General features: G+C 33.5%; 5 protein-coding genes, 1 long non-coding RNA gene and 2 other non-coding genes across 15 annotated transcripts; 3 read left to right on the top strand and 5 right to left on the bottom strand.

The window, feature by feature from the left end:
- Positions 1-58,732: 58,732 nt before the first annotated feature.
- LOC146998241 (uncharacterized) lies at positions 58,733-93,011 on the bottom strand. The gene is made up of 2 exons (XR_015040389.1): positions 91,436-93,011; positions 58,733-59,016 (listed from the first exon to the last, which is right to left on the bottom strand). It is a non-coding gene; the product is annotated as an uncharacterized LOC146998241 (long non-coding RNA).
- Positions 81,211-91,428, bottom strand: LOC146998242 (uncharacterized). The gene has a single exon (XM_085813749.1). It carries the CDS (start codon positions 90,872-90,874, stop codon positions 89,669-89,671), a length of 1,206 nt encoding a protein of 401 aa, XP_085669875.1. The 5' UTR covers positions 90,875-91,428; the 3' UTR covers positions 81,211-89,668.
- A 51,798-nt stretch (positions 93,012-144,809) lies between the features above and the next one.
- Positions 144,810-258,679, top strand: LOC118195622 (tRNA (uracil-5-)-methyltransferase homolog B-like). The gene is made up of 13 exons (XM_085813748.1): positions 144,810-144,968; positions 160,541-160,771; positions 162,819-162,873; positions 187,449-187,571; positions 187,700-187,799; positions 193,624-193,697; positions 206,818-206,964; positions 207,195-207,286; positions 212,634-212,848; positions 218,746-218,847; positions 232,262-232,378; positions 248,332-248,428; positions 258,528-258,679. The coding sequence occupies exons 1-13, from the start codon at positions 144,841-144,843 to the stop codon at positions 258,652-258,654; spliced, it is 1,608 nt and encodes a 535-aa protein (XP_085669874.1). The 5' UTR covers positions 144,810-144,840; the 3' UTR covers positions 258,655-258,679.
- A 13,892-nt stretch (positions 258,680-272,571) lies between these two features.
- Positions 272,572-1,021,797, bottom strand: LOC118195621 (protein still life, isoform SIF type 1-like). 7 transcript variants are annotated; one of them, XM_085813741.1, is made up of 28 exons: positions 1,021,491-1,021,797; positions 694,015-694,149; positions 614,248-614,429; positions 572,817-572,935; positions 565,957-566,022; positions 552,730-553,087; positions 545,771-546,670; positions 536,005-536,112; positions 508,171-508,325; positions 378,216-378,394; positions 374,251-374,518; positions 367,990-368,133; positions 363,758-363,940; positions 355,168-355,352; positions 346,939-347,026; positions 343,644-343,802; positions 340,974-341,154; positions 332,774-333,037; positions 331,553-331,674; positions 329,762-329,959; positions 321,730-321,774; positions 317,969-318,163; positions 310,732-310,852; positions 306,172-306,387; positions 303,230-303,348; positions 298,382-298,558; positions 288,860-289,047; positions 272,572-282,156 (listed from the first exon to the last, which is right to left on the bottom strand). In XM_085813741.1, exons 2-28 carry the CDS (start codon positions 694,119-694,121, stop codon positions 281,508-281,510), a joined length of 5,676 nt encoding a protein of 1,891 aa, XP_085669867.1. In that variant the 5' UTR covers positions 694,122-694,149; positions 1,021,491-1,021,797; the 3' UTR covers positions 272,572-281,507. The 7 variants fall into 7 exon arrangements, with proteins under 7 accessions (XP_085669867.1, XP_085669872.1, XP_085669869.1 ...); XM_085813746.1 differs by having other exon boundaries at positions 272,572-274,653; XM_085813743.1 differs by lacking the exon at positions 321,730-321,774 and adding an exon at positions 320,531-320,572.
- TRNAS-CGA (transfer RNA serine (anticodon CGA)) lies at positions 608,540-608,612 on the bottom strand. Its single transcript has one exon. It is a non-coding gene; the product is annotated as a tRNA-Ser (tRNA).
- LOC146998240 (general transcription factor II-I repeat domain-containing protein 2-like) lies at positions 737,700-738,377 on the top strand. Its single transcript, XM_085812476.1, has one exon. The coding sequence runs from the start codon at positions 737,700-737,702 to the stop codon at positions 738,375-738,377; it is 678 nt and encodes a 225-aa protein (XP_085668602.1).
- TRNAL-CAA (transfer RNA leucine (anticodon CAA)) lies at positions 754,992-755,064 on the top strand. The gene has a single exon. It is a non-coding gene; the product is annotated as a tRNA-Leu (tRNA).
- A 63,953-nt stretch (positions 1,021,798-1,085,750) lies between the features above and the next one.
- LOC118192064 (uncharacterized) lies at positions 1,085,751-1,139,758 on the bottom strand. Of its 2 annotated transcripts, none has more exons than XM_035362956.2 (7): positions 1,139,649-1,139,758; positions 1,138,781-1,139,088; positions 1,137,441-1,137,594; positions 1,132,050-1,132,164; positions 1,116,274-1,117,396; positions 1,113,614-1,113,797; positions 1,085,751-1,100,207 (listed from the first exon to the last, which is right to left on the bottom strand). In XM_035362956.2, exons 2-6 carry the CDS (start codon positions 1,139,070-1,139,072, stop codon positions 1,113,619-1,113,621), a joined length of 1,863 nt encoding a protein of 620 aa, XP_035218847.1. In that variant the 5' UTR covers positions 1,139,073-1,139,088; positions 1,139,649-1,139,758; the 3' UTR covers positions 1,085,751-1,100,207; positions 1,113,614-1,113,618. The 2 variants fall into 2 exon arrangements, with proteins under 2 accessions (XP_035218847.1, XP_085669866.1); XM_085813740.1 differs by lacking the exon at positions 1,139,649-1,139,758 and adding an exon at positions 1,139,431-1,139,611.
- Between the last annotated feature and the right edge of the window lie 13,675 nt (positions 1,139,759-1,153,433).

Here is a 1,153,433-nt window from a genome sequence, read left to right as displayed (position 1 = left end):
CCTGGCTCAGATAATCCAGCCGATAAAATCACACGTGGTGTTAAAGTGAGTGATCTTGTAGTAGATCAAGTGTGGTGGCATGGACCTCCATGGTTTCATCAAGATGAAATAAATTGGCCTAAAGTGAACAAGCATTGTAACATAGTAGATAGTGTTGAAGAAAGAGTTGTGATTCAAGTTACTAGCAGTGTTCAACCTTTACAACCTGTGTTAAAAATAGAAAACTTTAGTGACTTAGGTAAATTTTTAAGAGTCACGTCATATATATTAATAATTTTAATTTTATTTTTAATAATTCATTAATAATTTAAAGTCACAGAATATAGTGATTGGTCCTGTGACCAAAAATGAAATATGTAATGCTATGTGTTATTGGATTATCTTATCACAAGGTGAGTATTTTTTTGAAGAGTTGAATGATGTTAAATGTAAAAAACCATTGTCTCATAATTCCAAATTGTTTGGGTTAAATCCAGTAATGGATGAAAAGGGTTGTTTAAGAGTTGGAAGTAGATTAGTGAAATCATCATTAGATGTCGATGAAATTCAGCCTATAATATTACCAAATAATTATTTTTCTCGTTTAATTATTTTGAATTGTCATGAAAAGGTATTTCATAGTGGTGTAAATGAAACTTTAGTGCAAGTAAGAGGGAAATTTTGGATTTTAAAAGCTAGACGTTTTGTAAAATCTGTGTTACATGATTGTAGATTTTGTAAAAAATATAATGCTAAAGCTGGACACGAGATATCGGCTCCTCTTCCAACTGACCGAGTGGAGAAAGCTCAACCATTTGAGGTAAGTGGCATAGATTTCGCTGGCCCTTTGTATTTAAAGGATGGTACAAAAGTGTATATTTCATTGTTTACCTGTGCAGTGACTCCAGGAGTCCATTTAGAATTGTTATCAAATTTAAGTGCAGAGTGTTTCATTCAAGACTTACGTAGATTTTTTGCACGTAGGGGTATTTGTAGAGTTATATATTCTGATAATGCTAAAACCTTTAAAACTGCTGATCGTGAATTAAAATATTTGTATAAATTATGTAAAGATGAAAAGGTTCTAAATTTCCTTGGTAAAAATGGGTTTGAATGGAAATTTATTGTAGAAGGTGCTCCTTGGTGGGGCGGATTCTGGGAACGTTTGGTAAGATCTGTAAAAACTTGTTTAAAATGTATCTTAGGTAAAGCTTCTTTATATTATGAAGAACTGTATACTGTTTTAGTTGAAGTTGAAGCTGTTATTAATTCTAGACCTATAACGTATGTATACAATGAACTAAATGAACCTGATCCTCTTTCACCATCTCATTTTATAACTGGATCTAGATTGACTGTTTTACCTTCACCTGAATCTAAACTAGAATCTACAAGATCTCAGTTGATTAAAAGATGGAAGCATAGGCAATTAATATTAGAGCATTTTTGGAAAAGATTTTATAAAGAATATTTGTTAGAATTAAGATAAGTCATGTTTTCAAAACCTCCAAAGAATTCTCCCGTGTTTAAAATTAATGATGTACTTGTACGAGAAGATAATGTGAAACGCTGTAACTGGAAGATAGGTAGGATTAAGAAATTATTTCACGGAAGAGATGATAGAATTAGATCTTGTGAGATTCAGTTGGATAAGGGTGCTGTTAGAAGACCAATTGAAAGACTTTATAATCTTGAAGTTCAATAAAATTGATGCATCCGTTACGGATGCATGGGGGGAGTGTTAAGTTTAGGATTGTGTATCCATAGATCGCCAATAGATGGCGGTAGTGTTTGTTTGTAAAAAGAAACTGTGATGTCAATTATGTATATGTATTAGTTCGTCTTTGGTGTTCGTGAATAAACGTTGTGTGGAAGAACGCTCCTCTGTTTATTACTTTAACTGCGATCCAGTCTGATTTATTAGAGATTTACACTGGATTCAAGTCCGGTGAGAATGCTGGCCAGTCCATACGGGTGATATCTACTCCGATTGAAAGCATTCGCTTACGATGTTTGCACGATGAGGACGGACGTTGTCATCCATAAACACAAATTGTGCGCCCATGGCGCCCCGAAACAAATGTACATGTTGTTCCAGAATGACGTCCCGATAGATTTGGCTTGTCATGGTTTCAATTTGAACATGCAGGTCAGTTCTGGAACCCAGAAAAATTCCACCCAAACCAGCGCTCCTGCACCACCGTAACGGTGTCTTTCAATGATGTTTTCTTGGTAGTAACGGGTACCTGGAGATCTCCATATGAAAGTCCGGCGAGAATCAGACTTCAAGCTAAACCTTTACTCGCCGGAAAACGTCACACAAGCCCACTGTTGCGGTGTCCACAATGCATGCTCTCTACTCCAGGCTAACCGCTGGCGACAGTGAGTTGCAGTAAGTGGAACGCATCTGACAGGTCTACGAGCGTATAGACCAATCTGCTCTAAGCATCTGTACACGGTCTGCCTTGAAATTGTCGTACCAGTGGCTGAAGAGAGCTGACGAGACAGATCTGAGGCTGTGCTCCGCCTGTTTCTTTTGGCAATAACTGTCAAATACCGGTCCTCATTCGGCGTTGTAACTCTGGGGCGGCCTGTGCTGTAACGTCTACTCACATTACCATCATCTTGGAATCGTTGCCAAAGCCTGGAGATGACACTCTGGGCAATTCCAAGTTCGTCTGATACTTCCATTTGGGTACACCATTCTAGACGGCCGATAATTCTACCACGTAAAAAATCATCCAAATGCGTCCTTTGTGTCATAACTATTCGGTTATTGCACTGAAATGCTTATAAAGCGCCTGCGAACAATTTTACTTCTTTGCCTGTATTCCTTATATATCACTCTCTTACACTCTCGTCATTGTGACGTACCACTAGTGTCATCTGGTTACTTCCTGAAATTTGCATATGATTCTTGAGGATGTGTGTAGTGATTTTACAGGTGATATATTTATTTTAGAGTTCGATTTCCGCGTGACTCCGAATTATCCTTAATTTATGGACATGAGTGTATTTGCGCCTGTGGTCAGAAAAAAGTTGTCTGTATACAAACTCGTTAGTATCTTTCTTGCCTAAATGCTGGAAAAGGTCTAAGAGTGAAATCCGAGCATCCTCCCAAGGTGAGATTTCGAAATGCATTACTGCCTGGGTAGAGAGATCTGTCATGTGGTATTTCTCAATTAGAGAGTTAACCCGAGTTAACCCTAAGTGAGAAATAAGGCATATGGGATGGTCTAGCCTCAAACAAGAGTTTGTAACTGTCATCGAAGGAAGAAATATGGTATGGATGGTCAGGAAGTGACATAACATTGAAATAGTAGCAGAGAGACAACTGCTCACGACCTTTTGTATAAGGGTCCGAACTTGGTAAAAATAATTTCAGACATACTTGATAGAGTGAGTGAGTGATTATGGCGCAAAAACCAGAGATGATTATGACGCGCCAAACAAAAGATGAGATGATTATAATTGATGACATTAAAATTCAATAAATAAAAACAAGTAGATAAATGTACCAAATCCAGAGGATGAAGTCATATAAAAACAAGTTAAAAGCACATATTAACATTCAAGACACAGTCTTCAAAACAAATTACATTTGGTAATAAAAGCCAATCTCTTTTAAATAATAAAATAAATTAGAATTGACCTCTCTTCCAATTAAACGGTCGAGAGGTAAGTCACAGCTATTAAAATATTTCTGGCGAAGACTATTAAAACATTGACACTCAATTAAAATATGACGAACAGATAAACAAACATTACAATTAAAACAAACAGGCTCATTTTCAGCTTTAAGAAGATAGCTATGTGTGACTCTGGTATGACCAATTCTGAGTCGAGTCAAAAGAACGTCCTCTTTACGATTTCCAGCAAAATCCCAATGCTCAATTCTAGGTTTGATGTTTCTCAACTTGTTGTGATGCTGAACATCCCAAATTTGCTGCCATTTTTTTCGTATCTTTCCCTTGATGACACAGCAGATGTCTCTAAAAGGGATAAGGCGACTGGACAGTTCGACAGCAGATTTTGCCGCGATGTCTGCAAGCTCGTTTCCCTTTATTCCCGTATGCCCGGGAACCCAGCAGTACAGGATTTCATATCCTCGTATCATTAAATTTCTATGAATTTTGAGAACATCCACTACCACAGGATTCTGAGCGTTGGGAAAAGCTTCCAAGGATTTAAGAGCACTATACGAGTCTGTGTAAACTATGAACTTTTTGTGGCAGAGCTTTGCGATGTACAAAAGAGCATAATATATTGCAGTTAGTTCAGATGTTAGGACAGAGAAAGCATGGTGCAGGCATCTGCCCTCTATGTAATTTTCAAATACAAAAGCCATCCCGACATGATCATTTGACTTTGATCCATCTGTGTATATCGGATAATAACTGCTATATTTGTGCCTGTGCTCAGCGAAAAGTTGTCTGTAAACGATCTCGTTAGTGCTCGCCTTTACGTGATGTTTAAAAACATCAAGAAGCTGGATCCGTGAATTTTCCCAAGGTGGAATTTCAAAATTCTGTACTGCTTGGGGGTGCATATCAGAGAGGGAGTGTTCCTCAATGACAGGGCGAACTCTTAAAGGGAAAGTAGGAACACAGGATGGACGTGTTTCAAATAATGTGTTACACTCATTATCAAGTAAGCACAGCTTATTAGGATGTTCAGGTTGAGATAGAGTATTAAAATATTGCAAAAGGGACAATTGCTCACGCCTCAGATGAAGTGATGGTTCGTTACAGTCAACATATAGGCTCTGCACAGGAGAAGTCCTGAAAGCTCCTGAACAAATCCGCAGACCTTGATGGTGAACAGGATCCAGTTTTAACAAAACAGATGAGCGAGCGGATCCATAAACAACTGAGCCATAGTCCAGTTTAGAGCGGATAAGCGCTCTGTAAATGCGAAGCATGGAGCAACGCTCTGCACCCCAGGAGGTGTTCGCCAACACTTTTAAAATATTTAGTGTTTTTAGACACTTCTTTCTCAGGTTTAAAACATGAGAAAGGAAAGTCAATTTTCGGTCGAACGTCACTCCTAAAAATTTTACTTCAGGCGCAACTGGAATAATTGTACCATTCAAGTATAACTCAGGTTCAGGATGGAGACCTCGCTTCCTACAAAAGTGCACGCAGACAGTTTTCTGTTTCGAAAATGTAAATCCCTGTTTGTCTGACCATTCTTGGATCTTAATCAGAGCCATCTGCAGTTGCCTCTCTACATATCTCATGTCTGCTCCTCGACAGCTAATCTGCAGATCATCAACATATAGAGATCCCAAGATGTTGGGAGGAAGTTCTTTTAGTACAGAATTTATTTTTAAACTAAACAGGGTTACACTGAGCACACAGCCTTGAGGCACACCCTCTTCCTGTTCAAAAACATCCGAAAAAACAGAGCCAATTCTTACTTGAAAAGTTCTAGTGTTCAAGAAATTTTGAATGAAAATTGGTAGGTTGCCGCGCAAGCCACTCTCGTGAAGATCCCGGAGTATACCGTATCTCCATGCCTTATCATAAGCTTTTTCAATGTCGAAGAATATCGAGACAAGGTGGCTTCTTCTTACAAATGCTTTTCGAATAGATGTCTCTAAGAGGAGCATGTTATCTACAGTTGTTCTTCCCTTTCGAAAACCACTCTGATAAGGCGATATAATATCATTCTTTTCCAAGAAGTAGACTAGGCGGCTGTTTACCATCTTTTCAAACAGTTTGCAAACACAGCTGGTAAGGGAAATTGGCCGATAGTTCGAGGGATTCCTCGGGTCTTTCCCTGGCTTCGCAATAGGAATGACAATAGCTCTCCTCCATGCACTGGGAAATGTACGCTCCTTCCACACTCTATTGTAAAGTGTGAGAAGGGCACTCAGTGACTTACAGGACAGATGCTTTAGCATTTCATAATACACGCCATCCAGACCCGGACAAGACCTATGTGTCTGCAACAAAGCTCTCTTTAGTTCAACCATAGTAAAGTCTCTATTGTACGGCTCAAAGTTGGAAGAGTTGAAAGCGATGGGATTTTTCTCAGAGCGTTGCTTGATAAAAAGAAATGCAGGTGAGTAATTTCGGCTGGAAGAAACGGCAGCAAATGTCTCACCAATTGTATTTGCAATTTCTTCTATGGAGCTAATCACTCGGCCATCTTTTTCCAGAAAGGAAAGTGAGTGGTCATTGTACATTCCGCATGCTTTTCGAACTCTTTCCCAAACCCGCTTACTAGGCGTAGAGGATGTTATTGAGGACACATATGAAATCCAGGAATCCCTCTGGCTCTGCCTTCTTACTTTTCGTGCATTTGCTTTGGCTCTTTTAAAGGCTATGAGGTTTCGCAGAGTAGGATATCTACGAAAAATACCCCATGCTTTTTTCTGTTTTTTCAGTGCTTCATGACAGTCGCGATTCCACCATGGTTTTGAATATTTTAGTAGTTTTCCTGATGTTCTAGGAATCGAAAGCATAGCTGCCTGAATAATAGTATTAGTAACAGCTTCAACAGCGTCATCGATATGCGCATCTTCTACCATTTCATCTGTGAGCTCTGCAATGGAAGAGAAGAGTTCCCAGTCTGCCCTGTCCAGTATGAATCGAGGGGATCTCGACATGGGGTTTGCTCCTCTTCGTGCAAGAGACACAAGAATGGGATAATGATCACTGTTGTAAAGATCTTTACCCACATTAAAAGTGCAAAAAGGCAACAGAGATGGTGAACAGATGGCAAGGTCGAGAGCATGGAATGTTTTTGAAGGCTCATGGAAGTAAGTATCTTGCCCATTATTGATGAGACAAAGGCTATGATCTTCGATCATCTGCTCAATTTGTCTTCCTCGGCAATTAGTATCCTTACTACCCCAGAGCGGACTATGGCCGTTAAAATCTCCTATTATGATGAAAGGCTCAGGCAGCTGCTCTAAAAGACTATTTAAATCTTGCTGATCAATATGCTCATTTGGAGGCAAATACAGAGAAACGACTGTAACAACAAAATCAAAATTTGTTTGAGTAGCGACAACTTGGAGGGATGTCGTCAAAGAAAGCACATTTGAGGGATAATCCAGTGAGGTGAGGAGACCTACACCTCCACTGGCACGCTCACCTGCAAGGTTATCTTTCCTGACGAAGGAAAACCTCCGAAGTTTTGCCTGTTGTTCTGGTTTTAGATTTGTTTCCTGTACTGCGAAGCATACAGGATGATAAGCATTAATTATGGCTTTGATGTCGAGCAAATTTCGGTGGAAACCGCGACAGTTCCATGAGACGAGGGTGGCCATTATGTCTGGTTTTTGTTCTTTCTGTGCTCTTGTTTGGTTTTTCGTGGAAGTAGATGCCTGGGAAATTCTAGACCCTCCTCTACTTCCATAGTGTCTGAATCCGCAGATTCAGAAATCATTTCGTCAAAAGAGCTATTGCTGGGACTTATATTTTTATTAATTATTTTGTGACTTTCAATTTTAGGTTTACTTTGAATGACTGTTTCTTTTTTTTGTATTAAATGAGTTGCATTTTCCGTTTTCTTGGTGGATGTGGTTGGTTGGGTTTTATTTGGTTTAGTCTGCGTGCCTATTGATGTTTGGGTGGCAATGCTACGTGTTGTTTTAACTGCACTGGCATAAGATTTGTTTGATTGGAGCTGTGTGCTTTGAACTAGTTTTCTGGCTTCAGCATACGAGATGTTCCTGGTAACTTTAAGAGTCTGTACTTCTTTTTCGGATTTCCATTTTGGGCAGAGGCGTGAAAATGCTGGGTGCTGACCCTTGCAATTTATACACGAAGGCGCAGCGGTACAATTTTCCGAATCGTGGCCAATCTGTGAGCATCGGGCGCATGTGAGGCTGCCACGACAAGACGTCTTAGAATGGCCGAAACGCTGGCATTGGAAGCATCGCATAGGGTTGGGAATATAAGGTCTTACAGGACAATTTAAATATCCGGCCTTAATATTCTTAGGCAGATCAGGCGTGTTGAAGGTAAGGATCACGTGTTTCGTATCGATCAACTTACCTTCCTTACGCATCTTGATCCGCCTAGCACCGCAGACATTTTGGTCGGATAGCTCGGAAGCGATCTCTTCTTCAGGAACGTACAGAAGGTCGAATTCCGATATTACGCCACGACAATAATTCAGTGTCTTATGTGCTGTTACAGTGACATTCGCTTGCCCAAGTTTAGTAATCTGAAGTAAAGAAGCAGACTGGGTGGCTGAGTTTGTATCAATAAGCAAGTCTCCGGAGCGGAGACGCTTTATGTTTCTCGGCTCACCAATACAAGACTGGATGTATTTATTTATTACGAAAGGAGACATCTTATGCATTTCGCCAGAAGGACTAGAGATGACTAGGAAACGGGGACTATTGTGATGATTTTTTTTATTTGCATCTGTCCGTAATTTTTTTGCAGAATTTTCAGAACTAGGTTGAGTGACTGGTTTAGTAGTAGACTTTTCAGAACTAGGTTGAATGATTGGTTTATTAGTAGGTGGTTCAGAGCTAGGTTGAGTGACTGGTTTAGTAGTAGACGTTTCAGAACTAGGTTGAGAGACTGGAGTGACTTCGAAGTCTTTGATCAGAAAAATTTGGGAATTAGCCATATTGAAATAAGAAAAGATTCGGGTCCGACGGCCCCGCCCACCACGGAGCCCAACAAGGGAACACAGATTCCTGTGTTAGGGCTAGCCGGACCTATACGCAAACTGAAGCCCCACAGTCGGCTTTCCCGAAAGCAGGTACTCCCGAGAGCTTGACCCCAAGCCACTGACACAAGGACTAGTGACCAGCCGATTGACACCCGTGAGGACGACTAAGGTGCCTCCCGTTTAGCTGAAGCAGAGGCCAAAGTAGTGTGTTGGGGACAGTACCTCGCCCCTCAACTACCAGGACCCTCCTTTCCAGCGACACGGGTCTCCACGCACGGCAAACACGTGGGCAGTTTTCTCGCCACTCGAAGACTAGAGACAAGGGCTGTTCCAGTCTCTCGTGACGAGCCCCAAACTCCGTAGAGAGAAACCACGAGGGAGAAGAGAAGGGAAAAAGTTCCAGCAAAGAGGAGAGGAGACGGAAAAGAGGATAGATCACTGGGGCTCCAGGATCGTGACACCCGTCTCATCAAGAAGATGATCCCCTGAAGGGCTAGGGTACCTCGGGATTGCCACACCCGTACTCACAGAAGTGAGCCCCCTGAGGGGCATACTTGATAGATTTCGAATTCATCCAATAGGATTATCTTCACATATTGAGAAAGCATTTCTGATGCTAAGTATAGCCGCTCAATACAGAGATTTCTTGCGGTTTTTTTACCCGTCCGAGAGTGAACAGATTATTTACCGACATCGCAGAGTAGTATTTGGGTTAAAGTCGAGTCCATTTTCATCAGCAGCCTCAATTACACATTTATTAGATAATGTACCATCTGAATTTGATGCAATAGCACAAAACCTGAATTATTCTTTTTACGTAGACAATTGTGTTTCTGGCGTTGCAAATATTGAGGAGGAGGAAAATTTTATTGTAAATGCAAAAGATATTTTGTCACGGCGTTGCTTTAACTTAAGAAACTGGGAGAGTAATGTAAAATGTAAGTATGTTTCTAATAGTACTGGTGTCACGAAAGTATTGGGAATTTTGTGGGATCTTGATAAGGACACTCTTCAGTGTAATTTAAACTTTGACCTTGTAAGTGAAGATCAGAATTTTACTAAGAGAATCATTTTAGCTACAGTTCAGAAAATATTTGATCCAATAGGTCTGTTGAGTCCTGCAGTCTTACCACCTAAGCTTTTATTGCAGGGAACGTGGAATTTAAATCTAAAGTGGGATTAAATCTAATGCAGGAAACGTGGAATTTAAATTTAAATCCTCCATTACCAGATAATATTCAAATGTCTTTTAAAAGATGGTTTAGAGAAATAGACGCATTAAGAGATATCGAAATCTCACGTTACGTTGAAATAAAAAAATGATTCCACTGAGATGCATGTTTTCGTAGATGCGTGCAAAGAGGCATATGCCACCTGTATCTTTTTTAGAACGAGAACCTCTCAAGGGGTAAAAATTTACTTTGTTAGAGTAAAAGCCAGAGTTGCACCTTTGAAGAAAGTGACGATCCCTAGGTTAGAGTTAATGGCTTGTTGCATTGGTGCCAGGTTGGCATATTCAGTGAAGCAGGCTTTAAACGACCATGAGATTAAAACAATATTTTGGAGCGACTCTAGGGTAGCTTTATACTGGTTAAAAGAACATGGTGATTGGACAGTTTTTGTCTCGAACAGAGTAAAAGAAATAAATAATCTGTTTCCTAATAATGAATGGCGACATGTGTCAGGGAAAATGAATCCCGCTTATCTAATCTCGCGAGGGTGTTCCCCTAAGAAATTGTTAGAATCCTGCTGGTGGAAAGGTCCGGCATGGTTGTTGCAAACAACAGACGACTGGCCTGATACCGAAATATTGATGACAGATACACCCGAAATCACATTTGAAAGGAGAAAGGTTAGGTTATGTAATATTAATTTGTCGGAAAAGAAAGTCCCGTGGTATGCCATTAAATTCTCAGATTTCCATTCAATAGTTAGAATGGTTGCATGGATATTGAGATTTAACAGTAATGTAAGATCGCGCCATGATACTAGACGGGGGAAGAACTTCTAATGCAAGGAGATTGAAAATGCTGAAATTCTGCTTATTCGTAATGTGCAAGCTCAATTTTTTTCCTAGTGAAACCTCTATTCGGAACTTGTGTGTTTGCAAAGATGTGAACGGAATTATCAGAGTTAAACTCGAATTACTGAACCCATAGATAAGCCTTTTTCATTTCACCTTTTCTTCTTCCTGATAAATGTACCTTTACTCAAAGACTGATTGAATATTTTCACCGAGAAAACTGTCATGCTGGAACCCAGATATTACTAAGTATATTGCGTGAAAAGTACTGGATTACAGGAGGAAGAAGAGTGAATGACGTTGTGTTGACAGGAGATGATATTAAGAAGAGATTGAATTGGTCTTTAGCCAGGGTTACGGAACTGATTCCAGGAATAGACGGTAAAGTGAGAACAGTTAGATTAAGAACGCAAACTAACAGTTTAGTACGTCCGATATAAATAGTGTTTCCTCTAGAAATCCAAGATGATGATTCGTCAGGTTCATGTCATCCAAGTGATCCTCAAAAACATCAATCTGCTGTAAAGTCTTCAGTTTCTCATCAAGGAGACGACTTGAGTACCTCTCATCATTCAGAAATTTCTGGGTCCCCCCGATCTCCGTACCCCACTGATGTTTCCGATGTATGTGACAGTTTTAAGACAACAAAGACAAGGTCTGGTAGAGCTGTTAAGATGCCACTTAGACTGAGCTTGATAGACTTGAATGTTTTGAGTAGCTATCCAGCAACTCAAAGGGGGGAGGATGTTGGGAATGGCATCACTACGCCAGCGAATCAAAAGCCAGATAGAGACTGACGTCATGGGACGCCAGAGAAAAACGAACAGTTGCGGTTTAGATAGCTAAGGACGATGTTTGCATAATGTAGTTAGATAGATATTGTAGCTACATAAATATTTTTTATTCTTTTAACTTGTACTTATATGTAAATAAACCTTTTTGCTTAAGCTTAAATGAAGTGCTCCATTTATGATAAGATAGCTGTTAATTCATCGGGTAGATGACTTATGAATCCCTTCTGAGCTAGCCATTGTTCGAACGTAACGCCTTACGTAGCATAACAATTAATGTGATTAGACCATGTGAGCCTTTGGTTCAAAATAATTCCTAAGTATTTGGCCTTTGTGACCAGACGAACAGCTTCCTGAAAAAGGTACAGATCTTTAAAAGCAATGTTTTTCTTAGTTTTGCTAAGAATTAAAAGTTGTGACTTGCTAGCATTGATTTTTACGCGCCAATTTGTGCACCAGTCTTCTACGGCATAGAGGTAATTTTGCATTTTGCCTATTGCATGATTAGCTTGGATGGATTTAATTGCAATCGCCGTATCGTCAGCATAACATGCTAACAGAGAGTAATTGTCCAAACCAGGGTGAGGAAAATCTGATATGTAGAAAAGATATAGCACTGGACAGAGAGTACTTCCTTGTGGGACGCTGGATCTTATAGGTCTTGAATTGGATTTTTCATTTCCTTGAGTGACAAAGAAAGTGCGGTTCTGCAAAAAGGAGATCAGAAGAATGAGTTCTCTAGGAAGTCCCAAGTTGATAAGCTTGAAGACGAGCCCCTCATGCGAGACGCAGTCAAAGGTTTTTGCCGCGTCCAGCATAAGGTTATGAATTATTTGCTTGTTATGGAATGCAGATCCCACAAATTCTACAATTCTTACTAGTTGTCGAGTCGTACTGAGGTTTTTTCTGAATCCGTACTGATCATTAGATAGCAGACGAAGAAAAGGTTCCAATCTTGTGAGAATAAGCCTTTCATAAATTTTACCAAAGCTTGATAACAAATTGATTGGACGATAGCCATCAGGCTTGGTCACATTTTTACCCGGTTTGGGAAGAAGAAAGATCTTGGCTTGCTTCCAAGGATCAGGGAAATAGTTGAGAGTAAGACAAGCGTTAAGCATACTAGCGAATTTACTGATAAGTTTTCTAGGTAAGGGGGGTTGCGAAGCATTATATTAGTAATTTGATCACTTCCAGGAGCTTTTTTGATGTTGAGATATCCAATAACATTAGTAATTTCCATAGGAGAAGTAAGCCTTGTGATGTTATGAGCCGAAGAAGAATGAAGCCAGGAATACACATAGTTTTCCAGAACATCTTTAAAGGTCTGATTCATGGGCTTCATATTAGGAGTAAACTGCTTTTCCAGGTATTCAGCGAAAATATCAAATTTATCTTTAAGTGAGTAGGCAATTTTAGTATCCGCATGAATAGGTCTATTGTTAATACTACTTCTTTTAAGATTTTGAAGATACTTCCACAAAGAACCATCATTAATATTAAGTTAAGATACAAAATCTTCTCTTGTTTCCTTTTTAAAATCAGTGATAAGATTCTTGATTCTTCTATTAAAAACATTGATTTCTCTTTTAAGGGCAGGGTCCCAGTTACGGTGCCAAAGCTTCAGCAATCGGTTTCTTTCTTTGATAATGTCTCTGATACTGCTAGGGAATCGAATATTATTGTTACTTAATTGAATGGTAACTGTAGCATCTCTGAAAGCTCTCAGTACACTGTCAGTGAAGATTTGAATGGCAAGATCGATATCCTGTTTGGTAGAAAATGAAGTGAAAATAGGAGGATGTTTGATTAAGATATTGTGAAAAGTAATCCAGTCAGTATTATTTCTGGTAATAGAGGGTCTTCCTTAGAAACACCAAGAGAAGCGATGACCGGTACATGATCAGATGTAAGTTCTGCCTTGACTTCCTAGGAAATAGGGATAGAAGTATGTACGTTCCGTTGTTAAAAATAGTGGACTGTAAATTGACTTGATATTACTTCAGTATAGAACCCAAAAAACCTCAGAATCATAACGTTGACCGAAACTTCTTTATTGACTTTCAAAGTAAGTTAGTTGAGGAACGGCGAAGACCACACTGACAACTCCGAACTCAGTAGCGGCTTACCAACACAAACTCAGAACCTCTGCTTAGTTGAAACTCCAGTAATTCACAGCAACCTCAAAGCTCTAAACGCGAGCTTTAAAAACCTCCCTGCTAAAAATGCCCCATAGAAACCAGTAAAACGTTTTTTAAAGATTTTATGGGTTTTTATTGACTTTTACTGGTTTCTGTTGGTCTCTGTGGGTTTTTCTTACTGGTTTCAAAATGACCCATAGAAACCAGTAAAACTTTCTACCGGTACCTATAGAATTTTTGATGGTCTCTACTGACTTTTACTGGTTTCTATTGATCTCTGTGGGTTTTTCTTACTGGTATTACTTGACACCCATACAACCAACATCAATGGCAGAACTTTGTACTGGTTTGTATAGGTTTATATTGACTTTTACGGGTTTTCTTACTGGTCAATCAATATAATAATAAATCTTCTGTTGGTTTATATGGGTTTATGCTACATTTTTATCTGACGTTAATAGACTTCTTGTAAACAATAAAATTAACAGAATGAAAATATGATCTCTTTAAGACCATCAGAGTAACCTGGAAACGCAGGTGGTCGTTTTAGGGAGGGTTTATACTAAATATGCTTATTTATTTGATTTAAAAATTGTTTTTCGGAAACAATAACAGTAATCATATACACCACACACAACGAGGTCTCTCTAAGGCGACTAGCCGCAAATAAAAATTCATCTTTGAAAGTGGTCGCCTTAGAGAGGCAATGCTCAATACCAATATATATTCACGTTCTCAGAGATAAGGTTATCTTTTAGAGGTGGTCGTCTTAGGGAGATTGCATCTACGGAATGAATCTCTCTAAGGCGACCAGCCACACTAGCAGATTTTTCTTTGTGAATGGTTGCCTTACAGAGGGAATATTCAATGCCAAAGTATACTTATGTTTTCAGAAATACTGGTTTCTTTCAGAGGCGGTCGTCTTAGGGAGGTGGTTTTTGCTACGAGTTGGTTCTCTGAATACACACACATAAGCACTTACATTTCTGATATTACAAATAAACACCGGTATCAACCAACATCTCTTTAACGCGAACAAGTTCATTCACAATCGCAAAACTTTTCTCTCTGTTAACGCTGACGTGAAGAAAAATAATTCCCCCTCCCTCCCCCCACCCTCAAAAGTTTCCCAAACAAGCAATATGGCGCCGCCCTAGTTATTGTGCGATGGTGGTGCTATTTTCTTCGTGGTTGTAGTAATGCAATATATTATTTACTATGCTTTACTGTATTACAAATTTTACTGTTTATAAATTAATAATAAATAATAAAATACCAGCACTGACTATGAATATACCATTAAAGCCATGCACGTGTAATCGTGTCTAATGTTTGAGAGAACGTTGCTGATAACTGACTAGTTGTGAAATGGAGTTTCTGAGCGTGTAATTGATTTTCCATCTTTACTTTTATCCTGAAAAACAATGTGCTTAAAGACTGAAAAGTGATAATTTCAGACTTGATAATTTGGTTCAGTGATCAGATGCAGAAATATAGTTTTTGCATTCTACTGAAATTGTATTTTGGAAAATTTATTTTTTTGATTACAGTTTAGAAATACTTTTTTAAAGCTTGTTCATGTAAATCCTTTATCATTTGAATATTATGTACTAATAAATTTGAGCATACCTTACTTAAAAATGATCTTGCATGATTCAATTTTCAATTTCATGACTAATGTGATGTGGCCGAGCAAAAAGAATACTTTTTTACGTTTTAAAAAATGTACTAATTATATTTCGCGAGCAAAAAAAGGTAAGTTTTATTAATGAAATAAACATTGAAATATTTAATGTGTTTATTACTTATTGAATGGGGTAGACAAGACATACAAGCTTAAGGAATCTTTTTTCCACTACTAAGTGAGTGAGTGAGTGAGTGAGTGATTATGGCGCAAAAACCAGAGATGATTATGACGCGCCAAACAAAAGATGAGATGATTACAATTGATGACATTAAAATTCAATAAATAAAAACAAGTAGATAAATGTACCAAATCCAGAGGATGAAGTCATATAAAAACAAGTTAAAAGCACATATTAACATTCAAGACACAGTCTTCAAAACAAATTACATTTGGTAATAAAACCCAATCTCTTTTAAATAATAAAATAAATTAGAATTGACCTCTCTTCCGATTAAACGGTCGAGAGGTAAGTCACAGCTATTAAAATATTTCTGGCGAAGACTATTAAAACATGGACACTCAATTAAAATATGACGAACAGATAAACAAACATTACAATTAAAACAAACAGGCTCATTTTCAGCTTTAAGAAGATAGCTATGTGTAACTCTGGTATGACCAATTCTGAGTCGAGTCAAAAGAGCGTCCTCTTTACGATTTCCAGCAAAATCCCAATGCTCAATTCTAGGTTTGATGTTTCTCAACTTGTTGTGATGCTGAACATCCCAAATTTGCTGCCATTTTTTTCGTATCTTTCCCTTGATGACACAGCAGATGTCTCTAAAAGGGATAAGGCGACTGGACAGTTCGACAGCAGATTTTGCCGCGATGTCTGCAAGCTCGTTTCCCTTTATTCCCGTATGCCCGGGAACCCAGCAGTACAGGATTTCATATCCTCGTATCATTAAATTTCTATGAATTTTGAGAACATCCACTACCACAGGATTCTGAGCGTTGGGAAAAGCTTCCAAGGATTTAAGAGCACTATACGAGTCTGTGTAAACTATGAACTTTTTGTGGCAGAGCTTTGAGATGTACAAAAGAGCATAATATATTGCAGTTAGTTCAGATGTTAGGACAGAGAAAGCATGGTGCAGGCATCTGCCCTCTATGTAATTTTCAAATACAAAAGCCATCCCCACATGATCATTTGACTTTGATCCATCTGTGTATATCGGATAATAACTGCTATATTTGTGCCTGTGCTCAGCGAAAATTTGTCTGTAAACGATCTCGTTAGTGCTCGCCTTTACGTGATGTTTAAAAACATCAAGAAGCTGGATCCGTGAATTTTCCCAAGGTGGAATTTCAAAATTCTGTACTGCTTGGGGGTGCATATCAGAGAGGGAGAGTTCCTCAATGACAGGGCGAACTCTTAAAGGGAAAGTAGGAACACAGGATGGACGTGTTTCAAATAATGTGTTACACTCATTATCAAGTAAGCACAGCTTATTGGGATGTTCAGGTTGAGATAGAGTATTAAAATATTGCAAAAGGGACAATTGCTCACGCCTCAAATAAAGTGATGGTTCGTTACAGTCAACATATAGGCTCTGCACAGGAGAAGTCCTGAAAGCTCCTGAACAAATCCGCAGACCTTGATGGTGAACAGGATCCAGTTTTAACAAAACAGATGAGCGAGCGGATCCATAAACAACTGAGCCATAGTCCAGTTTAGAGCGGATAAGCGCTCTGTAAATGCGAAGCATGGAGCAACGCTCTGCACCCCAGGAGGTGTTCGCCAACACTTTTAAAATATTTAGTGTTTTTAGACACTTCTTTCTCAGGTTTAAAACATGAGAAAGGAAAGTCAATTTTCGGTCGAACGTCACTCCTAAAAATTTTACTTCAGGCGCAACTGGAATAATTGTACCATTCAAGTATAACTCAGGTTCAGGATGGAGACCTCGCTTCCTACAAAAGTGCACGCAGACAGTTTTCTGTTTCGAAAATGTAAATCCCTGTTTGTCTGACCATTCTTGGATCTTAATCAGAGCCATCTGCAGTTGCCTCTCTACATATCTCATGTCTGCTCCTCGACAGCTAATCTGCAGATCATCAACATATAGAGATCCCAAGATGGTGGGAGGAAGTTCTTTTAGTACAGAATTTATTTTTAAACTAAACAGGGTTACACTGAGCACACAGCCTTGAGGCACACCCTCTTCCTGTTCAAAAACATCCGAAAAAACAGAGCCAATTCTTACTTGAAAAGTTCTAGTGTTCAAGAAATTTTGAATGAAAATTGGTAGGTTGCCGCGCAAGCCACTCTCGTGAAGATCCCGGAGTATACCGTATCTCCATGCCTTATCATAAGCTTTTTCAATGTCGAAGAAGATCGAGACAAGGTGGCTTCTTCTTACAAATGCTTTTCGAATAGATGTCTCTAAGAGGAGCATGTTATCTACAGTTGTTCTTCCCTTTCGAAAACCACTCTGATAAGGCGATATAATATCATTCTTTTCCAAGAAGTAGACTAGGCGGCTGTTTACCATCTTTTCAAACAGTTTGCAGAGGCAACTCGTAAGGGCAATTGGCCGATAGTTGGAGGGAATCCTTGGATCTTTCCCTGGCTTAGGAATAGGAATGACAACAGCTCTCTTCCATGCACTGGGAAATGTACGCTCCTTCCACACTCTATTGTAAAGTGTGAGAAGGGCATTCAGTGACTTACAGGACAGATGCTTTAGCATTTCATAATTCACTCCATCAAGACCCGGAGAAGACCTATGTGTCTGCAATAAAGCACTCCTTAATTCAAGCATAGTAAAGTCTCTATTGTAAGGCTCAGATTTGGAAGAGTTGAATGCGATGGGATTTATTTCAGAGTGCTGCTTCATAGAAAGAAATGCAGGTGTATAGTTTCTGCTGGAAGAAACGGAAGCAAATGTCTCACCAATAGTATTCGCAATTTCTTCTATGGAGCTAATCACTCGGCCATCTTTTTCCAAAAAGGAAAGTGAGTGGTCTTTATATATGCCGCATGCTTTTTGAACTCTTTCCCAAACCCGCTTGCTAGGCATGGAGGATGTTATTGACGACACATATGAAATCCAGGAATCCCTCTGGCTCTGCCTTCTTACTTTTCGTGCATTTGCTTTGGCTCTTTTAAAGGCTATGAGGTTTCGCAGAGTAGGATATCTACGAAAAATACCCCATGCTTTTTTCTGTTTTTTCAGTGCTTCATGACAGTCGCGATTCCACCATGGTTTTGAATATTTTAGTAGTTTTCCTGATGTTCTAGGAATCGAAAGCATAGCTGCCTGAATAATAGTATTAGTAACAGCTTCAACAGCGTCATCGATATGCGCATCTTCTACCATTTCATCTGTGAGCTCTGCAATGGAAGAGAAGAGTTCCCAGTCTGCCCTGTCCAGTATGAATCGAGGGGATCTCGACATGGGGTTTGCTCCTCTTCGTGCAAGAGACACAAGAATGGGATAATGATCACTGTTGTAAAGATCTTTACCCACATTAAAAGTGCAAAAAGGCAACAGAGATGGTGAACAGATGGCAAGGTCGAGAGCATGGAATGTTTTTGAAGGCTCATGGAAGTAAGTATCTTGCCCATTATTGAGGAGACAAAGGCTATGATCTTCGATCATCTGCTCAATTTGTCTTCCTCGGCAATTAGTATCCTTACTACCCCAGAGCGGACTATGGCCGTTAAAATCTCCTATTATGATGAAAGGCTCAGGCAGCTGCTCTAAAAGACCATTTAAATCTTGCTGATCAATATGCTCATTTGGAGGCAAATACAGAGAAACGACTGTAACAACAAAATCAAAATTTGTTTGAGTAGCGACAACTTGGAGGGATGTCGTCAAAGAAAGCACATTTGAGGGATAATCCAGTGAGGTGAGGAGACCTACACCTCCACTGGCACGCTCACCTGCAAGGTTATCTTTCCTGACGAAGGAAAACCTCCGAAGTTTTGCCTGTTGTTCTGGTTTTAGATTTGTTTCCTGTACTGCGAAGCATACAGGATGATAAGCATTAATTATGGCTTTGATGTCGAGCAAATTTCGGTGGAAACCGCGACAGTTCCATGAGACGAGGGTGGCCATTATGTCTGGTTTTTGTTCTTTCTGTGCTCTTGTTTGGTTTTTCGTGGAAGTAGATGCCTGGGAAATTCTAGACCCTCCTCTACTTCCATAGTGTCTGAATCCGCAGATTCAGAAATCATTTCGTCAAAAGAGCTATTGCTGGGACTTCTATTTTTATTAATTATTTTGTGACTTTCAATTTTAGGTTTACTTTGAATGACTGTTTCTTTTTTTTGTATTAAATGAGTTGCATTTTCCGTTTTCTTGGTGGATGTGGTTGGTTGGGTTTTATTTGGTTTAGTCTGCGTGCCTATTGATGTTTGGGTGGCAATGCTACGTGTTGTTTTAACTGCACTGGCATAAGATTTGTTTGATTGGAGCTGTGTGCTTTGAACTAGTTTTCTGGCTTCAGCATACGAGATGTTCCTGGTAACTTTAAGAGTCTGTACTTCTTTTTCGGATTTCCATTTTGGGCAGAGGCGTGAAAATGCTGGGTGCTGACCCTTGCAATTTATACACGAAGGCGCAGCGGTACAATTTTCCGAATCGTGGCCAATCTGTGAGCATCGGGCGCATGTGAGGCTGCCACGACAAGACGTCTTAGAATGGCCGAAACGCTGGCATTGGAAGCATCGCATGGGGTTGGGAATATAAGGTCTTACAGGACAATTTAAATATCCGGCCTTAATATTCTTAGGCAGATCAGGCGTGTTGAAGGTAAGGATCACGTGTTTCGTATCGATCAACTTACCTTCCTTACGCATCTTGATCCGCCTAGCACCGCAGACATTTTGGTCGGATAGCTCGGAAGCGATCTCTTCTTCAGGAACGTACAGAAGGTCGAATTCCGATATTACGCCACGACAAAAATTCAGTGTCTTATGTGCTGTTACAGTGACATTCGCTTGCCCAAGTTTAGTAATCTGAAGTAAAGAAGCAGACTGGGTGGCTGAGTTTGTATCAATAAGCAAGTCTCCGGAGCGGAGACGCTTTATGTTTCTCGGCTCACCAATACAAGACTGGATGTATTTATTTATTACGAAAGGAGACATCTTATGCATTTCGCCAGAAGGACTAGAGATGACTAGGAAACGGGGACTATTGTGATGATTTTTTTTATTTGCATCTGTCCGTAATTTTTTTGCAGAATTTTCAGAACTAGGTTGAGTGACAGGTTGAGTGACTGGTTTAGTAGTAGACGTTTCAGAGCTAGGTTGAATGATTGGTTTATTAGTAGATGGTTCAGAGCTAGGTTGAGTGACTGGTTTAGCAGTATACGTTTCAGAACTAGGTTGAGTGACTGGTTTAGCTGTAGACGTTTCAGAACTAGTTTGAATGACTGGAGTTACCTCGAAATCTTTAATTAAGTAGATACGAGAAGAAGCCATATTTAAGAAGAAAAGATTCGGGTCCGACGGCCCCGCCCACCACGGAGCCCAACAAGGGAACACAGATTCCTGTGTTAGGGCTAGCCGGACCTATACGCAAACTGAAGCCCCACAGTCGGCTTTCCCGAAAGCAGGTACTCCCGAGAGCTTGACCCCAAGCCACTGACACAAGGACTAGTGACCAGCCGATTGACACCCGTGAGGACGACTAAGGTGCCTCCCGTTTAGCTGAAGCAGAGGCCAAAGTAGTGTGTTGGGGACAGTACCTCGCCCCTCAACTACCAGGACCCTCCTTTCCAGCGACACGGGTCTCCACGCACGGCAAACACGTAGGCAGTTTTCTCGCCACTCGAAGACTAGAGACAAGGGCTGTTCCAGTCTCTCGTGACGAGCCCCAAACTCCGTAGAGAGAAACCACGAGGGAGAAGAGAAGGGAAAAGTTCCAGCAAAGAGGAGAGGAGACGGAAAAGAGGATAGATCACTGGGGCTCCAGGATCGTGACACCCGTCTCATCAAGAAGATGATCCCCTGAAGGGCTAGGGTACCTCGGGATTGCCACACCCGTACTCACAGAAGTGAGCCCCCTGAGGGGTTTTCCACTACTAAAATTATGTGAAAATTTAGATGATCATAGTAGCTTACATTGTTTTTTCTTTAATGTTAATGTTAATGTCTATTTTTCTTTACAAGTATGAGACTAGAACCACATTTTTACATTAAATATTTTGTGCTATTTTGTTAAAACACATATAATCATTTTTATGCATACTTTAATTTTCATTATTATTAGTTTGATGAAGAAAATTTCAAATGTGTTTTTCATAAATTGCTTTTGAAATAGAAATAGATTTGTGAAAAAGATTTATGTAATATTAAATGTACTAGTGTTGGGAGTATAAAAAGTGAATTATTTATTTGAAAAAAATTACATTTAGTTGAAACCTCATATAGTGGTTATTTTCTTAAATGACCACCTCTGATAATGGCACATTTGTCAGGACAATAATTAAATAACAGGACTTAAAAATCATTCATAGTTTTGTCAGGCTACAGGAAACTCACATTATCTCGAATTGTGGAGTTGATTGTTTTAGGAACGTTTTGCTGTATAATCAATTGACTTCGGTGTAGTAATTTTTACGTGGGTATGAATTTTGCAGAAGTAATTGAAAGTTTTTACGAGACATTTAAAACCAAAGCTTTTCGGATCATGAGTCTTATAAGGGCACTGTTATAGCATTGCTTTCAAGTATAGTTAGAGTAATATTTAAACATTATTTTCGGAAGCACTTCCACAGAGAATCCGGTAGCTCTCTGCGGATGAAAACCCATATAAATAAATCTTCTGTACAGCCTTATACAAATGCAGTTAAAATTACTGTCATTACAATTAAGCGAATATAGCTACATTTTTATAGTTCAAAATAATATTTCTATACATTTTCTAAAGTATTCTTTCTACAATAGAAATCTAAATAACTTACACCTAAAACACTGACTAAATTTATTCCAATAATGCATCGCTTTAATTAAATTTATGTTCCTTTGAGATGATATATGAAAAACCTTGTGTAATAATAATAAATTATTAATATATATAGGTAAATGGTATTTTTATATATTTTTTCGGGTAAAGTGCATAATCGCCTACTTATTTATTTGGTACTTTTTACTAAAGTAAAAAGAATTGGATTTTTGTCAATTTTCTTTTAACTTTTTAAGTGAAAATAGGTCGATGTGTACCTGGATAAAGTCAAAGGAGTGCACAGTGACATTTTTGTGCAATTCTGGGATTTTTTTTAAGTGAAAATACATCGATGTGTATATGGATACCGAGTATGTGCAATTCTTAAAAATACGCCAAGCAGTGGGCAATTCTACACTTTCCCCATTTTTCTATAGGAATTTAGTTTCATTAAATTAGTTATTTAGTATAATTATGTGTATATGAATATATTCATACTTATTCACATAGATGGAATTTTTACAGTACGAAAGTTGATCTTTTTTACATCAAGAACTACATATAGTATAAATACTCGTTATATTATAGATTTTATTTGTATAAAATCTGTGAAAGATTGTATAGCACTAAAAGTGAGATACGGAATAAAACATTATACGCTATGAGATATCTCCTTAATTCCCGAACTGTGCGTTGAGAATTGGTATTTGTTGAGACTTGTAAATTTTTTTAAATTCGTTTTGTTACAATATAATTTATTGTATTTTGGGTATTATTAAGTTTATTATATGTTATCTTCATGTTTCATTTATCTTTTGAGAGATTCAGGTAACATTCAAAGTATTGTAATAAGGGGTCGACACAGTGTTTGTATATTATTATGGTTAATCTTTGGATTATGGTAACTTGGCAAAAATTTGGCGACCAACCCTGCAACAGCAACCTGCTAGTTTTGTTTTGGACGCCATTTTGTTTTCACGAAGTAAAGGCATTTCTTTTTTTTTTTTTTTAACTCAAAATTTTTTTCCAACAATCTGCTAGCCAAATTACTCTTATACCATAACTTTTATGGAACAAAAATGCTTAATCATGACGAAGATTAGGTGCGAAATTCGGAGACAGCGCAGAATCGCAAACTGCTTGCCGCGATTTTAAGAATTGCACATACACGGTATCATCCATGTACACGTCGACCTATTTTTACTTAAAAAAACATCCCAGAATTGCACAAAAATGGCATTGCGCACACTCTTGACTTTATCCATGTACACTGCTAAAGTGCTAGCTAGTAACCTTTATCGCCTTACCAAAATGTCGCCAAACTACCTGTTACCATATTCCAAAGATTAACCATTATTATTTCTTCACGACATTATATTCTAGGATTCATCCTTTCTTCCACGCAAAACATCTATGTGTATGCGTGTCATAATAAACTGTAGGGTGTTACTATCAGTGGTAAGCGAGCCTTAAGGGGATAGCAAGTATGCTAAATTTGAACTCTATGTTAAGTTTCTAATTTGAAAGTCCCGTATTCTTTTTGCTTGCTTGTTAATAATGTTTCTTTTCCTGAAAATTTCGGTTTCTTCTAATTTTGTTTTTTAATTTGGTTTAGTGCATTGTAGGTAACTTAAAATTTAAGCAGATGCTAGAAAGTACCATCCTTTGGCAATACATTTCTTATTAGGTATCAAATTGTTAAACAAGCTGATGTGATTAAATACAATTGTTTAATTTCTCAATTAAAGAACTGAAATACAAATATATGCACTGAGATACTATATGTATATATTTATAATGAAATCAATAATATATATACAGTCAAAGTAATGATTCGCAACCATCAAATGAAATGATATGTATATATATATATGTAATAGATTCTGTAGTCGAATACAAGCAGCTGAATCCGTAATGAACAGCAAGAATTTTGACGGCTAAGAGATGTTGAAACTCCAATCCACAATGAGTAAGAAATTTGGCAGTCGAGGTAGATTTAATTCAACTTTTCTTTCAGCAAATATGTTGCAACCACAAACAAGTTGGCACATTATTTATGCCTATTCCAAAAATTAACATTTTTGATAAATGTGTAGTAAGAAACAAGGAGCAGACAGACTGCAATCCAGCTAGGCCAAAGCGTAAAAAGCAAATACGTTATGTTAAGGGTGAAATCTTAATTCAGACCGAGTTAATTTTGGTTCTCGATGCGTTTTTACTCGTATTTGATAGTTAATACTGCTATAAAATTACTATTGGCTGTTTGAGTTTTAGTTCCTTTTACAACATCAAATTATGTAAGAGTCATATGACATGAATTAATCTCAAAGTGATGCAGTGCAGAAAGATTACTGTTTTTAGAATAGAGAAGGAAAATTAATTTTATGCTGCTAATTTAATCTTTTGCTTATTCCTTATTTTTCTTACATATATGTACATATATCATTTGATGGTTGTGAATCATGACTTTGGTTATTATCTTTCTCTTCATTTTATTTTCAAAATTATATAAAGGTAGTTTAAAATTTTGTAAAGAGAATTTATACAAATATTTTGTAATATGTTTATAGATATTGACGTGCATTAAGGACAGGGGCTCGTAGGCTTCTAGATATTTAAAAATTTTTATTTGCATTGAATTTTATTTAAAATTACTTTACATGCTTTCTCAGCCATTTAGTTCTGTACATTTCAGTGCTAATTATGTACTTCTGCTGGTTTATGTTTTTATGGAAATTTGATTTACAGTTCTATTTTTGTGTATTGTTTTTTATAGGGATTCTGTATATGAATACCTGTGGAAATTTGGCCAATGGATATGCATATAAAGTTCTGATTTTTGGGTATGGGTTTTTACTGGGATTTTGTTTATAGTGCCTACAGTTCTACAGGTTTCTACAGAGATTTGGCCTACTCGTATCCGTACAATTGTACAGGTTTCTGTACAATTGTACAGGTATTTGGCCTACAGGTACCCGTACAACCATGCAGGTTTCTTTCTATGGGTTTTTACGGGTATTTGGCCTACGGGTACCCGTACAACCGTACGGGTTTCTTTCTATGGGTTTTTACGGGGATTTGGCCTACGGGTACCCGTACAGTTGTATGGGTTTCTATCTATGGGTTTTTACGGGGATTTGGCCACCCGTAGGCCAATTCCCCGTAAAAAAATTTTATGGGTTTCTACGGGGCATTTTTAGCAGGGCTAACAAATTTGCGTCTGCGCCGCTCCTCGGTACAAAGAAAGAAATACAATTTGCATAACATCGAACATACCCCCAGCCTTGAAGTCCCAAGGGGGTTCAAACAATAAATTTAAACTGTTGAACTGCATAAACCTGAAAAAAAAAATTAAAGTCTCTAAATCAGGAATTAAATGGCAAAGCGCATAGCTTTGCTATAGGTCGTTTTATTTCACCATTAGACGTGCGTAAACTCACCACTCGAACTTTCTCATCCAGACCAGGATACACTTTAATAATTCTACCTAATTTCCAACGTAGCGGAGGTAGATTTTCGTTCTTAATAAGAACCATATCACCAATCTTTAGATCTTGATGTAACTTGCACCACTTGGGTCTCTGCTGCAATCTAGATAAATACTCACTGCTCCATCGATTCCAGATATGCTGAAATAATCTTTGCACGTTCCTCCAACGGTCACTGCAGCTCATGGTTTCTTGAATTTGGTTAGATTCTGGAATAGCGCTTAAAGCCGCTCTGGTTAAAAAGTGTCCTGGTGTTATCGCCTCCAAGTCGCTACAATCACTTGAAGTTGGTACCAAAGGCCTAGAATTAAGACAGGATTCAATTTGGGTTATTAATGTCAAAAATTCCTCGTATGTTAAAATAAGTGTTCCTAAACATCTTTTTAAGTGATGTTTCATAGACTTGATACCCGCTTCCCAAAGCCCTCCAAAATGAGGGTCAGAGGGAGGATTAAATAACCATTTAATATTTTCTGAAGAAATATAACCCTGTAGCTGTTCATCACGTTGAACAATAGAAAAGGCTTTCCTTAATTCTTTATTAGCTCCTATAAAATTCGTTGCACAATCACTGAATTTCACACGGTTTGCCTCTACGAGCTATAAACCGCTTAAGTGTCGCGAGGAATGATTTTGTTGAAAGATCTCCAACTAATTCTAAGTGTATTGCTCTTGTAGTAAAACAAATAAATAGACATACGTAACACTTAAAGATTTTGACTCCTCTACCCGGACGATATTTTACGTTAAATGGTCCTGCTAAATCAAACCCTACACGAGAAAAAGCTCTACTTTGAGTAACTCTTGAAGCGGGTAAATCTGCCATTAGCTGAGTTGCAGTTTGCGCTCTAACTCTACGGCAGATAACACATTGGTTTATACACTTTCTTATAATATCTCTAGCATTCACAATCCAAAATCTATGTCGTATGACAGAAGTGAGTAGCTGCGTACCTGCGTGAAGATACGCGTCATGATAATGCTTAATAATTAAACGCGTAATATTGTGATTCTTAGGTAAAATCATAGGATGTTTCTGATTATTTGAAACTGTAGAGTTTCTGAGCCTTCCGCCTACACGCATTACTCCTGCGGAATCCAAGAAAGGACTTAAAGACAGTAATTTACTTGATGTCTTCAAGGGTTTACCAGATTCTAAACAGAATAATTCTTCTGGAAATTCGGCTCTTTGCACAATCCTAACAATCATAGAAGTAACTTCACAGAATTCTTCAGTAGATAAATAACCCTTTATACGCTCTGTGGGTAACTTACTACAATTATTTCTAAATCTTAAACACCACGCTAACACTCCACATAACTTTAACCATGATGAATATCTTGAAAACACACTAGGCTCTTCAAATTTGGAAACATTTGAACTGAAACTCTTTTTCAATTTCTTCAACATAACCTCACCCTCTAATTCTACACTTGAATTTTGCTGTACATGAATTAGAGATTCGTTTAACCACTGCGGTCCCTTCATCCATAACTCACATTGTAAGAATTCTGATGGAATAAAACCTCTGGTCCCACAGTCTGCAGGATTTCCTTTCCCAGCAACATAATTCCATTGAATACCTGGAACAGCTTCCTGGATTTTTGCAACTCGATTTGCCACAAAAGGTAGCCAACGGCGAGGTTCGGACGAGACCCATGCCAATGTAACCCGCGAGTCGGTCCATGCGTACATTATTGTTGGCGCTAACCATCCCATTGGATCAAAGATTTTGGCTACCTCTGATAAAATAGTCCTCTTAGTAAACTCTTTATCACTTATGCATACCGAAAAATGAAACGTATCACTAGGGTTGTTCCAATTAATTCCCAATGCTTTTACTTTCTTGTCACTGTTTATTTCAAGAGAAATACTGGATTCTCGTAAGCACTCGGGAATATTCTCTAAAATAGCTGAATTGTTTGAAATCCACTTCCTTAAGCGAAATCCACCCCTTTTCATCATTTCATTCAACTGCTGAACTAGAACATTCGCTTCCTCTTCACTTTGTGCCCCTGAAAACAAATCATCAACATAAAAATCACGAAAGGCAATTTTTGATGCTAAAGGAAATCTCACTTGTTCATCTAATGCAAGTTGTTTCATTACTCTAGTAGACAAATATGGCGCACAGGCAGTTACATATGTAACTGTCACTAATCTAAATGTACTCAAGGGCTCACTAGGACTATCCCTCCAAAGCATTCGTTGCCAATTTGTATCTTCTGGGTGGATACGAATTTGTCTGAACATCTTCTCTACATCGGCACATACTGCAATTTTGTGAGTTCTAAACCGTAGAAGAATTGGAAACAGCTCTTGCTGAACTCTTGGCCCAACCATCAAAATATCATTCAATGAAAGACCCGATGTCGTTTTAGCTGAAGCATCGAAAACAACTCTCAGTTTAGTCGTAGTACTTGATTCCTTTAATACGGCATGATGAGGCATGTAATACGTAGAGTCAATAAGAATCTCTCCCTCAGGCACTCCCTCCATATGTCTCAGCTCAAGGTATTCCCTCATGAAATCCTTATACTGTTCATATATCTGAGGCCTTTTTAGAAGTGAATTTTCTAAAGATTGGAATCTACGCATAGCTAATTGTCTGGAATCTCCAAGCTGAGAGGCGGAGAGTGAAACGGTAATTTCACAGTATATACTCCACTTTCCTCTCTCGTATATGTAGATTTGAAATAATCTTCACATGCTCTCTCCGATTTAGTAAGCATGTCAAACGTAGGTACAGCATCCAATTTCCAAAAGTCTGACAGTATCTGATCAGTTTCCACTTGTATATTATTAACATAGATAGTAGGATTAATTTCTGTTGAATTATTCACACTACCTGAAATAATCCATCCTAGTTCAGAACGAGAAGCTACCGGTTTACCTTCTTCGCATTTAATTATTTCTCCCTTTAAAAGAGGTAAGGTAATATCTACGCCTAAAAGTATATCAACCGGCCCACTTTTGTAAAATGTTGGATCTGCTAACATTAAATCATTGTATTCCTCAACGTACTTCTTATCCAATGTAAAATGCGGCAAAGTTCCAATAATTCTATTGATGATAAATACTGGTGTTTTAAATGACACTTTCGCCGGAAAATGCGGAACAAAGTTTATTTCCGTAATTCCATTAGTTTTCGTATCCAAAGACCCTAAACATGAAATAAAAACTTTGGCATTTCTTCTTGCTAACCCTAGCCTTTGTACACAATCTTCTGAAATCAGGCTTGCTTGACTGCCAGGGTCAAGGAGCTCTACACAATTGGTATTCACCCGATGAATCTAACACTTTAATAACAGCCGTACATAATAAAACTTCACTCTGAAAATTAAAGTCTGAAACACAAGATTTAATTACTGGACTAGAACTTGCGATATTCTTCCCTGACCCAGCCGATTGAGCGCGAGGTTCTGGCCCAGGGAAAAATGGTTTAGCCGTCACTGATAATTCATTCGAACTGTTCGTAACTCCTTTACGTGCCTTTGGTTCATTTTGAACTCTTTCGAAATGCAGTAGTGTGTGATGATTTTTAAAGCACTTTTTACATTTATGTGTACTTCTACACTCGAAAGCTTTATGATTTGAAACCAAACAATTAAAACAAACATTATTTCTCTTGACAAAATTAACGCGTTCCTGAACATTCAGATTTAAAAACTTATTACATTTAAAAACTGAATGACCGGCTTTACAATACGTACACTGCGCGCGAATCACTGAAGCCAATGAAGTTAATTTGTCTTGTTTTTTAACACCTTGCGTTTTACCTGCTTGCAAGGTTCTGGCATGAGATTTCAAGAACTCTAGCAGATTATTAAGCGTTAGTATTTCCTCACTCTTTAATGTTCTTTCCCACCATCCTCTCGTCGAAGAATCCAATTTAAACTGTACTATTAACATTAAAATAGTATCCGCGAATTGCTCCACTTTGAATCCTAGATTTTCAAACGAACATACACACTCTCTTACAGTGTCTACTAACGCTAATATCTGACTAGAAATTTCAGCTTGTAAATTTGATAAATACAAGATTTTCTTTAATAACGATGAAAGTAATTCTCTCTTATGTGAAAATCTTTGACACAATAAATGCCACGCTATTTCAAAATTCCTGTCACAAATAGTTAAAGCTTGAACAATCCGCAAAGCATCTCCTTTTAAAGAACCCTTTAAATATTGTAGCTTTTGTGCACCTGATAAACGGTCATTATCCACTATTGCCGTTTTAAATAAATCAAAAAACGATAACCATTCTTCAGTACTGCCACTAAATACAGGAAGAGTTAGCTTAGGTAAGCGTATACTCGCTATTTCACAAGATTTAGTTTCCACACTAATGTCTTAATTCTTAACTCTGGTTAGTATTAAAATTAACTCATCAACAGTATCTTGTATGACCTGTTGTTCTTCTATAAATACATCAATATCTTTTTCTTCACACACTACAAATATGTTACTAAAAATATCCGAAAGTTCGATCATTAAATTATTTAATCTAGATTTAAAAAGTTCTAACTGATCAACATCAGCAGAATCGTAAGTCACTGTAATTTTCTCTTTCAGTTTACTTAACTTAGCTTTAGCTACACGCTTTTTAGTCTTAAGCGTTGTAAATTCCATTATCTAATAAGAAAGATAAAAAAACACACTGACTCACCAAATTTACTGCGACTCCGTAGCTGACGGACCAAAACCATGTACGTTCCGTTGTTAAAAATAGTGGACTGTAAATTGACTTGATATTACTTCAGTATAGAACCCAAAAAACCTCAGAATCATAACGTTGACCGAAACTTCTTTATTGACTTTCAAAGTAAGTTAGTTGAGGAACGGCGAAGACCACACTGACAACTCCGAACTCAGTAGCGGCTTACTAACACAAACTCAGAAGAACCTCTGCTTAGTTGAAACTCCAGTAATTCACAGCAACCTCAAAGCTCTAAACGCGAGCTTTAAAAACCTCCCTGCTAAAAATGCCCCATAGAAACCAGTAAAACGTTTTTTAAAGATTTTATGGGTTTTTATTGACTTTTACTGGTTTCTGTTGGTCTCTGTGGGTTTTTCTTACTGGTTTCAAAATGACCCATAGAAACCAGTAAAACTTTCTACCGGTACCTATAGAATTTTTGATGGTCTCTACTGACTTTTACTGGTTTCTATTGATCTCTGTGGGTTTTTCTTACTGGTATTACTTGACACCCATACAACCAACATCAATGGCAGAACTTTGTACTGGTTTGTATAGGTTTATATTGACTTTTACGGGTTTTCTTACTGGTCAATCAATATAATAATAAATCTTCTGTTGGTTTATATGGGTTTATGCTACATTTTTATCTGACGTTAATAGACTTCTTGTAAACAATAAAATTAACAGAATGAAAATATGATCTCTTTAAGACCATCAGAGTAACCTGGAAACGCAGGTGGTCGTTTTAGGGAGGGTTTATACTAAATATGCTTATTTATTTGATTTAAAAATTGTTTTTCGGAAACAATAACAGTAATCATATACACCACACACAACGAGGTCTCTCTAAGGCGACTAGCCGCAAATAAAAATTCATCTTTGAAAGTGGTCGAACTCAGAACTCAGAACCTCTGCTTAGTTGAAACTCCAGTAATTCACAGCAACCTCAAAGCTCTAAACGCGAGCTTTAAAAACCTAACAAATTTGCGTCTGCGCCGCTCCTCGGTACAAAGAAAGAAATACAATTTGCATAACATCGAACAAAGTATTTGTAAGGATAATATCCAAGATGTCCGCGAGATTTGGAGAGGCAGGATGATAAGTGGCTTCAGAAGGTACATGTAATGCGACAGGATGATTGCAGATAAAGAAATAAGTTAAAGGCGACTAAATTAGCTATTAAATGAATAATTAATCATATAATACTGGTTATTAACAATTTTGTACGGCTGTTTATTTTTTTATAGTAGTAGTAGATTTATGGCGCAAAGCTCTATAGGCCATATGCGCCAAACACAGGATTCGTATTTCAGCATATAGAGTATAAAAGAAAAAAAGTCTAAAGCAATAGCACACTTTTAAAATCGAGGCAAGTAAAAAGATATTGAAATGATGGGATGAAAATGTTGATTATGATTCAGATAATGAAATATGGAATATAGATATAAAATCTTAAAATATCCGATTCATTAAAAATTCTAACATAAAATCTCAAGACAAAAATCAAATTAAATAATAGAAACCTGTTTCTTTCAGGTACTCAAACAAATTGGTATTGACCTCTCTTCCGATTAAACGGGCGAGAGGCAGGTCGCAGCTATTAAAATACTTCTCACGAAGACAATTAAAATATGGACATTCAATTAAAATGTGATGGACTGAGAGCAAACATCTCAGTTTGCACAAACAGGCTCGTTTTCAGCTTTCAAAAGGTAGTTATGCGTTACTCTAGTGTGACCAATTCTAAGGCGTGTTAAAAGAACTTGTTCCTTACGATTTCAAGTAGTATGCCAATGCTCTATTTTAGCCTTCACCCTTCTCAACTTGTTATGTATCTGAATGTCCCAAAGTTGTTGTCATTTATATCTGATCTTCTCTTTGATGACACAACAGATATCTCTAAAAGGGATGAGGCGGCCAGACGTTTCAACAGCAGATTTTGCTGTGATGTCTGCTAGCTCGTTGCCTTTTATTCCTGTATGTCCAGGGACCCAGCAGTACAGAGTTTCATATCCACCACTTCTTAATTTAATATTTAGCTTCAGTACATCCACTATCACAGGATTCTCGGTGCTTGAAAAGGATTCTAAAGCTTTTAGTGCACTGTAGGAGTCTGTATATATAACGAAATTTCTATAACATAGCGTTGAGATGTACAAAAGTGCGTAATAGACAGCAGTCAGTTCAGTGGTTAAGACCGAGGAGGCGTCGTGTAAACGTCTACCCTCCAAGTGGTCACCAATTATACAGGACATCCCAGCGTGACAAGTTGACTTAGATCCATCCGTATATACGGGAAGATAACTGCTGTAATTATGCCTGTGCTCAGCAAAAATTTGTCTGTATATGATGTCATTGTTGGTTGTTTTTCCGTAACTGTGGAAAATGTTAGAAGCTGGATGTGCGCATTTTCCCAAGGTGGGATCTCAAAATGCTGTACTGCTTGTGGGGACATATCAGATAAGAAGAATTCTTCAATGAGCGGACGAACCCTGATAGGAAAATAAGGCACACAGGATGGGGTGAGTGAGTGAGTGAGTGAGTGATTATGGCGCAAAAACCAGAGATGGTTATGACGCGCCAAACACAAGATGGGATGATTACAATTGATGACATTAAAATTCAATCAATAAAAACAAGTAGATAAATGTACCAAATCCAGAGGATGAAGTCATATAAACACAAGTTAAAAAGCACATATTAAAATTCAAGACACAGTCTTCAAAACAAATTACATTTGGTAATAAAAGCCAATCTCTTTTAAATAATAAAATAAATTACAATTCACCTCTCTTCCGATTAAACGGTCGAGAGGTAAGTCACAGCTATTAAAATATTTCTGGCGAAGACTATTAAAACATGGACAATATATATATGACGTCATATTAAAATATGACGAACAGATAAACAAACATTACAATTAAAACAAACAGGCTCATTTTCAGCTTTGAGAAGATAGTTATGTGTGACTCGAGTGTGACCAATTCTGAGGCGAGTCAAAAGAACGTCCTCCTTACGATTTCCAACAATATCCCAATGCTCAATTCTAGGCTTGACGTTTCTCAACTTGTTGTGATGCTGAACATCCCAAAATTGCTGCCATTTTTTTCGGACCTTTCCCTTGATGACATTGCAGATATCTCTAAAAGGGATAAGGCGACTGGACAGTTCAACAGCAGATTTGGCTGCGATATCTGCAAACTCATTTCCTTTTATTCCAACATGTCCAGGAACCCAGCAGTACAGGACTTCATAACCTCGAATCGTTAAATTTATATGAATTTTGAGAACATCAACTACCACAGGATTCTGCGTGTTGGGAAAAGCTTCCAAGGATTTAAGAGCACTATACGAGTCTGTGTAAACTATGAACTTTTTGTGGCAGAGCTTTGAGATATACAAAAGACCATAATATATAGCAGTCAGTTCAGATGTTAGGACTGAGAAAGCATGGTGCAGGCATCTGCCCTCTATGTAATTTTCAAATACAAAAGCCATCCCAACATGATCATTTGTCTTTGATCCATCTGTGTATATCGGATAATAACTGCTATATTTGTGCCTGTGCTCAGCAAAGAGTTGTCTATAAACGATCTCGTTAGTGCTTGCCTTCACGTGATGTTTGAAAACATCAAGAAGCTGAATCCGTGAATTTTCCCAAGGTGGGATTTCAAAGTTCTGTACTGCTTGGGGGCGCATATCAGAGAGGGAAAGTTCCTCAATGATAGGGCGAAGTCTTAAAGGAAAGGTAGGAACGCAGGATGGACGTGTTTCAAATAAAGTGTTACACTCATTATCAAGTAAGCACAGCTTATTGGGATGTTCAGGTTGGGATAAGATATTAAAATATTGTAAAAGGGACAATTGCTCACGCCTCAGATAAAGTGATGGTTCGTTACAGTCAACATATAGGCTCTGCACAGGAGAAGTCCTGAATGCTCCTGAACAAATCCGCAGACCTTGATGGTGAACAGGATCCAGTTTTAACAAAACAGATGACCGAGCGGATCCATACACAACTGAGCCATAGTCCAGTTTAGAGCGGACGAGCGCTCTGTAAATGCGAAGCATGGAGCAACGCTCTGCACCCCAGGAGGTGTTCGCCAACACTTTTAAAATATTTAGTGTTTTTAGACACTTCTTTCTCAGGTTTAAAACATGAGAAAGGAAAGTCAATTTTCGGTCGAAAGTCACTCCTAAAAATTTGACTTCAGGCGCAACTGGAATAATTGTACCATTCAAATATAACTCAGGTTCAGGATGGAGACCTCGCTTCCTACAAAAGTGCACGCAGACAGTTTTCTGTTTCGAAAATGTAAATCCCTGTTTGTCTGACCATTCTTGGATCTTATTCAGAGCCATCTGCAGTTGCCTCTCTACATATCTCATGTCTGCTCCTCGACAGCTAATCTGCAGATCATCAACATATAGAGATCCCAAGATGGTGGGAGGAAGTTCTTTTAGTACAGAATTTATTTTTAAACTAAACAGGGTTACACTGAGCACACAGCCTTGAGGCACACCCTCTTCCTGTTTAAAAACATCCGAAAAAACAGAGCCAATTCTTACTTGAAAAGTTCTAGTGTTCAAGAAATTTTGAATGAAAATTGGTAGGTTGCCGCGCAAGCCACTCTCGTGAAGATCCCGGAGTATACCGTATCTCCATGCCTTATCATAAGCTTTTTCAATGTCGAAGAATATCGAGACAAGGTGGCTTCTTCTTACAAATGCTTTTCGAATAGATGTCTCTAAGAGGAGCATGTTATCTACAGTTGTTCTTCCCTTTCGAAAACCACTCTGATAAGGCGATATAACATCATTCTTTTCCAAGAAGTAGACTAGGCGGCTGTTTACCATCTTTTCAAACAGTTTGCAGAGGCAACTCGTAAGGGCAATTGGCCGATAGTTGGAGGGATTCCTTGGATCTTTCCCTGGCTTAGGAATAGGAATGACAATAGCTCTCCTCCATGCACTGGGAAAGGCATGCTCCTTCCACACCCTATTGTAAAGAGTGAGAAGGGCATTCAGTAACTTACAGGACAGATGCTTTAGCATTTCATAATTCACTCCATCAAGACCCGGAGAAGACCTATGTGTCTGCAATAAAGCACTCCTTAATTCAAGCATAGTAAAGGCTCTATTGTAAGGCTCAGATTTGGAAGAGTTGAATGCGATGGGATTTATTTCAGAGTGCTGCTTCATAGAAAGAAATGCAGGTGTATAGTTTCTGCTGGAAGAAACGGAAGCAAATGTCTCACCGATAGTATTCGCAATTTCTTCTATGGAGCTAATCACTCGGCCATCTTTTTCCAAAAAGGAAAGTGAGTGGTCTTTATATATGCCGCATGCTTTTCGAACTCTTTCCCAAACCCGCTTGCTAGGCGTGGAGGATGTTATTGACGACACATATGAAATCCAGGAATCCCTCTGGCTCTGCCTTCTTACTTTTCGTGCATTTGCTTTGGCTCTTTTAAAGGCTATGAGGTTTCGCAGAGTAGGATATCTACGAAAAATACCCCATGCTTTTTTCTGTTTTTTCAGTGCTTCATGACAGTCGCTATTCCACCATGGTTTTGAATATTTTAGTAGTTTTCCTGATGTTCTAGGAATGGAGAGCATAGCTGCCTGAATAATAGTATTAGTAACAGCTTCAACAGCGTCATCGATATGCGCATCTTCTACCATTTCATCTGTGAGCTCTGCAATGGAAGAGAAGAGTTCCCAGTCTGCCCTGTCCAGTATGAATCGAGGGGATCTCGACATGGGGTTTGCTCCTCTTCGTGCAAGAGACACAAGAATGGGATAATGATCACTGTTGTAAAGATCTTTACCCACATTAAAAGTGCAAAAAGGCAACAGAGATGGTGAACAGATGGCAAGGTCGAGAGCATGGAATGTTTTTGAAGGCTCATGGAAGTAAGTATCTTGCCCATTATTGAGGAGACAAAGGCTATGATCTTCGATCATCTGCTCAATTTGTTTTCCTCGGCAATTAGTATCCTTACTACCCCAGAGCGGACTATGGCCGTTAAAATCTCCTATTATGATGAAAGGCTCAGGCACCTGCTCTAAAAGACCATTTAAATCTTGCTGATCAATATGCTCATTTGGAGGCAAATACAGAGAAACGACTGTAACAACAAAATCAAAATTTGTTTGAGTAGCGACAACTTGGAGGGATGTCGTCAAAGAAAGCACATTTGAGGGATAATCCAGTGAGGTGAGGAGACCTACACCTCCACTGGCACGCTCACCTGCAAGGTTATCTTTCCTGACGAAGGAAAACCTCCGAAGTTTTTGCCTGTTGTTCTGGTTTTAGATTTGTTTCCTGTACTGCGAAGCATACAGGATGATAAGCATTAATTATGGCTTTGATGTCGAGCAAATTTCGGTGGAAACCGCGACAGTTCCATGAGACAAGGGTGGCCATTATGTCTGGTTTTTGTTCTTTCTGTGCTCTTGTTTGGTTTTTCGTGGAAGTAGATGCCTGGGAAATTCTACACCCTCCTCTACTTCCATAGTGTCTGAATCCGCAGATTCAGAAATCATTTCGTCAAAAGAGCTATTGCTGGGACTTCTATTTTTATTAATTATTTTGTGACTTTCAATTTTAGGTTTACTTTGAATGACTGTTTCTTTTTTTTGTATTAAATGAGTTGCATTTTCCGTTTTCTTGGTGGATGTGGTTGGTTGGGTTTTATTTGGTTTAGTCTGCGTGCCTATTGATGTTTGGGTGGCAATGCTACGTGTTGTTTTAACTGCACTGGCATAAGATTTGTTTGATTGGAGCTGTGTGCTTTGAACTAGTTTTCTGGCTTCAGCATACGAGATGTTCCTGGTAACTTTAAGAGTCTGTACTTCTTTTTCGGATTTCCATTTTGGGCAGAGGCGTGAAAATGCTGGGTGCTGACCCTTGCAATTTATACACGAAGGCGCAGCGGTACAATTTTCCGAATCGTGGCCAATCTGTGAGCATCGGGCGCATGTGAGGCTGCCACGACAAGACGTCTTAGAATGGCCGAAACGCTGGCATTGGAAGCATCGCATAGGGTTGGGAATATAAGGTCTTACAGGACAATTTAAATATCCGGCCTTAATATTCTTTGGCAGATCAGGCGTGTTGAATGTAAGGATCACGTGTTTCGTATCGATCAACTTACCTTCCTTACGCATCTTGATCCGCCTAGCACCGCAGACATTTTGGTCGGATAGCTCGGAAGCGATCTCTTCTTCAGGAACGTACAGAAGGTCGAATTCCGATATTACGCCACGACAATAATTCAGTGTCTTATGTGCTGTTACAGTGACATTCGCTTGGGCAAGTTTAGTAATCTGAAGTAAAGAAGCAGACTGGGTGGCTGAGTTTGTATCAATAAGCAAGTCTCCGGAGCGGAGACGCTTTATGTTTCTCGGCTCACCAATACAAGACTGGATGTATTTATTTATTACGAAAGGAGACATCTTATGCATTTCGCCAGAAGGACTAGAGATGACTAGGAAACGGGGACTATTGTGATGATTTTTTTTATTTGCATCTGTCCGTAATTTTTTTGCAGAATTTTCAGAACTAGGTTGAGTGACAGGTTGAGTGACTGGTTTAGTAGTAAACGTTTCAGAGCTAGGTTGAATGATTGGTTTATTAGTAGATGGTTCAGAGCTAGGTTGAGTGACTGGTTTAGCAGTATACGTTTCAGAACTAGGTTGAGTGACTGGTTTAGCTGTAGACGTTTCAGAACTAGTTTGAATGACTGGAGTTACCTCGAAATCTTTAATTAAGTAGATATGAGAAGAAGCCATAGTGAAAGAATAAAGATTCGGGTCCGACGGCCCCGCCCACCACGGAGCCCAACAAGGGAACACAGATTCCTGTGTTAGGGCTAGCCGGACCTATACGCAAACTGAAGCCCCACAGTCGGCTTTCCCGAAAGCAGGTACTCCCGAGAGCTTGACCCCAAGCCACTGACACAAGGACTAGTGACCAGCCGATTGACACCCGTGAGGACGACTAAGGTGCCTCCCGTTTAGCTGAAGCAGAGGCCAAAGTAGTGTGTTGGGGACAGTACCTCGCCCCTCAACTACCAGGACCCTCCTTTCCAGCGACACGGGTCTCCACGCACGGCAAACACGTGGGCAGTTTTCTCGCCACTCGAAGACTAGAGACAAGGGCTGTTCCAGTCTCTCGTGACGAGCCCCAAACTCCGTAGAGAGAAACCACGAGGAAGAAGAGAAGGGAAAAAGTTCCAGCAAAGAGGAGAGGAGACGGAAAAGAGGATAGATCACTGGGGCTCCAGGATCGTGACACCCGTCTCATCAAGAAGATGATCCCCTGAAGGGCTAGGGTACCTCGGGATTGCCACACCCGTACTCACAGAAGTGAGCCCCCTGAGGGGGCACACAGGATGGACGTGTTTCAAATAAAAGGTCACAGCTATCATCAAATAAACACAGTTTGTAAGGATGGTCAGGTTGAGATAGAATATTAAAATACTGTAAAAGAGAGAACTCCTCACGCCTCAAACGGAGTGATGGCTCGTGACAGTCAGCATAACGGCTCTGCACAGGAGATGTCCTGAAGGCTCCAGAACAAATCCGCAGAGCCTGATGATGAACAGGATCGAGTTTTAACAACACTGAAGACCGAGGGGATCAGTAAACAGCTGAGCCGTAGTCCAGTCTAGAGCGAACAAGAGCTCTGTAAATGCGAAGCATGGAGCAACGCTCTGAACCCCAGGAGGTGTTCGCCAGGACTTTTAAAATATTTAAAACTTTTCTACACTTTTTTCTCAAGTTTAAGACATGAGGAAGGAAAGTCAATTTTCGGTCGAACATCACCCCTAAAAATTTCACTTCAGGTGCAACTGGAATTACAGACGCATTGAGGTATAATTCAGGCTCAGGATGGAGACCTCGCTTTTTACAAAAATGCACGCACACACTCTTCTGTTTTGAAAACGTAAATCCTTGTCTTTTTGCCCATTCCTGGATCCTGTTCAAAGCGATCTGGAGCTGCCTCTCTACATGTCTCATATCCGCACCTCGACAGCTAATTTGTAGATCATCAACATATAAAGATCCTGAAATGGTGGGAGGGAGTTGTTTTAATACAGAATTTATTTTTAGGCTGAACAGAGTTACACTAAGCATACAGCCTTGAGGCATACCCTCTTCCTGTTCAAAAATATCTGAAAAAACAGAGCTAATCCTTACTTGAAAAGTCCTAGTATTCAAGAAATTCTGAATGAAAATTGGTAGGTTGCCGCGCAAGCCACTCTCGTGAAGATCCCGAAGTATACCGTATCTCCATGCCTTATCATAAACTTTCTCAATATCAAAGAATAACGAGACAAGGTGACTTCTTCTTACAAAAGCTTTTCGAATGGATGTCTCTAAGAGGAGAATATTATCTACGGTAGTCATCCCCTTTCGAAAACCACTTTGATAAGGCGATATAATATTATTCTTTTCCAAGAAGTAGACTAGGCGGCTGTTTACCATTTTTTCAAACAGCTTGCATAGGCAACTCGTAAGGGCAATTGGCCGATAGTTGGAGGGATTCCTTGGATCTTTCCCTGGCTTAGCAATAGGAATTAAACAGCTCTCCTCCATGCACACGGAAAAGTACGCTCCTTCCATACTCTATTGTAAAGATTGAGAAGGACAGTCAGTAACTTACAGAACAGATGCCTTAGTATTTCATAATACACGCCATCCAGACCTGGACAAGACCTATGTGTCTGCAACAAAGCTTTCCTTAATTCAAGAATAGTAAAGTCTCTATTATAAGGCTCAGACTTGGAAGAGTTGAATGCGATAGGATTTATTTCAGAGTGCTGCTTGATAGAGAGAAATGCAGGTGAATAGTTTCTGCTGGAAGAAACAGCAGCAAATGTCTCACCAATAGTATTCGCAATTTCTTCTATGGAGCTAATCACTCGGCCATCTTTTTCCAAAAAGGAAAGTGAGTGGTCTTTATATATTCCGCATGCTTTTCGAACTCTTTCCCAAACCCGTTTACTAGGTGTAGAGGATGTAATTGACATAGGAAATCCAAGAATTCTTTTGGCTCTGCCTCCTTACTTTTCGTGCACCATGGTTTCGTATATTTGAGCATTTTTCCTGATGTTCTAGGAATGGACAGCATAGCTGCCTAAATAATAGTATTAGTAACAGCTTCAACAGCGTCATCGATATGCTCACCTTCTACCATTTCCTCTGTCAGCTCTGCAACGGAAGAGAAGAGTTCCCAGTCTGCCCTGTCCAGGATAAACCGAGGGACTCTCGACACGGGGTTTGCTCCTCTTCGTGCAAGAGACACAAAAATGGGATAATGATCGCTATTGTACAGGTCATTTCCGACACTAAAAGTGCAAAATGGCAACAGAGATAGTGAACAGATGGCAAGGTCGAGAGCGTGGAATGTCCTTGAAGGCTCATGGAAGTACGTATCCTGCCTATTATTCAGGAGACAAAGGCTATGATCTTCGATCATCTGCTCAATTTGTCTTCCTCGGAAATTTGTATCTTTACTATCCCAGAGTGGACTATGGCCGTTAAAATCTTCTATTATGATAAAAGGCTCTATAAGATCATTTAAATCTTGCTGATAAATGTGATCATTTGGAGGCAAATACAAAGAAACAAATGAAACAACAATATCAAAATTTATTTGAGTAGCGACAACTTGGAGGGATGTCGTCAAAGAAAGTATATTTGAGGGATAATCCAGTGAGGTGAGGAGATCTACACCTGCACTGGCACGCTCCCCTGCAAGGTTATCCTTCCTGACGAAAGAAAACCTACGAAGTTTTGCATGCTGTTCTGGTTTCAGATTTGTTTCCAGTATTTCTAAGCACACAGGATGATACACATTTATTATAGATTTGATGTCAAGCAAATTTCGGTGGAAACCGCGACAGTTCCATGACACGAGGGTGGCCATTATGAATGGTTTTTGTTTGTTCTGTGCTGTTCTTTTGTTTTTCGTGGAAGTAGATGCCTAGGAACTTCTAGACCCTCTTCTACTTCCATACTGTCTGAATCCGCAGATTCAGAAATCATCTCATCAAGAGAGCTATTGCTGTGACTTCTATTTTTATTTGATATTTTTTGTGTGGCTGTTTTGGGCTTACTTTGAATAACTGTTTCTTTTTTGTACTATATGGGTTTCATTTTCTTTTTTCTTGTTGGATGTAGACGGTTGGGTTTTATTTGGTAGGGTCTGTGTGCCTATTGATGTTTGGGTGACAACTGTACGAGATGATTTAACAGCACTGGCGTATGATGTATTTGGTCGAAGCTGTGTGCTCTGGACTAATCTTCTGGCTTCGGCGTGAGAGATGTTCCTAGTAACTTTTGTAGTCTGGATTTCTTTTTCCGATTTCCATTTTGGGCATAAGCGAGAAAATGCTGGTCACCCTTGCAATTTATACACAAAGGCGCAGCGGTACAATTATCAGAATCGTGGCCAATCTCTGAGCATCGGGCGCATGTGAGGCTGCCACGACAAGACGTCTTAGAATGGCCGAAACGCTGGCATTGGAAACATCGCATAGGGTTTGGAATATAAGGTCTTACAGGAATATTTAGACATCCGGCCTTAATATTCTTAGGCAGATCAGGCGTGTTGAAGGTAAGGATCACGCGTTTCGTGTCTATCGACTTACCTTCTTTACGCATCTTGATCCGCCTTACACCGCAGACATTTTGGTCGGATAGCTCAGAAGCGATCTCTTCTTCAGAAACATACAGAAGGTCGATTTCTGAGATTACACCACGACAATAGTTCATTGACTTATGTGCTGTTACAGTGACATTCGCTTGCCCAAGTTTAGTTATCTGAAGTAAAGAAGCAGACTGGGTGGCTGAGGTTGTATCAATAAGCAAGTCTCCGGAGCGGAGACGCTTTATATTTCTCGGCTCACCAATACAAGACTGGATGTATTTGTTTAATACGAAAGGAGACATCTTATGCATTTCGCCAGAAGGACTAGAGATGACAAGGAAACGGGACTATTGTTATGATTTTTTTCATTTGCATCTGTACGTAATTTTTTTTGCAGTAGACTCTTCAGAACTAGGTTGAGTGACTTGTTTAGCAGTAGACGTTTCAGAACTAGGTTGAGTGACTGGAGTCACTTCAAAATCTTTGATTAAAAATATTAGAATTTGCCATATTGAAGTAAGAAAAGATTCGGGTCCGACGGCCCCGCCCACCACGGAGCCCAACAAGGGAACACAGATTCCTGTGTTAGGGCTAGCCGGACCTATACGCAAACTGAAGCCCCACAGTCGGATTTCCCGAAAGCAGGTACTCCCGAGAGCTTGACCCCAAGCCACTGACACAAGGACTAGTGACCAGCCGATTGACACCCGTGAGGACGACTAAGGTGCCTCCCGTTTAGCTGAAGCAGAGGCCAAAGCAGTATGTTGGGGACAGTACCTCGCCCCTCAACTACCAGGACCCTCCTTTCCAGCGACACGGGTCTCCACGCACGGCAAACACGTGGGCAGTTTTCTCCCCATTTGAAAACTAGAGGCAAGGGTTGTTCCAGTTTCTCGTGACGAGCCCTAAACTCCGAAGAGAGAAACCACAAGGGAGATGGGAAGGGAAAAAGTTCCAGCCAAGAGGAGAGGAGACGGAAAAGAGGATAGATCACTGGGGCTCCAGGATCGTGAAACCCGTCTCACCAAGAAGATAATCCCCTGAAGGACTAGGGTACCTCGGGATTGCCACACCCGTACTCACAAGAGCGAGCCCCTGAGGGTTTTTTATAGAAATACTTGGCAATTTCAGGACACAAAAAGTATTTCAAAGAACTTTGAAATATTAGTACAAACACATTAATAAATTAAATTCAAATAAATAATGGGATGTAATTTAAAAGACAGAAATAATTTAATGTAAGAGATTTAGATTTAAAAATTTGCACACATAAATGATTTATCAGAATTTATAAGGTTTTATTTCATAAATAACTTTGATTTTGAAATATGGCGAACCTATAAACATGTGTGGATACTGAAAAAGTGATGAGTAATATAAGAATATTATAATTTTCAGTAAGTTTTCTTATTGAATAATAAATTCTGACAGTCCTTTGCTATAAGACTAGGGTCTAAGTTTGCATAAAAGTTCCTCTGTTAAATAAAAGAATTTAAGTAATTTCTGAAATTTTCTTTTTGTCAATGCATTAAAGACTTTTTAACTAATTACACGTCCTCGCTTGCAATTAGAACCATCATTAAATCCCTATTTTATCTAATCATTTCCTGAACATTATATAGATTGACCTCGTCTTTGTAACTGATAATTATTACTTGCAAATTATTCTCTTGCCGGTGAACTATTAACAACCCTTTCTATTGCTGAGTTAGGGTTAACAACCTTCGCTCTCGCTACCGCCTGTCTTACAGAAATCGGCGTAAAATGCTGGTACCTGAGCTGATTGTGCGCATGCTCGAATGTAGGTGGTGTGAACAGCCTCGTGGCTATTCGCAGCGTCGGTGCGATTAGCCACTGCGGCGAAAGAAAGAGGGCAATTTCGTATTTCAGAGGATGATCATGATGAAGATCGAGTGTCAAGATGGTAGAAACATCTTTTTACTCGACTCCTGATAAACAATCAGGGGAAAAAGAAAGAACAGTGTAGCAGTGAGTGAGTGAGAAAAATTTGGTCCGCGGTTAAGTGGGCAGGCAGGATGTCACATGGGTAACAAGTGTCTGAGAGTGCTAATAAGGCTGTTACTGTGGGATTGTACTCAGTGAAAGAAGTTGACTGCTAATCTTTTAATATAGTCTTGTCTGTGTTCAATTTGAAGGTCGCTGTGAATGTGTTTGAAATATACCAAGAAGCATTGATAATTTCTCGTAAGATTTTATTTTGCAGAACTTGTAATTGTTTAATATTGGTTTTACTTGCATGTCCCTAGATCGGAGCTGCATAGAGGAGAGCTGGACAAAGTATGGAGCAGTTTAGTTTAGTTTAGTTTACGAGTATGCTGCTACCCTCCCAGTCGATAATAATCGGCCTCATGGTTAACGCAGCACACCCGACGAAGAGAAACAAAAATACAGTTAAAAGATTAAAAAAAAAGATTAAAATAATGATTAACACAGATTGTGTATCTTTAAAAATACACTCACACAATACAAAATAAGGAAAATCATAAGCATAATTGGTTAGAAAACAAAAAATAGTAAGACGACACATAACTCACTCACCCAACACATAAACTCGTAAACAAAAGAAAAACTAAAAGTATGGAGCAGTATAAAATTAATTTGTTAGTTGCAGATAAGTTGCTTCTATCAAGAAGAGGTCTCATAGTTGCTGAGGTCATTTAAAATTTTTGTGCATCTGAGCGGAAGTGGGTTTTGAGGGTAAATTTTTTATCTAGGGTGACTCCAAGATATTTGCTTTCATTAATCCAGTCTATTTCTTCGTCAAATATTTCTGAGGGTGGAGGGTAATATTTCACGTTTTCCTTACGGAAAATTATTGCTTTGGTTTTATCAGTGTTAATTTTAGTCCTCCAAAGGGTGAGCCATTTTTCCAGTTTTATGAGACAGTTTTGGAGTTGGTTTCTTACGGCGATTACTGTGCAGGCTTTAATAAGGATGGCGGTGTCATCGGCAAGAGTGCAAGATCAACAGAAGGATCTTAAGGGATGTCTCGCGTATAAATATTAAAAAGATACGGCGACATTGCCGACTCCTGTGGGACACCTGCTTTCGATTACTCTGGTGGTAGAGTTGTAAAGACATTAGGAATTTTTGAAGCAGGAGAGATGAAAAATGTGCAACGCCTTCGCCGGGAATAGAACCACGGACCTCTGGAATACGCTCCCAGCGTGCAGACCACTACACTATGAAGGCACGCTAAGAAGGTGAGAGAAATACCTTATATACACTCCGTTTAAAAGGCGACTGGTGTCTTTCTGTTCGGGCGACACTTGTAGAGACATTAGGTAATTAGGAAGGAGGCAAGATGAAAAATGAGCAATCGCCTTCGCAGGGAATCGAACCACGGACTTCTGGAATACCGGATCAGCGTGTAGAACCACTACACCACGAAGGCACGCTAGGAAAGCGGGAGAAATACCTTATATACTCTCCTTTTTAAGGGCGACTGGGGTTTTTAGGAAACCCAATCGCCAAATCCTGGGTGTGGAGAATCCTCATTCAACACACTTTTAGTTCGGGCGCCAATGTAGAGACATTAGAAATTTTTGAAGCAGGGAAGATCAGTTGAATTACCGGCTCCATAGCCAAAAAAGGCCGTACTATCGGGTCTGAACCCCTTGATGCCTCCGTATTAGGCGGGAGGTGGTCGTCAGACAAAAGTGCCACTTGGGAGCCAAAAATATCTCAGCTACACTGCCGCCTTGTCCCACACTTACGGGCGACGGATCAAAAAATGTACTCTCGCTCCTCATGGCTGAACAAGTCGACGGGGGTCGCCACTCCCCGCGAACTGAGACCACCATGAAGTGTGGTTCTATAGGCCTGGAAGTTAGTCCGGTCGTTGGAGCGCCCCCGCCAGCATTACACGTGCAGTCCACCAAGCAGAAGGTTTTACATGGAATGGCTGAGTTACAAAGGTCTGGCTGTTGCATTGTCTGCTACCAATACCGTAGATTTACAGGGAATTCGGGTCAAGAGGCAGTCTTGCCCGCTACCGATACCACCTGCCCGGTGGCCTATAGCCTTTCCCCTCTCGGTCCGAACGTACAGACGGTCTTCCCTCGGGGTTCTGAAAACGCCAAGCTCTAAATGCTTTTCCCCAGAGTACTCTGTCAAGATATAAAATCCAGCCAGTTACACCCCAGGGGGTAAAGCAGATGAAAAATGAGCAACGCCTTCGCCGGGAATCAAACCACGGACCTCTGTAATACGCACCCAGCGTGCAGACCACTACACTACGAAGGCATGCTAAGAAGGTGGAGGAACTACCTTATATACTCCGTTTAAAAGGGGACTAGGGTCCCTGTTCGGGAGCCCCTTGTAAGACCTATCTACGTTTATTCAGAGCGTGTTTCGCTAGCCAAGCGCACGTTTCGTTGTTATATCGCAGTCACGCTAGTAAATCTTTTTTAGCCTTATCAGTCTAGTATCACGCCGGTTAGATCTCTGTGAGTCCACCTCTTTCGAGACATACGTCAATAGACGACTATTCATTATTGCTTCAGAGTCGCACAAAATTGTTATCAATTCTTCATGATTCAGAGATGTCGTCCTAAAACTTTGCGAAGGATTCTTTTCAGGACTCTATTAACCGCTCTCACACCATCCTCCCCACCAGGGAGCTGATGGCGGAAGAAATTCCCATGTGATCCCATTGATACTAGCATGCTCTAAGATTTTATCCTAATTTAAGCTTCTGAATAATCTACCCCTTCCTTTCAAATTCGTTCCATTGTTGGAATAGTTGGTATGGGGGTCTTCCACGTCTAGCAATCTCAGGGCTTGCAAAAAGCTTTCAGTCGATAGGGAGAAAACCAATTCCAAATGTACTGCGCACAAAACAGCACAGGTAAAAATTAGTATCCATGATTTTTGATTTCCCTTCAGTATCAATGGTCCAGTCAAGTCAACACATACAATCTCTAAGACTGCTGCATCTCTTACTCGGTCTTCAGGGAGTGGAGCAATTAGTGTCGTGAACATTGTGAGTTTAAGAGAAAATAATGCGGTTTGTAAAAATTTAGATCAGATGAAAGATTTTTTAATATACAGCAATTTAATACTATTTAGCACAGTGTAATAGGTTCATTTTACAATACGCAACATCCACAAAATAATCGTTACAACGGAATGCGTTCATCCATCTTTTTGAACAACAATCTCTCTCTCGTTGCCATTCCGTAACAGAGTAACTTACCTCTCATGGAGGTTGATCGTAGCGCGACATTCTCCCCACCTTGAGTTTGGGGATACAAACTCAAAACAGTAACATCATGATAATACATACATACAGTTTCAAATAACAATAACGTACAAATAGAAATATTTCAAAATATTAGAATGCAAATTGCAATCAATATTTTAGAGTTCAAACACAGAATGTTCAAAAGTTTGTTTAGAAGTTTATAAATCCAGTCTTTTATTTTTCGTCCTGACCGAGACACGCGAACAGTTTCATTAGAGTCAGTATTAAGCTCAGGATTTTCAGCTACCACTTTTGGAACCTTCTGAGGTTCCGATACGACTTGCTCGTAATTTGGTGTCAATTCCAAAGGATACAGTCGTTGGATTGGTCTTAATATGTTTCCCTTTTCAGTTCGTAGTTTCACAAGTCTGATGATTCCATCTTTTCCTGGAAAGAGTTTCAGTACTCTCCCTAGCAGCCAATGCAGCCTTTTTTTATCATCTGTGCCAACTAACACTATGTCACCTACATTTATTTTATCTTCTCTTTTGTTAACTAAAGAACGAAGGAAACCCAGATACTCCCTTTTAAACCTTCGTTTTAGATTTTCACGAACCTTTTGAATATGTCTCCATCTCAAAACAATATTAGTCTTTTCAATTTGATCCAAATCAGGAACATCAATTCTTTCTCCCATTGCAAATCAAAACCCATTTCTTCTGCGGTAACATTTGAGCTTCCCGTATCAATCATTAATCTAACTTTACGCCTTTTATTCTTACCCTCTATGTTTACAACCAGAGTCTGAAGGAAAACTTCATTCGTAGGACGCGAATGCAAAGAATCGATTGTTTTCTCTTTTTCTCGTCATTTTCCTGGTTATGCATTTTACTAGACTTATTACATTCAAGACTAGGACAAAAAAATTTCAAATGTCTTTTTGAACAGATCTGACACTTAACATTTGATCGACACTGGTTACTGAGGTGACCTTTAACCAAGCGTATTCTACATAAAACTTTCTTTTTTACCGCAGACATTTTTTCATCTAACGGAATATAAAACGCCTTTTTACAGTTACGCGTTTCATGATCTTTTAAACAAAACGAACAAGAAGGTATTGCTTCATAATTCATCAAATCCGACGGGGAAGGACTATTTTGGCTAGTTGCCAAGTGCTTATGATCAGACACAGAAAAAATATCCACTCTACTTAATTTTACTTTTTCCTCTGACTGAACTTCGCTTTTCAGAAATTCATTTATTGCATCAAGACTCGAAATGCTTCGTTCAGATTCAGTAATTTTTTGTTGTCTTTCAAGTGATCGCAATACATGAATAGGAATAGCACTTTCTACAAGAGGGTGTAAAATTGTTCCACACTGATCAGTTGTCACACCAAGACTGCTCAGGGCTCTAAGTTGTGTTGAAAGTTTGTTATACAAACTACTCAAAGAATTCTGCTTCTTTTTCGCTGTGTTATCCAAAACAAGTTTTATTAACTCTCGAACATAAAAATTAAAAGTTCTTTACGGCGATATCTCTCAGTAAGGCTTTCGATAGCCGAAGGATAATTTTCGTTCGTCACAAGAAAAGATTCTATAATATCTCTATTTTCTGATTTAATTTTTGTTGACTGTATCAAATAATGGAATTTGTCTGCATTCGTTATTATTTTCATGTATGTTTTTAAACTGATTCCAGAACGTAAGCCAATTTTTTAAATCACCTGCGAACTAATAAAGTTCTACTTTTCGTAGGCGTTGACACAATGTTTTACGTGTTTTCATCAGTAACTAATTTCTGACTACTCTCTGACGCTGTATTTTAGATTTCGTTTAATTTTCTCTTAATATTATCGAGAAATCGTTCCGATTTTAACTGTATCCTAACCGCCTTTTCTCAATAGTCTTCTGTTATTTCAAATTCTGATTCGAACTCTTTATCATCAGTTAGACTATCTAAATAAGCACTATACGTCAATTCTAATGTTTCTGCCTTTTTCTTGAACAAATAAAAACACATTTCTGCTTCTTTATAAGCAACATTAACATCATTTAAAAGTTCATCTAGCCTCTTATATGCTTTAGTAAAAGCTGAACTTTGCGCAGTTTTGTTTCTTTTCTTCACTTCCATTTTGTCTTAAGTTTAAAATATTCAGATAAAAATTAGGCAAGAATAGTGTTTTAAACTTCAGTAAAACAATAATCAATAACTTCAAAACGGAAGTATAAGGTAATCAACTTACCCTATCTATTCTTTCATCCGACATGTTTCCAACAAACACGCCCACCCGGGGGCGCCAGAAATGTCGTGAACATTGTCAGTTTAAGAGGAAATAATGAGCGGTTTGTTACAATTTAGATCAGATGAAAGATCTTTTAATATATAGCATTTTAATACTATTTAGCACAGTGTAATAGGTTTATTTTACAATACGCAACATCCACAAAATGATCGTTACAACGGAATGCGTTGATCCTCTTTTTGAACAACAATCTCTCTCTGGTTGCCATTCCGTAACAGAGTAACTTCCTCTCTTGGAGTTTGATCGTAGCGCGACAATTGGTGTTTTCGAAGAACTAGCATCGAACCTCTGACACACAACACAGCTTCTTATGACTTTCTTAACAGTCTTTCGTGTTTTCAAAATCAAATATTGTTCTCGTAAAGCGGATAACAAAAATTGTACTCCTACATGATTGTTCATTTCATGTTTAGCTCTAATTAATTTTACTACAATAGGATGATCAGGCGGGTGGCGATTGGCCTCCCGATGACTCCGGAACCGGCTGAAAACCACTGTAGGCGGCGTGAACCATGCGCGGGAGATCGTCGTAGGCAATGGCGGATGGCAGGAGACCCGGCGTTTGACCGATGGGCAGGAGTTGTGGGAATGGCTTCAGGTGCGCCTGCTTGCGTCTCCCACAGCTCAGAGTCAGCCTCCTCGTGGCCCCGCTGGAAACTATACGAGTGCCGTGGTCACCTCCTAGGCGCGTATAGGATAATGACTCTGAGCAACCCATCCCGAGGGATCGACTGGTGTGAATTTCCGGAACCGATCATTTATGGGAGGAGACCCGGGGTTTTCCCAGACCACTAACTGGACCTGTGTCCTGTCAGCTTCGATTCGTCGTGGTAAATAATCCTTCTTCACAGGACTAGAACCACAGGTCCATCCTATGGTAGGCGCGGGCTTGGCAGGGACCGTACTGGTACTGTTGTATCCGTTGCCTTCGCTGTGGGAGAGTTATTCATGTAGATATTAAGCGCTGTGTCGGGGGGACAGCTCCCCGCGCAGCCCTCAGTGTGATGGATTGTGGCGATGAACATGTGAAGTCCCTGCGGATTGTTCGGTGGGTTGGCGCCCCGTCGACACAGTCGTCTGAGGGAGGCCGTATGAACATGTAAGGCAGCTCAGAGAAGCAGTCAGGGAATGTGGCCCGACTCGGTGTTAATAGGATGATCAATGAAGGTTTTTAGTCATTAATTAAGACCCCAAATTGTCGGCATTAAGAACACGTTTTTAATCGTTCGAACATTTCTGTTAACGATAATACTATCGTTTCAACGCAAGCACCTGAAATCAACAGAATCTCAGTTAAAGTACTGCCATTTTGGAAAGATTTTCAAAATATTTGGTTTTGCCAGATTGAAAGCCAATTCTTTAACAGTGGGATAACTACCGATATCACAAAATACCATATAGTGGTAGGCCACATTCAGACTGACATCTTAAGTCAGGTAAGTGATATAATTGATCCTTTTTCAGTTATTGACGCTTATGACATTCTTAAAAAGAGGTTAACTGAAGTTTTTTCTGACTCTGAAGAACAAAAATTTTTGAGAGACATTGATTTAGGCAACAAACGCCCATATGTTTTACTCCGACAAATGCAAGAACTTGCGGGATCTCTTCTCGGACCTGAATTACTAAAATCATTGTGGCTTCAATGCCTTCCAGCCCAGATGCAAGCCATATTGGCGCCTTCTGATATCGAGCTTAAAAAGTTAGCAGCTAAGGCTGACAAAATCTCCGACATCAGAAGTCCTGCTCAGCTTCACGCAATGGAAGTGAAATCGAAAGTAACTAATTCTACTGATACAAGTGATGCTTTAGATAATTTACAGAAAAAAATATCTGACTTAAATAAAAAAAAGTAGATAAACTTTTTACATTTTATTCTCGTGTTCGTTCTAATTCTAAATCCTTGCCCACGAATAAACAAACCAAAAACACATCCATGCGTTGGTACCACACCAAGTTTGACGAAAAGCCGTTAAATGCAACAAACCTTGCCCTTTTAAATCAGAAAACTAGACGGCTAAGAGTGTGTGCCAAAGGATGCCATAGGCCAAAATAATTGTCGCCTCCTTGTATATGAAAAATCTTTAAGAGCACAATTTTTGGTTGACACAGGAGCTGAATTATCTGTTTTGCCTCCTACTCCACAAGAACGATGTAAACCAACAACTATTGCTCAATTTAATTGCAGCAAATAGTATCAAAATTGATGTATATAGAAAACGTTTACTAAATTTAGACGTAGGTGTACGCCGAATTTTTCCATGGATTTTTACAATTGCTAATGTTTCGCGACCAATTTTGGGCGCAGACTTTTTAAGTAATTATGGCATTATTGTTAATTTGAAATCCAAAAAATTAATTGACATTATAACTAGCGTTGAGTCAGATGGCAAGATATCACAGGATACTGTACCCAAAATAACAATTTTACAACCGTTACAATTTATGGATACCAGATGTGTTTAATGATTTACTTAAAACATGTGATTCTCTGTTTCAGGATATTTTAAAACAGCCTTTGGATAACAATACACTTGGAATTATGCATGTAAACAAAACTAAAGGTTCTCCAGTAGCAGCTAAGGCTAGGCACCTAGGGCCTGACAGATTGGCTGCCGCAAAAGCAGAATTCACTTATTTAATGCAAAAAGGCATCTGTAGCCATTCTAAAAGCTGCTGGAGTAGTCCTCTCCACAATGGAAAAAAACGGATGGGTTTCGCGGCCTAGCGGGGAGTACCGTAAATTAAATCACTGTTCCAGATAATTATCCAATTAGACATCTACATGCTTTTACATCTAATTTGAGCAATAAAACTGTTTTTTCAACATTAGACCTCTAGAAGGCACATCACCAGGTACCAATGAATAATGAGGACGTACCAAAAATGGCAATTGTTACTCCTTTCGGATTATTTGAGTTCAAGTACATGATATTTGGTTTATGTAATGCTGCGTAAACCATGCAGATATTACTCGATCTAATTCTGTCAGATTTAAATTTCTGTTTCGTCTATATAGATGATATTTTGATTGCTTCATCATCCCTCGATGAATATATACTTCATATCGAAGAAGTTTTTAAGAGATTAAAAAGTCAAGTCAGAATTTGACTGTCAACCTTCCGAAATGCACATTTGCTGCAGAATGCATAAAATGTTTAGGTTACATTGTCGACAAAAATGGAATCATGCCTTTACCTGAAAAAACTTAAAGTTATCCAAGATTTTCCCAAACCCAAAACTGTTAATGAACTCAGACTTTTTTGGGAATTCTTAATTTGTATGATATTTTTAAATCATGAAGTTCATCTCCCTTTAAATGGTATGCTTGGACATTGTAAGATAAATGACAAAACACCTTTAAATTGGTCAATAGACACTGAAACAGCTTTTGGAAAAGTTTTACATGATTATGGGATAAGCCACCCTGTGGTCATAAGCTCCTAGCGAGTATACGTACAGACAGGATCGACTTGAGAGGTCAGACATTCTTGATATTGCTCTTTCAACTACTACCATTCCAGTTGCATTAGACGTGATCCATGAATTAAATTCTGACCACCTACCTGTCATAGCAACTCTTTAAATTCCCAAAGCCTCTACTAGCATGACCAGAACTTACACTGACTGGCAGCTATTTGAGAACTTAATGAAAGATTGGACTTTCACCCAAAGTAACTTAAAGACAGTGACTGATATAGACAAAGAAATTTCGATTTTAACTAACAAAATTAAAAATGCTACTAATGAGGCTAGTGAAGTAATCACCGAAAGAGAAAAACTCTATAAACTGACAACTCCCATTTGCTCGCTTAAAAAATGAGGTAACGGAATAGGCTTCGGAAAAGATACCACCTGACTTGGTCTCCTGCAATCAAACGTGAGATTAACCAACTCAGCAAAGAAATACAGAAATTAATCAAGCAACTTAAAGAGGATTTGTGGACAGAGAAAACACTTAATTTACATACAAAGGAGGGGATATTTTGGAACATTATCAAAAACTTAAAAACTACGTACTCTAGTATTCGTCCCCTGCACTTTAAGGACAATATTGCTACTTCCAATCGCAAAAAAGCTGCTGTATTCGCTTCACATTTGGAGGAACAATTCTCGTCAAATGATTGGCCAGTGGATACTGAATTTGAAAAGAAAACACTGTTTAAAGTGAGGGATTGTTTAAACTCCCCCTTTGCCAACAATTTAATGAAATTAACTACTCCTTCGGAAATTATGAATATTATCAAACAATTGAGAACTAAAAAAGGCCCCAGGACTTGATGGTATTACGAACACTGCAATCAAGAATCCCAATTAATATTATATGCAGAATTACGTCCATCCTTAATGCATGTATAATGAATTTGTACTTTCCTGAACAGTGGAAGGTTGCGAAAATTATCATGATCTCCAAGCCCGGAAAGGATCATACGCAACCAGACGGATTTTGACCCATTAGAATATTACCTGGCTTTGCTAAAATATATGAAATAATTTTACCAGCGAGGATGAAATCTCACCTTAGACAACTTCCGCCGGAAAAATTTGGCTTCCGTGAGCAGCTATCTACAACAAAACAATTAGTGAGAATCACTGAATTTGTGGGCCAAGCACTCCACTTGAATTTAAATACAGCTATCCTCATGCTAGATGTGGCGAAAGCTTTCGACCGCGTCTGGCATGAGGGACTAATTTCCAAGCTGATCGATCAAAATTTCAAAAGGGAAATGACTCTTGTGCTTCTTTCATTTATTTCAAGCAGAACTTTTAGAGTCTCTGTAGGAGACATGCACTCCACCGTGAGATATCTGCAAAGCGGTATTCCACAGGGTTCTGTACTTGGGCCGATTCTTTATTTATATTATGTTGCTGACTTCCCGAAAATCCACTACAATAATAGTGCAATTCTAGCATGCTATGCTGATGACACTGCTCTTGCAGTTAGGTCAGCAAATATTAATCATGCAATCAAAAAACTGCAAGACATTGAAGATTGGTGTAGGCGCTGGAAAGTGCGAATTAACGTACAAAAATCGCAGCTCCTCATTGTGAAAAGAAAATGGGAAATGCCCCCTAAAGAAGGATTTGTACGTTTTTAATGAACCTGTACCGATTGTCAGAAAAGCTAAATACCTTGGTATCACAATTAACAGCCGGCTAACTTGGAATACTCATATCCAAAACTAAGCATTGAGAGTTATGAAATGCCTCTATTTAATCATTGGGAAGTACTCCAAACTGAGCCTCCAGAAAAAGAGACTGATTTATCTTTCAACAGTAAGACAGATAATGACACACGCTGCACCTGCCTGGGCCGCTGCAACAACAAAGGACATACAAAAGTTTTAGACAGTGAAAAATAAATTCCTCAGAATCATGACAAATGCACACTATTTTGTTCGGAATCAAGTGTTGCATAATGATTTGAATATTGATCCTCTGGAAAATTTCATCCAAAAATCAATACTAACTTCTTTAACAGAGCAGTTAACTGCGATCATCTCAAAGACTTTAAACTGTTCAATTATGAGATTTTAGATGAGAACAGATTTCTATGTCCATATTTATTAAAGAAAAATCATGACTTTCCCACTTAGATTACTTTACTGCTGTAACATTCCTGCGAAGTTACTAAACTCAAGCATCAAACGTCTGAGCCTTCACTTGGGTGGGTGACCACCCAGTCCAAGTGACCTACGGACTCTATTATTATGTCTTGTTAACTTTCCTGTTGAACTTTGGTATTTGTATAGTTGTAAATAGCACACAAGATTGCCAATTGCACTTATTTGAATTATTATTTCTTTGTTACTTGCTTTGAATTTTGTAAATATGTTATATTTTAGCAGAATTTCCATGAGAATCCCGCAACCAATGCCATGTCTGCTTACAGCTCATGTGACAAGCTGTCACGCCCCTTTCCCCATCAGCTCCTGTCCTCTTGGACCTACGGTTCAAACACAGTCTACCTTCTGCGCCCTTTGTGCAATCACTTGATGATAGCCGGAACAAATCATGCATTTTGCTTGGTAATCACGGCAAAAGAGAAACTTACAAACAGCCTTTGAGTCATGTAAACAGCTTCTGACACAAGCCACAAATTTAGTCCACCCAGACTCAAAAAAGAAAATTGCTCTCATGCGTGACGCATCAGACAAAGCCATAGGCGCTTGCGTCGAACAACTCAATGCACAAACATATGAACCATTACGATTTTTCACCATTTATCATGCAAGTGGCACAGAAAATGGACCAGCCGATGTTCTTTCTCGCATCGAAATGGTTACTAATGTCATTCCCATTAACTATGAATCTCTGTCGCAAGCACAACAGAGTGACACTGTACTCCAAGCCTTTTTAGGCAAAGAAAACCCAGTTCTGCAATTAAAGAAGTTAAAAATGCCTCAAAGATCTGCAGAACTGTATTGTGACATTTCACATGGAAAAACCCATTCTTTTGTTCCAGACAGTCATAGAAAACTTTTCTTTTCAGCTCTGCATAATCTTTCCCATCTTGGACCTAAGCAACGCTGAAGTTAATTAGCGACCGATTTGTCTGGCCCGGAATGAAAAGGATGTCACGAACTTCGCTAAAACTTGCATACGATGTCAAAAGGCTAAAGTGTCTCGTCATATACACTCTCCTTTAACTACTGAACATTTTTCTCATATCAATATAGATTTGATTGGACCTCTTCCTTCATCTCAAGGAATGTCTTACTGTCTGACTTGCATCGACAGGTATACTCGCTGGCCCGAAGCGTATCCATTGAAAGATACACAGGCAGAGACACTGCTCTTTATGCTGGCTCGATCTCAAGATTCGGTGTATCTGGCCAGATCACTACTGATCGTGGTAGCCAATTTTGCAGTGAACTCTTTCGAGAACTAGCCAGGAACTTTGGTATTTGCCTTTCTCACACCACCACGTATCACCCACAAGACAACAGCATCACTGAAAGGTGGCACAGATCCCTCAAATAATCCATAATGTGTCACATATCCGTACACTGGACTATCGCACTGCCTTCGGTTCTTTTGGGACTTCAGGCTGCTTTCAAAGGGGGAACTTGACTGCTTTTCAGCCTAACTGGAATATGGCCAAACCTTGCGTCTTTCGGGACAATTTTTTATGCCTCCTGACAGCAACATACCGAGGAGTGTCTTCCTAAAAAAATTGAATGACAATCTACAGAGGCTGTTCGCACATTTTTTAGACGATGTATATTGTATTCACAAAACTAAATTACATAAAATTCTTGTGTTTTAAATGTTCTATTTGACATCCCTTATTCTGAACTATCTTTCGACACCGCAATTTACAGGATAATAATGCCTTTTGAAGTGGCAGAAGAGGTATTCTATCCCATTCCTCCCGAACAGCTTTCCAGAGTCCTGTTAGGGTTTTGGGACAACGTTTGGATACTGCAGTTTTTAAAAGTCCGAAAGCACAAAAATCCATAGGTGACACATCCGGAGATTTAGTAGGGATATCAGTGAAGGGTATGGCTTTGATACCAGTTTTTTGTTCCATTTCGTTTAGGAAATTTACAGTGGATTTTGATGTGTGACTGCTAGCTTTGTCCTGATGGAGTCTCACAGATCGATGGCACTGTGGGTAAAGCGATGGTATGTCATTCAGAAAAATTGGCGACAAAATATGTTCCTGATAGTATTTGGAGTTAATCTTGACATTTTTTTTTTTTTGCACTCTATTTTTAACTTGTCATTATAAGAAAAACCAGCAACAATCATGATTCCCTTAGAAAAACTTTCTTTCGATTCTTTGAACACTTTACTTAATTTTTTCCCTCCCCTTTTATGATAATAAATCGCTCTTTTTTTGTTACAATCATTTAAGTACACCCATGCTTCATCTATTGTGACAAATGTTTTCCATTTTTCTTTGGATAAGTGTTTCTCATATAGAATTCTGCAGCGTGTCCTGCGTTGAGCGATATGCTTTGGAAGATGATGCACATTGCATTTTTTCGCTTTCTTTAGATTTAAATCAACATTTATCATTTTGTTTACAGTGAACACCGAGCATTTTAATGATTTTGCAACTGTTCTTTGACTAGGATTTGATTTTCGTTTAACATTAAACAATGTACCTTTGCAATAATCGAAGATGTCCGTTTTTTCCTTGGATACTTGTTTGGAATTTTTGTCCCACTTGAGGCTCCAATTTGACGTTGTTTCCTTTCTTGTTGATGATATTACCTATCGACGCTTTAGATATCACAAAACCATGACTCTCACATCGTTTTTGGATAACGGAGTACGCATATTTCTCTTCGGAAAGAGCGTAAATGTAGCCTTCGAACCACTGCTTTGTTAAATTCGCCATTTTGAATAAAAACAAAAAATTTCAAGCCACAGACGATAATTTTGACTTTTAAAAACATAGTACAATTCCAATTACTTCTTTTGCAGCAAACGATTTTTTATTACCGCTTCCCAAAATCGTCTAAAAAATGTGCGAACAACCTCTGTAGAACATCTTCGCCCGACCGCTACTACCAATCACTCTAAAAAACAGATCTTTGTGTATAAACATTCAGATAAATGTTCTCATGTTTTTTTGCGTGTAGAGACAGTAAAACCCTCGTTGCATACATCTTACACTGGTCCGTACAAAGTACTTCGACATGATGAATGATATCACTGTCTATCGGCAGAGTAAAACCTGCTTATTTAGTCCCAGATGATGCATCTGAACCTCTTAGTTTAACTGATGTGGATAAGGCCTCATTCCAGCAATCAACCTATCCAGTAAACGAACAGCAACCCCAAAAAAGTGCTCCTGCAAAAGCAAATTACCAAAGTCGTTCAGGACGTTGTGTCCACTTTCCCAAACGATGCACGACTGCAAAAGAAAACTTTCGACTTCTGTTTTTACAAGTGCACGTATGCATTTTACTCATCGCTGAGATTTTTGTTATTTTATCACTATGTACGTATTTTGATTCATTAAAAGAATTTACTTTTCTAAATGGGTGTCTAGCCAGTAATTAAGACCCCAAAACAGCTTTCATATCAGGTTCTTATATTCCTAAATCATGTCATATTCTCTGTAGGAAGGCATACTAGAATACTACACACTAATAAATAAAAAATATAATTTCTCACAATGAAAGAAAATATTGTTACATTCGTAAGGGGTTCGTATGGATTTGAAGTGAATAAGGACAATACTACTTGATAAAGTATCGAAACACACTTTATTTAGCCAATACTGATCAGGACAGCTCCAAAGTCACGTTTTACAGTCATCGAAGATCTACTATAAACACTCTGACACGATCAGCAACACAGCCTTCAGGTTATCAGGCTATCACGGTGGAGACAGCTTCACTGCAAAGCACCAGAGTACAGCTTGGTCGTTCTCGGAACTCCACATACTCTCGAGACTCTCCACGCGATTCAAGTGGGACAAAACTCGAGATGCACTAGACCAGTGTTTCCCAACCTTTTTTCCTTCGCGAACTAAAAGAAAGGTCCGAAAAAATTTGACGAACCTCCTATGTAGTCGTTAATGACAGGAAAAAAAAGCAATAAAATTTGATAGAATATATATTTTTCATATTGCATAATAATTGATTATATTAATCATGAAACATTTAAATAAAACATTAATAAGACTAAAATAATGGCTATCAAAGTTGAAAACAAGATAAATTTAACAAACTGGTTCATATGTTTTACATTTGAAAAAACCCTTAATGGGATATTTGTAGCTGTTTGATAGAAGAAAGCAATTCAAAGTTAGGCTCAATATCTGACAATTTCAGTCTTAGATCAGGTTCTGCATTTAACCTGTTTCTGCATTTATCTTTCAGATAAGTATATGTTGAAAATCCTTTCTCGCATAGATATGTTGTGCAAAATGGTAATAGAACTTCAATGGCTTTTTTTGACAGAACAGGATATTCATTTTGTATACTGAGCCAGAAGTCAATTAAAGATTGATCTTTAAAAATTGCTTCCAGAGAACTGTCACAAGATAACTCTACGAGTTTTTCTTTTTCCAGTATATTTAGAGGGGTTTCTGAACTTACATTTCCTTGAAATGAATTACGTATCCAGTTGTTTGAGATGGATATATTGCATCTGTTTGAAAAATATTCATCGAAAGTTAATCGAAGATAGTTCAGATGTTCACATATACTCCTTTTAATGTTTTCATCAAGTTTAACTGAACTGAATTTAATTGAATCCAAAAATTGATCTTTTTCAACATAGCCTCAATTCTATCATGTACACTGAAAATGGTGACATTCTCGCCTTGTAATGACATATTTAATTTGTTCAGTTTACAAAAAATGTCAGCTAAATACGCAAGCTTTTGCAGCCAAAGAACATCGGATATACAAGAAGACAAATGAAATGGATGATCAATAAAAAATGCTTGAACTTCAGACTTCAATTTAAAAAAACACGTCAAAACTTTACCACGGGAAAACCATCTAACTTCTGTGTGAAGTACTAAAGGAACATGGAAACTTCAAAAATCTTCACAAAGCGTACGGAATAGACGGCAATTTGTAGCACACGATTTTATAAGGTTCACAATTTTCACAGCATCACTTAAAGTAGTAGATAACTCTGCAGGAATACACTTACACACTAAAGCTTGTCTATGAATACGACAATGAGTCCATTGAATTTTCTCGTCGATCTTCTTCACCCGTGCCACAAAACCAGAAAATTTTCCTGTCATTGATTTTGCACCATCTGTAGACACACCCACACAATAAGACCAGCTTATTCCATTCTTTTCAAAATACCCATTGATCATATCGAAAATCGCTTCTCCAGCTGTGTATGTTTTCAAAGGTTTTGCAAATAGTACATCTTCTCGAACAATATTCGTAAAAAGATATCTAACGTAGACAAGAAAGACTGCGGCATTTGTTACATATGTTGATTCGTAAAGTTGAATTGCAAAATAATTCAATTTTATTCTTTTTCGAAGTTTGTTCTTCAGATAATTAGCCAAGTCATTAATTCTATGCGACACCGTGCTGTTTGATAAGGGAACTAGCTCAATTTTCTTTGCTGCCTTTTCCCCAAGCATACATTTGGCGATATTTTTCGCACATGGTCAAATTAAATTTTCTGCTATTGTATGTGCTTATCCAGATCTTGCAATTCTATAACTTACTCGAAATGATGCTTCAAGGGTCATTTTACTATCTTCATTTGAAGTCAAGAAAGAAGAAAGGCTACACTTTTTGATATCTGCCAATTTTCTTTTGAAATATTCAAGAGGTTTTATCTTTTGTGTGTCGGATGTTTTGTTTCAATATGTCTACGAAGAAGTGATGGTTTTAAACTGCTGTTGGCAAGAACTTCGTTACATATAACACAAAGCGGTTTAGGTTGCGACTCATCCCTAGTAAAATGAAAAACCAATTGTAGATAGTCGCTGTCATATTTTCGCTTTTTCCCTTTTCTATCATCATTTCCTTTGTTTTTTGTCTGGTGAAACGTTACCTCACTACAGCTTTCAGTACTATCATCTCGATTATCATGTCTCATTTCTAAACGACCCGTTTTTAATAATTAAATTAATAATTATTAAATCATTTACACAAGAACTTGACAGTCACAGTATCACTATCACTCAAGCTTTACAAGTGCTAAGCCTATGTATGAACATCCACAGACAGACAAAATAGACAATTAATAGAACACTACTCTCCCAGTTCCTGGTTGTGAACAAGAGTGAGTGAGTGAGTGAGAAATTATGGCGCAAAACCAAAGATGATTATAGTGCGCCAAACACGTGATGGGGTGAGTACAACTGATGAAATTAAAATACAATAAATAAAAACAAGTAGACAAATGTATCAAATCCAGAGGATGAAGTCATATAAGAACAAGTTAAAACCACACATTTAAAATTCAAGATACAATCTTTAAAACAAATTACATTAGGTGATAAAAGCCAGTTTCTTTCAAATAATAAAATAAATTACAATTGACCTCTCTTGCGATTAAACGGTCGAGAGGTAAGTCACAGCTATTAAAATATTTCTGGCGAAGACTATTAAAACATGGACACTCAATTAAAATATGACGAACAGATAAACAAACATTACAATTAAAACACACAGGCTCATTTTCAGCTTTGAGAAGATAGTTATGTGTCACTCTAGTGTGACCAATTCTGAGGCGAGTCAAAAGAACTTCCTCCTTACGATTTTTGGTTGATTCCCAATGCTCAATTCTAGGTTTTACATGTCTTAACTTGTTGTGAAGCTGAACATCCCAAATTTGCTGCCATCTTTTCCGGACTTTTCCCTTGATGACACAGCAGATATCTCTAAAAGGGATAAGGCGACTAGTCAGTTCATCAGCAGATTTGGCTGCAATATCTGCAAGCTCATTTCCCTTTATTCCAGCATGTCCAGGAACCCAGCAGTACAGGACTTCATATCCGCGAATCGTTAAATTTATATGAATTTTCAGGACATCCACTACCACAGGATTCTGAGTGTTGGGAAAAGCTTCTAAAGATTTAAGAGCACTATACGAGTCTGTATAAACTATGAACTTCTTGTGGCAGAGCTTCGAGATGTACAAAAGAGCATAATATATTGCAGTTAGTTCAGATGTTAGGACTGAGCAAGCATGGTGTAGGCATCTGCCCTCAATGTAATCTTCAAATACAAAAGCCATAACGACATGATTTGACTTTGATCCGTCTGTGTATATCGGGGTGAGTGAGTGAGTGAGTGAGTGATTATGGCGCAAAACCAGAGATGATTATGACGCGCCAAACAAAAGATGAGATGATTACAATTGATGACATTAAAATTCAATAAATAAAAACAAGTAGATAAATGTACCAAATCCAGAGGATGAAGTCATATAAACACAAGTTAAAAGCACATATTAAAATTCAAGAGACAGTCTTCAAAACAAATTACATTTGGTAATAAAAGCCAATATCTTTTAAATAATAAAATAAATTAGAATTGACCTCTCTTCCGATTAAACGGTCGAGAGGTAAGTCACAGCTATTAAAATATTTCTGGCGAAGACTATTAAAACATGGACACTCAGTTAAAATATGACGAACAGATAAACAAACATTACAGTTAAAACAAACAGGTTCATTTTCAGCTTTTAACAGGTAGCTATGTGTCACTCTAGTGTGACCAATTCTGAGTCGAGTCAAAAGAACGTCCTCTTTACGATTTCCAGCAAAATCCCAATGCTCAATTCTAGGTTTCATGTTTCTCAACTTGTTGTGATGCTGAACATCCCAAATTTGCTGCCATTTTTTTCGTATCTTTCCCTTGATGACACAGCAGATGTCTCTAAAAGGGATAAGGCGACTGGACAGTTCGACAGCAGATTTTGCCGCGATGTCTGCAAGCTCGTTTCCCTTTATTCCCGTATGCCCGGGAACCCAGCAGTACAGGATTTCATATCCTCGTATCATTAAATTTCTATGAATTTTGAGAACATCCACTACCACAGGATTCTGAGCGTTGGGAAAAGCTTCCAAGGATTTAAGAGCACTATACGAGTCTGTGTAAACTATGAACTTTTTGTGGCAGAGCTTTGGGATGTACAAAAGAGCATAATATATTGCAGTTAGTTCAGATGTTAGGACAGAGAAAGCATGGTGCAGGCATCTGCCCTCTATGTAATTTTCAAATACAAAAGCCATCCCCACATGATCATTTGACTTTGATCCATCTGTGTATATCGGATAATAACTGCTATATTTGTGCCTGTGCTCAGCGAAAAGTTGTCTGTAAACGATCTCGTTAGTGCTCGCCTTTACGTGATGTTTAAAAACATCAAGAAGCTGGATCCGTGAATTTTCCCAAGGTGGAATTTCAAAATTCTGTACTGCTTGGGGGTGCATATCAGAGAGGGAGAGTTCCTCAATGACAGGGCGAACTCTTAAAGGGAAAGTAGGAACACAGGATGGACGTGTTTCAAATAATGTGTTACACTCATTATCAAGTAAGCACAGCTTATTGGGATGTTCAGGTTGAGATAGAGTATTAAAATATTGCAAAAGGGACAATTGCTCACGCCTCAGATGAAGTGATGGTTCGTTACAGTCAACATATAGGCTCTGCACAGGAGAAGTCCTGAAAGCTCCTGAACAAATCCGCAGACCTTGATGGTGAACAGGATCCAGTTTTAACAAAACAGATGAGCGAGCGGATCCATAAACAACTGAGCCATAGTCCAGTTTAGAGCGGATAAGCGCTCTGTAAATGCGAAGCATGGAGCAACGCTCTGCACCCCAGGAGGTGTTCGCCAACACTTTTAAAATATTTAGTGTTTTTAGACACTTCTTTCTCAGGTTTAAAACATGAGAAAGGAAAGTCAATTTTCGGTCGAACGTCACTCCTAAAAATTTTACTTCAGGCGCAACTGGAATAATTGTACCATTCAAGTATAACTCAGGTTCAGGATGGAGACCTCGCTTCCTACAAAAGTGCACGCAGACAGTTTTCTGTTTCGAAAATGTAAATCCCTGTTTGTCTGACCATTCTTGGATCTTAATCAGAGCCATCTGCAGTTGCCTCTCTACATATCTCATGTCTGCTCCTCGACAGCTAATCTGCAGATCATCAACATATAGAGATCCCAAGATGGTGGGAGGAAGTTCTTTTAGTACAGAATTTATTTTTAAACTAAACAGGGTTACACTGAGCACACAGCCTTGAGGCACACCCTCTTCCTGTTCAAAAACATCCGAAAAAACAGAGCCAATTCTTACTTGAAAAGTTCTAGTGTTCAAGAAATTTTGAATGAAAATTGGTAGGTTGCCGCGCAAGCCACTCTCGTGAAGATCCCGGAGTATACCGTATCTCCATGCCTTATCATAAGCTTTTTCAATGTCGAAGAATATCGAGACAAGGTGGCTTCTTCTTACAAATGCTTTTCGAATAGATGTCTCTAAGAGGAGCATGTTATCTACAGTTGTTCTTCCCTTTCGAAAACCACTCTGATAAGGCGATATAATATCATTCTTTTCCAAGAAGTAGACTAGGCGGCTGTTTACCATCTTTTCAAACAGTTTGCAAACACAGCTGGTAAGGGCAATTGGCCGATAGTTCGAGGGATTCCTCGGGTCTTTCCCTGGCTTCGCAATAGGAATGACAATAGCTCTCCTCCATGCACTGGGAAATGTACGCTCCTTCCACACTCTATTGTAAAGTGTGAGAAGGGCACTCAGTGACTTACAGGACAGATGCTTTAGCATTTCATAATACACGCCATCCAGACCCGGACAAGACCTATGTGTCTGCAACAAAGCTCTCTTTAGTTCAACCATAGTAAAGTCTCTATTGTACGGCTCAAAGTTGGAAGAGTTGAAAGCGATGGGATTTTTCTCAGAGCGTTGCTTGATAGAAAGAAATGCAGGTGAGTAATTTCGGCTGGAAGAAACGGCAGCAAATGTCTCCCCAATTGTATTTGCAATTTCTTCTATGGAGCTAATCACTCGGCCATCTTTTTCCAGAAAGGAAAGTGAGTGGTCATTGTACATTCCGCATGCTTTTCGAACTCTTTCCCAAACCCGCTTACTAGGCGTAGAGGATGTTATTGAGGACACATATGAAATCCAGGAATCCCTCTGGCTCTGCCTTCTTACTTTCCGTGCATTTGCTTTGGCTCTTTTAAAAGCTATGAGGTTTCGCAGAGTAGGATATCTACGAAAAATACCCCATGCTTTTTTCTGTTTTTTCAGTGCTTCATGACAGTCGCGATTCCACCATGGTTTCGAATATTTTAGTGTTTTTCCTGATGTTCTAGGAATCGAAAGCATAGCTGCCTGAATAATAGTATTAGTAACAGCTTCAACAGCGTCATCGATATGCACACCTTCTACCATTTCCTCTGTCAGCTCTGCAACGGAAGAGAAGAGTTCCCAGTCTGCCCTGTCCAGGATAAAACGAGGGACTCTCGACACGGGGTTTGCTCCTCTTCGTGCAAGAGACACAAAAATAGGATAATGATCGCTGTTGTACAGGTCATTTCCGACACTAAAAGTGCAAAATGGCAACAGAGATGGTGAACAGATGGCAAGATCGAGAGCGTGGAATGTCCTTGAAGGCTCATGGAAGTACGTATCTTGCCCATTATTTAGGAGACAAAGGCTATGATCTTCGATCATCTGCTCTATTTGTCTTCCTCGGCAATTTGTATCTTTACTTCCCCAGAGTGGACTATGGCCGTTAAAATCACCTATTATGATAAAAGGCTCAGGCAGCTGCTCTATTAGATTATTTAAATCTTGCTGATAAATGTGCTCATTTGGAGGCAAATACAAAGAAACAAATGAAACAATAATATCAAAATTTATTTGAGTAGCGACAACTTGGAGGGATGTCGTCAAAGGAAGTACATTTGAGGGATAATCCAGTGAGGAGAGGAGACCTACACCTCCACTGGCACGCTCACCTGCAATGTTATCCTTCCTGACGAAAGAAAACCTCCGAAGTTTTGCATGGTGTTCAGGTTTCAAATTTGTTTCCTGTATTGCTAAGCACACAGGATGATACACATTTATTATAGATTTGATGTCAAGCAAATTTCGGTGGAAACCGCGACAGTTCCATGACATGAGGGTGGCCATTATGAATGGTTTTTGTTTTTTCTGTGCTGTTCTTTTGTTTTTCGTGGAAGTAGATGCCTGGGAACTTCTAGACCCTCTTCTACTTCCATAAAGTCTGAATCCGCAGATTCAGAAATCATCTCATCAAAAGAGCTATTGCTGTGACTTCTATTTTTATTGGATATTTTATGTGTAGAAGTTTTGGGCTTACTTTGAATAACTGTTTCTTTCTTTTGTACTATATGGGTTGCATTTTCTTTTTGCTTGTTGGATGTAGACGGATGGGTTTTATTTGCTAGGGTCTGTGTGCCTATTGATGTTTGGGTGGCGACTGTACGAGATGATTTTACAGCACTGGCGTATGATGTATTTGGTCGAAGCTGTGTGCTCTGGACTAATCTTCTGGCTTCGGCATATGAGATGTTCCTCGTAAACTTTGCAGTCTGCACTTCTTTTTCCAATTTCCATTTTGGGCAGAGGCGTCAAAATGCTGGGTGCTCACCCTTGCAATTTATACAAAGATGCGCAGCCGTACAATTTTCAGAATCGTGGCCAATCTGTGAGCATCGGGCGCATGTAAGGCTGCCACGACAAGACGTCTTAGAATGGCCGAAACGCTGGCATTGGAAACATCGCATAGGGTTTGGAATATAAGGTCTTACAGGAATATTTAGATATCCGGCCTTAATATTCTTAGGCAGATCAGGCGTGTTGAAGGTAAGGATCACGTGTTTCGTGTCTATCAACTTACCTTCTTTACGCATCTTGATCCGCCTTACACCGCAGACATTTTGTTCGGAGAGCTCAGAAGCGATCTCTTCTTCAGAAACATACAGAAGGTCGAATTCTGAGATTACACCCCGACAATAGTTGAGTGACTTATGTGGTGTTACAGTCACATTCGCTTGCCCAAGTTTAGTTATCTGAAGTAAAGAAGCAGACTGGGTGGCTGAGGTTGTATCAATAAGCAGGTCTCCGGAGCGGAGACGCTTTATATTTCTCGGCTCACCAATACAGGACTGGATGTATTTGTTTATTACGAAAGGAGACATCTTATGCATTTCGCCAGAAGGACTAGTGATGACTAGGAAACGGGGAATATTGTTATGATTTTTTTCATTTGTATCTGTACGTAATTTTTTTGCAGTAGACTTTTCAGAAGTAGGTTGAGTGAGAGGTTGAGTGAGTGGTTGAGTGAGTGGTTTAGCAGTAGACGTTTCAGAAATAGGTTGAATGACTGGTTTAACAGTAGATGTTTCAGAACTAGGTTGAGTGACTGGTTTAGGAGTAGAAGTTTCAGAACTAGGTTGAGTGACAGGAGTGATTTGAGTGACAGGATTGATTTGAGTGACTGGAGTTACCTCGAAATCTTTTATTAAGTAAATATGAGAAGCCATAGTGAAAGAATAAAGATTCGGGTCCGACGGCCCCGCCCACCACGGAGCCCAACAAGGGAACACAGATTCCTGTGTTAGGGCTAGCCGGACCTATACGCAAACTGAAGCCCCACAGTCGGCTTTCCCGAAAGCAGGTACTCCCGAGAGCTTGACCCCAAGCCACTGACTCAAGGACTAGTGACCAGCCGATTGACACCCGTGAGGACGACTAAGGTGCCTCCCGTTTAGCTGAAGCAGAGGCCAAAGCAGTGTGTTGGGGACAGTACCTCGCCCCTCAACTACCAGGACCCTCCTTTCCAGCGACACGGGTCTCCACGCACGGCAAACACGTGGGCAGTTTTCTCCCCACTTGAAAACTAGAAACAAGGTCTGTTCCAGCCTCTCGTGACGAGCCCCAAACTCCGTAGAGAGAAACCACAAGGGAGAAGGGAAGGGAAAAAGATCCAGCCAAGAGGAGAGGAGACGGAAAAGAGGATAGATCACTGGGGCTCCAGGATCGTGACACCCGTCTCACCAAGAAGATGATCCCCTGAAGGGCTAGGGTACCTCGGGATTGCCACACCCGTACTCACAAAAGTGAGCCCCCTGAGGGATCTGTGTATATCGGATAATAACTGCTATATCTGTGCCTGTGCTCAGCGAAGAGTTCTCTGTAAACGATCTCGTTAGTGCTCGCCTTCACGTGATGTTTGAAAACATCAAGGAGCTGAATCCGTGAAGTTTCCCAAGGTGGAATTTCAAAATCCTGTACTGCTTGGGGGTGCATATCAGAGAGGGAAAGTTTCTCAATGACAGGGCGAACTCTTAAAGGAAAAGTAGGAACAGAGGATGGACGTGTTTCAAATAGTGAGTTACACTCATTATCAAGTAAGCACAGCTTATTGGGATGTTCAGGTTGGGATAAAATATTAAAATATTGTAAAAGGGACAATTGTTCACGCCTCAGATAAAGTGATGGTTCGTTAGAGTCAACATATAGGCTCTGTACAGGAGAAGTCCTGAAAGCTCCTGAAGAAATCCGCAAACCTTGATGATGAACAGGATCCAGTTTTAACAAAACAGATGAGCGAGCGGATCCATAAACAACTGAGCCATAGTCCAGTCTAGAGCGGATAAGCGCTCTGTAAATCCGAAGCATGGAGCAACGCTCTGCACCCCAGGAGGTGTTCGCCAACACTTAAAATATTTAGTGTTTTTAGACACTTCTTTCTCAGGTTTAAAACATGAGAAAGGAAAGTCAATTTCTGGTCGAACGTCACTCCTAAAAATTTTACTTCGGGCGCAACTGGAATAATTGTACCATTTAGATATAACTCAGGTTCAGGATGGAGACCTCGCTTCCTACAAAAGTGCACACACACAGTTTTCTGTTTCGAAAAAATAAATCCCTGTTTGTTTGACCATTCTTGGATCTTATTCAGAGCCATCTGCAATTGCCTCTCTTTGTATCTCATGTCTGCTCCTCGACAGCTAATCTGTAAATCATCTACATATAGTGATCCCAAGATGGTAGGAGGAAGTTCTTTTAATACAGAATTTATTTTTAAACTGAACAGCGTTACACTAAGCAGACAGCCTTGAGGCACACCCTCTTCCTGTTGAAAACATCTGAAAAAACAGAGCCAATCCTTACTTGAAAAGTTCTACTCTTCAAGAAATTCTGAATGAAACTTGGTAGGTTGCCGCGCAAGCCACTCTCGTGAAGATCCCGAAGTATACCGTATCTCCATGCCTTATCATAAGCTTTCTCAATGTCGAAGAATACCGAGATAAGGTGGCTTCTTCTTACAAATGCTTTCCGAATGGAAGTCTCTAGGAGGAGCATGTTATCCACGGTTGTTCTCCCCTTTCGAAAACCACTTTGATAAGGCGATATAATATTATTCTTTTCCAAGAAGTAGACTAGGCGGCTGTTTACCATCTTTTCAAACAGTTTGCAAACACAGCTGGTAAGGGCAATTGGCCGATAGTTCGAGGGATTCCTCGGGTCTTTCCCTGGCTTCGCAATAGGAATGACAACAGCTCTCCTCCATGCACTGGGAAATGTACGCTCCTTCCACACTCTATTGTAAAGTGTGAGAAGGGCACAGTGACTTACAGGACAGATGCTTTAGCATTTCATAATACACGCTATCCAGACCCGGACAGACCTATGTGTCTGCAACAAAGCTCTCTTTAATTCAACCATAGTAAAGTCTCTATTGTACGGCTTAAAGTTGGAAGAGTTGAAAGCGATGGGATTTTTCTCAGAGCGTTGCTTGATAGAAAGAAATGCAGGTGAGTAATTTCGGCTGGAAGAAACGGCAGCAAATGTCTCACCAATTGTATTTGCAATTTCTTTTATGGAGCTAATCACTCGGCCATCTTTTTCCAGAAAGGAAAGTGAGTGGTCTTTATACATTCCGCATGCTTTTCGAACTCTTTCCCAAACCCGCTTACTAGGCGTAGAGGATGTTATTGAGGACACATATGAAATCCAGGAATCCCTCTGGCTCTGCCTTCTTACTTTCCGTGCATTTGCTTTGGCTCTTTTAAAAGCTATGAGGTTTCGCAGAGTAGGATATCTACGAAAAATACCCCATGCTTTTTTCTGTTTTTTCAGTGCTTCATGACAGTCACGATTCCGAATATTTTAGTGTTTTTCCTGATGATCTAGGAACCGAAAGCATAGCTGCCTGAATAATAGTATTAGTAACAGCTTCAACAGCGTCATCGATATGCTCACCTTCTACCATTTCCTCTGTCAGCTCTGCAACGGAAGAGAAGAGTTCCCAGTCTGCCCTGTCCAGGATAAAACGAGGGACTCTCGACACGGGGTTTGCTCCTCTTCGTGCAAGAGACACAAAAATAGGATAATGATCGCTGTTGTACAGGTCATTTCCGACACTAAAAGTGCAAAATGGCAACAGAGATGGTGAACAGATGGCAAGATCGAGAGCGTGGAATGTCCTTGAAGGCTCATGGAAGTACGTATCTTGCCCATTATTTAGGAGACAAAGGCTATGATCTTCGATCATCTGCTCAATTTGTCTTCCTCGGAAATTTGTATCTTTACTTCCCCAGAGTGGACTATGGCCGTTAAAATCTCCTATTATGATAAAAGGCTCAGGCAGCTGCTCTATTAGATTATTTAAATCTTGCTGATCAATGTGCTCATTTGGAGGCAAATACAGAGAAACAAATGAAACAACAATATCAAAATTTGTTTGAGTAGCGACAACTTGGAGGGATGTCGTCAAAGGAAGTACATTTGAGGGATAGTCCAGTGAGGTGAGGAGACCTACACCTCCGCTGGCACGCTCACCTGTAAGGTTATCCTTCCTGACGAGAGAAAACCTCCGAAGTTTTGCATGTTGATCTGGTTTCAGATTTGTCTCTTGTATTGCGAAGCACACAGGATGATAAGCATTTACTACAGCTTTGATGTCAAGCAAATTTCGGTGGAAACCGCGACAGTTCCATGAGACGAGGGTGGCCATTATGATTGGTGTTTGTTTTTCCTGTGTTCCTTTTTACTTTTGCGCGGAAGTAGATGCTCGGGAACTTCCATTCCCTCCTCCACTTCCATACCGTCTGAATCTAGAGATTCAGAATTCATGTCATCTACAGATCGGCTTCTATTTTTGGATACTATTTTTGGAGGCACAGTTTTTGGTTTGCTCAAGATTGTTATTTCTTTATTTTGTATTGTATGTGTTGGATTTTCTTTTTTCTTGCTTTCAGGCTGCTGGGTTTTATTTGGTGGAGTCTGTGTAGTTATGGAACTTTGGATGGCTATAGTGCGGGTTGATTTCACGGCATTTGCATATGATTTGTTTGATTGAGGCTGTGTGCTTTGAACTTGTCTCCTGGCTTCGGCATATGAAATATTCCTAGAAACTTTTATGGTCTGAACTTCCTTTTCAGATTTCCATTTTGGTCAAGAGCGAGAAAATGCTGGGTGATCACCCTTGCAGTTAACACACAATGGCGCAGCGGTGCACTTATCACTATCGTGGCCAACGATATCTGGCGCACGTAAGGGTGCCACGACAGGATGTCTTAGAGTGACCAAATCGCTGGCATTGGAAGCATCGCATTGGGTTGGGAATATATGGTCTTACGGGACAGTTAAGATACCCAGCCTTTATATTCTTCGGCAGATCAGGCGATTTGAAGGTCAGGATCACGTGTTTCGTGTCAATCAACTGACCTTCCTTTCGCATCTTGATCCGCCTAGCACCACAGACATTTTGGTCAGCTAACTCGGAGACGAACTCTTCTTCTGAAACACACAGAAGGTCGACCTCCGAGATCACGCCTCTACAGGTATTAAGTGTTTTGTGTGCTGACACTGTTATAGCTACTTGTCCAAGTTTGGTTTGACGTAAAAGTGAAGCAGACTGGGTGGCCGAAAGGGTATCAATGAGCAAGTCTCCAGAACGGAGACGCTTTATGTTCCTTGGCTCACCTACACAGGAATGAATGTATTTGCTGACCAGGAAAAGGAGACATCTTTTGCAATTCTCCAGAGGCACTGGAAACAACAACAAAGCGCGGGCAATCAGCAGATTCTTTGGCATTTGCAACAGTACGGATCTTCTTTGTAATGGATTTGTCAATAACTTCAATATCTTTGGTATTTTCATCGGTCCGGATCTTTTTGTTAATGGATTTCTCAACGATTTCTATATTTTGGTTGGTATCATTTGAGTCAGGTTTTCTAAGAATGAAAAGTGAAGCCATGTTTGTAAGAGAAAAGATTCGGGTCCGACGGCCCCACCCACCACGGAGCCTAACAAGGGAACACAGATTCCTGTGTTAGGGCTAGCCGGACCTATACGCAAACTGAAGCCCCACAGTCGGCTTTCCCGAAAGCAGGTACTCCCGAGAGCTTGACCCCAAGCCACTGACACAAGGACTAGTGACCAGCCGATTGACACCCGTGAGGACGACTAAGGTGCCTTCCATTTAGCTGAAGCAGAGGCCAAAGTAGTGTGTTGGGGACAGTACCTCGCCCCTCAACTACCAGGACCCTCCTTTCCAGCGACACGGGTCTCCACGCACGGCAAACACGTGGGCAGTTTTCTCCCCACTTGAAAACTAGAAACAAGGTCTGTTCCAGCCTCTCGTGACGAGCCCCAAACTCCGTAGAGAGAAACCACAAGGGAGAAGGGAAGGGAAAAAGATCCAGCCAAGAGGAGAGGAGACGGAAAAGAGGATAGATCACTGGGGCTCCAGGATCGTGACACCCGTCTCACCAAGAAGATGATCCCCTGAAGGGCTAGGGTACCTCGGGATTGCCACACCCGTACTCACAAAAGTGAGCCCCCTGAGGGATCTGTGTATATCGGATAATAACTGCTATATCTGTGCCTGTGCTCAGCGAAGAGTTCTCTGTAAACGATCTCGTTAGTGCTCGCCTTCACGTGATGTTTGAAAACATCAAGGAGCTGAATCCGTGAAGTTTCCCAAGGTGGAATTTCAAAATCCTGTACTGCTTGGGGGTGCATATCAGAGAGGGAAAGTTTCTCAATGACAGGGCGAACTCTTAAAGGAAAAGTAGGAACAGAGGATGGACGTGTTTCAAATAGTGAGTTACACTCATTATCAAGTAAGCACAGCTTATTGGGATGTTCAGGTTGGGATAAAATATTAAAATATTGTAAAAGGGACAATTGTTCACGCCTCAAATAAAGTGATGGTTCGTTAGAGTCAACATATAGGCTCTGTACAGGAGAAGTCCTGAAAGCTCCTGAACAAATCCGCAAACCTTGATGATGAACAGGATCCAGTTTTAACAAAACAGATGAGCGAGCGGATCCATAAACAACTGAGCCATAGTGCAGTCTAGAGCGGATAAGCGCTCTGTAAATGCGAAGCATGGAGCAACGCTCTGCACCCCAGGAGGTGTTCGCCAACACTTTTAAAATATTTAGTGTTTTTAGACACTTCTTTCTCAGGTTTAAAACATGAGAAAGGAAAGTCAATTTCTGGTCGAACGTCACTCCTAAAAATTTTACTTCGGGCGCAACTGGAATAATTGTACCATTTAGATATAACTCAGGTTCAGGATGGAGACCTCGCTTCCTACAAAAGTGCACACACACAGTTTTCTGTTTCGAAAAAATAAATCCCTGTTTGTTTGACCATTCTTGGATCTTATTCAGAGCCATCTGCAATTGCCTCTCTTTGTATCTCATGTCTGCTCCTCGACAGCTAATCTGTAAATCATCTACATATAGTGATCCCAAGATGGTAGGAGGAAGTTCTTTTAATACAGAATTTATTTTTAAACTGAACAGCGTTACACTAAGCAGACAGCCTTGAGGCACACCCTCTTCCTGTTGAAAACATCTGAAAAAACAGAGCCAATCCTTACTTGAAAAGTTCTACTCTTCAAGAAATTCTGAATGAAAATTGGTAGGTTGCCGCGCAAGCCACTCTCGTGAAGATCCCGAAGTATACCGTATCTCCATGCCTTATCATAAGCTTTCTCAATGTCGAAGAATACCGAGACAAGGTGGCTTCTTCTTACAAATGCTTTCCGAATGGAAGTCTCTAGGAGGAGCATGTTATCCACGGTTGTTCTCCCCTTTCGAAAACCACTTTGATAAGGCGATATAATATTATTCTTTTCCAAGAAGTAGACTAGGCGGCTGTTTACCATCTTTTCAAACAGTTTGCAAACACAGCTGGTAAGGGCAATTGGCCGATAGTTCGAGGGATTCCTCGGGTCTTTCCCTGGCTTCGCAATAGGAATGACAACAGCTCTCCTCCATGCACTGGGAAATGTACGCTCCTTCCACACTCTATTGTAAAGTGTGAGAAGGGCACTCAGTGACTTACAGGACAGATGCTTTAGCATTTCATAATACACGCTATCCAGACCCGGACAGACCTATGTGTCTGCAACAAAGCTCTCTTTAATTCAACCATAGTAAAGTCTCTATTGTACGGCTTAAAGTTGGAAGAGTTGAAAGCGATGGGATTTTTCTCAGAGCGTTGCTTGATAGAAAGAAATGCAGGTGAGTAATTTCGGCTGGAAGAAACGGCAGCAAATGTCTCCCCAATTGTATTTGCAATTTCTTTTATGGAGCTAATCACTCGGCCATCTTTTTCCAGAAAGGAAAGTGAGTGGTCTTTATACATTCCGCATGCTTTTCGAACTCTTTCCCAAACCCGCTTACTAGGCGTAGAGGATGTTATTGAGGACACATATGAAATCCAGGAATCCCTCTGGCTCTGCCTTCTTACTTTCCGTGCATTTGCTTTGGCTCTTTTAAAAGCTATGAGGTTTCGCAGAGTAGGATATCTACGAAAAATACCCCATGCTTTTTTCTGTTTTTTCAGTGCTTCATGACAGTCACGATTCCGAATATTTTAGTGTTTTTCCTGATGATCTAGGAACCGAAAGCATAGCTGCCTGAATAATAGTATTAGTAACAGCTTCAACAGCGTCATCGATATGCTCACCTTCTACCATTTCCTCTGTCAGCTCTGCAACGGAAGAGAAGAGTTCCCAGTCTGCCCTGTCCAGGATAAAACGAGGGACTCTCGACACGGGGTTTGCTCCTCTTCGTGCAAGAGACACAAAAATAGGATAATGATCGCTGTTGTACAGGTCATTTCCGACACTAAAAGTGCAAAATGGCAACAGAGATGGTGAACAGATGGCAAGATCGAGAGCGTGGAATGTCCTTGAAGGCTCATGGAAGTACGTATCTTGCCCATTATTTAGGAGACAAAGGCTATGATCTTCGATCATCTGCTCAATTTGTCTTCCTCGGAAATTTGTATCTTTACTTCCCCAGAGTGGACTATGGCCGTTAAAATCTCCTATTATGATAAAAGGCTCAGGCAGCTGCTCTATTAGATTATTTAAATCTTGCTGATCAATGTGCTCATTTGGAGGCAAATACAGAGAAACAAATGAAACAACAATATCAAAATTTGTTTGAGTAGCAACAACTTGGAGGGATGTCGTCAGGGGTGAGTGAGTGAGTGAGTGAGTGAGTGATTATGGCGCAAAAACCAGAGATGATTATGACGCGCCAAACAAAAGATGAGATGATTACAATTGATGACATTAAAATTCAATAAATAAAAACAAGTAGATAAATGTACCAAATCCAGAGGATGAAGTCATATAAAAACAAGTTAAAAGCACATATTAACATTCAAGACACAGTCTTCAAAACAAATTACATTTGGTAATAAAACCCAATCTCTTTTAAATAATAAAATAAATTAGAATTGACCTCTCTTCCGATTAAACGGTCGAGAGGTAAGTCACAGCTATTAAAATATTTCTGGCGAAGACTATTAAAACATGGACACTCAATTAAAATATGACGAACAGATAAACAAACATTACAATTAAAACAAACAGGCTCATTTTCAGCTTTAAGAAGATAGCTATGTGTAACTCTTGTATGACCAATTCTGAGTCGAGTCAAAAGAACGTCCTCTTTACGATTTCCAGCAAAATCCCAATGCTCAATTCTAGGTTTGATGTTTCTCAACTTGTTGTGATGCTGAACATCCCAAATTTGCTGCCATTTTTTTCGTATCTTTCCCTTGATGACACAGCAGATGTCTCTAAAAGGGATAAGGCGACTGGACAGTTCGACAGCAGATTTTGCCGCGATGTCTGCAAGCTCGTTTCCCTTTATTCCCGTATGCCCGGGAACCCAGCAGTACAGGATTTCATATCCTCGTATCATTAAATTTCTATGAATTTTGAGAACATCCACTACCACAGGATTCTGAGCGTTGGGAAAAGCTTCCAAGGATTTAAGAGCACTATACGAGTCTGTGTAAACTATGAACTTTTTGTGGCAGAGCTTTGAGATGTACAAAAGAGCATAATATATTGCAGTTAGTTCAGATGTTAGGACTGAGAAAGCATGGTGCAGGCATCTGCCCTCTATGTAATTTTCAAATACAAAAGCCATCCCCACATGATCATTTGACTTTGATCCATCTGTGTATATCGGATAATAACTGCTATATTTGTGCCTGTGCTCAGCGAAAATTTGTCTGTAAACGATCTCGTTAGTGCTCGCCTTTACGTGATGTTTAAAAACATCAAGAAGCTGGATCCGTGAATTTTCCCAAGGTGGAATTTCAAAATTCTGTACTGCTTGGGGGTGCATATCAGAGAGGGAGAGTTCCTCAATGACAGGGCGAACTCTTAAAGGGAAAGTAGGAACACAGGATGGACGTGTTTCAAATAATGTGTTACACTCATTATCAAGTAAGCACAGCTTATTGGGATGTTCAGGTTGAGATAGAGTATTAAAATATTGCAAAAGGGACAATTGCTCACGCCTCAGATAAAGTGATGGTTCGTTACAGTCAACATATAGGCTCTGCACAGGAGAAGTCCTGAAAGCTCCTGAACAAATCCGCAGACCTTGATGGTGAACAGGATCCAGTTTTAACAAAACAGATGACCGAGCGGATCCATAAACAACTGAGCCATAGTCCAGTTTAGAGCGGATAAGCGCTCTGTAAATGCGAAGCATGGAGCAACGCTCTGCACCCCAGGAGGTGTTCGCCAACACTTTTAAAATATTTAGTGTTTTTAGACACTTCTTTCTCAGGTTTAAAACATGAGAAAGGAAAGTCAATTTTCGGTCGAACGTCACTCCTAAAAATTTTACTTCAGGCGCAACTGGAATAATTGTACCATTCAAGTATAACTCAGGTTCAGGATGGAGACCTCGCTTCCTACAAAAGTGCACGCAGACAGTTTTCTGTTTCGAAAATGTAAATCCCTGTTTGTCTGACCATTCTTGGATCTTAATCAGAGCCATCTGCAGTTGCCTCTCTACATATCTCATGTCTGCTCCTCGACAGCTAATCTGCAGATCATCAACATATAGAGATCCCAAGATGGTGGGAGGAAGTTCTTTTAGTACAGAATTTATTTTTAAACTAAACAGGGTTACACTGAGCACACAGCCTTGAGGCACACCCTCTTCCTGTTCAAAAACATCCGAAAAAACAGAGCCAATTCTTACTTGAAAAGTTCTAGTGTTCAAGAAATTTTGAATGAAAATTGGTAGGTTGCCGCGCAAGCCACTCTCGTGAAGATCCCGGAGTATACCGTATCTCCATGCCTTATCATAAGCTTTTTCAATGTCGAAGAATATCGAGACAAGGTGGCTTCTTCTTACAAATGCTTTTCGAATAGATGTCTCTAAGAGGAGCATGTTATCTACAGTTGTTCTTCCCTTTCGAAAACCACTCTGATAAGGCGATATAATATCATTCTTTTCCAAGATGTAGACTAGGCGGCTGTTTACCATCTTTTCAAACAGTTTGCAGAGGCAACTCGTAAGGGCAATTGGCCGATAGTTGGAGGGATTCCTTGGATCTTTCCCTGGCTTAGGAATAGGAATGACAATAGCTCTCCTCCATGCACTGGGAAAGGCATGCTCCTTCCACACCCTATTGTAAAGAGTGAGAAGGGCATTCAGTGACTTACAGGACAGATGCTTTAGCATTTCATAATTCACTCCATCAAGACCCGGAGAAGACCTATGTGTCTGCAATAAAGCACTCCTTAATTCAAGCATAGTAAAGTCTCTATTGTAAGGCTCAGATTTGGAAGAGTTGAATGCGATGGGATTTATTTCAGAGTGCTGCTTCATAGAAAGAAATGCAGGTGTATAGTTTCTGCTGGAAGAAACGGAAGCAAATGTCTCACCAATAGTATTCGCAATTTCTTCTATGGAGCTAATCACTCGGCCATCTTTTTCCAAAAAGGAAAGTGAGTGGTCTTTATATATGCCGCATGCTTTTTGAACTCTTTCCCAAACCCGCTTGCTAGGCGTGGAGGATGTTATTGACGACACATATGAAATCCAGGAATCCCTCTGGCTCTGCCTTCTTACTTTTCGTGCATTTGCTTTGGCTCTTTTAAAGGCTATGAGGTTTCGCAGAGTAGGATATCTACGAAAAATACCCCATGCTTTTTTCTGTTTTTTCAGTGCTTCATGACAGTCGCGATTCCACCATGGTTTTGAATATTTTAGTAGTTTTCCTGATGTTCTAGGAATCGAAAGCATAGCTGCCTGAATAATAGTATTAGTAACAGCTTCAACAGCGTCATCGATATGCGCATCTTCTACCATTTCATCTGTGAGCTCTGCAATGGAAGAGAAGAGTTCCCAGTCTGCCCTGTCCAGTATGAATCGAGGGGATCTCGACATGGGGTTTGCTCCTCTTCGTGCAAGAGACACAAGAATGGGATAATGATCACTGTTGTAAAGATCTTTACCCACATTAAAAGTGCAAAAAGGCAACAGAGATGGTGAACAGATGGCAAGGTCGAGAGCATGGAATGTTTTTGAAGGCTCATGGAAGTAAGTATCTTGCCCATTATTGAGGAGACAAAGGCTATGATCTTCGATCATCTGCTCAATTTGTCTTCCTCGGCAATTAGTATCCTTACTACCCCAGAGCGGACTATGGCCGTTAAAATCTCCTATTATGATGAAAGGCTCAGGCAGCTGCTCTAAAAGACCATTTAAATCTTGCTGATCAATATGCTCATTTGGAGGCAAATACAGAGAAACGACTGTAACAACAAAATCAAAATTTGTTTGAGTAGCGACAACTTGGAGGGATGTCGTCAAAGAAAGCACATTTGAGGGATAATCCAGTGAGGTGAGGAGACCTACACCTCCACTGGCACGCTCACCTGCAAGGTTATCTTTCCTGACGAAGGAAAACCTCCGAAGTTTTGCCTGTTGTTCTGGTTTTAGATTTGTTTCCTGTACTGCGAAGCATACAGGATGATAAGCATTAATTATGGCTTTGATGTCGAGCAAATTTCGGTGGAAACCGCGACAGTTCCATGAGACGAGGGTGGCCATTATGTCTGGTTTTTGTTCTTTCTGTGCTCTTGTTTGGTTTTTCGTGGAAGTAGATGCCTGGGAAATTCTAGACCCTCCTCTACTTCCATAGTGTCTGAATCCGCAGATTCAGAAATCATTTCGTCAAAAGAGCTATTGCTGGGACTTCTATTTTTATTAATTATTTTGTGACTTTCAATTTTAGGTTTACTTTGAATGACTGTTTCTTTTTTTTGTATTAAATGAGTTGCATTTTCCATTTTCTTGGTGGATGTGGTTGGTTGGATTTTATTTGGTTTAGTCTGCGTGCCTATTGATGTTTGGGTGGCAATGCTACGTGTTGTTTTAACTGCACTGGCAAAAGATTTGTTTGATTGGAGCTGTGTGCTTTGAACTAGTTTTCTGGCTTCAGCATACGAGATGTTCCTGGTAACTTTAAGAGTCTGTACTTCTTTTTCGGATTTCCATTTTGGGCAGAGGCGTGAAAATGCTGGGTGCTGACCCTTGCAATTTATACACGAAGGCGCAGCGGTACAATTTTCCGAATCGTGGCCAATCTGTGAGCATCGGGCGCATGTGAGGCTGCCACGACAAGACGTCTTAGAATGGCCGAAACGCTGGCATTGGAAGCATCGCATAGGGTTGGGAATATAAGGTCTTACAGGACAATTTAAATATCCGGCCTTAATATTCTTAGGCAGATCAGGCGTGTTGAAGGTAAGGATCACGTGTTTCGTATCGATCAACTTACCTTCCTTACGCATCTTGATCCGCCTAGCACCGCAGACATTTTGGTCGGATAGCTCGGAAGCGATCTCTTCTTCAGGAACGTACAGAAGGTCGAATTCCGATATTACGCCACGACAATAATTCAGTGTCTTATGTGCTGTTACAGTGACATTCGCTTGCCCAAGTTTAGTAATCTGAAGTAAAGAAGCAGACTGGGTGGCTGAGTTTGTATCAATAAGCAAGTCTCCGGAGCGGAGACGCTTTATCTTTCTCGGCTCACCAATACAAGACTGGATGTATTTATTTATTACGAAAGGAGACATCTTATGCATTTCGCCAGAAGGACTAGAGATGACTAGGAAACGGGGACTATTGTGATGATTTTTTTTATTTGCATCTGTCCGTAATTTTTTTGCAGAATTTTCAGAACTAGGTTGAGTGACTGGTTTAGTAGTAGACTTTTCAGAACTAGGTTGAGAGACTGGAGTGACTTCGAAGTCTTTGATCAGAAAAATTTGGGAATTAGCCATATTGAAATAAGAAAAGATTCGGGTCCGACGGCCCCGCCCACCACGGAGCCCAACAAGGGAACACAGATTCCTGTGTTAGGGCTAGCCGGACCTATACGCAAACTGAAGCCCCACAGTCGGCTTTCCCGAAAGCAGGAACTCCCGAGAGCTTGACCCCAAGCCACTGACACAAGGACTAGTGACCAGCCGATTGACACCCGTGAGGACAACTAAGGTGCCTCCCGTTTAGCTGAAGCAGAGGCCAAAGTAGTGTGTTGGGGACAGTACCTCGCCCCTCAACTACCAGGACCCTCCTTTCCAGCGACACGGGTCTCCACGCACGGCAAACACGTGGGCAGTTTTCTCGCCACTCGAGAACTAGAGACAAGGTCTGTTCGTCTCTCGTGACGAGCCCCAAACTCCGTAGAGAGAAACCACAAGGGAGAAGGGAAGGGGAAAAGTTCCAGCCAAGAGGAGAGGAGACGGAAAAGAGGAAAGATCACTGGGGCTCCAGGATCGTGACACCCGTCTCAGGTTGTGAACAAGTATTTAATTCTAAAATCTGTAGTAAACTGCCTTAATTTGATATTTATTTCCAATTGTATTGTAAAACAAAATATTACACAGAAGGGAAAACTGCTGCAATGATTTTAAATATAAAGCAGAACATGATACTAATCACACTGATAAAATGTTTTAAATATAAATAAATATTTGTAATAAAAAGAGAATAGCATTTGATTACTTGAATAAGAGGAATAAATTTTAATGTATAAAATTGTTGATATAATTTGATATTGATGAAGTAATTTTGAAAAACAAATAAGGAAAAAAGAAATGAAAATACTGAAATTTATTATAGATTTCTTAACAAACAGGCCTAACAATCTGCTTTACAGTGGGTGTGTTCTTTAATTTCCCCCCCCTTTTTTTTCTTTTGATTTCAATGGCGTTTTAAAAAATCTGCCATTACAATATTAATTTCGCGAACCCTTCTGCAAATACTGCGAACCCCTGGGGATTCGCAAACCACTGGTTGGGAATCACTGCACTAGACGACACACAGAGCAAACCGCGATACACTGCGAGACTCTTTCGGTGCACTCGACGACCCACTCAGAACTCGCTGCCCGGCTGTTAACGCGATCGATTCTGCAGCCGAGGCCCTTACACACTAACTGACTGCGGACCAGCAGGGTTTATATAGCTTTCGGCTTGTGTTCGAGAACATTCTGGTCTAAACCAGTAACAATTTGTGCCAGAAGGTTCTCCATCCCTCTATGGCATATTGCCAATTTTGTCGTCAAATGGGCGATCTCTTGCCAAATGTGGCAACCTTGCCTTGCCATTTATGGCAACCCTAAAACTGCTTTGCGAGGAAGCCATCTTACCGCACCTGGACATTTCGTAACGATATTATAAAAAAATAAACACTACAAATTTGGAACACTAAGCGGCTAAAATTCGTGGGTAAGTTAGCGTCAAACTATTTTGGCCTTCAAAATTTGGCAAATTTTTTAGGCGGCAATGAAAGCTCTAAAATGTGATTTTTAAACGTCAACAGTTTTTTGTTTTGCAGTAGTGAAACGCCGTTATTTTATGTAAAGAGAATAGTAAAATGAGATGATAAAATACTAGATGAGTAACACAAAGTCCTATATGTATGTAATTCATCATAAAATAGTAGAATGAACAATTCTTGTAAATAATTATTAAGTAAATAAATGTATACACTTATCTGATCAGAGCACTGTGAAGTCAGTTTTAAACGTAAACAGAATAGCAAATTATGCGCATTCAGCATCATAAACTAACTAAAATATTCAAGTTACTATCGTCGTGGAATTCGACACACTAAACAACTTTCATTTAAAACTTTAAATATTTTCCATCTTTGGATTGCCACATGCAAGAAACAAAACTGAAAAAAAAAATAAATAAATAAATAAATAAAATAAAATAAAAAAATAAAAATAAATGAAAACTTTCATAAATTATAAACTTCATGTCATATGAAATTCACCATTCTCCCACCAACAACAGCTTAACCTTCTGCAAATATTTATATAAATATAATATTAAACATATATATAACAATATTAAACAGTAAAACTTTTAAAAACAAACACAGTATTTCAAAATTAAATTTTAAAAAAATCTGGCTACACTAAATTCGTGCTCTTACAGTTACCGAAATAAAGCTCTAGGTTTGCCACAAGAAAACATACAGCAGGAAACCACAACCAAATTAGAATCACGGTAAATAAAAAACTCTCGCCAAGCTTGGCACTCACCCCGATTATGGAATTTTAACCCACTAAGCAATGCTTCACAAACACACACACATATGATCAAGTGTAATGACTATAGAAAACATTACATATTAAAATAATAAGGTAAAAGTTACTTACAGGGTCAAAGTTTACAGTTTTGCTACTGTTGAAGAGATTGTCGGACTATCAATGTATATCGTAAGTCGGAAAGCATTATCAACATATCAAAACCAAACAATTAATAATACAATTTAAACGAAAAATGATGTCTTAAATATAATTTACAATTAAAACAACAATACAAATTTAAAACACACAAACAATATGTCAAACATTGCACATAAAATAAGTTACATTACTGCTCGGCATCACACACTATCTCGTTTTCCCTAGTACACATTGATCTGCATTTGCTCGAAAAACATCATCGAAATGCACAAACTCAGTGTCCATGAATACATCGATCTACTTTCACCTTTAAAAAAATACGAGAATTGCACAAATTCAGCAGTGCGCACAACCTTGGCATTGTGCACTACATCTGCTCTACCCATTGTACACACCGATCTATTTTCACTTAAAAAAATCAGAGAATTGCACAAACGCGGCACCGCGCCATTGCACAAACTCGGCTTTGCCCATGTACACATAGATCTATTTTCACTTAAAAAAAAAAAAAAAAAAAAAGAGAGAATTGCACAATCCCGGCATCGCGCACAACCTCAGCATTACTCACTACATTTGCTCTGCCCATGCATACAGCGATTTATTTTCACTTAAAAAATTGGAGAATTGCACTCTACCTTGGCTTTGCCCATGTACATAACAATTTCTTTTAACTTAAAAAATCAGACATTGAATAAACTCTGCATTCCTCATATACTCAGAAATTCTGCACAAATAACCCTTTAAATAAGAAGTTATAGCATACGTATAACTTGTGTTAGAGATGACTTTAGGGTAGCCCTTTTAATATCGCGAAGTTGTTTCATTTATGACAACCTGAGCAGTTGAATGCTATGGAAACCCTATTACGACGTAATTGGATGCGGTGAATTTGAATCATGGGAAAAAATTTTGAAAGTGTGTGTTGGATTTTGGGTAAAGCCTTGAGTGTGTTGGATAAGTACGTTGTTATTTTGTGGTTTACATGGTATATTGGCTGAATGTGGCAAGATTAATATGAAGTTTCCGTAGGATTTGGAACGAAAGAGAAAAAAGCATTAATTGACTGGTGTGTAAATGAAGGTTTACTTCGTAGCGATTATAAAGTGTTCTTTTTGGAGGAAGGGAATGTGTATGGTTGAACATTGGATATTTTTTAATCTTATTTCTGTGACTTTATATAGCAACACCAGTATACAGATTTTAGTTTAGAAAATTTTAGGAAGCCTTTGGATGCTGTTAAGAAATTTTGTTTGACTGAAGACGCGTAAATATGTAAATAACGTAAGTGGATATTTCCTTCGTGTAGTGTTAAGATGAATTTCCTTTTTTTATGTTATTTCATTGTTTGATTTAAAACGCAGTTTATTCAGATTAGATATTTTTTGTTGGCTGCTCCTTTGACTTTTCAAGTGAATACAGTTCAATGTGTACATGGGCAAAGTCATGGGAGTGCGCAAAGCCATTTTTATGTAATTCTGGAATTTTTTTAAGTGAAAATAGGTTCATGTTTACATGGATAAAGTCAAGGAAGTGCGTAATGCCATTTCTGATTTGTTTTAAGTGAAAATAGGTCGATATGTACATGGATACCGAGTTTGCGCAATTCTTGGTCTTGTTATTTTGGCTTTGTGCAGATGCGATTTTTACACAAGCCAAAATAACAAGTGAAAGAATCGCACAAACTCAATATCCATGTACTGCCAAAAATCACCAAGGGGTACCCTAAAATATACTTTTACCATAACTTGTTTTTAAGAAAAGGCGTAACAATATTACATCATAAAAAGGCATGCCCAAGCCTAAGACAAGTAAACAACGTATCGACTGGTGCAGCTTATTCTAGGATTGAGCCAATAATTTTGACTATAAATAGCAGGCTATAAAAAGAAAATAAAACAGAAGTTTACGAGATCCCCCCCGAAACACAAAAAATTAAAATTGTGAAACCATAAGCCTGTGCAATCATATTTAATGCACAGTTTCCAGAGTGAGGGACGAGGACCCTTTTTCATGCGTCACTCTACTCTATGCAATACAAGTGTCTACATAAAAAACTATTATAATGGTTGATTATGTATACACTTATATTACAAATTTATGGACATTTTTTACTACCTTAGCTACATTTTAGCATTTTTCCATTCTTTTTATGCACTTTTACTTGCCATTTTTTCAACAATTGTAATTTTTGTTTGGTTTTAATGTTTTTTTTACTAAGCAATGAAAACACTCTAAAGATTACAGGTAAAATTTTCCCAACCTACATCTCTTATAATCTTTTGCAAAAATCAATTTTCTTTTCATAGCAACTTTTTTCGAACATATACATAGCCAAGTGGAAAGACGCATCATTTTGCTTATTATATGCTGGAAAACGTATTTTTATATGTCTCCAAGTGCTTTCGATTGTATTGGTGTGAGCGCCGTACTTGGATCAACAAAATTAAGTGAATGATTAACAGTTAAATGATCAAATCCTTTTTTAGTCATCACATCATGATTATAACCTTTCCAACAATCCGAAATAATAGTAGTATCTGGCTCTATCCATTGTTTAATTATTGCAATTAAAGTTTCTTAACTCCGCTCATGAACAGCCACTCAAAACACCTTTTCCGGGGTAGAGTAGACCCTTTCTATTATGGCGAAGTTGTTGTTTCATTTATGGTAGCCTGAGTAGTTGAATGTTATGGAAACCCTATTGTGACGTAATCGGGTGCATGATTCTGGGATATTTTGAATCATGGGATGTTTTGCAAGCGTTGTTTTTGTGGTGTGTGTTGGTTTGATTCTTTAGACGGTAAAATGGCCGAATATAGTAAGATTAATTGGAAGTTTCTGTACGATGAGCGAAAGGAGAAAAGAACTTTAATTGATTGGTATGTAAATGAAGGTTTACTTAGTAGCCATTATAAGTGTCCTGTATGTTGGAAGGATATGCGTCTAGTCAAACGTAAAAACCGTTTAGATGGATTTGAATGAGTTTGTAGGACGAAAGGTTCAGATGGTCACTATGTGAAGCGTTCGATCAGAAAGAGTACCTGGTTTGAAAAAAGTCATTTGAGTATGACTGATATTTTGATTTTTACGTGGTTCTGGGTGTACGAAGCGAACTCGAAAATCATGGTAAGTGAATATTTGCTTTTGGTAATGCTTAAATGAGTAACATGTTTTTCCTTTTTTATGTTATTTTATTGTTTGGTTTAAAATGCATTTTATTGAGATTATATATTTTTTGTTTGCCTATATTGTAGAATTTGGTGCTCCTTTGACTTTTTAAGTGAAAATATATTGAAGTACATGGACAAAGTAAAGGCAAAGTGCGCAATGCAAGTTTGTGCAATTCTGGGATTTTTTTTTTAAGTGACAACAGGTCGACGTGTACATGGGCGAAGTTAAAAAAGTGCACAATGCCATTTTTTTGCAATTCGGGGATTTTTTTTAAGTGAAAATAGGTCGATGTGTACATGGATAAAGTCAAAGGAGTGCGCAATGCCATTTTTGTGCTATTCGGGTTTTTTTAAGTGAAAATAAGTCGATGTTTACATGGATACTTAGTTTGTGCAATTGTTTGTCATGTTATTTTGGCTTTGTGTAGCAGTGATTTTTGGTGCAAAAATCGCCGTTTCGCAAGCCAAAATAACGAATCAAAGAATTGCACAAAATCGGTATCCATGTACTTCCAAAAATCGCCAAGGGGTACCCTAAACTATACTTTTACCCTTTCCTGAATCACACTCTATACGCCCAAAAAACCCCACTGACTTTCAACATAATGCCCTATGTTGTACTTCCTTTTACCAAATTTTGATTCGTCTACTTCTACAACTTTGTCTACCTCACCAATTTTATTTGACATCAATTCAACATAATCTAATACTTGATCATTAACGAACTGACGCCAGTCTGCTAAAGTAGAACAAGAAAAGGCAAAATCCTCTTCAATATTACAAGATGCAGTACCCTTAATTAATTCCCATGTTAAGAAAAAAGTTTCCTGTAAATTGAGCTTACTACAGGCAGATCAAGATCCTAGCCTAATTGATTTCTCAGCTCTACATTTCTTGAGTCTCCAAATACTATCATTCAATGACTTTTTCTCACTAAATAACCTGCATGGTATCTTACATTTTTCACAACAAACGTAGTCCTTCAATAATCCACAATCCATCAAAAATCCTCTAAAAAGTTCATACATAAAATATCTGTTTGGAATGCCTGGCTTCCCCAAACTTTTACAATTGTTTGAAAACTCCCACCTTAAATTTTCCTTTAAAAACTCCTGATACTTAACATCACTAACAGCAAATTTAGAGCAAGCCATAACTAAATTAAAAAATCTCACCTGAAAAGTAGCCAAAAAAATATATCCAAAATAGTATTCTCCACCAAGATGTAGAAACATCTTTTTTAGTCCGATAACAGTTTTAAGAATTGTGACGATGAAGATTGTATTTTGTTCTTGAGGGTATTTAGATATTAATTTTAGTAAAATTATGATTAAAAATGTTGTATTTCCCCATGCAATGCAGCGTGAGACAAATTTTAAAAGAAATCTATGCAGGAAAAGTAAGAATACAGGGCAAGTGCATTTAACTTTGAGTAAATGGATATCTCGGTAAATTTGTATTGAAATCAAATAAATGTAATTGACCACTATATTAGCTGTAATTGTAATTCCATCTTCTTTAGTAATCAGAAATTTGGCGAATAGTATGGGTTACTACATCATACTCTTTATCGCCATTCTTGGCGATATTTTTTCGTTAAAATTCTGGATGGGCTATACTAAAGCTGTGGCAAAAGTTTTATATACCTTGCAAAAAATATCCAACATTGCATCCCTAACCAAAACAAACTTCTGTATGCAGTGCTACACCACATATTAATCTCTTTATACAATCGCCTTTATACAACACTTTATACAATCGGAATGCATGTGATCATATTAAGCAGTATTCACTGTACACGACATTTCTCACCTGTGTGCTCTTTCACATTATTCCTTTTTTTTAATCACTTTTTTCACACATATAGATAAGAGTTCTTTCTTCTACGAATAAGTAGATGCAAATTTAAATTACTCCTTTGGATTAAATGACAGGCTATATACTTCAGAAACATTAAGTTTTTCTCTTTGGTGAATAAGAAACACTCATTTAAATTTGTCTTGTCCATAAATGGCAATTCATACACACCACACACAAATAAAATTATTCCCTTGTGTGTAAAGCATATATTTAAGTTACCTTTGTTTCCAAATCATTATGTAGTGATCATGTGATGGTAAGCTTGCTTGAGTCGCCATCTATTAGTACCAGAGCTTAAATTGCGCTGGAGCCCGGCTCCGGTACTTCTTCGTTTTTGACATATATTCAAATTCTAGCCGGAGTGCACAGGAGCTTTAAGTAAGAAGTCTCCGGCACTTTTTTTATGTAACGGAAACCCTAGTTCAGCAGAAATTTGATCTAAAAAATTTTATTTCTACCAATAAAATCTCTTATTAAATTTTATTTTATCTCTTTACATTTGATTTAATTTTTTAATTGTTTAATTACTTTAATTATATATTAATACATGATAGTTATGAATTAATTAAATAATTATTAATTTGTTTGATATTCATTAACTATTTAATTTTTAATTATTAATGACTTAATAGTCATTTTATTTATTTATTTACTCTTATTCCTCTTTCCTGACAGTCTTCCACAGGGCTCCGGCACTTCTACTTTTAGAAATTAAGCCTTGATTAGCACCAATGAGAAGTGCAGCAGCACATGAGTTTTGCATGTTCTTGAAGATGGTAATGACCTTAGGATTTGATCCTGGGTCTCTCTCATGCAAGTCGAATTCTCTGCAACTAATGCTTAAGAGATCTCATGAGCTAGGTTCAAGAATTTCAACTATTTTAAATTTGAAAGCATCGAGTGCTTTCGCGATCACTAAATACTTCCTTCCCAAGCATTTCTGATGTGATATGATCATAGTTAAAAGCTCAGTGCGTTGATTGATCATTTCGATGAGAGCTGTCACTACGGCTCCAGCGTGTGGACATGCTCAGTTGGATGCCATGATGCATGATTAAGTGTGTCCAGACTGTTGGCATTTGTATTAATGTTAGGTTGAAGTGGAATGTGTGCGACACTATTCTTCATTGTTCCCCACTGGACGACAGTGTTTGTAGTTCTCTGGATCACCAATGTAGTGATCAAGTGATAAATGATATGCTCTGCTCGTGTCACTATATATTAGCACCAAACAGAAGTCCAGGAATTCCTTTTATACGAGGTTTTCTTCTCCTGAGTTAATAGCCATATGCGAATTAAATTGCTCTTTCGACTAAATGACATATTACATCTTCACACAGATGAGTTTTTTTTTTTTTTCCCCAGTATAAATAAGCACAAGCAAATTTAAACTAGAATTTTGTTAAAAGACATGTTACATACCTCACAAACATGAAACTTCCTCCTCTGTGAATAAGCGAATTCACATTTAAACTGCACCTTCAAATGACTTATTCCATATCATACACATGAGATATTTCTCCTGTGTGAATAAACATATGTGCATTTAAAGAACTCATATCACTAAATGATGTCCTACATACTCCACACATTTAAGATTTTCCCCTTGTATGAATACGGATATGCCTTCTTAAGTGACTCTTTTGACTAACTGACTTGTTACATATTTCACATACATGAGGTTTCTCTCTTGTGTGAACAAGCATATGCATATTTAAGCGACCCTTTTGAATAAATGACTTCTTACATAACTCACACGTATGAGGTTTTCCTCCAGTGTGAATAAGCATATGCATATTCAGTTCCCACTTTTGAATAAATGACTTACTACATATGTCGCACACATGAGGTTTTTCTCCTGTGTGACTAAGCAAATGTTTATTTAAAGTACTCTCATGACTAAAAGATTTCTTACATACTTCACACATATAAGGTTTTTCTCTTGTGTGAATAAGCATATGCGAATTTAATTGTACCTTTTGACTAAATGACTTGCTGCATACCTCACATATATGAGGTTTCTCATTTGTATGAATAAGCATATGCACATTTAAATGAGTCTTTTGAATAAATGCCTTGTTACATACTTCACACACATGAGATTTTTTTCCTTTGTGAATAAGCATATGTGCATTTAAAGTACTCTTATGACTAAATGTTGTCTTACATACTTCACACATATAAGGTTTCTCTCTTGTATGAATAAGCATATGTGTATTTAAAGTACACTTTTGACTAAATGATGCCTTACATACTTCACACATATAAGGTTTCTCTCTTGTATGAATAAGCATATGCATATTTAAGTTTCCCTTTAGACTAAATGACTTGCTGCATACCTCACACATATGAAGTTTCTCTTTTGTGTGAATAAGCATATGCGTACGTAAGTGACTTTTTTGAATAAATGCCTTGTTACATACCTCGCACACATGCAGTTTTTCACCTGTGTGAATACGCATGTGCTCATTTAAGTCACTCTTTTGAATAAATGTCTTGTTACATACCTTGCATATATGAGGCTTTTCTCCTGTGTGTATAAGCATATGCCTATTTAAGTGACCCTTTTGACTAAATGACTTGTTGCATACCTCACATAGATGAGGTTTTTCTTTCATGTGAATAGGCATATGCATATTCAAGTGTCCCTTCTGACTAAATGGTTTGCTGCATACCTCACATATATGAGATTTCTCTCTTGTGTGAATAAGCATATGCACATCTAAATGACCCTTTCGAATAAATGACTTGTTACATACCTCACAGACATGAGGTTTTTTTCCTTTGTGAATAAGCATATTTGCATTTAAAGTACTATTATGACTAAATGTGTCTTAGATATTTCACACATATAAGGTTTCTTACTTTTGTGAAAAATTATGTGCTGGTTTAAAATACTACTCTAAATAATTTGTTACATGCCTCACATACATAAGATTTCACTCGAGTTAATAAACATATGCATATTTACAGTTCTATTTCAGAAAAATGATTTGTGAGGTACATTACACAGATGAGCAAGCAGTGGGTGATGCTTCACTTTCCCTGAGTTTCCTTTTCTGTATGAAATGCAACATTCAATTTTAAATATTCTTTTACTTTAAATGTTAGAGAATATATTATCATGATTACCATACTTGAAGTAAATAAAATTCAGGACATTTTACCAAACATTAATTTTAGCAATACAAGTAGTTGTTAATGCTTAGTAGAAAAAAGTTGCCCACTTTTCTTTCTAGCTTTAAATATTTACAAGTATAAGGCACACTTCCGAATAAAGTAACCTTTAATTAAAAATTCTTATCATAGTTTTAAATCAGTAATTATCATAAAAAAATATAACTGCCGTAATTACTCACAAAATAAAATCAGTTTTAATGAAAACATCATTGAAACATTATCATTACAACAGTAAAAACTTGAATATCTATCATTGTTGCCATACACAAATTACTAAACTATTTGAGGCATGCTCATGTTCCAGGAAATATAAAACAAAAGTATAAACATTAACAGGACATGTATTTGTACTAGAATTATCAATAATTATGTTCTATTTTTAATTAACACTATCTGTTATACCCATAGATATGGTAGTACTAGTATACCATATACTATATCTATGATTCTACGAAAAATTCCTTAGCGGCAAGTGCATCATCGGATTAGAACCATATTTTGATCTGCCATAATAAATTGTTTCTCTTTTGTTTGACGTCAAGGTTGTTCTCCAAAGAATATCCGGCGTCACTGCACAGAAAACAGATGTAAAAATAATATGTTCTCAGATTTTCTCAATAGTTAGTTTAGAAGATCAGTTATCAAACTCCGCTAATTCAGAAACGAGAATTCTGAGTAAAGAACTGGAAGTAGGCGAGTGATTAAAAAGCCAAACACCTGGCTGGGCATGGACTGATTTTGGACTTTTTGAAAAGAACTCTTGAACTTATAAATAATAATCTTAATAAAAGGAAGATGTTAGGCTATCTAACCTTGATGGTTGTTCAGGAACGTGCACAAACTCAGTTAATAAACAATAATTTAATATGTTCATTATAATGTAAACGTTTTGTGGCAACAATGATGTTGTTTACATATTACTTTGAGCGTGATAACGCATGGGATGTTATTCTTTTTGATATGTTTAGAATGCTAAATAAAATAGTTCGTTGTTAATTAAAAAGGTTTTCTCTGCTAAATATATTACCATTCGTCCGAAGTTATTAAATAAGTAAAGAAATTGATCTAATTTCAAACAATTGGCGTCCTTTGACAGGACGGAATTCGTTGTTGAGAGGTTATCTTCACGAGAAAAAATGGGAGGAGTTACGAGATTCTCTGGGTTGCATGAAGATCTACTAATAACTTTCTCGCCAAGTAATTTGGCGTCATCGGCTCATTCTTATTTCTGAAACTGTCGTTGAAGAGTGGTCTGATTTTGATCCGTAAGTATGCTAAAATTCTACCATAAATTTTTAATACCTTGTTTTCCAAATTTACACATTTTGCTTGATTAATTTGAAGTTGTTTGTTTTTAGATGTGCGCAATGGCAAATTTCAGGTTATTCGTCAAATAACCAAGGTTTCTATTTCTCTGGTAAGTGTTTGCTTTATATCTTATATTTATTATTAAATATTAAAAGTAATTTTTGCATGCGTATATTTTTTCATGCTCATTTTCTGTTTTATGTGCTGGTAGATTTCTGGCCGATTACCGTGTTTTTAGATAAATGCGCCATTTTCATTTAGGTCGTGTAGAGATTACTTTTTCCATTTTTTTTAAGTAACCACGAAAATTCTAACACATGTAAAAGCTTTACTAGTAAACTTTTGATTGAGGTTATTTCAAGTAAATGTGCCATTTTTACTGAATTTGTGAAGAAGTTGCTCTTCGTTATGCCTTTTTTGAGTCAATATGTTAATTAGCTGTATTCTTTTAATCTGTTGTTTTGCAGATTAATGCAGTTTATTTGATAGATGTGCAATGCTGTTTGTTGAAAAATGCATTAGAACCAATGATGGTAAGATCTTGGCCTAGCAAATTGGTAAAATGTTACCTGCTCTTAATTACTGAATCATATTGTAGGATAAAATCTGCTGTTTATCTATGAAAATTTGTACTTTATCTCTGATTATGTGGTATATGCCCAGAATTTCATTATTAATGATCGATTCATTAAAATTACTATTTTTAATTGTCTACTTTGTTTTGTGTTGCTGCTGCTCATTCTGCATTTTTTATTTTTTTTTTTTTTATTTTTTTTTTTGAGTAGATATAAAAATTAATTCTTGTTTTCTATTTTTTCCCCCTCCATGTCTCTTTTTATTGTGCTGGTAAATTTTTGAGAAAATTTCAAGTAAATGTGCCATTTTTACTTAGTTTGCATAAAAATTGTTCTTCTTTATGCCTCTTTTGAATAAATATGTCAATTCTTGTTTGTATTATTTAATATCTTGTTTTGCATATTAACACAGTTTATTTGACAGATTGAGATGCGATTTGTTGAGAATATTCATTAAAACTAATGCGGGTAAGTTCTTGGCCTAACAGATTGGTAAAAGATTTTCTGATCTTAATTACTGAATTTTTTATTATATTCTAGGATAAAATTCTGCCTTTTACATGTGAAAATTTTTATTTTATCTGATTATGTGCCAAATTTAATGATTCAAGAAAAATGCCATTTCTCTGTGTAGCTAGTTCGTTGTTGCTGTTCGTCATGCAGGTCTTTTGAATATGTATCAGTTTGTAAATTTATTCTTACATGTGTATTTTTTCTCATCCAGTTTTGCTGTACACTTTTCCTGTGAATATTATTTTTATTTAGTTTATATAGAATTTGCTCTTTCTATCTGATAATTAGTTCTTGTTTGTGTTATTTTAATTCCCAACAATTCACTTTCGAATGTTTGTTAATTATAGAAGCTAATTTTACTTTTTGCTTGCAGTTTTTAACTCTGTACCTTTTTATCCAGACATAAATAACATCTGCCTTTTCATTTCTAAACTTAAAATATCGCAGTCGGGAAAAGGTTTCAATTTGAAAGGTAGTGGCTTTTCTAATTGCAAGAATTTCTCTTCAGAATTATAATTAACATAAGCTGTGCATTCTCTGCTAAGTATTTCATTTCTCGAAAAGCCTAGTAGACCTTTTAAATTGCAATTTTAATCTTTAATTTTTTGGATATAATTAAAAACGAATCCATTTGGAAGCAATTTAAAAAATAAAGGCATTAAAATATTTCTGTATAAATCAGTATGGTACTTTTCTGTTTCGCCGGCGCAAATCTCGCCAAGCGCACTTTATTGGCGACAACACATAAAAATTGTCAAAAAATGTTAGTTCTAAGATTTTTTTTTTATTTTAAAGGCATAAACATTTTAATATCGTTTAAAGTTTTGTAAAAAGACAATAAATTTTTTTAAAAACATTAATTTAAGAATTTACTATGCTTTCATGGTACAACATCCTGATTCGCAGGTTCGTATCACGTGAACCCAAGTGATCTCATTTCACGTAATTCTTTGCTCAAACTACGCTACAAAAATCTAATTCTCTCAATGATTCAGTAATTATCTACAATAATTTATATTTTAATATGGAATACAAGTTTAAATGCAACTATTATTTCAGATCGTACGAATAGCTTACTTAAAAATTATGTAAAACCCAGTACTTTACTTCGCTAGTGCATTCTCATTAGAATTGATGAATTTAACCCTTGATTTTATCTTTTCTATATTTTCGCCTTCGCTGACCTGTGTGATTGCATCCTAATTGACTTAAATACCGCGAATGGCATTAGGGCATGAAATTGAACTTTCTGGTAAAAATTCTATGTAATTGTATGCCAGTATTGAAAGAAACAGTGGCGTAACCAGGGTGGGGCAAGAGGGGACATCTGTACCCGGGTGCAGCATCCGGGGGCGCCAAATTAATGCTACGAAATTTTTTAATGAATGTTTTGCATTCTTGACACATAGAAAGGGGCGTAAATTCTTCAGTTGTCGCCGGGCGCTGGAATCCTAGCTACGCCACTGGAAAGAAACAATCAATGTGATTTAAAAAAATGGCTGCGATATGTTTTGAAGATGAGTGTAAAAGGTTACCAGCAGAGATATTCCGTTTGGCATCTGTTGTACCGGCAAAATGGAAAAGTACCATCACTATATTTTTAATGTTGCCACGCAGCGTAAAAGCATCTCTACTTTCTCCCAAAAGTCTTGCTATTTTTCAGATTTCAGGTTTGACTTCTGTGCCTTGTTTTGCAGGTTAACATGCTTTATTTGATTGCATAGAAGTTAACTTTTCATAAAAAGGCCTTAATTATAGTATCATTATTGGTAAATTCAAGAATAAGGTAAATTCAAATTCTTAAACAGATTGGTGAAATGTTTGACCTTAACTACTGAATTCTGCTAATTATATGGGATATGTCCATAATTTAAATTTTCTCCTAGTAAATCGATCAATTGGAACAAAATGTGAAATGAATTTATTAAAGAGTATGTCATTTGCTGTATTCATAAATTTCCAGCCATTTGTATCATTTAATAATTATTTGTTTTTAGTATAAAAAAAAGTAGTAGCAGATGGTCCTACCAATTTGAATAAATATGGAATTTAGTTTTTAATAGTTTTATTTATTTCATGTAATTTATGATATTAAAGTATAAAGGCTATGCTCGTGGATTTTCTAGTAAAGGCAAGTTTCCAATAAATAGCAGTTTTTATTTGAGTATGGTGGTTGAACTATTTATCCAGCATTTTTTTAGTATGAAGACTAATCATACTAAAAAAATTTGAGCATTTCTTTCAAGTAAAAATCAGTGTGTTATAGCTGTGCCAGTATCATTCTGCATAATGACAAAAGTTCGTTAAATATGTTAGTGACATTTAAGTGTTGGTTTTGATTATCATGCAATACTGAAACTAAATTCAGAATTTCATTATTGACAAAAAAATTTTTTTTTAAATTCTGGGTATGAATGTCTGAGCATGTGTGTAAATTTTTAGTCATTCTGGATTTTCTTTCATTTGATTAATTCGTTAAACTTGCTGTTATCTGTAAAAGATTTTCCTATTGAACTTTACCTTTCATTTTAGTGGCACAGGTGATAATAGATTTTTAACCCCCCAAAAATGAAAATTTCCAAGTGTGGCTAAAGAGAGTATGCTCAAGTTCATAAAATAACTTTTTATGTTAGTTAGAAAGTTTTTCTTTATCATCACCTTTCTGTTTGAGAAGCTTTTCTGCAGCATACAGTGACCACCCCTTTTCTATTATAAGAATACAGTCAAAAGTCTTTAATCTAGACGTCCATAATCCGAAGGCTCAGGTGCTGGGCACTTCATCAGGCTCCTAGGCTGGGACAGCCATATCCTGTGCATAATTCATTTTGGATAAGCATATCTTTCCTGGCATAACATGTTGGAGAGGATAATAGAGGAAGAATATTTTTCCCCAAGAGAGTTCAGTGATTGTTGAGTCATGGCATAAGTAAAGATAAGCAATTGACGATATTTAAATCTTGAGCCTTGCGTATACACAAATCGTAAAGTCAGAACGTCCGTCAGGAGAGATATGCGTAACAGTCACAGCTTCGACGTCCGGCGCTCAAATGAGTGAGAAATGGGTAGCAGGGCAGGTCCATGGTTGAGTGGGAGGAGCTACTGGTCATGTGATCCAATGGGAGTCCTGGAAAGAGAGTGCATTTCCTTGCTCGACAGGCATTGGTGGGGAAAAATTTTAAAGTTTAAACTTCGTTTAAATCCTGGGTACATTAATTTGATGAAATAAAAAAGAAAAAAAGAGAGTTGTCTAGATACAATACAATAACAATAAGTAAAGGGATTCTGGACTGAAATAAGTTGGCCTAATTTTAATGAGTTCTGAACTAAGTATAAAAATAGGATAAATTGGACATATCAAGTGATGGTGTGATGAATTATTGGTTCCTATTCTGTATGATAGATGGTGACACATGCGCGTGTGCTTTTGAGAATTGCATATGTATGGTGAGGGAATGCAAACATAAAATAGCTATTGAAATGCAAAAATCAGTAATTAAAACAGTAGATAGATTAAATTAAGTGCCGGAGAACTGCTCCGGGTCTTTTTTTTGTTAGCTTCGCTGTTGTAATCATAATTTAGTCTTGGGATGGAACTGTTGTTAATCTTTTCTATGTTGTTGAAGAATTTCCGTGCTATTTTTGCTATGTGTATGCTAATACTTTCAATATTTAATTCATTCTGGATAGCCTCGTTTCTGAAGAACCAGGGACTGTTGGATATAATCCTCAGCAAGACATTTTGACTTTGCTGAATTTTAAGCATGTGGGTTTTGCACACATAACCCCAGACTGGGCAGGCATAGGTGATAATGGGTCGCAACATGGATCTATATACATGAAGTTTATTTTGTATAGATAAAACGGAGTTTCGGGCAATTAGGGGGTTGAGTAAGGCTTTAGTACCCCGAAACTTGTTCAAAACAAATGTTATGTGTGGGGCCCAAGTGAGTTTTTGGTCTAAAATGACTCCGAGATATTTGGCTTGCTTGGCCCAGGGAATACTGATGTCATACATTTTGAGGGTGATACTTAAGTCGAAGATCCTTTTCTTCGTGAAATAGACAGCTTCCGACTTTTCAACATTGATCTTGATTTTCCACTTAATCATCCAGGACTCTAGTGCATGGATGTGTTCTTGTAGTGCCTGTACGACTGCGGCCATAGACGCAGCTTGATAGAGGATCGCGGTGTCGTCTGCATAGAGTGCTAGTGTTGTGAGAGGGTTGTGAAGGATGTCGTTCGTATAAATAGAAAATAGTGTGGGCGAAAGCAAACTTCCTTGCGGTAAGCCCGCAAGGGTTACTTTCCGTGTAGAGTGAGTGTTGTTATAACGAACGACAAAGTATCTATCATATAGATAGGAATTAATGATGTTTATGATGTAATCTGGGAAACCCAGAGTGATTAGTTTGTATGTGAGTCCCCGTAACCATACACAATCAAAGGCTTTCGAGATATCGAGAAAGAGTGCTCCAGTGATGTGTCTTTTTTGGAATCCTTCAGCAATCATTTCTGTGACTCTGTACAATTGATGAGTTGTAGAGTGTTTGCTCCGGAATCCGTACTGCTGTGGGATGAGAATTTGATTTTCTTCAAGGAATTCTTGGATTCTATTTAAAATGACCGCTTCAGCGATTTTGCTTAAGGTCGACAGTAAACTGATCGGCCTGTAGGAGGAAGCCAGCGTAGGGTCTTTTCCGGGTTTCAGGATCGGTGCTATGATTGCAGTTTTCCAATTGGTTGGAAAGTGATGTAGGCGGAGCATAGCGTTCAATAATTTGGAGAATTTACATAACATTTTTGCTCCCATTTCCTTGATCATCTTGTTACTGATTTTGTCAATACCAGGGCTTTTTCGATTCTTTCTCTTCTCGATATATCTAATAACCTCTGAAGGCATGACTAAGGGTGTGTTGTTTGTGTGTGTTTTTGTTTGGAATTGTGTGATGAGTGTCGAAACAAGTGTTCTGTTTGAGGGTTAGAAATGTTGTGAGTGCGAAATTGAGATGCATAGTGATCTGAAATAGACTCAGCTTTCTCAAAATCGGTGTATGCGATCCCGTGGGGGCCATTAATGGGCGGAATATTAGTGTTGCGTCTCTTAAATTTAGATACAGCACTCCACAGTGAGTTATCATCTGTGGATAATGCTTCTAAGTGTCTGGCCCACTCAAGTTGTGCATGTTTTTTTTAGTAGAGTCCTGACTTGTTGGTTTAATTGATTAAGTAGAATTTTATCCGTAGGACATCTGAAACGCTGCCATTGCTTCCGTGTGCGGTTTCTGTTTCGGATCAGCTCCCGGATTGCACTGTTCTTCTATCTTCTGTCAGCTCTCATTGCTTTGCTGTTTTTGAGTAAGGCATCTTGAAGCTCATCAGTGAATTCTTCAGTATAAGCGTCTAACGCATCCCTGGAGTGTATCGTGGTGGTAGGGTACTGAGTGTTGTTTAGAGCTTTGGCATAACCTGCCCAGTTTGTAAAAAGGGCTCTTTTGTGTGGTGTACTGTAGGAGTCGGTAGATATTTCCATCATCACCGGATTATGGTCTGAAGACAATTCTGTCAGACTTTCGACATAACTCGGGGGGTTGATGTTTTTTAAAATAAAAAAATCCATAATTGATGGTCTACCTATCCCACAGTGTGTTGGTTTATCTGGTACTGCTAGGTGAATATTGGCCACTAGGGCAATGTCGTGTATGACTCGTCCGTGTTGATTGATATCCCAGCAGTTCCACTCGCGGTGGTGTGCGCTGAAATCTCCACCTATGATGACTCGATTGTTAGTATTTAAAAGTGTTTGCAAATCTGTCCGAACAGAATTTGTAGGTGAGTGTATAGGAAAATAGGTGGAGATAATAGTGAGTGGTCGTGATGTGTTTGGCGTGAGTGTAATAGCTAGGGCTTCAACCGCTAAAAGCTGTGGAAGTGGAGTGACATGATGAGGGATGGAGCGCTTAACTAAAATTAGCAGACCTCCTCGTGCATTTCCTCTAGGTGCAAATCTACCTTCGGTAGGCCTGTTCCATCGATGCGTAATATAATTGGAAGCTCTGAAATAATTTTGGGTACCAAGCATGTGTTCTTGTAGGAGTAAAATATCGGGGGAAACTTCATGTAAAAACTCCTTAAGCTCATAGGCTTTTTGGAGCAATCCATTTGTGTTCCACGTGACAAGAGTGAGAGGCATATTAGGGTTGTTCTGATACATGATTATTGATTTCACTAACAATTTCGTAGAACATAAATAGCTTATCTATAGGGTCAGACAAGGTTTTCAATTTAGGTAAATAATTTTTAAAAACGTTATTCATCAATCTAATATTATTGATTCCTAAAATGTTGTTAAATTCGGCGATATTTTTCATAAAATTAATGAATTCAGAGCCTTGTGGCTTCTCCTGGCTATCCATAACATTTTCTTTTCTTTTACTATTAGGGTTATCACTATTGGTCATATTTAGATTTTTTAAAGCATTGCTTAAATCACTGAGCTTAATATTATCATTTTTCATTGAGTGCAAATTTTGTGCAGCAGAAGCCGATTCTGAGGGATAAAATTTAGTATTTCCATTAAGCATATTGTTATGTCGTTTTGCCATATCTGCATAGGAGATGCCTTTTCTGAGAGCGTTGTCCTGTTTTTGCTGGGCAGGTCTATTTCGTGGGAATTTCTCACACCCACGGTATGAAGCTACATGGTTTTTGAGGCAATTGGCGCACTTGGGCTCTTCCATCTTTCCTTTGGTGGGGCAGTCCATGGTTTTGTGTTCCAGCGAGCACTTAACGCATCGAGGAGCAAAGTGACATTTTTCGGAGGAGTGGTGCCACTTTCGGCAGTTATAGCACTGTGGCACCTGATTCTTCGAAATATATTTTTCTACTGAAACAGCAAAGAGAAGGAGGTCGGTGATTTGATATATCTCGTCCGTTTTTTCGTTCTTGATAATTTGTACAAGGAATAAAGGCATGGGAGCTTTGGTTCTTCGTCTTGTAAGTTGCGTGACTTTACTGATTCCGAATCCCTTTTCCGATAAGGCAGTGGCTATATCCTCCGGTTTTGTGGTTATAGACAGTCCTCTGAGAACCACTTTGATTGGACGGGCGTAATTTGCGTTAATGACGTAGTGCTCAACTTTTTTTTTCCAAGAATAGAGACGTCAGGATTCTGTGGTCGTCTGCAGTGCGTGGTAGGACTTTCAAAAGTTCACCATTGACTTTTCCCAAAAATTTGGCTTCAGTTTGCAGAGCTAATTCCTTGAGAAAAACCTCGTGCGTCAGTTTTCCGGGATTAACCATTATGAGGGGAATAGCCTGTGATTGGCTGGTGGTCGGCTGCTGCTGCACGGCCTGTCCGTCTGGGTTATTACCAGCATTTACATTTTCATCATTACTAGAATTTTCATTTAATACAGAATAACGATTAACAGTTTCTAAATTTAATGGAACTTTATCTAATTTTTGTTGCTTAGCAGTTTTTACAGGTAACTTAAATCCATCATTATCTATAATCAAATTGCCATGACTAATTTTCCTCTTAGCTTTAATTTCCTCATTTTTTCTTTTCATGCTAGAAGTAACAGGGGGAACAATGCCTGAAGAGCAAGATAAATTGCACTTACCTCTTATTTCTGCAGCTTGGGCCTGGAGCATGCGTAAATTCTTCGTCATGATATCCGTAGTGGTATCCGGGTCAGAAACTGCGCGTAGCCGTTGACATGCTTTAATAGCGGTCTTCACAGCATCAATTTCCTTTTCTAAGTCCATAAGCTTTTCCGTATAATATTCCAGGTTGTCGTTAATATCCGATTGGGGTTGTTGGGGAAGTCCAACACAACTCTCAGTGGCGGCAGGTGTCTCAGGCGGGACGCTAACATCCATCCGTATAGTAGCCTCGGCAGTAGAGCCTATCTCCGTCGGAGCGCTCATGATGCGCACCTTCACGTTCAAGGATCAAGGACCGAATGGTCGTCCATAATCCGAAATGATCTATAATCTAGACCTCAAAGCTACAAACTTTCTGCGCATGCGCATATGCGTTTACGCATGCGCGTTTAATGTATAACGGACGGTATAAGCTAAGCTCAAATTATCTATTTCAGTTAATGTTGCAGATTGTGTTGTTCCTTAATCTTCTAATTGGATCCGGCTTATTATTTTTTGTGAACTGTTAGAGCAATTTTATAAAAGTAAGCTTGAACTTTAGATTATGTCAAAAAGAATTTCTGATTCTGGAACTGTCAAAGAATCTACAAAGCAAAAGCATGTTTTGATGTCCATCAAACAAAAAGTGAAATTGCTGCAATTCCTTACTAAATGTAGTATTTCATCTCAATGTACTCCGTTTTTGATATGATTTAAATCAAATTTCTCGTCATTATATTATGGATACACATCAAATAGTTTTCTGATTGCAATTTTCTAATTTCGACTATGCGTAATGTATTCTTTACGCATGCGCGCGTTGAAAGAAATGTTTAATAAAGTAAACAAATAAATAATTTTTTATTGTATATTTTAATACCCTTTAGAAATTTACCTGTGGACTTTCATTTAATAGATAACTAAAGCCAGTATGGAAATTAGGACATTTTGATATTGAAGAATAATTCATTGCTGCCTACTCTCCTTTTTTTATTTTTTAGTCTTAACAAAGGAAAATATTTCTCAGAATAAATGGAATGTATTTAATTAATTAAACTTAAATTAGGCAAATTCCATTCCCTCAATCTCTAATGATTTTCAGAATTTTTAAATTCTATTTCATTTGAATTGTACTTGTTACATTTTATTGATGTTATTAAATTTCATTTGGTCAGAGTTGTCTTTATATGTAGTCATTTCTAAATTTTTATATGAAGATTTAAAAAATGGAATTAGCCAAAGAATATAAGAATTAAATGTTAATATATTTTACAACAGAATTGAATTTCTTTTAATTTGATTTTTCTATTAATTCATTACATTTATTTAGGCGCCTAGAATGTGAACATGGTAAATAAAATGGCAAGTACCCATTCCTCAGTATATTTTGGTGGAGAAAAAACTTCTGAAATTTATGTTCAGTTTGTAGTAATATTATTCAGTTAACTTCATATTTGTTTAGGAATTTCACAGGGTGGGTGATCTTCTGTGCAAGATACTGAGAAAATTTTGATATTCTTTATGCTAAGAATAATTTCAAGAATTAATAAATTTCAGTTTTTTTATATGATAGACTGATTATTCAAAGTAATATACACCAAGGTCACCTTGGATGATCAACAGCTTGTATCATACATGCATATTAACTGTTATAGGATAGCTATGGACTTTGGTCCTTCAAATTGTTTTATTAATATATATACAGTATTCAAAGAACTACAAAAGGGTGGAATGTGGTAAATAAAACATTTTTGCTTCTGATAGAAGTGTACAACTGACTGAAAAATGTAACAGCCATCATTAAAATTCAACATCATTTGAGAGATCTTTCTTAAGTATAGTACATACTTTTAAAAAATGAAACTGTATATATGAATTTTTGAAATAATGTAACATATTAAAAGAAGATAAATTATGTATTGAAGTGAATTATGCATTCAGTATTCCAATAAATTTTCCATTTTATACATTCTTAAATCAATATAAGAATTATCAGTATTTTTAAAATCATTAGTGTATGTGTTTTAGGAAAACTTTGGTTTAAATTCAGGCTTAGATACTAAGAGTTCTGTTTTATGAAGCATAAGTATCTAATATTTGTTTTGCGATTAAGTTGAACTCAAATCATTAAATGTGAATGACATAATAGAAAAAAAAATCAGTTATTTTAATGACTGTAATGATGATATGTTATCTCTTATCACAGGAAAATACTTGGTATTTTATTTCAAGAAAAAAAAAAAAAAAACCAGCTGGGATGTTCTGTGGAGCAAGGTTTTTAAATTTTTAAATCCTGTTCCTAGAGCAGACTTGCTAGTTCTTGGTTGTAGGTAAAGTTCAAATGGTATTTTAAGAACCTGAGGTTTAAAAAAAGGGGGGAATAAATAAAGGTTTATTTTTTATAGAAAAATTCATTTATATTTCAGTAGTAGTTATTATATTTTGTGGCTATTCATTGAAAGAAATGTAAGCTTTTAAATATTAAGCTTTTTTTTCGTAAATTTTGATACGGATTAGATCATAATTGCTCTTTATTCCATAAATTGCAGTTTCATATTTTTAATTGTATATTTTCTGCATGCCATCATACCAGATTTAAACTGATGATCTATAATCCGGAATTGCCAAAGTCCCGACGAGTCCGGATTACGGACTTTGTACTGTATAACAGACTTATAAAGGGCCCCATATCTCAAATAGCTTAGGACCTTATTAAGTCTAAATATGGTTCTGCATACTGTTAAGCACGAAGTTGGAAGCAAAATGGTTTGTATATTTCTCGCTGCTCCTGGAATGGGAAATTTACCTTTGTAGGTTTTTTTTTTTTTTTTTTTTCTTTTGTTTCCCACCTACAACTCCCTACCAAAATGAATTTTCAAAATCCCGTTTTATATAAACGAGGTGGAACCAGTATTTAATAAGAAGTCTCAGGGAAAAATAATGACCATGTCAATTTTTTTTCTTCACGTTCAGCCGTATTGTTACGTGGCTGTTAGTATTCGCCAGTGAGGTTTAATTAAGGGCCAACTCTGTTAGTTATTTCTGTATAGCTTTTTCTAGTTTTTAGTTAGTTAGCATTAGTTTCTTATTTTCTATCTTAAGTTAAAGCCCAAGTGAAGACTTCATGTAAGCCCAGGATTGGCCAACTATAAATGGTCTCAAGTTAAATAAAAGGATATTTAAACCCTACTTTTGACTTGTCGCTCTAGACTTTTAGAAGTCAATGAATAGTCGCTACACAGTTCTCAAGTATTCTAGATACCAAAGGCAGCCAATTTTACTAGAATCTTGTATCATTTATAGTGGAAAATTATATAGATCAATATATAACTATTATGGAAATTTGAAAGCATCTGCAAGAAAATTGGAATGCAAAATACATTCATGTTTTATCAGGATAATGATTCTAAACATGCAGCCCTAAATGTTCACATGTGGTTTTCATACAACTGTCCGGAAGTTATCACAACTTCTTCCTTCATTTAGTCTTCAGACTTAAATCAAATTGAACATGTATGAATGGAACAACAGTTACTCAAAAAATATAGATAAATGCATGTGAAAAGTGTAACTTTAGCTAAAAGATATCTAACCATTATGAGTATTGAATGTCCCATTATTTTATTAATTAATTTATTTATTTATTTTTTTTTTTTTTTTTATTGACTCTTTCTTCAAAGTATTCGAATACTTATATGAGTTCATTTTGAAAACATTTTGAATATCTTTTTTAACCAAAAATGCTTAGACTATTTTTTTTTTTTTTTCAAAATAATGAACAATAGTACATGTGAAAGAAAAGTCATTCTACTGATTATTATTAACTGATATTTGGAAATAAAATCACAGAATGCAAGTGTTACAAAATTAATTTCATAGGTTTTATAATTTCATGAGTTAAAACTGATATTTTAAACTTAAAAATACAAAAACATGAATATTTGTCTTATTCAAAACATGTTTGTAAGTGTAAGTATATATAGTTAAATGGCTGGTAGTTACATAAGGCATAAGAACTTTTAAAGACATACGATATGTTAGACTTCATATCTTAAAATAATTTACATTAATGTCATAGTAGAAAGACAATTTAACTGCACTATATGTGATTTCTTTATGGTAATTAAAGAAAATTACACCACATGTGCTCTTTCCCACCTTTCCACCTTATTTTGCAAGTAAATTGAGCAGAATATAATTTTTTTGGCCATATGATACCTTCGGCTCTATCTAGTAATGCTGAAGTGGCACTTGTAGTAGTTCATTCAGGAGAAGGAAAATCTCGCAGAAGATTGAAGGGGGAAAATTGATCGCAATCAGGCATACTGGTGGTCCTGGTACGTACGATGAGACAACAGTTCAGTGATTCTTAACACAAGTTGATTTTTATGTTATAATGTAACCTGCTTGTAAACAAGATTTTTCTGGAGCACAAAATAAATATAACTGCACAGAAGGGCTATTAAATCCCAGAAGTATGTTTTTCATTCAATCTTAGCCATTTGGTTAGGTGAATGGATCAACAGATTATCATGGAGAGAGAGGAGGCTTTCAGAAGGACCGAGGAATGGTGTTTAAATCATACTATAGAATTACGTCCATCTAATCTTATGCTTATTATGCAAAAACTAGAGGAAGAATATTACTCACTTAGAGATGTTCCCAATCAGTCCGAGGAATAATTAGCTTATCTTAATGATCTCGAAAATCAAATCTCAGCACTAAGCCAGTACGTTATTGAACTCACTGAGGATGAACCCACTAATTACTCCCAGCTACCATGGAAACTAATGAATCTACCGAATCTACTAACGCTAAAATTAAACGTAAGAAAAACATAACGGATAAAGAAAGTTTTACTACACCTTGCATAACACATAAACGCACTCTTTCAAACGCAGAGGTTAATGAGCCAGCACAGAAAAACAAATTCCAGGTATTAAATCTCGAAGACAATATGTATTCTAACGAGCAAGGTGATTTTATCCCCTTCCACTGTCCTAGCCGACTTTGCAGGCGACTGGGACAAATTAAAAGATGCTATTGAAGAAAAGTTACAAATCAAAAAATTCCGTGGAAATATATCCGGTGGAACTCTTACCATCAGAGTTTACGACTCTGAACATTACAGAATGCTCACTGATTTTTTAGATAAACTTGAACTTCCCTACCATACTTTTAAAATGAACATTGAGAAACTGCCAAAGACTGCTGATATTGAATGTATCAAATCTGAAATAAAAGAAATGAAAATACCCATCCAAAAAAAACCGTTAAATCACTCATGTTATTGAGGGGAAAATTATCCATTTACCTGTATACTTAGCTGAATGCACCCGCAATAAAGAAGGTAAAGCTATATATGACATAAAGAAATTAAGAGGAATCGACGTGTTCGTGGAAACCTTACAAATCTCGCCCTGGCCTCATGCAATGCTATAAGTGCCAGCGGTACGGGCATACACGGGATCGCCGCAAATACAAAGCATGCTGTTTAAAATGTGCAAAAACTCACGAGACCTAAACTTGCTCCCAAACAAAAAATGATAAAGATAAACCTCCAGTCTGTGCCCTCTGCGGAGCAGATCACATTTCTTCTTTTAAAGGTTGCCCTGAGCACCCATTTAATATACAGAAACAGATTGAAGAAATTAAAGCCAAAATAGAAGCGACGAAGAATCAACTCCATTACGATAAAAACGAATTCCAGGCGCTCAATCCGAAGAAGATCCCTAAACGTAGTCCTGCCTGGCAACAATCATCCAGAGATGAAAATCAACCGAAAGGATCAAAAACTAGCCAATTAGGATTTTATGAGAGGTTAAAGTTACAAATTAAAGATTTCTTCTAAAAATTTAAAAATGCTAAAGGAATATTTAAAAAATTAGAGGTCGGCATGGCCGTTTTTGATTATCTGTCAAATATTGATTATGAATTTTAAGCCGATTCATAATATTCTTAATCTTATTTTAGCTACCAAAAGCTTTATAAAAATTCATTTCTTCAATGCTAACGGTATCCGTAAGCAACAACATCAGCTCATCTCTTACCTCCAAAAATAACTTTTACAGGTCCTTAGTAGATGGATAAACATGTAGTGGGTAAAGGCCTTTGGGTTGAACACCACTTAACGAATGATGATCTCCGATCTCCGACCTCCAAAATCATGACATTGATGTCATGTTAGTCAATGAAACACATCTTCGAGCTTGTGACAGATTCAGAATTCATGGCTATCAGAGAGGATAGACCCCACAACAGAGGAGGCGAAAATGCTACCATAATTAAAAGCCATAATAAAGCCTCTAAATTATCAAAAAAACGTAAAGTCAAGGCTTTGATAATATTTCAAATGAGGGGCTACAAGCACTGCCTATCACCAATATTTTCAACGCATGCATTCGTCACTGCTATTTTCCCTCTCAGTGGAAGCATTCAATAATTATTAACATCTTGAAACCTGGAAAAGACCTTAAATATACCAAAAATTATAGACCCATCAGCCTGGTACCAGCTCTCTGCAAAGTTTTTGAACGTATCATCAGTACAAGACTTACCAAATTGGCATTGATAGGAACCAATTTGGTTTCCGAAAGGGACACTGTACTACTCATCAGATACTCCACCTGGTAGAATTTATCGCCCAAGAATTTAGAAAAAAGAATGGTGTAGCAGCATGCTTTCTCGATTTTGAGAAGGCTTACTCCACAAATTGTCAAATTTCCTTCTGCCTAATAGCTTATAGGCAGATAGATTATAGATTAAACTTACCTAATAGCTAATAGCTTTATAGAGCTTTATATAAAGCTAATAGCTTTATAGATTAAACTTACCTACTCTTATCTCTACTGTCGCACGTTTCAAGTAAAGATGTGGAGAAATTCTCTCATCAAGAAAGAGATTTTCCGAGGCGTCCCTCAAGGGTCTGTTTTAGGACCGAAATATTTTAATATTTTTATAAATGACATGCCTGTCCCACTACACTCAAGTATTTATAAATATGCGGACAATACAGTTATCTTAACCAGCTCTAGAAATCCACAAAATGGTCTTGACAAACTCCAAATGCAAGCTAATCTAATCAACAAATACTGTGAAATTTGGAAAATTAAATGTTGGGTTGTTTTATATGGCAGATACAGAAAAAATCTTCCAGTTAATTCCAATATTAAAATAGATAATTCACCTGTTCCAGTAGCAAGCTCATATAAATACCTAGGACTGTACGTCGACAAAGCTTTAAATTTCAAGGACCATATCCAGTATATCATCAATAAAGCTAATCCAGCATTTATGTCTCTTTACTCCCTGCTTGGAAGGAAATCTAAATTAAATCTGAATACTAAGAGAAATCTTTGTATCACCCTTATCAGACCAGTTCTACTCTATGCAGTTCCTGCATGGGCAAATGCCGGATAAACTGAACGCTAGAAAAGAAACGTCTTACCTAATAAGATTCTCCGTAGCATAGCAAATGCCCCTTGGTTTGTGCGGAACGCGCAAATCCATAAGAATTTAAATATTCTCCCGATTCATGATCAAATACTAACTACAGCACACAACTTCTTTGAAAAACTGAAAAACTCACAATACCTAGCCATTAAAGAACACACAGATAAAAGACCGCGAACTATACATCATAATGCATTATGGTGGTAGTGTACAGTGTATATCTTTTATTTCTACTTATTTTACGTATCTTATTACTCTTTATTACTCAAGATCAGTTTACGTTATGCACAAAGCTTATGGACTTTGATTGCAACTTATATTTCTTACTTATTATTTTCATTTAACCAAGAATTTATTTAGTACTGTGTAGTGTTTTAAAGCAAAGACTTTGCTTTCAGTGAAAATTTTAGTTCGCGGTCTTATGACTCCTTCACTCGCTATTGGCCACCTCGCATCACGTGGTGTTTACTGTGCAACTTTAAAGAAATTAATTTTCTAACATGATTATTTAATTTTACTGTGTTTATTGTGTTTCTGAAGAATAAGGACTAAGGACATTATTAAATCTTCAAATTCACCTTTCTTTTTTTTCTTTTTTTTTCTTTTTCTTTTTTTTTTTTTTTTTTTTTTTTTGGAACTCTACAGACTTATTTGGGCTACAATGAACCTCTGGTTGAGGCGATACCCCCATTTTAATGGATAAAATGATATATTTCATTGGGGACTCGCATGCCATGGCTGAAGCCATGGCAGCGGTATTATAAATATAACAAACTTGCTAATACTTCACGGACATAAGTGATGTTTTCTAAAATCAAGGTTTTTTGAAAAGAATCTTTATTTAACACGTGGGTGTGTAATCTTTATTTACCACAGTGCCACAGCAAAATCTGGTAAAATAGTCTGTCGGATCATTTTTTTTTTAATTCTAGTGGTTTCGTGTCTCCTTTATCCTAAAAATCAGTTCAGTACCTAATCTGAATATATTTTTATGAATATTTAATAAATAGGTAAACAAATAACAAGTTTAAAACAATAAATTTACTACATTTCAGTTCGTAGTAAATTAACACAAAAGTTCTATGTCTCAATAGGAAAAATTGGTAAAATTAGACAAATACTGTATTACAATACAAATAATAAAACATACAATACTGTATTACAATAAATATCAACTCCATTACGATAATAACATAACCAAAACCATTACGATAATAACCTTTACATAACCAAAAATAAATAACTTAGTGAATGTGTAAACATCTTAAAAAATATCGCTAGTCTTGTATTCTTTCAATAAACAACACAATCCCATTTAATTATAACTTCGTTGTTTTACTTCATAAATAATGATTACTTATTGCAGCAAAATCTATATTAAAATCAGATAATAATCTATGAAAAAAAGCTTCCAGAAGCCGAAACCAAGAATACGAACAACTTTCTGAATGTAGAAATAATTTTAACCATATAAATTGATCCATTTGTGAAGCACCGATGACTCACGCAGCTTTAAACAATACAAAATTTGAGTCACACTCGATGAGCATGGTTCCGAAAAGTAAGGCCGCTATGAATCATCGATGATGTACATGGCAGTCAATGTGTTAAAGTGCATGTAAAAACTCAATTACTAAAATAAAATAATTTTTTAGCTAATCGTGCATAGTTTAATATATGTACAGCTTAAAAAGAACAGTGTAAACTGTTTCATTTGACTTATGAATAATTTAGTGGACAGTTTTTTTATTACGCACATCGGTGCTACATAAACTGCCATAAAAAATCAGCTAGAATAAGCTAATGTTTGGTCTTCATGACAGCTGGACGTGCTAGTCATGAGAACAGGCAAAGGCCAAATGCGATAATTCTTTATATCATGACCTGCATTCTCAAATATAATTTTTTAAAACTGTTTTCGATAATTCGAATGATGTTATATACCAAGTTCGCAATGCCAAAAATGAAAAAAGTGGCAAGCATATTAAAAAAATGTGTTTAAATTATAGCGATTTAAAAATCTGGTTAACTGATAAATGTACGAATTATTTAAAATTTATAAAAAGTATTGTCAGTCTGTTATTGAACAGTTACATTATTTATTATATTTGTGAGACGAAAATGCATAGTTTCTAGAGATTCTGTTAAAAGTTAGCTTTAAAAAAAATATGGATATTGTCTTTAAATATGATTAAAAAAATGGCATAACATTTGCATCATATTCAAATATCACACGAAATAATTTTAAAAAAGTTTCCCTTTATTTAATTAACAGGGCATAACATGAAATTATTCACGAATATTCAAACGTGATGAAATCGTTCATCACCTTATTTGTGACGGAATAAAACAAAATGCAGTAAACTCTCTAGTTGCGTCCATCTCTGAAAAGAACAAAATATGCCTAAGACTAATATCGGTACTGAAAATCACTTTCGCACAAGATCGAAATCATATGGAACCTTGAGAAGTAGAGAGGATCACCTCAAAAACAGGTAAGATATACTGTTAATTTTGATACTGAATACTGTTAATTTTTAAAAAAGTTGAAATAACTTAATTTTTTAGAACTATCCTGAAACTGAAAGCGAAACTAACGATATATTATTTCAGTTAGGTATTGCGTTGTTTAGAATAAAGACATAAATATAGGAGAACTTCATTAATGTTTCTTAAACTTTCTATTTACACAGGAGTTCATCTGTCAAATTTATTGTAAATCACTTAAATTTGCTGAATATGAATTATTTTAAAATTACGCTATGAATATACATTTATAACAGAGAAAGGAATGTGACATTCCAAGTCATTTTATGTCTCATGATTATCAATAAAGCTCTAAATAAACATCGGTAAAATAAATTAACATCTCTCTAAGATCTAATATGAGGTATGGTCTTTTCTACAGCCAGACAGGTCGTGTATCGTGACGGCATACTAGACAGGACGCAGATGAAGAGCCCCTATGGCAGTCGGTCTCATTCCTGCAACAAGACAGTTTTCAACTCCAGGATGGTTCTTGGAGGGGGGGGAATTGCCCTCTTAAGAGCGTCCCAGACATGCTTTATAGGGATATATTATTTCAGTTAGGTGTTGCGTTGTTTAGCCAGGTGGTAAATATCCTCACTTTCCAGGTTACTGTTGACCAGCTGAGCCCTATGTGGACGAGCTTTGTCATCCATTAACAGGAACACCGGACCAACTGCGCTCCTGAAACATACGATCTAAGATTGCCTCTCTATACCTCAGAGAAATCAGAAAGCCTTTGTCAAACACATGAAAGGGGTGTGGGGCCGTTCAGCATAATACCTACCCAACTATTACACCTCCACAACCATAATGCTCCTTTCCCATGATGAGGGGAGGGATGGTATCGTGTTCCAGGCTCTTTCCAGATGCAGACACAATAAGAATCAATGGCTAGGCATATCTCGGCTCGTGTAAAAAGCATGCACTGAAGTCTGTGTATTGAAGTGAGCGGAACGCGAATAGCAGGTCTTTTGGCATACAGCCCTATCTCATGAAGCCTTCAGACAACTGTAAACCGTGAAACTCGGATTTCAGCGGCAGCATATAGCTCAGGTGAGAGTTGTGAATCTGTAGCAGTTCTGCGTCGCAGCGCAGAAAGAGGCAAATAGTGAGCTTCAATCGTCGTTGTGGATTTTGGTTGGCTTTGGACCTTGGTTGTGGATCTTGGTCGAACTTTTCAAAGTCCTGAAACTGTTTCCATAAATTGCTGACGACACTGGGTGTCACATTGAGCTCTTTAACTACCTCCGCTTCTGATTGACCTGGCGACAATCTACCGTTAATCGCCGAGCGTGGCTTTGAAACAGGCATGTAACTAACTGGTTTTTACCCGAATCTGGGGGAACTCTTCTAGGCCATTGGCTTTATACATACACACCGTAATCGGCAGAACTCTATAGCAAATTACTGTGGCTACCATTGCATTTAACTCTTTGATTCCATCGTAGAAGTGGACGCTAGTACGAACTGGTGATAAAACATTTTCCAACATGTAGATAGGTGATTTACTGTAAAGTGGTGCCAACTAGTGGTTATAGAACACATGAAATGGAGGGTTGAAAAAATCCTCGAAGTCTCTGATATACACAGCAAAGGGGCAATGAAATAGGAATACAAATGAAGTGTAATATAATTTAGATATTAAAAAAGGAGATATCAAATATACACAAATATATACAGGTGCAATCACAATGCAGATTAATATCCAGTATTGTAATGAATTGTTGAAAACCCCTCGTGCGCTGACATTCTTTTCATGATCATAGCTCCGCAGATACGCATATGTACGATTACGTATTCGACTCTGAATATTTGCATAATTCTTTGGCGGCATAATTAGTACCTTAGATTCAAAACTTTTCTTAAAAATAAACATAATTTGCAAATTCTCTTAATTTTGCCCACGAGTGACTTAATGAAAAGTTCATTGAATTAAATTCAGTAATTTTTTTTAATTCCCTGTGCTATAGTCATTAAGTTTGTCAATTAAGGATGCAAAAATATCATTTCAAACAATTAATAGTAATCAAAGTGTTACATAATTCATGAAATTTTTCATTAAATCAGAATATTGTCAAGTCGAGGTTATTTTTACTTAATCATATTTTAGGAAAACGCTAAAACTTTAGTGTATGTTTTCAAATTGCCCGGGTCGTTTATGCATGCAAATAAAAATATTGTTTTCTTTTTTTATTTTAATATAAGATAAATTTTCATACACATCAGATCAAATTAATAAAATAAATTGTTAATTCAAAGTTGAAAACAGCCTTCAAACTCTGGAGCTTAATGAAATGACAATTCTCCTTCAGTATTGTCAGTGTATGGTGTCTAAAACACAGGACTAGTCACCTGGTGAAGTACAGGTGACATAATTTTTAGAATTCAGGAAGTTACTTGATGGCAAAATCTTGAAGATATATAGATTACATTGGGAAGCCAGTCAGAACGTTCTCTTCCTTTTTTAAACCTGTTGCTACTGGACAAGGACCAAAATTCTTATGCATATATGACATGTTCTTGTATTGCCTTCTTTATAGATCTTAATAAATTTTAAAACAAATTGCAGTTATATTCCTTTGAAGACTTCTATCTCTTAATTATTATAAAAATCAAAATGAAATAAAGATATAAAAAAGGATGCTCATTATTTTTGAAGTTTTAATGTGAAAGATAAATTAAATATTACACTACACTGAATTATAACTTCTAAAAACTGGCAATTACAGTCAAAAGTCGTTAATTCGGACACCCATAATCCGGAATGATCTATGATCCGGACCTCAAAGCTAAAAACTTTCTTCGAATGCGTCGCGTTCACGCATGCGCATAAGCGTTTACGCGTGCGCGTAAGACCTTTACGACTGCAAATATACATGTGCGCATGCGCATAATACGTTTACGCATGCGCGTTTAATGTATAACGGACGGTATAAGCTAAAATTATCTAATTATCTATTTCAGTTAATGTTGCAGATTGCGTTGTTCTTTAATCTTTGAATTGGATCCGGCTTATTATTTTTTGCAGACTGTTAGAGCAATTTTATAAAAGTAAGCTTGAACTTCCAATTATGTCAAATAAAATTTCCGATATATATTTACTAATATGTAAAGGATCTACAAAGCGAAAGTATGTTTCGAAGTCCATTAAACAGAAAGTGGAATTGCTGCAAAAAATGGATAAAGACGTATCCTTTGATTATCTAATCATTCCGAAATATGTTTATCAATTTCACGCTGCTCTGCGGGGGAAGGAAACGACAAGGCGCGCAATGAATTGGAAGTTAATCTGTTAGCACTATCCTTATCTTCAGGGCATCTGTTTTTATTTTATTTGGCTTATAATTCTTTACTAAATGTAGTATTTCATCTCGATGTACTCGGTCTTTGATATGATTTAAATCAAGTTCCTCGTCATTATAATTCGCTTCCGATATTGAAGAAAGTGACTCGAAGGTTATTGAAAACGAAAAAATTTCGATTGACAAATTAGTCGGTATTCTCGACACAATTATAGGACTTGAACAGCGGAACTTTGCAATTAAAAAAAAATTATGTCTGTTTAATAGAATAAAGAGAAAGTATTATCACATGAAACGAGGCAAATTAAACAACTTACGTTGAAAGAAATGTTTAATAAAGTAAACAAATAAATATTTAGCTTTTTTTATATATACCCTTTAGATCATAATTGCTCAATTTCTGCATGCCATCTTACCAGATTTAAACTGATGATCTATAATCCGGAATCGCCGAAGTCCCGACGAGTCCGGATTAACGACTTTTGACTGTATTATGCAGCAAGGATGATAAATACTTAACATAACAAAATGTAGCCCAATGAAGATTCAAGAAAAAGATTAAGAAATGCTCATGTTTTTTATTACATTGTTCCTGAAGCTAAAAAAAAATTTAGAACTACCGCGAGTGATTTGTTTTCTCATAAGCTCAAGATTTGATTATCTCTGAAAACAATCATCTTGCAGAGGTAAAATGGCAGTATCGAATTAAAAATTCTAGTGAATCCAAAGTAAAATGAAATACGTTTTGTACACACACTGCAGTTAAAAAAAAAGTTGTGGTTGGATAAAAATGCACTTGAGTTACATATGCGGCATTAAACTGACATTTCAAGTTTAATAATTAAATGCAAAAACAAATTTAGATGGAAAAATCAAAATTTTATGCATGCATACACACACACAGGGGGGAGCGTAAAGATGAAACTTATTTGTTTATTTTTATTAACAACAATTTATCCTTGCACTGTAATACATAAGAATTATAACTACCTCTGCCATATATTTACTAAATGGAAAAAAATGAATAAAAGTCTAGATTAGGATATTTGAATACAGCAAAGAACACGAGGGCTATCTGCCTCCCCTAAGGAAAAATGGCTCACATTTACATTACACACAGGAAAAACCATACAGCCAGTACTTTCACCTATGATCAAACTTCCAGCATTCAGCAGTCTTAACTACTCAGCTACGTGTGGGACTAAATCAATAATCAGAATTAATATTTATATATTCTATGACTTGAACCTAAGTATAATACATAGTGTTCATTAAAATGTTTTAAATAAATCTAATATATATATATAAAAAAAAAACTTTAATGTGTCATTTACTGATATTTTATGTATGAAATATATGTCTTTTAGAAAAATTTTAATTGCTTAGATAAGGAGAAGTCTTTTGAGTAAAAAAAATCAGTATGTTGGGGTTCTCCATCCACACATTAATACAGTCAAAAGTCGTTAATTCGGACACCCATAATCCGGACCTCGAAGCTAAAAACTTTCTGCGCATGCGCCGCGTTGACACATGTGCATAGGCGTTTACGCGTGCGCGTAAGACCTCTTACGACTGCGCATTTGCGTGTGCGCAAGCGCAGAATACGTTTTCGCGTGCGCGTTTTATGTATAACGGACGGTATAAGCTAAAATTATCTATTTTAGTTAATGTTGATGATTGCGTTGTTCCTTAATTTTCGAATTGGATCCGGCTTATTATTTTTTGCAGACTGTAAGAGCAATACTATAAAAGTAAACTTGAACTTTCGATTATGTCAAATAGAATTTCCGAATCCGGAGCTCCCAAAACAGTTACTCCCAAAAAGTATGTTTCGATGTTCATCAAACAAGAACTGGAATTGCTGCAAAAAATGGATAAAGACATGAAGAATGTGACAGAGAGGTTAGTGAAAACGAAAAAATTTCGATTGACAAGTTAGTCGGTATTCTCGGCACAGCAATTAACGGGACTTGAACAGCGGAATTTTGTAACTGAACAAAAAATTATATCTGTTTATAGAATTAAAGAGAAAGTATTATCACATAAAACGAAGCAACTTAAACAACTTACATTGAAAGAAATGTTTAATAAAGTAAACAAATAAATATTAAGCTTTTTTTTTTTTTTTTGTAAATTTTGATACCCTTTAGATCATAATTGTTCTTTATTTCATAAATGACGGCTTCATATTCTTAATTTTAGAATTTCTGCATGCCATCTTACGCGATTTAAGCTGATGATCTATAATCCGGAAAATTCGATAATCCGGAATCGCCGAAGTCCCGACGAGTCCGGATTAACGACTTTTGACTGTAGTTCAAAGCACATTGAAATCATTAGAAATGGGCTAGCCGTAAAGGTGGCTTTGTGGTTTTTCTGGATCCTAAATAGAATACCAGCCATAAAGGTAATTTTTTATCTTTAGATAGTAAAGTCACTTTGTGCTTTTTATAATCATTAAATGTTATTTTACAGAAATTTAGTTCAGTTATCTAATTTGTGATTATATTGCTCAAATAGATAAAGCTTAGTTAAAATTTTGATGTAAGCACAATATCAAGATACCACACTATCTTGAACTTTTAATTATATCAGTCTTTGGAAGTTTTAAGGTATTTATTTTTTAAATGTGTGAGTAGTAAACTAATACATATCCATGTCATAATACATTTTAAGCTAATAATGAAATGCAAGATCATCACAAAGAAATTGGATTATTTTTATAATTTAACTCAGAAACATGAAATCATTATTTAGCATTTTAATGTACATTTTTGAATAAGAAACTTGATTGTATACAGATCTGATGCTTTTTTAGAATGAATTATAAATAATTAAGGACATCAGCATCTCCTCAGCTGGAAATGGAACCAAAATTAACGAAATCACAGCACTAACAATTCTGTTATTAAATCAGCTATTAAATAGCAAATATAATTACTAATTTTTCAATAATTTAAAGTGATTATAAAAATATTTCCCATTATAATATAAATGTTACTCCCTACAAAATGGCAAAAGCATTAAAATTATTGACTAGCTTTTGAACAATTAAGTACTATGTGACGTCCTTAGATTATTTTGAAGCAGGAGGTGTGAAAAATGTGCAATGTTCTCACAGGAACCCTGGAACTCTCGAATATGCATCGAGTCTGTTTTCAATTACACCATGAAGACATGTGGAAGGACAGAAGAAAATATTTTATTTTATAACGATCTTACAAGTAAATGATCAACAAACATTTTGAAAGGAACAGAATACATCTACAAAGAATATATCAGGACAAACTGGTAATATTTGAGTTGATCTTCATTACTAAAATAACCTTAAAATACAAGTTCTAGTAACCCAGTAGAAACATAAAATCATTATTTACCATCTTAATGTACATTTTTTTAAAAAGAAAATTAACTATACAAAGATCTGATGCTTCCTTAGAATGGATTATAAATAGCTAAGGATGTCAGCATTTTCTCCCCTAGCACAGGAACCCATAAATTCAAGAAATCAGTGTTACCTACTCTGCTATTAAATCAGTCGCACGTTAAAGTTTTAATCTTTAATTTGCACAGATTTAATCAATATATATACTAATTTTTCAATAACTGGAATAAAATCTTTAAATCTGTTTATTTTTATGGAGTCAATCAACAGTTTATTTTTGTATTTCTTATATCAAGTGCCCAGAAAATATCCAGTATGATCATTATGTATTAGTTTCTATACTATATTAACTTATTAGTTGTATTTTGCTGTTTAACTTGAAGAGAAAAATTTAAAAATTAAAATAAATGATAATTAGCTTTTAGTTGCCTTTCATTTTTTAATTAATCTCAAATCAAACATAGTTCAGTTTGCTTTATAAATGAAGCTAGCTATTCAACAGAAAATTCTTCAGCAAAGCATGTGAGTGCTATTTGTCAAAAGGGAGGAGTGCTTTTGTGGAGGACTTTCTAGAGGAAACTGGTTGGTATTCAAGTTACACATTGGAAATTTGCAAAAATGCTTATGTAGCCAACCCTTTCGATTGGAATCCAACTCAGGTCAAACTATTAGTATTCAGTAACTTTACTGCTTGGCCACTGATGGGATCCAAATCAAACATATGTTTAATTATTAAAATGAGCTATTGAACAGAAAATTCTAAAAGAAACGATAATTACTTATCCAAAACAAAAGTAACATAAATTTATCCAAACCATTTTTTAATTTGCTAATTAAAGGAGATTTAAACAGTTTATTTATAATTTGAAACCATGCAATATGATTTCTTAATTTTTTACAAAGTTTAACCATATACAACATGATACACCATTTACTTATTATTAACTAGTTGTATGAGGTGCATAGAAATTTGATGAAAATCTCAATTACAAAGTATAATTTATATATCACAATGACAAGTTTACATTGTAAGGATCTTAAGTTTTACTAACGTTTATTTTATTTTAAATCTTTACTATCACTTCTTATTTTCTACTTCCGGCCAGAATTATAAGCGTGAAGGAGTTTATGCAAAGTTGTCTGGCGAACGCCAAGTATTTAAGTGTGGCCTTTTTGCCAAGCAGAAGAGAGGAAGCCGTGAGTTCGAAGCAGGCCGCTTACCTTAGAAGTTACGCAGTTGCTACTTTGCCTTCCAGGCCAGAGGTTTTAATCCTCTTGATAAATTAAACGTATTGTAGTGTTCACAGTCTCTGTGCTACATACGCTTCCTGTTATTATAAGGCCAATCTTATTCTAAAGTTAAATTAGAGTTTAGTTTTATTTTGATATCTTTTAAGTTAGACCCCGAGTGGAGGGTCATTGTATTCCGAAGTACGGAAGTCATTGTATATAAAGAAAAAAATAAAGGGTTTTGTATACCCTTCGTCTGTATCCTGTCTACTTACTACAATTAGTGAACATAGCTTTAGTAAGCTCTCTGTTCTAGTCAGGTCATTGTATGTTTCCGAAGAAGGTAAGAAGAAACATTGAACCTGATAGTGGCGCCCGACGAAGAATAACCATGGCCGAGTTTCAAGAAGAACCTGTGCTGCCTGCAGAAACAGCTCAGAATCCAGAAATGCCAGCTGCCGCCCTGGAAGGATTTGGGTATATTGTCCAGACCATGCGCGCTTCGATGAAACCAGAAGCAACGTTTAATGGAAACTCACAGGTAACCAGTTTTTTGGAAAAATTGGATGACCACTTCATGCTCTACCCCGTGCACGAGTTTCAAAAAGTTACCTTAGCTACCAGCGCTTTGAGGGGCCAAGCGCTTAACTGGTTCAAATGTATCGGCAGAAGTCTCTTGGGTCAAGCAGGAAGTCCCACCTATACCTACGAAAATTTCAAGACTGCCCTATTAAAAGCCTTCCCTGTTGTAAGGGATCGTGCGAAATTAGAAACAGAACTTTTCAGTATATATCAACAAAGAATGGAAAACCTCTCCAGGTTTATTTTAAGAAAAATTCACGTTTTCAAGCTCTTGTATGGAAACCGTCCGGATCCTGAAATAATTCAAGTGATTTTGCCGAGGTTACTACCCCAAGTGCAAGACTTTATTGAATTGAGAAATCCGACTACACTGGAAAAATTATTTGAGCTAGCAATCCAGTTTGAAAGTAGAAGAACGGCGGACGTCGAAAGAAGACGCCAATATCAACAGCGAAACCAATTTGGTACGCCAAGACTACAGCAAACTCAAGCACATGGCTACGGAGAAAAAGCGAATCAGTGGGCAAGGAAACCCGAGCATTCAAAAACAGCCGGCGAACGTCGACAGTTCAATAGCAACCCAGGAAAAAAGTCTCAAGGCCAGTGGAGAAAGAAGGAAAGCACCGAAAGAAAAAATAATTTAAACTAAAACGGATTTCTGCTGACGAGAGGGTGCGGAAATCCGAAGGCCACGAAAACCCCTCTTCCTACAAGTTAAATACAGTAATGGTGAAAAATTTAACTCTTCCGAAGATTGAAGTCTTGGTAAATAATATCCCGGCCACCGCACTCCTGGATACCGGCGCGCAGTGTTCCTGTGTGGCAGAAGTCTTTTTTAGAAAGTATTTTCGCAAATACCGCATATATAATGCGGATAATACAACAGTATTAGCGGCGCAAGGAGAACAATGTAAGTGCGTAGGTAAAGTACCTTTGTACATCCGTATCAAGGACGAACAAGTAAAGGTGATGTTTTTTATAGTAAAGAATTTGCAAGCACACTTAATACTAGGAATAGACTTTCTTTCAGACGCACAAGCTACACTGGATTTTAATGAAGCGTCTCTTAAGCTGACGATGCAACCAGTGTGTGTAGAAAAGGTTGAACCGCCAAGGGTAAATCTCGACCACCTGCCTAATGACGAGCAAGATAGAATCCGACAAGTGGTAAGTGAATTTGCTTCCTTATTTAGTGATATTCCAGGATTTACCCAGGTTACTAACCATAGTATTGACACCGGAGATGCATTGCCGGTTCGTCAAAAACCATACCGGTATGATAAGAATAAGGAAAAAATTATAGAATGGCATATTACCGATATGCTACGTAAAAAGATCGTAACGCCTATCTCAAGTAGTTATGCTAGTCCGGTGGTTTTATGTAAGAAAAATAATGATTATCCTTTGGAGCATCCAAAAAGGTGGAGATTCGCTATTGATTACCGTAAATTAAATTCCATAACGAAATATCCGGTATATCCGTTACCGATTATAGAAGAAATTTTAAGGAACATAAAATCAACCAAATTTATGACAACTTTAGACTTAACGAATGGTTATTTTTAAATAGGGATCAGGCCTGAGGACGTGCCTAAGACTGCTTTTATAACCAAGTCTGGCACTTATGCATTTTTGCGAATGCCGTTTGGCCTTTCAGGCGCCCCAGCAACATTTCAGCGATGCATGGACATTGTGTTAAGACCTGTTCTCGGAAAGTCCACATTTATCTATTTAGACGATATCATTATTACTAGTGATAATCTAGACCAACATGTACAGGATTTAAGACAGGTGTTTTCTTTATTAAATGAGGCCGGTCTAAAAGTTAATGTCGAAAAATGCAAATTTGCAGCCCCTGAATTAAAATATTTAGGTTACAAAATATCGCAAAAAGGGATCGAGACAGATGAATCAAAAATAATCGCTGTACAAAAGTATCCGACTCCAAACACGGCAAAGAAGCTCTCTTCTTTTCTAGGACTTTGTTCATATTATAGGTCCTTTATAAAAGATTTTGCGGCTATCGCTGAGCCATTGTTAAAATTAAAAAGGAAAAAGGCAAGATTCTCGTGGACGGCCGAAGCCAATAGTGCTTTCGAAAAATTAAAACAAGCATTAACGCAAGCCCCTGTGTTGAAATTTCCTGAAAAGGATGAAAATTTAGAAATTTCAGCGGATGCTTCGGATTATGCGGTAGGAGCGGTACTTTCGCAAAATCAGCAGCCAGTAGCATTTTTTAGCCGAACTTTAAATCAAACACAAAGAAACTATTCCGCGACCGAGAGAGAGGCACTTGCAGTTCTGTTAGCAGTGCAAAAGTTCCGAGTCTATTTTGGAAAGGCGCCGATAACAGTATATTCTGATCATGCGGCGGTAACTAGATTGTACTCTGGAAAAAATTTATCCCCAAGGTTAATAAGATGGGCACTCAAGCTGCAAGAATATAATCTGGTAATCAAGCATACCCCCGGAAAGGAAAATATCGTAGCAGATGCCCTGTCACGAATTAAATTAGACGAACAGGGTAATACCGTAAAAGTTGCAATGCTGACAGCGTGTACAATAAATTCCCGAGAAACTGTAATAACCGAACTGGGTAAGGATCCTGAGTTTGGAAGTATTTATGAGTATTTGAAGGATCCTGAAAATTTTAGCCACCAAGATATTGTGGCGATAAGAAATAGGGCGGCCCATTACGAACTAATAGATGGTCTATTATTTTATACAAAAACTACGAATTCCAACAACGAATTTCGACCTGTTATCCCAGCTAGTCTTAGATTAAATATCCTGCAAGAGCTCCATGACAGCCCTTTAGCTTCTCATGCTGGTATTCGAAAAACTACTCAACGCGTACGCGAGGCAGTCTACTTTCCTGAACTGCAAAAGTTAACAAGGGCGTATGTCCAGTCCTGCCCAACATGTCAAGCCGTTAATTATATTAATTTCCGCCCGGCCGGGTTTCTAAATAGTATTAAATCCGAATTTCCAAATGAAATAATCGGCATCGATTTATTGGGCCCTTTCCCAAAAAGTCAGTTAAACAAAAGTCGCTATCTCCTTGTTATAGTTGATCATTTTAGTAAATGGACCGAAATTGTTCCCTTAAAACGAGCCTCCGCGAAATTAGTTACCGATTCTATTTTAAATAAATATATTTTAAAATACGGGGCGCCCCTAAAAGTTATATCGGATAATGGTCCTCAATTTGTAAGTAATATATTTGAAGACATGTGCCAAAAACTGGGCATACGTCATTTAAAAATGGTCCCGTATCGGCCGCAATCAAATATAGCGGAACGGGTCAACAGAAATATAGTGAAAATTATCCGTAGTTATGTTAAAAATTTTCATAAAAGCTGGGATAACTATGTCAATGAATTTGCTTTCGCCCTTAGGACCGCAAAACATGATACAACGGGAAAAACTCCTGCTGAGTTATTTCTAGGCAGAAAGATTATAACACCGTTAGATAAACTATTTTATGTGCAACAAAGAGCCCCAGAATTTAAAATGGGTGATATAGAAAAACTAATAAAAGAAGCAAAAAAGAATACAGAAGTAGCACAGAGAAAACAGAAACTCTATTATGACTTGAAACGACGGGGAGTAACTTATAAAGTAGGGGATGAAGTTTTAAAAATTAAGCATTCACTTTCTTCAGCACCAGAAGATAAAACTGCCAAATTTTTCCCACGCTTTGAAGGACCATATGTTATAGAAAAAATAACTCACGCTGTTGTAGTATTAAAGGCAAGAAATGGTGAAACCTGTTCCGCAAACATTGACCAGATAAAACCATTCTATGACCGTAATAAAATGCAAATCTTTTCAGATCTTTTGCAGGATCCGGTACGGCAGACACCGCAGGTACAAGTTCCAGAGGTGGGAAAACGACAAGTACAAGGGCAAGCCAATGAGAGACAGAAGCAAGTAAAAAGAAAATTGCCCCGCGGAAAAATTGAAGGTACAAAGAAAAAGAAGCCGTTCCACCGTCCAAAAAACAGAGTTCACGAACACCCCCAGAATGAAGAAGGGAGAAGGCCGACGTATGTGGAAAAGACCGGGAGAAAGGACGGCAACTATAACCCGGCTGTGAAACGGAAGATTGACTCATCCGACAGAACTCTCCGCAGCAAAAGTCGCCGAACTGCGGAAGGGCCATCAGCGGCGGAGGAAAAAGTACAAGAAAAATTTGAACGGCCAACAACGAGGTCCAAGCAGGATCACGACAGAAGTTTCCCGGTTCCACCAAGACCAGCTGCCTTCAAACGGCCAAGACCACAAGCAGAGGACAGAAGGAAGATGTTCAAGGGTGGCCGTAGTGGTGAAAAACGGAAGCTTCCAGAGGAAAGCACTGAAGGGCGAGCCCGTACAAGAAGGAGGATCAACCAAGCTACGGTTTGCAGCACCTTTAAAGACTGGGCCCAGAAAAGGATGTCTGAATATTACAAAGATAAGTAAAATTTTGTGTTACTTTACAAACTTAAGTTAATCTTTCATTCTTACTGCAAGTGGCAGATTTGAAGAAGTTTTACCTCATGCGAGGTCTACCTTTATCGCCAAAAGGGCGAGAAATGAGTTGTGACCGATTTTCTTATTATGTTTTTCAATTACTCGCGCGTAAAACTAAAGTTGATGTATAATAGCGTTGTCTAAAGACTTAAATATTGTAAAAAGTTATTGTATAAATTTTATTTAAAACATTCTAACAAGAAAGAAGTTTTAGTCTGAAAGACTTTTTGAAATGTAGTATTATTTCAATGTAGAAAGAATTGGCACTTGCTTTGAAAAGAATAGAAGTTAACAATGTACTACTAATGTATGTTTTCAAATGTGTAAAATTAACGGCATCTTGATATGTTCTTGTATACATGTGAACTGTTATTTTGAATGTTTAGAAATACCGTGATATGGTAAAAGTGAAAGTAATGTTAAAAAATTTGTTATTCGTGTGACTGTAAAGATTAAATCATGGTGAATATGTGTTAAAGGTTGAATGATGTAGTTAGGCTCTCTGACGCTACACTTTAGAGTTAGCCACTTTCAGAATAGTACCTCAGGGTCTAGAGTTGAAATTAGGGTGTGTTAAGAGGTCTCGTATGTTGAATTTTAACACGTTAGTGTTTTGATTGTAGGAGGAAGTGTTGAACACATAGACAGAAACACATTCGTGTTTGGTGTTTTTACAACACATGTCAGAGAGCACGGGGAGAGATAATTAAAATAGTCATGAATGAAATAAGAATGTTAAGAAAAGTATATTCTATATGTTATTTGCAATGTCATTCTGTAACATTTCATTAAACTAGTTTTCCTTCCAGATCTCTGGAAGGAACCAGAATTGAATAAAGCTCCTGTTTTGATGCAGTACAGATGAAAAAGAAAAAAGATTGTTGTATATTCCGGGAGCTGCTATTGTAACAAATTTCTTTCTTTTAAATTTTTCTAGTTTCTAGCGAAGCATTTTTTGTTAAAGGTTGGCCTCGCGTTAGTTTCTAGAGCTAAAAGTTTTCAACAAGGTCGTTTTAGACCTCAGTTTCAAACTAATTAACTCTGGCGGGAAGTATGTAAGGATCTTAAGTTTTACTAACGTTTATTTTATTTTAAATCTTTACTATCACTTCTTATTTTCTACTTCCGGCCAGAATTATAAGCGTGAAGGAGTTTATGCAAAGTTGTCTGGCGAACGCCAAGTATTTAAGTGTGGCCTTTTTGCCAAGCAGAAGAGAGGAAGCCGTGAGTTCGAAGCAGGCCGCTTACCTTAGAAGTTACGCAGTTGCTACTTTGCCTTCCAGGCCAGAGGTTTTAATCCTCTTGATAAATTAAACGTATTGTAGTGTTCACAGTCTCTGTGCTACATACGCTTCCTGTTATTATAAGGCCAATCTTATTCTAAAGTTAAATTAGAGTTTAGTTTTATTTTGATATCTTTTAAGTTAGACCCCGAGTGGAGGGTCATTGTATTCCGAAGTACGGAAGTCATTGTATATAAAGAAAAAAATAAAGGGTTTTGTATACCCTTCGTCTGTATCCTGTCTACTTACTACAATTAGTGAACATAGCTTTAGTAAGCTCTCTGTTCTAGTCAGGTCATTGTATGTTTCCGAAGAAGGTAAGAAGAAACATTGAACCTGATAACATAAGTAACTTGAATCAAGGATATTTTGTTGTTGCATATCTGTTACAATATAAAAACAGATCAAAATAAATTAAGATAAATTAAAATTATTAAACATTTATTATTATATTTGTTTTGTTTTATAAAAACCTCCTGAAATCGGTGTAGAGTAATAGCTATTCTGATCATTCACAATTTACGAATTTTATTTGAGAAAAGATAACGTAAGTTCAAAATTATAAAAGATCTAACTATGAGATGTTAGAAAATAAAATTAGGACTAATATTTTGAAACTACATTTGTTCAAAGATTAATAAACATGCTTAATATCGAAAGACTTTTGATGATCCTGATAAAAACTTAATTCAGGAAATACTGAAAAATTATTTCAGTGACACGAATTATTGTTATAGTATTAAGTGATTAAAAAATATTTCAGAGTATACTGTAAATGCTTCTCCTTATAAAATAGCGTTTAATACATTAAAAACGTTAAAGCATTAAAATTAGTGATTAGCTTATGGAAAATTTCTGTCTGCATACGTACAACAACGAACAAAAAATTTCAGTAAAGAACAAAGAAAATGCGCGAAAATCCCAAAATCACGACAAATTGGCGATATTTGAGTTGCTTTTCATTACTATGACAAACATAAAGTACTGCTTCTAGTAACCCGGAGCCAAAACTCTTCATCTGAACGTCATGCGTGATTGACATTCATTATAACCAATGAGAGGGTTCCATTTAGTGGGAGGAGCGAGAAGAGGTCCGGTTAATAACGTGTCCCTGACAGGACGGAGTGGCTATTTGAAGAAAACGAAACAACGGTTGAAAACGAAACATCGATTTCGTATTGGAATTTATCCAGTGAGTTGATAATTTATTTGATTATATCCTTTATTATTTGAATATATTGGACATATTGAATTTAAAATCATGGAAATTTTATTAAAAAAGCGTAAGCCACTAAGGCAATCGTTTACGATTACTGCCAATGCTTTAGATGCTGAAATTCTAAAGCCTGACGTGGAAGTTAATCAACTCCAAGTATTGAGCTTACAGTTGGAAGGAAAATTCAACAGATTAGATGAAGTTCAGTCACAAATTTCCGAACTTTTATTGGAAGGTCAAAACGAAAGTGAATATTTAGCTGATTTTGACACGAATGAAACATATCGTAATAAATATATCAATTTAAAAACAAAAGTAGAAAACAAAATGGTGAATTCCACTCCTGTAATTACACCTGTAATTTTACAAAATTCCAGGAAAAGGAAATTTAAATTACCAAAGTTGGAGCTTCAAAAATTCAATGGGGAGACCCGAAATTGGTTAGGATTTTGGGGACAGTTTAAGAAGATCGACGGAGATGTAAATATAGATGACGATAACAAATTTCAATACCTATTGCAGGCAACAGTCGTTGATCTCCAGCGAGAGAGCTCATAGATAGTTATCCCCCCTCTGACGATAGAAGCTATCAAAAAGCTAAAATCTCGATTTGCACGAGACAAATTACTGGTAGAAATCTATGTCGCGAATTATTAAAGTTGGTTTTGGCTCAAGCTAGCAAAAAAGGAAATATGACTCTATCCAACTTATATGATAAGTTAGAGACGCAACTCAGAGCTTTGGAGACGTTGGGGGTAAAAAGTGAGATTTATGCAGCTATGCTGTATCCCCTTGTAGAGTCTTCACTACCTGAAGAAATTCTGAGGGCATGGCAGCGATCTCGCCAGCGTAGGGAAAGTGTGGCACACACTGAAAATTTGAAAAATTTATTGCATTTTCTCCGAATTGAAGTTGAAAGTGAAGAGCGTCTTCAGTTGGCCCGTACAAGTTTTTCTACTCCAGACAAATTGGACTCGGTTCCAGCCACAGCAGCTTGTATTTATGCAGGAGATTCAAAGAAGAAACAGCTTAATTTTTGTGTTTGGTGTGACAAGGAAACACATAATTCTTATGAGTGCTTTAAGCTGCACAGCCTTTCATTGGAAGATAAGAAGAAACAGCTTAATTTTTGTGTTTGGTGTGACAAGGAAACACATAATTCTTATGAGTGCTTTAAACTGCACAGTCTTTCATTGGAAGATAAGAAAAATTTACTAAGAAAGAAGAAAAGCTTCTTTTAACTGCCTAAAAAATTGGGCATGCTGCCGAAAAGTGTAAAAGTTCTGTGAAATGCCTAGTTTGCAACAAACGTCATGTAACGGTGATGTGCAGAGAACTAAAAGGTTCTAGAAGTTCAAGAAAGGAAGCACCTAAAGCAGCTAACGAAACAAGTGAGACTTTATTGTCTAACCAAAAACTGCAAACAACTCTTCTCCAAACTATTATGGTGAAGATTGTCCATAATGGAAAAAAGGAGCTTGTGAGAACTCTTTTTGACAGTGGGTCATAAAGATCTTACTTACGGAAAGACATAATAAAGAGACTAGATTTAGTCTCATTAGATCAAGAGACTTTGAGCCACAATTTGTTTCGTGGAGATGAAACTGAATCTCAGGTTCATGGTATTTTTGATATCGAAATACAAGGAACGGAAAATAAATTCAAATACGAATTATCGGTTTTAGATAAAGACACAATTTGTGGATACATTCCTAGAGTGAAACTCAAACACATATGCTCCTCACTTCGAGAACATAAAATCAAAATCAATCATTCTGGAAGAGATATACCAGATATCGGATTGTTAATAGGGGCCGACTATTCCGGACAGTTGATGACGAATAATATCATTCCAATTGACAAAAACCTTATTGCCATTGAAACAAAATTGGGTTGGACCCTACAAGGCGCAGTGCAAAGTCATAATACCTTGCTTGGTACCGTCGGACTTTGTTATTTGGACCTCACAGAACTATGCAATTTAAAGCAATTGGCATAAAAGATCCGGCCGAAGTGAAGACTAAGGAGAATTTAGACAATGAAACGATCAAATTTTTCCTAGAGAACATTAAAGTAATCGAGGGCAATAGGTATGAAGTCTGTTTGCCTTGGAAGGATAGTCATCAGATTCTTGAAGATAATAAAGATAAAGCGGAAAAAAGACTTTTCGCCAATACACGAAGACTGCAGAAGATGGGATTTTTCGAAGAATATGATGGTATTATTAAAAACTCGTATGAGGAAGGTATAATTAAAATAGCTCCAAATAATAGTGATACTGGTCACTATTTATCTCATCAAGCAGTAATCAAGAATTCCAGTCTGACTACAAAAGTGCGACCTGTATTTGATGCATAATTGAAGGATGAAAATGGGAATTCCTTGAATGCTTGCCTCGAAAAGGGGCCAAATTTTATAGAAATTCTTCCAAAACTTTTCATAAAATTGGTATTATGTAAATCAAGAGTCGCGCCTGCCAAAGAAGTAACTATTCCCAGATTAGATATGCTTGGAGCACTTATAGCTACTCGGCTGTACCGTCAAGTCATTGACGCTCTTAAATTGACAAAGTGCCAAGTGTACTTTTGGAACGACTCGTCTGTAGTTCTGACATGGATAAAAAAAAGACTCCCACTGGAGTGTTTTTGTGGTCAATCGTGTAGCTGAAATAAGGAGATGCCCAAAACCGGACGGCTGGCATTATGTACCAAGATTGTGCAATCCAGCTGATCTTCCCTCTAGAGGGTGCGATGCCAAAATGTTGCTACAGAGCAGATGGTGGGAGGGGCCGGATTGGCTTAAACAGGAGCCAGATAAATGACCTCTCTCTGAAGAGTCAGAACTCGAAACTGATGATAGTACAGTTAATTCAGAAAAAAGGAAAAATGGGGTTTCTAGCGTTTCCTGTAGAACCCAAAACTTCACAGAAACATTCACTCGATTTTCTGGATATTATAGAAATGTGAGAGTATTAGCTTGAATCTTTAGATTTCTTAACAACTCTCGTCATAGAAGAAACGAAAAATTTAATAAGGAATTAAGTTCAGAAGTGAGTTTTGCAGAGGAAAGGTTGTTATATTTAATCCAAGCCGAAAACTTTCGGAAAAGTGATGGAAAGAATTTGAAAGGGATGATTACATTTAAGGATGACTTTGGACTTCTTCGAGCAAGAACCAAACTAATTTTAAGTGTTGAAGACGAAAACTTTAAGTGTCCTATTCTATTGCCAGGGAACCATGCACTAGTCCATCGCCTAATAGAACAGAAACATTGGCGACTGCAACATGCAGGTACAGGGACCTTGATCTGCAACTTGCGAGAAGATTATTGGATTGTCGGTGTGAGACGTCTTGTGAAGAGAATTTGTTCAAAGTGTGTTATTTGTAAAAGATTCAAAGGCAAATCTGTTTAACCACCAGTTGCACCCTTACCAAAGGACCGCATTAAATATGCTGGAGCTTTTGAGGTCACTGGCATCGATTTGGCTGGCCCATTGTATGTATTGTCTGGCGAAAAAGCATGGATTGTGATTTTTACTTGTGCGTGCTGTGCACTTTGAATTGACGAAATCTTTATCAGCAGATTCATTTATAATGGCACTCCGAAGATTCATTGCAAGAAGGGGTAGAATAAGCATCTTATATACTGACAATGGTACCAACTTTGTAGATACGAATAATGCACTAAACGAACTTGATTGGGGGAAAATAATGGAGCTGAGAAGATTAAATGGAAATTTAATCCTCCAACCGCTGCCTGGTGGGGAGGATTTATGGAGAGGTTGGTACGGATGGTAAAAGATCTTTTAAGACGAGTTTTGGGCTCTAAAACGGTCAGTTACATTGAGCTGGAAACTATACTATGCGACTGTGAAGCAACAATGAATTCACGACCCTTAACTTACTTAGAAGACGGGACTGCGGAGTTAAAGCCATTGACACCTGCATATTTTATACAAGGAATCCCTCACCATGATGTAAAGGATCTGGATACTACACATAGCAAAAGTTTAAATCGTCGCTTGCAGTATTTACAAAATCTTGGGATTGATTTACGCTCGAGATTCAGAAATGAGTACCTAGCCATGCTAGTCCATAGAAGAGAACGAAAAGGAGACACTTTAGAGGTGGGTGATGTGGTGCTGATTGGAACTCCGGAAAAGCGCATCAATTGGCCACTGGGACTTATTGTCCAAGTATTTCCAGGTGCAGATGGTCATGTAAGAGTGGGAAAAGTAAAAACGGCTGACGAAGAAAAAATAAGACCCGTCCAAAACCTGTATCCTTTAGAAGTGACTCGTCCCTCAGAGCTACCTCAGCCTCAAGTCTCGTTAAATCCAGATCAAGATGCGGATCGTAAAAGTTCCCGCCAACTACCAACAGCCCTGGATGGTCAGATTGATACCTCAAGGATAGTTGAGCCTCTGACTGAGTCCCCTACAATAGGCAGACCCATAACCACTAGGGTCGGAAGACAAGTAAAAGTTCCTCATCGACTGAATCTCTGAACTGAGTAGGGAATATGTTGCAATTTCCTAAAATAGCACGGTGGAAGGATGTTCAGGAACGTGCACGAACTCAGTTAATAAACAATAATTTAATATGTTCATTATAATGTAAACTTTTTGTGGCAACAATGATGTTGTTTACATATTACTTTGAGCGTGATAACGCATGGGATGTTATTCTTTTTGATATGTTTAGAATGCTAAATAAAATAGTTCGTTGTTAATTAAAAAGGTTTTCTCTGCTAAATATATTACCATTAGTCCGAAGTTATTAAATAAGTAAAGAAAAGGATCTAATTTCAAACAATCTTCGGAGTGCCATTATAAATGAATCTGCTGATAAAGATTTCGTCAATTCAAAGTGCACAGAACGATAGATCGCACAAGTAACAACCACAATCCATGCTTTTTCGCCAGACAATACATACAATGGGCCAGCCAAATCGATGCCAATGACCTCAAAAGCTCCAGCATATTTAATGCGGTCCTTTGGTAAGGGTGCAACTGGTGGTTGAACATATTTGCCTTTGAATCTTTTACAAATAACACACTTTGAACAAATTCTCTTCACAAGTCGCCTCACACCGACAATCCAATAATCTCGCAAGTTGCAGATCAAGGTCCCTGCACCTGCATGTTGCAGTCGCCGATGTTTCTGTTCTATTAGGCGATGAACTAGTGCATGGTTCCCTGGCAATAGAATAGGACACTTAAAGTTTTCGTCTTCGTTACTTAAAATTAGTTTGGTTCCTGCTCGAAGAAGTCCAAAGTCATCCCTAAATGTAATCATCCCTTTCGAATTCTTTCCATCAATATTCCGAACGTTTTCGGCTTGGATTAAATATAACTCTGCAAAACTCACTTCTTCTGAGGTTAATTCCTTATTAAATTTTTCGTTTCTCCTATGACGACTGTTGTTAAGAAATCTACAGATCCAAGCTAATACTCTCACATTTCTATAATATCCAGAAAATCGAGTGAATGTTTCTGTGAAGTTTTGGGTTCTACAGGAAACGCTAGAAACCCCATTTTTCCTTTTTTCTGAATTAACTGTACTATCATCAGTTTCGAGTTCTGACACTTCAGAGAGAGGTCATTTATCTGGCTGCTGTTTAAGCCAATCCGGCCCCTCCCACCATCTGCTCTGTAGCAACATTTTGGCATCGCACCCTCTAGAGGGAAGATCAGCTGGATTGCTCAAGCTTGGTACATAATGCCAGTCGTCCGGATTTGTGCATCTCCTTATTTCAGCTACACGATTGACCACAAAAACATTCCAGTGGGAGTCTTTTTTTTATCCATGTCAGAACTACAGACGAGTCGTTCCAAAAGTACACTTGGCACTTTGTCAATTTAAGAGCGTCAATGACTTGACGGTACAGCCGAGTAGCTATAAGTGCTCCAAGCATATCTAATCTGGGAATAGTTACTTCTTTGGCAGGCGCGACTCTTGATTTACATAATACCAATTGTATGAAAAGTTTTGGAAGAATTTCTATAAAATTTGGCCCCTTTTCGAGGCAAGCATTCAAGGAATTCCCATTTTCATCCTTCAATTATGCATCAAATACAGGTCGCACTTTCGTAGTCAGACTGGAATTCTTGATTACTGCTTGATGAGATTAATAGTGACCAGTATCACTATTATTTGGAGCTATTTTAATTATACCTTCATCATACGAGTTTTTAATAATACCATCATATTCTTCGAAAAATCCCATCTTCTGCAGTCTTCGTGTATTGGCGAAAAGTCTTTTTTCCGCTTTATCTTTATTATCTTCAAGAATCTGATGACTATCCTTCCAAGGCAAACAGACTTCATACCTATTGCCCTCGATTACTTTAATGTTCTTTAGGAAAAATTTGATCGTTTCATTGTCTAAATTCTCCTTAGTCTTCACTTCCGTCTTCTAGAACTTTTTAGTTCTCTGCACATCACCGTTACATGACGTTTGTTGCAAACTAGGCATTTCACAGAACTTTTACAGTTTTCGGCAGCATGCCCAATTTTTAGGCAGTTAAAAGAGGTTTTTTTCTTTCTTAGTAAATTTTTCTTATCTTCCAATGAAAGGCTGTGCAGCTTAAAGCACTCATAAGAATTATGTGTTTCCTTGTCACACCAAACACAAAAATTAAGCTGTTTCTTCTTTGAATCTCCTGCATAAATACAAGCTGCTGTGGCTGGAACCGAGTCCAATTTGTCTGGAGCAGAAAAACTTGTACGGGCCAACTGAAGACGCTCTTCACTTTCAACTTCAATTCGGAGAAAATGCAATAAATTTTTCAAATTTTCAGTGTGTGCCACATTTTCCCTACGCTGGCGAGATCGCTGCCATGCCCTCAGAATTTCTTCAGGTAGTGAAGACTCTACAAGGGGATACAGCATAGCTGCATAAATCTCACTTTTTACCCCCAACGTCTCCAAAGCTCTGAGTTGCGTCTCTAACTTATCATATAAGTTGGATAGAGTCATATTTCTTTTTTGCTAGCTTGAGCCAAAACCAACTTTAATAATTCGCGAACATAGATTTCTACCAGTAATTTATCTCGTGCAAATCGAGATTTTAGCGGCTTGATAGCTTCTATATAATTCGCGTCAGAGGGAGGATAACTATCTATGAGCTCTCTCGCTGGAGATCCAACGACTGTTGCCTGCAATAGGTATTGAAATTTGTTATCGTCATCTATATTTACATCTTCGTCGATCTTCTTAAACTGTCCCCAAAATCCTAACCAATTTCGGGTCTCCCCATTGAATTTTTGAAGCTCCAACTTTGGTAGTTCAAAGCAAAGCTGTTTCAAAAGAAGCGTCGTCACTCCCCTATTACTAGCTGCCGCCAGATAGGTTGACTGCAGCGTTAATTCAGTGCAGCGGTTGCGCTGTGAGTTGAAAGCCTACCCACGTCTTTTCCTCCTCCCCGTCACTCGTAAACAGAACTGCAATTGCAACTTCATCGTTTCAGCACCGCTATTATAAGGAAACTTCTGGTTTTGTTTAAAAATCTAGTTTTTTTTTAAAGTAAAACATTTAAATTGCAAATTACGTCGTTTTGGTTGAAAAGAATCGAGTAATATAAGAAATTTATAAAAATAATATAATTTAAAAAGGAGGTAAAATAAGAAAATAATATAATTTCAAAAGAAGGTAAAATAAGAATAAAATAAATTTCTAAATATTCAAATATTCTTACTTTGCATCAGATGATTTTTTATAATAATGATGCAACAACTACATATGTATATAACTTATTTTACAGCAAAAAATTTATAGAACCAATGTTTTTATATATGAGTAATTTTATTAAATAATTTCAAGAAACAGGCAATGAGTAGAAAATACTAAAAATTTTATTATTACTAGTAATAATACAAATAAAACTAACAAAATGTACTTAAAATTCTTTCACACCAAACTGCAGTCTTTTTTTTAAATGAAATATTAATGTATACATACAGTCAGAAAAACTGTTGATTTTAATACAAATAAATATTATTTTTGGTTTTATTACTAGATAATAATAACCTGGCTTGAAAACCAACTTACTTAACTCTTTATATCACCACGCAAAATTGTAGCCATAAGACCTTTAATTTTTTAAAAAACAAATGAGGAATTAGTATAAAATAATTATGAAGCATTACTACACTTTTCAGCAACTTCTTGATTAGATGTTCCAGACAGTGGCGTAACTAGAACTCTTGGGCTCCTATGCAAAAACATTTCCGGGGCCCCCTCTCCCAATAAATTTAATGTGCTTAAAAATAAAATAATATCAAGGATTCCAGAAGCCAATGTTTTCATGATGATTTTTATCACACCTGGATTAATTGTTAAAAAATAAAAGCACCTTCTTAGGGAACCAGTTAAAAGGTACATGAAGAAAGAATAAAAAGGAAAATATTTTCCCTTGACCAGCTGTTGAAATGCAAATTTGCTTTGGTCTCAGTATTTGATGCCAGATGATTTTAATTATTTAAGACTTTAATTTAGCAAACTTATAAATAATTAGTTATATTATAAACTAACAAACAAAATAATTGATAAATGTACAGAAAAGATATTACATTAATATATAGTACTCTGTGATTCACTCAGCTTACGAACATGATTTATGAAATAATATACAAGTAATAAATAAGAATTTTCATAATGTAAATGATACATTTGTTAAATATAAAACATATTTATCATAAACTTCATAAATAAAACTATTTGAATATATAATTTTTGTAGAAAATATGTATGGTAAAGTTTTTTTCTGTCCTTTTAAAAAAACTTTCGGTACACTCAACTACTTGAATACATTATTTTTATAAAAAAATATGAATGCTAAAGTTTTTTTCCGTTTCCTTTTAATTTTCTTCATCCTGTACTGCTCTTCATCTCTAATTCCTCCCCGCCTCAATAAGTGTAATTATAACACTGGTGGCCAAAATTCATCATAAAGACAAAAATCATTCTTTATTAAAATTTGTGTCTAACCTTCATTTCTGCAAAATTATTTATCAATACCTGAACATCCATTTCAGCTTCAACGCTCAGTAGTGATAGATTTATTAACACTCAATCTTGTGTCATAGTGTTTCTTAAATATATTTTTATTATTGAAAATGACCATAGTGAATCTTTACTTCATGGTAACTCGGCGATTTTTTGGCGACCAACCCTGCGAGTTTGTTTTTGACGCCATTTTGTTTTAACGAAGTAAAGGCATTTTTAAAAAAAATTTTAACTTGGTATCCATGTACACAATGACCCATTTTCACTTAAAAAATATCAGAGAATTGCACAAACTTGGCATTGCACATTCCCTTCACTTTAACCATGTACACATCAACCTGTTTTCACTTAACAAATTAGTTAAAATAAAGTTGTATGAAACAAGTTTTGGTACTCCGTAGAGAAATGCATAAAACTTCATGGTTGATCTTTACAATATGGTAACTGGTAGTTTGGCGACATTTTGGAGGCGATAAAGGTTAGTACCTGGGACTTTGGTAATAATGTGAGCAGTACTCAGTTCCGATTATGCATTATTTAATGTGAGGGAAATGAGAGATCATGGGATATGTCATGTGATATTAATGGACAAATTACAGTTCTTTAATCGGAAAAGGGGGGAAATCGGGAAAAAATCTGGAAATTTTGTATTTGGTTTATTCTGTGTTGTGTGAAACAGTGTTCGTGAATTTTTGGATCCCATGGCCGTAACTAAAGAAAAGTTTATCGGACACGTAATCAAGATTCCGAAGAAGATGAGGTAAGTTAGTATTTTTAATTATTTGAGGATATTATTTTTATGCATTGTTCTAAATGTAAGGTGGAAGTAAAGGAATTTGGTATTATTGGGAAAATTATTAGCAATGATTTAGTTTAAAGTAATTAGGATTGTAAGGTAATTTTTATTAATTTAATGTATGTGCTCATTTATATTTTAAGTAGTGTTTTTGAATTTAATTATATTTTAATTAAATGATAGTTATTTTGTGAATTTTATGTTTGTAGGAATTTGGTATACGTTTAAGTTGAAGTAAACGTGCATGGAAATAATTTAAATATTTGATACTAAGTATTTGTAATGCTTGCAGTATGAATTCGTTGGTGACGTGTATAATGTGATAGATGATTTAGAGGTAAAAGTTTTTGGATATTTTATTTATTTTATATGTGGAAATGTTCATATTTGGAAAGGGTAAATACTTTTTCGCGATCAGGTAATTTCATATATGTTCTTTTTACCGGGTTTAAAGATTGAGAAAATTGTCATGTATTTTCGTGAAATTTTTCTAATTTATGAGAAAAAAGCAGTGTACATGGATATAGTGAAGAGTGTGCGCAATGCCATTTTTGTGCAATTCTGGAATGTTTTTTTAAGTAAAAATAAGTCGACGTGTACATGGTTTAGTGATATTTTAATTAAATGATAGTTATTTTGTGAATTTTATGTTTGTAGGAATTTGGTATACGTTTAAGTTGAAGTAAACGTGCATGGAAATAATTTAAATTTTTGATACTAAGTATTTGTAATGCTTGCGGTATGAATTCGTTGGTGACGTGTATAATGTAATACAGTCAAAAGTCGTTAATTCGGACACCCATAATTCAGAATGATCTATAATCCGGACATCAAAACTAAAAACTTTCTGCGCATGCGGCGCGTTGACACATGCGCAGAGGCGTTCACGAGTGCGCGTAAGACCTTTTACGACTGCGCATATGGGTGTGCGCAAGTGCAGAATACGTTTTCGCATGCGCATTTTATGTATAATGGACGTATAAGCTAAAACTATCTAATTATCTATTTCAGTTAATGTTGATGATTGCGTTGTTCCTTAATTTTCGAATTGCATCCGGCTTATTATTTTTTGCAGACTGTAAGAGCAATTTTATAAAAGTAAGCTTAAACTTTCGATTATATCAAATAGAATTTCCGATATATATTTGTTAATATGTAAAGGATCTAAAGCGAAAGTATGTTTTGAAATCCGAAATCTGTTTATCAATTTCACGCTGCTTGGCGGTGGGCGCGTAATGAATTGGAAGTTGATTTGTCAGCACTATCCTTATCTTCAGGGCAGATGTTTTTATTTTATTTGGCTTATAATTCCTTACCAAATGTAGTATTTCATCTCGATATGCTCCGTCTTTGATATGATTTAAAACAAGTTCCTCGTCATTATAATTCGCTTCCGATAGCGAAGAAAAGTGACAGAGGTTATTGAAAACAAAAAAATTTCGATTGACAAATTAATCGGTGTTCTTGACACAGCAATTATAGGACTTGAACGGCGGAACTTTGTAACTGAACAAGAAATTATGTCTGTTTAATAGAATTAAAGAGAAAGTATTATCACATGAAACGAAGCAAAACTTAAACAACTTACATTGAAAGAAATGTTTAATAAAGTAAACAAATAAATATTAAGCTTTTTCTTTTTCCAAATTTTGATACCCTTTAGATCACAATTGTTCTTTATTTCATAAATTACGGTTTCATATTTTTAATTTTAGAATTTCTGCATGCCATCTTACGAGATTTAAACTGATGATCTATAATCCGGAATCGCTGAAGTCCCGACGAGTCCGGATTAACGACTTTTGACTGTAGATGATTTAGAGGTAAAAGTTTTTGGACATTTTATTTATTTTATATGTGGAAATGTTCATATTTGGAAAGGGTAAATACTTTTTCGCGATCAGGTAATTTCATATATGTTCTTTTTACCGGGTTTAAAGATTGAGAAAATTGTCATGTATTTTCGTGAAATTTTTCTAATTTATGAGAAAAAAGCAGTGTACATGGATATAGTGAAGAGTGTGCGCAATGCCATTTTTGTGCAATTCTGGGATGTTTTTTTAAGTAAAAATAAGTCGGCGTGTACATGGTTTATGTGTATGTGATATTTTGAAAAACGCGTAAGGAGTATGGTATTGTGCACTTTTTCCCAATTTTGCAGTGAATATTTGTCATGATTAAGCAGTTTTGTTAGATAAAATTTCTAGCATAAGTGTAATTCGGCTAGTAGATTGTTGGAAGAAGTGTTCAGTAGATAAAAAGAAAAGAAACATGTCTTTACTTCGTGAAGACAAAATGGCGGCGGGAAAAAAAAATAGAGGGTTGCTTTAGGAGAGTTGGTCGCCAAAAAAACGCCAAGTTACCATAATGTGAAGATCAACCAACTTCATTTAATGAAAATAGGTTTGTTGTATCCGCGGTAGATCAAAAAGCAAAAATCAGTTAGGAAAAGCGGATATATTTTAGGGGCATTAATATTTATGATCATTGCTGTTTTATTTGCATCTTGGAAAGCTATTTATGTCTCAGAAATTAATGATCTCAGATTTCCTGTCTTTACATTGCTTATAAATTAAGAAGTATCAATTTTTTATCTTAATCAATAATTATTATTATTCCCTTATATAAACAAAGTTGAGAAGTGGAAACATAAGCTGCTTCACTTTTATATCTCTGTTAAAAATTCAAAGTTTTATAAATGTATATGTAACAAATATTTTCAATAATGCATTAAAACACTTAAAAAATAAATAACAAAATAATTGCCACCATAAAATACTGAAACAAGAATGAATACCAAAGTGATAATTAGATGTCATGCCATAATCGGTTCAAATGATTTGTATTGACACACATTTCACTTTGGAAATACGAAAGTCCATTTTTGAAAAGATGTTTGGAAACTAAGAAATTATCTTCTGCAAATTTGCCTTAAAATGGACATAATTCAATGCTGTACACATTAGTGCAATTTAGAATATCCAAAGTGAAAATGGAAAAAGCAATATTTTCATTTCCATTTACGGAATAACCAATGCTGTTGACAAGTTAATAATTAATTTATTTTTTTATTTTTATCAATACATTAAATTACGTTGTTTGCAATATAGAGCATAAAAAATGACAGCTTTACAATAGTAATATGCAATATGAATAATAAAATAGTATAATGGTTTAAGCAGTAGGTTAAATGAAAAGAAATATCCATGAGGAATATGCACACAATGTTTACAACAGAAAGAATATATATTTCACACATTATTGTAGCATACTAACCATGAATATAAAATAATATGAAAAAAAAAAAAAAACCCTCAGCAATTCACACAAAGTAGCACATACACCCTTTGCTTTTAATTTAGTTAATTACATTTCTATTAATGTTTCCCCTTTTGTAGTTTTTTCAGATCTGTGTTATATTTACTAATTTTTCTATTTTTTTTCCCGAAGATGAATTTAAAAAAAAAAAAAAAAAGCAGAGGCAAAAGATACAATCTTCTTTTTAACATCATGTGAATGAAGTTCACAGCACAAAAACTGAAACACTGGTAACTGTGATAACACATTTTTCAGATTTTGCAAAATGTTACATATTGACAAGTGGTGGGAGAAAAAATTATTTGCTTTCTGAAGAAGTTCGGCAATGCATTTTGTCATGCTTTCTGATGGATGTGTCAATCCTCCTTCTGTTATATCCTGATTTTTATATTCTTTAAGGTATAAAAATAGAGTATGCTGCAGCATTGGCTTTGTTCTATCTGTCAGTGAAATACTGCATATATCACACTCATTAAGATTCAAGGAATATAATACCTTTCTGGATAAATATCCACTCAGATGAGCAACAACATTTTGTGACAAATTATCAAGTCTTTCAAAACATGCATCCTGGCAAGGGGAATCAAAATCAATGACAAGAGAGTTATCAAAATCATCATTACTTGTAATTTGTCCTTCTTTCACCTCCTCCTTCTGTACTTCATTTTTTTCAATTGTAGTTGATGGTACTGCAGACAAAATGAAAAACATAAATTTATCCCCATCTGGCTCACAATTTGAAAACTGTGTTACGGAAAGAATTTACACATGCAATCTTGAAAAGTGAAGAAAATTCATATGCAGATGGATTTGTGCGATTGCCCGCACTCCCTCGGATACGACTGAAAAAATTTTCAAGACAATCCTGATTGCACCTCTTTGTCATAAAATATTCCCGTTCATGTAACATTTCTTCAGAAAGTTTTAGTATTGCTCTGAGAGTTTGCAACCAGCCTATTCTGCTACGTGGTCCTGAAGCATGCTTTCTTGGACCATCTTGGTTTTGTGCAAGCGGTTGCAAAAAAAAACCCATGATTCAACATATGCTATCATCTCTTTCCAAAAATTAATATGTGCAGAACCTTCTTTCACTGCACAATGGAGCTGTTTTCCTCTTAAAGGATTCTTTCGAGTTCCATTCATGGAGTCAAACAAATTGTCAATCTTTAGAATGAACTCTACTGTTGGAGCAGCACTTGCTTCTATCAGTCCAGACAAAATACACAGGTTCATTCCTGCTGCTACTGTGTGGCTGAACACTTGTGCAGCAAGAGCAACTTTCATGGAGTTTAATCCCATTGTATTTAAGTGTGCATCAGTCATTTTCGGTGCACAGTGGATAAGCAGTGTTTTATCTACTTCATGGAAGTCTCGAATGTATTTGAAAGATACGAATCCTTTACTTGTCTGCAGGTCGTACTTCATAAGATTCCTCCTCAAATTTTTCAAAACATGTGATGGATCAAACAAACAATAAATAGTCTGTCCATTAAAATCAAAGAATGGTTTAAGAGAATCCACTCCTAAAATTCTAAACAACCTACTATTATTTCCCTCCTGGTCACAAACCAGAGCTTTAACTACGGCATTAGCATCCGATAATTTTGTTAAAGCTTCTGTGAGTATTTCTCTCAGTCTTTCTGCATTTATTGCATGGTTGGAGAAGTAAAATCCAAGTGGAAGTTTCTTCTTGCTGGTTAAACTTCTCAGCATTAATACTAGTACATGATTTGCAATTGAATCACTGGGAAAACCACCTAAGTCCTCAAATCCAACTATGCGATCATTTTGTTTATCATGCACTAGACAGGGTTTCAATGACATCTCATCAAAGATCAATGCAAACATTCTTTCGTGATTTTCCTTATTTTGTAAAACTTGTTTTAGTGCTGATATGATATCTGCACTGATTCCTGTACATGACAATTTTGATGAGACAAAATGTTGAAGAGTTCGTTCAGCTGGAAGTTCAAGGAACTCTTTCAAAACACGATAAGCTGCCCGGCTTTTGCTGTAGATGCGGTAGGCATCGATTTTATCTGAATGCGTAAAACGTCTTCTTTTTGTTTTCTGGGTATTCAATGTTACCTGGCGTTGAATAAAAGAAGATAATTTTTTACTAACTCCTTAACTGGAAAGGGTTTTTTCAAGAGAATGAGCTGTAGAAAATTTCTTCTTAGATGACACAAATTTTAATTTCTGCCGTCTTGCCATGTCACGATATTTTTTAACTTTTTTTGCCAATTGTGATTTTCTGGGTGTGTATTTTTTCCCAGAATAATGTGACTTCGGTGTGCTACAGGTCACTGGTGTTAAAAATGACTGCTGTGGAGTGAGAGACATTAAAGATGCGTTACAAGTTGAAAGTTCAGTGGAGCAGACATTTTGATAAAGATTATTGGGTCCTTGAACATTGGATATTAATTCCTGTTGAAAATCTGACTGATGATGTTCAGAACTTGGCACTGTGATATGATTTATCTCGGGCATTTTATCTCGAACTGAACCATTTGTCACAGAATTTGGCACTGTCATGTGACTTAACTCAGGCACTTTATCTGGAACCAAACCCTTTGTCACCTGGAGTTTTGTAGAACATGGTACTGCATTGTGTACTAAACGATGTTTTGTGTAGGTCAGAGGCAGGAACACCCACAAGCTTTTCATTCTGCGAAGTCTTGACCCAAGCTTGGCATCTAAAACAAAAAAAGATGGAAAATAAATAACTATACATATAAACTGCATTAGTTTAATGTATAATATAAATTGCATTAATTTAGTGTTCTGGAGATAACCCTAATACTGCCCCCTCTCCATGAAGCAATTTTACTTTTTTAAGCATCTATGAAACACCAGCATACTTTTAAATAACAGATAATGAAATATTGATTAATGTGAATTATCCCTCTCCCCTACATTTAAATTGAAGATTGTATTTCCTGAAAAGATGAAAGCAAAACTAGTGTCTTCATTGAACAATTTATTATAGGTTTGCCCCCAACCCTCTCCATGAAAATGTCATACGGACTAATACGATTTTTTTTCTCATATCAAATAACAAAAATGAATAGAAAAAATAAATTTGACAATATTTTTTTCAATCTAAGGGGACCAAAACAGCAAATTTCATGGCCCACGGAAATCATCACGTTCACACAGTAAGAGTCATTTACTCTTTATCACTTCACTTGGATAAAACAACTTCATTATTCTATTGATACCCATTCTCCAATTACGTAATCGTTTACCTGTAATTTGGACATCCATATTTTGTTTACTATTGAAAACAGTCCATTTTGCCTACACCTTTAATTGGTAAACTATTCCTAAAAATAGATTTACAAACTAAAAGCATGTTCTTTTATCAATCATTTCACCTTAACAATCAAAGATCATTGTTTATTTTATTTTTTTTTATCATAATTCACCCCAGTAGCTTAGTCTAGCATGCAGTTAATATAAAAGTACTGTAATTTGTTTTGTTTCAAACATTTCTCTCTTAACACTTTTTGATTATCCACATCACACACAAAAGCAATACATTAACAACTTTTAAGTTGCTTCAAAAATAACACCATTACTTTTAACAGGGTTAGGTGGCTATAATGTGCCAAACCTAAAGGAACTCTAATATAAATAACTCTGGATGTGCAATATTGCGGGAAGAAAAGGTCTAAGCTTCACTTTTTTTTGTTTCTGAAGCGGCAAATAAACGCCAAACAAATAAATGGGCGATTCTGCACTTTAACCGAATTTTTAAATATCAATTTTTGTTTCCGAGTTTGAGGTACTTTATAAATTTTTTAGCAAAAGTTCAGGATGAGATACAAATAAATTACATTTAACGAAATAATTTTTTATGACAAAAGTGGAAAGAAATCATAAAATAATTTAGTACTAACCTTTGTTCTTCCTTGGGAAATCTGTAGAAATGTATTCCATCACTTTTTGATTCAATCTTTCTATTACAGCCTTTAAATCTGCAGTAGCGATAAGTCATTATGTCAGAAAAAATGAAAATAATAATGAAATTGGGTCTGAAAAGATCCGTTTGATGGAAACTGCAAAGAAAAATGTACGTGAGTCAAATCAATGCAGGAGCTCTTGAAACCAGCATGGGTTCAAAAACATCTGTAATGAACAGCATGCGCAATTCAATTAATTGTGTTTCCACAGCGCAACCACCAGGAGCGCTGCGATCGCGACAAAGCGCAGGTTCGTCCATTGAACTGACGACGCTTTATTATATATACAGCTTTGGTTTAAAGTTCCTTTTCGTGGAATTTTGTAAAATTCTAGGTGTAATTACAGGATTGGAATTCACCAATTTGTTTTCTACCTTTGTTTTTAAACTGTTATATTTATCACGATATGTTTCATTCGTGTCAAAATCAGCTAAATATTCACTTTCGTTTTGACCTTCCAATAAAAGTTCGGAAATTTGTGACTGAACTTCATCTATTCTGTTGAATTTTCCTTCCAACTGTAAGCTCAATACTTGGAGTTGAATAACTTCCACGTCAGGCTTTAGAATTTCAGCATCTAAAGCATCGGCAATAATCGTAAACGATTGCCTTAGTGGCTTACGCTTTTTAATAAAATTTCCATGATTTTAAATTCAATATGTCCAATATATTCAAATAATAAAGGATATAATCAAATAAATCATAAACTTACTTGATAAATTCCAATACGAAATCGATGTTTCGTTTTCTTCAAATAGCCATTACGGACGCCAGTTTTTAATAAAAAATCCAAACACCTGGCTGGGCATGGACTGATTTTGGACTTTTTGAAAAGAACTCTTGAACTTATAAATAATAATCCAAATAAAAGGAAGATGTTAGGCTATCTAACCTTGATAGTCTTTCCTTCAAATTTACCTGCTATGTGGAAGGAAGCTTTTTCTCAACCCAAGTACATTAAAGATGGCAGCATCCAGCACCGGTGTTTGTTTACAGCGGTTTGGAATAAATTTAAATATTATTACGAATCAAGTGCGCGTTTCTGTTCCTCATAAAATATGTTACCGATATCTAAGGGGAACGCGATACAGGTAGAAACTTCTTTATTGTAATAACTTTTTTGAAAGACCCAGTTCTTCCAAGTTTCTTTTCCCGTAGCTTTTGTATTTAGAACAACTTGCAGAATTTACAGGGTGATTCTACATTGAGTAAAATCCTAGTATACGGCGCGATTTTGAAAATTATGGCCAACACCAAAATGACCCCTTTAACTACTCATCGTATATGTCCCGTTTACTGCTCATCATAAAGTCACCAAAAGTAGCCAAATCCCTTGTGCACCGGATACTAGGATTAAACCCTAAACCGTTTTTGGTTGATCTTTGGATTATGGTAACTTGCCGATTTTTTGGCGAAAATTTGGCGACTAACTCTGCTACAGCAACCCTCTATTTTTTTTTCCGCCGCCATTTTGTCTTCACGAAGTAAAGAGATGTTTCTTTTCTTTTTATTTACTCAATACTTTTTCCAACAATCTACTAGCTGAATTACACTTATGCTAGAAATTTAATGTAACAAAACTGCTTAATCAAGACAAATATTAACTGCAAAATTGGGAAAAAGTGCACAATCGCAAACTCCTAGCACGTTTTTCAGAATAGCACACATAAATAAACCATTTACACGTCGACTTATTTTTACTTAAAAAAACATCCCAGAATTGCACAAAAATGGCATTGCACACACTCTTAACTTTATCCATCTACACTGCTATTTTCTCATAAATTATAAAAATTTGCACGAAAACGCAGGAAAATTTTGTGAATCTTTAAATTCGGTAAAAAGAACATATATGAAATTACCTGATCGCGAAAAAGTATATACCCTTTCCAAGAATGAACATTTCCACGTATAAAATAAATAAAATATCCAAAAGCTTTTACATCTAAATTATCTATTATATTATAGACGTCACCAACGAATTTATAATGCAAACATTAAAAATAGTTACAAATACCTAGTGCCAAATATTTAAATTATTTCCATACACGTTTACTTCAACTGAAACGTATACCAAATTCCTACAAACATAAAATTCACAAAATAACTATCATTTAATTAAAATATCACTAAACCATGTACACGTCGACTTATTTTTACTTAAAAAAACATCCCAGAATTGCACAAAAATGGCATTGCGCACACTCGTCACTATATCCTTGTACACTGCTTTTTGGTCATAAATTAGAAAAATTTCACGAAAATGCATGAAAATTTTGTGAATCTTTAAATTCGGTAAAAAGGACATATATGAAATTACCTGATCGCGAAAAAGTATATATCCTTTCCAAGGATGGACATTTGCACGTATAAAATAAATAAAATATCCAAAAACTTTTACCTCTAAATTATCTATTATAAACGTCACCAACGAATTTATAACAAAACATTAAAAATGATTACAAATACTTAAATTCTTTCCATGCACATTTACTTCTACTCAAATGTATTCCAAAATACTACAAACATATAACTCTCAAAATCACGATCATTAAATTAAAATATAATTAAATTAAAAAACACTACTTAAAATATAAATTAGCACATACATTAAATTAATAAAAATTTGCTTACAATTCTAATTACTTTAAACTAAATCAGTGCTAATAACAATTTTCCAATAATACCATATTAATTTATTTACTCCTTACATTTAGAACAATGCATAAAAATAATATCCTCAAATAATTAAAAATACTAACTTACCTAATCTTCTACAGAATCTTGAGTGCATGGCGGATCACAAAATGTCCATTTTCACCAGGTTTCTTGCACCGCCATTCAAACTATCTGTAATATCCTTCCTTTCACACAATCTCATTTCATTCCCACATATTGGACATTCATACTTATCCGCAATTAAGCAATTTTTTTCAATTACACATAAAGGTAATAAAAATTTCAGATTTACTTTATATACGGCCATGGGATCCAAATATTAAACAGCACTGTTTCGCAGAACATAGAATGAAACTACTCCTATAAAGTACAGCAGATATTTTTACAATATACCCCCCTTTTCTGATTAAAAAACAGTGATTTGTCCATTAATGCCACATGACATATCTCATGATCTCTCATTTTCCTCACACAAAATAATGCGTAATCGGAACTGAAAACTTCTCACATTATTCCCAAAGTCCTAGGTACCTTTATCGCCTCCAAAATGTCGCCAAACTACCTGTTACCATATTCCAAAGATCAGCCTTGTTTTTACAAATTAAGAGGGGTGATAGTACCCATCCAGACGAGCAATAATTACCATAGAACATAAGGTTGTGTTCCATTCTGAGAGGCAGGGAAGAGGAATATTAGAATTCCAACCTGAACGTACAACAGTGTTGGGAAAGCGAACGAACGAGACCAAAAGTTGCGCAATCAGAATTATTGTTTAGTGAAAAATTCATGGAAAGTGCTCAAAATGCCGACAACTCGCTCTTTCATTTTTGGCCTTCGTACATTTTGCGAACGTCCTGCATTGCTTTTTGAGATTGCAATAAAACTAGTTTCTTGCATTCTTCGATCAACACTGGAAAAGGTTGGATGATTTGGAATCGGACTAGTTTAAACCATTGTTCTTACAGTTTTGTGCTTTGTGTCCATTTCCTTTTGCTTCACCATATGTGAAGTGAATATCTGCCAGTTCCTTGTATGTGTACTCCGCCTTAGTATTCATGAAAAGTTTCGGATGATTACTAAGGTAATACTTGAAGTGATGATGTGCCGTTTTCAAGGACACCATTTGTTCTAATTGGCATTCTCCGGTACCAATCAAGAACAAAATGCTGCAGCTTCACAGTGAAAATTTGCATACGCTTAATTCTTGAAAATCCTTGGGAGATAGTCTGCTTATTCTACCTCGATGTCTTTCTACTTTTCTCATTTCTGCCTCTCAGAGTGGAATCCCACCTTATGTTCTTTGGTAATTATTGCTCGTCTGGACGGGTACTATCACTCCTCTTAATTTGTAAAAACAGTTTAGAATCAGTAAAAAAAAAAAAAAAAAAAGCAGTAAAAGCAGTTTAGTGTAAAAAGTGTATTTGAGTTTAGAAACCACCCTGTATAATGAGAATAAAATTTTGTTTGTAAGGGAGACTTACTGGTTACATTTTAAACAAAAATTTATGAAAATCAGCTAATTCAAATTAAACTTTTGAGAAATATAAACTCATATTAAGTATTGTAATAGTTTATAGCTCTCTAAACAATATAAATTTTCATTCTAGATAAACTTAACTTCAAAGTGCCCTTAAAGCACAATTGTTTAATAAAAATATCATATTCTGTCCCAGAATCTAAAAGATTCTGATTCAGTAATGAAAAGCAGAAGGAAAAATATCATTAAGAATTTTTAGTTACAATTTATTATGCATAAATTATATCCATAACACCTAAAAAGTCTGTATAGAGGGATATAGTCAAAAGTTGTTAATCCGGACTCGTCGGGACTTCAGCAATTCCGGATTATCGATTTTTCTGGATTATAGATCATCAGTTTAAATGTGGTAAGATGGCATGCAGAAATTATAAAATTAAAAATATGCAACCGTAATTTATGAAATAAAGAACAATTATGATCTAAAGGGTGTCAAAATTTACAAAAAAAAAAAAAAAAAAAAAAACTTAATATTTATTTGTTTACTTTATTAAACATTTCTTTCAATGTAAGTTGTTTAAGTTGCTTCGTTTTATGTGCTAATACTTTCTCTTTAATTCTATAAACAAACATAATTTCTTGTTCAGTTACAAACTTCTGTTGCTCAAGTCTTATAATTGCTGTGTCGAGAATACCGACTAATTTGTCAATCGAAATTTTTTCATTTCCAATAACCTCTGTTTCACTTTCTTCACTATCGGAAGCGAGTTATAATGACGAGGAATTTGATTTAAATCATATCAAAGGCGGAGTAAATCGAGATTAAATACTACATTTAGTAAGGAATTATAAGCCGAATAAAATAAAAACATCTGTCCTGAAGATATGGATAGTGCTGACAGATCAACTTCAAATCCATTGCGCGCCGCGGCGGCGGGAAATTGATAAACAGATTTCAGAATGGTTAGAAAAACAAAGGATATGACTTTATCCATTTTTTGCAGCAATTCGACTTTTTGTTTAATAGACTTCGAAACATACTTTCGCTTTGTAGATCTTTTACACATTAGTAAATATATATCGGAAATTCTTTTTGACATAATCGAAAGTTCAAGAGGTCTTATGCGCATGTATAAATGCCTATGCGCATGCGTCAACACAACGCATGCACAGAAAGTTTGTTGCTTTGAGGTCCGGATTATGGGTGTCCGAATTAACGACTTTTGACTGTATTTATTATCTTTATGTAGTATGTATGCATGATAAACTAATTTATAATCCCATATTAAAAATTCAGATATAAAAATTGTATTTTATTAATTTAGATAAAAATTTTCATATTTAATTATCATTTATAAAACTTAGTTTTGAGAATAAATTTTGCTTTGGACAAAAATAAGTCTATTAAATTAATCTATTATTCTAAACTTCAATCTAATAACAGGAAAGTTGAATATTTTAATATTAACGTTTAATTTAATGTCTTCAGGTTTTATTAGTTACATTTGCTTTACCTTTTTTTTGTGGGGATGCACTTTGAAAAATATAGTCATTTCCTTTATTATTTTGATCCTAACTTCTTAAACTATAAAAATTCGATTAAAAAAATGGCTTGGTTTAGTAAAATGGTAATATAACTGTTAGCAAATAAGAACACATGTTAAGTAGAATATTTGATTCCAATAGTAACACAAACTTATTGTCAGAAATGCAAGACAAGGAAAGAAAATAATAGGCTGATTTTCTATTTTTAAATAATACTTTTTAAAACTATTTTTAAATGTTCTTTTTCTGCATTATATATAGCTTAAATAGTAAAGTACAGCAAAACCTGTCATAGTAGTTTACATTTAAATTGACCTGTGTTTCTGACAATAAAATTAAATGATAGTATTAATGATGATTATCAGATGGTCATCTTAGAGATGTTTCGTTGCAGTTTATAACTGATTTTGCTTATGAAAATTAGCATGAGAATGACATTTACGCAACTGTCTACTTATTTTTTAATTAACTCTAATTATTTTTAACCATTCTTGTAAAAGAATCCTCAAAAGTTAGAATTCCTACCTGTTGTTAAATTCACCTCTACTAGCATCAGCACTATTGCAAACTGGAATCTAGTAGTTACATAGTCTTTAGAATGGCTGAAGACCATAAACAAAGCAAAAGGTCATCCCTTCAATCATCTAGGCCATGTAAATGTTTACAAGAAAACATTTTCTTAATACTTTTAAATAAGGACATATAGGTACATCTTGAAATATGTCTAAATAATTAAGGGTGTATATTAAAACAAAAAGATTCCAGGTATAAAGTACCAGGGGTTATTTTGGAATTATTATCCAAAAAAGTACTTTTTGTTCATGGCGTCTTTTAGAAATTTGGGATCATGTATACAAAATCTCAGCTGATTGGGCACAGTTCGTAGCGGTCCTTACAAGTACTTATAAGTTCTTATATTTGAAAATAAAATATAAAGGCCCTTATAGATGCTTACTTTTTCTCTAAAGCACTTATTTTTTTGTTTTTAGTGCTTGATTTTTTTTTTCTTTTAATGCTTTTATTTAATGAACGCACATTTTTCCCCCGTACCAAAGCCAAAACTAAATAAACAACTTTTCTTCGTTATATGGAACGTGAGATGGTGAATCATACTCCCAGAAATAGCATTTTGCCCCTTTCTCTGCATTAACGTATCCTTGGGTGCATCCGAGTACAGACAGGTACATGTTGTTCTATTGGTCTAAGAATTGCGAAAACGGTAGAAAATTCCGTTACGTTCCGTATTCTTTTCCTCCAACGTAAGACTATACACGTTTGAATTTCTACCAAGATTTTAATAATTTGCATTCTCATTCTGCGTGGTCAGTTCGTATTCGCATTTATTATGATCATTATGCTTATATTATGAACATATATATATATCAATATTTATAATAATATATTTGCAGTAATTGCTGAAGTTATAATAAACTTCAAAAATGGGTAAGTGTGTTTTAACACAGATTAACTTTCTAAGGAATAATAAAGTGAAAGTAATTGGATAATCAAAATAATTTCGGTACTTTTCCATTCCAAGACAAGAAAGATTTTCTTGTCTTGTCATTGTATCTTATCTCGTTCATTTGCACTTCTGCAGCTAAGTCTGATGGTTCGGTAAAACCATCGAAACTAGTCCTGTGAAAATTTGAAAATATAACGCTGATTTTTGTTGTTTGACTTCTAAATTAATACATGTAGGATATCGGTCCTTTTCCTGTATGTTTGCCGGCTATATGCATAACTCTCACTCCAGATCAAATGGTGTCTAGAATCCGATGACAGACTGAACTTACTCTCATCTGATAATAGTATACAAGCCCAGTAGTCTTCAGCTCACTTGTGATGCTGATGACACCATTACAAACGGGCGAAATGGTGGTGTCTATACAATGGGATGCTTACAACAGGGCAGCAGGCATGCAGTTCTCCTTGATGTAAATGCCTGGCTAAGCTTGTTTTTTGGGAGATTAGCTTCCTAGGACTAAGTAACTGATTTGCTATCTCACTAGCTGTGTTAAATTGGTTCCTTTTTGTCAATATCACTATGTTCCTATCCTCTGCAGGTGTCATACTGTGAACACAACCTTCCCCATGACATTCGCTACACATTTCATGTATCTGAAATGATTTCTAAAGCCTTGAAACAGCACTGTGGTTGACATCAGACTCCCTTGCAGCATATGTTATTTTTCACTGTTCTTCAATCTTGTCAATAATACGGCCATGCTTAAAATCATTTAAGTGATGTCAGAAAGATCTACCGAAAATTATAAGTTCATTAATTGAAGCACTATCAGCACTATCATGTAACGAACAGCTTTGGCAATCAAAAATTTGCATACGCTCAACACGTCTTACAGTATCCCTGCTACTGTCATCCGTCCTTAGCAATTGTCCAGCAGTATACGATAGAAAATCTCCAAATGTATGAAAATTAGATATAACAAACTTGATCAATGTATTTAGTTTTTCCTAGAGATTTTGCAAATTATAACTTATTGGATGCAAATTATAACTGTTGGATAAGACAGCTAGGTGATGAAGTAATCTTTCTTTCCAATTTTTCCTAATGGATAAAGCTTCTGACATCAAAACTTGTGATTATATAAAAAATATCTGTATGCTGAGCAATCCAGAAAAATGTAGAATAGATGTAACTAGGCTAATCTGCTAAGAATACACCTTTATAAAATTTATAGTGGGTAATGGGTAAAAATCAAGGTTTGATAATTTCTGCTCATGAGAAAAGAATTTGATGCTAGGAAGTAATTGAAGTCTGACCAAAAGAATACTGAAGTTTTATAATATACTGAAGTATATTATGAACATATATATATATATCAATATTTATAATAATATATACTGAAGTATATTATGAACATATATATATATCAATATTTATAATAATATCTGAAATGGTCACCATTAAGATGAGCTGCAATTTTCCAGTATTTAGACAAATGCTTCAAGCAAAGGCTGATGAATATCCCAGGCTGTTTGGAGAAACTGCCTTTTTGTGTTCATCAGTTAATTAAAAGGCATATTTAAGATGTGGAATTTTTTTTAGGAAAAATTATTATTAAGTCAACATCTTACGTTGAGCTGAGGGAAAAAATATGCTTGGAATGTTAGCTAGTTATTATCAATACAGTGCAAAAGACACTTCCAACACTGATGAATACCAGCTGTTTTGCAAGATAAGGCCAAATCAAATGTTAAATTTAAAGTAGAATGCTGTCAAGAGTGCAAATCATATTTTTGCATATGTCAATGTAGATTCATCCGAACATTACAGTCCAGTGACTGGGAAACATCCAAAGCTATGATCCATCAGAAACATAAAAATGTTTCTGTTCACTCTCTGTCTGTTCTGTTTCAAGTCCATCCATAAGACATAAATGAAATTGGGATATTTCAAAGATCTGTTGTTGTTGTCTTGTCCGAGAAGTCAGTGCAGAGGAGTCAAATAGGATCAAAAGTATCCAGAACAACCGCAGCAACATCAATAATCTTTAAAGAATAGAGAAGTTGGTGTGAGGGATCTATATCTATCTATACTGAGGAGCTTGACCAAAATAGCAGGACAGTCGAAGAGAAGGTCTGGGGAAAGTTGGATATCAGTACAGTAAGGACAGCTAATTATAATTTCACTGGCAGTCAGAGGATATCTTCATTCCTTTGAAGTAAGTGTTTTGTCCTCAATCTGGCTATGTTAGTGGAAATGACACGGTTACAATTTAGGGCAGGAATGGAATTCTTTATTGATTGGGAGGTTAAGTCTTTGGCTGGCTATTACATCATCATTGGTAAGGTTTAAGCTGTTGGAAAGTTGAGAACTATTTTGGGCATCTTTGGCAAGGCCATCAGCCTGCTCATTTCTGTAAATATCAACATGCACTTGTATGCACTGCAGTGTGCAGGTTCTTTGGGCTGCAGTAGTTTTGTTCATGAGCATGATAATATCTTGGGTAAGTTCAGAGTTGCCCCTTAGGTTGGCTTGGAGTGCAGATTTAGAATCAGAGAATAATAAGAGGCCACTGGAGTTCTGGATTATTGCCTTGGAAAGGTAGATATCTAAAGCCTTTTTGATGGTCACGAGCTCGCTGGTATAATTTGAGATAATTTTACCAACAGATATCTTATGGTATTCAGATTCACCATTAGCATGTATGAAATAGATGTTAGCGCCACCTCTGTCGAGGTCTGAATCGGAGGAACCATCTGTATGTGCAATAGCTAGATTTTGGGTTTAATTTGAAAGTTCATTGATGGTTTGTTCATTGATGGTTGACTTTTCTCCTTGATCACTGCAACTGGTGTTTTTTTGTTACAAGGTTGCAAGATGCTTAAATTTGCAATTGCTTTTGGGGAGGGTCTGATAGAGAGAAGAGGTTCGTTAACAATATCAGTATCTTCATGATGCAAGTAGATTTCTTTCCTGATTTCATTGTCGAATTGTAGGGTGAAGGACGTTTTAATCTATTTTTTCCCTTCCATGCCTTGAAGGTTTTGCTGGAGATATGAAGATCTGCAAGGCGGTACTTATGTATTAACGCAACCAGGCCAAAATTCTCATAAATTGCGAAATTTGGCGACCCTACTTACGGCAACCCTACGTGTTATATGTAGTTTTGTAAAAAGAGCATGGGGAGATTCACAAAATTTTCCTGCATTTTCGTGCAAATTTTTGTAATTTATGAGAAAATAGCAGTGTACATGGATAAAGTCAAGAGTGTGTGCTATGCCATATTTTGTGCAATTCTGGGATGTTTTTTTAAGTAAAAATAAGTCGACATGTACATGGTTAGGGCGAATACGGTTTTCAATCAGTGCTAAAAGCAATAGCCAAAAGATTTCCACCGAAAAAATAATTCTGCAACTTATTCAAATTCGAAACTGGAAGGGTTTAATTGCTATTTTATATTTTAAAACAAAATAATATAAAAAACTGTATTAACAATTATCTGTAATTAATAAATGTACATTTTCTTTCTATTCATACTTTTTTACTCAAACTTACAAATAGCGCCAACCTGGTTGCGATAATATGTAAGTACCTGCAAGGCTTCTAATTTTGTTTGTGAACTTGATGATGGCCAATTTTCTGTTTTAAGGGGAGTTAGGCCACATTCAGTTTCTGGTTTATTGATATTTATAGATGAGATGGCACCAATAATTATCTTGGATGCTGTGTATTGGACAGTGTTGATCTTACTCTTTGCAGATGAGGCTGATGCCCAAATGAGGGCAGCGTATTTTAGAATGGGCCTAACAAGTGAAGTATAAGTATTAAGAAGAATTATTGGTCATGATCCTCAAGATGCACTACATAATCTGTTAAGGAAATTAAGGACTTTGTTAGGCTTTGTTAGAGATTTGTTTAAGATGGGAAAATCTCAGCTCATCTCCAAGAGTTATGCCAAGGTACTTGGGATGTGTAGTTCGTTTGATTGCAGAGCCACATAGATTTTTAGTAGGTTGAAAGGAATTTCTGTTTTTCCTGTCAGTTGAGAAAGTACAATAATTAGTTTTGTCAAGATTTAAAATGAGCTTGAGCTCTTTTGACCAGTCTTCAATGCCTTGCAATATAAGTATTGAGAATCCTTTGTGACTCAATGTCAGAGTGAGTATGCCATATTGCAATGCCATCTGCATGACACGCAACTCTTTCCTCTTTGCTGATGTAGGAATAATGGTATTAAGGTAGAGGAGGAAAAGAAGATGACTTAACACAGAACCCTGTGGGACTCCTGCCCAAGTGTGATGTGATTTTGAAAACGCGCCATTTACTTTGAAGTTTCTTCCTCTCAAAAAGTCATTTATCTGGATGAGAGCGTACCCAGACTACCTGCTTTATGGATAATATCAATTAATTTCTGCTTCCAGACTTTGTCAATCGCTGCAGAAAGATCTAAGAAAACTGCGGTGGTTTTTCTGTGAGGTTTATCCTGGAAGCCATCTGTAATTGATTGGCAGAGGTAGAAGAGCTAATCAACTGTGCTATGCTTGGCCCTGTAGGCAGTTTGGTAAAAATGCTGGGCCTTATTCTCAGTGAGCCACTTCATCAATCTGGTACGAATGATTGTTTCCATTGCCTTGCAAAAGATGCTGGTCAGCGAAATAGGCCTAAAACTTTTGAAGTTGGTAGCATCTTTTTCTGGCTTAAGAATAGGTATAATAGTTGAGTTCTTCCATATTTTGGATAGCTTATATATATTGATAGCTTATAGACCAAGAAGTATTAAAAACATAAAGCAATGATCTTTTCGCATTTTCGCCAAGGTGTTTTAGCATTTGACCGTAAACAAGGTTGGGCCCAATGGATTTTCTAGGATCAAGTCACTGGATGGTGGATTCTAGTTCATCAAGTGTGAGATGGGATGTGAAGATGCAATCATCTGAAAACTGCTTATTTAGTTTGATACAGATCTGTATGTCTTGTAGTATTTTCTGTCATCTAAAGTATACAATGGTCTACTTGCATTTTTATCGTGTTTGGCAAGAATATTTGTTGTATCTCTATTTGTTCTGTCTATGACATCACCAAAGAACAAGATATTCGACCGAGTTATCTCTTAGGGAAAATTTTTGGAGTTATTTAGAGCCTTTATCAGGTTCCAGTATTAGGAAGCTTCATTCCTTGGATCAAGTTTGCTACAAAGTTCTGTCCATTTCCTTCATTTGCAGGTGGAGATTTCTTCTTCAACTTTGTTACTGACTTCAATAAGCTTATTCCTTAACTGCTCGCTGTTGTTTCTCATGAGCTCCTGGCTGGTAGAATCTCTTTCATGTATGAGCTCCTCAATGTCCTCGATGTTGTGGTCTGTTTAAAACGATATCCAATTGTCTCTTTGCTTTCCTCTAGGAATGCTGTGCCTGGCTACAGTTTGAATATGACTTGTGAAGGCGGTGAGGAGTTTCTCAGGATTTCCGTTTTCAGATGATCCCGATCAGAGGCATTCTAGCTCCTGCGTGAAACCTTCCCCAGTTAGCTTTGCAGAAGTTCCATGAACACTTATACTGTGGAGAGTATTCTTGATTTATTTGGATAGTGGATTGTAGATTTTATTACCTCCCAGTGAGAATTATCTGCAGTTTGGTAGCTTATAGCGGTGATATCGAGAGTAGACGCAGCACCCTAGGTTCTAGAGACATAAGTGCTTTCTCCTGTGTTAAGAATAGTCAAATTCTGGTCAGCAGCCAGGTCTTCAGTTTGGTCTCCCTTGGAATTCACTAGTTAACAACTCCATGAAGGGCTTGCTTTTAGCATTGAAGTCTCCAAGAATAATTTTGGTCTCAGCTGTGGTATCTGCAAGACTTTGGAGGAGATCAGTATCAATGGGTGAATTATCAGGACTGTAAGCATTTACCACAGTAATAGAATGCTTAGGAAGAAAAATATTTATTGCTTGAGCTTCGGTATTACTGTTGTCAGAAGATGAGGTCTTGGGGATTTCTGTAAACTTCAACTCTGAAGTTTTTACCAAGAAAGCAATGTCTCCACCAATACCAGTGATCCTATCTTTCCTTATCACTGTGAATCCCTTAATATTTAGTTTCGTTTCCTGCAAGCAGGCAATGTGAACATTATTTGAATGCAGAACAAAAGACAATTTGTACGTTTTCTGTTGCATGCCATTAATATTAAGTTGGAGGAAATTCACTGCCAGTATAGAAAATTTCTTGACGTGGTCCCGGACTGTAATACACAACATGTCGGCTGCCCTGTACACAGTAGCATTAAGACCAGACTCCAATATTGCACCATCCATGGAAAGGGAAGTTTGCCAGAGGCTCCGAAGATGTTGGACTTCTGCTTGTTGGTCGGCGGAGGGTATTTTATTTTCTGTTAACTACCCATTGGAAATCCAATAGAGGCATTCCCTGATCCGCCACCTTGGGATGCGCCCTGTAGGGGTTACAGGCTCCCCTGAGGGGAAAAAAGTTAAAAAAAAAAAATCTGTGAAAGTGAGATTTCAGCTAAAAGCAAGGGATTCTGTTCTTGGTTGATGATTGAATTTCAGTGAGAGATTTATATTATTACTGGATTAATCTTTTCCTTTTTTGTTTCAATGTTAATGTTTAAGAAATTATAATGACTTGTTGCAAAATCCACCATTTGAAAATTTTTAGGAATGATGCACTAGCACAGAGTGTTAAAGGGAGAAATGATGATAAATTTTATTATTGACGATTAACCTGTTACAAAGTAGATAGATGCCTCAAAACAGAAGAGAAATGCATCAAAGTGAAACATAAAATTAACAGAGCAACAACCTTGTGTTTCGCATAAATTTAGTTAAAAACTCAATCCATTTCAAAGGCAAATGGGTGCAGGTCCCTCTTCTTCAGGAACAAAGAAATCTGCAAGACCAGAAAGCAGTGGGTGCAAGAGTCATATTTATACCCTTATGCCTTTAAGCAGTGGTTGCAATAGTCATATTTATACCTTATGGCAGTATGGTATACTCTATAACATGTTTATACTGTATGGCACAGACATATTCATATACTAGTCCAAGTGGCAGTCCAAGTGACCAACTAAAGAAGAATCTTCAACTGGTGAATTGGATTTTCTTGAAGCTTTTTACATTTACAAAGATTTATTTTATTTAGTTAATGGTTTTAAGTTCAATCCATTTCTTCCCAATGCTTTTAAAATTTTATTAACTTAATTTTTCAATTTTGTTATTATTTTTGCCGACAGATGGCTCTACCTTCTCATCTGCTTTAGTGCCATAGGGTATAAATACAATCGTTGCACTTGCTGCTTTCCAGTATGGCTCCTGATGAAGAGGGGACCTGTACCTGTTTGCCCTCAAAGTCGATTAAATTCTTGACTAAATCTATGCCAAACACAAGGTTGTTGCTTAGCTAATTTTAGAGACAGATATCTGTTTAAAGAAAGTAGAAGATTCTGTATTTTCAGAATGTGCCTTGTTTTTTCAAATATATAATGGTGATGTTGTTGCAGGCAAAAATCTGAGGGATGAAGATGATGTGAAATCAAACTGAAAATTGATAACAACCAAAGTATTTTGTCCAGTATTGATGGTGAAGTACAAGCACATGAAAAATAAATTCCCCATCACTATGGCTGCTAAAGCAGCAATATTTATTATCAATATCATGTTTTTCACCCTCGTTTCTACCATTTGTTCTTCTCCATATAGACAGTATTACCAAACTTAATGGAAATATTTCAGTTTTTGTACAAAAATATAAATAAAATTTTTTCTACAACCTGCATCATATCACCAGGGGATTACAGAATATTTTTTATTCAGATATTAAGAGAAAATGCAAGGTAAATTCACAGTTTTTTTTGTTATTAATTTTTATTCAGTTTACAATTTATGCACAGAAAGATCATTCATAATTATAAGCATGTGTTTTAAAGAGAAGTGTATATTTCAGGGAAAGGCTCAAAATGGTGACATTTCTATTAATTAAGGTACTTTCTGGTTATTTGAATCCCTTGCCAAAAAGCAGCCAACTCATTGGTGACTAATTTTTCGCCAAGCTAATGCGGGAAAGGCAACAGCCATTTTTTAAAATGGTGGTGCACGAAGAATTCGAATAAAGAACAATCAGTCAATAAATCTTAAAAAGCAGAAAATATTTGTACAGTACAAAGTCCGTAATCCGGACTTATCAGGACTTTGACAATTCCGGATTAGAAGTTTTTCCAGATTATAGATCATCAATTTAAATCTAGTAAGATGGCATGTAGAAATTATACAATTAAAAATATGAAACCGTAATTTATGAAATAAAGAGCAATTATGATCTAAAGGGTATCAAAATTTACAAGATAAAAAGCTTAATATTTATTTGTTTTCTTTATTGAACATTTCTTTCAATGTAACTTGTTTAAGTTGCTTCGTTTTTTGTGCTAATACTTTCTCTTTAATTCTTTCTTCTATAAACAGATATAGTTTCTTGTTCAGTTGCATAGTTTCACTGTTCAAATCCTGTAATTGCTGTGTCGAGAATACCGACTAATTTGTCAATCGAAATTTTTTCGTTTTCAATAATCTCTCTGTCACTTTCTTTACTATCGGAAGCGCACATGTGTAAATGCTTTATGCGTATGCATAGCGGACGCGCAAGGGTGTAGCTAGAGGGGGGCATCTGTCCCCGGGCGCAGAATCCAAGGGGCGCCAAACTGATGTTACGACATTTTAGAATTAAATGTTTTCCATCCTTGGCAAGCAGTAGGGGGCACGAAATCTTCAGCTGTCCCTGGGTGCTGAAAACCCTAGCTACGACTCTGTAGACACGTCCATCAAATGCGCATGCATAAGTTTGTGGCTTTGAGGTCCGGATTATAGATCATTCCGGAAAATGGATGTCCGGATTACGGACTTTGTACTGTAGTAAGACACTTTTTTAAGAAATAATAATTATTATTATTTTTTCCTTTATTTGCATTGTTTTTTTTTTCCCGTGTATACAACAATCTGTTTCTGCTATTAAAAAGAAAAGAGAAATGCATACATATGGCATTGTGTACCTCTATTATTACAGTTACTCAGGAACAGCTGACATGCTCGTCTCAAGTTGTATGGTTACCAGAATGATATAAAATCAGAAATAATTAAAAGGTAGCCACATGCTTTTCTAAACAAGCTACGACTGTCTTCACACTAATTTCTGACTCACATTCTAACATTTTGTGTGCAATTTTTTCATTGCATCTTTATAAAATTTTACTGTTTAATAAGTACAACTTAATGGAATGCAAATGTTTGCATTATCATTTTTTGAAATTTTGCATTATTATATATTCCTGAATTGCTGCATAAATACATTTGGGCAAATACGTAGTTGTTTTAGTAATTTTGGTTGCTACATAACTATTTCAATGCATTGCTTTGTGAATGTTTCTCATGGGGAGTGAGGTTAATTAGATAGAATCCTGACATTTAACATAATAATTTTTATTGGTTTAATTTACAGGAAGGAGCCCACTAAGCAAGAACTTAGGTTTCAGCAGTTATTAAAAGATCTCAAACTTCTTCCAAAATCATCCAACCTGCCTCAAGAAAAGGAAACACATGATCAGGCTGTTATATCAGAAGGAAATATAGTTTTTAATGCATTGCAAAACAGTGAAAACGAGGAGAAATACAGTGATGTTAGAAAAGGAGAGTCAGTTACATATCTTAATTTTGCAAATCAATTTCAAATGTAAGCAATATATACATTTTAAACTAAATTAAAAATTATGGTATATGTTATATCTATAGGTATCGGCAAGTTTATGCACAATAATAAGAAAACTTTAATTCTTAGTTTGGTAAAAATATATTTAAGGGTGCCCCTTGGGGAAAATTGGAGATTGGCCAGCAAGACACAGTTTCAAGATGGCTGCTACACAAAACCAAAATAACAAGTCAAAGACTTGCACAAACTTGGTGTCCATGTATACTTTGATCTATTTTCACTTAGAAAAACATCAGGGAATCGTACACACTTTGCATTGCGCACTCCCTTGACTTTGTCCATGTACACATGGATCTATTTTCACTTAAAAAAAAAAAGTCAGGAGAGAGATAATGGCATATAATTTAAAACAAAGTTACTCATCTCTGAAATTGAACAAAATTTATAGCTAATCAAAGCTCAATAAACTGAATTTTAAATCACACAACATAGAAAAGGAATTACATATTATCGCATATATGCACTACAAAAAGGAAATATCGACTTACCATGTGTAGAAATTTCTGTCTCTTCAGTCTGTGGCACACAAAATTCCTTAACAGTATCCCAAAATTTTAAAATTATCTGAACTAGAATATGCATACTGCCTGGTGCCGGACTGTCGGTGGCATTTCTTGCATAAACCTTTCTTGCGACAAACCCATTCAAAGCCATCTGAATGATTTTTTCCTTCGTACAAACAGGACGCTTATAATGTCTGCTAAGCAAGCCTTCATTTACACACCAGTCAATTAATCCTTTTTTTCTTTTCTTTCCAAATCATACAGAAACTTCACATTAATTTCAATACATACAGCCATTTTATGGCATATAGCACAAAATAAGCAATGTACTTCCTAACTGACATCCAACACAGAAATAAGCCCTTACAAATATTTTCCCATCAGTCAAATTCACTGCAATCACATCATAATAGGGTTTCCATAACATTCAACTTCTCAGGTTACCATAAATGAAACAACAACTTGGCAATAATCCAAGGGGCACCCTAAAATATAGATTACTAACCCTTACTTTTTAGACAGTTAAGCCATATTATATAATTTAGAATACTTACATATTATTCTATTGACTGTTAAATTTGGCTACCATCAAACTATGAAAATTGGTCGAGATCCCGCCAAAGTTCTGCTAATCTTTCTTACAGGATTTTGAATGAATTCACACATCTCTATGTAATATTTAACCTGCTTCATTTGTGCACTTCGTAAAAAGGCCTTTGTTGATTTCTGCTATTTTTTTAGGCCTTCCAGTTTTACTCAAAGGTCTGTTTAGAATGCTATGAATACACACTTCCTGTAGGTAATTGTTGCAGTCAGTGATTGTTTCATTGACCATATTCAGCTTACCATATTGTGTCCATTCCATTCACACTTTTTTTTATGGTCAGAACCCATAATTTTGGAAAAAATCTGTTTGCTTTTCTGTAGTAGGCAGGTCCCAAATTTGAACCATTTTTTTTTCAAAATGTAGGGAAAATTTAGCAATAATAGTTAATTTATATTCTTTATTATAAAAACAAAAGATGGCTTATCGAGAATCAATCTAGGTTACATCAAATAAAAGTGCAGATGTTATGAGTGTGTTTTTATGTCACACTTATCCATAACTGGCATTACTTTCACTCATAATTGGTGCACAGCACAGTTTGGCAACAGTTTCATGGTCAATGGGATAATATGCAAGTACCTAATTTAGTTTAAAAGTTTCATTATTTTAATTTTTTAAAAGAGCTTTTTGAAAAAATACTTTGGAATTGATATTTTTCTCTGTTTAGATTTTAATCTCTTCGTGTATTTTCTGTGTTCAGGTTTTTTAAAATTATACGTTTCTTTTCAGCAGAAATTTATCATATTGAAATAAATATAACTTTTATTTAGAACTTGTTTAATATTTTTCAGTATAGATTGCTGTAAAATGTCTGTTTTAAAATGTAATGGAAATGTAAGTGTAACTTGAAAGGCTAATAATTTTCTCTTTAATCTGTAATTCTTTATTTTTATTTTTGAAGACTCGAGGAAAAAATTACTCCATTGAAGAATTTACCATATGTTAGACAATTAGAGGTAAGGCCTAGTTTTTTAATGAGTGCATCTGTATACTGAAAAGCTTTTTGTATATGCTGGTATTTTTAATGTAATGAAAAAATTTTCACTCTAAATTAAATATAAGTAATAGAAAATGATATTCTTTGTATTTGATTAATAATGATGGATTATTATATGCACTATTTTAAAGCATGCCAATATTAAAATGCTCTGTTGTGCTTTACATAACCTAATATTAAGTGACAATCTTATTGATTCATGCATTTAGCATAATACATTTTTATACTGAATGCTTTAATTGTGTAAATTTTAATTATACTTCAGTTCAATCTAGATTGTAATTATATTAAATGCAGTCTTCAGGCTAGCTGAAAAGAATTTTGAGTTATTGTTTTATGAATTTTCCTCTAATGAATTTCTTGCTTATTTAAAATGGCAGACCAAAATCCATCTGATAATTTGTGCCCCACATTATTAAACATTAAAATTTTTATGAAGACTTTTCAGAATTTCTGGTATTTTATGTGCAGGCATTTTTTGGTATGAGATTTAATATGTTAACATTATTCTGGGAATTTAATAATAAATAGAATTTGCACAGCTGTAAGGGTTATTAAACTTGATAACATTGAAGGAAAACAGTAAGGAGTTTAAAAGGCATAACATTTTACTTCAGGGCCAAAATATCATGGATAGTTCAGCCCAGAAATAAATAAATAATGAATAAATGAAATCTTGTTTTGTTTATGTGAGTATTTACTGAATTCTGTTTCATGTCTGACTTAGGCTACTGATAGAAGATGATTAACCTAACAATATAAGCAGAAAGTTAGGATATATTGCAGCTAACATGGATGTGGCAATGTTTTTTTGAATCCAACAAACCTTTTTTTGAAACTGAGATAATTATAGCCTTTAAATTTGCTTTGAAAGAAACATGCCTGGTTGATGTGCCTGTTTGGCCCTCAGGGGGCTCACTTTTGTGAGTACGGGTGTGGCAATCCCGAGGTACACTAGCCCCTCAGGGAATCATCTTCTTGGTGAGACAGCTGTCACGATTCTGGAGCCCCATTGATCTATCCTCTTTTCCGTCTCCTCTCCTCTTGGCTGGAACTTTTTTCCTTCACTTCTCCCTTGTGGTTTCTCTCTACGGAGTTTGGGGCTCGTCACGAGAAACTGGAACAGCTCTTGTCTCTAGTTCTCGAGTGGCGAGAAAACTGCCCACGTGTTTGCTGTGCGTGGAGACCCGTGTCGCTGGAAAGGAGGGTTCTGGTAGTTGAGGGGCGAGGTACTGTCCCCAACACACTGCTTTGGCCTCTGCTTCAGCTAAACAGGAGGCACCTTAGTCGTCCTCACGGGTGTCAATTGGCTGGTCACTAGTCCTTGTGTCAGTGGCTTGGGGTCAAGCTCTCGGGAGTACCTGCTTTCGGGAAAGCCGACTGTGGGGCTCCAGTTTGCATATAGGTCTGGCTAGCTGTAACACAGGAATCTGTGTTCCCTTGTTGGGCTCCGTGGTTGGCGGGGCCATCGGACCCGAATTTTTTCTCTTTCAATTATGGCTTCTCTTTTTATTCTAAAAAAACCTGACTGAAATGACACCAACCAAGATATTGAAATTGTTGAGAAATCAATTAACAAGAAGATCTGTACCGATGAAAATGACAAAGATACTGAAATTATTGACAAATCCAGTACCAAGAAGATCCGAACCGATGCAAATGCCAAAGAATCCACTGATTGTCTGCGCTTCCTTGTTGTCTCTAGTCCTTCTGGTGAACTGCAAAAGATGTGTCCTTTTCTCGTAAGCAAATATATACATTCATGTATAGGTGAGCCAAGGAACATAAAACGTCTCAGATCAGGAGACCTGCTTATTGATACCATGTTGGCCACCCAGTCTGCTTCACTTTTACGTCAAACCAAACATGGACAAGTAGCTATAACTGTGTCAGCACACAAAACACTTAATACCTGTAGAGGTGTAATCTCGGAGATTGACCTTCTGTGTGTCTCAGAAGAAGAGTTCGTCTCCGAGTTAGCTGACCAAAATGTCTGTGGTGCTAGGCGGATCAAGATGTGAAAGGAAGGTAAGTTGATTGACATGAAACACGTGATCCTTACCTTCAACACGCCTGTTCTGCCTAAGAATATTAAGGCCGGATACTTAAATTGTCCTGTAAGACCTTATATTCCAAACCCTATGCGATGCTTCCAATGCCAGCGTTTCGGCCATTCTAAGATGTATTTGTCGTGGCAGCCTCACATGCGCCCGATGTTCACAGATTGGCCACGATTCTGAAAATTGTACTGCTGCGCCTTTGTGTATAAATTGCAAGGGTCAGCACCCAGCATTTTCACGCCTGTGCCCAAAATGGAAATCCAAAAAAGAAGTGCAGACTGCAAAAGTTACCAGTAACATCTCGTATACTGAAGCCAGAAAACTAGTTCAAAGCACACAGCTACAATCAAACAAATCTTATGCCAGTGCCGTTAAAACAACACGTACTATTGCCACCCAAACATCAATAGGCACGCAGACTGTACCAAATAAAACCCAACCGACTACATCCAACAAGAAAACGGAAATCTCAACTCATTTAATACAAAAAAAAAAAAAAAAAAAAAAAAAAAAAAAAAAAGAAACAGTCATTCAAATAAACCCAAAACTGCCACTAAAAAAATATCAGAATCTGCGGATTCAGACAGTATGGAAGTAGAAGAGGGTCTAGAAGTTCCAAAGCATCTACTTCCATGAAAAACAAAAGAACAGCGCAGAACGAATAAAAACCATTCATAATGGCCACCTTCGTCTCATGGAACTTCGCGGTTTCCACCGAAATTTGCCTGACATCAAATCTATAATAGATGCCTATCATCCTGTGTGCTTAGCAATACAGGAAACAAACCTGAAACCGGAACAACATGCAAAACTTTGGAGGTTTTCTTTCGTCAGGAAGGATAACCTTGCAGGTGAGCGTGCCAGTGGAGGTGTTGGTCTCCTCACCTCACTGGATTATCCCTGAAATGTACTTTCTCTGATGACATTCCTCCAAGTTGTCGCTACTCAAACAAATTTTGATATTGTTGTTTCATTTGTTTCTCTGTATTTGCCTCCAAATGAGCACATTGATCAGCAAGATTTAAATGATCAGATACAAATTCCCGATGAAGACAAATAGAGCAGATGATCGAAGATCATAGCCTTTGTCTCCTGAATAATGGGCAGGATACTTACTTCCATGAGCCTTCAAGGACATTCCACGCTCTCGACCTTGCCATCTGTTCACCATTTCTGTTGCCATTTTGTACTTTTAGTGTCGGAAATGATCTGTACAACAGCGATCATTATCCCATTTTTCGAAGATCATAGCCTTTGTCTCCTGAATAATGGGCAGGATACTTACTTGAGCCTTCAATCACATTCCACGCTCTCGACCTTGCCATCTGTTCACCATTTCTGTTGCCATTTTGTACTTTTAGTGTCGGAAATGATCTGTATAACAGCGATCATTATCCCATTTTTCGAAGATCATAGCCTTTGTCTCCTGAATAATGGGCAGGATACTTACTTCCTTGAGCCTTCAATCACATTCCACGCTCTCGACCTTGCCATCTGCTCACCACCTCTGTTGCCATTTTGTAATTTTAGTGTCGGAAATGATTTGTACAACAGCGATCATTATCCCATTTTTGTGTCTCTTGCACGAAGAGGAGCAAACCCCATGTCGAGACACCCTCGGTTTATACTGGACAGGGCAGACTGGGAACTTTTCTCTTCCGTTGCAGAGCTGACAGATGAAATGGTAGAAGATGCGCATATCGATGATGCTGTTGAAGCTGTCACTAATACTATTATTGCGGCAGCTGTACTTTCTATTCCTAGAAAGTCAGGAAAAATACTAAGATATACGAAACCATGGTGGAATCGCGACTGTCATGAAGCACTGAAGAAACAAAAAAAAAAAGCATGGGGAATTTTTTGTAGATACCTACTCTGCGAAACCTCATAGCATTTAAAAGAGCCAAAGCAAATGCACGAAAGGTAAGAAGGCAGAGCCAGAGGGATTCCTGGATTACATATGTGTCCTCAATAACATCCTCTACGCCTAGTAAGCGGGTTTGGGAAAGAGTTCGAAAAGCATGCGGAATATATAAAGACCACTCACTTTCCTTTCTGGAAAAAGATGGCCGAGTGATTAGCTCCATAGAAGAAATTGCGAATACTATTGGTGAGACATTTGCTGCTGTTTCTTCCAGCAGAAACTATTCACCTGCATTTCTCTCTATCAAGCAGCATTCTGAAATAAATCCCATCGCATTCAACTCTTCCAAATCTGAGCTGTACAATAGAGACTTTACTATGCTTGAATTAAGGAGAGCTTTGTTGCAGACACATAGGTCTTGTCCGGGTCCGGATGGCGTGTATTATGAAATGCTAAAGCATCTGTTCTATAAGTCACTGACTGCCCTTCTCACACTTTACAATAGAGTGTGGAAGGAGCGTACTTTTCCCAGTGCGCGGAGGAGAGCTGTTGTAATTCCTATTGTTGAGCCAGGGAAAGACCCGAGGAATCCCTCCAACTATCGGCCAATTGCCCTTACCAGTAGTGTTTGCAAACTGTTCGAAAAGATGGTAAACAGCCGCCTAGTCTACTTCTTGGAAAAGAATAATACAGGGTTGCCACGCTACCTGGAAAACCGGGAAAAGTCAGGGAATTCGAAAATTGACCAAAATATTCAGGAAAAAGTCAGGGAATTTAAGTATTTTCGTCAAAATCTGGAAAAGTCAGGGAAGTTCATACAATGATCCCGCCAAAAAAAGCGATTTTTGCGCCGACGTCGGAAGAGATAACTTTTTTGGCGAATTATGTATCATGTGAGTGTTATTCGGGTAGCTGGCATAGAGCCAATTTTCGCAGCTCCAATTTGATTGTCTTTTAGAAAGGCAAAGCAACTTTCCTGCAACTTCCAGTATTCTCGAGAATCGCATGTGCAGTGCATGAACTAAAGAAAGTACCTGTTCTCGTATAAAACAAAATGGGTTTAATCCTAGTATACGGTATCATGGAGGTTAGAATCAAAGAATATGTATTGTAAAGAAGGAAAACCTCTCTGCAACAGACGTGGCTCCGTTCCATCATAGAGGGAAACAGCTGTGCATGTCTGATATCTGTCGCCAAAGCTCGAAACCGGTGTCGAAGTTCGAAGGTCACGTTATCAAGAGTTCATAAAATGAATATCGTTTAAAATTTCTTTAACGACTTGCGCTAAAAAGACGTGCCACGCACGTCGAGATGCTTTTGTCTCAATCCGTGAGCGACGTGAACACCACGTCGATAAGCATTTATCGCAAAAATGAAAATAACGTGGTGCACACGTCGCCTAACAACGAGATTGTTTATTTCTCGAGTTACAGCTCTGGATTGCACTCGCAGATGCGGAGTGGCGTAAATGAGACACTTTACCGCTTGTTATATTGTAGCGCACGGCACCGCAACCATGAAGTTTAGTCTTAGCGCAAGTGGTTAAACTCTAAAGGAAAAGAAAATATTTTTTGGCGCAAGTAAATTAATTCATGGTTTAGTTATTTTCAGGGGGAAAAAAAACTACGAAAATCCGTTTTTAAAATTATTGCGTGGATTTTCCGCAATAATTTTAAAAACGGATTTTCGTAGTTTTCTTTTTGTCAAAGAGCGTTTCTTCTTAACACGTGTTTCTCAATTTCCTGTACACATCGCGGAGAGGGAAATTCTGGCCGCCAGGTTCCGTCGCCAAATCACTTGGCAAATTTTCCCTCCGCATTCTAACGGCGTAATAGCATTTTACTTGTATGGAACGTTTTCTTCTTTACATAGACGTTCTTTGGTTAGAATAATAATGGGATTTGGCGACATCATGATGCTCAGTAAACGGGTCATTTTGGTCTTGGCGACAATTTTCAAAATCGTGCCAAAGCCTTACCGTATACTAGAATTTTACCGCAAAATCTTTTTAAACTTTTTTTTTTTTTTTCTTTTTAATAAATACCTTGCCATTTTGCAGTAAAATAAAAAAATAGTAATCAGTTATCTAGGCTAGCCATGTAATATAACTATATTCGCTAAAATATCGTTGATTATTCTAATTCAATTTTTAAGTAATTATTTGTATGTTATTCATATAATTTAATGTTGCTTCTTCCCTCTAAATTTATTTATTATTAGTAAATAATGTTTCCAAATTTCAGGAAATTTTCTCTGGCATAATCCTGAAATTAATTATAGCAGTATGATGACATACCATCACGAAATTTAATGCACATATTTTTTCCTTATGTATGCTGCGAAATAAATATAAAATACCTCAATTTATTAAAATAGATTTCTTTCTTTCGTTTAGCTGCAGAATGTCTGCAAAAAAAAAAAAAAAAAAAAAAAAAAAAAGCCTCATTTTATTCCAGATTGGGAAGATTCTAATCTCAATATTCAGTGGAGAAAACAACAACTATTATAATTATATTTGTGTTTTCAAGTGTTAAGGTGCCTTTTAAGAACATACCTCAAGCAAATTAAATTTACCTAAAATCTAACCTAACTATTTAGCATTGCGTTGTGATTTATAAGGACCGGATTAGCCTCGTGTTGAACTGGTGATGATCATGAGCAATAATTAAATAAAACGTACATTTGTTATCCAATGTATATATCTTAAATTTTATTAAGTTTCTTAAGTGGAAAACTAAACAAAATTATCAAACAAAGTGTACCAAGAATAATTAAGAATAAATGTCCTCTGGGATTTATTGAATAATTAAGTGAATTTGCTACACAGTACAAGTAATACCATAATTAATTTACCTCTTAGCACAGCCAACGTACATTACGCGGATAGACTGGAATTTTCTTGAAACACACCTGGAAAACCTGGAAAAGTCAGGAAATTTCATTCTCCTGTTTGAGTGGCAACCCTGATAATATTATATCGCCTTATCAGAGCGGTTTTCGAAAGGGGCGAACGACCGTAGATAATATGCTTCTTTTAGAGACATCTATTCGAAAAGCCTTTGTCAGAAGAAGTCACCTTGTCTCAATATTCTTCAACATTGAGAAAGCTTATGATAAGGCATGGAGGTACGGTATACTTCGGGATCTTCACGAGAGTGGCTTGCGCGGCAACCTACCAATTTTCATTCAGAATTTCTTGAACACTAGAACTTTTCAAGTAAGGATTGGCTCTGTTTTTTTGAATGTTTTTGAACAGGAAAAGGGTGTGCCTCAAGGCTGTGTGCTTAGTGTAGCGCAGTTCAGTTTAAAAATAAATTCTGTATTAAAAGAACATCCTCCCACCATCTTGGGATCACTATATGTAGATGATTTACAAATTAGCTGTTGAGGGGCAGACATGAGATATGTAGAGAGGCAATTGCAGATGGCTCTGAATAAGATCCAAGAATGGTCAAACAAACAGGGATTTACTTTTTCCAAACAAAAAACTGCTTGCGTGCACTTTTGTAGGAAGTGAGGTCTCCATCCTGAACCTGAGTTATATCTGAATGGTACAATTATTCCAGTTGCGCCCGAAGTAAAATTTTTAGGAGTGACGTTCGACCAGAAATTGACTTTCCTTTCTCATGTTTTAAACCTGAGAAAGAAGTGTTTAAAAACACTAGATATTTTAAAAGTGTTGGCGAACACCTCCTGGGGTGCAGAGCGTTGCTCTATGCTTCGCATCTACAGAGCCCTTGTTCGCTCTAGACTGGACTATGGCTCAGTTGTTTATGGATCCGCTCGGTCATCTGTTTTGTTAAAACCGGATCCCGTTCACCATCAAGCTCTGCGGATTTGTTCAGGAGCTTTCAGGACTTCTCCTGTTCAGAGCCTATATGTTGACTCTAACGAACCATCACTTTATCTGAGGCATGAGCAATTGTCTCTTTTGCAATATTTTAATATTCTATCTCAACCTGAACATCCCAATAAGCTGTGCTTACTTGATAATGTATGTAACACTTTATTTGAAACACATCCATCCTGTATTCCTACCTTTCCTTTAAGAGTTCGCCCTATCATTGAGGAACATTCCCTCTCTGATATGTGGCTCCAAGCAGTACAGAACTTTGAAATCCCACCTTGGGAAAATTCACGGATTCAGCTTCTTGATGTTTTCAAACATCTCGTGAAGGCAAGCACTAACAAGATCGTGTACAGACGGCTCTTAGATGAGCACAGGCACAAACATAGCAGTTATCTTCCAGTCTATACAGATGGATCCAAGTCAAAAGATGTTGGGATGGCATTTGTAATTGAAGATCACATGTAGGGCAGACGCTTGCACCGTGCTTTCTCTGTCTTAACATCCAAACTAACTGCAATATATTATAGTCTCTTGTACATCTCAAGGCTCTGCCACAAAAAGTTTATTGTTGATACAGACTCGTATAGTGCGCTTAAATCATTAGAAGCTTTTTCTAGCACTCAAAATCCAGTAATAGTGGATATTCTTAAGTTACATATAAACTTAACACGTCATGGATATGAAATCCTGTACTGCTGGGTTCCCGGACATGTGGGAATAAAAGGGAATGGGCTGGCAGATATCACAGCGAAATGCGCTGTTGAACTGTCCAGTCATCTCATCCCTTTTGCAGACATCTGTTGTGTTGTGAAACAGAAGATCTGAAAAAAATGTCACCAACTTTGGGATGTTCAGCTTCAAAATAAATTAAGACATGTAAAGCCTAGAATTGAGCATTGGGAATTAACCAAAAATCATAAGGAGGAAGTTCTTTTGACTCGCCTCAGAGTTGGCCACACTAGAGTGACACACTAGAGCAGTGGTTCTTAACCGAGGGGGGGGGGGTGCGGGAATGTATTTTTGGGAGTGCCGGAAAAGCCCCTACCTAACTATAAAAATTATTAAATATCATTTATTAAATTTCTTATAATAAAATATTTGAAATCTGCAATAGTGTCCCCAATATTGAAGCTCATAAAAATTGGTAGCACCTAGCTCACTTATTGGCAAAAGACACAGGAAAGAGCCGGTGCCAATGGGCGTATACACTACGCTACAAAAAGGCATAAAACGCTACAAACGAACGCGAACAGGGAGCTAGAAAAGAAAAAAACTTTGTGGGAATACAAGCGGAGAACGTTATCCCAGCTTACGCATGCGCTGAGTTCAATATGTGCTACTCCAATGGAATCTACGGATTCACAGATTTGTATCTGCATCTACTGCGCCTGTGTTAGGTTGAGTCAAGATGAGTCAACTATTGTGTCTGCGACATGTGTATTGTGTATTCTTGAGACTAATACATTCTTAATTGCCCGTTCAAGCTGAATAGGAATCAGTGATATTACAAACATAAGAACATTATATATATTGTATTACATTATTTCTAAATAATTAAATCAATTATAGTGAACCCCACTATGTCAAAAAAACGACAATGGAACGATGAGTTATGGATTTACCTGCACAACCGAAAAAGATGGCACGCAACGACCACAATGCATCTTGTGTTCCAAGATATTTTCAAACAGCAATCTCAAACCATCAAAGTTATTACAGCATTTCAACAATCTGCGTGGTGGCGAAAAAGCATGTAGCATGAACAGCTGTTTTGAAGTCAAAGAAGGCTCGGTTTGATACCAGTGGAACTATTCTAAAATTGTGTGGATGAGCAATTCAAAAACCTTTATTAGAAGCGTCATATCAAGTGGCATATTTATGTGGGGGGGGGAAAAGAAAGAAACCTCACACGATCGCTGAAGAGTTGATTAAACCTTCTGCTTTAATTATATCTAAAACAGTTTTAGATTCGGAAGCACATAAAAAAATCCTACAGATTCCATTATCGAATGATATTATACGATCACAAATACAAGATCTCAGTAAAGGTATTTTAATGCAAGTAATTGAAGACATAAAAATCAGTCCACTAAAAATGAGCATGCAACTGGATGAGTCAACTGATGTTGATAATTGTAGCCAACTTTTGGTATTTGTCAGGTATGTGAAGGAAAAAGAGGTGATAGAAGAATTTCTATTTTGTGAGCCTGTGATTGCTTGCTAAGTTCTTTTTATAATAATTTAAATAGCAAAAATCAAAAAGCAAGAATCAATATTTTCCATATATAACATCTTTATTATTCTTTGTAGCCCTCGCTAACTCCTTACTGATTTTATGGCATGACAACTTTCTGAAACTAAACTGAAACTAAAGGTGAAGTGAAAGTAGTAGTCATTATCTAGTAGAAGTAGTTGTAGTTATTATGACCAATAATAATTGTTGCCTACATCACTCCCCTACCAGTAACAAAGTTACGTTACTCTGAAAACATGGTGGGAGAGAAGATACAAATATCTATACAATTAACACTGATACAAATATATAAATTGAAATTGTGTACACAAAAAAACATAATTAAGTTTTAAATTAATGTTAAAGAGTTATAAGTTCAAGAAGAGTGAATAACATCATTGAAACGAACTGGAAGTTTTACTTGTCTTCCACATTGTGTTAATTTTTTAGGTTGTTCTAGTTGCTGACTTGGCACTGATGTTTGCTTACTTGGCACAGATGTATGATCACTTTTTGAAGTTGGAGACAAAAGTTCATTAGGTTGTAACACATAAGCTGGTTTTAACCTATCCACAGAGATACTAACTTGTTTATTTTTAATTGATAGAAGAAAATATTTCGGGGTTCTTTGCAGTACCAAAAAGGGTCCTTCATATGGGGGCTCCAAAGGTTTTTTTACTCTGTCAACCCGCAGAAACACGTGCGAGCATGTGTATGTTTTGGGATGAAAATCTTTTGTTTACATTTGGATTTGGATTGATAGGGCTTTAAAAGGGCCATCTAATTTCGAAGATTACTTACAAAATTATCATTAGATATTGGCATGTTTGATTCTTCAAAGAATTCGCCAGGTAATTTAATAGTTTTGCCATAAACCATTTCAGCTATTGTATACTTACAGTCCTCATGTAGAGCAGCTCGCAAACCCATAAGAACTGTTGGTAATGTTTCTGTCCAATGAAGAGAATTATGACATCTAATAGCTGCTTTTAAAGTACGGTGTAGACGTCCAATTTTCCCATTACTCTGAGGATGGTAAGAAGTTGTATGGTTTAATTTTACTCCACATAGCGAAGCCAAATTTCGAAACAGTTCCGAAATGAATGGAGTTCCTCTGTCAGTAATAACACAAGAAGGTACACCAAATCGTGTTATCCAATGTTCATAAAAGGCTCTTGCTATATTTTCTGCTGTGATATTTGATAACGGTACCACTTCCATCCAAGAGGTAAACCAATCAATACACGTCAAACAATAAGTGTATCCATTAGAAGATGAATAAGGCCCAATTAAATCAATGTGCACAACACTAAATCTTTTGTCTGGTGCTTGATATTGAGAATATTCTGATTTTGTATGTTTAGTTACTTTATTTTTCTGACAATCGATACAAGTTTGAGCCCACTGTTTAACATCTTTTTTTATATCCGGCCAAATGAATCTTTTAGTAATCTCTTTTACAGTACTTCGGATTCCAGGGTGAGCTAAACCATGAATTGCATTAAATATTTTCATCCGAAAAGTTTGAGTTATGAATGGTCTGATATCAGAAGTAGAGGTATCGCAATATAAGAGATTTCCTGATGGTAATTGGTGTTGTTTAATATGCAATGATTTGGAATGTAATTTCAACTGTTGCAGTTCATCATCATTAATTTGTGCATCTGCTATCAGGTCAAAATCAACAACAGGTAAATCGATGTCCTCAATTCTTAATTTGTGCATATGATATCAGGTCAAAATCAACAACAGGTAAATCGATGTCCTCAATTCTAGATAGGCTGTCTGCAACCACATTGTTTTGACCACTTATATGGCGTAGGTTAGTAGAGAATTGTGAGATATATTGTAACTGTCTTAGTTGTCTGGGAGATGCTTTGTTATGATTCTGCTTAAAAGCAAACGTTAAGGGCTTATGATCCATATAAATAGTAAAATCGCGGCCTTCAAGTAAATGTTTAAAGTGTTTAACGGATAAATATATACCCAAAAACTCGCGATCGTAAGCGCTATAATTTTTCTGTGCATCATTAAGCTTTTTTGAAAAAAATGCAATAGGTTTCCATCCATTGGGTTCTTTTTGTTGAATAACTGACCCAATAGCCAAATCGGATGCATCTGTGAGAAGTGCCAGAGGGTAATCCGAATTGGGGTAGGCCATCAACGCTACTTGAGCGATATCTTGTTTACATTTTTCAAAACTTTTTCTGGTTTCATTGGTCCATAGTATTTTACGTCGATCTTTTTTTGTAGATCCTTTCAAAAGTTCATGAAGAGGAGCTTGAGTTTCTGCGGCATTTTTAATGTAATTACGATAGAAATTGATCAGTCCTAAGAAAGAACGAAGTTGGTGTATAGTTTCTGGAAACGGATATTCTGTGATAGCTTTAATTTTTTCAGGTAGAGGTTTTGAACCTTCAGCAGATATTTGATAGCCCAAAAAGTCTATTACAGGTACTCCCAAAACTGATTTGCTAATATTAATTCGTAGACCATATTTATCTAAACGCTGGAAAATTGTTTTAAGATGTAAACGATGTTCTTCCTCGCAAGAAGAGGCAATCAATGCATCATCCAAATATGGAAACACAAAGTCTAGGCCATAAAAAACTTCATTGATGAACCTCTGAAAGGTCGCGGGGGCATTTTTGAGACCAAAACTCATGACATTGAATTGGTAAAGACCAAAAGGTGTGATAATAGCAGTTTTTTCTTTATCTTCATCTGCTACTGGAATGTGAAAATACGCTTTAAAGAGATCAATTTTAGAAAATATAGTTTTATGAGTTAAAATATGTTGAAAATCTTGAATTCGAGGAATGGGATAACGATCAGGTACAGTTAAATCATTCAGTCTTCTCTAATCCCCACATGGGCGGAAAGAACCGTCTTTTTTTGTCGCTATGTGTAGGGGACTTGCCCATTCTGAACTGGATGGACTAATGATGTCATTGTCCAGCATATATTTGAATTCTCTTTTAGCTATTTCCAACCGTTTAGAGTCTAATGGTCTTGCTTTACAACTTACAGGTTGTCCTTTAGTTATAATATGATGTTTCACATTATGCTTTACAGTAGAAATAAGAAAATTTGGTTTTGTTATACTAGGATACATAGCAAATAAATCAGAATATTTACATAAGCTGCCCGTTGTATTTACAGTTTCATTAATAGAGATGGGTGCGATGTCACCATAAACTGCAAGGTTCGTCACACCAACAATTAGCCTTTTATGCTTTATATCAATCAATAAATTGAACTTATTTAAAAAATCTGCACCTAATATGGGTTTACTAATTTTTGCTACAATAAATAGGAATTGAAATTCTCGGCATAAACCAAGATCAAGAATTAAAACTTCTGTACCAAAAGTATCAATTTCTGTATTATTTGCAGCATATAATTTATAGTCACTAATAAGTTTGTGTTTAGAAGTACGAGGAATAAGGCTTACCTCTGCTCCACTGTCAACCAGAAAATGTAAACCTGTTTTTTTGTCCGTGATAAATAAGCGGAATTTACAGCAATATTCTTTATTTACAGCAGCAGAGTCTGCCGCTAATTCTACTGCTGATTTTTGTTTTCTGGGGAGTTGTTTTTCCATGCACAGGGGGGTTTGCATCTATCAGGAAAACACTTTTCTCGAAAACGAAAGTGGAAATAACAGTACTTGGCATTAGGGTTATAACGGCTCCGAGACTTACTTCGATTATTAGATGATCGACTGCTATTTCTTGAGCGAGAACGAGAATTTCTTGTGACAGTTAGTTTTTCGAATTTATTATCCAAAGCTGCAATTTGTTGTCGTAATTCAGCAATAGCATCTGTTCCTGGAGAAACAATACTGCTGGCACAGTATAGTTCTTGTTTTGGTTACATTTCGATGATACGATCCGCCATCAGAGCTAGTTTTTCGATATCTTCATCACTAACGATTAAAATATTGCGCACAGTATCTGGCAGTTTCTGCAGAAATAGTGTTTTAAGAACTTTATCCGAAATGCCATCGGTAGCAAGATTTCGCATTTTTTGTAAAAGTTGACTAGGTTTACTGTCTCCCAAGTCTATGCCTGTTAGCAGTCTCTGTAAACGTTTATTTTCACTTTCTTTAAAAGTGTTCAAGAGACGTTCTTTAGCAGCAGTATATTTGGTTTTGCTATTGTCACTTATAATATCCCATAAACTTTCAACAAATTTTGCTTCCAATTGCGATACTAAGTAGTTGAATTTAATTTCCTCGGCAGTTATTCCACAAATAGAAAACTGTGCTTCTACTTGATAAAACCATATCTCTGGCTTTTCAGTCCAAAAGGGAGGTATTTTAACACTTACCCGTGCTATTTCTTCTTTAATCGCTGATTCTTCACTTTCTGACATCTTTATCAATAATTCCGAGGTCACCAAGTATGTGATTGCTTGCTAAGTTCTTTTTATAATAATTTAAATAGCAAAAATCAAAAAGCAAGAATCAATATTTTCCATATATAATATCTTTATTATTCTTTGTAGCCCTCGCTAACTCCTTACTGATTTTAATGCATGACAACCTTCTGAAACTAAACTGAAACTAAAGGTGAAGTGAAAGTAGTAGTCATTATCTAGTAGAAGTAGTTGTAGTTATTACGACTAATAATAATTGTTGCCTACAAGCCACTGGAGGTGAATACGAGAGGAATTGATGTTTTCAATCGCATCAAAGATTTTTTTACTAAATATCAATTACCAATGAATGTGATTGGCTCAATATGCACTGATGGAGCCCCAGCAATGCTAGGGAAAAATTCAGGATTTTTTTTCACACATGAAAAGAGAATTACCAGAAGTTATAATAATGCATTGCATGTTGTATCGTCATGCACTTGAGTCGAAAGCATTGCCAGAAAGTTTAAAACATCTAACTACAGCAGTAAATGTAATAAAATACATCCGAGGGCGAGCGCTTAACCATCACATTTTTCGTGCATTTTGCGAAGAAATCGGTGCTGATCACAGCGTGCTCCTACATCACATCGAAATATGATAGTTATCTAAGGGTCACATTTTTAACAGAGTTTTTGAATTGCGTGAGAAAATTATTCAATTACTGACTAGTCAAAACTGTTATTTAGTAAAAGATTTTCATCGCTTTTGCATATAAAAACTAAAGCGAGAAATCGCTTAAATGCAAGTGATGACTTACGCGTGTCTTTCAAAAAAGGAATCTCACTTCGCCAGTATAATAATGAACAAGCAACAACAGATTAGTCATTAATAAAAATAATATTGTTCTGTATTTAGATAAAATGTACAATGTTTTTCAATAAACAATAAGTTTCGCATAAAATGTATTTTTCTAGACTAAAAAAATTAAAACACATTTTTCAATGGGGGTGCGGAGATATATTTTCAGATTCAATGGGGTGCGACTCGGTAGAAAGGTTAAGAAACACTGCACTAGAGTGACCTTTTAAAAGCTGAGAATGAGCCTGTTTGTTCAAATTGTAATGTTTGTCTATCTGTCCGTCATATTTTAATTGAGTGTCCATGTTTTAATAGTCTTCGTCAAAAATATTTTTATAACTGTGACTTACCTCTCAACCGTTTAATCGGAAGAGCGGTCAATTGTAATTTATTTTATTATTTAAAAGAGACTGGCTTTTATTATCTAATGTAATTTGTTTTGAAGACTGTGTCTTGAATTTTAATGTGTGCTTTTAACTTGTTTTTATATGACTTCATCCTCTGGATTTGGTACATTTGTATACTTGTTTTTAATTATTGTATTTTAATTTCATCATTTGTAATCATCTTTGGTTTTGTGCCATAATCTCTCACTCACTCACTCACTCACTGATGTGCTTGTTTGCTAGAAAACATGTCTGTGTAAGTCTTTTCAGTTGATATTCATATTAATTCCAAAAGAATGCAGGCTGTAAAGTAAGGCCAATCTGTTTCTTTATATATTCTAAGATTATGTAGGAATGGAATCTTTTTTATGGCAGCATTTATAATTATATTAAAGAAAGGTATTGCTCATATGAGGGACAAGGGAAAACTGTTAAAATGTAGGTCGCATAAATTTGCATAGACTGTCTTGATACCATATGGTAATCATGTTTACTTTCAACATGTAATCATTGATCACTTAATATTGTTCTTAAATAACCATTTAATAAATATGAATAAAACCATTTAATACTGTTCTGTTTAATTAAGTTACAATAACATGCCAAACAAATATTAATTTAGATTGCACATGTGCAGGATAGTCATGATGTGAAGATTTCTTCCTATGAATGGAAGCAGGCACATATGTCAAAATTTTTTGTATAAACTCTGACATAGACACTACTAAGCTTGGGTTACAAAGGGCAGCTTTTGTATGATGATAAATGTCTCAGTTTACATCTTACACAGGTTGGCTTTTTATCCTTAGATAGTATTACAAGTATAGGTAAGACACCTAGACCATATTTATAAGCACCTGGGATCTAAGAAAATCATAAATGTATATCGTTTATGCTACTTGTAGCATTCTACTGTAATATGTATTGCATGTCTCGCAATAAAGGCTAGTTCTTAAAGACAACACAATAAAGAACGTCTACCCGACATTACTTTGATAACTCCTAAAATGAAGAGATAGTATAGCACAAAGCTAAACACAATTTAATTACACAGAAAACCTACATTATAAACATTCAGACATTCTTCTGAATACATCTTCTGAAATTGACAAATTATAAACCACATCTCTTCCTCCCAAACAAGGTATGCATCACTTTGACTTCGCTGCGGCTTTAAGCTTAATGTATCTATCATGAATTTGCTAATATAAGAATGTTGAGACCTGGTATCAAGGATGCACCTTAAAACTGTTCCTCTACTACCTGATTTAGCTTTAACATTTAAAGTCATTAAATATACAGTTTCATTCCTACAATTATTAGTTAATGCATTAGCCTGAGCTGATTCATATTTTTTGTTACTTTCAAGCCCTTCTGGCTTATTTTTTCCTAATTGTTTTACAGTTAGCACACATAAGATTGTTATGAATTTTTGAGTTACAATAAGTACAATCTCGCCACATGACCAATATAAAAACATATAAAGCAAGCTCTTTTTCTTATCAAAATTTTTCTTTTAACATCTAAATTCATATTTCTAGCAATAAAACAATCTTTAATAGGATGTATTTTTTCACAAAAATTGACAGCTGAAATTTTACTTACCTGAACTGTCGTAAGAGGTGCTTTCCAAAGCTGCTGCAGTAGGAGATTGAACAGACAGTTTATCACCATACACTCTTTTCCTGCTATCTAAATTAGCACTAAAACTTAAAAACGCAGGTTGAATCATTTCTTCATTTTTAACTTCTTGTCTTAGGAAATTCATCAATTTTTCTAAATAATATTCTTCTAATTCACTTGTTTCGCTTAAATATCTTCTTTCTCAAGCAATCAAAATTTCTTTGGGCAAGCATGATTCCACTAGATTTAAAAAATCACCATATTTTTCCTTCTAATTTATCATACAACTCTGACAGATCTTCTTTCAAATGTCCGGCAACAACATTTTTTATAACCATACTCAACAAATCTCACATGCAAATTTGAACAAGCAAATCCTCTCATCCGAAACATTCCCATAGTTGACTGATAGATTTTGGATAATGCACGACCATAGCTAGGAAATTTTGGACCACTCTGTCTGCTTTTGAATTCGGGATTACCACTTGAAGCAAATACTGAAATTTATCCTCTTCGGGAATGCTCACATCTTCACAAATCATGGAAAATTGATTCCAGAAAGTCAAATATTCTTTTGCATCATCACTAAATTTCTTCAGTTCAATCTTCGGTAATTTCAATTTTTTTTTTTTTTTTTTTGAGAAATAATTTCTCCAGATGATTTAACATTTGATTCCTTTTTCTTGCTTGATAATTGTTCAATTCTGGAACATAATTCCAAAAATTTATCACGCTAAGTTTCAGCAGATTCAAAATCTTCTTCCAATTCTTTTTCATTATCCTTACCATTTAAAATAGCCATAGACAGCTCTAAATGTGCAAATTTACTCTTTAACTCAAATTTCAAAACTAAAATTATATTCACATCGAGAATTTCTTTTAGTAATCATCTTCTATTTTGTTCACACACAATGTAAACGTTGCTCTCAATGGTTTTCATTGGGCTTTCAAATGTATCACATCCATTCTCTTACAATTACTATCGCTAGTTACTGAGATCGTCCCATGTTGGGTGCCAAAATATTTTATGTTAAGGATAGCTCTGAAAGGTAACACAATAAAGAAGTCTATCTGACGTTACTTTGGTAACTTCTAAAATGAAGAGATAGTATGGCACATAACAAAACACAATTTAGTTATGCTTAAAACCTGCATTAAACATTCAGACATTCTTTTGAATACTTCTAGTTACAAGGCAGTTACAATTACAACTTGTTGCTATGTTCTAAAGCTATTATACCCAACAGTTCATCACTTGTTGTCAGTCTTTTATGTGACATTTGGCGAGAGAAATGATGCCATTTGCAACAGTATGGGTTTGAAATTATTCTCATCTGTGGGAAATCACATTTCTTCTGTCTTGATATTTTCAACTAAGATACTACTTAAGCACTTGCCAGCTGATGGTTGCATGTAATTGCTTAAAAATATAATAAATATAGTAATCCTCTAGCTTTCTCCATTGTTTTTAGTATAAGTGAAATCTACACCAGGGAGAGTCTCCTCTAGCAGGAATGTTCAGTCTGATTCTATCTGTTTCTTCTGTGCCATTAAAAAATTATGTAAATCTAAATAAATTTGCATGTATTTTTTGAGTTTGGGAAAGAGAAGGTGGGGGGATGATCTTCTAGCAATGGTGAAAGGAGTGTGTGGAGCAAAAACGGTTAACAACCACTGATCTATACAGTTAACCCCTTTACTGCTGCAGGCATATATATATGCCTTGCTCAACCAATGCATTAACTGCCCTAGGCATACGTATACGCCCTTCCGAAATACTATCATTTGTTTTGCGCTGTTACCAGTAAAATTATTCGCAAAGCTTTGGAATGCAACACCACAGTGACCTTGACAGAGTATGTAAAGGAGGATACTATTTCAGAGAAGGGGGGGGGAGAATTGGAGAGGGGAATGTTTCTGAAATGGTCAAAGTAATGACTGCATGGTTATTGCTGGTGTTTCTGTTTGAGTAAAACGTATTTTTTTATTCTGTGTCTGCTGTTTGCATTTGCTGTTTGTAGTAGGTGCCAGGAATAAAGAAAGATATAACGGATGTTTCAAACCCACTTATCTTTTTTGAATTATTCTTTTCATAAACTGCTCGTGCTTCATATTATTACTGAAATTGACCGTTTTGCAGACCAACATCCTGCAAAAGAAAAATAAAGAACAAAACCATGGCATCCAACCAATTCAGAAGAAATATATGTTTTTTTAGGTATACTGATTTTACAAGGTATAACACTGAAACCTGATAGTATTACACTTTACTGGTCTAAAAATAAATTGTTTGAAACTCTATTTTTTGGGATCCTTTTTATTATACAAACATCATTTTTATTATACTTATGTTTTTTATTATACTTTTACTCTAAACATTAAACTTGTCTTTTCATTTTTTCTTTTATTCTTTATTTTGTGAAAATAAACAATTCTTAGACAGCAAAACTTGCACTTATCTCCCCCCCCCCCAATACATCACATAACTACAATCACCTGTGTAAAAAATGGTGCCACTGGGGAGTGAATCTTGTACATTTTCCATGCCAGTTAAGGGGTTAAGATAATTCTGAAATGTACATAGTATAGTATGGATTTTCAAGCCTTAATTTCAATACAAGTGTGAAATATTTGTTTTGAAATCCATCAGTTCTTTATATTAAGCATATTAACTTGATACATAATGTTATATTACATTAATTTTAATGTATCAGTAATTAAATAGAATAATTTACAATCATGTATGCATTTTATGATCTTTTTTATTTTAAAAGCAATTTGAAATATTTAAAAATTACTGAGTAACAGAGATTATTTAGTATCAATCAATGAACATTATACAAAAGTCTGTAGCAGGAAATGTCACATGGAAGAAGTATTATATTAGTTAACTATGAGTGAAAAATAGCTATAACATATTTGACATCATTTCATAATCTGTTCAGCTATGTGAAAATTTACTGTGACAAATGATATATCAATACAGTATTAATCAGTAACTATATCTATTTGTATTATTAAAGAACAAGTTTTGTAGTTTCACAGATGACTTTTCGAAGAAAGGGTGTCGTAATTGGTCAACTTCATAACTTTTCCCACTGTAATTGTTCAAAGCTATAATAATTTTAAAACATCAGTGGAAACAACATTTTCATAAAATAAGCAAACCAATATGTTAAAAACATACTGTTATAGACATAGAAAATACATTTAATGTCGTAATTGGTTAACTTCTTAACTTTTTACAGTAACTGTTCGAATCTATAATAATTTTAAATCATCAATGTAAACAAAATTTTCATAAAATAAGCAAACCAATATGTTAAAAAATTCATGTTTATTGTTATAGAAATAGACAATACATTTAATGTGCAAAATGCATGCATGCAATAGATTTGTCGACACTTGTGTGTGAACTGGCATCTGCTAATTGACTGTTAGCAAGTTATTTCAGGAAGTAATCCCATAGAGGGGCCTAATGCTGAAAGTTCATGAAGTTGAATCTAAATTTAGGAAAGGAAGAGGTGTCTCTTGGTAGAAAACATAGTCTATAGTATAGAAGCTGATCTTGCATGGCTGGGAGAGAGTGAAATCTTTTGGCATCTTTCAGGAAGTAGAAGGCAATCAATGATTGGCTGAGAGTAAGTAAAATCTAACTGTATATTCAGGAAACTATACAGTTGCACAGAAATATTTAGAAAGCTCGATGGCTTTTCTTAGCAAACCATTATGTTTAACTTTGGATAAGTTTATCCAAAGTTTGAAGTCATTAATTCTTTTCAATTCACCCCTTTGGATAAACTAATGGATGATTTTGACATTTTTCATTCTTTGATTACATTTATGATTCTGCTGAGAAGTTGAATTAAGTTGGGATAAGTAAACAGTGATTTGATTCATTCAGCATACATTTCTCTTTGCACATGTATCGAATAGCTGTGATGGGAAAATTTCTTCCCATAAATGGAAGCAGGCGCATATTTCAAATTTTCAATAGCAAAATCAGAGTTCTTTATGCGATAGAAACTGCTAAGTTTGGGTTACAAATGGCAACCTTTGTATAATGATTAATGTTCCAATTTGTGCCTTGGTTTTTAAGGTAGTTTACAAGTGTAACTAAGATACCTAGCCTATACTTATAGCACCTGGGGCTTTTACTGCAACCAGTTTGGCAGTTGCCAAAATGCTGTCATGGGAAATACATTAATGGAGATTTTCTTGGCTAAAATTTCCTGATAAAATGACCAGGGATGGTTCAAAAGTAGTAAATTTACTTTCACACATCGATAGGCTGGATCTCAGCTAAAATGATGGGGAAAGATTTCTGTTGAGTTGGTACTTTTTCATGAACTGAGACACTTTGGTGACAGGAAAATTCCAGTCATGTAGCTGCTCATGAATTTTAGCAATGTCTGCATAAAAAGGTTATGTATGGAAAATAACCTCGAGAAGTAAAATCAGCTTTCGTTCAGAAGGGCAGAATTGTACATCTGTTTTCATGAGGCTAATGAGCACTTTTTATGCATGGTATTTGAGGTGCAATTTAACCTGATCTCCTCTTTCATGAGTATAGTGTAGAAATCAGTTCCTCTTGTGAAATGGTGTTTAAGACACTCGGTGAACCCTACCCCAAATGAAAAAATGCAAAGCTTTGAAATAGTGTCCCAACTAATTTAAGACTGATTATAATAAAATTATATATAGAGATTTATACTATATTTTTTTTTCTTTCTAATAATATAAAATGTATTAAAATTTATACTAGAAAAAGGATAAATGGGGAGAAGCTATCAGAAAGCCACTGAGCTGGTACAATGAGCTATGGAGAACAAGTGTGAAATGTCATATCAGCAGTGGAAAGGTAGAATAAAAATTACAAATAAAAATACAAAAACATAAGACATAAATAGGAAAAACAAAAACAAAGCAATAATACATTAATCTTCCATAATATTTCTAGGTCTGAAAATAGCCATAAGACGTCTTATGTTTTGCACATCATTATAATTGTAAATTCATAGTTCAGTGTTGTTACTATTTCTCATATGATAATGGAAACTTTTAGCAAAATGGTGGTAAAAGGTTTTGAGCTTGACAATGTCAAGCTTGTCCTGAAATGTGTTATTATGAATGTACCATGGTGCATCTATAATATGCTTTAGAACACTGTTCTGCACAATTTCAGCTTCCTGTAAGATTTACAGGAGTATGCCCAGATCGGACAAACATAATGGAGCATGAACCTCAAGATGGACTTGTTGTATAAAGAAGTAATTTATTATCAATAGATAAAATGCTGTTTCGGGAAGTTAGGGGGTAGAGTTTAGCATTACACACCCAAAACTTCCAGATAATAGAATGTATATGTGGATACTACGTGAGAGAATTTGTGAGGATCAGTGTGATGATTGAAAAGAATTAATGAGTGAAAAGAATTAGTCTCCTGTCGGTTAACATCAGACTGAGAGCAGATCATAGGAGGTAAGTTTTTGGGGAGTGGTTTCTGGGATGCAATTTCCACTGAAGTGTTGGAAGCAGGAATAGTAATTTCATCATTTAGAGTCAAGTTTGATTCACAGGAGTTCAAAACAAAAACAGTAATTTTATCATCTGGAGTAAAGTTCAAATCACAGGAGTCTGAATCATTGATGGTAGGATTGTTTCAGAAGTGGAGTTACCTTCAAGAGAGTCAGCGAAGGAATTAGTATCAGGAGACATGATGCACGAAAAGGAAAAATGCTCAGTTTGTAATTTCCAGATAAACATGAACTCTCATAGGTATAGTGCCGCAGAAATGTTTGCTCTAGATCTGGAGATTCTTAGTGTTATTAAGTAATCCAACCCATATCATCAGGCTTAAGTTCAAGTGAGCAATGGTTGAATAAGATCATCATCGATTGCAAAATGAGCAACAAATATCATTTCCTTCATTATCAGTTTCTGGAGCATCAGTGAATTGCAGCTGTTACACAGTAACGTTCCCCTTGAACTAAAACACACAGAATGTGGGCAGTTTTATTAGCCTTTTCGAGATGGCTCGCCTTTGTTTAAGACATTCCCTCAGGACGGAGGGGAGTCAAAAGAAAAGCTCGCACGGGATGGGGTTTTTGCATTGCTAAGTCTAACATTAAAAGAAAAGAAAAAAAGGGGAAAAAAAAAAAAAAAACCACAAAGAAAAGTCCTAAGGTTGTAATTTTTGGTACCATTTTTAGATTATTACCTAAGCTATCATATACTTAAAAATTAGCATTTAATAATTTTTTTTCTTTACTTTACATGAAAATATGTTAAAAAAACTGCATACTTTAAAAATAATTTTTAAATAACCTATTTGAATTATTCCAAAGTTTTAAGTCATAAAACATATTAACAAACTTCAAAATTAATATAAAAAAGTACAAGAAAGATTATTTACAAGAAGTAAAAAAATCTTTCACGGAAAGTGGTAGGCAGGCACTCAAAGAACTCAATTTCTTATAATATGACTGTATCAGAATCGCTAGAAATATCACTTTAGAAAATGAAACATCACTCTCATCCATGATACTAATTGGCTCATTTACAATGAAAGTATATCCTTCCTCTGATAAGTAACACTTTCTCGCCATAATAACTTGGTGTTCAAGGCTTTCCAAAATGAAAATGGAAGAAGTGAAATATATCTAAAAGCAGTGCAAAGGGTAACAAAACTTCACATAGTAAGCCTGAAAGATCCTACAAAGTAGTGGAAAAAAAAAAAAAAAAGGATTTGGAGGGATATTAGAGGTACAAATGTTTTTATCATGGGGTGAGTTAAAGAGATGAGCCTTGTTTGTTTACATTATGCTTTCCCTTCTCTCCTGAGTGAGCCATGTTTCTCTCATTTTAAGTAGAAGATAAAATCTACATGTGAAATCCTATGGACATGCTATGCCATCTTATAGCAAAAGTTATAGTTTTTAAAACATTCCAGGAGACTGGCACGAAGGTGTAACAGCTGAGGTGAATGAGAAAGCGCTCTGGCATGCAAGCATGCTGGCCGAGAAATGAGAGCATTTCTTGCTGGCACATATGCATGATATTCGGTGCAAAAGGTTTAGTCATGAAGAACAAATTGGTGACTAACAATATAGTCTCTCTCCTAATAGGTATGAAAAAGTCTGTATCAGTCATTACAAAATATTAGCCAAAACATTTTAATGATACAGTTAACAAACTTATAGATAAAGTAAAAACACTATTTTTATTTCATTTTTAAATTTCAGATAATAGTAATGAGTTTTGTATTCATATCAGTATGTGATGATTTTATTTTGCAGAGGAAGCACAAGAAATGTTTGACCTGTTTAAGATTATTGGGAGAAAAACTGCATTCTAATAAAGTGCCAATAACATTAGGACCAGACAAATTGCCGTGTCCTGTGGAATTAGTTTTACCTTCTGTGAGTTAAATAATAAAGTATATATATATTAGTTAAAGTGTAAATCATAAATTCAGTATAGTGATTTTAAATTTGCATATAATAAATAATATTTCTAATTTATTGCTAATTTATATTTTATATTTTAGCCTGTGATTGATTCCTATAGAAACAAAGATGAGTTTAGCATTGGGCCAGGCGTAGATGGCAGTGAAAAAACTGTGGGTTTTTATGTAAATAGTGGTGTAGGTAAGATTTCATTTTTTATTCTCTCTGCATTAAAGATATTTAATTGTAAATTTATCATGGTTTTTGCAATAGATCATATGTCAACAAAAATAGTATATCATGTGATACCCCCCTCCCTGAAAAAACTTATTACGGTTTTAAACACAAAAGATAGTCGGGCATATTATGATAAAATTCTGCCACATATCACATTATGCACCGCACAGAGTGCGGGATCTGGACTCGTGAGGACTTCAGCGATTCCTGTTTTGGGATTTTTCCGGCTATTAGATCATCAGTTTATAAATCTAATAAGATGGCATGAAAAAATTATAAAATTAAAGATATGAAATCATGATTTATGAAATAATGAAGCATTCATGATCTAAAAAAAACAAAAAAACACACACACACAAAAAAAGGCTGAATATTTATTTGTTTACATTATTAAAAAATTTTTTTAAATGTAAATTGTTTAAGTTGCTTCCTTTTCTGTGCTAATACTTTCTCTTCAGTTCTATAGATAGACTAACTTGTCGATAGAAATTTTTTCGTTTTTGATAACCTCTCTGTCGATTTCTTCGCTATGGATCTACAACCATACTACAGGTTTTGCCATCCGTTAATTGATTTATGATTGGAGCATTCTCATCCTAATGCAAAATATATATCATCTTCATTTATTACCTGTTAAATCATCTTCATTTATTACTGCTTCTTCGCATTTCTCTACAAAATCCATTAATTGGAAAGTTTCACTTGTAGTTTGCGATATCCAAAAGCCTTCAAATTCATGGCTATCATCTTCATCATCCTCACCATGAAATATGGTAGTTGGCCATAAATTATGCCAAGCATTTTTAAAAATATCTGTAGGTACACTGTGCAAAAAAAAAAAAAAAAAAAAAAAAAAAAAAGAAAGGGGGGTGACAGTTCTATATCTCCTGTTCTACTGAGCCGATTGACAAAATTCAAATTGCTATTTTCATGTCTCGAAAGCACAATTCAGGATATATATTAGATTTATATATAGCTTTGTTCTAATATAGTTATTTTGACACAAAATCGGACCTTTTCTGAAATGACAAGCCAATTTTTTTCCATATTTTGATTCTACAACTCAAATTATGCTTAAATGTTAAATTTTGTAAAATTTGGTGCGAAATTTATGGAGAAATTTGAAACTTTATCTTGGCATATTTTTTTTTTTTCAGTTTGTGCCAAGAATAATTCACTTGGTAAACTTCTTAATATATAGCAACCTATTTTCCTTTCCCTTTTCACATTGCGCACAAGGGAAAAAAGTCATATTGTTCCTATTTTCAAATAATTTTAATAAAGTGCCTAAACCACATTTGATGTTTTATCGCTTTCAACAAATATGCCAAATTTCAAAATGCCCCAATATATAAATTTACATATATCTTCGAAAATTTTGAATAAAAAAACTATAATTTTTTGCACGTATGCTTAGAAATACATCTACTTTAAGATGACAGTAAAACTTTTATAGACTATAATTCAAAAATTTTTTGAAAAATTTATAAAAATTATTTTAAAATACAAATTTAAAAATAAATCGTAAAAAATGAGTGAATTTTATTTAGAATGAACCCAAATTTCGAAATGTGAAAGGAAGAATCAAATAAGTTTAATAAAAATAGAGAGATTAATAAATATGTGCCAGGTTCAATGAACATTGAGGAGCTGAAATTTGGAGAGGTAATTTTTTAAAAACTACTCGTTTGATTTTTACAAAACTTGGCAGTTTGGCATAATTTAAGTCATAGAATTGAAATATGGAAAAATTGGCATGTCATTTCAGAAAACGTCCGATTTTGTGTCAAAATCCCTATATTAGAACAATACTATATATAAATCTAATACATATCCTAAGTTGCACTTTCGAGATATCAAAAACGCAAATTAAATTTTGTCAATCGGCTCAGTACAACAGGAAATTGGTAAACCTGCTCCATAAAAAAAAAAAAAAAAAAAAAAAAAAAAAAAAAAAAAAAAAAAAATTGTCCGGTGTTGTGCATCTCTCCATGATCTTGTGATGTACCACACATAAAATTTTTTGCTAAAATATTTAACAAATTTGTGAATTGTCTTGCCATTATTCAAGAAAATTAACATGAATTTTATAAATGCTACTTTATATTTGCACTCCACGGTGTGCGCTATTCAGATACCCATAGGCTGAATGATGGATGTACAGTTTCGAGGAAAGAAAAAGACAGTTACATTATCGTTCATTAAAATGTTTAAGTGAAATATAAGCTGAACAGTTATCTACAATCAGGACAATTTTTGCGTCATCAGGTAAACCAAATGAATTCAAATTTTGCCGAGCCTTGGGCATGAAATGATTTTCAAACCATCCGATTACGTAAAGTTTACCCTTGTACAGATTTATTGTTATATTACCAGAAAAGAAAAGTTTCATCAGCATTAAAATTTTGTCCTGGAGATAATGTTTTATTATTAATGAGTTCAGTGAATTTATCTGCAAATAGTTCAGCAGTTTCAGTATCAGCTGAAGCTTTTTCAACTGAAATTAATTGCATTATACCATGGAGATTTTTAAATTAGATTAACCAATCGATAGAATATGTGCACTCAATTTTTAAATTCATTTTTTCATGAAATATTTTGGCTTGAGCCATTAGCATTGAACCTGTCAATGACATATTTTTGCTGCATCTATGTCTGACCATTCTATCGTTACTTTTTCATGATCATCACTTTTAGCATAGTGAATAATTTTTCTGTTACTCATTGCAAGTGAGGTGTCAGAATCCATAAAAAATGCATAAAGCTCCTTTTTCTGTTATGCCATATATAATTGACTTTCCAATGCCATAATCCTTTCATAAATTTGAGACAGATATACCTATATCCATGTTTTGCAGCAGTTCCACATCTTGTTTAATGGACATCTAAAAATGCTTTTGCTTTGTAGATCCTGTTGCAGTTCCAGAATTAGAATTTCTTTTCGACATAATCGAAAGTTCAAACTTCGATTATGTCGATATCCAAAAGCCTTCAAATTCATGGCTATCGTCTTGATATTCCTCACCATGAAATATAGCCATAAATTATGCCAAGCATTTTTTAAAGTATCTGAAGATACACTGCACAAAAAAAAAAAAAAAAAGAATGGGACAGTTCTGTATCTCCTGTTCTACTGGGCCGATTGATGAAATTCAAATTGCATTTTCCATGTCTCGAAAGCGCAACTTAGGATATGTATTATATTTATATATAGCTTATGTATAAATAGTAATTGTACCTGATTGTAGATTGTTCTAGTACAGCTTGGTGTCAGGGATATGAAGTATTAGTTATTATAAAATCAACAATGTTTCTATTTAGAATGTTTTGGTTTGAGATACGCAAGCAGATACGCAGCTACAAAGCCAAATTATTGATCACACATGTATGTTAAAATGATTGTTTCTTCAATAAAGAGGTATTTTATTTAAAGTACCTCTTTATTGCAGAATAGTTTTCATAAATTTACTGTAATAATAACAGTCTGCAAAAAATAATAAGCTGAATCAAATCAGAAAGTTTACAGTAGTGCTTGGCTTGATCTGGTTGGAATGATGCTGATTGGGGATGTATAGTTTTTAGCAATGAATCCCACTTCTAACTGTGTCATGACGATCATCGAAGACGTGTCTGGAGATTTCCCAGAGGAGCATGCCAATTCTACTTTCACTATTGCATATCACACAGGCCCTCAACCAGGAGTTATAGTCTGGGGTGCCATTTCCCTTGATAGCCAGACCCCTTTGGTCGTCATTAGAGGCATTAGAGCACAGCAGCATGTCGACGACATTCTGAGACCTGCTTTGCTACCATTCTTTTGCAGTACCCTGGCCTTATTTTTAAGCAAAATAATGCCAGACCACATACAGTATGTGTTGCTATGATCTGTCTAATAGCTTGTCAAACACTTCCATGGCCAGCCAGATAGCTTGATCGCTCTCTCCCATTGAGCATATCTGGGATATGGTGGGAAGGCAACTGCATCTACCAGGTAGCCTGACAGTTGGAGCAAATTTGGCAAAAAATACCACAGGAGACCATCCAGAAGCTTTATCAATCTATGCCATGCCATGTGGCAGCTTGCATCCAGGCTAGAGTTCTGTCAACACCTTATTGAGTTGTTATTTTTTAACTATGTAACTCTGAAATAAATCATTCACTTGTTCTGAAATTTTAATCATTTTTTATTTGTGTATATAATCCTCCTATCCACCAATTTTTGTCTGCATCAGACAACTCCTTCTTGGTGCATCGATTCGATTTTTTTTGTTATAAAGTGTATTTTTCCATATATCTAATCTGTTACTTAATGAAATAACTCTCGTTCCATTTCATGAGTATGGGCTGGCCCATATTTGTTGATATTTTATGGCTGTTTCTTACTTGCTCACTGATTACTTGCTGTTATTTGAACATTTTTTGAAATCATTTATATTCTTTTCCTATTCAACCATTTTCAAAGCCACAAGTGACTGCAAAGCTGTACTGGAGCTACACTAGAGCACTGAGAATTCATGGAAAATGCTATGTTCAAGTCCTGCATAGGCATAGAGCAGAAAATTTTAATAACTGAAAAAAAAACAAAAACTTATTGTTTGCACTGTGTGAAGAAACACAAATATCACATCTGGCTTCAAAAGAAAGTTGCAAATTGATGCTGTATACGGTGCATAAAATGCAATGTCTAAGTAATAGAAAGTTTATCATATGCATTCATGTGTCTTAATAACAATTAAAAGGAAACTTTTTTTAACCTGACTGATTATCAACTGTTATTTAAAAGTATTAATTTCTAATCATGTGCTATTGCCAGTTCTCCCTTTTTTTGCAGGCATATCATATTAAGTATTTATTATTATTAAAAAATCAGTCGAGATTCTTTGATTACATACATTTTTAGGGTTCTGCTTTGTCTAGAAGCTTATTTCAGTGTTCTTTAGACCCTACTAAACTGCAAAGCAAGTAATCACTTTAGTCCGAAGCAAATGACCAAGTCGTAAGCAGGTTAAGTAATCTTTTTAGTTAACTCTTAAATGAACAGAATGCTCTATTTGTACTACAGATGAACCTCCACTACTTGCAGGTATTTAATATAACTTAAGATGACATTAATGTCAATGTAAGTAATGCAGTCTGGGAACACACACAAATTAGACTAGTTAAAATGGCTCAAGATAATTAATGATACATATTTTAAACACTGACAATATGCTAAAGCTGGAATAACTTTGGCAGAGCTGGCAATAGTACATATCTGCAAGGCAAGGCTGTCAGAAGATCTAACATTCAAGCTTTTGCTTTAGTACACAAAAACTAATTTGCATTCTGGTGAGGAGTAGGGAAAGAGGAAATTAAAGTTCAAATAATAATAGCTGGTTAATTTACATATAATCCTACACTTCACCCTAAAGAGATGTATGTTTATATAAATTTTCAAGTGCTAAGGTAGAACATAAAAAATCAAATTGCAAATTTTTATCCTTTCATTTATTATTCCATTCAAATCAAAGGATTAAAAAAGCGTTAAAAACTGATATATTGCCTATTTTTTTTAAAATCTTTCATGGTGTAAAAACTGGATATTTTATTACTTTAAAGTTTAAACATTCAATGCCTGTATATTGAATAATTCTTAATAACTGCCTTTCATGATTGTAATGAGCTGTTATTTTTTAATGAGTTATAGAGAAATATTTAATGTATTACTGCCGAAGGTTAATGTAATGAATTTCATTTTACACTTTCAAAATACAGTTATGTGTATATATATATATTTTTTTTTACTTAGATCATCCAAGTAAATATTGCATAAATCCTGATGAAATAAGCATTATTAAAGACAGCCATAAAGCATTAATTAAAGTGAGTTACAGTATTTTAGGTTTTTTATAAATTTTTATTTCTCCTTACTGCTAGAATGCTCATTAGTGCTTACCTTTTAAATTTGTTGAAGATGTACATTGTAATGATTAATATACGCTATAAAATTATTATTCATTAATTTATTGAAAATTTTATTTGATTCCAAAGAAAATTAAATAAAAGAAGGGGTCAGTTGTTTTGAGATTGACTGTAACAATACAAAAAGAACAAAAGAGTTTATGCTGTGTATTCATTCTTTCTCTATCTTCATTAGCATGACAAACCAGAGTGGGCCACTGCCTTTCGTAAAACCCTCAAACCCTCTTCTGTTGTGCTGTCTATTTCCCCATAGTTTTTCATTCAGCCATTTTAATAATATTAAAATCGCTGTTTAGGCCTATATATTTTCAAAACTAAATAGCAACCACAGGCAGATGCAAATTAACTTGCTCAAGCAAGTCTTTTCCCAAGAGTAGAAAAGGGTCGTCTGTTGCTTTGGTGATCATCCATTGCCTCGGTGATTTTCTTTTAGTTTTTGACGTTCTTTCATTATTCAATCATTATGTTTTCATGAATACAGTCCGCATGAAATTTTACTTTATTACATAGGTTCTACACTATTTAATCACTATTTATACAATTTACCCATCAAAGCTGAGCCTTTCTTTAATCAATTTTTGATTGTTTTATGATTTAAAAATTTTTAATCTTAGAGAAAGAACTTTTATTTGGCAAATTTCATGCAGTTAATTCTGATATATTTAATTTTATCATTTTGTTTGTATAATTTCGTGTTATATATATATATTTCCACAAGTCTTTCAATGTTTGCAGTATGAAGATTTTTTCTCAGACCCTTTCTTTCTTTTAACATACATTTAATATTCTACAAAACAGCCTCCTCCTGCATTAATATGCCGTTGCTAGTGACTCTGCCACCCATTTATGCCCAACTGAAGTTCTTAACTGGAATGCTGTTCAGAATGCACATTACGTTTTACTGCAAGTTCTCCAGATTGTCGAAACAATAAACTTTCAAGCTATATTTTAACTGAGGGAATAGAAAAAAAGGCTGTAGGGTAATTGGGGCAGCATTGTGACGTATTTTGTCAAGAAACTGAGTCACTTTGAAGGATGTGTGCGCCAGTGCAGAATCTAATTGTTTGTGAGCTCTGTCAGACACACAGATTGGATTCCTCTGTGTGTTTGGGCACATACATAAAACTTTCTATCAGGAAGACAGCTTTTCTGTCAGGTTACAGCTTGTTTATTATGGAATAATTTTAGTACTATAACATCTATTAATATTAAAGCAAAATTATAACATCTATCTGTATTAAAATATTTATACTGCTACAAAGTTTTGTCATGGTTATGCAGTTTCATTTTGATACAAATATTAGTCAAAAGCTGAGAGGGTTAAAAGAAAATTCTGTCAGCAAAGTGTATTATGTATGGCTATATAAACAAATGCTGCAGTATGCAGTATTTTATAAAAAATGGAAATTTGTTTTATAAATAATGGATGTTAACATTGAAAGGGAGGAACTTCTTCATTTTTTAAATCTTGGAGTCAGTTCAGGAAGTCTATTGAAAACTGTGTATATATTGAAAACTTCTTTAGTAAATTATTATTATTTTCTACTGTTAACAGTAACTTTTATTTTTTAATGTAAACTGAAGATCAAATATAAATATCAAACATAAAACGACCCAGTCTTTTCTGTTTTCATTTTATACATTTTTTGCTTTATTTCATTTCTGCATAGTTTTATTTAGCTTAACGTCTCTCTTTGTGTATTTTTTGGGAAAAGCCTTAATTAATTTTGATCTCCTTTTACATACCAAATTTTATTGCCAATTTTGACAATACAATATTTTATAGGAAATAATGAATTCTGTTGCACAGCTGCCTATGGCCATTCAGTGCTTCATGTTGCACCAAGTGACTTTTCATGTTAACTCCTTCAGTGATGGCTTGTTATGGAATTCTTCTTGAATATCCCAGAAGATTTCTATGATACATGGCATTTTGGTTTGCAGAGCAAAGCCCAGAACTTTTCAGGGCATACCACTTAATCTGCAGTATAATGCAAAATTCTAGGCATCAGCCATAATGTTCTTGCTTTAATTCCTGCATGCAGTGTGGTATAGTTTGAACTGTAGCCACACTAACAAAATTTTCTGCATTATTTGCTGCATAATTTTAAGTCCACAGTTTGCAGTAATGCAAATTTTTTTTTTTTTGAATGGCACTTGAAATTCTGCTTCAGCTACATAGTAAAAGCCATGCTTTTCTGTTTACATGGACAATAATGTCCTTAAACTGATGAACTGATGATACTGTTGCTCAGTGATATGGTTACTTGTCAGTTCTTTCAATGACCTCTTTTGAATGCATATTGCCATATAATAATGAATAAACACCTTGCATATTCTTGTATTCAAAAATCCTTTTCCTGCATTTTCACTATTTTGTAATGGTATTGCATTAGTGTTGCTACCTGATATGTATCACATGTAAACTTGTTGAGTGTCTGGTTCCTTTAATTTATTTATGAATTTTTATTGTATATGTTATATTTTTGAAAATACATCTAGTAAATCTTGTATAATAGTCTTGAATTATCGCTATGCTTTATAAAAGATCTTGAACTGAATAAGAAGATTTAGTTTATCTGGAAAATTATAGTCAAATTAATGCTATTAAAAAAATAAATGCACAAAATCAAATTAACCAAATAAAAGTGTAATAAAAGAAAGGGAAAAAAGAGTAAATTTAATTTAATGTACAATTGTTTGTACGTTAGATGTTAAAAAAATAATAAATAAGACTGGGTCAAATTTAGGGTAATAAACAGCGTTATTCGCAAACACCAAAGACGAGCTACTACACACACACACACATATATATATATGTATATAAGTAGTAACCTATGTATACAATGAACTTCTTTCACCATGTCATTTTATAATGGATCTAAATTGACTGTTTTACCTTCACCTGAATCTAAATTAGAATCCGGAAGATCTCAGTTGATTAAAAGGTGGAACCACTGGCAATTATTATTAGAGCATTTTTGGAAAAGATTTTATAAAGAATATTTGTCAGAATTAAGATCAGTTCTGTTTTCAAAAACTCCAAAAAATTCTCCCACTATAAAATTAATGATGTACCAGAAGATAATTTGAAATGTTGTAATTGGAAGTTAGGTAGGATTCCAGGAAGGGATGGTAGTATATAATCTTGAAATTCAGTAGAATTGATGCATCTGTGTACGGTTATTGGTGGGAAGTGCTAAATATAAATTTATGAATTAAAATAATGTACAATTCCTTATAAGATAAAGTAGCTTTACCTAAGATACGTTTTAAACAAGTTTTTTTATGTCTTACCAAATGCTTCCAGAATCTGCCTGACAAAGGAGCACCTTATACAATAAATTTCAATTAAAACCATTTTTCTCAAGAAAATTTAGATCATATATTTGCACAATTTATATCAATACTTTAATTCATAATCAGCAGCATTGTCAGAATAAGTAACTCTACAAGTACCTCTACGTGTGTGTGTGGGGGGAATTATTCAGTTCTTGAATAAAACTCTGTACTTAAATTTGATAATTCTAAATGGACTCCACGAGCCACCGTGTAAGTAAGCAATGAAACCGTGCAAGTAAGCATTTTTATACCATCTTTTAAATACAAATGTCTGGTAAAATTTCCTCACTTATCTCAAACAGTTGAGCTTTCTCCACTCGGTTAGCAGGAAGAGTAGTTGATATCTCATGTCCAGCTCTAGCATTGTATTTTTTACAAAATCTACAGTCATATAACACAGTTTACATGTTATATTACAAAACGTCTAGCTTTTAAAATCCAAAATTTCCTTCTTACTTCCACTAAAGTTTTATTTACACCACTATGAAGTACCTTTTTGTGATAGTTAAAAATAATTAAACAAGAAAATAATTATTTGACAATATTATAGGCTGTATTTCATCAACATCTAACAATCATTTTACTAATCTACTTCCAATTCTTAAACAACCCTTTTCATCAATTGCTGAATTTAAGCCAAACAGTTTGGAATTTGGATACAATGGTTTTTTACATTTAACATTATTCACTTCTGCAAAAAAAAAAAAAAAAAAAAAAAAAATTGTGATAACTAAATTCAATACTGCATAGCATTGCATATTTCATGTTTGGTCACAGGGCCAATCACTCTATTTTGTGACTTTAAATTGTTTATGAATCTAAATATATATGATGTTACTTTTAAAAGCTTATCCAAGTCACTAAAGTTCTCTAACACAGGTCGTAAAAGTTAAACATTGTTGGTAAATTGAGTCACAACTCTCTCTTCAACATTGTCTACTTTGTTACAATGCCTGTTCATCAATTTATTCCATCTTGGTGTAGCCATCAAGATCCATGCCACCACAAATTGATCTACTCGTAGGTCAATCACTTAAACACTTTGTGTTATTTTGTTGGCAGAATTTTCTTATCCAGGACAATGATACCACATACTTAATGATGTTTTAATGTGATTTTGTATGAATGATATTCATCGCCGTGGTGAGTTCTTTATCCATTGAAGCAGAATTAAGAAATCAGTCCACAAGTAAATCTTTGCTTGAAGAAAATGCACATGGACTGTGATTATAAGTCTTACACCTAACATAGTGCCATGGTAAAGATAATTTTTTTAGAGGGACCACTCTGTTCTTGGCTATCACTGAACTTGCCATAGACCATTTAAAGCTACAGAATTTCATGTACAATGCTGCTCCATAAACACTTTGAGATGACTCATAAAAACAATGTAGTTCCATCACTTCAGGCACTCCATCAACATCACGAAAATACCAATGAGGTATATGGATATTTGGTAAGTGATATAGTTGCTTATACCATCCAAATAAATGCCTTTAAGCTATAGATATTGAAATAGAAGTTCAGTTTACACTTAAGTTTTCATGGCATAAATGTGAGTTTTCATGGCTTGCATGGCCATGAAAATGCCTCAGCTGCTGCCAAATTATTAAATTATTAGTGTAGCCTTCAGGAGTATCTTGAGTATTTGGTGTGCATGTTTTCTGCTGATTCTTTATGATTTTGTTTCACAATCATCTGTAGCATTGTCCAGACTGAATCTGATAGATGGCATTATTAATCAGGTTGTATTGATCAGATCACTTCATTATGATATTAATATATTGTGACCTTGTAGACATTTTGTGTTTTTTTTTGGGGGGGGCAGTGATAACACTTAGTAATTTCGTCATATTCAAATTCATTTATTGATTTTAAGACAGATTTCTGTGTGCATAGGTAGCTCATGTTTCCCTTGCTTTTTTTAAAACTATGATTGTTATGAATTTTTTCAGCATCTTTTGTGCCTGTCTAAATTTGTACTGTAATATAATGTCCAGATAATTCTGATCATTTGGTATATTAATATTTTAATTGTTTCATATTTTGAATAATGCATGCGTGCATTTTGATAATGAATGTATAATGGCAATGAGTAATAAAAAATCATGCATTGCTTTAACATTATTAGAGTCTCCAGACATTAAATAACACCCTTTAGTTACCATTACACTCATATTACCCACTATTTTAGATAAAATAAGAGAATATGGCATATTAGTTGTTACAAATATCATATTATTATTGTATATTTAATTACACTGATGCAATTCTTACACACAATCATTAACCTGTGAAAATAGTGCGACCTTGTTCGATGATAAAGCAGTGAAAATGAAGAGATGTAGTGCACAGCAAAGTTACTGTTTCTTTTAAGGCACTACCTCAGATTTTGAAAAAAACCACGATAGAAAGAAGGTGCGAAAGTTGAAGTGTGACATGGTGAGAGATGACTGTAATATGAAATAAGTAAAAAATCAGTTTCTTGTGATTCTGATTTTCTCCACTTCGGAAAAAACTTGTGAGATCTGCTGAAAATACACCATTTTCAAAATTTTATTTTATCTTGATGCCATCTGAAATAAATTAACTCTTGCATGGTAGAAGGAATGTACCATTTATGAAATTTTATATGAACTATGTAATGTAGTTGAGATTAAAGTTCAGCAGGATCAAAATGAATTTTACCACTTTTGAATTTATCTATTCAAAATATGAAATAGCTTATTGCATGCAATTACAAAAAAAAGTTCTATTATGTTACACTTGTTTTATGACAAAAAAGATTCAGTTACATAGTTTTCTTTTCTTTTCTTTTTTTGGTTCAGTTTTCTTTTTTATTCTTTCTAGATACATATTATTTTGCCATTTTCATTGTGAATATGAAATTCAGTTTCAGAATCTGTCTAAATTTAATAATGTAAAAGCAGACCCCCCAAAAAGCTACTGTTATACAGGCTAGTTAAATTCTATAAAAAAGAAAATGTTTAAATTGGTAATATAACAAAGCTATAAATGAATAAAATGTAGATATAATAATATAAATAAGTTTTAAAAAATCTTTTTTAAAAATTTCTTCTGGCTTTTTTCCCCTCCTCTGCTGTGGAGAAACTTTCCAACCCTACTTAAGAAAATTCTTCACCATAAAGTCATAGTTAATCACTTGTAAGTCTATATTCACTCACTTGTAAGGTTCTGTTCAGTCAATTTAATCATTTGTAAGATTATGTGTATTCATTAAGTCATTCTAAGTTTATGTAAGTCATTAATGTATTTGTTGTCTTTATTCATTTGAATTATCTCCATCAAACTTAAATTGTGCAATTGTTAGCCATGATAATTGTTATTAGCCTGTGTTCACATATGACTTAATACCTTGATGCATGTGTACACGAGCATGCATTTTAATATACTTAGAATCATATATATATATATTGCTGCTAAAATCAAAATAAATGAATTCCATTAGTGTGCTTGCATATGTTTTACCACAAAAATTACCACTTAACCTGTATTTTTCTTATGTGTGTCAAAGGGCTAAATATCAGTAATTTTAAGTTCATAATGGCACATTCATAATTGCAGGGATTTATGATTTAAACTAGCCTTTCATGGAAGGGTTATCTCACAGGTACTGATTTTTCCAATTTTTCAGCAAATTCTCAGTGAACATACTTCATGGGTAAATTCCAAATTTCTTTCTTTCTTTCTTTTTTTTTTAAATGGCTGTTTGTTGTAAAAAAAAAAAGGGTACTATTATCACATAAAATAGTTAGTTCCATATTTTTAACATTATATGAATAAAAAATCTTCAAGTGTATCTTTTAAATGCTGTATTTTTTCTAATATAACTGCTGAACAATAGTACTTCAATGAAATTGAAAATAGCTTATAATATTTTCTTGTATCTGTAAAATGCTAATGTTATTTTCTCCAACTAGTCAATCTTTTTGTCCCTTATATCAGTCTTGGCCTAAAACTGAAGGCTGAGAACTTTTGATTTAAATACTTTATACCATGTTTGATGGTCTAGTGAGGTCTGATTGTCTAGTAGTGAAGTTCTTTTGGTAATGAAGTAGTATGCGATCTACCACTTTTGTGATAGTATGCGATTCGAGTATGATCCATCAAACTGTAAACCACCAGAACTCCATCAGTCCTGCAGATGGTAGTAATACTCAAACAGTTGAAGTGTGCTGAAGGATTTTGAAGCTAACGATTCTACGCAACGTGCAGAGTACCACCACAAATGCTTTTCATGTTTTCTTGCATAAGCATGCTGGAGATTCATCAATGATAATGATGACTGTTTTTTGGACATGCTGTGTGATATCACAGTGCATATGGTTAAGTGACTCCTAAAATAATCCATTTTAAAGGCTAGTGCTGTTTTTGTTATGCAACAATGGAAGGAATTAAAATTTTGAAGTTTAATTAAATAAATTAATGGAGTCATTTCATTTATGTATTCTTAATTATTTGCATTTATTTTCATATGTAAAAACATCATTTTAATCGCATAATCTAAGAAATAAATGATTAAAAACAGCAAATCACATACTACATCATTATCGTTCTGCTTATGCCATATGTTGAGGGATACATCTTCCCTTTGACAGGTCTTGTACGGTCCTTGAAGCTGTGTTCAGACAGGGGCGTAAAGGGTATAAGTGGTTAAAAGCTGAGCTCTGTTTCCAAGGCAACCGGTCTGTGCTATGTCACAAAATCGTTTACGGTTCATAGCATAGGGTTCAAAGTTTTCAACTTTATGCTGAGTTTGGGATAAACGTCGACCAATCAGAGCGAAGCTAAAATGAAGCGCCGTTCTACAAAAGATTTCACTGTCACAAAACAAGCAGAGCGAACGCAGGAAATCAATCGAGCAGGAGAACAGCGTGAGAAAGTTGTAGACACATTGATGCATGCACAAATTTAGCTTTTGTCATTGCTCATGGCTTACAGTTCTTAGCAAAAGCAGCTATGTAATTAATTAAAAATGTCCTTTTTAATTTTTTCATGGTAAGAGTTTTTTTCCATGTAATTGTCTCAGAATATGCATCAGTTTTCTCTATAAATTGAATTTTACACTTTTTCTCTCTCTGATTTTTTTTTCCCAAAATTTTGTGTCTTTTTGCTATTACATAATTGGCAGGGGTAATTTTTCTTTAAGATTTTAGACATTGCAAATTGGAAAGTTTAGAAAGATTTGAAGGCAAGATTTATAGACCTACAATTCTAGAAGATTCTAGAAAATGTGACAAAATGAAAAATGTCTTCATGGTATTAACACATAACGAATATATTCTACAGAAAGTTTGTGGTGAATTTCTTACTGTTTGGAGAACGTCTGAAAAAATGGTCCTTAAAAGTACTTAATTTCTGTGTGCAGAAATGTGTACGAACCCTGCTTTGGGGTAACTTTTTTCTCGGAAAAGATCACAATATGAAATAGGTTTTTGTCAAACTGTAGCATATTGCATAGACCATTGTGATCATCCACATGATACAAGAACTGGAACATCAATTAAAAAAATTTTTTTTTTAAATTTCTAGCAGTGAACTTGAACAAAATTCTTGCTTAAATTGATTACAACTGAAATATGCATTCTGAATAAATGCTCATCTTCATCACAGACAGGCAAAGATGGCCACCAATAGCCGGTGATGCTGTCCAAAATCTCCTTGGCTCTTTTGATCTCTCAGGCCCTCCTTTCTCCTCCTTCCATCTGAAGAAAAACTCTCTGGACCATCCACTGTCATTGCAGGATCTTTTCAGAGAGACCGGAAATTGCTAGTGAGTCATTAATCTGGCTAGGCTTGTTACCTGCACTTGACTTCTCTGGCTAGGCTTTCTTCCTTCACTCGACATTACACCATAGTATGAATGCTTAGTGAGGCACAGTAATATTATTTATAAATCGTTGACACTAGAATTACCGCAACGATCATTTTCACTGTATCTGCATTTTTATTGGATATAACGTTTTTAATTCCTTATTTATAACTTTGATACTTTTTGACTTTTTCTAAAAACTTACAAATATTGCATGATATTTTTTTTTCCATTTTAAATAATTATTTTCGCCAATATTATTGTATTTTTATTGGATATAACGTTTTTAATTCCTTATTTATAACTTTGATACTTTTTGACTTTTTCTAAAAACTTACAAATATTGCATGATATTTTTTTTTCCATTTTAAATAATTATTTTCGCCAATATTATTGTTTATACCTAGAATTACGACTATTGGTCATTTTGACTGTATCCAGAAATTACATATTTCTCATTATTTTTATGACTTTTTTAGCTATTTCTGATTTGCTGATAGATAAACGTGTGTATTACATATTTCACAGAAGTGAATGGGGAGGGAAGGGGAATAAAAACACCTGCTTGGAGTCTTGAGCTCCACGTGTCTGCGTATTCGCCTTCTGTTACAAAGGTTATTTTTTAGTAGACACAAATGTACTTTACTTAATTTGGATAGTTTTGTTGTTCAGACCTGTTAATCATGTCATATAGATACATTGATAGAAAATATCTAACGAAGGAAGAGATGCTGAAAGTTTTTAAAAATCTTTCTGATGATAATACTGCTTCAGAATCCAAACCTGATGAGGAATTTCATACCAAAACTACATTCAGTTTATCCGATGAGGACTGGATTGTTCCTACTGAAACAGGTGATTCCGATTCGTCCAATGGAGAATCTGTTTATGAAACAGGAAAGGAAAGTAAAAATTTAGGTCAAGAAAATTTTACTACTAGTATAGTTTTTCGGAAGTGAAATCAATGGTAGTAGTCAAGCTTGAGAAAGTACTGAAAGGTAACAAAACAGAACTCGAGGAATATATATCCAAAGCAAGGAAATTCAGAATGATGAAGAAACAGCGAATGATGGTTCTGTTTGGAAAACAGAAAATATTTTGACAAGTGTTGCAGGGTGACGTGCTCGGCGGAATGTCATATGAGAAGTAGCTGGGCCAACTTTGTATGCAAAGAGAAATAGAATTGAAGGTAACTCAAGTAGTGTATGGAGATCGTTTATCAACAAAAAAATATTCCATCACATTCAGCAGTGTACTGAAGAAGAGGATGTAAGAAATCCCCAAATCCAAATATTAGTTTGCCACTCGATGAATTAAATGCTTTCATTTCACTGTTGTATGTTCATGGAGCTTTGGTTGCAAAAAGTCTGTGTGTTTTGAATTGGTCAAAATCTTGGGGCCTGCCATTTTTCACTGAGGCAATGGTTAGGGACAAATTTCAGGAAATTATGAAATCTTTGCAATTCAAAAGAAATCAGCTAGGTGGCAAAGACTGCAATCTGATCCATTTGCCCTTGTTTCAGATATTTGGAATGCTTGTATAGAAAACTGCTTAAATTGTTACAAACTTGTCGAAAATGTAATATCAGATGAACAATTGTTTTCCAATGATGACCCAATGCTGATTTTTTCCTTATATGCCTAAAATGTGAGACAAATTCAGCATTAACTTTTGTCTTGCCACTGATATGCAATCAAAATATTTACTGAATAGATTTCCCTATTTGGGAATACTACTCAGTGAACTACTCTTAATCCAGACGTTAGCCAACTGTAGCTATTTTTTTTTTTTTTTTTAATTTTTAAAAAATGTTCTTGATTTGGCTGGGATAAATGCTTGGATAATTTATAATTAAGCAACTGAATATACGAACATCAGTCATCATAATTTTATATTGAATATGGGTGAGGAGCTTCAAAAGATGTACATTTCATCCAAAATTGACAAACTTTCTGTATCTAACAAAAAGAAAATTGATACTTGTGCCAACCCTACCCGTAAGTGTAAACAATGTTAAGTAAATGCAGGCAGAGGCAACAAAACTTTGAATACTCGTGAGCATTGCAAAACCGAGTAATGTAAGTAATTTTTAATATTTAACCCCTTAACTGCCGCGGGCGTATATATACGCCTTGCTCAGCCGATGCGTTAACTGCCCCAGATGCGCCCAGATGCGCAGCCGATGCGTTAACTTTGCGAATAATTTTAGGTGTATCAGCGCAAAGCAAATGATAGCAGTTTGGAAGGACGTATATATACGCCTGGGGCAGTTAACGCATCGGCTGAGCAAGGCGTATATATACGCCCGCGGCAGTTAAGGGGTTAATATATTTATTTCACACTGAAAATTTTTATGAGGTAATTTATTAAATAATAAAAAGTTTAAAAATATCTAGAGTGATTTTCCCCCTCTTTTAGGCCTTTGCTATATTAAATTATCCTATGCTATATTAAATCATCAATGAAATATTTGTGTAACTTTGATTTTTATCAGAAAGGTATTGTGTAGGCAAACTTAGTTTAGAATTTCGGACTGATAAGCTCTTGCAAGAACCATATGCTAAAAAAGAAATCATGGATAAAGATTACCTTTCTCTTAGCATGACTCACAAACTTTTATTTTTACAACTATTTGAAAAGCTGATGAAGATATATTCAATTAATTATTCACTAATTCGAAATGCTATTTTTATCGCTCCAAAGTACACAAAAGGGTATGGAGAAATGAAAAGTACGTTGATGCATTTTCTCCAGAAAGGTGTCATTGCAGAAGATAAATGTGCTAATATTCTTTTGGAATATTCTGATTTCATCGAAAATTTTATCCAACCATATCTTACAGAATTTAAAAATCTAAATCTATGATGTGAAAAAAAGGAGATTAGATACTTTTTTTTGCACACATTCATTAATGAAAAATGCTTCAAGTTATGGGGACATTTAAAATGATTTTTATTCTTTCCCATGGGCAAGCCTTTGCTGAATGAGAATTTAGTACCAATAAAAATATACAAACAGAAAATCTGGGGAAAAATTCATACATTGCCCAGTGCATAGTTTTTGATTATGTGAAACATGCTGCTGGGACCCGCAATGAATCGGTTGCGAAAGAGATGAAAGTGGTAGCTTCATCAGCTCATTCACAATATCAGTTATATTTGGACTAGCAGGGAGGGGGGGGAAATGTTCAAGAGAAAAAAGGAAAAGCAGAATCAACAGATGAAGTGATTTCTCTTAAAAAAAAGAAAACTGTCTTAGAAAAAGAAATCAAAATGCTTGAAAATAAAGCAAATGAACTTGCTGAAAAGGCTGAATGTGCAAAAGACTAATTTTTTAAATAAATCTATGGTTTATTATCGTTTATTATAGTGGTTTATTATTCTATACATTTTTAATTGAAATTTCATCATTACATTTTGTAATATAGTTTAGTTTTGTATAGTTTTCCCCCCTTATTGTAAACTAGTTCTGTGAATTGAACTGTTATTTAAAATTTAAAAATAATGGTAATTTTTTCTGTGGTTCAGTAGTGTTAATTATCTCATAATAAATATGAATTTCTCATATTTTAAATTACAAGTCTCATTTTCCTTTAAAGATTATGTAGTTGTGTATGTATGTTATTAAACAGATGCTTTTTTTTCCATTAAAATGTGCTTGAAAAGTGTTTATAGGTGCTTATTTTTTTAAACTAAAATGTGGCTATTAACCCTCTAATGGTGTCTGGTTACTTTTGGCTACATGGTGTTACTACTTATTCTTTAAAATAAGTTGGTAAATTATATGTAATTCTTATTATTTCAAAAATGAATTTTTTTTAAGCTTTTGCTCTTTTTATTGTTTAGGATTTTCAAAATTATATCAGGCAGTCTTCATTACCTGCAAGTATAATGCATGATGATGGAGGATACTGGAGAAATATTTCTGTTCGCTCTAATGAAAAAAATGATTTGATGGCTGTTGTTGTGATGAACCCACAAGCATTAACAAAAGTAGTTAAATTTTCTTCAACAAAAATTTTTGTAGACACAATTGTTTTTTAATACTAATTATGATTATATTAATTTCATGGAAGTAAAAGTGCAATTAGTTTCATAAAGTTGTAATTATAAAAAAGAAAAGTAATTTTTTATCTTATTTTCTAATTTAAGCATTGTACTAAATTTAAATTTAGGCATTGTGCTAATTTTGAATGTAATAATGTCATTCATTTTTCTAATAGGAAGAACTGCAGACTGAGAAAGAAAAACTCAAAAACTACTTTTCAACTATACCAAAGTCCTATAATCTTAGATCATTATATTTTCAAGCATGGTATGTTTTTTTTTTTTTTAAATAAATTTACGTGTGTCAATAGTAGATATATTAGAAAGTATCATTATAAATTGTTACATATATTCTTTGGGAAGAAAAACTCTTTTTAAGCCACAAATGGCATTTTAATAGAGTTTCAAATAACTGTTATGACAAGTAAAATTATGAACTTTAACTAGGTATTTTACTGAGGCTTAATATTACAAATTTTTGTATTTATGTATTTTCTGATTGACCACGAAAGTTGGATACCATCAAATCAAGAAAGTTGGTGGATATTGTCCCAAAATTGGATCAATCTGAATTCTGACTCTCATTTTTGTTTGCAACTCATACAATAAAACATTTATGCATAATTGGCCAAATAGTTTGCGCTTCACTTTTGCACTTTGTAAAAAATCTGATGTGTACACCACATGTCTTCCTTGTACGGAATATTAAATTATATGCATTTTTTCTTGCATTTCATTTAAACTTAATGGATTGAATTAAATAGCGCATAAACCACAAGAGAATAAATGCATTCTTTAAAATTCACTCTATTTGTTTACCATAGCGACACTCTGGCACTAGATTCACTTAACAGTATTATATTTTGTTCATATTATAACTTTATGACTTATGACTTACTCTTTTCTGGTCATTAACTACTAAAGAGTTTTTGCCAGTAGATCACATTAAAGTGCACTAGGCAAACATATTTCCAAATGAATGGTACTAAGAGAAGTACCAACACCCGTGGGCGAAGAAACTTCAGCTGCATGAGCAGGCACATCTTAATACTTACGAAAATACGAGTTCATATATTATAACTCAGAATGCACAAAATTTATATCATTTAAAGAATTATCTAATCATTGCCACATGTTCTATTCAAATACTATAATAAAACTAGAACGATGTATAAAAGAAATTAAGCAAACAAAACAAAAAAGAAACAGTTTTTCACATACGATTGAGTATTTCTCATTCAATTAATCCAGTTCTTACTTCGCAACAAGGCAAAAATACATAAAAACTCAAAATATCTGTATTAAAAATTACGAAGTAAATCTTAAACACTTATTTCCTCGAAAAAATTCCAGATGGAATTAAGCATGATTTAATTCGCAATAATAAATGAAGGTGTTATCTTTGCTGTTGCGAAGCTAAGTTTCTCTAGATTGGCAACAAATCCACTATCCTGCTGTTTCAAATGTAAACAAGTAATGGCCACCATCCAAAAAATTATTAGGCTTAGCGGCACTTAAACAACTATAAAATTGTTGATAATTCTAAAAATATTGCATACAGATTTACTAAAGGCATAAAAACCTTAACTGGAAGATAAGAACAACATAATTCAATCATTTTAAAGCAAAACATGTACAATTTATAAACATATAAGAGTAAAGAAACCGAGATCACTGAGCCGGTAACAGACTGGATATATATATAAATATATTTATATACGTTTGGTGCGGCCGATTGCAACCAAAATACGAGGTGCACATCTACGTGTTGTAGCAGTCCTACAAAATTTCAGCGTTCTGAGGCTACTCGTTTTTGAGTTATGCGAGATATGTACGTACGTACAGACGCCACAAAAAATTCTCTTCAGAATTCATTTTAAAGCAGTTTTATAATTTTTTTGATGGAAAAGAGTCTTTTATTCTGACCTTACGTTACAGATAACACGCAAAAACATCGTTAAATTGCATTCGAGATTTTCATTTAAATATGCTGCCTGAAACTTTGCAATACTTCCTTTTTACTTCAAACAAAGAAGTAAAAAGCTTTCACCAATTTCTGCTGTTTTGTTAGGTACTCCAATTTTCCTAAAAGTTCTGTTTAGAACACTATGAAAGCAAACTTCCTGCAGGTGATTATTCCAATCTCCAATCTATTGCTGTTTTCTCAGCTATATCAAGCTGTTTTTTTTTCTTTTTCCCCCCCATTTAATGCAGAAGTTATAAATGAATCAGAATGTATTCACAGATATTATTCTACACCCCATAACCCACCTTTTTTTAAAATGCATCGACAAAATAGAGCAATAAAAATTGATATATATATATATTCTTGTTCATAAAAGTCAAAGATGGCTTATTGAGAATCATTTGGAGTTACATCAAATGAAAGGGCAAATGTTATGAGTGTGTTGTGACTTGACACTTATGTATAACTGGTACTAAATTGTGCTGCTTGGCGACAGTTTCATGGTCGATGGAATAATTTGTAAGTATCCCAGCTTTTTCTTGTATTTGCTGTTAGACTTTTATGTTGTTCTGTATCATATCTAAAATATTGCTTATCATGAATTAAATTATATTTATATTTCTTGATTGTGAAATTCATTAAATGTTAAATAATGTAATATTTGAAATGAAAATGTGTATATGACCCATTAGCTGTGATAATTGGCAGGATAAAATATTGAGATATATTGGTAGAACATGTGCTACCTAATGTACCATTTTTTATGTCAGGGGAATGGACGTTTCAACAAGATAATGCAAATATCCATGTGTACTATTCATAAACATATGGTTAGTTAAAAGATTCATGATTGTCCTTCTTGTCATTCAAACATGAATCGAAAAAAATTGGAAACATTTATTGCAACTTTTAATATGTGTTATGCATTATTTTATCTATGTACTACATGTATTTCTTTTGTTAAAAAAGTAGACTTAAGGAAGGTATTTCCAGGCATTATTTTAATGTTGCAATAGCCATCCTTCCCCAGATGTTCTTAGTTTTATTTACTCAAAGGTCCAAAAATATTCTTGAAAAAATATTCAAGAAAGCTTTCAAAGTGTACGGTATGTGTAACAGTTTAAAACTTATCTGTTTGTAGTTGAATTTAATTAGTTCTACTTTTTACCATTTATTAAATTTTTAAACTATTTTACTAATTAAGATTAAGTAAGATTAACTATTTTACTAATTAAAATTGTCTTAATTAGTAAAATAGTTGCATAGCAGAAACCGGACTATTATCTGGAGTAAGTAGAAATCAGGAGAGCCATAGTTGGGCTATGTGCTGGGCACGGTTAAACCTGATTTCATGAACTTTATATAATGTCTATTTAACCATGTGAAGTTTTTAATTCTGTTTTAGATAAATGCTCTTTTTTAATTAACTAAGGTAGTACATATCTACTAAAGTTTGTCAGGCACTGTATTAAATTGCGAAGAATACAATTAAAGTGATATAAGTTACATTTCAGTTAATTATTTCAGCAATTTATAATTGCAACTACATAACAAAGACTTTTCCCCAAGGCATTTGCTGTGAAAAATTGGTAAATCTGGTTCACTCCTTCCAACCAGTACTGAAAAGTTTCTATGCTACATAGGTAAGACAGCAGGAAAAAGTTTAAAGTGATGAAAATAAAATCAACTGTAGAGACATTAGATTTTTTTTTTTTTTTTTTTTTGAAGCAAGAGAGATGAAAAATGAGCTACGCCCTCGTGGGAATCGAACTATGAACCTCTAGAATACGTGCCCAGTGTGCTGACCACTACGCTATGAAGGCGGGAGAAATACCTTATATACTCTCCCTTTTGAAGGGCGACTGGTGTTTTAGGGACCAATCGCCAAGCCCTGGGTATGGAGAATCCTCATCCACCACCCTTTTACTTCGGGCACCACTGTAGAGATATTAGGTATTTTTTGAAAGCAGAAGAGATGAAAAATGAGCAACTCCTATGCTGGGAATCGAACCCCGGAGCTCTGGAATACGTTCCCAGCCTGGCATGCTACGAAGGCATGCTAAGAAAATGGGAGAAATACTTTATACAGTTTAAAATATTAGCACAGACATGAGAAGAGACATCAAGTCTCTTTATGTGACACAAAATTAATACGAATATACAATTTAAGAAGCTGTATATATATCTATCTATAAAAACCCAAATGATATATTATAACCAAGCTTATCCTAAAATTACATATCAGAATCAAATAGTTTTAAATAAAAATTTAAGCTTAATTTTTAAAATGAAGATTTTGATAGTTTCCCATAAATCTTGATAAATAAATTCATGTATAATTTATATAGCGAATTTACTTCATGAATGGTCAGCGAAAAAATACAGTGTAGGATTTTCTACTGGATTTAGGCAAGACTATGTGAAGCCGATTTAGGAATTTCCACCTGATTGGCTTATAAGTTATAAATAGTGAAAATTAATCATGAAAAATGCAAAGAATGTTTTTGGTTGAGATTTGCATTTTCAGTAAACACATGATTTTATGATAGCACTTTGATTACCCATAAGTTTCAGGACCATATTGTAACATATAAGAAAATAGATAGTAGAAATCCTTCTCACCATGGTTAAGTAGGAATAGTGATAATGAAGGCTCACTTTTAACTTAATATATTGTCTAATGCAGATACAAATTAAGATTAGAATTGAAAAATTGGTCGCATCGTAGCTTCTTAGCTTGTTTATTATTATATATGATAACAAAATAATATTTAAAATAAATCAAAAACCATTTCTAGCCGTAGCCTGATAAACTTCAAATACCTTTACATGATTCATTTATAGCATTTCAGCTCAGTTTTCTTTCATATTGTGTCGCATAAGTAGAATCTTCTGTTGAAGTTTCGTTGTTTTCTGTTGGTACATGAAGTTTCAGAAACTACCTAATTAATGACTCATAAAACATGAAGTTTTACTAACTATTTAATAATATTCATAAAGAATATGATATCCCATTGTTACTACATTTGCGGCGATATCTTAATGAATTTTTTTTTCTCATGGAAATTATTGACTCCTTTGAGCATAGTGGTCTCAAATTGCATGCAGATCAAATGCATGATCTGAAAGCAGTTGGTGGGTCAGAATTTGTGTTAACAAAATGAAAGTGTATGTGTATGTATGTATATATATTCACTGTTATTTTGCATTTATATATATATATTACTAAATTACGGGTGACCACAGTTACTACATATATACAGTACAAAGTCCAGTCAGTTCTTACTTTACAGCAAGGCAAAAATGGATAAAAACTCAAAATGCCTTCATTAAACATTGTAAAATACTGAAAAATCTAAAACATCAAATGCAGTCAAAAGCAGTTAAAAAAGCAATTTTAATGATTAAATTTAGAGTTTCTGTGCCAAAACGAGCAATTCAGCCAGCGGGCAGGAAGACAAAAATTTCAGTATACAAAATTGAAAGTTGGGCAAAAAGATACTGAAGTTGGTGCACCTGCTGACATAATTCACTATTCTGAATGTGCATTTTTATAAATTTTAATTAAAAATCTGTAATTTTAAGAAGATAAATTTTCAGGTTTTAATATTTATTAAAGTCTTCTTTTCTCTAATTTTCGTTTAAATAGCTCTCTATCATCTCCTGGTCATGAACAGGCTCCATTTGAACTGCTGCTTGGGGAACCATGTGTTATTGAAGAGCTGAATGGTCTGAAGCTTCGTATTTCACCAGGATCATATTTCTTAACAAACACTAAAATTGTTGAAAGTGTGAATGACACATTATTGAAACTATGCAAAGTTAAAAACTCCACAACTGTTATTGATGTTTGCTGTGGCATAGGTATAATATTTCTTATTATATCGAGTGATTAGTTAGTGACATTTTTTGTGTATGTGAAAATTCATTGTATGTATTGCAATTTGTTGGATAATAGCCTGGCACAATTGGTCTTTAAATTTTATCATTAAAGTAATTTTGTTATGTTCATAAAATTTACATTATTATTTTACAACTAAAAATGTTTACAGAAATCTGAGTTCAACGAAGCCATTATATCTGAAACATAATCTTGTCTGGAAATGGATCTCATTTTTTGTAAGTGGATTGATTTCCAAATAAAGCCATAAGAAACAACCATAATCTCGTCTAAATTAAACTGTATGGTCACACTGAAGCCTCATAATTTTAAATTGGAAACTTTAAAGTAATTTGAATTTTAAGTTTAATTATATCACATCAGTAACTCTTGTAGGATTAACATTCTGTACCATTGAATGTAGCAGTTTATTATTCCATCTTTTTTTAAAAAAATTCAAATTATTTATTCAGATTAATATTCAGTGCAAATCCTATAGTTTGAAAATTTTAAGCATCTTAATTATGGGGGTGGGGGAGGATAAAATAATTAGATTTGATACAAGCAAAAAAAGAAATAATTTTTCATAAATCTGTTGTGTTGAAAGTGATTAGAAATTTATAATTTTTATGCTTGGCTTTCTAACTTAATGTTTGAATCTTATTTATTTATTATTATTATTTTTTAAATGGGAGATTTGGAAACAGATTTGTTGAAACATACTTTTACTTTTTAATATCATTAATATTTTATCAATGATGATTTTTAAGAGCTCTGATTACATAGATATTTAGTTTATTAAAGTATTGTAGTCTTAATTAAGACACAATAACACGCTGAATAAATACTAATTCAGAAGTCAAGCAACAAAAATCAGCGTTATATTTTCAAAATTTTCGCAGGACTAGTTTTGATGGTTTTTACCAAACCACCATCCTCAACTGCAAAACTGCAAATTTTGTTGTTTTTGTTGTTTGTCTGATTTTCGTTGTTTGACTTCTGAATTAGTATTGTAGTCTTATAAAGATTATAAAATGCATTTGAAAACAATTAGGTGCAACAACTGTAAAACAAAAGTATTAAATAAGAAAAAATATTTTAATTTGAAAAGTATCATTAAGAAAATCTGTTTTTAGCATATGCAAAGAAATTTTTGTTAAATTTTTCCTTGTCAACATTTCTTAGCGCATTTAATTTAAATCTGTAATCATCATTAAGCGTAAGGTTACATACTTTTGCTATTCAATTACTAATATAAAATGATTATTTAGGCACCGCTGCATGAGTCATTACTCAAGTTATCATGCATTGATAAACATGTGGTGATGAAAGCAAAATATTAATGTTTCACCAGTTTGTCGTCATATGTAAAATATTAGTAGTGCAAAATTGGTCATAATATTTCTGTTTGAGATGTATGCCAAGCAGATATGCAACTATGGAGCCAAATCATTGATCACAGAATTTATGCTAAAATGATTGTTTCTTGAATAACGAGGTATTTTATTTAGTGCTGAAGTGAAATTAAGAATCGGAACTCTCCATATGTTTTATTATGGGGAAAAAATCAAATGTGCATCTGTAAAGCATACAATAATAATAATAATAATGAATTTGAATGTTTTTAGATTTTATGTCCCAAAGGGACATCTTTTTTAACATTTATGTGTTACCTTTATTTATTAAATATCATGTTCTTTGCACATAAACGATAAAAATGAGTTCAACAGTAATACCACAAAATATTTAAACAGCATGTCTTTAGAATTTCTGGCACACAGTCTCGCACTCTGGAGATAAAAATGTTTTTTTCATACAGTGTTGTCATTGCTGGCTTTGAAATTATTGATTTTCTTAATCAGAAACTCATAAATGCTTTACAAAATATGAAATAGATAATAAAATAAATTTTAAATTTCAAATTTGGTCTTTCAGATGGCCATATTTGGGTGGAGACATACGTTATTCAAAATTTGATGGCACCAAGTACCATTGTTTTATCACAATGCGAGAAACATGCATACATTTATGCAGATTTAATTTTTTTAAATGTAATACAGGGCTCTAATGTTAACTAAATTTATGTAAGTCGCCCTTTATAGTGAATCAACACAAAATGCCAGAATGAAATCAATAGCCTTTCTGGGCTAACGCCGTTTGTGCTTTAAAAAAAAAAAAAAAAAAAAAAAAAAAGTTGTTGCCGACTTTGAGGTCCGAATGATTTTAGATAATACCGGATATTGGACATCTGGATCTCGGTCTTTGCATTGTGTAAAACATTTAGTTTGTACATTTTGCTAAGCACAGGAGGTTTTTATTGTTATTGTAAAAACTGAAAGTAGATGTATGTAATGTGTGCTTTTAATATTTTTGTTATTAACTTATATATTTCACACAATTAGATGGATTGTTTTATGATAGTGGTTGTATTTAAAAAATATTTTACTGTATCATTATTTATAAATTCTGAATTTTAAGAAAAATGAATCATTTCCTTGATTCAAGATTTCCTTTAAAAAATTATTGAAAATGTCAAAAAAATTAAATTAAAATAAAAGAAGACTTATGTTAATAAAAAGGTGAAAAAGGCAAGGCAAAATGAAAGCAGGAATTATTTAACTGCTCAATTTCTTTTTCTATTTTTTACTCATACTGGAAAAAATGTTAATATTTGTATTTACAGTTACTGACAGATTAATAAGTTAAATGGCCTTTTTTATCCCTTACAAACAGTGTTGAGTTATTGATTAAATGGGTCATGTGTTTGGACATTTGAATGTGGAAATTTCAGAAATGATCAAGTTCCTCCCATTTTGTATCTCTGTTGTGGAGTCTATGTCTTTTTGGGAGCATAAACTGTAGACTCTTCTAAGATGAAGTAATGAGTTCTTGCTATGTCTTTGAAGAACAGATATTACAGAATTAGGTTTAACTAACATTTTTATTTGAACTAATGTAACAGTGATGCACTCACTTGGTGCTCACAATTTACTGTCACTTTGTGGCTAAATAAATTGAACAGAAAATAAAAATGTAAAATCACAATAAATTAGTATGGCTGAATGACTGGCTCCTTATTTATTTAAATGGCTAAATCGGCTGCACACAGCAAAGCTGAGCCTAGAATATCAATATAATCTGAAGGGGTGGCTAACACCAACTAGAGAGCTATTTCAAAAACGTAGCATGAACTCGGAACTAACTATTCTACTACTCCTCGTGAACTCTTGAAACCACAGCTTACATATTGCTTTTGAACATACTTAGATTTGCCTATTGCATCATTAAAATTTACATTCTGGCAGGAAACTGAAATCAATAGGGAAAGGAAAGTCAAACTAAAAATAATTGGTTAGAATAAAATAAGGTCTTTACAGTATTTACCGCCAGAATTTAAATATTTGAAAATGAGGGCTTTAAATAACCTGTTCAAAAATATTAAATTCTAACTTAAACTTGAAACTAACTTCATAAGAGAGATAACTTCATATGCAAGAAGTCATACCTCTTGTCCTAACTTTTAAATCAACGGATACATCAAAATTGTAAAATGTAAACAAAAAAATGTAAACCTTACAATATGATGCTACTAAATACTTTAAGTTTGAAATTTAACTATACACATTCAAGGAACACAAGCTGCCATCTTTAGTAACATCTTTTGCATTGAATCTCGTGAATCTAGAAGAAAACCAATATTAGTACCAGTTTTAGATAATACATGCATTTGTAGACAATTTGTGAAACTTCATTTTCACTTTCACAGTTTTAATTTTCCACCCCGTAGCTCTGCAGCATATGTGTGTAGCGAAATCTTTAAACTCAAGTAAAACTGTGGTGTTTGCATAATAACTTCTCCCTCTGAGTGACAACCTATATGTTAATGAGCTCAGACACACTATACTTCGTCATACTCTCTATGTCCAAACTCATTCTAGTGTATTTATTCAACATGCATTAACTTTGTGTTCAGACGGTGAGCCTAACTATCATTTCACTTACATAAGCTAGCTTTTAACTTTTTCTCCTGCTAGCATTTACACTTTACTAGTTTTTAACTTTTAATTTCTGAATATAGTTACAACTAGTTTTATAAAATTACACATTTTTTTACATTCAGAAACATGCATTTATATTAAATACAGTTGAAAAGTTTTCAGTTTCTTATATCCAAATTAAACAAAGGTGCTAGGAGTAAATCATTTTATCTCACCAAATCGAATAAAACAGTCTCTTGACTGAATGGTATGATTCTTGATGTGAACAAAATGTTTCATAGATAATAATTTTTTCTACTTCTTGCTTCAACAACTAATAAAACCTCACTTGAGGCAAAACAATTTAGATAACTCTTGACAAGCACTTTGTATATTTTTAGACATAATAGTATTGAATACTTGGAATCAAAAGTTACTTATCTTTTCGAATTAACGTAGTCACTCATTCGTTTATTCACAAATTGCTGCCAAGTGGGATATGTGGTTGTGGCTGCTATCCGCTGATGTCTGGGCTTTCATTGCTCCTCAGGCAGAGGTTCCATTTTTCTTTTCATGGCATGCTCCTCTATTCTTCTTGACTTCCTAGGGAAGGCATCCTCGGCCAAAATGTAAAGTTTGGGAATAGAAATAGGATCTCATGATAAAAATCCTCCCATAATCCATTCTATGAGAAGAACAATTCTATGCTATTTCTTCTTTTTGTGACTGAGTTCTTTAAGTTTTACATTTTACAATTTTGATGTATCCGTTGATTTAAAGGTTAGGACAAGAGGTATGACTTCTTGCATATGAAGTTATCTCTCTTATGAAATTTTTAGAAAAAACAAAACTGATTGTATCAAAAGTATAGTTACTATGCTATAAGACATTTAAAGCCAAGAAAAATATCATAATTAACTACGTTCAAAAACTTTTGGAGCCGAGGAAATGTTGGGGGAGGGGAAGTGCAGTGGTGTAATGTCTTAAGCTGTTTTCTATGACCACATAGCAATTCTCAGAAAAGTTGAATATGGCCTATGTTCATGTATCATTCTCACGTCTGTTTCTTTTCATGGTGGCCCAAGGGAGCCATTGTTTCATTCATGAGAAAAACTGGGAATCTCTTGCTCAAAGTTTCCACTTATCTATTTGTATATGAATTATGCATTGATTGCCTATCGCTGGCTAGCCCTATTATATGTAGCCCCCCGTCCCCCTCCCGGTATTGTGTTCCAAGTTGAAGCATGGAAATTCCTAGGCCTACAGTATTATACTGCAAATAATCTGAGTACACTTGCCATTTGAGAGAGAGACTGAAAATTTTGGGCAAGTAAGAATCTAAGACACACCCAAAAAATTAGGAGCAGAAATGATGAGTGCAGCTCCAGTTAATGTCAGTGAAAAAGAGAGTTTTCTTCTCTGGTGATTTGCTAGCTCTGCCAAGAACATTTTATACTTGCTTTGTCAGGATCGTCTTCCTGTATCTCTCCCAAAAGAATTGGTTGCCAGCTATGCACTGCCAACCTGATATCACTTTGCTCGTAATGGCCAACTGCGATCGGAGGGAATTTTAAAGACTGCTTTTCTCATTCAAGAATTGATTTTCACTTCCTTTGGAAAGAAAACTTTTTATGAACTTTATCCCCAAATTAACAACCTGTGAACAATGTCAAATATATGGAATATTCTTTCTAGTACTTTTTTTATTCATACTTAGTCTAAAATTTTAAATAAAGTGGAAACACTACCCCTGACTGTTTATGCATCGCTACAGCGGTATGGCTTTAATGGAAAAATAAATTGTTTATATTAAAATTGCTTTTGTTACATGAATCTGTTTTATCAAGTATCAGAAAAAAATTAATACCTTCTCATTTGTAATAAAAAATTATTTTTATTTTTAGGTCCTCTTAGCTTGTCATTTTCACGTAAGGTTAAGAGGTGCATTGGAATAGATGCTTCTGCTGAAGCAATTAACGATGCAAATGTGAATGCTGCGGCAAACAGTAAGAGGAGAAAGCTTCTGTCATATTTCTTATTTATGATATCGGAATTTAAAATTATGTATTATCTTTTGCTTTGCTTGTTTATCTGCTATATTGTTGTAGTTACATAATATGGTAGTCTAGTTTGATAATACAATGATATCCCAACTTAGGTATAGCCCAGATGACAGCTTCTGTTTTGTAATGGTTTTACATCACTGATAAACAAATTTGAGTATTATTGCCCGGCTAAATAAATTCCATTTAAAGTAATACTTCTTTTTGATGATACACCCAGTTACTCTTCTGCTACTTTAATCAAGTCAAGTATAAAAGTTTTAAAGTTTTTTTTTTTGGGGGGGGGGTCCAAGCACAACCAGTTTCCTTCAACAGAAGATCAAGAAGTCATCAAAACATTTAAAGTCTGTTATATGAGATGATTAATTGTGCATCTGAACAACTGTATGAGGATAAACAGTCAGCTATCCATTAAAGACTTGGACACAAATCTGTGTTGTAGATAAATGTTAGAGAATTTTGGATTGACATTTCCATGGAGGAAGAAAGAAATGGAGAGGCCCAAATTAATTTTTCCCATACACTCCCATGAAGCAGTGACATGTTTGTCAAAAAACATGCAATGACTTGCCACTGAGATTTATAGGTTTTGACATGTTCGGAGGTAAATATTTTGTAATTACATCATAAATATAACTATAAATGTACATATTTTCTTTTTCTGCAATATTTCAGAGCTCTAACTATGTGAAAGAATTTTTAAATGCTATTTCACTTTGAATGCAATTAAATGCTATACCCATACTTACTATATCCATACCATATTTTCCCATACTCTGTTTTAACTTGAATGGAAATGTTTTAACAAGTTTTTGCTGATGATATTAGTAAGAAATTTTAAAGTAATTCCGTTTTATTCAGTTAACAATTACAAAAATAAATAAATAAATAAAATAAAATAAAATAAAAGTTTATTGTATTATTAATATTAAAATCATACATTTTTTTTCTTTTCTGTTATTTCAAAAGGATTTCAAATACTTTCTCAGATGTCAGATGATTTTCAGCTTCTGAGGCATCTTTTCAAAAATCATTATCACTCTATAATTGATGCTCTCTTTGGTTTATTTCAAATTAGGGCACCTTTTTGTAATTGTTAACTGAATAAAATTGAATTACCTTAAAATTTCTTTCTAATATCATTAGTAAAAACTTGTTAAGACATTTCATTCAAGTTAGAACTGAGTATGGGAAAAGTATAGAATTTAATTGTGTTCAAAGTGAAACAATGTTTAAAAATCTATACTCTCACATAGTTAGAATTGTGAAATGTTGTAGAAAAAGAAAATTAATACATTTATACTTATATTTATGATGTAATTACAAAATATTTACCTCTGAACATGTCAAAACATGTAAATCTCAATGGCAAGTCATTGAATGTTTTGATAAACAAGGAGAGGATGTCGGTGCTTCACGGCAGTGTATAGGAAAAATTAGTTTGGGCCTCTCCATTTCTTTCTTCCTCCATGGAAATGTCAATCCAAGATTCGTTAACATTCATCTACAACACTGATTTGTGTCCAAGTCTTTAATGGATAGTTGACTGTTTAGCCTATGCACAATTCAGATACACAATTAACCATCTCATATAATAGACTTTAAATGTTTTGATGACTTCAAAGAATCAAAATCTGAATTGAATGAACAGAAGCGATATAGGCTATTCCCTTGTTATTTCATAATTTGTACGTCTGCTTTTAATCTGCTCTGAGACAGGGAAATATTTACCTTCCAAATCAAAAGTACTGCTGCTGATTTCCATGTGCTTAACTTTCTATGAGAATTTTTGGGAAGGAATGAAAAAAGGGGGTTATTAATATTTTTTAAAACTTGCAACTGGATTATTATAAAATGAAAGAAAATAATTTATTCTTTTGACTCATGAATTTAAAATCCTACTTTATTACTTTGATATGTGCACATCTCCTATACAGCTTTACAGTACATTTTAATAAATTGTTTTCTAGTATGAACAATTCCTGCTTAAATAGTTATATAAATATATTTGTGAACAGCATTTAAATTTATGTTTGCAATTAAATGTTAAGTTCATTATTTAGATAATATTTATAATCACTATAAATTTAGATAAAATTCATTAACTAGACAGTAATATTCACATGAAGTTATGAATGAATAAATCTTTCATTTGCAAATACATTTATAGATAATTTAATAAATATTTATGTATTTAATTAAAGGCAAATGCATATTTTTAAAAGCATAAATACTCATCTATATTCAATATTTTTCATTTTTGGCATGGGAAAATCTTTATTTTCTCTGCATTTTAGAGTAAAATAACTTTCAATGATTTAGCATATATCAGATTTTTTATGTAAAAAATATGTATAAATATAAATTGAGTGAAAATTATATGCATTATTTTTAATACACACTAAAATTATTCATATTTTCTTTAAAAGTCTTCCATGAAGGCATCTCTTCTCTTAACCTACCATATTATCTCTTAATCTACCTAATCTTTACCCTATTTTAAAAACTGGTAACAATTCTAAGCTGTGGGCAACTGGTTCAGCCTATGTCAGAAGACAAGCAGAAGAAAACATCTTGAAAGACAGGTTCAGCAGCACCCCTGTCTGCATTGTTTAGACGTGCATTCTGCTATATTTCTGATATCAGGGTCTTCCATGCCTTGAGGTTTTCTGCAGTTTCTTTGTGTGTGGCCTTCAACACTGCAGTTCAAGAACTTTGGGGTCGGTTTCTTGTCCCTCATATTCCATCTTAAGGCATTGACTTGTCTGGTTAAATTGTCTATACAAGCGGTCATTTGATCCACTGGGTCCTTTACATCAAGAAATCTGAATGGGTGTCAGTCTCTATGAGGTACTTGATACGCTGCCTTGAATTTTATGGTGTATGTTGAAGTGCTTGACATCCGCTATTCACAGAGGTTTCTGTATTTCAGAATCCTGGATGCCATCGATGAAGTACAGCAGTGACAGGATTTCTCTTGTTTCTCTCAAGCACTCCAAAAGGGTGAGATAGCCTTTCAGTATCTGTGACATGCTCCTGGAGTGTTTCTCTGCATTTCTGTTAACAGGGTTTAAAATTGAAGCCTGCTATATTCTTTTAAGCACTTCTCCTTAATGTGCAGCGCTAGTGCATCAGACAGAGCTTCAATGACTAGCCTCTAGTTTTCGGGATGAGTTTGAAGGATATCCTCTGCATGTGCTCTAAGAGAAGTGGCAAAAAGACAGGCCTTATCTTGGTAATCCCATCCATTCGTGTATGCCACTATAGAAAATTGTGTCTTATGCACCTGCCAGGAGGTCTTATCATCATATGTGGATAGCTTTAGAAAGGAACAAGAGGGCCTGGGTAAAAATTAAAACCCATTGGAATTGCTTCCTGCTGTTACTTTCTTCTGGGTATTCAACTTCTTTAGTGATAGCAGAAACTCTGTCTTTGATTTGTTCTTTGACGGATGAAACTCTTTCTTAATTTCTCTAACCCTGTTTTCAATCATGTCTGTTCTGCCTTCCGTAGCCTCGAATTTGTTTTCTATTATGCAGCTAATTTCTCTTTTCATTTCCTCTTGACAAGCTTCCATCACTTCTTGAAGAACTTCATATCTTCTTTAAGAGAATCTTGGCCAGTTTTCATTCCTTCTTTGATGGAGTTGGTGGGCCCTTCCATTGTTTCTTGGAATGCAACAAAGGCAGTCAGTAGCTGTCTTAGTTGCTCCTTTATCACTCTTGTCATGATTATTCAATCCCATTTCTGACAACAAATATTTGCATGCATACAGGTTCGTAATAGATTTAATGCAGTCAGCTTCGATGATAATTTGATAAAGTTTATTTAATCAAAAGAAACACTTCAGATTTCTGGAACTTTCCACAAAAATAGTCGTAGATCTCTTCACAGTAGCAAAGTACACTCTGTTAAACACAGTGCAATGCAGAGCACATCTAAAGAGTGAAGCTAACCTGGAGATATCTAAGACTCGTACTGAACTAACAACTGAGAGCAAATGGTCTGTCCGGCCTTCACCTGGCTGCTGAGATATTTCTAGTACTTTTACGAGGGCTGAATTATGGTTAAACTACATAGAGTATCAATTACAGTTACGATATCCATTACAGTTATACAGCGACTGGACAAAAATGTCGCCAAATGGTCACCAGATCTGGTGACTTCTTACCAAATTTAGTGACAAAAATTAGTCACCAAGCTGGCAACAGTTTTGCGATATCTTGCCAATTTAGTGCAAAAGCCAGTGATAAATAAATAGACTTGCCCTTAGATTCTTACTTTTCCAGCAAGTTTCGCTTCTCTAGATTTTCATGTTACATTCATCATACAGAAAAATACAATTTCACATATATTTGCAATAAAATCATCTATCTATGTACAAAATTCGTAACACTATCCTTATGGCCATCTGCTATATTTTTATGGTGTTAATTTTTAGGGATTTTAGATCTTTGAGAGAATATCAAAAATTATCTGTATTCTTATTTTCACAATTTATTTATTCAAAAGTATTTGTTGAACAAATGCATCTTTTTTTTTTTTTTTGTAACAAATCAAAAATATTACAAAGTCCTTCTTGAGTGATCCAAAGAGATGATAGTCAGAAGAGACAAGATTTAGGCTGTTGGCAAGATTTTTCAGTATAGTAGAATCTAAAATGTTAATAGTTTCAGCAATCTGGAATGTAGCTCTTTATTATTATATAACAATACTATCTTTGACAAGTACTAGTAGCAGTGGGCAGGATACAGGAATTTCATCATTGGTCATACAGGTATAGTCCCACTGCACTGCTAAGCATGTAGAGGGTAAACCATGGGTCTCCCTCTCTGTTTCCCTACCCCCAACCTCTCGTGTGATCTTTCAGTTTTTCAGAGTATTTAGAATGCCCCTTTGCCGCACAGACACTATGCACTTAGAAGCGTGTATGTCTTCTTCGAGACTGTGCCCACTGGTATTGCAATCAGCATTACTGACCACTATATCAACTGTGTAGCACACAATAGAGACAACTGTAATTCACAATAGAGCTCAGTATTTGATTTAACTTTTTGACTTGAGATTGTTAACCAGCAAATTATTTTATCTTGCAGCATTAATTATGCATTTCTTCCCAGTATAGGCTTTCAAATGGTTAGCAAGACCTTTACTACAAAAGAATTAGAGACATTATTCTTTTTTATTGGCAGTCTTGAGTGTTTCAGCTTCATACTTTAATTTTGCATTCTGATTCTTAGTTATGCACTTATATTTCACTCCTTTATGACTATTCTGCTTAATTTTTTTTTTTGTTTTAGCAGTTATAGCAATTAAGTAAAAGTTACCAGATCTCATTGTGCTAACTTTTACTTAATTGCTATAACTTATTGTTATATTGCTCCACTGCACTTATCTTCTGCAGTGGACTCTTTTGGCATCCATCTGGCATAACCAGGCCCATTTGCTGGGATTTGGAACTGGACAAATTGTTAGTACTCAGTAGTGTTACAGCTTGGTCAAACCTCTGTGTGTGCGAATTTTTTAAACCTATGTTTGAGGGGGGGGGAAATTTTCTTTTCAGGAAGTTTCTGTTACTGGAGATATTATTGCTTCTCTCTTTTTTTTTTTTTTTTTTTTTTTTTTTTTTTGTGACTATGTAACTAGCACTTTTCTCCACCTTTAGAAATTTCACTTTCTGGAAGCATTTTTGGGATTGCAACTCCACCACCAGTGTCACGGACTGTACCATTTCAGTGTTTGACTCGATACTTGTATTCAGCAATTTTTTTTAATCCTTTTCTTTGTTAGTGATTTTAGCTTTGGTCAAAATTAAACATCAAATTCTTTTATTTTAATTAATTAATTTATTATTAGGTGTTATGAATCTTGTGTTAACCAAACATTGGCATGATTAGCAATAGCTGATTGAGTTATAACATAAAAGGCCATTACAAAAAAGGTTAACAACCTCCCCCCCCAAAAAAAAAATAAGAAGACGACTTATAAAAATGCATGTAAGAAATTTGACGGAATTTTACAGTTTGTGTAAATTTTGATAATGTATATTTATTTAAATTTTTTACAAATATGTTTACCACAAATAAAGTCTCGTATAGATTTTTTGTTAATTGAAGAAAACAAATTTTATGTAATAATCAAGCAGTGTGTAAAAATATAAATATTTAAATAAACAAGGTAATTATTAGTAATAAATTGCCTAATACTTATATTAGGCAATATATAGTATACTTAGGCAATATACTTAGCAGCTTTAGAAAAAGCTGCTAAGTATTAAAATAATAATTTATTTACTAGTAGATTATTGAATATATTATCTCCTTGGAAAATAAAGTAGTTAAGTTAGAATTCTAATGTAATAAATTTATTCATTAACATATTTAAAATTTAATAAATAAAAAAGAATAATTTAAAGCAAAAGTGCAACCAACAGGTGTACTTGTGCATTTATTCTTAAAATTTTAAATAAACAATTTCAGAAAGCTTTGTTGAAAGAAAATTTAGCATGATTTAATATTTATTCTGTATTAGCTGAATTTTCAATTATCTGAGGGGACTACACTCATAAGTATTTTAGATCAGGGGTGGCCAACTTTTTTGTATATAAGATCTACGTTTTATCTTAAAAGTGTGTCGCGATCGCCTTGTTGTCATAGGTGTAGTCTAAGGGGAGGGGGAAGGGTGTAAAATACATACAATGTTTATACACTGTTTCAGTATAAGGTGCATTTCAGCGAGGTATGGGTAGGTAAGTAAAATATATGTTAAAAATTTTTTTAAAATCACTTATTAAGTTTTCGAGATATAGGCTCATGAAGAAAATTAATTTCCAGACCCAAATTTTAATAGCAACATTCCGTACATGCGGTACCTAAAAAATTCAATTTTCCTACGCTTTTTCAAGATAGATTTTTACTAACTTAAAACGCAATTTAATCTTTTTATCTATTGCCATGTATAAATTGTACTATTTGTTCATTAATATGAAATGTTGTTATAAAAATGCACAGTATGGCTGAGAATTTGATTTCAATATTTCACTTTCATTTTTTGGGCCAGGAGAATTTATCATGAAAGAATAACAGCTTACTTATTGATAATCTATCAATATCTTGCTGAGTATACCTTGTACTGAAATATTGATATAAGGTTTATTTACCTACGTAAAAAACAACAACAATAATTTTTAAAGATCTCAAAAACTCATATCAAAGGAAAAAAAAGAAAATGGATAATTGTTAACAATATTTATTGATTCAAAATAGCTACAGATAAAGACAGATTTAGAATTTTCTTTGTTGCCTTAATGGGAAGACTGAGTTTGCATGTCCCTAACTAAGGAATTATAATTATGTGTATATCCTGACAAAGATAATAATAATGAATCTTTAATATGGGAATCAGTCAGGACAGAATATTGTTTAGTCTTCATTAGTTTCAAGTATGAGAATGCTGAATTGCATAAGTATGTAGATCTGAAACAAGAATAGATATTTGGTGATTTGGGATTCTGGGATATTTTTCTCGGTTGACATATTTCCAAAGATCTTCATCGAATTTTCGGGCTTGTAAAATTAAGTCAGTTTATAAAATTGTAATTTCACTTTCTAATGTCTTTTGATCCATATGAAATATGTCTGAAATTTTTTTGTCTAATGCCTTCCACACTTAAATCTGTTTTACAAGGAAAAGATATGAATTCTACAACTTCTTTAATTTTTTCTAAATCCTAGAATCTTATCTCAAAATCTTCAATTACTTTTTGGATTTCCGTGACAAATTATAGTTATAATATAATAATACTAGTTAATATTTTTATGTTTTTGTAGGTTATTTGTTTGGAAAATTATTCAGATTATATTATTGCAGATTTTCTATTAGCAAGATAAATTCTGTTTTATATGCATCTATGCAGCTGATCATATCAATTACTATTTTATTTTTATATTGTAATTCTAAATTTATATGACTTGATATTGAAGTAAAATCAGTAAGAAATGCTAAGTCATTAAGCCAAGTTTCATCATTTAAATTTTCACAGTTTCCATCTTGTTCATGAAGAAAATCTATACTTTCAGGTAGTAAATCACGAAATCATTGTAAAAATTTACCTCTGCTTAGTCATCTGTCATCAGTATGTAGTAATAATTCAGGTTGGCCTTCATCGAGCTGCAGTTGGAAGAGACGCCGTTTGAGGGACCTTCCTCGAATTGAATTAACAATTTTAAATTCTATGTCCATTACCTCTTTTGTGTTTAGCCTCTTGCTAGCTAACACTTGCTGGTGAATTACGGAGTGATAGTTTAAAAAGGCAGGGAATTCATCTTCCTTTTGACATAGAGCTATAAATCCATTTATGCTACCTATCATTGCAGCTGCGCCATCTGTTGTTATTGAGACTAATTTAAAAAGTGGTAATTTCAAACATTGAGCAAGTTTTTAAAGGCTTTTGAATATGTCTACACCTCTAGTCCTTTCCTTCAAAGAAATCATATCCAACAATTCTTCTTTAGATGTAAAATCCTTAAAAACCATACGAACGAAAATAAGTAATTGTGCCATATCACTTATATCTGTCGATTCATCACACTGAAGGGAAAAATAAGAACATCTATTAATATCATTATATAACTGTTCCTTTGCATTTCCACTTATCCTTTCAATTTGTCGCATCACTGTGTTTTGAGGCAATGGTAGATCTTGAATTTCAGCAACAATTTCACTCTTGTTCTTAAAATCCTTAAAAAGTGAATCTGACATTTCAAAAAATATTTCCTTTACAAATTCACTTTCGGGAAATGGCTTAAGTTTTTTTGCTAAGAGATAGCTTATTTTGAATGGTGCAGTAGTTATTGCTTGTGACTTCACCTTTGATTTTTTAAAAACGCTTTGTTTGTTTGTTAATTGAGTTTTAAGATCCCTAACTTTATGTTTTCTCAGTTCAAATTTTGGTGGATAATCTGATACTTGTTATGTAAAGCTAAAAAATGTCTCTCCATATTAAGTATATTAAACAACAACATTTATCATTCAACATTGTAAAAAAGTAATCAAGTTCCCATTTTTCATTGAAGTGAAAAGTTTTTGATTTCTTCAGTTTACTACTCATGTTCATGGGTATACTAGAATGCAAATAAATATGACAATTTAAAGAATAAATATTGAATTAAATATTTTTCTAGAAAATTCAAAACTCATGAACTGCAGCTATCATCTCTATTACATTGGAAAAGATAATAACAATACTGCATACTACGATCGGACACAGCAATAAAAGTATATTAAAATCTAATAACGATATATTCAAATTTGCAAGAAGCATGTTAAAGTTACAATATATTTATTACAGTTTAAATACTGAAATCTTAATTTAAATATAATTATTGCTATTCCTAATATATTTGTAATACTGTCTTTTATTTTTCTCTTAGTGTAATAACCGTAGTTTAGAGGTCTGTTGCCAAGAATGCTCACTTGTCAAATAAATAGATATGTAAAGCAATTTGATTTAAAACAAAGTAGAGGTACTTACATGTTAAACAGAAGAAAAATTGAAACTGAAAGTGGTCACTGAGGCTAAATAATATTCATTTATAATTATACTGTTTATACAAAAGAAAAGAAGCTACTGTATGACACTACCAAATATTCAGGCTAACTGACTTTTCTTCGATGAGTCGAGCCCTGCCAGTTGCGTTCACGTATTGCGTCCAGTGACAAGAAAACATAAGTTAAAATGTATTGTACTGGATGGACGGATATCACCGTGTCGGGTTGTCAGAATTTTAGGAATTTATGACCTCGACAAATTTCCAGAATGCATCAAACTATTGCTAAAAGGTTTCATCTTCTGCAATTTCTTCAAAGTCCATTGTATACTGAATTCCACTCCAGTCATTGCGAGCGATTGACCAAAATTAGCCTTGTGATCGACCGGCCGACCGCGATCGACTTGTTGGCCACTCCTGCTTTAGATAATCTAGGTTGTACTGTATTTGCTATTTTTTTACTCAGCTATGATTTTACATGTTTCTGTCAAGCAAAATGCACAAAAAAATTTTTAACTTTTAATAGTATGTCTTCTGTTTCTAATTAATGTGTTATCAAATGCAAATTCAATGTTTTCCTCTTATAACTACATTTCGATAAACATGATTATATAGAATTGATGCTGACAATTATTGCAGAATTGTCATTTATTTATTTCATACTTATTTTTCTTTTAAAAGGAAAGTTATTTTGTAAACTTTAATTATAGATCTTGGAATAGTTCTCATTATTCTTAATTGGATTGTTCTGTGGCACTTATGTCCAAGACTCGTTTGAAAGTTTCATCATTGGATATTTCTTCTGTGCATGAATGTATACTCAAACATTTGTTTATATACACAAAGTCTAAAAAAGGCAAGTTTTCAGTAACTTGATGGTTTCTCTGACTAGTTCTTTCATTGAAGCTTTATTTGTATGCATCAGAGTCATCGCTGCTTATTTCTTGTACTGCAATAATTTTGCCTTTAATGAATTTTCTTTGTCAAAATTAGTTGGCAGTTATTTCTTGGGAGATGCGGTGCCATGCATTAATTGATAGATGCAGTGCATGAGATATATCATTAGTGTATCATATTTTTGAAATTCAAGAAAAATATGATTTTAGATTTTTTACTTCCTTGTACGAAGTAAAAAGGAAGTATTGTAATTGCGAAAAGTTTTAGGCAGCATATTTCAACGAAAATATCCCATTTTGACCTCTTTCAAATGCAATTTAACAATGTATTTCCGTGATATCTGTATGTAAGGACAGAATAAAACACTCTTTTCCTCAAAAAAAAAAAAAAAAAAAAAAAAAAAAAAAAAATTATAAAACTGCTTTAAAACGAATTCTGAAGAGAATTTTTCGTGGCGTCTGTATGAACGTATGTACGTATGTATCTTGCATAACTCAAAAACGAGTAGCCTCAGAGCATTGAAATTTTGTGTATAGGACTGCTATAACATGTAGATGTGCACCTCGTATTTTGGTTGCAATCGGTCGCACCAAATGTATATAAATATATTTATATATATAGCCACTCTGTTACCGGCTCAGTGATCTCAGTTTCTTTACTCTTATATGTTTGTAAATTGTACATTTTTTGCTTTAAAAATGATTGAATTATGTTGTTCTTATCTTCCAGTTAAGGTTTTTATGCCTTTAGTAAATCTGTATGCAATATTTTTAGAATTATCAACAATTTAAAAGTTGCCTATGTGCCGCTAAGCCTTTTTTTTATGGCAGCCATTGATGTTTACATTTGGATTTGAGGAGGCCATTGATGTTTACATTTGGATTTGTTGCCAATCTAGAGAAACTTAGCTTCACAACAACAAAGATAACGCATTCATTTATTATTGCCAATTATATCATGCTTAATTCTTTCTGGAATTTTTTCGAGGAAATAAGTGTTTAAGATTTACTTCGTAATTTTTAATATACGTATTTTGAGTTTTTATGTATTTTTGCCTTCTCGCAAAGTGAGAACTGAATTAATTAAATGAGAAATACTCAATCGTCTGTGAAAAACTGTTTCTTTTTTGTTTTGTTTGCTTAATTTCTTTTATACATCGCTCTAGCATTGTTATAGTATTTGAATAAACATGTGGCAACGATTAGATAATTCTTTAAATGATATAAATTTTGTGCATTCTGAGTTATAATATGAATGAAATATAATACTGTTAAGTGAACCTAGTGCCAGAGTGTCGCTATGTTAAACAAATAGAGTTAATTATAAAGAATGCCTTTATTCTATTGTGGTTTATGTGCTGTTGGCGAAGTAGGTTTAATTCAATCTAATAAGTTTAAATGAAATGCAAGAAAAAATTGCGTATAATTTAATATTCCGTACAAGGAAGTCATGTAATTTACACATCAGATTTTTTTCTTTTTACTGAATAAATAATCTTCTTTTGCTCTTTTTCTGGAATTTTCTAAGATTTAGGCTATGCTACAGTTTGAGTGTTTAACACCAGCTATTTCATTACTTGAAATTTTTCAAACATGTGTTTGAGTAAAAGAATTCTTTTCTTTTCCGGAAGTTTCTGTTGCTAGAGATATTATTGCTTCTCATTTTTTTGTAGCTAAGTAACTAGCACTTTCTCCACCTATGGAAATTTCACTTTGTAGAAACACTTTTGGGATCGCAAATCCACCACCAATGTCATTGACTGTTCCATTTCAGTGTTAGACTCTGATACTTGTATTCAGCAAATTTTTTTTAATGCTTTTCTTTTTTTTGGTGATTGCAGCTTTGGTCAAAATGCAAGCATCTAATTCTTTTAATTTAATTAATTTATTTTTTCATTCACCAACAAACACATTTTTCCCCCTTTTACTCGACGTAGTTAAGAAATCAAAATTTATGGAAAAGTAAAAAGATAATAACACACAAACATTCAAATTCTTTTCATGTTAATGGAAATAGTTAGCGTCAAGATTATTTTTCTATACAGATGTCAGTATGTTCGGTGCTTACACAGATTGGATGTAAACATTGAGAAGACAAATTCATAAGCTACAGTTGCTTCTGTTACATCTGACTTGATACCTGCAAAGTATGTTATCAGTTTTGCTTGTGAGAGAAAATTGTTCTAGCCTTTTTTTAATAATGGAGGATGACCACTCTTTTAAGTTTAAGAATTTCATCATCGAACTACCACTAGGAAATTTTATCCCCTTGTTTGAATTTGAAATGTTGAAGGAAAACAGTGGAAAGAAAGGGTGAATTTGCCCCCCCCCTCGAAAAAAAAGAATGCATGATTTTACTTTGGAGTGGAAATTAATATTAGTTCTGTGGATTATCTTTTGGAAACTAATATGCTAATTCATAAAATGAATAATTCTCAAAAATCTAATGTATCTTTATCAGCTGATACAAATGTTTGCAAAGGCTGTGATTATGTTGAAGGGTATAGATTGAAACTGTACATGAACTACAGATGCTTGTGATTACAATAATTTTCACCAAAAATCATTTCAAGAGCTAAGTTATAGAAGAAGAGGGATACCAAATTCTTATCTTTTTATTCCTTGCCAAAATTGAGACATAGCTGCAAAAATTTATGTTATTATGTTTGATGTTCAAAGTGTATGATAAACAATGAGTAAAAGAACATCCAAACACCATGACTGTTAAGACTTGCTTATGTGGCTTGTGTTGGGAATCTGTATAAGCAGCAGCAGCAAGCATTTTTTATTTATTTAATTTATGTATTTGTTTCACCAACTTAAAAATATTTTTATGTATTTATTTAGTGTCTGCAATATTTTGCTTCAAAGTTAATATACTTTGTTTAGAATGATAAATTTTCTTCCCTTTAGATAAAGGTAATGTTGACTTTATTCAAGGTTGTGTTGAACATCTTTTAAAAATTATCTTAAATGATGCATTTCATGAAGATTTATTAGTTGTCATCAATCCATCAAAGATTAATTTACGTAAGTATTAGTTTTCTGGCTTTTATTATTTTTTTATATGTATGCATAATTGTGACATATTTATGCATATTCAAGCTTTTCTGCTTGCTGCATTATTTTGACTCTTTCATTATTTTTAATATATGACAAAACTAATCATATTTCTAGTTATAATTTAGTTTTCAAGTGTTTAATTTATTATAAAACAAAACATGAAGGGGTTCTTTGTTTCCATTCAAATTTTTGCTTGAGATGCCAGACAAAACACTATTCAAAGCTGATACTGAAAAATGAAGATAGCAAAATCAGCTTACCTTTTGTGCACTCAATAGCAGCAGTTGAGTCTCCGAAACTTTATTAATGATGATGTGATCCATAAATAATACGATGCAGATTTAAACACTAATAACATATTTATTCTACTGCAACTAAAATAATATAAGCGATAGATACATTACTATTAATACAAGCACATACAGAAGCTTAATAATATCTATAGTGTTGCAAATAACTTTTATTTGTGATTATATTTCCCATTTGTATTTTACAACATGTGTGGCAACACACTTTTTATATTTTTCTCTTGGCAACGTTTTTTTAGTTGTTGTCACTGTTTTACTTTACCATGTAGAATTTACTGTACTTGTGCCATTTTGTGTTTCAATATATGTTAATTTAGATGAATCTGTGCTTATTTATTTGTCTCCATTCCTAACGTTAGTCTTCATCAGGTTATGGGTACCAGCATGATATAACTGTGCTGGGAAATTTATGAGCAAAGTGGAGATAAACATTACCGGCAGTTCGTAAGCCTAACACGGCAGTTCTTAAGCCTTACATGAGTCAGCAAATTAGTTCGCAAAAATGGAAGCTGCAAAGATATTGGTTCAGCCGTTATGCAGAAAAAGTGATTGGCCTATTTGGAAATATAAGAATTAAGTTCGTATTAAATTATCACAAAAACGCTTTAGAAGTCGTGGAAGGAAAACTGAAGAAGCCAGAGGAGCCTGATCATGCGACCGCCGAAGAGATTCGAAAGAGATTTAGAGATGATATGAAGGTTTTTAATAAAGCAAATAATTGCGCTATGATGGTTCTTACGAACTCCATGACTGAAGACACTTTACAAAAGGTAATGAGATTTGACAGTGCAAAAGACATTTGGCTGGAACTTCACAAAGTATTCGAAGATTCGTCCGATAACCAACTTTATAACATATGTTTACAGTTCTTCAAATTCAGTTGGTCAAATGATGATATGGCAGCTCATTTGTCAAAATTGAAAAATCTATGGAATGAACTGAACAGTGGGCTTGAAAAAAAGGAAGAAAACAGACTGCCAGAAATGCTGTTGATTTGTAAAATATTGGATACTCTTTCTCCCAGTTATCATACTTTCAAATCGAGTTGGTTACTTCTTAGTGATGAAAAGAGAACTTTAGATGAATTAACCACACAATTGTGCACCCATGAAAGAGAATAAAGGAAATATCCAAATTTTTTAGAAACTTCAGATCAGGAAGCATTGATAGCAAATCCGGAATTTAAGCGGAAATCATCTATTAACAAGAAAAACAATGGCAAGTGTAATTATTGCCACCAGAGAGGACATTGGGTCAGAACATGCAAGAAATGGATAGCTGATGGAAAACCGCTGAAACCCAGTCCACATATAGGGCCAAACAAGGGAAGTAAAAACAGTGTTGCTGCAAATATGACACTTCTAGCTGTAGATGATACAATATTTTCTGCAGAAACGAATTCTGATGATTGGTTTATTGATAATGGGGCCTCGAAGCATGTCGTCAATAACAGGCACTACTTTATAGACTTCAAAAGATTTAAGCTTCCTCATAGCATCACTGTGGCAAATGGAAAGTCATTACCAGCAATTGGAAAAGTCACCGTCAAGATAATGACCATTGTAAATGGGATGAATCAAATCAAAAATCTTGAAAATGTCTGGTATGTTCAAGAAATAAGTAAAAATCTATTTTCTGTGTTAGCATCTCAAGATAGAAATCAAAACAGTGTATTTGAATCAACATTTAAAGACTGCTATTTAAAAATAGATGGTGAAATAGTTCTGCATGGAACAAGAAATGCTGGTGGGGATCTCTTCAAAGCCGTGATGAAGACTCCTGAAACTCACATTGACATCAACATGACTGAGAATAATGAATCAACTCTCCAACTTTATCATGAACGATGGGGTCACCAAGATAAAAAGCATGTAAAGGCCATTGTAGAGAAAGAGTTGAATATTAAGATTAAGTCTGATATGAAATTATGTGAAGCGTGTGTATACGGAAAATCCCACTGTTTAAAGTTTGGAACCAGGAAAGCGGTTACAAAAGCTGGAGAATTGTTCTCGACAGATATTTGTGGGCCATTTGATCAGTCATTTAGGAAATACCGTTACTTTGCAATCTTCAAAGATGCCTACATCAAATTTTGATACTGTTTTTTCTTCAATTCTACAATAGCTCACACTAAGAACTTAGGGCATACAGTTAAAGAAATGCTCAGTGACAATGGTGGAGAATTTGACAACCAAGCCGTTCGCAAGATCTTGAACAAGCATGGAATCTCCCAGAGGCTCACAGCTCCATATACACCAGAACAAAACGGCAGTGCTGAACGAGAGAACAGAACAGTCCTAGAAATGGCCAAAACTCTCAAATACTCGAATGAGGAAGTGGACTTTCCAGCTTTCCTATGGGCAGAGTTCATCAGTACTTTAATTTATATATTGAATAGGACAGGCAAGTCTTCAGTTCCTAATTCAAGCCCTTATGAATTATGGATGGGAAAGAAACCCAGAATAAAACACATGTGCATCATTGGATCGACTTGCTATACTCATATCCCAGTTCAGAAGAGGAGAAAGATGGACAAAAGGGCAACTAAAGGCTATCTCCTTGGGTATGATGGAGATGAAAGGTACCGCATTTACATCAAAGAAACCAGTACAGTAATCTGTTCCCGAGATGTCATATTTGAAGAGAAACCTTCCATGACTGGAAACATTATAACATTGCATCCACAACAAGTTTCTGGAAGAAATTCATCTCAAGATGATGAAGTTGATAATAAAGTAATAGACGAAGGCCCTCAACAGGAAAAGAAGGAGGTGGAGGATATACCAGAAAAGGAGACTCGACCCAGAAGACAAATTTCAACGCCTAAATGGACAAAGGATTATATCATGGAAAATTCAGAGATTTATGAAGAAAATCCTCCAGAAATAAATGGAATTACAAGTGGAATGCAGTGCAGCTGACAATCCAAGAAACAGAAATGTGAAGGCTCAACACCCAAGAAAGCTTTCCAGAATGATCCTGAAACTTTAGAAGAGGCATTAACTAGTTCAGATGCAGAAAAATGGAAATTAGCCATGGAAGAAGAGTTGGAAAATTTAAAACGAAATGAAACTTGGGACATAGTGCCTAGGCCAGAGGGAAGGAAAGTTGTGAAATGTAAGTGGGTCTTCAAGAGAAAAACTTAACAAAGATGGACAAGTGGAAAGATATAAAGCTCGTTTAGCTGCTCATGGCTACACCCAAGTCGAAGGAATTGACTACAAAGAGACGTTTTCTTCTGTAATAAAAACAAAATCAATTAGAACTTTATTAGCATTCTCAGTTGAGCAAGACTGGCAGGTTCATCAACTTGATATTACTGCAGCCTATTTAAATGGAAGACTGAGTGAGACAATTTTCGTGGAACAGCCACCCGTGAGTCTGCATGAGAAAACACACAGAGAAGTTTGCTTGCTAAAGAGAAGCCTTTATGGACTTCATCAGTCTGGGAGAGAATGGAATATGTGCCTCGATAAATTTCTGAAATCAACGAGCCTAACAAGATCCAGAGCAGATCCTTGTGTTTACTTCAATAAAGAAAAGGAGTTAATTGTAGGTGTGTATGTGGATGATCTTCTTGTAATGTCCAGCAAAGAATTCATCATTCAGGAATTTAAGGATAATATTGCAGCTACATTTAAAATCAAGGACTTGGGAGAAATACATCACCTTCTTTCAATTAGGATAAGCAGAAGGGAAGATAGCTGTGTGACTCTTGACCAAAGTGTCTATGCTAGTGAATTCTTGGAAACAACCAATATGCAAGATGCTAAAGGAGCATCAACACCATTAGATCCAGGTATGAAATATACAACAGCCACTAAGGATAACATGTTAAATGCTGAAGGAGCATTAAAATATAAGCAGGCTGTTGGAGGGCTCTTGTACCTAGGAGGAGGAACAAGGCCAGATTTAGCTTTTGCGACTACTTACATGAGCCAATTCAATAATTGCCCAAGCAAGGAACATTGGGCTGGTGTACAACATATCCTTCGTTACCTAAAACAGACCAAGGAATTAAAGCTGACTTTCCAAAAGACAGGAAAGAATTTGGAAGTGTTTTGTGATTTTGATTGTGTGTGATAAGATTGACAGACGATCATTTAGTGGCTATGTGGTGCTACTAGCAGGTGGAGCTGTCTCATGGAGCAGTAAGAAACAACAGACGACTGCATTGTCAACAGTTGAAGCTGAGTACCTCTCAATGTGCCACTCAGCCAAGGAAGTACTGTGGTTCCAAAATTTTTTTTAAGAAATTGTGGGAGAACATTTTTTAAACTTTCCACAAAGCATATTTGTTGATAATCAGGGTGCCATTTCTTTAGCCAAAAACAATGTCACTTCAGAGCGTAACAAACATATTGAACTCAGGCATTTTTTCTTGAGAGAAAAGGTTGAAGAGAAATTGTTAAACTTTACGTATGTGCTTTCCAGTTCAAATGCAGCAGACATGTTCACAAAGAGTGTGCAAAAGAAAGCCTTGCTCAATCAAAGGTTCTGTGTAGGACTGAGGGAAATTTAATCAAGGGGAGTGTTGCAAATAACTTTTATTTGTGATTATATTTCCCATTTGTATTTTTCAACATGTGTGGCAACACACTTTTTATATTTTTCTCTTGGCAACGTTTTTTTAGTTGTTGTCACTGTTTTACTTTACCATGTAGAATTTACTGTACTTGTGCCATTTTGTGTTTCAATATATGTTAATTTAGATGAATCTGTGCTTATTTATTTGTCTCCATTCCTAACGTTAGTCTTCATCATATAGAACAAGAGGATCATGGGATAAATTAATATCACGTGATTAACATAGTTGACATGTTTGTGCCCGTATGTCCTGCATTTTTTAGGGTTGCCAGAAGTGAGTTAGAAAAATTTTATTTATTTATTCCTTTTCAAATGCTTGGTTAATTTACAATCCCCTCTTTAATCATGCATTTGGGAAATGTTGGAAATTATATTTAGCTCACTTCTTAATTTGAGAAATTTTGGTTTGGGCAATGGCTTAGTAAAAATATCTGCAATCATAGAATTTGTATTGCAGTAATTTATCTTGATTATTTTATTTTCTTTCATTTCTCTTAAAAAGAAATATTTAACATTAATATGCTTTAGCCTGGTATTCATTTCCCCCTGTTTTATAAGAGCTATTGTGGATTTATTGTTCTCAAATATCTTAGTGGGTAGTTTTTGACGTAGTCCAAAATCTTTAAGAAGGTCTACTATCCATTTGAGCTCTTGAGCAGCAGTGGCTGCAGAAATAAGCTCGGATTCGGTAGATGATAGGGAAACACAATTTTGTCTCTTTGTGGACCAAAATATTGGACTGTTTTCTGAGAAAAATTAATTTCCACCTGTTGATCGTCTGGTGGTTAAATCAGATACATAGTCAGCATCCATATAACAAGAAAGTGTTGGTGTGCTATCAGAGTCACTTTTCAGGCAAATGTGCTTTGTAGAGTTAAGGTATTCAATCACCCGTAGAACTGCTTTCCAGTCCTTCTCATTTGGAGATTCATTTTCCCTGCTTAATAGATTCATTGCTAGGGTAATGTCTGGTCTGGTTACAGTGGCCATGTATTATAATAAGGCTCCAAGGGCTTGCCTGTACTTGGTATTGTCCACTGGTGAAGAGATGCCTCTTCCTTTGGATAAGAAGTATCCATTGGTGTGTAAGATGGTTTGTGTATATCTGGACAAAATATCTTCTTCAATTTTTCTATTTTTGATTTTTGACTCAATAGAAATTTGTTTTCATCTCTTATGATGTTGATTCCTAGTAGTTTCTGATTTCTCCTAAATTTTTTGCTTTGAAGAATTCATTGAGAGATTTGATTAGCCTTTTGATTTTTTTCTTTGCATTTGCATGCTATAAGGATATCGTCAACGTAGACAATAATCATTATTGTGTCATTTCCATCTTTCTTTAGAAATAAGTATGGGTCAGCCGTACTTTGCAAAAAGTTACTATTCTGTAATACTTCTTCAACTTTTTTATGCTATGCTCTAGCAGCTTGCTTTAATCTATAAATAGCTTTTTCCAGTTTGTAAACCTTCTCTTCTTCTCCGGGTTGAACTGTGCCTTCAGGCTGCTCCATGTATATTTCTTCTTCTAAATTTCTGTGTAGAAATGCTGTAGTAACGCCTACATGCCTCACATGCATTTTACCATATGCTGCAACAAAAAAAAAAGTTCTGATAGTTATATGTCGAACTACTGGCGCAAAGGTATGATCGTAATCAGTTCCAAATTTTTGACTATAACCTTTAGCAACTAGTCACGCTTTGTTACGAATGACTATTCCATCTTCGTTTTCTTTCAGATTGAAAATCCATCGACAGCCAATAGATTTCTTTCCTACAGGAAGCTCAACCAGTTCCCAAGTTTTATTTCGGGATAAGGAATTTATTTCTTCGTCAACTGCGAGTAAACACTTTTCCTTTTCTTCGGAATTCAATTTATGTAAGTCTTTAAAACTCTCAGGTATGGTTTTAATTGTGTTTGTTATAAATCCTAGATGTTCTGATGGTATTCCCTTCGTTTTCCTTTCTGATCGTCTTGGCTCTTCTTTGGATACAATTTTGTCCTTTTCTTCAGTTTCTTCATCATTTTCAACATCTTCAACTTTTGAATAGAGAGACATTTCAATATTTTCATTCGCTGATAATTCTTCGATGAAAATGTAACCGACAAAAATTCCTTCAGTTGCTTTCTGGTCTAATTTTTTACGGTTTTCCTTATGTACATATGCATAAGCTGTGCAACTAAATTGTTCCAAATGAGCTAAATTAGGTTTTCTTCTGCTCCATAATTCATAGGGAGTCTTATCACAAGATCTGGTTGGAAGGTGATTCTGAATGTCATTTGCTGTGTTGACAGCTTCACCCCAGAATTAGTCTGAAAGTCGGCCTTGGGACAGCAGGCATCTGGTCATCTCAGTAAAACTTCTGATTTTTCTTTCACTCTGATTGTTCTGAGGAGGCGAAAAGGGAACAGTTAGTTGATGTTTGATGCCGTTATCTGATAGAAATTTCTCCATTTCCTTCTGGTATATTCACCACCGTTATTGATTTGAAGAGTCTGTATGGTTCTTCCAAATTTATTTCTTGTTATACCAACAGAGTCCTTTAATTTGCTAAGAACTTCGTTCTTTTTCGCGAGTAAATAAATGACAGTGTATCTAGTAAAGTCATCAATAAAGGTTATGAAATAAATTTTTCCACCAATACTTGGAGTAGGCATAGGCCTGCAAATATCACTATATAAGTTCCAGTGGTTTCCTTGCCCAAACGCTAGCAGCTTTTGGATAAGGAATTTGCTGCATTTTATTCTTTATGCATTTTGAACAGCTTTCATTATGAGTGCAATTATCTAATTTTATTCCTTCTGCAAGATTTTCTCTTACTAATTGTCTGATTGCATCATAACTTCGATGACCTAACCTAGAATGCCATATTTGTATAGAGTTTTTATTTTTACATTCAACTGCAAAATTAGCGCTTTCTGAATTTTTTATTAAAACAATTTTATAAAAACTATTATCATCAAAATTAATGCGCATAATTATTTGGCTATCCTTTTTTACGTTACACTTTTCTTTTTCACTAACAATTTGCTTAATGGAAATTAAGTTGCTTTTTAAATCAGGAACGTAATAAACATCAGTCAATCAAATTTTCTGTAATCCACATTCATCTTCTAAATCAAGGTCAACAAATCCTCTGCCCTGCAAATATAAAAATTTGCCATCAGCTAAAATGATTTTTGCTTGAGAATCCTCATATATCAGCTCTATAAACAAAATTTTATCTCCAATTAGATGACTGCTCAACCTGGAATCCACCTATAAAATCTTTTTATTTATATTTTGTTCTGAGCAATATCATGGAGTAAGTATTAACCCCTTTTCATAAACATTATTTTTGACAGACGGCAATTGACATCTGGATTCATAGCGAACTGAGCTGAAGTGTCTGCTCTCATACAATGCTGGTTTGATTTTCCAACATGTGTGGTCACGTGATTTTCTGATTTTAAGTTGTCAGGACAAAAATTGTTATTTTTGTTTTTTAATTTATAACAACACTCACCAGTATAACCACTGCGTTTACAAAAAGTACAAAATTTCTTTTGTCTATTATTATCATAATTTCTTGCATTTATTGCAGATTTAAACGTGGTTGAAGAATTAGAACTTCATTCTGCTTGTTGTTCTAATTGTTGTACTTGTCAGTGAGTTTGGTTTTTACAAAACCTGTAGTTATAAGAATTTCTTCTCTAGCTTCAATGGCGGTTATAAGATTATTGTATGATTCGGGAATTGAAACTAACAAAAGTGCGGCTACATGCTGATCTGGAATGTTCTCACCGATAGCTTTCAGTCTTTTGACATACAGAAGTCCATCATATGAGTGATGTGTGCGATCATATCACCGTGTTCTGCCATTTTTATTGAATATAATTCTCTCAGAAGATATAGTTTGCTGCTCAAATTGGAGCGCTCATGAACTGACTTTAATTTCTGCTATATACCGGCGATAGTCATTTCATTTCTAACATGAATAATCTGAGAGTCGTCAATGCATAGATTTATTATAGCTTGTGCTTGTTTATCCCTGTTTAAAAATTCATCATCAGGTTTAGATGGTGGGGAAAATAAAGAAGATCATCTAACCCATCACGCATTAAAAGCATTTGAATCTTGAATTTCCAAGTAGCGTAATTTTGGGAATTCAGTTTCAATGTTTGCATACAATCTTTAACACTTGACTGTGCCATTATTAATTCTTACTTAGCAGTTTCAGAAAGTTTATATATTATATGCAGAGTTTAAATTTTAGTTTTGGGATTTACAATGATATCAGTCTCATAATCAATGAAGAATGAAGATAGCAAAATCAGCTTACCTTTTGTGCACTCAGTAGCAGCAGTTGAGTCTCCGGAACTTTATTGATGATGATGTGAGGGATTTATCCATAAATAATACGATGCAGATTTAAATACTAATAACATATTTATTCTACTGCAACTAAAATAATACAAGTGATAGATACATTACTGTTAATACAAGCACATACAGAAGCTTAATAATATCTATAGAACAATAGGATCATGGGATAAATTAATATCATGTGATTAACATAGTTGACGTGTTTGATCCCCGTGTGTCCTGGCATTTTTTAAGGTTGCCAGAAGTGTTCGAAAAATCATTTTATTTATTTATTCCTTTTCAAACGCTTGGTTAATTTACAACAGATACAGATGTAAGTCTTGAAATTTTTGCTAATCAGAGAAAGAGGAAGAAGTAAATACTAGGGTTGAAACTTTAATAGTGGCAACTATTTATTTACAAGGAATACAAAAGTGATTCATGTCACCATGTTTTACAGTCCTTCAATATAGTCGCCAGCATTGTGTACAACCCGTTTCCAACGATGTGGAAGTCACAGAATACCTGTAGCAGCGCCTGTTTTGTTGATAGTTTGAATGGACCGGTCTACTGCCGCAAGAATCTCAGGAACAGTTTGGAAGCGAGTGCGACGAAGTGGTTCCTTCATCTTAGGAATTAAGTAATAGTCACAAGGGCTTAGATCTGGGGAGTATGGTGGATGGTAAAGCACTTCCCAGCCCCATCGCTTGAACAAATCAGTCACAGCTTGCGCTGCATGCAGCCAAGCATTGTCATGCAAAATGAGAGGAGCGTTCTGTAGAAAGTGTTGCCGTTTTTTTCTCAAAACTGGTCAGAGATTGTGCTCCAAAAACGAGCAGTAATACTGCGCAGTGACAGTCTGCTGTGGGGGAACGGTATGCGTTAGGATGACACCATCACAGTCGTACATGAGAATCATCATAACTTTCACATTGCTGGGGTTCTGACGAAATTTCGAACGTCATGGTAACCCGTGATGACGCCATTTGTTTGATTGGCGTTTCAGTTCTGGCTGGTACGATCGGGCCCAAGTCTAATCCAGCGTAATGATATGGCGTAAAAAAGCATCTCCTTTGCGCTCATAGTGTTCCAGGTGTGTTCGGGCAGCATCGTATCGTAGCCATTTCTGCATTTCCGTCAATTGATGTGGAACCCACCGTGAAGTAATTTTTCTCATGGACAGGCGTTACTTCAGAATGTGCAGCACAGTCATATGTGCTAATCCTATTTGTCCAGCCAGCTGATGAATCATTTGGCGGTGATCACTGTCCATTAGTGCAGCAACAGCTGGCACGTCTGCATCGCTGACACTCGGACGACCTGGCCGCAGCATGTCTGCCACGTTTTGGCGTCCTGCATTGAATGCTTTCACCTATCTTGCTACGGTTCTGTAAGGCAATGCAGATTCCCCCCAAGCCTCTTGAAGCCCTTGATGACACTGTCGTGCTGTACGACCTCTGGCACATTCAATTTTTATCCAACATCATTGTTCTTGTTTTGAAAACATCCTGACAACACTTACTTTAGACTGCGAGCTAATACAAGGAACCGTTCTGCGCGTGACATAGGCAGGACGAGTCTTTTTGCTGAGAGGTAAGGTAGGTATGTGGTTCACGTGTGGTATACGCGATATTCTTTGGTTTTGTAACGTAGCGTTTTTTCAGCTATGTTGCCACTATTAAAGTTTCAACCCTCGTATTATGAATATGTGGTGTTACACTTGATTCTTTTTTTAGAGAAGAAACATTTTTATCTTTATCATTTTTTCACTCTTCAAGTTCTTTCCAAGTATAAATGCTTTTTTAAGTTCTATCTTGCAAAGAAGGGTTTTGCATTCTGAAGTTTATTTTGCATGCCATAAGATAGTTTTTATAAAGTTACTGAATCTTTGTGTTACAATAATACATGTCTTGGAAGAAATGATTGTTTCTGACTGGACATTTGATAAGGCACTTAGGTGATGTTATTATATTCCTTTTTCATCTTTTCCAGAAAAGCAGCACTGTCACATAATCTTTGACTAAAACTCTCTGCACACAGTAATTGTTATTAAGATTTAATTTTCAGTTCATTTTATCAAATTTGATTCTGATTTCTTTTCCCAGTTTATTTTTGGAAAACGGTCAGATCTTTTTTTTTTCCCCAATAAGATCACCAGAAAGTTTTGTTTTAATCCCTTTCCTTCCGTACTGTTTTTTCATATCTGAAGTAGAACAGAAAATCCAAAATCCGTAAAATATCAGAAATGGTCCAAAATCCAAATCTCCAAATCACCAGCAACCTTTTTTTTAATATGCTTTATGTATGCACATTTGGTATTATTTCATAATAAACTTGTGGAGTGATTCTTAAGTTCACTTCAGCTCTAAATAAAATACCTCCATATTGAAGAAACAATCATTTATATGCCTAATGTATGATCAATAATTTAACTCAGTAGCTGCCTTTTTGCTTGGGTACATCTCAAACCAAAATGTTCTACATTGAAACATTGTTCATTTTACTTCAAAGTCAACTAGTGAATTTTTGTTTCATATTTTTTGCTTTCATCACCCCATGATCATCAGTGACAGTAAACAGATGGCAGCTTGAGAAATTACTAATGCAGCTAAGTCTAAACAATTGATCCTCAATGGGGGCAGTGCGAAGATGCTGAGGGATGGTGAACTTGCTTTGGGTGGTAGGGCACAGTGGGTATGTTTTTGGGCAGTAAGGGGTCGATGAGCATGTTTTGGCACTCAAACTCAATTTTAAAACTCCCCCCAAAAATTTATTATATCAATTATCTGGCTTACATCATGTGTGCCAGCAATAAAATAAACTTGTGTGATGGCTCCCTTCATGCAATTCTAAAGAATAGGGAGACAAATTTGTATTCTGGGTAGGATGACCTTGAAGAATTTGACCCTTCGATTTTTCTCTAGTCCCAACCAGCACTGCTCATGTATCAGCTGTTTCCACGTGCCATTAATTGCACCGCATGCATCAGCTGTTTCCATGTGCCATTAATCGCACCGCATGCATCAAATGGCTTTTCAGTATGAATGTTTGATGTGACCTTGTGTTGCTTTTCGTTCCCTTCATTTCTGTTTTTGTTTCTCCCTCAGTTTCAATTTACTTTCATTGTCTATTTGGTCAGTCATCTGGGTAATTGCACTTACTAGTACTTACTAGTTCTTTATCATGATCATGAATTATTAATTTTGTGGAATATCATCACAAATTATCATCATCATATTTTACGTTTGTCATTTTTCATGAGCATCGGGAACGAGTTTCTGAAGGCATCAGCTGTCTCAGGCTTACTAGCTTACATCCTTTGTCAGAAAAGTTCCAGGGAGATGGTTGTAAAAAACTAGAAAATTGCATTTACCAAGTAATAATCTTAGCTACTATTAAAGTAGTCCCCTTGGCTATCTATGCACAACTGCCAATGTTTCTGGAAGTCTTGGAAGCAAGCAGGGAAATCTTCAACTGCGATGCTTGCAAGCTCATTGCCCATTGGATGTCTGCAGTAATCTTGATGAAGCTTTCTTTTCAGTCACCTTTTCAGTCATGGAAATGAGAAAAATTCACAATAATTTTTGACACAAGCATGGGATCACATCTGGCTCTATGAAATAGTTCAGCAGAAATTCTTCATTTATCCTCTTTCTGTTCATCTGTTAGTGAGTGAGGGACGATTCTTGCATTAAGTTTCTGTTTGCCTAAATCTTCACATAAAAATCTTCTGACACTCCTCACGATTCAAATTCAGTTCTTCTGATATTATATGCAACACTTACACTAAGGTCTTTCTGCAATAACTGCCTTATACACTCCACGTTTGCATCGGTGTCAACTTTCGATTCGTCTTGCACTGCATCTCTGCCTTCACGAAACCTTTTTTATCACTCGAAAACACAATTTTTTGAAAGTGCCTCACCTGCATATTCTTGCTTAATCAAGTTCCATGTTTCGCTAGGGGTTTTTCTGAGCTTAACGCAGAACTTTATGTTCGCTCTTTGCTCACAATCAGCATCCATTGTGTCACCTTAATGAATGCGACAACAATCTGAACGGTGTGTTGCTAAACACAGCCCTGCCCCCTAGTAAGTTTGTGCAGAAACATGGCTATAGTCATGTAAGTAAGAATACATAACAGGTAACATAAGAACATTTGTTCCTTTTTAGTACTGCAAACACAGAAATAAAAAAAATTGTCCTGGAACTTTTTTGACAAAGAATGTACTAGCAACCTCATCAAAAAAGTGCAATAATGGTTTGGTAGCCTCTAATAATATATCAAAATCAATTACTAAATCGGGGAGAGCTCATACCATCAGTCAAGAAAATTTTAGAAAGGGTTTTACACCATCCAGCTGTATCCAGTGTTATAAAAAATGTCCCATTAAGCAATGATACAGTGCGGCAACAAATTGATGAGATGGCTGAAGATGTTGAAGATTCCTCATGCAAACTTTTGATGCCCAACAAATTTTCTCTTCAGGTTGATAAATCAACCTTGCCAAATGTTTCTGCAAGCATAACTTTTGCTTAAATTAAATTTGTGATTGTAAAAACAGTACGGAAGGAAAGGGATTAAAACAAAACTTTCTGGTGATCTTATAAAAATTTGCTTAAATTAAATTTGTGGTCCAATCATTTCAATTTTATTTGCACATGAGAATGTGCACCAAAAAGTTGTGAGAATTAATTTAAGAAATACTTTATCATTATATTTTACATGCCTTTTGAAGTATAAAAAAAATTATACACTAAAAAGTACACAAACTATTTGACTCATTGCTAGCGAAATTTTTAGAGAAATGAATAAAGCTTCCAAAAGAGTAGGATATATATCCTCATATGGCCAAAAATAAAATGTAGAGTATTCAGATACATTGGGACATCCTCATGTGATATGACCTGACACAATAAATAGCCAGTTCTGTTTATTTACATTATTCAACCCATGATTTCCACTTTAATTCTGAAACACAATATCAGAAATAAAAAATACTGCAGCAGAATGCAACAAGAAAGCCCTATGACAATTAAGGTGAAATTTATTGAGACTGCAACATTTTGCAGTCTCAATAAATTTCACCTTAATTGTCATAGGGCTATATCTAGTGGCAAAAAAAGATACTAATTAAAAGTTCTGTTTACAATTCATATGTGATGCACCCAAACTAGCAATCAGTTTAAATAGTGATTCATATATGACACGCCTGTCTATGAGATACAGTTGGCAGCTGATGCATATCTGATACACACATTCAGAAAGGTTTGAGGATATTGCATTAGTATAGTTAATTAAGTTTAGTAATTAAGTAGTTAATTAAGTTTGAAGAATATTTTTATGATAATTTTTTTGAATGAGTATTACCCATAATAAGAACTTAAGAAAGTACCAATATTTTTAAAGAGTATCATGAAGTAATAAATATTTTAACACAGTATATGTCATGTATCTGTCTGCTCTTAACATGTCAGCTTCCTTCTCACTATGAGCAGAGGAGAAGGGACATGAAGAGCAAGCTTAACAACTGGGTGACATTGGGTTTAGCTAAACCCAAACTTTAATAATTAGTATGATTAGGGTATTAAGAGAATGCCTGAATAAAATATTTTAAAACTTATAGCTATGCTTACTTAAAAGCTGTAAATAGTACTGTTGATAGAAGCTATGAATGTTGAAAAACGTATGAAAAAGATTTATGAAGTGTAGTTTAACTCAGTCTCTTGCCAAAACATTACAGTATTATTTATTGCTTTTTCTATAAATTTACATTATTTATTTATTGTTAAGTTTTTTAAAATTATATATTAGAACACTGTTTTGGTAATCTTAAAAGAAATTGTATTGATATAAGTATTTGTTTTTAATAAAGCATCAAGAATACTTTTTATGGGATATTATTTGAAATGAGTATTATCAGATTGAGAAATTATCATACTAAAGAATGACATGATGTAATATGTACTTTAGTACAACATTATTTGTTGCCATACTTGTCAGTTTGATCAAGTTTAGGGGTGTTTTCCTCTCCCCCCCAAAAAGCTTTTAAATAACTGATTTTTAACAGATATGTTAAAAAAATTATTTTTATTTCCAAAATTACAAATTCCCATTAAAAACATTGTATTCATCTGAACGTTTTCACAAATCAGATGAAGAGTAAAATATCCTTTTTTTGGAGGAATTCCATTGGGGGTAGGTATTATTTTGCACTTGTCATCTCAGGTTAGGTTATTCAAATATGGCAAAGCATACAAAGACATAAGGGAAGGGATGTCTTCATGAAGGACTCTCTAAGAGAAACTGGTTTATATTTAGGTTACAGATAGGAAAAACCATGTAAACCAACCATGCAGCCAACCTGTTTCTTTGGGGTCGAAGCCAGTTGAACGTGCAGTTTTTGGCAGTCTTAATCATTTGGCCACTGATGAAGCATTTTATCTCAAGACTTATGATACTTAATTAATATGAAATTTATTGTTATGTATTAAAGCATTATTGTCTTAAAAATAATTAATTCTATTAGTGAAAGAATAACATGAAATAATAGCTATTTTCATATTTGTTCAGGTATAAGTTATAATATAGAGAGTAACTTTAGAGTATTTTATTCTATGTTGCTTCTTTGTATTTTATTCAGTGATATGAAAAATTTATGCTGCTGTGTTTTCTTATTAGGTAAGACAATTGTTAATTCTTTACGTGAATGCAAGCATTTGAAGAAAATAATTTATATATCCACAAAACCTCAAAATTCATTGGAAGACTTTGTTCAGTATGTTTATTTACTTTTTACTTGTTGCCATAGTATCATACATTTATAATGTTCTTAATGTATTTTTGTAACCAGTTCATAGTTTTTCCTAATGTTCAATGCCATAACTTTTAAACTTAAAATTATTGATTTTAAACTAGTTGTTAAATTATTACTGTGCTTTTCTGTTTCTAAGATGCACTTTTCAGTGCAGGAAAACTTAACAAAAATTGGTGTTAAATTTATGGTCTGATGATTATTAATATATGCAAAGTTCAGGTTTCAAAAAAAAAAAAAAAAAAAAAAAATAATTGGGTCTTGAATTTTCAAAAAAAAGTCTTGAATTTGCATTGAAAGCAACTATAATGCCGTTTGACAACAAAAGTGGTTACTTTCTACTAAACTTTTGTGAAAATGTTTATATCCATTCAATAAGAATCTTAAATACAAAGCTGTTTGTCAGTTGAGGATTCAAGAATATTCTTTTACAAGTTGATTTAAATGGACTGTACCATTCCATCCTATTTGCTAAATGTGTAAATTAGGATGACTAATATATGTTTGTGCTTTTAATCATAACAGACATTATTTTAATAATTTTTTAATTTTAATAGGTGTAATCTGTATAAAACTTGTAAAAAAAATCGGAAACAAAAGGTGTTTTCATATGATGTTAGCTATGGATTGTGTATAATAAATAATAAAAATAACATGAGGGTAACTGCAGCAAAAGAGCACTTTAGTCCACTCTCAATGTTTGTTGGGAGGGAGTGAATGGAGAAAATAAGAACATTTAAAACTGCAAAGTTAACATAAGAAAACGTTTTATTTACATCTCACAAAATGGCTAGAATGAGGGGGCTAAGTAAAAAGCCTAGTAGCATATAATCAAACTATTAAAATATCTGTTTTTGTAGAAATGATGATTTTTGAGTGAAATAGTGCATCACTGCTAAAGGAATTAGTTTTTACTGGATTACCTTCTTGGTACTTCTAGATTGACGGAAAGAACACAGCCTGTGTATTTGTATGAAAATTTATCTAGCCTTCCAAATCCTGTTGGATTAAAATGTTTAGAATTTCATGGATTTGTTGCATCAGAATAAAACAATTTCAAACTTGATGAGATTATAAATGTTTGTGAAATACTTCTACAGAGTTGCCAACTCTCTCGATTTTTTACCATACTCCTGCCAACATGATGTCCTAGATATTTCTCCCAGCTTTCTACTGTTCTTAAAATTTCTCATGATTTTTATATAGCCTGGTTTAATACTTCTTTATCTGCATCGAAAAATATGATCTGGTACTTTGGTATTATTCATACTTCCAAATACATATATTTGGTATTTTGTAGATTTTTTGAAGAAGAAAAAGGATGGTAATTTCAAATTGGAGAGTTATTTATTTCATATCATACATGTTAGTAGGTACACACACACACACACACACAAAAAAAAAAAAAAAAAAAAAAAAAAGAGAGAGAGAGAGAGAGTGAGAGACAGTTGTATATTTTCCGTTCTACTGGGCCGATTGACAAAATTCAAATTGCACTTCGACTTAGGATATATATTAGATTTATATATAGCTTTGTTCTAACATACATATTTTTACACAAAATCAGACTTTTTGTCAAATGACATACCAATTTATTTTGATTCTATGACTCAAATTATGCCTAAATATTAAATTTTATAATTTTTGGTGAGAAATTTATGGAGAAATTAGAAAAATTTATCTTGGCAATTTTTTTCACTTTGCAGCAAGCACTTGGCGAACTTCTTAATTTATAGCAACCTATTTTCCTTTGCTTTTTCTTCATTGTCCACGAGCAGGAAAAAAGTCATCGTTCATACTGTCAAAATAATTTTAAACATTATTTTAACATTACTTTTAATTTAATTATATTTAACAAAGGGCATAAACCACATTTTTGTTATCACTCATAATAAATATGCCAAATTTCAAAACACGCCAAAATGTAAATTCACGTATATCTCCTTAAATTTTGAATAAAAAACTCTTAATTTTTTATGCTTAGAAATACATCTACTTTAAGATGATGGCAAAAGTTTTATAGGTTATAATTCAAAATTGTCTTCGAAAAATTTATAAAAATATATTTAAAAATAAATCATAAAAAATGGGCGAATTTTATTTGGAATGAACCTAAATTTCGAAGTATGAACCTAAATTTCGAAGTATGAAACAAAGAATCAAGTAAGTTTAATAAAAAAGAGATATTAATATATATAAAATTCAATTAACATTGAGGAGCTAAAATTTTGAAAGCTAATTTTTTAAAAACTACTCGTGCACTTCTTACAAAACTTGATATATATAAATTTAATACATATCCTAAGTCGTGCTTTCAAGACACAAAAAAACACAAGTTGAATTTCGTCAATTGGCCTATAGAATGGGAGATAATAGAACTGTCTCCCCTTTTTTTTGCACCATGTACATATCTTATTTTTAGGTCAATATTTATTTTGGGAAACAATTTATAAAACTACTTACAAATGGTATCTTTGACATGTAATTATTCCTGTCTACCACAGTCTTACTGTCCATTTCTAGCTCATCCAGTCAAAAGTTAACACTCATTAATTCTTTGCTCCAGCAGTATATAAATAGGACTGCTGTAGTAAATGGCAGACAACTATTTTCAAAATAATTACTGCTTCAAATGCTAACATATTTGTTTCACTTTTTCAAATTGCATTTTGAAAACGGTTGCTTTGCAAAATGCAACATCATTAAATGTGAATATAAAGATTTCTGCCTTTGTGGCAAACTATTATATTTCTGGAAACATTTCTCAGAATTTTCTCTGTTTGAATGCAAATCCTGTAATTGCATATGTCAAAACTCAGCTGGAGATCAAAAGTATTGCAGTTTGCCTTTAGAGCTTCTAATAGAACTAAAATAGCATATTAAGAAAATAGTGACATTGCTTATGCAAACTTACCATTATCCTACAAGGTATTTTCTCTCTTCTTTCTGTATGAATATGTGGTGTAACAGTAGCACACATGGTGCATATTTCAGAGGCCAGGGCATTGCTAATTTTTCGTGTTTCCCACTTAAAGAAATCCTTGACTGTACAATAGCATCTGAACTAAAAGGTGGTGGATGATGATTCCTCACCACCAAGATTTGGTGATTGGATCCCCTAATCCACAGTCGCCCTTTAAAAGGGGGTGTATATAAAGTATTTTCTCCCACCTTTCTTTCTACATGCCTTTGTGGTGTGGCACACGTGGTGCATATTCAAGAGGTCCAGGTTTGAGTCCCAGTGAGGGCATTGCTCATTTTTCATGTTTCCTACTTCAGAAATCCTAATGACTGTACAATCCATATGGTTACATGAAGAATTGTAATGGATGTGGTTGCTACACTTTGGTGACATCAGAAAATTTGGCAACTTCTACCAAGGTGGTTACAATAATACTCAAGTACCAGTGATTTTGAGAATCTAAAAGCACTTGGGTTTTCTCTAGATTACATATATAAGAAAACCAAAGTCATTTCATCTGTGAGATATGGTGCATACCTGTTTTGTGTATGAGCATAGACTCCAACGACTATGGATTCTCCGTAGTTTCTGCAGAAATTCATGAAAAACTATGAGCTAGGAAAAGTCTGGGAAAGACTATAGATTTTACAGGAACAGTGTAGGAGAACCAGTATGCAAAATCTAACCAACTAATTCATCCGATGATTGGCTGAATACTCGTGTCATCATATATTATGTGTTGAGTGCGTTGCTGGTTTTGAAAAATAGCCAATCGTAGATAAGTAACTCCAACCATTAATCACTTTATCAATAGTTCCTCTGCGCTTCCAGGTTCATTGCTGCTGTATAGGGCTTATTTAGCCTGCCTTGGCTCCATTGTTTAAATTATAGCGAGAGCTGTGAATTGTGATTCAGCTTGAAGATTTTTGTTAATTATGCTGCCTCAAATGAAGATGCCAAGTTTATCAAAGCAGAAATTTAGTGATTCATATTCTTCAGAATTTCCATGCATTGAAAAGTATCCTGAATTTCTGTGAATCGCACACATTGCAGTGTACGCAACAATGACTTCTCAGTTGCACATAGTGGAAAGGATGACTGTAAGCCGCATGTTTTTTGTCAAAAGCATAAAGAACTTGCTACTGTAAAATCTGAAGAAATAAAGAAGTTCTTAATAAAAGATGACAAAACAGATACTGTAAAAGCCGAATGCTATTTAGTTCAATTTTTAATTGAACATAATCAACCAATTTCAGTTTCAGATCATTCCAAACAGCTTTTCAAAGCAATGTTTTCGGATTCTGCCATAGCAAAAAAATTTAGCTGCAGCCGTACCAAAACTACTGCTATTGTGAAAACGCTTGCAGAAAGTATTTATCTGATATTATAAAATCAGTGTGCAATACATCATTTTCTCTAAGTACTGATGAAAGTAATTATAACAGACTGTACTTTTTGATCATAATATATTATAGTAAAGCAAAGGGAGTGATAATTACTTCATTGATTTCTGTTTTAGAATGCATGGATAATACTAGAGAAGGTAGTTTTAATCATATAAATAGCAAAGTTTTAGAGTGGAAAAATTGATTGTCATTTTCTTCAGATAATGCTAGTAATATGATGGGATGCATCATCCAAATATAATCGTCTGAGGTTGTACATGCAACCTCTTGTATATAGCTTAAAAAAAAAAAAAAAAAAAAAAAAAAAAAAAAAAAAAAAAAAAAAAAAACACTACTGAAAAATTTATTGGTTCAGAAATCGAAATGTTGTTAACATATATATATTTTTATTTGGAGAAAAGTTCGAAACGGTAGCACAGCTTCAAAGTTGCTCAACAAATTTTGGGACAGAATGCAAAATCTCATAAATTTTGAAATACTACAGTATGAGATGATTGTCTCTTTTAGACTGTATAACAAGGATTTTGGAACAGTGGAATGCTCTGATAAATCTTTTTGATGATCAACCAGATAACAGTGAGAATAAAGGAAAGATATTGCAAAATATTAAAAAAATGTTGCAGTTACCTACCCCAAATTGTACTTATTATTTTTGAAAAATACTTTGTTTATAACAGTAAATATAAATTTGCAACAACAAGCTCCTTATATACATAAATTGAGAAGAGAACTTGTTGAACTTTTAATGAATTTATTTGTTAGATTCGTGAAACCATCAGCAATTTCTAAAGAAAATAAAGATGTTACTCTAACATCTATTACATTTCAAAAGTGTAGTAAACAAAAAGAAAATGAACATTTAGTGATTGGTGCAGAAACAAGATTATATTTTAAAAAATGCCAGGTTAAATGAAAGTGAAGTGAAATTGTTTTTCAATTCTCTGCGAACCTTTTTTGTAACTGCATGTTCACATATAACAGATAAATTTTCACTAAGTGATCCGTTTCTAAAACAGGCTGAAGTTGCTGATATCAACTTGAGAACTGAAGTTTCATTTTCATCTGTTCTTTTCTTGATGAATAATTTCCCATCCATTATTAATAAAAATATCTTAATCAGGTGGAAACTGAGTTTTTTATGTATCAAGTAGATGATTTGAAAGAAATTGTAGATTTGCATATTGATATAGCATGGGGAGAAATTGCCAGATTAAGAAATATGAATGAGCGTATTAAATACAAAGTATTATCTATTGTTATGCTTGCTGTCTTAATAGTAATACCTCATTCAAATGCATCTTGCGAAAGAATTTTTTTCTATTATTAAAAAAAAAAAAAAAGAGATTGAATTCCATTTTGATTGAAAAAATAAATGTGCAGACAAATGAAAAACTGTGTTATAAAACAATATTCTCAAAATCAGAACTTAAGCTTGCTAAGCATGCTACATATAAATCTTTGTATTCATAATTTTATAAATAAATTATAATTATTTTTTTTAATTATATGTATTATTCTTGGTTATCTAATTTTTTTAAAAATTTAATTCCCTGTGGAAATCAAATCCAGAGTAAAGATATATGATTTGTGAATTCTATGATTAGTAGTGATTTAAAATACTTGATTCCATCATATATTACTAGATTTAGTAATACATATACTTGAGAAGTTAAATGAAAATTTCTAATTAAATGTGCATATAATTTACAAGACATATTTTTAATTATTCAGTTATAAATGTATATGGATTTTAAATGTAATATAATTGATTGCAATTAATGATTAATTAAAAAATTAATGAATGGCTAATTAAAACATGTGTTACGTGCACATTTTCAAAGGTGTAAAAATGTTGTTCGCGTACTGACTACTAACAGGTTTTGCTGCAGGTTGGAGTCTATGTGTGAGAGTCCAAAACACCAAACACAACATGTCCAAAAACTTCATGTTCTAGTTTGCCAAATGAGCATCAAGCACCACTGCAAGCTATCTGGCGTATATTAGGCAATGAGCACAAAGCAAGATTGAGGTTGTTATTTTGTTTGTCTGGCCAGTTAGTGCTGTGAGTACTTCCAAGTACTTCAGAGAATCAATTTAAGGAATTACAATCTTTTATCTTAGTTATGTCTGTGACAAAGGCAAAATGTTATGTACTTTTCAAAAATCATATAGTGACTTTCCTTCTATTATTTTGTAAAGGAAATGTAATACATGTACGATGTCTACCCTTTATCACTGCGATTTTTTGATTTCACATGGTGGAAGGTCCGATGTTCTTAAACATGTGTGTACACAAGAACAACATGAGGTGCACAGGAAAAAATTAAAATTTTTTTTTGGAAACAAAGGACCAAAATGTTAGTAATGCTGAATGTCTGTTCTCTACCTATCTGTTGGAAGCACAACCTGCCATTGAATGCATCAGATCATGCTGCAGCTTTATCTAGAAAAAAGTTTCATGACACTAAAAAATCACTAAGAAATACCCAAGTGCAAGGATAAAAATGACTGCACTTGTAAAAGAAATGGATATGAAAAATAAATCTTAAATTATTGATTGCATTCTGCCCCTCTATGGATGGAAGCTATAATAAGGATACAAAACTATATTCAGTTTCTTTTTTTTTTTTTTTTTCTTTCTTTTTCTTTATTTATTTTTTAAATCCAGATTTTCACAAATTGGAGTGTAGTTTACTTTCTGTCCCTACTTTACATGGAGAAGCGACTGGCTTTAATATAGCACAGCTAATTTTTAAAACTTTAAAAGGAAATGCGATAGTTCCGGATAATTCCTCAGCACCTAGTGCTGACATGCACCAGAAATGGCAGGCTTGAAGACTGAAGCTGCAGGCATCTTAAAAAAAGAAAATTCAGATTTGCAAATTATGAGGTATACCTGTCACCTTTTAAATTTAACTGTTGAAAAAGGAGCAGCTTCTGTACCAATAAGTGCGGATGAATGCTTTGTTGATATTTATTATCTTGAAAAGAGTTCTGAAAGGAAGAGAAAATTGGAACAATTCCAACAGCTGCATAATGTTGAAATAAGAAAAATTTTGAAAAATGTATCTGCACACTGATTGATTACCTTTAAAGAAATGTTTATCTAGAACCCTTGACAAATGGAACCCACTTCTTACATATTTAAGGAAGAAGTAAATACTTTTAAAATTAAGCTAAAAGGTTGTATTGTAAGTTATAAAATATCTAAAGTAAATGGAAATGTAGGTACTATTTCCACTGTTAAAAATAGGTGTGAAAAAAAATTTCTACATCTGTGAACAATTCAGTTGGCAAGTCTGAAAATAATACTACAAAATATAAAGGTAAAGCTCTCCCAAAACAAGGTTCTCCCAGAATTAAAAAAAAAAAAAAAAAAAAAAAATCTGAAATGTTTCAGATTTTAAATTACGTCCAAAGGGGCGTTTTTTAACATTTTGTGTGTTACCTTTCTTTATTAAATATCATGTTCCTCGCACTTAAACCATAAGATCCAGTGCAACAGCAATATCGCAAAATAGTTTTAAAACGAGCATATCTTTAGAATTTCCGATACAGAGACTCACGCGCTGGAGATAAAAATGTTTTTTCTGCCCAACGTTGCCATTGCTCGCTTTGAAATCCTTGAGTTTGTTAATCAAAAATTCGTCAAAGTTTTAAAAAATAGGAAATCGATCATAAAACAAATTTCAAATTTCAAATTTGGTCTTCCACATGCTCATATTCGTTGGAGGATTACGTTATTCAAAATTCGATGACTCTATGTACCGTTGCTTTATCACAATACGAGAAATATACGTACATTTATGCAGATTTTTCATTATTTAATTTCTTCAAATATAATGCAGGACTCTAACATTTTGTGGCAACAGTTTGAAAAGTGAACCGACGTTTATGAGTCCGACACAAAATGCCAAAACGAAACTAATAGTCCTTCGTGATTCAAATCCTTTTGGACAAACTACTGTTTGTCAAGGGCACATTTTCCAATTACTGTAAGCTTATCTTGTGAAGAACAAATTTTATGTTTTCATCTTTGAACCGTAATAAAGCTTTTTGCCTCTTTGCTCGCTGCATTTTTCCATCATTCAGTGTTCTCAACACAATTTTCTACACTGCAGAATTCCATTAATTCATATTTTGCAATCAATGATTAATAATCTGTTGAAAGTATTATTTAATGATTAGTGAAATTGATTAAATTATTTCTCTATTAAAAGGTACAAAAAATAAAAATATGTTTTTACATGTAAGTATTTTTGCATTATTTGCATTTAAGAATTAATTAATAACTGAACTTTCAGATATTAATTAGTCTCTATTTAAAGTTAATTCATTGTTGAAAAATGTATTTTCTTTCTATGCATTTTTATTCTTTAAAAATCTTTTTATTGAAAAAATTCTCCTGATTTTTGAGTACAGTAGATTGGCAAATGTGTTTCTAATATTTGATGAATTTCAGATTGTACCATAAATTCAATGAGCATCATACAGTTATTAATAAAAACAATAGATCATAGGGAGAAGTGTGAGTGGAAAGGTCGAGGCTTATTTGTTAAATATGTGGCATTAGTATGGGATCAGCTCAAGAAATCAAGAAAATTATAGAAGAAATGAGCGTGTATATAGATGTCATTCTTGGAGACATTATAAGTCACTTATAGCTCTTATTTGTATTGAACAGTAAATCATTCATAGCTGTTATTTGTATTGAATAGTAAATCATTCATAACTCTTATTTGTATTGAATAGTAAATCATTCATAGCTTTTATTTGTATTGAATAGTAAATCATTTGTCTGCTTTTATGCTGGGGAGATGGTGTGCAAATGTTAAATCATGGTTTTGTAGCAGCAGGACATTATATTGTTCAAAGATTTGTATGATAATTATCAATAATGCAGAATTATTGACAGCACTGAATGGTAGAGCCAAGAGAAAAAAAAAAAAAAAAAGTGAACTAGGTATTGCTGGGGAAAGTTATAATAGTATATGAATGCATATATGAATATGTATCTAAAAATATCAGGCCCACCAGCGGCCTAGCGGTAAAGTCGCTGAACACTGGTAGTTCGGTCCGAGGTTCGAATCCTGCGAACGGGCTGGCTGCATGGGCGTTTTCATGGTTTTCCCCATGTGTAACGTGTATACAAGCCAGTTTCCCTTAGAAAGTCCTCCACGAAAGGCATCCCTCCCCTTAGGCAGATAGCCCTCGTGTGCTTTGCCATGATTAAATACACCATTAAATACACCTAAAAATATCAGTTGTTTAATAGATGAGCACTGATGAGCAGTTTTGTAGATAAATATTTGTTAAAATTTTATGCTAAAAAGAAATTTAAAAAGGGGGGACTTTCTAAAAGGGTATTGAAAAATCTCGGTTTTTTCTTTATTAGATTTGTAGCTTTATGTGTATTTTAATATGCCATTTTTCATTCACTTTAATCGTAAACTTTGTAATTAATATCTGTGTTTTTCGAAGTAATTACTATTTTTCATGCTACAACTCTAAGATGAATAGTTTTTTACATACATTCTTATAAAGGTATTATAGAATGTATATATTTTTTCCAGAATAAATTATCATGCATTTATTTCTATAAAGTTATCTATTGTTCTACTTGTTCATTTTTTGTTCATAATATTGAATTTAAAAATATAGCATAGAGACTAAAGAATAAAACTCTAATTTTTAGATTATGCAAGCCTTGTGGACTACGTGACCACTTCGGAAAACCTTTTTATCCAATTTTAGCTGTACCAGTTGACTTCTTTCCTCAAACAGACCATTTCGGACTGATTCTTATGCTTCAAAGACTGTAATTGAATAAATTTAAATTGTGTAGCATTTGCCCCATTCCTTCCATGTACTTCTTTCATACATTTTTTTTTGACCAAAAAAATGAAAAATTTCAGTTTTGTAATGTATTTATTGTTACAACAGAAATAGGACTTGGATTTAGAAAAGAATAAAATAAAATGCTGAATTTTGATTTTATTCTTTTCTAAATTAATTTTGAGGTATACTGAAAGACATTTCATTGCATTTTCTCTGAAACCTAAGCATTGAAAAGGAATAAGAAAGAAATTTTAAAAGTATTTGATATTATACTTGTTATAAAATTTTTAATATAGTAGTTGGTATATATATATATATGTGTGTGTGTTACACTCAATTTATGAAAAACAGGCATTTTGTAGAATGTCTTAGTAATATGTAGAATGCCTGGCACATTTAGGGAATTATGAAATACCCAGATATTTTCCCTAGGCATTTTAAATACTACTGCATTCTAAATACTACTACTAGGTTTTTATCTTGAATGGCAAAAGCTATTTAGGCAAAGTATTAAAAAAGAGTCATAAAAAGATTTTTATTTAAAAGAAGCCTGCAGATAGCACTAATGTCTTTATTAATAGGATAAATTGTTTTACTTTTGTTTTCCACTAACGTCACATCATAGCAGTTCAGCAGCAAATAGTTCTGTGATTTCCTCTTAGTAATCCTTTTCTCTTTTCCCTCACTAACTTTTATGCAGCATTGTCTTGCACTTGGAAAGTTAATTGTATTTGCATACCAGCATACCATGATTGCTTTTCGGACAGTAAACCTTATGCTTACATTTTCATACAGCACAGTTATGGGCTAGTTTTTACTGAATAAACCAAAGTAGTTTATTTCGTCACTTCCAAACACAGACTGAAATGTAAATGGAAAATTCTCCATTTGAGATCAATGCCAAAAGTAAAGTGCCTTGCCACATCTCTGTTATTAAATAATGAAGAATTTTTATGTATGTATGTAAGTTTGTAAGGTTCTCACATTGTGAAAAAAAATGGCAGCACTTAGAGCCACCAAATTTTGAATACACATAATAGCTCCAACCAATGCTCCATCCAAACATGTAAATAAATTTTGTTTTTGATTTATTTCCTATTTTTTATGAGTTTAATGGGTCTTTGATTAACAGACTTAGTGATTTAAAAGCAAACAGTGGCAACACTGCTCAAAATAAAACATTTTTATCTCCTAGGAACTAAACTGTTGCCATTCAGCAAAATGGCATATCACTTTTAATGGTTACCTTTCACTTTTAATCAACAAACTTTGCTATTGAAAAGCGATGTTTTGTCATTGCCCAAAATAAAATATTTTTATCTTCCTTGCACCAGTGCATTGTCATTCAGTAAGTGTAATTCAGGTTTAATCTGTTTAAAAATTACTCGTGCGATTTTTACAAAACTTGGTAGTTTGGCGTAATTTGAGTCGTAGAATTCAAATATGGAAAACTATTTGGTATGTTGTTTCAGAAAAAGTCCGATTTTGTGTCAAAATACGTATACAGTGGATCATCGGTTAACGAACAGTTCAGACAGCGAACAAATCAGACAACAAATACTTTCAGGAAAGATTTTTGTGTTCGGACAACGAACAATATTCGGATAACGAACAAAAACTAATTCTAAGGAAAACCTCTCGGCTCTCGGAACACCTGATACTAGTCCTCAATTCGTCCTGAAAATGGATATGCGTGTGCGCTGACACGTCATCATTCATACTATGTAGCAGTGAGGCAGCACTGTACGATGCGCACGGCAGCGTGCGACGACATACATAATTGTGTACCATGGTTGGTTTCTGTCCTTGTGATTTTCGTATGTGCTTCTCTAAACACCTTGTAAAAAAAACCTGAAATTCTGACAATATTATGAGACCTAAAAAGAGTGGAGTATCAAGAACTGTGCTCACCATTAAAACCAAGCAAGAGATTATAACTAAAGTAGAGAGTGGACAAAAAATGACTGATGTTGCTAGGCAGTACGGCTTGAACAGCTCTACAGTAGGTACAATCCTAACTAAGAAAGATATCATCAAGAAGACTCAGGCCGCTAAAGGAGTAACGAAAATTACATCTGAGAAGCAAAGAAGTGCCATCTATGAAAAAATGGAGAGTTTGCTTTTAGTTTGGATAAATGAACGGGAGATGAAAAGAGTTGTAACTAGTATGGCCATCATTCAAGAGAAGGCTAGAGAAATTGAATGAACAAACTCCAGGTTTGTCATCCGAAAATCTAGAATTCAAGAACTACCACTGGCTGGTTTGCAAAGTTTAAAAGGAGATCTGGCATTAAAACTGTGGTCATGCACGGTGAGTCTGCTAGTGCAGAAGAAGCTGATAGGTTCCCTATCAAATTTCAAGAATTCATTGAAAACGAAGGGTATTGTCCACAACAAATATTTAATTGTGATGAAACTGGTTTGTTTTGGAAGCACATGCCGAACCGTACCTACATCACGAAAGATGAGAAAGGTTTCCTGGGCATAAACCCATGAAAGACCAATTGACATTACTTTTGGGAGCTAACGCTAGTGATATGAAGCTTAAACCACTTCTCGTTTATCACTCTGAGAATCCTAGAGCATTTAAAAAAAATTCCATAATCAAGAGAAAACTGCCAGTGATGTGGAGATTGAATCAGAGGGCATGGGTCACGCAGGTTCTTTTCAAAGAATGGCTATTTGAAGTTTGTGCCCCGAGCATCAAGGACTACTTTGATACCAATGACTTGCCATTGAAATCATTGCTGCTATTAGACATTGCACCAGGCACCCAAAGGACCTTGAAGATAATTTGCTGATAGACTTTCCCTGGCTGACAGTGCAGTTTTTACCTCCGAATACGACTTCACTGATTCAGCCAATGGATCAAGAGATTATCGCAGGTTTCAAGAAATTGTACACTCGTGTGCTGTTTCGACGATGTTTTGAAGCATGCCAAATCTCCTCAAAAATGACTTTAAGAACGTTTTGGATAGAAAAATTTGACATTCTCGAAGCTATCCGTCTTATTGAAAAGGCGTGGTCAGAAATCACTCAACAACAGTTGGTTTCTGCTTGGCGAAAGCTGTGTCCATCCCTCATTCAAGGAGACGGAGGGGATCAGGGTGATACCCCTGGAATTATGGATTAAATTGTAACAACTGTGAGAGATCTGGAATTGGAGGTGAACGAGGATGACATTGAAGAGCTCATAATGGAACATGATGGTGACTTAAAGGCAGAAGAACTCCAAGAAATCTTGAATGAAGAACACCAAGAAACGCGGCGAAATGTGTTTCCTTCTGAAAAAGAGGAAGACGAAAGAGGAGCAATTAAAGATCTTTTGAAGAAGTGGGAGTATGTCAGAGCAATGGTCTTAAAATGGCACCCAAACCAAGCTGATGTCAATAGGGTTGCTGATCTCTACAAAGACATTGCTATTAAATGAAAAAGAACTATATTAAACATAAAATGGAAAAGGAGCTGAAAAGTAGCAAAAGAAATTTTGGAGCCCATGGGGCAAAAGCTGCCTTTTATCTAATGAAGATGTTGCTGTCTGTTTGTTGGAATAGCTAGGAAATAATTTCATATAAGTTAGTCCCTTGTGGCCAAACATACAAACCACAGTGAACAAATATTGTGAGTGACTCCGAAAATTCAGCGGGGAAAATTGATAAAAAACTGTGTGGTTTTAACCACTCAAAAAGGCATTATTGTCAGTCATATCAATACAGGTTGACTGTTGCTGTCAGAGTTGAAGGACTGGAAATAAAAAGTCCTCCAGCAAACGTGATACTTTCCAGGTCCTCTTTACTTAGGTTTTTCATCTGTTCCAGTCTTTACAGAATGATGAATGGTAAGAAGATTTAATCCATCGAAAACTATAAAAACCTCATTCTCAAATTTCTTTGCAGAAAAATCGTGCAGTTTCTGAAAAGAAGGAATATGTAAGCTTGTAAAACACTGGAAGACATTTGTATAAAATGGTGACGAGTATATATCATGTGTAAAGCAACCTGTTTCTTCAAATTTGGCGGCTTGTAATTTTTTAAAAAAAATTTTCTTTAAACAGAGCATGCAATTTTGCATCAGTCTAGCAGTTTAAAATAAAGAAAATACTATTAAAAACTATTAATTTATTATTATAATAACTATTATTATTATAATAACTATTATTTAATACTATTAAAAATTTTTAATTTAATGTCCTTCTAAGCATAAAATTTAATGTCAGGTCCTTGTTCATTATTATATCATAATAATTTGTAACAGCTTTCATAACAGTATTAATCTTCGGTATGTAAGCAAAACAGCTGTGGCTATGTTATGTGAATATCTTACTCTGGCTTTGTTGCAAAGCATTAGGAAATATCAGAAATGAAGATCTCTATTGACAGTCTCAAAAGTCCTTTTAGGCTTCTAAGGGAATTGATTATAATGAATAAATCTCGCTCTTTTTTGGTACTGAATTTTGTTTAGCATCTTCAAACTGGGACCACTACTAATATTTTTATAAAAGTTTGAATGTACCAATAAAAAGGCATTTTAAACTATCCAGAGTTTCTAAAAACACTTTTTGATTTTTATAAAATATTTTCTTAAAACACAAATACATGTTTCAATAGTATATAAAATCTGTTTCCTGACTTCATTTTTTGCAATAGCTCAAAAGAATGTGATTGGTGTGGGTCTATTTGAAATTATTAACAAATTCCTTGGTTCAGTTCCAACTGGAACAGAAAATTATTTTTATTAGAATGACAAACTTTTTAGTGAAGTTCTTTAAAATTTCAGATTTTCTGAAATATTGATTATGATATTAAATTTGAGGAAGAGAAGAAAAATTGCAGTACTTTAAAGTGTAATTTGTAAAAGTTTATGCAGATCGATGAAAAAAATAGGTGATCAATAGTATGGGGGCTCATATCATCAAAATATGGGGGAAAATCTGGCTGCTGATTTCAAATTATGAATTTAGAATATACACAAGAACATGTTGCAGTTCAAAATTTATGAATATGAATTTTTTTCTGCACTGACATATTATTTCAGTGATTCATCCTTTGATAATTGTGTGGGCGGAAGTGGCAATATATGGAGCATATTGTCTTGAATTATGAAGATGACAATTCAAGTATCAGTTTCCTAGAGAAATGTTTTTGAAATGAATTTCTATATCCGAAAATACAGGTTCGACGCCCAACCGCGATAGTGGTTAGTTACTAAGGCTACCGTACTGAAGGGCCAGGTTTCGAATCCTGGAGAATGCATGGATGTTTGTAATTGCATAGTGTCAATGCGGCATGGAGGCACTCTAAATATAAAGCTAGCCGAAAGTCATCTCGAGAGGTTGATGATAGGGGAAGAAGGGTGGGAGACCCTCGTACCCATCCCCACGGGATGCTCTCCAGGAAAATAAACTTAGTGAATATCTCCGGATCAGCCAATAAAAGCTCGTAAGAGGTACAATTATTTTCTTTGCGGTGCCGCCTGACTATTCTGCGGAAGATATAAAATCAGCCTTCGAAGCACATCTGCCTTCTGAGAAAGAGCGAGTGGTTCACCCCCGCACTCAATCACTCAGATTCTCACACTAATTGGGTTATAAGGAAGATCATCAAAAGCTCTGCACGTAGAAGACTACCTCTACTTAGGTTTCAACTCTTGCCCCTTCCGAAACTACGTAAGAATTTTATGCTGTTACAATTGCCAGGCCCTCGGACAATTGAGCTGGAATTGTCAAAAGACTCCTTCCTGCGTACAATGTGGCAAGGTGCACGACACTCTCAAAAAAAAATTGTAAAGAACAACCACAGTGTGCTAATTGGATAATCTCAAATTCAACCAAGGGAACTAATCACGACTGCAGCCACTCGTCAAACTCAAAACTATGTCCAACTTACAAACTGGAATTACAACGTCTCCTCGGAACACTGGATCAAAGATAAGACTCTCATCTCGACGGAGTTATAAAGAACTAAAATTCTTACAATATAATCTCCAGCGATGTTCTATGGCCGCAAGTCAGATTATCCACAAGCAGTATGAATTAGGCTCTGATATAGGACATTTCCAAGAACCAACTTGCAAAAAATCTTTAATAGGTTCAATCACGTACAATAAATCTACCTATCAAAAAACCTCCTTAGCTGCTATGGTTTACAGCAGTCCTTTGACACCTATGCTTTGGAAAAGCACCGAGTATGCAGTATCACTTGTTTTTGATACCATTGAAGGCACCTTGCTGATAACTTCTGCATATTTCCCGCAGTCAAGATATAGATATTCTGCTGTTTGAACTTGGTTTCTTGACTTCTAACACCAGTAATATTACCTGTTGGGTGGTGATTTCAATGCGTCCAGCGCCCTTTGGGCCTCCCCTAAGGAGTATTCTCGATCAGCTGCTCTAATAGATTTTATTGATTCACACCATCTGGTGATTTTAAATTCCGCAGACTTACCACCCTTTTGATATTATCCGGGCAAAAGTCTGACCCGATCTATCTCTCTCATTCAGGAACTTGGCATCGGAAATACGGGACTTAGCTGTTCAAAATTTCATCACGCTAAGTGACCATGATGCCATCACCTCCAGCTTCGAAATTCCACACAGCGGGTATATCAAAAGATGCTACAAGACAGCTTATGGCGGACTTGCCCGTTTAAAATTAGCATTACTCCTTTAATTGGTATCTGACTAAAAGGCCAAGACTGTATTACTACTTTGAATCTGGGCAGCGCATACGACGAGTTGACAGGAAGCTGCGCCATAGCCTGTAATCAAAAGTTTCGAATAAAAACCTATAGACCACGTGCAAGTGCTTCGTGGTGGATGGATACTTTGACAAAGGAAAAAAGCAAACTCGGCAGCTTACGCAGAAGAGAGCAAGCCGAGGAGGATCCGAACATCCGTCCTGGCCTGTGTGTTATCTACAAGCACGCACAAGCAACGTATAAAAAGACTATAACAATAGCTAAGGAAAACTCATGACGAAACTACTCCTCCACTACCCTAAACAGCTTTGGCAAGATCTTCCATATTCCCACAGATAAGGCCCTCAGGCTAAAGATCATACCATCAGGCATTCTTCCTTCTGCTAAGTCATCAACGGACACCATTCCACCCTGTTTAAGCAGGATCCTCAAAGCGAGCTTGAGCTGTACAACAAGCTAGACTGCGACAAAGATCTGCCTACTAGGAACCTTCCTGCATTTTCTCTGAATCACTTCCTAGCGAACATGAAATAGCACGAATAGTTAAGAAACTAAAGCCCAAAAAGTCTCCTGGGCCGGACAGTGTGGACAACAGAATAATTTCAATGCCCTTTTCGATAGCCCCAACTCTAGTCGTTACTCTTATAGGAACCTGTTGGAGACTCCGCCACTTTCTGAAATCTACGAAAAGAGTGGATTTTTATTGTTCTATAAAGAAGATAAAAATCCGATGCTACCTGCATCTTACCGCTGCAATACTTTTTAAATCATTAAAAAGTCTTCAGCTCTTCTAAGTTAGGCTTCTTTAAAGGTAAATACACAGATCATGCCATTTCAGAGCTGCTAACGATAGTGCGAACAAACAAAGGTAACGGCAATCATTCACTCATCCTAAGTTTGGATATACAAGGAGCCTTCGATTCCCTCTGGTGATCGGAAATCATTGATGCTCTGGTCACATTGGCGCATCCGGGCGACTTAATAAGGAGTTACGTGCGGGATCTTTCTCTAACAAGCCACCACGGACTCCAAAATAATAGTACATGAGCTGAAACGGGAATGTTCACGAGGATTCATGTTACGGACGGTGATTGCGGATTCTGTCCTCAAACAGTTCCGAAACATCCCAAATTGCAACATGATTGCCTACGCTGATAATTATCTTAAGACTCTCACATTGTCATCTGTCGTAAATCCAAATTGCGACATATACTAGATCCTCACAACATATACTAGATCTCTTTAGTAACTGGGCAAGCACGCATGAAATTAAAATATCAGTGGCAAAGACTCAAGCAATTACGATAGGCGAAACACGCACTTTCAAAAGAAAATCTTCCATTAAATTACAGGGAATTCTAATCAAAATCGTCGAGCACCACACCTTAGATACGGAAAAAGTAGGACCAGTATGCTTAACCTTTTAACTGTCATGCTGGAGATAATCTCGGGCACAGCACTGGTGTTCGAAAATGTCACGCCCGAGTATTACTCGGGGTAATATTTTTTTTGAGTGCATCGTATTGTTATACCCGAATATATATTGGGAGACGTTTATTTCGGCTTCATTTCTTTGTCAAACCCGACTGTATCTCGGGAAAAGTTAATGTGCGCTCAATTCAATAGATGACAGCACTTTATTGAAGATTTCAAAGGTTAGAGGTTATAAGTTCTTTGGTTCAAAGTGCACGGGATCTTTTTGTTGTAAAATGGCGTCCAGTTCTTTGAAACGTTATATGGATGATTTAGATTCTTCAACCGAAGATGAAGGATGTGTGTCTGATGAGCAGTATTCATGATACTTCCATGGTCAGCCTCAAAAATAATAAAAAAAAAATGAAGATATACTCAAGGCCGAAGATTGTTTCTAACTATAGTTCTATGGGTGGTGTAGATCGCTGTGATTAGGAAATATCCTTTCATCCAACAATCCGAAAACGTCAGAAAAAATATTATAAAAAGATATTTTTACATTTACTAGACAAGGTACTTTGGAACTCATATTTACTCTATAAAAATATAGTTGGGAAACGTATTACATTTTTTACAATTTCAAATCCAAGTTGTAGAGGAGCTTTACATAAATATGATGATGCAGCTTCTAGACAAAAGAATATTGGCAGACCACCTACAATAGATAACCCTGCCCGTCTTACTGAACGACATTTTATTTCCTATATTCCTCCTACTCCTGTGAAACGTGAGCCTACAAGACAGTGCAAAGTGTGTTGTTCGAAAAAGGATAAAAATGGGAAAAAGATAAGGAAGGAAACACGATTCTGGTGTAGTGATTGTGGAGTTGGTTTGTGCTTGGAAAAGTGTTTCCAATTGTACCACACAAGACTGAATTGCTGAACTACTAAGAGGTATTCACTTTTATTTATTTTTTTCATTTATTTATTTTTTAGAAAATAATTAATTTTTTTTTTTTTAATTTTTAGAAAATAATGCTCCACTAAAAGCGAACTTTACAACTGCCATGTTGAGTGGCAGCCGCCTCAAGCAAATACGCAGTGGCTACAAAACTTTAAAAAATTTACCCATGTACTTCAAAATATCAATTTTTAACTACTTAAGTATATTTTATTTTGTACTAAACATTTGATTTTTCCAATAAAAAAATTTGACAATTTGTGTACCCAAATCATCAAAATAACTCGACAGTTAGTTGGTTAATAAACATATGTAACGAACCACAGCAAACAATGGTACCGGAGAGTCACGGAGCGCATTATTTTATATGGATCTGGTATCTGGGCAACGAGCTTAACAGCACACGAAAACGCATACTTTTGAACTGACTTCAACGGCAACACTTCATACAATTAAGTAGAGTGTACTGTACGACATCAGCAAGAACCCTGCAGGTACTTAAAGGAATACTACCACTTGACCTGACAGCGGATTGAGAGGTGACCCTTTCCAGTATCTTAAATTAAGGAAGGACTCCAAACTGTGAAAGACTATGAAGCGCAATCCTCGTAAGTTCCTATCCACCCCTCACTCCACGGCTTACAAAGATTTGTTAACGCCGGTCACTCACAATAGCTGAGAGGAGTAGTCACAATCTTCACAGATGGCTCGCGTACCGAGGCAGGAACTGGCTGTAGCCTATGAGTAATTACATAGGTAAAACGTACCCACTCATGGTGAATAATAAAACTGAATAAAAACAACTCAGTGGTTCAAGTGGAATTCACAACTACCCGTTAAAATTGCAACACCAGGAAGGAATGATCTAACAAAAGTCAAAATCACATGAAAGGAAGAAGAGGTTGGGATATGCCAATGATTAGTATTTCAGCGCATTTAGACGACGCAGGAGGGAGAAAACACATCTGAAGCACTGCATAAAAGAAAAGTTGTGTAGTGGATTTCTCATTCGGAAAGAGCTTTGTAAGGTCGGAGTTTGCTCAGAATATCGTGTTATGCCTCGAATAAGAGGAAATGCTTACCAGCAAGTCTCGGAATTCGATAGAGGCAGGATCGTTGCTTATCGAGCGTGTGGATTATTGTTCCGTGATATCGCCCGTCGCACTGGTTGACGTCCAACCACTGTCATGCGGATATGGAATCAATGGGTTCATACTGAACAGCATGCAGGATCTCACCGCCCTCCCATGACTAACGCCCGATACAACGGACATATTGTGAAGTCAGCCCTGCAAAACCTTACAACCACATCACGGACCAGTAGTCAGGAAATGGGCATGTTTGCAGCACGCCCAGTATCAGCTCGTAAGAGGCGTCGACGTTTGCTGTAGCGTGGACTATCAGCACGGCGATGCGTCATAGAGAGAGACGACGTCTCTGGCGCTCCGAACGACACAGTTGGATACAGGAGTGGCATAATGTCGTCTTTTACATGAGTCCCGATTCTGCGTGAAGTATTCTGATGGCCGTATACGTATTTGGAGGCTCCGAGGGGACCGCATGTCGCCTGCTTGCATTCCATATCGGCATTAAGGGCCCTACACCTGATGTCGTGTACCCAATGGTTTGAACAGCCATTGGGTACACGACACTCACATCTTTATTTCGGACCGACGGTAATTTGAACATAAATCGGTACATTTCTGACATCTTACGTCCAGTGGTTGTGTCTTATCTTCGAGGCCTGCTAAACGCCATCTTCCAACAAGATAATACAAGATGACATATTGCACGTCGTCTTCTGACCTTTTTCGATACATAGGGTATTCGATTGCTGCCCTGGTCTGCACGGTCTCCAGATCTGTCACTCATTGAAAATATTTGGTCATGGGTTGCTGAGAACATTTGGAATATTTGGTCATGGGTTGCGTTAACCGTATTAGCTGGAGAAGCCAGCCGACTTCTCCAGCTAATACGGTTAATGAAGTGTGGTTTAGACTTGAAGCAGCATGGAATGAGTTGCCCGTTTTTGTCATCCAAGCCCATTTCGACTCCAGGCCTAACCGGGTAAGGGCCATTTTAGCTGTCATTGTTGGCAGTTGTCTCTACTAATTTCGCAACCCTCTAAACCCCCAAACGGCTTACAAATTCAATCATTTTGTCTTTATGTCTTACTGTTTAGCGTAAAATAATTTTTTTTTTCATTTGCATTCTTTTATGGTGTTGCAGTTTTAATGACCAGCAGTGTATTAAAAAGGCGCAACAATGTCTGGTATTTAATGGCCACCAGTGTATATTGCAGGTATATGGGAACTGCGTGTATACACTATATTGTATGTGTTCTGTGTTATAATTATATATTGCTAACTAAAAGTGCTCAATGAACGGAAATTGCATTTATACGTACATATATAGTGTATAGTAAGAGTTTTAATTTCTACTAGATACTGTGTATTGTATAGGTCTTATGTATCAATAGGTATTTAACTATATATGTTATATGTACATTGCATGCGTATACTACGAATTGCAAGTATTTAGGATATTGTATGTATTCTGTATTTTAATTGCATATTGTTAATCAGAAGCTAGTTCTGAACTATATTGCAAATGTAAATGCAAATATGGCATATAGTAGATGTACTGTATGCTATTGAAGTGTATTGCATTTATTGTCTATTGTTTGCATGTCATGCAGCGTTTATCTATCAAAATTACATGGGATTCAATAACTAGAAATTCCAAGGCAAAAATTTATTGGTATCATGGTTAAAAACCTGAAAGCTCAATTAAACTAATTTAATAAATAATCGAATGCAAAAACGATTTAATAATGACTAGGGGAAGCATGGTGGATTGTTGAGGGCAACTAAATAAATAATGTAGTGAAGTGCAAACGTAGTAAAACGACTGACGTAGTGACTATTGTAAGAATCGTAGTGACTTATAAACTCTGGATTGAAATTTACTGGCATCATAATGAACTAGTATTGGCTTTACTATATCCGATTCAATTCTGATTATAAATTGTCATGGATGATAACCTCACCACCCTTTTACTCCGATTGAGCTCTTTTAAATTAAATGAATTAGTCGATGCATTATATGCAAGATGTGTTAGTCTCTCTCACCCTCTGATTGCACAACAAATGACCGCTGATTAAGTACATTCATCTGTCGAATCTGCACCTTCTTGCTGGTGAAGGTTGTTGGTTAGTAGATTTTACCATCGAGCAGGCATTATTCCGGTCTGCTTTAGGTCGGAAGCCTCCTCGGTTGCGAGATGGGGTGCTCTCCATCAAAATTTGGGGGGGGGCAGAACTGAGCAAAGTCGTACTGTCATCCGTATGGTGCTCAAGGTTCTTGCCAACGATAGGTGCAATATTGCAATCCTCGCCAGGATGAATTTCATGGGCTTTTTCTGATATTACTGTCAGGCAAGTTAGATAAGTCACAACAATAACAACAGCAAAGTACAAGTTTTATGGCTTTCGTTTGTGAATTCTTTCCAAAAATTATGAAAATTTATTCAGAATAGAAGGATCAGACTTTCGCAATTGCTCACATATTGCAGTTAGTCAGACGATTTAAAATCTATCGAGCACCAAAGTGGTAGCGGTTTAAGTTGCTTGATTATGACAAAGCAGGTGAAAGCAATCTGCCTAAGGCAAAGCTGGATGTTTTTAAGGTGGACTATTTTAATGGGGAGAGCCAAAGAGGTAGTTTTGGGGTGAGAGAAATTATTTTGATATATGAGAAAGGTAAAGTTTAACAGGATGCTGTTTGTGATAGCAATAGGGAAGAGTTTAAATAAATTGACTCTACGCATGCTAGCCTACTCAGCAAATGAACCCTGTAAGTATATTTGTAAATTATTTGTCCTTCTGTAGTTGCGAGCACTCCTACAGTTCTGAATCCAAACTTATTAATGAAAAGCTTTTTTAAAATATCTTATTTAAACTGATTCCAAAATGAAAGTTCATTGATGGATATAATAATTTTCATAAATAACTTAATTGGTGAATCAAGACATCATGTCATACAAATTCCTAAACCAACAGCATTCTACCACAAAAACTTGTATTTCTTCGAAATCTCCCCCCTTTTTTTTATACTTCCAATTAATTGTATGGGTGGTGAGAGATATTTTAGTAACTGCAGTTACGGACAGAAGACAAAGATTCCAAGAAGAGAATATTGCAATTACGATGATATTAGCTTTCATTTTTATATTATTGCAGAAGTTTTATTTCATTAAAAAATTGAAAAGTATGATATTTATTTCTTCCTATATTTTCGAGTAAATGCAAAGTTTTCATCTTTGACTTTTAATTTTTTCCGAAATTTCTATTTTGTAATGCGAAAATTATGTATAATTTCTTATGAAAAATAAATGTAACATTTTTTTTTTTGCAATTAATAAGACAATTTTTTTATGAATAAGGCTTTACATACTATGCTCTAAATATGCTGAGTTTGTAGCCTTGAATTTCTGTAGTAGCTGTACTCCAGGAATCAGGCAAACTGAGTTTGCTAACATTGCTTACAAAATTTAACTACAATGAGATAATCATCAAAATCAAAATTTCTCTTTTATGCTTTTCTAAACGAAAGAACCTATGTCTTTTAAGTATTCCCTTGTATGTCATATTTGTCAGCATTTTGTTGTACTTAGTTGGAGTTTGGTTTAATTTTATATCTACTGCATATGTAATCTTCCATGTTTTATACGGAATGTCGCCCTGTTTTTACGTTAATAGTGCATGCGGATTTCTGTCACTGTAAAAATGCAATGATGTGATGTTTATAGAAGACAAAGAGTCAAACAAAAATTAAAGGTACTTGTATTTTCCTCTTTAATATGTTTAAAACAAGAAATGTACATTTCATTCTTTCTTTTATACACTATACACTCAGTAGGCTTATAATTAACAACGTCGTTTATTCTAAAGCACCTATATTAAAAAGTAATAGTTTATTTCATTATTCCTGCATGTATTAGTTGGGTAACAGTTTCAGAACTTCAATGAAAATTTAACTGGGCTCTCTCTGGATGAAAGTTTAAAGACTGCAGGTAGAATAGAGACAGAGGACTATTCACTATAACATTACCATAAAATATATTACACCTTTTCAATCTATAATAAACCATAGAATTTACATATTTCATTTCAAATATGTAAAAGATACATTTCAAAAATTTTTCCAAATGTGGAACATATTTATCATTTTCATTAATGGCTATAATATCGTAATTTCTTTTCATTCCATTGACTAGAAAATAATAATAGTAATTAAAAAAAGAAAAGGAAAATGTGGGAGGAGGAACATAAAGTTTCTAGTCCTCAATATAAAAGTATTTGGAAAGAAATTAAGATACTTGCCCTGTTCGAAATATTCTGACTAATAAATCAACATCGCTTAAACTTTAGAATTTGTTGACTAGGATTATATATGAGAATGAACTCTATTATAAACTCTAAGACACTGTACTCCTGTATATGTGAAAGACATTATGGCAGTTAAAGGATCATAGAGAGAGTGATTTCTATAATATCTTCACCTTGAACACAGTACAGTGAAAAATGATTTTAAATGCCATCACCAACTCTTAAAACAGTAAAACTTAAGCATTCTTTTTTCGGATATTATATGTTTACTTTTATGTTAAAAGAAATCTAATAATTATTTTGATATTTTTTTTAAGCTGGCTATGCAAATACTTTTGAGGTTCCCAAGAACATCCTTATATGGCAGGCTTGTAGAGCCACATTTTCTGTGAAAATTATGTGGCCTTATAGAGTCAAGTTGGATTCTGGCGGTTATTAAACTAGGTTAGCTGCCTTTAGAAAGATAATGTGATGTAAAGTTTGAAGCAACACAGTTATCTACTTCAGTATAACATTTTTCTGTGCTGGTCAAAAAATTCTATATTATTCGAAATGCATTTTCCAACTAAATTTACTTACTTATTAAATTATATATCGTTGGAATAAATATTATATTTCAAATCAAAATTTTAATTTCATTGCCAGTTATAAACATTAAAATGATTTAAAATATTCCTGGAGCATTTCAGAATGTTTAAGGATTTTTAATTTGTAACCTTTCCATAGATAAAAAATATTGAATAGAAGCCAAATAGTTGCTTATAGTACATCATTGGGAAAAGAAAGGTTTTAGAACAGGCAGAAATAAATAAATGAGGTAAATATTCGTATTTCTTTTACAAAATTTGCTTTTAAAATAAGTAACAATATTGAGCAATAGTATATCTACCAATTACTTTCGGAAGTTGACATGACGATAAATATCAATAGATAAGTATGTGATCATCTCGCATTTATTAAAACATAGTTTAAAAATTTACATAGGTCTACAAAATAAGTTAATAATTTAGTACACTATAGAGGCATTCTATGGACGTGAGAGTTTCTTTGAAAAAAGGCCTTTTTAAATTTTAAAACTATAATTACCGCTTAGAAATATTCAACTTAATATCGAACACATTGTTTAAATAATTTTTTAACTATTAAGTCAAAATGTCTTAGCTTCTAAAGATAGAAAGAGAATGTATTTACATTAACGATATATTCATAACTATGAGCACAATCTAATACTTCATTTAAATGTCTACTCGGGCACAACAAAGGATTTTACTTAAACAACCTATAGCATAAATTGTTGCACAGACACAATCTAATACTTATAAAATAAAATATGAAAGCATTTTACAATTAATAAGACAAGTCAGTAGAATGCAATTGCTTATTTTTCACAAGGTTGCGACATGGTAAATTCTTACTCCGAGCACTTGGTTAAGCTCTATAGGCAGATGTACGATTCTTCACCCATGTCAGTAATTTCATCATTTTTAGAGAGTATCTTTGTATCACAGTCAGCTGAGCAAAAGTCTTCAAAATGAAATTCTTAGCGTTAATTCATTGTAACATTTGCATGCTAAAATGTTAGATCAGAAAAAAAAAAAAAAAAAAAAACACTAAAATTATAACTCCAGGTGGAATAAGGTTATTGCAGGTGAGCTATTAAAGCAATAAAATGTTTTTAAAAACTACTGAATCTAAACATATTTATTGGAGTCGGATTGCTTTATCATCAAACAGCACTTCTCAGTTCCAGCACTTATTTTATGCTTTTTCGGACAAATAATTTTCCTGGTCGGTAATTTTATTTTGTATTTTTTAATTCTTTATGTTATACTTTGTTTCGGATTTCATTCTAATATTTAATTAGTACATGTTTTGGATCTTATCGACACGAGGAATTGAAAAGTACTATTTCATATTACACACAGAAACACATATTCACATTTATATACAATCATTTGAGTATATGGCAAACATTCATATAACAACCACACTCACATACATGTTTTTGCTTCAGATGGGAAATCGTTCGTCATTAAAAAAGAGGCTTTATGAAGACGTTTAATTTATCAAGGCTGGTTAGCTGCCAACTTCTGAATAAAAAATAATTATCCGTGCTATGCAAATGCTACAGAATGAAAGCATATGTTGAAATCTGTGTATTAGATTTACAGTTCTAGTAACATATTTTTCGAAAAGGTTGCTCACTGACTTGGGATAAGAACTGTAAACCGTACCTTCTAATTTACATATTGTTTTCATCAGCAAAATTCTTATTAAATCATGGCATCGTTTTGGAAGTTAATATATATATATTTTTTGTACTGCCCATAATTAGTTATTCTTTTCTACTTCTGCAACTATATATAGAATTGAGGGACTGTGGCTGGTATTGGCGCCATTAAGGGGATTTATAAATCACACTTGCCACTAGACCCTTGGAAGAATATCAGAAATTATATAAGAAGCGAAATAAAAAGCAAAAGTATAATAAGAAGTGCAAGAAATTGATCCATTTTGTAGTAAAAAAGCAATCATGATAGAAGCATTAGCACTTTTCTCTGATTTCACAGAAAATAATTCAATAAAAATGTGTCATTTTAAAACCTGCTTTTATGCAGTTTGTGAATCTAATATCTTGAAACAGTGGACGATGCTTGTCTATTAATTCATCGTTACTTTTATAGAAAGTGTAATTTAAATATTGCAGTTTTCTACATAAAATATGCATTCTTTGGAGATAAAGATTATTTTTACGTAATTAATAATTAATTTGTATATTCACGTAACCTGTTAATTTTATTGCACTTTTACTAACGCTTTGGACAATTTAAAATAATTAAAAAAATATTTTTCCCAGTTTTTAGAAATGTGAAAATAAATTTACCTAAGGTGAAGTTTTTAACATATTGATTGCTTTGAAAAGAGGAACAAGTTATTATTAGGTACTTGAAAAATACTGATACTATATTTTTTAAACAGGTTATACGGTAGTTTTAAATATATGACGGCTTTTACCAAATATTACCTTATAGGTCACCTTAGATTTAATTAAACGCAGCATTTTTAATATATAGCAAAATAAGGAATAACTAGCGACATTACAACAAAACTAATTTATGGGATATATTATGAGCCAAGCATATTTCAAAGGCTGTTAAAAAATCTTAGTTGATCTTTTGATGGAAAATTAGTGTTATTTGTGTTACAATATAAAGTATAATGGAAGTGATAATTTCATTTTTATTAACAACGTTAAACACAGAAACTGAAAAATGGTTCACGTAATGAACTATTAATTTGCATTAACGTCAAAAGAACAAAATGGTATGAGAAATGTGATAATGTTATAGATTTTTAATAAATGCATATAACGCTAGGAAAAACGCATAGTGTATAATGCTGCATGAAATATTATAATAATGTATTTTTTCTGCTATTTCTGTTTCGGATACCTTACTTTCAATTCTGATGTTTAAGTATTTTCAGTTTCTGTGGATCAGAACAGTTATAAAAGGTCACAATTTGATTAGCTCATTTTAATATTTGTTGGACATTATGAAAAAGCAAACAATGTTTTATAAATAGTATTTATTGCCGAAAAAAAGTTACATTTTGGTGATTAAAATATAGATTCTTTGAATAATGTTATGTACAGCACGTGAAGTGCTGTACCTAATGTTGCTGTTGCATTAATTTACCATTGTTTAATAAGGAAGTTTAGTAAGGTTTTTCTTAGTGCATAAGGTATAAATATGTTTTGAATTTATATAATTTATTTATAATTTACTTAAAAATTTCTAAGAAGCCACACTTATAAAACTTTGCGATTTTCTTTACATTGCTAAACTTTGCTTGAGTTAGATAAAAAGAGTTGACAACTGATGACGACTGAACTATATTTAGATTGCTTCACAATTTCGGGGGGGGGGATAAAAAAATTGATTTGGGAAAAAAAAATAAATAAAACGATGTAGATCAGTGGTGAGCTATTAAAATTTTAAAAAACTATATTTTATAAAAATAGAATATCAAATTGTAAATTAAATATTTAACATTTTACAATAGCAGAAAATACAAATAATTAGCAAAAAAAGTTTAAATTTATGAAATAATAAAGAAGCCTAGAAAATATTTCAAAAATCGTATAAAGTGACGAGTAAATTAAACATGCCGCACAATTCATGCCAGAAGTTATCACACGTTATTTCCTTCTTTCATATCACCGAATTTTCAGCAGGGAAAAAAAAAAAAAAAAAAGCTTTTACATAACTATTAGGTTTAAATTCCCTTAAAGGCTTCCCGTCTAAGGAGCTTGTCATTAAATCTTAAGTACGTAATAAAGTTGCATTAGATCTTCTTCATGTAGAAATATTATTTGTTCATCAAAACTTGTTCAGCTTCAGCAATTGTTTCCATAATGATTTTAGGTTTTTTTAGATTAGGAATTCCGATATGCAATTTTCCTGTTAAGCCATTTGAGCGAAATTCGGAAAATAATTAATTTTTATTTCAGGTTTCAATATAAAATCACATTGTTTATATACTTTCCTCTCCTCCTGACCATAGCATATTACTTCGTTCTTAGCCTATGTTTCTGGATGACAAATATTAAAATTCGTTTTTAATTCACCATTTTTATCTTTTATTTTATAATTACTTTGCTGCAATGATTTTTTTTTATAAAGACATCGTGATAAGTTAAGTAGTAATCTAGCGGTAATTTGTAAATTTTATTCTCGCTTTCAGTCGTTTAAACATTCGACTTTTTATTTTAATATAGAATCAATCAATTTGTTTTAAGCAAACAAAAAGAACAAGGGGCTCACAAATTACAGACAAGTTTAACTAAGGGCTCGGACGAGAGCTCCCCTATAGCTCACCACTGTGTAAGCAGGACTTTATTGGGACCTTATGGAGACTTAAATACATTACATTCAAACGAAATGATCTCGATTCAAACGAAGTGAAGTCAGATCTGCATTTATCTCTTGAAGTTTAGATGGTGCTTATTTATTACAAAATTTTTAGAAACTTATCTATTTCATCCTATGTCATATCTAAAATTTCAAATGAATAACTCAAGAAAACTCTAAATGTGTAGTTCAGTAGTAAGTACTTCAAATCCTATCTATGCTGAGAACGGGAAATATTACCTGTTTTATATATTCGTCAATTCGTTTAAAATGCATTATTATGAATATCTTAAAATAATGGCGCTTTTGCGATTAATTTAAATTATGGAATAATGTGTTAAAATGTTTCATTTTAATTGTTTTCTACTTTTTTCCCCTACTCATTTAAAAACAATACATAAAGGAAAAATATAAATTCACACCAGCATCAGTAAAATAAATTATAACGCTCAACACTTTTATGTGTAAACAATACATAAGTGTAAACATTATGTATACTTTTAGAATTTTAAATAGATTTTGATTGTTAAATATATGCTTCATAATACTTTAATTTATAAAAGGCTTTACAAATTATAAGCTACAATCTATAAAGATAGAATTTGATAGTTAAAAGTTTATATATAACAGAAACTGTTTAATGAAACGCAGAACTTGTAGAAAATAAATTTCACTATTACATAAAATGCAATGCAAAGTGCCGAGGATAATGTAAGGGTGAGCATTATAATTTTTGTTTACGCAGAACTTAAATTTATTATATTTAATATCTAAAGAATGTACACAATCTTTAAATATATATATAAACTTGTTTTTTAAACATGGATACAATTTCTTATCTTTTCCCGGAGAGATAGGAATAAAACTAAGGAATGTGTTATAAATTCAAATTTTGCTTTGCTTCAAATATCTGTTTCCATTTGAATACTATTTTGAAAGTTTGCACTGCGTTTTATGTTTAAATTGCCAGTAAACGAGTTTATACCCTGTTCGCAATAAGGTCGAGGCTATACTTAGAACACACAAGATTGAAATTGTAACTAATCCTTAAAATAAATCATAGTTTGAAGTTCTTGGTTATTAAAAACGGCACATGAAACACGATATGCATATTCTTGTTGTTACTAAGCGCCATAACGTAACAGTGTGAATGAACTTTATAAACAAAAAATACATTGCTTTACTGCGCGTTTTTAAACCGTGGACAGATATGAAATTCCTTACTATTAGTTCTGAATTATTAACCCGAATAAATTAAAAAGGCCTACATTTTGTCCTTTTTTTACAAAATATGTTGTGTTGCTGTACTGCAATAGCTGTATGCAATAGTTAATACCTAAATCAACATTCAGCAAAATATTTGAGTTTATTTAGTGCGAACAAGGTATATATATATATATATATATAAGAAAGAACAGCTGCATAGCTATCGATACATTTCCTATCTCGTAACAATGGTAGTATTTGAAATATTGTGGCAGAGTGCAGATATTAAACCTCTAATGAAATGGCAAAACAGATCTGCACGCTATGAAAAATGCTATGCTAAATTTTAAATAATTTTTTTCCTTCTCTACCGTTTATACCATAGTGGTTTTTGTTTTCATAAATACATCAGAAACAACAACTGATCGTATATTTTGCTGCTCTGAGATAGTTGCAGTAGCAGGAAAGGGGGCACTTATATACTGCAAATTGAGCTCAGTGACTTCTAGTTTTTCGGAACACATCTGTTCTGGTGCATTTTTTTTTTTTGATTTTTTTTTGTTTCTTTGTAACAGTATACAAATCACAGGCTTTATACTAAACAACAATTCTTCAATAAATCCGTATGTGAGAGCCTTTTTTTATTTTCTCTATATTACCTTACGTGTTACTTGTATACCATTGCTTAGCTATCTTAAATCTGATAGTCTTTTGCAAAGTTTTAACAATTGAATCGACTTCCACACACACAAGCATACAGTAACAACAAACTCTGCTCATTCTCAAACACACCACCTTTCTCAATGATTGGCGGACAGGGTGTTTCTTCCAAATCAGACAGATGCATTGGAGGATGATAACTGCATATAGGAGGAAGATGGTACCAAGGCCTACGACTAAGCGTACACGGTCCATCTTACCATTTTATCCCTCTTACCATTTATATTTTATACCATCTTACCATTTTTTAAGAGAACATTAATGATAACGTAGTGCAGAAGAAAGATTAGTAATTTGTTCGTCAGGGATTAAATCCAGAAGTAAACTGCAATGAAACATCTTTTAGAGAACAGAAACAGATAAATAACGCGAAGCGATAGATTATCAGCTCTTCTGTGTTGTAGTAGAAAGTTCTAGAACATGTTTCATTGAAAATAATGTGTGCGCACAGCTTTTAATTAACAGGGGATATAAATCACATGTAATGTTTTAGTGATTATGCATATTATGTCTAACTTCAAAATGAATGAAACGGATTAATACTAAAACAAATATCATACATTAAAATGTTACTCTTAGAAGAGTTAAACATTTCTTTATACTTTTTAAAAGTTATTTTAAAAATTCGACATTAATAGGTACGTAACATCTTTAAAGAGACAGCAACGCTAGAGTAATCCTCTTGAATTAAAATACAAATAAAAAATACAGACGAATAAAAAATTGTTTAGAAAGTGTGATTCAAATTAAAATAAATTTTTGAGAAAACTTAATTGAAAAAAAATTGTTATGTAAAATCATAATGGTTAAAACATGTTTCTAGAAAAAAAAATTATTTATATTTTTCACTGGAATTCTATATTACTGAAGTGCATATATGCATATTTTTGAACTTTAATTTTATTAACTTACAGTTCGATTTTATTGAAATACCCTAAAAAATTCACTTCTTTTACACAAGTTAAACACTGCATAGGAATACTTCACTATTAATCTGTTAATTTAAAAAAATATTAAAAAGTGATTAAAAGGTACGTCAACTTCCGAAAATACTGCCTGAAGCCACATATTAGACTACTCTGCTGATAATTTTTAATTTTTGATTGCTCGTAATTTAGGTATTGGTAATTTATTTTAATTACTTATTACGAAACTTTAAATTCATTATTCAAAAAGAATCAAATGAAATGTTTTGTTATTTCAATCGCAACTAATAACTATCTTATTCAGCAGGGTTTTAGAAATAAAATACTAACTAAAAATAATTTAGCAAATTTCATTGAAAGAATAGTTTTGAATCCTGTCCATAATGTTTCAGTGAATTAAAAAAAAAAATACCAGTACGAAAAGCATTGCCGAGTAAAATTAATGGCGAAAAGAAATTCTAGAATCATTTTCGAAAGAACTTTACGAGAAAATTCTCTTTGTTGTCCATAACACTTTAGATGGATTGAAAGAATAGTTCGGAAACGACCACCCTGTCCGCCGTTAGTTATCATAATTAAAGTTCCTAAATGTACAAAGGCAGTGTGACAGACGTTAACATTCCAAAGGTGGCTTGGCAAGCCCTGAGGAGGTGCAGTGGTCCTTCTTATATAAGGGGGCGCCACTATCATAGTATTGCTGCTGTTGATGCTGATGATGATCTTTCCCTTTGGGAAGGTGGGGGAGAGTGGCAGATTTGTCACCTTCGCCCCTTAACTTCCACACAGGCGAACCCGCTTTATCGTGAGCTGCCTGCACATACACCAAACCCCCTTTCCCTAACGAATTCGAGGTTTTACTGGACAACCGGTGGTGGTGGTCAGACTTGTCAGACCGGTCGGATTTATCCGACCGTTCCGAAGCGTCCATGTCGTCCATACCGTCGGCCACCGTCTTGCTGCGGGGAGTGTGAAAGTTCTGTTCGAGGTTGTCGTAGGTTTCGACTGTCACTTCTTGTTCCATGTTGCCCGCTGAGTGTCGCTGAACAGTCTTAGGCCGTTTTTTGACGCTAAGCGTCCGGGCCATACTGGTGGTACCTGATTCCGGACCACCGGATCGTCTGCCGGTGGAACTTCCACCACCTCCTCCTCCACCACTCTTGTCCTTTGGAACAGGCTTATTAACAGGCACTGTCATATTTCGCACACTCTCGCGAATTATTTGTCGGATCGTCCGTAGAAAAGCATTCCGAAATTCGCTGGTACTGTAACACGAAAGAAATGGATTAAATTTTGAAATGCAATGAAAATATAGTAAATATAAAAATTCACAAGAAAGATTACTGCATTTTTATTCTATATTATTCCAGCATTCAATATAAGTTTTCTAAGAACTTAAAATATAATGGAATTAACTATTATTATAAATTCGAATATTATTTTCATATGTTATTATTCTGCTTCAAGAGCAAAGCCAGAAGTAATGTAAACTTCTTATCTTTCACATAAACTCTAAGAAGAGCTGATTTGATTGTGATGAAGATATATCGCCTACAAAGGCGAAATTTACATTATTTTGCGAGGATACGCAGGAGTTTGCATAACTGGATTCTCAAAACGCTATAGAAAAGCTCAAAAGCTATAGAAAGTCTCCCATTCAATAAAAATAGTTTAGCCGCTCTGGATGTATAGTGATAAACATAGGTTGGTTGGTCATCGAAAAGTGTTTCGACTCCATCAAAGGTTTGGTTGTATATGTGTGCCTTCCAAACTATCACATGGCTATAATATCGGTTTAACTTTGTGCACGGTGCATTTTGGTTAATGTTCTCGGTGATGAGAGAGTTAAATGACCAACTTTTATATCACCATACCATTTTTTCAAGAAAACATTAATGAAAACGCAGTGCAGCAGAAAGATTAGTCATTCGTTCACCAGTGAACAAATGTAAATGTAAACTGCAATCAAACTTCTGTTAGTGAACAGAAACATATGAATGATGGGAAGCGATTCTGTTTTAGTAGAAAGGTCTAAACATTTTTTATTGAAAATAATGAGTGCACACAGCTTTTAATTACCAGAGGATATAAATCGCACATAAAGTTTTAATGATTATGCATATTATATTTAATTTCAAAATTAATAAAACGGATTAAGGCTAAAACAGATATTTTATATTAAAAGAGTTAAACATTCCTTTATACTTTTTAATGAATTTATATTAATAGTGACGTAGCAACACTAGAGCAATTCTCTTGAATTTAAACTGCAGACAAATTTAAAAAAAAAAAAGTGCTTAGAATGTGTTATTCAAATTTAAACTGAAAATTATTTATGTTATGTAAAATCAGTTAAACGACATATTCCCAACGGATGCTTTCGTACATTGGTGGGAAGTGGAAATGGTTTAAAGCAATAATAGTTCCTATCAAAGTTATTTCCTTTGAAATGGTGAAAATTTGAAAATTTTAGAACTTATTATTAAGAAACACAAAAAAAGTCTCGGTTTTGTCTAATCCAACGTGCATCCTCGTAATATCATTTTAGACTCTCACTGAAGGTAGCTATTGTACAATATTTATCATTACTTAAATTATAAGGATGAAATGAAATGTTTATATGAATTGTCAACTGAAGCTGCAGTTGATGATAAATCGGTAAATGAAGATGGTAAAGAAGAAATTTTTAATAATTATGAATGATAGATAACTTCAATTGATCAATCAATAGAATAACAATTACATTCGTGCGGCAAATGAAGTATTATGCAGTCCGATAACCTTTATGTTGGAAAAGATAGTTCCATTTAGTGGGACAAAGGAAAAAAAATCAATAAAACATGAGAATGTTTATACAGTACCTGCAGCTTATTAAACGCACTGGTTATTAAACGCAATGGTTAATAAAATCAGATACTAAATACTTTCAAATATCTGGGAATCGAAACGAATACATACTAATCAATAATAGAAAAACCGCCGCTTATTATACTCATTGAAAAAAAAAAAAAAAAAAAAAAAAAAAAAAAAAAACCTGATTCTTCATTGCTTGAATAGCTCATCTGTATCTTTCAAAGCTTTTCGTAGTTTATGAATGAATTCATTTAGTGGAATGAATATATTCATTTAACGGACTGGGGATTGTGGATTTATCTCTTGAGATATATAGTATTTCAACAAAACGTGTTTGACAGAAAATTTCCTACTCTCTAGTCCCTGTACCCGTGAGACACTCTTTTCAGAGTTCTTTGTCCGTTCTGAACTTCAGAGGGGCAGGATTACTTTACCTTAAGACACTCTTATACGGTTATTGCCTTAAGACACTCTTATACGGTTATAAGTACGGGTTGCCAAACTTTTTCATGTGTCAGGCCAGTTCTAAATGATCTTCCTTCAGTTCCTTATCATCCGACATATTATCGAAATTGAATGAGTATGGGTTTATAATCACTGTTTCTGAAGTTTTTAGTTCTCCTTTAGAATACTCATCAAACTACTTTGATAATATTTCCAAATGACCCACAATACTTCATATACACTTATTATTATCAACCATTTTTTTGAGGGATGGAAAATTAGAAAGACTTCTAACTTGTAGACACCAAAATCGTAAATTTTTATTTAAACCATTTGTCTCCTCGCAGCATATCAATACGTTTATATTTCTCCTTTGGCTAGATAATTTCAGATCATTGCACACACACAAGCTAGAATTTGATTGAATTCTTGTGATTCTATTTCTCCAACCAGACCATAATCTTGTTCCTTTAGAAAAGCTTTGACTTCTTCTCACAGTTTAAAAAAGCCAGTTAAAGCATTCTAACGCAACAGGCAGTGAACTTCCATACGGAAAACCAAAACCGAATGTTCACATCCTAATTCTTCACAAAATAACTTAAAGAAGAGCGATAGTTTAAAATGCGATCCCTAATCCAGTTGATGGTCTTGACTTAAGTACCAAGAACTTTTTTCATCTTTGCAGGCAATGTTTTTGATGCCAAAAAATGTTAAGAAAACAATGGATACATTGTTAAGTGCGGAATCTCATGTTTTATCAGTGCAAAAATTCTTGGTTTATTTCCTAACATAGCAAGGGCACCATCAGTATAAACAGAACTAATAATTTGGATACCAAAGTTATACTTTGCAAAGAAGCCCTCAATATACCAGAAGACGTCTCTTTCTTTAATGGTTGTTTTCATGTCTTCATAGAACAGGAGTTCTTCCGTTATGGGTACATTTCTTAATTGTACTTATCAAAGCTTTACATAGTTCATTCATTTAATGTATTTTAGACCGTGCCTTTATCATGCAGGTTTGCCGTACTTGAACGGGTTTGACAGAAAAATTTCTACCCTTCAGTCCCTGTACTTGTGAAACACTGTTTTCTGAGTTCTTTGTCCACACTGGACTTCACAGGGGCAGAATTTCCTTATCTGAAGGTTAACAAAAAAGATAATAGAGACTCTAAATGAGTGAGGGATCCTTCCGAATACCAGCTCTTAGGAGGTGGAAATGTAACTTCTGTATTCTGTCTTTTAAGGTGTCCACCTTCAAAATATCCCATTTGGGATAAATACATTATGTTCACACAGAGTTATAAAAAAACTAATGGAAAGCTTACATTAAGAGTTTTTAAATGGAATGCAAGTGGCAACTGTAGATTGAAAAAGAAAGCAAAGAAAGCATTTGGCATGCTTGTTATCATAAAGAGGCAGATTGGTTAAACTGACAAGGATTAATTTTTCTGCTGGCTAGAAACCGAAATTTTAAAAAGTCGAATAAATCATTTGAAGAAGTATTTTTAAAATTTGTCTTATATTTAACTTGCAATATGTCGAAATGCCAAGCAAAAGGATTTAAGCCTCAGCGAAAAGGATAAACTGTTAAAAGATTTTTAATATTCTCTGTAATTGCAAGGGGAGAAATCTACAATCAAACTGCGTGTTTCCTAAACAGCAACAAGGAATTATAATTAACGAAGAACTAATGAAAAATGAAAATGCCTGAATGAAGTTCAAAAAAGAGAAAATCGAGAGACATTGAAATTGATTTTCTAGAATCATTTAAAGTTAGAAAGCTAAAAAATATTTTTATTTCTATAGACATTTTCACTAATTTGCTAGGAAAGAATTTTATATCAACTAACATATGGCTCAGAAATCCTAGAAAGTAAAATCTAACATTGTCCACTAGAAATTGATGGTAAGAAGGAAAAAGTGGAGCATCATGCAACTGATAACTGGATATAAGACGTTTTATTTGGGCTGCTAAATGAATACAAGGCACATGAAATTTATAATACACATGAAATTGGTCTGCATTTACAGAACAGTATCAGGAATCATATTAATATTTAAAATAGCAGTTGGCTTAAGAAACTCAGGTATAATTTGCTGTGTTACTAACGCGCAATATAGATTCAACAATTAAGAATACAACACTTGTAATTGACAAAAGCAGAAAACCTAGATACTTGAAAGGAATCAAGAATTTATTTATCATAGCAAGACTTTATGGATGACAAATAGTATTTTTACTGATTTTCTTTTTAAATAGGGCAGCGAACTGGAAAACAAAAACAGTTTTACCGATTGGATAACTGTACAGAATACCCACATGTGCTTTCATTCTGAAACACATTAGTGTTTCTTAATGAAAATACAACGTCTAACATTTAGACTTTAATTTTAGGCTGTTATAAAAGCTTTCACGTGTTATTTCAAAAAGATATGCAGTAAATGATGAACATAATTGAATTCTGTGAAAATACAAACACTTCAAAGGGGATAAATAAGTCGATATCTCTGCTAGAGGCCACGCACATCATAGTCAGTGCAAGGGGGCAAAATCAGTTAAACCTGTTTTTAGAAATATGGCTTTTATGCAGAAGAAGCGTCAGAGGAACTGCAAACTATAGCTATATTGTTTAAAGCATCAGTCAGGGAAGTTATAAACAGTGGCGTAGGTAAGGTGGGACATCTGTCCCCAGGCACAGCATCCATGGGTTGCCAAATTGATGTGACAAAATTTTAGAATGAAATGTTTTTCATTCTTGGCATACAGAAAGGGGTGCAAAATCTTCAGTTGTTTCCGGGAGCTGGAAACCCTAGCTACGGCTCATATAAGATTATAAATTATAAATATTCATTTTTAGAATATGTAGCGTCAATTCACGATAACATTAACACAGCATATACTGACGATGAAAGTAAGTTCTTTTAGCACTTTTAGAAAGTAGTAGAGCAAAATTGATGACATGCCATCATCAATGAAATCTAGAAAAGCACTGCCAATTTTAAGAAAATTCTTGAACTAAAACAAGCTGACAACGAAAAAAGCTGTCAGCATTCTTACTAAATTGAGAATGCTATTGAAAAACTGCTTTTCAACAATAGTACAGAAATACAGATAGAATAATTGTTTGTTAAGAAATAAAAGTTCATGCAGAACACAATTAAGAAATTTTTTTATACAAAATTTAAAAATCGCACAAATAGTTTAATTTTATTATTAATTTTTAATTTTTAGTTTTGGTTTAATTAATAAATACTTTGTTAATCAATAATTTGTTATAATAAATGATAAATAATTTGTTATCAGGGTGGTCATAAAGAAACTTTGACAACGTCTGCACTTCTAGCGTCCGTTCCGGTTAACCGATCGGAACGAGAATGCAAATATAGTTGGGGCGCTCACGGTTACGGTTATGGTTACAGAAACTCGAAAATATATGAAGGCAACACCAACTTTTTCCGGTCGCAAAATATTTAGCGCATGTGAAAATCCTAAAAAGCGTTGGAACGGTATCGATATGTACAAAAACGGACATGTTATGCATACACAAAAATAGTTCTGAAAACCGGCCAACGAAACACGATCTGGGCGTACGCAGAAAATTTGCATATGCCAGAGGCAAGACACCGATCATTGAATGATAGAGACAAGATACCGATCATTGAATGATAGAGACAAGATACCGACCACCGTCGTTGGAAATTATTTTGGCGATACACACGCAAGGCTTCCACAACGTTCATCCTATTTTAATGATGCAGTTTTATCAAGTCACCACGAACTTTACCAAGAAGAACCATTTCGTCGCCATATCATTTCGTTCCCGAATGACGACTTCGCATACTCGCCTGGCATTCTATCGGTTTCCTATGCTGAATAACTGGGCATCGGTGTTCTGTGATTGGTATCTTGCCTTTGCCATATGCAAATTTTCTGCGTGCGCTCAGACCGTGTTTCGTTGGCCGGTTTTCAGAACTCTTTTTGCATGCATAACATATCCGTTTTTGTACATATCGGTACCGTTCCAATGCTTGTTAGGGTTTTCGCATGCGCTGAATATTTTGCGATCGGAAAAAAGTTGGTGTTGCCATCGGACATTTTAGAGTTCCTGTAACTATAACCGTAACCTTGAGCGCCCCTGTGCTGCCATTCCCAGAAGCTCGAGCTCATGCCTCCGAATAACTATATCTGCAACCTCATCTCGATCGGTTAACCTGAACGGACGCTAGAAGTGCAGATGTTGGCAAAGTTTCTGTATGACCACCCTGTATATTATTTTATTTGAAAAATGTAAGACTGTTATCATGATTTGTAACATTAAAATTACCGCCTATTAAACTCAGCAACTTAATGAACTCAAATACTTTTAGAACAGAAGTGATTTTAATAAGCGGCAGATATTGTATATATTATAATTATGAAACGACCAGTAAATGCTAGGGAGACCAGAAATGCATGCTCTCCTACAGATTTGTCGCAACTTCTTACTGATTGAACATACTAATATTTACACTAAGACAATATTTCAGCAAGAGTGAGAAGTGCGCACATCGAAGGCATCGAAATAAAAGCATTCATTGTTTTTCTCTATTTTACTGGTTACGATTACGCAACTTAAAAATTTTTTAAACGTACAAGAGATACTGTTCTTAAAAACAGTGCACTACACACCTGTTCGATAGCTGGTAGATTTTCTCGGACCTCCGCTGCAACTGTGATCTTAAATGGATAAGTTCCCATAAGAAGTGAGAATCTCCCTCTTTCACGCAGCCCGCCCTTACTTGTACTTCAGTTACGGGTATGAGCACCTGGTATCGGATGATCTCCACTTCAGCGGCACCCGTCTTACTCGAGCCACCCTATAGGTAGGAAGAAAGAAAAATTGAATTAAATAATTTGGCAAATTTATTTTTGAAAAACTTAAGATCGAGTTTGGATTGTCGAGTTTGAAAAGTGTTATGGCATTGGCACTTGCAATATTCTGGTTGCAGTAAAAATAAATTACAGTTGAATGCGAACTTAACGAATCACCTGGGACCAGCGATGTAATTCGTTAAATGGAGAATGTAACGGATTAAATTTCGGATAATATAATTTAACGGACTAGTTAATAAATAAATATAAATTAACGGACCAACGATATAATCTGTTAAATTTCCATTTAACGAATTACATCGGATGATATTAAAATAAACACACAAATATGCATTGAAAGACAGAAATTATGTATTCATACTAACCAGAAGATCTAAAGAACTAAGATGAATAAGTAAAATCTACATTATAACACAGAAAGTGTAATTACAGAACTCTAAAAATCAATTTTATGCAATAAAATAATCTTCAGGGATAAAATAATGTTAAAGTCTGTTCTTTTCAGATTCCTTCACAAGTTTTTGGAAATTGTTAAATATTTGACCTCTTATTTCCTATTTCATTAAGCTTTTTCTTTTATTTGAAACTCAGGATCTCAATTAGATGATTTGTTTTCATCTCTTCCCTATATCTAATAAATATAGAGACGACACAATTTACTGCATACTTCAATATCAGTGCACAAGGGTTCATAAGTAAACGCAGATATCTGACATGAAAACTGGTAGATTTGTCAAACTTCTGGACAATGCTTTCTTCCCTATTTTTTACAAAAGCCATCTTCAAACTTTTTTTTTATCGCGTATCACAAGACGAAAATAGTTTCAAGTTGTACTCCATACAACGTCGTTGCTATTTGTTTTACTAGTAGAATGTAATATAGTATAGTCCGTATATAGCCAATGCCGGTTTTAAAGCCAGTGAATTTATGATGTTGAGCTTCCCAGACGCTAGTGAAATCAAACGCAGCGACCGATGAGAGAACATTGCACTCACGTGATACACGATCATACACTCGCAAATGATCGTGAGCTTACTTCTTCGGCGTACCCCCAAGTATCACTTTGTGAATTAAATAGTTTTGGAGACCAGTTTGGAGACCACTGATCTAGAGCAGTGATCTCCAGACTTTTTCGATCGCGCATTCCTAAGACGAAAATAATCTTAAGTTGTACTCCATATGACATAGTATAAAATTACATAATATAATATAGTATAATACAATACACTACAACACAATATAATATAAAGTAACATAATGTAATATAATATAATATAATATAAAGTAACATAATATAATGTAATGTAATATAATATAGTGTAATATTCATGCGCATTAAAGCCGATGCAGTTATGATGTTAAGTTCTCCAGACACACTTGAAAACAAACACAGCGACCGATGAGAGAACATCGATGTCACGTGATACACAATCATACACTCGCAAGTGATCGTCAGACTACTTCTTTGATGTACCCCAAGTATCATTTCGCATACTATACTTTGGAGACCACTGCCCTACAACACTATGCAGACCAAATTCGATTGTAACAAAAGCCTAACATTTTATAATCAGGTACTGACGGTATTTGATGTCATTTCTTATCTGTAGTGTGAATCTATTTCTTATCTGTAGTGTGTATCTGTAGTATCTGTGTGTCCGATGAAACTTATTCCTTCAAAACTTTTCAATTAAAATCTTTGAATTTTAGTTCGAGATTTCATTTTCAGATCTTTTATTCACCAGATTTGTGGGATTAATAAATTCTTACATTTCATTTTAAATAATCGATTAATTTCATATCTGAATGCTGATATTTACTTGTAGAATGAGGAAAAAAAGCAAAATTTTTATCCCTGAGCTCAGTGAAGATAATTCCTACTTATATATGAACAGGGCTCACAATTAATTTGAAGCTGATTATTAAACCAACTTAGTCTTTCAGGAATATTATTTAAAAATTAAATATTCAGTATGTTTGGACTGCTTTGACTATTCATTAATTCAGGATAAAACATTCGTTAAAATGAGAAGTTCTCGTTAACCTTTTATTTCCAATGTAGGAAAAATCATTAAATTAAGATAAAATTGTATCTGACACCGGAGTTAATTTGATATTCAACGTAATTCTAAAAACTGAAGAATACATCAAAATAATAAGGATGCAATTTTAATTCGCTGCAGTGAAATCACGATGATATGAAGGTCACTGAAATTTTTTAGATACAGAGAAATGGTACAAGTTAAACTTACCAAATCTTAGGAGTGTTCAAAGTACATCATCAATGTATTTTTGGAGAAGATTTTTCTAAAGATTAAATGTTTCAAGAGATCCATTTCTTGGATTCGATGGAAAATGGTTTTAAAGCCCTTATCAATCTTATCTTCGAAATGAAAATGTTTGAGATTAGAAAATAGACATAGGCCACACATAGCAAGATTAGAAAAATAAGGATCGATGTTTCATAACTTTATTTAGTTTAATAATTCTGTTTACCTTTTACCTCTTGTATATCTAATAAAGGTTGCTTATAATATACAGTGAAACCTCGTTACAACAATATTTTAGGGACCAAATAAATATATTGTTGTAGAGAGGCATATTGTTATATCGAGGGCCCACATATTTTGAGCATTTAATAAGAGTTTTTTTTTATTATTATTAGTTTAAGGTGCATAACATACTACTTTTAAGTCTATATTTAGAAGAAATTAATTTGTAAAATACTAATAATAGTGGTTTAAATACTAAAAAAATAAATAAATAAGATAAATTCAGAAAATAAGCACAGAAATATTCACATACCTGAAAACACTTTTTATTGAAAATAATCCAATATTTTTGTTTGTTTATTGATTTTTTTAACTGTTAAGTTCACCAATACTGTATGCATTGAGTCTAGTGCACGAAAATGTTCTTCATTTGTCGACGGAAGGCTTGAAAAAATGTCCGTAGAGAATTCACAGATTGAAGAGCTTCCTGAGATGACAATAAGGACTGCGATGGACCTGTATTATCATCATCATCAATATCATCATCATCTTCATCATTGTTTCCTATCTCATCAGTAATTTCAGAGAGAATACCTTCATCAGTAACTCCTGCGAAAACCATAAGATCATCATCTGCTGTTAAATAGTCTTCTATACTAATTCCAAACTTTTTACCGCTTGTTTCCTCAAGTTGGGATACGGATTTTTTGATGTGCAAAACACATTCTTGATCATCTGAGAGATCATTGTCTATGGAATTTTCATCATTATCAGATTTCTTATCTTTCATAACACAAAGACCGGCCTTTTTCCAGCAATTCCGAATGGTTTTTTTTGTTACTTCCTACCAACTTCCAGCAATATTGTCACACGCTTCCTTGACATTTACAGCTTTGAAAGGGTCTTCTACTTTATTTTCAAAGTTTACAAGTATGGAGTCCACCAACCGTTTTCTGTAATATCCTTTGAAGTACTTAATTATGCCCATATCAAGAGGCTGTAAAATTGGAGTGCAATTGGCAGGGAAAAAAGCGATTTCGATATTTTGTAGCTTTGGAAATGACGTGTGAGCACCGCAGTTATCTATCAACAAAACGATTTTTTTCTTTCTCTTCTTCATTTCATTGTCTAACTTCTGTAACCATTCGGAAAAAAATTTAGACGTCATCCAAGCCTTCTTATTTGCTTTATACTCCACGGGAAGACTTTTCGCGTTCTTAAAGCACCTTGGCTTCAATGATTTACCAATGACGAGAGGTTGTATTCTATGCGTTCCTGTGCTATTTGTACACAGAAGAACAGTCGGTCTCTGCTTTGATTTCTTCCCTCCATAACACTGAATGCCAATGTTCGGTCGGGTAGGAGTTGGAAAAACAGCCCAGCTTCATATGCATTATAAATGTCTTCTGGAGCATACTTTTCTAAGATTTCTTTCATCTTGTTTTGCCGCCATTCATTTGCGTCGTTTATCGGGGCTGACGTTTTCTCTCCGTGAACTTCTTGGAAAGTTATTCCATGACGATCTCGAAAACTCATTAACCAACCATTGCTAGCTTTGAAAGTTTCGTTCCCTAGCATTGCTGCAAATTTCCGTGCTTTTGCACATAATAAAGGTCCATTTATTGGGACATTTGTTGCTCTCATCTCTTGAAACCATTTTAAAACAGCAGCATCAATGTTTTCATTTGTCGCAACTTTCAGTCGTTTTCGCTCTGGGTTAATTTCATTTGAAGTTACAGCATCTTCGATTTGCTTTCTCTTCTTTAGGAACGTTGCAACTGTAGATTGAGATAATCCATGTTTCTTAGCCGCATCAATCTGCTTCATTCCCTCATCAATATCATTGATAACGTTCACTTTATCTCGAAAAGATAGTTGCTTTCGCCCTGCCATCTTAGGGAACAATATCGCGTAAAAGAAAGAAAAGTTTAAACCAAATGTTTCGCGTAGAACTCAAAATCGTTAAAGACTATAAAACAACCTTTGAACTCACTTTTCAGTACGTCACTTAACAACACCCCGCCTCCATCTCCCCCAGTTCCTCTAACAAAGGGCACTTATTCTGTGACAAGGTGACCAGACAGGTCTAGATGTCCTTAAACCTTATCAGAATTCCAAAGCTTACTGGGAAATGAGACTAGGCATACATTTACACTTCACCCCCTCACCCACTCCAATTCCCAAAAGGGTCTTCTTCATCTGTTCTGAAATCTGAACAATAGCTATTTATTCAGGGATAAGTTGAATATCCACAATGAGTCTTAATAGACGGGAAAAATAACAAAAGAAAACGAAAAAAAAAAAAAGCATTTGAAAATCAAAATATTATTATAAAGGGAGAAAATAATACTGAAATTTAGATTGAAAAAATCGTTTTACAGAGGTTTATTGTTCTAGAGAATATAGCAATATTGAGGGGAGATTAACATTAGTTTATGTGCAAAATCACCGGGACCACAAAACATTATTGTAGTAGAGGGAGTTATTGTTGTATCGGGTATCGTTGTAGCGAGAGTTTACTGTATATAGTTATTTATAAGTATGAAACATGAAGAAATTACACATAGTTAGTTGGAAAATTATGTCAGTATCAAACAGAGCTGGGGCTAAACACCTGATATAACAGAAGTTATATTATCAATTTTAAAATTATGCAGGTACAATATTTGCATGATTCGTCAAAATTTCTTGAAATTTTAATCGGTTAGTTTAGAAAAATCACTCATACAGGCAGGAAATTCACATTTCAAGCTTTATTCTACGATAGATAAATTGCAATTTTTTTCGCGAATTATCGTTTGAGGGTATAAAAGAGTTCAGATTTACACATCTAGAATGGCCTTGATTATTTACATTAGTTATATATAGGTCACGTGATCTCTGATGTTATCTACATTCTTTATTTATATTAGCTATACATACGGCGCGTGATCTATGAGGTCATTTGAATGCATCTCATTTTTTTTAGCGCATACTGTTTGCGAATATCTCAAAAATTTCAAAGTTACCTACGTATAACATTTGTGTTTTTGCCATCATTCTGGAGAAACATTTAACTTCTGAAAGTGTACCAGCCAATTTGTTCTGGAATATTGCAACTGCGTGCTCAGTTGAATGGCTCGTAATTTCAGGAGCGTATGATAATACTAAATTTTAATTGGAGCCAAACACCTTTGGACACAATAGTTTTTCGGAATCCCTTGACTTTTACTTCATCCTCTGACACTGCTGTTTTTATGAAGCAAAAACAAATATATTGCACTTTAATTGATACTAATCTTATATTAAAACTTCCTATATCGGGGGAGTTTTAAAATACGGGCATTAATGCTATGTTCCGTGACACTCGGTTGACTACCATTTTCCTGGAAAACTAGAAAAGATCAAAACTTCTTTCGATATAATAGTAAAAAAAATATGATGCTCGGAATTATCAAAATATTAAGAAATGATTATTTAACTATACTGAGAGCTAAGTATGACTATGGCCGTGGTTTTGCGTTGTTGTGCAATAAACAAAAAGAAGAGAGCATTAAGATTTTACCTGGAGTGTCTAATAACCCTAAATTAGATAAAAGGCAAACTTTAACTTACCCATGTAATAAAGCCAAAAAACGTAACCTATTTCCCATGTGAAACTGACATTTATACAGAATCTTAATATTACTTTAGAAATTTAGTTACATATTTAGTCACATAGAAACCAAGGCAAACACCAATTTCATGACAACATTTACGAGTTTGTCGTTGAAGAACAGGACAGAGAAGAAACTAAGGATTTTAAAACATCACGAAAATCATTAACTATTTTTCGATGTAATGTTTGATGAATTTGATAGGACTTGGTAGGAATGAAAAATGTAAAGCTAATTTTTTAACCGAAATATACTGCTTGGTCGACCTCATGTCTCGAAGTAAAAAATGGTGCAAAAAAGTTTCCTCAGCGACCTTCGAAATTTATGAGATTTTCTTCAGCTTAGCAAGGTTTTCGACAAGGACATGATGGACAAATGTTATAGATGTTTACAAGCAAAGGAATAATTACACTCATGTCCATAAATTAAGGATAATGCAAAATCAGGCAAAGGAAGAGTTAGAAGCAAAACAAATTTGACTTATTTGTAACGCTTATTTATTAAACAAAAGGTAAAGAGCAAAAAAAGATGCTATATGTTTGATATTATTAAAAAAATTAGCGAATTTCTCTCCCTGGAGCAAATTACAAAAAAAAAACCTATTTTACAAAAAACCAGTATTACATGGTTGGTGAGACTGTTAATACATTGTACGTCTCCCAGACGATGCAATACAGTCCGTACAACGCCTAGGCATGGTGAGTATCAAATTATCGATCTGATCTTCGGGGATATTACACCACTCAAAAAGCAATGCTCTCCGAAGTTCCGGTAGACATGTAAGAGACGGGTTGCAACTCGTCGGCCAAGCATGTCCCACATGTGCTCTACTGGATTCAAGTCCGGGGAGAATGCTGGCCAGTCCATACGGGTGATATCCTCCGATTGAAGGCATTCGCTTACGATGTTTGCACGGTGAGGACGGGCGTTGTCATCCATAAACACAAATTGTGCGCCCATGGCGCCCCGAAACAAACGTACATGTTGTTCCAAAATGACGTCCCGATAGATTTGGCTTGTCATGGTTCCAATTTGAACGTGCAGGTCAGTTCTGGAACCCAGAATAATTCCACCCCAAACGAGCACTTCTGCACCACCGTAACGGTGTCGTTCAATGATGTTTTCTTGGTAGTAACGGGTACCTGGAGCTCTCCATATGAAAGTTCGGCGAGAATCAGACTACAAGCTAAACCTGGACTCGTCGGAAAACATCACACAAGATCACTGTTGCGGTGTTTTAATGCATGCTCTCTACTTCAGGCTAACCGCAGGCGACAGTGAGTTGCAGTAAGTGGAACGCATCTGACAGGTCTACGAGCATATAGACCAATCTGCCCTAAGCGTCTGTACACGGTCTGCCTTGAAATTGTCGTGCCTGTGGCTGAAGAGAGCTGACGAGACAGGTCTGAGGCTGTGCTCCGCCTGTTTCTTTTGGCAGTAACTGCCAAATACCGGTCCTCATTCGGCGTTATAACTCGGGGGCGAGCTGTGCTGTAACGTCTACTCACATTACCATCATCTTGCAATCGTTGCCAAAGCCTGGAGATGACACTCTGGGCAATTCCCAGTTCGTCTGACACTTCCAGTTGGGTACGCCCACATTCCAGGCAGCCGATAATTCTACCACGTAAAAAATCATCCAAATGCGTCCTTTGTGTCATAACTATTCGGTTATTGCACTGAAATGCTTATAAAGCGCCTGCGAAAAAATTTGCTTCTTTGCCTGTATTCCTTATATATCACTCTCTTACACTCTCGTCATTGTGGCGTGCCATCGGTGTCATCTGGTTACTTCCTGAAATTTGCATATGATTCTTGAAGATGTGTGTAGTAATTTTACAGGTGATATATTTATTTTAGAGTTCCATTTCCGCATAACTCCGAATTATCCTTAATTTATGGACATGAGTGTACATGAAGAAGCACGAAAACTTGCTATTAAAAAGTGTCACGCAATATCAGCGAAGAAAAAGTCGTTAAAGACCTCTTGCCCCCTAAACTAAATTGATTACATCCAAGAGATAAAGGAAGGTAAGAGTGCGTAGAGTAAGAGAAAGAGCAACTCCCAAGCCTGAATTATTTACAGCCTGTTCAGCCGGCTTCCGTTGCCATACAAGTATATTAATGATGATTTCTCCTACGCTTTAGGCCATTCAGGATTAAGAATAGTTTTATAGAAAAGCTTAATTTTTGTAAAGCAGCGCAAACCTGTAAATAGGCAAGAACTGTATAGGCAAGAATAAAGGGAGAAAATAGAATTTTGTAATGGAATTTGTGTGCAGAAATGGGGCACTGTGCTGTTGAGCGGCAGTTAAAAGTGTTCTCGTCGCGTAGATATCATTCTCGTAAGAGTGTCGAGCGGTATGTATACATGGAAGCGGAATTCGCCGACATGCAATTTTATCAATGGGGCTGCTGCTAAAACGGAGCGGCTACTCAAAGCACAGAGAACTTTTCCTTTGCAAGTCTTTTGAGCACTTGCTCCATTTTCGTTCGCCTAATCCACATATTAAAATAAATGGCTGCGAGCACCGCGTTCTCGTAAAGGTAGATAACATTTGAAACTCCACGGTGAATGATAATTTACGCAGCAGACCTCTTTCATCTACCGCTCAATAGCACTCTGTACAATTTCAATGCCCCATTTCGGCATAAGCATTCTATTGCAAAACTTGCTTATTTCGATCTTCTTTATCTGCCTTCGCTTTTTTCCCAGTTATTTTTTAATCCCCCACCCCGTATACTGTACAAAAGTGTTCAATTGGAACATTAAAAGAGTTTTTCAAATTTAAAATTTAGACATTTACAACTTAATAAATGCTTTAAAATGTACTTTAAAATGAATGACTGATTAATTTTTATGGCTTAAAACACGTTATTAGAAACTGGTTGTAAATTACGGAATGTGAAATAGTGCTTTTAGGGTTATTTTAAAATAAAATTAACTTCAAGGACATGTTTCTGTCGAAAATGTAGAGAATACTTTTTGTGTTTAAAGTAAGTATCCTCTCATCAAGGTTATTGAAGTATTAGTTATATGACATATTCCCTGAAATTTCAATATATAGAAATTTAGCAAAATTTAGTAGAATTTTCTTAGATTTTTCAGTTTATTATTTTATTATCAAGTCAGTTTATTAGGCTAAGGAAAAACCTAGATCTGTCATTTAGAAAATCTTAAAATTCTTACCATTAGTTTTTTCTTTTGCCTTATTCGTTCTTTACAAAGAAAAACAACAGCTGCTTTGAAGACGAAACACATTGCATGCAATTCTAAGCCTTTTTTGATTTTACCTAGGAATTCAGAAATATTCAGCCATTCGACTCCTCCATAGTACAACAGTTCTCCGGGACTCAAATCTACGTGCTGCAATGATGAAATTTAGAGTTACTAAGATAATAACTAATGCTAATTTCATACACAATATTGAAAAACTATGATAGCCATGTCATGGAAATATATTATTATGCACTCCTCTGCACTAAGCATTCCAATGCTACTCCATAAGAACAAAAAATATAAAATTCGCTAATTTAGTGCTAAATAACAAGAAAATTTCCATTGAAGAATTATACGTTTATAATCTAAACGGACAGTTCATAAAAATATATAAGAAAATTCGTGAACCTTTTATTCAAAAAACCATACTGATGATGAAATTGCAGCGCTGAGATTTTTTCTAGCTTTCTCACCGACACGGAGTTTCGCTAAGAAAGTTAAAATTTCTCGAAACTGCCATGGAAGAGAAATATATTGTTTTTTTATTTTAACGCCAAAATGCCCCTGTTGATTTAGACCTGGATTTATGTACTTTTAATATAATTATAATGTCTTGATTTCTTACGATATATTCAACATGCGCATACACTGACAAGGCAAAACATGATGACCATTCCAACATTTTTCAATGAACTCGTCTGGAGGACGTGGAGGGCACGTGACTATTAACTGCTGCTATAGGGGATAAGGAATCATTCTTGCACTTACTTTTGCGAGTGATGGAAAGCTGATCATCTAAACGAATTTGATAGGGGGGTAGATTGTAATGGCTCGAAGACTCGAAACGAGATCTCCGAAACTGCACGACTGGTAGGTTGGTCACGATCTGTGGTTATTAGTATTTATGAAAAGTGGATAAATGAGGGTGAAACCAGCAGTAGACCCCAAGGTGTTGGACGCCCACGCGACATCGAAGGAAAATGACATCGAAGACTTTCCCCGTTGGTACAGTAAAATAGGAACCAGACAGTGGCTCAGTTGACAGCACAGTACAGTGCAAGTCCAAGCGTATGTGTTTCGGATCACACAATTCAGCGGACACTGTTGGGTATGGGACTGAGCAGATGACGTCTCACTCGTGTGCTTCTGTTGACAAAGCGTCATTGTTACCTACGCCTAGAGTAAGCCCGAGAATATCCAGACTAGACCATGGATATGTGGAAGACAGTTGCTTGCTCCGATGAATCACGAATTCTAATTCATCACGCTGATGGTCGTATGAGGGTGTAGAGTCATCGGGTTATTTTGTAGCAAGAGACATGAGAAATGAACAACGCCCTGGCCGGAACTCGAGCATAGACCTCTCGAATACGTGTCGAGTGTGATACTGTTATACTACGAAGACATGTTGGAAGGGGGAGGAGAAAATATTTTATATACTCCTTTCTTCTTAAAGGGCGACTGGAGATTAGGGAACACAGTCGCCAAATCCTGGTGGTGACGAATTATTGTCCACCATCTTTTAGTTCGGACGCCACTGTAGAGTCATTAGGTTATTTTGAAGCAGAAGTCATGAAAAATGAGCAATGCCCTCGCCGGGATTCGGAACTAGACTTCTCAAATACGCGCCGATTGTGGTACTGTTATACCACGAATGCATTAAAGCTGCGGATTATATGAACATAACTGCGGGTCAGTTGCACCCTTACATGGCGTCTGTCTTCCCAACTGGAAGTGAAATCTTCGAGCAGGACTACGCCCCATGTCACAAGGCTCAAATTGTGTTTAGAGTGGTTCGAGGAACATAAGGATGAATTCTAATTAATGTCCTGGCTACCTAACTCGCCGGATCAACCCGATAGATCACATTTGGGATGTCATGGAGCGGCAGCTCAGAGCTCAGATACTACCATGTCGGGATACCTCGACTTTGCGTGATCGCTGTTTAGACATTTGGGTACAACCTATCTCCAGTCATATACCAAGAACTTGTGGCATTCATGCCAAGGCGAGTTGCAGCTGTTTTGAAGGCCAAAGGTCGTGCAACATTAATAGGTGGTCATAATGTTTTGGCTCTTCAGCCTATATATATATATATATATATATATTCTTAACATGGGAAAATTTTATTCTAAGCCGTATGTACAAAGTGCGCCCATAAAGTAACCGGAAAGTTTCTTATAAATAAGAAAATATTACTAACTTTCAAATAAATTTATCTTCTTTAAAATAATCACCACAATAGTCTATAAAATTTTTACTATGTTTCTTCAGGTCATCGAAAATCATTTATAATCATTGAAACTAACCGTTCGCAAAAACACACGTTACATTTGATTTAGTATTCCAGACGTTTTCAACATCTGTCAACTTTTACCAAAGAACGAATTTTCTCCACATTTTTCTCATTTTTTAAGGTTGAAGGGCGTCCTATCTCTGGTTCATCTTCAACACTTTCGCGCCCACATTTAAAGCGGCTGTACTACTCACTTACTTGTCCTCTGGATAACGATGCAACATTATATACTATTCGAATCACCTCTAACGTTTCGGTAGCAGATTTACCTAATTTTTAACAAATTTTAAAGTTATAACGTCGTAGGGTTTCCCTTAGTTCAATTAACCCATCAATTTTCTGTTATCTTTCCTGAACTCCACAATTTCCCCTCACATTTCCTCGGCAGGATGCTAATTTAAAGTTTAGTGAGTATTCAAACGGGTGAATCTTGGAGTTTATTCAAAGCGTGTTTTCGTTAGCCAGCGCACTTTACGTTTCTGACCTGTACCGTAAATTGTCGGTGTTATTGTAAAGTACGAAGTATGCGCCTTTCTGTTGATAGTTGAGAATAATAAAAAGGGTAATTTCCACGCATCTTCTGTGCTGGTATCATTTAACGCCTGTGCAAGAAGTCACCAGGTTCATTAGTAGGATCTAGTAGAGTTTATGTCGCCAAACAGAATAAGATCTTATAACGTTGTTCCATCTCAAAACACATTTTTTTTTGTACGACACCTTCTTAGTTAGTGATAATGACTCCGCTGTTTTGATATGCAAACCACAAACTAATCACTTTAAACTGGCTTTAACAAGAGTTGATATGCCACTCTTTCTACACATAGATTTATTTTTCCATTTTTTTTATTTTATAGTTTGGTCTTTCAATTTGTCCGGTTACTTTGTGGGCGCATCTTCTGTACGACCTTGTCGGTCAAATGGCTAGATGATACACGGAGTTTCCATACTCTTATAGAATATGGAATTGCATTGTTTCATACACCTTGGTAATTAAGAATTTATCATTCATCGATTTTGTGTCTATAATGAAACTAGTAAAAATTGTATGTAATGGCAGTTATTAAAGTAATGTATCGCATTTTCACCCCCTGTTTATTACATGTAATTTACAATATGACAACTAGAAGAAAAATAGCGCTTTTTGTGTGTTTGAACTTTAAAGTGAACTGGTTTCTATATGGATGCTGAAAGATTGAACGTTGCTTTTCAAACAATAATTTCCATTTATTATTGATGTGGGGGTGTTTTAAAATAAATTTGTAAAACAGGTCCTCACTTATTTCTTTATTTATTAAATAACACAGGACTTCCGAAAAATAAAAAAAAAGAAAATAATAGAGATGCAACTAATCTTAAATTTTCTCGAATACGAATCTTAAAAGTTTCCCCCCAAAATAGAAAAGAAGAAGCTTTTAATTATCATTAAAATTTTTTAATTAAAGAAAAGTTTTAATTCTTTATTTTATGAAAAACAAAGTTTATGATACAGTTTTTTTTTAAAAAAGTCCACTTTAATAGCAAAAAAAGAAACAATCAAATCTAGTGAACGAAGTGCATATCTCTTGTATCTTGAAGTTCATTTTATTAATACAACTTGAATAAATATTTGAATAATACAACTTGAATAACATTTCACAATTTTTACATTTCCGATGATCCTTTTAAATCAAAGCAAATGTAGGAGGGTAAGGATTGCTTCAACAGTTGGCGCTGATAAACGCTAAATATAGAGTCTTCAATTCTTGCCGTAAAATTGAGAGTGCAACAGGCAGGACTGCCTCGAAATAATATTGATGATCCGAGTCCAATAAATTCGCAAGAATAGCATTCTTATTTTTTTAAAATAATGTTTCTATTAAAAGGCAATAAAAGCCATCTTTCAAAAGTTTGAGTTAAAACGTTTACCTTTTTTTTAGACTGGGATTGAAATAATTCGAAAGGTGGAAAAAGCGCGAAGATCTGAGTTTTGGAAGTTTTTCAATATTTGTGGAACTTGAGGATCTGAATGTCTTTGCCTACCATAATTAGTAGTCCGTTCATCCAGAAGGCTAGTAACTTAAAATGAGCCTTCTTTTAAAAATAAATGTGCTGTTTAAGTTCAGTTAGAGCTCTATTTACTATATAATTTCATTTCAGATTCAATTGTGCAAGACATAACAATAATCAATACTCTGAGTTCCATTCAAAAGTTAAAAAACTTCTGCTCTAAAAAAATTTCTAAAAAAGAATAAAGACGGTACAGTATGCAAATTTTTATTTTTAAATCTACTTCTTAAAGCACTTTTCAACCGTTGAAGATTGTCTATCATTTATTCAAAATTTCCTTCAACGATCAATATGCATATTAATACGAATCTTCTCCAGCTCAAAACGCATTTCTTGAAAATATGTCGTCAGACTTGCTAGCTTGAAAGCACTCGAATTTTCAGCCGTTTAGAGATTATTATGGGCCATTACGCTTTTGAAGTTACAGAGACAGCGGAGTGAAAGAAGGAAAATAAAAAGCATGTAAGTTCCCTCACCTGCCTGGAGCTCTTGTAGTGCTGCCTGGATAAGTGATCGAAAATGGCGCCATATTCTTCGTGGATTCTCTGCATCTCGTTGATATGCTCCGCCACCCTTTCCATTCCCTTCAGAGCCTCTGAAACAAGTCATTACACCGGTGATCGAAATATTTCTTTACATAAAAATTCGCTCTCAAAATTCATCGACCTATAGCATATATTCCAACTGAGATTTTATCTTTTTACAAGTTTTCCATCTAAACTTTTAAAATTCAAGTGTAAATTATTGCTGAATGATTTCGTGTTAACTTAAGTTATTGTGTATACAGAAAGGTTTATATATAATAAAATTAAATATTGTAAATTATATTCGTGTGGTGTGAATGTTGTGAATTATATTATGTGGGGTGCAATTTCAGCATTTTTGTATCACATCACTTTTGCAAGAGTTAAACTCTTTTTACCATTTCCTTAAATTAGTCGTAAAGTTAAAAATAAAAAAATAAAATAATTTTCAGTTTAAAAGGAAAATATTTTGTTTTATATTTCAAGAACTGCCATTCTATAAAAACATATTAGAGGCCCGTTAATGATAAGCCGTTATTAATAAGTTAATTAAGTTATTAATAACTTGTAGATTACGTTCCCGCATATCAGTTTAAATTAAATTGTAGAAGGAAGAAAATCAATAGAAATATATATGAGATTACGGGCCATTATCCCCCGGTAACTAGGGTATCAGTAGCCGAATAGCATCTGGGCCATTGAGCGTCATTGCTGCCATCGGTATTCTGTGTATTCTGAAGGGAGGGCAGCCCGCGTAGTGCCATGGCCAACTACTCCTTGGCCATGGTAGTGCTGGAAGTTAGCAAATTAACGGAAAAACGGTCATTGCTCTAAGTCTCAAAACCCACCCCACCGTGGTTTCTATTCACTGTTGGCTGATTAGTTCAGGGGTGGGTCTCAAAAGAGATCCTTACAAATTTGTTGATGTCTCCGGTTATATGGGACCCTGGGACTCAGCAGGAGTGAATACGACCATCTTAGGGTGGCTTTGGCTTTTTTTTCCAAGTCCCTGTTATGTCATTTAGTTGACGAGGCAGGTAGGAAACCCGTTCCCGCAGATTCAGCTTGCGAATGCCCGGCTATTTAAAAAATAAGGAAGAAACATATTTACATCGCGCAGTATTTCAGTACCCAAAAAATATTTAAAGTAATGAGTGATCGTTTTTGAGATTTCCTCGCAGAACGTAAGAGGAATTATACGAGCGACGGTTTGCATGAAGATTATGTCTTGGAAAGGTTTTCGAAATTAAATAATTTTTACTTCACACATAAAAGTAGCTTGGTTTCTTTATGAAATTCATTTATATCTCTACTGTATCTCCATAGTTGGCGTTGACTTGTATGTAGACTCACTGACTGAATGCTGTTTTCTTCCACTAGTTCAGTTAAAAGGTGATTTCGGTTAAATGCATTGCATTTATTATCACTTATTTGCTACTCCCCGACATTCAAGAATAAAGTATAAATACTCGAACAATCAACCTTACAAATAACTGAATTGAATACAAGCTCTAAGAAAGTATATTTAGCATTATTCATGCATAAATAAAAAATAATTAAAGAGATCTGAATGCAAGTTTCACATTTAATGATTCATATCATAAAAGTGATTGATTATATGATATTACCTAACAAAATCTGCAATAAACATATAAATGATTAAAAAATATATAGCGAAAAATTCATCATCTCAAATTAAATCAGCCTTCGGGAGAAACATAAGTTAACAGTAAATATTATAATGACATGTTTTATTATACAGGGTGATTCTAAATTGTTTTACAAATTAAGAAGAATGATAGTACTCATCCAGATGAGCAATAATTGCGATAGAATATAGGGTCGCATTCCACTCTGAGAGGCAGAAAAAAGGAATATAAGAATTCCAACCTGAACTTAAAACAGTGTTGAGAGAGCGAATGAACGAGACCAAAAGTTGAGGAATCAATTTAGTGAAAAACTCACAGAGAGTCCACAAAACGGATAAAACCGAAAACTTGGAGTTCGACTGTTAATTCGAGCTCAGACTTGGCAAGCAGATGGCAAGCACTCAAATACACATCTTTGGTTCGGAAGGTTTCAACCTCGCAACCGAGTGCAATAAGTTAATTACGTAATCAAGGGCTGAATATTATCAACTAACTCCAATTCAAGGTAGGTTTGATACTATCAAGGTAAAAGTTTTTCCCCCCATTCACCATTTTCTATCCTGTTCTCTTGGACTTACTGTGCTCATCCTAATTGAAGCTCCCTTCAATGGGACGCGAAGTTCTAACAGCCGGAACACAGCATGAACTTTTCATTCTAATCTCGGTATACAGCGGAAGTTGGAGTTAGTTGATAATATTCAGCCCTCAATTAGATAATTAACTTGTTGCAATCGTTCGCAAGGTTGAGACCTTGCGAACCAAAGATGTGCATTCGAGTGTTTGCCATCAAAGTCTAGGCTCGAATTAACACTCGAACGCCAAGTTTTCGGTTTTATCTGTGAGTGTTTCACTAAACTGATTGCGCAACTTTTGGCCTCGTTCATTCGCTCTCCCAACATTGTAAGTTCAGGTTGGAATTCTAATATTCCTCTTTTCTCTGCATTTCAGAGTGGAATGCGACCCTATCTTCTATGGTAATTATTACTCATCGGGATGAGTAGTATCACCCCTCTTAATTTGTAAAAGCAATTTAGAATCCCGATGTATATCAGTTAAAATACAGTGCATATCTATTATTCGAAATTTTCTCTAAAACAATTAATCGCGAAGAAAAAGATTTTCTGCTTACACAGTTGCTTTTGAGGTTATATCTTTTACAATTAAGAAAGTTAGTATTTATTAATGTTAAAACTTCGTTAGGTTTGAACTGCACATTTCATGTACATGAAGAGGAATAATTGGTACCTGAGAGGTGAAGATGCTCCTGAGAATTAGGGTCCGTGAGATGCTTGAGCTGCTGTAGGAGCAGCGGGTATTTCAGGATCCTTTGGATGGGCTTGATGAGGTAGGACTCCAGGGAGAAGGAGTGCTGGCCCTTAGGGTTGCGGGACTGCAAAAACTCCAGCAGCGCTGAGTTGCCCTCTCCTGCAGCTGGACACACATGTTCCTTGTTTCGTAAACCTGAAAGAAGAACATATAGAACGTCCACTTCAGATAAAGAATATTCTATTACAGAACGTTCTCACTGTCGTAACAGAAATAAGCAGGACAGAATACACTGAAATCAGAATGAGAAACGGCAATTAAATAAAATGGTCTTTATAACTTCATTTTGGAATCTGTATAGTAGTTAGGAAGAATACGTTATTTAGAACTATAAAAATAGCATAATGGAAAAATAAGTATACTTTAAAATACACTTGTACTAATTGCATCCAAAAAGATGGATGCATAAAGCTATTAAAAAGATAAAAACTAAACTGACTTGTTTATGAATAGAAGAAGATGTATATGAAATGAGAATATGAATCATCTGCCCCTCTCAAAGAATTTCAAAAAGGTATTACAGAAAAAATATAGTTGCTTATTTTCTTATTATCACAACTACAGTAATCATAATAAACTAATTTAAATCTGTAAATGGACGAAAAATATGACAGATATTCCAAATGAGGAGTAAAATTCACAATCACGTGTAAAACTAAAAATCTGATGCGAACGTCACATGACTACTTGTACGGCCTATTAAATTATACAGATTTTTTGCTGCATTTCATTTAAACTTATTTCCCTGAATTTCATTACAGATATATATTTCTCATTCAATCAATTCAGTTCTCATTTCGCGGCAAGGCAAAAATACATAAAAATTCAAAACATTTTCATTAAAAATTGTAAAATACAGAAAAACATAAAACACCAAATATAATTAAAAAACAATTTTTACTATAAAAATTAGTTTCTACGCAAAAACAAGCAATTTGGCCAGGCGGCATGAAGAAAAAATTTTCGGTGCAGAAAATTGAATGTTAAATTTTGTTTACACTGGACAATAAGACACTGAAGTTGGTGCACCAACAGACTCAATTCACTATTCTGCTCAGTTTCAAATGTAAACAAATGACGGCCTCGTTAGGCTTAGCGGTATATAAAAATTTAAATTTTTGATAATTCTACAACTATTGCATGCAGATTAACTAAAAGCATAAAAACCTTAACCGGAACATAAGAACAACATAATTCACTTACTTTTAAAGCACAAAATGCACAGTTTATCACCACATAAGACTAAAAAAAGTTTGGCTTGGCCGATTGCAGCCAAAAAGCACCTGCACAACTGCATGTTATAGCAGTCCCATATACAGAATTTCGTCGTTCTGAGGCTACTTGTTTTTGAATTATGCGAGATACGTACACTGCGAAAAAAAGGGACAGTTCTATAATCTCTCGTTCTACTGGGCCGATTGACGAAATTCAAATTTCGTTTTTCATGTTTCGAAAGCGCGACTTAGGATATATTTTTTTGTAATTTTTAGTGAGAAATTTAAAAGTTTATCTTGGCGCAAACTGAAACAAAAATGCTCCAAGATAAATTTTTTCGTGAATTCGGACATTCTTTTATTGATGGTATTGCCACACAGTCTAATGACCAATTTCAGACCGTTAGTGCTTCCGAGACAGAGGCGAGACTGGGCACTGAATTCGATAATCCTACATTCTAGTCTGCACTGTCACCCGAGTCTTCCAGAAAAGCGGCTTGGAATCAAAGTAACACTTGTCGTTAGTCACCTGGCTCATAGCCCAGTATCATGCAAACATCATCTAAGGTTTGTATAAACTCCGCTGATTTTCTGAGCTTAATATGCGACATCCAATTCACTCGAAGGAGAACGATACTATTCGCCATTTTTTCTACTATCACGATCCATTCAAGAAATTCGCCACTTGCTGTCGCTTATCACCATCATTTTGGCCTGGATGTATAGAGATCTATTGGTGTGATAAATCAACATCTCTGTTCAAGGATTTTATTTCTTTCTCCTTAAGATAGATGTTAAGTTCGACAAACTTTTCGATCAACGAACTAAAGACATAGCACTATCAAATTACAAGACTCAGTCCGAAGTCTCAAAATCAGAACGAAACTCATGATGGTCACACTTTGAAAACATTTATAGCTCTCTTATATAAGAGATAAGAGAGCTATAAATGGTTAATTAAAATTTTGATCAGTTGCACATCTTTGTTACACTTGTAAGGTATTTTCTCCATCCTTTCTGCATGCCTCCGTGGTGTAGATAGCACACTCGGCGCATATTTGAGAGGTCCGTGGTTCCATTCCCGGTGAGAGCATTGCTCATTTTTCATCTTTCCTTCTTCAGAATAACCTAATGACTCTAGAGTGACGCCCGAACTAAAAGGTTCCTCACTACCAGAATTTGGCGATTGAGTCCCCTAAAACACCAGTCGTCCTTTAAAAGGGGGAGTATATAAGGTATTTCTCCTGCCTTCTGAGCATGCCTTCGTGGTGTAGTGGTCAGCACGCTCGACGCGAATCCGAGAGATCCGAGGTTCGAGTCCCGGCGACAACATTGCTCATTTTTCACATATCCTGCTTCAAATTAACCTAATGACTCTACAAGGCATTTAATACTTTTTTGAGCAAAATTTTAATTTATTGTGAGAAAAAAAGCATGAAAGATTTTTAATTTACAAATTTATATGCTTTTAACTTCGAATTTCCCTGTCTATAAGAAACAGAGGACTAATAAGTGCATTGTTAATTCATAAAGTATTATATGATGTCTGTTAAATACACGTCCGTTGTTTACTGCACTGGTAGCATGCCTTCTCCGACACTGGCTCACTAGCATCCGAGTGGTAAAAGTCGCTGAACACTGGTGATTCCGACCTGGGTTGGATTCCAGGCGAACGGGCTGGCTGCATGGGTGTTTTCGTGGTTTTCTCCATGTGAAATGTGTATACTTCATGTAGTAAGTCCTCCACATAGGCATCTCTTCCCTTTGCGAGCTTTCCCGTAATGAAATAAACTAAACCAAAACAACCTTTTCGAAAACTTGTTCTATAGGTCTTCTCCCAAGCAATCCGATCTGCTAGAACGAGTTAAGTATATTCGTATTTGAATGTGTAAGGATGGTTACTAGACACTGCTATTATTTATCAACTTTAGTGATAAAAAATTGTGATGTTGAATTACAACATGTTAATTCAGTAACTTAGATATTCATGCTCATTCCGTTTTGTATTCTTCTATTGGAAACCGGACAAAATTACAAGTAGAGGTTGTTAGAGGTACAATATACAATAAAATAGGATGAAAAGGATGGGGAAAGCGTGGAAAAGAGCTAAAAGAGCGTGGAAAAGAGCTAAAAAATTATTTTTAGGTACTTTAATAGTTTCACGAGAAAAATAACTTTAGAACGTGTAATATTTTAAAATATTTATCAAGAATTAAAGAAACTTACATACACTAAGATTAAATATAAAGGAAATTTATTTCGTCAGCATCAATAGAACAGTAATTTTTAATTTAAGTCAGCGATAACTTACGTTTTATTTAGCAACGAAAAAATAATTAAAAAAATTTGTATGAAAATTGTAGCTTCTAAGTATTTTATCTTTTGTATACGGTATTACAAATTACAAGTTGTAATACCGTATACTATTATGTATTAGACACTTCTAATACAGCATATACATTTTTATATGTCTCATGTATTGATGAAAAAATTAATTTGGAAAATAAGAATACTATAATTAATATTAATAAAATGAGAAAAAAATAATTGAAAAGGTCTGTAAGACAAATATGTTGTAGTAGAATAAAACTAAATTGGAATCAACTGGATGAAAATAAGTCTTAAACTTTGTAGAGACATTAGTTTTTTTTCGAAGAAAGACATGTGAAATATAAGCAATGCCCTCGCTTGGACTCGAACCTCGGACTCTTGGATACGCGCCGGGTGTAGTGGCCATTACAAGGCCAAGGTATGCTAAGAAGGCGGGAGAAATACCTTTTACACCCCCCCTTTTAAAAGGCGACTGGGGTTTTTAGGGGACTCATTCGCCAAATTCTGGTGGTGGAAAATCATCATCCACCACCTTTTTTAGTTCGGGAACCACTCTAAAGACATTAGGTTATTTAGAAGCAGAAGACATGAAAAATGAGCAATACCCTTCCCAGGACTCGAACCACGGACCTCTCGAATACGTGCCGAGCGTGCTGACACCACGAAGGCATGCTAAGAAGGCGGGAGAAATACCTTATAACTTCAACTAAAAATAAAGTTTAAAAGAATAATGTAACCATATTCAAATTACAAACTTAGTTGTGTTTTATCAAAGTTTACAAGAATAATGTAATTACTTTCAAATTACAAACTTTGATATTTTGATGAAACACAATTATTAACCTTCATAATTTGAGATGCCTAATTTTTTCAAAGAATTACAGTTTATTTACAGTTTATACAATTAGTATAAATTAAGATAAATATCCCTTACCTTTACATTTACTAGGATGTAGCACTTTCTGGGCTTTTGAATGACTAGCACAAAAGGAACTATACAGTTTGAACTGATCGGCATAGTACAGAAAAGAATTTCCTAGCGCGAATAAAACATTCTGCAAAGATAAAAATGAGTTATTAGTATTTATTCAACTCACATCGCCCTCAATATGTAATAAAATATATTTCAGAGTCTTCATTAGTTTTCAACACAAAAGATCAATGTAAATTAAGCGTTTGGCTGGATTCTTGTATCCATTTATACAATTATCCGTGTTTTATCGCGACTGAAACTAATTTTTACAAACTGCTGCAACAAACCGTTTATATATTAAAAATATGCGGCAAGTGACCATATTAACACAACAGTTTAAATCTGTCTTTGCACAGAATTTTAATGAATGAAAATAAGCAAGCAGAGATTAAGACTGTTGTTTTGCAACGCTTTCTTAGAAAAGCCTGACTTTCATTTTACTATCATTTATTGAAATTCTGCTTAATACTGTACAGTGTAGATAAACTATTTTTCTACACTTGTACCATCTCTTGAAGACTTGACTAAAAGGTCAGTAGGAATATGTATGTATGTATGTATGTATGTATGTAAAGCGACCTGTAAATGAACTAATGCGATGCATTTTAATGTTAAGTTCTTTAATATTAGTAATATTTTCTTAATTATTAATAAACAATTTGCGACACTTACATTATACAAATATTGCATTATACATAGCATTACATACATACAATATTATCTGTAGTTTAATGCAAATAAAATAAATTTTTACGGCTAAAGGTGAGCTACTATATAATTCGATTTCTTGCAATTTTATGCACATAAAATTTGTAGCATGCCCAATACATAAACATAGCGAGACACAGTTTTAGTTGTGTAGAATTAATATTTTGATTAAGAATATCCTTTTTTTTAACAAACTTTAAAGTTAATTTTGCCCGATCCATTAAACTCCAGTTCCAACCAGTTTAGTGTAAAATGTAATTTACCTTTCTTCTAGATGTTTAGAAATTAAAATGAACCTGTTTTACAACTAAATTTTTTATAAACTGTACATTAAAATCAACATCACTAACATACGCCAGTCATCATCACTAACATACGCTAATTATCATCAGTAACATACGCCAATCATCATCACTAACATACACCATTAATATCATCAAAATTTATGACTCTAAATTAAAATTCGAATTAGAAGACAAAAAAAGTGATTTTTCAATTAAGTTATAAAATGCATTATCTTTCTGAATAAGAGAAAACATGTACTATATTGCAAAAGAAGACAATGTTATAAAGGTAAACAGGAAATTCAAATTTCGAAATATTTTAAGATTTTGAAAAAAAAAAAAAAGATAAGGATTATTGAAGATAAATCTGATATTCCTACTTTTCTTTTCATAAATAGCAGTCAATATTATAATTTTTTCAGTCAATTTTTAATTCTGAATAATTTAAGGGCCATAAATTATGCTCCTTAAATGATTCAGAAGCTTTCGTTAGGTGAAATGTCACAATTAAGAATATAGGATTTTCAAAGAGCGACTTCAAAGCTTTGAAACCCTCATCTTCTGCCGCATAAAAATAAAAGCGACAGATTAAAAATTTTTGAATTACCAAGACTGGCAGTAATATTAATTAACACAAGCAATCAAATTTCTGTTTCATACTTGCAGATCCAAGTTCTTATAATCTCAACAATGTCAGTGTTTTTCGCATATTTTCTTCACATAAATTATTCTCACATAAAGACAGCATCTTGGGATGGACTCGGCTTCCTATCCAAACAATTCGCAACCATCTTAAGTACTTACCTCCCCATCTGAACTTCATTGATAATAAAAATAGGACGATATTTTTAAATAATCTGGAACTGCAAAAGAGGGAAGTCAAGAGTTTGTAAGGAAAACACACTTTTCATGAAGTAAGAGCACTTAATTGAATGGTATTTCTCAAATATTTGCTCAGTCATGCTGAGGACCTCGTTCAACAAATATATTTAGGTTGCAGCTAGAATTTTCTACTTTGGTATTTCAATAAAAGAATTGTTTTTAAAGTATTTTTCGTTGTCCATAAAAATTCCAACAACCAAACAGAGTCACTCTCATTACCACTTCTTGTAAAGGATTGAATGTAACCAACATTATTGCGCAGGTTTTCTTAACTGTTTTTCTATTTGAGAAAGGTGGCTATAGGTTTTGTTAGATATTGATGTTTGATCCGCACTTCTTAATATTGCGTGTTCTTAAAATGAGATACAGAATTTTATGAAAATAGATTGATGGTGGAAAGGTTTTGTAATAATAAAATTTATTTTAAACTATCCTAAAAAATTATTTTAACTAATTATTACATATAATTATTAAAACAAATTATATATATATACTAATACTAACTACTTTTTATATATATATAGATATATACATCTATCTATCTATCTATCTATATATATATATACTAATATATATTATATATATTGTTACGGTTTTTGTATTAAATTAGCTATCGGTTGTGATGTCATTGGCCTGGCTTTTAAATTTCAAGAACCCTGGGAGTCAAATAGCCAAGTGGATACAGAGACTCCAGGAATATGACATCACTATCCGTCATCGGAAGAGATCATCTCACGGAGACGCCGACGGTCTTGTCCAGAAAGCTGCCGATATTGTTCCAGCGTCGAAGCGAAATACAAGCTGCTGAGTCCGGTGGCAAGACAAATTACAACGTCAACATAGGCTGATCGAGACCTGTGGAGTGACGATGAAGTCAGGAATGACCAGCTGGAAGAGCGTGACATTAAACCCATAATTAATTTAATGGAGTCATCAAACAGCAAACTTACCTGGCAGGACATTTCTTTCTATAGTCCTACAACAAAACAATATTGGGCACTCTGGGATTCACTCCATATTCGAAACGGTGTCTTGTACCGGAAATTCGAATCGGATGATGGAAAGACATTCCGATGGCAGCTGCTTCTCCCAAGATCCCGGATTCCGGATGTCCTTAAAGAACTACATAGCAGCCCTACAGAAGGTCACTTTGTAATAATGAAGACCTTGAAGAGAGTTCGTGAGCGCTTTTACTGAAATAATGCAAAGGGTGACATGCAAAAGTAGTGCCGATCTTGCGATGCCTGTGCAGTTCGGAAAGGACCGAGGATACGCAGACGTGGCAAGCTGCAACATTACAACGTAGGTGAGCCTTTTGAACGTATCGCCTTTGACATCTTGGGACCTCTGCCACGAAGTGCTGATGGCAACAAATACATCCCTGTTGTCAGTGATTACTTCACCCAAATAGCCTGAAACGTATTCTATTCCTGATCAAGAGACTGTCACAGTAGCAGAGTTGATGATACAACACTGGATTTCCAGGTTCGGAGTGCCTCTTCAGTTACATTCCGATCAGGGAAGGAATTTTACCTCGGATGTAATCAAAGAACTCTGCAAGTTACTCGGCATTGACAAAACCCAAACGATGCCTTTACAACCCCAGTCGGCCGGCATGGTAGAGAGGTTTAATCGAATCATGCTTAATAACCTCTCATTGGTGGTTTCCAGAAACCAACAGGACTGGGACAAGAAGTTACCACTGTATTTACTGGCTTACCGCAGTTCTGTCTACGAGACTAGCGGCTTTTCCCCATCTCAGATGCTTTTTAATCGCTATCTTCGTTTGCCTTGTGATCTTTTGTTTGGTCGCCCTCCGGATGTGTCTTCATCGCCTGAGGTATACATTTAAGATCTCCAGGCCCGGTTTGAAGTGATGCACAACTTTGCACGAAAGCGAGTCAACTTGGCGACGGAGAGAATGAACACTCGATACGACACCAGAGCTATTGGACATCCATTCAACGAAGGAGACAAGGTGTGGTTGTGGAATCCGACTCGAAGGAAAGGACTTTGTCCGAAACTACAGTCAGTCCTAAACAGGCTGAACAACGTCGTGGTTGGGATCCGTAAGTCATCGAACTCTAAACCTAAATCCGTCCATTACAACAGGTTAGCTCATTACTATGGCCATAGTACGTAGTGTATATAATTGTAAAAATAGTATAAGACAATGGTCCTTTTTGTTTCTAAATTTATATTTAGTATTTGATTAGTTTTAAGTTAGTTATTGCATGTTGTTTGTTATTGTAATATAATGTTTATTATTGCACTGATAACTTGGTTGTTAGTTTGGCTTCCTATCCAGGGATTGTACCGCCCGAGACGTGCAGTCCTTGGGAAGGGGGCAGTGTTACGGTTTTTATATTGAATTAGCTATTTTTAAATATAATTAATTAAAATTGTCTTATATTACCGTACAATGCAGCATGAGACTTATTTGAAGAAAAAGCTGCCCGAAAAAATTTAAAATACAGGACCATGCGCATTTAATAAATAGATATCTCGTAATTGTACGCTTTTGATTTTCGGGAAAAAATCGAGAATGTATCAGACTATGCTCGTGCTGATAAAAAGGTTTATAAAAGCCAGAGAATGAACATTTAAAAAGCGTATAAAAAGCGAGATCAAAACATCTCAATTCAGTTTTGTTTAGAAAACTGTTGTTGTTTACTGTAGCGAATTCGCGGTGAAATCGGATTAGCGTTATTAGCACTGTTGTATATATAATAATTTGTTTTCATGCCTTTCAGGCATATAATTCCATAACGTTTGAAAATAATCCTGGGAAGCAGCTTTAAAAAAAATTAAATAATCTTTTTCTGTTAATGGTCGCCTGTAAAATTTATAAATGACTCTTAACGAGTTTATTAAGCATAACTCTTCTGAGAATTTCACGCATACAGATTCCGAACATTTTGTTTCAACCGGTTACAGGAATAAAAAAATTATAGGTGGTATAATGTAAATAAGGCGAGTTCTTGTCGCCTGATTTATCCTCGTGTAAGAACGAAAGCACAATATTGCCTTACTCTAAATTCTAAGCATTTATGATGGAGGACACTTTTGAATTAATTAGATTTTATTTCTTCAGAAACCTCAGACTTGAAAAATTTTAATAAGTTCTCTACTTTATTTTATTTTAACAGAATAACTGGAAGTGTATACCTAGAAACAATATTAAAGGAAATAAAACACTTACTTCAGAACACCCTGTAGTTAAAAAAATTCAATGCACTAATTATAACTTTTAATTTTTTATTTATATTTATAGATAAATTTCTTATGGTCAGATCTCTCTCAGAAAGTTGACAAAATCTAAACGACAGACTATAAATATAAATAATGCTTATAAGATAACGGGTGTCGTTTGGTAAAAAGCTTAAAATAACAGCCTTTAAGTAGATGAATAAAATCATCCCTCAAGCTCGTGAAGGGCGCAGGACAACTTTTAAAAGAGAAGGAATACAACACTGACTGAAGATTACATAAAGGCGCATATGAATGAAGAAATCGAGGCCCAAATGTGATATGCATTAAGTTAAAAATTGCAAACTTTGCTATCTTAGAATTCAATAAAGCAAAATAGGTTCATAAGGAAAAAAAAAAAAAAAAGAATTTCATTCAAAGGAAATGTCTCAAACGATTCTGAAGAGAATATATACAAAGTATTTATTAGAATTCCTTTTATGATAAAAAGTTTTTATCTAAATGCATTAATTGTTTTTCTTCTATCAAGTTAGACTAAACTCTGAACCCGTTTTACGAATTTTGAAGCATTTCAGTCTCTGCCTGGCCACGATAAATTTGAAAACTACTATTTCTTTCCAATCTGAGGTCTGGTAATTTCTATGGCTGTTAAAAAATGTAGCTCAGAATTTTCACATTTAATTTTCGCTTGTCTTACTTTTGACGACTCTAGATTGTGCCTTCAGAACCATTATCAAAATAAATAGGATTTGGCCAATGGACATATCTATTTTTGGGAAGTTTAGACTGGTATTTTCTGTTTTCGTTTGTTTAGTTAATGCATTTAATGTTTACTTAACTTTTCCTATTATTTATTCGTTGTTTTATTTTCAAATTTTGAAAGCTTCGTATAGTGAATTTGTGGGGCAAGGAGAGTTAGTTTGGGTTGAAGTTAAAAAAAAAGGAACACAGGAAAGTATTTTTATTATAGAAGCTTCTAAAGTGAATATAATTCTTAGGCTACTATGGTTTTTGATTTTGAGGTTATAAGGTATTTCTCCCGATTTCCAAGCTTGCCTTCGTGGTGTAGTGGTGAGCACACTGAGCCGATATTGCAGAAGTCCGTGGTTCGATTCCCGTCGAATGGGGTTGTTAATTTTTCATCTTGCCTGCTTCCAAAAATCCTAATGTCTCTACAAGGTAACATTGAAACTTTTCCAGCGAATTCCATGTTTGTATATGCGATAATATGCTCTTTTTTACCTATAAGAATGACAATGCGCTCACCATCGAGAAAACGCAAGATCACGTGACCACTTCTCGGAGAAACTCGAAAGATGAGTAACGATGGGGGGAGGGGGAAGGAAACACTGAATGATTATTATGATGATATTCCATTTCTTATGACGCCATTAGCCAACTTTCTCTTCTTATACCGTTTTACTTTTATGTACCATCTTTATGTTAATTACGTTTGCTACGTTCGTGTGTTTTCGTAATTAAATTACTAAATATTATTAGTGTCGCATTCAATAAGACTGTTACTCTAGTTCTAAAGTACAACCAAATTCCACATATATTTTGAAGTATGCTGTGATAATCTACGTACATATTAACATTAGATTTTATAATTTGTTTCTTAAGAAATCATTAACGCAAACGATCATAACGAAAACAAAAATCACAACGCAGTCAAAACGAAACAAAATGACAAATGACAAAAATAGACATATATCCATCAAAAATTAAGATAATAATTTATTTTGTGAACTGTTTCTATGTTTAAATTATAATAATTGCACATTTTGTCAATCAGTCATATATTTTTTAAAAACATAATTTATTTTTATGTTTTAATAGATTGCAACAATGAAAAATTTGCTACAAGATTTAAATATAGCCTTTCTGTTGGCACTACAGAACCGAAATGGAAGAAAAAGGAAAACAACAATGCTAATATCCTGAAGGATATAACAATTATAATGGAAAAGATAGTTAAAAAGAAGCGAAGGTGAGTATCAGATTCGAAAATCTGTTTTTGTTGGCACAGTTGCAACGAAAGAATAATGCTTCACGATAAACCAGAATTGAGGATTGGATGACATTTTGAGGACACTATAATCATAGATTCTTACCTTGAATTGGGCGGGGTGATCAAACCTATGGAAGTCGGCTTCGGAGGCTATTGCTTCTTCCAGACTCTGTAGGAACACTCGCTGAAACTGGACGATCTCTTGGATGTTACCAAACAGCGCATTTACTTCCGAATTCGAAAGGAACGTTTCTTTTTTCATAGGTTCCAGATAGTGTTCCAACAAGCTGTTCAGATGCTGTAGGATCCGAAATAATTTCGCATTATTTCATATAAATGCTAAGATTTAGTACTTAGATCAAGACATAGTGCATGAAATACTGACTTTTAAAATAGAATAATTAAGTGCTAAATTTAAATTAAAAATATTACTCTTGGGTTATTAAGAATTTTGAAAACATTAAATGTTTCTTCGTTTGACAGTTTTTTTACGTTAAAAAATGTAAAGGTGTTGGTGTTGGTGTATTTAATTATGGCAAAGCACACGAGGGCTATCTGCCTAAGGGGAGGTATGCCTTTCGTGGAGGACTTTTGAAGGGAAACTGGCTCGTATACACGTTACACATGGGGGAAAAAAATGTAAAGGAGAAATAAATGAGATTATATAAAAATACGTGAGAATTTTTCTGAATGCAAAGTGGTCTAGAGAAATAGTACTTTAAAATTAAAATAATAAAAATGTTTCTGCATTAATTTTTAAAATTGAGAAGTACGATGTTAAGAAAGTGTGTACAGAGTATAGCAAAATTTGTAACTTGAAATGTTTTTATTCCAACTTCTCTCTTTGTTTAAAAAAAATGATAGCAGTTAATAAAACTTACATCTAGCTGATACCTTAGATTACGTATTATATTTTTGTGCTTTTTATTCACAAAGAGAGCTTAACGATCAAGGCTTATATTATTCGCGAACATATTTTCATCTCAAACTTTTATTATGCCCTTCGTTATTATAGTTAAATTTTTGTAGCATTTACTACAATTTAATTCATCTTTCTTCACTACTAACAAGATTTGACTATATATTTAATTTATGTTTTGAAACTGAACTTTTTAATTATGTTTTTGACCATCAAGACTGCTATGGTATAAAAGAAAAAGTTCGAAATAGTAGAATAGTAGTAATGCAGTTACACAGATTTGGAAACCATGACAGATAATCTTTTGAATTAGTCAAATCATAAAAGACAATTTGTTTGAAATTACCCCCCATGCGCTACAAAGAACTTTTCATATTCTAACACCAACAGTGAAATGTGACTAACTTAAAGGTCAGCATTTAAGTTTAGCATAATTTAAGTATAAGTTTAGCATAACTTAAATATTTTATTATGAAATAAAAGATTGACGTAAATGTAGATTTCTATATAGGAATATGTTTTTGAATAGCCGTAATTATTGATATGAAATTTATTCATAGTTATAACTATTATCTTGCAATATATTTGGGAAATTTCTGTTCAGAAAGCTTATCTCATAAGTTTTAAGCCATTTATCTAATAAGTTTTAAGTATTTTTGAAAATGTTACAAAATTTGACGGTAGCTAATTCGAAATAGCTATGCTAACTTCGAATATCAGTTTTTGAAAAATCCACAAAAATTAATAAATCAAAACTTAGAAAGATATTGGCAAGCTATCACAGAAATCAGTCTAATATTTACAGTTTTCAGAATAGTTCTGATGACAGAAAAGAGAAAGGTATTTTATAAATAGGTTTAAAAAAACTCAGGATAAAAATGTTTTAAAACTCTTTTTGTTCTTTTTTAGCACCTTTTTAAATGAAAACACATTTCTGAATTTCAAATAAAAAAGTTTATAAAACATAAATTAAGAATAGCCTTTAATTTCAGATTCGCAAACAAATCGCGTCAATTAAAGTTTAATAAAATATTTCTATATGTTAAATTAAGAGAGTGTTTATAAAGTTTCCTATCTCACTGTTGTTGTCAGTGGGAGCCAAAAAAAGAGGTTACATATGAATTATGTTTAGTTATGAATGATTTTGAAGTTAAAATTAATTTAAACAAGTAAATTTCGTTTTTAATCAGCATCGCTATATAAAGTTGATTATATCAACTTTAAAATTCAATTGAAAAGTCATATCATTTAACTAAAATTGATTGAACAATTTTATTTTTGAAAATTTGATTATTTATAGGACATTGCAGTATGTAAATGTTTTTTAAAACTCGTGTCTCAAACACTAAATAATGAGTTAAAAAAGAAGGCATCATACATAGCTGCATTAATGAAACAAATTATAAAATTATAACAAGTTAATAAATTTTACTTCAATTTAAAGAAATAAAATTCAGAGAGAAATTGCGAATGGAATCGTAATTCATAAAATATATTATTTTTTTATTTTAATTATGCATGCTGTGCATAAAAGTTACTGAATTTAATTGTGATAAAAATATTATAGGTTTAAAATTGTAAAATACAAAAGCTATATAAAATTGTTGTTTACTAATTTAACTTTATACATTATACTAAGAATGCAATTTCGTGTATATTATTTTGCGTCTTAAAAATGGAGAAATGATAGTGCATGAAAGTTAAGTGAATTTAGATTGACGTGCTTATTTATATCTGTTTACTAACCTCAGCGTGGTGCGCACGTCCATCACAATGAATGCTCAATGTCTGAAAACAGTAAAATGATCTGTATGAACTTATGCCTCTATTTTTAATTGAGAGAGAAACAGATTTCATGCAACTTTCCACATCAAGAAAGTTATATATATCAAGGGAAAAAATCATGCCATTCGACATTCTTCACAAAACATGCAAAAAGTACACGCGCAAAAACTACGAAAAACATATTTTTTTTTAAATGTACTTTGTGAGAAACCGGGCAAAAAATCTTGAGAAAGTTGTTATAAAATTCTTAAATGTTCAAAAATATACTCCATTAAGATTCATCAAATTTCTGCTCTATTCTTTCAGTATTCTTTCTTATGCTGCGAATTATGTCCAAAACCTTTCAAGCCAAATCTAATTTTAAGATTCTTTTTTCTTAATTATTAAATCCTTTGCTCGCTGATTAAACTTGAATATTAAAATTTTATTTCTGACATCTTTCCAAAAGAATTTCATTCAATTTGTACTGATATAAGAATTAAAAAATAATTATTATCTGCTATATATATATATGAGTATAATAATCCGGGTAACGCATATACAAATAACGGCTTTTTTAAAGCTTACATTATTAATCGTCGTATCATATTATCTTGATGCAGAAACAGCAGGTAATATATTTCTCCCTTTCCAAATTAAAAAAGAAGGTACTGAGGCTAAAAATAGTTTTAAAATACTTTTATGAAAAATTAGTTTTTGATCTGAATTTTGTGCTATATGTCTACATATGTCTACATCAAAATTGACGTTAAGTTTGATTATTTGCCCCGAAACTTCTCTTTTATCTTTTATACAAACGATACAGTTACAAAATAACGAATAGCAAACAGGATTAAACTGACGATTAATCACAATATCTGAAACTAGAGTGTCCATGCACAGATAATAGTACTTATATAACAAGAGTGAGAAAACAATATTTATCCTAAAAGCATGTTCTACGACAATGCCTTAAACGTAAAGAAGTAAAATGAAAGAGCCACAAATATGCAAATAAAATAAGAAGATAGTGGAGAATATTCACAAATACTAAATAGATAAAAAAGTAGGAAAATAAAGAAAAATATGTGAAGAATCTTTCCAACTACAATATATATAGATAGATAGATATTAGTGCTACGTTCCATAGTAAGAGTTCTGAGTGTATCTTGCAGAGTTACCTTTTGCATAGCGTCCTCATACCACTCAACGACTTCACTCATGTGCTGCATTAAATGGGACAAGGAACCAGGTGTCAAAAAATACGCACATTACACAACACAGTCAGACAGCCATCAAAGAGGGACACCTACGTTGCTAGATTCCGCAACTCTTGCTAGCAATAAGAGCTTTGAATATCCTTCAGGGCAAAAATAATATCAAAATTTTTATTTGTTTTCCTTCCACGTATCAGTGTTAATAAATTTAATTACTTAACTCTTCCCTATATATATGAATGCTTAAAATGCACCTTGCAATGTTTCTTTGGGAAAAATTTATGGGTAACTATAACGGTTTGGAATCCAATTCGCAACGATGGTGTTCCCCTTAAAGCTTGTTACCACAGAACACAAAAAGCCAAGGCAGTAATAAAGCACAGAGAGTAAGTACACTGAGCATAAGTGATAACAGTTGCAAATGCAATGCAATAAAATGAGCTTAGAATGCTTGGTAGAGAAGCTTTTATGCTCTTTTAAAGTGAAAACACAAGTGCGAAAATATACTCTTTACATTGCATTTTAGAGCAGGAATGAAACATGAAATGTGTTCTGCATAATGAATAAAGCACTCATATAAAAAATAATTTCGTTTTGAGTCATAAAGTTCAGTCAAAAATCTGCCCTGACCTTAAAAATATTTCGCATATAATTGTCCATCCTTGCTTTTAGAAATATAAATTATTTTCAATGTACAGATATTGGTTGCCATGAAAGTGGGTTTAAATATTCATATTATTTAAAAAGTTTTCCTTTTTATATTATTATTCAGTTATGGAAAATATTCCGAATAAAATAATGAATGAAAGCCATCTAATTTCATTACGTTTTACAAAGAAGAATTGTTAAGGGTAATAACTAAAGAAATTTCTATTTGTCAATAGTCACCTTCGGAATCAAAAACTCGGAGTTTCATTGACTAATTTCAGCAGTTTGAATCTGTAATTGATTTGACAAAATATTGCGAAGATACTCAGCCTTTCATGGAATATGTCAGAAAACGTCATAGACAGAATGTTATTCATACATAAATAGAGGTTGTAATATAAACTAAACTTTAGTTAATGTTTTAAGACAAGTATGGGCTACTAAAGTATCTTGTATTAAATTTTAATGAAATGTTTGATCTTAAATTAGGTTTTAGCATTAAAATTCGCAAACTATAAGTTCAAATTAAAAACTTTACGAAAAATGCGATAAAAAAATCGAAACTAATGCATTGGTTGCATAATAATATCAAGCATGAAAACAAAATACATAGTATGTAGAATATTAAACAATTAAATTACATTAATTTAGCATTTAGAAATTTTGCTTACACTAGACACCGATATAAAATACCTGACTATTAAGCTGTATATTATTCAAGCATTTTAAAAGCGAAACATATTTTCAAGGTCAAGGCTTTCTGAAATAAAGTTCTATGATGCCTTAAATATGATATATATAAACATTTGGCAAAAACTCTTTGCTATAATATAAAATTCAACCCTGAATAAGCAGCAATTAAAAAAAGACTAAGACCAGGAATAAATTCAAGACAGTACAGTTATAAGGTATTTTTCCCGCCTTCTTAGCATGCATTTGTAGTGTAGCGGTCAGCACGCTCGGCGCATATTCAAGAGGTCCATTGCGTATTTATATTCTCAGAAATAACAGCCACTTTCAAAGGTGGTAGTCTACTAGAGGCAGTCATCATGAAAGGTGTCATTGTACATTACAGAGGTTGATTCAAGTTTATGATAATAATTTGCATATGGTATCCTTTTGTAAACTGTTTAAGTTCTTAATATAATTCTTAATGGATTTTTAATGGATAAACTGTCGAAGAAGTAAACTGGCATAAACTAAATGCTACGAATAAATCAGGTGTTAAAGGAGTTCATTGTATTCCGAGGAAGAATGCTGCTATTGTAATCGATGATATGTAATAAATCGATGCAAAGAAAAGAGGATTATTTGTATAAAACAAAGGAATAAGTGCTTAGATTCACAAACAAAGTCGAAATGCAAAGGCAACTTGAATTACAGCCATTATGCTGAATGCTGTAGATATAGTACGCAAAATCCTTAATTTCAGGAGAAATGTTTGAGCAGTTTGATTAGAAACTTCCGAAATCAGCAGAATGAAAAGTTAAACAAAACTTTAAACTCAACCGAAAAACATTCTCAAAATTCAACATAAATTTTCAGTTGACGACTCAAGATTAGACTTTACAGCATAAACAAAATAAAGCAATGTAAATTTTCGAATTTCTATGTAATTTGCAGAGTATAAACAATGTTTCGTAATGTATATTGTCGAATTTTGAGAGAATACAATAATTTTGTCTATAATATGCCATTCACTTGGTAATAAGCACCTAAATATTTAACATAAAAGTTTATTTAGGATTTCTTTACTGATTTTTGCCTTAGCTTTCCTATTTTAACATGCCTGTAATAATGCGATTAAGTTCACTTGAACATAATTTCGGGAATTAGCATTTCGTTAATCAAACAGATATACTAAAAATAATTCAAAAGAAAAAGCATTTGCATATTAACATGATTTACTTTACGAAACAATTATTATTAGCAATGGTTTACTAGATTAAAAAGATGGGCAATATATAGCTTTTTAATACCAATTTTTTGGGATTTCATGCGCAATAAACATTTGAATTAGTTTGAATTTTAAACTCAATAACACAAGTTCTGAGATTTGAATATTTTCATTCAACTACCTAATAAATAACGAATAAGGCATATTTCATCTGTTGCACAAAAATGTTTAAAGTAAACCGAAACATTTAATAGACAAAATGGCTTCAGTAATCACTGGTTAATAATTATCACTGGTTATTATTAAAATTTGCTTTTATTTAAATTTAATAAAAATTTATTTACATAACAGTAAAATTAATAGTAGAATACGGCTGAATGAAATATCATGTTAAACAGTGCGTAAACATTATGTGGACTTCTTTCAATTTAGGCCATCTATACCCGATCAAAGAAACAGACTAAATTGAAAAAAAATGTAACATTTAGAAATTCAATCCTAAACACATACATTGTTGAGAATAATTTAGTTTTTAAAACTGTCAGTTTCAAAAATTTCACTATCAAATCTTCAGTGCAATTAAATTTAATAAAAGTGTCACAGAAGATACAGCAAAATCATGCAAGTTGAATGGCATTGTCTCGTTTGTTTAGAAAACTCAATTTCAACGAACGCCCACTGGCGGAGAAACTAGACTCGATTCGAACGCTCTGAGGAGCGTCGAACAAATAACTTCTGCTTTAAAAAACCAATTAATTTAATATAAGAGATAACTGTCTTAAAATATTTGATACCTGTTGTATATTAATGTACGAGTATCTTTCAATAAATTTTGAAAGACAAGAAGAATTCTTAATTAGAAAGAAACTCTTCCTGGGTTTATTAGATGCTGACAAGAAGTATTTATTAGATGCTGGCTTCACAAACCCTGAAGATGTGACAAGTAAGAAGATGTGATAAGTAACAGAGATTTTACATCACTATTTTGTAATAGATGAACCTGAAGCAAAAAAATTTTTACAGGCATTCTGAGTGAGTGAGTGAGTGAGTGCACCGCTATGATGGCTTCCGACCACGGACGTGAACCAAACGGAATTATATACCATCACGGCGGGGAAGACTCCAGAGTAACAAGGTTGAATATTATATACTAATAACAGTTTTTACATATTGATAACTGCAAGGCACTAAGCGTTATTCTGGTTATCTGCTTTAAGTTCTGAACATTTGAAACATTATAATATTATCCACGGTTGTTTCTGCTTAGACAGTGTCTTGAGATTTTCTCTATTTTATCAAGGGCTATTCTGTTTTTGAGTGTGTTATTTGTCCACATTGTCCAGGCACAGTCCTCTGGTTTCTTCAAGTGCAGAGGCATTCTGAGTTATCCGAATGAATGCATTAGTGGAATTTTCTTTGTGGCATGGTCTGATTTCGTCCTCCTGAAGAGCCTAATGGATGTGAATGGTCATGGCTGCTATATTTGCCGGATCTTAATATTGATGATTATTACTCTGATACATGAAGTAAAAGATATACAGCAATAAGCCAGGTATATATGAAATGTTGAGACTGACTGAAGCTACCGAGAATAACTCTCAAGAAACAATGATGATGAATGATGGATGCAGAAGGATATATATTGAAAATGCTCAAATTTTATCTATCTCGATATTTGATTTAAATTACGACTTTGTTTTGACAAGAGTATCATTAAAGCAGAAATATTTTATAATAAAAGATACTTGTTATAATGATTCTATAAAAATTATTATAAATTTTAAGGTATAAATATTAGCATCGGAAAAAGATCGGCAGATTTTAACACTTGAGACAAATCTCAGAATCGTACCTTCATCTCTTTCTCATTGCTACTTCAACATTTTATACTTGAATTTGGCGTTTCCTTCTCGCATCTTACCTATAGCAAATTCTTCATCTACCTATACCTCAATAGTATTATATACCTCAATATTAATCAATATCAACAGAGTTATAAAAATAATCCTATGATGTATATATAACATACTTAAATTTTATATTACAATAATAACTAAAATTTTCAAATAAAGTATCCATAAAATGAAAACAAAAACGGATACGGTATCATGCTGCTAATGTAAGGCATCATAGAACCTGATAACTGGACATTTCACGAACAATCGGAAAGCATCACAAACCAGTACAGACAAAACAGTATCCTTATGTTCTTATAGCTGTCAGAAAGTTTTGTATTTGAAAAATCTAAAAATAACTATCTTAAATATGACTTGTAAGCCTAAAACAATTTTAATATTATTTACTAAATCGAGGTCGGCATTTTATTGAATGGGTAATTAAAAGAAAAATAATTAAATGACCTAAAACTAACAGAAAAAAATCTGATGTGTGCACCACATGACTTCCTTGTACGGAATATGAAATTATACCCAATTTTTTTTTGCATTTCATTTAAACTTATTGGATTGAATTAAATCTACTTCGTCGATAGCGCATAAACCACAATAGAATAAATGCACTCTCTAAAATTCACTATATTTGTTTACCATAGCGACACTCTGGCCCTAGAATCACTTAACAGTGTTACATTTGTTCATTTTTTAACTCAGAACGCGCAAAATTTATATCATCTTAAGAATTATTTAATCGTTGCCACATGTTCTATTCAAATAGTATAATAAATCTAAAACGATGTATATAAGAAATTAAGCAAAGAACAAAAAAAAAAAAAAAAAAAAAAAAAAAAGTTTTTCACAGACGATTCATTCAATTAATGCAGTTCTTACTTCGCGGCAAGGAAAAAATACACTAAAACTCAAGATTTCTGTATTGAAAATTATGAAGTAAATCTTATTTCCTCGAATAAATTCCGGAATGGATTAAGCATGATTTAATTCGCAATAATAAAAGAAGGCGTTATCTTTGTTATTGCGAAGCTTACTTTCTATAGGTTGGCAACAAATCTACTATTCTGCCGTTTCAAATGTAAACAAGAAATGGCCGCCATGGAAAAAATTATTAGGCTTAGCGGCACTTAAACAACTTTTAAATTGTTGATAATTCTAAAACTATTGCAAACAGATTTACTAAAGACATAAAACCAGAAGATAAGAACAACATAATTCAATCATTTTTAAAGCAAAAAAAAATGCACAATTTGCGAACATATAAGAATAATAAAACTGAGATCACTGAGCCGGGTAACAGAGTGGATATATATATACACATATATTTATATACTTTTGGTGCGGCAGATTGCAACTAAAATACGAGGCGCACATGTACATGTTATAGCACTGCTATATACAAAATTTCAACATTCTGAGGCTACTCCTTTTTGAGTTACGCGAGATACGTACGTACAGATGCAACGCAAATTCCCTTTCGAATTCATTTTAAATCAGTTTTATAATTTTTTTTGGGGGGAAGAGTCTTTTATTCTGTTTTTACGTACAGATGTCAGGCAAAAACATCGTTAAATTGCATTCTATAGCGGTGAAAATAGATATTTGCGTTGAAATATGATGCTTGAAACTTTTCGCGATTATAATACTTCTTTTTTTACTTCGTACAAGGAAGGAAAAAACGGAACGTTTAACGTCATTGATGAAGTACATCTGATTAAGCGGTTAAATAATGTATGCATTCATAAATGTTTCGCTTGATATTTTTGCAAATAAAATACGTCTTCTTTTATTATAAATTTAAAAAAGCCACTTTGGGATACTTTCCAATTGTTTAGCAAACATAGAAGCAAAATTACAATTAAATTGCTGGTCGTGCGATTCGAACATTTTTTTATCAGCATAAAATTTCTGAAGGAACATAAAAGAAAGAAACAAAATGCAAATGCAAACTTATATTTACCTGTAAGCGGGAAGACAAAATGAAAATTAATAAAAACATATGAGTATACATATTATTATGTATCGTGAAGAGTATGCCACACAGAATTTTAATATTAAATATTAGTAATGAACCATAATCTATGATAATCAAGAATGCATCTTACAGAAATAAATGTATAAGCATTCTTAAAAAGCTTTATTATGAAGCACCAAATTAGTGATATTATTCTTTGTATTATCATGCAAGTTTCGAGATGAAAATTTCTAAATACATATTACTGGTTTAAAATGAAAAATGTTTACGGTATTGACATGTTTGCATTAGAAAGTTCAGAAAGTTATCCAGATGATTTAGGATAAGGATAAAATATTGATATTCCTATTAAAATCATTGCCTAAAACTCTCCTTCTCTGATCTAGGCGACTATAATATCTGAAATTGTAAATCCTCAATAAATTGATAAAATGTTTTATTGATAAACTTTTTATTAAATTGAAGAATTATATTTTCGTTAGTGCTAAGAGATGAAATTTTTTTAAAAGAAATACTTTAATTTAAGGCGTATTTATAGGAGGGGATTCTTCTTAATTAGAATATCGAAGCACTGAAATAAAATTAAATTTAAATTTCCAGTAGAACTAAAATAAATGATGTAATGTTAAAAAGAGATTTCCTTTAAAATACATTTTTATAATGTTAAAGGAATCCTAAATATTTTTTTTTTCCTTTGAGAACATACAGACTCCCCGTGCACCACATATGTACAGCACGGGGCTTACAGAAGTAAGTTAACTAGAACATTAAAGGTTACATGTATAAATAAATCCTACATATTACAGTCAGAAACTGTTATACGAGATTATGACTGTAATGTTTAAGATTTTTAATGAATTTATATGAATTATCGTTAAAAGTGTCACATACCTCTACCTACTGTTTAAAATTTCGTTTCTTAAAAAGGAAATTTCCAGAAAATTTTAATTTAAGATAGAGAATTTTATTGCACTGTCAAGTAAAGCCAAAATTATTTTTCGTTAAATCCTTACAAATGAAAATATCAGCTGAGTATAGAATGACTAGTACCAGGTGACTCAAGAGGTAATTTTTAGTTTTAGAAATTATTTAAGAAATAATTTTTCTCATTTTCGCATGCTTAAATTTACCCTCTACTTTTGTGTTTAATAATATCCCAGATTCTGTATTTGAAAGAAGAACATTCTTCAAACGCAATGAAAATTTATTCGGTGCTTTGATAACTCTATAATATCTATGATTATTGCTACGATCATTTTGTCACAATACATATTCGTTTTTAAATTATTAATTCAAACCTAGGCTTTGAGATTTCCAAGAAGTTATTAATACGAACTACAAATATCTCAAATTTAAATCACAATAAAATATAATTTCAAACTTATTTGACTATTTTCAGTATATTTTTAAGGCTGTTTGAAAAAAAGTAATACTTTTCTTTAATTTCAAGAAATCATAGAATTAAAAAAAGATATTCAGTAAGATATTATTATGAAGTTATTAAAAAAGAAATGTTTTCAGAAATGTATGTCGAGAAATTCATTAAGAACATCGGAATGATCTACCCACCTTTACGTATGTTTTTTCCGTTTCTACCAGCTCCATGATGACCTTCCTGAGCTTCTCGGCCTCGGTCAGTTGACGAGAAGGGGTCGCCGAAGTGACTGTGAAAGAACCAGATCCGCTGCTCGCCGTACTGCCAGCCAAACTGGACAGCCGCCTTTGTTCTAAAGGCGTGCGACAGTACTCTGTGACCTGTTCCGCAGTCTAAAAAAAAAAAAAAAAAAAAAAAAAAAAATTTGAAAATTTTAACTAATTACAATCCTTCAATTAAAGACAGTTCTAGTATTTCATATATTTCGAAATTTTAATATTGGAGCTAAAGTAAAATATAAATAAGAATCTCGTTTGCCATTATTTTGTGGGCAAAGTATTTTCATAACCAAATTACACCATAACATCGTCTAAAACTGCTCAAATGGAAAGGAGCGTTTTTTTAACATCTTTTGTGTTACCTTTATTAAATATCACGTTTTTCGCACTTAAACCACATTACACTCAATTCAACAGCAATATCACAAAACATTTAAAAACAGCATATCTTTAGAATTTTCAAGAGACAATCTCGTGCACCGGAGATAAAAATGTTTTTTTCCATACAGTGTGGACATTGCTCGCTTTGAAATCGTTGAGTTTGTTAATCAAGAATTCGTTAAAGTTTTACAAAATATGAAATAGGTAATAAAACAAATTCGAAATTAAACATTTGGGCTTCCAGGTGCCCATATTCGGCTGGAGGATTACGTTATTTAAAATTTGGTGATTCGTTTTATCATCAAATTACCATGGTTTTTTTAACAATGCGAGAAACATACATACATTCATGCAGATTTTTCATTATTTAATTTCTTTAAATATAATACAGGGTAATAATTTGGTGCCAACAATTAAAAAAAAGTAATACGTCGTTTACAGTGAACTGACGCAAAATGCCGTTTTGAGAATAATAGCCCTTCTGGGCTAACCCTCCTTCGAACTAATGATTGATTACTTACGAATTGAAGAATGGAAAGCAGTTGCAATGGAGCAGTCTGCTTAACTCAAGCTTCATGGTGACGTTAGCAAAAAACTGATTAAACTCGCCAGTTTCGCAAAACCATTGCCACATGGTAACACGGACACGTGTAACACGTTACCATGGCCCACACATGTAAACGCGGACTGAAGAAATCGGACATTCGAATGTAGCTGCTGAGGATGGATAACTTGAAAGTTGCAAGGCAGAGATTAGTAGCTTGGTGGGAATCATATTGAGAGAAAAAGCGGCAAGTTAGTGTGCTGTGGAACTCAATCGGTGCACATAGTGCTTTTTCGCTTCTTTCTTACTTCATTCTTCGAAATCTGAGTGTATATTTTATATTTCATTGGCTGACCCTCATATGCAGCAGGGCCATCATAACTTGGTATCCACCGTCTGTGGCTTAAAGTAAAAAATATGAAAGTGCAAAAAATGCTATTTTGAATTCTAATTTTTAAAACATTTCTCCAAAGAAAAGCTGTTTCTCTCCCCCTCCCGTCATTGTATCCTGGGAAACAATAAGGGCATCGCAAAAGATTGTCACACAAGCACAATCGGAATTTCGAATGGTCCTGCCCGCATGATGTACTAGACCTTTTTGGTCCGTGGTTAAAATTATTTGCGCACCTGTGGGTTACATTCATTACAGTGTTCTAAACTTTCGACGATTCTCAGTTGTTACAGAAGCATACGAAAATAATCACCAGAAATAACAACTCAGTAAACTTCTGCACATATTTGCTGAGGTAACATAAACATATACAAGTTGCAATTTAACTCACTTTGAGCAGCGTCTCTATTTGTTCAGCAGAAAGTTGGCTGGTCAGATCTTGAGAGGGCAAGGGGGTAGGAGAAGGCGTAGGTCGTCCAGACGTTTCTGGCGATTTTTCCTTATCCATGTCCCCTGGGGGAAAAAATCAAAACATGTAAAAAGCGTTAAGATGCAAAGAACATGTAGGATGAATGAATTGCTTTCAGTGAAATATAAAATAACATTTAAGTATTACTACAAAATACCACACTGAAAATGGACATCCATTTCATGCAATTTATCAAAAAGGAATAGTAGCACATATTTTAAAGCATTTACACGTTTGCAAAATAGCGAATTTAATGCATTATAATTTAAAACCAAAAGAATTTAAGATGAAATTATTCGACATACGTACTATTTTACATATTTCGCCTCACGTGAAATTTTTAAATATTAACTGATTTTAAACAAAGTTATCAAAATTAAATAAAAAATGACCATCCTAAATAATTCATTAAACTAAATAGAAAACAAATAACTGACTATATTCCCAAGTAAGGCAGGCTTTTAAAAATAATAATTTTGGTTTCATGCTATATTTTAAGTGCGCAGATGCCGCCGAGACACTATACAGATACGCCACGCCCTTGTTCGTGTTTCGAGCCCGCTGAACAGTGATATGGCAAAGAGTATTGTTAACCACTGTACTGACCAGGCAGACATTTACCTAACGTTAGTTGCATTAATATCAGTTTTTTTCTTCTAAACCGTTTAAACAATTTCTTACAAACATTAGTGAATGCAACGTTTTCTTAATAATTATTACAAATGATTATCTTTGCTTCCGAAACAATTTCTTTCTGCCCTTTTTTTTTTTGGTTAAAGCCAGAATGCAAACAGCGGCGTAGATGAGCTTTATCAGGTTCCATTTTTATGTGTAAGAAATATAACGTTATGTAGTTAAGATACCGTTAGGAAAATTTAAGATCATGACTGAGCAACTTCGTAAATTTATTAAGTAACAAAGCGTCCAGTAATGTATTTACAACCCAACAGATATCTTATAAGAAAGTGAAACAAATCATAGAATGAAATTAAATTTCATGTAACGAAACATTTCTTTTACATAAAAACGTCAAAAATTGTATTAAGAGAAGGAAACTGTATGGAGTTACTAATTCTACTGACTGCGAACTAATTCTACTGATTGCAAATATAATCGCAGGAGAAAATCAAATTTTAATCATACCGTATAATGGAGAAGGAACGATGAGTTTGTCTATCATCTCCTCACTAATGACCGAATCTGAGGGGGGAGGTGGGCAAACTAGAGATTCAATATAGTCATCTGTGGTGCGCATTACCCCCGCCATATCGGGGGGTTCCGTGCGAGCTGACCGCATCATCATGCAAAGCGACAGTTCCTCTTGGAGGACACTCTCGATATACATCATGTCCAAATCACTCACAATGGCACCGTTGATCACCATGATCTCGTCACCTTTGATTAGACCTAGAAAAAACATTATGGCAGTTCAGACGAAAATGAATGATAGAAATACGTTAATCCATAAACAATTCGCTGAAAAATATTTCCTAGAAGAGCAAAATATACAGTTCTGATGAATACTGGCACATGAATATAATATTATTCGGTTTCAAATCGAATTTAGCTAACCGAATTCTAGTTAAAGGAACTAAATTACAAGGACTGATTTTTTACCTTCTAAGCTAATTAAAATTAAAATTAATTTTAATTTATTTATGAGGTTTTGATTTTTTTATTGATTTATATAATATGAAAAGATAATATAGCACATACCATATTTTTTAAAAAGCTAATAAGTTATTTTAAATAATGTGTAAGTGAAACTTCCTTGTTTCTAAACGTTTCGTACTGAGACGAAATTTCATCTTCCCGCGCTTTATTTTAATGAAGTGAAAATTCGGTTCTTTTCAATAAAAAACCATTTTATTAATAAATTTTATTTAGACTTTTGAAACACAATCATATAATTCCTCCAGCTTATTAAAAACGACTAGTACAAATTTTATATCAGACTAGCGGGCAAGCCCGCTTATCATTGTTCGTTTTTAAAAGAATTCCTAATGTAATTTCGCGGGTATTGGAAATTTGAAACGAACTACCAGTGTCCAGCGGTTTCGCGCTGTCTGCCCCCGCTTTATTAAATTTTGCATCCAGAATATACTGCATACGCGATACACTTGCGTAAAATCACGAAAACACCCATGCAGCCAGCCCGCAAATTTTCGGGATTCGAAAGTTGGAACGAACTAACAGTGTCCAGCGGTTACCACTGATGCAGCCAGCCTGCTCGCCGGAACTCGTAAGTTGGACCGAACTACCAGTGTTCAGCTTTCTTGCGCGGGCTGCGCCCGCTTTATTCACTTATGCATACAGAAGACACTGCATACATGATACACATGCGTAAAATCACAAAAACAGCCGTGTAACCCGCCTGCTCGCCGGAACTCGTAAGTTGGACCGAACTACCAGTGTTCAGCTTTCTTGCGCGGGCTGCGCCCGCTTTATTCACTTATGCATACAGAAGACACTGCATACATGATACACATGCGTAAAATCACAAAAACAGCCGTGTAACCCGCCTGCTCGCCGGGATTCGAAAGTTGGACCGAACTACCAGTCCAGCGGTTACCACTCATGCAGCCAGCCTGCTCGCCGGAACTCGTAAGTTGGACCGAACTACCAGTGTTCAGTGACTTTGACGCCCGCTTTATTCACTTATGCATACAGAAGACATTGCATACATATTACACATGCGTAGCCTGCCTGCTCGCTGGGATTCAAAAGTTCGACCGAACTACCAGTGTTCATCGGTTTTGCGCGGGCTGGGCCCACTTAATGCACATATGTATTAAGAAGACACTGCTTCCACGATACACATATGGAAAATCATGAAAACACCCACGCAACAGACTGCTCGCCGGGACTCGTAAGCTGGAGCGAACTACCAGTGTTCAGCTTTCTTGCGCGGGCTGCGCCCGTTTTATTCATTTATGTATCTAGAAGACACTGCATACATGATACTGATGTGTAAAATCACAAAAACACACGTGTAACCTGCCTGCTCGCTGAGATTCAAAAGTTGGACCGAACTACCAGTGTTCAGCGGTTTTTAGCGGGCTGCGCCCTCTTTATTCATGTATGCATCCAGAAGATACTGAATATACTATATACATGCGGAAAATCACGAAAGCACCCATGCAGCAGCCCGTTCGCCGGGATTCGAAAGTTGGACCGAACTACCAGTGTTCAGTGACTTTGACGCCCGCTTTATTCCCTTATGCATACAGAAGACGTTGCATACACATTACACATGCGTAGCCTGCCTGCTCGCTGGAATTCAAAAGTTGGACCGAACTACCAGTGTTCATCGGTTTTGCGCGGCTGGGCCCGCTTTATGCACATATGTATTAAGAAGACACTGCTTCCACGATACACATATGGAAAATCATGAAAACACCCACGCAACCAGCCTGCTCGCCGGGATTCATAAGTTGGAGCGAACTACCAGTGTTCTGCTTTCTTGCGCGAGCTGCGCCCCCCTTTATACCTTTATGTATCTAGAAGACATTGCATACACGATAGAGATGTGTAAAATCACAAAAACACCCGTGTAACCTGCCTGCTCGCCGGGATTCGAAAGTTGGAGCGAACTACCAGTGTTCAGCGGTTTTTAGCAGACTGCGCCCTCTTTATTCATGTATGCATCCAGAAGATACTGAACATACTATATACATGTGGAAAATCACGAAAGCACACATGCAGCCAGCCCGTTCGCCGGGATTCGAAAAAGGGACCGAACTACCAATGTTCATTGACTTTACGGTGCCGCTAATGGGCCGTTGTAGAAAGAGAAATCGCGAAAATTTTCGGGTTTGTTATTCAAACAATAGATTCGTTATTAAAATTCCTTTATTTTTTATAAACTTCAACATAATCACACACAAAATTGTATCAATATATATATATATATTAATACGATTAATAATTCATAATTATTTATAATAAAAAAAGTTCTCATATACCGTCTCCAAGGATCACATGTTCAATTTAAAACCCAAAACGAAAAAAAAATGTTTAAATTTACAGAATCCGCACAAAGTTTCAACAAAGTTGTTTCACAAGAATATAGTTAAGTTAAATTAAATTTAAATAATTCTTTTGCGTCGTTGCTGCAAGGAAAAGCTCATATTCAATTAAAATTTAATTAAGAAATTTGAATCGTAAAAAAAATTTAATAATTATTATTGTTGCGAACTAATTTACGATATCATTTAAATTCAAAAAGCATATGTAAATTAAGTAGACGTATCGAAAACCATGAAAAAATATATTATTCAAAAAGATTAAATTTATTATTCCAAAAAAAATTACATATTTTAAAAAAATAGCGCTTTCAGATTTTTTAATTAATATCTCAGCTGATTAAAATTGTACAACTTCAAGAACGCCATCATTTAAATTTAATGTAATATAACAACTTTTACTCAATAGTAATAAAAGAATTTGGCAATAACATATCGTGGCAATTATAAAAACCTGAAATTAAAAGAATGTTAGTTTAAAATGCTGATATTAACGAAATATTTTCAATGCACCGTGAGGTAACATGAAATCGCGTGTTTTATTAAAACTTCAGAATATAACCTTGATTTTTATCTCTAGCGGTTCAAGAAACTGTAGCCACTCGGAAAGATGAGGGGGAAAATTAGCATTTTCACAGTTTTTAATTAATATCTCAGCTGATTAAAGTCGTACGAAGATGAGAATGGTGTCAATGGATTCCGAGAATTTTTTGCAATCCGGCGATACCTCTCTCGAATTCCAACTCGACCCGGTTCCATAGATATTTGAAAAAAAAAAAAGAAATTGACACGTGACCTTTCGCCAGCACAAATCTGAAACGGAAGCAATTGCCCCCCCCCCGGCGCTTTCGAAAAAGCAATTTTATCTCAGCTAATTCCGAGACAGTTGCCACTCCGAAAAATGAAATAACGTTTTCGCAGTTTTTAATTAATAACTCCGCCGATTATTGTCGCACGAAGATGGGACCGGTATCGATGGATTCGTTGATTTTTTTGGCATCCGGTGATATGCGTTTCGAATTCCAACTCGGCGCCGTTCCGTAGTTATTCGAGAAAAATGAATTTGGCACTTGGCCAAATCCCTAAAATAGGGAAAACCCGACCAAAAAGTGCAAAACGTAGGGAAATGTAGGGAGAAAATGAGTTTTTAATTAATATCTCGGCTAATTAAAGTCGCACGAAGATGCCGATGGTCAATATGGCGAGCCACGGACATTCTGAATCCAACGGTACCTTCCGCTAAGCTCTGCACCCAGCCATTCCGGAGGAGATGATGTTACAAACACACAAACACACAGACAGACGCGCACAGATTTTAATAGTATAGACTAGCGGGCAAGCCCGCCAGCTGAGCGGGCTGAAGCCCGCTTATCATTGTTCGTTTTTAAAAGATATCCTATGTTAAATTTGGCCGGTATTGAAAAGTTGAACCGAACTACCATTTTTTAGCGGCATTCCGCGGGCTTCCCCCGCTTTTTTCACCTATGCATCCAGAAGTTACCGCATACACTATACATATGCGGAAAATCACGAAAACACCCATGCTTCCAGCCCTTTCGCGGGTATTCGAAATTTGGACCGAAATACCAGTGTTCAGCGCTTTTGGGCGGGAGCCCGCCCAAAACAGTGTTCACGTGTGCATGCAAAAGATACTGCGTACACCGTACACATGCGTAAAATCACGAAAACACCCCTCCAGCCAGCCCGCTGCCGATTCGAAAGTTGGACCGAAATACAATTTTTCAGCGATTTTGCGCGTGCTGTGCCCGCTTTATTCACGTATGCATGCTGAAGATGGTGCATAAACGATACACATGCGTAAAATCACGAAAACAAACATGGAGCCTGCCTGTTCGCCGGTATTCGAAAGTTGGACCGAATTACCAGTGTTATGTGGCTTTGCGCGGGCTCTGCCCGCTTTATTCACATATACACCCAGAAGATACTCCATACACTATACACATGCGTAAAATCACGAAAACACCCATGGAGCCAGCCAGTTCGTCGGGATTCGAAATTACCGCATTACCAGAACCGCATTACCAGTATTCTGTGCCCGCTTTATTCACGTATGCATCCATGAGATACTTTATAAACGATACACATGCGAACAATCACGAAAACACCCATGCAGCCAGCCCGCTCGCCGAGATTCGAAAGTTTGAGCGAACTACCAGTGTTCAGCGGTTTTACCCGGTATCCGCGCGCTGTATTCACGTATGCATCCAAATTTTATATACAGTACCCCGGAATTCGAAAGTAGGACCGAAATACCAGTGTTCAGCGATTTTGTGGAGCGGGCTGCGCCCGCTTTATACACATAAGCATGGAGAGGATACTGCATAAACGATACACATGAGTTAAAGCAAGAAAACACCCGGGGAGCCAGCTCGTTCGCCGACACCGAAAGTTGGATCGAACTACCAGCGTTAAGAGGCTTTGAGCAGGCTGCGCCCACTTTTATCACATATGCATCCAGAAATCACTTTATACACTATACACATGCGGAAAATCAGGAAAACGCCCATGCAGCCAGCCCGCTCGCAGAGATTCGAATGTTTGACCGAACTACCAGTGTTCAGCGGTTTTACCCGGTATCCGCGCGCTGTATTCACGTATGCGACCAAATTTTATGTACAGTACCCCGGAATTCGAAAGTTGGACCGAACTACCAGTGTTCTGTAGTTTTGCGCGGGCTGCTCCCGCTTTATTCAAGTATGCATGCAGAAGATACCGCATACACGTTACACATGCGAAAAATCCCGAAAACACACATTGAGCCAACACGGTCGCTTGGATTCGAAAGTTGGACCGAACTACCAGTAATCAGAGGTTTTGAGCGAATTTCGGCCGCTTTATTCACTTATGCATCCAGAAGATGCTGCGTACACGAGGCACATGCGTAAAATCACGCAAACACCCATGGACCCAGCCCGTTCGCCGGGATTCGAAATTAGGACCGAACTACCAGAGTTCAGCTTTATTCATTTATGCATCCAGAAGACACTGCATACACAACAGATATGCGTAAAATCACAAAAAACATGAGTGTAGCCTGCCTGCTCACCGGGATTCGAAAGTTACCGTATACCATCTCAAAGGAGCAAAGAAAAATCTTTAATCTAAAAAAAAGTGTGAATTTAATTTTTATTGGTGCGAACTTATTTAAAATATCATTTGCATTAAAAGATAATATCTAAATTAAATGCACGTATCTAATAACATAAAAAAATATATTATTCCAAAAAATCAAATTTATTATTAAAAAAATAACAACATATTTTTAAAAAATAGCTTTTTCAGATTTTTTAATTAATATCCCAGCTGATTAAAGTTGTACAACTTCAAGAACGTCATCATTTAAATTTAATGTAATATAATAACTTTTATTCAATATCAATAAAAGAATTAACGTGACAATCATCCTAACCTGAAATTAAAAAAAAATTGTGAAAAGCAGCTGTTTATTTAAAATGCCTACATTAACGAAATATTTTTAAAATACAGTTAGGTAACATGCAATCGCGTGCTTTATTCAACTTTAGAATATAACCTTGATTTGTATCTGCGGCGATTCAAGAAACTGTTGCAATCGGAAAAATGAGCCCGAAAATTAGCCTTTTCACAGTTTTTAATTAATATCTCAGCTGATTAACGTCCTACGAAGATGAGAATGGTATCATTGGATTCGTAGAATTTTTTGGAATCCGCAGACACCTGCCTCGAATTCCAACTCAGCGCCGTTCCATAGATATTTAAGAAAAAAGAAATTGACACGTGACCTTTCGCCAGCACAAATCTCGAGCGGAAGCAATTGTCATCCCCCCGGCGCTTTCGAAAAAGCAATTTTATCTCAGCTAATTCCGAGACGGTTGCCACTCCGAAAAATGAAATAACGTTTTCGCAGTTTTTAATTAATAACTTCGCCGATTATTGTCGTACGAAGATGGGACCGGTATCGATGGATTCGTTGATTTTTTTCGAATGCGGGGATATGCGTTTCGAATCGCAACTCGGAGCCGTTCCACAGATATTCGAGAAAAACGAATTTGGCACTCGGCCAAATCCCTAAAATAGGGGAAACCCGTGAAAGAAAGTGCAAAACGTAGGGAAATGTAGGGAGAAAATCAGTTTTTAATTAATATCTCGGCTAATTAAAGTCGCACGAAGATGCCGATGGTCAATCCGGCGAGCCACGGGCATTCTGAATCCAACGGTACCTTCCGCTAAGCTCTACACCCAGCCGTTCCCGAGGAGATGATGTTACAAACACACAAACAGACAGAGGCACACAGATTTTAATAGTATAGATCTTTAGAATATCTTCTGATGTTGCCATTCCGTCAAAGCACAACTCTGTTTTTATTTATAATTCACGATCTTGTTTTATATCAGATCTTTAGAATATCTTCTGATGTTGCCATTCCGTCAAAGCACAACTCTGTTTTTATTTATAATTCACGATCTTGACAGTGTTATAACATGTAGAATAGCCTAAATTGTTTAAAAAGAACTACTGTCTTGTATTAATGTCAAGGTAATTACTTACTGTTTACATCTTTACTATTACTTGTTCAATCTTAGGAAACGCGTAAACAAAAGTTGATTTTCTTCAACTGAAATAAAAGCTAAATTGTGAGTTGAAATAAAACAAAATAATTTTAAAGTCTATTTCGCACGGAAATAAGAATTATTTTCTTTCTCTAAACAATATAATCTTTGTCGAAATGAAATACGATAAAATATGAAATTTTGTCTCTGTTAATAAAAATAATAGTATATTTAATCTACGAAGAGAAAGCTTTCTGGTTATTCAGATAGGTCGTTTTTCCAGTCAGTTAAGTGGAATTCTGTTGCTATTATAAAAGCAGCTGTCTATGAAAATATAGAATATATATATCTTTCTTATTTCCTGCATGTTTCAACAAAACCTTTCTAAGATGGGAGGAATTAACAGCTGTAGGTATTTGAAATAATACTGTTTTCCTTTATTGCAGTACTTCAAAAATCTCACAATCAACAATCTGAGTGATTTTAAAAGCAAGGGACATTAAAACTGCGAAGGAGGCTACATTCCAAAATGAAATTTATTTCTTACAGAAAAGTTTTTAAAAAGTCTAAATAGGAAATTAATTTGTTAAATATCCTTTGAACTGCAGCCATACAATCTAGAAGAGGAATATGCTTTCTTCCACAAGAGGAATGTGCTTTGCTTAAGTAGTTCAAAAAACGAAGACGGGACATTAGATACTACCTTTCTATCTGGCTTTTGCATCAGAACGTTAGAAATTGTAATAGAAGATATAAAATGTCAGTACCTTGTTCATAAGCTTGACTGTTCTCTTCGACACGGCTGACGTAGACGCACAGCTCATCCTGATGGTCAGCGTTCTCGATCAGCTCCGCCTCTACGCTGAACCCGAAGAGGACTTCGAGATTGCAACGAAGCAATTCCACTTGGTACAACACTTTGGCACAGATCTCCACCTCCTCGTACGTCTACCAGTAGAAAATGTAATATAAAAGGTCAGAAGTTTTACCTTTTCATTGTACATTCTACTGCACTTGTACTTTCTAAAAGATACACTAAAATACCAGATACCGTAATACCAGCAGAATATTCAGCTAAAGAATTTAAGTCTTCTCTTGAACTAAAATGCTCTGTCTATCATCAGTAGCTTTTGGGGCTGCTAGCAACATTTGAAAATCACTGGTGACAAATTGTTTTCTTTCAATATTAAAGCAAGCTACTATGTTTCATTGATTGTAGCCTTAATGATTGTCGCCAAATAACTATAAGCTATTATAAATCATCCACCGGCTTTCAAAACACTGCATTTTATATTATTGTATATATAATAAAATCACATACGTATTATATAATATATATATTATAAACATATAAGATATGATATGTATCATGTAATATATGTATCGCGTATCAGTTAATATTACTCATATAATAATAACTGATATATGAAAGGAACCGGAAACCTACCAAGTTTTCCTACCGTCATATACTGTAATATTTTTTCTTTCTTTCTTTTCCATTTTTGTGTGTGTGTATTCGTGTGGCTGGTCAAATGATATACATCCAGGCGGTAGTCAGGTAAGATGCATATCTTTTGTAGCTACGCATTTAAATCTTTTCTGAGCCGAAACTGGTTGTTGGGATACATATGATAATACATTCAATACTTAATTTACGCCCCAAAGCAGAAGTTACATGGTTTAAAATCAGGAAACCCCGCAGAGCGCGCACCATGCTACGAAAGATGTAGGCCGAACTTGAATATCATCTGCATGTATGTCACGTGACTAAAGGGATAAACATAGAACGTTTGTAGATGGGTGCGGGAAACCTTACGAATTTCCTATTCTTTTCAAAATTATCTTTTTATGTTTAATATTAAAGAAGTTATATGTTTTGAAATCCACTGAATCATTCATAGTAGCTATGCACGTCACTTAAAGTTTCCAAGACCGTTCCATGAGTTGAAGATTAATCAAAATTTTATTTAATACGAAAGAAAATTAATTTAATATGTTGATACAAATACTATTTTCAAAAACCCCATAAATTAAAAACTATTAAATGTGCACAGAAGTTTAATGTATGAATTTTCTACTCAGAACTAATGCTGTCAGCATACTCTCTGCGAAAATGTGCACCAAACGAAACATAAACAAACAAACAAAAAAATGAACAGTAAGTTACCTATTACAAGCACAGAATCGCTGTTAATAAACTAATATGGAGTTACATATTACAGCATGTTTAAAAGCGTCACAATTGGAGTTTGGAACAATATAGCATTAAAATGATAATAAATTGATATAAATTATAGTTCATTGTCCTTTAACTCTCCGAAAGCAGGATACGTGAATAAAGGTTTCGCCTTTTATCCTGAATATATGCGGGGAACGTTCTTATCGCGTCGGCAGAAATTGGGATTTCAGCTGTGATCAAGTTTCGAAGGAAGAAAGGGTTTGACTTTTTTTAAGGCTTTTATGAATTTTATACCACGGTTCTCGTCATCAGAACCTCTCTAAAAGTGTACAAACACAGTTCTCGGATGAAACAAAAATTGCTAAGCAACTCGAATATGTTATCAGTTAGAAAACATAATATTCATTTATGAATAGCAAAAAGTAATAAATGTATTCGGATGTAATGTATACAACTATAACAAGTTATTTACTAATAGTCTAGAGTGTATGCATTTGTTATTCTTACAAAATGAAATGAAATAATGACTGTAAATTTATCAAAAAATATGATGATTAATGTCTATTCTTATTTTTCGGATGATTTTCATAACTCATCTAAAAGTAAAATTTTTTATAATATTCTATGATATATCCAACAACTTTGAAAACAGCCAATGTTTAAAGAGCATTAAAATGAATTGGTCTGTGAAAGGGAAGTGAAATTTATAATCGAAGGGATATATCCCTTCGATTTTTTAAACCAGATGATAAACATTTACAAAAATAAAAAATATATATAATCGACGTCGGCAAGAATCACAAATCTGAAAAACCTTTATACCAAAAACAGGTACTTAAAAAAATTTAACATGAGCTTTGGTTTTGGAAAAAATATGAGATATACTTTTCATATAATAACTTTTTATATGGACTTGAGAAAATTTTCAGTAATCTCTTTTAGTATCGAGTTAAAGTCTGCAAAATGCATTCAAATAGAAAGAGAAAAACATGCAGATTCGTATTTTTGGCATAGTACCCAATGACACATATATATTTAATTTTATAGCAAAATGTTTTAAGCAACTACAGTTTTTCATGTGGATTTTTGTGAAATGGATTTTCGTTAAATGAACAGAAATTAGTAGTAATCTGATGCTTTTAAAAACATTTAAATGAATTAGTGTTCTAAAACTCGGTATGTTACTCAAATCAGTAGTAAACGTTATTAATTATTATCATTAATTATTCCCAACAAAATGTCAAAGAGGAATACTTACTAGATTATCGAAGAGTTCAGTCCTTGGCGGTGTGTAATATTCGTCATTCTCCTGTTTGATATGCAGGAAGTGGTCCGATGGGGCCAGTTGCTTTTTTAAGCATGCACTCCATAAGACATCTTCCACAGTCATATTCTCCCGAACACACACCGTCACGGACTAAATCATAGAAGACACTATATGTGAATTATAAATTGAAAAATTATTCGAATGCAGCATTGACGTTAAAATCTTTGCTTTGTAGCAAATGACGAGAGTAATACAGTACAAAGTCCGAGATCCTGAACCGTCAGGACTTCAGCGATTCCAGATTTCAGAAAGTTCTTTATTTTAAATCATCAGTTTAAATCTAATCTGATGACATACAAAGATTATGAAATTAAAAACCTGAAATGATTTACGACGATAAAAATTTACAAAAAATTCTCAGTATTTATTTGTACGCTTTATTAAAATTTTTTTTGGTACTTGCGTATTATCCCATCAACCATAAAACAGTCTCCAATAAGCGTAATTTAAAAAATAAACTGGAACCATTACCAGCGAGGAGTTTGGAGCGTTCTAAAGAGAGCGGGCAGTAAAACCGAAGCGTTTAACAAAAGAAATCGACAAAAATCTTTTTACGAAGAACATAATGAAGGAGTCCAATAGTGATTGTTTAATACGTAAAGAGGATCAGTTCCTTCAGCATTCAACAGGAATGATTGTGGCAAATTTCATGGTCGACGGAATAATATATAAGTACATTTCTTTTAATATAAGTTCTTTAAACTGTTTCGTTTGTGCTAATGCTACTTTTCCTTTAATTTCATAGATGACATAATGTTTTGTTAAAAGTTCATTGTTCAAGTTATGTTCTTGCCGTGTTAAAAATTCCCAATTAACTGCAATAGAAGTCTTTCCATTTTCAAAAAACTTCTAGTCATTTTTTGTAGTAATATTTTCTGGATTTAAAACCACATTACAGACTTCGCCATTCGTAGGCTGATTGCTAATTCAGGCATTGTCATCTCAATGGAAAATTTCTGCTTTCATTACTTCTTCACAGTTCTTCAGAAATTCCATTAATTGCAAATTTTCGCTTTCTATAGCGTTCAAAATCTACGCCAAAATAAGGTTGCTGTTTTGTTTCACTTCAAAATAGCATTTTCGTAAGCCAAAATTTCACAAACGCCGTTTTCTTCAAACGTTCAAAACCGCTACAGAAGGTAACCGCAAAACATGCTTTCGTTTTGTAGATCCTGCTAATTTTCAGAGCTAGAAAGTGTTTTCGGCATAATCGAAAATTCAAACTTTAATTTTTACAAGGTAGTTGCAAAGTAAAAGCCTGTAAAAATAATAAAGCTGTATCAAATTAGTTTAGAAAGACAGCAATTTGCTATGCCAAAGTCACTTAATTTCTTTCGAATCTTTGTACCTTCCTGCTGCTATGCCAAAAAGGGAAAACCAGTTTTAGCAACATCCTACTCTAAACAAATACACCTTGGGCTTCACTTATTGTTTAAGTTAAACAAAAAATATCCTCCTTCAGACTCAACCCCTCAAATGCCGAATGTGTGCTCGTGGCTAACGTCAATCAATGTATCGTCATTGGCCGTGATGTGACTCTCTATGCAGTAGATGTTAGAAAGGACAGGAATCTCAGTTAGTCTAAAGAAAATTCTCTTTTACAATACACCGCTTTTTTGGAGCGTTATATTCTCCATTCATAAATTTTGTATTAAAGAAAAAAGAGAAGAAGAAAACATTTTTGGTGATCCAGATTATTCCGGATTTCAGATTTTGTACTGTGTAACATATTCATAGATTAAATATTCTCAATTTATAATTATCATTTTAGGATTACCAATGCACTAGGTAAAACAATAAGGTAAACAATCAGCAGCAACTAATTTATGACTTTCATGATTTATATTCAATGTTTAATAACATCAGTCAGGAAATTGTAGTTACAACAAACATAATATCCAAAATAAAATGACGAATTTCAAATAGCACCTTTTTATTATAACACTATTTTCCCTCTCTAAATGTGATAGAAAAACAAAATAGCAACATGTATAAATTTGCCAAAAAGGATGATTTCAGCAAATTTCGCTAAAATGCATTCAAATCTATTCTTGATTACATAGCCAATCATTACTATTTAAGTTCGCCTCTTTTTAAGTACTCCTACCAGTATTTTAAAGTAAAATTATTATAATATGGCAATCAACTTAAATGTGAGTGTTTTATGTTATAAGAATTGTGAACACATTTGATAATATAAATTTGCTAGGCCATCTTTGGCCATGGTAGCTAGGCAAACTCAAAGTGGTTAAAATTTTGGATAACTCATAGTATCCCTTGGATTCGTAGAATGACATTAACTCCAAAGAATGTCCCAGAGAAATGCTACGTCAATTTTGGACTACACTATTAGCCAGTGAAAAACTTCGGGAGAATTCAAATAAGCAACATTCTTATCTGTGAGAGCGCAATTTCTTTGCCCTCTTACAAGACTATTTACCGATTCCTGTTTAAAAATATAGACGAAATAATCATTATGAAATAAAAAGCTGTTTCGGATATTCCTAGACCGTAGTGACTACCATGAAAACATATGCTGATTGGTTATTTACATCCGAAAGTTCTGAGGATTTCAAATGCGATAGATACTAAGTTGTTTTGCTTAAGGGGGATTATAGTTTGAGAATTTTAGAAACATTATTTATGCTTGGCAATTAAAATTTAAAAATGTATATACTCCAAAAATCAACTAAATGATACAGAGATGGGATAGCATTCATCTTTGAATGTTCTGTTAACATTCATTCCTGGCGGAAGACGACTTTGATTCAAACTCTTTTTCAGTCATTTTGCATCATAAGCTGGAATTGAAATATAACATAAAACATAATCTATAATTTATTCCACTTTTTAATACTGTTATATGTTCAAGAACATATGTTAAAGTTTATTACAGAACCATCACATTTTAATTGTTTAATGTAATTATAAGTGCTTGTTTTTTACCAAGGGATAATTTAACTAACACATTTTATTGGCTCATTTAGTACACCACACATGATGTACGAAATATATTTTGATGAAATGACACATTATAAATATAAATTATTCACATAAAATGATGCACTTTACAGGATTCATTAAAATTTCACTATGCTTAACGGAAATTTTCTATATCTTATATGATGTAGCTGCTGTATCTATTCAAATATATTCCGTGCTTTACGTATGATACACAATACAGGCAAAGAATGAAGTATATACGCAGATCAGAAGTTCAGCTCACCTGACTCTCCGGAAGGAGGATTTTTACCGTTCGTCCGACAACAGCGGGAAGCTCTGTGCTTTGGCTCGAAGCGAGGTTTAAGGATTTTCTGAAATAAAGATTGAGTTCAAAACTTCAAATTTGAAATCGAAAGTTTGGGAAATGAAAATGCAGAATTAATATTTGAATTAGTTCTTAAACAATCGATACTTCAAATTATAATAAATAAACAGATATTTTGAATTATCTTATTTTATTAATTAATTCTGTAATAGGTAAATGTTATACTTAATTCGTCATAGCTGTCTTTTACTTCACAAGTCATTTAATGAAATTAATTTATTTTGAATTCAATGTTACCAATTTTTTTTTAAATACATAATTTCGTGTCGCTAAAACAAAACTATATACTAATCTACCAAAAAATTAACATAGCACGTTTCAAGCAGAGAATAATACTTCACCCTTTGGCGACAATGTTGCATATGCGGTGCTTTTTTAACTGAAAAAATAATAATGTGGACATCACATGACTTTCTTGCACGGCCTATCAGTTTATATGTATACTTTGCTGTACTTCATTTTAACTTAATTCCTAGAATTATTCTAGCTTAATTAACCAATTCCTCGTGGCAAGTTGAAAATGATATCAAAAATTGGAAATTCTGAAATTAAATATCCCGACCAACTTTTATCGTACGGGAGTCAAAATTCTTATAATTTTATTTTTTCGTAACGGGTATAAAACTTACGCAAACATAAGTATAGAACCGAGAGGCTGCATTAAAAATAAGATTTTGTTTTTTACCGAAATTTTTTTTAAATTTGATATTATTAAAACATGAATATTTTTATCATTTTAAATATTTCTGTAACTGGAAGTATATAACTACGACCAACAATTGCGGAAAAAAAAAAAAAAAAAAAAAAAAAGACCGGGTAAGGATTTTTAAGCAAGTTAAGATGTTGGGTAAATATATATATTTGGTATTCTCGATTGCAATAAAAACAGAATGTGCACAATTAGATATTATATCCCATATACAAATTTCAAAATTCTACGGCTAATTGTTTTTGAGTTATGCGAGAACACATACATACGTACGTACAGACGCCATGAAAACAAAATCTCTTTTGAGCCCATTTTAAATTCATTTTATAATTTTGTTTTGGAAAATTGGCCTTTTATTTTGTATGCACCTGCAGACGTTACGCAAAACAATTGTCCAAATGGATTCGGAAACGGTCATAATTATCACTTCGTATAAGGAAATAAAAGTGTAAAATCTCTTCGTTTACAACAAGCGTGCAACATGAGGCTCACAGAGGTAAGTAAAAACAAATAAATGAAAATTACGAAAAAAGTTTAAAATAGAAGGTTAAAGATAGAAAGTTGTTTAAGTGCCGCTAAGCCTAATAATGTTTTTGATGGCGGACATTGATTGTTTACATTTGAAACAGCAGACTAGTGGATTTGTTGCCAATCTAGAGAAACTTAGCGTCTCAACAACAAAGATAACGCCTTCATTTGTTATTGCCAATTAAATCATGCTTAATCCTTCCCGGAATTTTTCCGAGGAAATAAGTGTTTAAGATTTACTTCGTAATTTTTAATATAGATATTTTGAGATTTTATGTATTTTTGCCTTCTCGCGAAGTGAGAACTAAATTAATTGAATGAGAAATAGTCAATCGTCTGTGAAAAACTGTTTCTTTTTTTTTGTTTTGTTTGCTTAATTTCTTGTATACATCATTCTAGCTTTATTATAGTATTTGAATAGAACATGTGGCAACGATTAGATAATTCTATTCTTTAAATGATAAAAATTTTGTGCATTATGAGTTATAATATGAATATAATACTGTTATGAATGAAATATAATGAAATATAATACTGTTAAGTGAATCTAGCGCCAGAGTGTCGTTATGGTAAACAAATACTACAGTGAATTTTAAAGAATGCATTTATTCTATTGCGGTTTATGCGCTGTCGGCGAAGTAGATTTAATTCAATCCAATAAGTTTAAATGAAATGCAAGAAAAAATGCGTATAATTTAATATTCCGTACAAGGAAGTCATGTGGTGTACACATCACATTTTTTTACATTTTAAGTAAGTAAAAGTTGTAAATTCAAATAATTATTATCTTTTCTCCAAGTCATATATAAAACCCATTTAGAGAGTGCTCAGTCAACGAAATTAATGTGTACTGAGTAAGTGTGTACTCAGCACAACTACATATATTCGAAGTAATAGCAAGTTTACATCCTTCTTTATAATATAAACATAAACCAGCTTAAACATTCCCTCCGTAAAAATGGCAAAATAACAAAAGCAGATAACACAACTTTGCCTAGCAATAATTATTTGTAAATGGGCATTAGCACAAACTGTGATCAAATCTGTGTTCATAGCGACATTCAAGTTCAGATAATTAAACAGAAAAATGATACATTTTTAATATCTTTGGTAACATGCTCGTCCTTGAACAGTTACTTCTAGGTTCGAATCAGAATCGAAGGCTTGATTTCACGATGGCACCCTTCAAAAGCAAAGCCATCAGCAGCTTATTGAAATAAGTTTATAAATTTATTATGCTTTTATATGTTACTGTTGCTTCTGACACTTTATGTTTTGGATCATCCTAATTAGGTAACCCTTACTTCATTACCGATACACAGGTGCAATGATATTTCACGCAACAATATATGGGCAAAGGATAAAAAAGATAAAGAAATAACCCCTTTGATGATGAAGCTAAATATGTTTTTGACAGACCAAATAGCATTACAGAATAAAATTCTTCAAATGTTTCCCATCGTAACGAACATAAATATAATATAAAAAATAATTATAAATAAACCCAAATAACGTAATAACGTATACCAATAACATTAGGTTTTCAGTAATCATTCATAATACACGAAAACAGTAACTGTAAGAAATTTTATGTGGAAATATATTTTAATCGCCAAAGAGGGCGTAAATCTTTCATGATGTATATATACTTCTTGTTCTTGGATCTGGCATCCGCCAGTTGAATGTGTGTTAGACTTGAATAAACTTGGTAGTTTAGAAACCTGATTTGTAGTGTTCATGTATCTTGATGTTATGTGTGATTCGAATTAGTGTTTTTTGAACTAAGATATCTTGCAATTCTTGACAGTTAATATAATATTTTATACTTTTGGCGCCGAACAGTTGCGCACAAACAAATTTTTTTTTTTTTTTGATTTAGAATGTGGTGTTTTTCGTGTTACTGAAAAATTATTCCCTTGCACTGAACGTGGCAAGAGTAACGTTCGGAATACGTATGAATGTGTTTCACCAGGAAAGTGAGTTACCAAATTTGGATTATACCATTTGAAGCCTGCACCAGGTAAGAGAATAAAAATTACTTTTGTTGTTATTATGGCAGACGATATTATTAAATTGAAATCTGCTAGAAAAATCCTGAGGCAAGCTATTTCTAGAATAATAAATGTTGTAGAACCTGAAATTAAAAAAGACATTTGGGATAAGAATATGGTAGAAGAAAATGTGTTTTCACTTGCTTCTAAACAGTCTGCGTTAAAAGAAATTAATGAAAAAATATTGGATTGTTTTAAAGGGGATGAGTCTGAAATTGAGAAAGAATGTAATACTGTGTTAGAGTATGATGAAAAAATAAGTTTATGTATTTTTAGGGCTAAAACGAAACTTAATTTAAATTCTCAGATAGTGAGCATTGAAAGTGAATCGCCTGGTAACCATACTGCTGCCGTAAAGGTCGAAAACAAAACTAACATTCGATTACCTAAAATTTCAATTCCTAAATATTATGGTGATCCTAGTTTATTTTTGGAATTTTATAATTCCTCTGAAAATGCTATTGGTAATAATAATGAGTTAACAAAGGTCGAGAAGTTTACCTATCTTAAATCCTTACTCGCAGGACCTGCTTTAAGTGAAGTATCCGGGTTTGCACTATCTAATGAAAATTATGACGCTTCTATAAGTTTAATTAAAGAAAGATTTGAACGAACAGATTTGGTAATATCTTCGCACACGAATAAACTCTTGAATCTTGAACCGGTTAAAAGTTCGTCCAATGTGAAAGCACTAAGAACACTATACGATTCTTGTGAAATCAATATAAGAAGCTTAAATTCATTGGGTATTGTGTCGGAAGCTTACGGAACCCTTTTAGGACCCGTTATTTTAAAACTTTTACCAGACGATATGAATTTGGAGTTTAATAGAAAAAGAAACTCTAAACAGCAATATAGCCTAACAGAACTTCTCGAATTCATTAGATTGGAAGTTGAGAGTCGGGAAGCTTCTAATTTAATAATAAACTCAAAGAAAAGAGACACAAATTACGGTGTTAAGCAGAATAAAAATAATTACTTAAAAGAGGCAAGCGTTCCTACTGCTTCGGCGTTAGCTACAGTGACTAAGCCGTATTGTTTCTGTTGTAATCAAAATACACATGATGTAGGAAAATGTGAGAAAACTAATGAGCAAAAAAGAGCGATATTAAAATACCATGGACGTAGTTACAGTTGTTTTAAGAGAGGTCATGTAGCTTCCAGATGTAAAATGAAACTTCAGCCTTGTGAGTTGTGTAATGGTTTAAATCATAATAAGCTATTTTGTAAAAATATTCTTCCTGAAATGGAAGCAGTTTCAGATGTTAAACAGAAAGTAGTTACAGTATCAGATTCTAAGCAGAATGTAGTTGCATCCCTGTCTTTTAACTCTGAGACTGTTTCTGAAACTGTTGATAAAGGTGTATATTTACAAACTTGCACTGTTTACACTTCAGCTACAGATAATACTAGAAGCCAAATAGTAAAAATCTTAATTGATGGTGGATCACAGAGGTCATTTATTAGATCTGATTTGGCTAAAGAACTAAAATTAAGGACTTTAAGGAAAGAAAGGTTATATATTTATTCATTTGGGTATAGCCAAGGTAGACTAATAGAATATAATGTTGTTCAAATTACCCTCAAAATTATGCATTTCCCTAATGGCTCAATCACTGTTGAAGCTCTTGTTACAGAAAGAATTTCTGGAGCGATCATAAAAATTCCCTCCAAAAACATTTTAGAAATATTAAAATCAGAAAATCTAAAATTAGCCGATAGTGGTGAAGCAGCTGAAATAAAAATATTGTTAGGATCTGATTCATGTTGGGAAGTGCAAACAGGCGAAAAGAAAAGAGTAACTAATAAATTATTTGCGGTGTCTTCTATATTTGGTTGGTCCTTAGTTAGATCTTTAGAAGGTGATCAGTCTAGTGCCTGTATTTTTACAACTGGTGCTTCTCATTGCTTGAAGGAAGATAATAATTCAGTTAATGACTGTTTGCGAAGGTTTTGGAGTCTAGACCATTTGGGTTTAGAGGAGAACGAGAATCCTGACGATAAATCAGTCATTGAGAATTTTGAAAAAGAATTGCATTTTACTAATGGTAGATATGTAGCTCGTTTGTTATGGAAATCACATCATGCAAACTTGGGTAATAATTTAGAAAATTCCAAGCGACGACTAGTATCTTTGATTAATAATTTAAAAAGTGATGAATGGCTTAGGGCGAATTATGATAAACGAACATAATAAACGAACAGTTAAAAAATGAAATAATTGAAGAGTGCGAAATTGAAAGTTGTGATAGTAGTAAAGTGTATTACATGCCACATGCTCCAGTTGTAAGAAGAAATGTATCAAAAAATAAAGTCCGTATCGTGTTTGACGCATCTTCGAAGTGTAATGGTGTATCTCTGAACAATTGTTTGATGCCTGGCCCAAATTTGAATCCTTCTGTTTTGGACTTGATATTGCGGTTCAGACAATACAAACATGCGTTCTCAGCAGACATTGAAAAGGCCTTTCTCCAGATTGGAATCTCTGAAATTGATAGAGATGTATTACGGTTTTTATACTTTGATAATAATTACAATTTGAAACATTATAGAATGACTCGCGTTCCTTTCGGTGTATCATGTAGCCCTTTCATTCTGGCGTGCACTATAAAAAAGCATATAAAGAAAATAGAGTTAGAAAATCCAGATATTTTTGAGATGTTGAACTGTTCGATCTACGTAGATGTTTTCTATGTTTGTAAAATTTTGTTTATGTTTTCAATGTTTGTAAAAAATCGAGTATCTGAAATACAATCATTAATTTGCCCAAATAACTGGAGACATTGTAATGGGAAGTCCAATCCAGCGAATATTTTATCTTGAGGATGTTCAGCCGAATATTTGTTGTCTTCAAGATTATGGCAGTCTGGGCCAGACTGGTTAGTTGAATCAGTGAGTGCTTGGCCTAGTAAATGTATCGTGACAACGGAGTTTTCTGATGCTGAATTAGAGCGGAAAAGGTGTATAAATAATACGACAATATTGCCGTCTTTTGCAGAAAAATCTAATTCTCTGTTGAATCTTGAAAATTATAGTAAATTAATTAGAGCTATTAGAGTAACTGCATGGATATTTAGATTTATTCACAATCTGAAAAATAAAACTGACAAGAAAACCGGACCCTTGATAGCAGAAGAACCTTTTGCCGCAGAATTATATTTGATAAAAGAAGTTCAATATGAACATTTTTCTGATGAAATTAATAGTTTAAAGTCGGCACAGTTGATTTCAAAACACTCAAACATTTATGAACTAAATCCTTTTCTAAGTGAGGAAAGAGGTTTGTTAGTAGGAGGAAGACTACAAAAATCAACTTTAAGTTTTCATGAAAAGCATCCTATAATTATTCCTTCAAAAACTCATTTTACAGATCTTCTGGTACGTGATGCACATGAACGAGCTCTTCATACAGGTGTAGCTAGTACTCTCATGTTCCTCCGTGAAAAGTACTGGATAATTAGATCCAGACAAAATGGGAAACGAGTTATAAGAAACTGTGTACTGTGTCAGCGTTATAACGGCCGACCAATGCGACAAGTCATAGCACCATTACCTCCACCTAGAATTGAAAAAGCAAACCCTTTTGATGTTATAGGACTAGATTATGCAGGTCCACTTTTCGTGAAAAATGAAGATACGAAGATACGAAGATGAGAGTGAAAAATTAAGATATCCTATTATTTACCTGCGCAGTAACTAGAGGCATTCATCTTGAACTAACAAAAGATCTCACAACTAAATCTTTCCTACTTGCTTTTCGTCGATTCATATCAAGAAGAGGGTTGTGCTCTCTAATATACTCAGATAACGCGCGTACATTCAAGGCAGCTGATGCAGAGCTCAAAAAGATGTGGCAGGTATTAAGCCATTCCGATGTAAAGAATTATTATGCAGCAAAGGGCATTCAATGGAGGTATATCATTGAAAGAGGAGCCTGGTGGGGCAGATTTTACGAGAGACTTGTTCGATCCGTCAAAACAATATTAAGAAAAATTCTTGGTAGAACATCACTGCTACCTGAAGAATTGGAAACTGTACTGACTGAAATTGAAGCGGTGATAAATCGTCGACCCTTGACTTAAGTCCAAGATAATGAGCCCCAAGTTCTGTCACCTGCTCATTTTCTGCTAGGGCAGAAACTTGCTAATTTTCCTCCTGTCAAATACACTCATGAAGTGTGCAGTACTAAAGAAATTCTTTTAAAAGCGCATCTATATCGTGAAAAATTGTTAAATAACTTTTGGAAAATCTTTTATAAAGATTATTTGTTGAATATGAAATCTGCAAATTGTGTGAACAATCACCGTGCAAAACACGACTTAAGTGTGAACGATGTCGTGATTTTACAGGATGAACATTTACCACGTAACAAGTGGAGATTAGGAAAGGTTCTCAAAATATTTACCGGTAGAGATGGACTAATTCGCAGTTGTGAAATAAAGACTGAAAAAGGCATTATAAAGAGACCTTTACAATTATTAGTTCAGCCGGGCCCAGTGTGTAAGAAATTTTATGTGGAAATATATTTTAATCGCCAAAGAGGGCGTAAATCTTTCATGATGTATATACACTTCTTGTTCTTGGATCTGGCATCCGCCAGTTGAATGTGTGTTAGACTTGAATAAACTTGGCAGTTTAGAAACCTGATTTGTAGTGTTCATGTATCTTGATGTTATGTGTGATTCGAATTAGTGTTTTTTGAATTAAGATATCTTGCAATTCTTGACAGTTAATATAATATTTTATAGTAACAACCCTGAATACTTTCAGTCGTAAAAGCCTAATATTGCAAGAAATCATTGTAAGATAGATCTTCAGATGAATTAGGAAGTAACTCACTTGCTGCTGTTGGATCTGGAGAGGGGTAGCCGCGGTCTCCGCTTGGTGGCACCTCTACCAGATAAGAGGTTCGTTAGGAGGGAAGGACTTCGAGCGCAAATGAAGGCGTGGAAGGAAGACACGGTGAAAACTCCCAGTTTGTTCAGAGTGCTCTTCGTACCCTTCGATACATGAGTCAGGAGGCTCTGCGAAACAAACCAGAAAAATCACTTTTACAGTATACATTACAAAACTAAAAAATAACTTCTCAAAAACTAACATATTGAAACTTACGTATGTTGATATATCAAAGAACACAATTGTACATAAAAAGCAAAAGCAACGAAACGCTTGGATAAAAACGATAGAGTTTTATTTGCTTTGGAGGTATAAACTAGATTCAAACTCCCAACAGACACAAAGTGAATTATCGCTATGTCTGAAATGAACATGGAAAGGTTTTATAATAATCTTTTTTATTTAAACACTATCAGGTTCAATGTTCCGTCTTACCTTCTTCGAGAACATGCAAAGACCTGACTCGGAAGAGAGAGCTTACTAAAGCTATGTTCAAAACTGTGGGAAGTAAACAGGATACACAAGAAGGGTATACAAAACCCTTTATTTTTCTCTATTTACAATAACTTCCGTACTTCGGAATACACAGACCCGCTACTTGGGGTCTAACGTAAAAATATAAAAATAGAACTAAACTCTAAGTTAACTTTAAAATAATAAACGTGGAAGATTGGCCTTATATTAACAGGAAGCCGTATGTAGTACAGAGAACTGTGAACACTACAATACGTTTAAAATTTATCAAGAGGATTAAAACCTCTGGCCTGGAAGGCAACAAGCAACTGCGTAAAACTTCTAAGGTAAGCGGCCTGCTTCGACTCACTGCTTCCTCTCTCTCGCTTGGCAAAAAGCCACAACTTAAATACTTGGCGTTCGCCAGACAAACTTTGCATAAATACATTAATGCTTATAATTCTGGCCAGAAGTAGAAAATAAGAAGTGATAGTAAAGATTTAAAATAAAATAAACGTTAGTAAAACTTAAGATCCTTACATACTTCCCGCCAGAGTTAATTAGTTTGAAACTGAGGTCTAAAACGACCTTGTTGAAAACTTTTAGCTCTAGAATCTAACGCGAGGCCAATCTTTTACAAACATCTTTCGCTAGAAACTAGAAATTTAAAAGAAAGAAATTTGTTTTTACAATAGCAGCTCCCAGGACACAATTTTTTCATCTGTACTGCATCTAAAGAGGAGCTTTTATTCAAATCTGGTTCCTTCCAGAGATCTGGAAGGAAAACTAGTTTAATGAAATGTTACACAATGAAATGGCAAGTAACATGTATAATTATATTTCTCTTAACATTCTTATTTCATTCATAACTATTTTAGTTATCTCTCCCCGTGCTCTCTGACATGTGTTGTAAAAGAACACCAAACACGAATGTGTTTATGTCTATGTGTTCAACACTTCCTCCTACAATCAAAACACTAACGTGTTAAAATTCAACATACCAAGACCTCGTAACACACCCTAATTTCAACTCTAAACCCTGAGGTACTATTCTGAAAGTGGCTAACTAAGTGTAGCGTCAGAGAGCCTAACTACATCATTCAACCTTTAACACATATTCACCACGATTTAGTCTTTTTACAGTCACACGAATAAAAAAAAAATTTAACATTACTTTCACTTTTACCATATCACGGTATTTCTTAACATTTAAAATAACAGTTCACATTGTATATAAGAACATATTAACATGCCGTTAATTTTATACATTTGAAAACATACATTAGTAGTACATTGTTAACTTCTATTCTTTTCAAAGCAAGTGCCAATTCTTTCTACATTGAAATAATACATTTCAAAAAGTCTTTCAGACTAAAACTTCTTTCTTGCCAGAATGTTTAAAATAATATTTATACAATAACTTTTTACAATATTTAAGTCTTTACACAACGCTATTATACATCTAGTTTTACGCGCGAGTAATTGAAAAACATAATACCAAAATCGGTAACAACTCATTTCTCGCCCTTTTGGCGATAAAGGTAGACCTCGCATGAGGTAAAACTTCTTGAAATCTGCCACTTGCAGTAAGAATGAAAGATTAACTTAAGTTTGTAAAGTAACATAAAATTTTACTTATCTTTATCATTCCTTTCTGGGCCCAGTCCTTAAAGGTAGTGCAGATAGTTGTTTGATTTATCCTCCTTCTTGTACGGGCTCGCCCTTCAGTTCCTTCCTCTAGATGCTTTCTTTTTTCTCCAGTTCTGTCACCCTTGAATACCTGTGGTCTTGGTCGTTTGATGGCAGCTGGTCTTGACGGAACCGGGAAACTTCTTTCGTGTTCCTGCTTGGACCTCGTTGCTGGCCGTTCAAATTTTCCTTGTAACTTTTCCTCCGTCGCTGGTGGCCCTTCCGCAGTTCGGCGAAATTTGCTGCGGAGAGTCCTGTCGGATGAGTAGATCTTCCGTTTTAGAGCCGGGTTATAGTTGCCGTCATTTCTCCTGGTTCTCTTTGCATACGTCGTCCTTCTCCCTTCTTCATTCTGCGGGTGTTCGTGAACTCTCTTTTCTGGACGGTGGAACGGCTTCTTTTTCTTGCTACCTTCAATTTTTCCGCGGGGAAACTTTCTTTTCACTTGCTCCTGCCTCTTAATGGCTTGCCCTTGTACTTGTCGTTTTTCCACCTCTGGAGCTTGTGCCTGCGGTGTCTGCCGTGCCGGATCCTGCAAAAGATCTTTAAAAATTTTCATTTTATTACGATCATAGTAGGGTTTGATTTGATCAATGTTTGCGGAGCAGGTTTCATCATTTCTAGCCTTTAACACTACTACAGCGTGAGTTATTTTCTCTATAACATATGGTCCTTCAAATCGTGGAAAAAATTTGGCAGTTTTATCTTCTGGTGCTGAAGAAAGTGAATGCTTAATTTTTAAAACTTCATCCCCTACTTTATAAGTTACTCCCCGTCGTTTCAAGTCGTAATATAGTTTTTGTTTTCTCTGTGCTACTTCAGTATTCTTCTTTGCTTCCTTAATTAGTTTTTCTATATCACCCATTTTAAATTCTGGGGCTCTTAGTTGCACATAAAATAATTTATCTAACAGCGTTATAATCTTTCTGCCTAAAAATAACTCAGCAGGAGTTTTGCCCGTTGTATCATGTTTTGCGGTCCTAAGGGCGAAAGCAAATTCATTGACATAGTTATCCCAGCTTTTATGAAAATTTTTAACATAACTACGGATAATTTTCACTATATTTCTATTGACTATTCCGCTATATTTGATTACGGCCGATACGGGACCATTTTTAAATGAGGTATGCCCAGTTTTTGGCACATGTCTTCAAATATATTACTTACAAATTGAGGACCATTATCCGATATAACTTTTAGGGGCGCCCCGTATTTTAAAATATATTTATTTAAAATAGAATCAGTAACTAATTTCGCGGAGGCTCGTTTTAAGGGAACAATTTCGGTCCATTTACTAAAATGATCAACCATAACAAGGAGATAGCGACTTTTATTTAACTGACTTTTTGGGAAAGGGCCCAATAAATCGTTGCCAATTATTTCATTTGGAAATTCGGATTTAATACTATTTAGAAACCCGGCCGGGCGGAAATTAATATAATTAACTGCCTGACATGTTGGGCAGGACTGGACATACGCCCTTGTTAACTTTTGCAGTTCAGGAAAATAGACTGCCTCGCGTACGCGTTGGATAGTTTTCCGAATACCAGCATGAGAAGCTAAAGGGCTGTCATGGAGCTCCTGCAGGATATTTAATCTAAGACTAGCTGGGATAACAGGTCGAAATTCGTTGTTGGAATTCGTAGTTTTTGTATAAAATAATAGACCATCTATTAGTTCGTAATGGGCCGCCCTATTTCTTATCGCCACAATATCTTGGTGGCTAAAATTTTCAGGATCCTTTAAATGCTCATAAATGCTTCCAAACTCAGGATCTTTACCCAGTTCGGTTATTACAGTTTCTCGGGAATTTATTGTACATGCTGTGAGCATTGCCACCTTTACAGTATTACCTTGTTCATCTATTTTAATTCTTGATAGGGCATCTGCTACGATATTTTCCTTTCCGGGGGTATGCTTGATTACCAGATTATATTCTTGTAGCTTGAGTGCCCATCTTATTAACCTTGGGGATAAGTTTTCCCCTGAGTACAATCTAGTTACCGCCGCATGATCAGAGTACACTGTTATTGGCGCCTTTCCAAAATAGACTCGGAACTTTTGCACTGCTAACAGAACTGCAGGTGCCTCTCTCTCGCTCGCGGAATAGTTTCTTTGTGTTTGATTTAAAGTTCGGCTAAAAAAATGCCACGGGATGCTGATTTTGCGAAAGTACCGCTCCTACCGCATAATCCGAAGCATCCGCTGAAATCTCTAAATTCTCATCCTTTTCAGGAAATTTCAACACAGGGGCTTGCGTTAATGCTTGTTTTAATTTTTCGAAAGCACTATTGGCTTCGGCCGTCCACGAGAATCTTGCCTTTTTCCTTTTTAATTTTAACAATGGCTCAGCGATAGCTGCAAAATCTTTTATAAAGGACCTATAATATGAACAAAGTCCTAGAAAAGAAGAGAGCTTCTTCGCCGTGTTTGGAGTCGGATACTTTTGTACAGCAATTATTTTTGATTCGTCTGTCTCTATTCCTTTCTGAGATATTTTGTAACCTAAATATTTTAATTCAGGGGCTGCAAATTTGCACTTTTCGACATTAACTTTTAGACCGGCCTCATTTAATAAAGAAAACACCTGTCTTAAATCCTGTACATGTTGGTCGAGATTATCACTAGTAATAATGATATCTTCTAAATAGATAAATGTGGACTTTCCAAGAACAGGTCTTAACACAATGTCCATACATCGCTGAAATGTTGCCGGTGCCCCTGAAAGGCCAAACGGCATACGCAAAAATGCATAAGTGCCAGACTTGGTTATAAAAGCAGTCTTAGGCACGTCCTCAGGCCTAACCCCTATTTGAAAATAACCAGTCGTTAAGTCTAAAGTCGTCATATATTTGGTGGATGTTATGTTCCTTAGAATTTCTTCAATTATAGGTAACGGATATACCGGATATTTAGTTATGGAGTTTAATTTACGGTAATCGATTGCGAATCTCCACCTTTTTGGATGTGTCAAATGATAGTCATTATTTTTCTTACATAAAACCACCGGGCTAGCATAACTACTTGAGATGGGCGTTATGATCTTTTTACGTAGCATATCGGTGATATGCCATTCTATAATTTTTTCCTTATTCTTATCATACCGGTATGCTTTGTGGCGAACTGGCATTGAATCTCCGGTGTCAATACTATGGTTAGTAACCTGAGTAAATCATAGAATATCACTAAATAACGAAGCAAATTCACTTACCACTTGTCGGATTCTTCCTTGCTCGTCATTAGGCAGGTGGTCAAGATTTAACATTGGCGGTTCAGCCTTCTCTGCACGAACTGGTTTCATTGTCAGCTTAAGGGACGCTTCATTAAAATCCAGTGTTGCTTGTGCCTCTGAAAGAAAATCTATTCCTAAGATTATATGTGCTTGCAGATTCTTTGCTATAAAAAAGATCACCTTTACTTGTTCGTCCTTGATACGGACATACAGCGGCACTTTACCTATACACTTACATTTTTCTCCTTGCGCCGCTAACACTGTCGTATTATCCGAATTATATATGCGGTATTTCCGAAAATACTTCCTAAAAAATTCTTCTGCCACACAGGAACACTGCGCGCCTGTATCCAGGAGTGCGGTGGCTGGGATATTATTCACCAACACTTCAATCTTCGGAAGAGTCAAATTTTTCACCATTACTGTATTTAACTTGAAGGAAGAGGGGTTTTCTTGGCCTTCGGATTTCCGCACCCTCCCGTCAGCAGAAATCCGTTTTAGTTTAAATTATTTTTCATTTCCGTGCTTTCCTTCTTTTTCCCTTGGCCTTGAGACTTTTTTCCTGGATTGCTATTGAACTGTCGACGTTCGCCGGCTGTTTTTGAATGCTCGGGTTTCCTTGCCCACTGATTCGCTTTGCTTCCGTAGCCGTGTGCTTGAGTTTGCTGTAGTCTTGGCGCACCAAATTGGTTCCGCTGTTGATATTGGCGTCTTCTTTCAACGTCCGCCGTTCTTCTACTTTCAAACTGGATTGCTAGCTCAAATAACTTTTCCAGTGTAGTCGGATTTCTTAATTAAATAAAGTCTTGCACTTGGGGCAGTAACCTCGGCAAAATCACTTGAATTATTTCAGGATTCGGACGGTTTCCATACAAGAGTTTGAAGACGTGAATTTTTCTTAAAATAAAGCTTGAGAGATTTTCGATTTTTTGCTGATATATACTAAAAAGTTCCGTTTCTAATTTCGCACGATCCCTTACAACAGGGAAGGCTTTTAGTAGGGCAGTCTTGAAATTTTCGTAAGTATAGGTGGGACTTCCTGCTTGACCCAAGAGACTTCTGCCGATACATTTGAACCAGTTAAGCGCTTGGCCCCTCAAAGCGCTGGTAGCTAAGGTAACTTTTTGAAACTCGTGCACGGGGTAGAGCATGAAGTGGTCATCCAATTTTTCCAAAAAACTGGTTACCGGTGAGTTTCCATTAAATGTTGCTTCTGGTTTCATCGAAGCGCGCATGGTCTGGACGATGTAACCAAATCCTTCCAGGGCGGCTGCTGGCATTTCTGGATTCTGAGCCGTTTCTGCAGGCAGCACAGGTTCTTCTTGAAACTCGGCCATGGTTATTCTTCTTCGTTGGGCGCAACTATCAGGTTCAATGTTCCGTCTTACCTTCTTCGAGAACATGCAAAGACCTGACTCGGAAGAGAGAGCTTACTAAAGCTATGTTCAAAACTGTGGGAAGTAAACAGGATACACAAGAAGGGTATACAAAACCCTTTATTTTTCTCTATTTACAATAACTTCCGTACTTCGGAATACACAGACCCGCTACTTGGGGTCTAAAGTAAAAATATAAAAATAGAACTAAACTCTAAGTTAACTTTAAAATAATAAACGTGGAAGATTGGCCTTATATTAACAGGAAGCCGTATGTAGTACAGAGAACTGTGAACACTACAATACGTTTAAAATTTATCAAGAGGATTAAAACCTCTGGCCTGGAAGGCAACAAGCAACTGCGTAAAACTTCTAAGGTAAGCGGCCTGCTTCGACTCACTGCTTCCTCTCTCTCGCTTGGCAAAAAGCCACAACTTAAATACTTGGCGTTCGCCAGACAAACTTTGCATAAATACTTTAATGCTTATAATTCTGGCCGGAAGTAGAAAATAAGAAGTGATAGTAAAGATTTAAAATAAAATAAACGTTAGTAAAACTTAAGATCTTTCAACACAACCTTTGAAAATAACAATGCTTTTCTTGTACTTACAGCATCAACCACAACTTGTAAGAATAAAACTAATATCACAGTCAAATTGAAATTTAGAACGTGGACTAGTAGTCATAGAATACATTATTATTCTTAAATCTAAGTTGGCTCATAAAACTCTAACCAGAGTATCGATTTAAATATCAGTAGTAAATAATGCAGAGCCGAATAATTACAAACGCATCAGAAATGGCAGAACTAAAAGTAGCACGGTCTCGAGAGGCATAAATACATTCTTTTTACAGTTCAGAAACCTAAGCTTAAAATACTTTCTAACTCATTAACATTTCTGGTGAAGAAATGGAAAGAAGAAGTTATAATAAAGGCTGAAATTATAAATAACTGGTTAATTTAAATAAAAAATGCTACAAAATATAGAACAAATATTCTCCACTTTTTTGCCTTCTTAAAATAATTTACATATTTCCGCATTTTAAGTTCAGCCTTCGGGGTTTAATTTACGCTTTATGACAGGTATTGAAGTAACTGTATTTTTCACCAGGAACCAAATTATCTAAAACTCTTTTATTTAACTGAAGTAAGGCGGATAGCTTTATGGTTTCACCACTGTACAGTGATAAAATAAGTAGCGAAAAGAAATCTTCTTATTTCAATTAGGATTTGCTAGTGCAATTGTATTTTTATTCTCTTCTTTTAAAAACTATTCAATTTGTGCTAAAAAAAGCTGCGATAATGATAATTTGTTACTTTGGGATTGGAATGAAATTTTTATTTTATTTAATACGCTAATGCAATTTAATACGTTTTGAAAATAAAATTTTATTGCAAAGTTTAGTAATCTCCAGAATAAGTTTTGACCGACGACCTTTTAGAAAATACTTCTACCAACAGTAAATATTAACAGTAGACAACAGACAATGCCACCAAATAAATTAGCTATATATGCGAACGTTATTTGTCATCACCAGAATATCCATACAATTCGAGAGCTTTATAAATGTATAATTACTAACATAATTATACATTATATTAGTAATTGCATATGCATATTGATATACGGCTCGCCGAAAAGATTGAAAAAACTGACTAACGTCATGTTCTTACATTACAAAAAAAAAAAAAAAAAACCCTATAACTTTTACCAAAAGTAAACTCTAGGTGTTTAATTATGGAATAATATTAGATAAAGAATAATATAAAACATGAACAAACTTTGGGGTTGGGCAGTTCTGAGTTCTGCAGCGAGGACATATAGCACCTGAGTCTAAACTGTTCGCAGTGTAGCCTCTCCAAGTTCTCTTCCCACTGCGATATTTGGCCTGTCAAAGAGCTCCTGCTATCCGCGTCGGCTACCACGGTCAGCTGTAGCTCGGCCATGTGTTTCATACGAGAATCCTGTCAAAAAATAACAATACAGAATGAATTTGAATGCATTCGCGCAACTACGGCAAGTTTGAAAATATTGACGTAATTTGATTTATATTTTATTTTTTTAAAAGGTTGAGGAATAATTAGTATTCATGTCTCCATAAATCATTTTTGGTTAATCTTTGTATTATGGTAACTTGGCGATTTTTTGGCGAATATTTGGCGACCAACCCTGCTACAGCAACCTGCTAGGTTTTGTTTGGACGCCATTTTGTTTTCACGAAGTAAAGGCTTTTTTTTTATACTCAACATTTTTTTCTAACAATCTGCTAGCCGAATTACGCTTATGCTAAAACTTTTATGGAACAAAAGTGCTTAATCATGACGAAGATTAGGTGCGAAATTGGAACAAAGTGCAGAATCGCCCACTGCTTGCCGCGTTTTTAAGAATTGCACATACACGGTATCATCCATTTACACCTATTTTCACTTAAAAAAAGATCCCAGAATTGCACAAAAATGGCATTGCGCACACTCTTGACTCACTAATAATCCATGTACATTGCTAAAGTCCTAGCTAGTAACCTTTATCGCCTTACCAAAATGTCGCCAAACTACCTGTTACCATATTCCAAAGATTAGCCTCATTTTTCTTAGTTATTCTTAAGCAGTATCTCGAGATGCTTTACAAATTTATACACTATTTAGACAGGTGAACGCTTATATTATTATTTTTTATACTTTTTTATATTAGTTGTACGCAGTTTCAAATGAATCATCCTGCATGATGAAACACTTAAACTTCTAGTCTGTAAAATGCATAACTAATACTTTTCTGTTGGAGTGGGTTTATCTGTTAGTTGCAGGCATATCTAAGCAGAATTGTATATATCTATTATCTAATGACTAAGTTTCTACATCATATAGGAACGGTCTAAAAGAATCTGAATGATGCACATTAAATGCAAGCCTGAAAGTCATATTCTGAGTAAAAAATTAACTTTAGACTCACTACAGGATATTTATTCTAACATGTATTTTCATCTATTAAGTTCATTCAAATACAGTAGATAACAGTTTGGATGAAAGTTATTTCTGAAAGATAAAAATTTCATTTATACGATATTCATAGAACAAAATTTACAGTTAGTGAAATACTCACTGTGTGTTACTTAAATTATGATTATGATACAATGTTTAACTTCACTTACGTTTTACGCAAGAATAAACATAATAACTTTTATGCAAGAATAGCAGAAAATGCATAAAATGTTTTCATCTTGAAAAATATAGATAAAATGTAAAATTTAGCTACAGAATAATAGCTTAATTTTAGAACGGAAAATTAATTCAACCTCTTCGTAAAAACCTCCAAGTAGTCAGTGTAAAAAAGGGCTAGATTATTACATATAATATGTATTTTACTATACATATTATACAACGGGCACGCAAAAATAATATCATTTAATCTTGGACATTTTTAGGACCTATATGTTACTTCTCCTTGCAGATTAATTATTGTACAAAGAAGGGAAAGCACAGATAAGCGAAACAGAAGATAAATCTGCCCTCGGACATTTCACACGATAGCTGAAGATTTATACTAATGAAACATTAGTTTGGTATTTGCTCTCAAAATAGACGTAAGAACGTAAAAAATTATAGACTGTGGCGTTAAAATATAATCTCATGCAAAGAAAAGAAATATATAATTTTATCAAAAAATTAAATAATAAAGTGGATTTACTTCTCGAGTTTGGTGAAATTTCTTCATTTGTATAAATAGCTTCATAATTTAATAATTTGCCTTACTTGAAATTTTACATTTTCTGGTATATTATAATTGCTAATCATAGTATAAATCTTCTAGTTAACTTTCATTCGTTAAATAATATTGTTAAGTAAAGTTTCAGTTATCGATCCAAGCTTAAATGAATAAGACACATTTTCAATTAGGCAAAAAAGCAAACTTGGACTGGTGGAGATTTTGAATATGGTTATATTGATTAACAGGGTGATCTGATTTAGGTATCTACGTTTCAGGAATAAAGAACGTTTGCTCTTGAAGAAGAGGGAACTATGTCTAATCGAGATATATTTGTCTAGACATATAAGGCTGTCTAACTCTGCTTTTTGTTAAATGACTGTTTTATAAATCAAATTAATAATCAAATTAATTAATTTATTTTACAGCTTGAAAATAATATTTTCATGCATTACGTTTATCTAATCCCTGCTCTTTTCGTACGAATTCATGAAAATAACTTTTATTTTTGCAAATCTGTTTACTTAGAAAATCAATCTGAGTAAATATGGTTTCGATAAATGATAAAAGTTCTGGTCTTAAGAACTCAGAAACTAGATCATCCAATTAGTTAATTTTTACTTGTCTTAAAATAATTGAGATAAGAAACAATGAAAGCAGCAGGAGTATTCTTACAATATTTAATACCTGGCACTGTGGAATGAACAGATATATAGAAGTCTTAAACACATTAATTCAGATTACGTATTGCAAACTACAAACACAATAAGAATAGCTAAAATATTGTTTAATAAAGGTGTGTCATTGCAAAAGTTTTTTTTAAAATGTAATTTTTAAGTTTCTAATGGTAAATCATATGTTACATACATTCAAAACATCACTCGTCTTGACTGAGGTATCACTAATAAGATATTTTACATCTAACATCTGTTCCTGGTTAAAAAGTTTTTTAAATGTTTTCGTAACTGCGTGAATTTTGTAACTTTATGTATTATCAACATTGTATGTAATGAATTGCTATTAAATTTTAGGTAACAATGTTATGCAAATATCCTGGGGCTACTGTCTCATTTCTGTGAATGTAACACTGCTGTCATTGAATATATATAGCTGGAAGCAAAGCTCTCGCTTTAAGCAATTGTTAAAAGGGATATGAAAGTGATAACTCGCGATTTAGACGCCTTCGATTGACAGCAAATGATAGGTGCCTGATGCATTAGCAATTAAATTTCAGAAATAGATTGAGAATTGAGTTTTTTCCCACAATATAAAGAGAACGACAAGACTAAATGATTACACAGTAATCGAGTACGGTGCAAGGCACGACCAGTCGGGCAGTAAATATAAACTAAGCATACTCGCTTCCGAGTTTCAGAAGCCAAAGACCCTCGAAAGTCCACTTCTCCTTATACGCCACTGGACTCAACGTATTGTATGCGTTACATAGCACCGTGACTGGAGCTTTGACGACTGGAAGGGGTAATTCCGACTGAATACGGCTGATGGTAAGTGAGAATATGGAATAAGCCATGTGTCTAGCGTGCCAGTTTGAAACTCTTTAAAGGTCATGGTAGTTCAGCGATGGTCTGCGATACCTACATTAGCAATGTTTGGAACTTTTGGCACTTGTACCAAGCTCCCTCTCTTATATCTAAAATATATATCATAGACAATATCTTACATCAATTAATGTTTCCTGCATCTAAGTGGTGAGAGTGTAACAGCAAACTGATGCTCCTCCTGTCATAGATCTCAGTTGATTATTAAATACTTTGATGAACATCATACTAAAGTCTCGAATCTGAAATAGTAATCGATGTCTTTTGAATATTATTCTGGGAAAAAGTGTGCACGCACGTCATCTACCACTAGCATGTTTAATTGCTTCATTAGGAAATTTTGTAAGACATTTAGCAAGCCATATCTTTATGGAATCCATGCTTTGCCACGTAGCAGCTGTTACCAAGTTTAAAGGAATAGCAACTCACTACTAATCAGGTATTTAGCAACCAAAAGGTATTTAAAAAAATCAGGTATTTAACAACGAAAATTTACAACAATGAAGTTATATAAATTGACTGTTCATTTTCTCAAGAGGATAATTTTATCTTACAAATATGCAATTTAGATAATGTCTCAAATTGTAAGCACAAAAGAAAACAAATACAGATGCATTAAAACAATATTTATGTTATCATACTTCTTGGTACGTCTAAACTAGTTTTTTCAATAATTTGGGAAAATGAAAACAGCGGTTATCAAGAAAAAATATTTACTAATGCAGTAAAACAGATTGCAATTGCACGCTTACCGACTCGATTTCTTTCTCGAGCCTGAAAATCTCTTCTTGTAGCAGGTGGAGAGTGCCCGTTTTACCTCTGTGTCTTGCAAAGGCAGCCGCGCAAGCAGAATGAATACTGTTGATCCAATTCTCCAACTCCACCTGGCACGGAGCCTGTAATAGAAATTTGATCAACAAACCTGGAAATATATATTGTTCATTCATACCTGACAGACGTAAAATATAATACTAATCATTTAACTATAGTATTTAGTAAATAATTACTTCAAGCTTTCTTAAAAACAGATGGCAGATGAGTAGGAATAGTTTCTAGTAAAATACTCAAAAACATTGCTATTACAACGAAGTATTTCTATTATAAATCAAGTTTTGTGAGATAAACTTGTTTTGTAGTCAAGATAAACGTTTGCTTCGACTTGCCAAAAAAATTATGGGCTTAAAAATATTATTATTTCCATCTTATTAAAATTATAGGTTTTCCCACAAATTCTTAATCTGTTTTTATCTCGTTTTCGTAGCCAAATTCTTCCAGTTTTACCAAAAAAGATTTCTTATCTTTGCCCATTTAGTGCAGCCATTTAAAACAGGAGAACTTTGAAAAATTAGGAGACAAACAAAAAATTTAATAAAATAATTTGTTTGTATAATAATTACGTTGAGTTCAAATATTTGCTCCACGGTTTTGGATGAAAAGGAGGCTATTAAGTCCTCATAATTTACATTTATATGTAACTGATAACTTCAGAAGGGAAAAATTTACATTAAGCTGAAAAACATTTAACTCTGCAATTATTCTAATTAATTATAAAAAATAAATTAATAACACAACTAATTTATTGAATAGTAATTTAAATTAACAAAGCAAAAATGATGAATATGACATTTTTAATATTAACAGAGAAAAACATTTTCATCATCAAACAATAATCCAAATATAGATGACGTCTAAGACCAGAATCTGAATTTAACCCCTGAAAAAGTTCAAAGAAAAGAAACCGGAATAATAATTTATTTTATTATAATTATAAATTCAAAATTGCTTCAGCATTTACAGTTTGCGTTTTGAAAGAGATCTGAGATATTATACTGAAGTTTCGAAATAAAATAATTTCGAAATAAGAAAATTTAAAATAAAAAATATTATTTCAAAATGCTTCACAGAAAGACGGAAATTTACAAAAAGTAAATTTTGAGATTAAAGAAAAGTAAGGTCGCAAGATTTATACACACACACACACACATATATATATATAAATATTGCATGTGTATATATATACACACACGTCTGCGTGTATATATATACACATACATGTTTACGGGAATATCGATTATATTCAGCAAAGCTTAAACAAAAACCTGTAGATAATGATCTTTGAATTTTTTTTCCTAGATGCTAGAAAGTATGCTATTTTAAATATGACGGTGAACTAAATACATCTCACAAAAGGAAGCTACATATGTAAAATTCGTTTTTACTTAGGGTGATAATAGTATTTGCGAGCATAAAATAATAAATATTTAATTTTGATAAATGATCGAAAGAAATATAAAAAAAGCTTAAAATTTAGTTTTAGAGAAAATGCTTTAAGAACCTAAATTTTATATAGGAAGCACATAATATTTCTGTAATTGGCACTTAAAGGAAAACATCACAAACTTTGACATAAATTTTGTTGATATATTTTATTATCTAAAAAAAAAAAAAAAAAAAAAAAAAAAAAAAAAAAAAGAATTTTTTATCTTACTTTATAGGATTTTACGATAAAGAATAAGAAAACACAAACTCGCCAGAGGAAGTTGACCTAATTTTTTTCTTTTGAAGATGAAAGCCCTATTTTATAACTCAATCGATGCCTGTAAAAGTATTTCCTACTAACAAAGAGCATATTAAAGTTCTATAGAGATCGTAAACTTTACCTTTTAAAAATAGCTGATGTGTAATCTTTAAGAAAGTTTTTTAAACTTATCTCGAAGAGAAACTGTTGCATGAACCTGCTGTGAGATCCTTTTTTGTTCGATTCTTTTATATTTTCTTTGAAACTGCTTCATTAAAATTAACACAGAAGCAGAAAAACAAAACAGTTGCAAATGAATTAAAAAAATATAGCTATTAGTATTAACTTTATGATTTACAGACGAATAATTCCCAAGATTTCAATTTTTTAGTAATATTTTTGGTTTTATTTCCAATGGAGGATCTACGCTCTAAATTCCACATGCAATAATCATTGCATCACAAATACAATGAACATAAAAATTTAATAAATACAGAAATACTTTATTTCGGCATTATATTTATAACTTTTACTACTGACAGTCATACCTCTCTACTTAACGTATCTCTGCTGAAGCCACCGCTCATCGTATAACACACAAATGGCGAACACTGTTTCCATTTTATTTCTCATCACCGCGCGACTACCAGCTCATCGCAGCTTAAAACTGCCTCATGCGTTGATGCTACAACCACTTTTATCAACTTTGCTAAATAAACACAAAACACCCAATTTTTTAACTTTTTTTTCTGTCATTATCTCTATCTATTTAGTTCCAGTTATTTTCCTTTAGAAATGTCATAGTATTGGCTTTAGTCATAGTATTGGCTTGTCATAGTATTGGCGATCAATTATCAAAATTAAATATTTATTATTTTATGCTCGCAAATACTATTATCACCCTAAGTAAAAACGAATTTTACATATGTAGCTTCCTTTTGTGAGATGTATTTAGTTCACCGTCATATTTAAAATAGCATACTTTCTAGCATCTAGAAAAAAAAAATTCAAAGATCATTATCTACAGGTTTAATGAAAATGCTGTTATTATTGCTGTTATTATCTAATGTAATAAAACTTTTCCAAAGTAAAATCTCCCTCATATAAATACACCCTGAAAAAAAATGTTGAAAATTCCTTCACCATCACACAAAGAAAAAATATAATAATAAAAAATTCTGAAAGGTTTCAGATTTCAAAGGCCATCCACAAGAGCTTTGATAAGGTTTTTTATGCTCTCGTTAAGCTCGCAGTTTACCAGTCTACCTTTGTTTTGTGTCTTTTTAGCTTTATTATTAAGCATCGTTTTCTTTGCAGTTAAGCTATATACAGTTCAAAAGTAAAATCACAAAAATTTTTATATTTGTTGCAGCATATGTCATAAGTTGCATAGCAGCATATGTTTAGAGTTTCCGATTCGGTATTAAGTTCTGGCATACATTTTTTTCTATTTTCAGTCTTTTTTCAGTTCGTTATATCAATGTTCTCAAAGTTTTCTTAGTAAGGTGGCTTACAAAACATTTTCTTTGTCTTTATGCTATTAATATCTTGTGCGTTAACTTTATTTATTAAATATCTCGTTCTTCGGAGTTATGCCATATAAAAGTCAGTTCAAAAGCAAAATCACAGAATATAAGGAAAAAAGCATATCTTTAGACTTTCCGATAGACAATATCGCAGGTTAGAGATAAAAAAAGTTAAATTCCGTACATTGTTGCCACTGCTATACCTTTCAAATCATTGAGTTTATTCATGAAACAAATAATTAAGTTTTATAAAATTTGAAATAAATAAATAATAACAAATATTTAACGTCATTTTATGGAAATACTGAATATTTTTAATTAGACAGATCATGAATTAAATGCATTCTTATTAGTCCAAAGGGATTTGAATCCCGAAGGACTATTAGTTTCGTTTTGGCATTTTGCGTCGGACTCATAAATGTCGGTTCACTTTTCAAACTGTTGCCACGAAATGTTAGAGTCCTGCATTATATTTGAAGAAATTAAATAATGAAAAATCTGCTTAAATGTATGTATATTTCTCGTATTGTGATAAAACAACGGTACATAGAGTCATCGAATTTTGAATAACGTAATCCTCCAACGAATATGAGCATGTGGAAGACCAAATTTGAAATTTGAAATTTGTTTTATGATCGATTTCCTATTTTTTAAAACTTTGACGAATTTTTGATTAACAAACTCAAGGATTTCAAAGCGAGCAATGGCAACGTTGTGCAGAAAAAACATTTTTATCTCCAGCGCGTGAGTCTCTGTATCGGAAATTCTAAAGATATGCTCGTTTTAAAACTATTTTGCGATATTGCTGTTGCACTGGATCTTATGGTTTAAGTGCGAGGAACATGATATTTAATAAAGAAAGGTAACACACAAAATGTTAAAAAACGCCCCTTTGGACGTAATTTAAAATCTGAAACATTTCAGATTTTGTTTATTATTTAAATCAATTCAATTCAAAAGAAAGAAACAAATATTATTATTGCTTTGTTAGTTAGCTTCGTTTTGTTAATCCACAACAGGCAGATCCAGTTTGAAAGTATTTGTCGAATGGTAACACAATCGACTGAAAAGTAAAACGACGCAGCTATAGTGATTTGATGCAAATTCCCATTTCCAAACTACTAGCCCTTTTGCGCTAAAATGCTAATGGTGCAAAGAAATAAATGAACTAAAAATTGCTCTGCTTAAAATTTAATTCGGAATTTTTTTTCTCATTTTTACATATGTGGATATTTAATGAAAGTGTTAATGCAATAATCATTTATACTAAATAAGAATTATGAAATTTGATTCAAAATTATTTATTTAACTGAAAACTTACTATAAATATTTTATTTTGATAAGAAATTATATTAAGACACAATAACACGCCGAATAAATACAAATTCAGAAGTCAAACAACAAAAATCAGCGTTATATTTACCAAATTTTCACAGGACTAGTTTCGATGGTTTTACCGAACCATCATCTTTTGCCATCAGCATTTGGGGTTTTGCAGCTGAAGATGATGGTTCGGTAAAACCATCGAAACTAGTCCTGTGAAAATTTGGTAAATATAACGATGATTTTTGTTGTTTGACTTCTGAATTAGTAAGAAATTATATATTAATTAAATTTAAAAAAATCTTATGCGTAGCACTTTTTTAAGGTATGAAAGAAAATGAATAGTTTTCATGTTCGCTTAGAAATATTTAACCGATAATTCAGTTGTAAAGTACTGATATAACAGCATTTTCATTTTTTTTAATTTTCATTTTATTTCCACGCAGGACATCTTCGAAAATATACATACCGTATATGCTCACGTAATGTCCGCACATTTTTTACTAAAATTAGATCATTAAAATGCAGGTGTGGACATTACACGGGTCGTTCAAATGTCGTGCTTTTTCTCGTGAGTAGTTTTGGGTGTAAATTTCATTTAAAACAGCCAAGTTAAGTTCTAAGTGGGAGAAAATGGCATAACTAATAAAAGTATCAAATTTAAAGTTGTCTAATAGCTACCTAAAATTTACAAACTCACTTTCTCCCATCCACATATATAATATAAATTACCCCGTTTACATTATCAACACTCGGCGTGTAGTTCGCACAGGAGCACAATATAGAGGCACAAATTAACCAACATTTGCAATTTTAATATTTACTTTTACATGAATTAAATAAACATTGGTTCTTTTAATATCTTGCTTATTTTTTTAAAAAAATCTGTTCTAACGCACTATATGAAAATTTTGGTTGTTATGTCTGCGTATGCGAAAGTAAAAACTTTCTGCTGGAAACTGTAGCATAAAAATACACAAGAAGGCAAAACAAATGCATATGCTTTCTTTAAAGATGTTTATTGACTAGTGTTAATGACTGAAGCGAAAAAGGCGATGTTAAAAAATGTATTTTAAAGTAAGAAATTCTTTAGTTTCTGGGGTTTCGACATATTTTTCTTGCGTAAATTTTATATGACGGTATATTTGGGAATTGAAGAATACATATTTATCTACTCAAAAGCATATGTGTACTTCGGAAGCCATGCAGTTTGAGTGACATTCTATCATTTCCAAGATTTTAGTTCACTACTGCAACTTGAAGAACTTCACTTGAAATAAATCGTTATTTATGCTTATATAATTTTGCTAAAATATTACCTACTAAGAGAGACTTTGCAATTTACAAAGACTGAGTTGAAGATATTATGGAGTCATAAAATAGCTATAAGCATTTAAGTCAAAGTCATTAATTGAAGTTTGGGTATTACTATAATTTGGAAACAAATTTATTAAATTCATATGTAGAAAACATAATAGGTTTTAATAAGATGATTTTAAAAAGTATAGCAAAAACTATATTGTTTATATAAAGTTCTCTTTACCATCTCAGTGCAAGGTTACACGCAGTTCAAAAGTTATAATTTACATCATTCATAGTTAGTGCAAGGAATAAGAAATGGACAAGGAAACAATCAGATTTCTCACTTGAAAAAGGTAGGCATCTCCAAAGGCAGTGCTGAGACAGAAAATGAAGTCCCGTTTGGGGTGCTCGGGGATGGGTTGCATGATGGCCCCATCCACGATGATCAGGTGCTTAGGGGTTGTGTCGATGGCTCGCCCATCGCGGTTATCGCATGGGTAGAAGAGTAGGGTCGTCCCCTTCAGACAAACCCAGTAGCCCTTCCAGCCTCTTTTGCGAGCCAACTCCACTTGCTGCCGCTTCCTCAAGAGCCACTTCTTCACGCTAAGAAATCTAAAAACACATCATGATTCATGAAAAGTATAAAATCACAAAAATGGATATACGACTTGCTGTATTGTTAAGTGATTATAAATTTATTTAATTCAAGGAAGAAAGTAATTTCATATAATGGAATTTTTTCCCATGATTTGACTTCAAATGGACATCTCATTAAAGTTTACATCGAGATTAAATGCAAATCTTCAGTGAAACGTTTTAAATACTTGCTAAGTATTTTATAAAATATTTGCTTCAAAACGAATTTAGACTTTTAGTGTCTATCAAATGAAATCATCTTTTTGCTTTCTTAATGGATCATCGGTATTTACACACGTCTCAAAATGAAGAAGAATGTGCCTCAGCTTATAAGCACGTGTAATGCAAAATCACATTCAACGGATTCTACTTATTGTGCAGTTTTATAATAAACTCGACTAAATGCCTAACCTTGCATCTTTATTTTTGCCTTAATCCTGCAGATTAATACTTTACGAAATTAACTCATGAAACCTCTCTTTCGACTGACAAGAAAGTCTTCCAATAGGGAATGTTAACTTAATTTGGAAATTGTAGGTTCCTTTCTAAATTTATTGTTACAGATTTAAAAAGAACAACATGTATTAATATTGAATATGTATATAGAATCCAAATAAACTAATAAAGTTTTTTTAAGATTTCTAACACCAAATTTTATGACAAAATTTGCAGCAGTTTTGAATATTTCTTTACTTTCTATGATTTAACGACAATATTTTCATCAAATTTTCTCTATACTTTAAAATTAAGTAATCAATCAAATGATTTACAGTTTTCTTATGTTAGTGACTTCCTTGTTAGGGACAATAAGTTTACTGTACACAATAATAAGTTGAGACAATAAGTTAAGACAATAAGTACACAATAAATTGCTGTCACAGGTAAATTCCAGTTTGTGACACAGTTTTAAGTTATTTAAGATTATTTAAACTTCTATTTTTATTCAGTTCGAAAATGCCATTGGTATACACAGTATATAATAATTTTTAACTGTGTTTGTATATCATCTTTTAACTGTGTTATATATTTAACTATTAATCAGCATACGGGCTGTTATATCAGAAAACTTTGTATTGTTTGTACATGATTTCATTATCAGACATATTTCAAAGATTTTCAGAGTTCCCAACATTTTGGCTGTATCTTCAAACATGCTTCCATCACCTTGCTAAAAATAATACTTTGCAACCTCTGAAGGTAGAGCAGTGTGATCGGCTGCAAAATTTCATCCACTTATCAACATGTCGTCATTGTACCTTTTATACTAATTAAAAGTGAATGGCTATTGTTGGTGATAGCATCCCAAAACTAATGTGAGTTTGACTAAATATGCTATTGATCAATCGTAGGGTACTGGATCTGTTTCCAAGTTATCTCTTACTACTACTTGGTGATTACTACTACTGGTAGTAAGACAGGAACAAGATACATAACTAAAAGCTACCTTCTGATGTCATTTTTGTTCAGTGTTTGAAAAGTTGTTCTTGATGATATTGAACATACAAATATCCCTGAATACTCTGCAGAACAGTGGCAATAGTGATTATAGCACCGCCACTGCATGCCTTTGAATGCGCCGATCTAAGCTTCTGACTTTCGTCTAGAGATGCAATTATATAATGATCCTCATTATTTTCTTTAAAATATCGTCTTACAATTCTGCGCGTAACAGACAGATGTTAGTATATTTCAGTTGTGATACGGCAGTTTGACTAACCAGCAACAAGTAGGTCTAAAATGAAGCCTACCTGCTAAATCTCAGATGAACATTTCTCCGTCGGCATCTCCTAGATATTTATTCAATTCAGTGCTTATTATAGAATAGTAAACAGCTCTCCCCCCAAAAAACAGCTAACGGGAGGGAAGAAATGACAAATGCATTCACGTCTGACCTTTTAACATGCTCATTAATTAGCTAAGGAACTTGAATCTTAGATTATTTGCATAGGCCTTTGCAATCTGAATATTGCTATGGCAGAATCTTCTTGGTATTACATTTTCTCTGAAAGTTATTAAATGTTGACATCCGTAAATAATAAATATAATGAAAGGAGCCAGAATAATAACGGAAACATGCAATTTAAAATGATTTTACGCGTACTTGTTGATTGATTGTTTCATATATTGAACTCTAAATTGATCATCTAAGGGTTTAGGAAACAGCAATATTTGTATTTTTGGAAGCTGCAAAATAGCACTTGATTCACTGAATATCGTTATTTTTTATGTTACTTTTTAACTAAAAACCTACAGAGATCCAGCAAACAAACTTCCAGATACTTTCTAGGATATTCTAAAAACTTCTAAGAATAAATTTAAAATAAAAAACTGATATTTGATTTACAATTATAAGATGCTTAAATATTTAAAAATTTTAAAAGTTCACCGATTGCTAAACGATACATGAAATGCCCGATACGAGCGCATGGTAACCAGTATATGTTGTTTCACTGCAATAGTTGATGAATTGCAGAAATGCTATCTTAAGGTTGCAAAGTAATTTTATTAACAAAAGTCAAGATTTATTATGTCTCAAGCATAATGGATAAGAAATTTGAAATTGTATTATGCAACAAACAAATACAAATTTAGCAAAATTATGTAACAAAGATTTACAGTAAACTCAGGGAAGAATTCTTGGAATAAAACACACTGTTCTGATAAACATTGTGTAAGTTCACGACAGCGAATATAAAAACATGGTGAAAATTATAGAAAACAAGCATGCAAATTACATAAATTTAAAGTGAACTATACAGTAGCAAAAATAGTAATCAGGTTATTTAGGTTCTCGAAATGCCATTAATTAATTGTTCTGAATTATTATAACTGCACTACTCTAACTATAATTTATAGAAATATAATGCGTAGTTTCAACAAATAATAAATAAAATAATTAATAAATATGCAAACATGGGATTAATTATATGATAAATTTATATAGAGGTAAACATGATGCAGAAAAATAGCGAAATGTTGTATTCACTAGTTATTCAATGATAAATGAATTCTAAATTTTTCATATTTATAATAAAATTTATTATAGAAAGTCATGGATATTTTTAAATGGGCTGTTACAAAGATCGTAACAGCTGTGAAGGTGCATGCTCAAATGTAAACAAGATATAAATAGTTAATGCTCTTTTTTCCTTAATTATGAATTTATTTTAACAATTGTGACCTTTTAACTGCATGACATAAATATCGGTAATATATATATATTAATTAATGAGTTTAGCTGAAAGTTATTTGATTTCACATTACAGTCTTTAGCTTTTTATGCAAATTAGATAAAATATTTTCATAATCTTCCAAATAGAATCTTGAATAAGAGTTTGGTTTTAGATACGTTAGAATTTGTTTTGAAGTAAAGTATTTTGCAAGTAAGATTATCATTGTGTTCATTTTTTGGCAATTTCTGAGTGTCTCGAAAAGGTTGTGGTGCAAATATTTCTACTTAAAGTGTTCAAAACTGTTTTTGGCATACCTTTTAAGAATTTAGGCATGGTCGAACTGAGAGTCTTAATGGCAAGTGGAACTGAGAGTTCCTTTCTCAATGAACACTACGCAACCGTAAAAACGTTCCCCATTGCCTACCCCTTGAATCTTTTTGTTTACTCCGCAGTCCCCATGCGGAGGCTGCGCAGTGACGATTCAACTCAACTTCACTCACCCGGCTTTCCTCACGGCTCCCGTGCAGTTGAAGGAAGCTGCCGCTGCCCCGGATCTTGATCTGGAGCCGTAACTGCCACCGTAGCTGCTTGGTGTGGCGGCGGTTGTCCTGGGGTCCCCGGCGGGGTCTTCCTCGTCGCTCACGGCAGTCGTGAGCGACAGCCGATCGTCGTCGGACATCTTTGAAAGAAAAAAAAGAGGTCGGTATAACGTCATCAACATTGCGTTCACGGGTCGTCCTCCATATTTCCGCGGCTGGAGGGGAAGGGAAAGGGAAGAGGCACGGACGATCGAAAAGGGAGGAATCTTTGCACGTGGCCACGACCGCAGCGCCTCCTCTCTCTCTCTCCGAGATTGAGAGCAGTGAGTATGCTAGTGGAAAGGGAGGGAGAATTTTTGGCTTCCTGCCAATTTTGACTGATAATCGTGCCCAAAAGATTTGCTTATGAATAACGAAAATACGCAATTGGTGATGCACAAACATTCTTTACAACACCTAGTTTACATTTTGGTTAGATATTCTTTTCTTCAACATATTGCAACACATAAAATAGAAATTTCTTTGTTAAAAGAACTTATTCGTTTTCATTAAAAATGCATCTCGGATAAAACATGATAAAATAAATATTTTATTCCCACATTTCAGGATGTACTAAACATTTTGATAGAAATATTTAATATATTATATTTATTGTAAAATCTATTAGCTGAAAATTAATATTTCCTAATATTATTTGCATTTGATGATTATATTTTTTCTTTACTTACGACAACACATAATACGGCATTTTATGTTGCTGACCAGTTAACTCTTTACATCTCTATGTTATCAACATATTTTCCTGTTTACCTACGTGGACTCCAGAAAAATGTACAATGCGGAGATCAAAAAAGAGGGACACTTCTATATCTCGCGTTCTACTGGGCCGATTGACGAAATTCAATTTGCGTTTTTCATGTCTCGAAAGCGCGACTTAGGATATGTATTAGATTTATATATAGCATTGTTCTAATATAGGTATTTTGACACAAATGTCGGACATTTTCTGAAAAAACGTACCAATGTTTTCCATATTTCCATTCTACGACACAAATTACACCAAACTACCACGTTTTACGTTTTGTAAAAATCGCACGAGTAGTTTTTAAAAAATTAGCTCTCAAAATGTTAGCTCCTCAATGTTAATTGAGTTTGGTATATATTTATTGATCTCTTTTTTATTAACCTTATCTGATTCTTCCTTTCACATTTCGAAATCCAAGTTCTTTCCAAATAAAATTTACTCATTTTTTATGACATATTTTTTAAATCTGTATTTTAAAATAATTTTTATAAAATTTTCAAAAAACATTTTGAATTATAATTTATACAAGTTTTACCATCATCTTAAAATAAACGTATTTCTAAGCATACCTGCAAAAAATTACAATTTTTTATTCAAAATTTCCGAAGATATACGTGAATATATATACTGGAACGTTTTGAAATTTGGCATATTTGTTGAAAGCGATAAAGCATCAGATATGGTTTAAACACTTTGCTAAACTTATTTGGAAGTAGAAACGATGCGACTTTTTTTCCGCTCATACACAATGTAACGCTAGGAAGGCGGGAAAAATACCTTAGATACTCCCTCTTTTAAAGGGCGAGTGGGGTTTTTAGCGGACCCAATCGCCAAATCCTGGGTGTGGAGAATCCTCATTCAACACCCTTTTAGTTCGAGCGCCACTGTAGAGACATAAGGTACTTTTTAGAAGCAGGCAAGATAAAAATTAGAAAACGCCTTCGCCGGGAATCGAACCACGGACCTCTGGAATATCGGCCCAGAGTGCAGAACTACTACACCACGAAGGCACGCTAGGAAGGTGGGAGAAATCGGTGGCCATGTAACTGGTCACCGGCACTGTACAAGTAATGCATATCGGCCAATTCTGAGTTCGAAAACGATTCATTCTTCTCATGCAACGTCCTCGCCTGAAATGATACTGCTTCCCATTGTCCATAAGCATGCGAACATTGTCCTCTAGCTGTCGCCGTTATTATTTTTGGACAAAAGTTCCTATGTAAATCTTGTTTATGTATGACAGACCAGTATGTTAAGTTTGGCAACGACCTTTTCAGACACCCTGTTTATTTCTTGAAAAGTCAGCAATTCTGATAAAAGTAATTTATTATTGAGTACAGTATTTCCCATTTGCGTCTTTCAGCATCAGATCGTAAATGGTAAGCATTTATTTCCCTAAATCGCTTGTGCATTAAGCTCTCAACAAGTATTTCCCTCAAGTGGCAATGCTTCCTATTTTACCAGGAACTGCAAACAATAAATGTTTTGAAGAGTTTTCCTTCGAGGATTTTAAAATGATTTTTTTTTCACTTTCATTTCGAACAGTTTATTTCAACAAATACAGTAATACATTTGATTTTAAAAGAGGATCGCATTCGCAGCTGAAAACAATTTATTATATAAAATGGCTTATGATTTAAAATATAAAGGCATTTCTTATTGCTGGAAAATACTATTATTTAGTTAACCATCATCATTTTCTAAATTTCCAACTTGAATAAAATTTGTCATTAAGTAACAAAGCAAGAGTCTTGGTAAAAGGTATTTTGATGAATGCATTTTATTGCCTAAACTTAATTTCGAATACGTATTTTAGAGAAAACAAGTTTTTATACCCACGAAGAGAAACTTATGATCACTTGCAATACAAAGAAAAGAAACAATAGTAGGAAACCCATATTTTTCCCTGTAGTACGTTTTGTATGGTTTCCGTCTCCAATTTATCATTGTGAATTCTTAAGGTGAATCTAGTTAAAAATAAAGACAAGAGCTTTGGGAGCAGTAAACAGTACTGTCTTCTCGAAAAGAAGCCCAAGAAATAGACACGTGTCTTGGTTCTAAAAATAGTTCTTCTGACTCAGCCTTCTAGACGCTAAATCTCAAAATACTCAGATTGATTGCAGTAACAGATAATAACAATTTGATGCAATTAAAAAGCTATTTAATATATTTAAACAGTGTAACTTAACAAAAAATGGCAACAGTAAGAAACATTTTTAAAAGAAAACGATTTAAAAAACTAACAACTCAACCATTAGTTCGCGATTCGGGGATTGTTGTATGGACATAACTTACATTCTTGCCCCAAAGTAAATTTTATTTATGCTGCTTTTTATTAATTTTGGAATGTAATTCCTTTATATAGTACTTGTGATTTAATGAAATTTACTTTGTTAATGCACAAAGTTTAGTTTCAAATTTAAATTTTGTTAGTTACTTACAATTTTCAGCTATCCGGTAAAATAACACTAAAGAAGATAGCAGCTCACCGGTGTGCCCGAAAATTTAAAATTATTACCGAAACTTAAGCTCAGTTTTTTCTTCTAGACTTTCCTGAGTTAAAGGACGAAAATCACTACTCTGGTTGTATGAAGAATTTTGATTTTTGCTAACTCGGTAATAAATAGCCACCCAGGCTTATGAAGGATTAATCCAATGTCCTTCGTTTTATTGTAAAGCAACTATGCTATAAGTAGGAGATTTATTTTGTGTAAAATTTAATTGATTTATGTTATAATGATTTATGTTATTTTGTGTAACGTTTAATTGATTTATGTCTAGTTTAATATAGAGTGAAGATCTATTTAATTTTGTAAATATTTAAGTGTTACCGACAGCAATAATAAGCTAGATTAGAGACTTTTGAACTATTTAAAAAAACTTTAATTAAATTTATTTCGAGATGGCGTGTTTAGGCAAAGATCACAAAGAGGACCTTAAAATACCAGCTTTAAAGCTTGCATTACAAGTTACAGATAACTTAAATTCGAGCGATTGCAAGATTTAACATGAAGTTCTAAAACATGCGAAGAAACATTTACAAAGAATATGTTAAAAAACATTTTGGATGAACGCGTAGCAGCCGAAAAAGAAGTGGAAAGACTGAAATTGGTTGAACAAAAAGCAGCTGAAGATAGGGCTGTAAAAGAAACTGAATAAGAAAGAATAGCAAATGAACGCACAATTTGAATTAGAAAAATTAAAACTTCAACTTGAAGTTAATAAGAATATGTCAAAGGAATCTGTTTTCAAGAAGATCAGCCTAAATTTGAATTGAGTTGCATTCTTCCAAAATTTAACCCAAAGGAAGATGAGATTGGACTTTATCTGACATTGTTTGAGCGTCAACCGAAGTTCGTAAATATACCTGAAATTAATTGGATCTTATATTTAACTTAATAATTACCATCTCAGATAAATAAATTAATTGTTAGAGAAAACGAAAAAGATTATGAAAATTATGAGAAAGTAAAAGATATGATTTTAAATTGATACAGATTTGTAGCTGAGAGGTTTCGACAAATGTTTTCTGAACACAGAAAATCTACAGAAATTACATAGAAGGACCTTGCTTTTGAATTGAAATCGTATTTTGAAGAATGAGTTGAAGAAGCGAATAGCTCCAGTTTCGAGCAACTACAAGACTTGATCATTGCAGATCAGCTAACGAAAAGTACATCTCCTGACGGGAAAAAACATTTTATAGACATTTTATCAAAAATGAGTAATCCGTTGGAGCTCGCCGAAAAGCTCAAGTATTATGAAAATGTGAGACTTAGCATAATGAAAACAGCACCTCCCATTGCCAAAAACACACACACACACAAACATATTTTAAAGTAACATTAAATTTATTTAAAAAAGAAAAGTTAAACGTTAACCATATTAAAATAGAAACGTTGAAAATTCTAAATTTACTAGTTCCAGACCAGAAAGAAACACGTTTATTCATTGCTATGGTTATGGATATTCTGGTTACATACTATCGAAATGCCTTAAGTGTAATAAGGTAAACGAAGATACTACAACTGTCGTGAATTTTGTAAAACATGTATGCAGCTGAATCATCTGACCTACTGACCAACTCCATATTGTAAATGTCTGTGGAGAAAGAGCAGCTTTTTGCGCCGATACAGCAACATATAATTCCATCGCGGGAGAAGGATTCCATAAATTGTTAAAAGATCGAGGGTTTAGATTTAAAACGAAAAATATTACATGGTATTAGCAGATGGCAAGGAAAGAAATGTCCAAGCTTTGACTACGATTGTAAATCTTGATGTTGAAGGAAAGATAGTCAGTATGAAATTTATTGCTTTGTCAGAAGCAAACGCTATTAGGACGTTACTTGGAAATGATTTTATGCAAGCTATGGGAATAGCGCTGAACATTTCACAGTGGAATTTACGCCACATAATAACGCAAATTATATTAACACCCACATATTAACATTATTATACATTATTACTATTAAATCCACATAGAGTTAACTAGCCAAGTTTAATAAATTATTTTACCACTCCTTAAAGCTAGTTTTTAAGAAGCATTTTTTCTTCGTCTTTCGTTGATTGGAAATAGCAAATTTCTTACCTGTATCGGATTATTTTTCGATAATTCATAATAGAAATCATTGTTAATAATGTTCGGCCAGAAATATGAATATGTAAATATTATTATACTATGATGAATATTATTATAGTGTATTAAATTGTTACAGATGAACGGAACTTAAGTACCTCAGCTGAAATAAGATAAATTGATGAGTAAGAGAAGTGCAGCCGATTACAAAGGACTGGTAATTTGTACAAGATATATGGTTATAAACTGCATTATTTTTAGATGCAACTGCCAAGATGTCAGCCAGGAACTTAATTTCTTAAAAGATAAATTTAAATAAAGGAATTGTTGTAAAAGAACCACATTAAGGTTAAAATTTAGGCTGAAAAACGTTTCATAAAATTTGTTTAAGGACTATTTATTTCAAGGATGTTTCATGCAGAGGGCGAGTGTAACAATTTGTATATTGTTCAATCACTTCGAACGCAGTTACGAGCTTATTCCTTACAGAGGGTTATGCAGAGTTTGAGAAGAGCGTTGGAATTTATGCAGTTAGTTGGAACCGTAGTAGATCGGTTAATCGGTCACTAGTAGTTGTCTTATTTCGGAGGGCTGTTGCGGCCTGAGTTGGAGCCTACCTTAAGAACGGCAGCCGAATCATAAACGCGGCAGTTAATATACATGGAACTACTATAAAAAGCTATATAAAGCAGTCACCATTGGTTAGTCATGAGGAAGTAACGACGAAAAAAAGTCCTGTACAAATCAGTAAGCTAAAGATTTTATGGCTATCTTGATAAAAAGTAGGGAATTGTGGTTCCCATAGATTATCTTTGGAATGCAAATTTTAGTTTCGTCAGGTAGACTGTAATATTTATAGTTTTGTTTGTAATGCTCAAGAAGACTCTTTATCATTAAAGTTTTAATGTTAAATGCTACTATGTCTTGCTCAGCATGCACGTATCCGTTCCATATCGATAACGTGGGAGGAAAGGAAATAGTTGCACTTCGTAATTAGATTTAATAGAGCTAGCTGCATTGATCACATTAAGCCAAACATCTTAAAGCAGAACATAGAGCGAAAACTTCCATAAACTTTCTATGAAATATTTCTCAGTGATTTCGTCATGTGACATTAACAGGTTTAATAAGATAAAAACACACAAAACCTGGCCTAAACAATCAAACACATTTTAATCTCTAACGCAAGTAAAAAATGGCAGGTGACAAGACAATTATTTATTCTTCATCGCATTTGTTTCAGTTTCATTAAGCTTAAATTACTGAAGAAAATATGCATCAATCTGTTCTCTTCTTGAGAAGATTTTTGGATTAGTAAGTAGATGGCAGTTGTTTTTAAACTGGAGAATTTTAATTTCAGCAATCGAAAATGTAACGTAGACCCGCAAAAAGTTGCACACGATGAACTGCTGGCCTTATGAATTTTCATGCCAAATACCAAACCAAATTTACTGAACAACTAGGAGTAATTCACACAAACTATTTCCAATTTTTTATAAGCAACGGAAAGATACAAATTCTAAGAAAATGGACCCCACACGAATCAAGCTAGAAGAACAAGCAGAAATGTTTTTAAAATCTGGAATTGTTTTGAAAATTTGTATAATAAGCAACACAGAAGATCGTTCCTTTGAAAAATCATGCCGGGTTATGAAATGTGGATATGTTATGACAATTCCAAATGTAAAAAAGGCTGGGTGAAGTATTAACATCATAGAAATGCAATATTCACTATAAGAAAGTTCTACTATGCTTCTAGTGGGATATAAAGTGTCTGGTTTATTATGACGACTATGAACTAGATCAAAATACTAATGCTTATCGTTACAAGGAACAACTGCTGCGACTAAATCAGAATGTAAGTCGGAAATGTCCACAGAGTTGCTAGATCGTACGATTTTTCGCAAATTTGCGACTTTTGAAGAACTTGTGCTATTAAAATTTTAAAATTTGCGATTTTGTGAAATTTTTGCGACTTCCATCATTTCCGGATGCTACTTTTTGCGACTCAGAGCTGCAGCAGCTCTGAGCTGAAAAACCATATTTCGAGATCTTTCATCTCCCACTCTCGCGCCCCGTGCGATTTGTTTTTAAGTCAGTTTACCCTTCCAGTTCTACGGTGACAACGAATCGAACAAAAAAACTTACAGCTTGGCTACCCAAACAGAGAAAGAAATAAAACATATATTAGGTACCCAAATAGAGAAAGAAATGAAATTTACTCTCCTGATTATAATATTACTAAGAACTAGGCAATGGAAATGACTTAAAAATCAAAGCAACGGTATTTTTCTAAATAATAAATTTAACAGAGAAGTAACAAGGCTTTCTTAAATAATCAGAATCTGAAATAAGCCACTAGGCAGAACAAAAAACGTACTGCAAAACATTCCTCAATTAAAATATTCACAATTAAGGGAAAAAAAAGAATTAAACAAAATTAACTGCCAACTTAATTAGCACAAAAGCACTAACAATCTAAGCGTGAGGAATCTCTTAAGAACGGATATGCACAAATTAATTTTAAAATAGAATCTTAATTAAATGAGAATTAATTGAAAAAGAAATGAATATTTAAACAATTGAAAATGAGCAATATAATTTAAAAATTTTTGTTCGTTAAAGCTAAGATACGTAATTAAAACGACTAAGAATCGAATATGGTCTATAACTTACGGAACCAATAAACAGTAAATTTGTGATGACGTCAGAGGTCATGTGAGCGCGCATAAATATAACGTCACAAAAATCATGTAATCTCTGACGTCATTTGCGATTTTTTTGAACTTCTGAAGTCTTCTTTTGCTACCTTAGTTGAAATTTTTTTGGCAACACTGAATGTCCATTTATTAACAAAAGGTTGCATTTCATAAAATACTCCATGTTGATAATAGGCGGAAGGGTAAGAAAGCGAATCTAAAATTTAATTTTATTTCGAATTTAGAAACTCTTAACTGGAAACCGAGCGTATAGTACTGTCATAGATCTTAAGATTACTGCCTAGTCCGTTTGGTACAAAATGCGTTGCATACGTTCGGACATTTTATGAAAACTTCAGTTCATTGTAAAATGAACTGAAGATTTCATATCATTTCGCACAAGAAATGTTCTGCAGAATCCGTCAGTTGCCCGACTCATGTCGGAAGACCATAGTAAAGGACGGCACATATTTAATGATAAACTATATATTGTTTTTTTCTCTTAAATGCATGTTTCATTGGCTAAGAAATTCTTTAAAATGAATTTTCATACTCCATAAAAATAATCCATTAGTGCCAAAGTACTCAAGACCCTTTGTTTTCTTCCTCAGGAGTCAGTGAGAAGACTGCATAAGGATTTCGTAATTTTATTTTGTATAACTGTAATATGATTATTTTCACAGAACCTCATCCAGGAAGGGAAGGAAAACCTACGGAAATGGCTTTGAAGTGCTTTGCCTAAATAATTAAGCTAATATTCAGAACTGGAAGTTATACCATTCGTTAGAGAAGGAAATAGAAAACACTTTTATCTATTTATTATTCCAATACTAATTTTCTTAAAAAATAAACAAGCACAGCTGTGATTCATTTCTTATTGCTCAGCGTGAAAAATAGTATGTTCCGCATTATATCCCAAACTAGAGGAAGCAAATAACAGAAGTACCAGCAAAGAAGTTCGAAGAAAAAAAGCAAACAAAAGTCAATTCCACACGCGTGAGAAGAGAGATAAATCATCAACCCTTACCAAATGAAGAATTCATCCACGGTTGATTTATATGTACGATATTCACACCTTCCACCTCACCCTTTTATGCCCCCTTTTCCGCAAAGGAAATCTGGACCCTTCCAAAGCAAACTGGAATTCTATTCTGATGCGGAGGAAAACAGGAGAGACAGGGGAAGGAAAAGAAAGTGTTGAGATAACAGCCCGAGGTCGTCATCCTGTACGTGATCGTTATAGAAAGTGCACGGAAATAAAGAAATGTCCGACGATGATCAATAGGGCTTGACATTCGCTTTTAAATGAAGAGGACTCCAGGTTCCTGAAACGTTTTAAATGTTTACCACTCTTGTTATGTTTTCATTCACACTGAAGGAATGCCGTTATTCAAGTCCCGCTATTTATTGCTCGTAATTTTCTTGCTTTATCTAAAATATATTTCATATTCAAATGAAGACTTAATTTTAATACTTAGTATTAATGGTTGAAAGCGTTTACGTACTCTATGCATGCGAGTTTACATGATATGTAAATGATTGCCAGACTGCTCCAGCAGACAAAATTGTGCCCGATACGTATACACAGAAGCTGTGAGAATATTAGTAATGCAATGTTGCTAATCGATTTCTAGTTTCAGGAACAGCACTTAAGGAATAGAAAGAAACATCCATTCTAGTATTTATTACTATAAGCTGCTAAACAAAAGTTCCATTTAACTGTTCATAAAGAAAATTTATAAAATGTTTTCATTTGAAGTAAACTTATTATTAAAGTCACACGTATTTGAAAGTAAATTCATTTTAAAGCAGTTTAATTTTATTCCGAATTAAAATTATTCAAACATTTTTTGTATAGTTTAATTGTAACATTTTTATTTTGCTGATGTTCAAAGTAGAAAACCTTGGGAAGCGGAAAAAAGTAGGATACATACTTTCTCAGATTTTACATTCAGATTTCAAAACTTTTCATTTTTTTCAGATTTAGATTCATGTTAATAAGATACACACAATTGAAGCGATGTAAATTATGACTACTGTATTCTAAAGACCAAAATAAAAATATTTGTGAACAAAGAAACAAATTTGAGGGAACAGTAATGAATATGAAGGCCTGAATTTAATATGATTAATGAGATTTCCTATTTAGGCATTAAGTTTTAAAAGCAATCCTAAAATTTACGAAGAAAGGAAACGTTCCTTTAAATATTTTCTTATCTTTTTATATATTTTTGAATTAAAATATACAAAATTTCAAACAATACCAAAGAAAAATATGCTCTCCATAGCTGTGTTTCTTTAAAAAATAGAATGAAATAGTTTTAATAGAATGAAAACGGACAGGTAATTTTGAAACTGTAATTGAAAATTTCATTCCTGTATCAATTCACGACTGGCGTTATTCTATTTCCCTATTCTGTTTCTTTTTCGTGTGAAGACTTTCTTATTATTTTCCTGTAATGCAGTTTCTCTTGCCTTAGGAGACATGTTTTATCCCACTTTTATATTTTTCTGCTTCTTCTCTAATTGATATCGGCTCTCAGAATTCAGTAATAGTGAAGATATAGCAAGCAAATAATGGATAAGTTTTTTATATTAAGAGAGAAAATAAGAGAAAATAATAAGAAAAAATAAAAAAAGTATTTAGCTGCTCATTGAGTTTAAATTTCTTTGAAGCAGAAAGGTACTGTGGAGATTTGTCGAAGCAAATTAGTATATATTGAAGTCAAAAGCAACTGAATGCTTTTTTGACGTCATATAAATTTTATATTAAAATTAAAATTTAGATTTTATTTTGATTTCCTTTCTGCCTTTAGCTTACTTTTTCCCATTCAATATTTTCCCCACAATTATGAAATTAATTTTAGCGTAACGTTTTACAGTTTTTGCAGCTAATCTTTAATAAACAAAATATATATATATATAAAGAAATCTGAATGGTTTCAGATTTAAATTACGTCCAAAGGGGAGTCTTTTTAACGTTTTGTGTGTTACCTTTATTTATTAAATATCATGTTCTACGTACTCAAACTATAAAATTAAGTTCAACAGCAATATCGGAAATTAATTTTAAAATAAGCATATCTTTAGAATTTCTGATACAGAGTCTCGCGCGCTTGAGATAAAAATATTTTTTTTTCGTACAGTGTTATCATTGCTCGCTTTGAAATTGTTTAGTTTTTTTAATCAAAAATTTGTTGAAGTGTTACAAAATATGAAATCAATAAAAAACCAATTTCAAATTCAAATTAGGAAGATGACGTTATTCAAAATTGAATGGCTCTACGTACCGGTGTTTTATCACAATGCGAGAAACATACATACATTTATGCAGATTCTCAATTATTTAATTTCTTTAAATATAAGACAGGGCGATAATATATGGTGGCAACGATTTGAAAAGTGATACAGCCTTTTAAAGTTTGCGACTCAGAATACCAAAACGAAATTAATAGACATTTAGGGCAAATTGACTCTTAGGACTAAAAATGAATGTTTATGTGATGTTTGTTATTTCAACGTGCAAACATCAGGTAGTAGTTTCAGTTAGCCTATAAAGCACCAAGCATCTTGAATTCGAATCCTCTTTTCAAGGGATTATTCTAAATATACTGAAGGTGGTTTCTTTATAAAAGCACTATGCAATTCTCTCGAAATCTCTTAATTAACAATGAACATTCGATTAGCTGTGAATATTTTCTTAAATTTCTTATTGGTTTTGAAGCGAGTTTGGAATTTTGTGAAAACTGACTAAATGTAAGATTTGTATAAATGTATTTTTGCGGACACATTAAACGTTACGGAATGTTCATTCCGAAAAAATCTAAAATAGAAAATTAATTGAATAAAACAAGAGAAATATATAGACTGTAATAGATATTAAATAGACAATGGATCATATATGACCCATGGGTAACCGGTTAGTACTTAAAGGTGCAGAAGGTTTCCAGATAGTGAGAACTGAGTAAGGAGTTTCCTGAATTTTTTTCAAAATACTGAAGGAATTAATATTAGTAACATTTCAGAGCTTAATAGGAATGTTTTAAATGTTAATCTGAAATAAACTTTACTTTTTTCTTTCATAGCCAATCATTTATCAAACGTTGCAGTACTCTTTGCTATCTCTCCCTGCATTATATTTATATACATAGTTTTTTTTCAAAATGCTTAATATTTTCTACTGGTTGAACACTTATAAGTAACACAAAGAGAGACGTGATAGAATTTAATTTTATACTCAAATGATTTTGTTCACATTAGGATAAATTATGCTACCTCCGAAAATGTTGCAACTTGTAATTAATGTGAATTATATTACAACTCATTATTTTGAATAGATTTTTAATATTAAATAACACGTTACATTTTACTATTACTTTGAAACGCAAAATGTTTGAAACAGTGTTCGCCAGTTTTAATGAAAGTCTCTCATTAGTTACTACTTATTCTAAATGCAGTTCACATAGTAAAGAAATACGAGGTATGAAAGCGATTTATGAGCTAGAAAGTAAACTACATTTTTATTAAAGAAATACTAAATTATATGAATTTCCAATATCATACGAAGAAATATATTAATTATTAGGATTAACTGGGATATTCGTGATTTAGTACGCGGTTTATCCCAATAGAGTAAGGTTATGCTGATAATTTTTGTTTTCCATTTTCTCCTCCAGATGGCAGGATAAGCTAATACTAGCAAAGTAAAATTCTTCCCTTGATAAATAAAACCTCAGCATCACTTCGACGCTAGGGAATCTGACTGTAATGAGATAAAAATTTAAATAAATGCCAGTTATGTAGTTTGAGGTTAAAGCGTTAACTGATATTAGTTTCAGGAAATTACCTGTTTTTTCGGTTCTTGAAATTATTTAGCTTAATACTGTATTTTAATTTGAATATGCCTTACGTTTCTACTTAATTTCTAAAAATTTAACAGCTTTCTTGAAAGAATCTGTTTTTGCTTATGATCCCCTGCAAGTTGCTGTTTATTGGATTTAACTACCTTTTGAGGAAATGCGCATCAACTGATTATTATTTCTAAACTACAGATACTACTTCTGCATTTAAGATTTCGCAGAAGAAAATTACATTTAACACTCTATATCAAAAACGCTGTATTTGAAAAAATATCAAAAAGTTTACCTATCATACACTAATTTATATTAAGAACTGTAAGAAATATAATAAATCGAAATGTTTTCATGAAAGCTGACTACTGAAATGTTTTATTTCGTTATTAATTTAGTGAAATAATATAGTTGACACGTCAGCTTATCTAGCGGATACTGAAACAGAAGTTATTTAATTACATTTTTATGTTTTCACATCACATATATGTCATTCCTATGTACAAAAATACAAATATATATACAAATATATACAAATGTAATGTATATGTAATACTACAAATATATAGAATAATACTTTGAAGCCTTAAAGGGCGCGAGGGGTTATTTGAGTACTTCCACACTTCAAAAAAGTATATAATATAAGAAGAATTTCAGTGATCAATAATGAAAACGATGTTTAGTTTTTAATTGCGCATTAGTGATGGCACAACAGGACACAATCAGCGTTCATGGTGGTTTAATTTAAACTACAGACTTCGAGCTCTCTGAAACGGTTAGTTCCTAGATTATGGACCAGATCATACGTTAAATGCAGCAACAGAAAACACTTTTTCTCTATACGATATTCAAAGTACTTTTAGGGATGATCAATAGCAATGCAAAAATGCAACTAAGTTCAAGCTACTGAGCTGGTGGTTCAAGTAACAGGAAGCGATTTATTTTGAAGTATATAGTAATCTAGCAAAAGAAATGTCAAAGTGAGAAGATAAAAATAAGATGAAAAGTTTGCAGGCTTAAATAATTAAGGTAGTAGCTGGATAACCATTTTTTCCTAAAGAAAGGGGCCGTGTTTTAGAATGGAAATTATAGGAGTTTGATGATATTTTACAGAGAAGTAGAACTTAAGGGCATTATATCTAATATAATTATTGATGTATTGAATTTTGAGGTCTTTGTAAATCATGGAATTTCTAATGTACCAAGGAGAATTTACAATCATGCGAAGGGTTTCGGAGTATTTTCGGCTGATGGAGATGGTGGTTTTCCCTCTTGATCCCAGATTAAGGATGCGTACTTTTTTAAGTGACTTTTGAACATTAGTTTGCTGTCAAAAAATACCAAGATAAGTGATATCGCTGGTACAGTCTATTGATTGATCAAAGAGTAGGAAAGCGTCAAGAGTCTTTCTGAAGTTCTCTTTAAGGAAGACGATGGCAGCAAAATTTTGTGTGTTGACAGCAATGCGCTATTTAGTGTACCACTTTTCAAGGATGACAAAATAATTTTGAAGAGGGTTCTTGATGCATCTGAAGTTTGCTTCTTTGATCAATTTGGTCGTGTCATCTGCAAACAATGCGAGCTAGATTCTGGGGTAAGGAGAGATATCGTAGATATAGGTATTGAAGAAAATGGGGCCTAGCACTCTTAATTGAGGAACCTCAGTTTGGATACGGTGAGTAGTTAAGAAAGTACTCCGCACGCGCACATTGAACTTCCTGTTACTAAGGAAAGAAGCAATGATATGGATGATGAAATTTATAAAGTTTAGCTGAATAAGTTTGAAGATATGGTCCTGATGCCACACCCGGTCAAAAGCCTTTGGGACGTCAAGAAAAACTGTAGAGGTGAAAATCTCGACAATCATGTTTTCAGTATTTGTATCAATAACTTTCAGAAGCTGATGGGCAGTGCTGTGTTTGGTCCGAAAATCAAACCGTTCCAGAGGTATTGCAGTTGTTTATCAGTAAGTAGAGAATAATAAGTTCAGTAATTTTTTGAAAATGCACATAAGAGGGTAATTGTCTGTAATTTAGAGGAAAGATAAGACCCTTGTTTAAGCAGAGTGATGATGGTGGCGGTCTTAAGCTTATCAGGAGAACGGTAAACCTGTATAATAACGAGGAGTTACTAATTTTCGAAAGCTTGGTGAGAATATTAGAAGACAAATTCTTGCGTACAATATTGCAGATGCCTTCAAAACCAGGAAAATGTTTTGTCTTAAGTTTATTAAGGGTATTGTGAACATGGGAAGGAGAAGTGACGAGTGGAAGATTCTTGGAGCCCATTGCTTGAGAAAGACGTTAAGAGTATGGTTGATGAGGTTGATAATGTTGTTATCATAAAGATGATGATTATTTTGAAAAAAAGAAATATCCAAGTTGCCAGCTAAGCAATTTGAATTTTTGCCATTGTAATAAAGGATGACATTAGGGACATGAAGTGAAGGAATGCGGATGCAAGTTTTAGCGAGCTTTCTATTGAGATTGTAAAGAGAGTGATGCTCAACGATAAGAGAAATGAGAAGAACATTTTCCCACTCTTCTTGTTTCTAGATCTTCTGTCTTCCTTTGACACGATTTTGCAGCACGTTATAGGTTCCTCTGCCGTAGATTACGGTAGCGCTAGCTTTTAGCATTTTATAACTCCACCAAAATGGTCGCCCAGAAACAAAAGCGTATCGCCATTGGTGAAGAAAAATATTTTTTTTTGTTTTATTTCTTCTTAAAACATAAGAATGCAATTTAAAAGAAATATTGCTAGAATACCTTTTAAATTTTACGGCAACTAGAGAATATTAATTTTTTTTGATTTTTTAAAATTATTTTCTGAATTATAATAAATCTGTAAGAATAAAATGTACTAGAGATTGTACTGCAATATGACATTGAAATCTGTTTTGCCGAATTTATAAATTACGTTAAAGTTTAGTTAGATCGCCTCCACGTATAAGTGGGACAATATTACCATCTCAAAAAGTTTTACATTAAAATATTTGTGTTTTATTCTTGATCAGAAACTGACATGGATCCCACATTTAGTACATTTAAAGGAGAAAACGCGAAATTTAATTAATAAACTAAATCGGATAATTTTTCAAAATTGGAGCAAGAAAGGAAAATTACTTAAAATACTTTATCTAAGAGCTATCGAGCGACTAATATTTTATAGGTGTCCCGTGTGGTTCACGGGCGTACATCAAAAGCAAAAACTTTCACAAACACTAAGGACAGTTCTTCTATTGTATTACCAAGTGTTATTCAACATCTCCCACATTAGCACTGCAAGTTCTCTCGGGCCTTATGCCCGTAGACATAAAAGCTGAGATGGAAAGAAAATTCTTTAGACTAATTCATTATAAGAAAACCTTGGAAATTGGCAATTTTGTTATATGCTACAATACATCAGCAGAAAGAGTGAGTGAGTGAGCGCCACCAAGGAAGACCACTGACCTGGCCTTAGCCTCACAGTGTGATATCTTCCTGGCAGAAACCATCTACTCTCTGCTCCACCCTGCTCCGGGAACGCAGCCGAATAGACTGCTAACAGCCTCATAAAGTCTACATGTAAGCTTGGATATTGTTGTACGGGGAAAGAGTATTCTGTTATGGACTACATAAAATTAAGCAAAGAAGCAATTAAAAGACTGCTAAGAATCGCTGTTAGAATAGACATAAACTTGTGTTAGATAAAGTAAAGATAGGAAGACTCTGCCTGAAAAATTAACTGCCGTGGATTTTCTGGACTTGCTAAATGTCTACATGCGGGTGCTAATCCTGACACAACCTGTCATATATTTATGGAGCTTTTGTAAAATCGTTGTTACTGCATGGAGGAAAGATGTAACCTATTAAATTATTGCACATAGTAAACTTAAAAAAAAAGAAAAAAGAGAGAGAGAGAGATTAAAAAATGATTTAAAAGAATCCTAGCGACCAAACATAATTTAACGCAGATTACTTTCCACGTGCCTGACTTTTATGTAATAACATTTAAAAGATTGTGTACCTGTTATCACTAAGATAACAAATTCCTGCATAATTTAGTTCTTTGCGCATACTTAAACTGTAGTTGTTTTACAAATTAAACCATTCACCTACATTTTCTTTCAGAGTACTTGCAGACAGGATAATACATACATAAGTACAAAACTGAATATTAAAGCTAAAAACTAACATGATACTGAATACAGAAATACAGAAAGCTGATCCCTAATGCCTGCATACATAACACTTAAAAATGCATACGTTATACTTGAAAACTAAAACTGAAACTGATAAACATAATACATAAAACTGATCATTAAGTAATGCTATGTTGTCTAAATCATAGCCAAGTACGAACTGACCTTCATAGTACATGCAGAGAAATAATAAATACAGACTTGAGTACAGAAAAGTACAGCATCATACTCAGTAAAACTGATATCTGATTCCAAACATTTGAATACATAATGCTGATACATAATTACAAAGAGAACCTTACCTACAATAATTCCATAGTTACTTTTATCACCTTAGAACATGCACATAATTTATAAAAAAAAATAATTAAGCACGTAATGCTGATCACTAGGGAAGAGATTCAAACATGCAATTGATCCCATAAATACAGATATCTCTTCACTAAAATTTACATAAAAAGTTGAATATTTATTAAAATTAAGAAGACAAAAATGTCATACCAATACTAATATCATTCACAAACTTGAGGTGATAACATAAGTTGACCTTGCTTTTCTTGAGCCTATTTATCACAAAATTGAAATTTAAATACACGATTAGTAAGTGTAGGAAAAACTCATTGCTGTTGAAGATTTTACTGGCTCAATCTGGTCTTGCGAGTCCTAGACTTGCACATTAATTGCAAAAGTAAACATTTTAAATAATATAGGTAGGTTATTGCCATAGTCCTAATTATCTAAGCAGAAAGAGTGCCGCACTTCCACGCACACCATGAACTCATCTCGATAGGCTTCACAACAACTGACAACATTCCTATTCGTATTTTTACAGATAGCCGTAGTTCTCTTCAAAGTTTAAATAATGATAACATTACGAAAAGAAGCATTCTTAGCCTAAAAGAAATCATAATAACACTTTTAGATTCCCACTCTCTAGAGCTTAATTGGATTAAAGCTCACATTGGTACGCAGGGAACGGAAGCAAAACGGGCAACACAACAAGATCAGAGAGATGAAGTGCCACTTTCAGAGATTTCGGCCAAACATTAAGTCCTGCAAGAATAGTTTAAAACGTGACTCAATGAGGACTCTACAGGACGTTCCACTTACGCCTTTTTCCCACAAGTTTCTCTCTATCGTATACAATCAGATCATATTTTAAATTAAGTCCTGACAAATCATGGTAAAGGTCCACAATATATTCAAAGATTTCATAAAAAGAACACAAGATGTGGCTGTGAGAAAAGTGAAGAGCTTGCAGTAGCTCTCCGTTACATCATGTCTTGTCCAATAACAGTAAAAGAAAGAACATCTCTTTTTCCATGACCGTTTTGTTCACTGGGAACATTGGAAAAATGTAATTCTACTCTTAATGCCATGAAGTCAAATCGCAACTTATACATGTAAACGACTCAAACATTATTGTTTATCGTTAATCCTACAATATTTATCTCATTCTGATTGTTATTTTCCCTTCCATTTACTCAATGTAATGTTCAGCTATGTAGTTCCTATAGTGTTTACTTACATCTGTAACAAATTGTATATCTGTTTATTTGAATTTTACTCTGCTTTAATTAACTGTTCATTTATGTATATATTTCGTTGTATATAATTTCGCTGTATATATTTCATATGTATATAATTGTTCATTTATGTTTATATTTTCATTTATGTATGTACGTTCATTTATGTAAAAAAAAGGGGAAAAAGGATTTTTTTGGATTCCACTAGCATTGCAAATTTACTGGCCGTCCCTTCACTTCCTGTTTTAGCTCCCCTTTTTGCATTTAAGTTTGTAAAGCTTTCTCTTTCCCTTTCGCCGTTTGGCCTTCCCTCTCAGCCCCCTTTTGTCGATAGGCTTTGCTTCATTTCGCCTATAAATTTTTAAAGTTTTTTTTTGCCGAGCCAGTCTTTCAGTCAGAGCCCGTTCAGGTTGTTTCTCTCTTTTGCTTCCACTGATTTTCTTTTTTTATAAGCCGTCAAGGCATCTCTTCTTAGACCAGTTTTTAGCTTTTTGCTTCTTCCCTTTTTATCCGACAGACATCCCCTCCTCTTTCAGCCCCCCGTTTGGCTCTTCTTTGAGGCCCCCCTTCTTAGTTGACGTGTTCAGCCTCGTTATAGCCTATTGGCTTTTGCCCACCTTGGCAGTTAGCATCTATCTCCTCCTGCCTCATACACAGTATCCAGAAGCGTGGATTCAAGCCCACTCACTGGCAGCAATCATTAGAAAACGTCGCAGTAGCTTTCAGTGGCAGGAGTGGTTATTAAGTTTATTGTTGTTATCTAAGACCCTTTATATTTAAGACCAGCATTTTATACTACGGGCCAGTTACTTTTTTTTTTTGCACTTAAAAATTACGGAAATGAAATAGCAATACAACGGGTGTACCGAATTCGCTATAAAATATATATTACCTATTATTTTATTTTTTTATTATTTAGCACTAACAACAAAATCAAAACCCATGAATTTCTTCAGTTAATTAAAGATGAATAACATTAAATTAAATTAAAAGTAAAAAAGTAATTTTAGAACATAATTAGAACCGTTAAAACATGACTTTTTTCTACGGAAATTTTGAAAACTTCACATACACATCCATGTTTATTTACTATTGGCCCTTAGGCTTTCATATGTTTTGTACCATGACTATTAACCCATTAGGACTCCTATGTCGAGTGTGACTCGACATCGAATTTCTTACACCAACTCCTTTGTCAAGCTAGACTCGATATTAAACATTGTAATTTCTAAAAGAATTTTAAATGTTTAAATCTATTTTTTCTTTCAAATATTTTGAAATATGTAAAAAAAGACTACATTTATTATGTTTGACCAAGTTAGATAATTTTAAATTCTTTTTAGTATAATTTTAACATATGTCGAGTGTGGCTAGACATCATATTCCTTACACCAACTCCTTTGTCGAGCTAGACTCGACATTAGACATGATATTCCTAAAATAATTAAAAATGTTTTAAACTATTGTTTTTCTTTCATATGTGTTGTACTATGCTAATAAGGACTAAATTTATTACATTTGACTAATTTATATTAGTTTAAATGCTTTTTAATATTATTTTTACACTAGGATCAAAAGAGTCTTTTGTAGTGTGGTGTAGTGGTCGAACACGCCACCCAATGCCTCTGTTGTATTTCAGGGTTAAAATGACTCCAAACTCAAGTTATAAAACAATAGTGAAAATAAAAAACAATAGAATAAAATAATAGCGAGATTTTAATAAAAAATATAAATGTAAGAAGTTAAGATTACATCAATCTGGTACATGGATAACACTTAAACCAATAGTACTTCTAAAATGTTCTGCGCTAAAACAACAGCACATTCGTAAAGATTAGTCCGTGCTAAATCTCCTAGCACAACAAAATACTCCAAGCAGAACAATGCTACCTCCAGTATTCCCGGTGGACATATGGTCTTCTAGCTTGGAAAAGTCGGCTCGTTGAACGTGCAGAGGATAATTTCGAACTCCTGTACACACTCACTTAGGTATTTGTCTACGTTTTCTTGAAACAACCTCGCTTCACGATGTCCAAAACTCGACTCTCCCGTCGCTTGTCATACGCTGAATCTTAGCGAGAATACCCAGTACAGTTGCAATCTCCAAACCGCATTCCAAGCCCCGTGCAAGAGTATCATTGTCTGAGAAATACTTCCTTGGAGGGCGAGATAAGGAACATCTGCGTGAGTAGTGCTGTCTTTAGGAAAGCAAGTTCCCTGCAGTCTGTCTATCATAAGAAAAGCTCTCAGCAGGTAATCTGCAGATGTCTGTTGCCGTACAAACAAGTCTTGACCCATTTTTCGTAGGGGTGTCTTGAAGACGAATAATAAAATCTTTTCCTCTCAGCCAACAGTCGCCCAAAACAAAATAAAAATAAAACAATCCTTGGTTCGCCCCTGTTTGAAATATACTAGACCTGTTGCTATAGCGACCGCCACCCGCCAGACATTGTGGCGCGAGCTGTTCTTCTCGCAGACAAACCGTACGGTTTAGAGAAAAATTGTATTTTTTGTTGTCTTTGATAGTTTGTTTACATAAAAACATATGTTTTAATTAAAATAATAATACTTGAACTGTTTTATTTATTTATTTTATGTGCTAATAAGTATAAAAGTATATAGATGCCTCGAATCACGAGAAAAGAATCATTCACCAATGAATATGAAATCAGTGATGATGAATGTATGAGTCAACTAGATAATGAACTTGAATTATTGGAAGATGATAAAAATTTTACAAAAGCGTCTGAGCTATTGTTCTCGGTTCCTTTTCAAACTGAGACCAATTCTGACGAAGAAATTATTGTAAGAAGAAGAAATTTAGAAGACAGGACACTCAAAAGACGGGGACAAGGATAGAAAAAGTAAGCAACTTCCTGGATTACCTAAACCAAATGGAAAATTATACACCTCGTGAAAATTTGACAATTGACGAATCTACAATCTCGTTCAAGGGTAAAATATACTTTCTCATGTATAACCCTAAAAAACCAACAAAGTGGGGACTTCGAGTTTATGTTTTAGCAAATTCTAAGTTATTTATATACATTTGTTCCGTATTATGGTAAAATAACAACAGATGGCCTAATTAGACCAGATCTTAATTTCACTAGCAAAATTGTGATGCAACTCTATCGAAATTTACGAAATTCGATTCCTGAAGGTACAGAGTATCATATTTTTACTGACAGATTTTACACGAACCCCAGTTTAGTTGCAGAACTTCTAAAACCCAACTGCGTTCTTACTGGAACAATTATGACTAATCGAAAAAGATTTCCAGAACAAATAAAAAAACCAAAATTAGCTGTTGGACACAAAATAATTGGACATTATAGAAAAGCAAAGACGAAACATGGCGTGACAAAAGCGTGATCACAATGTTTAGTACAAAATAATCTTCTATTTCACATCCTGCCAGAAAAAGATCAAAGACGACTGAAAATGCTAGTGAAAAAAATAAACAAACAGACTGTCATATTAGATTATTATAAAACTATGGGTGTAGAAGACTTCACCAACCAGTACGCTACATACTATCGTTTTATGAGGAAGACTTTGAAATTGTGGCGAAAGTTATTTTCTGGAGATTGGAAACTTTCATTGTGAACTTATACATTTTATTCAATGAATATGCTACGAAGGAAAATATCAAAAAGATGTCACAAAATATTTAGAGAAAATTTATTGATGAGTCTAATCAAAGACTCGTGTCCTACGCAAAAAAAAAAAAAAAAAAAAAAAAAAAACCGGCCGATTGTCCACAGATGATACTATCCAATGTTTAGATGGGAAGATTCATTTTATTTTTTCTCATAAAAAACACAATGACTGTATGATATGTTCCAACCGGAAGGTCAAAGGAAGTAGAAAAAGAGCAACATTCCATTGTGATACTTGGTGATAGGAAACCCGGTCTTTATCCAGGAGAATGTTTTAAAAAATATCATACTTTGAAAAATTATAAATAATTAACGTAAAGAAATTGGTTAAATACATAAATTTATATTTATTTACTATCCTACTACTTAATATAATCGAAAAAATATTTGTTAAGCACTCTGTGCTGATGCAATACAACCTTTTATTGAGATCCTCTTTTGTTTTTTAAATCTATTTGGTAAATGAATTAAAGAGTTGTTGGTTTGTAAAGAAAACAACATTAAGGAATGGAAAGGGTTAAGGCTGAGATATAATTCTTTTAATCCCTTGAGTAAAGGAAGTAATTTTCTCTTTTTTCACTAAACTACAAAACGGAAACAATAAAAATCCATCCAAAGTACTTATTTTTATCATTTATTATCGAGCTGACAGCATTTCAACAGTAACGAATGTTGGTTCAAATTATCAATAAGTTACTTTTTTATTTAGTTTTATTGAATTGATGTTTCAATAGTCATAATAATTCTTCGATAGCAATGCTTTATTTCTATAGTAAAATGCCCATTTTCTCATTATCTCAATAAAACCCGGCAGACGTTTTCTAAGAACATTGAAAAAAGGCTAACGAAAAAGTTTAGTTTTCACATCGCAACGTAATAAACTTACAGCATTAGACCACACGAAATGAGAATGAATTTGAAGGCGAATTATTTGCATGTATTCAGATAGCTTCGAAATGTTTTATATTTTAATTTCTGAATATGTTTTTATTTAATCGTCTTACAGTAAGAGATACGAATTTAATTGTGCTTTTAAAATTATTCCGCTGTCTAATAATTTAATAATCACAATTCTACAAGATCTCGTGTGATTTAGTTTGCTATAAAGTTTTAACTTCTAAATAAAATTAATTTCTTCGAACTAATCTACTACAGTGCATTCAGTTTAAGATATATCTACGTACATCTCATTCAAATGCATGTACGGCCCAGAGTAAGGCATATTCATATAAGCAAAATATCTAAAGCTAAATGATAATTATCGAGTATTTTTAAATAACCAATAGGTAGAATGCTTTGGATTTTCAGGACCACATTTTCGAAACGAATTCGAAATACAAACCTTCCAATATTTGCTTCACGTGTTGGCCATTTACACCCCGAGAGCACGGAAGAAAGAATGAAATAATTTCTTACAAGAACACGATGTACAACATTTAATGTAAATCATGAAATGTCTTTCTAAATAATTCTAAATAGGCACTATCTCTGGATTAGGCTGTTCAATAATAACTTTTTAAGAGACACCATGATAAAGATACTCTTAATTTCTGAACTATTATTGCTAAATAGATATGTTGAAGACATAGTTAATTTGAATAAAATTTTTCTCTCTTTTAGAAGGCACTAAAAGATGAACCATTAATTATATTCTGAAAAAAAAATACTTATTATTGAGATTTATTTAAAAAACATTCATACAGCGGATAGGAGTTAATCAACACAAGAACTTACCTAATCTGATTTTATTGATAACTATTTAGTTAAAACCATTAGCATGCTTAATCGCCAAGCTCGGCAACTTAATCGTCTGTTTTGTAAAGTTCATCTGTAAAGTATTTTAAACGCCTCTATATGCTTATTTGGTAGCCGCTTTAATAAAGAAATGCATTGTATTTTATTATCATTTATTACAAACAGAAAAATGTTTTCCATGTTTTCATAAAAGCAATCCGTACGTATCTCTTGATAATTAATTTTAATTTCTGTAATTTAAGTTCCTTAAAGCATTAAAATAAAATAAAATGCATTTTTCAAACTACCTTTTTTTATCAGAAAAATTGCAAGAAACATTTTTCAGTTCTTTAGGTTTATACATTTGAAAAAAGAATTACATATTATTTTTAGCACTATAGTTTTACCTTATTTTTTATTAGCAAAGATTTTTTACAATTGATACAATTAAAAGAAATGAATGCATTAAACTGAGACCGAATTTGAGCAATATATAAACTGGTACGCTCAGAAATGAATACATCAGAGGTAGGTTAAAGTAAAAATGAATTAAGGTATGTTTTGTAGTTCAAAATGAGTCTTTTAGCTTTCCGTTTATACTGTATTTAAAAAAACGTTTTGTCGAATTCTTTGTTTCAGATGAATCTATTGTTGCGTTAAAAATGTATACAAACGCAACGTGAATAGAGAAAGTAACATTCTGTTATTAAACAGAGAACTTGTATGAGCTGTATGAAGCTTCACTTAAAGATTTTTAAGCAAAATATGTAGCTTGTGAATTTCTGAAGAGGTGTAATCTAACAAGCTTTTATTAAAATTCTTATCATCGCTAAGCTCTTTTCTTATTCTTATCCGTTTTGAATAAAACGAAGATTACTTTGCATAAAAACATTAAATTACAATTTTAGTCTGAAAGTAAGAAAATTTTGTTGTGAAACTGAAGTGGATGAAAATTCTTGCTCTTGTTTAATAACGTATCTTTTCAAAATATATAACACAGCGAAACTAAAGTATTAAGAGTAAATTTACGATTATATTTTTTCTCATCGAGAAAGGAAAAAAAATTAATATTTTCAGAATAGAGAGGATAAAATAAGGAGATAATATTTTTTATGAGAAACTTAAGCAAATAAAATTACAAAGATTGTCAATGAAAAATAATTGGAAGTAAACATGATTAGGAATAAACGTGAGACGTACAGCGAAATCGAAGAAAAAATTATATATTTAATGTATTTATCAAGCATGCTTGCTTGAATGTAGCAAAGCAAGCGAAACTACATACCTAATGGGATAGAATGTATTCATGGGGGAATTTCTAATCGAAATTGGTTCGTGCTTTTATTACACATGAAGAAAATTATGAAAACTCTCATGCAGTCAACCCAGTCAGCAAGATCCGAAACCTGTCAAACAACTCAAGCATTGCGTTCCTTTGTTTGACATTGATTTCGAAACATAAAACTATACTTGCGTCTATAACCACGTTTAATACTTTTGAATTTCCCCTATTTGCATGCTAAGTTTCCATTTTAATTTTATTATCTCCTGCATATAAAATAGTTTAAAAGAATGAAAGAAAGCCTAAATTTTAGTTTATTTAATTTTATGCACATTTGAAAACTATAGTTTATAGTTTTATATGCAGTGTGTAGCTACTGTGGGTTACTTCATAATTTTGGATTTCTAGAATTGTTGCCATTAATTTTATACCATTCCATACTAAAATTACACTCACCACCATAAAAATATAAAAATGAATGAGTGTAAATATGTGTAATAATTTTGTGTGATAATTTGTGGATCAAGTGTAACTAATATCAAAAACTAGCACATAGCCCGCTAAAAAATAAACTATTTTAAAAACACTATATATAGCATTTACCACAATGCGTGGACTTCTGAAAATAGGTAAAATTTATAGTGATCATCAAAATCTGAAACATACAAAGCATGGGAAAACACTAGCATGTAAACAAATCCCTGCAATCTTTTGAAGCATGCGGTGGAGGCGCATTAAAGCATGAAGTTGCATACAATCTGCAGAAAAACCGCTTACGTATTAGCATAGAACCTTAAGTTATAGCCCATAGTCCGAAAACAGATCAACCTCATTTCGGACGTTCTGTGCACAATAGAAGATAGCACCAGCAAGTTGCAGTTGCAGGTGTAAAAAAAGGTAGAAGTCTGAAGGAGCGATGTCGGACTATAAGGTGGGTATGGCAAAAGATCCATTCGAGTGATCCCATTCCAGACGGTGAATGTAGACACATGTGGTCGTGCATTATTTTGAAGGAACATTTCTGTTTTATGCTGAAACTTATGTCGACGTTTTTCCCTGATAGCAGGGGCAACATGGACTAGCATCTCGCTGTACACCTTACAATCGAGTGTTTCACATTTTCCCAGATACTCTTTGTGGATAATACCACGGCTATCACACCAGCTACAAAGCATAATTTTTTATTGGTCAAATTGCGCTTTGCGACGCTGCTGACGGGCTCACTGCGCGCAGACCCTTTTCTGTCTGTGTTGTTGAAGTAAATCCACTTTTCATCACAAGTGGCCATCCGGTCAAGAGGTTTGCCCTTGCGTTGATATTCGAGCAGATTAATACAGGTCTGAACACGTCTGTCCTTATCTGTTTGAGTTAGCTCATGCGACACCCAGCGATTGAACTTGTACGTCAAGCTTATGAAATGCAAAGCGCGATTAATGGACATGGCACTAATGTCTAACACTTTAGAAAGCTCTCGAGTGGTTGCATACAATCATCTTCCATAAGTTCTCGCAGGCGGGTCTTATGAACATCAGTAGGCTGGCCAGAGTGCTTTGCTTCTTGAATATCATAGTCCTTGTTCTTGAACTTTGGTACCAAACCTTTACAGTGTAATATGGTACGACATTAGTACATAAAGCTATACAAATGATTTGGTGACATTCTCTAGCTGACGTTTTGCAATAAAACTGGAAGTAAAGGATGGTTCTAAACTGGTAGCGTGATAGTTCCATTTCAGACACCTTGTACAATACAGATGTCGCAATACAGTATTCTTTAAGCAAGTCTCTTTCTTTCAAATGCCAAAACGTTTTTGCCCAAATATGGATAAACACGCCAACGTGAACTGTTTGCTCAAACAATATTTACGATGGCGGGAAGCTTTCGTTAAAACCCTTCATTAAAACTAGATTTTTGAGATAGAAGAGGCTAGGAAAAATGACACATTCAGGTGTTTGATGATATACATTTCATTTTATAAAGTTTTCAAGTAAAAGCATGGAACATTTTTTAATTGTCTTATCAATGCATAATGAACAGTCTACTGACTAGGCAATTTATTCTACAAGGATCACATAAAAAGTGAAATTTATATTTATAACTTCTCCTCCTACTCTTAGCGCTCAAATTGTTTTTATAAAATTCTCCAACTATTTTGAGAAACTCTGTAATTATACATACATGTCTAAGATTGATGTTGAAGGAAAATGAAACTCGTAGTAGCCTTTTCGGAACGCCTCATGTCTAATAGTCATGCAGAAAAATACCAAGCGAATGAAAGGCTGCAGAAATCGCAGAATAATAGACATACTGAAAAAAATTTCAACGAAAAAACAAAGAAAGGAGGTAAACATTTTCATCCGAGAAAACAAAATATTTCTAAGGAAAATTTCACATTCTCTATCTCGAAGCAAATATCATCTACTTCGCATTAGAGTCTAGCCCGAAAAAGGAACGTCGAGAATGGCCAACACCATCTTTTATCCGCAGTCATTCCAAATACTTTATGTCAATAGCCTTTTCCATCTCTCACTATATTTTTCACTTGAGCCTTTCTTCTTTGGGAAGGAAAAATTGTGTTTTTATTCTAGCAAAAATTCTTTTCAACCATTTAGCGTTTGTTTCTAAGAGAACAACGAGACTCATCCCCGTTATTCCGGTATCTGCTTTTGTGCGGAGCATCCGTATAAGTCCCTGCTACATCCCCTCTAGTCTCTGTGCAAGGCGAGAAGATAGACTCGAGGTAAAAAAGAATTTTTATTTTGTCGCGCAAAAACAAGCCTCAGCCTTTGAGAATTTGGTGCTATACATTTCTTTATTTCGCTAGTATCAAAATGATGCCACGCAATGGAAAGAAATAAAGGAATAGATAGGAAATAAATAATGGTTTTTCTTATACCCATGGATCTTCTAGTCGAATAAATACATTACTTCGTATTTGGGTTCCAGGCTAGAAACGCCAGATTTATTTTTGAGATGTTTAACAATATTTCTCTGTTGACTACCGAAGCGGGTAATTATCTTCCATTTTAGATTTGAGCTGATAGTCTATGAATTCTCTCTAAACGAATATTTTACAAAATGCTACATCTCGAATGATGCAGGTTTCTATCTTCTCGATGGTAAATGAAATGATATTTGGAAGAAGAAAGCAAAAAAGAACAGGCATAGCGCTTTTTATTGCTTTTCGTAAGCATTTAAATGGTTTGTAAATTGCATCTGTACGCAAGGCAAATTTACAGCTACAGATTTTATTGAGGGAAATCCAAAATCGAAACATTTATCCAACCTCATTTATCTAGATACTATGTTAAACGTGGATAATTCTTAGAATATTTCAAACTTCTTTATTATTATTACAATGAAATTAGTTGAAAGAATAGTGAAACATTCACTAACATTGCATTAATCATTTAAATTTCCAAAAACCAATAATTTAACATTGGCAGTTGTTAAAACTACACCTCTCATTCATTCATTTTATTCAAATCTACCTATATATAAATGAATGAATGTTTGTCGTTTGAAGAAATCTACAGTTTAATTCCGATCTTTATGAAACTTGCCACACTCGACTTTCGAAACAAAAAGAAGGTGACTATCTACATAAGATTTCTAAAAAACCAGCCCATGGGGTCCACATTCTTTATATACATACATTTTACGCTAACTTAACGAACTTTTGATTAAAAACTCAGCGAGTTAAAAGATTTGTGTTGCCACTCTGCAAAGTGTAAGATATATATGTTTCAAATTTAATCACAAAACTCAGTGATGTAAAAATATTGTGTTGACACTTTGGAAAAATTATTATAAACGATTAATTGTAGCAGTGTTTCAAACCTTTTCATTAATATCATAACCTTTTTATCATTTCTTAAAGTTTTCAAAATGTTTCTCTTATTTGAAACAAAAGATAAAAAGTGATTAATCTTAGCTGTGTAGGTATATTTGTAGAGTTATTAGTTTTTTTCTTTAAGCAGGAGACATGAAAAAAGTGCAATGCTTCGCCAGGAGTCGAACCTTGGACCTCTCGAATAGGTGTATGCTTCCAATTACATTACAAAGGCATGCAGAAAGGAAGGAGAAAATACCTTATATACTACCCCCTTTTTAAAGAGCGACTAGAGATGAGGGGATCCAGCCGCCAAATTCTGGTGGTAACGAATTATCGTCCAGCACTTTTAGTTCGGGCGACACCTTGTAGAATCAATTGTAGGTTTTTTCCTGGGGGGGGAAGCAAGATACGTGAAACATGTGCATTGCTCTCACTGGGACTCGAACCTTGGACTTCTCGAATACGCGTCGAGTATGCATTCAATTACACAGCGAATGCATGCGCTGAAAGAAGGGAGAAAATACCTTAAATACTGAATGCTGAAATGGATCGAACATTAGGATTCTTGCTTCGATAATTTATATTTACATACGCTTTATATTTCTTACATATAAAAGATATTATGGTTCACTTCATTGTGGATAACTTGACATAAGAGCTTGATTAGAAGGCAATTCACGTTTTAATCATGGCCCAGAAAACTGCTGCGTAGATGATGACTGCAGGGAAAATCACAACTGGCTTGATAGTTGAAACATCATTTTTATTTTGAACAAAAACAATTCTTAAGAAGCATTTTTTTTTCTTGATTGATACAACACTATGGGTGCTAATAAGCAACTTAGTTTTATATACGTAGGTACATTTTAGAGCAATGGAAGAATGTGATTAAGCGAAGAGGCGTCACTTAGCAAGCGAGTTTAGACGGCCCAAGAGGATGCGCACAAGATCGCTGAAATATTTATAGCTCGGAAAATGCTTTGTTTGAGTTCTAGATAGCGATTGGGCAAGAGGTTTCGCAATGCGGAACACGGTAGTTCCGAGAGAGGTTATATTTATATTTCAAATCGGAAATTTATAGGTCTCTAGTCAAAATTTTGTTAGTGATTGTCTTTCATTGTTTAAATTTTACAGATATCCCACAACTTTTTGTGATATAAGAAAAATAAAAAAAAATGTGTAAATATAAATTATAATTTAAATTAGCAATAGCCCCTTAATGCTTAATTTTAATTTGTGTATTTTCCCTCTCTAAAAATAGTAATATCTTTTCTGCACTGCGTCATTTCGCGGCTAATCGATGGGCATAACGCTGGTGACATAAAATGAACTAAAACTCAAAAACAACCAATGATGATTTTTCAGCATTATTAATTATCCAAATTCCAATAAAACTGAAACTAACTCCTTGTGAATTAAGATTTTAACCTGAATGCAAGACATTTGCTTTCTGCACTTCGGTCTAGGGAGACTCCTACTTGCTACTTCTCTTTTTACCGCAAAGCTATCCATAATGTAAATATTATTGAAAAGGCATGAGTAGTATGCCAATTTGTTTGTGGCCGCAAAATGTCTAACCGAAATAAAAAATGAATATTTAATATGCCTCGGCTGCCAAGTTGCTGTTTGTTACTAATCAACACACATATATATATACACACAGTCTCATTATTTAGCTTCATGGATGTGTTGTACAGGATGAAGAGCGAGTATTTAATAGTTTTCATAAGAACGTTATGACGGTAAACACAAATTAATACTCACATTTTCAAACTTACAGCAGAAAGAAGGTTTCAATTAGAGTTAATAGAATTTCGTAGTCACAACTGAAGAAGGATGCCGACCTTTTATTCAGCACGGCAATACTATACGATACACCGTAAACATAACCAGGAATGCAGTTTAAAAGCTATTCTTGCCCGTTTGATTCTGCGATTAAACTGTTAGATTATTGCGCATTCAGAATCTATCATTCAGAATCAGCGTGCAGTTAGATGAATTAGTGCTTTGAGGGTGTATAAAAACCATGTCCATTTGAAGACAATGGACTAATTAAATGCGGGGAGTTTTATTACTGTTTATAACTGATTTAGTCTACTACAGATGTTTACAGTCTTCTAGAGTCTCTGATGCAATCTCCTACAGAGGGTGTAAACAAATTTTTAGAACAATTTCGGTCATGCTTAATTAATGTTCAGAATTTATAGAGCATGTCTTTAAATAGTCGATCTGGTAGTCTTTGTTTCTGGATTATAAATGAGGATAATGATTTCCATGATAGAAATTACCAGGGGTGTTGATTTCCAATTAACTTCCCCTACTTTTCAGAGTCCACCAATCGTAGTAGGTTTGCACTTAGAGAGAACTCATTTGAAGCGACCAAAGGCAAAATATTCCATAAGTAAAACTTCAGGGTATTTTATAGGAATGACCATTTTTTCAGGGAAAGAAGTGATGCTTTTCAGAAGTATGACCTGCTGCTCTTCTTGATGAAGCTATACAAATTCACCAAGAAGACATTCATCAAGAAGACTACTCAGAAGATGCTAGAAGCTATACAATGCTTCTGAAATTTATAATATATTAATCTAAATTTCTATTTATTCTTTCAAAACCTTATTTATTACCTAATCAGTGACTAATCAGTGACCTAATGAGTCACTGAGATAAAGAAATGGAATTTCTCCAATAAATATCAGACGTAACATGTTCTCTTGACAGATCGTTGAGTTGATTTTAACATATTTTCCCTCTATTCTTATTTTTAATTTTTCATTTTAACAGAATCCTGAGCGAATCATAAACCTCTTACTGAAACTTTCTCTGCTTTGGTGGATTCATGTTTGTACACTTTTTTCTCTCCGTTTTCGATAATATCGCAGTAATTTAGGTATATCCATGCTTCATCCAGGGTCACAATGTATTTCCATTTATCTTTTGAGAAATAGTTTTCATATAGGGTTCTACAAAATGTTCTGCTTTGCCAAAACCATAATCTTCACTGCGGCAAAAGCTAGTGAAGATTATGGTTTTGGCTTTTTTAAGTTGTAAATCTTTGCTTTTTATTTTATTTATTTTTGCTACAGATATATTTAAAGAACTTGAAATTGAGCGGAGGTCATTTGAAAAGTCTTTAAATAATCATTGGTAATTATCCTTTTACCATTCCAATGTTTCGTCCAATGTTCCAATGTTTTTTCCATTATAGAATAGGAATATTTATCTTCGGAAAGCGCGAAGGCGTATCCTTCAATCCACAGCTTGTTTACATGCGACATTTTGATAGAAGAATAAATTTGAAAGTAGCAAACAATTTTTCATGTCATATAATATGCTGTTTTAGAAATGTTAATCACAAAACATTTGCTTTTTAAAATTTTTTATCGAAGTCGTTCTAAAATTATGTAAACACCCTCCGTATCTCTAAATCTTCAGGTCCCAACTTCTTTATGTTAGGCTTCATTAAGTAGGCATATGAACTAGCTTTCCTCAGAATGCTTTCACAAATATATTCTTTCGTTTAGATCTGGCGTTATTTTCGAAAAGGTTTTGCATTTTTCAGTATTTAATTAACAAATTAACAACAACTTTAAGTCCAAAACATATCCTATACGGATCCGCTATATCCAAGAGTTTAAATGAAGTTCAAAGGTAATGTGTGATCCATCTCACCAGCAAGAAGACATGAATTCTACCAATTAATGTAATACATGAAAAACAGCCAAATAAAAATCTAATATAAAGACATTGATCTGAATGTTTAAATGAAATTAAGAAAGCAAATTTGTAAAGATTAATCTCCTTTGTTTGGAGTTTCATAACAGAACTTGTCAAGGGAAAAGTGTTTTGAAACTCCATACCTGGTCGATTAATTAGATAGCCAAGACAAATTTCGTTCCATTTAATTCCTAGTATGAGTCATTCCGAGTTTAAATGACATATTGTGCATAAAATACTCTAAGTCGATATTATACTGCAGTGCATTTATATGAGTCTACGCGGGAAACGCTTTTATATGACATTCATACAAATCTACGATATTAATTATAACGTAAAACGACTTTTAAATGATGTTTTAGAAATTGAATTCTACGCGAATGTGTATTATTAAATTATAACAATTCCTATTCCTGTTTCTACCAATATTCACACAAATTTCTATTCCATGTCAAGTCTTCAAGTTCCTGTTCCTCACTCTACGTTTAGACAAATTTCTGCAGTTGCAAATTTAAATGAATTTACTTCAGGAAGTTACACTAGTAAATTTATTTCAAAGTAAATTATCATCTTTACAACTAAATAAAAAGATATATAGACTCTCAAAAAAAACCTTATCTCGGATTAAAGCACATTAGGCCTTTTGTCCGTTTAAATTTATTTTTAGTTTTTAAATTTAGTTATTTAGTTTAGTATTAGTTACGAAATTTTCATGTTTTGTAATTAATACTTCTACAAGGAATATATTTCACATTACAAGTGATCTCTTTTTCAATATACGGTTTAAGATTAGCGTGAGTTTAGAAATCAATAATTATACAAATAGAATCTTAACTTCACGCAGTATAAAAGAATCCACTTCGATTCCTTTCCCAAACGATCTCATTATCTTGAAGACCAAAAGAGAAAGAAAACAGACAAGAAAACGCACAGAACCATTGTGATCCACTTGTTGCCAGACCACGCATGCGTCGCGGGTGAAAAAATAATGCCTAGCCGGTCTAATTAATTGTTTCCGATAATGCTGATGCAGGGATTTTAGAGCCACCTATCGACGGATTGCCGATGCAGCGAAAACCGTAGATACCTCAGTTTATTCTGAAGAATAGACAAATAAAGAAACATTTTTACAAAAGATTCTACTTTTCATTTTCTTTGTCATAAAATATCAACCCCCCCATGAAAGAATAATGTGGGAAAAAACTTGCAGTTAAAGATTGCTCTTGATCTTGAAGAACATAGAGAAAATTATACTGTCATATCAATGAGACAAGAAGAAATTTTGACTTCTAGACGGACATTAAGCATACAGATTCATTAGTATCTGTTGATATACACTTGAAACTCAAGGGTATATTTTAGTATAGACGAATAATATATCCTGACTAAAAAGAGAATCTTAATCAGATTATTATTTACGGCTGTGTTCTACTAACGATTTTACTTGAATGAGTCATTAATGAAATACTCGTTTTTAAAAACAAATAATTTTTAAATATTTAAAATTTTATGTACTTTAAAAAAACCTAAATTCCATTTGTATATTTGAAATGAAGGCCCATTTACTTTGCAACTGCTATGCAGATTAAACTATACAATAATTTGGATTTTAAAAGAAAAATTATCCTCTTGTTGTAAATCGATAAATCTAAAAATATAGTTGAAAGATGGTGATCTTCAACCAACAGATATATATGGATGTACTTCAGAGAAATTGAAAATATGTAATTTTGGAAAAATATTATGTTCATGTAAGTATGTTCTTAGTTGATTTAAAACGTGCATGTGGACAAACACTGAAATTGGAATTTTTTAAAGATTTTTGAGAATTCGACAAGCATTTTCTTGTTTGAAATTGAGAGTAAAATTAATTATTTCTTGTAAAAATAAAAATATTATTCACTTTACCCAAGCTTTTATCATTCAGTGTGATAAATGATGAAAGGACTAAGAAAAGATCACGCCCTAATATCATGATCTGAATATTGATGTTTGTTATGTTTATTAATAAATTAAATACGCAGATTCGATGTAATTGTGATTGAAAACGAAAGCAAGATTTTTAATAAATTCTCTGTCGTACATGAGTCTAAAATATTCCATCTATTTTTTATCCTTCTTAATTTTATAGTAGTCCTAAAAATTGATTTTAAAGTTGGAGGTCCACAATTTATTTGGTGTTTCTTGTCACCAAATAAATTGTGGACCTCCAACTTTAAAATTAATTTTAACTTTAACAACTTTAAAGAATATGGTTACGATGTTGGCTAATGTTTCCAGATAAAAGATAGTTTTTAACATAGATAAAGCAAACTGTTAAAAAATTTCAGTTATAATACTGGATATATTAATTTTTATAATGTTTATTATATTCCACTATTTGTTCAATAGAATTTATTTATTACGCTTGTAATCTAATTTCAAAAAATGAAGTCTTTAAGTAAAAGGAATTTGAAAATTATATATTATACTCCAGTTTTAATAGTTAAAAGAACAATTACTTCTAAAATTATAAAAAATAATTATATTCATCAATTATTTTTGCTAGGCTCTAAAAATTTCATTAAAACTTTTATTAGTAGCTAATATGCCAAGATTATAAAGATATGCTGCATAAAAACCAAAGATGAATATTCAGCATAATAGTTTCCAATCCTAGCTAGCTTTCAGAATGTGGGTATTGTATATACCATGTTTCTTTTGTTTACGGTTTACGTTTGATGAATTACTTGCTGCTTGGTTGACTTGAGCAAAAACGCTTTTCTTAGCTTTCTTTAAAAGGAAAAACATCTCCTTGTATAAGACCATTAGGAAATGTAAACGCTCTTAAAATAACCTTATAAATCAATGTTTTTAACTGCAGTGGGAAACAGGAAAAAATACTGATGCAAATATAATTTATAGGAAGAATAACAAAATACTTTAAATACACTAATGAAACTTGTCCATTTGTTCAATAAAGCAATTAAATAATTTCATTAAGTAAAGAAAATTAAGTTGGAGTAGTGATATTATTTCATTTCTCATTAATACGTTTGCATGAAATTTTCTAAAGTTTGGAATAAAGATTGAGTATCACAGATTCGTTGAAAACAGAGATATTACTCACTTTGTTCATTTAGCTAGAGAGGTTGATGGAGGACAGATAAAGACTGAACGTTAATCGTAGTACTAACAGAAAGATACAGCATTAGCTCTAAAGCTACAATACTGCTATAATTTATGTTAGTTTTTTTTTTCAATAACTGCAGGTGAAAGACGTTTGCCAAACTTTAAATTAGTGTTTTATTTTATTGTGTAAACTGACTTAACTTTTAGCACTGATTAAACGCCTAAGGGCAATGTTAAAAGCATTTGTACTGTCTCGCTGACATCATATTTAAAAAATATATTTCATGTTTTCGTCGTACTGGGATAGTGATAGAAGAGCAACCTAAAACAGTCTCCGGGCCGGATTCGAATCCTGAAGATAGATAGATGTTATAAATGTATAATGTTTTGGGGGCAAAAGAGCACTTACATACTTCTAAGCAAAAAGTGCTCTCGAGAGGTCTAATAGGTAAGGGAGATGGGTTAGACAAGGATGAGCAAACACTTTGAAACACGGAACAAAAAAAAAAAATTCTTTCTTTGCGCATCATGCAGGCAAGGCTGTTCGCAAGGTGCGAGAATACTTGTATGACAATCTTTTGCAGTGTACCTATATTTTGCTGAGGGGGAAGACTCATTCCCGGTAGAAATTTTTAAATTCTATCTTCCCACTGGTCGGCTTTTACCCACCTGTAGATTAGAGATACATGACTCCATGCCCTTATGGTATTCTCTTTAATTCATCCTGGGCAACATTCTCGATGATGAAACAGCTAATTAACCGGAATCAGGAAAGGACGGTGGGTTCATTCTTTTTTGACGAATGCTTAAGAAACTGTCTTAACTAAGTTGATAAAAAAGTATTTCAGATTTTACATTACTTGCATACTTCTTCTTAATAAGGCCATTCCCGATGAATGCTGAAGTAACAAACTGTGTTAATTACCAAAGCTGATTAAAAAAGTAGAAATAACTTGTAATATGAGTAAAAAAGTAGAAATAATATAGAAAGATGCATATTACGTATCTGGAAAGTATATAATAACTTGCTTTATCACGCAATGTAAGTTTTATTTTATTTTGAAATCGCTTTATCACATTTAATTTTTACAAAAGTTAGCTTTTCACTTTTGGCTTCTACTAAATATTAGTTTTTTTTACAATGGGTAAGTAAATATTGATGCAAACACAGCGGATGCATTTTTTTTACAACGGATAAATGCTTTTTAAAAAACATGCACAGTTAAATAGGCGTATTTAATAAAATTTTAAATATTGGCTAATTTAACACAGTTTAGGTCTGCTACATAGTATACCATTAGTAAAACGTTTTCTGTGATGAGAAAGCGATGTGCATTTAACAGTATCTTATTTCAAGTCCCGAACTTCGGGATTCTCCCTGTTAGCAAAATATGGTATAATAGGTTGTGGACATTCCATACGGACAAGATACAGGGACGATATTGCACAAACATTGGTCAGTTAAAATTTCGCATTTTACTGAAAACTAATATTTTCTACTAACCCTAAATAAATAATAAGATTATAGGCATCTTTTACCAGCTACTTTTATCTATTACAGTAGATTAATGGTTTTATTACAGAAACATCCCCAATATAGAGCAATGAACTTTCGTTCAGGGTTCAATATTAGGCCTAAGGTGTGGCAAATCATGTATCTTTAAAGGACAGAACTTGCATACGCATTCTGATTTTCATTTTTAACACACAACATTCTTAAATAAATTGAGATGTCAACACTTTCATAAAAAGGTTTTACATGTTAAGTCTTCAGAGTATTCTAAAATCATTTAATGTAAATTTATCCAATTCTAATAACAATAACACATCAAAGAATAAATTTATCCAATTCTAATAACAATCACACATCAAAGAATAAATTTATCCAATTCTAATAACAATGACACATCAAAGAATAAATTTATCCATCTTCAATAACACACCAAAGAATAAATTTATCCAATTGTAATAACAATAACACACCAAAGAATAAATTTGTTTATTTAAATAATATCTTAGATCAGATTTGTTAATAACGTCTAAATATAACGTCTTTAACATTGATCTTCAAGCTCGGTTACATATGAAATAATTCTACAATATCAGTATCAGCGAAGATGATTAAGTTTATTAGTTTACTTTTTCCTGTTTTCCACGATTAATAGACCAATTCTGCTACACAAACAGATTTTCACTTTGAATTAATGAGCAAAGTCGGAATCTCACGATTGCACATAATGTGATAAAAAGTTTGTTTTTGATTTTAAACTTACACTTTTATGAAATAAATGTTTTTCTACTTTGAAACAAAAATTAAATGGATTAAATGATTAATGCATTTTGGAAATGAATTTAATTTTAGGCACTCAGCCATAGGATCAAGCGTTGACAAATCTGGGAACGCACTAAGTACAGATAGGCACGTTAAATAGACAATATAATCACAATGTAAAAATTATACTACTATATAATTATGAGAAAATATCAATCGTTTTGTCACAAAAACACGCGTATTCATAAAAATTCATTCATTCGTTTCCGTTTTGCGAAATTTTCACTCTATGATAATTGTTATCAAAACGAAACCCATTTGTCATCACACATCTAAACTATTTATGAATATTTTGTCATTAAAATCAATATTGGACTCGTTACGTTTTTTAGTCACAAAACTTACTAAACTTACTCTTTACTTACTAAACTTACTAAACTCACAAAACTTACTCTTTACTAGAAGAACCTACTTTTGTATCTGTTGCTAACTACAGATACAAAAGTAGCGAAAATACTGTTCTCATGCAATATTACACGAGAATAAGGAATACTTAAAATTATATCAAATAGTTAGCATACAGGAAAAGATAATGCATATCTATTATAAAGCGCATTTTCCTTTTAGTGCGCTTTTTATAAAATTATAAGCAAAGCAGATTGACTGATTTTGAAATAGGTTTCCAAAGAACGTTTAGAAGTTTTACGTGCGATATTTAAAAATTTTGCAATGACCAAAGTATATATTATTTTCTCTTCGTGAAAAATACTAGAAAAAGACCCTGAATTGGTTATTCTTTTACATATTCTGAAGCTTCCAGACACAATAAATCATTTGTGAATGTTTACATTTCGTAATGCTATTTATTTATAGAGAAGTCTACCTCATTTTGTGTTAAATGAGGTAGATTTAACATTATTTTATTCTTAACTATTCATTTTGCATTATTTTATTTTTAAACTGTGAATAAATAATGATATGAACTTCTTCATTAAATTTATAACATTATGATTCTCATTTTATCTAACTTCATATCAATGTTCATCCTATTATCCACATTCTAATATATACTGAAATTATAAGTAAATAATGATACAAGCTTTATCATTTCATTTTTATCTTTATAATTCTTATTTTTCTTTTATATTATCATTTATCTCGAAGGTTCTCAATCTGTTCTCCAACACCCAGAGCCCTAAGAACTCCGGGTGTTAAAGAAGAAATAAAAAAAAGACAAATTGAACTTTCTATTCAGTTTATATCTGATTTAGCAACTTTACATTGTGGTTTAGTGAAAATATTGAGAGGACTTTTCATGTTGTTAAAGATTCATATGAAATTGAAGGTATGCAAAAAATAACCCACTTTCTTTATTTTACGACAGACCTCTATGCTTTGACGTCTTCAATAGAAAAAAAGTTTCTAGTACGAAACAAGAAATTCTTTCATACGCAAGAGAAAATGCGATTAGTTTTTCAAATTGCAAAGATCAGACATTTTGATTCCCTCTCTGTGAGCTGTTTTCAATAACTTAGCACATTATCTGTGAAGCTGGAAGTGAGATGATCTTTCTGCGAACAAAGAGACAAACAAAAGAGGAAAAGAAGGGACAAAATAAAGGACATGTAGTAATCGATGACCTAAATGTTGTTGGTGTCTTAATACGATCGTAAAAAGGAACAGCAGGCGGGAGGGAAGCACAACTCAACAGAAATGAGCTGTGAGAGAAAACATAAAAAATATCATATAAACATACTGAAGATGTTTCTTTAGCTCTTCACTTCAAATGCACCAATTTGTTTCTTTACTAGAAGAAAATTAAGATCCATTTTCGCAGAGAAGTACCTTTTCCTGGTGATTGCGTTTACTGAAGAGTTGGTTTATTTACATGCTGATGGCGCTAAAATGCAATTTATCTTTCGATACTAAATGAGAGGCTAACATAGCTCAATAATATCTTATTATAATGTTTTTAAGATTTTCCTATTTATCTTATCTATTTATACGCACACACACACACACACATATATATATATATATAATAAAAATGTATGATCTGGCCACCTCATGACTTTCTTGTACAGCCTATTAAATTAGATACATTTTTTGTAGCATTTCATTTAAACTTACTCCCTCGAATTTTGTTAGAGATATTTTTCTCATTCGATTAATTCAGTTACCACTTCGCGGCAAGGCAAAAATACTTACAAACTCAAAACATCTTTTAAAAATTTTAAAATACAGAAAAACATAAAGCAGCAAATGCAGTTAAGATTTTGTACAATTAAAATTAGAATTTCTACACAAAAACAAGCAAAAGCTAACGGGCAGGAAGACAGATTTTCCAGTGCATAGAACTGAAAACTTCATTGCCTTTTTGCCGATGGATCAGAAAGGGCACTGAAGTTACTGCAGAAACTGATATAATTCACTATTCTACTAAGAGTTTCAAATGTAAACAAATGGCAGCTTCATTACGCTTATTATCACCTAAACAAATTTTTAATTTTAGACAATCCTACATAATTCAATCACTTGTAAAGCCCCCCCCCCGAAAAAAGTGCACAATTACCAACATATAAGAATTAAAAAAAACTGAGATCACCGAGTTGGGTAACAGAGTGGATATATATATACACACACACAAACACATTCGATGCGGCCGATTGCAACGAAAAAGGGAGGTGCATAGCTACATGTTATAGCACTCCCATATACAAAATTTCAAAATTCTACAGTCACTCGTTTTTGAGTTATGCGAGATGTATACGTAGCTACATACAGGTGCCAAGAAAAATATCTTCTGAATGCTCTTTAAATCCATTTTACAACCAGTTTTGGAAAAACAGTCCTTTATTCTATCTGTTCGTTAAGATGTCACGTAAAAACATCGCTCAAGAGTTGTCAAAATGAAAATGTTCTTGAAATACGACACCCGAAATTTTTCGCGATTAGAATACTTCCTTTACTTCGCACAAGGAAGTAATTATTAGCTGCAGTGATGCAGCCATTCAATTCAAACCAGGTTGAATTATCGGCTCTCAGCAGAAAGTTCTATTCATCTGCTGTCGGGCTAACGAACAATAATTAATAACACGAATTTTATTGTTATTTCGTATAAAACTTCACATCATTACTTACCCCAATTTTGCAATTATTTTATTCTTAAACTATGAATATATAATGATATGAATTTCTTCATTAAATTTACAACATTATGATTCTCATTTTATCTAACTTCATATCAATATTCACTCTATTATCCTCATTCTAATATATACTTAAATTATAAGTAAATAATGATGCAAACTTTATCATTTGATTTTTATCTTTATAATTCTTATTTTTTCTTTTATATTATCATTTATCTCGAAGGTTTCCAATCTGTCCATGGGTCCAATCAACATCCGGAGCCCTAAGATATCCGGGTGCACTTCCTAGGGGCTCCTTGGCCATTCCAGGAATATAAAAATCATAAACAGAAGCTTATTAGTCATTCTAAATCCATCAAGAAATTTTGGAATCCACTCGAAATTTAGCTCCATATAAATAGGTAGGTGGCTTATCGATCTGGAGTTGATTCACTGTGACTGTTCACGGAGATAATATTATGATTTCTATAACGATTCTTTCACGAGTTTTCAGTGCGTTTGATAACTTACTAATTTTATTAAATAGCTGATAAGTACGCATTAATAAAAGAGATGCTAAAACTAATAAACCACATAAAATCCTGACCCGTTGAGAGCAGATTCTATGTATTAATGTGGAAGAATATGGCAAGACACCATGAGTCGCACTTGCAGCACAGTAAAGTAAAATGGTCTCAAGGCGTTGAGATATGCACAAAACTGTGCCCGAAAAAGTAACAACTGGTCTTATTAATCATTTTTCTAATGTTTTCTCTTAATTTAAACCTACAGTGTACTATAGTTGCATAATAAAAAAATAAAATTGTAAATGTCTTACACAAAAAGTATTACACAGACATACAAAATAAAAATTTCAAATAACAAGTAATGAGCTAATATGTGTTTGAATTTAATTACAAACAATAAATAACTCACAGAAAAGGAATGTTTGGTAACAATTTTAATGATGCTCTCAGGAATAATGTAAGGTATCTGTCGTAACACAAATTGTTATGTTTCATTAAACATTGTATATGGAACCTCTGTATATGGATAACTTTACAATATCATTTCAGAATATATTGAAATATTAAGATAAAGTTAAAAATTGAAAATATGATTTTGTTTCATTTACATTACATGGTTGTTTCGATATCTCCTTACTTAACATTCTCTTACTGTCTACGCCTTTTCCCTGCCCCTGTAATGAGCATATAGCCCTCCTGTTCTTTGCCATATTCAAATATTCTAACTTAATCTACCTATGCAATACAGTTCTTAAATATTATACCTATGGGGTTCCACTAAGAGGAGTTGATCAAAGTTGTCTTAAAATTATGCATTTTAATTTATTTCTTATTAATACATATCTAGGTTAGTATCGCAAAAATATTTTCAATAATGTTGATTTATCCCCAAAACCGCCAAATTTTTATTTCCATTATTTAAGAATAGGTATTTTTTTTACGGTACTCATACAAATATTGTTAGATACTACAGGTTAGAAATGTGAGCCGTTAGCTCACCACTATAAATAATGCGCAATCTTAACCAGAATTTTCAAATATTCTAATTAGATGATTAATGTTTTTTTTCCCACACGTAAAACATGACAGACTCTAGATCTCAAATTTTAAAAATGTTTCGGTTAAAACTATTTTGGTTGAAGAAACCGAATTTTCATACGAGTCTGCATACTGACATTCATATGGAAAAATCGCAAACCTGTGAACTGCAAATTGCTGTTCATTTTCAGGTCACATAGCAGTTGATGGTCATCACCTTACACTACTATCGAATAGATCATTAGTATTATAACAGTGGAATAAATTTTGATAGATTTTTAAAATCAAAATGAAAACGGATGTACATAAATGATCGGAAAGCTACTGATTAAACTTAGCTAAGTGTTGACGTTCAACTGGAAGTCAGCTCATAGTTACCGGTGAAGGGTAACACAGATTTGAATAAATTATGAAAATCAAATTAAATAGAATACCGATGCCTATCAAAACGGTCGGTCACTGGTAACCTACACGCTTATGAGAATTATATTTATCACGGTTAACCACAATGTCACTGATATAGAACATTGTAGTACATTCAGATATATTGTAAAGACTGAACAAAAGCCAAAGGACACCATTAACCACAACGCCAGAAAACCGCTGATCATCAAACTATGATCACCATTGACAAGACCATTAGGCACTACTGACCCATGAGTTTTCAGTTACCGGTGTAGGGCAGTGTAGTAAATTTAGCTAAAATCTTAAATTTAAATGAACCGAAGAACATCACTGGCATTAACGAAATGACGCCAATGACTTCAATGGAAATATATCACTGATAGTCAGGCTCATGATTACCAGTAACATAAAGTTTTAAGTCACCAGGTGTAGACAAAGCAATATCGTTGCAGTGTCCAGCACTTAAGCTGATAAATATTTGGCTAAATAAAGTGTAATGTAACAAATTATGACGCTCCTAACATTTATAAAGAAAATTTGCCAAACGCATTTTTAACGTTAAAATAAAACATCTTTTCGACTGAGTGAAACATGTTTTGGTTATGGAATTCTTAATTTTTGTAAAAGGAACCAGCCTGAATTAAAAAAAAATTTGTTCAAACGAACGTAGGTTAATATTAGGGATAACGGAAAAAAATCCCTCTTATAAATTTTTACAGGATTTTTGTTTGAAATATCTGGAAGAAGAATTCGTATTTCTAACTATCCGTAATTTCTATTGTTCTTATTCTTATTTTATCTACACATGCTTCAAAATATCAGCATCTATGAAAAGAAAGTTCTAATCTAGAATATGCTCACATAGGTTCTGAACTTAATGCAAACATTATTGGAATCCTAGAAACTCAACAGGGCTACGATGGGTGTTTTAAATAATTTATATCAATTTATATATCAATTTATATAATTCTTTACCCCAAAGTTAACATTATGTTTGAAATAAATTTTCAATAGCTGTAATGTCTAGAATTACTGACATGAAAGGCATCGATGTTATTTATAAGATATGCAATTGCTAGCTATTATAAATTGTGAATATTTTCGGAGTTACAACATTGCATTTAAATATTTTTATGTTTTCTAATGTTTTATTTGAAAGCATTCGGCTTTCAGCTGAAACACTAGCCAGTAAATTAAAAATGTAAAGTTAAGTAAAACAACAACGAATAAATTATAAAAGAAAAAATTCTTTTTATACCCTTAATATTCAAAACAAATAAAAATGCATATATAAAACATGCAAGACACAAATTATTTAAAGCTTTTAGCATATTTGAAGCATTTAGCAATGAAAATAACTGTGTAATATTATTTTAACTATCCCAGATGAAAAGATGAACGTTAGGTGATCTTTAAGAGTTTTTTTTTCTTAAACTGTATTCGTTAGGTAATTCTGAATATATTTTAAGAAATTACAACTATCCCAGTAGTGAAGCACAAATTTGTGACAGAAAATGCGCAGCAAAGCGACAGTTCCTTCTCCAGACCACATCTAAAAATACATAGCTATCTACGTTTGCAGATGAATAATGATGCTGATCAAAGTTAGAAGGTGGCTTAAAAATAATGCTGAACAGTTTTTGCTTCTTTGGTTTTCATAAACTTAGTATCGACTGTATCATTAAAGCACGTTTCTTCGATTAGCGCCATTATCTAACTAGAATTTCTATATCAGTGCCTTCTGGACTTGGTAATGATCGATGTAGATAAAAAAAAAACAATAGAAGAAAGTGCTTGACAGTTGTTTTTTTTAGCAAGAACGCCTCAAGGGCTATGCGTTAGATGAAGAATGTCCTCCCAAACTACTACAGAAGTTTTGTTCCCTAGAATAAAATTTTTTGGCTTGGAAATTTATGGTCACGGAACGATCTGTGACAAAAAATGGATGAGGCCAGCCCTCAAACTTGGAGAGTGAGAACAAAACCAGATGTCTAAGATCACTTCTAGAAAGTTGCTAGGAAAACATTCTTATTTTGTTCTTCATTGCAGCTCAAAATTTCCGGTCAAATGAGACGTTTAAACTGTATTTCTTTCTTCGAATCACATCCACTTCTTCGCAGATATTTTTCAACTATGTATTATTTTGACATCAATTATGAAAAATCTTAATATCCCCGAACATTCTGTGATATGCATTTGATCAATATGCTCATAAGTTAATTCTCACTCTGATTTCTGGTTTTTGGAAGCAAGAAATATAAAAGCTGAAAAATTAATACGGATGATGGAGTAAAATTTTCATATACTTAATTTCATATTTATGTATCTTAATATCACAGCTTGAAGTTTGCCTTTTCTTGTAAATAATATGATGATTTTGAACTTTAAGATCCGCACGAGGTTTAAAGAACATTGACTAAATAAAAATGTATCTATAAGTAGCCCGATGTTTTAATCTTTTTGCAATTGCTTAAAAACCTTATGATCCGCCCAGAAACGTCAATCCAGAAAAATAATCTCATATCGAATACACATACAACAATAGAGGGAGAGTAATTTAAAATAAGAAATGAAAATATTATCAAAATTAAATCTATACAATCTAAAATATAAAGAAGAAAAATTTATGTTTCAAGCAAAATGAAAAATTACGTCTTTCAAATTTAAATACTCAGAGAATTTTCATAGTCTATATTTACATATAATTGTGAAATTGTTTCTGTAAAATTTAATAATTTCGAAAACATGCATTGTAATGCCCAATCAAAATAAAAGTAATGTTGAATATGAAATTAACGGAATGCTCCTCCATTTAAGTCTTAGAGTGAAAAAAGGCAGGTATTTCTTTATTTGTGTACTAGTAAATGAACAAAATTATTCTGCTTATAGTGTCTTATATGTAATTCATTTTCATCTTGGATTTCTCTATGACAGCCAACAGATAAAATAACGCAATGCACAATGCTTATATATCGTAAGGATAAATTTCCTAATCAAAATCTAACTGACTATGTTATGTTTAATTGTATAGTACACTGTGAAAATGATGGAATGTATGCAAGTTAAATATAGCTGTCAAAGAAGTAAAACCTTTTTTTTTTAAAAAGAAGCAATCTTTTAATAAAAACATAAATGCTGTATGAAATAGAAATGACGAATTGCAATACTTTTCTTTTATGTAACCGTTTTTAAAACTTCTGGCATTCTAAATCTGTACAGAAACTTCAGGAGTCACCTAGGAAACGAGAAGTTGACCATTTTTATGTTCTCACCAACCTTTTATGTTCTCACCTTCTTTATCTCACCAACTTGACCATTTTTATGTTCTGTGCACTTTCTTACCAGGACATGATCGTAAATCTCCAGTTACAACATCCCGGCAATTACAAAATTTGTAGAAGATGTATGCGGTGCAGTAAGAAGGCATTTATATTCGACAGGACAAGGTCAACAAATTTATGATACAACTCTGAAAAAAATATTTTTTCAAAAATCCATATTTTCGTGTTATTTTTCCACACAAATCGACCTAATTTAAGATGTTTTTTATATTTGAGGTTTTTCAGAAAATTTTGATTTAAATCCAGAAAATGGCCAATAAAATCCAGAAAATGAAAAAGGTTTTTATTTTCATATGTGCTGTCATACAATATAAGAAGAATGTAAGGTAAATAATAGCTCATTCGTTGCAAATTTATGAGAACGTTAAAATACACTAATTATTCTATGAAAGAGCAGTAAAATTCTAAACGCACTTTTTATTAAAGCATATAATATGAGATTAATTTATAAGTTTATTACGGCTATGAACGCAGGGCAAACTATCATTAAATATTATATAATGTTAGATTTCGGTATCTTAAAACAAAAATTAATTTTGATATATTAATGTAATAATGTCGGATACTTGACGAATAATTTTCACAAAGTTATACATTTCGATAAGCAAGTATTTTTCTTAGTAGGTGAAGTAATACTCCCTTAGTCTAAAGTTCATATTTTGCTATGAAATATCGAGTAGTCTACATGGAAAAAGAGATTATTCGCTATTTCATAGGAAGAAAAATATATAAAATAAGAAATGTATTCCCTCTAAGCGTAAGAGAAGGAATTTTGGCCGCTGAGATATTCCTAAAACGTATTTTTAATCTACCTGTCAAGGCAAGTATTAAATTAAAGAGCATACTCAAAATTTATGTCAGTCAAACTACTATTTCTTAGAGGCTTAAGTATGCACCATAGTAATATTTCGAAGGATGCCAGGTAAAAATGCCAGTGCACTAAATTAAACATTACAAATCAGTTAGACTGTTATTAAACTCAAACTAGGCAGAATTTTCAGAAGGTAGCTATTTGGCTGATTTAAAAGTGACGTTGCGCTCTTTCCCTGCAAGAAATATACACTACTCAAACCAATTAGGGGTATTGTGAGCTCTGCATGAAATAACTATATAATTGACAAAGTTTTTGTAAAAATGAAACAGAAAACGTTAAAAAGATAATTAGAACGTTTAGAAAGTTGGGAATATGCAGATTTTGTCTGTGACGTCGAAAGCTACGCCTTTTACGTAAGGAGTGAAAAGCGACCTGCAGCATTCCTTCCGTAGGAGGAAATTAAAAGCAACTGCCATGCGTTGAATGTTTTGTAACAGTGAATACAATGTTTCAGCAAGATGACTTAGCTGGATGGTTAGCCTGGAGGGCCATAGGTCGTTTAGAGAAGGGTCAAACGCAATCCGTTGTAGCGGAAACGTTAGGAGTTTCTCAAAATGTCATTTCAAGACTACATAATCGGTGTTTGGAAACTGGAAATGATGGCTGAAGATCGGGACAAGGTCGTATGCCTGCAACAACATAGCATAACGATCGGTATTTAATATTAATGGCTAGAAGAAACCTCACTATGAACACCACTTTCTTGCAACAGTACCTTCAGAGTTCTACTTCAGAGTTGTGACACAAACTGTTTGCAACCGACTCAATCATGTAGGTTTGTATGCCTATGGTTCCGTTTCGTTGACACAGGACCACCGTACTGTCCGCAGAAGGTGGGCACAGAAGCATCTGAGATGGGGACGAGATGAATGGAGCAACATGCTCTTCACGGACGAGTCCCGCTTTAGTATACAACCTGATAATAGGCAGATTCTCATCTCGAGAGAATCTGGTACGCGCAGAATACATCTGCATTTGTATACGAAAGTGTCCTATTTGGTGGAGACGGATTCATGGTTTTTCTATCAATGGCCTCACCAACCTGCACATTATCAGGAATGGAGCACTAAAGGCTCAGAGATACAGAAATGCCATTCTCAGACCTACTCTCTTTACGCTGCAACAATCGGGGATGAATTCATTCTCATTGATGACAACGCCAGGCCACATCGTGCTCAACTAGTGGAAAATTTCCTCTTCGACGAAGTACTCCTTCGAATGCATTGGCCAGCATGTTCCCAAGATATGAATCCAATAGAACATGTTTGGGACATTCTAGGAAGAAAGTTGCTAGTCAGTTATCACCTTCAGAAACAATTCTGCAGATGAGAAGCTCTCTTCTACTTAATGGAAAAGAATATAATAGTCCTTCATTGATAACCTCATTGGTTCCATGCTTGATAGGTGTGCGACATTGCTTTAGGTAAGGATAAACCATACCCCTTATTGAAATCCATTTGTATCCGAGAAATCACATTTTTTGTTTATTTGCGTAATATACACAAATTGTGCATTTTTTGTTTACCGATAAATATCGTCAATAAAATTTAGTTATTCCTTGTTCATTGCTTCTTTCTCTTTTCTCATATCTTACAACATCTATACATCATATATCAGTCACCAAAATCCTTATCGTCAGTTTATATTCAAAATCATAATAACCCTTAATTGTTTTGAGTAGTGTATAAGCTGCACTTTTCCACCAGTTAAAACATTATTTATAAGGTCTTTGGGGCTGGCATTTGCTACAAGCAAGAGTAACATTAATAGATATAATTAAAGCATTCGACTGTGTATGGATTAAGGGCTTTTAATTAACTGTCCAAGAACATACAAAATTTAAAGAGAATTAATAAGCTCATCTAGTCAATAATATATAATTAATAACACTAATAAAAACTGAAGGGTCATCAGAACGAAACCTGCACCTTGGGAAACAGAAGAATATCGAAGCACCTCATGATGGATTTTTTGAACCGATATTATACTTATTTTTTATTGACTCATAGAAATACATTAAAATGTCTGATTACTTATTACGCAAATGATGAAACCATCATTATTCAGTCACTCGGTTTAAACAGCAAATTAATAAAATAACAGATAATAAAAATACAAGTAAATAATAATAACAATAAAATATAACAAAAATAAAAAAAATTTCCATTGTGGATTGTTGCAGAAAATGAAGGGAAAGTGTAAGTACGAATAAATCTGAAAAGACTATTAGACATTTCCAGCCACCCAAAATATGAAATATCAAATGTGCACTCAGCAATATTCGAGCAACGGATGTTTTAGTTTTCTAGATGGGCTGGGTCATTTACACCACAGGCGTGCGCAAGAGAGAATATGATAATTGTTTACATTCTTCAGTGACTAAAAAGAGGCACGAAATCCAGTCGACCAAATGTAGTTAATGACGAATTATCTTTCAGCCCATTTTAATTCTACACCTCTATAGGACTCATCAGATATTTCGGGGTGAAAATTGACTACTGTTAATTACATTAATACAGGATTACATTAATAGATCTTTCAATCTGTTAGCTGCACATGCTAACTACTTATAACTTGAAGGCATGCATGGGGAAATGCGATAATTTCTTATAAAAAGATGGTATAAAGATACAAAAAACTGCCGCCTACCGCTTTAGGTATTTAGACTGGACTGCCTCTACATAAATTAAAGCAGACTTCATTAAGCAAATCACATGAAACAGGTTTCAAATGAAACCTACGGCACAATAAACCGACTCTCATTGGAAAATGCCTTGTCTCAAAGAATATGTTCTATCACGTGGATTCCGAATATTCTGTGATTATTACTGTTATTGCAAACAGATAAAACTATTAGATAAAATATAAACCAGTCAGACGAAAGTCGGAAGTGTTTTTCTTCGCCAGAAATTCTAGTAAGCAATAACTTGTTTTATTCATAACCACACCATGCACATTCGACACATAATTCGCACTTTCAATTTACTTTCTGGAGTTTAGCAGGTCCAAAAACTCACCAGTGTTCATTTTATTTTTATACAAGAACATAATAATTTTTATACAAGGATTTTTAATGTTTCGATGTTCGATCTTCTGGCAGAGTCGCGTGCAGGTGGTATTATATCACCCAGAATTTCTAGTGAATATCATGGTTATTCCATATCCTACGTTAAAACGTGCCATTAAAACTATTGAGCCAATTTACTAGACCACTTTGTGCAATCTCCAACTGCGTTGCCTTTAATTTTAAATTTCAACTTATACTATTTTAAATAACAGCAGATGGGGGTGTTTTGATAGCAAGCACAAGTTGTGCCTTCAGTTTAAGTTCAAGATTAAATAAAAAGGTTATAACGTTTTGTTTCCCTTCTGGTTTGTATTTACACCTAAGCGTATAATGATGCCTGTGCCGACATTCTGCATGATTTAATAGATATACACAAATCCATAAATTGTTGCCAGAGTTTGTTTATTTAAAACCACAAAACTTTAGAAGTAACAGAAATTGCAGAAAATTTTACAAAACCGATACCGCCCAGATCGGTACGTAGTTATCAACAGTTCAGCTCGGGTGCAAATCGGAGAGAAAACGCAGATATATGCAAAAGTATAGTGTCCTTTGGTAATACGAGAAGTTACTGGCGAACTGCTAAAGAGGTTTGTGGCAGGAGAAGAAGGAAGAGACCCTGCATTTATCAATTGCAGCTTCCTCCACCATAAATGGGATAGAATTGGGTCAATTACTTCTGTCATCTAAAATATGCCAGAGGCCTTTGCTGGCTAACAACAGATGAAGCTGTCCTCCTCTTGACCACGACGAATTTGTCGAGAATTTTGTGCAGACCAGGAGGATTAATCACAAAAATAACAACACGATATCCATTAGTACTGAAGTGCTGTTACCTTCCATCAGGAAGATTCTATTTTTTGTAGTTACTCTAGATAATGAAATCAACATTTACAGCAGATAAGGAAAATAATGAAATAGCGTTACCATAGACTATGAAAATTAAGTAAATTTGGTGACACGACACATGCGCTATTCAAACTTGATACTTTTTTATTGCTATTTTATTTTATTTTCTGCAATTCAAAAGTCAAATATTTGCACCTAAAAGAAATCATGGGAAAAGTTTAGGAAACTTACAGATAGCCTCAATTTCTTTAAGATCTAAGTCAACACTGTCAATCATCTTCACGAGTCTTTTGGAGCAGGCTAAAATTGTCATGGCATCAGCAATTCGTTCAGTCCAAAACTGGGCTCGTGTACCATTATTTTCAAATTCACAGAGCAAATCTTTCGTCACAAATAAAAATCAAGAAATTCAAAATTAAGGCTCATTATTTAGAAATATGTTCATATATGATTTATAGGCACTAAAAGTCAATACATCATCATCTTCGCTTGATGGCGCTAATTTCTTGGCGAGACGACTGTACGCGGACGCAATCTCTGACTTTTCTAAACTCTTCGCTTTAAAGAGATTACAGTTGATTAAAGAAGGAAATAGCAAATAAAAAAAATCGCTTCTCCCCGCTCTTTGGCAAATAGATTACACCGGAGATTAAATGCGAAAAAAATGTATTTATCAAAATTAATAAAGGGTAGCCTGAGAAATGTTTTCGCGTAAATAAATGGCGACAGCTTTTGATCGATGAAATTCAGTTTATATCATAATTTATGTGATAGATTTCCAATTTTTACTTCCTTCTAAATTCCTCCTGCATTCGGGTTTATTAATTATCTAGCATCGTCTCAAAAATTCGATATGCGAAGGTAGCATTTTACTTTTGCTACAAGAAAATGAATTCTAGACATAAATAATGACACAGAATTTTCAAATTGAGTAAGAAATAAACCTTGGATGCACAAAAGAATCCATTTTTATTTATTTCTCTTGGTGTGTCTAGTAAAATAATGTTTATAAATGGACTTTTTATTTTAAGTTGACCTAAGTATTTAATAGACATTTTCAAACGCAACTGCGTTTCAAATGCTTGAAAAAATAAATTTATTGTACCATAAATAATAAAATATTTTGTTTCATTAAGTAACAGCGTTATAATTATATCCAACACAGTAATGAAATACTACATCTTCGTGAATTATTAAATTTTTTGAAATTATGAGATGTTAACTAATCAGTATCGTTTCGCATCATTAAATGATTTTTCCTTGTTAAAATGCCAACCTTATCCAGAATCAGAAGGAAACTTGTCAGAACTGGCAATCATAATCGGTGGATTTTTAACGTACAATGGTATTCATTTTCAGACTTTTGATTAAGACATTGTCTACGTGGTATCATCAGTTCAATATTTCCCTTTTCTAAACTGTTCAATATTTTAAGTTTGTAGAATCATTAGAAGGTTTTGAAGCAGGAGTTCATGAAAAATGAGCAATGCCTTTGCCGGGACTCGAACATGGACTTCTCGAATACGCGTTTTGTATGTTACCGTTATACCACAAACGCATGCAGAAAGGAGGGAGAAAATACGAGCGCGTGGTATCGTTTCTTCTTTATTTTTTGTCCCTTTAAATATCGACTATATTTAATCTGTGGGAAATAAGCAGGTAAGTGGCCTCTGACAAGTGGAAAATAAGCAATAGTTTCTCCACGATTTCGTTTATTCTTACGTATTTTTCTTTATTTTTCCTATAAAATGTTAAACGTAATTTAACTTATCATCAACTAAAAAGTAAACAGTAATTTTCTCTTTAAGAGCACGGAAATTTGCGTACTGAGCGAAAATGCAAAAATGGGAGTAGATCTATTGGAAAATAATGTATTTGGAGATGCAAAGGAAAATCTGCAGGGCAAAAGATTCTTCTTGCCCAAACCTTATTTCGTGGTTCCAGAATTCCGTTTCTTACTGCATAATTTATCTCTACAAAGAAAGAGTCTGTGTGTCTTTCGTTTGCGCTGCGCGTAAGCTAATAGACCCAAGGCTACGAAATGTGGTATATAGATGCATCTAGATAAGAGCCAGTACACCTCGGAGCGATTTTTTCAAAATTCGAATCAAATTTTTTAAAATTTTATCTTTTCGATTTTATCGCATCATTTTGAATAGTTTCATTCTTTTAGAAATATAGTTTTGGCAACAGTTTTTCATTCAATTGTATACTGGACTGCTGACTGTTGAAAATAAGCACTGTTGCCACTTGGAAAAATTAGGGCGATAATTCCGTGCAGGTTTTAAATTTAAAGTTTCTTTTGGATACTGGACGTTTGTTGAGAGAAGGCAACGGGAAGTTGATTAATTTATTTATTAAGATAATTAATATTTGTATTAAGGGATATTGCTTATTTCATTGGTATTTTGTTATATGTAATACATTTAATTTTTTTTTGATAAAGTTCCCTTTAGGCATTTTTCCGGTACAATTAAAAGCCAGACAAAGGCTGGCAGCGTAGCTGCTAGTATATATATAAAAGGAAGTCTGTGTGTGTGTTCGCTATTAACTCAGTCACTACTATAGCTATCGTCACTAAACTCTCCACAATTCCTTTCTAGGTCCTGGAAAAGGTCGACATTCACGTAAAGAAAGAAAAAAAAAAACCTAAAATCAGAGATATTAATTAAAAACTCCGAAAAACGATAATTTTCGCCCTCATTTTTTCGAAATTTCGTCCTCATTTGGGAACAGTTTCGCAAGCTGGAGATGAAAATCTGCTTCATTTTAGAAAGTTGTTGCCATTGCTCACTTTCAAACCCTAGAGTTTGTTAATAAAATTTTTCTAACTTTCACGATGAAATAAAAATAGTATTGCCAAACATTAAATACATTATTCCCGATTCCAAAAATTCGTCGGAAGCCATTTCGACTATTCCCATCTTTGCAGGACTTTAAACAGCCGAAATATTAATTAAAAACTCTGAAAGTGCTAATTTCTCTAGTCTGCGCGTTGGAGATAAAATGCTTTATTTCGAAAAGTGTTGCTACTGCTCGCTTTCAAATTGTACTTTGTTATTAAAAAATTTGTAAGTTTTACAAAATGTATATATACAAAGAGGAATGTCTGTTTGTTTGTTCGCGTTATTGATTTCTGATCAATTATAATAAGTTTTTGCCACATTTAATCAACTAAAATTGAATATAGGTGAAATATTGGATGGAAGTTCAGCTTTTACGATTATTTGATTAGAAAGACAAAAATCATTAAAAACTGAGTGCCATAGTTGCTGATATAATGAGAGACAATTAGCTTATTTTTCTATCGAATTTTTTTATGTTCTTTCCATACCGCATCAGATTGAAAAATGTATGACTATGAATTTGCATCGTTATTTGAGAAGGATTACATTGGTATAGTTCTCGCTATTGTTAGATGCATTACTCTCAATCTAATGTAACTGGCATCAAATACTTCCGCTAGTATTTAATATAATGAGCCCAGCAGCGGCCGAGCGGTTAAGTCGCTGAACACCGGTAGTTCGGTCTGAGGTTCTAATCCTGCGAACGGGCTGGCTGCATGGGCGTTTTCGTGGTTTTCCCCATGTGCAACATATATACGAGCCATTTTCTATTAGAAAGTCTTCCACAAAGGCATCCCTGTTCTAAGGCAGATAGCCCTTTGAGGCTTTGCCATAATCACATAAACCAAAGCCAAGCTTCATATAATGTTGGGATGATGAAACTATAGAGACATTAGGTTTTCTTTGAAAGCCTGCTTCCAAATGAGATGAAATATGATCAACGCCTTCGCCGATAATCGAACCACGGAACTCTGGAAGGAGGAACTGGAAGGGACCACACCACGAAGGAGCACTAAGAAGGCGGGAGAAATGCCTTATATACTTCCCCTTTTAAAGGGCGACTGGAGGTTTAGAGGACCCAATCGCCAAATCCCTGGTGTGGAGAATCATCCACCACCAGGGCGCCATTGTGCAGACATTAGTTTTTTTGGAAGCAGGAGAGATGAAAAATGAGCAACGCCTTTGTACCAATATTTGATTCTGCAGTAGCAGCAGCTGCAGTAGCTTGTACAAATATTTGCAGTAGCTTGTACCAATAGTTGCTTTGATTCTGCAGTAGCTTGTACCAATATTTGATTTTGCAGTAGCAGCAGCTGTGGAAAAAAATGACATTTATTTAGCTTTGTGGAGGCAGCAGCTGCTAAATAAATGTCATTTTCTCACGTACGTTACGGGTTTTGATTTTTTAAGGTTACCATAGTGTTTCTCTGATTTTCACCAAATTAAATTTAAATATCGCCAAATTTCTCCAAAGCGCTTCTGGTGAATTTTTTAAGACGGAAGTATCTATTAAACATTACCATGCTAAGAAATGTGAAGGAAATACATGACAGAAAATCGTTTTTTCAATTTCTTCAAATGACAAGAATTACAAACGCTGACAAATACTTTCTGAGCTTTTCAAGAGGAGAAGTTTTGAGTGCAAGAAACTGGAAAGAAGAACAGCTAGTAAACAGAGCGGTCAAAACACAGCCAAGGATCAAGACATTATCTTGAGAATTTTTAGACAATTCTATTCTTTTCCGGGTAGGTGAAGTCCGCATGATGCTACTCGAGAAAACACCACACTTGACTGATTCAAGATCAGTACACAATCAAAATTCCCTACCCAACGTAATGTAGCGTAATTACAGAAGTGCGAGAAATGAAGACACAAAGAGAAGAAGTTACATTTGACCAGAAATATGTATCAGTAACGTCTTACGAGAGCAAACCTTGCGGTATAGAAATTTTGAACTATGCCTCCAACTGACTGAAGACTAAGTGTACATAAAGTTAATTAAATCAGCCTATACATGAAGCTTGTTTTCCGCCACACAGGAAAGGCTCATTTAATGGGTGCTCTTTGTTTTTATTGGGGAGGGGGACACTTATTTCGTTTTCGGTTAGAAATGGAGAAAGAGTCAATTACGAAATTAACAACTTATTTAAAATTAGTACTGCAGAGGAAAAAAACTGCAAAATATTTATTTATAAATCTATTTAAGCCGAAATTTCATAATTATGCCACCTTTTAATTCTTCAATAATAAGAATTAAACTTGTCGTGAAACTGAAAGTCATTTTACGCCACTTTTCCAGATTTCTTTTCGTTCGCTTAAGTTTCAAATGCTCCGAGTTTTACAAATTCGTAATTAATTTCTTTTATCGCTTATATCTTCCAATATGAAACGACATAGCCTCCTTAGTATCCTAGAATTAGGTAAGCACCACAACATAACCTTAAAGTAAAATATTTAGCGGTGAATATTTAAGATATACTTGAATTGTAAAACATTATTACCTAATCATCTAAGACACATACTTTGGAGCATATCTATTTATATATGCCAGCGTTCATGGCATTCCTGGAAGTATTTGAAAAATGCCTGGTTGTCGCGTCATTTTGGAGAGATTGAATTGTTTGAAAATGTTGATCTCGTAGAACACTCTTAATTAGACAGAACATTTGGGGGCATAAAGTGAAAAATTTGAAAAATTAAGTGACAAGAATCTTTTTCTCTCTTCCCTTTTACTTCCTTGTACGAAGTAAAAAGGAAGTATTGTAATCGCGAAAAATTTCGGGTACCATATTTTAACGAAAATATCCATTTTGACGATGTTTTTGCGTGACATCTGTACGTAAGGACATAATTAAAAGACTCTTTCCCCCCAAAAAAAAATATAAAACTGATTTAAAATGAATTCTGAATAGATTTTTTTTTCGTGACGTCTGTACGTACGTATCTCGCATAATACAAGAACGAGTAGCCTCTGAACGTTGAAATTTTGTACGTGGGACTGCTATAACAAGTAGATGTGCAACTCCCGTTTTGGTGGCAATTGGCCGTCCCAAAAGTATATATATCCACTCTGTTACCTGGCTCAGTTTGTTTATTCTTATATGTTTGTAAATTGTGTATTTTTTGCTTTAGAAATGATAAATTATGTTGTTATGGTTAAGAGTTTTATACCTTTAGTTAACCTGCATGCAATAATTGTGGTGGTGGTGTAGTGTATTTAATTATGGCAAAGCACACGAAGGCTATCTGCCTAAGGGGAGGGATGCCTTCGTGGAGGACTTTCTAAGGTAAACTGGCTCGTATACACGTTACACATGGGGAAAACCACGAAATTGCCCATGCAGCCAGCCCGTTCACGGGATTCGAACCTCGGACCGAACTACCAGTGTTCAGCGACTTTACCGCTCGGCCGCTGGTGGGCCAATAATTGTGAAATTTTCAACAATTTAAAAGTTTTTTAAGTGCAGCTAAGCCTAATTTCTAATTACCACGGCAGCCATGTTTGTTTACGTTTGAAACTTAGTAGAATAGTGGATTGAGAAACTCAGCTTTGCAACAACAAAGTAATGTCTCGTTTTATTATTGCGAATTAAATTATGCTTAATACATTCCGGAATTAACATTTAAGTTATTAGCTTGTTTTGGCGTAGAAACTGTAATTTTAATTGTAAATATTGTTCTAGCCGTACTTGGTGTCTTATGTTTTTCGACAGCTTTCAAATTCTAATGAAAATATTTGGAATTTTTATGTATTTTTGCCCTGCCGCGAAGTGAGAACTGAATTAATTAGTAGCGCAAGCACATTAGGTAAGCGGCAATGAATCGTCTGCGAAAAACTTTCTTCTTTAGTGCAAAGGGGCTTTGTCCCTGAAAGACTATTGTTTTCGTCTTGCCATTTTGCGTCGGAACACTATAAACGGCGTATCACTTTCCAAATCGTTGCCACCAAATATTATTGCCCTGTATTATATTCAGAGAAATTAAAAAATGAAGAATCTGCATAAATGTGTATATGTTTCTCACGTTGTGATAAAACAACGGTACCTATAGCCATCCAAATTTGAATGACGTAATCCTACTGCGAATATGGGCATCTGAAAGCCTAAATTTTAAATTTGGAATTTGGTTTGTTACCGATTTCCTGTTTTGTAAAATGAATTTTTGATTAACAAACTCAATTATTTAAAAGCGAGCAATGGTAACACTCTACGTGTGTGTGTGTGTGGGGGGGGAACTGCGTATCAGAAATTCTAAAGATATGCTCATTTTAAAATTATTTTGCGACATTGTTGTTTAACTTAATTTTATGATTTAAGTGCAAAGAACATTATACAACTATCATTTCATAAATCTATCATTTCATTTCACTAAAAAAATTTTCATAAATAAAGGTAACACAGAAAACCTTAAAAAAAAGCCCCTTTGGATGTAATTTAAAATCTGAAATTTTTCAGAATTTTTTAAATTTGTTTAACTTTTTTATACATCGTTTTAGATTTAATATAATATTTGAATAGAACCTGTGGTAATTCTTCAAATGATATAATTTTCGTGCACTTATAGAATGAATGTTAATGCTGTTAAGTGAACGTAGCGCCAAAGTGTCGCTATGATAAATAAATACAATGAATTAATGCATTTATTCATTGTGGTTCATGCGCTATCGACGAAGTATTAGATTCAATTCAAAACTCGTTAACTGTTAATTCAATATGCTTAAATGAAATGCAGGAAAATTGAGTATAATTTAATATTACGTACTAGGAAATCATGTGGTGTACATATCAGAATTTTTAAATTATTGTTTAAGCTTCTTTTGCCGAAAATGCGATATCACGAAAATTATCGAAAAAGATGCTTGAATTCCGTTCGGATTAAAACATAAAATGCATTGTCTCGAATAATATTTCCACTTATTTCTTCTACAGAAAGTACGCTTACGCGATATTGCAGTTGAATTGAATTATTGCTAGTTTTACACCGGTGGCACAAGTTTTGCGTGAATACATTTGTGTATCATTAGAAAGGCTTGCAATGTAGTATCACCTGAAAAAGAATAAATATAAAAGCAGTAACTCTAATTTTATTGTCTTATGGCATAAGAATCGCGTATACACTTGTGGGGCGGAGGAATGATAATAACCGTACATATTATTTTTTATCTATATGTGTGTGTGAGTGTGTGTTTTGTGTGTGTGATATTGTTTTCAGTATACTTTCCGAAGGCATGCAAACTAAAAATTTTCCCAATTTTCCATTGTTACCTTGAGTTCTGAATACTGTATGCCTAATGACTTATATTATTGTTTTGCAAAATTGCATTAAAAACATTAGTTTTGGTTTCAAAAACTCAAAACATCTTCATTAAAAAATTGTAAAATAGAGAAAAAATTGAAGCACCAAATACAGTTAAAACCAGTTAAATTTTCTTTTTCAATTACAGTTAGAGTTTCTAGGGGAAAACAAGCAATTCGGCCAACGGGCACAAAACAAATTTCGTTTCACAAAAGCAAAAAATGTGCAATTTACCAACACATAAGAATTAAAAAAAAAACAGAGTTCACCGAGCCGGATAAAGTATGAGTATATATATATTGTTGAGTGTGTATAAGTACTTAATAGATTGAATGCGCACAGATCCGATGATACGTTGATAAGATTTATTTCATCAAATGAAACACTTCAGAGATCTAGAACTTTCCACAAAGATAGTCGTACAACTCTTCACAATATCACAATCAGCAATTACATTTTAAGCTGCTGTGAACGTTAAGCACAATGCAATGCAAAGCGTAGCTAAAGACAAAGCTACTCGGTGATATGTCAGTACTCTGAATTCACGCAGAGCTAACAACTGAACAACAACTGAGAGCAGATGCTGTCTCCGGCCTTATATTTTTCAACCGGCCGCCAAAAAATTTCTAGTACTTTCTGCTTCTCGAATTTACTAGAAAGCAATATCAGAGTCGAATTGAGGTTACAGATAATATAGTGATCAATTACATTTATTCAGTCACAATACCTATTACAGTGATAAATGGACGGGACGAAAATGTTGCCAAAAGTCGCCAAGCTTGCCAAATGATTGCCTGGCGACTTTTGGGATTTATCACGAAATTTGGCGACAAAAATCGCCAAAACAGTTGCATTACCAAATTACCGAGATCGCCAAATTACCGAGATACCCATTTATTCAAGGTTAAATGGACTTGCCCCTGTATTTTTACTTTACTGGGATACCTCACCTCTTCAGATTTTTCTCGTTACATTACGTAGCAAAATAAAATTTCACAAATGATTGCACTAAAATCATCTACCTATGTACAAAATTCGTAATAATATTATTAAGTTACAATAAATATCTATTTCTTAATTTGATCTATAAGCTTTTGCAATGAAAATAAATAGTTGCCTTTTTTAGTTTTATTTCTAATGATCGAGCAACAACAGGTTTTGAGTTCATTAAATCTGATTCCAATTATAATCACACTAAGATTTCAAACAAGGATAGCATGTATAATCACAATAGGGTTTGAAGCAAATCAAAAAGTAGTTCCATTGCTATACAATGTATTAAACGCTGAGTTCGGAATTCTAAGGAGAAAAGATGAACAAGAAACCAAAATTATAACACCAGCCCTCTCCTTCAATAACAGTTTTACACAGCAGTCCAGCAGAACGTACAGCACACATGCTATGAACTGGCAGCAGAGTACTTTATTCAGATGAAATCTAAGGTATTGAGTCATGTGAACCATTCATTGCCTTTTGTAAATTGACTACTTCTGGGATATTTCGCATAGAAGAGATGATGACTACTTGCAGTAGTAGCTTGAGAAAGACTGATACCTTACAACTAATACCGAAATTGCTCTTGATTTTCGATGGCACGATTTACGCCTTTAATTTACTTTTATAATTAGTTTTACTCCATAAAAGGGAAAAAGAAATTGAATTCTCTCCCCACTTCGCGATACCTCGCTTTTATGCTTTCTTTCCGTCAGTGTAGCTTGTTCGAATGCGAAAATTGGCAGCAACAGAAATTTTATTTTACTAGATGTTAGGTTGAACAGGATTACATAAGATAGATGATAGGATTTTATAAAGAATATAAACTTTAAAGGAGATTGTAGCATAATATAGTGCTATTAAACTTAAAATAATTCTCCACAGTTCAAAAGAAAAACTTGTATGTTTATGACAGAAAGGATCTTCATTATTATACTACTTACATTTTTTCAGGAGAATTTATTTTATGCCATAAATTTTAATTTTTTACTTTTCTTTTACGACTACATACGGATTCAGTTTGGTGAATTTTGTGGACAATTAATACGTGTTTTATCTCTTTGGAATTTTCAAATCATGTCTAGAAAATATTGTAAAACAAAACTTTATTTGGCATGTATATGCTGCTACCAACAGAATATAGAAATTAAAAAAATAACAGTAAGGATCAAATGCAGTAAATGAGATGCGCAGTTGTAGTCAACACATATGTTCCTTTCCATATCGATATTATCAGATAATTTTCGCAGCGATTCTTTTCGGATTGGTCAAAATCTAAATATAATTTAACTTATTTATAAAAAGGCGAAAACAATTAAAACGAAAGTTTTTTCCATTGATTAAAACGAAAGTTTAAATCAATGGAAGATGACAACAAAATGGGGCTGTTATATTCAAAACACGATGCATGATCAACCGAAAAGACCTGCCATTTATTCAAAAGTCCTGACCAGATATACAGAAGCAAAGATTTTTAAAATTTCACAAAGATTTATTGCATCAGTTTATATTTCTAATGTTAAAAAATAACTTTACATTTCCTTTTATAATAGGTATATTTCTGAAAAATGAAAAAAAAAAAAAAAAAAAAAAAAAATACTAATCCTATTTTTAAGAAGTACATTTGTGAAAACCTACGATCAAATTGTAACTCCATGTGAAATTCTATATTTGCTACGTTTTGTTCATTTTATTTATTTGTCTGTTAGTTTGTTTAAAAAAGAAATACATGATCTACGCTAAAACTGCAAAATATAGTACAGTCTTTCCAGTGATGTTTATACACAGTATACAAAAAAGAGCTTACAAGCTTCAATTTCTTTTAAATGATCCTAGACAATTATGTCCAAACAAAAAAAGCTACAAGAAAACTTCTAAAATTAAGCTCTTTAAAATAATTTAGAGAATTTTACATAAAAATTTACCAATGTTGTGAATAGCCGTGATCTCTAAATACAAAATCTAATTTTTGCATGGTTTCCATAAAATTTTCCAAACTGTAAAACAAAAATTTCAATTCCTGGAATATTCATCATATTTTAATGAGTTAAAAACAAGACTTCGATACTTTTTTTCATGTAAAGATTGATGAAATGTTTAACGAATTTGGTAACTTAGTTCATTTCTTCGTGCCTTACGAAATTCAACATTTTGAGTAAATTTAGATGGAAGTTTTAAAATAACAGTTGCTTTTGGAATTACTAATTCTACTTCGAGTAAAACTTCATAATTATTAAATTTATATCTGGACCTATGCAGATACAGAGTCTAGTTCTGAAAATAATCAGAAAAACCGACTTTTAGAGGGTGAGCTCGCTTAGTATTCGTAGGGAAACCAGCTAAAATCTAATTGCTGGCAACTTCCCAGAATCTCAGATTTGAGAGGTCACGTACTTTCGTGGCATGGTATCTGTAAAGTATTTTGAAAAAAAAAATTTTTTTTTCTAGTCAACGTTCGAAAATTTTCTACTTTTTTTCTGGTTTAGCATTCTTTGTGAATGGCTGAACCATCGATCGTTTAGCCGGCTCATCAAAGAGAATATTGTTCACAAGGAGGAAACCAATATTAATCCCGAAAAGGGGAAGGCCATTATAGTATGTAATCAGCGTTACATGAATAAAAATTATATTTTTGATTTCGTGCTATACTGTCGTGCAAGTATTTTCCAGGTTATAGAGACTGTCTTATCATTTACGAGACGTTGAAGAGACACGGCCCACGGACCTCTCGAATACGCGCCAAGCGTGCTGACTACTAGACGACGAATGCAGGCTTGAAGGCGGAAGAAATACTTTATAACGTGTGTCATCATCAGCATGCAGAAAAAATCAGGGAATTTTAGCAAACTAGACGACTCGATTTATCCGTAGCAATCGTTACCATGGTTAAGAGGCATGGTTTGAAAGAAAAAAGTGTCTTAATGTGCCTATTCTAAAGTAATAGAATATAGCTTTTGCTAAATAATATAATTTACTGAGGGGATGAAAGAAACTAAGTAACATGTATTAATTTTTATTATTGACAGAACTTGACTTTAATTAACTAGAAGTCTTTTCAAACAGAAAATTTCATTTCAAGGTTTACTCAGATTAGTTGGAGTAATAAGTAGATTATATGCATGATTATAATTAACTAATATTATGATTAATTAATTATTATGTGATTATAATTATTTATGATTGTAGTTATTATTTTAATTACATGATTATAACTACTATCATATGATTATGATTATTATTATATAATTATGATTATAATTAATTATTATTATATACAAATAGCATACTGCATGATTATATTAAACTATAATCATGCAATATGCATGATTATAGTCTCAAAGTCGTTAATCTCTAATCATGCATATAAAAACATGGAATGTTTTATATTTGAAGTTTAAATGTTTAACAAATTAGAAATTTTGCTCTTTGAGGTAAAGTGTTCAGTTTTACATTAAAAAAACTTTTACAAATATAATACTACAACCGTTCTAAAAAAACTGTCAAATGTATTTTAATAAAATCATGCATTGGAAGTACAAACTTAAAATCTTAAAATTCAGGAAAATAAAGAGTATAGACACCATTTTTGTAAAATTTCTACATCTCGAAAGTTCATAGCCCTCAAAATTGACTTGTGTGTACTTTTGTGAAAAGTACTTATTTAGTGTATCTTAAATGTAGCAATTATTCAGGTCGTCATTATTTTGATATATTTTAAACTGCACAGTTTACTATGTAGATTACAAATCGCAGTCTGAATCTTGAACGCAATTTGAGTTTAGATCATAATCAGGTATTCACAGAAAATCTTTCGAGGACATATGCATTCCTATACATTACTGTTATGCATTACTGTTGATGCATAACATAATGCATTACTGTTAATAAAATTCTCTTATTTTACATTTATATTTTAATTTCAAATTAAAATAATAGATACAGGTATAATTAGAACAGTATTTTATCAGATATCTTTTGTTAAAAATTTCATTTGATCATTTTTGTAGTAATCACAATATCTATTCAATTGCTTCAGCTATTTAGACTTAGTTTATTAAGATATTTTTATGATATAAAATAATTTGCTGTGCGATACGTTTTCAAGTACCTTATATAAATATGTTTTTGTCGCATAATAATTGTGGCAAGTAAATATTTAAACGGGAATTATTGGCAAATACAGCTGTAAGTTATGATGTAGCACAAAACTGCAAGTCTTCAATCAAAATCAATGTTTCACGATACCTGTCATTTGTTTTGACATATCTTTCAATCTTTAGGTTAAACGATTAATTATAATCCGTAACAAGTTTTCAAATTTCATCTTCTGATTGAAATAAATTCATATGTTCCAACTGAATAACAAACCATTGTAAACGTAAGATGAAAAAAGGACAGTTTTTAAGTAAAAAGACCGAATTGCGATTGTCTAGTTCTTGATGCATCAAAAGAAAAATGAAAACCTGCAGAAAGGTACAAATACGTTAGCTGCAAAATAGTTTAAGTACAATATAAAGACCATTTCAAGAATTTGCAGTGACATTATTTGCTTTCAAAAATAATGTCAAGGCGAATCTTATGTTAATGTTGATTCTTTGAAAAAACACAACTACAGACGTAAATGCTAACATTACGGAAAAAAACTTGAAAAACTTCAGATATATTTCTCTTAGCAGAAAAGGCACTACAGAAGCAATAAAAATAGCCTTTTGTAATATTTCTTCCAAAATATTGCATAATATGTTTCGGTCACTTCAACAAGTTATGCTAGAAACAAGGAAGAACGAGGGCTCTAATAATTTTAAGCTCACGCATATATGAAAAGCAAAGCTTGGTAGCCAACGGATCTTACCTACAAGTTTAAAATGCAGTAACGAAATTAATAAAATATCCAGAAAATAACGGAATACTCGAAATAAAAATTATGAGTAATATTTTTAATTTCTTGTTTAATTTAATTAGTTTTTAATAATAAATGCTGCGCTCCATATTTATTTTATCTTTCTACTATTAGTATAGGACCGATTAAATTCATAAACATCTACTATTATTATTTAACAAAGGTAAGTGTTTATAAGTATATATTTCAAAAAGGTTTGAGATTTACATTATATAAAATTATATTAGTACGTTTTCATTAAAGCTAAATAGTTTAATAATTTTTAGTCCAAAGGGGCTTTGTCCTTGAAGGACTATTGTTTTCGTTTTGCGATGGTTTACTATAAATGTCCGTTTCACTTTTCAAACTGTTGCCACCAAATGTTAGAGTCGTGCGTTATATTTGAAGAAATTAAGCAATGAAAAATCTGCATAAATGTATGTATAATTCTCGCATTGTGATAAAACAACGGTACATAGAGCCATCGAATTTTGAATGTCATAATCCTACTGCGAATATAGGCATGTGGAAGACCAAATTTGAAATTTGGAATTTGTTTTATTATCGATTTCATAATTTGTAAAACTTTAACGAATTTTTAATTAACAATCTCAAGGATTTCAAAGCGAGGAATGGCAACGTTGTACAGAAAAAACATTTTTATCTCCAGCGCGCGAGACTCTGTATCGGAAATCCTAAAGGATATGCTCAATTTAAAACTATTTTGGGATATTGCTCTCGAACTGAATTTTATGGTTTAAGTGCAAAGAGCGTGATATTTAACAAATAAAGGTAACAGACAAAATGCTACAAAAAGCCCCGTTGGACGTAATTTAAAATCTGAAACCTTTCTGATTTTCATTATAAATATTATAAGTTTAATTATTTTCTTTTTGTACATGAAGTCCTTAGGAACAAGAAATGAATCTCTTGCTACATCATTACGGACATACTTTCCTACAGACAGAAAATACGAATTTTTAGTGAACGTTTTGGTGTGTTAAGTTTATGGCTAGGAAACGTTACAAAACGAAAACTTACGTAGCATCTAACACACAAACGTATAAAACATGATCTAACGCACAACTACATAGAACAAAAATAGTTCACGCGATCAGATGCAGCATCTACAATTCATAAAGGATTGTCAAAGAGTAATTTTTCACTTCTTTATTGGCTTCAGACTATGCATCTGCACTGTTCCAACTGACATAAGAATTTAATGAATGATTTGAAATTTTCATTTCCCATTCAAAAACGTAATAAAACGAAAGTTTAGGTAGCTTATGCTGAAGTAACTAGCATCACTTATGTAACTAACAAACATAAAAATACTCCAGATATCAGATGCAGCTTCTATGATAAAAAAAATGAGGTGCTGCAGCAAGTGTTGTTTCCTGAAATGTTCGACATCTATTTTACAAGGATCAAACGAGTAAATATGTATTCAATGCCCCGTATTTTTTAATATATAAACATTTAATTGCCCAGTGAACAACAGCACCGCAGAAGTCGATGCTGAAAGGTTTCTCTCTGGATCCATACAAGACAGATGACATCAACATCAGCATCATTGGTGGCGAAAAGGTGAGTATTGTACGGAAGTGCGGAGATCAGAAAGGTACTATATATAAGCCGGGAGATTCAGCTACTGCATCATCGAAATGCATCTACAGAAAATCTTATCCTTACGCAGCGTGACTGTAATGACATTATTTGATGGTAGTTAAAGAACAGAATTAGAATGATGTTAAACTCTGTCTCTCTAACTATTAGCAATATCGTCATATCGATTTTCTGAAATCAGTATGCTATACAGATTTCAGAAAATCGCAATATTAAAATAATGATACATCAACTAGTAGATTCTGTGTCGATTCAACGTAATGCAAAATAGTGCTCTGCATTTATCACCCAACAGAAGCTGTTTAATTTGCATTAGGAAGCCATTATTACTTCCTTTTTATTTGGACACATCCACTCTCAGACTTGTTTCTTTCGGTTATCAATTATTTCATTCTCAAGACAATCTTTTGAAAGAAAAGACGCATGACTACATGAAAGTTATCAGTCAGTCTACATGAAAGTTGGAGATTTTATCACTAACAATAATTATTTATAATTTCCGAGAGATACAAAAACACAGACCTTCACTTAAATCACATTATCTGCACACATTTGATGCAGAGATGACAATGTTTCATTACGAATTGATATTTTATTAAGGATGAATAAACTTGCTTGATGAAGGAAAAATTGAATTAAATTGCTGCCTTATAGAAAAAAAGAGAACGAAATAGGTGAGCAATTAAATGGGATCCTTAATCATAAAAATTTCAAGAAAACAAAAATATCTATATTTAGGCATTAAGAAAATTAAGCGTCTTTATTACTTATAAAATGCTTTTGTATATGCTTTAAATAACGTGTTATAAGGTATTTTCTCTCTAATTTCTGCATGCCTTCGTTGTGTAATAGTTAGCACACTCGGAACGTATTCTAGAGGTCCGAGTTCGGGTGCCAGCGGGGCATTGCTCATTTATCACGTCTTCTGTTTCGAAACAAATCTAATGTCTCTACAGTGGTGCCCGAACTAAAAGGTGGTGGATGATGATTCTTCGCCACAAGAAATTGGCGATTGGGTCTCCCAATCCTTAGACGGCCAACCCTCTAAGCGGCAAGGCCGTATATATACGGCCTAGAATAATTGTTGTGATATCTTTAAGAATGTATATATACGTGCATATTAAAATATGTCAAAGAAATTAAGGCAATATATCAAAAGAAAAAATCCAGGTATGAAATACCAGTAGAGGTTTTACATTCAAATCAAAAAATAATTTGTTCTTCTAGTAAATTTGGGAAATTTGGACTTTCTTATCGAAACCGTGGTCGCTCAGAAAAGGGAGAGTATTTTCTTCCTCTTTCAAGCATGCCTTCGTAGTGTAACGGTTAGCACATTCTGCGCGTATTCGAGAGGTCCACGTTCGAGTCCCGGCGAGGACATTGGACATTTGTCTCTGCTCCTGCTTCAAAATAATCTAATGTCTGTACAGTGTTTCTTATTACTGAAATGTTATATTATCTCTCTATGATACTTCTCTTATCTGCTTATTATTGAAACCTACAGTATCGAAACAGGAAAAAAAATATCTTGTGTAAAATGCTTTATGTCTTTTGCATTTACACCCTAAAATACCAAACTGTCTCCTTTATTCCTAATAAATAATCAATAGTTTCGTTTGAAATAAACAATCAAATTTCAGAAAATAGTGTGCATAGAAACTATATCAAGATTATTTTTATTTATTAGTAGGAGCTCGCATGACTTTCATATCTTATTCTGTCAATTACAACTTCTAAATCTTAGTTTCATTAACAAGAGAAATTGCTAAATTATTTTATTAATTGGGAGAACTGCCTAGATTTCATTTTGCGTAAAAGTTTAAAAAAATCAATTTTTAACTCAAGAAGAAAATGAGCCATTAAAAACTTAAAGCTAATTTTAATTTTGATCATATAGCAATCGAAACTATTTATTATAATTTAAACCACTTACGTTTCCGATGCATACTCCATTTTAACTTTACGATGCATACTCGTTCTGATGCTCGGGCTTAGAATTTAGCAGAGTAACGACTGCAGATTTAAGAATGTAAAATAAGACTGATACCTTAAACTTTTCATATGATTTAATTAAATGAGTCATGCAACTATTTTCTTACCATGTAGATAAAATCAGAAAACGCCACGTGAGTAAGAATGGGCTTTTTAATATCTCTTTACCTTGAAGGAGCACTTTGTGACCTTCGCTTGTAATTTAATAGTTTCTTCTCGAAGAGGTTAATAAATGAACCAAAGCTGTGAAGGACAGAGGTACAGCAAATAATTCAGAGATTGACACTCACGAGTAATTACATAAAAGTCTAAGCGAAGGAGGTGACTTTCAAATGTCGGAAAAAAAACTGCTATGAAGTGCTTCATTAATTACTCACACGATATTCTATATTAGGCTCCTAAAAAACTCTAAGTATTCTTTGTTACGTGCGACTGTTTTGATAAGATGAAAAAAAAAAGGTTCTACCAAAACCGTATTTTCGAATATTCGAATGTTTAAAAAATATAAAGAGAAAGTTCTAATTTATTTATGCTTACAGAAATTTAGAAGATTACCCTGGCGAAAATAAAAAAAAAGAAAGAAAGAAATTCCTTGCTAATGAGCAGAAAGTAAAAACAAAGCTCATTAAATTAAAAGAGTTTTTAAGATTCCTAATTTTTTACGGGATACTTAGGAAATATGAAAAATATACCTGGATTATTTACTATTATATTTTAATTAATGTGCCTACAATTATTTAAATCTTGAAAAAATCCAGATTTCAACTTTTTACATTAAAGTACACTATAAATTATTACATAATATATATTGTTATTAATTTGACTAATAAATTAAATTATTTTAATTGTATGCTTATTTGAATGTAAACTTCCGGCCATCCAAAATGCAACACCATGAAGAAAACATCCAAAACAGCATGAAACGTGCACCGTGTGTATACAGGGATGGATTATGCAAGTAAATAACTATTTCAGCGCACGCTCATATCATGGGAGACTGTAGCAGTCCTTAATATCTATCTATAAAGAGGGAAAAGCTTGTCGCTTTGAATAATGTTAAATGTTCTCTCGTGAGATTCTTTGTGTGCACAGCTTTAGATATGCCTCGGATAAAAACGTGTGTAAATTTTATGTGGAAATATATTTTAATCGCCAAAGAGGGCGTAAATCTTTCATGATGTTATACTTCTTGTTCTTGGATTTGACAGAGCCAGTTGAATGTGTGTTAGACGTGAATAAACTTCGCAGTTTTAGAAATCTGATTCGTAGTGTTCATTTACCTTGATGTTATGTGTGGTTTGAATTAGTGTTTTTTGAACCAGGATATCTTGAAATGCTTGACAGTTAATATAATATTTTATATTTTTGGCGCCCAACGTGGGGCACGAACAATTTTTTTGATTTCGAATGCGGTGTTTTTCGTGTTAATGAAAATTTATTCCTTTGTACTGAACGCGGCAGGATTAACGTTCAGAATACTTTTGAATGTGCTTCACAAGGAAAGTGAGTTACTAAATTAAGAATTTGAAGCCTGCACCAGGTAAGAGAATAAAATTACTTTTGTTGTTATTATGGCAGACGTTATTATTAAATTGAAAGCTACTAGAAAAATCACGAGACAAGCTATTTCTAAAATAATAAATGCTGTAGAACCTGAAATTAAAAAAGACATTTGGGATAAGAATATGGTAGAAGAAAATGTGTTTTTACTTACTTCTAAACAGTCTGCGTTGAAAGAAATTAATGAAAAAATATTGGATTGTTTTAAAGGGGGATGAGTCTGAAATTGAGAAAGAATGTAATACTGTGTTAGAGTATGAGGAAAAAATGAGTTTATGTATTTTTAGGGCTAAAAAGAAACTTAATTTAAATTCTCAGATAGTGAGCATTGAAAGTGAATCGCCTGGTAACCATAATGCTGCCGTAAAGGTCGAAAACAAAACTAACATTCGGTTACCTAAAATTTCAATTCCTAAATATTATGGTGATCCTAGTTTATTTTTGGAATTTTATAATTCCTTTGAAAATGCTATTGGTAATAATAATGAGTTAACAAAGGTCGAGAAGTTTACCTATCTTAAATCCTTACTCGCAGGTCCTGCTTTAAGTGCAGTATCCGGGTTTGCACTATCTGATGAAAATTATGACGCTTCTATAAGTTTAATTAAAGAAAGATTTGGACGAACAGATTTGGTAATATCTTCGCACATGAATAAACTCTTGATTCTTGAACCACTTAGAAGTTCGTCCAATGTGAAAGCAATAAGAACACTATACGATTCCTGTGAAATCAATATAATTCATTAGGTATTGTGTCGGAAGCTTACGGAACCCTTAGTACCTGTTATTTTAAAGCTTTTGCCAGACGATATGAATCTGCAGTTTAATAGAAAAAGAAACTCTAAACAGCAATATAGCCTAACAGAACTTCTCGAATTCATTAGATTGGAAGTTGAGAGTCGGGAAGCTTCTAATTTAATAATAAACTCAAAGAAAAGGGACACAAATTACGGTGTTAAGCAGAATAAAAATAATTACTTAAAAGGGGCAAGCGTTCCTACTGCTTCGGCGTTAGCTACAGTGACTAAGCCGTATTGTTTCTATTGTAATCAAAATACACATGATGTAGGAAAATGTGAGAAAACTAATGAGCAAAAAAGAGCGATATTAAAATACCATGGACGTTGTTACAAATGTTTTAAGACAGGCCATGTATCTTCCAGATGTAAAATGAAACTTCAGCCTTGTGAGTTGTGTAATGGTTTAAATCATAATAAGCTATTTTGTAAAAATATTCTTCCTGAAGTGGAAGCAGTTTCAGATGTTAAACAGAAAGTAGTTACAGTATCATATTCTAAGTAGAATGTAGTTGCATCCCTGTCGTTTAACTCTGAGACTGTTTCTGAAACTGCTGATAAAGGTATATATTTACAAACTTGCACTGTTTACGCTTCAGATACAGATAATACTAGAAGCCAAATAGTAAAAATCTTAATAGATGGTGGATCACAGAGGTCATTTATTAGATCTTGATTTAGCTAAAGAACTAAAAGTAAGGACTTTAAGGAAAGAAAGGTTATATATTTATTCATTTTGGTAGATCCAGGGTAGACTAATGGAATATAATGTTGTTCAAATTACCCTGAAAAGTATGCATTGCCCTAATGACACAACCACTGTTGAAGCTCTTGTTACAGATATAATTTCTGAAGCGATCATAAAAATTCCTTCCAAAAACATTTTAGAAATATTAAAATCAGAAAATCTAAAATTAGCCGATAATGGTGAAGCAGCTGAAATAAAAATAATTCATGTTGGGAAGTGCAAACAGGCGAAAAGAAAAGAGTAACTAATAAATTATTTGCTGTGTCTTCTATATTTGGTTGGTCCTTAGTTGGATCTTTAGAAGGTGATCAGTCTAGTGCCTGTATTTTTACAACTAGTACTTCTCATTGTTTGAAGGAAGATAATAATTCAGTTAATGACTGTTTGCAAAGGTTTTGGACTCTGGACCATTTGGGTTTAGATGAGAACGAGGATCCTGACGATAAATCAGTCATTGAGAAATTTGAAAAAGAATTGCATTTTACTAATAGTGGATATGTAGCTCGTTTGTTATGGAAATCACATCATGCAAACTTGAGTAATAATTTAGAAAATGCCAAGCGACGTCTAGTATCTTTGGTTAATAAACTGAAAAGTGATGAATGGCTTAGGGAGAATTATGATAGAATAATAAATGAACAGTTAAAAAATGAAATAATTGAAGAGTGCGAAATTGAAAGTTGTGATAGTAGTAAAATGTATTACATGCCACATTCTCCAGTTGTAAGAAAAAATGTATCAAAAACTAAAGTCCGTATCGTGTTTGACGGATCTTCGAAGTGTAATGGGTATCTCTAAACAATTGTTTGATACCTGGCCCAAATTTGAATCCTTCTGTTTCGGACTTGATATTGCGGTTCAGACAATACAAACATGCGTTCTCAGCAGACATTGAAAAGGCCTTTCTCCAGATTGGAATCTCTGAAATTGATAGAGATGTATTATGGTTTTTATACTCGTACTTTGATAATAATTACAATTTGAAACATTATAGAATGACACGCATTCCTTTCGGTGTGTCATGTAGCCCTTTCATGCTGGCGTGCACTATAAAAAAGCATATAAAGAAAATAGAGTTAGAAAATCCAGATATTTTTGAGATGTTGAACCTTTCGATCTACGTAGATGATGTTTTCTATGGTGAAGATTCTGTGGAACAGGCTTTTAAGTTAACTACTAGAGCCTATTGCGTGCTTAAAGATGCCGGAATGAATTTGCGTTACAAATTCCGAGAAACTAAAGAAACTTTGGGATGATTGTGGAATAATTAAATCAGAAAATGAACTAAATAGTTCTTTAAAAGTATTAGGGCTTAACTGGTTTACGAGTAAAGATGTAATTTCCTTGAACGTAGACAACTTGTGCGAAACATTAAATAGTTGTAGAAAAACCACAAAAATAAAATATATTAAAGGTGACTGCTACTATTTTCGATCCAGTAGTTTTCCTGGCGCCATTTGTATTACGTGCAAAATTGATAATGCAAAACCTTTGCCAGTTGGGTTTAGAATTTGACGACGAAGTTCCAACTGAATGTAAGCAGTTGTGGTCCGAGTGGAGCGGTGAAATTGAAAAGATAAAGAAATTTGAAATTTCTCGAGAATATTTCCCCGGCAAATTGAATAAAAATAAGGATATTGAACTATATTTATTTTGTGATGCATCTATTAAAGCGTATGGTTCAGTAGCATATTTTAGATCAGTTGAAGAAGGACAGGTAGCATTCTTTATGGCAAAATCTAGAATTGCACCAATAAAACAAAAACTCACACTTCCAAGGTTAGAGTTGCTAGGACCATTAACATCGGCAAGACTTGCTAAAAATTTAAAAGAGCTGTTTTCAATTCATGAAGAAATTATTTATCTGTGGACTGACAGTATGATAGTGGTTCACTGGATTCATAGTGCTCCTGAACGATGGAAAATATTTGTCAAAATCCAGTATCTGAAATACAATCGTTAACTTGCCCAAATAACTGGAGACATTGTAATGGGAAGTCCAATCCAGCGAATATTTTATCTTGAGGATGTTCAGCCGAATATTTGTTGTCTTCAAGAGTATGGCAATCTGGGCCAGACTGGTTAGTTGAATCAGTGAGTGCTTGGCCTAGTAAATTTATCGTGACAACGGAGTTTTCTGATGCTGAATTAGAGCGGAAAAGATGTATAAATAATACCACAATGCTGCCGTCTATTGCAGAAAAATCTAATTCTCTGTTGAATCATGAAAAGTATAGTAAATTAATTAGAGCTATTAGAGTGACTGCATGGATATTTAGATTTATTCACAATTTGAAAAATAAAACTGACAAGAAAACCGGACCCTTGATAGCAGAAGAACGTTTTGCCCGCAGAATTATATTTGATAAAAGAAGTTCAATATGAACATTTTTCTCATGAAATAATTAGTTTAAAGACTGGACAGTTGATTTCAAAAAACTCAAACATTTATGAACTAAATACTTTTCTAAGTAAGGAAAGAGTTTTGTTAGTAGGGGGAAGACTACAAAAACCAACTTTAAGTTTTCATGAAAAGCATCCTATAATTATTCTTTCAAAAACTCGTTTTACAGATCTTCTGGTACGTGATGCACATGAACGAGTTCTTCATACAGGTGTAGCTAGTACTCTTGTGTTCCTCCGTGATAAATACTGGATAATTAGATCCAGACAAAATGTGAAACGTGTAATAAGAAACTGTGTACTGTGTCAGCGTTATAACTCCCGACCGATGCGACAAGTCATAACACTATTACCTCCATCTAGAGTGCTAAGAGTATTAATATTGTGTGATTTTATATTTCTTACTGAAAATGTAATCTTAATGCCATTTAAAGTATTGTCTATTTGCTATTTAAAGAAATATATATATTAAAAAAAATTTAAATGTGTAGAAATGTATTTAAAATTTTAATTTAATTCTGATAAAAAGACAGGTTTCTTGTAATAATTCTAGGATTTTAGTTGAATTATGATAATCTTGATTTTGAAATCATTTGTTTAATATTATCTTGAGTTATATAAATTCTTGATTTAAATCCTGATGCTTGAATAGGAATGTTATGAAAATAATCCTTGATGAATGAAAATTTACTTGATATTCTTGAAACATAGGGTAAGTTTACATGTTCTTGATATTTATATTACATTTCTTGATTACAGAAACTTGAATTTGTATTGAAATGTATAATGATTCTTGAAATTGTTCTTGGATCTGGCAGAGCCAGTTGAATGTGTGTTAGACGTGAATAAACTTGGCAGTTTTAGAAATCTGATTCGTAGTGTTCATTTACCTTGATGTTATGTGTGATTTGAATTAGTGTTTTTTGAACCAGGATATCTTGAAATTCTTGACAGTTAATATAATATTTTTAACGTGAGCATCATTCCAGCACGTTTCTGAGTTCGAGCGAGGCAGAACCGTTACATAAAGAGATTGCGGATTATCATTTCCGAAAGTCGGTCATCGTATCGAACGTAGCCGGGAATATGGAATCAGTATATGCAAAGAGAGAACGATTTACGGAAAGAAACATTTGCAACTGCTTCATTGCACCACTCCACGGGTAGACAGGCGTACTGTGAACACGGCATTGATGGAGCGCACTGCCATATCTGCAACCATTTTATAAGACTGCAGTCTGTAACACAACCATCGCTGTCTGCACGAATAATTCGACGTCATTTACTTTTAATTTACAGTACAATGGACTATCCGCATTGCTTCGCTTACCTTTAAACCACAGGCGTTTGCGTTTTCAATAATGCACTGAACAGTGGAGATGAACATCCGAACGACATGACATTGTACTTTCGGATGAATCACACTTCTGCCTGCAGTACCACGATGGTCAGGTTATACTCTAGGTGGCTTGGCAAATGCGGTCAAGAGCAGAAGACTGACGTTAATTAGGGAAGGGGAAAACAAACGGCTGTGTCAAGGATCATAAGGGGAGATATATTTTTAAAAAAAGCGTTTTTAGGTCTCATTCAGTATCAGTATATCAGAAATAAATGATGCACATGGTATCAGAATGGAGACAAATTACATAAGATACGAAAAGTTATATTTATTTGTTTATTAACATTTCATTATTACATTGTTTTCGTTCAGGAATTTCCTTCCACCCCCTCTGAGCAATACATACAGGTACATGTAAGTCGGCTGGAAAGCACTGCTATAAACAAATAATTCAACCCAATTCCAGTTGAACAGCGCTTATTAGTACTAATTGTTTACAGAAAGCATCCTAGTTTTTGAAAAGCTTCGTATCATCTAACATAAAATTAATTAATTAATCATCTTAAGAATGATTTTGTGTTGAATATGGCAAAACATATGAGGGTTGGCTAGGCATGATTTCATGGAGAATTTATAAGGAAAATGGGCTCATATTTACATACCTTAAGGAAATCCACGAAAATGCTTCCACAAAGTAGTACGTTGCAGTAGGGTTCCTTTAATACATCTGTTAAATTTGCATCTAATTGTCAAGTGCTCCCATCTGTTAAATTTGCATCTAATTGTCAAGTGCTCAATTTTTTTGGCTAGTTTATACATTCAAAGGAAAATACAAGTTACTCACTGAACTTCGCACGTTAGTCTGAATAACCTTTAAACCCGATGAACAGTATATTTCTGTGACAAGGCGAGCTTTCTGACTGTACAATCTGTTTTACATTTAGCGAGCTTGTGCCCAATAAGTTTATTCGCTATTTTCTGTAATTTCTGCAATATTTTGTAATTCTTTCATTTTTTCATTTAAATTTTATTTTTTTAAAGATAATTTCTTTTTATTCGCAAATATTTATATTTTCTATTTTTCTAATAAGTGAACATTTAATTAGATTCTGATATTTTGTTTTCATAAGATAAAGTACGAAACCTTTGTTAAAATTTTCATTGCTCACTGTAGTTCAGTGACCGTATTTTAATGTGCTATTTTATTCGCAAGTCCATTCATCCGATTTGAAACTTGGAAATGAATTAACAAATCGATCTTTCCATTCAATTGGTCCTATCGACTTGAATACAGTGAGCCTGAGTAAACGGGAAGTATCTTTCGTAAATATAAAAACCATTATAAGCGCATTTCTAAATAATAATTTTAAAATATAATTTTGACAGCTGTTTGACGCTGCTTTCAAAAGATTTCTTAGTTATAAATATAAATATATATATTGAAAATTACGAAGAGAATAACACATACGTATCTGTTATTACGAGAATAAGTATTTCTAATGTATGCAATAGGGCAATTTATTTACTGTATCGATTTATTACTTATTGTAATGGATTGGAATATTTGAATATGAATTAGCTGAATATTTAAGAAAAATATTATGACTGCGAGAATAGGAAAAAAAAAACATTTTTTGAATATTTACTTTCTTATAGAATGCAGATGAATTCATTTTTACTCAACGAAAATCAAAATTTAGTAGCTAATTAATCTGCCTTGTATTGAGCACTTTAGTTCAGTGATCTGTATTAATGTGCGCTTTTTTTAAAAAAATTTAAATGCTTCAAGAATAATTAGAAAAGGGCATAATTCTCTTCTTACTCTTAAATTCTTCAATAAAAAAACTGCATTTTCAGCTATAATCAAGTGAAATTATTTTCTAAATATAATTCAAAGCATGAAAAATAAGGTAAATAAACAGCTTGGAAATGGAACTAGCATTGAGATTCTCTTTAAGAAATATGGTGAAGCTTAACAAAACGTCTACGAAGTGAAGTAATTCCGTAGAATATTTTCTAACTCTTTATGATTAAATTGCACTCAATTATATTTTATAAACGACATGCAAATACTATTTAATGTATATGTGTGGATGTGTGTGTGTGTGTGGCTCACTAGCGGCTGAGCTGTAAAGTCGTTGAACTGTGGCAGGTCGATCCGGGGTTCGAATCCGGATCGACGGGGATGGCTGTATTGGCGTTTTCGAGGTTTTCCCCACGTGTAACGTGCATAAGAGTCAGTTTTGCTTAGAAAGTTCTCCACGAGGCACCCTTACCCTTAGGCATATAACCGTCGAATGCTTTGCTATAATCAAACAAACCAGGCCAAACAATAGATATATAAAAAAGTAGCTTAAAAAACTGCTATATTTTATGTATATTTATCAAGTAGTATTTCAATATATATAATGATTAAAAGAAAGGAAAAGTCGAATCCTAAATGATTATATATAATGTAATCCCTATGAAGGCCTTAACAATAATTCTTTCTCATTTAAAGTCGTAATCCAAAAAGAGAACAAATTAAACTTCAGATACGTATACAATACTGAATCTAATACAAAATATAAAAATAAATTATATATGTACGAAACCTAACTAACTATTTATATTGATATTACGTAAATATACGTATGGTAATGAACATTATATAATAAAGATATTTTATACCTTGTTCTATATTTGGTTCCATTTATATATACCTATACATAGATATATATAATTTAAGGATTCCATTTAAGGATTATAGTAGTAGTTAATACTACTATATATAAAATACAAAAGTGCATCAATAATGTATTTTTCAGTATTATTTAACTTCATTCTTAAGAATTTTTTGCAGTCTAGTTTTCGTTATTTTATTCATAAGTCTCAAATAAAAACAATTATTGTTTATATGCCATTAGAAAATTAACCAAAAAGCAGCGACCACAATGTAATTGAGAAACAGTCCTTAACCGTGAAAAGGTTGAAAGCCATTCGGTTATGACTATTATCTCACATACTCAGCTATTTCGCATACATGGAACATACATGGAGCATTCGAAATGAAAAACTCAATATTTACTACAAATTCATTCGTTTAACAATTATCCGTCTTTCTAACCTATGGCTTTAAAAAAAGATGTTATTTATCTTACAGTTTATCGTTAAGTAATACATTTTCACTGTACAAAATTGCATTCATTCGAAGAATTCAATTTGTATTTTCCTCTGTATAAAACTGAATGTAGAGAAGTTAGATGTTTAAACGACCCCCACATTTTTCAAGAGCAGGAGCAAGATTATCCCCTGCTTTTCAGCCCCTCCCGTGAAAAAAGGGTTTCTAAATTTACGACCTGACCGCATATGAGGGTATTTCATACTCTAGAGACCCATGGAGATAACTGCCCCACTATTGTGCTATGCATCGTTATACTGGTCCTGCACCTTTTATAATGGTGTGAGGTGGTACTGGGTTCCCCTCCGGCACCTTCCTAGAACGCATTATCGTACACTTCCCAACTAATGCTATTTATCTGAGGTTTCGCAGCCTGTTCTCCTTCCTCACCCTGCGTGCGGCCATATTTCAACAACGGATAACTACGTGTTGCACGCAATGTTCAAGTTTTCTTATTAGCTCACAACACTGAATTTTTACCCTAGCTGCATATTGTCCAGATCTATCACCCATTCAACATGCCTAGTCAATGACTGGAGTACCGCCTATGCCGGTTGCTGCACCCGCGGGTACATCAGACGAACTTTGGCTACGCGTGCAGGCAGCATAAGTTGCCATTTCCCAGCGACATATCCAAAAGCCTCTTTCACTCAGTGCCGCGGGAGGTAATAGTGGTTACTAACAAACGTAGAGGCAACACTCAATACTGATTTTCTCGTCTTTCTCACCTCAAAGAAGGTTGTATTTCAAATCAGTTAACACTAACACTATGTATAATCTCTAAAATAAATTTGGCTTTGATATCTCTTATCCTTCTTCGTGCTGCATTTTGGATAGATGACCACCAGTGTAGAATTCAGAAATGAATACAATATAGTACAAAAGTTTAATATTTATGACAAAAAGTTTGTAAGTTGAACATCTCACAAGAAGATATACAACAGATATACATATTAGATATAAAAATCTAATATTAACGATGGCAAGACATTTGACGCGAGAAATGTCTACAGATTTGTCTTGCCAATTTTTGGTGCGCGGCACGTTCACGCTGACAAGCACCTGTTTTCAATACACCAAACATTAGATCTCAATTTGTTCCTTTCACATTCTAGAAAATTGCCAGATATCGCCGGCTGACGTAGAAAGGAGTATCTTTATTTTACTTTCAAAATTAAAACTATGCATTTCTTAAACATTAGATGTATTTAAAAACAATATATGTACCACTAAGCATTTTAGATTTTAAATTCATATTTTAATATCTCTAATCCATGTAACTGATAATAAAGCAAATTTATATTTATATTTGTTATACACCTAACTTTCTACGATAAATAATAAAATATAAAATTTTTAACTGTGGTCGTAAGGAGTTTTCTGTTTTTTGATTTAATTAATAAAAACACAATTATCCGAAACATATTTTAGCTACATATTGATTTAATGATTTCTTTTCCATTTTTACTTCCTTGTACGAAGTAAAAGAAGTACTAATAGCGAAAATTTTCGGCTGTCATATTTCAACGAAATTATCCATTTTGACCGCTATCGAATGCAATTTAACGATGTTTTTGGTGATATCTGTATGTGAGGGCAGGATAAAGGACTCTTTTCTCAAAACGAGTTGCAAAAAGGATTTAAAATAACTTCAGAAGAGATTTTTTTTCGTGACGTCTGTACCTACGTACGTACGTATGTATATGTATCTCGCATAAATAAAAAACAAGTAGGCTCAGAACGTTGAATATAGGACTACTGTTGCATGTAGTTGTGCACCTCCTTTTTGGGTTGCAATCGGCTGCACCAAAAGTATATAATTATACAAATTACAATTTAATATAATAAAGTATATAATTATACAATTTACACCAAAAGTATATAATTACTCGGCTCCGTGAGCTCATTTTTTTTAAAATTCTTATACATTGGTAAATTGTGCAATTTTTGCTTTAAAAATGATTGAATTATGTTGCTCTTATATCCCGGTTAAGGGTTTTATACCTTTAGTTAATCTGAATGCAATAGTTATAGAATTAATAACAATTTAAAAGTTGTTCAAGTGCAATTAAGCCTAATTTTTTTACCATAGTCGCCATAGCTATGCTTATGAAACTTAGCAGAATAGTAAACTCAGTTTTTGCACCTTCAGTGTCTTTTTACCCAGTGGGACCCAAAAAAAGTTTCAGTTTTGTGCACCGAAAAATCTGCGTTCTTGCACGCTGTCTAAATTGATTGTTTTTGGGCAGAAATTATAGTTTTAATTGCAAAATGTTTTTTAATTGTTTTAACCGTTTTTGTTAATTTATATTTTTCAAAATTTTAATAAAGATATTTTGAGGTTTTATGTATTTTTGCCTTGCCGCGAAGTGAGAACTGAATTAGTTGAATGAGAAATATATCTCTAATGAAATTCGAGGAAATAAATTTAAATGATATGCAGGAAAAATGCGTATAATTTAATATTTCGTACAAAGAAGTGATCTGATGTGTACATCAGATTTTTTCTTTTTACAAAAATACAGACAAGTAGGTAATTCTTCGGAAATAAGTGCAGTTTACATACTTATTTCCTATAAAACATCCAATACAAATCATGACCTTTCTAAGTTTTTTTCAGTATCTGGCTGAAGAAATGAAATTTACATAAAAATCTTAAATTAAAAATAACGTAATCAATTTTAAAGGAACTTAACGTTGAATCCTAATAATTCTCAGTATGGGCAGAAAGAATTTATATTAATATTTAACTAAAAATTGCTTCTCAGGAAACTGGCATGCTTTCCCGCCTCTAACAATTTTCACTGCTAATTTATGTCCTCGAGAGGGATATGTTCAATATTCTTCATATTGATAAAGTTATGACAGAAAATATTTGATAAAGGAACAAACGCAATATATAGCTGGAATAAGAGCCTGGTATATTATTTCAAATAATTTCAAATAATAAAAACTTCTACAACTGACTCCGAATATATTTTTTAAATTGTCGTGTTCCTGTAGATTATGACATGTTTTGATATTTCAGATTTTTACAAATAAATATATGTGATGGATAAGTTCAAAAATTGAATGCGCATCATTTTTGAACATCGTAATAGTCTTCGAACTTTCTAATTTAATCAGTTTTTTTAATGGGGATGAAAATAAAATCCACATATATACTTTGATAAAGAAGACGCTCATATAGTTCCTCAGCACAGTTTGAAAAGCTTCAAAACATATATAACTATGTAAAAATCATAATGTGTGAAACTCTAAATTCTGTTATTGAAAAAGTATAATTTAAGAGAAAATACATATTATATGTAATTAATGTTACCAGAAAATTTTTTAAAACTAGACTTTCTTAAAAAAGTTAGTTTTTGAGATTTGATTCCTGCAACTGAGTACATAAACTTTCACCGTCCCAATAACAAACTTCTGAATTTTCTTCACTTTAATGTTTTACACAAAATACTTTATAAGCCGCTTCTGACAGCTGTTTGTTTTAAAATTTGTTCAGATTTAAATGATTCTTTTAAATGGAGCTTCAATACATTTTGAATAGAGTATCCCAGAATTCTTTATCTGATTACAAATATTCATAAGGCACAAAATATGCATATAGAAATATATATTTTACATTGAATTGCATTCAAATTTTGGTGTACATACTTACTGTTACCTTACTAATACTAATTCGTGTTATTGTGTCTTAATTACTGTTACCTTGTTTATTGGATTACAGTGCTTGTTATGACTTTGTTGTTGCCACGCTGTCTGAGATTGAAAAAGATGTTGACTATCTGAAACGTGCTCTTTTCTCAGATAAGGCCACATTTCATTTGAATGGTGATGCCAAACGACACAATGCTAGATTCTGGAGTGTGAGAATCTCTACACTGTGTTTGAGACCGTCAGAGACAGCACTAAGCTGAACGTGTGGTGCAGTATTATGCACAATAAAGTCATAGGACCTATTTTCGTCAGTGAAAAGACGATGACAGTGAGTACCTGTTTTGATATGTTGCAGTTATTCGTTGTGCCACAGATTCAGAACAATCCGGACTTAATTGTAAAGCACGACGGTGCGTCACCTCATTGGGGTTACATGTCCATGCCTATTTGGATACAAAATCTTCCCGTCGGATACAACGGGAACATGAATTGGACGTGATGGTGCCACAAACTAGCATCTACGATAACCAAACATAACGCCACTTATGTTCTTCTTTTGGGGTGTTGTCAACGACCAGGTTTACTGGACATCGGCGAACGACATCGAAGAATTAATGAAGTCATAACATCCATCCTTCATGTAATGTGGATCAACACATGGATGGAACTGGAATATGGCCTGGATATCCTTCGAGCAACGAAAGAATCACATGTAGAAATTTATTAATTGTGTAAACAAGCACTTGAATATGTTACATGCAATTCAAAATAACAAATATGTGTCTATGTGTCATATTTGTAATCAGGGAAAGAATTCTGGGACGCCCTGTATTTTCCAGAAAAACTGCAGTCATCAAATTTTATCCACCATGAATTAAATGTTATATTAATTTCATTTTCTTACAAAAAATAAAAATAATGTAAAATTTCGTAATTTTGTTTAAAAGATTAATCTTGTCTTGATGTATATTTTTTTAAAACTTTACGGTACTATTATTATATATTTAAAGTTTAAAGATGTATATGGATGCACTGATATTTTAAAAGATAATATCCAGCAAAACACATGGGAATATTTATTTTTAAAAGAAATAAATTTTGAAAATATTCGCAATACAATAAAATCAAAAATGACTTAAAATTTTACATCGACGTTGCACGCACAAGGTAGCTAAAATATTCTCCATAAAATTAATAAGTATTTATTATCAGACACTAATAATTTACTAGTAAACAAGAGTTGCAAATTTACTGGTATTTTTTGTTTTGCATCATAAAAAGAATGATGCTAAATAAATTGCTTTGGAGTGAAATGAAGTCGTAGATATTGTGTAGTGAATTGGAAATTATAGTAATTAACGAACTTGATCAACTGATTTTATTTCCAAGGGATTTTATAAGTTTTACTCCTTTCCCTAAGTAGGTCTTAATTTTAATTATTTGAAGAAATTATTTTTGCTAGAAGATTTTTCTTCACAAAAGGGATTTGAAGCACTACTGCATCGAAGTGTAATCATGAGGAGATAGCTTCTAGGAGATAGTTTTCCTTGAAAAAATTAAAAGAGAAGGAATGTTAGACATTAAAGGAGAATACGTTTTCTTTCATTAAACTCTTCTTTAACATTCGACTGCCTTTGCCTTTGGGGGTTTACGTGCGTACCCTCGACGAATTCTGGTGGCAATCATCTAAATTAACGCGGTAAATTATTGCGTTAAATTTAAGAAAGGAATGAAAAGAAAATTATTTTGAAGCCAGCAGTATGATTGATGTTCTCTATTTTAAGTAAAGTATAAAATTTAAATTCTCTAACTAGCTGTTCAGTTAATAAGGAAATGATAGCATGAGTAAATAACAATTAGTAAGTAGATACAGCTATTAAATGCTTTAATCGAATTTTTCACTCAGGATTTAAAAAAAAAAACATAAAATACGATACTTAGCTCTAGGTTTAAGAATGAGTAATTTGAAATATTTGATGTTTAATGATATTAGTTTCACTAATACCAATTGTTTAAATTAAAACTGTTTTCATTAAACTCTAAATAGAAATTTGCGCTACAAAATAAAAAGTAAATTCAAAAGTAGTTATAAAAGTATTATTTCTCTTAGAATTAGAAAAGATATCTTCAAATAGAAAAAAAATGCCAGCAGTATTAAAAAAAAAAAAAAAAAAAAAAAAAAGCTACGCCGAAGTAAAAATATTTAAATAACCCAAATTCTGAAATTATTCTTATAGCTAGTAAATTGCATATAAGTTTATACACTAATAGAAATATATAGATTACTGAATATTTTGTATCGTTATCCAGATTTTACCCATCAAAACGTCTTTTCTGGCAGCAAAATTCGGCCCCTGCATTAACGTTTTCCCGAAAATTGGAAGACAAGCAAAGTAAACAATTTTACAGGCAAAGTAAAATAATTGAATAAATATAAAAACAAAGAAATTCAAAAGTTAGTTATGATTTTTATTAATTTCTAAAATACATTTTTAAACAAACATTATTTTTCATCACAAATGGCACCGCAGTTATTTTTTTCTGGGAAAACATATAAGTGGGAATCAAGAAAATATATTTTCAAAGACATGTTACAACCTACACTCATGTCCATAAATTAAGGATAATGCAAAATCAGGCAAAGGAAGAGTTAGGAGCAAAACAAATTTGACTTATTTGTAAAGCTTATTTATCAAACAAAAGGTAAAGAGCAAAAAAGGATGCTATATGTTTGATATTATTAAAAAAATTAGCGATTTTTTTCTACCTGGAGCAAATTACAAAAAACACCTATTTACAAAAAACCAATATTACATGGTTGGTATGATTGTTAACCCTCTGAGCGTTATGACCGGGTTTAGGCGGTCAAGACGGCCTGCCTCGAAAGCGTTACCGACGCTTCTAGGCGGTCACTGGAAAAGTGTTCGAAAGCGTTACTGACGGTTCTAGGCGGTCAGTGGTGAAGACCTCGAAAGCGTTATGGCCGCCTTAAAGCGGCCGTGCAGATGTCTCCCGCCCCCCTTATTTCTGGAACCCAGGAGATCTCTAAATGACAACCCTCAGTAGGAGTTTAAGAGGGTTGCTCTTCTTCGTTTTAGACCTCTACGTTTTATCGCCAAGAAAGTGTTCAAACATACGACAAACTGACGCGAACATTCTTCACTAAATAATAAGCAGCATGTAAAAATTTCCCAATACTATGTTTAAACAAATAACATTTTCATAAAATATCCTTTAGATTTCAAACTCAGAAATATGCAAAATGCTTGCGAATTCAATTAAAAAATAGCATTTCAAAATATTTGCATTATTTAAATAAATTTACTTATGATTATGTAGATACATAAAACCGGCAAGTTAAAAACTTTCAATTAATTCGCGCGAACCGAATAGTACTGCATTCAGTTAACCTGAATTACATGCAATTGCATATAAAGAATAGCATTACTTAATCAATAAGTCAGATAAAAATTAGAAAATCAATAGTCTATTTTAATAAGTTATAATAAGCGTATTCTTGATAGGCTTTATAAAACGAAAACTAATTTAATAGTAAATATAATAATAGCGACTTAATTATTCTTTTTGGAACAATACTAGTCGCTTATATTGGTTTGCTGAAGTTTTGTTCTAATGCATTTTAAATCGTCCAATGCTTTTAATGTACATTGATATGAATGTGATTTTTATAAGAAAAAATTTTAATAAATATGATTTTCTTGTGTGCTCATGCTTTACGTAATATATATTACTTTGTTCAACGCAATGAAACTACAAGCAGCAACGGAGAGCTGAGTTAAAATTTTCATATTTTGTTACATAAATTATTAAAATACTATACAGCGTAACATCTGAGTTTCCGAAATGTAACCCGCAACTTTTCTAGGAACAAATTTGAATTAAAAAATAGCAGTAATTAAATAATAAAAACTAAATACTAATAAGAAAAAAAGCACGAAAGTTTTTTCAATGTTTATTTAGTTTATTTTATTGTTTTTGGATATATATTGTTGGCGAATGGTGAAGTTGTCGTTGGCAAATGACACATAATAAAGATAATAAAGAAGAATGATCTGTATTATTTGTTATTTAAAATGCATATAAATTTCCTCTAAAATAGTATCAGTCTTAGACTGAATGTTGTCTAGACAGTTTCAATGATATTTTAACTTGATTAACATATCAAATACAGTTTCCTTTTCGATAGCTTCGTCAGCGATCTGAAGAACCTCTTCGACTCATTAGATGATTTTGAATAAAACTTGGATTAGTCCAATTAAAAAAATATTTAGAATTACCGAAATAATAAAAGCTAATCTTATTTTAATTTCTTTATCAAAGTACTACATTATTTAGTCAGCGAGAACTGATCATAAAATCTGAGCATTACATAGCTCAGATCTGAGCATTACAAGCATTACATGATTTGTATTCTGAGCCTTATGCCCAAGAGTCATAGGTCTAAGCAGTAAAAGAAGCTTGTCCTTCTAGAGAAAATCGTCACATATTATGGAAAAGATTGTACATTAAGTTTTTCGCGGTTTTGAAGACCTGCAGCAGTTCAGATTCATCGCCTAAGAGTAATTACACCCCTGGGGGTCTGCTTTACTTACGGAAAGGAAAAACAAGTTTTTAAACATACGCATACAAAAGACGTACCTTTTCTCACAACATAAATGGCAGATGTGATAATTTGAACACATGCTTTCAATCAGTTGCTTCATCCTACCAAAGGTTCCTAGCAAAGTCTTGTACTGTTTTAAATATTCTGTGTTCGAGCATTGTGAATGCTTCCATTCATTATTTTTAATTTGAAACAATATTAAGTTGTAATTACTCGTAAAAATGGCTTAAAATAAATTGATACATTATACGAAAGTTTGTAAAAATGAAAACTGGAGTCACTTCCTTTCACATAATTTCTGACTAGCTCTTCCAAAATATTTTAAAGCTTACTTTACAACATACTAAAAAAGTCTACATTTTTGGAAATTAATTTGCTGTTTTTAGTTAGTAGTTTTAATTGGGTTTGTTATGTAAGAAGGCATTTAATCGTTGTTGCTGTGTTACAGTACTTATTTTATTGTATACGTACTTGTAAGGCAGCAATAACGCAAATATTGCTTTATTTGATAATATTATAATGCATAGAGGAACATAAAAAAAGAACAAAAATAATTTTTCCTTTATAATATTGTAAGGATCTTAAGTTTTACTAACGTTTATTTCTATTTTAAATAAATATATTTTAAAATACGGGGCGCCCCTAAAAGTTATATCGGATAATGATCCTCGATTTGTAAGTAATGTATTTGAAGACATGTGCCAAAAACTGGGCATACGTCATTTAAAAATGGTCCCGTATCGGCCGCAATCAAATATAGCGGAACGGGTCAATAGAAATATAATGAAAATTATCCGTAGTTATGTTAAAAATTTTCATAAAAGCTGGGATAACTATGTCAATGAATTTGCTTTCGCCCTTAGGACCGCAAAACATGATACAACGGGCAAAACTCCTGCTGAGTAATTTTTAGGCAGAAAGATTATAACGCCGTTAGATAAATTATTTTATGTGCAACAAAGAGCCCCAGAATTTAAAATGGGTGATATATAAAAATTAATTAAAGAAGCAAAAAAGAATACTGAAGTAGCACAGAGAAAACAAAAATTTTATTATCATTTGAAACGACGGGGAGTAACTTATAAAGTAGGGGATGAAGTGTTAAAAATTAAGCATTCACTTTCTTCAGCACCAGAAGATAAAACTGCCAAATTTTTCCCACGATTTGAAGGACCATATGTCATAGAAAAAATAACTCACGCTGTAGTGGTGTTAAAAGCCAGGAATGGTGAAACATGCTCCGCAAACATTGATCAAATAAAACCCTACTATGATCGTAATAAAATGCAAATTTTCAAAGATCTTTTGCAGGATCCGGCACGGCAGGCACGGCAGGCACAAGCTCCAGAGGTGGAACAACGACAAGTACAAGGGCAAGCCATTAGGAGGCAGGAGCAATTGAAAAGAAAGTTTCCCCGCAGGAAAATTGAAGGTAACAAGAAAAAGAAGCCGTTCCACCGTCCAGAAAAAGAGAGCTTACGAACACACCCAGAATGAAGAAGGGAGAAGTACGACGAATGCAAAGAAAGCCAAGAGAAATAACGGCAACTATAACCCGGCTCTAAAACGGAAGATCTACTCATCCGACAGGACTCTCCGCAGCAAATGTCGCCGAACTGCGGAAGGGCCACCAGCGACGGAGGAAAAGTTACAAGGAAAATTTGAACGGCCAGCAACGAGGTCCAACAGGAACGCGAAAGAAGTGTCCCGGTTCCGCCAAGACCAGCTGCCATCAAACGGCCAAGACCACAGGCAGAGGCGAAAAAGAAGGTATTCAAGGGTGACCGAACTGGAGGAAAAAGAAAGCTTCTAGAGGAAGGCACTGAAGGGCGAGCCCGCACAAGAAGGAGGATAAATCAAACTAGAATCTGCGCTACCTTCCAGGACTGGGCTCAGAAAAAATGTCCGAATATCACAAAGATAAGTAAAATTTTATGTTACCTTGCAAACTTAAGTTAATCTTTCATTCTTACTGCAAGTGGCAGATTTCAAGAAGTTTTACCTCATGTGAGGTCTACCTTTATCGCAAAAAGGCCAGAAATGAGTTGTTACCGATTTTGGTATTATGTGTTTTCAATTACTCGCGCGTAAAACTAAAGTTGATGTATAATAGGAATGTGTAAATACTTAAATATTGTAAAAGTTATTGTATAAATTTTATTTAAAACATTCTAGCAAGAAAGAAGTTTTAGTCTGAAAGACTTTTTGAAATGTAGTATTTCAATGTAGAAGAATTGGCACTTGCTTGGAAAAGAATAGAAGTTAACAATGTACTACTAATGTATGTTTTAAAATGCGTAAAATTAACGGCATGTTAATATGTTCTTATATACAATGTGAACTGTTATTTTAAATGTTAAGAAATACTATGATATGGTAAAAGTGAAAGTAATGCAAAAAAAAAATTTAAAACTTATTCGTGTGACTGAAAAAAGACCAAATTATGGTGAATATGTGTTAAAGGTTGAATGAATGTAGTTAGGCTCTCTGACGCTACACTTCAGAGTTAGCCACTTTCAGAATAGTACCTCAGGGTTTAGAGTTGAAGATAGGGTGTGTTACGATGTCTTGTTATGTTGAATTTTAACACGTTAGTGTTTTGATTGTAGGAGGCAGTGTTGAACACGTATACATAAACACATTCGTGTTTGGTGTTCTTTTACAACACATGTCAGAGAGCACGGGGAGAGATAATTAAAATAAAGTCATGAATGAAATAAGAATGTTAAGAGAAATGTAAATATTTATGTTACTTGCCATTTCATTGCGTAACATTTCATTAAACTAGTTTTCCTTCCAGATCTCTGGAAGGAACCAGACTTGAATAAAAGCTCCTGTTTAGATGCCGTACAGATGAAAAATTGGTTGTCCATGGAGCTGATATTTTAAAAACAATTTTTTTTTAAATTTCTAGTTTCTAGTGAGAAATGTTTGTAAAAGATTGGCCTCGCGTTAGATTCTAGAGCTAAAAGTTTTCAACAAGGTCGTTTTAGACCTCAGTTTCAAACTAATTAACTCTGGCGGGAAGTATGTAAGGATCTTAAGTTTTACTAACGTTTATTTTTATTTTAAATCTTTACTATCACTTCTTATTTTCTACTTCCGGCCAGAATTAAAAGCTTTAACTTACTTATGCAAATTTGTCTGGCGAACGCCAAGTACTTAAGTTGTGGCTTTTTGCCAAGCGAGAGAGAGGAAGGAGTTAGTCGAAGCAGGCCGCTTGCCTTAGAAGTTTTACTCGGTTGCTGGTTGCCTTCCAGGCCAGAGGTTTCATCCTCTTGATAAATTTAAACGTATTGTAGTGTTAACAGTTCTCTGTACTACATACGGCTTCCTGTTAATATACGGCCAATCTTCCACGTTTATTATTCCAAAGTTAAGTTAGAGTTTAGTTAAATATTTTTATATTCTTACGTTCAGACCACAAGTAGTTGGTCTCTGTATTCCGAAGTACGGAAATTATTGTAAAGAGTGAAAAATAAAGGGTTTCGTATACCCTTCCTGTGTATCTTGTCTACTTCCCACATTTATTGAACATAGCTTTAGTAAGCTCCCTGTTCCGAGTCAGGTCTGTGCATAGAAAGTAAGACGGAACATTGAACCTGATAATATGTCCTTAAAGGGTTTCCAGTGAAAGCATAGATAACTAAGTAGTAACATTAATAACATTATATCAATTAATTTACTAACCGAATATGATAAAAATTTCAAATTCGAAATCCGTCTTTTTACTGAGTACTTTTCTCAGAAAGAAAAATATCTTCAAAAAGTCTATGCTGTTAATACATTTTTGGATAACTTCCTGAGAGGAATTCATTGATAATAATAATATATAGAATCCATTAGGTGCTTAAAGCCATGAAACAGGTAAACTTAACAACGCACTCGGCAGGCTCACAGTTATGGCCTGTTCGGTTTTTTTAAATACAGGAAAGCTATGAAGACTATCTACCTAAGAGGAGGGATGCATTCGTGGAGGATATTCTGAAGAAATCTAGTATATTACACATGAGGAAAACCACGAAAACCAACCATGCAGTCAGCCCGTTCGCCTGAGATCGAACTCAAACCAGGCCGAACTACCAGTATTCAGATTCAGAGGTCTTAACTGTTCGGCATCTTGATGAGGCCTTGAACACAATCATGAATCTTCAAACTTATTCAGCTAGATGTGCTGTTAATTCCATATATTCTCCTCTCTTAAACACTGAAATTCGAATCATAGATCTTTCAGTTTACTAATTGGACCTGCTACTACTTGCACCACCAAGGGATGCATGGCAAAAAAGGTAAGTCTTTATAAATGTACCAGCACGACAGCATTACATGATTTGTTGGACATCTTAACTTCGAAAATTATATGGAATGTATTTCCAAATGGATATTATGTTTGATTATTTTTTAACTTGTTGATTCTAAACCGATCGTCACCTTTTCAATCCAAAAAAATTTCGTATTATATCTAGATGCTATATAAATCATTTTATCTACATATACTAATTTACGAAATTTAACTTTTACATTAGTCCTACAGCAAGAAATTTCAAAATAGAAAATGTTCTTCAACTGCAAAGCAGTTGTATGAATATAATAAGTTTCAGAAACTGTATTTACTATGATTCAAGGCTTTAAAATTTTAATATTTATAACAAAGATTTCATGAGGCGTCTTGGCTTTGAAATAATGGAATACTAATCCTGAATTCTTAAAAAGTCCTCCAACGAAGGCATCCCTACTTTTAGGAAATAGCCCTAGAATGCTTTACATTAGTCAAATAAGTCAAAGCATACTGTTGCTGTAAAAAAAAAAATATTGTATTTTTATTACATAATTTCGACTGCAAACGTTATATTTGTTACTACGGAAAGATTTTATTTTTGTGTTAAATTCTGAATGCTTGAATTTTTATAATACACAGAAACAGAGATAACAAAAAACTAAAAAAAATATTCATAATTTACTAGGATACATAAACAAAATAATCATTGTTAAATAGATTTTTAATACAAATATTTTGGAAAAAATAAATGATTAATGTATACTTTACGTCGTACTTCTTAAAAAGCTTGTTTGTTTTAATTGAAAACGATGAAACATTCTTGAATCATCTGACTAAGAAGTGGAATGCTTTCGTGGAAGATTCTGAAAGGAAACTTGGTTCATAATTGTAATTCACACAGAGAAATCCTAAAAAGTACCTATGTAGCTAGGCTGTACGCCATGATTCGAATCCGTATCGAAGGACCAGATTTTGTGGTCTTAGCCAGTCGGCCATCAGGAAACCCTGTTTCGTAGAAAACTACAAGAATCGAGTCATTAAATAATTTGCTATTGCACTGCATCGGCTAAATAATTTGAATGTCACATAGATTTAAAAATTTAACATAGCACGCAAAGTCACATTTTCCTAAATAGATATGGGCTAGCCAATGATCGAGCGGTAATATCGTTGAACACTGGTAGTTCGGCCCGGACTCAAGTTCTGGGAAACAGGTTGACTGCATGGACGCTTCGATGATTTTCCTTCTGTGGTTCAATACCATCCAATTTTCCTTGGGAAGTTCTCCAAGAAGGCATACTTTCATTATTAAGATAACGCTTTCTTACTTTGCCGTAATCAAATAAACTAAACTAAACCTAAAACTGTCATATGTTTTGCCGCTTTTTTAAAGGAAGTTTCACATTCAACATCCCTCACAGTAATGAGATAATTTTACTTGTTCGCATATGCCATATTGACATATTTTACCCGTTCAAATATTCAAGAGGATAATTATAACTCTATTTTGGGTGATCATAAAATAGACAGAAACGGATAATAGAATATATGGAAATAGACTATAGAAATGGATCTTTACGTAGATCTTGTGCAGTTGTTATATTGTGTTTTAACTGACTGCTTATAAATACATTTAGATAACATAACTTTAAGAATATCAAATTTATGTATAGAAATATTGCTTTAGATGAATTTTAGAATGAATATTACAAAAAGTATTTTTCAAAAAGGCAATTTAAAACGGAAATTATTGTGCGATATTCATTTTAAAACAATACTTTCCTCCTTAAAGTTATAAGGTATTTTCTCCCTCCCTTTCTGCATGCCTTCGTGGTGTAATGTAGTGCATTTGGCGTATATTCGAGAGGTCCAAGGTTCGAGTCCCGGCTAGGGCTTTGCTCATTTTTTATGTGTCTCCTCCACAAACAACCTAATGTTCTACAGTGTCGTCCGAACTAAAAAAAAAGGGGGATGGATGACGATTCTTCACCACCAGGATTTGGCAGTTGGGTCTCCTAATCTCCAGTCGGCCTTTAAAAGGCAGAGTATATAAGGTATTTCCTAACTTCTCACTGCATCCTTCGTGGTGTAATGGTAGCACTCTCAGCGCGTATTCGGGAGGTCCGGGTTAGAATCCCGGCGAGGGCATTGCTCATTTTTCACGTCCTTAGCATCAAAAAAACCTAATCACTCTACGAATTGTCTTTCTGAAAACAATATCTGGTTTCATATATAATATTTTACAAAAGGTATTTAAAGAAAATTTATTCTTTAAATTTTGCGTTAAAAAAAGTGTACTTAATGTGTTTCTCTTCAAGATATGCTATTTAGATTACTTCTTATCTTTCCTGTAAAATATTTACAAACAAATAAAGCTCATATATTTGAGATCGTTTGATATTCAAATCATATATTTATTTATTTTGAAACATCTTAAAAAATCTGATGCGGACATCACATGACTTCCTTGTACACCAAATAAATTAAACACATTTTTTGCTAAACTTCATTTAAACCTATTTCGTTTGAAAATAAAATAGGCTCTTCCATTTCAAAATGCCTATTTGGAACTGCCGATTGCAATAAAAAGGGAGGTGCACAAATAGATGTTATAGCAATCGCATACAGAAACTTTTAACATTTTACGGTTTACCGTTTGCATTTAACATTTTACGGTTTACATATTTCTCACAAGTGAAAACGATGTCATAAATAACTAACTTCTAATAAATTTATGATGTAATCTAAAGAATTATTTAAATTTAATACTTTAATCTCGAATAAACCTGAAATATTTGAAAACTAAATATAAACATAATATTAAAATAATTTGCGAATAATTTGTATTCGAAAAGTTAGAACACGAGGGCAAAAATTCTCACAAATTCCCTTTGTATATTAAAAAGTATTTTCTAAGAAAAATAACTGTAAAGAATGCAAGATAAATTTTTCACCATCATCGAAGAATTCCTTAAAGGAACTGTAAATTTAAAGCCTTTTACGTAGTTTCTATTACTGATGCATATTTACTAACTTTCTTATTCGGCACATATCTTGATTAAGGTACGAGCAATATACAGCATATGTGTTAGTATGCAAACTATAACGTAGCCAAATAGGAGATAAAATAACATTTTAGCAACCAATCCTGTGACGAAGATACCATAGGGCTTAATTATATCCACATGGTAAGGCCGTTCGCCTGCTTTGTAGTAGTTTGAGTAGTTTAGACCGCCGCTTTTGAAGTAGTTTGAGTCAAAATACTTGCCGTTTTTGCGACAGACCAGATGAGTACACACGATTATTTTTCATGCCGTTTCCTGAAAAAGCCGTAACGCTCGGGGGGTTAATACATTGTATGTCTCCCAGACGATGCAATACAGTCCGTACAACGCCTAGGCATGATGAGTATCAAATTATCGATCTGATCTTGGGGGATATTACACTACTCTAAAAGCAATGCTCTCCGGAGTTCCGGTAGATATATAGGAGGGATGCAACTCGTCGGCCAAGCATGTCCCACACGTGCTCTACTGGATTCAAGTCCGGTGAGAATGCTGGCCAGTCCATACGGGTGATATCCTCCGATTGAAGGCATTCGCTTACGATGTTTGCACGGTGAGGACGGGCGTTGTCATCCATAAACACAAATTGTGCGCCCATGGCGCCCCGAAACAAACGTACATGTTGTTCCAGAATGACGTCCTGATAAATTTGACTTGTCATGGTTCCAATTTGAACATACAGGTCAGTTCTGGAACCCAGAATAATTCCACCCCAAACGAGCACTCCTGCACCGCCGTAACGGTGTCGTTCAATGATGTTTTCTTGGTGGTAACGGGTACCTGGAGCTCTCCATATGAAAGTCCGGCGAGAATCAGACTACAAGCTAAACCTGGACTCGTCGGAAAACATCATACAAGCCCACTGTTGCGGTGTCCACAATGCATGCTCTCTACTCCAGGCTAACCGCAGGCGACAGTGAGTTGCAGTACGTGGAACGCATCTGACAGGTCTACGAGCATATAGACCAATCTGCTGTAAGCGTCTGTACGCGGTCTACCTTGAAATTGTCATACCAGTGGCTGAAGAGAGCTGATGAGACAGGTCTGAGGCTGTGTTCCGCCTGTTTCTTTTGGTAGTAACTACCAAATACCGGTATTCATTCGGCATTGTAACGCTGGGGCGACCTGTGCTGTAACGTGTACTCACATTACCATCATCTTGGAATCGTTGCCAAAGCCTGGAGATGACACTCTGAGCAATTCCAAGTTCGTCTGATACTTTCAGTTGGATACGCCACATTCCGGATAATTCTACCATGTAAAAAATCATCCAAATGCGTCCTTTGGGTCATAACTATTCGGTTATTGCACTGAAATGCTTATAAAGCGCCTGCGAACAATTTTACTTCTTTGCCTGTATTTCTTATGTATCACTCTCTTACACTCTCGTCATTGTGACGTAACATCGGTGTCATTACTTCCTGAAATTTGCATATGAATCTTGAAGATGTGTGTAGTGATTTTACAGATCATATATTTATTTTAGAGTTCGATTTCCGAGTGACTCCGAACTATCCTTAATTTATGGACATGGGTGTAGTTTCTTATACGATAACAACAGTTCCTAACCAAGTTCAGTAAAGTTTCCACACCTCTTGTTTCCTAGGAACGTAGCAGATACTTGTCGAAAATTTATCCAAGCATTCTTCTTCTCCCCTGTTAAGATACTTTCAAAGCATTCGTCCTTGAAGGAATTTAGGATTTGTGGTCCAAAAACAATGTCTCCCTTTATTTTTGTTTCACTTATCCTGTGAAATTTCTCTAAAATAAATACATGATCTGTAAAATCACTACACACATCTTCAAGATTTATATGCAAATTTCAGGAAGTAATGACACCGATGTTACGTCACAATGACGAGAGTGTAAGAGAGTGATACATAAGAAATACAGGCAAAGAAGTAAAATTGTTCGCAGGCGCTTTATAAGCATTTCAGTGCAATAACCGAATAGTTATGACACAAAGGACGCATTTGGATGATTTTTTACATGGTAGAATTATCCGGAATGTGGCGTATCCAACTGAAAGTATCAGACGAACTTGGAATTGCTCAGAGTGTCATCTCCAGACAACGATTCCAAGATGATGGTAATGTGAGTACACGTTACAGCACAGGTCGCCCCAGCGTTACAACGCCGAATGAATACCGGTATTTGGTAGTTACTACCAAAAGAAACAGGCGAAACACAGCCTCAGACCTGTCTCATCAGCTCTCTTCAGCCACTGGTATGACAATTTCAAGATAGACCGCGTACAGACGCTTACAGCAGATTGGTCTATATGCTCGTAGACCTGTCAGATGCGTTCCAAGTACTGCAACTCACTGTCGCCTGCGTTTAGCCTGGAGTAGAGAGCATGCATTGTGGACACCGCAACAGTGGGCTTGTATGATGTTTTCCGACGAGTCCAGGTTTAGCTTGTAGTCTGATTTGATAAGATATTGAAATCCTGGGCCATTTTTACCCACCGCTTTCACAAAATATTTCATTAGCTCTAAATTTATATGTAGTGGTGGTAGTAATACCTTCGTTGACTTAATCAATGGCACAGCTGCACTTTTTTTTCTGGCTCAAATCATTCTTTCTTTTCAAAATATCTGTGCTTGCTCAACTATCTCTTTCACACAAAGAACAGCAGAATTTCGTGTATCCTTGCTGCAACTCTACTAAAAGAGCAACTACTATTAAATCTGCACACACTTCCCATTTATAGTGCTCGATCTGATATGTAGCAAATCAGCGTAAAATCTCAATGTTGAACCATCTCTTCATTCTTCCGGTTTATGATTCATATCGAGAGCTCCTAAGTAACTATTTACGTACACCCAAAAATTTACTCTCTTTCAGTATCAAAGAATGACGTGAAATTTTTCTGATAAGTTATCACCATACCGTTTTCCAAACGACCCCACTATTTTAATCTTGTTCCTAAAGTTTCGCTTTATTTTTTGGAAAATTTAGGTCTCTCACTAGATCGTTTAATTCGGCTTGACGTATCATGCGAGGCTGTTTAGGTGAAAAACTGGGTGCGTACTTAGGATCCAAAGACATTGACGGCGGCATGTTTATAATATGACGAACTTCAGTATTTTTTTCCGATTCCGAGTCAAAGCTACAGGTTAAAAGGTATTTCTCCCGCCTTCTTAGCGTGCCTTCGTGGTGTAGTAGTCTGCACGTTGGGCGCGTATTCCATAGGTCCGTGGTTCGATTTCCGGCGAAGGCATTGCTCATTTTTCATGACTCATGCTTCCAAAAAATCCTAATGTCTCTACAAGGTTTCCGGCGGTTTAGGAATTGGGAAATCACCACTATGGGGTACAAGTCGTATAGCGAATAATATATTTGGATGCATCATAATGGACTTCTTTTCCTTTAATACACCTGTTCCCTGTGCTACCGGAGGCACCACGCAGAAATAGCAATCATTCACATCATCTGACGGCTCTTTCCATACCACTGGGAAACATATTTTTTGTGATTCACCCAATTTCGCAGACCAGACGCGTGCGAATTACAGATGATGTGTGGAGCATAGAACTTGCTTTGTTGATCATTTTGCAGCCAAAATAGGAAGCTTTTTTAACCATGGAAGTCAGGCTTCGGCCAGTTCAGGCAAAAGTCGCCGTATCACAAACTTAACAAAAACTGTCCGAATTGTGAACACATTTACGAGGCATGTTGCTTAAATGATATTTTAAACTGACTAAAGAAATGCTATGCAACACTTTGTGCCTACTGCGTCAACTTCCAGGGTAAATACCAAGAGGATGAGTTCATATATGGGGGGATATTTCATTAGTGCGCGGATAAGTGCTAGCCCATAGATCTTCGAAACGTGAAATAACAAAGAAATTTAACAATTATTTTCGTGTCAAGCAAATCAAAATTAGTGGTATTAGTTATTCTTATCTCTGACACATTTTTGCTGTTACCAGTTTGCATTACCAGTGTAATTAGATCACTTTCAGTTACGAAGCATTCCACTACATTTTTATGAAATTTTGGAAATAAAATAATTTATTCAACAGCAACAACAAAAACAAACAAAAAAAGAGGAAAGAGTAATCGCTTTCAAAGTTTTCAGAAAGAATATTACTTCTCATATTTTCTCTCAGAAGTATTCTTTTTCCCCCTTTCTCTAAGTTTTCACTAATTATTCGCTGCCTTTCTTCAGGACACTTTTAGTGAATCTTAAAAAGATTTCTGTCTATCTACAGTAGCGTTTTTTAATTTTAGAGGTAATGTGCCTTTGTTTTGTTTTTTGTTAGTCTTACATTTATATCTAACAACATGAGAAATGCACCAAGTTCTACATAAGCATTTGCTTTTTGATACACTTACATAAAGGAGGAAAACACGCCCATTTTTCTCAAAATGCGACGTTTAATAGTTCGATGAATTGTTTTCAAAAATCTTTAATCTGAAGTTTAAAATACTTTCTAACATATTTTAAATACATTCCCTAAAAATTCATAAAAGAAACTCATTTTAAAAAAGTGAAATCTTTTATACACTTTGCCTCTAAAAATACTTACGTTTTTTATTCATCATTACAAATTTATAATTTTATTGTGGTGCAGAACACAAATTAGCAGCAAAAATAATAAATAAATAATTGTTACAAAATTATAGAACATGAGATTTAAAACAATTTTAAAAAAGTGCATATTATATTCTGAGAAGTAGTTTATCGAATATGAAACATTTAATTGGAATATGGAACACCGGAATATGACGCAGGGGAATTTTATGATGTACAGAAAAACACAGCAAAAAAATCATACCGGTTATTTTCTATATCATCTCTTATATATGGAATTTTATATTATTGCTGTATACAGATGTATTAAAGACACGTAATTATAACTACAGCAAAATGGTTTTTTATACACGTAAAGTAAACTGTATATACAAATATATTCAATGAATATAGTTCATCGGATTTTTTAGCGATCTAAATGTTTTCTTGACTGGTATTTTCATCATCAGAAATAATCTATTTAGTGAGTCAGAAAACGAAATATCAAGATCAAAAGCAAAGAAATTAATGGGAAATCCTTAGCGCATACAGTTTATTTGCACAAATGCACAAAGTGAGAATGCTTGAATTGTTTATAATTTGCTTTTAAGGAATTGTTTATTGGCAAGTTAAATTATGCGATTAAATACGTATGTGATAAACTAAACTGAAAATATCAAATTACATATGGTTCAGTTCTTTTATAAACTGACAAATATACACAGACCACTTTTATAGCATACATAAATTAGCAACAATTTAAGATCAGAAGTTATATCTAAAAATATGGTTTACTTTTTCATAACTTTTATGAGTAATTTTTATACTATTTATATTACATTTCATATAGTTTAATTTTATTTTTGCAATAATTCTAAAAGTTATTCCATTTTAATCAAAAGTAGAAAATAAATAAGATTTATAAATATTTTCTCCGGAATTCATTTTGTAATAAATTTTCCCCTTCATAACCAAATTGGTCGTTAAACAGTCAAAAAGGAAAATAGAAAATTAAATTAAATAACCTTAAACCGTAATTTTTTTCAGGCATGTACTATGGTCACGCTTACACGTTTATAGCTTTTAAGATATATATGGTTTCAAATAAGATAAGACTTACGTTAGAATATAAATACTTCTTCTAGAAATAAATTTATGTAGACATATTAACAGAAGAATATGATTATAACATTACTTCTAATAAACATAAAATTCTCAAAATTTAGACTAAAATGTATATTCAGATTTAAAGCATCAATACTTTGTTTTTTATAGATATAATCCTCGATGGAATACATAAATGTTAGGAAATATTACCTATGCTTCTATAAATTTCACTTTTTGCATATTAAATAAGAAGTTTAGAAATTTAGATTCTTCGAAACGGAGTAGCGATAAAATAATAAATGTGTTGACAAGTAATGATTACCATTATAAACAATAGCAATATTTCATTCTTTATACATTTTACCTGGAATTCTTCATTAATATCTTCTATGTTTTTATTTCAACACAATTAAATTTTATTTTCATTCATTAAGGAACCTAATAATATTATTGCATGTAACGTTAACAGTGAAGATAAAATTAACTAAACACTAATGTTACATTGTTATCAAAAGTAAAATTTAGAAATTTAAATGCATAATTAATTCTTTACCTGTTTGAGGAATCCCAATTCACAATCGTCAGTTCTCTTTGCATCGTTGTGAGTATGGAAGAAACGAGGGCAGCCCCTCTCGGCATACAGTCTCCAGTCGAACAAAATTAACGGACAGAGCCGTGTTAGGCCATCTAAGGCCATAACCATGTTGAAACGCCTTCCTGGTATTCACTTTCAAACGCTCCGTTAACAGCAAAACCAGCCAATATTTCAATGATAACAAAATTGAAAGTTGTTATTCTTATTTATTATTTTGTGTTACCCGGTCATCTAAATTTAGCTGTCAGTTGAATGTTTATGCTATACAACATCTGCGCACACGTACACACACTTTCCAAAAAATAGTAATTATACTAAGAGTTATCTGCAATATTCAACAGGTAAAACTGAAATGCCTTTTAACATCTAATTTTCTACTTCGAATAATTAGCTAACTAAATTAAATAAATGAAAACTGTGCAAAAGTTTCGCAAATATTGTTTGGTGGTAAATGATACTAAAAACAACATTCTTCTCATTAAGTAGACAAAATTTCGTTTCATGTTTAGACGTATAAATGGAGGTAAACTTCAAATATTCCATCTTCATAGCTATTTAGAACATATTTCATAAGAGGCAAATATTTTCATCATACTGTATGATGCGATCATGCACCAAAATGCAACTTCATTTGCTTTACAGCAAAGTAAGTGTTTTTTGAGTCACAGGAAATACCTGCAAATTGGAAATGGAACACTAAGTGCTTGCCTAATATCTGCTCTGGCTTTCCATTCACTTTAAAATTCTCTTATGCGTCGTAATTTCTTCTATTAGATAAATATCTCACAAAATAGCTTATGGCATATATTTCTTATCAAAGCTATATGAATTTAATTTAAAACACGAATATTTAGAATTAATGAGCCTCAGGTGATGAATAATAAGTCTACAAATACAAAACAGACATAAGCTATTTTTGAATTGACAGATATTACAACATTTATATTCAAAAATTATATATTAGACTTCTATAATTTTATTTCAAAACTTATGCCTCTATCTCAATTACTTATTACATATGGCACAATGAATTCCGGTATCTGAGGTTTTACTTTCGATATTCTCCTAGATTCTATTATGATGACAGTTAGATGTACTTTTATAAATTTTCTGTAAATGTCTTAAGTATCTACAACATGTAATAGATGAAACTGCATATCTCTAGCTTTACATAAAATATTTCTAATTTTATACACAAATATGAACATTAGTGATTTATGAGTAAAGTTCAGTATTAAACTGCAATAATTATATTAATTTTATTCACAAATGTTATCTCTTTGTAGTAAATTTCTATACTGATGACAGAAGAAGCTAAGAAATCACTTTTATTAATTAGTTCCCTTACGTTTCGAATATGTCAAGTTTTGAAAGAATATTCAATATCTTGCAAGCAAATTTCGCAGAAAGTGCTGTTTGAAAATGAAGCTAAATTTACTAGAGCGTTCATATTTCCTATAAGAAACATCTGGAATCAAAGTATCTTCAGAAAAAATTTAAATATTAAGTCAAAATACACTATATATGATTTATTTCAATTTTTGTAACACATACCTTTATGACTGAAGATAATGTTAAAGTATTTCAATAAAAAACTACTAGTAGTTCCAGGGTAAAAGCCACAATAAACATTTGAAAACGCTGATTTATGATCCGTTTTCGATAATCGTTTCTTCATTTAGTTGCAAGAAAAATACAATCTCAGGATTTTCAAAATATTTTTTTACAGAATATCTCTGAAATTTGCTTCCACACTAGCATTACATCAAATTATACTGAAGATTTTTCCTCTGTTTGACAAATAGATGTTGATCTTTTAACAAATAACATTCCACATCTGCTAGGGTGATCTCCTCGAGGTCCCCATCCGTGACGTCACAATTTGGAGAGAGAGAGGATACCAAAAATATCCTCGAACGAAGAACGTCCACTCGCTCCTTCCCGCATCGATGAACAATCTCTCACTGGAAGGATTCTCATCTAATCCTTACAACGGGTTAGTGACGTCACAGGAAACGCAATCCACGTCGCCGTGACGTCACTGAAATGCGCACGCAGTAGCGACTCCGAATCGATGACCTTTTTCGTTTATGTTGTTACCGCGCATAAGCACCTGTGTCCGCGAGCATCTTTCACGATGAGCGAAATAACGAAAATATAAATCCAGCGATGCGTCCCTGCAACCACGATTTATTGTGCTTCCATTACTATCTGAGGAGAAAATGCGAAAATTTGGAACCTCAGCCATCCGTCAACTTCCTTTACCAGTCATTTTATCAAGCCGCATTCCGAATTTTGTTGGACATTCATTTTATTTTTCTTCTTTCAAAGGTTAAATGCTTAGAAAAATAGTCTTTTCTTTTCCGAAAGTAAAAAATGCTCGATGCTTTTCTCGTTAATATCTCCGTTGACTATCGTTAACCTCTCCATGCCAGACAAACGACTATATAGTCTGCCGAGTAAAATAGAAAGAAACAAAATGCAATCACCCACTTCAGTGAAGGATGTTTCGCTAGCAATGAATTTTTTCCATTGCTATTTCTTTCCGACTTATTAATGCTACTTTCGAGGCTCTTTTAATTATTATAACCTAACTAAATATAAAGTATATATGGAAGGTAAAACAATTAGCATCTATTCCTGTTTTCTCCATTAAAAAATTGCAGCTAAAACTGCATTGCTCTGTTGCATTTTTGCATTTTAAGAAGGAAAAACATTTTCAAAAGCTATATTTCGGATGTTTCTTCTGAAAAGAAACCTTAATTTGGTTTTAGATTTTTGTATCAATAAATAAATTAGAAAATTTTCATGGAATTTTCATAAATAAAAGAAATAAGCTTAGAATAAAATTTGCATTAAATAATTCATTTTACATAAAGAACAGAATAGAAAAATAGTGTAAAATCAAGGCTATAAAATATTAAAAATTATAAGATACTTGCCGTATTCTTGAAGAAAACTGGAATTAATTATGCAATTAAGGGACTAATATACAAAGAGCTCAAATATCATTAAAATGTTTCTCACATAAATATTTGTTTTATTTAAAATTGCTTAGAGCCACATCAATTATTTCAATTGGCAGTTTGATCAAATATTTCCCCAATGAACCCAATGTAGTATTTAAACTGTACACACTAAAGATAAAATAAATGTTATTTGACCGCTTGCTTTTGAAATACATTATGCCGGGGAGGAGAAAAAGTGACAATTCGCAGTTTTTCGTAAAATTAAAATTAAATAAGTTCAAGGACTCAGAATAAAATTTAAAAAAGAATTTAAAGCTGCTTAAAAGTCACCTCTAAACATCTGATACCTCTGCATCATTATTATGAATTCAAAACCTTACTTAACGATTTGCAGGCAGGGCCAATTTTGGGCCATTAGTAACGTGTTTACCATAATTCCTTACAGTTGACAGAATTAAAACAAAAGATAAGAATATATGATATATTTATTTCCATGCTGTTCAAGTATAAAAAGGACATGCTATCAAACAAAAATAAGTTATAGCCATAAAGTTAAAATCGTAATCGTATTTCTGTTTTAGTTATCGGTATCTTAAAAAAATTGATAATTTTTAAGTTATAAACAATTCTTGTTCTCTTATTAACAGTCCTAGAGCAATAACGTTTTTACTGAGGTCTTAAATATGTTTTCATACGTTCAAAGTTCGAAAAACTACTGTTACCTAATACTACAGTGACTCATACTGCGAGAAAAAGTTTCAGAGTATAAAGTATGGCATCAAGCTAGAGTTTAGAATATATATCAAGGATTTTAAACTAACCTCTATTCAAAATTCTATGGCTATCGATATTCTTCATTCTTGTGCTGCCTCTGTTCGTTTCAAGAGATTTATTTAAATGAATTTAATTTTTCTTCAGTCACAAAGAAATGTGACTACATTATTATATTCATATGGGTGCTGAAAATTTCCCTGAATAAAATTTAAAACCTTACCGACAATATTAAATAATTGACTTTAGTGTTTTACCTCAAATCTTCTCTAAACGTTGACACTGGCATTCTTCAGGCAGACTGCCTTAATGATCTTTCTCTGTTACTTAAATGTGTCAGAGTTTTCTGATGAAACAACACTAGCCTCAGAATTAAAGGAACATAACCTCTTAAATAAGGTAAAAATTTTCATAAGAGGTGGAAAGTATTAATTGCAAGACACTTACTTAATAAAAGTTGATTTTATATACTGCAATGAGGTATACATATTACTTGAATGTTTTTGGGGACCAGCACAGTTTTGATTATTTGATGAATGAAAGCTGCTCATAGGCTCTTAGAAAACGAGCTTTAAAACAATCCTGGTTCTTAATGGAGGCGATTACACGTCAATACCAATTAGTCATATAAAAAAGAATTAATTTCAATTACGAAACTTTTCCTCATAAGTGTAAATTACGAGAAAAATCTATGCTATACTCAAAAGTACTATGAAAATCCGAAAGTAGTACTTCTATTTCTCTAACACAAAATACTGTTGCACGTTGTGTGCATGGGGTATAAAAATAAAAAAAACATCATATTTCTTGTAATATTTGAGATAGATATTTTAATCATTTTCTGCACTGTCGCCGCAGTAACCCTGTATGAATAGAATATTAAGATTTGATTCTGGTGGTAACCTAAATTAATATTAGATAGAAGATAAATATTGACTTGCTCAAGCATAGTACCAAAACGGAACGCATAATATCTTTACCTACACGTATTTATTAAGGATATTGCAGTAGATATTTAGATGCATATTTGGTCACAAGACATCTAGGTAGTACCAGTCACATAATGCCATTCGCGAGTTCGTCGTGGAAGAAAACATCGAAGGAAGTAAAATCTTGAAACATTGCCATTGTCACTAATTAAATTTCGAAGCCATGCTTGCAGAACATTACAGGACTGGGTAAGAAAGAAGAATATCCAATTAATGTTTAACAAAATGCCCTGCTTGGTCTATCTCGTGACTATGCCATAAAGAATTTGCCACTGCATTCAGTTCTGAATTCACGAATTCTTCTTCATCCTAGCGGTGTATATCTTGATGAGCGAATATTAAACAGGTCCACGGGTATGAGAATAAGTAATTATATGAAGGAGCACCAGGACTCGCTTAAGAAAATTATGACGTCGAATTGGCGTGGAAAATGTCACTGGAAATATCTTCCTGCCTTCATTTGCGCTTGTAAGCTTAATACTAAAGAGGAAAAAGAGATAGTCAACTTTCAAAACCAGTCTATTTACAGCCTTTTCAGCCAAGTCCGTTACCATAGTCGAAATGGAATTCGGAGTAAAAATGTGAGGACTTTCTTTCATCATAATATTAAATAATGCTGCTTTACAACAGAGGCAATATTAAAAGGCATTACTTTTGATTTATGAAAATTCCAGAATTATGCTTATTAAAAGCCCAGAAATTAAGAATGTGGCTTAAGCGTTCTTCCTCAGAAAGCTGCCACTTCCTCATAATAAGAAATGTTTAATGAAGAATTGTTTTGAAGTTAAAAGATAGAAAAGGAGATGATTCCTATTTTACGTAATCAAAGCTCAAATTAAATTGTGTATTTTTTGTTGATTACATAAAACTACAACTGATTCTAAGTCCACTATATCATTGTAGTTAATCAAAGAACAAAACTTGACAAAGGGCTAATAAATACATTTTTGAAGGTATACAATGAATTGGAATGGTGAATCTAAATTTAGATTTCTGGGACTACAGTATTGGCTTTCTGCTACAAATGTTAAGAGATATAAGCGAAAGGTTTGGCGAACAAGATATACATGCATACATATATATATATATTGTTACGTTTTTCTTTTTCTGTCACCAGTTGTTACGTTATATTCTTCCTTCACGTTCGTACGGGGTTCGTAGATTTGGAGTGAATAACGACGACACTTGATGAAGTATCGAAAAACTCTTTATTGGCCGCTATTAATCAGGACAGCTACAAAGTCACGTTTTACAGTCGTCGAAGATCTACTATAAACACGCTGACACAATCAGCGACACAGCTTTCAGGTTATCAAGCTATCACAGGGGTGCTTCACTGCAAAGCACCAGAGTACAGCTCCCGACTCTGCTTGGTCGTTCTCGGAACTCCATGTAGTCTCGAGACTCTCCCCGCTAACTCGCAATGCACTCGACGACACTTAGAGCACAGCTCCCGACTCTTTGGTTCAGTCGTTCCCGGAGCTGAACACACTCTCTCGACGATGCACTAACCGCGGTACACTACGAGACTCTTTCTGTGCACTCGACGATCCACTCGGCACTCGCTGCCCGGCTGTCAACTCGATCGACTTCGCAGGGATTGACTCGCTAGACGAGACACCAACTCGATACTGACTCTCCGCGTACCAGCAGGGTTTATATAGCTTTTGCCTGGTGTTTGAGAACATTCTGGGCTAAACCGGTAAGAATTCGTTCCAGAAGGTTCTCCAGCCGTCCATTGCATATCGTCAATTTTGACGCCAAATGTCGCTAATGGGCGATTTCTCGCCAAATGTGGCAACCCTGCCTTCCCTTGCCATTTTATGGTAACCCTAAAACTACTTTGCGGGGAAGCCATCTTACCGCGCCTGTACATTTCGTAACAGGCGTAACATATATATATATATATATATGTGGTAACATATATATATATATATGTGGTAACATATATATATATATATGTATGTGGTAACATATATATATATATATTATGGAAGCATGTTAAAAAGAGAATGGAACTTCTAAAATTCTAGTTTACTCTGTAACTATTAGACTTTAGAAATCAATATATCAGGGGGGAAATATCGGAGGAAATGTCCTCGCATTTTATTATAAGTTATTTGTAATGAATTGTAATGACTATATTTGAAACCACCAACACCTTTTGCAAAAAATGGTACAAAAATAATAATGTCTGCTAATAAACATTGCTAACTGGATCTGAAACATCCGCAAAAAATATTACAAACAAATATATTTGCAACCTTGCAGTCACTGAACTGAATATTTTGCTTCAGTGTCTCTGGAATTATATCTTATGACATTAAACGTTCCCAAACTTCAGTGAATTGCTAATCTAGGATATAATTAAGTAGAAGCATAAGCGTATTTTTCCTTCAATAGAAAATCACATGATGGTTTCGTTATAAAAGCGACAAGAAGCTAAACATAGGAAACTTACAAAAAGCCTCCTGTTGATTATACAAATAATCAAAATGTATAAGATGAAATAATTTTCAGGTTTGGAAAGGGCCACTCAATAAATGCCCTGCAGGATAGTGCTCCTGGCCATCTTAAGGATTCGGGCCTTTTCCATGTAAGAACATAACTACTCATCTACTACAGCGGACTTGATTACTGGTATTCAAAATTCTATTATAAAATCTGAAATGATTTAAAAAGTTAATTAAAGTTAGTTAATGATTTAAAGAGGGTTTTTTTTTTTTTTTTGGTCTAAACGTATGTCGCTATCTTTTATTTAAATTTTAAGAAAGTAAAATAATTACTACATTTATAAAAGGGAATTTCAGGATTCTGATCTGGTCGCCCCGGATTGAACCTAACTATGAATGTATAAGATGTTTTAATTTTTACTGAATCAGAAATGTACACGTGTTTCACAGATAAAAAAAAAGTTATGATTCACTTGAGACTTGAGATACTTCAAATCTTAGAGCCTCAGAATCGGATGGAAAATATTAAATTAATTCTCTGCACTGATATTCAGAAATTTTTACGTTAATTTTAACTAAGGCGTGGGCACTTTTAAAATACAGTAATGTTTAAGAGAACTTAATGATCGTAGAATGTAATAAAATTATGCGAAAAAGGGCTATTATTAACTAAAAACTAGCAACTAAGCTAACAGGAATAAACTACTTCCGCAGCGTGGTATTTTGGAGTACTTAAGAAATCATTTCCGTTTGCGATTAGAGTTAAAATTTAGCCCTTCTTGTGCAATTTTGGATGTAAGGTCACGCGAAAAAATTCCTGCCCCATCAGTGCACGAATGTACTGTTGCTATGAGACAAATGACCAAACAAAGAGTTTGATCATTTGTATTTTGTATTTTCTACATTATCTAACCTGACGTATATTAAATGGAATGAGAAATGAGTTCTTTTTTACTCGAAAATCTGAAATAAAGGGCGGAAAAATATAATTTTGCATCTTTGTGAAATAATGATATTGAGAATCTTCGCCCTTGAGTGTTACTTCGTAATTCCAACAAAGACTGAATAGAAAAACAATTGCAACAATTTGTCTCATTATTGAAATCTTTATTTTCAAGAGGTTTAATAAAATTAACAAATTTCTAGCATTATTCATTATTTTATTTTTTTGTTATGTAGATAAATTATTTGTAAATACAAATAGTTTCAAAACTCTCCTTCTTTAAAAATCCCTTCTTCTGATTCCAATTACCATAATAACGATACAATCAATATCTTAATGCATCGTTTGTATAAGAAAATAATCAGGAAATTAAAATTTAATAAAATGAAGATTCGTCGTCTTTTTACTCTGAAAAATTTGAATAAGAAAAGGTAAAATAATTTTTACGTATCGCAGAATGTTATGACAAAAATTTTTGCATGTCCTCGGTAAAGCTAAATGTGCTTACTAAACTGGTAATTAGAATGAATTTGACATGTTATTTTGTGCAAAGGTATAGATTAAAAATCAGTATGAATGAAAACAATTAAGAATAAAATTTAGACAATGATTGGTATCAGAAATCAACATATATTTTAATAGACAGTTCTATTAAAACAGGCGAATTCTAATAGAAACGTGAATTATAAAATTGACACTGAATTATTCATTTAACACAACGATGATAAAATCTTTAAAATATTTTAACTCTGAAATTTAATAGAAAAATATTAAATATAATACTATATTTCTTCAAAATTATATCACACTTTATTTCAAATATAAACGTCACAAACACGGGTGCCACTTTATACGGCATATTGCAAACACATTGTTAATTATTTCCAGAAAATAAATATTCAGAAATTAATAATTTAAATAGCAATATTTTTTGTTATACACTATTATTAAACGCAATTATTAAAAATGTTTGTTAGGTATATTTTAACATTTGAAATATTCCATTTTATTTCCTTGGAATCAAAGTTTTTTTATGTAGGTGGAATTCAAATTGATAGATGCATCTTAGAACAGAAGAAACGAAAAAATTGTTTTAAACGTCCACTATATATGCTAAAAATAGTGACAATCCAGCATTGCTCACGCTTTCATCTACTAAAAAGTAAAGTTATTTTTTATGAAATCGCAGTTTACTGGAATAAATAAAATTTTACAATTGATTCACTCAGTCAACGCCCATTTAGACTTACATTTGATCACTCAGATTTTCTAGCTTTTGCAATCCTCTTTATCTTCACTATGTGTATAGAATATAGCAACTTGGAGTTTGTGTAAACTGTCTACTGGTCTGAAGAAATAGAAAAAACAATAAATATATTATCTTACCTTACTTTATTTTTTCACACTTGAATTTTTTAAAATATGAAATTGCGTGAAATAATAAAAGATTACATTTACAAAGATATCCGTGCAATTCTCGAAAAGTGTTTAGAAAAGTATCCATCAATATTGACAGATTTTTCAGTAACAGTGCAAAGGTTGATACTGAAAAATATGTCCCAATAAAAAAATTCTGAATGTGTATTGTGAAACAAATCATTACTGGAAATTTGTATAATTATGCCACTCTAATCAATAACATAATTCTTCTCTTGTAAGATACCTCAATGAAATTAAAAACGTATTATAATGAGATTTATTAAAATGAGATGACATTATAAAGAGCTTATCTATTTATCTCGCCTTCTTAGCGTGTCTTCGTGGTGGTGCGGTGGTCTGCACACTGGGCACGTATTCCAGAGGTGCGCGGTTCGATTCCTGGCGATGGCGTTGCTCATTTTACACGACTCCTGCTTCCAAAAAATATCTAATGTCTCTATAAGCCTTTACCTTTCTCATCTCCAGCCTTCGTGGAATAACTGGAGCGAGTTCAGACAGCGATCAGGAAGAAGGTCTGGAGATTAAATTCCGGCGAGGACAAAGCTGATTATCAAGAATCAGGGCCTACGAAAATTCTAAAACTGACTTTGGCATCTGAACAAAATATGGTAGATGACAATTCATCACTCTCTGGGTTTGGTGACTGGATCCATAGTCGCCCTTTATGTTGGAGAGAATATAAGGAAATTCTCCTTCTTCACCGTGTGTCTGTTTGTGAGTAACTCGGAACACGTTCGCTAGCATTCGGAAAGTTCATTTCAAGTCCCAGCGAAGGCATTGCCGATTTTACTTGCTGCGATATTTACTTATTAATTTAAAGCAAAAATTTTCAAATTACTTTTAACATGAACAATATTTATGCAATAAATTACATAAAAAACATCCTATTCTGGAGTTTTAGCTATAACAAAATAACTGAAAAAGCAGTTCAGTTCGCTCAAATTTATACTGATCCACATTTTATACTCAAATGTGGAAGGTGCACTGAAAGATTTAATTGAGAATTTATGGTTATATGATCTGCGAATAATAGCGACTTATTCTGCGTATGATGACGGTAAAAGTTTAGAACTCGGCTTCCATACCTCCTCAGGTTCCGTAGATCCTGTCACTAAGATTTTATGATTTGGAAAAAGAAAGTATATATTCCACTAGTTTTACGTTTATACACATTTTGACAAAGACATAAGATAAGAAGATTATAAGGCATTTTGTTCCTTCTTTCCGCATGCTTTCGTGGTGCAACTAGAAGCACACTCAACGCATATTCGAGAGGTCCGGAGTTCGAATACCTGTGAGGGCATTGCACATTTTTCACGTCTCCTGCACATAAAAAAATCTAATGACTCTACAGAACTAAAAAATGACTACTAAAACAGCTACGAAGAGAATGAACTACATCAGTATCACATACAAATAATGAATTGCTCAGAAATTACGCATTAACAGAAACATAATTTTCTAAATTGTTATAGCCATATTCAAATGGCTTAGAGAAAAATTGAGAAAATCAGTATAACATGCACCTTAAAATTAATGAAAGAAATGTTTTCATTTTAAATTATGAAGGAAAGAAAATACGCAAACAAAACTCTTAACTTCACCAGCAGTTCAAATAATTTAAATTGTTATACATGCATACGCATGAATAAAATTGCGTTTTATGGAATTACGATTCAGCATAAACATAAAGGTTTCTTGAGGTAAGCACATGATTTGTATAATTAATTATTTTTTGTCCTATGAAATCAAATGAATTGACACGTGTATAGTGTTTAAACTACGACTAAAAGCATGCAAGAAAATGCGCCACAGTGCAAAAACTAACCAAGCTTTGTTTGAGGCATATTTCAAATGTAACGTTTTCAAGAAAAAGGCCAAATGTGCAGATGCACTTGTCTTCTACTCCAAATTCCTGCTAAATACTGAATTTAGCCAATTATTATAGTTTGAAGGTACGAGATCGTACTTAAATTATGCAGTTCGTAACTGCTTTTAATACAACCAATTCAAAATCTACGCCGACATGATGTTTAAAAAGATTAAGACTTTCTGTACAAAACAAAGCATCGACCCTATTTATTCAATCTCAAAAGTTTTTTATTTGAGTTTTGAACTAGAAAGATTTGTTGAATTTGGTAAGCTAGATGAGATATGAAGAATTTTGCTACATTGGCAAAAATATAAGTTATTTTGTGCTTAACAGAAACGGAATCAATTCGAAAAAATAAACTATTTACAACATTTCATTTTTACAACCGCCGTTCATAACCATTTAATGTAATGCTCTTATTATTTGATGATATGGGTAGATATTTGTTGATATGAATAAATCCTAAATAGAAAGTCAATACAATTTATTATTAAGCATTTCTAATTATACTGAATTTTTTCACACTCTTATCTACTAAATTAAAATTAATTTTTTAGGAGAAAACTTAAAAGAATTACATTTAGTATCTGTGATTTTATTTCACATATCTGGTTGTAACGAAGTACTTTCAGTGCAGGTAGTAATCACTACCCAAATCTATGATTTTCTACCAACGTGTTAGTAGTTTTTCAAAGTCTTCGACCCAGAAACTTGGTGGCCACGAGTACAAAAACAGATCAACCCCATTTCGGACGTCCTGTGCAGAATGGAAGATAGCACCAGCAAGATATAGCTACAGATGTGATAAAAAAGGTAGAAGTCCGAGGGAGAGATCTCGGGGCTATATGGTGGGTGCGGTGAAAGATCCCATTCGAGTCCGTACAGAGTCCAGCCGGCGAATGCAAACACATGTGGTCTTGTATTAATTATCTTGATGGAACATTAGCTTTTTTGCGTCGGAAATCATCGAAAGTTTTTGCGTCGGACGTTTTTTCTTGATAGCAGCGTCAGCACGGACTAACACCTTTCTGTACACGGTATTATCTAGGTTTTTACATTTATCCAGATACTCTTTGTGGATAATACCACGGCAATCCCACCAGATAAAAAGCATGATCATTTTATTTGTAAAATTGCGCTTTGCGACGCTGCCGGCGGGCTCACCGAGCGCAGACCAACACTTTTTTCAGCCTGGTTGTTGAAATAAATCTACCGTTCATCGCAAGTGATGATCTGGTCCACAATTTGGTCCTTTCGTTGATATTCGAGCAGATTAGTGCAGGCTTGAACACGTCTGTTCTTATCTGCTCATGCGGCACCCAGCGATTGAACTTGTACGTCAAGTTTATGCGATGCACAGCGCAACTGATATACATGGTACTAATGTCTAACACCTTAGCAAGCTCCTGAGTGGTTGCATACTGACCTTCTTCCAAAAATTCTCGCAGGCGGGCTTCACCAACATCAGCAGGCAGGCAACGCGCTCTGCTTCTTGAATGTCATAGTCCTTGTTTTTGAAATTTCGGTGCCAAACAATCACAGTATCATATGATACAACATTAGTAACTAAAAGCTATACATATGATTCGGCGACATTCTATGGCTGACTTTTTGCAACAGAATTGGAAGTAAATGACGGTTCTAATCTGGCAGCGTGTTAGTACCACTTCAGACACCTCGTACTTAATGATAACGATATTTTTTTGCAATTTTAGAAATTTCACAATGCAGTTTAAAGCAAGTCGCTTTCTTTCAAATGCCAAAAATTGTTTGACAAAATATGATTAAACACACCAAAGTGAACTGTTTGCGCAGACCATATTTGTGGTTGCTGGAAACTTTCGTTAAAATCCGCTATAAAAATACATTCAATTACCTATTAGAAATCTAGCAGACTTCAGTGTGTCTTTAAACATTTGAATAAGCAGCTTATAACTAAGAAATAGGAGAGAAAAAACATTTAAATGCTTATAAAAGACACCGAAAGAATAAAATTTTATGATATTTCATTTTCTTGCTTAAGCAAAGCACTTATTGAATTGCATGTAAGTAAACAGATTTTCATTTCGTGTTACTGAAGGAAAAGTTCTTAATTTTTAAGATTATATTTCTTCATTAAGTAAAACCTGTCAAAAAAACCTTATAGAGCAACAAATATCAATTTAGGATCTTTTCGATTCCTGAAATCTGGAAAATCCCAGTCTCCACAATCCTTCCAAATCTCCCGATAATGCTAGTACATAGTTGATTTGATTTGGGATGTGTTAAAATTTTTATTTCTACGAAAAGAGAATCTGGTGCCAGGATGCCTTGGACAGCAAAAGTCCATTTTTGGCTTGCTGCCCATCTTTAACGTCTTTGGGGGAGAGACCGTGCTTTTGAACTCCACTTAGACTCCTCCATTAGAGTGGTTATTAGAAGTTCTTAAATAAGCATTGTTTAGTGCATATTAACCACGAGCGCAGTTTACAGTATTATGGATTTTAATGCTAAGCATTTAATTTCATACACGATAAACAGTTTCTTTATATTAAATGCAATTTTGATTGAAGATTATAATATATTTACGAATATCGTTTTAAAGAAACCTGGAGTTAGTAAGAAATTATTTTAGAGAAAAAGAATTTTACACAAATTACTTAAGAATATCTAAAAATGGCTGCAAGAAGACATTTAACCGATTAATGTGATTTAATAAATATAGGCTATAAACCGCTAAAATTAGAGAAAAGAAGATGTGCACTTAAACGTAAAGCATTCTGTAGCTCATGAGATCATGAGCTGTAATTTGATCTTCAGATCTGTAATTTCATCTTCAGATCAAATTACAGAATTTTTAAACAGATCACGGTGGCATAACAAAAAAAATCTAGAAATACGACTAGTCAATAACTGGTACTTTTAGCTGCTTAATTGAAATAACAATAAGGATATGGCAAACTAGGTATTATGCGTCCTTATTTAAATTATGGATTTTCAACATTGATTTTTACTTCAAGCATAAGATTTTTTAAAAGAAATCTTTATCCTAGGTGATCGAAGCTATTCACTTGCTTCGTCCCCAGATAGGATAATACCGTTTCAAAATGGATAAACTTTCTCAGTGTTTGAAATAAAAAACTCTGGAATCAAAGCAAGCAACACTACGTACAAATATGTTTAGATTCAGACACAAGCAAATCGTATTTCGAGTGATACATTTTAAGGTACCGCATTTTGCCGGCGTATAAGACGCACCGGCCTATAAGATGCATCCCCTTTTTTATACACATTTTTGAAGGATAAAACTTTATTACTGGTCATTATAATCTCGCTAAGTTCTTATCATTTTCTCAGATGGGGGAGGGGTCCCGAAATGCCTCTCGGGAGTCCAGTTTCCATGTTCTTTAGCATACGCAATCACACGTAGCTTGTATGCTATGTTATAGCAATGCCGGTGTTTTTTCCTTTCTTTTTGTTTAGCCATAACTTGTTAACAAATTTAAGGAAATTGAATAGTAGAAATTTCACTCACTAAAAGTCGTTCACAAAAATTGGAAAGTTTAAACGAACCCAATGTGATCGTTGATGACAGCGCATGCGCATTCACTGAACTCTGTGTAACTGTAATATTCCCACACTCCGCAAAGAAACGAGAAAAAAATCGCAGAACTCCGAATAGAGGAAATTTCCAGAAATGAATGTAATCAAAAACTAAGTATAAGGCGCACCCGTTTTTCAGACCTATTTTCAAAAGGAAAAAGTGCGTACGCCGGCAGATATAGTATATCCTAAGTTACTAACAGTTATTTTTAAGTTTAATGCACTTTTTCTATCTCTTCTAGTTTCATCTTACGATTCCTTACCAGAATGAGGTACTAAAATCGCTTTAAATGCAAATGAGAAGTAGAATAGTATTCAAGTTCCACTGACTTCGAGAGAAAAAGAATTAGATTTCCTGAATAGCGAGCATTTGCCTTTTGGCTACGTCTCTCTAAGTCGTTACTACGCTCGGCCGCATTACGTACCTTTGATATCTTCGCTAGCGAATTTAATAGTACTGGCCAACTAGTTTAGACTTGTGTTAGCCTCGGTTAAATCTCTTTAAATACTCATTAGTTAGCTATTATTTCTTACACTTTTGAATTTAAGCCCAAGTACAGGCTTTTGTACGCCCTGAGAAAGAGGGCAACTGTGATTCTTTATTTTGAACAATAAAGGGTAATTCACCCTTCTTGAGTTCACGTTTCTGTTCTTAAACTTAAGCGATTATCCGCTTAGCTGCTCACTAGGTTCCTTAACATTTAGTTGATAGATAAAATTGAGGAGTCCTACAATATTATAAGTCGCACAGCACATCTCTTTTAAGGTCCATGAAAACATCATTTCTGGAGGAGACAGGGTACAAGCGTACGAGGGCTTCTGGGCTATTTGCGGGTTCATACTGCTTCAAAACATTCGAAGCAAGACGTTCTTGTTTCTCGCAAAAGTTCGATAAATTTTGTAAGGTTTCGAGTAAAATGAATAGCCACAAAAATATCGATGACGAAATGGGATGGTAAATTATCGGTAGACTGAAGGCGGGCAAATAATAAGCTCAAGTGGGGCTACAGAGCTCAATATAACTCCCAGTGTCGTCTGCGATTTGTTTAAAAGGTTTCAGGACACTGACTGGATATATATATATATATATATATAACACAACGTTTAATGAGAATCCATATTTAGCACTTTTAGCGAGGCGACACAGGACTGTAACAGCTTTACAGATCTTGCTTGAATAGTACATTGTCATTGGAACCCCAGTTTCACGGTCCATAGTTGCCCGAAGGCTTCATGAGATACGGCTGTTTATCAGAAGACTCGTTGTTTGCGTTTCGCGCGCTGTAGGACACATGAAAGTGCGTTTAGCATGGTGTAGACAAGATGGGTCTCGAACCAGACTTTAGCGCACCGTGCGCTTTTCAGATGAATCGATGTTCAGCCTAAATACTTATTCTCGGCTTACCTATACGTGCAAAGAGCCGGGCACACGGTACCTTTCCTCCGTCATCAGAGAAAAGTATGTTTACGGTGATGGAAGTGGAATGTTTTTGGGAAGGCATTATGTTGGACACACACCCTTGCGTATATTTGAGAAAGGCTTTTCAAATTCTACGTGGTACAGAGAGGAGATCTTAGAACTCCATTTTCAACTTTTCAGGGATACCTTTGGTCCTCGGTTCTTGTTAATGGACGACGACGCTCAAACACATAGAGCTCAGCTGGTCGACAATTATTTGGAAAGTGATGATATTCGCCGAATGGATCGGGCAGCCAGATATCTTGACCTTAACTCTATAGAACATGTTGGGGATGCTCTAGGAAAGGCATTTTAAACTCGCCATGCCCGTCTGAGAAAGATACCGGAGTCAAAAACTGCCTTGCTTCCAGAATGGATCGACTGCCACAGAGATTCCTCAGTTGCCTCCTGTCTAGTATACCGTCACGCTGTGCGATCTGCCTGACTGTGAGAGAAGACCAGACCTCATACAAAAATCATTTTTAGTTCGACATCACAACGCGGATTGTGGATATCACTGCGCTATGAGTTTTACAAATAATCATATAAACTTTGGGATGGTACACCTCTTTTTCCGTTATTAAATGTATATTCATACCGTATAAAAGTATATTCATACCAAATTTCAATAAAATCTGACCATACATTTTAAGAAATTTGACATAATGTGCAAATTCTCTTAATTTTTGCCCACAAGTATAGTTCGGTCCTTGATATCGGTTCGCCATTATTCTGTCAAAGGATGTGGGACATGCATTACTGAAGCTGACTTATACCTTCAGTCTTCTTCATTCTGGAAATTAGGAGAAGGAATTAGGAATCTATTTTGAGAAATCTAGCAGATACAGAGATGTATGTATGTTTCGTTTGGTTTATTTAATTAAGGCAAAGCACTCGACGGTTATCTGCCTAAAGGGTGGGATGCGTTAGTAGAGCACATTTTATGGGAAACTGGCTCGCATACACGTTACACACGAGGAAAATCACGAAAACGCCCATACGCCAAGATACAAAATAGCATCTTTATGAATATTGTGTCATCAGTACTACTATAAAGAATGATCATACTTCAAACTGAGGAAACTCTCCATTTAACTTTGAAAATACTAATTTTTTCTAGTCGCTGAAGCGTAATGATACCGTTCTTTACATAATTATTGAAACTAAATTAGCTCTTCAAACTTGATGACTAACTTTCGGTAAAAAATCTTGATCAACTACAGAAGATGAAGAACTAAGCTGAAGTGAATAATCTAATTCTTCGAACTTTAATGAGATATCTTACTTCGATGTATTCTGCCATTGTGATAAGACCAACATTGATTTCATCCCATTCACAAATATTTTGATTTGGAATTCGTTTTTAGATATACTTTATAACATTTATCATTTTTTCCTTAATTACACCTATTTATAAATAGTTCATGCAAATCTATAATTTTAACGAAGAGAAATTTAGAAAATAGAAATTCACATCTTAACTCCAAGAACATAAAAATAGCAACATTAATTGCACTTAGGGTACAATCAAATAATTAAATGTGTTCATTGTCTTCTGGCTTTTAAGTTGATTTGGGTTGAATTTTCAAATTTCAATTTCAGAATTTTCAAATTAATCAATGTAAAGTAACAATTGTGCTGCTGAAGGACATATATGCTTCAGCTTATGTTATAAAATGCAGAAATATTAAGCTAACGTAGAGATGAAATTATTTTAATGAGTTTTGAATAGCTTTTTCACAACCACCGAATTTCGAACGTCAGATCATAATTTACGAAACATTTTTGTAGTAATTATGTTCTGCAGAAATTTCTCAAATTATCCATTACATTAAAATATAAACTAATAAACAAACAAAAAATAGACCAGAGGTTTATTTTTCTGCACAATCGGTGAATATTTTCTCTTTACTTTTCTAAATATTTCAAAAAATAATTGCGGTAACTTTGAGTGACAGTTTAACCACATAAAGTCTGTTTGATATAATGGGGAAAGGTATAAATGCGTCCGATATGCAATACATAAAACTATTATTTGATACACAGGTGTTCGAAGACAGCATTGTTTTGCGCAGAGGCGCAGGTGGTGCAGATGCTATTTTCTAAGAAATCACCGATCGCTGTCACACTAAGCCCGAAATATATGAAAGCTTATCGTTAACGAAGTAGATAAAAATTTAAAACAAAAATTAGTTTTCGGAATCAGCTCGTTCAAGAGAATAGTTTTTTTAATCTTTTAATGGATTAACAATTTAAATGATAGAAACTTGATAAAAGATTTGAAATATTGAATGCAATTTAAATTTTCTCAAAACAAAAAAATTCTGTACTGGGTTACAAAGCATTGTTATCTATTTAATTATTTCTACCTACATGCCTCAACGAAATTATTTTACTTTTGATAAATGCGATCTGAAAATTTTCCAGATAAATATCCCTGCATAATTATGCGTTTAGTGTATTTTAAAAAATTAAGACTAAAAAAAAATTATATTATCGAATAGATTTCTCATCAGTTTTAACAGTGCGTTTCCGAAAAAAAAATTGAAATTTGTAATTACATTTTTATTACAACTTAAACAGATCTCTCGATGTAAATAACCCCACATCACCATAGCAAAACAAAAATAAAAAATCTGGAAACTTTCAGATTTTATATTACGCCCAAAGGGGGATTTATTTCATTTACGTAGACGTTTCACATATACGGTTTGAGAGCATTTGAGTTACGGCACCTTTGTGCTAAAAATATTTAAAAGCAGCAGATGTTTAAAATTTCGGATAGACAGTTTCGCGGACTGGAAATAAAAATATTTTATTCCGCACAGTGTTGCCGCTGCTGGCTTTAAAGTCATTTAGTCTTTTAATCAAAATCTCGTTTCAGTTTTACAAAATATGAAATAGGTAATAAAACAAATTTGAAATTCAAAATTCGTGGTTCCATGTGCACATATTCGGGTGGAGGTCTACGTTATTCAAAACTGAATGGCTCTAGATACCGTTGTTTTCTCATAATGCGGGAAACATACATACATTCATACAGATTCTTCATTATTTAATTTCTCTAAATATTTGGAAGCAACAATTTGAAAAATAAAACGTATATTTATAACGAACCGACTCAAAATGCCGTTTCAAGACTAACAGTCCTTCTGGGCTAATAAGAAAAGTTTTACGTTAAAAAAAATTAAATTGTGCACAAAAACATATACAATATGTCAGTTTCCTTCTTATGCCTTCAGTCTTCTTAATTCTGGAATTTATAATTTTAACCAAGAGAAATTTAGAAAACAGAAATTCAATTAAAAATAATATGTATTTCTAAAACATAAAACTAATACTGAACATGAATCTAAACTACTAATGAATAACAATAAATATAAATTCAAAATAATTTCAGTTTTAACAGCTCGGGCATTTGTTCTTGAATTTTTATTTCTTCCCCGCCCCCCGTAGAACGAGGAAGCCAAAATAGTATTACGATATACAGCGTACCCTTCGTTAAAGGACATTCTACTACAGTGGACACTTCCCATTAACGAAAAGTGTTTAATTCTCCGGACCCGAAAAATGTATGATGAATGCACTCCCATTTAGAGGAGCCTCCCTGAAAACGGACCAAAACCTCCGTTTCTGAAGTGTTCACTAACAAGTGTTCGACTGCATTGCCGTTTGAATTGTAATAATAAAAAAGACGTGTAAACAAACGTGTAATTCTACACGGCTTACAGAATTTTATCATTAGCATTAGATGTTGTTACTTTTAATGAGACAATAGCGTACATAAGGAGTTAAGTCAGAAAGTTTGCAATCGGTTGTGTAATATGGCCGCTATAAATCTGACATATGCTAACAATATGAGTCTTTAGTGCCCATAGTCACATTATAAGGTATTTCTCCCACTTTCCTAACGTGCCTTCGTGGTACAGTGGTTCTGCACCCTGGGCCGGTACTCCAGAGATCCGTGGTTCGATTCCCGGCGAAGGCGGTTGCTAATTTTTTATCTCGTCTGCTTCCAAATAATACCTAATGTATCTACAGCATTACATGTGTAATGCGCCTGAACTAAAAGGGTGTTGGATGAGGTTTCTCCACACCCAGGATTTGCCGATTGGGTCCCCTTAAAACCCCAGTCGCCCTTCAAAAGGGGGAGTATATAAGGTATTTCTCCCGCCTTCCTAGCGTGTCTTCGTGGTGTAGTGGTCAGCACACTGAGCCGGTATTTCAGAGGTCTGTGGTTCGATTCTCGGCGAAGGCATTTACTATTTTTCATCTTTGCTTCTTCCAAAATACCTAATGTCTCTACAACATGAAAAAGACCTACCAATGGCTCAGACCTACCGATAACCACATCTGATTTAAACTGAGCTTTCGATTGGATAAAATTTAAAGAGCGGATCATAAACATATTGAACCATTTCGCATTCATCAGCTGACTGAAATCATTAATAACCTGAACTAATTATTTGTAATTTCCCCGTCTTCATTAAATTTCTCCAATAGTTAAATGCCTTAAAAGCCCTATCTCTATTCCTACAATACCTTTAAAACCGCGAATGATAAGAAATATAAGACCTATAAAAAGCATATTTATTATATAGATGTTTTATAATTCATGGGTTAAACACTCATTGCATTTGCAGCTCCGTTCATTTAGTCGAACGTTATGCTAAGATTCTAATTGCAATAAAAGAAAAAAAAACGATGTACATACCATATAATAATATATAAAACTTTACAGTAATATGCATATAAAAAAAACTCTTGCATTAAAGTGGATAAGCATAAGAATCCGATACAGTTACAGGCGGAGCGCTACAAAAGGTTAAAGTCAAGTGAAAAGAGTATTTAAACAGATGAATCTTATAGTTTATTGAGGAAAGGTATTGGTGTATGAGGCAATGAGAGAAGGTATATACAGAACAGAAATAAAACCAGTTCGCTGACTTAATACTAAATACTAAAAATAATAATAAATAATAAAAATAAATACTAAAAATTACATTCTGTGTTGTGCCAACTGCACATTTAAATGTTGTTAATGCTCCTTGCTTTTGTAATGCGATAACATGCTTATCCATAAGGGATCGAGCAAATTCAAAATAAAACTAATTAAAACTTATGATAGCAGTTTGTAGAGAATAATTATTAACTTACTAACCAGCATAAGGAAAAAAATTAAGAACATAAGAACATTTGCTCTTGCTTCTTATAGTTAATCTTTATACGATAAGTCGATACTACTATAAACGTAAGAAGTACTAAATCTTAAAAAAATGAATAATAATAATAAAATAATCAATAATAAAAATTATAAAAGTACAAAATACTGCTTGAAAATTCTAATATAACCAATCCATAGTGAATTATAGAGCTTAATAAATTAGCAGCTGATGCCAATGCTTACCATGTAATTACACTAAAGTATTCTTAATACACATATATACTAATAATTATTAGTATATATATGTTATTATATACTAATAATTAAATACTATATATATTTTACTTAGTATTGAATTACCTACGCTACAATGTTGAATGATATGTACAAATAACAGTTTTGATATTTTACGGTCTTACTATTCCAAATTTAGTTCATATTAATGCACATTCTGAGTGCCTGAAACAAATGCTAGAGACTTAAACTTATTGCTGTAGGAAAAATAACACTTACTATTATAAGATAAAATTACAATTAGTTCTGGAGTTATTTAGCTTGATAAATGCAGACTGTAAGCGTTATCCTGATTATCTGCATTAATTTCTGATCAAATCAAACATAAAGCTATTCACAATAGTTTCTGCTTACGCAGTGTCTTGAGATTTTCCTTAGTTTACCATAGACTGCTCTATTTTAATATATGGATGTTTGCGTTGACCAGGCTGACTTCGCTGGTTGTTTCGCCGAATAAGCGCCGAATTCTTTCAAAATACAATGACTTCTATAAATGACACCTACAAAAATATTCAGAATAACGGAACAAGAGTTTTACTGCGCAAATGCTTAGATAATTCAGAATAACATTTTCCGTATGTGGATTACCTTCAATATATGGTCTTCCTTATGAAAAAGAGGGCCCAACAGCGGCCGAGATGTAAAGTCGCTGAACACTGGTAGTTCGGTCCGAGGTTTGAATCCCGCGAACGGGCTGGCTGCATGAGTGTTTTCGTGGTTTTCCCCATGTGTAACGTGTATACAAGCCAGTTTCTCTTAGAAAGTTCTCCACAAAGGCATCCCTCCCTTTAGGCAAATAGCCCTCGAGGCTTTGCCGTATTTAAATAACCTAACCTAACCTTATGAAGAAGAAAGAAAACGAAAGAAAGATCATCAAAATAACGAATATGGTAGCCACAGGTTTATGATATCCCTGATGAAGAATTTTTCCATCTGAAGAAAGCCTACTCAATTACGTCATCAGTTCCGTCTTTCAAGTCCTTTGCACGCATAAAACGAATATGAAGTCATAATGTACAATCACAACATCTCTTATAAGCTACATTGCATGCAAGCACTCACCATAACAAATATTCAACGTCACACAACAGCCTTACGTATATTATGAATTCGTTGTTATAAATTTATTCAAACATTAATGCTGGGAAAGTATCAAACTTGAAAAAAACATTTAACTTACAGAAAACTGAAGTCGAAAGGCACTTACAACAACTATCCTTATCCTATTCGGTTGATAATGAACGTTATTTTGTTATTTGCGAGTTACTGAATGACTAGAGCAACACGATAAAAAAGTATTGGGGAGAATTTGAAGTTTCACTTATGATGGCAACCAAAACTTCCATTTCATGAAATTACAAAGCGAAAAAAGGTATTTCGTTTCTGTTTTACGCAAATAATATTTTTTTATCATGTAAAGAAACAATAGCTAAAAAAATGCATTAATTTGATAAAATATGTAAAAGGAATTTTAAAAATTCAAGAAAAATATTTATGAAGGCATTTAGTCAAAATTCCCATTAATCTTCCAACGCATGTTATCTGTAAATACTGCAACTGATACTGATGCTTACAGAAGCATAAACTACAAGAAAGATGAATCCAAAGTCTCATTAGTTACATAACAATGCCTCTTAATAATAACAATTTCTGAATTATTTACAAACTATTGCAGATGCAAATATTCAAAAATAACCAAGGCACAATTTAAAAATTTTTTGAAACTAACATTACATTCAAACAACAGAAAATTGAATGCGGTGCTTTCTAATAATCTGCACGTCGCTTCGCCTCCATTGAATTGCATATCGAAATACGATACAATGCACTTAAGAATAACTGAAATACGATATAATGCATTGTACTATGAGATCATATGCTGCAGATTGTTTATTCTTTGAGAAGAACAAAAAATCATTAATTTATGTGGTAAACGCAAGACTAAAATATGTTGTCTGGAAAGCTGGCAACTGATTGTAAGAGAACTTTGCTTAATTCTGTTCCCACAAAGAAAAATAAATCCTTATGTTCTGCAAATCTCTTACGCGTAATTAGCCAATGGGCAAGCACGAGAGGAAGGAACGCATCTCGAGGCTTTTCTCTGTTCTTTTTCTTCTTCCTGTGTATCGGTGTCAGCGGACGTGGACATCGATTAGAGCTCCCACGGCGTCGCATCCTGCGCAGGTCCCGCGTAAAGGTCACCGGGTCAATCGCCTGTCTCGTTCTCATCAAAATTCTCTCCCCTCTTGCAGTTCTGCTGCCATACCACACGGAAACTGAAAATAGAGCGTGAGGTTTGTGGAAACGAACTTCTTTCTCATCTCATCACGCAGGATTGCCAGAATAAGGACTGAGCCTGGAGAGCAAATATGCCTTCTTCACTGGATTGTGGGGAGTTTCTTTCTTTTTCCTTTTTTTTTTTTTTTTTTTTTTTTTTTTTTGAAACGCTAGGTTATAAAACATCATTCAAGATCTGAATTAAAAGTTTTGTTGAAAAATCTGAATTTCTTTCTGAACAAGATAAATTAATTTTTATAATAATTTATATTGGTATGGCTCTTCAGAAAAAGCTATGAAATATCACAAAAGTATTTCGTAGACTTTAACTGAATTTTGAAAGAAATCACTGCACATTATATTATGTCAGCGTAAAAATAATTAAAAAGATTTTGCAACTGGTTTTATATTTTTTGAAGATGGCTTGTTTATTTCTAGAAAATAATCTTCGTTAAAATGAATGAAGAATATTATTTAATAAATAATCTTCATTAAAATAAATGAATAATATTATTTAATAAATAATTATGTTAATTTTATGTCTAATAAGTTCGTTCATGTTTAGTGAAGATTTTAAAACCAAAACAAAGGCGGTTTTAAATTCACAGCAGCAAGCAACAAAGTTTAAAAAAAAAAATCCTTTTTTTTTTCCCTCAAAATCCGATTTTTTTTAACTTAAATTAAGTTTAGATTAGTTTTTTCATGAGTGAATTGAAACTGCTTCTTAAATCAAGGGAGGAAGAAACGAATTAATATTTCTTTAAAACTTTCAATGCATAATAATATTCATTACTTTTCACAATTACAATACATTTTTAATACGATGGCAAAAGCAGAGCTGTTTGGAACACAACAATTTGTTCTTTAATTTTCTGTTGTTGAACTTATGCGATTATTCGCTTAGCTGTTCACTAGGTCCCTCAGCACTTAGTTCACTAGGTTCCTTAGCACTTAGTGAGAATCCCTACAGCATAATAAGTGGTACAGCATATCTCTTTTAATATCCGTGAAAAAATTATTTCTGGAGGAGACAGGGTACACGTGTTTGAAGGGTTCTGGGCTAATTGCGGGCTCATACTGCTTCAATATATTCAAAGCAAGACATTCTTGCGTCTCGCAAACGTTGGGTAAATTTTATAAGGTTTCGGATAAAATGAGTAGCCGCAAAGGTATCGATGACGAAATGGGATGGTAAGTTGTCGGTAGATTCAAAGCGGGCAAATCATAACTTCAAATCGCAACAGAGCTGAATATAACTTCCAGTGTCATCTGAAATTTGTGGAAACAGTTTCAGGACACGGGATCTATATCAAAAAGATCTGGTCAAGGTCGCCTAAGATCACAACGATGAATGAGAATCCATATTTAGCACTTTTAGAGCGGCATCATATTTTTTTCTAAATGTGGGCGCGTCTTTGACACAAAGTATTTTTTACACAAAGCGAAAGGTGTTACTACTAGTATCATTACCACTATACTTTTAAATAGTATAACAGGTTAAAAGTTTCATTTTGAAAACCAAGAATAGTTCAAGAACATATGGCTGGTATATACTGCTACTTGTTTTTTTTTTTTTAACAATTTAAGTATATCGAAATCACCAGATAACATTTTCAACAGTAAATTATTTGTTTACAATATGCATTATGCATCTTTAAAACTTGCTGCCTTTCAAATCCCGAGGTGAGTCAACATAGCTCATTCTTTCATATAACGCTAATATCAAAAGTCGCTTGGAATTTCGTTCCGATGAAAGTAAGGTTCACCTACATGACAATGCGCGACTGTTTACCTGTCCTTGCTGACTTTTTTTGCGCCAGCAGGTGCGCCACTTCATATGAGATATTAGAGGGATGCGGTGATCTGCTCGAATAATGCTTATGCCACGCCATCCACGGACAGAGACAAAACGTAGCTTTTCGAAATGTAGCAATGAAAAGGGTGCGGTTATTTTGCAAAGAATTGATTCAATTTTTTTTAAGGAAAATGCATCGATCCAAGGAATCGTGGTACATTTTTATATGGTTATTCTTAGCACCTGTATACATTTAACTGAATTTAACCCACGAGGTCGTTTAATGTACTGTTATAGATCTGGACTACGGCAGTCTCGGCACCGAGGAATGACGTGACAGAAATGTGGCAATTGCAGTAACCTAGGGAAGAGAGGCAAGGTCTTGTACTTCAGTAGCTCGTTGGCCCACATGTCAGATGGCCTAAAGCCTGCGTAGTACTTGCAAGAGTAATTTGGCAACCAGTCAGATCTCCAGTTTCATAGGCGGCCTCTGTGCCTCTGAGAATGGTAGACCTCGGAGGGGGTGGGCTAGTTTACAATAAGGCATTAAACTGAATTTTTATGTCCATCGTCTCGGAAAGTATAAGGCATAGTTCCCAAGTGCACATCAGCGTAGCCACTAAGGGAGGGGTTTCGAAAATGGATCAATGAGCTCCTATTGCTCTTGTGATGCTAAATCTTTGTGCATGTGAACGTATGCTGTTTACGGTTTAATTTGAATTTTTTTCACAGTTACAAATGTATGGCGTAATATCAGAAAATATCATACTGCTTTTGTTTAATGAGTTTAACTAATCGCCGACATTTAACTTTCGCAATTTGTATCACGCAGTGATATTTGGGTTGATGTTCACGGCATATTATCGCTCTTTACATCGAGAAAATGACACAAGCTACAATTAGCCTCGAATATTATGCATTTAATAACACCTGTGGATTAAGAAAATTCAAGTGTACAGTTTTATTTTTATTGAGCTGAAAGGGATTGGAAGCGTTACAATGAATCTAGTATTTCATTATTTCAGTGCTTCCATTCTTATGATTTTGAAAGTGTAAGATTCAGAATTCATATCGTGTATGATCTGATTATATCCATTGTTAACATTAAAAGTTATATGTGAATAAATTGAATATATTCGCTGTGAATAAGATAAATTCATTCTGTTTGATGAGTATTTCTTGTGTAGACATTACATTTAAGAGTAAACGGTTGGTAAATGTGAAATTTAACACACTAAATGTATACGAATGCAAATTAGTAAAGTTTACTTTGAATAATATTCTGCACTGGCTATTATTATAGAACATCTTTTTCATATAGATTGCAATAAAACGTGCTGATTTCTATTTAAATATGTAATTGGTGTAAATATTTTTCTCATATGCATAGTTTTATGTAAAGATAGCATTCGGGCTCAGATGTTTATCACATATTTTTTCCTTCAACTTATTAAGTAATATTTCGCATGGATATTTTTGCGGAGTATCAAACATGTGTTTTTAATTATTATAAATTATTTCAATCAGATAATGAAATCTTCACAATTGCTTATATTTGATCTAACTTAGGAATGAAAATTTTGAGAAGAAATCGACGATGCTTTAATTATTTTGTACAGAAAATTGAATGGTAAAATATATTCAACCGTCTTGCTTAAATTTTTAAAGTGCGCGAAAGTTCATGTGACATGACAAAAATATTACTGGATGCCCATTGGTCCACCATAGAAGCTACTTCTTTAGTGGTTATACAGATGTGCACTTGTGAAATGTGCGGCCCGAAGCGGCCAGCTGCTGGGAATTTCTGTTACCTCTCAAACAAAGATTTTGATTGGCAGTTCCATCTCCCGCCAAATTTAGGTTCTCAATAATCCGTGTAATACCTTATTAGTGGAGTATGTAGACAAATACTTACTTACTTATCACCTCTAGAGGTAGTGTTTGTAAGTCATGATGATTTTTGCTGAAAATGTATTGGAGAAGTTTGCTGTGTTTTGGTTGTTACGTTTATAGAAGTGCTTGCCATCGCTCTAGAAAATGTACCACGAGACATTTTTTTTCCGTTTATCTATCATCAGGAAAGATCACTGTGATTTATCTACGGCCTGAAGTATCTATAAGTCTCGCCCTTATGAACATTTAATTATGTTGGGTTATTAGTATACTGCTTTATGGTAAATTCTCTAAAAGTTGTGTATTGCACTGCAACTGTGAACTACTGTCACAGTTTAACTTCAAGCATTTTCAATTAATTGCTTAATGACAGCAGTTTTATATGTCATACCTTTACCGAGAATAAGTGAAACTGTTATAGAACTTTTTTCCATAACTATCGAGCCATACTACATTTGTGCTATATGATCATTCCAACCTTTAAGATATCAGTAAGCATAAAGTGCGTTAGTTACATGCTGAACAAACAGCAGTTGAGGGAAAAGAGTAGGGAGATTAAAAATAATTGCACAAGTTTTTTGAAGATATGGTTCTATATATGTTTATGTGTGTAAATTATTTTTATCAAAGTGCCTATTATTCCCACCGCCAACTATTTTCTTTTTAAAATTGAAGAGTATCGGTGTCAAATACGTGGGTAAAGTGGGTAGTGTGCTCCGAAGAAACACTGAAGATAAGAATTTCAATTTGGATAACACTGTATGGCTTAGCCTGTCTAAGTCTCATACCATTAATTTTGCAATGTTTCAGTACAGTCATATATTGAATCATAACATATGCATAATATTTTACACTAATGCTGCTTAACTGTATTTTAAATTTTAATATTGAACGCTTCCTTCATATCATTTTACTTGGGAAATAATCCTCCGCTTACCTGATGGAAATTTAGCTATAAATACCGTGCTTCAGCAATTAAATATATATTGTTGAATGAAGTGAGACAAATTGAATAAAACATATTAAAAAATTTAACTCACCTCCGATGATGTAAGATAAATGCGTGAATCTGTGCTCTCCATGGTCGCCCTCGGGAGGAGGGGGGTATTTTCCCCCCTGGCGGCAAGGTGAGGGGGCTGCCGCGTAGACCCAGGTAAGGGCAGTGTGCTAGATTTTGGAGCGCTTGTTGTAGTTCCTGAAAATTAAAATTTTTTTAGAATTTAAGATGAATATTCCTCAACATATTAGAAATTAATAAAAATATTACCCATTTTTCCCCAATGGCAGATTGTGAACAGTTACAGTGTAACCCAGTTTATTAATCTATACAAGGCCAGATATGATGGTCTCTTTATTATGGAGGCACCTAATAGGTGGGCCACCATCACCTCCTATGAAGGGGACGGACAGACACACCAGGCGAGGGACCTCCGTCCCAGGTCCTCATTATACGGGACCCATCCAGAGTTGAAAATCCAACGCCCGTGGGACCTCGTTCTCGCGGGCGCAACCCCCGCAGTCCCCGTCCGGCTTTTACGAAGCATTGGGCAAAACTTAAACGTTGCTAGTAAAATATGGTGTCACCTTGCCTCCGGGCACCACTCCATCGGCAAAACCACATTGTAAAAGGTGCTCTGTCCGCTTTGTCAGTCCCCGCCACGAGAACTGAATGGGGTCAAACCCCCGGGAACTTAGTCGACAAATGTACTATATAGCTTCACCACAGCCGAAGGAACAGACACGACAGTACCAGTACGGTCCCTGCCAAGCCTGAACCAATCTGAGTACAATACTCGGGCTCTAGTCCTGTGAAGTTAAATTATATAACCCCGTGTTTGAGACTGCCTAGGTACAGATCCTAACCAGTACTTCCCAGGCATTCGCCTGAGTCAACCCCCGGGGGGGAAGAGGACGGACAGTTACAACCATGCCTTCTCTAGAATTCGAACTCAGGACCTTCGGTATCGCAGTCAGGCTTCCCTAACCATTATACCGTTTGAGCGGCAAAAAGTTACACATTATGCGTTGAAATCTACAGCATGATATATTTAATGCTTATAAATGCAATATGTTGTTCTGAATCCCATACCTGTTTTAAATATCAAATCTGAGACCTTTGGAATTATCTCATAACGAAAGTTTTTTAAGAGATTCGAGTAAAGTATCACTTCCTATTCATTAGTTCTAACCAACCTCTAATATGTTGTTCCCATTGATATAAATGTCTTAAATTCTAAACTTGTGACGTTTTGGATTATATTTTAATATAGACTTTCATTAAAAATGTTATAGGTTTCAAGTATTATAACCCCCTTCTCTTGTCCATTAAAAACTGTGACAGGATGTAAGCAAAGTATCACTTCTGATTGTCCAATTTTAAACCAAAATCTAATCAGCTCTTTATATGATTGCAGAAAGCTTAAGTACGGAAAATGGAAATTTTTGGAAGCTTAATGTAACAGTTATCGTGGACGGCAAAATCATTACACACTTCACAGAAACACACACACACATACAGGTTGACTGGAGGTAATAACTGAATATGTGTTTAAAATATTTCGACTTATATTATGGCAGGGAAAAAAATACGAGAACTACATGTCTTGCAAAAGAAATTTCAAAATTATTCCAATTTTTCAAACAGTTTTCGAAAATATTCCGAAATGCAAATTTGATTCCATTTAGAGTGCCGATAATAATTATCACTTAACAACGTTAGATAATTAAAAATATTTGGATTAAGAAGCCAGAATATCCTCTAAAGTCAATGAAAATAGTCAAGGGACTTTTGAATAATGTATTCCATTCGACGTTAGAGATATTTTATACAATTTAAGTCAATGAAATTCGAAGTAATTAAAATACGAGTTTTGATTCGTGGTTATGCATTACACGATACAAAAGTTTTCTACTTATTTTATATTCAGGAAGCATTTAATAACTAAAGCTCATTTTAAAGAAATGAAATTAGTCTTTCCTGTTTTTAATATACTGTTACGAAATGTACAGGCGTGGTAACATGGCTTCCCCGCAAAGCAGTTTTAGGGTTGCCATAAAACGACAAGATAAGGCAGGGTTGCCACATTTGGTAAGAAATCCTCCCATTTGGCGACAAAGTTGGCGATATGCCATGGACGGCTGGAGAACCTTCTGGAACGAATTCTTACAAGTTAAGCCCAGAATGTTCTCGAATACCAGCCAAAAGCTGTATAAAACCTGCTGGTATGCGGATAGTTAGTTAGTATCGAGTTGGTGTCTCGTCTGGCGAGTCAACCCCTGCGGAGTCGATCGAGTTGACAGCCGGGCAGCGAGTGCCGAGTGGGTCGTCGAGTGCACCGAAAGAGTCTCTTAGTGTATCGTGGTTAGTGCATCGTCGAGATCTCCGGGAACGACTGAACCGAAAAGTCGAAAGCTGTACTCTGTGTGTTGTCGAATGCATCGCGAGTTGTAGCGTGGAGAGTCTCGAGAGTACGTGGAGTTCCATGAACAACCAAGCAGAGTCGGGAGCTGTATTCCAGTGCTTTGCCGTGAAGCTGTTTGCACCATGATAGCCTCATAACCTGGAGGCTATGTTGCTGATCGTGTCAGCGTGTTTGTAGTAGTTCATCGACGATTGTAAAAACGTGTTTTGAAGCTATTCGGACAATATTGGCCAATAAAGTGTGTTTTGATACCTCATCAAGTAGTATTGTCATTATTCACACAAAATCCTCACGAACCCCGTACGAACGTGAAGGAAGAAAATAACGTAACAACTGGTGTCAGAAGAAAAACGCAACACTACAGTATCTCAAAATAGTCACTGTAGCATGATATCATCAGACTTTCCTGTTTTCAATATACTACAGGTGTTGCAAGAAAACATTAATGATAATTAATATGTCCGTCTTATGAAGGACAGATGTTAATTCTCCAGAGCAACAACAATATTCCATAGCCATTTCACAGTGCCTTAACGTCCAGTATTCCTGAATCATGTAACGGTGCCTCATTGCTCAGCATTGTGGAGAAACACAATCACACCCACAGTCACGTTTAAGGAGAAACACACTCATACCCACAGCATAAAATCTTTACCAAAGGTAAGAACGCATATATAGAATCTCGTTTTCAGAGCTTTTCCCAAAATCATCTATTCAGTTACATGTTTGATAACTTTTCACCAACTTACCTGCAGTATTAAATAATGGATCCTTGTAACTAATGCTGATGTTCTTTCCATTTATCAGTCTTCGATTATGTATATTTTTAACTAAAAGATATTGGCATGAGTTATTATTTGCCAAAAGCTTACTACCTTTCTCCCACGATAGTTTAGGACATCTAGAAATGACGAAAGTTATTGCGATTTCTCATATTTACTTCTCTCGCACCAATCGCAATTTTTCAATCAAACTTTGATAAATCATTCCCTTTTCCCATTATGGTGCTTTTGTACGGAAACAGGAAACAACTGAATGGCATCTATAACTTGCGTAGTCCCTGCATATATATATTGATGTAAATTAATCAGACATTTTGGAAAATATCTTTTGTGACTTACTTCTTCTGTAACACTAGCAACGACAAGGCATGTGCTGACCACAATCAAAAAGATAAATTTTTTTTTATTTATTCTTAACTTCTATCACTCTCTCTTGCGTGCTTGTACACTGCGAAAAAAAAAGAGGTGGGGGCAGCCGTATATAGCCTGTTCTACTGGGCTGTTTGACGAAAACTTGCGTTTTTCATGTCTCGAAAGCGCGACTTAGGATACGTATTAGATTTATATATAGCATTGTTCTGATAGAGGTATTTTGACAAAAAATGAAATTATATATGTATATTTATGTATATCTGACACGAAAAGTTTTCTCCATATTTCGATTCTACGACTCAAGTTATGCCAAACTGCCAAAAATCGCACGAGTAGTTTTCGAAAAATTAGCTCTCAAGATTTTAGCTCCGCAATGTTAATTGAATTCGATATATATTTATTAATAACTCTTTTTTTATCAAAATTACTTTCTTCCTTCTTTCAGAATTCGAAATTTAGGCTTAATCCAAATATAATTCGCAGACTTATTCTTAAAATTTTAATTTTTAAATAATTTTCATAAAATTTTCAAAAATGTGTTTATATTTTAACCTATAAAATTTTTAAAATCATCTTAAAGTAGATGTATTTCTAGGCACACCTGCAAAACGTTAGATTTTTTGTTCAAAAATTTCTAAGATATACATGAATATTAGCGTGTTCTGAAATTTGGCATATATGTTATAAACGATAACGCCGAATGTGGTTTACACGCTTTGTTAAAATTATTTGGAAGTATGAGCGATGACTTTTTTCCCGCTCGTTTACAATGAAAAAAGGGAAAGGAAAATAGGTTGCTATAAATTAGAAGTTCACCAAGTGAACTATATTCTTGGAACAAACTGAAAAAAATGCTCCAAGATAAATTTTTGAATTTCTCCGTAAATTTCGCACCGAGTTTTACAAAGTTTAATATTTAGTCATAATTTGAGTCGTAGAATCGAAGTAATGAAAAAAATTGCCATGTCATTTCAGAAAAAGTCTGATTTTGTTTCAAAATACCTATATTAAGAACAATGCTATATATAAATCTAATATATATCCTAAGTCGCGTTTTTAAGAAATGAAAAACGCAATTTGAATTTGGTCAATCGGCCCAGTAGAACGGTGAATATAGAACTGTCCCATTTTCTTTAATGTATACGTCGTTGCTAAGTATATTAGTCAACATTAAATCAATGCGATTTGTGTACAAATATGCATTCCTGTTATTAATGGATACATGATGTAAACATCCCTCAATATAAGATTTTTATTTCGTAACTTTAACCTGCGCTGCTGGAACCATGAACTAAGCAAAGTTTGTTCTCTTTATCTTCACTGACTATGAGACTGATGATTCAAAACTGTAAATCCCGTAACAAATCGGTGTATTCCGACGAAAAATTGAAAAAAAGTGTGCATATAATGTATGTATAAACTTTTTGAAACCGCTAAACAAGAATCAATAATGGTGCAGACAGGTTTTAAATATTTATTGCAAGTAACGAAACTAAATTTCGAAAATCCTGCTATTTGGAAATTCAACATTCAAATGCTTTTGCTGCGTGATAAGTAGGATGACCTTCTTTCTTCTTTCCCACTTTCTAAACCTGACGATAACTTTCTAAAAATAAAAAAACAAGCAAGAGCTATAATAAACCTAGGCATTGACGATTCTCAGAATAGCCACGTTAGAGACAGACGACTACCACTGGTTTGTGGCAAAAATTAAAGAAAATTCATGAGCGCTTAATTTGATCTTCTAAGAAAATTATATTCAATAAAAGTATTTGAACACGGTTATATGATCTTATAGCTGCCCCCAGAAGCTAAAGAAACATAACTGCAGATCTCGTAGAAATGAAACTAGCTGACGAATACAATAGCAGACTATAACAACAAGCAGATAGATGTTTTAATTCTTCAACTGAGTTTAAATCTGCAACAAATGCAAGAAATTATAATAATGGCAGGCCAGAGAAATATTGTACCTTTTGTAAACTCATACCAGTGAGCATTGTTTTACTTGACAATTCAAAATCAGAAACACGCGTAACCAGACATGTCACAAAATCGAACCAACATTGCATAAGCACTTTGTGATGGAGGAAGCTGTGTGAATCGAGTGGCAGGTCTCAATTGGAGCTAGTCGAATGTACTGTCTACGAAAAGGGTAGACATTACTTCTGCAGTATTGCACCGTGGAGTAAAATTCCGCGGTGTTGCTCAGAACAAAATACAAATTAAAAAAAAAAAAAAAAAAAAAAAAAAAAAAAAAAAAACTGAAATGTTTCAGCTTTTAAATTACGCCCAAACGGGCCTTTTTTTTAAGGTTTTGTGTGTTACCTTTATTTATTAAACATCACGTTCTTCGCGCTTAAACCATAAAATTCAGTTCAAGAGCAATATCGCAAAATAATTTTAAATTGTGCATATCTTTAGAATTTCCGATACACAGTTCGACGCGCTGGAGATAAAAAGGTTCCCCCCATACAGTGTTGCTATTGCTCGCTTTAAAATCGTTGAGTTTGTTACTCAAAAATTAGTTTAATGTTTTGAAAAATATGAAATCGATAATAAAACAAATTCCAAATTTCAAATTTGGGATTTCAGATGCCCATATTCGCAGTAGGATTACGTCATTCAAAATTGGATGGCTCTAGATACCGTTGTTTTATCACAATGCGAGAAATATAATACATCTGCGCAGATTTTTCATCATTTAATTTCTTCAAATATAATGCAGGACTATAACATTTTGGGGCAACAGTTTGAAAAGTGAACTGACATTTGTCGGAGTCCGACGCAAAATGCCAAAAGGAAACTAATAGTCCTTTGGGGCTCAAATCCCTTTCTACTAAAAATTTTGTACATACATTCTAGCGCGAATAGTCACCATATAGGAGATAAAAGTTTGTTTACTGAGCTGATATATGACGAGTCGAAGGCAAAAGTCCTTTTAGCGGTTGGAAAAATTTTATATTCGCAGAACAGAGGATTTGCTCAGCTAGCTTTAGAGCATGAGTGCGGGTTGCAGAAAATTCGATTGACTAATGTTTATTACGTTTCTGATTAATGAGTAATTTAATTTCTGTTAAGAAAAATGCTAGTAAGGGATATTATGTTACTTTGGAAAACCAAATTTGTTTTGTCATAAAATACAGCCAAATAATTATGCAAGTGTATTCCGACGATAATAGTTTATATAAAATTGTTCTAAACAAAATTCCAGAAAACGCTAATATTGCAGTAGAATGTAAAAATAAAATTTAATGTGGTATTCAAGGTTAATTCATCGAGGTTATGACTCAATCAGACAATTAGTAATAGAAAATTTTGCCGGAGGAATAAAATTAGGTCACTGCATTGATAATGATAGCTATTCAAAATGCATACACAATGACATTTGAGGGCCTATGCCCACTCCAAGTATTGGGAGAAAACTTTATTTCGTAATATTTATCCATGATTTTACTAGATACACCGTAATATATTTGCTTGCTAAAAAGAATAAATTACTTAGTAAATTAAATGATTTTGTCGATGTAAAAGTAACAAATTTGGAAGAACCAACAGACTCTTTAATAGGTAATGACGATGAATATGCTAGCAAAAAATGGATGAATTTCTATCGAGCAAATAAAAGCCTTAATGAGTAAATAAAGGCCTTACTCAAATGACCAGATGCCTGATATCCCAAAGCCGACTTTCAAACAAATTCTGCGGTGAAGCTCTCAACACAGCAAATTACATCCAATTAGAGCTTGTGATAAGACCCCCTATGGGTTAGAGAGGAAGAAAACGTATCTAGTTCATATGAAACAATTTGATTGGACGGCCTATACATCTGCTTACCGAACCGACGAAACCGAAGAAAACCGAAAAAATGAAACCAGAAAGCAACTGAAGAAACATTTATCGGTTACGCTTAACCATCGAAGGGGTACAGAACCTATACAGGCGAAAACCGTATAATTGTTAGTAGAAGCGTAACATTTCCTGAAGAATCATTAGCGAATGAAAATATTGAAATTTTCCTCCAAGGAAAAATGGTTATTGGCAACTGATAAAGAAACCCATTCCTTATCGTAAAAGAAAACTTGAGAACTAGTTGAGCTTGCTGTAATAAAGAAAACTACTGGATTTCAATAGATTTTCAAGGTGAAAGAAAACGAAGATGGAACAGTAATTTATTGAAAGGCGCACTAGTTGCAAAAAGTTACAGTAAAAAATCTGGAACTGACTGCGATCATACCTTTGCACCAGCAGTTCCACGACATACAACAATCAGAACCTTTCCTATGCACATACAACCAACAGAATCTTGCATATTCCCACATGCTGTCGCAGCATATGGTAATATGCAAGCGTGGCACTTAGACTTCACTACAGCGTTTCCTACACGGAAATTTAGAAGAAGAAATATGCATGCACAGTTTAATCAAAGAAAAAAACAAAGAGAAAAGGTTTGCAAATTGAAAAAATCTCTTTACGGCTTTTATGACCGCTAGAGTATGGAATAAAAGAGTTGAAGAAGTGTCAAAGATCAGCAAAGTTTTGCAGGGTGCCGCAGAACAACGCTTATTTTTAAAGAAAGATAATAATGACACGAAACTGATATCTAGTTATGTCGTTGATATGCTTATCGCATATAAAAGCGAAGATAAGGTCGAAAATTTAATCAAATGTTTCAAGGAATCCTTCGAAGCAAAAGACTTAGAAGAAAACAGAAACTACTTAGGAATCAACATCGAAAGAGATGACAACAACTTCCTATTGAGTCAAAAATCAAAAATATAAAACAACTGAAGAGGTGATTTGTGCAGATACTCATAAGCCATCTTACACAGCAATGGATACTTTCTATCCAAAGGAAGATGACACCTCTCCACCAGTGAACAATGCCAAGTACAGGAAAGCCATCAGATCCTTACTCAAACATAGTCACTCTAAAAAGACATGACATTAAACTAGCTGTGACCCTATTAAAGAGGAAAAATGAATCGCTAAATGAGATGGGCTGGAAAGAAGCTCTAAGCGTCATCTGATATCTGAACTCTTCAAAGCACATTTATCTGCAAACTGACTTTTTATGCATCTGATTTAAACATTAGACGATCAACCGGGGGAAATTTATTTCTCTTAGAAAACAGCTCAATATTTTAGTGCACAAACATAGAAAATGATGTTTATTATTTCTGCAGCCACTGCTGCTCAAGAACTCAAACGGATATTAGATCTCCTTAAGGATTTCAAACAACCCAAAAAACTACCCATGAAGATATTTGAGAACAGTAAGTCCACAATATTTCTTATCCAGTATGGAATATGAATATCAAGCTAAAACATATTAATGTTAAATATTTCTGTTTAAGAAAAATGGAAGAGAATAAAATAATCGACATAACATACTCCAGTACAAATTCTATGATTGCAGATATTTTCATTAGACCATTGCCCAACCAAAATTCCTGAGATTATGAAGTGAGCTAAATCTAATTTCAAACCTATTCAAAATTTCATGATTAAAGGGGGATTGGTGGAAATTAATCAAGCATTTTGAAAAATATGTTTTGTAACTCATTTCTTCTAGTAACCCTAGCAACACGAAGGCACGCGCCGACCACAGTCAAAAACGATATTTCATGATCCTTTTTTTCTATTCTTCATTTTTCTTACTCTCTCTTGTGTGCTTGTACATACCTTAATATACAATATCTGTCGCTTCTTATTATATTAATCAAAACTGAATAAATGTGATTTGTGTACGAATAATATTCGTATTATTAATAGATACATGATGAAACATCCCTCAGAGAAAGATCTATAGTGATATCTATATGTATATTTCTATATATATCTATCTGTCTATATTCATCTATCTATCTATCTATCCATATATGTACTTTTTCCTCTTTCCGCTATGAAAATTAGCCAGAAATTAAATAATTTCTTTTGTTTGGTAAGTTTAAAGTCAGATATTCAGCAGAAGAGAGTTCCACAACCACTTCCTTTCCGCATTCTAAAAACATTCTAAAAGTCCACGCCTGCCACTAACTCATTCTCTCGACCCTCCTCTCCGTCCTGGTTCGAATTCCAAATTCTATTCTAGGTACGAAGATACTAATGGACATGTCTCAGTTTTAACCTTCACAAGATCGTAAGTTAATTAATTCAACTTCTAGCCATTTATGTATATTATATACATTTCCTTTTTATGCCTTTTTAATTATACCTTCTTGTCTTCTGTAAATATAGTTTTTTCAACTTTTCTACTTGTTTAATATTTAATAATTTTTGCAAAGATTTCATTCTGTTCATTAAGTTTATAAAGATTACCTTGAATTAACATGATTAAAAGCGAGGGTATCGGGGGACATTTTACTCAAGTAAAAAATAATACTACTATTCACTCTTAAAATAATACCTCACAAATTTGAAATTTATTTGTAACTTAACGGAACTGCAACTTTCATAATGAATTCTATACAGTACTTTAACTTAAATTCATCTAACTTAAAATCTACCTACATAGCTCAAACTCATCTTACTAAATAACTGTTTAGCATAATTCTTACTTGGGTATAAGACGAAACACCTTCGCATTTATTAATTACTAGCAGCTACGCAGCCAGCCTTCGTCTGGCTTTTAAACGTACCGGAAAATTGACTGAAGGTACCGGAAAATGCCATATGTTAAATTTAAAAACTGCGCAAAATTTTACTCTGCAGAACTTCATAAAAAAGTTTAAAAAATTTATTACATATAACAAAACTACAATGAGATAAGCAATATCCCTTAATACAAATATTAATTATCCTAACAAATAAATTAACCAACTTCTCGTTGCTTTCTCTAAACAGTATCCAAGAGAAACATTAAATTTAAAAACTGCACAGAATTAGTCCAGTATCCAAGAGAAAATTAGTCCAATATCCAAGAGAAACATTAAATTAAAACACTGCACAGAATTAGTCCAGTATCCAAGAGAAACATTAAATTTAAAAACTGCACAGAATTATCGCACTCATTTTTCCAAGTGTCAACAGTGTTGACTTTCAACAGTTAATAGTCCAGAATACAATTGAATGAAAACTGTTGTCGAAACTACATTTATGAAAAAAGATGCGATAAAATCGAAAAGATAACATTTAAAAACATCTGATTCGAAGTTTGAAAAACTCGCTTAGAGGTGCACTGGCTCTTGTCTAGATGCATATATATACTAAATTTCGTAGCCCTGGGGTCTATTCGCTTACGCGCAAGCACGAACGAAAGACACACATCAGACTCTTTCTTTTATATGCAAAGACTGCTATTTGATCGGCGGTTGGTTTGTTCCCCTTGAAAAGTCCACCAATTTCCGGTCAGTGACGATAATTACTTGTTGGTTACATTTTCATTTTTTTTATAGCTTTCATTTTCAATTTATTCATGATTCAGTTTTGAAGTTTCATTTTAAAAATAATTTTCAATATTCATTTTTTAAATATGCTTATAAGTTACTCCATTCCACTAAACTTCTACTACCTTTATCAAGGGTAATAATATACTAAATAATCCATTAGTAAATAAATTTTATATATATATATACACCCTGTATTTACTCGCATATTTATCCCCTTGTGTGTTCCCTCCTCCAGCACACCTAAAAGTAGACAATAATCCCCTTTTAAACTTTTAGTTAAAATGTTTAAATGTTTTTAGTTATTCAGGTAATTTCCTCCTTCCTCAAATTATTCAGAAAGCGAGCTTTCCTAAATATTAAAATGGATTCCTCCACTTTTTTGTCTTACTAAGTGGTTTGCCGTGAAATTTGGGTGCATGGGCTCTGACCGATAAAATAGTAATATTGAAAAGCTTCAATGACTAATCATTGGTGATATCAGTCGTTTTCGTCCCCAGTGTATACTATGCGACACTGAAATTCTGCCGCTCACTTCCCTCCTAAATTAAAAAAATTTCCCCTCCCCCTAAATTCTGCTGCTCGGTGCGGCTGCATAGTTTGCACTGGTTCTGGCGCCGGATCTGTGTTTAATGGTCATGATGGTTCTGAAAATGAATACACGTGGGAAGATAGACTGAATAGTCCCGAAGACTATGAAAATAGTGAGGATGGCAACTGTAGCAGATAACACAGACAGCGGTACCAGCAGCATTAAATAGTTTGAGGCTTAGAGAGTACCATGGACAACAACAAAGTCAAGATACTAATAAGAAGTTGTACAAGAAGTAGAAATGAGAATATCTTATTAGATAATGTTCATGTTACTATGCAATCTTATTGGAATGTAGATTTCTTTTAAATAAATAATATTATAATATTTACCGGTAGTTTATCCATAGATATGTATCTTAGTTAAAAAAAGGGGGGGATTCGGTATGTTCAGTCTGCCTTTTGTTGTGCAATATATAGATTATAGGCAGCATTAATAAATGTAAGTAAAGAAGTAACCTATTCAGAGAGAGTATACCTATTCAGTACATTTATAAAAAATGAATGAAAAACAATCAGGTAAATGAACAGCATTTGCAAATATCTTCCAAATTAATCAGCAAATAGCTAAACGTTGCCGACTGTATCTGCCCGCCAGCTGCAGCGGTCTCAAATTTATCTCAAAATTTAATTATTTTGAAATGCTTTTAAACATTTTACGCTACACATTTTACGCCCTCTCAACTTAATAAAAATTCCACTTATTCCAACAGTTTATTCTAACTAACCAGAACAGGTCGAGATTTTATAGACAAATACTCTGTGATTTCGTAGGCTTTGTATCACCATGATGATATTTTAAGTATTTCCAAATTTCCAAACCAATATCCAATAAACCAATAAATATCCACTAAACTAATTTGCATTCTGGTGAGGAATACGGAAAGGAACAATTATAGTAAAACCTTTATCATAATAACTGGTTAATTAACATAAGATGCTTTAGAGCTTCTTGGTGTTTATGACAACAGGTAATAACATACGACTAAAAACTAAATATTTTTATCTTGGTTGTCAACATTTTTTAAGAATTATAAAGTTTCACTCTTAATTTCAGAAGTTGATATAGTCTGCCGAACATGAGGCGTCCTTAAGTTGTATTTTTGACGGCCTGATGTTCTGAGCGAACCTTTTGAACGAAACTGGTATTAGCTGAAATTTTAAGAGAACGTTTTGGCATTAGAAGTATCTATAGATGAGTCTTTCCAAAAGTTGTGGAAAGTTACGTTATGTTACTTTATATTACCAAAAAAGTATCCGCTGCTCTGATAAGTGCTGTCATTTCAATAACATCCCACTACTGACTGAACTAGCTCTATATTGATATTTGAAAGCCATACGCCAACACACAACACTGAACTTGAAGGTCATCAATTCTTTCGGCTATGATCAACGGCAGGGTCGCCAAAAAGTAGCAAGAGTTAAAATAGCAAGAGGAAAATAGAAAAATCATAAAACGTAGCACGTGAAGTTAGCTGTCATGTGATTTTTCTGACATCGCAGGTTAGAGAGTTTGTATGATCTCTGACGTCATGATAAAGTTCAGCCTCCGAGGTTCAATAGTTTAAGAATTGTAATTCAGTTCTTGGTTGCTATATTACATAAATTAATTTTCACTTAAATCTTAAAACCAGATTGTTCGTTTTCCATTGCTGATATTTCCATTTCTTCTTATAATTAATTCTCAGTTAATTTAGGTTTTTAGTTTTCGGTTAATTTATTAAAGTTCGTTTATAGGAGGTGCTTTCTCGCGTTTGGATTTTGAACAATGTTGTATTATTCTTTGGAGTTGGCGGTTTGTGTTTTTATTCATTGTCTCTTGCTTCACTTTAACTGTTAATGTTTTTCAGTTCACATTCCATTCTGGTTGTTCTACTTCTTCAGATTTTTACTGCTAATAAAACGGTACTTCTTTCACTCTTAAATTAGTCTGCTTTGTTATTTAGAAATGTGTTGTTGCTCATATTTTTAAATCATTTAAATTGTTTAGTTTTTTAGTAGGAGAACGTGCTTGTAAAATGTTATCTTGTTTTACAGTTAAATTTGCATGTGTTGTTTAGAAATCTGTTGTTGTTTTGATTTTTAAGTCATTTCAAACGTTTAGTTCTTCTTAACGATATTACAATCAGAAGAATGAATTTCAAATATGGCGCGCGGGCCACAAACTGACGCGTGATCACTTTTGAACTAGGCGTAAAACTGATTTAAAAACTAAACGTATACAGGTGACAAGTGACGGAGGACGGGGACGCCTGGTGTTTAACAGAGGTAAACAGGCATCTGTCCCGCGCCCTCCGCTATCTAGTGGCAGCAAATTCCTGGAGCCTCATGAGGCTACACTAAACGTATACAGGTTCAGGTTCAGGTGGAAATGTAGTGGGACACCCAATGTTTACTATAAGTAATGTAGGTATAGTCCCACTACACTTCGGTTTATTTTTAAAGTTAATATTCAAAATAGTACATAGTATAATATAACACATAATATAACAGTATAAATAGTATATCGATATTTTGATTGATATCATATCTATTAGATATAATTATAGAAGTTATAATAGGTATAATAATAGTAGGCTAACAGTCAAAATTTATAACAGTTCATAATAGTTCCTTGAGATAAAGTTTATTATATGAATCTGTATCTTCTTCCTCTTCTTTTTCCTTTTTTTTTACTATATCAGTATTATTGCAAGGGTTTGTTTTTAAGATAATTAGATAATAAAAGTTTTAGATTAATTGCAGCTTGAAAAATGAGTTTGACATTGAATTATTAGTGCTCACATAAATGTTTGCCTATTGAAGATAGATATTTGATTGTATTTTCTATTTTATTTTTTAAATGTTTGTTGGTAAATGCAAAACGAAGGAAGGCATTGATATTTGAATTAGGCAATTTAATATGAGTTGACTTTGTTAAGGGACATTGAGTAATATAATGGATTGGATCACCTTTATTTCCACATACACATTGCTCAGAGTTTGAGATGTTGAATCTGAAGAAGTATGTGGGAAATGGCCCATGTCCAGTTAAAAAGCGGTTTATATAACCATTGACCATTGTACATGTATCATTTACATGAGGTGCTATTTGATGTAATTGTCTTCCTATATTTATTGTTGTCCATTCTTCTTCCCACATTTGGAGGCTGATTTTATGTAGATATTTCTTGAGGTATGATTTCGGTCAGGAGATTTTTCTTGAAGGGATATTATTATTGGTAGTAGCTGATTTGGCTGCTGAATCGGCTTCTTCGTTACCAAGAACTCCGACGTGAGCCTTTATCCAATAAATGTTTGGTGATAATTGAGGATATTGGATAATTTTGTTAAAAATATCTTGAATTATTTCAGATGTGTGCTTGGGATTTTGTAGAGCTAGTATTGCTGATTGACTATCTGAGAAAATATTGATTTTTTGTAAATTGTTATCGATTGAGTATTCTATTGCCATTCGAATTGCGTGTAATTCTGCTTGGAAGATACTATTTTCCTTGGCGAGTCGATTTTGGAGAGTTATTTTCTGGGTTTGATCTATTTGTATTATACATGCACAGTCAACTCCCAAGTTCATTTTCGATCCATCTGTATATATTATTGGTGGAGATATATGACTGGTTGGAGGTTTTATTGTGTTATATGCTTTAGGATTAGAGGCACGATGTCTTCTGTAGGGGTTGACTGAAATTTCAAAATTGTTTGGATTAAATATTTCATCATGTAATATGCAGGATTTTTTTTATTTCAGAAATGTGGCTTTTGCATGTTCAGTTTGTGCAAAAGTATGAAGAGGTGCTATTTATGAAAGTAGACATAGGGCAGCATTTGATGTTGTTTTATAACATTTTGTGATCCGGAGAAGGAATGGACGTTGTATGGCTTGCAGTTGTTTTTGTTTCCGAACAGTCATAGGCTGCGCCCAAATTTCTGCACCATATAATACTATTTTTGTTATTACTGTATTGAACAATATTTTTTGAATATGAGGATTTAGTCCCCAATTTAGTCCTTGGACATAACGTAAGTTGTTTGCTATTTTTTGTATTTTAGTTCTGATATATTTGAGATGTTCAATCCAGTTGAGGTGTTTGTCAATGATTATGCCTAGAAATTTAAGTTTTGTTTATTCTATTATTTTCTATTGAAAATTTTGGTAGTCGAGTGATATTTTGAGATTTTATGGAAAATTATAGCTTTTCATTTTTCTTCATTTATTGTCAGTTTTAATTTGTTGCATTCAGTTTTAAAAAGATGAAGAGTTTCATTTACATTATTTTTTAGAATATTTCTTGTAACACTAAACGTATACAGCAATATTAGGTGTATAACTTGTTTTGTACTCGTTTTTAAATATTTTTTCTCTTATTACTATTAGTTTTACTGTGTTGACCCATCTATCAATTACGCAATACAATGAGTTCATCGAAAAATTTTGAAATCTCCATTTACACGAAAATGGTAAAAGTACAAATCGAGTACAAATTTTACAATCGTTTTGGTATTCATTTTCGAAATTATGTACGCGATTGATTTTTAAGATATAAATTACCTTTTTTCCCAAAAGGGGCTGTTACTTTCGAAATGCGATTTTGCACTGGTTTACTGTAAACTATGACTTTACCAATTCTTGCCAACAAATATTATAACTTCGTATTATTTTTAAAGAAATTAAATAATGAAAAATCCGCATGTATGTATGTATGTATCTCGCACTGTAAGAAAGCGAATGCATTTAAAGCCATCAAATTTTGACTAACGTGAACATGTGCACCTTGAAGCTCGAGTTTGTTTTATTATTTATTTCATATTTTGTAAAGTTTTAATAAATTATTAAGAAACTCAACAATTTGAAAGCGAGCAGTGTCAATACTGTTCGAAATAAAACATTTTTATCTCCGGCGCGCGAGAATATTTCCATTTGGAAAAAGTGTAAGGCATTTACGTTTCAGTTTTCGGCTATATGAAATCAATGTATTCTCGCGGCCGGAAATAAAATATTTTTATCTTCCACGTACCAACGCGTTGCCATTTTTGTCATTAGAAAGGTATTTGTTTCCAAAATATTTGGACCATTATGTTGAATTATGCTGTCATAGTGACATCATATTCCTCTTGTCAAGTACTGGTACAACCGGAATCATAAAGTGTTTAATTTACGCTCCTCGTGCATAACCTATTGTCATTTAGCAAATATAAGCTTTTTTAATTTATCTTTCGAAATTAATCCCTCTATAATTAGTAGACATTAAAATATACTTCTATAATACATTATTAGTAAGAGATGTTTCTGTCACATTATTCTATCACGATGTTTTCTATTAATTGAAAAACACACAGAGGTACTTTAGAACTGCAGATAAATTTTAATGTTTCAAGAATTCAGAGCACATTCATGAGCGAAAGATATAACTATTTTACAGAACTAAGTTTACTTTTAACATGAAATACTAAAATACGGCGTTAAATTAATATACGCCACAAGCTTTCACATTATATGAATGATGTGCCAGAATAATGGATTGAATTAGAGAAATTCCTACCCATTGCACATAATACAGTCCAAGTCAGGTTGATTCTAATTCAGGACCCGCCTGGGAATTCCAATAGATCTTGAAGCTTTGCGTCAGCTCTGAGCGTGATGAGGATACACGTTCGATTGTTGATCAACGTCTTCGAATAAACACATTTATCAGATTAGGCACCTCATCGGGTGACCTGTGTGGACAGAACACCCATCTAATCAACCGATCGGATTTGTCACTTAGATTTGAAAGCTTACCAACTACACATTTGCCGCAAAGGTTCAAAGGTCTGTAGATAAACAACAAACAGGTTCTAATAGAACTAGGTTACAATATAATTATACTGTATTTTTGAAAATGAAGCAGGTTTTATTTTTTTAAGAACTGCTTGTCTTGTCCAAAATATTGAAAGTTGCCTACATTAGTCAGATATGAAATACTTTTCATGAAACTCTCATAACTTTAAAAATGAGTCAAAAATTGTGCCAGTACAAAGCTTCATTGCATATTCAGGCCAACCGATTATTAAACCAGTAAGGTCACTAAATATTCAGAATTCGATTAACGAGCTAATTGAGATGGGTTTTATTTTTTTCTTATTTATGTAACACGACAGCAGATTCTCTACCCTTAGAAAACAATTATTTTGCGATAATAAACTTTTGTATGTTTAGAGTGATAAGTAAAGTTACATTTCTCTTCATATAGTCGTTAATTTAAAAATTTTCCGATCTCTATTATTACTTATAAGTTACGAATGTAATGTAATTTACAAAGTTCTTATGGAAAATCCATATTTATTACTGAGAAGAGCTAATACTCTATTTATTTATAGTGATAATTATCAGATGGAAATTTCAATTAGAAACGCAACGCTAAACAAATGGAATATAGTTTATTTTTAGTGTTATTTATCCAATGTAATTATGCAAACTTCTGACATTTTCGAAAAATTATTTTCAAATATTTATTTGATAGCTTAAAATAATATAAATAATGTAAATAATATATCTTGACCCTTCATGGTTTGCAGGCACACGTACGTGCTTAATTCTCTTATTATTTTTGTAATACTTATAGCCTTCAATAAATTGATATTGCAACTGTCAACAAAACTTACAGAGAACCAATAATACAGAATATTGAAGTTCAACAAAACTTAGAGAAACTACCTGGTGATGTCTAGCGACATCTTTGATATTTCCAGAAAGTATACGTTTGAGCCTGACTTTCTAGATTGGTATAGTCGGGTTCCCTTCGGGTTCTATAAAAATAGGAGGTTATGCAGAGTCGCGAGTTAGCTGAGAGTTAGTCTACTTGGACTGATGTGCTATTAGGTACTCAATGAGTATGTAGAGACATTAGGTATTTTTTGGAAGCAGGCAAGATGAAAAATTAACAACGCCTTCGCCGGGAATCGAACCGCGGACCTCTCAATTACGCGTTGAGCGTGCAGACCACTACACCACGAAGGCTCGCTAAGAAGGCGGGAGAAATAACTTATATACTCCTCCTTTCAAAGGGCAACTGGGGATTTTAGGGGACGCAATCGCCAAATCCTGGGTGATCATCCAACACCCTTTTTAGTTCGGGCGCCACTGTAGAGAAATTAGGTATTTTTGGAAGCAGGCAAGATGAAAAAATAGCAACGCTTTGGCTGGGAATCGAACCGCGGACCTCTGGAATACGCGCCCAGCGTGCAGACCACCACACCACAAAGGCATGCCAAGAGGGTGGGAGAAATACCTTATAAATTCTTTAATCTTTGCTCTGCAAGCGACTGTATCGCGTGCTTACAACTTTGTTGCACTACTTGCTTAAAACTTTTAAACTGCTGATTTTTTAAGCCAGTTTTCCAACTATAATTATGATAACTGTTCTTCCGTTAAAAAGACTTAACAGATTTTGTCCTTTCATTCCGTGAGCTATTTTACCTACTTTCTTCATCTGTAAAAATGTTCATTGCCTGAAGCTGTGACAAAAGCTCAAGGTGTTTCATTCATAAGATTTCATATCCCATCAGATCTTGACAAACTGTACCAGCAATGGTTTCCATAGGTATGAAAACAAAATTCGAAAAGATTTTAAAACAATTTTAAAGACAAAAGAAAATAAAAAAAAAGTGTGGTTTAAACGAAAATACGTCTATGTAAGAGCTTTCATCGAAATTGGGCAAATACTTAGACACTTTAGGTATCGAATAAACAGATTTTTCTCAGAAGTCTTCAAAACAAATTGTTAGCACTTTCATAAGTAATAATAATTTGTTTTAAAACAACCGCATTGGAGTAATCGGTTTACATAAATAATGCAATTAGAATATATGAATATTTAATAAGAAAGTACTGCAGAAATGCTCGTAAAATTTAAGAAATGCGGCATTTCCGGAAACCTTTTGCATTCAGTATTCTTAAATTCGAGCGTCTCGGAATGCGTAATAAGGGACATGAGATAAGTAAAACAGGTACAAGTGCATGGGGCACTAGAAAACCTCACTACAGAATTGAACAGGTATTGCCTCAATACACTAACCAGCTAAAGTATGAAAAACTTGAACTGACTATATGCTATTTCTAAGTAATACTGGAGTTATACATCGGAGTTGTTATATTTAAACATAAGCGGATAATAATATAAAATTAGGCAAAGTTACATAAATAACACAAACTGTTTAGTATACTCATTAAAATATTGCATTACGTAAATGCAGTAGAGTTAATATTTTGGAGATCGTTGCAATTGAAATTTTGCATTTTTTTATAAGTAGATAAACGAATGGGATTTGATTTTGCCAATATATTGGGAGTCTGATTCTTGTTGTGTGAGGATATTTGTTACAGGTCAGACTGTACTGAGCTCACATCTTTCAGTCCAAAGTTCATGGTCTCAGCTCAGTAAGTTAGGTGATTTGAAGTATTATGGAAATTGATAATGTTGCGCAGAGTCTATTGGGGTGTATCCTAGAAAATGCTCTTTCCGCTTTTTCGTCTTCGGTCCTAAAGTGTGATTTGTCATAGGTACAGTCCTAGAGCACTGACCTTCTGATGTACTTTAAAGATTTTTGGATATAGTAGGTGGCGTAGCATTATTTCACCCTTCTTGAAACTCGTGGCTTACCTGTTAGTTTAGGATTTGTTGTAGTTGCGATTTTGGAAGTCTGAAGTTGAGGAACCCGCCTTCTTGGGAAACAGCTGCTGTTTTTGCCAGATTGTCGGCGGTATCGAAGCCAACATTGCCGCTGTGCCCTTCGACCTAAGTTATGAATATTTTAGTATTGAAATCTTTAGAGCTTTGATTAATTTCATGGGCCAGGTGTGAAGGGTTGTCTGGATTTCAGATGGAGTGTATGGCTGCTTGGCTGTCTGAGTTAATGGATATTTTGGAGAAATTATTTACTGATGGAATGTTGATGGCAGATTTTATTGCTGAGAGTTCTGCTTGATGTATGCTATTGAAGTTATTTAAGTACCCTTTCCATTTTATTTCAGAGTCCAGATGTCGTCGCATTGGAAAGAATGCTGCACATCGGACTTTTCCTTCGATTTTTGATCCATGAGTGAAGCTTCAATTCGTTTCTTTGTAAGGTGTATTTTAATTTTAGAAATGTTATTTTTAATTGTGAAACCCTTTCCTTTCAATTCTTGTTTCTCATTCACAACTCCCTAACAGAATGTGGTTTTAGAATCGCGTTGAATGAATGAGTTAGAAGAAGTATTTAAAGGAAGTTCAACTTACTTCGAGAGAGAGAGTGCTTAAGAGTACTTAGTGTCGCATGTTTGCCTTCTGGCTGCTTCGTTTTTGAATCTACTACGTTCGGCTGTATTGCACGTGCTTGTTGGGAATCGCCGACTTAGTTTAATTTAACGGCCAACTACGTTAGGTATTTGTGTCTAGCTTCGGCTGAGTTTAGTTAGTTTAGTATTAGATTAGTTTCTTATTTTTTTAAGTGTGGTGGAGGCTTTCTGTAAGCCCGAGAAGGGGAGATCTGTTATTATTCCTTTAAGTGAATAAAAGGGTATTTTAACCCTTCTCACGTCTATGTAGTAAATATTGGAACTCAGCGATAAGTCGCTACTTTGTTCACTAGGTTCCTTAACGTGATATTTAGACAGAGTATTGAGAAACATTGTATGTTTCTTGGGTCGATGTTCTTTTGAATTTTTATTTTGGTATGGGTAACCGCTGGATGCTTTTGTACAGAGGAGGGCGTTGTTCGTAATCATCTACGGAATAGATGCAATCATTGAAGCTGATGCGTTTTCTGAGTTGAAGGATTAGAGAGTAAATAGCATCATCAACTTCTTGAAGATGTAGTCGCAAAATGCCTGCCAAGACACTGAGGGATGAGACAGAGGTGGTACAAAAGCCCCGCGTGATGTTTAGCATAAACTGCCTCTGTATGGATGTTAGCAATTTATTTTTTCTTTCCGTCATCGGCAGGGCACATATCGCAGCTCCATATGCGACGAGCTTTGTGATGACGGTTTTTATATAGGATCTTAGTGATGTGAGGATTCCGTTCCTAGCTTAAATACTTGATGTTGGAAACATGCATTGCAAATCCTATCAACGATAAACTGTTCAGATGGAATTCGAAGGTTATTAAGAGATTATCTAAGCAACAGATCGCTGCATTACACCTCCAACACTGGAATTTAAACGTACACGATCACTAGAGGATGCCCACAAGGGTCATGTTTAGGACCAGTCATTTGGAAACTAATCGTGAATGAAGCGCTTAAAATGTATGACAACGTCCCTCTTACGCATGCCCAGGCCTATCTCGACGATTTCTCGTTAATAACGTACGGTACAAGCTGCAGGGATATAGTGGAAAACTTAAACAATTAGCATTGTTCAAAGAATTGGAGGACAAATTTCAGCTGAAAATATCGATACAAAAATGCAAAGCACTTTACATTCCCAAACCGGGAGCTTCGTTCAGAAATCCTAGATACCCAATAATACGGATATCTCATGGTGTGGTGTGGTGTGGTGTATTTAATTATGGCAAAGCACACGAGGGCTATCTGCCTAAGGGTAGGGATGCCTTCGAGGAGGACTTTCTAAGGGAAACTGGCTCGTATACACGTTACACAAGGGAAAAACCACGAAAACGCCCATGCAGCCAGCCCGTTCGCGGGATTCGAACCTCGGAACGAACTACCAGTGTTCAGCGACTTTACCACTCGGCCGCTGGTGGGCCCGGATGTCTCATGAGAAAATAAAAATGGATATACCTTATCTTGGCGTCATTATAGATAACTGACTCTCCTGGAATCAACACATAAAATATATCAGAGACAAGATTATAATCCTATGCAACTATCAGAAATTCAAGGCAGCTAGTAACAGGGGGATGTCTCCAAAATTACAAAATGTATGGTACCACACAGTAACAGAAAAAATTCTACTACATGGCGTTTTAGCTTGGACCAAAAACCTCAATACACATGCCCAAAGGCAATTACTTTCTGTACAAAGATGTTTTCGCCTGGAAATCACAAAGGCATATCGAACGGGCCCCACAAGCGCTTTAAATGTTACAGCAGGCATTCGACCGATCACCATTACAACAGAACAACAGGCAACAAAAGTTAAAGTAGCACGACTGCACCAAACCAGCACATTCAATAATACGATGTACCATTCAACAGATTACGAAGAACACAAGCACAATTTAGACCTACTTCCAAACCATCTCTAAGCAGAAATCCAAATAGTGAATTCTTCAATAGACCATTTTCCGATTCGAATCTACTATAAGAACGGGTTAAAAACTAAAATGAGTGTCGGAAGTGCCTTCTGTGTCTACAGAATTCATTTGCTCTTTAAAACATGGCATGCAAAGTTTAACAGCACAAATTCTGCATTCCAAGCAGAACTGTTAGCCATCAGAGAAGCTGTGAAATTTGCCAGGAAACAACAAGAAACAAGCGTTATAATTTGCCTCAAGCCTACAGGCAATAATCGGGGACTGAGCCTCTCGCCACTAGTAAGGGTCATTGAACACTTGCTATCCTTTTTCCCCAAAACCCGTCCCAAGCTTCATTGGACATGCGCCCATGTGGGCACATTGGGCAATGAAGCAGCCGACAAACTTGGCAAGAGAGAGTGCAAATGGATAACGTACCCCAGCCGCCTCTCTGCAAATTCCAATATCACATTTTTAAATCAAGACTGGAACGGGACTTTATGTCCCTGTGGAAAACTAATTGGACGCAAGAGCTAACAGGCAGGAAAATATTTAACTTCCTCCCGGTACCCTCAAAGGAATTAAAGACTACAGGCAGAGCAATGACATATTTCCTGACGGCACATGGCCCTTTTAAAGCCTGTTTCGCTTCGGATTGCACCACACAGATTCATGCATAGGTGGCTCAACAGGTAGCATCGATCACTATCTGTTCGAGTGCGAAATCATCAAAGACCCTAAATTCTCGGCCGTATACAGCTGAAAATACCCAGGTATAGCTGAAACAAATTCAAAATGGAAAGCTACTACGAAACTTACAACTCTCATAGACTACCAGGCAATCAAATGCGAAAATCTAAAAGCAATCTAAAAAAATCATTCAGCACAGTCAAAGTCTTGACAGGGTTTCTTTAATAACCATAGGTCACAAATACCCATCTTCCGAAGTAATTTTATAAATTCCGCTACAAATTCTAATATTCTATAGAGATTTTTGGCTAGGCTTAGCGATAGTACAATGCTCCACCAACTGACTACAAATGCTGATATTCTTAAGTGGTACAGCAACTCAATTGGTGTAAGTAAGTAAATTAAATCCTTGCATTCTGCGAAGATTCTGTCCAATTCGGCGAGTGCAAATCTTTATATCCTGGAGATGTTCTATAAAGCTGAATTTTTGATCGAGCAGTTACCCAAGATATTTTAAATGATTTGAGGTTTTTAGTTTTACTTGTTTCTAATTTTATTGAGAGTTGTTTTGCAATTTTCTGTCCCGGCTTATGAATGGTCATTACTTGCGATTTGGGGATTGAGATTTCTAAATTATGTCTCTTGTAGTAATTCTGGAATATATAAACTATTTCTTGGCAATGTTGTTGAAGAACTTTTTGTGTTCGTTCGCTGATCACGAAGACGCCATCGTCTGCAAATGCTGTAATTTTGGCGAAGTTAGGCCACTTGCTGGTATATAGTATCATTGAACATGATGTTCGAGAGATCTGCGCTTCTACAGGCTTCCTGGGGATATCCATGGGGACATCCTGGGAACATGGACATGAGATAGACAAACTTAAAATTATTGATGTGTTGATATAAAATTGTTAATGCACAAAACTACTAAGTCCATTTCATAGAGGTTTTTTCCTGTGTAAAATAAAATTACGTCCACATAAAGCCAAATATGATACGAGAATATAATATAATTTAAATAAATACTTATTATGTTATTGTTCATGAACTTGGTATGCGGATTTTATGACCCATGCGATTTAGGGAATATAAGGCAAATGCATAATAAATAGTAGTTACACATTTTTAGAACATTCAGATAAAGAATTAAAAAATGCAATTGTTTTGGAATAAAGGTTTTGGGCAACAGCGTATTATTTGAAATGAGAAATATTGTCTGCTACATTTAAATTCTATCTTCTCTCAAAATATCGTTTGTAAAGAAGCTGTAGGTGTTTCTTCGCTTTTCGAAGAGAATATTCTTATTCCGTTAATCAAAAACAATGTGAAATGCATGGTATTAAACTTTCTAAATGCTACCCGAAAAACGTATATTCTGTTTCATTCTGTATTCCTCAAAATAAATCATCGTTAGCAAGAGAATTTCCGACGACGCAGAAATCAGTTTCAAAATCTTTATATACATCTGTAACATTAATAACTAAAATAATAAACGAAAATTTACAGTATAAAAACTAAAAAACATAACGTATATATCAGCTTTTGTCGAGGCATGTCGCTGAACGCAAAACAATTTGCAGAATCCTGTATAAAAACTATTCAGCACGCAAAAAGCGATCAGCATGGGTTTACCTAAATGACAGCAATTTTTACTATCGAAAAAAATGGGAAAATGTATAAAGCTGGCTCCATCTATGAAAAGAATGTTTCAATAAGTGTGTAGAGACATTTATTGGGAAGGAAAAGACTTGAAAAATCAGCAACGATCTCCCCGGGAATCGAACCACAGACCTCTCGAATACGCACCGAGCATGCAGACCATTACACTACGAAGGCACGCTAAGAAGGAGGGAGAAATACCTTATAACCTGAGTAATACTGGCTAAATAAATTGCGTTGTCCCATTCACTCCAAATCCACGTACCAATAGAAACACAACAATATCAACGTTGTAGAGACATTAGGGATTTTGGAAGCAGAAAAGATGAAAAATATTCAACGGCTTTGCCGGGACTCGAAACACGGACCTATCGAATACGCGCCCAGCGTGCAGACCAGTACAGTACGAAGACACGCTAAGAGGGCGGGAGAAATACCTTATAAGTGATTTATGATTGTCGCAGAATTCTCTTACTATGAGAAATTAAAAATACGAAAAAAAAATCTGAAAGGTTTCAGATTTTAAATTACGTCCAAAGGGACGTTTCTTTTAACGTTTTGTATGTTACCTTTATTATTAAATATCATGTTCTTCGCACTTAAACCATAAATTTCAGTTCAAGAGCAATGTCGCAAAATAATTTGAAAATGAGTCTATCTTTAGAATTTCCGATACACAGTTCCGCGCGCTGGAGATACAAAAAGTTTTTTTTTTTTTTTTTTTTTTTTCCCGTATAGTATTACCATTACTCGCTTTGAAATCCTTGAGTTTGTTAATATAAAATTCGTTAAAGTTTTACAAAATATGAAATCGATCATAAAACAAATTCCAAATTTCAAATTTGGTCTTCCACATGCCTATATTAGGATTACGTAGGTGGATTACGTCATTCAAAATTCAATGTACTGTTGCTTTATCACAATGCGAGAAATATCGATACATTTATGCGGAATTTTCATTATTTAATTCCTTCAAATATAATGCAGGACTCTAACATTTGGTGGCAGCAGTTTGAAAAGTGAAACAGACATTTATAGTGATTCAATGCAAAATCGCAAAACGAAAACAATTGTCCTTCAGGGACAAAGTCCCTTTGGACTAATATTCGAAGTCTCTATCTACAGACTACTGTGCTTTTGGTCTCTTGAGCAGAGCTCTGTCTAAGTTCAAACCTACCACTATTGATAGACTATGTAAAACATTGGAACAGGAATGGAAATTAATACTACTGGGAGTTTTATTAAAAGTCCTCCTAGCACGGAAATCACGATGCAGAGTTGTGTCCAGAAAAAAAAGCCATCTGATCGAACATTTAAAACAAATACTCTTTACATTTTAAACACTAATTAAACGGCTTCCAGATCGTTCTAAAAATGTGTAAACGCTCTCTGTATTACAAATTTGGATGCTGGTTTCATTAATGTTACTTTCTTAATTATGGTTTTTCATTAATACTAACATACCTTTCGTCATTAGAACTATTATAAAATCTCTCCTGTCTTTGCTCGCACGACAGTTGGAACGCGTTTAAAGAACAAGTAAATTCGAGCTCACAGTAGGAGCTAGTTGATGTTCATAGAACAAGTCATTCAAAATTCAAGAATAATGACATTTTAAAATCCTTTTTAGGTATAGTAAAATGTATTAAGTCTTCAAGGAAGGCTTGGAACAAATAATAACCTTCTTCATTTCCCCCTTTATTTTTTTATCCTTTTATTATTTTATGTGACAGTTGATTTTTATTTCCACTTCCACAATTTTTACGAAACTCTTGATAGATAATATTTCATTTGTTCCACTGTAGTTTGCGCTTTAGTGTAATAGGAAAGATAATCCTATTATACTAAGTAATATGTGAATACTTACAAATAAAAAGGATTTTATATAGGGATATAGCCAAGTTGATCAGTATTTGGTTTATTGTGTCTGTCAAGTAATATTTTTTATAGATTACTCTGCGGCTGAAATCTATCTATTTTTTTTCGTTTCACGTACAGGCATCAGTTTAGGATCACAATATGCTCTAATGTTTGACTACATGAGGCTTGTGTTGGTTTTAGCGTTATACCAAAATTTTAACCTACTATTTACCTTTTAAAATAGTTTTCTTCTTTTTAAACTCTAAATTTGCAATGTCAGTTTGTATACTTTAATTTGAGGGCAGCCACATTCGTAATTTTGCTACATTCCTAATTTACAAATGTAATTCCTCAGATAAACTTAACAGTGTCGCCTTTATTTCGTATCTGTCTCCACTCAATATGCTATTTTATATTCACATCTGTAGAAACATAAGCGTACAAAAGGCTTTTAGCAAAGCAAATTTCTTTTACAGCAATTAATAATTTTTAAATTATAGTTATCGTTCTTTCATTATGTCTATTTTATGTATATGTATTAAGAGGAGTATAAATTTCTATTGAACTAATACAGCTGTAGCGCGTGAGCATATCCAGTCAGCTTTATATTTATACGCTTTACAGAATTCTTTATCAACTTCGAAAGAGCTTCTGTTTAATGATACGAATGCCTGCCCATATCTAGTTTTATTATTAACAGATTTATTGTTATTTTATATTACTTCACCTATAACCCCTTCCGTTTGACAGAATAATTCCTATTCGTAACGATGAATTGCTTATAACAAATATTATTATTTTTATTTCATCTTCAGTTATGAAACATAACAGTCAGTTATCTGCATTGTTTACCCAATTTGTTTTCAACAAATGTCAAAAAGAAACCAACTCACTTGCGTTTGCAAAAGCCCGACTTCCCTCGGGCTCGTCATGGGACTGCAGCGCCTGTTCTTCTTTCCTCACTTCTTCCAGCTCCACGTGCACCTCACGCATTAACGCAACTGAATGGGAGAAGCAGAACCCAAAAGAAACAAATAAACAAGCATAATGTACAAGGATAGAAAGGAAAAGAACAAAAGAACACAAGTCATTGGGTGAACAGTAAAATATAGTGCTCCTTTCCTATGCAAAGGCTGTCATAAAAACGCATTATCTAATCGTTCTGCCGTATGTGTTAGGAAGCCATGGACTAATGGGCAGCTATAAGACGCAGATAATTCCAGTAGTTTGTTTGCCTATTTCCTAATATTTCAGTTCATTCTGAGAAAGGGAAAGTGATGTTTTCTAACTTAAAACTCGATAATACATAAGGCGTATTATAAACTACATTAATCAAGTTAACTGTTACATTTAAAGGTGTATTTAATTATGGCAAAGCACACGAGGGCTATCTGCCTAAAGGGAGGGATGCCTTTCGTGGAGGACTTTCTAAGGGAAACTGGCTCGTATACACGTTACACATGGGGAAAACCACGAAAACGCCCATGCAGCCAGCCCGTTCGCGGGATTCGAACCTCAGACCGAACTACTAGTGTTCAGCGTCTTTACCGCTCGGCCGCTGGTGGGCTACATTTAAAGGAAAAAAACTGTTTTTCGTTGTTTGAGTGATAAATTTCCTAAATTAAATGTTAAATTATTTATTTATTTTATACAAGAAAAAGTAAAAAAAAAAAATTAACATTCCTTTCAAAGAAGAATAAGAAGGAAAAAAAAAAAAAAAAAAAAGGGGGAATGAAAACACGCCGACAGGTTTTAACATAATCCCCGGCACGATTAGTGAAGGGCTTCAGATATCTGCAAGCAAGCAATCCTTTCTCATTTAATGTGTTGCCACTGAAACATCCGCTTTTTTATCTCCTTTCCACTACTGAACGATTTTGACGTAGAATGCTTTCTTTAAGCGCCCCACAGCCAAATTTGTTGTATATATCTATCTACTTATATAATATATATATATATATTATATTAAGTAATTAACAATACAATAATAAATAAAATACAACGAATTAAAAATATCTGCACAGATACGATAGATCTACAACGCGAAATTTTGCTCCTTATTAAAATTCTCAAAAATAATCTAATACCTAATCAATTTATTAACCATTGCCTTAAAAGAGCAGGCAATAAATACTCACTCTAAATCATTTAACTGATAGGGATATGATAACTTGTTCCTAAACCTGAGAAGGCGGTATAAGTTGGATGACTATCAGTTGAAGGATTTGTACATAGTGTAATTACAAAGCTGTATATAATGTAACAAGCTAATTGTCTTCAAACTTATGCTGTTACTAAAAGAATGAGCCTATTTCATAATCTTTAGTCTGTCAAATAGCTCTTTGACAGTGAAAATTCCTTTTTTCCTTTTCTTAATTTCTTCCTCCTTACGACACGACAATTAGCCAGAAATTAATTTATTTTCATTCACTAGTATATTCAAAAATTTTAACAGACAGTTTCACTCAAATAAGAACTCCACAACATACGCCCCTCAAGCATTCCTAGTCACTCCCTCTCCCATAAATTACTTCACACAAGTTTCGCCAATTGAAATAATTCAAAGCCCCCGCCGCCGATAAAGAATTTCGGAAACACAAGCCTTATGAGTAAGACACGAAAAAAACTCTTTGCCCACTTCCCACTAGAAAGAACGTAAGTTAATTAATGCTTTATCTGGCCTTTTATATCTTCATGTACATTCCCTTTTCTTATTATATATATTTTAAATTTAAATTTTTTTTGATTTGTTTTTGCAAAGATTGCATTATATTTCTTATATTTCGTAATTTTCTAATCTTTATTTTAATTACTTTGAGTTCTATTTCATAATGCCAATTTCCAATGCTTAATTTTTTACAAATAGTTTTGAATTAAAATGCATAAACACGATGGTGTCGGGGGACAATTGCTCAAGTAATTTATCAATTTTACTGCATAAATTGCTTTTCACTCAAAATTGAATTAGCGAAAATGCTTAATCAGAATGAGTTCTTTAGTGCTCTGCATTGGTTCTTGATCTCTTCAATTCACGGAAATATTTGGCCTTACTTAAATTGCCAGTTTGGCATCGCCTTATTACTTGAGTAAAGGACGAAACACCTTCGTATTTATTTCTTAATTATTGTTCATTGAACGGAAGTTGGTTTGTTTCCCTTGAAAATTCAACTAATTTCCGATCAATGGCAATGATTAATTGCTTTTAATTTAATTTCTTTTTGGAATTGAAATTTTGTTATTCATGATTTAATTCAAGTCAAGGTTAAATATTTTTAACAATTTACATTCAAGTTACTTTAAAACAATTTTCGGAATTAAGCTTACTAACTATAGATTCTATATATGTATATACATATTAATTTGTTTACTAAAGAAATATATATATATATATATAGATATATACATATCTCTCTCTCTCTATATATATATATATATACAGGGTGATTCTAAATTGTTTTTACAAATTAAGAGAGGTGATAGTCCTCATGCAGATAAGCAATAATTACCATAGAACGTAGGGTCGGTCGCATTCTACTCTGAGAGGCAGAAAAGAAGAATATTAGAATTCCAATCTGAACTTACTACAATGTTGGGAAAGCGAATGAACAAGACCAAAAGTTGCGTAATCAGTTTAGTGGAAAACTCACAGAGAGCGCACAAAACAGATCAAATCGAAAACTTGGCGTTTGAGTGTTAATTCGAACTCAGAATTTGATGGTAAACACTTAACTGCACGTCTTCGGTTCGCAAGGTCTCAACTTCGCAAACGATTGCAACAAGTTAATTATCTAATCAAGGGCTTAATATCATCTGAACTAAAAAACTATTTGAATAAAAAAACTGCTATCTTGATAGCAGTTTTTCCCCTTCGCCAACTTCTATCCTGTACTCCTATCCTGCATTTGCTGTGCTGGGTTCATTCTACATGAAGCACCCTTCTACGACACACGAAGTTCTGACAGCCGGAATACAGCATGAACTTTTCATGCTAATCTAGGCATACAGTTGAAGTTGGAGTATTCAGTCCTTGATTAGCTAATTAACGTGCTGCAATCGTTTGCGAGGTTGAGACCTTGCGATTAAAGATGTGCATTTGAGTGTTTGCCATCAAAGTTTGAGCTCGAATTAACACTCTAACGCCAAGTTTTCGGTTTTATCCGTTTTGTACACTCTTTTTGTACATCTTTTTCTCTATTTCTCACTGAACGGATTGCTAAACTTTTGGTCTCACTCATTCGCTCTCCCAACACTGTTGTAAGTTCCGGTTGAAATTCTAATACTCCTCTTTTCTGTCTCTCACAGTGGAATATGACCCTATCTTCTATGGTAATTATTGCTCATCTGGATGAGTACTATCACCCCTCTTAATTTGTAAAAACTATTTAGAATCATCCTGTATATATATATATATATATATATATATACTATATGTGTGTGTGTGTTTCAATTATGACTGATTTTGTAGATAACGATGACTGAAATACACAGATGCATAAATACATAGTTTCAGTCAAATTTAGCCGTCGTGCCGACTGAACACATTTTATTTCTGTACGAAATAGCTCTTGCGAAGTGGTTATGATTATAATTACGAGTAATACATGGCACTGCTGATTTTTCATGTTGCCGGCTTCAAAAATAAGCTAATGATGCTACAACATTTAAAATTATCGCATATTCAGTTTAAAATAAATATATGCAGAAAACAAAAAACCAGCAGCACACTGGCAAACTGCAAGACAAATGGGGCAAAAATGTTAAAACCAAAAATTAAATTGGAAGAACGCAAATGAATTCGGTTTTGAATTGTTTTTCACTTTATAGTTTTTCTTTTATTAATAAATAAGATATATATTTGTGGGGGGAGTGTCTAAGATCAAAAGAATTTAACTAAAATTTTTGACTTTAATTTCAAATAATCACTTACCTCTTCTTTTAAATTTAGATATTTTCCCTTTCCATTGTAAAAAGAGTAACTGCTTATATTAAACCACTGTAAACTTCATCCATTCAAAATTAATCTTTGTCAGATGTTTCCTGCGTAAAACTAATGACATAGGCCCTTGTATAAAGTATCAAACAAAAAGAATTATACACTTCCAAAAACCAAAACGTTTAACAACTAATACAGATAAAGCTGAAACAAAACTAAAATATTTTGAATCGATTTTTCATCTTAAACATATCGATTGTCTCTCTCTCGCTTTTATCCTTTCAATGTGCTGATTGTGTTGCTATTTTAGTTTCTCAGTTATCTTGCTTGCTTTGTTAAAATTCATTTAGGTGCACTTTTAGCGTCAGTTCGTCTATATCTCTATCAAAAACGCGATGCCAATAATAAAAGAAATGCACAAAGAAATAAAGCAAATTCTACCACTTTTTAAAACATAGTTCATGTTTGTACTTTACATTTCTGCCTTCCAAATTACTAAAGTTTATAGAAATTTTCAATTTTTCTCTTTAATAACTAAATGTTATCATAAATTGTTCTCCGGCCTAAATTATGATAGCTATGCTAGTTCATAATTTTAAAGGAAATTTTATGATCTTCCCCTTTCGTTATAAATGCATACAAGATGAAGCACTATATTTCAAAGGGTAGTAACAAAATTTCACAATCGAATTTAAAACAAACTATACACATTCATTAATTTAAAGTTTGAAAAATTAAACAACCGAAACTAAATAAGAATGCATGGCATGAACACAATGCTGAGGCAACAAAAGAATTTAAACATAACACACAAGAAAATATGTTGCTCTAAGCAAATTGAACTCAGTGTGCTTTACAAGAAACTTCATGACGAAAAAATTCATATTAGCAACAGCGATTGTATTCCTTTAAGATCCAGTTCAGTAAGTTATCATTTTCATGACACACTACGATTCTTTTGTCAATGTGTAAATATTTTGTTTATATTTAATTTAAAAAATTACAACTTTTATTGCATACTTATACTCTTTTTTTTAAGGAAGCGGTATTCTTTTCTCATTTGATTAGGAGCATCAAATGAGCATAAAATTATATAGCAGTTAATATAGATTGTTTTTGCTGCCAGCGGCTATTTTTGTCACCTGGGTACCACTTATCTAATGGTTACTTAGCTGTTAATAGCGTAGGTTTTAAAATTCTTTCTCATAAGATTTAGTTAGTAAGCTGTTTCAGGAACAGGAAATACCTTGGTTAATGTGTAAATACTGGTTACTATGGTTAACTATTTACTAATCTGTTTACTATTTACAGATTGCACATGATTCTTTAGCACGCAAAAGTATTTTGCCTTTCGTAATTTTTCGTTGCGTAATTATAATTACTCGCTATTAAATACCTTTAAAGAAATTTATTTGAGATTTTTACTGCTTTCATTCTTCAAATAATACGCCCGATGAAAACAAAAGGTACTCCAATCAATTCAAGGAAGTATTCATTACAATGTCCTTGTGCACGCAATTCAGTGACATATATGTATTCGATAATAAGTCTTTTATTTATTGAGTAACAGGACATGTCCCCACGGCGCGTTCATTTAAAATGAAATAATATAACAACAATACTTTCCCTATTTTTCCTATTTGGCGTTTCACAGCTCATTTTAAGTATAAGATTTTATGCTTTTTATCTTTTATTTCCTAGTGACTAATATTTAAACTAATAGATCTATCGTAATTGTTTAGTTAAAAGTTGTTTCAACTATAAATTAAAATCTGCATACCAAGATCAAGTTACAATTTCTTTTTAATTTGATTTTAACGTTTTGAAACTTTAACGGCACACTCTTACACACATTCGACCATAATCTGAAATTTTTAGATGGGATTGTTTGTTTGAAATCCTTCAGATATCGTTACATTTCTGTATAGTTATATATTCAGTTTATATTAATTATATAGTCAGTATATGTAGTTATATATTCTGTATACTTATAAATTCAGTTTTAAATTCTGTAATAGCAAAATTTCAGATACAATATGAAAGCCCTAAGCAGACATCTAGTTAAAAGGATAGAAACGCAGACATATAATTAAATAATTAATTAATTATATACATAATTGTAAGTCTGAACATTAATGAATCAGAAATATCAGAAATTCAGTGTTCTGACAAATCTCTTGTAGGCATTTGACCACGCAAATGTGACACAGAGGACAATATGCACATGAACGTTTGCTCATATCGAGCAGCTCTAATCTTATCCGAATTCACTTGCTCCTCTTTCCACAACAAAGTTTTGATAAATATAATAACTGTGGTATTTGTTCTACGTTTTTGAGTGAAATTTTAGGAGCTTATTATTAATAAAAGCACATTAATTTTCTGGTGTCGCTTAACAGAGTTCAGAAGACACAAGACAACGTAGAAGGAATATCCTATAGTTCAGAAGACGCAAGGAAACATAGAAAGAAAATTTAATATTATAAATGGCGGCAGATCACTAGAAGAAGATGTTTTTGGTAGAAATCTGCGGTATAAAAAATAATTATGTTTCAATGACATAACAGTGACCCACGCCGCAAATGTCAAATTTTTTGAATGAAAGGGGAACGAACAGCGTTTTAATTACTTATTTGAGATTATTATTAACACAAATTTCTAAATTAGCAAGGATTTGAATTGTTTTAAGTGCAATAAAAATTGCTTTTGCTTTCATTAAATGAATAAACTATTAACTAAGTATTCTTTAGTCACTTTCTTGAACATCTACGAACAATGACTACATTAAAATCTAAATGTTATTCTGTTTTTCATTTTAAAGTCTTTTCAATCAAGCTATAATAATAAAGCGAGTCTTTATTTGAAGACAAGTATTTGCTACTCCCTCTTCCCGTTTTTGGTTTAATGTGAATAGCTAAAAAAGGCCTAAAACTAGAATTAGTTAGTAAAGTGATATTTATATTATGTTAATAAATCAAAAAACCTTTCGCTGGCTGAGCATGGGCTGAGGGCTGATCGACAGAAATATACTAATTTCACATTTTATTTATTACACATATACTCTGTTGTAGAAACATATATGCAATTATAAAAATTTTAAGTTATAGTCCAGGAACTCATTATTATCGTATATGCCTTGCTTTAATTTTGAGCTTTGCTTTTAACTGTATTCATACGGTAATGTTTATTTAAATATTATCAGTCCACATTTCATCACTGTATATTCTGCCACAATTTGTGTTTTTGTAATAGATGATATCTTTGTAAACTTATAACTTCAAAAATGTTAGTACCTTTATAATAGTTGTACCTGTGTATTAAATATTTTGTTTCTTTCCGCGCATGCAAACAATGTACTGCACAGAATTGAGTTGCTTGAACAAAATACCTGTCCTCCCTCCCAGCTAAACCTCTTAACGTTAATTGACCGAAATTGTACCATCTTTAGGTGTACATATTTAGTTTGAATCCCAAGGCAGACCTGGTGGGTATGGTACAAGTGTAAAGTTAATGAACAATTCCAATATTGGAGCTTTTGGCAGAAAAGCTAACTAAACCAATGAATGCTGCCCCATTTTAAATGTGTGTGTATGGGGGGGGGGAGTTGTAAGTATCCAGCCATTGAAACAATAATAATAATTTCTAAACGTTTACTTGTCTTCTCACACAATATATCTCGCTCACACGGTTTTTACGGGTACAAATAGCTTTTGCAGCAGAGAGTATTTTATTATAATAAACTGTAAAATATTACGATCACAGTGTTCCACTGTAAATTAAAAGTACTCCCATATATTACATTCACAAAGTGTATTTCACAGTTTAATAAAAAAATTTTTACATAATTTTTATCTCAGATGGAAAAGTGAAAACTGCTTTCGATGTGGAGTATTATTTCTTAAAATATGTACTAACGTCTATTTATAATTCGTTGTTTTAATAGTAAATTAAGAGAAATTTTTATTGATTAAACAGGCATGGCTTCAAAGATATGTTTTAAAGTATCATATTAAGGTATGTTTTCTAAAATATTTCTTCGATTAATGTTTACTAAAGACTAAATGACATATCTAAGGTTAAACAGATGGAAGTTTTAAACCTATGAGTAATTCTTAGCTTCCAGATAATATTTATCATTTCTAAAATATTCAATATTAATTTTTGAAAACATATATTATAAAGATTTTAAATTTAAAATGCTAGTAAATGATGTGCAGATTACAACGAATGCCTATAAATACTTACAACAGAATATAATTTTACATTATTAGCGGCTAGATTTAAGAAACCACATAAGCTTTTCAATTGACTTGTTAATTATTTGAAGACATAAAGGCGACATTAAATGAATACGAAAAAAATCTATTCAAAGGGCTGATTTATAGACCATTATTACTTTAAAACGTACATAAATGCCTACTTTCACGTTTTTATAGCAATAATATTTTACAAAACAACTATAACTATCTAAAGTGTAAAGTATTTCTAAAATTATTTTTCAATTTTGTATAAAACTAAAGGCTTTTTATGCAAAATGATTTTTACTATTTAACATTTTGAACAGCTGAATTTAAGAACACTTCCTTTAAATCTTCCATTATTCAGCTTTCAAATTAAAAATACTATTAAAGGATATCTAGTTATTAATGAATCTCTAAAAAATTTTAGTGCCTGAAAATTCTTCATATTGTGACTAGAAACTGAAAAAACATACCAACTTTCAGATACTTTCTTCAATTTTTTTCTTTATTAGTGAATATAAAGAATTCAAAATCGAAATTTTAAATGCTTAAGTGCTGAATCATTTTAGTTATATACTAAAAGCATATTAATGGTATAATATGCAAACAATATGCATATTAATGGAAAATAATATGTATATTATGCTGAAAATATACATATTAATATAGAATATATTAATGGTAATATGCTAATAATTAAAATTCTAGAACAGAAATGAAATGATCTCGGTATGTTAGAAGAGGTATATGCTTAAATCAAAAATACACTAATGAGAAAAATAAAGTCGAAACAGCATTCAAAATTTTTTGAAGTGCACTGATTGGTTTACTTCACTAGTAACCTTTATAATCAACATGTCACTTCATCATTTGTTTATCAGTAACGTGTGATTACTTTAATATATACCTAAATGTCATTTTTTACTTATTTTAGATTAAGTTAATCTAACTAAAGGCCGCGAATGAGGGACATTTTATGTTAGCTGCGCAGTTTTCTTTTGAATAAGCAGAAAATGTACTTCGAATAAATTCATAACATATTTGAAAGTATTTAAATTTTAAATCAAAGAAACATTTTGCAGCAACGAAGCGTAGTATTCAGCTTTTGTATTCCAATTTTCCTATTATATTTTACTAAGTAATAAAATAAATTATTTATTCCTATCATTACATTTGCATCACTTGTTTAAATTATTGTTAAATACATTCTACAAAAATATGATTGGAGTTTCATTACAATACCACGACAGAAAGACATAGGATATAGATTTTCATAGCATTGCTTTGAAGCACTGAAATATTGATTTCATGTTACGGCTTGAGCAAGTATTGATATGTGTAAGGTTTTGTGTCGTTGTATGCATTACTTGGACAAGCACATTGGTTGAAAAATAAATAAAGTTTAATACACAAAGAACTAAAAAGTCGGGATAAAATTGAAATGATTAACCAGTGATCTTTCAGTCTATTTCTCACGGCACTCACCTACGTTCTCCATGCTCTGCGTCAACAAGGCTTCGAAGGTGTGAAGGCTATAGCTTTCTGCATCGAGTCCGCGAGCCAGCGCGTTCCTCAAGTGCATTTCATATTCCATGAGCAGTTTGCTAGTAGGAGAATTGGCAGAAGGCGTATTCACTCCTCCAGATCTTTTAAATGTGTTACCCGTTGCTCGTCCTTCCATCCTTTTCTTCTCCTTTGGCTTCGGCTCTATTTCAATTTCTTCCTCGTCAGAACTGAGGAAAGGAACATCACTATTCTCGTTGCTGGAACTGGGTGTTGTGGCATAGCACAGGTTGTCATAGAGCAGGTTGTCTGAGGGGGGCGATCTTTCGCGATCAGGGATATCGAGACCCGTTTTCTTACTGGAACCTTTCTTTTTAGAGCTTCCAGATTTACCTTGTTTGGAACTACTCCCTTTAGAGGATGAGGCACCAGATTTCGTGGCATCCTTCGAGGAAGGTTTGGAAGCTGTTCCACTTGAAGAGCCACCACTTTTTGAGCTTTTCCCGCTTGCGCGCAGCCCAGTTTTAGGAGGGGGTTCTGGTTTTCGAGTGTCCGGTTTCGGTGGAGGTTGTGGTGGGATATCTTTGAGCATGTCTTCTGGCGAATTTTGCAGCGAGGACGAGGTGTTGAGCATTCTTTTAGCGGCATTACTGTCCAGACTTCCCGAGTTAGCCGCTCTAGAAGTGGGGGTCGTTTTTCCACTGACATTGTCACTGCTTTTGCTCTTAAGGCCCTCTCGTATCTCCTGGCTTGAACCTTTTCTCATCATAGCACACATTCCCATTCCGTAATCAACACTCTTAGCATCTTCAGAGCGACTAGCTGCTTGGAATTTAGCACGGGCTAACTCCGTTCTGGAAAAAGTGCCAGTTTCTGATTGACCTAAATGAGAAAGAAAAAAACAATTATTAATATGTAAAGCTTATGGTTACAATATGTACCATGGTATGTTATACTACATTCCTTTCCCTGTGGATAATCAACTAGCATTTAGTAAATTTTTAATTAAGCAGAAGTACCTTATCAGAAAACTCTCAAAAATTATGGACATTCTCCACAGTTATGGATCTGATCTATGTCAGGTTGTCTAATGTTAATGGTTTTGTCCTTTTTTCATAATACAACTGTATTCTTGTACACTCCAGTTGCATTGTTGTCTGTTTACATAGTGTTTTCATAATACAATTGTATTTTTGTACACTCCAGTTGCATTCTTGTCTATTTACATATTATAACTATATTCTTTCTTTTTAATAGTCTCAGTATTGTTACAAATATTATTAAAAATTGTATTGTATTTTAAATGCACTATAAGATATTGCACAATAAGTATTATACTCGCAATCTCAAACTATAGATATGGTATTACTATCTTACTGAATTACAAGCTACATATTAAGTATTCTAATCTGGTTATATATAAAAAATATTGTATCGAGCATTGTAATAACTATTGTATCAAACTATTAGCATTGTATCATATTTCATTATAATTACAATATACAATATTTGCACCCTAAGTACTGCATTATATTCTAACTAGTCTATTAACTTAATTTACTTATTATTTTAATTCTTGCATTAATTATTGTATTAAGTTGGTAGTTATGTAATATTATGTTGAGTTATAAGCTCTACCCTAAGAATATGTGATGCAACATATTGAAATTATGAACATCGTATCGCTATGTATGCTTTAGTATGGAACTGTAAATTAAATTCTTTGCAATACAGAAACTGGATTATTAGCTGGATTATTAGCATAACGTTATAAGTAGTCTTGATTCAACTTGGCATTAACTATTTTATTGAATTACATGCAGAATTTTAGACTTTAGATTTTAGATTTAGTTTATTGATTATATTGAATTATATGTTGTGTATTGCATATTGCACAGAATTATTAATATTGAATTGATCATAAGTATTTTTTATACATTATATTGGTATAACTATATTGTTGCATTGTATCGCATATTGCACAGAATTAATAATATTTAATTGATCATAGGTATTTTTATACATTGCATTTGTATATTTATACTGTTGCAAAATATGTCTTTTTATCCTCAGTATTGTACTGAAGTGTTGCTCTTGTGTATTGTATACAAAGTATTGCATTTAATTCGCTTTAGTTATTAAGAACATTGCCTTATAGGCATCATACTATTAAGAATATATATATTGCACTTCTTTTTATACCCTGAGATACGTACTGAATTAAATATCGTATTAATTATTTTACTGAACTAGCAATTGTGTTAAAATACTGTATGAAAGTTAAAGTAGTATTTTGGTCTCATTTTGCTTTAAATATTCCATTAAATTATAAATAGTATCATAGACGTAGCTTATCGATTTTATACTGTATCATATGTCTTGTATTGCATATTACATAGAATTATTACCAATTACTTGACAATATGTATTTTTCTACATTGCATTTGTCTATATACTGTCACATACTCTATTTATTTACTCTTAGTATTGTATTGTACCTATTGTTGTGTCTTGTATACTAACCCTGTAAGCATGTTAATTTACCTATTGTATCACATATCTTAAGTATTTGCAGTACATTATATTATATCGTATAACCGTATTGTAGTTCCCTGCAATACAGGAAATGTGTAGTTGATATCGTAATATAAATAATGTATCATTAATTTTGCATTAACTTTTGTAATTGAATGATATAGCATCCATTATCTTACGTATTAGTTGTAAATCATATTGTACTGTATACTGTATTATATAATATACACATTAAATTGTGAGCATAGTATAGATATGTATCATCTTGTATAAAATTGAATTATAAGTTCCCTGCAATACAGTACTGTGTAATATATATTAAATTGTGAGCATCGTATAGATATGCGTAGTATAAAATTGCACTAATATAGGAAATATACAGTTGGTATAGTAATATAAATAGTGTTTTATTAACTTTGCATTAACTATTGTATTGAACAATATGGCTTATTGATCTTATATTGAATTATCTATCTTGTCTTGCATCTCGTACAGAATCATTAGTATCGTTTGACCTTGTATTGGTATATATCTGTATATGTGTATGTATGTATATATGTGTGTATGTGTATATATATATATATGTATGTATGTATGTATATGTATGTATGTATATATAGTTGTATAATGTATCCTCTTTACCTTGCATTGGTATTTATATAGTTGCATAATGTATTTATGTATTGTATCCTTGCTTTACACACAAACTATTGTATTGAACTTACCATCAGTATTAAGATCATTACATCATCGATATCATACTATCAGCATTATTATCAGCCTAGTATATAGCAGCAGTAGCAGTTTTGTAATATTTAGCATTGTATCAGTTTGTAGTACTGTTTGTAAGTATTCTAGTAGTAGTTTTGTAGTATTGTAGTATGTAGCAATAGTAGTTTTGTAATGATGTTTACTCCTTTGGTTTTCTATTGTTATCGCTATCTGTATGTGTTTTGTTCTAATTATGTCTATGTGATTATAGTATTTATTCAAAACTGGCACTTGCACCTTTGTAATCTTATGCTTTGTCAAAACTACAAATGTACCCTTTATTTATCTATTTATTTTTTTTTTTGAGCCCTTGTCTGGCCATGTATTTGTTGAACTTTGACTCAATAAATACTAGGCCCGGGCGGTTGGTGTGAACATGCTTCTGGGGGCTTCTTTGGTCTTTTGGACTGCCACCTGGATGGCCTGGTCGCTGGGTTTCGGTGTATGGTGCGAGGCGCCTGTGTGGCCCATCTGGCTCAAGATAGAGGTGGGCGTGTTGCATATGCCAATTAACCATTACGGTAAAGGGATGGTGCACACGTCCCCCGTCAACTATCAACTATCAACTATACTACGCCTCATCCATCTTTCTGTCTTGTATTTCTTCTTCGTTTCTTTTTTCATATAAGTGTTTCCTATGTGTTTCTTATGCACTAATATTAATTTTAATTAGCCATTGTAAAATATGATATAATAGAAGGACCCTTAATATTATGAAACTACACAACAAACATCCCTGAAAGTCACAAGGAAACTCTTTCCAGAAATTCTTGTCTGTACGAAGAGACACTGCATGGCTGACACATTATTCAAATCTAAAAATTTATTATATTACACTTTAAGGACTACCTGAAAGCCAAAATCTTCAGACATAAGCTTCAAACTAGTAATCGACTCATAGACGAATTTCTGAAACAAATTACAGCAGTACTTCAAGAGAAAAAAAAAGACCTATGTGAAGTTTCAGAGTTAGGTTTCAGGAATATACACACACTGGCCAATGAATTAGAAACCTTCAAAGATTTTCATATGAATGCGTGCTAGTGATGAAGTATGCAATTTTTTTAGGACGTGGGTTACGCATAGTTAGAATGCTAGTATAAGGTATTCATCTCGCCTACTTAGCATGCCTTTGTGATGTAACAATGAACATGCTCTGCGAGTATTCGAGTCCGTGGTTCAAGTCCCGGCGAAAGCATTGCTCATTTTTAATCTCTACTGTTTCGAAATAACTACTATCTCTATAGTGGCGCTCGAACTAAAAGAAAGATGGTGGATGATAATTCTCCACCACCAGGATTTGGCGATTGAGTCCCCTAATACCCAGTCGCTCTCTAAAAGGGGAAATGCATAAGGTACTTCTTCCATCTTCTTAGCATACCTTCGTGGTGTAAGAGTTAACACGCTCTGCAAGTATTCAAGAGGTCCGTAGTTCGAGTTCTGACGAGAGCACTACTCGCCTTTTATCTCTTCTGCTTCGAAATAACCTAATATCTCTACAAACTAAGGTGTAAGAGTGCTTTCACGATGAATTTAGTAAAATGGGGAAAACGTCAGATCTTTCACCATTTGAAAAAGGGCTTATTATTGGTGCCCGTTTCGCAAATGCCTCAGTTTCGAAGACAATAAATCTCACTGGGTTTTCAAAACCAGCCATATCAAAGGTTTTTCAAAGGTTAGAATCAAAACTCACAGTCCTTTTCTAGAAGACGTAACTAAGGTTCGAGCACAGTTTTCCAAGATAGTGATCGGTGTCGTCTTCGACGAACTATACAGCGGAACATAGACTCTACTATCAACTGACACAGATCGTCAACCAAGGCTTTTCGCAACAGATTCAAGCTTGAACTATGCGCAGAGGCTAGAAATACACAGTCGGGTGCCTGTGAGAAAACCACTTATTTCTGCTTGACATGTAGGAATTCGTTTGCAGTGGTGTCAGGAAAGAAGACACTGGGCATCTGAGGATTGGAAACGGGTAATTGTGTCAGGTGAACTAGGCTATACATTATTTTGCACTGATTGAAGATGTTGAATTTGGCGAGAACCCCATGAAGGCATCAATTCATCTTGCCTTACTCGCACTGTGCAAAGGTCTGGTGGGAAATATCATATAAAAAGTCGTTAAAAGGGGATGCTCTGCTGGCATGGAAATGGTGCCCTGGTGTTCCTCGAGGGTAAGCAAACAGCCATGAGATACGTAGATATACTGGCAGATCAAGTGCACCCCTGCAATGTTTCACTTTTACCCTGATGGCGACGGATACTTCATGGACGATAATACTATACATCGTGCCAGAAGTGTTCAAAATGGGTTTGTTGAACATCAGTCTGACTTGATCTTGTGTATACAAACATTCTCTACAATATGGATTTAGATTGGTTCCGTTTAATTCAACTAAACAAAAGCAAATAAATTTTATTTGTAGGTAATGCATAAATGTTATATTTACCAAGTTGCACTTTTTTACTTTATGTGCTAATTATATAATCAATACTCCATGGCCAATCTACAACAGTAAGAAAAAGAAGAAAGAAACAGCAAAAATCCAAACGCATCCTTTGAACTACGGTAGACTTTTGGTATATTCGACAGGCTACGTTCCATAACTTTATCGAAAATAGAAAGTCGTTGAAAGGGCATTACAGCCTTTTTCAGCCTGCAAATGTAATTTACATAACAAATGGAGGGCATGCATCTCTTATGCAAAACCTCGCGGAAGCCAAACTGACGTAATAAAAGTACAATGAAATGAGCTTAGTAAACATATTGGCTCTAAGATATATAGACAATAAAGAATACATTTACACGAGTCATTTATTATAGGGGATTGTTTTGGCGATCTTAGAAGGATTAATACTGTTGATGGGTGTGAATCAGAAAACTTTAGGTTGAATAGCGATGGTTACGGAAGCAAAACTTGGCCCAGTGACTTCTTCCTTTTACAGAAGAAAGTTCTGCAAAAGAACATAATTGATTTTTATATGTTCTTTTCAATTTTATGATTACCTGGAAATGGGACTAAGGTTTCCTTAAAATGCAATTTCAGGCGTTTCTTTTTCTAATTCTCTTCGTTCTCAATTACGTAGGTTCAGCCGTATCAATCACATACGGATTTTCTTTCTTTTAAGAGATTTCTTTTTTCTTCAGGGATTAAAAGACCCATTTCATTACAGTATCTTCATTACGAGATTATACTCACGCAGTTTTTATTTTACTTTGAGTCAACGTATAAAATTATAACACTTTTCTTGCGTCAACAATATTTGAAATGATTTTGTGCACTGAAATATCATAATTTCAAAATTGGCCATCAGTACTGGAATTAATTTATTCCAAATAGTTTTATCGTGAACTTCCTTCAAAGCTTCTAAATTTTAATGCCATCGAGAACTGAGAAATAATCATACATTTCAAATGTGGGCAGTCTAAAACAGGAAGACGCCTAGGAAAACTATCGTTAACCAATGTACGTAAGTTTGCTCTCAAACAATAAAAATATGACAAAATATTCTTCTACATAGCAATACTTGTCCTAGAATACTATTTTTGATAATAGGCACGCTTCGAAATACAATTAACATATTTTAAGGTTAAAACATTAAGTAGCTTATAAACTTCAAAGTAGATGTACCTATAGTTGTTAAGTTGACATCACTTCTAGTTTGCTTTACTGCGTTGGGAATAGGGGTGGATTTTCTGAGCGACGTCGACACGTTGTCATACACGGATTGGCTGGAAGGGTGAGCTGACAGCTTGCCGTACGTCAGTGAGCGATCATCTCCCGGCCGGCTCTGGCTGCGGGGTAAAGTACTGGCCGATGTGGGGAGCGAACCTGTGGCCACTGATGCTGCGTACCGTGCCCGGCCGTTTCGTGCCCTTTGCATTTGTTCGATGGTCATTGCGCAGGTACAGCGAGGTTCACGTCCTCCCTTCGATGGTGAGCTCGGAGTGGACTGGGGTACACGCTTGCCGGACTTCAGTTTCAGTTGCTGTTGGGCAAATTGTAAATGAATATATAAAGATATTAAATAAGATATCTATCTATCTATATACATATATTAAACAAGTATATTCCGTTGATAGAAAATAAAAGAAAATTCGTGTTTATTGACACATGTTTTTCAGGTTTAATTTTTGCAGTCATTTCAAATAAGCATGTGTGGCTACAGTCCATTAGCACTTTTACGTTGTCGGTGATTGTTGCAGTGATGTTCCAAATTTCTAAAATTTCATTCAATGTTTGGAGATTAATCGAGACGTTCTGTATTAAGAGCACGAAAACATTATTACAGTGAAATTAAAATAAGCAAAGATAATGTCAGCGACATAACTTACTAAAATATTAGCAGCTATTCATTATATTTAAAGGCTGGCTATTCGATCCAAAACCTGCAGTAAAAACTGCAGTCAATCTCGTTACTAACTAGAGTTAATGTTTAATGCACCAGATACTCAGAAAAATAAAAGAGCTTCACAAATATAATTTGAGATAATGCTATCAACAAATAATCGAGAAAGTTCGACTAATTAAATGATAATTAATTAAAAACATATAAGTCACTGCACGAAGATTCAGTATCTTTTCAGTATATGAAAATCTTGTTTTATAATAACTTTGATATTAAACAACATCGTGGATTTAGGAATTTTGCTGAAACTATAGCTCCTGCAGCATTAACATCTTTTTAAGCATCGACTACATTACATACAAGGGCAACGAAAGATAAAAATATAAGGGAACTGAAAAAATTGGGATTCTCCTTCTGGAGTAGAAAAAAATTGTATAATAAAATTTATACATTTTAATATAATATTTGACTAATTATAGTTATGAACGTAAGTTTTTATAAACAAACTGCATGTTGAGTTTAATATTAGTTCAATATAACATTTTTGTTATGTAATTTATATATTTATTGTTTATTAAAATTAACATTTCATTCGGTGGCTTTCTTCACAAAATGTGTGTTTTTAGTGCATAACGTTTCCTTTGAAAAAGCATACTTTATTAGCAAATTAAATGAAACACGTATAATTAAGTTATCGATAAACTTAGGGCAATACCTCTATTCATTCACGGAATAACGATAAATTAATATATTGAGGGTAAAATTTAAAGATTAAGATAAAAATTCCTTTTTATTGTTTTATAAGCCATCCAGCAATGTGGTACTAATTTGAATTAAAAAATGTGTAAAGTTGTGAAATGTCTGATATACTTTTAGTAATTTTGAAAATAATATTTAAACAATATTCAAAAGTAATATTAGGTTTAATTCTGATCTCGTTATTTTGTCTGTTAGTTCAAATTCGATACAAATTAAGTTAATATTTTAGTCATTTTATGTTGCTAAATATTCTATTTCAAGAATTATGTATAGCTACTTAGTATAAGACATAACATATTTCAGATTATAAAAACATACTGTAAGGTCCCTCACTTGAAATTCTAAGTTAATGTTGGAAGTGAGGAACCTAGGAACTGATATGCGAATAATCGCTAGAGTTCGAAGACAGGAAACAACAAGAGAGAAGGGTAAATAATCCTTTATTATTTCTATAAGATTTAACAAAACTCCGCCTGGGAGTGAACAAATAAAGTCCGCACTTTGGACTTGAACTTAAAAGACTAAGGATTAAACTAAAACTAAGATTAACTAACTAAGTATAGCCAAAGCTATCAAGGTTCAATGAGAGTTATCCCCTTAACTTATTTTACTACGAAGCTTAGCAAGGGCCTGAGTACGGCCGAGCGTATAACAGCTTTGAGAGAGAGAGCGGCCAAAAAGGCAGACGCGCGTAGTTCAGAAACTCTGTTTCTCTGTCTGTCTCAGTAAGTAACTTCATGGTTTAAATACCGCTCCTTCTCATTAAATATTCAGTAAATTTCAAAACTACGTTCTGGCCGGAAGTAGTAAGTTGAAGTTAAGAATTTGACAGGAAAGGAACTTTAACTTAAAATTTAACTGTTAATAAAATTAACATAATCCTTACAATACTTTTTCTGTATTTTCATATATACTAGTGATTAAAATTAAGAGAAATTTCACATTTATTCTAGAATAGATGAACGGGTTTCATTAACTTAATTGATGGACACGTTTCATGAAATTTAATATAGACGTGGGTTGATGTAGTACAAATAATATACTATTCAAAAGTAGTCATGCATGATCTGCGTAAGGTTCATCGTCGCAGGAAAGTCTAAAACAAATGTTGCAAGCTCGAACAAAAAGAATAATAATAGCCTGATTATTTCCTATTAGCAATTATACGACTCCCGCAACGTGACTTTTTACTGGAAATGAGGCAGTTTATATGTGCCTATGGGAATCGGTCAACTCCTGCAATAACGCTGGTTTCATGTCCTGGAGGGCTGTAGGTGAGAAAAGGCGTCCCAGACACTGTCTATGGGTTTAGGTCTAGAAATCTGGATGTGCATCTAGACATCCATCTAGTCCACTATGTTGCAAGAGATAATCTCCCAGATTAGTTCTACGTGGACAAGCGTTGTCGTTCGTAAGAATGAACTGACGGCTAACGCATGTCTGTAAATTTGATCATAGGGATCTAAGACATTTTCTCTTAATGCTGGAGAACAGATAACGGGTTCTTAATTTTCTCAAAATTGAGGAATGGAATTTACGACTATCACCTCCTTAAAAACCCTTCAAATTTAAAATTTTACACTCAGAAAGACAGCCAAAAGCTCTTTTTTTTCTTTTCATGCAACGTTTGCTTGGCGATGCTTCATTTAGAAATCAAATGTTTCTGAAATATTTCACTCTTCTGGATATGTATTTTTTACTTTGTCGTTAATAATGGACTCACCCTTTGCTTTGCATTACGGTAATTGATTTTTCAGATGCAGATGCAGGAGAAGTTTTAATAACTTTGTATTGCACACACAAAGATTATGTTCTGACAACAGAAAATTTTATCTGATATTGCGAATTTCTTCTTAACACGAAAGTAATTCAGATAATTTCTTTTAATGATTTAGAAACAATTCGCTTTTGGTTTGTCATTCTGAAAAAATTTATTTCAACTCAGTTTCTTAAATAATTAGACGTAGACCACTGATTAAAATTTAAATAATGAATCAAATAAGTTTGAATGCAAACTTTAATAGATAATCTGGCAGGTGACACATTTCATTACAAAGTATTCTGTAGTGCGTAGTACTGAAAATATAATGCAGAGTATAAATAGTCTGTAGGGACAGCATTTTGATGTGAAATGAAGCATGATTATTTTCTCTCCAATTTTAATGTGCTTTATACCAGAATACTGTTCTATAGATTATTCATACTCTGTCATATCCTTTCGTTACAACATAATCTGTAGTACACATTCTGAAGTACTTTACTGTAAATATAATAAATAATATGAAGGAATAACATTTTGATATGATTTAAAACACTAATTCTTTTCTTTTGGTCTTTTAGTAATTTTGTTACAAAAAATTACATTTAATCTTAGATAAAAGAACACACTTTTTTAAGACCTGTACATATTAGAACTAGTGAAAAGTAAAGATCTTCCCAAAAACTAAATCTTATTTGTTTATAGAGGCAAATGAAAAGAAATCTTGTAAATTGAAAACTCTGAAGAAAATAAATAAATAAATAAATAAATAAAATAATTTAAATTATTTCATGAGAAAACAGTTTTATCAATAACCAAACTAGTTTACAACAAGATTGCATTTAAATTATGTAAACAAGTAAATTATCCATCTAAAACTAAGCTTTGACAGCGGGAATGTGTGTCCTTAAATGATAAATGGCACAGTTACATTAATAATCCTTAATCTTAGAACTTTCCCCTTTTTGAGTTTACAGAAAACGTTGACCAGTAGCATAATGCAAAATCATTTACAAGGCCTTGTGTTTTTGAGCAAGTTCAATGAACTAAAAGGGTCAAGTCCCCTATTTTTGCCTTTTTGTTGCGCATGTAATAGTCATGGCTTCATGACTTCAGCTGACCATGTAATAATGTCTTAAATATTCTTCAGCATGATCAGCTGTAATACATCTGGCCATTTCATAAAGTGCATATAAAATATTCCAACATACCCTGTCACTGAAGAATGGACTGTTCATGTACAAAAAGAGTTTTCCACCATTTCGTTAAGATAATCTAAAATACCATTCGCTGTATAGGGACTTTTCCACATCTTGCGCGTCTTTTGATCAACATTAAACGATACTTTATTTACAAATTATTGAATACAGAAGGCGTTTACACAATTTTAGAAAGATTTCGAGGCCGTTTAAATAATGTTTAAAATGTAAAGCGTACTTTTAAATGTTCGTCCTGATAGCCTTTTTCTGGACTATACGTTTGCATCGTGATTTCCACGATAGAAGGGATTTTCGTAAAATTTGCAGGGATAATTATTTATATTTCTTCCTTTATTTTCCATGACTATTCCTATATTTTTGAGCAATCGTGAGGTTTGCGCCCAGAAAAAGCTTGTTACAAGAGACAAAAGGCACAATAGTTAAAATGAAACAATAGGTAAAATGGCAGAGGATTGTGCAAGAATACGTTGATAATATATATGCAATAGGTTGTATCAGTTTACATTTTTAAAGGGATGCAGTGGTACGTTTGAAGTATGACTTATTGCTTTATATTTATGAAATTTCTCGCTTTGAGGTGGAATTTGTTCCGCAAAAACCGGTCGTAAAACTTCTTCTTGATAGTATGTTAAATAGATTTTAATACTTTTTCCTACTCATCTTATTTTTAATATCCCATTGTAAGATAATACTGCTAATCATAAACCTCTTACTGAACCTTTCCTTGTGTTAACGGAACCAGATTTGTACACTGCGAAAAAAAAATGGTGACAGTTCCAATATCTCCCGTTCTACTAGCCCGATTGATGAAATTCAACTAGCGTTTTTCATGTCTCGAAAGGGCGACTTAGGATATGTATTATATTTATATATAGCATTGTTTCAATATAGGTATTTTGACACAAAATCGGACTTTTTCTGAAATAACCTCTTGCAAACTTCTGAAATAACGTATCAATTTTTTCCATATTTCGATTCTACGACTCATATTACGCCAAACTACCAAGTTTTGTAAAAATCGCACGAGTAGTTTTTAAAAAATTAGCTCCTCTATGTTAATTGAGTTTGGTATATATATTTATTAATCTCTCTTTTTTATTAAAATTGTTTGATTTTTTGTTTCATATTTCGAAATTCAGGTTCATTTCAAATAAAATTCACCCATTTCTTATGACTTATTTTTAAAATTTATATCGCAAAAAATTAGTTTTTTATTCAAAATTTCCAAAGATATAATACGCGAATTTATATATTAGCGCATTTTGAAATTTGGCAGATTTGTTGAAAGCGATAGAACGTCAAAAGTGATGTAGACACTTTGCTAAAATTATTTGAAAGTAGGAACGATGTAACTTTTTTTCCGCTCAATGCACAATGTAAAAAGATAGGAACTAGGTTTCCGCTTCGGCGTAATAGAAGGGATAGGAAAATTGGTTACCATATATTAAAAAGTTCGCCAAGTGACGCAAACTGAAATCAACATTCATGGCGCAAACTGAAAAAATTGCGCCAAGATAACAATTTGAATTTCTCCGTAAATTTCGCACCAGATTTTACAAAATTGAATATCTAGACATTATTTGAGTCGTAGAATCGAAATATGGAAAAAAATTGGTATGTTAATTCAGAAAAGTCCGATTTTGTGTCAAAATACCTATGTTAGAACAATGCTATATATAAATCTAATATATGTCGTAAGTCGTGCTTTCGAGACATGAAAAACGCAATTTGAGTTTTCTCAGTTGGCCCAGTAGAACGGGAGATATAAAACTGTCCTTTTTTTTTTTTTTTTTTTTTTCGCAGTGTACATATTTTTCTCTTCGTTTTTCGATAATAAAGAAACTTTTTCGTTGCAATCATTTAGGTATAGCCTTACTTCATCAAAGGAAACAATGTATTTCTATTTATCTCCAGTTAAATAGGTTTCACACAGGGTTCTGCAAATTGTTTTTCACTGAAACACATGGCAAAAGCTGGTGAACATTATTTTTTTTATTTATTTTAAGATACAAATCTTGGTTTATTTCTAGCCCAAACGGCATTTTGCATTGAATCACTATAAACCGCGTATCACTTCCCAGATTGTTGTCACCACATACTATCGTCCTGTATTATATTAAAGCACTTAAATAATAAAGAATTTGCATGAATATATGCATGTTTCTTCCATTGTGAAAAAACGACGGTACCTAGAGCCATAAAATTTCAAATAACGTATTTCTGCATCCGAATATGTGCACCTAGAAGTCCGAATTTTAAACTTCAAATTTGTTTTATTATCCGTTTAATATTTTGAAAACTTTAAAAGAATTTTTCATTATCAAACTCTACTATTTCAAAGGCAGCAGTGGCATCACTGTACGAAAAAAGAATTATCTCCAGTGCAAGAGACTATCTATCGGAAATTCTAAGGATATGCTGTTTTTAAATATTTTGTGATTTTGCTGTTGAATCGAATTTTATGTGGAGTAAGCGCCAAGAATGGATATTTAAAGTAAATTACCCGAAACGTTAATAATGAAAAGACAAAAGAAAAGATTTGTAAAGCAATATTAGTACGAAAACTGAACACTGATATGATTAAGTGCGAAAAGACTGAAAGGAAAAAAAAAAACCGGAAAAGTATATGACAACATTTAATTCTGCACCGGGAATTTTAAACGTATACTCCTACGCTGCTTCTAAAAGTTTTGTAATTTTGCTGTTGAAATGCATATGGCGTAAGTGCGAAGCCAATGATGCTTAACAGTAAAGCTTAGAAGGTTATTTCTCCCACCTTCTTGGCGTGCCTTCGTGGTGAAGTGGTTTGCACACTGGGTCGGTATTCCAGAGGTCCGTGGTTCGATTAATGGCGAAGGCGTTTGCTAAATTTTCATCTTGCCTGCTTCCAAACAAATACTTTATGTCTCTACAGTGGCCCCCGAACGAAAAGAGTGTTGGATGAGGATTCTCCACACTTAGGATTTGGCGACTGGGCCCCTTTAAAAACCCCAGTCTCCCTTTAAAAAAGGAAGTATATAAGGTATTTCTCCCGTTTTTCTATCATGCCTTCGTCGTATAGTGGTTCTGCACGCTGGGCCGGTATTCCAGAGGTCCGTGGTTCGATTCCCGGCGAAGGCGTTTGCTCATTTTTCATCTTGCCTGCTTCCAAAAAAATACCTAATGTCTCTACAAGCTAAAAAAGAAAGAAAGAGGTTTAGTAAGAATGGGTGTAATGGCAGTGCGAGTTCAACGAAAGCGTAAAAAAAAAATTTAACAAGCCCTTTTGGGTGAGCGTTAAAAATATGAAACCTATGATTTTGTTTTATTTGTTATTGCTACAAATGCATTTAAAAACATTGAAACTAATTTTTGTGCCGGTGAACTTTATCTTGTTACCAAATATTTAACTTCAAAAACATTAAAAACTGTGTGTACCTCTTTAGGGTCTTCTTTTCATGTAGAATTAATGACTGACGGTTTTTTACTTTCCGGTTATTAATGTTGCTTATTTTACAATTAGACATTTTATTAATATGCTGCATTCCACAACATTTTTGAGTTATGGAATAGGAATATCAACTTTCGAAACGACAAAATCATATCCTTCATTCCACAGCTTGTTTAAATGCGATATTTTGAAAGAAGAGTAAATTTAAAAGTATCAGATATTTCTCATTTGAAATAATAAGCTATTGCCAGAAATGTTTATTCCAAATTATTTGCTTGACGCACTGCTTAATTCTTTCTCGAAATCGTTCTAAAAGTGTCTAAACTCCTTTTGTACTTTATTGTGATTACATAATGGAACATATGGGAACTTGAAAATTGATTTGCGGTGACAAGCAAAATATCTGAAGTTGGTGAAATGGTTTAACATCAATATCACTCATATACATGGAATGAGTTAAACAATGTTTAACTCATTTTAAAATATTGCGTATTTTGATAACGACCATATGTTAGGAATGACAGTAAAATAGTTACGTGTGGCAACAAAGTTTTCTATCTCAAGCTGACTACCATACTACAGATTTAGTAGATATGTTTGATTAAATTATACATCATAATAACAACAAAAGTTCGAGAGAAACGACGTTCGATGTAATGGGTGTCACCGACAAAAGAGTTGACACCTAACGCATGGCAAGTTCCATAGCAGTTCCTTTAATCATAGCTGTAGGAATGTAGGACGTTCTTCAATTCATTTAAAAAATAAGTTATTGCTTTCTTTGATGCTGGATTTCTAACTTGGTAAGTTTTAATTATCAATAAATTACGTTAAAAAATTTGCCTTCTCCAATTAGAAATTAACTTGCCAAGTTAAACGTCCGATATCAAAGAAAGTAACAAACTGTTTTTAAATGAATTGAGGAACGTTCTACATTCCTACAGCTACGATTAGAGAAATTGCTACAAAACTTGCCATGCGTTAGATCTCAACTCTTTTGTTGGTGACACCGACTACACCAAACATCGTTTCTCCTGAACTTGGCCTCTTTTTCACATTTATGTTGTTGTAATCATATCATTACTTTTTGAAAAGCTAAATTATAAAGTTATTTTGTTATTTAGACACTTAAATGTAAAAGCGTCTAAACAAATATGTGACCTTCACTTTTTCCCTTGCTTTTACGCAGTACTGGTTTTTTGAGCTATTAGACTTAGGAACGTAAAAATGTAAACGATAAGTTTAATTATTAAACTATTTTTAAATGTAAACACAAGACAAATGTCCAAGGTCTTGTTTTAAATTATAGATTCACGTTTCCTTGTTTTTATTTTCTGTTCTCTTGTTTTATTTGCATCTGGCATCTGTTTTCGTTACCAGCAACGTTTTTATCACTTGAAAGCTGTTTACATTCTTTTCGCGATATCGCTGTAGTTAGGCCCGGAACCACTACTAAAAGTTGAAAAGAGCCAGTTCTGAACTCTACCTCTGCGCTATCATTTCATCTATTATAAACAGGTTTTTATTCTTCATTCTCGACAAAGTTGAATAACATCTGAGTGGCGCCATCTATTGGTGATGTTGTCAAATGCAATTAAAGCAAATAATACTAATATATTATTTGGTTTAATTTCGATAATAATTTAATTTTTTTAAGTTTTATATGTTTTCCCTTTGTATATGCCTAATGATCCACCTTGATGACAAATTTCAAGTATCTAAGTCATTTAGAAGTGGTCTAGGTTTTTAATCCGTCAATCATTGAATGATAAAAATGATGCTTTTCAGACCTTAATAATTCCATAATTATAAGAGGTATATTATTGAAATTTGGAATTCTAGATGCTCGAGGAACCTCTATTAGACATACAAAATTTCAAGTTTGTAGCTTGAATAGTTTTTGAGTAATGCGGAAGGTAGCTTAAAATGGTTCCTGTAAGATACACATGGCCGGTGTCTCGCTGTTTTCTTTTTCGTCTGTTCCAAACTTGGCTGACACACTGCCGTGTGTCTAAATCTAAAGTTAAATTAATAGCTTGGCATCGGTTCCATTCTAAATGATTACGACTTTTCTATTTACTCCAAATTCTGCATCAAGGCTTACAAATAACAGTTAAAAATTGTCCTATGTATTACCAACAATTAAATTAACATTTATATCACATTTCCGACATTCGCATAGAAAGCTATTAAATAATCCAAAATTTAAGGGAAAATTACTTTCGACGTTACATTTTATTATCATATATAGGTCATTTTATTATCATATTTATTTCATAATTTTTCAAAAATATTTCTTTAAAATTAGCGACTGTCCTACAAGGAAAAGTTTAATGTTTTCTTTACAGCAAACCTTTCCTTAAAAAATGAAAGTTTTTTCAGTAATTTCAGTAATAATTCAGCAAATACCTTAACATCCTTACAATAAGCCTAAATTTAATGAGGTAACTACCAACTTGCAATGATATATTTATGATTAAAACAATAAAATTGCTCACAAAAGACACTGAAAACATAATTCCTCTCACTCTAATATTCCACGATATTTTAAAGCCTACAAAATAGCATTATGAATATAACATCAGTATTTCATAAAATTTAGATATATCATGAAATCAATAAATATTACTAAAGAAATATGATTATATATATATATATAATTACTATAAAACAGGTATCAGAAATTAATGTTATTAAAATTAACATCTAACATCTAGCATATAAAATAAATGCATGTTATTACGAAACTATAAAAGCTAGCACTAAGTTTCAAGCATTATAGAATTATAACATGCTAGCCATTTACTGAAGCAGAGTAAAATCTTACTAAATGGCAAGCTGCTTAAAAGGAACATATACCTAATGTCAAAGCAACAAACACAAAAGACGAACACCTTTGGGACTTTGGTTAGATATTACAAATTGAGAAATATTGGGGGCTTTCTAACCTTTATTATTAAATGAAAAATGAGTTTAATTACTGCAGGAGGCTTTTGCAGCACTATTCTTACCTTTACATTTGAAAATAGACCGTATATTTGGTTTCTTGCTTAAGTATCAATCAAGATATGTTTTGAAATTCAAAAGGATTTAACATGGAGCAGTTCTTTCGACTTTTTTGCTACATTATCTACATGAGTTTGAAGTTACTATTTAAAAAAAAAGGAAACAAGCGTTAGTATATGATATATTTTGTACAAATGATTTTCTTTTCACTGTTTTTTCCAACTTTATTTCCATATCATTCCAGACCGCTAATGATCCATTTTACATATTTGACAAAGTTTTGGTAAATGCTCTATAAAGCACTGAAATCTTTAGTTTTTGTTATGAAACGAATACTTTTGACGACGACGCTGTTAATTAAAAAAAATATCTTGAAGCAGTTAACAGAACCTCAGTGATGATAACCGTATCCTTGAATAATGAATGTGCAAAAGAGGAATAATATGAGGAACTATTTTTTAGACTGTTGTTTTATCAGAGATTTTTAATAATTTCATTGATATGCAGTGATTTTAATTTTCCAAATAGTTAAGACAGCTTAAAGTTAATGGCACAAATCGAATTTTTAGGAGATTAATAGATTAAAATAATGGAAACACAAATGGTAACGATTAGTGTTATTAATGAAAACATGCGCAATCATTTACAACAAAAGCCATTCGTCGTGGAATAAATTGGCTTGGTTTAAATTTATTACAGCAAAGCATTCGAGAGCTATCTGTTTAAGGAGAAGATGCTTTTGTAGAAGGCTTTCTAAGAGAAATCGGCTTTTATCCACGTTACACATGGGAAAAACCATGAAAACGCTCTGCAACCAGCCTGTCGCCTGGAATCGAACCCAGGCCAAACTACCACTGTTCATCGACTTTATCGGTCGGCCGTTGATAGACCATACAAGATATATTCTTTTTATTTCTTGGCCAAAACATCTTTCAGTGGAAAGGAAAATGGACATCGAGGTCTCATACGCTGTGCAAGATTTCTGATAACGGCTCGACATACTAATTTGAATTTTTATTTCTTGACCTACTTTTTGAAGATCAATCAATCGGCTGTAACATAACCTTCTAGAACAACTAAACGACTGAATGGATGCCTTTTGATAGCCATTAAAGACCATTTAAGAACATTTATACCTTTCCGAGTTGGGACTAAATTAAGATGATCAGTTTCAGTTCGACATTTTTGCAGACAAATTCTCTTGCTCAGCGGTTCTCTTTAGGTCTCTTTTCTTTTTCATCCACAGTTAATTTATTTGAGGAATTAATAATATTACACATTTTAATAAATGAAATCCTTGCTTCATAGGCAAAACTCACAAAAGGAAACTCATACGCAACATCAGGGCTGGATGAATAAAGTGTGAGCTCGTTAATGTCACAAATTTCAATTTATAATGATCCTTTATAATTGTCTTTTCCTCACTGGAATGTTCGCAGTCTTACCAACAATCTGCAACTGTCACTGTCATTGATCATCATAAATGTCATCCAACAGAAATCAAATATATTTTTCATATATAAAGATCTTTCTCTTAGAACTCGGTGCATTTAATATAAATTAATTTGCAAGCATTCTTCATCTGTCATCATCATATTTGTTGACATGTCATTTTTGCTCTAACCTAATTAATCATATGATCCTAAAACAAAAGTCTTTCAAAAATATTTGCAAGCTATCGTAAACAAATGAATCTGGATTAAATGTAAACTGTAGCAAACATGTTTCAAAGAGGTTATCATTTTTATAGAATGAGTGTAACCATTGATATAAATTCAATAAGATTATTTATAGCGTTTTGTCACCTGTACCTGGTTCATTTGAGTTTAGGAAGAATAGGCTATTTCATTAATTCTGTTCAACAAAAGCCCATTGAAGCTTTAATTTTTAATAAAATGAGGTGATATTTAAATAGGCTTAAGTTTCGATCTATTTTTCCGCAGTTTCCAAAGGAGCGGAGTATTGTGTTTGTTGCTTTCATTTTTAACGCATTATATAGCTTCACAAATGATTAAGTTGGGTACCACTCCGTTTATACCATCATACATGTGCCATTGATTCATTAATGCACCACTTCATGAAAAGAATGGGAAGTAGAATACAGAACAAATCATGAATATTTCTTCCAGTTCAGATTTTATTTTCCTGTTTATAACTGAATTATCAGAATCTTGAATAACAATTTGGACTCGCAACATGAATATACCTCTTCAAAAGTAAAAACTTAAACCATGCAAAAGCGCGAAAATATATAAGAGAAAGCAAAGAACTGGAGCTGACATGCAAAAGCAGGAAAAGGTGGAAGGAGCTTGAAAGAAGAAGAAGCCCTCCTTACCTTCGGAGGTTCCAGTTTCAAAGAATAGGAAGAAGAAGCCTTTCTGGAAAACTTGAAGTCGGGTGACTGCCGCCAGAAAGAGATAGAAAGAAAAAAAAAAAAGAAGGCCGATTTGAAGCAAATTTTGTGTGAGATTTTCGATTTACAAAAAGAGGCCAATCGATTTGCAACATGGATTATATTACATATTTTCACATTTTACACAATAAAACAATTATATATACCTAAATTATATTAATACATTAAATTAAAATTAATTTAAAAGACGTAAACTCAAACCCATCATTGTAAAAAGAAATGTATTAGATATGGAAGCTTTTGACGGTGACAAAAAATTTGTTTTACAGCATCTGAAGTTATTAAATTGATACACTTAACTTTTATCTAATCAAATATAAATACTTTATCATACACAATGTGATATTTTGTTTGTCCAATCTTCATTTCACATATCTCGTTTCTTCATAAAAGCTTGCTTAACCTCTTTGCTTCGAAATAATCTTGTTTCTTATTTGCATATAATTTTTATCACATTCATACTGTTCATAATGTATATTCAGAAAGATGAATAAGTTCAAAAGAACACATTTTATCAACACAAATCTCTTGATAAAAATCATAGAATCCTTACATATTTCTTCAAAGGCTTATGAATTGAGATTACACTTTTCTCTTCAATATTAAAATGCCATTGCATTTTTAGTAGCGCAAATTATTATATGAAAAAAAGTTAAAAATGGAAATGTATTATATAAAAAGAAATAGCAGATAAATTAATTTTATGTTGAATTTTAAGAAAGATATCCCAAAGAATCATGCTTTAAAAAATGATATTTTGAATAGAAATTTTTATTAAATTTAAAAATGACCCTTAAAACACCTTTTCCCTCCCAGAAATGATCAACATTGTTGGCAATTTTTGCAGATGTATAATTTAAGTTTTATAAAGTTTTGTAAAGTTAGTTTCTGCTTTATTTATTTATTTACGCATTTCGTATATAACTTTATGATTATTTATTGTGATTTTATTAGATCAAAAAACTGCGTCCACTTTTTGTACTTGTACGCATCTATTTTAAGTATCACTTTGTATAGAGTTTGCGATGATTAGAAATTGTAAGGATCACTCAACTAAAATCGGAGATACAGAAAAAACTGGCGATAATTTGTACCTCCAACTTGGCAACAATTATCCATTTCTCATGAACTTGGCAATATCCTGGAAGCCTTTAGGAAATGTATGTTTGAAACCTAAGAACGAAATTCCTGGAAAGTTGCCGAAGTACTTACCCTTTGCTTTGAGCAACCATATAAACAAAAGGCTGAGCATGAAAAAATAAATTAGTTGAATCGAGACTCTTGTTAATTCTATTTTATACTGTAGATCTACCTGTTTTACACGCATGAACTTCTGCTCGTAACTATTCCTTAAAACAAGGAGTTCGGTGGTTGATACGTGGGAATTGAGGGAATTTTAAAGAATGTAAAATCAAGGGTTCGATAGCCAAACATGCGCTCGAACTGATTACCATTATGATTAGTATAATCAAGATCCTATTGATTACAAAAAATTATTAACAAATTATTGAAAAAGAGTTATGTCACAAAAAATATTATTTAAAAACACATTGGTACGCTAAGTTTCGAAATATAAACATCATCCCAGAAAAATATCCCAAAAGAAAAATTGTTACCGGACCAGCATTATTTATTTTTCCCTCTTCTTACATAATGGCAGCAGACTTTAGTCAAGTCAGTAATGTACTATGTAAAACAAAAAACAGGCTGAATTTTTTAATGAAGTAATTTAAGAATTAAGTTCAGCAATTTTATGCTGAATATTAAAAACATTGCAGCAGACATAAAGTACAGTCATCATATTCATAAAAATCGAACTTTTGTGCAATTAGAATGTGTGATTTTGTTTCTGAAAACTTTTCTTCTTTCTATTTGTAAATAATAACAATAATAATATTAAAACCTAAATTTAATAAATCACTTTACAGAATTTTTGTTTCTATTCTTAGTCTCTGTTTATTTTTCTTCCAATAGTAGATTGTGAACAGTTACAGAGTAACACAGCCCATTAATCTATACAAAGCCAGATGTAGTGGTCTCTTTGTTACGGAGGAACTCAATAGGTGGTCCACCATCGCCTCCTATGAAGGGACGGACAATTACAACCATGCCTTCTCCGGGATTCGAACCCAGGCCATTCAGTATCGCAGTCAGGCTTCCCTAACCACTATACCGTCTGGGCAGCTCTTAGTCTCTCTGTTATTTTTAAGTTATTTATGTGCAATTATTTGTATTATGATTATGTTGTATGCTGTATAATATAGGAAAAAGTAAAAGGGTTGAGGAAGAAAATTATGCTTTTAAATACTGCTTTAGACATTGCTCTGCCAGCAGTTTTGGTAGTATGTAATATTCCTCACGGTTTGAAAAGAATTTTTCTTTCCTTCGATTTTCTGCTATGGTCACTTATAGCTATTTATCTTGCCTGCAACAGATATTATATTTTTTCAGTAAATTCTTTCTATTCGTTTGGCTTATTTATTTAAGAAGATTGCTATAAACCCATACCATGCTAAAATATATAGTCTTTAACAGTACTTGAATGCAACATATCAAATGAAATTATCTCACTTTATAAGATATTTTGCGATAAATTATTCAATATACTTCGAAAAGTTAAAAGATTACAGAAATGCAAACTAAACATTATAATAAAAATCTATTAGGAAATATTTGTTCATATAAAAAAAGAGAGAGTGTTAAATTCTAATACGGAAAATATAAGAATCAAAGAGACTTGAAAATATCGAGTTACTGTTTTATTTTCAAATTAAAACTCTAAATCATACTTTATCTTTTAGTAACAAGCATTATCATTAAATAAATGGAAAAGTATTAAATTCTTGATTATTGCTTTAAAATAGCAAATAAACTATGACAATTATGAAGTAGATATATATTTATTTTGGCTTTTAAAGTATGTTGAAATATTTTCGTAAGAAAGGGCATAATTATACAGGATTATTGCAAAACTATTTTTAATTTAGAAAGAACAATTGATACTTGAATCAAAATTAAAACCGTAGCACACAAACGCGAATCATTTGGCAAAAAAGAATGAAAGAAAAGAGATAAAAGAAGAAACACACGTAGTAAGAATAATTTATGACTATGTATCTAGAGTGGAAAAGACCGCAAAAATAAAATATATAATTCACCAGTAAGAATCACCATTAGTTAGTTATGTTTGTTCAGAAAAATGATGATATCAAGCAAAAATAAGTGATTATTTCTCTGTATGACATATGGAAGATAAGTCCCCCCTCTTTTATTTTAGTTTCTCAGATCGGTTTATTTTTTTTAACATACCTAGATTTTAATGATGCAATATACAGCTATTAAACATAATAAAAATTCTTTAGCTATGTTTAAAACATTACAGTATTTACAGTAAAATTAAATATCAGAGTCAATGAATAAGAAGTATTGCAAATATTTCGGCTTTTATGTTATACTTTTAGTATCATGACAAAATAAACTGTGCCAATAGGAAATTTAATAATACATATTAATATACGGTTTTTTGACAATTTTTTGGGAGAATTTGTGCAATCTCAGATTAATAAACTCAAAATAACAAAAGGCTGACGGTCAAGAGTGTCCACAACGTGACCCAAATTATAGGAAATCACGAGACAGAGTTTGGCTTAAAATGTTTAATATAAGTTTCATGTAAGTGCAGCGAAAACAATATTTCTAATTTATATTTATTAAATACAATCATAATTTTTAAAACAAAAGTTATATAAATAACATATAAAATAAGCATAACTTATTGAGTTTGAATAAATATTAAGTGAATATTAATTTGATGAATATTAAGCGATCTAAAGAACATATCCATTTATATTATGCAGCATTTCAAATTACATTAAATAGTGCCTGTTGTATGTTACCTACATTATTCCAATAGCTTTTTTAACTTAGACGGCATTTTTCTCAGTATTTCCAATGTTACCGTTCTAATACGTAACTTCTGTAATTTATAATTCAGTGTCACGTAATTTAATCGCAAAAACATGGTATGTAACAATGCCCATATAAAGATATCTGAAAGTGTTACATTAGTAAATCGATCTGATCAAGAATTCGGGTCACACAACACCTGTAAGGTTTTAGTGGGAATTTGCGAAAGACCATGTTTAAGCAACAGTATTGAATTCATACAACGAATTTCTGAAATCATTAAAAGAGTAATGCCCCAAATCCTGGGAATACATAGCGAGAAATTGAATATCTAGTGTAATATTATACAGACCACTAAACGAATTGAATTGCTTTACATTTTAACTTACAAGTTAAAAAATGTTTGAGTTGCTGTGTGATTTGACTTTTAATATTAATGGGCATGCTCATCTTCACTTCATCACTATTCGCCACTGAAATTCTTTCAATGATTTATGACCATACTGTACGTTTATTAATTATAATTACGTTTATTAATAATAATAATTGTTGTTTCTACTCATTCCGTTTTCTGTTTTCCATATTATTTTGATTGCTTTACTTGAAATAAAACCATTTAGGAGATATAACATTACGACATGTGGTGAAAATGGAACGACTCCCGGAGAAAAGATTGACAACCGCTGCATTAGTAACTCTTAACGTTATTTTTAAAAAAATTATGCACTACTATAGTATCAGAAATTGCTTCATTTTCCAGTTTACATTCCCTACCTAGGTTTTATACTTGTTTCTCGTGAAGTTATATTCATGATATTGTTTATCAAATTACAGTGAACAGCTTTTTCTTCAAGGTAATGTTATATTTTAATTTCACATCTTTAATATACATGCCACTGTACTATTTACAATTACATTATCTCTTAGTAGCAGTAAAGTAAGAGCATTAGTTATTCCAGAAAAAAAAATTTTCAAGCAAAATTAGATTAAAAATTCACATAATCGTAATCAGTTGTGAAGTCAACTAATGACAGAGAGAAATCTATTATGTACCTAACCTATACTACAGCACAGTAACACTGATATTCTAAGCGCTCACTGTAATCATGCAAATAGAAATGTCTCAGGTTTACAAGTTTAAATTCCCAGCAAAACTATCGTGCAAATACAAAACAACAAGTCTAAAATCAAAAACCATGAAAACGGCAGAGAGAAAAATCTGTAAATGCTTTTAAAACTTATTTTGAATAAAATGTTGTAAATCATACAGAGATTTAGCTATAAAAGTAATTTAACTTCACATCACGAATTACGGAAACCTTTATTTCAAACATTCTGTAAACACTGGTATTTTTATCAGAAGCAAAAATGTCACAATAAGATACATTCCTCAAGAGAAGAAGAGGAAGTATGACCTTGTTTATTTACATTAGCTATACATAAGTCACGTGATCACTGAGGTCATCGGAATGTATCGTATTAAATTCTCCACCAATTATTTACAAGGTAATCAAAAACTAGAATGAAAAAATTAATTAGCAGAGATAAATACGATGAGATGATTTTTGCTTGGTCTGATACATTGCACGAATAAATGTCAAGCTACTCAATACTACGACAGTAATAACAGCATCAGATATATGAATTGAGTAAAGCGTGTTTTAGAGATGATGGGGGTCATAAAATAGAGCAGTAAGAAATAAATCAAGAAATGCTAATATTTTTATTAAACATTTAAAATATAAAAATAACTTAGAAAACAAAATCCGGATAGTAAGCAACAATCCCATGACCTTCGAAGTCTTTTGCTAAAAATTCTGTAAGTCCAAAATTTCAACTTGAAATTTTTGGCTGAAAATTTATGGAAGTATCCTACAAGGATATAAAGAGGAATTAAAACCTATAGACGATAATTTAGAAGGTAAATTGATAAAGCCCATGAAATCGAGATCATGTATTTCATACACAAGTCAAAGAATGAGTTTATGTTTATTCGAGTATAAATAAAAATGAAAAGAAAGCTTCCTAGATTAATCCAATATATTTATGCTGTAAAGGTAATCATCAAAGATTATATTTAAAGGAATTATAACAATTATTTCTGTTTCATTCCACAAAGTTTTGCAACATAATCAAGGTTTCGTCTCGAAGAGAAAACCAATAAGAAATCTAACATTAAATTGGAAGTGTCGGGGGTTAAACATGAGTAATTTGCATTAACTTTCATTAGAGTTTGCATATGATAGGTAAAATAAATACTATGATTTTAATGACATTTGATAGGAAACCAAACCATAGAATTATTCGCGCTTATCAAATACATGAGTATATAAAAAGTACGTAAAGTACATGTCAAGTACATAAATGCTTAAAGTTTGCGTTCTGCACAATGTTGACCTAATAATTTTACTTTGGATCATCCTAAACTAATAAGAATGGCAAGAAGAAATTACTGGTTACTTGTTTCTGCACAGTTCGTTTGATTGTCAAACAATACACACATAATTGTCATTAATGTTTTATTAGAACAACTAACATTAGGAACGTTTTCAGCACATACTTCATGAATTATTGCAATAGGCCTTCATTACACATCTATGCAGTTATTCAATCTGTTTATGCAAATCTATACTATTAGTTAGTGCTAGAGGCTGGAAGAAATTGCACCAGAAAGTAAAATGGAAGCTATACCCTTTAACTAATAATTATTAAAAACTGTACATGTTAGGCGAAAAATTTAGATTTAAAAAATGTTTTTTATTTTATGATTTTTTTTAACTATGTCTTTGCTAAGTATCACATTACATTTTTAAAAAAAGGAACTGTTTTTTTAAAATGCAAATGGAGATGACAGCAGTATGAGAATTTATACTTACGCAACAATCCCGAAACTGTTTGGCATCGACCGGCGAAGTAAAATTTAAACCCCAAGTATCCCCCGTCGTAGGATCTTTCCAATAAACGAAGCATTCTGAAGCCTGGCCTAGCCGTGTACCTAAAGAGAACGATTAAAAAATTACGAACTGTAAGAGAAAAGAAGAGCATTTTTATTTGCACAGAATTTGCAGATCTGAAAGTTCATTCGTACAAAATGAATTATAATTGAATGAACTCTATCGACTTAAAAGGGGGGAAAATGCTACTTTTTAAATATAACGTTTATGTTTCTTATATTTTTAAACTAGCACTGAAAACTTTATTTGCATATTCTAATTTAACTCTAAAACATTTTTAGTAAACAGTTATGATTGGCTACTAATTTCAGAACGAGTCCCCAAGGAATTCAAGATATAAGCCACAAAATCATATATTTAGAATGAGCCATTAAAATAGAGATGCCACGCGGTAAAAAACAATTAGTATGAAATTATTAGTCCAAAGGGGCTTTGCTCCTGAAGGACTATTATTTTCGTTTTGCGATTTTGCGTTGCATCACTATAAATGCCCGTTTCACCTTTCAAACTGTTGCCACCAAATGTTAGAGTCCTGCATTATATTTGAGAAAATAAATAACGAAAAATCTGCATAAATGTATGTATATTTCTCGCATTGTTATAAAACAAAATTCGATGTTAAAAACATCGAATTTTGAATGACGTAATCCTCCTACGGATATGTGCATGTGGAAGACCAAATTTGAAATTTGGAATTTGTTTTATGATCGATTTCATATTTTGTAAAACTTTAACGAATTTTTCAGTAACAAACTCAACGATTTGAAAGCGAGCAATGGCAACACTATACGAAAAAAAAACTTTTTCATCTCCAGCGCGCATAACTGTGTATTGGAAATTCTAAAGATAAGCTCATTTTAAAATTATTTTGCGACATTGCTATTGAACTGAATTTTATGTTTCACGTGCAAAGTACATAATATTTAATAAATAAAGGTAACACACAAAAATGCCCCTTTGGACGTAATTTAAAATCTGAAACCTTTCAGATTTTTTTAAATCGTAAATTAACATCTTAATTAACAAAGAAAAGTTTTAATTATACATGAGATAATTTTGCATATTTTGAACAATTATGTCTTTTCTTCACTAAAGATCGCTTGCTCTTGAGGCTTGCCACAAACATTCCCTTCAAACGGTAATCCATTTTACTTACCACAACAAATGCATTTACTGAAAACAATAAACACTTCTGCGTAGTTAGGAAACAGCAAAAAATGATGAAAGTTCAGAAGTATGAAAAAGCTAATTAATAAAAGCACAAACATCAAGCAAGTTAATCAGTGGATTCAGAGACCATTTGCATGACGGGGCTATAAAAATACCATAAACAAGAAAAGTATTAATTCTTTTATAGCCTTTCCTTTCCTTTTTAATACTATCCATGATGTCTGCATGACATACACCACTATATATGGAATCTGTTTATTATCTTTTTACCCCGTTCACTGATGTGCATGTCAATTGGGATGTGGAAATAATAAACTTACAGTCATCCTGGTGACAAATCCTATTCTGTTCAGTTATTAATGGTAATCGAATGCAGTTGAAGAGATTACTACGTGTCAGAAAGCATTTCTTTTGTGTTATGAAAGGATTTACGAATCCAATTTTCGGTTTTGTGTTGTGAATAGCCATTTCCTTAAACAAACCCCAGTTGTTGCTGATCATATTACAATTTTAATGCACTTGACTAAGCATGTTAAAAGCGTAATACATTTACATTATTCAAAATATAGCCCGCGCATTAACCAGATAGAAAACACAATAGCTTTTAGAAAGTGTTTCCTTCTAATATTAACGTCAATTGTTTTGGGGGAATATTTCGTGGAATTTTTTTAAATCTCTTAATTCGATCGCAAGTACAATTTCACCTACTTGGGCAATATTAAATACTTATTGATCAAGCCTCGGCGCACTATTGCATGAATCATATCCTATTATTAATTTTCTTGACATATGTAGGTGCTTCAAGATGAGTCATATGCAGATTACAAGGCTGCATGATACTTCATATGGCAAGTCTCGATATGAAATTCTTCTACAGTTTTCTATATCCCAATTATGTAACTCAAAAATTACTCTTATATAAATATTACAACAGAATAAAAGGTTTTTTAAAATTATTTTATAGAGCCATTATCTTTGTTTTGGAGCAGGAAACACAAAATTCGCAGAGCCTTGGCCGGAAATCGAACTCTCACATTCTGATTGCCAGCTACATGTGCTACTAAGTACACTACGAAATCAAGCGGTCAGGAAGGAGAAAATTCTTTATATTCTTTCCCATTTAAAGAGCGTTGGGAGAAAGGGACCCAATCGTTAAATTCAAGAGATGATGAATTAGCTTCTACTACATTTTAGCTCACGCGCCCATGAAGAGTCTTTTAGATATTTATCGAGGGAAGAAACATGAGAGTATCAGCTAGGCTTTCGCCGGGATTCAAACTCCAGATTTCTGATTGACAACTAGACGTGGTTCCAATTACACAATAAATGCACGCATTCAGGAGGACGAAAACTGCTTACACTTTATTACATAAAGAAATACATATATCGCTCTGTCAGGTTTATTTTCAAACTGAAATTAAAATGCTCAGTAAAATTTAACGAATTTGGTAAAGTTTAATAAAAACTAATTCATTAATATTAAAAAAAGGCATTAAAATTTTAAGGCCTTTCTTTTAAATGCATAATTTTCATTAGCAGTTTGTACGTAACACTATAATGCATTTAATGACTAATAAAATGATTTACCGTATATACCCGCGTATTAGTCGATACCGCGTATAAGTCGACCCCCCCCCCACTTCGACATAAAAAATTCGTAGAAAATAAGAAACTCGCATATAAGTTGATCCCCACTTCCGAAATCGATCGAGAAACTTCGAAAAAAATTTTTTAAGTACTACATTTATTCAAAATCATCTGAGAAAAAAAAGTAAATATACGATAAAAAACACTTTGGTAAATAAACAAAATCAAAATCCTTCTTCTAGAATTCTAGAATTAAAATTCTAGAATTTGTTCCAGAAAAGATTCGCGTACGTAAAATCTATCTGCATTTCCCCTTTTTAAAAGTTAAAAGAAATATTCCAAACTGTTCAGTTATTGCGTGGGCTATTTTTTTAAATTTTGACGTGTACGCCTGTTAACAAAAGTGTTTCATGAATGAACAATAACTATTACAAAGACTTATACGTACGTTTTATCGAAACTTAACGTTATGTGACTGTGACTTAACTGTGATTAGTTCGTCACATAATTTAAGTCATGAAATTACTTCAAGTAAGTGACTTATTTGATAAGCCGTCCAATTTGAGTGCGGGAAGAAAACAACTGCATTATATAAAGAAATTTTTGAACTTCCGATTCTTTTAATTTTTTATGGCCCCGCGTATAAGTCGACCCCCCCCCACTTTGAAGTCTTTTTTTTTTTGTCCAAAATATCTCGACTTATACGCGGGTATATACGGTAACTCTGAAAGAAATACTGAAATTAATTTAAACAGACTTTAAGTGAGACCGCATAAAAGAAATTTCCATATTTGATAAAACTTTAAAGTTTTAATTGTAACAGAACATATATATACTATTGTATTTACTTTATGGATCTAAACTCAAGTATGAGTTCTGTATTCGAATTTGTGTTTTCATATTGACTCAATGAATTAAGACTCTAGTTTTTAAAAAATATTTTAATGCGAATAAACGTATGAAATGCAAATGGCACTGGCAGATTTTAAAAAGACAGCTTTTAAAATTAATACATCTTTAAAACTCAATTAATTGGCTGCCGACTCTAATAATTTATTCTTTAAAATATAATCAGACTCCACAGTACTGCTAGTTTTATGGATAAATAATTAACTTTTTTTTTTACTATTTCGATACACCAAAGTGTGGCCTAATTGCAGCTCACGAGCTACAAACTGCTTTTTACGCCCTTAACTGCCCTTAAATACGGCTCGTGTCGTAACAAACAATAGCCCACCAGCGGCCGAGCGGTAAAGTCGCTGAACGCTGGTAGTTCGGTCCGAGGTTCGAATCCCGCGAACGGGCTGGCTGCAAGGGAGTTTTCGTGGTTTTCCCATGTGTAACGTGTATACGAGCAAGTTTCCCTTAGAAAGTCTTCCACGAAGGCATACCTCCCCTTAGGCAGATATCCCTCGAGGCTTTGCCATAATCACACGTAACAAACAATAGTTTTATTCTTAAAATACAATACCAAATTAAGACCGAAATCTTCCTACAACACAGTTTTTTGAAAATGAGTCATGTCATTTTTTTAAAATTATATATATATATGTTGACTAAATTTATGTTTAATATGTACAGTTATTTTAAACAATTTCAAATTACTCGCCAGCGCCGTATAGAGAGCCTGTGGGCCCTTGTATAGACTATGATGCCGGCCTTTAAGGATGTTATAAAGAAATTTAAAAAATTCTTAAGTAATTACTTTATTAGAAATTAATGCTTAGTTAATTATTACTTAATTAGTTTATGCTTAATTACGAAATTAATTTGCTTAAAATTACGAAAAAGGCCGTTTTGACAAATAACAGAACCAACAAATAAATAAATAAAAAATTTTTAAAAATGGATGGCCAAAAGCCGCATAACTGGATACATGTCACTATGAAGGCAAAATTGGGATTAAGAATAGAATTCGGAAAATCTGTTGCTTAATATTATGCACGGTAATGGAGGTACAATGTTTTGGGAATGCTCCACTGTGTTTGGAATGCGAAATATAGCGTTTATCCAAAATAATATGGATTAATATAAATATAATAAACATCCATAATGAAAATCTGAAAATATCTGCAAAAAAACTTTGAATGCAAAATATGTTTAAGTTTTCCCAAGATAGCACTCTTGAACACACAGGCCTAAATGTTTGCTTACTATTGTTTATAGTCCTTATACAACTGTCTAGAAGTTATCAAAACGTCTCCCTATTCCTCGGACTTAAATCCTATGGAATATGTATAGAGTGAGTTAGAGAAATCAAGAAAGAAAGATAAATCTTCTCCTAAAGCTCTACTAAAAGCAGTTGTTACGTAGAAATGGAACAAATCGAACACTTTTAAAGGAAAAAAAAATAGTTGATTCCATAACAAAGCGCATAAAAAATTTAATTTTAGCTTAAGAGTATCCAACGAAATTTTGAATATCCTGTTATTTTCATACTTTTCTGAAATATAAACTGTTTATTCTAAATGTGAGAATACTTACGTGAGCTCATTTTCAGAACTTTTTGAATATGTGTTTTTTCCAAAAACGGTTTGGTAACATTTTGGAAAACAAGTAGGTTTTAAAATATATGATCAATAGCATATGTGAGAAAAATAAAGTCATTTTTCTAACATTCAGTAATTGATATTTACAAATAAACCTGAAAATCGGAAGAATCCGAAAATAAATGTGAGCCACTGTATGCGAGTTCATTCTCAGACCTTTTTATGAGTATTTTCTTTTAAATCGAAAAATGTTTTAATACCTTTTTACAGAACAGACAGCTTCTAAAATAGATGATCATTAGTATATGTGAAAGAAAATATAGTATTTTTGCTAATATTTAGTAATAGATATTTGCAAATAAAACTAAAAAACACAAGAGTCCGAAAACAAATGTGAGCCACTGGTGTGCAAAAATTAAGGACGAAGTTGAAAAATTAGCATATCAGCTGAACGAAGTGTGACAAGTGTGGCTGCAGAGTTTGGAATTGCTCACAGCATCGTTTCACGACTTTGGAGACAATTTCAAACTACAGGAACAGCTATCCGGGGGTTTAGTAGTGGTCGTCCACGAGGAACCACACCCGCAGATGACCGGTATATTGCCTTACAGGCCGGAAGAAACAGGCGGCAGACAGCGGGAGAAATCGCTAGACACATGACACAGGCGACTGGATGACCGATATCGCGTTTTACCGTGGCCAGAAGACTGCACGGTGGGGATCTGTTTGCACGACGCCCTATACGGTGTGTACCTCTAACGCCTGCCCATCGGAGAAGGCGTTCTCTGTGGTGCCGGGAACACCGGAATTGGAGAGACAATGAATGGGGACGAGTACTCTTTACAAATGAGAGAAGATTCAGTCTGAGTAGCGATTCTCATCGAATACTCATCTGGAGAGAGCGGGGAAGCCGCAATCATCCCTCGAACATCATTGAAAGGGACAGGTATGGAGGTGGCGGTGTTCTCGTTTGGGGAGGCATCATGCTTGGTAGTCGTACAGACCTTCAAATCTTCGACGCAGGTTCAGTCAACGGGACCCGTTATTGTAACGAGATTTTTTTTCCATATGTGCGTCTTTTTAGAGGCGCTATGGGTCCGCAGTTCCTTTTCATGGACGACAATGCACCATGTCATCGCACAGTAGATGCCGAACAGCTCTTAGAGAGTGAGGATATTGAACGTATGGATTGGCCGGCACGATCTTCGGATCTCAATCCCATCGAGCATGTATGGGATTTTCTAGGCAGACGCTTGGCAGCTCGTACCTTACCACCAGTAACGATTCCGGAGCTTCGATTGGCGCTGCAAGACGAATGGGCAGCAATGCCTCAACAACTCATTGACACTCTCATTCTCAGCATGGGCAGACACTATGAAACCTGCCTAGCAGTCAGGGGAGATCATATCCCCTATTAAAGACCGGATGTTTCTTGCTGGACACCCATCACAGGGATGTTTCGGCCTTCAGTCGCATTGCGCTCCATGCTACTTTTTCAATAAAGCTTCTTTTTATCCCTCTGATTTCTCTTTTAGTAAGTTTTGCTTACATTACTCATGTCCTTACGTATTGGGGATCTTACGGTATTAAATGTGTTGATTTGGAAAGCTTTTGTATAAAGTTATATTGAAAAAACCGTCTCGTCCTTAATTTGTGCACACCAGTGTATGTAGATACATTTGGATACATCTGCGATAGGTTTTATTTGGAAGAAAGAAACATTAATTTGTGACATAGGTATAGTTAGTTGACTAATAAGAAACTCTTTTTCTAGAAAACTAAATACGATTAATAATTAATAAAATATCATAAACAGAAAGGATAAAGATCAAGAAACCATACTGTGGCTTAAACTAATCATGCTTAGCTAAATATATTAAAATAAATCTAAGTACGAGGCATAAATGAAAACATACGATACTATGCAAAACAAACTTTTTTCTCATGTGTTATCATAATGTCTATGTAAGGAAAATATAATATTTTTTTCAATAATTTATCAAATTCACCGGTAATGCCGATGGGTTTAATTTAGCAGAGGAAAGTTAATTCTGAAGATCTGAGTATTCATGAATCATTTCAAATGAGCGTAAACTTTCGTTAAAAATTCGTTTATAGTGAAAAAATACTCTTTAACAAGAGACTAGAGCCAAGCTTTCGGCTTATATTTAAAAAAATTCTCTTTAAAAAGGGACCAGAGTCAGCTGCTAAATGATAAAACCAATTGATTCAATTTCAAATTCCAACGAACGGGCTGTCTGCATGAGAATATTCGCGATTTTCTCCATTTATAACGGGAATAAAAGCTATTTTTCCTTCAATAGCCTCTTCAGAGGCATCCTTTATTTTTGCAAATAGTCCATGAGTTCTTTGTCATAATCAAAATAGTCCTATTCCAAAAGAGAAGATGCTAATATATAGTTGGAATTTACAAATGCATGTAATTGAATAACACGAATTGCTTCGTCCTTTGAAGCAGATTTCAAACATTGTAATTTTATTACATCATATAAAATAAGATTTTTTATAAAAGTAGAAATGAAAATATTCTAAAAGGCCGCCATTTATGCAAATTACTTCAAAATGTTGGAAGTGGCATTTTTGTTAGTTGAAACATTATTCCAGAATTGGAAGGACTTTAAAATTCTACTTTCATTTTGCAAAATTTCTGATTTAAATCTCAAAATCTAATTCAGAAATAATGTTAATAATGCCTTCCTCCTCTGTAACCATAAGTATCTATATTTTCTTTAATACAACACACATAAATCAGCTTACCCAAATTAATAAAATTCAATTTCTACTTTCTTAATCTTATCTTTGAATACTTCATAATCGTTGACCGTAAGTTCTTTGGATAATAGTTTCGTTTCAATTTCATAAGCTTCGTTTCAATTTTTTTAAATTAGTTTTATTAATAGGGTTGATTTAAATTATAAGATACCATTAAAAATAAAATGGATACACTTACTTGACACCGAAATAATTTTCAGTCTTTCTCTAATAATCCTATAATTCATTCCTCATCGGCTTTAGATGAACCATAAATGCTCTTTAACGGCAATTTAATTACATACAAATGAATGTAAATGCTAAAATTTTCACAATGGTAAAATATTCTTTATTTTTAATGGACTGCATTAAAATTAACGATACTCCGGCTTTCAACGCAACAAACATTAAGGCCTTAACGTTCATCTATGCCAAAAAAATAGATTTATTAAATACGTTTTTCTGCAAATAAAATTCGAGACACTCCGGCTCAGACACTCAGGTAATCGTTTGTGACTCGAGTTAGACTGACGCCAAAGCATTTAATAGAATTTACGCTAGTCGTTGCCACATATTTTCGTAAAATTAACATAGAGTTTTATTTCAAAAAATCTTGCAAAATTTCTGATTGAAAATGTTGTCATTTTGGAAATTTTTATGCGTTTATTGCGAGAAAAATATTCTGCTGCTTTTAAAAGCGAATTAAAGCATAATATGTTTAATATATAAAATATTCAGTACTTATGCGTTTTTCGTCGACCGCGAAAACTGGCCAAACTTACGCTAATCAATCTGGAAGAGGAACAGACCGTACTTATTTAGTTAAATAATTCTAGGTCGCTGTTTATTTAGTTGGATAATAGATGTTTCGAATGTATCATATAAATTTTAAATAAATATGAGCTAAAGTTCTAATATTATCTGGCAAACAAATGCCTTAAAACTAGCCCCAATAATTGTGCCACCTAAACATTCCTAATGACATTTATTAAAATAGCAGCAAAATTGTTATTTTCCTTTGTAAATTGGCTTTAATGGGAAACCAAATGGTTGTTACGCAACTGCCCAGTATTTTTTATTGTGCTACTTAGCATAGTCATTTAGTGTTTTGAATATGCGCATCATATTCAAAGTGTATAACCAGTCTTGTAACTTTGAAAATATTCTACAGCTTGCTTCTCTAAGAAAATGGTCCCAAGTTTTAATCATTGCTTTAAATGCAATAAAGAAACAGAAAAATAGCAGTTTACCTTTTTTCTTTCTTCACGAAAATTAAACTAGTTTACTGAAGATCGGATTTATTTAAAAACATACATAAGATCGAGTTGTCAAGTCCCATTTATTTATTATTGTCACAAAATTACCCTGTTTGGCGACAGTTTTTACTTTTGACAGAAAAATACGAGAGCACTAAATATTATAATTATGTTGCCAATTAATTATGGGGAAAATTTAAAGGTATCATTAGTTGTGGAGAAAATTCCCTAATTAATTAAGTAATGATCATGAAAAGTTTTGTATATTACACACAAATATATCCGAAAAAAAGTGAGTATAATAAAACGGAACAACCCATCAGTGAATCTTCGAAATAAATACAGTACTTAAATGGTTTAGCTTCCGTTTATTTAACTCACTTAAACAGAAAAAGAAAGAAATAAAATTTTTACGACATACAGTGTTACTTATCAAATTTCAAAAATCAGTTTAAAAAACCATTAGCATACATTTCTTCATAATATATAAGAAGCAAACACATAACTTAATATTTTACAATGATGGGAACCCATACGAGAAATTTCCCTTGAGTATAGATAGTCCTTACTGCTACATCTAACACAGAGCGAGGTATACGGATCCTAACCGCGATAAGAAAGTCGAATCTTTGTATTAACTTTGCAAATTCACCCTTAGTATTGGAGAGAGGAATAGTCTATGATGGGAAGCACCAAAACTTCTTAAAGGTTCCATTCTGTCAGAAACTAAGCGTCCTACACAAAGGAAAGTGTAGATTGATCCCCAAACCGTGAGGTGAGTGAAACCTTTTCCCCAGGCTCTTCTTCTTAGATACGTAATCTCCCTTCTTTTCTCACTGCAAGGCCGGGTTTCGTTCTTCTTCCAAACACAGCCTCCTTTTTTTTTTCCATCGCCCTTCTCCTCGGGTCATCTCGCAGAAGAGAAGTCCTATCCCCCAACTCGTTCTCACATGACCGTTTGTGTCCGTTCCCTCCCCTTTCTTCTCGGCAACCGCTCTAACTCTTTGCGGCACAATGTGCCCAATTTGGGCACACCTCGAAAACTCCCTGTGTATATACAGAAAAACTGAATGAAAAAGAATTTATACATTACTATATATAATATTATTATATATACTAGATGGCAGCACAATACAAACCAGTCCATATATTTTAGCTACGTTTAGTTTCTAAAGACCCTCATTTTTCAAAGAAATCTTCCAGATTTTTTTTTAGGATATAAAAGTAATTCTTTGAAAAGAAACTTCTATGTTATTTTCTTGGCTGTATGCTGATCTCCTTATTCTATATCAGTTTTAAATTTTTACCTTGAAATCTTGCTTAAAATCCAACGGCGAACATCTTGTACCTTTGTTTCACTGCAGTTCTCCGGTGAGCTCATTCACAATAGAAACGCCATCTGTGTTTCATTTCATTTTAGTTTTATTTATTTATTTATTTATCTTTTGTGGAGAAGTTTTATTATCAACCAAGAAATTGTGTTAGGGTGTTTTTCTGAAAGTCAAGGGTAATTTTATCAGTTAGCTCTTTAGTTTTTCATTAGAGCAGTTCTCTTTTTTTTTTTTTTCTTTCCCTTTCGTTGAAAGAAGTTTTGTTAACTATACGTTTTGATAGTTTTGAGTTGTAGATGTTTATTTAATTTAATTTTATAGTTTATATTTTCTAATTGTAGGTATAATATCAGTTTATTTTTCCTGATTTTTAATTATTTTTCAAATGGATCGGAGAGGCTTGACCATTTCTGAAGCACTGAAAGTGCTACATGAATTGCATTCAGATAAGTGAATCTGATACGGATATCCGTATATGTGCAAAACATGTAATGTTGAGTTATTCTTTTCAAAGGTGGCGTTACTTTCTTCGAAAAGTTCCTCCATGAAAACAAATAGACGAAAGTGTACATATGGAATGTAAATAATGTAAATATCATACAGCCAAGTAACTGTTTTTTTCATTTATACCTATGTAATCATCATATAACCAAGAAGAGCTTTTTTGGGTGGGTGTAAAGTAGCAGGTCACCCCGTGGCGCAACTGGGTTAATTCTAAATTTACTACGGTATTCAAAATCTAGTGTTTGTTAATCGTTGTGAAACCTTTTATTCTATTACGCGCTTCTCAGCAATGCTCGCTTCAGCACTCTTTTCGAAGCTCTATTCTCTCTTTTCGAAGCACTCTTTCGAAGCCTGCTTCCGGCACACCTACAGAATTAAAACGGTAAGTGCTATCTTTACAAAATTTTACCTGTGTACTCCTCTAGGCCTGATTAGACCGACTGCCACTTTTTTTGTTTGTTGTTGTTGTTGAAATGTCAACTTTAAAAGATAGCGTGCTGGAAAGGCTTTCGTCGTTGGGTTTTACCGTTATGTCCAAATAAAGCAACGCGCTCCGTCCAAGGCCATTCTCCAACGGCATGGGAAAATTTTGTTTTCCATAAAAAGCAATCAACTCCCCGTTCTCGAAGGTTCTACATTCCTTATATCACGCATTCTCTCCTTTCCAAAAAGAAATTCCTCTAAAATCGTTCGTTCTCATTCATAATTCTATCCTTCTAGAATATTCTCTCATGTTCTTTACTTAAACTTCAGGCGGGTACTATAATTATTATTTGCTTTTACAAAAATATATACACAGTTAGAAACCAGCTCTTCCAATTAAAAATCCTTAGAGTTAAAAAATAACACAACACATGATTCATAACACATTCATCAATTAAACGCCGTCAAAAACTCCTTAATTGTAGATTTGAAAATGACTTTGTGATTCAGAAGCTAATTACCAAAAATACAACTCAAAGTCTTCTTCCTGTCTCAATAATGGAAATTTGGAAGTCTGAAAGCGATTTAATTTTCACCTCTTTCCGACAGCTTTAACGTTTTTCTTCCCATCCTATTTTCTCGCAGCAAAAAGAGTTAAAAAGTAACATCCAAAGATTTGGCTGAGCTGCAGGAAGCGGCTGATTTCTCATTCATGTATTCCTGAAGAATTTCTGCTTCTGTTGAGGGAAAAGGTCGAAATCATGAATTAAACAAGAGTTTTTGTTCATGGAAATGTCTACAATAATGCGTTTCCCTCCTTTATTTCTAGACCCCCCAGTTTGCGATCGAAATGAAATGGAAAATTTTCCGAAAGCCGCATTTGCGTATCCGTTTTATCCATCTACCTCACTCGTGTCTTTTCTTGCACACCAAGACGAATTTTTCTTATCAAGGCTAAAAGGCTAAATATATATATATAGCATGACAAAGCCATGATTATATATATATATATAAAGAGAGAGCTAATATTAGAACAATATTAAAAAGCTAAAAAATAATTTTTTTCTCTTCACCAAGGACACACTCTCAAATATATTGAACACTACAGATGGAAATATTTTGTCAAGACAAATAAACAAATAAAGTTCGTATTACCCCGAAAATAAGTTAATTCCTTCCTTTATTTTTGGTGAATTTAAATCATAAAATTAGTTAACTTAAACTCCATCTTACATAGATTATCTTGTAATTATAAATACTAGATAAACAAATTGGAGTTAATTATTGGAGGAGTTAAAAGCAACACGAATCAGCACATCTCTAAAATTTTTCTCTAAATCTGCAAATGTGCAAATGACGAGAGAGAAGTCATTGATAAGTTAAGATAAAGAGGTAAGAATAAGGGAAGAAAGTCAAGCTACTTGCGCCATCTATGGATGAAAAATGAAAACAACTATGAAATAGTTTCCTTAAAAGTTGAGGGTAAAAACGGATGTGAATTGGAAGCGCTAACTAGCACTGAAAGATTTGGTTAGAGTTGACTTTAGGGTACCCCTTGTATTATCGCGAAGTTGTTGTTTCATTTATCGCCAAGTTGTTGTTTCATTTATCGCCAAGTTGTTGTTTCGTTTATCGCCAAGTTGTTGTATCATTTATGGTAACTTAGTAGTTGAATGTTATGGAAACCCTATTATGACGTAATCGTTTGCATTATTCCGGGAAATTTTGAATCATGGGATATTTCGCAAGGGTTTTTGTAGTGTGTGTTGCTTAGGAAGTGCACTGCTTGTTTCATTGTTTTAGACGGTACAATGGCTGAATGTAATAAGGTTAATTTGAAGTTTTTGTACGATTTGGAACGAAAGGGGAAAAGAGCATTAATTGCCTCTGTAAATGAAGGTTTACTTATATCCATTTTTCGGACAGTCCGGAACTAACGTAGTGTATTTTTTACTCTTATTTTTGTGAATTTATGTGGCGACGCCGATATACGATTTCTAGTTCAGATAATTTTAGGAAGTTTTTGGATACTGTTAAGGAATTTTTTGTGCCACAGACTGAAGACGAATGAATTTATAAATAAAGTAAGTGAATATTTGCTTTGTGTAATGCTTAAATGCATAACAGGTTTTTAATTTGTTTGGTTTAAAATGTAGTTTATTGAGATTATGTATTTTTTTGTTTGCCTCTGCTGTAGAATTGGGTGCTTCTTTGACGTTAAAGTGAAAATATATCGATGTGGGACAAACTCAAGGTGTGCGTAAGGCATAGTTTGTGCAATTCTCTGACTTTTTTTAAGTGAAAATAGGTCGATGTGTACATGGATAAAGTAGGATAAAAAGAACATGGATAAAGTAGGATCAACATCAAATATAATTTTTATTCACCAGCTCAGTAGTCAAAAATCTCATCTTCTAATATTTTAATAAACAAATCGAATTCTAAAGATAAAAACTGTTGCCAAAAACGATAATACAATAATATGCAAAGTAAACATTTATAATTATTAAAGTATTATGAGTATTAAAATATTATGAGTTACTTTCAAACTAATTATTTATATTTTATGCCGTTACAGCAGCCTCTAAAGAACTTTGCAATGTACTAGATTTTGGGGGTTCTGGTAGCAGTATTAAAGCAAATATATGAGGTCGAAAAATGCCGAACGTATATAAATATCAAAACGCAGTTGGCTAGAATGACAGAAGGCTAATATTAAGATAAATGAAAAATGGATATGTCCAAAAGAGATTAACACGCGGCAATGCGATTTCTATGCAAAGAAACCGTCACAGCATCACAAATCTTTCCGGCTCATACGGATTCTTTATAGCACACACTGTAAGGCGGAGAGTATTATCATTCAAGGGGTATAAAGAATTATTTCAGGTCATGCTATTACAGCCCAGCTTTCGGGGTCTTAGCAAGGAAATTGTTTCATTACAGAGAGGAAATTTACAAAATTGGACAATTTGATGAAACCTCCTACTTTATATCAGCAGTTTCCACTCAAGATTTAAAATCCTAAAGTCATCTACATACCTATTTACGATGCTGTTAAATGTGAATACAAAAAGCGTTCTGCACCACTGAACAACTATATTTGGGTATCTCTTAATGCTTTCTACAATGCCATGAGAAAGCGCCACGGTTTGCACAACAAACCTTTTATGTGGATTAAACATTCAGCATACTTTCGATACAATACAGCTAAAATGTCAGAAACTTGTATGCAAAATCTTCCACATTTATTCGTAAAAATATGCTAAAGTTTTGATGGCAGCGTTTTATTGATAAGCTGACTGCAAGCGCATGATATACCAAACAGAGGATATTGCAAATCTTCAATATCCTCTGTTTGTTAATAAAATCAAGTGGGAAATAATGTTAAACTAAATACAGATATTCAGTAAAACAAAGCGCTTGTTAAATACCTAATATTGACTATATTATACTATCAGTTTTCTGCAAGACACAGGCATGCCATGCGAACGCTAAACAATAACACGCTGCAAACACTGTCAACAAATTAATATACATTTATAAAGAATTATCCTACATTCTCGTGCCTACTCTTACGGTGTAAATAGTTAGTAAGCTCAGTTAAGCTGCACATCAACTTCTCTCACCTCTGCATCACATGTATTTTCAGATGGTTCAATACTCGCTAACTGCGACTTCATAACTTCACTATCAGTTTCTACCAACTTTATTGTCGCATTTTCGCGTTCTTCCATCTCTACTCCAGGCATTTGAGAATAAGGAACTTTATTTACGTGAATTATTTCTTCACCTCTTTCAGAAGCTTTACAAGCCACTTCATTTATTTCTTCATCTTTACGAGCAATATTATCACTGTCTTCTAGTTCAACTTCGGACGCCTGAGGATGAGAAGCGTCATTCCTGTCTTTTTCTTCATCTTTTCGTTCTCTTTCTTTAATCTCGTTAGATGTTTCATCCATCATTTCTTGATCTTTCTCAGGCAGTTCATTAGCTACTTCCTTCATTTTTTCATCCTTTGATTCTTCAGATGCCACTTCTCTCATTTCCACATCGTCTTTTATGGCTCCAGTTTCTTCTGTAAGCTCTCCTTTCACCTGTCGGAGTTGCTCTCGTACCTTTTCTTGGCCGACATTTATTTCTGCTCGCTGGGTTTTCTTATCTTCCAGTCCCGCTTTCATCTCTTTCAGTGCGGCTTTGATCTCAGCTGTCATCTCTTTATACCCAGATTTTATCGAGACACAATGACTCGCACTCGACAAGGCACTCACTCACTGACTGCGGACCAGTAGGGTTTATATAACTTTCGGCTTGTGTACGAGAACATTCTGGGCTAAACCGGTAAGATATCGTTCCAGAAGGTTCTCCATCAGTCCATGGCATATCGCCAATTTTGTCGCCAAATGTCGCCGATTGTGCTATTTTTCGCCAAATGTGGCAATTCTGCCCTCGCTTGCCGTTTTATGGCAACCCTAAACCTGCTTTGCGGGAAAGCTACTTACCGCGCCTGGACATTTCGTAACAATAACTCTGATTGGTGTAGGAGGTCCATGCGACGGCGTTTCGGTCACTATACCAGCTGGGCAGCGCTAAGCAGCTGTTATCTGGATCATCTGCCGAAAGGCAGAGGAATTATCATGGTTACCGTCGGCTTAATAATAGGCGTTCCTTATCTCAAGAGCTGGTGCTCGTGCTTGTATTGGATACTATTTAGGAACTTCTTTTACTTTTTTACAGTGTAAAAAGCTAAAGGAATCTTTCTTGTTTTCGTACATTGTCTGAAGATTACGACTAGTTTTATATTTTCACTTATCCTATTATTCAAACTGACCTCTGCTACACAGATAGATTTAAGTTTGAATTTCTCAATGAATTCTTCTTAAATTTTTAAATTTTATCGGGAATAACGTCGAAGTCATTTGACAAATCAGCTGCCGACTGGCTGATTTTGTTTTTCCAAAGTAGCAGTTTGAAATATTCGAGAAGAACGAACGAACATAAATATTAATATTTAGTAAAACAGAACTATAAGAATAAACTTATATGTAATGTTACACGTATCTAATATTTTGTTCGCTGTCTGCAGTATTTGGGAAATAAATGTATTTTAATTGCAACCTTATACGGTAACGTGCTTTTTTATTGAAAAGTCATAAGGTATTTTCTCCCTCCTTTCCACATGCCTTCGTGGTGTTACTGAAAGCACACTCAACTCATATTCGGTAGTTCTGGAGTTCAAATTACGGCGAACGCGTTGCAAATTTCCTCAGTAAAATTCTAATAAGAAGTGGCACATCGAAATAAAAGGTGGTGGAAGATAATTCGTCTCCACCACCAGGATTTGGCGATTGAGTCCCCAATCTTTATTTCTCTTTAAAATGTGGCGTATATAAAGTATTTTCTCTCTCCTTTCCGCGTGGTTTTGGGGTGTAACTGGAAGCAACGTCGATACGTATTGGAGAGGTCCGGAGTTCAAATCTCGGCAATCCGCGGATTTCTTCAATTTCTTCTCTTCGAAAAAATTCTGACTCTACAAATTTGTTAATAATGAACGAGATTATTATCTCATTCTTAATGGAAAGTTTAATTAAGTTTGTATAATTTAAAACTCAGTCAGTCCAAATATAGGAAATACGTGCCAAAAATGTGTATTTGATAAACATAAGTTAGATAAACAAAAATATCCTGAAGAACATCATGAAAATTTAACACTTTCAAAGACTTTTATAAACATCAAGCAGTAAGAGTAAACTGGTAAACTGGCCGCGTCTCAATCCTTATCTTACATTAATAATTTTGCACGTTTCGAGTAACATAAAATTTTGAGATGTCTCCTGAACGGCTGAGTAGGAACACACTTGCCAGTCATCAGTCGGTTGATCACATTCTATTTTCGATTGATACTATTCTGTTTCTCTACTCTGATTCGCAGAACTATGTGGACAATTTGTTACCAAGAACAACTTTTAAACTAAAAAAAATTACAACTTTTATCTAGTATTAAGTGAAAACTTATATTTAGTGTAAAGTATTTTCAGAAAGATCTTTCTGTATCTTTCTGTAATCAATCAATCTGTCAATAACTCTTTCTGTAAAGTATTTTCAGAAAGATTTGACTCATTTAAAAGTCTTCAGATAATTTAATTTCATTGTCCATTTCCCCAAATGTATAAGGTATAGGTAATGCATTAATTTTTTTACAAGCCAGTCTATTTGCAGATCTCGCGAATTCCTTAGTACTTACATTTAGAAAGATCGACTAATACATTATTAAGGATATTTCTAGTCACATAAAATATATTCATGAAAGAAACGCATTTGGAATAGTAATGCTTCATGAAGTCATAATATCAAAATATATGTCAATTATATTTATGAAATTCGGAAACTTACAAAATTTAGAATATACTGAAGAACATAATCTGGAGCGGGATAATGTAATGAAATGCAATGTGCTCTCGTACATCCGTTTTAGTTTGGAAGTCTGGTCGTTTTAATTTGGAAGGTTCTCTTGCTTAAGAAGATCTTAATAATACTGTAAATTCAACTTTAAATCTATTTTTAAAAGCAGAAAAAAATTAAAACAACATTGATTGAGGTTTACGATTTTCATGAGTTATTTTCTAACTCTCGTCCAAATTAACCGCCCAGAAAATGCACACGCATCAATTATATTCTCTCTAACTGCACTAGTAGAATTATCTTCAATTTGCAATATATATCGCAATATATATCAAATAGCAATAGCATGTCAAATCCTCCGAGAATGTTGAAATAACACTTAGTGTAATTAACATCTACCAGTGATCCATGTAATTTATGTTCTTGGTGTGTGCATCAGTTGTAACCTCTCCAGTTTCACGAGTAGAGTTATCTTCAAACTGCAGTAGAATCCAGTGATGCAAAGTCTTCCAAGAATGTTGAAAGAACACTTAGTGAAATTATCCTCTATCAGCGATTCATGTAATTTTCTTTTGTTGGATTAAAAGTTTTTAAACTTTAAGCAGTTTTAAATAAATATTAATTTTAAAAGTCATTGAATACTGAAATTAAGGAGAGTTTTTAGAGTTTCTCGGAGCGTACAGAGACTGAATATATTAAACGGAATGAAATCTATTTCATCTTTAGCATAGAAAAAAGAACGTCTTTTAACTTATCAGTATTGATTATGTAAAACTGTTGTCTCGTTACTTTATGGACGCGTTGCACATTTAACAAGAAGAAGTTTGTTTAGAACAGCAAGCTGTTACTGCTACGCTGGAAAACTGCCAAGAATTTTTAATCATTTTTCCAGGAAGTCGCTTTAGAATCGTCGAAAATGTCTCGAGTTACCGTTTAATTATACTTAAGTGACTAAAAATAACATTATGGCTCATTATAAGAATTACATAACGACGAAACATAACAAAAATGAAATGGCAATTTAAGCTGAAAACATAAACCACCAAATAATGTAATAAACAACTCAACACTGGTTGAAGTGATTTTCAATTTCTACAGATAGGCTGTAAGGATTATGTTAATTTTATTAACACTTAAATTTTGAGTTAAACTTCCTTTCTTGTCGATTCTTAATTTCAACTTACCACTTTGGGCCAGAACGTAGTTTTAGAATTACGTCTGAATGCTACTGAGGAAGAGCAGTATTTAACCGCGAAGTTCTACTGTCTTAGTGAGAGAGATCCCAGATATTCTGGCTGCACGCGTCCGCCGTTTTAGGCTACTCTCTCGTAAGCTATTATTACGCTTGGCCGTACTTTAGGCTTTTGATAGTTTCGCAGTCAATTAACGTTAAGGGGCCAACTCTGTTAGAATTTTGATAGCTTCGGTTATATCTCTTTAGTTAAGATTAATTTAGTTTGATTCTTAGTCTCTTAAGTTCAAGCCCAAGAGTCGGCTTTATTGTACAAATCCAAGATAGCGTTCTGTTAAATCTTAGTTGAATAATAAAGGGTATTTTAACCCTTTCCAAGTTTATTTATTGTCTCATGAACTCAAGCGATTATTCGCTTACTAGTTATTGAGATTCTTCACTTTTAACTGAGAATTACACAGTGGAGAATCCTACAAGGCAATTAAATGGCTGGTATTTTTTTTTTTTTTTCATTTTTCCCCTCATAGAACGCACGAGTATATTTAAAGAAAATAAAACTTTAAAATAGATTTATTTAGTCAAGGAGTTTACGATGAACTTTCAGATATCGTTATGAAAGACTGCTCATCTGTCTGGATAATCTCTTCGGATTAAAGAACTATCTTCCGCTCCAAAATTATCCGCTTTATAGAGAAAGAGCTCTTAGAGAATGTCCAAAGAAGTTGGCTTGTATTCAGGTTGCATATGAGACAGCGGCAAAAAATTATGAACATACATATAGCCCATTTCAGTCAAGTAAGATAGCTGCCTATGTGGGTTTCGATGGTATGAAGTAGAAATGGCTATCTGCATAAGATTCGCCCTACAAACATAAATTAATTGTCTTTTTTTTCATTTTAAATATTATTCTTCACGATATTTCTCTTAAAAGTATGCGAGGCTAGATTTCATTTAAATTATATTAAAATTTCTGCTTACTATTATCAAAATATAGCAATAAAAGTTATTTTCCCTGAACTTTCAAGGTACACTGGGCAAAAAAAGGGGGGGACAGTTCTATGTCTTCCATTCTACTAGGCTGATTGACGAAATTCAACTTGCGTTTTTCATGTCTCGAAAGCGCGATTTAAGATATGTATTAGATTTACATATAGCATTGTTTTAATATAGGTATTTTAACCCAAAATTGGACTTTTCCTGTAATGACATGGCAATGTTTTTCCATATTTCAATTCTACTCAAATTATGCCAAAGTGCCAAGTTTTGTAAAACTCGCACGAGTAGTTTTTTTAAAAATTAGCTCCTCAATGTTAATTGAATTTAATATATATTTATATCTCTCCCTTTTTTATTAAATTTATTTGATTCCTTCTTCCAGAATGCGAAATTTAGGCTTAATACAAATATAATTTGCACATTTTTTATTGTTTATTTTAAAAATTCGTATTTGTAAATATTTTTTATACACTTTTCGAAAATATTTTGTATTATAACATTTAAAATTTTTAATATCATCTTAAAGTAGATTTATTTCTAAGCATATCCGCAATCAGTTAGAGTTTTTCATTCAAAGTTTCCTAAGATATACGTAAATTTACATTTTGGAGCGTTTTGAAAATTGGCGTATTTAATATAAGCGATAATAACGAAAATTTGGTTTACACAGTTTGTTAAAATTATTTGAAAGAACGAACAATGGACCTTTTTTCTCCTCGCGCATCAATGAAAAAAAAAGGAAAGTAAGTACGTTACTATAAATTAATAAAAAAAAATTCGCCAAGGTAAATTTTTAAATATCTCCATAAATTTCTCACCAAAAATTATAAAATTTAATATCTTGGCATAATTTGAGTTGTATAATCGAAATATAGAAAAACTTTGATATGTTATTTCAGAAAGAGTCCTATTTTATGTCAAAACACCTATGTTAGAACAATGATAGATATATAAATCTAATACGGATAATAAGTTGCCCTTTCGAGACATGAAAAACGCAATTTCTCTCGTTTAAAAAATATGTTACATGGAGGAATAGCTTTGCCTAAGAGTTCTGAATGAAATCTCTAAGTGTATGCTCTCTGATGAAAGCTTTTTATTTATCATTTTAAAGAATATTTTTTGGAAAATATTGCTAAAGTTATAAAACATAAACTGCAATGCAGTTTCTTCTAATCTGTATTTTTCCAAACTGAAAGCTAAAAGATTTCTCGCCCTTTATTTCTCATAATAAACAATTCAGAAAATACTTTAAAAAATTCCAAACAACGCAAAACAGCGGCAAACGTTTTCCTTCATTCAAGTGAAAAATCTCAGAATTTGTATTAGTATTATAATAGTATGGTCAAAAGTATATAAAAAATATACTAGTATATAAAAAATTATAAGTCATTTTCTCCCTCTTTCCAACATGCCTTCGTGATGTAACTGTAGCACATTCGGTGCGTTTTCGAGAGGTCCAGAGTATATTAGGTATTTTCTCCCTCCTTTCCACATGATTTCGTGGCATAACTGAAAGCATAATCGATGCATATTACAGATGTTCAGGGATAGAATCCTAGTGAGGGTATTTCACATTCTTCTTGTCTCCTGCTTCAAAGAAAACCTAATGACTCTACAAAATAATCAGCATATAAGAATCGTTACAATGTACGTTTATAACCTTGATATAAAAAGCTAATGCAGCCACAATATTCAGCAGAAATTTAAATATTTCGGCTTCTAACAGTGATGTAAACAAAGCGAACGAAACGTTTAATTGAAGAAAATTCAAAATTTTTACGGAACAATTTATTAAAATGTTTAATGCGAAACTTCCAAGTACAGTGACACTATTTATAAACTGTAGAAAAAATATAATCAAAAAATCTGAAAGCTTTCAGATTGTATATTACGCTCAAAGGGGCGTTTTCATTTACACATATATACACATTTCGACAGGATTTATGTTAATGCCCTTTTGCGCTAAAAATATTTACAAACGGCATATCTTTAGAATTTCCGATAGGCAATCTCGTGCGCTAGAGATCAAAATGTTTTATTCTATACAGTGCTCGAAATTCATTCGCATTCTTAATGCCCATACTCACGTGGAGGACTACGTTATTTAAAATTTGATGGCTCTAGGTACCGTTGTTATTTTACAATGCCAGAAACATGCGCACCATTCATGCAGATTCTTCATGATTTAATTCCTTTAAATAGATAATAAATAATAGACATGGCGATAATATTTGGTGGCAACAATTTGAAAATTGATTCAACACTTTTAGTGATTCGATGCAAAATGCCGTTTCGAGACTAACGACCCTTTGGCCTAATAAATGAAATATTTTATGGTGTAACATAACACAAATAATTACATTTACATTTAAAAATATATGAAACATTTTGCAAACATTTACGTGAATTGCATAGTTTATGGTAATAAATAATACTGTTTGGTTCGGTATACTCAACTGAAAATTTTCTACCTATTTCTACTCTTATACAAAATAAATCCTAGAGAAACACTTTTAAGTTTTTTCCCTCATTTAAATTTTCCACATAATATTGTGAGGTATTAGCTTTTATCCACAATGTGTTGTGCGTTTTTGTTTTCATTTGAAGTTATTCAGTCAACAATAATAATATAATATTATAACCTGATATAATTTCCTGTCAAAAGGGACGTCACGCTGTTCTTTTTACTTCCTTTTACGAAGTGAAAACGAAGTATTGTAATCACGAAAAGTTTCAGGCAGCATATTTCAACGAAAATATCCCATTTTGACCTCTTTCAAATGCAATTTAACGATGTATTTCCGTGATATATGTACGTAAGAACAGAATAAAACACTCTTTTCCTCAAAAAAAATATAAAACTGCTTTAAATTAATTCTGAAGAGAATTTTTCGTGGCGTCTCTACGAACGTATGTACGTACGTGCGTACATATGTTCGTAGAGACGTATGTACGTGCGTGCGTACGTACGTATCTCGCATCAAAAACGAGCAGCCTCAGAAAGTTGAAATTTTGTATATACGACTGCTATAACATGTAGATGTGCACCTCGTATTTTGGTTGCAATCGGCCGCACCAAACGTATATAAATATATTTATATATATATATCCACTCTGTTACCCGGTTCAGTGATCTCAGTTTCTTTACTCTTATATGTTTGTAAATTGTACATTTTTTGCCTTAAAATGATGGAATTATGTTGTTCTTATCTTCCGGTTAAAGTTTTTATGCCTTTAGTAAATCCATATGCAATAGTTTTAGAAGTATCAACAATTTTAAAATTGTTTAAGTGCCGCTAAGCCTAATAATGTTTTTGATGGCGGCTATTGCTCTTGTTTACATCTGAAACAGCGGGATAGCGGATTTGTTGCCAATCTAGATAAACTTAGCTTCGCAACAACAAAGATAACGCCTTCATTTATTATTTAAATCATGCTTAATCTTTTCTGGAATTTTTTCGATGAAATAAGCGTTTAAGATTTACTTCGTAATTTTTAATACAGATATTTTGAGTTTTTAAGTATTTTTGCCTTGTCGCGAAGTGAAAACTGAATTAATTGAATGAGAAATACTCAATCATCTGTGAAAATCTGTTTCTTTTTTGTTTTGTTTGCTTAATTTCTTTTATACATCGTTCTAGCTTTATTATAGTATTTGAATAGAACATGTGGCAACGATTAGATAATTCTCTAAATGATATAAATTTTGTGCATTCTGAGTTAGAATATGAACGAAATATAGTACTGTTAAGTGAACCTAGCGCCAGAGTTTCGCTATGGTAAACAAAGTGAATTTTAAAGAATGCATTTATTCTATTGTGGTTTATGCTGTGTCGGCGAAGTAGGTTTAATTCAATCTAATACGTTTAAATGAAATGCAATAAAAATACGTATAATTTAATATTCCGTACAAGGAAGTCTGGTGGTGTACACATCAGATTTTTGTTATAAGCTATCATGCAAATTTGCCTCCGCTTGAAAAACTAATTAATTAGGAATATATTATTCAGTTAACTGATTAAGACAAAATACATGACATCTATGCCCCTGAAGTGTTAGATACTAACTTTATAATTATTAGATTATTTAATACAATTGAAATTATACCTGAAATATTGCAAATAAATAAACAGATGAAATATTGTTACAAATAGAATGCACTACAAATATCTTATTATTTAACAAATGCAGATAATTTCAGATATAAAGAAATATTCTTCATCTCTGAGATAATAGTGTCAGTAAAGGATAATTTAAGCCTGCAATGCCGCAAAAAAGAAATAAGATTGCATGAATTTGAGGCTATGTCAAACCTTACTTTAAAAAGAAATTAAGTAAGGAAGTTCTAGCACATGCCTAAGTATAAAATCTAACATGGGAAGGATGAAAAAGGAATGCTGTAGTATAAGGCATTTTTTCCTTCCTTTCTGCATGCCTTCGAGTGTAACAATTAGTACACTCGGCGCGTATTCGATAGTTCCAGGTTCGAGTCCCGGCGAAAGCACTGTGCATTTTTTTCAGTTTGCTGACATTGAAAAATTGTAATGTTCTCTATAGTGGCGTTCGCCCTTTAAAAGGGGAAGCATATAAAGTAGTTTCTCCCTCCTTCCTGCATGCTTTTGTGGTGTAGTGGTTAGCACGCTCGGCGCGTATTCGAGTGGTCCAGGTTCGAGCCCCGGCGACGGCATTGTTCATTTTTTCGGCTTCCAGATTTAAATAAACCTAATGTCTCTACAGTAGAACAAATAACACAGTAATATGTAAACTTCGTATGATGGTTAGATCTCCATACAAGTGTTAAAGATGTAATTTCATTAAAAGTGTGCACTGAGATTTGTATCTTTTGTACGTTATTTGTGCGTTATATCGTCTGAAGTGCATTTATATCAATGCTTGTACCTCTCAGTGTGCATCTTTGCAATTTTTTAGATGGTATTTAGCCTCTTATGCACTAAGGCAGGGATGGGCAAACTTTTTCGGTCGCGGGCCAAAAATCAAAAACAAAAAGTTTGGCAAGCCAAGATAAATTTTCTAAAATTTTAAAAACAATATACAAGTATTACTATTTAAATATGTTAATGATATGCATTAAATTGCGATTTCATTTTTCAAAGTTCTTTACATTGAGGAAATGTACTGATTCTAAGGAACGAGAGTAAAATCTCATCTGTCAGTCTACTTCTGAAATAATTCTTCCTAAGTTTCATAGTTGAAGACATTTGTTCACGTATATGAGATGAAGCAAACATAGCACTGATATTCTGGGCGTAAGATACTAAATTTGGGAAACTTACTTTCGATAATGATTTATAAAACTCTTACTTTGGCACATTTAGAAAAAACTGCTTGAGATGATTATTAGATTGCAATTTAATTTATTCAAGCTGCAAATCAAACCTCACTGCTTCACAGTTTACGTTGAAAAGCATGGTAAAAATATCCCATTCTGTTTGAATGGCACTGAAATCTTGAAATCTTCGTTCGAACTCAAAATACAGTTTTTCAAACCATCTTCATAATTCTTAAGCTTTTCTTCATTTACTGGGGGTATTGAATTTAATCTCGGGGAATGAGACAAGTCGTTCTTAGCTTTCCCATATAAAGAGATAACGCTTGTTGGCGCCAATCTAAAGGTATAACTAACAAAGAACTTCCGCTTTTAACACTTTACCAACTGAAAACTGTCTGCGCTTGCTATTTCCTTCAATCTATGTTTTGTAGAACAAAAATTGAGAAAGTAAAAAGATCATCAGCCTTTTGAAAAATAGGAACAAAAAATAATATTTAAACAAAATAGAAAAGGAGATGGTATATAATATACAAATACATATTTCTTTTAATTTTCCTCGGACGGCAAATTAAAATTCTACCCGCGGGACGAGTTGACCATAGTTGGCCCGCGGGCCGTAGTTTGCCCATCCCTGCACTAAGGAAAAGAAATACAAGTTTTCGGTAAAAGAAGGCAATTGAACCGGCAAAACTCTTGATGACTGACTTCATCAATTCTTGATGTTTGACTTTTTTTCCCATTGCTATTATTAAATCATTCTCTGAAAATGATTCTCTTCCTAAATTTTCAAACTCAAAAGCAACCGTTATCATTTTCATGCTGTGATTCATAAAAACGCCAAACTTATGGCAAGGGGTCAAACCACTGGACATTTTTTTCGTGATGAAAGATTTCAAATGCCATTACGAAGAAAAAGAGTTTCATGATAAAATATTTAAAACTAATCATAGTAGCCAAGTAAAATTTAAATATAATTACTAGCTTCTCAAAGTTATATTTCTCGAAGGCATAGTGCTCTAATAAAGTTCTTGATAAATAGGCAATGAAATTTGTAATGCTGACAAGAAAGAATTTAGGAATTATTTTTTGCAGTGCGATCAGTAAATAGCAACAAGTCACTGAAAAACAATAACAGATTTTGTAGCATATGTCGACCACATAAGTTGGGCCATCTGAGTTCCGTGCTCGCCGACAGGAAATATTTAGTTGTTCTCTCCTCGACCACGAGATCTGTTCTTTGACAGAACAGAGTCGCTGCTCCTGAGCCTCCGGTTTTGCGGTTCCGTCTATGTGCTTAAGAGATGCGTCATCGATTAATGCTAAATTTAGAACCGCGAAGTAAAACGATTTGGCGCTCGGATGCCCTGCCAGATCAGGAAAAACCTTTTCACAACATCCGTTAAAAAACTTTACACAGTCTTTGCTTAACAAGTTTCCTGAGATTTTGAATATTTTCAGATTTCAGATTGAGAAATGTTGACATGAAAACAGGAACAAATTATTTTGAAGAGCGTAATGGAGTTGAAATCCTTGCTGTGTAAGACTCTAAAGTGCAACAAGAATTTAATGAAACTTTCTGTGTTTTCCACAAAATTATTCAAGTTTTAAAATTCCGAATAAAAGCCAAAACACATTAACGTTAGATAAATGTTTGTCAATTAAAACGTAAGTGTAACTCTCAACTAAAATTCCTCTGCCGCCCAAACGGGATGGTGCTTAGTGACTTTGACTGCAGTGTGGAGACATTAGGGTATTTCGAAGCAAGAGACGTAAAAAACGAGAAATGCCCTCGCCGGTAATTGAACCACGGACCTCTCGAATACCCGCCAAGCCAATACAGTGGTTCTCTTCACGAAAAAACAAAGTATTTATGGAATTAATTAAAATCACGAGTAAAGTTAAATGTATAAACAATATTGATGTTAATCAGGTTTTAACTGGACATGGTAGGTTTACATTCTATTTCAACCGATTTCATCTGCAGGAAAATAAACTATGTAATAGTTGTCAGGTTGATGGTGATACTAGACATTTTGTGGTTGATTGTAGTTTAACAGCCCCTATTAGACGGATTTTTAACATTACTGATTTTAATGTGTAAGTGCCATTAATTTTAAAGTTTTTAAATCATATACTATTGCTCTAATGAAGTTTATTAATGAAAATAAGGCGCTTGTAGGAATCTTTTGTTAAAACTGAATTTTTTTTTATATGGGCTTTAGATATCTGTGGTGTTCTATGTTGTGAATTTGTGTTTATGGTTTTTTTTTTGTTTGTTTGTTGGTCAATTTGTAATTTTGTGTTAGATGTGCTTACTTATTTTTAATTTAGTATTTTTGTTTGTTGTTTGGGGGTGGCTGGGTTACTGGCGGCGCTCGTTTGTGGAAATACAGGGCCCTTCTTTTGAGCTATGGGGACACTCGTGTCCAGGTTGTCACAATTCTTACCCGCCACGCGTGCTGACCACTACGCCAAGAAGACATGCTAAGAATGCGAGAGAAATATATTGTATTTACCCCCTTTTAAAGGGCGACTGGGGATAAGGGGATTCAATCGCCAAATCCTGGTGGTGGAGAATTATCACCCACCACCTTTTTTAAGTCGAGCGTCACTGTACAGACATTAGGATGTTTTTGAAGCAGGAGACGGGCAAAATGTTCAATGCCCTCGCCAGTACTCGAACCTCGGACCTCTGGAATACGCGCTGAGCGTGCTGGCCACTACACCACGAAAGCATGTTAAGAATGCGGCAGAAATACCTTATAGCCGTATTGAAGAGCCCAGATTCGAATCTCGGAGAAGGCATACTAATCAGAAATTAGGCTTAGCCGCACTTAAATAACTTTTAAATTGTTGATAATTCCACAATTATTGCATGTAGGTTAACTAAAGGCTTAAAACCCTTAACCGGAAGATAAGAACAACATAATTCAATCATTTTTAAAGCAAAAAATACACAATTTACAAATATATAAGAATAAAGTAACTGAGATCATTGAGCCGAGCAACAGAGTGTATGCTTTTGGTGCGGCCGACTGCAACCAAAATACGAGGTCCACATCTACATGTTATAGCAGTCCTATATACATAATTTCAACGTTCTGAGGTTACTCGTTTTTGAGTTATGTGAGATACGTACATAAGTACGTACGCACAGACGCCACGAAAAATTCTCTTCTGATTTCATTTTAAAGCAGTTTTATAATTTTTTTTTTTTTTTTTTTTTTTAGGAAAAGAGTCTTTAATTCTGTCCTTAAGTACAGATGTCACGCAAAAACATCGTTAAATTGCATTCGATAGCAGTCAAAATAGTAGATATTTTCGTTGAAAATTTTTCCCGATTACAATACTTCCTTTTTACTTCATACAAGGAAATATAAAGCAAGCCTATAGTCTTAAGGGCTAGGCATGCAGAGAAATAATTTCAATATGGATATTTATCGTTCATAAAAGAGATTTCCAGCTCAAATCTAGCAATTTTTTGAAAGTTTACTGTGCAAATCTATTGAAATATAATAGTCTTGCCTAGTTAAGTAAATTTGGAGGAATTATCGCGTTTGTGTTCTCGTGTAATAAGCGGTTAGGTTAGCCCTCCCATTTAAGAAAGATGGAGCTTCATGGCTCGAATCACAATTGAACTCTTATAATTACTGACTCAAAAAAATCCCGACGGACTCTATAATGGAATCCGAAATAACAATTCTTGATTATCTGGAATTAAGTAGTGTGTTTTGCCTCTCCAAGTCGCTTCTTCTGTGTGGGTAAAAATGCGAGGAATTATAGCATTCTCCACGTGTATTCTTGCTGCTCCAGTAGTGTAGATCTAGTCAGTAAACTGGAATATCGGCTGCTCAATCCCTGCAAAGACACTATTGATTTCTCACGCATTTCGGTTTGGGAAAGCTCATCGCCTATAGTTTGTTACTTTAAAATTGGTACTTCATGATTATTTTTACACACAAAACCATACCTCATAACAATGACAATGACTGTTGCAGGAAAAAGGTCGATCCTCTGGTGGGACGATGGCGAAACACGTTAAGACTTAAAACGAGGGAAGGGCCGCTGTGACTTAAAGCACCTATTTTGAAGTAACAGGTTACAGGTTTTGTTTTTTAAATTTCTTTTAAAATCTCACAGTTACAAGCAGAAAGGTAACCTAAATTTTCAGGAAGGGCATACTGCTGAACATCAATTCATAAAATAATTCATTCATAAATTATATTTATGAATGGAAGCTTGAATTACATGTAACCGAAAATAGGCTATATTATTTGCGTATTAAAATCCTCATTTTATTAACATATTGTTAAATATTTTATAAGATATAAAATAATGAAATACACATTTCCATCAAATTTAAGGCCATGATTCAATTGTGGTTGATTTATATAGATCGGACTATAATATATTTCCAAGTATAATCAATAAATAAATTGTATTAAACATTCATTAATTCATCTTAGTGCCAGATAAAAGTTGAACATTGGTATAGTTAAGACACAATAACACGCCGAATAAATACTAATTCAGAAGTCAAACAACAAAAATCAGCGCTATATTTACAAAATTTTCACAGGACTAGTTTCGACGGTTTTACCGAACCACCATCCTCAGCTGCAAAACCGCAAATGAACAAGATAGGAAATAATGTTTAGATAAGATAAGAAAGCCTGGACAAGAATAAGCAAGTGGCGCCATCTGTTGGTGAAACCAGAACTAAAACATAATTTCTTTAAAGGCCGAAGGCAAATTTGGATTGGAATTAGGATCGTTAACTAGAACAGAAAGATTTTCATGAATGTGAAATGCCTCTAGAAAATCCAGTTCTCCAATGGAAGATGTTTTTTGAATAATTTTGGCAGCAGAAAAATTGAAAGTGTGGTTTTCGGACCAACAATGTTGAGCAACAGAAGACTTCTGTATTTCCTTTTTTCTAACATACGCCTCATGTTCCTTGACGCGAGATTTTAAGGCTCTCTTAGTTTGGCCAATGTAAATTAAACCACACTGGCAAGGAATCCTATAAATACCCCAGGAATTCATATCCGGAATGGGGTCCTGGAGTATGGAACTTGGAATTTTATTGATGGGAGAATAAACAACCCGAAAGTTAAAATTCTGCAAAATATGTGCAACATTATAGCTAATTGATGGAAAGAAGGGAATGACAACAGAATTTTTATAATCTCTTAAAACAAGAGTGTGCCTTTTAGTGTATTGAGATGAGAATTTTTTAACTGCTTGATTAATAATGTTGGGTGAAAAGCCCCTGTCAATAGCTATTGCTTTTAAATAATTTAGTTCTTCATCAAGGGCTAGTTTGGAGGAGCAAACTTGAAGAGCACGGAAAACATAGGAATAAAATGAAGCTAACTTTTGTTTAGTCGGATGACATGATTTACAGTGTGGTGGAAGGCAAACCGATGAAGGTTTACGGTAAACCGTAGTACTGAAGTTGGATGTGTTACGTGTGACCAGAATGTCAAGAAACGGAAGAGAATTGCAAGTCTCAAGTTCAAAAGTGAACTGAATAGCAGGATCAATAGAATTCATTGTTGAAAGAACTTTATTTAAATCATCTTTATTACCTTCAAACAGAGTAAAAGTATCGTCTACGTAGCGGAACCATGCCTGGAAATTTAAAGTTTCAAACAATTTTGATTCATAATAATGCATGTAGATATCAGCCAGGATGGAACTGAGGGGGCTTCCCATGGCTAATCCCTGTTTGCTTGTAATATTTATTTTTGAAAACAAAATGTGTTTGTTCCAAACACAGTTGAGTGAGAGAAATTAGCTCATCAATTTCGATGCAAGAGAAATGAAATTCGCGAAGTCTGGTTTCTAGACATCTTAATGCACCCTCCACTGGGACATTGGTGAATAATGATTTTACATCGAAAGAAACCGTAAGTAAATTACTAGGAGAAATGTTTTTAACCTTTTTTACAAACTCTATTGAATTTTTTATGGTGTAAATGTTATTGTCTAATAGATTTGAAAATCTAGAAACTAAATATTTAGCTAATGGATACGAGGCAGTACCTAAATTTGATACAATAGGGCGGAAAGGAATACCGCTTTTATGAATTTTGGGAAGAGCATATAATCTGGCACAATTCGCAAGAGATGGGATAAGCGAATTGGTATAGTTAATTCTTGACAAAATGAGCGACCCAATCTTTTTGATTTAATTTATCATATAATGAATAATATTGATATTCAGACACAGTGAAAATTTATGAAAACATTTATTTTGAATCTAAATGCCAAAACAAAGAACACCAACCAAATAATTCATAGTATTAAATACATTTCATAAAATTTCGGGAAAACTGGAATTAGAAGACGAAAATTTCTCTTCCTTCAGAAAGCTCGTAAATTATTATTAGAATCAAGTTTTCACTTACCTCCTTGATATATTACAGCCACACAATATAGATAAGTTATTTCAAGCTTTTCAGTACACATTCTATTTGGGGAATTTTTTTTTACTTTTTTTCTCTCGTGTGTGTTATGTATATACTTGTTTTTGTGACTTATGATTGTGCTTTTAAAATTGAGTTAAATGAGCTGGAAATCGCTGTTTTTCCTTTATATAGCATCCATATGATATTTAACATCATTCTAAGCAATAAGAACTATCCATGACAAATTGTGCTTACGTGCTTACTTAAAAAAATGCATTAATTTTATGCAATTTTGTTGCATCTGTGAAATCAGCATACTGATCAGGGCCTTTAAACAAAAGCTTTTGTTTTATGAAGATATGTATATAATTTATTAACCAATTTGATATTTTATTGACTTTTCATCGCATATTGTCATTAAGTTCACAAATCATTACATTATAATATTTTCATTAAGTTTTACAGACATTTTTATTTGCTTATTTTTACTAAAGATATATTCTTTATCACTTGATCGTGAAAATCTCTAAACTTATCCTAATATTACAGTCAACGCTTAGAGCTAAGGTTTTAAAATTATAAATACTGGAACTTTATAAAATGCCAACAAGACTGAAAACGAAAATTAATAAATAAAATTATAGGAAAAGCAATAAATGATAAATAATTAAATAGGATAAAATCTATAAATTAATAATAATATTTTTAAAATGGATTAAAATATCATAAAAATTAAATAAAATGAGTAAATTAATAATAAACTAATATAAAGTCGAAACAATTGAATGAAATAACGAAACAAAAGGAAAGTAATTAATTTCATAAATAACAATTCATGATACAGAGGATAAAAACTGGATTTTCTTTCTCTCTTTCGCTTTTTCCCCCAAATGGGCGGATATTTGCTTCTCCTCTCATCACCGAGATCGTTGCACAGCTTATAAAGCTGAAAGGACACATAAATAACCAAAAGTTTCAAGGGATTCAAACCTTCGCCCTGCGGAGGTTGATTGTTACTCTGAACTACTGATCTGATTTTATGGTGTTGTGGTCGTGATGGTTCTGTATTACGTGTTTTATTGCCTCTCTAATGGCTATGGCCTCTATCTGGAAAACACTCTTTTCATTTCGAACTTTTCCTTTTCAATTGGTACACTTCATGCGAGCGGCTGTTTGCTACATAGGCACTTTCTACATGGTCGTCTATCTTCGATCCGTCAGTGAAGATATCAAAATCTGAGGTTGTTATTTTCCATTGATTTAATATAAATGGTGACTTCGTGATTGAATCAACAGTTCAGACTAACAGTTAGCCTCCTTATATAGTGGAAAGGAACAATAAAGCAAGAGTAGACATTTTTATTACTGTTCATCGTTCGTGTTAGTGCTCATCATTTTGGTTTCTAATGCATCAATTGCATTAATTTCAAACTTAGTCAAAGTGTAGAAATTCTGATTTTAGTCCAAGAGACTGATTTTTTAGGACGTTTAGCGAAATTGTAAAATAACTCTGAACTACTCGTGTACCTGTGATGCAAAGTGTAAGCTAATCAGAATTTTCTCAACGTAAATGTTTCATGATGTATGTTTGATAGATAAGTTTTACAAACATAAGCGTTTATGTTAATCTAGATGTTAACGCAAAAGTAAATAATTGCATTTAAAGTTGAATTCTTGAAGTGTGAATGAAATGTTAAACGTAAACCAGAAAAATAAGATGAAATAAATAAGCATAAAAGCTAGCGGTATGCATGAAATTAAAAATTAGGCTCTCCAGCCAACACAAAAATTTATTGCTCTATTTTGATTAGCACATTAGGCGCAGTTTTGAATTTAAGATGATCTTGAGGTCTAGTATGCCTAAGTTTTTAACATGTAGGATTTCGATTAGATGGTAGAGTTATGAACGAAATGCTCTAGTACAAATGAAACACTCTAGTACATTGGCAAATCGTTTTGGGGCCGCGTGCCCCAAACCTCTTTTTTTTTCGGGGGGGGGGGGGCGGCGTGCCCGAAAACTTCTGTGATTATATTCTCATCGGAGAGCGGTTTATCATGTTTTGCTAGGCACAGTGAAATTTGAAAACTGGCCGTTGTTAAATGGTTTGTTTTAGATAATTGCAAAAACCAACTGTCTGCTAATTATAATTTCTCACTTTCCCTTCAATAAACACCTTCCGTTCAGCTTCATCAAGTTCGGAAACAATCTTGCTGTTGTTAAAAACCCGTTTGACACTAGATGTGCGACACATAACACTTTCCCCGCACAGAATGCATAATACTTCCTTTTGTGTTCAAAAACTCCAAATGATTCTGTCCAGGTCTCTTGAAATGATCTTCCACTATCAATGTTGAATTTTGTCTTTTTTGTCATTTGTGAGGGTTCAAGATTTGGAATTTAGAAAAGCACATAATTTAAAAATAAAGCATTAAATATAAATCAATCATATACTAAAAAGAGGTAGCATTATTAGTCAATAGTAAGGAATTGGATTTTCACGAATCAACAGTCTATGGCTGCAGATTCAAATTTGAACAAGGGACAGCAATAACCGTTATCCCGGACATATCTTTGCTAAATTTTTAACTTTAGACTCGATATGCTCCTTTTCGGCTTTATTGGACTTATTTTGGCTGAGCGCATGGGAATAAGCTTGGTTTCCCTACCAAGCTTTCGTGTTTTTCTATATTAGCAAATTGTTTGTTTTTTTATTATATTTGTACTTTCCGTTTAAGATATTAAATTATAATTATTCATAAGTTACCTTAAAATGCTTAAATCTGAAAATGGGAATCTATTCAATCATGAAAGTATTACAACTCACCGGCAGTCTTCAAGAAATTTGAATTCGTTTAGCAAACATTAGCTGCTTCAACTTTGTCTTATTCTTTGCCATGTAACAAGTAATATGTTTATAAATAATTGAAAAGGCATAAATTAGGTCAATAAATATGTATACCATTTCTGTGGCGATATACGAAAATCTTATATCTAGGCTTAGGCCCTATGCCAGTGGCATTATGCGATAAGTAAGTAAATAAAATGTTCAAGAAAAGACTAAAACACTTATTCAAATTACATAATATCACTTTATGATGATTATTGATTAAGGAAGTAATATTTTAGGCGCGTGCCGGCTGATGGGGCTCTGCGTGCCGACTGTGGCACGCGTGCCATAGATTCGCCATCTCTGCTCTAGTGTATTTCAGCACATTTTCTGCAGAACAGAGGGGAGTGAAATATTAATTATAGAATAATCGGAAAATGTATGAAAGACTCTGAAAACGTTGATTTGAAAATTGAAATGTGTTAAATTTGTTGTAAAATCTTTTCGCTGCTGTTTACAGTAAAATGTAATATGAAGAAAACCAGGTGTATGTAATTAGTGTTAAGCTTGGATTGTAAGTTTTCTTGCTAGCAAAAGGTAAACTCTTTGTTAATTCAAATTTAATATCTTACCAAGGTCGATAAATGCCTTCCTTGCGGTTATTTAAATTCTGGAGGGGAAAGATGTGAAGTTTATTTAATTTGATTAACCAGTTATTTAATGTTTTGAATCACTACTATCACTTCTCTCTTTCCGTTTCCCGCCAGAATGCAAACGATTTCGAGTGCATTTAAAGGGAGGTTTTGAGATTACTGGTATAGAGCGTGTTCTACGTATTGAAGGTTTCAAACACTTATGCAACGACTCTCTTCCTTCAATCATCATTTTAATAAATCCTGGATACGAGGTGTACAGAGAGATTGCACGATGAACTAATGTAGAGAGAGACATTAGGTTATTTCAAAGCAAGAAAGATGAAAAACAAGCAATGCCCTCGCCGGGACTCGAACCACGGACCTCTCGAATTCGTGTCGAGCGTGCTGACCACTACACCACGAAGACATGCTAAGAAGGCGGGAGAAATACCTTATACCATAATGCACGCTAGATCCTTTAAAAAAGCTTCAGTTCATTCCCTCAATCTTTTTTTTTTTTTTTTTTGTTAATTCTTATAAGGCTTGCAAATTTTTTTAACACTAGAAGCGCCATTGGGGTCATTTTGACCTTTTTTTCCAACTTTCCGCGTTTTTTTTTTTAACATATAGCTGAGCTTCGAAGCTGATATTTTTTTACTTTTTCTAAAATGTTTCCAAGTATACTATGCCAATTTTTCATATTTCTACGTTAATAAATAATCGCAGATATACCTAAAACAGCCAAATGGGGTCATTTTGAACTTCATAAGAAAAAGGACATATTTTAAAGCAAATGTCCGTTTTCGAATTCCCGATGCCACGTTTTCGTTTTCTGCGCATTGGGAAACACGCAGCTCTTATCGCGATGACTCAGGGGAGAAAAATAAAATCCAACACGGAGCATATTCTCTCTCCATCGCAATGCCGAGAGAAAGAAGATTGAGTACACAAGAGTGCCTCGTCCTCTTTGAACAGTTGGAATTAGATATAAGTGGTGATGATAGCAGTGATGAAGATTTTAACGTTGATATGAACTTACAGAATACGTCGCTCTCTGAAAGCAGTGATAGTGATGCCAAGGACAATTCGGGAAATGTGATCCCTATGCGGGAAGCCGGAAGCTCACGTGGACGCGGACGTGGTCGTGGTCAAGGACGAGGCAACAACGTTGCTGGCAGCAGTAACGAGAAGTATACCTCATCCAGCGGTATACTCTGGACCCCTATGAACCTCAGCAGCACCGCTTCCACTTCAGGTCGCACGCCAGCTTGAAATATTGTAACCACTTCAAGTGGACCAACATCGTTTGCTCGTCGTAATATAAGAACAAATCCTGCTTCAGCTTGGCGTTTGATGGTGAGTGAATCAATGGTAAAACACATTCAATCATGTACAGTTGCTGAGGCACGACGCCAACTTAGAGATGATAGTAACTGGCATGTTACTCTTTAAGAACTTGATGCCTTTTTTGCCCTCCTGTATGCCCGTGGAGCACTAGGCCATTCAAAACTTTGTGCAGATGATTTGTAGAACAAAAATTGGGGACCACATGTGTTCAAAGAAACAATGTCACGTAATCGGTTCCGTGAAATAATGCGGTATCTCAGATTCGATGTCCGAAGCACCAGAGCTGATCGTCTCGCCACTAACAAATATGCTCTCGCTTCTGAAACCTGATACAAACTAATGGAAAACTGTTATTTATGCTACAATCCTGGACCAGAAATAACCGTTGATGAACAATTGTTGCCTTGTAAATCAAGATGTAGGTTTATCCAGTACATAGCAAATAAACCGGACAAGTTTGGCATCAAATTCTGGATAGCAACTGATGTAAAATCCAAATATGTTTTGAATGGTAAAATCCAAATATGTTATCCTTATCTGGGCAAGGATGACGACAGCATAAAGAAAAAACCGAACACTGTCACTTACTACAACATGTACAAAATGTGGCGTTGATGTCGCAGATCAGATGCTGAAGAAATATAGTACAAGTAGTCGCAGAGGGTTTGTACATGTTTTTTACAACGTCCTTGACATTGCTGCACTCAATGCTTGGATTATATTCAAATAATCCTTGGGCACCTCTATTTCCCTTCGAGAATTTATTCTTGCACTCGGTTACGACTTTGTACACAACGCAACAGATGCCCCTCGATTGCTCAAATACAGACGCTTAAACGAAAGAAATATGCATTTCAAAGTTGCAAGGGACAAAACAAGACTGTTGTCAGCTGTGAGGGATGCCGGAAACCAATTTGTGGTAAATGTGTTGCTGTCACTGTCAAGCGTTCATATTGTATCACCTGCGGTGACGGTGATGTATAACAAACTTTGGAAAACATTGTGTGTTTATTCCCAATTTATGTTTTTTCATAATTTTTTGCATATGTTCTATTTTCCACTTTTCGCATTTGTATCTTTTGTTTGTTTTTCATAGATTTTGTTTTTGTTTTTGTAATTTTACATTGAAAGATATTGTGTGCTAATTTGCACTAATTGCACGAAAAAAAATTCTAAAGTATAAAAAATAAGTAAAAACCTCTAAAAACTCTCTTATGGGGTCATTTCAGTCATTTACTGTGTTTCTACTTACATTTCTTATGAAGGTCAAATTGACCCCCAATGGTGGTTTTCGGTTCGTCTGAAATTCGGCTGTTCTAGTGTTAAGGTTAGTTAATACGAAAAGGTATTACTAGTTGACCCATGGTTCATTGCTGGTGTACCCCATACTTTTACCTGTATCTGCTAGATTTGTTACTTTAGATAGCTTTTCTTGTCTTCGCGCTCGCTTTATGATTGCCGATGTTTGAATTTACGCCGGTGACATTCTGAGCCAACGTTCCGTTAAATTGTTCTGTGTAGCCTTTAGCTTTACATTTGATTTACTACCGAGAGTTTTCTTGCCATAAGTGCTGCAGAATTTGTAAGCAGCAGGAATGGCTTCTGATCATCTGTTTAGTTTTAAATAAAAGGGTCTTATACACCCTTCCCAAGTTTCTGTTGTTTCTCAGACTTAGTGATAAGTTGATTAAAGTCTACATAGCGTTAAACACTTTGTGTGATAGTAAGAAAGACAAAATCTGGAATCTAATTGTAAATTTGTATTTACAGATATTGTATTGTAAATTTTTATTTACAGTTAATTTAATTGTTATTAAATTTAGCATCAATGGCATCTTCAGACCCCCAAGTTTTTAAAATTAGATTTTTGGAATCTAATTTTAAAAACTTGGGGGTCTGAAGTGAGTGGATTTCCAAATTATTGAGAGTAACTTTATTATTACTTCTCCTTCAATTGTCTCTCAAGTACACGGAAGCTATAACCTGCCTAAGAGAAGGAATGTTTTCCTGGTGAGCGTTTTAACGGAAACTATTGCATACATACGTATAATAAAAATGGAGAAAATTACGAAAGCGTCTATGCAGCCAGCCCGTTCGCAAGATATCGAATCCAGCGAATCTCAAATATGAATCTTAAAGCCGTGCTCAGAATGAGCGGTGTTGGATCAATCCTATCTTAAGTCGTACTAAATTTTTTTCTTAACTGAAAATGCTTCTGAATCTTCTAAATCGTCTACCATAGCCCAGTTATACAATGTTTAGGAGAAGTACAGATGTATTATATCAATGATGGAAAAGGTATAGGAAAAGGGTAGGAAAGGTATAGGCGTACAGCAATTTAATAGAATTTCCTAGAACATAAATTTTTAACGACTTTGTAGAGTCATTAGATTTATCGATGCTGGAGACGTCAAAAATGTGCAATTTCTTCCCCGAGATTTGAAATCCGGACCTCCTGATTACACCTCGGATGTTCTATACAGTTGCATCACGAAGGCACGCAGAAACGAGGGAGAAAATACCGTATAACCTAAATAACTTATAATTTCTACAGATGTGAAATAAGTTAAAATTGAATTTACCACCTAACGATTAATCATAAACATTATTTAATTGATTTGGAGAGGTATCACCTACTGTAAGTGCTTAATTTTTAATGTAGCAAACAATTCTAAATTAAAATCCAACACGCGTTTCTTAACCAATCCTGATAGTTTCAAAAACTTAAAGGATGACGCAAATTCTCGTTGCACAAAATCACAAAATTGATGCCACTAGCTTGGTGGATAAGCTTCAATCGATTTACACAAAAATCCACTGCTTGCAATAACACCTGGGTCAGATACGCTGTATCTAAATTCTTAAGACGGCTTAATCAAGTACAGCCACTAGCTCTCGGTATCTGTTTTACAATAACTTTACAAAAACTTACTCAGGCAACGAGGCAGCACGTGTCAGCAGGCTTACTGTCGAGATTAAGCTCCTGCTTTCAAATTTTGCCGCTTTCTATCCAATTTACGCAAATTTCTCTTCTGAGCGAGTACTAAGACAACTCAAAAAGGCTCAAAACTACTGTTAAATGAAACTTATCAAGATCTGCTACAACTTGACTATGAGGTTAGTAGAGTTTATAGAAGCCCGCTATTCATTTCTCGGAGGGGACAACAGCTTATTCATGACACTGCATATTCGTTCAAAATTTCAGATATAACACACATAAATGTTGGCATGTAAAATGAGGAGGTCTATTAAAATCAAAAATATATATGTAACACACACATTATATATAGCATATTTTCATTTTAATAGACTACATATAATATATATAGAGAGAGAAGTATTCATTTGTGAGGATCAAATTATTAGTCTGAATTTTCAAATTTATCCTAATATTAAAAATAATTCTTTTTTTTACATTCTACATTTCTCTTTATTAAATAGGACGATATATATTTCCCTTTTATTATAAAATTTTAGATTTCCTTATATTTTAAAACTAATATTTATTCTCGTCTAGTATTTCTTGAATGGAATTATCTAGAATCTCAATATACATTTTATTCACCGAACCTAAAATATTATCATATACCTTTCAATCATATACTATATCTTGTATTCATATATGTAATTGTGGGTTCTGACATAAATTTCGTTATAATTAAAATATGTATTAAACATTCTCTATATACCGAATACTTTCATTTGCTTTATTTTATTATGTAGAGATTTTCTTTTGCTTTAAATGGGTAATAGATTTTCAATATTTCTTTGAAGCATATAATACAAAAATAAATTGTTTATTCTTACTTCTTCAACAAGTCACGAGCGCTGAACCTGCACCATTACTTTCGCCACACTGACAACTTTTTCGGAATCATTTACAAGTCCAATATTTTATAAAAACCACTGTTTTGATTTCTTTATAAATAGTTCATACATTTCTCTAATTAATTTTATTTAATTAGAGATTCGCAGTCATAAAATTGATTTTTTGTTATTAATTTTCAATAAAAAAATTGCAATTGTCCAAATTATTTTCTGCTTCTCTTATTTCTATTGTTATTTTACGACGATGACTCTCATCTACATTTGCTCTTTAGTATTAGAAACTTTTGCTTGGTTACTATTTTGTAGCAGTTTTTAAATTTTTGTAATAGTTGCTTTCTTTCACTTTTTTTCTTTTAAATTTGTTCCGAATGTATCTAATAATCTCCTTTTATTCACATAATAGCTCTGATTTTTATGTTCGCGACCTACTTTTTTTGTGTCTCCATTCATCCTGTTAATAAAAACTAAACTATTAAATATTTGCTGAAAATGAAATGCCAATGAACGATTTTACATTCTGTTACTATTTGAAAGAGTGTCAAATATCGTAACTGTACTTCATAATTATTAATTACATTGTTAAATAATATTTGAATTGTCTATAATTACTACTTAATTGGCAGGTTTCCAAGAAATTGTAAACTATGATTGTCGGAGATAAATTATCTGTTAAAAAGGTATTACATTTCTGAAGATTTGAAGAGATTATAGAATAACAGATTATCTACAGAAAAAGGATTAACGCGACATGAAACTTTACGGAAGCAAAAGGGATTCTAGTGGCAATAAAAGATACGTGACGTTATAAGAGGGAAGGAGGATAGAAGGAAGTAACAGTGTAATGTAGCGGAACTTTGTTCGCTCTAGAATAATTGAAATTTCTTCACCTGGCTGCACGAGGCGCACGTCCAAGATCTTCTCCACCTGGGAGTTGTAGGCGGTAATGTGGAAGATGCATTCTGGGCTATCTTGGACGCACGTGATGTTGACCGGCACGAGATCCTCAGATACCTGCTGCCATCTGGCGGCGCCCGTCGAAGAACTCACGTGGAAAACCTCCGCCCAGAGCCTGGAAAGAGAAGCGGGTTGCGTTTAGTCTACATCGCGAAAACAACCCAGTAAGTCCTATGAATGAATAAAAAAATAAACTATCAAACATTATTAGTAAAGCTAATGCATGGTTGGATGAATAGATTGTTGTTTTTAAAATACTGAACATATTTCAAACAATATATGCTTAAAATAACAGTCGAAAAGCGTGCCTGTTTAAAAATTATGTAGGCAGCTGGCGTGATTTTAGAGCACTCAGCTGTTTGCAGAAATTTTTTTCATTTGTGTTTACATTAATTTTGTTATTTATTCAACTGTTAGCTTGTTTTACTATAAATTGGTATCTATTTTACTATAAATTGGTATCTATTTTACTATAAGCTGGTGTTTTTTGGAATGCTGTTGCTTCGCTTTTACTGAATTTTTCCTTTCTTCAAAGTGTTATCATGTTCATTGGATCACTGCTTATTATTTTACTTTTGTTTTACCTTCCGTATAATTTTGGTTAGTTTTTCACAGTAAATAAAAGGTTTGGGTAAAATAACGGAAAATACAGAATTGATTTCTAATTTCATTTGAATTTAATGAAAACTTTGAAATTTCTCCTTGTGTTGATAGAAATATTTTGCAATTAAAATTGTCAATTCTACGTTCAGAAAACTGCGAATTTTTAATCAAAATGAAATACTTATTATACAATATAATAAATTAAATAGTAATTGCATACGAAATTTTACTGCCAGTGGAAAGTCCGGATCAATTTAGCACTAGTACATACACACGTCCATTTGATGAATACACTAGTGTTCTCTTGTTCTAGAGCTTCATAGCAAATAAATTATTGCAAGAAAATGTACCTGATACGAATATTACCTGTTATGTTCATGATATTATGGTAAATATAACAGGAGACTCCCTCGAAAAAATAGATGCTACTTTTAACCAGATTGAAAATGTTTCTAAGAAGTGGAGTACTGAGCAAAATATAGAATTTAATATTCAACAAACAACTCATATGTTTCCTCTTTGGGGGAGGTGGAAAGGTTAGAATCTCCAGACTGAAATATGATCAAAAAATTGCATTTTAAGTCAATACAACGAAATATATAAAACATTTTAAATTATTATAAAAGTACTTTTACTCCGATCACTCTCTCTAACAAAAGCTCTACCCTGAGGGATATTTACGAAGTGTTATTACACCGAAAATATGGTATTGGCACATGGGGTGACAGAGTAGGGATGCTTGTCAAGACAAATCAGAAACTGGACTCATTGCAGAGGGCCTGCATACTTGCAATTGCAGTATCATTAAGAACAGTCCCGACGGAAGTTGCGTGTCTACTGGCTGGTGCAGATTTTATCTAAGATATAATACAAAACAGAAAATATTGTATGACGATAAAGCAACTACCAGGGAGACCTTTTTACAGCATGTTCTGAGTTCAAATAATTTTAGCGAATCTTATGGTATATCCGACGATAAAGACTATATTTCAATTAGAGAAACTGAAATTTATACAATGTGTGTGTGTGATTATGGCAAAGCCTCGAGGACTATCTGCCTAAGGGAAGGAATGCCTTCGTGGAGGACTTTCTAAGGGAAACTGGCTCGTATACACGTTACACATGGGGAAAACCACAAAAACGCCCATGCAGCCAGCCCGTTCGCGGGATTCGAACCTCGGACCGAAATACTAGTGTTCATCGACTTTACCGCTCGGCCGCTGGTGGGCGAAACTTATACAGATGGATTAGGGTTTGCAGAGACCGTCGGCTGTGCCTTCGTTGTATTTTTCGAAGGTATTGAGACTGATTGCAAAACGTTTAAAGGCAGGACAACCTACCAGCGGCCAATCGATAAAGTCTTTGAACACCGGTAATTCGGTCCGAAATTCGAATCCAAGGGAATGGGTTAGCTGCATGGGCCTTTTCGCGGTTTTCCACATGTGTAACGTATATATGACTTCGTTTCCGTTAGAAAGTTCTCTACGAAGGCAACCATTCCCTTCGCAGATTGCCCTCGAATGCTTTGCCGTAATTAAATAAATCAGACGAAAAGGCAGGAAATGGAGCAGGAAACATAACTAATCCCCGATACCCTCGCTAGCATTCGAACTTCGGGTATTCCGATTGCTTAAAAGATATACATCACGGAGACGCGGCAGGAAGAAAGGAGAAATTCCTTTCAGTCTCTCCCACTTAAAAGAGTGACTGGGAAAAAATGAGATCCTGTTTCAAAACTATCATCCATCACATTTAAATCGGATGTTATTGTAGAGCCATTACGAATTTTGTTTTATATTTGTTTTTGTGGAGGGTAGAGGAAACCTAGAAAACATTAAGAATCGGCGATGCCTTCTTAAGATTCGAACACCAAACCTTCTGATTGATATCTGGATGTGCTACCAGTTATAAAACGAAGGCACGCTATAAAAAAGGAGAAAATTTCTTTAAAGGTTTATGGAAGTGAATGGCCCAAATCAGAGAAAATGTTTCAGGCAAACGAGTTGTAAGACAGGAATTTCAAAATAATTTGCCCATCGCATTTTAAATATACTCTCATTGGTAAGGATAATCCAAGCAAACATACCTCACATTCTATAATCCACCTCAAACAGTACAATTTTTCAAGTCGTATATTTGGCAAGATCGACAGAAGACACATAGTTTTCGAAAATGAAAGTTTAGAGTGATGAAGCTACACTAAAAACAGTCATTGACAAACAAATTATTCGTTTCTGTAAATTATTTTAAATTTTGAAAATAAACTATTTGTTAATAAACACTGACATTATCAATCGAAGAATGTACACATTTTCGGAAAGGAGGCGGCGTATCAGCAGATTAAACTAAAAGTAAATTTTGGTAAACAGTTCGAGGAATGTATTACTTTTTGATATTCATAAACGTAAATTTCGTATGCAAGTAAGATGGAAAAAACGAAAAACGTGCATATGACAAAAATTTCTTATGATACGTAAATTAATTTATATGTAGCTTAGCATAAAAATGAAATAAATATTTTTAATTGGGAATCAAACTGAAAACGTGTATAGAATTTCGATCTCTAATAATCACGCAGTAATGAATTAATCAAGAATAAAAAATTATTCGTTGTTAAAACGATGAACACTTATTTTAATCCTTTATTCCATTCTTGCAAATTTCTTGAAAGTATACAGAAAAATGTAAATTACTAAGTTGAAGAACAGTCTTGGTTAATGCAAATAAGAAAACTGGCGGAACTATAATATTTTTACTTGATAATATTAAATACAACAATAAGATCTTTGATGTTGCGTTGATTATACAAGAAGACAATTCAGTCAAACAACAATATTTTCGAATTATTAATATGAGAAACATTTTATTATTATAATATTTTTTATTCAAACCTTTTGTTTGTAAACCTTTCAAAATACGCCACCCAGACGGTATATTGGTTAGGGCAGCCTGACTGCGATACCGAAGGGCCTGAGTTCGAATCCAGGAGAAGGCATGGTTGCAACTGTCCGTCCCTTCATAGGAGACAATGTTTGACGCACCTATTAGGTGCCTACATAATAAAGAGACCACCACATCTGGCCTTGTATAGATTAATGGACTATAACTAACAATCTGCCATTGGGGGAAAAAAATCTTTCAAAACATTTTGCTTGCTAAATACTTTTTACTTGCATTTAAAACATAAAAAATTAGGGAATTCTGCTCTATTTACTTTCTGTAAAACGGAGGACAAGAAAATAACAGAGTTCTGTATCGTGATATATTAATGTTAGGAAATTTTATTTATTAATTATAACAAAGCTGCAAATGTTAATAAAAATATTAAATTCGATTTATCAAAAATTCAGTTACGTATATGATTAAAATTATTATGAGAGTTTATTGTTTTTTTAATAATTTTAATTACCAAGCAGTTAAACATTGATTACATTTGAAAGAAAAATTTAAATATTTATACTTTGCCGAACTGCAACATTCTGAGGAATGGTTATTAGAGATACCACGTGGATGACGAGTATCTTATATTTCGCTTACTGCTGCTCGGCTTTGTAACATTTAACACGGCTTGGTAGTATCTGTCAAGGCGCAGGAAAAAAAAGCTTCGATGTAATAATTCAAACATTTTGGAAAGATTCATCGAAAGAGTTAATTAATGTCAATAACATTTTGTACTCGCACATTCTTAGCACTTTTAGTGATATCGCTTTTCATTGGTGTATCAATTTAGATGATAATGTCCCAAACATATTTAGAAGAGATCATTTATCGCAAACATATTTTCCAAGATATCAAAACTTACACTTGTTACGTTACCTTACGTTTCATCACGCTTCCATGCATTTTCTTTTACAAGCCACTCGCAAGTTGCTATCGTACGAAATAAAATATTTTCTTTGCTAACAGCCGATTTTTAGAGTGCTGCCATTCCAGAAGATGTAAGAGCTTCACGTTTATTCAGTTTGAATATTTTAATAGAATCGGCGATTTAAAATCAATAAATGCGGTTCCTAGAAATTAAAATCTTTATTTTCTAGAATATTTTTAATTAATATAACTGAACACATATTCAATTTATAGCATTTAGAATTTACAATTAATAGAAATAAATTGCAAAATTAGAGCATCAAAATGATAAAGAAGCTTAAAAAAGCTTCAATTTTTTGTATTAGTTTGAACAGACCAAGTAGAACAAAAACCATGTTTAGAAGCAATCCAACACAATAAAAATATAATAACATGTGAAAATTTGAAAACATACAGAATTAAAAATTTTTTTTGCAAAATTATGGCATCAAAATCATAAATAAGCAAGAAGACTTAACGATCTAATTAAAATTAGTTTCTATTTAAACAGACCAAGTCTTTTCCCAAAAAACATGAACAGAAGTAAGCCACAACATGTGAAAAGATAATAAATAATAAATGAAAATTTGATCCAAAACACATAAAATAGAAATAAAAATAATATTTAGTTCTTAAAATCTGTAACCTTAGAGCAATAGAAGTTTTGAAATGAAAAAATATATATTCGCCATGCTCAGTAACGAACAACCGTTGATAACATATTCAATGTTAAAAACCATATTTAATGTTACATCAGAATTTTTTTCCGGTTATTTTGTTATTATTATACAGTTTAAAAATACGCAGTTTACTTTATTTTACAACTTAGCACAAGTTAGACTTAACAACGGTCAAATGGTGGCCAAAAATAATGCGAAAAGGCTTAATCCAAAGGGCGTTAGCACAGAAGAGCTATTAATTTCGTTTTGTCATTTTGCGTTGAAAACTTTAAATGTCCGTTCCACTTTTCAAATTGTAGCCACCAAATATCATCGCCCTATGTTATATCTAAAGAAATTAAAAAATGAAGAATCTGCATAAATGTATATATGTTTCTCGCATTGTGATAAAACAACGGTACCTAGAACCATCAAATTTTGAATAGCGTAATCCTCCATCCAATATGGGGATCTGGAAATCCTAATTTGGAATTTGGTTTATTATCGATTTCATTTTTTGTATCACTTTAACGAATTTTTGATGAACAAACTCAACGATTTCAAAGCAAGCAATGGCAACACTGTACGAAAAAAAAAAAAAAAAGATTTTTATTTCCAGCGCGTGAGACTTATTTTTAAAATTATTTTGCAATATTGCTGTTGAATTGAATTTTATGAATTTTATTTATATATTTATTTATTTATTTTTAAATACTGTCATTTTCTAAATGTGAATCTGTGCTGGCCAAATCGGAGAAAAGAATGTTTGAGGAAAATGAAAATAAAAATGATATTTTAAGCAAATAATACATTTTTTAAATATACCTGTTGTTTCAAAGGAATGCACGAAATTTCTTATCTGCTGCTGAAGCCTAAAAATCGTAGCCTAACTTAGCAGAATGAAAATGATGTGTAAGTCTACTTCGAATGCAAAAGCTTCGGAATAAAATCTGAAAAACGCTACTTCAAAATTGCAAGTGCATTAAATATAGGAAACTTGTGTAAATTAAGTTAGAAATTCGATTAAAAATAAATACTTAAACTCTACATACAAAAACAAACAAAAAAAGAACTTATTCTAACATAACTATACGTAAAAATAAAAGCCCAGGCTCATTTTTAAAAATATGAGTGCAGTAAAAAAATAAAATAAAAAAGTTTTTTCTTCAATTATTTTCCCCCCTATTGTACAATTCACTGCAAAACTTGACATGATTAAGATGTTAATCTAGAGCTACCGTTTTTATATTTTACTACTTTTAACGCAGTAAATTTGCTTTTACTTTGTTTTTTTTAGGTGCGAATTCGCGTTGGGGTATATTCTTTACTCTTTGAGAGTGTGTTAAAACTTTTATATCTAATTTTAATTTTAACTTTTCTTTATACATGTTCTTTAGGTCTTTCAATTAGTGAAAAATGATGAAACGCACTTTCAGAACACAGTAAATATTCGAGTTTAAGTTTTGAGATAATCACGCCCTGATGAGGCTATCTCAAACTTTAAACTGTGAATAATTAAGCTGTGAATAAATCATACAGTTTGCTATAAATATTAAACAAAATTTTGTTCTGTTTTTTAATGTTTTTTATTATTAGAAAATTTAATTTGTTTTATATTGCTTAATCTTAATTTCTACTTTTTTTAACCTATCACAATATTCTTTTACGCTGGCTTATTTTTACTTTCCCGGATAGTATAAATATTTTATTTTTCTCAAAATATATATATATATATATATAACAAAAATAATTTAGAAATACTGATGTAACATGAAATGTAAAAACGCAGAAATTTTGGTGGCGTAGGTATTTCATAGCTTAGAACCTATATCCATAGTGAAGAATAAGAATTTTTATTGCGTAGTACGCTAATCTTGTTGAGTTCGTTATATCTAAGAAACGTGGCAGTCGAGGGGGATTAAATTCCACTTTTATTTAAATTGACATTTGTGGCCACAATTCACTTGGCACTCTAATAGTGCCTTTTCAAGAATATTTCATACTATTGCGATAGGAAGAGAGCGCAGAGAAATTGCGTCTAAGCACCACTCAGAAAAAAAGCTAAAATGTGCGCATTAATCAAATTTGGAAGATCTTCAAGAGGAAGGTTTTTGGGTTAGGTCGGAAAGGTTTTAGTTTGCAAAATGTTGAGCTTAGGTTCTGAATTATCCACGTCATCAACGTCGCGCAGGCTAAGCAAGATGGATTTATCTAGAAACGACGTAATCCAGAGAAGTTATTACGATTCTTAGAATAGAGACGGAGAAGTAAGGGACGGAGACGTATTACAATTAAAGAAATATGTAGTACTGAAAAACCATTTTTGTAGTAAAATAAAGTTATGAAGCTCTTTAGTCAATCTCATAAAAAAATGTGTTTCGAAACTAGGTTGGTAAACTTTCATAAAACTCTCTACTTTCAAAAATGTATTCATAACTATTAGTAATATTACTTATCAATTGCGTAGCAACACCAGATACTCATGACGCAAAATACGGTCAAAATCCTTTAATGGATTATCTTGTTGGCGCTTTTTTTATGACGAAGTTTTTTTTTTTTTGTCTGTATAGTTTTTCAGATGCTGTTTGGATACATTAATAATTTCGGTGTCAAAAAGTTTCAAAGTACTCTCATCTTTTTGATGAAATGCATCACAATCGACTTTGAAGGCAACAAAATAACCTTTTCCTTGGTATTGTAACCCTCTGACCATAAGTGCAAAAGTAATTTTGTTTTAATGAAAAAAATTACTTTTTTTCCATATAATTATCAACAGCTATACTTTAAATTAAATCTATTTTAAAAAATTCCATTTACATACACCATTAAAAGTTAAATCAAATGATTTTTTTACTGAGGGTTTTTATCATATGCAGTCGGAGTCATCTCTTCTTAATTACAGCAGAGCTGCATTTCTTGGTAATTATAAATCTGATACATTATACATTGATTGTGCTTTCAATTATATTAATTAGAAATATTCTAAAAAATAATTTAAATTTGTAAGAATTGCATTTGTTGCTTTTAAATCGTTGATTTTATTAAAATATTCAAACTGAATAGAAGCGAAAATCTTATGTCTTAGGAATGGCAGCGCTCTGAGAATTGACTAGTAGAGAGACCATGAGGAAGATATTTTTGCGTTTTTTTTTTTTTGTTTTTTGTTTTGTTTTGTTGTTTTCTAACACCAGTTGTTACTTTTTTTTTTCTTCTTTTTTTTTCCTCTGATATCAGTTGTTGACAACATATTTTCTTCCTTCACATTCGTACGTGGTTCGTGAGGATTTGGAGTGAATAACGATAATACTACTTGATGAAGTATCGAAACACATTCTATTGGCCAGTATTGTCAAGACAGCTCCAAAACACATTTTTATAGTCGTCGATGAACTACTATAAACACGCTGACACGATCATCGACACAGCCTCCAGGTTATCACGCTATCACGGAGGAGACAGCTTCACGGTAAAGCACTAGAGTACAGCCCCCAACTCTGATTGAATCTCTCGGAACTCCGTGTTCCCCGACTCTCCCGGAATTCCGTGTACACTCGAAACTCTCCACGCTACAACTCGCGATGCACTCGACGACACACAGAGCACAGCTTTCGACTCTTCGGTTCAGTCGTTCCCGGAGCTTAACACACTCTCTCGACAATGCACTAACCGCGGTACACTACGAGACTCTTTCTGTGCACTCGACGATCCACTCGGCACTCGCTGCCCGGCTGTCAACTCGATCGACTCCGCAGGGATTGACTCGCTAGACAAGACACCAACTCGATACGACTCTCCGCGTACCAGCAGGGTTTATATAGCTTTTGCCTGGTGTTTGAGAACATTTTGGTCTAAACCGGTAAGAATTCGTTCCAGAAGGTTCTCCAGCCGTCCATGGAATATCGTCAATTTTGTCGCCAAATATTGCCAAATGGGTGATTTCTCGCCAAATGTGACAACCCTGCCTTCCCTTTCCATTTTATGGCAAGCCTAAAACTGCTTTGCGAGGAAGCTATCTTACCGCGCCTGTACATTTCGTAACAATATATTTCGCACGATGGCAAGTCCTGAGTGGCCCGTGAAAAATAAATGCACGGAAGCGTAACGAAACGTTACGTAATGTAATAAGTGTAAAGTTTTGATATTTTTGAAAAGCTCTTCTTAATATGTTTCGGACTTTAGTATCTAAATTGATAGGTGAGTGTGCAACGATTTCACTAGAAGTGCTAAGAATGTTTTAATTCATAATGTTATTGATATTATTAGTTCTTCCGACGAATCGTTTCAAATCTTTCTTACGGCTTGCCCGCTTGGAGGATTTTAAACGAAAGCATCTTTTCAAAAAATAAAGTTATTCATAAAAAGCCTTCTAAAAATAACACCAAATTTACTGAATAATTTTTACTAATTACTTTGAAATTAAATCCCTTTATTCTTACATTAAGTTGAAATATCAATTAAATCATTATTTTAAAGCATACTTCTTTTATGTTTTATTAAAACTATACTATTATTACTTAAATAAGATTCATTACATTTTATTTAAATCAGCAAAATATCACATATTTAGTTGCTATTTTTAACAAATTTGTAACATATTTTTCTTCGAATTTTTCGTTAATTAAAACTTATATTAATTAAAGAAAATATATTCATTAATAAATCTCGTAAAAAATAACTACTATCCCTGTAATGAAAGCACCCCTTTAAAAATCTTCTTACTCTAAACGCTCTTATTTTCCATGTTAAACCCTGCAAAAGAGTGATGAAACAAAAGATAAAGAGGACGAAAGTCAGCTGCCTTTCTTGCCACCTTAAACTCTTGCTAATTCATTTAAGCTCTTATTAACCATTGTGATGAATAGCAAATGGTATATGGTCAGTCGAACGGTACTGATAGTAGCAGAGAAAAGCCATTACTATTATAAAAACAAGACTGAAGGAATTCAATAGAAATTAGTGCACTTAATGAGAATTTAGTTTTAACACGTAAAGAAAGAAAATGTCTATTTTCTCGTAATTTAACAATTTTGATATCAACTACCTCTATTCACCGTAATTATATTGCCACCTTTGTTTGTCAAAAATACTATGCATCAGATCTTCCTGTACAATTTCTCCGATTGCGAATTTCTTATTGCGGGGAAATCTTTCAAGATAAAACTTTTACTGCAAGAAAATTTAGCACTATGAAAACGGGAAAATATTTGGAACTTGTAAAAATAAACTTCTTAAACGTGTTTTACTACATTTGTTCTACGCGTCAAAAGGCTTTTCATACAGAAAGAGAACGTTCATAAAAAAATTATATACCAATTTTACAAGGTGAATTCACGGTTATAAACTGTAAGTATTCGAGGAAAGAGTACGTGCCTCAAGACGCGTTTTAACCCTTAACATTTCGATGCCTTCTTTATCCCTTAAGCAACAAAGAGGAAATAAGGATCTAAGAACGATGAGAATTTCCGCAATGCCCCTCACGTTTCAGAGTCGGGTCTTTATCAGCTCTCGATCTGAACCGAATACAAACTAGGATCAAAACCCCACTGTAGCTCAAAAAGATACTTTACATTTCATTTAAGTGTCATTTCTAAGGATTAAAGTTTAGTTTTAAAACGCAATAAAACGATTTCTGAAGTTAATTCTCCCTGCGAGCATATATTATTATAGTTTATTGAAACACTGCAGGGGATGCTAATGGACAAGAAAAGCACTGACATACATGCATATCTTTCATTCAGTGTGTTGAAAATACATGATATCAGGGTTGCTATCTCGTTGGCTTAATCTTTTATTATGTAAGCTTCATTATTTAAAAGAAATGAAAATAATTTTTAAATCAGAATAGGGGTATATGTTTTATAACACATTATCCTAGGTTATATTAAATCATTGACAATATTAAATAAATTTTCTAAACATTTTGCAAACATTTCTAAGCATTCGAAATGTTTTGTGGAATGCAGCTGAAACATCTTATGCGATGATAGTAATCCCTGTTGTAGTAAAAATATCTTTTTTTCATAAAATTCTTAAATAATAAGTAATAAAAAGTAAATTGATTGAAAGTCATAGCTTTGAAACTTATCATTTGAGTACATGTGTGAATATTTTTGAAACAATCAATAATCAGTTGGGTGCAGATAGAAAATAATATCAGTTTTGCCCCACACGTGTGTCCAGGGCATTAATTCGTGGCTCTACAAGAGAAAAAATTGAAATCCAAAAGCACTTGTCACAAAAATTGCGGACAGTATTATTTGCACACTTATAAAAAACTTCTTTATTTATATTTCAATCCACTTAAATCTTTCTTGACTGGATGCGTATAACCCATAAATGTCCCTCTTCCTGAAGGGATCGCATTTCGGAACAGGTTTTCTATCCCCAACTGCTCTAATTTTCTGCCTGTTTTGCTTTTCTGAAGAAAGTGAGGCGTACGTTTAGTATTTAATGCCAATATCAGCTTTTCTAACTGCTCAGAATTATGTTGAACTAATAATATAAGTATCTGATAATGCTAAACTTCAATTAGACAACAAAGAAAGGAAGCTCTTGGAATTACGGTTTTACTCAAAAATGCAGAAATACCGCACTCCGGATTGTTTCTCTGACACTTGCGATAAAATAGCTTAAACAATATTAAATCATATTTCGTAGACATTAAGAGCTCTTATTTTTTATTTCAATGCATTCATCTGCAATATTTAAAATTCATCGTTTGCAGATAAGTCTTAAACTTTAAAAAACATCGCTTTAAAGAATTCCTTCGTTCATTTTCAAAAGCATTTCGTATGCACACGTTACGGTTAAAATTTCGCTTAATCAAAGCTCTGTTCACTTAAAGCGGCAAAGAATAATATTAAATAACATAATTAAAGAACAGGGACAAGAGTTGTGTGAAACAGCACTGGTAGAATACAATGATCTATCATTATATTTAGCTGCCTTGAATTTTGAATAAATAATGGTTTGGGAGCATACCTCTTTGACTTTCTGTTTCTTAACTAGTCCATTTATCATTCCAGTTACGGTTGTTCAACGATGGATTTAAAGCATTATAGATACGCTTCCAAAACAATATTTTGTTGAAAAATAATACAGTTTAAGTAGAAGACAATTGACTACAATGCACTGTTTTGGGCCCGATCCCGTATGACTGTACTCATTGTACCAATTTATCCGATGTTGATGTTTGATTGATTATACGGATACAGCAGCAATACATTTCAATATATAAGTTAATAACAGTGCAAGAAAATTGTCCGACAAAAAACATTTTGAAGCTATAACAGCTTCAAATGTAGTATCTTAGTATCCACTTTCTAAGGTGCCTCTTATAGTTTGAAATGGCAAAGCGCAGCTTGAGCAGTGCATTCATTTTATATACGCAGAAAGGTTACAGGCGCAACTTTCGCAGACTAAAAGGCGGAGAAAACAACACAAAGCGAAAACATAGCCGCACAAAACATCGTGGGAGAAAATAAAACAAGAAGGAAACATCGCAATTCTAAAATACAGTAGTACAAAAACATCGTAGTCGAAAATACAGCGATTCAAGAACCTCGCAGTTAGAAAACATCGTTGTCGAAAATACTGTGGTAAAACATAAAGCACCTAAAAATTATCGCATCGTAGACCTGCATTTTCACTTTTAAAAGTTGGAAATGCCTATTCGCATAATGATTTCTGAGCGCAGGAAGGAATGGAATATTCTTCTGTTCATATTTTTAAATTATCTAATAAATTTCTACTTAAATTATAAAAAGGAAACTTAAGCATTCAAAAGCTGAAACTGAGTAGAAAATTAACTATTTTTAGAAGTTAAAACAGAATTCTATAATTCGATACTTAATTAAACAATTTAAATAAAGGTAACCACTTTGCAGTTAACATATTTTCCTTTTTCTAATCTATTTTAGACTACTTTTCATGAAAAATTGCCAATAAAACTCTGTAAAAATTATTTAATAATAACCCTTATAAGTTAACTATATAAGTATAAAATATTAATTACCTAGCATTACTTTTCTACTCAGTTTCAGTTTTTGAATGCTTCAGTTTCCTTAAGCTTAAGTTTTAAGCATAAATTTATTAGTTAATTCAAAAATATGATATATAAAAGTAAAAATATTCCTCATTGACAAGATGTGCACTGACAAATCATTATCCGAACATGCGAAAGCCTGAAAACGCATATTTACAATGTTATCATCATGCGATGATTTGTACGTGCTATATGTTTTTAATCGGCGAAGGTTTTGCATCGCTTTATTTTCGATGACGATATTTGAATCACGGTGTTTTAAAACTACTATGCTTTCCCCTTGTTTTCTTTTCTCCCATGCTGTTTTGTAAGACGACGTTTTCGCCTTGTGTTATATTCTCTGCGATGGTTTCAATGGACAGCAGCGAAAATACCATTGCCAATTCTTACTCAAACTCTGTTTAAATCAGGACTCAAACCTTCATTCGCGCTCTGAATTTAGCAGTATAAACACAGTTATGTCATATTTTTACTTCCTTGTACGAAGTAAAAAGGAAGTATTGTAATCACGAAAAGTTTCAGGCAGCATATTTCAACGAAAATATCCATTTTGACCGCTATCGAATGCAATTTAACGATGTTTTTGCGTAATATCTGTACGTAAGGGCAAAATAAAAGACTCGTTTCCTCCAAAAAAAAATTATAAAACTGCTTTAAAATTAATTCTGAAGAGAATTTTTCGTGGCGTCTGTACGTACGTATGTACTTTACTCTTATATGTTTGTAAATTGTACAATTTTTCCTTTAAAATGATTGAATTATGTTGCTTTTATCTTCCGGTTAAGGTTTTTATGCCTTTAGTAAATCTGTATGCAATAGTTTTAGAATTATCAACAATTTTAAAGTTGTTTAAGTGCCGCTAAGCCCTTTTTTATGGCGGCCATTGATTGTTTACATTTGAAACAGTAGACTAGTGGATTTGTTGTCAATCTAGAGAAACTTAGCTTCGCAACAACAAAGATAATGCCTTCATTTATTATTGCCAATTAAATCAAGCTTAGTCCTTTCTGGAATTTTTTCGAGGAAATAAATGTTTAAGATTTACTTCGTAATTTTTAATATAGATATTTTGAGTTTTTATGTATTTTTGCCTTCTCACGAAGTGAGAACTGAATTAATTGAATGAGAAATACTCAATCGTCTTTGAAAAACTGTTTCTTTTTTGTTTTGTTTGCTTAATTTTTTATACATCGTTCTAGCTTTGTTATAGTATTTGAATAGAACATGTGGCAACGATTTGATAATTCTATTCTTTAAATGATATAAATTTTGTGCATTATGAGTTATAATATGAACGAAATATAATACTCTTAAGTGAATTTAGCGCCAGAGTGTCACTATGGTAAACAAATACTAGAGTGAATTTTAAAGAATGCATTTATTCTACTGTGGTTTATGCGCTGTCGGCGAATTAGGTTTAATTCAATCTAATAAGTTTAAATAAAATGCAAGAAAAAATGCGTATAATTTAATATTCGGTACAAAGAAGTCATAAGGTGTACACATCAGATTTTTTTTTATCCGTGAAAGATGCAATATTTTTTAAAAGAGGATATATTAATCTGTAATAATTTTAACAAAGATTCATGATCAGTTTTTACCTTAGGACATAACTAAAAATTTGCGATGTTCCTATTGCCTTATTTTCTCTCATTATTTTGAAGAATTTCGGGCATGATATTTCAGGTGTATATTTTTAACAGATACTTCAAAATATGAAAGTTCTGTGTCTCAAACGATTCAAAGATTGATGCTCCATATCTGGTATCTGCACAAGATCTTTTTAAAATTAATATTAAATTTTACCACTGGTGCTATTAAAGAAGACATATGATAACAGTAAGAGCAATACATGCTTTCAGTACCTCTTACGTCTACATTAAGTATGAACAATTTTCTGGGGTTAAGCATTTTGCTAATACTATTTCGACTTTCAAGTAATATCTAAGCTCTCTCTGTAGTCGATCATACTCACATTCATAGGTTAGGGGTTTTAAAGAAGTGAATAAACAGACTATCATTCCGCCCCCATCCAACAAATCATAATTCAGAAAACATAAGTCACTTTACTGTTTAAATACTGAACAGTTGTTTTACTTTTTCATCTAACTAAAATACAGATAAATGAGCTTGTTTATGTTCATAAAATGACGCGTCATAATTGAACTAAATTTCTAGTTTTGCGAAAATAGGGTTTTTTTCGGCACTTCTCTTAACCCAAAGATAAAGTCTTGTTGCTGTCAAAATAACTGAATATTTAGTATCAGTTTCGAGAAATCGTCAATTCTAATTGTATTACGAACCAAGCTCTGTAAGAAGTTTTCCATTTTAACAACTACGATTTTAAGATACAAGTTTTAACAATTTTGATAACAACCATCTCTATTCACCGTAATTGTACTGCCATCTTCGTTCGTCAAAATTACTATGTATCAGATCTTGTCTCGAAGGAGAGAATTTCGCTTTGATAAATGATTTTCAGATTTCCTTCATTGCCAAAACTCTCTACGCTACTCATTTAGATGAAAATGAGTTTCATCAACCGTAATTTGATTGCAATTAAAGTCCATCTTTTGTAGCCATTTCTTGAATTCAAGAACCATGCATTAGCAATTGTTAATAATCTGTCAGTTTAAATTTACATAGTAATTTCACCTATGAAAATTTGTTTTATTAATTGCAATTGATTTATCAGTTTGGAAGACGTGAAGAATTTAGAAAATATGCAATGTAAGTGCTATAATAAAATCAATGAGCTTTATGATGTGTAACGAATGGCATCCAATAAACTCTTTCTCTAGTTTCTTTCTGAATGTCCTTTTTCCAGATTTAGTATTTTTTTACAAATCTATTCAATAGAATTTTTTTTGGCTCGGTATTGACTGCTTCTTTTGCTGAGAACCAAGCGCAGCATTCTTGGTATTGCCCAGATACTCTCATGGCTGCAATCGAAAACATCACGAACTGAAATTTCGCGGAAAAACGCAAGGCGAAAACGTCGTCGTACAAAACATCCTGGGAGAAAAGAAAGCAACGAAAAAAATTACAGTTTTAAAACTTCATCGTCGTCTACAAAGCATTGTCGTCGAAAATAAAGCATTTCATAACTTCGCAGTTTAAAAATATCGTCGTGGAAAATATTGTGGTAAAAAATAATGAACCTACAAAAAAATCTCATGATGATAACATCGCAGACATGCGGTTTTTAGGCTTTAAAACTTGTAAATGCATATGTACACAATGATTTGTGAGCGCAAGAAAAAATGAGGAACATTCGATGATATTTTTGAATTGACTAATACAGTTTTACTTAAAATTTAAGAAGGTAACTGAAGCATTCAACAACTGAAACTAAGTATGCAATTAATGCTACTTATAGCAGTTAACACAATTTAATTTGATAATTAATTAAACCATTTTAATAGATGTAATCAGAAACAGCTATTCATCTTTCTTTATCAGACCTTTCTTAGACTATATTTTCCGTGATAAATTACCAATAAAATTTTTAAAAAGCGATTAATTAATTAATTACTTTTATTGGTCAATTATATAAGTTTAAAATTCTATTAATTGCTATACCTAGCATTATCTTCTACTCATTTTCAGTTCTTGAATGCTTAAATTTCCTGCTTTTTTCAGCAAAAACATTTGTTAGTTAATTCAAAAATACAAATAAAAAAGTAAACTATTTCTTATTCCTTCTTGCATTCATAAATCATTATGCGAATATGCGAATTGTTAAAGCCTGAAAATGTATGTCGCGATGTTATCTTCATGTGATTATTTGTAGGTGCTTTATTTTTGCCATATTGTTTCCGACTACGATGTTTTTAAACCGTGAAGATCTAGAACCGCTTGATTTCATATGACGATGTTTCTTAACATGATGCTTTAGAATTGCAATACTTTCTCCTTGCTTTCTTTTCTCTCACGAAGTTTTGTATGACGAGGTTTTCGCCTTGCGTTGTTTTCTCCGCGACATTTTCTGCCGCCATGTAATTGCCACGACATTTTCGGCGGAGACGCACTCTCATATCATACCATTCCTAGGCAACTTTTTTTATATAAATTATATAAAATTCTTACAGAAAAGTACATTATGTATGATCATTGCCTTATATGATCTCTGCAGCATAGATGATCAGCAATTTTAGCAGGAAAAGGAAATTATTCTGTACGTATTTTTGTATTATGAACTTTTTCTCAACTTTTATTAATAAAAATGTTCAGACGGTAGAATAAAATGTTTATAACACATAGCAAAGAACATATTTTAAACAGCAAAGCGGCTTGAAAACCATACTGTTTGTCTTTGAGACTACATAATTTACAAATATACATTTTAATCACAAAGTTGGCTCTTGAAAGTACCAACGTAATTGCACTGAAGGTAGCGAACCCCGTACGTGTTTCGTTAATAAACTGAATTAAAATTATAATGAGTTGTAATCTAAACTCATGTTAAATTTTAGGAAAGAAATTATTTAATGATATAATCCAAAACAAGATCTAAAAAAATTAAAAGTTTCAAGAGAAGTTTTGCTAATTCTGGGAAAGCAATTGAAAAGAAAACCTAGTTAAAAATGCATAACATAAGCTCTCGCCCTAATGCATTATCCCACTTATTTTGCTTTATCATATGACTCAAAAGAGTAGGATGGTTTTTATATTTCAATGAAACGCTCGGTTTGGCAATTTCAGATCCCGATTTTTAATTTTTAAAATAACAAACATTTCTCGGTATTAACAAATATGATCATACATGCCTTGTAATTTTCCACGTCAAAATGAATTCAAGTTTTTCAAAATTTTTAAATCAAAATTAAATTAATTAAGGTAAAATCTTAATAAGCTTGTAAATTAGTTTCTAATAAAAACAAACAGTCGAGAAAAATTAAAAGAAGCTTTGATAAATGCTTCAGATTATTTCGTCACACTATATCGTTAGTGCGTAATTAATTATTCATTTATTTAATTTCCAGTAAGCTTTTAAATAAGACTGTAAAGAAAGAAAGGACTCTTGAAACGTTTTTTGAAAAGAGACCATTTTCATTTTTATAAAGATTAGCTTGCTATTTATGATAAAAGATTTTCTTCTTGAAATTTCTGAAGTATGAGATAATTTTTAATTTCACTTTTCACAAAAATAACTCAGATTTGTTATGCCCATAAAATAAATTTACAAAAAAGACTTATTTATTTGAAATGATTTGACGAATATTCATAATACGATTAGATAATGAATAATATTTTTAAAAACTGTTAAATTATCTAATATAGCTGATGACTTTAATGATGAACTAAAAGAAAAATTATTTATCACAAATAAACGTATGATGTCTTTCTTTTGATTTCTCAAATGTAGGATAAAATGCAATGTATTTTAAGGGCAAATAAAATTAAACTCAATTAGAAATTTTAAACGCTCTGCTGCATCTATTTTTTTACTAGTTGACTATAGAAAATTGTTTAAATTTTGTAAATGCCTGGTGATCGTCCTTGGTGCTAATAGAATGGTGATTTTCAAAAAAAGCCTGATGAAATCGTGTTGGACATATAATCGACTCCACTTCGTTTTTGCAGCCACTGCTTAGATTAGGTTATTTAAATATGGAAAAGCACATAAGGGCTATCTGAATATTGTAAGAGATACATTGGTGAAGGACCTTATAAGGTAATTAGTTCGCACAGACTCAGTGTAATTAGATCACAGCGATTAATAGAGTGTAATTAGATCACAGACTCAGTGTAATTAGTGTTCAGCGATCCTAATTATTTAGCTACTGATGGTGAAGGAATTGTGTTTTTAAGATGTAGGGATTTATATTTATTTTAAGTAATAATTTAAACTTTCCTATAAGCCTCCATTCCCCTAACTGTTAGTGCCAGAATAGGTAAATGTTGTAGCGAGCGTGAACGAATGCAAATTTTCTACTTGGAAGGAAATAGTTAAAAGCCGAGTTTTCTACTTGGAAAGAAATAGTTAAAAGCCGCCGTCACTGCCGTAGGTGCGTTTGCTTATTGCCGGTTCAAGTGGCGTAATCGCATTTATCTGCTGCCACTAGCTTCGAAGGGGGTTTAACTTACGGGACCTCGTTGAGCCCTGTAGGCAAAGTCGTAGTATATGCTGCCCGAGGTTCTTGCCAACGACATTCGTAATCTTGTTCTGATGACGCCAGACAAGGAAGATTAGTCACAACAACAACAACAACGTTCCAGATATTTGGTCACCAAAAGCGTAATTATAGTTGAAGATTCACCGGCTTCAAGTGTCTGGTGCTTCAATGCAATTTTAAGTTAAATATTCCTCACTTTTCCCCCTCTAATACAGTTGAAATTCAAAGAACACATTTTTCAGTTGAATTCTGATGCGACATAAGTTAAAACTCTTTTTAAACTTTTTTTTTTCTGATAGAAATAAAATTTAAAGATTAAAATGTCAAATCAAATGTTTTGCATAAAATTGTGTATTTTGAAAGACGCAGATATTAGCAGCACTACAAAAACCACAAAACATTCAAGGCTGCAGATAAATTAAAATTACTTGCAGTTACCGATTATTGACTATAAAGTGTTACAACAAAATATGGAGAAACTGGAAAAACTGCACTTTGATCAAAATCATGATATTTATAATGAAAAACGAAATAAAAAAATTCATAAATTAGAAATTTACTTTGCTTGACTTTATGGAAGTACATTTATGAAAACTTTAATGTTTCTGCTTACTGACAGATGTTACATTCCGTCGTTACTCCTGAAGAATACACATACACTTTACTGTAAAACACTATACTCGTGTCCAGAATTAAATGATACAAATTCTGAAGCATTATTTAATGACATTCGGCAAGATTTTAATGTAATTAACACTTCATATAGTTTTATAATCAAAATTAAGCATACTAATTTTATAATAAATTATTAATTATTTTAATGAAATAAGTATAAAAGAGATATAAAATCTGTTAAATGACTTAATAAATAAATGTAAATCTTTTAATTTAATAAAGCATGTGATCATCTCTAAACCTTCCTACAGCTGACGCAAATGATTTCATAATAATTTTCTAAGGATTTATTTTATTTCCTCTGCATACGCTTGCGGGATAAGTGGTTAGCACATACAGCTAGCAAGTTGAAAGTCCACGATTTAAATCCCAACAATAAAACATAGTTGATTTTTCATATTCCCTGGCTCCTAAAAACTTAATAGCCTCTACAGTTGCTCTCAAAGGAAGAGATTTGAAAACAAATCAAAAAAGTACTATGTTATTCCGAATTCTTACTAATATATTCCTAGAGTACAGGTTTCAAATGATTCAATCTGATTTCAGGCATATTACTCAATTACCGCGTTCTTAATTAAAGCATAAGAATTTATTTTCCTTAACAGAGTGTAAACTATGTTTAACTTAAACGAAAAAAATATGTTTCTGGTGCTCTATTTTATCCCAGTATAACATAAGCAATGAAAGCATAATCCTATGACAGTTAAGCAGAAACTTTTCATTAAGTTCTACACAACTATAACATTGTAACATATATCCAGCAAAACTCTTTTCCCTTTTATTCCGTCGGAAACTAGCATGTAGACACGCCTTCGCATCCCCGCACCATTGTAATATCGGCAACAAACATATTGGCACTAAGCCAGTTACAACAACAAACTAACCACCTTTTGCGTATTATGATTGATAAGGTAAGAAAGGGCTTTTAGAGACAAATATTTTTAATTTATGAGTGACGTCTGCCTAGTTTAGATAAAAGCATGCATATTAAGGCATTTTCATAAAATGTATCACTTCTTTTTCGCAGTTTCCCTTGAGATTAAGCAAATTTAAAATTAAAATTTTCACATTCTAGATAGATGTGACGTTAAAATAGTTTCCAAGTTTTATTTTATTAAATGGTTATCCAGAAGCATGAACATTATACATATTTTCCTCTCATTTGATAAAACGAAGATGTTTAGCTATGGAATATTTTTTACAATACCTAACTAAAACTAGGTTTAAATAAACTGCCTGTTTCCACGTTTGCATCAATACAATATTGCCCCAAAAGATAGCCATTGTTCTTATATATCAAGATATCATACAGAGAAAGCTAACTTATATGAAACAATGTAATACGTATATTTCAGAATCAGAAACTTAATTATTCGGAAATAACTTTTAACTGATCCGTTGTTACTAGTATCCGGAATTGAATTCCCGCCGTTCAAGAACGTGTACGAGAGCGACAGTCAATTATTACTTCTTTGTACGAAGTAAAGAAAATATTGTAATCTCGAAAAATTTCAGGTATCGTATTTCAGCGAAAATATCCATTTCAAACGCGCTCGAAACCATTTGAACGATGTTTTTGCGTGACATCTGACGTGCGGATAGAGCAAAAGACTGTTCTTGACAAAAAGGAGTGTAATATGAATTTAAAATGGACTTGAGATTTTTTTCTTGACGTCTGTACGTACGTATGTACGTATTTTAGAATATATCTCGCATATTTTTAGTATATATATCTCGCATAAGTCAAGAACGAATAGCCATAGAACGTTGAAATTTTATATATGGGACTGCTATAACATGTAGTTGTGCATCTCCCTTTTTCGTTGCAATCGGCTGCACCAGTCGTATATTAATATATATATATTTCCACTCGATAACCTGGCTTGGTGAGCTTAGTTTTTTTATTTTTATATGCTGATAAATTGTGCATGTTTTGCTTTAAAAGTGATTGAATCATGTGGGGCTTTTATGTTCCGGTTAAGGTTTTTATGCCTTTTGTTAATTTGCATGCAATAGCTCTAGAATTATCAACAATTTAAAAGTTTAATTTAAGCCTAACGAGCCGTCATTTGTTTACATTTGAAACTTAGTAGAACAGTGAATTACTTCAGTTTCTTCCCCTTCAATATCTTTTTGGGTAGTGAAACCAAAACTAAACTTTAAATTTTGCGCACGAAAAATACGCTTTCTTGCCTTCTAGCCGAATTGTATTTTTGGGGGTAGAAACTCTAATTGTAATTGTTTTAGCTGTTTTAACTGTATTTGGTGCTTTATGTTTTTCTGCACTTTACAATTTTTAATGAAGATATTTTGAGTTTTTATGTATTTTTGCTTTGCCGCGAAGAGGGAACGGAATTAATTGATTAAGAAATATATTTCTAATGAAATTCGAGGAAATAAATTTAAATGAAATGTAGTAAAAATGCGTATAACTTAATAGGCCATACAAGAAAGGCATGTGATGTTTGATCACAACAGATTTTTATTTGAAAACACGATAACACGTCTGCCACTTATCCTTCAGGCCTACCAATCAAAAGCTAAATAGAATGCCTCGGACTCTTAGCCCTCAACGGTTATTTCCTTGCATTTCAAAATCAAAAACCAGAATTATGAGGAATTAAGGGATAATTCAGAGGCTCTTAAAATATTAGCTAATAGGCATTAAATAGATACTCTCATCATATATCCTCATTTATATATGTATTTATTCATTCATTCATGTACTATATGTCTTATTCAAGTACGTGGAAGATGACACTGCAAAAACATATTCCAGGAATAAACGTAAATGTATGTAAATGCTATAGGTATATACATTATGTAATGAAAAAGATGTAGTAAGTTTGGTAGCGTAGAACATAGATTCATAGTGAAGAGGAAATTTGGCAGTCGAGTAAGGCTAAATACTCATTTTTATTTCAATTGACATTTGTGGCCACAAATATATAAAATTAAAAAATATGTAAACGTCTTTACAATTTAATTTAGCAATAGCCTCTTAATTCCTTACTTTTAATTTGGGTAATTCCTCTCTGTGTTCTAAAAATAATAATAACTTCTCTGGACTGCGTCATTTCTAGATCAGTCTTTGTCATATAGCTTGCATAACGCTGATGACGTAACTAATTCCGAAACTGAACTAAAAATTTCGAGAACCTTTCTCTTAATAGGCTGCCATACTGGATTACTGAGCGCTTTAGCCTCTACCTCTCTTCCTGTTAAGACGCTGTTTCGCTCTGCAATCTTCGTATCGCAAGAGTATCAAAAAAAGTACTTATTCTTGAATAGGCGCGATTAGAATGCCAAGTAAATTGCGAATGAAAATGTCAACTGAAATAAAAATGAAGATTTAATCTGCCTCGACTGTCAAGTTAGCTGTTCATTACGGATTCAACATTTTACCATTCTAAAGCAATTGGAATTCTTCCTCTTCAATATGGACCTACGTTCTATGCCATCAACATTCCAACGTATTTTTCATCACATATATATATGCACTTGTATCTGCTTAGAGCTGCTCTTTGGGACGGTGCTAGAAGTGCCGGTTGCTATACTCTTTCTTGGACCGGATTCGACTCCCAGAGAAGGCATGAATGTTTAGAAGTATATAATGTCTATGAGGCATGAGTGCAATTAAGAAGCTATACAGCCAAAACGCATCTCGAGAGGTTGTAGTAGGAGATACTTGGACACTTTCTTCATGATATTCAACCTGAAACTCAGCCACAACTGAGCAAACTGATACAGTCACTTATAAAGTGCCCAAAGCCTCAAACATCGATAGCCACAACACTTGCTTCTAGGCCACGAGATAACACTTATGTCTTGAACTAGCCACAGATTCAGATCAGGAGGTACAGTTAACAACAACAACAATGCGCTTAGAAAAGTATAAAATGATATAATAATCGTGCCATATGCATAGTGACCGGAGCAATGAGTCTGGTATTATTACGAAAGGCAATCAAAAACTTTTTAGATGAGGGTCAAAGTAAGGAGAATTTTTTATAATTTTTATATAATGTTATATTACTCTACATAATATTAGATGACAAACTCTATATATAAAACTTCATTCTCTCATTTTTAAATAATCAGATTGTGAATAAAATTAACTACAATTTCAGAGATGGATAAAACTGAAGTTAGAGTCGCGATAACATATTTATATTTAAAGCACATATCGATCCCAGAAAAGTATAAGAATCAGTGAGAGATATAAGGATATGATGTTCAGCACATTCTACACTTGTCAAATGGACACCAGAATTTGGGTAAAATCTGTCATGGTATCAAACTCATAGTATCAGAAATTAGACAAATGACTACTATGTTTCAGTAGGATACAAAAGAGATTTTATAGGATGAAATGTGCGTATACATCTCGATCCCGAGAATGAATAACAGAGAATGATCTGAAAACTGCCTCTTTTCTTGTCAGTTAGACGTTTCGAGCTGACCAAACGGCTATTGATGAATTATTATTTTCAGGTCAAAAAACAAAACATTCAAGGGGAGTAATGTGTGCAATCAATAGCCAAAACAAGCAAAGAAAAATCTAAGTAAATGAGAGAAACTCCTGAAGGGAAATATTTGCAACCATGGCCAATAGGCTAACGAATACCTCTGAAAAGGAAGTTGCTCCTATAACTGTTACAGAACTACAAGTTTTATGTCATCCTTCATAATTTTCATATCTTGCTCCAAAGTGACATTTTCTCTGTTTAAAATTCGAAAACAAAAGTACTTTATGGGATGCGTTTTGCATTTGATGATGATATTACATGTGCTCTCGATGAGTGAGGTTTACAGCGTAAAGAAGAGTTTTGCTTAATAAAGAAATGCTGTGGAAATCGTAGAAGTGGATTATACCAGGAAAGAAATACTTAGTTCATCCAGCATTCTTCTGCTTCCTTCTTCTGACACATTCTTATGTATAATATTCTCTTAATGATTTGGAGTATGTAATATGCCCACCTGGCAGAAAAATGCAAATGCACGAAGATTTTGTTACATAATTACGTAATTTGCAAGGGATAGCAGCTGAACGAGTTAACGTAAATTATCTGAAATCACGTGATAAGTTAATAAAGTTAATAAAGTATTATCACGTGATAAGTTAATAAAGTAAAATGGAAAAAACATTAGACGTTGTTCCGTCAATATTTGGTACTTTCTGCTCCGCGGGAAACTCGTCCTTTGAGCATTATTTATTTATTTATTTATTTTGGAAGACACATTCGAAACGGTGTCTGGAAAAAGAAGCTCGAGAGAGTTTCGTCAATCACCCATTCTCACAAGGGATTTAATTTCATGGCTACGTAATATTTGTTGGTAATTTTGTCGTTTAGCAGCTAAAATACATCTACATGCGTCCACAGTGTAAAGGATTTGAAGAATATTAATTGTAAAAGAGAAGGTGAATCGTGCTAGGGTTAATGCATAATAAATGCCAACACGCTTGGATCGATGAATCCGAGGGCATGTTGAATCAGTCTCGAAAAGCACGGCTGTCAGCAATATGCTGAATGTGCAGGGAGGGAACTTTGGACGCTACTTTCGTATCAGCAAGTTACTTTTTACACAACTGGTCGAAAGCGACTGGCATACTACCTTTTAAAGCTGCCATTAACGCAAAAGCATAGAATGGCAACAATTGGGAATGGCGTCGGGACAAGCCAGGCGTAAAGGCACAGGTTAGCGTATAGCGACGAATTTCATTTCTGCTTCCCAAATGCCAGTCGCAGACCAATAGTCTATCGGAGACGTGGAGGCAGGTCCAGTCCTGTTATGACTATTGAACATACTACTCTACAAAGCGGTATCGTGGTTTGGAACGTCATCGCTATGCATAGCCAACAAGCCCAATGCCGTCATAACGATACGTCGGTGAAGTGTTCAGGCCTCTTTCGGCCCTACGTTCAGCTGTTATGAAATGCTGTTTTCTAGCTAGATAACGCCTCCCATGGCAGTCATCAACACACAAGCTTTAGAAAATACTTAAGCATCTCCTTGGCTCATGAAGTCTCCACAACCCCCATCGTTCGAAAACTTAAGACATGTGGTTAGTTGTCGTTTGCTTGATGCGGCTCAATTGGAGAACGAACTGCACAGATTAGTTGAAAGGCGTATGGTCATTCATTCCTCAAGACCATATTCGCACACTGATTTCATCTCTGCTGTAAAGGGTTGATTCCTGTATCGCCGCAAGAGATGATCTGCTTCCTACTGATCACTTCATATATTTGATCACTAATATTTCATTTTAATTTTGAAATTGAAATCACTAATTTACATATGCATTCTCTGTCTGTCTACCAATTACATCATATTCTACACACTCTTTCATGGTTCTTCATTTCCTTTGTAAGCGTATAATTTAGTACTATATATAATCAAACCTTTCTTTTTACCTTCCTGTCTGTACCAAATCTTGTGACTTCACTCGACACAAAATAGCTTCTTTCTTTCCTTACGTTATTCCTGACCTTCTAAACTCTATTCTACTCATTAGTTCAGTTACATGAAAGCTGTTACTATTTCCAGAGTATTTTCTCCTGTTATTAGTAAAAATTAAAAAAATTCTTGCGGTGAAAAATAATGTTCTTTTATTATATATTATTTAATAATCTCACTATCATTACATTTTTAAGTCTGTTATAAAATAGGTCGAATGTTTTTTAAGTACATTAAACATTCGAACTATTTTATAAATACATCTTTCCAGTTCCTTTATATGCTATTAAAAACACATTATCTGTTCTGGAGGATAATAAAATACTTCAATATTTGGAAAATTTATAATATTTTGCAGAAGTAGGATTTTAAGTAAAATAGTTAAGGGCAACATTTTCTATTGCAGAGCACAAATCGTTTGTATGAAATAGAAAAATTAATAAATGTCCCTTTGATAAAAATTTCGTAAAATATTTTTGCTACTTGAAGAATATCTACTATATCAGGCTTCTTCAAAATGCACAAAAATATTTTATAAAAATAATGTCAGTCTATGGTTAAATTTATGGTATTTTCAACACTACACATCTACAAACGTTTTGGGACAAGAACGTAACGCCCACAGACACAGACACACACACACATATATATATATATATATTATGATTTAATTTCCCATTTCTTTTATTCTTATTTAGTATCTTTGTAGAGTTCCTCACTTTGTAATTCTAAGTTCCTGTTGGAAGTGAAGAATCTTAAGAACTGATAAGCGAATAATCGCTTGAGTTCCTGTGACAGGAAACAACAAGATAAAAGGATAAACTAACCATTTATTATTCAACTAAGAACAAAACTCCGTCTTGGAGTTGTGCAATAAAGCTGTCAGTTGGGCTTGAACTTAAAGAGACTAAGAGCCAAACTAAACTAATCTTAAACTAAAAAAGAGATATAACCGAAGCTATCAAAATTCTAACAGGGTTGGCCCCTTAACGTTAATTGACTGCGAAACTACCAAGGGCCTAAAGTACGGACGACTGTAATAATAGCTTACGAGAGAATAGCTTAAAAAGGCGGACGCGTGCAGCCAGAATATCTGATATCTCTCTTCCTAAGACCGAAGAACTTCACGGTTAAAACCGCTCATCTTCATTATGTATTCAGACGTGATTCTAAAACTACGTTCTGGCCGGAAGTATAAATTGAAGTTAAGAATCAATAGGAAAGGAACTTCAACTCAAAATTTAACTGTGCATAAAATTAACATAATCCTTACATCTTTATAGGATTTTTTTTAATTTATTAGCATTGAATTTCACTCTTTCGGATCTTTGTGTAAAATGGGTTCTAAATTTCTTACTTTCTCTCTCTCTCTCTCTCTCTATATATATATATATATAAGGCAATAGACTGGCTAAAACCAAGAAGTTTTGTATAAGTTAGAATTACTTTTAAAATACATATTATAAGAATTTTATATATTTCATTTATTAAATGGAGGAAAATGGATCATATGACAGAAATTAATTATCCCTTTATCTAATTATTTCCTTTCACAAAAATGAATGTGATCTTCTTTCGCTATATTTACTATATAATATTCCAATTTATACTGCAACTAACTTTTTTTAATAACTTGCAAAAACAGGTTAGGCTTCTTTCCTGATAAACTGAGTCCCGTTTCTTCACGATATCGGCATATTTTTAGCAGATCTTTCGATTGAAATGTGATATTTTACTAAAAATAATATATTTGCCCAAAATTTTACATAATGATAAGTAATAATTTGTATGGAAGGAAAATGCGATAAGTCATCCTAATTTGCAGTTCAAGTAAATGACAAAACTTCATGTGTTTTTGTGTTAAATAATAGATGTAAAGCCAATTTTAAACAAAAGTGAGCATGAATATAATTTTTAGCACGCAAAGTTTCATTCTCCTCCAATTACAGTTTACTGCAGTACTATTTTTATTTTGTAGAATAATCAAGAAAATTACAATTCCAGAAATCACAGAATTAGAGCAAAAACACACATTTCATTATTAAATCTTTCATTCCTAAGGTGTAATAAATTTAATGCAGCTAGTTAATACGAGTCATAAACAAGTAACTGTCAAGATAAGCAAACAATAAATCATTTTCAGTTTAAAAGTTCATCTGATTGAAGAACTTCCTAACTTATTTCCAGACCCAAATGTTTTAATACGAGTATATGTTGTTGTTAAGCTAAGCCCATAAGATAGCGCAATGCTATAGACATAATAACTTGCAAAAGCCATGAGTTTACTAATCCTCAAAAACGTCAAAAAAGAAAACGAAATCGTTAAGGAATTACTCTTTATCAAACTTAAAGCAGGCGAGAAGATGACAGGATGTAGATTATCTAGAATTGCATTCATTGCAAATAATGAAAATATTTCTAACCTGATCGAGTTTGAGAAATTTAAGAAGGCCACTCACAAACTTTTAAAGAGAGCAGTCTTATCGGCCGTAGCGCTTTTAAAGGTGACAGCACGTCCAGGACAGTTATCAGTTCACCAGCCACAGTTAGATTGAGTACAAGGTTAATACTATACTGCCAACTTTGTTTGTTTTTCCCGACAAAAAACATTTGAGCGTATGAGGTTATCAGGTTCAATGTTCCTTCTAACCTTCTTCGGGAACATACAAGGACCTGACTAGGAACAGAGAGCTTACTAAAGCTATGTTCACTAATTGTAGTAAGTAGACAGGATACAGACGAAGGGTATACAAAACCCTTTATTTTTCTCTATATACAATAACTTCCGTACTTCGGAATACACTGACCCTCCACTCGGGGTCTAACGTAAAAAAGTATAAAAATAAAACTAAACTCTAATTTAACTTTAGAATAATACACGTGGAAGATTGGCCTTATAATAACAGGAAGCGTATGTAGCACAGAGACTGTGAACACTACAATACGTTTAATTTATCAAGAGGATTAAAACCTCTGGCCTGGAACGCGAACAGCAACTGCGTAACTTCTAAGGTAAGCGGCCTGCTTCGAACTCACTGCTTCCTCTCTTTCTTGCTTGGCAAAAAGCCACAACTTAAGTACTTGGCGTTCGCCAGACAAACTTTGCATAAAAACCTTCACGCTTATAATTCTGGCCGGAAGTAGAAAATAAGAAGTGATAGTAAAGATTTAAAATAAAATAAACGTTAGTAAAACTTAAGATCCTTACATACTTCCCGCCAGAGTTAATTGGTTTGAAACAGAGGTCTAAAACGACCTTGTTGAAAACTTTTAGCTCTAGAAACTAACGCGAGGCCAATCTTTTACAACATAACTTCTCTAGAAACTAGAAAATTTAAAAGAAAGAAATTTGTTACAATAGCAGCTCCCAGGATATACAACAATCTTTTTTTCTTCTGTACTGCATCTAAACAGGAGCTTTATTCAATTCTGGTTCCTTCCAGAGATCTGGAAGGAAAACTAGTTTAATGAAATGTTACGCAATGACATTGCAAATAACATATAGAATATACTTCTCTTAACATTCTTATTTCATTCATGACTATTTTAATTATCTCTCCCCGTGCTCTCTGACATGTGTTGTAAAAAACACCAAACACGAATGTGTTTCTGTCTACGTGTGCCACATTTCCTCCTACAATCAAAACACTAACGTGTTAAAATTCAACATAACCAGACCTCTTAACACACCCTACTTTCAACTCTAAACCCTGAGGTACTATTCTAAAAGTGGCTAACTCTAAAGTGTAGCGTCAGAGAGCCTAACTACATCATTCAACCTTTACCACATATTCGCCATGATTTAATCTTTACAGTCACACGAATAACAAATTTTTAACATTACTTTCACTTTTACCATATCACGGTATTTCTTAACATTTAAAATAACAGTTCACATGTATATAAGAACATATCAACATGCCGTTAATTTTACACATTTGAAAACATACATTAGTGGTACATTGTTAACTTCTATTCTTTTCAAAGCAAGTGCCAATTCTTTCTACATTGAAATAATACTACATTTCAAAAAGTCTTTCAGACTAAAACTTCTTTCTTGCTAGAATGTTTTAAATAAAATTTATACAATAACTTTTTACAATATTTAAGTCTTTACACAACGCTATTATACATCAACTTTAGTTTTACGCACGAGTAATTTAAAAACATAATACGAAAATCGGTCACAACTCATTTCTCGCCCTTTTGGCGATAAAGGTAGACCTCGCATGAGGTAAAACTTCTTGAAATCTGCCACTTGCAGTAAGAATGAAAGATTAACTTAAGTTTGCAAAGTAACATAAAATTTTACTTATCTTTGTAATATTCGGACATCCTTTTCTGGGCCCAGTCTTTAAAGGTATAGCACATAGTAGCTTGGTTTATCCTCCTTCTTGTACGGGCTCGCCCTTCAGTGCTTTCCTCTGGAAGCTTCCTTTTCTCAACAGTACGGCCACCCTTGAATACTTTCCTTTTCTCCTCTGCTTGTGGTCTTTGCCGTTTGATGGCAGCTGGTCTTGGCGGAACCGGGAAACTTCTGTCGTGATCCTGCTTGGACCTCGTTGTTGGCCGTTCAAATTTTTCTTGTACTTTTTCCTCCGCCGCTGATGGCCCTTCCGCAGTTCGGCGACTTTTGCTGCAGAGAGTTCTGTCGGATGAGTAGATCTTTCGTTTTAAAGCCGGGTTATAGTTGCCGTCACTTCTCCTGGTCCTCTTCACATACGTCGTCCTTCTCCCTTCTTCATTCTGGGGGTGTTCGTGAACTCTGTTTTCTGGACGGTGGAACGGCTTCTTTTTCTTGTTACCTTCCATTTTTCCGCGGGGCAATTTTCTTTTCACTTGCTTCTGTCTCTCATTGGCTTGCCCTTGTACTTGTCGTTTTTTCACCTCTGGAACTTGTACCTGCGGTGTCTGCCGTGCCGGATCCTGCAAAAGATCTGAAAAAATTTGCATTTTATTACGATCGAAGTAGGGCTTGATTTGATCAATGTTTGCGGAACAGGTTTCACTATTTCTGGCTTTTAACACTACAACAGCGTGAGTAATTTTTTCTATAACATATGGTCCTTCAAATCGTGGAAAAAATTTGGCAGTTTTATCTTCTGGTGCTGAAGAAAGTGAATGCTTAATTTTTAAAACTTCATCCCCTACTTTATAAGTTACTCCCCGTCGTTTCAAATCATAATATAATTTCTGTTTTCTTTGTGCTACTTCCGTATTCTTTTTTGCTTCTTTTATTAGTTTTTCTATATCATCCATTTTAAATTCTGGGGCTCTTTGTTGCACATAAAATAGTTTATCTAACGGTGTTATAATCTTTCTGCCTAGAAATAACTCAGCAGGAGTTTTGCCCGTTGTATCATGTTTTGCGGTCCTAAGGGCGAAAGCAAATTCATTGACATAGTTATCCCAGCTTTTATGAAAATTTTTAACATAACTACGGATAATTTTCACTATATTTCTGTTGACCCGTTCCGCTATATTTGATTGCGGCCGATACGGGACCATTTTTAAATGACGTGTGCCCAGTTTTTGGCACATGTCTTCAAATATATTACTTACAAATTGAGGACCATTATCCGATATAACTTTTAGGGGCGCCCCGTATTTTAAAATATATTTATTTAAAATAGAATCGGTAACTAATTTCGCGGAGGCTCGTTTTAAGGGAACAATTTCGGTCCATTTACTAAAATGATCAACCATAACAAGGAGATAGCGACTTTTATTTAACTGACTTTTTGGGAAAGGGCCCAATAAATCGATGCCAATTATTTCATTTGGAAATTCGGATTTAATACTATTTAGAAACCCGGCCGGGCGGAAATTAATATAATTAACGGCTTGACATGTTGCGCAGGACTGGACATACGCCCTTGTTAACTTTTGCAGTTCAGGAAAGTAGACTGCCTCGCGTACGCGTTGGATAGTTTTTCGAATACCAGCATGAGAAGCTAAAGGGCTGTCATGGAGCTCATACAGGATATTTAATCTAAGACTAGCTGGGATAACAGGTCGAAATTCGTTGTTGGAATTCGTAGTTTTTGTGTAGAATAATAGACCATCTATTAGTTCGTAATGGGCCGCCCTATTTCTTATCGCCACAATATCTTGGTGGCTAAAATTTTCAGGATCCTTCAAATACTCATAAATATTTCCAAACTCAGGATCCTTACCCAGTTCTGTTATTACAGTTTCTCGGGAATTTATTGTACATGCTGTGAGCATTGCCACCTTTACCGTATTACCTTCTTCATCTATTTTAATTCTGGATAGGGCATCTGCTACGATATTTTCCTTTCCGGGGGTATGCTTGATTACCAGATTATATTCTTGTAGCTTGAGGGCCCATCTTATTAACCTTGGGGATAAGTTTTTCCCTGAGTACAATCTAGTTACCGCCGCATGATCAGAGTACACTGTTATTGGCGCCTTTCCAAAATAGACTCGGAACTTTTGCACCGCTAACAGAACTGCAAGTGCCTCTCTCTCGATCGCGGAATAGTTTCTTTGTGTTTGATTTAAAGTTCGGCTAAAAAATGCCACGGGCTGCTGATTTTGCGAAAGTACCGCTCCTACCGCATAATCCGAAGCATCCGCTGAAATTTCTAAATTTTCATCCTTTTCAGGAAATTTTAACACAGGGGCTTGCGTTAATGCTTGTTTTAATTTTTCGAAAGCACTATTGGGTTCGGCCGTCCACGAGAATCTTGCCTTTTTCCTTTTTAATTTTAACAATGGCTCAGCGATAGCCGCAAAATCTTTTATAAAGGACCTATAATATGAACAAAGTCCTAGAAAACAAGAGAGCTTCTTTGCCGTGTTTGGAGTCGGATACTTTTGTACAGCGATTATTTTTGATTCATCTGTCTCGATCCCTTTTTGAGATATTTTGTAACCTAAATATTTTAATTCAGGGGCTGCAAATTTGCACTTTTCGACATTAACTTTTAGACCGGCCTCATTTAATAAAGAAAACACCTGTCTTAAATCCTGTACATGTTGGTCTAGATTATCACTAGTAATAATGATATCGTCTAAATAGATAAATGTGGACTTTCCAAGAACAGGTCTTAACACAATGTCCATGCATCGCTGAAATGTTGCTGGGGCCCCTGAAAGGCCAAACGGCATACGCAAAAATGCATAAGTGCCAGACTTGGTTATAAAAGCAGTCTTAGGCACGTCCTCAGGCCTCACTCCTATTTGAAAATAACCAGTCGTTAAGTCTAAAGTCGTCATAAATTTGGTTGATTTTATGTTCCTTAAAATTTCTTCTATGATCGGCAACGGATATACCGGATATTTCGTTATGGAATTTAATTTACGGTAATCAATAGCGAATCTCCACCTTTTTGGATGCTCCAAAGGATAATCATTATTTTTCTTACATAAAACCACCGGGCTAGCATAATTACTTGAGATGGGCGTTATGATCTTTTTACGTAGCATATCGGTAATATGCCATTCTATAATTTTTTTCTTATTCTTATCATACCGGTATGGTTTTTGACGAACTGGCAATGCATCTCCGGTGTCAATACTATGGTTAGTAACCTGAGTAAATCATGGAATATCACTAAATAACGAAGCAAATTCACTTACCACTTGTCGGATTCTATCTTGCTCGTCATTAGGCAGGTGGTCAAGATTTAAACTTGGCGGTTCAACCTTTTCTACACGCACTGGTTTCATTGTCAGCTTAAGGGACGCTTCATTAAAATCCAGTGTAGCTTGTGCGCTTGAAAGAAAGTCTATTCCTAAGATCAAATGTGCTTGCAAATTCTTTACTATAAAAAACATCACCTTTACTTGTTCGTCCTTGATACGGATATACAAAGGTACTTTACCTACGCACTTACATTTTCCTCCTTGCACCGCTAATACTGTCGTATTATCCGCATTATATATGCGGTATTTGCGAAAATACTTTCTAAAAAAGACTTCTGCCACACAGGAACACTGCGCGCCGGTATCCAGGAGTGCGGTGGCCGGGATATTATTCACCAAGACTTCAATCTTCGGAAGAGTCAAATTTTTCACCATTACTGTATTTAACTTGTAGGAAGAGGGGTTTTCGTGGCCTTCGGATTTCCGCACCCTCTCGTCCGCAGAAATCCGTTTTAGTTTAAATTATTTTTCCTTTCCGTGCTTTCCTTCTTTTTCCCCTGGCCTTGAGACTTTTTTCCTGGGTTGCTATTGAACTGTCGACGTTCGCCGGCTGTTTTTGAATGCTCGGGTTTCCTTGCCCACTGATTCGCTTTTTCTCCGTAGCCATGTGCTTGAGTTTGCTGTAGTCTTGGCGTACCAAATTGGTTTCGCTGTTGATATTGGCGTCTTCTTTCGACGTCCGCCGTTCTTCTACTTTCAAACTGGATTGCTAGCTCAAATAACTTTTCCAGTGTAGTCGGATTTCTTAATTCAATAAAGTCTTGCACTTGGGGTAGTAACCTCGGCAAAATCACTTGAATTATTTCAGAATCCGGACGGTTTCCATACAAGAGCTTGAAAACGTGAATTTTTCTTAAAATAAAGCTCGAGAGGTTTTCGATTCTTTGTTGATATATACTAAAAAGTTCCGTTTCTAATTTCGCACGATCCCTTACAACAGGGAAGGCTTTTAGTAGGGCAGTCTTGAAATTTTCGTAAGTATAGGTGGGACTTCCTGCTTGACCCAAGAGACTTCTGCCGATACATTTGAACCAGTTAAGCGCTTGGCCCCTCAAAGCGCTGGTAGCTAAGGTAACTTTTTGAAACTCGTGCACGGGGTAGAGCATGAAGTGGTCATCCAATTTTTCCAAAAAACTGGTTACCGGTGAGTTTCCGTTAAACGTTGCTTCTGGTTTCATCGAAGCGCGCATGGTCTGGACGATGTAACCGAATCCTTCCAGGGCGGCAGCTGGCATTTCTGGATTCTGAGCCGTTTCTGCAGGCAGCACAGGTTCTTCTTGAAACTCGGCCATGGTTATTCTTCTTCGTTGGGCGCCACTATCAGGTTCAATGTTCCTTCTAACCTTCTTCGGGAACATACAAGGACCTGACTAGGAACAGAGAGCTTACTAAAGCTATGTTCACTAATTGTAGTAAGTAGACAGGATACAGACGAAGGGTATACAAAACCCTTTATTTTTCTCTATATACAATAACTTCCGTACTTCGGAATACACTGACCCTCCACTCGGGGTCTAACGTAAAAAAGTATAAAAATAAAACTAAACTCTAATTTAACTTTAGAATAATACACGTGGAAGATTGGCCTTATAATAACAGGAAGCGTATGTAGCACAGAGACTGTGAACACTACAATACGTTTAATTTATCAAGAGGATTAAAACCTCTGGCCTGGAACGCGAACAGCAACTGCGTAACTTCTAAGGTAAGCGGCCTGCTTCGAACTCACTGCTTCCTCTCTTTCTTGCTTGGCAAAAAGCCACAAGTACTTGGCGTTCGCCAGACAAACTTTGCATAAAAACCTTCACGCTTATGATTCTGGCCGGAAGTAGAAAATAAGAAGTGACAGTAAAGATTTAAAATAAAATAAACGTTAGTAAAACTTAAGATCCTTACAAGGTCACTGACCTCACAGTTGCATCCAAAACAGCTACTCGCTATCATATTGTTTGTCTCATTTCTGTACGTCAGGTGAAATCATTGAATTCGAACTCGGGGAACAGCGTAATCCTGTATGGGCGGAGTACTTCAGATGTTTTATAACATACATTTTCGAATGAAATAGAATACTGAAAGAGTGAGAGTCAAGTCGGGAGAGAGACATCAGCAGCACCTTCCACAACCACGGCATCAGTATTCTGCTGAGAAAAAAGGCTCGATTCGTTTCTCTCACCTCTGTAAGTCAAGTGACGTCACTGAATTCGAACGTTGGGAATTGCGTTAACTTTGAATGGGCGGAGTACTCCAAATGTTTTATAACACACATTTGCGAATGAAATAGAATACTGCAACAATGAGAACAAGGCGGGAAAGAGACAGCAGCAGACCTTCCAGAACCGAGGCAGTCATGTAGCTGACAGAAAGGCTCATTGGAGAGCACACCTACTAACTACAATAAACAATATAGTTCTGAGAAAGACGATTAAGATGACATACGATGGAGACACAAATTCCATTGCCCACTTCGTTCAGGCACTGAGATACTAAACAAAGCTATCAGTTTCAGATAAAACTCAAATATCGCGATTGGCAAATTACATCTCAAACTCCACTGTAAAGTAAGAAGTTTGAAATAGAACTCATAGTTAAATTTAATTTAATCTCAACTATGACTACATGTAGCTAATGAAAATGTGAACAATGGCAGGATTTAGCTCAAAACTGATAGGTCCATATAAATTTGTAGATAAACGCTGCTTGATATGCAAAGAATGGGATCGCTCTCGAAAACTTAACTAAGTATTTCGATTAACCCTGCGTATCATTTCTGTTAAACAAAGCAGCAAAAATGAAAGGCTGTTCCTTCTCTTTTAATTAAGCAATTAAGTTTGACATAATTACGGATTCATTTTTAACGATTCAACGTATTCCAGATGTCGTTAAACGAGGCTGGAGAATGTTTCTATTATGGGGCATTAAAAAAGAAAACGAGAATATAAAAAAAGCTCTCGTAACGAGGTATACATTAAAAAATAAACATATCTTCCCGACATTTTCTTATTCATACTGCAGGCAACTTTTCTAATAAACAAGTTACTTATCTGATAGTAAAGAGGGGGGAACACTACAAATAAACGGCAGTTTTGAACGACCAATTTATTTAGAGCCTTCACTAGGGGAGGGAGCTAAAAAAAGTATCGATAGCCACCCGACGACGATAAAGAAAAATTGTGACTAATAAACAAATAAAATATCCTTATTTAAATTTATCTTAAACACGCTTCGTAATATTCCCTTCCTTCTTATTTTTTTTCCTTCAGCTTTTTGAACTCCATAATTAGCATCGATTTTTCAAAAAGCCGTTTTTGTAGCGGAAAAGTCTTGTTTTTGCCGCCGGTTCCGCTGCCCCTAAGTTATTTACCCTCTTGTTAGAAGCGGGAAAGTGTGAGAAGGGGGAAGAAGTACGGTCCATAATACCAGCGCCCCCTAGACCCAGAAATATAAGAAAGGGGTAAGATAAAGCACTAAGAAAGGTTATAAGCTGAGTGGGAAATATTTTGAGGGCGAAGGGCTGAACCAACCAAAATTAGCGTTTGAATAGAAAGTGAAACAGTGAAAGTCGATAATTAGCGTCATTTAGGAATATGAAGAACTTCGAAAGCGAAAAGAAAAAAAGAAGGGGAGAAAAGTATATAAAATAAATTTTTTGAAGACAGAAAAGGAAAGAGAGAGGGAACATTTAAAAAAAAATTTCCCTTTGTATATAACTACATAATTTTTTATTACACTGTACTTTTTTATGTTATACATTTATGAAAATTAGATGAGATTATTAATATGGCAAAGCACTCGAGGATTTACTTTAGATGGGATGTTCGAATGCCTTCGTAGATGACCTTTTTTGGCTGTAATTGGCTTACCCTATCGTTACACAGGAAGAAAATCATGAAAACCTCAAGCAGCTGATTGCACTCAGTCACTATATTCTCTTACTTTAGAACAGGCCGTTCAAGGCCATTTTTTCCTTAAACCCAACTTATAAACATAGCAACGACTGCTGCGGAAAGAGGATGAATACTTTAATTTGCTGAATTCCATTAACTCTGGGTGTTCGGTGATGTCGACACAACGTTATGTCGTAACAGAGGGAAGGGTTTTTAAGACCTTGAAGTAGCACTTATTTGAAAGTAACAGACTACAGTAATAGTTTTGAGTGATGCAACTTGTCGTCGGTGTTTTACGTGCAGGGAAACTTGATGCATTGTCTGACACTAGAAAGGCATTCCACGTAATGTTCTGTGTCATTTCCACGTTAATATTAAAATTTTATTCAAACAGTTTTTGTAATTTCTAACTAAAATAATGAAACATTATTTTAGTTAAAATAAGTTTATATTCTAATATACTAAACGATGTATGTATTTAAGACATATACAAATATTTTAAGCATTAAATCTAATGCGTAAAACAGAAATAAAGCGAAATTTTGCAAAACACATGAAAATTTCCTATTTATCTTCATTATAAAATAATCTAGCACAGGTTGTCACTAAGCTAACAAGCATAGCTTGTAGTACATATTTAGTACTACAAGCTTAAATTAGTGCACGATATGGAGATATTCTTTCTAATACAGATAAGCAGATAAGCTAGAAGTACGGAGGATACCCAATATGCGCCGGAAGGTATCATCCCTACATTGTCTCTATGGGTAAAAACATTAATTGGTACATTACATTTCTATTCTAATTCTTACTACTGTATTATTATTTTTATGCACTTTTCGATTCTACATGTTATTATTACATATTAATTTTACTTACTAAGCTGCTAACCTTCATATTATGTTATTGCATTTGATCTCTTTTTGATTCATGCTGCTTTCTATTCTTGCCGCTTATAAATTGATTAATGCTGCTGTGAAAATTTGTAGAGGCAATCATATCTTTTTCGGGTCTTCTTTATGTTTGGTATATTTCAGAGAATGCTCTTAGAAACAAGCGCCAAGATAGGCGCATTTGGAGATTTAATAATTTTCGAAGTATGCGTTTTACTTCCTTACGAGCAGTGTACAGCCTAGGTCAAAATTATTATACATTCTATAGTAATGCGTTTATTTTAAAACAGTTTGAGATAAAAAAAATTTTTTATTATTGAATATAAGTATTATTTATTTAGATAATACTTACGCCTTAGCCTTGACTCTAACAGAAGCTTTGCCCTGCATACTAGCTATTAGGCGGCCCACCAGCGGCCGAGCGATAAAGTCGCTGAACGCTGGTAGTTCGGTCCGAGGTTCGAATCCCGCGAACGGGCTGGCTGCATGGGCGTTTTCGTGGTTTTCCTCATGTGTAACGTGTATACGAGCCAGTTTCCCTTAGAAAGTCCTCCACGAAGACAACCCTTCCCTTAGGCAGATAGCCCTCGAGGCTTTGCCATAATCACACAAACCACACCACTACTAGCTATTAGTTTATGACATTCCAAACTTGTTCAAATGCATTTTAAAAGAAAAATTGAATATTGTTTTAATAACGGCAAAGCTTTCGTTTGAAAAGACCCCACAAATGCTCGGCCGATTAAAGTTTGGAAACTGTGGTGTCAAGTATAAAATATGAATATTAGCAAGAATCATAGCATTGAAATCATTGATTTGTCGTACGGTGTATTACTTTGCTGAAATTTGATGCCATCCATGTCGGTATCCTCAAGTAATTCACAAAAGGATTATTCAAGAGTGATTTCAAGAACACTGGTGGATTTTTGGCTATAGATGTAATCTTAACAAATAAACATTTTGCCTATATCACTGGCCGTCATGTATATCAACAAATCACAGTGTTGTCTCCTCTCCGTTTTACAGTAGGAGTATTCTTAGTTACATCTGCGTTGTATTCTTAATTTTTTTCTTCCTATGACATACGATGTACTGCGTGTACCAACAATTTGAATATGAATTGTTTGAATATGTTGGCTGGTTTGTAACCCCAAAACAATTTGAATATGTTTGAGAGATTATTGTGTGAAATAAAAGAAAGCAAAGCTTACCCGAAGGATTGGTTCATCAGAAAAAAAGAATATATTACCATTCTATCCGTGTTAATTGTTTGTACGATAAGCCCAATTTAATTTGAATATTTTTTTCATTATTATTATTCTGACCTTTCAGATCAGCTATTACAAGTATTCTTTTTCCAGTGAACCATTTATAAAGCTATGAGAAGTAGACTTCCGACCAATTTCATTAATTTTTAAATGTCGGTTGGAAGTTATTTTCCCACCTATGATCTGTTCTGCCATCTCTTAATAACTTCAGAAAATACAAAAAAAAAAAAAAAAAAAAAAAAAACCCAATGACGGGCTTTTTTTTACATAAATGGGGGTAACAATGAAGGTTAGCGTGTGGTCAAATGAAGGTTATCGTGGGGTCAAGAAGAGACGCCTATACTGGGAAGCCATTTTGTCTTGTGCATTATTGATAAGCATAGAAGTTCAAGTTATGTCTAATTCTTAATAGTAGGTAACATTTTGAAATTATATTTTCCAGTTTTGGGTATTTTACCTCCAATGGAAATTTCTATGGCAAGTGCAAAAATGAATTTGATGTAGTCAAATTATTTTTTGCACTTGCCGTAGAAATGTATTAAAAAAACAGAAGAAATATACAACAGAGGAGGTTGTTGAACTATTTTTTGCTTTCCCAAGTGATCCTGAAGATTCAGACAAAGATACAGATGATGAAACAGATGAAGAATTTTCAATCAAGGAAAATAGAATTGTTGATGATCCACAGCCAAGCACTAGTAAAGGTATAAATAAAGCAATCAAAGAAGTGGACATAAGGGCAAAGAATTGATTCAATGTCCAGAATTATAGAGGTTCACTGTCACTGAAGGTCTAGTGACACTGAAGAATACGATGCAAATGATGAAGAAGTCTGATGTTATCACGCATTTTGATTCCCATGTTATTTGTATGGATGGAGAAGGAATTATTAATTTTAGTCTAACGCGAAATATTAGAGAAAAAGACTTTTTTCCCAATTATTCAGTGAAGACATTTTAGAACATATTGTTGAGCAAATAAATGTATATGCCTTTATTCTCTGGAAAGTAACTAGAAGAGATTCGGGACCTCAGGAACAATTACATTTTCGACTTCGCCTAGCACGACTGATTTCTTGATTCTTAAGTCGTAAACGCAAAGGACGACCTGTAAGTTTCCTGAGCAGCAAGAAAACTGTTCCAGATGACGTACGATTGACAAAGTTGGTGACCATATGCCAGCTTTACAAAAAACATATATATGTTGCCGTTTTTGCTCTACTGAAACCCATGAGAAGAGAACAAGATACGTTTGTACAGCTTGCAATGTCTCACCGTTCGTTGATCCCTGCTTTCTGAAGTTTCATGTAAAGTAACGTATATAAATTCTTAATTTTTTAATACAAACTATATCTAATTTATAATTTATTTTGTAGATTTTATTATTTGGAAATTATATATTGTGAATATCATGTAATTCGATATAAAAAGAAATGCAAAACGTAAGATGTCGTACCTTTGAATAGCTCCCAGTAGGCAGTAGGAAACATACTTCCCAACAAAACAAAATGGTCTTAAAAATCAAATTAATGTTAGGTAATAAGCTGGATGAATTTCTTTTTATAAATCAATCTCAATCCCAAAAATATTTTAACCCAACATTACTACGAAAAAAATGGCCTTTTAAAGGGTTAAGGGGCAAACTGTTTTCTTAAAAAGTTCCAAAGTAGATTGTCAAAATTTAATATTTCTGGAAATCTCAATTTGAGTTTCCCTTGCTTATTTAAAAACAAAATATAATACCATCGCTGAATTAGTTCCTTACATTTTGGCATTTACTGTAAGGATTACTTTAAATTTCAAAATTATCAACTAACTTCCGCAACAGATTAATGAAACTTCTGCTAAAACAAAATAGTTCGAGAATGTTAGCACAAGTAGTTTTTAAAAGAAAATGATAAAACTAAATTAAACGTCGATGAGTGGTTTGCTTGATTTTTTTTCCATAAATTGCAAGAACTTTAAAAGATATTCATAACTGTATGCAAATAAACATTTTTCTATCGGACTACTACTTTTAAAGATATCTTAAAAACATAGCGGCGTCTAATTTTTAGCCATCCAGCATTTTTTAATATGAAAAGCATTAAAAAATGCTGGAACATTAAAAAATGCTGGATAGAGAGACTAGTATCGTTTTTTAGTACATTTGGTTACTAAATGTTTCAGTTGACTATTATTCCAATGATTTCTCATTTATTAATATAAGTATGCGCCTTACCTGCATTACATGAAAAATCACTTAGTTTTGGAATGACGAACTACAGAAAGATTAATCGTAGATACGCTGTTGTTTTTAGAACACGATGGGAATATAACCAGGTTAAAAGGGGAGTAAATATTAGGGAATATTATACATTGAATTTAAAATGTTAAAGTCACCTAGCTAACTATTACTCTCTCTATGCATCAATTTTAGTACGAGTATTTATGCATCAATAAATAGTTTTGTTTTCCACCCGACCGTATTTTTTTCAGAAAAAGCACTTTTTATTAGGAGTCGTCTAGCTTCATTTTTGAATCTCATAGAATTTTACAGAGCAATTTTTGAACATATTGTGATACGTCATTTTGACATTCATCCCATTTTATTATTGTCATAATCTGCATGCATTCCTTTGCTGAATATTTCATCTATTTTTTTAAATTAGTTTATTTTATAAAAATTTGTTACTGATGAATAGGTAGCCTATAAAATTTACCTCATAGATACCAATACAGATATTGGCAGATAGGCAAATTAGCTTAGAAATTACCTACCTTAATTTATGATATCGCTGGAAATAGCTCAGTGCAAAGTTATGTATTTTTTAGCACTGTACGACTTTTATTAAAGTAAAAAAAAAAGAATTATTTTCTCCAGTTCATTTTATTGTAGGGATGTAACATGTAATATATAACATATAAAATATGTGTTAATGTATGATATCTAGAGTGTTTTGCAAGCATAAATGCTAACTAGATCTCCCTAAAACTTGTACCTTGCTACTTCTCGCACAGACGTGAAGATGAACACAACAGGGAAAGGGTGGAAAAGACCCTTTATTTACCATAACTGTATAACAGAAGGCACGGACTTAGGTGCTTGCACAAAAAAACACCGTCCACTTGCGGTGAGAAATTATTAAATGATAACAATAAATTAAAGAGAGTTAGTGCTGGACTACACAATTTTATTAAATCTAACAAGCTGACTCATAAAACTACACCGGCAAAATATTAACCAGGCGGCAGAATGCGTGGATACAGCCGAAAACATCGTGGCTAAAGCATCGCGGACGAAAATGTCGTAGAGAATACAACTCAAGACGAAAGCGTCGTAGTGCAAAACATCGTGTGGGAAAAGAATGGAAAGAGAAAACATCACAGTTCTAAAGCATCGCGATGCAAAATATCGCCGTCGAAAACAAAGCGGTTCAAAAACTTCGCAGTTTAAAACATCGTATTAGAAAATAAACCACTTACAAATCATCGCATGACGATAAGTTCGTATACCGGCGTTTTTCAGGCTTTAAAAATTGCAAATCCATATTCGCATAATGATTTATGAGCATAAGAGGGGAAGAGGGATTTTTTTACTTTTATATTTCATATTTTTATACTAATTAACAATTTTTTGCTGTTAATGAATGCAGTGTTAATGAATGTCTCACGGAATGCCAGTTTTGAATTTTAATTCTAACTCTACTATTTGCTTTCTTCTCTTGTTTTTATTTAATTCAGAGAACGTTTTTACACGTTTCGTAATGTTACATAATTCTAAAAAGTTATTAAAATTTTTTAATGAAATATAATCAAGTTTAATAAACAAAGATCTTTCATTAATTACCACAGTGAGCTAAATATCCATAATATCAGAGGTATATTATAAAGAAATACATTTTAATTTAATCTAATTAGATATTCTATTAAAAAAATTTCAATGATTATAAAGTGAATATATTGCATTTATATCGCACATCTTGTAAATGAACAACAATACATTTTCAGCCTAAAAGATAACTTTAAAGATCTTAGGCTATATTGAAAGGCAAATGTCTTGAAGGTGGTTTTGCCATGTTGCATCATAGGTAAACGAAAGATTGTATGTCTTTTAAAATGGCAACACTCAGCAAGCTATGTAGATGATACAAAAGTATAGCACCGTAATGTATTATAACGGTCCAATAATTTGGAAAGAATCTGCTAAATATGCTTTTAATATCAAATCATTTTGTATTTAATAAATAAATCCATAATAACAATTTTAATGTACGTTATTAGCAAAAAACGCAAAATCATTTTTCATCTCATTAATGATGTTTAGAGTTGAAAACGTTTAAAGCAACTGCAGTCAAATTTTGTGTACGCGAAGGCCGATTTACGATGTGTGCTTATTCCACACAATATGTTTTGCTTAGCAAATATTTAAAATAACGTCCTAGGATAATAAACACGATCTATTTTGGTACAGCAATGTGATTTACTTCAAGATATTTTCGCAAACAATTTTGACAATGGGGAAGGGGTAGATTTGCCAAAGCAAAAATAAGATTTCAATCTTTAATCTATTGAAAAAATCACAAGTATTTTAGTATTTTTTAATAAATAATGTTCGGTAAAATATAGAAGTTAATCCCCATAATGTCGATAAAATGCTAATATATAATTTTCATTACTTTAGTTTCACTCTGGGTCATACTTCAGTTTCACTTTGGGTTTTTATAACTCACTCTGATACTCTTATCAAATAACACAGAAGACACTACTATGCTATGATTGGTTTTGTTCACTACTTTCTAACACTTATGTTTGTTTACAGGTAGTTGTAGTTACAATTTTTCTTCTGCATAAATTCTTTGCATTATTATATGTATGAGCTTTAGTTTATATCGTGCCGCTCAAACAACATTAAAGTTTAGGGACCCTGACAACTGTACCTAAGGGGCCTAAGGGTTCGAATCAATAAACAAGCAGACGCATGTATATTTATAAATGTATAGTGTCTTTGCGGCATGGGGACACTCTACATATGGCGAAACGAATGTTTTTTGTGTGGTTTGGTGGTAGGGGAAGAGAGGTGGGAGACCCTCGGACCCATCCCCCGGTGGGGGCTGTCTCTCAAAATTGGGGTGGAACTGAGTAAAATCGTTCTGTCACCTATATGATACCCAAGGCTTTTGCCAACGACATATGTCAGCACGATAAATTTCGTGGGTTTGTTCTAATGATGAGTTCAGACAAGTGAGATTAATCATAGCAAAAATAAGAACAAAAGTTCATACAGATTTTTTTAAAAATATATATATATATATATATATATATATATATATATATATATATAATAATTTATTTACTAAAGAAATATTGATTATATTATCTCCTAAGATTAAGTTATCAATTTTACTGCATAAATTGCTTTTAACTCAAAATTGAATTAGCGAGAATGCTTAATTAGAATGAGTTCTTTGGTGCTCTGAATTGGTTCTTGATCCCTTCAATTCACGGAAATATTTGGCCTAACTTAAATTGCCAGTTTGGCATCGCCTTATTACTTGAGTAAGGGATGAAACACCTTCGTATTTATTTCTTAATTATTGTTCATTGAACGGGAGTTGGTTTGTTCCCCTTGAAAAGTCAACTAATTTCCGATCAATGGCAATGATTACTCGCTTTTTAATTTAATTACTTGCCTTTAATTTAATTACTTGCTTTTAGTTTACTTACTTGCTTTTAATTTAATTTCTTTTTACAATTGAAATTTTGTTATTCATGATTTAATTCAAATCACAGTCAAACATTTTTAACGATTTACATTCAAGTTACTTTAAAACAATTTTCGGAATTAAACTTACTCACTATGGATTCACTCTTTTTAGATAATATATATATATATATATATTATCTAAGAAGAACCAAAAGTACATACATATATATATATATATATATATATATATATATATGTACTTTTGGTGCGGCCAAAAAGGCAGAATTTACCAACATATAAGAATAAAAATACTGAGCTCACTGAGCCAAATAACAGAGTCGGTATATAAATCAATATTCACTCTTTTAAGATAATCCTACTATAATTAAACTTAGGAGATAATATAATCAATAATTCAATATTATTTAGTAAATAAAATATATATATATAGATATATATATGCTTTTTTGCTTTAAAAATAATTGGATTATTTTGTTTTTATCTTCCAGTTAAGGTTTTTATGCCTTTAGTTAATCTGCACGCATAGTTGTAGAATTATCAACAATTTGAAAGTTGTTTAAGTGAGGCTAATCCTAATTTTTTTTTTACTATTACAGCCATATTTGTTTACATTAGAACTTATCAGAGAAATAAATGAAGTTATTTTGCACCTTCAGTGTCTTTTTGCCGAGTGTGACCAAACGGAAACTTTCAGTTTTGGCGCCAAAAAATCTGCCTCCTTGCCGCTGGCCGAATCGCTTGTTTCTGCGTAGAAACTGAAATTTTATTTGTAAAAACTGTTTTTTAATTGTTTTAACTGTATTTGGTGTTTTATGTTTTCCTATATGTTTCACTTTTTTTTGAAAATATTTTGAGTTTTAATGTATTTTCGCCTTGCCGCGAAGTAGGAACTAAATTTATCCAATGAGAAATCTATCTCAAACGGAATTCGAGGAAAATAAATAAAATGCAGGGGAAAATGTGTATAATTTAATATTTCGTACATGGAAATCATGTGGTGTACACATCAGATTTTTATTTTAAACATAATCTAAAATGTATGTGCATAGATTTTGCACAAATCTACGTGCCAATATAGGTTTATATAAGTATATACAAATGGCGTGTGGGTGTGGGATGCATTATTTATCGCCTGACTTAAATTCATCTCTATGCACAACTCTATGTTCGTTTACTCTCTCACTTTATTACTGTTTTGTATAAATTTTAAATACAATTTTATAGATATGCCTGGATAATGTATTTATATGCTTATATCTGCTTGCATATACTATACCATGTTCTATTGTGCTAATGCAATGGACATAATATTTTTAACACTTAAAACGTTAAGAACTCTAATACGTTTCTGTTAAATATATCATTTCAACACAGCATCAGATACTGCCATTCCGACCCTAGGCTGTTCTATAGCAGATATTTTAATTATCTCCGCTAGGATGATGCTCAAATTACGTTGGTAATGCATGCCTGGATCTGACATCATTTCGACAGCGCAATGTAAATTGGATAAGACCTCCAAAAACTTAAAACTCGACATGAGTTCAAATCCCGTAGAATAGGCTGACAGACTTGTGAGTCTTTGCATACGTAATTGAATAGATAAGCAAATAAACTGATCTTACTAAGAGTTACCTATTCTGCTAGATGTTGTTGTGTAAAAATGAGCTGCCAACGAGCCTAAATTAAAGCTTTCAGTAGGAGGCATTATTTCGTTTACGATCTTTTCGATATTGGCAGCTTAGAATGAAAGCGTCTGTGCAGCTAAAAATCAGCTACTTTTGAACACTGCATTTCTTGTAAAATTTTTAGTTATTAAACAATACAAAGCTAAACTACTTATCTATTTACTTTGCCTCTTTCGAATTCGAAGTAAAGTACCAGACCTAAAAACGAAGTGTCAGCGTGTTCTTGATAGGCTTCATGCGAAAGCATCTGGTTGTAACAAAAGTTTTCAGCCAGAACAACATTCTTAGTAAAGTTAGGGAAAAATACATGAAAGCAGTACCTTTAGTGTGGGTAGTAATCACCACCCAAATCTATGATTTTATGCCAACGTGTTTGTAATTTTTCGAAACTTTCGACCCAGAAACTTTGTGGCCACGAGCCCAAAAACAAATCAACCTCATTTCGAACGTCCTGAGCAAAATGGAAGCTAGCACCAGCAAGATGTAGCTGCAGGTGTGGAAAAAGGTAAAAGTCCGAAGGACGGATGTCGGGGCTCTATGGTGGGTGCGGCAAAAGATCCCATTCGAGTCCGTAAAGAGTTCAACCGGTGAATGCAGACACATGTGGTCTTGCATTATCTTGATAGAACATTACCTCTTTGAGCTGGAACTCAGTTCGACCTTTTTCCTTAATAACAACGTCAACACGGACTAACATCTCGCTGTACACCTTAGTGTCGAAAGTATTGCCTTCCCCCAAATACTCTTTCTGGATCATACGTCGGGAATTTCACCAGAAGATGTGTTTGTTAGTTAAATTGCGCTTTGCGACTCTGCCGACGGGATTACCGAGCGCAGACCAACCCCCGTTTAGGCCTGTGTTGTTGAAGTAAACCCACTTTTTAACACAAGTGACAAGTTTGTGCTTGCTTTGATATTTGAACAGATTAGTGCAGGGACGAACATGTCTCCCCTTATCTGCATGAGTCAGTTCATGAGGAACTCAGCGATTGAACTCGTACATCAAGTTTATGTGATTCATGCGTGGCTAATGGACATGGCACTAACGTCTAACTCCTTATCAAGCTCTCGAGTGGTTGCATACTAATCTTCTTCCGTACGTTCTCGCAGAAAAGCCTCATCAACATCAGTAGGACGGCCAGAGCGACCTGCTTCTTAAATGTCATAGTCCTTGTTTTTTAACTTTCGGTACCAAACCTTCACAGTGTCATATGATACAATATTAGTACCTAAAACTCTACACATGATTTGGTGAGATTCTGTAGCTTCCTTTTTGTAACAGAAATGGAAGTAAATGATGGTTCTAATCTGGTAGCTTGATAGTTCCATTTCAGACACCTTGTACTTAATGATACAGATATTTTTTAATAACTTTCACAACACAGTGTTCTAAAGCAAGTCTATTTCTTTCGAAAGGCAAAACTTTGACAAAATATCATAAAGCATGCCAAAGTGAGCTGTTTGCGCAGACGATATTTGCAGTGGCGAGAAACTTTCGTTAAAACTAGCTATTTCTTCCTCTCATGCAGCAATAAATGTTAGGAACAGAGAATGAAGATATTAGTAATTGCTCTGATATATGAATAATATTCTTACCAATTAATTAAAATATTAAAAGACACTGCTGGTGTTACAAATGTTTATCATTTCATTATTTGTTTCTCTAGAAACAGTATTTATACTGGGCCTTAAAATAACGTAGAATATTCCGCCGATACGAAGTAAATCTCATTGGATTACAGCTTAACATAATAAGAATGGTTAGCGTATTATAGCACATTAAAAAAAGAATAATTTAATATTATTTAGTAAATAATATTAAATTATTCTATTTATGTGTAACACATTTTTAATTTAATGTGTAACACATTTTTCGGTTTCAAATTTAGTTAACTTGGTTGCAATTAAATTACGGTGTGCCTACTGGCCACAAGTATTCTACTTCTACTTCTACTAGTGAGTTTTCGCAGCAAGAATTTCTATCTTCAAGACACACAGATTTGGAAATACTACTTCACAACTTGCCACTTACGCTTGTGAGAGTTAAATTAAAATGTGCAACAAAAAATTTACAATCACATGACCTGTTTAAGCATAGTTTTTTTTTTTCCTTTTTCTTTTCTTTTTTTTTTTTTTTTTTTTTTCAAATCGCTACAAATTGAAGTGACTTAATCTGTTATTATCGAACGCTAAATTCTTTGCTTAAATAGCGACAGGAATTTAAACGTGCTACTGACCAACCAAAGCTAGCTTTCTCGACTTAAGTAATTCAAGATCGTCGTCAGAGTTGCTCGCAAAGCATTTGTAGGTAAAAGGCCAAAAGTCTCGCAGCTGTATGTATATCTTCTAAAAAAAACTATTTACTACTCAAATCTATACAAATTCTAGAATTTATATGGATGTTATAATGCGAACTTCGTGCGAAATGAGGCACAAAGGAATGATGTAAATTTAATCACATTCGTTAGTTAAACTTAAATGTGAAAAGCGATGCATATACATTAAGGTTCAGACCTTCTTATTTAACATTATAAGAATGATTTGGTACGTTTCAAGCCATGCAACTTAACTAAACAGCGCAAGATGACCGTCATTTTGTCCTTAGATGACAGTATCTTCAAATTTATAGTTAATGAGAAAATTAAATTTTCAGATAATTCTAGAGTAAATAATGGATACGTGGTTCTCCTTGAGTCAATTTTGTCTGTAATAGGCGCAAATGTTTTGTGTATTTTAAGCTGTCTGCATGATAAAACCTTCCTTTTTATTTTTTTATTATTCTTCGTGCTCTCTCGTAAATTGATCTCTAATTACGTCGAAATATGCTTCTATTAAAACTAATTATAAACAACGATGCCTATGACTATTTAACAAAATTTGGACTTCTCCTTTAACTAAATAACATTCTTCAAGAAACATTGTTTGAGTTGCATTCTAGAGGGAGGTTCAAAGCTACATGAAAACTACACCTATTAAATAGAAAGTGGAATTTAAAAGAAATCGAGATTAACATTAGTTTCTGCGTAATTTTGTATCAGCAGACATTTTGCATTACTTCATGTCGGAAGGCATGTAATTATAAGATACAAATTTGTATTGCTTTTAGATTACATCAAGTGAGATGGATTAGCTACAGTGAATATTAATTCATGCATCTCACAAGGCAGACGCTGAAAGTGTATCAACAAAATTTCCGCCGAATTTTAAAGGGGTTGAAAAATTGAAATCATTATATTTAGAAGCCTAGCAACAAAAGATTGCAGCAAACTCTTGATACACTAGAAATGAAAACTTCCTCAAAACTCAAAATCGGATTTAATCACCCCTATCCAAAGTAATAATGTGATCTAAGAACGAATCTGTAATCAACAAAATCTTGAATTAACGATATGTGATTAAGACTGTAGCTTTTACGTTTTATATTTTACAAAAATAATTATGCTTATAACAGGCACAGATAATATCTCAAGGTAAGGCATCATGCAAACGTATTGCTCCTTTCCGTAATTTTTGTTTTATTTTAATTATATTGAGTAAAACACACAGTATAAAATAATAAATCTTAGACATCGTGATTTTATATTGAATTTCCCAGATTTTAGAAGAAAACATGAGAAAAAATCTCAACTCTAAGACAGTTCACCCTCTCTATTAACAAGTTCTTCTTGATTAGGTTCTTTCTATGTGACAATATTAATACCAGAGAGTAACTGCGAGTTTTAAAATACAAACAAAGGGTTTAATACAATATAATTTTAACTGGCTTACAAACTAAATGAAATATGAACATAAATCTATTTCTTCCACCTGAGCAATGCAGAAATTCCAGCAAATAACAAATAGCACCAAATTTAATAGGGAAAACTAAAGGATTATTTTATACAACCGAATAAGTCTGAATAAGAATCAGTCTGAGATAATTCCTCAAACTAAAATATGTGGATACTGCGCAGTTCAAGAATCTATCTTTAGCCTACTGCAAAGGAACATTTTGAGTAATTTAATGAGTAACTACTAATCTGCCAGTCTCCAGATAATAATCTTTGTTCACATTCCTGTAACACTCAAGTTGACTTTTGACTTTGTCACTTGTTTATTCAAGTTGACTTTTGATGGATTTAAAATTAATCCTCTTACTCATGATAGGGCATGTTAAAGCACAAAGGAAAAGAAAAGTACAGATCCTAAATGAACTTTGTCAGTTAATAATAATAACAACTACAAGCATTCAGATCAGTTGTTTTGAAATATAGAACATTTTTCCTTTCTAATAAAACTGCTTAGGACTAAATAAAAAAGTTTTCATTTCTATTGAGTTGAATTAGAAATTACCGCAGTTTGACTGCTTTGAGTACATCCCCCCCCCAAATTATGAAGATACTAAAAATGGGCAGCTTATTTGTTATGCTTGCTTGCTCTTAATTATATCTTAATTACATAACATAAAAATTAAACAAACTTGTATTAATTTTATTTTTCTATACACTTCGATAAAACAGTATAAACAGCAGATTACTAAAATCAAATGGATCAATTACGTTTTCGTTAACTTATGTATTTAAGAATTAAAAAAGCATTTAAATAACCTTAAGCTAAAGTAGGTATTCTCAGATTATTATGCTGCATTGCTCAAAACACACATTGTACCTAAGTTAATCAAATTTATAATTTTATGTTAGCATGTAGGGTTTATATTTATTTCAACTAACATTTATTTTAAGTTTCAGCTATCTTTCCTGCCAAGCCTTTCCTTTCCCCTAGAATTGACAATGCCAGAGTATGTAAATTGTAGTAGAACGCTCAGTCTAATCAAATTTTAGCAGAAGTAAGTTGAGTTTAAATAGAAGGGAAACCAGTTTGTATGTGTGCTTCTTGAATCGTGAACGTGAAGGTTGCTAGGTAGAAATTTAAGAACCGCGCGTTTCGGCCTGTGTGCCAATCTCGGCAGTTCGTTGAATCTTTCAACTGCTTAATCAGTAAGCTCGCTGAATCTCAGCTGTATCTTAGAACGCGGTTAAGTTAGTTACTATTTAAGAGCCTCGTAGGTAGTGATCTAGTTATTTATTCATCCTGTCATTTATTTTTAGTTTCACATTTCTGTTTTGTTAAACCGCCGGGTCGGCGTAGTTTGTGAGCGTCAAGTGAACGCAGCTGTTATTTCTAAAGTGGAATAAAAAGAGCCTTAAAACCCTTCTTACGAGTTTGTGTAATTTACAGTTCATAGCAGTTACTACCATAGTTGGTGACAAATTGGGGCCACGCAACACTATATTGGCACCCGAATATCTTACGAACTTAAAGGCCGATAACTGGATGGGAGCTCCTGTACAACTCCAACAGCAAGAAATGGCGAACCAGTTAGAAGGATTTGGATTTCTGGTCCAAACGATGAGAGCATCCATCAAGCCAAACGTCAATTTCGACGGAAAACATTCGGTGGCGATATTCTTAGAAGGCCTCGAAAATCACATCCAGTTATATCGTGTGCCTGAAAGACAAAAAGTTGCCGTTGCCACGTCTGCACTAAGAGGACAGGCCTCACTATGGTGGAAGAGTATAGGGAAATTTTTATTAGGAGAATTCGGAGGCCAAACATATATCTTTGAAAATTTTAAAATATCATTACTAAAGGCCTTCATAGTGAAAGACCGAGCAAAGCTAGAAGCCGAATTGTATAGTTTTTATCAACGTAATATGGAATATTTGACGGACATTATTCTGCGAATGGTTAAGCTGACAAACATGCTGTATGGAAAGAAACCCGACACGGAGATAATTGAAATAATCTTACCAAGATTACTACCTGCTGTCCAAGATTACTTGGAAATTCGACATCCAAGCACTTTGCACGAACTCTTCGAGTTGGCGGTCAAGTTCCAAAACCGAAGAATAGCGGAAAAATCTAGAGGGGCATCGTATTCTCAAGGTTTCCGAAGGCAATTCTCAAATCAACAGACCGGAAATACAAATCGCTCTTATGGGGGAAAGAGCTATCAAGCAACTCATCGAAGCTCAAAGGTCAAGGCGCAAAAAGGAAATTTGAAAACAACCGTCCGCGTACCCAAAAGACTGAAGTTGAAAAGTAAGCTTTAAACGATTACAGGGGCCTGTAAAAGCGAGGGTCCAGACACCGGAAGTTTCGAAAAAACCCTCAAAAATATACTTAAACACGGTCGTGGTAAAGAACTCCCAATTACCGATTATCCTGGTTGGCGATGTACCAGTGGAAGCCCTCATTGATACAGGGGCAGAAGGTAATTTTATGAGTGATAAATTTTTTAGGAAGAATTTTAATAGGTTACGGTTATTTAAACATAAAAACACAGAAATTATAGCGGCCCAAAGAAAAATCTGTCAATGTATCGGGAAATTATCATTAAAAATACAGATAAAAGAGGAGAGCCTTAAAGTATTAACTTTTGTGGTGAAAAATTTACAGAGTCCAGTCATTTTAGGCATGGAGTTCTTAAAGGCCGCAAAAGTCAAGCTAAATTTTCAGGAGAATTCGATCATGCTGGAGTGGATCGGAGGGTGGTGGAGCCAGTGGAAGAACCTCTGCTAGACATGAGCCATTTGAGCGTCCATGAAAGCCAAGCCATCCAGCAAGTGGTGAGTACTTTTTCAAACTTGTTTACAGAACGGCCTGGTAACTGTCAAATTGTAACGCATGATATACAACTAACTGCCGATAAACCCTGTAGGACTAAACCCTACCGGTATGATAAACAGAAAGAGCAAATGATTGAGGAACACATTCAGGAAATGCTGCAGAACCAGATAGTAACGCCCATAAATAGTGAGTACGCGAGTCCAGTCGTACTATGCAGGAAAAAGAACAATTTCCCTCCTTCGGATAAAAGGGCTTGGAGGTTTGCTATCGATTACAGAAAGCTTAATAGTATTACTAAGTTCCCGGTTAACCCTTTGCCGGTAATAGAGGATATTATTAGAAAGATTAAGCCTACGAGATACATGCCTACGTGGACTTAATGTCTGGCTACTATCAAATAGCTATGAGACCTGAAGATAGACATAAAACCACGTTTATCACAAAATCGGGCACTTATGCATTTTTACGCATGCCTTTTGGGTTGTGTGGGGCCCCGTCAACATTCCAGAGAGCTATGGACATTGTTCTAAAGCCTGTTCTAGGAAAATCTATCTAGATGATATAATTATAACGAGTAATACGTTGAAACAACATATTAAAGATTTGGAAGAGGTTTTTAAATTATTAAAAGAGGCCGTTCTTACAATTAACGAATCAAAATGCAAGTTCGCGACTAAAGAACTTAAATATTTGGGCTATAAAATTTCGCAAAAGAGTATAGAAGCTCAGGATTCAAAAATAAAAGCCATCAAGAATTTCCCAACTCCCAACACCGCCAAGAAACTTTCTTCTTTCCTTGGGTTATGTTCTTATTATTGATCGTTCATAAAAGATTTCGCGAACATTGTTGAACCGTTGTTAGCAATTAAAAGAAAAAAAAGTAAGTTTACGTGGGCAGCAGAAGCATATACAGCATTTGAAAGGTTAAAAGAAGCACTCGTCAATGCCCCTGTTTTGAAATTCCCGGAAGGGGACGAAAACTTGGAAATTGCAGGAGATGCGTCGGACTAAGCCGTAGGCGCGGTTCTCATGCAGAATGGCCATCCTTTGGCATTTTTTAGTAAAACTTTAAACTCTACGCAAAGGAATTATACAGCTACAGAGAGAGAAAAATTAGCCATATTAATGGCTGCAAACAAATTTCGAGTTTATTTCAGCAAAGCGCCAGTAACAGTCTTTTCGAATCATGCGGCTGTTAGTAGACTTTACTCGGGGAAAAACCTAACGCCCAGGTTAATAAGATGGGCTTTAAAACTTCAAGCATATAATCTAATAATTAAATATAAACCAGGGAAAGAAAATAATGTAGCTGACGCACTATCCCGAATAAAACTGGACGATGAAGGGAATGAACTCAAATGCGCTGTGTTGACTTCTAAAATTTTAGATTCTAGAGAAACAATTATTGCAGAATTGAAAGCTGATCCTATTTCCGAATGAAATTTTAGGCATAGATCTTCTTGGTCCTTTTCCCCAGAGTGAGTTAAATAAAAATCGTTTTCTTTTAGTAATTGTAGATCATTTTTCAAAGTGGACAGAAATTGTTGCACTTAAACGCGCGTCAGCCAAAACAGTTGCAGATGCATTCTTACACAGGTTCATTTTAAAATACGGTGCACCGATAAAAGTCATTAGCGATAACGGTAAACAATTCGTTAGCCAAATTTTTGAAACCATTTGCTCTGGACTTGGCATACGCCATATCAAAGTGGTTCCGTATAGACCACAGGCAAACATCGCAGAAAGAGTTAATAAAAATATTGTAAAAATAATTCGAAGTTATGTTATCACACATCACAAGCGCTGGGATGGCTACATAAATGAGTTAGCTTATGCTTTAAGAACAGCAAATCATGATACTACTGGAAAACCTCCAGCAGAATTATTTTTAGGACGGAAGTTAATTACGCCACTAGATAAATCATTCTTTGTGCAACAAGGAGAAGAAGAATTCAAACAAAAAGATATACAGAAACTTATTGATCAGGCGCTTAAAAGTTCGGATACGGCAAGAAATAGACAGGTGACAGGTGACGGAGGACGGGGACGCCTGGTGTTTAACATAGGTAAACAGGCGTGTCTCCCACGCCCTCCCCTATCTAGGAATAACAACTCCCTGGGGCCCCGTGAGGCTGCCTCGGGAGTTTATAATACAGATCTAAAGATCAATACATGGCCAAACAGGGCCTGAGGATTATTGTTTGACAATGGTTGCGTGACAATAACTTTGTGGGTGTGCATGGCTGTTGGAATAACACAGATACATAAAAATATACAAAACAAATACAAGAATAGATACATATACAGGCAAAAACAAACAAATTCTAACAGATACGAACATAAGGATGCATTGATATTAAGATAAATATGAAGAGAGACACATATGTAAGATACAAGAGTAAAAACAAGAGTAATAAATACTTATAAAGTCATATGTGTATTGCTGGTATCCTTGGGGTTGCAAATGTGCTGTGAGCACTTAAACACAGAGATTAAGCTATTAGTACCGGATGTCGAGTTATGGTGCCAGGAGTTAGTGTTAGAGTTCGCTGAAAGTACAGTCTGCACTATAGTTCAAATTTGCAAGAGTTCAGGCTACACTAAAGTTTAGTGTACACTGTGGTACTAATAGCACTAAATTTGGAGTTTGGCACAGTCACTAAGTTTTAATGCAATTGCTATAGGTTGGTACAGTCACTACAGCGCAGACACTATGTTAGGCACAGTAATTTCAGTACACAGTCACAATGTTTGCACAGTTACTATGAGAAACTTTACTATGATCGAAAACGCCGCGAAGCAGATTTTAAAGTAGGCGATAAAGTGTTAAAGCGAAAATTTTCTTTATTAAGTGCCCCAGATAATTTCACTGCAAAATTGGCTCCAAAGTTTGAAGGCCCCTATGTAATACAGGAAATCAAAGGAGTCGTATTGTACCTTAAGAACGTGAGAGGGGAAACCTGTAAAGCAAGTCCCGACCAGGTGAAAAAATATTATAATCAAAATGATTTTGAAATCCTTAAACGTTTCTTGCAGGACTCAAGCGCAAAAGAAGTGGAAATTCCAGAATTAACGCCACCCGCTCCACCACCCAAGAAGCAGAGAACAGAAGAGGAACCTAGCCCTTCTACAAGTCATTCTAGGGTCCCGAAAAGGAAGAAGGAAAATGGTCACACTCCAGCATTCAAGAAGTGCAGGAAATCAACGCCGCCGCGTAAAGAATCTTTGGTAAACAGGAAAAGACCAGGTACAACTTCCCACAGTACAAAATCTGCGACGAGGAAACCACTTCCAGGGCCAGATAGTCAGGAGCAAACAAGGCTGCCGTTCACGAAAAGAAAAAGACAGCAAGAGGAAAGAAAAGATTGGCACCAGCAGAAAAAATTCAAGCAAGAATCCAGACCGGAGGCCGCCAAGACCAGCCGTCCATGGGCCGAACGGAAAAGACAGAAACCCGAAGACTACCACCCGAAGAGGGCGGCGCACAGAGGGCGAAAAAGGAACGTCACCATGGAGGAAACTCGAAGAAACCAAAAGCGGAGATTAACTTCCATGAACTCTGTAACTTGGGATCAATTTTGCCAGAAGAGGATGTTGGAGTTCCAAGCATCGAAAACTCAAAGATAAGTTAAAATCGTCTATAAATTTTTCTTTTGTTCTGAAATGTTATGCGTAAATACGAAGTTCTATGTGTTGACGGAAGTCAATTTGTCTCGGTTGAGACTTAGTTTTGTTTTACTTTATTTAGCTAAGGCAAAAGCATTATTTTCTTTAAGTGTAAAATCTAAGAGCAAGCAGTTCGAGTTGGTCGAAAGACTGGTTCTGTTATGTTAAAGCCAAAATTCGGCCGAAAGTAAAATAACTTCGTATTTCTTGTATTAATGTAAAATTTAGTTTCAGTGCCTCCAGCTTGGCGAAGAAAGCGTGAAGTAAATTTTTATTTTTCTTATTCATTTTATGGTAAATTGTAAAAATCATATATATTAGAATTTTGTAAACATAGGTAAATACTTGAAAGTTACGTAAAAGCAGAATTTAGTTTAGAAGCATAAAATTTTAGATGCTAAAAGTAAAATTCTCAAAAGAAACGAGTTCAAATCTAGGTATTAAACAGTAAATAAAATCATGCTTTAGAGCGAAAGCCTGCATGTCTAAAGATGAATGAGGGGGAATTTAGAATGAATGTGTTTTGTAGGGTTCTCCACCTAAACTTGAATTTTAAGAATGTTAAACATAGCTCATCGAGTTTCAGTATGTTGGATTATGGTGTGTCAGATTTGGTCGTTTGAATTCTAGCAAATCATTGTGGTTAGGGGAAGTGTTGTAATAGAAAAACACGAAGATTCCCGTTTGACACTACACATGGTGGAGAACCAGGGTAAAGTTAAATTCATGTTTGAATATTTGAATGAATGTGAATGTAAGCAGTTAATTAAGGAAAAGAAAAGGATCGAAAACGAAAACGTTATTCAGTGTTAAGAAAGTGTAAATCATAATGTATTTAGAATATACTGATACTTATTCCTTCCAGATGCTGGAAGGAAGAGGAAAAAATTGATTGATGAAGACCAATTACCAGAAAGAATCCTGTAAGAAGATATGGTATTTTAAGCATCTACAGAAACCATTCTAATTGTTTTAGACAAAAGTTTGTTTTATGTAAACGGAGCTCTTGAGTTTTAGGTCAGAATATGGAAACTTTTTCAACAGGTCGTTTCTAGGACCTGCTTCCAAGTTTACCAAATTCTGGCAGCGGCAAATGTAAGGTTTACTCGTATTTATTTTAACTAACATTTATTTTAAGTTTAAGCTATCTTTCCTGTCAAGCCTTTACTTTTCCCTAGAATTGCCAATGCCAGAGTATGTCAATTGTAGTAGAAAGCGCAGTTTATTCAAATTTTAACAGAAGTAAGTTGAGTTTAAATAGAAGGGAAACGAGTTTGTATGTGTGCTTCTTGAATCGTGAACGTGAAGGTTGCTAGGTAGAAATTTAAGAACCGCGCGTTTCGGCCTGTGTGCCTATCTCGGCAGTTCATTGAATCTTTCAACTGCTTAATCAGTAAGCTCGCTGAATCTCAGCTGTATCTTAGAACGCGGTTAAGTTAGTTACTATTTAAGAGCCTCGTAGGTAGTGATCTAGTTATTTATTCATACTGTCATTTATTTTTAGTTTCACATATCTGTTTTGTTAAACCGCCGGGTCGGCATAGTTTGTGAGCGTCAAGTGAACGCAGCTGTTATTTCTAAAGTGGAATGAAAAGGGCCTTAAAACCCTTCTTACGAGTTTGTGTAATTTACAGTACATAGCAGTCACTACCATAGTTGCTGACAAGTTGGGGCCACGGCAACACTATAAGCATGTTACCGCTCATTACCTTCTTGATAGATATTTTTGTCACAAAACTTGAAAAATATGTGTCCTATCATATATGAGGAAGATAAAAGTGTTCTGATCTTCTCGTAAGTTTTCATCACTTTTCAATGAGAGCACCTTTTTGATAAAAACTGCTTTAGATAGAATTACAGTACTAGTGGTTTAAACACCTTTATAAAGTATGGTATAAAATTCAGCAAAATTAAAAACAAATTGTATTTTTCAGTGAATTTAATAAGCAGATTAAATATGAAATTGAAATAAGTACAAAGCAATAAGCACATTAAGCATGAAATTGCATGTTTTTAATAAAAGATTTTATTATGTAAATTTTAAATTTTCTTTCATTTACCTCCACTAGAAGACAAGCCTGAAATTATACCTCGACATTTTTACTATATACATGTTTTATTAACGTATAGCTTGACAATTTCAGTATTTTCCAATGTAATACACTGGTTAATATATAAATAAACCATACTCATAATTACTGTATATATAAATCCCTAATCCTATAAGGAATTTTTTACAGCTTTACCGCGTACCTCAGTAGCGTAATCGGTTAGTTGCCGGATGATCCAGAATTAGAACCTCAGTGAAAGCACAGCTGATTTTTCCTGTTTCGTGCTTCGAAATAAACCTAATGATTCTACAGTCATTACAGATACGTATAGTTAAAGACAAATTCACATATTTGTTTTGAAATCTTTAATAATATTTCCGATTAACTATCATTGTTAAAAGTTTATATAATGCTGATCTGTTATGAAGCAAACTTGTTCTGAATTTGGAAGAAAGTATGTCATTATTAAATTTTGTGACTTCCATACCAGATGACTGGAATTTTATTTTAGTTTTTTGAAGTCTTAGAAGATTTTTATCTTTTTCTAATTTTCCTTAATCTTTGGCCAGTATTTAGTAAATTTTGATTAAACTTGCTGAAATTCAGTTTTTATAAATTAAGACTATTACAATAAATTTCTTACGTTAATTAAACACATTTTTTTAAAGAATTTCAAAATTAAAATTAATTCTACTTCAAAAAAGCTTTTCGTGCTTTATTACAATCCTTTATATTTTACAATCCTTAATATTTTACAATCCTTAATAATTTGCAACCATTTTTTCACATTACGTTACAGTTAGCAGTTTTACACATTTTTACAATACTCCACAGTTAGCAAAACATTTTTGCAACAGAACACAATTTTACATTACTTAAAAATTTACAGAATGGATTTTGAAAATAGATCTAACAGACAGCAGCTTAACACTCAACTTAACCTTATATTAACGCCCTCTATTTATAAAGTTAGAACAAACACACTACTTTACATCACTTAGTTTGGCATGCTGCTGCACTCTCCAAATACAAATATAGTTGGTAAGTGAAACTAAGACTTACTATTTACTAGCCTTTTTAGTATTATTTATGTATTTTTTTTTATAAATAGTATCTAGTTTCTTTTTGATTTATTTTCAATTTTTAAAATTTATTTTTAAAATTCGTGTCGCTTGTTTTTGTAGGCAAGAGTTCCTAAATTACTTCGGTTTTCTAAAAAATTTGGTTTTCTACTTTATTGATTTTTACATTAATTCTAGTCTTTACTTGCTAATTTCTCAAAATTCTACTTGTTTAAACTTGTTTAAATTTCTTTTTAGTAATTCAGAACATTTAGGTTTATTTTTGGTTTTGATTTTTCCATTTATCCTTGCCTACGTAGATGACAAAACACGAATTGAATAATTGAAGAGTTAGGTTTGGAGGCATATTTCTCTTGATAAGTCTGTCTCCTGCCTGCTCAACAATTATTCACTTATGCATTTTTATAAATTTTTAGGATTAAAAAATTTATTGGAATTATATATTCATAGATTTTGATACTTGCACTTGATTTACATACACTCTCAGAATTTAAATGACATTGTAGATTAGTTCGCATCAATAATTAGTAATCATTTTTTTGTAATTCAATTTCATTTAAAATTTAATTAAATTTAAATTTGCTTTTTACCAATAGAGAATATTATATATATATATATATATATATAATATTCTCTCGTATATATATTATATATATATATATATATTATATATATATATATATATATATATATATGTATATATATATATATTATAAACAGAGGTTAGCGTATGCAATTATTGAAGTTATTTATTTCATGCACATTTATTTAATTTAAGAGCTTCGAATTTCTAATTGTAGCATAATACATATGAAATAATTATATCAAGTAGTAAACTACTAAAGGACGTCCATTAACACTATTACTTTAATGTACGCAGTTAAATATCACTAATGGTACTTCGTCACGACTTAATCACCTGACACGCCCAACTCCACCCTAAACGGTTTGCTGGCTGTGAGAGGAGTTATAATTACACTAAACTATTAAACGCTGCCTAAGGTAGACCACTGTTACATTAAATTCGTATATCATATAACACGCTTGCAAAGCAATATTCAAATTCTCTGTGAGAGTACAAGATCCTGATTTTCAATCTTATTTATTCGAACTTCGAATCTTTACCGAAATATCAAGCCCGGATTTAGATAGATATTATTATGGCAGGTCAACATCTGTCTGTATATTGACCTTAATGGACAAAATTTAGTCTTTTATCTGGTTAATGGAAAGCTCCAGTCTTCGATTAATGAAAGGACGGGAATATTCTTCAAATATACGTAAAATATATTATCATAGCAGCCGTTCATTTGTATTTACAAGTAGCTGAATAATTTAAATCACCGAATACTGTTAAGAGTTTGTCAGATTTCTGCGAAGAATAAGAAGTCCAAAGAAGCACGCTGTATGCGCCATTTTCGTGATTTTCTTATGTCATAAAGCTAAACAGAAGCGAATTTCTCACGAAGATTGCCTAACAGTCATGCGTTCTATGGTATAATGTATTCCAAGTTAACGCCATATTTTCTAATGACCAGAACTACCATTAAGACTGACTTTACTTTCATCAAGAAACTCTGCCATTCACATTACCATACTTATTTCCTCGCTTTCTAAATGCTCGTATTTGCTGCAGAATTTTAGATGGCTCTTTAATGGAAAGGTATTAACGAAGTTTAGTGAAAGGCCAAGTTCGTCTTTGCGAAAACGCGTGACAGGTTATAGTTAATCATGATCTCAGGTTTCCTACATCATTTGCATTTGGTTTTGCAGCGTCCTTCGCGATCATGAATTGCTGTTTCTTGATTTAAATATCAGTTTGCACTTGGGAGTGATAGTCGCAGAAAATCACTACCTTATTAACTTATAACAGCTCTTTGTTCTAATGATTTTCGATATTGCATTTTTTCAATGTATCAGACTGACTAGCTGTGATCTCTTAATTTGGCCAAATCAGTCAAAGACTTCTTGCATACATAAGGATGTCTTCTGGAAAGCATTTTAAGAGAAACTTGCATTACACATTTTGACAAGCTGACAAAGATTCTATCGTACTTCACTTATCGAAATCTACAGTTATATTTTTAGTCTTTTCACACTTTTTTCTGGCCTTCACAAGCTGTGAACAAAATCCAAGTTCTTTGTAAATTATAGGTTATTTTTATGTATTTGGTTAATTCGTTATTTTAGTAGAATGTTTCAAATGCCTGTACAGTTATCATCGTTATAAATTCGAATTTAATTTTCCACAATCCAGATTGGCTTTAACAGTACATTTAATTCAGATATAGTGTTATTGTCAAGACTGTTTAGATATTTTGTTCTGACTCTTAATTTGGAAACAGCAAATGATCCTTGAATGTAACATTAGAAAATGTGATATTATCACGGCAATATTAAGAATTAATGATCTAAGCGCGTAGAGCGTGTTCCATAATCTTTCACAACTGTTTCCAGCCTTCTAGTAGCTGGATAGCTACATTATCTCACCTATTTTTTGTTCTCATAAATTTTAATTTGTTGTGCGTTTACTGCAACTGATGGCATGGCGGAAATCTTCACTGCAGTCAGCGACAGCGTTCATCTTTGCTGACCTATATGCGTATGTGCTCGCCGTAGATGGAATAAGTTAATTAAAAATTTTATACAGTATTTACTTGAAAATCAGAATTCACCTTTTCCTAAATTTTTGTTGTTAATTTTGGTAAGATATTATAAAACGAATACCGAAGAATTAGAAGTAGGAATTTAACTATCATGCAATATAGAAGAGTTTCACTGTTAATATTGAAAAACAATATAGATAATTACCACATACAGAATGTGCCGCACACATTTGTCCACGACTATTTTGATAACATTAAACTATCAGAAATCAAATCAGTAATAGAATTTAGCTAATTTAATATACAGAAATATAAATACTTATTTTTACAGCATTTTAAGTAGGAAAAGAGTCGTCTGAAAGCGTTATAGAGAACTTCATCCATAAAACTGTCTCTATGTTTCTAGAAATTATTTGATCGACAGTGTGCCCCTAATCTTAATGCTCGTAGATTTCCTATATCAGCATTTATAGCCTTTATAAGAATAGGGATTTCATCTTTACGTTCTTCAGAACGTTTATTACATGGGGTGCTTGGATTTGTTTCAGAAAGCCCCTGACAGATTATAAGGTATTTCTCCCGCCTTCCTAGCGTGCCTTCATGGTGTAGTTCTGCACGCTGGGCCGGTATTTCAGAGGTCCGTGGTTCGATTCCCGGCGAAGCCATTTGCTCATTTTTCATCTTGCCTGCTTCCAAAGGGAGACCCTCGGACCCGTCCCCTTGGGAGTGCTCAACAACAACAACAATATTTGGCAAACACCTAGGCCGTAGGAAGAGAATCGTTGCATATTTTTTAAACTTTGGATACTGATGTTTATCTTTACTCAAAAGCCTTTGGAATGCCAGGTACCTTTCGAGTGTTTGTGGGGATTTTATGCGAATATCCTTAATTAAGGGGCATGATAAAGTGTAATGATCAGGAGTTATCTGTTCCCCACATATGCAGATGTCAGAGTTCACCATATTGCTTGCGTAAAAATATCCGAGAAAGGGTTCGTGTTCTGTAATATAGTAATTTAATGAAGGATTCGAGTACACAAGATGCGAATACATTGGGGATCAAGTTACATGTGCGTCTTACCTGTGAAGCATTATTCCACAAATCTTGCCAAGACTTTGAAGCAAGTTGTTTTAATTGGTACCTGAAATTTGGGCGAGGCAATGGAAGGATAATTTCAATATCATCTTGATTAAAAGCTGCTTCTTTGGCTAATTCATCTGCCTGATTATTACCAAAATGGCCACTATGTCCTTTGTTCCATGAAATTTGAATTTTATCGTTTGGAATTAAAGCAAGAAGAAGAATTTATATCGGAAATTAAAGGAGAGGAAGGTAAGAGATTCATATTCGCTAAAATAGCTGCTTGGGAGTGATTTATGATAAATTCATTGAGATTTTGGAGAACGGCTGGCTATTTCAATCGCGGCTTATATTTTCTGCTTAGAAAACACTGTTATTATTATATAGATGACCTTTCCATTTAATGATATTTGAAGGAGCAATTTGAAAATAGATTGCTGAACCAACTTTTCCTTCACTCTTTGATCCATCAGTAAATGCAATTGGAGATGAACTGCTTGAATTTTCCTCAGAAATGGGGAATTTTATTTTGCTGAAGCGAAGCCCTGGATGAATAAGATTGGGATTAATTTTCTTTTCATAGCTGGATGGCAGAAGGGTATGGCTGTTAAACTCAGCAGCTTGGTTAAGCTGAAGGACTTATATAGGTGCTTTCCATTTCTGCTCTGACTGATAGTGGAAGAGTTACAGCTAAAGTATCAAAAGCTATATTTGAAGCTGTGCGATACGCTATAATAATGCAAACAGTAAAAGGTCTTTGAATTGAATTTAAACATCATCTCTCTAAGTGTCATTGGTTGCGCCCAAATTCCGGCTTCGTAATTTACCATTTTTTATATGACTGTTTTTAGACGAATCACTCGTATATATGAAATCAAACAGGTTATAAAGCCTCACTAATTCTTCCTTATTTTCCCTTCTATACTACAGTAAAATATTACATTTAATTAGGTAGCTTATCTTTTATTTTAAACAGCATCACAGTCTCATCAAATATTCACTTATATTTATTAAAATTTAATCTTTAAATATAAGGAAAGTCTTATATTCGAGAGGCTTTTATTTTCGAGCAAATATCGCATTATTAAATAAGCTTCCGTATCTTAATCTTAGGCATAATACTTATTTAAAGCTTCTTAAAATAAAATTCCTCTAACCGAACAAGAAAGCACCAGAATTGATTTAACAATGAAACCCACAAGCTCTTGATAATGTCAAGTGACTTACGCATTAAATTTAAACATGGTAAGAAAAGATGTCCCAAAGTAATACCTGGTATTTTTCGACGTTTTTGTGACAACTTCTCTCCTCTCGCTCTTTTCAGCCGATCACCCCCATCACTCCTCGTTCGGTGAAACGCGAACAGGGTGAGCTTCCTCTTATCAGTTCCGAATGCATTTCACGCTCAAATACTCCTTCTTTCCCGTAATATACAGAACCCACAGAGGAGTCCTCTGTTATTGTTTAGATAACCGTTAAAGCCCGAGTCAGCGAAGCGGTGTGGTTCTGTCTCTCACTCGTTCGGAATGGTGAGGCCGAAAGCTCATCGCTTTAGGGAATTAAGGAATGCTGACGGCAGTCGCCATGGTGACCGTGCCTAACACCTGAAATACCAAACTCTTCATCATCCATATTGGAAAATAAAACGTGAGATATTGTATAATTTCAGATAAATAAGAGAGGGAACGATATTCCACAGGGATTTACAGATTATTGCATGACTGCGTGTCTTCCATCATGAATAAGTTTCACAATGATATTTTTAAGACTCAATAGCAATGGACAAAATCTTAATTTTTAAATAGTTATAAATGCTCTCCCTAAAATATTATTCTCATTATTTTTTTTCTCATGACTAATTCTAAGATAAATGCTAGAATGTAATTAGTATCAAATAATGCGTAATACAAACATTTAATTAAGACGTTATATAATATATATAGGGCTCAGCAGATGTGATTGCAGATTGTATACAATTTTAAATATTGATATTACCAGTTCCGGAATAAACCATTTCTAAGTAAGAAAAATTTTTAAAGAAACCAATCTCAGTACTATGAGAGAAAGCATTTCGTAAATGTAAAAGCTAATTTTCTGTATCATAATGTAGAATAAACATTCTTAACTCAAATATGGTAAATTCTTAACTCAAATATTCCATTCTTCTATAATTCTTAGGGATATGCATAATTAATACTCAGTTAGTTAAAAATTTAATAATGTATGCTGTTTTACAATGTGAACTACCAAAATCAGCAATTTTGCTTTTCAGTTTCGTTCGATAATTAATGACTAAATTGTACTGTATATAGGCCGGGTGGCGCAATGGCTAGCGCATCGCGCAGCAGCACCACAGGTCCGGGGTTCGAACCTCGGGCTGAGCAAGGTCTGACTCAGCCTTTCATCTCTTGATTTCCATCCCTTGGGTCGATAAAATGAGTACCAAGTTCGCTTGGAGACTAAACATTGGGAATCCTGAGACAAACTGACCACTTGTTCAGGGCATACGCTTACGCCCACGGTCAAGAAAGCAGATTTCGAGGCACTGCAGGCTTTGGCCCATTAGGGCTGTTGCGCCAGTGAGTTTAGTTTTTAGTTTAGTACTGTATACACTTAAAATAATTTCGATTAATATGCATTAACCTGCAAAGTCTTAGTTAACATTCACTAGTCAAGACATTTGAAAGACGTAAACGACTTATCCCTATGTCTAGATAAACAACACATCCTAAGAAGGGTGTAAAAGATCCTTTTTATAACTGAAATAATTGAAAACAAGACACTTCTTGTGCTCACAAACCAGCTAGCATTTATGGCGCAACTCAAAAGAGAGAATTTCAGAATAAAGCTAAGATAATTTTTACGTTAGTCCAAAGGTGACACAGAAATAATTAGCGCGCAATTTGGTTCAAAACTATATCGGCTTCACAGGCACTACTGGGAAGAATAAGCAATGCCGAAGACAGAATGCTGTCGCAGAATATCATTTAGTAACGTGGCCTTCAGCGGGAGGAACACGCTCTGTCTAAACAAATCTCCTTTTAAATACTATCTCTATCTAATGCATTTAAATATGCGTAGACGAAAATTTGCATTCTGGAAGGAAACTGGAAAGGCAGAAATGACAGTGTAGATTCTGAACATAAAATAACTGCCTAATTTAAATAAATATCTTACAAACTCTTAAATTACTTAATTGTATTGAGCAAGAACTATACCTTCCAAAATTTCTTACGAATATTTCCGTGATAATTAACTGAAAGAACATTTCTGGTACACATCTATAATTTAAAAATACGCCAAGTGAGAGAAAATTACATTAAAGTTGTTGAGTCTGAGGCATTGTAAATTTAATACCGAATTGCATTTGCATCGAATATTTAAACGAAGCTTCTGGAATTTATCTATAACTAGCAAACAACTTCCAACTTCTAAGCTATCCAATCACTGCAAAACCTATAAAATTTTTCTTTTTCTCCTTCCCAACTCCCATTTTGTTGAGTGCTTTTACTTCAACTAAAGAGGATGAAACAAATTGTCGATTCCAACTCTGCTACGAACTGATGCTAAAATAACCTACGAGAAATTTGCGGTATTTTTCTTGCAGGGGTTGTGCTAAAGCGACGGTAAAGCAACTAACGATTAACAATACATTTATATCCTATTTCTCCGCACGGTTTGAGAAACAGCAAGTCTTCACATTACACGAGCGAGAGGAAAGCAGCAAGATATTTATGAGTGGAGGTTGAGGAGAGAGAAATTATGAAGCGAATCTTTTAACAAAAGTAGAAAACCTTGTAGTAACCGTCTGTTGCGACCCTGGAAATTGGTGAGAGGGGCCCTTCTCATTTAAAGCACAAAAGCGCGGTTGTTGCTACTTTTGTTGTTGTTGTGGAAAACGGCTGTGCGCGATCGATAACCGACTTTGACGAGAGATTCTATTTAAAGTTGCAGAATTTCCTTCTCTCTTTACTTGAAAAATATGACCGATTATTTAACTGTTCGGAAATTGCTTCTTTGAAATTTAAGCGGCGGGAGCTAGGCCCTCAGTAATTAGAACTGTTTCAACATGATACATGAGGAATATTGTGACACTGAAAAACGATATAAAACTTAATGAAAACTTCTAATAACGATCGTCCTGAAGTTTGCGATTTTCCGTGTGTCCCAAAGCTAATTAATAACTAAAGTACAAAATTAACCCTTTGTTCTCTCAAATTCTTTTTATAATATATGGCTATTACCTCCGCGACACTTCTGTCCTATTATTTAATCCGTTAATATAAAGTGCGTTCTTTATGAAACATCATCATTTCTGTAAACACCAATATTAAGCTATAGACTAGATATGCAGAAATGGATAAAAATATATTCAGTATATTTTAGGTAATAACATAAAGAGTCTGAAACTTTTGACTCTTCCTTGATCTCGTGTAAAATTGTACTGTTATATGTAAATTAATTTACTAGTTGTCTCATCATTTTCCCTAGACTATAACTTTTTCTTACATGCGAACCAGGATGCAAACATTTTACTGTATTTAAGCGCATAATTCTTGAGTTTGAGAAAGAGCTATTGTCGGGCTATCCTTAAACAATTATTTTAATATATAACCCTGCTGCTGAAGAGGTTGACTGGATTTACCTTTGCTACCCACCATTGCTTCGTAAAATAGTGGTGGCTTCGAATAGAGTCTTTTGTTCTATGTTTTCCGCAAGTAGCTGTTTTTTACTTCCTTGTACGAAGTAAAGGAAATAGTGTAAATTCCGGGCACGATATTTAAACGAAAATATCCATTTTGATAAATTTCGAATGGAATTTAATGATGTTTTTGCTTGAGATCTGCACGTAAGGGCAGAATAAAGAACTCTTTTTCCAAAAAGAATTATAAAACTGATTTAAAAAGGATTCAGAAGAGATTTTTTTTCGTGGCGTCTGTACGTACGTACGGATGTATGTATCTAGCATAACTCAAAAACGAGTAATATCAGAACGTTGAAATTTTGTATATTGGACTGCTATAACATGTAGTTGCGCACCTCCCTTTTTGTTGCAATCGACCGCACCAAAAGTACATATACATATATATATATTTACTTTGTTACTCGGCTCAGTGAGCTTAGTTTTTTAATGTTGGTAAATTGTGCATTTTTTGCTTTAAAAATGATTATGATTCTAATCTTCCGGTTACGGTTTTTATGCTTTTAGTTAATCTGCATGCAATATTTATAGAATTATCAACAATTTAAAAGTTGTTTAAGTGTGACTAAGCCTAATTCTTTTTTACCATAGCAGCCAAATTTGTTTACATTTGAAACTTAGCAGAATAGTGAATTAATTATTTTGTAGGGTTTATATTTATTTTAACTAACATTTATTTTAAGTTTAAATTATCTTTCCTGTCAAGCCTTACTTTCCCCTGGAATTGCCAATGGCAGAGTATGTAAATTTTAGTAGAACGCGCAAGGATTCAAATTATCAGCGGAAGTAATCTGAGTTAAATAGAAGGGAAACGAGTTCGAAGGTGTGCTTTCTTACTTCAAGAGCGTGGAGGTGGCTAGTTAGAAATTGAAGAACCACGCGTTTCGGCCTGTGTGCTTGCCTCGGCAGTTTGTTAATCTTTCAACGTAATATTCAGAAGTTTGCTGAATTATCAGCGGTATCTTAGAACGCGGTGAGGTTAGTTACGTTTAGAGAGCCTCGTAGTTAGTCACTTGTTACTATTCTTTTCTTAGTTTCTTATTTTTATTTTACCGCCGGGTCGGCGTAGTTTGTGAGCGTCAAGAGCACGCATTTGTAATTTCTAAAGTTGAATAAAAAGGGATTTAAACCCTTCTCAAGACTTTGGTCTACTTTCCAGTTCTTAGCAGTCACCACTATTGTTGTGTGCAGGTTGGAAGCGCGCAACATTATAATTTCTGCACCTTCAGTGTCTTTTTGCCGAGTGGGACCAAAAGGAAACTTTTAGTTTTGTGCATTGAAAAAAATCTGCCTTCTTGCGTGCTGGCCGAATAGCTTATTTTTGTGTAGAAACTGGTAATTTTAATTGTAGAAAATTGTTTTTTAATTGTTTTAATTGTATTTGGCGTTTCATGTTTTTCTATATCTTTAAATTTTGAATAAAGATATTTTGTGTTTTTATTATTTTTGCCTCGCCGCGAAGTGACAACAGAATTAATTGAATGAGAAATACATCCCTAATGAAATTCGAGGGACTAAGTGTTTCATATTATCAGAAAATACTATCGACAGTCTGTTTCGGACAAAGAAGAGTAGCGCATGCGCATTAAGCAAGCAGCACTGAATCGTCTGTGAAAATCTGTTTATTTTTTATTTGTTTCATTTCTTTTACACAGCGTTTTAGATTTTTTTAAATATTTGAATAGAATATGTGGCAACGATTAGATAATTCTTCAGATGATATAATTTTTTTGCACTGAATGAGATGTAACACTGTTAAGTGAACCTAACGCCAGAGTATCGCTATGGTAAATAAATATAGTGATTTTTAAAAAGCGTATTTATTCTATTGTGGTTTATGCGCTACTGACGAAATAGATTTAATTCATTTTAACAAGTTTAAATGAAATGCAGCAAAAATTGCGTATAATTTTATAATTCGTACAAGGAAGTCATGTGGTGTACACATCAGATTTTAACTTTTGTTCCAAAATAGCTTGTGTAACTGTAAGTCTGACGTGTCAATAAATCAGTTTATTTAATTTGTTTTTACGATGTTTAAAATGTATAATAGGTCGATAAGTCGTCTATCTGTCTGTACGTTTCGACGAGTTAGCAGTTGAAGCAATGTAGAACGGTACATAAGCTCCTCCTAAGGTTTAGATCTGATGTTTAGAAAAATATTTCATAGTCTTTTAAATACAAAACATAGAACGGCTATTTTCCTAAGGGAAGAGATGATTACGTAAATCTTCTAATGGGAAATGGTTTATCTTAATATAACATGAGGAGAAAAATCATGAAAATTTCTTAAACTCAAGTTAGCTATTCAGCTCTTAAACGTCATGCCAATAAGAGGTAATATTGTTTCCCAGTTTTATTCGTTCGTCCATAAGGGGAGTCATCACCTTTACGCAACGCAAAAAGTGAGAATTTTGGCTGATGTTCGAGTTTCAATAAGTTAGATTGTTTGAATCATAAATGTATGAAATTTTCAAAGATACATCTGTATACATAGATGATTATATTCCTTCATTTATTTTACTATTAGTATGTACGAATTTGTTTTATACAGAAGAAACAAAATGTAGTTTCTGAAAATTTCAAATCTGTACCAAAGCACTGCGCGCAAACTTGCAGTAATCCAAATTTAACTACAATAACAATTTTTACAATTTTGTGATGAAAAGTCATTAGGTATAATTCTTCACCTAATTAAATTTTAAAATATCAAAGAAAATTAATGTAATCACAATGACATCTTAAAAAACAGCAATAGCATATAAAAAAATTAAGTCAAATTATATAAATAATTAAAAAATAATGTTTCAAAGAAAAAGATAGGTGCAGTTTTTGAATAATACCATCATGTACTTACCCTGAAATTTTTAAATGCTTATCTATAATAGATTTTTTTAAAGAGTGGGCGCAAGTATGAAAATCACCATTTTGAGAAAAACGGTTTTAAAGTTTAAAGTTTCAAAATTATCAGTATATATTATTTCAAGTAACATTAAAACAGTTTAAAATTGTCCAGCTGCATATACCATTCCTTCCTGTTCATCAGCAACTATTACTGCAGCCAGTTTGGCTCTTTTCCTTGCTCTGCGAGCATCTGTTGTAGACATCTCTGCCTTTATTTCGGCTGATTGAATACGACGCTGATCAGTGTTTGCTGTAAACTTGATTGCATTATCACCAATTCTGTATCCAAGCGCATTCATAGTTTGTAATCTCCCAGCTTGACCATCGGTGTATATAATTACTGCCTCATTCACCGCTGTTTTGACAATATTATAACCACATCCAGAATTTTTAGGACACAATTTCCAAATTAAAGCATTCAGCGATTCATTCGGATTCTGTGTGTGTCCTCCTAAGCACTTTTTTAGCAATGCTGGCATGCTAAGGTCTTTAAATATCTTTGATTGCATCCATTACAGGTGGTGGAATTGAATTTTTATGTTTATAGGATTTTAGATTTCCAACTGCACTCGCTCTTTGATATTTACACCATGAATCCTCTCCTGTTGGGCAAAAATTATGAATAGGTTCCATGTCTGTTGAACGTTTGTGATAAAAAATTGCCCACACTGCCTTTTGCATATCTTTTACCGAATTGCAATGTTTCCTAATAGCATTTCCATAATAAATTGTCAACTGGTTTATTGCGTCCTTCGTAAGGCGACCTTTCCCACTGAGAGTCTTACCATCACTTAGTTTCTTCCCCTTCATTTCTTGCTTTCGTTTTCGTAATCTAGTGCCCATTCTTTTCTGAATGTGTCCGACACATTCAATTTTACCAATTGCTATATCTCTGCCATAAGGTTCTGATTGTTGAATAGCACTGAATGTTTTCGCATCACCATCACCAATATACTGTGTATACTGAACATTATGTATAACATTGGAACGATGAAACATTCGCTGCATTCCAATAACCTCCATCATTGCTGCAGAACCACTGTGGTTTTTTGACATTTACTGGAATGTTCTGCCTGCCACTTTTCATACTCTTCTCCAGATCTCGCACCTTTTGAATAATTGCAACCTTTGCAAAATGAAGAAAGAACTTCAACATCAATCACTTTTCCACACGATGCTCCTATCACTGTACACACTCCAATTAAAGAAGTATGGCCACGGGTCTTCCAGGTACCATCTCCACTGACAGTCAAATTCGAATTATAATTATTATATTTAATTTCTTCTTTGACAGCAGAAGACATGCTTTTTTTAGCTACTATAAAAGAAGCATCTTTTATGTGTTTATTCACTGAGTTATAAGCTTTCAGTGTAATAGGTGGAGACAAATCCATTATTCCACAAAATGTTTTTGCCCCTGATAGTCCTTGACCCAGAGCACGCATAGCATAAATAAATCTGGAATTTATTTCTGCCAATTTTTTTTTTTTTTTTTTTTTTTTTTTTTTTTTTTTTTTTTTTTTTGTTTTCCTAGCATTGTTGAGTTTCGTGTTAATGACAGTTCACCACAAAAATCACAAGAAATTCTAATTTTTACAGACAGTCCGCCCATAATATTTGATGATATGATAACCTTTCCACCACAAATTTTGCATACCACAGAGTCTTCTATCATTTTGAAAACAATACTTTTATCAATAAGTAAATAACCTGTAAAATCTGTATCATTCTGCATAATCGGGGAATTATCTAATTTTTTACTGGAAGCACTGAGTCGTTTTTGAGGAGAGAACTTTTTAGTAAACTGGTTTCCCCGGAACCTATATTTGTTAGGTCTACATCTAGACTTTCGCTTGTTTTGTTTATCATCCATATTTATAAATTATAATGTCAGAAACTGTACCAATTTTAGACAAGTAAAATGAATGATAGCGCGATAAGCAAATCAAAGAACAAGCACTGTTTCAGCACGTAAATAGTAAACAAAACACTCGAACAACACGCTTTAAAAGTTGAGTTTACGAATCCTGTTCATAGAAGAACATTTTGAAAAAATAAACGTGGAGTTAACAGTAAAAATTACAGCAATCTAAGTGCGAACATTCATAAACAGCTGCGGGTACAAATGTAAACAAACGTCAAGTGATAATTTAAATGGCCGATCTGACAATGTTAACTTCAGAATAATTTTTTTATTTCATAATTTTGAGGGTTCTAATTCGACTATCATAACGCGGTTTGTTTTAACAGACTCAGAAATGTCTAAACCTAAAAATGCAAAAAAATAAAATTCGATTTTTTGAATGTGTAAAGGTGATGACTGCCCTTGGGACACTCTTGCAGAAGAATGGTTGTATTTCTACATCAACTACAGCATTAGACACTGCAATGAATATGTGTACATGTATCTGATCATGACAGTATACGATCTCTACCTCCCAAAAGATGAAAAAGAAGATATCATAAAAGAATAAAAGTCAGTCCTTCAAAGTAATAAGCAGTAGACTAGAAATGAGGGTGAAAAATTATATGAAAATGAAACTTTTGTCTACATTTTATTAAATTTTTCATTTTACACGACAAAGTCAAATGATTAAAAAAATGGTAAACAAAGGTAGGAACGTTGTGACTTTTTTTCCGCTCCTGCACAATGGAAGGGAAAATAAAATCGGTTGCCATATATTAAGAAGTTCGCTAAGTGAATTATTCTTGGCGTAAACTGAAAAAAAAAAAAAAAAAAAAAAAAAACACGCCAAGGTAAATTTTTGAATTTCTCCGTAAATTTCACACCACATTTTACAAAATTTAATATTAAGGCATAATCTGAGTCGTAGAATCGAAATACGGAAAAAATTTGATATGTTATTTCAAGAAAAGTCCGATTTTGTGTCAAAATACCTATGTTAGAACAATGCTATGTATAAATATAATATATGTCCTAAGTCACGCTTTCGAGACATGAAAAACGCAATTTAAATTTTGTCAATCCGCCCAGTGGAACGGGAGATGTAGAACTGTCCCCCCCTCTCTTTTTTGAGGGGCCTCAGTGTACATTAAAGATGTTGCTAAAGTGTATATATCTTACAATAAAATAAATTACATTTCTGAATAAATTTCGTTTCACGTATTATTTTTCATTTGTGTCCATTAGTTTAAAAGATAAAGGCATCTAAAAAACCGTCAATCATGTTTTAATAACAGTGCATAGGACAAGAATCAATTTCATCATTGTAGCATTGTAGCTACAATGCTACAATGATGAATGTTTGCGCATTGTAGGTTTAAAAAACTAGTATGCTAAAATATTTTATGGCATTCGGAAGTATCGTGATTTTATGTACTGTATATAATGCATACTTTCATTAGAAACATCCTACTGCGATTTGACCTTCAGTAACACGGCAGTATAAGTAGCAAAGATTTTACGATCTTTCTGCCCAAGAGGAACTCATTTCCTGTAAGTATGTGGTCCCCAAACCAGCATCCAGTGGTAGGGTTTACCATTTTAAAAATTAAATTAACAACCATCTGGTTCTTACATATAATCATCTTAAGCACATCTTAACATTCTTCTTATTTCTTTAGCAAACATATAACAACGGCGTTGGAAAGATTACTTATACACTGAATTTGAAATACTGATACATACGACAGGACAGGGCGGGGAAAATTTCTAAGAATTTGAAATTCTTGAGCTTAACGTAATAAATATGCGCTAGATTATTAATAATTGTAGAATTTCGGCCATCATTTGGAGTCTATCAAATAAACTCATCATTTGGAGTCTATCAAATAAAATGAAGTCAAAATCAAATAAACTCTATTTATTAAAGTTATAACGAATTTTAATTGCTACTTCTTTCCCTAAGCATAACATATCTATATGTCTGTTAAAGATATTTAAATGTCTTTAAATGAAAATCTTTCGAATTATACAGAAGTTAGATGAGAACTGCTGAAAGGTATTTCTTTCCTAAAACTTCAAGTTAAGTGCCCTATTTGAATTCTATCAAAGAGTAACGAAACGTGACCTAAAAACTGATATATAAAGTGAACGGTATTAACATTGAATATTTACTAAAAATTACGAAACAGTTTAAAAACGATTCCTTTATATCAATTGAATTCAATGTTCTTTAAATATAGTTCACAATTAATAATTCTGTCTAATTTCAACAGAAAATGCAGGAGCATAACTTTTCATAATTAACATACGCATCTTAAGTCAGCTAACAAAGACAGCTTAAGTTTTGTAGCTAAGAAGTAAATGAAAAGCGTACAAGTTTCATTTAACTCCAAACTTTTATGATTCCATATTATTTCAGATAACTAAATGAGGTTCTTTTGTAAGTATTTTATCTCTACCAATAAACCATAAATCCTAACATTAATTTCAAAATAGCGTCAAGATACTTAAGATTAAGTTACTTTAGATTTGCGTTGGATTTAATAGAATATTCTGATTTCTGAAGGAAACATGCATGGGAATCGAAGAGAGAAAAAATGATTCTACAATAAATACCTCTTATACATACATACATTTATTACACTTCATTTATAATATATTGCACCACGTTTATAATTAACATCAAAATCAATTTTAAATACGAATTATTTATTGTCGGATAAATCTATTGATTTAAATCATTAATAAGTTTCATTTTATCACAAAAATTTAAAACTTGTACTATTGCTATGAGAAAGATCACTGAATGTTTTAGATTAAGGCGTGTTTCTTTAACATCTTCTTTACGAAGTTCCTTTATAGGAGTCAGTCCGGAGCGTTTCGCGACCATTCAGTGACGTTCATTCACTTTTGTCTATTAAAAAGTATCTACATTTTTCTTAATTTTCTGAGAACTATTTTTATAACTGCCGTCCAATAATCACCAAACTTTACTTCAATGCTCTAAAGTAAAAGAAGTGCAGAATCACCCACTTATTCGGCTCCTTTTACAAGTAAGATGAACTGAATTTTTTTCGAATTTCCTTTGACTTTTTAAGTGAAAATAGATCGATATGTACATGAACAAAGGGAGCGCGCAATGCCGAGTTTGTGCAATTCTCTGGATTTTTGTAAGTGAAAATAGGTCGATGTGTACATGGAGACCGAATATGTGCAAATTTTAAAAACGCGCCAAGCAGTGGATGATTCTGCACTTTCCCCGAAAAATGTTCTTGAAATTCTTTAGACACTTTTTTATAATTCGACTTCGACTAGATGCTATGAGCTCTTTTTGAATATGTGAAATTCAAAAACATAACTGCAACAGAATGCTTCTAAAAAAAGAGTATGATGCAGTTTTTTGAAGCTTTAGTTTCCTTCAAAAATGATCCTGCGTTTTCTCCTCAAAAAATTACTTTTTCTGTATAATTTCACTCAAACTTTCTTATTTCGTACCGTTTGAAAATTTTGCTTGCTGTGACAATATAACGAGTAGCAAGATATATAACTTAATGTATGTAAACGTGTACCAACTGAATGACCGTCAAATGTTGTGCTTGATGGCATATCACTACATAGCGTTCCCAGATATATGTCAAATTTTAATCTGATGAAGTTCAATTGCTCTTGCACATTATTTTTAAAACTCTACCTTCACGAATTCTTGTAAATGTTAGTCACGTCTTTCGTTAGTTTCAAGCTACTGAACCTTTAAAACTTCGTTATTATCCACAGTACAATATCTTTCAAGTATTTGCGACATTATTTTTCTCGGTGATCCTTTCCTAATATAAGATTATCATACCCGGTAAATACTTTGATTCTGTTTTAAATGACATTCATATTCGCAGAAGTAAAGAACGCTAATAGTTCACTATATACCCCCCCCATATTGTAAATATAAACTTTTTGGTCATGCGGCGGAATGATACGTTGATAATATTTCTGTTTATCTTCAATATTGGAGAAAATGTTTGTAAATAGCCATACAAAAACAAATTACTAAAAGTTTGAAATTAATTATTGGAATCCAATGTTTTTGCCTTTAAATAGTCTGATATAATATTTTTGCCCAAATATTAACTGTATGAAAATATATTTTATAAAATAAAATTCAGAATTTAGTTTAAAACTTCCTTTTTCTATTAATACGTAAAGTTCTTATATTAATTAACCAATTATTGTTATTTTGATCTTTCTTTTAATTTCTTCCTTTTGTATTCCTCATCAGAATGCAAATTAGCTTTACATAAAGTGAGGGTTTTGATAATTAGAAAAAGAGAGTTTTCTGCCACTCTCCCTACTGTATTAGATTTTGCCAGCTCGATCTAAAAGTTCTTACACCGGCTTTTGCATTCTCCCGTTTTCTTTAAATTTACTCCCCGGTAAGGTTAGGCGTGCCAAGTTACTTATTCTATTGTATATTATTAGACTACATTTACAACTTTTAAATTTAAGCATATGATAATGTTTAATTTATATCGCCACAAATAGGTGGTTTTTTTTTTTTTTTTTTTTTCTGGTAGCACAAGTCGTGCTGTTTATGTTAAAAATTCCATATGATAAAAAGGGTTGTTTAAATCTTCGCAGTCTCAGTCATACTATTTTCAGACGTAGCTGTAACTCGCTATTTGTCTAGTAGGTTTGTAGAGTCATTAGGATTTTTGGAAGCAGAAAAGATGAAAAATATGCAACCGCCTTCTCCAGGAATCGAACCACGGACCTCTGGAATACCGGCGCAGCGTGCTACCGTTACACCACGAAGGCACGCTAGGGAAGTGGGAGAAGTACCTTATATACTCCCCTTTTTAAAGGGCGACTAGGTTTTTAGGGGACCTAGTCGCCAAATCCTGGGTGAGGAGAATCATCATCCACAACCCTTTTAGTTCGGGCGCCACTTGTAGAGTCATTGGGTTAATTGGAAGCAGAATAGATGAAAAATGTGCAACCGCCTTCGCCGGGAATCGAACCACGGACCTCTGGAATACCGGCCCAGCGTGCTACCGTTACACTACGAAGGCACGCTAGTGAAGTGGGAGAAATACCTTATAGGTTTGTAGGATTCAGATTCAAGTATCAGCTCAAGTACAATCCTACAAATTATCTAAGAATACAAGTAAATGTTTTTAACCGATAATAAATCATTCTCTTCAGCCCGCAGCTGGAGTTGATCTAGCATACCAATGGGACAAGTATTGTACACAAGTTTCGGGCGTTACATATCCCCCCTTCCAAAAAATGTAAAAGTAAGCATGTTTGATTTAAACCAGACTTATGATCAAAATAAGTGAAGCAAGAGGATGAAAATTAAAGGTTGGGTTCGGTTAAGATTCAGTTTCAAGAAATCCTCTCCCTGACATTATACTTTCAGAGATTTGAAACCAACAAGGTCATACGATATCAAGAATTATCAAGGATTTTCATATATGTTCTAAAAGCTTAAGGAGAAAATCGTGACCGGAGGATTTGGCTTTGCTTTGATGAATTATCTTCTTTTCAAATTTATATTTTGGTTTTAAACATTTAGAATATGCTAACCTGAGCAAATGTCCATCTCTCCTGCGGGAGTTATTCCACGGTGAGTCCTCGTAACGGTAAGCCTTCCGAATCAAAGGGGCGCACGAGCAGCTTAGCTTGTTGCCCATCACCAGAGACGACGCATCCCACGACCACCTGCAAAAGAATGCATTATAAGGGAACATAATTAATAGCAACAACAAATTCAATTTTCAACAAAATCCAACTTTTTTTGAAAAGATTCTTTTATCATCATAATATTATATATATCAGTAATACATGTCATTTGCAACTGCAGCCTACATTCCAGTTGCCTCTATCAAGGCTTTTTTATCTTGAAATCTCTGAGATGAATATAAAAGTTAACTATTTTAGTTCAAAATCAGAGTTGAGGATTGCAAAATATTTACGTAAAATAATATATATCTTTTAACTTAATTATCAAAAAACATTCCCCATTTATTTACTACAAAATAATTCATTCCGAACAAGTCTTGGAAATATAAATAATGAATATTTCTGTTAGAAATATCATTCCTATTTTATTTAAAATATTTTTATAGTATTAATAGTGTTTCTAATTTTGTATCTATGTAAATTATTTAAGTGAAATTATATCTAAAATTGAAATATCTCTCGTATAATGACACACGAGGGCCTCAAGAGATTGAAGCTTCGTGAAAAAATAAAGTTACTTTGGCAAGTCCATTTAACATTGAGGTAAATGGCTAGCGCCAAGATGGCGATGGTTTGGGCGACCATTTGGCGATATTTTGGTCCGATCAGTATATAACTATAGTTGGTCTGATCCCTATATGTAAGTGTAACTACATCTGGCCCTATATATAAGTGTAACTACGTCTGGCCCTATATATAAGTGTAGCTGTATAGTCCTTCTAGCAATTTCTAGAAATCAAAGGTACTAGAAGTTTTTCCGCGGATGGGGGAAAACACTATAAGACCGGGGAAAGCATCAGTTCCAAATTTAGTTCAGAATTGAGTTCGGGGTGTTGAGAGATCTCCGTGCGAGCTTCGTTCTTTAGATGTGCTTTACATTGCATTGTGTTTAACGTTATTATTATTTTGAAGTGGTAACTATTGACTGCACTCTGTAGTCTTGCGAAGTGTACAAGTACTTTTGTGTAAAGTTACAGAACTGTAAAATATTTCTATTGTGAAAATAAATTTTAAAGCTATCATCGATTCTATGTGCATTCAGTTCATTATGGACTTGTACGCACGTAGAAACAGTTCTCTTGAAACAGGGCAAATCGCTTTTTATAAAAGGTACTTTGTATAGAAGGAATTAACGAACACTAAACTAAATGTAAGCATCAGCTGAGCTATCTCAAAAAAGGTGACCATTTATTAATCACATTTATTATGTTTTATAAATATAGATATTATGTACACAATAAGACTCAAATTCCAAAAGCTTTTCAGACATACTTCATGATAACAAAGAACCAAAAAAAGATTTTTCAAACATTAAATATATCTGCTATTGTAGTATATATTCTCATGTAAATAGATGTATGATTAGAGGTCACATAATTTAATAACAGTATTTTAAACTAAAATGCAATGAACATATAACTAATTAAATTTAGAACTTTTAAAATAGATTTTTTTTTATTTCCCCATTTAATTCGAAATTTACGAATCCTAACTATAATAAGCTGTAGTTCAATAAACACTAATTTAATTACAATCATTAGGCGAAATAATTTCTTTAATTGAATTCATTATTCGTTTAATTTCAATGCAAATTATTTAAAGTTAAAACTACTCAACCTTGTCTGCAGCTTAAATTCCACTATAATATCGTGAAATAAGGTTATCAATTTAATCTTAAAATAGTTCCTAATTTGTGGCCAGAATTCAAGACCACTAAACGGTCCTTACTATTCTGAAGAATTAATTCTGGCAAATGTGAAACGATCGTTGCAGTGATGTAATTATAGATAGGACTTCAAAGGAAACATACTAATATTGGCTTTTAAATTAATTCAAAATGTTTGCACTGCACAACAATTAAATTTATTATCATCAACTAAGTACGTCAGAAATTCTAATTCACAAAAGTAATTCTAACTTCAGCATTTCAATATGATTGGATTAAGTCGATTCACGTGATAATTGGCCTATCACGTGAATTGATTAATTTTGATTTCTTTATTTTTAATTTCGTAAACGAGATTCTACTACTTCGTATTTATAGTACGTTGCATCGAATCTTATTCTGAATATGATTTGAAAAATATATCATTATAACGACTGACCCTTGAAAATATTTAAGCAAAAGAAAAGATATTTTTAAAGATCTGATAGAAATATTTTGTAGACATGAGCTTCTAAAGTTCATAAAGGTCTCAAAGCTTTATAATAACTTATTTCCGAAGGTAGGTTTTACTATTATTATGCAGCCAGCCCACCCAATGGAATTCAAACGGGGCTCAAACACCAAGTGTTTAGCTGCTTCATACATTCGGTCATTGAAGAGTCTACTTTGAATTTATCATGAATAATAATAATGTTTTCGTACATATTTGAATAAAAGGCTAGAAGGACGTTGAGAAACTATAAGAAACATAAAATGCGTTCTTGAAAAGTATCTTACTTTTGTTAAAGATACAAGTTAAGAGTGTCCATTTTTTAAACATTTAGTGTTTTCCTGTATAAGCTAAAAAATTCACTGGACGTTTAACTTGTGTTTCTGTTATTCTTTTCACTTATAGTAAAACATCATAATGATATCTAGCCATATCACAGCAATAAATTTTACAATTCGGGGGGGGGGAAGTAAGAAAGATGTTTTTTAATTGTTCCGAAACCTTCAAAATGCCATTTTAACGTTATATTTGAGAAAGATGAGAGACTACTTTAAAGTAATCCAGTTATAGAAATTTAAAAAAAAAATTTCAATGTAGCGATTAAGTAAGGTTTAATCTAATGAACACGTTATTTCTTATGAAGAAGCTTTCCTGCACTTCTATATTTTTCTTTACTCCACCAGAAATTCAAATTAACCTGTTAATTGGCATACTGAAGGAATAGACGAGTTTGCATTAATTAACTTTAAAATAACAAGCAAAACTCTAAATTTAGACAAAGAGGTTTGGCAATTTACAGCCAGAGCGTTATAATATTGATTAAACTTACGGAAATACTGTACTGATTATCGGTGAGTTTGCTTTCATTTGCAGTACACAAAGAGGTACGTTAGCATAAAACCCACGTTCTTAGTCTTCAGTATTTGATTTATTATTAACTGAACTATGATTACATTTTCAGGGTGACATTTTGAAAATTGAGAGAGTACAATATTATTCTTACATTGCAGAAATAAAGCTGCGTTTATAATTCATACCAGCTTACACGGATATAAGCAACTAGCATTCCTAGAAGCAGAAATTTCTGAAAATTACTGAAATTTAACTTGATTTATTAGTGTTCAAAAATTTCTTCAAATCAAATAGTTCTCCAAAATTCAAGCATTATACAAGGAACTTTAAAAATATCTGGCAAAAATGCAAAGGTATGCAGAGGGAATCGGAATAAGCAAATTTTGTTATGGAATGTGTGGTTGCGGATATGCCTAATTGTGATGGGCAGAATGCTGTTGAGGAATAGGTAAAAGCGTATTACTGGCATAAATAATCATTCATTGTGCGATTTTCGAGCAATATGCATATTACACGAACACGGACTGCGCCAATATGCATTCTTTAAAAGGATGCTGCTAAAATGGAGCAGCTACTCATAGGAATGTTTGCGGAGTATTATTTGTTCCTGTTCACAGCCCAATAGCTAAATCAACAGCGACAAGGTTCCTGATTACATAGCCAAGCATACTGCTTGAAATCTGCATGACGAATGACCATTTACGCTCGCAGAATGCTTTTACCTACCGCTAAACATAGTCCTGGGCCCACCAGCGGCCGAGCGGTAACGTCGCTGAAAACTGGTAGTTCGGTCCGAGGTTCGAATCCCGCGAACGGGCTGGCTGCATGGGCGTTTTCGTGGTTTTCCTCATGTGTAACGTGTATACGAGCCAGTTTCCCTTAGAAAGTCCTCCACGAAGGCATCCCTCCCTTAAGGCAGATAGCTTTCGAATGTTTTGCCGTAATCTAATAAAACCAAACCAAACATAGTCCTATAACTCCTTAATGCGCAAATTACGTATACACCTTCCATTACAAAATCTGCTTATTTAGGTCCTCTGTACAGTTTTAACAAATGTTTTAATCATCCCTTATAGATATTAATTTTTTCCACATATTTATGTGCTTGTTATTATTTTACCTTATGGATATAGTTTCTATTAAATCTTTCAGAAGAGTTGTTAACGTCTCCAAAAAAAAATTTTTGTGTACGCCTGAATGGTAATACCAAAGTTTATCACGGGAGATATTTTCGTATTGATTGCTCAGCATCAAAACCACACTACGGAAACCAGGTAAATAACTTTTAAACACAAAAACATATCTGAATAATTACCCAAGCCACTGAAAGAAAAGAAAAAATAATAGTTAGGGGGAAATCCTCGAGGTTTCTATTCACTGCTGGAAACGAAAGATATCGATCGTAAGATAAATATTTGCCCCATCGCGTCGTCATTAAAGAATCGGAAAACAAAGGAAGGGGATACGAGCTGGAGACTATGTGATCAGGGAAACATTCTTTGATCTGCTATAACTAGTACTCTGGTAAAACTCACATGGAAATAAAAATATAGAAGCCTACTGGGAATAGTACTTCTCTATGTGGTTACGTCTAGAATGCCCAATTTTCCCCTTTATTTTCAATAAAAAAATATTTTGATCTTTTCCATAAAAATATTCTGCCGTTAATTAAGTCCGGAAATGGTTTTCCGGGGGGGGGGAGTTAAACTTCGTGTTTTCCCTCCACAAATTCTAGCAATGTGGAAATAATTATCACTTCCTCGAAAGTTATTGACGGACATAGCTACGTGTTCGAGTGCATATTTCTTGCGATCGGCGATTCCACCATTGTATAGAGGTGGAAAAAAAAAGATCGATCATGCGTAATCAAAATAATCGATTGCGTTCTGGTTATTCAAGATGCTAAAACACATAAAAATGTCTTCTAATGCAGAGGAATTTTTTTAAGGATTTCCATTTGCGCTGATTGGCTTTATGGAATGAGTGAGCTCGTTAAAATAACCATAAAACGCTGCTGTTTAAATGAATAAAATGAAAATTTAATGGTTTTAATGGGTACAGGTTTCTGTTTTAAAAGATAATTAAGTAAAAATTCAAGCACTTAGTTATCAATTAGCAGTGACAATAATATAATTTGAAAAAATATATCGATTGGCGTAAATGTTCAGATTCACACACTATTCAAGCAAATGCCAATTTTTTTCAGAGAAATCTTTCTACGAATATATTTCCATATAGTGCTTAAACGCATTGGACAAAAAGTAAATTAAAAGAAAGAAATTACAGCATATTTATATAGGTTTTCATTTCATGCGTTAGGTGCAAATTTTACTTTCTTTGGTATGCACAAAAGGTTAAATTTAGCCGGCGATCGAAATGACAAAGAATCCTAATTAAATAAAACGTCTCAAAAGACACTTTTCTACGCTTGTATTTGGCAACAGATACACGCAAATAATCACGACATTTCAAGCTAATAAAGAATTACAAAAATTATTCAAATTTCAAATGGTACAATTCCATTAAACCATAACTCCTTTTGCTTTTCGTTTTAGACAGTTTCTTCGGCGCCAGGCGTCGCCTGTGAAATTGGCGTTTTTCTCGATAATTTTTTATAACCATCGCTGCGTAATCTCACTTTTCATTTAAATATTTTTTGAGAAGAACAATGGATTTCTCAACTTGGGATTTACCAAGAGATAAAAAAGCAGCCATCCTGGTTCTTCCAGAAATAGGTTTAACAAAGAAAGATTGCGCTCGAATAACCACCTCATAAAATTAAGATGTGACGCCAAGCCGAAATGGGCTTGCAGCCATTTTGCCATCGAGTAATAATACACATCACTCGAAAATTCGTACGGAGAATGACGATTTATGTCAGCTGCTAATTCCAGTTCAAAATCTGCTAATTTCAGAGATCCTCAATCTACCTTACATGTTTACAGATATTTTTGAATTACCGTGGATTTTATATATATATATATATATAATTGAAAAGCTTTGTAAGTACTGTGCAGTAAGACCTATTTGGTCTTAAAAATGTTTGCGCAATATGCTGCAAAAATAAGGAAATAATAATAAGAAGAAAAAATTGTAGTGAGCTTGCCAAAAAGTTGCCAGGAGCTGTGGCTCCAAAAAATAGTTCAACTCAGTATTTAAAAAAAAAAAAACAATGACATTGAAGGGTGAAAAATTGGGCTACACGCGAAATAAAGTGTAGAATATAAAACATAGTTAAAATCAATCGTTGGAAACATGTGAATGGCAAAAAATAATACAGTAAAAACCTATCGATGTTATAAGTGAAAAGTTAACACATATAAAAAACCGATCGATGGAACATGTTAAAACAAAAAAACATATGAAAATCATAAAATTACAATTATGCAAAACATAAAATTATAAAAATTAAAAAGCGGTAAATGGTAAATTAGCTCAATTCGACTTCCAACCGGGCTTTTCAAGGAAAATTTCATATATATATATATATATATCCAAGGTGTTGAAATTAAGAAGAGAATACATTTATGAGACATAATCTTACACAAAGTATAAAAATAACGTAAATGTGTGGGTTCACGCCTTAGATGAGAAGACATCTTTTAAACTCAAGAGTTAGTATTTTATTTGCTATGATAATTATGAAAGACACACAAGGCCTTTCATTACCAAACGAGATAAGTCTAGAAACTTGCAACCGTAAAGAACTGGCAGCGTGATACAGCTACAAATTATCATAACAGTAAGAATTCTTAAACAGAAATCACTGTCGGATCAATTGCATACAATGAAGGAAAAAATCTCACATTTCGATTATTTTCATCGTTATCGTTTTTCAGAGCGAATAAAAGTTCCGGAATTTTTATACCAGTTTTTCATCGAGATCTAAAGTGAAGTGTGAAGGAAGTGGGCAGCCTCTGTTTTCATTCTCCGTTCTCCAACCCCCACCGATAGGTTGTGCATTTTTAATTTGCTTCTCGATATCTGACGCATTAAAATTTGATGTAATTCATTTTTATGATAGCAAGCTGTATCAAGACGAACAACGGTAATCCAGCTACGATGAGAGAAACATCTAAATTCTAAAAGGTTACGACATGCCCATGTTAAAACCAGTTGTAATTTTTTATTTATTTATTTATTTTGATCATCTGATAAATGTTACCGAAGTTAAAACTATCCTTCGTACGCTAATAGTAATGCTTCTACATTGATTCGAATTATAATCATTGATGAGTTCCAAAAATTCAATCAAGTTACAAGTTAAAAATATATCGATGGAAAGGGATATGTGAAATGGATATATGTCATCAGTAGTGCGTTAGTAAAATTAAACTTTTATAATTGGAAAGTTGATGTGATGATCGAATTCTTTTTCCCTTCTTGTGTTAAAGCTACTAAACTACTTTACTAGGGTGTCAAAAATATTCAGTATTTTGACTCAAGTGATGATTTGCCAAATCGTATTACTATTGTGAAAGAATAAAACATTTCACATATGCAATGATTTCAGTATCTGCAGTGTTACATAGAACTGGCTAAGTAAAATGAAATTTCTATGAGTATTCTAATTTAATTAAAAATAAACTAGATTATTGCGGCATTTAATTAAAGCACTGTTAAATTAAAACAATCAATAAATTTTCTAACATATACTACATTTGTGAAATGTAAAATATCAAAAAGAATTTCACCGTGCAGCTACGAAATCATAGGCTAGATAAAATGTCACAGAGCAGATATCGAAAATTATGCGGCACAATCTTCTACTTTCGATTGCAGCACTCAGCAACGAGATCGAAATAACCCTAGGAATGTAGTAGTTTTAGGACTGCTTGTCAGAAGGTAAAAAATTGATTTATGAAACCGAGTAGGCAAATATAAGAATAACATCAATTAAACTAACGGTTATCGCTCAGTGTCATAGTGAAATACTTGGGGACAATGAACTCTTGGAGAGGGAAAATGTATCCTGAAAAAATGAATCCCTTTCATTATGTGAGAGACCAGCAGACGTGTCTGAGTTTGAACTTAGCTGATCATAGTATATTGACCTACACGTGGGAAGAACGGTTTGTGTTTCTCTCCATTCCGCGCCCCTTCTAATTTTAATATATTTGACTATTTTACTCTGCATTATCATAAAAATAATTCGATGTATGTATTTTATAGAACCAGCATGGAAATAATCCTTCCACAAACGTCTAAACAATAAATATCGGCAGTTTTACACAATACAAGAGCAGGTATTGTTTGATGAAACAGATGTTTAAAATTTTAGTGTGCCACAACGAATTTTAGTGTTTAAATTAATTATGCCATAATAAAATTTAGTGTGCTCCACTTTCAAAATTTTGAGCAAGACTTAACACTTGGAATAATCGCAATACCAGATATCTGTAAAGATCTGAAAATACTATTAAAAATGAACAGAACATCATACCGGCATTTATGATTTTTAGAGAAACGAGGAATTAGTGAGAGTTTAAAGCTTCACAAGATAAAATAATAAAAAGGCTTCAGTGTTCTAATTTATTTATTAATAGACTCCTCAGGGCAAATTTGAATGACGTTAAATATTCTGAATTTTGGAAATACAGTGTCTCAGAAAAGTGATGGGACACTTGTGCTTTACAAAAGGAAACTGCAATAAAATAAATTTAAAAAACATGTAAAATTTTTTGTGGGTGTGTTTCATACTTAAATTTAGTAACAATTATTACATAACATACATTTTCTCAAAATATTAAAATATTAATTTAATAAAAATACAATTGTTTAGAACGGAGCAGAAAATGGCTCACTTAAGTGATGGGACACTTACTTTTCCATCAAATATTTATCCAAAAATTTTACTTTTTAAAAGGTTTTATTATTTTGTTGGATTTCCTTTTACTTTTAAAACATGATTTAATCTTCTTGGGATGGATTCGACTAATTTTTTTGTGATTTCTGGAGTGATTTTACCCTATTCTTCTTGAAGCACCGATTTTAATTGTTGTTTTGAAGAAATGGTGTGTTTGCGAATTCTTGATTCCAATTCTTGCCAGATATTCTCTATGGGATTTAATTGTGGAGATTATGGGGGTGTTTTTATTATTTCAGGACAGTTATACAGCAGCCAGAGTCTAATGTTCAAAGCACTGTGCTTGGGGTTATTGTCCTGGTAGAATTTAAAATCGTTATTGAAGGTTCAATTTTCGTGCTGAAGATTTCAAATTTTGATTTAAAATGTCAATATACTTGTACCGATCCATTATACTGTTAATAAAAACAAGATTACCAACTCCAGCGGACGACATACACCCCCATACCATAACTCCTCCTCCACCATGTTTTACTGTTGGCACCAAGTTCTGTTTGCGAAATTCTTCCCTGGGTTTTCTCCACACCAAGATTCTACCGTCAGAACCAAATATATTAAATTTACTCTCATCAGCAAATATAACTTCATTCCAGTGATCAGAATTCTTATTTATGTTGGATTTTGCGAAAGCCAGTCTGAGTTTTCTATTCTTTTCACTTACGAAGAATTTTTTCCTGGCTGCTCTACCGTGATATCCAGGAGAACTAATTACTCTTCTAATAGTCTCAGAATTAACAATTACTCCATATAATGCTTGTAAATCAGCAGAAACTTTAGGAGCACTCATTCTTGGATTTTTTTTAAATATTTCGAACGATAATTCGCTTTATTCCATTGGATAGCTTTTGATAGTCAGCCAGGTCTTCTTTTATCCTGAATCATATGATTCTTTTTATATCGTTTAATGATATTGAAAACTGTTGAATTACTGAAGTTAACTGTTTCAGTAGTTTCTCTAATAGATTTTCCACGTTCAATATGCAAATTAATAACTAATTTTCGAATTCCAGGCAAAGTTTCTTTTCGTTTAGCATTCATGGCTGCACAGAGCTAAAAAACACAAAAATTCCAAAACAAACTGGAGAGAAATACTGCAGACGATTTTATAAATTATTGGCAATTGCTTTTGAGTAAAAATAAATACCCCAAAAGATATTTTTATTGCTTACTTCAGACGATTTTTGTTGCATAGTACGTAGTATCCCATCACTTAAGTGAGCCATTTTCTCTTCCGTTCTAAACAATTGTATTTTTATTAAATTAATATTTTAATATTTTGAGAAAATGTATGTTATGTAATAATTGTTACTAAATTTAAGTATGAAACACACCCACAAAAAATTTTACATGTTTTTTAAATTTATTTTATTGCAGTTTCCTTTTGTAAAGCACAAGTGTCCCATCACTTTTTTGAGACACTGTATATCGGTCAATTCTTGTCGTAAGAGTCAGGTTTTTTAGATTTATTTTTTCACAATGAATATATAAAGTTTTCCTAATTATAATTCGTAGTTTGGAGGCACGTATAAAAAGTTAAATTTCGTAATTTTTATAAGACTTTTCTTTAAGTTAAAACTGCCAGGTTATGAATATGTGCGTAATTTAAGACATTTTTTAGCTGAACGTATATATCTAGGACAAAAGGTTGGGAATATAATGTCCAAGTAAGAAACTTTTTATATGCTATAGAGTGCAATGAAACTATATTAGAATATTGTCTCAAAATGTAGGAAAACAAAAAGAGATAATGTTTTAATTTTTTACTTCAAATTTGATTATTTTAAGGCACTTCTAATTATCTCTACATTATGAAATAAGGAAATGTAATTAAATCAAGTTAATCATTTAAAGGAAATTTAAATGATTAAGTTTAATCATTTAAACTTAAGTTTAAGCATTTAAAGAAAGCTTTCGATCTCCATATTGAAAGGCAAACTAAATATTTACTTAATTAGCCTGATTAATCTATGGAAGTTTTATTTATTTTGTAAATAAGTATCCAAAATAAAATTACAGAATCTATTTTTCCTCTGTAGAAAAAGAGAAAATGTGTTTACATTTAGTGATTTCAATAAAACATATTAATATCAAAGTTGCAATATCAGTTTTACTTCTAACATTATCCAGTAGAATTTATTAAACCATAATTCAAGGATAAACAATCAATGATGACAGACACGTCCTTCCGATGACGAATCTCTTTATGAAAACCACAGAAGAAAAAAACGGATTATAACTGCGTTATTTATTTAAGAATAAAATTTGAATTTTTCAAACTTTGTTTTTAAATTTATTAAACTTTTCTGTCAACAGATTTGTTGCGAGCTTAGTACTTTATTGATTATCGAAAACAGCGTACGTTTTCCCATGATTCAATCAAAATAAGACCATTGAATGTGAGGGCTAATAACAGTCAATCAGCTTTCTCTGATCTCTCAGTAAAATCGCGCATTCAGCTTTGAACAATCATACTTCACTTGTAAGGCCTCGATTCTCTAATGAATCGAATAAACGTACATGTAAACTCGCTCCGAAACGAATTTCATGGCAATGCGAATGGAAGACTTAAATTGTTAGATAATAGATCTAACTTTAAAATCGTATATACATTTTGAGACTTGGTGAAAAGAGTAAAGGAGATCAAACAATAAATAAATAATATTAAATACAAATTACACAAAGATGAATCAATTATTTTATTTTGCAACATAACTCTGCGAGACAGTTAGCAGTAATGTCATAAGAAATTAATCACAAAAAAAACTTCACTGCACGTAATATTTCGGGTAAAATCTTTGTTAAATTTTAATAAACATTGATCAGCCGAGTGTGTTCACGCCATACACATTTTTTTTCGCCTTTTCTAATACAAGATCCTTTAAGATACGTTAAAGGAACATCGCCACATCCCAGGAAACTAACACGAAAAATGTCATTGAATGTAACTAAAAACATTTTATTGCTGCCTTATTCTCAGCTATCGTTAAGGGCTTTGTTCGTGTTTGATTTAATGCACTTTTACCCAAACTAACTGTATGAATATCACAAACATGAAGATATCACAAACATGAAGGTACAATTTACTTTTACTTAGACTAGACATTCGTCTTTCTACGTTCATCCCACGTTGGGCCATCATGAGTAGTATTCCGCAGAATTTTAATCGGACCTACGTTACCTAAAAACCTTCAGGATCCAAAAAGCCCAGAGTTCCCTAAACCACCATGCAAAAAGGGTATTTTCTTGATCATAATTCCAAAATACCAGTACTATTTTATGCCTGGACTCTTTCTCTTCAAAAAAGCATCCTTAATTTCTTGGGTACATTTTAAAACTAACTTTAGCACAGTTTACAAAAATATTCTTGGATATACGTAGTATACAGCTTGGACCGTTGGACGGTTTCAGGATCCTTATGACCAACATCCATTGTATATCAGTTTTTATACTCGCAATATTGCGCTGAGAATACTGCGGTTGTTGGAGAAAACGCGTGAGCAGACATCTACGCTTCCACGATTATAGGATCCAGATAGCATGGTACTGGAAACATGCATATATGTTTGAAAGAGAACGTATGATGCGTCCTCTTATTCAAATATGTATGTATGTTTTCAGAACCGGGAATAAGCTCATACGCTGTCTTTAAATTCTGTCCGAAATATTGAGGTCTGGCTCAATACACAGAAAATCTAAATAAATCGAGAAATTAGTCGCCATACTGGGATGAAAGCATCTCTTTTCTGGCTAAGATCTGCATTTATGTCCGAATGATCCTCTGCCACAACATGTCGTACATATACGTCAGGGATTATAAATATATAAATGTATTAACTTTAATGATATCATATATTCTATGATATTTTTAATATATCAAATATATCCCTTAAGAGTTTGAAATAACATTTCTTTCTCTATTGAGAACATTCATAACTTCTATCACTTAGAAGATCATTTTGCGTTCTATGCTCTGTTACACTTGAGACTGTATGAGCTTGGGCCCTGAAAACTAATCATTTAGAATTCCTACATTGCCAGGTACTTCCGGTGCATTCGAAATATCATAGTTTATATAAACTTAACTTTGAGGTACTTGTAGAGTCATTAGTTTTATTTCGAAGACAGAAAACTGAAGAAATCTGCAGTGCTCTCGCCAGGATTCGAAATACGGACCTTCCGATTGCCAGCCGGACATGCTTCCAATTACACCACAAAAGCAGATGGTATGGGAGCATTCCTTACATTCTTAGCTTATTTCATGAGAAAATAGTCATGATTTAAAATAATGTAATGGGTAATGTAATTTATATACGAATGAGAATGTATTTTGTGTATTTTATTCAAGTAAATAGCTACAAATCGTTTCATTAGCATTGAGGAGCTGTTAGTTTCAAACCTCACATTGTGATTATATTGTGTCCATATCACTTTCCAAGTGTTACTACCAAATGTTATCGCCATATACTATTTCTGAAGATTTCAATTTATTAATTAGTTATTTCTGAAGAAATAATACGATAAAAAATACAGCAACACAAACAAAAAAATCTGATGTGTACACCACATGACTTCCTTGTACGGAATATTAAATTATACGCATTTTTTCTTGAATTTCATTTAAATTGATTGGATTGAATTAAATCTACTTCGTCGACAGCGCATAAACCACAATAGAATAAATGCACTCTTTAAAATTCACTATATTTGTTTACTATAACGACACTCTGAATTCACAAAATTTATATCATTTGAAGAATTATCGTTGCCACGTGTTCTATTCAAATACTATAATAAAGCTAAAAGGATGTATGAAAGAAATTAAGCAAACAAAACAGAAAAGAAACAGTTTTTCACAGACGATTTAGTATTTCTCATTCAATTAATTCAGCTCTCACTTCGCGACAAAGCAAAAATACATAAAAACTCAAAATATCTGCATTAAAAATGACGAAGTAAATCTTAAACACTTATTTCCTCGAAAAAATTCCAGAAAGGATTAAGCATGATTTAATTCGCAATAATAAATGAAGGCGTTATTTTTGTGTTGCGAAGATTAGTCTCTCTAAATTGGCAACAAATCTACAATTCTGCTGTTTCAAATGTAAACAAATATGTCCGCCATGTTATTTAAAACTTAACCGCACTTAAACAGCTTCTAAATTGTTGATAATTGTACAAATATTGCTTCCAGAATTACGAAAGGCATAAAAACCTTAACTGGAAGATAAAAACAACATAATTCAATCATTTTTAAAGCAAAAAATGTACAATTTACAAACATATAAGAGTAAAGATACTGAGATTACTGAGCCGGGTAACAGAGTGGATATATATTTAAATATATTTATAATCGTTTGGTGCGGCCGATTGCAACCAAAATACGAGGTGCACATCTACATGTTATAGCAGTCCTATATACAAAATTTCAACTTTCTGAGGCTACTCGTTTTTGAGTTATGCGAGATGTACGTACGTACAGACGTTCGTACAGACGCCACGAAAAATTCTCTTCAGAATTAATTTTAAAGCAGTTTTATAATTTTATTGGAGGAAAGGTGTCTTTTATTCTGTCCTTACGCACAGATATCACGCAAAAACATTGTTAAATTGCATTCGATAGCGGTCAAAATGGATATTTTCGTTGAAATATGTTGCCTGAAACTTTTCGCGATTACAATACTTCCTTTTTACTTCGTACAAGGAAGTAAAAAGTGTCACCAAATGTTATCACCATGAATTAAAGACAGAGCGAATATAAAAAAAGTGTGGCAACATTTAATACTTTTTCGGGAATTTAAAGACATCTGACATAAAATGCATTTAAATTTTATGCGCCAGTTTTTTGCCATTTGGTTAAGCTATTTAATTTTTCTTTTAAATTTAATCTGCCTGTTACTAATTATAAACAAATTAAGCGATTTAAAAGCAATAAACGCAGTTAGTTCTTTAACTCTTTTATTAATTACTTCTTGGACACGTGAAATAACACTCTGAATTTATTAAAAGCACTATACACTTTTTTGGATGCTAACGATTTCAGGAGACTTTCCATGCCAGCGGATACTTATGCGAAAAATGAAATGGGTAATAAAATATGAATCGACCAAAAGGTGAGGTTCGAGAATTATAGTATAAAATGTATGGCAGCATATAACAGTGTATCGGAGTTCTAAGGATAAGCTGCTTTTAAAAATTTTGCGATTTTGCTGCTATGGCGTAAGTGAGAAAAAAAATTTAATATTAAAGCTAAAAATAGTTGTACCAGCAGGAGTTAATAGAAGCAGATAGATAAACTTCGAGTTCAGAAAAAGCATACAAGACCTTAACAAACCCTATGCTGCGACCTTAAAATCTGAATCGTTTCAATTTTTTTAATGTATTTTATTTTGAAACTTGTATCTAAACTCGCTTTTAAAGTGGTCGCATTTATAAAATGTTAAAATGAGGAGAAGTCTATTCATGTATGTTATGGTAGCTACACCATTCATCTAATGCCATGCAGACTTTCTATCCTTTTGCACATCAAACCTGAGAAGAAATATTAATTAAAGAGATTTTCCTTAATTCCGTCACTTGCAGTTTTCAATTCAGGAATCCTGAGTGATTTGACATGCGAATTTCGATTACTTCAGAAATTGATCGTTTTAACTTCATAATTCGAAAGAGCGTCCGTGAGTACTGTGTTGCATCTAATAATTAAAAGCCAAAGCATTTTAAGTCTCAGAATTTCCTAAAATGTTATCAAATTTTAATCACTGTACGGATTTCAATTCAAATTAATCAGGTAAGAAAGAATTTTCCTTTTTAGACCAAAATTTTCAAATTTCACTTAAAGATCGATAAAATTTTCCTTAACAAAATAATGATAACTATCTTAATTGAAATAAAGGAGTACTTTCTTAATTAAAACAAATTTAATATCAAAGAATAATTATGTGTATACTAGAAACGAGGCTGTTTCCTACAGAAGTTCCTCCACCACATCATACCTCTCCTTAGGTAGATAGCCCTCGTACTCTTTGCAATAATATAATAAATCAAAATGCCAGAGATTAATGTTGCAAAATATTTCAAGGCTTTTGCATATCTTGTACATTGAAATCGGAGTTCAGATTTAAGACATAAAAATTAGAAGATTATATTTAAACTAAAAGGAAAAATATGTTACTTTGGAATTTATCAGACATGTTTCAGTGAAGACTAAATTAGTAAAGTCAAAACAATAGATTTGTAAATAGCCAAATAATATTTGACATTATATTTGCCAAAGATGGTAAGTTTCGTTAAAAATTATTGTTACGAATTTTGTATACATGTAAATAATATTTTTAATTATATGTGAAACTGCAGTATTTTTTGTAAAATGTAATGTGAAATTCTTGAAATAGCGAAGCGTTTCTCTAAAAATAAGGCTACAGGGATAAGTCTATATAACATTGAGGTAAATGGCCATCTTGCTAATGTGGCTAGATATCGCCAAGCTGGTGATGGTTTTGACGACTAATTTTTGTCGCCAGATTTGGCGATAAATCGTGAAAAGTCGTCAAACTCGGCGACATTTTGGTCCCGTCTAATAATTGTAATTGTTTACGCAATTGAATAATTGCAATTGATCCCTAAATGTAACTGCAATTGTATCCGGCATTTATATATAACTTTAATCGTATATGCCTTCCAGTAATTTTGAGAAATCGAAGGTACTAGAGATTTCTCGACGGTTATAGGAAAAATATACAAGCCTTAAGAAAGCATCAGTTCGCAGTTTTCAGTTCAGTTTGTATTTCTGACTATTAGTCTAAAATGCTCTAAAAAAGACTATTACAAGGAATAAAATTAAATACCAGCTTAAACTAATTAAAATATTTGCACGCATGCGTAGTCACTAAATTTTGCAAGGTATTTATTACGCAAATGTAATACATTTTGTTCTTTCCTTAATATGTTTCACAAACAATAAATACGTAACACATGGACTGTATTCCTTCACTTTTATTTCATTACACTAATTATAAGAGCGATGCGTTAATTGATACAAAATAAGCGAGCCATTCTACATGGCTGTCACAAACACAATTCTATCAATCAATTATATTGTTGCCACACATAAAATTCAAAACTAAAGGAAGAAAAACAAAGGAAATTTACGCTGTTTGCAACAATAAAATGAAGCAAACAAACGATACTCACATAAACATCCTGGCCCTCGTTGAAATCCCAGGGGATTTCAACAGTTGGAGCATTTTGAAACTTCTTAGTCTGTAATAAAGATAAACATAAGAAAAATAATACAAAATATTATATGCGAAGCAGTTCATACTTTTAGTCTGAATAGGAAGAGGACACAATTTCACGACTGGTCGTTTTATGACACCATGACCAATTTTAATGCTAACAACTCTTACTCTATGATCTGAGCCCGGATGAACAGCAATTATTCTGCCTAACCTCTATTTAAGAGGCGGAAAATTGTCTTCTTTGATGAGGACTAAGTCATTGACTTCTAAATTGTTTTGACGTTTTTGCCATTATTCTCGACTCCATCTTTTCCAGAAGTGCTGAAAAATAAACTGTCTCACATGCCATCTGTCAAGGTCATTGAAGGAATTATAATTTAGGTCTGGTTCAGGTAGAGCAGTTAAAGACGTTCCTATTAGGAAATGACCAGGTGTTAATGCAGTTAAATCATTTGGATCAGCCGACGTTGGACACAATGGCCTAGAGTTGAGACAAGCCTCAACCTGCGCTATCAAGGTCTGAAATTCCGGATAGGTCAGCACAGTATCATCAACAGTCCCTTTTAGATGTAATTTCATTGACTTTACTGCCCATTCCCATAGTCCACCAATATGGGGATATGATGGCGGGTTGAATATCCATTTTATTTCCTCTAAAGACAAATTTTGTGAATTTCTTGATTTTGCTTACATTGCAAAAAATATTTTCTGATTTCTTTGTCTGCACCTTTAAAGTTAGTACCGCAGTCACTATAAATCTCAAATGGTTTCCCTCTTCTTGCAATAAATCGTTTCAATGCACTTAAAAATGCCTTTGTTGACAAATCTTCTACCACTTCAAGATGTACTGCCTTGATTACAAGATACACAAATAAGCATACGTAACATTTAAATGATTTTTGTCAGATTGTGTTTCGAAGGTAATAAGATTGGATGTTTTTCTTTTTCTGATAGTTGCGCATTTTTCAGTCTTCCTCCTATACGTAACACTTTGTTGTCATCTAAAATTGGACACAAGCTAAGGAGGTTGCTGTTTGTAGGTAAGTCCTTTCCCAACTCCAAACATTGAATTTCTTTAAAAAAGTGAAATCGCTGTATTATTCGGACAATACAGAAAGTTGCAGCTCGAATTTCATTACTAGATAAAAAAAAAGTCGTATTCCTTTCTAGATATGTTACTTTAGAATTCGATATGAATCTTAATATCCAAGCAAATATGCGTTGCAACTTTGGAAATGAAGATATATTTGATATAATAGCAAATTTCTGTACAGGTTCAGAAGCTACAAATGAGACTGTTTTACGTGCATCTGGTAATGCCTCTTCATCTATAAGAATATTTTTAGACAAGGCAATCTCACTGCACTTTAACCAAGAAGGACCATTCCACCACAATTGATGAGATAATAGTTCTCCAGGAAATAACCCACGTGAAGCACAATCAGCTGGATTTTCTTTTCCATCAACATGACTCCAGTTCTCAGGTGGTAAGATGGATTGTATTTCAGAAACTCTATTGGATACGAATACTTGCCATTTTTTAGGATCTGATCTTAGCCATGACAACACGATTTGTGAATCACTCCAAGCTTGCACTAAATCAAAATTTATAACTAATGCAGCTTTTACAGACTGAATCAAGCGTGCCAATAACACTGCTGCACATAATTCCAGTCTTGGAATCGTAATAGATTTTAATGGAGCTACACGAGTTTTAGCTGTTACGAGTTTAACATTAATGTCAGAGTTATTGCAAGTTTTGATATAAATAACTGCTGCATAACCTCTTTCAGACGCATCACAAAATCCGTGAAGTTCACATCGAAAATAATCAGGTAGCAGAATTTTCCTAGGTATATTTATAGAATTCAAAAGTTTAACTTCTCTACGTAGATTTCTCCAATTTCGATCAATCTCTTCTGTTACAGGATCATCCCATGATAATTGTAATTTCCACAATTGCTGAAGGATCATTTTAGCGAGAATTACAAACGGAGCTATCCACCCCAATGGATCGAATAGCTTTGCTACCCGAATAACAAAATAATCCTTTTAGTCGGAACATTTTGATACTCTATTACACCGACATTACATTTGAATTCATCACTGTCCGGATGCCATTCCAATCCCAGAACTTTCAATGGTTTGTCTTCTATTACACGATGAATATTGTCACTATCTGTGTTTGTTAAGCCAGAGGATTTTAACAATGACGGTTCACTTGTCGACCATTTGTGAAGGTCAAAGCCACCCCTTTTTAGCAGTTGTTGCAATTCGTCTATCAATGCAATACCTTCCGAACTATCTTTTACACCAGTTAACATATCATCAACATAAAAATCTCTTAAAACTTTATTCTTTGCCTTTGGAAAGTTCAATATTTCATCAATCGCTAACTGACTCAAAACTTTGGTTGCAAGATGTGGAGCAGCTGCAGTTCCATATGTAACTGTTTTCAAACGACAAACTTGTATTTGTTTATACGGGCTATCTCTCCATAATATTCTCTGAAAATCTCTATCTTTTTCATGAACCTTTATCTGTCTGTACATCATTTTAATATCAGCGGTTATTGCAATGTTATGAAGTCTAAATCTTAGTAAAATACAAATTAAGTCATCTTGTATTTTTGGGCCTATCATTAACGTATCATTTAAAGAAACATCTGTGGTTGTTTTAGCACTCGCATCGAAAACAACTCTCAATTTTGTTGTTAAGCTAGAGTCCTTCAACACGAAGTGATGTGGGATATAATAGTGTTTATTCTCTAATTCATAATCTGTGTCTGGCACTAATTCTACGTGTTATAGTGAAAAGTACTCTTTCATAAACTGAATATACTGGTTGTAAATTTCTTTCATAGATAACAGCCTCTTCTCCAAGTATTGAAATCTTCTGTGCGCCATTTCACGGGAGTCACCTAGAATATCTCTATTATGTTTGAATGGTAATGCAACTGAATAACGACCTGATGTGTCTCTAAAATGCGAGTTTTTTAAAATGTTCTTCACAAAGTTTTTCTTCATTTGTTAAAGGTTGTACATTTGGAAACTTTTCTAACTCCCAGAAAGAATTTACTAACTCATCTGTGTTTGTATTCAAATGATTTACATATACTGGCTCAAAATTTGTAGATTCAAAATTTGTAGTACCCGAAATTATCCATCCCAACCTCGAATTTAGAGCAAATGGTAGATCAGGACCACGTTTGACAATTTCTCCCGTCATTAAATGCAGAAATATATTTACTCCAAATAAAATGTCAACTGGTTGTGACTTGTAAAATAATGGATCAGCTAATTGGTTCGATTACTTTTTGCATTCGAATCATAATGAGAGGCACAAACTGTGGATGAAACATCCTTAGGACTTGCTAATTCATCTCCTTTAGGGATAGATTGCGTAGGCGGAGATATACTGTTTAACTGAGTTTTATTCTTTGAATTATTTACAATGTGCAAAATACTATGATGCTTCTTAAAGCAATGTTGACATGTATTTAAACTCTTGCATTTTTGAGCAAGTGCATATTAGATAAATAAATAAAACAGTAACGATTAGATTTTACAAAAACTATTCTTTGTTGAACCGATAAATTTAGAAATTTAGAACATTTGGCTAAACTATGATCTTCTTTACAATAATCACAACCCAAAGTAGCAACCAGAACATTATTATTATTTTGAAACACAGATTTAGGTGCCTTATTACTTGTTGATTTGCTATTTTGAAGTGTTCTTGCGTAGTGCTTTAGGAATTCAATTAAAGTCGTAAGTTTTGGAATCGCATTACATTTTAACTGACGTTCCCACCATAATTTTGTAGATGGATCTAATTTTTGCAAAATTAAATAAGTCATTAAAGTGTCACCAAAATTATCAATGGTTTAATTCAATACTTCTAAAGAACGAATTACTTCATTAATATTGTCAACTAAATTTAAAATAGCAAATGCTGATTCATTTTGAATAGTTGGTAAGCTTAGAAAACGTTTAATATGTGCAAACATTTGTTCTCTCTTATTTGAATATCTTTCGTCTAACAGATTCCATCGTATTTCAAAATTACAATCCGAAATTTGAATGGTTTGAATAATGCGATATGTTTCACCTTTCAACGAAGCCTTCAAATACTGCAATTTTTGAGCATTAGATAAATTTGTATTATTTCTTACACAAGCACTGAAAAGATCTTTAAATCTATCCATTCTGTAATATTACCACCAAAAGTCGGTAATGTTAACTTGGGTAATTTAATATTGTCAAGAACCTGTTCTGAAATTACACTATTAGAATTATTTTTACTATTTTGATTTTTTAATATTTTTTCACCTTTAAATTTCCACAAATAAATTTTATCTGTGTACTTCTGAACATTATCTATTTCGTTTTCTAATTCTTTAGTATCTGTAATTAAACTTTCGATTTCAGAATCAAGCTTCCTTAACTCAATTTCTTTTTTTTTTTTTCAATAATTCGACACATTCCTCTAGTTCTATTTAATTAATTAATTAATTAGTTAAAATAGTTTCAATTTTATTTACATAATTAGTAACATTCCTGCGTAAAACCGTTCTTTTTGTTTTAAAAGTTATACGTTCACTCATAATTGATCAATTCAAAAACAGAAATTGTTCTTAAATCACTTAACACTATTATTGAAATGAAATCGAAACACTTTTCTATGCTGTATTACAATATTGTTCTTAAAATCAGTTATAAACGAACTTTTGTTCAAATTCCACTTACCTCACAAAGTGGAGTAATTTTTCACCAACCATATATATATTTGCGTTGTTACAATGCGCTTAGAACAGTCACTATCTTCACTAGCTCTCCGGCTAGACTTTTGACCAACAATAAATGTTCTTTTCTTAATATTGTTGTGTGCGTACGGGTTCGTTATGAAATGAATGCACAAGTCCGATGAAAAATGAACAAAAATTTATTATTATCACAACAGAAATGCTTAAATTTTCTCAAATTATCATGCAGTATCACAATATCTCACAGTAGTTATCTTTTAACTACTTAAATGTACAATAGAACGTAATTCAAAACAGCTAAAGAACGCTAATCCGCGAATTCGCTATAATCAACAACGGCAGTTTTCTAAACAACAACAAACTAAGCAACTACTACAAACTGAGATGTTTTCCTCCTTTTATAAGATTTTAAAATCACGCGCTAGAATTTTCCAGTACTTTCTCGAAATCAAAAAGAGATATTTATTTATTTAACGCACGCGCTCTTGTATTTTTAATTTTTCCGGCTTAGCTTTCTTTTAATATTCGTCACGCGCTGCACTGCGCGAGAAATAAAACCATTTAATTTATAATTGAACTAACATTAGCTTTTTAAATACCAAATTCGTAACACTGCCCCCTTCCCAAGGACTGCACGTCCCGGGCAGTACAATCCCTGGACAGGAAGCTAAACTTACAACTGTGGCATAAATGCAACTGAGGCATAAACATTACATTACAATATCAAACAATATAAACAATAAATGCAATAACTAACTTAAACAAATCAAATACTAAATACAAAACAAATACTAAATACAAATCAAATACTAAATACACATTTATAAACAAAAAGGACCATGGTCTGATACTATTTACAATTATTTACATTACGTACTATGGCCATAGTAATGAGCTAACCTGTCGTAATGAACGACTTTAGGTTTAGAGTTCGAAGACTTACGAATCCGAACCACGACGTCATTCAGCCTTTTTAGGACTGTATACGGGCCATCCCAAGGTGACTGTAATTTCGGACAAAGTCCTTTCCGTCGAGTCGGATTCCACAACCACACCTTGTCTCCTTCGTGGAACTGATGTTCAGTAGCTCTTGTGTCGTAGCGGGTCTTCATCTTCTCCGTCGCCAAGTTGACTCCCTCTCGTGCAAAGTTGTGCATCACTTCAAACCGGGCCTGGAGATCTTGAATATATTCCTCAGACGATGAAGGAGCATCCGGAGGGCGGCCAAACAATAGATCACAAGGCAGACGAAGGTCACGACCGAAGAGCATCTGTGATGGAGAATAGCCGGTAGTCTCGTGGACAGCACTGCGGTAAGCCAGTAAAAAGAGTGGTAATTTCTTGTCCCAGTCCTGTTGGTTTCTGGAAACCACTAATGAGAGGTTATTAAGGATGGTTCGATTGAACCTCTCTACCATGCCGTCCGACTGGGGATGCAATGGCGTCGTTTGAGTTTTGTCAATGCCGAGTAGTTTGCATAGTTCTTTGATTACTGCCGAGGCAAAATTCCTTCCCTGATCGGAATGTAACTGAAGAGGCACTCCGAACCTGGAAATCCAGTGCTGTATCATTACCTCAGTTACTGTGACAGCCTCTTGATCAGGAATAGGATAAGCTTCAGGCCACTTGGTGAAGTAATCAATGACAACGAGTATGTATTTGTTGCCATCAGCAGTTCGTGGCAGAGGTCCCAGGATGTCAAAGGCGATACGTTCAAAAGGCGCCCCTACGTTGTAACGTTGCAGCTTGCCTCGGCTGCGTCTCCTCGGTCCTTTCCGACCTGCACAGGCATCGCAAGATCGGCACCACTTTTGCACGTCATCCTTTGCATTATTCCAGTAAAAACGCTCACGAACTCTCTGCAAGGTCTTCATTATTCCAAAGTGACCTCCAGTAGGGGTGCTATGTAACTCTTTAAGGACATCAGGAATGCGGGATCTTGGAAGTATAAGTTGCCATCGGAACGTCTTCCCATCATCCGATTCGAATTTCCGGTATAAGACGCCGTTTCGAATGTGAAGTGAATCCCAGAGTGCCCAATATTGTTTGGTTGTAGGACTACAGATAGAAATGTCCTGCCAGATAGGTTTTCTGTTTGATGACTCCATTAAATCAATTATGGGTTTAATGTCGCGGTCTTCCAGCTGGTCTTTCCTGACTTCATCATCACTCCACGGTTCTCGATCAGCCGATGTTGATGTTGTAATTTGTCTTGCGACCGGAGTCAGCAGCTCGTATTTCGCTTCCACCCTGGAACAATATCGGCAGCTTTCTTGGCAAGGTCTTCTAGACAGGGCGTCGGCGTTTCCGTGTGATGATCCCTTACGATGACGGATAGTGATGTCATATTCTTGGAGTCTCTGTATCCACCTGGCTAATTGACCCTCAGGATTCTTGAAATTTAAAAGCCAGGTCAATGATGCATGATCGGTGCGGAGCAGGAATTTTCTGCCGTATAGATAGTGATGGAACTGTTCTACAGCTTTGACTATGGCGAGCAACTCTTTCCTGGTGACACAATAATTCCTCTCCGGTTTAGACAGGCACTTGCTCCAGTATGCCGCTACACGTTCTTGGCCGTCTATTTCTTGGGACAAAACAGCACCAACACTTTCATTACTCGCGTCGGTGTCGAGAATAAATGGTCGGTCAAGCTGAGGATACGTCAGGATTGGAGCAGATGTTAAAGCCTCCTTTAAGTTGTTAAATGCATCGTCGCATTCTTTTGTCCACAAGAACTTTTGGTTGCTCTCTGTCAGCTTGTGAAGGGGTCTTGCGATGGAAGAAAAGTCCTTCACGAATCTCCTATAGTAGGTGCAAAGCCCTAGGAAGCTTCTCAGCTGATGGACATTTTCGGGACGTTTCCAGGATTTAACGGCTGATACCTTTTCAGGATCCGTGCGCACACCTTCTGCAGAGATGACATGTCCCAGGTAAGTCACTTCCTTTCGGAACAATTTGCATTTAGCGGGAGTCAGCTTCAGATTGGCTTCTTTCAGTTTCTGAAGCACCTTCCTAAGATTTTCTAAATGTTCTTCAAAACTCTTTCCGACGATGATGATGTCGTCCAGGTATATGAGGCAGGCTTCGTAGGAAAGGCCTTTCAAAACAGTTTCCATAAGACGTTCGAATGTTGCCGGCGCATTACACAGTCCAAACGGCATCACCTTGAATTGCCAAAGCCCTTGTCCCGTAGTAAATGCCGTCTTTTCTCGGTCTTCAGGCTGTATTTCTACCTGCCAATACCCACTCTTTAAATCAAGTGTTGAGAACCACTTGCTGCCAGAAAGAGTGTCTAGAATGTCGTCAATTCTAGGAAGAGGGGTAACTGTCTTTCTTCGTAACCTCATTCAACCGGCGATAGTCGACGCAAAATCTTGTTGAGCCGTCTTTCTTTCTGACTAGGACGATGGGAGATGCCCATGGACTTACTGAAGGCTCGATGACATCGCTTTCTTTCATATCTTTTAACAGTGTTCGCACCTCTTCCTGTTTAGCAAACGGTAGACGTCTTGGATGTTGCTTTATCGGGGGATGATCGCCGGTATCTATTCTATGTTGTGTCAAACTAGTTCGACCCACGTCAGAAGACGAGCGGGAGAAAACAACTTGAAGATCTTTAATGACGCGATCGGCAGCATTCCTCTCTTTATCGTTTAATTGCGCATTCTGCAATAACTCCGATGTAATTCTCTCTGAGGACACGGATTCTTGGATGTTACTCTTTCTTTCAACGGTGGTTACTGGAGTACATGTTGCAACCACTTCACCTTTCCTAATAATTCTCCCCTTCTCAGTTACATTGGCGACTCTCACCGGGATAACCGTTCTGGATAGGTCGACGAGTGTTGAGGCTACTAGTACTCCTTTTGGGCTATTACAGTTATTGGGATATTCTATGATGCCGTAACGGAAATTTCTGTTTTCGGCTATGGATCCAGGAAGTAAAATTTCTGTTCTTGCCGGTATTGTGATACTGTCTTGTGCTATGATTTTATGGACAGATTTAACTTCATCATTGACTCCAAATAACGCTATGTCCTCAGATGTAGAATGCAATTCGTTATTTTTAAAGTCCAAGGAAAAATTGTATTTCCTTAGAAAGTCCAATCCGAGTATGCAAGAATCAGTGATCTCTGCTACATATGCCGTGTGATGGTAAGCGGCACTTCCAAACGTGATGTTAACATTTACTTTTCCATCAATGTTGATCTTCTCACCGGACACAGTCTGTAGGGTAACGCAGGGCGGCATCCAGATAAGTTTGCTTTCCAGTTGTTGAGCCAAATCTTTTCGGATGATGGTAACGTTGGCTCCTGTATCTATCGTCATATTGCAGGGAACTCCATTAATATGTCTTATTTTGAAAAGTCCATTACTGCCGCCTCTCACTGCAGAAATCTGAAGCGCTTTAAACTGGGGCCTTTCATGATCTGGCAACCTTCGCCCCGCGAGATGGCCACTAATTAGTTTCCCTGCTGTTTGTTAGGAGCGGTCTTAGCATCCGTGCCCTGGGGTGTTCTGCAGTTTCGTCGGATGTGTCCTTCAGCACCGCAGGTGCAGCACTTTACGGTCGGTTTCTTGTCACCAATATTCTGTCTCAAGGCGTTCAGTTTTCTAGTTAAATCGTCTAGACGAGCAGTGACTTGATCCCCTGGCTCCTGGACTTGAGCAGCTCTGACTGGATGGCGGTCTCGACGGGTGGCTTGCTGGGCTGCCTCAAATTTCATGGCATACACTAAAGCGCTTTTCAGATCTTTAACATCCGCCATTCGCAGTGCTTTCTGTATTTCAGGGTCCCGGATGCCATCGATGAAATATTGCAGGGACAGGATTTCCCTTGTTTCTGTCGGGCACTCCGAAAAGGCGTGATGTGACAGCCTTTCAACATCCGTGGCGAGCTCCTGAAGCGTTTCGGTGAGCTTCTGTTGACGAGATTTTAATTGGAGCCTGCTGTAGTCTTTTAAACATTTCTCGCCGAAGCGCAGCTCCAAAGCGCCGGATAGAGCTTCGAAATCTAGCCTTTGATTTTCGGGAAGCGTCTGCAGGATATCCGCTGCGTCTGCTCTCAGAGAAGCGGCGAGATGACAGGCCTTAGCTTGGGAATCCCATCCATTCGCATCCGCAACGATAGAAAATTGTGTCCTATACACCTGCCAGGAGGTCTTCCCATCATATGTAGATAGTTTCAGAACGGAACGAGCAGGCATCGATAAAAATTTGAAACCTTCAGAATTGTTTCCTACCGTCGCTATGCACTTCTTTAGGCTGTCAACTTCTTTGGCGACGGCAGCAGAAACCCTATCATCAATTTGTTGTTCGACGGCAGAAACTCTCTCTTCTATATGTTCTTTTACAGAAGAAATTATTTCTTCTACTTGTCCAACTTTAGTTTCAACCGCGTCTATTCTGCCTTCCATAGCCTCAAATTTATTTTCTATTACGCAGGTAATTTCTCTTTTCATTTCGTCCTGACCTGCTTTCATCTCATTTTTAAGAGATTTCATCTCTTCCTTAACGGATTCCTGGCCCAATTTCATTTCTCCTTTAACGGATTCCTGGCCCAACTTCATTTGTTCCTGTGCGGCTTTCATTTCTTCCTTGAGGGATTCCTGGCCCAATTTCATTTCTTCTTTAAATGAGGCAAAGGCTGATATTAAATGCCTTAATTGCTCTTCCATCGCTCTTGTTATTGGCATTCAAACCCCACTCCTGACACCAAAAATTGTTGTGTGCGTACGGGTTCGTTATGAAATGAATGCACAAGTCCGATGAAAAATGAACAAAAATTTATTATTATCACAACAGAAATGCTTAAATTTTCTCAAATTATCATGCAGTATCACAATATCTCACAGTAGTTATCTTTTAACTACTTAAATGTACAATAGAACGTAATTCAAAACAGCTAAAGAACGCTAATCCGCGAATTCGCTATAATCAACAACGGCAGTTTTCTAAACAACAACAAACTAAGCAACTACTACAAACTGAGATGTTTTCCTCCTTTTATAAGATTTTAAAATCACGCGCTAGAATTTTCCAGTACTTTCTCGAAATCAAAAAGAGATATTTATTTATTTAACGCACGCGCTCTTGTATTTTTAATTTTTCCGGCTTAGCTTTCTTTTAATATTCGTCACGCGCTGCACTGCGCGAGAAATAAAACCATTTAATTTATAATTGAACTAACATTAGCTTTTTAAATACCAAATTCGTAACAATATGTTTCACAAACAATAAATACGTAACACATGGACTGTATTCCTTCACTTTTATTTCATTACACTAATTATAACAGCGATGCGATATAATTGATACAAAATAAGCGAGCCATTCTACATGGCTGTCACAAACACAATTCTATCAATCAATTATCTTGTTGCCACACATAAAGTTCAAAACTAAAGGAAGAAAAACAAAGGAAATTTACGCTGTTTGCAACAATAAAATGAAGCAAACGATACTCACATAAACACATTTATTATAGAAATAAACAATTCTACGAAAATATTAATGAAATAAACTTATAATCAGCTTTTCTTTTACTATAATCTTATTTTGTTAAGGTTTTATTTATTTATTTTTTTTTGTTGCCCAGAAACCCATTAATGTATCTCTAATGCTGTATAATATTTCTTGTTTTTCAGTTAGTCCTTTTAGAAATATTATCCTTGCTCTTGGCGCTTTATATATTAGTTTGCTATATCTTAGGAGACCCAATATAAAATTAGAATATCTAATAACTACCATTAGAAAGAATATTATTTATTCACGTTGTGTTGTTTTTTGTTTATTAACATTAAACTTTGTTTCATTTTACTCATACAGTAATGCAGCTGTGACACAAAACTCACCGAAAATTTATAGTTGGATTGAATTGTTTCAAACTACCGTACAGTTCCGCCACGAATAAAATGAAGGCAATATTCGCACAAACTGCGTATCTGGAAATGAAAGCTGCTTTCAAAAATAAAAGCACGCCCTTCTTTTCGTGCTCTGTCCCACGAACGTATGATGGCATAAAACTCATTATTCCGCCCGAACTGAAATTCTGCGTCCCAGAGAAACGTCAAAGTCATAAATAATGCAAAAATAACTAAGTTTTTTTTTTTCGTTTTGTTATTATTGTTGTTGTCTTTTTAATCTTCTGGGAGCCGCCTCAGCTCTAGCGGTAAAATTCGAAAGACACGCTCGAGGTAATATCTTGAAATGTCAAACCTTCCGGTGGAAAAAGTTTTAAGAAATAAAATTTTTGGGGAGAATAGGATTAACAGACGGAGACAACGGACCGACACAGAGAATTGTTTGAGAGAAGATACAAAATATCGATTGAGAGTAACATGGCGTTCGATACCGCGTTGCATTGTGGGTGTGCGTGGAGGGGACTGTCGTTTATTGACCTCGTACTATAACGTCCATTGATATTTTTGGGATTTGTTCGAAAAAATCTGAAAAAAGCTGCGTTAGCAAAAAAAATAAAAAATAATAAAAAAAAAAAGTTGCCCAAACAATTGGAAAGCTGATTAGAGATGACACTAATTGGAACGATTTATAAAAAGTGCGATGGTTTGGGTTTGCTACGCTGGATTGAGGTACATAAGATTTATAATGAAACCATAAACACATGAGTTTAATTTCCCCGTTTCTGTTTCGTGAACTCTAATCGATGGCAGAACTGAAAATTTTCAGTAATGAAATTAGGAATAAACCAATAATATGATTCTTTCTAAATCTCATTACTTGTTTCTAAATCTGATTAATTGATTATTAAATGTTATTTGGCAAACCAATAACATTTTTGAAGATTTATTGAGGCATTTCCTGTCTAACAAAAGACGGATTTTTAGAACTGTAAAAAAACGCGTAACGGTCGGTAATTATAAAGTAAAAATTCTCAGCACAGATATCAGATTTTTCTAAATAATTATTTTAGCATCACTTAATAGGTCCTCTTTTTTTCTCATATTCTTTTATATCTGTAATATTCAAAATAAAAGTCCAAAAGAAATTTTAAAAAAATGTTTTTGTTTCAAGAAAATGCAAGCAGATATGCATTTATTGTTAGTTTAAATAACTGTGGCCAAAATTCTAAAACATTTATGTAAAGTCATCAGATTATATCGATGCAGAAGGCGTAAAAAACATGTAGTGCTCTCGCCGGGATTCGAACATGCCTGATTGTCATGCGATCGTGCTAACCAGATACATCACGAAGGCGGACAGTAAGAAGGCAGAAAATAACTTGTAAGTTCGTTAAATACAAATCTTTTCATTGCTTACGTAGTTACTATGTAACTAAGCGACAGGCCTTCTTTATGTCAAATCGTGCTAATATGTTCAGCTGCTTTCGCGCCATCAAACGTACACTGCGGGGGGGGGGGGGAAGAGTTCTATATTTCCCGTTCTACTGAGTCGATTAACAAAATTCAGCTTGCGTTTTTTATGTCTCGAAATCTCGACTTAGGATATGTATTAGATTTATATATATCATTGTTCTGATACAGGTATATTGACACAAAATCGGACTTTTTCTGAAATGGCATGCCAATGTTTTTCCATATTTCGATTCTACAACTCAAATTATGCCAAGCTGCCAAGTTTTGTAAAAATCGCACGAGTAGTTTTGAAAACATTAGTTCCCAAACTTTTAGCTCCTCAATGTTAATTGAATTGGATATATATTTATTAATATATCTTTTTTTTCATTAAATTTACTTGATGCTTTCTTCCAGAATTCCAAAGGCTTAATCCAAATATAATTCGCACATTTTATATGATTTGTTTTTAAAATTTGTATTTTTAAATATTTTTTAATAAATTTTTTGAAAACATTTTTGTATTATAACCTATAAAATTTTTAACATCCTCTTAAAGTAGATGTATTTCTTGGCACACCTGCAATAAATAGAGTTTTTTATTTACATTTTCTAAGATATACATGAAATTACATGGGTGCGTTTTGAAATTTGGCATCTTTTTTTTGTGAAGCTAATAACGCCAGATGTGTTTTAGGCACTTTGTTTAAATTATTTGAAAGTATGAATGATGACTTTTTTCCCCTCATCTGCAATGCAAAACAGGAAAGGAAAATTGTGTTGCTATAAATTAAGAAGTTTGCCAAGTATATTATTCTTGGCGCAAACTGAAAAAAAAAAAAATGCCAAGATAAACTTTGTGTTGCTATAACTTAAGAAGTTCGCCAAGTAAAGTATTCTTGGCGCAAACTGAAAAAGAATGTGACAAGATAAACCTTTTAATTTTTCCGTAAATTTCGCACCACATTTTACAAAATCAAATATTTAGGCATAATCTGAGTCGTAGAATTGAAATAAGAAAAAAAAAATTGGCATGCCATTTCAGAAAAAGTCCTATTTTGTGTCAAAATACCTCTGTTAGAATAATGCTATTTATAAATCTAATATATATCTTAACTCGCGCTTTCGAGACATAAAGAACACAATTTGAATTTCGTCAATCGGCCCAGTTGAAAGGGAAATATAGAACTGCCCCCCTTTTTTGCGCAGTGTACATTTTTAAAGAAAACAATGCAATAGAAGTATGTTAGCAACATTAAAAACTCGAAATAATAAATAGTTTTCCATCAGTAAGGCCTGTTTTACTTATAAACATTTCCATGATGAATGTGGTTCTTGGTGTGTTATGTTAAAGTACTAAATTATACAACCGTCAGCAGCAAACTACGTTGTAATAAATATATCAACTACCGTGGACAATAAATAAATGTTACTTACGGATCAAGGTTGCATAAAAGCATTAATGCGTTAATAAAAATAAGTTAAGTGATAAAAGTAGTATTATTTTATTTTGGCCACTACGCGCGTTAAACATAATAAATCTCCCGGTAATTAATCCTGTAAAAATTAAGCCATTACTTTCTTCTATTTTAGACTCCCTAGCATTTTAAGGAATAAACGAATACAGTAAACCAAGCTATATAGAAACAAAAGTAGGCCCTCATCTTCATACGGTGAAGAGAGGCAGGCTGGAAGCTAGAAATACCAGCAAACACCGGATAGGATAATGCATGGAGAGAGTATAATACATGGAACCATTCAGTTTGAATACAGATCGAGAAAGAGCCGCAAGAAAATCGAAAAGCAGTGGGTCTGGCCAAAGCACTAAAGCCGATAACTGACATAATAACAGAAGATGAGGTTTCACTTAAAACATATCCTAGACTATCTAGGAAGACTACCTTAAAACATATCCTAGACCACTAGTTCGTAATGGTGGACTGGAGGCATATGAGGCATTGAGTTTCAAGTCGTCATCAGTTAAATCATCCGCCTCTTCTTCTGTCCCTTCAGTCGAAATTACAATCATGGCTTAGAAACACAACCGAAAATAGTAAACAGATCGCTGACAAGGAGACTATAGCAGACATTCCGAAAAGAACCCTAAAGACAGAACAGAATGAACAGAAAAAAGAAAGACGTAAAATGCTTGAATAATCGTCAGCCATCTTCGAGATATCAAGAAAAGAGGAAAAGAAATCTGTTTGAACAAACTGAAGTATGAATCAGACATGGAGAAAAGGATACCAAAAACCTGTACAAGCACTTTTCCGCATCAGGAATTTTTTAGGCTCTTCAAAAAGTTGTTCATTAAGTGAAAGAGAATTTTTAATTCCCAGAAAGCTACTTAAAAAGAAACTTTTTAACCTTCTCAGAATGTATAGGGTCGCCAAATTGTAACAGCCATTCCAGACTGGACGGATATGGGCCTTAATGAAAATCCTCTGTGCTTGCCTAATACAAAACAATTTCGCTTATACACTTCCACAAAATTTACTAAACTAACTGCAATTGGGATTGTTTTAAGTCAAACATCATTACTATCTTTACATCTATACTTTTTATATCCTTAGATTTCCTTAAGGGGTCTATAGGAGGTAGAGAATTATGCAATAAAATTTAAAGGAAATTGCAAAATTATGTAAAGACAATGCTTTAATTTTGTCTACCAACTGCATAAATACAGTTTAAAGAAAGCATACAGTTACATTCTTTTGAAAGCAATTTATTAAAAAAAAAGATGGACAAAGGAACTTTTATTTATATATGACAGCCATTCTCTAAAAATTCCTTCCGCTGAAAGTCTTCGATGGTTAGACTAAAAACTGCCTTAGAATCGAGAAGACGACATTTAACGATATAGGATCCACTCTCAGTTTCCGAACTTCGTTTAGAAACGGTAGAAGGTCCTCTGCATTTTCCGAAACCATCTAGTTCCTTCCACTGTTTGACAAAAATGCCATAGGTTCCTTTCAAAAAATAAAACCCATTTAAAAAAAGGATGAGACGACAAGTGATTTTACAAGTGATTTTTATGAACTTACAATGCTCTAAAGAAATGTGCTAAGCATTAACTTAATGATTGCGGTAATTTGTCTGTGTGAGAAATAACAAGAATAATTTGAATATATATTTTAAAACTCAATCATTAACTTTTATAAAGCAGAAGTTTAACACTAGCCAAAGACGTAGCTCCAACCAAGCATCAATCATTTAATGCTCTACGTTATGCATCTCAAAAACACTGGAGGAAATAAAATTATTTAAACAAACTGTAAGAATTATGTTAATTTTATTAACAGTTAAATTTTGAGTTAAATTTCCTTTCCTATCGCTTCTTAATTTCAACTTACCACTTCCGGCCAGAATTTTAGAATCACGTTTGAATGCTAATGAGGAAGAGCGGTATTTAACCGCGAAGTTCTACTGTCTTAGGGAGAGAGATGCCAGATATTCTGGCTAGCACATGTCCGCCTTTTTAGGCTACTCTCTCTTCGGCTATTATTACGCTCGGCCGTACTTTAGGTCCTTGATAGCTTCGCAATCAATTAGCGGTAAGGGGCCAACTCTATTAGAATTTTGATAGCTTCGGCTATATCTTTTTAGTTAAGACTAGGTTAGTTTATTTCTTAGTCTCTTAAGTTCAAGCCCGAGTGTCGGCTTTAATGTACAACTCCGAGACGGAGTTTTGTTAAACTTCAGTCGGAATAATAAAGGGTTATTTCACCCTTCTCACGTGTTGTTTTCTACCTTACGAACTCAAGCGATTATTCGCTTACTAGTTCTTAAGATTCTTCACAGTCATCTGTAACTTAAAAGTACACAAAGGGGAATCCTACAAAACAATCAAACATTTAACTATGAAGTTATATTCAAGGAAAGGCACATTAAAAAATAAGTAAAAATGCATGTACAAAGCAAACATTTAATTCTCAAATGCGATCCAAATAGATGGAACAGAGTTTCCAAATATGTAAGTACTATACACAGCCAACAGTAAACTCTAAAGCTCCAGGAAAAGTATCATCATTTATCCCAATCAAATTTGTTCATATGCTTACACTTCAATTTATTTTACGGTAACTATAGCATCATTGCCTGAGGTTGTCTCGTGCGCCCAAGTCGTGCCTTTGTTTAATTTAAAGATTTAATTAAAAACAAAAGCACTTCTCAGGACGTTGTCATCTTAATTCCGACTACAGTGATAACTCGCTTGCCAGTCTAAAAAGGTTTGAATCATATTGATTTAAGCTTCTGCACAAGGAAACTTCTGGCGCCAAAGGTAGTATTTTTCTTATGAAAAAACTACATAGGACGTTAACTGCAAGCGAGGTTGGCTTAAGCTTGAAATATTCTAACTCTCGGCTTAAATTCTCACATAAATAATTTGCATTCTGATAAATGACAACGGAAAGAAAAAGTAAAGGATCAGTCTTAATAACTGTTTAATTAATATAAATTCCTTTCAGCTTCTAGGGCATTTGATATATGATCTGCAGCCAACGTTTCAGACTTAGTAAACTATTGATTCCTCATAAATAATCATTAGGAGGACATACGAGCGTTTAAAATTATTTTTAAACATAAGGCTTAACATTACGTAAATTAAAGTTAAAATTGGCACGTTCCTTTCCAATTCATTACTTTCAAATAGCAATTTCCAACTTGAAACTCTTTACTTTTCTAGTTGTTCAACAGTTATGAAAATTCATTTAATTTCTTAGCAATTACGTTCCAGTTATTTTACAGTCCTTTTTAACAGTACGAAGTTTTATATAAATATCTCTCACACAAGAGTAAACTTAAATACTGTGTTTTCTTAACTATAACTTATGTTGAAGGACAGCAAAATTAATTCTAGCTGGAAAAAGAGCTCATCGCTTTTAAGAGATTGCTCTTGCATTACTAGTTCCGATGAATTTGACGGCCTTTATGAAATAACTGAAAGCTGAAATCTGTAAAGTTAACTTGTTGAAATTCGATTTGAAACACTGAATTTTAAAAATAATAAATCATTACTGCCTTTAGACCAAAAGATCTGCATTTTATCAAAAGTCTTAGTTTCCAAGTTTAGCATTTTACTTTACTTTTAGACTACAATGCAAATAGCAAGTTCAAATAGAACTAACTTTCTATTACTGTTTATTTACTTGCTATAAGTTCATTACTCTTGTACAGGTGATCATTTAATTCCGGATGAATTTCACAAAAATTTTAGGTTTCATATGTCAACGAAAATAGCCATTTTGACCGATCTCGAATCGAAATGAACGATATTTTTTCGTGGCATCGGTACGTACGGACAGAAGAAAGGACTCTTTTTCCAAGAAAAGGATAATAAAATGGATTTAAAATGGATTCAGAAGAGATTTTATACGTAATGTCCGTACGTATGCACATACAAGTATGTATGCATCTCACATAACTCAAAAACGAGTAGTCTTAGAACGCTGAAATTTTGTATATGGCACTGCTATAAAATGTAGTTGTGCAACTCCCTGGTTTGGTTGCAATCGGTAGCACCAAAAGTGTATTTATACATACATACATATACATATATATATATATATATATCCACTCTGTTACCCGGTTTGGGGAGCTCAGTTTTTTTTATTCTAATTTTTGATAAATTGTGCATTTTTTGCTTTAAAAAGATATTGAATTACGTTATTCTTATATTTCGGTTAAGGTTTTTATGCCTTTAGTTGATCTGCATGCAATAGTTATAGAATTACCCACAATTCACAAGTTGTTTAAATGCTACTAATTTTTCTGACTTCAAAAGAGATAAGTTTTAAAAACAACAGCTCGGAAAGTCCTAAATCATCCTGTAATTTGGCGCTTTTATAATTACTTATTTCAGCATAAAAATGCTTTAGCAGTTATTGTTGTATTGAGAAAAAGTCACTTTTCATCGCATGTCAGAAACTAGCGAATAAAAAACTGATAATACACTAGAACAGAACAGAACTGGAATGAAGATGTAAAAAAAAATGATACTTCAAATCAAAAGAAGAAAATTTTAGATATTTTAAAACACCTTTTGATGTTTTTTAACAGAAAAACTTTAAATATATAAAATACAGAAAATGTTTTGAAAATTTTATTTACTGAATGAGTAAGTGTAAATGATATAAGAAGTTTTTGCTTTTAACTTTTATGAGGACATAGCAGTAATCAATTTTTTGCTTTTATAAAGTTCACAACTAAGGTATAAAAACAAGCAGAAAATATAATGTGTTACTAATAGAGACTCTCTGATTTATAGAACAGTAAACATGAAAAGCCAGTGTGCCTTCTTGATCTATGAATTCAATTCTCAGATTGTCCCAGTTGCTAGCTGGATTTGCCAAACCCTTACACCTCAAGAGTACGCACGGAGGAATGCCGCATTTCTAATATTTTCTCCCAATAAACACGGCCCACGAGAAGAACCACAAGATCTAATTGACTAATTACAAGTGGTAAGCAATTACTGTCCCTCACATTATACTTACGCGAAACTGTACAGACTATCAGATTTTTGAGAGCGGGAATCGCGCCAAAGGCACAAAATCAGAATGTGTCTTTGGCGCGATTCAAGCGATGGATCTTCCACATCTGAACTAGACTCGATAACCACATATACGACCGCATGCACTGGTGACTGTGATAATTCCCTATAACTAATGCTTTCTTTCTAGTTTTATATTTTTCCTTTACACTTTATTAACTCTTCAATATTAACGTTTATGTAACTTTTACAAATGTAATTTTAGAGCTCTAATTATGATTTTGTCTGAACTCAGAATTTTTTAGGTTTTTGAAGTCACGAATCTGCTTTACCAGAACTAAAATACTCCAAAAGTGTACAGTAAGAGTAAAGCATATAAAAGGAACAAACGACGCTAAGCGCAGTGTATACAAAATATATGCAATCTGGACAAGCGGAAGAATACCGAGTGTATGTTTGTTCTCGAAAAGACGGGGGATACATATTTCTTAATGCTGAAATAAAACTATGGGCTCGTGCTTGATGTTTGAACGATTCTGAATATAAAAACACTGCTCTACAAAAACTATATCCTTTCTGTGAAGGATTCAGATAGACACGTTTCCTTGCAGCGAATGGGAAACAAATACTGTTTGAAAGCAAGCATTTTTTACGGAGCAAAAAGTACAAAATAAGCATATATTGAGAGAATAAAATAAACTCCTTCTTAGTTTGGGATGGGGGACACAACACAGACACACTATGAATTTGACACGAATCATATAGCCGTATTCTTTTGTAAATGAATATGAAGAAAGCCTATCTTTAACATGAGAAAGAAACATTCTGTAAATATGAATAAATATATATTTATTTTATAGGAAATATAAGATACGTTCCTGAAAACATAAATAACGAAGCAAATGTTTTGGGATTGGAAAGGAAAAATTAAAACAAGCGAGGAAAATTAATGTAAAACTATGTATAACTTGCAGACAGCATAATATTTAAGCATTTTTCTGATAGTATTACAAAAGTAATAGTCAAAGATATCTACACAGTGTCCTCAAAGGTTATCAAAAACTATTTTGATGACTCTGTTCACAGCGATCTTATAGCTTAGGACACACAGATCCATTTCATGCGGCAACTCCAGTAACATATTCAATCAATGTATGGCCAGTCTGATGATAAGAAAGATGGGTGATTCTTTCTTCAAGTTGCTGAAGGCCAGTAATCATTGTAGGCCAAGAGACCAAAATATTTACTGAATCATTTAATGTAAATGGCGAAACATTCGAACTATATAGAAGTCACTTATGTGAGCCATGTGAAGCCTCGCTGGTTACCTATTCAATGTTCAGCAATTAATGTTGCAGCCTTATGATACACAGTTCATGAATACTTTGTATATTGTGAACTTCAGAATCTCTAAACTAATAATCATTTAATTTATTTATTGTACACAGAAATGTTCAATCACAATGCATCTTACTAATGCAAAACATTAGTTTAAATAAAATGCTGCACAGTGAGACATTTCTGAAGAAGACTGAGAAGAAACAGGAAAAGGAAATCAATCATTAGCGTGATCTCATTGAGTTGGCGTGCAGCTTGAGTGCAGAAGGCAAGGATTCGATTTCTGGAGAAGGTAAGTGGTGGAGAGCTCTACTGCATAATCTGGACTAATGTCTAAACTTATAAAGAAGCATTTTATTCCTTAATTCTAGAGCATAGCGTTCATTTATTCCTTTATCTTAAAGAGTTACATTCTTTTATTCCTAAGCTTTTGCAGAATTGCCTTCGTTTATTCCGGAAATTGTAGGGAATTGCAATTAGAGTTGGACCGCAGCTGAGTTCCGGAGATTAAAAATCACACTCTGACATCAGATGAATAAAAGCATGCACTTCCCAGAATCTGAAAATCGTGGAAACTTTCCAAGATTTCTCATGAGATATTGATTGGATTCGTGGAACCCAGAATTCTTGCTACGTAATGCTCAAATCTGCCTCTTTCCCTACTTGTGACGTTTGCTTAGATAAGATATTATCCGCGCATTTTAACGAAGCGTTATCATATCTCACTCTAATTAGATTAAACGTTACGTTGTTTTGTCCAGCTGCTTTAGTATCTTGAGAATCAGTGCCGTTACACAATGTATGTTAGTTTTTACCAACTAAATACCTATCGTAGGTGTTAAAAATAAAATTGCTTAAAACAACTTCTTAAATTTTGATTATAAAATCTTTTCAAGAGAAATGCATTCATAGAATTTTGATATAAAAGCTGAAGAAAATCGAATCTAAAATCTACTTTTAAAGTTTAACTTATTTTCTCAAAGCAATAAAAGATTCTTAAATCGTATAAATACTTTAAAATTACGTCAATTATTAAAGATGTGGGCTTAAACCTTTAAGATAAGAGAAATTAGCAGGATACTTGCAGTGTGCTTAGTAGCGTAATTAGGAACATAACAGAAGTTAAAATTTTGATAAAAAAATAATATTATATTTTAATGGTTACACAAAATGGTTGGATGCATTAAAGTCTTTAATTTGGTAAAAATTAAAACTTTGAAATCACTGACCGAATTTGCATATTTTTCTTTGTACTGATTCGTTTCATATATGGATTTATGTGAAAAGAAGAAAACACAGAGACAGTTTCAATTAAATTTTCACTTCAGCTACTGTAGTAAACGTCACAACAAAATGTCATCTAAATGTAAAGCAACTCTGTTATTTTCTTCTATATTTTAGCAAAACCCGTGTAGCCTAAAGCAATCAGTTTCACAGCCAAGTAAGGTATCATATAAGAATAGTTACCTTTATCCTTACTTAGTAAGCTCCCGATTCTTTAACGAATTGAATAAGCGAACGCGTGAAACTCGCTACGCTATTGAATTGCATGGGAATGAGGGTGGAAGAATTAAAAAGACGAGAATAATAATACATAACCTAATATTAATAATAACTATAAATTACGTTAACAGTAACTAAACTAATGCTTTAAAGCTCATTCAACCTCGTAAGATTCCAAACTTTGAATGCACTGCAATGTGTCTGGAACGTTGAGATCTGATAAGCGAATAATCGCTTTAGTTCAGCAGCCAGAGAACAGAAACTCGAGAAGGGTTAATTACCCTTTATGATTCCAAACAAATTTTAGCAGACGATTCCTCCTTGGAGTTACAATAAAGCCTCCATTCGGGCTTGAACTCAGGAAACTAAGAAATAAGACTTAACTAATCTTAACTAAAAAGATATAGCTGAAGCTATCAAGATTCTAGCAGAGTTGGCCCCTAAACGCTAATTAACGGCGAAGCTATCAAGGGCCTATAGTACGGCCGAGCGTAATAATAGTTCGTGAGTTGGTATCGCCAAAAAGGATAACGCGTGCTGAGCAGAATCTCAGGATCTTTATCAAAGTCAACAGAACTTCACAGTTAAATACTTCTCCTCCTCATTTGCATTCAAGCGCGATTCTGAAAATACGTTCTGGTCGGAAGTTGTAATCAGAAATTTAGGAAGATAGGAAAGTAACTTTACCTCAAAATTAACTGTTAGAAAAAATTAAGATAAACTTTACAATCTTAAAACTAATATCAAAACAGTTTGCAGAATGCAAACTGTAAAATTATATTACATGAGTTTACAATTTGCATTCTGCATCTTTCATTAATTGAAATGTCCTTCTTTTAAGAAGCTTATAACTTTCTATTGATTGTTTCTAAACATATAAATGGTCATCTTACCTGTTTTCCAAAATAAAAGTTTTAAAATTTAGGATTATATTTTACACTCATGTCCATAAATTAAGGATAATGCAAAATCAAGCAAAGGAAGGGTTAGAAGCAAAACAAATTTGACTTATTTGTAAAGCTTATTTATTAAACAAAAGTTAAAGAGCAAAAAAAGATGCTATATGCTTGATATTATTAAAAGAATTAGCAATTTTTTTCTCCCTGGAGCAAATTACAAAAAAACGAATATTACATGGTTGGTATGATTGTTAATAAATTTTATGTTTCACAGACGATGCAATACAGTCCGTACAACACCTAGGCATGCTGAGTATCAAATTATCGATCTGATCTTGGGGGATATTACACCACTCAAAAAGCAATGCTCTCCGAAGTTCCGGTAGACATGTAGGAGGAGGTTGACGGGCTGCAACTCGTCGGGCACGCATGTCCCACACGTACTTTTCTGAATTCAAGTCCGGTGAGAATGCTGGACAGTCCATACGGGTGATATCCTCCGATTTAAGGCATTCGCTTACTGTGTTTGCACGGTGAGGACGGGCGTTGTCCTCCATAAACACAAATTGTGCGCCCATGGCGCCCCAACACAAACGTACATGTTGTTCCAGAATGATGTCCCGATAGATTTGGCTTGTCATGGTTCCAATTTGAACATGCAGGTCAGTTCTGGAACCCAGAATAATTCCACCCCAAACGAGCACTCCTGCACCACCGTAACGGTGTCGTTCAATGATGTTTTCTTGGTGGTAACGGGTACCTGGAGCTCTCCATATGAAAGTCCGGCAAGAATCAGACTGCAAGCTAAACCTGGACTCGTCGGAAAACATCACACAAGCCCACTGTTGCGGTGTCCACAATGCATGCTCTCTACTCCAGGCTAACCGCAGGCGACAGTGAGTTGCAGTAAGTGGAAAGCATCTAACAGGTCTATGAGCATATAGACCAATCTGCTCTAAGCGTCTGGACACGGTCTGCCTTGAAATTGTCGTACCAGTGGCTGAAGAGAGCTGACGAGACAGGTCCGAGGCTGTGCTCCGCCTGTTTCTTTTGGCAGTAACTGCCAAATACCGGTTCTCATTCGGCGTTGTAACTCTGTGGTGACCTAAGCTGTAACGTCTACTTACATTACCATCATCTTGGAATCGTTGCCAAAGCCTGGAGATGACACTCATGGCAATTCCAAGTTCGTCTGATACTTCCAGTTGGGTACGCCCACATTCCAGACGGCCTATAATTCTACCACGTAAAAAATCCTCCAAATGCGTCCTTTGTGCTATAACTATTCGGTTATTGCACTGAAATTCTTATAAAGCGCCTGTGAGCAATTTTACTTCTTTGCCTGTATTCCTTATATATCACTCTCTTACACTCTCGTCATTGTGACGTACCATCGGTGTCATCTGGTTACTTTCTGAAATTTGCATATGATTCTTGAATATGTGTGTAGTGATTTTACAGGTGATATATTTATTTTAGAGTTCGACTTCCGCGTGACTCCGAATTATCCTTAATTTATGGACATGAGTGTAAATTGCTTTACAGATCGTTGCCATCCACAGCTTAAAGCAAGGAATATATAATTTAACATTCTGGTATTTTTCAGTGTTTTCAAATACTAAATTATTTGTGTGTGTGTGTTTACAGTATTTTGTGTGTGTTTGCGTTAACAAGTGTTCTTGTGTTAAATTTGGGAATAAAACATACAGCAAAAGCAAAAAAATTAACCAAAAGTTTGACCTTTTTTATAACTCTTTTTTATAACTTTTTTATAAGTTTTTATAGGTGAGATCTGTTTTTACAACTGGTTTTATAGGTGAAGATATCCGGAGCAAATCCGAACAGCTGCATCATCCAGATATGTTCATCAATTTACATTCCAAATATGAATAGAGAATATGAAAAAAGTATGGTAACGCTTAAAACTCTGAAAATGTAAACAGCGATCGACTGAATGGATCGCGTAACACACACTGTTTCTCTTTGTCAACCATCGGGACAATTAGTTAATCAGCCTTACGAAAACTGCGTGAGCACCGAGAAAAAAATATCAGGCACATGCTCTGTTAACTGCTGACAGTTTAAGGGCGTAAGCAAGCTGTAACAAATATCACTAACATTTCCAGCATTCCGCAGGTGAAAGAAAAGAGAAAAAAAACTTAGTTCTACTATAAAAAACTTAGTCCTGTCTTAAATATAATGTCAACAATTTTTTTGTAATAGAAATGGCCTTCTTTTAAGAGGTCATCATAGTTATGGCCAACTTAATGGAACAAATGAAAGCAAGGAACATAGTTATCACATTCCATCAACTGCTTAAATTCCGAACTGATGCAAGAGAAGAAATGCTGAAAGAGTACCTCAAACCCTCTGCTAATAGTGTATCGTATGTATGGCCTAAAACAGGGGTCTCCAAACTTTCCAGCCTTAGAGCCATACTGATTACTCCAGTAAGTTCCGAGGGCCAAAACCATATTATCATTGTTGCCGGTGGTAAAAAGTGAAATAGTCCACTGATAAAAAAAATGTCCGAAAAAGTACGCAACGTTTAAAAAAGGCTGCAAATCGGAGTAAAGTCCGCAAAACGGCAACACTGCATATTATTAATTTTCCTGTCATTATCTGTAATTTCTAGATTAGTCGTAGAGTTCGAGCCATGAGGAGTAACGTGACATGACATCTGATGGACGCAAGCGGAAATAGGTAGTACCTTCTATCGCTAACAGATGGCGCTAATAGCACGTACAGAAGTCAGTTCCTATGACTGTTGTGAAATAAAATAGTGCGTACCTCCTTAAAACATGTTTGTGCGTGTTTAAGTTTAAGACATCTTTGCAACAGTATTTTGATTTGAATTGTTGCTTTTGTGTGTGATTTAGTAGTATGGAAAAGAAGCGAAAAATTGATAGTGAATGCAGAAAATTCAAAGGTTAGTGGGACATTCAGTATTTCGTAATTGAGTCCAGTAACAAGGCGCTATGTTTGATTTGCAATGAAAGCATAGCCGTTCTCAAAGAATATAACATTAAACGTCATTATGAAACAAAACATTTTCAAAATTACTCAAAATATACAGGAAGTTTGCGGACAGAAAAATTCGAAGCTATGAAGCGCGGATTGAAATCGCAGCAATCTTCATTTATAAAACTCAAAACTGAACAAGAGGCTGCAACTCGTGCCAGCTTTCGTGTGGCTCTTGAAATTTCAAAACGTGGAAAACCATTCACCGATGGAGAAATGATCAAAGAATGCATAATTGCAGTAGCCGAAGAAATATGCCCTGAAAAGGTAAATTTATTAAAAACTGTCAGTATGTCAGCAAACACTGTGGCTCGAAGGGTAAAAAACATCGCTAAAAATATATCCTCTCAACTGTTCGACAAAATGGACATGTTGAGTGGTTTTCTTTGGCCTTGGTCAACGGATGTGTCAGATACTGCTCAGGTGTTGATTTATATTCGAGGAGTAGATAAAAGCTATGAAGTGCATGAAGAACTTCTTGATATGTATAGTATTCATGGCACAACTACTGGTACAGATATTTTTAAAGGAGTTGAAATGGCCATTAATCAAAAGAACCTTCGATGGAAAAACTTGAAATGTATTACAACTGATGGAGGCAAAAACATGAGTGGGAAAGATAAAGGAATGGTCGCTCTTGTGTCAAAGGCTGTAGAAAATGACGGTGGTTCAAAACCATTAGTCTTACATTGTATCATTCATCAACAGTCTTTGTGCGGAAAATGTTTGGATATGTCTGAAGTTCTGAAACCAGTCATATGAACTGTTAATTTTATCAGATCTTTTGGGCTGAATCACTGACAATTCCGACAATTTATTGAAGAGATTGGAGAAAATGACTTACCTTATCATACTGCCGTACGTTGGCTTAATTGTGGGAAAGTCCTTCAGCGCTTTTTTGAACTTCGAGCAGTGATCGAAATTTTTTTGAATGAAAAGCATCGCACTCTTACTGAATTACAAAACAACGCATGGCTGTGGAAGTTAGCATTCTATGTTGATTTGACAATACATGTGAACGAACTGAATTTGAGATTGCAAGGAGAAAACCAGCATCTTTCTGATTTATACACTAATATCAAATCATTCCGGAAGAAATTGATACTGTTTCAATCACAACTACGAAGTAAATGTTTTTCACATTTTAAAACATGTGAAATATTCAGTGACACCACTGAGACTGAGTTTCCTATCGATTTTGCAATCGAAACTTTGAGTGCTTTGAAAATAAATTTTGATACTCGTTTCTCGGACTTTGATGCCATTGCGAATCAAATTAAGATTTTTCAGAATCCTTTTGATACTGACATTGAAACCCTAGCCCCGGAACTTCAAATGGAAATGATTGATCTACAGTGCAGTGATATAATTAAGAACAAATATCAAAACTCATCTTTGTTGGAATTTTATAAGAGTCTTTCACTGACACAATTTGATAATTTGCATAAATTTGCTCGTGGGCTGTTTTCTGTTTTTGGTACTACTTATTTGTGTGAGAAGACCTTCTCCAAAATGAAGTACACAAAAAATGTTTACAGATCTAAATTAACTGATGAGCATCTTAAACCTCTTTTAATAATTGGTACAAGTAAAATTAGTCCACAACTACAAACTATTGTCAGTGGAAAATCTCAATTACATAAATCTCATTAGTATTTCATATGTCATTATGCTTTTTATAAGTTATGTTTTTATTTAAAATGTATAAAATGTTAGTTGGATTCATTTCAATAATTTGTTAGTTATTATGTACTGAAGTTAAATTTTCTGCATATTATACATGTCTTTACTCATTACAATTCTGTGTTTCTTTATCCAACTTATCACAAAAACAATAACAATAAGCCTACAACAATGTTATGAGTAGTTAGCCCATGACCATATCAATGTAGATGTCATATTAAAAATTATTCAACATAAAATTAGAATACTTCAGTAAACTAAATTTAATTTTCTATAAAAAATATGTTCTCTAAAAGGAGTTTTCAAGTATGCTAGCTCACCGCGGGCCGGACAAAATCTGTCCGCGGGCCGGATGTGGCCCTCAGGCCGTAGTTTGGAGACACTTGGCCTAAAATGCAAAACGAAATTATACATGCTTGCAACAAAATAATTTTTAAAAACTTATAACGTTGCGAGGCCCCAACTTGTCAGCAACAGTGGTAGTGACTGCTATGAACTGTAAATTACACAGACTCGTAAGAAAGGTTTAAATCCCTTTTTATTCCACTTTAGAAATAACAGCTGCGTTCACTTGACGCTCACAAACTACGCCGACCCGGCGGTTTAACAAAACACAAATGTGACACTAAAAATAAATGACAGGATGAATAAATAACGAGATCACTACCTACGAGGCTCTAAAATCGTAACTAACTTAACCGCGTTCTAAGATACAGCTGAGATTCAGCAATCTTAATGATTAAGCAGTTGAAGATTCAACGAACTGCCGAAATAGGCACACAGGCCGAAACGCGCGGTTCTTAAATTTCTACCTAGTAACCTTCACGCTCGCGATTCAAGAAGCACACACACAAACTCGTTTCCCTTCTATTTAAACTCAACTTACTTCTGCTAAAATTTGAATAGACTGCGCGTTCTACTACAATTTACATACTCTGGCATTGGAAATTCTAAGGGAAAGTAAAGGCTTGACAGGGAAGATAGCTTAAAATAAATGTTAGTTAAAATAAATATAAACCCTACAAACTTATTGAAAAAGCAAATTCACCAAACATAATTTTGAAAACTTTAGAATCATTAGGTTTGAATTTAAGATATACAAGAGGCCAAGGATGTGATGGTGCTGCTGATATGTCTAGAGTATTCAGCGATGTGCAAGCCAAAAGAAGAGAGATATTCTCATCGGAATTATATGCATAATTCCCCTTCATTTTCTAAATTTGTCTATTTCTGATGCATGCCAGAACCTGCATCGGAGTAGTTGAAAAGTATTATTCGTTCATGAATACTCCTAGAAGAAATAATGTTTTTTAAGGTGGTATATTAGAACTGTACCAGGAAAGACGGGAGCCAAGAGCGACATGAATCCACTATGGTGATGGTAGAATTGCTCCATCCATTGATTTATGCTCTTTCATTAATTGAAAATTGGCTCGTTAAGGATTCGTCTGCTGGGGCCTACATTGAGGCGTTCTGAATTTGTCACTACTTTGTTTTCGATAGAAAAAGTATTTTATCTTACGTTGCCTTTAGAGAAGATTTTGGTGTTTAAGGCATTGGGCGTCATTGCTGCAGTTCAGATGGGCGACGATATTGTAAAAGAGCTTGAAATGATTCGCAGTCAGTCAGAGACGGTTTTCAGTTCTATTTTCCTAAAATTGGAATTTTATTTAAAATAAATAAAGGATGAAGTATATATAATTTTTCTTCCACGACGAATAAAAATACTCGCTAGTCCAATATTCCAGCAGAATGACTCCAATCTTATTTCAGAGTAACATTTTTAATCGGTTTTTGTATGTTGTAATTATACATCTTAAAAAGATATCCAAGACATATAAAGCAGTTATAAATCCTTTATTATGAAATCTTTACGTATTTTAATCATACCCGAGAATGAATCTGCAGACTAAAATAAATTAGAAATACTGAAAGCAACGTATTCATCAGATTTATCCGATTGTAGTGATAGTGTTTTGACTGCAGAACATCAGCTATGGGAAAAGAAATTACTGGCGCAATAGACAAGATTAACGGCTATAGAAGCTTTATAAGAATGCAACGTAGATTTTTTCCAGAATATTCATTAACTTCTAAAAACTTTTAATGACCTTACTTGTTACAGCATGTACTGCTTAAAACTCGTTTTCAATATACAATATTTTAAAAAGTACTTAAGAAGTAGTACATCTGAAATCCATTTAAATGGACTTTGTTTTCTATATATATATATATATATCTGTAAGTTAATAAATCTTAACATTTTGAGAAAAAAAGGAGAAAATATATATAACTTTGTAAGAACTAATGTGTATAAAATTTTGCATTTCATTATACTCTCCCCTTTGTAACTGTTTTTAAAGTGACCGTTTTTCAATCATTAAATTATTTTTATCAGTTTTTCAACGATATTCGATTCCATGAATACTGATAAAGTAAGAATTCTTGTGATATCTTTATTATTTTTCTTAAACAGTCTTTATTTTTGTAATATTTAAAACTGGATAAAAATTGTACCAATTCTTGAACAGATTTAAAAGAAGGGGAAATAAGATTGATATAGCGTATTCTTTTATTTTTTACCAAGTGGTAATTCTGAACTAAATAAATTGCTTCAAGGTAAAGATGATATGCACCTCCTAAAATTAATTCCTCGGTACCCCACTAATATGAACACTGTTTTCTTGTAAAACTTTCTAGCCAGAGACAAATGTTGAACAACAAGGTACAGTAAATTTAATATGGTTCCTGGCTCTAGGATTATTTCTTTGAGAGAAAGTATAAGTACTGCAGAGTCATGAGGTTTTTTTTTAAACAGGAGATGTGAAAAATAGGCATTGCCCTCGTCGGGACTAGAATCTGGATCTCTCGAATATGCGCCGAGCATGCAACCGTTACACCATGAATGTATGTTGGAAGGAGGAAAAAATATCTTAAATATAGACATAACAAGCGTTACATTTAAAATTATACACATATTACATATGCTCCGCATTTACTTTGGTTATTAGAATATTATAACTGTTTAGATTACATAAAAAATAAGAAGGTGCATATTACACTAACTAGTACTCTTTCCTGGAGCTATTTAACTTTCTTTTTGTTACTAGTTAAGGTATTTAAGTATGAAAATTGGACTTTAGACGGCACTGCAGTTTGTCATTTGCATTACTTTGTAGACACATTAGGATTTTTTGGAGGCAGGCAAGATAAAAAATAAGCAATCGCCTTCGCCGAGAATCGAACCAAGGACCTCTGAAATACCGGCCCAGAGTGCACCCCGAAGGCACGCTAGGAAGGCGGGAGAAATACCTTATAACTTGCTTCGGCAGTTCTTTTCTGAAAAGTTTTACATTGCGAATTTAAAAAGAAAATACCAAGAAAAATGGAAATTATATATTTATCTAAGGAAAGTGAATATTCTGCCTTTTATCCTTTCTAAATTAAATAATAAATTTTCTAATAAAACGCAAATGATACTTACCCGTTTCATTGTTGTGGTATGTGTATATAGCGTTTTGTTTTTTTTTTGGAAGAGCAGCTCAAAATACTTTCAGAAGCCTTAAAAAGGATATAAATATCATCATATCGAAGTGCACAATTACATACGTCACAAAATTATCTTGTTTATTAGAGCTCAATATACCTTAGAAAGCTGAAACATTCTTTTCGATGCTGTCATAAATCCGTAAGTTTTATTTTCAAAATAAGTAGCAACTCAAAGTAGCGAGATAAATTTATTTCAGGTCATAGACAGAGGCCGCGGAAGGCGTACCCCGTAAAGTATTCCTTACCTTCAAAAATTCCGAATAATAGAGCTTCATTATACAGAAGCACCGGGCCATTAGCATTAAGCAGCCGATTGAACAGCAGGGGCCATTGGAACGCTGCCATAACTCAGCTCCGGTTTTCGTTACAAATTCTGAATCTGCGATGGAATATCCTGTTCGCGAGTCAACATTTCTTTCGCGTTCAAGAGACCGAGCATGAATTTTATTTTCGATTGTGCGGCAGAAAAGGAAAGGTGAGAAGTTTTCTAAATATTTCCCTCTTTCCTTCGCTTTATGTGGTAAAAAAGAGAAAATGTAAAGGCTCAGAAAAGAGAAAATGTGCCCGCATTCCCTTCAGTCGATATCATAAAAGAATCCTTTTCGAACTCGATTCTGGTTTCGAATATCTTGGCATGTTCTTGGAGACTGCAAAAACGCATTAAAAAAATTCTTTCAATTTCACAATATCTGATTTCAGCCAGAAAACATGAAACTGCGCTGAAATGAGGTATGAAATCCATGGTTGGGAAAATATTCTATTTTAATAACAATGTGACACCTTGTAAGGGATATTTAAAGTTTATAACAGTTATTTTAATTTAGTTAACCGTTCTGCTTTGCCTTGTTTCAAATCACATTTCCCTACCAGAATGAGTTTTTAAAATTGCGTTGAATGCAAATTAGGAAGAGACAGTATTAAAGGAAAGTTCAACTGACTTCCAGAGAGAGAGAGTTAGGAATCCTGAGTAGCGCGCGTTTACCTTTGGGCTACGTCTCTCTAAGCTATTGTTACGCTCGACCGTATTATTACGTGCCTTTCAATAGTTCGCCCATTAGTTTAGATTACGGGCCAACTACATTAGATTTGTGTTAGCTTCGACTAAATCTCTTAGTTAGTCATAATTAGTTCTTATTTTCTTACTTTTAAGCACAAGTGGAGGCTTTGCTGTAAGACCGAAGGTAGGGGCCGACTGTTGATCTTGAGTGAATAAAGGGTAATTAACGCTTCTTGAGTTTACGATCTCTGTCCTTTAAACTAAGCAATCATTCGCTTAATAATTCTCTACGTTCTTCGACACTTCATTTACCAGAATAAAAGTGAAGAATTCTATAACCTTAAAACGCCTTAAGCGTACAGCGCCTTAAAATTTAATAAGCAATAAAATGTATTGCAATCTTAATTGGATGCTTATACTGTAAGGATATTAAGTTTTACTAACGTTTATTTTATTTTAAATCTTTACTATCACTTCTTATTTTCTACTTCCAGCCAGAATTATAAGCGTTAACTTATTTATGCAAAATTTGTCTGGCGAACGCCAAGTATTCAAGTTGTGGCTTTTTGCCAAGCGAGAGAGAGGAAGCAGTTAGTCGAAGCAGGCCGCTTACCTTAGAAGTTTTACTCAGTTGCTGGTTGCCTTCCAGGCCAGAGGTTTTAATCCTCTTGATAATTTTAAACGTATTGTAGTATTAACAGTTCTCTGTACTACATACGGCTTCCTGTTAATATAAGGCCAATCTTCCACGTTTATTATTTCAAAGTTAAGTTAGAGTTTAGTTCTATTTTTTATATTCTTACGTTTAGACCACGAGTAGTGAGTCCTTGTATTCCGAAGTACGGAAATTATTGTAAATAGAGAAAAAATAAAGGGTTTTGTATACCCTTCTTGTGTATCCTGTCTACTTCCCACAGTTATTGAACATAGCTTTAGTAAGCTCTCTGTTCCGAGTCAGGTCCTTGCATGTTCCCGAAGAAAGTAAGACGGAACATTGAACCTGATAGTGGCGCCCAACGAAGAAGAATAACCATGGCCCAGTTTCAAGAAGAACCTGTGCTGCCTGCAGAAGCGGCTCAGAATCCAGAAATGCCAGCTGCCGCCCTGAAGGATTTGGTTACATCGTCCAGACCATGCGCGCTTCGATGAAAGCAGAAGCAACATTTAATGGAAACTCACCGGTAACCAGTTTTTTGGAAAATTTGGATGACCACTTCATGCTCTACCCCGTGCACGAATTTCAAAAAGTTACCTTAGCTACCAGCGCTTTGAGGGGCCAAGCGCTTAATTGGTTCAAATGTATAGGCAGAAGTCTCTTGGGTCAAGCAGGAAGTCCCACCTATACTTACGAAAATTTCAAGACTGCCCTACTAAAAGCCTTCCCTGTTGTAAGGGATCGTGCGAAATTAGAAACGGAAATTTTCAGCATATATCAGCAAAGAATCGAAAATCTCTCAAGCTTTATTTTAAGAAAAATTCACGTCCTCAAACTCTTGTATGGAAACCGTCCGGATCCTGAGATAATTCAAGTGATTTTGCCGAGGTTACTGCCCCAAGTGCAAGACTTTATTGAATTAAGAAATCCAACTACACTGGAAAAGTTATTTGAGCTAGCAATCCAGTTTGAAAGTAGAAGAACGGCGGACATTGAAAGAAGACGCCAATATCAACAGCGAAACCAATTTGGTGCACCAAGACTACAGCAAACTCAAGCACACGGCTACGGAAGCAAAGCGAATCAGTAGGCAAGGAAACCCGAGCATTCAAAAACAGCCGGCGAACGTCGACAGTTCAATAGCAATCCAGGAAAAAAGTCTCAAGGCCAGTGGAAAAAGAAGGAAAGCACGGAAATGAAAAATAATTTAAACTAAAACGGATTTCTGCTGACGGGAGGGTGCAGAAATCCGAAGGCCATGAAAATCCCTCTTCCTTCAAGTTAAATACAGTAATGGTGAAAAATTTGACTCTTCCGAAGATTGAAGTCTTGGTGAATAATATCCCAGCCACCGCACTCCTGGATACAGGCGCGCAGTGTTCCTGTGTGGCAGAAGATTTTTTTAGGAAGTATTTTCGGAAATACCGCATATATAATTCGGATAATACGACAATGTTAGCGGCGCAAGGAGAAAAATGTAAGTGCATAGGTAAATTACCACTGTATGTCCGTATCAAGGACGAACAAGTAAAGGTTATGTTTTTCATAGTAAAGAATCTGCAAGCACATATTATCTTAGGGATAGATTTTCTTTCAGAGGCACAAGCAACGCTAGATTTTAATGAAGCGTCCCTTAAGCTGACAATGAAACCAGTTCGTGGAGAAAAGGCTGAACCGCCGATGTTAAATCTTGACCACCTTCCTAATGAAGACCAACGAAGAATCCGACAAGTGGTAAGTGAATTTGCTTCGTTATTTAGTGATATTCCAGGATTTACTCAGGTTACTAACCATAGTATTGACACCGGAGATTCAATGCCAGTTCGCCGCAAAGCATACCGGTATGATAAGAATAAGGAAAAAATTATAGAATGGCATATCACCGATATGCTACGTAAAAAGATCATAACGCCCATCTCAAGTAGTTATGCTAGCCCGGTGGTTTTATGTAAGAAAAATAATGACTATCCTTTGACACATCCAAAAAGGTGGAGATTCGCAATTGACTACCGTAAATTAAACTCCATAACTAAATATCCGGTATATCCGTTACCTATTATTGAAGAAATTCTAAGGAACATAACATCCACCAAATATATGACGACTTTAGACTTAACGACTGGTTATTTTCAAATAGTGGTTAGGCCTGAGGACGTGCCTAAGACTGCTTTTATAACCAAGTCTGGCACTTATGCATTTCTGCGTATGCCGTTTGGCCTTTCAGGGGCACCGGCAACATTTCAGCGATGTATGGACATTGTGTTAAGGCCTGTTCTTGGAAAGTCCACATTTATCTATTTTGACGATATCATTATTACTAGTGATAATCTCGACCAACATGTACAGGATTTAAGACAGGTGTTTTCTTTATTAAATGAGGCCGGTCTAAAAGTTAATGTCGAAAAGTGCAAATTTGCAGCCCCTGAATTAAAATATTTAGGTTACAAAATATCTCAGAAAGGAATCGAGACAGACGAATCAAAAATAATCGCTGTACAAAAGTATCCGGCTCCAAACACGGCGAAGAAGCTCTCTTTTTTTCTAGGACTTTGTTCATATTATAGGTCCTTTATAAAAGATTTTGCAGCTATTGCTGAACCATTGTTAAAATTAAAAAGGAAAAAGGCAAGATTCTCGTGGACGGCCGAAGCCAATAGTGCTTTCGAAAAATTAAAACAAGCATTAACGCAAGCCCCTGTGTTGAAATTTCCTGAAAAGGATGAGAATTTAGAAATTTCAGCGGATGCTTCGGATTATGCGGTAGGAGCGGTACTTTCGCAAAATCAGCAGCCCGTGGCATTTTTTAGCCGAACTTTAAATCAAACACCAAGAAACTATTCCGCGACCGAGAGAGAGGCACTTGCAGTTCTGTTAGCGGTGAAAAAGTTCCGAGTCTATTTTGGAAAGGCGCCAATAACAGTGTACTCTGATCATGCGGCGGTAACTAGATTGTACTCAGGGAAAAACTTATCCCCAAGGTTAATAAGATGGGCCCTCAAGCTACAAGAATATAATCTGGTAATCAAGCATACCCCCGGAAAGGAAAATATCGTAGCAGATGCCCTATCCAGAATTAAAATAGATGAAGAAGGTAATACGGTAAAGGTGGCAATGCTCACAGCATGTACAATAAATTCCCGAGAAACTGTAATAACCGAACTGGGTAAAGATCCTGAGTTTGGAAGCATTTATGAGTATTTAAAGGATCCTGAAAATTTTAGCCTCCAAGATATTGTGGCGATAAGAAATAGGGCGGCCCATTAGGAACTAATAGATGGTCTATTATTTTATACAAAAACTACGAATTCCAACAACGAATTTCGACCTGTTATCCCAGCTAGTCTTAGATTAAATATCCTGCAGGAGCTCCATGACAGCCCTTTAGCTTCTCATGCTGGTATTCGAAAAACTATCCAACGCGTACGCGAGGCAGTCTATTTTCCTGAACTGCAAAAGTTAACAAGGACGTTTGTCCAGTCCTGCCCAACATGTCAAGCAGTTAATTATATTAATTTCCGCCCGGCCGAGTTTCTAAATAGTATTAAATCCGAATTTCCAAATGAAATAATTGGCATCGATTTATTGGGCCCTTTCCCAAAAAGTCAGTTAAATAAAAGTCGCTATCTCCTTGTTATGGTTGATCATTTTAGTAAATGGACCGAAATTGTTCCCTTAAAACGAGCCTCCGCGAAATTAGTTACTGATTCTGTTTTAAATAAATATATTTTAAAATACGGGGCGATCCTAAAAGTTATATCGGATAATGGTCCTCAATTTGTAAGTAATGTATTTGAAGACATGTGCCAAAAACTGGGCATACGTCATTTAAAAATGGTCCCGTATCGGCCGCAATCAAATATAGCGGAACGGGTCAATAGAAATATAGTGAAAATTATCCGTAGTTATGTTAACAATTTTCATAAAAGCTGGGATAACTATGTCAATGAATTTGCTTTCGCCCTTAGGACCGCAAAACATGATACAACGGGCAAAACTCCTGCTGAGTTATTTTTAGGCAGAAAGATTATAACGCCGTTAGATAAATTATTTTATGTGCAACAAAGAGCCCCAGAATTTAAAATGGGTGATATAGAAAAACTAATTAAAGAAGCAAAAAAGAATACGGAAGTAGCACAGAGAAAACAAAAGCTGTATTATGACTTAAAACGACGGGGACTAACTTATAAAGTAGGGGATGAAATATTAAAAATTAAGCATTCACTTTCTTCAGCACCAGAAGATAAAACTGCCAAATATTTTCCACGATTTGAAGGACCATATGTCATAGAAGAAATAACTCACGCTGTAGTAGTGTTAAAAGCCAGGAATGGTGAAACCTGTTCCGCAAACATTGATCAAATCAAACCCTACTATGATCGTAATAAAATGCAAATTTTCAAAGATCTTTTGCAGGATCCGGCACGGCAGACACGGCAGGCACAAGCTCCAGAGGTGGAACAACGATAAGTACAAGGGCAAGCTATTAAGAGGCAGGAGCAAGTGAAAAGAAAGTTTCCCCGCGGGAAAATTGAAGGTAACAAGAAAGAGAAGCCGTTCCACCGTCCAGAAAAGAGAGCTCACGAACACCCCCAGAATGAAGAAGGGAGAAGGACGACGTATGCAAAGAGAGCCAGGAGAAATGACGGCAACTATAACCCGGCTCTAAAACGGAAGATCTACTCATCCGACAGGACTCTCCGCAGCAAATGTCACCGAACTGCGGAAGGGCCACCAGCCGCGGAGGAAAAGTTACAAGGAAAATTTGAACGGCCAGCAACGAGGTCCAAGCAGGAACGCGAAAGAAGTTTCCCGGTTCCGCCAAGACCAGCTGCCATCAAACGGCCAAGACCACAGGCAGAGACGAAAAAGAAGATATTCAAGGGTGACCGAACTGGAAAAAAAAGAAAGCTTCTAGAGGAAGGCCCTGAAGGGCGAGCCCGTACAAGAAGGAGGATAAATCAAACGAGAATCTGCACTACATTCCAGGACTGGGCTCAGAAAAGAATGTCCGAATATCACAAAGATAAGTAAAATTTTATGTTACTTTGCAAACTTAAGTTAATCTTTCATTCTTACTGCAAGTGGCAGATTTCAAGAAGTTTTACCTCATGCGAGGTCTAGTTTTATCGCCAAAAAGGGCGAGAAATGAGTTGTTACCGATTTTGGTATTATGTTTTTCAATTACTCGCGCGTAAAACTAAAGTTGATGTATAATAGTGATGTGTAAATACTTAAATATTGTAAAAGTTATTGTATTTAAAACATTCTGGCAAGAAAGAAGTTTTAGTCGGAAAGACTTTTTGAAATGTATTATTTCAATGTAGAAGAATTGGCACTTGCTTTGAAAAGAATAGAAGCTAACAATGTACTACTAATGTATGTTTTCAAATGCGTAAAATTAACGGCATGTTAATATGTTCTTATATACAATGTGAACTGTTATTTTAAATGTTAAGAAATACCGTGATATGGTAAAAGTGAAAGTAATGTTAAAATTTTTTTTTATTATTCGTGTGACTGTAAAAAGACCAAATCATGGTGAATATGTGTTAAAGGTTGAATGAATGTAGTTACGCTCTCTGACGCTACACTTCAGAGTTAGCCACTTTCAGAATAGTACCTCAGGGTTTAGAGTTGAAGTTAGGGTGTGTTACGAGGTCTTGGTATGTTGAATTTTAACACGTTAGTGTTTTGATTGTAGGAGGAAGTGTTGAACACGTATACATAAACACATTCGTGTTTGGTGTTCTTTTACAACACATGTCAGAGAGCACGGGGAGAGATAATTAAAATAGTCATGAATGAAATAAGAATGTTAAGAGAAATATAAATATGCATGTTACTTGCCATTTCATTTTGTAGCATTTCATTAAACTAGTTTTCCTTCCAGATCTCTGGAAGGAACCATATTTGAATAAAAAGCTCCTGTTTAGATGCAGTACAGATGAAAAAATTGCGTGTCCTGGGAGCTGCTATTGTAAAAACAAATTTCTTTTTTTTTAATTTCTAGTTTCTAGTCAGAAATGTTTGTAAAAGATTGGCCTCGCGTTAGATTCTAGAGCTAAAAGTTTTCAACAAGGTCGTTTTAGACCTCAGTTTCAAACTAATTAACTCTGGCGGGAAGAATGTAAGGATCTTAAATTTTACTAACGTTTATTTTATTTTAAATCTTTACTATCACTTCTTATTTTCTACTTCCGGCCAGAATTATAAGCGTTAACTTATTTATGCAAAATTTGTCTGGCGAACGCCAAGTATTTAGGTTGTGGCTTTTTGCCAAGCGAAAGAGAGGAAGCAGTTAGTCGAAGCAGGCCGCTTACCTTAGAAGTTTTACTCAGTTGCTGGTTGCCTTCCAGGCCAGAGGTTTTAATCCTCTTGATAATTTTAAACGTATTGTAGTATTAACAGTTCTCTGTACTACATACGGCTTCCTGTTAATATAAGGCCAATCTTCCACGTTTATTATTTCAAAGTTAAGTTAGAGTTTAGTTCTATTTTTTATATTCTTACGTTTAGACCACGAGTAGTGGGTCCTTGTATTCCGAAGTACGGAAATTATAGTAAATAGAGAAAAAATAAAGGGTTTTGTATACCCTTCTTGTGTATTCTGTCTACTTCCCACAGTTATTGAACATAGCTTTAGTAAGCTCTCTGTTCCGAGTCAGGTCCTTGCATGTTCCCGAAGAAAGTAAGACGGAACATTGAACCTGATAATACTTCTCAATGTATATTTTTAATTTAATATATTAAATTTTCAAATATCCTTTTGTTCCGTTATGACTGAAAACATTTAATATTAAGTAACGACTTCAAATATATATTTTACTCAAGAGAGAACAATTCCTCTCCTTAAAGAAAACTTAAATAAGACAAAACTTTATGCAGATAATCAGCTTAATGATTTTAACTCTGAAATATGTGTCTGTTGGGCAGTGAACTACCAATTACTAGGTCTTGACGCAATGAGAAAAGGTTTTATATCATTAAATGTCCAAATACTGAGTCATCATCAGTGCCTCGAGAGTTTATCCTGAGCCATTTTGGAAAATGCTTACAATACTCAGTAGTAATGCCTGGTTACATGTTGCTGCATTTGTTCTGCATGTCTTCGAATTATGTGCTAAAGAAATAACAATAATGTGAAAATACAATTTACCTTTATTCACTCCATAGCTATTCCCATGATTTCAAAAATGTAGAAAACATTTATAAAATTAGAAATGCAACAACCTTGTGTTTAGCGTAAATTTTAGTAAACACTCTATAGACATCGACGGAAAATAGATACAGATCCCTCTTCATCAGGAGCAAAGAAATCTGCAACAAGATGAAAGCTACGGTTGTTGAAAAACTTAGCTAATAAAATTCTAAAAGCGCTAGGAAGGACTGGATAAAGTCATTAACTAAACAAGATAAATCTTTGTGAATGTGAAAAGCTTCAAGAAAATCCATTTCACCAATGGAAACAATTTTTTGGATAAATTTTGCAGATCGCAAGCCCAAATTATGATTGAATTTATAGAAGACATATTAATTTCGTCTAATAAGATTCGTCTTCATAAGATTTCAGTCTTATGTCCGAAAGCAGTTAAAAATGTTTCAAATGACTACTATGATTGTATAAATATAATTGTCATAATTTTATTTAATTTGTTGATGCCTTTTAACATTTTTAGTAGAAGTTTTAATTTTTAGTGGAAGCTTTAACTTTTTTAGTGGTTCTTTGTTTGTAGAACCATCTAGCAAATTTATTCTTTATTTATTTGAAGCATGAATCTTTCCTAATTAATTCACCTATTTATCTCTTTAAAGTGCTACTGATACTAAACATATCTGTGTCGCGCTTATATAACTCGACAATATAATTTCAATTTCTTTATTATAATATCAATGTCGGAAATCTGATAACATAGCAATATATAGCAATAAAAAGGTAAATAAGTATTATCAGAACCCTGAGGAATAATGAAAGTTTCCATCGCAAGTTAAACTGCAAGCTAAGAAAATTATCTCGTTCATTCTTCAAAAGTACAGCCGCAAAGATACAAAACTTTATTCCTAAAATCTTTTACCTTATGCGAACACCTCTTACCTTTAAAATGCTTACTTCTCTATCCATTGAAATGCTAAATATCTGAATTAATCATATGAAATGAAGGTGATGATGCTTAGTTCACGTTCCTTTACTTACATTATTTACAAAGTAAAGAGGCGGACTGAAGAAACGTTATTTCCATCAACTGCTTCCAGAACTATTCTATATATGCACATACACACATATTATATGAACTAATACATTCAAAGATAAAATATTAACTTAATTTTTATATATTATTTTTATCTAACTCAGTTGCGAAGACAAAACTAGTATTAAAATTCGTTATGAATTAACCGATAATGAGCACTGATAAAATCAGATTAAAATTATTACAAAACTAAAGAGGTAACATATGGTAAAGATAAGTTTTAAAGATATAAACTCTTTTGGCCCTGAATCTGAGCGCACGCTAGAGGATCAAAATCCAGTTTTTTATTATATCAAACAAAAGCAGCATTTTATTGGGTTTTTTTATCAAAATGATAGGGAAGATTGTTTTCAGTTTCTGCTATTGTGAAAATAACTAATATTTAGAGTTCTCAGATTTCACAACGCTTTTTTTTTATACGAAGTAAAAAAATGTACTGTAATGACTAAAAATATCGGATTTCAGATTTCAACGGAAATATCCATTTTGATTATTCCCGAATCTATTTTGATCATTTGTATGACATTTGTGTCCATGTTTTAACAGTCTCAAATTTAAAAAAAATAATTTTAGACCAATAACGAAATCTAACTTTTAATGCGGTATTATTACTTTTTTTAATGATTTATTTAGAATTATTGAGAAGAGTAATAGAAAGAAATCCCGTCTATAAATATGATGAATCATAATAATTGCATATAAGGAACGTTATTGACATTCATAATAAGTGTGTTAATTTCTCATGTTTAACTGTACCATATATATTATTTAAAACTATTAATGTAATGAGAAGGTACTTCATTTTTTTATAAACAAAGTCACAGCAGTATGTGAAATGCCTTTACATTTGAAGAAAAAAAAAATTAGTATACAAAAGTCACTTTGCTAATTTCAATTATGTACATGATACGATATATTTTGAGATAGTATTTAATTAATGAGTTCTTTTCGACTACAAATTTAAACACTTAATTAACGAGAAAATAAATAATTACTAGAAAAACAACTCCTTTCCAAGAATTTAGATGGATGTGGAATTTTACTAATAATGCGGCCAACTTATATTATAAATATTTACATAGGGGATTTTTATTCAGAGAATATTGCATACAAAATATTCATAGGCAGAGAACAGGAATATCTAGAAAGAAAATATCTCTACAAGAAATATTCATGCAGAGAAAATTCACACACACACACACACAAAAAAAAAAAAAAAAAAAAAAAAAAAAAAAGAACCAAGAAAACTGGGTTACGATTTTTTAAACAATGAAAATTTAACCTAAGAACACTTATTTCAACTATTTATTGTGACATACTATGCCGTTACATACTATATGAGTGCAGAAAAAGTGTTACACTTGTATTGTGAAGATGCATTACACTATCATGATATTATAGGAGTTAGTGTAAGTGTTTTGAAAAACTTAATTCGTAAATCTCTTAATCAGTCTCTTAAATCTTCGTAACAATTAAGCTTTTCGTAATTAATATATGTTGCAAAATTAAACTAACATTTTCGTAAATGTTTTTGCTTTGAGTTGAACTTGGAATTATAAAATCAATCAAAGTTCAATCTAAGATTGAAGTTGAGTTTATAGTAAAATTCCACATATTTCGAGAAACGCTGATACGAATCGCTCTTCTTCAAAGTGGTAAATAAGCTACACTTCTTTGCCAAAAATATATCACTTAAATGAATGAAAAAAAAAAGTAAGAATTAAAAAATAAAATACAAATCTGCAACGACATATGTTGAGCGAATTAGACTAGAAAGAAGTGGAAAATTAGAATATAATTCTTCTTTTAAATTCTTTAGGAAAAGTAAGATTAAAATCATAAGTTAAAATCAATAGATATTGATTAATGTCAGTGTATTTTGATAAGTGTAACTTACAAACTGATGAATATTGATTTTGCGAATATTGAAGTTTAAAATATCTTTAAGGACCCAACAATGATGAGACGTAGTAGGTTTACAAATTTCTCTTTTTCTGTCCTATGATTCATATTCTTTAATACGATTCGCAGAATCAGGTAGTTATTAATTAATAGACTGAGCTCCATTAATTACATTATCCTATTGAATAATTCTTTAAAAAAAGAGTAATTCCTTATAATATTACTCAACAAGTTAAAATTTACGATGATTCTCCACCTTCAGGATTTGGCGATTGAGTCTCCTAATCCCCAGTCGCTCTTTAAAAAGGGGAGTATATAAGGTATTTCTCTCGCCTTCTTAGCATGCCTTCGTAGTGTAGAGGTCAGCACGCTCGACGCAAATTTGAGAGGTCCCTGGTTCGAGTCCCGGCGAAGGCGTTGCTCATTTCTTCGATTTCCTTGTTTCAAAAAATACCTGATGACTTTACAATGTTTAACCAAGGTTTAAACAGGATCCGGAGCATAACCACGAAATAAAAAGCTATTATAATAAGGCCTTAAGATATACTTTTAATATTTTTAAAGTGCGAAACGCTAAACGAAATATATAAATTTTGAATATATTTATATATATTAAAATCAGTAGAACAGAAGCACAGGGTGCTCGAAAAATATCCGGTAAAAATGTAAAGGCGGATAAAGGAGATCGAAGCAAGTAGGTTTTGTAATTGAATGTGTGCGCCAAAATGACACGTTCAGGTAGTACAGGGCACTGTCGAGCGGAAGTTAAGAAAGTTCACCTGGTGTAAGTGTCCTTCCCGTGCGGATGTACAGCGGTATGCATTGCTACACGAACGCGAAGTCCACTGATATAAATTTTATTTATGGGTCTGTGGCTAAAAAGAAGCAGCTGCTGAAAAGAGATACAATGAACGATTCCTGTGTATCTTCTTTGAGCACCAGCTGCATTTTCATCTGCAGCCTTACAAATAAAATGCATGTCGCAGAGCTATGCTTTTGGCTACTCAAAATCCTCATGAGAATGAAAATTTTTGTCCCATCATAACGCTTTTATCTCCCTCTCAATAGTGCTCTGTATCACCTCAATAGCGCCACTTGGACACACACATTTTATTACAAAAGCTATTTATTTCGGTTCCTATTACCTTCATGTATATTTTTGCCAGATGTTTTCCGAACACCTTGTATAAAGACTAAAAAAATTATCTATTTTTCATATTAATTTTGTAGAACTATTAGGTTATTCGGAAGCAGAAGACTTGAAAAATGAGCAACACCTTCGCCGGGAATCGAAGCGCGGACCTCTGGAATACGCGCATGCAGACCACTACACCAAGAAGCTACGCTAAGAAGGCGGGAGAAATACCTTATATACTCCCCCTTTTAAAGGGCACCTGGGGAATAGGGGACCCAATCGCTAAATCCTGGTGGCGAAGAATCGTCATCCAGCACCTTTTTTAGTTCGGGCGCCACTTGTAAAGCTATTAGGTTATAGGTTATTTGGAAGCATGAGTCTTGAAAAATTAGCAACGCCTTCGCCGGGAATCGGACCGCGGATCTCTGGAATATGCGCCCAGCGTGCAGACCACTACACCACGAAAGCACGCTAAGAAGGGGGGAGAAATACTTTATAATTTCAAAAATTGTATGGGAGGCAGAAAAAATAATTTAATTAACGGAAAATAATCGTGCTATAGTCACCATAAGGAAATCTGGAAAACTAAATTTCTTCAAAAATGAAAAATGCGAAGGATTACATTACTTTTATCAACTTTTGCACTTATAAACTATTATATTATTTTTTATAAACTTTAATATTATATTTATCGACTATTTAAATAGTAACTATTAACTTGCACGGGCAACGTTTTTAAATGAACATTCAAAAAGTATAAATTCTCATGTATGCAATAGTTTATAAATGTGCTAAGAGAAAAGATGCATCTTGCATATAGTACAATTGTCTTTCACAAGTTTACAGAAATTTACAAAAAATGTTAGAAATAAATCAGTAATTCATATCGCATAAAATATAAGGAAACTACAGTCATGCCTCCGTATCTACTCATTCATTATCCGCAAATAAAAGGCACGAAAAAAATAAATAATGTAATTAAATACTACATGCCAACTGAAAGTAGAATAGTAATGTAAATACATCCAGCACTACGGTCTTTCTACAGGAATCACAGACAAGATCGCCCGCATATTCGCATTCGGCCTCGTAAAATGCAGTTGGGTATGAAAATAGTCGCTCTAGAGCCTTATGCTTGCTTTCGGCTTACCTGTTAACCTCAGATTCTCATGTTTTTTGCCAACACTCTACTTCCTAACTATATATTGACAGAGACTCATCATTCTTTCTTTTCGTATCCTTATTAAAACAGCCTTCACTCGCTTCTAATATTCCTTTCATTTTTATCCTTTTTTTACATGCATTTATTGTTCTTTCATCGTTTTGTTGGAAAAATGAAAAGCTATTATTTCCAACAGTGCTTGAAGTCACATATACTAGTACAATAGATACAATACTACAATTCTTTCCTGGGCGTAGACCATTTATGAGCTATCCTAATCGGCTGGGTTTCATAGAACCTTTGCATATATGGTGAAATTGGCGATTTCGAAATTTATGTATTTGATTACCATTCATGCTCAACTACCATCTCCGAAAGCTGACAGCTGTCACCCATGAGCAGCTAACACTTGCAAAAACAAGTATGCAATAACCTGCATTTAAGTATGCATGTATTACCATGTTGTCACTGTCACAAGGAGACAACACTGATTACCTAATACCATCAGCCACATTGTAATATTTTGCAACCAGAAAGGCACCGTCAGCTGTATCAAAACATATACGTAAATATTTGTGCATATTTAGCTCATTATTTAGTTCATATATAATAGTTCATTTCATAGCATATTAGCTTCATCATTCATTCTCTTTACTTGTAATCAGCATTAGTGTATAATCTGTAGAATCGCTAACTCGCCCTTGGTGTTCGTATAATATAGTAACTGCAGCATAATAAAATATAGTAACTGCAGCAATACTGTTGCATGAAAGGAAGTAACATTCTTGTTAACTTCCTTTCATGTTGTGCAATGCTTAAATATTTGAACTGATTACATCTATACCTGTAACTACACCCTGCCCTTAACAACGAATATTTGTAAACCAAAATATACTGTGATAACGTAATAGCATTTTTCCCATCATGTGCTTTCCTTCCTTGCTGCTGTTCGTCCTTTAATATTCCTCACTTTCGAAGACCATTGATCTAAGCTCGGTATCATTATTATTAATACATTACCGGGATCCAACAGGCTGATAAGCACCTACGTCAGTGAGATAGCTTCTCTGTCGATGGCGGAAAGAAGGAAAGAAAGTACATGCAATACAAAACAGTAAATGCAATTCATTTCTCACTCGTGGATTAAGTGACAGAATATCTTAATTCCATACGTACAAGAGAGAGTATACGTGGGGTTACCAAGGTTGCCTAAATGTAACTGGAATGAAAGTTCTACAAGCGAGTATTTTGGAATTAAGGATCGCTCACCTAGATTTTGTTAACTTCGGATTTACTACACCTATCTAAAGTGGTTTACCCTAGATATTGATCTGTGCACGTTCCTCTTTGTAGCATTCTTCCATTTTTATAAATGTGCATGATTTTTTTTTCTTTTTGTTGTTGAGGTAAACTGCAACTGAGGCCGCTGCAAAGCTTCGGCAAATTTTTAATAAGATGCTTTGAGTAAATCATAGGTGTAAGCGTGGTCTTCCTGATTAAAAAATGGCAACACGTGAAGTGAAGACTGCTACGGCTTGTACATTCATACGAACGGAAATTAGGAGAACACTGAGAAAATGTGCCAGGTTACTAATGAAGATCACCAGATTTCTGAATAAATTCTCTTCGCCCAGCAATTTTTGGGAAAGAACAATATTGAGCTTGTGTCTCACTCACGCGACTCCAGAAATCACTTTATTGCTCAAAAAAGTTTCTTCTATTTCCAGAGATAAAGAAAGTTGCCAAAAACAATTCAGTAGATAAAAAAAACAAAAAACTTTTCTTGTCTTGAATATCAAGAATTCCAGTGTTTGCATGTTTCTATCACAGGCCAAAACAATAAAATATATATCGATGCCGGTGGACAATATTTCGAGGGTAATTATATTATAATTAGCTAAAAATAATTCCAGTTACTTTTTGTAATTCCCTATTTTGTACTATTGTATTTAATAATATAAAATGCTCTTAAGTGTAGGTTATAGTATAATTCATTATTACATTATATAATAATAGTAATGCCTCAACACAACACACATAGTTGTTTATTCATGTTCCCTAGGAAACATGGTTCTTTATAACTTTTAGAATGTATTAATTATGGATACGCAGAAATAACTCTACGCATAAATCTTCACGACAAGTGTTGTAAGAATAAAATAAAGGACCACGTAACCATCAAGTTTATAAGTAACATTTTTTATTTCAAATCATGTATTATAAATAGAAACTACACATAAACGCGAAATCTACTGTATTTCGCTATATGTTACACAAATTTGATTCAATGATTAAATAAATTACTTATTTAAATTCTGAAACATGTAAAAATCTGAAAAACCATATACGACCTGAAGTATAAATTTACACGATAACGTGATAACGTATTTCGTGATAAAGTAAAAGGGAAACAAACAGCCGTAATCCGTCTGCTTAGCGTAAGCCAATTTCAGGAAATGGGATACAGTCTCCTGATCTTGAATCTAATTCTAATGCAAAACTTTCTCTCCGTAAGAGGGAGAAATGATTTTTGCGGAAACGGGAGAGCACCCCGTAATCATCGAGGAAAGGAAGGGCATTTATTAGGGCAGGCGAGGGAGGCTAATTGGATTTTAAGTGAAATCATCAAAGCGTGGGAAAATAGTTCAGTTTGTTCACGGATTGGACTTTCCATGTTCGCTTGTCGGGATTTCTATTATTTCTAATTAAAATGTCTTCTGAAGTTTTAAAGAAATCGCGATGCAAACTTTTACACAAATATGAAATTAAATGTACTACCAATAGATGACTTTTCCTCATAATAAAAATTACTTTAGAATCCGTCATATAAAATTCCGCAGTTACCATTAAAATATTAACCTAGTATGTTTTCAATACTAAGAGATGTTTCAATAAGTTCAGTAAGTATGTTGTAAGTTGCAATAAGTTCACACTTTTATGAAAGCTTTCCGACTAAGATTTATGAGAAATAAAAATGGTTGCTTAAATCAGAGATTACCAACCCTTTCCCTGCATCGGTTTTTTAAAAGGATGGTTTTTCTCACTGACCCTCTGTACTTTTCTCTATCTTATGCGGTATGCAATATAATCCTAATAAAGTAACTGCACATAAATTTAAAGGTAATAATTAGATTACGAATATGGAAAAAAAATTTTAAAAGTGGTTTGTTAGACTTTTATTGAATGTATTGTTCTTATTTTTAAATTTACGAATAGAAAAAACTCTTAAGAAACAATATCACGAATACTAATTGCACAAAAGTTTGACTTGAATATGATGGCCGCGCTTGATGTATTGATGCGATTTCTTTTAATTTAGCATAAAACTGCTTAATCAATTCTTAAATCACCTCTTTCAAAAATATTCAACATATTACTTGTTTTCAGCAGTAAATTATTAACTCAACTAAAGCGTGTTTCTACTAGATATGAATAGAGTCAATTAAGTCAATAATGTCTCTCGGATAATTTTGAAATTCAAAAACTTAGAGGACCTATTGTTTGGAATAAGACTTGACTTTGAATGTCATAGCTTTACATTAATAAACAATTAATTAGCAATTTCATTAGTATTTTTATAAGGGTCTTGATGACGCTGATTAGTTGCTGGTGCATTACAGCTATCGACCATCAGTCGACTCCTTGATCATCATTTACCCTCCTTAAAATTCCATGGACTCTCAGAGGGGTTAATATCGGATTCGTTGGGAACCTTTGCTCTAAATGATTATTCAGAATTTAAGGCATTAATTATTATTATACGAAAGCTTAAATAACTGTGTTTAAAATCCATATAAGTGGAGTTGTAAATATAATTTTAGCTGTTGTGGTCAAGATTATGTACACTTTAGCGGTATTATTTAAACAATTTTAAAATACTCAAATTTAATTTAATCGCTCAAAATTCCAGTGCGTTTTATAGTTTCTGAAACATTTTTGGAACATCTCCTACTTTTCACAGCAGATTTTGTTCAGCAACTATTTCCAGTTGGTTCACTGTCCCCCTCAACCTTACAATAAGGATATATTACATTTTTATTGAGATTGTTAGGCACTGACTGAATGAAATTTTTAGGTATTTATTACATTTACTATGTATGGAATTATTAATTAAAATGCGTCACGTAATTTGGAAACAGAAAAGCAATAATCAAATGCTTCTCAAATAATATATAATAATAAACCTGACAAAATATACACGAATTGCTGCTATGGCACTCTTAAAGACGTGTATTTAAAAAAATCATACTTCTGATGCTCACTGGGCTTTATAACAATTACCGACTTGTTATCCTCCTTTTAAATAAATAGACCAAGAGATTGTAACTTAACAAATGAACATTATATTCTTAAAACTTCAACGTGTATGAGCGGTCGGCTAGTATGATTTGAAACATTTTTTGTAAAGATGCGTGCTGTAATGTTTTTGTAATAAATTTAATTCTTGAAGTGCTTGTTTAAAATACTTTCAAGTTCACCACATTTTGTCCAAACGTTTTCTTATTGCTCACTTATTTCTCATTTCCTACTAACTGCTTCTCAGGACGTTAATATATCCTCAGTGCCACATTGGAAAACTATGTGTTAAATAAATCAGAATTGGTCATACGACAAAAAAACGATTATTTTAAATTTTATGGCGCTTAAATTAAGAACTTTATATTTTTATTCATCCATTCTTCAACAATTTGAAATTTATTTCATAATATTTCAAATTTTATTAACATTGAAAAAAACTCATTACAGATTAGGTGTATAACCGATAATCATTTAAATAATACTAGGGGAACAACATTTTCAACATTGTGCCTCGTGTTTTCTCAAAGTTTTCATATATTGCTAAAATTAAAAATTTCGAAAACGTATGTTCTGTACCAGAACTATTCATGCGAACAAATTAAATATCTGTTCTCGCACTTCTCTAACAAAGCACTAAGCAGCCAAAATAAAGGAAGAACAGAATATTAGCCCGAAACAAAGACGTTCAAAACAAGAGTTACGAAGATCAGTAGCATGATGCAATTAGATAGGCGTTTTATAATTTAAACTATATTTAATTTATATCTTTATTTTTGACTCTACATAGTTGGTTTACTTACATCTAATTGCTTGCTCCTTTGTCTGTCTTGAGGGAAATATCACGCTCCTTTTTTGAATAATCATGCTAGGGGGCGAGAAATCAGCTTTAAAGCTCTGTTGAAAGCCGTAGTATGAGCTGAAAATTCATCGTCAACAGTAAATCCTTTTTTAGTGTCCAGGAAAGGATGGAATGATTTCATTTATACGAGGTTCACCTGAAATTCTCGAGATGCAGCCAAATGGTACAAGTTAAACTTATGAAATCATAGGTATGAATCTTCTAAAGATTAAACACCTCAAACTATCATTTCTTGCAATCGATGAAAAGTGCGGTTTTACAGCTTCATCAGTTTCATCATCGGAATGAAAAAGAAGGCCCCTTTAATTTTGTTTTCAATTAAAAAATAGACAATCACGCATAGCAAGATCAGGATAATTAAGTGGATTATCTATAATTTTAATGTGTTTTTGTTCAAAAACACTAGATTGTTATTATGGCTGTATAATACGATGTATGAAGCCTAAGTTCCTTAATATTCATTTTTTGAAGAATTTCTGGAAGACAGAGATGAACCAGTTAGCTATAACTTTCTTCTGTCCAGCTAACTTGATGGTTAACCAGCTCAGCAGTATTGCATTTCTGAAGAACAGCATACATTGTTTTTATAGCTCCTTGTACATTCACCATTTTTTATTTGGGGTCAACTTAAAACTCATGCTTTATTTTTCCTAGTTGTTAGAAGATGAGAACCAATTCGTTGGGTCTGCCAGAAGCAACACTGTCGGTACCTCAGAACTTTTTTTATTATAGGAGATGCTTTCTTATCCGATGGAATTTCCGCAGAATACATAAAAGCAATTATGTACGCTATAAATCTACACTGAAGAAAGGAATGCAGCAAAAGACTACAACAAACATAACACCTGTAACTCGGTGCTTTAAAAGGCTGAGTTTCAATTCCATCGTTCGCCATGAGTTAACTTACAGTTTAGTTTGGAAGGAAGTCACGAAAGCAATTTCGAAACTTAACCGTGAAGTATGTCGAGAAAATATCAAAAAACTATCACAATCAGATGAAAATATCAGCATTTCTTCGCATTTTAATATCAGCGTCATTTCAATAATTTTTTTAATTTTTGATTAATACTTATTTTTCATTATAAGCATTCCTTTCCGATTAGCTTGTATTATTCTTATGAACACAACTTTCTTTGAAGATCGCCCATAGTTTAAGCACAAAATGAATTTGGAATTCATTGCTGTTTCCTTATTATTATAAGTTATGAATAAATAAAAGAAAAGGAGCAACAAGAAGACGATTTACGCCTACAGAAAAAAAAATCAAAATCTCTACAACATTTATTCCCTTTAATAATTCTATTCTATTTCATTCTTCTTTATGAGAATTCGAAATCAAGACTTGAAAGTTACAAATTAAAAAAGAAGAATGTTTGCTAGCAATAAATAGCGATTTTTTTTATATAAAACAACAATATTATACCATATCTCTCATAAACAGATATTTTTAATATAATCATGAGCTCAAAACGGCAATCATTTTAGTCGAATATTAATAGTTATTTTTTAACACGTACATGACTACTTTCTAGTAAACTCAAGGTTTCACAGCAGTTATTTAAACACATATATTTAAATCTGTAAGAATTTTAATCTTTCAAATAAGTAAAAAACTAATGTGGACACAACATGACTTCCTTGCACGCCAACTAAATTATAAGCAACTTTTGCTGTAATTCATTTAAACTTAACTAATCGATCCCTCAAGGCAATTTGAAAATGATAGAAAAACGTGCAAATTTTGTAAAAATTAAATATTCCGGTCAGTTTTTGTTATACAGAAGTCAAACTCCTTGTATTCTTATGTCTTTCATAACGGATATAAAACTTTTCGAAATATAAGTACTGGAGTTGGGAGACTACATTAGAAGTTAGATTTCGTTATTTAGCAAAATTAGTTTTGACGTTGTAGAGATATTAGGTAATTTTTGGAAGCAGAAGATGTGAAAAATGAGCAATGCCTTCGCCGGGAATCGAACCACGGACCTCTAGAATACGCGCCCAGCGTATTCTAGAGATCAGTGGCGTACCACACTTCACAGCGTACGTACCACACTATGAAGGCATGCTAAGAAGGTGGGAGAAATACCTTATATACTCTAACTTTTAAAAGGCGACTGGTGTTTTATCGCCAAATCCTGGGTGTGGAGAATCATCGTCCAATCACCAAATCCTGGGTGTGGAGAATAATCGTCCACCACCCTTTTAGTTCGGGCGCAACTGCAGAGCTATTAGATTTTTTGAAAGCCGGAAAGATGAAAAATGAGCAACGTCTTCGCCGGGAATTGAAACACGGACCTCTGGAATAAGCGCCCAACGTGCAGACCACCACACTACGAAGGCAAGCTAAGAAGGCGAGAGAAATACGTTATAACGTTGACAAAACATGAATATTGTCGTCGTTCAAAGCGCTTTTGTAATTGGATGAATATGTCTACTACCAGCGATTGCGAAAATAAACGCCAGGTATATACATACACTTTTGATATTCCCGATTGCAATAAAAAAGGGAGGTGCACAATTAGATATTAGATATTATAGTAGTCCCATATACTAAATTTCAGCTTTCTACGGCTAATCGCTTTTGATTTATGGGAGATATTTACGTAGGTTCAGACATCACCAAAAAAAAAAATCCATTTTTAATCCAGTTCGTTTTGGCAGAAAGAGATCTTTATTCTGTCTGTACGTACAGATGTCACGTCAAATAAATAATCAAAATGGGTATTTCTGTAAACATTTCAAAATCGAAATTTTTCGCATTTGCAATACTTCCTTTACTTCGTAGAAAAAAGTAGAAGGAAAGAAGAGGGAAGAAAAGAAACAAATAAATAAATTTCTTTGAGATGGGTAAACAATAAATTTTTGTATTTTTATAGTTTCATAAATTATTAATATCGCTTTTATGAAATGGTTTTGGCTTCCTTATTTGTAACTTCTAGGATAACAACTTTGCTGAAAGGCAACTTATGATTCCGTTTACTTTTTTTTTTAATATTCTTTTTTTGAATATAATTTTTGAATATCTAATTATTTAATATTATTTTTGAATATTTGGATTTTGAATATTCTGCTATCTTTATAAATATTTAAATACAGTCATTACTTTTCCATTCAACTTTAAGTAAATAATCTCATTTTGTGGCATTACGATTGAAACACAATTCAAAATTTATACTTACGGTTTCACATAGCGAAAGAAATCAGACTGATCTTCGAAACGTAAACCATTCTTTTAAAATTGTGCATTAGAGTTTCATTTATAATGCCAATCTTATTTGGTGCCACTAAATTCGTTTAAAGAATTCCACACTTTTCCGAAATTATATTTGCCCTGATTTACTTTTCTTTCAACCAATTAATCATTCATATTTATTCAGAGGAACCTGGTATTAAATTTATTCGCAAACTAGAAAACAAGACTCGAATCATTTCGCTTTTTAAATTTAAAAATAAGCAGTAAACGAAAAATGGCAGAAATTAAACTTTGATGCATTAAATTATAGTATTTGCTTAGAAACTATATAGCGTCCTAACACTGTGTAATACTAACTAAATGTTCTTCAGACTCTATTAGACAGCCGAGCGTGTTAGTGTCCTACTTGAAAATATACGACAAAGTATTATAAAAGATTTAAATAAACTTTTTTTTTAAGCGTGAATTTCACCGAAGGCAACCACTTGTGCGTACAAAGTCCGCCACATGCTGGTATTAAAATTTTAAAAAAATATATATCTGATGTGACACCACATGACATCTTTGTATGGCCTATTAAATTATACACATTTTGCTGCACTTCATTTAATCTTATTTCGTCGAATTTCATTACAGATATACTTCTCATTCAATAAATTGAATTCTCACTTCGCGGTAATCCAAAAATATACAAAAACTGAAAACATTTTCGTTAAAAATTGTGAAATACAGAATAACTTAAAACACCAAATGCAGCTAAAAACAATTAAAGAAAAACAATTTTTTACAATTAAAATTAGAATTTCAACACCAAATAAGTAATTCGGCCAACAGGTAGAAAGACAAATTTTTCGGCGTTACAAACAATTAAAGTTAACTTCTGGTCCCGATAGGCAAAATTACACTGAAGTCGGTGCACCGACTGATTGAATTCATTATGCTACTAAGAGCTTCAAATGTAAACAAATAGCCACCACTTTAGACCTAGTGACACTTTTAAATTGTTGATAATTCTAAAACTATTGCTTGCAGATTAACTAAACGCATAATAACCTTAACTGTAATATAAGAACAACATACACTTTTAAAGCCAAAAATGCACAATTTACTAGCATATAAGAATAAAAAAAATTGAGCTCAGTGAACCAGGTAACAAGGATGGGAATATATATATATATATATATGTATGTATGTACACTGCTCAAAAAAAAAAAATGGGACAGTCCTATATCTCCCGATCTACTGGGCCGATTGACAAAATTCAAATTGCGTTCTTCATGTCTCGAAAGCGCGACTTAGGATATATATTAGATTTATATATAGCACTATTCTAACATAGGTATTTTGACACAAAATCGGACTTTTTCTGAAATAACATACCAATTTTTTTACATATTTCGATTCTACGACTCAAATTACGCCTAAATATGAAATTTTGTAAAATTTGGAGCGAAATTTACAGAGAAATTCACAAATTTATGTTGGCACTTTTTTGTCAGTTTGCGCCAAGAATACTTTACTTGGCGAACTTCTTAATATATGGCAACCTAGTTTCCTTTCCCGTGAGAGGGAAAAAAGTCACCATCGTTCCTTTTTTCCAAATAATATTCTTTATATTATATTTTTAATTATAACTTATTATTTTAAGTAATTTTTTTCTTTTTCGAACTTCATTTTAATTGTTTAAGTTCCCCCCCCCCTTTTTTTTTTTTTCGAATAACTGTTTTAAAAATTTCTATTTACCTATTCGAACTGCGTAAATAAAGGTGCAGCGTTTATTTTTTTTTTTCAAATAGTTTTCTTTATATATATTTTTCGTCATAGTTATTATTTTAGGTAATTTTTAAATTTTTATACTTTTATTTTAATTGTTTGTGTTGCATTGTCTCTTCAGATAATTGTTTTAAAATTTTCTATTTATTCCTTCGAACTGAGCATTTTAAATATATTTATTAATATCAATTTTCCAGAATTTGATTTTATTTATTTGAACTGCGTTTCTTTTGGAAGAATACTTTGTAACCCAGACTACGATGAGTTTGAAAACTGCATACTATATTAAAACAGAAAATACAGTAAAGCACAGTTTTACACGCCTTTCAATGTTCCGTTCAGAAAAGATATATATAAATAAGAGAGATGTATAACCGACATTTTAACTTAGGATGACCTGCATACACTGCTTTAAACAGTTTTATCATTGTGCCCACTGCTTTACACAATTTTATCCTACATTTGTTTCTTAAAATGTTATTCATATTTTAGTCAAATATTTTATTTTTGAAATCGCAAGAATCAAATATCATAACATTGAAAAGTTTTAAATTAAAAAAAATACAAATACTAAATTTCACGAAAAAATTTATTTTTCTTCTCTTTTTCTTTAAGCATTCTGAAAGTATATTAAAAAGTATCCAACTTTTCGAAACATTTTGGTATTTCTGACAATCATTTTAAATAAAGTTATCGCCTTCCATTTCATAAAGGCTCACAAACGGCCGAGCGGTAAAGACGTTGATTACTGGTAGTTCGGTCCGAGGTTCGAATCCCGCGAACGGGCTGGTTGCATGGGTGTTTTTGTGGTTTTCCCGATGTGTAACGTGTATACGAGCCAGTTTCCCTTAGAAAGTCCTCCACGAAGGCATCCCTCCCTTTAGGCAGATAGCCCTCGTGTGCTTTACCATAATTAAATAATCCAATCCAATCCTTAATTAAATATAATTGATTTGTAACTTCTACTAGAACTGACGGTAAGAATTGAAGTGCAAATAAATAATATCGTGTGCAATCTTGATTAATATAAAATTAAAAATATTTGAACAGAAAAGTATTTGCATTCAGACAGAAAGTTTTTTGAAATATTTGCAATTACTTTATAAGAAGGATTTATTAATAACCGTAATAATTATATATTATATTACTGATGATTAGGATTCAGTTCTTGACAATTACATTCTAAATTAGAATTTTAAGGATATAATGAAAATACGCTACGCACAAAAATACATTTTAGGATAAAAAAATGAGTTGATTTTTTATGTTTTAAAACTTCTTAAATTCATTTAATAAACATCGTATCCTCGTTATTAATTGAATCCAGAATGTTGGGTGTCGTTTATATAATTATTCTTACTTGTCCACAGCATCTGCTGACTTATCCCATTAAGTAGCTGCAGATCATTTCTCCATAGCCAATGAACTTCCATTAATTGAGTCTCTAGAGCGTTGCATGTTTATATCATAATTTGACTTTTATAAAAATGATTATTCTAAATCTTATGTTTTCATAAAAATATACTGTGCTTTAAAAATATGGATGCTAGTATCAGCCGCTCTTTCAGCCACTTCAAAAGCAACAGTTTGTTTAGAAATAAGTTATGCAGTTAATGTCATCAAATTCAAATAAACATCAAACGAAAATTTTCAGTTTTAGACAATTTGATTTAAACGAAGTGAGGTAGCAGACGATAAAACGCCGAAGGTAAAAATTTATTCTTACCAAAATTTACTCTTATTTTGTTTTAAAGATAGAGAGAAATTTAAAAAAAAATAGTTAAAAATTTGAATAATATCATCTATAATTTAAAAAAATAGCTTTTCATATATTATTAATAAATATTTATTACACATCATTGAGGGAAAAAATGTTATATAATTAATTCTCCGTAAAATTTTACTTGAAATTTAAGGTTAAAAATAGCTGTGGCAATTCACTGTAACAAAAATACATAGACCACATTTGGCATTATTATCGCTCAACAAAAAGATGCCAAATTTCAAAACGCGAAAATATGTAAATTCGTGTATATCTTAGAAAATTCTGAATAAAAAAGTCTAATTTTTTGCAGATATGCTTAAAAATACACCTACTTTAAGATGATGATGAAAATTTTATAGGTTATAATTCAAAATGTTTTTCGAAAAATTTATAAAAATTATTTTAAAATAGAAATTTTTAAAATAAAACACAAAAAATGGTTAAATTTTATTTGGAATGAACCCAAATTTCGAAATGTGAGAGAAAAAATCAAAAAAAGTTTAATAAAAAAAGAGATATTAATAAATATTTGCGAAATTCAATTAACATTGAGGAGCTAAAATTTTGAGAGCTTATATTTTAAAAACTACTCGTACGATTTTTACAAAACTTGGTATTCTGGTATAATTTGAGTCGTAGAATCGAAATATGGAAAAAAATTGGTATGTTATTTCAGAAAAAGTCCGATTTTGTGTCAAAATACCTATGTTAGAAAAGTGCTATATATATATATCTAATATATATCCTAAGTCGCGCATTCGAGACATGAAAAACGCAGTTTGAATTTTGTCAATCGGCCCAGTAGAACAGGAGATATAGCACTGTCCCATTTTTTTTTTTTTTTTGAGCAGTGTACGTGTATATACATATATACAGTCTGTATGTATGTATGCATGTATGTAGATATGTATATATATATATATATATGAACGTATGTATGTATGTATATCTATGTATGTATGCATGTATGTACATGTATGTATGTATATCTATGTATGTATGCATGTATGTATATATGTATATATATATTGTTGCGTGCGTACGGGTTCGTTACGAAAAGAATGCACAAGTCCGATGAAAAATGAACAAAAAAATTTATTATTATCACAAAATTCTTAAATTCCCTCAGATATTCTTTCAGTTTTACAATATCTCACAGTATCTTCTAACTACTCAAACGTTCAAAAGAACTTAATTCAAAACAGCTAGAGAAAGCTAATCCGCGAATTCGCTACAGTCAACAAGAGCAGATTTCTAAACAACAACAAACTAAGTAACTACTAAAATCACAGAACTGAGAGGTTTTCCTTCTATTTATAAGATTTTAAAATCGCGCGCGAGAATTTTCTAGTACTTTCTCGAAATCAAAAAGAGATATTTATTAAATGTTACATGCACGCGTTCTTGTATTTTCAATTTTCCGGCTTAGCTTTCTTTTAATATTCGTCACGCGCTGCACTGCGCGGGAAATAAAACCATTTAATTTACAATTTATCTAACATAAGCTATTTAAATACCAAATCCGCAACAATATATATGAATGTATGTATGATCGTGTATGTACGTATATCTATGTATGTATGTATACGTTTGGTGCGGCCGATTGCAATGAAACAGAGAGGTGGCAACTAGATGTTGGATTAATTCAATGTTTTAAATTCAATGTAATAAAATTTCAACGTTCTAAGGCTACTCGTTTTTGAGTTATGCGAGATATATATTTTATTTATTTTATTCGTACAGACGTCACGAAAAAAACTATTCTGAATCCATTTTGAATTATTTAACTATCCGTTTTGGGAAAAAAAGTCCTTTATTCTGCCCGTAAGTACAGATGTCACGCAAAATCATCGTTCAAATAGATTCAAGAGCGGCCGAAATGGATATTTTCGTTGAAATATGATACTCGAAAATTTTCGTGATTACTATACTTCTTTACTTCCTCCCACAAGGAAGTAAAATGTCGAATTTACAATTTCAGAGGATCGTAGTCAACCACTATACAAATTTGTCTGAACTAAGCTTGATGATTCTTTAATTTCGTGTTTAGGATTCGGCTAGCAAATGGCTTATTCAAAAGGCAGAGCCGGGAAATAGAAAGTAATGTTACGAGCATCTCTGAATAAATATTCAAAACCCTCGCTTTAAATGCTCTTCAATCTTATTTGTATCCTGGTGAGGGTTAACGAAGGGAAAAGTTGTAGTATAAATTAAAATCATAGAAATGGGTTAATTAACATAAAGTACCTTACAACTGTATATGAGGTTAGCAAAGATAAACGCATACAATATATATTATTGTTAACTAGTGTACAGATTGTCAAGACAGGAGGTTGAATTTGACATTACGCTTGATTTCAAAAAATCAAGTACGCTAAACTTGAAACCTGCTTAGATATCAAATAAAAAATAATCAAAGATATTATTTCTTCCGCTTCATTGAATGCAATCTCTCATTGCAAGTTACCAATCTTGGATTGTAAATATTACTACTGTGGAAAATATCTGTGAGTACTTCCTTTCAAGATAAATTTTGCATTGCCAAGGGGATACAAACAAAGGAAGCGGGATTTCAGAAAAGCAGACAATGGGTGCACCTTGAGTCTCATACAAAAACTGTATATTTCGTTAGAAACCGAAAGATCTGCAGAACAACACCATTAAACCGCCATGTGAGATATCCCAGTCAGTAAATTTGATAAAATGGCGAGGAAATCGGTTTATATGGGGAATTATATATTAAACCATGATATCATTTTCAGCACCTTTCTACAAAAGGAAATACTTTTTTTTACTCACTCTTTTTGTAATTTAGTAATCCTATGGGTTGACACTGTACACGTGAAAAAATAAACCAGCAGTAAAATGAAAGTGTGAGCTTTCCAGATTAGGTTTGGGAATTTCTGAATTAAATTGCGTAATCCAATTTGATTTCTTTTATGTTTTAATTTAACCCCTTAACATACTGATTATTTCAGAAAGAGCATTTCTATTTCCATCTAATTTTTAAATTCAAGCTTTTAAAACTGCACGGTTCGAGAGTAATTGATGCCCGAATAACTCAAAGTTTTATTTTATTTATTTATTTATTTTTATTTTATTTTATTTTATTTATTTTGTAAAAATTAAAACTTCGAATATACTTGAGCTTCTGTGTTAAGGGGCTAATTAGAAAAAATTATTTTTATACATTTTCTACCTTTCCATCAATGCTACAACACAAGCTTTATAGTATGCACATTATACATACAGAACTTTAATAACTTTAAATTTAATTTAATAAATTTAATAACTTTAATTTTAATTTACTTTTAATTTAAATTTATTTTGAATGCATGAGACTGTGTTTTATCATCAGAAACGTCTTTGCATAACGTTTGGAGTCCTACATTTTACTGCCATCCATGTAACATCCATTCGTATCGACAGGAGTTGCCATTGAGCGAAATAAATCATTAATTTAGTTTCCCTCGTACATAATCAGTTCTCAGAACTTTGCCATACAAAAAAATATAAGGTTTCTAATTTATTTTTAAGGTTTAATCAGTTACAACTCTTTAATAAACTGTTAAAGAATTATACATTAGATTAAATGCATAATTCTTTAACAAAATTTTATTTTTAATAACCCAATCTGTCAGATATAAATTAAATACGCTTAATTCATAATATATCCAACTGATAATTTTTCATGAACATATACAATCTTACATTAGTTCACAAAACGTGATTCAAACGCTAAATATTATGGTACAGAATCGTTTGGAGTTTTTAATTATGCATTTAGAATAACAAAATGTACTTACAACCATAAAAGCCAAATTTTAAGTTTTAATATATCGGTAAATAAACACCAACATCTTAATATATAACAAATACTAAATGAGAATTTAAACTAGGCGCCTTATGCGTTTAAATTCCCAGTGCATTCGAAAGTTCATTTTGAAAGAAAATTTTTAGAAAGCAAATAATTATTTTTAAAACAACTTAAAGTGCATTTAATTCTTTTTAACGTTTTAGAAAATGAGTTGGTTGTGTCGAAGGAATCTCGAAAGATATCACTAATGAACCAACTGCCACTCGTCAGAAAGACCACCCCCGTTTGCTTTCACCCCCCATACACGACTACTGCACAACTCCCTCCCGTAGAAGCCTGAGGGTTTCCAAAATCTCGTAATCTCCTTACATGCAGAAAATTGGAAGCTTCACTTGAATCCCGGCTTGGAGTTCATTAAAGAAAAGAAGTTTAATTCAACCACTACCCCAGCTGCCAAGTTCGCTCGGGTCTCTGTCGTCTCAGGCTATAAGATAGCTTAAAACTATTGCACACAGAAGAGATAACTACTCTTTGCTCTTAAATTTTCCAGTCTTTTGATAGGATTTTGTAATATATTGTTTCCTCATAGTATTAAAACCTGTATTAGATTCTAAGTATGGCATGTAACAGATAGGTTTCCCAGTATAACATACACATTCAAATTTACATTAACAGTGAGGAAAAAATTGCGCCTTATGCATAGAATAAAATTATTGACTGCTAAAACTGTTAACGTATTTTCTTCCTTCTCGCCGTGTGCCTACGTGGTGTAGTTGGAAGTACGTCCGCCTAGCACGAGGGAACTCCGGAGTTCGAGACCCGGCGAGGGTATAGTGCATTTTTCATGTTTCTTTCGACAAGCCTAATGACTAATGACTCTATAAACTAGTACCTTTCAAATAAAATGGAAATTAAAAACAAAATTTCACATTACACAAGAAATGGTCATAAATACGTTCCTATTTACAGTGGAATCGCATGCAAATCTTATCTTGCTTAACCGCCACTTTAAAAAGCACATTATTGCTGTTTTTGTGGGTAGAATTTTGCTGGATTTAGATTTCGAATTCGAATTAATCGGTTTATGTATACTAATAGATACTGAAACCGCACTTTTTATTTCATAACAAACAGATATGTCATTTATAAGCCGTAACATTTTAATTCACATGGTATTTAAATAATGGTATTTAAATAGATGCAGTGAAAACGTATCCTTTCCTCTATGTTTTATTATTGATTTCTGAACGCAGCCAAAAAATTTCCCAATTTTTGCATTTTAAGATAATAGCACTTTCAGGATTTCTAGAAATTCTTTTTAAATTTTCCTTGTGCCCATATACTATGACTGAAAGATTTTAAACCTCATCAGACATAAATTTTAACTCATATCATATCTTCAGTTCCTAGAAAACGAGCAACCGTTGCATTTCGAGTAAACTATATTAAATGTTCTTCATCTACAGCAGCATTTCTAGAGTTTCCTTTTTTTCCAGCAAGCAATTCCCATCTCCTTTCATAAATAAATTTTAAAATGCTATCTTTAAATATGCATTGTACTAAAATATTGAAACATATTTAAAAATTAGAACGTAAAATAATAAAATCTATCGCTGAAGCAGCTAAGATTGAAAATTTAATTTCACAAAATGAAATTATAGTCAATAAAGCTAGCGTTAAAATGTTATATATATTTGAATCTGATTTCAGAATTTGATTTGACGGAATACTATTTTGGTTTCTGACTTGAATGGATTTAGAAAGAAATGTTTTAAACAGACTTGGCAGTTAAAAGACTCTTTCTTTAAAAACACTCTTTAAATGAAATATTATTTTAAGTTCAGTATGTTTGTAACGTCTTCAGAATTTTCAAAAAAAGGAGACTGCGATACAATGATAGTTAAGTTACAGGAAGGGAGAACTCTGCGAAATGGCTTCTTTCCTTATACCTGCAACAGGTACAAAACTGGATTAATCATGCAGGAGGAAAGAATCATAAAAATCATCACCTCGTGCCAAAGAAGTCAATGCCATGACTCTGGCGAGTATGGTTGACGGGGACTGACATTTGATGAAAAGCAGAAACAGTTAAGTAGATCAAAAGTCAAAGAGGTGTTTTATTTTTCTACTATTTTATTTTATTCTTCTACTATTTCATTAATTTTACTTCTATTTTATTAATTTTATTATATGATACATCATATATTATCCTATATTTTAGCACTTTATTAAAAATTCTAATTTTATTATATGATATATTATGTACTATTCTATACTTTATGTATTATGCTATATTTTATTTTTATATATTTTAAGTATTATTCTGTATTTGTTATGATATATTCTATGTTTTAGCATTTTATTCCAAATTTAGAAAATTCAAAATTTTGTTATAATGACACATTATGTGTTATTGTATACTTAACGTATTATTCTCTCTCTATCTATATATTTTTTTCTATTTTAAGAATTATTCTAAATTTGTCATATGATGTAGTCTACACTAGCTTAATGTAAAACTTGTTTTATTAGATTTCCCTCCTTTCCCAATAGTACAAAGTTTCGAGATCTGGTTTCATCCGGTGGGCTAATAATTGATTTGCCCACTGCATAGTAACCCTTCTAATGACTCTTTTTCTGGTTTTCTTCTTTTTCTTCTAAAAATCGTTCTCCCTTTCTGCCCTCCTCTCTTAATAATAAACTTCTAAATCTCCCTCTAAAGAACTATCATCATACTCTTCTTCTGTCCTTCCGTCTTGCTCTATTCGGTTAGTGATTGGGAGCTATACCTGTGCAATCTTTAATGACGTTCTGGTGCTCCCAACACCTTTACCTGTACCTGTCTGAGGAAAAGTTCAATATGGACGTAGTAGAGAAAAGATGTATTAATTTTTTTCCTTCAACATTTCTTCACAGGTTCTTCCAATTACAAAATTTCCCAACATAAGATGGAAAATTATCATAAAATAGTTTTTCCACTTTGATAGATCGTTCTGTAAACACATTCATGAAATACTGCATAACAGTTCAATAGATGCAGCATGTAAACACATAAGTAGATAAAAAATGGGGGTTCTGCCACACGCGGTGTGAGGTGTGGGCGTGGCCAATGACGTCACACAGAGGGCGGGGCCAAAGGCAACGTCATCACACTAGGAGGCGTGGTCACGAGTGGAGTTGAGGTGTTGGTAGATTGCTGATTGAGTTGTAGACCTCCTGCTTTTCATTTAAAGTTAGTTTTTTTAATTTGGCAACAGGAAATATTTTCTGCATCTTAATTTTGATGAAATGGCGATGCTGCCCTCTCTTGACGAAAAAGTGAATTATTTGTTTTAGAAATATATTTTTAAGTCTGGTGTTAAATTATTCAATGCGCGACTCTGAAAACAATGTAAAAGAAACAAATATAAAAAAGACTTTCCTTTAATGAAACTACAAGATAATTTTTTTTTATTACTCAATTTTATTCTGATACTTTTATTCTTTCTAGTTTTCCATGAAACTTTAACTTATTTCTCAGGTTTTCTGTTCATAATAACATATTTATTTACTGTCATCATTTTTTAATACTTAACGTTTCTAATTTGTAATATTTTATTTAATTTCCACATACTAGTTTTTTTTCATACCTTTCATACCATTTCAGCATACCCTGATTTTTAACTTACATATTATATTTCACAAACGTTCCCGCACATGCTGTTTATTTGTTACACTACTTAATTTTAGATGCAATTTCACACGTTTTTTAACGTTATAATGTTCAATATATTCTGAATTTTAACTTCATTTACTTTTTTTAAACCATTCTAATATTCTAAACACACTTTAACTTAGTGGTTTGAAATTCTATTTAAAAAGAAACGTTTATTTTTCGTGATCTTAGTTCTTTTACTAAATTGTCTACAGAATTTCTAATTTCTTTTACATGTTTAACAATATCTTCCTTACATTACCGAATATTTTTTTAAAAAAACTTAAGTCTATAACTGTTAATTGCTTTTCTTACGTTCATGATTTCCATTCTGTGTTTATATTTCTTAATTCTTATTTAACTTATTTATTATAATGTTTTTATTTCTGTCTCATAACTCGTAATTCCAACATTTTATCCCTTTTTATTTATTTTAACGATATGGATTGTTTTCATTTACTCTATATTCAAATATTTCCTTACAATTTTAAAATACTTGTTTTATTCTCCGATCATAATAGATCATCTACAGGTTTTACTCAGAAATTTCCATTCACAACTTTACAATTTAATACCATTTATATCTGAATGTATTTCTTTCTCATATAGTTTTACGATCTTCAAAGTTTCTAACATTATGTTTAGTTTTAAATCCCTATTACCTTTATGTGTGTTGATAATTTTCATTTCTAATTTTACAACCACGTTCAGTGTTTCATCCACACTTACCAAAATATTTCTTACATCTTCTGGTATTTAGTCTATGTCATATTTCAGTACTTCAAATGAATTTACACTGCTCACACTATTATTTTTTCATGTTTTAGAGACACTGACTATACTAATTTTACTATTTTTCCTACACTAATTGCATCTATGTCAGCACTCATGATAAAATAGCAATTGTTTTGCATCACATGCATAAAGAAATTCTTAAAACCAAATTTTTCAACATCGTACTCAAATTACTGTTTTCCAGATGGGAAATACCAGTATTCTTTGGTTTTACTCTGTTACATCTTTCTAAATTTTAACATCTTACTTTTAATTCTAACATACATCTTTTGAACAGTTTTTTCTTTTAATGATAGCCTTACCTTATTTGTTCAAATTAATTCTTTCATTCACCTTCTTTACTACCTTTCAGTACCTTCATAATTCACTATGCAAACGCAATGTCTTTCACTGATATTCTGTTTAATAATACTACAAGTTTCCTTAATTGACAAAAAGCGAATTATTTCTCAGTTCAAAACAGAACTTCTATATTTTTGCACAAACATTACCTTCATCCATTCAAGACGCCCCTTAACCTGTAACTGATGTAGCGATAGGAAAGGAGACTCTTATCATATGCTCTTTCGACTTTTGAGGTTTTTAGAACTTCTTTGGCAAGTATATCAGTACCATCAGAAAATATACTTGACATTTTTACTCAGTTTAAAGGCAACATACTGTTATAAGAATGGTTTTAGTTAAATTTATAACACAAATAAACACATTTTGTGCTAAATAGGCATAAACATTTAGATTCAGAATATTTCTTTTTAATCCGATGTAAGACTTGAATTTCATTCATGATACGGATTGTCTCTTGATTTTTTTTTTTTTTTTTTTTTTTTTTGTTTACCTGACACTAATAGAAAATTTTTATTTTACAAGTTCAGCTTTTAACGAAATAGAAATAAAAACTACGATACACCTGGTGTTTTTAAGAAAAGGAACTTTGATATATTTCTGGAAATGTAAATGCTTTTAGAGTTTTTTTATTTCAATAATGTTGATTTTCATTACTTTACTAATTTCAATAATTCTCTTATTAGCTAATATGAATGAAAGAAGATTGTCAAAAATGTGACACAGTATAATTCTTACGAACATACGTACCTTTACCAGCATACAGATATCACCGATTGAAATGAAGAAAGATACAGATATTTTACTCCAATCTACATTAAATTAAAAAAATATTTAAACTTTCATACATTCCAAAGAATAAACGAAAACTCAATAGATATTGTCATGTTTGTATATATGAGATAAAAGTTTTATGAATGGTATTTAAAGTAATGCTTAGAACTTCATAAAAGCGAACATTCACTATGTTAATACACATATCATCAGTTATTTACATAATTCAATGTAATATTAATCATTACATGTACTATATGCATATATATTTAAAGTTTAATTGTCTTACAATTGAATAATTAACTATTGAGAGAAAGAGGTTCATATCTTACACTATTTAATTCACATGGAACAAATTTTTCCATCAACCACATTGAACCGCGTTTATTAAATTCGCCAAAGCTCTTTTATTTCTGCATTTTCACACTCACGACACATTTTAAATGTAACTATTGATTACCATTTCAAACACCGATAACATAACTCAGTGTAAAACTACATCATAACTCATTTTTTCCCTACTAACTACAATTTTATATATTCAAGAAGTACATCTAAGACATGATCATTTACTATGTTCTAGCAAATCGATTCAATTGCGAACATACTATTAAGACTTGCGATTTTAGAAGACTTGCATGTATTAACGATGTCAACGTTTCTTCGTTTTTATAAGATTCACATCAAATCATGTCGCATTCGAATGTGGTGTAAGAGGTCACTTTTTCTTTTAAATACTTGTAAACAATGGATGCAATTTATAAGAAGAGAAGTATCATGCTGTTTCAAAACATCATCATCAGCATATTTCTGTTTCTTTTGACACCGCAACATTTAAAAAAAAAAGTTTCCTGAGATATTCTTCAAATTCTGTTTTACTTGAAAAAATGTCCGAACATTCAATACGATGTAAAGATTCATATTGTTTTAAATTCTTATACTCACTAAATATTTTTTATCATGATTTACTCTTAAAAGTAACTTTATTAGTTTTTCATATCCTTTTTACATGAAAAGAACTTGTGATTATTCACTACAAAATTCTAAGACGAGAAGCTTCGCGACTTTTCAAACTATAAACTTAAATTTCTTAGGACATACACTACATCTGATGTTTCTTTCATGAGATTTCAAATATCTCTTCAGATTACTCGTATTCAAGAAACCTCGCAAATATATCACATAAGTTCAGCGAATAATCGCTTCATAAACTCTTAAATTTTCGACACGAGTGAATCACTTGAAGCATATACTGCACTGTAAACATACAATACTTAAAAAAATTGTTATAAAAAATAATAATACATTCATTTCACCAAGAAGCTTTTCTATTTAAATACATTTATTTATTTCCAAAGAAAACGTTTCTGTATTATACATAAAATATACTTAGAATTTTCTTTCATTAGTTAATATCAAATTAACAACAATATCCATTTACTGATATTTGATATACATGTTTGCTTTAAAATTAAAACTAAAATTTCAATATATTTCTATTAAAAAAAACATAAGGAAAAAAAATACTCATAACATCAACCAAAGACAGAAATTTAAATAGAATAGCTGTACTTATATTAGTGCATTTTTATAATCTTCATAACATTTCGATTCAAAAAACCTATTACAAAATAAATGAAACATTTTTTTCTGCCTTAAAGGATCTCTTATATTTTTAAAATTAATACATAATATATCTTCACCAATATATTTAATCCTATCCTCAACACTTATTATAATGCAATCATGTCTTGTTTGTGAAGGATGATTTACAATGCAACCTTCGCATTTATATAGCTTTTTTATCACTGAATTTAATTCAGTTTTGATAGAGTTTATGAGTTCTTTAAAAAGTTCATCATCATGACTTGCCATATCCGAACAATTGCTTTTACATTTGATTTGCAGCGGTAAAGTAATTTCAAAAATACTTTTATATAAAGTATTAGATACATCAGGAATAATTTCTTTCAGTTTTTTTTTTTTAATATCACAGTTTACTTTTAGGTATGTAGGTTTTAGTTTAAAAGAATTTTCATCTTGTTTAAAAACTTGTTGAAAAATACACTCACCTTCTTTGTTGAAAACTACCAACTCATTATTGCAAATGATGCTGGCACTCGTATAGACAAGATTAAATTCATATATTTTTGAGGAAAATTCTTGCCATGTTGCAGGAGTTATAACAACACCGCGTGTAGTAGGGTATAATATTTTATTTTGTTCCACACATTCACGTAGATGAATGTTCATTCTGTTTTCAAACTGATTTATGGACACAAAATATCCCCAACCAAGAGTCCACTGTGCAATCAACTTCGAACTTTCTTTTTTCTGTTCTCGATTATTCGGCATGAAGATATTTTCAGGAACAGATTTCATATAGTAGGCAAACCAGTCATCCTCTGGAAGTTCATCCTCATTATCTTCCAAGCGTCGTTTTTTAATTTTCGAAATTTTTATGTTACGGAATGTGACACTAATTCTAGGATCTTTAACGTCAGGTTGAGAGGGTATTCCGTGCATCCAAAATTGATTCGTTGGGGGTTTCATTACAAGGAGAGTTTCATGAGTTAAGTCCACGCTTCGAGATGTGAAATTTCGCCTGGTAAATACCATTTGACGTTTTGCACCTAAACTGATGATAGGTATATCACTTTCAGGTTCGAGACAAGTTTCATTGTCTTTATGCGTTGAAATTTTAGCACCTCCATCAGGATAATAGTTCAATAAAGCAAAATTATATTTTTTGCCAGTTATCGTTTCAACATAATCTTTTACATTTAGAAAAGTTTGATTCCATGGTTCTGCACAAATGCTCGTTCCAGAGAATTCGTAACTAAGTCCTTCATCACCAAAACCGAGTACTTTTCTTCGTGGAACATACTGAGTCCCATTAATTTCAATACTAATATTTTTAAAATCATAATTTAATAGTTCGTCTAACAAACGATTAGCTTCATCTCGCGAATAAAATGCGTCGTGTATTTCCACATTTAACTCTGTATCACATATATTCCTCATATTCGCTTTAAAATCTAACGACAATTCTGAATGATATAGAACTACGTAGCATTCTTAAATAGCAAAGATTATCTAAAAAATACATTAGCGAAATGATTTCATCAGCACTTATCGTAATACATTCTTGTCTTGTTTGCGAAGCCAGTCTGTCCGGCGTCATTTCTTCCTTCATAAACTCCTGTTACCATGAAAAGACTAAGCGCTGCTTCGGAAAAGTGCATATTGCGTTATCATGGTAAGATAGGTTAATGGAAAACTCTAATAATCACTGAAAACTTATCTGAAAGAGTTGTTATTCTTATGTTCGACATTACTTACACACGCACATATAAGGTAAAGGGATAAATCTTAAAAGGAAAATTTCATTATCATGATAGGGTAGTGGGGAAAAGTTATAGTGTCCTAATGTTGTTATTCTCAACTTCGATATTACATATATGCATAAGGAGAATCTTAAAAGCATCATCCACTTATCATGATAGAGTAATGGAAAATTTCTAAAACTCTGATAATCATACGCCAAAGAATGTATTATCTTAAGGTTGTTGTTGCTATTCCAAGTTTGACAATACATACAGAAGTGAAGGAAGACCCTTGATAAGCGCTGCACGTTGTACTGTCAAACTTGGAATAGCAACAACAACCTTAAGATAATACATTCTTTCGCGTATGATTATCAGAGTTTTAGAAATTTTCCATTACTCTATCATGATAAGTGGATGATGCTTTTAAGATTCTCCTTATGCATATATGTAATATCGAGGTTCAGAATAACAACATTAGGACACTATAACTCTTTCCCACTATCCTATCATGATTATTTTTACACATATGACGCCGGAAAGACTGGCTTCACAAACAAGACATGACAAGAATGTATTACGATAAGTGTTGATGAAATCATTTCGTTAATGTATGTTTTAGATAATTTTTGCTATTTAAGAATGCTACGTATTTCTATATCAATCAGAATTGTCGTTAGATTCAAAAGCGAATATGAGGAATATATGTGATACAGAGTTAAATGTGGAATTATACGAAGAATTTTATTCACGAAATGAAGCTGATATTTTGCTAGATGAACTATCAAATTATGATTTTAAAAATATTAGTTTTGAAATTAATGGGACTCAGTATGTTCCACGAAGAAAAGTACTCGGTTTTGGTGATGAAGGACTTAGTTACGAATTCTCTGGAACGAGCATTTGTGTAGAACCATGGACTCAAACTCTTCTAAATGTAAAAGATTATGTTGAAACGATAACTGGCAAAAAATATAATTTTGCTTTATTGAACTATTATCCTGATGGAGTGGCGAAAATTTCAACGCATAAAGACAATGAAACTTGTCTCGAACCTGAAAGTGATATACCTATCATCAGTTTAGGTGCAAATCGTCAAATGGTATTTACCAGGAGAAATTTCACATCTCGAAGCGTGGACTTAACTCATGGAACTCTCCTTGTAATGAAACCTCCAACGAATCAATTTTGGATGCACGGAATACCCTCTCAACCTGACGTTAAAGATCCTAGAATTAGTATCACATTCCGAAACATAAAAATTTCGAAAATTAAAAAACGACGCTTGGAAGATAATGAGGATGAATTTCCAGAGCATGACTGGTTTGCCCACTATATGAAGTCTGTTCCTGAAAATATCTTCATGCCGAATAATCGAGAACAGAAAAAAGAAAGTTCGAAGTTGATTGCACAGTGGACTCTTGGTTGGGGATATTTTGTGTCCATAAATCAGTTTGAAAACAGAATGAACATTCATCTACGCGAATGTGTGGAACAAAATAAAATATTATACCCTACTACACGCGGTGTTGTTATAACTCCTGCAACATGGCAAGAATTTTCCTCAAAAATATATGAATTTAATCTTGTCTATACGAGTGCCAGCATCATTTGCAATAATGAGTCGGTAGTTTCAACAAAGAAGGTGAGTGTATTTTTCAACAAGTTTTTAAACAAGATGAAAATTCTTTTAAACTAAAACCTACATACCTAAAAGTAAACTGTGATATTCTAAAAAAATTGAAAGAAATTAATCCTGATGTATCTAATTCTTTATATAAAAGTATTTTTGAAATTATTTTACCGTTGCAAATCAAATGTAAAAACAATTGTTGGGATATGGTAAGTGATGATGATGAACTTTTTAAAGAACTCATAAACTCTATCAAAACTGAATTAAATTCAGTGATAAAAAAGCTATATAAATGCAAAGGTTGCATTGTAAATCATCCTTCACAAACAAGACATGATTGCATTATAATAAGTGTTGAGGATAGAATTAAATATATTGGTGAAGATATATTTTTATGTATTAATTTTAAAAATATAAGAGATTCTTTAAGGAGGAAAAAAATGTTTCATTTATTTTGTAATAGGATTTTTGAATCGAAATGTTATGAAGATTATAAAAATGCACTAATATAAGTACAGTTATTCTATTTAAATTTCTGTCTTTGGTTCATGTTATGAGTATTTTTTTTCCTTATGTTTTTTTTAATAGAAATATATTGAAATTTTAGTTTTAATTTTAAAGCAAACATGTATATCAAATATCAGTAAATGGATATTGTTAATTTGATATTAACTAATGAAAGAAAATTCTAAGTATATTTTATGTATAATACAGAAACTTGTTCTTTGGAAACAAATAAATGTATTTAAATAGAAAAGCTTCTTGGTGAAATGAATGTATTTTTATTTTTTATAACAATTTTTTTATGTATTGTATGTTTACAGTGCAGTATATGCTTCAAGTGATTCACTCGTGTCGAAAATTTAAGAGTTTATGAAGCGATTATTCGCTGAACTTATGTGATATATTTGCGAGGTTTCTTGAATACGAGTAATCTGAAGAGATATTTGAAATCTCATGAAAGAAACATCAGATGTAGTGTATGTCCTAAGAAATTTAAGTTTATAGTTTGAAAAGTCGCGAAGCTTCTCGTCTTAGAATTTTGTAGTGAATAATCACAAGTTCTTTTCATGTAAAAAGGATATGAAAAACTAATAAAGTTACTTTTAAGAGTAAATCATGATAAAAAATATTTAGTGAGTATAAGAATTTAAAACAATATGAATCTTTACATCGTATTGAATGTTCGGACATTTTTTCAAGTAAAACAGAATTTGAAGAATATCTCAGGAAACTTTTTTTTTTAAATGTTGCGGTGTCAAAAGAAACAGAAATATGCTGATGATGATGTTTTGAAACAGCATGATACTTCTCTTCTTATAAATTGCATCCATTGTTTACAAGTATTTAAAAGAAAAAGTGACCTCTTACACCACATTCGAATGCGACATGATTTGATGTGAATCTTATAAAAACGAAGAAACGTTGACATCGTTAATACATGCAAGTCTTCTAAAATCGCAAGTCTTAATAGTATGTTCGCAATTGAATCGATTTGCTAGAACATAGTAAATGATCATGTCTTAGATGTACTTCTTGAATATATAAAATTGTAGTTAGTAGGGAAAAAATGAGTTATGATGTAGTTTTACACTGAGTTATGTTATCGGTGTTTGAAATGGTAATCAATAGTTACATTTAAAATGTGTCGTGAGTGTGAAAATGCAGAAATAAAAGAGCTTTGGCGAATTTAATAAACGCGGTTCAATGTGGTTGATGGAAAAATTTGTTCCATGTGAATTAAATAGTGTAAGATATGAACCTCTTTCTCTCAATAGTTAATTATTCAATTGTAAGACAATTAAACTTTAAATATATATGCATATAGTACATGTAATGATTAATATTACATTGAATTATGTAAATAACTGATGATATGTGTATTAACATAGTGAATGTTCGCTTTTATGAAGTTCTAAGCATTACTTTAAATACCATTCATAAAACTTTTATCTCATATATACAAACATGACAATATCTATTGAGTTTTCGTTTATTCTTTGGAATGTATGAAAGTTTAAATATTTTTTTAATTTAATGTAGATTGGAGTAAAATATCTGTATCTTTCTTCATTTCAATCGGTGATATCTGTATGCTGGTAAAGGTACGTATGTTCGTAAGAATTATACTGTGTCACATTTTTGACAATCTTCTTTCATTCATATTAGCTAATAAGAGAATTATTGAAATTAGTAAAGTAATGAAAATCAACATTATTGAAATAAAAAAACTCTAAAAGCATTTACATTTCCAGAAATATATCAAAGTTCCTTTTCTTAAAAACACCAGGTGTATCGTAGTTTTTATTTCTATTTCGTTAAAAGCTGAACTTGTAAAATAAAAATTTTCTATTAGTGTCAGGTAAACAAAAAAAAAAAAAAAAAAAAAAAAAATCAAGAGACAATCCGTATCATGAATGAAATTCAAGTCTTACATCGGATTAAAAAGAAATATTCTGAATCTAAATGTTTATGCCTATTTAGCACAAAATGTGTTTATTTGTGTTATAAATTTAACTAAAACCATTCTTATAACAGTATGTTGCCTTTAAACTGAGTAAAAATGTCAAGTATATTTTCTGATGGTACTGATATACTTGCCAAAGAAGTTCTAAAAACCTCAAAAGTCGAAAGAGCATATGATAAGAGTCTCCTTTCCTATCGCTACATCAGTTACAGGTTAAGGGGCGTCTTGAATGGATGAAGGTAATGTTTGTGCAAAAATATAGAAGTTCTGTTTTGAACTGAGAAATAATTCGCTTTTTGTCAATTAAGGAAACTTGTAGTATTATTAAACAGAATGTCAGTGAAAGACATTGCGTTTGCATAGTGAATTATGAAGGTACTGAAAGGTAGTAAAGAAGGTGAATGAAAGAATTAATTTGAACAAATAAGGTAAGGCTATCATTAAAAGAAAAAACTGTTCAAAAGATGTATGTTAGAATTAAAAGTAAGATGTTAAAATTTAGAAAGATGTAACAGAGTAAAACCAAAGAATACTGGTATTTCCCATCTGGAAAACAGTAATTTGAGTACGATGTTGAAAAAGTTGGTTTTAAGAATTTCTTTATGCATGTGATGCAAAACAATTGCTATTTTATCATGAGTGCTGACATAGATGCAATTAGTGTAGGAAAAATAGTAAAATTAGTATAGTCAGTGTCTCTAAAACATGAAAAAATAATAGTGTGAGCAGTGTAAATTCATTTGAAGTACTGAAATATGACATAGACTAAATACCAGAAGATGTAAGAAATATTTTGGTAAGTGTGGATGAAACACTGAACGTGGTTGTAAAATTAGAAATGAAAATTATAAACACATATAAAGGTAATAGGGATTTAAAACTAAACATAATGTTAGAAACTTTGAAGATCGTAAAACTATATGAGAATGAAATACATTTAGATATAAATTGTATTAAATTGTAAAGTTGTGAATGGAAATTTCTGAGTAAAACCTGTAGATGATCTATTATGATCGGAGAATAAAACAAGTATTTTAAAATTGTAAGGAAATATTTGAATATGGAGTAAATGAAAACAATCCATATCGTTAAAATAAATAAAAAGGGATAAAATGTTGGAATTACGAGTTATGAGACAGAAGTAAAAACATTATAATAAATAAGTTAAATAAGAATTAAGAAATATAAACACAGAATGGAAATCATGAACGTAAGAAAAGCAATTAACAGTTATAGACTTAAGTTTTTTTAAAAAAAGTATTCGGTAATGTAAGGAAGATATTGTTAAACATGTAAAAGAAATTAGAAATTCTGTAGACAATTTAGTAAAAGAACTAAGATCACGAAAAATAAACGTTTCTTTTTAAATAGAATTTCAAACCACTAAGTTAAAGTGTGTATAGAATACTAGAATGGTTTAAAAAAAGTAAATGAAGTTAAAATTCAGAATATATTGAACATTATAACGTTAAAAAACGTGTGAAATTGCATCTAAAATTAAGTAGCGTAACAAATAAACAGCATGTGCGGGAACGTTTGTGAAATATAATATGTAAGTTAAAAATCAGGGTATGCTGAAATGGTATGAAAGGTATGAAAAATAACTAGTATGTGGAAATTAAATAAAATATTACAAATTAGAAACGTTAAGTATTAAAAAAAGATGACAGTAAATAAATATGTTATTATGAACAGAAAACCTGAGAAATAAGTTAAAGTTTCATGGAAAACTAGAAAGAATAAAAGTATCAGAATAAAATTGAGTAATAAAAAAAATTATCTTGTAGTTTCATTAAAGGAAAGTCTTTTTTATATTTGTTTTTTTACATTGTTTTCAGAGTCGCGCATTGAATAATTTAACACCAGACTTAAAAATATATTTCTAAAACAAATAATTCACTTTTTCGTCAAGAGAGGGCAGCATCGCCATTTCATCAAAATTAAGACGCAGAAAATATTTCCTGTTGCCAAATTAAAAAAACTAACTTTAAATGAAAAGCAGGAGGTCTGCAACTCAATCAGCAATCTACCAACACCTCAACTCCACTCGTGACCACGCCTCCTAGTGTGATGACGTTGCCTTTGGCCCCGCCCTCTGTGTGACGTCATTGGCCACGCCCACACCGCACATCGCGTGTGGCAGAACCCCCATTTTTTATCTACTCACATACACCCTTTACATACGGTCATTGCTCATAACGTTTATTTATAGTGTTAAGAAATTAGGGAGATATTTATGGACACATTTACCGGCTTGGATAATTCTTCAGTTCCTACTTTTCAGATATTTCATTAACACTTAGACAGAATGTAAGGTTCAGCTGTATCTAGAAGCTTGTGTTAATGTCTTGCGCACCCTACTAGACTGGACGAGAGTTATCGCTCAGTCTAAAACAAATCACAAAGTTAAAGAAGCTTATAACCTTTTTATTAAGTCTTAAAAAGCATAGGCAGAGATTGTGCGACAAACAAACTTCATCTACTTGCGAGAACTTAAATTAATAGAAGGTAACGTTAAATTCAAATGCAGGTAACATAGTCTGAAAATACAAAGCAAAATAGACTACTTAAGTTAACCCAAGATAGTTAGCGGTGCGTGTTTAAACATTGGCTAGCAAGATGTTAGAACCAGAAATAAGCTACGCAGAGCTGGCGGTAATACGTTACAACAAAACAAGGCTAACAGAAGCTCTGATCTACGCATTCAAAAAGTCTACGGACTCTGAGGATTACGGAAAATAGAAGATACAGAAAAAGTTTAAATCATAGGAATTGATTAATTAACATAAAATACTTTATAAGACTGATAACACGAAACTGTTTCTGATAAAATAGCACTAGATATTACATTCAAAGCAGGCCCCGAGAAAAAATATTATTTACAAATATTTTGTACGTAAATGTAAGGAGTGCTTTATGCTTAAAGTGTAATGAGTTCTACATATGGAATTTTTGATTCCATGTCGACCACATAAAACGATCTTTTATATTTACAAATTATTTCCACCCAAATAACTAAAATTATTTCATAATCTTCTCTACTTTACTTTTGGAAATAAGTTGAAGTCAACATTTACTTTTATGGAACAACCTGGTATCCTGATTACAAAAACAATGGTTTTTCATTTCAAATACATTATTCTAATTTACTAATTTCTATTCTTTTCGAATAAAAAAATTACTTCAGTTCAGGAGATGAAGTCATTATTCTGAAATTTGAATGCGTTAAGGAATAGATTTCCATAAGCCGCAAGCTCAACATGTTTAACATAATGTTTAAATGTTCCACAAGTAGGTATTGTACATAATAGTTGTAGAGTAATTAGGTTATTCTGAAGCAGGAGAAATGAAAAATGAGCAATGCCCTCGCCGTACTCGACCTAAAACTCTCGAATACGCGCGCAGTGTTACACCACGAAGACATTCAGAAACAAGAGAGAAAATACTTTACATACGCCCCCTTTTAAAGGGCGACTGGGGATTAGGGAACCCAATCGCCAAATCCTGGTGGTGAAGAACCATCATCCACCAACTTTTAGTTCGGGCGTCACTGTAGAGACATTAGGTATTTTGAAGCAGAAAATATGAAAAATGAACAATGCCCTCGCCGACAGTCGAACCTGGACTTCTCAAATACGCGCCGCGTGTGCTACCGTTACACCACAAAGGCATGCGGAAAGGAGGGACAAAATACCTTATATAGTTATTTATCATGAAAGCAGTAAAAAACGAATGTAAAACTTGCAAAAATTTTATACTTATCCCAATACCTTATTTAAAATAACGTCAAATTATAATCACATGTTAATTCTATGAATGCTGCATAAGCAAAACAGATCCAAAAAAATAATACTAATAGATTTAATGTTATCAAAATATGTTACAATCTTTCATTTGTAAGGTAGAAGAAAAAATAAAAGTTTCTTTTCTGCTAAACATTTTTTGTAAATTAAATAAATATAGACTTTTGTTTATAAATAAGCATTCACAAATTAAATAAATAAATACGACAAATAGTCAAAGCATTTTGTGTTTACTTACATAAGGCTAATTTAAGATATGTAACTTTAGGAATTTGTTTAAACAAATGGGGAATTTGAATTTTTTTTTCAATAAACAAGTTTTGATGCTTTGAAATAAGCAGATCTTAAATGTGTAGAGACTGTTATGGATTTTAGGTGGGTAACATGAAATGTCAATCGCGTTTTTACTCGGATTTGGCAGTGTTCGAATCCAGGCAAAGGCACAATTGATTTCGATAGGATTTTTTCCAATCCCTAGTTGGATGAATAATCACTTCACAACAACAGCACACGATAGAAGGAGATTATTTCTTATATTCTTCTCCATCTTAAAGGCGACTAGGCAGATGCACACCCAATCCACCTAAGCCAAGTTGTGGTAAGTTATCATCCACAACATTTTAAATCAAGCGTCAGAATACAGACAATTACTTGATGGTACAGCGTACAGACAATTACTTGATGGTATAGCGTACAGACAATTACTTGGAGATAATTTTACGTACTATAAACATTGTAAAGTCAATTCTAGTAGCGAGAAAACTGAAATGTGTCCTTGTCGGAATTCGAATAGTCGACAATCTTTCCATTCCTAGTCGGATGTGGTAGCCACTTAACACCTCAAGAGCACGCATGCTGGAATAAGACAGTCCTTTAACAACATATTCTATCTGGAACATATGATTTCATATCATTCAGGAATTCAATGCAATTCATTTAATTTGCATTTCTTTAATCTTGCACACCATTTTTAATCCATATATGTACATATAAGTTTTCTAGAATACAAAATGTTTGGAAACAAAAGACTGAAAAACATTATGTGAATTAATCATATTCAGAGTTATTGCATATTTACTTGACTCAAATCATTTGGAAGTGTTAGAATGAAAAATGAGCAGCCAGTCAAGGACCTGTTACATTTGTTTTGTGAAATAATTTGTGTAAGGTGTTATTAAAATTCTTGCTGATTTTTTTATCCTTAAGGCAAGGAGAAAATTAAAACATATTGCCATTAGAAAGAAAAAAAAAACTTATTTTTTCAAAAGACTTGTGGTAAATATGTTTTCCTTCAGCAGAGTTCAAAACTAATTCGTTCTATTCAATAAGTAGCGAACGATAATTAAAATACCGTCAAAAATTATAGGTCGAGTAAAAATGTACTTCAAGAAGCCCTGCTTCAGAATTAGTCTGAATTATTGATTAGGATTTACTTTTATTGAAGAATTTTCCATCCAGGCTACAGCAGTTTTTAATTATGCATGCATTCACGAGAAAAAGAGACCTTGATATGCGACACAAGAATAGAACAATTAGGGAAATTAAGGTGTGCTGAGATGTGTGGAAGCATGCAATTAACTTACCTTCGTTTTCTACAGGAAGAACAGAAAATGGAAACTGATAAGCGTGAAATTCGATTATCTTGAAATATGTATGTATAATAAGTGAAAATAGCTGAGGAATCAGATCATTCATTTATTTGGTAAAAAAGAATATATTTCCTTCAGCAAGACTGTATTACTGAAAAAGGCAAATTATGGAATAAATGATAGAAAAATATGTGTACTGATTATTAAGCAGATAGTTTGAGATTATTAAGCAACTTCTTCTCTTCGTTTGCAACTTAATCTAAGCAACAGAGATGAATGTTCATTAATTGAAAGAAACGGATTATCTATATACATTTTTAGATTTCTAATAAAGACATTTTTACGATGTTTTACCATCAATAATGAGGAAAATCGGAAAATAATAAGTCAGAAATTAATACTTTCAGATTGCAGCTTTTAATGTTCATAAAAACTACTTCTTTCTTCTACATTTTAAAGTATTGCAGAGCGTACAATGTCTAAATTTTATGAAATTATTAAAGTGAGCTTACTTTATTCTCCTATAAATATTGCTTTTCGTAACATTACTTTCAAGAATGAGAATTACATGCAATGAACAAACATATAATGAGATCAATAACAAAAGTTGACTTTTAATTAAATTTCTGGATTAGAAATTTTTTAATTTACTTTTATTTATTCATTAAGGAATTTCTAAATTAGAAGAACACGCAACACCATCTTTAATATATGGGTCTGAAATCAGTATTAGTAATTAAATCTACAAGGACTTATCTTCAAAATAGTATCTTTCAGATCTGTTATTCATAATTTGTATGGGATTCTAAAAGAAGTTTAGTAAATGATCAGATTTGTATGGGATTCTAAAAGAAGTTTAGTAAATGATCAGATAGATAACTTATTATGCCCAAAAATTCTATGAATGGGCTGAATGGTCTAAAGCATTTAACTTTTAGTAGAACTTTCTAAAATCAAGTTTTATTTTTTAAATTTTCATTATTTAATTTTAAAGATATAGACCATAATTCTTAATATGCTAATTAATGTATGGTATTCTGTTTTCTAGATAATAGTACAGTAAAAATATTCCTTTCTTTCCCATGCTTATATCTATTTTCCTGCCTTAACCAATTTAAATATTTTCCGGATATGTTGGACCAACATTTGTGAAAGAGATCCAATTGCCTAAAATGTAACACGGAGCTGTTCACCGTCCTATGAAAGAAATTATATAAAATACATGGAGAAAGGACCAGGAGCCTGGGCGAGGAATTCCCTTTATAAATTATTGCCGTATTTTATCAAGTAATTATTTTAATAACTCAAAGCAAAATATAACTTTATTTAGATGTCTCTCTAAAAAAAGTATTTATCCAGCACGATAGGTGGCTTTCTTGGATTAGCTTCCTGTGCATTTAAATCAATCACTTATAAAACGTTTATAAAAGACAAAAACCAAACATTTATTGAAGATAAAATGTACCCATAACTTACTAGACTTACACGTAACTAATTCTTAAACGTATACATCAGGAGTTCTCAAACTTTTTGTTCCATGCATCCCTTTCGCCATTGCTAGACTATCAATTCCCACCCATCCCCGTTCTAAAACTTTAAAAATGTATATACATTTTAAGTAAATTTAAAGTATTTTTAATATGTTTTATAAATTAAACAAGAAAAAATATAGAAAATATTAATAAATATCAAAACTTGAATAAAAGTAGTTTTTTATATATTCATAAAATAAATCTAAATACACCTATAAATAACAGGCTGACTACATGCCCCTGAAACTAAGAAATCATTCCCTCTTGATTTACAATCCATTACATATATAGTAACGGATGTCTTACTGCACCCTACGTGTCTAAATCTTTTAGAACGCCCATAGGACGACAACCAGAACTGTTGCCATTTCTCAGTAGGTATTCTGTCTGATAACAATAAATAATTTATAATCATGCTTACATTCCACTATCCTGACTTTTCATTTGACATCAATTGTCCAACATTACGCGTCTTTACTTCAACGTTATGCATACATTCTGCACATTATATCATTACATTACGTACTTTAAATTCATTGCGTTACGTATATTACGCTCATTATATTGTTCGTTACGCACACCATGGAAAAAAAAGGGGGGAGAGTTTTGTATCTTCCATTGGGACAATTAACGAAATTTAACTCACGTTTTTCATGTCTCGAAATTGCGACATAGGATATGTATTAGATGTATATAGAGCATTTTTCTAACATAGTTATTTTAACACAAATTGGACTTCTTCTGAAATGGTAAGCCAATTTTTTCCCTATATTCCGATTCCACGACTCAAATTATGCCCAAATATTAAACTTTGCAAAATTTGGTGAGAAACGCACCGAGAAGTTTAAAAATTTATCTTGAAACACTTTTTGCAATTTGCGCCAAGAATAATTCACTGGGCGAAATTCATAATTTATAGAAACCTATTTTCCTTTTTTTCACTATGCACGAGGGAAAAAAAAGAGCATCGTTCATACTTTTAAATAATTTTAACACATTGCGTAAAGCACATTTAGAGTTATTATCGCGTACAACAAATAAGTCAAATTTCAAAACTTCGTCAATACATAAATTCACGTATATCTTTGGAAATTTTCACTAAAAAACTCTAATTTTTTGCAAGTATGCCTAGATATACATCTACTTTAAGATGATGGTAAAATTTGATGGTTTGTAATTAAAATATTTTTTCGAAAAATTTATAAAAAATTACTAAAAATTGCAAATTTTAAAAACAAATCAGTAAAAGCTACGAATTTTATTCGGATTGAACCTAAATTTCGAACTGTGAAAGAAATAATGCAGTTAGTTTAATAGAAAAAGAGATAATATATATATATATATATATATATATATATACGAGATTCAATTAACCCTGAGGAGCTAAAATTTTGAAAGCCAATTTTTTAAAATCTACTGGGGCAATTTTTACGAAATTTGGCAATTTGGGGTAATTTGAATCATAAAATCGAAATAGGGGGAAAATTGGTATGTCATTTCAGAAAAATTCTGATTTTGTGGCAGAAAACCTATGTTTGAGCAATATTATATATAAGCCTAATATATATTCTCAGCCGCGCTTTCGAGATATGAAAATGTAAATTAAATTTCGTCAATTGGCCCAGTAGAACGGGAAATATAGAACTGCCCCCCCTTTTTTTGGCAAGGTGTACGTTACATAGCTACATTACGTACTTTACATCGTTACATTACGTTAATTACGTTAATTACATTGTTACATCATGGCGTTCATTATGCACTTTAAGCCGTTACATTATGTGCTTTATATCGTCACATTAAATACATATAACATTACATTACATTATTCTTCAATTTTCTATTATACGGAATGGAAAATTACAATCTTAACCTATTATATTTTCACAATCATTTACACATAAAAAATATGTCCGTATTTTGTTTGTTAGTTTGTTAGCTGCAGATCAGGATTAAAATACTTTTTTTTCTTTTGTAACTTAGATACCAAAAGGATAGTTAAATAACACCACACTTTAAAAATTAGTAAGATTTGATTAATAATTACAATTTAATTATTACCATTTAAACTGAAGAAAGTAGTATAGAAAATCTATTTTCACTTTTTATATGCATTTTTTGCAGATCAAACTCCAATTCTTCTCTACATTTCCATTTGTCAAACTCTACCTTTCATTTTCCTCCTCCATAATAGTCTTCAGCCATTCACTAATACAATCATCATCCTACTCATTACTCTCCAATATTGTTTCTCTTCAAATGCTTCATTTCATGACAATCCATAACCTTTCCTCCCAGTTCTGCTAAAATTTTCAAATTACACTTCTTTTCTTTTCCAAACACAGACACTTGGAATTTTTAACTTAATGTTCTTTAAAATAGCTAAATATCGGCGTTTAAAATTTTAATATTTATTATAGAAACTAATAAGGCCGATTTACTGAAAAACATTATTCTAAGCTCAAATACAGCAGTAATTCAGAAAATATCTTCGTTCAAATTTAATGAATATTTGAATATAATCATCATACAAATAAACATAATTTTCAAATACTTCTACGCATCTAAAATTTATTAAAACTGATTTAGTTAGACTCTGAAATAGAAAGGTTATGTTCGTTTTTTGTGTTCTATTATCAATCTACTCTAATACCACAAGATTTCTGTTAGCTTCCTGTGTACTCAAATTAATCATCCATAAACCCGTTTTAAAAGACAAAAAACAAACATTTATTGATGATAAAATGTACACGTAACTTATTATACCTTCAGTAACTTATTCTTAAACATATATATCGTAACAGACGTTCTCACTGCATTGTGCATGTCTAAATCTTTTAGAATTGTTGCCATTTCTCAGTAGATACTCTACCTAACAACAATAAATAATTAAGTCTTGTTTACTTTTGCCTACGTCGCCTATGCTTGGAGCCAGCCTGGAGATATTTATCCCAAGGTATTTACGGAAAATGGCGAACCTACATTGTATACACATGATTTAAATCTCAGGTGAGAGTATTCTTTTAAGTGCTTTGTGATTTTCGACTGTAAAGTGTTGTAAATATTTGTAACCATTTAAATCATTTTTGATTGCATTATTGGTTTCCTGTATTGTTGCAATATTTATTTATTTATTGCTTTTAGGGTAATTTTTAGGGTTTATTCTGTATTTAATTGGATTTTTTGCCACAGGTTTAGTGTATATGTGTTTATTTCTTATATAGAATTATAAATCTTTCGATTCCGATCCCAAGAACGTTTATATTATACAATTAGCTCAAGTATAACGTGAAATTTACCGCTTTTATGACTGGTTTTTCTAAAAGCTTCCAGAAATCCACGCTTCAACAGACCCCATGCTTGTGTAACACTGAAAGTTACTTCGACAGGTAGGACAAATTAAATAATTGTCAATCAGCTATGAAATGTACCGTTTCAAAGAAAGTTAGTTACTTGGGATTTGGAATTTACTCTGCGAATGGTTTTGCTAATGAACGATATTTCTTGTGCAGTAAGGAGGAAAGTGTTTAATATCCACTTTCTATTTGAATTATTCGCAGGAATTTACTATGCTGTGTTTTATGAACTTTTTAATAGGAACATATCAATTTCTTCTTGATCACTTTCACAGATAACCCTTTTAACGAGGCGATGGCAATGGATTCGAAGAGAATTTTCACTATACATGGTTTTAATTAAAATTACAGCAAAAATGAAACATTTATTTCGAAGTTATAAGAACAGTTATGAGATTTTTCTTCAGTGAGATGTATTGTCCCATTCTTAGAATATTAAAACTATTCGTTTTTGACATTTCTGGATAGATTCAGATCCTTATATTTTATATTAATATAACTACGATTTTATAAGTCGCCCAAATGGGATTGTGGTTAGCGAAGGGCCCGGGTTCGAACCCGGGAGAAGGCACTGTTGTTGTAAATGTGTAGTTGCTTTGCGGCATGGAGGCATTCTAAATATATGGAGAGCCGAAAGTCCACTCGTGTGGATTAGTGGTAGGAGAAGAGGATGCCCTCCGTCAAACTTGGGGGTGAGCTGGGCAAGGCTCTTGCTAACGACAGTAATCTTGTACTCCTTGCGGCTGTGAATTTCGTAGGCTTGTGCTGCTATCAGACAGGCGAAATTAGTCACGACAACAATTACAACATAATTTTAGAACGAGTGTACCTAGAAGAGTTGTATAAAACTGAAATGGTACCAAATCTCTTTAAATTACGAAGAGTAATTTAAAGAGATTTGGTACCATTTCAGTTAAAAGGATGACGACACGTGCTACTTTTGGAATGTAAAGAATTAAAAAGAGACTGCCGGATTTTTAAAAATTAAAATTACGAAATATACGCCTAAGTAGATAAGGCATGTGAATTCTAAAATATTTCTTAAACCACATTCATGTTTTGAGAAATCATCAAAAGTCCCAGTTTTATATATACACTAATACTGGAATTTAAATTACAATATTTTTAAAGTCAATTATAGCGTATTTATATCGAAAGAGATCTCTATACAAAAAATTCTAAAATAAAAAATTCTTTTGTGGTTACCAAACAGCGTCTAAGAAATTCTTTCAAAAATCCCCATCCATTTCACTGTATCCTTGTCTTTTCAAGCAACGCAAACAATTAAAAACAAGCCTATGTTAAAATCAATTATATGTGGACAGCCTTGTATTAACACGTAAGTGCTTGATTACATCTTAAAGCTTACGCGTTTTTCGAGTGTTGTGACACTTTGTTCCTCTAACAACAAAAGAATCTCTAGGGCGTTTCCACATCACATGTTCACTCAGTAATGGCTTTGACACCTTTCTTTGCGCAGCGTATTTTCCTTACTCTTCTTCCTTTTACGGCTAATGACCAGGTCACTTAAAACCCCTACGACTGCCCATCTTCCCCACCCCTTTTCTTCGGACGTATCGTCTTGCTTTCAGACGCAGCGCGATTATTCCATAGCTACAAACCTGTTCCAGAAGAAGAAACAGTACCTTTCTTTTCCTTATCTTTACTCACGCCTACGACTTTTAACCCAAATTATCTTCGTTCAATCTGAAAACATGGGCGGGAGTGTTTTATTATACTGTTACTCATATTTTGTGCATCCTTAGGCGATGACAGGAGTGTCTCGAAACCTTAATACTTGTTACGTCATTTAATTTGATAGTCTCCAGTAGAGTGATTTTCTTTCAAGGATTCTTCAGAAACATGATGATATAATCAAATTAAATCTTTTTTTTCAGCCGATAAGGCTTCAATTGCTTGATAAGTAATAGAGGAATGGGAATTAGGGTCCCAAACTGTAAATTAACTACGTTACTGATAACGAGAAATCACTATATGATATGTGCATACAAATTGAAATAACATCTTTTATTAAAGCACGGCGTTTATTTCGATGTTCACATCTATTTAAAATTTTATTGGCAAGTATTATTTTTATTTTGTTTCTTAATTTTACATTATATACATTATAGAGACATTACTTTTTTTTTTTTTTTTTTTTTTTTTTTTTTTTTAAGCAGGCAAGATGAAAAATGAGCAATCGCCTTCGCCGGAAATCGAACCACGGATCTTTGGAATACTGGCTCAGCGTGCAGAACCATTACACCACGAAGGCGGGAGAAATACCTTATAACATTAATATTCGATTTTTGAATATATATACATATATGTATGTTTCATACGAATAAATTGAATTTAAATAAATTTAATTTCACTTATGCATTTAAAAAAAAATTTAGATTAATTTTAATTTGCTAAATTGGTGATTTTATTTTCATGGTTTGGTTTTGTACTTGATTTTCTTATGCTATCTGAATTTAAATGATATTGTAGATTAGTTCGAAAATTAAATCTTTTATATGTTTGTACATTTTTAAATTATTTTAACTTTAAATTTGCTTTTTCACGTATATACATGTTTGTTAAAATTTAAATTTGTTTAAATTTACATATATGTATGTATATAGAAGCACTCTATGACAGTTAGCAACCAGATATATAGCACAATGGCAAGCGGTTGCTTGAGCAACGTTGGTCAATGCGTCTGCGAGGACGAAATAGCTTCAGCATATCCAGTAGGAGCTCCATATGTACCTCTTCGTACTATCCAATGATACTGCAAATTCTCATCCGAGGAACCCTGTACAACTGACTTAAAGTATGGTGGCTTTTTTTTTTTTTTTTAATGGAATAATTCAGTGTTTGACTGTTCTGCTAAATTTGAACTGGGCTTCATCAAGACAAACAGTCTTTGATAAAATCTCATTTCATTTACTATATACTGAAATCATTCAAAAAACTGTATTCGGCGATCCGAGTGTTCCTGATTTAATGCACGTAATCGTCTTGGGATGTATATTTCCCAATTATCTTCTATCAGAATGCACCATACACACGCGCTGATAATCTCTACCTCATATGCATATTTTGCATCAGAATTCTGAGGTGAGGCAGATCTGCTGATCAGAATTCTGATTCAGCAGGGCTTAATTTCTAAAATTAGAAGTGCCGGAGCCTGTGAGGAAGGAAAGGGAAAAAATTAATAAAATAGCTAAAAATTAAAATAATTAAATGATAAATTTAAATTAAAGTATCGGATCTTGTCTTATGTGGGGCATCCGCTAGTTCCACTTAGATGCTAAGAACCAGCTCAGCCGATCTCCGTCTAAGCCCTGATTATATGCTATTTCAAGGGATAACAGGTACCACTCTTTTCTTGCAGCACACCAAGGATAAAAGATAAAATGATTAAAGCTCCACTTAAGGAGAAGTGATAATTCTAGAAACAGTATGAGGATATGGAAAGAAATTTAACGGAAAAGTGTAACTTTGTAAATAAACATTGAAAAGTTCAAGACTTTCTGATCGTGATGCCCTGACCAGAGTATCACGTTTAGTCCTTTGAGGAATACAAAATTTACTTATTCTCATAAATTCATTGCATATCCTGGAGAATAAGCCTTTGACATATGACTGGGGGTTTTTCGTTCCTTAAAAGTCTCAACCTCTGTGCAAGGCTGGAGTGCGAGAGGCTGCATTCAGAAGTTAAAATTGATTTTTATGGCATGTTTACTATTAAAACAAAAAATATGAGCTAAAATCGTGGTTCACTTATATAAAAGAAATGCCGGAGCCCTTTTCACTCCGGTTGAAATTACAATTTATCTCGAAAACTGAGAAGTATCAGATCCGAGATCCGTGGGCTCCGGCGCAATTTAAACTCTGGCTACAAGCTTTACTAAAACTGAAGCTGAAGTAACTTGCTTTTCTAAAAGTTTGCTGAAGAAGCAGGAATTGTAGCTGTACGACATCTCCCAGCTTATCACTTGTGCGCATCACAAATGCTACCATCAATCTCAAACGTGCCAAGAAGCCGTGTAATTCCCAGTCGTGTGTCGTGTTGGAGGTTATGTTGCAAACTCGGCGCCTCCACTGAAGTTGAACTTCAACACACTTTAAAATGGACTTACTATTTATTCTCAAACGTCAGCCATTCTGATTCATATACATTATATGTCACATGTCACAGTTCGAGTACCGACATCTGTTGACAAAACACCATAGTATATATTGTAACAATACTTAACAATTTTAATAATAATAATAAAATGTGCATATATTTTTCGGATGGGCTCTATAAGATATGTATTAGTCTTATGATGCTATGCATTTACTTAATTTCATTGAAAAATTAAATTTATATGTATGTATTTTGATGCTATGCATTAATTTAATCTTATCAGACAGAATTTCAGAAAACATTTTTTTAGCTTGTAAAGATAATTTTAGAAGTTAGTAAATATGAATGTACAGTATCTGTCTATAATTTCATGTCTGTGCATAAGCATTCATGAAGAAAAGACTCGATAACTGCCCTCACAGACTCTGCAACAGGTTCATAAAATTTTACAATGGCGAGGCGAATTGCAAGGTTCTAAGCTCATTTTCATTCGCAGTACACGTGTTTAACGTTATTTCATGTAGAAGAATCTGTTATGACGCTATTTGATTTGTTATAAAAATTAAAAAAGAATGTTTATCAATCGTCCTCTTTCGGAAAATCGAAAATTCAAATTTTGAAAACAATAATAAGGATTCTCTTTCCATGGCAATGATGCAAAGGACTGAAAAACGCATTCTTGCATTTTTTTCTGCGTATCTTTCCTGCGATCACTAAATTCAGCAGCAAAGGATGGTTTTATTTAAGCAATCAATGGTAGTATAGACCACGAATACCATAAACGAGCATGGTTAGATAATTCATTTTGTCTTTTCGAAAAGTACCATAATTAGGATCAAACAGGAACAGACTGAACTAGATTTATTAATAAGCACTTAATAATAAGAAACTATAAAAATAAAATAAGGTTTAAAATACTTATAAACTAGAACAGCACAAAGTTAGTCACAACTCTTGAAGTTTTTACTCTAAAATGAATATTAGTGCATCCTAAATAATTAGTAGTAAACATAAAGTTATACAGACATATTATTGCACAAAAAATTCGTCGTCACTTCAGCCTTCAATATCGGTGACACTCACTGAATATTGGCCTCATCATCAACTGCAATTCTTTTCGCACTGGCGATCGGATTAAGCTTACCCTAAAACAAAAGTTTCAGCTTTTCATTTCCTATTGCGAATACTGAAAAAATTATCGAAAAAACAGAAATTCACGAATGTTCGGCAGGTGCCTTCTGCGGAAATCGCCACATATGGTACAAACGTTTACAAATTACTAAAAGTAATTTGTATGAAATCTGCCATGCAGCTTTTCTAAGAAAGGGTAAAAGTGCAAACCATGGACTCTACCACATCACTGCTACAGCCGGTCACCATTGTTTGATTTCTCACTTTCTTTAGCTACGATTTTGAGACGCAGACTATAATCAAACAAAATCGGTCTTGAATAATCCATGACCTTCTCCCTTGAATATACCTTTTATATCATATTTTCTGCATAAAAGTCCATCACAGATTGGATTCAAGCACTCGAAATTCCCAGCCCTTTTCTCGAAATTCCCAGCCCTAACAGCTAACACACAACCCAGGTAACACAGTGCGATAGTTGTATTCCTTAAAAATACGAAAAAAAGATTCAAAACAAACATGACTCTCATAACTTCAAAAGTTTCTATTCCTGACCTAATTAATTTATTGTAATTTTATTCCTTATTAATTTCTATCTTCTTCGTGATGTGGTATCTTTTATAATAATAATTCAAGCCATTTTTAGAGAATTTTCAATCTCTATTTTCAGATATTGAGAATGTTTAAATAATTCTCTTTTTTCAAAGCAATTCCGAGCCTTTGTCAGTAAATTAGCTTATATATTTAGTTATTTCTGCTTTACAAGTACAGTTCCTTTCCTTATGTATCTATTTCAGATACTTAGTCTGTACTTTATTTGCTTATGAAAACCAGATTTAAAGCTGAAACAGCCAATTAAACTAAAAATTGAAGTATTAAATTTTCTACGATTTGTAAAAGTTTTGTTTAAACTTTCGCGATAAAGACTTTTGCGTAATTACCTGATTTCTAGATTTTGGTGACAAAGTTAAACTCTGAAATGAAACAAAGAAAATAGTTACGTGCTTTGAATTCAATAAACTAGGCGCATATAACTCTTTATCCTGGGACTAAATAAGTTTCCACAAATAAAAAGATGTCCCCCAATAAAAATTAAAAAGATCATCTAATTATCTATCTACCTTTCCGTTCTCGAGATAAGAGAAATGAAGTTATTTTTAATCTTCAATAAAAGAAGGTTATCTCTTCGTTCTGAACAAGATTAAGGCTTTCTTCGCTATAAAAGAAATCCTTTGCGAACTTTATCTTAAAGGGTATTTCTTTTTCCTTGTCCTTTAATTGTTTGCTCTATAAATGGACTCTTCGGTTTCATCATGTGACTCGTAAATTCCAAGTTTAAGAGCCTTTAAGAGTGTAAAGTGAAATACTTCATTAAGAGTTCGACTTTACAGAGAAAATGGGTTTGGAAGAAGGTTTTTTCTCAGCAAAACTATTGCGACGGCCTTCTTTCCCTTATTTCAAAGGAAAAGTGAGACGAAGTATTGTTCATTCTGCACATTTTGTTTAGGAATGCGGAAGAAAGGCGTTGAGATAAAAAAAAGGATAGTTTGCTGAAAAGAATATCGAAATCTTCCTGAGCATAAAAGTGTTTTCTTCTTAAGCAAAGAATTTAATTTGAAGAGCGATCAGTAAGTTTCCAATTGACTTGTGAGTTGCACAACAGTTCTTTGTGCGGTAAATCCCTAGAGAAAAGTGAGAGATAACTGAAAATTTTAATTAAAAAGCTAATGTACTTGAACTTCTAAATTACAAGGTAAAATCTCTCGCTCTTGAATTTATATAAAAAATATCGCTTTTTGTCATCATTTGAAATTTAAGACATTTCCCATAAGTATTTCCCGCCCTCACTTTCAATAAGATATTTCGAAAATTTCCTTACTGCTTAGAACGAAAATAATTCGATTCGAATTCATTAACAATTAAAACAATTCGAATAAGTCCTTTTTTTTAACTTCTGAAGCAATTTTTAATTTCAAACGCTCAAACTTAAGAATTGTTGATATTAATTGCAGTTCAGCAAAAAATCTTCTAAAATACTTTTAGTTGCAAAAAACTTCGAAGTACGGGAAATGAATTATCCGTCTGAGAATTATCATCTGAGCTTAAATACCCTGCAGATGCATTAGATTGTGATTAGGTGTAGGTATGAAATTTCTCTATAACAAATTTATTTCCCTGAATATATATTTGATATAAGGATATAACATTTTTACTTGATGGATATGCTTTTACAAAATACTCGTGAGAATTATTAAATTAAATATCATTTGAATTTTAAGGAACATGTTAATAGTACAAATTTGAATTTTTTTGTTTAAAATGTTGTAAAGCTTCATATCTATGTAAACATAAATGAGGTATGAAAACATAAAAGGCAAAATAAATGTAGCCAAACCAATATCTCCTACAAATACTATTTGTACATGAGAAAAAATCCAGATTTGATCATTTCTGCTCATGAAACTTTTGGATGCAAGAGAACATCTGGGACAGGTAGAGAATAATAATGTTGACGAATCATTATTGAAACGATTTCCCATTTACAGAAATCGCAATCTGTCAGTATCTGAAGTAATTCCTCAGATAAAAGACCAAAGAATTAGTCAAAGTGGTTGAAGAAACAGTCTTCTCTGCTCTTAAAACGTTGGTTAAAGAGATTAAAATGTCACATGTCAACAGAGAAAATGGTTTTTCAAAAAATGATATCCTCAATATGGAAGTCTTCAATATGAAATTGTTGATTCCGAAAGCGAGAAAAAGATTTTTTCGGATAAAACCTTTAATCGCTACAATGAAAATGAAGTTATAAACGCTGATAAAATCGGGCTGTATTACAAGATAATATTAAATTAAATATTAAAATTTTAAAATGCAAAATTCATTGCAGGTAAACTGCCAACCCTAAGAATCATAGTTCTTGTGCGTGACAACTGACATTAAATGAATATATTATGCTTCCAGTGACTATAGAATGTCAAAAGCCAATAAGTTTAAATTTTGTGAAAAGCCATTTCATTTCCTGTAAAGTCAATCAATCGTAAGTGCATGAAGAGCGAGCAAAACGCAGAGGTTTCTAATTTTCACTAACAACTGCACACGAAGATTTCAAAAACTTACAATAGATTAAGATTGTTTTCTTACCCCAGAAAGCAACTTCTGTCGTCCAGCTTAGGACTAAACGGATAATCATATGATTAATGTCATACAGAGAGCTGCTCAATTTACGTACTGTGAGAAAGGTACGCAACAGAATTTGGATTGCAAAATTTCCCGCCTTGATTCAGCGCTAATGCTAAAACTTTCGTCACGACTTGTAACGACGGTACTTGTCCACCACTGCACAGACACTGGTGTGCAAAAATTAAGGATGAAGTTGAAAAATTAACTTCTCGGTAGAACGAAAAAGGCAGAGCGTTACTGAAAAATCAATGAGGAGATTGACTAGGTTAAAGGGCATTAGCACATGCACATACATGCAGCCAGACATAATGGGGGAGTGTTGGAAGACTGTAAAGATCGCTGGCGGTGTGAGCTAAGCATTTCAGGGAAGCTGTTGCACGGCGTATATCAGTTTAAACGACGCCCAGTTGCTGCTTCAGTATGAAATGTCGAACAATCAATCTGTTAGACGACATCTAGATGATTTTACCCGAGGTTGAATCATTGTAAAGATTGGGGCGGTCGAAGTGTGACAAGAGTGGCTGCATAACTCAGGACTGCTGACAGCATCATTTCACGAATTTGAAGAGCTATTCAAATTAGAGGAAGAGTTGTCTGGCGGTTCAGCAGTGGCCGTACACGAGCAACTACGGCAATGGACGACCGGTATATTGCCCTACAGGCAATAAGGAATAGACGACAGGAGAAATTTCAAGACACATGAAACAGGCGATTGGACGACAGATATCGCATTTTACCGTGGTCAGAGGCTGCACAGTGCTGGTCTGTTTACACGATAATCTGTATGGTGAATCTTGTTAACGCTTGCTCATCGGAGAAGGCGTTATCTGTGGTGCAGCGAATATCAGAATTGGACAGATAATCAATGGGATCGAGTACTCTTTACGGATGAGAGAAGATTTGGTTTGAGTAGCGATTCTAGACGTATACACATCTGGAGCGAGCGGGGAGCTCGCAATAACCACTCCACTGTTATAAAAAGGGACCGGTTTGGAGGTCGCGGAGTTCTCGTTTGTGGAGACATAATGCTTGGTAGCCGTACCGACTTTCACATCTTTCAAGAAATTTCAGTCACCAGGGCTTGCTATTGTAACGAGGCTCTCCTTCCTTCCTATGTGTCTTATTAGAGATGCTATGGGTCCTCAGTTCCTCTTCATTGACGAAAACGCTCCACCTCATCGCCCAGTTGCTGTCGAAGAGCTGTTGGAAGGTGATGATATTGAACACATGGATTGGCCGGTAATATCTCCGGATCTAAATCCCATCGAAATATATGAGACTTTCTAGGGAGACACGTAATAGCACGTAACTTATCGCCAATAACGATTCCAGAGCTGCGATTGGTGCTACAAGAGGAATGGGCAGCAATGCCTCAACATCTTATTGACAACCTCATATTTAGCATAGACAAGTGATGTGAAACCTGCACAGCAGTCAGGGGAGATCATATCCCCTACAAAAGGTTGGATGTTTCCTGCTGGATGCGTGTCACATGGCTGTTTCGGCCTTTTGTCTCATTGTGCTCCATGCGGCTTTTTCAATAAAGTTCCTTTTTATCTTTGTGATTTCTTTTTGAGGAAGGTTTGCTTACATTTATCATGTTCTTACATGTTGGGGATATTATGGTATTATTTTTTTTGATCTGGAAAGCTTTTGCACAACGTTATTTTGAAAAAACCGTCTCGTCCTTAATGTTTGCACACGAGTATAGTTTTCGGCATGTTGGTCAGGCAAAGGGTATTGAAGATGTTTAGAAAAATCAGTTTGCTTACCCAAAGTGGTTAGAAATAACTGCCATTTAAGTGTTTTTAAAATGTGACATGAAAGGTATTCCGAAACGTGTGATGGCAACGTTGCTGCCTGCGAATAACCTAGTTACGAAGATATTGCGTGAAGAAAAACCTAAAAATTATTGCCTTTGAAGATTCTTTCCTGAAGTCGAAAAGCTGATGAAATAAGCACACGGAAAGGGAACTTCACTGAATATGCCAAAGAAGTACTGGGTATCATACACTGGTGGACAAAATGAAGGGATGGGAAATATTTTCCCACGTTTCTTCTAAAATACCACACAAAACCTGGACAGTTGGCTGCCACATAATGTCACTGCAGCTTACGTATTCCTGTGGGTGTAGCTACGCCAGCATGAGGTATAAAATCCGCGTGGAGCTGCTGAGCTCCTTCCGATCTGCAATACAGTAGTGAGTTTTAATGTCTTTCTTCAATAATATTGTTGTTTTTTGCTGCTTTTAGGTGAAATGAGGACACATCATCGCTTAGGCGAACGTATGAGGTGAAGAATCGCGGGTATGTTTGAGGCAGGGCGGTCTCACGCTCAGGTTGCAAAGGAACTTAATGCAATACCAAGTGTCATCTCTAATTCGTGGAATCTGTTTAGAAAAAGCGGGTCAGTGTTCAGAAGGTCAAACAGAACAAGGTCGCCCGACAGCCACTATAACCAATGACGACCGGTATTTTGTACTTTCATCCAAGCGCCAGAGGACGTTTACAGCCATGTCTTATGGCCTTGCTACTGGCACACATCTAACTTTAATATCAGTTTCAAGAAAGACACTTGCAGAAAGCTCCATGAGACAGCACTGAATGCCAGAAATCCCGCCATTTGCATCCCACTCACTCTACCAAAAAAGAGAGCGTTTACAATGTTACATTCAACAGCAACACCGGACACAGCTTCAGTGGGCTAATATTCTCTTCATGGACTCAGTCTACACCTGATTCTCGGTGATTATTGATAGAGGGAACCTGGGTCCCAATACCATTCCAGCAACATCATGGAAAGCGAGCGACCAGTATGGTAGTGAAGGAGTTACTGTTTGTGCAGGGATCACGCAAGATACCCGCAAACCGCTCCATATGTTTGAGACTGGTTCCGTAAATGCTCAGAGGTACAGGCAAGAGATCCTATAGCCCTATGTGGGACTTTGGGACTTTTCAGGGATGCTGTTGGCCCGAATTCATTTTTATGCACGAAAATGCACGACCACATAAGGTGCACCTGGTTGATGACTATCTAGAAAGCGATGATGTTCACTGAATGGACTGGCCAGGCATATATCTTGACCTTAATCAATGTATTAACCCTATGCTTGGGGTTAATGCATTGCGCCAACCCTCACCCAGAACCATTCAGGAGTTAAAAACTGCTCTGCTGGAGTGATATGCTTGGGGTACTGCATTGGCGCCAACCTCCACCCAGAACCATTCAGGAGTTAAAAACTGCTCTGCTGGAGGAGTGGGTTCAACTTCCACAGGTAGTTCTGAACCCTCTTGTTAACAGTATGGTTACTCGTTGTACATGTTGTCTGTCAGAGGCGACCACACACGATATTTGCCACATTTTAATTGCCATCTTTCAACCTCTAGTTTGGACTATATTGGGCTCTTGGCCATAACTCATGTTAATGAATGGCATTTTCAACGTTTTTTTGTACACATTATTGTCATACAGCAAGTTATATCCATACATAATTTGACTTATTTCTATCCAGTATTTCTCAAGATATTTGAGAAAATTGTCCACTAGTGTAAATTTTTATCCGTGAAACTGAAAACACCGAAAGTGACCGGGTTGGCTTAGTTTTGGTACAAAAATACATATAAAGGTTTTCTGCAATTTGCAATACGATTATGAATATTTTATGCCGATAGGTTAAATAAAAATTACAGGATATAATTATTGGCATTTTTTGTTTATTTCCTTCTTTTAGACAAAGCATATTTTAATTTACGAAATGATCAAACTACAAATGTGTAAAGCAAATAAACAGCTACGTTTATTTCAATGAAAGGAACACCTTGATTTTCACGCAAATAGTTTATCATGTATAGTTATTATTGTTTAATGAAACCAAAATAGATTAAATTAAAATCTGATTACTGCCCCTATTAATAATTGTTATTATTTGAAAGACTCCAGTTTTTTTTTAATCAGCATTAATTATGTTTATTGATATTTACGATAAAGCAATTTCTTTAGTTTATTTCGATATTTTTTGTGAGATCATCCATTGGTTTTATCATATCGGATATAATGAACCAAATTTTCGGTTCCCTAAAGGTTCGTTATACAGAGGTTTTATTTACTAAAACTTTTTCTCGTTTTATTTTCCATTTCCAAACCCATCGAAATTTAATTGAAAGATAGTCCTGCATAACAGGCATAATAGGTATGCATAAGTATGCATAACAGGAGGTATTACTACATAATAGGAAGTATTTTTATCTAACATAGTTATGAGTATATACTTTTTTTCTTTGTTTAATACAATATACACCATTCCAAAACGTAAACATGAACAAATAAACAATAAAACAAGATGCATTGCGGTTGAAATATACTACCTGAGAGTCATTATCTAACCTGCCATATCATTCGTATATCCTCTGACAACATTCCTCATCCTTTGAATCAGAAATTACCTTTTAAGTCTTTTTCATGTTATACATGGAAAAGACTTTAAACTTATGTATAATGTATAATATGTACTTAAGTATAATGCTCGGTGGAATAGATTAAATCTATACAAATACTTAGCAAGGTAATCGTGGTCTGTCACTCAAGAGAAGGCTGCAAAAGCTTGTCATCGACGAACAACTAAAACTTCAGCTAAACAAATTTCTCAAAAATATATTTATTACTTAAGTAACCAATAAAATTGTAAGATAAAGTGTTTTGCTTCAACTGCAACCATACAGTTCGCTATGAAATCATAGGAACACGAACAATAAAATTTACCATTTCAGATGTTGCTTTTTAAATAGATAACTGAAGCAATTCAGATAAATCCGGTCAAACCGTAAAGGATTGTTACAATATGTACCACTTCTAGTCTGAGTACCACAAAACAATTTAAGTGGAGATAAAAGCGAAGTCTTCATTAAATCCAATGGAACGGTGCAAACCATTTTGTTTTCTGTTCACGGAGAGCCGTTCCGTAATCAAAGGAACGCGTTCCTCACGAAACTTGATCAGCATTTCCCCCGGATGCTCATTATGAGGTGCTTTTAATGTTCCCCTTTTAAACTCGTGCCACAGATTAACGATGCCCGTTTTTGGAAGCTCCTTTATTCGCAGCTCTGATTGCTGAACAACAGTGGAATTTTCTGCCTTCTAAATATCGGTAAGTTCTTATTTTCATTTTTGTTTTAAAAAAATTCATTATCAAAGATAACAACACACTACCCATTATAGTCGAATGTAATTTTAAAACATAATGAGAAATGCCTTTGAATTTCTCTGTAACAGTAGAACACACCTTTTCAACTACAGATTTCCAAACATACTACTGTATCTTTGAAATAATCTATGCCTGGTATTAATAAGGCATATTTTAAGTCTAGTGGGCTTCAGGTAGCTTTGCTTTTTGTTGCAGAAATTTGATGCTTTCATCATATCAAAAATTATTTGACTTATTTGTTACGTTATACAAACACGCGTACGATTTGGAAGACTTTCAAAGCGACGACATATTCTCACTTATGCAATTAAACTCCATTTAACTTTACGAAAGCAATCTTGAAAGCAATCTGTAAATTAAGAAGTTCGCGAAGTAAATGATTTTTGGTGAAAACTGAAAAAAAGTGCACCAAGATAAACTTTTGAATTTCTCCGTAAATTTCTCACCAGATTTTACAAAATGTAATATTTAGGCATAATTTGAGTCGTCGAATCGAAATATGGGAAAAAACTGGCATGTCATTTCAGAAATGTTCGATTTTGTGTCAAAATACCTATGTTAGAATGAAGCTATATAACTTTAATACACATCCTAAATCGCGCTTTCAAGATATGAAAAACGTAATTTGAATTTCGTCAATTGGCCCAGTAGAACGGGAGATAGAGAACTGTCTCCCTTTTTTTTTTTTTTTTTTTTGCGCAGTGTGCATAAGAAGAACTAATTTAGAAGGATTTTTTAAAATTGTTTTGAATTTCAAACATTTTACAAATGAAAAAATAGGGTTTTTTTTCCCCTAATGTTTATTGGAGGACAGTTTCGAAGTCATCGAGAAAGATCAATACAGCAACTATAATTCTTTAGGAGACTAAATCACACTAAAATATTGCTAATCAGAACTTATATCTTTTACTGGGATCACGTAAAAATGCAGGTTTTATATTTAGAGAATCCTCCAACTCACGATGATGAAACTCTCATCATAAAATTCTTCACCCTATTTTAAATTTATAAATTAGAAATAAGTGCCCTGGATGAATATTTAAGGATATAAAACCTGTATCCACCTTTTCAGAACACCTTGCAAATTCTCAATTACAGCTAGCATACTAAATCCTTATTATCTTACGAAAATTCTGATAATTCTGAAGTACAAAAGCTATAATGCCTTATGAAAGATAAGACAAATACGTGTTTTAAAATACATTATGAGCATCAAGGGGAAAAAAGCAAACCAAATCTTGTTTCATTTACTAAGACCTCGCTTTTTACGCTTAACAGTAAACGACAGAATATCAGATTTTGACGTTTTTTGGAAACTGACAAGGCATGTTTTTGTTTATATAATGTGCATCTTGCAAAAAAACTTTTATTCAAACATTTTGAACAGCGTCAAGTAAAATCTTTCCACCAACTATCGTTTTTGATCTCAAAAGTTATTACAGTATTTGAGGTAAGCAGGAAAAATAACGCAAAATTGTAAAATGTTTCAAAGTGAGAACAAGATGACCTTCAGCTGTAGTTTTGGATCTCAATAATAAATCTATTATTTGATATAAACAGGTAAAAATAAAACAAAATCAAACGACAGAGCGTGAAAGAAAACGTTATGTCCTTTTTACAAAAGATAATGTATAATTTTTCAGATGTCTCTGTAAATATGACAGCTCTGGGCATCACATTTGCTAGTCCTCTTGGTTATATCAATATAACACATTAAAAAAGATAAGTTTCCTTTTCTTCATTTTTCGACATACTTTCATGAATTATGACCTCATAGAATTTTGAGTGAACCGTTATATTACCCAGCGTTAACCAAATGCTCCCGGAGATTGTTATACCACTAGCTGAATTCCATGCGAATGAGTCCTTGTCACATCACGATCTGAAATTCAATGAGTGTTCAGTAAGATGCAGTTTAAAGCTATTATAATGAGAAATAGACCCATTCTCCATTCCAAAAAGAAGGAGGAAGCCGGTAGCTCTTCACCAAATGCAATATATATTTCGCGCGCTGTAAGTTCGCAGACTCTCTTCTCGATTTAAGAACACCATAAGCAATTTCTCTTCTCTCGGCCATTAAAGTCTCGATTTATGGCTTTCGATTCGATGTGAATTTTCTTCTCCAAATTATCTTGTCATCTTGTCATACAATGTTGACTACGGTTCTATCATCATGTGAGATTTTTATGGCCCAATCGCAACAGATGAGCTAGTAGCTGCATTTAATGCTTAGCTGTTCGTTGTAATACTGAACGCGATATTTCCAAATTATACAAACTGCGTTTAGATCTCACAATGAGACAACTAAAGAGAAGAAATAAAAGTTTCAATGTTTTTTTATTTTTTTATAAATCCAAAATCTAAAACATAATTCAAATTTTTAACAATAAATTCAAAATGTAGGTTTTTAAATTTTTAGCATTAACAATTAATTGTTTTTTTTTTTTTTTAATTTTAGCATTTACAATGTTGAAATGTTCTACTACCACTTGCTAACTATAAATTTCATTAGTCTCTTCACATAAGTCTTTTAAAAATAGTCATTCGTAAATATTTATTTGGCGTATAAGTTTATGCCATTTTCTCAGTATAAGGCAACAATATTATTATGTTACTGGCCATTTTAATACATTACCTCCTACCATCTTTCGAAGACAACAAAATTTTTTGACATAATTTCTCTGAGAAAGACAAGAAATTCATTAAAAATTCCCTATCTTTCTTCCAGAAAACAGTTTTCGTACGCTGTTTGATAATTTGCTTGAATACTAAACATTCTTTGTTAAGAAAATTCTGATGAAAGCGAAGCAAAGATAAATCTGGTGAATATAAGATACGTGATAATATTTCTAAAACAAATTCTTATAATTTTTGCAAGGTTTGATAAGACATGTGTGGCCTGGATTGATTATGATGGACGTTAGTTCTTTTGCGATTAACCAATAACGAATGCTCTTCATAGATTGTAGAGTTCAATTTGTTCAACTGGCAACAGGAAACTCTTGAAATGATCTGCTTTTCGGAAGCAGGTCACAAAACAAGATAATCTTCCAATGAATCGCACTGAGAAGACCTTGTACGGGTGACGTTTGTCTTCGAAATAGTTTGTAGCTGTTCATTAGGCTGCCCTCACGATCTTTTGCCCTGAAAGTTACTATAGATCACATATTTTTGTTTTCTTGTAACAAACTGTATAATGCATTTCTCCCGCCTTCCTAGCGTGCCTGCGTGGTGTAGTGGTTCTGCAGGCTGGGCCGGTATTCCAGAGGTCAGTGGTTCGATTCCCGGCGAAGGCGATTGCTAATTTTTCATCTCGCCGGCTTTTCCAATTAACCTAATGTCTCTACAACTGGTTCTAAAAGAAATCCTGCTTCTCCAGTTTTATTAATGAACAGTAATGAAAAATGTGTTCGATGAGATTAGTTTTATTCAGATTATGAAGAATCTAAAAATAAAGATGCCTTAACTGCCCGAATTCACGTAATCTATAGTCTCATGCTCAGTAGTCCCACCAGAGGCCAAGCGGTTAAAGACTGCTAATAGGAGTAGTTCGTACCAGGTCTGAACCTGGGTGAACAGGATGAACATGAGCTGGTTTTCCTTAGAACGTTCTCCACGAAATCGTCTCTCGCCTTTGATAGACAGTCTTTATGTTCTTTGCATATTCAAGTAATCTAGCCATCCATGCTCAGAGTCGATATCTAAAGAATGTCTGCAATCTCTATCATTGAGTTTTAATTAGAATCAATTAATTTAATTTGTAACCTTGATCTCAACAGGTCAAAGTGCATCTTACACGTAAAAATCTCTCAAAATGTTTCCATTATCCATTTTTCAAATGCAACTAATATGCATACAGCAAACATAAAAGTTAAAAGGTACGTTTTAACACAGACTGAAAGTTTTTCACATTGCCTCGACTCATTTCCTCGAATTTCATTAAAGACACATTTCTCATCCGAACAATTCAATTCTCCCTTCGAGCAAAGCAAAAATACATAAAAACTGAAACGGTCTTCATTAAAAATTGTAAAACAGAGTAAAACCTAAATCACCAAAGTTAAAAAAAAATTTTTTTAAAACAATTTTTCCATTAAAATTAAAATTAGAGTTATTAGAATATATCATTTACATTTTTTATATTGTTGCAATAGGTACAGAGCAGAATAAAACAGCGTCTAAGCAGCACAGAGGCAAAAGCTGAAGTGCGTACTTATGGAAGATGGAAGGACACGAAGAGAAAGGTTTTGGTGTGATTTAAAAGTTTCAGTTCACAATTATTACGTCATCAGAACTGCGCGGGTCATGCAAAAATGAAAAGTCTAGAAACGGCGCAATCCAGAGAAGTTATTACGAATTTTAGAACAGAGAGAGAGAATTAAAAGTTTTACCCGCTAGATTAAATTACAATTTTGATTTATATATTTCGCATATATGCATATATATATATGCATATATGTATATATATATATATATATATATATATACCTAGCACATATATATATATATATATCTAGCATCAAACGTATATATACACTCATGTCCATAAATTAAGGATAATGCAAAATCAGGCAAAAAAAGAGTTAGAATGTTAGCATAAATTTAGGTATTTTGCATAATGAAACTCGAAAGGCATACGAAACGAACGTGCGCCAAGGTATATATTGGCGAGAGAAAGTAAAGCTCGTGTGCAATGCAGTATATTTGATTTTCACCCTAGCTACTTGTACCTGGCCAAAGGTCTAATCCAGTAGTACTTTCTTCTCTTTCAGGTATAATGGCAAAGTATGTTCCTGTTTATTTTTCTTATTGCATAATATAGGTAAGCCTGATGATATTTAGTACTGATGATGATTCTATGTAAGTTATTCTTTTGAATGATTCAATTTTAATGTCCTTGAACATTATTACTTTTTTGTTATGCTTAAGTTAAGCAAAATTATCCTATTTTATTAAATAAAGAATTCGTAGTTAATCTTTTCACTTATAATTCTTTAATTCTGTGCTTGAGGAAACGTACTCATTACGCCTTCAGTGCTAATGCACAACCAACAAAAGATTATGAGACTAAGAAATTGAAATTTTGTAATGTTGTAAGATTCCAGGGGCATAAAGTGTTAAAACTCTTTGTTAAAAAAACCTAGTTACAAAGTTTATAGGAATAATTGTAACAGTTAATAATGTCTTTTCTAAAAGAATCAATTTGTATAGAAAAATTAACAGATGAAAATTATTCAGTATGGAAATTTAAAATAAAACAACTTCTAATAAAAGAAGGTTTAGATGATGTTGTATTCGAAGAAAAACCGGAAACTGATACTGATATTTGGTTAAAGAATGATCGTAAAGCTAAAGCTTTAATATGTCTAAACATTTCGGATTCGCAAATTATCCATGTTTTACATAGTAAATCTGCAAAAGAAGTTTGGCAGAAGTTAAAATGTGTCCATGAACGTGTAAATTTAACAAATAAGTTATTTCTTAATAGAAAACTATATTCCATTAGATATGATGAAAGTTCTAAAATGCAAGAACATATCAAAGGAGTACTAGAGTTGGCTGAAAAGCTGCGTAGTATAGGTGAAGAAATTAAAGAAAATAACTTAATAGCAATACTACTATGTTCTTTACCAAATTCATACAACTCCTTAATAACTGAAAGTAAATCGGAAGCTGAATTGTCGCTAGAATATGTTAAAAACAAACTAATAGATGAGTATTGTAGACGTGTGGAAACTAAGAAAGTTCAAAAGTACGATTCAGTTGCTTTAAAAAGTAAAAGCGAAAATAAACCAAAGTATGTTACACAATTTTGTACTTATTGTAAGAGAAATAACCATATGATAAATGACTGTTTTCATTTAAAACGCAACGCTAGAACTTCCCCGAAAACAGATGTAAATAATAGTAAAGTAAGAAATTATTCTCAAAATTATAAAAGTAATGCATGCCAAATAGCAAATACGCAAAGTGTAGAAAACAGAACAAAACTTAAAGAAAATAAGTATTTTAAAAGTATTGAAACTGAAAATTCGCAGATTCAGTTTAATCAAGTTCTAAAAATGGAAAATAAACATGAAAACACGCAAACGCAAGAATGGGTTGTCGACTCGGGAGCCTCAACTCATATGACGAGTAATAAGAATTTTTTCTCTCAGTTAAATGACTCTAATAAACAAATAGTAACTGTAGCCAATGGTGCTAAATTAAATTCTTATGGTATTGGTGAAGGTTATTTTAAAGTTCAAAACTTAAAGGGTCAGGTTACACAAATAAAATTGGAAAATGTATTGTATGTACCAGGTTTAGATAGTAATTTACTTTCTGTTCAATCTGTTACCAATAAAGGTTGCATTGTTACATTTGATAGTAATAAGTGTTACATAAAGCGTAACAATATACTCGTAGCCGACGGCAATGCTCAGCAAGGTTTATATAAATTGATCGTAAACTCAATTGATGAGAAAGCATACTTAGCTAATAATGTTTCATGTTCAAATACGAACTGTATACTAAAATGGCATCAAAAATTAGGCCACAGAAATATAGATGCCATAAAAACACTTGAGAAAAATGATTTGGCAGACGGCATTAAACTTGGCAAATGCACTCATAGTGTGGAATGTTCTACTTGTGTAAAAGCGAAACTAACTGAAACACCTTATCCCAAAACTAGTTTTAGATTTAAAAATCCACTGGATTTAGTGCACACAGATGTGTGTGGGCCAATTGAAGTCAACAGCTTAGGAGGGAAAAGATATTTCGTAACTTTCATTGATGACTATTCGCGTTATACTCAAATTTATTTTATTACTTAAAAGATGAAGTATTCGACAAACTTAAACAGTATGTTGCATCGACAACAAATAAATTTAGAAAGAAAATAAAGGTTCTCAGATCCGACAACGGTACAGAATACTGTAAAAGTACTGAAAGTACTCGGCATTTTTCACCAAACTTCGGTTCCTTATTGTCCGGCACAGAACGGCGTCGCAGAAAGGAAAAATCGCTCTTTAATAGAAATGACAAAAGCTATGCTAATAAACTCTAAAATTACCGAAAGGATTCTGGACTGAAGCAGCAGCTACTGCTGCACATCTTCAAAATAGGTTACCAACTAAAGCCACAGATCGAACACCATATGGTAGAAAACCAAACTTAAGTCACTTACGAGTATTTGGCTGTACAGCATTTTATTATGTGAACAAACAAAAACGGCGTAAATTCGACAACAGAGCCGAAGAAGGAATATTCATAGGATACGATTTACGAAGTAAGGGATACAGGATTTATGTAGGTGGAAGAAAAATAATAGTGAGTAGAACTGTTAAATTTTCGGAAAACCAGTCTTTACCTGACAAACTTGCAGAAAATAATGCTGAAGATTTAGAATTAATTCACTTCAATAACTCACAAGAAGATGAAGAAAATAATGAAGAAACATCTCTTGGCGATGATTTTACAGAAGATTCAAAAAGTTCCGAAGAGTTAATTAAATGTGAAGAAAATGTAGAAAGAAGGGTTTCTAGCAGATCAACCAAAGGGGTCCCACCGGAAAGATTCTCTTATAAAGCAGAAGACTAAGAATCAATCTTACTTAAAATTAAAGATCCAGAAAGGATTGAAGAAATTATAAACTTACCAAAACGTGAATAAGAAGCTTGGATCAAGGCTATGCAAGAAGAAATACATTCTCTAAAAGAAAATGAAACCTATAAACTTACAGAATTACCACCAGGAAAACATGCAGTAGGCAGCAAATGGGTGTTTAAGACAAAATATGATGAAACTGGTAAAAATATAAAATACAAAGCACGCTTAGTAGCCTAAGGATTTACTCAAAAATACAAAAAAACGGCAGTGATTATGATGAAACCTTTTCACCAGTAGTGAAACACACTACGATAAGAGTTTTCTTAGCATGGGCAGCGTATAATAATGCCAAGGTGCATCAACTAGATGTTAAAACAGCTTTTTTGTACGGCAACTTAAATGAAGAAATATATATGGAACAACCAGAAGGATTCGTGGTTCCGGAAGAAAGACATAAAGTTTGTAAATTACAGAAGTCGATTTATGGTCTCGAACAAGCAGCTAGGTGCTGGAATGCAGAAATTGAAAATACACTGAAGAATCTGGGGTTCAGTCAAAGCAAAGCAGATCCGTGTCTTTTCACAAAAGTGGTTCGTGATAAAAGAATTAATTTAATAGTGTATGTTGATGACATCCTAATAAGTTCTACAGAAGGCCTAATTCTTCAAACAATTAATGATTTAAAGAAACGTTACCAAATAACGCATCTTGGTGAAGCTAAATATTTCTTAGGCATGGAAATAAATCGCAAGGAAGATGGAAGTTATCTCTTATCGCAGAAAAATAAAATAAATCAACTTGTCAAGCAATTTCAACTTAAAGAAGCGAAACACGCTAGCACACCAATGGAAACGAACTATTATAACCTAAACAAGGAAGAAAATCTCCTAACTTCAAATGATAAATTTCGCCAAGCTATTGGAAGTCTTTTGTATATATCGTCTATCACAAGACCAGATATCACAGCTTCAACTCACATACTCAGCAGAAGGTGTAATAATCCACGTCAAAAGGACTGGAATGCTGTTAAAAGAATCATTAGATACTTAAACACGACAAAGAACCTATCCTTACAAATTTCGTCGAGTGAAGAACCTAATATTACAGTTTATTCAGATGCTGATTGGGGACAAGATATTGAAGATAGAAAATCTACATCAGGAAGTGTTATTTTATTAGGAAGGAACTGTATTTCATGGTTTTCAAGAAAACAAACTTGTGTTTCTTTATCCTCAGCAGAAGCTGAATATGTTGCACTATCGCAAGCTACGCAAGAACTATTATCGCTATTAAAATTAACAGAAGATTTCAATCTACCCCAAACTCTACCGATAAAGGTATTTGAAGATAATCAGTCTACTATAAGACTTGTAAAATCTGAAAAATTCAGTTCACGCACAAAACATATTGATACAAAAGTTCATCATATACGCGACTTGAATAACAAAGCAATAGTAAAACTTGCTTATCTTTCAACAGACGAAATGGTTGCTGATATTATGACTAAACCAATTCCTAAAGCTAAATTTCAGTTTTGCAGGAATGAATTACAATTGGTATGCCTTTCATTAGCAAAACAGGGGGAATGTTAGCATAAATTTAGGTATTTTGCATAATGAAACTCGAAAGGCATACGAAACGAACGTGCGCCAAGGTATATATTGGCGAGAGAAAGTGAAGCTCGTGTACAATGCAGTATATTTGATTTTCACCCTAGCTACTTGTACCTGGCCAAAGGTCTAATCCAGTAGTACTTTCTTCTCTTTCAGGTACGATGGCAAAGTATATTCCTGTTTATTTTTCTTATTGCCTAATATAGGTAAGCCTGATGATATTTAGTATTGATGATGATTCTATGTAAGTTATTCTTTTGAATGCTTCAATTTTAATGTCCTTGAACATTATTACTTTTTTGTTATGCTTAAGTTAAGCAAAATTATCCTATTTTATTAAATAAAGAATTCGTAGTTAATCTTTTCACTTATGATTCTTTAATTCTGTGCTTGAGGAAACGTACTCATTACGCCTTCAGTGCTAATGCACAACCAACATAGAAGCAAAACACATTTGACTTATTTGTAACGCTTATTTATTAAACAAAAGGTAAAGAGCAAAAAAAGATGCTATATATTTGATATTATTAAAAAAATTAGCGATTTTTTCTCCCTGGAGGAAATTACAAAAAAAAAAACCTATTTACAAAAAACCAATATTACATGGTTGGTATGGTTGCTAATACATTGTATGCCTCCCAGACGATGCAATACAGTCCGTACAACGCCTAGGCATGCTGAGTATCAAATTATCGATCTGGATCTTGGGGGATATTACACCACTCAAAAAGCAATGCTCTCCGAAGTTCCGGTAGACATGTAGGAGGAGGTTGACGGGCTGCAACTCGTCGGCCAATCATGTCCCACACGTGCTCTACTGGATTCAAGTCCGATGAGAATGCTGGCCAGTCCATACGGGTGATATCCTCCGATTGAAGGCGTTCGCTTACGATGTTTGCACGGTGAGGACGGGCATTGTCATCCATAAACACAAATTGTGCGCCCATGGTGCCCCGAAACAAACGTACATGTTGTTCCAGAATGACGTCGCGATAGATTTGGCTTGTCATGGTTCCAATTTGAACATGCAGGTCAGTTCTGAAACCCAGAATAATTCCACCCCAAACGAGCACTCTTGCACCACCGTAACGGTGTCGTTTAATTATGTTTTCTTAGTGGTAACGGGTACCTAGAGCTCTCCATATGAAAGTCCGGCGAGAATCAGACTGCAAGCTAAACCTGAACTCGTCGGAAAACATCACAGAAGCCCACTGTTGCGGTGTCCACAATGCATGCTCTCTACTCCAGGCTCACCGCAGGCGACATTGAGTTGCAGTAAGTGAAACGCATCTGACAGGTCTACGAGCATATGGACCAATCTGCCCTAAGCGTCTGTACACGGTCTGCCTTGAAATTGTCGTACCAGTGGCTGAAGAGAGCTGACGAGACAGGTCTGAGGCTGTGCTCCGCCTGTTTCATTTGGCAGTAACTGCCAAATGCTGGTCCTCATTCGGCGTTGTAACTCTGGGGTGACCTGTGCTGTAACGTCTACTCACATTACCATCATCTTGGAATCGTTGCCAAAGCCTGGAGATGACACTCTGGGCAATTCCAAGTTCATCTGATACTTACAGTTGGGTACGCCCACATTCCAGACGGCCGATAATTCTACCACGTAAAAAATCACCCAAATACGTCCTTTGTGTCATAACTATTCGGTTATTGCACTGAAATGCTTATAAAGCGCCTGTGAGCAATTTTACTTCTTTGCCTGTATTCCTTATATTTCACTCTCTTACACTCTCGTCATTGTGACGTACCATCGTGTCATCTGGTTACTTCCTGAAATTTGCATATGATTCTTGAATATGTGTGTGTGATTTTACAGGTGATATATTTATTTTAGAGGTCGATTTCTGCGTGACTCCGAATTATCCTTAATTTGTGGACATGAGTGTATATATATATATAAACGGCCGCACTAAAGTAATATATGTATACCAATACATATATATACATATTACTTTATATATATATATATATATATATATATCGGCTGCGTTTATATATATATCTATAAACCACCCCACCAAACGTATACGTACTATATGTTATATGTATACGTTTACTGGTAATGTATCCGTGTACTGGATATATGTTTGGTGTGGCCAATTGCAGCAAAAGGGAGATGCCCAAGTTGATGTTATTAGCAGTCCCATATACAAAATTTCAACGTTCTACGACTAATCGTTTTTGAGATATGCGAGATACATACATACGTACGTACGTTCAGACGTCATGAAAAAAATCCCTTCTATATCTATTTTACAATCAATTTTGGAGAAAAGAGTCCTTTATTCCGTCCGTCAAATGTTACGAAAAAAAAAATCGTTCGATTTGATTTGAGAGCGGTTACAATGGATATTTTCGTTGAAATATGATACCTGAAAATTTTTTCGATTACAATGTTTCCTTTATTTTGCACAAGGATGTAAAAATGCAAAATATATTTAGAATGCATATCAATGCTACTGTGGTCCATTTACAAGAGACATATTATTCATACTTAAAACATTCTCAAACTATTAGCTCAAAGTTTCGAAATTCCATCGCTCTTAAACTCATTCTTAAAGTAATTAGAAAAATTCAAGACACTATAATAAAAAACTTACTTCTCTTTTTGCAAATGAGCAGCTCTTCTAAAGAATATTTCCTGGCGTTTTATTCTATCTTTAGAAGGCAATATTAAAATTTTTTTTAACTTTATCCGTGTTTTTAACTTCTGCCGTTGCGTTTTAATTAGAACATTCTATATAAAACTAGACGGTCATTCACAGTCATTAATTTTTGTAAAAGTTGTGTATTTTAGAGAATTCGTCGCATGTAATCGCAATTTGCATACAAGTGTATAAATAGCAAGAGCTTTTAAGAAATGTTTTATACATGAATTGAGATATGGCCATTCATGAATTATACCTTTAGAATTTCCGGTTCACAGTTTTGCGCGGTGGAGATATTTTTTTCCCGTACAGTCTTGTCAATGCTCGCTTGGAAATTGTTGAGTTTGTTAATCAAAAATTCGTTAAAGCTTCACAAAATATGAAATAGATAATGAAACAAATCCAAATTTGATCTTCCACATGCCCATATTCGTAGGAGGATTACGTCATTCAAAATTCGATGGCTCTAAGTACCGTTGTTTTATCCCAATGCGAGAAATATACATATATTTATGCAGATTTTTCATTATTTAATTTCTTCAAATATAATGCAGGACTATAATATTTGGTGGCAACAATCTGAAAAGTGAAACGCCCTTTTATAGTGGATGACGCAAAATGCTACAACGAAATTAATAGCCCTTCTTAGAAAATTGCTTCTTTGGGCTAATAATTAAATAAATTCAAATTAACTGTTTACCCCATTCTATAGCTAAGATTTTGGATATTACAAATAACAAGCGTCTGTCACTTTTCTGAAGACTGACATTTTACGAAATATACTACCAGTTAGCCAATTTATGGGTTTCACAATTTAGGCTTAGCAACATAACCGGGATTTAAAATATTATGACTATAGTGCTTCATTGCAGGATATATCCAAACATGAACAGCAAGTTATGCAAGAATCGGGAGGCTTCTCCATCGCATTAAGCGAGTATCAACATTTATTTAGTATTTAATTAACAAGATTATCCAAAATCTAATACCCATCAGTTATTAAAAACAAATATAAATTTCTTTCTATTAACTTCATTATTTCATACCAATAAAAACTAAATTAATTTTAATTAGCTGTATTTTAAAAATATATGTAAGTATGCTAATTAATATAAATGGTCCAAACTTGAAAAAACTCTGGGAAAAGCTGCCTTAATGGCTAAGTACGATGCCACACATTAAAATTTATTGAAATATAATTTTTGTTGATGTTTACTGATTTTGGGATCATGTAGATGCTCAGAACACTTGGCATAAATGTTTTTTCAGAAAATAAATTTTTGTTTGGTTAATAGGAGCATTAATGCAATATGAAATATCATCTTGTAATTGTAATTTTGCCCATGTATGCAAAACTAATTGCTCACAGTTAAAAGTTCTGTGTAAAATAAATTATCTCCGATTACAACAATTTTCATGCGAAAGTAGTGCAGATAATTAATTATAAGTTGGATTTGAATGGTCTTTACGCAGAGATGCATCAGTTAAAAAAATAAATATGACAATGATTTAAGCCTTCTTGAGTGTATTTACTTCACAGCCAATGTAAGTAATGCATACGTACAGTGGGGGGGAAAAAAGATGCTTTAAATAAAGAATTTAAATGTCCTCGTTTAGAAACTCAAGCGTACAATTTTCTTAACATGATATTCGTAACATAATTCAATTAGATCATTTAAATAAAACGCGAGGCATGAAATTAATTCTAAGAGTAGAATATCTTAAAGCTCAGAGCATTCTGGGATTTTCACATCAAGGTGGCATGATCGAATGCCTTTATGTTTATATAAAAATATTTACGTTTATATAAACAATTTTATTGCAAATGATCTACTAATAAATACCTAAATATTAATTTTAAGCAGTTTATTTCATCATTAAATCATCTCTTTACTCGCTAAATTTTAATTTTCTTATTAATGTTACTCTAAAAATTTCATAATGCATTTGTATATTGCCGAACTTATTCCTAAATGCAGTTCTAATCTAAGAAATCTGTTTAAAATAAAATAGTGCTTAAATTGAACATCTGATGCCAAAAGCATATTATTAATGGATAAAGTGGTCTTTGATTGGTCACATTCATCTAATAATCAATGTATTAATATTTTCCTCACTAAAATGACCACAGGATATACGCCTCATTTTATTTCAGATTTTTCTTCCTTATTACCAAAGAGACGGCACTTTGTGCTATTTTTATGATAAAATTTATGGCAGTACCAGAGGCGTGTTTACTTTAATTCCATCTTGTGAATAGCATTTCCATCCGGGCATTCTAATACAATAAGACTTTTCATTTCAACTGGCAACTTGGACTCAACATACATCAGACAGAAGATTACAAGGCGGTCGGGGAAAAAAAAGCTGTACATCATGATTTACTTGACACCTCATATCTGTCAGGCAGCTTTTATTACCCAATTACATAAACCGTGCAGATTGAAACACAAGCACCACATAGCCCACAGCCACGTTATCGTACCTCTTGATTTTCTAGCGATACAAATTGCTTTAACGCTGTAACAAAAAACGCCGCCCATAACAGGCACGTGCACGGAAGTGCTCCCACACTTGAAGTGGAAAATAAAGAGGGTCAATCGAAATCAGCATCCCTCTAATAACCTTATCGTCTACAAATAAACTGAGATGAATGACAAACCAAGGAAGACGTGGTTGGAGGCGTTTCGGTGAATTGGCTGAGAGTATTCTCCGTCGCGTGACAATAAGCGCTAAGAGCCTCTGCAAATATCTTTTCTTTTTTTGACTATTATTCAAATCTCATATTGATCGCGTGAGCATGTTTTTCTTTGGAGTTATTACGTCATTATTGTTTTCACTCTCTTTATTATCTATTGATGATGCTTGTCACCTTAACATATGCAGCCGAAAAGCGGTCTCATGGATAAATTGAAATTATTTGAAATTAATCTACATTATTTAAAGAAATATGAAGCAACAGTATATTTTTTGTAACGCATTTTCTTTTAGTATTGAACTGATTTAAAAATCAGAAGAAAGTTTAGAAGAAGCTTATATTGTTTTTAGAAGTCGTTTAGAAGCTTATATTTCTAGGCATACGTGAGAGGCATACCCTCTCCTTATTTTTCTCCTGATTTCAAACAATAAATCATTTTCACTGCGCTTGTAACATACTAAAATATCCAAATAACGCGAAGTAAAGACATGTTTTCTTTTTAAAAATTTAAAAAAAGACACTTTCTGTACGTTTTTCGAATTATGAAAAAATAAACTGAAATGAGCTTCTTTAAAAACAAATTATTTAAGACTTCAGTAGCCGTATAGAAAAAATTTTGAGTAGAATTTATTAGCTTATTGTCTCTTGTTCAATAATGAATTATGCATAATAATCCGATCCTTTTCCTTTTGGATTGATTACATTACTTGACACGCTGTATTATCTTTTTACTTCCTTGTATGAAGTAAAAAGGAAGTATTGTAATCGCGAAAAGTTTCAGGCAGCATATTTCAACAAAAATATGAATTTTGGCCGCTATCGAATGCAATTTAACGATGTTTTTGCGTGACATCTGTACGTAAAGACAGAATAAAAAACGCTTTTCCTCCAAAAAATTATAAAACTGCTTTAAAATGAATTCTGAAGAGAATTTTTCGTGGTGTCCGTACGTACATATAAGTACGTACGAATGTACGTCGCATAACTCAAAAACGAATAGCCTCAGAACGTTGCAATTTTGTATATAGGTCTGCTTTAACATATAGATGTCATCCTCGTATTTTAGTTGCGATCGGTCGCACCAAACGTATATAAATATATTTATATATACATCCACACTGTTACCTGGCTCAGCGATGTCAGTTTCTTTACTCTTATACGTTTGTAAATTGTGCATTTTTTGCTTTAAAAATGATTGAATTATGTTGTTTTTATCTTCCGGTTAAGGTTTTTATGCCTTTAGGAAATCTGCGAGTAATATTTGTAGAATTATCAACAATTTAAATGCTGTTTAAGTGCGGTTAAACCTAATTTTTAAATAACATGGCGGACATGTTTGTTTACATTTGAAACTGCAGAATAGTAGATTTGTTGCCAATCTAGAGAGACTAAGCTTTGCAACAAAAAAGCTAACGTTTTCATTTATTATTGCGAATTAAATCATGCTTAATTCTTTCTGGAATTTTGTCGAGGAAATAAGTGTTTAAGACTTACTTTATTTTAATATAGATATTTTGAATTTTTATGTATTTTTGCCTTGTCGCGAAGTGAGAACTAAATTAATTGAATGAGAAATACTGAATCGTCTGTGGAAAACTGTTTCTTTTTTGTTTTGTTTGCTTAATTTCTTTTATACATCGTTGTAAATTTATTATAGTATTTGAATAGAACATGTGGCAATGATTAGATAATTCTTTAAATTATATCAATTTTGAGCATTCTGAGTTATAATATGAACGAAATATAACGCTGTTAAGTGAACCTAGCGCCAAAGTGTAGCTATGGTAAACAAATATAGTGAATTTTAAAGAGTGCATTTATTCTATTGTATCTTATGCGCTATCGACGAAGTATATTTAATTCAATCCAATAAGTTTAAATGAAATGCAAGAAAAAATGCGTATAATTTAATATTCTGTACAAGGAAGTCATGTGGTGTACACATCAGATTTTTTTCAATATTGTTTTTCAGTCATACCAGTTGATTTTATTTTTCTTCTCTCAGAAATATTGAGATAGATTCAATTATTTGCATGCGCTTAACAGTAAAACAATTTCCTTTTCTAAATGATCACGGTAAATATTTACTGAAGTACATATGTCTGAAATGTTTCCGATACAGATGCTCATTTATTTGTTTGCTTATGATCGCCATTGTCATTGGAAGATATTATGATATTAGTGTGCGTCTTTCTAACTCTCATTCATATTAGATTTCATCTATTCTTGCGTAGTTGTCAAAAGTCAAAGCCACAAGACACTTTCTCTTCTTCCTTAAAATACATATACTGTTCAATAAAGACCGCAGCAAACTTTATTCCCTTAACTACTGATAACATACATGTATGCTTTCCAGTTATAAAGAGATTACAGTATTTTATGAAACTAATTTATGATGAAAACGTTTCCAGAAAATATAATTTTAATTTTAAATAATTTCTGTAAAGTGAAACTCTAGTTCGTAAGATATTCATTATTCTTAATAAATTAGTTAACCACAAAATAATTTCCCCGCTTCCTTGCGCAAAATTCGTAGAGCAAATGATAGCAAATTTACTGATTTAGATCACCTATAAAATTTTCCTTTACAATTAGGAAAAAATTATAAAACAAAAATTTTAGCTTTAGTAATTATAAGCTCCCTATTAAATAAAACGGCAGTAATGTTTAATTTCTAACTGGCCTTGAGAATAAATTAATTATGAACTAGAGCGAATTTCGGGTTTTAGGTGAAACCACTGAGGATGAAAGCGTTGAAAATAACGAAGCAATAAAGAAAATAACGAAAAGAGAGATCGTCATTGAAGAAAACATCATAAACCAAACGAAAAGAAGGATAAAATATTGCAGTTCTTTAACTGTTGTGTGTTATCTCACTTGTCTGACCTAATCAGAATAAGACCATAAATTTTGTTGTGGCAAAGTGCTCTAGATTGCGTCTGTCGTTGCCATGGGCCTAAAGCACCATAGATGACAGTACGACTTTGCTAGGCTCTATCCCAACTTTGACCTACAACACTCCGGGAATGAGAGTCTCAAATCCGTCTTCTCCTGCCAACAAATCACTCTACACAACTTTCGACCCGCCGTGTATTTTGAGGGTCTCCATGCCGCCCAGACACTATACGCGTACAAACATCCATGCCCTCTTCGGGATTCAAATCTGCATTCCACAGCTCCAAAATTATTTTTTTTATTCTGCTAATGTCAAATGTTCTCTATCGCCTTTGCACGAAGATTACCGAACCTTACTTTTATTTTAAAGATAGATTCAAACATTTTAGAGTTTAAAATACAAAACATTTTCACTCACAAGGATTTTTATGAGTTTTCTTACACATTTGTTATGAAAACCTATATATATGAAATATGAATTAGTATCAGTATTCAATTTACTCCTGAAACGCAATATAAAAATGTTGCTAAAACAATGTGATTATGCTCTATATCTAGCCTAAAATCTACACTGTAGAGTTTGAATTTCAATTTGTATATTTTGCGATTTCGAGCTGTGCAAAAGACCCATTCCTTTCAATTATGCTTATATTTTTAAAGCAAATCCTTTTGTTATGTTGTAAAAAAAAATAGCTTTACTAATATTAAAAACTGTCTTGAGAACATATTCTTTTAGAAAAACTTTGTTTCTGAAACTAATACTGAATAAGTCTAAATCCAAATTCATATACACTGGTGTGCAAAAATTAAGGACGAGACGGTTTTTTTCAATTTAACTTTGTACAAAACCTTTCCAAATCAACACATTTAATACCGTAATATCCCCAATACGTAAGGACATGAATAATGCAAGCAACACTTACTAAAAGAGAAATCATAAAAGGATAAAAAGAAGCTTTATTGAAAAAGTAGCATGGAGCGCAATGCGACTGAAGGCCGAAACATCCCTGTGATGGGTGTCCAGCAAGAAACATCCGGTTCTTTAATAGGGGATATGATCTTCCCTGACTGCTAGGCAGGTTTCACAGCGTCTGCCCATGCTGAGAATGAGGGTGTCAATGAGTTGTTGAGGCATTGCTGCCCATTCGTCTTGCAGCACCAATCGAAGCTCCGGAATCGTTACTGGTGGTAAGGTACGAGCTGCCAAGCGTCTGCCTAGAAAATCCCATACATGCTCGATGGGATTGAGATCCGGAGATCGTGCCGGCCAATCCATACGTTCAATATCCTCACTCTCTAAGAGCTGTTCGGCAGCTACTGTGCGATGACATGGTGCATTGTCGTCCATGAAAAGGAACTGCGGACCCATAGCGCCTCTAAAAAGACGCACATATGGAAGAAGAATCTCGTTACGGGTCCCGTTGACTGAACGTGCGTCGAAGATGTGAAGGTCTGTACGACTACCAAGCGTGATGCCTCCCCAAACAAGAACACCGCCACCTCCACACCTGTCCCTTTCAATGATGTTCGAGGGATGATTGCGGCTTCCCCGCTCTCTCCAGATGAGTATGCGATGAGAATCGCTACTCAGACTGAATCTGCTCTCATCTGTAAAGAGTACTCGTCCCCATTCATTGTCTCTCCAATTCCGGTGTTCCCGGCACCACAGAGAACGCCTTCTCGATGGGCAGGCGTTAGAGATACACACCGTGCAGAGCGTCGGGCAAACAGACCACCACCGTGCAGTCTTCTGGCCACGGTAAAACGCGATATCGGTCGTCCAGTCGCCTGTGTCGTGTGTCTAGCGATTTCTCCCGCTGTCTGCCGCCGGTTTCTTCTGGCCTGTAAGGCAATATACCGGTCATCTGCGGGTGTGGTTCCTCGTGGACGACCACTACTAAACCCCTGGATAGCTGTTCCTGTAGTTTGAAATTGTCTCCAAAGTCGTGAAACGATGCTGTGAGCAATTCCGAACTCTGCAGCCACACTTGTCACACTGCGGCCTTCCTCCAACTTCCCAATGATTCGACCTCTGGTAAAAGCATCCAGATGTCGTCTAACAGAATGATTATTCGCCATTTCTCGCTGAAGCAGCAACTCGGTGTGATTTTAACTGCTATACGGCGTGCAATCTCTTTGCCAGAAATACTGATCTTACACTGACAACATGCTTTATACTACTCAGACACTCCCCCATTACGTCTACCTGCATATCTGCGCATGTGGTACCGTACATCACCTTACTTAATCTCCTGATTGGTCTTTCTGTTCGCTCTGCCTCTTCGTTCAGCTGATATGCTAATTTTTCGACTTCGTCCTTAATTTTCGCAAACCAGTGTATTCAAAGCCTTTTATCTTTTCGTCTAACAATTCCTAAGAATTAAAATTTTCAAAATAATAACCGAACAAATGGATTCAGGATGCCTGCTGGGGTTACACAATATTATCAAAATATCGTCGACTTTGCTTACATGTAATTCATTTTTCCCTGTTCTGCATAAAACTTTGTTCTTAATTCTTTTAATTTTAAATAGGAAAATGATCTTATGATCTTTACTTCTTGAGAATAAAAGATTCCCATTTATGATCAGACACGGCAAAGTGATTTTAATATATTTCATGATTGATTAACTATGCTTCGCTACTTCATTTATAGCTTTTATCTTCCATGAGACACATTCCACAAGAGAAGAAGAATAAATAGATCTCTGAGGTAATCCACCTTGTTTGGTTATATTAGCTATATAACGTCACGTGGTCGCCAAGGTCGTCGGAATGTATCTCATAATAATTTGTGCCTGTAATATCTGAAGAAATTACGTTATACTTTATATTATGGGTAATATTTAATTCGCTTTTCTAGCCCTTGAAAAGCATCGATAAATTTACATCAAATGAAACGCTTTTCTGAAAAATATGCTTCCACACTGCAGGAAATTCTTATTTGAATACTTTATCCCCCCCCTAAATGCCTTCTATTTTATTGCTCACAATTTTCGTAATTTCTCAACTGTTTCATGCGCTGATTTATAGATTCCATGTCATCCATAATTTTGCATTTGCACAAAAATGGAGAAGAAAAAAGACGGTTCTAGCAAAAAAAAAAAAAAAAAAAAGAAAAAAAAAAAAAAGAAAGAATAAAAGAAAAGGAAATGAAAAAATAAATGAAAAAGAAACATTGTAATGGGCTGTTTCTATGGAAACGAGGCATAAGCTTTATTCGCTCTTTTCTACTATAAAACAAAATGGATTGAAATTACTTTCGGTCATTGGATTGGGTATCATTTCTGAAAAGAAGATAAAGTCCCTTAGACAATATGAGGACGTGATCGAAATATCAGACGACGAAGTAATTCAATATAAAATAAATGCGAAGAATGTCCAAGAATCAAAAATAAAACTTTATATTTTGCAACCGGATTCACAGGCATCAGAAATCGATATTTCCCCAAAAACGTTTAAAATATATTCTATAACAAAATAGTTTAGTAGCAGAACTTAAACAACAATAAAAATTCCTAGTTATTTATCACCAATACAACATCAAAACACGAAACTGCTTCAACTCCTCATTTGCCAATGGGTTTTATTTTATATGTTTTCACTTATCATACTTGTTTTTAAGGTCTCTTATGTTTTTAATTATACCAAAACAGAGAAATGCAAATAAAAAGACTTATTACATAGAAAGCGAAAAAAAAGGCTTTTAAAATTTTATGCTATTTTTTCTCGAAACGAAGTTTGCTGATTGGCGGGTTTTATTTTTTGATTGGTGGTTTAACATTTTGTCGTGTTCTTGACATACGCGGATAAAAAAACTCAAAGCCATGCTATATTGTAGAACTGTTGCATCGTGATGAAATGCAAACGATATCAATCAAAGCAACTGCTCAATTCAAGTCATTCCTGAGTTCGTGAAAGCTTAATATCACTTATAATACATGTATATATTCACTTTTTCTAACTTAGCATGTAAGAAATCTAAATTTTTATTTTTACAAATATGAACTTTATAATACAGTCGATCTTAATTCAAATGTGATGCCGTAAAATTTCAGTACGTGTTGCTGTTGTCTGGTGTATATCATGGAAGAATAGTTGCCAGAACCTCAGGGAAGTTTCCTTATATGTAAATCCAATATATAAAAGAACTGATCCCTCGAATACGTATAGCGATAATATGATGTTCCATTTCAAGCAAGATGAAATGACCATTACGTTAGTCTCCACAGTAAAACGCAGAATATTTGAGATTGCTTCATTAAATAATATTTTATCATTAAGTACGTTATTTATTAGCTATTATATAAATTATGACATACAGAAAATTGCGTTCATTATTTCATTATTTTACATGAAGCATATAAAAACGCAATTTTTATTATCTTATTATTTTGGAATGAAACATTAGTAACATTTTAACTTTTAATTATTAACTAATTAATGCATTTACATTTTGCTCGTACAAGCACATGTGCTTCGATATGATCACGGATTATGTTCAATAACATCTAAATAATACCAGCGGGCAAGCCTGCCAGATGAGCGGCCTGCAACCAGAGCAAAATTTATAAGATCTATGTGCCCTTGAAAATCAGATATAAAAACATTTTATTATGAATAAAATCAGTTCATTCTTTCCAAGCAACAACCAATTCGTATATATTTTTTGTTGTTAAACCAGGAAACAAAATCTTTTCACACTTCAGGTTAAACGTATGACATCATAATTTGAATTTAATGTAATATAACAACATTTTCTCAATATCAATGAAACCATTAACGTGGCAATAACATATCGTGTCAGTTATACGTACTAACCCTAAAACAAAAAGTTGCCAACAGCAGCTATTTATTTGAAATGCTGACATTAACGAAACATTTTCGACATACAATGACGTCACATGTAATCGCGTGCTTTCTTTAACGTCAGAATATGACCTCATATAACAATAATATGTTTAATGCTTGCCAATGTTATTTTTAGTCCAAAGGGACTTTCTCCCTGAAGGACTATTGTTTTCGTTTTGCGATTTTGCGCTGAATCATTATAAATGTCCGTTTCACTTTTCCAACTATTGCCACCAAATGTTAGAGTCCTGCATTATATTTGAAGAAATTAAGTAATGAAAAATCTGCATAAATGTATGTGTATTTCTCGCATTGTGATAAAACAACGGTACCTAGAGCCTTCGAATTTTGAATGACGTAATCCTCCTACGAATATGGGCATGTGGAAGATCAAATTTGAAATTTGGAATTTGTTTTATGATCGATTTCATATTTTGTAAAACTTTAATGAATTTTTGAGTAACAAACTCAACGATTTAAAAGCGAGCAATGGCAAAACTCTACAGGAGAAAAAAAAACTTTTTTATCTCCAGCGCGCGGAACTGAGTATCGGAAATTCTAAAGGTATGCTCATTTTAAAATTATTTTGCGACAATGCTATTGAACTGAATTTTATGGTTTAAGTGCAAAGAATTTAGATATTTAATAAAGATAACACACAAAACATTAAAAACGTTAAAAAAAGTCACTTTGGACGTAATTTAAAATCTGAAACCTTTCAGATTTTTTTTATTACATATTTTAAAAATTGTCGGTACACTTGCTCATGTAATATATTTGACAGTAAAAATTTGACTGCATTAGAACATTATATTTGTTTAAAAATTTGAATGAAATATTTAAGGTATATAATCTAAGAAATATTAAAATATTGAAACTTGAAGCGCTTAAAAGTAAACTTACATAAATTTCTAAATTTGTGCATGAATTATGAAATACTGGAATAATAAACTTTACAGTATTGTAAAGAACATTATAATATTTTTAGTAACTTGTAATACAATAAATACTTAATGGGGAAAAAATTTAAATACATCATGCTTCGTATTTAAAGAATTATGTTATAAAATATAAAAATTTGAATGAAATTTTTAAGGTATATAAGCTAAGAAATATTAAAATATTGAAACTTAAAAGCGCTTAAAAGTAAACTTACATGAATTTCTAAATTTGTGTATGAATTATGAAATACTGAAATAATAAATTTTACAGTATTGTAAAGAACATGTTAATATTTTTAGTAATTTGTAATACAATACTTAATGGGGGAACAAAATTTAAATACATCATGCTTCGTATTTAAAGAATAATGTTGTAAAATAAATAATAATTAAATTTATATTTAAAAATCTTCTTTTAATATCAGATTTGAGCAGAATATATTAATAAATCAATCAGCAAAATTCTGAATATAACATATAAATTTTAACTCTTACTTCTCCCAATTTTATAATTTATTTTAAATCGAAAACAAGTCAAATGGTAGCAAGTTAAAATTTATTAAGTATAAAAGTCAGTTATGCTGATTGAGGAAACCCAACTTGCGCGATACAACTTTTCTGATTCCTGGAATGTTTTGACTGCACAATTGAAACGAAAATCGATAAATTTAGAAAGTGTGCATAAATTTAGATTTGTCTTGACGAATACTTTTGTCGTCGTGACGTCACTTATCGATTCATGACGTCACAGTAGTGTGGTTCATTGAGCCGCTTTTATGTCAGTAAATAATATATTAAAGTTAATTGGAGAGTCCAGAAGCATTAAAATTATCCTCTGCATACATTATGTGTACAGCTTAAACACAGAGAAGTAAATAAAGTGAACATGGGTAAGCAGAATAATAAATGCTATTCATTAACTTTACGAATTGGCATTCAAAACAATAATTCAGTTTATGATTAAATAACAATAACTAATTTTCAGATAGGCGATTCGCTTCTGGGTTCGTAGGTAATATTTTCCTATTATTTCCAATAGAAAATTCAAACTTATGATCTTTTAATAAATGATACTTAAATATACAATATCGTTTCTGCCTTTTAAAATCTGTTTATGAATTTAATTTTCACAAAATATTATTATATTGTCAAACATATTATATTACATTTTTTAATCACATAATGTAATGTTAGATACAGTTAAGAATTTTATAATATTTTAAAGAAATTCTCTAATGAATCTTATTTTCATCACAGAAAGAGAAAAATAAAAAAATACGATTGACATCCGCTGTATAGATATAAGCTAAACTGCAATACGCATTGCAATACTAAAACAAGGGCTAATACAAGCGGAGTACCTAACGCAGGTTAAATGTTACTTCAGTTCATATATAATGCTTTCTCAGTGCTTATATAAGCAATAATGCTCTTAATGCTTTGCCTTTTTACAATCAATATGAGCGTTTACGTAAGTTTATTACACGTATTATTCACGTGAAGATAAAGCTTTAATTAGATTAAACTGTACATATAATAAATTAATGCCTCCTTCTCATCTACTTTTGCAGTGCAACGGTTAGACATCGAAGATCCCGTGGTTGGCCCCGCTGAAGGTATTTTTTTTTTTAAATACTCCGCTCTTAAAAGCTCTTTTATTTTTTCGACGTTCTCGACCTACTAAATTAAGCTGTCAACTTTTTAATTAAAAAGTAAATATTATATAGCATATAGCATTTGTATATGTTCTTGTTTAACTATCGAATTTTGAGCCAAGCATTTATACAGATTTCATGTTGGTTTGTTTGCACTGTACTGTATTTTCTACTGTTTTTACGCATTTTTCATTTATCTACTTGTTTATAAGAAAATAATTGTTGTATGCTTTTCTTTTTATATTATATTAGCATTCATTATCATCCAGTCAACAAATCTAGCATTATCACTACACTATGTTACTATGTTCTATTGTACTATATGTTCAACTGTATTATTTCTGTCAGCTCTTTACCATACCAGAAATTGTAAATGTTAGTTTGATGGCATCATGTTAGTTATTTATTTTGAACTTATCTAATGTAGTAAGAATTTGTCACGTTAGCCTGCATTGGGCTCCCAACTATTTAGTCAGTTTGTATTGTACAATTTTTTACTGAATGTAAGAACCTTATCCTACTGAGACGACTACATCCTACTGACTTGCAAAATCTGCAAATTTGAGCAATATACATGCATTACATAAACAAAATATTTAACTTTCAGACTTTGATCTATAGATTTTGTACTACATCTATAGAATATGAACTATAGACTTTGAACTGTGAATTCTGAATATAGACTTTGAACTATAGACTTTTGTTGGAACTACAAACTACTCTTCATCACTACTATTTCTTTTCGTCGCATATTATATTCAAAATTCCGCACATATTTTTAAGAGTTATGTCATATATTATGTTAAAAATTTTTGTATTACATTCAAAATTCTGTACGTTTATAATTATGCTATTTTATACATTATGCTTCAATTTTTTTCCTTCCAAACTGTGTATCATTGCAAATTATGTATTCATTTCAATTATGTATTCATTTCAATTATGTATTCATTTCAATTATGTATCATTGCAAATTTTGTATTCACTTCAAATTATGTATCTGTTTGCTAATATCAATAAACGGCTGGGATCACGTAGTGGGAAGACGGCGCTAAACCAATTAACCAAATGGTAAAGGCGTGGTGCCCGTCTTCCCTGTTCCTAAATCCTAAATCCTAATCAAAATGGATATTATTTAACTCCAGTATTAGCGGATTTAATGGTAAAAAATTCAAATTTTTCCAAATAAAATTCATGAAGCGAAGCAAAGGATGAAATCAATTTCAATATTTTAATTTACTGATTTCTAACTAAATAATGTTACTTATTACAAAAACAAAACTGATGCCAAATAATATTCTTTTTTTGTGTGTATGTGTTCAAATCAGTTTGACATGTCGCTCGTAATAATTTTTATTTATATATGTAAATATGAACAACTACTATTGTCTGAAAATTGTGTACGAAGCAAAACACAACATAATTAATCCTTCCATTTTACCTAAATAATTATTATCAAACATTTATAAATTTATAAACGTACTTGGTTTAGACAATTTATTGTCAGATATGATAGATGGTTAATGTTTCCACTAGATATAAGACAGAATATATATCCATGCTTTTTGCACACACCAGCAAAGAGTTGGTAGAAAACGGATATTTAATACTAGAGGTCTTTCGTACATCTCATGAAAGAGATAGAATATTCAAATTTGAACTAAATATCCTTCATGTATGGACTCTAAAAGTTACTATAAACCTTATACTTTGGCCACTGATGACACATGTCATTGCAACAGAAGCCACTAAAGAATTTACCGCTAAGAAACAAACGATGCGAGATTCCGGCCTTACAAAATATCACCTAAAGAGACAAACGATGCGAGATTCCGGCCTTACAAAATATCACCTAAAGAGACAACCGCCATAATCGAAATGTCAAAATAGCGTTTCAGCGCCTTGATCAAAGCATCGCAATCGGACACCACCTTTCCCTTGCAAGTTATTTCACGCCCAAGCATAGGTGGAAAATATACATACAAGGTACGATGTTAATAGCCATATGGGTGGCCAGCTCCATCTCCAAGTATGGATAATTTAATACACATCGGAGGTGGTTTCCAGAGCCGTGTTAAAGATGCAGATTGCATAACAATGGGTTTCTGCTTAGCGCTAGATGAGCTGCATAAATGGAGAAATTTTGTTTCATTTCTTGTAGATAAATTATCTCCATATCTCTATCATAAAATTTAATTATTCAAAATATATTTAACATATCGACTGCTTTCTGATTTTGCAACAAAGGTGAATTACAAATTATCTTAAATATAACAATAAATATTATATATATTTTTTAAAAATATAATTACTTAATAAAGTAATAATTAAATTTAATTTGCAGAGTAATCTTTTCTTATATTAAGACAAAATCTGAATAATAGTAAATTCAATCAACCTGTATGAAAAAATCAATCTGTATGTTTCGAAAGTAGGTGGAGAATACGAATTCAGCAAGAACAACCAAAATCAATTAAGGAAAATATCTTAAAGTTGAGACATGTAAAGAAGACAACAATTTCAAAAGCAAAACTTCTACAAAAGCAAATCGATTAAACAAAAACTTATGGAAAATACATGATACATGACAACTGAACTACGTCAGCTCAGCAAACAGTAACATTTCATTCATGATTCTTTCTTCCTAAAAATATTGATAATTGCTTTTACACTTCGTCATTTGAATATTTCTTCCGTTACGCATTTAATGTTTGTAAAGTAAGAAATAAACTGATACTTTTTCATGCATCTAAGCTGATTTTTTTATTTTCAAGATTGTAAATAATATGCAAACCGCTGCATCATTTTAAGTTCTTAACAGAAATGTGGCATTCAAAATATTTTCAAAGAGAAAGACTACATATACAGTATAAAACACCAAATAAATTACAACAATAAATAGAAAACATTGCAAAAATAAACATCTGTAATGCATTAATAAATAATAAAAGCTTATAAAGAGCATTATGATGTAATATACAAAACTGCAGCACTTTCAGATATATTTCACTAGAACAGAGTTGCATCAAAAAAAAGAACAAAACCCGTTTGCTTTCATCATTCAACTTATATGCAATTGACAAAATACATAATCACAGTTTATATAGTCTGAGAATAGATACATTTTGAAATAAATATTTAGCGACCTAAATAAGAAAAGGCAAATTAATTTGCTGGAAAACTGAACAAACAAATAAACACTATAAATATATCGCATAAAAAACCCGAAGCGAAACTACTTCCTGAGAAATGCTGCCACATGCTAAAATAAACTAAAAGATCCAATGAAAATTTAGTTTGCTTTTTTTTTTCAAAAACAATTATTTCTTTAAAATTTTAAATACATCTAAACGCGAATAAAATGCAGTCTCTAAATTAGTCTCTTAAAATATGCGACTTAAGAAGTCCAAACTTCTTGTCAGACAGAGAATAACTTTTAACACTCTCTATTTAAAGCACAAGAAGTGCAACATTCCATAAAAATTTGCTTTTTATTCCAGTTCTTTGCTCGCGGACATCACACCAAAATGACAGATCAATCGAAGGGATCTTGGAGGATAAATTTCCTTAAATTAACGCCTTTCCCTCTGTTCCCCACTATCCTCCGGTGATTTCGACAAGAGAAAAAACGAAGGAAGAACATCAGAAAAGAAAGAAAAAAAAAGTGTCGTGTGGATCCCTTTGGAGTACTTGTTATTGCTAATGAATCGTATTGTTTGAAGCGGAGTTGTATCGTCTCGGAGTGTGTGTGAGAGAGAATGGTGTCGCCATTACTGGAAGTATTGGTTGTGACCGAGTGTAACGGAGAGAGTCCATTTCATTTTCTTGTTTCGCCACAGCTCCGTTTCGTCACTGGAATAATCAATAAGAAGACACCCGAGCTGTTTCAGCAGCACCACTCTTGTTTTGTTTTTCTCTTCTCTTTGAAGAATAGAAATGCCCGCAAGATGAAAGGGGAAGACAGAAAGTCGATCGGTGTGAAATTTGTACGTAATTTTTACCCTCTGGCTCGTAAGGTATTAGTTCTGTTACTATCCTTCAACTCTCTTAAGCTTCCAGTTTTGTAGTAGCACCAACTGAAACAGCCGAAGAAATGTCGATTGTGTTGATGGAACATCTCTAAAATAACAGTAGTCGACGACTAGTATTTAGGTTTCAGATAGTTTGAGAGCCGAGTGTCAAACTCTAAATTTGATCCTCAGAACAGGGAAATCAAGTTTCCCCCCCCCCGAGTAAACAACAATCAAAATGTCATCTCACTTGTATCATTGAATAGCAAGCCCATAAAATACAAGCACCATGTTGATTATGTCTGTAAAGATGTGAAAGGGTACAACTCTTGAAACGTATCAAAGATAACCTGAGGTCAAGGATCTTTTTGTACAATTTGAAACTTTTGTACAACTTTTTGTACATTGAAAAGCCATAACTTTAGGTAAACGACAAAATTTTAATGTTTATTACATAATATAAAACTACGAAGAAAATGTGTAGAAAGCGGCGAAAATCACATATTATTTTAGATCGAAAAGCATGTTATTTCTAATTCATGCATTAGAACAATATTTGACTGTTTAGTATCTCTAACTATCTTGCTTTAACAAAGCAAACTAAAAATTCACTGTTAAACAAATTAAAAAGAGAAATATTTTATTTGAAATTTATCTATGTAAAGTTTTTCTGCAACTCTATAAAAATGCTTTTATTTGTTTGAACTGATAAAGCCATTGAACAAGTACATATTTTTCTATTAATAAAATTATAGTATTTATTTTTGTAAATACTTTGTTATCTAACCTATAAAAATCCGTAATCTGTTAAATTTAAGCCAATATATATATAATATAAACCATAATCTATAATATTTGAGTCGTGTGTTCTAAGCAATAAACTTCAGAAAAAAAAAAGAAGTTTGGACATTGGAACAAAATACTATTTTTTAGTTTCAGTTTTTACTCTGAATCCTTAGTTTACCTGTTATTTCTTTATTATTATAATTATATTCACCAGCATTTTTTTTCTAAATTTTATGTTGGTTCATTGCATACGAAAATTTCAATAGTACAAATATAAGGTTTTAATTAAACCTTATAATTGAAAAAATCCCATTAAATAAGCATTTTTAAATTTCACTGTTTTGTTTTAGAGCGAAAAACATCCTAAAATATTCACGAAATTAAATTATGTTTCCTGAATTTATTTATCTGGCAGTATTAAATTACATTAAGTCTACAAAAGAAAAGTAGCAGCATTATTAGTATGAACATATGGGAGTTTAGATCCATAACAATGCCTGACCACGAAAATGTTACAGGAATCTCACATTTTCTGGGGATCACAAAGAACAGATCTCTTAAATTTTTGCAATTTTCGGTTCCTAAATTCCATAATTATAAATACATTCTTTCGACAAAAGCTAAGATATAGCATTAAGAACCACGCTTCCAGAAATGTTAAAGAGCTTTATACAAACAGTACACGTTCTGATAATTACAGTGGAGATGGTTACACTTTCTGATGATTATACTTGATCAATTGTAGAACACTGATTGTTGAACTAAATGCGTATCTTTCAATTCATTAATGAAAGGTCAAGGTAGAAATGATAATAAATGACTTGTAGGAGTTTATTTTAATTTCTTCATAGTTATTTTTAATTTTGAAATCCTTTCCTTTCCTTTCTTGTTTACACCTATAATTCCCTGCCAGAATCAGTTTTCTGTATCGCGTTTTATGTAAATGAGGTAGACTCAACTTAATGGTAAGTTTCAGTCACTTACGTGGAAGAGCTCAGAAGTTCTCAGTAAAGCGTGTTCAGCCTTCTGGACACGTCGTTGCTTTAAGCCTATCCTACTACATTCGGCCGTAGTCTTGTGTGCCTGTTAGTATTCCGCGGTGCGGTTTAAATAAGGGCCAACTCTGTTAGCTGTTCCTAAACAACTTCCACTTAGTTAGATAGAATTTAGTTAGTTTCTAATCTTAAATTAAGCTTAATTGGAGGCTTTCCTGTAAGCCCGAAAGAGGGGCGACTGTTTTTATTCTTTGAGTTGAATAAAAGGATACTTTAAACTCTTCTTTGGACTTTGTTTCTGTAGTTGTTAGAAGAATAGCGAATAGCCGCTATACTCTTCTCTAAGTCTAGTTGCCGAAAACACTCAAATTAACTAAAACTTAAAATATATATGACATAAATAGTAAGAAGCTATACACAAGAACTTAAATTATATTTCACATGCTACAAAATATGCATTGGTAGCACTTTATGTTTCCCTGTTACATCTTTATATATATATATAAGCGGCTAAAATGTGTGTCACCGATAGTTTATTGTTGCCACTCGGAAAAATGAGCGCGGAAATTAACGTTTCTTCAGTTTTTAATTAATATCTCGGCCGATTAAAGTCGTACGAAGATGAGAACGGTATCGATGGATTCGGAGAAGTTTTTGGAATCCGAGGATAAGCGTCTCGAATTTCAACTCGGCGCCGTTCTGTAGATATTCGAGAAAAAAGAAATTTGCACGTAGCCGAATCCCTCTAATAGGGAAAACCCAAGAAAGAAAGTGGAAAATGTAAGGAAAACGTAGGGGAAAATTAGTTTTTAATTAATATCTCGGCTAAGTCCCAAGAAGACATGAAGGGTCAAAATAGCGTGCCACGGACCTGCGGAATCCAACGGTGAGCTTCGCTAAACGCGGGAGCCACCCGTTTCGGAGAAGATGATGTTACTTCATCCCATATATATATGCGGCTTAAGTGTCTGTTTGTCGCCGATAGTTTATTGGTTGCTTGCGTAACTGTACTAGCCAATGAGGTGAAGCTACCACGGCACAGGGTTGCCGTTTCAATTGAGACCAAGACAATTTCCTGTAAAACTTGCCTTTGCTATGACCATCAATAAGTCTCAGGGTCAACGCTTAAGCGTGCTGGCATTTTTTTACCTGAGCCTGCATTTGGACACGGTCAACTTTATGTTGCCTGTTCAAGAGTTCGTGAAAGTAAGGACGTAAAATTAAAAATAATGGATGGTCCTCTGCAAGGCGAGCTTCAAAATGATGGAAAGATCTACACAAGAAATGTTGTGTACAAAGAATTCTTTGGCATGTGAATTAACATTTTATTATTTAAATCACCTAAGCAAAGGGGCGTCCTCCCGCCTGCCCTGGGTAATTCAGTTTAAATTAGCAGACACCTTTGCACAAATTCTTTTAATTACAATTCATAATATCTAGATCAGCGCTCATTTCGTATGGCCGCCGGGCTTTCTAGTTTAATAATATCCATAGATTAGTTTCCATGGAGAAATCCCTTTTCTTTTGAAAAAGAAATTTTAAATTATGGTTGCAGCTCTGAAGGCATAAATACATCTTAAACGATAAATATTGGAATCAACCACATGAACTATATTTGAAAGAAATTAATAAAATCCAAAGTGAATTTTAAATTTTCATGAACATTAGAACCTTAACATGAAATTTGAAACGAGAACTAAATGTGTTTATATGATTAGTAAATTTATGCATTTTACTTATTTGAATCTAAAATTCTTCTTTATTCACTAAACGATGAGCATTACATGAATTTACGCTGATTTGTTTTATAATAGGCGCATTTTCCGACACAAAATGATAGGCTGAATTATTTTAACGAATGCACTCAAATACATGACATGTCTCACCCTGTTTTTAATATATACAGGCAGTCCCGTCCTGGTTACATACAACCCGTTGTGTAACCAGGACCCATAATTAAATAATAATGGAAGTAATAAAAGCTGGAGGGCCGATTATTTCGTTTTAATTCATTTATTCGTGCTTAGCATTGTTTTAGATACAGACGACGTTCCGATGGTTACTGACATTTCATTCATTTCAAAGTGAAAAATCCGATCATCTCTGTTAATCACTTTACGAAATGTCTCATTTTTCAAATGGTTGGCAGACATACGGATGCAAACCCCATAAGATATCTTCAAAATGCTTTTTCGAGTTACCAACGCTTTCATTAGATTAGTTTTAAATTACTACTCTACCTCCAGAATACACCCATCTCCTATCTAAACCTTTTGATTAAATCTATTTTCATGTTCCACTAGTTTGAAATAAAAAGGGACACAAAACTTATAATTCATTATTATTATGTACGGCATTATCCCCCTGATGGGTATGCAGATTAGTGGTGCCGGCTGCCATATTTTTGGGCGCGGGTTCGAATCCCTTAGAAATCTCAGTGGCAAAAGTTTACTTAAAATATCATCTGAGTCCTTTGGAGAGGCTGATGTAAGAGGAAGTACCATAGGAGACCTTTAAAGCGTCCATCAGAGTGCTCTTCGTCAAAAATGTAACGTAGCTCAACAATCTCGTATTACGCCCTAAGTGTTCCACACCTTGACTAATTAGAGGCTACCTTAGGCTCATACTTAGAAGATTAGTAATAATAACAACGTGCATAGTATTACTAATAGCATTTATTATAATATTTCCAGCATTTGAAAATTATTTGTCAATCATATTGTTATTGTTTACTGTTACTATGCATATGCTTTTCATCAGGAATCTGAGTTCTCAACGAATCTGAATCACGAACGTTCCTGGGAATATATTTCGCACGTGATCCGGAGTTTTTTTAAATGGAACTGGCTTACACGTCTTTATGTTAAATTTTTAAATACTTAAATATAATATCTGAGGCAAACTTGATGAATAGAGTTAAACTGAAATCGTAAGTTATATTATTAAATCAAACTGACATGATTCACAGATTTATAGAAATTTTCACTGATCTGCAAAATTAGCTGTTTGTAACTAAGATTCAGTTAGAATTAATTCGTTTTTCCGCTCCTTTGCTACTATCACCATATAGTTAAGGAAAACAAATAGTTATTATAAGATTTTTAAAAATGTACTAAATAGCTATTTTGACGTACCTCTGATACATATTAATCAGGATTTTATCATTGCTCAGAAACGCTAGAGCTGCACTAATTATTTTTTAATTCTATGGTTTCTCAGTCCGGATATTTTAAAATTAAATAAAAAATTCTCCAAAACATCTGTTTGAAACAAATGATAAAAAATAGTGTAACGGTTGCATAATTTTTTAATATATTAATAAATATTTTCTTTGAAAGTATTATTTTAAAAATGAATCCCGCTTAATAATAATTGAAATAATCTGTTATTAAGAAAACTTGTACTAGTAATTAATAAAAAAATTTTCAGAAATTTTTTTAATTGGAACATTGGCAGGAACATGCTTAAACCTCAAAAATAAAAAAAGTAAAAAATACTTTGTTAAAGAATATAAGATGGAGCTAAATATTTTTGAAGACAGAAGTGGTCAGTCCTGATTTTAAATATTAACTAAAATCATTTTCATCTCTCACTGAAATTAAAAATTAAGGTATTACTTCAAAAGCCGCAGGGTAAACAATCTACTTACTCTCATTAGTAACAGATAGAATTATTTAAATATGAATTATATCTTCCAATAATTCCCCACAATCATTTACAATACTTATTTACTAATGTGAGTGATAATTAAAACATGCCAATATCAAATTATAACAAAGCTAGATACGTAAATATTTCGAAGAAAACTGTGTTCGAACTGGAAATTAGTTCAGGAAATCGGAGCAATATCCAGAAAGCGGAGATGATAAATTCCAAGCTACGTACTACAAATCAAGAAGACCATTATACTGTTTCATTTCTTGCTGCAGAGCAAAATTAAGAACCACGAACCTATATGCAAAGCCCTCATTTGCTTCTTGAGCTTCAATATCTAGACAGTGTACAGGAAGCACAAAGAAGGCAGGCTGCAAATTATTACCCTAATACATGCATCCTGCTACCCCATACGATAGTGTCCTTGTCCTAAATGTTAAAGACAGACTTTGCTCCAAAGTTTATTCCACAGTTTATGTCTTTTTGCGTTCGTCAGCGAAGTGTCGAGATTTAGTGATGGAACTTATGGGATATATTCATAATAGGTATAGGTAGAGGTAAAAGTAGGAGAGACACCAGATATTTACTAACAGGTGATCCAGGTGTTGTCCCTTCCTACTAACTTTCCCGAATAGCCTAGCTTGGAACACAAGATGCCCGTCTCACGCTACACCGCGGGCCCTACCACTGCCAGCAGTGCATTAGGAGCTCGTCCGCATGTCCCGAGTGTTTCGTAAATACATTTACGTCTATGAAAAGTTACATTATGCATGGTGGTACATGAATATTACTTCAACGTGTGGATACAACTGATTTTTCATGGTAGTTACAAATTTTTTGCATATTTTTAAATCATATGGAATATGGTTGTTCACATGTTTGTTTGATTCAGTATTTTGTACACAACTATAATTCTACAGTTGTTTCAGTCAGTTCTGTGATGCTTACATTTCTTGCAAGGAATTCCTTTTACATATAGCATATAATTATATAGAGTTCGTATTTGCATTCATTTTGTTGCAATCTCATAGTTTGCCAAAGTCCATATTATAAAAATTCTATCAAATTAATTCTATTTAACATATCACTGTTATGGAATATGTCATAATAGATAGCACATCCCGCTCCAAACTAGTTGATGAAAACCGTGCAAGTTAGAACAAACTGAGGCTGGAATGTATAGTCAAATCTATGCCCCTGACAAAAGATGTCTAATAAGACATAAGCTCTTTCTAAGAATCTTCCTTGGATAAATAAAGGTATGTATAAGAATGGAAACTTTGCAAATTAATCCCTGGATATTCTTTCAGAGAGCATAAAGTTTCGTTTTGAAAACTGCATAACAGATAGGTCGATTACGGTCATCGTTTTGCTTTTGAAAAGGAACTACTTACTGATCCTCTCTCGGGCATCTTTGCTTTCATAAGCCCCTCCTTTTGTAACAAATAAATGCCTTTGCCTATTATTTTGTATATATCAGAAAGATAAAATGCAGTGTAATCTTGGTTCCCAGAAGCTTTGGCTCATAGACAAATCGGTTCAGGAAAACATTTTCAATGTTTCAACAGCAATGTCTTCAGAAGAAAACGGAAGAGAAGATGTTCCTGATAATGAGAAATTTGTCAAAATGGGATGAAGAGCAAGGATTTGCGGAACATTAGCAAAGCTAACGTTATGTTTTGCTTTGAGAACACTTTTAAAATATAAGCAGAAACAAATCACAGTGGACAAAGTTTCAGTCAGATAAAGGCTCAGCGATTTTCAAATGAAGGCGCCTGGTGGTAAGAAAAAAGAAAATGAAAACGCCCCAGAATGACAGCTATCACCTGATGTTTTCACAGAATAGGATTTTCCTTTCAAGCAGTAACATTTTGCACCTTTGGCTTCTTCATGGTTTTCCACGCCGTCAACATTCCCTCGTTCTGATAATTGACGTTTTTATATTTTTTATATGTTTAGTATTGTGTTAAATATTCTGCATATGTTAATATTGTGTATGCGTTAAATTTAATGAATTCCGCTGGTCTGCATTTTGAATTTACGTATAAGACCACATTTCAAATTAATCATTTGAGATTTGGGAGCGGATTAATTCATTTTATATAAATTCCTATGGAGAAAATTGTTTCGGTTTACGAATATTTCGAATGACGAGCTATATTCAGCATTAAGTTTGTGAACCAAGGTTTCTCTTTATATATTTCTGTGCGGTATAACCTCTCATCACGAACGCCTCTCATCATGAACAAATCGGTTCACAAATAAATTATCTGAACAAAAGGCAACAGTGTCTCATGTTACGAACACTCAAGTCGGCAACAAGGGATTTTTAAAGTCGCTACAAAAGAGACGCTTTGGGGTAATTTTTTATATGTAATTAATACTCAAGGACTTCTAAAAACATCATTTTAATATCTACCGTTGCTTGACGTTTATTAACAAAACGTGACAGCAACACGTGACTTCGCTGAGGAAGTTTTTGTTATCTACGCCAGTAGTTTCAAACTAAAATTGCATGCGGGCTGAATACACAAATTTATCAAAGTATATATAAATACTACAAAAAAGGGTACAAATTCAAAGTAATATTTATTATCTCTCTGGAATCTAAAATATGGTATTTGCAATGCATTTTTGTTGGTTACATTTGTTGTTCAGATATATTTAAAGCTAAATATTAAATTTTTATAAAGATATTTGTTGAAAATACTTCTAACATGTTTAATTAATCATTAAAGGTTCATCGTTCATATATCGTATATATCGTTCATATATCATATATATCGAGTGTATATGTGTGCTGTTGAGCATTATTGTTCATAATATTACGAAAAATCATGTTCTTTGAAACATTGTCTCAGTACTGCATTTTCCTATCCGTAGCTCATATTAGAAAAGGCGAACAAAAAGAAATGTGTATGGCGTGGACGCCCTTCAGATGATTAATGCTTACTAAAGTTTAACAATGTTTTTACCCAAACATTCTGTTTTACAGAGAAGAATTTTATTAGTGATGTATTTTGTTAGCTTTACTGCTTAAAGTTGCGCATAGTTATGTTGTAAAATACAACAATAAAATAATTCATCCAACTTTGTTTAATCTTTATTTAATATTATTTATTTTATTATATAATTTCATTTAATATTATCGCCTAGACTTATACATATGTAGATACATTCATTTCGTAGCGACTTTCACACGTGCGTTTATTCGATTCATTTATAGAGAATTAGGGAATTACTAGTGTTATTATATTATGTTATTGAATTATGCCTGTACGTATTATAAAGGTATTACATCTGTTCTATTCCAAATAATGGCCGATTCAATCCTTTCATGTTTTAAGAGCATATTGCGACTTTGCTTCTGTTCTTTTACGGATAATGGCCGATTTAAGCCCATTTATGTTTGAAGAGAGTATATAAATGGCTAGAGACTACTACCCCGTAGAATGTTTTGATTTTAAACTTTCTGCAGCACAGGAAGTTGCTATTAAGTTGCTATGAAATTTAATTACATCAAGTTCAGTATTACAGTATGACATTATTCTCCAGTAACCCTTTCGGTCCTAGTTAAAGATGAAAGATACACATTACATATGTCAGCCTAAAAATATATCATAGTTTACATCAGTTGTACACCAACTATCAAAAGTAAGTTAATTTTGAGGATTCATATTACTAGGCTAGATTAATATTTATATTGTATCAAACATTTTACATACTCTAAAACATACATTTATTGTACATTAAATTTGCAATGTACTTACGATATATATTGCATTGTATTTATGATAAAAATGCATTGTATTTACGATACGTAAAATTAATTTCGATTAATGTTAGTACCTAACCTAAACTTTCTCATTAAAATATTCAAATTATTGATATTATAAAATGCACATGCATATATAAATTTTAATATATAAGAAACAAATAAGCACTTTACTTTTTAATAAAATTTGGATCTTTTCCAACGGTAATCAAAAGGGTTTCAAACGTTCCGTTCAGAATTTGTAAAACACACTTATTAGAAATGAAATGAAAGATGTTTCCTCACTTACCTCTAATTGCAATCAAGTTTGCAGCATTTTATTCTGTATCCAACAAATAAATACCTAATATTTTTACCGAGGTCATAGTTTTCATGAACACACAGAAAAGTTAATGGTATCCACTTGAATTACTCTTCGATCGTAAATTCCGTAAAATGTATAATTTTCATGCAATATTAAAATTCATAATATTCTTAGTTGATTGAAAACTCGTAATCCTTCTTTGGGTTGAAACTTCGAAATATGCTTAGCGTTATATTAATATATGACTTATATTATGCATACATTTAATTTTGTCATTCTACAACATTTTAAAGTATATATTGTTACGGCACTTACTTTACGCGGACAACTATCTGCGCAGTCTTTAGAAAAGAAATAAATTGATTCGAAAAATCACTTGCTGTTCTATTCAAATGTTTATTACTCATATTTTAAGGATCTATTTCAGAACACCGAAATAGTTATATTTTATATTTCTGTGTCTTTTGGAGTACAAAATTCTAAGTTAATTCGATTTTCTATGATGCAAAGCTCTTTCTTTTAATCAAAAGTTGTCGGTTGTTGAAATAAACATAAAAATCAAAGTTTCTCGTTTAATACTCCTGTCAAAATTTCAGATTACATTTCAAACGTATAATGAAATTCTAAATGGTTTGAAAAGGTTATTTAAATACCGTTTACATTAAAAGACCTAACATTTCGTAAGCACTAAAAAAACGCAAAAATACACAATCAAAATATCCGTTTCGCATTATCTTGACAGTCACAGCATGAAGCAGACGATTCTTGCAGAATTCATTCAAATAAGTACATGAATGCTTACAAATGCAAAAATAAATCTTTTGTGATGCCTAATGCATCAACTTACATTTCAATAAAGATGTAATCAAAATAAAATTGTTACACATAGTGCAATTATAAATATAATTGGTCCTGTCTAAGGAAGTGTACATTTTTACGCTCAGATGCTTTGACTAGAGAAAACACTCTAGCTACCTGATTGCGATAGTCTCGATTCCAGCGCTCGATGACACAGTGACGTCACATAGTCACGTGTTCCTACAAGTGGAGTCTTCCGGTGTAAGTTTAACAAAAACTAAGATGTCGGCCATTTTTGGACTCCAAATAAGGTTACGAAATCACCAACTGACATAGAGATTTAAACAAGAAACGAAATTATGAATCTGACTTAAGGATAACAGAAAAATTAATATTGTACCGTAAATTTGAAAATTAACTGATATGCTCAAAGGTGAAATTACTTCAAAACTTGGATCTGCACCATACAACACCAATTTTAATGCTCGATATTCAAAAAAACTTCAACAATGATGTAGTTCATTTCTGTAGCTGGCATTTTAAAATTTTGATTTAAAGATAAACAAATTTAAGCAAGAAGAAACAAAAAAATAAACAAGAAACATAAATTAAAAGCTTTCAGATTTTAAATTACGTCCAAAGGGCCGTTGTTTTTTAAATATTTTGTCTGTTACCGTTATTTATTAAACATCACGTTCTTCGCACCTAAATTATAAAATTCAGTTCAAGAGCAATATCGCAAAATAGTTTTAAATTGAGCATATCTTTAGAATTTCCGATACAGAGTTTTGCGGGCTGGAGATAAAAATGTTTTTTCTGTACAATGTTGCCATTGCTCGCTTTGAAATCCTTGAGTTTGTTAATCAAAAATTCGTTAAAGTTTTACAAAATATGAAATCGATAATAAAACAAATTCCAAATTTTAAATTTGGGCTTCCTCATGCCCATATTCGCAGTAGGATGACGTCATTCAAAATTCGATGGTTCTATGTACCGTTGTTTTATCACAATACGAGAAATATACATACATTTATGCAGATTTTTCATTATTTAATTTTTTTAATATAATGCAGGACTCTAACATTTAGTGGCAACGATTTGAAAAGTGAAACAGACATTTATAGTGAACCAACGCAAAATCGCGAAACGAAAACAATAGTCCTTCAGGAACAAAGCTCCTTTGGACTAATAAAATTTAGCTGCACTTTTTTTACTGTCTCTATCGTAGAAATTACTGAAGTTCTAGTCTGAAAAAAACTAATTCTACTTCGAAGTCTATAACATAAAGAAAAATACATATTTTTTCATTTATGAATGAAGTTCTAATAGCTTCTGATCATCAAGACGTATCAGATACATTTGTTTCTAGTTTTTCTTTTAACTGAGAATACCTTATACATTATAGCATATCGAAATGAGGTTTTAAACAAATAAATTTAAAGTTTGTGAAAAATACATTTCGTAGCCTCTTTTATTACACTATATTACGTACCTCCACTAGAAACGTTGAGATTTAGAAACAAACTGGGTTATGCTGTTAAATTTTGATTTTATTATCATTACAGCAAAAAAAAAAGGGGAAATGCTTTGTGACTGAAGAGTTAAAAAGTCGAAGATGTTTATCTAACTTTGGAAATAAAAGTGTTTTACATATAATTGATAGAAATATTTTTTGAAGATTATTATTTGAAGATTATTATTACATTATTATTTGAAGATTATTATTACATTATTATTTGAAGATTTTAAAGTTTTTATGCGATTAAATGCACGTTGTCATATGTAGAATAGTCAGAAAAAAGTTAAATGACGAAATAAATTTTCTAACAGTAAGTAAAGAGGAAAAAACAAATTTTTTTATTAATTTAGCTTAAGAAGCAACAATCTGATTTTTAAAATCAACTTGCAATTTCTGAAAATGTTATATAATGCGAAAACTGGTTTCCTAGTCTGAAGTTTGGTTCAGTTGCTTTTTAAATACCAGTTCATTATTTAGTACTTAAAAATTATATTACTATCTAGTTGGTACAAATTACGTTGCAATCACTTCTGTAAAAGCATTTTTATCCTGTCATTTCGAATACAGATAGCAATAATATTTTCATCGTCATAGTTAAAAGATTATTAATAAAACTTTTTTTTACTTTCGTCTGATGCCAAATAATTTTGTTTAAATGCCAAGGAAAACACATTTTTTTGTCAAAACTTTTATTTCTATTTGAAAATTTGTTGTTTCAGTTTTAACAAATTTTTGATTCATACATATTACAGCATGTAACAATGAACAACAAATTAAATTAAAAACTAAAGCAACTAACTAAATTAGAATAACATGAGTAATCCCGCAGCTGAGGAAGAAGTTCTACCTAACCTTCAAAATAATATTTCCGCAAATTTTCTCAAGGTTATGCTGATTTTTGTTAGGTATTAATAGTTTCTTTTAACATATTAGAATAGCTTTACTAGGAAACGATGATGCTATCATATTACGAGGGTTGGAACTTTAATAGTGGTAACACAGCTGAAAAAACGCTACGCAACAAAACCAAAGAATATCACGTATACCACACGTGAACTACATACCTACCTTACCTCTCAGCAAAAAGACTCGTCCTGCCAACGTCATGCGCATGCGGAGTGACGCGAAGAACGAATCCTTGTATTAGCTCGCGGTCTAAAGTAAGTGTTGTTAGGATGTTTTCAAAACAAGAACAACGATGTTGGATAAAAATTGAATGTGCCAGAGGTCGTACAGGATAACAGTGTCATCAAGGGCTTCAAGAGGCTTGCGGGGAATCTGCATTGCCTTACAGAACCATAGCAAGATGGGTGAAAGCATTCAATGAAGGACTGCAGCCAGGTCGTCCGAGTGTCAGCGATACAGATGTGCAAGCTGTTTCTGCACTAATGGACAGTGATTGCCGCCAAACGATTCGTCAGCTGGCCGGACAAACAGGATTAGCGCACACGATTGTGCTGCACATTCTGAAGGAACGCCTGTCTATGAGAAAAATTGCTTCACGATGGGTTCCACATCAATTGACGGAAATGCAGAAATGGCTACGATACGATGCTGCCCGAACCCACCTGGAGCGCTATGAATGCGAAGGAGATGCTTTTTTACGCCGTATCATTACGCTGGATGAGACTTGGGCCCGATCGTACCAACCAGAACTGAAATGCTAATCAAACGAATGGCGTCATCACGGGTCACCACGACGTTTGAAATTTCGTCAGAACCCCAGCAATGTGAAAGTTATGGTGATTCTCCTGTACGACTGTGATGGTGTCATCCTAACGCATACCGTTCCCCCACAGCAGACTGTCACTGCGCAGTATTACTGCTCATTTTTGGAGCACAATCTCCGACCAGCTTTGAGAAAAAAATGGCAACACTTTCTGCAGAACGCTCCTCTCATTTTGCATGACAATGCTCGGCCGCATGCAGCGCAAGCTGTGACTGATTTGTTCAAGCGATGGGGCTGGGAAGTGCTTTACCATCCCCCATACTCCCCACATCTAAGCCCTTGTGACTATGACTTAATTCCTAAGATGAATGAACCACTTCGTGGCACTCGCATCCAAACTGTTCCTGAGATTCTTGCGGCAGTAGACCGGTCCATTCAAACTATCAACAAAACAGGCGCTGCTACAGGTATTCTGAGACTTCCACATCGTTGGAAACGTGTTGTACACAATGCTGGCGATTATATTGAAGGACTGTAAAACATGGTGACATGAATCATTTTTGTATTCCTTGTAAATAAATAATTGCCACTCTTAAAGTTCCAACCCTCGTAAAAAACTCTTAAGGAAATGCAGTAAACTAAATTTAACTTTGTGCGTATAAATTAAAATGAGAGAATATAAAAATGTCAGGTACATGAAATGGTGGAATAATAATTCGATTTCGTTTTCTTTCAATAAAATTTTATAAATATTGATTTAAGGCAATTTTTTTGCTTAGAAAAGAAAAATGCACTTCCGAATGTATATCAAAGAAAAGCCTAGAACATTTTGTAGTTTAGTATAAGTTATCTGTTTTGAAATAAACCATAATCATAGCACCTGAATAAAATGATGAATGAATATTTATCATCAGTTAAACTTCATCATCATCAAATAACTGAATTAAATCTCATCATTTTCAAGTAATTAAGCTAAAACAAATCAGTCTTTAAGTAGGTTGAATTAAACCATAACATCTTAAACTAACTAACAATAACATCTAAAACTAAATCTTAATATTAACGTTTTAATTAAGTATGTAACTTAAAATTAGCTAATAGTAACAAAAAATACGTTTTATTAATTCTTACGTCACAGAAACATCAACTGAAAATAAAAAAATGCTTTGCGGCTGAATAGTTATAAATTTGCACATGTTGCCTTTTGCTATATCGTAACTGTTCAATCATAAAATTGCGCTGAAGCTGCTTCTGGGAGAAAAGGTGTTTTCACAAGCAACTGAATATAGTCATTTTAATTGATTATTAAAATAATTTAATATGATTTAATTGCGAGACATTTTACTACATAGGAAATTTAACAAAACTAACAGGACAAATAAATTATTTTACTCCAATTAAGCACAAAACGTTATCCATTTTGACGGCTATCGAATGCAATTTAACGATGTCTGGATTTCTGGATGTCGATTTCTGGATTTTTATTGCAATTCTTCAACCAGTAAATAATCTAAAGGAGCATCCATATAATTCTGCAAATGTATTTGAATAGCATTTACATTTGTAACTCGAGTAAGGATAATTATATTACCAGTAAACAAAGCTAATAAAGTTTTTGTTTTATAAAGGATATAGCCCACCAGCGGCCGAGCGGTAAAGACGCTGAACACTGGTAGTTCGGTCCGAGGTTCGAATCCCGCGAACGGGCTGGCTGCATGGGCGTTTTCGTGGTTTTCCCCATGTGCAACGTGTATACGAGCCAGTTTCCCTTAGAAAGTCCTCCACGAAAGGCATTCCTCCCCTTAGGCAGATAGCCCTAGTGTGCTTTGCCGTAATTAAATACACCAACACCTATAAAGGATATATTGAATAAATATGGAGTAAGGGCAGAATCTTAAAGAATTAAACCGCAGATTCGTATTTTTGGTAAAATAATTTCCAGATGCCTATAAGATAAATAAGATGTGGTTAGTTTAATGGTGAATTCAGGAAAAGTTAATTTGCTTCGTTTATATTGTAAGGCATTTCTCCCGCCTTCTTAGCATGCCTTCGTGCTGTAGTGGTCAGCACACTCGCCACGTATTCGAGAGGTCCGTGGTTCGAGTCCCGGCGAGGGCATTGCTCATTTTTCATTTCTCCTTGCTTCGAAATAAACTAATGTTTCTACAGTGACGCCCGAACTAAAAGATAGAGAATGATGATTCTTCACCAAGAGAATTTGGGGATTGGGTCCCCTAAACCCCAGTCGCCCTTTAAAAGGGGAAGTATATAAGGTATTTCTCTCGCCTTCTTAGCATGCCTTCATGTGTAGTGGTCAGCACACTCGACGCGTATTTGACAGGTCCATGGTTCGAGTCCCGGCGAGGGCACTGCTCATTTTTCATCTCGCCTGTTTCGAAATAACCTAATGTCTTTATAATATACTAAGCGTTTGTGCCAAACTTTGTAGGATAAACAGTATCTAAGAAAACTTTTCCGGGTATCTTATTATAGCCTCCTGCAAAATTATATGTGAATTATTCTTAGCCAACCGTTAAACTATATTATCTTTGCTTTGTAATTCGAGCTTTCCAATAGATAAAATGATGTACAGTGTAAATGAGATTGACATTCATGTTAGTTTTTTCAACAATTTTTTATTACGATAGTAAATAAGTGGCATGAAACTCTGAGAAAATGTGCGATTTTATCTTGGTTTTCGAAAAGTAATAATGATTAAATTTTTGAACGATGAAGGATAGTAATTGAATTTTTAAAAACTCAGTTTGTAATTTGGCTTATATACAAGATAACTTAAAATGAAGACATTTGAGTGCTTCATTACTATTTTTTCTCAACTATTATTAGCTTTCCTGTATTTAGAATTATTAGCGGTGATAAATGACGACAGTGAATTAGTAAATCTTGTGAATGTAACTAGTTAGCTCACTTCTCAACGACCAACATCGAATATAAAATAATATAATGGTATTTAAGAACATTTAAATATTTTTAATTCATACAATTGTTGCTTATTATGCATTTAACTATATTTACATATGAATTACCTAGAAACTTGCAAAAGTTGATAAATTAAAGGAGACGAAACCAACAAACGAGTTGTGCTTAGTACATGTCATCAGGTAGATTTACCCAAACTCCTATGCTAAATATCTTTCGCGTAAAGAGTTTAAAATTTTGCCCGATTTTATTCCGTAATTGTATTTTAAACTAAATTTTCAGCTGAACGCAAATTGAGCGTGTCAGGGGGAACGTGAACATTTGTTTGCATTAGCAATCATCTGTTTTTGAAATGGTTTACAACTGAACGCAGATTGAGCGTATCAGGTGGAACGTGAACATTTGTTTGCATTAGCAATCATCTGCTTTTGAAATGGTTTACAACTGAACGCAAATTGGCAAAGCAAAAAATAGCTTAAATTTTCTAGACGCAAATTGCAATTTAAGACGCAAATTGAAAAAAGCAAAGGGGCGTTCTCGTCGCCTGCCCTGGGTAATTCAGTTTGAATTAGCAGACACCTTTGCACAAACCATTTTAATTACAATTTATAATATCTAGAACAGCGATCATTTCGCCTGACTGCCGGGCTTTGCAGTTATATAAATATGTGTGTGATATACCAAAAGAACACAATTTCAAAATTTTATATTCATATGTGTAAATTTAATATAAGATACATGCATATCTTTTGCACTCTACCAAAACTACGAATCTTCATTTTTTGCTATTTTCAGTCTGCATTTTTTGTTATATTCCCCCCACCTATTTTTCGATTTTTATCATTATAAAAGAGAAAGATGAATATTACATTAGATAAAAATGCAGCAATTATTATGTAGGAGTAGGAATCAAAACTCGATTGTTTTCGAAGCCAGCTATATTCCAAAAGTTTAAAAGCGGTGTTTAGGAGAAAGGAGGGGAAGGCGAATACGCAAATTAGTGGTTTTAGTGTGTTACCCTCTATACGTGTGGGAATTTTGTTTTAAGTTTAAATTACTATTAAACATAATTAAAATTAACTAAAATTTGCTTCAAGCAATTTGTTGGAGATATGAAAGATATGTTTGGATCAACAGTACATATCTCAATTGCAAAATAATTTATTTTAGAAACTGTTGAAACCCCCCCCCAAAAAAAAATTATAGCCACATTCCTCTTTTTCACTATCATTACTTACCACAAGCAAAGCATCTGTAGCATACCCATAGGTTCTTAAATTCGCCATCGTAAATGCAATTCTAGATACATCCATACATAGCGAGAATGTGCTCTTCTATCAAAACATCGGATAGGAACATTTTTTTATGATTACTTCTTTTTTTACGACAGGTATTGGAAATAAAATCTACTGAAATTTATGAGTCTATATTCAGTTATCGATCTACCTTGTGAAGAATTCTTGGTTCGCGTATTCTGCTTTTCACCTACCTAAAACGTATCAACCAGATTTTGAAAATATTGGGGAGTGGGTACAAATCTAGCAACGTTTGTAGCTACTGACAAACAATATTGCCTCAAACTTTTAATGTGACTTAGCGTCCATCCTTGACTACACACATGATGCATTCTTTACGTATCCCACGAAACTTTTTTAGAATTGTCTTTCGAATTAATGGTACCGTATAGAAACAGAATGGTTTAAATGTTACTATTCTAAAATTTGTATATAAGTTGGCAGAATGGTGCTAAGACAGTCGATAGTTCAAACATAATGAACAATAAGTGTTCTTACAAATTACAGACTGAAAAGATTCACTATAACAGAAAAAATTAAGAGAATTATTTCATGATGTACTCCGTTTTGTGGCAAATAGTTAGCTAATCATTTATTTTTAATGAAAGCGGCAACCTTCGAATAAAACTACAGTTCTAATACAATTTTTAAGTTTCGTAAGCATGATTGATACCATCAAAGTTTTTAGCATGACTCACTTTAATAAATTACGAAGTGTAACTGCTAGATTCGTAAGAAGCTTATCGTATTTCTCTTTCCCCTTCTTTTAACAGACTCATGCCCATGATTTCAATTTAGTCTGGCCTTAACTTTTTTAATAAATCCACTACTTGCCTTTAAAAAGTTTCATACCAAATGACACTAAATTATTTTTATTCTTAAAACAGATTTCATTTTTCTATATGCCCCTTTTTTTTTTTTTTTTTTTTTTTTTTTTTTTTTTGATACTCTTATGCCGGGCTGTCGCTGTTGAGCACGCGACGTTGCCGGCTCTCTGACTGAGTATCCCAGTAGGGCACAAGACGTTGAACGGTCTGGCCGGGGAGTGAGAAGGCGTCGGAAATGAGAAAAGGGAGGTGACCAGCGTCACAAGAAGAAAGAAAACCAAGAAAGCTGCGCGCATGGAGAGGCTAAATACAAGTTGGTGTCTCGTAGTGTTGTTTCATGATGGATGAGTGGTTAAAATATGAGAATAAGTCTGAGAAAAGTTTTATTATCTAAATCAGATATTGTAACATATTACATAATACATATACAAGACACATAAAAAGATGCAAATGATAATATAACATATATACACTATATACACTATATACAGGAAAATCCGTGAAAGCGAACTATGTAGTGAAATTATCGTCACGGGTGAGGTGAGCCGCGTAAGGTCTGATGCAACTGTCCTCTCTCAGTGGAAGATATTCAAAAACTTTAAAATGACGTAAAAGGTCGCATTGTATGGCTTTGTCGAAAAAGTTCTTGTTCATTTTATGGAGGTATTTTTTAACAGTATCCAGTTTAAGATCTCTGTGAAGAGTGTCGTTTGACACATAAAAATGTGCATTTGTAATAAGTCTCATAAACTTGTTTTGTAAAACTTGCAGTTTATAAAGGTCTTGTGACTGTAGCCCAAGCAGGGGATGCATAGGAAAAAGTTGGTCTAATAATGGCCGTATAAAGATGTCTTTTACGGGAAAGATCCAATTTAGAGTATTTACCCAGTACGGGTGCAAGATTGTTCATTACTGTGTGAGCTTTGCTTCTGACTTTAATAATATGGTCTTTTCATTTGAATTGCTTATTCATCACTACACCGAGGTAAGTAGTTTTTTTAACTTCAGGTACAGTAATATTGAAAATTTTAAGTTTTCTTCTAGCAGGAGTCATTATGCGTTTTTTGTTAATTAACAGAAGTTGTGATTTTTGAGCGTTGGTGGAGATGCGCCATTGCTTGCACCAGTGTTCAATACCAGGGACAATTTTTTGCATATTTTTAATAGCAGTATCGGCGTTAAAAGACATAATGGCGACGGCCGTATCATCGTCGTAGCATCCGAGGAAGGAATTAACATCATAATTTATCTTAGGGAAGTCTGAGACGTAAAAAATATACAAAATAGGTCCAAGTACAGAGCCTTGAGCCACTCCGGCTTTGAGCGTCTTGCAATCAGAATTATCATCATGAATGTTAACAAAGAATCTTCTATTTGTAATAAAAGAGTTGAAGAGGAGAATGATGTCTCGACTAAAATCCAGAGTGATGAGCTTTTGGATAAGCCCCTCATGCCAGACGCGGTCGAAAGCTTTCGCCACGTCTAGCATGAGTAAGGCAACCGTCTGATTGTTGTGCAAAACGGCACCGACAAATTCGGCTAATCTAACAAGCTGCTTGATGGTGCTTAACGTTTTCTGGAAACCGAATTGCTCGGGAGGAATCTTGTAAAAGTAAGGTTCAATTCTCTTTAAATTAATCCTCTCAAAAATTTTGCTGAAGCCAGGCAGTAAACTGATGGGTCTAAACCCGTCCGGTTTAGTAATATCCTTGCCCGGTTTGGGCAGCAAGATAATTTTGGCAGTCTTCCATTTTTTAGGAAAATAATTATTGGCTAGGCAGGCATTAAGAATATTAGTGAGTTTTGAGATGACATTCGATGGAAGGTTTTTGATTGCAATATTGGTAATCTGATCAAAGCCAGGTGCTTTCCTATTTTTTAGTCTTCTAATAATTTCAGAAGTCTCTTTAGGAGAGGTGTAATCGGTAATATTTTTAATATTTATGCTATTAAGCCATTCATGAACAAAATTGTTGGTTTCAGTGACGAAATTATGATCACAAGTGTCTAGATTAGGCGTAAATTGGTGTTCAAGATGTAATGCCATAATATCTGCTTTGTCTTTATTTGAGAGAGCAATTTGATTGTTGCCTATGAGAGGTTTATTACAAGTAGTTTGTCTCTTAAAATTTTTAGCAAAATTCCACAAATCTTGATTAGGTTCGTTGAAACTGCTGATCTTTTCATTCCATCTTTCCTTCCTGTAAATACTGATGTCAATTTTAATTTCTTTATTAAGTCTGTTTAGTTTCTTTTTAATTCTTGGATCCCATGCCCTTCCTTCGCACCAAAGCTTTATTTTTAACCCTGTGGGATTAAAGAATTAGCGGTGGAAAACAAAGCATCTGTCTATTTTGTCTGACTGTCTAAAATTTGTAAAAACTGAACAACGTGTTGTGTAAAGATGCAAGTTTCATCAAACATGATGCTAAAATGAGGTTCCCCCACTACCCGAAAAACGTTTAGTTCGACGTTTTGCCGACAGATGACGTTGCATTCTTATCCTACCCTTCAGATGACATTTAACGGTTTGGTTTGGTTTATTGAGATTACAGCAAAGCACACTAGGGCTAAAAGGGAAGGGATGTCTTCGCGGAGGACGTTTTAAGGGAAACTGGCTCGTATACACATGGAGAAAACCACGAAAACGCCCATGCAGTCAGCACGTTCGTGGGATTCGAACCTCCCACCGAACTACCAGTGTTAAGCGACTTTACCGCTCGGCCGCTGGTGGGCTGACGTTTAAAGAAAGGAAACTTTCTAAAATGCCTTAAACTTATTTCGTTGCGTAGAGGACGATTTAACGCCAGTAATAGATAAGCGTAACATAAAAACACACTAGTAAAATATCCGCTTTGGTTTTATGTAACTCCAATGAATTTTCGACAAGCCAGGGTGAAAGTATTTTATATCCTAAATTTATATCTGCATAATTAAATAAAGAATGTCCTAGAATTAGCAAAGTTCCGATTCCCGGATTGGCTATCCTATCCTTACCTAACCTTAAGACTACCGTTCCGTAAAGCGAGATGAAGTACAGACACTAAGATTATTGAAATAAATAAACGTTCATCTATTCTTTCAAAGGTCCACTGAAACGATTTGAGCAAATCTGAAGGATCTTCGCCAACTTCAAATTTGAACAAGAGCCAATTTTCATGGCTAATGGATAAAAAGTATCAAAACGAATAGTACGAAGTATCAAAATACGAAAGTATCAAAATTTCTTCTTTTTAACCACGAAATTAAAATTTTACTTTCCATGCGGATTAACTCTTAAAGATTTCTCAAAGTATTGCTATTCAGCTAAATACAAAATAACTGTATTTAGCTGAATAGCAATACTTTGAGATAACTTCTTTAAAAATACGGCGATTTCAAAGCCAAAAAAATTATATTAAGATTATTTATTTGTGTACTATATCAAATGGTATATATTGCAACTTATTAAACAGTTTTCTTTTATTCGCATTAGTAAATAATGAAAAAGTAAGAATCGATTAGTTTTATATTTCAGACTTTTGCAAATCAAAGTAAAAAATCGTTACCTGTGTATTCTAGGTATAAAACATTCTATGAGTGTTTTAGATTTCCCTGTGTAGTAAATTTTAATAACTTTTGTCAAATGCTACTGAATCCTTACAAATCAAAACGTCGAAAACACTTTTTTACTTTTAAAACTTTTCTGGTGAATTCCTACATACGAAAATCTTTTAAAACCATTGGAAATGAATGTTGCCTAAAGGTTTTAGAAGCGACAAAATAATCCTCTCCATTAATTAGTGCGTTCAAACTTATACATGCAGTGTGAAAAGTGATACATTTTCAATACCAGTGATTTATAGTTTGTCTGTATTTGTCTGACAGAGGATCCTACAAGACGATTCTTAAGCCGATACTATCATTAATGTATTCAAAAGTTGTATGAAAGTTTAAAGATTGGGAGATGCATTGGGTAATAATGCTCGCTGTCGTTGAAGCAAAACCTTTTGTTTTGAAAAGATGCTATATTTTGTTTCCTTCTAAGCTTTCAAGATATAGAATTTTGTTTGCGTCTCTTGTTGATGGAAAATGTTCATATGATTTTCAGTAATTAGTGTTATCCTAAGAAAGGAGAATCTACTATTGAATTCCAAGCTATTGTTTTAATGATAAACTGAAATAAGTTCCTTGTGTTCATTCTCAATACTAATATTATTCGATCTACCATGTATGGTTGTAAATTACATCAATTTATCTGCCGTATATCCCATCTTCTGTTGATTAGGTTTTTGCAATTAATATTGTACAGTTGATTGCGTATTGTGCAATTTGTTTTATAGATAGAAGGCTTATACTTTGTTTGTTTCAAATTATTTCCATTGTTTTAAGAATAGCATTTCGTAAGCAACGGCACGTTTGCTCAATGTTTTAGTTCATATGACAAATGCATAAATGTTTCGTTCTCTGCATTTAATTCAATAAACATTAATAGAAATATATCAATTCCCTCAGTTAACGGTATACTAATTGTATCACTCATATGGAAGTTTTATTGCTATTTTTTTAGCTTCTTATAACTTAGGATCTTCTGAATACTAAAAGATCTAAATTAAAATGGGAATTTTATCATTACTCTGATTAGCCTTATCTATGTATAAGTAAATTACTACTGTCAAAGAAATTAAATAGCTGCATAATTAACCAAGTAAGTAAAATAGTTATTTGTAACTTCAAAGGAATTATCGCGTTCTTCATGTTCGGTATTGTCATTAAAATAGTTCATACATCGAAATGGCATTTGAAAGATCGGTGGTTAAATTTCGCTTTCGCAGCAGTGGTAATCGTCGGCTTTCCCACTGCCGTACTGACACCAGTGACCTCTATGATTAAGAACACTGACCAATGGTCCAGAATGGGACAAAATGAATGGCCATTTCTACTGGTTTTCACAATCTCCTCTATTTATAAGTTCATTAGAATTACTTTATCCTAGAGCCGCCCAGCCGGTATAGTGGTTAGTGAACTGCAGTGTTCGAATCCCGGAGATGGCACGGTTGTAATTGTCTATCGCTTCATAGGAAACAACGGTGGTCACCTATTAAGTGCTTCTATAATGAAATGGCCACCAGTTCCAACTCTTATAGTGGCTCAAAGCTAATGTCTATTAAATAAAGCGAACGGCCGTTAAAAAATGTTTCTCTTAGAAAAACCGCTTAAAACCGGTCGCTCCCTCGCACTTTGCCTAATCGATCAAATAACCAACCAACTCATTTTTGTGGTGGCATTTACTCGATAATCGATGCCTTTACTCGGCGCTAATTAGATTTGGCCAATAATATAATGAATGTACTTTTGATCAGGCGATGTTATAGTCCTAGGGCTACCAGTAAGCAGTTTACGGACAGCTGGCCTATTTCTTCAGAATTGTTTAGATCAACTAGGAATAACAAATGATCCACAAAAAAAAAAAAAAAAAAAAAAAAGGCAGAAATAAATGCTGCTTCAATAAATTTGGTCTGCTTCAATGCTTAGTAATGCGCTGCTTTAAACTTTCCAGAGCGTGATAACATTGAGGTTCATTCATGAGTATTCTTTGCGCCGTAAGAAATTTAATTTAATATCATTCGAAAATCTTATAGGAAAAACAATTGTGTTGATCTATTGTTTTCGTTGTAAAATGATTTTTCACAGTTACAAGTTACGTATCCGTCTTTTTATGTGATGCGATCCATGATTTACTTAAAATATCCTACGGCGTTCCTGCTGGGATTGATTGTATCACTCATATGGAAGTAGTTTTATTGCTACTATTGCAATTATATTTATTGCTGCTATTGTAAATAACTACATAAATGTGCTTTATACTATAATGTTTGTACTTGTGAATATTTAATAATATATTCATATTTCAATCAAAGGTATTAGTGGCTGTGAACAAATTCTATGCACTTTTCTAGCCGGCATTATCTCTCGGTCAAAGGCTTCGAGGTCATTTATTCATGTTAGTTCTCACTGGTTACGAAAGCAGCAGGTAACAAATGTATTTCAGCAACAATCTCATTAAATGCTAGATTAATGACTAATATTTTGTCACTTTCTTTAGTCTTCCTTTCATTGTGTAATCTTAAGTCATGATCTTAGATGCCCTAGCGGCAAAATATTAGAAAACTTTAACTTAATTTTTAACCATGCTTAGCTGTTCTTCCTCCCAACCCCTGCAGAAAGAGATGTGCCTGATCGCTGTTCATTATTGACATATTTAAACATCTGTGACAAACTAAAGCTTTTTTTTTTTTTTTTTTTTTTTTTTTTTTTTTTTTTTTTTTTTTGCCTAATTTTAAATTTAAATTTTTTACTCCATATTCGTAAAACTTAAATTCCAGTTTGTAAAATGTTTATCATGATGCTGATAAATCAAACCAGCGTTTCTCAGTCTTCGATCAGCGCCCTTCTGGTCATCCTAGATTTCAGCAAAAAATAAATAAATAAAAAATAAATCAATTGTGCATAACAAAGTAAAGCTGAAAATTTCAGAGTATGGAAATTACATGTCTACACTTTTCCCCGCAAGATTGACATTTTAAGAAATTTATTATCCTGTGTATGGACTTTCACTCTAATCTTAGCAAGAAAAAAACACTATAACTGTGGTGCTTCTTACCAACATGCATCAAAACATAGAACAGCCACACAAGAATCGGAAGGCTCATTCATCTCATTAATTGTGAGTGCCAACATTTATTTCACTCCTAGTTCATAAGATAAATATTATTCAGACTCTTAATAGCCTTTAATTATTAAAAACGGATGTAAATTTGCTTCTATTAACTTAAATACTTAACATTAATGTAAAATTAAAATTAATTTTAATTAAAGGTATTTTAAAATTAAAATATACTGGTGTTTACATACGCTGAAAAATTTATTTCGAAGGAACAATATTAAGAAGGTCCACAGAACATTCTAATTTATAAAATTGGTCCTCTACTAACGTTTAAGAAATGACTCTGATTTATATTTTTATGAACATTATTTATTACTGCCATTTTTAACAAATTATACCATTAATAGGGTATTACGAATATAATAGTTTTATGGGCTTAATCAAGAAATTATTAACGGCTTATATTTTACTTAACGTAATGACTTTTGGCCTTGTAGTTTCTTCCTAAGTCTGAGCGAAATTTATTTTTCTTTGCTCAGTACTAGAAATTAAAATGTAATTGTCAGTAATCAGCCAGTCAATTTACTAATTAGGCATTTTTACTGAGTTGAAAGCATAAGAAATATTATATTTTATATCCATCTATCCGTATTAAAAATATTTTCATAAAAGTTTCTCTATATTATTTTGAGAGATATGTAATTCGAAACTGATGCTAAAGACCAATATTTAAGCAAACAAAGTCTGTTACCGAGTTTTTTAACAACCCATATAACATACTCAAAACATAATTAAAATTTTAATGGTATTTCTTGAACTCAATATGATTTGGCAGTACGGAAAAACTTACTCGAAATTGTATTTGTTGAAACGAACCCATTCTCCTATAAAACATTAAAACTTATACTGGAATTAGGAATTCCATGCAAAAACTTTCGCGAAATCAAATTCGTTATCGAAGACTAACTTGGACGTATGGCATTTCTAATCTTCGGCTGGTAGCAGACTTTTTCCATTAAGTTCCGTCTTATAGAAAAGAAATATACATAAGCAAAGAACATTTTCCCAGAGAAGAATTTTGTATAAAACTTCACTCGTCAAACGTTTAATGGTCTTGAGTGCAAAATTTTTATTCTAATATACTTTTCTATCGATTTTAGAAAACTTCATTCAATTGATCGTTCGTTGAAAAATTTCTGTTGGTTTCTATCTTTGCTCAAAACTGTCTTCAAATATTAAAATGTATTTTTTCAGCCATACTTTCCTCATAAACCAGTTTATTTGAATATTTTAAAATTTAATATTTAATATATTAAATTTATTATAATTTATTAATATTTTAATTTAAAGTATTGTAATATAAAACAAGAAAATATTATTTTTAAGCTTCAAAAGCTCTGCAAAACAAACCTAAGCATTGCTTTATGTCTGCTTCAAGCAAAGCAGCTAGACTGCTTTTACATAATGAATTATCAGTTTGCATATCACGAAATGCAGTTGATTTCATTCTTTTAATTTTCTCATATAACTTTCATTTACTCCACCGACAGAACAGCTGGTCCACTTGGAGATGGTGCTTATTATCCTGGTCTCCATATAACTGTGACTTTGATTAAATATTTAATGTATCGTACATTAGATTAATGACTATTTTTAAGAAATTCTAGAAAACTTGCCAAACGATAACTAGTAGCATTTCTTACTATAGAATCTCAAATTTGTAAACGTACGTTATTTTCTATTTATGTAATCACGTAATCATTCGCTTTGATCCAATGAACATCTGCTGTCATAGATTCGAAATCTTATCCCAGTGCTGTTAATTAATGAGAGATGATAATTAATGGTTGCTCTGTTGACCAAAAGAAATTCGGCAGTTCAGCCTTTTAAATCATCAGAAAATGTATTTCTTCATGAGCGAGCGCAAATCTTGTAGCGCCATTTTATTGAATATGTTAGTATCACAGGATCTGAATTATGCAACCCTTTGTTGTGTAAGGTAAGCGTCAAGAGTGAATATATCAAAGTTCAGTGTTGACTTCCGTCAAAATGTATATGCCTACTGTGCGTTGTGTTTCATCATCGTAATAAATTTCATATGTGAACTCTGAAAAATTGCTTGAAATAGAACAACACACAGACCACATGCAGCCACCCCTCTTGTTACGATGAGATAGTTCGAGATCCATCTCAATAATTAGCAATGATAATAAAAATTTGCTATAAAATGAAGTAAATATAAAAGAAGGATTTTGATATGTCATGTAAAACACATAGGAATCAAGCATTAATGCAAACCAATGTTAGCATGGACAATATCGTGCTAAATGCAAACGTTTGATTTTGAACCAAAGAGTGTTTGTCACTTTTTGCATTCTCGAATGGATGAGAACAGCTAAAACGTTTGGCAATTTATGCTGAAAAATCCTCACCTGCTTTCTGTAATTATACACTGAGGTGACAAACGTCATGTGATACCTCCTAATGTCGGACCATCTTTCGCCCTACGAAATGCATCAACTCGACGTGGCATGGACTCAGCAAGTCACTGGAAGTCCCCCTGCAGAAATATTGAGCCATTTTGCTCTATAGACGTGCATAATTGCGGAAGTGTTGCCGGTGAACGATTTTGCGCGCGAAATGACCTCTCGATTATGTCCCATAAATGCTTGATGGGATTCATGTCTAGGTGGCCAAATCATTAGCTAGAACTATCCAGAATGTTCTTCAAACCAATAGCGAACAGTTATGGCCCGGTAACATGGCGCATCGTTATCCCTAAAATTTCCATCTCTGTTTGGGTAAATGAAGTCCATGAATGGCTGCAAGTGATCTCCAAGTAGCTCAACACAACCATTTCCAGTCAATGGTCGGTTCAGTTGGATCAAAGGACCCGGGCCATGCCATTAAAACGCAGCCAATAACGATAACCCATTATCGAGCCACCCCCAGCTTGCACGCTGCTTTGTTGACAACTTGGGTCCATGATTTCGTGGGGTCTACGACACACTCGAACCCTGCCATCAGCTCTTGGCAACTGAAATCGTGACTCATCTGACCAAGGCACCGTTATCAGTCGGCTGTTGTCCAATCGATATGGTCACGAACCAACGAGAGGAGCTGCAGGCAATGTCGTTCTATTAGTAAAGGCGCTCGACTCGACTTCTGCTGCCATAGCCCATTAAAGCCAATTTTTGCTTTTACCAAATGCTTGCGTCGCACTTTGATTTCTGCGATTATTTCACTCAGTGTTGCTTGCCTGTTAACACTGACAATTCTACGCACACGTCGCCGGTCTCGGTCATTAAGTGTAGGCGGTAGGCCACTGCGTTGTCCAAGATGTGAGGTTATGCTTAAAATTAGATATTTTAGGCACACTCTTGACACTCGGATCTCGGAATGCTGAATTCGCTAACGATTTCTGAAATGGAATGCCCTCGCGTTTAGCTCCAACTACCATTCTGCGTTCAAAGTTTATTAATTCCCATCGTCATCCAAAGTTTATTAATCCCAATCACTTTAGAACCTTTTCACATGAATAACTTGAATACAAATGAAAGCTCTGCCAATGCACAACTCATTTATATATTTTGTACGCAATCCTACTGACATCTGTATATTTGCATATTGCTATTCTATGACTTTTGTCACCTCAGTGTACTTGATGAGCTTAATGTCAATAAAGACACTGCTGGCAAAAATGTCATAGAAGATCTGGAAAATGAAACATTTGTTCTTTCCTACTGCATGACAAGATGACGTTACGCTACTCCATTCTCGTTAAGTAATTTTTAACAAAATAAAGAGTCACATTTCTTAACAATCCCCTTATTCAGATTTGGCACCTGCAGATTACATTGTTTTCCCTAATAAGAAATCTTATCTCAAAACTCGTTATTTTAGCAACACTGAAGAGCTTCGGAAGACCGTAATATAGGTTCAAATAGTATTTAAAAAGGTCTACGAAGGAATCAAGCAGCTATAAGAACGTGCCAAGCGTTAATAGGAATTATATTCAATATTAAAACATAAGAATGTTCTTCAGCTTCCGATTTTGTGCGAGTTTCGTCTAAAACACGGCAGGCATTTGTGTATGAATATTCATTAAAACACGTCATATAACATTGAATAACGTCATATAACAATTCATATAACATTAAAACCCGAAACCCATTCACGTTTCGAATATCTGTATTTAATGTTAGGAAACTTTTACTAAAACTGAGGACAGAAAAAGAATGCAATTGAGAACTGCGCATGATTAATATTCTGAATCAGATGTAAAAAATGGAGGCTTTTAATATATTAAATGCAATTTATTTGTAAATATAATCTCATTTATTGGTCAAAAATCCTGTTTCTAAAATTTTTTTGTTTAAAATTTATGCACCTAAAGTACAGGTAATGAAAAGGACTTCTTTATGGCGCAAACAAATGCACTTAAAATATTACTGAATATTTTGAGTAAGATATTCTTAAAGGGGACGAGACGACGATATGACTTCTTCCGCATATATTTTCAGTGTCTCCAATCAAATTATCCAACAAAAATTGTTTCTTAATGGCTCCGTTTGTTAAGCTATTAAAGTTTATTATTTCTTCTTAAATTCCCTAATCGCTCAGATTGTCAAGCTATTATGAAATATTACTTTTGTGATATTTTTGAGGATAATTGTAAAATTAATGTTGGATAATCATAATTCCTTAACTTTGCAATCAATCTAGTTTTAATATTTTCTATTTTGAACCACATTTGTATTTTTGTACCTTCCTTTGAAAATATATTTTTTTTTTCCTCTGAAGGCTCACTTAAACTAAATTGGTAAGCTCTTAAGTTTTGTAAATATATTTAAAATAATATTGCTACTCATATATTATATAAATATAAGCACAAATTGCAATGTATATTGAGATAATGTCTAAAGAAATTATTAAATGAATTATTAAGCTATTATCAATAATTTAAAGGTGATAGTGCCTACCTGTAATTGGAATTTCCTATCTCGTTATTTGTCGAACAACGATTATTTCAGACTTTTCAAGATTATTTAAGCAATTTTTTTATAGTTAAAGTTTAAATACAAATTTTTCTGGAACTTAAATGTTGCTTCAATAAAAATTTCAGATTCCTACTTATTATAATGAAAAATGAAACATTTCTTACATCTGGGTTTCTAAAGCGTATATGAATGAAACCCTTCAATTTTAATACCAACGCCCATGACTTTTAAAACTGTTTTAATTCCTTTTTTTAACTTATTTAAACACGCTCTTGATAGGTTCGCAAAACAGTAAAAGTATCTGCTATGAAAAATGTATATTGTTCTTCCTGTTAGTTTTCATGTTATTGTGCATACAGTGAGATTTGTACAATTTCATATTTTAAACCGTATTTGCATAACTAAAAAAAACTGATGTGGGCACCACATGACTTCCTTGTAAGGAATATTAAATTATACTCATTTTTTCTTGCATTTCATTTAAACTTATTGAATTGAATTAAATCTGCTTCGTCGATAAACCACAATAGAATAAATGCACTCTTTAAAATTCACTATATTTGTTTACCATAGTGACACTCTGACCCTAGGTTCACTTAACAGCGTTACATTTCGCTCAATTTTTAACTCAGAATGCACAAAATTTATATCATCTTAAAAATTATCTAAGCGTTGCCCCATGTTCTATTCAAATACTATAATAAATCTAAAATGACGTATAAAATAAATTAAGCAAAGAACAACAACAACAAAGAAACTGTTTTTCACAGACGATTCAGTATTTCTCATTCAATTAATTCAGTTCTCACTTCGCGACAAGACAAAAATACATTAAAACTCAAGATGTTTGTATTGAAAATTATGAAGTAAATCTTAACCATTTATTTCCTCGAATAAATTCCAGAATGGATTAAACATGATTTAATTCGTAATAATAAAAGAAGGCGTTATATATGTTATTACAAAGCTTACTTTCTCTAGATTGGCAACAAATCAATTATTCTTTCCCAAATGTAAACAGGTAATGGCCGCCATTTAAAAAATTATTAGGCTTAGCGGCATTTAAACAACTTTTCAATTGTTGATAATTCTACAAATATTGCATACAGATTTACTAAAGGCATACAAACTTTAACCGGAAGATAAGAACAACATAATTCAATCATTTTTAAAGCAAAAAATGCACAATTTACAAACATATAAAAATAAAAAAACTGAGATCATATTGCAATTCGGTACATCTCATTGTTCAAGAAGCTCTGCTCTTTTAAAGCATCAAAAATAGACAAATAGTAGTCATATATGTACTTTTCAAAATCCTGGTGTAAAAAAAGTACAACAGTAGTGGAAGTGGCATTTCATAAAAGGGAAGAAACATAGTATTTTCATTCACACTAACCTGAATGCTGAATATAATAAAATATGGAAGAAAATGTAATATCAAACGGCAACCGTCATGGCAGTTAGAGCATAGAATTTCCATTAGGATAACGCGAACAATACGGGTTTCAATCCAATGGAAAATCTTTGAGGTATTTTGATCAGGTCTATACACATGGGCTTTTAGAGCTCCAGAAGAGAAAGAATGAACTTACGCTGTCAGAAAAACCTGGAAAAATATTCCAACAGATACAATAATTCAGCTCAGTTTCTCAAAATAATAATAAACTAATAAAATCCATCTTGAGAAAATGGGAACTAATTGTTTTTAATTTTAAAACAAAACTGAAGTCTTCTCGACTTTAAATTTATTTTAAAGTTTCACAACATTAAGAAGGATTAATTTCTTGATATTGTTTTCATTGATTTTTAACGATAAATTTACTGTTTCATAGTTAAATGATTTCTATTAATCGAAGAGGTTTTTCTAAATTATCTTTAAGAAGTATATTATTTAACAGATGCGCATCACTTGTAGCAATAAAGTGTTACGAATCTGGTATTTAAAAAGCTAATGTTAGTTCAATTATAAATTAAATGATTTTATTTCTCGCGCAGTGCAGCGCGTGACGAATATTAAAAGAAAGCTAAGCCGGAAAATTGAAAATACAAGAGCGCGTGCATTAAATAAATAAATATCCTTTTTTTGATTTCGAGAAAGTACTGGAAAATTCTAGCGCGTGATTTTAAAATCTTATAAAAGGAGGAAAACATCTCAGTTTGTAGTAGTTGCTTAGTTTGTTGTTGTTTAGAGAACTGCTCTTGTTGATTGTAGCGAATTCCCGGATTAGCGTTCTTTAGCTGTTTTGAATTACGTTCTACTGGACATTTGAGTAGTTAAAAGATAACTACTGTGAGATATTGTAATACTGCATGATAATTTGAGAAAATTTAATCATTTTTATTGTGATAATAATAAATTTTTGTTCATTTTTCATCGGACTTGTGCATTCATTTCATAACCATCCCACTTCTGACACCAAAAATTGTTGCGTGCGTATGGGTTCGTTTGAAATGAATGCACAAGTCCGATGAAAAATGAACAAAAATTTATTATTATCACAAGAAATATGCTCAGATTTCCTCAAATATTCATGCAGTATTACAAAATCTCACAGTAGTTACCTTTTAACTACTCAAACGTTCAAAAGAACTTAATTCAAAACAGCTAAAGAAAGCTAATCCGCGAATTCGCTACAATCAACAAGAGCAGTTTTCTAAACAACAACAAACTAAGCAACTACTACAAACTGAAATGTTTTCCTTCTTTTATAACATTTTAAAATCACGCGCTAGAATTTTCCAGTACTTTCTCGAAATCAAAAAGAGATATTTATTTATTTAATGCACGCGCTCTTGTATTTTCAATTTTTCCGGCTTAGCTTTTCTTTAATATTCGTCACGCGCTGCACTGCGCGAGAAATAAAACCATTTAATTTATAATTGAACTAACATTAGCTTTTTAAATACCAAATTCGTAACACTGCCCCCTTCCCAAGGACTGCACGTCCCAGGCAGTACAATCCCTGGACAGGAAGCCAAACTTACAACTGAGGCATAAATGCAACTGAGGCATAAACATTACATTACAATATCAAACAACATGAACAATAAATGCAATAACTAACTTAAACAAATCAAATCAAATACACACTTAAAAACCAAAAGCACCATGGTCTTATACTATTTACAATTATTTACATTACGTACTATGGCCATAGTAATGAGCTAACCTGTCGTAATGAACGACTTTAGGCTTAGAGTTCGAAGACTTACGGATCCGAACCATGACGTCATTCAGTCTGTTCAGCACTGTATATGGACCATCCGAAGGTGACTATAATTTAGGACTCAGTCCTTTTCGTTGAATCGGGTTCCACAACCACACCTTGTCTCCTTTGTTGGATCTATGTCTAGTAGCTCTTGTGTCGTATCTGGTCTTCATTTTCTCCGTCGCCAAGTTGACTCGCTTTCGTGCAGAACGGTGCATCCGCTCAAACCGGGCCTGGGCATCTTGGATGTGTTCCTCAGGCGATGAAGGCGCATCCGTAGGGCGACTAAACAGGCGGTCACAAGGCAGACGAAGGTCTCGACCGAAGAGCTTCTGGGATGGAGAATAGCTGGTAGTCTTGTGTTTCTTTTCGACCCTGGTATGATTTCGGCAGCTTCCCGAGCTGGATCTTTCGGACAAGGCGTCGACATTTCCAGGTGAGGATCTCTTCTGAGGATGGATAGTCATGTCACCAGATGCTGAAAGCAGTTTGTTGTTTTTGAAGTCTAAGGAAAAATTGTATTTCCTTAAAAAGTCCAATCCGAGTATGCATGGATCTGTAATATCCGCCACATATGCCGTGTGATGGTAGGCGGCACTTCCAAACGTTATGTTCACGTTCAACTTTCCAGCTATCTCGATCTTGTCACCAGACGCAGTCTGAAGGGTAACACAGGATGGCGTCCAAATAAGTTTATCTTTAAACTGTTCAGCTAAATCTTTCCTAATGATGGTAACATTAGCTCCTGTGTCAATCATCATGTTGCAAGGAACCCATCGATATTCCCATTGATGGACAGTCCGTTATTGTTGCCACTCACTATAGAGATCTTAAACGCTTTAAAACAGGGTTTTTCATCATCTGGCAACCTCCGTTCCTTGATATGGTCATTAATTTGTTTCCTTCGTCGTTGCTCAGAAATGATCTCAATTTTCGTACCCTGGGGTGTTCTGCAATTCTTTCGTACGTGGCCTTCAGCTTCACCGTTCCAGCACTTTAGTTTGATCTCAATCCTTTTCCTTCCCATGGCATTTAATTGTCTATTTAACCCGCCTCTCTTATTTTCCGTGCTCTGGGGTGTTCTGCAGTTCCTTCGTATGTGGCCTTCAACACCGCAGTTCCAGCACTTTAGGGTTGGTTAAACGGACTGTCCATTAATGGGAATATCGATGGAGTTCCTTGCAATATGATCATTGACACAGGAGCTAATGTTACCATCATTAGGAAAGATTTAGCTGAACAGTTTAAAGATAAACTTATTTGGACGCCATCCTGTGTTATTCTTCAGACTGCGTCTGGTGATAAGATCGACATAACTGGTAAGTTAAACGTAAGCATCACGTTTGGAAGTGCCGCCTACCATCACACGGCATATGTGGCGGATATCACAGATCCATGCATACTCGGATTGAACTTTTTAAGGAAATACAATTTTTCCTTAGACTTGAAAAACAACAAACTGCTTTCAGCATCTGATGGCATGACTATCCATCCTCAAAAAGGATCCTCGCCTGGAAATGCCGACGCATTGTCCGAAAGATCCAGCTCGGGAAGCTGCCGAAATCATACTAGGGTCGAAAAGAAACGCAAGACTACCAGCTCTTCTCCAGCCCAGATGCTCTTCGGTCGAGACCTTCGTCTGCCTTGTGACCGCCTATTTGATCGCTGTACGGATGCGCCTTCATCGTCTGAGGAACACATCCAAGATGCCCAGGCCCGTTTTGAAGTGATGCCCCGTTTCGCACGAAAGCGAGTGAACTTGGCGACGGAGAAAGTGAAGACCAGATACAACACGAGAGCTACTGGAAATAGATCCAACAAAGGAGACAAGGTGAGGTTGTGGAACCCGATTCAACGAAAAGGACTCAGTCCTAAACTGCAGTCACCTTCGGATGGTCCATGTACAGTGCGGAACAGACTGAATGACGTCTCCGTAAGTCTTCGAACTCTGAACCTAAAGTCGGTCATTACGACAGGTTAGCTCATTACTATGGCCATAGTACGTAATGTAAATAATTGTAAATAGTATAAGACCATGGTCCTTTTTGTTTTTAAATGTGTATTTGATTTGTATTTGGTAGTATTTGATTTGTTTTATTTATTGCATTTATTGTTCATGTTGTTTATTATTGTAATGTAATGCTTATTAATGCATTTATGCCACAGTTGTAAGTTTAGCTTCCTGTCCAGGGATTGTACTGCCCGGGATGTGCAGTCCTTGGAAAGGGGGCCGTGTTACGAATTTGGTATTTAAAAAGCTAATGTTAGTTCAATTATAAATTAAATGGTTTTATTTCTCGCGCAGTGCAGCGCGTGACGAATATTAAAAGAAAGCTAAGCCGGAAAATTGAAAATACAAGAGCGCGTGCGTTAAATAAATAAATATCCTTTTTTTGATTTCGAGAAAGTACTGGAAAATTCTAGCGCGTGATTTTAAAATCTTATAAAAGGAGGAAAACATCTCAGTTTGTAGTAGTTGCTTAGTTTGTTGTTGTTTAGAGAACTGCTCTTGTTGATTGTAGCGAATTCGCGGATTAGCGTTCTTTAGCTGTTTTGAATTACGTTCTAATGGACATTTGAGTAGTTAAAAGACAACTACTGTGTGATATTGTAATACTGCATGATAATTTGAGAAAATTTAAGCATTTTTGTTGTGATAATAATAAATTTTTGTTCATTTTTCATCGGACGTGTGCATTCATTTCATAACGAACCCGTACGCACGCAACAATATTATTTAGCACCTTTTTCTGTATTTTCAGGTTAACTTTGTCCCAAGTATAACTGTAATTTTTTTAACTTAATATACATATTTTGATTGAAAGCTGCATTAATATCTAAGTCTTTTATGCGTGGAGATCGAAAGATTAGATCCAAACATTTGAAAAAAATATATTCTACTGAATTTTCCAAGGACAGTAAGGCAAGTAATGTAGAAATGTGTGCAACCGTGCGAGCGTTTTATGAAGAATTCTATTACGCACATTTTAGTTGTATTTAGCAGTTGTAAATACAGAATCAAAAGCAATAAGTTCGCGAATATGTTAAATTTTATAAAGATACTAAATAAAGTGTTAATCTTAGTGCTATTTTGATGCTCTGTATGCAATTGATAACAGTAGAGTGTCTAAGTCTTACGCAACTGCAACTACAACTGTTGATTTCCCACTCCTTAACAGAAATTTCAAAAAATTACTTTATAAGGTATTTTCGTCCTTCTTTCCGCCTGCCTTCATGGTGTGACTGGAAGCACAGTGGACGGGTGTTTGATGGGTCCAGAGTTCGAATCCCGACGAAGGCAATACAGATTTCTTCAGTTTCTTTGCTTCGCAAAATTCTAAAATTACTCTGCACCTCAAATTTTTCCTTTTCTTCAAGCTTGATGAACAGTCATTGACGTTTTACCAAATGTTATATTCTTGAGATGATGGAAAGATTGCAAAGTTTCTGTTACTGTTTATTAAAATGATAAGACCTCAGGAAGAGATTTAATACAATAATCTTTCTACATTGGCATCTACTGGACATAATTGAACTAAAACATTTACATAATAGAATTCTTCATGAAATAATCGCTTTATTTAGTGTCTTACTGTGTTGGTTACTTTACCACTAGTTACTAAGTCACCGAAGTACAAACGTTTAGATATTTAGCGACTTTTTTTTATCATTTCGTGTATTTTTATTGCTACAAAAGTGATTGAGCTGATTTGTTTCTATTACAAGAATGAAGAATACTTAAAAGAACATAGCTTAGTTTCACAAACTCATTTCTTTCACAAAGTGGCTCTTAATGGCGGATGCATGAATTTGTCTTTTCCTGTCTTGCAAGTAAGGAACACACGCGCTGCTGAGATAATGTAAACGTTTCGGAATTTGAAAGAAGCACTGAAAATGTTAGTCCTTCAACCATTGTTCATTGCGGCATGAATGATGTTATTATGTTCTGCTGCTTTGACACAACACTTCTTTCCTTTTGGAGTGGTATTGTTTTGCATTTTGTTCCGCGCCATGTTATTCCAGTGACATACATTAATACTTTAAAGATTAAAATAGATGAGAACATAACAAATCTTTGAAAACTTGTTCGCAGTTAGCGTTTCATCAACTTCATAAAGAATTTCATAAAGAAATGTTTTTTGCTGTCCAGACGAGCTTAAAAAAAACATTGCTAGCCAAGATAAAGTCTTCGCGTTTGCTCGACAACAAAGTAAAGTGCATTATTAGACAAGTCAAAGCGACACTAATAGGCATCCATTATTTTTAAAATATTTAACAGCATATTATACATCACAATATTAAATATATAATTCCTTAATCTGTAAGAATTTACTGGGTTTTTATTTTCTTATTAATTTTTATATTTCTGAATGCCTCTGTAAACGTCAATTTGAAACATTACACTAGTTATAAATTTGTCTTAATAATATGAAGTAGCTCAGAATAAAATTTACCATAGATAAGAAAGAAATTATCCGCTAACTGCAATTTTGTTGTTGACGTAACCTTAACTTTAGTCTGACAGGAGTGTGTTCCAACAAAACTGCACTCAACGATGCATTCTTCTTATTTGCAACAGAGGTTTATGATGTGAAATACCCACCTAACTTGAACTTTCGAGGGCTCTTCATCTTAAAACATAGAATAAGTCAATTCTTTAAAACAAAAAATCAGTCCGTCTAATTTAGAAACTTTTTTTTAGTTATTTGTGCTAATTTTTATGTTAACTTCTCTTTATTTGCTTACTGGTAAACTGCGTAAAATTACTTTCTCCTAGCATTTTAATTGTGTTCGTGGATTTCCTAAAACATTTATTTCTCATTTAATCACCAAGGACTAATATTAGAGTTTAATCTATAATAGTAATAAGTCTTGAGTATCAGCCTAATCCTAAATTATTAATTTTATGCCAAAACCTCTAATCTTGATATGGTATTCTTGAGATGATGGAAAGATTGAAAAGTTTCTGTTACTGTTTATTAAAATGATAAGACCTCAGGAAGAGATTTAATACAACAACAAAATTGCAGTTAGCGGATAAAGTGAAATGAATATATATGGATTGTTCAAATAGAAAGATACCAAGCAAAAGACCTGTCTTATTTGCCATTGCTAAAGCTCAGATTGTACTGATAAACTGTAAGGAGTAGCTTCACATGAAGCAGATATGCTGTGAAGACAAGCAGTTTTGGCGTCGTTTAACATATAAGAAATTGAAAGGTTCAGGAAAAGAACTGCATTTCTCATTACTGAGATTAAAACAAATCGTGAAAATACTTTTACTCTGATGACGGAGAATCCCTTAATGTAATGCTGGTCATTAACAAAATCATGACCAGTGCGAAATAAAAATAATCTATTACACGGCAAATGACGCTTTATCAATATCTAAGACATTGTTTTCATGAACTTTCGAAAAAGATGCACTTTTATTCTATTTGTGAGTATTTAATGTTAACTAATGCAGGCAAATGACATATCTTTGACGCCGCTAAATATGATTGCGGCTAATGTTATCATTCGGATACTGTTATCGAACTGATAAAGCCCTGATCGTTTGTATTCGAAGACATAAAAATAAATCTCTTACTGTGATTATCATTTCAGTTAATATGATCAAAGAATTATTGAATATTTTTTTAATTTGAAGTAAAGTCACCAAATAATATCAAAACAAATTGTAAAAATTGACAAAAATCAAGAAAATGTCGCAAGCAAGAGACGCGAAACAGCTTGTTTTTGATTTTAGTGAACCGTTTAAAATCAGTCCAAACAAAAATCATGGCAACCACAATCAATCATTTTGAATAACTCTATGGATTCCTTAAAGAAACCCTTTAAAAACGTTTACGAATTTAAGTTTTTTTTTTTTTTTTTTTTTTTTTTTTTTTTAAGCTCAAAGGGGCATGCCCAGAATTATGCATAAATTTACGGAATTCCCAGAATTAGCATGAACGAAGTTCTGCCATTTTATGTTGATTCACTATAAACTGAATATCACTTTTTAAATTGTTGCCACCAAATATTATTGCCCTGTATTGTATTTTAAGAAATTAAATAATGAAGGATCTGCATAAGTGTATGTATGTTTCTCGCATTGTGATAAAACAACGGTACCTACAGCCATCAAATTTTGAATAATGTAATCGTTCACTGAATACGGGCATCTGGAAGCCCTAACTTGGAATTCGTTTTATTATCCGTTTCATATTTTATGACACTCTAACGAATTTTTTATTAACAAACTCAACGATTTCAAAGCGAGTAATGAAACAGATTTTTTTTCCCGTAAAGCATTCACTTTACAGAAAAAAAAAAAAAAAAAAAAAAAATTATCCCCAATGCGTGAGACTGTATCGGAAATTCTAAAGGCATGCTCATTTTAAAATTATTTTGCGATAATGCTGTGGAATTGAATTTTATGGTTTCAGTGCGAAGAACATGATATTTAATAAATAAAGGGAACACACAAAATGTTAAAAAACGCCCCTTTGTGCGTAATGTGAAATCTAAAAAGCTCTCATTTTTTTTTTTTTTTTTTTGGCATATTTTCAAATTTTACGTTGTGTCTTCCAGAGAATGAGGGATGCCCCCCCCGACTATTTAGATTAAGTATACACCATCGGTCAAATAATTTCAACAAATGTTATAAACAGTTCGTGAATGAACTGTTGTGTTAAAGACGTTACGAGAAGTTCATAAGCAAATTTTTGCATTTTCCTAGTTACAATCCTGAGAAAATATTTATTTATATGTTTCTTGTTGTAGTTTTATTAAATCAGTTAAATTTCACTGCTGGTTTGAAGTATACTTTTTCCATCAGTTAATATTATCATTCGGTTAATGTTATCAAAATAGCTGTAAACAAATGTGATCTCAGTAACTAGCGAACAATGCTGTAAATGCCCTCATAAAACAAATGCTGTAAATGCCCTCATAAAACAAATGCTGTAAATGCCTTCATAAAACATTATCTTTGTCTTCAGACTGTTTAAGAAATCGAGTTAGTTCATAAACTTGTAAATAGCTGTATAATCATTTCATGCTATTAATTTACAATTCGTAATAATTAATTTATAATTAGTAATAATTCATGTATAATTCATATGCATGTAATTAATATTAATATATATTATAATTAGTATATATATATATATATATAGTGTATATATTCTTTCAGCAAGTGAGAGGAATGCCTATGGGAGCAAACAGTTCTACACAAATTTGTAACCTAATTCTTTTTACTTTTGAATATAAATTCCAACTAAGTTTAAATAAAAATGAATTAAAGCTTTTTGCACATACATTTAGATACATAGATGATATTATAACTTTCAATAATAATTCTGCTTTTGAGCAGATCAAAATTTACCCAAATAGTTTAACTCTTAATAAAACGAATACAAATCAAGATACTATTGAATACCTAGACCTGCTAATTATTAAACACAGCAAAATTAAATTATATGATAAAAGAAGGAATTTCCATTTTCATGCTATTAAGCTACTTAATTGGAACTCTAATATCTCTAGAAAAGTAATAGAAAACACGTTTCATAGCCAAATAATCAGAATAAAAAATACATGTACTGAAATAGAAGATTTAAAGGAAGAAATAATAAAGCTAATTAATGTTCAAGTTGATAACCAAGTTACCTTAAACCTTAGCTGGAGGGTAATGGAGGATATAGAAGAGTAAAGGAATTATCTTGTAAATTTTTATTGTAAATAAATTTGTAAATATGTATATTTAATCAATACTGGATTCTTTCCTTTTACTAATAAAGGGCCAACTCTTTTCAAAAGTCTCAATTATCGCCCGAATTGAGTGAAGATTTTAATCTTCTTCTTCTAATTTTCCATACTTTAGCCAGTATTTAGTTAAGTTTTGATATACCAGTTGAAATCAAGTTCATTAAACTTTCAATATTTTCTTTCATTAAATATAACTTTTAATTAACTTTTTTAAGGAATTTTTGGGAGATTTCTGGGAAATTTCTAGGAAATTTCTGGGAATTTTTTAGAGGTTTTTTAAAGAATTCATTTCTAAAAATTTTTTCTTAAAAAATTTTGGGAAATTTTTTCAAGAATTTTTAAGACATTTTAAATTTAAATTTTACTTTAAAACTTATTTTAAAAAATTTTAAAACATTTCAGTTTTACTTAATTACTTTTTAATTATTTGCAATTTTCACAAAAACCTTTTTTTCACTTAACGTTATTATTTGCAATATTTACACAATTTAACACATATTTCACATTACAAACAGTTTACATTTATTAATTCACAATAACCACTTAACTCTACTTTACTTGAATTAGTACTTTTTTATGATATTTGCAAAGCAAACTTACATCTCTTGATTGGCTCGGCTACTTAACTCCCTACCATATAGTTGATCAGTTAAAATTAAAACTTGAATTACATACTTTTAGGATATTTTAATTTTTTCTAGATTTATATTTTAATATTTTAATATTAAAGTTTGCAAAAAAATTTTAATATAACAAAGATAGCAGCTTGGCACTCAACTTTACTTAAATAAGCGCCATCTATATAATTTGAAGAACACCCTTACATCACTTTGAAAATACTTTTGCAGACCCCATACGCTAATATAGTAGGTAAGTTAGAATTAAAACTTACTATTTACTTACTTTAAGTATTTTTTAAATATTTTTATGTAGTATTTAAGTATTTTCTAGATATGAACTTATATTTTTAAGTATATATTTGTTTTTTTTAATTATGAATTAGTTCTTTTTGTTTCTTATTGGTTTATATAAATTATGTCTAGTTCCTTTTTAGTTTCTTTTTATTGATATGCATATTCGTGTCGGGGAGGTTTCTGTAGACAAGGGTTTCTAAAATGCATTCGTTTCTAAATTAATTTTTCTGAAAAATTAATTTTTTTTTAATTTAATTTTTAAAAAAAGTTTAATTTAATACTTTACGTTACTTATTTCTCAAAAAACTTCATTGGTATTTTCCTTTTAGAACTTTAATTTTTAATTGCTAATTTCTAAAAGTACCACTTTATTGGTATTTCTTTTTGGACATTCTTCACTCTTTACTTTTGGTTTTGACTTTTACCCTTGCCTGCATGAATGACGAAACACGAATTGAATGATTGGAGAGTTAGGTTTGGAGGCAACTTCCCCTTGATAAGTCTGTCTCCCGCCTGCTCAACAGTCATTCACTTATGCATTTTTAAAAAAAAATTTTAGATTAATTTTAATTTGCTAAATTGGTGAATTTATTTTCATGGTTTGGTTTTGCACTTGATTTGCTTGTGCTATCTGAATTTAAATGATATTGTAGATTAGTTCGAAAATTAAATTCTTTTATACGTTTGCACATTTTTTAATTATTTTAACTTTAAATTTGCTTTTTTACGTATATACATGTTTGTTAAAATTTAAATTTGTTTAAATTTAAATTTCATTCCTTGCAGCAATGGCGCAAAGAATTAATTAAATTTGTATTTAAATTAAATTTATTTAAATTCAATTTATTCTTATGAAATAATTATAGTGTATATATATATATGTATATATTAAAGAGGGGGAAATGCCTTATATTATTAAACGTTCATGAATGTTAAATTAAAAGACTTATTTTCTATCACATGCTTTTTTATTTATTCGTTAAATATTGTGCATTTTATGCTCGCTAATGTTTCTGATCCAAGAATCATCATGTTTCCAATTTAGCAAAACTTACATACAAATGCTCCTACTGCCATTAAGAACATTTTTTTCGGCAAAGAAATTATGAAAAAGTGAGGAAATCTGAATCATATAACATCTGAATAAATTATGAATCACAAATGCGCATCTAAATAGGAAAATTAGTTCTCTCGAAATACGCGATTTGAATTATTCAAAACCTAACTCGCCACGAAAAAGCGTTATTATAACTTATAAATCGTTATAAGTTCGTTTGCGAATAAATTGCCGTAGTTGATGACGTTATAAATTAAAAACTCTAAAAGCTTCGATTCTTTACTAATCTAATAATAACTAGAAGTTTCGTAGTACTACTATTGATTACTTCGTTGAAAGTTGGAATGTAAATTATAAAAATATAATTTAGAGAATAATTTAACCAAAAAAAAAACAATAAGATTATGTTAAGTGACTTGAAGATTGCAAACAAAAGATCGATTTGGATCCGCTCATGGTCTCAAACGTTTCAGACATCGAGGATATTAGTTTATCAATAACTACGAGTCTTAAGCTGAGATTTTAAAGACCAAGTAGGAATTTCTTGATGGCTTCTTCTGCAAATATAATAACACAGTGTAAGTAATGGAAACTTAAATATATTTCTGTTCATTTCTAGTTTAGAATTTTTACTATATTCGAAAGAAGCTTAAACATTTTATCCCAGTTTTCAATATACCCCATGACCCTTCTGTTGCCCAACATTGTTGGTACGAAAATCACACTTTCATTTTTTCTGCTGCCAAAATTATTCAAAAAACATCTTCCATTGGTGAACTGGATTTTCTGGAGGCATTTTACATTCAAAAAATTTTTCTGTTCTAGTTAACGACCCTAATTCCAATCCATCTTTTCCTTCAGCCTTTAATGAAATTATGTTTTAGTCCTGGTTTCATCAACAGATGGCGCCAATAGCTTATCTCCTGCCCAGGCTTTCTTGTCTTATCTTATCATTATATCTTATCTTGTTCATTTGCGGTTCTGCAGCTTAGGATGATGGTTCGGTAAAACCATCGAAACCAGTCCTGTGAAAATTTGAAAATATAACGCTGATTTTTGTTGTTTGACTTCTAAATTAGTTAGTTGATGAAATATGGAATATATGATGTCCCATTCTTCATTAACATGGAGCACATTAGAATTGTTTATCCATTAAAAATAACTTCTACGTTAATCTTATTTAAGGGGGAAATTGTCACTAATAATCTAGACAGATGAGAAATAGAAAAGATTTAAGTCAAATTTATAAGATAGTTTATCGTTCTTTGCCTCATGCCTTTTTGATATAATGAAAGCACTTCTGGCTAGTAGTCAAGAGGTCCTGGCGTAGACAGGAGGCTAGTAGTCAGGAGGAGTTCGAATCCTGGCAATGGTATAGCATGTTTTTCTTGTTTTCTGCTTCGATAAACTTAATGACTTTACAAGTGAAGCCGAATTAAAATATCATGAACGATAGTTCATCACAATTAGAAACTGGTGACTGGGTCCCTGCCTCCCCTGCCACCTTTTAAACGGTGGAGACTGTAAAGCGATTTCTCTTTGCTCTACTGCGTGCCTTCGTAATGAAATTGGAAGCACGTCTGGTTAACAGTCGAGAGGTCTGGATTTCGAGCCCCGGAGAGAGAATTGCGCTTTTCATTTCCCTGCTTAAATAAACTTCGTGACCCCCCCCCCCAAAATTTAAGATTTAAAGGTATTTTGAAGAATACTTTCCCTTAATCTCCCACCTTTTCACGAATCATTCTACGCCCAAACTTTTACGGAACTACGTCGAGAAATAGTGATTCTAAGGGACGTAGCAAATTTTTAAAATGACCTTTTTTTTTATGAAATGCTTAACATTTTCTTCTTAAAAATTCAAATTATTGGAAGTTTGCAAAGGAAACTAAATTAATACCTTAATTCAGTTTATGATAGAAACTGATACTGAAAGTGAATTAACATTGAATTAAAACGTCGAATAATGATAGTTATTTCTGATTTCGCAAGCGCAGCTTGCAGCTAAGTAACTTCAAGCACTTGCTGTAATAGTTTGGTTTATTACAGTGCAGGTGAACATCTAATGTTTTTCATAGCAATGCTATGGGACAGAAGTATGTTACACATATCATTAATGATGTTAGAAAATGTTAAATGAAAAGTCTTGCTAAATGAAAATGAAATTAAAGTAAATTAGGTGTTAAATGAAAATGCTCATTATTTTAATTTACTGAGACATATTCATGTCTTAAAAATGCATTGGATAACTAAGTTTTGTTACTGTCTTGCATCCGTGTATGAAAATTTTATACAACTCACTGCAGTGCAACAAGTTTTATGAAGCTTGACGATCTTCATAAATTATACAGTCCTTATGAACTCACTTTGAGCTTTACTTATCCTTGCAGTAGCAAATACATTCTAGAAGGTTAAAGTCGGAAATCTAGTTGGCCACTGAGTGTCTGCAAATTGCAAAATCAATTACAGAGAGCATTGTTGAAGAATATTCTTACCAGTCACTGAGATTATGTGATGCATCATTTAGTCAAATAATCGGGATTTATTTAGAGTTTTGATCGAAGATTTCGCAATATTTATATTGGTATGTTACAGACGTTATGTTAACTGTCATGTGTGGCTGAAACATTCTATTAACTATAACCGAAAAACTATACTAATGTAATTTTCAGGTAGTGAATATATCTCAGAAAATTACAATAAATCTTCTTAGTATTTCTAAACAGTGTTCTTGTATATTTCTTCCCAAGGCACTTCTCATTGTAGTTGCACTTAATTTCTGAACATGCCTGATTCACAAGTTTATTATCACATATTCCTTTCCTTTCCACGACATAAAAAGTATTCCCAAATTATTGGGAACACTTTTAAGACTTAATGCTAGATTGAGGATTTCTTTCTCTAATTCGTTACAATGCTTCGACATGCATCAAGCTGTTTTAATAAATAAAATTTTATATTTATAAATATTTATATTCCATAAATAAAATTTTATATTTTATAAAACGTTTTCTGTAAACTTTAAATAAAATATATCAGTTTGATAGAGAAGATGATTTTTTGTCTCGGACAGCGTACAACAAGAGAATTGAAATTTTTCATCTTAAAATACTTTTGTATGAGGATGGCCACCTCTTTTTTCCTATTTAGTCAATTGCCTTCTGTTAGCTGTAAATGAAAATATATCAATTTATCAAGGAAAAAGGCTTATTTTTGCAAATAATAATTAGTTTATTCATTTAAAACGTCTCTGACTAGATAAAGATATTTGAGTTTTAAGAGACGCACGGTGTCCCCCCCACCAAGTAATTGTAAAAGTTATTTTATTTTTTACATTACATTTACATCAATTACAGCCTTACTGATGTAATTATAATTAGCTCGTTATAAGAGATATGAAATTAATATTGATATGCACTTGATTTTAATTGATAACAATCAAACATCAGATTTTCAAAAATCAAGCAAATTAATTTTATCTTAATACTCAAGCATCCAAAGACTTTGAAAGTTATCGCTTAACTTGAACAGCTTTCGTCAAGACTAAAACAGATGTGTATTAATCCTTACGAAACTTTCCTAGTCGTGATCATTGAGTTTTTCTTCACACAAAATTGGATTATTTAATTTAGAAAAACTCAGGAGGAGGATTTAAAGGTTATCACACTTTGAGTGAGAGCGCTTCATAATCGAATCTCAGGATTCCTTATTCCTCTTTCCCTAATACTAGCCTCTCGAAATGCCTCCATTTCGCACAGTTATTACCGACATAAAAGTCCATGCTTTGTCCAAGATTTGAATCGTTCCCAAGGGCATTTGCAGCAACTTGTACTTAATCATCATTTGTGCTGCAATTCATGAGAGAAGATGTGTAAATTCGTGAGCACCGCATATTCAGTGCAATATGTGCGTCTCAATGATTTGTACTTTTATGATATATTATACAATATCCCAAAATACATAGCCTTAACTTTCATACTTAAACTTCCTATTCCTGGCTAAAGAAGAGAAAAAATCTTTAGGTTTCTTAGAGGAAATGTTTCGGATATTTTAATAACTCTTTTTATGTTTGAAGATTGATTTTGCTAATATTTTACTTATGAAGCTGAATGTTGTTACTAATTTCGAAACTTACTTTTTTAAGTAATATTAATCACCAAAGATACTTTTGACCATCTGCCTGTATTTCGGGGTTTTCATCAATAAATAAATCCTTTTCTTTTACCTTCGAGTATTAATTATCTGGATTAATAAGTTAATCAAAGATACATTTAAGTCAACACATTGAAAGCATATTATGCAGACATGCTTTTTCGAGTATTAAGACAAGCAAAAAACAATGAAATAGGCCTTGAAAAATATTTGCTGTTCCTCACAGAAGTTGCGAATTCTGCAATTGATATAAAAGCAATACCTTTCTTTTAATAGATTAAGTTATCGTTATGGAAGGAAAATTTAATATTAATCACCATGCTGAACTTATTTCAGAACTCAGGTATTCTATTGATCAGAAATTCACACTTGACAGTCTTCTGGAATTTCAAAGAATTTTTTTAAGAAAGTCATGGGTTTTATTCTACACCTATGGAAAAACTGTCACAGCTTGGAAATTAAATAAAGAATTTAATCTATTGAATATAGGATGGACGGCTTTAATACATGAATTCAAATCCACAGGAAGTACAATCATAAAATATCAAGAGCTGCTAAGAGCGAAAAAGAAAGATTTTTATTGGTTCAAACTTCAATATGAGATTCCTTCCAGTCTTCAAAGACACTCTCATTACAACATGATTCTCTAATTTTATAATTATGATGCAAATTTTAAATATCTGGGATTATTAACAATCTTCATATCTTGTAAACCTATCAAAAATTGTAATTCTATGCATCTTAAAATTTTCCTTATATGTAAATGAACACAGTTTTTATTTGAGCTTAGACAAAATGTAAGGATTATGTTAATTTTATTAACAGTTAAATTTTGAGTTAAACTTCCTTTCCTATCGCTTCTTAATTTCAAATTACCACTTCCAGCCATAATGTAGTTTTAGAATCACGTATGAATGTAAATTGAGGAAGAGTGGTATTTAACCTCGAAGTTCTACTGTCTTAGAGAGATACCAGATATTCTGGCTAGCACACGTCCACCTTTTTAGGCTACTCTCTCTTAAGCTATTATTACGCTCGGTCGTACTTTAGGCCCTTGATAGCTTCGCAGTAAATTAGCGTTAAGGGGCCAACTCCGTTAGAAGTTTGATAGCTTCGGCTATATCTTGTTAGTTAAGATTAGTTTAGTCTTAAGTTCAAGCCCGAGTGTCGGCTTTAATGTACAACTCCAAGACGGAGTTCTGTTAAATCTTATTTGAATAATAAAGGGTCTTTTAACCCTTTCCAAGTTTATTTACTGTCTCACGAACTCAAGCGATTATTTGCTTACTAGTTCTTAAGATCCTTCACATTCAACTGTAATTTAGAATTACACAATGGGGAATCCTACATAACAATGCTATTTATTGTTCAGTTTTGTTTTAGTTATTTAGCTTTCAGTTTTTATTCAACTGCTAAAATAAAAAAGTAAATCCAAATAAAGTTATTTATCTATACTCATTTTTGTTTGGTGTGCCTCACGCTTTCTAATGGTCTTTATTTATATATTTATATATATATACATATACGTGTTTGTGTAAGATAAAACAAAGCTGCTTTAAAAATAATTGGCGATCTCAAAATTAACATTCTAGATTTGGTGCTCTCTCCCTAAATTCATCTGTTCTCCCAAATTCGAGATTTTTCTATGTTATGTAACGCTGCTGAAAAAGAGCAACTAAAACTAAAATTAACGAATCATAGCTTGCCTCTAAAATCGCGCCTACTTTGGTATAAATACCTCTGGCGATCTAATTGCGTCATTAATCTGCTATCTTCTACATAGGCTAATATCTTCCCGCTTCGCATCTTTAAAATGCCTGCTTCATTCTTTTTAAAAAACCAATGTGTATAAGAAATTATCGTAATTGTATGATTAAGTATGTTGAGAGTATGTTGTATACGAGGTATGTACTAGAGTATGTTGTATACGAGGTATGTATTAGAGTATGTTGTCTATGAGGAATCATTCTAGTGTGCCTGGAAATTTGGAAATGAAGATGATAATTGGCTGAACTTAGTTTGGTATCAACTTTTTCCTCTCGCTTTACCACTCAGCTATCACGACTGTGCTTTGAAATTATCATCACATAAGTAAAAGTCGACAGGATTTTACTTATGTGATAATAATTTCGAAGCGGAGTCGTGATGGCTAAACGTAATGAACATGCTAAAAGAACAGAGCAGCGAGAAAGATACAATTAGATATTCCGCTTACTCTGCGCTATTACGTTTTTGCTACTAATTAATGTCATGTGAAATAAACATTAAAAAGTCGGACACTAATACATAACAATCAGTCTTTCCTACAGCATTACGAACGTGATCCTACAGATAATTAATAACAGCGGTATTCAACTCTTTACCTAAGCCTAGTGAATAAATTTCTCATAGCATACTTCATTGACGTAAAGGTCAGACTGTAATATCCATTCAGCAAATCACTCTGCAAAAACGTTGAATGTTCAAAAGACTCTTAACTTTGCTAATGCACGTACATTATTATTTCATTCAGCTACAAATATATTTCAAAATTTTAAAAACATCACAATATAGACTCATTAAGTTATTTTGAAGCAGATGATGTGAAAAATGTGCTTCGAAACTGGACCTCTCGAATACGCGCCGAGTGTGCTATCGTTACACCACGAAAGCATGCTGGAAGCAGGGAGAAAATAACTTATTTACTCTCCCTTTAATGGGCAGCTGGGGATTAGGGACCCAATCGACAAATCCCGGTGGCGACGAATTATTGTCCACCACATTTTAGTTCGGATGCCACTGTAGAATCATTAGGTTATTTTGAAGCAGAAGATGTGAAAAATGTGCAATGCCGTCGCCAAGACTCAAACCTGGACCTCTCGAATGCGCGCCGAGTGTGCTAGCGTTACACCACGAAGGCATGCTGGAAGCAGGGAGAAAATACCTTATAACATTACAGAATTACAACTACAGCACTTCGAAAAAACGTAAAAATTCTATACAATTTATCTCCTATTAGGATACAAAATTCTACAGCATCTTGTTCTAATTATTTCACTCTGTATTTTTTTTTTCTAATTATTTTCACTCTATATTTTTCTGTACTCTGTATTCATAGTATATTATTTTCTTATTTAAATGCTCAGAAAATACCAGGGTCAAAATATCATTTATATTATCCACTTGTAGTTCTTATAATTGTGTAAGCCCACTTAAAAGCAAAAACTTTCAGAGAAATTTTATCTGCTAGAATGCATTGCATTTGAAAAAAAAAAAAATTGCATTTTGAACTAAAAACTATTTGTCATATCGTATTGTTCTTAGCTATGAAACTTGGACACAATCGCATAACATAGCATTAATATAATTTAAAGAAAGAACTTGCGGCAGAGTGTTTATCTTCTAATCCTTTCGTAAATATTATCATGCCTGACACTTACTCCGCTGTTCAATTCATCACAACCTTGTGATCAAATCTGTTGTTTCCTTCACTTAATAGATCAATGAATCATTTTAAAAAGCTTACATCGACATCAGCAACAAATAGGCCAACGATTAATGCATTTATTCAGCAACTCTTAGAATCTTCCACACCCACGACCTCCAACTGAAGACAATTCGATCAAATTAACGCTAGTGACGTTTAAAACTCAAAACCGGAACAGGCCGGCCAGACGACAACGCAAAATCCCTTCCGCAGATTGATGAACGCCATTTTAATTAACCGTGTTCGTAAACTGCGGGAAACTGTTCATCCCCTTTCTCAACCCCCTGCATGTCATTCCTGTCGCGTTTCCTCTGAAGTAGCCCCCCCCGCGCGCTGGATAAATTAGCCGACATTTATCAAATTCCCTTCTGTTTATTAGAAGAAGGAAAGGCACTTCGTGGCCATCTTGTGCGCGGGACAAATCATTATAAAGAAAGAATTGAACAAAATGCAGGAAAGAGATTTTCGCTAATTTTTCTTCCTTACTGAAAAGAAGGAAAAGAAAGGTACTTGTAAAGATGGCGAAAGTTGAGCAAATAATCGCAAAGAAATTAATTTAATTTTGACAGAAATCTAATTTTTTTCCGTTACTCTCTGTATGTTATAAAAGAAACGCTTCTCATTTCTATAATTACACGTATTCTTTTGTATATAAAAAATGCATACAAAGCCATTTAAAAAATTCTTACAAGCAACACTTGCATTTTCCTTAACAATTTACGAAACAAATAAATATAAAATAACTATTTGATCGTGGAAACTTCTACTTAGTTTTTGCTGAGCTCCGCTTTTTTTTTAAATCAAAACAAACGTCAAATGCATCTGAATATTGAGCTGAAGTTAGAGAAATTGAAAACGAAATGGTATAGCAAAACTAAAAATTCAAGTTACAGAAGCTGAGTTGAAGTTACAGAATCCCCCCCCCATGGAAAGAAAGATTTTTGAGGACTATATTTAAAGGAATTGGAGTATTCAAATAAAATAGCCTCGGATAATCTTGTCATTAGGTACTTTATCGAAGCAGGAAATACGAAACATGTATAAGGTATTTCTCCGACCTTCTTAGCATGCCTTCGGGGTGTAGTAGTCAGCACGCTCGAAGCGTATTCGAGAGGTCCGTGGTTCGAGTCCCAGCGGGGGCATTGCTCATTTTTCATCTCCCCTGCTTTCAAAAAATACCTAATGTTCCTACACATTTTCCATCGATACCTTTTCTGAGATTCTAACTCTAGGCCTCTCGATTGCTAGCCAGACGGGCTTCCAATTACACCATGAAGACACGGGGAAATAAGGAGGGAGAAGATTCCTTAAATTCTCACTATTTAAAGGGCGATTGTGTAGGAGGAGACCTGTTTGCCATGTCCAGGTGGTAACGAATTATAGTCTACCAGATTATAGTTTGGGCTCCGCTTACAAAATTCTTTAGTTTATTTCTGTACAGGAAACATGAAAATTATGTGGTAGCCTCGTTAGAAATCGAACTCTGAACCTTCCGGTTGGCTTAATGGCAAACCGCACATTGAGTTGATCAATGTTAACGAATTTCGCTTACTGCGCATGCTCAGTGGTGTACTCGTGGGAGAAAATACTGGCGACTAAGCATAAGCAAGCCTAGACAAGCCTGTTCGCCATGTAGGTCTTAGCGACTGTTTACAATCGCAACAGTCTATTTCATTTAATTACAATAATTTATTTGACCTTTAATTCAGTAATTTTAACTAGATTTAATTCTTAATTTGTTAAAGTATATATGAATGGGACGTATGGTAAATACTCAATTGTTTTCATTCCTCAGAAGTATAATCAGCTAATATATGTTGTAATGTTTCCTGCTTTGTAATCCTTTTTAAAAGAAAATTTGGGTAGTTTGCAATCGACGTTTACACTCCAAATAATGAAGCAGTTTTACAACCTGACACGTTCTAAAACCTCGAACTGTTTACGCCCAAGATAACACAATATCAATCATATACCGTATTTGTCTTCTTTTAAAATTGCGCAAAACTCTCTTTTGGGCATGCGCAGTAAGTGAAATTGGTTTAACGTTGATCAACTCAATGTGCGGTTTGCCATTATGCTTCCGGTTGCAAGCGGGATGTGCTTCTAATTACAATACCAAGGCCCTTGGTAAGAAGGTAGAACATTGCTCACAATCTAATGAAAACTTATCAACATTAAGTAAGTTTATAAGATATGTTTTTCTTTTCTTACATATTGTTAACGCTGTAAATGGTACAAAGTTTTGGAAAATGCATATTTAATAATAGAATGAAGGAATGGCAATTTTAATAAGGAAATGAAAGAGTTTAAAAAGTAGAAATCGAAGCGTTCTTTGCTAAGCAGATATTGTTAAAAGTCTAGAAACTGCAGTATTAAATTGCAGCTTGGAATAATTTAGACGCTTCCTTATCTGATTACGTTACATAGCTTCTGTAAAGCTATGTAACGTAATCATGGACACTACAGTGGATGAAATGCATATATATAAAATTTGGAAAGCAAGTGCATGGTCTTCTTTCCTCTATAAGAAACCAAAAGGGTAAGACATAACTTTATATAAGAACAATAACTTAATTTATTGTTACACAGCATTTTTTCGTGCGAAAGAAATATATCAGTTAAACAAATGAAATTTACGTCCTCCAGCTTTAATTTCAAGAATAAATTTAATGCTTGAAGAATTATAAAATTTCAAACAAGATGCATAGAATTTTCAGATAATATTCAAAAATTATGAACGTTTTAAGTATATCTTAAACCGTTATTGCTATTACTACACAAGGTACCTACTAAATATTTATTTATTATATTTTACAAGAACTTTAATATCTTCTGAATGAGCACAACCAGTTAAAATCTGTATTATTTGATAGATTGGTAACTAAAGTTTAAATTTTATTTGCAGTAGATTGAATTCAGGCAAAATATTTGAAATATAATCCTTTTATGAAATGTGAAATCATATGAAAAATCTGTTGTGTACACAGCATGATTTCTTTCTGCGGAATATTAAATTATACTCATTTTTTTCTGCCTTTCATTTCTTATTTCCTCGAATTTCATTAGAGATTTCTCATTCAATTAATTCAGTTATCACTTGGTGACAAGGCAAAAATACACAAAAACTCAAAATATCTATATTTAAAAAATTGAAAGATATTAAAAAACATAAAATACTTATAATACATAAAATACTTAACAGCTGGAAGGGCAGATTTTTTGGTGCAAGAAACTAAAAGTTTACTTTTTGTTTCACTCGGCAAACAGATACTGAAGGCGTAGAAACTGATTTAATTTGTTGTAGACGCTATGCTGAGTCAATATATGGGATAATTCAATAAGTTAAATGATAATTACAGAATGGATTAAGTATAATTTAATTCGCAATATTAAGAGAAGATGTTACTTTGTTGTTGCGAAGCTTATTTTCTCTAGATTGGCAACAAATCCACTATTCTGCTAATTTTCAAATGTAAACAAATATGGCTGCTATAGTAAAAAATTAGGCTTAGCCGCACTTAAACAACTTTTAAATTGTTGACAATTCTACAACTAAAACATGCAGATTAACTAAGGCATAAAAACCTTAACCAGAAGATAAGAACAACATAATTCAATCACTTTTAAAGCAAAAAATGAGCAATTTACAAACATATAAGAATAAAGAAACTGAGCTCACTGAGCCGAGTAACAGAGTGGATATATATATAAATACGTATATTTATATACTTTCGGTGCCCCGATTGCAAATAAAATAGGAGTTACATATCTACATGTTATAGCAGTTCTATATACAAAATTTCAACGTTTTGAGGCTACTCGTTTTTGAGTTATGCGAGATACATACGTACATACGTACCTACAAGACGTCACAAAAATATATCTTCTGAATCCATTTTAAATCCGTTTTATCATTCGTTTGGGAAAAAGAAGTCCTTTATTCTATCTTTAGGTATAGATATCACACAAAAACATCGTTAAATTGCGTTCGATAGCGGTCACAATGGATATTTTCGTTGAAGTATGATATCCGAAATTTTTTGTAATTGTAATACTTTCTTTTTACTTCGTACAAGGAAGTAAAAATAATAATATATAAATGAATATAAACTCACATGTATGTGCAATTTCTAATTCGTTTGTTTATGATATTCAACAACTTTATTTGCTAGATGCCACAGCGATGGACCCGGGTTCGAATCCCGGAGAAGATATGGCTGTAACTGTCCGTCTCTTCTTAGGATGCAACGGTGGCCACTTATTAGGTGCTTCAATAATGAAATGGTCAACACTTCCGGCCCCTGTAGTGGCGCAATGGCTATTAAATAAAGCGCCCGGCTATTAAAAAGAATTATTTTATTTGCTTCGTTATTAGCTATTTTAAATAAGTAAAACTACTTGAAATTTTCCTTTCACTTTGCAGTTGAATAATTAAAAAGTGAAATTTAAAAAAAAATATATGTGAAAGCATTCTGTAACAATGAAAAGGACTTCGCAAAAGATAAACTACACTATGAGAATCATATCATTAATACTTCGAACTTTTAGATTTAGATTTTTAAAACTTTCAGATGTTTAGAAAAACGGTGTATTTAAAATAAAGGAAGGGAAAAGCTGTAATACTTTATACTGAATTAAGAACATAAGCAAAATCTAAGTTATTATTCATATGAATACGATAGCGAACAGAAGCAGGAAATAGTCTTCAGTTTTCAACAGTTTGCACAATTTTAGTTTCTCGAAATATCATTTCGTAAAAGAAATGTATAAATAACATATCTCTACAGCTATACATGTTTTCGTTTTTCTACAAATACAGATATACTGAGAATATCTGAAAACTAAATTTTTTGTATATCCTTTCATCTTCTGAGTAGTCTGAAATGATAAAATGTTCAACCCATCTCATTGATGAAATAATCTTCGCTCGTATGTTACGAAAATCTACAGCTGTTCAACTTGGTAACTCATCGGCTAACTGTTGACGTGTGTCAAACAAAATATGTTCTATTGGTGTCTATAATGTAGTTCTGTTTGTTGGTTGTCGCTTGAACGTTCTAAGTGAGTCCTGCTTTGTTTCTCATTTGAGCTGAATAAATTTTTAATCTAGCGAATGTGGTGGGTTAGTAAAACAGCTGGAAGTTAGTAGAACATTCATTGCGTTATTTATGTGTCACAGTTTGTTTGCATTATCTTGCTAATACACGGGTGCACAGTTTCTAAGGACGGATCACATATGGCTATATAATCACGTAAAAAAGTACGTGTTGTTGGATGCCAAGTTTTGACAGAATAACCAAGACATAACAATAAAGATAGTTTGTTGAGCTCTGAAATCTAAAAGGCTTTGAAAAGTGTTCAAGGAACAAAACGATCATTTAGTGCTGGATACGTAAAAATGAAAAAAATGCAGTTACCGTCAATTCAGAAAGCAAGAATTCTGCTATAAGATGTCAATACGGGATATGGCCACCATGCAGGATGATGCAAGATTCCACGCGGTGTGCCATGCTTTGCACAACATTAATCCAGCAGCTGTTGCGGTAATTTATCCAATCCTCTGTTAACGTTCGGATGAGGGTCTCCTTGTTCATTGGATGGAATTTCGACCAACAGGTCTCCCACCCCAAAACAACCCAAGCATTTTCAGTGACATTCAGATCTGGAGAACGTGCTGGTCTTACAAGGTGATGAATATCCTCTCTCTATATACACTGCCATACAGCGACTGTTCAATGATATGCTGCATTGTCGTCCATGCTAACAAATTTGTCACCGATAGCACCACGAAACATGCGACTATGAGGCAGCATAACGTCATTATGTGTCATTGGCCAGTCATTATGTGTCCCAGTTGGAAGCACATAGAGCTACATATGGCCGTTTATTATGATCCCTGCCCATTACATGGCACTACATATAGGATATCGATCTCTTTCCTGTATGTTTGCTGGACTTAATGTAGTACTACTCTGACGCCAGATCAGCTGACGTCTACAACCCGATGACATACTGAATCCACTTTCATATGAGAATAGTACACAAACCCAGTCGTCTTTCCTCCAATTGCGATATTGAAGACACCATTGCAAACAAACGGAAAAGTGACGCCTAGGCAATGGAATTCAAACAACAGGACGGCGAGCATATAGTTCTCCTTGATGTAAATCTCTGGCTAGAATTTTTCGGGAGATTCGTTTGCAGGTAGCAACAAGTAACTGCTTTTCTCAGTAGCTGTGCTATTCCGGTTCGTTTTTGTCAATAGCACTATGTACCTTTCTTCTGCAGGCGTCGTACTGCGAGCACAATCTCTACTGTGACGTTTGCTACACCTTCCATTGGTTTGAAATGATTTCCAAAACCTTGAAACAACACTGTATCTGAAGTCGACCTCCGTAGCAACATTTGTTATTTTTCGCTCTTCTCCAATAAATAATATGCCAAAATATGAATTTAATAAGTCTACAATAGCAGGAATTAGGGGATCTTAGATTAAGTTCAATACAAATGAAATAAAAGATGACCTTATTCTTAGCATTTTATTGCTGTATACTATATTACGGTAATCCGCGTGAAGATTATCTGCCTTAAAAGAAGGGATTCCTTTGAGTAGCAATTTCTAAGGGAAACAGGCTCGTATTTAACGTACACATAGGTAGAACTACAAAGATATCCAGCCAATCATCTCGTTTGCTGAGATCTGACATCAGGAGCAACTCTAGTATTTAGTAAATTTATCCATTCGACCACTGGTTGGGTCTGTTTGTGTTAAAACGAAAGAAAAAAACAGAACAATGGTTTAAAAATTGTAAGTACATATATTTAATTATTAATTAATAAAATGATTATTTCATAAGAATAAATGGACATGTTAAATTGATGTTTTATTTCGATAACAAACAAGTAATATAAAAAAAATTTAAAGTCCATTCCTACCTAGAGAATACTAGAAAGCCCAACGGTTATAAGAAATGACCGCTGTTCTAGATATTATATATTGTAATTAAAATGATTTGTGCAAAGGTGTATGCTAATTCAAACTGAGTTACCCAGGGCAGGCGGCGAGGACGCCCCTTTGCTTCCTGCCCCACGGGGTTTCCTTTTTCTACTTACTTTAAATGCTTAGAGTGCAGTGAAGGAAACCACTGGCGGTACATTTCTTAAGAGCCACCGCTAGCTCAATAAATAAAAAAGTGATTCAAATAATAAAATGTTAATTCACATGTCAAAGATCTCTTTGTTGTAACAGCTTTAAATATCATTAAAATCTTGTAGTTTAAATAATTTAAATAGATGAACATTAAGGTATTTGTGAATGGCAATATTTGAAACCAGACTCGAGTGCCACGTGCGACTCTCGCACGAAGAATGTAATTTATTTTTAAAATGTTCTGAATGAAGAATTCTTTTTTCTTCTTGTTTTGTATGTCGCCATTTTGAGTGCTAAATAAAGTTTTTTATGTGTTCCATCATTGGAGTTGCTTCATATTGCCAAAGAAGTATCACAGTCATAATTATTTTGGAGGCACCGACCGAGATTGAATAATCGTGCGTATTTTTTTATTAGTTCATCACTGAACATAATATTAGCGATACCAGATTATTACTTCCTGTTAATATTGAATTGCTTTATTTTATTAGTTCATCACTGAACACAATATTAGCCGTACCAGATTATTACTTCCTGTTAATATTGAATTGTCTCTTTTTATTACCGTATTGGATATTATTTTTAATATCCATTTTAGTTGTCCAGACGGTAGATATATATATTGCTCTATGTTGTTATTCTTATTTCAGCCACAATTAATGTGGTAGAGAGAATGAACTTAATGTAATTTAAATGTTTCATTTTTGAGGTATACGTATTTAACAGAGTGCATTTAATTCCGTGATTCTTGACGGCATTAATTAAAGTAATTGAATTGAGCTATTTTGAGGAAGTATAAAGAACACAGTGTTCGTTAATTTAAACATAGAAATATAACAAATATAAACAGTGGGCCTTTATGGATCTTCAGTTGGTACAACATAACACAATGCAAATAAATTCTTACTATAAAATAAAAAGATTACCATCAAATATAATTTTTTATTCACCAGCTCAGTAGTCAAAAATCTCATTTTCTATATTTTAATAAACAAATCGAATTCTAAAGATAAAAACTGTTGCCAAAAACAATAATATACAAAGTAAACATTTATAATTATTAAAGCATTATGAGTATTAAAATATTGTGAGTTACTTTCAAACTAATTATTTATATTTTATGCCGTTACAGGGCCCACCAGCGGCCGAGCGGTAAAGACGCTGAACACTGGTAGTTCGGTCTGAGGTTCGAATCCCGCGAACGGGCTGGCTGCATGGGCGTTTTCGTGGTTTTCCCCATGTGTAACGTGTATACGAGCCAGTTTCCCTTAGAAAGTCCTCCACGAAAGGCATCCCTCTCTTTAGGCAGATAGCCCTCGTGTGCTTTGCCATAATTAAATACACATTTATGCCGTTACATTCACTCCCAGTAACGAACGTTACGTTAGAAAGATTGGAAGAAGTAATAGTGCATCATCAAAATAATAACAAAATTCATGTATAAAATAAAATATCAGTTTTTGAATCCCAATGGTGTCTTAAGAATTCTACCAGTTCGAGATCGTCTTAAAGCTGATTTGATTTTAGGTTGAGCCACAGTTAATTTGGTTTGAATTTCAATCGGCGTAGGTGCATTGTTTACACAATTTAGAGTTGTAGGTTTCTCTTGTTCAAGGGTTTGTTGTGGTAGAATATATGCTGGCTTCAACCTGTCTATCGATACATTTACTTCTTTACTCTTTATCCTGAGAGTAAAATATTTGGGTGTACAATTGATAACCAAATACGGACCTTCATATGGGGGTTCGAGTTGTTTCCGAACTCTATCAATGCGAAGAAAAACATGCGATGTTGATTCTAAATCTTTGTGTACAAATAATTTAGGGATAGCTTTCTGTTGTATTTCCTTCGGACGCATCAATTCCATATGCTTCTGTAACTTTATGTATAAAAGTTCCAGGTGGTGTATGACTTATTTTTTCTTCAAAGAATTCTCCAGGAAGTATAATATTCTCTCCATATACAATTTCTGCTATAGTATGGTTAGTACAGTTGCAGGTTGCTGTTCGTAGGCCTAAAAGAACCGTAGGTAATGTTTCACTCCAAATTTTATTATTATGGGCTTTTAAAGCAGTCTTTATTGATCTATGGAGGCGTTCTACCTTGCTGTTGCACTGCGGCTGATAGGCTGTAGTGTGTTAAAGCTTAATGCCGCAGATTCTTGACAGGGTTTGAAATACTTCAGATGAAAATTGAGTTCCTCGATCAGTTATTAGATGCAAAGGTATTCCAAATCTTGCTATCCAATTGCTATAGAAAGCTTTCGCTACAGTTTCTGCTGAGATGTTTTCGAGCGGAATAGCTTCCATCCAATTTGTGTATCTATCTATACATGTTAGACAGTAGGTGTTACCATTTGATGGTGGTAATAGGACCGACAAGATCAATGTGTATTTCTCGAAATCTTTCTGATGGCTTTTGATATTCGCCGATTATTGATTTCGTATAACGGAATATTTTAGATTTTTGACATGGAATACAAGATTTCGCCCAATGCTGAACATCGTTTTTGATATTTAACCAAATAAATTTTGAAGAGATTAATTTTACTGTTGATTTCATTCCAGGATGGGATAATCCGTGAAATTGATGAAATATTTTCATACGATAACTCTTGGGTATATAAGGTCTAACATATTGTGTTGAAGTATCACACCATAATCTTTTTCCAGATGGAAGGCTGTTTAAAAGTCAAATTTGTGTATTTCCGCAATGCTCTAAATTCGTCATCTCGCTCTTGTTCTTCGGCAATTTCGTCATAATTTATTAAGGCGATTTCTTCTATTCTGGATAATGTATCTTCTACTACGTTATTCTCTCCTGTAATGTACCTAATGTCTGTTGTAAATTCTGAAATGTATTGGAGTTGCCTAATTTGTCTTGGAGATGCTTTATCTGGTTTTTGTGAAAATGCATATATTAAGGGTTTGTGGTCAGTATACACTATGAATTTTCGTCCTTCTAATAAATATTTGAAATATTTAATGGAAAGATAAATTGCGAGAAGTTCACGATCATATGTACTGTAATTTTGCTGTGTAGCGTTTAGTTTCTTGGAAAAAAATCGATTGGTTTCCAACTACCATTTTCAAATTGTTGTAAAACTGAACCGACTGCCGAATCCGAAGCATCTGTGCACAACGTAAAAGGTAAGTCTGGATCGGGGTGAAAAAGAAGAGCAACATTTGCTATAGCTTGTTTACATTCTTCAAATTTCTCAATTGCCTCCTCCGTCCGAGTTATTTTCCGATTATCTCTTTTCTTTGCGCCTTTTAGGTAGTCGTGTAAAACAGCTTGAGTACTAGCGGCGTTTTTCAAGAAACGACGGTAGAAATTAATCATTTCGAGTTGATGAACAGTGTCAGGCAATTTAACATTCAGAATAGCTTTTACTTTGTCAGGAAGAGGTTTTGATACCTCAGGTGTAATTAGAAAGCCTAAAAATTCCAATTCATTGACTCCAAAACAGATTTAGAAATATTAATTCTATATTTTTGTAATCTATCAAAAATCAATTTTAAATGCTTTTTGTGTTCCTGTTCATTATTTGACGCAATTAAAACATCATCCAAATATGGAAAAACAAAATTTAGTCCTCTAAATATTTCATTAATAAATCTCTGAAAGGTAGAAGAGGCGTTACGTAACCCAAAACACATTCATATAGTCCGAAGGGAGTTATAATGGTAGTTTTTGGCGTATCATTTTCATGAATAGGAATTTGAATATATGCTTTATGCAAATCAATTTTAGAAAATATTCGAGTACTTTTTAAGATGTGGTTGAAATCTTCTAATCGGGGTATAGGATAACGATCTGGTATTGTTTGTGCATTCAAACGTCGATAACCCCGCAAGGTCGAAAAGCACCATTTTTTTTTTTTTTTTTTTTTTTTTTTTTTTTTAGCCATATGAAGAGGACTGGCCCATTGTGATTTAGGAGGACGAATAATATCATTTTCTAACATATATTGGAATTCCTGTTTTGCTATTTGTAATCGTTTGGGATCCAGTTGTCTAGCTCTGGTATAAACAGGTTGTCCTCTAGCTGTAATAAAATGCTCAACATCATGCGTAAATGTTGATACTCATAAATTCGGTTTTGTTAAATCTGAATATTGTTGTAACAAATTAGCGTATTTAGAATTTTTATCTAGAGTACTAATAGCATGATCAGAAAACACTGTTGTTACATTACTTCGAACTGATAGGTTAGTTATTCCATCAATTAATTTCTTATTGGGAATGTCAACTAAAAGTTTTAATTTATTTAGAAAATCAGCTCCTATAATAGCTTTATCAACTTTAGCTAATATAAACGGAAATTGAAATTCTCTTCTAAGTCCTAAATTTAAAGTTAACATTTTAATTCCATAAGTAGGAATTTCCGTTCCATTAGCTGCGTATAATTTAAAATCATCTACTTTTGTAGTACATTTAGTCGCAGGAATGAGACTAACATCAGCACCTGAATCTACTAAGAACCGCAGTCCTGTGTTTTTGTCTTTTACAAATAAACAAAACTTGCGGCTGTCGTTGATACCAGCAACAGTAGTAGCCGCTAATCCTGTTGCCGTATGGGGTTTCCCGACTTCTCTGGCCAAGCACATGGCGAATAACATTTCTCAGGTCGAAAACGATCACCAAACTTAAAATGAAAAAAACACTATTTACCTTTCGAATTAAATCTCCTTTTCGAACGGCTACGACTCCGAGATGTATTCCGGTTATGATATCTAAATCTTGGTCTAGAACGATTACTTATTTGCATTGAGTCAATTTTTTGTTCTAAGGCAGCTATTCTTGCAAATAGAACATCATTAACGTTTGGCGAAACAGCATAAATTTCTTTTCCAGACTTGATATCATGAATTTTGTCAGCCATCATGGACAATTTCTCTAAAATTTCGTCACTGACGAGAAGAATATTCTTTATAAAATCAGGCATCTTATCCAACCATAAAGATTTTAGAACTTTTTCAGGAAAATCGTCTGCGGCTAGACTTTTCATTTGCAGCAAAAGTTGACTTGGTTTATAATCTCCGAGATCTAGTCCAGTTATAAAACGCTGAATTCTCTAATTTTCACTGTCTTTGAAATCATTTAAAAGTCTTTCTTTCGCCATAGAATATTTATTAAGCTTAGCGTCTTTAATAATGTCCCATATATTTTCAACATACTTCGGTTCAAGCTAGGATATCAAATAGTTGAATTTAGTCTCTTCAGTCGTGATTTTATTTATTTCAAATTGAGATTCCACTTGGAAAAACCAAATGTTGGGTTTTTCACGTCAAAAGGTGGAATTTTAATGCTTACTTTATTCGCTTCGGCATCCATTAACGTAGTTGCTTCTGTTACTTTTTCTGTAGTCATGTTAAATAAACAAGTCAAATGCTCCTGGGTCACCAAATATAACAAAGATAAACAGTACGCCTTTATGGATCTTCAGTTGGTACAACATAATACAATATGGGATAAAAAATAATAAATAAATTCTTACTATAAAATAAAAAGATTACCATATCATTTAGATTACCATATCATAAAGAATTTATTGTTAAGACTGTTTAAACTAAGCCCGGAAAAGTTTAGGCAGAAATTTATGAAACATCAAAAGAGTACCGAATCCACATGGGTGGATTTCAATTATGAAATAGAAAACTATTGCAAAGAATGGGTGACTGGTCTAGGAGTTAAGACTTTTGTTCAGTTGCTAGATTTGATGGTGATTGACCAACTTAAACGTCGAGTTCCTCCTGAAATTCGAGATCATTTTCTTGATGAGTGGGTAGAGATGATTTCATCTAAAAAAATCAGCTGAAAAACTTGATGCCTATGAAAACGTTTGCGGAAACTTTCGAAAAAGGCCTGTAGTAGATCTGTAGAAAGAAAGATATAATGAACTAACTCAAAGTAAATTGAGTTCATATAATAAGAATAAAACTGAAAAAAAATTGTCATCAGGATTTAATTCGCAAAGCTGGTTTCATAGATCTAGAAGTTCACGTCCAGAAGATAAATATAAAAAACGAAAGACGCCACAATGCTATCAGTGTGGGTCCTATCAACATTTAAGACCCCAATGTCCAAAACTTAAGAATAGTACTGAATCTCCTGCTAATCTTAACAGAATTAGTGCAAAACCAGAGGATAAATTTCTATTACCTTATACTAGTATGGGTTACGTAAATGGTCATAAAATTCCTATATTAAGGGATTCAGGTGCTAGTATTGATATAGTTTGTAGCAAATACATAACGCCGGAAATGCTGACAGGTGAAAATGTGTGGGTGCAACAGCCATTAGATTTGAATCCAACCTGTTTACCATTGGCTGAGATCGAACTATATTGCGATCTTGGGCGAGTAATAACTAAGGCTGTTATTATTAGAAAAGAACTCGACAAAGGACGGTATTTATTAGGCAATCGAACTTTTGCACTGTTTAATAAACTAGGAAAGGAATCTGATAGTTGTCCTCACCAGGTTAATGCTGTCCCTACTAGAGCTCAAAGGAAAAGAGAAATAGCTGAAGAGATCTTGGAACCGATGGAGAAAGAAAATAAAGCATCCAGAAATGTTTTTGAAGAAGAAGATAATTTACCAGAACTAAATACGGAAGATGAAGCTCTCATGAAGCTGGTAGATAGTGACTCAGAAGAAGTTGCACAACTTCAGCTTGCTGATAAGGAACTGTCTAAAATCATCCAAGAAGTTAAAGAAGGTACATGCAAAAATGAGAACTATAGTCTGACAAGAAAAGAGCTTTTAGTTAAGAAAACGACGGATAAAATGGGCTTTGAAAGACAGCTTGTCATTATACCTGAAAACCTCAAGCCGTCAATTATAAAGATGTGCCACGAAGGAACTTCTGGTCATTTGGGTGTCAAAAAGACCAAAGACAGACTTGCTAGATATTTTTACTGGACGAGGTGTTACAAAGAAACTGAAGATTTTGTAAGAACCTGTGATGCTTGTCAGCGTGCTGGAAAATTAAATGACAAAAAGAAGGCTCCAATGACATTAGTACCAGTAATTTCCGAAACATTCACTAAAATAAATGTCGATGCCGTTGGTCCGCTGCCTATTGCAAAGACTGGAAAAAAATATATTATTACAGCTCTATGTATGTCGTCCAAATATCCAGATGCTGTTGCGGTGACAGACGTTTCTTCGCCATCTGTGATTAATGCTTTCTTACATATTTTCAGTCGTATGGGTTTCCCAAAAGAGATCCAAACAGATCAGGGGACCTCTTTCGTCAGTGCTTTGACAAAGGAATTTTTGGAGCGTTTCAGCATTAAACATGTAAGAAGCTCTGTGTATCATCCGCAGAGTAATCCCGTTGAGCGATTCCATAGAACGCTAAAAAGGGTGTCAAGAGTCGTATGTACAGGACCGACTTCGGATTGGGAGAATTATCTACCATCAGTTCTTTTTGCTCTCAGAACAGTCACACACGAAAGCACTGGTTTTACACCAGCAGAATTAGTTCATGGCAAAAACCTACGAACGCCAGTCACTTTACTTTATGAGCAGTGGCTAGAACCGATTGAAGAAAGTAATAATGTTGTCAGTTACGTTTTCGAACTTATTAATCGAATGAATAAATGCCAAGAACTTGCCGTGGAAAACATAAAAGAAGCTCAACGACGGAGGAAAACATGGTACGATCGAAACGCGGTGAAAAGAGAATTTGCTACAGGAGATTTAGTTCTTGTTTTATCAACGAAACGTCAAAGTAAATTAGAATTACAATGGAAAAGACCTGGAAAAATAGAGCAGAAAATTTCAGAAACCAATTATATTGTAAATTTCGAGGAACAAAATAAGACAAATCAAGTATATCACATTAACATGCTTAAACCATATTACAAAAGACCAGAAATGATTAATATGATAACTGAAGTGGAAGGAGACTTAGAAATGGACATTCCTCATTTACCTTCCAATCCAAGTATATTAAATTTCTCAGACATCATAGAGGAGAATGAACTCGAGAAAAGGTTGAAACCCGAGCAAATAGAAGATTAACGAAAGGTTTTATGGAAATATTCTGGTTGTTTTTCAAATAATCCTGGACTAACAAACTTAGTTTGTCACGATATTGAGTTGTTAAATAACGAACCAATACAAATAAAGCCATACAAACTGTCACCCCGACAGACTGAAATTCTCAAAAAGGAAATCCAGAAAATGCTCGATCTTAAAATTATAGAGACGGGAGAATAGGACTATACATCTCCCATGATTTTGATAGAATCTTCATTAAAGGATCCTCGGCCTTGTATTGATTATCGTAAACTCAATGCAGTTACTAAAACTGAATACTATCCTTAGCCTAATATTGAACTAATATTGAAGAACGTATCGAAACTATATCAAAAGCAAAATATATTACCCTATTAGATTTATCTAGAGGCTACTGGAAAATTCCGTTAACAGAAAGAGCCCAAAGATATGCAACATTTGTAACTAGATTTGGAAGTTTCAGGCCTCTATGTTTACCCTTTGGATTAAAAAATGCCCCATATTTGTTTAGCAAAGTTATGATTAAAGTCCTGGCTGGATGCGAAGGATCGCTGTACCATACCTGGATGACATTGCCATTTACTCAGAAAACTGGGAAGAGCACCTTAAAAACCTAACTTCTGTTCTAGAGAGAATACAGAAAGCAAACTTACGACTAAAACCATCAAAATGTAAATTTACACAAGATCAAGTGAGATACCTAGGCCATGTTGTGGGACACGGACAACGAACCCCGGATGAAGTAAAGGAGTATCCTACACCTAAAACCAAAACAGAAGTACGTGCTTTCTTAGGACTAATTATTATCGCCAGTACATACCGAGATTTTCGGAAATTGCTTTACCCCTCATGGACGCTCTGAAGGGGGTAACAAAAAAAAAGGAAATATACAATAGTCTGAAATATGTGACAAAGCTTTTAAAAATTTAAAAGTGTTGCTATGCAAGAAACCAATTCTGTATGCTCCCGACTTTGATAAAAGGTTTATTATACAAACCGATGCCTCAGACAATGGCATGGGTATAGTACGATGCCAATTAGATGATGAACAACATGAACATCCTATCTTGTATATAAGCAAAAATTTTAATAAATTTGAAAAGAATTATTGTACTACTGAAAAGGAGTGCGCTGCTATCATCTACGCTATCAAGAAACTACATTTTTATCTGGATGGTCAGCAAGAATTCTTGATTCAAACTAATCATAACCCTTTGGTCTGGCTACAATCCAACGCCAAATGTAACTCTAGATTGATGCGCTGGGCACTCTCATTACAACTTTATAATTTTAAGTTCATTCATCGCAAAGGATCTTTGCACAAGAACGTAGATGTTCTGAGTAGAATTAAGTAATATAATAACTCTTAGTGTATGTAACCACGTTTAGAATTTATTTTATTATTTAATGTATGCTCAACTGATGTATTTGAACGTTCTCCTTTTCTTTCTACTTAAATGTGGTGTAAAAGTATTTGTTTAAAACTTAAAATTTTTGGCCTGAAAATTGGAAATTTATAAGAGAAATTACCTTTTCTCTTTAAGCAATTGAGCAAGCCGAGCTTATAACTTTCGAATTTTACAGAACTTTTCCCTTCGTCAAAAGTCTCTCCGTTGGGGGAGAGGTTGTAACAGCTTTAAATATTATTAAAATCTTGTAGTTTAAATAATTTAAACAGATGAACATTAAGGTGAAGGTTTGAAACCAGACTCGAGTGCCACGTGCGACTCGTACGAAGAATATAATTTATTTTTAAAATGTTAGAATTCTTTTTTCTTCTTGTTTTGTATGTCGCCATTTTGAATGTTAAATAAAGTTTTTTATGTGTTCCATCATTGGAGTTGCTTCATATTGCCAAAGAAGTATCACATTGTACACAACATTTTTTGTGTAGATCTTTCCATCATTTTTAAGCTCGCTTTGCAGAAGACCACCCATTAAATTTTACGTCCGTCCTTTCACGAACTCTTGAACAGGCAACATAAAGTTGACCGTGTCTAAATGCAGGCTCAGGTAAAAAAATGACAACACGCTTAAGCATTTGGCCCAAAGAATTATGGATGGTCATAGCAAAGGCAAGTTTCACAGGAAATTGTCTACGTCTCAATTGAAACGGCAACCCTATGCCACGGCAACTTCACCCCATTGGATAGTACAGTTACGCAAGCAACCAATAAACTATCGGCGACAAACAGACACTTAAGCCGCATATAATAAAGATATTTGTTTTTTCACCGTTGCCGGTTTTTGCCGGTTGCATATTTCCGAATTCTATTATATGTATATATATATATGTTAAATTTATTTATTAAATGTTAAATGCACGTGCTCTTGTATTAATTTTTCCTGCTTAGCTTTTTCATAATATTCGTCATGTGCTGCACTGCACGGGGAATAAAACAATTTACAGTTACGTAAGCAACCAATAAACTATCGGCGACAAACACTTAAGACGCTTATATATAAGATTCGCTACAATGGGGCATTACATGTGCTTCATCCAGCTCTATGAAACTACAATTCTCTAATTCCATACACTTTAAAAAACTTTAGAATGTCTTACAGTTGCACTTATTTTTGTTAAATATTACAATCCCATTTATCAGAGTTATGTACTATTATCAAGTTGTTATAAAATTAAATGTTACTACACGTGAGAATTCCTAATAAACGTTCATTAATTGTAAGTCTAAGTATGTGACATATGCGAAATTTTAATATGTGAAATTTTAAATACTTAAAATTTTAAATTTTAATTAACTTTAATATGTGAAAAAAACTATATTAACATCAAGTGTCATCGACTAAAAGTTTTAAAAAAATGTATTTGAACTTGAGCAGATGAATAAAAAGTATTTTATTCACGATTGAAAATTTAAACAAGATATAGGGAGAGTGTGAACTAATAGTAGGAATTTAAAAAGGGGAAATTCTTAAGGAGCATCCTTATTTAACATTTTTAAAAGGTATCTAATTTAAACAGTATAAATTATGTCTATATCAGTTTTATTGAATATTGAATATCAATCTAGAATTAACTAAGATTTTGCCTCTAGGAATATTCACGAGTTCAAATGTTTGGTGATTAAGCAGCTTGCAAGCTTAACTGTTTTGTAGTGCATACAGTGTAAGAACTTACCAGAATGTGACAAAAAAGTAACGTGTACTGAAAATATTGAAAAACGCTCCTACACAAAACTTTGGGCTGCCTTCATTGATCTGGCTACAAGCAGGAACTTACCAAACTCTCTTCCAGATCATTTTCAAATTAGGGACTTAGTTCACTTTGATTCAGTGGGGCCCTTTCTCCTGTTTCAATTGCTACTGCTATGAAACCATAGGATCAGCAGAGTAAGGAAAGGGCTGAATCAGGTCAAAATTACATAGCACTCGAGGCAAGTTGACTGTAAATCTCACTAATCGAATACTTTGCACTTCTAAGTGTCGGATATTTCACTCGAACTTCTTTCAATTTGAGAGTTTCATTTTTAAAACTTTTAACATTTTTTATTCAGTGAATTTTGCATGAAATGAAGCGTAATTATTTAAAAACATTTAGTGATCACATTTTAGAAGCAAATTTGACAAACAGTGCGCTGTATTTAATTTAAATACATTCAATAAGCTACATTGCTAATCATTACCACTATAGTACCAGATGGTTACATTAGCTATATTTAACAAATTTAACTTAATTTATTTACATATCGATTTTCATCAGAATATTTAAGCATTTTACATTGAAGGCATGCGTTATTTTTTAGCTACTAAGATTAAATTCCGAAGTTATATACACCAGATATTATAGTGATTGCAGTTAAATATATATGGTCGTAAAACTTATTTACACGGTTAAAAACATCGTTAGTATATTTTTGATACGTTTACGACATTTTTAGTCACATAACTTAGAGCACATGAAAATTCAAATGTGCCTTAATATGTCCATGTATTCTCAACTACCACCAATATTCACAGTTCTGGTCAAAAATTTTCCATATATATAGAGAGATCTTTCAATGTGCAATTAATTAAACCGTTTGCATTACATTGGATTTTATATTATTAATGACAGCAACAACTAGACAAAAGAGTCCATACTTGTAAATTCAATTCCTTTAATTTAAGCGTTTAAGCTGTCTCTTAGTAATAAGACAAAAATTTTAGATCTTGGAATCATTTAGTGATCAGAGTTCTGAGTGAGTCTATTTTTAATAAGTATATCTCAGAATCAAAATGAATTCTTGAAACTTTTATTCTTGTATCTGAAAACGCTGCCAATTTTAATAATGAAATGCTTCCTCACTTTTTCAGAATATTGATGATGGATAATAGGTTTAGTTTATTATATCTAATAAAAAAAACAATATTCAAATGCCGCTGAAGTTATCTCCGCTGAGAAAAATTAATTATTTAATTTTCCAAACGATTCTAATCAGCATTTTCTACGATAATCTAAACAAAGAGATAGGCATTTGTATTTTTAAAGCCGTGCATATTGGTTAATGAAACATAAAACTGCTTCTTGCTGAACTTTAAGGAACTTTCCAACCACAGACTTCACATTAATGAGTCTTATTTTTAAAATTTCAGTAATCACATTAATCATAATAACAATAAAACTCACGTTCTAAATCATTGTCGCGAGATTACAAGTATCACTTAAGCGCGTCTTCAGTTAGAAAGTTGATAGTTTTTGTAAACTAGTTAATCAGGGCATACATATTACTATACTTTTCAGATTTTAATTTTGAAAGAATTTCAACGTTGTTTATAGACAATTATAAATTTCATCACTAGGAAATGCTTTATGACAAAATTTTGAAATAGAAGATATTTATTTCAGATAATCTACATTTTTATTCGTTTGTTATGAAATATTATGCATTTTTTTATTCAAAACATATCGCATTCAAAATTCTCATTCCATTGTAACTTAAAAAACATGTTAGTTCTCCTTAACTGAAATATTTATTATTAGACTACCTGAAATTCATACGCACAAATCCCTTGGATATTGTTTTTCCCATATTTTGCCCTTAATACGTCTGTTTATGCAAAAGAAATGTCAAAAAAGGTGAAAGCTTACATTAACCATAGTAGAGCTTTATTAACGTTGTAGGGTTTATATTTATTTTAACTAATATTTATTTTAAGTTTAAACTCTCTTTCCTGTCAAGCCTTACTTTCCCCTGGAATTGCCAATGCCAGAGTATGTAAATTTTAGTAGAACGCGCAAAGTATTCAAAATAGTCAGCGGAAGTATTCTGAGTTAAATAGAAGGGAAACGAGTTCGAAAGTGTGCTTTCTTGCTTCACGAGCGTGGAGGTGGCTAGTTAGAAATTGAAGAACCACGCGTTTCGGCCTGTGTGCTTGCCTCGGAAGATAGTTAAATCTTTCAACGTAATATTCAGAAGTTTTCTGAATTGTCAGCGGTATCTTAGAACGCGGTTAGGTTAGTTACGTTTTAGAAAGCCTCATAGGTAGTCACTTGTTATTATTCATTTTTAGTTTCTTTTTTTTATTTTACCGCCGGGTCGGCGTAGTTTGTGAGCGTCAAGAGCACGCAACTGTAATTTCTAAAGTTGAATAAAAAGGGATTTAAACCCTTCTCAAGACATTGTATACTTTCCAGTTCATAGCAGTCGCCACTATTGTTGCGTGCAGGTTGGAAGCGCGCAACATTACATTGGCGCCCGAACACTTGTCGAACTGAAATGAGCGAAAATTGGATGGAAGCTGCTGGACAACAACAAGAAATGGCAAGCCAATTGGAAGGATTTGGATACCTGGTCCAGACGAGAGCGTCAATCAAGCCAAACGTCAATTTCGACGGAAAACATTCGGTGGCGATATTACTAAAAGGCCTCGAAAATCACTTCCAGCTCTACCCTGTACCTGAAAGACAAAAGTTGCCATGGCCACATCTGCACTAAGAGGACAGGCCTCACTATGGTGGAAGAATATAGGCAAATTTTTATTAGGGGAATTCGGAGGCCAGACATATACATTTGAAAATTTCAAAAAATCGTTAGTAAAGGCCTTCCCCATAGTGAAAGATCGAGCACGGCTAGAGGCCGAACTATATAGTTTCTATGAACGGGATATAGAAGAATTGACGGACTTTATTCTACGAAAAATTAAGCTGACGGATATGCTGTATGGGAAGAAACCCGATGCGGAGATTATTGAAATAATCTTACCAAGATTGTTACCCGCTGTTCAAGACTTCTTTGAAATTAGAAACCCAAGCACATTGCAGGAGCTCTTCGAATTGGCGGTCAAGTTCCAAAATCGCAGAATAGCGGAAAAAGCTAGAGGGGCATCGTATTCTCAACGTATCCGAAGGCAATCTTCAAATGAGCTGACCAGAAATGCAAACCGCTCTTATGGGGAAAGAGCTATCAAGCTAACTCATCGAAGCTCGAAGGTCAAGGCCGAAAAAGGAAATTTGAAAACAACCGTCCGCGTACCCAGAAGGCAGAAGTAGAAAGGAAAGCTTTAAACGAGTATAGGGGCCTGTGAAAGCGAGGGTCCAGACCCCGGAAGTTTTGAAAAAACCCTCAAGAAGATACTTAAATACGGTCATCGTAAAAAACTCACAATTACCAATTATACAAGTCTTGGTTGGCGATGTACCAGTAGAAGCTCTCATCGATACAGGAGCAGAAGGTAATTTTATGAGTGATATTTTTTTAAGAAGACTTTTAATAGGTTTCGATTATTTAAAAATAAAAACACAGAAATCATAGCAGCGCAAGGACAAACTTGTCATTGTATTAGAAAATTATCTTTAAAAATACAGGTTCAAAACGAAAGCCTTAAAGTATTAATTTTTGTAGTAAAAAAACTTGCAAAGTCCACTTATTTTAGGTATGGAGTTTTTAAAAGCCGCGAAGGCCAAACTGAATTTTCAGGAAAGTTCTATTGTGCTGGAGATTAATCGGAGGGTGGTGGAACCAGTGGAACAACCGCAAGTCGACCTTAGCCATTTGAATGACCATGAAAGCCAAGCCATCCAGCAAGTGGTGAGTACTTTTTCAAACTTGTTTTCAGAACGGCCTGGTAGTTGTCAAATAGTTACGCATGAGATACAATTAACTGCCGACAAACCCTGTAAGACTAAACCTTGCCGCTATGATAAACAGAAAGAGCAAATCATAGAAGAACATATTCAGGAAATGTTAAAGAACCAAATAATAACGCCCATAAATAGTGAGTACGCGAGTCCAGTCGTACTATGTAGGAAAAAAAACGAGTTTCCTCCTTCGGATAAAAGGGCTTGGAGGTTTGCTATTGATTACAGAAAACTTAATAGTGTTACTAAATTCCCAGTTTACCCTTTGCCGGTTACAGAGGAAATTATTAGAAAGATTAAATCTACAAGATACATGACTACGTTGGACTTAACCTCTGGCTACTATCAAATAGCTATGAGACCCGAAGACATACATAAAACCGCGTTTATAACAAAATCGGGCACTTATGCATTTTTACGCATGCCCGTTGGGTTGTGTGGGGCCCCGTCAACATTCTAGAGAGCTATGGACATTGTTCTAAAGCCTGTCCTAGGAAAATCAACTTTAATCTATCTAGATGATATAATTATAACGAGTAGTACGTTGGAACAACATATTAAAGACCTAGAAGAAGTTTTTAAATTATTAAAAGAGGCCGGTCTTACAATTAACGCCTCAAAATAAAAGTTCGCAACTAAAGAACTTAAATATCTGGGTTATAAAATTTCGCAAAAGGGTATAGAAACTCAAGATTCAAAAATAAAAGCCATCAAGAATTTCCCACCTCCCAACACCGCCAAGAAACTTTCTTCTTTCCTTGGGTTATGTTCTTATTATCGGTCATTCATAAAAGATTTTGCTAATATTGTTGAACCTTTGTTAGTAATTAAAAGAAAGAAAAGTAAATTCACGTGGACAGCAGAAGCAAATACCGCATTTGAAAGGTTAAAAGAAGCGCTTATCAATGCTCCTGTTTTGAAATTCTCGGAGGGGGACAAAAACCTGGAAATTGCAGCAGATGCGTCGGACTATGCTACGGGTGCTGTTCTCATGCAAAATGGCCATCCTTTGGCATTTTTTAGTAAAACGTTGAACCCTACACAAAGGAATTATACAGCTACAGAGAGAGAAACATTAGCCGTATTAATGGCTGTACACAAATTTCGAGTTTATTTCGGCAAAGCGCCAGTAACAGTCTTTTCGGATCATGCGGCTGTTGGTAGACTTTACTCGGGGAAAAACCTAACGCCCAGGTTAATAAGATGGGCTTTAAAACTTCAAGAATAATTTAAATATAAACCGGGTAAGGAAAACAATGTAGCTGACGCACTTTATCGTATAAAACTTGACGATGAAGAAAATGAACTCAAATGCGCTGTGTTGACTTCAAAACTTTTAGATTCTAGAGAAACAATTATTGCTGAATTGAAAGCTGATCCTGAATTTGGAAGTATCTATGCATATTTGAAAGACCCCGAAAGCTTTGAGCACACAGATATCGATGCGATAAGAAATAGAGCAGAAAACTATGAAATAATAGATAATTTATTATTTTATACGAAAACAACAAACGAAAATCTCGAGTACAAACCAGTCATCCCAGCCTCGCTTCGATTAAGCATTTTGAAGGAATTACACGACGCGAAAACAGCGGGTCATTTAGGGGTCAGAAAGACTTTAAAAAGGGTACGCGAGGCGGTATATTTCCCGAAATTATACAAAATAGTAACTGCGTATGTCAGGTCCTACAATCAATGTCAGTTAATAAATTATATTAATTACAGCCCGGCCGGGTACTTAAATAGCATTCGCGCTACATTTCCGAATGAAATTTTAGGCATAGATCTTCTTGGTCCTTTCACCCAGAGTGAGTTAGATAAAAATCGTTTTCTTTTAGTAATTGTAGATCATTTTTCATAATGGACAGAAATTGTTCCACTTAAACGCGCGTCAGCCAAAACAGTCGCAGATGCATTCTTACACAGATACATTTTTAAATACGGTGCACCGATAAAAGTCATTAGCGATAACGGTAAACAATTCGTTAGCCAAATATTTAAAAATATTTGCACTGGACTTGGCATACGCCATATCAAAATGGTTTCCGTATAGACCACAGGCAAACATCGCAGAAAGAGTTAATAAAAATATTGTAAAAATAATTCGAAGTTATGTTAGCACACATCACAAGCGCTGGGATGGCTACATAAATGAGTTAGCTTATGCTTTAAGAACGGCAAATCACGATACTACGGGAAAAACCCCAGCAGAATTATTTTTAGGACGGAAGTTAATTACGCCATTAGATAAATTATTCTTTGTGCAACAAAGAGAGCAAGAATTTAAACAAAAAGATGTGCAAAAACTCATTGACCAGGCGGTTAAAAGCTCGGATACGGCAAGAAATAGACAAAAATTATACTATGATAGAAAACGCCGTGAAGCAGATTTTAAGTTGGGGATAAAGTGTTGAACCGGAAATTTTCTTTATCAAGTGCACCAGACAATTTTACTGCAAAGTTAGCTCCAAAATTTGAAGGCCCCTATGTAATTCAGGAAATCAAGGGAGTCGTATTGTACCTTAAGAACGAGAGAGGGGAAATCTGTAAAGCAAGTCCCGACCAGGTGAAAAAATATTATAATCAAAATGATTTTGAAATCCTTAAAAGTTTCTTGCAGGACTCAAGCGTAAAATAAGTAGAAGGTCCAGAAGTAAAGTCACCCGCTCCACCACCCAAGAAGCAGAGAACTGAAGAGAAACCTAGCCCTACTTCAAGTCATGCGACGGTACAGAAAAAAAGAAATGAAAACGTTCAGACTCCAGCATTTAAAAAATACAAGAAAGCAACGCCGCCGCGTAAAGAAACTTTGGTAAAGAAGAAAAGACCACCTACAACGTATCGCAGTAGAAATTCTGCATCGAGGAAAACGCTTCCAGGGCCAGAGTGTCAGGTGCAAACAAGGCCGTTCCCGAGAACGAAAAGACAGCAGAAGGAACCAAAAGACCACCACAAACAGAAGAAATTCAAGCATGATTTCAGACCGGAGGACGCCAAGACCAGCCGTCCAGGGGCAAAACGGAAAGACAGCAACCCGACGACTACCACTCCAAGAGGCCAGCATGCAGAGGGCGAAAAAGAAATATCAACATGGACGACACTCGAAGGACACAAAGGAGACGACTGACGTATATGAATTCCATATCGTGGGAGCAGTTCTGCCAGAAGAGGATGTCGGAGTTCCAATCATCGAAAACTCAAAGGTAAGTTAAAATCTTCTATAAAATTTTTTTCTTTTGTTCCGAAATGTTATGCGTAAATACGAAGTTCTATGTTTTGACGGAAGTCAATTTGTCTCGGTTGAGATTTAGTTTTGTTTTACTTTATTTAGCTAAGGCAAAAGTATTATTTTCTTTAAGTATAAAATCTAAGAACAAACAGTTTCTGTTGGTCGAAAGACTAATTCTGTTATGTTAAAGCCAAAATTTGGCCGAAGATAAAAATAACTTCGTATTCTTGTATTAATAAGAAATTTAGTTTCAGTGCCGCCAGCTTGGCGAAGAATGCGTAAAGTAAAAAAAATTATTTTTCTCTTATTCATTTTATGGTAAATTGTAAAAATCATATGGATTAGAATTTTGTAAATATACGTAAATACTTGAAAGTTATGTAAAAGTAGAATTTAATCTAGAAGCATAAAATTTTAGATGCTAAAGTAAATGCTCAAAAGAAATGAATTCAAATTTAAGTATTAAACTGTAGATAAAATCATGCTTTAGAGCGAAAGCCTGCATGTCTAAAGATGAATGAGGGGGAATTTAGAATGAATGTGTTTTGTAGGGTTCTCCACCTACACTTGAATTTTAAGAATGTTAAAATAGCTCATCGAGTTTTAGAATGTCGAGTAAGGTGTGTCTATTTGGTCGTTGAATTCTAACAAATCATTGTGGTTAGGGGAAGTGTTGCAATACTAAAACACGAATATTCCCGTTTGACACCACACATGGTGGAGAGCCAGGGTAAAGTTAAATTCATGTTTGAATACTTGAATGAATGTGAATTAAGCAGTAACTAAGGAAAATAAATCGATCGAAAACAAAAACTTATTCAGTGTCAAGAAAGTGTAAATTATAATGTATTTAGAAAGATACTGATACTTATTCCTTCCAGATGCTGGAAGGAAGAGAACAGATTCATTGCTGAAGTCCAGGAAAGGTTGCTGTAAGAAAAGAGGGTTAAATAAGTATCTACAGAAATTTATTCTACCTTTTGTGAGAAAACAGTTAAACGAGGCTCTTAAATTTTGGTTCAGAATTGTGGAAACTTTTCAACAGGTCGTTTCTAGGACCTGCTTCCAAGTTTACCAAATTCTGGCAGCGGCAAATGTAGGGTTTATATTTATTTTAACTAACATTTATTTTAAGTTTAAACTATCTTTCCTGTCAAGCCTTACTTTCCCCTGGAATTGCCAATGCCAGAGTATGTAAATTTTAGTAGAACGCGCAAAGTATTCAAAATAGTCAGCGGAAGTATTCTGAGTTAAATAGAAGGGAAACGAGTTCGAAAGTGTGCTTTCTTGCTTCACGAGCGTGGAGGTGGCTAGTTAGAAATTGAAGAACCACGCGTTTCGGCCTGTGTGCTTGCCTCGGCAGATAGTTAAATCTTTCAACGTAATATTCAGAAGTTTGCTGAATTGTCAGCGGTATCTTAGAACGCGGTTAGGTTAGTTACGTTTTAGAGAGCCTCGTAGGTAGTCACTTGTTATTATTCATTTTTAGTTTCTTATTTTTATTTTACCGCCGGGTCGGCGTAGTTTGTGAGCGTCAAGAGCACGCATCTGTAATTTTTAAAGTTGAATAAAAAGGGATTTAAACCCTTCTCAAGACTTTGTATACTTTCCAGTTCATAGCAGTCACCACTATTGTTGCGTGCAGGTTGGAAGCGCGCAACATTACAACGTTTTGTGTGTAACCTTTGTTTATTAAATATTATGTTCTTCGCGCTTAATCATAAAATTCAATTCAACAGCAATATCACAAAATAATTTAAAAGGAGCATATCTTTAGAATTTCCGATACACAGTCTCGCGTGCTGGAGATAAAAATGTTTTTGGCCATTGCTCGCTTTCAAATCGTTGAGTTTGTTCATCAAAAATTCGTTAAAGCTTTATAAAGTGTGAAATAGATAATGAAAGAATTCCAAATCTGGGCTTCCAGATGTGCATATTCGAGTGGAGGACTACGTTATTCAAAATTTGATGTGTCTAGGTACTGTTGTCTTATCACAATACGAGAAACATACATACATTCATGTAGATTCTTCATTATTTAATTTCTTTAAATATAATGCAGGGCTGTAATATTTGGTGGCAACAATTTCAAAAGTGAGCGCCGTTTTATATTGGACGACGCAAAATGCAAAAACGAAATTAATAGCCCTTCTGGGAAAATTGCCCCTTTGGGCTAAAAAGAAACAAGAAATAAATATAAGATAAAAATGGCAGAATGGAAAAAATATAAGTTATACATCAAGAAAATATTCTAATGCAAAATTTTAAGACGCAGATAAAAAATTAATTTCTTTCGTGGTTTGTTCCCTTTCCGTAGCTGAGCATCTAATTAAAATTAAATTTCTAGCACTCTGTATGGTTGTAGAAATATGCTGGTATACAAGATGTTATTTAAAGTGTTTCTTTTCCATACTTAACATTAAGGATATGAAAAAAACAATCTTTTTTACTTTTTTATCATTATAAGGAATACATTTTGCAATATAAATTATATTTCCACTTCCCTTCTCCGAAAATTGCTTTGCCCCATTTTTATAAAATTTGAACATTTATTCATTCCCTGTCTATGCACATCAGTGGCCTCCAAATTAATCTGCATATCTATTTTGGTAACTGAGGCAAAAGTTACATTAAATATAAAATATTACTTTGATTTGTGATTTTAAAAAAAATGTCTCATGGTCTGCAGTAACTTGCATTAAATATTGTTTCTACCATTCCTTCAGAAGTTATTGTTCTACGAATCAACAAACTACGCAATTTAATCTGAATAAAATTAATTTTCTCTGTGAGATATTCCCCAACGGCAATTTTTTGCCGCGCTTTCCCCATTTGCAACTCCGTTCGAAAAGAAGCCAAAAAATCCACGTTTATTACTTTTCCCTAAAAGCAGATATTCTGTTATTTTGTTAGGATTCTTTATTTGAAATATTTGCTGGTGAAAATGCTCGCTTTTAAACGAAGGAAATAATAATCTGAGTTTTATAACTTGGTCATTAAGGAGTTCTTCGTCTTTTGTTTATTATTACATTTCATATGAAAAGACATTGTAGTCAGCATGCAAAAAGCATTGTGTTAAAGGCTTTTAAATACTGAATATCTAAAATACTTTTTGAGCATTAAAATTTTAAATAATTAAAATCTCATGTATAATAAGCATACTTTTTATGTTCAAATCGCTAAATACCGAGTGTTCAAAAAGTCTCTATACTCCTGAATCGTGGCAGGTCAAAGTCGCATTCAAAATCGCATGAAATAAATTTTTATGCGAAGGTTTGCAACACTGCTATATAATCGCCTTGTGTGAAGTTCCTTTCTTAGATTCTAGTCGGCAAAGTGACGTTGAAGTGATTGTTAGCGGTCTCTGAAACAATGGTGTTAGGTTTCGAACAACGAGTACACGGTTTGTTATGGACAAGTCTGACGATGTTTTGGAGGTTTTTTTTTTACTGATGAGGCCTGGTTCCATTTATCAGGTTACGTCAATGCCCAAAACGTTTGTGGTATGCAGAAAACCCACATGCCATACATGAAGTTCCTCTGCATGGCCAGAAGGTAGGGGTGTGGATTGCGATATCCAGAAGAATAGTCGGCTCCTTATTTTTCAGACAAACAATAGATTCAACTCGTTATTGTGAAATTATTCACCAGTTCATGGAAGAACTAACGGAAGACGAAATTCGTAATGCTTGGCTACAACAAGATAGCGCTACAGATTACTGCAAGAGGTTTTTGGAGATCGAATAATTTCAAAGGGATTGTGGCCACCTCGGTCTCCTGACTTGTCTCCTCCGGATTTTTACTTCTTTGGTTATGCAAAGAGTTCTGTTTACAAAGGGAACCCCCACACGCTACAAGAACTCGAAACAGCTATTCGAGATTTTGCTCATAGCATTCCACATGAACAACTTTTGAGAGTATTTGAGAACAAGAAGAAACGTGTGCAAGCATTTTTGGAGGCTCATGGGGGACATTTCCAACATTTGCTGTGAAAATGTGTGTTCATATGCTACGCCCTGTACATAGTGCTTTATGCCATAAAACAAAGTAAATTTAATGAGAGGAAATTATAACTGTAAAGTCTTAACATCACATAGGGATGCCATAAAATATAATAAATTTTGAGTAAAATAATTTTCTCGTTGCTTTGAATATGTGATGATTCAGGTGCATAGAGACATTTTGAACACACAGTATAATAACATTAGCGGGCTCCAGCCGAAGCAAAATTTATATATTCTATGTACACCTGAAAAGAAAATGTATAAAAGCATTTCTGTATAAATGAACTGAATTCATTCTTTCTAAGCAATATCCAATTCGTAAATAATTTTCTTGCTGCCAAGCCAGGGAACAAAAACTTTTGACACATTGTAAGGATCTTAAGTTTTACTAACGTTTATTTTATTTTAAATCTTTACTATCACTTCTTATTTTCTACTTCCGGCCAGAATTATAAGCGTGAAGGTTTTTATGCAAAGTTTGTCTGGCGAACGCCAAGTACTTAAGTTGTGGCTTTTTGCCAAGCAAGAGAGAGAGGAAGCAGTGAGTCAAAGCAGGCCGCTTACCTTAGAAGTTACGCAGTTGCTGTTTGCCTTCCAGGCCAGAGGTTTTAATCCTCTTGATAAAATTAAACGTATTGTAGTGTTCACAGTCTCTGTGCTACATACGCTTCCTGTTATTAGAAGGCCAATCTTCCACGTGTATTATTCTAAAGTTAAATTAGAGTTTAGTTTTATTTTTATACTTTTACGTTAGACCCCAAGTGGCGGGTCAGTGTATTCCGAAGTACGGAAGTTATTGTATATAGAGAAAAATAAAGGGTTTTGTATACCCTTCGTCTGTATCCTGTCTACTTACCACAATTAGTGAACATAACTTTAGTAAGCTCTCTGTTCCGAGTCAGGTCCTTGTATGTTCCCGAAGAAGGTTAGAAGGAACATTGAACCTGATAACATCAGCTTAATACGTATGACGTCATGATATAAATTTAAGGCAATCTAACAGCTTTTTCTAAATGTCAATAAAAGAAATAACGTGGTAATAACATATCCTGCAAATTATGTTAACCTGAAACAAAAACGTTACCAACAGTAACTATTTATTTAAAATGCTGACATTAACAAAAACGTTTCGGCATACAATGACGTCACATACAATTACATCGCGTGCTTTCTTCATCATCAGAATATGACCTTATATAATAATACGAGAAATCCCGGCGGTCATACGAAATGACCGCTGTTCTAGATATTATAAATTTAATTAAAATGATTTTTGCAAAGATGTCTACTAATTTAAACTTAATTACCCAGGGCAGGCGGCGACGACACCCCTTTGCTTACTGCCTCACGGGGTTACCCCCTTCTACTTGCTTAATTGCTTAAAGTAGAGTGCAATGAAGGAAACTACTGGCAGTCCATTTCCTTAAGTGCCACCGCTAGCTAAATCAATCAAGGTGATTTAAATAATGAAATGTTAATTCACATGTCAAAGATCTCTTTGTACACAACATTTCTTGTGTAGATCTTTCCATCATTTTTAACCTCGCCTTGCAGAGGACCATCCATTAAATTTTACGTCCGTCCTTTCACGAACTCTTGAACAGGCAACATAAAGTTGACAGTGTCCAAATGCAGGCTCAGGTAAAAAAATGCCATCACGCTTAAGCGTTTGGCCCCGAGACTTATTGATGGTCATAGCAAAGGCATGTTTTACAGGAAATTGTCTACGTCTCAATTGAAACGGCAACCCTGTGCCGTGGCAACTTCACCCCATTGGCTAGTACAGTTACGCAAGCAACCAATGAACTATCGGCGACAAACAGCCCTTAATGCAGCATATATATATAGGGTGAAGTAACATCATGTCCTCCGAAACGGCTGGCTCCCGGACTTAGCGAAGCACACCGTTGGATTCCGCAGGTTCGTAGCACGCCATTTTGACCATTCGCATCTTGTTGGGATTTTAATTAGCCGAGATATTAATTAAAAACTAATTTTCCCCTACGTTTTCCCTACATTCTCCACTTTCTTTCTTGGGTTTTCCCTATTATAGGGATTTATCTACGTGCCAAATTGTTTTTTCTGGAATATCTACGAAACGGCGCCAAATTGAAATTCGAGACGCGTATCCTCGGATTCCAAAAAATTATCCGAATCCATCGATACCGTTCTCATCTTCGTACGACTTTAGTTGGCCAAGATATTAATTAAAAACTGCGGAAACATTAATTTCCGCGCTCATTTTTCCGAGTGGCAACAATAAACTATCGGCAACATACGCTTTAGCCGCTTATATATATAAATAAAATGCTTAATGCTTGGCAATGCTATCTTTATTTCATATTTTGTAAAACTTACAATTTTTTTATTAACAAACTCTACGATTTGAAAGCAAGCAGTAGCACACTTTTCGAAATAAATTATTTTTCCTCCAACGCGCGAGACTGTTGCCACTTGGAAAAATGACTGAGAAAATTTAGCGTTTTCAGAGTTTTTAATTAATATCTTGGCTTATTAAACTCATACGAAAATGAGAAAATGAGATTCGTGGGAAGTGGAAATAGCTTCCCACGAATTTTTGGAATTCGGAGTCATATATTAAATTTTTGGAATTGCTAATTTTAAATTTATATTTTGTAAAACTTTTAAAATTTTTGCTAAAAAAACACTTTTTTATTTGTTTGATTTGAAAGCTAGCATCATGACATTAAGATTAATTACATTAAGATCATTACATTACCCAGGACATTAAGAACATCAGATCTTCTATGCGTCGGAGATATAAGACCTGCATCACGGTCTGAGATCGTAATTTCGAGCACCTTCTTTGACCACGATCGTTGTCTGCTTTTGCTTTTATTTCTCGGTTTCTGATGTACTAAGCATAATAAACTTGTTTTCTCTATGTTCGTGTTCTTCCTTTCTTATGATTTGCGTTGTCACTACCGCGCCAGGAAAGCGTTTCCGACCATGCATTGCTATGTGATTTTCTATCGTCTAGGTATACTCAATCTCTCCTGAAAGTTTGTAAACGCTGTACTGAAACACCCTGGATATCTAAAAGTATACAAGGAAAGCAAAAATATATATATATCGAAATACCATTCATATGGAATACCTAGCAACGCTAGATATGTCTGCAAAAGACTAAAGAAACCTCTTGCTCAGTATTTGTTTCCAAGGTGTTTGTTGCCTCCTACGCGGCAATATAATACGCGGCAATATAAGTTATGTACAGCGCATTGTTTCTGCGCAACTTCAAATTCAAAGTTATGTACAGCGCATTGTTTCTGCGCAATTTCAGTTAGTTAAGATTCGAACTCCTAGCGTAGCATACAGGTTTTGATCCCGTATGGTCGGGAATTTGTCATTTTCGATTTAGATTTTTAGTTATGATACAGTCCACGAAATAAAACTGTTGTTGTTGTTGTAAAGTTGTCTTTAGTATACAGTCTAACCAGTGACCTCAAAACATTGGTCGCGATTAGCCGCAGTTAATTAGAATTAAAAAAATGGCTAATGAAGACATAACTACGTTGAACAGAAAACGTGGTGGTATTAAAGCTCAAATAACGAAATTAAAGTCGTCTGTCAGTGGAAAAAGTGATGATTTTGGTTTCGAACAAATAGAAGTATTGCAAAAAAAAGTGCACAAGTTAAATAAACAAATTGATGAACTTCGCTTGGATTATTACAAAGTGTGCAAAGATGAAGAAATATCAGACATCGAAGCTACTTTTGAAGAAATCGAGATGGATATTACCAATGTTCAGGTAAGCCTGAAATGTCTTCATACTTCATTATGTACTAAGAATGCAAATAATGAGTATGCAAATAATAGTATCCCAGAAACAAGAAGTAATTCATTGAATTATAAATTGCCTGAAATAACATTACCTAAATTTTCTGGCAATTTCGAAGACTGGAATTTATTTAAAAACCAATTTGTAGCTTTAATTGCATCTAATAGACAATTAACAGATTCTCAGAAATTGTTTTTTTTACAATCTTGTTTGATTGGTGATGCAAAGCAGATACAAACAATAGATGATACATTTTCTTCCTTATTTAAGGCACTTGAAGAAAGATATGATAATAAGAGACTGGTTGTAAATTCTCATATCAATGAATTACTTTCTATTGAAAAAATAGTTCATGAAAATCCTAACGATTTACGCTCATTAATTGATAAAGTTCAGAAACATTTAAGAGCATTAAATGTTATGGAATTAAATATGGATAAATTAAGGGAAGCTTTGCTGATTAATATTATTCTTAATATAATAGATAAAGAATCGCGTAAGCAATTTGAAATGTCATTAAATTCGATCGCTAGTGACAAAAACGAATAATAATAATAAATTTATGTGTCTCGGTTTGAAAAGATAATCACGCAATTTTTAAATGCGAAACATTTCTAGCATTAAATCTAATGGAACGATACGAAATGGTTAAAAAGCTTTCTTTGTGCATTAATTGTTTACAATCGAATCATAAAGTAGCTTCCTGTCAGTCTAGACACTTTTGCTCGGTTTGCAAATCAAAATATAATTCACTTCTTCATCGGAATGAAGCTTCCATGTCGTCTGCAACAAGTGGGGGAAAGCAAAGTGAAACTAGGCCTTCCCAGAGAACCTCAAAAATGAGGCTGTTTTGAATAGCAATGAATCAACAGAAAAAGCCTTATCGGCGTGTCTTTTTTCGAAAAATAAAACTGTTCTCCTTTCAACTGCGATTGTTTGGGTTAGAAATATTTATGGCCAATTCGTTAAAGCAAGAGCTGTTCTGGATTCAGGATCAATGTCAAATTTTGCTACAAATTAATTCTGTGAGCGTGCAAATTTAGAAAGGGAAAGAATAAATATTCCCATTTCTAGTTTAAATGGGCAAATTTCAAACATTAAATCTCGTACTTTTGCTTCTATTTTTAATGGAAATAATTCGTTCTCTGCTTCATTAAATTTTTTAGTTGTAAATAAAATCACAGATTTAGTACCTTCTACAAAATTAAATATTGAAAATATAGATATTCCTAATACATCAAGTTTGGCTGGTCCAGAATTTGCAACTCCATCTAGTATAGATCTGCTTTTAGGAGCAGAAATATTTTATGACATTTTTATTAATGGACAATTTAAATCTTCTACGAAATCACTCGTTTTCAGAAATTCTGTGTTTGGTTATATAGCTACTAGTTCTTTGAAATCATCCCTTGAAAATTGTCAGAATTACTGTGGACTTATCAGTAATGTTGATAATATTGATAGATTGGTAGAAAAAGTTTTGTTAGTGGAAAATATTGGTGAAGAAAAGCCAATGCTTAAGCAAGAAGAAGAATTCTGTGAGCAACATTTCAAAGACACTTACAGACGAAATGAAGATGGCAGATTTATCGTAAAAATGCCTATGAAAGACGAACAATTAGGAAATTCAAAACACTTAGCCAACATTAGACTCAATCAATTAGTTAAACGTCTTACCAAAAAACGCTACATTGCAACATTTATATCAAGGTTTCATAACAGAATATGAAAATTTGGACCATATGGAAAGGGTCGATGATAATTCAAAACCGGAACTTAAATATTACCTCCCCCATCATGGAGTATATAGACCAGAGAAGTCAAGTACAAAATTAAGAGTTGTGTTTAATGCTAGTGCCCCAAGCTCAAATGGCTTAAGTTTGAATGATTCACTTTTAGCGGAAGCAGTCCAAGAAGATACTTTTGATATTCTTGTGATATTTAAAAAACATCAAGTTGCAGTTATTGTGGATATACCAAAAATGTACCGGCAAATTTTAGTTGAATCCCAAAGAGACTTACTTCGAATCTTATGGAAGAGAAACCTTAGTGACTCGCTTGTGACATATAGACTCAAAACGGTGACTTATGGTACTAAAAGTGCTCCATTTTTAGCCATTAGATGCATAAAGCAAGTTGCATATGAGGAAATGCATAAATATCCTGAAGCTGCCAAAGCTGTCTTGTCAGACTGTTATGTTGATGATGTCATCTCTGGTTACTTAGTAAGGGAATTGAAAAATCAGCTTATACAGCTTTTTAATAGTTGGGGAATGACTTTGCACAAATGGAACTTTAATTCTCCTGAACTGTTGGATAGCCCTTCTACAAGCTCTGAGCCTCCATTCTCCTCCAAAAGTGATAATGTGGTTAAAGCTCTATGCATTACATGGAATTCTCAGAAGGATGAATTTAGCTTTAAAGTCTCAATCAAGGAGAAATCATCATATACCAAAAGAAACATTTTATCGACAACTGCCAAACTTTATGATCCTTTAGGGCTGATTGGTCAGGTAATCACCAAAGCCAAGATATTTTTACAAAAATTATGGGTTCAAAAACTGAGTTGGGATGAACCACTTTTCCAACTGTTGCTCACGAATGGCAACAAATAGTTTCAAATTTAAAGGCTGTTGAGAACATAAAAATTAATCGTTGCATCCTCTTCAATCATCCAAGCAAGATTTCACTCATTGGATATGCAAATGCTTCGGAAGCCGCTTATGGTGCGGCTGTCTACTTGATTTGTGTCGATGAAGATCACGGCTCGTCATCTGATCTACTAGCCAGCAAATCTCGTGTGGCTCCATTGAAAATTTTATCTATTCCAAGATTGGAACTTTGTGCATTCTTGTTATTGGCTCATCTGATTTCGAAAGTTAGCAACTCATTGAAGATGCATTTAGATGACATCATTCTGTGCACTGATTCAACGGTAGCACTGTCATGGTTGAAGACTTCTCCTCATCTTTTGAAGACCTTTGTTGCAAATAGAGTCTCCAAAATCCAAAGACTAGTAGAGCCACGACAATTGAAGCATGTATCATCAGCAAATAATCCGGCAAATCTGATTTCTCGTGGTGCTTATCCTCATGAACTTGTGACATCTTCTTTGTGGTGGAGTGGTCCTGAACAGAAAGAACTTAGTCATGCTTCTTTATTTGAACTTGACAAGACTCTCATAGATTCTCCTTCTCAGGATGAACTTAAAAAACCTTTAGACGTTAATTTGAACTGCAATTTAAACTTGTTTTGGAATACCTTTTTTGAATTAACAAATAATTATGTTAAACTAATTAGAATTTTAAGTCTTATTTTCAGGTTTCTGTCCAATCTGAAAGGTCCAGTGAAGAAAACAGGCCCCATTAGTAGCACTGAATTTCAAGATGCGGAAATGCCCTTGATAAAAATGGTTCAGGTATAGAATTTGCAGAGGAGATTAAATCACTTCAAGATCAGAGAGTAATCAAAAGTCAGGTAAAAACTTTAAATCCATTTTTAGATGGAAAAGATATATTACGTGTGGGCGGTCGCTTAACTCATGCCACAATTAATTATGACTCTAAACATCAAATTTTATTACCAAAAAATCATAAGCTTACCAAGCTAATATTTATTCATTATCATTTGAAAAATTTTCATGATGGTCCTCATGCATTATTACATTTTGTTAGGGAAAGGTTTTGGCCCATTGGTGGCAAGGACTTAGCTAGACAAACAGTTCATGAATGCTTAATTTGTTTTCGTCATAAGCCTATCATTTCAGATCAATTAATGGCCGATTTACCTCCTGAACGTGTAAATCCAAATCTAACCTTTCATGACACAGGGATAGATTTCACAAGCCCTTTTTTAATCATATATAGAAATCAAAGGAAAGGTAGTTTACATAAAGTTTATATAGCAATCTTTGTTTGCTTAGTTATAAAAGCGATTCATTTAGAAATAGTATTTGACTTCTGAAGCATTTATTGCATGTTTAAAACGATATTTTTCGCGCAGAGGTAAAAGCTCATGTCTGTTTAGTGACAATGCAACTAATTTTGTAGGAGCTCACAAAGAGTTAAAGAAACTTGCTTCTTTAGTTTCTGTCCCTGATGAAGTTTTGGGTAAGTATTTGGCATCTGAAAATATCTCTTGGAAATTTATTCCTCCTCGTGCGCCCAATTTTGGTGGAATTTGGGAGGCCGGAATCAAATCTTTCAAATTTCATCTTAAAAGAACTATTTCCGACGCTAAACTTACCTATGAAGAATTTTTAACCGAAATTGATCAAATTGAAGGAATACTAAATTCGAGACCTCTTTCTCCTTTATCGTCTGAACCTTCAGATTACGAACCCTTGACGCCAGGTCACTTTTTAATAGGCAGATCCATAAACTTAATTGTAGAACCTCAAATTTTAGATTTGTCAGAAAGCAGATTGTCAAGATGGCAAAAATTAACTAAAATGATACAGATTATATGGAAACGATGGATAACTGACTATCTTACTTTCAACAACGAAAGAAATGGTATTTTTCAAAGGACAATATAAAGAAAAATACAATAGCTATTATTAAAGATGATCAGTTACCTCCATTTAAATGGTTACTAGGAAGAATTGATCAAACAATTCCTGGTAAAGATGGTAAGATACGAGTAGCAGTCCTTAACACAAAGTTTGATCCAATTAAAAGGCCAATATCAAAATTTTGTTTATTGCCTATTGAGGATAACTTCAAGGATTAAGTTTCATTGTTAATAAAATATACATTGTTCTTTATTATACTTATATTTTGGTAATTTTGATGAAAAATGTCAATATTTTTTACTGTTTGAAATGTTGATATATATAACTATTGAAAAAATTTGCAAATGTTCAAACTTTATGGAATTTTCTGAATTGTTTATTTCATTCTGTAAACGACTTATTAACTTTAAGTCTTTTGTTAATGCTTAAAAAATGAATAGCTGAATTGTAATCATTTGATATTGAATTGTATACTTAGATTTAGTTTGCATATCATAGATATTGCAACGTGGGGCGGTATGTTGCCTCCTACGCGGCAATATAAGTTATGTACAGCGCATTGTTTCTGCGCAACTTCAAAGTTATGTACAGCGCATTGTTTCTGCGCAATTTCAGTTAATTAAGATTCGAACTCCTAGCGTAGCATACATGTTTTGATCCAGTATGGTCGGGAATTTGTCATTTTCGATTTAGATTTTTAGTTATGATACAGTCCACGAAATAAAACTGTTGTTGTTGTTGTAAAGTTGTCTTTAGTATACAGTCTAACCAGTGACCTCAAAACATTGGTCGCGATTAGCTGCAGTTAATTAGAATTAAAATGGCTAATGAAGACATAACTACGTTGAACAGAAAACGTGGTGGTATTAAAGCTCAAATAACGAAATTAAAGTCGTCTGTCAGTGGAAAAAGTGATGATTTTGGTTTCGAACAAATAGAAGTATTGCAAAAAAAAGTGCACAAGTTAAATAAACAAATTGATGAACTTCGCTTGGATTATTACAAAGTGTGCAAAGATGAAGAAATATCAGACATCGAAGCTACTTTTGAAGAAATCGAGATGGATATTACCAATGTTCAGGTAAGCCTGAAATGTCTTCATACTTCATTATGTACTAAGAATGCAAATAATGAGTATGCAAATAATAGTATCCCAGAAACAAGAAGTAATTCATTGAATTATAAATTGCCTGAAATAACATTACCTAAATTTTCTGGCAATTTCGAAGACTGGAATTTATTTAAAAACCAATTTGTAGCTTTAATTGCATCTAATAGACAATTAACAGATTCTCAGAAATTGTTTTATTTACAATCTTGTTTGATTGGTGATGCAAAGCAGATACAAACAATAGATGATACATTTTCTTCCTTATTTAAGGCACTTGAAGAAAGATATGATAATAAGAGACTGGTTGTAAATTCTCATATCAATGAATTACTTTCTATTGAAAAAATAGTTCATTAAAAGTCCTAACGATTTACGCTCATTAATTGATAAAGTTCAGAAACATTTAAGAGCATTAAAAGTTATGGAATTAAATATGGATAAATTAAGGGAAGCTTTGCTGATTAATATTATTCTTAATATAATAGATAAAGAATCGCGTAAGCAATTTGAAATGTCATTAAATTCGATCGCTAGTGACAAAAACGAATAATAATAATAAATTTATGTGTCTCGGTTTGAAAAGATAATCACGCAATTTTTAAATGCGAAACATTTCTAGCATTAAATCTAATGCAACGATACGAAATGGTTAAAAAGCTTTCTTTGTGCATTAATTGTTTACAATCGAATCATAAAGTAGCTTCCTGTCAGTCTAGACACTTTTGCTCGGTTTGCAAATCAAAATATAATTCACTTCTTCATCGGAATGAAGCTTCCATGTCGTCTGCAACAAGTGGGGGAAAGCAAAGTGAAACTAGGCCTTCCCAGAGAACCGCAAAAATGAGGCTGTTTTGAATAGCAATGAATCAACAGAAAAAGCCTTATCGGCGTGTCTTTTTTCGAAAAATAAAACTGTTCTCCTTTCAACTACGATTGTTTGGGTTAGAAATATTTATGGCCAGTTCGTTAAAGCAAGAGCTGTTCTGGATTCAGGATCAATGTCAAATTTTGCTACAAATTAATTCTGTGAGCGTGCAAATTTAAAAAGGGAAAGAATAAATATTCCCGTTTCTAGTTTAAATGGGCAAATTTCAAACATTAAATCTCGTACTTTTGCTTCTATTTTTAATGGAAATAATTCGTTCTCTGCTTCATTAAATTTTTTAGTTGTAAATAAAATCACAGATTTAGTACCTTCTACAAAATTAAATATTGAAAATATAGATATTCCTAATACATCAAGTTTGGCTGATCCAGAATTTGCAACTCCATCTAGTATAGATCTGCTTTTAGGAGCAGAAATATTTTATGATATTTTTATTAATGGACAATTTAAATCTTCTACGAAATCACTCGTTTTCAGAAATTCTGTGTTTGGTTATATAGCTACTAGTTCTTTGAAATCATCCCTTGAAAATTGTCAGAATTACTGTGGACTTATCGGTAATGTTGATAATATTGATAGATTGGTAGAAAAATTTTTGTTAGTGGAAAATATTGGTGAAGAAAAGCCAATGCTTAAGCAAGAAGAAGAATTCTGTGAGCAACATTTCAAAGACACTTACAGACGAAGTGAAGATGGCAGATTTATCGTAAAAATGCCTATGAAAGACGAACAATTAGGAAATTCAAAACACTTAGCCAACATTAGACTCAATCAATTAGTTAAACGTCTTACCGAAAAACGCTACATTGCAACATTTATATCAAGGTTTCATAACAGAATATGAAAATTTGGACCATATGGAAAGGGTCGATGATAATTCAAAACCGGAACTTAAATATTACCTCCCCCATCATGGAGTATATAGACCAGAGAAGTCAAGTACAAAATTAAGAGTTGTGTTTAATGCTAGTGCCCCAAGCTCAAATGGCTTAAGTTTGAATGATTCACTTTTAGCGGAAGCAGTCCAAGAAGATACTTTTGATATTCTTGTGATATTTAAAAAACATCAAGTTGCAGTTATTGTGGATATACCAAAAATGTACCGGCAAATTTTAGTTGAATCCCAAAGAGACTTACTTCGAATCTTATGGAAGAGAAACCTTAGTGACTCGCTTGTGACATATAGACTCAAAACGGTGACTTATGGCACTAAAAGTGCTCCATTTTTAGCCATTAGATGCATAAAGCAAGTTGCATATGAGAAAATGCATAAATATCCTGAAGCTGCCAAAGCTGTCTTGTCAGACTGTTATGTTGATGATGTCATCTCTGGTTACTTAGTAAGGGAATTGAAAAATCAGCTTATACAGCTTTTTAATAGTTGGGGAATGACTTTGCACAAATGGAACTTTAATTCTCCTGAACTGTTGGATAGCCCTTCTACAAGCTCTGAGCCTCCATTCTCCTCCAAAAGTGATAATGTGGTTAAAGCTCTATGCATTACATGGAATTCTCAGAAGGATGAACTTAGCTTTAAAGTCTCAATCAAGGAGAAATCATCATATACCAAAAGAAACATTTTATCGACAACTGCCAAACTTTATGATCCTTTAGGGCTGATTGGTCAGGTAATCACCAAAGCCAAGATATTTTTACAAAAATTATGGGTTCAAAAACTGAGTTGGGATGAACCACTTTTCCAACTGTTGCTCACGAATGGCAACAAATAGTTTCAAATTTAAAGGCTGTTGAGAACATAAAAATTAATCGTTGCATCCTCTCCAATCATCCAAGCAAGATTTCACTCATTGGATATGCAAATGCTTCGGAAGCCGCTTATGGTGCGGCTGTCTACTTGATTTGTGTCGATGAATATCACGGCTCGTCATCTGATCTACTAGCCAGCAAATCTCGTGTGGCTCCATTGAAAATTTTATCTATTCCAAGATTGGAACTTTGTGCATTCTTGTTATTGGCTCATCTGATTTCGAAAGTTAGCAACTCATTGAAGATGCATTTAGATGACATCATTCTGTGCACTGATTCAACGGTAGCACTGTCATGGTTGAAGACTTCTCCTCATCTTTTGAAGACCTTTGTTGCAAATAGAGTCTCCAAAATCCAAAGACTAGTAGAGCCACGACAATTGAAGCATGTATCATCAGCAAATAATCCGGCAAATCTGATTTCTCGTGGTGCTTATCCTCATGAACTTGTGACATCTTCTTTGTGGTGGAGTGGTCCTGAACAGAAAGAACTTAGTCATGCTTCTTTATTTGAACTTGACAAGACTCTCATAGATTCTCCTTCTCAGGATGAACTTAAAAAACCTTTAGACGTTAATTTGAACTGCAATTTAAACTTGTTTTGGAATACCTTTTTTGAATTAACAAATAATTATGTTAAACTAATTAGAATTTTAAGTCTTATTTTCAGGTTTCTGTCCAATCTGAAAGGTCCAGTGAAGAAAACAGGCCCCATTAGTAGCACTGAATTTCAAGATGCGGAAATGCCCTTGATAAAAATGGTTCAGGTATAGAATTTGCAGAGGAGATTAAATCACTTCAAGATCAGAGAGTAATCAAAAGTCAGGTAAAAACTTTAAATCCATTTTTAGATGGAAAAGATATATTACGTGTGGGCGGTCGCTTAACTCATGCCACAATTAATTATGACTCTAAACATCAAATTTTATTACCAAAAAATCATAAGCTTACCAAGCTAATATTTATTCATTATCATTTGAAAAATTTTCATGATGGTCCTCATGCATTATTACATTTTGTTAGGGAAAGGTTTTGGCCCATTGGTGGCAAGGACTTAGCTAGACAAACAGTTCATGAATGCTTAATTTGTTTTCGTCATAAGCCTATCATTTCAGATCAATTAATGGCCGATTTACCTCCTGAACGTGTAAATCCAAATCTAACCTTTCATGACACAGGGATAGATTTCACAAGCCCTTTTTTAATCATATATAGAAATCAAAGGAAAGGTAGTTTACATAAAGTTTATATAGCAATCTTTGTTTGCTTAGTTATAAAAGCGATTCATTTAGAAATAGTATTTGACTTCTGAAGCATTTATTGCATGTTTAAAACGATATTTTTCGCGCAGAGGTAAAAGCTCATGTCTGTTTAGTGACAATGCAACTAATTTTGTAGGAGCTCACAAAGAGTTAAAGAAACTTGCTTCTTTAGTTTCTGTCCCTGATGAAGTTTTGGGTAAGTATTTGGCATCTGAAAATATCTCTTGGAAATTTATTCCTCCTCGTGCGCCCAATTTTGGTGGAATTTGGGAGGCCGGAATCAAATCTTTCAAATTTCATCTTAAAAGAACTATTTCCGACGCTAAACTTACCTATGAAGAATTTTTAACCGAAATTGATCAAATTGAAGGAATACTAAATTCGAGACCTCTTTCTCCTTTATCGTCTGAACATTCAGATTACGAACCCTTGACGCCAGGTCACTTTTTAATAGGCAGATCCATAAACTTAATTGTAGAACCTCAAATTTTAGATTTGTCAGAAAGCAGATTGTCAAGATGGCAAAAATTAACTAAAATGATACAGATTATATGGAAACGATGGATAACTGACTATCTTACTTTCAACAACGAAAGAAATGGTATTTTTCAAAGGACAATATAAAGAAAAATACAATAGCTATTATTAAAGATGATCAGTTACCTCCATTTAAATGGTTACTAGGAAGAATTGATCAAACAATTCCTGGTAAAGATGGTAAGATACGAGTAGCAGTCCTTAACACAAAGTTTGATCCAATTAAAAGGCCAATATCAAAATTTTGTTTATTGCCTATTGAGGATAACTTCAAGGATTAAGTTTCATTGTTAATAAAATATACATTGTTCTTTATTATACTTATATTTTGGTAATTTTGATGAAAAATGTCAATATTTTTTACTGTTTGAAATGTTGATATATATAACTATTGAAAAAATTTGCAAATGTTCAAACTTTATGGAATTTTCTGAATTGTTTATTTCATTCTGTAAACGACTTATTAACTTTAAGTCTTTTGTTAATGCTTAAAAAATGAATAGCTGAATTGCAATCATTTGATATTGAATTGTATACTTAGATTTAGTTTGCATATCATAGATATTGCAACGTGGGGCGGTATGTTGCCTCCTACGCGGCAATATAAGTTATGTACAGCGCATTGTTTCTGCGCAACTTCAAAGTTATGTACAGCGCATTGTTTCTGCGCAATTTCAGTTAATTAAGATTCGAACTCCTAGCGTAGCATACATGTTTTGATCCAGTATGGTCGGGAATTTGTCATTTTCGATTTAGATTTTTAGTTATGATACAGTCCACGAAATAAAACTGTTGTTGCTGTTGTAAAGTTGTCTATAGTATACAGTCTAACCAGTGACCTCAAAACATTGGTCGCGATTAGCCGCAGTTAATTAGAATTAAAATGGCTAATGAAGACATAACTACGTTGAACAGAAAACGTGGTGGTATTAAAGCTCAAATAACGAAATTAAAGTCGTCTGTCAGTGGAAAAAGTGATGATTTTGGTTTCGAACAAATAGAAGTATTGCAAAAAAAAGTGCACAAGTTAAATAAACAAATTGATGAACTTCGCTTGGATTATTACAAAGTGTGCAAAGATGAAGAAATATCAGACATCGAAGCTACTTTTGAAGAAATCGAGATGGATATTACCAATGTTCAGGTAAGCCTGAAATGTCTTCATACTTCATTATGTACTAAGAATGCAAATAATGAGTATGCAAATAATAGTATCCCAGAAACAAGAAGTAATTCATTGAATTATAAATTGCCTGAAATAACATTACCTAAATTTTCTGGCAATTTCGAAGACTGGAATTTATTTAAAAACCAATTTGTAGCTTTAATTGCATCTAATAGACAATTAACAGATTCTCAGAAATTGTTTTATTTACAATCTTGTTTGATTGGTGATGCAAAGCAGATACAAACAATAGATGATACATTTTCTTCCTTATTTAAGGCACTTGAAGAAAGATATGATAATAAGAGACTGGTTGTAAATTCTCATATCAATGAATTACTTTCTATTGAAAAAGTAGTTCATGAAAATCCTAACGATTTACGCTCATTAATTGATAAAGTTCAGAAACATTTAAGAGCATTAAAAGTTATGGAATTAAATTTGGATAAATTAAGGGAAGCTTTGCTGATTAATATTATTCTTAATATAATAGATAAAGAATCGCGTAAGCAATTTGAAATGTCATTAAATTCGATCGCTAGTGACAAAAACGAATAATAATAATAAATTTATGTGTCTCGGTTTGAAAAGATAATCACGCAATCTTTAAATGCGAAACATTTCTAGCATTAAATCTAATGGAACGATACGAAATGGTTAAAAAGCTTTCTTTGTGCATTAATTGTTTACAATCGAATCATAAAGTAGCTTCCTGTCAGTCTAGACACTTTTGCTCGGTTTGCAAATCAAAATATAATTCACTTCTTCATCGGAATGAAGCTTCCATGTCGTCTGCAACAAGTGGGGGAAAGCAAAGTGAAACTAGGCCTTCCCAGAGAACCGCAAAAATGAGGCTGTATTGAATAGCAATGAATCAACAGAAAAAGCCTTATCGGCGTGTCTTTTTTCGAAAAATAAAACTGTTCTCCTTTCAACTGCGATTGTTTGGGTTAGAAATATTTATGGCCAATTCGTTTACGCAAGAGCTGTTCTGGATTCAGGATCAATGTCAAATTTTGCTACAAATTAATTCTGCGAGCGTGCAAATTTAAAAAGGGAAAGAATAAATATTCCCGTTTCTAGTTTAAATGGGCAAATTTCAAACATTAAATCTCGTACTTTTGCTTCTATTTTTAATGGAAATAATTCGTTCTCTGCTTCATTAAATTTTTTAGTTGTAAATAAAATCACAGATTATAACCTTCTACAAAATTAAATATTGAAAATATAGATATTCCTAATACATCAAGTTTGGCTGATCCAGAATTTGCAACTCCATCTAGTATAGATCTGCTTTTAGGAGCAGAAATATTTTATGACATTTTTATTAATGGACAATTTAAATCTTCTACGAAATCACTCGTTTTCAGAAATTCTGTGTTTGGTTATATAGCTACTAGTTCTTTGAAATCATCCCTTGAAAATTGTCAGAATTACTGTGGACTTATCGGTAATGTTGATAATATTGATAGATTGGTAGAAAAATTTTTGTTAGTGGAAAATATTGGTGAAGAAAAGCCAATGCTTAAGCAAGAAGAAGAATTCTGTGAGCAACATTTCAAAGACACTTACAGACGAAGTGAAGATGGCAGATTTATCGTAAAAATGCCTATGAAAGACGAACAATTAGGAAATTCAAAACACTTAGCCAACATTAGACTCAATCAATTAGTTAAACGTCTTACCAAAAAACGCTACATTGCAACATTTATATCAAGGTTTCATAACAGAATATGAAAATTTGGACCATATGGAAAGGGTCGATGATAATTCAAAACCGGAACTTAAATATTACCTCCCCCATCATGGAGTATATAGACCAGAGAAGTCAAGTACAAAATTAAGAGTTGTGTTTAATGCTAGTGCCCCAAGCTCAAATGGCTTAAGTTTGAATGATTCACTTTTAGCGGAAGCAGTCCAAGAAGATACTTTTGATATTCTTGTGATATTTAAAAAACATCAAGTTGCAGTTATTGTGGATATACCAAAAATGTACCGGCAAATTTTAGTTGAATCCCAAAGAGACTTACTTCGAATCTTATGGAAGAGAAACCTTAGTGACTCGCTTGTGACATATAGATTCAAAACGGTGACTTATGGCACTAAAAGTGCTCCATTTTTAGCCATTAGATGCATAAAGCAAGTTGCATATGAGAAAATGCATAAATATCCTGAAGCTGCCAAAGCTGTCTTGTCAGACTGTTATGTTGATGATGTCATCTCTGGTTACTTAGTAAGGGAATTGAAAAATCAGCTTATACAGCTTTTTCATAGTTGGGGAATGACTTTGCACAAATGGAACTTTAATTCTCCTGAACTGTTGGATAGCCCTTCTACAAGCTCTGAGCCTCCATTCTCCTCCAAAAGTGATAATGTGGTTAAAGCTCTATGCATTACATGGAATTCTCAGAAGGATGAATTTAGCTTTAAAGTCTCAATCAAGGAGAAATCATCATATACCAAAAGAAACATTTTATCGACAACTGCCAAACTTTATGATCCTTTAGGGCTGATTGGTCAGGTAATCACCAAAGCCAAGATATTTTTACAAAAATTATGGGTTCAAAAACTGAGTTGGGATGAACCACTTTTCCAACTGTTGCTCACGAATGGCAACAAATAGTTTCAAATTTAAAGGCTGTTGAGAACATAAAAATTAATCGTTGCATCCTCTCCAATCATCCAAGCAAGATTTCACTCATTGGATATGCAAATGCTTCGGAAGCCGCTTATGGTGCGGCTGTCTACTTGATTTGTGTCGATGAAGATCACGGCTCGTCATCTGATCTACTAGCCAGCAAATCTCGTGTGGCTCCATTGAAAATTTTATCTATTCCAAGATTGGAACTTTGTGCATTCTTGTTATTGGCTCATCTGATTTCGAAAGTTAGCAACTCATTGAAGATGCATTTAGATGACATCATTCTGTGCACTGATTCAACGGTAGCACTGTCATGGTTGAAGACTTCTCCTCATCTTTTGAAGACCTTTGTTGCAAATAGAGTCTCCAAAATCCAAAGACTAGTAGAGCCACGACAATTGAAGCATGTATCATCAGCAAATAATCCGGCAAATCTGATTTCTCGTGGTGCTTATCCTCATGAACTTGTGACATCTTCTTTGTGGTGGAGTGGTCCTGAACAGAAAGAACTTAGTCATGCTTCTTTATTTGAACTTGACAAGACTCTCATAGATTCTCCTTCTCAGGATGAACTTAAAAAACCTTTAGACGTTAATTTGAACTGCAATTTAAACTTGTTTTGGAATACCTTTTTTGAATTAACAAATAATTATGTTAAACTAATTAGAATTTTAAGTCTTATTTTCAGGTTTCTGTCCAATCTGAAAGGTCCAGTGAAGAAAACAGGCCCCATTAGTAGCACTGAATTTCAAGATGCGGAAATGCCCTTGATAAAAATGGTTCAGGTATAGAATTTGCAGAGGAGATTAAATCACTTCAAGATCAGAGAGTAATCAAAAGTCAGGTAAAAACTTTAAATCCATTTTTAGATGGAAAAGATATATTACGTGTGGGCGGTCGCTTAACTCATGCCACAATTAATTATGACTCTAAACATCAAATTTTATTACCAAAAAATCATAAGCTTACCAAGCTAATATTTATTCATTATCATTTGAAAAATTTTCATGATGGTCCTCATGCATTATTACATTTTGTTAGGGAAAGGTTTTGGCCCATTGGTGGCAAGGACTTAGCTAGACAAACAGTTCATGAATGCTTAATTTGTTTTCGTCATAAGCCTATCATTTCAGATCAATTAATGGCCGATTTACCTCCTGAACGTGTAAATCCAAATCTAACCTTTCATGACACAGGGATAGATTTCACAAGCCCTTTTTTAATCATATATAGAAATCAAAGGAAAGGTAGTTTACATAAAGTTTATATAGCAATCTTTGTTTGCTTAGTTATAAAAGCGATTCATTTAGAAATAGTATTTGACTTCTGAAGCATTTATTGCATGTTTAAAACGATATTTTTCGCGCAGAGGTAAAAGCTCATGTCTGTTTAGTGACAATGCAACTAATTTTGTAGGAGCTCACAAAGAGTTAAAGAAACTTGCTTCTTTAGTTTGTGTCCCTGATGAAGTTTTGGGTAAGTATTTGGCATCTGAAAATATCTCTTGGAAATTTATTCCTCCTCGTGCGCCCAATTTTGGTGGAATTTGGGAGGCCGGAATCAAATCTTTCAAATTTCATCTTAAAAGAACTATTTCCGATGCTAAACTTACCTATGAAGAATTTTTAACCGAAATTGATCAAATTGAAGGAATACTAAATTCGAGACCTCTTTCTCCTTTATCGTCTGAACCTTCAGATTACGAACCCTTGACGCCAGGTCACTTTTTAATAGGCAGATCCATAAACTTAATTGTAGAACCTCAAATTTTAGATTTGTCAGAAAGCAGATTGTCAAGATGGCAAAAATTAACTAAAATGATACAGATTATATGGAAACGATGGATAACTGACTATCTTACTTTCAACAACGAAAGAAATGGTATTTTTCAAAGGACAATATAAAGAAAAATACAATAGCTATTATTAAAGATGATCAGTTACCTCCATTTAAATGGTTACTAGGAAGAATTGATCAAACAATTCCTGGTAAAGATGGTAAGATACGAGTAGCAGTCCTTAACACAAAGTTTGATCCAATTAAAAGGCCAATATCAAAATTTTGTTTATTGCCTATTGAGGATAACTTCAAGGATTAAGTTTCATTGTTAATAAAATATACATTGTTCTTTATTATACTTATATTTTGGTAATTTTGATGAAAAATGTCAATATTTTTTACTGTTTGAAATGTTGATATATATAACTATTGAAAAAATTTGCAAATGTTCAAACTTTATGGAATTTTCTGAATTGTTTATTTCATTCTGTAAACGACTTATTAACTTTAAGTCTTTTGTTAATGCTTAAAAAATGAATAGCTGAATTGCAATCATTTGATATTGAATTGTATACTTAGATTTAGTTTGCATATCATAGATATTGCAACGTGGGGCGGTATGTTGCCTCCTACGCGGCAATATAAGTTATGTACAGCGCATTGTTTCTGCGCAACTTCAAAGTTATGTACAGCGCATTGTTTCTGCGCAATTTCAGTTAATTAAGATTCGAACTCCTAGCGTAGCATACATGTTTTGATCCAGTATGGTCGGGAATTTGTCATTTTCGATTTAGATTTTTAGTTATGATACAGTCCACGAAATAAAACTGTTGTTGCTGTTGTAAAGTTGTCTATAGTATACAGTCTAACCAGTGACCTCAAAACATTGGTCGCGATTAGCCGCAGTTAATTAGAATTAAAATGGCTAATGAAGACATAACTACGTTGAACAGAAAACGTGGTGGTATTAAAGCTCAAATAACGAAATTAAAGTCGTCTGTCAGTGGAAAAAGTGATGATTTTGGTTTCGAACAAATAGAAGTATTGCAAAAAAAAGTGCACAAGTTAAATAAACAAATTGATGAACTTCGCTTGGATTATTACAAAGTGTGCAAAGATGAAGAAATATCAGACATCGAAGCTACTTTTGAAGAAATCGAGATGGATATTACCAATGTTCAGGTAAGCCTGAAATGTCTTCATACTTCATTATGTACTAAGAATGCAAATAATGAGTATGCAAATAATAGTATCCCAGAAACAAGAAGTAATTCATTGAATTATAAATTGCCTGAAATAACATTACCTAAATTTTCTGGCAATTTCGAAGACTGGAATTTATTTAAAAACCAATTTGTAGCTTTAATTGCATCTAATAGACAATTAACAGATTCTCAGAAATTGTTTTATTTACAATCTTGTTTGATTGGTGATGCAAAGCAGATACAAACAATAGATGATACATTTTCTTCCTTATTTAAGGCACTTGAAGAAAGATATGATAATAAGAGACTGGTTGTAAATTCTCATATCAATGAATTACTTTCTATTGAAAAAGTAGTTCATGAAAATCCTAACGATTTACGCTCATTAATTGATAAAGTTCAGAAACATTTAAGAGCATTAAAAGTTATGGAATTAAATTTGGATAAATTAAGGGAAGCTTTGCTGATTAATATTATTCTTAATATAATAGATAAAGAATCGCGTAAGCAATTTGAAATGTCATTAAATTCGATCGCTAGTGACAAAAACGAATAATAATAATAAATTTATGTGTCTCGGTTTGAAAAGATAATCACGCAATTTTTAAATGCGAAACATTTCTAGCATTAAATCTAATGGAACGATACGAAATGGTTAAAAAGCTTTCTTTGTGCATTAATTGTTTACATTCGAATCATAAAGTAGCTTCCTGTCAGTCTAGACACTTTTGCTCGGTTTGCAAATCAAAATATAATTCACTTCTTCATCGGAATGAAGCTTCCATGTCGTCTGCAACAAGTGGGGGAAAGCAAAGTGAAACTAGGCCTTCCCAGAGAACCGCAAAAATGAGGCTGTATTGAATAGCAATGAATCAACAGAAAAAGCCTTATCGGCGTGTCTTTTTTCGAAAAATAAAACTGTTCTCCTTTCAACTGCGATTGTTTGGGTTAGAAATATTTATGGCCAATTCGTTTACGCAAGAGCTGTTCTGGATTCAGGATCAATGTCAAATTTTGCTACAAATTAATTCTGCGAGCGTGCAAATTTAAAAAGGGAAAGAATAAATATTCCCGTTTCTAGTTTAAATGGGCAAATTTCAAACATTAAATCTCGTACTTTTGCTTCTATTTTTAATGGAAATAATTCGTTCTCTGCTTCATTAAATTTTTTAGTTGTAAATAAAATCACAGATTATAACCTTCTACAAAATTAAATATTGAAAATATAGATATTCCTAATACATCAAGTTTGGCTGATCCAGAATTTGCAACTCCATCTAGTATAGATCTGCTTTTAGGAGCAGAAATATTTTATGACATTTTTATTAATGGACAATTTAAATCTTCTACGAAATCACTCGTTTTCAGAAATTCTGTGTTTGGTTATATAGCTACTAGTTCTTTGAAATCATCCCTTGAAAATTGTCAGAATTACTGTGGACTTATCGGTAATGTTGATAATATTGATAGATTGGTAGAAAAATTTTTGTTAGTGGAAAATATTGGTGAAGAAAAGCCAATGCTTAAGCAAGAAGAAGAATTCTGTGAGCAACATTTCAAAGACACTTACAGACGAAGTGAAGATGGCAGATTTATCGTAAAAATGCCTATGAAAGACGAACAATTAGGAAATTCAAAACACTTAGCCAACATTAGACTCAATCAATTAGTTAAACGTCTTACCAAAAAACGCTACATTGCAACATTTATATCAAGGTTTCATAACAGAATATGAAAATTTGGACCATATGGAAAGGGTCGATGATAATTCAAAACCGGAACTTAAATATTACCTCCCCCATCATGGAGTATATAGACCAGAGAAGTCAAGTACAAAATTAAGAGTTGTGTTTAATGCTAGTGCCCCAAGCTCAAATGGCTTAAGTTTGAATGATTCACTTTTAGCGGAAGCAGTCCAAGAAGATACTTTTGATATTCTTGTGATATTTAAAAAACATCAAGTTGCAGTTATTGTGGATATACCAAAAATGTACCGGCAAATTTTAGTTGAATCCCAAAGAGACTTACTTCGAATCTTATGGAAGAGAAACCTTAGTGACTCGCTTGTGACATATAGACTCAAAACGGTGACTTATGGTACTAAAAGTGCTCCATTTTTAGCCATTAGATGCATAAAGCAAGTTGCATATGAGGAAATGCATAAATATCCTGAAGCTGCCAAAGCTGTCTTGTCAGACTGTTATGTTGATGATGTCATCTCTGGTTACTTAGTAAGGGAATTGAAAAATCAGCTTATACAGCTTTTTCATAGTTGGGGAATGACTTTGCACAAATGGAACTTTAATTCTCCTGAACTGTTGGATAGCCCTTCTACAAGCTCTGAGCTTCCATTCTCCTCCAAAAGTAATAATGTGGTTAAAGCTCTATGCATTACATGGAATTCTCAGAAGGATGAATTTAGCTTTAAAGTCTCAATCAAGGAGAAATCATCATATACCAAAAGAGACATTTTATCGACAATTGCCAAACTTTATGATCCTTTAGGGCTGATTGGTCAGGTAATCACCAAAGCCAAGATATTTTTACAAAAATTATGGGTTCAAAAACTGAGTTGGGATGAACCACTTTTTGCAACTGTTGCTCACGAATGGCAACAAATAGTTTCAAATTTAAAGGCTGTTGAGAACATAAAAATTAATCGTTGCATCCTCTCCAATCATCCAAGCAAGATTTCACTCATTGGATATGCAAATGCTTCGGAAGCCGCTTATGCTGCGGTTGTCTACTTGATTTGTTTCGATGAAGATCACGGCTCGTCATCTCATCTACTAGCCAGCAAATCTCGTGTGGCTCCATTGAAAATTTTATCTATTCCAAGATTGGAACTTTGTGCATTCTTGTTATTGGCTCATCTGATTTCGAAAGTTAGCAACTCATTGAAGATGCATTTAGATGACATCATTCTGTGCACTGATTCAACGGTAGCACTGTCATGGTTGAAGACTTCTCCTCATCTTTTGAAGACCTTTGTTGCAAATAGAGTCTCCAAAATCCAAAGACTAGTAGAGCCACGACAATTGAAGCATGTATCATCAGCAAATAATCCGGCAAATCTGATTTCTCGTGGTGCTTATCCTCATGAACTTGTGACATCTTCTTTGTGGTGGAGTGGTCCTGAACAGAAAGAACTTAGTCATGCTTCTTTATTTGAACTTGACAAGACTCTCATAGATTCTCCTTCTCAGGATGAACTTAAAAAACCTTTAGACGTTAATTTGAACTGCAATTTAAACTTGTTTTGGAATACCTTTTTTGAATTAACAAATAATTATGTTAAACTAATTAGAATTTTAAGTCTTATTTTCAGGTTTCTGTCCAATCTGAAAGGTCCAGTGAAGAAAACAGGCCCCATTAGTAGCACTGAATTTCAAGATGCGGAAATGCCCTTGATAAAAATGGTTCAGGTATAGAATTTGCAGAGGAGATTAAATCACTTCAAGATCAGAGAGTAATCAAAAGTCAGGTAAAAACTTTAAATCCATTTTTAGATGGAAAAGATATATTACGTGTGGGCGGTCGCTTAACTCATGCCACAATTAATTATGACTCTAAACATCAAATTTTATTACCAAAAAATCATAAGCTTACCAAGCTAATATTTATTCATTATCATTTGAAAAATTTTCATGATGGTCCTCATGCATTATTACATTTTGTTAGGGAAAGGTTTTGGCCCATTGGTGGCAAGGACTTAGCTAGACAAACAGTTCATGAATGCTTAATTTGTTTTCGTCATAAGCCTATCATTTCAGATCAATTAATGGCCGATTTACCTCCTGAACGTGTAAATCCAAATCTAACCTTTCATGACACAGGGATAGATTTCACAAGCCCTTTTTTAATCATATATAGAAATCAAAGGAAAGGTAGTTTACATAAAGTTTATATAGCAATCTTTGTTTGCTTAGTTATAAAAGCGATTCATTTAGAAATAGTATTTGACTTCTGAAGCATTTATTGCATGTTTAAAACGATATTTTTCGCACAGAGGTAAAAGCTCATGTCTGTTTAGTGACAATGCAACTAATTTTGTAGGAGCTCACAAAGAGTTAAAGAAACTTGCTTCTTTAGTTTCTGTCCCTGATGAAGTTTTGGGTAAGTATTTGGCATCTGAAAATATCTCTTGGAAATTTATTCCTCCTCGTGCGCCCAATTTTGGTGGAATTTGGGAGGCCGGAATCAAATCTTTCAAATTTCATCTTAAAAGAACTATTTCCGACGCTAAACTTACCTATGAAGAATTTTTAACCGAAATTGATCAAATTGAAGGAATACTAAATTCGAGACCTCTTTCTCCTTTATCGTCTGAACCTTCAGATTACGAACCCTTGACGCCAGGTCACTTTTTAATAGGCAGATCCATAAACTTAATTGTAGAACCTCAAATTTTAGATTTGTCAGAAAGCAGATTGTCAAGATGGCAAAAATTAACTAAAATGATACAGATTATATGGAAACGATGGATAACTGACTATCTTACTTTCAACAACGAAAGAAATGGTATTTTTCAAAGGACAATATAAAGAAAAATACAATAGCTATTATTAAAGATGATCAGTTACCTCCATTTAAATGGTTACTAGGAAGAATTGATCAAACAATTCCTGGTAAAGATGGTAAGATACGAGTAGCAGTCCTTAACACAAAGTTTGATCCAATTAAAAGGCCAATATCAAAATTTTGTTTATTGCCTATTGAGGATAACTTCAAGGATTAAGTTTCATTGTTAATAAAATATACATTGTTCTTTATTATACTTATATTTTGGTAATTTTGATGGAAAATGTCAATATTTTTTACTGTTTGAAATGTTGATATATATAACTATTGAAAAAATTTGCAAATGTTCAAACTTTATGGAATTTTCTGAATTGTTTATTTCATTCTGTAAACGACTTATTAACTTTAAGTCTTTTGTTAATGCTTAAAAAATGAATAGCTGAATTGCAATCATTTGATATTGAATTGTATACTTAGATTTAGTTTGCATATCATAGATATTGCAACGTGGGGCGGTATGTTGCCTCCTACGCGGCAATATAAGTTATGTACAGCGCATTGTTTCTGCGCAACTTCAAAGTTATGTACAGCGCATTGTTTCTGCGCAATTTCAGTTAATTAAGATTCGAACTCCTAGCGTAGCATACATGTTTTGATCCAGTATGGTCGGGAATTTGTCATTTTCGATTTAGATTTTTAGTTATGATACAGTCCACGAAATAAAACTGTTGTTGCTGTTGTAAAGTTGTCTATAGTATACAGTCTAACCAGTGACCTCAAAACATTGGTCGCGATTAGCCGCAGTTAATTAGAATTAAAATGGCTAATGAAGACATAACTACGTTGAACAGAAAACGTGGTGGTATTAAAGCTCAAATAACGAAATTAAAGTCGTCTGTCAGTGGAAAAAGTGATGATTTTGGTTTCGAACAAATAGAAGTATTGCAAAAAAAAGTGCACAAGTTAAATAAACAAATTGATGAACTTCGCTTGGATTATTACAAAGTGTGCAAAGATGAAGAAATATCAGACATCGAAGCTACTTTTGAAGAAATCGAGATGGATATTACCAATGTTCAGGTAAGCCTGAAATGTCTTCATACTTCATTATGTACTAAGAATGCAAATAATGAGTATGCAAATAATAGTATCCCAGAAACAAGAAGTAATTCATTGAATTATAAATTGCCTGAAATAACATTACCTAAATTTTCTGGCAATTTCGAAGACTGGAATTTATTTAAAAACCAATTTGTAGCTTTAATTGCATCTAATAGACAATTAACAGATTCTCAGAAATTGTTTTATTTACAATCTTGTTTGATTGGTGATGCAAAGCAGATACAAACAATAGATGATACATTTTCTTCCTTATTTAAGGCACTTGAAGAAAGATATGATAATAAGAGACTGGTTGTAAATTCTCATATCAATGAATTACTTTCTATTGAAAAAATAGTTCATTAAAAGTCCTAACGATTTACGCTCATTAATTGATAAAGTTCAGAAACATTTAAGAGCATTAAAAGTTATGGAATTAAATATGGATAAATTAAGGGAAGCTTTGCTGATTAATATTATTCTTAATATAATAGATAAAGAATCGCGTAAGCAATTTGAAATGTCATTAAATTCGATCGCTAGTGACAAAAACGAATAATAATAATAAATTTATGTGTCTCGGTTTGAAAAGATAATCACGCAATTTTTAAATGCGAAACATTTCTAGCATTAAATCTAATGCAACGATACGAAATGGTTAAAAAGCTTTCTTTGTGCATTAATTGTTTACAATCGAATCATAAAGTAGCTTCCTGTCAGTCTAGACACTTTTGCTCGGTTTGCAAATCAAAATATAATTCACTTCTTCATCGGAATGAAGCTTCCATGTCGTCTGCAACAAGTGGGGGAAAGCAAAGTGAAACTAGGCCTTCCCAGAGAACCGCAAAAATGAGGCTGTATTGAATAGCAATGAATCAACAGAAAAAGCCTTATCGGCGTGTCTTTTTTCGAAAAATAAAACTGTTCTCCTTTCAACTGCGATTGTTTGGGTTAGAAATATTTATGGCCAATTCGTTTACGCAAGAGCTGTTCTGGATTCAGGATCAATGTCAAATTTTGCTACAAATTAATTCTGCGAGCGTGCAAATTTAAAAAGGGAAAGAATAAATATTCCCGTTTCTAGTTTAAATGGGCAAATTTCAAACATTAAATCTCGTACTTTTGCTTCTATTTTTAATGGAAATAATTCGTTCTCTGCTTCATTAAATTTTTTAGTTGTAAATAAAATCACAGATTATAACCTTCTACAAAATTAAATATTGAAAATATAGATATTCCTAATACATCAAGTTTGGCTGATCCAGAATTTGCAACTCCATCTAGTATAGATCTGCTTTTAGGAGCAGAAATATTTTATGACATTTTTATTAATGGACAATTTAAATCTTCTACGAAATCACTCGTTTTCAGAAATTCTGTGTTTGGTTATATAGCTACTAGTTCTTTGAAATCATCCCTTGAAAATTGTCAGAATTACTGTGGACTTATCGGTAATGTTGATAATATTGATAGATTGGTAGAAAAATTTTTGTTAGTGGAAAATATTGGTGAAGAAAAGCCAATGCTTAAGCAAGAAGAAGAATTCTGTGAGCAACATTTCAAAGACACTTACAGACGAAGTGAAGATGGCAGATTTATCGTAAAAATGCCTATGAAAGACGAACAATTAGGAAATTCAAAACACTTAGCCAACATTAGACTCAATCAATTAGTTAAACGTCTTACCAAAAAACGCTACATTGCAACATTTATATCAAGGTTTCATAACAGAATATGAAAATTTGGACCATATGGAAAGGGTCGATGATAATTCAAAACCGGAACTTAAATATTACCTCCCCCATCATGGAGTATATAGACCAGAGAAGTCAAGTACAAAATTAAGAGTTGTGTTTAATGCTAGTGCCCCAAGCTCAAATGGCTTAAGTTTGAATGATTCACTTTTAGCGGAAGCAGTCCAAGAAGATACTTTTGATATTCTTGTGATATTTAAAAAACATCAAGTTGCAGTTATTGTGGATATACCAAAAATGTACCGGCAAATTTTAGTTGAATCCCAAAGAGACTTACTTCGAATCTTATGGAAGAGAAACCTTAGTGACTCGCTTGTGACATATAGACTCAAAACGGTGACTAAAAGTGCTCCATTTTTAGCCATTAGATGCATAAAGCAAGTTGCATATGAGGAAATGCATAAATATCCTGAAGCTGCCAAAGCTGTCTTGTCAGACTGTTATGTTGATGATGTCATCTCTGGTTACTTAGTAAGGGAATTGAAAAATCAGCTTATACAGCTTTTTCATAGTTGGGGAATGACTTTGCACAAATGGAACTTTAATTCTCCTGAACTGTTGGATAGCCCTTCTACAAGCTCTGAGCTTCCATTCTCCTCCAAAAGTAATAATGTGGTTAAAGCTCTATGCATTACATGGAATTCTCAGAAGGATGAATTTAGCTTTAAAGTCTCAATCAAGGAGAAATCATCATATACCAAAAGAGACATTTTATCGACAATTGCCAAACTTTATGATCCTTTAGGGCTGATTGGTCAGGTAATCACCAAAGCCAAGATATTTTTACAAAAATTATGGGTTCAAAAACTGAGTTGGGATGAACCACTTTTTGCAACTGTTGCTCACGAATGGCAACAAATAGTTTCAAATTTAAAGGCTGTTGAGAACATAAAAATTAATCGTTGCATCCTCTCCAATCATCCAAGCAAGATTTCACTCATTGGATATGCAAATGCTTCGGAAGCCGCTTATGGTGCGGTTGTCTACTTGATTTGTTTCGATGAAGATCACGGCTCGTCATCTCATCTACTAGCCAGCAAATCTCGTGTGGCTCCATTGAAAATTTTATCTATTCCAAGATTGGAACTTTGTGCATTCTTGTTATTGGCTCATCTGATTTCGAAAGTTAGCAACTCATTGAAGATGCATTTAGATGACATCATTCTGTGCACTGATTCAACGGTAGCACTGTCATGGTTGAAGACTTCTCCTCATCTTTTGAAGACCTTTGTTGCAAATAGAGTCTCCAAAATCCAAAGACTAGTAGAGCCACGACAATTGAAGCATGTATCATCAGCAAATAATCCGGCAAATCTGATTTCTCGTGGTGCTTATCCTCATGAACTTGTGACATCTTCTTTGTGGTGGAGTGGTCCTGAACAGAAAGAACTTAGTCATGCTTCTTTATTTGAACTTGACAAGACTCTCATAGATTCTCCTTCTCAGGATGAACTTAAAAAACCTTTAGACGTTAATTTGAACTGCAATTTAAACTTGTTTTGGAATACCTTTTTTGAATTAACAAATAATTATGTTAAACTAATTAGAATTTTAAGTCTTATTTTCAGGTTTCTGTCCAATCTGAAAGGTCCAGTGAAGAAAACAGGCCCCATTAGTAGCACTGAATTTCAAGATGCGGAAATGCCCTTGATAAAAATGGTTCAGGTATAGAATTTGCAGAGGAGATTAAATCACTTCAAGATCAGAGAGTAATCAAAAGTCAGGTAAAAACTTTAAATCCATTTTTAGATGGAAAAGATATATTACGTGTGGGCGGTCGCTTAACTCATGCCACAATTAATTATGACTCTAAACATCAAATTTTATTACCAAAAAATCATAAGCTTACCAAGCTAATATTTATTCATTATCATTTGAAAAATTTTCATGATGGTCCTCATGCATTATTACATTTTGTTAGGGAAAGGTTTTGGCCCATTGGTGGCAAGGACTTAGCTAGACAAACAGTTCATGAATGCTTAATTTGTTTTCGTCATAAGCCTATCATTTCAGATCAATTAATGGCCGATTTACCTCCTGAACGTGTAAATCCAAATCTAACCTTTCATGACACAGGGATAGATTTCACAAGCCCTTTTTTAATCATATATAGAAATCAAAGGAAAGGTAGTTTACATAAAGTTTATATAGCAATCTTTGTTTGCTTAGTTATAAAAGCGATTCATTTAGAAATAGTATTTGACTTCTGAAGCATTTATTGCATGTTTAAAACGATATTTTTCGCACAGAGGTAAAAGCTCATGTCTGTTTAGTGACAATGCAACTAATTTTGTAGGAGCTCACAAAGAGTTAAAGAAACTTGCTTCTTTAGTTTCTGTCCCTGATGAAGTTTTGGGTAAGTATTTGGCATCTGAAAATATCTCTTGGAAATTTATTCCTCCTCGTGCGCCCAATTTTGGTGGAATTTGGGAGGCCGGAATCAAATCTTTCAAATTTCATCTTAAAAGAACTATTTCCGACGCTAAACTTACCTATGAAGAATTTTTAACCGAAATTGATCAAATTGAAGGAATACTAAATTCGAGACCTCTTTCTCCTTTATCGTCTGAACCTTCAGATTACGAACCCTTGACGCCAGGTCACTTTTTAATAGGCAGATCCATAAACTTAATTGTAGAACCTCAAATTTTAGATTTGTCAGAAAGCAGATTGTCAAGATGGCAAAAATTAACTAAAATGATACAGATTATATGGAAACGATGGATAACTGACTATCTTACTTTCAACAACGAAAGAAATGGTATTTTTCAAAGGACAATATAAAGAAAAATACAATAGCTATTATTAAAGATGATCAGTTACCTCCATTTAAATGGTTACTAGGAAGAATTGATCAAACAATTCCTGGTAAAGATGGTAAGATACGAGTAGCAGTCCTTAACACAAAGTTTGATCCAATTAAAAGGCCAATATCAAAATTTTGTTTATTGCCTATTGAGGATAACTTCAAGGATTAAGTTTCATTGTTAATAAAATATACATTGTTCTTTATTATACTTATATTTTGGTAATTTTGATGAAAAATGTCAATATTTTTTACTGTTTGAAATGTTGATATATATAACTATTGAAAAAATTTGCAAATGTTCAAACTTTATGGAATTTTCTGAATTGTTTATTTCATTCTGTAAACGACTTATTAACTTTAAGTCTTTTGTTAATGCTTAAAAAATGAATAGCTGAATTGCAATCATTTGATATTGAATTGTATACTTAGATTTAGTTTGCATATCATAGATATTGCAACGTGGGGCGGTATGTTGCCTCCTACGCGGCAATATAAGTTATGTACAGCGCATTGTTTCTGCGCAACTTCAAAGTTATGTACAGCGCATTGTTTCTGCGCAATTTCAGTTAATTAAGATTCGAACTCCTAGCGTAGCATACATGTTTTGATCCAGTATGGTCGGGAATTTGTCATTTTCGATTTAGATTTTTAGTTATGATACAGTCCACGAAATAAAACTGTTGTTGTTGTTGTAAAGTTGTCTATAGTATACAGTCTAACCAGTGACCTCAAAACATTGGTCGCGATTAGCCGCAGTTAATTAGAATTAAAATGGCTAATGAAGACATAACTACGTTGAACAGAAAACGTGGTGGTATTAAAGCTCAAATAACGAAATTAAAGTCGTCTGTCAGTGGAAAAAGTGATGATTTTGGTTTCGAACAAATAGAAGTATTGCAAAAAAAAAGTGCACAAGTTAAATAAACAAATTGATGAACTTCGCTTGGATTATTACAAAGTGTGCAAAGATGAAGAAATATCAGACATCGAAGCTACTTTTGAAGAAATCGAGATGGATATTACCAATGTTCAGGTAAGCCTGAAATGTCTTCATACTTCATTATGTACTAAGAATGCAAATAATGAGTATGCAAATAATAGTATCCCAGAAACAAGAAGTAATTCATTGAATTATAAATTGCCTGAAATAACATTACCTAAATTTTCTGGCAATTTCGAAGACTGGAATTTATTTAAAAACCAATTTGTAGCTTTAATTGCATCTAATAGACAATTAACAGATTCTCAGAAATTGTTTTATTTACAATCTTGTTTGATTGGTGATGCAAAGCAGATACAAACAATAGATGATACATTTTCTTCCTTATTTAAGGCACTTGAAGAAAGATATGATAATAAGAGACTGGTTGTAAATTCTCATATCAATGAATTACTTTCTATTGAAAAAATAGTTCATTAAAAGTCCTAACGATTTACGCTCATTAATTGATAAAGTTCAGAAACATTTAAGAGCATTAAAAGTTATGGAATTAAATATGGATAAATTAAGGGAAGCTTTGCTGATTAATATTATTCTTAATATAATAGATAAAGAATCGCGTAAGCAATTTGAAATGTCATTAAATTCGATCGCTAGTGACAAAAACGAATAATAATAATAAATTTATGTGTCTCGGTTTGAAAAGATAATCACGCAATTTTTAAATGCGAAACATTTCTAGCATTAAATCTAATGCAACGATACGAAATGGTTAAAAAGCTTTCTTTGTGCATTAATTGTTTACAATCGAATCATAAAGTAGCTTCCTGTCAGTCTAGACACTTTTGCTCGGTTTGCAAATCAAAATATAATTCACTTCTTCATCGGAATGAAGCTTCCATGTCGTCTGCAACAAGTGGGGGAAAGCAAAGTGAAACTAGGCCTTCCCAGAGAACCGCAAAAATGAGGCTGTATTGAATAGCAATGAATCAACAGAAAAAGCCTTATCGGCGTGTCTTTTTTCGAAAAATAAAACTGTTCTCCTTTCAACTGCGATTGTTTGGGTTAGAAATATTTATGGCCAATTCGTTTACGCAAGAGCTGTTCTGGATTCAGGATCAATGTCAAATTTTGCTACAAATTAATTCTGCGAGCGTGCAAATTTAAAAAGGGAAAGAATAAATATTCCCGTTTCTAGTTTAAATGGGCAAATTTCAAACATTAAATCTCGTACTTTTGCTTCTATTTTTAATGGAAATAATTCGTTCTCTGCTTCATTAAATTTTTTAGTTGTAAATAAAATCACAGATTATAACCTTCTACAAAATTAAATATTGAAAATATAGATATTCCTAATACATCAAGTTTGGCTGATCCAGAATTTGCAACTCCATCTAGTATAGATCTGCTTTTAGGAGCAGAAATATTTTATGACATTTTTATTAATGGACAATTTAAATCTTCTACGAAATCACTCGTTTTCAGAAATTCTGTGTTTGGTTATATAGCTACTAGTTCTTTGAAATCATCCCTTGAAAATTGTCAGAATTACTGTGGACTTATCGGTAATGTTGATAATATTGATAGATTGGTAGAAAAATTTTTGTTAGTGGAAAATATTGGTGAAGAAAAGCCAATGCTTAAGCAAGAAGAAGAATTCTGTGAGCAACATTTCAAAGACACTTACAGACGAAGTGAAGATGGCAGATTTATCGTAAAAATGCCTATGAAAGACGAACAATTAGGAAATTCAAAACACTTAGCCAACATTAGACTCAATCAATTAGTTAAACGTCTTACCAAAAAACGCTACATTGCAACATTTATATCAAGGTTTCATAACAGAATATGAAAATTTGGACCATATGGAAAGGGTCGATGATAATTCAAAACCGGAACTTAAATATTACCTCCCCCATCATGGAGTATATAGACCAGAGAAGTCAAGTACAAAATTAAGAGTTGTGTTTAATGCTAGTGCCCCAAGCTCAAATGGCTTAAGTTTGAATGATTCACTTTTAGCGGAAGCAGTCCAAGAAGATACTTTTGATATTCTTGTGATATTTAAAAAACATCAAGTTGCAGTTATTGTGGATATACCAAAAATGTACCGGCAAATTTTAGTTGAATCCCAAAGAGACTTACTTCGAATCTTATGGAAGAGAAACCTTAGTGACTCGCTTGTGACATATAGACTCAAAACGGTGACTTATGGTACTAAAAGTGCTCCATTTTTAGCCATTAGATGCATAAAGCAAGTTGCATATGAGGAAATGCATAAATATCCTGAAGCTGCCAAAGCTGTCTTGTCAGACTGTTATGTTGATGATGTCATCTCTGGTTACTTAGTAAGGGAATTGAAAAATCAGCTTATACAGCTTTTTCATAGTTGGGGAATGACTTTGCACAAATGGAACTTTAATTCTCCTGAACTGTTGGATAGCCCTTCTACAAGCTCTGAGCTTCCATTCTCCTCCAAAAGTAATAATGTGGTTAAAGCTCTATGCATTACATGGAATTCTCAGAAGGATGAATTTAGCTTTAAAGTCTCAATCAAGGAGAAATCATCATATACCAAAAGAGACATTTTATCGACAATTGCCAAACTTTATGATCCTTTAGGGCTGATTGGTCAGGTAATCACCAAAGCCAAGATATTTTTACAAAAATTATGGGTTCAAAAACTGAGTTGGGATGAACCACTTTTTGCAACTGTTGCTCACGAATGGCAACAAATAGTTTCAAATTTAAAGGCTGTTGAGAACATAAAAATTAATCGTTGCATCCTCTCCAATCATCCAAGCAAGATTTCACTCATTGGATATGCAAATGCTTCGGAAGCCGCTTATGGTGCGGTTGTCTACTTGATTTGTTTCGATGAAGATCACGGCTCGTCATCTCATCTACTAGCCAGCAAATCTCGTGTGGCTCCATTGAAAATTTTATCTATTCCAAGATTGGAACTTTGTGCATTCTTGTTATTGGCTCATCTGATTTCGAAAGTTAGCAACTCATTGAAGATGCATTTAGATGACATCATTCTGTGCACTGATTCAACGGTAGCACTGTCATGGTTGAAGACTTCTCCTCATCTTTTGAAGACCTTTGTTGCAAATAGAGTCTCCAAAATCCAAAGACTAGTAGAGCCACGACAATTGAAGCATGTATCATCAGCAAATAATCCGGCAAATCTGATTTCTCGTGGTGCTTATCCTCATGAACTTGTGACATCTTCTTTGTGGTGGAGTGGTCCTGAACAGAAAGAACTTAGTCATGCTTCTTTATTTGAACTTGACAAGACTCTCATAGATTCTCCTTCTCAGGATGAACTTAAAAAACCTTTAGACGTTAATTTGAACTGCAATTTAAACTTGTTTTGGAATACCTTTTTTGAATTAACAAATAATTATGTTAAACTAATTAGAATTTTAAGTCTTATTTTCAGGTTTCTGTCCAATCTGAAAGGTCCAGTGAAGAAAACAGGCCCCATTAGTAGCACTGAATTTCAAGATGCGGAAATGCCCTTGATAAAAATGGTTCAGGTATAGAATTTGCAGAGGAGATTAAATCACTTCAAGATCAGAGAGTAATCAAAAGTCAGGTAAAAACTTTAAATCCATTTTTAGATGGAAAAGATATATTACGTGTGGGCGGTCGCTTAACTCATGCCACAATTAATTATGACTCTAAACATCAAATTTTATTACCAAAAAATCATAAGCTTACCAAGCTAATATTTATTCATTATCATTTGAAAAATTTTCATGATGGTCCTCATGCATTATTACATTTTGTTAGGGAAAGGTTTTGGCCCATTGGTGGCAAGGACTTAGCTAAAAAAACAGTTCATGAATGCTTAATTTGTTTTCGTCATAAGCCTATCATTTCAGATCAATTAATGGCCGATTTACCTCCTGAACGTGTAAATCCAAATCTAACCTTTCATAACACAGGGATAGATTTCACAAGCCCTTTTTTAATCATATATAGAAATCAAAGGAAAGGTAGTTTACATAAAGTTTATATAGCAATCTTTGTTTGCTTAGTTATAAAAGCGATTCATTTAGAAATAGTATTTGACTTCTGAAGCATTTATTGCATGTTTAAAACGATATTTTTCGCGCAGAGGTAAAAGCTCATGTCTGTTTAGTGACAATGCAACTAATTTTGTAGGAGCTCACAAAGAGTTAAAGAAACTTGCTTCTTTAGTTTCTGTCCCTGATGAAGTTTTGGGTAAGTATTTGGCATCTGAAAATATCTCTTGGAAATTTATTCCTCCTCGTGCGCCCAATTTTGGTGGAATTTGGGAGGCCGGAATCAAATCTTTCAAATTTCATCTTAAAAGAACTATTTCCGACGCTAAACTTACCTATGAAGAATTTTTAACCGAAATTGATCAAATTGAAGGAATACTAAATTCGAGACCTCTTTCTCCTTTATCGTCTGAACCTTCAGATTACGAACCCTTGACGCCAGGTCACTTTTTAATAGGCAGATCCATAAACTTAATTGTAGAACCTCAAATTTTAGATTTGTCAGAAAGCAGATTGTCAAGATGGCAAAAATTAACTAAAATGATACAGATTATATGGAAACGATGGATAACTGACTATCTTACTTGCAACAACGAAAGAAATGGTATTTTTCAAAGAACAATATAAAGAAAAATACAATAGCTATTATTAAAGATGATCAGTTACCTCCATTTAAATGGTTACTAGGAAGAATTGATCAAACAATTCCTGGTAAAGATGGTAAGATACGAGTAGCAGTCCTTAACACAAAGTTTGATCCAATTAAAAGGCCAATATCAAAATTTTGTTTATTGCCTATTGAGGATAACTTCAAGGATTAAGTTTCATTGTTAATAAAATATACATTGTTCTTTATTATACTTATATTTTGGTAATTTTGATGAAAAATGTCAATATTTTTTACTGTTTGAAATGTTGATATATATAACTATTGAAAAAATTTGCAAATGTTCAAACTTTATGGAATTTTCTGAATTGTTTATTTCATTCTGTAAACGACTTATTAACTTTAAGTCTTTTGTTAATGCTTAAAAAATGAATAGCTGAATTGTAATCATTTGATATTGAATTGTATACTTAGATTTAGTTTGCATATCATAGATATTGCAACGTGGGGCGGTATGTTGCCTCCTACGCGGCAATATAAGTTATGTACAGCGCATTGTTTCTGCGCAACTTCAAGGTTATGTACAGCGCATTGTTTCTGCGCAATTTCAGTTAATTAAGATTCGAACTCCTAGCGTAGCATACATGTTTTGATCCAGTATGGTCGGGAATTTGTCATTTTCGATTTAGATTTTTAGTTATGATACAGTCCACGAAATAAAACTGTTGTTGTTGTTGTAAAGTTGTCTTTAGTATACAGTCTAACCAGTGACCTCAAAACATTGGTCGCGATTAGCCGCAGTTAATTAGAATTAAAAAAAAATGGCTAATGAAGACATAACTACGTTGAACAGAAAACGTGGTGGTATCAAAGCTCAAATAACGAAATTAAAGTCGTCTGTCAGTGGAAAAGTGATGATTTTGGTTTCGAACAAATAGAAGTATTGCAAAAAAAAGTGCACAAGTTAAATAAACAAATTGATGAGCTTCGCTTGGATTATTACAAAGTGTGCAAAGATGAAGAAATATCAGACATCGAAGCTACTTTTGAAGAAATCGAGATGGATATTACCAATGTTCAGGTAAGTCTGAAATGTCTTCATACTTCATTATGTACTAAGAATGCAAATAATGAGTATGCAAATAATAGTATCCCAGAAACAAGAAGTAATTCATTGAATTATAAATTGCCTGAAATAACATTACCTAAATTTTCTGGCAATTTCGAAGACTGGAATTTATTTAAAAACCAATTTGTAGCTTTAATTGCATCTAATAGACAATTAACAGATTCTCAGAAATTGTTTTATTTACAATCTTGTTTAATTGGTGATGCAAAGCAGATACAAACAATAGATGATACATTTTCTTCCTTATTTAAGGCACTTGAAGAAAGATATGATAATAAGAGACTGGTTGTAAATTCTCATATCAATGAATTACTTTCTATTGAAAAAGTAGTTCATGAAAATCCTAACGATTTACGCTCATTAATTGATAAAGTTCAGAAACATTTAAGAGCATTAAAAGTTATGGAATTAAATATGGATAAATTAAGGGAAGCTTTGCTGATTAATATTATTCTTAATATAATAGATAAAGAATCGCGTAAGCAATTTGAAATGTCATTAAATTCGATCGCTAGTGACAAAAACGAATAATAATAATAAATTTATGTGTCTCGGTTTGAAAAGATAATCACGCAATTTTTAAATGCGAAACATTTCTAGCATTAAATCTAATGCAACGATACGAAATGGTTAAAAAGCTTTCTTTGTGCATTAGTTGTTTACAATCGAATCATAAAGTAGCTTCCTGTCAGTCTAGACACTTTTGCTCGGTTTGCAAATCAAAATATAATTCACTTCTTCATCGGAATGAAGCTTCCATGTCGTCTGCAACAAGTGGGGGAAAGCAAAGTGAAACTAGGCCTTCCCAGAGAACCGCAAAAATGAGGCTGTATTGAATAGCAATGAATCAACAGAAAAAGCCTTATCGGCGTGTCTTTTTTCGAAAAATAAAACTGTTCTCCTTTCAACTGCGATTGTTTGGGTTAGAAATATTTATGGCCAATTCGTTTACGCAAGAGCTGTTCTGGATTCAGGATCAATGTCAAATTTTGCTACAAATTAATTCTGCGAGCGTGCAAATTTAAAAAGGGAAAGAATAAATATTCCCGTTTCTAGTTTAAATGGGCAAATTTCAAACATTAAATCTCGTACTTTTGCTTCTATTTTTAATGGAAATAATTCGTTCTCTGCTTCATTAAATTTTTTAGTTGTAAATAAAATCACAGATTATAACCTTCTACAAAATTAAATATTGAAAATATAGATATTCCTAATACATCAAGTTTGGCTGATCCAGAATTTGCAACTCCATCTAGTATAGATCTGCTTTTAGGAGCAGAAATATTTTATGACATTTTTATTAATGGACAATTTAAATCTTGTACGAAATCACTCGTTTACAGAAATTCTGTGTTTCGTTATATAGCTACTAGTTCTTTGAAATCATCCCTTGAAAATTGTCAGAATTACTGTGGACTTATCGGTAATGTTGATAATATTGATAGATTGGTAGAAAAATTTTTGTTAGTGGAAAATATTGGTGAAGAAAAGCCAATGCTTAAGCAAGAAGAAGAATTCTGTGAGCAACATTTCAAAGACACTTACAGACGAAGTGAAGATGGCAGATTTATCGTAAAAATGCCTATGAAAGACGAACAATTAGGAAATTCAAAACACTTAGCCAACATTAGACTCAATCAATTAGTTAAACGTCTTACCAAAAAACGCTACATTGCAACATTTATATCAAGGTTTCATAACAGAATATGAAAATTTGGACCATATGGAAAGGGTCGATGATAATTCAAGACCGGAACTTAAATATTACCTCCCCCATCATGGAGTATATAGACCAGAGAAGTCAAGTACAAAATTAAGAGTTGTGTTTAATGCTAGTGCCCCAAGCTCAAATGGCTTAAGTTTGAATGATTCACTTTTAGCGGAAGCAGTCCAAGAAGATACTTTTGATATTCTTGTGATATTTAAAAAACATCAAATTGCAGTTATTGTGGATATACAAAAAATGTACCGGCAAATTTTAGTTGAATCCCAAAGAGACTTACTTCGAATCTTATGGAAGAGAAACCTTAGTGACTCGCTTGTGACATATAGACTCAAAACGGTGACTTATGGTACTAAACGTGCTCCATTTTTAGCCATTAGATGCATAAAGCAAGTTGCATATGAGGAAATGCATAAATATCCTGAAGCTGCCAAAGCTGTCTTGTCAGACTGTTATGTTGATGATGTCATCTCTGGTTACTTAGTAAGGGAATTGAAAAATCAGCTTATACAGCTTTTTCATAGTTGGGGAATGACTTTGCACAAATGGAACTTTAATTCTCCTGAACTGTTGGATAGCCCTTCTGTCATGTATCTGGCAGCGGTGAGCCAGCCAATCAGCTGCCTGGCAGAGCCCAGCAAGTAAAAGAGAGGACAGTGGCATGTTAGCCTCAGAGGAGGCAGGTGGTAGGTTAATTATGTTGTAGGAGCGAGGTAGTGCTCCGAGTTTGCCGTTATTCTTTAAATGTTAATTTTTTTTTTCTATTATTCTTTGAAAGTTAATTTTTTAATAAATGTTGGTGTCGTTTTCCTCACGGTGCCTTATTAATCCGCAAGGTCATTACAGCACGCTCTCGATTGAGAATCAGAGCTAACGAAGCCGACTGGATTTTGGAGAAAAGGTGAGAAATTTTTGTTGTAACTTTAAGGAAAATTTCTTCTAAATATGTTTAAGGGAGTAGTTAAAAGTGATTTGATTTCGGTGTTGAAGGAACTAGGTGAAGAAGCCGATTCTAGTTTAAAAGTTGTAGAATTAAAAGATAAGCTTTTAAGTTCTAAAGAATATTTGAAAGATAAAGATTTTGTTACTGAATTTCTTAATACTACGGTTGAAGAAAGGAAAAAGTCAGAAGAAATTGTGAAATTGCGTTTGATGCAAATCGAAAGTAGCAACGAATCTAGTAATAACGTAGAAAATACACTTTCATTAGATAAGCTTTTGAAAGCTGTACAGGCATTATGGATTTCTGTACCTAAAAAGGGGGAAGCATGGAACTTATTTTTTGATTCCATAGAAAGGGCTTTTAAGCATAAGAACGTACCAAATGAGTTTAAGTCTGAAATTTTACTTAAACTGATAGGTGATAAATCCTCTAATATTCTAGTATATATTAAAGATGATGATTTGAAAGATTATGAAAAAATTAAATCTTTAATTCTTAAGGAATATGAACCATCGCCAATTATATGTTTAGAAAATTTTCGCCAAGCTCAAAGGTTGACGGGGGAAACTCATTTGCAGTTCGCCTCTCGTTTAAGATCATGTTGGATCCATTATTGTAAAAGTAGAAACGTCAATGATTTTGAGTCTTTAATTAACTTAATAATTTCTGACAAACTTTTTCAAACATTGGATAGTGATTTAGCGTGCCATGTTGCAGTTCGACAAGGTGAAAGTTGGCTACGTCCAGAAGAACTAGCGAAGGAATGCGACACTTATTTCATCGCGAAAGGTAAATCTTTTGATGACATAAGAGGTGAAAAACGCGCTAATTTTCGTGATTCATACAACAAAAACTCTTCATACAACAAAAACTCTAAATATATTCCACCAGCGCTAAGAAAAGATTTAGTGGTAAATGAACAGAAACATTCGTTTAAACAGCGAGAATGTTATGTGTGTAGTAGCAGTTTACATTTGGCTAAGGATTGCCCGAACAGGCGAAATAAATTTGAGAGGTCCAATAAACAGAACGATAATTTCCCGGTCAAACCGAAAGTTAACACTTCAAGTAAGTCGAAGGACAATGCGGTTGTTACAAATGTAAATTCTAAACATTTACAAAAACCCGAGTGTTCCGACGGAAAACTTAATTTTTATTCCTTGGAAAAGATTACTATTTACATTGCAGGGAAGCAAGTAGAAGCTATAAAAGATTCAGGTACGGAAATACCAATTTTGAACACTACATTAATTCCTGATTTAAAAATAGAAAGTAAGGGTAAAATCATTTTAAGTTCCGCATTTGGCGACGTCATAGAGGCAACGTTAGCAACTATTCCCATTTATTACAAAAAACCAAACAGTTGTCTATATTCGCGCGTAGAAGCTCTTTTCGCGATGACAGATAAACTAAATGTCCAATGTTTAATTACACCAGATGTATGGGATCGTATATTTGAAGACGAGAATGAATCAACAGTCTTCCCCGAGACGAAACCGGAAACTCATAAACAAAAACAACTTGAGGTTGGCGCCGTTGAACTGTCAAATGTAAATCTCTTTTATAGCTCAGTTGCGAATCAGAATGATGAAAGACTAAACAGTTATTCGGAATCGAATAAATTTAAGGTCGATCAGAGAAACTGCCAAACGTTAATAAATTCTTTTAAGGACGCAGAAGTAGGGAAGAACAATTTCTTTTTACAGGACGAATTATTATTTCATAAAGAAAAAATTTGTGGGGAAAACATACAACAGTTAGTTTTGCCCGAGAATTATCGAAATAAAGTCCTTCAATTAGCTCATGATTCCATATTCGGAAATCATTTAGGTATGAGGGAAACTAAAGAAAGAATTAAGCTTTCATTTTATTGGCCGAACATATCCAAAGATGTAGAAAATTATTGTAGAACATGCGAGAGATGTCAATTAAAAAGTCCGGAAAGACAATCGGATAAAATTCCGATTACTCCTATTGTTCGCGCGCCATATCCCTTTCATACAGTAAATATAGATATTATTGGTGAAATTTCACCTCCTTCAGGAAGGAAACATAAATATTGTTTGTGTTTGATAGATAATCATTCAAAATGGCCAGAAGTCATACCTTTAAAAAGTCTTTCTGCTAAAGCTACTTGTGAGGCTCTTTTAGATATTTTTATGAGAACCGGTATTCCAGAAATAATTTGTAGCGATCAAGGCACTAATTTTACCTCACAATTAACTCAAGAATTCGAAAATAGGTTAGGAACTCATCCTCGTTTTTCGACACCTGGTTACCCAGCATCAAACGGCTCAGTGGAAAAATGGAATCGGGTATTTAAACAAATGTTACATCATGTAATTCGCACAGATCCTGTTAATTGGGACAAGCACATACCTTATTTACTTTTTGCGTATCGTGAAGTTCCAAATTGCACTACCGGTGTATCTCCATTTATGCTTATGTACGGTCGTGAAGCTAGAGGTCCCTTAGCTGTGTTAAAATCATCATGGTCCGGTGAAATACCATTACCTCTTAATCTGAGTAATTCAGCAGTTGATTATCTACAAGAATTAAAGATAAATTTAGAGAAAGCATCTGAGCTCGCTTCTTTATCTGCCGCGGAAAAACAAGAAGCTTATGCATATTATTTTAACCGTCGCAAAAGTTTGAAAGAATTTAAAAATGGTGATCTAGTATATTTACTTATACCAGACTCTAGCAACAAGCTATATGCTAGGTGGACAGGTCCAGGTGAAATTGTTGAAAGAGTAAATCCTCATTCTTACAAAGTTAAATTACCCGATGGGAGTGTGAGGCATGTTCATGTGAACAAAATAAGAAAATTTTATGTTCGAGCACAAACTGTGGGAGTGATATTTGAAGATGATTCTGAGTTTGGGGAAATTCATACCACTCCAAATAAAGGAGATTGCGCAGTAACTAGAAGGAACATCGAGGTGGATATTAGTCATTTAGAGGATAGCAAACAAAAGGAATTACACGAGCTCTTACTCAAGCACATCGCGTTATTTTCTGGGGAGATCCAAATAGCCAGAGTTGGTGAACATAGAATTCGGTTGTTACCTGGAGCTGAAAGAAAAAAGCCATACATCTATAAGATCCCAGAATCTTTGAAACCTGAAGTAGATAAACAGATCGAGGAATTGGAGAGCTTGGGTCTTATTGAGCCAAGTGAAGCTGAAATAGCATACCCAGTCGTATGTGTTGCCAAGAAAGACGGAAGTATGCGTTTATGTATTGATTTCAGGTTGTTGAATCAAGTAACTAAGCTTGTTGATTTTCCAATGGAGAATGTGACTGATCTAATCAATAAAATTGGACACGCGAATGTTATCACCTGTTTAGATGTCTTGAAAGGTTACTGGGAAATACCTTTAGAAGAAGAAAGTCGTGATTTAACATCATTCAAGACACATCGTTCCCAGTATCGTTGGAAAGTGATGCCTTTTGGATTAAAAAATACAGCTTCTACTTTTCAGCGAGTGATGAATGATGCCTTAAGAAAACGTAGTGATTTTTGCAAAGCATATATTGATGATATTGCTATCTTTTCACCAGATTGGAATTCGCATCTCCAACATTTAGATGCTGTGCTAACTACATTAAGTGATCTCAGGTTTACGGTGAACGTGAAGAAATGTGTTTTTGCACGTTCGGAGATAAAGTATTTAGGACATATAATAGGAGCTGGAAGACATCAACCTGATCCTGAAAAATTACATGCCATTGAAATTATAAAAAGTCCTAAAACAAAGACTGCTCTAAAGAGTGCATTAGGCTTATTCAACTATTATCGTGATTACATAAAGAATTATGCAGAAATAGCTCGCCCATTGACGGAGCTTACAAAAAAGAAAATTCCTGAGATAATTCCATGGACTGATGTTGAGGAATCAGCATTTAAAGAACTGAAACGTCGACTGTGTGAAGCACCAAAACTGTACACTCCAGAACCAGAAAAACCTTACACCATACAGTGTGATGCTAGTTCATATGGTGTTGGTGCTTGCTTGTCACAACGAGACAGCAAAGGCAGTTTGCATCCTATCAGCTTTGCCAGTCAAAAACTTTCGAAAACTCAGCAGAACTGGTCAACTATTGAACGCGAGGCTTATGCCGTTGTGTGGTCATTAAAAAAGTTCGAGTGTTGGGTGTTTGGATCGAATATCGAGCTGATCACAGACCATAATCCATTATTATATTTGTATAAGTCGGCACCGCATTCAGCCAAATTACAGAGGTGGGCAATGGCACTTCAGCGCTATAATATTCATATTTCTCATTGCCCTGGTGCACAATTAAAAAATGCAGATGGTCTTTCAAGACTAGTGGGTGAATGAAATAGGTGTGAACTAAGTATGAACTAATATGTTTTAAAACTTTGCATTAGTTACTTTCTTTTGTTCCGGAATTGTACGAGAGCTACTTTCCATCTGTTTTGAAAATCAAATTACTGGTTTCCATTTAATATTGCATTATAATAGTGTGTTTTGAAATAGTATTGCATATATGTTTTATTATAGAACTCCGGTATTGTATCAAGCCATCTGTTCATCTGTTGTGAGATGAATGCTTATTGCATTTATTTCAAAGTATGTTATTATGTCATGTATACATGTTCATATATTTTAAAATTAATTTGGTATGTGGAGTATACAATTTAAGTTTGTATTTGCTGGTTCAGTTTTCAGATTCTGCTTCGCTTTGGCGTAGCACAATCTTACCGGGGGGGGTGTCATGTATCTGGCAGCGGTGAGCCAGCCAATCAGCTGCCTGGCAGAGCCCAGCAAGTAAGAGAGAGGACAGTGGCATGTTAGCCTCAGAGGAGGCAGGTGGTAGGTTAATTATGTTGTAGGAGCGAGGTAGTGCTCCGAGTTTGCCGTTATTCTTTAAATGTTAATTTTTTTTTCTATTATTCTTTGAAAGTTAATTTTTTAATAAATGTTGGTGTCGTTTTCCTCACGGTGCCTTATTAATCCGCAAGGTCATTACACCTTCTACAAGCTCTGAGCTTCCATTCTCCTCCAAAAGTAATAATGTGGTTAAAGCTCTATGCATTACATGGAATTCTCATAAGGATGAATTTAGCTTTAAAGTCTCAATCAAGGAGAAATCATCATATACCAAAAGAGACATTTTATCGACAATTGCCAAACTTTATGATCCTTTAGGGCTGATTGGTCATGTAATCACCAAAGCCAAGATATTTTTACAACAATTATGGGTTCAAAAACTGAGTTGGGATGAACCACTTTTTGCAACTGTTGCTCACGAATGGCAACAAATAGTTTCAAATTTAAAGGCTGTTGAGAACATAAAAATTAATCGTTGCATCCTCTCCAATCATCCAAGCAAGATTTCACTCATTGGATATGCAAATGCTTCGGAAGCCGCTTATGGTGCGGTTGTCTACTTGATTTGTTTCGATGAAGATCACGGCTCGTCATCTCATCTACTAGCCAGCAAATCTCGTGTGGCTCCATTGAAAATTTTATCTATTCCAAGATTGGAACTTTGTGCATTCTTGTTATTGGCTCATCTGATTTCGAAAGTTAGCAACTCATTGAAGATGCATTTAGATGACATCATTCTGTGCACTGATTCAACGGTAGCACTGTCATGGTTGAAGACTTCTCCTCATCTTTTGAAGACCTTTGTTGCAAATAGAGTCTCCAAAATCCAAAGACTAGTAGAGCCACGACAATTGAAGCATGTATCATCAGCAAATAATCCGGCAAATCTGATTTCTCGTGGTGCTTATCCTCATGAACTTGTGACATCTTCTTTGTGGTGGAGTGGTCCTGAACAGAAAGAACTTAGTCATGCTTCTTTATTTGAACTTGACAAGACTCTCATAGATTCTCCTTCTCAGGATGAACTTAAAAAACCTTTAGACGTTAATTTGAACTGCAATTTAAACTTGTTTTGGAATACCTTTTTTGAATTAACAAATAATTATGTTAAACTAATTAGAATTTTAAGTCTTATTTTCAGGTTTCTGTCCAATCTGAAAGGTCCAGTGAAGAAAACAGGCCCCATTAGTAGCACTGAATTTCAAGATGCGGAAATGCCCTTGATAAAAATGGTTCAGGTATAGAATTTGCAGAGGAGATTAAATCACTTCAAGATCAGAGAGTAATCAAAAGTCAGGTAAAAACTTTAAATCCATTTTTAGATGGAAAAGATATATTACGTGTGGGCGGTCGCTTAACTCATGCCACAATTAATTATGACTCTAAACATCAAATTTTATTACCAAAAAATCATAAGCTTACCAAGCTAATATTTATTCATTATCATTTGAAAAATTTTCATGATGGTCCTCATGCATTATTACATTTTGTTAGGGAAAGGTTTTGGCCCATTGGTGGCAAGGACTTAGCTAGACAAACAGTTCATGAATGCTTAATTTGTTTTCGTCATAAGCCTATCATTTCAGATCAATTAATGGCCGATTTACCTCCTGAACGTGTAAATCCAAATCTAACCTTTCATGACACAGGGATAGATTTCACAAGCCCTTTTTTAATCATATATAGAAATCAAAGGAAAGGTAGTTTACATAAAGTTTATATAGCAATCTTTGTTTGCTTAGTTATAAAAGCGATTCATTTAGAAATAGTATTTGACTTCTGAAGCATTTATTGCATGTTTAAAACGATATTTTTCGCACAGAGGTAAAAGCTCATGTCTGTTTAGTGACAATGCAACTAATTTTGTAGGAGCTCACAAAGAGTTAAAGAAACTTGCTTCTTTAGTTTCTGTCCCTGATGAAGTTTTGGGTAAGTATTTGGCATCTGAAAATATCTCTTGGAAATTTATTCCTCCTCGTGCGCCCAATTTTGGTGGAATTTGGGAGGCCGGAATCAAATCTTTCAAATTTCATCTTAAAAGAACTATTTCCGACGCTAAACTTACCTATGAAGAATTTTTAACCGAAATTGATCAAATTGAAGGAATACTAAATTCGAGACCTCTTTCTCCTTTATCGTCTGAACCTTCAGATTACGAACCCTTGACGCCAGGTCACTTTTTAATAGGCAGATCCATAAACTTAATTGTAGAACCTCAAATTTTAGATTTGTCAGAAAGCAGATTGTCAAGATGGCAAAAATTAACTAAAATGATACAGATTATATGGAAACGATGGATAACTGACTATCTTACTTTCAACAACGAAAGAAATGGTATTTTTCAAAGGACAATATAAAGAAAAATACAATAGCTATTATTAAAGATGATCAGTTACCTCCATTTAAATGGTTACTAGGAAGAATTGATCAAACAATTCCTGGTAAAGATGGTAAGATACGAGTAGCAGTCCTTAACACAAAGTTTGATCCAATTAAAAGGCCAATATCAAAATTTTGTTTATTGCCTATTGAGGATAACTTCAAGGATTAAGTTTCATTGTTAATAAAATATACATTGTTCTTTATTATACTTATATTTTGGTAATTTTGATGAAAAATGTCAATATTTTTTACTGTTTGAAATGTTGATATATATAACTATTGAAAAAATTTGCAAATGTTCAAACTTTATGGAATTTTCTGAATTGTTTATTTCATTCTGTAAACGACTTATTAACTTTAAGTCTTTTGTTAATGCTTAAAAAATGAATAGCTGAATTGCAATCATTTGATATTGAATTGTATACTTAGATTTAGTTTGCATATCATAGATATTGCAACGTGGGGCGGTATGTTGCCTCCTACGCGGCAATATAAGTTATGTACAGCGCATTGTTTCTGCGCAACTTCAAAGTTATGTACAGCGCATTGTTTCTGCGCAATTTCAGTTAATTAAGATTCGAACTCCTAGCGTAGCATACATGTTTTGATCCAGTATGGTCGGGAATTTGTCATTTTCGATTTAGATTTTTAGTTATGATACAGTCCACGAAATAAAACTGTTGTTGTTGTTGTAAAGTTGTCTATAGTATACAGTCTAACCAGTGACCTCAAAACATTGGTCGCGATTAGCCGCAGTTAATTAGAATTAAAATGGCTAATGAAGACATAACTACGTTGAACAGAAAACGTGGTGGTATTAAAGCTCAAATAACGAAATTAAAGTCGTCTGTCAGTGGAAAAAGTGATGATTTTGGTTTCGAACAAATAGAAGTATTGCAAAAAAAAAGTGCACAAGTTAAATAAACAAATTGATGAACTTCGCTTGGATTATTACAAAGTGTGCAAAGATGAAGAAATATCAGACATCGAAGCTACTTTTGAAGAAATCGAGATGGATATTACCAATGTTCAGGTAAGCCTGAAATGTCTTCATACTTCATTATGTACTAAGAATGCAAATAATGAGTATGCAAATAATAGTATCCCAGAAACAAGAAGTAATTCATTGAATTATAAATTGCCTGAAATAACATTACCTAAATTTTCTGGCAATTTCGAAGACTGGAATTTATTTAAAAACCAATTTGTAGCTTTAATTGCATCTAATAGACAATTAACAGATTCTCAGAAATTGTTTTATTTACAATCTTGTTTGATTGGTGATGCAAAGCAGATACAAACAATAGATGATACATTTTCTTCCTTATTTAAGGCACTTGAAGAAAGATATGATAATAAGAGACTGGTTGTAAATTCTCATATCAATGAATTACTTTCTATTGAAAAAATAGTTCATTAAAAGTCCTAACGATTTACGCTCATTAATTGATAAAGTTCAGAAACATTTAAGAGCATTAAAAGTTATGGAATTAAATATGGATAAATTAAGGGAAGCTTTGCTGATTAATATTATTCTTAATATAATAGATAAAGAATCGCGTAAGCAATTTGAAATGTCATTAAATTCGATCGCTAGTGACAAAAACGAATAATAATAATAAATTTATGTGTCTCGGTTTGAAAAGATAATCACGCAATTTTTAAATGCGAAACATTTCTAGCATTAAATCTAATGCAACGATACGAAATGGTTAAAAAGCTTTCTTTGTGCATTAATTGTTTACAATCGAATCATAAAGTAGCTTCCTGTCAGTCTAGACACTTTTGCTCGGTTTGCAAATCAAAATATAATTCACTTCTTCATCGGAATGAAGCTTCCATGTCGTCTGCAACAAGTGGGGGAAAGCAAAGTGAAACTAGGCCTTCCCAGAGAACCGCAAAAATGAGGCTGTATTGAATAGCAATGAATCAACAGAAAAAGCCTTATCGGCGTGTCTTTTTTCGAAAAATAAAACTGTTCTCCTTTCAACTGCGATTGTTTGGGTTAGAAATATTTATGGCCAATTCGTTTACGCAAGAGCTGTTCTGGATTCAGGATCAATGTCAAATTTTGCTACAAATTAATTCTGCGAGCGTGCAAATTTAAAAAGGGAAAGAATAAATATTCCCGTTTCTAGTTTAAATGGGCAAATTTCAAACATTAAATCTCGTACTTTTGCTTCTATTTTTAATGGAAATAATTCGTTCTCTGCTTCATTAAATTTTTTAGTTGTAAATAAAATCACAGATTATAACCTTCTACAAAATTAAATATTGAAAATATAGATATTCCTAATACATCAAGTTTGGCTGATCCAGAATTTGCAACTCCATCTAGTATAGATCTGCTTTTAGGAGCAGAAATATTTTATGACATTTTTATTAATGGACAATTTAAATCTTCTACGAAATCACTCGTTTTCAGAAATTCTGTGTTTGGTTATATAGCTACTAGTTCTTTGAAATCATCCCTTGAAAATTGTCAGAATTACTGTGGACTTATCGGTAATGTTGATAATATTGATAGATTGGTAGAAAAATTTTTGTTAGTGGAAAATATTGGTGAAGAAAAGCCAATGCTTAAGCAAGAAGAAGAATTCTGTGAGCAACATTTCAAAGACACTTACAGACGAAGTGAAGATGGCAGATTTATCGTAAAAATGCCTATGAAAGACGAACAATTAGGAAATTCAAAACACTTAGCCAACATTAGACTCAATCAATTAGTTAAACGTCTTACCAAAAAACGCTACATTGCAACATTTATATCAAGGTTTCATAACAGAATATGAAAATTTGGACCATATGGAAAGGGTCGATGATAATTCAAAACCGGAACTTAAATATTACCTCCCCCATCATGGAGTATATAGACCAGAGAAGTCAAGTACAAAATTAAGAGTTGTGTTTAATGCTAGTGCCCCAAGCTCAAATGGCTTAAGTTTGAATGATTCACTTTTAGCGGAAGCAGTCCAAGAAGATACTTTTGATATTCTTGTGATATTTAAAAAACATCAAATTGCAGTTATTGTGGATATACAAAAAATGTACCGGCAAATTTTAGTTGAATCCCAAAGAGACTTACTTCGAATCTTATGGAAGAGAAACCTTAGTGACTCGCTTGTGACATATAGACTCAAAACGGTGACTTATGGTACTAAACGTGCTCCATTTTTAGCCATTAGATGCATAAAGCAAGTTGCATATGAGGAAATGCATAAATATCCTGAAGCTGCCAAAGCTGTCTTGTCAGACTGTTATGTTGATGATGTCATCTCTGGTTACTTAGTAAGGGAATTGAAAAATCAGCTTATACAGCTTTTTCATAGTTGGGGAATGACTTTGCACAAATGGAACTTTAATTCTCCTGAACTGTTGGATAGCCCTTCTGTCATGTATCTGGCAGCGGTGAGCCAGCCAATCAGCTGCCTGGCAGAGCCCAGCAAGTAAAAGAGAGGACAGTGGCATGTTAGCCTCAGAGGAGGCAGGTGGTAGGTTAATTATGTTGTAGGAGCGAGGTAGTGCTCCGAGTTTGCCGTTATTCTTTAAATGTTAATTTTTTTTTTCTATTATTCTTTGAAAGTTAATTTTTTAATAAATGTTGGTGTCGTTTTCCTCACGGTGCCTTATTAATCCGCAAGGTCATTACAGCACGCTCTCGATTGAGAATCAGAGCTAACGAAGCCGACTGGATTTTGGAGAAAAGGTGAGAAATTTTTGTTGTAACTTTAAGGAAAATTTCTTCTAAATATGTTTAAGGGAGTAGTTAAAAGTGATTTGATTTCGGTGTTGAAGGAACTAGGTGAAGAAGCCGATTCTAGTTTAAAAGTTGTAGAATTAAAAGATAAGCTTTTAAGTTCTAAAGAATATTTGAAAGATAAAGATTTTGTTACTGAATTTCTTAATACTACGGTTGAAGAAAGGAAAAAGTCAGAAGAAATTGTGAAATTGCGTTTGATGCAAATCGAAAGTAGCAACGAATCTAGTAATAACGTAGAAAATACACTTTCATTAGATAAGCTTTTGAAAGCTGTACAGGCATTATGGATTTCTGTACCTAAAAGGGGGAAGCATGGAACTTATTTTTTGATTCCATAGAAAGGGCTTTTAAGCATAAGAACGTACCAAATGAGTTTAAGTCTGAAATTTTACTTAAACTGATAGGTGATAAATCCTCTAATATTCTAGTATATATTAAAGATGATGATTTGAAAGATTATGAAAAAATTAAATCTTTAATTCTTAAGGAATATGAACCATCGCCAATTATATGTTTAGAAAATTTTCGCCAAGCTCAAAGGTTGACGGGGGAAACTCATTTGCAGTTCGCCTCTCGTTTAAGATCATGTTGGATCCATTATTGTAAAAGTAGAAACGTCAATGATTTTGAGTCTTTAATTAACTTAATAATTTCTGACAAACTTTTTCAAACATTGGATAGTGATTTAGCGTGCCATGTTGCAGTTCGACAAGGTGAAAGTTGGCTACGTCCAGAAGAACTAGCGAAGGAATGCGACACTTATTTCATCGCGAAAGGTAAATCTTTTGATGACATAAGAGGTGAAAAACGCGCTAATTTTCGTGATTCATACAACAAAAACTCTTCATACAACAAAAACTCTAAATATATTCCACCAGCGCTAAGAAAAGATTTAGTGGTAAATGAACAGAAACATTCGTTTAAACAGCGAGAATGTTATGTGTGTAGTAGCAGTTTACATTTGGCTAAGGATTGCCCGAACAGGCGAAATAAATTTGAGAGGTCCAATAAACAGAACGATAATTTCCCGGTCAAACCGAAAGTTAACACTTCAAGTAAGTCGAAGGACAATGCGGTTGTTACAAATGTAAATTCTAAACATTTACAAAAACCCGAGTGTTCCGACGGAAAACTTAATTTTTATTCCTTGGAAAAGATTACTATTTACATTGCAGGGAAGCAAGTAGAAGCTATAAAAGATTCAGGTACGGAAATACCAATTTTGAACACTACATTAATTCCTGATTTAAAAATAGAAAGTAAGGGTAAAATCATTTTAAGTTCCGCATTTGGCGACGTCATAGAGGCAACGTTAGCAACTATTCCCATTTATTACAAAAAACCAAACAGTTGTCTATATTCGCGCGTAGAAGCTCTTTTCGCGATGACAGATAAACTAAATGTCCAATGTTTAATTACACCAGATGTATGGGATCGTATATTTGAAGACGAGAATGAATCAACAGTCTTCCCCGAGACGAAACCGGAAACTCATAAACAAAAACAACTTGAGGTTGGCGCCGTTGAACTGTCAAATGTAAATCTCTTTTATAGCTCAGTTGCGAATCAGAATGATGAAAGACTAAACAGTTATTCGGAATCGAATAAATTTAAGGTCGATCAGAGAAACTGCCAAACGTTAATAAATTCTTTTAAGGACGCAGAAGTAGGGAAGAACAATTTCTTTTTACAGGACGAATTATTATTTCATAAAGAAAAAATTTGTGGGGAAAACATACAACAGTTAGTTTTGCCCGAGAATTATCGAAATAAAGTCCTTCAATTAGCTCATGATTCCATATTCGGAAATCATTTAGGTATGAGGAAAACTAAAGAAAGAATTAAGCTTTCATTTTATTGGCCGAACATATCCAAAGATGTAGAAAATTATTGTAGAACATGCGAGAGATGTCAATTAAAAAGTCCGGAAAGACAATCGGATAAAATTCCGATTACTCCTATTGTTCGCGCGCCATATCCCTTTCATACAGTAAATATAGATATTATTGGTGAAATTTCACCTCCTTCAGGAAGGAAACATAAATATTGTTTGTGTTTGATAGATAATCATTCAAAATGGCCAGAAGTCATACCTTTAAAAAGTCTTTCTGCTAAAGCTACTTGTGAGGCTCTTTTAGATATTTTTATGAGAACCGGTATTCCAGAAATAATTTGTAGCGATCAAGGCACTAATTTTACCTCACAATTAACTCAAGAATTCGAAAATAGGTTAGGAACTCATCCTCGTTTTTCGACACCTGGTTACCCAGCATCAAACGGCTCAGTGGAAAAATGGAATCGGGTATTTAAACAAATGTTACATCATGTAATTCGCACAGATCCTGTTAATTGGGACAAGCACATACCTTATTTACTTTTTGCGTATCGTGAAGTTCCAAATTGCACTACCGGTGTATCTCCATTTATGCTTATGTACGGTCGTGAAGCTAGAGGTCCCTTAGCTGTGTTAAAATCATCATGGTCCGGTGAAATACCATTACCTCTTAATCTGAGTAATTCAGCAGTTGATTATCTACAAGAATTAAAGATAAATTTAGAGAAAGCATCTGAGCTCGCTTCTTTATCTGCCGCGGAAAAACAAGAAGCTTATGCATATTATTTTAACCGTCGCAAAAGTTTGAAAGAATTTAAAAATGGTGATCTAGTATATTTACTTATACCAGACTCTAGCAACAAGCTATATGCTAGGTGGACAGGTCCAGGTGAAATTGTTGAAAGAGTAAATCCTCATTCTTACAAAGTTAAATTACCCGATGGGAGTGTGAGGCATGTTCATGTGAACAAAATAAGAAAATTTTATGTTCGAGCACAAACTGTGGGAGTGATATTTGAAGATGATTCTGAGTTTGGGGAAATTCATACCACTCCAAATAAAGGAGATTGCGCAGTAACTAGAAGGAACATCGAGGTGGATATTAGTCATTTAGAGGATAGCAAACAAAAGGAATTACACGAGCTCTTACTCAAGCACATCGCGTTATTTTCTGGGGAGATCCAAATAGCCAGAGTTGGTGAACATAGAATTCGGTTGTTACCTGGAGCTGAAAGAAAAAAGCCATACATCTATAAGATCCCAGAATCTTTGAAACCTGAAGTAGATAAACAGATCGAGGAATTGGAGAGCTTGGGTCTTATTGAGCCAAGTGAAGCTGAAATAGCATACCCAGTCGTATGTGTTGCCAAGAAAGACGGAAGTATGCGTTTATGTATTGATTTCAGGTTGTTGAATCAAGTAACTAAGCTTGTTGATTTTCCAATGGAGAATGTGACTGATCTAATCAATAAAATTGGACACGCGAATGTTATCACCTGTTTAGATGTCTTGAAAGGTTACTGGGAAATACCTTTAGAAGAAGAAAGTCGTGATTTAACATCATTCAAGACACATCGTTCCCAGTATCGTTGGAAAGTGATGCCTTTTGGATTAAAAAATACAGCTTCTACTTTTCAGCGAGTGATGAATGATGCCTTAAGAAAACGTAGTGATTTTTGCAAAGCATATATTGATGATATTGCTATCTTTTCACCAGATTGGAATTCGCATCTCCAACATTTAGATGCTGTGCTAACTACATTAAGTGATCTCAGGTTTACGGTGAACGTGAAGAAATGTGTTTTTGCACGTTCGGAGATAAAGTATTTAGGACATATAATAGGAGCTGGAAGACATCAACCTGATCCTGAAAAATTACATGCCATTGAAATTATAAAAAGTCCTAAAACAAAGACTGCTCTAAAGAGTGCATTAGGCTTATTCAACTATTATCGTGATTACATAAAGAATTATGCAGAAATAGCTCGCCCATTGACGGAGCTTACAAAAAAGAAAATTCCTGAGATAATTCCATGGACTGATGTTGAGGAATCAGCATTTAAAGAACTGAAACGTCGACTGTGTGAAGCACCAAAACTGTACACTCCAGAACCAGAAAAACCTTACACCATACAGTGTGATGCTAGTTCATATGGTGTTGGTGCTTGCTTGTCACAACGAGACAGCAAAGGCAGTTTGCATCCTATCAGCTTTGCCAGTCAAAAACTTTCGAAAACTCAGCAGAACTGGTCAACTATTGAACGCGAGGCTTATGCCGTTGTGTGGTCATTAAAAAAGTTCGAGTGTTGGGTGTTTGGATCGAATATCGAGCTGATCACAGACCATAATCCATTATTATATTTGTATAAGTCGGCACCGCATTCAGCCAAATTACAGAGGTGGGCAATGGCACTTCAGCGCTATAATATTCATATTTCTCATTGCCCTGGTGCACAATTAAAAAATGCAGATGGTCTTTCAAGACTAGTGGGTGAATGAAATAGGTGTGAACTAAGTATGAACTAATATGTTTTAAAACTTTGCATTAGTTACTTTCTTTTGTTCCGGAATTGTACGAGAGCTACTTTCCATCTGTTTTGAAAATCAAATTACTGGTTTCCATTTAATATTGCATTATAATAGTGTGTTTTGAAATAGTATTGCATATATGTTTTATTATAGAACTCCGGTATTGTATCAAGCCATCTGTTCATCTGTTGTGAGATGAATGCTTATTGCATTTATTTCAAAGTATGTTATTATGTCATGTATACATGTTCATATATTTTAAAATTAATTTGGTATGTGGAGTATACAATTTAAGTTTGTATTTGCTGGTTCAGTTTTCAGATTCTGCTTCGCTTTGGCGTAGCACAATCTTACCGGGGGGGGTGTCATGTATCTGGCAGCGGTGAGCCAGCCAATCAGCTGCCTGGCAGAGCCCAGCAAGTAAGAGAGAGGACAGTGGCATGTTAGCCTCAGAGGAGGCAGGTGGTAGGTTAATTATGTTGTAGGAGCGAGGTAGTGCTCCGAGTTTGCCGTTATTCTTTAAATGTTAATTTTTTTTTTCTATTATTCTTTGAAAGTTAATTTTTTAATAAATGTTGGTGTCGTTTTCCTCACGGTGCCTTATTAATCCGCAAGGTCATTACAGCACGCTCTCGATTGAGAATCAGAGCTAACGAAGCCGACTGGATTTTGGAGAAAAGGTGAGAAATTTTTGTTGTAACTTTAAGGAAAATTTCTTCTAAATATGTTTAAGGGAGTAGTTAAAAGTGATTTGATTTCGGTGTTGAAGGAACTAGGTGAAGAAGCCGATTCTAGTTTAAAAGTTGTAGAATTAAAAGATAAGCTTTTAAGTTCTAAAGAATATTTGAAAGATAAAGATTTTGTTACTGAATTTCTTAATACTACGGTTGAAGAAAGGAAAAAGTCAGAAGAAATTGTGAAATTGCGTTTGATGCAAATCGAAAGTAGCAACGAATCTAGTAATAACGTAGAAAATACACTTTCATTAGATAAGCTTTTGAAAGCTGTACAGGCATTATGGATTTCTGTACCTAAAAGGGGGAAGCATGGAACTTATTTTTTGATTCCATAGAAAGGGCTTTTAAGCATAAGAACGTACCAAATGAGTTTAAGTCTGAAATTTTACTTAAACTGATAGGTGATAAATCCTCTAATATTCTAGTATATATTAAAGATGATGATTTGAAAGATTATGAAAAAATTAAATCTTTAATTCTTAAGGAATATGAACCATCGCCAATTATATGTTTAGAAAATTTTCGCCAAGCTCAAAGGTTGACGGGGGAAACTCATTTGCAGTTCGCCTCTCGTTTAAGATCATGTTGGATCCATTATTGTAAAAGTAGAAACGTCAATGATTTTGAGTCTTTAATTAACTTAATAATTTCTGACAAACTTTTTCAAACATTGGATAGTGATTTAGCGTGCCATGTTGCAGTTCGACAAGGTGAAAGTTGGCTACGTCCAGAAGAACTAGCGAAGGAATGCGACACTTATTTCATCGCGAAAGGTAAATCTTTTGATGACATAAGAGGTGAAAAACGCGCTAATTTTCGTGATTCATACAACAAAAACTCTTCATACAACAAAAACTCTAAATATATTCCACCAGCGCTAAGAAAAGATTTAGTGGTAAATGAACAGAAACATTCGTTTAAACAGCGAGAATGTTATGTGTGTAGTAGCAGTTTACATTTGGCTAAGGATTGCCCGAACAGGCGAAATAAATTTGAGAGGTCCAATAAACAGAACGATAATTTCCCGGTCAAACCGAAAGTTAACACTTCAAGTAAGTCGAAGGACAATGCGGTTGTTACAAATGTAAATTCTAAACATTTACAAAAACCCGAGTGTTCCGACGGAAAACTTAATTTTTATTCCTTGGAAAAGATTACTATTTACATTGCAGGGAAGCAAGTAGAAGCTATAAAAGATTCAGGTACGGAAATACCAATTTTGAACACTACATTAATTCCTGATTTAAAAATAGAAAGTAAGGGTAAAATCATTTTAAGTTCCGCATTTGGCGACGTCATAGAGGCAACGTTAGCAACTATTCCCATTTATTACAAAAAACCAAACAGTTGTCTATATTCGCGCGTAGAAGCTCTTTTCGCGATGACAGATAAACTAAATGTCCAATGTTTAATTACACCAGATGTATGGGATCGTATATTTGAAGACGAGAATGAATCAACAGTCTTCCCCGAGACGAAACCGGAAACTCATAAACAAAAACAACTTGAGGTTGGCGCCGTTGAACTGTCAAATGTAAATCTCTTTTATAGCTCAGTTGCGAATCAGAATGATGAAAGACTAAACAGTTATTCGGAATCGAATAAATTTAAGGTCGATCAGAGAAACTGCCAAACGTTAATAAATTCTTTTAAGGACGCAGAAGTAGGGAAGAACAATTTCTTTTTACAGGACGAATTATTATTTCATAAAGAAAAAATTTGTGGGGAAAACATACAACAGTTAGTTTTGCCCGAGAATTATCGAAATAAAGTCCTTCAATTAGCTCATGATTCCATATTCGGAAATCATTTAGGTATGAGGAAAACTAAAGAAAGAATTAAGCTTTCATTTTATTGGCCGAACATATCCAAAGATGTAGAAAATTATTGTAGAACATGCGAGAGATGTCAATTAAAAAGTCCGGAAAGACAATCGGATAAAATTCCGATTACTCCTATTGTTCGCGCGCCATATCCCTTTCATACAGTAAATATAGATATTATTGGTGAAATTTCACCTCCTTCAGGAAGGAAACATAAATATTGTTTGTGTTTGATAGATAATCATTCAAAATGGCCAGAAGTCATACCTTTAAAAAGTCTTTCTGCTAAAGCTACTTGTGAGGCTCTTTTAGATATTTTTATGAGAACCGGTATTCCAGAAATAATTTGTAGCGATCAAGGCACTAATTTTACCTCACAATTAACTCAAGAATTCGAAAATAGGTTAGGAACTCATCCTCGTTTTTCGACACCTGGTTACCCAGCATCAAACGGCTCAGTGGAAAAATGGAATCGGGTATTTAAACAAATGTTACATCATGTAATTCGCACAGATCCTGTTAATTGGGACAAGCACATACCTTATTTACTTTTTGCGTATCGTGAAGTTCCAAATTGCACTACCGGTGTATCTCCATTTATGCTTATGTACGGTCGTGAAGCTAGAGGTCCCTTAGCTGTGTTAAAATCATCATGGTCCGGTGAAATACCATTACCTCTTAATCTGAGTAATTCAGCAGTTGATTATCTACAAGAATTAAAGATAAATTTAGAGAAAGCATCTGAGCTCGCTTCTTTATCTGCCGCGGAAAAACAAGAAGCTTATGCATATTATTTTAACCGTCGCAAAAGTTTGAAAGAATTTAAAAATGGTGATCTAGTATATTTACTTATACCAGACTCTAGCAACAAGCTATATGCTAGGTGGACAGGTCCAGGTGAAATTGTTGAAAGAGTAAATCCTCATTCTTACAAAGTTAAATTACCCGATGGGAGTGTGAGGCATGTTCATGTGAACAAAATAAGAAAATTTTATGTTCGAGCACAAACTGTGGGAGTGATATTTGAAGATGATTCTGAGTTTGGGGAAATTCATACCACTCCAAATAAAGGAGATTGCGCAGTAACTAGAAGGAACATCGAGGTGGATATTAGTCATTTAGAGGATAGCAAACAAAAGGAATTACACGAGCTCTTACTCAAGCACATCGCGTTATTTTCTGGGGAGATCCAAATAGCCAGAGTTGGTGAACATAGAATTCGGTTGTTACCTGGAGCTGAAAGAAAAAAGCCATACATCTATAAGATCCCAGAATCTTTGAAACCTGAAGTAGATAAACAGATCGAGGAATTGGAGAGCTTGGGTCTTATTGAGCCAAGTGAAGCTGAAATAGCATACCCAGTCGTATGTGTTGCCAAGAAAGACGGAAGTATGCGTTTATGTATTGATTTCAGGTTGTTGAATCAAGTAACTAAGCTTGTTGATTTTCCAATGGAGAATGTGACTGATCTAATCAATAAAATTGGACACGCGAATGTTATCACCTGTTTAGATGTCTTGAAAGGTTACTGGGAAATACCTTTAGAAGAAGAAAGTCGTGATTTAACATCATTCAAGACACATCGTTCCCAGTATCGTTGGAAAGTGATGCCTTTTGGATTAAAAAATACAGCTTCTACTTTTCAGCGAGTGATGAATGATGCCTTAAGAAAACGTAGTGATTTTTGCAAAGCATATATTGATGATATTGCTATCTTTTCACCAGATTGGAATTCGCATCTCCAACATTTAGATGCTGTGCTAACTACATTAAGTGATCTCAGGTTTACGGTGAACGTGAAGAAATGTGTTTTTGCACGTTCGGAGATAAAGTATTTAGGACATATAATAGGAGCTGGAAGACATCAACCTGATCCTGAAAAATTACATGCCATTGAAATTATAAAAAGTCCTAAAACAAAGACTGCTCTAAAGAGTGCATTAGGCTTATTCAACTATTATCGTGATTACATAAAGAATTATGCAGAAATAGCTCGCCCATTGACGGAGCTTACAAAAAAGAAAATTCCTGAGATAATTCCATGGACTGATGTTGAGGAATCAGCATTTAAAGAACTGAAACGTCGACTGTGTGAAGCACCAAAACTGTACACTCCAGAACCAGAAAAACCTTACACCATACAGTGTGATGCTAGTTCATATGGTGTTGGTGCTTGCTTGTCACAACGAGACAGCAAAGGCAGTTTGCATCCTATCAGCTTTGCCAGTCAAAAACTTTCGAAAACTCAGCAGAACTGGTCAACTATTGAACGCGAGGCTTATGCCGTTGTGTGGTCATTAAAAAAGTTCGAGTGTTGGGTGTTTGGATCGAATATCGAGCTGATCACAGACCATAATCCATTATTATATTTGTATAAGTCGGCACCGCATTCAGCCAAATTACAGAGGTGGGCAATGGCACTTCAGCGCTATAATATTCATATTTCTCATTGCCCTGGTGCACAATTAAAAAATGCAGATGGTCTTTCAAGACTAGTGGGTGAATGAAATAGGTGTGAACTAAGTATGAACTAATATGTTTTAAAACTTTGCATTAGTTACTTTCTTTTGTTCCGGAATTGTACGAGAGCTACTTTCCATCTGTTTTGAAAATCAAATTACTGGTTTCCATTTAATATTGCATTATAATAGTGTGTTTTGAAATAGTATTGCATATATGTTTTATTATAGAACTCCGGTATTGTATCAAGCCATCTGTTCATCTGTTGTGAGATGAATGCTTATTGCATTTATTTCAAAGTATGTTATTATGTCATGTATACATGTTCATATATTTTAAAATTAATTTGGTATGTGGAGTATACAATTTAAGTTTGTATTTGCTGGTTCAGTTTTCAGATTCTGCTTCGCTTTGGCGTAGCACAATCTTACCGGGGGGGGTGTCATGTATCTGGCAGCGGTGAGCCAGCCAATCAGCTGCCTGGCAGAGCCCAGCAAGTAAGAGAGAGGACAGTGGCATGTTAGCCTCAGAGGAGGCAGGTGGTAGGTTAATTATGTTGTAGGAGCGAGGTAGTGCTCCGAGTTTGCCGTTATTCTTTAAATGTTAATTTTTTTTTCTATTATTCTTTGAAAGTTAATTTTTTAATAAATGTTGGTGTCGTTTTCCTCACGGTGCCTTATTAATCCGCAAGGTCATTACACCTTCTACAAGCTCTGAGCTTCCATTCTCCTCCAAAAGTAATAATGTGGTTAAAGCTCTATGCATTACATGGAATTCTCATAAGGATGAATTTAGCTTTAAAGTCTCAATCAAGGAGAAATCATCATATACCAAAAGAGACATTTTATCGACAATTGCCAAACTTTATGATCCTTTAGGGCTGATTGGTCATGTAATCACCAAAGCCAAGATATTTTTACAACAATTATGGGTTCAAAAACTGAGTTGGGATGAACCACTTTTTGCAACTGTTGCTCACGAATGGCAACAAATAGTTTCAAATTTAAAGGCTGTTGAGAACATAAAAATTAATCGTTGCATCCTCTCCAATCATCCAAGCAAGATTTCACTCATTGGATATGCAAATGCTTCGGAAGCCGCTTATGGTGCGGTTGTCTACTTGATTTGTGTCGATGAAGATCACGGCTCGTCATCTCATCTACTAGCCAGCAAATCTCGTGTGGCTCCATTGAAAATTTTATCTATTCCAAGATTGGAACTTTGTGCATTCTTGTTATTGGCTCATCTGATTTCGAAAGTTAGCAACTCATTGAAGATGCATTTAGATGACATCATTCTGTGCACTGATTCAACGATAGCACTGTCATGGTTGAAGACTTCTCCTCATCTTTTGAAGACCTTTGTTGCAAATAGAGTCTCCAAAATCCAAAGACTAGTAGAGCCACAACAATTGAAGCATGTATCATCAGCAAATAATCCGGCAAATCTGATTTCTCGTGGTGCTTATCCTCATGAACTTGTGACATCTTCTTTGTGGTGGAATGGTCCTGAACAGAAAGAACTTAGTCATGCTTCTTTATTTGAACTTGACAAGACTCTCATAGATTCTCCTTCTCAGGATGAACTTAAAAAACCTTTAGACGTTAATTTGAACTGCAATTTAAACTTGTTTTGGAATACCTTTTTTGAATTAACAAATAATTATGTTAAACTAATTAGAATTTTAAGTCTTATTTTCAGGTTTCTGTCCAATCTGAAAGGTCCAGTGAAGAAAACAGGCCCCATTAGTAGCACTGAATTTCAAGATGCGGAAATGCCCTTGATAAAAATGGTTCAGGTATAGAATTTGCAGAGGAGATTAAATCACTTCAAGATCAGAGAGTAATCAAAAGTCAGGTAAAAACTTTAAATCCATTTTTAGATGGAAAAGATATATTACGTGTGGGCGGTCGCTTAACTCATGCCACAATTAATTATGACTCTAAACATCAAATTTTATTACCAAAAAATCATAAGCTTACCAAGCTAATATTTATTCATTATCATTTGAAACATTTTCATGATGGTCCTCATGCATTATTACATTTTGTTAGGGAAAGGTTTTGGCCCATTGTTGGCAAGAACTTAGCTAGAAAAACAGGTCATGAATGCTTAATTTGTTTTCGTCATAAGCCTATCATTTCAGATCAATTAATGGCCGATTTACCTCCTGAACGTGTAAATCCAAATCTAACCTTTCATAACACAGGGATAGATTTCACAAGCCCTTTTTTAATCATATATAGAAATCAAAGGAAAGGTAGTTTACATAAAGTTTATATAGCAATCTTTGTTTGCTTAGTTATAAAAGCGATTCATTTAGAAATAGTATTTGACTTCTGAAGCATTTATTGCATGTTTAAAACGATATTTTTCGCGCAGAGGTAAAAGCGCATGTCTGTTTAGTGACAATGCAACTAATTTTGTAGGAGCTCACAAAGAGTTAAAGAAACTTGCTTCTTTAGTTTCTGTCCCTGATGAAGTTTTGGGTAAGTATTTGGCATCTGAAAATATCTCTTGGAAATTTATTCCTCCTCGTGCGCCCAATTTTGGTGGAATTTGGGAGGCCGGAATCAAATCTTTCAAATTTCATCTTAAAAGAACTATTTCCGACGCTAAACTTACCTATGAAGAATTTTTAACCGAAATTGATCAAATTGAAGGAATACTAAATTCGAGACCTCTTTCTCCTTTATCGTCTGAACCTTCAGATTACGAACCCTTGACGCCAGGTCACTTTTTAATAGGCAGATCCATAAACTTAATTGTAGAACCTCAAATTTTAGATTTGTCAGAAAGCAGATTGTCAAGATGGCAAAAATTAACTAAAATGATACAGATTATATGGAAACGATGGATAACTGACTATCTTACTTGCAACAACGAAAGAAATGGTATTTTTCAAAGGACAATATAAAGAAAAATACAATAGCTATTATTAAAGATGATCAGTTACCTCCATTTAAATGGTTACTAGGAAGAATTGATCAAACAATTCCTGGTAAAGATGGTAAGATACGAGTAGCAGTCCTTAACACAAAGTTTGATCCAATTAAAAGGCCAATATCAAAATTTTGTTTATTGCCTATTGAGGATAACTTCAAGGATTAAGTTTCATTGTTAATAAAATATACATTGTTCTTTATTATACTTATATTTTGGTAATTTTGATGAAAAATGTCAATATTTTTTACTGTTTGAAATGTTGATATATATAACTATTGAAAAAATTTGCAAATGTTCAAACTTTATGGAATTTTCTGAATTGTTTATTTCATTCTGTAAACGACTTATTAACTTTAAGTCTTTTGTTAATGCTTAAAAAATGAATAGCTGAATTGTAATCATTTGATATTGAATTGTATACTTAGATTTAGTTTGCATATCATAGATATTGCAACGTGGGGCGGTATGTTGCCTCCTACGCGGCAATATAAGTTATGTACAGCGCATTGTTTCTGCGCAACTTCAAAGTTATGTACAGCGCATTGTTTCTGCGCAATTTCAGTTAATTAAGATTCGAACTCCTAGCGTAGCATACATGTTTTGATCCAGTATGGTCGGGAATTTGTCATTTTCGATTTAGATTTTTAGTTATGATACAGTCCACGAAATAAAATTGTTGTTGTTGTTGTAAAGTTGTCTTTAGTATACAGTCTAACCAGCGACCTCAAAACACTCTTTATTCAAAATAAATTTAACTTACGTAAGGCACATATTTTACATGATATATTTTTATTAATATATTTTATCATTTTATTAAATAGAAGTAAATATTTAGAATTTAAAAAACGCTGATGCATTCTTGCATTATTATAACTGAATATACAAGGCTTACGTACCATAAACCTCGTATAAATTTCCTTCAAATTAAAAACCAAAATGCGACACTCCTTCCTCCCATTTAGCCACCAAGCGAAATTTGCGATATCTTTTTTTTGCACATAGTAAGAGAAGCAATTTTTCGCCAGCTTACTTGACACGATCATTATTCGTCACCGAGAAAGTTAAAAATTCGGCTCTCTTCTTCAAGAGGTGCATCATCTGATAAAAGTATAGTTACTTGCTCTTACTGACTACCTTTATATTAGTTTGACGGAAGCTAAACAGAGAAAGTTGTTATAGTATCTGACCACACTATTTTGATTTGAGGTTAATAACAAACTTTCTTCTTTAGATTTAATCACTTTTATTGATTATTTTATCCTCAGAATTAATGTTTTCCTGAAAGATTAAATACTCTAAGCTACTAATTTCAATGCAATAATGCTTGTATGCCTTAAGTCCTGAAGAAATACGCTTTTGTTCAAAAAGCAGGCAGGAAAGTCTTACTTTTGTAAAATTCGCAATATTTGAATTTGCTGTTGGAAGGAACTGCGGACTCTTCTAAAGAAAAAAAAATGTATGAAATGAGTCTTCAGATACAGCATGATTTCTATTTCTTATCCAAAGAAAATTCTCAAACTAAAGATCCTTCGATCTTTCGGCGCCATGATGTGTTTCATATAAGAGACATTTGAGTAAAGAAATTTGGGTTTCTTTGATCAGAGCCAGATCCCAGTAATACAATAACGATCTTATTTGCAAGATTATTATCTTTTTACCACACTGTCTTATCGAAACGGTTCTGCTGAATAAAGGTTTTCAGATGGTTCATGTTATCAAAAGTGATACTTCCAATCTACGACAAGTATCAAAGGAAACATTCTCTCCATGTTTCCAAGAATATCAAAAAGTTTGGAATAAATATATGAATTCTGATGAATATTACTACGAAGGTAATTAAGCAATAGCTTTAACATTTCAAATTAACTTTCTGTATAAGCATTTTGCACGAACATTTTGAACACAGTAATAGAATAGAGAAAATTATCACAAACAGCAGTTACAACAAATAGAGTCAAAAATGTGTTCAATATCATAAAATAACGTGATTACAAATATTTTTACAAAAATATTAAATTGCAAGTAATATTAAGCCTTATAAACGTGAAAAACGTATAAACAAAAACATAACTTATAAACATAAAACAAGAATTTTCGTCAATCATATAAACATAAAACTTCGCTTTCTGCTCTGTTATTTTTTTCTAGATAATAATAATCGTGTTTTAAAATAATTTGAAAAATGCAGCTATGAAATATATTGACGTTATTAGCAATTAAAAACAAGCTATTTTGAAGCAGCTATATATTCTTTGCTATTACCTTAATAGTTACTAGTGGTGTATTCATCATTATTTGTTAGAAGTATATCTTATACAATATTTTTATTTTTCTCTCTACAGTTCGTACATTTTCCGGTATTGCACTCCAAATTTAAATCTCTATATCGGAGTTAAAACCTTTTGTTTGTAATATTTCATGAAAACTTAAAGCATAATGTATAAAATGCATCAGATAATACTTCATTTTCCATTCTCATAGATTATTATTTCACTATACGTTTAATCTGGTGATTAAATATGAGACAATTTTTTTAATAAAATGACTGTATTCTACAAATATGAGCACTGAAGATAAAGATAACGGAAGAAACTATAACCAACTTCGTTAAGTGGAATCACTACATATTCATTTAAAAAATAAAATAATAAATAATAATAATAATAATAATAATAATAAGGATTGTATTCTAGACATGCGAGCACTGAAGATAACGGAAGAAACTATAAGAAACTTCGTTAGGTGAAATCATATTCATCTGCAAAGACTAACTTTTTTAAACAAGAAGTCTATTCTTCGTTGCAAAATGAACAGCCACAGTTTTAGCTTTATTTGATACCTATTCTTCATTGAGAAATGGCAACATCTAAATACGAATGCTTATTGCGGGTGAAATTTCCTCCTTGAAACATTTTCAAACATCTATACAGTTCCTTTACGTTAATTAACCAGTTATTTTATCTATTGAATATTTACTGCCATTTCTGTTTTCCGCTTTTCCCTCGGAATGCAAATTAGTTAGCGTGTATTTAAGGTAAGGTTTTTAGAGTATAAGACGAAACGAGATCTGCTTCTCGAAGCTAAGTTACTAGGCTGCTAGATAAGATAAGATTTGCAGTCTTCGGCCTCGCATTATATAATTGCTGATAGTGAATATCCCCGCCCGTTAGGTTTTGAGCCAACTTCACGTTAACTTGATTTGTCTATCTTTCGGCTACCAGCTTAGTTGAATTTAAATGTTACATTTGACTTACTGTACAGAGGCTGTTCGCACATTTTTTAGACGATTTTGGTAAACGGTAATAAAACATCGTTTGCTGCAAAAGAAGTAATTGTAATTGTACTATGTTTTTAAAAGTCAAAATTATCGTCTGTGGCTTGAAAGTTTTGTTTTTATTCAAAATGGCGAATTTAACAAAGCAGTGGTTCGAAGGCTACATTTACGCTCTTTCCTAAGAGAAATATGCATACTCCGTTATCCAAAAACGATGTGAGAGTCATGGTTTTGTGATATCTAAAGCGTCGATGGGTAATATCATCAACAAGAAAGGAAAAAAACGTCAAATTAGAGCTTCAAGTGGGACAACAATTCCAAACAAGTATCCAAGGAAGAAACGGATATCTTCGACTATTGCAAAGGTACGTTGTTTAATGTTAAACGAAAAATCCCCCTAGTCAAAGGACAGTTGCAAAATCATTAAAATGCTCGGTGTCCACTGTAAACAAAATGATAAACGTTGATTTAAATCTTAAGAAAGCGAAAAAACGCAATGTGCATCGTCTGCTTCCAAACAATATCGCTCAACGCAGGACACGCTGCAGAATTCTATATGAGAAACACTTATCCAAAGAAAAATGGAAAACAATTGTCACAATAGATGAAGCATGGGTGTATTTAAATGATTGGGTACAATTCGGTTTCGGGACCGTAAAAAATTGCAGCGAAAATGCATGCGCAAAAGCGCCAAATCTAGCAAATTTGCAGTTCAAGCATTAAACAGCACGCCAAATCTCGCGAACGCGCTGATTTCAAATTGCTTAAGTTTTGGATAGTTCTATATTTGTAAGTCGCCATTGAAATACTAGTTTAATTTTTTAATTCTCTTTTTGATAAAGCTATGGATTTTACAATTTGGGAATTGCCGAGTAAAAAAAAGTCTGCAATAGAATTTTTTCAAAAAAAAAAAAAAAAAAAAGGCATAATTTATGATAGAAATTTATGTTTGAACAATCATGAGATGAAATTATGCTTTATCGATAACTCGGTAGCAAAATTGCGGTGCAGGAAAGAAACCTGTAATGAGAAGAAAGGATTGAGAATTCAAAATTGGTTTGAAGGATCGAAAATCCCCTTCCTTACGGCCGTTAGGTTCATCTATATTTGGTGTCAGGAAATGACATCTGTTGAATTTTGTGAACTCCAGCTCAAGATGAACCACAGTACAGTTGTAGACTGGAACAGTTACATGCGTGAGGTGTGTGCCTCAGCTTTAATTGCTCGGCCCAAGTCTAAAATTGGCGGATGTGGCAAAATTATTGAAGTAGACGAAAGCCTTTTCAGTAAAAGAAAGAACAATGTTGGACGTGTTCTTCTGCCACAATGGGTTTTCGGCGGATTATGCAGAGAATCAAATAAATGTTTCTTAGTCGCTGTTCCAGATCGATCGGCGAAAACCTTATTGAACATCATAAAGGATAATATCGCAGAAGGAAGGGTTATTTATAACTGACTGCTGGAAATCATACAAGTCAGACGAACTGGATGCCGGTTTTGAACACTTTACTATCAACCAGAACTACAATTTTGTGGACCCGGAAAGTGGATGTCATACACAAGCAGTAGAACTGCCGTGGGGCAGTGCTAAATGTCGTAATAAACGCCATCGAGGCACTGCTCGACAACATTTTGATTCTTACTTGTCCGAGTTTATGTACAGACGTTTGCACAAAAAAACTGAAATTTTTCTGCTATGTTGGAAGACATAAAAAATTTTATGCCACCCGTTTAATTGCAAGTATATTTAGCCTTTTTTTCATAAAGTAATACAAAATGGTATTATATGAAATTAACATCTCATCTAAATTAAAATAAAAATATGAAATAGGTATTTACTATTATGTTTCCATTCAGTTATGTTAGCCTTTTTTATATAAATAATAATAATAAAAAATTGTATGATGTGAAATTAACCTTGGTTAAAATGCGTTTTAGCCCACTGCTTGGCAATTGTTTTTCAATGGGCAATAAACGCGCCAACATGGCTAACCCGATGTTTTGAAGCTGTGTTGTTATTCTGTTGCCACTAAATGTTATCGCCCTGTTTTATATTTAAAGAAATTAAATATTGAAAAATCTGCATAAATGTTTCTCGCATTGTGATGAAACAACGGTACCTAGAGCCATCAAATTTTGAATAACATACGTTTCCAACCTAATATGGGCATCTGGAAGACCAAACTTGGAATTTTTTTTATTATCTGATTGATATTTTGTAAAACTTGAACGAAATTTTTATTAGCAAACTCAAAGATTTCAAAGCGAGCAACGGCAACACAGTACGGAAAAAAAAAAAAAAAAAAAAATTACGTGCAGAGCGCAAAACTGTGTATCAGAAATTCTAAAGATATGCTCATTTTAAAATTATTTTGCGATATTGCTGTTGAACTGAATTTTATGGTTTAAGTGTAAAGAACATTATATGATAAAGAAATGTAACACACAAAACGTTAAAAAAAAAAAAAAACGCCCTTTGGGCGTAATGTAAAATCTAAAAGCTTTCATTATTTTTATTTCATTATTTTAATTTATTTATTTTTTACTTGTTAATTCTGTTCCGGTTTGAATGTTCTTATGTGGTTTCTTTTTTTAATCGAGTGTTTTTCCCCCCTGTGGGTTTTAGCCTTTTTTCTGCATATATTACGGAAACGGCGTATAAACGTTTGTAAATTTATTTAAAGATGAGGGGGATCCAAAAGGGTTTCCCCCTGAAATAAATTCATATATAAAACCCCTCAAAAAGATTTTACATTTTTCTTGAAAAGGGTAAGTGAAAAAATTTTTCTTGTATGGTTCGTTTTAAAGTTGCTTATTTTAATATTTTGTATTTCTTTTTGGCTCAATCCTAGGAGATTGGAAAAGCTAACGTTGTGCAATTATCTGATGTTTTTTTAATGAAAATAAATCGATATGTACATGGGCAAAGCCAATGCAGTGCGCAATACCTACGTTGTGCGCGATGCCGAGTTTGTGCAATTCTGGGATGTTTTTTTTAAGTGAAAATAGATCGATGTACACATGGGCAAAGCCAATGTGGTGCGCAATGCCGAATTTGTGCAATTCTGGGATGTTTTTTCTAAGTGAAAATAGATCGATGTGCACATGTGCAAAGCCAATGTGGTGCGCGATGCCGAGTTTGTGCAATTCTGGGATGTTTTTTAAGTGAAAATAAATCGATGTGCACATGGGCAAAGCCAATGTGGTGCGCAATGCCGAGGTTGTGCGCGATGCCGAGTTTGTTCAATTCTGGGATGTTTTTTTAAGTGAAAATAGATCGATATATACATGGGAAAAGCCAATGTAGCCAATTTTTCAAATTGTGGCCAACAAATATTATCGCCCCGTATTATATTTAAAGGAATTAAACGATTAAAAATCTTCATAAATGTACGTATGTTTCCCTCATTTTGATAAAACAACGGTACCTAGAAACATCAAATTTAGAATAACGTCATCCTCCTGCGAATATGGGCATCTGGAAGCCCAAATTTGAAATTTGGAATTTGTTTTATTATCGTTTTCATATTTTGTAAAACTTTAACGAATTTTTGATTAACATACTGAGGAATTTCGAAGCAAGCAATGACAATGCTCTACAGATAAAAACATTTTTATCTCCAGCGCGCGAGACTGTGTATCGTAAAATCTAAGGATATGCTTATTTTAAAATTATTTTGTGATATCGCTGTTGAACTGAATTTTACGGTTTAAGTGCGAAAAACATGATATTTAATTAATAAAGGTAACACGCAAAGTGTTAAAAAAATGCACCTTTGGGGCGTAATGTAAAATCTTAAATTTCAGATTTTATTTTGTTTTTTAATTTCATTATATTTGTTGCCTTTTTTTTAATTTCCTATCGTTGACAATATTACCTATCGTAGCTTTAGATATCGAAAAGCCATGGCTTTCACAGCGCTTTTTAATAAATTTCTTCGGAGAGAGCGCAAATGTCCGAAGACAAATTGTCAATTAGCAGACGATAATTTATGCTTTCAAAACTATACTTGCAGTTAAAAAGAATTTCCAAGCAGACGATTTCTTTTGGAATTTTTACTTCGTAATTTGAGCAGTTAATTCATTTGCCGTTTGAATGTTCTTATGTGGTAGTTATCAATCGAGTGGTTTTATCTCTGTGTTTTTGCCATTTTTCTGCATATATTTCGTTAAATAAACAATCGCTATGGATTTATCTGTGATGCTGAGAGAGGTGAATGAATGTACATGTAAATTTATTACTTTATTGGAAATGCAAGGGAAACGTGCCGTCATTGTCAAAAAGAATTTTTATTTTCCTGAAAAGGGTAAGTGAAAATATTTTTTCTTTTTAAAATTGCTTATTTTTAATATTTTCTTATTTTCTTTCATTGTGAGAAATTAGATTTTTTAAATTTATTAATGTGTACAATTCTAATACGAAAGTATAGAACGTGGTTTAGGAATTTAAGAAACATGGAAATGAAAGCTGTTAATTTAAATTAAAATTTTAATTAAAATTTTAAAAAGTCTGTTTTTATTTGTATAAATACTAAAGCTTAAAAATATTCACTCTGTATGAGAGACTGCGACGTTGTTTACAGTTTTAATAACTGTTACAATTCACTTGCCGTATTTAATAGTTTGAAATACAAAAAATTTAGTATACTTATTTCTACATCTGTAGAGAATACCACAGCCAACTCTATACAGTCGGCTGTGAGAGAATACCATGGACCTTATAAGAAATAGACTAACCCAAACGGGTTTTCTCCCTCGTTTGAGGCGTTGCCGGCTGTATCCTTGATCACATCCGGAGGAGTAGGGACGACTTGCAGAAATTTAACAGTGGTTGCCTATTGCAGCGTGTATAATTGTCAAGGAAAAGCTGTTTGTAGCGCCTCATTTCACAAGTTAGAATTTCTACCTATTTTTATTTTTGAAATTGAGATTGATTTTTAAAAATTTAGCATATTTATCAAGCATAATTAATGTTTCAAATAATTATGAAGCTATTGCATGCTTTCAGGGCTGGATATTTTTTTAGCTTTTCCTATGCTGTAAGGAAATTCGTAACTACTTCGTTTAGAAAATAATATTTTAAATTAGAACTAATAGAAAATTTCCAACAAGCAATTTTCTCTTGCAATTTTTATACTTTTATTGGTGTAAATAAGTAAAAAGTACTAAAATATTTAAAAACGAATTTTTGAAAGTTTTGTTTAAAATTGTAAATTGTGCTGCTTTTTTAACATTATAGATGAGTATTATAGCTCAATTTCTATAAAGGAATTTTATTTTAATTATATTTCACAATACATCATAGCGATAAACACTTTGGACTCCTTAAAAATTTTTATACATTTAATTCTAATATTAAAATTGTATTTAACCTTAATAATTAATTTTGCTTGTATTTTGTAGTGATTATTTTTTTATATTTATTTTTAGTTCTGCATAAGATTTTTTATTTACTGTTAATTTAATTTATTAACCCAAAGCGGCGGTAGCCTAGAAAGGCTATTAGTTTCGTAGCGGCATTTTGCTCGGTTTTACTATAGGTGTCCGTGTCTCCTTGCAAATTGTTGTTACCAAATATTATCGCCCTGTATTACATGTAAAGAAATTAAGTAATGAAGAATCTGCATGAATACATGTATGTTTCTTGCGCAGTGACAAAAACGACGGTATCTAGAGCCATCAAATTTTGAATAATGTAATCCTCCACCGGAACATGGGCATCTGAACGGCCGAATTTCGAATTTGTTTTAATCTATTTCATATTTTGTAAAACTTTAACGAATTTTTGATTAACAAACTCAATGAGTTCAGAGTGAGCGCTGTACAGAAAATAACAGTTTTATCTCCAGTGCGGAAATTCTGAAGATATGCTGTTTTCAAATGTATGTGGTTTACGGGCGAAGAACATGATATTCAATAAATATAGGTAACACACAAAACTTTAAAAAAAGGTTCCTTTTGGGTGTAATATAAAATCTGAGAGCTTCTAGATTTTATTTTATCTTTTTTTTTTTTTTTTTTTTTTTTTTTTTTGTCATTACGCTCAGAAAATTTTATGCTCCGAATTTTATGAATTATGAAAATAACTAATCCACTTTAATGTTATAATTTAATGATCATATAATCAAATAAATAGGATCGTTTTGTAATGTTATTATAGTTTGGAAAATCACTGCCTGAAAATGTTCATTAAATTTAAAATATTTTTTTTATCAGATCTTGTTTCATTTTACCTTATTTATTTCAAAGCATAACTTACTATCAATCTTATTTAATTTTACTTTATTTTTACGCAAAATTAAGTTCATAAATTTTGTGCTTAGAGTTTTTACCAAAGTAAAGATGTTTGTACAAGAATTACGCGTGAAAAAAAATGCGCGAAATGCAGTAAAAAGTGCTTTAATGAGATATATTAAATCCTTTTTGGAAAAAACTCTGGCATAATTATACAACGTATCACATTTAATAATTAAAAGAGGTATGTGATAAAAATGCCATAGGCTTCAGTGTTAAAATAAACGCCCCGTCCACTGGGTTAGTCTATCTCTTATAAGGTCCATGGAGAATACCACAGCCAACTCTACATTGTGACGTCACAATTTTAGTCCCACCCATTTATGAACGTCACATAGCTCCGCCTTCGCAACTTTGTTTATACAACGTTTACTGGCGATTTTCAAAAAATCGCCGCTACTGAAAATCGCCAAGCAGTGGGCTAAAGCACATTTTCACCTTAACCTTTTATCTAAATTAAAATAATAATCTGAAACAGTTATTTACTCTTATGCTTCCATTCAGTCATGTTTAGCCTTTTTTATATAAATTATAATAATAAAAAGTACTATATGAAAGTAACTTTTCATCTAAATTAAAACATCAATCTTAAATAGTTATTTACTATTGCACTTCCTTTCTTGCGCTAGGGTTGCCGCAATTATTTTTGGCAGCATTGGCATCAACAATAGTTTGGCGATTTTTATGGCCCTCAAAACCGAATAGTACCAATGAGGGTAACAAAAAAAAGCCATTTATTATCATAAAAGGGGAGAAAAAAATTTAAGTACATGGTTCAAAGAATTGAAAGAAAGTTTTTCTAAGGAATTCGTGATTGTTGCTGGTTTTTCTTATAATGGCAAGTTAAAAATTAAGAAGAGTGCAAAAAAATGTCAAGATTAACTCCAAATACTATCAGGAACATATTTTATCGCCAATTTTTCTGAATGAAATACCATCGCTTTACCCACAGTGTCATCAATCTGTGAGACTCCATCAGGACAAAGTTGGCAGTCACACATCAAAATCCACTGTAAATTTCCTAAAAGAAATGGAACAAAAAAGTGGTATCTTCACTGATATCCCTACTAAATCTCCCGATGTGTCACCTATGGATTTTTGTGCTTTCAGACTTTTAAAAACTGCTTTATCGAAACGTTGTCCTAAAACCCTTAACAGGACTCTGGAAAGCTGTTCGGGAGGAATGGGATAGAATACCTCTTCTGCCACTTCAAAAAAGGCATTGTTATCCTGGAAATTGCGGTGTCGAAAGATAGTTCAGAATAAGGGATGTCAAATAGAACAGTTAAAACACAAGAATTTTATGTAATTTAGTTTTGTGAATACGATATACATCGTCTAAAAAATGTGTGAACAGCCTCTGTATTTAAGTTTCACAAGTGACTGTTTGAGTTGCAAGCACAAAGTGTGCTTCTTTTTTTATTTAGTTTTAAATGAAAGGTCTCTTACTCACTTCTCAAGTTTCAGTTGTTAGTACAGTTAGTTAGAGATAATTTGCTTAAAGTCTGTCTAAAGTTACAGTTTATGATTGCAAAGAAATTATCTGAACTTTAGAAACATTTCAGTGTTTTTTAACCGAAATGCAATATAAACTAAAGAAACAATTTAGAAACTATTTCAATTTGAATATATTTTTTGTAGCCACTTTGCTGATGCATTACAGATAGTAACGTTTAAGAATAAATATTAATGTGCTGCTAACATCATTTAGGTAATGTAAACAGCATTCATCTAAATGTTTATAACGAATATTGTAATGAAGAAAATGAAAGCAAGAATTAAGCACATTGGCTTCTGAACGAAGTACATCAAATTAAAATTGAATTATTTCCACAGAAAATAAATTTTGAAAAATATATAAAATATTATCAATAAAAGAAATTTGGTGGCGAAGAAGGAAACAGAGCTAAAAAATTACAGATGTCAATAAGCGTTAAAACTGTAAATAATAAAAATATTAACAAAACTTAAATGTCAAAGGTCTTCAAAACTAAGATCTAAAAGGAAATCTATTTGATGCTGATTTTAAATTATGAGATTTATTGAGTGCAAGAGAAATTATTTTAAATATAAAAGCACTAAGCCATGAACTTATATCAGAGTTTATCTAGATGAGAACTGATACCTCACAGACAAAATCTAAAATGAAGTTAAACTGATTTAGAAAAATTACACAACCTTGACGAAGTTTCGTTTATTCCTAAAATATACGTCTTTCATACGAAACGTATTAATACGAGAAACTTTAGTCATCCTTTTTCGACATTTAATTACAAGAAAGTATTACGTGAATTTTGTAAAGGACATTGATCTTCCATGGTTTCCAAACAAAGGCTCATTATATGAATTAACTGAGATAACACTGATTAAGCTATTCATTAAAAACGAATCTCTTTCAAAACCAAATTTGACGAAGAAAACAAGAAGTTGAACAACTTATGAGGCATATCATACACAACCTTTCAATCTAGAGCATATCTTACACACTCTTTGACTCTGCTTCCTGTCCCAGGGGCTCAGATTTATTTTTAAAACAAGAATTAAGTTATCTGTAATAAAGGTTAATACATCTTACAATATTATACATTTAACGCATTAATTAAAAGCCATTCCGCATACCTTGCTGTAAAAATTGCATTCTGGCTGTAAAAAAATATTATTCGCAATCATTTTCGTTGCTAAAAACTAGTCTTAACGTAAGATTGCTGAATCTTCTTTTTGAAAAATAATTATTATATAAATCCACAGTGAAAACTGGTTTTTAACTGTAAATATTAAAAATTCCGTTAAAGGAAAAGGTTCGGAGGAATCTCACTTCCTCAGAAACCTCAGTTACAATAAAGGTAAATTATCTATTTTATTTTAAATTAATAATTTATATTTATAAAAATAGATTGCTCCTTTCATTTTTATATGACTGAAGCTTAAATGACTATGCTAATACGTCTGTTTTATGTTAATTTGTTAGATTTAATTGCAATTTAATGATAATTATTTATGATTGAGATTTAATGGTGCGGCCCAAAAGGGAAAGTGGCTAGTGACTCTGACTGCCGTACGAAGGGCCCAGGTTCGAATTCTGGAGAAGACATGGATGTAATTTGCCCATCTCTTCTTAGGAGGCAACATGGTCCACCTATAACGAACCTGTATTATAAAGCGACCACCGATTCCGGCGTTAGTAGCGGCCAACACTTATAAACGCGGGCTAGTGCCCGCTATTAGGAAAAAAAACGATTTAATAGTCAAATTATTGTTACGAATTTTGTACATAGCTAGATGATTTTAGTGCAGTAACATGTGAAATTGTTGTATTTTTCTGCGTAATATAACATGAAATCGTAAGAACCCAGGAGCAAGTCCATTTAACATGGAATAAATGTGTATCTCGGTAAGTTGGCTAGAAATCGCCAAACTTGGTTACCATTTGGTGACATTTTGGTCCCGTCCTTTTATCACCGTAATAGGTATTGTGCTTTGCTTTCCAGTAATTTAGAGAAGCAAAAAGTACTAGACATACCTCGGCGGCCATTTGAAAACTATATAAGGCCGGAAAGAAAGCCTTCTGCTCTCAGTAGCAGTTGTTGAGTTACTGTTATTCCTAGTTGTTAGTTCAGCGGGAACTGAGATATCTCCGAATTAGTTTCCTCTTTAGGTGCGCTTTACATTAAGTTGTGTTTAACGTTCTTAATAGTTTGAAGTGTAACTACTGATTTTACTGTATGATACTGTGAACACCTGTAGAGTATTTCTGTGTAAAATTCCAGAATTTTGAAGTATTTCTTTTGATAAAATAAACTTTATTAACCTAGCATCAGACCTGTGTGCATTCAGTATATTAGGAACCTAAAGCAGAGAACATTATTTTAATTTATTTGTGTCTCATTAATTTTCTCAAACAAACAATAATCGTAGAGAGTATAAGCCAATTGTGAAAAATTATTATTAATCAAACAAACATATATTATTACGCTTTGGTAATAATATGGTACGTAAATTAAAATTAAGGTATTTGTATACCCTTAGCATGCGGGAACTTCTAGACAACAGATCATTTCGAACAGCTTTGGTCTGGGCAAAAGAAAACGCGTTTTATGACTTCAGTTTGCTCTTACTGAATTCAAAACAGCTATAAAAAGTCATCCATTTTAATCTTGGACCCCTATATAATTAATAATGCTCTTAGAAACCAGTTAAGAAAAATGAATTTGCTTTTCCAAGCATTTAACTAAGTGATAAAGATTTCAGAAAGCTCTCAGTAGTACACTTACTTATTACTCACTAATATACCTGAATTTTTTATACTATATTATTTCAATGCCTCGGCGATATGCCAAATACTAAAGTGATCATACAAATCATCTGAGCGAAATACCACGTTAAAACTGAGCTAAAATAAAATAAAACTATACTGAGAAATGCACATTTCTGCCATTTTATATTTACATTGTATTTTATTTTAAATCACGTTTTTATCTGTTACATTTGCGTAGGTATATATAAGATAAAAAATACGAAAGTAAACTTCTAATTTTAATTGGATATAACATCTTTTATTTTTTATTTAATTTGGGGACTTCCTCTCTCTGTCTTAGAAATAGCGCCATAAGTCTAGACTACGTCATTCAAATTAATCATGCTATCTTACGTAACGCTTAATGCAGATATCTCTTGCCCAATCAAAATAATTGTAAACGAAAACTTTTTGACTCCCTTCCTTCTTCCTCTGAAGTACTGCACTTGAGTTCCACGCACTTGAGACATTCCTGTCGGTTTGAAAATTGGCTGCTACAAAAAATGTAATGACAACACACCGTATTTGAAAACACGATTATATCTAATTTTTAGAATGATGAACTTGCAGATACTATTTTACAGAAATCCAATTGAGGACTAAATGTTCTATTGAGGTTAGTATCACGTAATCCAATCCTGCCGAATAAATGTCAAGATATGAATGATTTGGAACTTAATGATGGCGTAATAGATGACTATCGAAGAAACTTGGGAAACTTGGCAAAACAAACAGACATGGCCTCAGGAATCCGAGATAATTTTATTATTCAGGAATACAATTCGGGATTCCCAATATTTGGTTCATATACGGAGGGACGTCTTAAGCGCCCTATATTTTTGGAAGCATAGCAGCGCATATTCGTTGAACAAAGAAGGCAGCAGCAAAGCGTGTAGCCAGGAGAAAAGCTTAAGCGAAAGTGAAAGAGTGTAGCAGTACTTAAGAGGAAAAAGGGAGGGAGTCAAGCGTTTTGGTTTACAATTATTTTGACTGCGCAAGAGATATCTGCATTAAAACGTTACATGAGATCGCATGATTAATTTCAATGACGAAGTCTAGATTTATAGCGCTATTTCTAAGATAGAGGGAGGAAGTCCGCAAATTAAATAAAAAATAAAAGAGGTTATAGCCAGTTAAAATTAGAAGTTTCATTAGATTAGAAGCCAATTAAAATTAGAAGAAATTAATTAAAATTAGTATTAATCTTACACACACACACACACAAATATATATATACGCATTAAAGCATGATATATATATCATGGTTTAATGCTTAGATTAAGGAATCCGGTACTTTGATTTCTGGCCTCCGAAGACACTATTGCGTAGTAAGAAGAATGAATGCATAAACCAAAGCTTCCAGATATGGTCGATTTGAAACATAATTTTATTGCAGGATATTTATATCAGATCATTTCTCTGTAGATAAAACATTTTTCGATCATAGTTGAATACAATAAGGTCAAGAAAGCAAATTTCGGGGCACTGCAAGCCCTGGCCCACTAGGGTTGTTGCGCCACTGAATTTAGTTTTAGTTGAATACAATAATTTCCATGTACCTGGGTTTCAAAGTACGACATTATCTTAGGCAAGTAAGCAGCAGCGTGGATGAAGAGCGTCTTGCCAGAAGGAAAGCGTAAGCAAAAAGGACGTAGCAATTCAGAAGAATAAGGAAGGGAGTCAAAAAAATTCAATTTCGAGTTAAAAAGTTTTGGTTTACAATTATCTGATTGAGCAAGAGGTATCTGCACTGAGGTTTACGTAGGATAGCATGATTAATATGAATGACTCAGTTTAGACTTATAGCGCTATTTTTAAGAAAGAGAGAGGAAGTCAATATGTAAGATATAACAAAATACTATGACTGCTTTAAAAATAATTGGCGACCTCAAAATTAACTATTCTAGATTTGGTGCTCTCCCCCTAAATTCATCTGTTCTCCCAAATTCGGGATCTTTCCATGTTACATAACAACCCAAAATTAACCAATCACAGCTTAGCTATACGCCTAGTAGAAATAGCTAAAACCTGTGTAATCTCCCTCTCTTCCGCCTCTTCGCCTGCCTGCTAACAGTTAGTTATGTGTTAAAACATTTCTCATTCAAGAATAAATGATGTTTAACTATCAAGCTGTTCGTGCCTCTAAAAGTCCTTCCGATTATCCCCTGCATCCTTAATGTCCAGTTATCTACGCAGCAGTTTTTTCGGCCACGACAAAACGACCTATAAACGACGATTATCTATATAATATATTATTATTTATATATATAATATATATAATTCCTATATTCCCTAGGTGGAAAACAAGAAAATATAGGAATGTAGTTTTAAAATTAAAAATAACTATTAGGAAATTAAAATAAACCTCTGCAACTGTACAATGTATTGCACACTAATTATGCGTCTAATTAAATTCCATATGACAAACCAATTTATAAAGAATAATAAGTTTTTATGAACTCACTAACACAGACACATCAAGTTCTCTATTAAGTATACACGATGCTTATTTTAGTAAACTTTAAAGTATTCTTATAACGCACATTGGAATATATTTATGTATATATTTATCTCCTTTATGCTTCGAGATGACAATTATGGTCTCATACCTATTACTGCAATAAAAGTTGCTTCGCAAATACATTTATACAAAACAATACTGCAGTGCACCAGGGCTATCCTAGAATCAGTAATGTTAAAGTACTGTTGTCTTATCCATTTATTACTGTCGTATCCATTACTCCTGACGTTTTCAGTGCCGGACCAAGACATTTTTGTGCCCCGGAAACGCATTTCCTGTCTTCTGTAATATGATATTACCTCCAGTTAAACAATTTATTTAAATTAATTATTTTGACACTTTTAGAACTTAAATATGCTTAGCTTCCCAAACAGCTCTCATAGGGCCTTTTAATCCTTCATTGGCGTTGTTATTTTAAAAGTTTTGATAATTTCGAAACACAATTTTCATTTGAATCAAATAAGTTTTATACACAATTCTGTATCCATAGTTTCGGTTTTTATATCTGCATGCAGTTGAATGTTTTAAGCAACCTATGAGACATTTATTATAATTCCAAAGCTTTGTTCTGCAATTCTGATATTTGAAAAGTTTCTCCTATAAGCTTTTACCACAATGGCCCATGCTTAAATTAGATTCATATTAATAAATGATATTTAAGAAAACAAATTATGTATTTCGTTTATAAAGTAGTTAGGAATTTTTTCCTTGGAGAGTTTGAATTGTCAATTGAAAAAATTGAAATTTTTTACTATATGTTCTTTCAGTAATTATAAATACGTTCTTGCAGCAATTATAAATATGTTCTTGCAATACTTATAAATATGTACTTCTTCTGGATGTCTCGATAAACTCCAAAATATTTAACGACTATCACATACTTTAATACTTTGCAGAGACATTAGGAATTTTTGGAAGCAGGAAAGATGAAAAATTAACAACGCCTTTTCCGGGAATCGAGCCACGGACCTCTGTAATACCGGCTCAGTGTGCAAACCACTACACCACGAAGGCACGCTAGGAAAGCGGAAGAAATACCTTATAAACTGATACAGTTCTGTCACAAAACAAATGCAGTAGTCACGTTAAGAAGGCTGGAGAAATACCTTATAATATGATTAAAATTACTTCTGTAGTTACAGCTCTTATTTAGTTTAAATCTTCCTAGAATCTTCCTAGAATATCTGTTTTGGTCGAAGCAGACCTATGGCCGAAAGTCTACAGCTACAAAATAGCTCGCTTCATGTTTCATTTAATACGGTTCAATGTGCTTGCTGCATAAGAATTTCGTGCGGTTCTATAATACGGATATGCATATTTGAAGGACAAATAATAATTTTTCATAATTATATATTTCAATACAGAATAACTTATTTTAATAACTTTCAGTAATTTTTGATGATTGACAGTATTGTTTGATGTTAATAGCAGCTATTGTTCAATAGAATTTCCTTCGTTAAAGCAACTCTTCCATATACTGAGATATTCCAAGTATGCTTTTTCGTATTCAAATAAACTAAAACCTGTAGGCTAGAACAGGTATTAGTAATTTTATAGTTGATTGATAATTCCTTTAAGAATAAACAGAACTTATGAGCACATACACATAGATGCCCATCATTAATATTACTCAAAAATAGAAGTTTAACTAACAAAAAATAAAAAATCCTTTACAATCTTTCCCCCACTCCCTTATTGAATATGCAGAAGGCTAAGTACTACGTCTCAGTAAGTTTTCTTGATCTAAAATGCTCTGCTTTATTAAATGCTTTTTATATCTGGATAAATCAGTCTTCTATTAGTTTTTTATTAAACAATACAACTGTTTTTTTTTCGCCTTGCGCAAAGAATTTCATATGTGGCACTAAGCTGCTTTCTAAAATTAAATCAGTGTTAAGAAGTTATTAACAGACTCGTTTAATATCTTCGCAATTATTTTTTCAAACTATTTTACATCCCAGAAAGTAGGCATATTAGCTGTTAATTTTCTGGAAGTAAAGATTTATTGCCAGGCTTTCTAAATATAATTATTTTTGCTATCTTTCCGTTCATTCTTAATCTGGAAATGAAAATAAATGCAAATCAGTGTTTCTAAACGATTTTAGAGTAATAGAAAAAGTTTTAATTTTTTGTAATTTAGATATATATATTAATTTCAACTTCGGAATAGGTTGCCTGTGTTCCAGTAATATAGGTCTCTTTTATAATCGTTTACTTCGAATTCTGCGGCGCAGACGGGAAAGTTGTTAAGGCTGACTGCAGTACCGAAAGGCCCGAATTCGGATACTGAAGAAGGCTTGAATATTTGTAAATATATAGAGTCTGTGCTGCACGGGGGTCTGCAATATGGCATCAGGGCATTCCGAAAGTCTTCTCGAGAGACTACTGGTAAGGTAATGAGAGATTCTCGGATCCACCCCCCCCCGGAGGTTCTCCTTCAAAACTGGGCTGGAACTGAGCATAAAGTCGGACTATGACCCTTGAGTCGGTGACCGGTATTCCAATTGACTATGACCCTTGAATCGGTGAGTCGAGGACTCTGGCCAACAACAGACGCAGCCCATTGTACTCCTTACCACTATATTAGTTTGAGAGTTTGTTCTTATTGCATTAGACAAGTAAGATTACTAACAACAGCAAGCCGCGCAGACAGTATATTGGAAGCCTACTGCGATACCGAGAGACCCGGGTTCGATTCCTGGCGAAGGCATGGCTGTAATTGTTCGTCGTTTCATATGAAGTAACGGTGGTCCACCTATTAGGTGCTTACACAATAAAGAGGCCACCACTTCCGGCCTTAGTAGTGGCCAAACCTAAGTCGGCTAAGTGCCTTCCCATGACAAAAGAAGTAACAACAGCAAAAACAATTTCGAAGTCTAAATCAGAAGCATGAGTAAACTTTCCTTTAAAATATCAGATTTTCTTTGGTATGGAAATGATCTGAAGTAAGAGGAAGGTTAACAACTGTGGGAAATGTATTTAATTCAATTCTTTCCTTTCTACCTCTTTACCCTACGAGGTTTGCTCACTCCAGAATTTATGTACATTTGAGAGACAAGCAGATTTACTATAAATTTTAGAATTTTACGAATACGAATATGACAGTTCGGCCTAAGATCCGCTACCTTACCGATTATAACAACGTCTTTGGCGATGCTAATGCTAGACAAAACGGTAGATTGAGGTTGGATACCGTTTTGGTAGGCGTGTCTTTCAGTTTCTGCCGCGATCTAGGTAAACTTGTAATCTCTGCACAAGTTCGATTAAAATTGCTGAACTTATATCTATTTTGTAAAAGAATCTTTGCATTGGAGCCAAGTTCAGGTTGTCTAGTAATTTCATGTTTGTATATTTTGATTAAATCACTCACAAGTATTGAGGTAGAATAAGTTTAAAGAGTTTTAATTCTGTGTTTGATGGTCAAGTATTCTGGTGGTGAGAATTTACCTCATATAATATAGTTAACAAACACCTTCTTGAGACTTTAATTGTTCTAACCAAGTAGTTGGAACTCACAGCAATTGTAGCAACTCAAAAATGCTTTTAACTAAACAGTTTCATTTGAAAAATAAACTGTATTCTGCGCCTGTGCTATTTCTTTTGCTTGCATTACATACAAATGATTTTTTTATCGCCCAGCAATGTAACGCCAAGTTTCGAGGAAAGGTATTGTATTATATCAGCATTCTCCAAAACCATTTTAGTTAATATTTTTCAATTTTAATTAAAGTTAATGAATTTGTAGGGTTATTATCATTTTGATTAACCAGTTATTTATAATTTCAGTCCTTACTATCACTTCTCCCTTTTCGTTTCCTCACTCGAAATGTAAATTAGTTTAGAGAATGTTTAAGTCGAAGGTTTTGGATTGTAAAACAGAGCGTGTTTCTGCCTCCTGGAGCGTCGTTATTAGATTTTGCCAATTTTGATGAAACTGTAATTCCTTGGCTTTGCGTTATTGCTGCCGACATTTAATGTTATACCGGTCAGAAGTTCTAAGCCAACTTAAATTTTTAAAACCAGCTGTGTAGGCTTTGACTATTAGGCTTAGTTTAATTTGAATTCGACTTTTACTTTGTTACATCGCCACAAGTTGTGGTTGATATCATCAAGCACAAGAAATGCGTTTACATTGAAGTTCTGTTTTAATAAAAAAAAAAGGTTGTTTTAAACCTTTTCAAGACTCCTTTATTACTTGAGGCAAAGCGATAATTCGCTTCAAGTCTTTTAGGATTTGAAACTAGTTAATGCCACCTAATGAGGACAAACTCTATAAATTCCTTATAACTTGAGAAGTTTTCCTTTCTCTTCTAAAAATTAAGAAATTATTTGTGTTATCTATATTCAAAACTTATTTGGAAAGGAAGAGCTGCGCCTTTTAAATTTAGGAAATTTTAGATCCTGCTTATAATTCTAAGTTAAGTATCGCGATAAAAGTTCTATAACAAAACATGTAAATAAAAAAATATTTCGTTGCTATATTTATTAAATATAAAACTGGGGAAAATATTTTCTTAGCAAACTAGTCCAGAATATATGATATGTAGTTTTCCATCAATGAGGGAGTCTTATAAATTCATTCACAATGAAAGAAATGGTATTTTTTATTAGATTACATTCTCAACATATAATGTACTAGGACTGTTTACTCTCGATTTTCAGCTGGTGTTTCATGTCTCCACCTAAAACTATTGGAGATCTATAACTAAAAACGAATCAAGATCATTTTTCAGAAGTTTTATTCTAAAAATGATAAGCTGATATGATGGATTTTTTGAGCTTCGGATTCGATTTCCTATGCTTGCTAATAGTAGCTTCAGTAGAAATGAAAAGGAAGTTGCATGTACCAAAATGTTTGAGATAAAAACCAATACCGCTACTACAATTTCTAGATTTATCACTCCTAAGCTCCTAAGCTATATAGCAAACTAAATACAGTTACAGTTTGTTTAAACGAAACCACGCTTAACGAAAGTATGAAACATGTTAATGTTGAATTAGTGACTCATTTTGAAAGTACATTTTTCATTTTCTCATGATTTAAAAGTAAATTCATATTTAATAATTAAAAGAAGTGGTCGCAATATATTTGCAAACCGAAATAATGGGCTATGAAAATATTTTCGCAAAGAGTTTCTAGAAATGGACGAATTTATCAAAACCAGAAGCATCCCATTTTCGTAAAAAATATATTAAAAAAAAAGAATTATTAGCTTTCCACAAGGACTGCTGCTTTTTTGCTATCCAAACGATAGCGAAGAAAAGTCGCCAATTGTCACTTATTTGAGTTTCGCCATAAAAATTGGTAATGATTTTTGTAATTATTACAGATGTACGTTTTTCCCTTATTTAAGTAAAAAAATTAAATGCGAGTCTGAAAATGTATTTTATTCTATATGTATTCAAGAGCTTTCAAAACCAATATGTGCAAAAATGAGCTATTTCTAATTGACATGAAGATAAAGCTTGACATCTGATATTCAAACGAATTATTAAGCGCAACTGCTCCACCTGACATAGTTCGGATAACAGTTATTCTATTGCACTAGTTTAACTGAACAAACATATACATATTTACTTCATTAATTGAATATACATCTACTCATTTGACAGAAGAAATCCCTTTATATTTTCTTATTTGATCCAAAATAATCGTTTGCAATAAAAATTAATTCTGAAGTACAATACTAGTGACTATTATTTCAAGATGAACAATTAATCGTCGTGTTTGTAAAAAAGTAAGTACTTTAATTCTGCTCGAGATTCATTCCTTACAATAAAATAAGTAAACAAAAATGAAACGTTTGTAGAAAATTTATTCCCTTTATTTATCATTCCTTAACAAATCTACTGCAGCTTTTGGCGCTTTATTTCGCTCAATATTTGGTCTTATTTCCATGTATTAATTTTTTTAACATTAAATATTTGGATTGGGCTGGTTTAAATTATTGTCCCCAAACACCTAGATAATAAAATTAGTTCTAGTTTCTGATTTCCATTTACTATTGTTAACACCAATGGTGCTATTAATCTCGAAACTAACTATTTCTCGTATTACTTTTGTGTACGAACCACTAGATGGTACCTAATTTTTAATACACATAGTCCTCCACTTAAACATCGGAGCCTCCAAGCTTGAATTTTGAATTTGTTTTCGATTTATTTCATATTTTGTACAATTTTAACAATTTTTTTTTGTAACAAACTCAGCGATTTGAAAACGAGAAGTAGCAACAGTGTTCGAAATAAAACACTTTTTTATCTCCAATTCACCAGATTGTTGCCATTTGGCAAAATGTAAGATCTTTCAATTTTAATCTGCAAATGAGGCTAATCGAAAGCAATGTGTTGCCATTACCTCAATTAGAATTCTTATTATCTCCAAGCACCAGCGTGTTGCCATTCAGTAAAGCATGTAATACTTAATCTTTCTGATACTATACTTTTTAAGATGATTAAAAAGCAATGAAGGTATTTCTTAAAAATATATATTCTACTTTTTAAACGGATTGATTTAAATAAAAATGCATTTAAATGATTAGATGTCTAAAGAAATATTAAATGTTTTTATGAAATAATACTAGCTGGACTCATTATAATCATTATATACTTTTTCCTTTTTATAATGCTTCTTTTAGGAGACTGTTTGCTCAAACGGCTAGCTTTCAAAGAAATGATATAGCGAATATAAAAAAAAGTATGACAACCCCTAAAACTCTATCGGGAATTCTAAAGTTATGCTTTGTTTTTAACTATTTTGTGATTTTCTTCTTGAACTTTATGTGGCATAAATATGAAGAAAGATACGCTTAAAGCTAAGAAAACAAACAAACAAAAACAAAAACTGTTAGCAGGAGTGACTCTAAGAACAGATTGCTAAACTGCAATGCTCAACGAGAACATAAGAACCCTTAGCAAATCCTCTGGTGGGACATTAAAAACTTAATATTTTCAGATTTTTCAGATTTTTTTCTTTCTTTTTTATGTTTTGTATTTTTTAACCTGTTTCCTGGAAACTGCGGTTTCGTATCCCTAATCTAAATTAAATTTTATTTAAATTTACCAGTTCCTCGCTTGCAAACTTTACTCATTTTTTGCTTTTTTTGTGTTTTTTTTTGGGGGGGGGGATTTTGCATTTATTTTGCTATATGGGTTTTACATAGCGATAACTCGGTTTTATTAATTATCATAATTTTCTTAAATATTAAAGTTTCTTATGTTATGAAACACGTAATGAATATACATAATATACATTTACTTCCGTTTTAAAGCAATTTCCATTTTGCAAAACCTTAGTGTGATTTTTTTCCTCTACATTTATTTTGCTTACTAAATTATTTATCCTCATTTTGAAAAAAATTTTGAAATTTTACTTTTAACAATTCCACATTTACAAAAGGAAAATTTTGCCTATCCTATATAGTTCTATATTCTACATTTGTATTTTTCTTGGTTATTTGTGCGGCATACCATTTTTCTTCCAAAAGTTATTAATTTTTAAAGGATTTCTAGATTTTAATATAATTCATTTTCCTCTTAAAAAATTATTTACTTTTAGTCCATTTTACTTCATTGTACGAATTAATCACGAAAATTTCGAGTATCGTATTTCAACAAAAGTATCCATTTTGACTCCAATGGAATGCAATTTAACGATGTTTTTGTGTGACATCTGTAGGTAAGGACAGAATAAAGGACTCTTTTTACCCAAACGGATTATAAAATGGAATTAAAATGGATTCAGATGAGATTTTTTCGTGACGTCTGTACGTACGTATGTATGTATGTACCTCGCATAACTCAAAAACGAGTAGTCTCAGTATGTAGGTCTGTTATAACAGTCAGTTTCTTTACCTTCAGTGTCTTTTTGCCGTGTGAGACCAAAAGTAAACTTTTAGTTTTGTGCACCGGAATATCTGTCTTCTTGCCTGTTGGCCAAATTGCTTGTTTTTGCGTAGAAACTCTAATTTTAATTGTAAAAATTGCTTTTTTAATTGTTTTAACTGTATCTGGTGTTTTATGTTTTTCTATATTTTTCAATTTTTAATGAAGACATTTTGAAGTTTTATGTGTTTTTGCCTTGCTGCGAAGTGAGAAATGAATGAGAAAATATCTCTAATAAAATTCTAGGCAATAAGTTTAAATGAAATTCAGCAAAAAAAGCGTATTATTTAATATGTCGTACAAGGAAGTCATGTGGTGTACGCATCGGATTTTATATGTATTGTGTTATTGATTTCAAGTAATGTCGAAGAAGGGGATATTTTTAAAAAAATAATTTTAAAAATAAATTATTTAAAAAAATAATTTTAAAAATATTAATTAATTTTAAATAATTAAAATTATTTCTTTCAAATTAAACTTCCTTGAATTAGTTTAGTGATTTAAAATGCCTAATGGAGAGACTTGAGACGAGTTCATATAATGTTCCCATACATATATATACGAGTATATCGTGCTCAACATTTATTCGGGGGAGAGTTGTATTTGAGAAAAATAATTGCGAACATACTTGATGTTAAAACTTTAAGATATAATTTTTCTTTTGTCTTCACAAAGATGAAAAAAAGTAATTTGAGAAACCATTGGAAAAAGAAAAATCAATAGTTACATTAGCAGTGGAGAATAAATCTCTCCATTTCCATGATGGCATTTCACTTTGTTCATTTTAAAGACGCGCTATAAATAGAAATGTTCTTCGCTGCTATTTCAAATGTTCCAACAGTCCCATTGCTGGCTTCCAAATTCAACTTAAAGCATTCATTAAAGCAAGCAGAAATGTTCGGACATCCGTTTGCTTTTACTATTAAGAATATCGATTCGCTATCACTGTGATTTGAATGATGAGTCATATGGAAAGAAAATGCTGAACAAATATATTCCATTTTCTTCTAAATCGAAATTGCTCGAGACGAAATAGCGTTATTACTTGCTGTCATCATATATCAGATGGCAGAAGTTGGCATGGTATTATTGGTCGAACTGATCTGTTTGGTATTGCATAAGGTAATATAATGGAGAATCAATGCTGCATAAATTATTGTTTTCTTATTACCTATGATACGAAAGAATATTCTTAAAATTTTGCTTGTAATAACGAATTAACCGAAACATAAAATATGTTTTGTAAATAATACTAACAGGTAACTTTTCAAAATCATTATGACAGAAGGAATTTACTGCGTAAACAATTCGCTTCATTATTAATTGCTAAGCAAAACATCGAAAATATTTTAAAAGATTTTAAGGAAACTGTCTTTTCTGGATGTTTCCCGTTATAAGCGGTAATTTGATCTACGTCCGCATGATCTTTGGCAACTATGCAACATTAAAATATTGCTACGAAATGCCCAGCTGCGGTATGATAACTTGCTCGCAAAGTGAGTTTAGGGTTGCCAGAAAGCGGCAAAGAAAAGCATGTTTACCAGATTTGGTACAAAATCGTCCATTTGGCGGCATGTGGCGACAAAATTGTCGATATTCTATAGACGGAACGAGAACATTCTAGAACGAATTCTTACCGTTTTTTCACAGAATGTTCCCGAAGGCAGGTCAAAAGCTATAAATACCCTAAATATACGCAAAGTAGGATATATCGTGAGAGAGTATCAGGGATATGTTGAGTTTCAGTAGAAGTGTCTTAAGTTCAGAGAATAGTTCGAGAGCGATCGACCGAATTGGAAGCTGTACTTTAGTGCTTTGCTGTGAGACTCTCTTCACCGTTGTAGCCTGAAGGTTGTGTTGCTGGTTGCTTGAGCGTATTTATTATAGTGCTTCGACGACTGTAACGTGTCTTTGGAACTGTCCTGTGTAGCACTGGCAAATAATTTTTTTTTTTTTTTTAAATTTTCCGTCAAGTGTTGTCAGCAGTCATTCTAAATCCACGAACCCTTAGAACGGAATAATATGTCTCTTCGGAGATACATTAAACGCAGCATCCAAGATTTCAAGTATATAAGCTTAACTATTTTAAAAAAATATTCAATTTTTTCCTAATATGTATTCTTATTTTATCCATAGGATATATATTTTTCCCCTATTTTCCTATTTCATATGTGAATAGGATGGATCAAAAACATTGCTGCACGTTTGATTGCATTGTGTGATGACAATATTAGGACTAGAGAAAACGAGACAATACAAGTGGGAAGTTAAATCTTTTTAACTGAAAGACAGCAATACTGAACAGACTCACTTTATTGTCTTAAATGCTTCTCTGCGATCTGAATACTTCCAACCCTTACTGTTTTAGAATCAGCGCTATCGCTTTCAGCAGATTTTCATTTTTCGATGTTTATAGCTCTCAGCAATTTCCTCAATTCCACACCATACAAAACCATCTCCTCTCAACGGGTTACAGAAGTCATCGTCCTACGAGAGTCTCTCTGCTGACTTCACAAAACATGGGGCAACGATTAGCATGGGCACGGGAACATCGCCAATGGATCTTCGAGATGTGGAAAAATGTTGCCTGGAGTGATGAGTCAAGACTCATTTTGGTACACGCCAATGGCAGATAACGTGTACTGCGTAACCCACATGAAGCAATGATCCTTCCTGCCAGCAGGAGATTCTTCAAGCTGATGGAGGCGGTTATCTTGTCTGAGGAGTGCTCATATGAACTGAAATTGGACCCCTGGTAACTGTGACATCGTCTCTCACAGTTGGACATTACCGAGATATCCCTGACCCCCACCTTCCATGAACCACTACAGTGATTACCTTTCAACAAGACGACACTATGCCGTCGCTCCTGAATTGTATCGGAATGGTTGGATGAACATTTAACAGACCTGCATGTCCTTTCCTCAGCATCAAGGTCACCTGAACTGAATCCGATTGAGCACATCTAGGATGCAACTGAGAGAGATGCTCGAGAATCCGACCACCTTCCATCTAGTCTTGATGATTTGTGGGAGGTTGTTCAGGAGTCGTGGATATATATGGCTTCTCGTATCTTCCAGTGTCTTGGCTAGCCCATGGCAAGACGAATCGCAGCCGTCATCAAGGCGAAAGGTGCTGCTGCATGGTACTAGGCAGGCATCCCTAATTCAGTTGCTCTTCAGTATGTAGATCGATAGATTGATACAATTTTCTTAAATAATAATAATAGTAGTAAGCAATAGGTGAAGATAGTGGCATTTAAAATATGTTTAGTTTTTTTGCTGTTAATAGAGTCATTTACATCTTAGTTGCAATTTTAATTGCTTCATTACTAATATTGCGTTTATTATTGTGAAAATTTTGAGCCAGTTGATAAAGAAAGATATAAAAGCTGCACATTTAATTCTTCATGAATCCTATTATTTTTTATATACCATGGAGCGTTAAAAATCTAACGCAGAACTCAATTCTATGCAGTTTGCAAGCTTTTTCTGATTACTTCTACATAAATATTCTCAGAAAAGGCAAGCATAGAATAACATGGATACATAAATGAGAAATATTGCGATAAGTGATAAATTTTAACACGAATAACTGACAAAGCAGCATCGCAAAGAAAAAGTCACTTCGCTTCGATTAATAAACACCTGCATAACTCGTCACGTCTTTGATTCGCTGACATTTCAGGATTTCATTGTTAGATCTCACATTGCACAACAATAATTAAGGAAATGTGTGTACGCTATTGAGGTAACAGCTCTTAAATTTCAGTAAAAATTTCAAATTGACAAGCACGTGACAAACGTGACGTTTCTACTGAATATCGGTTATATAGCTCAGAGATACAATATATAATGTTCCTCAGTACTTTGTTAAACTGTACAGGAACCTAGTGAACCTAGTGAACTAACTAGTGACGCATCGCTGAGTTTAAGTATTTACAACAGAGTATAGAAAAGGGTTAAAATATCCTTTTAGTCCCTTAAAGAAATAATAACAGATTGCCCCCTTCTCGGGTTTACAGAAAAGCCTCCACTAGGGCTTTTAAATCGGGATAAGAAAATAAGAAACTAATCTAATACTAAACTGAACAGACTTAGCCGAAGCTAGACACAAACACCTAACGTAGTTGGCCCTTAATTTAACCTAACCGGCGATTATGAGTAGACCCGTACAATACAGCTGAGTGCAGTAGATTTAAGAACAATGTAAGCAGACGGCAAACACGTGCTACTAAGAACTCCCAAGCACTTTCTGTCGAAGTAAATTGAACCTTCCTTAAATACTTCTTCTAACTTATTTTTATGAAACGCGATACTAAAAACTCATTCTGGTAAGGCATAGTAGATAGGAAACGAGAATAGACAGTAAAGCATGTTTAATAACTGTTAGAAACATGAAGTAACCTCTACAAATACTCAGGGATAAAGGCAATCGGCAATATTTTTCAGAAGCAGTACTATGAGACTTTAAATATCTGATTAAAGTATCAATTAAAGCATTTTTATCTTGTTCCTAAAAAATTTTAACTTAAATTTTATTTGCATTTCTCTTGAAACCATGTTTTATGTCTTGGCACTAGTTCACCTTTGAAATTACCCATCCAGTTAATTTTGAATTTCAAGAATTCATTAAGAATGAAATTGTCGGCAGAATTGCTAATTAGTTTTCTGATATTTGAATAATTAAAGTTTTATAAATGTTCCTGGCTATTGTTTTGTAGGACAATTAAAAAAAAAAGAAAAAGATAGGGGTTTCTCGAATTTTCAAAGTTATTCAAAAAAATACTTCGTATTTTAGAAGAAAATTATTCCTATCAAAATTATTTTGGAATAGTGCATTTTAATTGTTATTTACTTATTTGTTGATTTGCATGTTATTTTTGGTGTTTCCGTCTTTGCTGATAGTAAGTGTTGATAAAGTTCTGCCAATGACTTCGTGGAAAACCTTTAGAATTTTATGCTTTTTTTCACAAATTCGTTTTGAATGATATCGTCTAAAACATTCCTGAACCTTCATCTGACAATAAATTTTAGTATTTACACCATGATTTTTCTTTTTTCCATTTTTGATAGAGATGTACCTCCTTAAGAATTTCTGTCGATATATGCATAGTCTTATAAAATTATTCGTGGGACGTTGAACGTTGAAATCATTTGTGATAATATAGGCTGATATTGTTGCGAAAGCAAAAATACAAACAAAGGAGAAAGACAATGCTTACTTTAAGATGAGTATAGATTTTTAAAACATTTTATTTCAGTAAGAAATGTATAGAGTAAAGAAGACCTTTTTATATTACTGTATTAAATTAAATAAACAGTACTTAATTATTTGTTTCCAAGAAAAGCAGCTACTTTCTTTAAATTTAAAAGAACTCAAAATTTTGGTAGTTTTAATTTTTTTAGGGATGGAGAGACCAAATTTTTTTTGTTTGTGTTGTTACGTCACGGTGTTTCGCATACATTTCCACTTTCATAACTCAAGAAATATGACAACGAATTTTAATGTCAATTGGATTTACATAAAGTTTCAACGTTATCAAAGAAAAAAAAAGATATTTGTCATTTACCTTAAGATCTAATTATCTGAATTAATCCTGTTAAGTATGCTTCCTCTTCTACGGTTTTTTAAAATTTTTTTGTCAAGTTAACAAATACTTATTTCATTTTTGTATAGAAATTTAGTATCACGTATAAAAAAATTTTTTGTTGATTTAATTTAAATTTTGTTATTATAGAATATGCTATATAAATTTAATCTAAAAAGGGTAAAATTTAGCAACAGAAACAGATGTAATCCAAATGAAAGACGTGGGCATTTTTCTGCACATTACACTTACATTGTGGCATATTTTTCTATTGCTAAACTTATTATTATTGGAAATTATTATTAAACATGGAACTATTATTATTATTGCTAAACGTAGAGAGAAAGATTAAAAGCTACTTCCAAAAAGGGGAACAAAGTGTGGCTAAAGACGGAAATTAAATATATTGTCTATGGCAGCAATTTTAGGCCTCTACCTGATACACAAGAATTCAATGCTCTAATTTTTCAAATTAAGAAGTTTTGGGGATTTATTTAAGTTATTTAACAGTTATTTTTATTTTGAAGAAACTTTCCTATTACTCTCGTTTTCAACCTGCGCTTTCTTGCCAGAATGTAAATGGCTTAGCGTGTATTCAAATGAGGTAGAAAGAAGTGAGTTTTAAGGGAAGGTTTTGGAAGATCAATTTAGAGAGAAAGAAAGAGAGCGTGATCTGCCTGCCTGAAGGCTACATTGATATCTTTGATTTACTAGTGATTAGCTTTCTATGCCTTTGAGCGCTTCTAGCCTTCTAGACTTGCTTACGTCGACTTTTACGCGTCCGAGCCCACCTGCGCGTTAAGTGACCTTGAAAAGCCGTTGGGCTAACTTAATTCTATTTTGTCTTAAGCTACTTGTTGCCTTTTGGGTTAAGCTAAAGGTGTTGGCTTTTGTAAGCACAAATTGTTGCCATCTGTGAATATATTGAGTTAATAAAGGGTCGTTTGCACCCTTTCTCTCGACTCTGCCGTACTTAAAGATAATTTCTTACACAGTCTATTGATGTCTAGTTAATTTATACTCGCTAAGAATATTAAATGTTACAAAGCAAACTCTAATTTTTAAAAAAGGAAAAGAATTTTTTTAGTATTTTATTCAATGTTTGCGACAACTGGCCAATGCCAAGTACATTGTGAAAAACGAATATCAGAAAGCATTTCTTAATGTATAAAATGTTTTACTAGCAAATGTAATTTACGCACATATATATTTTTTTCGTAGAACTAATAAGTTGTAAGAAAGAGTTGATTTATTAGTAAGTATTCTTTTCCTACAAAAATCAATTTAAAAATTTAAAAAAAAATTAGTTTGGGAATCCTTTTCCAGAGAAATGCTTTTTTTAAAATAAATTTCTAATAGATCACTTTTCTCATTTAAAATGTGTTTGGTTAAATGTTGTTGAGCATAGATATCGGTTCAGAAAAGTAAAAAACTTATTTTACCGTTTTAATAGGTTATTGTTTAATGCATTGTTTAATTATTAGTCTATGTATCAAATGATGCAAAATGCAATGGCAGAAATGTAACTTTGATGCTTATATACATAAAACACTGAAAACGGGATTTGTATTTTGACATACAAGTCCAAAAACGTTCGGAAAATTGTTGTAGCCGATTATATATATGAACAAAATTAATTTAATCATCATCTTACTCTAGTAAGTTTGTATCATCTTCTTAGTCTCGTAATTAAAAATATTTATTACGTTGTGTGGTGTTCCACCATTTATCTAACAGCTAAATGTGTAGGAACCGTAAATAACCAAGCGAATAATCGCTTTAGTTCAAGGAACAGAGGCGCAAACTAAAGAAGTGTTAATTACCCTTTATTTCTCAAAATAAGAATTAAAACAGTCGGCCCCTATCTTAAGGCGTACAGCGAAGCCTCCACTTGAGCTTGAACTCAAAGTAATAAGAAATGACACTTAACTAATGCTTAAGTAAAAGCATATAGCCGAAGCTATCAAAATTCAAAGTAGTTGGCCCCTAAATATCGAATAAGCTAGCGAAGCTATCAAGAGCCTGAAATACCTCCAAGTGTAGTAACAGCTTAGAGAGAGAGGTAGCCAAAAGGCGAACCCGCTCTAGTCGGAAACTATAAGGCTCTCTCTCTGGTAGGAAATCGTAAGCTGAAATTAGGAAGGACAGGATAGTAGCTTTAACTAAAGATAGCTATTAAAAACTTAGGATGAACCTTCCAGTTATATTTTGAAAATCCATACGAGAATCACTTTGCAGCTATAGATTTAATTTTACTAAAATACTTCTAGAAGTTGGAGAAAGATCTGAATACTTTTCAGCCTTTCTCACATTTGTCATTAAACAGACGAGTTTCAGGCGTTCATTTCTCCAGAGTCCTAGCCTATTTTATTACATAAAAGTTTCTATTTGTATGTTATGTAGATTTTCCTAAATTATACTCTGGATTAATATATTTTATATGTATTTCACATGCTATGCAGGTTTTCCTAAATTATACTTTGGTTTAATAAATTTCATATGTGTTTCACAGTAAATATAGTAGCAAGTTATGACTTTCAGAATAATATTCACAGAATAATAATTTACTTACAAGTATTATTCACTATTAAAATGTGTTCATCTTTAATTAACAAAACCATAAAGCAAGCATATTTCCTCTTTTAATATTTATTAGGTTGGTAGGAAAGTAATTTCGGTTTGCACAAATAAATAGTGTTATGTTCATTTTGTTTTGTTATTCGTCTGTCAATTTTATAATTTTTTTCTCTTTTGAGATTTGGCAGCTGACACTTTTAGGTTGCTATAGAAACAATTCCTTGAATTTTTGCTTGCAACTTTTAGTTTACAGACAATTTAAACAAGGGAGTGCAAAACTAAACATTTTCGATAAACTATACTTTTTTATAAAAGCAAAATAGCGGCTGAGGCTGACAAAGAGATATGTAGAGTTTATGGTGTTGATTGCTTAACAGAACGCGTGTCAGAATTGCTTTAAAAAATTTCGTTCTGCAGATTTTTCACTTTAAGGTGACCAACGTTTTGGCCGACCTTCTGAAGTTACTGAAGACAAAATGAAAGCCATAATTGAATCGGGCTCTCTTATAATTATACAAAAGACTGCAAAAGATTAATATACCAAACACAGTACCTGAAAAATACATAAGATGTCTTGGACTCGTTAAGCTCTATATTTGGGTCCCCCATGAACTGAAAGAAATTCACTTAACACAATATCAATATCAATTTGCATTTCAACCGTAATTTAGTCTACCCCTTTTTGAAGTGAATTATCATTGTGATGAAAAATGGATCATCTACAATAACATTAATCGAAAACGATCCTGGTCCAAGAATGACGAATTGGCACAAATCATAACGAAAAATAAATTGCATCAGAAAAAGATCATTTATTGAGATTACAAAACTATTATGTATTCTGAACTGCTTTCAGACAAACAAACGATCAACTGAGATGTTTACCGCTGACAACGTATGAAATTAGAGGAAACAATGAAAAAGTGAATGCGAAAACTGGCAAAACGCAAAGGAATCACATTCCACCACAGCAGCGCAAGGTCTCATACAACTTTAACAACACGTAAGAAATTATTGGAGCTTCTTTTTTGGGGGGCGGGGAGGTGATGTCGCATCCCCCATATAACCCCGACCTTGCCAATCGGCTTATCATTTATTTCGAAGTTTACAAAACTTCTTATATGTTAAAAATTTCAAAAAGAATGATGACCTCAAATCACACTTGGTTGCGTTTTCTGAACTGCTAGATAGATGGCAAAAGGTCATCGAACAGAATGGAAGCTATTTGACTCACTGAAGCTCATTTTTTGGATAGAAAAAAAAACTGAGTTTTATTCAGTATATTAAAATATCGCTATTACTTGCTTGCCAAACATATACAAATAAATAAAAAATTAATATGAATAAAGGTTAAAATTGCTTTAAAATACTAGTTTCTTTTGATTTACAAAAAAAAAAAAAAAAAAAAAAATCCAATAATGATCAGATTTAGATATTTCTTCCTCCTTTCTTTAGCAGTTATTCTCAAAAGTAATATTAAAAAATCGCAGAAGACTACCTTTCCTTCATTAATTAAACTAATTATTGAGGTTTGTTTGCGATGTTCAATAAATGTTTTGTCTGGAATCAATGTAATAACATTACAGTATCTTATTAATGGTTTTGGTTTGGTTTATTAGATTACGGCAAAGCACTCGAGGCTATCTGCCTTAAGGGAGGGATGCCTTCGTGGAGGACATTTTAAGGGAAACTGGCTCGTATACACGTTTACACATGGGGAAAACCACGAAAACATGCCGCAAGCCCGTTCGCGGGATTCGAACCTCGGACCGAACTACCAGTTTTCAGCGACGTTACCGCTCGACCGCTGGTGGGCTCTACTTGACATTACCTCCCATTCAAATTCAAGAATTAGTATGTACTAAAGAGAATTATATCAAAATGAAAAAGACAGAGGAAAATTAATATTTAAAAAAGGAAACGTTTGAAAGAATAAAGAATTAGCAATTTTATTTTATGCACGGAAAACGTTATAATTAACAGTTGCTGTAATTTTCTTTAATATTATTAAAAGGTGATAGATTTAAGAAATCTACACATTTGTGTATAGGATGGGTTTAATAAATTTGACTTAATGTGTTTACTTTATAAACTTAGTAGAGCGAATTTTACTTACCTATTTAATTAGTTAATTGATAAACTCTTATTTTAATATAGATGTTTTTAAGACTTATTAGCTGTATTTTGTTAAAATTTTGTATTTTCTTGGGGATCTTATTTTGGTTATAGCTTCCTAGAACTGAACTTTACATGAAATAGATCAGATGTGTGTAACATCTAGTTCCCTACAAAATCATTATTCTTAAATTAAAATCTTGACTTATAATGTTATTATATTTTTAGTACCATATTTTTTCGCAAGCAAAAATAGGAAAATCGAGAATCAAGAGGGGAAAATTATGCGAGTAAGAGCGTGATTACAGTCAGAACATAATAAATGTAAAGTAGTCATGGATAAACTACTAATAAATATCACAATATTATTTCTTTAAAAGGAAAGAATATTCTAATAAGAATGCATAGCAATATTGACATTAAAATATCTGACGGATATTGAAGGATATTTGAAAGAAATATGACAGTAAATGAGCGAGACATGTCCGGAGACTTAATTATTCTGTAAAGCCCCAGGGGCACTTCACATGAATGAGTCAGTCGCATTTTCTACATCAGAGGAACGAAGGAGAAGGAGATAAAATACGAAATCCTTACTAAAGGTAGACCATATGAGTTGCAGATAAGACTACAATGAGTTAGAATGCAAATAAAAGACGTATAGTGAAATAACATGTTTGGAAAGTTTCATAAGTGCGAGAACACCTGCCACATCGGGGTAGTTTCACAAAGAATCTGGACAAAATAAGTTTCAAATAATTTAAAGGAAAATAACGGGGATGAAATGCAAATATTAACTGAATACACTGAATAAAAAATTAAAATAATCAAGAGAATCCAATTTATTAATAAACTAGCCCTCAGAGGAGAAAACTATGCATAACAGAAGAATGGAAAATTATGGGAATATTTTCAAACTTTTCAGAACCTAGCGCAAAAAGCTGGGAGGAGGGGGCAAAAACGTGAAGCAATGCGGTGTTATAATAATGCACTGTAAAAGATATAGAAGAATTCCCATTAAGCGTCGATGTACAGCAACAATTTAAGATTTTGTGTTACAAGAACAAAATTCCCAAGTCAAAAAATACTTTATACAGAAGCAAATGGGAATGCTTTTACGTACATATTATGATTATTACATACATTTGATTATTTTCATAAGTATGTTAGTTAGAAATCTAATCTTTTCCCAGATTCTTTCATTTAGGTTTATAAACGAAAACCAAAGTTGACGATCTTAGGTGTAAATCTACGATTTCGAAAGCTGTAATCATGTTATACAGATCAATGGAAGTTTTGTTGTAATTCCCTTGTGGGAATAACATTACTTCACTGATTCACTAACTTCTTGGCATACCGCTTTAACACTTCTTTTTTTTTTAATTTCTCAAATTCTTTTTCATACTCTACTTGCTTTTTCCTGTCTTGAAATTCGGTTTTATGTACTGTATCTGTTACCGTGAAAGACCGAAATTGGAGAATGTTGACTTTCACCGGAGTATGTCAACATTCACCAAATACGTCGGTGAAAGATCGAATATTACATTCGGAACCTCACCGGACATTCGGAACCTCACCGGTGTATGTCTACAATCACAGATATGCTCTGGTGTAAGTCGAAAACATTGACTCAAATTGGTGATACTGTACGAATACAAGTCCCTGATGTCGACCGTGGTCGTACAGATAATGTACGAAATGGACCGAAATGTGTTAGCGGTTGTTGTTGGATTAGAAGACTCCGACTTTTATAAACTTGCAAACGAAAATGGTACCCTCAAGCAGCTTTACACACGTAATCAATTCGTAATTTGTAAAGAAAAGTTACTTTCTATAGATGAGATTTATTTTTAAGAAATATGGCTGAGAGAAGCAGCTGCAGCTAATTCGAGAAGTGGTGGGAAAAGCTATACACGCTGCCATTGCAAAAGGAAGTGTTTCACAAATAAATGCAGTTGTAAAAGCAAAGGCCTCTTGTGCAATTCAAAGTGCCATAATAGTTTAAGTTGTTACAATAAATAAGATTTGAATCGCATAATTTAGTAAGTTTTTTATTACTATTATTTTATTCTCTTATTTAGAACCTACTGCATAAAAGTAAGTTTTTAACTTCTATTATTTTCCTTTCTCGTTTTGAATGTACTGTGTGTTTTAAGTTCTTATGTTCCTAAGTTCTTATTTTAAGTCTCAAGTGCGTTTTTTCGCTACTGAATTACGGAAAAGAAAATATAATAGTCTTATATGTTCAACATTCACCATTTGTACATAGTAAATGTCGACATTGATCAGTGTAAGTCAGAAATACGAGTTTTCGTAAAATATTTCGGGCATACACCAAGCGACTATGTGAATGTTGACATTCACTGGTGCAAGTCCACGTTCTCCAGATTTCGGTGTTTCACCGTAACATATATATTAAATTCAACTAAAGTGTTAAAATGTTATCAGGTAATCAAAATAAAACAATATCACTTCAATGTACTTATTCGTACTTTTATATTCACAATTAACGTAAATATCTAAAATAAATTTTTAAAAAAAAAACCTTCCACTGTTTACGCATACTTGTAAAATGTTCCAATCAAAAAACAATTGTTGTTATGAATGGAAACGTATGTAATTAATTTAGAAGTCAAATAACAAAAATCAGGGTTATATTTTCAAATTTTCACAGGACTAGGATGGTTCGGTAAAACCATCGAAACTAGTCCTGTGAAAATTTGAAAATATAACGCTGATTTTTGTTGTTTGACTTCTAAACTAATACTTGTTCGGCATCTTATTGTATTTTATGTAATGTTCACTTTATTATTATTTCGTACGTAACTAACACAGTATATTGTTATGTCCCAATTTTAATCATAGAAGCTCTGAAATACCTTATGGTAAAAAAATAATTAAAATCTGTTCGGAATATTCACTAAAAAGAGGTATTCAAAGTTGCAAACTTTATTGCAACTTTTCAGAATATTAAACTTTTAGTAATCTTAAATTCATATCCAAATTATTCAATTATAGATTTGAAAAGATTTCTTGCTATTTAAATCAATTAATCATTATTTTTAATTATCAATTAATTAATGCCAGAAATCCATAAATATTAGAAAAGTTTAGTGATACTTGAAACTGTTTCATTAATTTCAATGATGCTGTTAATTTTAATGTTCGTTACTTTTTCCTACCTGCAGTTTTATTAGTAATGCTATGTTCTCATATTAGTATTTGTGCTATCTCATTTTAGTAATGGCTATGCTCTCATACTGGCATTTTATACTGGCATTTTATTGCCAATGCTATGCATTTTTAAAAAAGCCATTTTTAGACATTGCTGTGTTATCTATTTCAAGAAAATTAGTTTAAAAATTTCTGGAAACCTAATGAAGTGATATGTCGAATATTACCATCCCTTGTATTCTCAAATAAATGATTTAGAATTACTTTTCGAGAATAAAACTCTATATGTATGATCTTAATTGCTTTACAATATTACAATTATTAAAAAGCTTAAGTTATTAAATTTTCATCTTTTAGAGATATTTCCTTCTGCTAAGATTAACGATTTTTTTTCTGTAAACGTTCATTAAAATCCTAACACATACTACAAACTACGGAAAAAATATCTAAATGACCTTTCAACTACAGTCGAATTCGGTTACAGCGAACTTCAACAGACCGACAAAATTTCCTCATTTAAAATCGTAACTTAATTATTTCCTCGGCGAAATGCATGATAAGCATAAAATAAAAACATTTTATTTCATTATTGATTATAACTGTGACCTCTTTACATCCATTCTCGTTATAACCAAACTCCTCCGTATTTATTGGTCTAAAAATAGAACTGACATTGGGTGAATTCACGGCCTTATTTTTAAGCGGCTGTATTGCGAATCCAAGTTTGAACTTGCTCTTCGATATTAAATTTTAGTAATGGATTATGGATTTGAATATATATTTAATGGCATGTCATAAACAAAAGAGGTGTTTCAGTTGTAATATTTATTTTGATGTTCGAAAATATTCTAAGAATAAGATACTGTAAACATACATAATTAAATATCATAATACATGAAAATAAATTCTAAATTGGGATTCAAATCAGCTGCTACAGTTTCTTCAAATTAAATTACCTACTTGAAATTCATTTTCATTCCATCCGAATACAAATTGTTTGTTTAATTTGAAAATAAACATCGATGTTACATTTAATCTTTCAACATGAAGCTCAATATTTTTTGCCACTCTGTTTCAAATCTTTTGTCACATTACTTTCTTGACCTAATTTAGAAATCAGGAAAGAAAAACTTGCTATCAATAGAACATAAACAAATTTAGTCGTGTTTACTTTTCTCAAAAAATTATGTACATTTTCATTAATTGAAGAATCTGAGAATGAAACGGACTGCAGACGTTCCATAGTTAAGCTTTCGGCAATTTCTTTAAAGTATAAAATAAGTTTCAGTCCCATTCGAAACTTATTACGTCAAAAATCGCTAGAGCATGTAATTGTGCCAAAAAAAAATCGATTTCAGCGAAATTCAGAAGCGGAAAATTCGCACGCTCCGAGTCTACTTAGTTGACGCTAATTGGGAAGGAAAAGTTGAACAAAAGATCGAACTCACCTTTTGAGTCCCTAGAGGATGCTGAAAAGGATGCTAAACCTCGTCCACTCCCGCCCCCACTTTAGCCAGGAGGAAGCCGAAGCTAGATGTTGATGGCTGGAGAATTTGGAATTCCTTGGTTCCTTTCGCGTGAACAGCTGGACAAAAATTTTGGCACTTTTACACGAGACATGAATGGGTCATGGAATTGGAAGATTCGTATGGCGGGCTTCTGGTCGAACTCCCGGGGAAGGGGGTGGGAGATTTTTTTTTAAGAAATAATGGTGTACATCCAGTGTTTGGCCGCCATGGCTCTCAGGATAGCCGGTGTCGGACTGCCGGCTTTTAGTGCGCGTGTCTGACAGAGAAGATCTTCCGCTAGGTGGCGGCGCAGACCTTCCTTCCTTAACAGAGAATGGATGTCGGTGAAAAATGACATTCTACTCTGGAAGTGCCTACATCTTATCAAGGATGTCAGGGGCTTCCAAGCACATTCTCTACGATGGGTGTATTATTAAATGTCTTCCGAAAGTTCTTTTCACATTAAATCGAAAAAGAAGGGTAAAATTGTCACCCAGTTCTTTTTTTATTATTTATTTTTTTTGGGGGGGATGTACATTTAAGTGATTTAGAGTACATGGGTTTCTTTTCTTCAGTTTTCTCTTACACCAAAATTGCAAGAGATTAGACTGTTCAATGATCTTCTAGAACTTTTGGATTACTTTTGATCTCCCACAGGTAAAATATCACGAACATCTGCGTGATGACTTCAGAATGTAATTACGAAAAGCTTTTAACAAAAATGGGAAGAGTAAAAGAAGAAGTGGCTAACTTTAGTCTAAACAGTACCACTGTTCCTTTTCTTCTTTCTTTAAATTAGGATAATTATATTAAAGGTAAAAATGGTATTGGTTTACTATTCAAATCGTGGTCTTCGAAACGAGATTGCTTACATCGTATAGATTAGTGTAATATAGAAAAAAAGCTCAAGGTAAGAGTACTATTAAACGCCGTCAAAACCTTCCTTTCAAATTAAAAATCAAAACCAAGCGAAGGAAAGATTATTACTGAGTTGTTTATCTCGTGTTACTTTTATGAAGATGAGGAAAAATTTTGAAAAATAAATTGTATTCTTTCCTTATGTGAACAAAAAAAAGATAAAATTAAAAATAATCACATAAATTGAAAATAATCACATTTTAGATAAAATTAAAAATAATCACACAAATTGAAAATAATCCCCAAAAAAGATAAAATTGAAAATAATCACATTTCACTTTTCTGATTATTTTGAATTCTGATGTACTATAGTGTATCAATATTTTGTATATTAATGAAAATCGTTATGAGAAAGTAAACAAGCTATTCCAGATTTCAATTGTAATATAATAAGATGAATAAACGAATTTGCTTAACAGAGAGGCGTATCAATCATTCAAGAGTATAATATTAATTTAAAGTCCTTCAGACTCCATTATACTGTCAAGTGAGTTCTCGCTTCGTCTTATGAAAGTTTTAAACAATTTTATTTAAGGTTAAAATGAACAGAAGACACAAATTATACATACGATCAAAACTCCGCCACTTTCGAGTATTAAAATAACAGATACAGTTAAGATACAATTAAAAGAGGGCAGGATACTAGCGTTTCACCATTGGTCATAAACATATAGTCCCGCTGCATTGACTGTCAGTCCGCCCAATTTTGAGGGGGAACATCCCCAGGGGTCCAAAGTTCTTCCATTCCTCTTCCTAGCCTAAATAACAGTAAAATTTATAGAGGAAAACGTTAAACCTTGTCTTTGTGATGTTACTCGGCATGTTTATATTTGTTTTTAAAAAATTGTTTTCTTATTATGAAATATAAATAATTAGTGCTTATACTATTTTAATAATTTTACAAATTTAGGGATTAGCACTAACACCACAAAGACAAGGGTTAAAGTTTTCCTCTATAAACTTTACTGTAATTTAGGCTAATACCCTAATTACTTTTATTTATTGCTCGTAAAAAGAATTTTGAAATTAATTCTTTATTGTATTTATAGAATTATTTGAAATTTATTAATTATGAATTTAAATTTTTGGTTTGTGAAAAATTAGCCAAAATTTCTTACTTTATGTCTTTACTGATACTTTTTCAGCAGCTTAATGCTCGAAAATACTAGGCATGTTTATATTCTGTTTTTAAAAATTGTTTTGTAATTATGTATATTGTTACGTTATTTTCTTTCTTCACGTTCGTACGGGGTTCGTGTAGATTTGGAGTGAATAACGACGACACTTTATGAAGTATCGAAACACACTTTATTTGCCAGTATTGTCAGGACAGCTCCAAAACACGTTTTACAATCGTCAAAGATCTACTATAAACACTCTGACACGATCAGCGACACAGCCTTCAGGTTATTAGTCTATCACGGTGGAGACAGCTTCCTGCAAAGCAGCCTACTCTGTTTTCTGGAGGTGGACTCGACGACCCACTCGGCACTCGCTGCCGGGCTGTCAACTCGATCGACTCTGCAGGGATTGACTCGCTAGACGAGACACACTCACTCTCGATGAGAGACACACTAACTGATTGCTGACCAGCAGGGTTTATATAGCTTTTGGCTTGTGTTCGAGAACATTCTGGGCTAAACCGGTAAGAATTCGTTCCAGAAGGTTCTCCAACCGTCCATAGCCAATTTTATCGCCAAATGGGCGATTTCTCGCGAAATGTGGCAACCTTGTCTTCCCTTGCCATTTTATGGCAACCCTAAAAATGCTTTGCGGGGAAGCCATCTCACCGCGCCTGTACATTTCGTAACAATATATACATAAACAAAAGGTAAGATATTTCAAAATTATGATGATGTATAATATTTAAGTTGCGTAGTAAGCTGCGAAATTAATTAAATAATCAAGAGCTAATAACTAAATCAAAATTAGATTAGAAAAAAGGGCAGCTTTGTAACAGAAAAAATTAAAACAAAAACTATTCAATAAAATTAACAAAACTGATATGAAATATAAAAAATTGTTGAAAAATCTTTGGTTTTTTCAATGAACATCCGAAGAATTTTGAAGAGAATTTAATTAAATAATTTTAACTGGCACTTTCTTTTAATTTTAAAATTTTATTTATAAATGCTTCAAGAATTCGGTAATCTAGATATAATTCAGAAACGTGGCTCTTTTGAAAATTCTTCCGTTACTCCGTCAAAACGACCAAGGTATTTTCAACAGTTTTATATATTTCATATCCCTTTTATTATTTTTTTAATTTTATTGAACTGTTTCTGTTTCAATTTTGAACTGTTTCTCTTTTAATCTGAGTATTTCCTCTTAGAAAATTATCCTTTTTCATGATCTAATTTTGATTCAATTATTAGCTCTTGATTATATATATCACTCTTTATGTTTAGCTAGTAATTATAAAATTAATTTTTGACTTTATATGAAAATAAAAAATTAAACAATAAGAAAAGGACTATTTCAAAATATTTCACGATTCATTAAAATCTGAGTACATTTCTTTATAATGAGCGTATATATATATATATGTGTGTGTGTGTGTGTGTGTGTGTGTATTCGTAAATTTTAAAAAATCAGTTTTGCAAAAATTACGAAATCGTACCATTTTTATGGTTCGCCGAGCCCTATGCGTATAATTAGGAACATTTTATACTCCTTATAAAAAAATTCATATGTGGACACCACATGACTTCCTCGTACAGTCTATTAAAATATGCACATTTTTGCTGCATTTCATTTAAACTTATTTCCCCGAATTTCATTAGGGATATATTTCTCATTCAATCAATTCAGCTCTTCCTTCGCGGCAAGGAAAAAAATACATAAAATCAAAACAACTTCATTCAAAACTGTAAAATACAGAAAACCGTAAAACACCAAATAGAGTTAAAAACCGTTAAAAAACAATTTTTGCAATTAAAATTAGAGTTTAAATTGATTAAAATTAGATAGAAAGATGTTATATTTTATAATAAGTGTTAAGTTTATATTTTATAATAAATGTTAAGTAGATCGATTGAAAGAATAAAAAATTACATTTCGTAATACTTAACAAAATTAATTGGTTTTTGATTTAAGAGCTTTAATATTTATGTCATTGGAATCATTTTTGTAATTGGAAATATATGAGTACGACCGACGGTTGGAAAATAAAGGCTACATTAGAACTTTCGTGGACGCAGTGCATATTATATCTTTATATTATTGTTATTGCTATTATATATTAATATTGCTATTATTTTATAATATTATTGTTATAACATATTATTATTATTGTTGTTGTTGTTATTGTTACTATATATTTATATTGTTCTTATTATTTTGTTATTAATGTTATTATGTATTATTTTTTATTATTGTTGTTGCTATTGCTGTTATATATTTATATTGCTATTATTATTATGTATTTATGTTATTACATATTTATATTATTATTATAGACTATTATTTTCTTATTCTACTATCATTATTATTATTAATATTATTATTATATCGTTATTATTGCTTCATTATTCCATCGTTTTCTTCTGAGATTCTCCTTTTTCTTTATAGCTTTCTTCTCTCCCTCCTCAGTGTAAATATACTATGTATATGGGTTGCAATAAGTTCGCAACTGAATGCATTTGCAATTTGGAAAATACTGTTCTAGTATAGTAATTACGATCTAGTACAGTAATTTTTCCCGCAAGCCGAGATTCCTCAAACATCGCAGTAAAATAAATTCCTACTAGAGGGGTTTTTCTATATAAAGTCCTTCAATCCATCTTCAATCTCGATCGTAGACTAAAAGTTCTATTATATGAAACTTCATCATCCATCTATAGTTCCTGCTTTCAGAAACTTTTACCTAAACAGACCCTCTTACTCTTCTGCAACAAACATATTTTCATAATCTTGCATGCTGAGCTTTCTACCCGGTTTCCTGAAGACACGAATTTGTCTAAAAGTTACAGATTTTGAATGCAAAATATTTGCAAACCAAAACGCTAGCTGAATTGGTATACTCAAAGAATGGCTTACAAAATTATTTCAGAGATCTGTACAAGCTTTGGCAGAACGGTATCTCTACAAAATTGTCTTTCTTTAAAGAACTGTATCTTCCAAAGTTATAACTACCAAAACTCGGAATTTCTGGACCCAGTACGCGAACTTTTATATTATTACATACATATAAAAGGATATCTATATTATATATTTCAGCATGGGCATTAAGAGATTTTATTATTACCTTTCTCTCTATACATGAATTTTCTGATATTTTCTTCTATATTGAAGCTGGTTACTCCATAAAGGTTTTTAAGAAAACTTCCTAATTCATTAACATTGCTAATTAAAGTTTTAAATGCTTGTATACCTGTGCAAAAATTAATATAATTTTATATCTCCTTGTATACTTTTCCCATTTGTATCATGCCGTGTGTTGTCGCTTTAATATGGAGCCTGCTCTTAAAGTTTATCTCTGGTGCTATAAAAATTGATCTTCTCGGCTTCGAACCGGTGAGATATGTCTTTGCAAGCTATCACTAAATTACAAATTGAGCAAGCTCAAGAGAAATAAATGACAAGCCTATTATTTGAAGAATAAAAGACAAGAAAATGATATGTCGCGGAATAAATTTATTTCATTCAAAGATTTATATCTAATTGAAAAAAATGTCACGCACATATATCTTTCTTAAAGCTACCTACTCAGAGAAAAATAACGTTGCCTTTTGATTTTGAAACTCAAATTGCAAAATTAATAAATCCAGCCATGCATTCAATAAATGTAAGTAAATTAAGCTAAAAATAAAACAAACGGTATTTAAAGCAAAAGTCAATCTTATGTCAAGAAATTTTACTGAGGGACATAACAAAATCTTTTACACAAGATTTTTTGTATGCATCAGAAACTTCTAATCTGCATAAGAAAATCGCCATTATATGTGTTTGTTAAACTAGTAAAACAAAATATTGGGAACAACGGTAACCTCTCAGTTATATGTCTCTAAATAATACAAAGATTTTCCCAGCCCCGTTGTGAGGAAGAGAAAAATATTACTTGAATTCTCTCTTTTATACGTCGCAACTTGAGATGCATTTTCAGTTTATTGTAAAAACTAAGAACTTCTTCGGCAAAATTATTATCATTGAATTGTCTTAGTTAAAAAAAGACTTTCAATACTTTCAATGTATCATATTAAAACTATTATGTTATTATTAGGATTCACCTCACGGAACATGCGTAACACCTCATTTTTATAACAATTGACCTAAGTTATTTGGAAATCTACAGCAGGTATTACAATATTATAAGCAATATTACAGTAATTTATGTGAGAATTTTTCATCTCTAGTTATCAGTAGCTCCTTGAAATCATGCTCCTGAAAAATGTGAAGACATTGTTGTGCTCGTAAATAAATAGCAAAAAAAATGTACAAATTATATCTAGGATTTCTACAAACTTTTTAAATATGATTGAAAAAATTAAAAACTGAAAACTGCTGTCATTTTCGGATCATTGTCTTTCATATATATGCGATTTCTTATCATTGACACGTATACGTGTTATTCTCTTTCCAATAAAATGTAACAGCTGACTTCAGCTATTTGATCATAGAATTATACGATCCGTAAAGGCCCATAATGCTGTTCTGTATTAGAAACACAAATGTCAAGTTTCTATTTTGAATATTATACTCAAGCTGACTTTGTTCTGGGATAAAAATTACATCCTATGTGGTCTGTATTTGTTTCAAGGAAACAGGTTTCTTTAATCTGAATGATGAGCAAAACATTTCATAAAAAATAGCATGTTTGATGTAATGGAGGTCCCAACAAAAGCGCCGGATTTAATATACCCAGTGAAATACCTTATTTTTTAAAAAATAGAAAATATTTTATATTCTTTCAACAGGTTAATATTCCAATTAAAGAATGAAAACTAATTATATCTGGTATGTGTTCTCCATGATTTGCTCTGAAACATCGCAATCTCTCGAGGAAATTCGTAATCATGTTTCCATATATATCTGCCTATCGAGATAGCTAATGACATGTTCAATTTCATTTTTAGAGTTTTTGTTGTTATTTTTCTTTAAATTTGTATATTTTCGTACTTGCAATTAACACTATAGCGCAAAAAGTTATGTTTTCAAAATATCGACTGTGCTCAAAACCCTGATGATTAAATGTCTGCTATCTAACCTGTGTCTTTATTATTATTATGCATGTGGACGTTGTGATTTCAAAATCATAAAGATTGTTCACAAATACCCTTTTTTCATGGCTTGTTACGTGAACTTGTAAATGACACTGTTTAATTTAAAAGAGCATTGTATTTAAATACGATAGCAAGCACATTGTTACCCAAAATTAAATTTCTTAACCTATTTTTTCAGAAATAATTTTAAATATTTGCCCTACAAAATTTTAAAAATTAGAAAATATATATAATTTTAAACGCCTAATATAATTCTTCTACCCATGCGCCTTTTGTATTTTCTATGTTCCTCTAGAAAATTATGAAATGTTTAGTTTATGGAGTAAGATGAGTAATATCTTAATAAGTCTGATTTTCATATACAAACCAGTAACTGCGGTTGCATAAGACTTCAATAAAATAAGTTCTCATAATTGCTTAGATGATGAGTTAATAGGAGTCATTTGTAGTACATCAGTCCCAAAAGAAACTGTCCCAATGTCTACATCGTCTTAATAAATGGTGTGCATGCAAGCACTCAAAACACTTAAAATTTCAATAATGTTATAATAATTTCAAGAAGTCAGCAAAATCCTCAGGAGATCAGGTCACTCATCAAATCGTCAAAGTCGTCTAAAATTTACAATGTCTCTGCAAACCTTTGATCTGATATTAAATGCGCAATACAATGAGAAGCCGGATAATTTCCTGCTATTGCCTTCGGAATAGTGGCATCTAGGCGGACTGTGTGTAGATCGCAAACAGTAAAAGAGCTTAAAACTAAAAAAGCAGCTGTTTATAACCCTCAATCCTACTCACAGCAGCATCCATCTTTCGTGGTTATGTGAACGTCCGTCTTCACTATAAAATGTGAAATGAGTCTAGAATGCAATGTACTTCTTTCTACCTGATTTTATCTGTACATTACCCTGACTACATCCATCCATATGAAAGAAAACTCCAAAAGAAGGTGCTTTAGTTTAAGGTTGTATCAATTTAACTATCAAACACTGCTGCTCATTTCGATGGACGTAGTCGAATGAAGGTATCATTCCTTATATATATATATATATATATATTATACTGAAAATACAAGTATCTGCTTAATTAACATTAAATTTCCATCAAGATATTTAACGGCGGGCACTTTTAATTACTTAGTGGGCATTTTGGAGCCTGCTCTTCCTATCCCTTGATTATGCTTATTATCTTCAATATTTTGGTTTTCGTAAAGTAGATATATTTTCAGGATGCTTAGCCAATTTTTAACTCGTTTCTTGAAACTTTTTCCTTTTTAATGAATCAAATTTTCTTAAGTAAATGATTTTTATTTAGATTTACTTCGGAATAGAATATATTTTGCTGGACATTATCAAGTAATTTGATCGTTGACGTCAAGCAATCTCAGAGGAAAACTAAGATGTCGATTTTTTGAATTAGAAACAATTTTTACATTTATTTCCATATTTTAACTTGTATTATTTTTATAATGTGGACTAATGTTTTAATTTGATTTTGATATTTCGTTAAAATAAATTAAAGCATAAAACTTTAAATTAATTTCATTTAATCTTTCTAGATCACTATAAAAGTATTTGTAAGAAAAGTTTTCTTATCGTGTAATGATTCCAATCTTTTTATACTCATCGGGCATTTTAATTTTAATTGTTTCAATATTTCTTTTTCCTCAGTTATTATTATTATATTATGTTTTGTGAAATTTCAAAGATTTTATTGAAAATTTGAAAGATTTTATTAGGGATTTATTATGACAAAGCACACGTATGTGTCTAGTAGAAAGAACGATTTTGTAAAGGATTTTTCTAAGCTCACAGTCTGGTTACACATGGAGAAAATTCCAGAAGCGCCAATGCAGCCAGCTCGTTCTCCAGGTTTTGAAACAGTCAAACCAGCAGTGTTCAGCGATCTTATTTACTTGGATGATGGTGGCATAAATTTAAGAGAATCCAAGCGAAAATTTAAATTTTGGGTTGGAGTATTTTCATATAAGTAACGTCATTTCCAACAGTTTTCATACTATATTTTCTAAATGGCTTCCATCCGTGATTGAACTCATTATCATTCACTTATTATTTACAGCATACTCTGTTCAAAAGACAAGTTTAATGTAGATGCCAAAATTTAGTGTGCATTAGATTAACAAGAAGCTCGGGATCTCAGCTATATATAAAAATTATATCATGTTATTTAAAATCTCAAGATTTCAATCAGATAATATACGAAAGATTTGTACTAGATTTGTGAAGGCTATATGACTCTATAACAAAATAAGGAAGTAACAAGAAAAAGCGCCAGACGCTGATACAAAAAAGAAATGCACTGAATCTATTACAAGCGACAAAGAAAGCCTTCATGAAGTCAAAGAAAATCTTCTGGATTAAGCCTACGCATTTTAAGAACTTTCCGAAAAGAATAATTTAGCTAGCCGCCGAATCTACAGTTAAGATAAACTTGGCAAAAGATTAAAATTGGGCTTGAAGCCTTTGAAATTTCGGAAAATCCTTAAGAAATTAAGCTTTCTTTTGTAATCTTTAAAGATGGGACGATTTAGTACAATTCTCCCAAGATTTATCTGGATATTGTAACTTATCAGGCTGCTTCTTTATTACCTAACAATTCCTGTTCCGCCTATAGTAAATTAGAGGAACATAAATAATGCACTATGTATTTGCTATGTGAGTACTCCTTTTACGACCTATTAAATCTATTTAAAAGATAAGAAAGTTATAAAAATATTATTATATTACTTTAATTTAACTTTTTCCTGAAAAATCGGTGTGGATATAATTTCCGTGATTCTTAAACTGACTTCATCTAAATACTGGATCGTATCATATGGGCATATGTCAAATGTAAAATATTGCTGCGTGCTACGGGTTTATAAAGATCTCCTGGAGTAATTTGCTCGGATAAAGCGTGATTATTTGAAGTTTTATTCCAGATTGATATAAATAATAATTCTTACAAAGGAGATAAAAAAAATATATAAATGTCACAAAGAGAGCGCAGAGATGAACCTGAAATTCTCCTTAACACGCGAATAATATTGCTGAATACCCAAATCATTTGCAGAGTCTAATGCAACATTCATCGAATGGAAAACTCGCAAGGAAAACCTACTAACCTTGAACTACGCTGATTTAAAGAAATGCATCATAAGATGCATTTTTTATGTGCAAGAATAATCTTCACATAAAAAAGACAGTTATCATTTACTGTTAGAATCTTGTAAGTAATCCAGAATACGGTTTTTTGCTCAGGGAAAATGAGGCAAAGACAAATTTTCGACAAAATTTTGACAGCATTTTGAAATCCTAAACATTCTTCAAAATAGCAATACACATTCTTCAAAAAAATCATTAAACAATCTAATAAAATTCTTAAAAATAACAAATTTATTTAGAATTCATTACCAGACACAATTAGTTACATATGTATGTTTCTTCATGTTTGCATCGATTTTGATAACTAATTGTTGCAACGTCATACATCGTGCTAATGCAGTATCTTTTGGAAGCATACGTGAATAAAGTGGTCGTAGCCTCTGTAAAATCGATGAACACTGGCAGTTCGTTCCATCCCGGCGAGGGGACTGGCTGTATGGATCTTTTCGCAATTTTCTGCATGTGTATAATGTACGCAGTATCTTCTGGATGCATATATGAATAAAGCGGGCGCAAGCCGCACAAAACCGCTGAACAATGGTAGTTCGGAAAATCTTTCCAGTTTTTCGCATGTGCAACGTGTAAACAGTATCTTTCGGATGCATACGTGAATAAAGCGGGCGCAGCACGGGTAAAATCCCTGAACACTCGTAGTTCGGTCCAACTTTCCAATCCCGACAAGCGGGCTGGCTGGTTGGGTGCTTTCATGATTTTCCGCATGTGTAACGTCTATGCAGTATCTTGTGGATGCATACATGAATAAAGCGGGTAAAATCGCTGAACACTGGTAGTTTCCTCAAACTTTCGAATCTCGGCGAAGGAGCTGGCTGCATGGGTGTTTTCCTGGGCTGCATTGGGGGGGGGGGGGGTTCCTGGGCCATGCTGGCTGATTGGGTGGGGACTTTCCGAATGTGTAACGTGTATGCAGTATCTTGTGGATGCTTACGGGAATAGAGCGGTTGCAGTCCGGGTAAAATCGCTGAACACTGGTAATTTGTTCCAAATTTCTAATTTTAGCGAACAGGCTGGCTGCATGAGTGTCTTCGTGATTTTCCGCATGCTTTTAAAGCGAGCTAGCGAATATCTTGAGGATGCATACGTGAATAAAGCGGCCGCTCCACGAAGGCATCCCTGCCCTCATGTAGCGGGCTCCAGCCCGCTAGTCGTGCTAATAAAATCCGTATGTGGTCTTTATTCTTGCTAATGCTAGTTGTAGATATATAATTCTGATTACAGAAATGCTTAAACCAAGCTAAATTTTCAGTTTTTAGAACTTTTAAATTTACGAAATCAATATTATAAATATTACGAAATCTAACATTTTATGAAGCCCTCCTACCGCTATAATTATATTTAGTAAAGATTTTCACTTATTCTTAAACCTAAAACACAAATATATGACACCCATAGGATAAAAATTGACCTAACTAATTAACGCTAGAGATCATGATTTTCTGAGAGTTCAGGGATCGTAAATAAATTACTAAGTGAAATATTTAAATCTGCATGCAATCAAAAATGAAACATCAACTTAGAAAAACTTTTCTGATTTTAATAGATCAAGGGACGAGCTTTGATATACAAGTTATCACGAAAGTTTTTATCAATACAAATTGATTCATAAAGATCTTATTCGACTATTAATTATGATCCTAAAGTAATAAAACTTCGTATAGATATTATTAACGTATTTTAGAAATTGAAAACTTAGAATTCACTTTTTGGAAAATGATTTCATCATACCAAATGTAACAAAATGTTTAGGTAACGAATACTACACGCTAGTAAATCACAAAAAAAAAAAAAAAAAAAAAAAAAAAAAAAAAAAGTAAAGAAATATCCTTGAATAATATTAAGTTAACTTTAAAAATAAATCAATTTCAAATTAACCTTTTTATTTAAAACCGACACCTCAAGGAGAATGATAAGTTTGGTTTTCGGTAGGGAGTTTATCTTTTTTTTTTTTTTTTTTTTTTTTTTTTTTTTTTTTTTTTTTTGTTTTGTTTGTTTGTTTGTTTGTTCGTTTGTTTTAGTTTTCAGAATAATAATAAATTTTTACTAAATAAATCTGTTTGTATTGAGAGATCGTATAAAACGTTAGATAGTGTAATTTTTACAAAATCGAGTTTTTTAATTTAAAAATACCATAATATGAATATTTGCCGTCATTTAAAATACTTTTATAGTGGAAATATATATCTGTGACCACGGTTGTGAAAGTAAAGGCTAGTATACTAAGTTTTATAGACCATATGTGGATAAGTGTGTGTGTGTATGTATAATTTTAAATTAAATTAAAATTCAAAGCTAATTCAAATTTCGAACCAAAAAGTATTATTACAAAATAGTGCAAACAATCACTGTACAAAACTTACTTACCATCAGCTGAGTTGCTGTACCGCCTGTTATGTGACTATCAACATTTGTATTAAATTGGTGGAGCATTCTATTATCGCTAAGCCTAGCCAAAAATATCTATGGAATATTAAAATTTAATTAAAAATTAAATAATTCTGCAGCTGAATTTATAAAGTTACTTCAGAACATAGATATTCAAACAAAACAACCAACGAAAAAAAATCCCCCAGACAAACAAAAAATACACAAAAAATCTCCCCAGTAATTTATTATTTCACCAAAAATCTCCCAAATTTCAATATGTATCGGGTAATTACAAAACATCTCCCCCAGTAAATTTATTATTTCACTATAATTATATTTAAATGCTGAAATGGAAGAAATTCAAATTAAAGCTTTTTATTCTGTACCTAGTTCTCTCCGGTATTTAAAGCTGTACCAACATATCCCTAATCTTTGAAATCTAATTTGTTAAGATTTAAATTTATTTGTATTTCTAGAACCCTATTTCGGTCGGATAGTTTCTGCAGTACTTCACGCCGAAATCTGAGTTATTATCTTATGTCTTTGTCCAAATGAATTCCCATCACTTCTTCTTAGATCAAAACAGAAATTGCATAAAGTAGTAATATTATGTATATGGTATAAAAGCATTAATTATGTATGGTCTTAACGCGTGTTTTATACATGAATCTTCACATGTATTTACTGTACTCTAGTTGTCATTGCCATTTAGTGTTATGCTATTTAATGTCATTGCCATTTACTGGAAGAGTATTGAATGTGATAAGGTTGCATTTTTTCATAAAAGAAGTAAGTACTTATGTGTCGAATGTTTTATGTAATAACGTAAAGTTTAAATGCATTCTGTGCATGACTCTGTTGCTCGAATAATATAAAAGAAGAAAGCCTTAATAATAATAAAAAATTAGGATTCCTGAGAAAATTGCTTTAGTGCAGTTTATTGTAACCAAATTATTCGCAACTGATTGCCTTAAGCAGAGTAATAGAACTGAATATTTTAGTAATTTGCGAATTTTGGACTTTTAAAAGGTTTCTTTCTCTTCTTTGGAGCTATTATTTCTATTTATTGCTTACATATATCCCATGGGCTCATGTACTCCCTATAATGTTGCATTTCTGGTATATACAGTGCTAATAGCACAACAGTCTCATATTCTAAATAGTTGATGCAGACCACAAGCGGCCCGCAGGTCATTGAACATTGGTAGTTCGACTTGGGTTCTATCCTAAGGAAACATTCTGGCTCCATGAGAATTTTTGTGGTTTCTCTTAAGTGTAACGTGAATAAAAGAATGAAGGCATTTTCCCTTAAGACCGGTTTACACTTCTCGAAGTGACTTGCGGTGAGCCCCTCGTCCGAGTGTCCCGAACAGAGTGAACGGACCTGTAATCTGACAGATTGTTTACACCAATCAGAAAGTCGGACTGACACCTCGCCTCCGTTTGTTTGCAAACTGGATACTGACGTGCAAGTTGCTGTACTTGAAGTTTTCATAGCAGTTTCCAACGAATTAATTTCTGTTCTGGGGAAGAAGAAGAAAAGGAAATCAAAACATAACTGGGTAGCTCGCTGTGATGAATTGGGAGCATTAAATCAACTTTTAAATGAATTTCGGAAAGAGGATATCCAAAGTTACAAAAACTTCATCATTGAAACTTTATTGGAAATGATCATTCCATTTATTAAAAAAAAAAAAAAAAAAAAGTTCTTTCGAGATGCTCTCCCAGCAAAATTAAGATGCAGATAGCGCTTCGGTTTCTAGAGACGGGTGACTCATACAGTTCTCAATATTTATTATTTATTTCCAGCACCAAAATGCATAATCAGCAATTCCAAAAGCGTTTGAGGCCATTTTCTGTGTATGAGGGCGAGCGAAAATTATTAATCTTTTGCGTGAACTCTCCAATACCCTCAAGTTTTAACATGTCAATAATAGCTTCATACGCCTTCTGAAGGAAAGTGTATAAATAAAATTTGAAAATTTTAGATTATATTTTATTAGGTATAATTGGCATGAGTAAAAACTGGTTTTTCGAAATTTATATCAACAAAATGAAATGTTTTCCCTTTCATTTATTTCTTTTATTCAAAACTGTGTTTTGTTGAGTAGTTGAATAACATATAATTTAATTGTTTTTTTTATTAAAGAAAATTCAGAAAAAAATAGGTTTAAAATAAATATTTTCAATCCAATACCCTAATTTAATTTTCTTCTAGATCCACCTTATATTTAAGTATTAGTATACAATGGTCGTAATATTCAGGTAGTGAAGAATCCCATAATACTTCACAAGATGCATATGCATTAAAAAATGCCATAGTAAGATTATCGCTCCATCTCGGCATTTTCGATATGACGGAAAAACTGGGCACGACGTCTCTACGAACACTGCTCGTAGTTACTGCCCGGATAGATTTTCAACTGGTTCAAAGTAGAAACGGAATCGCTGACTCATCTCTCCTACGTTTCTATTCGGAGGAAGGGGGTCTTTACACTGTCAAAGAAGCCGTAACGAGAGGCTCGCTGCGGGTCGTTCGGACAGACGTAAACTGGCCTTTAGCAGATAGCCCTCGGATGTTTTGCCATAATAAAATAAACCAAACTTAACCTAATTAGTTAATGTGACAAAGTTACATGCATATAATTTTAAGCTATTAAAATACATTTGGTACAATGTGCATTTTATGAAATCCTTTTGAAATGTATTTGTACTTTCTATATGTAAAGTTATAGTATTACTTGCCTTCAATGTACTGGTAACACCATTCAAGTATAATTGCACCCTACATTTTCCCGTATGCCCTTTGAATGATATGAAATGAGGTAGGGCTAAAGGCAAAGAATTATTAGTACCCGACGCTATAATAATGCGTACATTGTCTATAATTCTATTTTAACACTCAATGTAAAAATTCAATAAAATTATTTCAAGATGCAAACACGTAAAGTACTCTAATGTTAGTGATAAATCTCTGAAACACTTCTGTTACTAATATTTTCGCAAAATTTTTTTTGAATATATGTGCACCGAAATTGTGCACTTTGAAGAGTAATTAAAATATTTAAATAAAGTTTACCTAAATTAAAAATGACAAACATCTGTGTCTGATATAAGATAATTCAAATATCTTTCCGAAGAAGTAACATAAATCCATTAACTAAAACTACGAATATAATTTGACTTTATTACATATAGTTCTATACTAAGTTATTATTACATATATTTCTGTACTAAGTTATTTTTACACATAGTTCTATGCTAAGTTATTATTACATATAGTTCTATACTAAGTTATTTAATATATACATTCAAATAATTCTCAAAACTTAAGTTTCATTTTACTTCTGTCTCACCGCCAATCGTATTTAAATATACATAACGGACTGAACAGAAGTTTCTACTTATATTAACGAATTCAGTGTTCGCGAAATTAATTTAAATAATATGAAAATTCAAATTTAGCTTCACTGCTGCTATTTAAGCATTAAATCAAATCTATACATCCTACAGAGTTCAATACCTGTGAAATGATGTACAGACATGATACCTATGATACTTTGCTAATTAGTTTTTGCTTTGCTTACCTTATTGATGCGTAATGCTAATTTAATTCAGAAGAATGCAGCTATTCTTTTTAATAGACTAAATAGACTCACAAATACGACAATAGCAAAACATGTATTCTAAAGGGCTCATCTAGTGCTTTTGTGAGAACGCCCATTATAACATTATTAATGAAGTACCCTATGAATTACTATTTGAGTCCATCGGAATGCATGGTACTCGATGTCAGATTGGATTTTGTTCTGAATGTAAGAAAACGTGGTCTTAGACCTACTGCACTCTGTGCTATTGCCTTAGAAACTATTAATACTCGTTTTCCTTCTGAAGAGTGGATTCACATCTATACTGATGGGTCTCTTTTGTATTTTGCTCAGGATGTCGGTGCGCATATTTCACAAGTGCACATCTGTGTAGCCACCGAGGGAGTGATTTCTAAGATGGGCCATTGGGCATCCAGTAAAATTTCTGTCTTGTCACATGACCTTTTGTGTGCTTTAAGATTTAAGCAAGATGGTTGAAAATAGTCTGCCATGCAATTTTCTGTACAAAATAGTTAAAGCATCGTTGATTTCTTCTGAAACTTTTCATTGCGAAATTAGATCAAATATAAACAACTGTGAAGATTTCACTATCTGGTTGAAAGAATTTGAAATAAATACAAACAAATGTTGGCTACTACACAAAAATATCCATGTGAAATATTACTTAATAAGTGGTAAATAATATGAAGAAAGAAATAGTTGATAAACATCTGAGCCCAAATGCTATCTTTACATAAAACTATGCACGTGAGAAAAATATTTATACCAGTTACATATGCATAGGAGTCATAGAATAGAAGTCAGGACTTTTATTGCAGTCTATATGAGAAAGATGCTCTAATAACCAATGCAGAATTTTCTTCGAAGTTAACTTTAATAATTTGGATTCGTATACATTTTAGTGTGTTAAATTTCACATTTAATAACTGCTCGCTGTTACATGTACTCATCAAACTGAATGAATTTATCTTATTCGCAACGAATATATTTAATTTATTCACATATTAACTTTTACTGTTAGTAATGGATTTAATCAGATCATACACAATATGTATTCTGAAACTTACACTTTAAAATTCAAAAGAATGCAAGCACTCAAATAAGAAAACACTAGATTCATTGTAACAGTTCCAGTCCAAAAAATTATACACTTGAATTCTCTTAATCCACAGGTTTTAGTAAATGCATAATATTCGATTCTAATTGTAGCTTGAGTCATTTTCTCGATGCAAAGAGCGATAATACGCCGTGAACATCAATCCAAATATTAATGCGTGATAAAAATGGCGAAGAAATGTCAGCGATTGCGTGATAAAAATCGTGAAGTGAAATGTCAGCGATTAATTAAACTCATAAAACGAAAGCACTACGAGATTTTCTACTATTACGCCATACATTTATAACTTCGAAACAATTACAAATTAAAACGTAATGTTTACGTTTTAATACGCTAACAGGCTCGAAGATTTAGCGTCACAAGAGCTGTAGAAGCTCATTGGTCCGTTTTCGAAACCCCTCCATCAGTGGCTACACTGATGTGCACTTGTGAAATATGCTGCCGGTGCTAGTACTTTGAGCGACAGTTTTCCATTTTACCTACATGCTGAGTCATTTATAATTTGCTTTGATAGAGAACTCGAAGCTATTTATATAGCCCTGCAACAAACTTGCTGTTCGTCTTTCCGCTCTTAAGAAGGCTGAACTTTTTCACATTCTATCCTTGCTCTACAGGCTTATTTGGAGGTTTCCGTGTACAGGGTATCAAGTAGCTCCCGAAAGGGAAATAAAGAAAGGTTGCTTTCCAATGAGTAGCATCACACTGTGATCTCTGAGAAAATGATGTGCCGGACCTTTTGGCAAAAAGGAGGACTGTTATTCTTCAAAAGTTTTATAGAGATTTTCCTCTCCACTCTGCTAAATTAGAAATAAAGAGAATTTTCAAGCGCTTGTTTTACTGTAGGATTTCCCACGCGGCTAAGCCCTGGAGTTTGCTTTGTGGTACTCACAGTGTCCCGGACTCAGCCCGTGCTGCCGCTGTGTTCGACTTTAGACTTTTGACCGGACATGATTGTCTTAGTGCCTATTTGTTCCAATTTAAACTGACTAATTCACCTGAATGTGTTCTGCTGCTCATCAGGACGAATGTTCTGCACTAAATGATTTGGACTGCATTGTCAAAATATATTGGAGAGCTCGTCGCCTAATGAACTGATCAACGGCCTGGCATTTGTTTAATAATAATTGATGCATAATGCTATAGCACAATGCGTACTGATCAGTATGCTGTAATAAACTTAATAATATTTGTTATAGAAAAAATGCAAATAAATTTTCACAGAAGCGTAAAAATTACATTCAGCTTAAATCAATAGAGAAGCCTATGTTATTCTGAGGCGAAAGAACTTCACTGACGTCACAGTGAATAGGGTGCGAGAATGCACTTTCGTTTATCTACTCGAGTGAGGTAACTTCTTCGTCTGTAAACCTTACATGGCGATAATTTTTGGTAGCAAAATTTGAAAACTGATGCAGACATAGAAACGATGCAGACAAATATGTGAGGTTTGAGACTAATAGCACCTTAGATGCTCCAGACGCTGTACTAAAGAAGCCTTTTATTTTAATGAAATTTCGTATTCGATTATTTTTTCATCCAATACACAAATTAAATTTTGGCGATCAATGAATAAATAACTGGAGTTACAGAGCATCTTACCTGAATGGTATATAAAAAAGTAGAAATTCTGAGGCATAACTTCGATTAGAATGTGATTTCGTGTTCTCACTTAACACTACACTAATTCTTCGCAAACAGATTTGCGTTCGATAAGAGGATCGGAAACCTTTTTATGTGATAAAAGCCTTCGTTTATCTTATCTTAGTATGTATGGTTTGTCGTTGATGAGTTGGATTTCACTGTAATCTACTTTCTGTATTTAGAATAATAAATATATCTGTAAGTCATTCTGGTTCGTTCAATATAAGCGGAATTACTCGTAGCTGTAATTTTTATAGGAAAGAAAGATTGGATTAAATTGGGTTACGGCAAAAGATACAAGGAGTATCTTATTAAGAAGAGGGTTGGTTTCGCGTAGGAACTTCCAAAGGAAACCGTTCGTTTTCTTTGTCACACATAGAGAAAATCACGAAAATTCTCATACAATCAGGCATTGTGTCACCAGTTGAGAAAGAGCTTGCAATCAACCTAAAGGAAGCAGGGAAGTTAAATCAAAAGACCACTCGACATTTGGGTCGTAGCAATGCCACCATTCGAAGATGTTGGCATGAATCGTTAAATCATGGCAGAGCGCAAGTCAAGAAGGAAACAGTCGATTTTCGCAGCACCTATTTAGTCAGCATCAGCAATCGACATGTAGCTGGCACATGAGTGACGGCAAGGACCACAGACAATTGACTCGGATATCAGAAAGTGTGCTACGAACTCGCATTGCACCAATCATGCTTCACCCGTGCACGCCAACAAGTGCATTTGCAGTGGTTCTGGGCTCATTCGTCCTGGAATCGCATTTTTACCAAAAGCCCCGTTATCAGAACTATCTTATAACTTTACACTTATGCTATATCCGCCAGGTCTGCCCTTGGAATGCAAACCGTATATGTTTATCTAAAGATGGAAACTGTCGGCAAGTTAATGGCAAAAGGTCCAGCCGAAAAGACAGACGTGAAATGTGTTTATACAGCTCAATCCTGTGCATACATTATTTGCATACACGGAAAGAGACAAAACTAGTAATACTGTATACACACATACAAATATTATAAAAATACAAAAATCTGTTATAAACTGGAGTCGAATTGTCATCATCGATGAGTCCAGATTCGAACTGAGTCACGATGATTAGAAGGCGTGTCTACTGATATTCAGAATACGGTGGGATACTCACCTACTATCTCCCATCACAAGAATCGACAAGAGGGAGTTATGATTTTAGAGTGCAATTTAATTGGATAGCGACATTCTTACAACACGGTGATACGTCTGATACGTCGACGATATTCTACGCCGCGTTGTATTACTCTTCCTTTCGAGATACTCTGGGCTTACATTTCAACAGTATAATTCCCGGTAACATATAGCAATTGCCTCTGTGCTTGTCCAACCACCGACTAACTTGTATAGTGGCCAGGGACGCTAACTGCCGTATCGATGGATCCGGGTTCAAATCTCGAAGAAGGTAAAGATGTTTCAAAGCGTATAACGCCTGTGCGACCAGGGACACTAAAAATACACGGTAAGCCGAAATTCCTTTCCAGAGGTTGGTAGTAGGGGAAGAGGGTGAAAAACCTGCCATTCGGGGTATTCTTCCTCAAAACTGGGACGGAAGCCTAAAACTTAGCGAGGCTTAGCGATACCTTATAAGGTATTTCTCCAGCCTTCTTAGCGAGCCTTCGTGGTGTAGTACTCTACACGCTCAGCGCGTAATTGAGAGGTCCGCGGTTCAATTCTTGACGAAGGCGTTGCATATTTTTCATCTTTCCTGCTTCCAAAATACCTTATGTCTTTACAACCTTATAGGTTGCTATTGATCTGAAATTTAAGTAATAGTATTGAATCATTGTATATTTATAGTGAATCATTGTTCTAATATTCGCATATAATCATTGTTTTGAATCATTGCATTTTAGAAATTGTATAGAATTAATGTTTTTATAGTCTAAGTGCAATTATTCATTTAACTGTATTAATATCCAATTTTAATATAATAACCATGTCTTTATTAGTAAGCTGTAAAAAGTTAACAATGACATTCAGAATAATTAGAGACTTATGTGAGATCTAAGCATTTTTATACTTCTCCACTATAAATTTAAGTTGGCAATGTATGAAATATAAGCATTTGTATGTTCTTCGGTTTTTGTATACTGAGTTTAAACGTTGAATAAATTTAAAAGTAAATTCATGTTGACAATTTCGTCACTTATCAATCACAACAGTATAATATAATCATTATGCGTGATATATCTTCTTTATGTATTGAATTGTAAACTTTATATGTAACTTGTTAAAATTACTTGCTAGGGTATTGAATTGTAATCTTATGTGCCACTTGCTAAAGTTTTGTTCATAAGTACTGTGTTCACACAGATGTAACCATTTTTAATATCTATGTTTTGTAACACTAATCAATGTGCTCTATGAGTGGATCTCGTGTGGTCCTAACATGAGTCAGCTTTAGATAAGGGTGGACGTGGCGCTAAACCAATTAACCATAATGGTAAAGGGGTGGTGCCCACGTCCTCCGTCACTAAACTAAACTATTGATCTGAAAGTTTAAGTTAAGTCCTCAGATACTACTAGACAAGTTAGGGAGTTGTCGCTACGTCTGAAATATTATGACAAAGATTTTAGAAGGTTTAAAAAACCCTTTTTGTTAGCCTGAACTTTTAACATAAATGGGATGACTTCTGCTACAGGCAAATCCCAACTTATGGGGAGCCAAGTTAAGCAATGACCGATAATTCATTTCAAACCCTGATAACGTAGTCTAAAACTACACAGTCAAATAAATAAACTATAAGCTGGCTCAATTAATTAAGTTTAAAGAAATGGCAAGCGAGGGAATGCAAAAGCTGGGATAATCTCTTTTATAGATAGAGATGCCAAAAAGTAACAGTGCGGCACGAGTGCTAGAAATTCTCTCTCCTTCTAAGATTCAAAACTCTCAGCTTATAAGCTAAACGCTAATTTACATGCTGATGAGAAACACGGAAAGAAGAATTATAATGCAAATCAAAATTATAATAACTGATTAATTAGCGTAAGAACCTTACAATCGAATATAACTACCATGATGCACAGATGACGGCCTTGCTTCAACCCGTACTTGTTTCTCAAGTACGGGTTGAAGTTCTCAAGTACGGGGTTCTCAAGTACGGGTTTCTCTACCAATTTCTTTGTGCTTGTTGCACACTTCTATGACCAAATATAGGCGGAAGTAGAGAACTTTCGAGATTCTGCTGAGGAGAAGCCTCCAACTGTGTATCTCCAATCTAACTTGACAGCTCGAAAGAGTTTATCAAGAAATCCCTCAAGATGTTATCGGCCGCCTCTATGAGTCAGTGCCAAACCGAATAGCAGTTTACATATAAGGTTTAGAGATCGGCCAATGACTTAATAATTGATTAATATGGCTTATGTTTTTAATAAAGCCATCAGTTACTCTGAACTTTGTATCGCTTCTTTTTCATACATGTATATCATATCTATCGAATTTCATTCCAGTCGGATTACCCCTTCTTAATGAATATATTTTTTTTCCTTTTTGCGGAAAGGGGCTGTTTGTTTGTTGTTTCTAAAAATATTGATAATTCATCTTTGGCGGACTTGCCTTATCGTTAGCACAAAAATGTCCCATTTGTACTGTCACTCAAAGTATAGCGTACCCCTTTCTAGATCCTTGCAAAAAAGTCGTAGCACTTCGAAAACGAGTTTACCGAGAGGTATTATAATGCTGTAATTTGGTACGAAATCACCAAGCGTCCCCAACTTAGAAGCACGAATTATTACAAGAGTCAGGCAGGGTATTTATCCAGTCCTACTTCAGCTATCCTTACATTTCCTGTATCCATCAGAATGTAATACGGCATGAAAATTTCTGTTTGTGAATCTTAAATTACTATATCATCTGTGATGGATTTTATGAAGATTAAGGGAACAGCTTCAGTATAGCCCACCTTCAAAGTTTGGCGAATTTGTTTTGGCGCCAAAGCACATGAAATACGTTGTTTTGAAAAATGCTTGCCATCCAGATTTCCGGCGAAACGCCGTGTTTCAAAAAATGGCGGCCATCTTGATTTCACCAGAAATCGTGGATAATAGAAATAAATTTACGACTATTATACACGATTTTAAGAGAAAGAAATATTAAGAAATGATTAATAAAAATGATTAAAGGTTAAAAGGATGTAATTTTAAAAACAATACCGGAAACCTTTAGCTATTTCACCTTTAATAAATAATTTGGTAAAAGCGTAGAATAGACTGCATCAACAAAGTTGAGAAGGCGGAGCTGTGTGACGTTCATAAACGGGCGGGAATAAGCTTGTGACGTCACAATGTATTCTCCATGCTACGCGTAATTTCTATTTTCTCTTAAAAAAGAAAAATAATGAATTGTTTATTATTGTAAATTAACATCAAATTCTTTACTTTAAATTTACATTTCTGACATTTAAGCTTAGGCGTAATTGAAAATAAGTATAATAAATTGTTTATATTTAAAATTACTATGATACAGTAATCGAATTCTACCAATTATTAAAACGATAAAGAACGTCGCAGTCTCTCAGACTTGCATTTCATACAGCTTCAGTATTTTCAAAGATTTTTAAGCTTCAGCATTTATACAAATAAAAAAAGATTTTTTTTAATTTAAATTAATACTCTGGAACATATTTATTTTATCATTTTTACAAATTAACGTTTTGCTACATGACATAATCCCTTACATACCAGTAACTAGACAATTTTCATTATTTTCTAAAAATTTTAAACTTCACATTAATAAAAAACAGGTTCTTAAATTCCTAAATCACATCATATTCTCTGTAGGCAGGCATACTAGAATTCTACGCATTAATAAATAAAAAAATATAATTTCTCGCAATGAAAGAAAATATTATAAGAAAATAAATACTACATATTTGAAACACTAAGCAATGCTTCACATACACACACACACATATTATCAAAGAACTCATATTATCAAGTGCAATTACGATAGCAAACACTACCATATTATAATAATGAGGTAAAAGTTACTTATAGGGTCAAAGTTTACAGTTTTGCTACTATTGAGTAGATCGTCGGGCTATCGATATACATCGCAAGTCGGAAAGCATTATAAACATATCAAAACCAAAAAAGTAAAAATACAATCTAAATGAAAAATGATGTCTTAAATATAATTTACAATTAAAACAACAATACAAATTTAAAATACACAAACGATATGTTAAACATTGCATATAAAATACGTTACATTACCTGTTCGGCATCATACATTATCTCGTTTTCCCTTGTACACAACCATCCGTATTCGCTCGAAAAACATCAAAGAATTGCACAAACTCCGTGTCCATGTACACATCCATCTATTTTCACCTTAAAAATATCAGAGAATTGTAAAAACTCGACATTGCGCACTACATCGGCTTTGCTCATGTAGACATCGATCTATTTTCCCTTAAAAAAACATCCGAGAATTACATAAACTAGGCATCGCGCACACCTTGGCATTGCGCACTACATTAGCTTTGCCCATGTACACATCGACCTATTTTCACTTAAAAAAAATCCGAGACTTGCACAGGCTAGGCACCGCGCACAACCTCGGCATTGCGCACTACATCGGCTTTGCTCATGTACACATCGACCTATTTTCACTTAAAAAAACATCCGAGAATTGCACAAACTAGGCACCGCGCACAACCTCGGCATTGCGCACTACATTGGCTTTGCCTATGTACACCTCGACCTATTTTCACTTAAAAAAACATCCGAGAATTACATAAACTAGGCACCGCGCACACCTCAGCATCGCGCACTACATTGGCTTTGCCCATGTACACATCGACCTATTTTCACTTAAAAAAAATTCGAGAATTGCACAAACTAGGCATCGCGCACAACCTCGGTATTGCGCACTACATTGGCTTTGCCCATGTATATAGCGATCTCTTTTCGGTTAAAAATCAGACATTGAATAAACTCTGCATTGGTCATATACTAAGAAATCTGCTTTCACTTAAAAGAAATCGGAGAATTCCAGAAACTCACGCATAAGCAACTCCATTGATTCAAGTAGTGAAAAAAAAAATGTTTCTAGAAAAATTGAGCTTACTACAGGCGAACCAAGATCCTAGCCTAATTGATTTCTCAGCCCTACATTTCTTGCATTTCCAAATACTACCATTCGATGACTTTTTCTGACTAACTAACCAGCATGGTATCTTACATTTTTCACAACAAACGTTATCCTTCAATAATCCACAATCCATCAAAAATCCTCTAAAACGTTCATACTCTCTTGTTAATTCATACATAAAATATCTATTTTCAAAATTTTATGCTTGTTTGAAAACTCCCACCTTAAATCCTTTATAATCTCCTGATACTTAATTACAAAATCACTAACAGCAGTTTTAAAGCAAGGAATAACTAAACGCAAAAATTTCACCTCCAAAGTAGCCAAAAAAATATATACAAAATAGTATTCACGGTATCTGAGCGTTAAATAATCGTCAATAACAGTGTTACGAATTATGTATTTAGATATTAATTTTAGCAGAATTCTAATTTAAAATGTTGTATTTCCCCCTGCAACGTAGCGTGAGACAAATTTTAAGAGAAATCTATAACGGAAAAGTAAGAATACAGGGCACGTGCATTAAACTTTGAGTAAAACTTTGAGTAAACGGATATCTCGGTAATTTGTATTGAAATTGAATAAATGTAACTGACTACTATATTAGCTGTAACCGTAATTCCCTCCTCTTGTTTACATTGCGTTTGGAGAATAGTATGGGTTACCAGATCATATCATTTATCGCCGCTCTTGGCGATAATTTTTTGTTTAAAATTCTGGGTGGGCTATACTGAAGCTGTGCCAGATTAGATTAAGTAACTGTAAGTTAGAACTCTACAGTTAAACATGTGTAGAATAGTAAATGGCCATAAAATTCAGAACTAAATACAATGCACAATAAATTGATACAAAATTACATTATTAATCGCTAAACAAATAAATATTTAAATAAATAAATAAAATTCTATAACATAACAAAAATGCATAAAAAATCTGCAAGGTTTCAGATTTTAAATTACGTCCAAAGGGGCGCTTTTTTAACATTTTATCTGTTACATTTATTAATTAAATATCCCGTTCTTCGCACTTAAACCATAAAATTCAGTTCAACAGCAATATCGCAAGATAGTTTTAAATTGAGCATATCTTTAGAATTTCCGATACAGAGATTCACGGGTTGGAGATAAAAATGTTTTTTTCTGTACAAAGTTTCCATTGCTCGCTTTGAAATCGTTGAGTTTGTTAATCAAAAATTCTTTAAAGTTTTACAAAATATGAAATCGATAATAAAACTAATTCCAAATTTCAACTTTGGACTTCCACATGCCCATATTCGTAGGAGAATTACGTCATTCAAAATTAGATGTCTCTATGTACCGTTGTTTTATCACAATGCGAGAAATATACATACATTTTTGCAGATTTTTCATTATTTAATTTCTTCAAATATAATGCAAGACTCTAAACATTTGGTGACAACAGTTTAAGAAGTGAACAGACATTTATAGTGATTCCATGCAAAATCGCAAAACGAAAACAATAGTCCTTCAGGGACAAAGCCCCTTTGAACAAAAAAACCATACTGCCAACAAATATATACAAATATTTACATAAATTTACAACGCCGCGATACGAAAGGAGCTGATGATTATTCTAAATAATTCTAAAATCCATGCGTAATGAAAATGCGTGTCACAATTTAATGCACGTGCCCTGTATTCTTACTTTTCCGTTATAGATTTCTCTTAAAATTTGTCTCACGCTACGTTGCAGGGGGAAATACAACATTTTAAATTAGAATTCTGCTAAAATTAACAAAAAACCATACTGCCAACAAATATATACAAATATTTACATAAATTTACAACGCCGCGATACGAAAGGAGCTGATGATTATTCTAAATAATTCTAAAATCCATGCGTAATGAAAATGCGTGTCACAATAGAGAAATATAATATGTTTGTGAAAAGATTTATGAAAAACTGCTTGAAGTTTAAGTTGATTACTACCCGTTAGAATTAAAATTAGAAACAGAAGAAAATTGTCTCTAGTGTTAATCGCCATTTATCATTCACCAGCTTGCGCTAAGTATTATGTCAATTTTATGCCAGGCGTCGTTGTTAATAACTTAGATTCAGGAATGAACATTAAATTCATCTACATAATAACTGTTAGCAGGCAATTAACTAATTTGAGAAAACCTAAAGAATTCATTAAATATTGACTACGTTTGTCTCCTTCTGATGGATGGAATTAGAAATAAATCAAAGAACAGAAGATGGTAAAAATATAAACGTTGGTGCAAAATTTAAGTTCCTCACACATCATAAGCAGTTTATGAAATCTTGCATTAAACATTAGCATTATCGGAAGTTTATTACCTTGCAGTAAACATACAAGGTAATAAACTTCCGATAATGCTAATGTTTAAATGAATTTATAAATTTTCAAGTATTGTAAATTTCATCCCGTGTGAATTTATCAACAAATCTAAATTAATTAATTGTTAAGTGGATATATTCCACTGAAATTATATTTTCACGATTAGTGGCTTTTAAATAATTTTCTTTTCTTTCCATGATGTGCAAGTTTAATGAGTATTTGAAATATGGTTATAAATGTTTGTTATTGAAAAATTAGAATCGCAGTTATACCGTTTTAATAAATTTTGTAGTTGAAGCTAAAAACAAAACTATGTGTATGTATTGTACCATTCAAGAAGTAATTTTCATCTAAAAAATTTTATGTTTATTTACTGAAATATTTAAACTTTTTCACACACAGTTTATTCGAAAAATATGGCTATCGGCTTAATTTCTCTAAATCTTGAATCTGAGCATGTGAATTTTCCCTTTTTGCAAAATTCCTTAAACTAATGTGCAGAATTTTATGAAAAAAATCTCAATATCATCGGTGAGGAGGGTTCTGTGAAATAAAATGTTAATTTTTACATGATTCTCATATAATAATAAGTCTGGTATAAAGTATTCTTTATGTTTTAACCAATGAAGTAAGTAAATCAAAATATTTCTTACGGCGATCAAATTTCACGGAAAAGGGCTCAGCTAGCAACACAGTAAAAGATAGAGGGCAACTGAAAACGTAATAATGATTATTGTTTTAATGAAACGTACTTAAAGCTTAAAGTTTTAACTGACACTATTGATCGCCTATATTACTATTGTTATTACTGCTGCTCGTAAAAACAACCGGTTTTGTTTTGCAGTTGCTCCCTAAATTTGATCTCAGAAATCTTTATTTTAAATCGTTATATTATCGCAAAATGACCGAAGTCAATAAATTTGTTCTCAGATGCTTCCTCGAATTTTGCAAGGCTAGGCAAGGAACATAGTTCCCAGTCACAATAAAATCTCGCCTACCCGGCAGCTACTTAACCAGTAATACCAAATTAACAACATTTTTGAAGTTTAAATTTAAATCCAAAGTTTGGCCTATGAGCTAAAATATATGTAACAGATTAACAATTTGAAAACATAAATGAGGAGACTAGTATTTGTGTAGTGCTTCTACTGCCTCAAAAAAGCCTTTTCCAACCAATGAAGCAAGGAATTACCCGGAATATAAAGATGAACAACCGGTTCCTTTTTATGCATGGATACATGAGCTTTGAAAGTAACGTTCATGAATTTCAGAAGTAACTCACATTGAAAGACCCCAGATTTACTTTGACTCGTTCTTCGAAAGATGTAAAGGACATTACCTTACTTTGCTATTCTGGTAAATTTTGATCTGTTATCATGTTCCTAGACAGCAAATCACTTGACTAGATTCTCATGGATTTGAAACAAATCCGGCTCCCGTGGCCGACATATTGATCTTACTCACATATTCCAAGAAAGTTATGATTAGTGAATAAGAAATATAGGCTTGTACAAAGATGTAGACAATTCTATTTCCATCACATTCCATTACGATGACTACGAAATAATCGAGCATATTCTCAGAAAGAAAAAACTAATTATGGGGAGAAGGACAAGATGAAAAGGAAGGACACGATGAGCATAAATGTTACATGAAAAGAAACTGACAAGGATTACAGACATTCATAAAATTTGCCTAGAAATATTAATCTACATCAGTACATAATGTTACGAAGTTTCATTGAATGCACTGAATTGTTAAGCTACAGCGACAATCTCATGTGCGATATACAGGGCGTACCGTAAATGTATCGATAAACTTCTAGGGCAGGTAGGGCACATCATAAGGATTAAGAATTGCATAGGAACCTATACCGGAAAGCAGAGATAGGAGATGGGAAAGAAGCAAGACCAAATGTGAGGCGCAACATGATGAGGCCCCTGCTCATTTTTGACAGGATGTTCGTAGCCATTTGAACAGATCATTCCCGCATCAATGCATTGGGCGTGGTGGACCAGTTCCCTGCCCACCCCCACGCTCGCCAGATTTATCGAGCCTTGATTTCTTTTTGTGGGAAGCCATCAAAAGTGTCGTGTACGACGATCCTGTTATGTCTGAAATGGATCTCGCGGCAAGACTCGCCTACCCAGCTGCTTTAATCAAAGAAACTGCTGGTGTGTTTGAACATGTCCGGCAATAAATTATCCATCGGTATCAGGCATGTTTGGCATCAGATGTTGCAAACCTCGAGCATCTGTTGTAACATTCAAGCTGCCGTACACCATTTGTATTCATATCCAATAAATGTTTCAAATGAATCACTCTTGCTTCTTTTCCCATCTTCTACCTCTGCTACCACTTATCCCTGACATTTCCGGGCATGGATTCCTATGCAATTCTTAATCCTTATGATTTGACCTACCTCCCTTAGAAGTTTGTCGCAACATTTACGGTACACCCTGTATATACTATGAGTTTCAGCAAATCTGTTACAAATTTTCAGGAGAAAACGAGTGCACGTAGACGATGGAAATAGCAATTTATGGTCGGAAACACGTCCTGGAGCGGTAATGACAACAAAACACAAGAAAGGAAGAGAAAGAACAGGGTAAGAATATCTGTTTTTCATGCTTAGTACAGCGGAAACCAAGCAATAAGAATAAAAGCAAATGATATTCATCAAAAAAGGTGTTCGAAATTAGGTTCGAAACGTATCTGCAACATGGGATCGGCAGGAATGCCCGGTGCATTGGCCAGCAAGATCGCTTGACCTCACTTGCATTGATTACTTCCTCTGGGAGTACGTCCAGACATTGGTGTACGAAACCCTGTTAGAAGTACTCAGGAATTTATTTCACGCATCATGGCGGATGCTGGGGAAGTTTAGGACTTGCCCGGTATTTTCCAGAACATCAGATCTTCCATATGCCGGAGATAGGAGGCCTGCATCAGGCTCCGTGGTCTTAATTTCGAACACCTTCTTTGATGACAATAATTATTTATTTTTGTTCTTACTTCTTGATTTTTGCTGTTCTAAGCATAATAAACATGTTTTCGATGTTCTTCTTTCTAGTGATTTGTTTTGTTACTACCGCGCCAGGAAAGCCTTTTCGATCATGCATTGCTATGTAATTTTCCCTCGTCTTCCCTTAAATATTATCGCATTCTACCTCATTTACGTTCTGGTAGGAAAACGGCAACGAGAAATGACGGTAAAGATCCAAAACGTAAAATAACTGGTTAGTAAAAAATAATAGTAATATTCTACAGATCAAAGGATTTCACTTCCTGCAATTTCTATAGATGGTATCACCAAACATGAACAAAAAGGCTCTAGGAAGACTATTTGTAAAATACGATGTTTTATTTTTACATAATCTTCTCTTCCAAAATTCTGAAACTTTTTTCATAATTCTTTCCCTTATTGTAAGAAAACCTGTAAATGAAATTACATACCCCAGAACAATGTTAAGCAGTAAATATTAATTGGAAATAAAGCTCGTAGTATTCATTTCTTACTGACTTTTATAACCTTTTTTTTTTAATTTTTTTTTAGAAAAGTAAAAAGCACTAATTTTTATTAAAAAACCGCATTTTCTCGCGTTCGTATATTTCATCTGACGTGAAAACTTAACTATCTAAATAAAAGATTAAATGAAAATAAAAATGTTAAATATAACACATCGCTTTTATCCCAGTTAGACTGGAAATCCATTCTATGTCCTATTCAAAGGTCCAGATCTCTATCACCTGCACATTTTTACCTGTGCGCTTTTTGTGTTGAACTCCTTTCGCGCCATTGTGCACGTCAATGGGCCCCAACTCCCCGTTATAGCAGCGATAAATTGCAGGAATAATCTCTCACTTCATCGTCATAAAACCGCCGAAAACATTTCGTGAAAATGCTTCATTGCGTCGAGTCGAAAACTAATTTTCAGAAAGATCGTAAAATTCCATGTTTCGGGGAGTTGTTATAATTAGAGCCCAGTAAAGCAAGCAATCGTTTCTAACTAGAAAGAATTTTATGGGAAGGAATAATAAATTTTTTAAAGCATTATACACTGTGTTAATAAAAAATTATGCAGTTATGAAAATAGTTGGGAACCAAAATAATACAATTTCACTTTACCTGAACATTGAGAAATAAGCCAGAAAATATAATTTATTAAAAACCGTACCAATATAATGAATATCATTTTTCTCCTAATTTTGCTTTTAGGAAAAACAAAACGGCTTTATTTCCTGCTGAAATGGAATTTTCATAAATCGATCATCCATAGTCTTGGATAATTTTGTTTTTAAGTAGAACTGGTCATCTTAAAAAATATAATTATCGATATGTTTCATATTAAAGAAATTATGATCAATAAAGTTCAATACCACTGTTCAGTAATATTCTCAGATAAATTATTGGTCACATTCTGAAAGGTTGACGTGAGAAGTTTTACTGTGTATCAATTTTTTCCTAATTCATCAATAAAACAAAAGAATGATATTTCGGTAATATTGCTATTTGCTAAGTATAATGATTAACATATAAAATATGCATACCTTTGCAAGGATACTCGAGAAAACTTGGTAATAATATATAAGATACTAAAATACCTGAACGTGTAATAAAGCTAATGGATCAAAATTTAAGGATATGTAATAGAAGTTTCCAAATTTATTAGATACAGTGCTACTTTGAAATCTCTTTTTATACCGGATGCAACTCAAATAAACTGTCCCTCTTCAAATTTTATTAGTGGGAGAACTGTTCACCCAAACGTTATTAGACTTGGTATGCATGTGCTTCAGACAAGGAAACAAAATCTTTACAACCAAAATTGCAATTAAAAATTTATAGAAATTTATAGAGAGGGAAAATAATGCTACCTTTATTTAATGAATGTAAGAAACCCATATATTTTCTGAAAGCTTATGTCACAAGTAGAAAAACTGTATAATCTTAGGAGCAGAGGGACAAGCGTTTAGAAGCTATAGGACCACAAAGTATCAGTAAAAAGCTAGAAACATGACAGCAAAAGTCACTAAAATGCTCACGTATTTGTATGAACTAATAATATGGTAAGAAGGTGGTGATCTTAAAGTAAAGAAAGAAATATCTCATTGAAAAGAAACAATATACGTTAGGATGTTAAAAATGTGACTTATTATTGACTTCAAGCAAAATCTATTACAAGAGGCAATCAATATACAATTCATCAAATAATCAGTAAGACGGGAAGAAAGACAGTTCACAATGGGCACATTTTACAAAAGCGATAGCCTCACACTTTGCATACTCCTTCATTTGTCAATGAATCGAAACAGTAATCCATTGGCGCAATCCACATTCCAGGTTCGTCGTCCAAGTATCCGCCCTTATAAAAAGCATACTTGATCAAGTTCATGAAACGAGATAGCTGAACTGATGTATTGAAAAGGACTGCAGGGTCAGAAAACTATCGCGATGCCAAATGTGCTCCTACGTCTCGATATACTGATTGTGTCCGTTATGTAACGAAAAAAAGATTTGAAGTGTCTGAAAAATGAATATCCAGAGGCTGGATCTTTCCCATACATCCTTCAGATATCAGTTCTTTTTGTAGGACTTTACCATTAGGTACTTCGGAAGCAGACAATGCATGAACATTACGGGAATATGTCCATCTATACACACTTTAATGATACTCTGTGTGTTCCTAAACGCTTGTTCCTCTGCCCCTAAGACTTCACAGGTTTTCTGCTTGTGACATAAGCTTTCCGAAAATATATGGGCTTCCAGCAAACCGATATCAAAGGAGAGAAGGTTCACTTGTCAGGCCGTGCTGTTCGATTAGAAATAACAGTAACTCAATATAACTTTGCTTGGAAAACTGCAAAACTGCTTATAGAATTTTATGCACATACAGCGCAGCACTTCGCAATCACAGATAAAGCTACAGAAAGACCTACTGACTGCGTTAACAGTACACTGTAATTCCAAGAACAATAATATTGTTGTTCAAACTAGAATATTTTAGAAGTGTTAGAGGAGATCGAAATTCTGGTTAAAAACTCCAGTAGGAATACAAACCAGTGCACGGTTGGTTTCTAAAATGTTAGAATGCCATTTTAAATTGAGAATTCCGAATTAATCTTCTTAAAGTTTCATAAGGAAAACAAAAGAATTTCTTCAGTCAATCCTACATCATCCAAATGAAGCTTAAAATTTAAACTGAATAGCCTGCAATTGCTTTTTCTAAAAGCAAAATTTAAAAAATAGTCATTTATTAGTACAGCTTCAAGGGAATGCTTCCAATCTGGTCGCAAATATTTATCTTGTAGAGACACTAGGTAATTTTGAATAGATGAAAAAGGAGTAAAGCCTTCGCCGGAAATCGAACCACGGACCTTTGAAATACGCGCCTAGCGTGCAGACCACTGCACCACAAAGGCACGCTAAGAAGGCGGGAGAAATACCTTATAATCTATTTATAAAAAAGAAAGTTTTTACTCTGCAGTTAAAAAATTTTATAAATTGGGACTTCGTCTGCAGTTATTTAGGGTTGAATGCATAAAAACACAAGGTCTGAAGGAAAACAAATTTTCATCCTTTATTTTTCTGCTTATATCCCATTAGTGTTTTTCAACTTTTTATTTAGGATTATCACAGTTTAAGTGCCCATAGACATTCTGGATGAATTAGCATTCATTCGTTGGGATGTTAAATACATCTCTATTGTTTGAATTTTTGAAATACTCTTCAGAGTCGTTTAAACTGAGATTTTGTTTTTCAGAAAACTGGAAAATATATACAGGGGAAACGTTTAGTGTGTAAGAAGATCATTAACAGCGGTTATACTTTTCTATGCAATAAACTGCTTGAAACATACTCGTAGTTGTATTACGTTAAATAAATTTTATTACTTCTCGGCTTCGAATCCATAATATCAGCTACTTTACGCATAAAATTAAACAAAAGATATTGCTTAAACTTGTAAGATATTTATTTATTTTTATTAACTAGTTATTTTATGTTGCGAATCTATACTGTCATTTCTTATTTCCGTTTTCCCGCCAAAATTCAAATTTTAGCTCTCAGTTTGAGATTACTTTAGTTAGAGCGTGTTCCGCCTTCGGAAAGCCACATTAACAGTTAATATTCTACGATAACATTGATATCTACCGGGTTGCTTTAATCTCGAAAATAGTGCTGCCACGCCGGTGTAGGGTTGAGAAAACTTGCACGTTAATTATACAGTACAACTCCAGTTGTCCGAACTCCGACTATCCGAATCGCTTTGGAGGACGTTCTGAGCGAATCTCATGTTTCTTGAGAAATTAAGTTTAATAATCGAAAATAAATTCTTTTGAACTGTGTCATATTTTTCGTCTCTCACATTTTGGGCATCATTAAAGTATTTACTTTTAATAATGCCCAAAATCCTTCATTGCGGGTAGCGTCATTCCGTTCGGCTAGCAACAGAGAAGTCCGGAGTTCAAATTCCGGCTAGGACATTGCACATTTTACACGTTTTCTGCATCGATATAAACTAATGACAAAATAAACGGAATCATTTAATAGCTCTATGAAAGAAAGGACTGGTTTAGAAACATTGCCCCTTTCGTCTGCACAGTGCCATACCAATTCTTCTTTTAAATAAAATTTATCAATTCCATCGATAATAGATAAACATTCCAGCTCAGTAATTGCATAATTTTGTTCATAAGATCTTAATTTTCTAGAATGAAAAGCAGTTGAATGTAAATTACCATCAAGATGTTTTTGTTTTAAAACAGCACCAACAGCTTCTTTAGAGGCATCAACAAATACATGACAATGATATTTAGGATTAGTTAAAATAGGCCTAGAAGTTAATGCATCTTTTAATTTTTGAAAAGCTATTTGACATTCATCAGTCCATTTATAGAAGGTATCTTTCTTAAGTAAATTTGTTAGAGGAGCACTAATTTTAGCATAATAAAATTTATGATATACATTAATACTTCCTAAAAATCTTTGCAACTCTTTAACATTTTTAGGGAGTTGCAATTTCTTAATAACCTCTATTATTTTCTTTAGCAAAATTACATTTAGATTGTTTTAATTTTATATTTTCTTTTTCACATATATCAAATATTATTTTAAGATGGTTTAAACGTTCATCAAAATTTGGAGAAAATACTATAATATTATCAAAATAATTTAAAGCAAATTGAATCTGATATTTGTTTAAAATTTGTCTAAGAGCTCTTTGAAAAGCAGCTGGAGAATTCTTCCAACCAAAAGGTAGTCTAGCAAACTCATAAAGTCCAAAATTTGTAGTAAATGCTAACTTTTCAGTATCTTTTTCATTCAATTTTATATGCCAATAGCTGGACGCTAAATCCAATGTAGAGAAATTTTTGCATTTGTTAATTGATCTAATACAGCATCAATTCTCTAGGAATAGGCTCAGAATCAGTTTTGTAATTTGATTAAGCTTTCTATAATCAATACACAATCCATTTTTTGCCTATTCATCACGCTTATACGCTAAAGGTACAGGAGCAGCATAAGGACTGTAAGACGGTTTAATTATTACAGCATTTAACAACTCATCTATTTGCTTTTTAATTTCACTATTATCTTTAGGAGATGCTCGATAAAGTCTATAGGCTATTGGTAATTCAGAAGTTAATACAACTCTGGAGGGTTCAATCTTTATACAACCAACATCATATTTGCTTTTAGCAAATATATGATTATAACTATTCAACAATTTTTGTAATTTACTCTCAAAATTTGTACTATTTTCAAAATAATTACCAGTACTAATATCATTTTTACAGTAGCACTAGTATCATTTTTACAAAATTTTACATATTTACTACTAATATCATTTTTACATACAAAATTATTTTGAAAAAACTTATCTAATTTAACATTTTTACTCACCTGTTTTCTAAACTGATAGACTTGATAATTATAAAAATTAATTGTAATTTGAACAGTAAAACACAAGATGAAGATAATAATAAGTAATTTAAATTAGAATTTACCACGTAAAATATTACATCATTAGTGAGTTTACCTATTTTACATGGCATTTTAATAATGCTTTCTACATGAATTTGATTAGATAAAGAAAATAATTTGCTATTAGATTTATCTTCAACTTGTTCAAAGTTTTTACCAATACCCTTAAAATATTGTAAGGAAAAATGTTTACCTGAGAACCTGTGTCTATTATGGATGGTACATTTTGTTGTCCAATTTGGACATTAAAATATAATCACCTTTTCTGTTCATTTTTGGCACTGTGTTATTATAGCTTAAAAAAGGTACTGGTTGATAATTAAGCGCCCTGTACGGATATTGGAAAGATCGGGGCCTATACTGATTTGATTGACATGGCCTAGCAGAATCTAGGTAGAGCTCGCCTCGGAGCAACAAATCTATAATCACTTCTTGGACTTTCAACTCTGTCCAGTGGCACTATTGTGAAACGTTTGCGAGTTATCTCAATCCATTCTTTTGGCGTATTTATTTTCTGAATAATTAACAGCATGCGCTGGTCTTCGGGAAGACCCTGATTGAGGGCTTCGACCATTGTAGCATCAGTCAACTTAAAACTACATCCATATTTTAATTTATTACGAAACTAGAGGTCAATATTATTAAATGTTTCCTATGTGACAGATACAAAGTCATTAAATGTCACTACCTCTGCGCTGGAAAAATATGTACTGAATTTTCTTTTAATGCTTCCCAGTTTATGTCTAAACACTCACGAAAGAAGTATGCAAGTGCTTCTCCTCTCAGGCACTCAGAGAATACTATCGGTTTGTCTTTATCTTGAATATTTTTTGCGTTGCATTTTTTTTTCAAATAGTAGAATGTAATTACCCACAGGAATATCACTTTTGGATCCATCAAAAATAGGAAATTGTAATTTTGTTATATCTATAGTGGTTACTGATTCTTGCGTATTTGTTGACATCGCGGCCATTGTCTCCATTTTTTGAAGCACCGATAATCAGTTTGCACATAACTCAGTTTTGAAGCACTACATTTCGTATCCGACGAAGAGCAAAGCACAGGGAGATGATTATTGAAACTATACGATGTCCTTGACCCCCTTTACAATGAATTTAGAAAATAAATTTAGAGGAGCTTTTTACACGCCTTTTACAGTGTTTACCATCAAAGTCTGAGTTCGAATTAACAGTCGAACGCCAAGCTTTCGGTTTTATCCGTTTTGTGCACTTTCTGTGAGTTTTTCACTAAACTGATTGTGAACTTTTGGTCTTGTTCATTCGCTCGGGAAGTTCGGGTTGGAATTCTAATATTCCTCTTTCTGCCTCTCAGAGTGGAATGTGACCCTAGGTTCTATGGAAATTATTGCTCATCTGGATGAGAACTATCACCCGTCTTAATTTGTAAAAACAATTTAAAATCATTCTGTATATATTTGTAATAATAAAATTCCATAGTCAAGAATACACTTGAAATTCTAACTGTACGTTCTTTTCATTGTTAATGGTGACGGTCTCTTATTTGAAAGTACGTGGAATTAAATCCACAGCCCCGTAGTCAAGTTGTTTTTCCCACCTTTTCTACACGTACAGTTATAGAATGTTCTGGAAATATTTAAAGCGAACTGGGTTGACTGACGAGACTGACGTCATTTCTTGGAAGCTCCGCCTTTCCAGAGGCTATAAAAAGACTCGCGAAAGAATATTGGAGCTTTTTCTTAAATGTAACTATGCAGTAAACTTCATACAAAAAGTTATTAGTAATTCTTTTTTATTTACTCCGGAAATATGATTTTGTAACTGCTATTTTTCCTGATATAATAAATTGGTCCTTGTTTTTTAAACTTATCGTCTGATAATTTAAGCTACGACTACATTTATGATTCTTCACCAATCTATTTATTTTTGACAAAAGCTAATTGTAATTTTGTTATATCTATAGTGGTTCAATCTTTATACATACATATATTATAAATACATACATATATTATAGACTCCACGTGGCTTTCAAAACTCGTTTACACCGAGTGAGACTCCTCTTACCACATGACAGTTTATTAATGTGAAGCGCTCATAAATTTTCAGATTTAGTCACATTCTTTTTTGTATTCATTGATAAATTTTAACGGCCTAATCTTCATTTCCAATCTGCTTTGGACTTAGCTCTTTCGACTGTCTGCCTCTGTGAAAACACTAGAAGTTTATTGGAGTTTCCCAGTTGAAGGCGTAAGTAAGCAGTGAAACCCAATTTACAGATAAATATCTCGAGTAAATCTACTCGCTTGAAAATGCTGAGTTCAGTGGCAGACTATTATTCAAAAATTATTTTTAAATATCATAAGATGCTTTTTTCTTTGTTTTAACCAAGATTTAGCCTTAACTCATAATTTTCGTTTTTTAGAGGAAGTCGTTTCTTTTAAGAAAATGAATTTACTATAAGATTAATGTAAAGTGTTTGATGCAAATTTTGTTTCAAATATCTAACTGTCATGAAAATGTAAATGAAGTTAGTCATGACGATCAAAACGGAATTATGAGGGATAATGGTCATGAAAATTTTGATTTTATCAAACATACTAATGTAGCTTCAAAGTATTGTAATCGCAAAAAATTTCGGTATCATAAGTATCCATTTTGATCGCTCTCAAATCCATTTGACGATCTTTTTTTGCGCGACATCTGTAATAATAAAGGAATATTTTTTTTCCAAAACGGATTGTAAAATAAATTTAAAATGGATCCAGAAGAGATTTATTTTATGACATCTGTACGTACTTCTGTATATACCTCGCATATCAGAAACAGTTAGTCACAGAACATTGAATTCTGTATGTGAGACTATTTTAATATCTAATTGTGCATCTCCATCTTTTGTTGCGAACGGCAGCATCAAATGTATATGTATATCCATTCTCTTGCCCGACTAGATGAGCTCGTTTTTTTATACTTATATGTTGGTAAGTTGTGCAGTTTTTGCTTTAAATATGATTGAATTATGTTGCTCTTATGTTCCGGTTAACATTTTCACGCCTTTATTTAATTTGCATGCAATAGTTGTAGAATCATCAACAATTTAGGAGTTTTAGTGGCGTTAGGCCTAACGAGGCCGCCATTTGTTTATATATGAAACTCTTAGTAGAATAGTGAATTAAGGCAGTTGGTGCATCAGCTTCAGTGTTGCCTACTGGGACCAAAAGTTAACGTTCAGTTTTGTGCACCGAAAGTTTTGTCTTCCTACCCGTTGGTTGTATTGCTTGTTTTTACATACAAACTCATTTTAATTGTAGAAGTTTTCTTTTTAACTGTATTTGGTGTTTTCGGTTTTTCTGCATTTTACAATTTTTAACGAACCATGTTTTACGTTTTTATGCATTTTCATGCATAAAATTCGCGGAAGTAAGTTTAAATGAAGTGCAGCAAAAAATGTGTATAAGTTAATAAACCGCACAAGGAAATTATATGGTGTCCACATCAGATTTTTAATACAATGGCACCAAACATTTATATATGAAATTAAGCACGTAGAATTTTCAAATAAATATTATGTTTCTGTAAGAACGGAAATTTTAAGATTTAAAATGAATAGCTTTCTCAAACGCATGCCCCCACCGATTCCTTTAAACCAAATCAGTATTAAGCTTTTAAAATTAATTTAGATCAAGTGTCACTCACCTGGTATAACAGGAAGGAAAAATAAAGACAGAAGTAAAGATACAATGTCTTAATTAATACAATGAATTTTCCTTCTCCATGATCATAAAATCCCGTCAGTTGTTTATAGACTATAAATCATTCTAACTAAGCTTGTTGAACATTTTTAAATCCTTTCAAATAGCTCAATCCGGTAACAATCATCAGAAAGAAAGACGCAGCTGGAACCAGAAACAAAAGAGAGCTACAAACTTTTTGTCGTTGCGTAATTTCCTTGGTTCTATGTGTAAAATTTTGATTGTTTACCGAGCAACTTACTTTAATATATTGAGATTATCTTTTCTTTATTTAAGCTTTAAAATTAAAATATAGAAATGTCAACTAAAAAAAATTTTAAATAACCATCTTCACCATACATTTCAGAAAAACGTACATTTCCGTTCATTACCTTGATATTCTATCATAAATATTTTCCTGTTAAGTAGTGTTATATGTTTCGTAAATTTAAGTTTCAAACTATTTTCATAATTTTATAAGATGCCGGTTATTGAGTCATCCATTATTTCAAAAGAACTTTTACCTTACTTTTTACTTTACTGCAATGCACTACTTAATAAGGTTTTCTTGACTGTTATTTGAGTACTGTTATTTCAGTCAAGCATAATTTAAATTTTCATGCCTTTTATCTGTAGCTGTGGTAATAAATTGTCTTCTATTCGTTTTTGAGTTATGCGGTGCGTATCTCGCATAACGATAACAAATTATGCGAGATACGTGCATAACGAGTATAAAGCGTGCGCTCTCGCATACCGAGTTATGCGAGATACGTGCGTATCTCACGTAACTCAAGAACAGGAAGTTGAAATTTTGTATATAGGTCTACTTTAACATGTAGATGTGCACCTTCTCATTTTGGTTGCAATCGGACGCACCAAATATATCTATTTCCACTCTGTTACTCGGCTCAGTGTTTTTATTCTTATATATTTGTAAATTGTGCATTTTTGCTTTAAAAATGATAGAATTATGTTTTTTTGACTGCCGGTTAAGATTTTTATGCCTTTAGTTAAACTCCATGCAATAATTGTGGAATTAGCAACAGTTTAAAAGTTTTTTTAAGTGCGGCTAAGCCTATATTTTGATTGCCATGGCGGCCATGTTTGTTTATATTTAAAACTTAGCAGAATTGTGGATTTGTTGTCAATCTAGAGAAACTAAGCTTCGCGACAACAAAGATAACGCCTTTATTTATTATTGCGAATTAAATCATGCTTAATCCATTCTGTAATTTATTCGAGGAAATAAGTGTTTAAGATTTACTTCGTAGTTTTTAATATAGATATTTTGAGTATTTATATATTTCTGCCTTGTCGCGAAGTGAGAACTGAATTAATTGAATGAGAAATACTGAATCTTCTGTGAAAAACCGTTTCTTAGTTTTTTATTTGTTTGTTTGTTTAATTTCTTTCGTACATCGTTTTAGATTTATTATACTATTTGAATAGAACATGTATCAACGATTAAATAATTCTTTAGATGATATAATTTTTGTGCATTCGGAGGTATAAAATGAATGAGATGTAACGCTGTTAATTGAACCTAGCGTCAGAGTGTCGCTATAGTAAACAAATATCGTGAATTTTAAAGAGTGCATTTATTCTATTGTGGTTTATGCGCTATCGACGAAATAGATTTAGTTCAATCCAATAAGTTTAAATGAAATGCAAGAAAAAATGCATATAATTTAATATTCCGTATAAGGAAGTCATGTAGTGTACACATCAAATTTTTTCCCATATATATATATTTTACAGATATTCTGTGCAATTATTAATTTGTAGGTAATAACGAATTTTAATTAGCTTATTGTTCAGTAGAATTTTTATTCATCAAGATGGAATGGTGAAAATAATGGAAGAATCTAAGATATAACCTATTAAATTCTACCTGAACTTGGCAACATTTAACTATTTATTGCCAATTTTAGTGGTATTTTATAATGTTTGAGAAACGAAGTCTCGTGATCCTGCATAAGCGTGGAACACCGGTCTCTGGATTCAAATCAAATATTCTAACACAGTCGAACTCTGCTACAATGAATTTTAGAGAATCAAGTTTTGTTCACTATATTCAGTTCGATAAGAAATGTAGATTATCTCACAAAAATATAAAAACAGTTTTTTATATTTGTAAGAAAACGAATAACAAAAAATGCTGGTGAAATTACCTCTGACATTTACTTAAGATATGTATAGTAACAAAGGAAAGATTCTGTGACTCTTGTAAAGAATGCCTTATGTCTTTCAAACGAAGACTATACAAAAAGCCTATTCGGAGGATAGAACTTATATTGCATCATAACGTCTCGTATTCTTAGCGAGCATAAACTAACTAAACGTCAACAGACTGTGTAAAGAATTATCTTTAAGTACAACAAAGTCCAGAGAAAAGGTGCAAAAATCCCTTTATTAACAAAATATTATTCACAGATGCCACTGACTCGTGCTTAAAAAAGCCAACACTTTTGGCTTAACTCAAAAGGTAACAAATAACATAAAATGAAAAAAATTAAGTTAGCCTAAAAGATTTCACAGGTTACTTAAAGCTAAGACAAGCTCTGATTCGTAAAAGTCGGCGTAAATAAGCCTAATGGCTAGAAGCGCTAAACGCCATGAAATTCTAATCGCTAGTCAATCAGAGAACGTCGCCTTCAGACAGGCATAACATGATCTAAAAGCACCTTCCATAATCTTTCCTTAAATGCTAACTCCTTTCTACCATATTTGAATACACGCGCGCTAATTCATATACAGTCTGACAAGAAAGCGTGGGTTGAAAGTGAGTTCAATAGGAAAGTATTCGCATACAAAAAATGCATGTATTTGTATCCAAATAATTATAAATTTTTCTACTTCTTTTCTTAGTTCAAGGCAAAAAACTGTTCAAAAACAAGTGTAAAGTGAAAAAATTCGATTGTTCTTATTGCGAAAATTCGTATATGAAAGTATTTATCTTTGGATACATATGAAAACAAAGTTAACAAAATCCCCATTTTCAAATCTTTGAATAAGATTTATATCCCAGTATCACAGTATAAATTAATTAGCTCCATCTGTATTCGCGATCCTCGTAAAATTGCTTCGGTGTCTATATGCGGTCCGTGGGCAGCCGATTTGAGACTCCTGTCGTATAGAATTAAGGGTATTCTATTCGAGCACAGCTAAGAAAACAACAATGTGAAAAAACACGATTATTTTAAGACATCAATCATATTCTGACAAATTCTGACTTCTTATGAAATGAATGAAATTAATGTAGATAGTTCAGTGTTAATTTCACAGTAGAAAATATTTTACATCATCTTATCGTTTTATATCTGAGTTTCGCTACTTAAAGGACTCTAAATTTGATAATTACTGTGGACAGGCTTCCCATACATAGCTCTTCAATTAATCGTCTGCATAGTTTCTAAGTTTAAATTATCCAAATAATTATTTCTGCATGCCAACATCCAATAACGTCAGAGGTCTAAAACCTTAAATTTCTGAGATAATATGCAGCTGAGTAATTGCATTTATTTAATCTTTGCAGCGTAATCCCCTTTCACAATAGTATTAGATTCATCACATATGCATCTAGTCACAGCTGTCCCGTGAACAGTTATTAGTAAGCATTCTAAAGCAAATTTTCCGCGGCGAATGACTTCAATCAAAGATTTCCCGCCAAACAAATATAAAGAAGTACATTCCTGATATGCAAACGGAAATCCCCACTGCTCTTTTGCCACGTTACGTGACCAGTAGTCACGTGATACCCTCCGGATGGTCAAGCGCATCCAGAAATAGGAACCACGGAACAAAATCGGGAATCCGGGAGAGGACAGCGCCGTTGTCATGGAAACTATCGATCCCCCCTGAAAAGCCCGGGACGCGGTTGACATTCAACCAAAGCGATCCTTCTTACGTCACAGAATAGTGGGCGGGGCCAAAGCTGCATACTTTATGAGGCATAGCGTGTGGTATGTTAATCAAAACACGTCAACTTGTTACCCCTTCCGATTAAAGATTGCACAGAAAGTTGTTGCTGAATCACTCGCTTTTATGGTAATTCATTGCAATCTCATATTTCCTGAATGGAATCTTATATAGTAGAAGAATTTCAGACCTTTACCCACTTAATTTCTGAGAGTATTGATACAAATAGAAGGTTATTAAAACTCCCATATGCGTGTTATTTATAACAGTAAACTATTACTAAACATTTTATTTTAAAGTACCCTTAAAGCATTCATCTTACAAAGTTCTAACATGCGATCAAGTATTTAATGAAATGCTTGCACTAATAATTCTATTGTAGCTTGATATTTTTAATGTTTCAAATGAAGTGTATGTGTTTCTAGAGTCTACTGTTAATAATTAAATTTGTAAATTAATGTGAAGAGTCTTATTATATAAATTAGAATAAGTTTTTAACAACTTCTCCTTACAGTTTGCACCATAAATTCTCTTTCTAAATTAAGTCTTTATTAAACAGCAGATATGAATAACTTTACGGTAATAGTTTTTCCCTTTTATACCAAGAGCTGAAACTAACAATCTTCGAAATTTTATTATAAGCGTTTGAAGACAACAATGGTTTAAACTAGGGTTTATTTTCTTGTAAACTCGGGATTCCCCCTCCAATTATCAAAATTATTTTTACTTCCTAGAGATTTATCAGTCTAATTAAATTCCCTTAAATAGCTCTTATATATATGCGGCTTAAGTGTTTGTCGCCGATAGTTTATTGGTTGCTTGCGTAACTGTAAACTGTTTTATTCCTCGTGCAGTGCAGCGCGTGACGAATATTATGAGAAAGCTAAGCTGGAAAAATTAAAAATACAAGAGCACATGCATTTAACATTTAATAAATAACCTTTACCTTTACCTTCACTCGCATTTGGTACCAACTACTGTGAGTTATCACCAATAGATCAAGTATGCCTTAGGCCTTTCAGGTTTGTATCAAAAAGAAGATATACTATTGGTACATCTAATCACCCAGAGGCGTTGAATGCATTCAAAAACTCTAAGGTTTGGAATAATCTGGTCGTGGGGAAGCAAAAGTTTCCATAGATCTTAAGTTGTAAAGCAATCTTTTACAAATGGTCGCATTCAGTCTCTGCTAGATATTAATTCGGAGTTACTCAAGAAGAAGCATTCTGAATTGAGAGCACTTTGTCATAGGATAGGAAAACAGTTTAAGTTTGCGTTCAATTAGTCAGTAATGTCCTTAACATGCACTGAAACTAATAAATAAACTTAACATCTTTATATATATAAGCGGCTTAAGTGTTTGTCGCTGATAGTTTTTTGTTGCCACTCGGAAAAATGAGCGCGGAAATTAACGTTTCCGCAGTTTTTAATTAATATCTCGGCCGAGTCGTACGAAGATGAGAACGGTATCGATGGATTCGGAGAATTTTTTGGAATCTGAGGATACGCGTCTTGAATTTAAACTCAGCGCCGTTGCGCATATATTCGAGAAAAAAGAATTTGGCACATAGTCAAATCCGTCTAATAGGGAAAACCCAAGAAAGAAAGTGGAAAATGTAGGGGAAAATTAGTTTTTAATTAATATATCGGCTAATTAAAGTCCCAAGAAGACGCGAATTGTCAAAATGGCGAGCCACGGACTTGCGGAATCCAACAGTGTTCTTCGCTAAGCCCGGGAGCCATCCGTTTCGGAAGAGATGATGTTACTTCACCCCATGTATATATATACGGCTTAAGTGTTTGTTTGTTGCCGATAGTTTATTGTTGCTTGCGTAACTGTACTAGCCAATGGGGTTAAGTTGCCACGGCACAGAGATGCCGTTTCAATTGAGACGTAGACGATTTCCTGTAAAACTTGTCTTTGCTATGACCATCAATAAATCTCAGGGCCAAACGCTTAAGCGTGTCGGCATTTTTTTACCTGAGCCTGCATTTGAACACGGTCAACTTTATGTTGCCTGTTCAAGAGTTCGTGAAAGAACAGACGTAAAATTAAAAATAATTGATGGTCCTTTGCAAGGCGAGCTTAAAAATGATGGAAGGATCTACAGAAGAAATGTTATGTACAAAGAGATCTTTGACATGTGAATTCACATTTTATTACTTAAATCACCTTTATTTATTGAGCTAACGGTAGCTCTTAAGAAATGTACCGCCAGTGGTTTCCTTCATTGCCCTCTACTTTAAGCAATTAAGTAAGGGGAAACCCCGTGGGGCAGTAAGCAAAGAGGCTACCTCGCCGTCTCCCCTGAGTAATTCAATTTGAACTAGCAGACACCTTTGCACAAATCATTTTAATTACAATTTATAATATCTAGAACAGCGGTCATTCCGTATGACCGTCGGGCTTCCTAGTACTTGATATGCATTTTAGTACGGAATATTTCCCACAACTTGTTTCAAAATAAACAGAAAAAATTCCAGTTGTTAACTTTATTATAACATGACACTACACAATGATGAGTTTGGGTGAATTATGCGTTGAAAAGTACTGTAGATGCTGAGATACTGAATTCTAAAATTTGTTATAATTATTCATTTATTAGTATCTTAATGCAATTTAATATCTGTTCAACGGGAAATGCTATTTAGTATCTTATTTAATCAGCATTTTCCAGAGTACAGCTGTTAAAAATCTTTAATAATTTTTCTTTCGAGGAAAATTATTCTGCATTTCGCTTAATGCACATTATGAAGCATCTCGAGTTAAACTTGCTTGTATTTTTGACGATAACTTCAGTACCGATAAATTAATGTAAATCCATTTGCATTTAAAGGTGTGGCGAAAGGATGCTAATTCTGACTTGAGTCTCGTTATCTTAAAAATAAAGACTGAATTTTCTATGAAGACTTAGATTAGAGAGACGCTAAAGCTTAAGTTATTGCCTATTGGTAAATGGATATGATAAAAATTTGAACAACCTGTAGATTACATTGACAAGTATGTTATAAGTAACAATTTCATTTATATCTTTTCATCAACAGAGAAATATTGTTTAGACATGATTTAAGTAAAATAACTTTCATTTTAGTTGAAAATTAAATAACACTTAGATTTAATTTTCCACAACCTACCTCTGCACTATTCCATTTTTCTTGCCATTCATTAGGAAGCAAATTAAAGATAATAGATTTTAAGTGCAATACAAGTACTTGAACTATCAGCTGGTATCATAGTAGTTGATAATGTTAGCACCTTACTTTGCAAGTTGATCTGCAAATTCATTTTCCATAATACGTAAGTAGGCAGACACCTAGAAAAGTGCTGATCAGGAATCTAGTAGTAGAGAAAATAAGCGTTTCTAAATATGGTATATTATAGGGCTTTTATAGCACGAGCTCTCTATTATTACAAGTCTTCTCGATTAAATACCGATGGGAAAAATATAATGTATGACTAAACGTCTAGGTCTGGTGGAATGAAACAGTGAAGATTTTTTCTTATAATCTGAATGCATAAAATTGTTCTGGAGATATAATGTCGAGGCGAAAACTACACGAGTCAAAATTAGGTCTACGGATGGGAGACCAGTTACTATATGAAGAACTCAGGTTGGTATAGTGAGATATGTATGGCAGAAATTCAGGAGGACCCTCTATATGAGCTGAATAGATTTTTCAAAAGCATTTTCTGTATAGAATGAAGGCTAAGGATCATGCAGCTGTTAGTGTTTATTTCTCATACTGCAGATGAATAAATCGCTATGCATTCAGCAACGATTTCGTACTTGTAAGAAACATTTCAGACAAAACCCTACTTGTAAGTAGTCTTACAAATAGTCCATCTTAAGCATCAAATTAAAGACCATATGCAGCCTATCGTTTAGTTTCTTGATATGTGAAGTCAAGGAGAGGAAAATGTTAAGACGCTGAGGTAAATAAAATGCGAGACCATCCTGACGAGGATGTCATTGCAACCAGATTTTACACAGCTCTATCCAGGTATGTATCTTGTAAGTATCCTGTGCTTTATATTTCTGGTAACTGAAATAACTTGTCTGTAATGGCTTGAATATTACGTTGAGAACAATTGACTGCTGCATCACTGCTTGAGGGCATCAGATTCTAAATATACCACTAGGAATATGCGGCCACCACACAGAATCAAGTGCATCTCTGATATCGATGGCTACTAATAAATTTGCCTATCTTTTCATCAAAAATGCAACTTACTTTCAAAATATTATTTACGCACACAAAATTTAGAAATAAACAGCCTCTATTCAACATAAAATACTTTTTAATTCGAAAAAAACTTAAACTGCATTTAGTTAGCTTATTCTCTTTTCACATTCTAAATAATAGTTCTTATTAGCCGTTCCGACGCATAACGCACACTTTTAATACAAAAAAAAAAAGATCGAAATTTATATTTGCGTATTATACACCAGATATAAAAATAATAGATTTAAAAATAAGGAAAAGATGAGCATACAAAAATTAAATTTCTACATGTATCTAAACGCTGTTTAATTAAAAGAAATGACATATTTTATGAACTTGAAAAATTTCCTTATCGGATAACGTGAAAATTTCGTCATATTCGTCTTCAATTATATCTTCAGTCAAATCATCAAATTCTGTTTCATCTTCATCATCACTGTTACTCTGATCCATAAATAAATAATCATCTTCTATTTCACCTAGATTGTTAGATATACTACATTTTTGAATAACTTTTGAATTATTTGGAATTTAATTTCATTCCATGCTTTTATTATTCACTCACACACTATTTCTAGACCGGCCTGACGCGTTTGTTGTTAAATTTTAAAAATTATTACATTATTATTATTATATGTTTATGTAATTATTGTTTAATATTAGTATATGTAACATTTTTTTATAAATGTTTTTTTGCCTTCTTACATCCAAGTATTCCACTGCCGTTTTAGATTTTCTTTGTATAGTTTATTGAAACACACATCTAAAGGCCGAACTAATGGCATTATACTAGAATGGAAGAGAAACACCAGACTACCGGCTATTCTCCATGCCAGATGGTCATCGATCGTGACCTTCGTCTTCCATGTGATATCTTGTTTGGTCGCCCTCTGGATGTACCTTCATCGCCTGAAGAATACGTCAAGATCTCCAGGCTCGATTTAAAGTGATGCAAGAGCGAGCCAACTTGGCGACGGAAAAGGTGAAGACCCGATACGATACATGAGCTGCTGGACATCGATTCAATGAAGGAGGCAAGGTGTGGTTGTGGAACCCGATTCGACGAAAAGGAGTCAGTCCTAAACTACAGTCACTTTGGGATGGTCCTTATATAGACTGAACGACGTCGTGGTTCGAATCCGTAAGTCATCAAACTCTAAACCTAAAGTCGTCCATTACAACAGGTTAGTTCATTACTATGGCCATAGTACGTACTGTATATAATTGTAAATAGTATAAGACCATGGTACTTTTTGTTTCTAAATCTGTATTTGATTTGTATTTAGTATTTTATTTGCATTTAGTATCTGAGAGAATTTGAATTGTTTTAAGTTACTATTGTAATTATTGTTTATGTTTTTCGTTGTTGTAATGTAATGGTTATTATTGCATTGATGCCTTAGTTGTAAGCTTGGCTTCTTGTTCAGGGATTGTACTGCCCGGGGCGTGCAGTCATTGAGAAGGGGGCAGTGTTACGGTTTGTGTATTGATTTATTTAGTTTGCTATTTTTAATAGAATTGTTATTAAATTGTTTCATTTCCCCGTGCAATGCTGCACGCGACGTATTTGAAGAGAAAGCTATGCCAAAAAAATTAAAAATACAGGAGCACATGCATTTAATAAACAGATATCTCGTAATTGCACGCTTTAGCTTTTCGGGAAAAATCGTGAAAATACCAGAATATGCTCTTGCGTGATTTAAAAAGCTTATAAAAAGGAGGAAAACATCTCAATTCAGTAGTCTTATGAGTTTGTTTAGAAAATAGTTGTTATTTACTGTAGTGAATTCGCAAGTCATAGGTGGCGCGATTGTAGCAGGTCGTGTGTTTTCGCGTTCCGTGTTTTTACAACTTTAGCAGAGGAAATTCTTTATTCTAGGTACAAATTTCTGTTGTAACGGATAGAGGATACTCGTGCGGACACATGGATACCATTTTTATGTCATTGTGATCATCGGTTGATTAGTTACGGACTAATTAGTATTTGTGTACAGTGAACAACGTGGTTGCGCCCAGCAGATGTGCTTTGTGTAATCGCCGTGCAGCCGTCGAAGCTCGCCACCTTTCGAAACTTATATCATCAGAGAGAGGACTTTTTCAGCTTTAAATAAACACCAGTTACAGGTCAGTCCGATTAAAAGCACGCGAGAAATTAATTTTTAAAGTTAATTAATCTTCCAGCCACGAGGTCCGGTGACCTCTGACCTTTCCAGCCTGTTCAACGGCCGCCGCATTCCAGCGACCCCCCGTCGACGGTGATTCCCTTTCACCGAACAAAGGAAAAAAGAAGGACTGCAGATAAGAAGTACAAATTGCTAATTACGCATCTAATTAGTGTAACTCATTGTGACCTTTAGTTTTAGCATCTACTAGTGACAAGGATAACGGCGATATAATTTTTGTAATTTACGGATGATTATTTCTGGAGTTATTAATTTCGCGTAATTAGGACTTAGATTCTGTTTATTCAACGGTTTGTGTTTACATGCGAGTGTTTTTTTATTATTATTATTATTTTAAATAAGTGTCTGCATCTTAATCTGGATTACGCCGTTCCTGACAAGCACAGAAGAGGAACAGATGATGATTTAACGGCCAAGGTAGGCACTTATTGTTTTATTTCGAGATTTAATTAGTAGTGAGGTCAGCTAATTGGTAGGCACTTTCCCTTTCGAAGTGTGCCCTTTATTCTGACTTGGTCAAGGACATTTTGTTGGTATTTTGACAGCTATATTTATAAAGACAGTAAGCTACTAATTTACTGGTTCCATCACACCTAATATTTTAATTAATTAATTTCCTAATTTATTTTTAATTTCTAATTTCCATGTAGTACAATTACAATAGCGTAAAGTACAGAGTTAAAGTTACGTTAGAGACTCTAATCTTTCAATTTACAGTATTATTACTATGTTCTGGTTTTTGTAATTAAGATTCTCAATTAAATTAAATTGCAGTTTTATGTGACGCAGCTCCTGTGATATTTACTACGCTTCGTAGGTAGTAATTGATAGTTTACAACAATAATTAAGAAGTGCTGTTACGTGTCACATTTTGCTTTGATTTAAGTAATTATTTTTCTGGTTAATTAAGTCTTATGTAATTATTGTTTAATATTAGTATATGTAACATTTTTAATTCTCAATGTGTTAGTGTGAATTGTGTTATGTGCTTATATTTTACTCAAACTGCCCTAGCGCGGTGATATTAGTGTTGCCATACAGTTTTACATACCGATAAGTGCCTTAGTAGAGGGTTTTCTAAAAAAGTGATCTGTGTTTCTACAGTGAGTGCTAAGCCAAGTGTGATATTAAAAGTGAAAGTTAAGCAAGAGTGATATACAAGTGTGATAATAGTGTTATTAGTGTCTTCAGTGAGATCATACCAGTTGTCTCAATATAACTCACTTTCATACTTTGCCACTGCAGTATTGTCAAAATCTACTCAAACTGAAGAATATATGTCACTTGCCATAGCAAACTCATATTATATTATAACTGTTATATGTTTGATTAATGTACGTGCCGTGCTCTATACCTTGTAACCAGTTGGTATCCACTTCTCCCTACGTGTCCCTACCACTCAGTCCTATCTCTTAGCGCTGCTCAGCATCATTTATTTGCTGCGCACATATCCTAGTGCATCACCAACAGTGCTCGTATTGCACTATTAACAGTGCACCGCCATCAGTGTACACTTCATGATGTCTATTGATGCAGCCACGACAGCTTACCAACGTAAATTTGACGCATCTAATTACCAACCAAAACTTGACGCAACTTCAATCCTCAACTCAGAGGACTTAAGTTACGAAGAAAAGGTCAACTCACTCTACGCAGAAGCTTCAGAAATTGCAGTCTCCTATAAAAGAGGCAGGCACTTGCTTACATTAGAACTGAGGGAGCAATTGCTAAATATCCTGGTAGCATTCAAGGACCTAACGGAAAGAGGCCCAACAGACATCACTCCGCCTCACACCACCAGCACAGCTACCAATACTGACTCTGTACTTAGTACAGTATCTGCACCTTCTGCCTGTGCCATCTCTAACTTGCCCTCTGCAAGTACAAGAACCTATACACAGGCAACTAAATCGTTGCCCAAGCATACACTCCTTCTGTACCCAAGGGAGAGCACGAACCTCACACGCAAAGAACTCAAGGATCGTCTGAGTGCAGAATTCCCGCACCCTACATTAGGGGTAAAGATCACAACACTCCGACCCATCCAAAAAAGAAGGCTTGGCTGTTGACTGTGCCACCCCAGAAGACGTGGAGAAGCTTAACATAAAACTGCAAAGCACACAGGGCAAGCAACTAGTTACCACCAAACTTCCTCTTACTAGACTACCCAAAGTTGCTATACACGACATCTCACCAGACGTCTCACAGGACACGATAGAAAAGACATTAGGCTCAGAACTCCATTTGAGCAATAGCACGTTTAAGGTATTGTACAGACTCAAGAACCGGGGCAATGGGGTCAAATGGGTCCTGGAATGTGCCCCCACCACCTACCACCAACTTATGCAATCAAGACGGCTATATCTCGGATAGCGAGCCCACCGGATATCTGAATTCTTCAATACCCGGCGTTGCTACAGATGCCAAGAATTCGGGCACACACAGCAGAACTGCCGTAATAAGACCTACTGTGCGTACTGCTCAGGCAGTCATACAGTCAAGGATTGCAATGCCCGACAGGCAACTTGTATCAATTGTGCCCACTGGAACTACCGCAATCATGCCAGGACCCCATGCGCACACCCTGCATATGACTTCACATGCCCCACATACGGAAGATATGTCGCCAGACTCAAACACTAAGTATGAATAATGATCCGGCCAACTACCCCACTTACGCAGCAGGCCACAACACACGTCTTGGTGATAAAATAAATTGCATTCAAATCAATCTACAAAGGACCCAAGCAGCCACCTTACAACTAATTCAACATGTTATCACCCACGATACAGACATCTTACTTATCCAAGAGCCCTACACCAGGGAGGGCGAAGTCGCCAGTCTCCCCATAGGTTGGAAACTTTATCAAAAGAAAGCAGACCCACAAAACCAAGCTCCAAGAGCGGCCATTGCATGCAGCAACCCCACCTGGAGCCCTCTGGTTATCCATCAGGAGCGAGACGTAGTAGCCATCCTGTTGGCCTTCAAGAACACCCAATTAATTTTCATTTCAGCCTACTCTTCTCCTTCGGACGACGCCGCCAATCTACTTATACCAAACTGCCATACATGGCATCCTACGCCGCAGTCCCACAATTCCAATTGTTGCTGGGGGCGACTTCAACGCCCACAACAGCATATGGGGCTAGGCAGGCACTAATGAAAAGGGCCGCACTTTGGAAGACTTTTTAGCCTCCCACAACGTCCACCTTCTCAACACCCCAGATGCACCACCCACATATGACAACTCATACGACATTGGCCAGACATTACCTTTTGCACAACTAACATAGCACGAACAATACCGGGCTGGACAGTCAGCGAAGACGAGAGCAGTTCCGATCATAAATTTATACACTTCACTGTACTCTGTGACACGACCATTCCAGTCATCACCAGATTCAAATTCCCAGGCAGCAAAATTCGTCGCCTCTCCTCCAGCTTCTCTACTATCCTCCGTAACGAAGAAGACACTATCAATAGCCTTAACACTCGAGAAGAAATGGAAATCTATACAGACAACCTGCTTTCAACCTTAAAAGAAGCATGCAGCAGGTTCTTACCCACCCGCTCAGCCAAAAAACTTCAAGGATTAACATGGTGGACAAAAGAACTCCGCGGACAGCGGCAAAAGTGCAGAGCTCTTAGACGCCGGATACGCAGCACCACAAAAGATGATAATGAAAAACAACGAATCCTGCTGAGTTACCGAAGAGAGAGGGCCATCTACAAAAACAATATCCTGGCAGCAAAAATCAACAGCTGGCGGAACTTTGTTCGACCAACACTAACCCATATGGGATACTTCATAAGCTGACTACAAACAAAGTCTTCCGCCCGACTCAGATACAGACACCACCTCCAGCCGCTGACATCACCATAGCCGAGCACACAACTATCTACATCCTGGACGCCATCTTCCCAGATGACAACATTGAAGAAGATACGCCTGCTCAGCGTCGGATCAGAGACAACATCAGCACCCCTAATACGCCATATGATGTACCATTCCAGGACAAAGAAATTCGACACATCTTCAGAAGCTTACCCAATAAAAAAGCACCTGGTCCGGGGGGCTTGGACTACGCAATCATCAAAATAGCCCATAAAGCAAGACCTTCCTTCTTCCGCCTCTTTTTCAACAGACTTCTATCCCTTCAGATCTTCCCTCAGGCATTCAAGCAAGGACGAGTGGTTCTCTTCTTGAAGAAAAATAAGAGCTCACAAGATCCGCGCTCCTATCGCCCTATCTGCTTATTATCTACAATGAGGAAAATCTATGAGAAACTACTTGTCCAAAGGCTCTCATATCATCTTTATTCAACTAACTTCCTCAGTCCAAAGCAGTTCGGATTCCGTCCCAGACTGTCCACAACACATGCCCTCTGCACCATCAAAGACATAATACAAGCTAACCGCACAGCAGGTTACCATACTGCATTTATTTCCGTTGACCTGCAGAGTGCGTTCGATACACTCTGGTGGGCCGCCATAAAACAAGCACTCTGCCCGGCAAATCTTTTCAACATCTTCTGCAGCTATCTAGAGAACCAGAGCTTCCTGATAATCAATGACAACGTCATTACCATCAAACGCCAGGAAAGAGGATGCCCTCAGGGCTCCTGTGCCGGACCGGTTCTCTGGAACTTAACATTCAATGCTGTTCTGGAGTCAGACTGGCCACAACACACCTCCGTTGTGGTATACGCCGATTACGCTGCTCTGCTGGTCAAAGGCCGTACGTGGAAGGAGCTGGAGAGTAACAGCACTACTATATGTTCTATCTTTGACAATGCATGCTCTGCCTTAAAGCTCAAAATCTCTACAGAAAAAACCACAGCCCTCTTTATTCCAAAAGCAGGCACCAACCCATCGAGACGCCTCTGCATCAAACTACAGGGGGAAAACATTAAATTTGTCAAGACGTTGAAGTATCTGGCCCTCACCTGGGACTCTGGCCTCACCTGGCTCCCACATGTACAAGAGCTGAGGAATAAAACCTCAATTATTGCAAGAAAAGCACGCACATTCCAGAAGAATTGGGGGCAAAGTCACCATATTCAAAAGCTACTCTACCATACTGTAGCTGAAAAAATAGCTACTTATGCTGCTGCCACATGGGCCCAGCCAATGAGCGTCCGGAAAATCAAGCTGCTAACAAGCCTACAAAGACCATTTGCCCTCAATCTCACCCGTGCCTATCGGACCACCGCCACCAGCTCAGCGACTGTACTTGCAGGACTAATTCCACTACACATCATAGTGGAAATGGAGGCAGTCTACACAAAAGTAATAGACTTGCGAAAGGACGCCTCACTTTCCAACACAACATATTGCCCCATACAGTATGAAACTCTTGGCCATCCCCTACACACTCATCCGACTGTCAAAGGTAAAGGTCTCAAGATAGACCTTTCACGTCATTCGAATGCCAATGAAACCCAAGTTCCCGCGCAAGGTTCCCACTTCTACTCGGATGGGTCCAAGCAGGAGGACAGCGTAGGTTGTGCCTATGTCTACTATCAGGGCGGACAACGTCGACAAGAATGGAAGGGTCGCCTACAACTACAGAACAGCATTTTCCAGGCTGAGGTTCTTGCTATCACGGCAGCAACTCAACACATCATCCATCAAGACATCACGCATGCAACCCTTCACACGAACAGCTTCTCAACACTGCAGGCACTACTAAACCATCAGCACACTTCACCTCTAATTATCTCACTACAGCATCTTCTACAACGGCATGCACACATTAACTTGCTACTCAAATGGATAAAGGCCCACGAGGGCAATGAGGCTGCGGATCGCTTAGCCAAGCAAGCGGTCACAGACTCAGACGCCCAATTCAACAGCCTTCCAGCACCACCCTCACATCTGAAAAGTATTCTAAGAAAACAGTGTCTTCAGCTATGGCAGAGAGAGTGGAACCTCAGCCCCACAGAAAGACGCACCTTTGACTTTATACCCAAAGTCAGCACAGAAAGGCACTTCGCCATTGCACCCCTTACACAATTCATAACAGGTTATGGCCCATTTCCCAGCTACTTCTTTCAACCCAACATATCTCTAACTGACCAATGCGTCTGCGGAGGTCACGACACACCGGATCACTACCTCTATGAATGTGAATTGTTCTCATCTCCCCAGCCAAACCTCCAATAGAGAAGCTTTTAATAGATTTATTATTACACATAAGCCTGCAATATCCAAAATTTGTCAAATTGTCAGCATCACTAGGGCGATGGGTCAGCACATCTGCTCTCCTCACTGAATCCGCCAATCGCCTCTCAGTTCGTCATTAATACACCAATAAATGTATTTTACCATCAGTACCCAGTAGTGCACCAATCCCTCAGTGTCTCAGTTCTATCAGCGTCCATCAGTATCTCAGCGCATTCTTCCTTCAAGTATTAGCACTTGCACATGTAAACAATGTATCTGCATTCATTATAACATTTGTTCCTGTAATTTATACGAACTGCGCAAATTCTATAATACTCAAATTATCTTTGCAATAGCATCTGCGCATTATGTATATATCCATTGTACTTAAATCTTTAATGCACTATCTTCTGTTTTGTATTCTGTTAATACCTTTGTATACGCATTCCGCTCTGTATATCACATTTTTTGTGCTGTGTACTATTTCTAAAGTTGCATCATGTTTCATGTATTTTATCAATGTATTTCATGTCTCTTGTATTTTATCAATGTATTCCGTGTCTCATGTATTGTATCAATGCAGTGCATGTATTTTGTCCTGTATTTTATCAAGTATCATGCTTTTACTAAGCTTTTGTTCACTGTCTGTACACCCTGTAGTAAGTATAGAATCTCTAGATACCTCAGTATTCCCAATATACAGCACTATCACGCATTGGCAATATGCTTAAGTTTATGTATTGAATGAAGAGTATTGGTATCTAATTACGCCTTATGTTTATGTAATTAATGTGTTGTTTTCTAATTTTTTTTTTTTTTTTTTTTTTAATTTAAGACTCTTTTTCTTTATGTCTTGCACTTGACTATTTATGACATGCTAATATATCCTGAACTGAAATGTAACACAATCACTCATCTGCTCTTGTTGCACTGTAAATACTTTTATTAATTTAAATAAAGTTGCTGCTTCTACACAGGGGAAGGCGTGGGACATATGCCTGTTTACCACTGTTAAACACCAGGCGTCCCCGTCTTCCGTCACCTGTCACCTGTAGTGAATTCGCGGGGAGATTGGAATAACTTTCTCTACGTTTCTGTTTTGAATAAAGTTCTGTTGAACGTTTGAGTACTTAAAAGATACATACTGTGAGCTATTGGGATATTGTAGGAATATCTGAGGAAATTGAAGCATTTTTTTATTTGTTGTGATAATAATAAATTTTATTATTTTTCATCAGACTTGTACATTCAATTCATAGCGAACCAGCACGCCCGCAACAATATTCATGAACTGAAAACCAAAGAACGTGTAAACTTTTGTCTGCATTATTTAGCAATTATTTTACATAAAAATACAACAATTCATTTTTATATTTAAAAAATTATATTTTCGGAATAATTTTTTGTACAGTATTATGTATTATTAGCCATACAGATCTACAGAAGTGCTTTGAAAAAATAAATGTGCCCGCCACCCCACCAGTATTCTAGAATGTACTCTAAGGAATAAAATGGTTGGGGATCTCTGGTTTAACATAAGCGGGGGAAAGCTTCTAGTAGATCTTGCAGGGTTGGATTTGAAGAAAAAAATGGCTACTTATCTTAAACACTAGAACTTCGATTTAAACTAATTCTGGCTTAAAGCAAAGGAAGCCGGAATTAGTTTGGACACCAGGCCGCTTATAAGGTGGCGAAGGATGACTTTTCTTCGTCTTACTTCTAAATGGAAAATCGTAGCCTTCCATTTTTATTAATCACGTGACGAAAGCAGGAAAAAGATATTCTTCTTCAAAATAGTGGGTTTATGGACTGAGTAAGCAAATATCATTTATTTATGTTTTATTGCATCTAAGAATGGAAAACATTTCATTCTAAAATTTCGTAACATCAGTTTGGCGCGCCCTGAATGCTGCGCCCAAGGACAGATGTCCCCCTAGCTACACTACTGCCGTATCGATATACACCGCGTTAACCTTTGAAAGAGACTGCTTTGGGATCAACTGTACACCTGTCACTGGTAGTTTGGCTCCTAGTCCTTTATCAAGCAAGCACCTTCTAATGGTTTCTGTAGATTAGGTTTCCCAATGGGGTCATTGAAATTTTAAAGGGTGTCTATGATGATCAAGGTGTTGACAGTCAAACGTGCATCGGCAACTGATTGGAATGATCAAGATCCCATCATTACAAAAATGAGACAATGAAACAACAAAATTGGTAATTAATTCTTTATTGATATAAAGCTTACAAAAGTCAAACATACAAAAGTCAATCATACAAAAGTCATGTTGAAAATACATGGGTACGCTAATTTTTGGAATTTAAAATTCCTCCAAGAGAAATATTCCGAAATCAAAGTTATTACTGGACCAACTTTATTGAGTTTTCCCTCTACTTTCCTAATGGAAGCTGGCATTAGTCAAGTCAATAACTTAATCAAAACAATAAACAGAATGAATATTTCCAAACGAGGTGATTAAAGAATTAAGTTATACCAAATGTTAAAAAAAAATGTGTCACTATATTAAAGCAGTCAGCCTTTTTATTGAAATCGACCTTTTGGACAATTGGAATCTGAGATGTTGTGTCTGAAAACTTGCTTATAGTATTTGTAAAATTAAAAGTGATAATAACACAATAAATAAGAAGAAATAAATCTAATAAACCATTTGTATGTTTCTGCTACATCTAGAAGCTTGTGTTAATGTCCTGCAAACCTTATTAGATTGGGGTGAGCTATTGTTTAACAATTCACAAACTCCAAGGAAGGTTAAAATAACTTTTTGAGTCTTAAATGAACAGAAATGCACAGCTTCTGCGACTGATGATTCTCTATGACTTTCGGGTATTTAAATTTACATAACAGAGAGGTAACTTTCAAATGTACGACTACACATAAAATAGAACACTCAAGCTGGTTCAGATATAACTTAAACAAGTGTTTGGATTTTGACCGTAACTCCGCAAAAAATCAATTTGGAGACCTGAAATGCGTACTATAGAGGCAAAATGTGGTACTTAAAAGATGAAATACTGTAGAAAAAATTAATAGAAAGCATACAGTACAGAACAAAAAGTAGTTTTTATTGTCAGAACAGCATTGGCACGAAAAACTGTCCGGCCAAGAGGAAGAACAGCAAACGAAAGTGCCTGAATAAGGGATATGACACCCCTAAGTGCAATGGTTGCATCGCACCATTATGTTGATACTCAACACTAGATTACATAATAGTTCTTAGGGTAAAAGTTCCTACTCTTCAAAAAGCATCTATTTCAGTAGTCTGGCGTTCTCCGGAGGGTAAGATCTTCCCGCCAGACATCTTCCTAAAGTATCCCACATTTGTTTGGAATTTAAATCAGAGAAGCAAGCTGGTCAGTCCATTCTGTGGATACCTTCACTTTCCAGGAGCACATCACATCGAGTCCTGTGTGGCCATGCATTTTATTCCATAACAGCAAAGTCGAGACCTCGCAAAAGCCGCATGTAGGAGAGCCTAACTTCATCACAGTAATGGATCTCCAATAAGAGAACCTTTGTCAAAAATGTGCTTGGTCTGTCTGTTTATAATAATGCCTCCTCATACAAACATGCCAAGACCACTCTAACGGTCTCTTTCCCTGATGTTGGGGGGGGGGACGAATAAGCCACCTTTATGAAGTCGTCTGGCCACAGTAACCAGGGATACTTGTCTCTCGGTTGCCATGCACAACTGCTGATCATCGTTGCCCACTTTCTGGTTTCGATCTGTTTTCTCCTACAGAGCAATAATATGGGCAGCTGAACACCATCAACATTTCTTACAGCTGTACCAGTCACAGGGTTGCCACTCAAACAGGAGAATGAAATTCCCTGACTTTTCCAGGTTTTCCAGGTATGTTTCGAGAAAATTCCAGTCTATCCGCGTAATGTACGTTGGCTGTGCTAAGAGGTAAATTAATTATGGTATTACTTGTACTGTGTAGCAAATTCAATTAATTATTCAATAAATCCCAGAGGACATTTATTCTTAATTATTCTTGGTACACTTTGTTTGATAATTTTGTTTACTTTTCCGCTTCAAAACTTAATAAAATTTAAGATATATACATTGGATAACAACTGTACGTTTTATTTAATTATTACTCATGATCATCCCCAGCTCAATCTAATCCGGTTCTTATAAATCACAACGCAATGCTAAAAGTTAGGTTAGATTTTAGGTAAATTTAATTTGTGTGAGGTGTATTCTTGAAAGGCACCTTAACACTTGAAAACACAAATATAATTATAATAGGAGTTGTTTTCTCCACTGAAGATTGAGATTAGAATCTGCCCAATCTGGAATAAAATAAGGCTTTTTTTGCAGACATTCTCCAGCTAAACGAAAGAAAGAAATCTATTTAATGATATTTTTTTACTAAATTGAGGTATTTTATATTTATCTCGCAGCATACATAAGGAAAAAATATGTGCATTAAATTTCGTGATGTCATCATACTGCTAGAATTAATTTCAGGATTATGCCAGAGAAAAGTTCCTGAAATTTGGAAATATTATTTACTAATGATAAATAAATTTAGAGGGAAGAAGCAACATTAAATGATATGAATAACATAAAAATAAAGATAATTATTTAAAAATTTAATTAGAATAATCAACGATATTTTAGCGAATATAGTTATATTACATGGTTATCCTAGATGATTGATTACTATTTTTTTTATTTTACTGCAAAATGACAAGATATTTATTAAAAAGAAAAGAAAAGAAATTTTTTTTTTTTTTTTTTTTTTTTTTTTTCCGGTAAAATCCTAGTATACGATACGGCCTTCGCATGATTTTGAAAATTGTCGCCAAGAACAAAATGACCCGTTTACTACTCATCATCATGTCGCCAAATCCCGCTGTACCGTACATGAAGATTATTCTGACCAAAGAACGTCTATGTAAAAAGCGGAGGAAAAATTTGCAAAGGGATTTGACGACGGAACGGCCAGAATTTCCCTCTCCACGATGTGTACAGGAAATTGAGAAACACGTGTTAAGAAGAAACTTTCTTTGACAAAGAAGAAAACTACGAAAATCCGTTTTTAAATTATTGCGAAAAATCCAAGAAGAAACGTTTTATAACGTTTCTTTTTGGATTTTTCGCAATAATTTTAAAAACGGATTTTCGTAGATTCCCCCCCCCCTCAAAATAACTAATCCATGAATTAATTTACTTGCGCCAAAAAATATTTTCTTTTCCTTTAAAGACATTTTAAACGATATTCATTTTATGATATCTTAATAACGTGACCTTCGAACTTCCACACCTGTTTCGAGCTTTAGCGACAGATATATCGCGCATGCACAGCTGTTTCCCGCTATGATGGAACCGAACCACGTCTGTTCCAGAGAGGTTTTCCTTCTTTACAATACATATTTTTTTAATTCTAACCTTCATGGTACCGTATACTGGGATTAAACCCATTTTGTTTTATACGAGAACAGGTATTTTCTTTAGTTCATGCACTGCACATGCGATTCTCGAGGTTACTGGAAACCAAAAGTTGCGGGAAACTTGCTTTGCCTTTCTAAAAAGACAATCAAATTGGAGCTGCGAAAATTGGCTCTATGTCAGCTGCTCGAATGACACTCACGTGATACACAATTCGCCAAAAAAGTTATCTCTTCCGACGTCGGCGCAAAACTCGCCTTTTTTGGCGGGATCGTTGTATGAAATTCCCTGACTTTTCCAGATTTTGACTAAAGCACTTAAATTCCCTGAATTTTTTGGTCAATTTCCGAATTCCCTGACTTTTTCCGGTTTTCCCGGTAACGTGGCAACCCTGCAGTCATCTGGAAGCTCGTGAAACAATTGTGAAATTTCCAAGCTCGTGAAACAACACTTTTATCAATTCAAAACTCTTGGGCGACAGTAGTCAAAACACTTCCTTCCTACAACTTACAATCATTCTACCACATCTAAAGGCGTCTTGATGTTTTCTTGTAGCCATACTGCACGTACAATCTCACTTTCAGAAAATACCTGAAAATGCACCTTCCTTTCTTCTCTTTAAGCTGCCTTGCACTGCTCGAGCTGACCCCTCGTGTTTGGTATGCACTGACGTACCCTCTGATGTCGCGGTGCTATCTTTTCATTGTACTGATCGCAAAAAAAAAAAAAAAAAAACTGTTTTCAACAATTTCACGGTTGAACATTGAAAACAGAATTTGTTGCTTAAGCTTTGCACACTAGCATAGTTAACAGTCAGACAGTTATTTTAAAGTCGACTAGCATGACACTACACTCGGCAGAGCTGGCGATGCTAAATAACAGGAAAACGAGATTGGCAGAAGCTTTCATCTAAACATTTAAAACCTTCATCGTAAATATACAAATAAATAATTTGCATTGTAGTGAATAATTTGCATTGGTTTAAATCATAATAATTGGTTAATTAACATAAAATAGCTTACATACTTTTCAAAAATTTTATTCGCATTTAAGTGATTTATGCGCAATTATTTTTATGATTAAGATAAATGCTATATTTACAGAGAAAATTTAGGGACGTCTATGAAGAAAAACATTCTTTTAAAAGGGGGTCGATGCAAGAAATGGGTTGGCAACCCTTGGTGCTGACATTACTGTACCTCCTGAGATTCGTATGTGACGTCCAAATTCACTCGCAATACAGTAAGGATTACAAAGCGGCTATCCAATGATCCGTCCGACCACAAGTTCGCCTCCAGGCGACCACTTGCTACCATTAATAGTTTCCTCCTAATTAGGTGTGGTGTGCTGTATTTAATTATGGCAAAGCACACTAGGGCTATCTGCCTAAGAGGAGGGATGCCTTTCGTGGAGGACTTTCTAAGGGAACTGGCTCGTATACACGTTACACATGGGGAAAACCGTGAAAACACCCATGCAGCCAGCCCGTTCGCGGGATTTGAACCTCGGACCGAACTACCAGTGTTCAGCGACTTTACCGCTCGGCCGCTGGTGGGCCCCCCTCCTAATTAGGAGCATACCAACAACAGTACACATTTCAGCCTGAACTCATAGCGATCTGTTGGAATGATAAATAAACAACTCTGAATTCTAGGATTCTGCCCTTCTCTGTGTACGACAAGTGATACGTGGAACATCGATTAATTCAAGGAAACCCAATATTAAACAAAATCTGATTTCTAACATCACATGCGACAAAAAATTTCCATTCGATCAAGCTTTAACACCACTTTAAACGGCTCCCAAATGGAACTAAGTACTTAAAAATTTGATCATTTCAATGTTTCAGCTACTCCTACAATCTTCTGATTTGCATAACCTTATGGCTTTTCTTCTTGGTGCTTAATTTTATATGCACCAAACATGATATGATCAAAATTCTAGCGAAAATTCAAGGAAAGAGTGCAAATATATCTAATGTAAACAAGTCTGATATTTAAATTATACACTTGTTAATCAAAATAATATAAAGTAAAAAATATGATGACTGTGAAGATTTATATGAAAACAGTACAAAGCTATAAGCACGTAAAAGATACAGACTGATATAAATCTTTATTTAAAACATTAGCAGCAAATCCAAAGTACACAAATTACAAAAAAGTCATTTATTCAAAGTTGCAAGAGTATGCATTTGATGGAATTAAAAAAGTCACTGGAAAAAGACTCCAACATTGATGAAAAAATAACTTTGTATGAAAAAAATAACACAAATATGTATAGAGAAATACAAGATACATGACACAGAGAATATATTTTGCATAATGCATCAGACCAATTGACATTTTGATATTTAAATACTGGACTGCAGTATACAAACAAACATGGGTTTTGGCCACTCTCAGTAGTCCGCATTCATACAATTATAAACAACAAATAACTTACTGGCAGTTAGTCCTTAAGCTACTTAAAAAATATGAGTAATCCAACAGAAGCTCATCAAGGTGAATTATAATCTAGACCATAGATTCCTGGCTCTTTTCAGCCCATCTGAAAAGCTTTCTTTTTCTCAATGCCTCTCTTAACCTAGCTAAAATAATACATTTTATGAGTCTTCTTATTATGATCTGTAGGTGCTAACTGAAAATACCTTACATTTTTAAATAGTTACTGCACCAAATTAAAATTTAAGCATGAAAATGTACATGATAAAAACTATTCAAAGAATTCCTTGCAAAGAATCTGACTAAAGAAGCAAAGAACTTATAACCACAACACATGCAGTGATATGTATTGAGGGAACACAGTACTTGCACATATTGTTTATGGTCTTATTTTTATATGATTAGCTAGATAATTTCTAACTTTGTTCCCAAGGAATAAAAAAATGAACCAATATTCAATAGGCACTAAAAAAGTGTGAAAAGTCAACTTTATTTGGTGTAATTTTCGTAAGAATCACTTGAATATTTAAAAGTTTAGGCAATAAAGTTTTGAATTTTCCAAATGTATTCTAACTACCCTTTGTTTCTAAATGCCCTCTTTTCCTCAGATTTAACCAGTATGCAGTAGCATCTACATTAGGAAACTATAATCCAAACCATTCTGAAATCCTCTTCACTGCAGACTACTGAACTTCTTTTAATAGCACAACAATGAACATTCATCTATACAGAATGCAGAAAATATTTTCAAACCATGAGCTGAAACTGCATAAAATTTGACAACATAAATATCACAATGAATGCATCTCACTCATGGATCACCACTCCTCAGGAAAATACGCAGCTAAATACAATACCTATACTAAAGTTCGAAAATTTATTTTGTTCTTCCCAGCTCTGAAATTTACCATTTAAAATTTTTATTCGAATTTGCATAATTAATTATCATGCAAAAGTTATATGCATCTGAAGTTCTTTTATCAGTATGCACATATAACTCAATTTTAAGCCAGTTCTTTATAAAATATTATGTTGTTCAAAACATGCAAACTTTTTAAATTGAGAAATCAGATTGGATGCTTTATATATATATAGCAAAGATTTTGCTGGTATAATTTGAAAAATTCCTAATTAAGAAGTACTTGAACGTATATTTGCATAAATCAGTTACAAAAACGATGCAGCATGTCATTCACATACACAACTGCTTCATCAATATTTAATGATATGCATTTACTTGTGCTAAGAGCAATAGTATACTTTTTTATTGTGATACAAAATTGTTGTTAATCAGTCCTATGATTTATAATTTTATACAAAGCATTTTTAAATCTACATAAATAATTGCATTCATATTTCGTTCAACATTAACTGCACAATTTACAAATTTTATTCAACTTTTTGGCACACTTTATACAAAATTAAACACACATTATTAATGGATACATTCTCCTATTGACAAAATACAAAAAATGACATTTTTAATGCAAGAATATAACTCACCCTATAAACCAATATACTTTGATGAATATAAAAAAAAGTTTAAAAATTAAAGGTTAATATTTTTAGACAAAAGAAATGCAATCTAACAATATTCTTAAAAATTTACAAATTTTGTACTGATGCTATTAATAATTTTCATATTATTAAACTATAAACTATATAAAAAGCACAGAAAGCACCCCAGGGGAAAAAAATCTCAACTATCAAGGCATTTAAAAACTAAATATCTTAGAAGGCACACACACACAACAACAACAACAAAAAAAAAAAAAAAAAAAATCCCCTCAACTATCAATGCATTTAAGCAAAGTACCTTATGCCCTACCTTTAAATATAAATTTAAATTTTAAAAAATTGAAGAGTTTAAGGAATGGTTAATCTATATTTAAAATTTGGATATATCAAAATACTCATTAAACTAATTATTAAAAAAAGTGCTAATTCTGGAAGAAAAAGATCATGCATTAACATAAAAGCAATAAAAAGCAAAATTAATTAATTTTTAAGAAAATTTAATGCATATCATTAAAACAGTTAACAATACATTCAATAATTTTAATTTTAATCTAATAAAATTCAACATCTCTTTATCTCAAATTATATTTCACAATTTGAGATAAAAATAATTAAATAATGAATAAAGGGATTTTCAACATAAAAATGCAATGAAGAAAACTTTAAAATGCAATGAAGAAATGAACAAATATTTTAAATGTGCTAGTACTACTGCCTTTTTTAATAGCTAACATGACACTCCCAATAAAAGATATCAATATAATTATTTTCATAAAAGTAACTTATGTAGGATAGATGTCTCTAAGCATGTCAATATGTTATTTCCAAAGTCTAAAAATATATTTTCCATATTTTAGGAACACAAAGAATATTTAATATTTTCTGTATTAGCAAATAAAGGGGGTTTTAATTAGAATTTAAATTTAATGAAGTAAATAAAGGGGAGAAGACATCAATAGCAATCTGTTTTATCAATATGGAAAAGATTTGATGGTTACTTCATCTTTTTATTATTCAATGAGTGAAATATATTTTTGATACAAATATATACATATTAATTTATTTTAATTGAAATTTTAAATTATGCTTTTAAAAAAATGAAAAATTATTTTTAGAGAAAGTATTTCTTACAGTATAAGGAGGGAAATTAATAAACTAACACTCAAAAGAATATATATAATAAAAACAAAATATTAACATAACCTAATGTTGCATAACTGCAGTAATATTATACAACTAAAATCTATATCAAATATACAATACTTTTAACAAGAAGTACATTATAAGCCAAGAAATACTTAATGCAGCTTTGTACATTTAACATCTTTACTTCCAAAAATTTTGAAAAATAATTTTATAAATAACAAAGCAATACTCTAAAATAGATTGCAATTCCTGCTGCAATCATGCAAAATTTTACAGATGCTATGAAAAACAGAATAAAATTTCCACAAAGTTTCTTTAGAAATCAAGATGATAATTTCAATATTGAATAAGAAGGGTTTTATAGAAGACTAAGAAAAACTCTTGGAAATATAGTGTAAATTGGATTGCTACTAAGGATACAATACTAATTCATAAAATAAATCAACACAGCACTTTGAAAAAAGGGGGTTATAATTTTAACATAGATATATATTTATATATAATTTCAAATAATGATTTCATATATATATACTAAGTATACAATAAGCCTATAATATATAAATATATTTATAAAAACATATAAATTTTTATCTTTGGGTAGAACACAAGTCTTAACTTGCAATAGGGTTACAATATACCCAAACATTTACCTTGCATTAAAAAGAAAAATATTCCTCAATGCAGAAAACAAATTGTACTATAGAGACAAACTAAACCACATAACACAGAACAGTTTATTGTAAATATGAAAAGAAAAAGAATTATGGGACCTAAAATTAATCTTAGCTTGGAAATGTTAACTTATGTACAACAAATGCTGTAAAAACATATTCTCTACTTTATCTAACAATTCTGACCATTAAAATGTGATAAACATAAAAGATGCTGTTGTGGAACACAGTATTTAAAATACGAAAATAAGAAATAAGTTGTAAATAAAACTTGCTATTATCACAAATGTGTTACAGGAACATAAATAGCAATCACAAAAGTAATAATGAAAAAGAAGTCAGATTAACAGTAAAATAATTAATTTAATTAATAATAAATATATCATTAGATTTAATTTTTATTAATATAGAAATTTAGTAATATTTACAATAAAATATTATAATAAAATAATTTCGTTACAAAAATGAAAAATTATTTTTTTAGAGAAATATTTTGAAATTTTAGTTAACTTCTGAACAGAAATAAAAATGTATTATTATATTTTAGCTATTTTGGTTTAAAATTTAAAAAAAAAAAAAAAAAAATTAGCATTCAAAAGTATATACATACTAAAAATAAATTTTCAATGCAACCTTTTATTAAATAATAGCACTAACATTTTATAACTGAAATCTCAATCAATCAAATATGTTTCTGTACAGAAATATATTATTAAACAAGAAAGATTTGAAATGCCTTTGTACATCTAGAAGTCTTATTCACTTCTGTTGATTTTGATTTTAACCATACAGTAATATATGGGGAAACGGTTAAAACACTTCCCAGTTTTTCTGAAGTCATTATTTAAAATAAATTCTCTATACCATTTGACATCTATTCTATGATTAAACCCAAAACGTAAATCAATACTTAAGTACTAAAATAAGATCAATGGCTATTATTTAAATTTATAATTAATTAAATTTTAATGATACATGATAATACAATAGCCTTTAATTTAATATAGATTCAATAAATAATTTTAAATTTATTTTTTGGAGATATTCTTTTTATCTGGCTATGAATATTTCTTTTTATCTGGCTATGAATATTGATTTAATACATTGACTGCCATGCTGAAACAGAGTATGAAAACTGATGGATTCAAATTCACGGACTGTTGTTCTATCACACAAGAAAAAGTAATCTAGAACTAATAGTTATAACTGAACTGATTAATTCTAACATCTTCTGTGCAATATGTGACTCCTGCCTAATGATAATTGGTTCTCTTTTAAAATGAAAACAGTATGTTATTCTCCCCATATTTTTAACAAAAGTGATATTTTGAGAAAACCCACATTTTCTTTAAAACTGAATTCTCATTTGCAAATCCACCATTCTCCATTAAGTTAAAATGTTTAAAAAAACCCATAACCATAAGTAGCATAACATAACCGTAAGCCTAGAAATGCAGATAGAGTAATTCATAAGAAAAAAAAAAGCAAATAGAATATTGTCAAATGTGCAATTCCTAATAATAATTAACCTAATGATGGAAAATCATTAGCATATAATAAGGGAGGCATTGATTGAAAGTTAAGTCTTGTAAAGTGAAAGAAAATAAACAACAGTGAACAAATTCAATGGAAGAGCAAAACAGATGGAATGAATAACAGTAAATGGAACAAGTTTTAAGAGATAGAAACATTTTCTTTTTTCATCAAAGAAAATAAACTATTCAAAAATCTATGGAATATTATTAAGTCCTGCAAAAGTTTCCTTCCAGTTTACTGGCAAACGAAAAATGAACATTCTTTCTGCTATAGGGAGCAGATAATAGGGGAAACAATATGAACAATTTTTACCCACTCCATACCATACTATAAATTTTTCCTCCTTAGAAGCATAATCTATTTACAGACTGTACAGCTGTTACAGAAACTTGGGCATCATGCCATAATATAAATAAAAGAATAAATCTTTATATTTAAAATAAATTTTAAAAATAATAAATCTATGAAAAACATGCAAATTGAAGTAAAATTCTCAGCTAAAGTCATATCCCCATCACTGAAAAGTTAAGAGACCACACTTCAGAAAGCTGGAAATCCATCAAAATATAATCGTATCTCTTTTAGCTAATAAATGCATTTTGGCGGCTGAAAAATATAAACAGCATATTCTATGCATTTTATGTCACTTGAAAAATCTACACAAAATACCACAAAAATATAAGGGCACAACAAAAGAAACTAAAGCTCTTAAACATGGAAAACATCATGTAATATATTAAAAAAACCAATCATGCAGAGTATATATATAAGTCATAAATTAAAATCGCAAAAGAGAAACCTACTGGAAAAAGTAAAGAATGTCTGCACTGTTTTGATGCAATTGTATGACACTCATTAAGCTCAAAATTTAAGAGAAATTACTATATTTTCTACTTTTAAAGTCAAGAGTCAAAGTACAAGCCAGAGACTTGCAATGATAGCAAATTTTACTAATTACACAAAACAATTATCAAAAATTCAAAAATTTTTCATATTTGTTCCTACAAATTAATAAAAAATAATTACTTTTCATATGTCTTCCTTATAACTAATTTAATTTACATGAAATCTTCAATGATAGCATAATTTTGAACACCAAGTCATATTTTCATAAAGTTTCCCTCATTCAAATTTAGTGCATGGTATGTACTAGCATTGTCAAAATGCATATGAGTACAAAGAAACTCTTTCACACAAGATAGAAAGGACATAAATTTGTTTAAAGCAGTTTTACAAAATCAAAAATTTCTGTTATAAGAAATTACTAGATATGATGCAACTGAATGTAAATTATTTCAATGAACATTTTTAATTAATTAAATTAATTGTATATGGATTTCCATGAATGCATAATAAAAATGTTTTTAAAATAAATTTCATTGCAATTAAGGCCAAAAATGCTATGCATGCAAACAGTAAAAGACATATGAATGAATGACAATAAAAATTAGATTCAAAAATAATATTTTTTTAGGATAAGACAACAAAACTTTTTCATTGCACTAGTCTTTTTGACAGAGAAATGTTGTCATGCATATTTTAATTTGTTAATAATGAACTTGTGCACATTATAGGTTCAAAACATAAATATTAATTTTCATTCAGTGAAAAAAAATTTCTTATTTTTCTTAACAATTACACAAATATCAATATTGCATATTATATGAAGAAAGTGATTTAATAAAAAGCAAATTAGGTAATGCTAAAAAATTCCTTTTTCTCCTCTATAAAACACGATAAAAAATAATTTTATGATTAAAACTTCACAATTCTTGTGCAATAAATATAGCAGAGCACACTGTAATTATTACCAAAAACAATATTACAAATCGTTTATATAAGTGCAATACTTCTGCTTTCAATTGAAAATAAAACTCAAAGCAATTCCTGCTGCAATTATACATTAAGTCAACTAACATTATCATATCTAGCTTCTTAATTTCTATTAATTCTGAGGAAAAACTAAACAAATATATAAATGGATTTGATTCTAAAAATATATTCAGATTAATAATGATATAAGATTTCGAATAGTAAAATAGAAACTAAGGCTAAAGGAAAGTCAATAAACAAGTTAACTACTGTGGGATAACAATTAATAACTGACAACAGCTTAAAAAGACATCACCAAATAGCAATACTATCATACTTTGCATTGACTCAAAGAGCAATGCCACTGATCACTGCATGCATGTCACAGCAGAATAAAAATAGCTAACTTGTGCAGGAGCAGTGGTATGTGATGCCCTTTTGTACTGCTAGTCCATTTCTAAGAATGACAGTAACAAATTTATCGTATGAGATATAATGTTGAAGTTTCTGATAGTTCTACATCAATCTGCCATATACATCAAAGCCAACCAAGTCACAGCATACTGTTCCATCATGATAATGCTAGGCTTCATGTGGCACAATCAATGGAGCAGCATCCTTCAGAATTCAAGTAGCAACTTCTTCAACAGCCTTCATACAGCCCTAAGTAAATTTCATTTGTTTATCTCAACAAAGCTCACTTTGGAAATGCACATTTCACAGATGATACTGACACTGAACAAGATACCATATCTGGCCCTTTAAAATCTGGAAGCAATTCAAACATTTTCCTACAGCAGATATCCTCATAGACTAATAGGATAACAGTCTCAAAAAGTGGGCAGAAAAATCAAATTGATTGCTGCATAAGTATTTCAAGCATTTTAATTTCTGAGTTATTGATTGCCCTATATAATTAAATATGCTTTCATATGAATGAAAAAGGTTCTTCTAAGGATTTTTATTTTCTAAAATAAAATTTATCTCCAGTGCACATACACCAGATGCAAAGTATGCAAAGATACAAAATTATAAATTTAAATTTAGAACCAAAATCCACAAAAAGAATAAATTAACTTTTAAAATATTTCAAGAAATTTAACAATTACACAAACAAATGGAAAATCCTTATTAGCATATCACATTTTAGATTATTAGCCATCATTATAACTCAGATGGGATTTATATCCTGTCTCATGATAAAATGACATTTAAAGACATATAAAAGTAAAAACATTTCATAACATGCATATCTTATTTAATTTATATTGCTATCTAAACAAACAAAAGAATTGTCTATTTAAATTACAATATAAATATAGTAATATTTTCAAACTCTATGAATACATATACGGAACAGAAAACAGCATCTCTTATGCAACCACTTTATGATACATAATATATATACAAACTCATGTTTTCCTCAATAAAATATCCCTCGATACAAAAAAGAATACTAAAATATTTTTTCATTACTTCAGTAATTAATTACATAACAAATAATAAATTTACAAAAAAAAATCTTTACAATCAAAATAAAACTCTCTATATATATTTTATACAATCAAGTCAAAATCTTTATAAAATATGCTATGACTAGTAAACCACCACATTTTACAATTAACTGATAATTTTAAATAAATGTCAAAGCAACAAAAACAAATCTAACTCCAGATTGTAAGCAACAAAAATTCTCATCAATGTTACACACAAATATTTACACTAAGTAAAATATAAACAACATTTTATTGAGAAATCATGATTGCACAACTAAACAAAAATACACTATTCTAAAAATCTTAAAAGTACAGATAGATTTTTCATATCAGATATTTTGGGAGACTACTTTGTAAGATAATTAATGCACATCAATACTTAGAAGACAAAGAATCTTAATTTTTTTAACTGCAGCTGATAGTAAAGGTTTCAATATTTTCACTTGATTATGTAACATAAAAATGCAATTAATAAATTATTAACTTAATAGAATTTTTTACAGCTTACCATTTATCATTTAATGCAAAAATAATAATGCATTTGGCAACATCTTACAAGAGAATTTACTTCATATACATTTAAATGTAAAACATACATAATAAGATTAACAAGTCATAAGCAAAAATCCTCTAAGTGAATTCAGTGGATTTCATTACCAGCAAAATAAAAGCAGGAAGAACAGGCTAAAGACAATTAATGAGTTTAAAAAAAAAGTAAAATTCACATAAAATTTGAAATAAATTAGGAATAAAAATTTTTATCATCTTTAATTTATAAATTAGAAAACAAAGTATATTTTATAAGAGCTTTTAAAACATCTTCATTACTTTTAAACACGGTAATAAGGATAATAATTTAAATACCAATAACAGTATCTTATCTAGGATAAGAATCAATTCTCATTGCTTAATAACAAAAGCTGGCTTTCACTTAGAAGCTCATATTACCCTTTTCAGAATTTATACAAACAAAAGGTAAATTCATCCTTGTCCTAGTTTCTAAGCAAGATGAATGAAATATAAAATTTCCATTGAGATTTTACATACTTTTGTTTCTGCTTTTACTTAAGCCTCTGTTTCATTATCATTCTCTGCTTGCGAGTGATAATGGAACACAGGCTAATGAAACTATAAACTGCTTCACTAATAAAAGTATAAATGCACTTTCACAAACTTCCACATGAATTATAAAATTCAAAAAATTAATGAACGAAATGCATCAATCAGCAATGTAAAATTATACAAGTTAATGCTGATCCAAACTGGGGGTAATTATTTTAAAAACAATGCATTAACTAGTACACTAAATTATACAAGTAATGTTATTCAGTCTACTAAATTCCAAACTGGTGGTAGTCACTTTGAAAATGATACATTAACAATGACATAAAGAGTCATATGCTGTGCCAATAAATAATTCATAAGCCATTCTTTATTAGTAATGCTTTCTGCATGAAGTAAATACACTTTGAAGGAAATTTAATTATGCTTCAAACTGCAGTGATATTTTCCATTTCAATAATTTATACATTGCAATTCATTAAATTCTCCTAACATACAAAAAAGACTACAAAATAAAAATCTTCAGAATAATTGTAGAAAAATAAACATTATTAAACATTAAAAAATCAGAAAGCTTCCTAAAATTAGATTTATAAAATCAATTACAAAGCTTTTTTATACTATAATGACACAGTTATACACAATAATATTGCATAAATGTTGAGGCAAAGTAACATTTAATAATACATTTTTACAGAATATGTATTCCATGCAGATAATACCAAGCATTTATGATAAAAAATGTCAACACTTTTGTATTTTAAATTAATCTTAATAACAAAAGCTGGCTTTCACTTAGAAGCTCATATTACCCTTTTCAGAATTTATACAAACAAAAGGTAAATTCATCCTTGTCCTAGTTTCTAAGCAAGATGAATGAAATATAAAATTTCCATTGAGATTTTACATACTTTTGTTTCTGCTTTTACTTAAGCCTCTGTTTCATTATCATTCTCTGCTTGCGAGTGATAATGGAACACAGGCTAATGAAACTATAAACTGCTTCACTAATAAAAGTATAAATGCACTTTCACAAACTTCCACATGAATTATAAAATTCAAAAAATTAATGAACGAAATGCATCAATCAGCAATGTAAAATTATACAAGTTAATGCTGATCCAAACTGGGGGTAATTATTTTAAAAACAATGCATTAACTAGTACACTAAATTATACAAGTAATGTTATTCAGTCTACTAAATTCCAAACTGGTGGTAGTCACTTTGAAAATGATACATTAACAATGACATAAAGAGTCATATGCTGTGCCAATAAATAATTCATAAGCCATTCTTTATTAGTAATGCTTTCTGCATGAAGTAAATACACTTTGAAGGAAATTTAATTATGCTTCAAACTGCAGTGATATTTTCCATTTCAATAATTTATACATTGCAATTCATTAAATTCTCCTAACATACAAAAAAGACTACAAAATAAAAATCTTCAGAATAATTGTAGAAAAATAAACATTATTAAACATTAAAAAATCAGAAAGCTTCCTAAAATTAGATTTATAAAATCAATTACAAAGCTTTTTTATACTATAATGACACAGTTATACACAATAATATTGCATAAATGTTGAGGCAAAGTAACATTTAATAATACATTTTTACAGAATATGTATTCCATGCAGATAATACCAAGCATTTATGATAAAAAATGTCAACACTTTTGTATTTTAAATTAATCTTAATAACAAAAGCTGGCTTTCACTTAGAAGCTCATATTACCCTTTTCAGAATTTATACAAACAAAAGGTAAATTCATCCTTGTCCTAGTTTCTAAGCAAGATGAATGAAATATAAAATTTCCATTGAGATTTTACATACTTTTGTTTCTGCTTTTACTTAAGCCTCTGTTTCATTATCATTCTCTGCTTGCGAGTGATAATGGAACACAGGCTAATGAAACTATAAACTGCTTCACTAATAAAAGTATAAATGCACTTTCACAAACTTCCACATGAATTATAAAATTCAAAAAATTAATGAACGAAATGCATCAATCAGCAATGTAAAATTATACAAGTTAATGCTGATCCAAACTGGGGGTAATTATTTTAAAAACAATGCATTAACTAGTACACTAAATTATACAAGTAATGTTATTCAGTCTACTAAATTCCAAACTGGTGGTAGTCACTTTGAAAATGATACATTAACAATGACATAAAGAGTCATATGCTGTGCCAATAAATAATTCATAAGCCATTCTTTATTAGTAATGCTTTCTGCATGAAGTAAATACACTTTGAAGGAAATTTAATTATGCTTCAAACTGCAGTGATATTTTCCATTTCAATAATTTATACATTGCAATTCATTAAATTCTCCTAACATACAAAAAAGACTACAAAATAAAAATCTTCAGAATAATTGTAGAAAAATAAACATTATTAAACATTAAAAAATCAGAAAGCTTCCTAAAATTAGATTTATAAAATCAATTACAAAGCTTTTTTATACTATAATGACACAGTTATACACAATAATATTGCATAAATGTTGAGGCAAAGTAACATTTAATAATACATTTTTACAGAATATGTATTCCATGCAGATAATACCAAGCATTTATGATAAAAAATGTCAACACTTTTGTATTTTAAATTAATCTTAATAACAAAAGCTGGCTTTCACTTAGAAGCTCATATTACCCTTTTCAGAATTTATACAAACAAAAGGTAAATTCATCCTTGTCCTAGTTTCTAAGCAAGATGAATGAAATATAAAATTTCCATTGAGATTTTACATACTTTTGTTTCTGCTTTTACTTAAGCCTCTGTTTCATTATCATTCTCTGCTTGCGAGTGATAATGGAACACAGGCTAATGAAACTATAAACTGCTTCACTAATAAAAGTATAAATGCACTTTCACAAACTTCCACATGAATTATAAAATTCAAAAAATTAATGAACGAAATGCATCAATCAGCAATGTAAAATTATACAAGTTAATGCTGATCCAAACTGGGGGTAATTATTTTAAAAACAATGCATTAACTAGTACACTAAATTATACAAGTAATGTTATTCAGTCTACTAAATTCCAAACTGGTGGTAGTCACTTTGAAAATGATACATTAACAATGACATAAAGAGTCATATGCTGTGCCAATAAATAATTCATAAGCCATTCTTTATTAGTAATGCTTTCTGCATGAAGTAAATACACTTTGAAGGAAATTTAATTATGCTTCAAACTGCAGTGATATTTTCCATTTCAATAATTTATACATTGCAATTCATTAAATTCTCCTAACATACAAAAAAGACTACAAAATAAAAATCTTCAGAATAATTGTAGAAAAATAAACATTATTAAACATTAAAAAATCAGAAAGCTTCCTAAAATTAGATTTATAAAATCAATTACAAAGCTTTTTTATACTATAATGACACAGTTATACACAATAATATTGCATAAATGTTGAGGCAAAGTAACATTTAATAATACATTTTTACAGAATATGTATTCCATGCAGATAATACCAAGCATTTATGATAAAAAATGTCAACACTTTTGTATTTTAAATTAATCTTAATAACAAAAGCTGGCTTTCACTTAGAAGCTCATATTACCCTTTTCAGAATTTATACAAACAAAAGGTAAATTCATCCTTGTCCTAGTTTCTAAGCAAGATGAATGAAATATAAAATTTCCATTGAGATTTTACATACTTTTGTTTCTGCTTTTACTTAAGCCTCTGTTTCATTATCATTCTCTGCTTGCGAGTGATAATGGAACACAGGCTAATGAAACTATAAACTGCTTCACTAATAAAAGTATAAATGCACTTTCACAAACTTCCACATGAATTATAAAATTCAAAAAATTAATGAACGAAATGCATCAATCAGCAATGTAAAATTATACAAGTTAATGCTGATCCAAACTGGGGGTAATTATTTTAAAAACAATGCATTAACTAGTACACTAAATTATACAAGTAATGTTATTCAGTCTACTAAATTCCAAACTGGTGGTAGTCACTTTGAAAATGATACATTAACAATGACATAAAGAGTCATATGCTGTGCCAATAAATAATTCATAAGCCATTCTTTATTAGTAATGCTTTCTGCATGAAGTAAATACACTTTGAAGGAAATTTAATTATGCTTCAAACTGCAGTGATATTTTCCATTTCAATAATTTATACATTGCAATTCATTAAATTCTCCTAACATACAAAAAAGACTACAAAATAAAAATCTTCAGAATAATTGTAGAAAAATAAACATTATTAAACATTAAAAAATCAGAAAGCTTCCTAAAATTAGATTTATAAAATCAATTACAAAGCTTTTTTATACTATAATGACACAGTTATACACAATAATATTGCATAAATGTTGAGGCAAAGTAACATTTAATAATACATTTTTACAGAATATGTATTCCATGCAGATAATACCAAGCATTTATGATAAAAAATGTCAACACTTTTGTATTTTAAATTTGTTAGACCTTCTTAAAGCTAATGCTAAACATATTTTTTTAAGTTACAGAAAAGAAAATATATAAAACTATAGTTACTTGAAGGAAATATTCTACACAGTTGCAAAGCCTGCATATATATATATATATATATATATATATATAAAAACCTCTTTGAAAACATACTTCACTATAATATATAGCTTAGTAAAAAGTCTACTAAAAACTTTCAATCTTCTACTTCATTTTTTGTATAAGAAGTTTAACCTACTTGCATTTTTATTTCATAAAAAGGTTATGCCGAAAACAATTACAAAATTGTATAAAGCCATTAAAAATTTTAAATGCAAAGTTATGTTGGTCCATAACAAATGAAGTAATAAGTATTAAAAAAGCAGGTGTTCATCATTTCTTCATTCCTAAAAAAGAAAAACACTATAATTAATAGTTTGTAATGAGTCTTCTAAATAATTTATATATTAATCATTTGAAAAGGTACAGAATAAGCTTGGTACGTACACTGATGACAAAAAAGCAAATATGAATTTCATAATAAATAACTTTTTCCCCACCTCTGGCCCATTTTCCAAAAGATAACAAAACTGCAAAATTATTTATCACAAAATTAACTGAGATTTTAACTTTTATTCAGTTAATTCCAATAAATATGTAAAGATACATAATACCTTAAAAAGACAACTAAGAACATTTTTTCGCAGAGTGACATCCATGTTCATTATATTATCTAACTGAAGAGGGAAATGAAGGTAGGATTGTACTCATGATGGAATGTCCCCCCCCCAAATGCATTTAACATGTTCCTTCACATAAAGAGAGCCTGGAAACTTCAATTTCAACAACTAAACCCATGTAATGCATAAAAATTAATTTTAAAATTAATTTAACTATACATTCACTGAACTAAACTTTCTATTACTGAAGGCGCCAGACAAAATAAAAAGTAAACTCTTGAGAGAAAAAAAAAATTAAATTCTCTTACACTATTGTGAAACTAGATGATGGATCTAAACTTAATTAATTCAATAAATGTGTAACTTTAAGAGTAAATTAATTCATTCAGATTCATTAAATCAATAACACAAAGGTAAAGAGAGATAAATCTTCACCAGTGCCTTGGTTTAAAAATCAGAACATATATTTCTATAAAAATTAAAATCATTTCATTACCAAATTCTATAAATATGCTGTCTCCCATAATAATTTATACCAGGGATGGCCAAACTTCAAGATTATGGGAGCAGTGTTGCCAGAAATTTTTCAACTAATGTAGCAAAGGAAGACTCAAAAAGTCGCAAATGATGTCAGAGATCAAGTGATTTTTGTGACGTCATAGTTACTTTGAACCTTAGCCGCTATAATTACGTATCTAACAAAAATTTTAAAACTAGTATATTGCTCATTTTCAATTGTTTAAATATCCATTCCTTTTGTGATTAATTCTCATTTAAATTAGATTTCTGTTTTTAAATTAAATTGTAAGATATTCTTCACGTTTAGATTGTAAGCTCTTTTGTACTAATATTTTTGAGATAGCAGTTAATTTTTTTTTTAATCCAGTGTGTTTTTTTGGGGGGGGGTTGTTGTTTTTGTTTAATTGTAAACATTTTGACTGAGTAAAGTTTTTCAGTGAGTTTTCCATTCTGGGTGGTGGACTTATTTCAGATTCTGATTAGTTATGAAAGCCTTGTTTGTTCTTTCAGCACAAGCTGCAAGTTTTTTTTGTTCGATTCTTTACCACCATAGAACAAATGTGGGGGAGGGCTGTCTTAAAAAAAAAAATTTGTAGAGCGTAAAATCATGAATATTTTATTTAAGGTGATTAATTCTGTGTTTTACAAAGCATTTTATGATACATTAAAAAAAATCTTTGATGTCATAAAAAGTAGCATAAGAAAATGATGGAGGTCACAAAAATTTCGCAAAATCGCAAATACGAAAATTTTAGTAGCACAAGTTTCTCAAAAGTCACAAATTTGTAAAAAATCTCACAAACTGGCAGCACTGGGAGTCGCATGATAGATTTTATGAATGTTCGAGATCCAGAAGTCCAAATTTATATCACTTCAAAAATAATGAGACAAGTTTGGAATATAAGGAAACTTTTGAAGTAAATTATTGAATACGAGATTAACATGATTACATTGTAAATATGAATAAATACATTTTATATCTACTGTTTTGTATTCATCAAAGTTAAGTCTCAAGAAAATAAAAGTTTGTAACTCTCGTACAGTCAAAAGTCGTTAATTCGGACTCGTCGGGACTTCGGCGATTCCGGATTATAGATCATCAGTTTAAATCTGGTAAGATGGCATGCAGAAATTATAAAATTAAAAATATGAAACCGTAATTTATGAAATAAAGAACAATTATGATCTAAAGGGTATCAAAATTTACAAAAAAAAAAAGCTTAATATTTATTTGTTTACTTTATTAAACATTTCTTTCAATGTAAGTTGTTTAATTTGCTTCATTTTTTATGTGATAATACATTCTCTTTAATTCTTTAAACAGACATAATTTCTTGTTTAGTTACAAAGTTCCGCTGTTCAAGTCCTATAATTGCTGTGTCGAGAATACCGACTAATTTGTCAATTGAAATTTTTTCGTTTTTTATAACCTCTGTTACTTTCTCCGCTATTAGAAGCGAATTATAATGACAAGGAATTTGATTTAAATCATATCAAAGATGGAGTACATCGAGATGAAATACTACATTTAATAAGGAATTATAAGCCAAATAAAATAAAAACATCTGCCCTGAAGATAAGGATAGTGCTGACACATCAACTTCCAATTCATTGCGCAGTGCCGCCGCAGCGTTAAAGATAAACAAAGTTTACATAAACAAACATTAAAGTTTAGGTAAACAAAGGATATGCCTTTATCCATTTTTTGTATAATGAACTTCGAAACATATTTTCGCTTTGTAGATCATTTACATATTAATAAATATATATCAGAAATTCTATTTAACATAATCGAAAGTTCAAGCTTACTTTTATAAAATTGCTCTAACAGTCTGCAAAAAATAATAAGCCGGATCCAATTCGAAGATTAAGGAACAACGCAATCTGCAACATTAACTGAAATAGATAATTAAATAATTTTAGCTTATCTTATACCATCCGTTATACATTAAACGCGCACTCGTAAACGTATTTTGCGCACGCGCACAAGCATATTCTCAGCTGCGACGCATGCGCAGAAATTTTGAAGCTTTGAGGTCTGGATTATAGATCATTCCAGATTATGGGTGTCCGAATTAACGACTTTTGACTGTACTGTGAAACTGAGCGTTTTTCTCTTCAGGTAGAAAAAGCAAATACAGTCAAAAGTCTTTAATCCGGACGTCCATAATCCAGACCTCAAAGCTACAAACTTTCTACGCATGTGTAAATGCATAATGCCTTTACACATGTACGTAATACATTTATGCATGCACATTTAATGTGTAACAGACGGTATAGGCTAAGCTAAAATTATCTAATTATCTATTTCAGTTAATGTTGTAGATTGCATTGTTCCTTAATCTTTAATTGGATCCAGCTTATTATTTTTTGCAGACTGTTACAGCAATTTTATAAAAGTAAGCTTGAACTTTCGATTATGTCAAAAAGAATTTCCGATTCTGGAGCTGCCAAAGGATCTACAAAGCGAAAGCATCTTTCGATGTCCATCAAACAAAAAGTGGAATTGCTGCAAAAAATGGATAAAGGCATATCCTTTGTTTCTCTAACCATTCCGAAATCTGTTTATCAATTTCACGCTGCTCTGCAGGGAACAGGGGGGTCACAGCGCGGCGCACAATGAACTGGAAGTTCATCTGTCAGCACTATCCTTATCTTCAGAGCAGATGTTTTTATTTTATTTGGCTTATAATTCCTTACTAAATGTAGTATTTCATCTCGATGTACACCGTCTTTGATATGATTTAAATCAAATTCCTCGTCATTATAAATATCACGAATACACATCAAATAGTTTTCTGGTTGCAATTTTCTAATTTCTACTATGTGTAATGTATGCTTTACGCATGCGCACGTTGAAAGAAATGTTTAATAAAGTAAACAAATAAATATTAAGCTTTTTTTTTTTTTTGTAAATTTTGATACCCTTTAGATCATAATTGCTCTTTATTTCATAAATTACGGTTTCTATTTTTAATTTTATAATTTCTGCATGCCTTCTTACCAGATTTGAACTGATGATGTATAATCCGAAAAAAACTGATAATCCGGAATCGCCGAAGTCCCAACGTGTCCGGATTAAAGACTTTTGACTGTATTTTTTTCTGATTCCCTTTATAATTATTGTTGTTTGATTTTAGTAGAAGTAAACCAAATCACATGCATATTCACTGGTCTACAATTATATAAAATGTGTTATTTGAGTAAATTAAAAATCATTATTTAAAAGAAAATTTAGTGTTTTTTAAACTCAAGAGCACTCCTTTTAGAAAAGATAAATTAAATGGTACATGTCAATGCACACTGCAGAGAAACTTATTTGAAAAAGAGCATTTATTTAAAAATAAGCTATTAACTTTTTTAGGATTTTACTTAAAAAGTAATTTTGTTTCTCCATACAATTAACATAACATAAGGACCAACATACTAAGATGATTCGAATCTTTGGATCCTAACGTAAGAAATCAAACAATTTTCCCCCAAACTTTGGAATAACTACTTTTACTGATGCCCAGTATAGAAGAATTCACCCAAAAAAAAATAAAATTATTGCAATTTCAGTGGTATTTCAATAATCAGTATCTCTGATAACGACCCTGACTGATACAGTATTTCAGCGTGGCATCCAACGGAATGTACCAGAATTTTTTAGTAATCAGTGATGCAAAAGCAAAGTTTAAAGTTATAAAAACATTTAGCAGAAGTAGCAATAGGAGCTCCCTAAGGTTATATATACTATGCAGACATTGAAGACAAAAGTTTTAAACTTAACCAATTTATTTAACAATATGTATAAAAATAAAAACACAATGAATAAATTTAATCAATATCAGAAGCTTAAAGAGTGTAACATAAACATTATCAAAAATTACACTTAGTTGATCATTCATTAACCCCAAGGGTTTTTCCTTTAAAGAATATTACACTATTAATGATACAGTAAATATTTTACCTGATCTTTAAATACTGGCATTCAATTTGCGAAAAACGTATCACAGAACAGAAACTATGCAGTTATTATGAAATTCACTTCACTATCAATAGGTCCATGCTTTTTGGCCAAGAAGGCAGCTGAAAAATTAAACTAAACCTTGAGTGCACTTAAACCGGCAAAAGCCACTCACTGTAGTTACACATGACAGATCACAGCTTGGAAAAACATCGCCGCTAATCCTGTAAAAACACTTGATTTAAAGATGCCGCCTTAATGAAAACAGGATGCTGCCCACGGCAGTTGCTCACATCGTAACCGCTTTTCAGAATCCAGGAAAAGTCATCTTTGGAGCGGAACCACGGCACTTATTGCTGGACGGCACGCATCGCAATATCGTCTTCCAATGGCGGCTGGAAATTGCACACCAAGAAGCAATGCAACTGGAACCAGAAGGAATAAACCAGAGCGACGCGAGATACTTATACCTGAAGTAGACATGACGTCATCTCACGGCAACCAATCAGCTATCGGCATGACTCAGCTTTCCAGATGACATAACATCAAGTTTTGTTTTTGCATCTTAATTAAGCTGGAACAGTCCGTTCTTAATACACACAGTGGCAGTGAAAAAACAAAGTAGAAGTAATTGCTATATCCCTTTAAAATAAGAACTAAACCTTATGTAAAAGTTAGAATTATTTCAAGGAGGAGAGATGATGCAGAAAAAGGGTTACAATAGGTCATATTTTCCAACAATCAGTACACTGCGCATCATCGAAAATTCTCAAAACTATGCCCTGAATTATCACGATAATTTTGGACATTGATAAAAGTTCATGCGCATCAATGAAAATTCTCGAAACTATCTTTCGAATCATCCCGATAATTTTTGACATAGATAACTAAGTTCATGCGCATCATTTAAAATTCTTGAAACTAACTCTCGAATCCTCATGATAATTTTGGACATAGATAACTAAGTTCATGTTCATCATTGAAAATTCTTGAAACTCTCTCTCGAATTGTGCTGATAATTTTGGACAAAGATAACGAAATACAAGCTCCTCATTGAAAATTCTCGAAACCACCTCTTGAATCATTACAATAATTTTGGACAAACGTAACTTATTGCTAATAAATCGTAGTTCATGCCAGATTACATAAATGCTTTGTCGACCACATATTCCATCTATCTACCAGCCGAAATCTTCAAACTAGTTGTTTAATTTTGAGCTGCTTTTTAAATACATTGCAAATCAAAAATAATGTCACAGAAAGAAAATATACCTGTCCACTACTATACTGAATTATTTCACAAATGCAGATACAACATGAATGCGTAACTCCTCATATTTCTAGGGACATATACAGATGTTAAATGTGGAGGACTTTTGTAACACAGTAGACATTTGCACAATATTTTAGTTCCTAAGCTCCTGCCAAATAGGTCTACGGATTCATCATATTCTAAATGTTAGACCTATAAAAGGAGGTCAAATTAAACATCTCGTCTTGAATTTTTAAGTAAAATAACTCAGAAGTTTAAAATAAATTATTGTCAGTCTGATGCTTACATAGTACAACTTTCCATTGGGTTACCTAACCTGTGGACAGAAAATAAATCTCAAATTGAGTTTGAAATGAAGTCTGTAAGCACAGGATACTTTAGAAAATAAAAGATCAGACTTTAAAAATAAACACATTATTACAGGAGCAAAATTTCACGTTATTACCTGAAATTTGTAAGGATCAAACAGTGTATCATTGTACAACTCTCCGTTAGGCTACTAAGCTTTCATGAAAGACGTGTCAAATGTACATGATGATCGAAAATTAGGAAAATAAAAAATAGCAACACATTAAAAGAAGCATAATGCTAACTAGCATCAGAGCCGAGACAGGTGCAGAGTGGCAGTACTAAGGGGTGAAAATTTTTTGATATGCCAGCCAGCAAAATGCCTCTAACCTAAGCTGCAGTTAAGGTGCCGGAAAGCCACAGTTTGGCCATGTCTGATCCTTACAGTCTCTAATGGAATTCCTAAAAATGCATTACCATGGTTATTCCAAAACTCTAGAGATAACCACTAATTTAATTCTTGAAATGCATTAATATACAGCGTCACAAAATACCAGCGAACAAACACCATTCATAACCATACAGTCAGCTCAAAAACATAATATTGAAAAATAATCAATTATTGTTTAACTATCAGACTCCCTCTAAGAATCAAAATTTCTAATTACGCTGTACTTAAGGAGCAGTTCTAAATAAACTCCATGTTTCTAAAAACATTACAATTCAAACAAATGGGATGACAGTGTAAACCACCAAATAAAAATAGAATCACACTTATTTACAATTTTAACACTTTTCTTGGTTCTAGATTATCATAATCAATAACAAGCTTGGATAACAGACCAGGTCCCTACATTTACTCTTAAATGCACAAACAACACACACTTCAGTTTGCTATAAATTATATTCACATTCTCTAACAATGAAGTTTAACTTTTTAATATGTTTTATTTATTTATTGATCATTACATATCATTACAGAATAAAAATCCTTTAATTACTGAAATTTCTTTATTTTTAATATTTTGCCAATCCTAGCAAACTTATAAGTTAAACAATAAAACCTCTTTTCCTTAAAATTTAAAATTATTCAAGTAAACTCAAATTTTACATTAATTACAAAATTTGGAATACCTTTTGTACCAATTAATTTCAAGCCAAATGTCAAATAAAAACTATTCTCAGTTAATATAACACATAATAGTTTCAAAATAATAATAACTCACGATTAGGGTATTCCAGTTCACCTAATTCTTAAGAGTTAAGACCACAACACACAAAAAGAATTCTCAAAAGTTCTTGCCCTAAAAATCTAGACCCAAGATAACTGTTGAGCTACATACAAGATGCTGAGAGAAGTTCAGTTCAAAAGCCACAGAGGTGATGGTCCCCTGTTGCTCCTTTCGGGCAACTTTGAGGTAAAGGCAGCATGCACACTACAAGGAAGCAAAAGAAGATTTTTGATTTCACACTGCTCAAATTGAGGACCTTCAATCATTATGGGCAACTTTGAGGTAAAGGCAGCATGCACACTACAAGGAAGCAAAAGAAGATCTTATGATTTCACACTGCTCAAATTGAGGACCTTCAATCATTATAACAACAAACAATAATTTTACTCTCAAAAATTCCACTGAAATTTGACGAGGCGACGACGAATCATAACAACAGTAATGCTAATTGAGCCCATCGATTTTTCATAATTCCAGCCACTGGTAAAAATGGGAGCCAAATGCTACTAATGGGGTAACACTGAGGAAAGTACACACTTCAACCTTCTACATAAACTACTATAAACCAAATCTCTGTGTAAATTTTATCTCAACCTGAAAAAAACAGGGTCTAGCCCACTTATGCAGACAAGCCCGCAATGGGGCAAACTGGCCCCTAGTTCTTTTCTGTTTTTTACTTTTTTGAAATTTCAATCAAATCTCTCTGTACTTGTGGGAGGTCTGAGAAAACTAACATTCTTCACTTTCTAAATTTTATGCATTGAAAGATAACATAATGCTCTCACCACTACCAAAAGAAATTTCTCCCCTCAAACCAAATGGAAAAACTGCCATCCATAATACCTATCCTCCTGATCTTCCAGCAAAGTGACTCACCAACCTGTGAGAAAAATTTTGACCCTTCTCATCTTTCAAAATAAGAAACTTCAAGTCCTCGCTTTAATTGCCAGCTAACAAAACTCATTGCATTTACCTTCAAAAAAAGCAATTTATCTATGAAAAATGCGATTTCCAACAAACTGAAAGTGAAGCAAATATGTCAATGATTCCTTCTCACCCACAGCCAACTAAAAAATTCCATTATGGCAATGCTAACCAAATAATTTAACCTCTGCTTAATTTAACTCTCAAAAACAGATGTCTAGGAAAACTCCCTAATCTCTCTTTTCATTAGAAGCTGCTAATAATAACTGAGCTTTTAAACTGCCAAAATGAATTCCTGCCACAAAAATTCAAGAATTTCATTACATTTTAACAAACTTGATTAATTTAAATTCATTTGCCTTAATTTAAATTTTGCAGCAGATACCTGTCTTCATGGTCAACAGTGTGAATAAATGCATGACTTATGGTATATTTTATACTTATGGTTATATTTTTGAAGAAATTTGATATACTGGTGAAGTTTGAAGAAATTTATTAGCAAATATAATTAGATGTTCATTCTGTTCTTGTAACACAGTAAAATGATTTTGCTTTTACACATTTCATGCTATCTTCCATTAAAATACCATACTCTTCAGCTTTTTGGAATCCCTTGTTCAGCTTCTAGTATCAAAAAGTTGATAATTGTTATTGTCCATATATGTTAAGCAATTTCAGGAGTATTGATCATAATCAGTCCTTTCATAATATAGAATACTTCCATAATGTTGCTAACCATTTCAGAATCATTTGTACTTTATCTTTTTTTCTTTATATGCACATCACTTATAAAAAGCTTTTGATTTATTCCAAATAGATTCTGAAGAAAAATGCTCCTTCACGCAAAAATTTGTTACAACTCTATTTGCTTAGTCTTTACAAACATGAAGATTACACACTTCTCACTATAAGCAAGTAATTCCAAAGCAGTGTGACTGACAGAGTTGTTCTCAATCACACATATGCATTATGCTCTGCTCTCAACAGCTGCCAGTCACCATACAAAATGATCTCATTATATTAACACTATAATTAAGACACAATAACACGCCGAACAAATACTAATTCAGAAATCAAACAACAAAAATCAGCGTTATATTTTCAAAATTTTCACGGGACTAGTTTCGATGGTTTTACCGAACCACCATCTTCAGCTGCAAAACTGCAAATAAACAAGATAGGAAATAATGATTATAATAGTTATACTAGATTATAGATAAGGTAAGAAAGCCTGGACAAGAATAAGCAAGTGGCAAGTAAACACGTAACACTAAAAACACTGTTAAAATTGCCGTTTTGTTGCTCAGTAACAAATTTCACTAATCAAATCTGTGATTAGTATGACACAGATATATCAGGCAATTAATTAAACATACCTTATATGACATATCTGTAGATAATAACATTAAACACTGCATAAGTGTGAAAGTGCATAAGAGTTAACTCTAAACACTGCATAAGTGTGATAAAGTGCATAAGAGTTAACTCTAAACACTGCATAAGTGTCACAAATAAGTGCCGTTTAGCCCCGCAGTAACAAATTGCAATTATCCCTACTCCGATTAGTATGACACTTATACTAATTCAGAAGTCAAACAACAAAAATCAGCGTTATATTTACAAAATAATTTTCACAGAACTAGTTTCGATGGTTTTACCGAACCACCATCCTCACCTGCAAAACCGCAAATGAACAAGATAGGAAATAATGTTTAGATAAGATAAGAAAGGACAAGAATAAGACAAGTGGCGCCATCTGTTGGTGAAACCAGAACTAAAACATAAATTCTTTAAAGGCCAAAAGCAAATTTGGATTGGAATTAGGATCGTTAACTAGAACAGAAAGATTTTCACAAACGTGAAATGCCTCTAGAAAATCCAGTTCTCCAATGGAAGATGTTTTTTGAATAATTTTGGCAGCAGAAAAATTGAAAGTGTGATTTTCGGACCAACAATGTTGAGCAACAGAAGACTTCTGTGTTTCCTTTTTTCTAACATATGCCTCATGTTCCTTGACGCAAAATTTTAAGGCTCTCTTAGTTTGGCCAGTGTAAATTAAACCACACTGGCAAGGAATCCTATAAATACCCCAGGAATTCATATCCGGAATGGGGTACTTGAGTAAGGAACACGGAATTTTATTGATGGGAGAATAAACGACCCGAAAGTTAAATTTCTGAAAAATATGTGCAACTTTATAGCTAATCGATGGAAAGAAGGGAATGACAACAGAAATTTTATAATCTCCTAAAACAAGAGTGTGCCTTTTAGTGTGTTGAGGTGAGAATTTTTTAACTGCTTGATTAATAATGTTGGGTGAAAAGCCCCTGTCAATAGCTATTGCTTTTAAATAATTTAGTTCTTCATCAAGGGCTAGTTTTGAGGAGCAAACTTGAAGAGCACGGAAAACATAGGAATAAAATGAAGATAATTTTGTATAGTCGGATGACATGATTTTAAGTGTCGTGGAAGGCAAACCGATGAAGGTTTATGGCAAACTGTAGTACTGAAGTTGGATGTGTTACGTGTGACCAGAATGTCGAGAAACGGAAGAGAATTGCAAGTCTCAAGTTCAAAAGTGAACTGAATAGCAGGATCAATACAATTCATTGTTGAAAGAACTTTATTTAAATCATCTTTATTACCTTCAAACAGGGTAAAAGTATCGTCTACGTAGCGGAACCATGCCGAGAAGTTTAAAGTTTCAAACAATTTTGATTCATATTAGCCAGGATGGGACTAAGGAAGCTTCCCATGGCTAATCCTCAGTTTGTTTGTAATATTTATTTTGGAAAACAAAATGTGTTTGTCTCAAACAGAGTTGAGTGATAGAAATTAGCTCGTCAATTTCGATGCAAGAGAAATGACATTCGCAAAGTCTGGTTTTTAAACATCTTAATGCACCTTCCACTGGAACATTGGTGAATAACGATTTTACATCAAAAGATGTGCATGTGTATTTTAATTATGGCAAAGCACACGAGGGCTATCTGCCTAAGGGAAGGGATGCCTTCGTGGAGGACTTTCTAAGGGAAACTGGCTAGTATACACGTTACACATGGGGAAAACCACGAAAACGCCCATGTACACATCAAAAGAAACCATGAGTAAATGTCCAGGAGAAATGTTTCTAACCTTTTCTACAAACTCTATTGAATTTTTTATGGTGCAAATGTTATTGTCTAATAGAGTTGAAAATCTAGAAACTAAGTTTAGAATGGATACGAGGCAGTACCTAAATTTGATACAATAGGGCGGAAAGGAATACCACTTTTATGAATTTGGGGAAGAGCATATAATCTGGCGCAATTCGCAACAGATGGGATAAGCGAATGTTTTAAGTTCTCTTGCGTCGAAATGGATGAGCTAATTTCTCTCACTTAACTCTGTTTGAAACAAAAACATTCTTTTTTCCAAATAAATTCTATTGATCCTGCTACTCAGTTCACTTTTGAACTTGAGACTTGCAATTCTCTTCTGTTTCTCGACATTCTGGTAACACGTAACACATCTAACTTCAGTACTGCGGTTTACCGTAAACTTTCATCGATTTCCTTCTATGACACTTTAAATCATGTCATCCGACTAAACAAAAGTTAGCTTCATCTTATTCCTATGTTTTCCATGCTCTTCAAATTTGCTCCTCCAAACTATCCCTTGATGAAGAACTAAATTATTTAAAAGCAATAGCTATTGGGCTTTTCACCCAACATTATTAATCAAGCAGTTAAAAAATTCACATCTCAACACACTAAAAGGCACACTCTTGTTTTAGGAGATTATAAAAATTCTGTTGTCATTCCCTTCTTTCCATCGATTAGCTATAAAGTTGCACAAATTTTTCAGAAATTTAACTTTCGGGTCGTTTATTCTCCCATCAATAAAATTCCGTGTTCCATACTCAAGGACCCCATTCCGGATATGAATCCTGGGGTATTTATAGGATTCCTTGCCAGTGTGGTTTAATTTACACTGGCCAAACTAAGAGAGCCTTAAAATTTCGCGTCAAGGAACATGAGGCATATGTTAGAAAAAAGGAAACACAGAAGTCTTCTGTTGCTCAACATTGTTGGTCCGAAAATCACACTTTCAATTTTTCTGCTGCCAAAATTATTCAAAAAACATCTTGCATTGAAGAACTGGATTTTCTAGAGGCATTTCACGTTCAAAAAAATCTTTCTGTTCTAGTTAACGATCCTGATTCCAATTCGTCTCAGCCTTCGGCCTTTACAGAAATTATGTTTTAGTTCTGGTTTCATCGACAGATGGCGCCACTTCCTTATTCTTGTCCAGGCTTTCTTACTTTATCTAATCATTATTTCCTATCTTGTTTATTTGCAGTTTTGCAGCTGAGGATGGTGGTTCGGTAAAACCATCAAAACTAGTCCTGTGAAAATTTTGAAAATATAACGCTGATTTTTGTTGTTTGACTTCTGAATTAGTATATTTACACTAGTTTGAAATTTTTAAGACAGACGATTAAATGTGACATAACCTCTAAGAACTATATTGATTTTATCTCGAATTTACCTGAAAGGAAACAAAAGTATCTAGTTTAGCCAAATGGTGTGAGTGAGTGAGTGAGCGAGTTTTTTGGCGCAAAACCAAAGATGATTATGAAGCGCCAAACAAAAGGTAGGATGACCTAATTTTATGAAATCAAATGCTTATTAATAAAAAATTTTAAAAAGATACCAAATCCAGTCAAATGGTATGATACTCAGTCCATTTTTGTAGGATATTCTTTGCCTTTCAAAACTCATTTATACAAGCTTAATTACAAATGAGCCTTTCTTTTCCTCACACAACATTATAAAAAACTTAGGGTTACTAATTTTTGGGCAACAAAAATGCATAGTTCGTGCACCAGCATTAAAGCTTCATTCTAAAGGAAAAAAAATATTTTTTACTTAATTCTAGATTGTTATTACACATTACTTATGCATACCTAAACTAACATTCACTTGCATCTTCTTCACCCCAACCTTCACTATCATCCTCACTCTCTGACGAATCAGAGTCAGAAAATTCCATGGCAACTCTTCTAGCCAAAATTGAAGCAACATCATGTAAAGGAGCAGCTTTTTCTACTTCTTTCTGCTTTATATCTTCCACTCTGCGGAGTTTTATGCCTATAATAAAGAACAGAAACATATTAAATCATGTTTATTATTTTTAAATATTAATAAATTATTGAAGACTTTAAATGATTAAATTTTTAAGGCAAAAAATAATCATAACCTCAGTAAGTAAACATATTGTGTGATAAAGAGATTTATGTTCAGTTACTGAGATACAAAGGATTTGTTTTTAATTTTAGCAATTTTATATCAACATTTAAAGAATGAAAATATAGTCTGGTAGTTACTCTTTACTTTATTAAAAGAAAATTATTTTTATTTATTTAATTAATTTTTGTTTATGATAAATTAAATATATAATTAATAACTTATGTGATATGTAAGTATCGGACTTTAATGAAAGTTCCTGCTACGGTAAGTACTGTCTGTGCAAATAGTTCACTTCGGCGTATTTAATTATATTTTGTCAAAGGATTTTTGGCATTTCAAAGAAAGAGACTTGCTTTGAAATGTTCTGAAATTTGTAAAAAAATATTGGTATCATTAAGCACAAGGTATTTGAAATGGAATTATCGTGCTACTAGATTAGAACCATCATTTACTTCCAGTTCTCTTGCAAAAAGTAAGCTATAAAATGTCGCCAAATCATGTGTGCAACTTTAGACACTAATGTTGCATCATATGACTCTGTGAAGGTTTGGTACCAAAAGTTCAAAAACAAGGACTATAACATTCAAAAAGTAGAGTGCTCTGGCTGATGTTGAGGCCCACGTGCGAGAACTTGAAGAAGAAAATCAGTATGCAACCACTCGAGAGCTTGCTAAGGAGTCAGACATCAGTGCCATGTCCATTAGTTGCACTATGCATCGCATAAACTTGATGTACAAGTTCAACTGCTACATGCCACACAAGCTGACTCAAGGAGATAAGGACGTGTTCAAGCCTGCACTAATCTGCTCAAATATCAAGGCAAGGAGAAATTTCTAGATCGGACAGTTACTTGCAATGAAAAGTTGATTTACTTCAACAACACAAGCCAAAAAGGGGACTGGTCTATGACACTGCTATCAAGGAAAAACATCGAACTGAATTCAGGTGCAAAAAGGTAATATTCCATCAAGATAATGCAAGATCACTTCTGTATTCACCAGCTGGACTCTAAAGGGACTCGAATGGAATTTTTTTATGTATATAGACCCGACATTGCGCTTTCACACTTCTACCTTTTTTCACACCTGCAGTTACATCTTGCAGGTGCTATCTTCCATTCTGCACAGGATATCTAGAATGAGATTGATCTGTTTTGAGACTCACAGTCACCAAATTTCTGGGTCAAAAGCCTTAAAAAAATACCAAAAATTGGCAGAAAATCATAGATTTGGTTGGTGATTACTACCTGCACTAAAGGTCCTGCTTCCATAGTTCCCCCCCCCTAGCTTTATTAAATTAAGAACTTTTGGAGGGGCGGAAAATCTTCATTACAACCAGATATTTTGACTTCATTTGTAATATAGATAGTTTATAAACTTGAGTAAAAAAATTGTCAATCATACATATTTTTTCAATTAATCTATGTTAATAAATCAATAATTAGGGTCATTTTGTTTTAGTCATATTCTTTCTTGGAAAATATAGAGCATTCCAAATTCTCAGAGCAAAAATCTTTGATCGCATGAAAGATGAATTTATGTCGACTTTGCATGAGTATTTATTTTGTTATGTCAAGTTAATGCGGTCCTCTCCCCATCTTTTTTTAGTGGAAGAGGGTAGTGTAGTATATTAGATTAAATAAAAATATGAAAAAGCACAGAGTTATCCACAATGCTGACTTATCCAAGGGTTGAAATACAGAGGTTCCACAATATTGCACTATTCTGAAAAGATGCAGATTTTATTACCATTACACATACATAGTATAATGATCATGTCTAAAACCACCAATTCTAAAAGTGACCAATATTTCTCAAAAAATAAATATATATAAAGATAACTGACACCTTATACATTCTCAAAACATAACCGACCATCACATTTCTAATAAAACACCTTCCACAGAAGACTGAAATCATTTGGAACTGATGGATAATCAGTATTAAGATTTCTTGGCAAGTTTTTTTAATCTTAATTTAAAAAAATAAATATTCAATTAAAGCTTTTTGATAGGCTTGCAAACAATTTATAATTACTTTTTCTTGTTAAACATATTTAACGGTTCCAAATACAATATAATCTCCTCAAAATAGATTATTCAAAATAAGAATTTATACATCGCTTTTTTTTTTTTTTTTTTTTTTAATTAGACAGATAACCTGAATTAGCATGCATTTACATAAAGTATTCTCTTTAATATGATTAATGAAAACATTTTTAGAGCTTCATCTCATGAGACAATAACATATACATATATTAAGGCTTACATTCTTTATATATTTATGGTTAGTTTATGGAAAAAGTCACTTTTTGGCAATCTTATAAATTAATATTTCTAAATAATGAATTAAAAATATATATATAATATCAAACTAACCTTCTCGGATTGCAGCCAGAAGGTCACTCCTCCCATCTCCTTGGGCAGGAGACCTAGATTTGGAGTCTGTCTCATCGCTCATCTTACTGGAACCTGTACTGGTAGATTCACATGCTTCCTGCATTCTAAGGTCAGAAACTCTACTCATTACAGAAACAGTTCCTGTATCAGAGGGAATGGGTGGTGGAGGAGGTGGTAAAACTGCATTATGATTAGCATTTGGTGGGGGAGGAGGAGGTGGTGATGGGGGAGGGATTGTTGTTTCTGCATTAGTGCCATCTGGCATGGGAGGAGGGGGTGGAAGATCTAGAGAATCTGAAGTAATGCTCAAGGAGTCTGGCGGAGGTGTATGGTCCCTTGCAAGTGACATATGATTTAGTAAATGAGGATGATGATTTAATGTATCTCTACGAGACCCTTGACTTATACGACCGTTATTGGTAGCCAGAGCAACCATTGGCACAGGTTTTTGTGTTAGATACATAGGAGCCATATGGTTAGGCTGATATCCATTCATTAAAACTGCATCGGGAGGAGGAGGAGGGGGTGGAAGAGTTTCCCTTGAATGACTTCCTGATCTATATCGGCCTGCTCCACTCGAAGGTGTTCCCCCAGCAGAAATAGGAGGAGTCGAGGTCCCATTTGATCCTGTTACAGGAGGAGCAGGTGGTGGCTGTGATGGTCTTGAATTTGCTCGACTCTGTCTTGTGGGAGTGCTGTTGTTGGAAGATGTTCTATGCTCAGGAGAATTCACTGAGTATGGTGGTGGTGGTGGGTAATGCTGTGCTTGAGCTATATTTTGCTGTGGATAGGCTTGAGTTTGATATTCTGAGTATGCAGGAGGAGGGGGAGGGTAATTATTCACCGGACTCCCATAACTTCCATCTTGTTCTAGGTATGGCATATGTAACTCAAGGCTGTTGGGTCTTACTGGGGCACCATCTGTTCCATCGCTAACTAAACTTGGAGTTCTAAGGGTGGTATCACTATAATTTGACAAAGGATAATTATGCTTATCAATAAAATCTTGTGTACATGCCATCATTCTATACTTTTCTCTTGTATTATGAGGTTGTCTTACTTTCTTGTGTCTCTTACCTCCATCAGGCCTTGGTCTGTGAGGCTGGAAATAATAATAATTGCTTTAAGATGAAATATGTATGTACATGAAAATATGCAACAATTACAGCTGAGAATAAGTAGCATATGCTTGAGCATAATAAATGTCAAAATGCTCAAACCTAAATTCCATAAGTTATAATATGAAAAAAAAAATAGGGATTTCATCCAAATCATTGTGCACAAAAATTAGACAAACGAAACAGAAACATCCATAAACATTGAAGTACACATTAAGGCCATCAAATATTCACTAATTATTATTGACTATATTTAGATTTAATCTAAAATTAAAATATAATTTTATCAAATAAACATAAAACTCAATTTATTAAACAATACAGTAAAAACTTGACTATTCGACATTCATCTAACCAGAATATTTTAGAATAACAGAAATTTTACCCCTCTGAGAGATTTTTTAACTTCATTACAGAATTATTAATAATATTAACAGTGTGTAGCATATATTATTGTCAAACAGTGTGATTTAGCACCAATAATGAATAAGCATGACATCACAGTAGAATTATAAAAAGTTCATTTTGTTTCAATTTAAACTCAATTTAAGTCTTGATAAATCAGTTTAATTTTTATAAAGAAGAATATAAGTTCAATTTTTTCCCTTGCATTTTGAAAAAAATATATATATATTTGCCACAGCATGAAGCGGTGTATTTTCAAAATTATGAAATTGGACATCAAAATAGCCATGATACTATACTTTGAAAACAGATTAAAAATGAAATTTAACAAGAAAAATTATTACAAATGATTTGTTTTTTAATATGCTGATGCCATAATTTGTATCTCTTTTATTATCTAACTAAATAAAGAATGACCTGTTCGCTTAAACTTTTGTCAGAATGATGGGTGACACCTTTGCCAACTTTCACATTCAGTGGGATTTCATAATTGGATTAAATGTTTTACTTTCATGGACCACAAAATACCTCAGCCTTTATATATGAAAAACTTTTTTTTTTTTTTTTCAAAATTTTATATAATTTGAAATGTAGGCTTTTGATAGTCACGCTGATAACAAATATTATGATGATTGTTTAATAGTTTTTAACATTTATTCGGCTTTTTTAACATGAAATGAATGAAATTCCCTGACTTTTCCAGGCATGTTCTAAGAAAATTCCAGTCTATCCGTCTAGTGCGAGTTGGCTGTGCTGAGAGATAAATTAATTATGGCACCACTTGAAAAGACAAAAATTTGCCAATTACATAGACTTATCCCCAAAGGATTACTATTATAACTATAATAGGGATTGTTTTTTTCACTGAAGATTGTGATTAGAATCTGCCCTATCTGGAAGAAAAAATGTCTTTCTTGCAGACACTTTGAAGCTAAACGATAGAAAGAAATCTATTTAATGATGTTTTTAAATAAATTCAGGGGTTTTATATTTATTTTGCAGCATACATGAGCAAAAAATATGTGCATTAAATTTCGTGATGGTATGCCATCATACTGCTAGAATTAGTTTCAGGAGTATGTCAGGGAAAATTGCCTGAAATTTGAAAGTATTATTAACTAATAATAAATAAATTTTGAGGTTTTAATTACTTAAAGATTAGAAACTGAATTACAATAATTAATGATATTTTGGCGAATATAATTATATTAAATGGTTAGCCTATATGACTGATTACTACTTTTTTATTTTAAAAAAATAACAAATAAGGCATTCATTAAAAAAAAAAAAAAGTTTAAAAGGTATTGTTGTAAAATTCTAGCATATGGTACGGCCTTGGCACGATTTTGAAAATTGTTGCCACCATCAAAATGACCCATTTACTGCTCATCATAAATGTCCGGTTTACTGCTTATCATAATGTCATACCTGTGTGTATCATATACTGAGATTATCTGAATTTTGCTTTATACGAGAATGGGAAGGTATTTCCTTTCGTTCAACATGCACTGCATGTGCGCATGCGAATCTCTTGATTCTCGAGGTTACAAGAAACCAAAATTGCTGGAAACCAGCTTGCCTTTCTAAAAGACAATATGATTGAAACTACAAAAACTGGCTCTACGCAAGCTGCCTGAGTGATACTCATATGATACAAAATTTGCCAAGAAAGTGATCACTTCCAACAATGGCGTAAAAATCACTTTTTGAGGGGGGATCACTGTATGAAATTCCCTGATTTTTCCAGATCTTGACTAAAATATTTTAATTTTCTGACTTTTCCCTCACATTTTTAGTCAATTTTTGAATTCCCTGACTTTTTCTGGTTTTTCAGGTAGCGTGGCAACCCTGTTATATGCTCAACTATCTGAAATTTTCAAGTTACCAGAATCTGACATTCCCCAGCTTTCCCAATAGTGCACCTTTTACTGTATATATTTGTTTAGTTTTTTTAAATGAGTACTTATGTGTTATTAAAACCACCTCAGTAGAAGTCATCACACGCTTAACTCTGGCAACCAGTCATATAACCATTAGTGCCAGTACTATTTTCACATACATTCCTTTTGTTGTATTCCAAGTTCTAACAGTTTTTATAAACAAGTCATAATATTTTTTGCCTTAATTTTAAAATAAGCATTTGTGGAATTTGCCAGCAAAAGAAGACACTGGTATAAAATTTTTGTGGGAATATGTAATTCCGCGAGAAAATCTATATGAAACTGTAAGAAGATGCATTTTGGTAGACAGTTGTTGTTGCCGAGGTTTGCGACAACAACGGGATGATGCACATGATGTATTTTTAAGCATGATGTATTTTTTTTAACAGACCACTGTTTTCTTGGGGAGAATAAAAGCACAAAAAAAAAAAAAAAAAAAAAATAGAGAAAGATCTGGAAACAAATGTAAGAATTTTCTCATTCTTTTTAGTGTATCACATAACCCTTATTTAATAATTAAAATTTACTTAATTGTATGTTGATAATGTTTGTCTACGTATGATAAATATTGATAGTTTGGGAATCATTTTAAGGAAAAGGTGCAAAAACCACCAACTTACACCCATTAACTTAACTTTAAACTTTGCAACACTAAAAAAATCACCAAATTGCACCACATTATTTGCATTAATATGTTAGTAGCATTAAATCTACTTGCAAATGATAGCAATTTATTTGTATACTCTATACATCAAACACATTTTTAATTTCTTGTATCCCTAATATTATATTGCTAGTTTAGTATTATGAATTTTTTAAACTTGTTTGTATATCTCATATACCATGCAGACATTTTTAACGCTTTGTTAACATGTAATCTTCATTAAATCTTTCTTCAAGTTTCAAATACTGCATTATAAATATTATAACTATAACCCTAATACAATGTTATTGCTCGAATGTTATCGACTTTCTAGAAAAATTACAACTTAAACATTCAATTACAATAGTAAGCTTCACAACTACAGATTTTCATTCATCAACTGTAAAAATAAAACCATGACCTTCTATAGACCAAGAAACAGATTCTTTTCCCAATGCAATACACAACATTGTGTAATTACCTTATTTTATACAGCCTATATAAGTTACAAAGTAATATATTTTTTTTTAATTATAAAAAAAAAAAAAAAAAAAAGTTTTAAAAATAAAAAAAAAAAAAAAGTTTCAAGACGGGAGGTCTCATGTAAGATTTTTTATTAAAAGGAACAGAAGGAAAGCTTTGTTTTAAAATGTAAATACATAAAACAGTAGACACCTGATTAATCAAGGTTAAGTTAGGCAGCCTGGGGGCAGGGTGGATTAAGTTAATCCAAAATCACAGTTAATCTGATGCAAGTTAAAAAAAAATAAATAAATAAAAAAGTCTGAAAAAGGGGAGGTGGAAAAGTGTAATGTTGTAAAGACATAAGGTTAATTGGAAAAGGAGGAAAGATGAAAAATTAGCAATCGCCTTCACCGGGAATCTAACCACAGGCCTTTGAAATACCGGCTCAATGTGCTGACCACTACACCATGAAGACTCACCAAGAAGGTGGGAGAAATAACCACATAATGTAAAGAAACACGAGCTTGTCTCTTTAACTCGTCATGTGATATAAACACTTCCATTTCTGATACCTCTTTGAATCCTTTCTTTATACTTTTTCCCCCACTATGAAGGGTCTTTTAAGGTTACGATCTGGGGTTCTATTACACTTTGCATTGCTTTTATAGTTTATAATTCGCATACTTCCCTTTCTTTTTCGGAAAGACACAACTTCAGTTTATTATGGCGAGCAAACCTTATTTATCAGATGAAGGATATATTCGCATGCTAAACGAGGCAATTAGTGCTATGAATGAGAGTTATGATTCAGTTTCCAAAAAGTTAGATAACGATATTTATAGTGATTCTCATATGGACATTATGTCAGACACTGAGCTCACTGACTGTCCACCATCCAGTTCACAAGAAAGATTTTGCTACTTCTTTAAGTAGTCTTTCTTGTAATTTTTTTCTTATTAATTTAAAAGTTTATTAATGCATTTTATCAATTAAAACTTTGGAATAATTTGAATAGTGCTTCTGAAAACAAATTTCTCAAAAAAAGAAATTTCTTTTATATATTTTCATGCAAAGTAAATGGAAAAAATTATTAAACGCTAATTTTAAGTTAGATGATAGATTAAGTAATAATCTACAAAAATTATGACATTAGTATGTAAACTTTTCTTTTCCTAAAGTTTAGCAATGCAAAACCCCTGTCCTGTGGGATGATTCCTTTCGACTCCCATCTGTCCCATGGGAACATTTCAAACAAAGGTGCGACATCTTGAAAGGGTAAGACTGGACATCCCAGTGAAGGGCATGCATGTTTATCTGGAAGTGAAGATAGCACACTAACCACGATGTGGCCAGCAGCTGTACCAATAGTTTCACTACAACTCGCAAAAAATAGAACTTAGTTTTGGGATTGCCATCGTATAATTCAGCCACAAAATTACAAAAATTTGAAATCTAGCATATGTTTAGAATTCCTGATGCAGTAAGCATTAATTGATGGCAAACATTAAACATTCTCGCTGAACTTGCAGTCTATGAGTCTGATGCTACATTTATTCCTATTAAAATTCTTTTTAGCCCAAAGGGCATCAGCCCAGAATGGCTATTCATTTTGTTTTGTCATTTTGCGTTGAAAACTTTAAATGTTGGTTCACTTTTCAAACTGTTGCCACCGAATATTACAGCCCTGTATTATATTTAAAGAAATTAAATAATAAAAAATCTGCATAAATGTATGTATGTTTCTTACATTAAGATAAAACAACGGTACCTAGAGCTATCAAATTTTGAATAACATACATTTCCATATGAATATGGGCATTTGGAAGTCTGAATTTGGAACTTGTATTATTATCTATTTCACATTTTGTAAAACTTTAACAAATTTTTTATTACAGAACTCAATGATTCTAAAGAAAGCAATGGCAACACTGTACCGGGGGGATTTTTATCTCCCGCGCGCGAGACCGTGTATCGGAAATTTTACAGATATGCTCATTTTAAAATTATTTTGCAATATTGCTGTTGAATTGAATTGTATCATTTAATTACGAAGAACATGCTATTAAATAAATATAGGTAGCACACAAAACGTTAAAAAAAATGCTTATAAAAAATGGCATAATGTAAAATCTGAAAGCTTTCAGTAATTTTTTTTTTTCTTTTGGTCTTTTTAGCTTTATTATTAAGCATCATTTTCTTTGCACCTACACCATATACAATTCAACAGCAAGATTACAAAATTTTAAAAGCAGCATAGCAGTATATATTTAGAATACCCAATGTAGTCTGCATTTTTTTTTTTTTTTTTTTTTTTTTTTTTTTTTCCAGTCTTTTCTCAGTTTATAATACCAATGGCTAATATTTTTTTTTTTTTTTTTTTAAGTAAGATGGCTTGCAAAACTTTTTTTTTTTTTTTTTTTAATGTTTTACATGTTAAATTTATTTAGTAAATATCATGTCCTTCACATTTAGACAACATAAAAAATTCATTTCAACAGCAAAATCAAAAAATATTTTTAAAAAGCACATCTTTAAAATTACAGATATACAATCTCACGCAGTAGAGATAAAAGTGTTTTATTCCATACAGTGCTGCCACTGCTCACTTTAAAATTGCTGCATTTAATAAAAATTTCATTAAAGATTTACATAATACGACACATTGAATTCAAAATTCGGGACTCCAGGTGCACAAGCTTGGGTGGAGGACTACATTATTCAAAATTTGATGCCCCAAGGTACTGTTGTTTCTTCACAGTGTGAGGAGCATGCATACATACATACATGCAGATTCTTCATTATTTAATTTCTTAAAAAATAATACAAGACAATAATATTTTGTGGAAACAATTTGAAAAGTGATACAGCCATTTATAGTGGACGAAGCAAAAACTTGTTTTGAGACAGCCTATTCAGGCTAACACCCTTTGGGGCTAAAAAGAAAAGAAATGAGGAATAACCATTGTTATAATTAACTGAAAATACTATTATCTGTATTATTTGAAAAATTTATCTGTATTTTTAAGTAGTTTAATCTGGAGAAAAAATTCATTTGATTACATGAATTAAATCAGCATTTGAAACAAGAATACACTTCAGAACAGAAGAATGCAATATATATATATATATATATATTGTGAACAATTAAATTACATACCACTGGGGATAAAACAATTCATTAATATTGTGACATGAACTATCACTGCTTTTAGTAGATGCATTTTCTTCTCCTTTTTGTACATCAAACAGAAATTTTGCTTTCTACTGAAACGATATGTGATAATTTTTCTAATGCTCCGCTATAACCAAAATTTAACCTTTTTTAGACAAGTTTTCCTGTACATACAATTCAACCCTGATCTAGCAAAACGTAAATCAACATGAACAAAACTTAATGCTTTACTACACTAATCTGGTCTGAAATATTAATCTAGATTTTATTTGATTACAGCAAAACATACAAGGGCTATCTGCCTAAGGGAGGGGTGCCTTTATGGAGGACTTTCAAAGGGAAAGATTCACATCCATGTTAGACATGGGAAAAACCACAAAAATTCAACTAACCTGTTTCCTGGGAACTGAACCCAGATGAAAACAGCCGTGCAACTGTCGTACTATATAGTGTGTGTGCAGCATGGGGACACTCAAAGCCAAAAGTTCTCTTGAGAGGTATAAGAGAAGAGGGATAGGACCCATCCTCAAAAGTATTTTTCACAAATTAGTGTGGAACTGAGCAAAGTCGGAATATCACATGTGTGGTGATCAAGTCCAATGACAGACACAATCTTGTACTGCATGATAAAATTATTGGGATTGTTCTGATTAGGTCAGGCAAGTGAGATTAGTCACAACATCAACAAATTCTATTCAAGGAATTGTTTCACTCAACTTTCAAATGCACCTCTGCAGACCTCAAACATATTAGGTCATTTTTAACATACTATTACAAATTTTGTTTATATGTAAATAATCAAATAAAAATTCCTTAATGTTAGTGAAATTATATGTAATCTCTATAGTATCTCTTGCATACTTGTCAACCTACAAAACTCAAAAATCAGCAGATTTTTTTGAGAAATCAGGAGATTTTTTCAAACAACAAAAAGTTTTTTTATATAATAAAAATATGTACAAAAAAAAATTTAATAAGGAATTAACTTTAAATAGTAACTAATTAATATCTGAAAATAAAATTTTTTATAGTTTTTAACTTTAAATAGTTTTTGACCTTGCACTTAAGTATTTCTCAGCGATTTTACTTGCCTTCTAAAAAGCTGCAGCTTGATCTGATGCATTCAGAGACAGATTGTGCTTCAGTAAAAAGGCAGAGAACAGGCAAACTGCATTAATAACTTTTTGGTCCTTTGTTTCCCCAGAAAAATTTAATTTCCAGTACAACATCGTTGCATACACACATGTTTAAGAATATCGACCTCCCACCCCGTGAAATTGAAAAAAGGCAATGACAAACAATACATACTGCAATATTACATTTCCTACAGGAGGAAAGTCACGATTTTTGAAAAGTACATGAGTATTTTACATTTTTGGCAGACATAACAGAGTTCGTACACATTTCTGCACACGGAAATTAAGTACTTTTAAGGACTTTTAAGGACCATTAATGAAAAAAATTAAGGACCTATGAGCAAATGGGAACTGAATAAATTCAATTAAATATATTATCTATGCCTGAATTTCCCTCTTGTAATATCATCCTAAAAATAAAATAGATCTTTTAGTATGCATTATTACTAAACATGATTATTAATAAGTTTGAGAATAAAATAAACGTTTTACTAACAGTTAGCTTTATGTTGATTTTTTTATGCCTCATTTTGTCACATACTTGGTCAGTCTACTTGGTTTTGTAAATAGCAGGTAGATTTTGTCAAACGGCATAAGTTAAAATAAGAAATAAGATCATAATCAGCATGATTCATAACAAAAGACTGAATGTTGTCACCGCTGCTGCTAATCTAGTGAAAGACCTGCTGATTCGAACAAACCTGAAAGGCCTGATGCAGGCAGGGTTGGCAAGTTTTAAAAGTCAGTCAGGCCTTTTTTGATGCAGTTAGTGTCATAGCTTCATGTCCAGGGGTTGTAAACTCGGTTAATATACTTTAAGGTTCCAATAAGCCATTAAAGCACCAGAGGTGATAAGTTGTTTTATATTAAATCTCAGTAGATGCAAAGAATAAGTTTTACTTGAATTTTTACATTTTTGTATTTTATCTTGTGACCGGACTGGATTGAATTGGATTATTTAATTATGGCAAAGCACACGAGGGCTATCTGCCTAAAGGAAGGGATGCCTTCGTGGAGGACTTTCTAAGGAAAACTGGCTCGCATACACGTTACACATGAGGAAAACGCCCATGCAGCCAGCCCGTTCATGGGATTCAAACCTCGGACCAAACTACCAGTGTTCAGCGTCTTTACTGTTCGGGCGCTGGTGGGCCTGACCACAGTGAGTATTAATGAAAAGCAATAACTTGCTTTAATATGTAGAGAAAAATTTTAAGGGTAAACAGTTAGCTATCAATAATTAAATTAGGTAGGTTAATAACCTTATTCATTATGGATTTACATGGCCACAATTAAATTTTATTTTTTAACAATATTTGTTAAAAAAGCCCTATTAAAATCAAAATCTAATAAACTTTCACAGTTTAAAATGCATGTAATTTATGACATTGATTCTTTAATGATATTAGGATAATTACACATTAAAAGCTACAACATTCAACAAAATATTTATCCGTCATTTTAATTTGAAGCCTTCCCATACATTTTGGCTAGTTTATATCGATTTTCTTCTCTTTAAGCATCTTTTCCAACAATTAGAGATTTGTCTCAATATGCAAAAACCAATGCTCTTGCTAGTTCCTGCGTGCTTAATCTCCTAACTTGTCAACCTTTCCACAATGTACCTATGAGGGTTTATTTGATCTGGTAAAAGTTAAATAGTCCAAACCCCTCGACAGACATGAAGCATATTATCGCTATGTCTGAAAGTAACTGTAATATCAGACAAAGGTTTACATAAGCCTCTTATTTAAAAAGAACTTAAAACATAAAGACATGTTCTGATGCTAACAAAATCAATTACAGCTCACGGTGACATAATTAAAAAGGAACAGTCAAATTGAAACTAAAAATGTGGACTAGTGGTCAAAGATTATACAATTTAGTTTTAATTTAATCTGGCTCAGTAACTCTATCATATGAGAAAATAGAAATGGGAAATTATAGTAAAGGCTGAAATCATAAATATTTGGATAATTTATATAATAATAACTGCACATATCTTTGAAGAATAATTTTCTTTATGTATTCCGTTTCTTTCTTCAACACGTTTCCTTTTCATTTTAGAATTTTTTGATTTAATTATGGATTCCTGTTATTCTAAAAAAAACTAAATGCATTTAAAATGTACAGAAAAAGCAGCTAATTTTATTTCTTTAGTAATATGAATATTCAGAAGAAATATGAAATATATATGGTAAAGTGCAGTTACAGAGCTGATGTAACAGAATTTTTAGAATTCAATAACACACCGAACAACAAAATCTATACATGGCAAAACTTTTAGAATTTAGAGCTGGCATTGGATGCATTTAGAAAGGCACTAGGCAATAGAATTTAGGATCCACAGAGATTGCATCAAGTGGGAAAATGCCTAGTGCCAGCAATAAGTATGGTGCATTAAGACGTATTAGATTAATCTTTTAAATTGTAAGTTTCCAATTTCTTTATTAATAAAAAAAATCTCTTTCTATAATGCCTATGCATGTGATAAGATTAGAAGCATTTTTGATATTTTCCATGCTTGTGTCTAGTGAAAAGTAGAGAAAATAAAGGGAAGATAAACATGTTAAGATTCTAGTATCAGAAGTGAAACATTCTAATATTATGTTTTCATTGTTCTTCCAGACATTCTCCAAAAAGTAAGAAATTCATTGCAAACTTTCTGTAAAATACATCCATTACGTGTTGATACCATGGAAACATTTTTCATTTTGTCACATATTTCTCGAACCTTCTAGAATTGTGGCTCTATAAATCTTGCCTTCAAATCCTTCTAAACTTTCCAAGCTGCAATGTCTAAAATCCTAAAGAAAAATTATCCCTAACAATTTTATAACAGCAAAAGGCCAGAAATAGTTTGGAAAACAAAAATGGGGAGGGAAAAAGTGTAAAATTAATTTTATAGAGAAAACTGATGCATATTCTAAGAACTCTGAAACAATTACATGGAAAAAAACTCTTACTACGAAAAAATTAAAAAGAAGACATTTTTAATTAATTACATAGCTAATTTTGCTTTTGCTAAGAGCTGTTTCATAAATTGTGCTTTATAGTATTATACCTTGTTTATTTTTCAGATTCAAAATATTGTATAATAAGTTACCAAAATGAAACTTTATAAATATGACAGCAAAAAATAAAAATGTTTTATTTTAATGTTATTTTTTTAATATAATTTCAATATATTACTATTATTTTAATGAAATTTATCAATGTTACGATGTTCTCAAAAAAATCGTCGAAAAATACTCAGACCTTGGAATTAAAAATTTTCTATAGAAACTGATCTTAAAATCACCAAAATGTTTATAAGTCGCCAAATTTAGAACCGTTTAATAACAGAATTCACATCCCCAAAAGCGAAAAGTTGTTTAAGAGCTCTTTAATAGAAAAATATGAATCTTGTTATCCTTATGTTTCACTTCTTGCTTAGAACCTCGAGTATCCCATCACTTATATTAGAAATTCTTATATTAGATCCATATCTTATCCCATATCTTATATTAGAAATAGAAACAAATTATAACCGATGAACCCATTCAAAGGATAACCATTTACGTCAGTGAATCGCCAAAAATATTCCTCCAAAATGCTAATTCACACTCAAAATGGCAGTCATAAAAACAGACAGAAATTTCAGATGATTAAAATTTAGGACTTTCTGCTGATTTTGGCCAAAATTATGAACTTTTAAGGACCAAAAACCGATTCCAAAAAATCTAAGGACTTTTAAAGACTCTTAAGGACCGTATGAACCCTGCATAACTAAGGCAAAAGATCACAGTTTCTTAAAGTTTCTGGGAAGCATGTGAAACTTGTGCTGCTCAATGGCAAGATGAACAAAATAAACAACGTCGATCTTGCTTTGCTCATTGACTAATATATGCCATATGACCCGCAGTGGCACTTGATTCCTATTGGAGAACTGGAACATGACATTTTTGGACTCTCATACACAAAGCAAAAATGCGCATATCTCAAAGCAACTGCCATTTTTTTGTACGCATATAGAAAAAAACAAGTGCTTTTTGGGGGGCAAGTAACGAAGTATTAAGCCAAGCTACATAAAAATCATGAGAAATTTTAAGAATAAGAGAAAGTTGGGAGAAATATGTTAAAAATCAGATTGGCGGAAGAATGGTAAGAAATCGGGAGTCTCCTGGCTAAATCGGAAAGAGTTGGCAAATCTGCTCTTGTTATCATAAAACAAAAGGCCTCAGAAACACCAAGCATTGCCAGGAAAATAATGTTACAGGGGTAAGCCAATTTAACATTGAGGTAAATGGCTATCTCGCCATGGAGCAAGCTGGTAATGGTTTTGGCAAATGATTTTTTTGGGGGGGGGAATATATTTCAGGGTACCCCTTGACAAAATGAAAAAAATTTTAGTGTCATTCCTGCTTATGTACAACACTCTCCCCAGTAAAATGGCATCCAAAACATAATGCAATAAAACATGATTAAAATAAGAATATATAATCTCAATAAACTGCATTTTAAATCAAACAAGGACATAACATAAGAATGGAAAAACATCTTATTTAATCTATGCAGTACAAAAGGAAATATCGAGTAACCCTATTTAGAAATTCCTTTATCTTCGGTGTATGGCAAATAGAATTCCTTAACAGCATCCAAAACTGTCTAAAATTATCTGATCTACAATCTGTATACTGCCGTCACCACATAAATTCACAAAAATAAGAATAAGAATTATCCTCCATAGTGCCAGACTGCCAGACTCTGTAGTGTCGGACAAAACCATTCAAAGCCATCTGAATGATCTTTGCGTTCGACCCTTCATTTGTACAAACAGGACACTTATAATGGTTACTGAGTAAACCTTCATTTACTCACAAGTCAATTGATTGGTGAGTAATTTGCTGGTCACTCACCAGTCACCAGATTTTTTTCCCATTCATTCCAAATCCTATAGAAACTTAAGATTAAACTTATCACAGGCAGCCATTTTACAGTGTAAATCACAAAATAAGCAACGTACTTCCTAAGTTGCATCCAACGCAGATCCCTGAGAAATCAAAATCACCACAACCATGCATTACTACTTATCATGTCATGATAGGGTTTCCAAAATATACACTGTAAAATATTCAGGTTACCATAAATGAAACAACTTGGCGATAGTCCAAGGGGTACCATAAAATATAACTACCTATTTTTCGTGCCAAATTTATAAATGTTGAACAATCACCAAATGTCACCAAAATTGGCGACGTTTGGTGAATGGAATGAATAGAAAGCAATGGCAAGTGTTTGCCACTGCTTTGATTCACTCCCAATGTAACTTTTTCTGGCTCTATGTATATACAATAACCTATGTATGCTTTCCAGCAATTTCGAGAAATCAAAGGTACTGGAAATTTCTTGGCAGCTGGGAAGGGGGGGAACTACATCAGAGAAAGCATCAGTTCTCAGTTTAGTTTATAGTTTGTTCACAGCATTGAATGATCACTGTGCAAGCTTATGCATTTGAGGCTTTTTATATTCTTGTGTTTAATGTTCTTAGCAGTTTCGAATGGTATCTCTTGATTGTGCTCTGTCAAACCAAGAAGAGCTATATGGGTACTTTTGTGAAATGTTCCAGAAATGTGTTTCCTTTCACAAAAAAATTATCAAGCTACCATCAGTTCTGCATGCATTCAATCCATTATGAACCTGTACACACGTAACAATATTAATATAGCTAGGCAAACCACAGAAACTTTTGTTGCTCTATAGAGATGTTTGGTGTCGCAGAAAATTTCATTTTTATTTATACAGTCAAAAGTCTTTAATCCGGATGTCCATAATCCGGAATGATCTATAATCCGGACCTCAAAGCTACAAACTTTCTGCAAATGTATAAACACATAATGCGTTTACGCATGCACATATGCGCTTACACATGTGCATAATACGTTTATGCATGCGCATTTAATGTTCAACGGATGGTATAAGCTAAGCTAAAATTATCTATTTCAGTTAATGTTGCAGATTGTATTGTTCCTTAATCTTCAAATTGGATCCGGCTTATTATTTTTTGCAGACTGTTACAGCAATTTTATAAAAGTAAGCTTGAACTTTCGATTATGTCAAAATGAATTTCCGATTCTGGAGCTCCCAAGGGATCTACAAAGTGAAAGCATGTTTCGATGTCCATAAAAAAAAGTGGAATTGCTGCAAAAAATGGATAAAGGCATATCCTTTGTTTCTCTAACCATTCCGAAATCTGTTTATCAATTTCACGCTGCTCTGCAGGGAACAGGGGGGTCACAGCGCGGCGCACAATGAACTGGAAGTTCATCTGTCAGCACTATCCTTATCTTCAGAGCAGATGTTTTTATTTTATTTGGCTTATAATTCCTTACTAAATGTAGTATTTCATCTCGATGTACACCGTCTTTGATATGATTTAAATCAAATTCCTCGTCATTATAAATATCACGAATACACATCAAATAGTTTTTTGGTTGTAATTTTCTAATTTCGACTATGCGTAATGTATGCTTTACGCATGCGTGCGTTGAAAGAAATGTTTAATAAAGTAAACAAATAAGTATTAAGCTTTTTTTTGTAAAATTTGATACCCTTTAAATCATAATTGCTCTTTATTTCATAAATTATGGTTTCATTATTTTTAATTTTATAATTTCTGCATGCCATCTTACCAGATTTAAATTGATGATCTATAATCCGAAAAAAACGATAATCCGGAATCACCGAAGTCCCGACAATTCCGGATTAAAGACTTTTGACTGTATTTATTTTAACGAGCTCCAGAATTTACAGGGTTATTTTAAAATATGCACCTGAATATTCTGGAGGTTAAAAATATTATTCAGGAATACATACTATATTTACAAAACCACTCACTTTTTTCCCTTTATCATGGATCAACCTTTCAGTATCTTTCAACATTTCTTGTTTCCACAGCTCAAAAAAATAAGTTGCATCTGTGTAAAATTTCAGCCCGTCTTTTCCATCCTCCCTACAAAAAAAAAAATCAAAAAGCATGTGTTTTACATTCAAAATACGGCTGTATCAATAAAAAAATCAGTTGGAAAAATATATACTCCAAGAACAAATGGAGACACCACAAAATTCATGGTAGTATAGTGTTAAAGTAGAAAAACAAATTATTAAAACTGCAGCGAAAACACGTTTTGCTTATGATTAGCAATACAAAGAATGTGAAAATCAGTAGGTGGCGAAGTCGAACTTCTAAATGATATTACATTTTTCTATATATTCGGAGATTCATTTTTGAATAACTCTTTCAAATACTTTATTAATAAAAGTTAAAAGAATTATAGGTAGATAGCTAGAACTGTACTTTCGATCCTTACCGTGGTTAAAAAAAAAAAGAAGACACTTATCGCATGTTTCCATTGCTGCTGCGGGAAATAGAGTAGTTGAGCAATTACAGCTTAATGAAATTCTAAAAATAAGTAAAAATCAGACTTTTTTCTAAATGGCAGCATTCTGAGAACTAGTTATGGGAAAGTTATGTGGAAGTTAAATTAAGCACTTTATGTTTCAAGCTATGGCAACATTTACAAGCGCAAGTGAATGATGTATCAATGTTGTAACTTAACGTAATGGCAAAAATTCTTCGGAAAAGCATTTCTATATTAATAATGATCTAATGGATGGTTAATTGTACCTGGATTGGTGGGTTTTAATTCTTTTCTTTGAAATGTGGAATTTTTGTTTCATTTCGTGGAATACACTGAATGGCCACACCTGTCTTTTTACATTCCACCAGCTGCACACTTTAGACACATATTGTATCGCTCCACAATGCTGACTGTTCCTGCAGGTTTAATCACTTAGATAACTTGGCAAAAAATATTTGCATGCCACATTTCATAGTAGTGGCTCATTTTTTTCTGAGGGAATATATATTTTTATGTATACAGTATACAGAAGCAATTTAATATAAATTTGAATTCCTCATTTTTTAACACGATTTTGTAAGCAATTTATGTGAAATAAATAGAACATATAGAATATACTAATACAGTAAAAGTCCAGAAATATGCAAAGCTTGGAACCAGAGGTTGTGCGGATTTTAGGATTTTGCGGATTTCAGGACAGAAAAGATAAAGCATAATATTCGGACTAAAAGTGCAAAATAAATAAGGCACATTAGATACATTTAATTAAATTATTATATACAGTCAAAAGTCGTTAATTTGGACACCCATAATCCGGACCTCAAAGCTAAAATCTTTCTGCGCATGCGCCGCATTGATGCATGCTCATAGGCGTTTTACGCGTGCGCGCAAGACATTTACGACTGCGCATATGCGTCTGCGCAAGCGCAGAATACATTTTCGCGTGCACATTTAATGTATAACGGAAGATATAAGCTAAAATTATCTAATTATCTATTTCAGGTAAAGTTGGTCATTGCGTTGTTCCTTAATCTTCGAATTGGATCCGGCTTATTATTTTTTGCAGACTGTAAGAGCAATTTTACAAAAGTAAGCTTGAACTTTCGATTATGCCAAATAAAATTTCCGATGCTGGAGCTCCCAAAGGATCTAGAAAACGAAAGCATGATTCATGTCCTTCAAAAAAAAAATGAATTGCTACAAAAAATGGATAAAGGTATATCCTTTGTTTATCTAACGTTCCGAAATCTGTTTATCAATTTCATGCTGCCCTGCGCGAGGGGGGGACGTCGCGGCGCGCAATGAACTGTAAGTTGATCTGTCTCTGTCATCACTATCATTATCTTCAGGGCAGATGTTTTTATTTTATTTGGCTTATAATTCCTTACTAAATGTAGTATTTAATCTCGATGTACTCCGTCTTTGATATGATTTAAATCAAATTCCTCGTCATTATAAATATCACGAATACAAATCAAATAGTTTTCTGGTTGCAATTTTCTAATTTCGGCTATGCATAAGGTACGCATGCGCGCATTAAAAGAAATGTTTAATAAAGTGAACAAATAAATATTAAGCTTCTTTTTTTGTAAATTTTGATACCCTTTAGATCATAATTGCTCATTATTTTATAAATTACGGTTTCATATTTTTAATTTTATAATTTCTGCATGCCATCTTACCAGATTTAAACTGATGATCTATAATCCGTAAAAATCGATAATCCGGAATCGCAGAAGTCCCTACGAGTCCAGATTAAAGACTTTGACTGTACATTATTGCAATAATTTATTATATGCATTAAATTAGTATTACATATATAAATTGATTATACAGTAGAATTCCAGAAATCCACAAAGCTTGGGACCAGAGGTTATGCAGATTTTAGGATTTTGCAGCTTTCAGGACAGAAAAAATAAAGTATAATATTCAGACTAAAAGTGCAAAATGAATAAGGTGTATTAGATACATTTAATTAAATTATTATATACATTATTGAAATAATTTATTATATGCATTAAATTATTATTACATATATAAACTGATTATATTATTCATTGTATATGTACACAGCATCGAGGTTTGCCAATTTCGCCTCATAAAAAGATCTGATTTCGGATTCCGGTTTTAGAATCACAGTTGCTGTAAAATTTCAACAGCTTTTCTTTATTTTTCGGTATATCATACACAATCGTGTAGCAATTCCATACCATTCTGCTATAAATCGAGGAGTAGCACCTGCTTCCATCTTTTGCAGAATTTGCACATTTTGCGTTACCAACAATGCAACGTGTTTACGTTTTTCAACGTTGCAAGCAGTAAAATCACATGTGCATCTGTCATTGTATTAAAAAGGGCTGAAATTAAAAATATTCTTAATTCATCTACAAAATATCCGGATTAAAAAAAGGCAGCATTAAACGATTTCGTGAAATGAAATAACAAAGCTCAGAAAATACAACAACGTGAATCGTGAATTTGAACAAAGAGTTGAGTGAATCGTCTGCTTTTCTAACTCGATGCAGATTAGAGGGAAAAAAACTTATTTATTTTATCTTTTTTATACCAATAATTTGGTATTTCCATTTTGACTCGTTATTATTTGGTAATTATGACATCATTATTCGGTACTTCCTTTTTTTTTTTTTTTTTTTTTTTTTTTTTTTTTTTTTTTTTTTTTGATATTGCATACTCAATGTTGCGTTTTCCGGAACCTACAAACTGAATGTTTATATTCCGAGGGGCAACGCGGATTTCAGGTCGGCAGATTTTCGGTATTTGACTGTATTATTCATTGTATTATATGTACACAGCATCAATGTTTGCCGATTTCGCCTCATGAAAAGTTTTCAGGTTTTGGATTCCAGTGTTAGAATCACAGTTGCTGTAAAATTTTCAACAGCTTTTCTTTATTTTTCCATATATCATACACAATCGTGTTACAATTCCATACCATTCTGCTATAAATCGAGGCGCAGCACCTGCCTCCCTCTTTTGCAGAATTTGCACTTTTTGCATTACCGTCAATGCAACGTGTTTACGTTTTTCAACATTGCAAGCAGTAAAATCATGAGTGCGTATCTTATCTTTCATTGTATTAAAAAGGGATGAAATTTAAAGCATTCTTAATTTATCCACAAAATATCAGGATAAAAAAAGGCAGCACTAAACAATCTCATGAAATAACAAAGCTCAGAAAATACAACATGAATCGTGAACTTGAATGAAGAGTTGACTCATTATTATTCGGTAATTATGACGTCATTTTTCGGTAAGTATTTTTTCTTCGATATTTGGTACTTAATGTTGTGGTTTCCGGAACCTATAAACTGAATGTTTATATTTTGAGAGGTAACGCGGATTTCAGGAGTTGGCAGATTTTGGGTATTTGACTGTATTTAGAAATATACCCAAAGTTGCTACAGTAAAATAAGAAATACAACAAACAACATATAAAAATATATCTGAAATGTGACTTAGTAATGACACAAGATATCCCCTCCAACTGTATGTTGGACGGGGAGACACAAGATGGCGATTTTTTCAAATTCTCTTGATTCTCTTGAAAGGTAAAATAACTTTCTCTTAGCAAAATAATTTTGGAAGAGATTCCATACAGCATCATTTTCAATAGATGGAAGATTGAAAATATTAAAAATATTACATATTTGACAATGAGAACTTGAGAAAATGTTCACTAGCTTAAAAAATATATATGCGAAACATAAACTGCATGTGTATGTACCGATTGGTAACTGTCTGTTTCTCCTCAAAGATGAAATGTGCCAATTCTCATAGCTTATCATGTGCTAATTCTCGTATCTTATCAAAGCTGCAGTAACTGACAAGTATTCATTAATGTTTGTAAAACACTCCTAGAAATACTGTTGTGTTAAAAAAAAATTTATATTTTATATCAAGCAACTGAACTCTTCCTTCATAGTTTCTTGCATGTCTTGAAATGTCCCACATAATTAAAAGCACTTCATTGTATTATTTAAAATTTGCAGCATTATGCTAAACACAATGAAAAATAATTAAGAAATATAGCAGGTAACATTTTATTGCAGTGGTTTAGACACTAGCTTGACAAATTGTTCAGATGTAGATAACTAGTGCCTCTTTTAGCCCTATGATGTGACCATTCTCAAAGTCTGACAGCTGTTCATAATGCCATTGAGTATGTCTTAAAGGTATCTTTAAGGTATCTTTCGTTACAATGATGTGTACCCAAGCTGCCAGTGCAGTTGTAAATTCTAATCACTCGCCACACCTACCCTTTTACATTCTACCAGCTGCACACTTTAGATGCACATTGTACCACTCCACAATGCCAGAAGGTATTTCAAATTACAATTTACACAACTCACCAAACCATATTGCATGTCACATTTCATAGTTGTGGCTAAGTTTTTTCTCAGTGTTTTTTTTTGGGGGGGGCAACAGAGTGTATTAGAAGTTCTCTGTTACAACAGTCCTCAAGCCTTTTTTGCTCCATGCATCCTTTTCACGATAGCTGGATCATTTCCCCTTCCTTTGCCAAACTCAAAATATATATGGATTTATTTCAGTTTTTTTAAAATATTTTTAAAAATTAAACAATGAAAACGTGTTAAAAATGCTGATAAATACCAAAACCTGATTTTTATTTTTTTTATTCATAAACTAAAACTAAATACTTAAAAGCTAAATAAAAGGCTGACCAATTTCCCTACTGAAAATATGAAATTCCCCGCTTGGGGAAACTGCCCCTGGTTGAGAATGCCTGCTTTATAATACTTACTACAGATATAATTGTACTATATCAGTGGAGGAGGGGATTTGATGACAGTATAGTCACACAGTGTTACTAAACATAACAGCTTACCTGTATGGATTTAATTTGTCTAGTGGTGGAGGTTTACCACAACTCCTGTAAATTTCAGCCATAGCAGCAGGCATTGAGTCACGAGATATAACTTCTTGGTCATAAACAATTGAGCTTTTAAAGGCTTTTCTCATATGAATGTCTTGCAAAGAGACTGGAATAGATAAATAAAGATCTATAAATACACATATATGATATTTTATTCGGCCTACCTACAAAACTTGTTACTTAAATTTCAACATAATATAGTCAGATAACAGAAAAAAAAAAAGCCAGTACAATGTTTAAAATGTAATCTTAAACTTTCTTAAAAACAAAAACAAAAAAATCAGGAAATTTAGAGATATTAAAAAAGCATACTAACTTGAATTTAATTTATTAACAAAGCAAAAACAAATCTTCAGGCAATAATTTTGATTAAAAAAAAAAAGAAAGAAAGAAAGAAAGAAAACCTGCTGAGGAAACTTTAATATGGTATGATTTTCTGCTAACATCAACATCAATCTAACGTTCACTAATTTTAAACTATAAAGAAAGTTATGAATGTTTTTTATGCCATAAAACATTCATATGCTACATTTCTCACATTTTTATTCAAATTTCTTCTATCCAGTTTTAAAAATCGAAAATTATCAACAGTACAAATAATTCACATATTTACTCGTGTATTTCCTCCCTAGCTTTTTAAGCATAATGTCCTGGAAATTTTTAAATATTCCAGTCATTTTCCCTTCCTTGAAGGATTCAGAAAGTGAGTTTTTATCTAAATTTTAAAATGGATTCATCCACATAGCAATTGTTTCCATCTTACTAAAAGAGAACAAACCTCAGCAAACTATCTGTACAGGTCATGCCAAACCTTTCCCTTTCCACTCACTAACAGCAGTAACATGTTAAAAGTACTGAAGCATTCCCGCCAGAGCTTTCCGAGGCATAAGTCCAACTTCACTGCTTGGTAACCAGATCTTGCTATGTGACAGAAATTGGTACAAAAAGATTTCTCTAAATGCTCTAACTTGTGGTTGTTTATGCCAATTTAGTAGAATCAACCAACAATCCCAGCATAATCATTATACCAGTCAGACAAGCCTCTAGATTATAAGCACTTACATTCAACGATACAAAATGATTTGTTTCATTTCTTACATTCAGAGAAAAAGAAAGAAAATTAGAAAAGTTAATGTTAATTATGAAAATTAAAAATAAATACATCAGAGAAAGGAAGGAAAGGAAAAACAGGTTTTTTTTTTTTTTTTTTTTTTTTCAAATAATCTAATTCAGTTTCTTTGGATCCTAATCAAAAATTTTAAAAAAATTAAAAACCAACATGAAAAACAAACCTTCTTCTACATTTGAATCCAACTGAGTTACTTTGACTGCTAGTCGATCAATACGTCCTTGTAATGAGTGGGTTCTTGCAGCAATGCCTGTGGATTCCTTGAAAAGAGTAGTAAATATATCTTCTGCATGCTTAGACAAAGATGACAATTGCCTGATGACATTTGACAATGTTCCATTAGTGACACATTCTAGTTCATTGGGAATATCTAAGGCAAGTGATCCACGGTTGTCAAATGGCAGTGTGTTGCGACACACATGGACAGGTTCTATAAGCCTTTGTAATAAGGGCATTTTGTTGCTAAGATACCTTGAAAATAATAAATATAAATCAGTAAATGAAAACACTTAACATATCAAATTCAAAAATAATGCATTAATTAAAAACGTGATTAGCAATCTATAACTTTCATCACTAATTTAATGTGAATTTGATTGAAATCTAAAATAAAAAAACCAGTATTCATTTTTAGTGAAGGCCTGGTTCTTAACAACCAGCAAACTCGAAAAAACAATTTATAATCACAATTTTAAAAGTACTCAGATTATGACAATACAGTATTATTTTTGTGGTTGTTTAAAATACACAAAAGAATAAGCCAAATATAATCAAAAGCAAATTCACGCTATCGTGATTGTTAGCACAACTCACTTTCAAACGAAAGATATTAATGCTTCCTAAATTGCACTTATAAACGGATGTAGCAATTATTCATCAAGTAGCATGAGTACAGTAAGGCGACGACGATTTAATTTATATAGATAAGAATTTAATTTTCACAGTAGTCAATTACTTCATCTTAGCATGTAATACAGGGAGTAGAATAATCATGTTGGGTTACAAAACTCAACAATGATCTGTAAACATACCATAACTGACTTTAGGTTAAACCCATCACTTAATCATAGTAAACAAATCGTTTTACTTATTCAGGATAAATTTACAATATGGCCACCATGACGTCAATTTCAAAACCATTGCCAATTCCATTCACAAACAAATAGAGTAAATAAAAGACAGATAGCCGAAAACAAAATTTTACCTAGCAATACAAGGGAGATAAAAAAAAATTATGTTACAGGCAGTTACACGTCTAAAACTTAAATAAGTCAAAATCTAAAAAGTTCATGTATTAGGTAATCGACAAAATATCATTACTCTGTTGGATTTCGGCTTTATTAAAGTACGACGTTTAAGTGTACCTTTATTCGTCTTTTCCTAATGTTTCAATCTAAGCTTAACTTAATGTCCAAAAATTTCTGTAACACGTTAAAATAGTTTTATTGTAACCTCCATGTGTAACATACACACAGCACACACACACAGATCGTATTTTATTCTCGAGAGTCAAGATGTAGAAATATATTTTTACTCGACTCCTGATAAACAACAACAGCGTATTTTGTGACACTGCAGTCATTTCAGAAAGCACATTTCTAAGTTGAGATATATAAAATCACTTCAGAATCATGTCACTCAGGAGTTGAATAAACATCAGTAAATTTTGGCTGCAGTTTTTCACGTAGTAAAAAGCAGTTTCAGTATGCAGGAAACATCCGTCACCTAATCAAGTGCATAAAACTACTGGTAATACAGCTTCCTTTTAAATTTATTTTTTCGCGATACGAAACTACAAAACGGAAGATTATTTCTTCTTCTAAAATTCAACATGGCAACAACAAAATATGCATTTATTTCTCTTTAACATTTGGCAGTATTTGTGTTTGTTTACTAATTTACTGAACTTCCGCATTTGAAAAGGGTGTTGAATGATGAACGAAGGTCGAAATAGTGTATATTGCTAGTAAATTTTGAATTCAATGCAGCAAAGTCATAAAAATTTGATTAATCGGTGTTGGCAGGAAGACTTCGTACACTTTCTGTTATCTCGTCGTGTTACATGAATTTCGTAATGAAATAAAAAAGGATTCCGATGTATGTTTCCGGCGTTGATTAACTTACTTTCTTTAAAAGATATATCATGATACCGTATAAAAGTGTTCAGTTTTGTCGCTGATGTAGTTAATAGTTTCCTATATATAATGAATAGAGATCGTGTTATTATTTTAGTTGGCGTTTTCGTTACTAGTCAGTGTGCTGCCTATCTGAGTACAAAGATTATAAATTGTCTTCACCAGTTTCTTCTTCTATTAAAATTGCTATATACTAATAACTGTACTGGAACAGAGAAAAGCATTATGCATATAAAAAGATTTTCTTCAAGTACTATTTTAATTATAAAGCATGCCTTTTATTTTATAGACTGTAAACAAATATTTCTTAGTCAAATATGTGATTTTTTCATTAATTGTTGTACAGTTTTAGAAGCTCTGAATAATATGTTTTGGAATGGAATGACATGCTTAAACTCAGAAATTCATCATTCTTTGTGTTATGTGCTCGTGACAGGCATCACAACATTGTGGACTGAAATTCTGTCTTACATGAACTCATTTCTAGAATACCTATACCTAAAGAATTTACCTTCTAACATTGGAATCATAGCTTTAATGTTTGCTGTCATCTTATTCTGTTTCCTTATTTATTTTACATTTGTTATATTTATAATAATAGTTAAATTGTATAAATTATTTCTTAAACCTCTTATAAAAATGTTGACTTCTTTGTTAAATTATAGAAGGCGTTTTGTTCTTCGTTCAAGGAGATTGTAAATATTTTTGAATTCATACTTAAGTTATAAATTTAGAATAGTTGTAATAACCAAGTTATCAATTACATTTTATATTAAGTTAATTAGTCACTTAGAGCTGCTAAATTTATTATATATATTTTATATTGAAAGAGAAACATGAATATTGACAATCTGAAGAACATAAAATATTTTCAAATGATTTGGTTTTTTTATTTCAACTTCAGAATTATCTGATAACAGTCAGTCAGTAAAGTCACTCAGATTTTCATCAGCTATTGTGAAGACTAAAAAAACATGGAATAGGTACTTTTAGATATAAAGTAACATCTGAGTTAAAACAATAACTTTCAACTATTCTGGAAAACTCTTCTAATGAGAAAATTTTGTGTCAGAGTACGAAGGGATTTGTTTGACATTAAAATGCAGTAGATTCACCAACAATGATGCAGTTGTAATTCGAAGATCCAAAAACTTTAAGATAAGCCTCCATCTGAGTGAAGTGAAACCAGTGGAAATGCTTCTTCATTTTTATTTAATTAAATGTAATAATTATCTGAATTTATGACAGCGAATCAAAATTTGGTAAAATGATGTATCTGAAACACTACCTGGTAAATTAAATGTTTTTACTCTACAATATAATTAATTCCTTCAAATGGTAATGCACTTTTTCAGCATTCTCTTAATGGTTTAATCCTTTCGTATTATTAAATAATGAAGAATCTGTGTTTCTCGCAGTGCAGAAAAAAACCACTGCACATAGAGCCACTCAATTTGTAACACACGTAATCCTCTGTCTGAACACGTGCTCTTCAAAGCCAGAATATTCAATATGTTTTTGATTTATTTAGTGTTTTCTGGAAATTTAATGATTTCTTGATTAACAAACTTGGCAATTAAAAAGCAATATGTTACCACTCAAAACAGCATAAGATTATTGAATCAGAAAACTCAATGACTTAAAAATAATGTTTTGTCACTTCACAGAGCATAAATATTTGATAAAAGAACTCGATGATTTAAAAGGAATTTGTTGTCATTTGAAAGAAATCTGGAAACAGCTCAAATCTAAAAAGACAATTATTGGTTAAATCAGCAGTTCTCAACCTTTTGACGAACGTGTACTGTCTAAACATAAATTGAAAACCTTTAGTACCACCACTACAAAGTACTGCCACCATCACTTGTGAACAAAACTCAGATCGCTTAAATTTACGAGTGTTAGAGGAAAAAAACTCGATCAGGATGTTGAAGTTTTAATTTTTTAATTTAATAGTTAAAAATACTTCTTTGTGTACCACCTATTTTTCTCTTGCATACCCCCAGTTGAGAACCCCTGGGTTAGAATATTCAAATGTGGTAAAACACACAAGGGCTAAAGGTACAGATGTACCATCATAAATGGCAAATATCTCATATCTACCATTATAAACGGGAAAAAAAAACATGAAAACACCCATGCATCCAGCCCATTCACCTGAAATTAAACTACCAGTGTTCAGCAACTTTACTACTCGGCCATTGGTGTAATTAATTCCCTGGGGGAATACAGTCAGACTTTTATTTGCCTCTCAAGTATTTAGTTTTAATTTATAAATACAAAAAATTTTTTGTATTTTGTAAGTTTTGGTATTTATCAATATTTTCTATACTTTTTCTCGCTTAATTTGTAAAACATATTACAAAATAATCTAAATTCAAATAAATCTATTTGTAGTTTTGAAAAGGAAGAGCGGGAATGATTGTTTGGCAATCGTGAAAGGAGTAAGGGAAAAAAGGTTAAAACCCACTGCTATATATACTTTCTAAGTAACTTCTAGTAGTACAAGTTCTTCTCAACTAAAAAAATTTTAGATATTTAAAAATATCTCAACATGTTTCATAAAGGCAAATGAAAAAATAAAACCACAGCACAACAACTTCTTGTCATACATAAATCTTCGCTTTTTTCCCTATTCAGGTTTTCTATGTAAGAAATATAATTTTGTGACTATTTTTGGAATTTAAATAATTTTATTTAATAATAAAAAAAGAAAAGAAAATGATTAAACATCTACCAAAAAGATCATTTGTGGTTTTAAGGACATAAGGAGAATGCTGTCAGATCACCAGTACAATTCCAAGGGGAATGACTCTTAATTTACAGGAGGGCAAGAAAAGAATTAACTGAGCAAAAGAACATACTGAAGAAGATAACCAGAGGGAGCAAATTATTTGGTGTGATGACGGTAAGATTTGGAAGTAATGATTAAAAATATGTGCGACACAAATTAGGAAATTACAGTTTAACTATAATGAAACAAATGTGAAAGACCTTACTAGCATATAATATGAGCACATATGTCAGCAAGTGGTATAAGCCAGTAGCAGTAAATTGTAAGCACACTGAATGTACAAAATTATATAGGCATTAGCTTCTGGAACCAAAATTACTACATTCCATTTCCATTCCCAAGTAATGCTCAATTTATTTTGATTGGATTTGGATAATTTAATAATGCAATTAAATTTTGTCTTGACCTAAACCCGACTGATTATTGGTAGTACCATTTAAAAACTCTTCCATGAATTAAGCATCCGTCTAATATAGACGGCAATTAATAGAGGTTGTAATTCCATATTGGCACTATATAATAACAAAAGAAGAACATTTCGAATTTTTTACTAAATATCAATTACCAATGAATGTGATTGGCTCAATATGCACTGATGGAGCCCCAGCAATGTTAGGTAAAAATTCAGGATTTTTTTCACACATGAAAAGAGAATTACCGGAAGTTATAATAACACATTGCATGTTGCATCGTCATGCACTTGCGTTGAAAGCATTGCCAGAAAGTTTAAAACAACATCTAACTACAGCAGTAAATGTAGTAAAATACATCTGAGGGCGAGCGCTTAATCATCGCATTTTGTGAAGAAATCGATACTGATCATACCGTGCTCCTATATCACACCGAAATATGATGGTTATCTAAGGGTTGCATGCTTAACAGAATCTTTGAATTGCGTGAGGAAATTATTCAATTATTGACTAGTCAAAACTGTTATTTAGTAAAAGATTTTGAGAGTAATGATGCAATGCCGAGGCTGGCCTACTTAGCAAATATATTTAACCATTTAAATGAATGGAATCTATCAATGCAAGGATATGGTATAAATATAATAATATCTAGTGAAAAATTATCTTCATTTAACGCAAAATTAGAAATTTGGATACGTCGAGTAGAAAAGGGGAATTTTGCCAACTTTGCCTTGCTTGATTCTGTTATTGCAAAAAATGAAAATACAATTATACCCGACATTGTAATACATTTGAGACGATTAAGCGAATCATTCAATGGATATTTTTCTACTTGAAATATTACCAAAACTCGGAGATGAATACTGGATGCATTTCTATTTGACTTAAATTTGATGGATGATAGTGATCTGAAAAAAGATCAACTTATAGAAATGCGAACAAGGGGACATATTCAAATGGAATTCGAACAATTAGAATTGCAACAATTCTGGTGTTCACAGTTACAACATCATCCTGAGTTGGCGAACGGAGCACTGCAGTTATTCTTACCCTTTGCTACCACCTACTTGTGCGAAATGAGATTTTCATCGCTTTTGCATATAAAAAATAAAGCGAGAAATCGCTTAAATGCAAGTGATGACTTACGCGTATGTCTTTCAAAAAAGGAACCTCGCTTCACCAGTATAATAATGAACAAACAACAACAGACTAGTCATTAATAAAAATAATATTGTTTTGTATTTATATAAAATGTACAATGTTTTTCAATAAACAATAAGTTTTGCAAAAAATGTATTTTTCTAGACTGAAAAAATTAAAACACATTTTTCAATGGAGTGCAGAGATATATTTAAAGGTTAAGAAACACTGCTTTAGATCATAATTGCTCTTTATTTCATAAATTACGGTTTCATATTTTTAATTTTATAATTTCTGCATGCCATCTTACCAGATTTAAACTGATGTTCTATAATCCAGAATCGCCGAAGTTCCAACAAGTCCGGATTAAAGACTTTTGACTGTATTTATCAATGTTATTGTATTTGTAAAAAAAAAAATTGACAAATCCAAAAATCTCTGAACAAACAATTTTGGACAGAAATTGATATTAAAATCACCAAAATGTTGATAAGTTGCAAATTTAGCATTACATAACAAAAGACTTCATATCCCAAAAAGCAAAAAGTTGTTTTTGGTGCAATTTTTCATGAACTCGTCAAGGTAAGGACCTCACGTCCAGAAACTTGAGTATCACACTATTTATACAGTACAAAGTCCGTAATATGGACGTCCATTATCCGGAACAATCTACAATCTGGACCTCAAAGCCACAAACTTTTCTTTTTTTTTTTTTTTTTTTTTTTTTTTTTTTTTTTTTGCATGCTTTACGAATGCATGCATTGAAAGAAATGTTTAATAAAGTAAACAAATAAATATTAAGCTCTGATACCATTTAGATCATAATTGCTCTTTATTTCATAAATTAGAGTTTCATATTTTTAATTGTATAATTTCTGCATACCATCTTACCAGATTTTAATTGATCATCTATAATCCGGAATCGCTGAAGTCCCGACGAGTCCGAATTACGGACTTTGTACTGTATTAAAAAAAGGAACAAATTCAAACAATTATAAGTGCATATTTGTCAACGAATTGCCAAAATATATGCCTAAAAAACATTAATTCTTACTGAAAATCGCAGTTGTAAAAAGAGACAGAAGTGTCAGGTGAATACAATTAAGAACCTTTTGCTGATTTTAAATACTTTTAACCCCTTGAGGACCAGCGTTCGGAGAACGAACTCTTCTATAATAATGCTGCAAAGTTACTGTTTAATTAACTAAGAAATTCTATGTTAAGTTTTAAAATAAATATAAAAAAGGACAAGTGGTCCAAGTTTTTCCATCATGGATGTTCATGCGACGTTACACCGTTATAGTTTGCTAACACATTCTCGTAACAAAAAATTAATTAATTAAAACATTAAGCTAGATGCACTTCTCCTCATTTTAATAACAAAAAATGTAAAAAATAAAGACAGTAAGAAAAAGAGAAATTCCTAACGAAATAAATAAACATGCTGGTGTCCCTTTAACTTAAACAGCTGTGATTCCCAGTGTGTTTACACAAAAAAATCTACCAAAACCAGAAGCACAGAACAGAAACTGATGCTCATATATGATGGTCAAAGGCCACATGAATTAAACAATGTGAAAATAGTACCATTTAGCATCATCTACTGGCATTTAAAAATTTAAAAAAAAAAAAAAAATCGTTACATTTTTCAAGTTACATATACGCGACGCTTTGCTGAAGAGATTGATCCGAGCTCTTCCCATATAAGCAACGCCTCGCTGGTAAGAGTGGAATTGTTGTGTCGCGCTTATGTGATGTTGGTCCTGAATGGGTTCAAGATCAAAAATCATTTTAGAAAAAAACCTAAGGATTTTAAAGAATACTACTAACCCTGTTAAAACTATGTATCAAATATTCCAACAAACAGGTCAGTGCTGATAAAGAGGAGAAAAGAAATAACACTGCAAATGTGAAAGATGTTTAGCTTTTAATAAGATGATTACCATAAACTTAAAACTGTGGTGTGGAATTTCACATCATGTAATAAACACAGAATCTAAGGAAGATTGTTTCAATAATAAATCCACAGAAACATGGATACCAACTGAAAGACATTTTTTATGTTGATAAAGCTAATTTCTTCTTTCATCATATGTCTGCAAAAATACTCTAGGGTTCAAAGTGATTATTGTAATTGAAGCAAAAAAAGTACCAATTGTCTCATTATTTTACTTTAGGCTATTGCTGATGGGAAAGAAAAAATATCATCTCTTACTTTAAGGAAAGTCATAGAAATGGCATTTCAGGAAACAAATGAAAAGTGTGGATAACTATGGACATTTTCCCACAATGCCTTCAGAAGACATAATACAGATAAAAAGACACTTTGCTTCTCACTGATCAAAATGCCACCCATCTGCATCCTCATTTGTAGCAAGATCGGTTTTTTCCCCATACACACTTAAATGTAAAACTCCATTGCAATAGCATAACCGATAACTTAGAGGAAGAGAATAATTCAAGATCACTGTTTAAAATATTACTGAAGAAAATACTTTTAGAAAAATCAACATATTTGAGACTATGATCTTTTTAGCTTGGTTTCAAATAAGTTTGGGAAAAATAAATATTTATTAAATGATTTCAATTCCAGGTTCTGCAACACTATTTATTAAAAAAAATAAAGATATAATGATGAAAATAAAGAGAATTATAATCTGCAGTGGGCAGACATTACTTTTAACCCTTTCAATTAGGTTTTGATTTATTTTGGTAAGGACTAATTTGATATGTTGCTTCATATTTTTAAAATAGAAGCCTTTTTAAGATTTTCAATTTTTTCAGAACTTTCTATTTATTTTTTTTTAGTGGGACATATCGTCTCATTAAACCATTATCCCCATTTATTCCTAAACAACACCCAGCTACATGACCTATGTCATTGACAAGACTGAACTGGCATTTATACACGTAAATATACGGAATGATCGATTGTGCCCGCTAGTAAAAAATGAAATCTGCTTTGATACTTATTGCCCCGTTAGTCTCAAAGGGTTAATGAACACATAAACCATGATGGCAATCTAATGGCACCAAAACTATACACAGCTGAAAAAATTTTAGATGAACAGATGTTTTAAATTTTGAAATTTTTTGATGAAAAAATTTTAGATGAACACAAGTTTTCAGATGAACATTTAAATAGCAAGGATGAAGATGAAAACGAACAATCTTTTCAAGATGCAATGCATGTTAATACATTCAGAAATTATTTCTCAAGATGCTAAGTGAAATATTAAAAATTTCACTCGATAATTTTTCCAAAAGCTCCATTCTTTAACCTTTCAGCGGGCACACGTATGTGCGAGATACACTAGATATTAATTTTGCATTTGTTTCATATGCCAGAAGGCGCTATGGTGCATGTCCTTGGCTATTCTCTCTTCTTCATTCGCCTTTCTTTCAGTCGTCTGCTGGATTTCGAGGGGTTAATAGAAGTCTGCAGATTTACTATTTATATTCCAGAAATACGTGCGACCGTTGATGTAAGTTTTCGTTATATCCAATTTCCTTTTTTTATTATAGAAAATCTTTATTCTTTTGCATCTAAATCTTATGATTTTATACAATTTGCGTGCATAATTACTTTTAATGATAAAATACAAGTACTGTATGATATTTTTGTTCTTTTCTTTTCAGTTATGGCGAATAAAAGTAAAATGCTTGACATAAATACCTGAAGGATCTTGAGATTATAAGAAATATGCTTTTGTGTGACAGTGATGATGATGAGGACATTACTTTAGATGAAAGCATTACAGATGAAGAAGAGCGAATTTCAGAAAGAGAAGATGATTCAGAATCGGAAATAAGTGCAGACAGCAATTCTGAAGAGACAAATAATGATGATAATTCTTCTGAAATGTATATAGCACATTAAAAGAAAAACAGAAAAGTCATCGATTTTTGGAAATGGCACAAAGAACGGTTTAAAAAAACTAAACGAGCACCTTGTAACGTATGTGTTCATGTTCCTGGAGTCATCGATGAAGCTAAATATCTAGCAGATATTTTGGATGTATGGAATGCCTCTTTACTGATAGTATGATAAAAATCATCGCTGAAGATACGAATACGTTCATTTCTTGTGTGAGGTTTAATTTTTCTCATATAAGGAACAGCAGAGACATGGATGGAGCAGAAATAAAAGCTCTTTTGGGCTTAATTTGCTTAGTTGGTATTTATCATGGTAACAGAGTTAATCTTGAAGAACTGTGGAGAATGAATGATTTTAAAGTCATATTTGTTTTTACTGACAGCTTTACGACTTGACGACATAAACACAAGAGCAGAACGATGAGGAGTCGACCGCTTGGCTCCAATAAGAAACATTTTTGAAAAGTTTTTCTCTAATTGCCAGAAGTGCTATTCACTTGGAGAGAATGTCACGATGAGAAATTAGAAGGATTTCGAGGAAGATGTGGTTTCATTCAATACATTCCCAAAAAACCAAACAAATATGGCATAAAAATTTATGCCATGGTAGACACTCATGTGTTTTATGCATACAATATGAAAATTTATGCTAGAGCACAGCTAGATGGTCCTTTTTACGTATGCAACAAACCACAAGATATTGTAGAAAGATTGACAGAACCTATTCATAACAATGAAAGAAATGTAACCACAGACAAATCATTTTCAAGTTTTGAGTTAGTACGAGATCTAGATGGAAAAAAAAAATTGTCATTTGTAGGTACTTTGAAAAAAATAAACCTCAAATTCCAGATCAGTTCAAGCTGATGAAAACTCGGAATCCAATACAGTCAAATACCGAAAATCCGCCGACCTGAAATCCGCGTTGCCTCTCGGAATATAAACATTCAGGTTATAGGTTTCGGAAACCGCAATATTTTGTATGAAATATCGAAGAAAAAAATACTTACCGAATAATAATGAGTCAAAGCAACAATACCAAATTATTGATATAAAAACGTCATCGAAAAAAAATATGATAAGTTTTCCCCCCTCTAATCTGCATTGAGGTAAAAAAGCAGACGATTCACTCAACTCTTTGTTAAAGTTCACGATTCACGTTGTATTTTTTGAGCTTTGTTATTTCATTTCACGAGATTGTTTAGTGCTGCCATTTTTTTATCCGGATATTTTGTGGATGAATTAAGAATATTTTTAATTTCAGCCCTTTTTAATACAATGACAGATGCACATGTGATTTTACTGCTTGCAACGTTGAAAAACGTAAACATGTTGCATTGACAGTAACACAAATTCTGCAAAAGATGGAGGCAGGTGCTACTCCTCGATTTATAGCAGAATGGTATGGAATTTCGACATGATTGTGCATGATATACCAAAAAATAAAGAAAAGCTGTTGAAAATTTACAGCAACAGTGATTCTAACACCGGAAATCTTTGCATGAGGTGAAATCGGCAAACCTTGATGCTGTGTACATATAATACAATGAATATTATAATCAATTTATACAGTCAAAAGTCTTTAATCCGGACTCGTCAGGACTTTGGCGACTCCGGATTATAGATCATCAGTTTAAATCTGGTAAGATGGCGTGCAGAAATTATGAAATTAAAAATATAAAACCGTAATTTATGAAATAAAGAGCAATTATTATCTAAAGGGTATCAAAATTTACAAAAAAAAAGCTTAATATTTATTTGTTTACTTTATTAAACATTTCTTTCAACGCGCGCACATAGTTGAAATTAGAAAATTGCAACCAGAAAACTATTTGATTTGTATTCGTGATATTTGTAATGACGAGGAATTTGATTTAAATCATATCAAAGACAGAGTACATCGAAATGAAATACTACATTATAAGCTGAATAAAATAAAAACATCTGCCCTGAAGATAAGGATAGTGCTAACAGATCAACTTCCAGTTCATTGCACGCCGCGACGTCCCCCCCTTCCCCGCGCAGAGCAGCGTGAAATTGATAAACAGATTTCGGAATGGTTAGAGAAACAAAGGAGCACTTTATCCATTTTTTGCAGCAATTCCACTTTTTGTTTCATGGACATCGAAACATGCTTTCCCTTTGTAGATCCAGCATCGGAAATTCTATTTGACATGATCGAAAGTTCCAACTACTTTTATAAAATACTCTAACAGTCTGCAAAAAATAATAAGCCGGTTCCAATTCAAAGATTAAGGAACAACGCAATCTGCAACATTAACTGAAAAAGATAATTAGATAATTTTAGCTTAGCTTATACCGTCGGTTATACATTAAACGCGCATGCTTTAATGTATTATGTGCATGCATACACGCATATGCACATGCGTAAAGGTATTACGCGCATGCGTCAACGCACTATGTGTTGGCGCATGCGCAGAAAGTTTGTAGCTTTGAGGTCCGGATTATAGATCATTCCGGTTTAACAACTTTTGACTGTACATGTAATAATAATTTAATGATATAATAAATTATATCAATAATGTATATAATAATTTAATTAAATGTATCTAATATGCCTTATTAATTTTGCTCTTTTTGTCCGAATATTATGCTTTATCTTTTCTGTCCTGAAATCCACACAACCTCTGGTCCCAAGCTTTGCGGATTTCTGGAATTTTACTGTACAAGTATTTTTAGATTTAGAAAAAATATGAGACTTCTCTATAATGCACCAAAACGTTATGGAAACATCATATTGATTTCAAGTCTTCATGATGAAGTAGCAATAAATGAAGATACCCAGCACCAAAAAAAGCCTGAGATTATTACATTTTACAATCGTACCAAAAGAGGTGTGGACACAGTAGACAAACTCTGTGCTTCCTACAATGTTGCCAGGAACACGAGGCAATGTCCTCTTTTAATTTTCTTCTCTATGCTAAATATAGCAGCAATCAACATATACATAATTCATTCAACGAATAGTGAAAAATTACTTAGAAGAAAATATCTGCAAAAGCTAGAAAATGCTCTTGTGAAGGAAAACGTTGAAAGAAGAAGCCCTACCTCTCTCCAAAGTGAGCTGGAAGAAATGACTTCAGGGAAAAAAAAAAGATGCAAACCCTGCCAAAATGACAAGCGCACTAGAATTACGAGGTTCAGCTGTGAGATTTGTTTAAAATTCTTTTGTCTAGAACATTGTAAACATATTTTTTCACACTGCAACGATGCAATGAAGTGATTACAAAATTTATTTATGTAATATTTAATGTGTTTTTCCACTTACTGATTAAAAATATAAAAGTTCAATTGAATTATTGGCAGTTTATTTTTGTTTTACTTTCAAATTAGTTTGGTAAGTCTTTAGTCCTTTTTATATTGTTTTTGCGTTTTATACTTATTTCATTTTCCTTAATTTAAATTTAATATTGTTTAACTCAATTGTACTTATTAACATTAAACTATTTACAAAATAATTTTAATATTTTTGCTCTGGAAAATTTATTTTTTATAATAGCGTATCTAAGAAATACGTGTGACTTTTCTTGTTGGTGTAGAAGGTACGCCCGCTGAAAGGTTAAATCAAAACTGAAATTAAAAAAAAATTAACAGCATCTGCTAAACGTTTTCAAGAGAAATTGTTTTTACTCAAGTGATAATAAGTAAAGTGAAGATAATATTTTCATTTCTATGTTGTATATTATATAATCCAAGTTTGTTTAATTATGTCTTATAATATTTTAACTCTTTGAAACATAGATAATATTGTAAGCAGTACAAAGTCTGTAATCCGGACTCGTCGGGACTTTGGCGATTCCAGATTAGGGGTTTTTCCCGATTATAGATCATCAATTTAAACCTGGTAAGATGGCATGCAGAAATTATACAATTAAAAATATGAAACTGTAATTTCTGAAATAAAGAGCAATTATGATCTAAAAGGTATCAAATTTTACAAAAAAAAAGCTTAATATTTATTTGGGAACTACTCTGATATGCACCCTCAAGTCGCCAAATTTCTCGCCAAACATTTTTGGCGAGAAACTTCACGCTGCCATACTACTATCTAAATTTTTTTTCTATATTTCGAACTATGTCCCAAAAACGCGGTGTTCGCACATGTAAAAACTACGCTTTGAACAACACGATTTAAGCTAAAAATCTGAAACAAAAACAAAAAATTTAGATAGCAAAAATGTAAAGTTTCTAACCAAAAATATTTGACAAGAATCCATGTACACAGCATCCTGTTTAAACTTTAAAAAAATCTATGAATTGCACAATTTAGGCAAAGAACGAATCTACGAACTACGCACACCTCGCTTTAATAAATTAACATAAGAATAAATTTCAAAGAATACCATGTACACAGCATCCTGTTTAAACTTCAAAAAATATCTACGAATTGCACAATTTAGGCAAGGAACGAATCTACGCACACCTCGCTTTTATAAAATA

This window comes from Stegodyphus dumicola, chromosome 3 (assembly GCF_044657685.1).
Source record: "Stegodyphus dumicola isolate Sdum_Otavi_A_Nest chromosome 3, ASM4465768v1".
Taxonomy (NCBI): domain Eukaryota; kingdom Metazoa; phylum Arthropoda; class Arachnida; order Araneae; family Eresidae; genus Stegodyphus; species Stegodyphus dumicola.
This window is presented reverse-complemented; position numbering and strand designations above follow the sequence as displayed.

What these genes read in the sequence shown, in the direction of transcription:
- LOC118195621 (XM_085813741.1), bottom strand. Translation starts at nt 694,121, where the DNA reads ATGGGCAACAAGCTAAGCTGCTCGTGCGCCCCTTTGATTCGGAAGGCT. An exon ending in GGAGCCGTGAGGAAAGCCGG is followed by an intron (nt 374,519 to 378,215) that starts GTGAGTGAAGTT and finishes ATGTGTTTTTAG; the next exon opens with ATTTCTTAGCGTGAAGAAGT. An exon ending in TCCTCCTTCCGGAGAGTCAG is followed by an intron (nt 343,803 to 346,938) that starts GTGAGCTGAACT and finishes TCTATGATTTAG; the next exon opens with TCCGTGACGGTGTGTGTTCG.
- LOC118195622 (XM_085813748.1), top strand. Translation starts at nt 144,841, where the DNA reads ATGGCAGCATCCAGCACCGGTGTTTGTTTACAGCGGTTTGGAATAAAT. An exon ending in TGTGAATGCTGCGGCAAACA is followed by an intron (nt 218,848 to 232,261) that starts GTAAGAGGAGAA and finishes TCTTCCCTTTAG; the next exon opens with ATAAAGGTAATGTTGACTTT. An exon ending in TCATTGGAAGACTTTGTTCA is followed by an intron (nt 248,429 to 258,527) that starts GTATGTTTATTT and finishes TCTAATTTTTAG; the next exon opens with ATTATGCAAGCCTTGTGGAC.
- LOC118192064 (XM_035362956.2), bottom strand. Translation starts at nt 1,139,072, where the DNA reads ATGCCCTTATTACAAAGGCTTATAGAACCTGTCCATGTGTGTCGCAAC. An exon ending in GACAAATTAAATCCATACAG is followed by an intron (nt 1,132,165 to 1,137,440) that starts GTAAGCTGTTAT and finishes TTTTTTTTGTAG; the next exon opens with GGAGGATGGAAAAGACGGGC. An exon ending in TCTGGCTGCAATCCGAGAAG is followed by an intron (nt 1,113,798 to 1,116,273) that starts GTTAGTTTGATA and finishes TCTTTATTATAG; the next exon opens with GCATAAAACTCCGCAGAGTG.
- LOC146998240 (XM_085812476.1), top strand. Translation starts at nt 737,700, where the DNA reads ATGAAGCGCGGATTGAAATCGCAGCAATCTTCATTTATAAAACTCAAA.
- LOC146998242 (XM_085813749.1), bottom strand. Translation starts at nt 90,874, where the DNA reads ATGCTTATTCACAAAGGAAAAAAACCTCATGTCTGTGAGGTATGTAAC.